This window comes from Aspergillus lentulus (assembly GCF_001445615.1).
Source record: "Aspergillus lentulus DNA, contig: Alt08, strain: IFM 54703, whole genome shotgun sequence".
NCBI classification, from domain to species: Eukaryota; Fungi; Ascomycota; class Eurotiomycetes; order Eurotiales; family Aspergillaceae; genus Aspergillus; species Aspergillus lentulus.
The window spans coordinates 739,088-1,744,580 of record NW_028322118.1 but is presented as its reverse complement, the minus strand read 5'-3'; the positions used below and the strand labels follow the sequence as shown (position 1 = coordinate 1,744,580).

Genomic DNA, 1,005,493 nt, shown 5'->3' with positions numbered 1-1,005,493 from the left:
TCGTAACTCAGTCCGATTTTACTCCGACAACACTTACCCAAAAAGGAAATTCCTATCCGATACCTTATATTGAGGACAACTGTCGCTTTAGTCGGTCCACTATCAGGAATTCTTTAATATAACGCAGAATCATATTGGACCAGCTGATACAGTCGTTGGCATCAGAGACATATCCTGGTACCTTCTTGCAAGATCTCCTTATCCTGTTCGCTGGTCGTGTGCTTAAAACCGGCCAATTTGATCATATCCCCATCTTGTCGAATGTATTCTCTGGTCTGTTGCTTTCTCTGGTATATTGGAATAAAATAAACATTATACTTTGAAGCTAGTAGCATTGAGGCCAATATAACGAGAATATAGTTTACCTAGCCATTGGCGCTTGCTCCTTTTCTCATATCCACTCGGTGAACTACCTATTTGGCTGCGTACAACATATACGGAGAGATCCGTTCTGGCCACTAGCAACCTAGAAAGACTGATGATAACACTGTATTCTATGTCAACATCGCAATCTCTAGAGTTGTCTTTCCAGCAAGCTGCTTCGCTATTTCTCTATGGGGAAGGGGGATATCGGTACACAATACGGAGTAGCAAAGGTTTTCTGATCATCGTTCTAAAGGCCAGCTTGAATTTTTGAATGAGCCAGACTGCTGCAAATCCGTCACTATCTAGATCAAGTCTACAGTATACTATTTCTAGGCGCAGTTGCAAAGTATAGGTGGTTTTGTAAACCTTGGCGCGATGTTGCCAATTGTATTCACGGCCTTCCTACCCTTAAGTGATATTGTAGTCACCCTTTAGATACACTAGCAAAACAATCATGTTACTAACGTAATAAATCACTTACATCAGGGTTCACGGAGACCGAGTAGTCGTCAAAGGACTTACAGTGTCTTCGTGACTGCGGTATCCCCAGCCATCTCGCTCCCCATGTACTCGAGAAAGACCTCCGCGGAGATTTCGGCGTTGCATGCTCCTTCGAAAAATAGAAGTCTAAATGACCAGCCCGTCGCTACCAACGTAGGCCCGAAGCACCCTGCCTTTCATCTCAGCCATGAAAGATATTACCATGACTTGCTGCGCGGCGAAACATTAGTATTTAGGCTAGCTCGGTACTGGATGACTCAGGCAATCCTTACGGGGATGATATTATGCTGCTGAAAGAAGTTGTTTTCTAGTCAACTGAGCATGACGGCTATGATGGCCAGCACCTCTCCACGCAGAAGGCTGCTATCATTGCCCTCATACTTGTGGGCAAGAGTCAACATGACGTGAGGTTGCTTCTGCGGATTGCCTGATTCTCAGGCATCCGAGGCATACCAATGCTTAGAGTGCAAGACCTTGTCGTCAAAAAAGATATGGAGAGTTTCATCCGCAAAATCACTAAATGGAGCAGTAAGCGTCTCGGCCACCTATTGCACCTACAAAATGTGAATAAGGGGAGGAGTTTCATACGGTTTCTTCAATCCAGTCATTCGCCTAAGCGTAACTACCCGACCATCACTTGTCGTTCTCTCGAATGTATAGAAAGCGGATCGCATTGCCAAGCTCATCGTTTCGGCCTGTGTAATGGAATGGAGATCCTTATTGCGTCCGTGCCAGCACATGGTTTCTTCGTCATTTTCGTTGATTGGGTACTCCTGTAGTTTCTTGTGAGTCATTTTACGAAAGAATTTAGTGACATATGGCGCTTCGTCAAAGGACGATTCTTGAAGGAGATTGTGACACCTGATGCCAAACCCAGCAAGAGACACTGGGCTTTGGTATGAATCTTCCACATTCGACACAAGCTTCCAGGTCTTGTAAAGCCCGCCCACGCATGCATCACGCTTTTCTTCGTAAAGCAGGTTGCCATATATATGGTGCTTTTCTTGTCTGGCTTTTCACAAAAGATTGACATTCAAGAAGGACATACTGGTTCTGAGGCAGTCCATCATGATGCTTTAGTGCTGACAAATGGCTGGAAAGGTGAATGAAAAGTTGGTAATTGGGAAAATGTTGAGAAACACTTTCACAAAGAGCTTTATTCACTGGAAGTAGAGTCGTCATCGTGAAGAGAGAAGGACTCTACCCATTTCTGTGGTTGCGGACAAAGTCAATCATGCCTTGCAACAAACAGTTGCCTGAGTGCCTGAGGATCAGCATGCTGTCTTCTTTTCATTATATACGGTGTTTTCATCCTTATCTAATTGAAATGTCATTTGAGACCTCGGCACTGGAAAACAGATAGATGGGTTAGACTCAGTCCATGTTGAACTAGTGCCGAGTAACCTGTTGACTGCAGTTTGCACTATTCTTTCTATGGCGCTACAAATGGTGTCTAGACACGTCCTTAGCTGAATGGTCTAATAGTTGACAGGTTGACATTCCTGGGCACTAAAGCTTTTCCTGCAGATAGATCTGCGCCCGAAAGCCCCTAGAGCCCCTAAAGCCCAGTAGAAGCCCCGCAAGCAAGCCACAATCACCATCTATTGAAATATACTACCACTAGCGGCTAAAAAGGCGTCCGGACTAATTCATTCTTCTGAGACCATCACTTCTGAATATCTAATGGGCAACGTGGAGGGACGTGCATACTTATTCTACACAACACGCCAGAGCAGCCAATCGTTAACCGCCTGAATGGGGACGCTGGATTGCTTTTTCAGAAGGGACAGTCTCGATAAGAAGCCCAATCCCCCGAGTCCGCCGAGTACCTGAAAACACATTTACTATTCCAAGCATCGCTGATACTCTAGTCCTAGCTAGCATGTCCGACTTTCCTGACCTTTCATACAGCTATCTCTACTCAGATCCTCCCGATCCAAACGAACAACTTCCCCCGTTGTTCTTCAACAGCCTACCCTACCGCAAATCCCGATTCCATGAAACGGCCACGTCTACGTCGCTTGACGTAATCAAAAGAGTCGCTCAAAACTCGTCCAAGAGTCCAGAGACCCTTTTTTCTCGGGGTTGTATCGCTTCTACCGGCCATCTGATCTCGTTGGGTGCGCCCGAATTGCCACCTGCGTTGATACCCCTGATGGCTGAGATGTGCGAACTGGTATTGCATTATGATGGTAATCAAGCCTCCCTTTACTACTGAGGTACCGTGTTCTTATGACCTATAGATGACATTGACACGCTTGATGCACAAAGCGTAAGATTCTTCGCCTTTTCTTCAAGGGGAAGGTACTGACGCCGAGTAGAAAAAAGACGTCCTCACTGATTACACCTTGGGCGTCCTGTCGATGTGGAAATTTGGTCAACCAGCTGTGTTCGAGTATGATATAAGCAAACGATTTGAAGTCTTGTTAAATAATTTGCCCGACTTCACGCCAGATACAAGGTCACTGCTCCTCAAAACGTCGGTAGAGATGATTACTGCGCAGTCGACTGGCAGCCAGTCCGGCATGTCGTTCGAAGAGTACAAGAAAGCTCGGATGGAGAGTTCCATTGCCAGGTGAGCGATGCCTCTAACTTACGGATTCAGCTCTTCGCTGACCTGGATCAGACAAGTTTACGAGCTCGTTGCTTACATGCAGGGCCTGCGGGTGAGGGAAGATGAACGGCAAGCCTTGTCGGAAATGGTCGGCTATGGTGTTTTGAGCTTGTCCCTGTCAAACGACTATTACAGCTTTCATCGAGAGTTTGATGACCATTTTCGTTCTGGTAGCCTTGATGCATTCCACAATGCAATGGCACTGCTGATGACCGAATATGGGTATACAGAGCTCGAGGCAGGGGATATTCTGAAACGAGAGGTACTTGCCGCGGAAAAGAACCTGATGGAGCGATACGGTCAATGGGATAAGTCGTCCGTGCCTAAGTCGGATGATCTTCGCTCCTACCTCATTCTGTTCATTCTATCAATTGGCGGAGCAAATTACTGGCAGGCCCAAACTCCCAGATATAGCGATGACGGGTTTACAACTACTGCCGAGGACCGAGCTCGGTTGCTTCAACCGCGACGGGACCTGGTCCTTAAACTAGAAGGACATCCGCCTCCGGCAGCACTCGATGGGAACCAAAAAAAGACGGCGAATGGAGACAGCCATGAAACAAAATGTTCGAGACCCAAGGCGGCAAACGGGACTGTCTTGGAAATCGATGTTTGCGCACCTTTTCAGGTTGCTGATGCCGACGAGGTTAGTTTTTCACCTCATCTGCTACCGATAGCTAATTTTTCAGATTTGCATGGCTCCATTCAACTATATAAAGGCGCTTCCTGGCAAAAACACCTTGGCCAAATTCATGAATTGCCTACGAGTGTGGTTCAATGTATCAGATGATATCTCTTCAGTCCTGAGAGAGGTCACGGTCATGCTTTTCAATTCAACACTGCTGTAAGTCTACCCAACCAGAATAAGCCAACCCGCTAATTATGCAGACTTGACGATATCGAGGACGGTTCAACACTTCGCCGGGGTAAACCCGCTGCACATCTCCAATTCGGACTCGGTCAGACAGTCAACACCGCCACGTTTCTGCATGCGGAGGCCGTAGGCTGTACTCTTAAGCATCTTGGTCCCGATTGTTTGAAAATAGTACTAGGTAAATCCGCCTGTCCCGTGGTCTACTCTATGCTAACATGGATTGGTAGACGAAGTCAAAACACTTGCTCGCGGCCAGGCACTAGATCTAAACTGGACGTTCAACAAGACAAGTCCGACTCTCAACGAGTACTTCATAATGGTCGACCACAAGACTGGAGGCTTTTTCCGACTGCTACTACGTGCGCTGTGCTCTCTAACAGGCACTGAACTTGACCCTGACCTGGAACATTTGACAACCCTCATTGGGAGATATTATCAAATCCGCGACGATTATCAGAACCTCGCATCGGACGAGGTGGGTTTTTTGGTTCAACTTATCCTCCAAGACTAACTTGAATAGTACACCGCAAAGAAAGGGTTCTGCGATGATCTCGACGAGGGCAAGTTCTCGTTTCCGGTCCTCCATCTGCTCGAACATAGTCCGAAGGCAGACGAGTTATTCAAGGTCATCTACGGAGAGGACAAGAAAGCGCAGCTGTCGCATGCCGATAAGTTACGTATTCTGGCCGAGATGAAGGAGGTCGGGAGTCTGTCGTATACATTGGAAGTGCTAGAGAAGCTCTTCACTACAATGCTTGAGACGCTGGACAGAGTGGAGGAGAAGATGGGCAAGAACAAGCCGCTGAGATGTTTGATGCTCATGTTGAAACTATAGCTTATATACATAATCCATCAGCCTCGAGGCAGACTGTAAGCCAGACTCCTAGAACCCCGGACGCTCATAATACTCCTCAAACCTCTTCTGAATCTCCGCTTCCTGTAAGGCAATCGCAGCACAAAACACTGTCTTCATCACAACCCACACAACAACCGCAGGAATCAGAAACACCACCGTCCAAGCAAACGCAAAGAGATGTGCCAGCAACGGCGGTTCCTCTGCAACTTTCTTCTCATCGCCGATCGTTCTCCATTCCTCTCCAGTCGACCATTGCCCAGCCACCCCCCGCCGCGGCCCTCTCACCATCCATCGAGACACCTTGAACCCAACTCCCAGTATAACCGGAGCAGCGCATACCTCCCCCACCCACGCAAAAGCAAACGGCGAAACAGGCGGATACCCAAACGCAAGGAAATACACCACACAGACAACCGCTAGGAGAGTCAAACACATAACCTCCAACACACGGCGAGCAAACCTCACCTCCGTAACCGGGCGGCGCGCACGCAGAACAGCCATCACAACCGACCCCAGAAAGACGGGCAGCAGAAGAACCACGGTAATCCTCGTACCCAGGGAGACGGCAAACATCACCCAGCGGGGTCTCATGATCCACCCTGTAACAAGGATGGTAATCGTGCGTAGGTTCTGGTGGCCCAGGTATAGGACGGCGAGAGCCTCGAGGGTCAGTAATAGATAGGGCATTGCGTGGCCTAGGACATGGAACAGCTTGAACAGGCGACACCGCGTGTGCGCGCAGCAGAGTCGGGGGTCAAGGGACTCGTGGTTCAGCGCTTTGCGGAGGTAGAAGTCTTTGGCTGGGGTCATGCGGCTTCGTTCTGTGTCGTCGGGACTTTCGGTTACGATGGAGCAGAATTTCTGGATGCGTGCGCAGAGGGGGAGAAGGGCCTTTGCGTCGTTGGGGTCTATGCTCTGTTCTGCGATGCCCTCCTTTCCGTGGACGGGGTTCTGGCTGGATGTGCTGGGCTCAGCAGGGCTTCGCGAGCTGGATAGAGTGATGAACGGGACTTCGGGCCAGGTCGTGTGTACGACTATCTTTGTCCGTGGTGGGTCATAGTATCTCGTCAGGAGTTCGAGCAAGAGGAATTTGGTTATCAGGGCGGTCGCCCATGTTGTCGCCCACCAGATTTGGATGGAGTAGACCAGACGGAGGTAAAGCGGGAGGGTGACCAGGACGAAAAACACCCATCGGGCAGTAATGTAGATATTCCGTGGTCCTCGTCCGAGTGCGCTCATCACGTACGGTCCAGCATGACTCTGGAACTCCTTCTCCGAGGCGATCCATAGAGCTGCTGGGAGATCTGCCACGTTGGATATCCTACACCCGAGAACCCCGAATATAGTGCGTAGAGACCACAGCGCCCCTGTGATGGGAGATAGAAACGCGGCGTTGACCTTTAAGTCATCGACGAATGAGACATGGCCTGCTGGTTGGAAAATCACACTGATGGATGTGCAGAGTACGGCGCAGAAAATGGGCCATAGCGGGAGGGCACTGTCTTGAAGACACATGGTGCATTCTCCTCCAAGGTCAGATTGGCGTATCCATGTTGAAATTAAGTATTCCTGCTGAGCCGCAGAGCCTGACGCTGCTTAATTTACCTAGCTTGGCGATAATCCCGATAAAAATTGGCGTGGTTCTTTATTGGATGGAAGCTGGTTAAGCGAACGGGAATAGCGCCACGTTTTCCCAGAATGGAAACATGGTTTCTGAGACCACGCTCCTACCCGCTGATTGGCGCATCCACGTCGCTTACTTTTCCTGTTCGTCATCTGGGATTGATTGTCTCAGCCTCGTCATTTGAATGGGTCCGTTGCAGAACAATCAATGACTGAGTGAATATGTTGTCTTTAGGTCATTCACATGCTTAGCAATATAATCACACTCCATTTCTCTTCTTCTCCTTCTACCTTCTCCAACTCTCTTCTTCCCTTGACAGTATATTTCCTGCTGGAGCTTCCACTTTTTCTGTATATTTTCCTGCGGCATACCTTCTGGAAAAAGATGTGCTAGAACTATTAAAACCCTCGCAAGCTGCAAGGTCGTCAGAGCAGGCTTTTGCATAGGGAAACTTAATGGAATCAGCAGTATGATAAGCTCTATAGCTGAGCTCATATATCTTCTGGCTACGGAACAGACGATACCGTCGTGGCTTGCATCACAGCCGAAAGGGCTCTACGACTGTGTTTACTCGTATTCCCTGGATGGAATCCGACAGACAGGCATGCAGCGCTCCACTAGGTAAATTGATAGAAATTTTCTAGCTGGAGCTCTCTACTAACACGGAGAAGAGGCTCTAACAGACAACAATGTATGTGTGATAGGCAGCTTGGCGATCTTTTCAGCCGGTGGGCCGCAATAGTGGCTGCTCATTACAAGGTTAGTAAATCGTCAAGATCAGGTACACTGTATATTGTGCTGACAGCTCTGTGAAGCAGCGCTGGGTCTCCCCGACCGTCTTCGCAGATAAAGGATACTTCTGCCCTGGGACCTTGTGCCAAAATGGCCAATCACGCACGGAGAGCGTCTTGTAGAAACGGAGTACCCAACACACTCAGGAAACGATGCGAAAGGCTGCGGACGATCACCCAACAGCAACGACATGTCTATCGTGCCCTTGAGTTGCCCGTCAACTTTTGCTGGCTCCTCCCTGTTTTCAAGCTCTGTTGTCATGCGAGGCAAAATCATAAGAGGGACAAACAGACCTGGGATAACTGTGCTTGGTACCAGTCGCTCGATTCCCTCCGGTGGGCAGACCGTCCACGTTCTGTATGAATTCATGCCCCCAGACAAAGTTCAGCTCGCACACGCGAAGAAGTCTGCTTAGTCGCCTGGCTAATTCACTCAAGTACTCACTGGCGGATGAGGACTGGGAAGCAAAAGCTTGCAAGCAGTTCGTTGAAGCGGCGAGTGCACCAATGCATTATGACGCGCCAGAGCTTACCCTAACTGCCTACATGCAACTTAAGGTTGGGGATGGAGCCAGTGGCTCTGGATCCATGCAAGTTAAATTTGCTGTAAGTGACTTACTTATATTCTCTCTTACAGCTAGTTATGCTTACTTATTATGTCTCACAGTTTAGTAAGACTTAACTCTAGGATTGCCTGAGGCGCCTTGCATTGGCAATCATGGACAATATCAAGGTGTTTCTTGTATCCCTGTCCAGACGTTTGACCTTGCAGGTGCAGTACATTATCCGTGTATGTTATATCATTCAATATGAACCCCACAGTCAAGCTAATCCTTCTACAGAAGTCTTCGGACCCCATCATACAGCCCAGATGCATGATCCTCGAGAGGCAGAGGGTCGCAACGAAAGAGTTCATGGAAAGCATCCTTGACGAGAAAATAGTGCGTTTTACCGACGGTGCACATGCTTCTACAAGGACAGCAATTTCACAGCTGCACTTCCTGTCCCAATCGACCTCGACCGAAACTAGTGTAAATGCCGTATGCAGGGTGAACAACAGGTCGTTGACAATAAGATCTAGGAGGTTCGAAAGCCCATGGATCAACGATACACATACCAGCTGTTGCAGGGGCTACGAAACTTCCTCACAGATGAGTTGGCTATGCAACTTCTTAGGACCTTGTCAAACGGCAGCCATAAGAGAAACTAGTGTGGAGGACTATTTATAAGCCTTGTCCGGATTTCCATGCAATCAGGCCTCTGCCTTGATCAAATGCACACTACCTCAGGAAGGCCACTTTGACCGGGGTATGTCCATACCGGACCAGACGAGTCCCCTGTTACTCCTAATGCGGGCCCATTTGTCGTCTGTAATGGCCAGCATCGCACGGGGCTGCTAAAGAGTCTCCTTAATGATCAGCGAAATTTGATTGCAAAATCTCCCGTGGATTGGTCCAATCGCTAAACCATCCAACTAGGTAAGTTGTCACCATGGTCAGATTATACATTTGCTAATACGATTAGCTGTACTACTGGTCAATGGACGTCTAGGGTGAGACCTCATACAGAAAGGGGTCACCGGCCCAAGGAAGCCTCTGACAATTATCTCGAGCAATGGTCCAAGAGAGAAACCGCATTCAAGAAATTGTTTGACGCGGTTTCTGAACTCATCATTCAAGATGCTCATGTCGTTGTTTGCACGAACAACCTAGAGGGGACCGATCTTATCAGAATGGCAGCTCTGATGGCAAATCGCCAAGCGATTCAAAACCCAAAATACTGAAGGCATTAAAGCTGTTCAGTTTACTAGTAGGGTACAAATGCCTCTCGCCAGCTGAGAGGGAGAGAGCAAGTCTTATTTCGCGGCCTCGGACTGGTTCACTCCTGATCGCTTCATCGTCAGAAGTGCCTGCGGCCACCGTGGCATTGGCCTCATACTACCGGGATGCGAACTTCAACCCGGGGCGATTCATCAACTGGGAAGCATTGCAAGTGCAGTGCATTGGCCAGTTACTCGTCCCATCAGTGCAGACGTGGACATGGCCCCTAGGCGCAGTGTGTATTGTCGGCTACCTCAACGGTAGCTACGCCAACTATCACTACGATAGTGATGGCGCCATTGCAGGTTTTATCTTAAGCATCCGACAACTCGTCGAGTTCAACAAACACAGTGACCGAACTTTCTGGTCAGGTCCTTCTGGGGACAGATGCTGCAATAGCGGAAGTTTTTCATGCCTCAGGGCAAGCTGAGCAGATTGATGAACTGTTCTTGCACCAGGGGTTCGTGAAGAATGCTTTGGTAAGGCAGAAGAATAATCTGGCACTGGCCTGAATTAAGTTCGCTGCCTGGCAGCTGATGGGAGTACAGATGCGCAGAGCCTTCAATTATTAGTAACTATTACTATTCTGATTTTATCAATATCATCCTATTTTTCATCCAATTCAAAAGACATCTCTTATTTATTGTAAATAGTAGCTAGTAGTTAACTGTAAGTATTAGGATTACCTATTACCTTAGCCCTTAGCTAGCTCACCGTGTGGTATGCAAATCTATACCCAAGCTAAATCATAAGTAGTAAGGTCTTCTATGTAGTATCTGAAGGACTATCTTGACAAAACCTATGCTGATATTGCCATTCTACAAGAAAAGTCAGTGACCCATCATGCATTGTGGAGCCAATCCACAGCGATTCTTTTCATGAAGCTTCGACGCAACCTCTATAATCTTGATAATCCAGGGCTTAGAGTATCTAAGACAGCGGTTCCTTAACCACATGCTGACCTGCTGTTTGACCTGCGATACAGTTGCACGTACTGGTTGGACTATTCCATGGGATTGTCGAATAGGTGGCTCAGCGGAGCGTGGGCGTTCTTTGTTCGGATCATGTGTAGTCGACGGATTGATATCAACTTTAGATCAGGTCTCTGGTTGTTAAAACTTAGTTGCTTACTATATTCAATAGGTGATACCTCTAGATCTACCCAGTAGATGCCTCACGATAGGCACATTACTTGAGTCATGTACAGTGAGCCTCTCGAGGAGGTTCTACGGTTAACAAAGCCAACGAATCAAATATGCCTTCTTTCTGAGATCCAAAATTAGGAGTGTTTCACTATCAAATGCCGTCATAAGTATACTCATCATTAAAGGAATGACATTCCAAGAACAACACCATGACTCTCCACAATTCAACCGGCCTTACCCCCCAACCTCACTCTGAATACTCACTAACAATTATAACTCATCCTTAATCCAACCCCAGGCCCCTGCGCAAACTCCACACTCGTAGCCTGCTTATACCACCCCGCAATACTCAACCGATACGTCATCTTATCCGTGCACGAGAAACTATTAACGAACCTCGTCCGCGCCTCGTTCGGATCCGACTCAAAGGTCGTGCTCCCGACCAGCGCACCGGGTGCCGGACAATACGCCCAGGACACGTCGATGCCGCGAGGAGACCGGCTCAGCGGGCCGTTCACCGCGAAGATCTCAACGGGCGCAGCGGCTCCAGATGTCGTGACCGGCGTGCCGGCGGGGAAGGAGTAGGAGAGCGAGCAGCCCCAGCTGCCAGAGGTGACGTTGAATTCGACGAACATGTCTTCTTTGTTGGTGCCGCCGGCTTGCTGGGAGATGCGGAAGCCGGGGAGGTAGGAGGCTACTGGCTCCGCTTGAGAGACGCGGGCGATGTCTGGGGTGACGGTTGTGCAGCTGGTGGGGCTGGGGAGGGCGTTGATGAGAGGGAGGAGGGAGAAGAGGGGGGTGATGTATGTGAGGAAGTGCATCGTGATGGCTTGTGTTAGAATGTGGAATAGTGATGTTATGATGGAATGTGTTGTTGAGTTAGGTAGATGTTTAGGGACAGGTTGACTCTTATATGTTTCTGGAAGGAATATCAGCTTGGTTGATGGTCAGGATCATGAGCTCATCACATAACTGCACCCCAAGGCAGACAGTATCTCGGCTTACATGACTAGGAATCAGATCTCACTTCTTCCAGCCATCGAGTCTCGAGTCCATCCAACATCGAAATATCGCTTAAGCAGCGTTCTATATGGTGGTGTTTCAAGCATGACAGATGGCACCCAAAAGGAAGCATCTGCCTGGAAAGTCAAAACATTTCACCTGACTCGAACATACCAGATCCGGAGATTTGTCTGAAACACAGCCCTTAAAGCTGACATGATGTACGTCAGGGCTGAGACATCTCTGCTTGGCCTTCGTATTCCAGGCTGTCGTTGCACGTGTCGGTCGATAGCTCGCGCTGTCTCAACTACAGCTGTCATATTGGGTGGTGCGATTACTCGGCATTTGGTTTAATGTTAAGTTTGACTTTCGGGAATAATGAAGATTGAGGCGATGCGTTGTTTGATGCCGCCATGAGCTAGAAATAGACACCCAGCTTATAGCTACCGTCCTAAGCATAACCTCGTGATGAAATGATCAACCCACGCATCTACTAATCCGTTCAGCCTCTGATGGTCTGTATGTTGATTCTCCTGGTCTGTACATTTAAATGTTAGATGATGTAATAAGCCCATTCGTTACTGACGATACTAGATCAGATAGTATATCACTACAGAGGTGCAAGTATAAGCACGGGACACGGTACGCTGCTGATAGCACACTAAACTACATAGCCTATCAAACTAGCTCTGATATGCACATTTTAGATAATATTATTGCGAGGAATGATTCAGGTCATACTGCTACGAGTGGGAAGCAACTTGCTGAAGTGTTTCCCTTGCCCTAATGTACCGATGCCGCGATCAATTCTATAGCTTGTTCCCAGGCGTTATAATATTATTTGGATCAAACTGTGTGCATTCTACTTGACTGTAGGCTTTTATATAAATAAGAATCTCCAGGAAAGAAAGACAGAGAGCCGTCATCCTGTGTGATAACTTTATGCCCCTACAAGCAGAACCTTGACTGGATGTGGGAATCGCGCTGTAGAAATGACTTGATATTTCAAGCGTATACAGGACTTTCTAAAGTCCTGTCCTTATTGCCATTATGAAGAGAGTGAATGATCGATAAATTGAAGGTGCAGTGAAGGTCGCTCCTTCCTTGTATGCCTGAGTCAGAAACAGCACCTGCAGGACATCAAGATCATCATGCAGTCATTGACGCTCACACCTCAGCGCATATTCTATTGCATCTCCTTTCGCTATCCGTTTCCATCACTTCCATCCCTGGCTAACAGCAACATCAGAAGCGAGATACATCCAAGATGGGGTATGTGAACAAACAATCATCGACACCATCAACTAACAAATACCAGCTACACACACTACTACACCGTCGACAACACCTCGAGCCGCGAATGGCGAACCGCCTGGCCCCAACTCGTCGAGGATGCTCAAAAAATCATCGACAACTCCAGCGTGCCTATTGTCGGTCCCGACTTCGACGAGCCCGGCCCGCCAATCATCGACGTACAGCAGGGAATACACCTCAACGGAGTCGGAGACGACGGATACGAGCCTCTCTGCTTGGATCGACACGGCAACGCCGGATTTTCTTTCATAAAGACGGCCTATAAGCCATATGATGAGGTGGTTGCGTGTATCCTGCTCAGAGCGGCGGTTCTGGCTCCGAACTGCGTTAGCTTGAGGTGAGTGTTGCAGCTGATGGTATCGGTGTAGTTCGCTGATGGTGCGACAGCTCGGATGGTGATTGGGAGCATGATTGGGCTGTGCCTCGCCAGTTGTACAAGGAAATACGGGGAGAGGATGTTGAGTGTCCTTGGAGTGAGACTGAGGTTGCGGATGATTGAGTGTCGCGTTGGGGCTTAAGGCAGGAGTTCGAGGTCATGCTAGACAGAGGTTTCAACTGTTGCTAGTGATTTTATAAATAATAACCGTTTTGCTTGAGTCATGCACTGTAGATTTATAGAATTGTCGGCAGCTGAGGCGTCCTCAGATGATGGCCCCGCCTTCTATTTTTCCTCGTCTATACTATCGATCACACTGGTCTTTGATCGTTAACCTTATCATACCAGACGAAGTCGACCTTGACTCTCACTATTCCTCGCAGCACCCTTGTCAAGATTGTAGATACACCTGGGAGGTACGCTCTCATTGCGAGGACCTCCTAGGAGCTGGCCGGCTATATGCGCCGGCGTCGTTCGTAATGCGCCGAAGCTGACTGATCGATACTGTATTCTGTTCTCGGATTGGCATAGTATCTCGAGGCTGACCTCCGGGACGTTCAATCTCAGAGAATCGATGTCCGGGATGGATTTTTTTCGATTCTTTCATACAGTAACAGCAGAGATCAAAGTCTCTGCAGTCCTTGCATTTGTACCGCGTTCCATATATATTCTGTGGAGTCAGCCGAAGCACAAGGAGATAAGCAGGAGACTCACCTCACTACACCAGTCACAGTACACTCCAGCATGCCAAACAGGATTGTCCTCTTGGGATTTATGGCCCGGATGCGTACGCTTCGCGTTCTGGAAGCAATCGGAACAGTAGTCAAATCTAGGACATAACTTGCATCGATATCGAGTCCCAAACACCGTAAGCAGGCATCCGTTGCAGACGCAGTCTTTGTGCCAGGCTCCTTTTTCCGGCTCCGCGATATAGACTACCCACATCCGCTGTCTCTTGACGACCTCCTCCAGGACCAGTATCCGGATTGTTCCGTCGTTCCGGCTGAGTCCGTGGTTCCTGTCTCCGATGAAAACGCGGTCCCTCCGTTCGTCCATCCAGTCGTCTGCCATCTGCACCTCGAAGGCATTGGGGTCGCGAGCTCTGAGCCGAGCGTCTGTCATGAGGGAGCCCCCAAACTGGACAACTGGGTTGAGCATGGCGTCGAATCCGACGCGCAGGTTCACGACGTGGTTCTGTCCCATGGAGTATCTGATAATTCCTGCGGTGCCCCGCTTCCCCGGAGGAATGCAGAGCTTGCGCTCATTTTCGTCCCAGGGATGGTACGCCGTCACCTCGAATTGGGAGTGAGGGCCCTTCCAAACGGGGGGAAACTGCCGGAGCCAGAACCCGTACATGCGCTCCGGGGGCCTTCGTGTCCCTGCGATTCTCTGTCTCACGTACACCTTGCGATATTCGGACTTCAAGTCTGCAGGAAACGTCGGCAGATCCTCCCCAGCGCACATTACCCTCGCATATTGATTGTCCTCCGGCAACGGAGAGAGGAAGATCCCCACTCGTTTCTTCTTGCCTTGCATCTCGCAGTCCAGCGCCGCGAGGTACACGTCCATAGTCCAGTGCCCAACAGCCAGCTCAATACTGATCCCCATATTAGTCACCGCGAACGGACTCCGATTGAACCTCTGCTCCGCCTGAACAAACGCGCCGCTCTCTTTAAAGTCCGCCGGCGACTGCGCCAGCAGCCCGCGGTAGGTATTGTCTGCGCTCAAACTCTTCCACGCAAACAGCGTTTGGTCATCCGACTGCCTCATAATCTCCTCCTGCAGCCGGATAAACGCCCGCTTCCCCTCCCCGTACAACATCGGCATGTTGATCTCGAACAAGCCCAGCAGGCTATACGCCATATCCTCTACTTTGGTGGTCACCCGCTCCGCAGCCCAGGACATGCGCTGCGCGATGCTCAGCTCTTGTGGTCGGAGGGTCCCATCCAGCACCTCCTCTTGGATTCCGGTGATACCAGCGATGATGCTCTTCAGCTCAGACTTGGAGCCTATGGGGTGCCAGTCCGCATTGAAGAATTCCACCCGCGCAGGCGCAAGGAGTTCTTGCAGCGTCCAGCCGCGCGTGAACCATACACTCCCACTGAACACTCCGCTCTGGCTTGCTCCGGACGTTACTTCAACCGTATCCTCAGCGACATCACACAAATACGCATAGCACACCTCCGCATTCTGATACCACTCATACATCGAGTTCAGCGCCTCGGACAACTCAGCACTGCTGGTCTTGTCGATGCAGAAGGTGTCGACCCAGATATACCCCAGGTTATCGCGGAGGGCCTGCTCGCAGCATTGTGTGATTTTCTCGTAGCCTTTTTTGGTGCGTGCAGCCCCGGAAACGATATCCTGGAAGATGACCTCCTCGTCTTGCCAGCGGTGGGAGAGGATGGCGTAGGGGGGAACATCGCTGAGGAAGTCGGTTAGTTGGTGGGTTGTTGCGTTGAAGAGACGCATTTTGTTCCTTGGCCGCTTCGGGTAATACAAGGAAGATGATTGTTGTTGTGGGAGATGGGTTTATATATGTGCCTCGTGGCTGGTCGAACTAAGCTCGTATTCGTTCGTAGCATCTAGTGGAGACTGACAAGGTTTATACGATGCCGAGATTAGGTGTCAGAAAGTGAGGGGAGTGTCTCAATGGCCGATAAAACATATATACAGAGAAATGGAGATATAGATCAAATCCTCCATTTGAAGCCTCCGACCCCAACCTGACGATCCATCATACTGAGTGCCGCCTCGATTCTCACCCACACCACGCCCACCGTAGCACCGACGAGCAAAACACCCACCAGGATACTCGTATTAAAGAACAGCTTGCTCATGACTTCCTGACCAACATGCGATCCAGCACTCCGAATCAACGCCCCAGCCACCGGCGTGCCAACCAGCGCCGCAAATCCACGCACCATATACAAAAACCCATTAACACTAGCAAAGTGCTCCACGCCAAACAACTCCACCAGCGTCGCCGGAAACAAACTCACATACGCCCCAGCAAACACACCGTAGAACATCGCAAACGCAACGAACAGGGTCTTCCCCCCAGATACCGTGGACGGCAACCACAGCCCCAGCGTCGCTATCGCGCTCATCAGCGTCGTAAACAGGAAGACGTTGATCCGCCCCGCACGGTCCGCCACATGCCCGATGATCACCTTCCCGACCGCCGACGACGCATTCGAGATAGAGATGAACATCGCCCCCGTCGCGGCGGAGTAGCCCAGCGTGCGCGCATACGTCGACATGAAGTATACAGGCGCGTAGTACGCCGCGCCCTGCAGCCCCGCGGAGAGACACTGCGCGATGAACTTCCTAGTCCGCGCGACGCGCCAGTCCACGAGCGTGACTCGGAGTCGGGAGGTGGAAGACGTCGCTCGTTCTCGTTGGATCTGGCGCTTGGTGCGCGGGTCCCAGTCTAGAACGAGCGAGGCAGCGCCTAGTAGCACCGAGGAGACACCGCCTGTCAGACGGAGGGTATTCCTGAACCCGATCTGGGCGTTCAGGGCCCGCAGGGCAGGCGCCCAGACGACGCCGCCGACGCCGGTGCCGGAGGAGATGACTCCAATGGCAAGGCCGCGGTGGGTGGTGAACCAGCCTGGGGCGACGGTCACGGCGGTGATGTAGGTGAGACATGTACCGCAGCCTAGTAGGACGCCCTGGGTGAGGACGAACTGCCAGAGGTGCTGGCTAAACGATGCAAGCACGTTGGCCGTGGCGAAGATGATCGTGCCGGCTAGGGTGATCCTGCGGGGGGAGTAGGATTTGCACCAGCCCGAGGCGAATGGCGCTCCGAGGGACATCATGGAGACGGCCAGCGTCCCGATGAGATCAATCTGGGCTGGAGTAACGCCGGTGAATGGAGTGCGGCCAGGGAGTTGGGACATGGATTCGTAGAGTTCTTGATACACGCCGAAGGCGAAGTTGAGCCCGCAGCCGGTGAAGATGCTCATGAAGGCGGCTATCACCACCAAGGTGGATTTCCTGAATCGTTAGACGGTACTATAGATTCGGTCAGACGACATACAGGTTTGAGGGGGCTTCCTCTTGCACTGGTTCTTCTACTTCCATGGTTGGTGGATGGGAAGTGGCCAATTCTGGGTCTGCAGTAAGTGCAAACTCATTTCGATTATGTTGCCTTGATGAAGCCATAATGTTATTGATGTTATTAGATGAGAAGAGTGATGAGGAGGTCGTTATGTATTGGTCGGATAACCTCGGATGAATCGGGGATCTACGGATTGGGGCATGACTCAAACCATCATCTTGACGGTCATACTCTCGGATAAAAATCCGAATAGTAAGATCAAAAGATATGGAATAGCTAATGCGATGATCCTAAGCCTGCAGCAGCTAGGTGTATAAACATGTTAAAAGAGTGTCGTGCGGAATTGCTCTCCCTCCGTCCAAGATCCAAGTGAGGCACTACTCGGATATGCTGCATATGTTTCTCAGCTGTGTTAAGTAGTCATAATGCTGACTAGCAACAATAGCTATTTTCTCCCACTATTCGATATCCCAAACAGTCATGAAGAGCCCATATCCTGTCTTGCTAAGCGCTCCCTCTTCTCTCTTGCATCCACTGCACAACCCCAAGTTAGCATTTCTCCAGACTCGAGTCACTGCTATCGGCGACATCTCACACAAGCATGCATAAAGTTCCGTCCTCATGTACCGGCACCAGCTAGCCTCGATCGTCTCCTCTTCAATAGCAAGACCACGCAGGTATCTCATGAAAGATATCACGATCATGTCTCGCTCAAAGCCAAACCATCCTTCGCCTTCGACGAGACCGGATATCTTGACGACGAGCGCCTTTTCGTGGGGATCGAGGCTATCATCGCTTCCATGGAGTGTTTCGATTATTCGGAGACAACGGAGGTCTGTGAGGTCTTCCGCTTCGATTAGTGAATAGGAACACTGTTTGGTAGTAGAGTGGTCTAGAAAGCATACCGGACATTGAATGGGTGAGATTGAGATTGTGAACAGATGGCGACCCCTAGTGGTACCTGGTTCCGGTCCTCGAAGTGGTTGATATCTATTATCATGACCGGAGGACGCAACTAACAAAACAAGACCATGATCCCTCTCACAGAGCAACGGCTATGGCGAGGAATCAACTCTCAGACACCAGCAGTCTCAAGACGGTCTTGCAAGCCAGGATCCTAACCGAAGTACCTACCAGCCCATTCAGGCAGGAGTCTCCTCAGAACGCATCTACCAATAAGAGCTGAGCTGCAAATCCATCCCTAAGCACGATAACGGCCAATGGTTCAACGATGTGGCTCTGACGGGGGCCATGGGCGAACCCGACACTGTGGTAGATTTTGAGTTGACATGTCGCGTCCGTGCTTGCAAGCCGTCCAATGTATGCCAAGGATTGGCGCAGGCGGTTTCTTTGTTTGAAAAGTGACTCATTCAAGAGTGACAGGGATGTGAGGCATTAGCAGTGGGTTGGGTTGTTGACCGTCGTTTCAGTCTGAGAATCTGCGGCGGTTATCGAATCCCGCAAATGTACTCTAATGCTACTGAAGGATTATTAGAAGCGTTGCGAGTGGTAGTAAAGACATGTTGAATATACCTGATCGCATATATCGTCGAACTGCGAATGACTCCCAATAAACGGTCAAGGATTGTGAACAGCTTACACAAATTGTAGTAAACTAAACCGCATTGCAAAATCCATATGTAATCGCCACAGACTGGGTCCAGTCTCCAGCGTATCCTGGCAAAACCCACCAGCATATCACCCCTCTAACCGATTGAAAGAATATGAACCAAATCCCGAGAGAACGGTTACTTCCACATCCACAGCTGCGGGCCTAATCCTTCACCCCTTCACCACTGAACTATTGGCTACCGGCTTCCGGCTGCCAAAGCGCGGGCCACTAACGCACGGCCCGGAAGCCGCTAGGCAGCTAGGGCTTAGCGTGCCTTTGCCCCGGTACTATTTGACCAATCGAGGACTATTGGCCTAGTCAACCGTTGAGCTGGCAGGTTTTCGTACAGTGGTTTGATATCTCTCATATGGTGTTCTAGGCTAGGTTGTGCTGTGTGGTATTATGCTCGCTGAAGGTGGTTATGTTAGGCAACCATGAGCTGCAGGCTATTAACATTGTCCATGGTCAGGGATTGTAGGACTATTTGCATGTATACAGTGGACCTGTTCCTTCCATTTAACAAAGAGACATGCCTGCTTAAGAGTCTCGCTGCAGGAGTGTCATTTCGCTTATGCATAGTCGCCAGGATATAGGCCCACTTCTACACAATAAATCAACGTTACCATACATGACTTTCCCAAAAGCAGAGTGATGCGTAGAATTAGGCAGCCTAGATCGCACCATATCTTCCACTCTCCGTGGCAAGGAAGCCACTAATATCGAGCCTTTATTACAATAAGCAACGGCGAGATGACGCGACGCAACGCCAACCAGTCAGCAGCGTATCTTTTCAAAACGCCCAATCTGGCAAGCGCAAACGCAAGCTGAATAGGTTTTTCCCTGTTTCCCGCAAAGCACTGGAAAAGGCCGTTGATTCTGTACTTTTCCTCGTCGGTAAGCACTGCATTCCCCCTCCAATAATCCTGGGCTTTCCGCGAATCAAGCCACCGGATTCCAGGCAGATAACGGTCCCATGAGTCACTGGCGAAGAGCGCCCCAAATAATTGAGACGAGAGCGGATACACCCGATCGAGCCAGATCAGGGAACTAGAAACAATTCCCAGCTCGAGTCGTGCCTGATCGGGCCCAGGATCGTTTATTGGAGTATTGTCGAGCTTGCTGGCTCCGACCGGCATTGAGAGTATCCGGGCCATTATGAACATCGTAAGGCTGGATCTGGCGGGGTGAAAAGCGGCCCGGAAAGAATGCCATTCGCTGCCTTCTCGAGTGGACAGGTCGATCTGACTGAGAATATCTCGTAGTGTTCGTGGGTTGTTGAGTCCCAGAATACCGAGCAGATCTTTTAGAAACTCGACTTCAACAGGGTATTCCACCTGGCAATGCCCGAGGGAGGCCGTCCAATTCCACAGAAATGATCCTAGCGCGTAGACGTTCTCAAAACCTTTGTCGTCGGTAGTAGTCTTTGCTACCTGGGTTTGATACAGTTGATCGAGAAAGCATTCGCCGAGAAAGACCGCACCGCTCAAACCGTCCAGGATGCGGTGGTCGTCTCTGCTCGCCCTGAGCTTCCCCTTGTAGACCACGTCGTGCTCCACTTCGGCCCAGACATGCCGCAGCACAGAGACGACCTGGATCTCTATCTTTGTGTTGAGAATAGGGACGCCTTCCTGGTTGACCGTTCCGTTCTTGAGATGCACCCGATAGTGCTTCGCGCAGTAGCCCGGGAACCATCGATCGTAGCCGCCGTGGATGGCCTCGTCGATGCCCATTCGGTTGATTGTCTTTTTGTCCACGACAGTAAATTCGTCATTGAGTATGCGCTTGACTGCCTCTCCGTGCCGAGGATAGTAGAGAGCAATGCGTACGCCAGCAAGGTCGGAAATTTCGTTTTTGATCTCTTCCCTGCTGGAGTAGACATGGCCTCGGAGAAGTTGTCGGGCATATAGCTTTTTGCGTAGACTTGCCGCTTCTTTTGCTCGGTGACTGACTAGGCATGGTATATGATGTCTTTCGAGGGCTGCCTCGCAGACCCTTCTAACAGCAATTGCTGTGCGGCAGTAGAAGTCGCGTTGTTTCTCGTAGGAAGCGACAAAGTCCTCGATTATGGCCGATGTTGAAGCCGTCATTGATGAACTGAGATCCTCTTTTGCCTTTTTGTCCATCCTGCAAAATCAATCGGAGCGTCGGGTGTATGCGAGCAATTGACTTTCTCTCTCGGTCCTTGACTGAGCGGAAACAAAAAGAAGCTGCAGGAGATAGAACCACTTCCGTATTTATTACCCTCTTTACTCCCTTGATTTGACTAAATTGCAGAGGAGATGGTTCCAGCTCATGCAGCTTATGCAGGTCTTCTGCGGCGTGACCATTCCTATGACCGCTCCCAGAACCAACCACATTCATAGTAGATCAACTATATAAGAGACGCACATTAGCGATGGCGATCCCTGCAGGATGTGATAGGTTATGCAGACCAGCAGCAAATCAGAACTGTCCTCGCCCTCAGATTAAGTCGAATGCGTGGTCACTGTACTTTATCATCAGTTATTGTGACGAATGAGGAGCGCTTTATGAACTCGCCTACGCTATTACTTCCGATAGTCTGTAAGGGATCCTCATTGTGCGCTAGTTCAGCCAGCCTCATCCGACAATTATCGCTTATACATGTGATGATGGGGGAATTGAGGATATTTTTGCGATTATGAAACATCTTCCAGTTTGCCACGACTCTGACGATTGATCCTCTTGGCGTTGATGTTAAGATGTCCGGAAATGGTATTCCTCGGGGGATGCGGAAGACATCCACCGCACCTTATCTCGTCGACCTGCAACGTCATGGAATATTCTAAACGGTGTCATCTAATGTGTTGGTCTTGTGTCAGGTGGTAATGGAAATATGGATAATTGCACTAGCATTGTGTTTATATAGGAGAATTTCGACCTTGTTGCCTCCTTTCGTATCTGGGCAGCTCACTCGGAGATATATACCACACGAGCTTAATCAAAATTTATATAAGTATCAAGGAATTCAGTCATCTTCAAGTAAGTGCTGCCTCTCCTGGGCTTACTCACCTGACATGGAGTTTGAGAAATGAACATAATCTACAAATTTAATTTGTCCTAGCATTGTACTACCTTCATCCTTGGCATAATCACGGCACCTCTACCACATAGTCAGCATGAACTGAAGCAATTTTTTGACTCTGATATGAGTTGTTTTATCTAGAGGCTCAGAATCTTTATCTCATATTTTCACAATGTTGTATGGATTTTGTGATATTAGCTAGTTTTCTTGCTGCCTGAAATACGAGTTCATGGCCTCATGACACACACATAAAAGGAAAGTCGCCTGCGAAACTACACAAGAAAAGGCCAAAGGACGGAGTATTTTCTGACCATCAAACATGATATAAAGTCTATGAAAAGAATAGCAAAGGAAGAAAACCGGATAGATAAATTTTCCCTACTCGACGATAGACCTCCCAGACTTCCTCACACTGCTGTTAATATACTTCTGCACGCTACACACAGAATGTCGCAATCAATCTATTCTTCCTCAACCCCAGAAAACCACATCGCACGATTATCCACAGAACGCACAGCACACGACATCCCCTCAAACCCATCCTACGGCATCGACTCCCCTCTCGGGCTGATCGCCTCCAATATCCTCTCCCCACTCTACATCTACGCAACTCTCAAAGGCAAATTCCAAGTGTGGGATGACCTCCTCGCCAACCTCCCCAGAGAAACCTTCAGATCACCAACCCTCGACCTCGGCTGCGGCCGAGGGATGGTTCTATTGAAGATTGCCCAAATCAAAAAACAACTCACCTCTTCAGAGTCACCCGTCCAACCTGCCTACGGCATCGATCTATTCGTCAAAGGCGACCAGAGCGGAAACTCACCGCTGGCGACTTACAAGAATGCCGCTGCACTGGGGGTCTGCGAGCAGACGGTGCTACATACGGCGAGTTTTGCGGAGTTGCCGTTTTGCGATGGAGTGTTTTCGCTGGTGACGGCAGGTTTGTCGATTCATAATGCGGATAAAGCTACGAGGAAGAAGGCAGTCGGGGAAGCGGCGAGGGTGTTGGTGTCCGGGGGATACTTGGTTGTGGTGGATATGGCGGGGTATGTTGGGGAGTATGCGGATACAGTCAAGGAGATGGGCTGGACGGGTGTCTCGAGGGAGTTTGGGGGTCTGAGGATGATGTATGGAGCGTGGCCTTGTCAGATATTGAGGGCTAGAAAGCTGTGATCTCTACCTACCTGAAATAGATTAGGCAGCTGGATTTCTTGTTGGTCAGCGGTGATTGGCCATGGCAGGCTGGAATGATTCTGTCACTCGGTGATTGGTCAACGCATTGCAGCTGCCCGAGCTTAATGGGATCAAGCACTCAATGGTAGGAACCGTCGGACTCTCTTGGCTCCCGCTGTCTGGACCTGGTAATTTGCCTTGTGGGCCGCGTAAGCCAACTTGAGTATAAATCGGCATGGATCGCTGGAAGAGGTTGCGTGCTAATGATTATCTCTAAGTTCCCGACCTTTTCATTATTGATGCAGGTTTTCAGTGATGGCATCTCTATCAACTGCCGACGACTGTGAGGTCGGAAGTTCCTCATCCCAGGATACCTGTGCTTCATCGGAGACGATTCTCGGTGACCTTGCAGGTCGAAAATTATTGCCCTTTGACGGCTTAGACGATCTACATAGCATATACAAGAGCAGACAAAGACGGAAGTGGCCACCGCAGCTTTTTAATGGCTGGCAATGTTCCCATGTCGAATGTAACGCACGTCCTCTGTCTCGACGCGCAATCATCTGCAGAGCCGTCAAGAGACCTTTCTGGGCATTGGTTTGGATACTGTAAGTTCTCATGTACTACATCCTCGCATGGATGCTGACCCCGCCGTCTAGAGGATTTCTCAAGGTCCTGTCACTAATGTGGACTGGTCTCGTCCACATTTTCCCGGACGACCTCGACGCCCGGCTAGATGCCTGGGTGTTCCCCGGTGGACGACCGTCTATATTCTCTCACTGGTCCACTCACGGGGTCACTCCCGTGCAATGTCACTCACACAATGACTACTGGCGGCCCGTCCCTTTCTTCTCAGCCATCAAAGCGGGCTGCATCGGTGTCGAGGCGGACATTTGGCTCTCCGGAGGGGATCTTCTCGTCGGACATAACCGCTTCACATTACACCACGCCGCTACACTGCGCAGCCTGTACCTTGATCCGCTGCTGGATGTTCTTGAGCGGCATAACACCCGCTCCAGTCGGCTGCAGCCCGACAGAAATGAGAAACTAGCGGGTGTGTTTGCTCACGATCCATCCCAGACACTCGTTCTTCTCATCGATTTCAAAACTGACGGCAACGATACATGGCCTTACCTGGTCGACCAGCTTGCTCCGCTGCGTGAGGCAGGCTACCTTTCGCATTTCGATGGGGTTGAGATGGTCCAGCGTCCGGTGACGGTCGTACTCTCGGGAGATGCCCCTTTCCATTTGATTGCGGCGAATAGCACCTACCGCGACATATTTCTCGACGCGCCGTTGGATAAATTAGATCAAAGCACTTCAGAAAACCCACAAGGAATAGCGGCTGCAGCGGCTGATTATAACTATACAAACAGCTACTACGCCTCCGTCGACTTTCGCAAGACGATCGGACCGCTATCCCGGAACCGCTTCTCGCAGGATCAGCTTGTTCGCGTCCGAGAACAAGTGGCAGCGGCTCATGACCGCGGCCTCAAAGTCAGGTACTGGGGGACTCCGACGTGGCCGCGGGGCCTGCGGAATCATGTCTGGCATGTTTTGGTTCGGGAGGGGGTGGATTATATCAATGTGGATGATCTGGCTGAGGGGACGATGCAGGATTGGAGGAAACACCGCAGTTGGTGGTTGTGATTTTCATTTGTTTGAGGACTTGGGTTTATTGGATGGAGTTTGCCGTTGTCTGTTCTTCCTGGGATTGAGGAGGTCATGTATTATCCTTGTTAAGACCTTCAGGATAAGGGCTTCGGTTATAGCAAAAGGCACAGTAAAATTTGATTCACTTCTGTACTCTTGTGCTGGTTAGTGTCAATAAGTGTTCAGACCCTCGAAACGAGTGGACTGACTCAAGATCGCATTTGATGCCGTACGGAATTCCTGCAGGCTATGTCTTCAATTAGAGACACCCTAGTCAAAGAGTTTATCAATCGCGGCAAATAACGAAACATTTTCTCATGCAGTGTCGTGTATATCCTTTGACAGTCACTATAAATATGAATGGAAAATACCGAAGTCTGTGCTTAGATTAATGAGCATAAAGCATATCGCTGCTTTGTGTCCGGTATCCTTTGTCCAAAAGCATCATCAGCCTCTGACTTGGATGACAAGCGACGTTATGACACAAAACATGTTCATCAATAATCCCTTTATACTTGCGTTTAAGACAATGATGATGAATTACAAGGCATTTACCTTCTTACCATTCAGCCTCATTTAGCACCTGATACACATCGCACAGCAGCAATCTCAGTTCTTCTTACAATGTCTCTCACCGTAGAGCAGGATGCTTTGATATTCTTCAAGAGAGTGGAATTATCGTCCAGATACTGCATTGGTATGTCTTACTCTTGAATATAAATTCGGTCTGATATCCTGCCCAAGTCTCTTCTCATCCAAACCAATCCTCTCAACCACTACCTCCCTCATCTCTCAATATCAATGCCTGAACACAACATCTTGACATCAAAGGTACGTATCTACCAGTCAAAATGTCTTTTCCTTATCCCGCTCAACCCACCGAGCAAACCCCTCAGACTACCAATCCTACAACTCAACCCCCCGATAATGGCAATACCAAACCCACCGACACCCGCGAAGTCGCTCACGTCCTCTTCGATATCAAAACCTCCCCGAAGAAACTGACTCCCATCCTGCTGGAGTCACTGCACCACAAACTCCACCACCGCGACGTCAAAGTCTACCCCTCCTTCGACGTTCTCCGAGCCGCCGGCGCCGTCAAGCGCGGCAATGTGGTCTTTGCCTTGCCCGCTGCCGGCCTGAACGTCGATCAGATCATCACGGCCGTGCGGCTGAAAGTCCAGCATTTGATCATGGACTGGGATAAGGGCGAGCCGAGCGGTGAGGGACTGTATTTGGTTACGGAGGATAAAATGTGTCCTTGGGGATGGAGCTTCCTGTCTTATCAGGCTTGGAAGGAGCAGAGAAAGGTCCGCTAACTGTCTGTGTAGCTGGTCCGGCTTGGGGTATTGACGGAGGGGGAGAATGGGTGGACGACATGTGAGTACTTTCAGTCATTGATTTTTGGTTCATCTGCTTTTCGATGATTTTCGGAGATGAAGTTGCAAGCTGGTGATGTTGTTTAATAGTACACATACAGGTTGGAGTCCGAATTTATTGTTTCGACTTGAGTTTCCTCATAGGCATATCCGTAGTGGATGTAGGAAATCAGAGATCCAGACCCTGACTCTGTTGTAATACAAGAGCCCGTAGTAAGTGCCGGTTTATGATTGCTCTGAAAACAGCAGCAGTGTAAGAGCAGAGTAGATACTTCACTGCCGCGAATGGAATATATCAGATGGAAGGAGAAGAGCGAATGCACTCTCCGTGTCTCCCGGTCATAGATGATATTGCAGGAATGCCCTCTTTGCAAGCCAACTGCAGAGTCGAATCTTCGTTTAATACCTGGAGGAACCAGTTCCTTTTCTTGGTCAATTGTGGCTGGGTTTGTGACCACGTTTCCCATCCTTTACATCCCAATATTGACCTATGTCATGTTCAAGCATACGGGTATCTCATGGGAATGGGGCATTGTCTTTGTTAAGGCAGTGCTATTCTTCCTGGGGGCGTGGAGCTGTGGAAATTTTCGAAGAGGGTATACTTCCGTAGGATGAAGAAAAGTCCAGCAGCTGGAAATGAGCAAGATTATCCGTAGATGTTTTTGGCAAGAGGGGAAGGTGATTCTAGTATGGAAGACTGCGGTTTGATATTCTTGAAGTTAACCTGCGGTGTAAATGCCCTGCATACATACTGCACCTGATCAGTGAGGACAGTGTGCGCTTAGCCTAAAGAGGCAGGTAAATACATAGCTAAGGGTCAATCTTCTTACGTGTCATCTTAGTCTCCAGCTGTGTGCTCTAAATATTCTTTAACAACTACCGATAAATGTCAAACCAAGAGCTGTTGACAGCCACGAGAGGATGACTCCCTCAGGCTGCCCAGACTGCACTCTTTTCCAATTCTTTGCACACTGGCTCTTCAGCACAGCCCCTTTCTGGATCTTCCTGATCATCATCGTTCTCTGGATAGACCGAGTCATCACCTTTTTCAGAACGGAACAAGACAGTGAAGGTGAATATGACTACACCAGATGGCTCGAGCCTCGTATCAAAACCCGATCACACGTGGTTCATTACTTCATTCTGCACCTGTTCCTTCTTGCAATAGAATTGGTGGAAGGCTACTGGATCCTTTGCAGCTGGGCTGGACTTGTTAAACGGCACTGGCACTGGAAGTTAAAAAACCATGAATGGGATCTGCAATTCTGGCGATTCATCGTGTTGCTTGTGCTCTGTCTCGTTCTCCCGGTGCTGCTACTCATCGGCTTTTTCCTGGTGTCAGTGGCTGCTTCCTCCATGATCGATCTGTGTGACTGGGAGGCCAAATCGAGGCAAAGACGGAAGGGAAAAGATAAACAGCAGTAGAAGCTAATGACGCCAACCAAAAGAGCCTCCCGATCTAGCTCAGACTGGTCTGCGATTATTACATGGCTTCCTAACTCAGTGGTTTCTTGAAGACCAGCGCGGTTGGAAAATGCATTCCATCTATCAAGGAGTTTCCTAGAGAGAACGAACAGGGCCTTACCAATTGGTTGAGATGGAACGATGAAAAGCCCATGTTCAATTTCACTACTTGGGATTGTGGAGTTACCCGACCAGCCACAGTCATTTTCTAAACAAATTTCATTCAAATTCTTGATAAGTGAGCACCTTCCAAGCTCCGGACCCGCTTGACAGGGCACAATCTGCTGCTCAAATACGCTAATGCCTTCGACATCACCACCAACCTCCTAAGACTTGAGTCTACTCCCTTGCTGACCAAAACCCAGTCAACGACCTGAAGCTTTGCAGCAACCTGCGTCTCCAAACAATTCCATAATCCCTGCAAACAGGTGCCCAAGTTTCAGCCTGTTGTGATATGAAGTATTTGGCTAGGCCTTGCATTCCGGCTGGTCGAGTGGACGAGTCTTCGGAGTCCATGGCATCATAACGCGTAGCCGTATCTTCCATCTTTTCATTTTGGATAGCCAGACAAAATTGATAGATTGAACTTGCCGCGTCCGCAGCGTAAGTGGCATCGTCCTTCTGACCGCATGCATCGGATGTGCTGCTAGAGGCAGCCCAGCGAGTCAAGAGGGCATTGATGAAGAAATTTGGGACATTGGCAATGACATTTAGGGCAATACCATCCATGGCATGTCCAACCAGATATTTTGTGTTCGCGTAGTTGTCCCTTTGCAGATAATCCCAGAGGGTGTTTGCTGCGCCGGCGCACATTCCTGTGGTCAAGGCTGAGTCGACTGCTACTGTATCCAAAATCACTTGTATTCCTCGATATCTGGTTCCGTCACATCGACAACTTAGCTCTGTCAGAGGATTTATATTCAATTCACTGATGGTATTCCTTCATCTGTTGATCTCTCTGCTGTGTATTCGCCATGTGCAGGCAAAGGCAGTCTTTGCCCATTTCATGGTGCGTATGGAAACGTTATTATCAGCTCCATGAAATCCGTCTCTTGGCTCCGCTGGCCAACGTAACTGACTGATGGTCTAGGTGACAAATTCTGCGAACTACACTGCCACAACATGGGTAGAAGACATGAAGCTCGCGCAGGAAGCTCATATCGATGCTTTTGCTCTAAATATGGCATTCGACGACCCTGTCAATTCAGAAGCATTATCGGCTGCCTTTGCAGCCGCAGAGAGTCTTGGTTTCAAACTCTTCCTCCCCTTCGATTATGCGGGTAATGGGCCCTGGCCACAGGATACAGTTGTTGGCTATATCTACCAATATGGTTAGAGTAAGGCATACTACTCCCATGGTGGCAGACCATTTGTCTCCACGTTTGAAGGATCAGCCAATGCCGATGATTGGATTGGCATCAAGGCAAAGGCCGGTTGCTTCTTTGTACCTGACTGGTCCTTCCTCGGTGCAAACCTGCCTGGCAATCCAGCGTGGCAGATGGCCTTTTCAGCTGGGCTGTTTGGCCTTGGGGCAATGAAGATCTGACGACGTATACTGACGCATCGTATAATCAAACGCTGGATGGGGCCCCATATATGATGCCCGCCTCGCCATGGTTCTTCACTAACCTCCCTGGATATAACAAAAACTGGTTGTGGCGGGGCGATGACCTTTGGTACAATCGCTGGCAACAGATAATCTATTTTCAACCCATTTTTGTGGAGATCATCTCCTGGAATGACTATGGCGAATCCCATTATATCGAACCATTACGTGACGATGCTATGGCAGCCTTCAGTATCGGACAAGCACCTTATAACAATGCCACTGATATGCCTCATGACGGATGGCGCAAGTTTCTCCCCTTTGTTATTAATCTCTACAAAACTGGTACTGCCACCGTGAGCCGCGAAGGCATTACAACGTGGTATCGAAAATCTCCTGCTGCAGCGTGTTCAACTGGTGGCACTTCGGGGAATACGGCTAGCCAATTACAACTCGAACTTCCACCAACTGACGTCGCCCAAGATCGAATCTTTTTCACTGCACTGCTCAGCTCCCCTGCGATAGTCACAGTTAGCATTGCAGGAGTACCCGAGTCACTGACGTGGGAGTATACTCCAGATGGTGGAATAGGTCTATACCATGGTAGTATGCCAATCGGTACAAGGACCGGACAAGTCATAGTCACCCTCTCCCGTGGCGGCAAGGCTATTGCTGAAGTCATCGGCGCGCCTATCAGCAATACTTGCCAGAATAACATCCAGAACTGGAATGCGTGGGTGGGGAGTTCATTCTCTTCAGATAAGATCTCAGCCACCCCAGCGCTGAATATCGCAGACCAAAAGTGTATCAAAGGCACGGGCTCCTACAATTTTGAGGGCCTTTGTAACTTCGCGTGCTCTCTTGGATACTGCCCCATTAGCGCCTGTACGTGTCAGGCAATGGGAAAACCACCCTCGCTGCCCGCTGCTAGTGAGATCCGCGGCTATCCTATTGCTGGAGAGGATGCTAGCTATATCGGTTTGTGCAGCTTTGACTGTACGTACGGATACTGCCCGGACACAGCCTGTGGAACCGTCTCGGCCCCACTGTCGACTCCCACGGTATCTGATTTCAGTCCACCTAGTTGTATCAGCGGCTCAGGAGAAGGGAACCTCGCCGGTCTTTGCAATTTTGCTTGTCAATATGGTTTCTGTCCAATGAATGCATGCTCCTGCCATGCAACGGGCCCTCTGGTTCTGCCACCTCCTGCAGCTGATGTTGCTGGGCATGCCGCTAGTGGCATGGATGTCACTCGTTATGATGACCTGTGTCGCTTTGCGTGTAGCCGAGGGTACTGTCCTACTGCTGCTTGCGCCACATTGCCTGCTGCGACTGCCCATCCCACCACTCTTGCGACGATGCCAATAATCACGGCAACTGGGAGCCTCCCGACGCCGTCATTCGACTCCAGCTGGTTTACAGCCTCACGGGTGGGTTGACTGCATTGGCTGGTTTGAACTCTTTCTACACTATTGCGACCAGTCGGGACCCTCCATGACAATGCTCAAGGCCTTGAGCCTGTTACACAAACGCGAAGGAGCCGTCCTCATTATAGTCCGCTCCGATAGGTTGATATCAGCGTCTGACAATTCTCGCCGGCCGAATTTGGCGTCTGGCGTATAGGACAGGCACTTCGCCATGTCCCTTTATTGTGAAACGGCTTCTCTTGGCCTACATGGAGAAGTTTCCTCCCCGCTATAATGACTTTTAGATAGCTTAGATGGAGTATTCTACAATGGACTAGGAATCAAAAGTGCACCTTCATTATTGCCAACAAACAGGTCCAGATCAATTGATACGTCTTTTAATTCGCCACCTACATACGACAGCAGAGCAACAGGGATATGGTTGTCTTCAGATTTGTTAAGGTCTTCTGTGCGCCGTCGTCTATCTCTAGGCAGCAGCGATGGCCCGATCCCGTGCGGAAGCCATCCACTGTCCGTCGGTTTGCGGGAATTTAGCTATTCATATGCGTTACATCTGAGGACAGATTATTGGCTATTCCTAGCGGGCGTCAACCAAAATGCACTCTAACCCAACCGTGGTGCTATGTAATAGTGGAAAGTTCTGGCTTTGAAGTAAGAGGACCTTATATTCAGGAACACGCTTGGCTGAGTAGCATGGCTGGACAGGGAATTCTTAAGGTGTGACTCGCATGCACTCTCCGTGTCTTGCGGTCATAGACAATGTTCTAGGCAAGCGCTCTTCGCAAACCGACTGCAGGTTCAGTCTTCCTGGTTGGTTCATGTATTGTGCTTGCAGAATCCAGAGATATATGGTCACAAGCGTTTACTCAAGAAGCGAAGTCATTAAAAGCAGAAAGATGTTCCTTAGGTGCACATAGAAGTTCATAGATCTATTCGTGATAAAAGGCTGTCGGTTAGTAATCAAGAGGTTTATTTATACATGATTCAGGATAATTCATATGGATGATAAAGGTTGAGAACAGACAGAATTCCGTCCATGATTTTCTCGACATAAAAATTAGCCTGTCTCTTGGTTAGGTCATAGAACACCTCTTCAGATGAAAGAAGTGCTTTGTAACTTTCCCATTCCACAATGGCCCCTGTAATTTTAAGCTCACTTACTGAAGCCGTGCCGTCATGACGCTCGGTGGTAGGACATGATATCTTCGAGCATCACGAATAATAAACAGGACGAAGGGGAGTTGCAGCGCGTCATTAGACTTGGACTACCAATCCAGTGTCGCTTGATACACATGTGTTCTCCTTCAACACACGCCCATGTCCACACCTATCCTGAGAACTCGCTACTGTTGGTTTATGTTAGTTCCATGACCGTGTGCTGGTTATTCTGACTCGGCATCTCTCTTAACATCTCTCAGTCAAGGTAGGATGCAAATTAAAGTCGGAGACAAAATTGCCGAATGAAGGCTACGTTGCTTTCGATCTCGACGATGCTCTCAAAATTCTAATCCACTGAAAACTATTCCCTCACCACGGAGTTGTCAGTGCCTGGACCCATCTGGGCCATCCCCTGTCTCTGCGCATTTGAGACATCCCCAGACAGACTTCGTCACGGATTTTAGGCTGAAATCCCCCCGGTGGGGCTCAGGGTCCGGCGAAGGTGCCAAGAGGGTCCATTCTCCGCATTCTAAATATCGTTTTTGGTAATGGGAATGTCAATCCGCGACAGGGTAAGGGGAAAATAAATGATTGACGGCAAATGGAGAGTTAAAGAGTGCCGTGTTGGAGTCCTTCGATTTCCTGTTTTGTCGCGGATTTCAAGGCACACGAGCCCGTCTCGGTAATATTCCGCACATCCTTGTTGGTCTGGCAGGATTTGCAGTTATCATACCGGAAAGTATACTCTTCGTCAGGCGATGTTGTGTTTCATCGCGTGTTTAGCCGGAGTCTCTGGACCCTTTTTTCATTGCTGGTTAGACGGACCTCTTCAGACATGAGATAGAAGGGAAAATATAAAAGAGCCATCGCGGCCTGCAGAATGGTCATACGAAATGCACAGCCTTTCGACACGATGAAGTTCTTCCTCCTTCTTCTCATCTCTACCCTTGCGGCGGCGGCCCTTCCCAGCAGCTTCAAATGGAGCTCCAGCGGGCCTCTGGTCGACCCTAAGAACGATGGCCGCAACATCGCAGCTATCAAAGATCCCTCCATCGTCGAAGTGGACGGGACGTATCACGTCTTCGCCAGCACGGCCGTGAAATCCGGCTACAACCTCGTCTACTTCAACTTCAAGGACTTCAGCCAGGCCAACAAGGCCACTTTCCACTACCTTGACCAGACCCCGATTGGCTCAGGCTATCGCGCCGCGCCGCAGGTCTTCTTCTTCAAGCCACACAACCTCTGGTACCTGGTCTTCCAGAACGGCAACGCAGCTTATTCGACTAATCCGAACATTGCCAACCCAGCCGGATGGAGCAAACCAAAGAATTTCTTCAGCAGCATGCCCAGCATCATCGCCCAGAATAAGGGCAACGGCAACTGGGTCGATATGTGGACTATCTGCGATTCAAGCAACTGCTACCTGTTTTCCTCAGACGACAACGGCCATCTGTACCGCTCGCAGACCTCCCTGGCCAACTTCCCCAACGGCATGGGCAATACAGTGATTGCCATGTCCGACTCCAACAAGAACGCTCTGTTCGAGGCGTCAAACGTCTACCACACTGGGAACGGGGAGTATCTTCTCCTCGTGGAGGCGATTGGCAGCGATGGACAGCGGTACTTCCGCTCCTGGACTGCCAACAGTCTGGCAGGATCGTGGAAGGGCCTCGCCAACACCGAGTCTAATCCCTTTGCGCGCTCGAACAACGTTGCCTTTAGCGGCACGCCATGGACAAAGAGTATCAGTCACGGGGAAGTAATTCGCACCCAGACTGATCAGACTATGACGATCAGTCCTTGCAAGCTGCGGTATCTGTATCAGGGACTGAGCCCGTCGGCAAGCGGGGATTACAACTTGCTGCCTTGGAAGCTTGGTCTCCTCACGCAGACCAACTCTAATTGCTGAGCTTCGCAGCAATTGTCTGGACTGATTCTCTGATGACACACTTGAGTAGTAGTCGCTAAGTCAATCAATCCGGATTTACAATTGGAGTATAGTAGTTTACTTGATGGCAAACGAATGGATGGTTACTCAGTACCTTGCTCTTCCATTAATTGTATTCCTCTTTGTCTAACTAGCATAATTCAACACAGTGTGAGGCCGGATAAGAGGAAGGTCATGGAGAATATACCGTAGTTTCTCTTGCCCTTCATAAGTCCTCGAGCTACCCCTTGGCCAGTAGTGACAACCGGTAGTGACGTTTAATCCCATATTATCCCTGTGCATCAACGCGGGGCACGGTAAACCACACTGTCCGCTTGGTTCAAATCGAGGTATTCTCATCCAAGCCAGCTACGTCCGTGTTTCGTCGAGGATTTATTTCTCAGTCGTCGCTGTCACAAGTATGGCGAACTTGTTTCCTTCCTTTCTGTGCCTGTAGCTGTTCATCCTTTGTCGCTAGGGACGCCAATTCCACCTGCGAGTACATGTGATCATCCGAGTCCCGCGGTGAGTGATATGGGTGATCAAAACGGGACAAAGGTTTATAGACATGAGCAAATACGACAAAGGATGATGATATTTCTAGGCTAGCGATAGGTGCAATAATTCCATTTGGTTCTAGACAATGTGGCTTGTCGCTAGAGACCTCGAGTTCAGACTCTTCTGAGACAACCAGGTACCTACTAAGAAGCTAGGATTTCAACCGCCGGGACTTGGGCGCATTTTTCAGTGCTGGCAGTAGAGGCAGGGTTCATTCCTTGACTTGTTCATATTGAAGAGTATCAGTGGTTGGGATGACGGGGTTAGCCTTGAGCTGGTCGCCGCGATATTGGTGATAGAGGACATAGCAGACAATTGGCCAGGAAGACACAGCCTGGCAACACAGGTCTGTGTGGAATACACTGCAGTCAAGTCCCTCATTGGAGTCTCCATCCAACTCATCCTCCGGGGCCCTCTCTTTGCGATCAATCTGTAGCGATTTACCAAGATCCAGAAGACCACTGACCAATACGACAGCCATAATCAAAGCCATAGATCAGGATATGTAGCCAATCATTCAAGTTGCCAACCACGGCGGCGGCCTTCAAGCGGGGTTTTCCAGAGAACTGAAAAACCGAGGAATTGATTCTCATGGCAATTGGAAACTTTGACTGCATCAATTCACAGTCTGAACGTCCTCCTGGACGTGTCCCCACCAGCATCCCCGTGTTCAGGTAGTCCCGTCTCTGGGATACGGTAACGTGTGTCTGCGTAGGCCCGCTGAAGGATATATTGTCTTTCTCTCGCGGGTGCTTCTTACAAGCATGACACATTGGGTAGTACCAGTCATCAGGCCTCTGGGCATTGTCTTCTTATTGTCCATGATCTTTCCATCGCAGAGTCAAGGTAGTCAGTATCAGAACTCGCTCATTTCTGCAGCGGACCTCAGATTGACAGAAACTGACTGATAAATTATCTTCACTGACAGTATCGTGTGATTTAGTTCGCGGAACCTGGACGCGGTTCTCCTTGTCCTCAGGACCCGATGCCAGAGTCGCCTCGAGGAGTTGCCTTTTTCCTTGCGGTGAGTCTGATTATTGACAGGATCCATCTCTATGGTTCAATTATCAATTGAGTACTAGATTGACTGCGGTAAACGCTTGTTTCCGGCTGAGTATTGTGATAAACTGGCGATGGTTGTACCTCGTCTGATCTATCAACTGGACCGGCCACCTTCATTGGTTTGAGAGGCCTGTACAACGCTCTGAGAGAGTTGGCTTAATGTATTGTTTTCCTCTGCCTCAATTATGTCTTCGATCAGGTTAGCACTCCCATCTGGTGGGACGTACTTGACTGTCTGCCAAGGAGCTTCACGGCGTCATCTTCGCCAAGGGAATGAGTTGTTCAACATGGTGGTGTACATCCCCAGCATCTCCATGAAAATGGCGAGTATATATGAGGCCGCGTGTGCTTCTGGGATCGAGTTCGCCACTCCACCAGTGGCTACTACCTCTCTAGCAGACACAGCTATCCAGATTCTGCATCATGAGACTGGCTTGCTTATAAGTATCTGTCTAATGAACCATACTGAATCAGTACCATGTTTGAGGCCTTCGTGGGGAGGTGATCAGCTTTACTGCGTAGTCCTTAGTGATAGTAAGGAATCGAATCGGTTATGTGTAGACGTATGGATAAATCGCATGTTTCTGTATACCAGGTTGACGGAAGGCAGATGATGAGGTAGTAGGAGAAGAAGGTATCTGAAGGGGTTGGCTGCAGACTTATACAGAGCCATTCTCCATATGATTGAATGGAAAGTAGTGAATGAAATCCAGTGAATGCTAGAAAGCAATGCCTCTCTTAGAAAGTGAATTACAAAGACAGTGAATATGGATCAGAGACAGCAAACACATTCCTAGAAGAAATGAAGAACTCAAAGCGGACATTCCCTTTGATGAGCTGTCCAATGAAGAGACACAGGATCTACTCTCCTTTTACTCCTTTACAAGGTAGGCTAACCGATACCATCTCTTTATCTATGGATGGCAATGATTCTAGCAGCGGGGGATATCACTGCGAGGGAATTCTAGTTCAAAGAACGACCTGTATACCAAGCTAATTATGCCCTAAGATCAAAGGTAGAGTGATACTCGTAAACCTATCTAACTAATGAGGCCAGTTGCAGCTAAAAGGAAAATTCTGACAAAAATTCCTTGTTGCCAAAAGCGTCGGTCACCTCATAACTGCGAGGATTGGAACCCTTCAATTGCGGTAACTCATTTGGCATATCAAAAATTTGAACTACAGAGAAACCTAAAGCAGAGTCCTAACGCCAACGAGCATCACAAATCATAATCTCATACCAAGGCACTGATCTCCGGCTCCTTCGCTTTGAGAACATTTCCCTCGTCCCCCATCTCCACAATCTTCTGCCTCTTCCACCCCTCAGCCTTGTCGTACACCAGTTCCCAGACTGACCGATCTGCCGCACAGTGAATGGAGAGATACGCCATTACCAGCATGGTCGCAATGACCGTCAGATTAGACCCTCTGCTGTCCTTTTGAAATAGTTGCATCAGCCGGGCTCGGATATCCCGCTCATCCAGCCCTAAGGCGTTCATCAGCTCCGCTGACCAAGTCCAGTATCCCTCGAAGGACTGCAGGGCAATTATTCTGTGGACTTGGCTTGCGGCCCCGGCCGTCTCATTAAGGTTGTTAGAAGACAAGATAGGAGACGCGGGGGAATACCCGACCGAGCCATCAGAGACTGCGTCTTCTATCTCCATCATATCGTCCGAGAAGTCGGCGGGGAGAGAGGCCGCCTCCGCCATCAGGGCAGCATAGTAAGATTCAGTCCCTGGAGCCGGGGGTGGAGGTGGTGACACCCTCGTATCTATGGATCTTGCAACTCCAGGCGCACCGAATAACGACTCTGGGACTGCGCTTGCCGTTGAACTCTTAGCCCAGCGCTGCTCTGAATTTGAGGACGGTCGTGGGGCGTCCATTGCCCGTAGACGTGCACTGAACCGCGTCCCTTGTGACGGGGGCGAGGGTGGAAGGACCTTCCTATGCGCTTTTGAGGCTAGTCTCCTGCACCTGGCGCGAGCAGGGCCGGGCGCTGCTGCACTAACCTGGTAGACGGTACTTTCTTCTCCAGTAGTCTCAGAGGTAGGCAGGTCGGCAATATCCTTCTCTTTCTCCTGGTCCGAGGTGCTGTCTTTCTCTAGGGCGATGAACGAGCAGTGCTTGCCTGTTACTTGGAACTGGGTTCCGAGTTTCTCGCATTCGCGAGCGATGATGCGCTCTTTCGAGGCGGGATGGAGATTAGCGAATGAGTTTCCGTTGCTGGTTGCGGCGGCAAGCCAGCCGTGTCCTTCCTCGAGCTCGATCATGGCCTTTCGGACGGCGAGTTGGTGGATTGTCTCTCCCATGCCGATATCATCGATGGGAATGCGCAGGACGAGCGGGCCTTCCTTTGAAGTGGCGTGGAAAATGAGGCCTTTGGGGGTCTGCATGGTTGACGTACCCAGAAGGTACGCTGTGGTTCGGATGAAAGGGTAGAGAGATGGGATTTTGTATGGTGCTTGGATGGTTGGGGGAGGTGTGAGAACTGGCAGTGGTTCTCCGTCCGTCTTCTGCTCGTCCTCCTTGTAGTCTGCATTAAAGAGGGAAATCGGCTGTTGCTTCGTTTCCGTCTCATCGACAGTCATGGTTTTCGGACGCTCCGGGAGAACGACCTCGAAATCCTCCCCACTGTCATCGTACTCGACCTCCAGCTTGTAGTCGGAAATATGTGGCGTCAGCGCTCCCTTGAGCATGCGCACCACTTTCCTGTCCAGCTCTTCGTAATTCACGACCACCTGCGAGAAGCCATTCCCAGCTCGCGCAATCCCCTCAACGAGCGAATGCGACGCTCCATTGCCAATTCCCAGCGAGAAGAACCGTGCACTATTATCAGCAGCCGTCTCACGGGTGAACTTGAAGAGTGCCTCTTGGTTCCAGATTTGCCCATCCGTCAATATCAAGACCTCCAATTCCTTGTCCTTTAGCCGACTGCGGACCGTAGCCTCGACAGCCTCCTGCATCTCCGTTCCGCCCATATCTGCACGGACGACATCGACAAAGCTCAGAGCTTCCTGAAGGCTCTCGGCATTGTAGAGAAGACTCTGCTTCCACAAAAAGGAGTAGGAGCTGCCGAACGAGCAGATATTAAAACACACTCCCACCGGGAGACTCTTAAGAAAGACTTTGAGGGCCGACTTGAGAGTGTCAATTTTGTCCATCATACTTCCACTGCGATCGATCACAAAGATAATCTCAGGCTTGATCGGCTCAAGGCCAAATTTCGGGACAAGAGTCGTCATGATTGCCCGTTGGTCAGGGATGGTCGGGTGCGTCTCCAGCATCGCACGGGGCGTGTCGAGTCCATCTGCCTTGACAAGGAGGACAAAGTCGCGAGACAGGGCCGTCCGATCTTCCTTAAGATTGACACGTGCAGATGCCTGCGCCGGATTGAATGCCTTGTCAGACGCACCTGATTCCGACACCGACACCCGTCCCAGCGCCACACTCAGCGAATGACTCGTCGACTGGACCTCCCGGATAATCGCCGCACTCTCCATCTGCACATCCACAGTAATAGAAATACCATCCACATCTGCCTCGGGCGGCATGCTCATATCCTCCGCCTGATAGCCATACCGCGGCGCAATAGAATTAGGCAGCGTATACCGCACGGCATCACTCTGCGCATCCTGCTTCAGCTCCCCGACAAGGGTAATCTCTACTACAACCTTCTCATCCGGCCCAACATTTCCGAGTCGGATGGAGAATACGTCCGAGGCACTCAGCGTATGCGCCATCAGCGCCGCGGACTCGCCCTTTGAGACCGCATCGTCGTATTCCGCCTTGGCTTGCTTGCGTGGCTTGACGCGGCTGTGCAGCGTGCGGTCGCCGATCAGACAGTCGAAACTTACTACACTGACGCCATCGTAGAGCGGACAGGTATATGAGACTTCTTCGAGGAGGTTCTTGGATGAGTTTGTGTATGTTTGGGTGAGGACTGTTCTGGCAACGGACGAGAGGATAGTCGCGTGGGCTTTGATGCCGATACGGGGTAGGTAGACTGGCTTTGCTTGAGGGTGGGTAAAGTAGCTACACCCGCAGAGATATGAGACTGTCATTTTGGTTCTAATCTTGTTGGTTGATAGAGTGATTGAACAGGTGGAGCTGGCACTCAATATATACTAGGAGTAGTACTAGTGTAGTGCTGTAGGCAGCAAGCGGGTGAGCCTTGTCCACCAATTATCAATGGGTCATGTTGGAGCCTAGAATCGCTGAGCCACTCGGCTTATAAACCTTGTCTACTTTAGCTTGCAAATGAGTCAAATAACGTTCTGACGTAGCTAGGCAGTCTTGATATACTTGTGATGATATGACTCGCTAAATTATCCTGTTTCGGAAGGCCGCCATTCAACATTGTTCTTTTCCCTCAACACATTCATATGAAATTCACATGACAAATTTGCTATTATCTCTGAATTGGGGATTATTATTAATGCTCCATGGTCTAGTCTACCAAAGTACCTGCATGTTGTTGCATCTGAAGCTTGTGCTTGAGTATGAGGAAAGACGAGGAGCGGGTATATATGACAAGACGACGGCGGGACAACGTACAACAACCGAGGTCTCGTGAGACACAGTGTATGTTCTTTCTGAATAATGTGATAGTAGTGACGAACTAAAACCACAGGACTTATTGTAATACTTGTTTCAATCGTCCCCTCAATCATGTTGCCTAGATATACTCTTGAGTTGGCCGGACAATTGTTGCCAAGATGACAGAGATACTCGCTGAGCAGCCTAGGTATTCACTATCAACTGATATCAATCGATTAATCTTCACTGTCCTTCGGCCGAGCAGCTACAGCTTGACCCTCCACTTCCACCTCCAATCCAACAAGGCCCATCGAGTCATGACTACACTCACCAGTCCCACCATGAGAACTGCCGAGTAGAAACCAATCAACACCTGCGGCGTAGTCGACTGAAGCAGCTCTCCTCCAACAGGAACAGTCAATAACACCCCAAAAGCCGCAACACTGTAGATAGTCCCGTAGAATCGCCCGTATTCCTCAGTCCGACACAGCTGGCCTGCACATACAGGCGCCAAGGACAGCCACCCACCAGAGCCAAAGCCAAAAATAGCGACGACGGCATACAATGTAGCTTGACCGCGAGACCCAAACGGGAGCCACACGGTGCTCATTACCAATAGCGTCATGACGACCAGCGCCAGAAGAATGTTGAACCGGCCCAATTGATCGGCTGCTAGACCGGGAAGCACACGTCCCAAAAAGCTCATGCTGTTGAGGAGCGTGAGAGAGTAGAATTGCACGTCAAGAGGGAAACCAGCATAACGGACGTAAGTGGGTAGCAGTGCTGCGCAGCCAAAGATGATAAACTCAAACGAAAAGACGGCCGCCGCGAGGAAGCATAGCCGTGGAGACCTGAAAGCTCCAAAATCAACAGTGGCGCGGCTGCGATGACCCGTGGGGAGTCGTCCTTTGACCAAGATGATGCCAGCCGTGTAGCATACAATCGCCATAAATGCAATCGTCCGGATAGCCCATGTCCACCCCAGTTGCGGGAAGAGTTTGCGCAGCAGCAGAGGGATGATTGCCCCTCCAGCGGAGGAACCACCCATGCAGATTCCCGAGGCGAGCGCGCGGCGACGATTAAACCAGTGGCTCAGCACGGCGATGGAGACGGTTGTAATGACCGCAGATGAGACGCCTCCTAATATGCTCAGGGAGAGCACAAATTGCCAGTACTCTCTACATTGCGCCAGCAGAAGATAGGAGGCAACGTTCGCGAGGGAACCCCCCACCAATAGAATTCGCGGTCCGTATCGATCAAACAGAGGTCCGACCTGGACTCCAAGGAACAAAGTCAGAAAAACAAGAATGGCAGTAATCCAGCCCACATCCCGGACGCTGTACGTTGCCAGCTGGTTGGTGCTGATGTAGTCCTGGACCGATCCGACTGTCGTCTGTCAGTAGCCGTGGATTTTAAGATGGAAATGGAGATGGATACCTGCAGTTTGAAAGCCAAAGGATGGAAACATCATCAGTGATGAGCCCAGGAGACAAGTCCAGGCTTCCCAGCCTCCTTCTGGATAGGCCCAGCTGACTCTGCCTTCCGTTTGCATATCTCCGTCCGGCTCTGCCAACGGATTGGTGGGTTGGCCATGGTGTACTGGCGCTATTTCGTAGGTGTCTGCACTGCTCGATCGATGCATCTTGTTTTACCTTAATTTACTGCCTTGATGAAGAGAAATTGAAGTTGAGAGCATTCATGGTGCAGCCGGGGTGGTATTTCGGATCGGTGGATCAAATGTCGTCCAAAGGGCGCGGTCCTCACCCAATCACATTGATCGCAAATAGAGTGTATAACAGAAACGAGAAGATCAACCCAAACACTCTTTGATATCATGTATACATGTTTATTTAGATTTTAGAGGCATTCTGAGTGCAAGTGGACAGCTACCGTATAGTAAGGGTTGACGATATCCGTGTGATGAACGGCTACTGACAATGAGACACGACAACTCAGGAATACCTTCCGCCAAATTGTCTTGAGAATGGTAGTTGTTTGTAGGTAGCAGTTATTCTGGGAGTATAAGCTGCTTGTTGCAAGCAGCCATGCTTCGGATAGCTTCATGTCTTCTCGTTTGGGTAAGGGAAGTCGCAGGAGGCAGCGTTGCATAGATTGCTCCCTGCATACTTTCTTTGCAACAAGTTTCTATCTTACTAGAGCTTTGGCAAGGTGCAACATAAATATCTACTAAATCTTCTCAAGCAATGATCAACCACAAAACTGTATACATTCTTTCGTCCTTATAATATCGTCCTTCGAACTGTGTACCTTCACTAATAGACCAATTCACTTCCCACTGGGTGGTCCATTCACTGTATTCATCTATTTTCCAGTATTTCATTCACTACTACATGCTGCACCCACTTTGGCAACCAGTTTTCATCTCTCCAACCCACCTCTCTTCTTCATTTGCTTCACCACGACCTACTTGCTCATCTTTCCAGTTCTACCACATCTTGCTGATTTTTCTGTTCATATTTGCTGCTTACTGCTACCGCAATTTGAACCGTCTGTTGTTTTCCGGTATCTGATGCCGGTCAATCCAGGAACCTGGAAAGGGAGAGGCAAAGGCAGAGGCAATGCCAGGGAGGTAAGCATTTCCTTTGACACTTGCTTCCAGTTGCGAGCCCCTGCGGATTTGATAAAGCATGCGGCCTGCTACGGCACAGACAACGCGGTCAAAACGAACCAAGCCAGATTCCATCAAGCGGTTGCCAGGCTGGAAGCGCACAGCGTTTGGTTCCTCACGGCGACCCTACATGCAAGAGTTCGAATGCGGCATGAAACCTGATCTATACTCATTTTCCTCATTTTCTACCTCATTCTACTCATTAATTCTCGGTTTTTCAGAGAATGCCTGGTACCGTCAAGACACATACTGATGATGGTCGCAAACTCCTCCCCTGTGGTTGTCCGTACGATGTATGTACTTGGGTTTCCCCTGCTTTCCGAACACCGACTGTGCGAACCTCGGTTTTACCTACCTTTCTGACTTTAAAAGCTGGCAATGCTGGAGCAGTGGTTGGTTCTAAAAGGTCTTTTTGATGAGGTAAGAAATTCCTTATCTTTCATGGAAACTGGGGGTCTTTTTACTGATTTTCCCAGTAAACCCGAGAATTAGGCGAACGGTCTAAAACTGGAAATGCCGAGCGCGCTCACTAAACTGTCTTTTTATTTTTTTGAGATTGTCCTCGGAAAATTCTCAGTTGATAAGGTATATGCAATACCTCCATGATAAACTAAGCTTTTGGGGAATTATTCTCAGTGATTTTATGAATTACGGTCTAATATCTCGACTTTTCAGATGTTGAATATCGAAAATGCGCATGTTGATGGGGCCCGGAAGAGCGCTCGCCAGGAGGCAAAGCAAGCTGGTCCACTTGGTATGCACATCAATATATTTCTCTGGAAACCGACCTTTCAGCGTCTAAGGACTGGTTGTTAGCTGAGCATGAGATTGTGAAGGATGATGATTAAGGGGTGTTTTCTCGGTTTTTCTAGAAGTTTGGTGTTCAGTTTTCGGTTTTCTGAGCTTTCCGTCCGAGGAAGCTGATGAAGCAGATTCGCAGCTATTACTACTTAGTAGTAATGATCGGACCTATTACCACTAAGTGTATAACCGTGCATTTGAAATGTGCGGATATCTGGCAATCATGCCGCCGAGTGCATGCGTCCTTGCGGCCTCGACAACATGTCAAGGATATCTGCATCCAGACTGGCCGTGCCAGTATATCGCAAAGTTTCAACTAAGTAAATCCCAGTTCAGGGACGTCGACTTCTGGTCTTTGGCCGACATGCTGGACCTGCTCGGGGCGTGGGAAAAGCCTGGCAAACACTGAACAACTACCCTTAGATGTTGGCAGCCAGTGTGATCAAGAGTGCGAGGTTGAACTGGGGCCCTGCATACAGACACCATTTCCGCATCGCAGGTCTCAAATGAACAACTTTGAAAGAATCAATGTTGATGATTGCAACTAGGTATGCGCAGGTTGATCTCCCGGACTCCTCTACTTCTCGGACAAGAGTTCGTTTGAGACCTTCGAGATGCCTCCTTATGGATGATTCTCTCCCCAGATTCTTTCGCTTATATGTTTCCTGCAGGTGTCCCCTACATTTTGTTGCGACCTTTCGCACCTCTATGGGACAAAGCCAAGAATGAAGTTGCCTACTTAACCTCTTCCTTGCCTCCTCAAGTCTATGGGTTCCATGCGGCACTCGCCGTTATCGAGGCTGGCTGGTCAGAGACTCATAAACGCATTATGGAGGATATGCATCTCCGGATGATTGGGGTTCATCCATATGTCAAAGTCGCTCTCGTCGTCAAATTTACTCAGTATGATAGGACCAATATGGCACACGAATGCCATAGTCACTGGATGAGAGAGGTAGAATTTAACTGGAGAGAGCAAAATCTCGGTTCACAAACACAGGTCAGTCTCCTGCATTCTGCTGTACGATATTGCTAACCTGGAACAGTGCAACAACGCTTCGCTGGGCTTTATACAAACTCACGAAAGAGGCTGGATTTTTACATGATGTCTGCGCTACTTGGAGGTATTCGGCCTCGACAAGAAGTGGGAAGAGGCTTGTCTGAACACAAGGACAAAACTACGCCCGTCTATCATGCGGTAGCCCCATGCCCTCTGTGCGCAAGAATGGGATCTGTTGATACAGGAACCGATCTCTGTGTTGCTGATCTCTTTGTTGTTGATCACTTGGCTCAGACGATGGACGATGTCATCCAGCAGCTATTCCCGGACTGACAGAGCATCAACAAGTACGGGGGTATCCTGATTCCCTACATCGCCATTTCATACCCCCAGAACCCAGCAGATGTATTTGAGCGTCCAACGATCCCCAGAAATGCATACCTGATGACCCTTGTTTCAATCGCCGTGAATCGATCTGCATCCATGGCGGAATCATTGAGAACTTTGCTCGGAAAAACAGGATGCTTGTGTCAACCTGTTTATAGCAAGGGTGGCTCCTATACCACCAGGCTGCTAAGTCAACATGGAGTGAACTGCCGTAGGAGATTTGGTCGGTGACACTGTTATTCACACCCTCTTAACGCCCAGCAAGCAACCTACTTCTCATACGGCTTGCGTTAGCCTTCAGGGTTACTAACTTCTTGTTCTTTGTTAGACTTCGTGAAACTTGCCTTCTAGAATCGGACATCAGACACAATACTACGTTCGCCAGACTGGCCGGTCTAGAGAGACAACAGAGTGTCGAAGCTACTAGCATCATGACATCCGCCAGATCTCTAATGGTCTTCCGTCACGCAACAGACTTACGCCTAATGATCACCGAGTACCTCGACGATGCTTCGGCAGTGGCGCTGAAGAATGCCAACAACTACCTTCGTTCCGCTGTCACCGTTGAGAACCCAAAACACATGGAGCCTGAAGTGCGAGAAAACAGCATCGCTGAACAACAATGAAACTCCATAGCTTGGATTCAACTAAGAATGTCGAAAGCCACGGCCCCGGCTCCGGCCAGTGGCCTTGCTGCGCCTTTCGGCGCTATTATGGGTTTCGGTCGGCTCTTTTTACGGGTAAGTCTGCGTTTTCTGGCCTTGCTAGTCCATGACTAACTGCGATATAGAGTGAAACTGCTGTCCCAAAGCTGGCACCTGCGCTTGGTCAGAATACCATTTCGGCAACATTCTGGGCGCTCATACAGGTATTCGCCCCAGAAATTCTCGGGCTTTTGGAAGCCCTTTTTCTTCTCGAGGCAAGAGATTTTCCGTGACTCGAATGATTACATTTAAAGGTGGACTTCCTGGAGAGCCGAGATGGCGCCGGTAAACAGGAGTTCAAAGATGGGGCTCTGTTCTTACCGTCTTGGTATGAACGGTTCTTGGGGCCCCTTCGACTATCAGTATGTTATTGTTGAGCACTTGTTGAGTCTTGTCAGTTGCGGCGACATTGCTGACTGAGTTAGCACGGTGGCCTTCCAATCAGTGCCACCAAACTGGTTATGAATCCTGGCTTGCGTCTTTCGTTACCTCGTGGTATCAGTCAGCGGCCTTCTAGATCTTGATGGATGGCTCCAGATTATAACGCCAGCCAATGAGCCTCCGGCCTATTATTCTCGATTCGAGCGCCTGGCAAACAGCGAGGACCCCGACCAGTTCACATGGAGTGGCTTCAGGGGTGCAGAGCTTCTACGCAACAGACCAGCCAGCACAAACAGCGAATTTTTGGGACGATTTCCATGCGCCTCTCGACCGGAGAACAGGTGATGAATGGCTGGGCGCCATACAGTTTTCTGTTTGCCAGCAGGCTCTTCGTCTCAACTTAAACGCTGGCTGGCCGGTGTTGCCTCATTGATGAACAGGGTGGTGCCCTTGCTGTTGTCGTGCGGCCTTCTCCCGCGTCTGCTACTCTGCGCCTGGCCCCACTACTGCTACCGGCGTCTCCAGGAGCGAGCGTACCGCGCAACGGGTATGCTCCCTGCATGCTTGGGCCTCCGAGTCATCATCGTGAGTAGTCCCTTTCCTGGCGATGATAAAACCATTAGAAGCCCGAATGAGGGCCAGACTGGGGTCATTTTTAGCAGGGGGCCCTCTCCTCCCAGCCTTGAGATCAAACCCTATAATAACACTTTCTTTATAGTTACTCGACGACGTCGCATGTCCTCCCTTTCCCTCACGACAGAACCCGCGAACAATACGGGGTTTGGTCGTTAGCTTCTAACGAACCCAGACGGCGCCCAAAAGACCTCTCGGGCTTGTTCCGTCGTGAGCGAAAGGGGAGAACCAAAAAGGCCGCACATCCAGAGTAAGCATACAGCTTCTACATATCCTTCTTTGTCAATAATCAAAATACCTTACGAGGCACAGCAATACCTGCATATTGAATGGTCAGCTAATTAGGCCCATGCAGTCTAGAGGTGGCACACATTATACCCTACACTTACACATTCGAACGCCCTACACAGCGGACAGATCCGAGCGCTGTGAAGGACTAGGTATGTGTATCCTGATTTCCAAAACCCTCCCAGTTGCTCCTCTTTCTATACTGGCAGCACACTCAGAGCACTTGTTAAGATACAAACTAGGACAAAGAAACTTCATCGCTTGCATATGCCTGTCGCATAGCCTTTTTTCTCGGGACAACTTGCCCGTTATATGGATGATCGCCGGTGTGGCTCCGGCTTTTATTCCACATACCAGAAACCTGGCGGGAAAATGCTAGATGCAGCTTCGAACGGACAAGGAGCTCACAATACTGGCAACAATCACGCCTTGAAGATCATGCAGTCTGCGTGTTGTTAGAGAAACGATTTCACGAAGGTCACCCACCTACTTTGAAGTCTATGCAGTCACTAACTATTTAGCAGGTATCTGCCAGCAGGAAGAGTCTCCTCTCGAGGATCCTCGTCGCCCTGCTATGAACAGTCCACGGCCAGAAGCAGATCAACTCGGCGAGGTGGCAGGCAAGCTCTGGATCAAGATACAGATCTGTCTACCCACTCCACCAGACGGATGTCGACAATGCTATTCCCTGTTCTAGATCAGCTAAAAAGTCACCAAAGAAAGAAATGGGGGGAGTGTGTAATCACTGGACATCAGGAAGTCCAAGTTTGTCACATTTTCCCCATGCGTATTAAGGAAAAGGAACCTACAGATCTCCCAAGATCTATGGCTGACCTTTGGAAGTTGCTGTCAATGTTCTTCAACAATGAGCATCTCCTCCAGTGGAAGGATGCGATCTTGCCAAACCCGGACAAACCGACCGACAGCATCCTGGAAAATCCCTTTCGTCTCTCCAGCAGTACACACAATCCCAGGCCTGGAAGACTGCCCTGTATACGTCAAGAATAACACCAATGAAGGACAGAATGGCTCATTTGCACTGTGTCAATGCAATACAAACATACTGTCAAGATGCGCCTGGTTTCAGGCTTGGTGCTTCGTGACAGGTTCAAAACATCTCCAGAGTTCAGACTCACATCCGAAGAGACGAACTCTTCATGCGAGAGTCTGAAGATAGCGAGCGCACAATGACAATCACCCAGCATCTAACAATGTGATTCCCTATATCCCAACCTTAAACGCTTTAGGAGTCATACGCATTACACCAACAAGAATACAGGGCTGCTCTTGTGTCAAGTCGATGTGAAGATGAGGCACATTCGATATGCCATCAATGTTATGGGAAAGTATCCTATCGAGATACTCGCCAGCGGCAAATCTTTCAGAATATGGATCACAACTCCTTGCAACCGGAAGGAGGCTCATATTGTCCTTTGGCACAATATCTCGCTCAATCAAGATTCAACGATCCCGTCTTCGCCGGTTTAATTGTCATGGATTTTTCGAACGGCGGCTGGACAGCATGGATGTTGTGGACCTCCTGCCTGGACAGGGCAGCGGCCCCTGTCTGGCCGCGAGCGGGCATGGGTCAGTGGTCGTTCCCGCTGATGTTGGGGGAGATTAAAGTCCGAGGATCCTGATGATGGCGAATCACTCTTAGTGGCCATGATCATAAAGGGGAGGACTTCGTCCTTTTGTGCATTTCCTTCATCCAAAAAGTCTCTCGGCAAACCACCGCTCCGTTGCACCTTTGCGGCTGTGGGCAACATCTGCCTCGCTTCTGCCATTGCAAGAGACAACTACTATGTTACTATGGTTTCTGGTGTGATCACCAAAGGCCCCGAACACAAGCGGAATTTCTGATATGCAAAGGGGCAAGAGCGGATCCGAATGCAAGAATGCAGGTCTTGATCAGTCTGGCGGTAAATTCGCCGACAATGTTCAAAGGCATTGATTCCAAACTGCGCAGGATCACCAACCAGTTTCGGAGACCAGCATATGCAGGCCCTGGGCTGCAGAGCTCACCGTACCCGGACAGTATAGCAAAGAGGCCAGTCTTGAGGGAATTGAGGTCTTAAATGCTGGGCCATCCCGCAGGCTCCGCGTCCTGCAACCAGTCTCGAGCTTTTAACCCACCCCGCTAGATGTGGCAGTGATAAACATACACCTGGGCCTGCTGATACAGGAGCTAGACGATTTAAAAGTCCAACCTCCAGTGCACAGCTACACATGTCTGGTATCTTCATTATCACCCACCTATCCCTCTACGCCCAGCACAGTCATCTTAAAGACGCTATTGATGATTGTTCCATCTGGGTGGTCACTATGATCAAGAAATCCAACATCCCTCAGTATGCTGCTAACTTCTTTAGCCACCATTCCTTTGGTGAATAAGACATGCTCATGACCAAAATCTGCCAGCACCTGGCCAAGAGGCAGCTGAGGTTCTTCATATACGGCTATGAAGTGGATAGACTACTCCCAGCTCAACACACAGCTATCTGAGGATGCAAACAACAATCCGCTTTGTGCTTAGTATCCAAGCCACCTGAGTAAGGTCTTTCTCCAGATTGGGGACTATTCTGATCAAGAAAGTCGTCCAGCCGTAATCTCATTTAACAAAGCTGAGCTTTCTCCGTTAAAAGGAGTACATGGCTCTCCTTGGCTACAGGAAGCACAAGCACGTGGCGGGGCTGATGAAGTCCCTTGCAGACTCAGTTGCAACCCTAAAGGTTGTTAAGTTACTACAGGCAGAATCCCGTCACTATGTTAGGTTTCTTGAGCTTCCGTATGAGTTCTGTCTTGACCTACAACCTGGTGATGTGATGATGGTGAACATCAATGTTGAAGAGCCAGAACGCTTTCAAACGATGGATCTGAGACAACTTCGGTGAGATCGGAGGAGAGAATAGGTGCTGGAGAAGGTGAGCTATCCAACTTCTATCATGTCGGATGTTCATAGCTGATGAAATTGAAATAGGCTCCTTCCTTCGTCGTCGCAGCAATGCTTCGCTTCTCCCTTCCGAGACCTATTCGCAAGCAGCTACTCCTTCAGACTCTAAGGGCAAATGTCGCCGCGCAGGTGACGAACAGTCCCCGACTCCTCCGAAGAAGCTAAACGGAACCCCCTCGACGGTGACGTGTTACGCTGGCCAGCTGGTGTTGTTACTTTCGAGCACTTGCCTTCCCTCCGCGCCGCCCGTCGCGATTTGCTACGCTTTGTCGACAGCGTCGATCAGCAGATTACCTTGCTCGAGGAGGCCGAGGCCAATGCGCTGGGTTCGGACGAAGAGGAGGATCCGAACCAGTCGTATTGGGTCGCAGCGGCCGCGAAACTTCGTAGCAAGAGTACTGATTGCCAAACATACTAACTAGTATGTGTCTCTGCCTATTACACCTCTGAAGGCCGTCACAATCCTCCTGACTTGACCCTTGTGCAAGGAGAAGCGGGAATAGGTGCATTTTAATAATGACCTAGAACCCTTAGTAATCCTAATTAGGGCTTTAGGACCCATGCAGACTGCCAGGTATTGGCTCGCGACAAATGCATTGCAGGAGGTGTCAGTGAACGTCATCTTCTTTGACAAGCCTTTCTACCACCAGATAACTGCCCTGCGAGAGCTGGAAACCAAGTATACAGAAGGCATCAACCTGGGCGATTCTGCTAGGGAACAACTTCCTCCGTCTGCCAGCTGTCGATGCGTACCAAACCATCACAGAGGACTTCTCTGATCTGATCCACTAGTTTTAATTCAACAAGGCACAGCAGGCGGTATTCACGCGTCTCCGCGTGCTCAGGCAGAAAAGCTCGTCGAAAACTGCCAAGCATTCAAAGCCTATCTAATGGTGCTTCAGAAAGATGTACCTCCGCGAGAGATAATGATTATGAGGGCGCAGGCGTCTGGGACCTCCTCCTGAACCACTACTTTAATCAGAGTTATGGTATTCTTCATGGAACACAGGACAAAGTCGAAGGAAGCTATGTTGATATGAACGGCTGCTAGTAACAATTGGCGTGAGTTGTCATCCTTCGAAAACCAGGCTATGTCCGGAGTCCGCAAGAGCACCGTTGAATCGGGATACCTCATTCGAGACTGCCCACACCGCACGGCAATGAGACCTCGATCAGAATCAGCATACTTATTAATGGATCGACACCGTCTGGAGCTGGTTCCATTCAGAGTCGCAGTCAGCTGCAGCAAGGACACTCGTTTCTCCTCTAAAGGCGATGTCGGAACTGCACGAGTCCGCGTTGCGATTACAAGAGGCCATCTTTTCGGGACGCATCAAAAATCCGGCGTGGGAAGAGACAGACGACTGTAAGCAACCAGATTCAAGATCAGCAACATGACGACGATACTCAACTACCATTCTGGAGCGCCACCGCGTCGACACGCTACACCAGCCCAGTTATCGAAATAGAGTCTTAATAGCAGACTCCCCTTGGCTTGCTCCTGTCGTCTCTAAGCCCAGCACCGGCTGGTGCAACAAAGAGCAATTTCTTTCTGCCGCATACTGAATGTCCCGAAGGAGCCACAAGCCTACAGATCAATGATCAATAACCATACCAATACTGGTGACTCCATGACCTCTGCGAATCTGGGAACCATGCTGATATGACAACCAATGACACGGAGGACATCCTGGTGGTTCAGACACAGCAGGAGATGTTCCCATCTTGAACCAGTCTCCGAATAGCCCTTCTGCAGCTGAAGAATGGGGAGGAGGTCAGAACAGTTTGAGGCTAGTACGGACCCTCTGTCGTCTATATTGGCCTGATGCGTTCTCACCTCTCTTCTGCACTGTTCCCAGACACAGCCAGAGAGAACGACAACGCCACCTGGACGGAGGGTTTTGGCAGCTGCGGAGATATATGAGACACATGGTGGCTCAGCACCCATGGCGTCGTCCCCAATACGGCATGTTGACCACATGCAAACAATGATCTTCTGCAAGGTACCTCCCATACACCCAACACCTTCAGCTGGTATTCAGATTCATACATCCGCTGCTCCCACGTTATCATATATTCAAAGACATCATATCACATCTTCATAATGGCCCAATTACACCGTACTAGCGAACAGAAGCACATCCTCTGGTCCCCTCTGCCACCTTGCGTGTCCTCCCAAACCATCACACCACTCATCCCAGCGACTCCAAATACACTGCAACTTGATCAAATCCCATAGTGGTTGGATTTCCCTCATGGCTGGTAGTGAGTCCAAGCTCGATGCCCTTCCGAGTGTCGGACCCAATTCCTCACGCCGTCGGCAGACTTCTACAGGTGGGACACGGCCAAATCTGTCCCAGTGCTGTACGCCGGCAGGTATGATCTAGTGGGCTATTCTGCCACCATTCATGAGCACCTCATGGCTTGTCAGACTTTTGGTGGCGGACGTGCGAGGGGACACGCAACATGATTCCAACAACTCGCCTGGAGCAGGCATATTATTCGATGACGGACGCAGTCAAGTTAAGATACTTACTGCGTATTCTTATATCAAGAGGGTCTCTGTACAGCAGGGGAGGGGCGGCGGCCACAGTTCCTCCTGTTCATTCACTGGTCAATGGTGATGTGGATTGTGGAAAATGTTCCTTGACGCAATCAGCGTCAAGTATCTGCTATCCGGGCCGCGATGACTGATGGAAGCCCCCGGGACGCATTCGAGCGCTTTACCTCTGCTGATAGCGAATGCAACGTGCTTGTCACTTCATACCAGTGTGGGAGGAGCGCCTTGGCTGAGCGGCTGAGCGACTGAGCGGTAGTTGAATGACTTCGAATCTGGTGTTGAGCAGATTGCATCATCTGCCAGCTCTTGCTACTAGTTCTTGTGGGAGATTATCCAGATACCTTTTTAGCATGTATCTTCTACCTGCAAGATTTATAGGAACAAAAATAAAAAATAAATAAAAAATAAAAAAATATCTACAATGGATGCCAGAGTTTAATGAGCTTCTCATCTTGAAGGATGACCGTCTCGTCGCTCATTCCACAGTCCACCAGCTTGTCGAAGACATTGCGACGGAGTACTGAAAGTAGATTATCTCTTAATTGACTCAACCATTGTTCTGATAGCATGCCACTTGATATCTCGGGGACATACTGCTAAATGACTGAAATGAGCCCACAGGCGCAAAAGAGACATATAGGACGTTGGATTGCTCTATGGCAATGGTCAAGCTGATACCCAGCGCCGTACTTCGCATTGGATCCATGACTCATACTCAGACTCTGTTCCTTCTTGTCCTGAAGGACTAGTCTGTGATTCCGAGGAGAGCTGCTGCAGTGTCTCATCAGACAAGGCAGTGGCCGACGACGGAGTCTCACCACCGGTTCACCAGGCGACAAGAAGACAAAATCCTTTCCGCGATACGTATACTTCAATTATAGTTCTTCGAGAAGTCTTTAAATGGACCGGAGAACTGGCCCATCTGATTCCCGGATCCGATGGCAAACGACTTGATAGACGGCAAAGAGTAAATGTCGCGCTAGACATGGAAAAAAGCAAATATTCGTCCTTCACTGATTATTTTTATCTGTTCGCTAGCGGAATCACTTCCTGCCTGACACTGAAGAGATTATACTTGACGGTGATTATCGATGATCGGAAGCCTCCAAACCATCAATATCTGTAATAAAATAAATTCAGTAAAGGAGTACGGAGTAATGAGCCGGCGGCAGAGCCCCTTGGAGTAAAATCTTCCTCGGAGTGATGGTAAGGCTCAACATTCTCGGCGGAATTTCAAAGGAAATATCGCCTATTCAGGATATTAGGCTAGTCAAACGGTTGAGAGACTTACTGGGAACTACAAAATGGACCAGGCTTACCTACTGTCTATATGGAATGGTAAGTCAGTTCAACAGTATCAAAATGCTTCTACTGTGTCCGGAACACGCTTTTTCAAACCAAGTCGAAACCGATCCACACGGGACATTTTCTCCAGTACAAGTGTTTCCACCCGGAGGACACTCTCACGGTAGAGGGTCTGGGATTTCCAGTCATAGGAGCACAACAACGCTCGCTGCATCCCGCCTTCGCTGCCACAGAGCAGCATTGCCACTGGTGGGCGAACGGCCCGAAACAGCGTCACAGTCAAAGTATTGGTATCCACTAGGGTGAACACTTTGAGCTGTTCATACGTAGTCTGCCGAGAAGCGGACACAAACTGCGCAGTTGATTCTCTCCTAGTGGGATCTTGTCCAACGCACTCACCTTTCTGGTCCACGTGGAGTGAGAGGTCGCTGGAATATGGGCTCCATTTCAATCGGCCAAGGTTGAGACCAAAAATGAGGGTTTCGATCTCATCTATACCCAGGTAGCCCTCGAAACCAAATAGCCAGGGCTGTGCGGCCCATGGCTTGCCAACATAAAGAGAGCATATAAGATACGGAGAGGCTAGTACGACCAAAACATATAGGCCTGCAAATACCCACCCGGCTGCCGTGACGAAAGCAAAGTCTCCTCCTCTAGACCTGCTCGCTGCTAGAAGGAGGGCTCCGATAATTAGCCACGCGGGACTACTGCGAAGGACAACCCTAGCAACCCATCGCTTAAGAGTGTTGCGCATCAAAAGGTTGACTGGCTCGAAGGACTTCCAGCGGATCGGAGCCCCAAAAGCACCGCTCAGAATCACACTGTCGTCCTCCCCAATGCCAACCACTTGGCAAATAGGCTGTACATCCCATAGATTGCTGTTCCAATAATCCTCAACCCTATACCATGGTAGGTCCATGTCTCGAGGGAGCATACATATCAACCGCTCAATCAGTTGGTTGCTATCATTGGCCAAGGAGAGTCGGCAGAATGCCTGAAACTCTGAGTCACTCTCATCCACCCTTGGACGACGTCTTAACAGTCCCATCAGGGCGTATGAGCGGTCCCCTTGGTAGAACATTGTAGTGTCACGATTAGGAAAGCATTGCAAGGCAATGGAAACTAGTTCGAGAGGGCTAAGTATGATCGAGCCCTCATAGTGATCGATTAGCTGCCTTGAGACAGGAGCGTCTCCCCAGGCCTCAATAGCGAAGTTTCGTTTAGACAGGCTCCTGAACGGATTCGTATCACATCCGCGCATGTAAAGTGAAATAGGACGATTTGATGGACTGAGGAGGACCTCCGGGAAGGTCCACATCCGAGAACCCAAGTTTCGAAGCATTTCCCCTGCATCTGGGTGAGAGTCGCGAGTAGCAACAGGAGGGCCGATAATAACCACTAGGGAATGGGCGCCGCGGACGACGTCACTGATCCTGTAGACGTCTTCTGACTGGTCATTATCATCACGCATACAGCTGCATGCGATCCAGTAAGCCATAACGCCAGCCGTCCGAGCTGCAGCTTCGGCAATGCGATGAAGCTCGTCCAGATCTGTGGACCCACTGAACTGCTCAGCAGTATAACAGATAAACAGATAGTCAATTGTTCCATGGACTGCTTCCCATTCGCAGACATCTATAATCTCGATCCCTTGTTCCCGCCTCAGCAAGCACAGACGACTCGGTCGAAGGGGTCGTTCCGACATCGCATTCACCTCTTGCCCATTGGCAGATAGCTCACTGGCCCTTGAAGGCTGGATTTCATAGACGTTGCTCGAGACTTTCGAATAGCCCCAGTAATGATACTTGAACTGTTCGTAGCGTCCGTTGTTTCTCTTCTCCCCTCCAAGGTCAGATGGGATGAATAACTAGGTAGAGTTAGACAAAACCTATGATGAGGATTGAGCCGCATACCAGAACAGCAATGATCAGACAGGCTGGAAGCCACCCCAAGCAGACGTCACCCCACGATGCTCCTGGGCGACTCTGAAGATGATCCCCCAGAAGGGAATAGACGACTCGGAGCATGGCCGGGGTGCATTTTTGAACTTTCTTTCGGGCCCATGTCGAGTTGGACGGTCCGTTCCATACATCCTCCGAAGCTTGAACGACGAGTTCTGAGAGTCTTCCGTCGGTAGCACTGAGGTACCGATCATCCTCAGGCCCGATCCAGAGACGCCCTAGGCTGTCTTTGTGGCGGAATACACGTGTCGGCTGGTATTTTATTCCAGGCTGACGAATCCATAAAGGTTCATCCGATGATGAGAAGCTGTTCAGATATGCTTCTAGATAAGTTGGGGACTCGTCATAGTCAGTGTCATAGCTAAATGTATACTGAAGAGGAACTGAAAAATACCTTGGCGAGGTTATTAGATGTTTGTTGTCCATCAACCTCAGGGTTCTGGTTCTAAGTACTCAAGCTCAGTCCCCAGACACCCTCTACAGTCATGGAAAAGGGTTTGCCAACGTACCGTCAAGGGAGCATTGTGGTCAACGGCGACGTGCCCATTCTCCCGAGGTTGGGCTCCTCCAGTTTCAGGATCGGTCTGCATCGCAACGGCGAGGTTTTTCTCACTCAAATGTTCCAGCGGGCTAGAATTCTTGACTGTAACATTAAAGGGCCAAAATGGAGAATCCCTAAATATTGTTTGCGCTGGGAAAATGCCCAGTCTCGTCAGTCAAAGCAAGGCCATTTAAGCATTTGGGAAGAACAAAGTTGGGATCTGAGACGTTTGTGTCCTTCGGTCTGGTGCTTTCGCCTCCACTTTTGGGTCGTATTACAAGTTACAGATCACCCTGCATGTTACAGGATATTACCAAGGTAACACAGTATTTACTATCATAGTCAAGGTTAAGGAGTACTTCCAAGGCGACAGATTTCATAGGACATGCTTTCATTTCTTACCATATGGGAGATCGGCATGCAGTTCTGATTCAATAACAATGCAGATTATGACTTGTTCCTGTTCCTGTCTCAGCCCCCCAGTGTCACTCCCAGCTTACGCAAATATGCGAAATTTGGTAGGTTCAGCAACCTCCCGTCTACTTGGCACTCAGAATTTTGTTTATTCCGTCCTTCCTGGGGCGGGCGCGGACAATCATTGACATACGCATATTTCGATACGTGTAGCTAACCCTTTCTGAATCCGGCTTTACCAGAAGTAACCAATATTAAATTCAGAATACTGCAGCAAGGCCATCGAACTCAGCGCTGGATTTTAGGCCGGCGGACTCGAGTTGGGTCGCTACTGGATGATTATGACCTGTAGGTTCCTGCTGTACGCCATATTTACACTTTAATTACCTGGGACCCTACCCCTAGTGCAATCACTCTGAAAAATAGAAAAAGAAACTATTTTGATCGTTTGACAAATAGAAATAAAAAGGAAGAATGAATCACCTGCTTACACAAGCAGGGATTCACAGGTAAGTAATCACTGATAAATGGCATGTCTAAGAGAATAAATCTAATTACCAATCTTGAATGTTGCTTCTTTAATAGTAAATTCTCCTCTTACATATGATTTTCTTAGTGCCCCTACTTTAGACAGATATGGAAGGTACCGTAGTGGAGCCCATGCCAAAGCTTGTTTTTGATCTACATATTTTCTATTATGTACTTCTTGATCAGGCGGAGGGGGCCCTAGTGGTTGCCTAGCAGGACGCACGGGAGCGGGCCGCTTGGGCCAAGGTTGCCCCACTGATTGGTGTACCTATGCTATTTACTCCGTCACTACCCCCAGCTCCGAAAACCACGCGTGTCCTTGTGTAGATGAAACCAGAGGAAAGCGTGTGTGGGATAGACAAAAGACCAAAGTATAGCCCTATGAGTTGGTATGTTCCTCTGTCCCTCCCCTATGGCAATAAACTGTAATGAGCGTCGTATCTTGGAAAAGATGCCACTTCATGTTAGTGGCAAAAATTGCCTTGTAGGACAGGGCTGTGTTATTTGGCTTTGGACGTGGGCAGCCTCATTGAACGGACCAGTAAAAGTGGGTTACCTCCCCCATAAAGACCGGGGCACAGCTGTTGGCGCAGTCATCGCATCCCAGGTGTGTGCAAGGGATATGGGCTGCTGACGAGATATTCATTCCATCGACATTTCTGGTCGGGGGATGACCAGTATAGAGAATCCTACATTAAACTTTCTATTGACCCCAGTCTACTGCGGAGAGGGGTTGGTTATGCCCAACATTACCCGCTGGGAAGTCGTACCTAGGTCTGGGACTTGTCAACTAAGCTCAGATGACTGTTCATTTCCAGTCAACATTGCGGTGGAGACGCAGAATTATTAGAATATCCACACTGCTTAGAATGCTAGAGTCTATTAATCATTACCAATTGAATTTGCAGATTTCTACTGTGGTGGTTTTCCAACACTGCAACAAGCCTAACTCAGACTCAATGCTAGTGGCACAGGCGCCGATCATGTATTTCTCCACAGGCAAAACTAGCTGGGTTGCTGAGAAGAATATGTCCTATGGCATCCTTCCTGTGCACCGTCGTCATGATTTGACTCATCAACTATTTTCTTTAGAAGGCTGAGACTCTGCCTACTGCTGGTCAAGCATTCATGCATGATAGTTCAGGCGGCTCTGCCGTGAGGGGTTATTTCTGGTGCCCACTACTCATGCGGCATTTTCTCTATGACTTTTCTCTATGACCGTCTGCTCTTTGATTTCTCCTCGCCAAAGAACTTGAAAGCGATCCTTTACCTGGACTTACACTCATCCTACACAAACATGTTCTTGCAGGTCTTTCTCCGGAAGCCTTTGCGATTACAAAGTCGAGATAACTACAATGGAGAGAAAAGGATCGTTATTGTCTTTACTACAATAACTGGTGTTGCCTTGCTCGCTTTCCTTTTGATATCATGTTTAATCCGAAAGCCGAGGAGTGATCCAAGGGCAGTTCCATTCAAGTCCCTCTTCAACTCTATTTTGAGCATTTTAATGTAAGCATCGTTAGAGCAGACAATAGATAAAACCGTCAGCATATTTGTGGAATGTTGACTGATCACTTCTACAGACCAACGTCTCTTACACTGTATACATGGTTCTACCCTGCCGTCCCGCCGAACGTCGACATTATCGATATACTCAGCGATGTCTTCTCGGATCTCGAGCTCATTCTCCTCACAAACGTATTGTTTCGATTGATTGATGCTTACATTGCACGAAGTCACGATAGAAATGTGAAGCCTATTTTTATCTCAGCCGTGCATAAACTCGTTTTTATCGTCTTACTCCTAATCTCTATTGCGGAAGTTACTGTGCTCATTATTTATACGATTTTGTCACGAACCCAATGCGGGGACAACTATGCTTACGACTATTCTTGTCCAATTAGCCTCCTGCTAGAATATTACAGGTTAGGGCTGGCAAGTGCTATTCTCTTCATGATTACTTCCCTAGGGATCATGTGTGAGATATTCCTTTTCCTTTGGAGGCGTAAGGCATTGAGACCCCTTTCCAAGGTAGGCTCTGTCACTATCCAGGAGCTACTTTGTCACTGCTGATAGACAACAGACTGGACTAGCCTCACTCACGGTCGGAAGCATCTTCTTCTTCCTCTACAATTTAACATATGCCATATGGCACATCGAACTGTATGCCTCGGACGATACTGGTTCTTTTATTTCAGTCACCGAGTTTACGACAGCAGCATCGACCATATGCACAGTTGGCCTGTACACTGGGATTATCCACTGTTGCATGCAGTGGCATAAATTGGGTACCGCAGCCCACATTCCTATGCTGCAACCAAGTGCTTTGCCAATGGAGGAGAGGCGGGACGAATATCTCGCCTCTAATGAGCGGGCAGCATAAGAAAACGCGGTGCACGTTCGACGCTCGTCGGTGGAGGCATAGACGATAGATGTATGAACGAATACAAGGGAATCCGGTGACAAGTGTCGTATTATGGGCATGTGTTTGAATACCTATTGCCTTCTTCCTGTCTCTCCTTTTTCGGTCCACGCCGTTATATGTGAAGTCGCTCTCCGATAGTCTCTTGGAGCTCTTGGTCATATATCTACAAACGATAGAATTATTGGATCCTTGTATATCCGCCGATACTTTGCCAAAAACCATATTACCATCCCCATGTCTATAGGTCTGACGCACGGTAGTATTTCAATGTGGGCAGCCCCATGATGGAAAACCGCCAAAATAGAACCACCAGAAAAGTCAATGGAACGGAGACAATCCAAAAGATCCAGAAGTAAAATCGCCGAACCGCACGGTTGGTCAATAGCTATTAGCCTACCTGAGGTTATGGGATCGTTATAATCCAAGCTCGAGCGGCCACTTTCCTTTGCAACCACCCAACATTCCACAACACCATCTCAACCGATTCCATGATTTCAGTATAGAATGAATGTCTCTGTTTAAGGTCTTTATTCAGAAATTGTCTACTTATGGCCATTGACGCTTATTTTTGAGCGTGGCTTTCTACCATTAAGGGGAGGGCGAAGGTAGTCATGGATATACAAATACTCTACTTTTTGTACGCATTACGCGTAGGATATTTTCTTGTTACGAAAAAAAAAAAAAAAAAAAAAAAAAAAAAAGAAAAGAAAAGAAAAGAAAAAAGAGATCGCTTGACGTGGATAAACGACGGTTGTGGCCGAAATCAAAGTTTCTTCGTGGCATGGCATAGATCTACTTGATGTGAACATATTGAATATTGCATCGCATACCTCACCCCGCAGAAAGTTGAGCAGATAGCATCTTCTGCCAGCTCTTGCTACTAGTTCTAGTAGGAGATCATCCTGACACCTTTTTAGCATGTATCTTCTACCAGCACCATTCATAGGAAGCAAAAGAATATATCTACAATGGAGGCCAGAATTTCATGAAGCTTCTAATCTTGAAGGATGACCGTCTCGTCACTCATTCCACAGTCCACCAGCTTGGCTCCCTTCCAAATTTAATGTTAGCGTGGGTTACAACGGCCAGCTTTACTTGGAATAAAAAGTTCGATGATGGAATCAGATCACTCATTGAGCTCCCCTGTGTCTATCAAAGAGGAGATGACGATCTGCTGACGTTGATGACACCTCTTGATTTCGGCGACGAAAGAAGGTATCGAATCAATCAAGAATCAGATGGAAAGCTTGTTCCTCGGCATGGAAATTGGTGAATCATTCTAGGCTGCAAGATCACAAGGTATGGAAGGCCATATCCCAGAACATGTATGTCGGCAAGACACTGGCTGAAGCAGGAATGCAAAGATGCTCAGGCAATACTTTACCAATGCAACTAGAATGGAAGCCGCCAAGGAAGGAAGATAGAGAAAAGTCTACTTCATTCATGATTATCAACAGTGAGCAGGCCATCTCAATTGGCTATCCATCAGCATGATATCCAACGGGCAGGTTACAGCCCGAAGCACCAAAGCGCAGCCCACCCTTCTCTCACTTTGCTCAACCATACAGGATATAAACCACTTCTCCCTCGCACATCTCCAATTTCTTCCTTCTCTCTCTCTCTCTTAACCACCCTCGTCTACGACACAGTCTCCTTTCCCACTACAACGCTGTCCCCTACTGCATTTCACCTACCTTCCTCCCCACCGCTTCGTCCCAAGTCATGGAAGAAGACCAGGACATTGACATCAACAATACCGACAATGACATGGCCAAAAGGGCCAAACGCATGGATGACGCGCTCGCCCAGAAACTGCCAGTCCCTTGGGTCTATACTGACGGCACAGGCGACCCGGCCAATTCGACAGACTGGAAACTAGTAGAGCCATGGATAGAAGACACCCCGAAGCCCCCGCAATACACCAAGCTATCAGATTTGCAAGTTTTCAACGTCATATCGCAAGACGTCTCCCAATCAGATAAGTACAGATTTTAGTCTTGGGGCTTTGGCTCTCAGGGCAAAATACAACCAGACAGGGCACTAATAAGCCCCCCTGTCCACGCCCAGCACGACAACAAAGTCTACTACCTGGGATTCAAACACCGTCAAAAATCATTCTTTGGATCTCCAAAGAGGAATCCATATGGCATTGAGTTGGTCACTCGGGTACTCTTTGCAGGACTGGTGAATATCATAATGGCTCAATAAGCCCTGTGGAATGGTAAAGGTGAATATAATCATGAACCTGCAGAACAGAGGGTTTCATGATTAGCTCATGACTACAAAGTATATCTGCTACTGTAGTAGCGAATGATGGTATCTTTGAGGGTACTGGAAATGCTACCATGGATCCAACATGTCTGCGAGTCAGTCTATTTTGCATCTCTCTGGTAATTGACATTCACAATATTAATCTGCCCATGGTCACAGTGAATATTGAAGCGATGACACTCTCTCCCACTTGCTAAAGACCACATCTGCTGTCGTTTCTTCCCTCTTGGGGTCATCTTCATCAATCCATCCATCACCATCGCCATCATCATCATCATCAAAAGCTCTATTGTCATGGAGCCTGTCAAAATGCTAATCGAGAGGCCGATCCCCGCTGAAACAATATCGTGGGACAACAAATGTGTCTGTCTCAGGCGAGGACATTTCGGCGCGGTTCCTACAGGAGTGGTTGGACTTTCCTGAACAGGTTCCGACCCTATGCAACTCTCTGTATCCTCTAGATACAACTGTGAGTTGTCAAGCTAATTCTTCTCCTAACAGCTGAAAATACCTTTTCAGCCATGCCAGGCTTTATTCAGCCCCTGTTTATATGCGAACGGGCTGGCGACTGCTTCACAAGAACTGGGGGCGCAGTCGATTCTCTTCGCGGGTGACGACGGCGTGCCCCGGAAATAGGAAATGGGTCAATTGCCATCGATCGATCAAGCAGTCCCATCATAAGGCCTTGTATGAGGTAACTTGGGACGGCGAACCTGCCGTAGCCGAATGCTGGTCTCATGCACGTTTTCAAAGGTACAAACACTTCTTCCGCCACCGTGGGGGTGGAATCACTGACACTGTACAGTTACGTTCATGAAGCCAGTACCTACGAGAGGCTTCAGCAGTTTAAGCCAGAAGGCTTCGAATTCTTTGCTTCTCTCCGGAGCCGACGGAAGATAGCCTGCTCGTCCGTTTCCCCTCGGGGCTACATCATTATTATATCGATGGCCAAAGGGATCCGCTTGACAAGCAATGGGACATTCTCTCGGGAGAACACAAGGAGCACATACACTCAACGATCCGCAGGGCAGTTAAGGCGCTCAGACGCATCGGGTATCTAGCTGTGGATTCTGGAAAGCACAATGTGCTACACTCCTCGGAAACGCGGGCTGTGACCATGCTCGACTTTGAGCTCATGCAGGCCTGCGACGAAAGCACCATTAACCCAGAGCGACCAGAGATGTACGCGATCCTTAGATATCCGACATTTCGGACAACTGATTTTGGCATCTTGGCGCTGCTGTACATCAATATGGATAAAGGCACAGCGGACCATGTTAAGCACATTCCACAAAGACCGTTCCCCAAGAAAGGGGCCGCCAATCCAGGGAGCGGAGACGGATAATAACACAATTGAGGGAAATGACTTCAGCTCCGGCCGAAAGGGCCGGCAGGGGAAACGGTTCGAAACGACCATGTCCGGATGGTTCGGCCGCGTGGTCTGCGATGAAGGCTAGACGGTCACGACTATTCAAGAAGACCCACCGAGTGGTGGCTCGCTTGAATGGAGGATCAGTAGATCTCAAGATACGTTTCTGATGATCGTTCTCTACCATCTTCATACAGACAAGGTAAGCTTACAGATCTCTTGTATATCGACAGACAGCTCATCGGGGAACAGCTGAATATGACCCTGCCTCTCGGACACGGTACTCCGATCAAGTGCATCCAGAAGATCAGGGCATTTCCGCAGCGTAACTTACTCATGATCGCTGAGGCTAGAGAGTGGCTTCGTGCATGTGCGCGCATGGAGAGCTATGACCAGAGTCTACATACGGAGGAAATGCAAGCAGTTGCAGTAGCCATTCACCACTTTGCCAGATACCACTTACACCAGCCAAAATGAGCATTCAACCTGTAAGCATTTCTTTGATCAACTGCGTGCTGTGCTGTGCCCTTGTTGATTTTCCCAGGCATCCAAGTATGATACCGTGTTGACTTTTCACGATGAGTACCGGGCCGCGAGTGTTCAGGACTATGAGGGCGCTCTCACTGGCGTCTGCGACCTGCTCCTCAACTATTACTTCAACCAAGTGATGGTTTGTCCAAAGAACACACGACAAAGTCGAAGGGGGTTATGTTGATATTAACGGTTACTAATAGCTATTTCAACTCAACTAGCCGCGTAGACAAGCGGACTGCAAGGCAGAATAACGAAGCGACCTGGAAGAGGACAGGGGCCAGCTACAGAGATACATGGAGCCATGGTGGCTTAGCGCGCTGTCTCAGAGAGGGGACCTTGGATGAACGCTGGATGGATGCCGTCACAAAGGGCAACCCCTGGATGTTGAAAGCTCTGTGGCAGCCTTTTACAGGAGGGTCAGCTACTTGGATATATGGGAATCATGGTGGTTTAGCACTCTTGCGGTATCTGGTTCCTCACGGCTACATCATGTTCAACCGGATGCAGAGAAGCGTACACGATGGAACAATACGAACACACTGCGATGCTGATTGTACGACTATGGAACCATAAGAACCCTCGCAGCCTGCCCCGATCCCATGGACGTATGCGTCTGAGACGGTACCCGGTGATCCTAGTGACAGCACGAACTGGAGGCTGGTAGAGCCATTAATACTTGATATGCCACGGGCCACAACCTCCGCAATATACCCGACTGTCAGACCTTACATCGCCATCCTATACTCCGGTTTGAGTCGGTCCGATGTTGAGAGTCCCTGAGGGTTACGAAGTATAGTCGGTCCTCCTTGAATATTCCATTTGGATGCAACTTACGGAGATCTCCCAGAGAGTCGAAGGCATACCAACTGGACGAGAGTATGGATGACCAGTAGACTGGCTGCGGATGATCTCATTTTCAGCGGACTGATGAGTATAGGCAAGCTCCGCTCCTATGAGAGCAAGCAACTGGAAGTTTACCTTCCGTTAACCGCTGTCTATGGACAGTGGTGCGTAAAGCTCATCGTGCAAGGCAGCCTCGATTGGCCAAGATGTTCCAGTGCAGCTGGACCGAGGATGGGGAGTACCATCTCGACGCCTCCTCAGGGTTGATGGGGGAGGGAATCCTGGCTGCCCATGTTGACCTGTCTTGGTATGGGATCATTAGGTCTCCATTGGTGCAGTTAGCCAACTGGCCAGAGTTTTGATCCGGATGGCACGAGCCTGTGAAGGCGACCAAACCGCCCAGATCGTGGCAGACATTGCCGCCTCCCGTCCTAACGATGATTTATTTGCGGACGCCATGAACAATTCAGAACCAACTTATTGGAAGTCTTGCAGAGCAACTCGCGAAATTCAACCTGTCTGCGGATATGAATCCTCCGCACCCTCCTTCGAAGAACCTGACTTTCATATCAAGCCCCATGAATGCACTTTGCCGATAATTGTATCTGAAGTTGGGTATTCTGCATCATACCCTCGTCTCGTTAGAGACAAAGATCTCTGGCAGGTGGGCTGCGCCTCCCATGCCAATGTGGTGACTGGTCTTTCTTGTCAAATGGTCCTTGTTCACTCAACCTCGGATCAAAGGCCGGGTTGAGGTCTGGAGGAGAAAATCAGCCAGTGCCTGTTAGCTTCGTAAGGTTTTCCTCTCATATAACAGTGTCATTGCAGGGGATTTTCCAGGCAACTCCAGTGCTGAGACGAGAACGCCTAACGCTAGGATTGACAAGCTAACCGGCCCGAGCATGATCAATACCCTGGCGACCTGCTAGATTGCATGCGGACAGATTGCAGTCCTGGAAAATGACTCTACAGCGACATGGACCAACGGACATCCAGGTCGGACTGACTCACCCCGCAGATCCAATCCCCGGTTTCTCACAAAATTTGGGAGATTGACTCGGTCAACGGAAGAAACTGGAACAGGAGAGCATCAGATCCCGTCAGACGCCTGACATTCTCGACGTCTTGGAAGCATCTCTGGATGAGATTCTCAATACACCAACTGTCAACCCACCAAAGGCAAGCACAAGTGCGGCAGATCGGCCATCGCCGACCCAGCGTGCAGAGACGAGAGAGTAGACAGGTCTCTGATGACCTTAAAGAACTCCTGAGGGACTGGATACTTTTCCCATCCCAGATACGGTTATTTTGCGATCTGCAACACCATCCGAAAGTAGTCCTTCCGAACGCCTTCCTGGTACCGAAGCTTTGGTTCTTCCAGAAAGGCGGAGGAACCAGAGGCAGTGTCCTTGTTTTCATAGCTCAGAGAGGTCCTAAAGAGCATCATATACAGATATTGCGAAGCTCTCCAGAAGGTAGTGATACTGCAAAACACTACAGCACTTACACCCTTGTCCACTTCCGCTATACTTGCCTTTTTACCTCCCACTAAAGATGGAACAATAGCTAGAATCAGCTTTATACTAGCAGCGACGGACTCTTGGGTACAGCGTTTCCCGTTCTGCGGACCAATGTGCTGTGGGGATATACTCGTCCTAGCTTCCAACATCGGGGATGGTATGATGACGACGACGAGAACGATCTTCAGAAATGGATGGAGATAGTGGCTGGAGCAAGTGTATGGGCTTCCATTCTCTGGTCCAGGCGATAGTAGGAGTCAGGTCTTCGTCATCGAGGACAGGATACACGTTCCTCTTGATTGAAACATAAGGGGACTTGAGAGCCAGGTGCGTTAGCATTGCGTGTCGGTCCAAACGGTTGTTATGCAGCAGAAGCTGAAGGATGGAGGTGCGTTTTGCATGCTCTTGCAATATTTCTTTCCGAGGGTGGAGGGTGGGAGGCTGGTGTTTATTATTATTTCACTGTCTTGCTAGCATCGTTAGCTTGGATGGAAGGAATTGGTTCCTGCAACGTACTGCATTGGGATACAGGCCGGGATCATGGGAAGGACTTTCAACAAGGGCACGGCGGAGATGTCATACCACTATGACTATAGATATGTATTCTAGACTAGGAGTACATCGTCCGGACAGCATGTAGTCTATCGGTATTAGATATCAATAGACACTGAGCCATCACTGCCTTCCACTACTAACTGTACAACCTTGTATCTACTCACTAAAGAGAAACCATCAAAACGCCAGCCATGGCGGCAACAACCCCATAGGCAACCAACGGCCAGCCGCCCACCCGGACCGCAGCAGGACTCACAGCGCCTGCAGCCGCACCCTTGGACGTGGACGTACTCGCCGCACTACCGCTACCACCAGTGGTACCGCTTCCCCCCGTCGGCTGGGATGTGACCGTCCCGGTTCCCGCAGAACCAGCCTGGCTAACCAACGGCTTACAATCCGCCGACTCGCCCTTAGGCGACTGCACCGACGCCGCGCCGGCAAAGTCACACGCGGAGGCCACCTTCTTCTGGCTCTTATAGTACCGATCAAACACATACGACAGCTGGTCCTTGCTCGTGCAGACGCTGTACGCGCCATACGAGCCCGTCGTGGCGTTGTGGGCGATCCCGTCGCAGATCCCGCCGCCGTATCCGCAGACCTGCCCGAAGAGCTCGCCGTACTTGTCGGCGGCGACGGAGTCCTTGACTACGCAGGACAGGCTGGATACCATGCAGTTGCAAAGCTCTGCGTTGGGGATCGGGGGTAGGGGGCTGGACTTGGCGAGCCAGGTGTCGTCGACGGTGGGGCAGGCGCGCGGTGAGTTGGTGGGCGAGTAGCTGGCGCTGTTGACCCCGGTGGGCGTGGCGCTTTGCATCTCGGACGAGAGGTAGGCGAAGTCTGGTTCTGGGGTGACGGAGGAGCCGGACACGGAGACTAGGCCGTAGTCGTTGGTTGTCTCGAAGTACATGTAGACAATGCCGCCGCTCCAGACGTTGTCCATCTGCGGGCCGAAGAGCACGGGCACGTCGGTGAACTTGCGCGGTTTCTCGGTGTTGCAGCCGTATTCGGAGAAGAAGATGGGAATGGAGTAGTCCTTGTACTCGTCGGTGCGGTTCTCGTAGCCCGAGGTCTGGAAGGTCTTGTCGCCGCACCATTCGTAGATGTTGTAGCCGAAGAAGTCAATTGCGTCGGCCTGGTCGCCGCAGTTTAGGTAGTCGGACAGCGGGAGTCGGATCTCCGGGTTGTCGGTGGTCGCGTACCCGATCGCCAGCGATTGCCGGTATCCTTTGTTCTTGATATAGGCTTTCATGTCTCGCGCGGCGGCCTTGACGAACGCAGCGCCGGCGGACTGATTCGCCTGGTTCACCACCTCGTTGCCGGCGAAAAAGCCAATCACGTTATCGTACTTTTGGAATGCGTCGATGACGCTGGTGTAGCGGGCGTATTGGTCGACCGTCCAGACAGGAGAATTAGACGTGATGGATACGTCCGGCGACGCCAGATCCGTGATGACATAGATCCCGGCATCGGACAACTTCTGCATGCACGCATCGTGGTTCAAGGACGGGTTGACGGCATACGTCCGGATCACGTTGGTCCGCAGCTGCAGAAGGTAGGGGATATCACGCTCGCATTTGGAGCCGTCGGCCAGGGGGTCGACGTAATTGGCGTCGGTCTGGCCGGTTCCCCCGGCTCCTCCGCCGCTATAGTCCTCTATCTCATTTAGTTGCATCCTGGATGGGCACATTGGTTGGTGGCATACCTTGGTATGCTACACCTCGAATGTAACTAGAAGAATGAGTCATTGAGCCGTGAAGGAGGGGAAACACTCACAATTCGCTTCCATTATTCGCGTAGAAGAACTTGGAGCCCTATCAAAGTCATGGTTAGCCTTCGTCTTGCATAAATACATCAACAACTTGCTTTGATTTGAATATTTGGAACAGCAGCAATAGCGCATCCAGATAGCAGGGAAACCCCAGCTACGAGAGAGTATCTCATTGCTGATAAGAACGAGCGATGATAGCCGGATCGACTTGTATACTAAATTCGAAAAATAAGCCAAGGCTGCAAAGAGACACAAATACACACGTAACGAAAGTCGGGCCCAAAGTAAAGAAAGAAAGAGAGGGACAAAAGGCCAGGCAGCTGCTTTTTATTTAATATGTCCCCGGTAAGACGTTCAATCTATTTGAATGTAACATTGAGCTGTACTGCCTGACTCAGGAAAGGGCACTGATGGCCGACAAATCATACCATGCCTGGTTGCAGGGAGACACGCACTAGAAGGAAACCGTTAGAACCAGTGGCCTCGCTTAGAGACAGACTGGCTTCCGTAAACCAGGGATCGTGATCACGTACAGGCCATTGATGCACGGTTGCCCGGACTAGTGATCGGCTACTTTCACTAGACCAAGCTTTGCGGCCCCAGTGACTGGCGGGGTTGGTTGGAAGCTTGGTTGGCCATGTTTTAGCCTCAAATTCAGATGAAATGTCTCGGATCTGTCGGATATTAGCTGCTGCTCGTGAGTTTATCAATGACTGCTAGTGCTGACTGACCTGATTGGCGTGTCCCTCATGTGTCATTTCCCAATGCTTCGAGTATCGTGGGAAGAATGGTTTTAGAAGTCTATCTATAGTATAAACCAAAACAAGGATAGATCGTCATAGAATTATTCCATTTGCTGAGACGACTATCTAAGAGTGCCGCGTTCGTGCTCTTCCCTCCATCTCTTTCTGTAGTCTGTCCTCTTCACCCTGCAGGCCCTCCTGGCTTTCTAGCTGCTGGCTTGCTGACCTGCCATCGCCCACCATTCCAGCCTGTCGTTCGTTACGAGTCCTTTCCTGCTCCTGCCTTCGATCTTTGGCTTCCAATGCGGCCTCTTCCCGTGCTACCTCGCGACCATCGATGCTCTCGAGCCCAACGACACTCAAGATCCTGCCAACGAGAAACTGGTAACGGAGATGGCCGCTGATCAGGTCGCTGACGTCCAGATTCTCGACCCCTGACACGCCTTCAACAGGCTGCAAGCCTGCAACCCCAAGCTGGAGGCTGCTGGTTCGGTACAAGAGAGCCAGCACGGAGTCGTTTTCCGAGAACACGTTGACAAGGCGTCCGGTCACGACACTGCGCATGCGACACCATTGCTCGGTATTGGACGGGGTGGGAGCCCCCATCAGAATTGCCGATTCCACCAAGCCGAATGCGCGCCGCTTCGCCAGGCTTTGAAGGCAAGCGAAAATCACTCGAGACCCCAAGGAGTATCCTATGAGGGTGACTGGTCGCTCGCCCTGCACTTTACTGATAAGAGCATCCGCGAGAACCTCCCCAGCCTTGTCCGCCCGAGCCTTGGCTACGCTAAACGGATTGTCAACCACACGAGCGACCTTGAGAAGACCAAGCGGCAGGGCTACGGCGGTCAAGAGTTGGGAGAGGAATGTCTTCTTCAAGACTTGTTCACCAGCAGTCCATGCAGCGCTGGTCACCAACAGGTCGAGCGCATTTCCCAGATTCATCAAAGGCTCGGTTTCCCAACGGAGACCAAAAACCTCCGATTCTGGTCTGATCACGCGCCATGGGATCACGAAGTTGTCCTCCTCTGTCAGCCACCCGGTCACGCAAATAGTAACCCGAAGTCGATGATCCTGCTGCGCAGCTTCTCTTTCGTCCTCGGATCGATGTCGAGACCCACGAATGGGCAAGAAGGCAAAATCATCCACCTCCCGCGCGTACTTGTCAACCATACGGCCAGTCATCCGCCCGCCGTAAGCACCGAAAAGTCCGCCGACGACAACACCACTTCCAGCGAGAGCACCGAGATACCCCGCCGCGGCGGTGGCTCCAAGCCCAAGGCCGCCCATGACCGTCCCGAGCCCAGCTGCAACAAGCGGTGCAGCCAGTCCACCGGTGATCCCGATCAGAGCAGCCCCGGCAACTGACGCGATACCGACCTTCCACTTTCGGGATGAATCACGATTTCGGGGCTCATCCTGCGTCTGGGCGTTAGAAGACAGCGCCAGAGCAGTGTCGAGCAAACCCCTCGCCACTTTGACTTCGTCTTCGTTCAGTAATTTAACGTCCAGCCCTAAGCTCGACGCAGCGTACAGCATCAGGACGCGAGACAAGGCATTATAATGTTCAAGACTCAGGACTAGGAGTAGCAATGAGTGGAGTATTAAGAGTTTCTTTGCTTCTGGTAGTTCGGAGAGGCTGGTCTCGACTGGTGGGAAGACCTCACGTAGTTTACGAATGGAACGGTCATCCTCCTCTGAGCGGATCTGCTGGGATTGCTTTTCTGACGGCGGGTCCTGGTTCGCCGCTTGGACTTCACCATGATCTGGATCCCTGTTGACGACCTCACCAATTCGAAGAAGGACAGAGTCTCTCCAGTCGTCAAAATTGGATAAAGCACATGTCGCAGTCTCGGGGTCTTTAAATTTAGTGTCGGTTCTTGAGCCCTTCACTGCGCGGCTGGAGGATGACTGGTCTTGTGCATCTGTAGCTTGAGGCAGAGAGCCTGTCCCTTTTTCTTCGTAGTTGGCCGACTGGCCTGGCGAAGGCGCGGCATTGGAGAAGTTTTGCTCAATTGCGTCTCGCATCCGCTGTGCGATTAGCGCGACAAGCACTGTCAATTCCCCGCGCTGGGATCTATCCAATATCGTGGTCAGATCTTGGCCACGCTCTGAGGCTGCCGCTTCAGTCGAGCCTCCCCCGAACTTGCTGGCATGCTTGTCTTTGAAAGATTTCCACATTGATGAGAAGATGCGCTGAAATGAAAATGAAATGAATAAATCAACCAGCCCCCGTGTCCTCTTGACTTGTATGTTGTTAAGTGGAGAAACGCTGTTGACTGTCAAGATCTAATGAAGTCATCCGATGCTGACTCAGCCCCCTAGTATCGTACGGTCTCATAGCACTCCCATAGAAGGGGTGCAACCCGTCGCACGCGAGATGAAGCAGGCCATTGTGCCGTAGTACTTGCCGTAGCTTTTCTGAAAGAGTCATTCTGGATCAATTGCCAGATTCATTGCCTGTCTCAACGACGAAAAATTTCCCCTTAGTCTTGGACGCGTAGCCAAGCGCATTCCCATCCCAAGCATCTCCGTCCGGACGGTCATTTCTGGGGCTCTCAACGCGATGTATTCTCCTGTTCCGTCCTACAACTCGTTCTTTGGACATGGCCTCCTTCAATTGTTCTAGTCCGATCGTGTTCTCATGGATCGCCTCCGGGGTTTCATCTCGAATAGCTTGCAGGGGCTCGACCCCGGTCGCATCGATGCTCTGGATCTCCTTTACGAAGTGGATCTGGGACTTGAGAGTCCGAATCATCGCATCCTCTTCTTCTTTGCTGGCTGGTTGTGGTAGAGCCGATAGACGTAGAAGATGATGTAGCTGTTTTGGAGTGACCGGTGTGGACTCTATGGCGGATTCGCTGGGGAGAAGCGACGTAACGGACCAGCTAGGTTTCGCGAGAATAGCGTCGATGTCCACCTCGTCAGACTTTGAAGAGGAATAGGGCCGAGAACCGTGAGCTCTAAATCTGAGGGCTTGTCTTGAAAGGAGACCAGGAACGATCCGAGAACTCGGGCGGAGCAGCATTTGGGTATTTGAAGTTGCCGGTAACTGCACAGATGAACGTTGTTTGTTGAAAGATATACAGATTCAATAATATAAGTAATATCCAAGAGACGATCTCGAACTGAGCTTTGTGGATTGGAAGAGCAGCATTGATGTCAGCGAAAACAAAACAACGCAAAGAAGGTCCCGAAAAAGGCCACCGCCTACGTTAGGCGGGCATGCCGCATCTCGATTACCCCAAGCTCAGCTTCATGAAATCCATCTATTCCCCACTTGACCCTTTCCCATCATAACTATTCGGTTTCAAATAATCGAAATACCTTTGTTCCATTTGATATAGCTTCTAACGGTCTCACTTCCCACATACCATGGCTCAAGACCCCCGAGTCCTGCTTCAGAAGGTAACTTGTACTCCCCGCTTTCAATGACCCAAGTGACGATCGCTGACTCCATTCGTCTTTGTAGGCAGACAAAGCGCTTCAAGGCGCCTCAAGCGGACTAAGCTTCTTCGGCGGACGGACAGAAAAGTACGAGAACGCTGCCGATCTGTATACGCAGGCCGCAAATGCCTTCAGAGTGCAGAAGCTGAGTATGCGCATCTACCCCGCCTCACTCTCCCTCGAGCCACAGGCGTGTCACTGACAGGTTATCTTCTCGATGATCAGACAAAGAAGCTGGGCTGGCATTCGAAAAGGCCGCCGCAATCCAGAAACAGAACCTCAATGAGCCAGACGACGCAGCAAACACGTTGCAAGAAGCCTTCAAGGTCTACCGCAAATCCGACCCCGAGGACGCCGCTCGCGTGCTCTCGGCGGCGATTCAGCACTACGTATTAAAGGGGAATCTGCGTCGGGCCGCCACGCAGCAGCAGCATCTGGCGGAGGTGTACGAGGTTGAACTGGGCGATACGAAGAAGGCGCTGGAAGCCTATGAGAAAGCGGCGGAGTGGTTTGACGGTGATAATGCGGAGGCGTATGTAACTTTTCCGTCGTACAGATACAGGAGATCGGTCGTACTGACTAGTATCTGCGTACAGGCTCGCGAACAAGCACTACTTGAAAGTTGCGGATCTGGCTGCCCTCGAGGGAGACTACTACAAGGCCATTGAGAACTACGAAAGGATCGGCCGGTCGTCTATCACCAATAATCTCATGAAGTGGTCGGTCAAGGACTACTTCCTGAAGGCAGGTATCTGCCACCTGGCAAGCAAGGTATGTCTCCTTTCGACAGCTCCAGCTTTTATTCTTCTGCTTATTCGTCTTGCAGGACATTGTCGCCGCGAACCGCGCCCTGGAGAGTTACCGCGACACCGATCCTACATTTGCCTCAACGCGAGAGCATCAGCTGCTCGTTGACCTGGTGCAGGCCATCGAGGCCGGTGACCAGGAAGCCTTCTCCGATAAGTTGTTCCAGTATGACCAGCTCAGCAAGCTGGACAAGTGGAAGACTACTCTCTTGCTGCGCATCAAAAGCAATATCGAAGAGGCGGAGGAAGATTTCTCTTAAGCTTGCCTCGCGTAATTTCCGTTATAGTGTTGATAGCTGAACAAGGGTTGAATCTATCGTGTCCCTGGTTGGACTGTCCGGATATTTGTCGATTATGCTAGATGATGTTGTGATGATCCGAATCCATGCGTGCCTTGCACCGGTGTTACATTCCATTCTATATATCAAGGAGATAACAATCAATACAGTGCTTTCGCCTGCATCAGTCATATACCCGTGACCCTAAACCTTGGATGATTCGCACATTATCTACATTGCCCTTGGACAACAACGATATATCGGAGCGAATCCAGCTATGACGCTCTGAATTTGCAACTAGGGTCTTATGCTTCGTCTATATACGTGGAAACGTGGAAATGCTTTGTGAGCCCTCGCGAAAAATCCAACGATGCAATGTAACTTTTGTGGTATCATGTCATCCTTCATGTAAACTTGATCAAATAAAACCCTCCATGCCAGCACCAATCTAAGCAACAACTTCCTCCAGAGCCCGGGCCTTCCGGGGGAAGACTCTCTTGTACAGACTGATGCCGATCGAATCTTGAGGATTGATCTTGCCATCGAAAGTAGCCTTGAAGTAACCGTGCGTACCGAGACTCTCCTTGATGTAACCGCTGCGCCCTCTCCGGGTCCACAGCTGCAGGGCCTTGAACCAGTTGATGTCCTCCGCGTTGAAGAACATGTAACGGACGGTGACGACTCGCTTGTGGATCTTGAACGGATGACCCGTGAGGATGGCTCGTTTCGCGACAACGCGGGACTGGTCAGGGGCGACGACGGTGCCCTTGCCGATGAGCTCCAGGTTGTCGATGTCGATCGGGGCCTCTGCGTCGGCATCGGCCGAGTCGAGGACCTCGGGATCCTGGTTTTGCTTGCTCTTGAAAACGAGGATGGGAACGGCACCCCATGTGAGAGGCCCAATCCAGGTAGCAATCGCGCTGCGGCCGGGGTGCAGGAATCTGTCGAACTTGTGTACGTTATTCGGGGTGTTATCGCCAGCAGAGAAGATCGGCTTGACGATCAGACGGCGGGGGCCGCATTGAACGACGAGTTCCTCCTTGGACTTGAGGGGCTCCTCAACGCTAGAGTTCAGGTGCATGTTCACGTTGACTACGGTATGCTTGTGTTCGTGACGGAGAAGAGAGAAGAGAGACAGGGGCTGCCGGCGGTTACGGAGCGAGGATGGCACTCCACGCAAGTGGACATCAACCCTTATGCCAGGATTCACACCGCCAACCAGAGCTTCACGGAGGGTTCTGTTCTTGGCGCCTTTGTAATCCACGATTTGCAACAGCCGGCGCCAGTCCTCTGGTTCATGCGGACGGTCCTCTGCAGTCTCCCAAGCACTAGTCTTGAAATTCTTCAGACCTCTAAAGCGAGCCAGCCGCTCTCTCGCAAGCACATTAGGATGAAGTTCGATTTCGTCTGGGAACTCCAGGTCCTCGGACGCTTCCTTGCGGCGACTGGCCCGATACTCTTCCAGTTGCTGAGCTTCGTCTTCCGGCGAGGGGTCAAGGAACATCTCGGACTGAGGGTACTCAGAAGGTCCAGCTTCTGTCATAGCATCCTGACGATCCGGAAATACGCCGTCCTCGGGGTTCCCAGCGGTATCCGTAGCCATAGCCATAGCCTCGTCCTGTTCCTCCTCTTCCTCAATGTCGGAGCCAGAGTCGGAGACATCATCGATGAACCATGCCGACTGGTATTCTGACGTACCCTTGGGCAGTCTCTTGGGGCGCGCGGGCAGATGGGAGTCGTCATCGGAGAAGTAATGGTGGTCGTCTAGGAGGACACCCTTACGCTCCGTCTCGGCGACAGAGATATCATCCTCCTCCATCTCGATCTCCTCGGGAGCCACGGTGGCAAGGTCGTCGCGGTCAGCGGTGGGAACATCCAGAACCTGTGGGGCCTCATTCTCATCAACATTCATGGCATCATCGCGCTTGGCTCGGGCACTCGGGAGTGGTGCTGCAGTGATCGAGTCGATCTGGAAGTCGCCCCATCCAGGGATATGGACGAGACGGTCGGCCTTTAGTCCCTTTCCGCGAACAATACCGGTCAGAACAACATCGTCGACAACTTCTCCTGTGGCCTCGGGCCACTTCATCTCCTCCACCAGCATCCAGCTGCGCTCATCCCGCCAGCGGATACCCTTCGGTGTTGCGGTACACAGGGACCGGACGACGTTGGAACATTCCTGTCTCGAGTCGACAGACAGGACCTTTTCGACAGAAGGAAAGAAGTGGTTGATGAATGATTTGAGGGAAGAGGCCACCTGCGGACGTTTCTTGGGAGGATTGATCTTGTCGAGACCCTAGAATGTAATCCCGCGGTTAGTTCTACCATCCTGACAATCCAAGACAGCGATCTCGAAATACCTGAACAACGGCCACAACATTTGAAATGCCCTGGCCCTCAATCGATCTCAGTAGCTGTTCCCCCTGCTCCTCTACCTCCACCTCCGAGGACAACGCCAGCACGACGAAATCCGCCATGCGGCACACATCCAAAGCGCCCATCAGGTCATATTTCGCGGGAATATACTGCAGGCTCTGTCTGAAGCGATCAATGCGCACACGAGAGATCGTGTCCGCGGAGACATCAGCCGAAACATCCACACTTTCATTCAGAGACCGGAGGATTGCAGCGACGTCGACATCGACGGAAAGCGGCACAACGGCAACATGGCGGGGGGCACCGTTCGCTCCGGTGAAGATACTGTTGGCCTGTGTCTTTTCCTGATGCTTGAGCTGCTGCTTTTGACGAGCCTGGTTTCGACGATCGAGCTTCGACATGAGTTGCTGGTGAGGGGTTTTGCGAGTACCCCGCTCGACCTTGCCTGATCAGACATCGCAATTAGAGTCGTTCCAGAGCAGTAATATTAAACGCGGTCTAATGCAATCATACCCTTGTTGATGTCCTTCAGAGCACTCTTTGAAGCATGCTTGGACTTATAGGGCTTGTGGGATGTTTTGGTAGTTGAGCGGTGATGATGCACCGTCTGGGTGGGCGCCATGTTGGCACCGCTGGACCCTTTGAAACGAAAAGGAAGAGAGTCCAGTTTGCTATAGAAATAGACAAAGTATTATTTTGTTCAAAAGAGAGCCTTGACGAAAATCTCAGAAGACTCTATCTAGCACGATAAGCCGTTGGACGATAGACAAGATCTCGGAGAGCGGGTCTTTTCTGCCAGAGAAAAAAATTATTAGTTTAAGTTGGTGGGCAAGCGAGCGTGAAATCTTGGCATGAATTTTCCTTCAAGACCCGCAGATAACCTTACCTCCGATCATCTCTCAGACAGCAATACTTCTCGCTCAGTTCAATTTCTGCCAGTTATTCCTTTGAGTTTTCTAGGTTACCTGAAATAGTGGAGGATCGAAGCAAATGTCTGAATCCGCACCGACGATGGCCGTCGCGCCGACCGGCAAGCGCGAAAAGAGCAAACGGGTAGTCGAAGCGCAAAAAACCTACGGACGGGGCAAGCCCATCAATGTACAGAGCGTGAGAGATAGGAAGCTACGCAGCAATCTGAAGGCTGTGGAGGCAAAGTTCAAGGAAGCCGCTCTCAAGGCAAAAGATGCGGAAATTCTGCTCGAGCATGAGGCGGGATTCCTGGAGCCTGAAGGGGAACTGGAACGGACGTACAAGGTGCGACAGGACGAGATCCGCGACAATGTCGCTATCGAGACGGCAAAGAAGGGATTCGAGTTGAAGTTGGAAGATTTGGGCCCATACCGGATGGACTACACAAGGAACGGTCGGGAGCTGCTTTTGGCTGGTCGGAAAGGGCACGTTGCGACGATGGACTGGCGGAATGGCAGATTGGGCTGTGAGCTGCAACTGGGAGAGACAGTTCGCGATGCTAGATGGCTGCACAACAATCAGTACTTTGCGGTTGCGCAAAGGAAGCACGTCTACATCTACGACCACGCCGGTGTCGAGCTGCACTGTCTCAACAAGTATATCGAACCCGTCTTCCTCGATTTTCTCCCATACCATTTCCTTCTCGTTGGCGCTGTAAGATTGACCTTTTGGATCTAACACCTGGAAATTGCTGAAACTGCTAACACATGTCTTCACAGCAAATGAGCGGTCATCTCAAATACACCGACACATCGACCGGCCAGATGGTCGCAGAACTGCCCACACGACTCGGCGCCCCGACATCACTTTGCCAGAACCCATGGAACGCCATCATGCACGTCGGGCATCAGAATGGAACGGTTACGCTGTGGTCTCCAAACTCCCAAACCAACCTCGTCAAAGCACTCGTGCACCGCGGCCCCGTTCGCTCGTTAGCGGTGGACAGACAAGGACGGTACATGGTGTCGACGGGCCAGGACCAGAAGATGTGCGTGTGGGATATCCGTATGTTCCGGGAGGTGCACTCCTATTCGTGCTACCAGCCCGGAGCATCGGTCTCGATCAGTGACCGCGGTCTGACCGCAGTCGGCTGGGGCACGCAGGTGAGCGTGTGGCGCGGCCTCTTTGACGCTGCGCAGGCGGACCAGGGCAAAGTGAAGAGCCCCTACATGGCCTGGGGCGGGGACGGCCACCGCATCGAGAACCTGCGCTGGTGTCCATACGAGGATATCCTGGGAGTCGCGCACGACAAGGGATTCGCCAGTATCCTGGTCCCCGGCGCCGGAGAGCCCAACTTCGACGCGCTCGAGGTCAACCCGTACGAGAACACGAAACAGCGCCAGGAGGCCGAGGTGCGCGCGCTGCTCAACAAGCTGCAGCCCGAGATGATCTCTTTGGACGCCAACTTCGTCGGCAAGCTGGACACGATCCGCGACCAGAAGAACCGCGAGGAGAAGGATCTCGACCGCCGGCCCGAGGACCCCATCGAGAAGCTCAAGAACCGCGGCCGCGGCCGCAACAGCGCCCTGCGCAAGTACCTCCGCAAGAAGGGCCGGCGCAATGTCATCGACGACAAGCGCGTCAAGGCGGAGATGCTGCGCAAGGAGCACGCTGCCCGGCAAAAGGAGAAGCTCCGTGCCGAGCGGCAGGACCTGGGTCCTGCGTTGGCGCGGTTCGCCAAGAAGGGGATTTGATTTGCGTCAAATCTTGGATGTTTTGCTGCATGTTGATTGCTTCCTTGTTCATCTCCCTCGAGAGGTGATAGATACCCAGTTTCATGGACCATCGGTTCAAAGCTTGTTCCTGCATTTTCCGGGCGTTGGTAAGGTTGGGTACGGGGCAAAAGTGACAGTCGTTTGTAGTCCTCGTCATCAGTCATTGAATGTACATTTACAAGATGCATCCTGGTCATATATGAATCCCGCTCAATCGTAGAACGAGGCTATTCATCCACACTCCCCGAATTCTTCGGCGCCCCATTCTTCCACCTCTCCAAACTAACCTCATACGCCCCGCTCGCCTTCCATGCACTCAGAATCAAATTCACAATATGATCCACCCCCTTCCCATGCTTCACCACCGCAAAAACCGTCGGCCCCCCTTCCCTCATCTTCGCCGCATCCCTCTCCATAACCTTCAGATCTGCCCCCACCGCCTCCGCCAGATCAATCTTATTCACAACCAGCAGGTCCGAGCCCGTAATCCCCGGCCCGCCCTTACGGGGTACCTTATCACCCCCCGCGACATCAATCACATAGATGATGAAATCCGCCAGCTCCCGCGAGTAGTTCGCAGCGAGGTTATCCCCGCCGGACTCAATCAGCAGCAGATCCGTCTGGAACTGTTTCTGGAGCGTCTGCAGCGCGAGCAGGTTCGCGCTGATGTCCTCGCGGACGGCGGCGTGCGGGCACCCGCCTGTCTCGATGGCGCGGATGCGGCTAGGCGAGAGGGCTTTGTGCCGCGTGAGGAACTCGGCGTCTTCGCTGTTGTTTAAACACGAATTAGTATTGCGTATAGCAGTAGCCGCGGAATAGCAACTCAAACTCACCGGGTGAAAATATCATTCGTCACAGCAGCAATATTATACTCGTCTCGCAGGGCATGGCAGAGCGCGAGCATGAGCGCGGTCTTGCCGGACCCGACTGGTCTGAATGGCAATGGGGCGTTAGTATATAGCGTAGACTAAGCCTACGTAAAGTGAGATAAACTCACCCTCCAATACCAATGGTAAAGGCGCGGTCCTTCCAGTCGCGACCTTCGATCAATGGCATCTCGCGCTGCAGGTATGAGCCCGGCCCGTCGAGGATCTCGTGGGAGTGGCCGTGGCCGTTGAAGGGGTCATCGTGAGAATGGCTCACGCCGTGGTCGTGGGAGTGGGAGTGCGACATGGTGTTTTCTGTTGGTTAAAAGTGATGTGCAAGGGAAATTCCAATGCAGAAAGGCGAGAAAAGTGGTGGGCTCCATGGAGGGGGCTCCTTATCTCCAGGGTGAGGGGCAGCCCCAGATAGAGCTGCATGGGGGGTACGTGGCCAAGGCGGCCGACTCCGATGACATTACATGAGACATGTTACTTTGTTTGAACCCTTGATAAGGCTTGATTCATAGTGCCAAAGTCATCTCGAATTTGTATCTTAATTATATATTTCAGTCTTCGCAAGCCATAGCAAAAACCGCCCGTCTGTCTGCACATGTTTAAAGAACGTGGCGCATATCACCGATAAGTAAATTGGTCCCGCAAATCTAGTCCGTCGATCCCTGTAAGAAGAGCTACAGGGCCACGGTCTGAGTCAAAGTCAGAAGCAAGATAATGGCTATTCGTTCGCATCCCCGTTTTAGAGTCACACAGCTATAGCAAGCAAACGAAGCAGAGAAGCGAATCTTCAACAGAGCAAGCACCTGACGCCAGATCAAAAGATGGACTGTATAGCACGGATATCAGAAGCAAGCGGACTAGCGTTCAATGTCAATTATTGTCAACGCTTGGGAATCGAGCTCAAAGACCCAAAAAAGATATCATTCCTCGGAATCGTCGAGGAAAGCAAAAGCTCATAGAATGTGCGATCCAAATCCAGATTTAACAAGTCCAAGCCAAAAGCCTCAGATGTAAAAACGACCAAGTAGATAAAGTACATTAGGCTGATATCACTTTGTATCAGGAGGCCTCATATTCAACGTGAAAAATTGCCGTGGGAATTCAACTTGCGACTCAGGACAAGAGATGGACATGGTGCCATCCATCTCGCTGGTGTGATGAAGACAACCGGTACCGAGTAGTCGCTAGCGGAATCGCATGCGATGCAAGAGCGGAAAAAAGGAATCGAACAACATGTAATAAAAAAGCGCACCATCCGATATATTCAAGCGACGAGATGAAAACGAAACGCACCCAGATTCGTAAAAAAGATGAGCAAGAAAAGCCTCAAACAGGTATCCTATGGTACGCCAGTTCCCCGCTTCTTGAGACTGAAATGGAACGGTAATGAATCAATAAAAGGACAAGAAAGGAGATGAATGAACCCAGGCGGAAACGGAACCCATCTCTAATATTACGCAGTACCCTTCTGTCTTTTCCCGCCGACCCGAGGACTGGCTTTAACTTTGGCCGCACCTTGGGGAGCAGTTCCATTAACTTCGGGACCACCAGTATCGTCGTTCTCCACCTTGACGGTACTGGCCCGTCGACGCTTGTTGGTCACTTGCGGGCTGGCACTAGCACTGGTGGCCTGGCCAACGTTGGGCTGCATCTGCCCTTGTTGTACCATGCCAGGAGGGCCGGCGAGATGGCTCTGGGCCGGACTCGGGTGGGCCGAGAGGTGAGGAGAGCCTTGAGCGGGCAACCCGAGATGAGCCATTGCTGGGGATGCGAACTGATTGGGTCCGTTCATTTGGGGTCCTCGTAGATTCTGGCCTTGCTGCATTGCCGGATTCATGGGGCTGGGCATGAACCCCGGATTGGGATTTTGGCTCTGCAGCGTGTTCACCAGATTCCGTAGTGCTTCAGGAGGCGAAAATTGCGGGTTTTGCTGGGAGAATTGGAACAGCATCTGCATATGCGAGATGGTCTCCGCCACTTCTAAGAAACTCATGACCGCCGTTGGCACCCCATTTGCCGTCACCATAGACTCGGGCAGAGACGGTGCGGCTTGCTGGGCCTGCTTCTGCTGAGCCCGTTTGCCCATATTCTTGGAGACTTTCGGGCTCTGTCTCTGCTCTGACAACTCCAGCGCCTGTAGCTGGCTCCGTGGAAGATACTCGGTATGATTCATCACAACAATGTCAAGCATCTCAATCTTGTTATTGTGATCGAAGTGAGCGATAAGTGTCCCATTGGTGAATAGCTTTCGAAAAGTTAGAAACGTATCCCCAAAACCAAGGCGAATAGTAAAACAAACCTGAGAATCATTGGTGAACCAGTAGATAAACGACGTCCTGCGACTCTCCACAATGCGACCACCATTGGGCGAATCTCTCTCGCGCGCACCTTCAACCAGCATCTGAATCTGACGGATTCTACTCGTAAATTGAGTCAGATAATACCGTGCTAGGGCCGGCGTCGAGATCTCGAATTGTTTCGAACCCGCTTGGGGATTGTACACCCCTTGTCGGAGAACGCCAACCGGAGAATAGAATTTATCGACAAATGCTTGCCAATACAGCAAATCCTGGGCTTCGCCGCGACTCTGTCGTCAAGTTAGCACAATCTCTAACCAGCACTCGCATATTGCGACAAATTACGACGTACGCTAAAGTTACTCAGATGCTCCGCAAAAGTGAGCAAGGCCAGAATCGAAGTGCCTTTCATGCTCATCCTCTGCTGCATCATCATGGCGGCTTGATTCTGAGTCTGCTGGGCCTTCATTTGAGCCTCCTGTGGAGTCATTTGTTGCTGCTGGCCTTGCGGTTGTCCCTGTTGTGATTGTTGTTGCTGGGGCTGCTGTTGCAGTGGTTGCTGCTGCTGTTGGGGCTGCTGGCCGTGTTGCTGAGCCTGCGGCAACTGTTGCGGGGCCGGGTTTGGTGTCGGATGCGGTTGGGGAACAGCACCTGGCTGCTGCTGAGGCTGACTGGAGTGAGGTTGAGGAGGGTTCGACTGAGGCGTGCTGCTTCCTTGATGTGGTGGAGGTTGCGGCTGAGGTGTTACACTTTGAGCATCATGCATATTCTGGGGATGTGCCGCATGACGCTGCTGCGGTGTATGCTGACCGGGTTGCGCCGCTGCTGCTGCGGCGGCGGCGGCGGCTTGTTGAGCTTGCTGGGCTTGCTGGGCTTGTTGAGCTTGCTGCGCCTGGTGTGCTTGTTGCGCTTGTTGAGCCTGCTGCATAGCAAAGAGCTGTTGCTGCTGTTGCTGAATGTTCTGAGGGCCATGAGGCATTTGTTGAAGGTGCATTTGTAGATTTACCGGTCGCATTCCCGAATTCGCTTGCATGGCGGCTAATTGAGCAGCGTTTAAACCCTGAGTGCCATTGGGTAATGACACTGGAAGACCTGCATGCTGCTGTTGCTGAGCTGCTTGCTGCTGCTGAAACATCATGCGCTGTCGAAGGATCTGTTGTTGGTGCTGGTGTTGTTGTAGCAATTGAGGGTTATTGGCAACTATTTGAAATCAAGTCAGCAAGAACAGTTTACCCCCTCCGGGTTGACAAATGTTCAGCAAAGAAACAAAGGACGTACATGTTTGAGCAAATTGCGGTTGTTGGAACAGATGCGCCTGCGCAGGCCCCAGATGAGAAAGTGCATGAGCCTGGACAGGACCACCAGGGCCTGTCGTTCCAGCGCCTGGAGGCATTCCCATCATCTGTCCTCCTTGAGTGACTTGAGGCCCTCCTGGCGCCGAAACGCCCGGGTGCACCGCTTGCACCATCCCGGCACCAGGATGAGCGTTAGGATGTTGTCCTGGGGCCATTGGATGACCTGGCGGCAGGCCAGGATGTTGTGGCATGCCTTGATGGGCAGGAAATGGCTGCGCCATCATCATCGCTATGCAGCGAAGTCGCCGAGATCGGGACTCCTAAAATCGGTGAAAGGGAGAGATGGTGACACTGAGGATGGGACAGGACTGGTGGATAAAATAATAAAGTAAGAATATCGACAATTTAGATTGAAGGGCGGACGTCTGTCAGAAGTCAAAAAGAGCGCGCTCTTTGACGTGGAGGAACGACAGGCCGCTTTTAGCGTCGGGGCGGAGGCCAAGACGCAGCAGTCGGGCGACCGAACCTGCGTCGTTATCGTTGAGAATTAGACAAGCGTCGTTGGCGCATGGATTGATCCAAAAGGGCCCTGGTAATCTCTAGCCACCAGGCCACTCGACTCCTATATTATCGAAAACCGAAATTGGGTCAGTTGTCGAATAACGAGGGCCAGACCAGAGTTGCGATAATAAAAAGGATAATACAATAACGATTGGGATGGGTTTAGGAGGCCGGACGGAGATGTGGAGGGGCTAGGGGCCAACGAGAGAGTGAGAGCGAGAGAAAGGCAGACGGGCACCCCGTCGCGATCGCCAGGTTCGATGATCGCTCGTTTCTTGATCCAGAAAACAAACGCTGGGGGACTGACTGATCGGATAAAATCGAAAAACACGAACAATACAAACCACGTACAACTTTCAAAGAAAAGCTGCCCCCAAGTCAAGGTGGATAAGGTTAGGGGGGGATCGACCAGAGGGTAAAAATCAGAAGAAAGGCAGACACTAGAGTCCCCCGTCCCTTTGAGGCTTTTCGTTTTTGCTGGACGGCGACCGTCGGCCAGCGCGAATCAGAGAGGCCGCTAGTCCGTATGGGGTAGGTAGCACGTGACTGTCGGAAAAAGGTTGTTGCTTGTTCCCGCTGTTTCTTTTCTTTTTATTCTGCCTTCTTCTCTCCCACAGAAAGAATCTTCCGTTTCATCTTCTCAACGCTGTCGACAATAAATCTCTCAACTTCTCGATTTCTGAATATGAAGATTGGATGATCCATGTAGAAATGCTTGGGTCATTGTAATGGTGTGCAGAAGGAGGCTGAATCACAATGCATTGGTTCTACATCCTGATGCATAGTCATACCACTGCTAACAGATCAGGTCACATCTGAAGATCCCCTCATGGGACATTTGACAAGGTCAGTCTACTATTTCCATTTCTTCCTATTGTGATCATGGAATACATCTTCGAAGATGACAAACCCTTTTTTACTTCTTTACTCTCCGAGTCGCCCTTGACGAGACATTTCGGACCTCCCTTTCCCGGTTGGTCTGCTACTTGCCAGTATATTTTGTCTGAGAACTATCTCAATTGCTCTGTGTTTGCATGCCATATAGTCCGAACTATCTGCTAACTTCGGATCAGTGTAGTGCCGGTATCGAATGTCGAAGAATTGAGCCGAACCATACTGTTACATTGTCCACCTGGATTCAATTACCTTGCCATCACATAGAACAGCCGCTATATAGTCATCAATGTCATCTTGACTTCAGTTTCATTGTTGGATCTAGTAATAGTAAATCCTATACATCTTCCGCTTCTCGCCGATGTACGGTCACAACCCATGAAAACCATGTAAGGTAGTGTCGATCATACGTCAGCCCATTATTACCCTTGATTTTTACTCTGTAGATCATCCTTGTAGCTCTGAAAATGCTCAACCAAGGTTGTACATGTGATCCTGGACTGTAGGCCAATTGAGTTGCTATGCATATTTCCTGCAAAACCACAAAATATCTAAAAATCCAAGCCGCAAAGCGTTGTTCAGCTTGCTCATCTTTGTCAGCCATCAAACAAAACCTGTACAAGTGATATCACGTGACTACACTCTCCGTCGGCAAAAAAGGATCAGCATCGGAGCAACTGAGACAAACGTTCTTTGCTCACGACTTGGTTGATGCAGACGTTTGCGATTCGCAACTCAGCATAACCTCATACCCTAGTTCCGGTGGCAGCACTTGCCCCGGATGTATTCGTCAATGGTACAGGGCAGGCTACTTACGTCCCTCGCCCGACCCTGCCGCTTCGTCGCCCATCGCCGCTACCCCCCGACTCTCGCCTCGTCTGCGCGTCGCCTTCATCTGACGCCAAAATGGCTGTCGAGCGCACCGTCTGATCCCAGCGACTCTCGCAACTCGCCTCCGGAAAGCGTCGCTCACGATATTCCCGCACTGAACTCGGAACATACCCCGTCCGAAGATGCTGCCTCGATAAGTCCGGCGACACCAACGGAACGAGTGGTGAAGAAAGATCCGGGTCCCTATGGGTCAGGTGTACGGAGGGCGTTAAGGAACCGGAGACAAGGCAAAGATCTCATAGCTCCGGTAGCAACTGTCCCGCAGTGGTTCCGTGAACGAAATACTGTTCTGCATGGTATTGAAGGACAGACAGTTGCGCAGGCCCGACAACAGGTTGAGATACGTCGGTTAGAAACGGAGGAAAAGAACGCGGAAGCGCATGTCCAGTCCCAGGGTGGTGATGGAGGCGACCCGTTACCATCTCAGACACAAAGCGACACAGGCCATCGGTATGTCCTACGCGAAGCGCTATGGGAAGAGCTATGCGCGTCTGCAAAAGCAGGCTTACGACTCCCACCACCCAAATACGCGCAAGAACCTTCGGCGCAAAAATCGCACCTCGTTCTACAATACCCGGGTGCGGATGGCATCTTATTCTTGGATGCGGTGGTGAAAGGATTAGCCCAGGAGCTAGGCGCCGATGTTGTGACCCTGGATGCTCAGGACATTGCTCAGCTATGCAGTGAGCAAGACATGGCGGATAGCGGGGCGACGTCGCCTATCAGGTCGCTAGGCTACGAGGTCTACCGGCCGTCTATTGCTGAATCGTGGCAGGATTTGGGAGACAACCTCAACGAGAGTGAAGCAGACGACACTGACTTTATCGACGCTCCGGTGCCGCCGAGGAATTTCCGACCCGGCTTAAAGGGAGCGAAATTTATCACAATCTCGAGCGCGAGTAATAACGGTGATATTCCATTGCCGAGTATTCTTGGGCTCAAGTCATTAATGACCTCATTCAATGGGCCTCTGGATGGTACAGCGGCGGCACAAAGCCCGAGTGATCGAGTCGAAGATAGGCGGCTTCGACTTGTTCACGAGCTAATTAGCTCACCCAGCAAGCGGTCCAAGCCAGTATCTGAGACAGAACCGCCGTCGGAGGCTCAGGCTGCCGCCGTTCGCGACCTCATCGTGCAGGTGCAGGACTATGGGGAAATCCAGGCGACACGTGAAGGTGCTAAGTTTATTACTCTATTGCAAAAAGCTATCATGGATCGGAGAAAGGCCGGTACTCGAGTTCTGTTCATTGGCACCTCGGCGCAGGAAGTCAGCCCCGATTCGGACTCAGCGAGACTCATGCAAAATGCCTTTGACGACCATTTCTCACAAATGCTGGTCATTACACCGGGAATGGAGTCAAAAGTGGTGGAAAAGACCTTTACAGAGGACCGCAAGAGACGTACGCTGGACATCAACATTCGCCACATGCAGGATATGCTTCGTACTCGACTGAGTGAGAGCGCCTCTGCAGTCAAAGATGCCATTTTCGAAAATCGTTCTTGGCCACTATCTCCGTCCGTTGTAAAAGAGTCCGGTTTAGATGAGCGCTACTGGCCTTACAGCCAGATCCATTGGGCGACAACACTTGCCCTTGGAAGCGTCGGCCCCAACGAACCTTTGGGCTTCGAACACATCCAGCGTGGTATTGAGATGATGCACAAGACGGACCAAACCAAGAATGACTGGCTACGAGAGAGGACGCCAAAATCCACACTTGAGACAGGTACCGATAGGGAGCGTTTATTGAACTCTTTGCGTAAAACCTGCAACTCCCACGAGAAGAAGTTGCTGAATGGCGTTGTCGATGCCAACAATATCCGGACAACATTTGCCGATGTCCATGTCCCACCAGAGACCATCGATGCTCTGAAGACGCTGACTTCGCTGTCCCTCATCCGGCCAGAGGCTTTCACATATGGGGTGTTGGCTACGGACAAAATTCCAGGATTGTTGCTCTACGGCCCGCCAGGTACCGGTAAAACCCTGCTTGCAAAAGCCGTTGCTCGGGAGAGTGGTGCGACTGTTCTGGAGGTCAGCGGTTCCGAGGTGTACGATATGTACGTTGGCGAGGGCGAGAAGAACGTCAAGGCCATTTTCACTCTGGCGAAGAAACTCAGCCCGTGTGTGGTCTTTATCGACGAGGCAGATGCCATTTTCTGTTCCCGAACGGGAGCCAGTAGTCGGACCTCGCATCGGGAGCTCATCAATCAGTTTCTCCGAGAGTGGGACGGAATGAACGACATGTCTGCATTTATCATGGTTGCCACCAACCGACCATTCGATCTCGACGACGCCGTTCTTCGCCGTCTCCCAAGGAGACTTCTTGTGGACCTCCCCACGGAGCAGGATCGGTTGGCCATTTTGAAGATCCACCTGAAGGACGAGACGCTCGATCAGTCGGTCGATCTAGCTGAACTGGCTCATCGAACTCCTCTTTATTCCGGCTCTGATCTGAAGAATCTCTGCGTTGCGGCCGCTCTGGCCTGCGTTCGAGAAGAGAACGACCTGGCGGCCAAACATCAAGGCCCCGAGCCGTACCAATATCCAGCGCGTCGCATATTGACTCGGGCGCACTTTGAGCGCGGAATGGAAGAGATCAGCGCGTCGATCAGCGAAGATATGTCCTCGCTGTCGGCGATCAGGAAGTTCGATGAGCAGTACGGTGACCGTAAAGGCCGTCGCAAGAAGAGCGCCGGATGGGGATTCATGCCTCTCGGTACGGAGCAGACTGAAACGGATGCTGCACGTGTCCGGACTTGAACGTATTCCATCTGGTCTGAATTCTTGGGTAATACTCGTTTGGATTAGGAGAAATACATGGGATGGACTCGGGATTGATGTGACGACTTGTGTACTATTAGCGACATGGTATAGATAGATAGGACTTGTACTAGTATTCTGCCTAAAAAAGAGTATATATTCATCATATTCTGCGTGCTCTTTCTCTTAAATACAGTATGAAGTGCAGTGATAAACGTATCGACTATTGACGGCTGATCTGCCGGAGCCATCACGCACAAAGTTTGGACTTTGTTTTGTCGCCATGACATCGTCGAATCTCATCTCCCGCCCCCTTCAGTTGCTGCAACTCCGCCACACACAACACACCTCTCCCACTCTAGGAACCCCTTGTCTCTAATATTGTGCTCTACGGGTTCCACGTGGGTCACAGCAAGGGGCGTGCTCGGACCCGTTTCTAATATACCTTGTCGATCAGCCCACACGACCCTCCGCAGCCCCTCCCCTCACCTCACCACCCCTTCCCTCACACAAAAGCCTCCCACCATGTCAGCAGAGGCACGCGACGCAGCCATCCGAGAAGCAAAACGGCACGTCTTTGAAGTCGTCCGAAACGACTGGGCCTTTGAGCCGTCGTCGGCCGCTTCTGGCGCGCCGGCATCGGCCACCCCCGCCGCCCCCGAGCAGCAATGGCTCGAATGGCGACTCCGCGAATACGACAGCTCCGGGTCGGAACTAGAGCCACAGGATGAGTCAGATAGCCATGGAGGGCTGGACGGTGACTCGTCCGATTCGTCGCGGGTAGTGACTGCGCGGGAGCGGCGGCGCAAGCGGCGCAGACAGCTGGAGGAAGATGAGATGCGGTGGAATATCGGATTGCGGACGTGGGTTGAGAGGCGCGATGCGTGGACGGGGGCGCGATTGAAGGAGGATGTTTTGGCGACGGAGGACCGAGAACGAGGCGCTGCCGTGCATACTCCGGGGGAGACACAGGCTACGGGTGCTGAGCGGGACGGGACGGCTGATCTTGTTGCGCGGACGGGGAGCTCGCTTGCGATCGCTGAGAAGGAAGGGGAGCCGCAGCAAACGCAGGCGGATCAAGCACTTGATGAAGCGGCCAAGGAATCAACGGAGACGGGCCTGGCCGTACCAGGCCCAGAGTTGTCCTCGCATGAAGAGCCTGTCTCTCCACCACCACCTCCGTCTGCCGGCGAAGACCGCGACCCCCTCATACCTGTCGCCCCATCCTTCATCCCCGTAAGCAACCCCGTGCGCGCTTCAATCACGCCTGCCATGTATCCGTCTATCTACTCCAAGGTGGTGGTGCAGGCGCTGACGCCCACGGTACCCATCAACCTCGCCGATGTCGTCAAGGCCATGGTGCAGGGATGGAAGTCCGACGGCCAGTGGCCCCCAAAACCGACCTCCATCGTCCTCCCGGATGACTCTATCGTGCATAAGAACGGCAGCGCCGCAGGCGATGCACAGGGATCTCACGAGTCTAAACGCCGTTCAAGCGTCGTCGGCGCCGTGAAGAAGGTATTCCATTTCTCCGGCTTCCACTCGAACCCGTTCCATCGCCGCGGCTCGAGTCATGGCAGTCATCCCGAGGGGCACGACGGGCAGCCCAAGGATGGAGCGCCTGACCCTCCGGGTGCTGGGCATCCGAGCAAATGAGTTTCTAGATTGCGATTCTGCTGCGTCTGCTGTGATGAACTTTGACTTCGGATTTCACGTTCGGGTTGCATTGGACTGGTGCTATGGACGGTCTTTGGCGAACAGGATGCATCATCTGGAGTGGCTTATGTTTTACTCTGTCTATGATACGTCTTCTTCTTCTCCTCCTTACTGTCATGAGTTATGTGACGATCAGAAATGGACGACTCAGTGCTATATATGGGCCGGTATAACCTCTGTAGCACGAAACCACTATACCAAATCACCTTGGTATTCGACTCGATAACTGCCATAAGCACGAACCAAAGCACGATCCACCCGCATCAACTAGGCTATACCTAATTTCCAAGATCATATGCCCGCGGGCAGCATAATAACCATATCTCCTATCTAACCCGCCATACCATTAGAACACGCACGAAAAACTCTCTCCTCACAATCAGTCGCTCTACACATACCAATATGACCACATCTCAATGAGATAATCTCAGACTTAATCTGCCCATGGGTAAGTCCACCGACCCGCCCATATACCTTCCCATCTCCCAGCCCAACCCAGATATATATATTATCCACAGGTACTACATCACCTCTCACAACCCCCAAAAGCAGTTACATTCTACAAAAAGACCTACCCAGGCGGCTCAAAGGACATCTTCAGCATCATTGGAAACCCTACTTTCATAGACGGGGTCCCTCCCGCCGCAAGTATCTTTCTGAGAATTGGTTCAAGAGTTTGCAAGTCATTATTTCATTCATTTAATACAGTTGTCGTCTCATAATCTATATAGGGCATAAAACATCCCAGTTCAAGCGCATCCGACACGGAGTATATACTACACAGCTGACGAGTACAGGGCTGGTTAATCTGCCTCATCAAACAAATCAACGGCCCTCACCGTATCCAAAAAGGTCTGGACAGCCTGGTTAAACGCTGCCACTGGTGTGCGCTCAATCTCCGCCGCAACTGAAGGCTCAAGTTGGACTTCCTGTGGCTGGTGACCGCCACGACGAGTGAAGTAGTACTTCCCCTGATGCCGGGACCAGCTGTCGTTGAGATAGGCTTGCAGCTCATGGGTTGCAGCATTGCGAAGATCGCGGAAGAACGACGGGACAGCAGGGTTCGTAGTGTCGTCATTATCGAAGGCCTTAAATGAGTGTACCACGCCCAATACCTCGCTCTCCAGAGGCTGTTCACGAAGGGAGGACGCGACAAAAAGAACAAGTCCACGAAGTGCACCGATCTGTGAGACGGCACATCCTCCGGCATCTGTCGCTCGATCTATGTAATCCACAACTGGGATCGCGGAGGTAATCATTTCGACAAGACTAGTAAGTGTGGCAATCACAGCAGAATCGGTAAGCATGCGCGGGGTTCCTGTGATATACCGAACGGCTTGGTAGGATGATCGGAAGACAGCACCAAGAATGGCCAAGACAGAGGACCGACACATTGCATCCGTGATATCCATGAAAAAGAGCAAGTCTTTAAAGACGAGAGACACCGTCTGTATAATCGGTCGACTGAAGAGCCATGCGGCAGGATTGCTGAACGCGCATTCGATATAGGCGGAAAACACGCATTGTAGGAGGACTGCACGCAAAGTAGGCTTACACGGGTCTCCAGTCTCGTAGATGTCTGCCATGGACTTATGGAGCTGGTCAACCAGATATACTTGCTGCCCATCGATGGCTGCTCTCTCCGATACACCCTGGACAAACACAATCAAGGTCTTCACTACCTTCTCGGAACACAGCTTCGGTTCGTAGCTCTTGAGTCTGGCGACAATGTAGGTTGGATCCGCCGACGGGAGTGGGAAAGAGGTAGGATCAGTGAAGAATGAATCAATAGGGCAGATATCCCTACTGTACTGTTGCAGGAACCCAACGATCCGATGAACAAAGTCAACGTAAGCTCCTTGTGCGCTGGCTCCTCCATTGCCCAGCTCCTGGTAGTTCGCCTTCATGGATGCCATCATCCGCTGGATCAGTTCTCTGTAGTCCCGCCTCGTACTTGACAGCTCCCGACTTTCTGTATCTTCCAGATCCTGAACGTGTACTCGCATATTCGAAAGCAAACTTGAGAGAAGTGACAACCTTCGTTGACTGAGATCCTCCAACGATATCGAATACCGATCAATCTGCCGATCTTTCGAGAACGGTAAGTTGTGCAATAACGGGTCCGTGGTGTCGAGGTTTAATAGCGCCTCCGTGAGACGATGCTGGAATTTTAGCATCGATATCCGTTCTACCAAGCTGGACAGCCACATGCTCAGTATCAGAAGCCTACACTCAGACAGGCATTGTGGGTCTCTCTCAATACAGCTTGCAAGGAAGAGGGGCGTGAACTTTCTAGTCTGCACAGTCGATCGGAGCGACGACCACGACTCTCCATCGTAACGACCGAGATAATTATCCCAGTGTTTCAGCCCGTGCTTCACAAGAACCGAGGCGATGGAAGTCCAGCAATCAACGACATTCAGGAGTATCGCATCTTCAGGACAGTGATCTTCGCCAAAACAGTTCGACACAAGACGGGATACTCCAGGAAGGAAAACCGATCCCACGTGCTCAACACCTGTGCCTACTGGAGGGCTTTCGTCCCCGTATATTGCTTCAATGTCAGTCCAGTCCCCATACTCTTGGCTGTCTTCGTCAACTGGAACTGTGGTAGTCTTCGCCGCAGGGACGGGGTTCGTGTTACACTTCTGAAGGTAAGCAATGATTACCTGTAGCGCCTCAGAAACTACAGCATTCACCCGAGCCACCCTTGGATTGAAAAGACCCAGAATTGCTTGAATAGGTGCCTTAGATACAACGACTCGCGCATGCTCCAGCGTCGGAGCCGCACGAACAGCGTTCTGTAGGACACCGAGAGCCATGGTGAGCAACGATTCGATCTGCCTTTGGTTCTGAGAAATTGTCTTCTCAACCTCTTCGTGAGAGAAGCTCTTTTCTATAGCGTTCTGAGCTTCGATCTCCTTCCGTGCCAGGGAGTGCTGTTTCAAGAACTCGCTGAGGAAATAACAATGCCAATCGGCAAATGGCTCCAGCCCAGATAGGTCCTCATCGGTTGACAACTTGAACCGCACGAGTCGGCTCCATGCCCGAATGCTGATGTTGCACGTTTCACGATGGGAAATGGCAGGCTCAACAAGAGTCTTGATGATCTCCAGTCGTGGACGACATCCATCAGGAACAGCAAAGTAAAGAGTGCACAGAAGATCATGATGGTTCCTCACTGCGTCCAAGTCCGACTGAGAAATGGGCTTTTCCTTGGGATATCTTCCATCGTGATTCGGTAGTAGTCGCCAAGCGAAATTTCGGATCTGTTTCTTGTCACAGGACAAGGGCAAGAATCGCAGCCCGGTTGCCAGAATTTTCAAAAAGATATGATAGGATGGGTCGCCTGGTTGGACGTCAAAGGAAGGGCTGCGGTCGAGTTCATCAAGAAAAGAAGGAGACTTGTAGCTCTCCTCGAGCTTCAGATCGTAGAGATGCCTTTTCGCAAAGAAGTCATACAGGAGTTGCATTATCGGCCTGCAATCTCGCCAGCCCCAACCATTGATCAGATGGTAGCATCTTCGGAAAAGGGCTCTGCAGTAATTGTTGCATGAGATTGGTTGCGTTTCAGCGTTGGTGTCGTAGTTATCGAGAACAGGTGAGAGCAATCGTTTCACCATCAACCAGTTGTCATGGGCTTCCCGGAAGCGTGCTCCAATCCTGACCAAACCACTGGAATCAAATTCGTTGAGCGGCAACGTGGTGAATAAGCTTTGCCATCCATCCTCGAAACCATCGATATCGCTTGAGTTACTCAAATTCCCTCTAGCTGACAAGTAGGCTTCAGCAATCAGCTCCCCAAAGCACCCTTTGAGTTCATCCATGGACTGCAAAACATGTCGCACGATCACATAAGCCTCGATGACGGATTGGTCCGCCTGAATGCCCGCTTCACGCTTTGTAGGATATTTGCTGTCTTCAAGGAACCTGCGCATCTGTATCTGCGCCTTTCGACTTGCAATGAACCCCAGAACCCGTCTGGCAGCAAACTTGACCATATCTGAGATCTCATGGACAAGCTTCCCATCAACAAGAGCATGACAGGCTACCTGAAACGCTTGGTTCGCGAACACCAGATTGTAGGACGCAGCTTGAGTGAGATAATCCCTCTGACGCTCATCACTCAACACCATCACCGAAAGTTGCTCGTTCAGCTTTGCAATGAGGCTCCGGGTTCGTTTGACAAATCCCATCCTATCAATCGGATCCTCAAAAGACAGGTGTTCCGTGACGTACTGGACCAAGGACCTGTACAATGCACAAGCGTCGTGGGAGGCCGTTCCTTGATCAACGCTTGCTGCAGTCTCAGAGGCGGCCTTCTCTATCTCTTCAGTCATAACGTCAAAGACTTGGCCGAGTTCAGAAGAGACCGTGTCGTTCCAAGGACCCCACCGGAAACACTGGTCTCTCAATTTGATGCGAGACAGGCCAGATTTCACATCCATATTCCGCGATTCGACCTTAAGAGAGCGCGAGAACTGGCCACTCCCTATAAATGTAGATTCATGGAAGAATGTGCCAGCACAAAGAGGTGTGATGTCGAAGTCAACGGTGTAGGTGCGCCGAAAAGACTTTAGTCCGTTGCCAGTGCTGATTGTAGAACGCGAGTTTCCCAGAACAACACCGTCTGCCGGCATAATAGCGACGGAAGCTCGAGTGTCAAGTCCCTGACTATCAAGCGCACCAAGGTCCAGTCGTCGTGGCGGTCGTTTCTTCAACTGACGTCGCCTATTATGACTTGGAGGTGTAGGCGACGCATCAGTGGCGGCGTTCGGGATCTCGTCAGAAACATCTGATTGGACCTTGGTAGGGAGAGAGGGTGTGAGACTGTTTGCAAGGTAACGATGAAGTGGTAAACTCCGGTGTGTCGGGGGTTTGTGTCGGTAGTCTCGATTCAGCAGTGCAAGGGTTTTCTGGAAGAGTGACGGTGAAGCAGAGTTTCCGCCAGAGTCTGCTATTTCGGGTTCTGCTGGGCGTGGGCCGTCCCTCTTCAGAGATGAAACGGCAAAGTTTCGACGGATGACCCATTTCCTACCTTGCTGCCCAGACGCAGGCGTCGGACGCGACGAAATGTCCATTTCTGTGGCCGGTGCGATAGCTGGGACATCTGGAGGCGTCTCATCAAGAGCATCGTCGGTCATATCAACTTGAGCCGTCCTCTTAGGATCTGACAAGAACCCTCTCTCCTTCGAGTGGGGACTATGATTGGTGACGACGCCTGACTGATTGACAGGGCGGTCCAACAATGGCTGTCGCGCATAAAGCTTGGTCTGTATTTGTGGCAATTGCGTCTGCCGAAGCTTTCCTTTCCGCCACTCGCCCAATGCCTTGTTGGCATCCTCCGTGTCCAGTCGCGATCCCAGCTTGATGAACTTGCGGGATGGGCTTCTCCTGCCCATATCTTTGCGGGAACGTGCTCCCCGCGCGGCCACCCTCAAGAATTGAGGTTGTTCATTTCGAGGCCGATGAGCAACGTCTGGAGCGTCTAAAATGCCTAGTCTAGGGAGTCGGCGGGGCGCAGCCCTCTCCTTTCGGTTTCGGGCTCCATATTCTGGATCGGTAATTCTTGTCTGTCGCTTCAACCGTGGTCTTTTGGTGTGACTATGCGAGTGTGAGCCACCTGTTTCCGTCCTCTGGCGTTTCTCGCTCGGCTTTCGACTTCGTGGGCCTGTCGGTCCCCGAGGTATTGGCGGGAACATGTAGTCTATATGATCATACTCAGGGATGTCGTCTCCGGCAATATCGTCGTCAATTGGCAAGTCGAGCTCAAATAACTCAGCTAGCTTTTTGTGGGCGTCGGCAGGCATGTCCCCCTCTGCTCCGGTACTTTCACCACTGTCATCATCCGCAAGATGACTTAACGAGGCCAATGGCTCCCTAGCAGTTGAAACCATCCTCGAATCATTCTTTTTCGTGATCTTCCTGGCAACACCCTTAGCGTTTTCTGTTCGATGGGATGCCAGTCTATCACGCTGTCGCTGCGTGGAAGGGAGATTTCCCTGTTTCTGGTTCTTTTGGTCCAGTCGCAGCCAAGATGCCGGCAGTACGCCTTTGATCTTGCGTTGTAGAGCCCTCACTGCGACTTGCTCATCATCTTCTTCAGGTGCACCCTCATCCACGTCGGAGTTCGGTTGGCTCTGGTTAGTGGCTCCTCCATCCACCGACACCTGTTCGTCAGGGCCGGCCAACCAGTCCGTCATGTCAGAATCTAGAGTATTTCGTCCATTGACTCGAGGCTCCGTAACCGGCGTAGTTAAGGTCGGCGGCGTGAATCCAAGTGGGAAACGGAATCCCTCTGCCTGCTGACTGGTTTGCGTTGAGGAGATGCTGCCTGAGCGTGGAGGACTTGGTATGTTGTAGATAGAGTTATTTTCAGGGCGTGCAGGAGATTGGCAGATGACCACCTTCGGCCGGGCCGCATTTCTCAGAGAGCGTCGTTCAGCGTCTTCAGGTCGGGATACCCTGCGCCGTTTTGAAGGACGAGCATCTGGTCCGTTCGCTAAATGGCCTTGGAGTTGTGGGTCTGCTAAAAGACCTCGCCGATGTAGAGAATCCTTGTGAACGTGTCTATCAGGCAGCGGTTGATCCATTGTTGGAGATGATGGCGGAAACTGAAAGTCTTCAACGGGACTGCTTGAAGGAGGCTCGAAGTCCTTGCTTTGACTTTCGTCGGCTGTATCATGTACAGCTTGATGCAGAGGTACCCGTACGGGTTTCAGGCCTCTGGCTTTCATGAGACTCCGGTACTTCGCATCTTCGAGCAGGTATGGGTGTAATTGGATAGGATTCCGCTGTCTCAATGACCTGCGCATGGGTTGTGACATCTCCTGTAGTATATGGTCCGGAATCTCAAAAGGCAACAGTGGCTCGTCTCGATTCTGGGGAGCTTGGGATTCTGTGATTTCTGTCCCCTTCTGCCCCTCTTGTCTATCCCGTAAACTATCATCGTCTTCACCAATACGTATCGAATGAAGGGATGAGAGAGGGGAAGAAAGAGGGGAGATATTGTCATTCTCGTTCAGTAGCTGCGTCCCAGCTTCATCGATAGTCGGCGAGTTCTTCTGGGTTTCGGAGTCCTTCCTCTTTGAAAAGTAAGTGATCCGTCTCCGGGATGGCTGCAAATCGAACTGTAACTCGTCTGGGGAACTGGGAATGTCCCATATGCCGGCCTGCGGTTGGGTGCGAGGCGTTGACGGAGTGCTGGGATTCGTGGCGGTCACACCACTTGAACTCGACGAAGAGTCTGCCACCTTTCTCGTCGCAGGTGCATTCTGACTTGCCGGATTTTTCTGGTTTCCTTGAACAGAGCCAGAATCACCTTTAGATGTCTCCTTCCTTACGTCCACCATCGTAGAGTCCTCCTCTGCCTTATCAACCGCAGGCGTCCTTTCTCCAATATCCTTTGAGCCCAATACCACATTCTGAACACTGTCGGTACCATCGTCACCAGGCCCATCCGAATCTCCCTCGTTCGCCTCATCGTGTGCCGCCGGCACAGTGAGCTTCGCAGTGGGCGCAACAACCTCTCCAGTCCCTCCATCAACATCCTCAAACCTCCCATTCACCACCTTTGACTCCTGACTGTCAAAGTCAACTTCCGAGTCCGAGTCCGGTACAAATCCTCGTTCACGCCATGATTCCATTTGTGACCCTGGCGCTGCGTGCCCATTTCCCTATTTGTCCATGCTTCGTCTGCGGCTGTGAGATTTGTCGTCCAAATTAATCGCGACCGATACAGATAATTAAATGCGTAAGGGTCAAGACCAAGCGTCTGTGTCGAATTGGTGATTTCAGGTCGAACAAATTGTTCGTTGATTAGACGCGTCGAAAATGCGTGGAGACGCGTTGTTCCCAAAAGGCGGAAATCGTAAGTGGATTAATGGTATGGAGCAGTTCCGCAGTGGGAGCCTAGGAGCCTGGAACCGCTGGCCGTTATAAGTCCCAATTAAACTAGGCCTAAGTCGATCTGCCTGCCCGCGCTGCACGTTTCTTGTGTCGGAGTTTCTACGGATATAAATGATCGGTCATTGGTCATAATTTGATGATCTTATTCTGACTACGATAATCGAGGCCGTTCGATCTACCTGGAGCAGCTTACACCATCACCATCAAACATGAGTCGCAACTTCATCCCCGCGGCATTGGCCATCGGCGTGGGCATATTGACCGGTATGACCCTGCAACCCTTCGAGTTGCTGAACCCACAAACTTACGATTGGATTTCCCTCCCAGGCTACTATACCTTCCAACCCGCACTCCAAGAACTACAAATCGAGAAACGCAAGCCTCTATCGTATGTCTCGCTTCCAGACTCTGCGACGAGTCGCCGCGCATTGCATTTAGAAATGAGTTAGCCGTATGCTGATGGACATACGCAGGACCAGTGGACAGGCAGAGCAATCGAGGAATAGTCAAGTGAAGCCTCAGACTGCTACGTCAAGCTCGGAGACCAAGCCGTCGGACCAGCAGAGGTAACGCTGATCGAGAGGCCGGATAAAGGCGGAATTGAAGATAGAAGGTTTTCGCAGGCGCAGGGACTTCCAACACTGAATCCACAGTGCTGAGGCATGCGGGGGCAACATGGTGCAAGTCATCTCTGCCTGGAGATAGAACTTCAGAGTGCGATCTTGAGGGACCTAGCTGCGCCATCGCGGGACCAGACAGCCACCTATACGATGGCGTAGAGCTCACCGTCAACTGGTATCGACGGGTTTGCGTTCAAGCTTGAGGGCTCAACCAATCGCCACGGATGGCAGTCGCTAATGCTTCCCATCTGAGAAGTATGCTTCGTCCACCGACACATGGGCAGGTGATCCATTGTGGTATATAACTAGTATCTGACTGTGCTGTATAAAGATCGTTCAAGCCATATATGCAAATGTATATTAGCGCATTCCTACGCTCTTTTCTCTATCTGAAAGACCAATCGAATAGGGTATGACACACTTGAGAGAAGAGGGTAAAATACATGAACGACACCAGCTTACGAATCATTAGCCCGTCCCAGTTCCGATATAGTAGACAATATAAATGCCGCCTAAAACGCCCCGCTCCATTTCCCTGCCCTGTCATACCGAAAATCAAACCTCCTCCACAAGCTTCGATGGCCGGTTAGGAGCTTCCCCAAAGACGCGCCCCGCAGGAGTTCCGAGCCATTCTTCAGGCACACCGATACGACTGCCCTCGCGGCCACTGACCCATCTGACCATCGTTGGCTGTGGTTTCTCTGCCTCTTCTGCCTCTGCCTCGGCGGCGTTGGCTTCCGCTTCAGCAACTGGGATTCGACCACGCCGTTTTGGAGCCTGCTTGCGTAACAACCTATTGATCGTGTCCATCTGCGCTTATGCGTTAGCGATGTGACGCAGCGAGCAGCTAGCGGAACTTCGAGACCGGAAAGGGCTGTTTCACCGGCCCAACTTACCTTTTCTTCCTCGTTCCGCTTCTCGCTGAGATTCTTTCTTCTTCGAGCCATTTCAGCACGACGCATAGCACGTTCTTCTGCCGTTAGGTGCTTCTTCACTTGAGGTTCTGGTATTCGGTCAGCAGCGACACTTCACTCGAAACAGTCACAGAAGGGAAACTCACCCATGGGAAGCTGCAAAAAGTCATTGCCCAGGGTTCCTCTCTGCCGCTTGGTTAACCGGCTAAGGTCGCCTCCGGGTGTGACTTCTTCACTATCATCGTCCTCCTCGTCTTCTTCATCCTCTTCATCCAGGTCCTCGTCTCCTCCATTTCCATTGCCAAGCCCACTCTCGTCCTGGTCATCAGGCTCACCCTCGGCATCCGTATCCAGCTCCGATAGCTCCTCATCATCTTCGTCGTCTTCCTCCTCCAATTCCATCTCCTTCTCCTCCACGCTCTTCACAGCCTTTCCTGTTGATGTGGCAGCACCCTTGGCATGTCTTTTTGAAGTTGGTGGTCGGGGCGGCGCATCGTCCAATTCCAAATCGCCATCCGCATCGACGTCCTCCTCACCAGGTGCATCCTCGTCGACTTCATCCTCCTCTTGGTCTTCTAAGTCATCCCCCTCGCTTGTGCTAACCTCTACGAGCCTCTTCTTGGGCCGGCTAGACCGCGGTCCCGTGATGATGGGATTTTCAGTGAAGACATTGTGGGAGCGTCTGGTTGAAGTGCTACCCCGTGCGCTAGCCCCAGTAGCTTCGCGAAGCTTGCTCGAAGGCATCCTTACAGTCAGAAAAAGAGATCTGATGGGGTTCTCTGCGCTGCCTGAAACAGACCGAGTGACTGTTACTAGTGGGGCAGATGGGACACCACGTGTCGATCTGGTAGGCCTTGGACTCATGTCAGAATCAATGCTTGATGGATCATCCCGCACTGGACGAGAGCGAAGCGAGCGACGTATAGACATAGTCAAGGAAAACAGGGGAGACTTGTCTGAAATTATGTGATGGGAAGACAGGAATGAGGGGTAGGAGGATGTTGAAGAGAAGATCGTTTTAGTGACAAATCCAGCGATGCGATGCGATTTAAGCAACAACTGAAGACAGTTTAAGGGAGTTGATGGGAAGAAGCGCGCAGGGTGAATGCGTCGACGATGCCCGACTATGAAGATTCTAGCAGGTGAAGCGGGGATGCGAGTGAATGGGAGGTAATATCCACAAGTCGGCGGATGAGCTCAAGATGATGGTCATCGAGCAAACATCCATTCATAGGATGATGGATACGTGGGCCATTGTAGATAGACGTGTGTAGGTAGGCCATGCATTCCGGGTAGACGCAGGCAAGCTACGCCTATCACACATTTGACGCCAGTTAAAAGTCGCAACCCGGCATCAAGGATGGGGACCAATTAGGGCGTTGCAATCTTGGATGGGATGGAGGACGCCCGTGCCAAAGCGACAAGCGACTAAGACAACGAACCCATCGCAGACGCGGTGAATTTCAACGCTTGTGCGTTCGCTTCTCTCCGCCACACCAACGTACCAGGGGTGTATAATCCTTGTAGTGACCGTGGCAAGGCTACCCCAAAGACTGAAACAATCAAGAATCGCAAAACACACCAATGACAAGTCACGGGCTATGGTGCAGATGGACAGGAAAAAGAGCAATACGAGAGGACGGATACTCACTCGACCAGAGGGAACTAATAGATGGTTCGTTGATAGAGCGATGGGGAAGGGTCCGAGATGACCTTGACGACAATCCCAGTGTATATCTCAGGAATATATATGGGGGTCGGACAAAGAGCACTTGTCAGTGGTGAAAGACTGAAAGATAGATAATTATGCTCTTTAGAAGTGCAGTACTTCTTAATGGATGATATCGGGAGGGCTCTGTATGTCCATTCTTGTCCGCCGGTCTTTGATTTATTCCTCATCCTCATTATTCTGCCGCTCAGCGGTCTGTGTTCTTGGCGTACATCTATGCGATAACTCTCTAACCAGAATATCTACTTGGAATTAATTCTGGAATCAAATACTAGAGGCTTCTCTGAATGCTCTCAGACCAAGAATGCATAAGGATGATATTGTCTGGATATCATTTATACCAGTATATCGACGTGAAGATTCCAAGAATAATGCACCTCTAGATGATCAGGTGATCTGTACGCTGTATATTACATTACATTACCATACAGCCGAGGTCTGGGGAAATCGACCCCAAAGAATTGGCCGACGTCTCCATCGCTCACATGGAGTTCGATGTCCATCTCTCCTTATCTCCTCCGTCACTTCACTCTCTCCTTGAAATATCTGTCCCTCTCTCTCGTGGAGCGCAACATGTCCGACATCAAGCCCAAATCCCCTTCAATCCCTCAATGGCAGCAACCTGCCGCTGCCAGCACAAACACCGACAACTCCACCTCCACACCATCGCCGAGCTCCGATGACACTCCCCGTTCAGACCTCATAGAGCAAGCCAGGAAGTTCTTGCAGGATGACTCCATACGCGATGCGCCCATTGATCGCAAGATAGCTTTTTTAGAGTCCAAGGGCCTTCGAAACGAGGAAATAGACAGTCTCCTGGCCATCTCGCGTGATGCGGACCAAAGCAGCAGCAGCAGCGCCGAGGGAAACAAGTCTACCCCGGATTCTTCCACATCACCCACCAGCAACGAGTCGCAAAGTCCCAAAAAAACATCTTCTTCATCACCAACATCCTCAACATCTTCATCTACCACACCCGCTGCTCCAACCGCCTCCAAGGACTCCGCGCCACGAGATGTCCCACCCATCATCACCTACCCCGAATTCCTCATTCAGCAATCCAAACCCCCGCCACTGGTAACCCTCCGCAGCATTCTCTACACCCTCTACGGCGCCGCCGGCCTAGGGGCAAGCCTCTACGGCGCAAGCGAATACCTCGTCAAACCAATGCTCGCCACCCTCACCAGCGCCCGCCACGAACTCGCCCAAACCGCCAACACCAACCTCCAAAAGCTCAATGAGAAACTCGAACAGAACGTCTCTCGGATCCCACCCCATCCCTCCGCAAAAGACACAAAACAGACCGAGCCCGCCGACTCCGAAGATGACGAGGACTCCGTCACCTCCGACCCAACAGAGCTCTTCCACCGGGACGTCGCAACCCAGACCTCTCAGGATCTGGACGCAAGCACCCTCCCACACAAAGCAGACCAGCACGCGGCCGACGAGCCAACCCCCGACCCCACCGCAACAGTGAACACGCACCTCAAGCGGCTCGAGAACATCACCTCGCATCTCCGCGAAGTCGCTTCCACGGAGAAAGAATCAGGTGCGCTGGACGACTCGGTGCGTACTCGGTTGAACGAACTCCACCATTACCTCGATGGCTTGCTCTACAGCAGGTCCAGCTATAGCTCTGTCACGGCGTATGGGGTATACAGCACGCCTGGCCTGGAGACCACATCCGGTCCCTCGGCGGGCATCAGTAAAGCCGAGGAGGACGCGATGGCCAGCTTCCGCGCTGACATTCGAGGTGTCAAGGGCGCCTTGCTGAGTGCGAGGAACTTCCCCGCCAGCAGGGGAAGGGCTGGCTCCGGAATTCTGTCGGGAAGGTGAAGGTCGACGTATATATATAGTTTAGGAGAGAATGAGCATTCTTGAACTCTGAATATGAATGCTGTTATTCTGTAGTGATATTTCCCATCAATCCAAGCAAAAATAGGCACTCATTTGCATGCTGCGTGGCAGTGTACATCTATCTCTAAACTCTAGCATTGTTAATTCAAGTTTGTTGAAAAGAGTGTTCTCCGTTGAGAGCAATCTTCTAACTGAATGTCAAAGTCTAAGTCATTTTCCTTTCCTCTTCGTGCTCTCTTGAACTATAGTAATACCGCGGATAAGAAACTAGCAGAAATATCACAGTAACATAGACGTGTGAAGAAGATATCCTGACCAAAACCAGGCTAGCGCGGAAAAACCACAACTAGCTAGGTGAGACGGCGACAACGCCAACCACTATACAAACAACTCATAACCATATTGCATGCGACGTCCCCAGTAGTTAACTCATCAAGGCGTGGCCCGGCTCATGCTAATCAGACGCTTGACACCAACCTAGTCCCCCAAAGTTAGCAATAGTCAACCTGAGCAGGTTGGATCAGAAATCGACATACCATCCAATTACCGCATTCCTCTGTCCTGTTCGTCATGATATCAATGTGGATAGTCTTGGCCGTCTCGTAGTCGCGTGCCTGAATAGCCCGAGCAAGCTCCGCCATGTCGGCGACAGTGTTAGGCTTGAGCAGATCCTCATTATTCAGATGGTCAAACAGAATATTCAACCGGCGTTCCGCGTCTTCAACCTGCGCTTTGAAGGAGGACGGCGCTCGAGACTTCACGCGCTGCATGTCGGCGGAGAGGATCTCGTAAATAGGCATGGCGTCTGCGGGGATATGGGAGCGGTCGCCGGGTGCTTATCAAAGTCAGAACTACGAAATGAAAAGCAAAGAAGTAAAAATGACTTACGGTACTTGGGGGGAGCGGGAGCAGCCTTCCGTTGCGACGAAGCGGTGCTTGGCCTCGAGGATGGAGCCTGGGGCGGTGGCGCTTGCTGCATCGGCAGTTGACTCGGTGGTGGCGTGCTAGGAGCATAAGGATTTGCTGGGGGAGGATGCGACGCTAGCTGTGAGGCATAGGGCGAAGCAGCTGCCTGGGGCGGAGGAGGAACAGGCGCTCTGGTGGAGAGTTGCGGGCTTGCTGCTTGAGCCGCCGGGCTAGGTGCATACCTGTTCGACGGTGGTGGCATCGAGGGCGGGGCGTTGTACGGAGAGGGCCCGCGAGGAATTGACGCGGGGGGAGGAACTCCCATGCTTGAGCCCATTGGAGGGGACTGAGGCAAGGAAGCGTAGGGGTTGGCCGCGGGTGAAGGGCCAGGTAGGTTAGTAGGCGGCGAGGTCACTCGGGGAGGAGGAGCCATGCCCTTCGGTGGAGGAGGGACAGAAGGGGCACGCTGAGTAGGCGGGGCTCCAGGCGGTGGAGGACCCTGAGAAAGGGTTGGAGACTGGTTGGGGAAAGGCGAGCTGATAGGTGCCGCGGCAGCGGCGGGTGTTCCCCTACGGGAGGTCGGAGGTTTTGTGAAGCCCTCCGGCAAGTCGTTCCAAGCTGGCAGATTGGTCGCTGTGGTGTAGGTGGTCACAGTGGCAGGAGATTGGTTGGAAGCGCGAGGAGGTGGTGGAACGGAGCCACCAAGCGGCTGAGCACCGTAAGTTGGCGGCTGCAGAGGTTGATATCCTGCAGGAGTATAACCTCCACCGCCAATTGGTGCATATGATTTGCTTGTCTGCGGCTGGGTGGCAGCTGCGGTGGAAGGAGCATAAGGGTTTGCGGGCTGCGTTGTAGCTGCGGTTGGGGGAGCATAAGGATTCCGAGGAGCAGTAGTTGCAGCTACTGGAGCAGCGGCAGGTGCAGAGAAGGCGGGCTGCGCTGGATACATGCTGGCTTGAGGCAAGGGCTTGTTGACTGGAGTCCTGGTGGTGGGAACAGTTGGCTGTGAGCGCTGAGGTGCAGCGTGTCTCATTGCCAGCTTGATACGGTTCCTAGCGATCTCGGCTTCAGGGTGCTTCTCAGGGACAAGATCGAGGTATTTCTGCGCAACTTGCAGACGTCCGTGAGTGGCCACGACATCGGCGTACTCGATATACTTGTCGTAAAGCATGCTGAGTTTCCAGTCGGCATCCTTGGTACGTTCCGTGTCTTGGAATTTGGTAACCTGGCGGAAGATGGTGACCTTTTCAATCAGACTCTGCAGAGCACGAACGTGGATTGAGAAGGAAGTATCGTCTGCAGCCGTCTCAATGCTCTTCTGCTCGTTCTCGCGAAGCTCCTCGATCCAGATGGCAACAACCTTCTCGAGTTTCGATCCTGCTAGGAAGCAGAAAGAGGCATCCTTGCGTAGGCTCTTGTCTTCGGTGTTTCGAATCTGCTCTTCCAGGCGGTCACCAAGGGCCTCGCAGAGATCGGCAAATTCATTGTCATCGGCAAATGTGCACAGCGCAGCCATGACTTCCTTCCAGTTAGACAGGTCGGCATTGTGCACGACATCCCAGAGATTTTTGCCAACAATAGATGCAAGCAAGCGGATGTAGTTCGGCCCATCGGTCTGCTTCGAAAAGTAATGCTCCTGCGCCTTCTCGATGCACTTCTGGCCTCCACAGATTGCGATCATGAACGCGTCTGACATGCGGTCTTCTTTCAGAGCCACATCGAGTGCCTTTTCAAAGTTGCCTAGAAGCAAAGCGCGAGTAATGCCCTTGTCCGCCTCGGTCTCAGAGCCATTGAAGATCCGGAAAGGGTTGTTGGTCTTGGCTCCCTTCGATGCAGCTAAATCGGACAGGAAGTTGTCAGCTTCAGGGTTCGCGTCAAACATCGACTGCAGGCGCTTGTGCTTCTTGGCTCCCGACCCGCGGGATTCCTTGGCCGACTCCCCGTTCACCTCATCATTCTCCTTATCCAGACCAAGCTGGGCCAGTTTATCAGCAGTCTCGTCGGCTTGATCCTGGAATCCCAGATACTCGATCAAACCCTTGCGAGGGTTTTCTGAAATCAAGGCTTCAATGACCTTCCAGTCAGCCTTCTCCTCGTCACTTGCGGCCTGGGAAGCTCTGGTTTCGCAGATGCTCCGAAGGTCACCCTCCTTGAGTGCATTCTCAAACGTCTCCGTAGATTTTGCGACAGCCTCGTCAACCTCGAACGGAGCGATCTTGATCTTCGATGCGCGCTTGCCCTTCTCGATCAGGCCGACCGAAATCACTCTGCCACCAAAGCCGAAAGACGCGCCACAAGGTCTCTCAAGCCACTTGGGGGCCTTCGGGAGCGAGAAATTCGATACCTGGGGCTGCGTCTGTGCCTTCGCGAAGAAATCTGCGCCATCGAGCGCTTGGTTCTGGTCAGCGATAGCCCGAGCGGTGTCAGTACGAGTGTTCTGAAGTGTCTGTATCGAAATTCTCCCATCGAACGAAGCCGTGGCAAAGAAGTTTGGATTGTGTGGATTCCAGCGAGTCTGGAAAGTCCAATTCGTAACGACAGGGAATTCTCCGTAAGCTTGTCCCGTCTGAGGGTTCCAGCAGAGAGTGCGGTTGTCCTTGCCGGAGGAGAGAAGTAGGTCGGGGTCCTGAGGGCACCAGGAAAGCGATAGCACGCCTGATTCGTGTCCTTTAAGGGTCTAGAGGGTATTAATCATCGTGCTATTATTGCCTGCGGAGGGGTAGGATAGCTCACCCTTTCTGGGGCGTGCGAATTGCGGAGATCCCAAACGTAGATAAGAGGATCGGACTCCAGTGGTGTTGAAGTAATGAGTTTCGTGGGCTGTCCAAAGTCAGAGATAAGATCAGCTGCGGTTGATTTTGTTTAGTCCCACCTTCTCAGGATCCCACGCCACTGCGCTAACAGCTTTCCGGCCCATGTTGTTCAGGGTCAAGCTCTCCTTCTTCGTCTTCACATCCCAGACAGTGACGAAACCTGCACTGCTACCCGTGACCAGGATGTGTGCGACCTTCTTGTTCCAGTCCAAGCATTCGATATCGTCGGCGCGGGCAGCGGCGCTTCCGAGCCGGTACGGGTTTGCGATGTTGTTGAGATCGGAGATGTAGAGCTGCAGCAGTGAGCCTTACCATAACATGAGCAATAAGTCGGTTTAAACAATTACCTCTCCCTTTGCGCCACCAGTAGCTAACAAATTCGAGTGCTTGGGGTTGAACTGCAACGCCTTGATAGCCCCTGAATGATTGGTCATTCTCGAAATGACAGCGTCACTGCTTGTACACCGTCAGCCGATCCATGATAGCCTGGGAGTTCTGTCTGCGGACGAACCTGGAACCGTTGATTAACTTGTCGGCATCCCATAGATCCAAGGATCCGTTCTCCAGAGCACCAGCGATCACCCCTCTTGAGTTGTCCTCGGAATCTGTCCATGCCAGGTCGTTAAATCTACAAACAATAACAGTCAGTCTTTCTGTGCAATGAAGGGCCAAAATTAAGCAATAGAAGGATCATACCCTGAATCAGTGCCAATCTTGGCAATGGGCTGCAGCTCCTGACTGGCATCTTGGCTGCTCAATCCAAGGTCCCAGAGCTCAAGACATGTTTCATTCGAGAAATCGACATCGACGGCGCCGGCCCGAGTTCCGGTAGCAATCAATGGCGATGCTGCACCGGGGGACCAGGCGAAGGTGGCGGTCCGGGGGATCTCCCTCAGACGCACCATGCTGGAAAGTGCGGGATGACAGGTAGGTATAGATTAGGGGAGGATCAGACTCAGAGCCGTCTGGCGATGATAATCATTAAACGAGAAAAGAAAAAGATGGGGAGAAAGAAATTGAGGGAAAGGCAAGCTCACAGAAGCAAAAATTCCCTCCTTAATCAGTAAAGGGAAAGGAGCTTATAGGTTAAGAGGTAATCGAGACCTGAACGATCCGATGCCTTGGGCTCAAGCAACCAAGTGTCCTTCTGGAGGGGGACTGGGGGAGTGACGCTAAGCTCCATCGGGACCTCGCCAAAACATCCGCGGATTCACGTGACATCATTCATTCCGCTGAGGGTCCAGGCAAAGAAATCTACTTGGGGACGGCGGTGCAGATATCAACCAGGTGATCGTGACGCAAGGCCTGCTCGCTCGTTTTCAGACAGTTCTCATATGGCTCAATAATCACTTTCATCAATACTTCTCATCGGCTGCACAATGAGCGAAAAGGCTCGCCTAAAATGTACTGTCTATGTGGGGGGTCTCGACCAGGCCGTTACCGTGCAGACACTGGCCGAGGCATTCGTCCCATTTGGCGAAGTCGTTGATATTACGCTACCTAAGCCTGACGTGCCCAACTCAGGCGATCTTCACCGCGGCTTCGGATATGTGGAGTTCGACCTGCCCGAAGACGCTGCAGAAGCGATTGACAATATGGATGGAAGTGAGTTGTATGGTCGTACAATAAAGGTCGCCGCCGCGAAGCCGCAGAAGGAAAGCAACGAGGGGCTGGGAAGCAAGACAGCTATTTGGGAGCAGGTAGGTCCCTTGATCCGATCGTACACGGGCGTGTCGCTAACTACGGATGTACAGGAAGGATATTTGGCCAAATACGCGGTCAGTGAGGAGGATAAGATGGCAGCAGCGGAGGCCAGAGCAGTTAGCGAAGGTGCTCCTGATCCCATGCAGGGATTAGAGGAGCTGGATGTCGCTGGCCCAAAGCCAGAATGAGTTTTTTAACATGATACCCCGCGAATTTGAAATGCACAAGGAAGCCAGACAACAGTAAAGGTTGCGATACTACTCCAACAGACTCCCCCTTGGGTCAAAGCCGTACTATATACACGCGCTTTCGACGCTCAAACAATCGACTTCAATTTTTCCTCTGCTGCGACAAACCACGTCTGTGAATAATACAGGTCCTCAACAAACGGACAGACAGAACGAAATGTCCATTGCAATCAATTAAATGTGCTGGTACATGCTTAGTGTTCGCGGTCCTCGGGCTTATTGCGGTAGAGGCGCAGAGTCTTGTCGGTCATGAGCTTGCGGGTGCTAGAGTAGATAGCAGCTCCGACGGCAACACTGTAACAATTGCGTCAGCGGGGGATGATCGGGCTGACAGGAGGGAAATCCATGTCTCTTGTAGATAGAAACAGCGCAGTGTCAACCTACCCAAGGACAATACCTATTCGAATCGCAATAGTGGTTAGATGAGTGCAATAAAGCGATCAACTCCAGACTAGCAACGTACCGAGGGGAATCAGTTCCGGAGGAACTCTCTTCAGGGTCCGCAGACGCTGAGAGATGGTGTGAGCTATCGATCAATTAGTACAATCACAGTTCGTCCAATATAGCAATTGCTGCTTCAATTGCGTCTCGTGAGGCGTGTCATACCGCTCTGGTTCTCCTTCTGCAGACGACAATTAGCATCCGTGGTCTGCCAAGCCTTTTTTTCTAACCTAGTCGCAATAAACTGGAGACTTACGGGAGTAGGGAAAGCAAAAGGCCGAGAGGCCTGCATCCTCAGGACACGGGTAGGGTACATGGCGATGGCGGAGAGCGATGCCTGGTGGAAAGAGTAGTGGTGGTGGTGGTGGGATGAGAAGACCGGATGTGGTGACGGAAGCTCAGGACGGGACGTTTCGAAGGGCTGGGTCGGGTGTTTAGGAAATCTTGCCGCATGAGTGGCTCGCTAGACCGCCCGCGGTCACTTCCGGCTTCACAGCTTCACGGGATCATTCCACTCCACTGGCGCAAACCTCCCCATCTTCCTTCTCCGAACGACGTTCCTCCCCTCCCACCCTCCACACTTCGTCTCGGTTTTCCATAACCAGTCTAAAAGGTCTCTTCAACTTCACATATTCAAAATGGGTGCCATTCCTGAAGCCGATCCCGATGAGCCCATGGAGACCAAGCCCTTCAAGTTCGTGACAGGTGAGTCCATCCCAAGCTGTCTGCAGGGCCAATGGCCTCGAATTAAGCTCAATTGCTAACTTATTTGCAGCTGGTACGTTTATTCTAGAATATTGATTGTTTCCTCGCCTGTTGTGCCGCTTTGGTCCAGGTTTTCGTCGCTGGTGCTACCTCGTATGATGCTGACCACTTGTGATGCAACGACAGGCTATGACGCTCGCTTCCCCCAGCAGAACCAGTACGTCTTCCGTTCTTGTCTATCAACACTGGCTCTGATACAATGCTAATACCAATTTCAGGACCAAGCACTGCTGGCAGAACTACGTTGACTACTACAAGTGTGTCAACGCCAAGGGCGAGGATTTCCGTCCATGCCGTCAGGTATTAATTCAGTTCCCGGAGTAAAGAAAACCAAGTAGGATTGATGACCTGACTCGTGCATCACAGTTCTACCACGCTTTCCGCTCCCTGTGCCCCAAGGCCTGGACTGACAGATGGGATAACCAACGCGGTGCGTACTTTTCTTTCCTTCTTCGGAGAAATGTGGTCTAACGTATTGCGTATTACAGAGGCTGGAAACTTCCCTGCTCGTCTGGAGTAGATGATTTAGTCCTTGTCGATTAGCTGTTGAATATTTCTGGTGTCAAACATGTACTCTACGCGATCAGACCGGGAATACAAATCCTATTCTTTGCGGGGTCCTTTTCGTCATCGGGAGCCAGAGAAAACGATGTATATAGGCTACCCTAGTCTGAAGAGCCGTTTGTGTGGACGTGGTTATCGTACCTTTCAAAGTAGTATCCGTATATCAATATGTCGCCAGCATCGTGTAGTCTGTACATGAGTTCCCCGCGATGAAGCTGATAATGTAATTCTACTTGTTCTTGACATATATATATCCAGCAGTAAATATTGTTTCCTTACAGTTGCAACCGGCAGGTACAAGTAATGACTTCGGTTATACCTTCGTTATACCTTCTCTCGCATCCCAGATATAGCTGGTCAAAATTTCAAGACAGTGTATGAAGGTATCTCAGTGAGGTGATCCAACACACCGCAACCACTAGTATCGACAGGTAGAAGATACAACAAGCGAAATGACAAGACATGGACATATATATGATTATGTACAGCATTGAACACGACTTTTGCCCTCCCGATATGTTTCGCCAGATGCCATGTACATGAAGTCTATGTAGAAACGAACCCAAAAACAATATGCTGCGAAAAGAAGAAAAAGTCTATACTTTGATGGTGTTGTCCCCCGAAATCCCCTTCAAAGCCCGGTAGAGCTTCTTATGTTCTTCCAAGAAGATAAACGTGGCAATGGTATGAGGACCCAGCCGAATAAAGCTAGGCACCCAGCCGCGGAAGACCCACGCGAAACCCTCCTTGCGGTAGATATCTCGTAACAAGCCCAGGAGGCTGTGGCCCCGGGTTTGCGTCGGTGATGCGGTCATCACACGGGTTTTGATCACGTCGACGGGACTGCAGACGGTTGTCGCCACGAATCCAGCCATAAGGGACGCAGTGAAATGCGTGACGAGGTTATCCGACATTCCGAGCTTCTCGAGACAGAGACGCTTGAAGGAGTCGTAGGAGGCGAGTTGTGAGGCTGTCATCAGCACAGCACGGGTCGCATTCGGCCACACGCCGCGGAAGAGACTCGCCGCGCCCTCCGTGCGAGTCATCTGCACCAATCCGTGGAGTGCATGCTTGTAGTTGCGCCGTTGCGCCGGGGGGAGCGCTGCGTCGTGCTGCATGCGCACGTTCAGAACGTCGGCCGGGTTTCCTGCAAACCCGCCAATGAAGCCCGATGCGCAGGCGATTGCGACCAGGGTGGGAAGTCCGGGTGGTGACGAGGACGAGGTGAAGCGGGATTTGAGCTCTTCGTAGATTCCGAAGCGGGTGGTAGAGTAGGATATTTGGCGGAGGATGGCCGCAGAGAGCTACAGAAGGGCACAGATGTGAGCGACTTTCTTTCTTTGCGTCTTCCTAACCACGACCCATGCAGATATTGTACATACCCCACTATACAACCCCAGGACTCCATTATGCTTAAGGATATGACCAAATGTTCCAACCATCGACGTAGGCGCTCCTGGCCCACGTGTTTGCAAGCGAACCTGTATTTCATCGGCGCATCGATCAGCGTTGTGTACACAAAACGGAAGGGGACGGGTGAGACGAGCGGTGCGCGCAGACTATAAGGAGGTATACCTTTACTGCAAGTTCAATGTCAGTTAAAGCCCTCAAGAATACATCAAACGAGCCATTGCGAAGGACACTCACCAAGATCCAAAGGATGTGTGACCATTGCAGCAAAGCATGATGCAGAACCGCCAAACCAAAAAGGATAATGCACTTTTTTTACAACAGCCCTCGCGGGCTGCTGAGATTCCTCCAACTTTCCACTTCCAGCCATCTTGATCAACAAGATGTGGACATTCCAGCCATAGACCAAAAAGAAAAAGAAAGAGCGGAGAGTGGTGGTGTCGTATCACCAAGACAGCAGTGTTAATGGCCGCGGTAAGTCGTAATTCTAAGACTATGTCAGCCAGAGGGGGCCTTAGATAAATTCTGAGTCGGCGATAGATCAAGCCTCCGAGCCCTGCGTGCTTCGGCAATGTCAACCGATCCCGGGTCGTCTCAGCCAATCAGAGCCTCGGTTTTGGGGGGTGTCATGCAAGTTCCATGTAATAACCCGTAATATTACTGTATTTCAGTCCGCAAGAAGTTCAAATAACCGATACACAAGGCGATAATCGGTCGATGTCGGTCATACTTTTGTAATTGGAGACTATAGGGACATCTAAGCCTGTCAAGAATATTAGCAAAGGATTAGCTGACCATTTAAGCCGGAGGAATGCCTTGCGCGAATGCAGGGTACTGGTAAAAGCGAGATTATAATCTAGAATCCTCAAATGAGGACGGAGACCAACTGGCGTACCATGATCTATATCTGACGTATGGGGCTGCATCACAAGTACCGTACTTTAATAGCATATGATGATGGCTTTGGTTCTATAATGTCAAGATCTCATAGACATTGTAATTAAGTCTAAAGTACCTCCTACATTTGTTCATAGCACCTTGAGAACCAAAAGTACATATATCTGTGAAATTGGTGAGTGAGTGATCCGAGGAGTGAGCCGAGCAAATTCCGAGTTATCTCAGAACCATACTCCGTACGGCCCAAGAATAGGTACGGACAGATTCGATGAAATGGAACTTATATCCCTCTTCGATAAGGTAGAGACATATTACCGCTGAGGTTCTACAAGGATCTGCGGTGAACCCTGGACAACTTCGGATTGCGGCTACTGCATCTCAGCGACCAATAACGCATCAGCCAACTCAGGTAGCCTCGTGAGGAGAACCCAGCATGACATGCAATGCTCAATCGCAAGGCTCTTGGGAACAGGCTGCAGTACGTAAGGCCCTGGTAGACCTCTTAAAATACCGCAGCCATCAAAGCCAGAGGCCTGCCATACTTATCTTGACAGAATCATTGTAGATTTTGAAAGTAAGCGACAATTCTCGTCCACAGTCGATAAGGCTAACAACGTATAAGCCCGCCATTGAGCCACTATGGTATCACCCAGCGTAGCTGAAGGTTATCTTCCTCCTCAGGCTCCTTCCAATGCAACTGTTCGGCGGATCAATTTTGTCAATACAGATCCGCCTATTCCCCAGTACAAGGATTATAATGCTGTCATTATCGACAACATCCTGACGGAAGAAGAATGCAAAGAGTTACTTCGCATTGCAGAAGCCTCGACTGTGAAGGATACGTCTGGCTCTCCCACATGGGATCGCGCGATGATCAACACCGGAGGCGGGGGGCAGGTACTTGCTACAGTCCAACGCAACTGTGGGAGAATCATTGTCGATACCCCTGAGTTGGCGGACAAGCTGCTTGCCCGCCTGATGCCATTTCTGAAGGAAGAAGGGGTTGATCACATCCGCAATCAGCCGCTTGTGACTGGTCTTGAAGGAGTAGGCAAGGCATACAGACTCTGCCGGCTGAATGAGAAACTGCGGTTCCTGAAATACGAGGGTGGTGAATACTTTCGCCCTCACTGGGATTCAAACTACATCACACCGGATGAGGAAGAGGAGTCCTTTTATACTCTGCATCTGTATCTGAATGGCGATGGAGAGCAGGATCTGGAGGAGTTGATGCAAGCGAGTAAGAAGGCGGAGACGGATCCTGAGGGCAGCCTCAATACGGATCCATCGGGCAAGCTCCTAGGAGGTGCAACATCCTTCAGTGTCGGCTATGGAGAGGAAGATGGCATAGTTCGAGTCTTTCCTAAGACAGGGTCAGCGTTGGTCTTCCAGCAGTACCACTTGCTTCATGCTGGGGACCTTGTATTTCGAGGAGTCAAATATACCTTGAGAACCGATATGATGTATCGCGAGGTAGCGATGATTTGAGGATTTCAACCGTCATTAGCATAGTTATCACAATATTCCGTCAGTTTGAAGATGACTTTCATTATGCGAACTATATATTATTGAGTCGGACGACGTCTTATCAGCCACGCTTGATCAGATGAACGATCTCGAAGAACATATAATCATTTGAAATATACATTCAACATGGCATTTGTAATTTTATTCCGAGCCATCTATGAATAATGAAGAATAATCGCAGGCCAAAAGCGACGCACTGCCGAATGTATAAACACCGGCGACTCTTTTCCCCGGGCCGAATTGTTGATTTCCAGCTTCAATCTCCGCAACCAAGTACTATCATATCAGCCATCGTCCGCTAGTGATCCACTGGACACTGAATAAAAGCCATGCGTCTGTTGGCTACCGGAAGGGCGCTACGTGCCAGCAGTGGCAGATGGTCCGTCGTGACCCCTCGCCAGAGCAGTCGCATATCGATCTCGCGTCTCGCCGAGCCTCTTACCGTCACCGTTACGAGGAGAAATCTGAGCTCGACAGCGAACCAGAAGACAGAAGAAAAGGCAGAGACGAAGCAAAAAACTACGGCTCGTTCATCGCCATTGCCTTCGCAGTCATTGACCATTGAAGGCCAGACCTACCATACAGACAAATGGACCAACACCCCGGACACAATCCTGTCCCACGTCGGACGTCGGCTATACCTCGACGAGAACCACCCTCTAGCAATCACTCGCAAACTGATCGAAAGCCAATTCCCCGGCCCGGTATACGGTAACTACTCGGAGAAGAATCCCGTCGTATCAGTTGCGCAGAACTTCGATGTCCTGGGCTTTGCGCCGGACCACCCGGGCCGCAGCCGGACGGACACATACTATATCAACGACAAGACCGTGCTCCGGACACACACCAGCGCCCACCAGCAGGCGTACTTCCAGCAGATCAACCGCAACGAGGCTACCCGTCCGGAGGAGGTAGGGTACACAGTGGTCGCGGACGTGTACCGGCGCGATGCGATCGACCGCAGCCACTACCCCGTCTTCCACCAGATGGAGGGCGCCATGCTGTGGAAGCGGCCGGCCACTGACCCGCTCAAGCACGCCTCGCGCACCGCCGCAGCTATCATGGAAGACGTGAATCGCATCCCCGCGCACGGTGTCCCCGTCGAAGACCCGAACCCGACCATCCACGCCGAGCGCAACCCGCTCCAGGCCGAGCACCACACCGCCGAGGAAGTCGAGGCCGTCGCGGCGCACCTCAAGCGTTCGCTCGAACGCATGGTCATCAAGATCTTCACCGAGGCCCGCAAGGCCACTGCTGCCGCAGACGCAACCGCACAAGCGGAACCTCTCAAGGTCCGCTGGGTGGAGGCCTACTTCCCCTTCACCAGCCCGTCCTGGGAACTCGAAGTCTTCTGGCAAGGCGACTGGCTCGAGATTTTAGGCTGCGGCGTCATCAAGCAAGACCTGCTCATCAACTCGGACGTCCCGGACCGCATCGGGTGGGCCTTCGGGCTGGGCCTCGAGCGCATCGCCATGCTCCTCTTCAACATCCCCGACATCCGGCTGTTCTGGTCCCGCGACGAGCGCTTCCTCTCGCAGTTCAAGGCCGGCCAGATCACCCGCTTCGAGCCCTTCTCCAGGCATCCCGCCTGCTACAAGGATGTGGCGTTCTGGCTGCCGTCCGCGGCCGTGAGCGGGGGCAGCGCGGCGGGTGGTGCTGTGCCCGTCCACGAGAACGATATCATGGAGATTGTCCGCGGCGTTGCGGGAGATCTCGTCGAGGACGTACGGCTCATCGATGAATTCACCCATCCCAAGACGGGCAGGAAGAGCATGTGCTACCGGATCAACTACAGGAGTCTGGAGCGCACCCTGACCAACGAAGAGACTAATGGACTTCATGAGAAACTGCGCGAGAAACTTGTCGGCCAGTTGGGTGTCGAGTTGAGGTAGTAATGGCCATGAGAAATCAAATCATCCTGTATTATATTATAGAATTACTACGCTTCCAAGGTCCATACATATTGTATATTACTATAACAAAATGATACCGAATCTCATCTTGGTCATTAGATTTTCCATTTTCTTCTAGGCCACCCACCCGTATTACCAGGGCGAGATGAATGAAGTTCATGCAACATGGTCATCCACATCCAAAGCCAGACTTCCAAACGACATTGCCCTTTCTCAGGGTGTATGAAAGCGGAAAACATGCCGCTGACTGTGAGTAGTATACAATAAGGAGGAGAGATTTGTGAAAACACAATCAAAAACAAAAGCCCATACGACGGGAAGACAACCCGGACGCCTCCAGTCGCATGAAGAAAATCCTAAACAAAATAGCTTATGCCCTTATCGAAGGACGATGAATGCATTACCCCATCATGACGAGAAAGACATGTCGTATATTGTACAAGGGAAAGATATGGGAAGAAGAGTGGCAGCAGGGGTCGAATAAACGCAGCCTGTTGAGTCAGGCATAGCGGATGTCGTGACGATCCAAGTCTAGTTGTTCTTGACAACGCCGACCTTGGCAGCCTGTGAAGACATTGTTAGATTTCGGAACAAAAATAATCAATTGAGGGATGACTTACTCTCAAAACTCTGCCATTGAGCTTGAAGCCCGTGGTCTGTGTGTGGATGATCTCGCCATCCTCTCTACCCTCGACCTTGGTCATGAATGTGGCCTCATGGACGTTGGGGTCGAACTTCTGGGGCTTGCCGTCCTCAGTGGGCTCACTGGGATCGAATCTCTCCAGACCGTGCTTCTTCAGAGTATTCAGCAGAATGTTCTGGGTCATCCGCAGGCCGGACACGAGGTCCATCAGCTCCTTGTTGGACTCGGTCACTTCGGCGTCGAGCTTCTCCGCGGGAACAGCAAGGAGAGCCCGGTCGAAGTTGTCAATGCTCTCGAGCAGGTCGACGGCGAACCGCTGAATGGCGAAGTTCCGGGCATTCTCCATCTCACGCTTGGTGCGTTCTTGCAGGTTGAGGAAGTCTGCAACTGAACGCATGTATTTGTCCTATACGCAGATTAGCACCTGCAAATGGGTTGGCTTCCATCGCAACAGCGGATGTTCCACCAAGCATAAAAGTGGTTAATACCTTCAGATCAACGATTTCCTTCTGCTTTGCCTCCAGTTCCTTGCGGAGGCTCTCCTCTGAGGATTCCTCAGCGGCTCCATTCTCCTTGGCCTCGGTCTTCTCAGCGTTCTGAGCTTGGTTCTCTGTCGAGTAGAAGCGGTAGGTCGGCTGCCGAACAAACGGCCGAACAGACTGCAGCTGTGATTGCAACTGTGACGTGCGGCGGATGACTGAGGGTGTGGTAGATGTGGCGCGGAGAGAGAGAACGGACTTGGCGGCCTGGGCCTGTCTGAGGAAAGTTCTTTGGAACATGATGGAAGAGAGAAATTTTAGAGATGAGGAAGGAATATGGAGGTTTGAAAGGGGGAAAATACAAGCAGTGTGAAGCTGTGGGAGAGCCAGTTCTTTTCCCGACAGAGAAACAGAACTTTCGAAGCTATAGGCATGGCATCACCTGACCGCTTACTGTTTTGGGCCACGGTAGGGGATCTCGGGCCGATGGAGAGAAGAGAATAGACCATCATTATCAATAGTAATGATGATGGTCTTGTACGGTGCATGCCTGTTACTGAATGTTGTGCATATAGAGACAATGAGGGTACTGTTTATACTATGTTAACCTCAAAGATCTAGTCTGGCGCCTTCGAATCAAGAGCATGGCTACACCCTCTGCACTCAGTATAGCCTCGGAGAACACGCCTGGGAGGCAACGATAACCTGGAAGGACATTTAGGCGGATTGTAGCGAAATCAACTGTGGACGGTGACTGTCAAGTAGCTACGCGGGTGAAGGCCACTATCAATCAGCTTCCGTTAACTTCCCTCTGAGGGCGATTATCCATACCCTTTTCGAGACGTTTTCGGAACTTATCATGGCTTCTTGTTGGTCAATCATGCACATCCTACCTTGAAAATACCCCACAATGCCTGAGCAATGCTTTATAATCGCAAACCCCTCAATGCGACTGAAGAACAAGTGCTGTCAATTGAGCCTAGCCGAAACAAGCGCTGCCGAAATGCCTCTAAGCTACGATCCTGAATACCACAAGGCCACAGTCGAGTTCTTCTCGTCTAGATCAGGCCCCAAACCTGCAGTGCACGATGTTGCAACTAGGAGACGTAACATTACGGCCAACTACGAAGCCATGTTTGAGAAGCTGCCTATGGCACCTGACGTGGAACACAGCACTTACCCAGTGAAATCGTACGACGGGCATACCATCCAAGTACATCGGTTCTTCAAAAAGACGTCGACGCCAGCAGCCGCTGGTCCAGCCGTGCTACACACCCATGGAGGCGGTACTATACAAGGCGCTGTTGCGCTGTTCGTCAAGCCTCTTTCCATCCAAGTCCAACAGACTGGTGTTCAAGTCTTCTCGGTAGACTACCGATTGGCGCCTGAAAACCCTCATCCGACGCCAGTGGAGGATTGCTACGCTGGACTCACTTGGCTGTACGAGCATGCGGAGGAGGTTTCCGTGGACCGCAGCCGCATAGCCACGATGGGTGAGAGCGCGGGGGGACTGCTGGCGGCGGGAATCACCCTGATGGCCCGCGATCGAGGATTGGCGCCTCCGATCGCCAAGCAGATCCTCATTTATCCCATGCTGGATGACCGTAACACGGTGCCCAATCCTGAACTGGAGCCTTTCGCGCTGTGGGACTGTAATGATAACATTACTGCCTGGACTGCGCTTCTTGGGACCGACATTGGCAAGGACAATGTCTCACAGTATGCTGCACCCGCGCGCGCAGTGAGCGTGCAAGGCCTGCCGTCCACGTACATTGATGTCGGCGAACTGGATATCTTTCGAGATGAAGATATTGCCTACGCGGCCAGAATCGCATCCGCCAACATCAGTGTAGAACTACACGTGTACCCTGGCCTACCTCATGCCTTTGAGGTCTATGCTCCGCACATTGAGGGAACGAAACGTGCCACTGCGGATCGATTCAGAGCTGTCCAGACGCTTTAGATGATGCTGTCCAACCAGGTAATATTGCATGCGACTTGCTGTGCTTCTTTGAGTTTAGCAAGGCGTTTGTCCAAGACGTTAGTGTGCGGAGCCCGAAGTGTAAATATCAGAACCAAGCTGCATCCTTTGCGGTCAGTATTCCGCATTCCGCAGTCTATACTCTTGTAGTCGTGGCTATGCCATACAACGTCCGCTGTCCCGAAGACACTGGTCCGGACTAAGCCAAAATCGGTGTCTGCCAAGCAGCACTGCTTTTTGATGACAGTAGGCAGACGAATTAATCTCTTTGATCATTGAGAGTAAGAATCATCATAACGGAGACCTGAAGGCATTGCGGGCCTGGTTAAGATGTTGAGCCTTGGTGACGAGGGCTGAGCATCTGAGGTACATACTATAAGGATAGTCCAGGTGACTGACGACATTCCAAAAGACATCGTCAAGAGCAGATATTGGACCATGTCAGATCAGATAGTGAAATTAGAGTTCCTCGGCATGATCATGACCGTTCATCAAGAGGAATGTCATCATGCCAAGTAACCATGAGATTCCGGGGCTATGAGAGGAAGAGGTATCTAGGAGGGTGGTGACCAGCCACTTGCGTCCTGCCGAGCCTGCATCAAGCCAAATTGATCAGAGATATGTGCATCTGTCGATCCATCATCTGTCAAAGCCACATGAGCGAAGAACTATCGAGCTCCTGGCAGTTACTGGCATACTGCTGTTTTCAAACATCACATCCACTGAAGGGGCGGAGCAGCGGAGCAGACCCATAACTCCGTCCTGACCCAGAAATCACCACTGAAGCAACGCGGAGAAGACCCGCCTAATGATCTGGTCAGCAGAAATGTACTCATAATTCCGACTAATTCATAAGCTCCATAATAATGGAACGTCAAATGATATGATTACCATGAATGTTGGTTGTAGTCAAGTGAGAACCTGCCAGCTTTGGCATAGGGGTTGTAACCTTCCCTTAGGCGTCGGAAACATTCAGCCGATCGATATCATAGTACAGATAAGTCGACGACTACTGAAGTAACTAGTGGCAATCGTTACATCCACGATCTCTCTCTGCAAGTGAAGATAGTAGGCAACGCCGAGCATAGGAAGTACAAGCCACACGGAGAAGCCCACTTGTGGGATTGATTATTGGCGTGGCAAAGCCGCACCGATCGAACCAGCGAGAAATTACCCCAAATAGGAAGTGGATGTTTATACGACAGTAATGCCTGGATGGATCTTCAGGAACCAAAAAAGAAAAATCAAAGCAAGGTAGAGATTCGGTAGATCCCTAGTCTAGAATTATTGTCTCTGTGATTACGACGAACGAGGCAAGTCAAAGCCCCCATAGCGGAGCCCAGGGGAGGCCGCATCCGAAGGCCATGGCGATACACTCATGTGTGTTTGGCTGCGCCTCACCAACAACTCTTGGGGGGGTTTGACCCGTTTCTCTTTTAAAAGGGCTGGGAGCGGAACGTTGAGTAGTATTTTGCCATTCCTCATCAACTTCAAAAAGAACGGACAATCTCATTATTAAGTTTTCTGCCGATCAAGGTTTTCTCTTCCCCTGAACCCTCCATCAGTCGCCATTTGCGGCCTTAAACTCGGTGGCAACCATCCGTCATATACAAAAGTTGCTTATCCATCCGCCATCTGCTCATCTTAACAACTGAAACTTCCTCGCACCTCTGCACCAACCAATTCAGATTGCAGATAACAAAGAAATCAAAACAATCATGGCGGACACCACAACAACATCACCACCACACTCCCTCCCTCAGTCGCCTTCATTACGCGCCCACAGGGCCTCCCACTCCTCCTCATCATCGCGCCCAGCTCTCTCGCTCGACCTCTCCAATCTCCCTGCTCTCTCACAGCCAACTCCCCCCTCAAACACCCTCCTGATAACCGACCTCCACGATCTCTACCTCTTCCAACCGCCCTCCCTCGCCTCCATCCGCTCGCAAATCGAAGCCATCGCCCCCCTAAACTCCTTCTCCCCGCTCCCCTCCATGCGACGCATCGTCTGCTCCTTCCACTCAGAAGACGACGCCCTGCGCGTCCGCAAACTCCTCGACGGCCAGTCCCTGCTCAACCGCAACGTCCGCACAAAGATCTACTTCGGCGAACCGACCCCGCTCCTCGACGGCGGCCGCCCCAAGCTCCTCGAGGCCCCGCACCTCGACAAGCTCTTCTTCATCAGCCCGCCCCCGAGCCCCCCACACGGCTGGGTCATGCGCACCGAGGAGCCGCCAAACAAGGAGGTCCACGCCAGTGATCTCGCCCAGGCGCTTGCGCAGCTGAAGACGGAACAATCTGCTCCTGTCTCGGGCCCTGTGGACCCCGAGACGCCCATGTCGATGTCCGACGAGAAGCGGACGGGGAGCTGGCCCGTCGCCATGTCGGGGCAGCGGAGTCGGAGTAGTACGCTGATCTACAATCCCGAGGATCATGGTGGTAGTCCCGGTTTACCGGCCGTGATGGTCGAGGATACGACTGTCGAGGCCGACGATGAGGATGTCGAGATGATGAGTCCCATCGACGTGTCGGTTAAAAAGCTGCCGCCGAAGACGGCGCGCCCGCCGGTTGAGTTGATGCATTGATTCCTTTTCGTCGGTCTTTTTTCTCTCGATGCATTCGGGTGTCTTTGTTCCTGATAATAATGATAATTGGCATGCATGGGGTATTTTGTATTGCTATGGTAGCATTTCGGTTTTCAGTGACTGTATCATCATGGAAGGCGTCTCGGTCAGGGTTTGATTTCGACAAGCATTGTTCATGAACCGCACTTTGCTCTACATGTTTACTCTGACACGAGACTCTGAGCTAGAACACATAGTGTCATACATACGAATTGGTCGAAACCACTGCATTGCTCCTTTTTACGTAGATTACCCTGCTAGTAATACCTCGTAGAGTATAAAGCGCGCATGTCTCACGGTAAATGTACCTCCGTGCGCTATCAATCAAACAACACCACCGCACAATCCTTGAAAACTTCCTTCCCCAGCACAGCGGCAAGTTCGGCGATAATGCCCTTGACGGATTGGGGGTTATCGATAGGCATTCGTTCCCACCCTACAAGGTCCTAGAGTCCAGCTATGTTAGCAGGCCAGCTTGGATGCGCCAGCACTGGGAGCGTCTTACCATCATATGAACAAGCGAGCCCTGCACGAGGAGGAGCGAGTGGTCCAGATCTAGCGTCTTTACCTCATCGAGAGTCATGACTCCGGGCATGTGCAGGTCAAACAGAGACATCTCCTCGTCGTTGATCTCTTCCTCTGCCGATTCGGCCTCCGTAGACTCTGGCAGGCCCTGCGCGGCCAATTGTCTGTCGCGGGAAAGCGACACGTAGCGACGCTCGTCCAGCTTCTTGGTTAGCTCTCCGTCAAGCGGGTCCCAGGTGTAGCTCTCGGGGTCTGGGATCAAATTAGCATTTCGTTGTTATTGGCTCCGATGTCATCCTTACCGAGGACGTATTGTGGTCGAAACGCGCCCTTGTAGCGCATCTTCTGACATGTGTGGATGTAGTATCCTGAAGTCGTCAATCATGGTACAACTTTCTCTCCCACTCACAAAACCATAGTCACCTACCCATATAGTAGTATTGGTAAGACCCCTCCAGCGCAAGAGCAATCTCTCTCATGGCGCTGAGCTTGCCAAACTCCCACTGCTCATAGTCCGGATCATAGCTAGAGTACTTAGCTACAGGCTCAGAGACTGGCCATGGGGTTTAAACTCACAAGATGTAGACAGAGCTCACACCGCTTGGCATCAAGTCCAAAACAGCAACCGCTATGAGCTTCCCATCAAGCCGGTAGCATTGATGCCATGACCCTAATTTTCGTTCCGCAGATTTAGCATCTGCGGGAGACCTTTTGATGCCTGAGCACAGAAAACGCTTGAAGTCCTTCTGTTTCCATTTGGATACATCTTCTTTGTGGATTTTGGTTTGATATTTGACGAAAAGATCGAACCTTGGGACTCGGTTAGCCTACGAAATGATACCAGGGCTCGTTCGATACTGACTTTGCCTGGGAAATAGAGTCTCCCTCTATGTTGACCTCAAATCGATGGGCTGGCTCCAGCAGTTTCTTCGTCTTCGGATCAATGGGCCTCTTGACATTGCTGTACTCGGCCTCATGAACCGCAGTAAGCAGATCGAAATTGCATTTCCGATGTTTCTTTTCTCTGAACACAGGATAAAGTGTAAGTTTATGCGTCCATGTTACCGGCAGCGTTTCATAGAAAACTACAAATACTCACTCTCTCGTTTTGGGGCACAAATAGGCTGCCCTACGGATGTAGTCCGGACCCAGAACGAATTTGTTCCAGCGGTTGACAGCCTGGCGTTGATCCTTTCGCGGTTTGAAAGCGGACGCTTCAAGTCTAGAGTTTGCATCAAGTTCAGTCCCGGCGCCCAATGTCACAAAGCTAGCGAAAAGGACGGGGTATGCACCTTATCGTATAGTGCGGACAACATGACCTTGGCAGATTCTGCTTATAGTAGAGCGTTCCAGATCTAGACGAAGGTTAGCAATGCGTTGTGAAGGTGATTGCATGTTGACTGCATGCAGATGAGCGAGTACAACCTTCTCCAGCCGCGATTGACGAGGATATCGTAATGTTCCGGTCGTACTGAAACAGAACTAGTGTAGTAGGCAGCACCTGCATATACTGATCAGCCAAGGCCTCGAAGCAGGGCTAAGCGAATGATGGCAGATGGGAGGAAGTGGGGCAGGTGACCAAAAAAGACACACTCACTTCCATTATCAGATTTGCAGTAACCACATGAGTTGCGCTGGTATCCTGTATGCGGATCTTGTTAGTCATACGGACAGTCATAGTAAGCCATGAAGTGGAGGACGAAAAGCAAAGCGCTCCAAGCGGTGTGTGCTCGATCAGGAAAATTATCCAGATACAAAGCATCAGTAATGGAAGCCAAGGAAACACACAGAGAGCAATGGTACGGCGGATGAGGGGCAAATACAATAGAAACCATCGAGGGAGGGGCAGGGCAAGATGAAGCGGATAGATCACGACCAGTGATGGGGGCACGGGGAAAGGCACACTACTCTGACTGGCTCCTTACCTAGAGGTCGGAACAGTGACAGCTGCCTCGCGCGTTCGGCGTCAACGATGGGATCCAGAGTCTCCACGGAGTCGTCTTCTTCCATGTTGAGGCAATGTGTAAGGCGAGTAATAGTTCAATCGGATCGTTCAGAGACAAGATGGCGATGGAAGTAGCGGATCAATTATATTATTGCCAGCGCTCAAGGCGGGAAGAGAAGAAATAATGAGTATTGGAGCTCTGAGGCGGCAAAAAAGACTAACAACGGTGAGCTGGTCACGCTATACTTGGATCCGACGACGATGTTTGACCATAGAATGGAGAACGGACTGAGATGTTGGGTTGTTATCCCTGTTGTCGTTGTTATCTACCTAGTAGGATAGAGAAAATCGATTGCTCACTACTCTCCGTATGGCCAGTCAACTGGTATAATTTAATACCGGAATGGAGCCTCAATGAAGCAGCCTTAGGTATCTATCCTCAAGACCACTTGGGTCGCAAGCAACGTCTCGAAGAGTAAGATACTTGAGTTACCCAGCCTGACACGTAGATAGGTGCTCTATAAAGAGGTATTCGAGATGCAGAACTCAGAATCCGACTGTATGTTGATTTGCCAAGCATGACTTTGGGATGACATTTTGACTGGCGGGCAGGATGAAGAAGCAACCCATGCAAGTACAGTCCAGCCCAAGGGCGTTCATGATGCTTCTAGAAGAGGCTAAAGCCCTGTCGCTGCACATGTAAGGACCAAATCATCCTTGTCATTTCTACTGGTTTCTTGAATGTGGTGCAGGAGGCTTAAAGGTGACTTTGACTCTACCTGAAGTTATTTTCGCCACTATAGGTCTCCGGTTCCGGGATCATGGTAAGCAAGAATTTGTCCTTGCATCGCTTATATAGCATCTGGCTATGAAATGTGAACATATTAGATTTTGCGCTCTTCCCTCCGATCCAGTACCATCATTCCACAGCATAGACGTTTAGAGCTTCATGGTACCTGGCGGCCGAAAGGGAGAAAGCTTCTATGTCTTCTATGTTTCTGTAATGTATGGTCAACCTGTGTATGGCGTACTTACAATACATACCTACCTGTATCACAATACACTGTATGTAATTATGGTCACTGTACAGAGTACCTGGAGCTGATTAATTGGCAACCACAATCTAACCTTTTTTGCATGTCTCGAGTTGGAAGTTGGCCAAGTGTCAATCTTCGTCAGCTGGAGTGGTCTTTATGGACTGCTATGGTGAGTGTGAGGACTCATGATTCTAGCTGAATAGGCTTTTCGAGTCTAAAGGACAATTCTTAAAGCACTATACCCAAACTTTTGATACTTGATTCACGAGTGCCACTCAAATGCATTACTACGTCTACATGCATATTCAAGCAAGTGACATCACGTGCGAACTTCCCCAACGTCCACGCATTATGACCACCGTCATTTGTCTGTGCTAGCCTGCTAGGATCTTGGAGAGATTAAGGATCCGCACTGACTACAGATCTTTGCTGCGTTGTCTCGTCTAACTCCAATTGCTACTACAGCGATCCTCAAGCCTCTGGACCATTGCTGGCCTACAGATCTAAGCACGTCCCTAGGCTTCTGGCTCTCACGAATTATAAGTTTACAACTCAACCAGCCACTGCAGAAAAGCGTACAGTACTCCCCACCAAGCTAGGTGGAACATTCAGTATGTACCTTGTATTGTATCGGTACTCCACGAGAATTCAAAAGGTTCTCCAAAGCCATCATCAAGATGTCTGAGTGTGACCTGTGACCTCTGCTTGAGAGCTCCTTCAGCATGCTAAAAGGTCACTCTTGATGATCGGGATCTCTTGGACCAGACTGGTTTGCTGTGCCCCGCATCCGATGCTTGGATCGTCGTTTTGAGTGGCTAATGTATGCAAGTGTGCTCCTGCTTTCTGGTACCCAATCTAGTCTACAGCCCTGGTTCGAAGCATAATAATAAGCTGGACCCATAGGTACGAAGGGTAAAAGGCATTAATGTAAATTAAACGAGGTAACAGGAACGACTAAAAGCCCTAGAGGCAAGACGATGGCGGAGTTAAACTGATTTAGTTCGGGTCTTCTCCGACACAAGAATACAGAAATTAGCATGCGAACAGACCATTCAATATTATTCAATCTCTCTTTGTAGATATCATCTAAGTTTAGACGCTTCATTTTCGAATGGAATCAAGCTGCTCTGTCAGCCCTTTCGAAGAGTGGATGGTACGTTCCCGCCATATGCTTCTCTCATCCTCCGTATATGACGATAGTCGTCGGTTGTCTGGTGAGACAAAGACAGTGCCTTAAACTAGTTAAAGTAGACAGATTATGATTATTATTCAGATCTCTGCAGAATATCTTCGGCCGTTTATTCCATTTATTTTACTTTGATTATATTTCAATTTTTACTATGGAGTTAAGCTAGACAATTTTATCCATAGGTAAAATCCTATCTCTGCCCTAGTCAGTACCTGTGTCTCATACCCAAGTAGCAAACCACAGAGTACATGCACCATCGCAGTTGAGAAGGATTAGACATATATGGTGTAGAGGCGCCTCTGCTCCTCTATGTTAGGCACTGGAGTTGCTGTACACAACTAAAGTATCAACCTGCGTAGAGGGCAAAAATAAAGCAAGCCCTGGACCTCAGTACTTGATGACGGGAGACGAAACTTACTTGGGTCGTTATCGTATTACGGTCCGTATCATACCACCATTCACACCTCGACACCGCAAATGGGATGACCTGCATACGACACCGAACTGGAACTGTACATTCCCGCTCTGGGAGAGCACCCTCCGGGACTAGATTTAGAGATGGTGTTGTCACCAAACCACGGGCCTAGGGGGCCCTAAAAGAATCGTACCTTAGTACTATGGTAAGTCGGTCAATACCTGATGGTATTATTATTAGTGTCTACCACTTGGACAGTACCTTAGCCAGCACCCGACTGTAAGTCAATACCTTACCAGCACGTACACAATACCCTACCTTACCTAGGTAGGGGTCTCCGTACTTCCTGCCGGACCGCGCCGCCATTATACCAAGCTGCCTCTGAGACCCTCCCCCTCCGCTCCTCTCACACTCTCTCCCATTTCCTCTTCTATCCTCCTCCCTATTCTATACTTATTTCTCCTGAATGATGTCTATTGTCACCTTCACATCTTCTTTGAGGTTCCCGTCCGCTACGGGAGTGAACGGGAATACCTAGTTCCTCTCTTCCATCTCCGCAAAATTATTCTCAGTCGCCCCAAAAAATTTCCCTCGACCGCCTCGTCCCAAAAAGAAAGACGGCAAGGTCAACGGTCTGGGGAATACACTGATTCTCTCCCCTAAACGGCTCTTTACTGAGACCAGGGCTCCTGTTTAAATCCTCCGGTCATTTTGGAATTGAGCAGCTCTCAAGCTCTAGCCGAAACCCATATTTTTTCTCCCCTTGTCGCCTTTACCATTCTTTTACCTTCTAGTGCCTAAAAGATCACGGCATCAGCTGTCGTTGACAAGCGCTCAATTCCTTTCCTTCCGATCCCTCTACAAGCGTTTTCACAAAGACGCTTGTAGATTTATATAGATGACAATGTCGAAAATGGCGGAACAATCTCGCTCAATGGAGTCCCGGGTAGGGCGGAAAAACCAACGTGAGTCTACCGTCCCTAGAGGCCTGCGGACGTCGTTCATGCAGGAGCTCAGAAATGTCGTCATCAACGACTTCCACACCCGACAAGAAGCTAACTTATCTGGAATCCTTAGGCTACGGCTCTAAAGGCGAAAGGCTCGTGGCGGGTGTCGTCCCGCTTTCTCATGACAAAACGCGGGTGCTCATGATTCAGTCCGTAGGAAGTGGTGGTTGGGTCCTCCCCAAAGGAGGATGGGAGACAGATGAGGCACTTGCGCAACAAGCCGCTTGCAGAGAGGCTTGGGAAGAGGCCGGTGTCATTTGCACGGTCCACAAGGATCTGGGGTTGATCCCAGATATGCGCCCGTCCTCCGTTCTGACGTCGAGTGCCCCCAAGGCCTCGTACCAGTTTTTTGAGGTGACGGTCGATCGTGAAGAAGACCAGTGGCCAGAGATGCACAAGCGGAAACGGCAATGGGTTACCTATGCACAAGCCGCCGCCGCTCTTGCAAGCCGTCCTGAACTCTTGGAGGCTTTAAATCGCAGTTCTCTGAAAAGATAGCAGAGAAGTTCTGTCTTTTCTTACCTCCGCCAGGCGAACCGAAAAGATATGATCAATCGCTGCTTGCCAGCGTTTTGATCTTGTTACGAACTGATACGATTTTCCACTCAAAACATTCGACTCGTTTGTCTTGGTTTTCTGCTTGCATCTGTGTCATTCGGGGATTTTTTACCTGTCATGGTCAGTCTCACAGCCTCGGAGTTCTGAGTCTTTGTATCTTGTTGCTTGGCACAAGCGGGCGGCGGCTTGATGGCTTTGTGCATAACTCGGTTTCTACGTGCTCATCACTATAGAATCTTCGACGGTTCGTCAGTATAGAAGGTTAGACGCACAGCTTGATAGTGCTGTTGCGGACAGACGAAAAAAGCCAAGTTTTGGTGCTGGTGCTGTTGCTGTTGCTGTTACCTGGACTTGACTTGGGATTGCACACAGGTCCTTTGTGGAAGCTTTGTCGGTGGGCTACTTGATACCAACCTACTATCTGGCCTAATTCTGGTTGTTCAGCGGAAGTCAGGGGAAGAGGCCACAGTCAGGATCTCTATTGCACTGGGATTGGTGATGCCTACTGGATCAGCCATCGAGACAGTGACGCATTGATTTTGCCGAAACTGTTGCTATTTGGCCTTGCTCCTCCAATTTTTGGATCGTGAATCAATACCGCAGAATTAGCAATCCTGGATCAACGTGTAATATCTAATGGCACACAGTACACCCATAGCAGGCTTCCTGTACCTTTGGCTTCTATGTATTATAGCTTGAAAATCTCGCAGAATTCAACAGTTGAGGGTTAGCCCCCTAGTGTCTAGACTTTCTCAGGAACGTACTTTGCGTCAGGATCTCTTAACTAACAGCATAGAGTGCAAGGATTATGAAAGTGAGTGAATGTATCATGTAGCTGGTTGACTGCTTACTAGGCTGCTGCTCATAATGCCTAATTAGGCAAAGCGCCGAAAGGCGGAAGTGCATCGGTCAAAGCCAAACCCCGAGCTCCCTGCTGTCACCAACAACCACTGAACAAAGTCTCTTTTTTTTTTTTTTACCAGAGACTTTATAAAGCTACAGTTGCAGGGCCAGGCTGTGGTTCATTAGAATCGCATGAGTCGAGTATAGCATCCAACTACGGAGAAACAAGAGGGTGGCGACCAGCAGCACTGTGTCTTTATCGCCAAAATGGATTATGAGATGGATATTGAGCCCACTGGGCCCCAGGTGACCGTGAGAGAGGTGTGTTCGAGCTGTCTCTGAAGAATGCTGTATCAAACAGCCCTTCAAGAGAGGACAGTGCTGATGGGTTTTCCCCCAGGCCGAGCCATACCGCGTCGATTTCAAACTCAGCTCCGTCGATCTCGCCTTCGCCAACTCCCTTCGCCGAGTCATCCTCGCCGAAGTCCCAACGATGGCCATCGACCTGGTCGAAGTCGAAAAGAACACCTCCGTACTCCCCGACGAATTCCTCGCCCACAGACTCGGCCTCATCCCCCTCAACTCGAAAAACTGCGACCAGGACGTCGAGTACACGCGCGACTGCGAATGCGAGGACCACTGCGCGCGCTGCAGCGTTACGCTCACACTGCACGCGCGCTGCACAGGCGACGAGATCATGCCCGTCTACGCGCGGGATCTGGTCGTCAGCGGCGAGCGCGCGAACGAGTGGGTGGGGAGCCCCGTTATCACGGATCCGGAGGGGAAGGGCCCTCTAATCTGTAAGCTGCGGCGGGGGCAGGAGCTCAAGATGACCTGTGTTGCGAAGAAGGGGATAGCCAAGGAGCATGCGAAGTGGGCGCCCACTGCGGCGGTTGGGTTCGAGTATGACCCGCACAATAACCTCCGGCATGTGGATTACTGGTACGAGGAGGATCCCATTAAGGAATGGTATGTTATTCTTTTCGTTCTCTTCTGCACATCGCTCAGTTCAACACTGCGAAAGCAGTCGCTAATGATTCACTCAGGCCCGTCTCCGCAAACGCCGCGTGGGAACACGCCGCGCCCCCCGACCAACCCTTCGACTACGACGCTCAACCAAATAACTTCTACATCGACGTCGAAAGCATCGGCAACCTCGACCCGGACATGATCATCCAGCAGGGCATCGTCGTCCTCCAACGCAAACTCGCCACCGTCATCTCCTCCCTCTCCGGCGCCGGCAACGGCGGTCGCAACGGCCTCCCCGAAGACGAGGACATGATGGGCGTCCGCAGTCCCGACGCCTACGAGCCGCCAGAGGGCATGGATGGCGGGTTCACCGCATATGCCAACGGCGGCACGAGTGCCTGGGGAGCCAGCGCGGCAACTCCCTACGGTGCGACGCCGTACGGTGGCGGTGGGTACGGCTTTTAGGCTGTAGCCCTTTTCAATCATCCCGAGCTGAAGCTAAAACTAAACTGAAAATGAACACGAAAAGTGATTGGGGCGTGGGGAAGAAAGCGAGACTTCTCTGTGACCTACTCAAGCATCCAAAATGGAGTTCTATGGTGTTTTGTCTGGTTTTACGGGGCGCAATTTTTTTCAATGGGATATCTCTTCCATTCAATATTCATCTATTCTCTTTCATTGGTGGGAACTTCTTTTGGATCTTAGACAATTCTTGTACATCTTGCTGCAAAATGAAAACTTGGAAGTTATCATCTAGGCCGCGAAACATGAAGAAATGATTGGAGTTATCTTGTAGATTTAGATTGAGTTGTAAATGCCTCGTACATGCTAGACCCTATGCTAGGAATGAAAGAGTGTATCTCGATATAAAAAGACCGCAAAAAAAAGCCAAAAACCAATATAAGCGCCGTCCCGCACCTTCCTTCCTTACCTGCTGTATGTATCCTGAAAGGAACGGAATCACAGAACACCAGCCCTTTCCATATCCAACAAGCCACAAAAAAGAAAAACAAAAAGACCACTCGTCTATTCTGCTTTTGACCTCAGTTTCGCCGGGAAATGGGAGAGAGAAAAAAAAGAAGAGACGAGTTCAATAGACTCGTGGACGCAAGCCAACCCAGACCAGACCAGATACCATGATGACGCCCGATGTCTAGGGTGTAATCGACCGAGAACGCCGAGTGATTGCCTGCAGCGAGGGGATGAAAAACGCCGTGATGACTAATCGACTAAATCAAAGGAGGAGAGGAGAACAACAGCAGACGTAAGATGTATGTGTGAACGGGGGTAACGGTAAAGGCAACCCCTTGCAACCCTCCTCTGGCGGCGTTCAGACCCCTTCGATGGTATCTGACCCTGAATCGTCCGATCCGTCTGGCAACATGGAAGGGGATGGGATTTTGCGCCCAGCTCCATATACCATTTCCATGAGTTTGGCCTTTTGCTTTTCTCGGACAGAGCGGAGGTACTCGTACGTACCCTCCAGCCCGCGGATCTGGCCTTCGATGACCGCTTCCACTGGGCCCAGCATCCGTCCGTTACTGCGGCCGCTGCCTCCCTCGACAGCACCCACAAAGCTGACAGAGTCGTTCCGCCGAACAAGTGGACTAACCAGCTTTCGTCGCAGGGTCTCCAAGTTGACCTTGAGTGTCAGAAGTCGGCCGCGGTGATCCATCAGGAGATGCTTGTTGGCGACAGTTCGGCTGCGCACATTGGCCAACAAGCGCTTGTTCTTCTCATACTTGCGAACCATAGCGGCATCAGGACCGAGGACTCTCGTCCACAGAGAGCTCAGCATTTCCCCCTCGGCACGTTCTTGCGCGTCCGACTCGCGCACAACGGTGCGCTGCAGATTGAGAAATTGGCGATCTATGGATTCAAAGAGGGCAAATAGCGCAGTTGAATGGGTTAATTCACTATTGATCGACTCTTCAAGAACAGATAGGAACTCGGTGAAGGTTCGCGTGAGAGTGGCCCGCGTCCGCTGGGCGGAAGTCTGACCCAACACGGCCGTAACGACGAGCCCGAATGTGGTTGGAGTGGTTGTCAGCTGGCTGCTACTCGCCTCACCATTGGGAGCGTCTGTCCGCTCCAGCGTACCCAGCCGTGATAAGAGATCATGCACATTGTCGAGGACAATAGACGGCAGAGAACTCGGAGGTTGCGACGATAAAGTCTCCAGCTCTCTTTTGGCCCAGTCCATGACTATCAGAATGGAGTCAACGTCAGAGTCGACATTGGCGAAAAAGCGCGTTAGCTCCAGCGACAATGTTTTCAGCGACTCGGACAGTTCATCTAGCTGGCGCACAATGATCGGCGCGCTGGTCATATTGGTACCGCGGACGGATTCACTCAGATCCCAGACAGCAACACCGGTCTCCTGCAACGTTCCAATCTGCTGTACTCCATTCTCCGAGTAGTATATGAGAGGCTCAAACGATCGCGCAAAGCTTGACAATTTCACCAGATCTGGAATCGACTGAGGGAGACTAGGTAGAAACAATGCGCGCATGAATGCGATGGACAGAAGCGCAATCAGGATGGACAGTGTGGTGTTGGATTTGGAACTAGTGATTCTGTCGAACTTGGATCGCAGGTAACTAAAAAGTGCGACAAATGGTTCACGATGCTGGACTTCTGCGCGCACAGCAAACCGGATATCTTGAGAAAACGTCCACCTATTAGTATCCCGCGCCAGCTTGCTGGTCAAGGGTGCAAACCAAGATAAAGCCTACAATTGCTCAAGTTATTCTCCGGCCCAAAGTCCAAAACCTCGTCGGCGGGGCTTGCCCTGAGCGCCGGAGCGGGACTCGGGGACCGTCCCTTAAGTGGTGTGTCAGAAGGTAACGGTACGTTGGCAGCGATGGTCGCATCCCCCGTGTCGGCCGACTCGCTGCGTTTCTTCACCGATGGGGTGTCGATCGCATCTTCATACTGTGGGCTAGCCTCGCGCGACACCGACGGGCTGACTCCCACAGTCGGCTTCAGCACCGGCCGATTGTTCTCGCCTTTGCGCAGATAAGGTTGATGGCGATACCACCCGCTACCTTGAACGTAATCATATCTGCGAAAGCCCGGAGGCGACCAGCGTTCACCGTTCGGAGTGGTATCCTCTTCCTCACCTTCCGACTCCTCTGAGCGGAACCCGGAATGCTGTGAGGGGAGGCCGAATACGGGAGAGCGGTGCGCATTGCTGTTGTTCTCAAAGTCCTCTAGCGACGCATCCAGCGACGGATGGTCATCAAAAACGTTATCCAGCTCGTCCAGCATGATGGACGGCGTTGCGCACAATCTAAAGGGAAGTTGTAAAGCCACTTCAGTCAGTGCGCTGTCAAAGCGACCACTTGAGGTGCAGCTCTGAGACAGCGATGAATTGGTAGATAGCTTGAAGGAGGGGTTAGTCGCAAGCGCGCTAAGATCCGGTGAGGTCTGATCTATGTGCTGTCGGAAATAAACGACGAGGCAAAGAATCAGAAGTTCGGATAAGAAGTAAAGAGTTTAGCAAGTCGAATGCAAGAAGCAGTAATGGGGAGATGCAAGACATGGGAATGCGCTGCGCGAGGTTTCCAGTGGAGGAGCGGGGGGAGCCTTGATGCCTGAGGACTCGAGACCCGAATAGCTATTTCTGACTAACTGTAGAGCGACAAGTCACTCACTGGCCGTGTCGATGCCTGGGACAAAGTACTGACTGTAGGTGGCCCGGGAGGTACATACAAACAGGAGGCGCTTGCATCAAACGGACCAGCACATTCCCCGGGAACTTCTGTCTGTAAGATGTAGAAGCACGCACGTTAGTTAGTAAGTAGACGTGAAGACGCGCTGATGGACTTCAGCCAACAAGAATGGATGGATCTCTGGTATGGAATGTATGCCTGCACGACTTTTGATCGCGGTCTATCCTAGATAAGTTACAAGAGGGGGAATCCGATCTCAGATATGCTCCTCCTCCTGGGCTGATGTACCCGAGTTTATCAAGGCAGATAAGCTGCTTGGTAACTGCACTGGTAACTTCGTACGGGTACCTTAGGTACCATACCCAAAGGGAGGGGGAAGGGGGCATTTGACCTTCGTGCTGATTGGACCATCACGAGGATGAGGGGGCGCAGAGAGTGGCTGGACCAATCAGATCTGTCAGCTGAGGGTCATGTGCCCATGGTTCCAGCTGTACTGTACCGTACAGGGCCATCGTAGTCTCCAGTCCAGCAACATCATAGTATCAATCATGAACGTTTTAGTCTAGAGTCCACCGCATGAGTGGATGTACCTAGCAGGACATCCTCAGAGCTAGACCAGACGAACAGCGTGTCCTGCGTACCGGACCAATCAGCGAACAACGGCTGAATGATGGCTGCAGGGATCGTCCACCAGATGGCTGTTGTATTGGCGAGGAGAGTCGCAAACCGTAGACGGGCGAACAGCAGGACGAGCTTGGAAGACGACTGACTCGACTCCACTCGATGTCGCTGGAGCTAAGAGTATACCTGAAACTTGGTGTCAACATCCACGAATCATCAACAGGCTGGGGGGAAGACAAGAGAGTCAGGAGATAGGACGAGTAACTTCCTTCAGGCAGCAAGGCAGCAATCCACCTTGTCAGCAGGCACCTACACCAACACGTGACGAGCGATGACGCACGTGGGCGGACAGTCTGAGGTAGAACACACAGCAAGAAGCAGGGTCATCATGAGAGGAGATCTCTTAATTCATTATGGTCGGTCATGGTACACAAAATCCGAAGCAAAAGACATAACCATCGGAAAAGGATAGTAAACACAATCCCGCACGCTAGGACTCTATGATATCCGCCATGTTCCAGCACACAGAAAATATCAGGTCTATTGCGTTTAAACAAGGTTGTAGTATAGTACATGCCCTGTCCGTCGAACTGCCGTGCATCTGCTTTTACCACAGGAGGATCGGCACGACAACGTTTCCCAGACAAGGTTGAAGAGACAAGTGACTTTTCAGGGCGAACATGTTTAGCAGTTCTCCTTGAGGTAGCTGTAGGGGAGAAACAGTTAGCGCCTGTAATGCCGACCATGGCAGAGTAAGTCTTCGGCAAAAGAACATACGTGATCAGGTCGTTCCTTTCCTTGCCCTTCTTCAGACCACCGAAGGCCATCTTGGTACCGGGGATGAACTTCTTGGGGTTCTCAAGGTAGGAGAACTGCAGAGGCGCATTAGCATGGCTCACATCGAGCGAGTGTTCAAAATGCTATTACATACCAGAGTGTTCTCGTCCCAGGTAACACCGGCCTGCTTGTTGGCGTCGGTGTAGGCGTAGCCCTCGGCGGAACCGGTCTTACGGCCGAAGAGACCGTGGAGGTTGGGGCCGACCTTGTGGGGACCGCCAGACTCGACAGTGTGGCACTGAGCGCAACGGGTCTAGGGCGAGGATCTTAGTCGCTATGCAAGTAGATACTATGGCGGTTGTTCTGTACTCACCTGGAAGAGCTTGGCACCCTTCTTAGCGTCACCTGCAATCGCGAATACGTTAGCCATCTGTTTGGCCTTTTCTGCCGCTTCAAGTTCGGCTTCGCGCATGTCGATGGTAGTGAGGAGACAGAAGGTATCGAAGCTCGTCATGCTGCTTGCGGCGTGCTCGTGGAAATGGTAGACACCGGCCTGAGAGATGTTTGAACTGTAACGACGAGACGCGACGATTGCGATACCAGCTGATCCTTGCTACCAGAGCAGATGTCGTGGCAGAGAGAAGAGGCCTGGGGAGTAGGAACGCATTCTTTACTCCCCCAGATCCAGCCATCATTCACTGGACGTCTTCTGAAGCGAACATACGAGGGGACGCCGCAGTCGCAGTGAATGATGGCTGGTCCCAACGAGAGCGAAACGAGGAAATCGCGTGGAAAGGGAACAATAAGGTATGCTTACCAGGAGCGAAACCTTCGTCCTTGCCCATTTTGAATGTACAGGTAGATGTGAATGAAGATTATGAGATTGAAAATGTGTTTGTACAAGAGGAATTGGAATACAGAGGAATCCAAAAAAAGTCTAGAGAGTCAATTGGGGGAGAAACGGAGCAAGCTGGCAGGGGAGAAAAACTTGCGGGCGGAATTTGTAGATTGATGCGGCCGGCCTTGCCCCCGGCAACTCCCGTGATCCGAACATCCACCAATCAGATACATGATGATTCAACGGAAAACGGGCGCTGTCGGGACACGGTCACACACTGGGAAATGCCCGGTGTGGATTTTTGTCTCTGCCTTACATCAATGGCATCACTTTTCTAAAGCCATCTACGGAAGTACGGATAGGGGATCTGGATACCTATTCTAGGCAATTGTGTTTCTTGATCAGGATGCAGACGAGTCGACAACTGTATCGAAATCCAGATTCAACATCCAAATTTCTTCCCATTGCGATTTGCCTTCCCAATGGCAATCGCCAACATCACGTAGACTATGATCTCATCGCAGGCTCAGACTTAGCTTCTCGAAGCATAAGTCGCCTTAAGCCTCAGTCAGCATAGAGAGGAAAAATTGGCACGCATACGGACGCGAAGCGAAGATGGTGCATATTTACATGCGCTCACCATAATTCCTGAATCGCAACGTAGATAAGGGCACTTCCATGAGTTGCGCGAGGTCAACATACCGGTTCTGCATCACTGCAGCAGCCGGAACCAGTCCCATAGGATTGGAAATGGCAGCGTCGTCATTTGCCCGCTGGAACAATCGCCGACCCAATTTTTTCAGAGAAGTAATTCCGCTCCGCCGGCTTGGGTGGTCCGATACGTTGACGGCCTGAAATCTGAGGCGTCAAGGGATAGACCGACCGGCGGTTGTATTCAGACTGGACACATCCCAGCGACCTGGATCGATGCATGCGAACATAATGCTCATTCCTGTAATCCTATGTGTACCTGGCCTAAAATTAATCGATTAGTGTCGGAACATCTGATAGCAACGTCATGGCATGAGAGCAAGAACTGCTGCCGTGTTCTATACAGTCACGTGATATCATATCAACATCGCTGACAGAAAAAAATAGTCGGAGATGTAGCGGACAAGAGGCACCAAAACACGGAGTATATGCGCCTCTCCGCAACATACCCTCTTTAAAACCCTCTATTTACGCCTGCCATATACAATGGCGCCCATAACAATTCCCCAATTCCTCCTCCCTCGCGGGATACCCTCCTCCCGAACCTTGCACGCCCTAACCCGCCGCCGCAACCCGAGCATCCTCGCAACCACAGTCCCCTCGTCGCGCCGTTGCGCCTCATCAGACGACGGCAGCAAACCGCGCGTGCTCGCCAAACCTGACAAGTTCCGACCACCCTCGCACCCCGCGCGCCGGGTGGTGCCGACCCGCAATGGCAGGGTAGTCAGCGGACCGATCAACTACCCCGGCCCACGACTCTCGGAGAAGGAGAAGGAGGAGCAGAAGACCAGGAAGTACCCGAATATGTTTCCGCCGGAGGGGACAATCATGTACAAGTTTCTGACGAGTCGGTGGATCCATATCTGGATTGCTATGGTTGGTCTTTCCCCTTACTCTACGTTGGTTGGAAACAGTGGCTGATGCTGTGGCATGTTTAGGGCGTCCTCACCTCCCTGGCTACTTTCACCTTCACTACGAACTTCAAGCACTCCTCCCCGTACGCGCACTTGCTGCCGCCGTGGTCTGCGCTCTTGACTCACCCGATCGACACGGTCGGGCAGGCGCTTACCGTCTTCCGCATGCATGTGCAGCATAACTCGATGGAGACGAGAGAGAAGCGCCTCAAGCGGGTTGAAGATGCGGAGAAGAGGCGGCAGTATCGGATTGCGCATGGGTTGGAAGAGCCGGATGAGAAGACTGAGAGACCGACTGCGGAGGTGGTTGATGATCAGTCGTCGGTCGCAGTTGATGCTCCTGCGGTTGGCGCGGAAGAATACGTTGACTGGGAAGGGAAGAAGAGGCCTGTCAAGAAGTGGCTTGGTATCTGGTAGACTGCTGCCGGATGGATGGAATGAGTTCGGTGGGTTAGGAACCCGGCTCAGCGCTGTATATTAGATTGCTATGATGTTTGCTTTTGACGTTGTGTCTACCCATGCATTATTCTATGTGTACATGTCATGATATATCTCCTGGTCGTCACGTCTGTTTCGCATCCAGAGAACCGCATAGACCTGGCATATCAGTCCTCATTTAAAGCGCCAGACTCCTTTCTCCCACATAGCAGGCCCGTCTGTTTTCGCTTTACCTGCAGCGAATGAGCCCGGCCGCTTGTGTGAATCAGACAGCCGATACACGTTGAGCCCGCAGTGGGCAGCTTCATAGAGCTTCTCTTCAATCTGCACTGCATGATCGACTCAACCGACGGAAACTCCCTCTAGTCCCTCTAATACATCCTCGCCAACACCACCCTTCTCCAGCACTGCTTTCACCATGCGCGCGATCGTACTTCTTTTAACCCCACCACGTCGAGGTCTCCAGACTCCAGGAACTTCCTCCTCGCCGGTGGAAGGGTTCAAGACAGTAGCATCCTCTGCAGCAGCGGAAGACCCTATCGTAGCGACATTCTCCGAGTTCGGCACGCCCGGCTGTGTCAGACGGGATGGAGGGTCAATCGTCCTCATAGATAGTAGTTTCAGACTACCAGTCTCCCCGTCGCGGCAGACCGAAAGGGCCAAGACGGTATCTGCAACGGCAATCTCTTCCCTGCTGGGATCGAAGATGATGTTATCGGCCACGGAGATGACCAGCAGCGTCACTGGAGGTCGAACGAATTGCGAAAGCGAGGGTGTAGCAGCAGTCCCAGAACTCTGGCGAGGGTAGAGATATTCGGCCGCGTTCCAATCATCGTCGAAGAACGGGTCCTCTTCGCCCTTGGATTTCAGCTTGGGCAGTCTCGTCGACAAAAGCGCCAGGTGCGTCGTCAGAGAGAGTAAAGGCAGCGGGTACGATAGAGGCTGCGAGAGCAGCAAAACCTATAGTGAAGAGACCAAAAGTCAGCACGACAACGCACCGGGTAAACGCACGGCCACGGCCACGGCTGCATGCACCGTCCAGCAAAGGTCCCTTACATCAATATACAGCCTCCAATGCCAGCGGCGGTTAATGACCAGCCTCCCCTTCAGACCACCAGCCATCCCCATATCCCCTCCCTGCGCACTCGACACAGACTCAATCAGCGGTTCCCGCATCATCTCCGACAGGAAAACAGGCAAGGCGTCGTCGTCCCGAAAACCAGGAATCTCAATGGAGATCTGCACCCACGATTCGTGCCCGCCCGCTGCGCCCATCCCCTCCTTGCCGTCCGCGCCTTGATCGGCCGCGTAATCATCCCCCGGTGACAACTGCGAGACATTCAGTGCCTCTGCCGCCAGGGCTGTCTTCTCAACCTCCGCTTTCACTCCGACGATGGCTTGCGTGCCGTCTGCGAATCCGACCCGCGCGCTGCCATTGGTGCCTGGGAGGATATCGGTCTCTGCTGTTAAGGGTCGGAACTGTGTGGGTGAGCGCCCGTCTGGTCGAATGGGACTGTCGGGAAGCGCAAGGGAAGCGTAGAGGTAGGAAAGTTCTGCTGGTGATAGGTGTGGGGTCTGTGAGGCAGATGAGGCTTGTCGCTGGGCCGACATTCTGGGTTGTGGATTTCCAGGAAGGAAAGGGCAAGAACTGTTGATCCAAGCGACGGGATGACGACTGTGTATCTGGTTTTTCTTGAGTGACTGTAAAAAAAGAGTATCGAGCTTGCCTTCTGTAGAAGGACGCAATCGGGATTCAGCTATCCAGGCCTTCAATGGCTCCGTGGGGCCGCGAGGGGTAATTGATGGCTATGAGAAGGAGATCAATAAAACAGATCCATAGGAGGACTACACGCAGAAAGTCTCATGCAACACAATAATAGGAAAATTGATGGCCATCATATCTGAAGTACTGTTTCGGGAAATTCTGATGAAGAATGGATAATTGTTGTTCCGACACGGACTACTCCATACCTCTCTATTTGGTCTCAATATTGCATGGAATAGGCATCAAGTCGCTCTACCATATCCCTGATGATATGCTATACACAGATACTCCTTCAGAATGATCAAATGAGCACAGAAATTTCATTGTCTGTTGCATTAGGTGTGTATATGTATATATAAGGGCAGGGCTTGCAGCCGATAAATGGGTACTATATTACAGGATCGTTGGCCTCGACTATCATCGTCGTACTAAGGAATGGCGGAACAAAATTGTACAGTGGAGAAAATGGAAGGATCGCTCGACAACACGAGTCGTAACACCTCCCCTGGGCGCAACAGAAAGGAATGACAGGCGACGATTTATATGCAATAGAATATACACAGGACAAAGAAAGAGTGGTGGACAAAGGAAAGATCTGAATGTTAGGAGACAAGGATTGATGAGAGGATATGTGTATATATAAGAAGTGATGGTAGATCTCGCGACTCGCGCGTTCGGTATCAGGGTATATCAGAGCAAGGGAGCAGATGCCACAAAATATAAATAGCAAAGGAAAGATTAGAAGACAAACAAGATATGCCGGAAACGAGTTGCGAGGCCCGCCGTCTATAAAAGGCCTTTGGGGGTATGAGAACGAAAAGAACCAGTAAAAAGCCCAAGCCCAGGGCACACCGATGCCAACCAAGTGATAAAAGCACACAATATGCAGAACAGAAGGGGAAATAAAAGAAGACAGAAGAACTCCGATAAAATGTGAACAGGGTAGACACCAAACCCAGTACGCCGTGCTCGGTGAGATAGCCGGTAATGCGCATTATGACATCGTTTTCTCTTCTTTTAATTTTCCCGAAATGCAAGTTTCAAAAAGCGAGAGGAAAGAAGGGAGTAAAAAAAAATGACCTCTGCAAGGAAATCATTTGAATGCTGACTCTCAGAAATTGGAAGATGTCGTGTTCATCCAGTCCCGTTCCTCGTAAGGCGGGGTGGGCCACTGGCGATTGGAACTGGCATGGTCCATCTTCTCGTCTCGTCTGCATGGAGTCGAGTCTTGCTGACCAAACGAGACACCGTCACACTTTGCCGACGGTGATGGAGTAGGATAGGGGCTGGGCAAGGGACGGGAGCCGTCGTTTCCCGGAGCTTGGCGACTGTAGTTAGACGAAGCATCCGACAATGTTTCGCTTTGTGCCAAACGTTTAGCGGCCTTGCTTGCCGAATGCAACACCTCATCCAAGAGCTCGTCCTCTTCCTCCGGGGTCTCATAACGGTGAACCGGGTGAGAAGTCATCTGAAGCGCACGTCTCGTCCGGCTCGAGATCGGTCCGGGAGCACCACTAGTTGAGACTGGGCTGTCTGTCATTGACCGAATGGATCCCTGGGGCATGGACTGCCGCTTGCTGCCGTCCCCAGTCGAAGTGATTTGGACAGGGACGTTTCCGAGAGCGGCTGAGTCGAGCGAGTACTTGACACTCTGCAAAGCCCTGTCCAAGTCGTTCAGGTCGGAATTCTGCTTCGCATCTCCCGCATTCACAGAGTCCAGAGCGAGCGAGGAACGGTTCGACCACGGCATACAGCCAGCGTTGGCTTCGATATCATCGGTCGCCAAATTGGCCTGGTTGCGACCGGAGAGCCGGCGAGCCCTCTTGCGGAGGTGAGAGAAGAAGCTCTCTTTCTGGTTGAGTGTAGCGTTCATAGTCCCAGCTCCGTTGAGGGCTCGCTCTGCCTCTTGCCTGTGAATGTCGGCATAGTGGTTACCGTGGGAGTTCAGAGAGAGCTGTCGGCCAATCTTCTTGCTCGCTCTTCCAGCAGCGGACTGGGCATTATCCCCACCATGAGCAAGAGTCGAGTTCGCCTGAGCTGTAACTGCATTAGACAAGGGAGAGACTGGTCGGATTGAAGGGAGGATAGGCATAGGAGCCCCATTGGCCCACGTGGCGCGCTTAGTAGCAGCAGGTCTGGTCTTGGTGGCTTGCAGATCGGGGGTAGTGTTGTACGACACAACAGACGGTCGGACAGTCTGGTCGGTTTCTAAAGCCGGGGCTGGGCTTTCCGATCTTCCAATCAGAGATCTTCTAAACCACGATGGCTTTGACGACACGGTGGGGGAGTCGCTGGATTGTGGAGTGGGCGATCTGAAGCTCCTGTCCGACTGTTTGCGGCCAAGCAGCCGCGAAGTGGAAGATTTCGGCCGCAGAGGATCCACAGCATCTGCGAAGTACTCGTGGTTCAGTGCCTGTGTGGAAGTCGGTCTGTTCTTAGGGTCCCACATCAGGCACCACGTCACGAAATGGCTCAAAGATGCTGGCCAGTGAGGAGGCTGCAGGATGCTTTCCATCGAATGAGGCGCCATCTGTTCGATCGACGTTAGCAAATCTCCTGCATTCCACGAACGTGACGGATATCCGTACCTTTGGAAAAGTGAAGCCCAGCTTCTGAGCCAAACGAGAGCCTTCCCTCCACTCACCACCGCCAAGCTTGGTGCCTGACTTGCTGTACCAGTTGCCAGGACTGCCCATGATCTCACAGATGCGCCAGACCTGGTCAACCTCGTTACCACCAGGGAACAACGGCTTCAGGGTAGCGATTTCAACTGCCATGGCACCGACAGCCCACATATCTACAGGCGCAGAGTATTCTCCCGCACGCAGGAGAACCTCAGGTGCGCGGTACCACCTGGTTGAGACATATGTCGTGTATGGTGACTTCGAATGGGTTTCGCGTGCAAGGCCGAAATCGGCAATCTTCACTGTGTAAGTCGGAGGAGTGGAAGGGGGAGTGACAAGATTTGAATAGCGGCTGAAGGCTGAGTCGTTCGGAGCAGATGTCGATACCAGGATATTCTCAGGTTTGATGTCACGGTGGAAGAAGTGGTGAGCATGGATGTGGTCCAGACCTGACAGGATTTGGTAGAGGATGCTCTTCACGTGTTTGCCCTCCAAGTATTTATGGTCTCGGGACTTCATTAATTGGTAGAGGTTGCCATCCATGTATTCCATGCAGATATGGAGTTTCCGGGAGAGTGGATCAAGGAAGATGTCGAGGGCTGGGACAAGGTGGGGATGAGCGGGTAGAGTCCGTAAGAAGATGACCTCACGCAGCTCTAGGCAAGGGGCCAAAGAGTCGAAGGTCTTCTTCATCGTCTTGATTGCAACCTAGCAGAATATCAGCACGGGTCCATGCCCCGAGGGGCTGATCTCATCCGCAATAGGGTTCCTTACCATAGTCCCTCTCCTGGCAACATTCGAGCCGGCTGTCCGTACACGAGCAACTGCGACACTGCCAAAGCTGCCATCACCGACCTCCTTTATGACTTCGAATCTGTCTTCGAGAGTAGCCATTGAAGTGGCAGCAGGAACCCGTGATGGGTAGTCGTAGCTGACAGTCATGTTGACTCTGTTGATATCGTCTGCCAGCAGATGAATCAAAGGACAGACTGATGACTGTGCCAGGCTTTGTTCAATGGCGAGAGTCCAAGGTATCTATGGGTCATTCACGGTATCACACTATCACAGTGTTCCGAGAAATGATATAGACCTTAGTTCGGGGACGAGATGGGTTCAAATCAAGCAGGTGTTCATCATCTGCGATGTAGTCAAGTTCAGCTTGAGGGAGTGGAGGAGTAGATGGTTCAATCCCATTGATTATGAGGAAGGGGAAACAAGGAAAGTCGAGTTAAAGGGAGCGCGGGGTTGGTTAGATGTATTGAATGCAGGACAAACGATTGATTGGGAGAAGGAGGGGAGGAAAGGGGGTGGTCATGTATCTTTGTACTATGTAGTAGCTCAAGCGAAGGTGGAGGAGAGGGAGATCTGGAAGGAAGATGGAAGACCCGGAGGATTGGACCGTGATCACTGTAGTGACAACACCGGACCCGTTTGGGTGGAAACTGCTAAACGAGAGGAAGAAAGAATATTGGATACCGACTTTTTGAAGGAGTGTAACTTTGGGAGATTATTATTGCAACTTGTGGGAGAGTAGAGAGAGTGACTGTGTGAGAGAGGAAGAGTAAAACAGCCCCTGACACGGTGACAGCTCTGCTAGTCTAGCTCCCAAAGCCTCCAGAATACTAAATACGTACTTCGTACGAACTAAGGAGACTTCGGATGGGGCCGTGGGGACTGAAGAAGCGGTCGACAACGGACCAAGTTTGGGGGATCAATGGCGCAGATCACAGAAACTCTGGTGATGAAAACACTGTATTTAGTGTAATGGTAACAATGATGTTGATGTTGATGTGGATGATGATGCAGAGCTGCAGACAGAATTATATCGAAGCAGGATGGAGGAGAATGATGATGCTGATGACATGAACAAATAACTGGAGCACTTTTGTCCTTCTTTCTCGCTTTTGGAGCAATGGCAAGTAAGACACGAAGCGGACGGGGTTATAGGTCAGGATTTAGATGTACTGCTACTGCCATGTAGTATGTAAGTGAGTTAGAAGAGGCTGGGGGGTACAGAGTAGACATAGAATAATAATGAGATAGATGATTATTATCGACTTTAGAGACGCGCAGAGCACCCAATCCATGACCATAACAATAATCATAATACTACCTTCGGGTAAAGCAGCAGCATCATTATTATTGGGAGTGGGATGAGTTGCTGTACCTTGGTTACTACCCGTACAACTTACCTGGGTACTGTTCCCGAGTCTCGACACTCAAACCAGAATAATAAAAAATGGCAAACCTTGATATCTGTCTAGAATATTATTATTTGTTCTGGGCAAAAATCATCGAATTATCACCGGCAATATTGACCTGGGATAGGCGGCCGTGTTGAGCGAGAAAGGAATGGTTAGAAAACGGAGATCCACTCATAGAAAAGGAGTTTCATCATACGCAACCGGAATAATCAACAGTCAACATCGAAGACACGCACATACTTTGCTACGTAGACGGGGCCCCAAATAAGAAACTCTCAAATTAGCCTCGGAATGAATCGAAACTGACAGGCCATGTAAACAATGAAAACTTCTCAGTAAATAATAAAACAGTTTGTTCCATAGAGTCCCAAAAACCTGAAAGTACCTGATGGAGGACTCAGGTCCCCTCACATGCGACAAAGAAAAAGACTACTTATTGCTGCTTGAAAGTACTGATCAATTACCATCTATCACATTGCCGCAGCGTGAAAGCAAGAAGTAATCTTATTTAATAGACAGTGCATCTTGTCTGTTCCAGCAATAAAGCAACGGATGTTTACGCTTTGCAACTAATAATGTTACAGGGAAATTACACCAGTAGTGGGGTGACTTTTTAAATGACCATTTTTCCATCAAATGAAATCGGTTGATTTAGACCAAAATGGATCCATGCAGTTTGGTCTAGTGAAAAATATTCTGCGTTTTACACAGTACCTCAGTGCCTCAAGTGTTTCTCGAACATGAGGTCAGCTCTTGTTCAAAGGTTACCTGAGGAGGGGTATCAAATATCAACAAGAAGGACCACCTACAAAATTGTTCGACTTCATGTCTTCCTGGATGGAAATTTCATTTACCATCTCTTTATCCATATTATAGCTACTAGATACTAAAATCAGGCCGGCCAGTAGAAGATTTGGCCAGCTCGGAATTTAGGTAGAAAATTCGTTCGCACCGGGTTTGGGTGTCAATGCAGCAAGGAAACGAACTGGCGAGCCATCCAGAGCCAAGGAGCCCTGGGAGTCTAGGACTGGGATTATTTATTGTCATCAACAGTCACCAAGTCACCAACACGAAGTCGCCCTGGAGGGCTTCAGAGTCCAGCCCTGATAAAGTTCCACTTGGCCTCCGCCTCTAGCGATCGTTAGACGGGCCCTAGTCAGAATGGCCAGGGGTTGGGCCTCACGTTTTCCATTCAAGGTTCGCCCTATATTATTGCCAATTGGCTATGATTGAGTTCTGACTGCTGACTCGCTGCGATTGCTCGCCTTGTGTTCATTATCATCATCCCACTCAGTATCTCATCCTGCTGATGCAAAAGCGCGAAAGCCTCAGAGCTCACAAATCAGATACCTGAATAATGTGACATGTATGTATGGGATGCTGCTATGGTATGTGCAACTGACCTCATTCGGGGTCCTGTCCGCCACCCTCTAAGGACTGAAATGGATTATTGTGCGGGAGGTTAATGCGCTATTTTCCTTGCTCCGATTATTGTCTGGGTTTCTGTCATAGTATGTAGTAGTCATCAAACTCGGACTCGTCCGGCAAAACATAGACAATAATAGTTGTTGCTTGCATACAATCATGTCTATCTATTAACTAACACTACAGTAGCTCATTTGGGGTATTCGTACACTGTAAGATAGCTTGAAGTACATTTTCCTAACAGAGGTAAAATCACCAGATCAGCCATAGTTCATGCAAGTGTACAGAGGCCTGACTGCTGCGATCTTGTGCATAGCCATCTGTCTATTTCTTATTTTCGTCGCCTGATTTCCCCGCGGCTACAGTTGTGGAGTATCTACGTCCTGACTTCTGCCTATCTTCTCTTACCGACAGTGGCTGGACATGTAGCTAGGCGACTGCCAGCCGGTTGACCGCCACCATTCACAACGATCAACAGGTGGCAAGTGATCTCGAAAATCAGACTATCAGATTAGTAATGATCTCATGACTGCGCGTTGGACTGGCGACTGCCGACACTCGATACACGGAGTACGGAGGAGGTTTGGTTGGACCTTTCTCCAATCTACATAAAGCAGAGCCATGATGATCAAATGACAAAGCCTAGGTAGTCGTGGAAGCCGAGGACACATACACGACAGCAAGCATAGACCACCCATAATATGAACAGCGCCATGAGCTCGCTTTTATTCTTTCTATTCAGTATATTCTGAGATGAGGGTGGATGAGACACGGATACGTAATTCTGCTTACTGTCAGACCAACAACTACCGATTCATTGGGAGGTAAGGGGCAGGAGGAGGACTGCGTCATTGTTCATAAGTACTTACTGCGTTCTCGGTGACACAAGAACTGATAGCAAGGGAGGATCTTCCCTTCAAATATTGGATAAATGCTTTTCAAACCCACTAATAAAGCAATACTGCCGCCCTGCTTCGACCTCGGCGCCTATCTATATCATATCTGATAAAAATGCATTGATCCACATGATCCGCCATACTCTCATGTCACATGTGGCAGCGTCTGTCGTCCTTGACTAGAGATTTCTATCCATACTAAGGTAGAGGGGTACGTAAATACAATCAATTTTATCATCAGTCAAGACGTAAGGCTGAGGACCTGCATAATACACCTCTCACAAATGGGCAATGAGAAGGCCTGCACTCATGATCCAAGCCCTGAGACTATGGAGTAACTTGATACTGTCCATCGCTCTTGCATTGCATATTCCATGTACGATCAACCCAATCCTGTATTGTAGATCCATGCAGTTCAGCGTCGAAAGTACGATCTAGATAGTCTTGAATCATAGTAACTACCGATTGCGATTGTTAGCATCAGATAGACTAGATAACAAGCGAAATTTATTTCCACATCGCCTGTTCGGGGACAGAGACAGACACAGAGTACTGTATGATTACGGCGCAACCTCCTCAATAATATGCAAGCGTTGTTGTTCAACGGTAGTTACTTGTTGCAAAGATGGGTAATACATAGTACTGCTCGAGTTCCTTGACTGTTGGCTCTGTGTCACCTAAATGGGCTATTGACCCACTGCCACATAGTTCACCCAAACCGAGTTGCCATGTGCAAATTAACCTAGCAAGGGGCAGGGGACACCCGTCCGACCCGTCCATGGACCATGGAATGGTGCTGACTGCTATGTACAATCGATATGCTTAATAGTTCTGCATTTCGAGATCAGTTTTGACTTTTTGCTTCCAAATACAGTTTGAGACCTGTCATAGCAGGGAGCTGATCAGGCTGATGACAGAAGACTGACTGGTTCAGGTACTTCCTTCTCCGTACTCCTGCGAGAGTGAGCTTCAAATCAGGGTTCAGATGGTGTTCTGTGTGCTCCATTGGAGTACTCTGCGAAGTAGATGCAACTGCCTTGGCAAATTGCTTATGCTAGGAGCCTAGGGAGAACAAAAGGTCACATTTGTTATCCAGCCTATTATGTCCATTTTCTTCAGTCTTAAGCTCTCCCTGGCATCAGATACGATTGCTTGGTTGACTTGTCACTCAATTCAGGCCTTGCACTGTTGCTCATGTAGGGATAGGCAATGCCGTACCTACGAGTCTACGACAAGCGAAAAAACAATGACCGGACATCGGAGAGACGAGTCAACAGAAAAAAATCCCTCCGAAAAGGTCGACTATCCGGAGTATCTACTCTGTGTTGACTAGCGGGTGTTTAGTTGTTTACTCCCGTGCCGTTAACAAACAGGGAAACGCGGCAGACTGGCATTTGGGCACCCGCACATAGAAGGAAAGGTGCGTGACCAGCAAAAGACGGGCTAGACTCTCGGTGGGTGGCAATACACCATCTATTGAAAGACCAGCTCTTAGTGGCTCCTCGCTCAAAAATAAAAACTGCCCGACCTAAGTAGAATTATTGGCCAGGATGGATGGTTCCGTCCAGCCGGGAAGAGGAGAGTGGATTTTGTCTGCGGATTTTCGACTTTTCGTGGGTCTCCTGATTGCGCCGGGTCGCTCGGGGAATGCGGATCCCCACTTCGCTGTAGGCCCGTCCCAGCTATCCGAGAGACTGTCCACTGTTCTAGTTTCTTAGTGGTCGGTAGTTCGACTAGTGCACTGAACGGTGAAAGGTTCGCTGGGGAAAGAGGGGCCAAAGAGGATCCTGTAGTGGGACCACCTCATCCGCGACCCGTCCCTGAGTTGAAAAAAGGAAAAAGAAATTCAAAATAGAGAGTCACACTTACTCCATTCACAGCATTATCAAACAGTTGGAGACTCTCTGATGCGCAACAACTGACTCTGGTACTACACTCCTTATTCGCCAAGAACATCATCATCGTCTACCTCTAACTATTATGGAGAATCTTCAGACCACTATCACCCCTTAGTGATACTTAGTACGATCTAAGCGTTAAACCCGTTGCGCATCTATGACCTTCCAGAAGGATTTAGATTAAGGAGACAGAAAGAATTATGTATGAGGGATTTTGATGATAGGACGGGTAATTATCCAGGATTCCAGGGGAAGTTACGGATCCTTTTTTATTTCCTTTGCCTGGAAGACAGGAGAGACCTCGCAGAAGCTCGCTGCATTTGCGGGAGTCCCCGTCTTAGCAGTCCAACAATTATTAAACCGTTGGAGGAGACTAACCGATATTGTCACGTCTCTGCCATGGACCAACTACGGAGGATCATCAGAGCAAGCCCCTGCCAGACACGGCTCGTCAAATAGACATGCTTCTGGAATGACGCTAGACATATCCTTACCAAGATTGTTCTGAAATCTCGAACTTCGAATCTGAATCTCCTGAGCAATCCTGCGTTGCTCCTGCGACAAGCGGGATATGACTTGCTCATTTCGAGCAAGAGACCAAACCGGCGACGTTTAACGCTGTCATCCCAAACGGATGGATCCCAACTGCACAGCATTTCGGATCTCCCTGGTCCCTTAGTAGACCCTACATGACCCATCGTACAACAAACCTTTGCATGCATTTCTCAGATATTATTGGAATAATTAGTACCTCAAGTATTCCCAGCCATGCACAAGTAGTAGCTAATGCGTTGTACACCTTATGGATTGTGTAAAGCGTTGATTGGAGGAAATAAAAATGATACCTAGCCAATTATGATTGGCCTTCAAACAGAATTCAGTATGAATCGTTTACTTCTTTCAACCTGTTCCATGTGCTGGTCAGTCATGTCTCTCCTCTAGTATACACACTTTGAAGTTTCTGATCTCCTCTGTAGCCTGGCAATAACGGTTACTGAGCAGATCGGAAATCAGTCGACCAGAAGGCAAACAAGAATTCCGCGATGTACTTTGAAGGATGTCGCAGCTAGAAGCCAGGGAGTTCAGCTACTATCCTGTGAGCTCTTCATCTTAGTGTTATCCAGATAGGCATTTCATACTCCCTTCTGCCTTCACTTGGGCTTTTGTAGCTAATATTCATTCTTAGAATCCAGTTCCTAACACCCGAGGCTCTGATGAGGTTTCCCTAAGCATTTTGATTACATGTTGACTTTACCGTCAAAATTAACTGGCTTGCTCCGGCTGAATGACTTTTGCCTCACCTCAAAGCCATATTAGTCGGTGTTCCATTCTTTGTTTGATTGCGCCTGGGTTGACTGCCCTTCCATCATTTGCGCTTGCCTCACTCTGCAATCTTTACATTCAAGGGGATAAAATCATAATTTTGGTGCATCTATGCCATGAAGGATACTGGCAGATAGTCAAAACAGATTGGTTGTCCGAAATACAAACTTATTGATCTCATTGGGAAAAGGAACCACACATCAGGTGCTCCTCTATTCAGCACAGTAAAGTGGCTGCTGATTGAGAGAAAGAATCCATGGAACCTTCTCTTTTCGTACCATCTTCTTGGACACTAAGATGCATCATGTTTTACTTCTGTTTGCTGTGAATTTATCTTTCTACCCCTCTAGCTACCCTTTAGCATCATCTTCCAGTCAACAGCTTGGAATGACCGTCCCCTCTATTCACTACATTAGACTTACATTCACTGGAGACCACTTCATTTCCCAAGACTGAAAGTGCACAGGACTGTCCAGAAGTGTTGGTGAGCAGTATTTATACCACCAATTGCCTTTTCTCAATGTCCCTTCATTTGAACTGCTTGCCTCGGTCTCTACTGTCTTCGAACCACTGACAATTTACGATTCTCATCCCCCTACGTTCCTCTTCGACGACTTCAAGCCGAGATGCCTCCAACCTTTCGAAGTGCGTATGCTGGAGGCTACAGCGATGAGATCAAGAAACGGTAGGTTCCATCCAGCATCCTCCCTTCTCTATGCCACTGAGATGCTGATGAGAAAATTTTGCCCAATGACACCGAGGAACTGATGGAAGGATAACTGCAGGCTCCAGAGCGTCAACTTACCAGAGAAGTCAGTCATTCATCCGTCGCTTGTTCATCCTTATCCCTGCATTCAATTAACATAGATTAGGATCAAATGTGGAACCTGCAACAAGATCCGTTCCTCGAGTAACTTCTCCAAGAGGCAACTCGAAGCCCTTCGTCATGCCATCCTGAGTCACGGTGTGAATGTCGCTTTGACGAAGAACAACGCAAAATGCCGCATCTGCTCTGGAAATCAAACTGTTGAACTTAAGTGCTGTATCTGTGGTAAGATCAAGAGTCTTGATGAATTTGCCAAAGCTCAAAGACAGGACAGGGACGCAGCGGTAGGGTTACTACGTCATGTCTCTCTTATTGGTAAGGATCTAGCTGACATCTGGTTCTTCCCAGAGATGCATGAATTGCGTGCAGAGTCACACCGATGCCGAACCAGTTCTTGAGGAGCCTAAACTCTTGACTGAGAGTGAGCTTTCCACTGCCCCCGATACGTACACAACTGTCAGTCACGCAGATCCGTCCTCAAAAAGCTCCACAAATGCATACATTCTGGTACTAACACAATTCTAGGGACAAGTCGACTCTCGTTCCTTGATTGCATCAACACAGAGACTCACATTGAAGGCGGCTCCCACTGCCCAACACGTTGACAACAGTGGTGAGCGGGACATCGGCGGCGTGTCGCTCATTGAAGATCACAATGGGAAGGAGAACTCGGCGCGCGGAGGACAACCCTTTACAGCTTTCGATTCTAACGGAGTGGCCCACCACCGCTCTGGCTCACCCTCTGGCTCCCCGCGGTCCGTTCATGGCGGTTGGGCGACCTGGGGAGTGGACGTCAACTCTACTGTCACCAAACCTATTAAGAAGGCCGGTAACTCCAAGTTTGCCAAGGTCCCGGTAAGCCCCTCCTAAAATGAGTGCATCTTTTGCCAATGGCAATTTGCTGAATTCGAGAAGAGCAAACGTTTCGAGAAACACGAGGCGCCTACAATGCGAGTCCCGGAGCCCATTGGCGCCACAGTCCCCTCTGACGATGAGGCTGGTGACGACGCAGGATTAGAAGATTACCTCTGATCGATTCTTAAATTTGCGGCACAGAGTCAGTCAGTCAATTAAGCTAAGTTAGAGAGAGAAAATAAATGTTGACTTTCGCTTTCGTTATTCTTGATCAATGTCCCAATAGCCACAGCAGGCTGAACCATGGTACTAGACGGCTTGCTCCGTTTCCCCCGCAAGACCCAGAATTGGCTTGCGTTAATCCACGGTTTGGAATTGTGGAATTGTATCGACTGCTCTGTACTATCTGCCAACAGCGATTCGGGCGCTCGTGGATTGCCATACAGTATCTAACGCGCAGTACTGATGATGTCCGTATTCCATCATCTCTTCGCAGGACCTCTAGCTCTCTGGACAGTATCGCTAACTCATTCGCGACAAGCGAGGGGATAGTGCAGCCTCGTCAAAAACACATTAAATGCACACCGACAATCATAATGCTGATGATCACTAATTTAATATGTATTTCCGTTGACCTTCCCCTCTTCTGCAGCGGCACTCGGGCGGTGACGTATGGCCCCGTGGTGGAGGCTGACATTAGCCTCGCAAGTCAACGTCGCTGCATGTCTCCATCGATGATCTTCTTTTTCTTTTGATTTCCATTGCGCGCGGGCAGATATTATTTACAGAACTGCCTTCATAATAGCATCCATCTTGTTGGCGACCTGACACGACGCACGTACTGTTTCAAAGCGAAGATCCACACTTTCTGAGCCCCTCCGTCTTGCGCCCCTCATCTCATTTCACCTGCGCAGATACCTTACCTTTCTCTCATTTTCCGTCCCACGCCGCGCATACCACATCAAGAGCTTCATCATTTACTGGTATCACCAATAGAATTCTCCCGCTTTCCTTCATCTCAGAGTGTGGCTCAGGCTTAGTGAAAATTGTGCCACTTGCAGAGGGTGGACGGTGACTAACTTGTCTGTGTGACTGCGACAGTCTGCATGGCTTACGATGGCTTCCAGAGAAGCTCGAGTCCGTACGACCAGGCGGGCAATATAGGCCAAACAAAGTCCGGTGATTATCGTTCTTCGACCTTCCCTCCTCCTTATCCTTCCCAGTACGGCCCTGATCGGTTGAACATGCCGCAGCCCCAAGTGCCTCCGGCGGCTCCGTCGTCAGCTCAAGGCCAATATACGGAGTCACCTCAGCAATACTCATGGTATCAGCAGCCATCCACTGGAACTATCAATGAGGCTGTCAGCTCGGCTTTCCATAAGGCTGACACGCCCACCTATCTATCGCCAGAAGTCCTGTCCCAAATCACTGCGACCGTGATTCAACAGCTCAAAGCAACTGGTCTGGATAACGTCCAGGCTCAGCATCCACCTCAGTCGCAGCAACCATCGCCACAGCCGCCATCCGGTCCCGCGCCGTCACAGTGGGTGCCTCCGCCTCCCAGCTCTGCTCCCAATTACAATTATAATGAGTATGAATCGGCCCCTCCTGTACCACCAAAGCCATCTTCGTCGCAATCGGTTGCAGCCACCGACACTCCCGACTACCAGCAGTACTCCCAAACCGGTACATTTCCGAGCAGCGCTCAACCTAGTGCACGGCCTTCCCCCGTACCTCCAATCGAGAGAAGGGAGTCGCCGTATAGCCAGGCAAGCGATCAAGGCCAGAAAATGGAAGCACGCCCAAAACCACCGTCGAGGGAAACAACCGTAACTGAGATGACCACATTGGAGAAGATATGGGGCAAGCTCTTTGAGGAAGGCAAGCCAACCAAGAGACTAGGCCAGCTCTTGCGCGGCATAGCAGTCCATCTGGTAAGCATGGATGCCGTTGGTTGGAGGAATTCCAAATCTGACAGTGTGCAAGATCGAGGACTACCCTCCAGGTAACACTATCGTGGTCATTCCAGAAAAACTGCAGAAGTTCTACGAGGATACGAAAATTCCTTCAGACCTCTACCCGTGGCAAGGTAAGTGCCATGCTGTCCTATCTGGGACTCAAATCTAATCCAAGTATCTCTAGATATCTTCGATGACCGCACGTCTTCAATCTCGAGGTTGTTCCGTGAAGTGGAAGCCGAACATCATCTTGTTCAGGCGAAACTGAACGAACGGCCAGATATCCCGGGCTTGACGCCCCGAGGTTTCGAGCGCTGGGCTACCTTGATGATTCAAGCGCACCCCGACAAAGAATACGAACGGTTGCAGAAGGCAGTCCTGAACATGCCTATCAGCAACCCAGATGACAGGCGAGAAAGGTTTCCAAAGGAGATTCCTCGCCGGCTATTCCCTGAGGCACCGAATCTTACTGTTAGAGATGAGCTCGATAAATTCATCGCGAAGCATTGTGGTGTCGACTTGCCTCCGGTCACTGAGGAGGAGCTCAAGAAGGTTGCTGCGCACCGCCATAAGATGTCTACAAGCTCAACTGCATCGGCCGCTGAGACAGCTCCTTCGGTGACAGAACGAGGCCGTCAGCAGCAGCAGCAGCAACACCAGTCGTCTTCAGCCATAATAGATGACGACGAGGAAGGAGTTCCACCTCGGCCGATTGAGCGTGAGAGGAAGCCATATAGTGCGCAGCCGGGAGGAGGGAAGGTATATGAAGAGGCAGGTGGCTCTTCCCACCGACACAAGGACTCCTTCTCCACTGGGTCTCGCTCCAAAGAGGGATCGGTCCCTCCTGTCTCCCGCAAAGCATATGACTCATACGGCCAGGACCCTCTGTACCCTCGTGCAGGCAGTTCCGGATCGCAGCGCCCAATAAGTACACATGGCCGGACACGGAGCTCTTCTCGAGGTGGACATGGAGGAGGTGACTACAGACATTCAGAGAGTGACCTGCTGTCCGGCTCATACAACGGTGGAGCTCGGTATTCTGGCCTCTCTGGCAATGATTACTACACCGCGTCATCCACTCTTCCTGGAGATATCGTCGAAGATAGTCGGCGGTACCGCGAGAGTGATGACCCGAGGCTGTACGAGTCCGTTCGGGAGAGGGAAAAGGAGCGCGAAAAGAGCAAATATCACGACCATCTTCCTTCCCGAAGCAGCTGGGCTAACGAGGAAGAATACTACCGTGGCTTGCTCGGCGGTCAGGGTGGTGGCCCAGTCAGTGGCAGCGGTGGCGGGTACGATTACAAGACATATACCTACAAATGATGGACTTGAGGCATATTGTCTTTGTTCAAAGACAGACTCATTACTATCTCGGCGTTTTCCAGTCCTCTAAGATACCTTTGTTAGATATGACATGATAGTGTTTGTTTGTGGCTTTCATTCTTTCCAACTCATGACTTACGTGTAACGATCTGCTGATATGCATTGGATTTCGGACTTTGTGTGTGTATAATGTGTTTGTCGCCTTTGAAAAAAGAGACTTGATAAAAATGTCCGGGACGGGTGGTAATCTATGAATCGTCGTTTCTGATAAGCGTACATGTGCCCTGTCCGAAACAGCGCGTGTTCTATATAGAAATACTCGCTCTCACATTTCACTGCTTATATTCATGACGCGCTTGCGCTGAATAGCGCGCATGGCCCTGCGCCCAGCTTCCTGACACAGAGCTGCCTCCTTCTCCCTAAACTGCTCCTCACGTTCCCACATCTTCTGAATCCGACGCTGGTCCTTCTCCTCGCGCTCCGCACGCTTCCTATGCCTCCTACGCGCTCGCTCCTGCTCCTCCTCAGCCTGCTCCTCCTCCGCCTCGGCCTCAAGCCGCAACCGCTCGACCTCCTCGCCCGTCAATTCCCACGGGACAGTCAGCACCTCAACCAGGTACCGGCTGCGCTGATCCACGAAGCGCATTTCGGCGGCCGTGTCCCGGATCAGGAAGAAGCGCTCTAGCTGTAGCTGCATCGTATCTCGAAACTCCGTCAGCGTGCCTTTGACCTGCACCACAGCCCCCGGGACGAGGGGTGATATGTCCAGGTCGGTACTGTTTGTTGCTGCAACATGGCGTGCGACCTTTTCCGGCGGCTGTTGCTGTCGGTGCGCAGGCCGCTCTGCAGAGTCCAGCTCTGAGGATTCGGCTTTCAAGACGGCGATTTCGATAGTCTCGCCGCTGCTGTCGTCCAGTGTGAGGATTGTGCGTTTGTAAACGTCAGTTCTGGCGACGATGATGCCCACCAGGGACACGAAGCGGATGGGGTGGTTGAGGTAGAAGAAGATGTTTTGGCCTGGGTGTTCGTTAGAGTTGCTACTTTCCGTCTAGTCTGCGCCATGTTTGAATAGGCTGGCTGCTATGCATGTATATAATGTATCTAAGCCATTTGTGATGGTGACAACCAGGTAGTACCGTAGTAGCAAATACTAACATAGACTACTGTGTGCACAAAACAAAGAAGAAAATGAAGCAGAATACCAAAAGCGGGGAGCAGCATCCGGAAAAGCACCAAGTAATGAATATCTAGACAAGTACGCTGGCATACCTTCAAATCCCGGCCGTTTCTTGAGTCGATGCACATCCGCCGCTGCCATTTTTACCCAGGTGAAATGGGTCGGGGATGCCCTGAAGCAGAATGCCGGGTAAAATGTGAGATTGTCATTCTCAGCTGTCGCCATAGGATCATCTTTCTAAGCAATATATCGGATGATATTGCTGTGAGATGTCAAGAAGAGAGCAACATCAGAGGGACTGCATTTTCCGATGCGCGTTGGTCACGTGAGGATCGAACTATGAGAACTGTCGATTGATTCTCGGGTTGCAGGAGCGCAGCCGGCAATAAAAATAGCAGATAGTATGGTATTTTGCTGAGAAATAGGACATATAAAATTTGGCAAACAAGCAAAAAAAGAAGAGAGATGACAGGCCCAAGCATAGAAGTCTGACGCGCTACCATTGCGCCACGGGAGCTAACAACAATAATGTGCCACTCCCGGCGGGGGTCGAACCCGCAACCTTCAGATAATCCTACTGATAGCAGACTGCGCCACGGGACACTGTCGTGCTTGAAGCGCGGCAAAATGTGCTACATGAGGCGGTACTGCTTTGCTATGCATTGTGGATGATCTGTTGAGCACCTTTTGACAAGATAAATGATTCGGCACGCGAGTGAAATTTATACTATATTGTAGGGTGATATGAACAGAGTGTAGTGCAGTTGCGCAGTCCATAGAGAGCTGCGTCGCTGGAGGGACAGTTTGCACATGATTAGCTCTCTCTATCAACTGGTGAGAAAGATCAATTCCGATCTGTCACTCAACAACTTTGGCAACACATTCTCAAGTCATCTCGGACATAACTGACTTACAGTAATCAGAGTGTCTATATCTCCAATCTCCGTTTCGAAATGTAGACCGATATGCTTCGGACGTCTGTCTTGACGTCGCTATCCATTCAGCGGATTCGACCCCGAAATGCTAGCCTGCATCCGAAAATAATCGGAAATTTCAATATAACTCGACATCATGGATTGACAATATATAAAGCAGTGAATCACTGCAGGGATTAATTCTAAAACACTCAGGAATATACATCCTATTCATATTGCAAGCCCAAGCCAATCTTCGCCATGTCGTCCATATCGATCAAGAAAGGACCAATTCAGCTCGCCGGCTTGCTGCACAAGCCTGCAACCTCGTCCACCGCCAAGTTTCCTGCAATTGTGATAGTACATCCTGGCGGTGGCGTCAAAGAGCAGACGGCTGGTCTCTATGCGAAGAAGCTCGCTGAAGAGGGTTTTGTCACCGTCTCGTACGATGCCTCTCACCAAGGAGAGAGCGGAGGCGAACCTCACTTCCTGGAGGACCCAGCGGCAAGAGTCAGCGACGTGTGGAGCGTCGTCGACTACCTCGAGCAGCAGGAATACGTTGAGGCCAACAAGATCGGTATCCTCGGCATTTGTGCCGGCGGAGGCTACGCCGTCGCAGCTGCGAAAGCAGATTACCGTCTGAAAGTCGTCGCTACAGTCAGTATGGTCAACATTGGTGATTCCGCACGACTAGGCTGGTACGGTGACGAACCTGCTTCTAAGCACGTCGAATCCCTCAAGATGGCTGCGCAGCAAATTTCAGCCGAAAACAAGGGCGCTGAGATGGCTGCTGCGCCGTATGTGCCCCCTCAACCAGACGACAAGACTCCCGCAGATCTCAGAGAAGCACACGACTACTACCTTACACCGCGCGCGCAGCACCCCCGTGCCGAGAACAAGATGCTCTTTCGAAGCTTCCCGCGTGTCCTCACTTTTGACGCATTCCACCTGGCGGATGTGTTCTTAAAGCAGCCCACACTCCTCATTGCGGGTGAGAAGGCCGGTTCTCTCTGGCACACGGAGAACCTGGATAAGAAGATAGGAGGGGCCACCAAGAAGGTGATTGTGCCGAATGCAGCCCATATGGACTTTTATGACAACGAGAAATACGTCAACCCGGCCGTCAAGGATATCTCGGAGTTCATGAAGGCAAATCTGTCATGATCAATCGTGTTCTTTTCTTAGATTTTGTGAGCTACTTAGTCCTCGATTAATCAATTTCTCCTGTTCACAATTTAGACCATCCGCTATATTCCATCACTCTTGTCTCTATGCCCTTTAGCCGGAGCCAACTGCCTTGGCGCAGTATCCCCACAAAGACATCTATGAGCCTATGTAGATGGTCATCGATGAATTGATAGCTTTCGGACTTATTATTGGCAATGGGGAAAGTCCTCCAATCGGTCTTTCTCAGATTCACTGTCATGTAGCATTACTGGCCCCATTTTGGCATACATATCTACCAAGTGCAGATCTTATTCTTGATCACGAATCGCAAAGTCTCCGGACGAGTTTATCCATGCAATGCTATTCAGCCTGAATCGACTGCTCTGAAGGAATGCATGCAGCATCACATATGTACCCTGCTATGCAATCAACTTCACCGTTTTGCCAGTTATGGAAATCGAGCGGTTATAGCTCAGTTTCCCCGCATTTGTATGTCTGGGGTATATAAATAGGGTCCAGAAGCAGAGGAAGGTCGTCAAGCAGGGCAATGGAGCTGGATCGTCACTGATACTCAATATTCCTCGTTATGGGTTTGCTTTCAAAGATCTCTGCCAGTTTGCTCTTGGCAATGGCAGCTCCCAGCTTATCCTATCCCACACCTAATCAATCGTATACCAATCCTCTCTTCCCTGGTTGGCACTCGGATCCCACCTGTGCCTACGTACCGGAGCAAGACACCTTCTTCTGCGTCACATCCACGTTCATTGCCTTTCCCGGTCTTCCTCTTTATGCAAGCCGAGATTTGCAAAACTGGAAACTGGCAAGCAATATCTTCAATCGGCCGAGCCAAATTCCTGATCTTCGCGTCACGGATGGCCAGCAGTCGGGTATCTATGCGCCCACTCTCCGTTACCACGAGGGTAAATTCTACTTGATCGTTTCGTACCTGGGTCCGCAGACTAAGGGCTTGTTGTTCACCTCGTCTGATCCGTACGATGACGCCGCGTGGAGCGATCCGCTTGAATTTGCTGTACACGGCATCGACCCGGACATCTTCTGGGATGACGATGGGACGGTCTATGTCACGTCTGCCGAGGACCAGATGATTAAGCAGTATACACTCGATCTGAAGACGGGAGCAATTGGCCCGGTTGACTACCTCTGGAACGGCACCGGAGGAGTCTGGCCTGAAGGCCCGCACATTTACAAGAGAGACGGATACTACTACCTCATGATTGCAGAGGGAGGTACAGAACTCGGCCACTCGGAGACAATGGCACGGTCTAGGACCCGGACGGGGCCCTGGGAGCCATACCCGCACAACCCGCTTTTGTCGAACAAGGGCACCTCGGAATACTTCCAGACTGTGGGCCATGCGGACCTGTTCCAGGATGGGAATGGCAACTGGTGGGCCGTGGCCCTGAGCACGCGGTCAGGGCCAGAATGGAAGAACTATCCCATGGGTCGGGAGACGGTGCTCGCCCCTGCGGCTTGGAAGAAGGGCGAATGGCCCGTCATCCAGCCTGTGCGAGGCCAGATGCAGGGGCCGTTTCCACGACCGAACAAGCGACTTCCTCGCGGTGAGGGCGGATGGATAAAGCAACCCGACGAGGTTGATTTCAGGCCCGGATCGAAGATCCCGGCGCACTTCCAGTACTGGCGGTATCCCAAGACAGAGGATTTTACGGTCTCTCCTCGGGGCCATCCGAATACTCTTCGGCTGACACCCTCCTTCTACAACCTCACCGGAACTGCAGACTTCAAGCCGGATGATGGCCTGTCACTCGTTATGCGCAAACAGACCGACACCTTGTTCACGTACACTGTGGATGTGTCCTTTGATCCCAAGGTCGCCGACGAAGAGGCTGGTGTTACTGTTTTCCTTACCCAGCAGCAGCACATCGATCTTGGTATTGTCCTTCTCCAGACAACCGACGGACTGTCGTTGTCCTTCCGGTTCCGCATTGAAGGGCGTGGCAATTACGAAGGTCCTCTTCCGGGAGCCACTGTGCCTGTTCCCAAGGAATGGTATGGACAGACCATCCGGCTTGAGATCCAGGCCGTGAGCGACACTGAGTATGTCTTTGCGGCTGCCCCGGCTCGGCACCCTGCACAGAAGAAAATCATCGGCCGTGCCAACGCGCTGATTGTCAGTGGTGATACGGGACGGTTTACTGGTAAGTGTAGCTTTGAGATACTTGAGCAAGTGCTATCGCTGTGTACTGACAATCTTGATATAGGCTCGCTTGTTGGTGCGTATGCCACGAAGAACGGCGGTGCCGGGTCCACGCCAGCATATATCAGCAGATGGAGACACGAAGGACAGGGTCAGATGATCGATTTTGGTCGCATCGTCCCGAGCTATTGATACGACCTTGGTATACCATTGGAAGTTTGACTGTTTGAGACAGTTGCACCGTATTTCAGATTGATGCAGGAACAATATATAGAGCTCACCAGAGATCAAGATACAGTGCGCGGAATCGCGTGAAAGCCTCGTCTAAGATCTTTGGTGAAGAAGATACCCGCATTCCTGTTCATTGCATCTCATATCAAGACAGTGTCATCGTGACCATGAAATCGAGTACCTGTACATGACTTACTTTGCTGCGCTCCACAAACGAGTATATCATTAATCCAGACGCACCAATACAGTAGAATGGCTCAACGCTTTTTAGGATTTCGAGGTATCTGCGCCTGCCTCTGTCTTTCTTCATCACTGATATCATCCAAATTAGTCTCTACCTGGTCCAACGCAGCCTTGATCTCCTCCTCCTTATTCTCATGCCCCGCCGTAGCCACCGTCAGAATCTCCTTCTCCAACCCATTAACAACCCTCCACTTAACCCCAGCCGCAGTCATCATCTTACATCCCTCCGACTCCCCAACAAAAGTCCCAGGCTCCTTAACCCCAAAATACACCTTCTGGATCCCTGGCCGCCCTCCCTCCCGCGTGCTGATGATCCGTTGCACACACGGCACATTCCCCGACAGTCGCTTCCCGCATGGCTCCATCGTCACATACATGACTAATTTCCTGCCGGGTTCGGCGGGGAGGACCTCTGCGATTTTGTCCTCAGGGGCGGAGTGGACGGCTGCGTAGTTGGAGAGACAGCATTGCTCGGCGTGGGTGTTGCCCGCTAGCTCCATTGTGTAGCCTGTTGAGAGGATGCGGTCATCTTTGAATTCGAGGTCGCCGTCCCTGCGGGAGACGAGGATCGCGCCGACGCGGAAGTTGGTTGGGCGTGGAGGCGACCTTTCCGCTAGAGAGAGACATTGGCGGAGGTAGTCGAGGTGGGGGGATGCGGTCATTTCGCGGGGTGGTTGTGAGAAAGGCAACTTGATTTGAGAGATAGTGGAGGTGAAGTTTCACAAGAAGATGCAATTGTAGGTAAATGTACAATGAGCAGCAAGAATAATGAACAGCTGCAGGTCACGATGTCTGCTGTCCAGGAGCTCCAACGACAATGAAACTATGACGAAAGTTGATAAGCTATCCCCAGCCTAACCCGATAAGGTAACCAAAGTGGTTTTGTGTCGCGTAAAGTCGCGTTTTCTCTCAAACATCTCGCCCATATCAAAGCAACAGCCGCTTGACTCTCTTCTCATCTGTTCTTCGCCAATTTTTTGGGGGTCTTTTGGAGACTCTAACATCATCTTGGGCTCTACCTTGCCAGTCTTTCTTTCCATCTCCTTTCCCTACACTTACTACCGTAAACACCGCAAACATGCCTTCTGATTCCGAGGATGTGTTCGAAGAGAATCACGACGAAGGAACCACCTCCGACGAAGAAGACGAACCATCTGGCCCTCCAGTTGTAACTGATCTCTACGAAGTTCTCGGTGTCAAAGAGGATGCAACTCAGGACGAGATCAAGTCTGCCTACCGGAAGCTGGCCTTGAAGCATCACCCAGGTAATTTTCCTTGAGATTCCCGCACAAACACAACCGGTGTTGATTGACTGTGTTACTGATTAAATCGACAAAGACAAGGCTCCTGCCGACCAGAAAGATAAAGCGCATTCCAAGTTTCAGCAGATTGCCTTCGCTTATGCGATCTTGTCGGACGAAAAGCGGCGCAGGCGGTTCGATCGCACCGGCAGCACTGCGGAAGCGGCCGCTGGCGACGAAGATTTCGACTGGACAGAATTCTACAGAGACCTGTATTCGAACTCGGTCGATACGGATGCGATTGACAAATTAAAGAAGGAGTATCAGGGCTCTGCAGAAGAAGAGAAGGATATCCTGGAAGCCTTCGACCGCCACAGAGGCGACATGGACCGCGTCTACGAGTCGGTGATGCTGAGCAATGTGCTCGATGACGACGAGCGATTCCGCGCCATTATTGACAAGGCTATTGCCGAAGGCAAGGTGGAGGGTTACAAGAAGTACACAGATGAGCCGGCAAAGAAGCGTCAGGCCAGAATCAAGCGGGCGCAACAGGAAGCAAAGGAAGCTGAGGAACTGGCCAAGGAGCTTGAGGAGAAGAAGAAACCGAAGACGGAGGTCAAGGAAAAGGCGCCGACGAAGAAGAAGGCAAAGACGAAGGACATCTCTGACCTTGGTGATCTCGCTGCAGCTATCAAACAGCGACAAGCCAATCGCATGGAATCGCTCATGGAAAAATGGCAGACAGAGGCGGAGACGGTCAAGGGAGGCAACGGCAAGCGCACGAAACGGAAGACTCTTTTTGAGGAGCCGCCTGAGGAAGCATTTGCTGCCACCGCTGCTCGTCAGTCTTCCAAGAAGACAAAGAAGTCGAAAGCGTGAGCGGTCCACTTGGGATCTCCCCTTTTTATTTTTTGTCCTTTTTCCACCGGCGTCAGGAGTCTTTGGTACTTGGCAGGTCTCTACATGAACCCTTGGAAGAAGGTGGACATCGTACGGAAGGATTGCACATCATATTGCTTATCATATTTGAGCGAACTGAAGGTACCTGGTGTTTCTATGACTTATGTAGCAGGACACAATGCTAGGTCATTATTGTCATGATCATTGCGGAGTTTTGCCATCAATATGACCTTAGCATACCCCCCGGTATTTGCTTTTTATCAGGCGCCCCTTGATTGCTCCTGTATGTATGGTTGATCATTTTCGATCCGCATTCAGCATGTGATGCATTATTAGCGGCAATTTCCGCCTCAAATGGCTACACAAGTAAATACAAACAGGCCAGGTAAATTCTATGCTCACCGTATGCTTTGTACGCTTTCAAGAACATAGCATTGATTCAATCTGAAGCCATTCTGACATATAATAATCGCCTACATTGTGGCGGTAGAGACTATTTATTATTACCTGCTTGGAATGCTATCCTCAGGCAATTAGGCTTCACAATACTTCACCCAAGCAATGGATTAGTCTTCTCCATGATCACCAAGCCTTGTGACATCATGCAAGGGATAATCTGTAGAATGAAGATGATGGCTCTTCTCTCTTCTCTCTTCCTCTGAATGGCAGAGCAATAATTGCCTCAGCCTCATGTGCTTTGTATATCATGCCCCGCTATGCCGAGCCTTTTGGACGTTGTGCCCGACTGTGTGTGACAGCGGGCAGAACCTTTTTGTCTTTCCTCCCTATTTCTCAAGGCAACCCCTTTTTGTATCATCCTCGGCCCCTGTAAGCTTCTGCATCTTTTCCATCTCATAAACCACATTCCTCCGTGTTTAATTCAGCTCGATCTATCCGAGCCTCGGTGCGGTTGTTGCCTGTGGCGCTTTTCGACTCCCTCCCTCTCTTGGCGTTTTGCGGAGAAGCCGTGGGTGATTCCTACCGCGTTTGAGACGGACAAAAGATATTCATCCCCTTTCGAACTGCAGCTCGTTTCCGCAAATCTCTCTTGCGAGTCTCTGCAGTTCTCTAGTTACCACTATCTATTCTCGAATTTGAGGGGCGGAGAAAACGCGCGCCTCTTGTCTACAGCTCCCTTCCGTGTTGTGGTTCTTCTGCCGGACCAGAGCATTGTCAGCCAAGCAAATACACTTGCTGGCCTGTCAAGGTCTCACAGCCTTCCGACTTTTGGACTGGAAAAGGCAGAGAGCTTCTGGTCCTGAATGCGGAACTTGAATACGTATACATCAGCCAGAGAAGGCGAAACTGACGAATCATCGTTGACTGGTCGATCTCTCTCCACATTCCTCGACGCTTGGCCAAGTCTTGCAAACAATAAAGCATATTATCAATTATCTAACTTGGGACTGTCAAACCGCCGCGGGCGGAATCACCCAGAATGGCCGCATACAATAGTAGCGCATACAACAGGACGAAAAGACGAGCCAGGTCATCTCTGGCGGGTGCTCTGGAGTCGGAGCGTCTTGAATGGGTCGAAGATGAGCGTCTCGAATCCGGCCCGTCGTCTAACCGAAGGCCCCCAGCCCAAGCGGCCCCAGTGCGGAGCCAGCACGACACTGCTCCATCTCCTGATATATTGCCTCCGCGCCATGGCTCCATCGCCGGTATTGGGGTTGGTGTGACTTCTCCTTCTAATAATCGTCGCAGCTGGGCAGGTCCTGTTTCGGAATCAGCATCGCCGTCGGGCTCTGTGGCTCCAGGTACTGCAACATCGTACGCTTCTTTGAAGAGATTTCCCGGTGAATCATCAGAACCGTCTGCTGCTCGCAGGGCTTCGGACAATTCGGATATAATCTCGATCGGAAAGAAAAAAATAGTAGACCGAAATAAACTCGACAATAACGAGATGCCGGTGTTACCGAAGCGTACTATACAAATTCAGTTGCCGGAGAAGCCTCCGAGGGAACCCAACCACCACCACAAACCATCGCAGAGCAAGAGCACCATGGCTGCGATGATGTCAGGATTTGACTTGAAAGTCAGCCTCCCAAGTTTTGCCAGAGGAAGGACGCCTTCGCGGCAGAGCTCGTCCCGGGGGGCGTCACTCGACTCTCGGGTTCCCCAACGACGTGCTCGGTCCGGCTCCCAGAATCGCTGGCTCGGATCCAATCCGCTGAACCTTTCATCCTCAAAGCCGGGCAAGCCGGCGATGGTCAAGGAAAAACCATCCCCCATGAACAACACTCATCCCAATCATTCCGATCCCGTCCTTCCGGAGTCGGTCGGCAATGGCACCAGTGTGACCTCGCCCCCTAAGGAGAGCGAATCTCCAGAACCGGACATTAACACTGCTACATCGTCCACTGGGGATGAGCGCTTGGCCAAAGATTTGTATGATAGCGAGAACAACCCGATGGACAGCAGCGAAGATGAACCCGATGAGTCATCGTCGAGTGATGAAGACAGCGATAGTGAGATCGAGCGTGGCCGAAAGAAGGCTCCGAATGCAAGCGATCAAGCGTCTTCTCTAGGGCAGGTAGATGGTCCTGCGGATGAGCGTATGTAATGCATCATTGAGAGCTCTATAGCTTCCGCGTAATGACAAACATTTCACAGGCGACCAGGTGATTGAGGAGAAGCTGAAAGTAACGTCTCTCTCGGATCAGAAGCCCACTCTGGTGCACTCCGCAAAGCAGGGCCCGCATATGCTTGATGTTCATCCTCGGACGAGCTTCGATCCTGGCTCCGCCCTCAGTACGCCGTTTGGATCCGACGACGAAGCGGAATTGTCGGATATCAAGCGAGCTCAGAAACTCACCATGCAACTGTCCGCTATTGACACTTCAGTCCCCAACAGATCGATTAGGACCATCATTCGAGGCGATTTTGCTCGACTACAGGAAGAGAGCGAGGGCGGACGTCGCCGGCAGCGCAAGTATCTAGTTGCCACTGACCTCAGCGAAGAGTCCGTTTACGCCCTGGAGTGGACAATCGGCACCATTCTCAGGGATGGAGACACCATGTTTGCTGTCTGTGCAGTTAACGAGGAGCTGGGCATTCCCTTCGGGTCGTCGGTACAGATCGGAGAGGGCGCCCAAGCAATGCAGGACTCGGCAGCAATCATTGGTTCCCAGACGGACGAAACTGTCTTTAAGGCACAGAATGATTCGATCACCAGTAACTTGCCTCGTGCGTTGTTGGGTCGTCTAGGACAGGGCACAGACAGTAAACCAAGCTCTGTCGATGCCCGGGGTGTGCCCAAAGGCCAACAAGAGAGAAACCGTGCGGTGGAGATTATTTCGCAAACCTGTGTCCGTTTGCTCAGAAAGACTCTTTTGCAAGTCCGAGTTGCCGTCGAGGTGATTCATTGCAAGAGCCCGAAACACATGATCACGGAAGCTGTACGTACTCGTCCTGATGCTTATGAGCCCGCGAACAACGCTTGCCCAGATATACTGACCAGTCTACCGCTAGATCGACGGTCTCGAGCCTACACTTGTTATTGTGGGAGCTAGGGGCCGAAGCGCTCTGAAAGGGTGAGCCGCTCGAGATGACTAGTCTGCATATATCAGGCTAATATAATGTTGCTTGAACAGTGTTCTCCTTGGATCGTTCTCCAATTATTTGGTCATGAACTCATCTGTCCCGGTCATGGTGGCACGCAAGAAATTACGAAAGCAGATCAAGAACAAGAAGACCAATGTTCGCCTTTCCAACAATCTTGCAACACCAAAGAAGCTAGCTTTTGCCAAGGTCGACTAGATTGCAACGAGTTTCATGGCTTCCACAATACTTTCTACGGTTGTGTCTTCATGGTGCCATAATGCACGGCGGGCGTTTTCTCATATTCCCATAATGGTGGAGTTTTTTTTCTTGATTTGTATGATTATAATCTACTATCATGGGGGGCAAGGATGATTTTTCCATCTGCAATTTGCTCTTGCTGGCTATCTTTTATCTTGTTGTCTTTCGAGCATCATTCTCTATTTGTGCCCCAACCTTATGCTGTCAGAGTATGAGGATACCATCGCACTCGGGCTGGGCCCTTTAAAAAAAAAATCTAATAATTAATGACGAGAATATCCTTCTTCTAGTAACTCCATAGTCCTATATAATTAATCAACAGTATCGAAAGAGATCATCCTGACGGAGCGGAGGAGCATCACGTGCATGCGTCACCGCCAAGCTAGAGCTGCGGGCGTGGATCCCTCATCGATCAACTACGGACGACAACTTGGCCCCCTCGTCAGGAGCAGCTCTTCCTGACCTTTCATCCCCTTCTCTTATAGCTTCCTCCAGCGCTTAACGGTCGTCCGTCAAGGATCCTGCAGCCATGGCCGAATTCGTCGACCCGAGGATGACCAACATCAAGCCTCGCATCCGCTACAACACCATCGGAGGTATCAACGGTCCGCTGGTCTTCCTTGATAACGTACGTAATTGGCCCTGGGTCGCAGCTTTGACGCAAACCTATCTGCATCATGAACGGAATGACATGCTGACATTCGGTGACAAGGTCAAATTTCCCCGCTACAATGAAATCGTCTCTTTGACTCTGCCCGACGGGACAGAGCGGTCGGGTCAAGTCCTTGAAGCTAGAGGTAAGACTTACTCCTGGAAATTAGAGCGATACATCTGTCAGGTTCGTGACGGCTGATGTTTGGGTCGAATGAATAGGCAACAGAGCAGTTGTACAGGTGTGAATCAACCCGATAATGCGAGGCTACGAAGCTCGGTTTTGGATATGCGGGGTGCTCATATGGTTTTGCGACTTGCTATAGGTTTTCGAGGGTACTTCGGGTATCGATGTTAAAAAGGTAAAGATCTGACCTCTGGATGATACAAGTGATGTTTTGTCGAAGCTGGATCAGCTGCTGACTGCAGTCATACTAGACCAAAGTCGAGTTTACCGGCCACAGCTTGAAGCTCGGTGTGTCCGAGGACATGCTGGGTCGTGTCTTTGATGGATCAGGTCGTGCTATAGACAAGGGTCCCAAGGTCCTGGCGGAGGATTATTTGGATATCAACGGTCAACCTATTAACCCCTACTCGCGAGTATGTGTTCGACCCTCAGTCAACGGCAATGACAGGACTTGCAGGGTGGTGAAGCTAATGCGTGGGAACGCCAGGTCTACCCCGAGGAAATGATCTCCACCGGTATCTCCGCCATCGATACGATGAACTCAATTGCCAGAGGTCAGAAGATTCCCATCTTCTCTGCGGCCGGTCTTCCCCACAACGAGATTGCCGCTCAGATCTGTCGGCAGGCCGGTCTAGTCAAGAAGCCCACCAAGGACGTCCATGATGGGCATGAGGAGAATTTCTCGATCGTTTTCGCTGCAATGGGTGTGAACATGGAAACGGCCCGTTTCTTCACCCGGGATTTTGAGGAGAACGGCAGTATGGAGCGTGTCACCCTCTTCCTCAACTTGGCCAACGATCCTACGTACGTTTGCCTGAGCTACTTCGGTTGTCTGCTGTGTTTGATTAACTGTTGTCCAGAATCGAGCGTATCATTACTCCTCGTCTTGCCTTGACCACTGCCGAGTACTACGCCTACCAGCTCGAGAAGCACGTCCTGGTTATCATGACTGATCTGTCGGCCTACTGTGATGCCCTTCGAGAGGTTTCCGCTGCCCGAGAAGAAGTTCCCGGTCGTCGTGGTTACCCCGGTTACATGTACACTGACTTGTCGACCATCTACGAGCGTGCCGGTCGTGTTGAGGGCCGTAATGGATCTATCACTCAGATTCCTATCCTTACCATGCCTAACGATGGTAAGCAGATTCTTTTTTGCGTTCGCTTAGCAGATTGTGCTGACTGTGTCTCTAGATATCACCCACCCCATTCCCGACTTGACAGGTTATATTACCGAGGGACAGATCTTCGTCGATCGTCAACTGTACAACAAGGGTGTCAACCCGCCGATTAACGTCCTTCCTTCTCTATCACGTCTCATGAAATCTGCCATTGGCGAGGGTCGTACCCGTAAAGACCACTCCGACGTGTCCAACCAGCTGTATGCCAAGTACGCCATTGGACGAGATGCCGGTCAGTTTTCCTTCACAAAATCCACTATTATTATTTGAACACACGCTGACACTTCATTCACAGCCGCCATGAAAGCCGTCGTCGGTGAGGAAGCCCTATCGTCAGAGGACAAGCTCTCCCTCGAGTTCCTGGACAAGTTCGAGCGCACCTTCATCAGCCAAGGGCCCTACGAGTCGCGGACCATCTTCGAATCCCTCGACATCGCCTGGAACCTGCTCCGCATCTACCCCAAAGAACTGCTGAACCGTATCCCCAAGCGCACTCTGGACGAGTTCTACGCGCGCTCCGCCCGCAAGCTGCCAGCCAAGGACACAAGAGACAACTCCGCGGAGAACGTGGGCGCTGCTCCTCTCATCGAGACCTAAATCTTTCGTATAAGCGTGTGTTATCGTTGTGTTGTCCTTCTCTTTGCCGAGGTATGCGTGGCTCGTCCTCGCCGAGGGGAGGTGTTTGTCTCTTTCTTCTAAATCTCGTCGTCTTCAGCTCGCGTCGTTAAGCTTTCGTTCTTAAGAGCTTGCATATATCTCTTTTTTTCTGTTATGTAGCTGTATGTTCGCAAAGTATAAGTCAATCTCTTGGAAATAAGATATATCCAGATAGATTAAATGTGTGTGGTTGGTACAAACTACTCAGTGGCGTGCAATCAGCATGCAAAATCTATTTATTTGATCCAGCTTTTAGATACATGTGCAATTCCATGAGGTAAAGGCAACCCCGAAAGAGGATGAATATCACCGAGCTTCTCTCATCGCCGATGTTATATATAAACTACATCGTCCTAAGTTCAAGCAGACCGAAAGAAATATGAAGAAGGTGGGGCAAAGGAGACCGTAAGTGCCGAAATGTCGCTCATAAGCAAATTAAGTTGAAAGTCCACACAGGGGAAGACACCTTAGAACCGCAGGTCCCAGCCAATCTGGGGACCCAGACGGGGTAGTTCGTCGGCGACGCTCTGAACGTCCTTGTCTCCTCTGCCGCTCAGGTTCAGGACGATGTCGCCGGTCTTCATGGACTTGGCGAGTTCCATGGCGCCCCAGACGGCGTGCGAGGACTCCAGGGCGGGGATGATACCCTCGGTTTGCGCGAGGGTGCGGAAGCCGATCAGGGCCTCGGCGTCTGTGGCTGCGATGAAGCGGGCGCGGTCGCTGTCCTTCCAGGAGCTGAGTTCCGGGCCGACACCGGGGTAGTCCAGGCCGGCGGAGATGGAGTGGGTCTCGGAGATCTGGCCGTGTTCGTCCTGGAGGACGTAGGTGCGAACACCGTGCAGCACACCCTTGCTGCCGCCAGTCAAGGTTGCCGAGTGTCTGTTTGTGTCGATACCGTCGCCTCCAGCCTCGACACCGACCAGCTTAACGCTGGTGTCCTTGGCGAAGGGGTAGAACATGCCGACGGCATTGCTGCCACCGCCGACACAGGCGACGACGGCATCGGGGAGTTTGCCGATGGCCTGCATCATTTGCTGCTTGGTTTCCTCGCCGATGACGGACTGGAAGGTACGCACGATGGTGGGGAAGGGGTGAGGCCCAATGGCGGAACCGATAATGTAGTGAGTGGTGTCCAGGTCAACAACCCAGGCACGAAGGGCCTCGTTGACGGCATCACGCAGGGTTCTGCTTCCGGCATCGACGGCCACGACCGATGCTCCAAGAAGCTTCATCCGGAAGACGTTCAGGGCTTGACGGCGGACATCCTCAGCACCCATGTACACAACACACTTCATGCCAAACTTGGCACATACTGTGGCCGTGGCGACACCGTGTTGTCCAGCACCGGTTTCAGCAATGATTCTGGTCTTGCCCAGCCTCCGAGCGATGAGAATCTGGCCGAGAGCGTTGTTGATTTTGTGACTTCCAGTATGGTTGAGATCCTCACGCTTGAGCCAAATGTTGGCACCTCCTACATACTCAGTAAGGCGATTGGCCAGATGCAGGCTGCTGGGTCTACCCATGTATGGGTAGTAAGAGCGGAACTCCTCCCAGAACTTGGGGTCATTCACAGCTTCTTGGAAACCGCGCTCGAGCTCCGCCAAGCAGTCCATGAGAGACTCCGGGACGTACTGTCCACCAAACTCACCGAAGCGCGATGGCTGAGCAGCGGGGTTACCCGTTCCGTTGAGAGCATCGATCTGGTCGGCCAATCCAGGACCGGCAGGAGTATCGGCTTCGGTAACAACAGCGGTAGGCTGCGAGACAGCCGGTGCCTGGGCCTTCTCCACGGCCTCCAACACGTTGATCTCATTAGTCAGGATACCTTGTGCATCTCTCTCGAGCTTGCGGCCAGTGACATTCGACAAGTACTCCTCGGCGTGCTTAGCCGCCTGACCGGCAGGGGCCTGACCCAGGACGGTGATAATCTGACTTCCAATGACAACACCCTCGGCGAGTTCCTGCACATTCAAGAAGTGCTCACGGGTGCTGACACCGAAGCCCAGAGCAGCGGGCACATTACCCGACCATTGGTGAACGCGCTTCAGGAGCTCGGGTAGGTTCGAGCTCAGCTTTCCCGTCGCGCCGGTGACACCCATTCTCGAAACGACGTAGATGAAAGAATCGGCAATCTTGCAGAGCAGCTTCATACGGGATTCGGAGGTAGCAGGGGCGATGAGCGGGACGTAAGACAGACTATGAGAGTAAGTTAGCAACATTCACCGAATCGAACCCCGCGCCTGTCGGAGGCTCGCACACAGACGCAATACTTACCCATTGCTAGCACACAAATCTCTGAACCGCACCGCCTCTTCGGGAGGAAGATCGACCATGATGAACCCATTGACACCAGCCTCCTTGCAGTCCTTGAGCATACGCTCCTCACCATACCGCAAGACAGGGTTATAGTAGCCCATCAGAAGCAGCGGGGCCCTGAGGCCTCTGCTTCTAGCTTGACGGACCATGTTCAGAACTGTGGTGACGGTGACGCCATTGGCCAGAGCCTGGGTGTTGGCCTTCTGAATGGTGGGGCCATCAGCGATGGGATCTGTGAAGGGAATACCCAGTTCGATGATATCTGTCGAGATCCAACGGATTGCGTTAGCATTGAGTCCTCATGGTCCGGGAGGCGAATGTGAGGGTGGCCGGCGGGGTAAAGGTAACCATACCTGCGCCTCCATTCTCTAGCCCCAGGAGAATGTCAACTGTCTCCTCGACGGTGGGGTAGCCGGCTGTGGTGTACGCTACGAGAGCTGCGCGCTTCTGCTCTTTGCACCTGGCAAAAGTGCTTTTGATTCCTTCCATGGTGTGTGTGAATGGGAGCGGGAAACTGCTCAATGTGAGGGGCGGATTTTAGAGTTTGAAGAATGTCAGGGATCAAAGGAATTGACAGTAGAAGGGGAGTGAGAGAACGTATGTCAATAGAGAGGGAATTGAGGGAGAATGAAGAGAGAGATTGAGAGGAAATGGATTGAAGGGAGAGGGAGGCAAGTCTCACTGTCAGCTCAGTCAGTCCTGTTCTGTTCCTGGTTGACTCACGCTTTTCTTTTCCCGCCGATGCGCCGATGTCCCGCCGGTCAGGTGACTCGCCGATAAGATAAGCCCCTCGTGTGGTATCCCGGTTACCATACCGTACACTAACATTGTTGATATTGCCTTAAACCACAGCATCCTGAGGCACTCTATCCCCAATTTGCACAAAATAAGCCGAATAAAAACAATTAAATTATTGCCAATATCCTTCTCGGATAGCTATAATTAAAACAATCGGCGAAGCTGAATCAATTACCAGAACCGGAATAGTAGAATGTCCCAGACGCCTAGCTATGCATATAAGCTGGACAATCAAGGTGCCAACATCGGCCTCAAGATGCCCGCAAAAACCAAACAAGGACGAGTATGCCGATGCCTGTATATTCAACCAGAGTGCCCAAATACACAGAGCGGCGGCAGACAGGAAAAAAAAATGAACAATTCAACCTGAGTAAACCCACGAGATTCTTGTGTCCCTTCGCCAGAGCTGTCCATTATTAGATCCGTCCCAAAAACACGAATTTTCCAGACCTGCGAAATGCAAAAGGAACGACTGCAGCGCCGTGCAATGCCATATAATGTACAACCGTCGCAAGGAGTGGAATCAAAATGCCCGCACAAGTTCCCAAACTGAAAAAGGAATGTACAACACACCGTCTAACGTATGCCATGTGAGAAACTCAGAGAATCAACAGAGAACAAGAACATTTCCGGGCATTAAGACGTCAAAGTATTCAAGGAGAGACATGAGATCATTGCGAGTGATCATAACCAAGCGCCGTGGCTAATACCAAAGGAGTGACGAGAAGAACCAGGAACGGGACTGTCGCGCACAAGAACAGCACGAAAACAACTAAAACCGAATATAAAAACAAAGCAGACCAAAACGCCGGTAAATGCAGTAGGGGGAAGGGATATAAGGGCCCCCTGTATGCTCCAGTGACCAAATTTCATGGAGCCATAGTGCGGGACAAGGTGGTGAATCAACACCCGTGGGAAGGGTCGGGTAATGAATAAGGCAAAGGAGCTAGATAGCTATAGCTGGGGGCCGCACTTGCCGAAGGGTGATGGGAAAGGCTATTGGGATCCCATGACGGCCGACTGACAGGAGCTGTGAGTGAGAGTTGGCCCTGCTGCTGGCAGACAGCGGGATATGCGTATCCCGATGCCATACTATGATACGGTTGAGTGACAGCAGGTAGCACTGCTCGCAGTTCAGACGTTCCGTTCATGGGGGGGCCCGAGGAACCAGCGGGGGGAGAGTAGGCTGGTGTTGCAATGCTATGACAGTAGCTGCTGGACGGAGCAGCGTCGGAAACTGACTGGGGAGAAGCTGCAGCGTACGGCTCCGTTCCCGAGTCCGACGCTGCTCCGTTGCCAGCAAAGGCGGAACTGATTGGCGTTGGCAGCGCCCCAGCGGTGGATGAGTAACTTGCAGACTAGGGCCACGCTGCGTTAGTCGAAGACTCCATAGCCGAGGGAATTCTGAAGGAAGTACTTACGTATTTTCCAATGATCTTCTTGAGGGCATGGCTAAGGATTTTCCAAGGGAAGACTTTCACATCCTTCTCAATGTTTCGAGGTTTGGGGGCGGGGAAGCCCATAATAACCTTGAAGAAGTCTTCACTGTCTGCTTTGGCTTTGGAGACGGTGAGAGGTCGGAAGCCCTCCAAATTTCTGCGGATGCGATTCTTCTCCTCCACGGTGAAACGGACACCGACAAGGGATTCAAGAAGGTAGATGGTGTCCACACTTGTCACGAAGCATTCGTCTTTGCCTTCCCAATAGATGCAGCTGATGCAAATACTGTTGGGGGCGCGCTCATCCGGGGAGACAGGCTTGAAGTCGGCGTGGATCGTGCTTCCGTTTTGCATGCGAGTGAATTGAACCAGACGCCGCTTGGCCTCGCGCTCTTCCTTTGTCCAGCCCTCCGTCATAGAGTCCAGGTCCCCGTTCAGCTTGAGGACGGCTTTTGATGGGTACATAGCATACGGATTGAATGATTGCGCGTGCCCTAACCCATTCGCCTGCTGCAAGGTCGACGTCCGAATAAGAGTCGGGTTAGCTGGCCTTGCCGGCGAAGATGATTTGTGTTGACGCAAGCTGTGACCGATCGCGTAGGCAGGGGCCCTTGAATCGCCAGTCACATTGACGATTGACGGGCTCCACGCCGGGGTGAGCGGAGAAGGTGCTCGAATGGACGAGTGTGATGCGGATGATCCAGCAGAATATTGCGCAGGCGCAGCCCTGGGCGAAGCATTCGCATGATATGGAGGCAAGAATCCGTTCATCGCGGGAAGCGGCTGCAAGTAGGGTGAATAGGAGGTCGTACGGCCATCTTCATATCCCGGCTGTCCTGGAGCCCGTCGGATTGGCCTGTAAGCGACATTCTCCGAATAGGAAGCAATCCTTCTCTTGTGCGATTCATCGGAGGGTGAGTTTTGCGAGGTCTGCTCATATGTGTAAACGCCTACTTGCAGCGTGGTGACAGAGCCTCCTTGATGATTATCGATTACGATTTGCAGAGGCACTGCAAGAGATGGGGATCCCGTGGCGAGGAACGGGGGAGTGTCAACGGAGAGAGCATACTGAAAGGACGACCCCTGCAAGCCGAGGAAATGTGGGAGACATTCACACTTCTTTGACCCGAAGACAAGATAGAGAGTCGCATACGGAGATGAGTGAAGATCATGTGGGCACTGAATTTGCACAAATACCCGTGTTCCTTCTGATCCTCTCTGGGGATTATATGAGATGACCTCCGGCAGCTGACGGGACTCTGCACCAAGCATGGGCGACCGGCTCTCCTCGTAAGAGCTAGCATACTCTTGATTTGGCAAGTATGGGCCACAATCGGAAATTTGGCTGGCTTGATCAGCCATGGGGGATGGGACGAGCGAGGTGGCTGTCACATAAGGAGTCTGGCCATAGGTGGAATAGGAAGCACCGTTATGCAGAGATCGCGCAGACTCGTAATCTGAGAAAGTCAGCCTGTCCGTCTGTCTGCGTTTGCCAATGTAGCAGCAGTGCTCAAGGAAGAAGGAGGGCACAAAGTTACCTAGCAAGGCCGCTGTCGGGGGTTTCTGAAAAGTCGACATAGACAGGAAGGGTTCAGACTTGGCCAGGAGGCCGTCTGAAAACGCGCCGGCAAATCGTGACTCTTCAGGATCCGAGAAATCCAGCGACTCGTCTAGAATCAGAGGTGTTTGGAAGTCGGGGTCGAACTGCGAAAGCGAAGAGGTCAGCACAAGAAAGAGGAAAAAGAGCACACAATCCGAAGGAGGTTCGCGGAGAAACAAGAATTGAGTCAACATTGAGAAACTGACGGGATCAAAAAAGGGAAAAGAGAAGAGAGCAGTGGCAGCTGGGCAGCAATGAGAGAAACAGAAGTTTGGGACTTTGGCTTACCAGAATACCGTGTGTCTTCGAGTAAGCCAGTTTGAAAATGTTGCAGCAACTGCAACGGAACACAACAGCCTAAAGAAGCGAATGACAGGCAATTTATCCTGAAAAACGATAGGATGTCGGAAGGGCACCACAGGGAGCTCTCCGAGACAAAACGAGTGACGGTACGAAGTGGCTGTTAGTCCCCAGAAGAAGAGGCGTAACGACGCAGCTTCGAATCAACGACCAGTATTCAACACCGAAGGCTGAAACCAGCAAAGGTTGGCAGCAGGATAGGCGTCAAAGACAGGCCACGCTACTGAGAAAAGTGGTCCGAAACACCCTATGAAAGCAGCGGGTGCATTTGCAGGCGATATATTGACTTTCCAAGTATGGTCAATCCCGACGGGACAATAGTGAGATATCCGTCAGACGGTCTCACGGATGGCAAGCGATCTTTGTCAAACAGACCAGAAATTGAGGAGGCGTTTTTCGTTTCTTTTTGTTCGCTTGTCTAATCTCTCTCTAAGCGAACGAAGTCTCAGGATTTCCTGGAATCGCTGACCATAGAGGGGATTCGGTTGCAGGCGGGCCACGAACTACTCAACTGGTGAGCACGAACCTCGTAAAGTAAAGAGGACCGGCTTTCTGCATAGACTAGTAAGACTTACCAAGTGAGATAAAGAACAACAGAAGGTCTAACCAGGGCACAACTGAGGCAACTTGGCAGCTAATATGCAAAATCTAAGGTCCACCGAAACGACTGACGAAATGACCTACGCCCTAACAATGTCAACAACAAACACACAAGGTTCACGGGGAAATTATGACAAGCGCATGCTGAATTAACACGAATCCTAATTTTCCTAATGGCCTGGTGCACCAGAGGCACGACCTGGATGAAGCAAGGAGTCGAGGAAGGCAAAAGGGGACACGAAAGGGGAGTGATTCTGATGCAAGGCACCGGCAGCGCAGTGGCGAAGGGGAAGAGGGGAGGGCTAACCTTGTCAAATTAACGAGTTCCTGTCACTTCCAAAAGACTCTCTCGCTTCCGAAAAGGGGCGCAGGTTTGAGGTATCTCTGTTTTTTCGGAAAGAAGTGGTGCTTTCAACCGAGACACCTGTCCAAGACGAGTAGGGTCCAGAATCACCACCACCTCCTGAACGACGTTGCTGCGGACAGGAAATTAGGACAAGCTGAGTCCCACTTTGATATTGATTTCAAGGCGCAGATGAAGCCGAAAGGGATGATATTGCTGGAAAGGAGATCAAGTCCAAAAGAGTAACCAGATGATCTCTAGGCAAACGGCTTTGCGGGGGAGAAGTCGTTTCTACAGTCAACTGCGAATCGAGACCGAACAAACGCACGGGGACTGGTAGGTAGTTCAAGCGGAAGAGATGGTAATAATGGTCCGTCAATATTGGTTTGATCCTCCCTTGAATTTCCCTAGAAGATGCAATAAAGTCGATTCGGGCCCAGATGGAGGGGAAGGTGGTCGACAATCAACGAGGGCGTGATACTCGCGAACGATGCGATTAACTATTATAGGGTATATTGGATATTGAATAAATCGATCCACCAATGTCGTTTTCTTTTCTTTCTCTCTCTTCAGCCAACAAATATAGCGAACGTCGTAATAACCTTGCGCAAATAACAAGCGAGCGTGATGGCGAACGTGCGATGAGCGAATGTAATAAAGCGAAAGTAAGAAGAATCGAAATTCCTCAAGCTGCCATCTCAGGAAGATGTGGAGGGGGAGGGGGAAGGTAGGATAGATGTATGGAAGAGGAGGTAAGAGAGGTAGAAGGAGGAGTACGAGATGACGAGAGATATAAGATTATTTGCTTTCTCTTGATTTTCTTCCCCCCTTCCCTTTTTAAGACCGAGGCTGTGGTGGTAAGAAGCGTAGTAGGTAGACTAGACGGCCTGATTGATGGGATGGTGACTTTTGAGTACTTGCTAGGGCAGTGTGGCGGGGGATGCACAACGCACCGGTGTCAAGGAACTTATCTAAAGGAACAGACTAGTAGATAGATATGGAGTAGCTTTTTTATCTAGTCTTCATCACTAGATCTTTTTTAGTCCTACGGTTCTGCAAAGTACGGTTTGCTGGTGGTGCTGGAAGTGGGTGGATGCCCTACTACCTATCTATCTAGCTCTCGAAGCAGTAAGTGGTTTTCTTTAGCAAGGTACCTTAAGTTAGTACCTAGCAGTTGTGATACAAGGGTCCTGAATACTACGTACCACGAATTTCTTCCCCAGCAGCATGATTCCCTTTTTTTTCCCCCATTATTTGTTTTTTTTCTTACGCGAGGCGACTTAACTCGTGTGAGCATGATATCCGGCTCCAGTCTATTCTATTACCCAATCACAATAATTATACGGAGCGTATTCCGAAGACAGCCTAACTTAACGGCTGGTTGGCCGAAAGCTCTTTTGTTCTGTTCATCGGATCCCTGGACTGGGTTATGGAGTCCACCTCTCCAGCTGAACAGTGAGCCGTTAATGCTTCCACTCAATAATAAATAACAGCAGATTCTAATAATAATAACATCTTCTACCATTATCATCGTAGACCCCATAGTGACCGCTGATTCGGAGAGCGATACAGAAACAGAACGGGAGACCCAGGTTTCCTATTTTCGTTCCTAACCAGTATCAATTTTTCCTTGTTTTAGCACTCTTTTAAAGACTCGAGAGAGGGAATAAGTGGAGGTGTTCTTTCTGGAACGAGTTAGCTTGAGCTGTTAGGCAAAAAAGATATTGAAAACAATATTAATATTAATCTACGCAGTATAGGGCGGAAGTTAGTAGAACGTTGCGAAAAAAGGCGAGCAGAAAGCTATAACATAACGACGATGAATCATTAGACTAGGAGTACCGAGTACATGAGTCCTTCATCTGTCTGCAGCTTGTACAGATGTAGGGATGAATAATTACAGTTCCTATTACTTTCAACTCCCATCTATCTGTGACATGCAAGCATAAGAGGATGGAAGTAGCCACTGAGTAACGAGCCCTGGCAAAGGAAAAACGTACACTGTAGGTAGCTTTGGGCCCTTGGGGAAAGCCACCGTTCAGTCGGTCCACGCCGCCGCCTGGTGAGGGTGGATCCTCCCAGGAAGCATGGGGTCGATTCAAGAAGGCTGCAGAAGGACGATGGGGGAACGAGGGAATGCGTGGTTGGTGTTAAGGTCTGTAGGATTACTGTATTCTATACCTACCTAGCACTTGCTCTTTCGATTAAGTCCATATTGACTCTAACAATACCAAGATGGCTAAGGAATCCGAGAGACGTTGAGTAACAGGAATACGGATACTGCTGGATAAATCGATGATGCTTGTGGAGTTTGTTTTGCGGGTTCTTTTTGTTCTCTGCCGTTACCGCCCGAGGTTAGAAGGGTAGAGCTAGTATCCACCAATACAGTAGCGAAAGTAAAAAAAAAAAAAAAAGAGTCTGCCTGAATGGCCAGGACCTTTTAGGAAAGGACAGCTCGTAGCTAGTAAGACCAGGTAGTTCCCACTAAGGACCTAACTAAGGCAGGGTAAGGTAGTATCTGGTGACTGCACCGCCTCTTCTTTGCTTTCCTGAGCTGTTTCCAATAATTTCTGGTCTCAACCTCTTCCTTCGGCCTCGTGGTTGAAGACTGGCGCAATACGTCTGCACGTTGGTGATCCAATAAGATCAACACTCTGGAGATCTTTACCGCAATCCTTGGAGCCAAACCAACTCGATTTCCATATTCCTGATCTCCAGTAGGGTAAACACCATGTGTAAGGCAATTCTCCCGAACCACGGAATAATACCGGTGCTTACACCGTGGTTTGACTTCGATCGAGCACCCAAAGTCCGCAGCATATTATTAGGCTATTATTACTTCACTCGTATCGGCGGTATGAACCGTATGTGAAAGGGTCTCCACCTTTTCTCTGGCTCATACCAAGTTACCCATATCAAGAATTGACATCACCTGCCCCAGTGCCCGGTTGGAACCCTTCTTGTCAGCGGATTTCTTATTTTGGACCCCTCAAACGGGACTCCGGGCGCTGTCCTTGCCTAATTGGGTATCCTTCCGTACTTAGGCGGCTTGAGATAAAAAGCGCATGGCTGACAGATGGGGACTAACGCGATTCATGGATGGACTTGACAAATCATTTTCTATGTTTCCTGGCCCTCTGGGTACAATCTGATACACCTACTCCGTACAACTTCCTAAACCTACCAAGCAAGCCCTAGTATTCTTGACCCTTTGGATGGAGCAACGGTCGTGCCGTTCTACACTTCCGCGGCATGGAGTTCGGTTTTTGCGAAGGGTAGCCTTGAGTGACGACAGCAATCTTAAATTATTGTATGAGGTTATCCGCCCCACTAGACATCTGCACTGTCATCCATGAATAAGATGTTCTAAGCGTTGGATTCAAAGACAAAAAAGACATACCAAACTCGAACTCATGACAGCAGCGACATTACAGTATTACTCTCCGCAGGCCGGATGTGTTGTGTCATGGGATTTGGCAAGCGAGTGCCTTCTTGTGACCTAATAATATCTTCCACTGAGGGCTGGTTTCTGCCAAAGTTTATTTATCTTTTGCCAAAAGTCGGCCCTACCATGAGGTTTGAACACGAGCATGCAGTGTCAGGACCAGTCAGGATGATTACTCACATGGCTCATATTTGGGCTGTTCTGCAGATGCAAAGGTGGTCAGTTTGTTCCTTCTCATCAGTTGGCTCCCTGCATCCTGTACGTGGAAAGCAGCTGTGTACGAGCAGTCATTTTGGGACAACTGCATACAGGGACGGGCCTATGCGATCATAGCACGCAAGGTGACCCGGATGGAAGACCTGAAGAGTTTTGCTACTAACTCTGAGTGACTGCAATATTTACCGCTGTCGCAGTTCCCCCTCTACATCATAGATAGCGGTGACGGCTCAGCTCAATAATGGTCATACTTCTGTGCTAAGGCATCTAATGACCTCACTTGACCAGATGGAGGAAGTGTAGGTACCAGATCGGGAAAAACGCGGATGTAGCGGGCGATCTAACCAGCTGCTAAACATAGCAAACCTTGCATGGGTTTTCCGACTATGCAAGGATCAATGTTTCCTATTGGGCAGAAAGGGATGAGGTGGATCACCCCCACCGACCGGGGCCTCCAGGTCGAACCCGTCCCCTTTCAAAGACGGATGGCTTCGACAATGATTTGCTGACAATCGTCCGAAGTGGCACGATGGGAGCGGCGAGAGCAACTCTGCACTGTTACCTTATTGACTAAGCCTCTGTCTATCTTTGTACGCGAAGAATACTCGAAGTCGACTCTTTGACAGCAGAACGCGACCATGAAAAATTGTTCTTTTCCTGCTCAGGGATGTAAGTCCATGGTCAAGGAAGGGATGGATCAAGTATGACGTTGCTCAGCAGTGGCAGGAGTCCTTGATAGAAGCTGATACAGTGGCTGACACATTACTATTGGTATGGCCATATAACTACCTGTAAACAAAGAGGTAAGCAGGCTACTGTCAATGGTGCACGGAACTTCGGGAGATCTGGTTCTCTTCCAGGGAACTCTGAAGCGTTGAAGTCATCATGAGATGACGCCCTTCGTGAGATCGACCCTTTGCTACTTGCTAGAGTGATAGACCTGGGAGTCCTGGCACTGGGAGAGACGGGAAGGGATCGGGGCGAAAAAAAAAAAAAAAAAAAAAAAAAAAAAAAAAAAAGGAAAAAAGAACCGCAGATCGCCAATGATCTTCCAACCTTCGGACCTTGCCAGTCTCCTGCCCCAGAGTCCTTTCTTGTCTGGGTGTCCCTCTGTCCCTCACGGAAAATAACTGAACTGGGCGGGAAAGTTAGTTGGTCAGACTAATACCACAAGCAGCAGATCACTAGAACCATTTCGAAGCGTCCACCGCCGCACCATTCACCAAATATCGCTAGAGCAGAAAGTAGTTGATCAACTACTACTAATAGTACTACATAGTACCAGAATTCGGCAGCGTCCAATCTCAAAGGCTAGCTGAAGCACGGAAGAGGCTTGACCGCTGCTCCTTCACGGCTTCACCGAGGTCAACGTGGTAATTATTTACGGAGGACTCGGTAGATTATCGTTATTCGCTAGGGCTAACTATCGCTTCCGCACCGAAATACTCGGCGACTGAAGTGGGGCATCGGCCCCCAGTATGATCACTGATCAGCGAGAACCATTTCAGAATTATGCTGCCGAGAGATACGGAGTAGTCCGGATATTCTTGTCCCTCGAGCTTGAAGGCGGGTGCCTACTATTTCTCCGTGGATAAGAATGGACAATCCTTCGAGGATTCTCGGAGCCGAGTTATGTTCGGCTCAGGGCCATGGCCGAGACAAGAGGGACGGGTAGGGATTGCAGAACATAATCTACTACGACTCCGTAGAAGCTTACAGGATCCTATTCCTGGCATCCGAAATAGCTATCTACCTTAATCATAAGGCTGGTTATCATCGTATCGTCGATTACTAGTTTATAACAGACGAGTTTGGGTCACTTGGACCTTCTAGGTCGTAGGTACTCTTTACTTTGTCGGGTAGCAGAGGCTATAGAAACCTTATCTAGAAGAGAAGAAAAAAATACAAATACGGCCACTCCAAAAATGCAGTCGAATCTACCGAGTCCCGTCGGCTTTACAACTGAGTGATGTTGTTGACGCTCGGCTCTTGTACGTACCTAGGCCCCTTAGCCTAGTTTTCAAGTCATGGTGTCATAGTGTGGTACGACCCTGAACCTTTTTTTCTTCTTTCTCGCTTGAAACCAACCAGAAAGTATATATCGGCGAATCTTCGGGGGAACTCCGTTTCCTCTAGTTGCGATCCTGATTCCTCAATACACATGATGGATGCCTAGATAACTAGCACCTTGGGTCCATCCATCAACCTCTAACCTTGGTTCAGGCACTAAACTTTAGCAGCGGTTCGGTTTGTGTCGGACCCTCGGGGTGACCGTCGATTCCGATGTCTCTAACAGTTTATCTACCCATCTCAATGCCTAAAGAACATCTCCCTCTGAACCGACAAGGACAGCGTCTCTGATTTGCCGATGATGGTGTTGCCTCAGGCTCCTAAGGACAAGGTTGAAGTCCACGTTGTTGCAGGATTTGGTTGTGGAAGCACGGATGATCCATGGAATGTTGTGGGTGCGGTGTCCTAGATCTAATTATGATTACTATGGAGTGCTGTGTACGGCGTATCTAGTCCTTAGGTGCTTATCCAAGAAACCCTGGTGATATCCCTGCAGTATCCAGCGGTACTTTAATTTGTATACCATGCATCGCAGCAACACAGCAAACTAATAGGAACCGACTTCTGCTGCCCTACTTTTTGATAATTCAGAGAGCTTCACTGTCCTGATCTGGTTAGCCTTGCGAACCTCCCTTGCGGCGCCTATGCAGCTCTAAAAGGTCAAATCCCCCAGTTCATGCCTCGCATTCCCCATGTACTACCAAGGTACACTAGTCTACACCTGTGAAGGAATATGGGCCGGGCGAATAGTATCAACAGATCGGCACCAGACTAACCATGAGACCACCACCATCAAGCTCAACCGTGCGACTAAAGGAAAGAGCTTACTTGCTGATCAACAATAAGAAGTTAAAACGGCAGTCTTAAACTATTAATCCCGTTAATACTACGGAGGGGACTCTAACCAATAACAGGAAAATGTTACTAACTGTTTGGGTAGAGTCACTCCGCCAAGACTACCTTCATCTATCAACCATGTGGGATTGGGATTCTGCCCGGAAGTATTGTCCTCTACCAAATTTTGAAAGATTGATTTTAGCCGGTTCTGAATTGATGAAAGCGAATTCAGGAGTGGAGGCAGGCGTCCTTTGGCCTCAGAGAAATCTCCAGCACGCATGCCCCTCCCTGCCAGGTACCCTAGATTCCTTGCCTCGGCACCTAATCAGCACGACTCAAAATGAGACCGGTAGGAGTTGAACCCTTACCTTTGGTCTCATAAATCATAATACAGAACGCGGGTGTAGTCTCCTGTGCCAAGTCACTAACCAGAGATATAACAACGGCTTGACTAGATTACTGTAGATTTCTACTCTATTAGCGCATTACTACGGAGTATAGTTGCGCTCAGGACCCCGTTTAATTGCCAAGCGCGGGTTAGAAAAACCAAGGATTTACCAGAAGACTGGACTGCAAGTGCTGCTGGTGCAGGTGCAAGTCCGGAGTACACTATCTAGACTAATGCAGGAGCCTGGCAGGTTAATGATAGTCGAAGCTTGCAAATTATCTGGAGAGCAAATAGATAGCCAAGGGAGATGGAACAAAAGCTCAATAGTCTGGTTACTCCTGGCTTGTCGCCAGTCGCCCAAGGTTGGTTTGGTTAATCTAACGGTCTAACCAACACGTTGTGTGGTGTTGCGTGCGTTGCGTTGACGTTGACGCTGACGTTGGCATACACATGCTGATGCTAAGGTATCAGTCTATCTATCTATCCAGAAACTTTGATTTGATTCCTTCCATCTCATCTCATCACATCTCAAAATCAGGAACGCCGCCCCCAAAAGTTTCCTTCCCACGGTTGCCCTGGTCTCTGATCTTCGCCAAACCCTAATCGAAAACAGAAAATGTTTCACCCTTCCCGCTCAACTGACTCCTAGCAGCGATTGCATAGCCACCCATCCAAACTCCAAAGCAAACCCGACCGTCGATCTCACCCCCAGGAAAGCTGTGCGGTGATAACTCCGGTGGGATGGCTGAGAAGACAAGACCTTACTTCATCTGCATGACTTCATATTTATCGTCACCGTCTGGTCGACGGACTTTCAAGTCGACCGATGGCCCGATCAGTTCAGAGTTTAGGAACTTCTCTTGGATGATGATCTGCAGGTTCCTGCAGATGCAATCGATCCTTCTTTGTATCTTGCTGAATAGAGAGGTACTGATTGATCGGAACCGAGTGATGATTGTTGTGCTCAGATGTTGCGTCGGGCTGGCACGGTGGCAGACAGGTGGCGCCCACCACATCCGCCATGAGAAATGCATTGGTTAACCAGCACAGTAACCACTACAACCGGGTATCTATTTCTAACCACAGCCAGGCTTCATCAAAAGCAGCAGAATCAAAAAAGATAGTCCCGTCCGCCTCTATCTACTGCCAACTATATCGTTGCACTGTCATGTGTAGCTGAATCTGAGCTTAACACGCCCCAGGTGTCTGGTTTCCGTGTCTACGAATAGTCTCACCCTGCCGCTAACGACACAATGTCTGAGTCGCGTATACTAAATAAAGCCCGCGTTCCACGCCAGACTCAACCACGTCCAGGTTGTGGCCGACTACAATTTGCTGTTGCACCCATGGCTCGTCTACATGCCTTCATTTGTCGATTGGGTTATTCAGCATCAATTTCTGCGATTTGTTCGGTTTATTTTCGTCCGAATGTACAATCACAGCCAGCCACCTCGGCAACATGGATCTATCTACCGGTCAATTCCTGTGGTGTATCCAAGTCACATCGCTTGTACTGCTGACTGCATTGCGCACAATGAGATAGTGACTCTCTCCAGCAGGTACTGCCTGAACTACAAGCCCAAAGGCACCAGAGTGACGACACCAATCACCCAGCGACTAACTACTCAAAGAGACAATTGAGACAGAATAACATCAGAATAACATATCAGGGATCAGGCTCATACCACACAGTCCAATAGCTACGGACCACTTCCTCAACGTCTGCGGGCACGAATGGTGATTTGGCAATCGGCGAATGGATGGAGTTCCCAAGGCCCAACCGCCATGCACTAGTTTCACATTTGCCTGCCCAGAATAGCAGGCTGTCCGTCGATTCCCTGTCGCAGGGCTTGCGTGTGTAGAATTTGGTGTCCCAGGGTGCTTCCAGCGAGTTCTTTCAGGTTTCTAGCATGCGCTGACTGGCAGTTGTATGATTTTGAGGAAGCTGGTGTACGGGCTCTGGAATGGATGATGGTAAAGCTATTCTGAATTGCTGAGAATACACTACTACAACTACATTTGACCATGTACAAGTCGTAGTTCTGCAGAGTATCCTCCTGCCTGGACTTGAAACAGTCCCTTAGAAAGAGCTTGACGCCACCCGGCCACGCTCACCAAAATCTGGGTTTGACTGACTCCTAACGGCGAGTCATCGTAGACATCAAGCTAGGGCTCAAAGCAACCCAACTAATCCTGTAAAATAAACATAGCAATACTCTCTATCTACGGCATCAAAAGGAAAGACTCGTCCACATCAGCTACACTCTCTATGCTCCTGTCGCCCAGAACTATCCTCATACCATCTTCGAGCTCTCCTCCACAGTCCTACCATAACAAATAGGAAACAATCTGGCCCAGAAACCCGCTCGTTTAGGATTCGTCTCCCTTTCCGTCATCAACCATCGAGCAAACGTCCCCTCCGTACGGGAAGGACTCGTACTTCGCAGATGCGCAACCTACTCAGTCAGATACAGCAACCGACATCATGAATCTGAGTCATCTCACCTCATCATACTTCTGCAACGCTAACCAATAATGCTGCGATAGACCGAACAAACTCCTAAGTGCCCTCCGGCCGATTCTCCCCGCTGCGATGGTATACATCGCCGAAAGAGCCTTCCGATCGAGCCTTCGTAGGTCGATGTCGTGTCCGCGGTGCAGTTTCCGACCTTGCCGTCGGTAAACCACCTCAATCAGGCTCGTCAGGATGTCGGCTTCCCAGGTAGCCAGGAGATCGTGATGAAACGATGTAATGTGTCGTTGGAGTCTCATCAGGTCGAGCTTGAGGCGCAGATTGCGCGACTGGATCTTGGCGAGCTTGTATTCGAGGTTGTGATTGCTGGCGTTGAGGGCGTCTAGCGCTGCGGAGTATCTCTGCGAAGGAGATCGTCAGTCTGTGGATTCCGGTCTCATCTGGCTTGACTCACGTCGACTGATGAAGGGGAAGGTTCGGAGTCCAAGGTTGATTGGGAGATGGTTAAATCGGGGGACATGCTGGAGTCGTATGGTCGGAGTTTGAGACTCATGGTGACGCGGTCGGCGCTGAGTGGCTCTTGCTTCTTATTTTGATAGATGTTAAGGAATGAATGACTAGACTGTTCAACAAGATAAGCTGCTTCTAAAGGAATGATTGTCCGTCGCTCGTGTACGCTGAGCTTGTGATGTTGACGCACTCTCATGTCTGTAGATGTGTCGTGCTAGCTATAGTGCTGCAATTGTGATCGAGTCACCAAGGAAAGAGCCACCCACTACATGAAAGGCACAGTTGAATATCATCATTCGTGAGCTATGTACTACATCGCGTCTATTTAGCTAGAGTAGTGCGTCAAAGTCTCTGAAGCCAGATTATAGCTTGCTTCCTGAAGACTTTCCGAACTCGATTACCAGCTTCCCAAATTGCTTTCCTTCTTTCATGTCCTGGAATAAACTGTCAAGTCCCTCGATATCGCCCAGGTCCGTCTGCACAACCCGAGAAACTACTGGATGGATCTTGTTCGCCTTGACGAAATCAACCATCTCTTTGAACTCCTTGCGAGAGCCCATGGTAGAGCCACGGACGTCTATGTTCTTTAAGACAGCCTGCATCAGGAATGGCATCTTGGGGGACACGGTCATTCCATAAACGGAGAGAACACCACCAGCCTGTCTCGGTCAGTCGGGTTTCAGGTGGGCGCGCAGTTGGACGTCATACCTTGAGCAATTTGGTTGCCTTCTCAACAGAGTCACCACCTGCACCATCGATGATGGCGTCAAAGTTCCGCTTGCCGCTGGGAAGCATACCCAAAAGCTTCTTCTCCCATCCATCCTCCTTGTAACTCACGCCACCTCTCGCGCCCAGTACCACGGCTTTTTGAATTTTCTCCTCGCTCGAACTCGTCACATAGACATCCGCACCCCTTGCCACCGCGAAACGGAGGGCAATCAGCGCAACACCACCGCCAATCCCCGTGATCAAGACAGCCGCGCCCTTGCCGGAATTCCTTTCGCCCGCCTTGACCACCAAGGCTCTCCATCCCGTCAATCCTGTCAATGGCAACGCAGCGGCCTCCGCATCCGACAGATGCTCGGGAGCTTCTTCCACCTCGGACTCTTCAATGGTGAGGTATTCCTGCAGTGTACCCTTGTTGTAGACCTTTGTTCCACCCATGATGCGATAGCCCTTGGGGTCTTCCGGTCCGTCCGGCGAATCGTTCCAGCCCGTCCCAGGGTTTAGAATCACTCGCTTGCCCTGCCACCGTTCGGGATTTGTCACATCGGGGCCAGTGCCGACAACCACTCCCACCCCGTCTGCGCCGAGGGGAACATCGAAAGTGGCGCCTGGGTATAGATGCTGCCGCAGGAAAACATCACGATGATTGAGTGAGGCCGCAGTCATTTTGACCAGGAGCTCGCGCCCCTGGGGTGTCGGCAAAGGCAATGTCTGGACGGAGAGGGGGTAGTAGACTTGGCCGGGTTTGCCGTCCACTTGGGACATGAAGATTGCTTTCGACATTGTGACAGTGTTATGAGGATCTGCCAGTTCAGTACGTATAATTGACAGCGATGGAGCGAGAGAATTGGAAATTTGAGGTTTGGAAATTCTACCCCAACGCACATCGAATGATCAGTAATCCGTGCGGGGATGACGACGATGATCCCCTCGTTATCGATAACCGAGGCTGGACGGAGTTGCGGTGATTGTGCGCGAAGCCAACTGATATTGAGAATCGACTATCACCATCAGGCTGTCAAAGCGATGATATGATCTTTATTCTGCGCCATGGCCTTACAAATTTTGTGGTAGTAAGAAGTATACAGTAGCTATGCCACCTTAAACAACCTCAGTTAGGACAGTCAATATTTATTTGTCAAAACACCACCATGGTTGTAGCTATGCAGACGAGTCCAAGAATAGAATTATCAAAGCATGGAAATCCAATCTTTTATTTCTTACTGTTGCGGGGGCTGAATCGACGATATTACCCGGGGTACTCATCTAATTAAATCTTTACGGGAGACCCTGCATAGCTTCTAAATTGCTTGCTAACCTCAATCGCCCTCAATCTCTCACCAACACCGCGAACATCCAAGGGTAACGGAATCCAAACTAATACTTGCGATGTAGCTGATGATTCAGCCACGGACGCCGACGATGGTAAGACCTCGTGTCGAAGTCCGCGTCGTGGCCGTGGCCGTGTCCGTGACCGTTACCGTTACCCGTCTCCATCGACTCTTCGGTCGAATACTCGCACTTGCTGAAGAAGGTATCCTCGCAGCAGTCGAAGCGGTCACAGCTCTCGAAGCGAGTGAAGCTCTGTTGACACTTTACCGGTGCAGACGGATGATGGCTCCTCGGTTTCGGTGAGTCGCCGCAATGCATTTCAGGCTTGGGATAGGAGCAGAAGTTACATCTGCTTGCTGGGTAGGGGATGTCTTGCGGGGTCTGGTAGCTTGGATCTCCCGGAAGACAGGTGTTTTCCGCTACGCAGCATCTGCCTAGAGAACAGGGCTCTGGGCGGGGAGTGTCGTGTGGAGGACAGTCTTGACAGAAGGCTGGGGGCTGTGGAGGGTTGCAACAGCTGGGAATTGGCGCTTGTGCTTGCGCTTCAGGAAAGCAGGAGTTTGGGTTCTGCTGCGGTGGCTCTGGGCCCCAGTGGTGGCTTTCTGTGTTGCTACTATGTCCATATCCGTGTCCATGTCCGCATGGACAGGGTTGTTTGTCCTGGATATTAGCAGGACAGCATGCTCGATCAGGCGCACAGTGGTGGGAAGTCTGGAGGATATGTGACCCGGTACAGACGGGTCTGATCTTTTCTCCCTGGGCAAGACCGGTTCGAAGGGGTTTGCCGTGCCAGTACGAGGCATATGGCATAGAGGTCTTGTCTTGTTTCATCTTGGAAGAAGCCAATGTGTTGTGGTGGAGAGGGTTGCTCTTTGGCTTAGGACCATGCCTGAGATATATATCCAGATGGTATGGGCATTGTGGAGTTGGTCATGCTACAAGTCTTTCAGCAAACGGACAACAGAAGAACACAGAGCTCCGCATCTTGATATCCATCAATGCCTACCGATGATTGCTGCAGACAAAGGCTTGTCATGGCGATAACCGGTGCCTGAGGCTTCAACATCAGACGCGGAGGTTGGTGATGCTGAGGCATGTTGGATGTATGACCGGTAAATGCCATCCACCTTGCCTTTCATGCCTTGCATCCCTTCTGCGTCTGAATAAAAGGATGCACCATAAATGCTATGCACCAGAGACTTCTATTCCCCTTCCACCCTTTGTTCCAGCAACAAACGAAATATTGCATCTTCATAGGAGTCCAGCCATATTGAGCCGTTCATACAGACTGTAATTAACGGCGGCGGTGACGGCACCAGTGACGCGATGGACGTGGCAGTAGGACAATGTAGGTTTGTCTGGAGAGGTTATGCCCACGCACTGTGGATAGTTCGTTTACTCATGCCATACACCGATCACCTGCCGATTCAAGGCTGGTGGATTGATAGAAATAGGTAGCTTTGACGCTGATGTTCCTGGATGAAATCTAATCAATCATAATCATCTATATCATATGATAGATTTACGAGTCAATTATGATCTCACGCGTGTCCTACATACACGGCTCCTCACAGTGTTTTCTAATTGACTTGATGCTTCTGACCCAGGTAGGTTAGGAAAAAGTAAGGTGCTTGTAAGGCTGTACCCATTCTTTGTGCGTTTGTGGATGCCCTGTATGGTAAAACCGCGTAAAAGTGGCTGGCAACGAAAACAGCCCAAGCCCCCAGACAGCCAGACACTTCAAGAGTGCCCGTGTGATAATTCCACGCGCTGCCTGCCATTCGCCCGCCGCCTCGTCCATTTTTCACGGCAGCTAGGAACTTCCACCTTGAGACTTTCTGCGACTGACTTTACTCGATCTTCCTGATCTTGACCTGGATCGTTGCTCTATCCTCTTCCCCAAGGAATAACAGTCTCCCCCATTTTACGAAGCGAAAAGGTTTGTGCCAACAAGATTTTTCAAATGTTGCCTCTAATACTTCCTGTTGCAGCTTCTCCGGTCGGTTACTGATCTACTAGTCTTCTTCTAGCTACCTACTCTTTTGCTCTCGTGTCGTGCGTCGTTCTCCCACGCAAACGTTCCCTTCAACTTTACCAATCCGCCACCAGAACACACTGAGAACCAAACTCTCTCACGCGATCGAGATTTGTCTTGACTTGTCTCCCTCTTCTTCGCTGAACCGGTGATTTACCTTCATCAGTCAGCCATTGTTTCCATAATGCCTACGCCACTTCCTTCGAGTTTTGCTTCGGCCGCTGCTGGCAATACTCAGGACGCTTCCAGCAGGAGAGGTGACGGAACTGCCGGTGGAGAATGGTATGCAAAGAATCATGTCTTATGTGCTCTGGGCATTCTCTATCAATACACATTTTCATAATGTTTTCCTCCTCTATCCCTCCCCCCGCGGACGTGTCCTTACCTAACCTGAAACTTGCTTGACAACTGATACCCTTGCTTTACCAGGTCTCGAACTCGCATGAACGGAGCAACACAGACTTTCCGCCGTCCGTCAGTCGCAACGAATGCTCCTCAAACGCGAGACATCCCTCAAAGTACATCTGCTACGCATCCGACGGTCGGTGCTTATACTCCCCCACACATGACCTCAAATCAAACCAGCGCACTCCGCAACGGGGCCGGCGAGAATCGTTATTCCAAAGAACAACTGTTGAGTCTCTACAAAGCTCAGCGTGAGTCGGGTGCTCTAGGTAAAAACGTTGCGGATTACTTTATCGCCGACTGGAACCCTCACGTGGAGACTCCGCCCACCAACGGAGCATGGGGAAAGCGAGAGGATTCCAAGGATAATCCCTCGGGACCTGAGATTTGTTGGGATCACGGCGGGCAGGTGGAGCCTCTGGGCTTAGTAGATATGACTGATGATGAGAAAGAGGTTGGTCTTGTCTTTGTGTGCCCCCTTGGTTCTGAACACCTGAAGATCGCCCTTTGATTCCTGTTGGAAAGTGCCGTGCTGAATCGTGTAGTTATTTTCCGCTTCGGTCAATTCCCCGCTCAAGCCTCCCCCAACCAGTGCCACCAAGGAGAATACCGGTGCTGCCACTGGAGGACGCAAGTCATCCATTTCGTATCCTCAGAGCCACATGAACAACTACAGCACCTCTTCCCCCAGCTCCGCGCGCCCTGGCCCTCGGCGTCGGGAGACCGGCGATTCTGTGAGTAACGCCATGTCTCCTACCACCGGTGGCTCCCGTTTCTTCCGCGACGAGCCGTCCACCTCTACCCCGCCTCCGTCTCTATTGCGCCGCAAAACCGATTTTCGCGAGACTACATCTACCTCCAAGTGGGATCAGAAGGATAAGGAAGCTCCTACCCGTGATGGTGGCTCTGGAGAAGTGGCCTCTCCGTTTGGTTCTCTGAAACGGAGCGCTACCAATCCTACGGCTGCTGCGACTGGGGCACCAAGCTCTCCATGGGGCGCCGCTTCGCAGAGCGCTAGCTTCTCGCCCATGGGTGCCTTTGGGGCTTTCTCGTTGGGAACGGGCGCTTCTCAAACGCCAACCACGGAGAAGAAACCGGGCTTCGGAAGTGTACGCGGGGAGAGTCGCCTTAAGGGCTTATTCTCCAAGGATAGCTCAGAGGATATTTCGGCCTCCATCAAGGAGAAGCCGTCCCTCAGCAACTTGGAACGTTTGGCTGAGGACCAGGGGGAGAAACGCTCGCAGTCACCCTGGGGGGAAACTGTCAAGACGCGCACTGGCCGCAGTGAGACCAACCCATTTGCAGAGGAGACTCGCAGTGGAAGCGCTGCCCTTGGAGGATCTCAGGACGCGAGCGCGCCGTCTCAAACCGCGGACCAGCTGGGCTTCTCCGCCTTTGGGATGACGTCCAGTATTCCGGGCTTCAGAGAGCTCATGCAGAGCCACGAGAATTCTCGCAACCCCACGCCGAGCTTACTCCAAGGCCAGGAGCCGACTAGCCCAACGAACACCAATCCCTACCAGAGCCCGCACGGCGAGCGGATCGACGCTGACGATGTCGAGACCGACGGATCTGACATTCAAAATACCCATCACCCTGGTCTCTCCGGTCTTCGAGATACGTCCGGCCCATTTGGCTCGATGCGCAGAATAGGTTCGGGAATGGATTTGCCTTCTATCGACCGAAGCCAGACTTCCAGTGCCGCGGGCAACCGCAGCTTTTCTGGTCTGGGTGGTCTCGGCGGTCTTCCTACTCTGGGAGGTGCTTCGGCGTGGTCTTCTGGCGCCGTTGGGACTCCTACTCGAGAGAGGTCCGCCTTCTCTACCGGGTTCGGCGATCCCATCTTCGGCACCATGGCTGATCTCCAGTCGCCTAGTCTGTCAACGCTGGGAGGCGGTGGCATCTTCAGCCCTGGCATCACGGGTACCGGCAGCATCGGCCGCTCCAGCAAGCTAGGCTCTCTGTTTCCCCCCGCAATGCAGGAGCAAATGCAAGGGGATCAAGTCAGACAAGGCGCTATGGAAGATGGTTCTCATCATCAAGGTAAGCTCTACCTCTGCTATGTATAAAATATCCAAATACTAACCATTCTTTGAAGAAGTATCACAGGGAGACAAGGCTGGTCAGCCGACGACAACCTCGACGTCCCAGACTCCTGTGTCTGCGATCGGTTCCGTTCCGGCCTCTATGGCTTCCGAAGCACCACAACCGAGTCAAACTCCAGGGCAGTCCGGAAGCAACGCTGGGTCTGTGCCTCCTGCTCAACAGCGCACCATGGTGATGCCCGATCGTATGCGCTGGATTTACCGTGATCCTCAGGGTAACATTCAAGGTCCATGGACCGGGTTGGAAATGCACGACTGGTTCAAGGCTGGCTTCTTCAGCCCCGATCTGCAGATCAAGAAGCTCGAAGATCCAGAGTTTGAACCATTGGCGCAGCTGGTGCGACGCATTGGGAACTCACGAGAACCCTTCCTCGTACCTCAGATCGGAATTCCTCATGGACCCGAACCCAGCGCTGGTGCTCCTTGGACCGGAACCACCACCGGTACTGCGCAGCCTCCCTTCCCTGGCAGTTTCCCCAGTTTTGGTACCACCTTGACCGCCGAGCAGCAGAACGCTCTGGAGCGTCGGAAGCAAGAGGAACAGTATTTGATGGCCAGACAGAAGGAGCACCTCGCTCAGCAGCAGGCGATGATGAAGCAAATGCAGTTGCAGGGCGCCGTCCATCCTACCATCCACCCTCAACTGCAGCATCATTCCAGCGCCCACAGCCTTCACAGCCAGCCTAGCTTTGGAAGCATTGCTTCGCCCATTGGATTCCAGCCATCTCCGATTCAGGGGCCAATGCAGCAGCAGCCGCCCCAGTCCGTGGCCGGCTTCTTCGATGCAGCAGCACCATTGAGGCAGGGGCCGCAGATGGTCGGAACCGATCTGGTCAATAGCCCACATCAGCTTGCGCCTCTCCTTGATCGCTTGAACATGAGTCGTCCGGATCCGTTCGCCTTTGGCAGCCCGTCGTCTTTTGCGGCTCGGCAGCCGGACAATCTCTTTCATTCCCAACAAGTAGCCACGATGTTGCAAGACCGTGCCCGGCTGCAGCAGGAACAAGAACAGTTCGACAGTACTCAGGGAGACAGCCTTTTCGAGCAGCAGGCCCGCGAAGAACGGCTGCGCCAGTTTCATGCACTGAGAGCGCAGGAAGGCGATTTCGGCATGCAAAGTGCTGAAGGCCTTCCTTCCCACCATGCTGCCGAGCCTTCCCTACAGCAAGAGATCGCACCCATTGGTTCTCCTCAGAAGACCGGTACCAGTTCTGGTGTTGACCAGGGCACCGCTCCAAGCGAGGAAGCCCCGCTCACACTGTCTCAACAAGTCCAGAAAGCTGCATCCGCTCAGAGACAGCAGCAGCAGGAACAACAGGAGCAGCAGCAGCAGAACGAGCAATCTCAAGCCGATTCCGTGTGGGGAACCAAAGATGACACCGCCATGCCTCCTCCGCCTTCTGCATCGCCACTCCCCGCTCCTGCCGCACAGCGCAACCGTCAGAATGTCGCCGAGTCTCTGGCAGCGAACTCGCGGTCCCAGACACAGACTCCTGTCGAGGCTCCCCCCACATCCATCGCGCCTTGGGCCAGAGGGGGTAACGAAGTGCCCAAAGGACCTTCGTTGAAGGAGATTCAAGAGGCGGAGGCTCGTAATGCTGCTCAGAGGGAAGAGATGGCTGCCGCCGCTCGTCGTGCCCAACTCCTTGCCGAGCAGGAGCGTCTGAGCCAAGCGCAAGCGCAGGCCCCTGGTCTTCCATCCACCGCCAACTGGGCCAGTGCTGGATCTCCCGCTACTCCGACGTCCACCGGTTCCGTTTGGAACAACAAGGGTCAGACCGCCACCACTGGAGGTGGAGCTAAGAAGACGCTTGCTCAGATCCAAAAGGAAGAGGAAGCCCGCAAGCAGCGCCTGGCGGCTGCGGCGGCCGCTGCTCAGACCGCAGCTGTTTCTCCACCCGCGACATCGACCGGCAAGCGGTATGCGGATCTCGCCAGCAAGGCTCCTGCGACAGCCCCCGTTGCCGCAGTCAGCTCCGGTGCCTGGACTACCGTGGGCGCCGGCGGCAAGCCCAAGCCTCCCCCTGCCGCACCATCTGGACCCCGCGCTACCAGCGGTAATGTCCCGTTGGCCGCATCGCCCGCGAAGCCCCGCGCCGTACCCGTTGCCTCTCCCCGACCTGTGGCCGTCGGTAGCGCCCCGCCATCAAACGCCAACCGCGCTCTGGAGGAGTTTACCAAATGGGCCAAGTTGTCTTTGGGTAAGGGGCTGAACAGCAACATCAATGGTAAGTTATACATCTACGCGTCGTTGAAAGCAAACAACTAATGTGATGTAGTGGATGACTTCGTGCAACAATTGCTCCTCTTGCCCGCCGAGGCGGAGATCATCTCGGACTCGGTGTATGCTAACTCGCAGACGCTGGATGGTCGGCGATTTGCGGAGGAGTTCATTCGCCGTCGTAAGCTAGCGGACAAGGGCATTGTTGACCCAGTGGCCCCCAGCGCCCTTGCGGACCAGAAGAACGCTGCCGGAGGCGGATGGAGTGAAGTGGCCAAGAAGGGGTCGTCTAACGCGCACCGCGAAGAAGAGAGCAGCAACGCAGCGTTCAAGGTGGTGGCTCCCCGTAAGAAGGGCAAGCGGTGAATGATGAATCTGTACATGGGCTGTGTGATGTCGAGAGTACTTGATTGGCCAGTATCCTGTTGTTCTTGTGTGTAGATATGAGATCTACCGCCTATTTGGGTATGCGCGTTGTCCGCAGCTGGGCTTGTCTTTTGCTCCTGTAATCTATTAGAATAGATCGTCAATACCTCTCTACATTACCAATTGAGCCAAGTGCGTTTTGTGGCACTCGGTAGACGGTAGAGTTTCTCATTGACAGTGTCCGCAGTATGATCATCTGGTTGAGATGTCCGAGATCCGACGATATCCGCAGTACCACTGATTGTGCTGCCACAGACACCCTTCATGGTAACTGATCTTATCAAACTGAGCTGAACTGATTTGTAATTGCGAAGAGTCGGTGTACTACTGTAACTATCTACCTTGTGTTATCAAGGGCGTAGGTGGGGATGACTCACAAGCGCCTTCGGAGTGACTCCATCCCAAGTCCTCGTATTCGTTCGCAGTGGTTTATCTTCTCTCAATCCTCCGCTGTTTCTGCCATTCCTTTCAGTTTCCCTCAAGATTCTAATTACAGGGATTCCTCTTAAACAAAATGTCTGCTCCCGCGCCTTTTGGTGCCTCTATGGCAAAAGCTCACTTTCTGTTTGACCCCGACTTCAAAAACCTCAACCATGGCAAGTTCCCTTCGGAACGAATTGCGTTGACCTGACTAACAACCACCCTCCAGGCTCGTTCGGCACGTATCCCATTGCCGTGCAAACAGCTCTGCGACACTTCCAATCTCAAGTGGAGGCCCGTCCGGACCCGTTCATCCGGCACATCCAGCCCCAACTGATAGACGAATCCCGCCGCGCCGTGGCCTCGCTGCTCAATGTGCCCACCAACGAGTGCGTGTTCGTCAAGAATGCCTCGACGGGCATCAACACCGTCCTGCGCAACCTTGTCTTCAAGCAAGATGATGTGGTGGTGTATTTTGACACCGTCTACGGCGCTGTCGAGAAGACCCTTGTCTCGCTGGTTGAGACTACGCCGTTGCAGCTGCGGAAGGTCCAGTACCAGCTCCCCATTAGCCATGACGAGCTGGTGCGGAGGTTCCTGGAGGTTGTGGCCAAGGCGAAGGCGGATGGATTGAAGGTTCGTGTTGCGGTGTTTGATACCATCGTCAGCATGCCTGGTGTGCGGTTCCCGTTTGAGCGGTTGATCGAGGCGTGTCGCGCCGAGGGCATCTTGAGTGTTGTGGACGGTGCGCATGGCATCGGGCAGATTCCCCTGGATCTGGGGGCTTTGCAGCCGGATTTCTTGACGACGAATCTTCACAAGTGAGTCGCCTCAATCATTGACTCGACTTGGTTAATATTGATGATATTTGTGTAGGTGGCTGTATACCCCCCGGGGTTCCGCCATCCTCTACGTCCCCCTTCGCAACCAGCATCTCATCCGGACTACTCTCCCCACTTCCTGGGGTTTCATCCCATCCCCGGACTCCCCCGCCACCGCGCCCTCCCTCATGCGCAGCAGCTCGGGCAAGTCCGCCTTCGAGGCGCTCTTCGAGTTTGTCGCGACCACCGACGACACGGCGTACCTGTGTGTCCCTGCGGCGCTGAAATTCCGCTCCCAGGTCTGCGGCGGCGAGGACCGCATTTACGCGTATCTGGAGAAGCTGGCGCTGGAGGCCGGCGACATTGTTGCCGCGGCGCTGGGCACGGAGGTCATGCAGGAGCCCGACTTGAAGCCGGGAGAGGTCAGTCAGCTCCGGCGCTGTGCCATGGCGACCGTGCGACTGCCGTTTGCCGTGTCGGGTGGTGAAGAGGACCCGAAGAAGGCCTCGGCTCGATTGAGGCTGCAGGCTGCGCAGGCTGCGGAGGTTGCTGGGGAGATCCAGACGGCGCTGGCGCGGGACTACGGGACCTTTGTGCCTGTGTTTGCGCATGGCGGGTGGCTGTGGACCCGGCTGAGTGCGCAGGTTTACCTGGAGAAGAGCGATTTCGAGTGGGTTGCGGGTGTGCTGAGCGAGCTATGCAACAAGGTGGTGAGGAAGTTTGCCGAGCCAAAGTTGTGATTTCCTACGTGTATATATGCTTTTAGGTATATCTACATGAAGTGCTGCGTCAGGAACTACCTAGGAACGGCTGTACACCCTCCGTCCATCAAAGTATGTCTCGCACACCGACGCCTCGAGCAGCTTCTCGGCCTCCCACTCCATCTCCACGACCGCAAAATCCGCCTTCTTCCCGACCTCCAGACTCCCCGTAAACCCATCCGCAAAGCACGAGTACGCCGACCCGGCCGTCGCCGCCGAAACCGCCTGCAGCAGCGACAGCTTGAACTGCGGGTTTACTGTTACCGTTGAATCCGGCTCGCGCGCTGACCGCCGCGTCGTCGCTGTATACAGATTCCTCAGCGGCAGATGCGGCGCCGTCGGCGAGTCCGTCCCAATCGCCAGCGGCGCACGGTGGGCCGCAAACTCGGCATACGCAAACGCACGCGCGCACCGCTCCTCGCCCAGCAGCCGCGGCCACGCACGCAGGATCGCCGGGTCCGCATGCACCGGCTGCACTGAGGCCGTGATCCCCAGCTGGCCCAGCCGCGCCGCGTCCTCAGGCGCCGTCAGCTCCAGATGCTCGATGCGATGCCGCCGGCCGGGCGAGCCCACCGCCGCCAGCGTATCGATCGCCAGCCGCACCGTCGCGTCGCCGATCGCATGCAGCGCGCATTGCAGGCCCGCTGCGTCCGCCTTGGCCACTACGGCCCGCAACATATCCGCCGGCCACAGCGGCTCGCAGTTCACTTGACCCTCGCCAGCTTGCGCGGCTGCAGCATACGGCTGCAGCAGCGCAGCCGTGCACGCATCCACCACCCCATCGCAAATGACCTTGATCCCCGCGATGCGGAAATCCGGCGACGAGGTCGCATTATACATCGCATGCAGCTCGATCGCGCGGTCCACCTGCGCCAGACACGCTTCCACCGTCGTCGCGGGGGTAATGATCCAATGCGCCGCCAGCCGCAGCGACACCTGTTCTGTCTGTCGCAGCGCCAGCATCGTCCCCCACACGTTCTCGTCCGTCGCCATCTCCACCACCCCCGTATACCCCGCCGCATTGTACGCGCGCACCGCACTCCGCACAAAGCCCATCTTCTCCTCCGCCGTCGCGACCCGCGCCACATGCGGCCACACGATATTCACCGCCGCCGCCTCGGAGAGTAGCCCGCTCGGCGTGCCGTCTTCCCCGCGGTGGATGATCCCGCCCGCGGGGTCTGGCGTGTCCGCGACGCCGAGCTCGCGCAGCGCGGCGGTGTTGCACCACGCGCTGTGTAGGTCTTTCGAGTCGATGAAGATAGGCCGCGGGTCGAGGTCGTCGAGCATGCTGGCTAGTGCCTGGCCGTCTGTCATGGAGTGCATCCACCCGCTGCAGAAGAGACGCGGGGCGTGCGGGCGCTGCGCGGCGGCCGTCTTGATGGTTGAGCGGATGTCGGCGAGGGATTTGCAGTGTCCGAGATCGATTTTGGAGAGTCCCGCGCCGAAGAGGAGGAGGTGCATGTGTCTTGTCTCTTGTTAGTTGCGAGCAGAGCGAAGCGTAGCATAGCATCTTATAATAGTTGAGAATAGGTGAGAATGAACGGGGCACATACCCATCAATGAACCCTGGGATGACGGTTCGCCTTTGCAAGTCTACAATCTCAACACCTAGTGCTTGCTTTGCTTGTGCGACGGGTTCGTCGTTTTCAGCGCCTATGTATGCTATTTTGTCGTCCTCGACGACCATGCAGCCCAGGACGGGCTCAGATTGCGAGCTCCCGTTGCCTCGGACGATGAGGCCATTGGTGAAGACAGTTTTCATCTTGTGTGGGATGACGGTGATAATGACAATGACAAAGGAAAGAAAGGGCTGAAAGAAAGAGAGCTCTATATATAGTCTACTAGGAGCTATGTCCAAGCTTATGTCTTTCACAAGGCGTGGCGGGGGCGGGGACAGTGGAGCTCCGTCTTGTGGAGAATATGTTTTGAGATAAACCTGATTCAAGGGTTGAATTGTTCAGTTCACTACTGTGCTCAGTTGAATGATAAACTGGGATTGAATGAGACTGATGCTGGAGTCGCTGCTCACACTAGACATTCCTGTGGTATTGGATGGTGCTGAGGATATATTCAGCAATTCTGGATTCGTTATTTACATCAATGCATGGGTTCATTCCATGCTATGCTACTCAAGCCCAGGATAAGAATAAGAAAAATAATCATCAGTCAGACGCAATGTACCTGGGAGCCGTAGCTTATAAACGACTGACCCAACCCAAAGTCGGATGCTTCATGAATGAGCGATTAGCTGCCCCCAAAATGACTCCTAACCCACCCGGCAAACCCTCCGTTGCCGCTACCTCCATTGTGACCGGATTGTCCTTGATAATGTTCGTTACCTTCGTCGTGACCGGATTGTCCTCGATTATGCTCATTTGACTCTGAAATGTTCCACGACGGATGCTCACCCCATGTGGGAGGGGCCTGTCCGCTATGCTGAGCTGGACCACTACTACGACGGCGCTCGGGAGATGTAGGTTCAGGGCTGTCGTTAATGACAACAGGATCTTGCCTGGTTCCTTCAGCTCTGTGAATCGGTCAGTGTCACTATTGACAACCCTTTGAAAAATACGTACTGTGGGATATCGATCCCCCTGCGACAATGCGGACATGTGTTATGTTGGCTTAACCAGGCTTCAATGCAGGGATAATGAAACCAGTGTTTGCAATGTAAGACGGTGACCTCCGTGCCTAATTCGACTTGCTCCATGCAAATCGAGCACTCTGCTTTGCCATCGCTGCCTAGCATCTCCTCATCAACCTTTTTCTTCGGCAGGGCCTGAATAGCGCTTTGCGGAGCCGGGGGAGCCCCTGTTCGGTTGATGTTCTGGTCGATCAACTGCGAAATAACCCGGTCCAGTTCCTCCTGCGAGTACACCGCATCTCCGTGTCGATCAAAATTCAGTAGAGTCGAAAGCATGGCCAGAGGATTCGGACCAGTCATCACACGCACTCCTCCACCTTCCATACCGCCCCCAAAGTCGGCGCGAAACAGTTCGAGGATACTATCAAGCAAGTCAGCTATGGACAATAAACGACTAAATGAAAATGGCTACGTACTCCCCTAGGGTGCCCAAAGGCGGTGCCATGGGCTGCGGACCATCCGCATCTCGCGCAAATAGCCTGCCGGTTGCACGGAATTCGGGCGATTCGCTCCGCACACGATGTTCATCGGCGTCCGTCTCATTTCCCTGACCTGGGGCGTTCCGATTTTGGTTTTGGTTTTGATTCTGATTCTGGCCTTGCCGGTAGGTGTCGGCCAACCCGTGGAAAATAGTATCCAAGCTGCGCACCACCGGCAGCAACGGGTCTATCGGCATTTGTCTCTGGTCCATAGATCGTCCAATGCGGAAGTTGCCACCACCTAAAGTGGTGGTGGTGGTTGTGAAAGTAAACCGGCCATCGGGGGACCTATATGTACGACGTGAGAACCCTGGCCGCCATGCGTTGCCGTCTCCTCCATAGTCCTCTTCATTTGCCCAAGGGTTGTGATCGGCCCAAGGGTTGACGTTGGGTCGATTATTCTCTTCGCGGGGTGGTGAGTCATTCGTGGGTCGAGAGGAGGGGTCTTCTGTATCGGGCGGGATTTCAATCTGATATCCAGGGCATTAGCAGAGATTCGAGACAGAGAGCAAGCAGCAGAGGTGCGTACAATCTCTGTAAAGTCAGACTGACAATGGGGACAGTCCAACCCATTAGCAGCGTTTTTCAGCCAAACTCCACCACAGGCATGACAGAACATGCGGTCCCCCGCATCGGCCATAGCAACGTTGTCCATAACGTTATGAGAAGGAAGAAAAGTCTGACAGATGTTGAGAAGAATCCGAGGAAGTAACTATGTAAGGAAGTAGAAACGATGAAAGAGTACCGGAAGGTCAGACAGTTGGAAGCTCGCGTGTCTTATTCCTTAGGATCTCTGAATCATCCAGAAACATATTGACAGCAGCGTGTTGCTTTCTTCACCAAGTGAAGCTATGCATTATCTCCATGAGAATGACCTGATAGTAAAGGATAATAAAAGAAGAGCAAATGAATGCAAAGGAATGCAATAGATCAGGCCGGGGAAAGAAGAGTAAGTGGAGCACGTCAGACGAACAAACAGGCCGATGTCCGGCGGCGGATGACGTTGACTGCTGATTCACCGAGTGGCGGACTAACAGCCTCACATTCCCCCAGCCAGCCACATTCTAGACACTTGATTATCGGCTTGGATTCAGGTACCAACACAGACAACAGACAGCACTGTACACATAATTCATCCAGCATCTCTCGAAGGATTAAAAAGTATCCCAGTGGTCCTGCGCTCAAACAACAGACAAACGCCTCATATGCTAAATAAAGCCCGGACAAAAGAGTAGGAGAACCATGATATATATACACGACTTTCAAAACCAAGAGCCAACCCGTTCATCGTCTCTTTGCGGCACCCTTGAAGACAAGACCGCCTACTACTCCGGCCGCAAGAGCCAGCCCACCCACGATCGCGATGCCCATCAAACCCTCTTTGGAGACCTTGTCATCGATCAGCGAGCCGAGGCTGGCGGCCTGCAGGTTCCCCGGCTCCTTCTCAAGGAGCAGATCATTGTAGCGCCGGGCTTCACCGTAGTTTCCGAGCTTGTAGTTCCCCAAAGCCAAGTAGTAGAGACATTCACGTCGTCGCTCTGGGGATGCGCGGAAGATTTCTGATAGAAGACGGACACCCTCTTGTTGATCCGCCCGAGCGTGGGATTTGATCAAGCCCTATCTTGTCAGTCGGTTGACCAGAGAGGAAAATAGTAGCTCCGGCATACCCATGCGTAGTTGAATTTCGTCTGGATTCCAACATAGTCACCCTCCTTCTCGTACTGGGCCCGCAAGACTTGGAGCTCTGCTGGTTTCAACGGACTGGAAACATGTAATTTAGTGAGAGCACAGCTTTCGAGAGCCGGATAATGCTAACCTTTCAGCGTCCGCAGCATCTAAGGAAGCGATGGTGGTCAGTTTCGATATACTTCCGAGCAAAATGATGGTAGCCTGGACAAGACATACATGGTAGGTTGGACCCCATCGTGGTGCGGTGATATCCGTGAGTGTTAGACCGAGTTATAGTAAAGGATATGGATAGATGGATATAACAGCAGATCAGGAATCTCAACTGAGAGATTATCTTTGACTAGGTGAAGAAGCATCTAGTCTAGTCATCTCCATCAAGCAGGCCATCACAATGTTTCGTCACCCACCAACATGTGGCTGTGTCAGCACACGTGTGGCGTTGTGGCTGTTGCTCCCCCAACGGGATCCATCAACAGTCCATCGCCCTCTGGTATTACATCAAGACAATTCAGAGAACAGAACGACCGTCTGTGGCGTTTCTCCATCATACAAAATGTTGCTCGACGAGGATCCCGCGACAGTATGTTTTGGAATATGTTTCTCTCTGGACTAAGACTGACAAACACAGCTCATCCACCACACCATCGGCAACTTCAATATCCACCCAGACAAACAAGCCGTCACCCGCATCAATGACTCCCTATCTACATTACAACAATCTCGCGAGCTCCGCATGCGCGATGCCGAGTCGGCGCTCCGTAAACTCTCTCGCAACCTGCACGCCTTGACCGCGCAACATGAGGAGGCCGTGTCCGCACACGACTCGGCAAAGCACGCTGCGCAGATGGTTGAACTCGACACGAAGAAATTCAGGATCGCCAAGGCCGCAACCGAGCTGGAGATTGAGAGCGAGAGGCTGGAAGGCGAGCTAGAGATGCTCAAGGAGCGACTGGCCGAGTTGGAAGCGCAGGGGCTCGAGGGCGATGAAGCTACGCGGAGAGAGAGGGAGGCCGACGATGCGACTATGTGGGTGGTGCTTCTCTGTTTTTACTGGAGACTTCTGACTGATTATGCGACAGACTTCGTCTCAAGATCTACCGGTCTTTGGGCATTGATATCGAGGCGGACGAGGCCGGGAACTTTGGCAAGGCTGTTATTCGCAACAGTCGCAAGGGAGACGTCCATGTGGTTAATATGGACCCCAAATTCTCGCGCTTCTTTTACGCCAATTACTTCTGGTCAACCATGCAAGGTTGAATTGTGCGATTTGGTTATGGCGTTTGGATTCCCTCCCAGGTGGACCTGAGGCGTACAATTTTCCAGTTGTGGGATATGATGACGCGGGCGCTTGTGATTTTTGTCTCTGCATTTTGCCTTTGTCTTTTGATATACCCAGGGATTCGTGTTACTCGTCAATCCGATATTCTGTTCTTATGATTTTAAGCCGCAGCCAGTGACTAGACCGTCAGATTTGAGGTCATGCTCAACTTCCACAATCCTCCGCAGGCGTTTGTAGCCTGTTGCTCAGCTGCTGCAGGACCTTGGTCCTATCTGCCTCGGCCAAAGTAGTGCACGTACCAGCTCCGAACAAGAGCGGCTTCTCATCAGGATACAGCTGCTGAACAAGATCCAATAACTCTCCTCTACGCGCCGCGGACATCTCAGAGTCCGCATCCCATAGTCGTAGCCACTCATCCTGCCGTTGCGTCATTAGATCCTCGACCTGATCCATAGAAGGCAATTCAGACCCATCCCAGGTCAAACTGATCCTCTTGCCCGACGCACCCCCATACACCATCTCCACCCCCAACGCACCCAAACCCAGCGCCTCAGCGCAACCATTCCACAGCGCCTGCTGCAGCTCCCCACCCCGTTCGACCATCATCCACAGAAGCGGATGCGCACTTCGCGCCATCGCATCCCGAACCCCCTTGGTCGCCTCACGAGGGCCAACCAGAACTCCAATCTTCGTCCCCGTGCGCCATCCCACAGGCGACTGGCGGAACGTTCCCTCAAGCTCCCGAACGAGATTTGGCCCCAGCTTTGTCTTGAGGGACTTGCATTGCACGAAGACGCGCAGCGGGTGTTCGTGTTGCGGGAGGTGCCAGGTGCCTATGAGGTCGATGCCTGCATCGTCGCGGCCGCCGACTCGGTGGAGGGAGAAGGCGAAGCGCCGGAGGGTTTGCTGAACTGTGTATTCGTAGTGTGTGCCTATGTAGGTTGTGCTTGTCGCTGGGAGAGAGATCCGCTCTGCGTAGGCGAGGAAGGATGCCAGGTCATTATGGTGTTGCGATGGCGAGGGGGGAGGAGAAGGGAGCTTGAAAAGCCGGCGAGTGAAGGGGTCAAGCTGGCGATGGACTGGACTGGCTGAGAAATTGCGCCGGAGGAGTCTGGTGAGAAGATGGATCCGATTCATATCAAGCCATCCGACGGTGGGTGGTGAAGCTAGAGGAAAACCATCTCCGTTCTACTTCTGACCGCATCACCGCTTTGGCTTCTCCGCATCTTGCTCATTTTCTCCAACTATCTTCTCAATCTCGCCCTGCATCAACAGACCTCGCTGAGAGGGCTTTACTTTCCTACCTACACCTCACACAACCACGTCTCAACCACAAAATGGCCGACATCCTAACCCAACTCCAAACCTGCCTAGACCAGGTACCTCACCCATCCAACCCCAAACCCCCACCCTCCAAACCACCAAGCTAACCCTCACCTCAACAGCTCGCAACCCAGTTCTACGCCACAATAGGCTACCTAAGCACCTACCACGACAACTCCCCCGCTATCCCACCCCCGGACATCCCAGACGCCGCTCCAGCCCTCGCCAAAATCCCCAAGAACTCCACCGCGCCTCCAGTCCCCGCCGGCGCACCGGTTCCCGCCCAGTCCCAGGCCTCCCCTCCCGCCCAGAATCCCGCGCATGGCGCCGCAGGCGCAGGCACAAGTGTAGGCGACGGTGGGCAGACGCCTGGCCCAGCAGCAGGCGCAGGGGCGGACCCGAACCTGCCGGCGCCAGACAGCCCGCGGACGTTTGCGAGTCGGCAGCGGGAGCTGGCGCGGGATCTTATCATCAAAGAGCAGCAGATTGAGTATTTGATATCGGTATTGCCGGGGATTGATAGCTCTGAGGCGGAGCAGCAGAAGCGGATCCGGGAGTTGGAGGGGGAGTTGAGGGCGGTCGAGGAGGAGCGGGAATTGAAGATGAGGGAGTTGAAGAAGTTGAGGAGGACGCTGGAGAATGTGCTGAGGGCGGTTGAGACGGGGATATACGGAGATCGGGAGCTACTTGAGAGATATTCTTGATGTCTTGCTTTCGGTGGCCTCTTCCACGCTGGACAGACAATCTATCTGGAGCGCTCAATACGTCATTTCAAAAGGTTTACCACTATCGTTATGATAAGATGTATGATTAAATGCTAGCATATCAAAAATGCATGTCTTTATGATCCCGCGCACGTCCGTCCAGTGTATAGCACTATAAGAAAAATGACCATTACCATGAAAATGTGGACTCGCGTCCAGCCGTCTTGTGTAGCGTCCTTCCCTCAAGAGGACGCGTCTATGCGTCTGCAGAATGGTGTGTAGCTTCCTTTCCACGGCGTAGACGCAAAACTGAAAGACCGCAGAAAAGGAAATATGAAACGAAGCGCAGGGAAACCGTCAAACGCCAAAGTCAAAGGTTCGGGTATCAAAATCCATCCCTCCATGCTGTCCGAGTGAAGATAAATTGGGGCAGAAAAAGAGAAAGCCACGGCAAATCACAAAGGCTGATCATTTGAAGAGACTTCTATATTCTCTCATCCGCTGCTCCTGAACGTCTTTCTTGTCAAGCTTGCCTCGATTCATGCTCATGTCTGCCAACTGCTGCTTCTTCTTGGCAAGCTCGAAGATCTTCTCCTCTATACTCCCCTTCATGATAAATTGGACTGTGGTCACTTCGCGGGTTTGGCCCAGCCGGTGCACCCGATCGATTGCCTGGGCCACAGCTGCAGGATTATACTGAGGTTCCATGATATACACCTTCGAAGCAGAAGTCAAGTTCAATCCGACACCACCAGCACCGATTGTGGCTAGCAAAATAGTGGTGTCCTCGTTGGTATGGAAGTCCTCTAGAGCTCGGTTACGAGCTGCAAGCGACATAGTTCCGTCTAAACGGGTGAATCCGGTCATGCCACGATCTTTCAATGCAATCTCGATCAAGTCAAGATGAGAGGTCCAAGCCGAGAATACCACGCTCTTGATTGGGGGCTCCGCATTTAGCCTCTTGCTCTCCTCCGCAGATTCGGCGAGATGAGCCAAAAGCGCCTTGGTCTTCGTATGTGGCCCTTCATACTCGCCAAGGGTTTTGGATTGCCTTCGGCTCTGCTTTGCTTGTTCGTGCTCCGTCAAGTACTCCTCAAGTCCTTCGACAGTGATGGTCGAATACGAAACAGGAATCCAACCGTCACAAACCTGGCATTTTATTGTATTCGTAGGTTCAACTTGACCATCAAAAGCTTGTTTCCACCCGGAGAAGCAGTCGGGACAGACGACGTCAAAGCATGGTAGCACTATCGCCATTGGGGCTTTCCGATCCGTCACGCCAGTGTCCGATCCGGGCTCTTCCAAGCGCTTGCCACACATGGCACATGCATCGGCCGACGATTCCTGCATCAGGTTGAACATCTCGTACGCCTTCCTGTCAATCACACCGGCAGATTCGCCCGTTCCTTCTTCGAGATCAATTGCGTCCTGCACGCTGATGCCTTTGATCCGCTGGCGATCATCGCTGTCGAGAAGCTCTTTGCCGTGTGCGCTGATTTGTCGCAGAATCATCATTGCTTTGAGAATATGATGGTACATTCGTCCTTTCATCTTCGTCTTGTCCTCTCCTGCAATCACCCTCATCATGACATTTGACTCCTTCCGGAAGAATTCATGAAGCTGCTTCTCCTTTTCGGAGAACTCGAGCGTGATGATCTTGTCGTGTCGAGGAGGAATGTCAATCTTATCCTTGACCCGGCGTAGAGTAAAGGAGTCAACGAGCACACGCAAGCTTGTGAGAACTGTCGCGTCCCCTGTCTTGAATCGACTAAGAATATGCATGCCAAATCGGGCACGATCATCGTAGGGGAACAATCCAAGGAATTTGGTAACGGAGAGAAGATCTTCAAGGCGGTTCTGGATTGGAGTACCGGTCACGGACCAGCGGCGCTGAGCGTTTAGCTTGAATATTGCCTGCGTCTGGGCAGCACTTTGCTCTCGGATTGTGTGCGCTTCGTCCAAAACAATACGAAACAAATTCATCTTCGTCAAAGGACTTACGCCTCGCTTGGATCCTCTCTGAGACAGTTCGGATAGCACAATGCTGTAGGTTGTGATTACCACGTCGTAGCTTGACAGTTCGTCCACATCGTTGGTCCTGGAGGAGCCGTGGAACACGTAGTATGAGATGGCGTTTTCCTTCAAATGCTCTTTGATCTGCGAAACCCAGTTGTTGACAGTACTGAGAGGAACGACTAACAGAGTGGTCTTGCAGTTGCGAATACCAGGTAGGCTTTGCACAAGGTCCGGCTCCGGTATTTTCCTCGCCCATTCATGAGCCTGGGCCAAAGAGGAAACAACGAGCGAAAGAATGCTTAAAGTCTTTCCGAGACCCATCACATCTGCTAATAAGCCTCCCAAGCTCTGAGGCGGCTCTTCGTCAAGGACAGTGCCACTGATGATTTCACGATACCGCTTGACCCCATTTGCGCGATACTCTATCCTCCAAAGGGAATTGTTATCCTCCTCTTTGGGACCAAACTTGCGTGGCTTCTCTTTCTCAGTCATGAACCACAGAGCTTGCTTTTGATGGCGGAGGAGAGGGGTCGACACCGAGTCCGGGGCCTCCATTTCCGGAATATTCTGCGCGCTCTGAAGCTGATCGAACATCTTCATGACTGCATCGTTGACCTCTTCCGCGGTGCGAACTTCATAGCTGACACCCGTACGGCCCCTCGCAGCTATTGATGGCAAAAAGGAGGCCGCCTGAGCTCGCCGCCGCTCAGCATGCGGATTGAAGACTGGTACTCCTTGTTCTACAGAGAACGGCGTCCCAAGCCAAACATTGTGCTGCCCGAGGTGCTTACCAACCAGCTCAGCATCTTTCCTGAGACCGTAGAGGTTGATCGACGCTCTGTAGAGAGCAGAGCAGGGGCCCCATGGCATTTCACCCGGCAGCCGTCTGCGAACGTCTAATCGCGCTGTCATGTCAACCTTGAGAGCCGGAGAGTCAAGCAATGGGACAATCACGGCTGCAGTCTTCGCGTCAACTGCACCAAAGACTTTCCCATGCGGGTCCGAAACATCAATTCTGGAGCTGCTTCGATCTGGGTGCCTATGTACGCTCAGCTTTATGGAAGGCCAATCGTGCGCCGAGTCGCCAAAGATATTTTGGGCAGCAGGTTTGGGCACGATTTGCGCTTGTATCATCGCATTGTCCAGCTTTCCATAACATACCCGCTGGACACTGAGGTTGTTCGAGCCGGTGACCTGCAAGTCGTCGTCGTCATTAGTAGCACCAGCGGAGTCTGTGCATGACACTGTCAGCATAGAATTATCGATAATCTCAGTTTCGTAGGATTCTTTCTCACCGATGGTCAGATCAACCACACTTGGTGTAGCCGGAGAGGAAAAATCAGACTTCCCCTTGTCCTCCTTCATATACTTGCCCAACTCGGTGTCCCCGGTGATCGTAATCGGCCCATTCTTGACCATCTTCGGTGCTTCCTCATCATTCTCCCTTTTGATCTTCTTGTAAGGCTGATGAACTCGTTTCTCCACACCGTACATATCCTCGATGAGACTGGCGTGGCGCGCTTCAACGTCACTATCAAGGTGATCCGAGTTCCGTTTCCAGTCATTATCGTCCTCGGACTGTGCGCTCGTAAACTCAATCTCCGGCGCAGGCACATTCCTGGCTGGTCGGTGTGGCGACGAGCTCGCACTGCTCTCTTCTCGCGACCGGACCAACTCCGTCTGCAACCTCGACTTCGATTTCGGGCTGGCCTTGGCTGAGCGCTGGCGGCGCTGTGGGTTGAGAAGCTGATGTGCAGCGGAAACTGTCCCGGCCGGCGCGGCGGTCGAGGGGGCACTACGCGGTGACGCGCTGGTATTTTGCTGGCCTGTTCCGTCGACGAGTAAGTCATTTGGGTCCAAGTACTCGGGGTCCTCTGGTGGTGAGGGGCATCGGCTTGATGATGGGAAGAAAAACAAGGGTTCATCAGGCGCTTCATTCTGCGCGCTTATGTGGGCATCTGGCGATGCATATAAAATCTCTGGGTCGTTACCATTCTTCTGAAGTTGTTTTCTGTAGGCCTTGGGATCCAGGAGCATGGCGGCGTGAGACGCCATCGTCCTCTCTTCCGCCTATGCGGGTATCCGACCTCTCAAACGGGCGGGCAGATCGTTCTGACTACGCGAGCCAAGTCCAGTGCGAGAGAGAAGATTCCAGGAGGGTTGGTGAGCATAGAGACAGATACAGGTTGCGAAGCGCGTATGCGAAGAGGGGATAGAAAGGGCATATGACTTGTGGAGAATGAGAGAGGCAAAAGCGTTAGCAAGGCAGGGAAAGAAGCCCGACAAGAGCCTTGTCAGTATCCACCCATAGCTGACTGACTTCTCAGATTGTCGAGAAACTCTATCCGAAGAGAAAGCAGAAGCAGAAGGATCCTGAGCAATGGTAGGCCATGACCTCACTCATACTGGGTGTTTCTGCCTGCCTCGATCGCATATCGCGAATGCCAAGGCGCCGATAAGAGAGGGCTTATCAAAGCAGCCTCACCTGCAGCTCACCGTCACTTCACCCCACGGACACCTAGAAAATACTGCTTAGCATGGAAACGGGTTGAATTATTGGTATCATGCTAATATTAGTTTCATTATATGCTACATTGCCTGTCACGTACACATCCGACCATATCCTCAAAACAGGAGTATTATCCGAGGAGCCGGCACAATTCTATATACAACAACAAAGATTTCTCCCGGGCCAATGCTGCCTCTTGCAGCACAAAGGACATCTCATGCCATATTGCCAAGAAAAGCAACGCTAATTGGGAGAGAAAGTAATGTAAAAGTGATGATGGAGGTGGTTTAGGTCTAAACAGAAGAAGAAGAAGAAGGAAGGGAAGTAATGGGGGTAAGGAGAGATTCGAAAGCGAAGGATTTCCCGGAAGGACAAAGTCAAGGAGGAAGGGTGTTTAGCGTAAAGAGAAAAAGTTGGTTCACGGTTAGCACCAAGTAAAGACGGGGTTTTTGCTCTTCACAGCTTCTAACCGCTCGACAATGACCTTGCGCTGGTTCCCTTCCATACCCTCAGCAGCTGCATAGCCGAGGTCGCCTTCAAGGTCGTCACTGCCCCAGACAAATTGCGCTTGACCATGCGCACTTGACATGGAGCTCTGTTTGCGATGACGTTTGTGGTCGGATCTAGGAGGCAGAGGAGCCCAATTCCGATCCGTGTCTCTGCCAAGACCAAGACCATCAACACTGTCACGGCCCAGTGTGACGGGGCTACCATCCCGCGTGGGCTCCTCCTCATGCTCTCGGCTGCGCGAAAGCTCGAATCGATTCGGGTTCGGAAGCTCACTCGGAGGGGAATGAAGGCCCAAAAGGTCGTGTTGTGGTTGCGACGGCAGGGACATGGCAGCGCCAATATCCATTTCCTCATTGTCTGGATCGTAATCGTCATGTTTGTCGTAACTGTCATAGCGCCTCATTTTGCGCTTTTGAGCATCGGTGGATGATTGTCCACGAAGGGGGATAGCGACCGGAACATCTACCAAATCATCCCATACGCAGACTCTAGTCCTTCTCGTCAGTTCCAAGGGGCCATGATCCGGATGCTTCAAAGTTTCAACAACATTCCAGGCTTGTCCCTTCATGACTGCAATCTGCCTTGCAAACATGCTCTCCTTGAAATCGGCGTCTTGCGAGAAGACACGCCGAAGCGCCATCTGCGTCCCACTCCACCAGGCCGTGGATGTTAAAAGTGGTAAGAAATGGTCCCTGGTCTTCTGAGAGAAGGGTTGGCCGATTAGAGAAACGGGAAGGAACAGCCAGCCAAAAGGGAAGCTTCGCCACTGTGTCAAATTAGCAAATCTTATCTGAGAATTGGGGAAGAGAATAACTTACGGCATCCGGATGCTTCCACGGCCACGACAGACTGTTGTCGATAGCCCCGATCTGAATAGTCGCCTGTGGCTCCGTTGAATTGAGCGGTGTTCCGGTGCGACTCACTGCGACCATAGTCTCGTGCCGTCTATACGGATAGGATGCAGTGCCAGTCCTCTCAGGACTGGTGGAAACAGGACGAGCTGGAGGCATGTGCTCGTCATCATCGTCCTGTTGTGTCCCGTTGGACTTGGGCGGCTCGGCAACAATGGACACGTCCTCTGTCTTCCAGTCGATTTTGATCATCCAATTGTCCAACCCACGATCGGTATTGCGCATGATATAGTCCAAAATAACCAGTTTCTCCAATTCCTCTCTGAAGGACTGCTTCAGCTGTTCAGTCCAGTAGAATCGCCGCTCCCCACTCTCGTCCCGCGGCGCTGGAGAAGGTGCATAATTGTTTTCATCGTCCTCGTCTTCATCGTCCGAGTGTATCCCCGACGGGCGACAAGCCTCGCTCCAAGGTCGCTTCTTACGCTTTGGAGCGTCCTCGGCACGAAACCCAGTGTTGGTCTGGTCTGGCCAGGGATGATCGCGCAGAAAGAGGTTCGCATCCTTATAACCCTTCAAGAAAACCTGGAAGCTACCAGCCTTGGGAGGAAGCGGTTTCTTGCCCATCCAAGCTTTTCTTCGATCCCAGAAGTCGTAGAAGAAGGATTTCGAGGATAGATATACGATATCGGTGTATGGAACGAGGTTGGTGCGTAATCGAGAGTCGAGGACATATGCTGCAGCCTCTGAGACATATGAAAGATTAGGAATCAAGCACGCACGGCCAAAGAAGCACGGGAATAAGTTCCTGTGTAGCCACTTGGTCCATTTCGGATTGCGAGATGCGTAAGGCTCCTCATCCTTGGGCTTGAAGACGCCTACAACCTTCCCTTCACTGTTGCGAGCGAAATAACTTCCCGAGCTACCCTGAGATATCATTCGGGGATGCACCCCCAACTCAATGGCGGTACGGACACTTTCAACAACGGCCTCGAATTCCTCTCGTGCTTGTCGCTGCGCCCGTTCAACTTCCTCCGACTCGAGAGCTTCAGCGGAAATCGGCCTAACGCCATCTGGTGGTTGGAAAACAGAATGGTAGATCTCGAGTTTCTCTTCTTCCAGTGTCTTCCCTTTGAATCTGTTGATCTTGAATTTCGAAGCAAAGTCCTCGGCCCAACGTTCGAGACGCGCATTGATGGCCTTAATGTCGACACCAGAGTTTCGACGCCCACGGTGGTAGTGTCCACTCGATCTCCTTCGGTGTCCTGGTGGCGAAGAGAAGGCAGGAGCCATCTGGGCTCGAGTGGAGATCGGGGCATATCGTGGGGCGGATTGCGATATCGTACTGGAAGGACCGTGCAAGTCATCTTCATCTTCCGAATAATAGTATGCATCGTTCGCTCTATCTTCTTCCTCCTGAGCAAGACGGGCATAACCGGACGTCGCGGGACGATTTTTAGGCATGATGGATGTAGATTGTCTCAGCAAGCCCGGGAGGCGAACGGCGTTGGGCTCATCTGAAGCAGAAAGGCGAGGAGGAAAAAGAAACACGAAAGTCTAGAAGAATAGAAAAAGAGAATAGAAAAGACGAGAATGAAGAAAGAAAGACAAGAGCAAAGACACTCAAGGCATTAGTAACTCTACTGATGCAGTTGAAGGAAGAAAAGGGTTACCTGGACTTAGTCTCGTTCGATCACCGCCGTCATGATCCATTGGATGAACAAATGGTTTTTACCGTATGGTTACAAATCAGGGACCAGTCCAGCCTGAGTCAGCCACAGCTAAAATAAAATTACAGTACTGCACCGCCACAAGTCTATCCCGTGTGGCTCCACTTGCAGAAGAGCTTAAACAAAGCCCCTGAAATTAGAGACAACCGGTCGGCAGTTAAGCTAGGATATAACAAAAGTAACTAGTCAGTCACTTCGATTTCTACCGCAGATACCCCTCTAGATGATAATATTGATGACAAGTATTGGATTGAGACCTGGAGACTGAGGTGATATCGCACTCAGTATCACTGTGTAGTACAGCCCACGCTACATTTCCAGCCAGCGTTTCAGTTTCCTGCACGCTGAAGTGAGCAGAGACAAGGGGTCCAAATGCTATCTACTCATGACCTTAACAAGAACGATTGGTCAATCTCAAGTTTGTTGACTTCTGAGGCGGAAGGACGTGTCTTGAAGTCGCTCGAAGTGGGGAAAGGATCGTATGTGCGATTGAAGCATGCCGTGAGCCGTGACACAGAGGATAGAGTATGCTGCCTCGATACCTTAATAATGCTTCAAGCTCGAGGCACCTTCTATCAACCGGACATCTTTGGCCTATCAGTCCATTCTTACATTTCGCGACCATGTCAGGGTCAAAGCCGAAGCCATTCATTCTGCATCTCGAGGAATGATCAAGGGATTTCAATGTAGCTCATTGCTCGCGCGTACGCATAGTTTCGAATGAGATTTTGCGCTCCTGCAAACATGTGGGAGGAAGGGGGACGCAGGGGCATGAATAACAATATCGCTACCATCTGGGTCCTCGCTTCTTATCCTACGTTGGCATGCCCTGCATGTTGCGTCGATGAGCAATAGCTCTAATGCTTTTCGGTGTAAGAAGTGCCTTTCCAAGCCGTCCATCGCACATCCATGATCTGACTGAAGTATACTAAACCTAGGCTTAGACATACCGAACACACTAAACAGTATATTGGTCTGGACGAAAACCCAGAGGGCGCAGACGAATACCATTAATGATGGCTTTACAATAAAGCCAAATAGTTAAAGATCTATACTGCCAAGCAACCGTCCCGACAAGCGATTGCGATAAATAATCGATAGTCTCCGAAACGCGCGATAGTCTAGATAGATAGCAGGTCCGATAATACTACGAACTTCTTCTCAGGGTTTCCTCCGTCTCGTGTAACTCTTTTCTGTAAAAGGTCCTCTATTCTTGTCCTCATACCATATTCCTTCCAATTCCAATTGTGCTTTCACGGATCCTTTTATGGTAATTGTCGTCGCTCTTTTGCCTGTCTCTCCTTCGCAGTCCTCCTCCTCCGGTGTATCTTGGGACACTCTCATCTGAGAGCTTTTCACTCCCTGACCTTTTCCTGTTTACGAAATCAGGAAAAGCTACGAGTTCATCTGATAATTCTTCTTTGTATAATCTCTGCTTCTCCGAGGCACTGAAAGACATTCCACCTCATCCATTCCCCTTTCTCGACGAGGCTGGACTCCCTGCGTTACTGGCACGAGAACTCTCCGATACGACGCATACAACCGACCAGCACACCCGATCTCCTCTTTCCCTGCCTCCATCATCTCAATTCGGTTGACAAAGACCGAATTTATAGCAAATCTTTAATACTCCCTACACGGTGGCTTCAATTCTTTTCCGGGCGTCGCCCATCGACCCAGCCCTCCATCCTTCGTCTCCGCCTGCTCCCCAGACCCACGATCTTGCCAGCTACAACCGTACCACTTCCATTGACGATCAATCTACGTCTCAGCAACCGGGAGCGGATGCTATAGCGGGTGCGTCGCCGAGATTTTCACAATTGGTCGATATCGGGGCTGATCTGTACTGCTTAGAGCAATCAAACTATAGCCTCGACACCTACAACGGAATTGGGAGCAGTTTCCCAGGTCCCAACTCTCTTGGTCCTTCTCTTCCGGGTCTCTCTGCGCTGGCTTCAGTCGCGTCTGCTCCAACATCTAATCTGCGGTATGTACACCTTTCCCGGTATCGTGCGATAAAGTCGCCTTCGGGCCCTCTCTTGGACAAAACAAGGATATTGTAGTACTGGAAGTTGGATCTCTCATTGATTTCACTTTCCTCTACGGTTAACACACTTTGTAAATTTTCTTCTCTTGCAAATCAGTCCTGCGTCTATCCCCGATCAAAAAGGGAAGGTCGCAGGTCCATTATCACAGGCAGTTTGGTTATCTTTGCTGACAAGATCTTACATGCTTAGTGCCTCCAACAGCGATGCAAAGTTACCCATGGCCAACATGACTTACGCAACTTCTTCCCCCGCAGCCATGACTGGTGGACAAGGCAATAATCCAGTAAGTGAATAAGCAGTCAATTCAATTATAATAATTACTATCGACAGAGTGTTTTTTCTTATCGCATGTGTGGATTCGGCCTTATCTGCGTGTCATTATTGCTTCTCTCAGCCCTTTTTTTTCCCTGCTGATTTTGTCACTCTCTGTTATCTGCGGTCTTGGCATTGCAGCACCCGAACACCACCCGCTTTTGCCAGTTTCTTATCACCAAATCTCTCCCGATCTTATCAACCCATCATCGCACATCTTCCCTCCCAATCCATCCACTATCAGGCGCTTCACTCCCACCCATTCTCTCCTTCCTCAGCCACTTTCTCTCAATTATTGCGATCTCGCAAAATTATGGCGACAACCTTGACTGACCAGAAGCGCCCCCAATTACAGCCTGTCTGCCAGAATTGTGGTACCTCGACCACGCCGCTCTGGCGAAGAGATGAACTCGGCTCGGTCCTTTGCAACGCTTGTGGCTTGTTTCTCAAGTTGCATGGCCGCCCTCGTCCGATAAGCCTAAAGACTGATGTGATTAAGAGTCGCAATAGAGTCAAGACCGCCGGTCAAGGCCCTAAGCGTAAGGTGAGTCTTGATGACTAAAATTTTTTCTTATCTCGCCATCGTACCCCGGCTTTGTGCAGATAAGGGTTGCTGAATTCTAACATCGTGTTCCTTCAGTCAAGCAGTGCTGTAGATGCGAATGGTCTTCCGACATCGAGGTCCGAAGACGGCACACCACCTCTGGGGTCGCAGGGTTATCGTCGCGCATCGCGAAAGACGTCGCCGGGCCATTCGGATCGGTCCAATTCACCAGTGTCCCGGACTGACACTCCCGGAGTTTCTGCCTTGCAACAACAGCAACATCAACACACCTCGAACATTGCGCCCCAGCACATGTTCGACAGCGTCACACTCGCCGACCATACTCTGAATCCGCCCAATGGCATCACCTCCCTTCAGCTGCATCAACCGTCTCCCACATCGACCTCCGCGGCAGCGGTAGACCGTCATGCCGATGCGCCGCAGACATACGAGGGACTCCTTGCAGCAAATGCATCATTGAAAACGCGCGTGAGCGAATTGGAACTCATCAATGGGCTTTTTCGGGGCCGCGTTGCGGAGCTCGAACAGAGCGACGCGACCGCGCGCCGGTCCGAGATGATCGTCCGCGATTCGGAAGCGCGTCTTCGTCGGTCTCTCGAAGAAGCGCAGCGTCGAGAAGAAGAGCTCAAAAGACGCGTGAGTGACCTTGAGCGGCAGTTAGCCGACCAGGCCAACTTGAACAGTTCGGCGAACAACGACAGCCCCGGCGAACCCCTGTCCAAAAAAATAAGGTTGTCCGACATGGTAGAACAGTCGTCCGCATCGCCAACGAAGTCGCCGAAGAGCATATAATCCAGGGACTGGTCAACCATTCGTGGAAAGAGTGGCACCGACCTTTGCAACGCCTCAGAACATTAAAAGTACCCCCCGTCTTGCTGCACCCTCAGACTTCCCTGAACTTTCTTGATACCCTTTACGAGTATGTCATTGGCTGGATATAAGTCGGATTAACCTAATATCTGTGTTATCCATCCACTTCCTCGTTGTCTATTTCTCGGCTCGTTCTTCGGGAGGTCTGTCTGACTTTTTTGTCGAGGACGACCTCCCACCCGGATCTTAAAAGGTAAAAAAAGCACTTCGCGGAGCGAACGATGCTTGAAAAATTCAACTTCCCTAAAAGGGAAAGGAAAAAAGGAGCGAATCGCGAACACTACTCTGTCTGCTAATTATTCCCACCGCAATCAATTTGTTGATTTATATTCCCAGAGCCTTGTCTCTCCGTCGCCTAAGGGAGGATCAGGCATAAGTCGAAAAGAGTGAGACGGCTAGAGGAAATGGTCGGGGCAGGAGTGCAGGCACGGTATTCGATTCCCTCGTTTCGCTTTCATCCTCGCCAAAGCGAAAGCAGGGATGATACGGTCCGTGGCCTGCGTTCATCGCCTTTCCCCTCCATGTTCCCTCGTTTTTTCGCTCTTGCTTTTCCCTGTTCAAGGAATCTGACTGTCTTTTTTGGGTAGCCGAAATGCCGAAGACCTCCAGCTTTGGCGATTGATGACTTCTTCCATGTTTGCTATTTTTCTTCTTCCAGTGTACTATTAGTTCTTCGATATTTCTTTTTCTAATAAGTTGACGAAAACGTCTCCTTGATCAGTTACGATGTGGGCGGTCCGGGTAAATATACGATCTATCCACAGTTCTTACTCCTTTTGTCTATATTTCGATATCCATTGGGAAATGGGTAGTAGTTAAGGAACGATCCGAGGCGTATGTACATTGATTTGCGACGGTATCTGAAACCTGTTCAGAAAGGGGAAATGGTATGGAGCGAGTAATGGTGGCAGAAATCGGGCCGAAACGAAGCAGACAAATGAAGGGAAGGATGTAAACCAGATGCGCTCTAAGCCTCACCGTCTATATAACCGCCCAGAAAGTCATCACAGAATTATAAAGTAAAAGGATTAGAGAATGTCAGGAAGGGTAATACGTGCGACGTCATGCGAGGCTTGGACATCGCTCAAGAGAAATGTCGGCCTGCTTCAATTTTTGCAGGCTATCAAGCGAGACGGTCATGTTCGACCTTTCTGTGAAAAGCTTGGTGAATCTGGTACTCTCGCCAGATACTCCACAGGCACACGACGATTCCGGCAACGCCAGAGAAGAAAGTCATGTAATAAGCACCTTGGTAACAGGCCAACCCGTCCTGGCAGTCTCGCTCGCCATCGGGGGCGACAATCGAGTGCTTATCATAGATGCTGCCGTAGATTAGGTTGAAAAGGTTACCGCTAAGAACTGGTGCAAGGGTCATCACACCCCAGTTCTGAGAGAGACCTCCGATTCCGAACGTATGAGCTACCAACGAAGGGAAGACACCGAAAAGGAATCCGTATGCAACGCCGGTGCACCCCGAAACTACAACCAACTGATTAGGGTTCGAGATTGCGGCTCCCGCAAGTTGAGTTCCCGTGAAGACCGTTGCAGAAATGAACAAGCACCAAAATCGGGACATGTTCAATTTTCTGACTAGCATGTCGGACCCGATGCCTGCAGATAAGGTTAAAATATAGTCTCGCACTAATTCTATGGACAGAATGACCGGGGACATACCACTCAAGAGCCGGCCAATGAAGTTGCCAAAGGATAAGATGGAAACATGCATAACCTGTCGCTGATGAATGAACTGGGAGCTCGCACTGTCATCGTAATGTTGCCAGAGAGCTTTGGTCTACGAGGCATTAGAGAAAAACCCATGGACAGTAGCACGAGGTACCTTACACTGTTGCCAATATTACTAATAAAAATGTAGGATTAGTATTCCGCTTAAGAAGGTCGGAAAAATTAGGCTGGGAAAGGGAACCAACTTGATTGTCATTAATCCAATTCCAGAAAGAAGCGCCATTGTGAGGAAGAGTTGCCAGAACTCTACTTTCGGCAGCATCGCTAAGCCTCTAACGTCTGGGTGAGGTGAGTCGAGAGTCACATGGGGCAGGTCTTCATCTGCGCGAAATCCATCCAGGGCATCTCGAGACAGCCTCGAGATCGGTTTAGACACCAAGGAAGATGTCTCGTCGGAGTCGAGGCTATTGACATGATGGTGGTGGGAATTCGAGGCGTGTGAGGGAGATCGAGCGTGCCTGTGGGGCTGTGATTCAAACACACTAGAACTTTGCGTACCTGCTTCATCATAGACTTCTTGATAAGAAGATCGTAGTTCAGTGGACCTAGTAGTACGCAACGGCCGGGATTCGACGATGGTGTCCCCCAGGTGCGACAAAGGCTGGTATGGGCCATGGGGTGGCAGGATACGGAGGAATGGTATAGCGACAAGGTTTAATAAGAAGGTTCCTAGGGCCAAGAGAAGAAGGAATTTGCCCGTGTCGTCCTTGAAGATAATCGCAGACACGGTGGACCAGAAGAAGGCGCTCAGGCCAAATGCAGCCAGGGGAAACGCAGTTGCTGTGCCTCGATGATCAGGAAAATTGGAAGCCGCTGTTTTCCGTGATTTTTCAGCATCAGTACCACAATTGACCATGCTTGTTCTTTATACATACCTGTCTTAATAGATGCAGAAAAGGACGAACAGCTTCCAAAGCCAGTGAGAAAAGAGAAAAACGACAGCATTGCCACACCCAGCGACCCTTCCCCATGCACATATGCTGTTTTCAAGAATGATACATCAGTCTTAAAGTCAGCACTGAACGAAAATCGTAATTCGTACCTTGATAGATTGGGTAATACCCAACGCCGAGTGTGATGGCACCCAAGATTGTCGTAAGCCGTGGTCCCCGAGCGTCTGTTAATAACCCCAAAGGGATTCCTGACGCATACATGCCCAGGTTACCTGCGGCACCCTGCGAAAGGAGTGAGATTTGTTGTTTTATGAGCTGAGTAGAATGCAGGCGGGATTGCTTACAATGAAGTTACTCTCCGTTGATGAGAGCTTCATCCGATCCGCGAATTGAGGTTCCCATGCGGAGTATGCATACTGTTCGAGAACTCAGCAATTGGCATATACTCTACGATGATGCTTGTGACGGATGGATCATACATTAGTGCCGCAGGCAAGTGCAGCGAGTGTCCCAGCGATAACGGATATTATCCGCCTTGACTGATGCACTGAGCCCGTCATAGCTATCAATTCGCGCACTGTCTGTCGAATCTCGACTCTTAAAACATGGGCTTTTGAAAGGAGGCCTCCAGATGATTTCTGTAGAAGTAAGGAGCAGATATCTACCACGTCACAGATGTCAAGGGACAGCCTGCGATATGGATAGGAGTCGGAGGGCAATCGCCAAGAAAGATCTATAGTCAACAGACAAACCAGAGCGAGTTCATACCAGTGACTGTCTGGTAAGTGTGATTAGACAATTAAACTAGGGACAAAGGAAGTAACCAAAGGAGAGATGATGAAAATGATAATAATGAGCGGAACAGTTTTGAGTCTGGAGACAAGGTCGAGTGGCCGGAAGTGTGAACACTTGACTACTACCTACCAATCTAGGTATGGCTGTCGTCAGAACGTCTAATCGTTATCTCCGATAACCTGAGCTTACGTGTACTATCACATGACTCCATGTGGCCTCAGGCAACCAGCGGGAAAGGCGGGTCACCTGATGCGCAATATGACGATAGCGGCCATCTCTCTCCAATTCCAGCCGCCTGATCGCAGCCACCTCGAGCTGTATCGCACCCCTTCATCTTATCCTTCGGTTTGAAGGTCATATTCGATTTGGGACACCTAATACAGTCTCAAAGGTTACGACAACATGGGAGCTCTATTATCCTTGCCTCTGCTGGCTATCCCCAGCGCCAGTACGGTACGTCGTCACTGGCGGAGTCGTTCAGATAGGTACACTGACACCTGGAGTAGCTCATCACTGTCGCAACTTCGTGTTGTGGAGCCGCAACATGTTCGGCGGTTTGCAGTGCTTGCGGAAAGTTTCAGAATAGGTAATAATCCTGTGTTGAACTCGGTTCAAAAGACTGCGGAGAAGTCAGCGAGTCGCTAACGCTTGTCGCCGAATCAAACAGTATGATGACAAGAATCGCTTATGCATTCATTCTCTTGATCAACTCGATCGTTTCCTGGATAATGCTCACACCATGGGCGCTGAAGAAGTTGGAGCATATGACGCTTGATTACATGGAAATACGGTGCGACGGGAAAGAGTGTCATGGTTGGGTGGCGGTTCATCGTATCAACTTCGGTCTCGGCCTCTTCCATCTCATTCTCGCTTTTATGTTGCTTGGCGTGAAATCGTCCAGAAATGGCCGGGCTGTTCTACAAAATGGTTTCTGGGGCCCGAAGATCATCTTATGGATTGCCCTCGTCGTGACGTCGTTCTTCATCCCGGAGTCTTTCTTCCTCGTATACGGTCACTACATCGCTTTCTTCTGTGCGATGCTCTTCCTCCTTCTTGGACTCATTCTTCTGGTGGATTTGGCGCATTCGTGGGCTGAACTCTGCCTGCAGAAGATTGAGGACAATGATTCTCGGCTGTGGCGCGGACTGCTCATCGGCTCAACGCTCGGCATGTACATTGCATCGATTGCGATGACCGTCCTGATGTATGTGTTCTTCGCTAAGAAACACTGCTCTATGAATCAAGCAGCTATTACGGTGAGTATCCCCCCAGACGAACCAGAAGACTACTATAACCTCAGCTCATGACTTCACAGATCAACCTCATCGTCTTTCTCATCATCTCGGTTGTATCCGTTCAACCTGTGGTGCAGGAACATAATCCTCGGGCCGGGTTGGCGCAAGCGGCAATGGTGACGGTTTATTGCACGTACTTGACCATGTCTGCCGTTTCGATGGAGCCTGATGACCGCCAATGCAACCCTCTGATCCGCGCCAGAGGCACACGAACGGCCACCGTCGTTGTGGGTGCCATCGTCACCATGGCGACTATCGCATATACCACGACCCGTGCCGCCACCCAAAGCCTTATGTTAGGGTCTCAAGCCGCCCATGGCCAGTACGCGCAGTTGAAAACTGACGACAACGAACATGGTCTCGTCACTCAGCAGCCCAGTCGCCGTGAGATGCGTGCTGAGGCTCTTCGTGCTGCTGTGGAGAGCGGTAGTTTGCCGGCTAGTGCATTGGACGAGAGTGACGATGAGTCCGATGAGTATAATACCCAGGATGACGAGAGGGGCTCGACGCAATACAACTACTCTCTTTTCCACATTATATTTTTCCTGGCTACGACTTGGGTAGCTACCCTATTGACCCAGCGTCTGGATCCTGAGACCACAGAGGACTTTGCGCCTGTGGGCAGAACGTACTGGGCTAGCTGGGTGAAGATCATCAGCGCTTGGGTGTGCTATGCGATCTACCTGTGGACCTTGATTGCCCCCGTCCTTCTGCCCGATCGTTTCGATATCTATTAAGTTGGAGGGCGTTGCTTCCTCATTCACTGATTGGATGATTTTGTTTGGGAGTTTGGCGTCTGAGCAGTGGTGCACCCTCATTTCACTCGTTTTGCATTATATGTATAGGAATTGCTTCCTTGTTGATCATCTTCGAGCGTTAAGATGCAAGAAGAGAATAGTCAGATGATCAGTTTGTCAGATGACCTCTGTAGTCAAACTTGGAATCTCTATAGTCGCATGGACAGACCGTGTAGGGAAACATTGATAAAGCTTATCAGCCACTGATAACGAACTCCGCGTAAAGTTTCCGCGTGGGACGCGCATAATCCCGCGTCATCCTAACTGGCGCCACCATGGGATGAGTATGGCGACCATCAAGGCCATCGAGGCCCGTTCGGTATGCTTAATTTCCTTCGTTCCTGGTGGGAGCGTCCGGTTGGCTAATTCCCCTATTTGGCGTTCAGGTTCACCAGATTCAATCCGGTCAGGTGATTGTCGATTTGTGCTCCGTTGTGAAGGAATTGGTGGAAAACAGTCTCGATGCTGGCGCAACATCAATCGGTATGATCATGAAAAACCATCAAAGAAATGTCATGCGATTGCATATTGACCCACTGTTGCTTTCCTGACCATAGAGGTCCGTTTCAAGAACAACGGACTGGACTCGATCGAGGTACAAGACAATGGAAGCGGAATATCACCGGAAAACTACGAGAACGTCGGTAAGCTTCCCTTGGTAGATATTCCAAGTCTGACTATGAAGTGTTGCTCACCTTTGGCAGCCCTGAAACATTACACATCGAAACTCTCGTCCTACGAGGATCTCTCCCGCTTACACACCTTCGGCTTCCGAGGCGAAGCTCTCTCGTCCTTGTGTGCTCTAGCGGATTTTCGCATCGTCACGGCCCAAGCCGATCAAGCTCCCAAGGCGACTAAGCTCGAATTCGAAACATCGGGGAAGCTGTCGAAGACCCAAATAGTCGCGGGTCAAAAGGGCACAACAGCCTCGGTGGAGGGCTTGTTCAAGAAACTCCCCGTCCGCCGCCGGGAGCTGGAAAAGAACATCAAGCGAGAGTATGGGAAGGTCTTGAATCTGCTCCATGCCTATGCTTGCATTAGCACGGGGGTACGCTTCAGCGTCCGGAACACAGTGGGAAAGAATCGGAATGTGGTGGTTTTCTCGACGAATGGCAACCAAACCACAAAGGAGAATATCGCCAATGTCTACGGCGCGAAAACTCTACTGGCGCTCATCCCGCTGGACTTGACCTTGGAATTTGAGCCATCCGCTGCAGGAAGGCGGACAGCTGAAGGCGAGCTCCATACAATCCAGGTCAAAGGGCACATCTCTCGTCCGGTATTTGGTGAAGGAAGGCAAACGCCGGATCGTCAGATGTTCTTTGTGAATTCCCGGCCCTGTGGTCTGCCGCAAATTGCAAAGGCGTTCAATGAGGTCTACAAGACTTTCAATGTGTCGCAGTCTCCCTTCGTCTTTGCGGACTTCTATATGGACACAAATGCCTATGATGTGAATGTGTCCCCTGATAAACGCACAATCCTGCTGCATGATGCGGGAGCATTGATAGATTCCCTCAAGCAGTCTCTTACAGATATGTTCGAAGCGACTGATCAGACTGTCCCTCAATCTCAAATAGCTGGCTATAAGCAACCCGCTCCGAAACAGCAGGTTGGGATACTGCAGGCAGTTACCACTCGCGGGGTTTCAAGCGAGAAGGAGGCTATGACAGGAGAGCCAGACCATCCCCCTGGTGAAGAAGACACAGAATCGAGTCAGCCGAGCTCCCAGGCGAAGCTGAAAAGCTTTCTGAGCAACCTTGGTTCACAACAGGGACGAGCGACTCCATCCTCGTCTCCTGTCCGCAGAGAGGAATCGGGACAACCGGTCTCGACTGCAGCGCCGAGTAGCCCTGCCGGTCGGGCCGAATCCCTGACCAGGACCGTTGATAATGATTTATTCGTTCCAGAGGGTGGCACACCATCCCGTGAGACTCTCCAATTTCCTAAGGTGACAGGCAAGGAACAAGAGTCGTCGAGGGACGCCGTAGAGCCGTCTACGCCACAGGATGGTTTTCAGCTTTCTCGACAGCACACCCCTTCAACTCAACCAGATCTACTCCATGAGACACCCAATGTCATACAGAACGCCTTCGATCGAATGCGACCCAGACGTATGCCGGCTGAAGTTGCCACTATCACCGTCGGCAACAAGACAATTACGTCCATGGTAGGAAGCGGAATACCTAGGAAAAGGACCGGAGGATCCATTGATTCGACCGGTGGAGGCTTGGATCGCAAGAGGAGGATACACACTCCGTCTCGTTCTAATATATTTGGCAAACATATGAGGGCCTTTGCAGCTCCAGGATCGCAGATAGAGCAAGCTAGCAGCGTTGCGGCTGAGGAGGAGGAGGAAGAAGACGAAAGAGCGGAAGATGAAGAGATCACGGACAGCGATTCCGAAGACGGCTCCCGATCATATTGTCCGTCCAATAAGGAGGATGATCGCTCCGCAGAGGTGCCGGATGATGAGGTCAACGAGCCCGAAGCTACAGTTGCGGAGATGATGAATGATGAGGAGAAGAAGAAACATGAAGAAGCCGAGGTGCAGCGGCTCATTCGACAGGCAGAGGAAAAAGCAGTGTTGCCTCAGGAGAATAGTATCAACCGTGCAAACAAGCTGAACAAAGGGGCTGGCCATCGCGATTCTACAGCCCATCTGATGAGCACCGTTGACGGGTCGCTTTCTAGGATTGAGAGCCAGATGAAAAAGGTTCAGCACAGTCTTTGTTCCTACAAAAGGGATGTAGACTACTCTCAGGAGGACACGGTGACTGCCGCGACAGTCATAGCAGAAGAACGGTTGTCACTGACGGTTAGCAAGGAGGATTTCGCCAGGATGCGCATTATTGGGCAATTCAATCTCGGATTTATCCTAGCGACCCGGCCGTCGGATGATGCTTCCGTTGAGTCCAAGGATGAGCTTTTCATTATTGACCAGCATGCTTCGGACGAAAAGTTCAATTTTGAGCGACTTCAAGCTGAGACAGTGGTACAGAATCAGCGCCTTGTCCAGCCCAAGCGACTCGACCTGACCGCGGTCGAGGAGGAGATTGTAATCGAGAATCGAACCGCGTTGGAGAAGAACGGATTTGTCGTTGAAGTCGACGACAGCGGCAACGAGCCAATCGGCCAGCGCTGCAAGCTAATCTCCTTGCCGCTGAGCAAGGAGGTTGTATTCGGTGTAAGCGATCTGGAAGAGCTCATTGTTCTGCTATCCGAGACGCCAGCAACCAGCAGCAGCGGGTCTGCCCTGCAGACCCATATCCCGCGCCCAAGTAAAGTCCGCAAGATGTTTGCGATGCGAGCATGCCGGTCCAGCATTATGATCGGCAAATCTTTGACCCAGGCACAGATGGTCCGGGTTGTGAGGAACATGGGGACGATCGACAAGCCATGGAATTGTCCCCATGGACGACCAACCATGCGGCATTTGATGACTCTGGGTCAGTGGGACGACTGGGATGAACATGGGTATGACAATGAGGAGGAAGATGAAGAAAGCAGGCGGGTCGAGGTCGACCGCTTGGATGTATGGAGGAACTATTATCAAGAGATTGGGGAGATGAGCGCGGAGGAAGCGGAAGACACAGCCGAGACCGATGAAGAGGCTGAGGTATAGAACCTGTGCGCAGATTTTGGTTTGTTTCTTCTTTGGATAGCTCATTTTGGTGAAGTATATAATAGCGATCACAAGGCCATAGGACGAAATACTGTCCTCGCGATTCTGGAGGAAATGTCTCCTTCACGTCAGAATAACCCACAATCTACCAGGCTGACTTCTACGAAATCCTTGATCCGTCTTGCCTATCAGAGGTGCCACCTGGTATTTAACATCCTAAAGACGGAGACCACGCAAAGGCAGAATTTCACGTACTTGATTGATATCAACCAAGAAGCAGAACTCAAGAATTACCACCACCTCAACCACCCACCCTTCCCCTCGTCCTTTCCCTTGCCGTTCCCCTTCCCCTTCCCATCCATCATCATCCGCCCCTCCTCCTCCCCTTCCTCTCCCACCCCTTCCTCCCTAGCCTCCACCTCCCTCAACATCTCCTCCACAACCAACAAATCCCTCTCAATCAACTCCGCCCAATTCTGCACGTCCCCAATCTCCTTGAGCCCCTCGCGCGCCGTATCCGCCACCTTCTCCCACTGCTCATTCTGCCGGCCCAGCTCGGCCGTCGTCCGCCGCAGCTCCGCCTCCTGCTTGTCTAGCGCGGCGGCGTTCTCGTGCAGCGTGCGCGCGCGGTCGCGCAGCTCGGCATCGTAGTTTGCGCCGGCGGAGCGGAGGGAGGCGGTGAAGGCTGCTTTGGCTTCGAGGGTGCGTTGGGAGGGGGTGGGTGAGGAGGTGGGTGATTGTTGTTGTTGTTGTTGAGGTGGTGGTGGTGGTGGTGGTGGTGGTTGGGTGGACATTGTTGGTTACTGTAAGTATGGGGGTGATGATGATATGTATTGGATCAGAAGCGTTTGAGTGGATGTGTTGGTGAATGCTATATATATATCTATCTATGTGTGTGTACTTGAGATATGGGCAGGATAAAGCAAAGTATAGACTGAATGCGTTGATTACCCCACCTCATGTGCCACACTAGCATTGACTGCAGTCGACAAGATCGAGATGATAAGATGATTGGATGCATGTTCTCCAATTTCGTGTATTGGTATGGCTGACTATGTAGAAATCTCTCTATCCACAGGCACATGGAATGTCTTCTCTTCGATACATACATAAATCCACAGACATAAATGCAAAAACTAGAGGCATTGACTTGGTATTAACAGCCCATCACCAAATACGTAATGACCGCTGGCTATATGCTGCTGCTTGTAAAAAAAAGTTCCCCAAAACGCCATGCATGCCATACCGAAAAGTTATTTGCGACATAGCTTCACTTGCCGTGGTACAGTGCATATTAAATGGGAGAGTATTTTTGTTGAGAATGGAAGTAAGATGGAAAGGGAATGACACAATGTCCTCACATGTTCGCCAGCTCCTGGTCAATCTGGCGGTCGAGGAATGCCTTCTTGTCGCCAGTCAACGTCGTCTGGAGCCGTTGTTCCACCAAAGCACGAACTAAAAAGCTGTTAGGGAAGAATACCAGTTAATTTATGGGGAAAGAAACTGACCTTGTTTCTTAGTCACCGTGTCCAGGTCCACCTCTGCCAAACAGCTGCGGATCGCTTCTGTAATGGCGCCCTCATCCGGTCCGGTACCACCAGTCCGGAAGTCGAACGCACTAACGGGTCTCGAGTTCAGGCCACCGCCGAGGGGACTGCGTGAATTCTGACGCGCTACCCCCAGCAGGTTGTCCGTACTCTGCATAAGTCCCACGCTGTGCCGACTCATGCCCATAGGGCTATCCTGGTAGTGGCTGAGGTTGCCCACGGACATATTCCGCTGGTGTGGATTGTCGGTATATCTGGTAAAGCTAGAGAGATGCGAGTTGCGGTTGCCCGGAATGTTTCCGCCAAATGGAGCTGGCGATTGCGGTGGCATGTACGGACTCGAGTGCCGGCCTTGGGGAAATCCAGTAAGGATGGTAGATGCCGGCTTCACCGAGGAATAGGTGGAATGAAGATCATCCATCTCCATGACCGCCTCGTCTCCGTAGCGGCTGTACATCTTCTCCTGGCTGACGCCATAGTCGCCACGACGGCCTGGAAGATTGTTCGCCAGGGCGTAGTCATCCCAGCGTTGGAGAGGAATACTCCGAGGATCGAATGCTTCATCTTCCACTGCTACAACTCGCTTCGTGCCCTTCTCTCCAAGGACAATACGGGTACTGCCCCAGCTGAAGTCGTCCTGTTTCCAGAATGCATACAATGGCAGGATAAAGTTGTAGATTGGGAAGGCCATGATGTAGATAATCATCCACCCAATATGCTGCCACTGCCGTTTGACGATGAAAATGATGGCCTGGAGACCGTAGACACCTGCCAGGATAGCGAGGGAGATATATGGAATCGGGCCGGAGTGACTGGCGACACGGTAGATCAGGTACCCTATGTAGACGCAGGTCGCCGGAAGGATGAGGGTTCCAATCAGGTCAACCAGTACCACAAATCGCATGCTGAAACAGCAGAAGCCACAAAGGTCCTTCAGAGCCGCAAGCTCAACCAAATTGTGAATCGTCGAGTTGATCCACCGACGTCGCTGAGAGAGAAGGACAGACCAAGTCTCCGGGGCGGCGGTACTGGCATAGGCATCCGGAATGAACTTGTAGGACATAGTAGGGAAGTGCTTCGTCATTAAAGTGGTGAGAAAACGATCTTCACCCAGAGACAATAGATTTTTCTTGTGCAGGGTGTCTATATCGTTGTCCGCATATTCTTCAATGACTTTGTCTGAAATAATCAGAGGTCGACCCTTGTCTGCCGTTCGTAGACGATACATGCAGAAACTAACCAGCGCGTCAGTAAATTGAGATGAGACCGAAGTCACGGATCGGGCACACTTACCACCCCGGAAGACAGGTCACACTTCCAAACAAAGACTCGAAAGCCTTGGCCAGGTGATGCGAAATGTAGTACTCGTAGACCTGAATCATTGTCCACCAGCTTCGTTCCTCATTCTGAAGACTCGTCTCACCGCAGATACCGGCAATCCGTGCATCATTCGCGCAAGCAGCAACCAGTCGATTGAGTGAGTCTTCTCGAACACTTGTGTCCGCGTCCACCATCAGACAGTACTCATAGAGTTCGGGGTCGACCCCGATGATGTTGTTGATCTGATGGAACATCTCTAGCTCCATCGGTGACATCGGGGAACGGTGATGTACACGGTTCAGGAAGTTGAGCAGAAGGATTTGCGAGTCACGCTTACCCCTGTTACCGGGCTTCGGCCGGTTTTGTTCAGATTCCTTACCGACTTTGACGACCACAATATATGGAACCACATTGCCCTCGTATTCGTAAAGACCAGAGTAAACCTTCCCATAATTGAGCTGATCACTTCCTTGTCCGAGAGACTTGAACGGCAACGCGGGGGGGTCGATCTTAGGATCAACGCCGAGGATGTCCAGGACGATCTTAGGAGTTGGTCGATCGTTACCGCCGCCGACAATCATGCCATCGCATACGACGAAGATGAGTTTCCTTTTGTTGTCATATTGTAGGGCTGTCAAGGAGTCGAGACCTTTGCGAAGCGCATCTTCACCTTCTGTATATGCTGGCACAAGACAAATGACAAACTTATCTTGTGGGGCTGGACGCCGTTTGGACCCAAGCTGTAGAGCCGCAAGGAATTTAATAAGGACAACAGAGCATATGAGAATTGTGAAGGCAAGCAGAATCCAGTTATTGACGGTACACCGGGGGGTATCGCGGAAATCCACTTTCCCTTTGTAGAACACATAGTCGAGACATATTTGAGACTTCTTGAAGTCCTCAGAATCTCCCCATTTGTCGGTCACGTCAGTGCCTGGATAATTCTTGAAAAGATCTGTGACACTTTTTGGCAGGAAGTTGTAGGTGTCTTGGTTATTCATCCTATCCAATGTGTAAAAGTAATCCGTCAAGTCATAGATGTTTTTGTTCACAATGACCCAGTATCGCTGGCTGTCGTCGGCCTGTTTTGCAACGGTTCCTCTTGTCCAGACAAGATCTCCCTTGAAGTATTCACGGATCTTTGGGAGGAAGGTATTCTCATACCAGGTGATCTCGTGTAGCTTGGTGGTTGAGGGCCAATTCAGGGGACCACAATTGTGATTTGCATAGGAATACATGTCAGCAGTCGTGTCGTTATAGGCGATCTTGATTGACTGATCCGTCACCATTGGCGAACAGAATCGAGTCAAAGGGGGAGGAAAGTAGGCATCCAGGTTCTGGCCTCGAAAGGGCTCCATGGTCGACGCAGTCACGTCGATATTGTTGTCACTGTGCTGAAGCCTCCAGAATTTGCTGATATCGTACACTTTACCGTGGATGCTGACATAGAAATCGTTGTCACCCTGGTGATATCCAACTTCCTTGGAGTTCCAGACTTTATCCTTGTTCGGGCAGAGCAGGTCACCAAACGCCATGATATAGAAACACACAACGGCATTGAAGAGAAGGATGAGGAGGACGAGGACCAGTTTCTCCCTCCAGGCCATCCGCACATCGGGACGTTTCATGCGGCCAATGTAGCGAAGGACAAAGGATGGGATCCAGAAGGTCAGTGCCCAGACAAACCCTGACCAGACGCGCCGACCGAAAGTGATTTCCTTCTTCTCGATATGCTTGGGACTACCAAACTCGGGATCAAGTTCGCCAGTGAAGTCGCCGTCGTAAAGTTGGTTCTCCCACTTTTTGGTGTCACCCTTGGTTCCGAGACCATAGTCACCAGCCATGTTCAAGGTGTTCGGCATACTAGGAGCGACGGATTTCGCTACCCCTGCGACACTGGGTGCCAGCATGCTTTGTCTCTGCAGGAGGTTATCCCGACTGCCCAAGAGACTGGCGGACTCCGCCATGGGATTCGCCGCGTATTGTGCCACGCCAGTGTCAAGCATGCCACTGCCGTACATGTACGAGTTTGCTCCGGGTGTTTCATCCGGCTTGAGATCGAGCATTGTCTCCGCTTCCCACCATGCGTTCTCACGCATCCAGATTCGTTGATGGCCGACAAAGGCGTCGCCGTTGGTCCAGCCTCTTTCCATCAACCAGCTCTCCACACCGTCCCTTCCTTCTCTACAGCCCAATCGCGAATAGCGGCTGACAAACTCCTCCACGTCAAAGTCGGCCGTAAAATCCATCTGCTTCAGACGCCGATTGGCCCATTCGGCAAGTCTCCACTCGCGTATTTGGCGAGAAACAGTACCTGCAGACCAGGCGGCGGTGGGCGAGGCTGCGTTCAAGGAGTCAGGGGTATCATCGGTTGGATGGATCGAGATGTGGTGCCAGACTCGACTGCTACCCAGGGTAGTCATGAGATCAAACCGCCCTCTCTTGCCGACAGTAATCCCTTCAGCTTCCACAGGAAACAGTAACGGCCGGAGGAACGAGTCCATATCAACCTCTAACCCGACTTTTTCCAGAACTTCCTGCCTCTTGTCGATCTCATATTCTCGTTCACGCCAGGCAGGGCCAGTGGTAATTCTCAAATCTGGCTCGACCTGCGCTACGGAATTGTTCAAGTCATTGAGTACAGAGTGTCCGACGGGAGGAATCTGGACGCCATCCTCCTTCATCTCTGCATTGATACCAAGGGTATCATCAAAGACTCCTCTCAATGCCACAGCTTTACCAAAGGCAGGCCTAGGGATATCCACGACCGTGATACCCACGGTGTCCTCGTCTGACCATTGGCCGGCTGATCCGCTTCCAGAATCACCTTCCTGGTTTGCTCGGAGCTCATTCGCAATGGTTTCGTTGGCCTTCACGATGACCCAGTCAACCAGTGCCTCATAGATACCCGCGATCAACACCTCGCGATCTTCAGTGGAACACTTGTGAAGAAGCACCTCTGGATCTAATCCCAGCAGTCCCCCAACCTCTTCGCATACTTCCTCGAGCTCCTCCTGATCGACCAAGAAGCCAGCCGCATTACCGAGCTTGAGTACGCCTGCAAGAATGGAGAGTAAACCGCGCAGTGAGGCGCCTTTGATACCAATGGCCTTCAATGCTGCCCTAAAATCCTCTGCCGCCGCAGCATCGTCGGCGGTCGGGAGATAGGATGGAGGTGAATAGGTGCCTGACCTGTTGAGTAATATATACGCAGAAGGATCCTTCAGGGCTAAGAATTCCCGCTCCGCAGGCGTCGATGCGGACGTCACAAGATAGTAGAACACGTCAAAGGCACGGTATCCCGGTTCCGCGGAAATACCCAACAGTCCCTTTCGCACGTTGATGCCCGAAGTCGACAGTGCAAAGCTCAATCCGACGAGGTTTCCCTGTAGCGTGAAGGTGTAAGAAGCTGCAAGGGCAGAGTATAGAGAATATGAAGGGTTGAATGCTGTAACCGCGGACAGGAACGGTCTGAGTGCGGCAAGTGCGGTGAAGGCTATGCTGGGTGTTGGCAAGGGTAAGGCGGCAAGGAATGGTTCGAAGAGGGAGGGTGTCGATTGGTGAGCCGAGCTGAACAAAGATTAGCGACCACCCCATACGGCGTTTAGAAGGGGGTGTCATTCGAACCATAGGACGATACATCCATCCTCCGCCCTCCTTCGAGCATGTTCCCATGCTCGGACGGCTAATTCTCGATCTATGGTGCCACCAGTCCGGCCATCGGGAGTAGTGTGCCTGGCGGTAGCCCAACTATTCACAACCAAGCTTGTCCCTGCATCTAGCTGGTAAGATTGACCGGAATTGTAGAACGCATGAAGTGCATTCAGCAAGGTCGTTGTGGACACTTGGGTGGCTTGGGGTGCGGATCGTGCACCACTCGTGGAAAAGCCAGCTGAATGACTGGAATAGACAGAGAATCTGTTTGACATGATGACTTATTTGACCGTAAGAGGGCACTGTAATTGAGTCAGGCGTGGTAGCTGAGAACTCCGCGGGTTAGAAACCCGAAAAGGCTGGTGCAATGATCGCAGATGTATTGTTCAGAACATGAGCATCTATGGAAATTCTCCTAATGATAGAGACCCAAGATACAGTGAGATTCTCTTCCCTTGGTGCCGAGCGAAGTTGTCGAAATCTGACGTCTTGATAGGCAATCTGGTCGCTGAACGAATGGAACGGGACGAACTTCCACAGGCCGAACGATTTGTGATGATGGTACTCTTCACATTCAAAGCGAGAGATTAAGCGTGAAATAGGCAAGAATATGGCGTGTAGCGACTGTTGAGACGGCGAAAACCCGGAGAATGGCAATTATCGGTTAAGGGAAGAGCGTAAAGCGAGGGACAGTTGAGGGCAAGTTCAACAAATGTGGATTAAACAAACGCAAAAAACCTGCGTCGATACAGATCGACAACTGATAAGACTCGAGAATGAACAAAAGACAAGTAGAAACAAGTTGAAAGACAGCAGTATGGACAGGATGGAAGGGGAGAGAAGAAAGTTGCTGGTGATGCTGTCCAGTCTCACAGTGTCAGTCCAGTTCAGTCAATCTGTTGTTGTGCTAACTTACCTTAGGCACAGTAGGACCAGCTAGCTGTATCAGGTATCCGGGGTTCGGGAGGGTGAAGGGGGATGTATTGAAAATTACTCCGCCGAGATAGCGCAGGTAACCTACCTTATGTCTGGTTGTATTGGCGATAACAGTTAGAAGGGACCGGGCAATATCGCCATGGAAATCAGGCGAAGCACTATAGTTGATACTAGCAAACCACTAGCCAAAGTCTAACGGGCCAGTTGCAGCTGATAGGTATTTTCAAATTTTGTCTAGACAACTTGGACCTGATTTTGTATTCTCTGGCTCCCTTTCTGATATCAAACTGCTTATCCCTTTATTCAATACGCATTTCTAAGTACCTAATACGCGGATGATCAATCCGCTTTGTTGCTTAATATTCATGGAATACTTTAGAAAGCAAGTAGCTACTCCATATCTCGACCGACGATAATCCATCCATGGTCTGGGAAGGGACAGTACCAGACTTTGGGTTTCTCAGGAGGTGGGATAACAGACAGGCCCTTTTTTCTGAGACAAAACCCACGACTTTCAACCATGTCAGGTGGCGTACCAGTACCACAGTGACCGAGCGTATCGAAAAGCCAATCAGAGCCATAAAAACCACTAGGTCCCCGACCTAAATTCTATAATTGGCATCCTCGTCTCACCAGGGCTACGTTGGTTATTCATCCATAAATGGATAGCCCATACATGCAAGTCTTTAGCACTGAAGCACTGTATTATGGTTGAATACTGATGCCGGTGAGGCCACACTTGTCTCAGTAAAACACACCAATCGAGATTGATCAAATTGCCACCTTGAACAAGATTTTCTGCGCACCAAGCCTTGATTCGATCGTTGATCCCTTTCTCTTAACAATCATCTGTCATATGTTAGATGTTGGAAGAGTCATGCAGTGAGATACCTGCATTGGATGTCCCCGCCGGATTGTTATTTTTAAGTCATGCTGCTGTACAGGCTCTGCATGTCTAACCTTTCTTGATTCTCAGGTTCTGTACTTGGACACCAGAAGTGGATTCGAAAACTGGTAGAAACTTGATGAAGGAAAAGTAGCAACTTCCACCACCTTCTATCCAGGTAATCGTAGGTAGTATCCGTATTAACAATGAAGGGAATTTTGGCTGTAAAGAATTCCTTGTATGACGCTTTCCCTGTTTGAGTTTGCCAGATTGAATCGTTGATCCACTCTACTCCGTAATTAGTAAGCTATGTATCTAGCAGGTCTCTTTCTTGTGAAATATTTCGAGCTTCCAAGAAAAATTTCATTTGGCTTCCAAAGTCCTTGGTCTTTCTCAAGTTTTCTGAAACCCCTTGATTCATGGCTATCAACCAGAGGATATTCTACGAGCACTTACTATAAAGCCCATCTTCCTTCACTCCATATATCCTTCAAACAGGAGACTTGGAGTTTAGACACTCTCATAAGTTGAAGTCAACCAAAGTAAGGGGAGCCCCTGAGCCCCTAGTCCCTAGTACCTAATTCTCCTAGCAGTTCTTTCTTCATCAGTGGCGTTGGTGATTGAGCAGGATTTTAATGCTATTGATTAGAAGTGGATAGTTTTCTATTCATTGATACCTTACGTACAGAGTCCCGACAGGCTCACCACTGTACGGTATGTCAATGAGGACCCTCAAAAGTCCCTAACAGTCCCTGCCGGTTCGGCCGTCCCGAGAATCTCCACATCCCCTATTCCGATTAGGTATTATCGATAGTCGACCTGACCATGTCCATGAGATCCTAAAAAGACGCGAATGGTCCTCGGTTGGGGGGAGCATTAATACTAAAAGTAGAACCCGCCTTGTGACACACCCGAGATTTTTTTTAGGCGTAATTTTCGGTCCCTTTCGCATAGTGTAGAAACACCGACTTGTATTTCTCAATTTACCAGCATAAGAATAGAACCCACCAATCCCAAACAGGTAAATCAACAATACAGCACATGTGCCTACCACAGCACCACCTCTTTTTATCTTCGCTGGGCGGTGACCCCAGACAGGACATGGTGGACTGAGAGACATTGCTACTCCGTACAGAGACTCATTGCTGCTTTTTTGCCAAAGTCTCTTTCTCAGCTTGTCATCTCTCTGCTTTTTTGATTTTCTCCATTTCTTCCATCATAATTATAATACACTCCATAATTGAGAGTATTTGTGCCCCTCGCTTCCGAGTCGTTTCGACGCTCTACACACGGTCGCTTCTGCTCAAAACCTCACAGTCAACGACGATCGCTTACACCCACTGTCGTTCTTCCCTTCGTGCAAGTTGATTTCGGTGCTGCTCAACAGGTTGAATTTGCCATCTGCACAAGCAATGTGCTCAGCTACCTGCTGGTACTAGGAGCTTTTTTTTGGACAAGTTTCCAACATTCTTCATCTTCGAATACTTCGCGATCATTATTCTCATTACCAGCCTGACCGTGGGCGAGACGGATCAACCAGGCTTGAGGCTCATTTAAGCTCTGTCGAATCATTTATTTCTTGCTTCATTGATTGAATTCGTTCAGCGAAAAGCCAGAGTCTGTTGATCGTTATTCGTCTTCACATTTCAAGCACCTCCGTCGTCGGGACTCGACACCATCGACATAATGGCTGCGCAGTCACCAGCAGGAGGCGCTCCGTCTCATGCGCAGTCGTCTTTACCGTCATTACCTGCACATTTGCAATCAGACACCCACCTGACAGCCCATTTAGCTAGCCGGTACAGTCTCCCCCTTCTCCCTATCTTTCTGAACAGGAGGGGTTGATACAGTACTAACATCCGTGCCGCATCATTCAGTTTCCACGTCGGATTACCAACTGCCCGACTCTCATCCCAGGCCCTGATCAGTCTAAACACATATACGACATCGACTAAGGGTCCTGATGGCGGCAAAGAGGGCAGTGCAATGGGAGAGGCGGAGGACTTGGCCAAACGTGCCTTTACACGTCTCGGCGCCAGGGGAGAAAATCAGGCCGTTGTTTTCCTGTAAGCGTCTTGCTGATCTTGATAGAGTGATCATATCTGACTCTGCTCATTTAGTGGCGAGAGCGGATCTGGAAAGACGACAATCCGCTCCCACCTGTTGTCCGCATTCCTTTCGTTCTCCTCGACCCCATTGTCGTCAAAGCTATCTTACGCGGCGTTTCTCTTCGACACCCTGACAACCACGAAATCGTTGACCACACAGACAGCCTCAAAAGCGGGACTCTTCTTGGAACTGCAATATGATGGCTCGTCTTCTGTCAACCCAACTCTCATTGGCGGAAAGATCATTGACCACAGACTTGAACGGAGTCGGATCACCTCTGTACCGACCGGAGAGCGAAGTTTCCACGTGCTGTACTATCTTCTAGCTGGAACTAGTCCAGCCGAGAAGGCTCACTTAGGCTTCGACAAAACCGTCCACGTATCGACTTCTTCAGGCGCCATTGGCCATAAGAGGTGGAGGTACCTCGGCCACCCGACTCAACTGAAGGTGGGTGTCAATGATGTGGAGGGTTTCCAGCATTTCAAGACAGCTTTGAGAAAATTGGAATTCCCGCGCAGCGAGATCGCCGAAATTTGTCAGATCCTTGCTACTATTCTCCATATTGGACAGTTGGAGTTTGCCAGTGGGCAAGCCACAACCACTCATGCGGAAGAAAGTGGTGGATATTCACATGAGGGCGGCGAGACAGTCACTATTGTGAAGAACAAAGATGTGCTGTCTATCATCGCTGCATTCCTGGGTCTGTCGGTTGAAGACCTCGAAAATAGCTTCGGCTACCGGACTAAGACCATCCACCGGGAACGAGTAACGGTCATGCTGGATCCCAAAGGGGCCCGACAAAATGCCGATGAGCTTGCACGAACCATATATTCCCTTCTTGTCGCCTACGTGATTGAAGCCGCCAACCAGCGGATCTGCGCAGCGGAGGATAGCGTTGCGAACACGATTTCGATTGTCGACTTCCCTGGTTTTGCCCAGGCCTGCGCCACCGGTTCTACTCTGGATCAACTTCTCAACAATGCAGCGACTGAATTGTTGTACAACTTCTGCCTGCAGTCATTCTTCGATCGAAAGGCAGACGAGTTGGAGCGGGAAGAGGTTTCGGTGCCCGCAACAAGCTACTTTGATAATACTGATGCTGTCCGCGGCTTGTTGAAGCATGGCAATGGGCTACTCAGTATCCTTGACGATCAAACGAGGCGCGGGCGGACCGACAATCAATTACTAGAATCTCTGAGGAGACGTTTTGAGAACAAAAACCCTACTATCATTGTGGAGGGCTCGAAGAGGACCAGCTTGATCTCACAAAATGCTCGTTCCGCTTTCACCGTAAAGCACTTTGCCGGTGAAGTGGATTATTCTGTCAACGGCCTAATTGAGGAGAATGGAGAGTTTATCTCCGGCGACCTTATGAGGCTGATGAAATCCACCAAAAGCGACTTTGTGAGGGAACTCTTCGGACAGGCGGCCTTGCAAACAGTCACCCATCCTAAGGAGAAAACGGCTATCATGCAAGCACAAGTTAGCTCAAAACCCTTGCGTATGCCTAGTATGGCTCGACGAAAGACAAGCCCATCTTCACGGCTGGCCTTCGATGCGGGAGATGCAGATGAGGTTGAGAGTCAAGCAGAGAGCATCGCAAAGGATTCATCTTCCGGCAGACGGAAAAGCGCTATGCTCACTAGTGGCATACAAGGTGCCGCTGGTCAATTTCTTTCCTCGCTGGACATTGTTAATAAATGCCTGAGCTCCACGAACCTGAACCCCTACTTCATTTTCTGCCTGAAGCCGAACGACCGGCGCATTGCAAATCAGTTTGACAGCAAATGCGTACGAGCACAGGTACAGATGTTCGGCATTGCTGAAATTAGTCAACGGCTACGGAACGCGGACTTCAGCGTTTTTCTTCCATTCGCTGAGTTTCTTGGTCTGGCGGAAATTGGCAACATCGTCGTTGGCAGTGATAAAGAGAAAGCGGAAGTCGTCCTTGATGAGAAGCGTTGGCCGGGCAATGAGGCTAGAGTCGGCAGCACTGGTGTGTTCCTGAGCGAGAGATGCTGGGCCGATCTAGCAAAAGTCGGAGAGCGTGTTGTTCCTGTGTATGCTGCTGATATGTCGGATGAAGGAGGTGATGGTTTGCTCCACCCTCGTAGCACTGGCTACGGGGATTCCAAAGTCCGACTTCTCAACCCAGCCGATCAGTCCCCTGGAGCGTTCATCTATGGTGACGAGGCGAAACAGGGTTACTTCGGCAGCCGTGATCTCGATGGACGCTCTGATGCCGGTAATTCTGCCTTCAACTCCGGAGATATGTTTCGAAACCATGAAACGCGGGAGCAGATGCTCGAGAAGGGAAATGAGAAGAAAATGGAAGAAGTCGATGATGCGCCCATCTCGGGTAGTCGCAAGCGTTGGGTAGCGCTCGTTTACCTACTCACATTCTACGTCCCGGACTTCGCGATTAAACTCTTTGGCCGGATGAAGCGCAAAGATGTGCGAATGGCCTGGCGTGAAAAGTTCGCCATCAATCTGATCATTTGGTTCAGTTGTGGGGTCGCCATCTTCTTTATCGTCGCCTTTCCTGGGCTGGTTTGTCCCACGCAACACGTCTACTCTGCAGCGGAATTGTCTTCGCACAATGGCAAGGACGGACATAGTTCATTCATTGCTATTCGCGGCGTCGTTTTCGACTTGGACAAATTCATGCCGGGTCACTATCCAGATATTGTGCCCGAATCGGCGTTGAAAAAGTACGCGGGTGTCGATGCTACCGGTCTCTTTCCGGTGCAAGTGTCTGCACTCTGTCAGGGCAAGTCAGGAAGCGTTGACCCCACGGTTCTATTAGATTACAGACCGACCAATATCTCGGGATCAGCAACTACGATCAGTGGCACAGATACCAACTCCGTATACCATGACTTCCGGCACTTCACCAACGACTCCCGTCCCGACTGGTTCTATGAACAAATGGTGATGCTCAAAGCAAATTACCTCAAAGGTTACGTTGGCTATACGCCAAAGTATCTGAACACGCTCGGTAAAAAGTCACAGTCTATTGGCAGCATCAATGGCAAGGTTTATGATTTGACCCACTACATCGCTGGTGGTCGGCTGACGAAAGCACCTCCCGGCGAGACGGTCCCTCCGGATGTTGACACCGATTTCATGGACAACAGTGTTGTGTCGCTCTTCCAATCGCTTCCTGGCCAAGATTTGTCAAAACACTGGGAGAATTTGAGGATCGACTCGGCGCTGCGTCAGCGGATGCAACTTTGTTTGGATAACCTCTTCTTCGTCGGTCATGTGGACACGCGTAACTCAGCTCAGTGCGAGTTTGCTCGGTACTTCATCCTGGCCATATCAATTCTAATTTGCTCGATTATCGTCTTCAAGTTCCTTGCCGCTCTACAATTCGGTAGGAAGAACGTGCCCGAGAATTTGGATAAGTTCATCATCTGCCAGGTCCCCGCCTACACGGAAGACGAGGAATCTCTTCGCCGTGCCATTGATTCAATGGCACGCATGCGGTACGACGACAAGCGCAAGCTTCTTGTCGTTATCTGTGACGGTATGATTATTGGTCAGGGTAACGATCGTCCCACGCCCAGGATTGTCCTCGATATCTTAGGGGTTCCGGAGTCAGTGGACCCTGAACCCCTCAGCTTTGAGAGTTTGGGAGAAGGTCAGAAACAGCACAACATGGGCAAAGTCTACTCGGGTCTGTACGAAGTCCAAGGTCACATTGTCCCTTTCCTTGTGATTGTCAAGGTCGGAAAGCCCTCAGAGGTTTCGCGCCCCGGTAATCGAGGCAAACGTGACTCCCAGATGGTCCTGATGAGATTCCTGAACCGTGTCCACTATAACCATCCCATGAGCCCTATGGAACTTGAGATGCACCACCAGATCCGCAACGTCATTGGCGTCAACCCCACGTTCTACGAGTTTATCTTGCAGGTCGATGCCGATACAGTCGTCGCTCCTGATTCAGCAACACGGATGGTGGCTACGTTCTTGAATGATACTCGTCTTATTGGTGTCTGTGGTGAAACTGCCCTGACCAATGCTAAAACTTCTGCGGTGACTATGATTCAAGTTTATGAGTACTACATATCTCACAACCTCACGAAAGCTTTCGAGAGTCTATTCGGGTCCGTCACGTGTTTGCCTGGATGTTTCACGATGTATCGGATTCGCTCTGCAGAGACAGCCAAGCCATTGTTCGTCAGCAAGGAGGTCGTCGACGCTTACGCTGAGATTCGTGTTGATACACTCCACATGAAGAATCTGCTTCATCTGGGTGAGGATCGGTACCTGACCACACTTCTCCTCAAGCACCACTCTAAGTACAAGACCAAGTACATCTCGAGTGCCAAGGCCTGGACCATTGCTCCTGAAAGTTGGACAGTCTTCCTTTCACAACGTCGTCGGTGGATCAACTCCACTGTCCATAACCTTATCGAGCTGATTCCAATGCAACAGCTTTGTGGATTCTGTTGCTTCAGTATGAGATTCGTCGTTTTCGTTGATTTGCTCAGTACTGTGATTCAACCTGTCACTCTTGCCTACATCATCTACCTCATCTACTGGCTGGCCAAGGACACATCGACGATCCCCTACACTTCATTAATTCTACTTGCCGCCATATACGGCTTACAGGCTCTTATCTTCATTATTCGTCGGAAGTGGGAAATGGTTGGATGGATGATCGTGTACCTCCTTGCGCTACCTGTCTTCTCCCTCGCCTTGCCCCTCTACTCTTTCTGGCACATGGACGACTTTAGCTGGGGTAACACACGTATCATCACAGGAGAGAAAGGCCGCAAGGTGGTTATCTCTGACGAAGGAAAGTTCGATCCCGCCTCGATCCCGAAGAAGAAGTGGGAAGAGTATCAGACAGAGTTGTGGGAGGCCCAGACTTCACGAGATGACCGATCTGAAGTTTCCGGTATCTCTTACGGCACCAAGTCTTACCATCCCGCTCAGTCTGAGTATGGGTTCCCAGGCTCGCGGCCCATGTCACAGCTGGACCTACCTCGCTTCGGATCCCGGATGTCTTTGGCGCCATCAGAAATGATGAGCCGACACGCGGACATGGAAATGGAGAATCTGTCCCACTTGCCAAGCGACGATGCCATTCTCGCTGAGATCCGCGAAATTTTGCGGACAGCCGATTTGATGTCCGTGACGAAGAAGAGCATCAAATTGGAACTGGAGAGACGCTTCGGCGTCAATCTGGACCTCAAGCGTCCTTATATCAACTCAGGTAAGGGCTATACTTTTCCAATCCCCCTGTTGCATGCGGTATGCTAACTTTTCCAATCTATAGCCACCGAGGCAATTCTTGCTGGCGCCCTATGATCTTCGCATCGCCTCATCCACTAAGGATGGACAGTTGACAGAGAAAGCGATGGAGCACTTTCGATTCCGATATTGTATAAAGATTCTTCATTTATCTAATACACGTTTCTTCTTTGAGCGATGTTGTGGAAGAGATCTGCTACATACCTTGGGATTCACGGACCGCCAAAGCCATCTTCATGATTAGTGTGATGATCTTGTTCATCTGAGCCCATTTCCGATCAAACTTACTCATCTGCTACATTTTCATGACAACAAACTGAGCTTGATCTTGTCTATTTTCGGTTTGCATTCGCCTTTTCACCTTAGATGTATACCGAGCTGGTGTTGTACATTTACCTGTTTCGCCTCATGTCTTATCTCTCGAGCATCGGCACATTTTACTGTTGAGCGTCAGTTTTGGGTTTCATTTACATTAGGTAATAAATATATTTACTTGGGACGTCTTTGTGTATATGTGGACGCCTTGAAATATACGAGTTATAACCATGAAGCAGTGGACAGATAGGGGTATGATCATTGCAACGATATGCGAAAGTGACGCGAAGCTGTTCTCGAAGTCAAACTCTATAATTATGACTTTGAAAAGAATGCGCTGAGATAGTCGGGCAAAGTAGGATCTGAAAAGGGGTATCTGGCGAGTCATCAACTAGTTGTGGAAGTGGCATTTAACACTATTATACCAAGAAAGTCCAAAACGCAGTTGAGATACTTAAATGGGAGAAACGCTTATAGAGACTTTGCAGAAGATGATGTCCGCATCCACAGACAAGGATCCTTCAGTGCAGAGTCTTGAAAGGTGAAAGGCTTTAATAAGAAGGCGCCAGAGAAGTCTCGATCGGCTGGTCAAACGCTTTGGGATCACCATGTTCCATGCCCAGTATCTGCCAGGCGGCGCCCATCATACCATGGCCCAGGCCCTTGGGGAAATCGCCAAAGACGGAGTTCCGCGACGCATGTTTCTGAGCACGTTCGCGAGAGATTCTCTCCTTCTTCGCGGCGGCTAATCTATCCTGCTCCCGCTCGTGGCGGACGATGTCGTCTTTCCATTCTGCCCAGCGCTCGTAGTTCTCACGCTGTTGTAGCACCTGGTAGCGGAGCTTGACTTTTGATGGGCGCCAGCCGACGCGATTGCCATTGTTCTGGGACATGGTAGACTTGAGGTCGCAGATGTTGGATTCTTTCGTCAGCTTGAGCAGATGAGCGAAGACGTCCCTGCTTTCGGTCGCGGTCTGCTGGACCTTGTCATGCAGAGCACTTGACGGTGGTTTGGTAAGCGGCAAGTCGAGCCATGAGTGCATATCCGCCGCCCGTTGCACCGAGTACGGGTCGAGCATGTTCGAGCGTCGGTTTTCTTCGCGAAGGAAGCGGACAGCCGCTTGTAGACTGGCGACTTCTGCGCGGAGAGCCTCGTTCTCGCGCAAGGCGGCCAAGGAGAGACTGTTATCGATGACAACCCCGTCAGTCGTGGTTCCGACTCCTGTTGTACCGGAGAGACGTTTGACTCGCTCAAGACGATTCTTGAGTTCCTCTCGCTCCGCTTCCAAGGCTTGCAGGTCCTTGCGTTGTGTTTCAATAACCCCTTCGAGGTCCGCTTGCTTCGCCTGCATCTCCTCGATCTTGTTTTCAAGGTCCTTGACCATGGATGCTCTCTTGGTGGCCTCACGCATTCTGGATTCTACCAATTCTACTCGAAGAGCTTGCTCCTCAATTGTTTTGTCCTTGACGCCCAGGGCTGTCGACGCTTCATGGATCTCATTCTTGAGCCGGCGTATTTCCTCATCCGCGTCTGGTGAGTTTGTCTTATTCGACTTGAGCTCTGCAGCTCTTGCAATCCATGGGGCAGGACGCCTCTCAAACTCTGTGGTGATGGATAGATCGGACGAGACCGCGTCCAGCTCCTCGAGGAGGCCACTCAGTGTACGTAATCGATTATGGAGTAGGGACATGGTGTCATTGCTTTCGGATCCTTCCGACGGTAGACAATAAGCTGTGGAGGTTTCTGACATCGTCTTCGATGCCTCTTCAATAGTCAAGGGTTCGGTCCGAGTCTCATCGCTAATGAGAATCGCCAAGTTCTCCCCAAGCTGACGTGCCAAAGCAGAAAGCTCCTTGGCAGCTTCTTCGGCGCTCTTGAAGGGGCCGGCAACATCTTGTGATAGAGACAGTGATCGCGATCTAAGGTCTTCGAGCGCACGATAAACCTTGCCTAGGGCAACTTTCAATCCCCGAGCTTGGGACACAAACCCATCCGCTTTCGTGAAGAGCAAAGAGCACTCCTCATCACCTTCCTCCGGAACCGTAATTTTTGCCTGCAGCAATGTCTTCAACCGTGCCATGCAAGTTGCAGCATGATCAATATATGACTGCGTCGCTGATGAGCGCATGCAGAGTTCATCCGCAAATGCCTCGAGGGACGTAGGAAGAAGGGTCTCTGCGAGATGCGAAAGCAGAGCGATGGATCTCTGAAGCTCTACAGCGCACTTTCTGAGGTTCAGTTCATTTTTCTTTAAACCTTCCATCCAGAAATTCAACGTGCGCTCCACTGGCTCCATCTCGAACAATGCCCCTTTGATGCTCTCGAAATTTTCCGTAGAGCAGCTAGAGATATAATTAACAAACCGGTCGCTGAGAGACGAAATGTACAGAAGTTTTTCAAGCACGTCGTAGGCCACGAATATGTCATCGAGAGCTGTCGCTATCGAGGCTTGTTCAGTGATGTTTTCACGTATGGTGTGGTTCATCAGAGAAGCCTTGAAGCTGACCCGCTTGAAGCGCAAAAGGGCGAGAACTGAGTCACGCTCTCCTTCAAAATAGTCGGGCAAATAGAGTTTGAGAATGGATAGATGCTGTATAGCTTCCTCTGCGTTCATACGGTTTAGTTCGATATCGATTGTCTTTGTCTGCGTCTTGGCCATCGACGCCTGGAGTTTCATATTCAAGTCCATCATGGCTCGCGACCGCGTCGTAAGATCGTTCGCCTCGGCTTCTGAAATCTGCTGAGATGCTCGCATATCCTCCAGATCCCCTTGTAAAGTAGAGACGAGCTCCCGAAAGCGGACCAGAGTGTATTCTAGATCTTCGATGACTTCATCTTGCTGAGAAATCTTTCGGCATTGTTCGTTGAACAGGCTTTCTCGATAATCAATCTCTTCCTGCAGTTGCTTTTCTGTTTCGATGTGGTTGTATTCAAGCTCATCGTTGATTTCTTTTAAAGCCTCCAAGTCTTCGATAGCAGCTTTGAGCTCGTTGATCTCTTCCTGGTATCGCATGTTCTTGTCCGCCAGCTCTTCTATCATCTCTTCAGCCCCGAGTGCTGTCTCCAACTGCTGTTTGAGATCTTCAACATTGTTCTCAGATACAAGCAGCTTCTCTTTCGTTGCTTCGTACTGGGATTTAATCGCAGCATAATCTTCCAAATCCTGCTGGAGTTCCTTGATCTGATCTCGTAGCTCCGATTCCTGCTGCTGGGTCATGTCCCGGAGACGAATCAAAGCTTCGCGGAGGCGCTCGTTTGTCTTTTCCATTTGGAGCCATCCATGGCTGGATTTCTCTTCGGGAGTCATGACCTGGCCCAGCTCCTCGTTCTCTTCCTTTAGGACATCCAGCTCCAGTTCAAGCTCCTCAACCCTCGTCCTTAACACGGCACACTCGTGCTTGAACGCATCAGCTGTCTCTTCGGCCATTTCACGGTCCAATGCTGCCATTTCCAGAATCGATTCATGCTCCGCTTGGAGACGCTCAACCTCCTCAAGCTTGGCCTCTGTGTCTTTCAGTTTCTTGCGCAATTCTCCAATCTCAAGCTGTTGCGGCTGATACTTTGCTTGCAGCTTCTGGATAATGGCTTCGAACTTATCCCTCTCTGACTGTAGTTTCTCTAGGGTTTTAAGCTTTTCTCGGTCCTCCGCTCGTTTCTTCTCCATGACCTTGAGCTTTGTCTTCATCTCATCAAGCTCCCTCGCGACTGCGGCAGAATTGTTTTGTGCTTGCCGTTGCGAGGAAGACGTGAGGCTAGGGCGGCCGCCGGCCGGACGCGCTGAGCTCGGTGCCTTTTCAGATGCCTTGCGGATAGGAGCCTCGTTTCCGTCCATGTCAGGCTCGGCATCTCTGGGATCTATCTCAGGCTCCTCCGAATAGGCACTGGTGTGGCTTTCTGTTTCCTCCGATGACTTGTTGGGAGCGGTTGGGCGCAGTGCAGGCCGCTTCAACTGCCCTGCAGATGTTGTCGGTCCACTTTGAAGACTTGGTCTGGCCGCCTTGCTGGCTGGTCCTGATATAGACGATCGAGATTGGCGAGCGGCGGCAGAGGGAGGCGGAGGAGGGCCCATCGACGTCTTTGGTCCGGACGGAGGGCGGGCTTTTACTGCGGACGGCCGCGAGGGGCCACTGATGGACGAACGAGTGGAGGAAACAGGGACGGCGGGGGTCGATGGAGACTTGACCGGCGATTTTAACGGTGACTGAACCTGCGACATGTTAGCAGTCACCAGACGATTGGCACGCATGGACCAATTTACCCTAGACGTCCGCTGAGATGCGGACCGCGAAGTTGGCGACGGGCTCGCAGCACTGACGCTATGTCTTTTGACATTGTTCGCAGGCAAGGCGCCGGGTCTTTTCATGGCAATCCCACCTGTTGTAGAACCAGTCTGAGCTCGTCCTCTGTTCGCCGGAGCACTGGCGACGCCCCTGGGAGGTTGCTTCGTCTCCCGCACAGGCTGTTCAACGATAGCGTCAACAGCAGACGGTCGTATAAACATTCCATAGCCTGGTTCACAGTCAAAATATCGTTCTCCTTGAACGGCGCCATCGTTTTTTCCTGTAGGTTCATCCAGCTCAATACCGACCCAATCGCCGGCAGCAAAATGCGTAGTCCCAATAAACCGGACGGTGGCCTGCCGACCGTCGGTCAGAGTGACAACATGGCCAATAAATAATTCAGACATGGCACAACATTCGGAGTGAGGGCTCTGGCTCAATCAATGGCCAATAGAACTCCGATTGCAGGCCTAGATTAAGGGCCGAGGAGATGCGGTTGTTGATGTGTTTGTTGCTCCCTGAGCCTCAGGACGCGACGCCGCGTGATTGGTTGGATGTGGGGCCTGAGGCACCAGTCCCTGACCAATTTAGCCAGAGCGTCTAAACCATAAAGCGCAAGTGGCCGGAGCGTCCACAGTCCAATTTCCTTAGTGCTTCGACTACAGAGCAGTTCCTAGGTAGACTAGGCAGACTACATAGTCGCCGCGAATCATCCGTAGGCGCATTCGGGCAATCTACCCGAAAGAAGTTACTGCTCAGTTCCCTACCACAAAACTAATGTCAACAGAATCGTTGGCTGCTAGTTGGGAACACCTCCTGCGCCGCATCTTGGTCTGGCAGCTCTCTCCAAAGGACAGAAAGCACAACTTCTTGCAGGCCGTTCGATTGTGGAAATGGACCGTCCGCTATGAAAGCGCATCAATGGTTTAGTGACTTTCGTCCATGACACACCCTGTCACTGGCAGGCTCTGAATGACTCGCTTTGGAGTCATTCCTCTCGAACCGTCGAACCCCTGTGGGACGCTATCAAAATGCGCTCTAAGCGATGCTTAGCTGCTGGTCCAGGACCATGTAGGCAATTTCGCAAAATCCAGACTTAGCCTCAAAAGGGCTCTCTTGAACTGGTGTGAATTCACTTTTCGGGCCTTGGCCGTGATATCCACACTTTCACAAGCAGGCAAGGGTCCCATTACAACAGTGGCTAGGATACCCTCGTGCATTCACTAGACCACTAGACTAATTGTTGGTTGAGTCAAGTCAATATCGCAGGGTTACATTGAGGCGACTCGCTGTATATTAAACATGTCTTCTCTCCTGGCGTCGAGGCCTTTGGGTCTCCCTTCCTTTGTAGGAACCCCGCTCTACATAAGCCGTTGTCCTCAATATAATTTGAAAAGCTCTTCCTGTGCTTCCCACAGTCGTGTTGGTTCTGACTTATCCATCGCTGTTGTATCATTCCTTTCCTGACAAGCTCGCCCCTCAAAGGTCATCAGCCGAACTGCAAAACCAGGACCGCGAAAATGCGGCAGTCTTTTTATCATGGTGCAATCTGGTCTGCTTTAGTCAATCTCGCATCAGCTGATGCTCCATCTTCTCAGCAATGGGCTGAGAGAGCAATCTACGTTTGTCTTCCTTGAACATTATCAGATAGGTCGAACGTCAAGCGGGACCGTCTCGGCTCAAAGTACTGACAGTGTCATCCATGTAGCAAGTTATGACAGACCGCTTTGCTCGCCCGAAGGGCTCATCTGACGCACCTTGTGACCCCACCAGGTACTGTGGAGGCTCTTGGACTGGCATCATTGACAGACTCGACTACATCCAAGACCTCGGATTCACGGCCATCCAAATCTCGCCGGTCGTGGAAAACATCCCGGACAATACCAAGTATGGCGAAGCATACCATGGATACTGGCCCAAGAATCTGTATGCTCTCAATGAACACTTTGGGACCGCAGACGAGCTTCACAAGTTAGTGAGCGAGGTCCATAGACGAGACATGTACCTAATTGTTGATGTTGTGATCAATGATATGGCTCAAGCTGTCAATGGTTCCATGAAAGATGACCCGTCTCTGAAGATTGACTATTCCCAGCTTTTCCCCTTTGATGATGAGAAGTACTATCATCCTTTCTGTGCCATCACGGACTGGACTGATCCTAAAATGTACAAGGATTGCTGGTTTGCGGTGGATACGGTTGCCCTGCCAGATCTGAACACAGGAGATACCTCCGTCGCCACAATGATCGAAGATTGGATCAAGCAATTTGTCGGTAATTATTCTATGGACGGACTCCGCATTGACGCTGCATTGCACATGGATGACGACTATGTGTCCAGCTTCTCCAAGGCAGCTGGCTTATTCACGATAGGCGAAGTCAGCAACGGAGACACAAGCCTGGTGTGCAAATACGAAAATTTGGTTTCTAGCGTCCTGAATTATCCACTCTATTACGCCTTGATCCAAGCCTTCACAGCAGGCAATATGCTTGGACTCGCTGAGAGTATCCGAGCCGTGCAAAAGGATTGCAAGGATTTCACACTTTTGGAAACGTTCGTGGAGAATCACGATCTCCCTCGCTTTGCGTCACTGACCAATGACACGACCGTAGGTTTGGATGATTGCACCAGACATTTTATATCAGCTAACAGGTACAAATTAGTTGGCAAAAAACGCGATGGCTTTCAACATTCTCTCAGACGGCATTCCCCAAGGTACGTTCCTCGGCAGGACAGGAGAGCCCCCAGGCAGCGCTGATAATTTCAACCAGTATACCAAGGTCAAGAGCAGCACATGCCGGGCAACTACACGCCTTTCAACCGAGGAGCCCTTTGGACAACGAACTATGATACCACGGGCCCGCTATTCATCCTCACGGCAACGCTAAACAAGCTCCGAAACCACGCCATTAGCATCGACAACCGCTATGTGACCAACCATAGCATAGAGCTTCATTCCGACAACTCCACGTACGCCACCAGGAAGGGCCCCGAGGGAGCGCAGATTGTTTCAATTTTCTCTAACCAGGGCTCAAATGGTGGCAAGTACCAGCTTGCGTTAAAGGATGCATATGCGCCAGGGACAGAGGTCATGGAAGTCCTGGGTTGCTCCAAGCTCACTACTAACGACGTAGGCAACCTGACCGTCGAGATGGACGCTGGTGAGCCAAGGGTCTTTTTCCCTGTCGCACAACTCAATAACTCTGGGTTGTGTGGCTTTGCGAAACAGAAGACCGTCTCGTCGAGCAACAGCAACAGCAACAGAAACAGCAACAATTCGGCTCAAGCCTCTAATAACGACAAGGACGAGGATAAGAAATCCTCTGCGAGTATCGTTACCGTTCCATGCCCTGGTGTTTTGATCTCTGGGGCAGCATTGGCGGTTATGAGCTGGTTTCTCTGATTGGCCTCCAAAGCCATCTTAGCTCATGTTGCCTGTGTGCTTGTATTTCTACTTAACCACGATTTCTTCATTACCTACTTCATTCTTTTAATCGTGCTTATGGCACCCTTTCTTATTTCAACTCAAAATGTACATATGTACTTCAAATTATTGATGGCTACAATTCACTTCTTGCCGGGTACTTGCATTGTCGATGTTGATCTCGCGTATGTCCACTGACTGGACTAACCGTACCTGGGTTAGCTCCGTAATTGATCTACTCCGGATCAAATCCATCCTGAGCTTCATTATTATCACCTTACCTTAATCTCCGAGTAGAAAATCCACAGCGGTACTTAACTATCAGATAGTGGAGTGTCAGAAGACGGAGGATCGTGATTTAAACGACAAACGGACGGAGGGTGGGACGGACGAATGATTCATGCCCGGCCCGCAAGAGGATGACCGAAGATCGCGGGAGGATCATGGCTATTCTCCATACGAAGGATATTTTAGAAAGAAACAAGCGCCATTTCCCTCGCGTCCAATTAGACTGGACAATATGTGGCTGTCGCCATACTGGCCACCGTCCGCCATTGTGGACCACGCTCCGTCACGAAACGATTCAAATGTTGTCAAGATATATAAAGGTTTGGCACTCGTTACAACCATGCTTTTTCAAACAGGATCAATCAACCAAGTTCAAGTTCACACTTTGAATAGCTATGGGAACTTCCAGCAATGATATATTTGTCTCGGTTGGCCAGGCTCTACATGATCATTCTGTCACTGGCGGCTTGGGCATGGAATGGCGCAATGTCAAGGAGGTAGCCGAAGGAGTATCCAGAATCCTACTAGCTAAAACGCTGCCGGAGATGGTAAGGACTTGAGAGCACTTAGTGATGAGCAGGCATGGATTGGATTTGACTATCCATTGTAAACGAATCCACGAGCTGGCTACCAGTCCTCATCGCTATCATACTCCGGTTTCATGACGTCCTTCCGAATTTGATCTAGATCCGCGTGTTCCAGCCAGCTACTATACCATTCCAGAAACTCAGGGATGGAATCGAATCTTGGGTACCGCCCGTTTAGCATAGTGGGATTCTCGCCGTCGGCGTGGAAAACAACCACCCGCCATGCCCAGTCCTTGTGGCTTGGATCAGAGTCCTCCACGAACCGGCGACAGTAGAGATAGGCGCTGTGCCATTTATCGTGTCCGCACCGGCAGCCAGTCCCGGTTCTGAAACCGACTCTCACCTCCAAGTCTTCATCGACAATCCCCCCAACGAAGTTTTCGTCGCAGAGGAAATATTGCAGATAATCTTTCAGCGCTTCTCGGCCCTCGTTGATATCAGGGGGTGGCAATGCAAGGACCGCCGGGTGATCCTTAAAGGCATAGTCCGTGGTCTCTGATACAAAAACAGGCCCGAAAGGAGCGATGCCTGAGCGCCGGAAGTCTGGATCTTGGACACCATCGGCATACTTGATAAAGGAACCCAGCTCATGGCAAAGCGGGATTTCGAACTCCTCGTCCTCCTCGTCGCGAAAGGCCGCCTCGTTACACACGCTTTGGACAGTCTCGAGATACATCTGACGCCACTCCTCTGATACCAGTGTTGGGGGCTGGACGCCATCCATGTACTGGTGGTATTGCGTTTTAACGTCCGCCAATCGAGTGACATTTCTCTCCTCGCGAGATTGGCGGGCTGGACCTACAGGGACGCAGTGATTCCAAGAAGTCTCGCCTTTGATTCCTAAATTAGTGCGCCAGTAGGGGCGCATCTTTTCCAGTTTTTCTTCTTCGGTAGGGAGGTTCATGGCTTCGATCTCGTCGATGCGGTCTTGGAGGAACTGCCAGTTCGAGGACTCCATTTTGGTGCGGAATCGTTGTACTGCCTGGCGCATGATTTCATCTGCGCCAGGGGCAGATGGCTGTGTGGTGTTTGCCATGTCTTAGTAGTAGAGAAACATGGATGGTGGGTTAACGGAGAAGGGGTAAGAAGAAAAGAAGCGAACAAGATTAAATGGTCACCGTGGTGTTGTGTGAGAGTGTGCCTGGCAGGCTGCAGCCTCTCTAGATTGCTTTCCCAACCTTTGCCAAGAGAAGGGGTCCTGATTTCAGTTATATAGTGATATTTGGCTTGTTAATCTTCCATCAGACGCGTTTATAAGTAGATTTACAAGAAATCAATCACAATGATGAAATGCTAGCGATATATGGCAATTTAGGCAGAGGTATCTCGTGATGGAATGTACCACGACCCATAAGTCTGAAGAATTAGAAAGAAGACACTGTATGACTCTAGGACCGCATGATGTATCCACAGCTACGACTGTTTCAGCAGGGAATTGTCGCTTTTGACTCCATATACATCACTGATTCTATAATCAACAGCGGCATCAGAGCCTGCCATTGCGAGCCCAATCCCATATGCTTCGTATATATTCATTAATCTAACAATATACAAACTAGCCTTTCTATGAACAAACGTCTGTCGAGTCTATCATGCGACATTAGCCTTGAAGAACTGTGGGAACAGTGTCCGCAGCTCCTCAAGGCTTCGAATCATGTATTGCGAGGCCGGAACCCGAGGGACCGGGAGGGTCGGTTCGACGAGGTGAACAGTAGTCCAGCCACGTTCCGCGGCGTGTTTGCAATTTAAGTGCGAGTCATCTGCCGATTATCAGCACGATACTGAGAGAAGGTCAAAGGGCGAAGAAAAGCGTACCAACGAAGTAGCACTGCTCCGTGCTCGGCACCCTGGCTTCAATCTCCGCCTTCTCATACATGTCCTGGGATGGCTTGCAGATGAGCGGAGGCCGCGAATAGTCGCAGAATGTGATGCCCTCAAACAGATCATCCACTTTCAGCAACTTGATGACCCGTTGGGCATGTGTGATATAAGCGTTCGTGAGCAGCCACATCTTCACTTTGGACTTGTCGATGTCCTCGAGTAACTTGCGCAATTTCGGATCTGGTTTGAGAATTTTGTCTAAGGGGAGGGCATCGTCGACTTCGCGATTGAATTCAAGGGGGTCAATGGTGTGATGACGTGTGAGGCCCTGAATTGCAAGACCGTACTCCTTGTAGTATTTCTGATGGAGCATGTGGGCGTCTTCAGCGGAGAGGGAGAGGTGCTTGACGAAGAACTGGTCTGCCACCGTGTTTAAGTTAGATGATCTCATCGCCAGAGTGCGTTCATGTCTAGGAGGGTTGAGGCAACTAACGGATCAATTTCTGCATCTCATCATGGATGTTGCATTCTGCGCTGGCCATGTCAGTCCTCGTCGGAGAGCGAGTCGGCGGGGCTCCTGACCTCGAGAGTAGAGCTGCGCATGACTCCATATCAGCCTGGGATTTGCGAAAAGGCAACAGGTAAAAGGAGAGATGCGTATACATACACAATTGTCTATGTCAAAGAAGAAAACTGGCCTTGGATCAGGATCAGGTACTGCGCCAGTGGGACATTCCGCAGTCGCCATTGTTCTCCGAGGGTGAATGATATCACTGAGAGAGATAAAGGGTCTATAAGAGAAAGATGAGGGAAGTGTAAACCTAGGTTGGATTCTGTGGTATATATGATAAGCCTGTAACATCAAAGGAGTCATAGATAAAGGAGAAAGAAAGTAGAGTCACCCCCCGCTATGATTCACAACTTCAAGAACCCATACACCCTCAACCGCGGGAACAACCGCCCGCATTGTAATTCCGTACAGAGCTTAGCGTTGACCGCCCCATGGTCACGGACTCACGACTCACGGACTCCTTACTACTCCTTAGTGAGCCTAGCGTAGCTTACAGTAACCCGTTCGGACTCGAAAGCTTGCATTCTGCTATTTTTTTCATTCTCCCTTGACCACGTCAAAGGCGAAAATACACCCCGACTTTCCAGCTCAACCTTCCATGTTTCCTGTTGATAGAGTGATCAACTCATCACAGGTGAACTAGGTTTAAAAGGGCTTTTGGATTTACAGGTACTGCAAGTACCCGAATAAATTACTCCCTTAAGCCAAACCTTTCGCCCGTGGAGCTTCAGCATTATGGCAACTCCCGGGACAGCTCAACTCCAAGCTGCAGCTATATCAGCTAGCTTACCGGAAAGTGAGCAGGTGAAGGAATATGAAAAGATTTTGAAAATTAGCGACGACATCTTTACTGGTGCTCACCCTAGGTTGAAAGTTCCCCAGCAATTTGTGCGCAAGACCGCATCTCGAAATGCCCCTAATCCCTCTACCCCAACAAGACAAGCTCAGGTAAAAACTGCTGGCGGTCAAGTTCCTTTTCAGGGTAATCCATCTCAGTCCAAGCCAGCAGCTGCAGGAGTCGCGAGTGCGCAGACCCTCAAAAACAATGCGTCATCTGGTGTGACCAGCGCGCCTCAGTCGACGCGTATTGTTCCCAAACCTACGTCGGAGATCGATCCGATCTTCTTGACCAAATCCGATGATCTAGTTAGAGCGGAATTGCAGTTGCAACGACAGAGAGTGGAAAGGGCGTTACGAGAACAGCTGGAACAAAAGAAGCAAGAGTCCCGGCAGCGGGCCGCCATGCAGGACGCGAAGCCAGACTTTGATGTCTCTGAAGTTTTGAACAAGGCCTTTGAGCTTGTTCGACCTTCACCATCCATCGATGTTCCTGGGCCCAATGGCATGGAAGCCCCCAGCGACTCGTATGATGAATCCTTCGACTCCAGTAGAGCCCCTGACTCTCCGATTCAGCAGAAGCCATCTTCGGCGCCTCTTTCTAATTCAGAGGAAGTTGCTACTGAAGCTCCAGTAGAGAATTACTCAGATGAGTTGCAACGGCTTGAAGCCCTCAACAGACCTGCGTCGGATCAGGAAATGCAAGATACTTACCCCGTTGCAGACCGTCCAAGGCAGTCCCAGCAGGCTCAGGTAGATCCCACGAACAACAACAACAACTTGCAGCCCATTCAACAGCAGGCGGATGCTTTCGAGGAGCCCGAGTATTCGCCTCCAGCTCCAGGTATACCGCCTATGGAAAGCGCAGACCTTCCACAACCGATCGAGCAGAGACAACCACATACGGACAAGCGCGGTGGACAAGACCAGGGGCCGCCTCGTCCGCATCAAAATCGTCGCAAAACAGTATCACCTAGGGATAATGTGAGGGTTGTGCGCAATCATATCACTTCTCCTGCAGCACCGCAGCCGTCAAGAGTCTCCCCTCTGGCCATAGCTAAGGTTCCCACCATCCATCACCCCAGAGTCCGACCAGTAGACCACAGCTCTAACCGGATGCAGCATGCGAGACAGGATCTTCGGGCTGCCAGTCCTGAAATTCCGCCCCAGCAGTTGATGCCGAGGAAACGTAGGAGACTACAGGAAGACAGAAGCCGACCCGGCCCAGTCTCTTACAGATCGCAGGCAGGTGGCAGCATCGAGGCATATATCAAGGAAGAGCCTGTCTCGCCGCCGCCTTTTGCTGACACGCCACACACAATCCAGCCTCAAGAAAGGCCGATCTATATTGACATTGCCTCGCCTCGTCCTCCATATACGCCAGTGTACGAGAGGATCGAGCCGGTGCGGGAGCCTGCATATGAGCTCGATCCTTATCATGAAGCTCATGTTGAAGCCGCATACCCAAGGACGGTTTCGAGGCTTAGCGTTCGGCGCCCGGTACGCGATGACCAAGATCTACGGAGGGTCGCAAGTCTACACCAGGCTCGGCAACCTGAGTATGCTCGGGAGTACATCGAGCGACCCAGTTCTCGCTCGCTGCGCGCTGCATCCTACGCTATTGTGGAGCGCCCTCCGCAAGAAAGAGTCAGGTATTTTGACGAACCGCCTCAAACTTACGCCAGACACTACGCCCCGGCGGTTGGATCGCCGACATCGCCGCGCTACCAAGAGGCCTGGATCGAAGGAAGTGCGACGGCGCCTCCACGGCGGATCTTGATAGACGAGCATGGAAATCACTATCGTGAGAGGACTCCACCGCCAAGAATGCAAGCGATGCCTCCACCTCCTGGTCGAATCCCGCGAGGCGAGGTCTACGATGACGGCGCAGCACCGATACGTCCTGGTGGTAGCGTTCGAGCAGTCTCCGTTGTCGAGGATCCATATGGTGGCCGGAGATACGTGCAGGAAATGCCACCTCCACCAGCAGCTTATCGACGGGTAACGGAATACCCTCGGCCCGCTCCGAGCGAACGGCGCAGTTACGTGACGCCACTGGTTGATGACAGAGAGCCTTACCCACGCAGCAGTAGCGTTCAAGTCGCCGGGTATCCTGCGACTCGTGCGACCTACGTCGAGGAGACGGATCTCCCGCGCGAAAGGGTCATCAGGATGCCAAGTGTGCGGCCCCCTGCTACCCGATATGAGGAGCCCCGGGAGATGATCCCGCGGATGGGAAGCGTCCGCCCAGCCGAACGAGATGTAAGTGTTTATGTAGACGATGACGCTCGACGGCCAAGAGAATATATCGAGCGACCTGTTTATGTTGCGCCACGCCCTCTGGCGAGAGAGGAGAGGTACTATGAAGGGGAGCCCGAGCGGGTGGTCCTCGATGGGAGAGAGGCAGTTCATCGGGTTTCCCAGCGTTATTGAGCACAGCACCGGGTTGATTCATTTGCATGTATGGAGTATCATCACAAGTTATCTTACTAGCCTCTAATGTACACTGTCTCTATGGACATGAAAGGGTATTCGAGGATCATTCCACTAGACCATCCTTGCATCAGAAATACCACTACAGTATTAGAAGGAATGACATGGTATTTTCCAAAACACGGAGGCTCATCATCTGCAAGGGTATCGGAGTAGAGGGTTAGATATGTAGTTAAAGGGTAGGGTCCCTAAGCTGGGTAGTATAACTCAGGCCACATCTGTGCATGGTTCAAGCACACAGCACACAGCATACATCCATACTGCGTCTTTCATGCAAAGGTAGACACTTTCACAGTGGAAGACTGCAGCTGCAGCTCCTCTGGACGATTATAAAAGTCCAGTCGCTTAGCGGTTCTCTGCATCGGTGAGAATCAACAGGCAGAATTTTGTTAATCATTGCGTGTGTTGGGCAGTGCACATCCCATGGTCAGGACCCCTAGGAGTATGTTCTAGCCTTGTAGCTTCCACTAGGCTTAAGGCCTAACTATGGATATGGTTAAGGTATGTTTGCACGAATTATAGCTGTAGATGATCGCTAGAATGGATGGAAAGGAGACGGATGTATATGCAGCTGAGCTCGGACGCATGGCAACCAGGGCAGTGCTGAGGCATCATCCGGGGAATAATTTGCGGAATTGATTCCAGTTGGTTGATACGCATGTGCCCATTTGTTGGGTTCCTTGGGTTTAAAGTGCAGTTGGAGTTACCTACCTGAGGTAGACACTTTCTATGATGTACATGTAGAGTACCTAGTCGACTCTGTTGTGAGACAGACCCACAACTAGCACTAGCAACGATGACGTCGTTGATTTTTGGTCGATGAGGGACTTGGATTGCTAATTTTCCTTACAGAGATACTAATAACTGAGTCTTGAGACGCATAGTTCCTTGTCGTTGAGGTTTAAGTATGAAGGGCTGTCTTACTGAAGAGCGATAGTTGCTTTGATGGCGCCCAAGCATACCTTTAAGAGACATACCTTCCCTGCTGGGCTGGGGATACCACGGAGACATCCTCCAATTGCGCTACAGGGCCCTTGGTTTCGATTGAGTTGGAATAATCGAATTTCATTGATATGATTGGCATTCTTCGGGTAGATCCATGGTGCTACTTGATCAGGACAAAAACGTAGGGAAGATGACCATGACACTTGCTGATGATCATGGAGAACACGAAAAAGGACGTAAATTCCCGAATCTTCGCTGCTTCTCTTGGAAGTATGGGGGTAGAGAGGTATCTCATGCACCGTACTGCTGATGTCCTGATTTGGGCTCCCCTTCGAGTTCCGGGTGGAGCACCCAAGTACTTGCATCGACAGTAATAATGATGAGATAGACGGGAACTGGTGACGCAAGGCCTCGTATACCGGACTTGAAGTAACTACCTAGAGAGGGTAATTGTGAAACAGATATCAAGACCTCTTCCGACAGGAAGAAATCGTCCCCGTGTTATTGAAATGAAATACGCTGTAAGAGAGGGATTGAGTCCCACTTCCATACCGTCCCTTGAGGATCAGCCATTGTGGCATGTTCGAGTGGCAAATCATGTATTACCAGCTGTTGAGTCGACAATAGTACCTTAGTACTGTATAGAATCGGCAGGGTAAACATAAACAGCTCATTAGGAACAATGGATTCCTTCAATTCCCGAGCAAATTCAATTCGCTCGACTCGAGGGCCGGAATAACCGGGCGAGGTAGGAACTCGCGTGCACTGACATGAGTTCCTTGGTAATTGGACCAGATTTATGACATGAATATTAATTATCGGTCGTTGACCTACGGAAAGCTATCCTCACATGTGGTTGAGAGGATGTGGTCATAACACAGCAAGCCTGCTGTGCGGAGTGCAGACTCCGTTCGGTTGAGGTGTCGACCCCAGCTGTTGCTGAAGGAACGCACGTGACTGCCATTTTCGCTTGGAACCCGCGAAAGGGAATAGCGTGTGGGCCGTGCAGGAAAGACGAATGCGAGAAGACCAAGAGATGACAGCCCATATTCGTACAGCCACACCTTTCTCCCAGATCAGTATGGCTCTGTTGATCTCTTCCTGCGGGATCGCTGTTTGAAGACTTGCGTATGCGAGAGAAAGGAGGATTGTCTTGAAAACAAGTATTAGAGCAACAGAATCAGTGGGGTGCCTTAGGATATAGATACGTAGGGTATCTGCCTGAGGCTGCCTCCTCTCTAAAGCAGGAACCTTGAGACCTCAAGGACCCTTAGAAAAACATTATTATCATCACTATTGTAGCCATATTGACCCCAACGGGTCAACGACAGTCCTACAATCATCATGATGATTATAATTGCTTTGTCGGTGATCAAACCGTACTTTGTCCTGAGCCACTCGTAGTCTAGACGCTGGACCAGACCTTTGACCCGCATCTTCCGCCTTAGGGAAAGACAAGGCCACTGGGCTGAGAATGATAGCAATCTGCGAAGAGAGTCAAGATCAGATGAATAGAGTAGCTCAATTGTTCACGCTCTATTTACTTTCTTTATCTACTATCTACTAGATCGAACTAGCACAGGAAGAATCTTCCAAGGAGCCTCGAAGACCAAGCAAGACCCGTTCCCAGTCCGCCGTAGACCAACGAAGGAACCTGAATTCAGCCAACCCAGACCGTTCGAGGAAAATACCTTCAGCGCCCAGAGCTGTCTGTCTCTGTGTCTTTCTCTCTCTCTCTCTCTCTCTCTTCCCTCTTACTCACATTCTCACTTCCTCACTTCTCTTCCTCTTCCTCCTCCACTTTTCCCATCTATTCTCTTCTCTTCATTGACAATTCTTCCTCCTCTTTTGGCATCTTTTCTTTCCTTTTCTCTTTCCCTCCTCTTTTTCTTTCCTTTCCTCTCCATCTTCCTCATCCTCAGCTCCCCACTTCGATACCCTTGTCTCGTTGATCGAATTGCTTGCCTTTTCCCACCATTCCGGTTCCATTACGCCCTTGTCCACCTACACCATTCCATCCGACGCCGCCCTCCCCCAATCATCCCTGTCGAGAACGGCGACTTCGTCCTTCTTGAGATAGATCCCTCCTCTTCTTTCTCTTCACCAAATTCCTCCCGGATCAACTTCCGCCATTTCCCTCCTTCTGCTCCCCCTCCTCTCTTTCCCCTCGACTTGTTCAAGGGGTCAGAGATTCGATCTATTCTTGTGTCATGCACAAGATCTCCAATTTTACGGGCCAGGCCCGTCATGGCTGGGAGCGGATGACACCTACCTTTGGCATGTCTAGACCTCATACTGACATGACCTCCCACACTCTTCGGCGACCGCACGGCGCTCCTCCTATGACTCCTCCCACCGGAATCGATCCCACCGTCAACCTGTCCTTCAATGTCCCATTCTCCTCCACCCTCGCCGGTCCCGATATCGATGACGTGATTCATGCGAGTCCCGGCGCCCTTCAGCGCTGGTCTTTTCCTGAAGGCACCCCGGAAGGAACGCCGGTCTACAACCTACCCGTCCACGCCAGCAACGTCGAATCTCTTCGCAGATTATGCCGTCAGATTACGGAGTCCAGTAACGGTCGGGTTGAAGCCCTGGTTACGTCTTCAGAACCCAAGTCGGTTCCATCATTGCAGAGGCGACCTCAAGGCTTGGTGACCAACGTCTGCGTCACGGGTGACGGAGAAACTGTGCGCAAGATGCGGGCAAAAATTCTCAATGAGACACCCATCTTACTGGTATGAAACGAGCTTTCGCTGCAGAGCATCATATCTAGGTGGTTGTAATATTCGCTAACTTATCTATCTTCCTCAGCGCTGCGCGACCGTCGACGTGGACATACATCTCATTATGGATGGATCGACCAAGGGCGTTCGATCCAGTGTTTTGGAACACCTGGATACGTTGGCCGCCTACACGGGCACCGACATTTTCCTACTGAGCCCCAAGTTTCGTGATTCGGACAGTTCGGTGGTTTCATCCTACGGATACGCTTCGGACAATGGGCTGGATCATCGATTCCGGGTTTCCATCTACGGTGACATGGAGAGTGCTGAGCATGCCAAGACCAGAGTCTTGATCATGATCGATCAAATTGTAAGTTTCCTCTTGTGCAATCAGATGATCTGGGCACTAATGCATCGCTAGCTGAAACGTCATGTGGATGCCATGAGATTGGAGTTGACCATGCACACTTTGGTCTGCGGTCGGACGCGCAAGAACATCAAGCTTATCGAAGCGGCTACCGGCACGGCAATTTACTTCCCCCCACCCTTCCCACGGATTTTTGGCTACACTCCTCCAGGTGCCCATCGCCGCAGTGAAGATGAGGTGTACATTACGGGTGATACCCAGGAACAGATTGCTCGTGCCAAACAGAAGTTGCGGGAGTTGGTGATGGGAGTTAAGATCTACGTCAAGGATGTCATCGTCAATTCTAGCAAGATTGACAACATTCTGCTTGACCGCCTCGACAAGGTCCGGAAGGTGATGGAAATGAACGGTTCCTATGTTCTCTTCCCGCAACTCGGCAGCCAACGGGGCCTTGTGCGTATTCAGGGCACCGAGGTTCTGCACGTTGAGCGCACTGTGCGGGAGATAATGGCTCTGGTGCGTTGAGCCGTACAATCTCTGACCCTATTTGATTCACTTTCTGACAAATGTGTAGGCCGGTCAATTCTACAGTGCTTCGTGGTGGATCATCATGCCTGACCCTTCCCAAGGTGGCTTCCGCGCTCCTTCTGCTGCGGATATCCGCACGATGTTATCTGACATCTGCACCAATTCGGGCGCCGAAGTCAGCTTTGATAATCTCACTTTTACCATCAACGGGTCGGACGACGCGGTAAAATCTGCAATGATGGTTGTCAATCAAATTCCATTTGTGAAGCGAAGCCAATACCAAATGCGCGTCAAGATCGAGCTTGCAAATGAGCACAAGGAGTTCGTCAGTGGAAAGAAGAACGGCAAGATTAATAAGATCATGGGCCAGAGTAAGTCTTCTCGACCATTTCAACCCACCGTTTGCAACGTCTCATTGACCTTCTTCAGGCAACGTTCAAATCATATTCGATGGCTTTAACGAGTACAACTTCTACATCGACGTCTGTGGCAATCAATATGAGTCCACGAAGAACGGACTTGATCTTGTTGAGCAGGAAATGCCTGCTTCCATCTCTTTCCATGTGCCGGATCAATACCACAAGCGGATCATCGGAATCGGCGGCCAGCACATTCAACGCATCATGAAGAAGTATTCCGTCTTCGTCAAATTCTCCAACGCTATGGACCGCGGCGGTATGGGCAAGGAAGATGATGACATCAAGGTCGACAATGTCATCTGCCGGACGCCAGCTCGTAATGCCCAGTCTCTCGATCTGGTCAAGCAGGAAATCATGGACATGGTTGAGAAAGTTGTAAGTGGTCGATCTTGTCGTCAAAGCCCGTTAAATGTTGGTCTTCTAATAGCTATCCAGGATGCCGAATACGTCTCTGAGCGTGTGGTCATCAATCGTTTGTACCACCGTGAACTGCTTGCCCGCATGACCGAGATCGATGAACTTGAGAAGAAGTGGAATTGCAAGATCGAGTTCCCTAGCACAGAGCTCGCTAGCGATGTTGTGACTATTTCTGGACCCGAGTATCAGGTCCCTCAGGCTGTTGATGCCTTGCTGGGAATGGTGCCAGAGAGTCACGAACTTCTTTTCCAGAGCTCTCAGGAATTGCGTGACTTTTTCAAATCTCCCGAATTCCGCGAGGATGTCTGCTGCAAGTTGAAAGAGCAATACGAAGTTGATACTTCGGTGGACGCAAACCCCGAGTCGCCAATCTCGGAGACCGGTTCGGCCTCCTCAAACTTCGCTCCCGAGGACCGTGTTGTGCTCGGGTACACGCGCAACAACGCTGGTGGCCTCAAGGATGCCATCGATTTCTTGATCTCCCGGCTTGTCGCCCATGGCCTTGATGCGACCACGGTCAAGGGTGCAATCCCGCGCCCCAAGTCCGACTCGTTTGAAGAGTCCCTCCCGTTCTTCGACTCGAAGCTATTGCAGCATGCTCCCACGCCCATTGTTACCGACTCCCCCACCCGGCCCAACTTTCCCGATGAGACGAGCGAGCGTGGATCGATTTTCGAGAGACTTCGGAAGCCCGGCAGCATCTCCTCGTTTTCTTCTTTCATTGGCCGTAAGAACCATTCGGCCTCTCCCGGTTCGTTCTTCAAACATGCATCTAGCAACGCGTCAAAGGCCTCTCTTGTTTCCATGGAGTCCCGAGACAGTGGCTACCGCAACCCATGGAATGACTCGGGGGTCAATCTACCCGAGGACGACTTGCCTGTCCTTGGCAGTTCCCACAGCCACAGCAGCAGCACAAACGGTTGGCCAGCACGTTTTGATACCAAATTTCCGTTCGGTACCGCGCCGGGCGACATGACTCCCAAGCATGATCCCCGCGCATCTTTTGATAGTGGTCGTCCTAGTACTTCCAATTCTACTTCTGGATACCCGGCTCCTATTGGGCCACCGCGTTAAATCAAGATACCAGTTTGCAGCACTATACCCCAAGGCACTTGATCTGCTGTTTCGAGAAGTTTGTTTTCAGCGGTTTTGTTTTTCCTGTTTTCGGTTTCTTTCCCATTTGATACCACAGACAGCATGCAAGAGGAATCGTCAGGAGATTTCGTGTAGGACGAAAATGGAGTATTGGCTGCTCTGTTCTGAATTGAAAGCCGTTTTACTCCTGCGTCTTCTCTTTCCCAAAACCAGCCTTTCTGCTTTCTCCTGATTAGTCTGCGTGCGATATGTTTTGCGTTTCTTGTTTCGTGCTTATCCCGGGGTGTGTGGAGAGACGGCAATGCCGATTTTGTCTTTTACATGGGAAACACATTGGAGGGTCGAATCTTCTTTCAAACATTCAATATATGATACCAAGTGGAATGATGGTGTATGGAGGTGTTTGCATGTCTGCTCTTTCTCTGTCTCAATCTGCTTTCTTCTCCATCACGGAGTTGAAGACTGGTTCTGTTTGACTGCTTGATGTTGGATCGTTTTATATACCTTGATGCACACGGATATCCCAAGACCTTGAAGTGTAGACAGAATACCAAGTGACTGCTTTTCTGATACTCCATGCACCCTGCTTCATATACTACAGATAGCCTATGACAATTTACCATCATTCATGGGTACGATCGAATGTAAGATACATTATTATCCAGTCACTCCCCGACCAACGAGAAAGAGCGCAAGTCTAACCCGACCTGCAGACCGAATGCTGCAGGTACGCACATTACGCAAGGGGAATCATATCACACAGAAGCGGCAAAACAAGAGAAAAGCGGGAAATATCTATCGACATGATCGAATCCTGCATGTAAGGCACATGCATCTGGCACTGGCAGTTGCCTCGAGCACACTACGATAACGTGTGCAGTGCATTGCATAGAGCAGTAGAAATGAATGACGGAAAACGAAGACCAACGGAAGTATCAAAAGGCTAGACCGATGGTTGATCGGCGGTGATTGGGACTCGAGTAGTAATCCAACTCGCTGTATGCGAATTGTTGTTGCTGGCCTTCGTAGATGGTGGGGTAGGGTCTGTCGTCGGGGATGGACATGGATGTGGATGAGACGGCTGGCGGGGCGTGTGAGAAGAGGGCCCGGGACGGAAAGGCTTCGAGGTCCTTTTCGGATGGGACAGTGGGATTGCGGTCTTGTGTGCCCCGTGATGGGGGTGTCCTTGGACCTAAGCCTGTGGTGGTTGTTGTGCTTGGTGCGGAAGAGACGGCCGTCGAGCCGCTGAGCGTGCGTGTGCGGATGCGAAAGGCGCTTGCGCTTGCGCTTCCGCTCGCACCCTTTTCGGCTCGGGATTTCGAGGGGACAGGGGGAGAGGTTTTGTTGCCTGTTTGGAGGAGCCATTGCGCGACGCGGCCGGTGCGGGATGGAGTGGTGTTTGGGGTTGGGGTTGAGATGTCGTTCTCGGAGAGGGTGGAGGACGAGGGATTGGATGGGGATGTTCCCATTGATGATGGGGAGTTGTCGGTAGGAAGAGGTGGTAGCGGCCTGTCCTGCAGGGGAGTTTTGGGGGGTGTCTTGGGGGGTGTCTTGGGGGCCACTGCGATGGACGATGTTATATCGCTGTGTTGGCGTAGAGGCATTGATCCGTAGCCAGCCGAGAAATTCAGCCTGGTATGTGTTGGTGAGAACAAAGCCTCGCTGAGGCCGGTGGCGGTCGATGTACGCGCCGAGAAATGAGGTATCCCAGAGCTTGTGATTGAAGATTGCTTGTCCAGAAGCTGCTCCAAGTTGGCAAGGGAAGATCGACGGGACCCTGATCCTACGGGTTTGCGGGCTAATTGAAAGGATGATGAAGAGTGATGATGAGATCGAGCGCGGGAAATACGTGAAGGTTCAGTGGGAGAGACAAGAGCTTTTGCAGGCCAGGCAAGAGATCGTCGCTGGTCCTCCTGTGAAAGAAAGTCGTCAAAGGTTGGCAGATCTGAGAGGCGGTTGCCCGGCGTGTGAATCTTCAACACGAGAGGTTGAAACTCCGCTGGACTGGAGGCAAAGGATTGGAAAGTCTCGACTCTTCTGAAGTCTGTCGGTGCACTGATCCTCAATGGGGTGGTGGACTGCCGCCTCAACGACATGCTGGCCCTGTTGGATGCCCGGGAGGCGATGCTTCTGCCCTCCGTTATCCATGATGGAAATGATGAGGTCCGAGGCGGAGGACCTGGGCTCGGAAGGTCACCATAGACCACCAGCTTCATTGGAGGCACGAGATGAGGCTGAGTATGACATATCCTCATCTCTCGTTCGACGCCTGAATTGCAAGACATTAGAGTGTGTTGATAACATATACCGTCAGGAGAGGAATAAATACCGTTCGACTTCATTGCTTTCTGGTAATGTGAGTGGTGAACATCACCTTCAGGGCGCAGACAGGACAAGCAGGACGCAATCCAGCCAGTGAACACGGATCCTGCTTGTTCAATTGCCAGCCTCATCGCCGTCCGAGCTTCAAAGCTGTTGCTCCATCACTTCTTGGAGATACCGACAGAGCTGAAGGGTCGCGAAACAATAAGTGTTAAACATGAATGATAAAGATTGAATGACCACAAGCACAACGGTAACAGACAGGCCAGCTGATATTCACCACGCAAAACTTTAGAGAGGCTGGAAGCTCTGGGCCAACGACTCGATTTACTCAACCAACGACAAAAGACCCCTGCGTGGGGAGGTCCATCCATCATATACATAGGCCCCTTAGGCGAGCGACAACAAGCACGCAGCTCAGGATGAAACGGAATAGCGATCCTGCATGATGCAGCTGCATCTAACCTGATTCAAGTAACGCCTGCTGCGCTACGCAAGCTGTGATCAACCGATAATTTCCCACGAGGCTCAAAACATGGTCGTCAGAACCAGTCACAGCGGTTTGTGGGACACCATCTCGAGTAGCGTGTTGGATCGTTGATCATTGCTCAGGCAGGATCTGCATCTCATTTGTTGGCAGCAGCAGAGTAAATCACATCGACTGGCTTGGATCGCCGACAGTTCATCCCACGACGGGCTAGAAGTGACGGTGCCTGACTGGAGAAGTGATGGTTGATTCTCCCGCTTTAGTGGTGGGCGGCGCGTAAAGAGGCACCGCTATTGCTCAGCCGCAGAAACTAATAGGTTTCTATCACTACCACGTCGCCAGGAGACAATAATAGAAGTCATTTAGCCTTTCTCTGTTTGACCACCGTCCTTCCTATCATCAGCTTTCCGGCCAATGATGCCTGATTACCTCGTGGCTAGCAAAAAAGGGCGGTCTCATTTTGCTGGCTTTAGCTGTCGCTCAATCGTATCCCTTATATTCAATTGCCAAATGGAAAATAATATATCTTAGGAAATTTGTTTGAACACACAGAATGATTAATCGCAGGTCGTCCCGTCATTAGCCGTTTGGCATCAGTTGAAGTTAACCTCATCCATCTATTTACCCCAAACGTTCTCCTCTTCCAGGCCCCCATAGGACCAGACTGGCGTTCTCGACTCTTCTTCTTCGGGTTCTTCAGGCTGTTTAACAGCTTCCGTGGTTTCATTAGAGGTGCTCCCGCCCCCTCCAGGCGATGCTGTGTCGTGCTCGCCGACTGGCTTACCGGAAGGCCTCCTAAATGTGAAATGATTAATGCTATTCCCCAACCAATTCTCGAAAGAATCCTGAACTTACTGAAAGTGTTTGTTTTCTGGTTCGACCCAGGCTGAACCAAGAGCTCTCTGGGCTTGCGCCCGTTCCTCCTCCTCAGCCTCTCGATTTTCAACTACGAGGTCAACTAACTGGCTGCGGTGGGAACCTTGGGATGTCAAGGAGCTCGAACCGCGTTTGAGGGAAGGCGACTCCTGACTGCCTTTTCGCCGCGAGTGACTCGAGCCATTGCGGTCATCCCGCTGCTCACTTTTCCCGCTCATTGTACGGGATTTTCTGGGCTTGCGGGCTCTCCTCACTGGCTTGGCCGCTTGCTCAACATTCTGGTAGGTTGTGGTATTCGGCAAACGTTGATCTCTTGGAACGACGTTGGCTGTAATTACGGGGTACTGGAAAAAGTCAATTCTCCGCTTCGTCCTTCGTCGTCAATGTGGGCAAGACTTACATTCCAGTCCCCAAACTCTAAGGCGCGAGCTTTGTTGAACAATTCCTCATCGTTTGGATCCAGAGTGGTTTCTTCAATGTCGCTATTTGAACGGAAACGTTCCAGAGCACTGCTTCTCCGACTCCGGTTACTCGATTCTGCATCAGCCAGTAAAGGAGTTCGACTGTTGACCTCTCCTGGCTTGGGAATCCAGTACTTTGCCTTTCCGCCTCGCTCGTACCGCATTCCGTCCATCACGCGTTTGACTCGAGATTTAGACTCGGCATGCGGGATGATATGATCGCCGGAATCAAATAGCCTGTACTCGTAGTTCTCACCCCGAAGAGTCATCTTCGTGTCTTCCACCAGATCTTTGGCTCCAAAGGCATCTCGAAGCGCATACACAACCGGCAGCCGAGCGGCGGAAATGGTTGGATCCGCGTAGTCGTGCCAGGAGAAGGCGTACCAATGGGTGATGGCGAAAATGGGCATCTCAAAACAAATTAAGCTATCCTGTATTGCTGCAGCGAGGTTGTCGGGTGTGTACCCTGCCACACCATTCGACAGGGCCCCTAACCACTGCAAAATGGACAAGAAGAAGCCCTGCCAATAGGAGGCAAAGATGATGAGTTTGACGCAGAGAAACTTGGGAACCGGCCGAAATGGCTGCAAGTCGTCGTGCAAGCAGACCCAGAACATTGCGAGAGAGTAAAGACTAACAGTGACGCTGACATTGTACACGATACCTGTCCAAAGGTAACCTGACTCCAGGCCGAGGTAGCCCTCTTGATAGGTATCCGTTGCTTTCATTACGATTGAGGCGATGGCCAAAATAGGCTTCAGCCATGTATACTGGAGGATCCCGCGCTTGACAGCCAGGAATGTGTGCGGATCCGAGATATCGACCTTTGGAAGGAAGTGATTCAGGGGCCACGCATGAGATACAGGAGGGCGTCCATGTGTCATGATAATCAAAGCCCGCTCGCCACCGAGAAAGTTGATGAGTAGCTGGAAGAATGTGTAGATCGTGAAGGCCTAACAAGCAGACGTCAACACCAAGGCGCAATGGAATAGAGCTTCTGCTATACCTCGTAGACGTCGCGAATAGGATCTAGCCAAAGAGACGCTCGCCGTGAAACGATGCTTGACCAAGAAGCAACCGCATATATCGGAACCCTAGGTTGAATGAGCTCATGGTCTCCTGCTTAGGAGCAAACACCAACATCAAGAGTATGCGAACAACGTATCGTTGGAGCAACGGTTTTCGGTAATTTTTACTGTGGAACGAGTCAGCGCATAGCTGATGAGCTCGAAAGGGCCTTATCGCACGTCTGGAGCCATATGGACCTAGTTGTAAAGAACAGGTGATGTTAGCTCAGCGATCCTTGAGGTAATAGCAGCACTACATGTGATACTCACAAAAGTGACAGCATCGAAGCTACCAGTGCAGAGACGCCAGCAACTATCACCACAGCTCGAGCCAGCCTCGACCCTGTACCACCGGAAGAAGAGCCTGCAGTCATTGTCGTGAAGACTCCGCGGTACATGACCGCGCGTTTCGTTGATTACCTGAGTCTACCCGCAAAGCATGCTGCAACCTAGCGGTGATAACCAAAATATCAAAACATGATCCTTCGAAGATAAAAGGAGCTGCTCTTCGAGAAAATAAGACCAAGAGCAAGATATTTCTCGAAATATGACCCGTGGCCGAAAAACAACAAAGGACGAAGCTGTCTGACTAGCTAGATAACCTAAAGAAGTCCAGACCAAGTCCCGTGCCGCATTGCGTAGGCAGGAGGGATCAAAAGACACCGCCTAGCCTCATCAATTCAATGCCGAGGGAGAACCTCTCAACGACGCGAGGACTGAGCACTATGGTTTGCTGAGGTTCGAATTAAACAAATCCACTTGGTACGATGAGGTTGTGTCGGAGCCTTCTTCTCACCATTTGTCCGGTTCATTTGAGGAGAGATCGCTCGCTTTGCTGAGTCGCCATGTTTGCGGCCATCGGCGCACCAGATTAGGAAGACATGGCCAGCACAAGCACGAGCTTGACAACCCTATCTTTAACCCCTGATCCCAGCTTTAACTGGTAAGGAACGTGGTGGCTAGTAGATATTGACCTTGACTAATTACACCCAAGGTTTTTCCTGCTTGAGCTCATCGTATCTTGCATCTTGTATCTTTCCCCGTATTCACCCCCAGAAAGGACGCCAATTGCTAATTAGATCAATAGGGTGCTGTTTTTCCTGCTCTACTTTAACCGTCTCTTCGCAACTCTCCTGTCGTACGCTATCCGCGCCTATACCTGGCACTACTACCGCGCATATGTCGATATTCATGCGCTCCAGATCTCGCTACTCGGAGGTAGGATCTTCTGGAAAGGTATCCGATACCACGGGGTGAACGAGACAATCTTTGTGCACGGAGGATTTATAACATGGCATTATTGGAAGCGCACAGTCAGACATACTGATCTGTCCTTGCTGAGTTCGAGCAATGAAAGGACGCCGGCCGGATCTCAACGCCCCGATACTCAGAGTTTGGACAAGGCTGGCAGGGACAATGGCGAAGGAGAACAGGGATGCCTGAAAGGAGCGGACAACCTTCCCTGTCGTATTACAATTCAGTTCTACGGCCTGGAGTGGTTTATATACAATCGCACGCCGGCGTACGACAGTATCCTTGCCGGCTTTGGCCAACCGATTGCCGGCGATGATCCGACAGCTCCACCGAGTGCTACCAAACCGCAAGAAACAGGAAGAGATTCATCGGAGCCGCAATTGAAGGAAACCCGCCAGGGAAATGACACGGAAAAGAGAGGGTCACAAAATGTGGCTGAATCTTCACAAGAAATAGGGGAGAGTCTGTCGAGGCTGCTCCGACTCCTGCCACTCAAAATCGCGTGCGACAAGGGCGCCATTGTCATTGGAAATGAAAACACAAGATCAGTCTTGACCACCACCTTTGACAGTGGAACTGGTCTCATAGAAGCCTGCAGTGCCGGTCCGTACGATCTTTACCGTCAGGTATTTTCTTTTCAGATCAACCATCCTGTTATACAAATGCGACCGAACCCAGATTATAAGCAGAGCCAGCTCGCTGCTGCTGATGGATTAAGTTTAAAGAATGAAGACAAAACAGGCAGGCGGCGCAAAAGAGACACTATTTTTAATTACCAGTTCCAGAAACGACGGGCATGGCACAGTATACGGGACCTCATTCCGTACTTCCAAACTTCAGTTGAGTCGTTTCATAATCACAACAAAAGCATAAACACGCCTAGAAACCAGACAGGCTTTCGGAACGATGCCCATTGGATTGGCCTATCCCGGTATCTGGACGATAGTACTCAAGACGACCATGAAGAATGGCATTCTGTTGAGTATGGAAGATTTTCAACACTTGTTGACAGCCCAAGCATGGCCATATCCTACTATTGGGATATTCCCGGATGCGTCGTGTCTCACCAAGACCCTGGGAAGATGTCAACTTCTGCGGCTTCCTCAGACATAAATGGCGCGCCACCACCAGAATGGGGCATCGACATCAAGTTGGATGGGGGCACTATCAACTACGGGCCTTGGGCCGATAGGGAGCGTGTCGGCTTGCAGAACGTGTTTTTCCCGAACACCTACCGCAGCTCCCAGTCTTCTGAACCATTAGCTCCGGGTGACCTAAGAAGGAACACAGTATTCAAAATGAGACTGGAGATGAGCCAAGAGACAATGTTGCGCATCCCGACGAGGGAGCCGTCAAAAGACTGGCTGTGGAAAGGCCGAGCTGATGCAATCAAAGGAGCTACGAAACTAAAGAAGCAGCAAAAGAGAAGACCATCGCGCCCTGCGGAAGGTGATAAAAGTAACCTTGGCCCTGACATTCGTCCATTTGGTTGGCTGTCCCTCCGCGTCGCTGGGGACTCCACTGTCACCTATACTATGGATATGGTGGCCTCGACTACAAGGGGATTCAACAATTTACTCGATCTGGATCTTCGAGATTCTAGACTGTCCTCCAGTGTCAATCATGCATTGCTGTGGCAATGTCCTAGGCAGCTTGTCACCTGCGATCTCTCTAACCCCCTCTCCTGGAACAGTCTTCGTACATGGACGTTCGACGTTGAGAGTCATAACATGGAGCTGTTTTTGTTGCGCGATCACATATTCCTTCTTACTGATCTCGTGAGTGACTGGGCGTCTGGGCCCCCGCAGGAATACTTCACTTTCGTGCCGTTTACCTATACTCTCAACTTATCGTTCGTCGATTTCAAGCTTTTTCTTAACGTCAATGACCTCAACATCATAAGCAATCCCTCCGATTTAGATGACAACCGGATGCTGGTGATCAAGGGCAAGAAGCTGACATCTGATGTCTTGATTCCTTTGACAACATACAAGCCGGAGCAAAATGCCGTCAAGTTCAACGTTTATCTCGACAGTGGTGGAATAGACTTTTTGTCGCCGCAGTGGGATACTCTGCACACATTTTTGCGAGATCGATCAATTGCCACGCTCCACGGTCTTTCTCTCGGAGGCTCATACAATTATTATCTTTCAACAGCGCCAGATCTCACCGACACCTTGTTGCTCAGTATCCATGGTGTTTCTCCTAAGCTCTATCTATATGGATTCTTGATCAAAAGTTTCATGACGATAAGGGAAAATTATTTTGGAGACGAAATGCATTTCAAAACCCTTGAAGAATTTCAGGAACTGGCCTATTCCGAGGAGCGAGCTAATTTCCACAATGGAATTAATCCGAATCGGAAGTCGAATGACCTCGATGTTATCGTGCATGTTGCCGTCGATGATGCTTGTGCCCTTCTGCCGGAGAATATGTATGATCGCTTGAAATGTGTTCGGCTCACAACTCCCTCCTTGGAGGTTGACTTGCGGTTTACCAACTACTACATGGACCTTCAATTCTCAATTTCACCTCTGAGAGCAGCTATGGAGGTGCATAGGGTTGAAGGACCAGCCAGCATATCTGATACTCAGCTGTTCATTGATGGAACTTTCATCCACGGGCATCGACTATTTGGCCTGCCTCCTTCGGAGCCGACCTATGTTTGCAACTGGGACTTTGAAGTAGGGCAAATCCTTGGTGAATGTTCGGCGGAATTCTTGGGCTGCTTGGCTGCAGCCTTGCAGAGCTTCGATCAGTCTTTCGATAACGAAGAGAATGCTCTTCCGCCGCTGTTTCCCATTGCGCTCCATGATGTCACCTTCCTTCGTGCCAAAATACAACCAATTCATATCTCGGTGTTGTCAGAGCAAGCAGCTTTGATACTCAGCTCAGGGCTTATCACAACCAAATTCAACGACTGGGCAAATGCATCATTTTCAAAGCGCGTGAGCCTTCTTGTACCTGATCTTTCCATCGCCGCGGTTAACTGCCGCGATATTGACCTGAAAGGAAGTTCGTCGCCGGCGAGTGTATCTCCCCTTGCGCTTTTCCAGACAACGATTAAACTGAGGATGGCACAGCGGAGGGCAGATATCGACGAGGATAGGAAATTGCAACAAGAACATATCGGCGTGCACGACCAGAGGACTCAAAGAACACCATGGCTCATGTTTGATTGGGAAGAGCTTGACCCTAGTTCGTTTCGCACTCCAAATGATCAACTTGCTCCTCCAACAATTGCCATACCTTCCATGCCTGAGCCTATTATTAAGCAGCCTCATACGTTATCCTCAGCGGACAGTCTCTCCGATTCCAGGAGCCAGCAAAGCTCAAGGAGCTTCGTCTTGCCTTCAGATAATTCGAGCGTTAGAAGTGGGAGAGGGCGAAGGAGGCGCAAGAAGATGTCTTTGCGAAATCAGCAGGGAATAGGAAGCGATCGAAAACCCGAGCATCGGATTGATAACGATGCTCGAGACATATCAAGATACAGCGAGGCCAGGGAATTTCCGAAGGCTCTCCATACAACAACCAGCTCCAAGTCCTCGAGTGCATGGACAATGCCCGAATTCACGCTTCACAAGATCTCCTTGGATAGTTCGCAGCTTCCCACAAGACGAATGTCAGATGGGGATGTTTCTCGAGATGGAGAGATCGTTGCAAAATTTGATCCTCTATTCTCAGCATTCGACGAGGAAAGAGTAACTCTGACGAATTTCCTATGCGAGTTACCTTCGGGAATTAGAGGCGCTTGCTCACCCGAGTTCCTATTCATGCTATCATCGTTGATCGAGCAACTGCAACCGAGTCACCCGATTGAGATAATCGATTCGCTGCAGAAGGACGTCATATCCGACATCGTTGGTCATGATAAGTCAATGAAACGACCGAAACAGTCGACGAGCTTTGCGATTCGGGCTCCATTCATAGTTGCGAAAATGGTCAACGCTTCTGACTCCCCTATGGATCATGAGGTTGGGTTTCGAGATGAGTATAGCATCGAGATTTCCAACCTGAGAACAGAAATCCGGACGAGGATTGAAAGACAGAAAGGTGATCTTCTAGCCGGTATAAATAAAAAATTCACCGTTCATGCCGCAGCCCAGAGTCTCACCGGATTTGTTGAGGGCGGCCGGGCGGATGCATTTCAGGAGAAGGCTGGGTTCAGGTGTCTTTTTAGTGACTTGGGCTTTTGGCTGGTGACAGCACCCATCACTAGAACTAACCTTCAGGTTCGTGGCTTTGATACCATCAGCTCCACGAAATCGGTGGAGCAACTTGCCGTCCTCGTTCGTCGGGCAACAACTATGTTTGATTCTGTCGCCTCGTCTTTTGAACATAGCTCCTCTGTCGGCAGCAAGCGACTTCGCTTTATGATATATTCCCTTACCCAATCGGCAGGAAACATCCCTGACCCTGCGTTCCTCACTCGCATTTCGCATGTTCTTAGGGTTGCTCCCACTCATTTACGGCAGCACGACTCATGGAAAATCATTTCTCGGATTCGCAATGTCTACAATAATCTACCAGTACATCAACAGCGAGACCTGGTTTCGAAATGCTCCAGTGACAATATATCGATTCCGGATAACGCGAAGGCAACTGTATTGTCAGGTTTCGACCAGTGGCGTGCCTGGGACTTGGCACATGTACAGAAGAGTTATGTGATGCGAAAGATCTGGGACACATCAGAGTCGGAGCCGTCAGATATACCTACAGCAATAGCAGCGTCGCTTACAATCAAAAACTTCCGCTTCACCATTGACCCTGGACCGAAAGAGAGTGACTTTGTCGTTGAGGATTTGTCATCTGCGTTGTCTATCAGCTCGCAGCAGACTTTACCTGACAAGAAACCGACGAGAGTGATCATTTCGCAGACTTATTGCTCATCTGTTGGCCTCCACCTGCGGTGGGAAATTCTCGATCTTGTTGATGGTGTGTTAAAGACGATGTCCGAGACCAAGCAAGAGTCCGCATCTTCTGCTCAGGCATCCAATGATCAGCCCATGGAAGACAACGAGCTACATCTCATTCTCGGGGTTGACTCTGGCTTCATAACACTGGACGGGATCAACATCAAACTAGCAATGTATAGCAAGGGCCTGAGGAGCTCGATGGTCCACAAATCAAAAGAAGCGGAGAATCCCGAGGTTCTAAGTGTATTACTCAGTGCTCAGACGTGCTCCGCTGAACTATCTAGTCTTTCCAAGGCGCTGATGGCTTGGAACGTCCGCGATCCGTATTTGTACTCCTCGCGCATCACGGAAGAGAAAAGGAAGGAACTGACTCACGGCTGGAAGATTGCTGGATCTTGCAGGAAACTGCGATATGACATGAAAGAAGACCCCGTGAGCCTCGCGCACACAGCGGATCGAGTGATAGCGGATGAGGTCCGGTACCTTCATCGGCTTGCTAAGAATCTCAGTGACTCCCGGCCGGGCATGAGCACGGTGGTGAAGAAATCCCCTTCCAATAACTTCCATGTCGCAATGTTCTTGGGCGATTATCAGCTGAGTTTCTGTATTCTACCATCGTTGACCTACACGATTGCTGGCAAGGTGGCACGAATGTCAGTCATGCCCAGGACGGAATCCAAGATCGAGGTCGATTTCGACCTCAAGAAGAATTCCCATACCTTCTACTCGAACGAAGGAGGCGGGCGCCGCGCTTTGTCACAATTAGAGATACCACCCATCAATGGGCGGGTTATGGTCAACATGCCGTCCAGCGGCATGGAGGTGGATGTCGATACAACTATTGAACTTATTCAGTTGGAGGCAAGCGCGGTGCGGAGTCTCCTGGGTGCTTTAACAAAACCTGAAGTTTCCCACTTGGTGTCGGATCTTAAGCAGAATGCCGAGATCTTGCAGCTGCATCTCGAAGAAGTTTTGGCCATCAATAAATCTTCGCACCAAAAAGAAGCGCTTTCTTCAGAGCGTGGTCTTCTCTACAAGGCCCGTTTGTCCATGGCAGGAACGAAAATTCATGCTACTGCTCCAGGTCTCAATGGTAAGGAATATTCGGCTGATATGGACTTGAACCTGGGAATGATAAGCATGCGACTCGACAATGGATTGGATCAAGGACGCCCGATGGAGTTCCCGGAATTTAACATCGACGCTTCGAATATCGTCTTTGATTTGAAGAAAAGCGAAGCGTCTCAAAGTCGTTCGTTCTGCAGTATTGCTGTGGAAGCTAAACTTCAGGGAACGTCCGTGACACGTGAAGATGGCGAAACCAGGCGAGCATATCATCTGAACAGCAAGAAGTTTGATATTGAGCTCTTTTCCGAAACGGCCGCGCTAGTTGTTGATATTGCTAGCCATCTTCAGGATCGCATCAAGACGCTCGACTTATCTCACGAGGTCAAGCGACTGAGGAAGTTACGCCGTCGTGGTCATGCCGAGTTAACCGCTCAAGCCCCAGACATCCCCAAGATCAAGATCAGCGATGAGACAATTCCAAATGACTTATTCAGGGACATGTATTCATTGCATTTGAACTATATTCAGATCGGATGGAACATGTCCACCTTACCGCAGCATAGATCAGGGCGCAAGCCTGATGATCTGGTTTTCAGTATCAAGCAGGTGGATCTGTCCAATAGCAGACCCAATGCCGCCAAGCTTCGAATTGAAGACATGCAATTACAGATGGTGCCGGCTTCTGGTGACCGGCGGAAGAGATCGCTTAACTCCGCGCTCATGCCTGAATTGGTGTTCAATGTGGCATATTCTTCAAACAAAACGGAGATTCTGCTGGCCCTCCAGGCCGCTGGAAAGTCGCTAGACGTGCGAGCAACATCTGACTTCATCCTCCCAGCCAGTATGATACGGGATTCGATCGCTTCTGCTAGCCAGATTATACGTGACGCGGATTCTGTCTTGGTTGCGAAACCAAACGTCGAAAGCAACAAACAGCGTCCTCTCTTTGGAAACAAACGTCTACGCTCCATACTAGTAGACGTTGACTTTGCGGGAGCTATTCTGTCTCTTCAGAGCAAATCCACCGACGATCAACAAACACTGCTGACTGCATCTTGGACGGGAAGTCGCCGGCCGGAAGCCAAGTATGGGCAGTACGTCCAAGGAGATGCAGCGACCACTGCAACACTCAGAGCCCCTGGGGTGGCGGTCAAAGTCCAGTTTGAGGACAATGGCAAGGATGTGTCCGCATTGAACGCAGAATTAAAGATTGATGCCTCGACAAATGTCCTATACCCGTCGCTTGTTCCTGTAATAAAGCAGATGACCGCCGCCATCAAGGAGGTCATGGAAGGCCACGACAAGCCAAGGAGACCATCCAGTGCCGCCATATTACAGCCGCAGAAGCTAATGCAGGAAGCCCCATTCGATACGAAAGATGCGGCCTCAATTCTCGGTCGTTGCAAGGTGAATGTCGGGATTTTGATTCGCAAACAGGAGTTTAGCCTTAGCTGCCAGCCCATCGCTAGAGTAGCGGCCACGGCAGGCTTCGAGAGCGTCTACATAACGATCAACACGGTGCAATCCGATGAGCAGGGGAGGTTCTTGGCGGTTCTGGTAGCTTTCAATTCGTTGCGGGCATCAGTCAAGCATGTCTACTCAAACGAGTCGACTGCGAGCTTTGACGTGAAGTCCATCGTCATGTCTCTCATGAATAGCAAACATCTGAGCAGTTCGAAGGGCATTTCGGCTGTGCTCCGAGTCAGTCCGATGCAAGTGATGCTTAACGCAAAGCAAGTTCAAGACCTCCTGCTCTTCCGTGAAATCTGGGTTCCCTCCAACGAAGAGACCAATGGCGGCAGGGCATTTCAACCGGAGTCAAATGAGCCTCAGGCTTATATCGTTCAGCGTTACCAACAAGTGGCAGCAGCGCCAGCATTTCCGTGGAATAGTGCGGTTGCCATTGAGAAGCTTGAGATTCAGCTTGATCTGGGGTCTACGCTTGGAAAGGCACAGTTCGCAGTCAACGATTTGTGGCTGTCATCGAGGAAGACATCTGATCGAGAACAATCACTCAGCATTGGTTTCAAGTCTACTGAGGTAGAAAGTAAAGGCCGCATGAGCGGGTCGGTCGAGCTTCAGACACTGAAGATTCGCACATCCATTCAATGGCCGGAGGAGAAGCCCAATGCGCATTCTGTTCCACTCATTCAGGCCTCCATCTCTTTTCAACAGCTACAAGCCAAGGTCTCTTTCGATTATCAACCGTTCCTAGTCGCCAATATCTCAATGTTCGATTTCCTTATGTACAATGTCCGAGGCGCCAATGGTGCGCCTAAACAGCGACTCTTCAGCATTTTAGAAGGAGATAAAGTGCAAGTATTCTGTACTAGCTTGACTGCGTCACAATGTCTGGCGCTGATCCAAGGCTGGCAGCGGCTGGCCCAAGACAAACAAGCAGCGTACGAAGCATCACTGCGCGAAGTTAAGAGATACCTGCGCAGGAGAACATCGGTGGCTACGGAAAAAATGGAACCCCAAGCCAAGGAATTGGCCAAGAAAGCGAAAGACACCAACGCTGAGAAGGCGCCTATATCTCTCAACACTGGGGTGGTCGTGAGCATCACCGACGTCAATCTCGGTGTTTTCCCGAGTTCTTTCTTCGATAACCAGATTTTCAAACTGGAGGCACACGATGCACAGGCACGGTTCTACGTATCACTGAAGGAGGGCAAGATACACAGTGCGCTTGGGCTCACGCTGGGGCAGTTGCGTGTCGCTCTTTCGGCCGTCAACCGTCCCACATCTACGGACATTGAGGATCTCCTAGTCAATGAGATCGTCAGTCGCGCCATAGGGTCTCGGGGGGGAACGATCCTCAAGGTGCCTCGGCTTGTGGCTAGTATGGAGACTTGGCAGACCCCGGGCCATCCGCAGATAGAGTACATCTTCCGCAGTACTTTCGAAGGCAAGGTGGATGTCGGATGGAACTATTCGCGCATCAGTTTCATCCGGGACATGTGGGAACGCCATTCCCGTGCGTTGGCGTCTCGACTCGGCAAGCCGCTGCAGCCGTCGGCGGTTCGCATCACTCGAGGACCCGGACCGGAGAGAGATGGGGATAAGCAAGAGGAGAAGATTACAGCGGTGGTCAATGTACCCCAGTCAAAGTACACATATACGGCTTTGGAACCACCAGTGATCGAAACGCCCCAGCTACGGGATATGGGCGAGGCCACCCCACCGTTGGAGTGGATTGGGCTCCAACGGGACAAGCTGCCCAACCTCACGCATCAGATCATTATTGTGACGTTGTTGGAGATTGCAAAAGAAGTGGAGGATGCATACGCGAAGATTTTGGGATCATCATGAGCATTGTTCCCTCTACATGGCTGTTAGTCTCTGTATACCACGTGGGCTGGTGTTTGACAGCCACAGACCATACATCATCTCAGGCGGTTCTGAGTAGGTCGTTTTTACATGCTCTTCTGGGAGTTCTCGAGACTGATTTCGAGTCCTTGATAGTCTGCTGCATTGTGCATAATGTCTAATACTGTACATAGCCTAAATCAACTTATCAATAATAATGAGTACATCGACCTGCATGAAGCTGCTACATTTGAGATGAACTGTATGTGGTAAGCTACCTCTGTAAGGCGTGTAATTGTTAAGCTACGAGCTCGTTAATTCCTAACTCCGCGTCTGATAACTTAAGCGGTGAGGTGGGGAAAGTCGTTGCTCACAAGATCGTTCATTGGTTGCTGAGCATCTGTTTCCTGAAAAATTTTCATGCTTTTCTTTCCGACCTCAATGGAGCTAACTATTTTCAGTAAGCGGGGTCATCTTTAGCTTGGACTTCGAAACGACTAGGTAACAGTAATTGACAGAGCAAAGTGGGCTGATGAGGTGTGGTAAGGTAACTCTGATACAGTCACTGAAATAATTGTGATATCAGTGTCTTGAGCCCAACGCCACCCTTTAATGCCCTCGGCGAGAGGACAGAGTTTAGAGAAGCAGACATCAAATATGGTAGCTAGCTCTGAAGAAGCTTTGAAGCTATAGCTGGTAGCTAGACGAGTCACAAAGTGACTCAAACGAAGGGAAGAACCACGGTGGAAGAGCTCTGGCAACTCTGGCAACTCAGTTCATAGGTCATCCATGAGGGAAGGAATATCCTGCGAGTCAACTGGTCAGTTCCTCTAGCTCTGGTAACCTCTGGTCGGTCAATAAATGGAGTACGGATTTGCCATTGTCCATGGCTGGGTTGATGATTGCTAAGCTCTGATAATAATAATACTACATGGTACAGGGCAGTGATGAGGGGCACATAGGTACCTAAGGTATCAACCTCCAGGGCTTTTGTAGGCTGTAAGACGATAGGAAAAATCTGAGGGGCAATAGTAATAATAATGGCAGGGCAACAGTACGGGAAAAAAACGCACATCCCAGATTTCAAAATCAAGAGGGTAAAAAAAAAGAGTTCTCTTGCACAAATAATATTGCAGCGTCCCCACCCGCCGTCCTTCCTCGCTTTCCCTCCCTCTTTTTCCCCTCTTCCCACCACCACCGCACTTCTACTTCCTTTTTCCCACCTCAGCCCGCTTCTTGAGCAGCGCACATAGGTCCTTTAAGTCCTATTCAATTTCTGCTGTCAGGTCGAGCTAGTCCTCGATCCTGATCCTCTGTGTGTCGTTTGTTCTTGCTTTTGACTTTTCTTTTTCTTTCCCTCTACCCTTTTTACCTTACCTCACCACCCCGCCTCTACGGCTTAGAAAGAAAAAACCGTCAAAATGGTTAAGTAAGTCTTCACTCTTCCCTGGACGATACTCGAGCCCCCAGCAATGAAGACTATATTTGGGATGGGATAGAATAAAGATTGCTAACATGCTGTTTATAGCTTCACTATCGAAGAGGTTCGTTGACCCCGCGCCGGTTTGCCAAGCCTACTCGCTAGAGAGAGAGAGCAAGAAGAGCAGAACAGAGTTACGAGATGAAGGACAAACAAAACTGACCATGAGCAGATCCGGTCCCTCATGGACCGTCCGGCCAACATCCGGAACATGTCCGTCATTGCTCACGGTACGTAGCTTCGCGAAGAGGGAATGAAGACAGGATTTTTCCTTGATTACAAATACTAAGAAATATTGGGATCATAGTCGATCACGGAAAGTCGACTCTGACCGACTCCATGATCCAGCGTGCCGGTATCATCTCAGCTGCTAAGGCCGGCGAGGGTCGTTACATGGACACTCGTCCCGATGAACAGGACCGTGGCATTACTATCAAGTCGACTGCGATCTCCCTGTATGCCAAGTTCCCCGACCCGGAGGATCTCAAGGAAATCCCCCAGAAGGTCGATGGTGCTGAGTTCCTGGTCAACTTGATCGATTCGCCCGGTCACGTTGATTTCTCCTCTGAGGTCACTGCCGCTCTCCGTGTCACTGACGGTGCCCTGGTCGTCGTCGACACTGTTGAGGGTGTCTGTGTCCAGACCGAGACCGTCTTGCGTCAGGCCCTGACCGAGCGTATCAAGCCTGTCCTTATCATTAACAAGGTCGACCGTGCCCTGCTCGAACTTCAGGTTAGCAAGGAGGATCTCTACCAGTCCTTCTCTCGTACCATTGAGTCCGTCAACGTCATCATCTCCACCTACCATGACAAGGCTCTTGGTGATGTTCAGGTCTACCCCGACCGCGGTACCGTTGCTTTCGGTTCCGGTCTGCACGGATGGGCTTTCACCGTCCGCCAGTTCGCCGTCAAGTACGCCAAGAAGTTCGGTGTTGACCGTAAGAAGATGCTTGAGCGTCTCTGGGTGAGTAGAACCATTTCCCCAGAAGCAAAACATAACCAGCCAGCTAACACGTTTCATAGGGTGACAACTACTTCAACCCCAAGACCAAGAAGTGGACCAAGACCGGTGAGAACGATCAGCGTGCTTTCAACATGTTCATCTTGGACCCCATCTTCAAGATCTTCGCTGCTGTCACCAATGACAAGCAGGAGGAGATCCTCACCCTCGTTGAGAAGCTCGAGATCAAGCTTGCCAACGACGAGAAGGACCTCAAGGGCAAGGCTCTGCTCAAGGTCATTATGCGCAAGTTCCTGCCCGCCGCTGATGCCATGTTGGAGATGATCTGTATCCATCTGCCCTCTCCCGTCACTGCCCAGAAGTACCGTGCGGAGACTCTGTACGAGGGTCCCATGGACGACGAGTGCGCTATTGGTATCCGTGACTGTGACCCCAAGGCTCCTCTCATGCTTTACGTCTCCAAGATGGTTCCCACCTCTGACAAGGGCCGTTTCTACGCCTTCGGTCGTGTCTTCGCCGGTACTGTCAAGTCCGGTCTTAAGGTCCGCATCCAGGGTCCTAACTATGTCCCTGGCAAGAAGGAGGATCTCTTCATTAAGGCCATCCAGCGTACCATTCTGATGATGGGTCGTTTCGTTGAGCCCATCGAAGATGTTCCTGCTGGTAACATCGTTGGTCTGGTTGGTGTCGACCAGTTCCTGCTCAAGTCTGGTACCCTCACCACCTCCGAGACCGCCCACAACCTCAAGGTCATGAAGTTCTCCGTCTCTCCTGTCGTCCAGCGTGGTGTTGAGGTCAAGAACGCCCAGGATCTGCCCAAGCTGGTCGAAGGTCTCAAGCGTCTGTCCAAGTCTGACCCTTGTGTCCTGACTTTGATCAACGAGTCTGGTCAGCACATTGTTGCCGGTGCCGGTGAGCTGCACCTTGAAATTTGCCTGAAGGATCTCGAGGAGGACCACGCCGGTGTCCCTCTCCGTATCTCAGACCCTGTCGTCTCCTACCGTGAGACTGTCGGTGCTGAGTCCAGCATGACCGCCCTGTCCAAGTCTCCCAACAAGCACAACCGTCTCTACGTCTCTGCTCAGCCCCTCGGCGAGGAGGTCTCCCTCGCCATCGAGGCCGGCAAGATCAACCCCCGTGACGATTTCAAGGCCCGTGCCCGTGTCCTCGCTGACGACTTCGGCTGGGATGTTACCGATGCCCGTAAGATTTGGTGCTTCGGTCCCGACACCACCGGTGCCAACTTGCTGGTTGACCAGACCAAGGCCGTCCAGTACCTCAACGAAATCAAGGACTCTTTCGTCTCTGGTTTCCAGTGGGCCACCCGTGAGGGTCCCATTGCTGAGGAGCCTATGCGCTCTATCCGCTTCAACGTCCTTGATGTGACTCTGCACGCTGATGCCATCCACCGCGGTGGTGGTCAGATCATCCCCACTGCTCGGCGTGTCCTGTACGCCGCTACCCTGCTTGCCGAACCTGGCCTCCAGGAGCCCATCTTCAACGTCGAAATCCAAGTTCCCGAGCAGGCTATGGGTGGTATCTACGGTGTCCTCACCCGCCGTCGTGGTCACGTCTACACCGAGGAGCAGCGTCCTGGTACCCCTCTGTTCAACGTCAAGGCTTACCTGCCTGTCGCCGAGTCCTTCGGTTTCAACGCCGATCTCCGCCAGGCCACCGGTGGTCAGGCCTTCCCTCAGTCCGTCTTCGACCACTGGTCTATTCTTCCTGGTGGTTCTCCTCTTGACCCCACTACCAAGCCTGGTCAGACCGTTACTGAGATGCGTAAGCGCAAGGGTCTCAAGGAGCAGGTCCCTGGTTACGAAAACGTAAGTCTCTGGTACTCTCTGATCTCACTAAATACGTTGCTAACACCTTTCATAGTACTACGACAAGCTGTAAAAATGTTCCATACCCGCCTGATATGTTTTCAGTCAGTCATGGCTGCAAATATATGTTTATGAGATTGACGAACCCTCTACATTGTCTATGAAAAGACAAGGAAAATTCAATGAGCAAAATTTCAAAACGAGACACAACACGGGCTTGGTTCATGTCGTAGGTGGATTTTCGAATACCTAGAGAAGTAGAATCCAGGTGTGCGCGTGCATTCGCTATGGCTTCCTATAATCTATTTGTTACGTTTATGACTGCGAGGGCTCTTTAAATAGTTTACTTGCTGTTCTTTGCTTGGACATGAAAAATTTCATTCAGTAGTTCAAATTCTCGGTGCTTTCACATTTAGATTCTTCCGTAGATTCGGTCCTGCCGTACCTCGTCACCTGGAGATGGCCTTAACTGTCGAGATCACTCGTAATTCTGTACGAAGTAGGGAAGGCCCTGATATAGATCACGTGATTCCACCGTCATCCGCGTCGTTCGCGTTTCCCCGGCTTCGAGGCGCAAAGCTCTGTCCCACGCCCCTCATCTCTCAACTCGCACGATGGCCTAAATTGACCTCTTGATATTGCTGGAGGCCTGATATCTTGACCCCTTCTATCCAATCGGAAACGTTTGACGACACCAATCAAGTTCGTTTTCGAAAAGTCAGCTACATTCGCACTCGTGCTCGAAAATTGCCGGAGCCTCTTCTCAGTACCTTCTCGCATTCCTACAAGAGGTTGGCTTTTCGTTTCAGCTACGAACATGCAGCTCACCGAAGACGAGGCGACGGAGGTGAAGAAATGGGTGGTGAAAAAGTTGGAAGACATGTAGGTCGACCCATTAATAGCGCACATGCATACCATTGCATAATAGGGGAACTCGGAAATGCTGACCACGATTGGCATCATTTAATTACAGATCCGACGCTGATTCAGATGTGCTTGCGGACTACGTACTTGCGCTTATCCGGTCAGATGCTCCCGATGATGAGATCAGGAAGGCGTCGGTGGAAAATTTGGAGGACTTTTTGAGAGAGCGTAAGTGTTGTTCGTGTTTGGTGCATTCGACACAGAGCTCTCTTTGCTGAACTGTCGCTGCTTCTAGATACTACGCAATTTGTCGATGAGCTGTTCGCCACCTTTGGCCCGAAGCAGCAGGCTCCTCCGGCCGTCTCGCATCCTCCGACTCAGCCCCCCCTCACTCATGATCTGCCACAGCCCGTGTCCCTCCCCCAGCAAGCGTTCCCGTACAACGTGGCCTCCGGTCCTTCTACAGGTAGTTACGGAGCGCCGATGGGCGGCGCACCCCCGTCGCACACAGGACCTGACGGCTCGAATTTTAACCGGAAGCGTACCTACCACGAGGGCTTCCAGACAGAGCAGGAACGTGAAGATGTGCCTCATAATCGGACCTTCAAGACACCTCGTCGAGGGCGCGGAGGCGGCCGTGGCGACTGGATGGGGCGCGATGGTCGGGCACCCCAGGGTGCGCCTGGACAGTTCCCTCCTGCTGGCGCCGGGTTCCCAGTCATGCCACCATCATTCCCGGGGTTCGACCAGAATGACCCGATGGCAGCGATGATGGCCCTACAGAGCATGGGGTTCCCTCAGATGCCTGGCATGCCTCCGATGCCGATGGCGGCTCAAGGTGCTGCTGGTCAGTCCCAGGAGCAAATGATGGCCAAGTCATCTGAGCGGTGCCCCTTCTACGAGACGCAAGGCATCTGCTACCTCGGGGCGGCCTGCCCGTACCAGCATGATACCGGCCCTGGGGCAAAGGAAGACGGTAAGCGATTAGCATCTTGCTCTGAGCGCGGACTTGCGCTAATCAGTGATCCTACAGAATATGATCCTAAATCAGCTTCCATTATGGTCGACTTGCAAAGACGAGACGGAGGCCCGATGCGCGGCAGTGACCGAGGTCGTGGCCGTGGCCGCGGTGGCGATAGAGGCGGCTTTGGACCCCGAGGACGTCGGTCTGAGTTTTCTGCCGCTGGTCCCAGCGACGATCCCTCAATGAAGACGATCGTTGTAGAACAAATCCCTGATGACAAGCTCGATGAGGCAACGGTGCGGGAGTTCTTTGCCCAATACGGCGAGATCGTTGAAATCTCGTTACAACCGCACAGGAAACTGGCCTTGATCACGTACGATAGCCACGCAGCAGCCAAGCGGGCATGGTCCAGTCCCAAGGTCATCTTTGACAATCGCTTCGTCAAGGTTTATTGGCATAAGCCCAAAGCCGAGAGAAACGGTGATCAACGACCAGCGGGAGACGCAATGGACGAAAGCCCCGTCTTCGATCCTCAAGAATTCCAAAGACAGCAGGAAGAAGCGCAGAAGGCGTACGAGGAGAAAATGCGCAAACGAAAGGAGACCGAAGAGGCCAAACAGAAGCTGGAGAAACAGCGAGAGGAACTTCTCAAGAAGCAGCAGGAGGAGAAGGAGCGGCTCTTACGGAAGCTCGGCGCCAGCGCTACGAGCAACGGCACGACTCCCGATGGCGAAGCTAGTCAGTCCCCCGCCGACGAAAACGCAAGCGAGCAAACGAAGCAGCTCCGCGCACAGCTTGCGGCTCTCGAGGCCGAAGCCAAGACCCTTGGAATCGACCCTAACGCTTCGGAAGCAGGCGCGTCACCGTTCTCCTACCGTGGTCGGGGACGAGGCTATGCAGGTTATCGGGGCGGCTTCGCTCCACGTGCTCGCGGGTACGCTCCTCCATTCCGCGGAAGTTTGCGTGGGCGAGGTGCTGCCCGTGGCCGTGGCGGTGTTCTTCGTCTCGACAACCGGCCCAAGCGGATCGCTGTGTCTGGTGTGGAATTGAATACGGAAAAGGATGAAGCCCTGAGACAGTTCCTCATTGTAAGCATTTTCCCTTCCCTGAGTCTTACCAACATCGTCCAATTACTGACAATTGCTTCCCAGGGCGTCGGCGAGTACGAGTCCATTGAACCTCACCCTGAACAGCCAAGCACTGTCGTCGTGGCCTTCAAGGAGCGCTACCAAGCCGAGAAATTCATGCGCGGGCCGTGGAACATCCCGTCCGTTGGAGAGGTCCAGCTTAGCTGGGTCCCCAACCCTCCCGTCAGTGCTACTGCGCCTGCTCAGATCTCGGGCCCTGGGTCGGATACTAAGCCGGCTTCGGACGAAGATACGGTCATGGAGTCTACGGCGGGTTCGTCGCAGCCTGCGGATCAGCTCAATGCTCGCAAGGATGGAAACCACGACGTTGATTACGATGTTGCGGAGATGGATGACAGCTGGGGTGTGGAGTAGACTATCATTGACACATTTGAGCATCATGTATGGATATCATGGTTGGCGTTATGTTGTGATTCTTAAAAAAGGAAGTTAGATCTTTGCTTATTTCTGCAGAGAGAACCGTGTCTATCCCAGTGTCATCAGACCTGCATTCAGGTGTATACATCCTTGAAGACTGTACATTGTCAAGAGTTCCACTAAAACGGCCTTGTGTGCCTTGCCAGCCTCAATGTAAATCCTGAGGAATCAGCTCCACGAGGTATCCATCCTGCAACGAGTGAGTTTCCTGCTCCAGCACATTGCTCAATTCCTTGAGGGGGTAATGAGCTTACCGGATCAGCGACATAAGCAATCTGATCAAAGAGCTTCTGATAATTCGGATGAATCTCGCCCACACCGACTCCCCTTTCCTCCTCCCACGAACTCAACGGCACACTCTCTCGCGAACTATTACCCAGCTCCTTGATAATTGGAACCCCTTCCTTCCTAAGCCTCTCCAAGGTGCCCGCAACATCCGGGACCGTGAACCCTAAGTGCCCGAAGCCGAGATGCGGCGGCGTATTGCCAGTGGACATGTTGAAGCCGCCCTCCGCGTCTGCTTTTTCTGTCCCATGAACATGGTACAGTTCTAGCAATCCTGGGGTTTGCGTGAGAACCGGGGGGTTGGCGACCCGGGCAGACCAGGAGGGCAGGTCAGCTCGGTCTTCCGCTGTGGAAGGGTAGCCTAGGTAGTATAGTGTGAAAGGGCCGGCATTCATGGTGAAGACTGTGCGCATGCCCATGAGCTTGATGTAGAAGTTGAGTGAGCGCTGCGGGTTGCGGACGCGGAGCATGAAGTGATTCAGTTTGTAGCCAGCCGTGGGGCTGTTTTCCGGGAGGCGGGGGTCATTGTTGTGGCCGCCGGGGAGAAAGACGCCAGGACTGAAGGGAGAAGAGGAGGATATTGATGCTGAGGAGTTTGAGGAGATTATGCCTTGGTCTACACTCATCTCGGTTGCTGGATTGGTATTGCAGGGCGCTTAGCCCTACCAGGTGAGGAGAAATGGGAGTATTCTGAAATGCGGGGTGCTAAACAACAGACCAGATAATACGGGTTATGATTATGCCGGACAGATTAAATGCACAGTAGTAAGACTTCAATTCTGAAGATCATGAGATTGTTGACAGATGGATTTATCCAAGAAAGTTAGTCGAACAAAGTAACGTGAGCCAGCGCTGGGATATCGCAGTGCAGAATGCTGGCCTTTATCGCGGACATGCACCAATGCCGATGATGCTGCATACCAGTCACAAATGTGTCCAAAGCCCCCGCAATGGGCGATAAATCTGATGATTTGACGACCTGCAAAGCATAATGTCATAATGCAGCTTCTTGCATGAAACTGAATTCCGCTCATATCAAAGCCAAAACTCCAGAAAAGATGCCAGAATATTGTACAGCCTTAAGCAAGCGTCCCTGCCTGTTGAGTATTTGAGATCTAGCACGAAAGCGCCTAAGAGATGGCTTTTGCCCCTGATGAAGTTGCCACGGCCCCCATCAAATTCTCAATAGATGGCCGAATTTTGAGATATAGCGGTATTGTATGATTATGCAATGTTGTAAGGCCAAAAAATTCGCAATGGAAATGCTCCAAAAATGATGCCATGCAAAATAGAATAGTGAGAGATTCGAGGAGGCCCTGAGAAAGGGAAGTAGTGCAAAAAATGGTGAAAGGACCTCCCATTCTGAGGCCCATCAAGAATGGGACAAAGGTCTCCTCAATCGGAAAGGGCAACGGAGGCATGCGAACACTGAACCCGCGAGGTCAACGGTATATAGGTTTCCTTTCGTTATCGCTGTCGCTATCTTCCATCTGGTCAAGCATGCGATCAATCTCGTCTCCCGCTTGCGCTTCCAAGTACCGAGCTTGACCTGCCCGACGATGATCTTCCCCAGCTGCCTGAGAGTCTTGCAACTGACTCCCGCTGGTGCTCGATTCTGTACTTAGTGATGTTTGGCTGATGTGCGAAGTACTTTGCTGTCTCTGGGAACTGGGGTGGTAAGCTGAATTACCAGGACTGGACATGAATAGCAAGGTTTCAATGGCGTCTTGCTCCATTGACGCATTTTGCGAATGCGTTGACTGCCTCGACAGGCCGTTATACGGCGTCGATGTCGGCTGAGATAACGATTGGAGAGGAGGCGTTCCCGGAACGAGAATCTTCTGTGAACCATCAGTAGTTCCATGCTGAGAACGATGCTGCCTGTCATCAAATGATGAGATGTAGCGTGAAGCTTCAAGTGCTTGATTTGGATTCGGCCGCCTGCGGCGGGAGCTGCTACTACCACTTGGAACAATATCTGCGGGAGGTGCGAGTCTCGGTGTTGCCGACATTCTTTTCGATGAGAATGGTGATCCGGGAGATTTTTTTGATGGGAAAACAGATGATAGATCGTCTGACCGCGCTGCAGGTGAGAGCCGTGTGTTCGGAGGGAAGAGACTGGACTGGATAGGCATATCTGGCGCGGAGACAGGAGAACCGCTTGGAGAGTCGTTGTCTCGCCGGCGCGAACCATCAGCGTATGGTGGACTTTTGACGATGACTAGGGGAGTGGAGGAGCTTTCTTGTAGTAAATCCAACGGCAGTTTCCCCTGCGCCTCGAGAGATTGCCTGTTTTTCTCTATCTTGGCTGCGGCGTAAGACAAACGAGTACGAAGGTGAACGGACAACTGAGTCTAGGATATCAGCACCAGCAGGATAACGCAGAATATTGCATTACAAGGCCAATTTACCGCAGCGATCTTACTTCCACGCGAGCGCCAGCCGATACTCTCAGCTGGATGCCTCTCCGCGCTAATCGTTCCGGGACTAGGAGGTGCTACTGATGTGTTCGGGGGCTTAATTTCACCCGTTGCGGTCCTTTTGTGACTGCGGGCTAACTGAGGCGAGCGCTGAGTCCCTGAACTTGATGCAACATCATGTTCTTGCTCACTGGAAAGATTATGCGAGAAAAGGCCTCGAGTCAAGTTATTCCCTTGCGAGCTCAATGAGGGCTGCGACAGTGCAGTGCTTCCTCCGGGGAAAGCCTCCACTTCAGGCAATTGACCCCTGGATCCATGAGAAGAATCAAGATTGCTTCCCGATCCAACCGGCTCTCCTCGAGCCACTGGGGACTGCGGTGTCAGAGCCGGAGGGAGATTTGATGTTTGCTTAGCAACGGCGTGAGCTTTGTCGGGAACTTTGTCGCTTTCGGAGACAGAGTGATTGTCCTCGCCAGCAGCAGATAAGCCGCCATTTGGACAGGTCAGATGCGCCGAAGAAGGCTCAGTAAACGGCACGTCAACATGCGACCCGCTCATAGCGACCAAGCGGTAGCTAACAACGGGCTTGTCTGAGCGGCAACCTCCAATGACCCCAACCCCGACAAAGACTTGCCTTGCAAGTCTTAATTTCGAACCCAGACGAGAATCCAATGTCAGCAATCCGTCAAGAAGGGTTCTGCGACAGACAGACGGTTTTCCAGGACCAGCCAGGACGATCGCCAACCTCAAGTGGCACGAATGACAGTATCACCGCCCGCGATGTGGGAAGCAAGACAAGATGGAGAGCGATTGGCTCGAACAAGTCTTCGAGCCGAAGAGCTGCTTAGATTCGCTGCAAGGAGGTACTCCTGTAGCCTGCAGCTCTACTCGATACACGCGCAAGGCGTGATTGCGAAATGCGACAGTGCAAGCGGCGACCCCGGTGACCGGATCAACCACTCGATGATTCAACTGTCAACAACTTCCGTCCCCACACTGCGTCACGTCCCGATAATGGACGGATAGTTAGAAGTCTGTCAACAGTCTAGGGAAACTGGTGTCGGAAGGCATATGGTATATATGTCCTTCACAGATAAGATTGTAAATTAACAATTGACGCTTACTCTTCCTTGGACATGGAATTGACTTGGGGATCATCGAGAGGACGCGTTTCGCGCCACGATCACGTGCCGCTTTCCACTCTAGTGCCTTTTCAGATAGAAGCAATAGGCTGAATGCGGTAACATCAGAAGATCTACTGTATATTGGCTGATATATATATAACAGACATCTGAGGTATTTAGAAGAACAGATATCCTCCTGATCGGAAGGTTGAATCAAACAACGCCATCCACAATGCAATATGTACGTGGATACTGCATGGACAGTACCACTTAACAGACTTTTGACAACCGAACAAACCCATGGGATATTGTAAGACGAAGGGACATGGTAACAAAAGCAGAGCTGCTTCACTTGCGCTTCTTGCCTCCTCCCCCACCTTCTGCATCCTGGTTCTTCCGCTTCCTCCCTTCACGACGCCAATATTCATCACGCTCCCGCTTCTCTCGCTCGGCTTTCTTTTCAAGACTTTCCGCGACCTTGGCGCGGTACACCTTACGACGCTCCTCTTGCTTCGCAGCTCGTTTGGCCTGCTTCTCATTCCGTAGAGTTGTGAGTTTCTGCATGAGGTCTCGCGCCTTCTTCTCCTCTCCGCCAAGCACCACCGCGCGCTTCTGCATGTAGGTCTTGTCCTTGTGTGGCTTCATCCGGGTAATCTGGGATTTGAAGGGGAGGTCTGCGGCCAGCTGCCGTGGCACACGAAGAGGGTTGAAATGACGAGTAGGCCGCTCGATCGGGCGATAGGCTGAGTCTTTGTTCTGTGGAGTGGGGATACCCTTCTCGCGACGCACCTCACCGGTCAGACGCATACCCAGCCAACCGTTATCGCCCTTACCCTCCTCGTCCAAATCGAGAAGGTTCGTCACCGGGTTGTAGAAACGGTGTGGCTTAATCGGGTACCATGCACGCAGGAAGACGATGTCGCTCATCAAGATTTTATCCTCGAAAGTGGCACGGAAGCATCCTTCGGGTTTGGCGAGGGCTCGCTTGATCTGACCACGGATGCCGGAGACGGTTCGGATCGAAGCACCCTCGAACTTGGCAATTTCAAGCGACGAGTTGAACATGTCTTTGATGAAGGCGGTGTTCTTGAAGATCTTGTAAGGCACACCGGTAAGCTTCAGCTTCTTGACGATCTCCGTGTGTTCGTCCACACTCAAGACCACACCGGTGGCCGCAATGCGGAAGCCTGGCGTCTTGTTCGAGAGCGACTGTACACAGCTGAAACCTGTGTTCGGGGCGACAAGCGGGCCGTAAAATGTAGCAAAGCAATGCATGTGCTCAGGGGTGTATTTAAGCATGCGGTTTCGTGTTCGATTGTCGGATGTACTGTAGATGGGCAGGGTTTGGAAGCGCCGCCAACCCAGAGAGAAAATCAGAGGATCGTTGGTCTTCAAGATCTTTTTGTGCCAACGGTGCCTCTTGATTCGGACCTGCACGTAACCAAATCGATCTTCGGTCGGGGCCAGACCGCCAACAATGACTGGGAATCGAGGGTTGAACTTCGTAGCAAATTCGCAGGGCACTTTCTCGAGGACTATCCGGGCATAGGTTCCAGCTCTGAAGCCTTCCGCTCTGGCCCTCGAGGCAGGGTCAAGAGTTTCGAATTCAGCGCGGTTGATGTCCTGCTGCTTTTGCAGCTTCGCCTTTTGCAGCTCGTACCATTGGTCCTCGCCGAATTCTTCTTCGCCTGCACCTCCCTGTCGCGCATTGTCTTTCGAGTTGGCAAAACCTTCGCGGTCTTCTTCCTCGAATCGCAGTCGAAGTTCTTCCTTCTTCTTCGCGTTGCGTTCACGCTCGGCCTCTAGGTCTACTGGGCCCTCCTCCCTCTTAGGCTCCTCTCCGTCTTCGTCGTCGGAAAGTCCATTGAACACCTCACCGGTCTCGAGATCCTCGAAAGCGCCGTCTCCCTCGTCATCTTCGTCGAAAGCATCATCGAGATCATCGTCGTCCACGTCGTCATCATCGTCATCCCCACCAGAGAGTTTAGCGGTAGCGAAACGACTCCGCAGAGCCTCGATCATATCACTATCTTGCCATTTTTGTTCCAGTTTCTCATAATCATACTCAGGAACAGCACGATAGTCGGACTGTTCTTCCTTCTCCGTGTTGGTCTTCTTGAAGAAATCGTCTTCATCCTCCTGCTGCTCCTCAGCTTCGGTTTCTTCGTCCTCATCGTCTTCGCCCCGCCACCTCTTCACCACATCTGCTGGGGCAATCGACTCGTCGTACATCATCCGTGAAAGGTCAGCAACACGGAACTTTGGTCGCTTGCCATGAAGGGCCTTCGCATTGGCAATCATGTTTTCTTTCCAACGAAGCGCGCCGTCGTCATCCTCCTCCATGTCGTCCTCGTCGATGTCGCTTTCGAGCTCTTGATCCTCAACAGACGAAATGGAACCCAGGTCGGAATCACTGTCCGCAAAGGCAAGATCCCCCTCTTCACGATGGGCACTGCCATTCTGCCTTTCCTTGAAGTTCTCCTCAAAATCTGGTGGGGCAGAGACATCAAGACCATCCTCCTCGTCGCTGAGATCATCGCCTTCTCCATCCTCGTCTATTTCTTCGTCTTCTCCACTTTCGAACCCTTCATCCTCATCCGACAGCTCTTGTTGGTCGTTCTCTCCTTCCATAACTCTAACTTTTCTTCTCTCTTTTCTGCCAACATTGTCGTCATCATCTTCCGCCTTTTCTAAAACCTCACCACCGCTGAAGAGACGGACACCACCCTCTGCCTCACCGAGCAATTTGCGCTCGCCCTGCAAACCGACTACCAACTGCTCTCCCAAGCCGCGATCTTCATTGTCATCATCTTCACCTCGTTCAAAATTCGATGTCTTGACGTCAATGTAAACGGCATCCTTATCGACCAAAACACCACCGACATCCGACATGGGAGCGAACAGGAGTTTTTGCTTCTCGCCTAGTCTGCGTTTGCTTGACCTGCCAGATGTCTTGGCAAGTTGCTGGTCCATGTACGGGGTCGGACACGGGTCTGGGAGGGCTTCAATGCCGGCAACGGTCAAGTCACCAACACCAGGAACGTGGACTCGTGCGCCTTGAGCGGGAAAGTTCGTTCCTCTCAGATATCCGTACAGCGCGACGGTCCGGTCGCACTTGGGGTTCTCTTCAATCTGGGTTGGAGGTGTGATATCTAGAAATCGATCTGCAAGCGCGTAAGGGTGAGAGTTTCGCCAAACCAACGGCCGAGGATTCTTCATGACGGACAGGAAGCGGGAGAGATTATGAATCTCGCGGTCGGGATAGCGGCCGTTCACCACGCCAGAGAGGTAGAAAAGCTTTGCGCCGTTGTAGAGTTCACTCCAGAAACGGTGCTTCAATCGTTTTTTCGCCGCCCGAAGGGTGCTTTGCTTCTTGAAAAGATCCAGGTGCGTCAAAATGCCGAACACATTTCCAGGCATACCACTGGAAGCCAGGACGTTGAGGAACTCCATGGTCTCCATCTCGAACCCATAATTGCCATCAATCATTAGAAGAACAATGTCCGCGATCTTGGAAATATCGATCATGCTAGCGAGGGAGTCGGAAGGACATTCGATGATCGTGAGCCGTCGGCGTTTGGCGGTCACCACTGTCAAAGGCCCTTTGGGTGTACTAAGTGTCTGTTTGGTATAACGACGAATCAAGGACTTAATAAGAGTGGTTTTTCCAACCTGCACAAGCGAATGATTGTCAGAGCCATCTTCTCAAACATTCTTTGGACGGTCGTCATCATCAAGCGGAATAACCTACACCTGGAGGTCCAACAACCGCCACCACAAGCGGGGGAGCCTCTTCGGGCAGACGATCCACCAAGGGTACATGTAGCCTCTTTTCTTTGATCTAGATTGGTATAAGAATCAGCGAACAAGTTCTGCGGAGATAAGGCGAGGGTGCAAGAATGTGTACATCGTGGGATCGCGCAGCCTGTCTGCCACCCTTTCCAGGATTCGAGAATGCGAATGCCTTTGGGTTAGCACCTGCAGAACAAGTACCATATCAGTATGTTGTTTTCACAGAGAATATATCAAGCCAACATGTCGAATCTGTATAACGAGCTTGTTAAGCAGTGAACATACCACTGTATTTCTTTTTCTCCTTTGCGGGCCGATGCGCCCTGTTCGCCTGATCCTCCATCTTGGTAATTCGAGGTCTATGACCTCTAAGGAAAGTAATTTCCTTTTTGATGAAAAGATTTCAGCGCAAAGCGAAGCAAAACCGACGATCTCTTCTTGATCTTCTATCAAGCTAGGCCCAAATAATTATTTTCCTTTTGCCGGCGCGGAATTTCTCCCCGCCGATATCAATCAAAAAAAAAGTTTTTGCTTGAGAGTTGTGGCCTTATCGCCTGGGGCAGAACTATCGTCACCTGACCAGACATGCCGTTATCGGACCCACTCCGGGCCGGTCATACGCGATAAGGGCGGTGCCCTAGGATCCGGCCCGGCATATCTGGAGAGACGGCGGAGTTCAGTATCCATCTCGTAACCAAAAACGCCGATAAACTTGGGGCAGTTCTGGGCTCTTGGGGTAATGAGCGGGGCTTGATACCATGTGGCATGCGGTCGCCTCCGGACTGAAGCCGAATTGGCTCCCCTATTTAAGCCAGAGGTTATCCGCTGGCGCAAACCGTCATTTGGCTCTGAGTCAAGGTTATAGCAGCGGTTTTCAGCGAACACACCCATAATAATGTCTACATCTCGTCGGCCTCCACCCGCGTACACTGCGGCTAAGGATTCAGCAGTGTATGGCACGTCCCAAGTCTATAGGAGTATCTCGGAGAGTGCTTCCAGCGATTCTGGGAGGATTCTCGAAACATCATTCACTATCCGTCCCTGCTCCGGACAGGCCTGGGTGGTGCCAGCCGGACATGTCTGTCGACTGACTACACCCAAAGGGCCGCAAGTGGGCGATCTCAACATTTGGAATGCGAATAATCCCCGAGAGCGACTTTGGGCTGCTCGCACGCGTCAAATCCACGCTTCCCATGTGTCGGTCGGTGACCGCCTGTGGTCAAACCTGCCATATCTACGGCCCCTCGTCACCATAACTGGAGACTCCCTGAATGGTGGACAATTGCATGAGGTTTTGGATATTAACGGCCAGCGGAAGGAGGGTGTAGGATTTGGTACTTCACAATGGGGTGGACGCGTCCATGATTTGCTTGGAACCAGATGCGATCCCTACGTCAATTTGCTTATGGGTGGAGAAACCTTTGACTTCCACTGCCACTCGAACTTGACGCGCGCGGTCATGGCTTATGGCCTGACTGAATTGGATGTCCATGATGTGCTTAACGTCTTTCAGGTAACGGGACTGGATGAGCAGGGAAAGTACTTCATGGAGACCTCGCCAGCTAAGCCGGGAGAATACTTTGAGTTCTTTGCCGAAGTAGATGTGCTCTGTGCACTGTCGGCTTGCCCTGGAGGTATGCGTTCTAAACTGAATCCAGACCGGTACAGGATGCTAATAAGTCAACTGCAGGAGATCTCTCTCAATGGGGATGGGAGGAGAAGGGCGAGAAGATGGGAGCTACTACCCGTCCGTTGGGTGTGGAGGTGTACAAGCTGGCTGATCCCAAGATACTGGATGGTTGGAAACAGCCTGAGAGCCCCAATTATAGGGGCCTGCATGGGTTGCAAATGCCACGACGGGAAACCGATGATAGTGGCTATGTTGGTCTATAGTTGCGTTTATGACCCATTTTCTACCTCCTAGGAAGCTCTGCGCAAATGGAATCTGAGTTCGAGTACTGAACAACGTCATGTTTCATGCTTTTATTCCTATCGCGAAGTGGACTTCACCTGGTCGAACAGTCAAGTGCTCGTTTCCGTTTTGAAGAAGTGAGACCAGATCACAGCGTCTTTCCAAAGTCAGCGCCGACATTTCCCACAAATGGCAGGCAGTTCTGCAATTACTGTAGACTGCGTAGCTAAAATTTACAAACCAGTTCAATTTATTATACAATCCTCCAAAAGGAGCATTCGGAAATGATGTTCTAGGGTTGTAGAGCACTTTATGTACATACACGTGACCCGATTGCCCCGCCTTCGTCAGCTCACTCGATATCGTCATCGTGCTGCTACACTGCAGATGCGCGGAGCCTTGTCAACCCGCCTTGTGGGTGCATGAATCTATCACGTTGATTAATTTGTTGGCAGAATAGCGTCATCTTGCTCGACTTGCACAAGGGCACAGAACCTGAAAAGAAGTTTAATGCCTATGTTACGGTTTCTTCCATCTGCAGTGTAGTAGTTGCGCGAGTGGGGTGTAAACATTCATCACTGATTTCCCGCAATGACAACAGCATTGCAATCTCTATCGCTGTAACATATCACGCAGAGGTTTCAGAATGTTGTGAGTTAGATAGATACACCACGAATCAGGTCTTTTACTCATAGTTTGAATGCTCATTATTGTATGGTTCTGATAGCGTAAGCCCCGAGGCACGACTTTGGAACCAACAGGTGGTTGCCTTCCCATACTAGTTTCCCCTCTCGAGCTGCTTCCTTATCAGACCCCTTCCACTTCCAGTCTGGGATCCCCGCAGGCCATATAAATCGTCCCTCTCCCCTCAAGTTACCCACCTGACCCATTCTGTTACTCTCTTACGGCTCACTACCTTCCGTTCCGACCAGACTCTCGCATCGTCATCTCCTGCCTGTCGCAACAGTTAAGAACTAAACACCTTAATAGCATCCGCATAGCGTCTTTGAAGATGCCTCTCTACAATGTCTGTCGTCCACTTGTAACAAGTCTCAACATCCACGGGCTTTCACTGATTTGTATATTCTAGATCACCCTGAAACCAGATGCTCAACCCGAGGAGCTGGAGAAGTGAGGCCCCCTTTAACGATCGACTTCCAGCCGCATATGCTTACGTCTATCTCTTCCCATCCAGAGCAAAGAAGTCAGCCCAGGAACAAGGGGGAACCATCAAGCACGAGTTCACTCTCATCAAGGCGTTCACGTATGGCATTGTTCCTTTGCACTGCAGAGTTGGAAATTATTCGGCTGACCTTCAATCAGCGTTGAATTCCCAGAGGAGCAAGTCGGTATCCTCGAGAGCAACCCCCACGTCCATGTTGAGAAGGATCAAGAAGTCAGGATTCAGTGATGCAGAGTGCCTACTAGGGCTCTCGACTCCCTGTTCACCGTCGTTCATCCTCCTTAGCACCTGAACTTGGTGGACCCCAATGATTTTCGGAGCATGATACCCTAGCTGAACAGCATAACCTCAGAGCTGGGCCTCGGCTACAGTTATGTGTAGCTATTTGTATGCGTTATAGATAGTCTACTGGTATACTTATGACGTGGTAATTCTCTGCGGGATAATGACTCCGAGTCCTCCTCTATTCCATAACCGACATCGACTGGGAGCTGGTAGATGAAAGACTACACAGTAGAGCACGAAAAAGAGCATCGTATAGTGAAGGGCAAAGGCTATTCACCACTGGATCAGAGTATCAAGACAGACTTTGAATGTGAAACACTAATGTTGATGCGCTCATATCAGAGAGTTGCATCTGGTGTAGACATACCCCTACATCCGATGTTATGCGCCGATCATGGCTTAGGGGGATACCTCTCACGTGTCAATATCCATTTTCGGTAAAGTGTCATTGCGACGGCGATCCGGAGTTAAGGTGAAGTCATCGTTGGATATCAATAATGACTTAACTCAACCATTGTCGCTCAGCTCCGTTCATGATGGCTAGCGACCATGATGACAGCCACAAGAATTCTTAGGGTATCGACTCTAAGATACAAGCATCAACTAAAGGGTCAATTGCCTTCCCACTCCCTTTACAAGGTGCGATGTTACTGGACATCACCATCTCCAGATCAACATGAGTCGGCTCTACATCAGCCATTTGCACATGGCGCGAATGATGAAGTCGCACGTCTTGCGGCTAGCCGTAGATGCCCATTGACGCTTGCAGATCTACTCAAGTGAGTGAGGCACTGCAACTCTTTTTCTGAGACATCTGATCATTTCTTACCACTCTTGTCTCCCTTCAGGCACGGACGCCCGCCTTTATCAAAAGAGGCGCTACTCGCGTCCGCGAATTTCACACTGTCCCTTCTACCTGCCCGACTGGCATCTCGTATACAAGCGTTACGGAACCTTCCCTTCATCGTCGTTTCGAACCCACACATCTCGAAAATCTATAACAATTACGTTCACTCCTTATCGACTCTTCTGCCCTATCAGCAACGGCAGGTCACAACGCTGGAAGAGGAGAATAAATTCGCAGATGTACTGGCGGACCTAGTGCACACGCATGCAAATACAATACCCATACTGGCACGGGGTTTTCTTGAATGCAGGAAATATATCAGTCCAGCCGATGTGACTCGATTTCTAGACACCCATCTACGAGCGAGGATTGGCACCCGGCTCATAGCAGAGCAACATCTGGCCCTTCACTTTGCCTCGCAGCCAGTTAGTGATGTCAGTTCCAGAACAGAGAAGCCGTCTGAGAACACGGTCCCGTCTAATTATATAGGTGTGATTGACACGGCCCTTCAGCCGGCTCGCATCGTGAAGGTCTGCGAAGATTTCGTTGGGGAGATCTGTGAGCTGAAATATGGCGTGCGGCCGCGGCTAAAGATCGGGGGTCAACCGGATGCCACGTTTGCGCACGTACCTGTGCATGTCGAGTACATCATCACCGAGCTTCTAAAAAATGCATTTCGCGCGGTTATTGAGTCAGGAAACGAACGTGAGCCCATTGAAGTTACGATTGCTGCAGCGCCAGACGTTCCGACCCATCAGGTTCGCAATGCGCTTGGGAGAACGTCAAATGCCCCGGGTATCTACCCTGATGCCGATGTTGGCTTCGAGATGGACACCGTGGTTGGTACGGCAGATGCAAATGAATCAATTAAATTCTCAACACCATCATCGCAGAGCATAACCATTAGAATACGGGACAGAGGCGGTGGCATCCCCCGTGAGGTATTGCCCAACATCTGGTCCTATAGTTTCACTACGTTCTCCGATTCAAACCTGCTGGAGTCGGATAACGGAAATCTCGATGCTCTGAACACAATGTCTGCTAGTGGAGGCCAGTTGAGCAGTATTGCGGGACTTGGATATGGATTGCCGCTTAGCAGAGCGTACGCGGAATATTTTGGTGGCAGTATCGCTATTCAGAGTTTGTGGGGCTGGGGGACGGATGTTTATCTTACTCTCCAAGGAGTTGGCAAGATTGAGTAGTCGTCTATTGAGATCCTGACGGGTTGCTTTGGCGCTCACCGCTGTGATAAATGGTGCCATAAAGCAATTCAAACACAATTTACCTCACGTGCCACATACTCCCGACTCTGGTCAAATTGAGACATTCAGATAAAAGTTTCTTTTCCCGCTGATGACAAGACGCCTCGCTTCAGCATCGCCACTACAATCTCGGACTTGATGATTGCCTCGCGAAAAGATCGACGAAATCCATGATGAGTAGGTCGTCCTTCTCAATCTCTTGGAGGATCTTCAAGATCTCCTTCTCGGTAAACATTAGCCGCATGTTTTTGGTGAACTTCTCTTGCACCGCTCGAGCTGTGGCAGGATTTCGTACATGGCCGGCCGGGTACTCTACCAGAACTTGGGGCAGTTCAGAACCGTCCTGCAGGTGAACTGTGAGCGCAGAGCCGATACTCTTCTTATTTAGATCCAAATAGTCTCTCGTAAGGTGCTCGTCAACGTGAACGAAGATTCTCTCTCGCAGAGAAGCCAGCTCCTCGCTCCTGGCCCAGTAACTCTCATCTCGATAGTCCCTCGCCTCAGGCGCCGAGCCCTTCAAAAAGGCGAGCGCAATCACATACTGGATGCAATGATCACGATCAGCAGCATTATTCAGCGGCCCTCGCTTATTGATGATTGATTCTGCCGCTTGCGTCGTCTGAACCTCAATACTGGCAATACATTCCGGTCCTAGCCCTCTCGCCCGTAGCTTACCAAGCTGTACAAGCGCCGCCTCAACAGCCGCAATTCCATGGCCCTCAACCGGCATCACCTTGAACAAGACATTCTGGATCGTCCACACCCCAAACGGTCGTGGCATCTCGAACCCACTCGCCCCAAACGTCCGCACATAGAAGCCAAACGGTACCGAACTCAGCGGCGTGCGTGCACCAGGCTGTCCAGCACGCACGAGCAGAGCCAGATGCACCGCGCGCATACACGCATCACCCGCCGCCCAACCTTTCCGCGGGATCGTGTTCGCGCCCGTCCTGTACACTCTGCTCGGATGGCCGTCCATCCAGACGTGCGACAGGGTCGCCATCGTCTGCTCCTCGGTTAGACCCAGGAGCCAGGCGACGACGGCGGCCGAGGCCAGCTTGACAAGGATGACATGGTCGATGCCAAAGGCGTTGAAGTCATTCCCGATCTGGTAGCAGCCTTGGATTTCGTATGCTTTTATGAGCGCGGTGAGCAACGTGCGCATCGTAAGTGGGGGCCCAGTGTGCTTGTACCCCCCTGATGCGGAGGAGCGACATAGCCAGTCGGCAACAGCCAGGATGGCGCCAAGGTTATCTATGCCCCCGTCGTCAGTGCTACTCAGTTCGATATGGGGGACAATTCTAGCTACCCGAGGGGTGACCCCATTCTGCGCCGCCTAGCGCATCATTATGATCCAGGTACCGGATTAAAGTGCCCATGTCGAATGCGCCCTTGACCGGGTCCAGGCTGAGATTCGTCCCTGGCAGTCGGAAGCCATCCGGGGCCTCGGGGCCTGGTACAGTCGGGCCCAGTAGTTTCTGGCACTCCTCGCTCGTGGAGATTGTTTCGACGGCGCATCCCATGGCGTCTAGGAGGGCCACGCGTGCAGCTGACCAAGCTTTCTCGTCGTCGATCCGGTAGTGGAATACATACTGGGTGATGTCGACGATGGGTTTGTCGTATGGGCTGGACATGCTGTTGGAATGATCGTGTGCTCTCAGGTTAATGGAATGCAGGTAGATGATAATGATACTTGATTCAATTATTTGGGCCTCTTCATCAGCCATCTTGGCTCCTATGCACAAAGCTAGCGTGAGGTTGCATTGAAGATATCACGTAAAGACATCGACGCTCAAACATGTCACAGACAGTAGTACATGTCCAACATAATACACCAACGTATGGACATAGCGATCACTTGCCAACACATCTCTAGATATGGACAAGGTTGACTAAAAGAATATATATACATTAAGTAGGTGGCGGCAGCTCAGCCAAAGCAAAGTATAGTTCAGTAAAAGCAAATAGATACCGGCCATAATGAGCAAAATTAAAATCCTCCAACACCTCTCACCCTTTGTACAGCACCAATAAACCCTTTGGCCCAACTGAAGCGTCCAGGGTCAACCCCAATAGAACCCTTGGGCATCTCACCAGTAACCGGATCATGCCAGCACCCGTCTTCGGCACTCACAGCGCCGTAGAGCGCCGTATTCTGGTTCTGGTTCACCTGTTCCAACCAGGCACGGCACACAAGAGGTGAGTCGAGGAGGAGGTTCACTTCCTGGCTGTGGTAGAAGGATTGCGTGTCGAGGTTGCCGTTCCCTGAGTCGTCAGTACAAGTGCAATCTGTGAGGTCGTGTAGCACTCACCCTGTATAGCCACTCGCTCATCAATTATCATAAGTTTAATGTGGCAGCTTCGCTTTTTGTACTTATTGTGGATCGGCTTGGTTTGATCTTTGCCTACGTAATTGTATATGCGCAGTCGCGAGCGTTCTTCGTCTGTATGTAGGGAGCGGTATAGTCGGTTCGCGATCATCTCGTTCGTGCCGTTCTGGAAGGGGAGGAGTTGGCCTGCGTCGTTGTAGCCAAGGCACAGGTAGCATGTGACGGTGACACCGCGACGGACCGCGTCGAGTAGCGCCTCCAGGATTGGCTCTGCGTTCATATTTGGAGTCTGGATGAAGATGGAGTGCTTCGCGTGTTTGAAGGCGGAGAGGAAGGCTGAGTTTTGTGGAGTGTAGATGCTGGTATGGTTTGGCGCTGAAGTATTGTTAGCAGTTCCATTCTTTCTTAAGTACCAATAGAGGAACTTGCCTCCCCAGGGTTCTCTGTTGACCAGGGCCATGGGGAATGGCTTGTGAGGTGGTAGAGTCACGTATGGTCGCATTGGAGGTTCCTGGTCGCTGTCTGGGCCGTCGCCGGTTGTGTCTCGCTGGATTGTAGTATCTGATTAATTATTAGCTTGCGGCCTATCCACGGGGACAGGAAACATACTCAGATGGCGAGTGACAGCTTGAGTCTTTGATTCCCCTGCTCGGGGACGAATCGCGTTGTTGACCCTTTGCGCCTCGTGCTGGATATCACAATCATAATGAGGATCCTGAGACGTGTGCTCAGGTAACGGAGAACTTAGGTCCTCATTAGATCCAGACTGTGAATGCTGAGCAGAAAAGCTGGGAATGTCCGCGCTTGCGGCCGGAGAGGACAGCATTGGAAGGGACGTCCTGAAAGCCTTCCCCCACGAAATCAGCGCAGTATCATAGAACGAGTCCACAATGGGTCCTTCGACATGGACCATCATCTCAAGGTTGTCGTTGTCCTGAACATTACTGCTCTGAAGCAAAGCTATCCTTCGATCAATGACCATGAACTTGGCGTGAAAAGTTCCAAAGATAGGGCGGTGGTAGTTGGTGACTTGAAGGTCGATGTTGGGGATTTCACTTGAGGGTGGCAGTCGGACTTTGCCATTTGGATCCGCATACTGCTTCTCACCTACGCTCAGGTGATTATCCCAGAGCTGTTGAGGATTTCCCCTGTCGTATAACACTTTTACAACCACTTTGCTCCCCCGCTCGCCTGCTCGTCTTGACAGCTCCCGAAACGCGTTGGTTACGAGCGTCGATGCATCGGAGTATATCCAAAAATTGGTTCCCAAGAATACCTCTTTTTCAGCCCGAGCGATACAGTTCGCCGCATGCCGACACAGATCTGGCAACGGGGCCACAATGGTCAAGGGAACGACTCCGTGACTGCCCATCAGTGGTGGAGAGACGACTCCTCCCAAAGGGTTCTTGTCCAACGTACAGAGAGCATCATGGTACATCTTTGATAGATGCGAGTCAGAAATAATTCATCATACCTACCATAAATACTGCTTTGATGGAGGCGATATTCAAACTAACCTTAAGAAATAGATTACTCGGTTTTGCTGTTCCCCAGTTCCCACAATCATACGCTCTCTGCAGAGAGTCTTGACGGTCAGCGGTCGACTGCTTGGTTTCAACGAGCTTCTCCTTCAGTTTGTGCTCATGATACAGCTTATGAAACAACTTTGCCGGTGATTGGCTTGGATCAATCGCAAGCTCTGAGCTTACTGTCTTGTCGTGGTGGCATAGTCGGTACACCTTATCTGAGATCATGTCGCAGCAGGTACGGTTATCGCTCGTTGGCTGGCGCATTATCCAAATGACCAAGGAACTCAGGCAGATTGAGAAAACTGCTCCAGACAGCTTGAAAACTGCTACAAGAGTAGAGTCATAAGGCTGGTCAGATAACTGCTGCGCCTGAGACATGTCCTGGGAATGACGTATAGAAGGTCTCTGTTCTAGATCTCACCTTAGCGAGCCATACTGACAACTAAGAACAGGCAGCATGATTTATCCTGACCTCAGCAACCTCTAATTATATGTTCTGCCCCATCACCATCTTCATCGTTTAGCGTATGACGAAAAGCGTGGACTTTAAAGCGGGCTCTCAGACGAGGCCGACGTCATAGGCGCAGGCACCCCAGCAGCATTTTCAGGTATATATCATCTACAGTCCTCAATAAGCCTAAATAATATTCTTATTTCACATGCTTTATTCGGTTCCATTTTGACCTGATGTTTTGGGAATCCTCGGTCAGAGCGATTCGACAAACTGGTTTTATGGCTGGGAAGACAACTTCAATCAACCTATTATTAATCCCCAATCGGACATCGCAGGGACTATACGATAGTCCAGTTTCAACCGTGGTCCACCCGCTAAGAGGTAGTCAAGAAGCTTAGCAGCCACTAAACCGTCTAACTACACATGCCATGGCCTATTCCTATATTCACGGCGTCGATCAACCCGGGCGGATTACTTTGTCATTACCAGTCGCCGAAAAAGACGTGACTGAGCGATAGGACGAGGCCCAGCTCACTAGCTGAGTACATGGACTTGCCCTCATGAGGATATTCCCACCGGTGATAATGTCATGCAACAAGTCGACAGCAACGTAGGAAACGTCAGACACTGGACTCTTTTGCGATGCACTTGTTAGTAGTGAAGGTGGCCCTGGCAATGGTTTATCCATGTCATCCCACAACGTCACGATCACGCTAGATCTTGGCTAAAAAGCTTACTGAGCAAGGCCTCTCAGTGCTATATCGGAAGGCAAATTTCCCGTAGATGCGAACAGCAGCAACACTGTCAGGTAGTCCCTCGCAGACATATGCATCTGGCATCGTAGGCTTCGGATCCGTCAGGTTATCAGCAATTAGACCTCATTTACTCACTCCCCAGATCAGTTAGAGGTGTTCAAGGGGACTTCCACATCATCTGTTACGTCCTCGGTATACCGGCAATTTTGGCGGGTCAAGTAGGATTGTCTTGATTCTGGAAGACAGGTTCACAATTGAACTAACCGGAAGATGAGTGTATGAAAAAAAACCGTCACCGAGTATGAATCTCAAACATCCCACCAGAACCTCAAGATACACCAGTCTTCTTCAGCAATTCCTATAATAGGATTAACTTGTACACGTACAAATAAGCAAACCAATGCAGCGTGCCAGTACTCACTGTCAAACGGACTTTACCCCGCAGCGGAGATACTGCGATGGCTTCAAGCTAATCCTCGGGCATCCCCCCTCTGTTGGGGTACTGTTTACCATTGGAAACTGCCGAAATAGAGAGCCAAACGTCTGAGTTGTGCGATACCCATTATTAATCCTTCGGACTTCTCTCCATCACGGCGATGATTCCGCTGAGTTGCAGGTATTTATAGGAAATCTGAGAGCTTGCGTCTCTCTTCACTCGTTCTATATAATCTGGAATCCTTGCTTACCATCAAGTGAAGTTGATCACCTCGGTTCAATTTTCTATTGGTAGACCCGACGATGTATGTGCTTATTCTAGAAATCTACACCATCAAAAGCTGACACTGCTGTGACTAGGGTTTATACCGCATCTTTCGCCTTCTTCGAGGCGCTTTGGGAGGTAGGAAGCTTTAGCCATTAAACACGTCTCAGTGGCTGACTTCTACAGGCTGGCGTCACACATGCGTTCGTCAACTTGGGTTCCGATCATCCATCGATCCTGGAGGCCATGGTCAAGGGCCAGAAGGAGAAGCCAGACCAATTCCCCAAGATCATCACCTGCCCCAATGAGGTATTTCTAGATTCGCCTCTCGTACCTGTCTCATTCAAGACGGGTTCGACTTCAGCCTGCTGACATTGCCTCCTACGCTAGATGGTCGCTCTCTCTATGGCAGATGGCTACGCTCGACTTACCGGAAAGCCTCAGTGCGTGATTGTCCACGTAGATGTCGGAACACAAGGCCTAGCCGCTGCTGTACACAACGCTTCCTGCGGTCGTGCTCCGGTGCTAATCTTCGCCGGCCTCTCCCCATTCACAATCGAAGGAGAGATGCGCGGCTCCCGTACCGAATACATACACTGGATCCAAGACGTTCCCGACCAGAAACAGATTGTGTCACAATACTGTCGTTATACGGCCGAAATAAAGTCTGGCAAGAACATAAAACAGATGGTTAACAGGGCACTTCAGTTTGCGACAAGTGACCCGAAAGGACCCGTTTACCTGACCGGTGCTCGAGAGGTTATGGAAGAGGAGATAGAACCCTACACCCTGGCACAAGGCGTCTGGGGACCGGTTGCATCCTCGGCTTTGACACCAGAGGGCGTCGAGCTGATCGCCTCTCATTTAGCCGCCGCGAAAGAGCCTCTAGCGATTGTAGGCTACTCAGGTCGCTCTGCTCGGGGGGTGGAAGAACTAGTCACACTGGCCGATACGTTCAAAGGACTCCGGGTTTTGGACACGGGGGGAAGCGACATGTGCTTTCCGGGCGACCATCCTGCGTCGTTAGGGCTCCGTTATGGTGTCCATGACGCTATCAAGACCGCCGACTTCATCCTAGTTGCCGATTGCGATGTACCATGGATCCCAACACAGTGCAAACCGTCGGATTCAGCCAAGATCATCCACATTGATGTTGATCCGCTCAAGCAACAAATCCCTGTCTTCTATATTCCCTCTCTGGCAACTTTTCGGGCGGAGTCTGCGACTGCATTTAAACAGATCAACAACTTTGTCGCGTCTAGCAAGGCTCTGCAGGAGGTGATCAACTCTGAAGAACAAGTCGCATTCGGTCAGCGCCGGGAAGAGGAATATAAGAAGACGCGTCAAGCTGTTGCCGACCTTGCTGCAGTACCTTCGGGAGGCGACGACGCTTCATTGAATGCGTCTTACCTCATGGCTCAAGTCCGAAAATCTTGCCCAGAAGACACCATCTGGGCCATTGAAGCGGTAACCCTTACTGCGATTGTAGCCGACCAGATCAGTGCCACCCTGCCCAACTCCTGGATCAACTGCGGCGGTGGTGGCCTGGGATGGTCTGGTGGCGGTGCATTGGGAATCAAGCTGGCTACCGATGATCAGCACGGGGGTAAAAACAAGGGTAGATTTGTGTGCCAAGTGGTGGGCGACGGGACGTTTCTCTTCTCTGTACCAGGCTCCGTTTACTGGATCGCCCGGCGCTACAATATCCCAGTGCTCACGATTGTGCTGAACAACCGGGGTTGGAATGCACCCCGCAGAAGCATGCTGCTGGTTCACCCTAATGGAGATGGTTCGCGTGCAACAAACGAAGATCTCAATATCTCTTTTGCTCCTACCCCAGATTATTCAGGCATCGCGAAGGCTGCAGCTGGAGGTGAGCTCTGGGCTGGTCGCGCGGCTACAGTGGCCGAGCTGGGCAAGCTTCTACCAGAGGCTATCCAGAGTGTGCTCAACGGCACCACAGCTGTCCTGGAAGCCCAGCTAGACGGAACGACGGGAAAGTATGTTGAGAAGAAATAGGGGAAAGGTATCGTCAAGTCATCAGCCCTTCTCTTACCCAATTAGGTGCTTTCACCTAGCAGGTGACTCTATCCACGATTCGATCTCTTGGCATCTTTATAGAGCGGATTTTAGCCTAGCAGCCCAGAAATTAATTCATGTTGATGATAATTGTCCCAGGGCAGCATCGCCATTCTCACCGAAAGTCGTGCTTATCGGCTGTCCGGCACTTATCAATCAACGCTCCGATCCCGGCGGTAGCCTTATCTATGCGTGCGGGGCACATTATTACAGTTGACCGTCTGTACGAGTCAACAATATATTCCACAGGACAAACAGAGAGTTCAGTCGGGCGGGGTGCCTACGCAATTGTTACTAGGATTGTAAACATAGGAGCAAGATCAATCGCAAAGGCCATGTCCTCAACCCTTGTAAAGTGTCCTGAACAACGAGCACAACTGGTGATGCGATTATGAAGGCGTATCAAGCCGTACGATACCGTACAAGCAACCCGATTAGGTAGTCTGCTAGTATTCCCCTCCCGCGCCCTGTCGATGATCAGTGACCAGGCCCTTGCTCAATCCACGACCCAGAAGCGCGGATACAACAGGTCAATTAGATAAGAGAAACCGAGCAGGGATACCTTCCATCCATTGAGCGTCCAGCGCACTCTCTCCCGCTTCCCAGCTTCGAACAATGACAGTTGTGCGTGACCTCCCTCATAGGTTGAGATATAGGTCAACCCCCATCGGGCGGAACGGACCCGCCTTCTCGGATGTGTCGTCGGCGGAGACAAAAATGGCGTTGGTATCGTGACTCAAATTGCCGGACTTTCCTCCTGCACTGAACTACGGGGTATTTGCTATTGTTTTGTTAGTATTCTTTCTGGTTGTCACTGTGTCTCCAGGCCTGAATACTTATTGGGATTGTGAATATCGCAGACAGATCTAAATTACCTGGACAGTTTTAATTGCTATCCGCCACCACACCAGAATTTCCCCGAAACCGAGAAAATGAGTCCTTCGATCGACGTCAAGAGCGCGGATACATCTGCCGGCCCATTGACAATCGATGGCATTGCAGATCTGAGGGCAAAGAGTGCGCCAATTCCTACAGGTGTTGCGCCTGGTACGAGCAGTGATATGTTCAAGAGCCCTGTGAGTACATTCGGTTGGCGGGATTGCGAATGGCGCTGACTCCCTGGTTGTCTCCAGTCATGCTATAACAAACCGAAAGCGAAGCGGTGGGATCGTAAGTCTTTCCAGTCTTCCGGAGTGCTGCCAGACGCATACACCTGTCTTGGTTGCCGTGGGAATCTCGCTGATCGATCTGAAGACTACCTCTCTGAAGAATCAAAGTCCCGACAGGTTAGCTCGCTGGATAATCAACTGGTTGAATGGCAACGGGGCTAAATTTGGCCTTAGCAATCTACATTGAAGGGTGCTGCGCGTTACCTTAAGACTCCAGGTATCTCATCCCGGCGATCTCTTCATACTCGCGATATTGGTCCAAGCGAAATGCTGATGCTGACTACTGTAGGTCTCATCTCGTTGGGTGGTGGTCTGCCGTCGCCAGAATATTTCCCTTTCGAAGAGATCAGCATCAAAGTCCCAAACCCACCGGGATTCTCCCCCCACGAGACCCAGGAATCGGGCGCTGTCCTGACCGCCAAGAAAGGGGATGTCCAGGCTGGCAGAAGTCTTTACGGTACGTAAAGGAACTTCGAGGAACATATGCGTTGCTGATGTTCCGCAGACCTTGAGGTTGCTCTTAACTACGGACAATCGACCGGTTCCCCTCAGCTCCTCAGATTCGTGACGGAGCATACCGAGGTATGAGCTCCTGGAGAACCAAAGTACCTGCGGTGATTAACAGAATCAGCTTATCCACAACCCCCCATATGCCGACTGGCAATGTTGCTTGAACGCTGGTAGCACATATGGGTGGGATACAGTACTCCGAATGCTCTGCACCAGAGGCGACTACATCCTGATGGAGGAGTATACATTCTCTAGCGCCAAGGAGGGCGCTCTTCCTTTGGGAGTCAAGGTGGCATCGGTCAAGATGGATGCGGAAGGTCTCCTGCCCGAGTCGCTCGACGAGGTCTTGAGCAACTGGGATGAAGCTTCTCGGGGCAGCCGCAAGCCATTTGTGCTGTACACTATTCCAACTGGACAGAACCCTACCGGTGCCACGCAGCAGCTGGACAGACGCAAGGCTGTATACAAAGTGGCACAGAAGCACGACTTGATTATCGTGGAAGATGAGCCTTACTACTTCTTGCAGATGCAGCCATACACCGGACCCGACCGCGAGCCTGTTCCTCCTCCTGCCAGCCACGATGAATTCATCAAGTCTCTCATTCCTTCGTACCTGAGCCTAGATGTCGATGGGCGTGTGCTCCGACTTGAATCCTTCTCCAAGGTTCTTTCACCCGGCTCGCGGACCGGTTGGGTTGTTGGCCCGGAGCAGCTTGTCGAGCGATTCATGCGCAATTGCGAGACAGGTGCCCAGCATCCAAGCGGCATCTCACAGATTGTTCTGTTCAAGCTTCTGGACGAACATTGGGGCCACTCCGGCTACTTGGACTGGTTGATTAACCTGCGTATGCAGTATACCGGTCGCAGAGATGCCATTGTCAATGCTTGCGAGAAATATCTTCCTAGGGAGATTGCTAAGTGGAACCCTCCCGCCGCAGGAATGTTTGTGAGTATTCCTCCAACTGCGATTTGACGATCATGGTCCGAAGGCAAATTGGCTGACACTCATACCCTCTTAGCATTGGATTGAGATCGATTGGCAGAAGCATCCTGGCGTGGCTTCGGGTAAGACCCGCGAGGCTATCGAGGAGGCTGTCTTCCATGCTGCGGTGAATAACGGCGTGCTCGTCTCGCGAGGCAGCTGGTTCACCGCAGCTGGTCGCAACGAGGGCAACCTGTTCTTCCGCGCTACCTTTGCGGCTGCCAGCTCGGAAAACATTGCAGAGGCTATTGCTCGGTTTGCAACTGCCCTTAGAACGGAGTTCTCTTTGTAGATAGATTGGACTGTGATGATCCTACGTAAACTACGGGAATAGAATGTGCTGCCTGATATATTTACCATGAATTTACGCATTAACTTTGAAAACTTCAGACCTTCTGAATGCAACGGTCTCAATTCCTATATATCAGCTGAATAGGCTGGCGTAAACTGAACAGAAGTCATGACTCATGCTAAGGAGCTGATCGTGAGCCATCTTTAATAATATGGAATCAGTGAAATGATTCTGTTAGTGATCTAGAGACTAAGAGCAGCATGATTGAATCTTCTGGCTGGATGGTCAAAGTAGTATATCATCAGTACAATGAGTGTTGTTCAAGGCTAAAAGCGTAGCCCACCCTAGAAGCACAAATTGGGGTCTCCGGTTTGGGACTAAATTAGTGTCCGCTGTTTAGCGTGGTTTCACTCTCACAAGCCACATTCTCACTCACAAGAAAGGACGACCACCATCAAACTTCTTGTATAGCTCTCTCCAACACTTCTACGAGGTTTTGGGAAAGAAAGAACCAGGATAAACTTGGGTATATATTACTAGATCCTGTTTGTCGCTACATCAGACTCCATGGATGTGTTGATTTGAGGCTGGGGTGTCCGTGAACGACTTTCCTTGATGGCGAAACAGGCGCCGGGGAGGTGAACAACACAACACTTTGCGCTTGATAACAGCTACTGTCTCGCGTGTCCCGTGTGGAATGGGATATCTTAGACCTGTCTGCGTTTGAGCATCAATATTCGCGATTTATGCGTTTACCAGAAGCGTTGAGTTTCTCACAGGCTAGCTGATCGGCCGACGCCTCGAGGACGTCTTGAGTCGGCTCTGTCTGGTCAAATAAAACCTTTCGATTGCTTTTGCAACTTTGAGCCTTATTGTGTACTTCAATATGGACAACTCCCGCGCCTCAGGGTTGCTGGACCCGACATCCGCGATGGCGGCTGCCATCAGCAAGCACAAAGCAGAAGCCATCAAGCTAGCACGTGAACAAGGCGCCGCCGTGCGCGAGATGTGCCGCAGAGCAAAAACAGAGCCGCCGCCGTATGAGTTTGAAGAGTTGATTGGGAAGGGCTCGTACGGCCGGGTCTACAAGGGCCATCAGCTACCTTCGCGCAAAGTCGTCGCGATCAAAGTAATGGATATTGATTCGATGGACTACAAGTCTGTGAGAGACCTCAAGGACGAGTCCATTAAGGATTTCATACATGAGACGAAAGTTATGAAACAGGTCAAGGATGCTGGTGCGAAAAACATCAACGAGTTGATTGAGGCCATCTCGATCCATAGCCAGTTGTGGCTGGTCTGCGAGTACTGCCCTGGTGGTAGCGTTAGGACTTTGGTAGGCCCTGCGTCCTTACTGCTTTCGTCCGGCTGCCATTTTCTGACTTTGCAATGTTTAGATGAGAGCCACGGGTGATAAGCTTGATGAAAGGTTCATTATCCCCATCGCACGAGAGTTGGCTGCTGGCTTGCGTGCAATTCACGAGGCTGGTATCATTCATCGGGACATCAAAGGTATGTAGGCCTCGTCTGTCTGAGTTAACGCACTGCTGACGCTCATGTAGCTGCGAACATATTGATCCACGAGGAAGGACGGCTTCAGATCTGCGATTTCGGTGTTGCGGGTGTACTCCAGTCGCACGTGGACAAGCGATCAACCTGGATTGGGACGCCTCACTGGATGCCCCCGGAAATGTTCTCAACTCGAGGCGAAGCTCACAAATATGGAAGTGAGGTGAGGCTGTCAATTTCTGCCCCATCCCTTGAAAATACTGACAAGTCAAGGTCGATGTGTGGGCATATGGTTGCACTCTCTTCGAATTCGCAACGGGAAACCCTCCGAACTCCAATTTACGGGAACGGATGCAAATTGGACGGCAACTCAACCGTACCACACCGCGTCTCGCAAATGAAGAATACAGTGACGGTCTTAAAGACCTAGTGTCATTCGCTCTCGAGTCGGATCCCATATCGCGCCCTGCAATGGCAGACATCATGTCACATTCGTATATTGCTGGAACAGACGAGCAGTACCCAACTTCTTCCCTCAGCGAGTTGGTGCGCATCTATTATCAATGGTCCCAGCGGGGAGGGCAGCGAATTTCGTTATTCCATCCGGGAGGTGCTGCCGCCGCGGAATTCCCCGACTATGAGCCAGACTTTGAAGAAGACTGGAACTTCAGTACTACAGATGGCTTTGAACGGAGATTTTCCGTCATTGATCTGGATCGGATAGCTGCCTCGTTGGCCGAGCTAGAAGAGGAGATGAGTCCGACGACAACAAATCAGCAGGATCGCGATCCCTTCGATGAACCAGCCGGATCCGAAATGTCCGTGGAAGACAAGGCCAACTTCGACGAGCGCGTCCGCCGAGGCGCAGCGGCAATGGAGGGGCTATTCAACGAAGACATGCCGAGTTACAAGTACGAAACGAAGAACGATTTTGTGCCCATTGAGCCCAAGCCTCCAGCGTCTGATCTGCCTCTTCGCACGGAGACAGACCGGTCTTCCGTGACGTCTACGTTCATTGACATTGACATCGGCTCATTCGACTCGTCCCATTATGCAGCTGGAGCTGCATCGGCACAGCCCTTCCAACTTGCAGACGCGGATACGATCAGGGCCAATAGATCCACCGGTCGCCAGCAACACAATTCCCTTGAAGGCAGGTCACGTTCATCGAGTCGTGATGCGGATGATCATAACGAATCCGAGCAATTAACTTATCAGCCCCAAACTGGCCCACGCCCTCCGACGATGGACTGGAAATTTCCGGTATTTATGCAGCCTTCGGAAGCAGAGCAGGTCGAACCGGAGACGGCACAACCACCGAAGGCGTCAGAGTCGCAACAGGAGGATAAACGGGCCACTATGGACTGGACCTTCCCGGAGGAGGCCCAACATAAAGACAAACGAGCAACTATGGATTGGACCTTCCCGGACATGACTGCCGCTAAGCCTCTGGATAGCGAAGATCCCGGCCGCCACGATACCCTTCGAGCGCCGCTTCCCGAGCTTCAGCCATCAGCTACCATTCGACAGTCTACCATTGGAGAGCCTGGGGACTCGCGACCCTCCACCTCGGCATCGACTGGCTCCGATATCTCAGCTCACTCAGATACAGATTATAATCCCTTCAAGTTTGACCGTCCTCCAACGCCTCCCGGTGAGCTTGCTGAAGCACATGGGCATTTTTTCAACAAGGAGCTACCGGAAACGCTAGAATCGGTGGGCTACGGCGACTTTGAACGGTCGTCAGTGTTAGACGGGCCGGGGCCAGATGAGGAAGACTCGCAGTCGGTGATTTGGGAGAGCAGCACAGAAATCGGTGTTCAACCCTCACATACAGAACCATTCCCCACAGCCATTCCATCCAAAGAGACGGAACCCCATCAACCTTTTCCAACGCTGACTGAGTCGCCTATGATTGAGCCTTTGCCTACAGCCCGGCGAGATCCGCGCCCGGCTACGAGGGATGATTTGGAGCCGGTCTACTTTCCCGATCTCGTACCGCCGCGACTTGAGGCTCTGACGGCCGGGGCGGAAGAAAGCGCTGTGACTGCCGAACTGGACAGACTTCTGGGCGATTTTCTGGATGCCCTCTCTGCGACTGGAGATGCGTTGTCCCGAGTCGCCGTCGTTCCAGAGACAGCAAGGCGTCGACCGTCAATATCTGAACAGGCCGAATGAAGTTTTGTTTTCTTTTGGTTCGACCATAAGTTCTTGCGACAGGCACTTGGTGGATACTTGGAAGTACAGACTGGTTGCCCTTGAACATATGCCAGTCATATTCGTATTGATCAATGAAGCTCATGATGGATACTGTACATAACCCCAAATAATGACAATTGTCAATATAGCGTTTCTAAACTGCAAGTGTAAATCAACAGCTCGATGACAGGATTTCGAACTCCCCCTGTAGACCCAAGTGATCCGTGACCCACACCTCATCAACAGAGAAATCTTCGTCCTCACTCTCAGACTGATTAGAAGTAACCTTCACCGTGACCCCATCTCCAATCCTTCTCAGACTCATGGCCTCAACACCACCACAATACAGAATCTTATCCATACGACTACACCCAAACCGCTCCCTCATCCACTCCGGCACCTGCTGACCCCACGTGAAACTCTCCTCCGTCCCCTCTCTCCCGTCCAGGGCCAAAAACGCATCTCTGAGACCACACTCCTCGGGCGCGGAGCGATCCTCCGGCGCAAAGGCGTTAAGGTCGCCTGCTAGAATAGCCGCATGGGGCGTCGGCGGCGTATACACGCCCTCATCCTTAGGGCCAGGCCCAGGACCAGACCCGTGCATGAAGCTCGAGGCGAGACGTAGCTGCACCGGCCGTCTGGGCGGGTGAGAAACAAGACTCTCGAGGTGCGTATTACACAGCCGTAAGATGCATACTGTGTCCTTAGCTTCAAAGACTTCTAAAAAGAAAGGGGGATACGCAACGTACCACTTTCGGCCCCGAAGGGCCCAACATCAACATCAACGAATAAACCATCCCTCTCCATCCTTGAATTCGAATACGGTACCCGGAATACGCCCCGCACAACCAACTGTTTATCGATCATCGTCGTCGTCCCATAGTGCCCGCGCCAATGATCGCTGCTGGTATCGGTGATGAAGAACTTCTCCTGTATCCAGCCCGATTCCTGGATTAGCTGGAGATCTGACTCGACCATCTCCTGGAGGAAGATGATTGATGGGGTCTCGTCGTCGGGCTGGGTGCTGTGCTGGTGGGACAGGTACTCCAGTGCTGCGGCCATGCGTTCGCGGCCCAGTGGAGTCTGGAAGTCGATGTTCCAGGTTGTTAGCCGGATTCTGTTTATGTTTTTGCTGTGGGTTAGATGGAGATTAGATGGGTTGGGGGGTTTGGTGATGTCTGTTGAAGTCCGGATTGGCGTCCAGGTGTTGTTGAAGTAGTGGTAGAAGGGCTGTGGGTTGGCGCGGTTCAGTCTCATAGTGGATTTTGCGATGGGTAGGTTCTTTGCGAGTCCAAGGATTAGTTTTGAGGTCATTTAGAGACTACTACTCTTGGTACGTTAGGTTCTGATTTCATTAAGGCTTGGATGGGTAGGTGAGATGGATGATGGCTGCCTGCGGCGAGTCATGTTCATGCTATGGTTACTCAATAGTCATAATCAGTTTATATAGGGAGGTACTAAACGTACTTATTGAGGGATAAATCTCAACATCATAGGTTTATTATATGTCAGTTAGCTTGACGTTTAATAATGAAGTATTTACCAGGTGAGTTTGGAGTAACTTTTAGCATTATTATTTCACATCTTGCTGGTATATTCCAACCAGGCTGAAGTGCTACCTGTGAATGCAGCGCTCAGAACCGCACTCATCTTCAGCGCATCTAGTCATTGTTGACGATGCCTTGACGCGTCTCGTCTCGAGTATACACACGCTCGTTCTCTTCTTCCGGTCATCCATCTTTTACCTATCCAGCGGTTGGGTTTGTCCCCATTACCCAGAGAAATGCATGTCTTGTGTTCGGTCAGTCATTGTCCAGGTCTTTCGTTCTAGCACTCGTTGAAAATGGCTCTCTCAATCGCGAAAAAGCTCATTCAATTTGAGTCTTCTCCATCGCCTCAGTCGCCAGAGCAATGGAAGCAAACTATTCAAGATGTCAAGCTGCTGTATTTTCAGCGTCAGTACAAGCAATGCGCCGCCCGTTCGTTTGAGATCCTTGAGGCTGTGAAAGAACCGGTGAGTAGAGTCTGCTGCTATCAAAACAGGTACGCATTAACGTGCTCTTGGTCGGCAGATCCATCCGGTCTACAAGACATACCTTTATTTCTACAGCGCCATTTCCTACGAGGAGATGGGCCGAGCAGCCCATAACTACTCCCGGAAAAAGCTTCCTCTGTTGAATTCCGCTCTGGACAGCTTTGTCACCTGCAGTGCAATTCTGCCCTCGACAATTTCAGTCCATGAAATCAACTCGGAGAGCTCGAGTCCTGCCTCGCTGGTGGAGTCATGGACTGCGTCAGATTTCTCGGAGAGTCCTTCGCCTGTCGGGGCCCTCGTCAGCAGCATCACGGACATCATCGACAAGTCCATGCTCTGCCCAGACGATGATCCTTTCATCTCAGATGGCGAGGGCTGGGTTGACCTGGTTCTCGACGTTCCAGAGGACCTTCAACCCCGCATTCCACAGGATGATCAGCGACTTATGCCCTCGCCCCTTCGATTTCGAAAGTCGTCGGTCGATCTCCGTCAGGCCGGTCGACAGAATCAACTTGCGAGACTGTGTCTTCCCCCTCCTCTTCCTCTCAAGATCCTGCCTGCGGACACCATGGAAAAGAACCACGAACCTTCAGGTCCTAACAGAACTCCCCGCGCGCAGGGTAGAGGAAACGTCCACTCGGATGAGCACAAACAAGCCCCCGTGACACCGTCACGCGTCGAATCCATTAGGCGATATAACAGCACCCTCGAGTCCTTGCGCGTTCAGATCAACTCCAGCATCGCTGACATTCACGCACTCATGGACGAGATCAGGGAGTTGCAGTCGGCCCGTCAAGCGTCGAAGAGTTTCCGCCGGTCTGCTTCATTCTGGAGCTTCAGTCCCATCAAGGAGGGTCCTGATGGTCAAGAGAAACTGGGTAGTTCGGGGAGAGTCATTGTCAAGGAAACCAAGGAGCAGCGGATTGCTCGACTGCGTGCCGAGGAATGGAAGACGGTCGGGTTGAGGTCTCCGGTTCGGGGCTGGAAGGGAGCGGCGTACTACCAGGCATACTGCAATTCTGTTTTGGACGAATTGTATCTTGAGGTGTAGCTAAGGGTCCGACAGCTGTCTTGACATTAGGGGTTTCTTGTGGCAGAGTACGGAGTATACCATTGATTGCATCTAGCGGGGTTCTGAAGCGCATATCTGCTCATGATCCTTGATGATGAGTGTCTAGGATGAATTGTGAGCTATCTAGCGACGAAGACCAAAAAAAAAGTGAAGTCACATGAGTGATCACAGATGAAGAATTGACTCCATCGACCGTCTATCAAGCGATCGTCTCAGATTGCAACCCCGTCCCACTATTTTTGGGTGGTGCCTTGAAAGTGGATCCGGCTTCAAGAAGGCTGAAATTCTGGTACAAAAAAAAAAGTCACACAAGGTCGCTGGCGTGTTTCATGCTGATGAAGGGCTGAGGGTCCTAGTGTTCTCTGTAATGCAGAAATGATTAAGATGTGATTCATCGAGATCATACACGGACGGTCGACACCACTAGATCTGAACTGCTACTTGGATGGGGTAAGAGGACGATGCATTGTAACAGAGTGAAGTTTGAACTCAGTGAAGGGACTGACAAGGCTGAGGTCAAGCATCGTAGCCCCTGGAATAGCCGATTACGAATTTTACGAAAGTAGTCCGGAACTTCAGTAAAATAATAGGGGAAAAAGGAAGCCTCAGCCACTGAGATTCCATACTCGACAGTCCAGAGAGGTACTCCATATACTAAAGTACTCCGTCATACACTTTGGTATATTTGGATCAGCCCCGCCGCTGCCCAAGGCTCGACCAGCTGGAGGTAAAGACTCCGTGGCTGTGCTGGTGAGACTCGGAGCGATTCAGAGAGACGGTCTGGAGTCTGGACAGTGTGGTAGAATTAAATAAACTATGGATAGTCCAAGGTCCAGACAGCACTATTTCTTCAATTCATCTTTCTCGCGAAGAGACATTGTACACTCCCGCATCTTTCCTCCTGTGCATCTGCATCAGTTCCACCGATCGAAGTGATCTTTCAGAGGGTCAGTATGTTTATTTTCCCATCCCCTATTGACTTTCAGCTACCTACTCCGTCCAATGTCGAGTCGCCGCTCCGTCCTGGCTGGTTGAGATCATGTACTGACATGCGATTCGATCCCTCTATAGAATAATCATAAGAGAGGAAACAGAAACAGACACCGTCCTCGACATTCCCAAATCCTCTCTAAACCATTTCCTTCGCCCCGCCCTCCTTGTCCCCCCTCACGTGCGGGGTCTCCCATCAGCTTCGTTCTGTCCGCTGGCCTCAGCTCTCCACCACACGTTCTGCTTTCGAGCTTGGGTCCCTGTCAGACAGAGCCTGCTTCGTCACAATGAGTTGTGAGTCTCGCTTGTCTTTGTATTCCCTTCGTCAATGCCCTGTGTGATGTGGCTGGCTTCTCTCCACCATATGTCCTACCCTTGATCCTTTTCACGTGCGCTCAAATACTGGAGCCTGCTGGTCTGGACTTGTTTCGTGCGATCATGTCCCTGCTAGCATTACCGTTAGCCCTCTCGAGTAGTAACGCAAGTCTTTTCGGACTACTCGTTCTCTTATTGTTCTTTGGTTCGAGCATTCCCGTGGGATTTGGGTTCCTCATTGCGTTTCCTTTTGCTCTTTTGTCCTACGCTTTGTTTTATGGAGCTGCTGTCCCTTGTACGGAAAGATGCTAACCATGGCATGGTTGAACTAGTCTCGACTATGTTTAACAAGCTGTCCGGGCAGCCCGAGAGTTACGAAAAAAAGTACGGTGTTCCAAGCCCTCTCGCCTCCTTTTCTATCATCCCAGTCCCACTGAAGACATTGTGCTCACCTCTTCTAGAGCGCTGTATAGGTTTGGAAGGACGCTAGGTGCAGGCACTTATGGTATCGTCCGTGAAGCAGAGAGCAGCGGGGGAAAGGTTGCAATCAAAATTATCCTGAAGAAAAATGTCCGCGGCAATGAGCGCATGGTCTACGATGAGCTGGAGATGCTGCAGGCGCTCGATCACCCCAACATTGTTCACTTTGTAGATTGGTTCGAATCCAAGGTTTGTGCCCGAGCTTAGCTTACCTGTTCGCCGATCGCAGTCTGACGGCGAATTAGGACAAATTTTACATTGTCACTCAGCTGGCCACTGGTGGTGAGCTGTTTGACCGGATTTGCGAGTACGGCAAATTCACAGAGAAGGATGCTTCTCAGACAATCCGGCAGGTGCTGGGTGCTGTGAACTACCTTCACGAGCGCAATATTGTCCACCGAGGTCAGTCTTTCAGTCAACTTTGCCTCGTTGGTGAACAGCGCACTAATGCTGGCTCGTGTATAGATCTGAAACCCGAGAACCTCCTATACCTCACCCGCGACCCCAAATCCCCCCTGGTGTTGGCTGATTTTGGTATCGCGAAAATGCTGGAGAACCCTACCGAAGTCCTCACGACTATGGCGGGCTCGTTTGGTTACGCGGCGCCCGAGGTCATGCTCAAGCAAGGCCACGGCAAGGCCGTCGACTTGTGGTCCCTCGGTGTTATCACCTACACCCTGCTGTGCGGATACTCGCCCTTCCGGTCGGAAAGTCTATCTGATCTGATCGAAGAATGCCGCGCTGCCCGGATCGTCTTCCACGAACGCTACTGGCGCGATGTCTCCAAGGATGCCAAGGACTTCATTCTCAGCCTGCTTCAGCCTGACCCCGCCAAGCGGCCCACGTCGCAGGATGCCTTGAAACACCCGTGGCTGACTGGTGAGTCTGCCAGCGACCGCGACTTGCTGCCTGAGATCCGTGCCTACATCGCCCGCTCCCGTCTCCGGAGAGGAATCGAGATCATCAAGCTGGCGAACCGCATTGAAGCGCTCAAGTTGCAAGAAGACGAAGAGGACGATATCCCCAGCCCTTCCGAGATGGCCGCGTCTGCGTCTGCAGCAGAACCCAGCAAATCTTGTGACACAACAGCGTTTCCTCCTCTCGAGGGGACGGAAGCACATGGGAGCTCATCCCCTGCGCCTGTTGATGGTACAACTGGTGGGACCAAGAAGCGGAGTCTGAGCAAGATCGCCCGCGGCGCGATCTTCCGCGAAGTCGTTCTGGCCAAGGTCCGCGAGATGAAGGAGAACGAAGAGCGTGAAAAAATCGAACGGGAGGCTCGAGAGCGAACTGCCCATGCTTGATTTCTTAACCGACAGTCGATCGGTTTCCTTTTGTGTTTATTAGAGCCTGTTCATATCTTGTGTGTCCGGATCATGTTCGAATTGATCTTCGAATATGATTTCTATGATTCCCTGTGCAAACTCAGATGCTTTTCTTATACTCCGAGTTTCGTTTGTTGGCATTTCACCGTATTTCGCCTTTCCACCTGATTTCAAAGGCCGCGCCAGCTGTTCCGTCCAATGATGTCCTAAAATGTGGACCGACCGTTTACTTAACCGTTGTGTCATCGGGTCATTAATATTAATAAGTGAAACGCCAACCGAATCATGTAGGTGCTATAATCCTGACGGAGAGACTGATATCAAAGGATCACGTGCTGCAGCGTCAGATGCTCTCGGACCAATCAGATGACCGGCTGCAGGTGATCGGCTGCCTTACCCACCAGAGGTACCTGCCTGTTTGGAGGTTTCCTTTTATATACATCCAGCAGCGTTCACCTTCCTCTCTCTTGATAAGTCTCTTTTACTGAAGCTTTACAAGTTACTTTCACTTGATAGATATTTCCTCCTCTAGCTTACTCCGCTGAGTTGTACCCCGCAATCGCTCGTCTACCTTTACCGACATCAAGATCCCCGCCTTCTCAGGACGTCATACACAGCTGCCCTAAGAAGCTCTATGCGCGTTCGATACTAGCACCTGTGAAAGGACCCGTACCTGACCCTATATCAGGCATTGCAGCCAAAGTTTGTGTATCTTGAAGACGTCTTAGCCTCCGCTCAAGGGGCTCATCTTCCAAGATGTTTGCCGGCAAGCGTTTGAGCAAAGTATGTCATTCCATCTCCCCGCTTGATAAAGAATCGAATAAACTGACGCTGGATGTACATCTACAGGAGCTCCTGAAGGTACCTACACTTCCCTGCCATCGTATTGCCCTTAGTCCCAGCATCACAAAGACGGCTGCATTGCCACAAACCACGTTAGATTCTAACGTTCAATCTCTGTACAGATGAAGGAACATCTCCCGCCCGGCATCTCAATAGTCAAAGACGATAATCTCGAAGAATGGCAAATGGACATCAAAGTCCTTGACGACAACCCGCTCTACAAGGACCAGACCTACCGACTCAAATTCACCTTTGGCTCGAAATATCCCATCGGTGAGCCCGCTCTCTTGCCGCACAACCCCGCGCTTGCATCGACGTGGCTAATAATACCACAGAACCACCAGAAGTCCAATTTATCGAACTCCCCAGTACATCCGATAGCCCACGGCCCATCCCCATGCACCCCCACATCTATAGCAACGGCATCATCTGCCTCGACCTCCTCAGCTCTGCCGGCTGGTCGCCTGTGCAAACTGTCGAAAGCGTCTGCATGAGTATCCAGAGCATGCTGACGGCGAATAACCGCAACGAACGGCCTCCTGGTGATGCTGAATTCGTCTCTTATAACAAGCGCCGCCCACGCGATATCGCTTTCATGTACGATGATGATAATGTGTAGTCCGTATTGTGGTCCATGGCTGAGCTTCTTGGTGGCGTTGATTGCGTTTGACTTTCGTCGGGATCGCTCGGGCGGCATAGTATTCGGTCCTCAATCTGGCATCATCCGAGGGTTAGTATACATTCTCAAGTGTTGATTTGTCACCTTTATTCGTTCGCATTCGCGTTGGCGTCGGCGTCGGCATTGTTTCTTTAACTAGGGCGCTCCATAGTGGGAAGGATGGTTTGGATATTGTGCTGCTGGAGTTCCATCTACTCCTCTTCGGTTCTTTCATCTACATATTGTCATACAACAGCCTACGACATCGCAGCGACAAATGCACAAGGCTTTCATCTGTTCACCGAGATAAGGTTGGTAGTCAAAAGACTCAGCAATGAAATCCGGAGCAGTTGCCTTTTTGACCAAGAGGAGACCGCAGTGGTCCACGTTAAGAGTCCTGTAGTCCCATAATTCTACTCAGCACATGACATTGTATTGAAAGATTCACATGTCACTATAAACAGGGTTATGGTAGCAGAAAACAAAGAAAATGGAAGGAAACAAACGCCATGGGGAGGAATTGGTACAGCTCGGCAGTCAAATCGCCACGTCTCCATTTACACTGGCACGCCATGCACTCAACCGATAGCATGTTCACTTTTCAAGCTGAATAAATAGAGAATGACCTGAGGGAAAGGCGGCAAGAGGAGCTCGCTCTGTTCTGATTATATCCTCTGCCTCTACGTGATGCATTTGCACATATTCAGGTATGTAATAATTCACATATCTCTACCGGTCGACTTCACCGAACACAAGATCCATTGTACCTAAAAGTGACATGTTAGCGGACTGAAGGAACTCGGGATTAATATTAGGAAGACTCACCGATAATAGCGACAGCATCTGCCAGAAGGTGACCACGAGAGATCTGGTCGAATCCACCCAAATGAGCAAAGCCGGGAGCACGGATCTTGCAACGGTAGGGTCTCTCGCTGCCGTCACTGACAAGAAAGACACCCATTTCACCCTTGGGGGCCTCAATGGCGGAGTAGGTCTCACCAGGAGGGACGGCGTATCCCTTGGTGAAGAGAAGGAAGTGGTGGATCAGAGCCTCCATGTTCTCCTTCATGGCGGCACGGGGAGGGGGAGAGATCTTGTAGTCTTCAACACGGACAGGACCAGCGGGCATCTTGTTCAAGCACTGGTGGATGATGCGCAAGGACTGGCGGAACTCCTCCATACGGCAAAGGTAACGGTCGTAGCAGTCACCGTTGACACCAACGGGAACGTCGAACTCAACCTGATCGTAGGCATCGTAGGGCTGCGACTTGCGGATATCCCAGGGAACACCAGAACCACGGAGCATGACACCAGTAAAACTCATGTTAAGGGCGTCAGCTGCTGTGACAACACCAACACCCTGAGTTCTGGCCTTCCAGATACGGTTATCTGTAAGCAGCTCCTCAGTCTCGTCAATGCGGTCGCCGAACTGGGTGGCCCATTGGTAGATATCGTCGAGAAGGCCAAGGGGAAGGTCCTGCGATACACCACCAGGGCGGACATATGCAGCGTGTAGACGGGCACCGGAGACACGCTCGTAGAACTCCTATTGAAGATGAAAGGTCAATGCATTGCTCCCCAACCATACGTGATGAAGGGAAAAGATGCCGCCTACCATGAGCTTCTCACGCTCCTCGAAACCCCACAAGAAAGGTGTCAAAGCACCAACGTCCATGGCGTGGGAAAGAACCGACATGAGGTGGTTCAGGATACGCGTAATCTCGCCGAACAGAGTCCGGATCCACTTGGCTCTCTCGGGAATGTCGATGTTAAGTAGCTTCTCAACAGCCAGCGAGAAGCACTGCTCATTTGTCATCATAGAGACATAGTCAAGACGATCGAAGTAGGGCAGAGCCTGCATGTAGGTCTTGTACTCGATCAACTTCTCGGTACCACGGTGCAGCAGACCGACATGGGGATCTGAGCGGACAATTTCTTCGCCATTGAGTTCCAGAATCAATCGAAGCACACCGTGAGCGGCAGGATGCTGGGGACCGAAGTTGACAGTGTAGTGACGGATCTTGCGGTCGACCCCTTCCGCCTGCGACTCAAGATTCGAGGCGGCCTCGGACTCTGCGGTAGCCTTGTTGGCCAGATGTGTGAACGTCGGATCCGTCGGGACGAGTCTGGTAGCCTGGTAGCTGGTAGGCTCCGCGTACCGACGGGGAAGGGTCGTCGATATCGAACGGGTGTTTCTGGCGAAGGTAGAGGGGCGAAGACAGAGCTTCTTGGGCGCACTGCCCGCCAGACGGGCGAAAGAGGCAGCCATTCGGGATATCGCAAGGAAGGATGAGGGATTAAACTGGCCGACTGTCCTCAGTCCGGACGTAGTGAAGGAGGCACTCTTACAGGACGGTCGATGCGAACTGACGATTGGAGGTTGCGGGACAAATTGGGTAATCACGTGGTAAGTGCTTCGGGTCATCACGCCGCCTCTGGTTGGTCTTCCAATGGTGTCTAAAGTGCACCCGCACTAAACCTGTATTGGTGGATACAGTTCTGGTTTCTGCTCCAGACGGACCAGCAGCACTTTGGCCCTCAGGATTGTCTCTACAATGGGTGCGGTTTAAGTGGGAGGACATGACCGCCTTATACCTGCAGAAAATACTGCCGCTTGTCCCAAAGAAATTATCATCCGCTCATTTCTCGATTTAACCTTCAGTCCTCAGCAGTCAATCTACCCTCGTATTGTCGGCCATCATGGCGCCTCTTATCCCATCGCAGGAGGAGCTTGATCGCAGAAGGGTACTTTACTATCTAGCTTAACGTCTGTGAATATCCTCGTCGCTAACCAGCTCTTAGATCGTTGGTATCAATCCAGAGACGGTCACCAATATCCCCTCCACAGATTTTCCCGGTCACTGGCCCGGCGAGTCGCATGAATGGAATTTGGAAAAATTCAGAGATGTGCGTTCTTCTTGGGCACTTTCTATACAGTAGCTCTCATCGTGTATCGCGATGGTGAAAAGTTTCTCAAGCTCACACCTCCTGTTCATAGGGCTTCCGAGTCGAGTTTCATCGCAATGACCCATTCGAATCCTCCTTCTCCTTGATTGGACTTGATGCCTCCATCGCAAATGCTTTCCGTCGAATTTTGATGGCTGAAGTACCAACCCTGGCCATCGAGTACGTTTTCGTTCACAACAACACTTCCGTTATACAGGACGAAGTTCTCGCTTCGCGATTGGGTCTGATCCCTTTGAAAGGCTCAGTAGAGGGTCTCAACTGGATGCGCTGGTTTAAGAAGCCCACAGAGGACGATCCTGAATCTGGCAGCACCCCCGCCGACTACAACACCATCGTGCTACGCTTGGATGTTGAGTGTACTGAGAACCCCAACGCAGCTCCGGGCGAGGACGACCCTCGCAAACTTTACAAGAATGCGCATGTTTATGCTAAGGATATCACCTTCCACCCAGTTGGACGTCAGGAACAGTTCTTCACCGGCGACGGTGCAATTCAGCCCGTCAATCCTGATATTCTGATCGCAAAGCTACGCCCAGGACAGAAGATCGATATGGAGTTGCACTGCATCAAAGGGATCGGAGCTGATCACGCCAAGTTCTCGCCCGTGGCTACCGCAACATACCGCCTCATGCCAGACATCAAGATTCTCCGCCCTATCATCGGTGAAGACGCCAAGAAATTCGCCAAATGCTTCCCCAAGGGAGTTATTGAGCTCGAGCCGGTTACGTCGAGGGAAGCCGCGCAGAAAGGAAGCGAATATGAGGGTCGTGCAGGCGAGATGAAGGCCGTGGTCCGTGACCCCTTCAAGGATACCGTCAGCAGAGAGTGCCTGCGACACGAAGAATTCCAGGGCAAGGTGAAGCTGGGCCGCATTCGTGATCACTTCATTTTCAACGTTGAGAGCACTGGCCAGTTTGAAAGTGATTATCTTTTCCTCGAAAGTGTGAAGGTGCTCAAGTTGAAATGCGCGAGATGGAAGCGAGGCTTGACGGATCTCATGCGGTAATGACATTCGTGCGGCTGTCCCAACAATTTTCGAAGTATATAATGCATTAGCCGGCGTTGGTTTTCGTTATCTCTGTGCTTGTTGTACATCTACGAAAAAGTTGGTCAAAACCTCCTTTACGACGTCAGGAGTCTGCGTGGGGATCTTCTTCAGATAATAGAAAATGCAGCTATTATTTCTTCAAGTCGCTGTGTGTCTTTCTGGCAATGTACTCAATAGCATATCGTCGTAACGAAACCGTGTCCCATTCAGGCTTGCAAGCTGGAGCCACGTCGCTTCATTTGAAGATCAATTGGAAGCGGAAGTCAATAGTGTATGCGGGGTCGCTGACCGCAATTTCCTGGCCATTTTCAACCAGTTCCTTCAGCTTTAGCTTCAGGTTGCTCCTGGTCTGCTCCTCGAGCTGAGGCGGGAAACGCTGGTAGAGTGTCTTTTCTTCCGTTCTCATACTCGGCTTCTTGAGCTGGGCCTCGGCTCGCTCACCAAGACTCTCTATGAATTCCTCCAGCGTCATGTTCGGGTCTACAGTAATTTTTCGGGCCAGATTGCCGCAAACTGGGCAATCTGGTTTCTTTTCCGCTTCAAATGTGTAAGTGTAGACTCCCTCTTCACCAGCGTACATCATATAGTTCTCCAGGTAAGGGTTGCAGGAGGTAGCGATTTTCAGTGCTTCTGACGTGGTTGCGGCTGCGATGACGGCGTTTGTCGAAGCAATAGCGGGAATGATATTCTTAACCACGCCTTGGGTCATTTGAAAAGTTACGCCGTGGATGTGGAACTGGTTTGCCCTTTCAAGGGCGGCGTTATAAACCCAGCTGATATGTTCCATGTCATCGCTGTCAAAGGCATCATCCTTGCGCTTCTCTTGCCAGGCGATTTGGTGAGCCCACTCAATGCAATGCTGAGGCTGTCTGGGGATAGTTGCAATGGTGCAAAGGGGGACAGCAGGTCGAGGAGCATGCATATCTAGCTGGCATTCAATGCATGAAGACAGCGTTGGAAGAATTACACGGGCCTGGCCCTTGAAACCTACCTAGGATTAGCATAACTCTGTGGCCAACGATATCGATGGTGTCGGACGGCTTTACCTTCTGTTCCCCCGTCAATGAGAGGCTTGAGACTCTCAGGGTTCTCCGGATCAACCATCCCGATAAGAGTGGAATTGATCCACCGTCTGGCCTCTATACTATCCAAACCACAAACAATGATCTTGAACTGCATGTAGTAATCCTCGTCCTTGTCCTGAATCTTGCCGACATATGGCGTGATCTTGACACCTTTGACTCGCTTCTCTACGAATGATGCAGCAACCTCTGCCTTAGGCTTACCGATGTCAGTTTGCCGGAACAGGAACTGCCGGTTCAGGTTGGAAATGTCAATAGTATCTTTTGGAGTTAGACAATTTGTTTATGAAAAGACTCATGGCGATAGAAACACTTACCCATGTCTATAACGTGAATATCCTTAAATCCTGACAAGGCAAGGTTTTTGAGAATTTCGCATCCTAAACCACCCGCGCCACTATATCAAATTCATCAGTGACTTGATCATGGTCGTAGACAACAATCTCTGACTGACATCACCCTGGTTTCAAGTTAGCAAGCTAATGTAATCATCACCTTGGCAATCACGTACAGAATCTTCGATGATTCCAGAGCACTTATCGTCTCTGGACCAGGAACCCAGTCTTCATCGCTGTAAGGACCTGGTTTCGACAAGACAGAGTAAAGGTGCTTCCTGCTTCACGTTAACCATGCTTGCCTTGGACAATCCAAATTTAATGCATACCATCGAGAAGTGGAACTTAGAGGTGCCATATTCAGAGCTAGAAGTCTGAACTGGGCAAATAACAGTCACTAGATGCTTGTTTTGATGTTGACCGTAACTGTCTTTGAACTGCTTCAAGACACTTTTTTTGACCGATATCAAGATATTTGAAGTCACAACCTGCAATACAGACTTGTCTCCTGTTCAAAATTGCAAGATGATATTAATAGCCAGTTATATCGCGATGAATGAAGGTAGGAAGCCAGGTGCGCTGTTGACTGCTCAGTAACTGGTCCCAGGACACACCGCTGCACGTGACTAATCCGCTCCATACAATTTCCTCCCACTTGAGGCATAACCATCAAGAGTCTTTCTAATTCTTCGAGAAACATTCAATCATCAAGAATGGAAGCTCTCACGACTGTGAATATAACGACGCGCGATTCCAGGTCGATTTTATCGCCTGCCGCGGAGGGAAATTCCCATGATGGTCTTCAGAACCGCCAAACTGGGTCAGCAGTCGAGCTAGACAATAATTCTACGTCGTTAGATTATATATCGGCCGTACTGAAGTCAAAACCTGATCAGGATACTATCGCTCATGTACTCTCCATACTTGATCCCTCGAACAGAAAGGCTCTTCCTCCAGATTTTGATATCAGGGTCCCCAGCGCAAAGGCCACTCAGATTCTCAATGTGTTAGTGAACCTCACGATTCCCGATCATTGGGAATATCTGAGGGAGAAAAAGGGCGAAGCTACTCAACTACGCGGCATGTTCTTGCGATGTTTCAGCAGTGTTGCTGGACTGAGTTGCTTGGTCACTCAGCTTCGTTCACTGATAACTGCAGCACGAGCAGCACATCAAAATGCGGAAGGATCGAGTAATGGTATTCGACTTGCAGAGATTCTGTCGGTCATCTCTGCCCTGCTGAAACCGGCAGACTTTGCGTTGCGCCTTTACAATGACATCGATGCTCTTTACACTAATGAAACCCAGAAGCAGCTAGCTTGGAAGGAGCTTATTGCTCTTCTTGGTGCCAGCAAACTCCTACCTGCAGCAGCAGAAGCACTGAGCTTGATAAAAGACCTGGAAGGCCTCGCGAAGCTCTCTTGGCTTGGTGAAGGAACTCAATATGCTTCCTGGTTGGGGGCAAATATATGTCAAATTGTCTCGAGGATTAGTCCTAACAACGACTCGGGTCTGAAAGCAGTCGCTCTTCTAACGGCGCGGTCATTGAGTATTGGCTACACAGGTTAAGTTTCACGATACTTTGGCAGCTTGTTCATGCTAACTCAGTTTCAAGATCACTTTGTAAGAGAAATCTATTCGGGCCTTCTACTAGACAGAGCTCTTCCGACACATTTTGACTCTTTCTATGACAAACTTCGGCCAACTGAGCAACTCGCTTTTCTCGAGTCAGTATTCCGCGACCTGCAGAAGAAGTATTTCCCGGTCAGCATATCCTACCTGGACTTTGCGAATACGTCCGATCAGAATGTCGAAGGTGTTGCGGCCTTGTGCTCAATCATCATTTCCAAACGTCCACACCTGGTGAGTCAGCTATCAGACTGGCTTGCAAAAGGTCAAGCTGGCTCAATACATACCGTCGGTCTTCGTCGAGCGCTACTGGCCGCTTTGTCGGATAGAAAGGGTAACGTCTTCCGGGGTGCGCGGCCTCTGGGATTCAACTAATAGATGCTTTTTAGATATAATTCAAGCTCTGCTCTCCAAGAGCCTTGAACAATCTGGCGATAAGTTTTACATCAGACACGCCCCGATGAGCAGCCAAGAAGGTAGTCCAGAAACTCATTGTCTGAGTGTCAAAGCTTGCGCTAATATTTCTCAGCAAATGCTCAAGTTGTTCTCTTGGCTGCTGGGTGTCTTCAACGACTGGATAGCCGTGCAGTCAAGGACGCAGGACGTTCTAGTATTTTCCTGAACACCGTCTCGAATCGTTTAGCAGCCTCAGCCTCCAAAGCCCGCCTTCTGGGTATGATCATTGGCACCGCAATTTCGCAACTCATTGATGAGCCGGGAAAAGCTATGAAATTTGACATTCTAGAAATGGAAAGCGACGAAGCAGTCTCGTATCTGGATTTGGTCAAAAAAGCAGACCGCGTTGGATCTTTAGACTATATCAAAATACCGAAAGAACAACCACCTAAGAAGCCTCGTCCGCCAGGTCAAGGACCACCTTCGCGAACTACGGGGGTGCGAGCCTCCAACGCACAGTCAGTCAAGGTTGTGTCTATAGACGAGATCGGAGACTCGGAGAATGATGAGAGCGAAGAGGATGAGGATCTGATACCGTACGAGAAACCTGACGAGGATTCATCAGATTCCGACGATGACCCAACTCTTGTACAACGCAACAAACCGACACCGCCAGTGTAAGTTGACAGAACTCCATTGTGACGGATATAGACAACTGACTCGAGTAGATACATTCGCGACCTGATAGCTGGCTTACGGGATACGGAGAATCTCGAACGATATGAATTGGCCGTGACCACTGCTCCTTCTCTGATTCGACGCAAGACTGGCTTCGGAACTGAGCTGGCTGAGAATGTGGAAGAGCTGGCTCTTGTCCTGGTCGGGCTGCAGGAGCAGACTAAACTCCCTAAATTTCACGAATGTCGGTTACAGAGTATGATTGCCTTGGTTGTATCGCAGCCGCTGAAAATGGGCCGCTGGTTTGCTGCGGTATTCTTCGATGGAGATCTGTCCCAGACCCAGCGGTCCGCAGTCCTCACGGCGTTGGGTCTAAGTGCTCGCCAATTAGCAGGAAACGGCGAGGAAGATGCTCGTACACTCGGATTGCCAACCTTGCCCGACACTTCCTTCCCAACCAGAAGGCTGCCGGCAAACGTGGAGGACTTATATCTAAACGATCAATCCCCCATCGCTAATCTTACAAAGACACTCTCAAAAGCTTCCCTTGAACCACTCGCGGCTCAAGCTGCGGACGAGGCGTCTGGTCCGAATGCACTCAAGGTGCGAACGTTTTCGTCCCGAATGGAGGTCGAAAAGAAACGCCAGCAGCGAGATGCGCAGCGACAAAAGTCGACGGTCAAGGACCTTCACAAAGTCTTGTCAGAGGGCTTCTTCTATCCTCTAACAGGTCGTTTTGCATTGATGATGACGCAATTTTCCTCGTAAGAGCTCAATCCTCCCCATAAATCAGACGGACGCCAGAGTTGACAAATTTCCTCTTATCACAGGTCCACCGCGCCCTCGTACAACCCTTTTCTGATTCCGCATCTCCTCTGTCTCTTCATCCAGACACTGACACTCATCCTCTCCACCATGGGGCCCCACAACCCGTACCTTCCTAATCTCACTCAGGAGACGTTGACTTTTCTCCTTTCACTCTACACACGACCGCTTTCGGATGACCCTTCGATCGTCTCCGCACTGCTCTCGCTGTTTCTCGCAGTACTGGACTTGAACGTCGCCGCAGGCTCCTCCGGCGAGGAACGACTTGTCACGGAATTTGCGACTCAAGTTTTCGAGTTGCGCGAGTGGGCTGGGTCAGTCTTTGATCGAACTCCGGCGGCACAGGGAGTGGATGACCCTCGGGAACAGGCCAGACTATTGGCTGCAGGGGTGATGGTGAAATTGGATGAAGTAACGGAGAGATACCAAGGGCGGTTAATGGGTGTCAACACTGGATTTAAGTATTAGATCTAAATAGTCCATAATCTATACGTCTGAAAATGAAGAAAGTACTCACGCATTGAAGGGTAGTGGGACAATTGGACAAGTCAATATACATAGGCTATCGATGATCGTAACAGCATTTCGTAGTTTACGTGGACAGGATCGTTATTAAGTTAGTCCGTATACAGGACACTGGCCTCTCCGAATTTGCCAGTCCGATAACATGCCTCTCATCCCTCGGTCTTCGCAAAACTTCCCTTCTCGATAGCTGCCTCCATCATTCGGTCGCCGTTGATGATGCTGGTTGTGCAAATGACAATCCTCCGTCGCGGGGCCTCTTGAGCTGCGATGAATCGCAGTGCCGCAATCTCTGTGAAGGTCGCTCCACCGAGGAGGAATACGTACACAGTCTTGGTGGCATTGTTGCCGCTCAGCGTCTGTCGCGCACGAACTGCCTTATCGTCACCCTTCTGAACGATGCTGAAAGTCGCGCCACGGGCGCTCTTTACTACGTCCTCGAATCCGAGCCAGCCGGGGGATGCAGTGCTTGCAGGAGTGGAGGTAGCAGAGGCAGCACCGCCCTTGACGAGTGAGAATATGTACGGCTTTTGCAGAACGCATTGGACTAGACGAATGCTGAGCGGAGCGAAGCCGCTGTATACGTAGGCAATGTCGTTCGGGTCCTTCTCACTGACTTCTTCCACCAGCAGGCGTAGGTTCTTCCGTAGGTAGTTATAATTTGTCTTAGTTCCTGGCTGAGCACCAGCAGTAGGAATAAGCATGGCGGCGGCCGAGGAGCGCGGCTGCAGGAGCTCCATTTTCTCCAAAGCAGAGAAGGTCAATATGTGCTGATGTCCGTAGGCGTGGACAATTTGCTTCTTGAAATTCTCGAGATCTCGGGAACGAAGTCCGCCTGCCATGCACGACTCCAGGCACAGCAGACGGAGAACAGTCTTGAGAGGCACATCCCTCGCAATCAACTCTTCGATGGCATCATGTTGATATGTTGGGTCAGTGCCCGCGGCATGATTTTGCTGGACTTCAAGAACTTTGCGAAAGATATCGGAGCGCGTGTTTCTCATTATCTCTTGGGCGAGGTTCGTATGAACGCGAAGACTTTGGTGTTCCAATTGATATGTTGGCAGTTTATTCACGAATTCACGTAACTCTGAAGGCGTCTTGGCCGCATGACGAGTCTCATACTCGCTTTCTAAACGCCGGGCCACCTTATTCAGAATATCGCCGACTATGGCAAAGTTTGCATCCCGCACTTGGCTAAACAGTTGATCAGAAGAGTCAAGTTGAATCTTCCGCTTCTGTCCCTGCTTTAGGGTTTGTTGAGGAGCCTTGGAAGACTCCTGCGCCTGGGGAACAGAGTTGGCTCCAACGACAGCCGTATCAACATCTGCCTGGTTATTCTTGATCCCGACAAACTCATCAATTAAGCCCTCGTACGTGAGCTGTGTGAGCAGGGGAGTGCCAAAATCCACCTCCCGGTCAATAATGATCAGACTTTCGGTATTCGCGCTGGGCAGAAGTCCTCTTGCAGAAGGGTCCGCCAAACCGGAGCTCTCTTCAGCATCGAGTTCCTTTCTCATCCGCAACAGAAGGTCTGCGAGTCGACGCGCGTGATCTCCCTTCCCAATGATTCGAGGAAAATAACCCTGTCTTTGCTGAATATCCATGAGAGCCTTCGCGGCGAGGAAGATACAACCTGGATCTTTATGCTGCATGATGATAAGCAAATTGCTTGCAGTGAGACAGTTTCCTGGTTCTTACCAAGTAGAGGTCACCGAAGCAGTCGTCCAATTCCAGAGAAAGGACATCTTGCTCGAGAGGTACAAAATACAGGGGAAACTCGGCGATGTTCACATCGCCAATGATTCCTGCATCTTCCAGGACCTTATTGCTTACAAATGTTCGTCTTGGTACCCAAAATATGGAAAATTCATGCTCAACATTGCCGTTCTGCTGTAAACGCTTGATTTGCTCTATAGAGAAATGTCAGCTCATTCTGATGGCATTCGATCGGACATTTCAGAGAAAGAATGCCTTAGGGATGAGCTCCAGTAGTAGTCCTCTTGATGAGGACATGGATTGTTTTGATATAGGGAACTTGACTGACTACGTAGAGTGTGGATGATTCTGCGTAATCTACTGATGTCCCATGTGTCCTGTCCCCAAAAGGAGGCCAGACAGATAATGCAGGCAATGGTTTACAAGAAATAGAGCCGAGATGACATACCTGCTGCTGTTTGCACCTGGCGTATCTTCTCGGCATGGATTAGGAAGACGACATTGCGTTGGGATGAGTCAATGTTGGCATTCTCGAGGAGAAAGACCCGATCTACGCCGTACTCCTGGAGTTGGGAGAATTTGACGAAGATCCCAACTGGGCCTGCCAGGTTTTGGCTGATGACAAGATTCTTCTTACCACGCACCTGCCCGTGTAGTTCTGATTTAGCTCAAGCTCGGCTTCCGGTAACATCGATGCTGTTGAGAAGGGGACGACCAGGAAGGAGCCTCACTCACGCCTTCAAGGAGGGTCAACAAGTCCCTCCGCGCCTTGTCCTTGATATAGTCAGCATCAGACCCAGGATACGGCGCCATGGTTGCTGTGGAGCCTCCCAGACGTGGTGGTTTCTCAGCAAATTAGATAAGTTAATAGGCAGAGAGAACTGGAGTACAGTTGTAGCAGATTACTGCAGCGTCGAATTTGACTCAGCCATCCCAGCTAACCATGATTGGATTAGCGCCGATCACCGCCTCTCTGCGCCACAATACGTGTCTCATACACTGTTACCGAATAGTTTAGAGGAGCATACCCCAGCATATTTATGTATTACAGTATTTGTATTACAGCGTTGGGTCTCGACTCCTCCCCCTCAATTTAGATTATTTGCCTGAAACTCCCCTGAACGTGTCAACTACATTTAACATCTTCTCAGCCTTCACTCTCTACCCCTTCTTATTTAGACTGTTGTGAACACTCCCATTGTCTTTTTTGCTTTATCTGTCCTGTTTGGCATTTCCTCTGATACCCCTTTCATTCCTGCACCTCTCTGGCAATCCGCAATGGGCTTGTTCAAGAAGTCCGGCGACGACGATGACTCGTCCAACCGCCGGGCCCTCTTTGGTTCTCGGTCCAAGAGCAAGAGCCCAGCTCCTCCTGCGAACCCATATGCGAAGCCCGCACCAATTGACCCGTATACCAGAGCCAAGATGAACGCTGGAGTAGCTCCTCTTCCTCCCTCCGAACAGCCTGCTGGACCAGGCTCGATGAAAGGACGCTCTCCCATCGGCACCCCTGCACCTGGAGGCATCCCAGGCGATAACAAGATTCAGGGCTATGCTCCCAACCAGTATGGCCACCAAGGTGGATACGGTGCTGATCGATTCGGTAATGCTGGTGGCGCATCGACCTCCCGATACGGCCCTGGTGGATATGGAGGATTAGGCAGCACCGATCCGAATGACCCTGCTGCAGCAGACAAAGACGCACTTTTTGGAGGAGCCAGGGACCGGGTACAACAGCAGCAACAGAATGGTCCTCCACCCCCGTACTCAGAACCGAACAATGCTTATGGCGGTGGAAGCAATGAGTACAACTCTTCCACGTATCAGGAGAGACAGCTCACTGCGGAAGAAGAGGAAGAGGAGGAAATTCAGAACATCAAGCAGGAGATGCGATTCGTCAAGCAGGGCGATGTCGCATCCACTCGCAATGCTCTGCGCGTCGCCGCACAGGCTGAGGAAACCGGCCGTGAAACGCTCGCCCGCCTTGGCGCCCAAGGTGAAAGAATTCATGACACCGAGAAAGCGTTGGATGTTGCGACTATCGAGGGCCGACTTGCTGAAGAGAAAGCAAAGGAGCTGAAAACTCTCAATAAGAGCATGTTCGCGGTGCACGTGTCAAACCCATTCACTAGCTCCAGAAGACGACGGGAGCGGGACGAGAAGATCATTGAGACCCATCGTGCTGAACGGGCAACTCGGGAAGGCACACGCAATGAGGCATATCAGACCAACCAACGAATGGAGCGCACGTTCAGGGAGATTGAGAGGGAAGCGGGTAAACCACATGGCAAGAGCAGGGCGAATGTCACGGAGCGTGCCAAGTATCAATTCGAGGCGGACAGTGAGGATGAGGCTATGGAGGATGAGATCGAGCAGAATTTGGATCTTCTGTCCGGTGCTGCCAGTCGCCTGAATGGACTTGCTCGTGCCACAGGCCGCGAACTTGACGAGCAAAACAGACACTTAGAGCGGATCATGGGCAAGGTGAGTGTTCCTGTTTGCTTCTCTAATGCCTGGAGACTTACTGACATTGCTACAGAGCGATTTTGTCGACGATCAGATTGCTATGAACCGGGCCAAGCTGGACCGTATTCATTAAGGCTCTGCTCGTCTAATTCCATATTTAGTCGTGCGGATGCACCCGTAGGCCGCCTGGTGCAGTCGACGGTCGGTTGGTTATCACATCCCCATCTATATGTTTCGTGTGCATATCATTGTCTGCCATTTCTCGGAGTTCTCGGCTTTGTGGCTCGTTGGAGCATCCATTTTCGAGTGATCGAGCTAGCTGTATATTTGCGAGACCGATCACTCTGATCAATAGAACCCATCAATCTAATTACTACCACGAGGAACGATTTGCTAATTTTTCGTTGAAGCTGTCTGAATGACATCCTGTCCTGTCCACGTTGTATATAGAACAACCTACTGGTGCGAGTTTTGCAATGTTTGATTTGTCTTTCGAGGGGTGGTCCGCTGCATTGAATCGCTTCGCCCCAAGGATGAGATGTATTGCCTTTCTTTCCTTTTGCCGATACGCAGATCCCTACAGGACCTCGCACCAGATGAACATAGTATTCTATACCATGGGACATTGTTTTAGTGCACAGAATATCATCGACCCAGCGCATGTCAAAGTCTAGGACACAAGTTCCGTTGCCTTTTTCAATGGCTGATCACTATCTTTCATCCATCCACTCCTCTATAGCCAGCACCGGATCTGCAGGTCATTCGAGAGGCCTCTAAGCACAGTAGGCATGTGTACAATCCGTTTCAACATGAATAGCCACAACCTCATGCTGCAACGCAATCTATACTCCATAGTCATACTCGCCTACAGAGGACAGGGTACAGACTACGGAGTATAGTACCACCCCATCTCCTCACTCTCAATGACCAACAGCGTCACTAAGAGTCAATTTTGTAAAATGGAGTAATCCACACCTCCTAAACCCCAAACACACCGATATTCAAATACCTACACGGCGTCCCATCCACCATGAATACCTCCGCCAACTGGTCAACCCCTCTTTGCCACTGCACCCGATGCCAAGCATATCACAATGCAGGAGTCAGAGGATGTGCCGCGTAAGCCATTCCCCACCGCTCTTGTCATGTGCGGGCTATGCGGTCTTGGCACTCGTCCCTGATTTGAACTGCTTTTGAGATATTGTCCCTGATTGGCTCAGGCCCATGGGCATTCCAGTCGTCATTGCAGTTAGAGATATTTTCTCGCATTGATGATTGGGCATGAGTTACATATGGGCCTCCCACCCGCCTCTCAAGCCAGATTGAGCAGGCCAAGAAGGATGTTAGGGAACAAGTTGGGCAATCATTCCTTAAAGAGGTGATGAGGCTCGAGCGTCGAGGGCCTGATGCGGGAAGTTTTTACTTGTGGCTTTTTTCTTTTCCTCCTTTTTGAGGTTGGAGGAAGGACCCTTGGGAGTTGAGACAGTTGGATAAGGTACCTATGGAGTATGGAGTACGTACTACGCACTCCGTAGCTCTTGCAAAGCACGAATCAATCTGTTGACCCTGATTCTGATGTTCACTGGTCCTGACTCGCCATTTTGGGCCAGGAAAACTGCTCCCTAAGAATGAAACAGGGGCAATACTGCTGTGAGAGTCGGAGTATCTACTTAGACCTCAGCATGGGACCATACATCGCCTGCGTTGAGTATTCCTTGTTGCTATCTCTCACGTACGGTCCATTGGACATTATCGCCGAAAGAGTGTACGTACTCTCTCTTTACAAAGACGGATTTGAGTGGCCAAGTCTCATTCTTCTCTATATGTACTCCGCAAAGCAGCATGCATTGTACCTACGTGAAAGCCTGCAGTGGGATAATAACACGGACATCCATACATACATACATACATACCTACCTACCTACATGCATACCTATTACTTATTCCGGAACTTACGTTCAACTGTAAGCGCAGTCCTAGACTCCTAGCAAGATAGGTATCATGGTAGGACCTACGTGTAGCATAATAAATACCAAGTACCCACCCTACGTCGGTGGTTAACTTGTTATGGAGAATTGTCCGGTCTACGATCTATGGCTCCCTCTCCTCTCGTGTTCCTCCTTTAGCATTCAAGGGTACGACAACTAGCAAGGAATTTAATTCCGATGAGTTCGTATGAAGAGAGGTTATTGTTGCCTTTAGTAAAAAGTATCACAAGCTTTTGACCCATGGTCTCGGGTTTATGTGAGGTTGCAGTCATACTCCGTACACGGAGTAAACAAGTAACCTTGGAAATCTCTTCGACTGTGCAATTCTTACGGCACTAAGGACCTCCTTTCATAGCCTTCGCATAAAATCGGCTATTGGGTCATTGGACAGCAGTACGCTGTAGCACATGCTCAATAATGCCAGAGCATGGCAGTCGTCCAAAAAAATCTCCTCCCAAATGTCCAGCCAATGACATATGCCAAGGAAGTCTGCTGTCTCGCATTTCTGCACACTGGGACAAGTGATTAGTACAACTCTCACTCTTGGCCAAACTACTACCGAGGAGTGTTCTGAGAAGCTTGTTTCTAGTTCAGGAGTTGTCTCAATATAGCACCTCTCGTGTTGAGTCACGGTATGATTATGGAGTAACTAGTTGTTGGGGATAGTCAGTAGCCTGCAACAGGAATACAGGGATGCTCATCCTACGCGACTCAACGGCTGTCGTAATTAGGAATGCCGAGCTGGTCGAATACAATGCATACGAGGTCATGCTCGCGAGGGTTGACTCGGTTGCATCTTAATTATTATGAATCAGTCTATTTCAAACCCAGTTTTGGTTGAGAATACAGTTCCCAAGCTTCCATCAGAAGGGAACCCCATGACAGCTATGGCTAACTAGACATGGCGACGGGTAATCGCTTTCCCTCTCTCACTAGTTCACGAGTATTGGCCACCTCGCAATGCTAACTGCAACAGTAATCCCCATTTTGGAAGGCCACAAGACTGAACTCAAAATCGACCAGTTCTGTTGGTGCCCAGTGGGCCGAAGACGAGACCGAAATTGATGCCAAACTAGAGCCCGTCTGAAGTTCTAAGCTAAAGCTTTGGATGTAAGCCTGTATCCATCTGGCTTAGCCTCTTCCGTCCTAAGTCATTCTCAACCTCAAGTCGCGACAGGCCAAGAAATCAGCCGGCGTGTTTCAGAATGCAGCTAGGCGCAATATCCTCAAAGTAGTAGTGAAAGTGGGGTCAGCCAGGATCGCACGCAGGGTTTTAGGTAAGGCAAACGGGCTTTGCGGGGTTCTAATCCAACAAATGGTGGCCGAGATTTGGATTTGATGCACTGTGATCAAAACATTCTGCAGTTGAATCTCTCTCCACTATTTAGCTCGCTACTTCTTCAGGATTTAGCAACTTTTTCGAAGTGAATCCATATTGACACTCTACAAGGTATTTCAACGATACTTGGAAGAGAAACGAATCCGTCTCTAGCCGTACAGTACTTAGCAATCAGGAAACAACACATACGAGCTCCATGCTGACATCTCATAAGCTAAAGGTAAGGTAAGGTATTCAGGTCCTCATTCCCAATTGAGCTGGCATGCCAAAATAAGGAAAGCACCAAGATGTGCACGCGTCAGCTCCTGTGGAGCTCTGAATCTCATTGGCTTGTAATTTAAATGCCAAGCTCGGCTATCGACTATCTGCCGTCTCTGGGGGAGCTTGGCTGCAGTGGCTGCATGCCACCCCTGCCTAACGTCAGGGAAAACCAAATCACAAAATAAAAATAAGATATTTGCAATTTGTAAATTTGAATTTTGAGAGTGGGGTTTCTAATACCTGCTAGCACTGTCTTTATCTTAGACCAACGCTAAACCATGTGTGGTGATCTTCATGGTTCAGGCAGGTTGGTTCCGACTACTACTGCGTAGCCTATTAGCTTTTGATTAATCTGCAGATTAATTGATTCTTCATGCTCTTATTTTTGCCAAGGTACATCATTTGCTTTACTAGTTATCAAAATCAATAGTTCATCACACAGAGTATAAAAACACTTTTGCCTTCAACCTATCTCCTGCCCTGCGTCCGCAAGGTCCTTTTGTGTATCAGGGAAGGTTTACCTTTGCCCACTCAATTCAGGAATAAGCTCTTTCTACTTGTGGTTAGCAGTATTCTGGCTCAGGCGGGATGAACCACAATCGCTCCTTTGTGTGTAGTTCCCTGACCTGAATAATGGTACACTACGCCCAAAACTGCAAAAGAACACCAGATAGAACGCACAGTCATCTTCCATCAGTTCTAGCTACCTTGGCACTGGCCCCATCACATCTTCGGGGATCATTTAGAAACTGTTTCCCGTTCGGGCTTCTGTGAGAACTCTGAAGATTTGGATGCGGGATTTTGCACCCGGCTGCTTAGGGTCCCGAGAGTTTGGACTTTGGAATCTGTCGTGGACTCTTCAAGGCCTTTAGCATATCAAAAGTCCACTTGATGCTGTGAGTCTGAGAGGTCTGCAATCCAGACTGGCGTCCATAACGCCCTGTCAGCTGCGAGGCATTGTCAATCATGACGATCTGCCGGTTGGAAAACATGGATTTGTCCCTCGTGCAACTGACACTGACTGGTAGATAGAACTTTAAGGCTTCAAACGTCCATGAAGGATAGGCAAATCCGTTGCTTGAGGTCGCTTGATATGGAGATGATTATCTGATTTGCCTGAAGAGTCTAATCCTTTCGGCGACCTCCAGTTCGCCCCTATTAGCTACAGCCGATCGGCAAATGCACCTTATCAAAATCATATTGAAATTTCACCACACCAAGGATACAAATTAAATCATCAGATTGACCCTTCAAGTATCCGAGTCTTCGTAACGATCCTGGATATGAGGTGAAGATGTTACGCTCTAGTCCTTAGTTCAGTGGCCCTTTCATAGACAATTCCAATAGTGCATGATAGATCATTCCTCGACGGATGAAATGATTATTGCCAGATCCCTTAACAGGGTAGGCTGTAGCTGGCCAGTGCAGTAAAACTGACAGTGGGACCAAATGTGTCGAATACCCCTCTCAGTGGCTTAATATCTAGGGATCCTGAAAAGCTCTGTCTGCTTCAAGAGTGTAACCATACTAAATGTTTGCATGCAGCCTTCGGTAGACTCCTTGTTCACTATGGTTATTAGGCTTCAGGATAGGGCTATTATTGGGGTTTACGGAAGTCATCCGTAGTTGCAACAATATCATACTGCAGAAAGTGGCTGACTCCTGGCCTCTAAGCTCGAGCCTCACGAATCGATCCCGGCTCTTCAGCATTCAGCACAGCTAATTGAAATGAATTAGCTGAGATATTATTGATTTAAGTGGCAGGCATTGAACCCCAGAGTCAGCAATAGCTTCGTTGGGTGACCCGGTTTGCTGTAGCAGCAAGCCACAAAGTTCGGTTCTGAGACTCTGGAGTCTCTGACAGGGACCCCTGAACCAAATACTAAATACTTCATGAATTAGGAAAGCAGGCCAGTGAGAAAAGGGACGGTTTGATACGAGTTTGTTCGTTTTGACACATCATATTCCTACTGTACTGCCTGATTGGGAACCTGAAATCAATTTTGGGATTAGAGTCAAGGCTGTTGGTACGGCCTCATGTTTCTGATTGGTTGGAAACCCTTGCAGGTATTACGCGGTTTTGGAGATGATGTGCCGTGTCTGCCCCACAACCTTCCTGGAAGGGTAGTCTACGACCTACTGGAATAGGCTTAGATTTAATCCTTTCATGTGGGACAGGTGCGGGAGTCTCATAAATTAAGTTCACTTCCCACCCCACAAGCTCTGTGCGAGAAGCGGTGAGGAACTGGTTGGCGTCTTGAATCCATCAACTTCAGGTTCGTACTTTCTTAGCCTTGTTGTGTGGGATGGTGGAGCCAGTCATTTTTTGACGACCACTTCGAAGTAGACAGACCAGTCAATATGACTTCTCTTAGAGCACTCTGTACCATGATTATGGAACATGGATATTCGACAAAACTCTGCTCCAATATGCTACTTGCCTCCCTGATTCTATAGGATGACCTTGCAATCTAGATGCTGTTCTACATATAGAAACACAGACATTGGATCAGAGAACATCAGAACTAACAACCCTTCTACGTATGTATTCTACAGATTAAATCTCTCTAAGTAACGATTCGTGTTGGCGCACTAATCATTTGGGACACGCGCCTTTCCTGCCGTATTCATTGTTCATCACATACCCTAGTTTCTGACCCCGAACTCGGGGACAGTTCTTATGGACTATCTACGGAGTACAGGCGTCGCATATCTCCAACTATTGAGTGGATCGACCAAGTGAGCCGTAACAGGGGTTCGGTGACTGTGGCGATGTGATTGCGACATGCGAGTATGCGTTCTGTTTCCCTACGCCTCATAGCTCAAAATGGATACACGTTATTAGGGAATTTAGGAGCAGGAGGCCGTCTAGTCTTTCAATGTGGATCAATAATGTCAGTCCAGAATTCTTCCCATTTTCCCAAAACGGCTGAAGAACTGGAATGGACGACAGGATGGTCCCTGAATCTGACTCCACAGTCACCCAAGTTTTGCTCTGCTTCTTAAAAAGACTTGACTCGTAAGTTTTGACCCATTTACTTCCGAATCCTTAGGTTAAATGAGAAAATTCGCGATTTTGTATCCTTCTAGGGAATATGGAGCACGGATAGTTGGCTACGGTTAATTACCAGGTACGAGGTACCAGGTCTCAATTCTCAAGCATGGGTCGACCCAGATGGGTCTGATCCATGGATGGGGAACTGAAGGAAGGTTTCCCTTCTTCTTTTCCCTTCTCACATGGCCAGGCTCGTGCCAGGAGTGTGGGTTCATGACCCACGTTTTTGAGGTGGCCAATCCACGGAGAACAAAGCACTTAATTACCTCTTTATTCAGTATGTCAGTACGCTGACAGTCAAGGCCATGATTTTGGGTCTTTACTTGATTTGCATTTGTGGGTAAAGAGGCATCATGCCTGGATTGTAGAATTCTTCCAATACACTGATTGGGTCTTGAGAAATCAACCATGTAACCCCGGCACGCTGAGCGACAGGGGCAAATTTTCCATCTTATGTACTAGATGACGCCTTTTTGCAGGTTTCCCTTTTTTTTTTTCAAGACATCCGATTGAAGCTTGCTATGCCTGCTGAGTTTTAAGTTGAGCTAGGGCCTCCATCTGCACTGATGACTTGTACAGTATCCACCTATCATGGCTTACAGCGCTCATCAGGCGGGTCCACGGTCGGTGGTTTAGCTCATGACCTCGAGGTCAATTCGGGCAAATCATTTCACTCTTCACTAACCAGGAAAAGTGTAAATGACGCCTCTTTGTTCCTCCTACAGCATGGCTGCAGAGGTGCACAACTGGTGTTTGTCAATCTCCTCCCCGGGAATCCACTTCGACATGGCTTGTTTGGTGATGATCGTGAGATAAACGCTTCTTGTACGCCTGATCGTCGATAGCTATGGCGGGTGTAGATAAAGATATCGGATGTTTGGTAGATGATTATCTCTAAGATCTTGATCTACGGTACTTCCTGTAGATGAACACAAACTGGAACGAAGTAGGTTATCCTGACGTCGCGTTGTCAAGGACTCACTCTGCAGGCTGAGTTCTTAAGCACCATCTAGTATTGGTCTTGAAATCTTCATGATCCATTATGGCTATCTACCACTCGGAGTGTAGACTACGGAGTGCTCCATAATAATAATGGAGGTTTCAAGCACAGGGGAGAATTTCTGCCCTTCTCCCAGTGCGGATCAGACTGGCTTTGATGGGGAGGGACGAGTAGCGGAATATACCGACTCCAAGTACGAACGTGGTATAGCCCGGAAATTAGCACAAAATAGTACACATCATTCCCCATTCTCTGCCGCGCTCTGACGTCGATACGCCTGAGGATGTTCTGACAGGGTAACCGAAATGGTCGCAAGAAAGGCTCCTGCACCAGGAAAAGGGAGGGTAACGTAGGAAAAAAAAAAAAAATAGTCGGCAGGGAAATTATCTATCTGGAGACTACTGATTCATCCTTCCTGTATCCCCGAAACATTTTGTGAGCCAAGCGCAGTGGAAATGGGCGGGAAAACGGGAAACAGAGTTGATGGCTTGCTCGGTGGCTTGGTGGCTGTTCCGTGTCACCGTTCCAGCAGCCAAACAGAACCGAGGACCAACTCGACACACCATGGGATCCTTGGAAGTTGGCTGCGATCTGAGTCGATGGTGGGTTCGGCACACTGGCGCTGCAGCACAGAGAAAAATCATCCAGTAAGGGTATGACTGAAATTGAAAACAGTCGGACAACAAATGAAATTGGTATGGAGGCAGAAGACAGGCAAGGCTCCCTGTCATACAGTTCTTCGCAGGTAGGATGACCGTGAGCCTTTCCAGTTTAATTAATTAGGTCCCTTCTATCACGCGTATAGGGCCCATCTTTCATCTAATCCTTGCATAAACAATGTGGTCATCTGAACATCTCAAGAACCGAAGTTAAATGCGATCTTGCAAGGTTGTTGTGGTGTACTGGATCTTAGTGGCGAGCCGGATACTGGTTTCCTCCACATAAAGTACAGCGCACTTTTCCGGAGCATGTCCGACGGGAAATTGGGGGGATTAATCATTCTGTTTCTTCCCTGCCTGCCGCATCACAACTCATGCTAGGCGAGGCGGTTATGTGATAGTTTCTCCTGTACTTCGGAGTTGTTGGCCATTGAAAGGTGACGTTGTTCTAAGTAGTCACTACCAACGCTTGCGATTGCGGGATGATGCTGCTGTTGCTCCCAATCATGGCGATGATGACATGAGTTGCGGGGACAGTCGAGGTTTGTGATGACGACGGCACATGCGATGCTATTCTTTGCATACTGTAATCCGGGAGGATGGCCTCCGAATCCTTGGAACCTGAGAAAACGACTATTGGTGGTGCTTGTTGTTTTCATTGATGACTATGATGCTGTTCCCAATCTAAGCATATACTACGGAGTACTATTCAATCCTATGTTGTCATATTGCATTCACCAATCTCACTAATAATCCCCCGAGCTCATGAGCCCCTCCTTACAATACTGAGGCTACAACAACGCAATCGCTGCATCCAATCATTCAGCCTCCCGGCACATATAGTACTCAGTACTACCGAGGTAGCTGCTTGGGAGTTGGGATTCCCCCAAGTGATGATTGGCGACCTCCATAGGATCCGTTTAGAGACCAGAGCAGCCAAGACCGTGAAGGGCAGATAATAATGGTCAGACAGATACCTACAGTGTCAATGTATAATTCTTTCGGTTTCTTCAGATACTTCGGAGGATTCGGTACGGAGTTCATTGATCATAATCACCCGCCATTGACCATTCTGATATTCTCACCAAATTGAGCAGATGAGTTGCTAGGTTGGTATGGCATTGTCTGAGGCAAAATTCCGTACACGATATTGATGTAGTGCACTAACCAGGATGGAGCCGAGCAACCTCACTATCACCCACCTTCCTTAATCTACGTTCCTCTCCTAGGGTATTATAAGAGGCAACATCAGAATACGCAGGACAAAACAAATTCACGTTTCTTGTGACCTCGAGCGTACCTAGATAGTGACCTGTATTCCGCCGATAATTGTCACAGTGGAGCGGTGGCCCTGCAGCCACACTGCTGTAAGGTGCTAGAGGTGCAGCTCTACCTCTCAAGAATAGGGCCAAATCATCAACCATCATCATTTGGCATTGTTGAAAAACCAATGATCTGCTTAGGGACCCTCACTTTTGACTCTGTTGCTCAAGCACCACACCTTGTCACTGTGAGTGCTGCGCTGCAATCTGCCGTTTCGCAAAGTTGCTTGATCGACTATTGGATGCTCTACATTAGTGAGGCTTATTATTTCCTTAATTGTGTTACCGAGTACTATTGACGAACTAATCAAAATGAACGAGGTCTATGGGATAGTAGATATTGCTCCATGGATATATGGATAGTTTCCCTACCTTTTCCCTGATTGAGAATGTTACTCCTATCTTCAGAAATACTCACCATATTTATTCCCTCCTTTTTTGGTACACGTCAGCTAATCAGTGGGCATTATTACTACTGTATTATTGCAGAATGCGGAATCAGAAGAGTGAGTGGAGTCCATTGGACCCGTCGTCTCTTGGTGAGCAATTGCTGCTGACTGACCCCACGGAACGGATATACCCTTTGACGTATCTCTGTGATCTGCCATTTCCCCGCCACCTTGAAACACCCTTAAAGACTCAAGGCGAACCTTCGTCGCTGCATCAAAGCTTAAGTCTTGGCGTTGCCTGCCATCTTGCATTTCCTTTTCCTCTTCATTTTTTCTTTTTCCTGGTTGTCCATTCCCACAGACACGGCACAGAGTGGTGCGCCGCGGCCCCCCTTTACATTACCAGCCAAAACAGAACTGGCTTAGTGCATCCTACTTACCTTCCTCAGTAGGCTTGAAGGCCACGGCCCCCTTTAAGATGATTCCCATCCCGGAGTAGTGCGACTAGACTCCATGTACCTTTATGGAGTATGTGCACTTGACTCCAAAAGTACTCTCACTAGTTACTGGTTGCAGGTGTACCGGCCAGTGGCTACTACCTACCCTGACAAATTGAAGGTCGGAAACTGTCGCAAAATGAAGCTGAGAAAGCCCTAGGAAGTTCAGCTTCCTACTCCGTAACTACTCAGTAATCCCAATCAAACCCAGGTGCTACCTATTTTCTGTGTTCTCTCTGTTTTGGTGGAAGCCCACATCTTTCCCTCCCCTTTCTTTTCTTTTGGTCTTCCCGTCCCAGCCTGTAGACCTGGGAGTTGGGACTCACTCATCTCCAATTTATCTGCTTAGAAATGATATTTTTAGCGTGTGATTTTTGAACAGTCCAATCTGCGAGCTGTATGCACATACTTGGTTCCGATCACGGAGTTTCAGGCGTCTCCTTTTTTGCTATTCCCTCACCCCTTCCTAGGTACCATTTTGCTTATTTACAATCCTATTTTCTCTGTTTTGAAAAGTGGTATGGTATTGAACCTTGTCTCATTGTTCGAATCTTGTGTCATTGCCTTCATGCTGAAAGAAGAAAAAGAAGCAGTCTCATTTGGAAAGCTAATCTAAAATTAAAGACGATAATAAGTGTTTAATCTTATCATAAAAAGGGGATTTTACTTTGCTAGCTCTAACTTGCACATAGTGATCGAAAGGGTTAGGGGAATCAAGATTGAACTATTTAATCTTAAAGAAATAAAATTAAAATAAAATAAAATAAAATAAAAAGAAGAGGGGAAACAAAAGTAAAAAAAAAAATAAAAAATAAAAAATTGATACAAAATAAAAAGAAAAGGGAAAAAGGGAAAAGGGAAAATAGGACCCATCGAAACCTTGAGGGTCACCCAAGGAACTGGTTCCCATTTGGAGAATCAGCATTTCCCACTTAGCAATTAGTAGATTCATTTTTGGTACTCTGTAATTTACTTTACTCAGGATTATTATTTATTTTATTTTGTTAACACTGGCGCCGTTTCGTAGCCTAAGCAGCCCAAAGTAACGATCTGCAACCGTCTCCGACGGGACGTCGTCAGTGGCACTAGCACCAGCACCAACACGGCAACGCCAGGGCTTGCCTTTGTCCCTGCGGTCCATCACTACTCGTGCTGAGATTCTGTGTTTGTTCATAAGCTTCGCCGATCCCCTTCGGGTCCTTCCCCAGACTGTCTTTCCTTCTTCCTATCTGTCAGGTTCAAGGGCCTAATATTCCATCTTCCTTCTCAATTTTCTTCCTGTCGCACCTGGGCACAAACGCAGATTATCCCCCTTCTGGTCATCGTTCTGCCTTCGAGTGCAGAAGCAAATCTCCCGACACCTGCGCATCCTCCCCCCATTCAACTGCCTATCTTGCGCCAGAGCATAGTCCGCGCTCAGTCGATCGTCCTCCAGCTCTCTTCCTCATCCTTCCTCTCTACCACACACAGTTCCTCAACACGCTTGAACCGCGGACCTACCGACTTGTCTACTGTTTCCTCACTTTTGTCACTCTGCGACACCTTTGGTTATAACATAGGAACACATACAGCTAGCCTCCATGACGATGGTCATTGAGAACCAGAACCGCCAGTATGGCGGGATGAGTTTCGACAGTGTCTACTCTCATAATGTACCACATCACGCACCACAATTCACTGACCCTTGGGCTTCTGCACACACGTCTTCCCACTCCACTCCCCCAGTGTACGCAACTTCCATGGGGATCAATCACACGAAGCCAGAGGAAGTGAGCAGACCTACCTTGTCCATGCCATACTCGAGCGTTCCTGTCTCTGCACCCTCGATGGTCCCAAGCGGCAACTACTCCACAGCGCCCACGGGCTACTCCGGGGCGGAGGTGATAGGTCTGCAGCACGATATGCCTCGCACAAGTTTCGAACAAGCTCCTACCTACACCACAGCCTCGTCGATGAGCAGTTTCACTCCTGCGACTTATGCGCCGATCAGCTATGCTCCCCCTCTCGCTCACCCACACCCGGACAGTCGCCGTGTTTCACATGTGTAAGCTTGCGACTTCTTTCTTCGACAGGTCATAAAAACACTAGCCGCTAACAAATTCCTTCCATTCCAGCGATCATCGTGGTAATCATTCACAGCCTCCGTCAGGCCCTACATTTGGTGATGCTCTTGATGCCAGTCGTGGAATGGTGGCGCTCAGCCAGGATTTGACACCTCGCAACATCTATGGTCCTCGTGCCCGGGGGTCTGGGGACTCGTACGGATTTCCTGCGGCCCATTCGTCCGGTTCATCTATCTCCTCGGGGGGAAATTACCCCTACTACAGTGCATCTGTTGCTTCAGTTGAGTCGTCTGTCACGGATTACAGTTCCACAACATCAGAGTCGTATGAGAATGGACACCTGTCGCGAACACTACCTCGGCCGTCGAACCTCTTGTCTGGGAGTGCTCCTCCCGGCCCACAGTCCATGATGAGCCAATTCAGCTCGAAGATGCCGTCCAACACACAGAAGAAGCACAAGTGCAAGGTGTGCGATAAGCGATTCACGCGCCCGTCGTCCCTGCAAACGCACATGTACAGTCACACTGGGGAGAAACGTAAGTACTTTGTGAGATTTCTCGTTGAAGCCCTCGGTACTGACTTCGGAACTAGCGTTTGCATGTGACGTTGAAGGTTGCGGAAGGCACTTTTCTGTTGTCTCGAATCTCCGTCGACACAAGAAGGTCCACAAGGGCGAAAAAGAAAACGTATCTGGTGGTGAGGACGATTAGAAAGCCCGTTCTCTACTCTGCACCAGAAGACCGGTACCTTTTTCTTTTTCTGTACCTTTTGACGGATACCAGAATCATTGAGTGTTTGGGTTATCGCGCTGTGCGACGTCCAAACCACTTTCCCACCAATTTGATGGGCTCTGGTCCCTTGTACAACAAATTCATCCCTCGCTGCTTTTCTTACTTGTTTCGTTTCTTCCTTTTCCTTTTTACATTTTCCCTTCTGATCTCTGCTAGGCCAGAGAATTGATACCCCCTTTTCTTATTTTCGTGTTAAATCATGGATGGGCAGGACACGGTACAGGGACTCTGGGATTTTTCACATTTGATGACCACTATATTCCCACGTCATGATCATAGAGGTACCGGTTGTTTTCCTGGTTGATGCTCATTTTGTTTTTATTTCCGTTCTATTCTCTCGTTAGATCACTCGTTCCTTTTTTTTTTTATTTTTATTCATTTATTTATTTATTTTATTTTTTTTTGTCTCCACCCTTTCTTTTGACCCTCGTATTATGAGGGGTTTACTGCGTTTCCGTGGCGTGCAACTGCGTCCGGGAAATTATCGCAGCAGGCCTTCGTTTTCTTCTTCCTTTTTTCCCATCTAGAGGCATTGGTCCTTGTTCGATTCGTTTCATATCTTTTCACCTTATTATATTCCCGCTCCAGTTGTTCTGCGTTGACATGTCGACTGTCCCTCCACTGAGGGGACATTGATGGTGGAGGAAAGACTTGGGCTGATACCCGTTGCAATTGGGCGGAGCATTTAAAAACGGAACGCAGGCAGTGGCTTTCATATTTTTCGAATGTCTGCAGTCATCTTGTGTGGAGTTTGTTACAACATGAACATCATCTGGTGTCATTTACGGTCGCTACCTACTTGCTATACCACTACTACCTACACCTATTGCCTAATATACACATCCTGGAAATACATGAGCGTGTGTGTCTCAAGATTGAAGTGTGGAACCCTGTACTGTTTTATGTATATAGCCTGTCTCACCACGAATACAATCACACATATGAGCATCATCAAACAAGTGCAACACTCTCAGTGGCAATGAGTAATCATAATCATAATCAAACAGTGGAGGCCAGGCACGCCATGGCTTTCAAAAGTGGAGATACCGTTGAATAGAGCCACGAAAATAATCCAATGATACAATCTGGATTGAGATCGCTGATTGTAGAATTAATAGAACCCAATGTCCGCAATACGACATTGTCAGGGCCTCTTGTCAAAGGAGATATCTATCTAAGCCTCTGATGTAACCGCGCCCCGTCCAAAAATAAAACATACACGCGTCCCGGAATTCCCACCCCAGGTAGTCTCCGCAACTCATATTGCTGCTACTGCTGCTATTCGCTAGCACTTAGTAAGGTACATACCAGGAAATGGAGCCAGGGTCCAGCACTGCAGCGTCTGATTTGCGAGTTGCAAGGAGATACTGGGTAGAATGGAAATGAGTAAGCTGCGTGTATACCTCAGCCAGCTCATTCTTGCGGGACTCCATCGCTTGCAGAGGGTATCTACCTGTGACTAATTCTGCTCCATTTCATCATTTTCGCGGTAGTACCAACTGTCCGCTGATACCTCTCAGAGCGGGAGGATAATTAGATTGTGACACATGCGCCACACAAACATATGAAGACTAGATGGAGATTTGCGAAGCCTTAGTGTGCTGTCGGATGATGTCATGTGCTGGGAGTAGTTTCTGAGGATTCCGATGCGGTACTCGCCGCTCGCCAGTCTTTGCTAACTACTCAGGTCAGTTGCCAAAGGTACCTATTTAGCTAGGAGGGGAAGTAGGTGTGGTCTTGGCATCAGTTGTTACAGGTTGTCGTTACTTTAAAATAAAGAGTGTCCCTAGAAGAGTAGCCGTCGCGCGAACTCTCCTCGGATTCTACCGGATGAGGGTACGACTGTAGACTGAAGACAATGGCTTAACAATATCATTGGTTTGCTCGCTATAACCTCCAGTATAAGTAGATGAAGCAATACGCGCCAGTTCCTCCATCAACACCATTCGCGACAAGACAGGCCCAGAATGTCAAAATATAGAACGGGATCGACGAGGGAATGAGGTCAGAATACATAAAGAAGCCAGATTAGCTTTTATTTAGATTACAATTGAGAGCTCTGGCCTCGCCAAGCCATCGTCCTCCAACTCAGGATAGTATGGAACCATTGAATCAGCGCTCTGAACGTAGGCGTCGTTGTAAAGTCGCCAGTATGGCGTGCGCACCTTGCGTGCTGGGTGGAAGAGACCAGCCCAGACGTAGTTCATGACCACACCAGTGCCAACAGCCATCCGGATGGCATCAATGGCTTCAATGACACGATCGATAACGTGAGGACTAGTTTCGAAAATGTTAGGGAAGACCAGGTTGAGTAGATGGACCATGGCGTCTTCACATCCCAGACCGACCACACCAAGGGCAATGTGTTTGACGACACTAGCAGCAGTTTGCCGATGCACTTGATCACGGTCGATGAGGGCATCCTCCAGCAGAGGAGTAACCGCATAGACATAGTCCTTAGCCATCTCGCCAATGTACTCGAACAAAAAGGACATGGCCTTCAGCACACCATTCTGGACATTCAGCTCAGGAACACGGTATTCGTTCATCAGAGCCGGAAGGACAGTGAACGGAGCACAGGTTTCAGCCACAATACCAATGGCGACAGCAGTACAGACACGAGACTGACGTTCCTGGACACGGAGATTGTTAAGCAGCGTCGCCAGGACGTCCTGGGGACCAATAGCCTTGGCGATGAAACCGAAAGTGTTATTCGCTGCACGACGGATACCCTTCTTGTGGGCTTTCAACATGTCAAGCAGTTCAAAGCAGATACGCATCCACTCGCGAGCGTTGACGGATTCAGGCCCACGATCAGCAATACGACCGACCAGATCGATGGTGTTCTCTTGGACCTTCTCATGACGGTTACGAAGGATGGGAGTCAACCGGGGCAGAAGGTCGCGAATGGGTGGCTGCATCTGGTTGATACCCACGACTGTGACAATGGACCGAAGAGCACCGAGGATGGAACCGAGAACTTCAGGATACTCCTCACCCAGATATTCGTAGAGCACAATGCCAAGCTTACCCATAAGCGCATCCTCTCCGCATTGCTTCATGACCATTGCGATACGGGAGATGAGGTCGGCAGCTTGCTGGCGTACTGTAGCGGACTTGTTGTTCAGACGCCAAAGGATGGTGCTGACAATCTGCGGGAGATAGGGCTTGCAGCGAGTACCGAGTGCGTTAACGACTGTACCGAAACCGTTGAGGATCACAATATCCTCAATGCTTTGCTCCTGGAACGCATAGAGGACACCGTCAATCAGCCTTTCTTCAAGCCGCTCTGATACATCGGCAGCCCCAAGGGCTGCAATGAGCTTCTCAACAGTCTCAACGGTCATCTTTCGGTAAGGCTCGCTCTCATCCTTCAGGTTATTGACCACACGTTCAAGAATTTCTCCCACGCCGACTTTCTGTCCAAGATCGACAGTCGTGTCCACAACCTGACGATAGTTCCTTCTGTCCAACGCCATTCGCCTGACCCAGAAACTCTTGAAAAAGTCGGTCAACACGTGTTCCTTGAGATAACTGGCCGTCACGCCGTCAGTGCTTGCGCACTGTGATACTACCTTGAGAACAACCTTCTTCATTTCTTCATCAGGAGAAGAAAACTCACGTAGGAGAATCTCCATTATCTGACTGGTGTAGTAGTTGGCATATTCTTCGTCCATAAGAGGAATGATGTAGCCCACAGCTTTCAGGAAAGCAGCTAGGCCCTTGCCACGCTGCTTTCTGGCTCCGGTCCAGAGCGGGTTAAGAATCTCATCGAAACTCTCGATACCGTAAGGATTGGCAGCCTCAGCTAGAGCAGCAACGGCAAGAGCAGTGACGGTTCTGACCTTGGCCTGTTCATCGCTCAGATTGTCCGCAATACAGTCAACCAGACCTTTCAGGTGAGGTAGAATGGCACAACCCATGAGAATGGGAATCTGTTGGACGATCTTGACTCCGGTATGCCGGGCTTGCCAGGACTTCTTACTGCGACACACAGCACGAAGGAACGGAAGTAGAGCTGGAATACCAAGGGCAGAGGCAACCACAGCAAACGCTCGGGCAGTTGTGTTCCGGACGTATTCATCCACGTGGTCGATATCGGGACGCATGGTGCTGATCATGGTAGCAAGACCAGCCGCCTTTGCCAAGTTGGAGATGATTTCTCTACCTTCAACACGAGCATAGTAATCCTGGTCGATGAGCAAGGGCTCGATGACGACAAGAATCTTGTGGACGTATGGGCGAACAAGATCATCTAGCTTGTAGAGCACACGATCGATAACCTTGACCAACAAGTGGCGTTCTTGATCCTCGAGCGACTTCTCCATGAGCAGGGGAAGGATCTGGTTGAAAAGAGGGCCAGCGCCGAATTGCCGCGCGTTATCCGTGAGTTGACGCAAAGCAGTCTTTCTCATGGGTGGTGTGCCGTTCTTGACCTTGAGCAGCAGCCTCATAATCTTCCTCTCTTTCAGTTCCTCAACCGACATCGTGCTCTCATCGCCCCCTTCCATCAATTTGCCAAAGTATGCCATATCTTCGGGCTTGAAGAACTGCAGATCGCCAACACCTGGGATTTCAGTTGGCAGCTGCTTGCCCAATGCGCGGGCACTCTCAGGCTCCTGCATCATAAACCCTCCTACGCCGCCAGCCGCGGGAACAGGAGCTGGAGTTGCCATGAGCTTTCTTGCAGGTGTTCGGATCGGTGCGTATCCCGGGGGGGGCTCAAGGATCTTGTAGCCCTCTGAGGGAAGCATCATATCAAGTTCCTCATCGGAGAGAGGGGCGTTTCGACCAGAAATATCAGTTCCAAAACTGGTTGGAATCAAAGGCACACCTACTTGAGACGGATGCATTGGCGTCGCGAGTCCTTGATTGCCAACTGGTGTCGCGGCTGCGATTGCTGGAGCTTGATCCCACCTTGATCGCCTTTTGGGAGCCTCGTCGGTGGTGCCAGGCACAGCGGGTGCGGGTGTTTGATCCCATCGCGATCTTTTTGCTTTCGTCTCGGAAGGTTGAAGAGCTTCAGAAACAGCTTCTGTGGGTTCGCCAGATACATCCCACCGCTGCTTGCGCTTTCGTCCCGTGGCGACAGAGACTGTCGAACCAGCCTCGGCATTTTCCTTATCCTCTAACTTCAGAGTGGCCTCATGTTCAGTGACACCGTCCTCGCCACGTGCCTGTTTCTCTGCGATCAGCTTCTGGACACGCTCTTCTTCTTTCTCTAGTTCACGGAGAGCCATAATTTCACGGTATGTCTGGCCATCTGTCTCCACATTGGCATGAGTGTTCGCCGCAAAGGGATCAGCCCTGGTTGGCGTCAAAGGGCCTCGATTGAATCGACGCTTTTGATAGTCTGTTTCCCTGTCCGCAATCCTGGCCGCCTTTTCGCGTCCAGTAAGGATATCCTCCTCCTCGACGCCATTGCCATGGGCAAACTCGTCAATCTGATCTTTGGTTGCGGTATACTGGCCAACCAGACGGTGACCGCCGTCCGCATCTTCCATTTCTTCATCACCATCAACAGCGATGGACGTGTCATAGCCTGCGTATTTGTCGGGACCCTCGCGGTCGTACAGGGTGGTATCAAAGGTTTCGGTCAGGGAGGCCTTGGTGGAGTTGTCAGTGCGCTGGCTAGACGAATCAAAGGTCCTAGAACCTTTCTTCCCAGCTGTAGCGGCATTCCGCTCAGCTTGGAGCTTGCGAACAGCTTCGAAATCAGCTGCGGAGGCAGTCAGCTCGGCGTTTTCGGTTAGGGGGTGGAAGAGACCTACCGTCAGACATGTTGGCAGCTATGAGTAGTCCGCAAATGAGGTAGAGAGTAATATATCTCTAGTACAGGTAGCAGTAGCTACATTCGGATCAAACACCGGAATAACGGTGTAAGTGAATGCGGTCCGGGAAGCAATTTGCTGATGGCTTGCGATGAGAATGAACTGAGCGCAAAAAGGGAAGTCGGTCGGGCCACGCTAGTTTGACGACTAAGCTATGTCATGTGACTTTGAGTGGCACAAACTCTTACTCATAGGTGAGTAATCCGCAAACGCCAAGACTATTGTTCTTGTTTTAGTAGATGAGCAGTGCCGCCCTAATAATACTAAACAGTATTGTCACTGATATTGCTCGAAGTCAAACATCCTCTCCATGTCCCTCCATACCCTCCCAGAAGAAGTCCTCCACGAAGTCATTGACAACCTCCTCTCTCATCAGGATGTCGCATCACTTTCTCTGCAATGTCGCCGCATACATCGCCTGTGTGAGATGTCCACTTGGTGCAATACCGCCGGGTGAGGTTGCGAGACACCGTGGATTTCGTAAAGGCATTTGGGATGTTACTCGCAATCTTAAAGAAACCACGACTGGGTTGCATGTACGTAATATTCAGCTGAATTGGTCGCCAGCAGTAGGATACGGATTTGTGAAATCCTACAAACCATGCCCTGCAGAAAGGGCACTGGCGTTAGATGACCTACACAGGCTCAGAAAACTATTGAACGAATTTTAAACATGCTACAGGCTCCCGCTATCATGTAGTATGGGCTCCCTTATTCGTCTTGACCAATCCGTGTTTTCTTTTCCATGGGATCTTGTCCTTTCTCTGCATTCTGAACTCTGAATAGTGACGGCGACCCACGATCCCCGCTTCTGGCCCAAGGCCTGGCAGCCCTCTTAGTCTCGGTCTCGCGCCTGTGCATGAGTCACTTAGCTTCTGGCCCGTTGGATATGAGGCACCCAAGCTCTTGAGATTGGAAGCAGAAGCAGACGGCGAACCGCTTCCCATATCCGACTATGTATTCAAGCATTTCCTGGAACTGGCCAGCATCCGTGGAAGAAAATGCCGTTCTTACAGAACCTCCGAGCTATTAGGTTCCTAGTCGATTCGAATACCCGCGTGTATCATTGGCCATATTATCAACCCTATGACCTATTCATAAGTCTTAATCTAGTGCGACGTCTGCCGGCAGCTGAATCTCCGCATGGATGCTATTGCGGACGCGGATCCCCCCAGTGTTGAGCCACCACCACGGTCAGGAAATTGTACCTGTATCATGATACAGCACTCCAGCCTTAGTTACCCATACCTGGTATATACAATCGAATCAGCCAAGCGTTTGGGAAAGTTCACATATGGGATCGGCGGCCGCTCCTCAAGGAACGGTATGCTAACGCCCTTCCATCCAGAGCGCGTCTTCCGAGCACTTTTTGCTCATCGGGCCTCTCTGCGCCAGCTGGATCTCGATGTAGAGGAGGAAGCTCGTATACTGGACCTTGATAGTGATAGTAAGGTATCTTAGGTATACCCCAGCAGAAGAAGAGCACGAATCGCCCCGGCACGATCCAGTTTACCTACATGAGTAACTTGAGAAGCTTCCTGCGGAGGACGAACCAACTGCAGATGCTTGCTCTCTTCGAAATTTCTTGCAACTGGAGGACCTCAGTCTAGGAGTTCATATTCTTTATCTTTATGCGCGTGGATACGGCGGTGACCGGCTCGATAATGGATCGTTGTCCCTTGTCGAGCACCTGCCGCCCAACCTCGTGTCACTCCGCATATATGGCTATAAGAAGGGAATGAAGCCGCGGCTAAAGGTGTTTCGCAGAACTCGCTTGAGGAACAGCTTGCCAAGCTGATGGCGGAGAAAGATGAAAAACTCCCCCGACTTGCTGTTGTTGAGGGTATCGAAGAGCCGATCCCGAATGGCGAGACGATAGAGGGGCCCATGAATAAAGATAAGCTTTGGAAGGGGGATGCAGACGATGATCGGACGGTGTACGAGTATGCATAAGAGGCATATAAGGCTACCAACAAATATGAGATTCAAGGTCGTGCTGAGTCCGTGACGCGCGATCTGACTCCTCTAATTTGATATCTATGCGATCTACTGCGGAGCTTGCCCGCAAGCAAATGCAGGAAGACAAGACCAAAGCAGTGGGAATACTAATTGCGGCTTCCCGTACACCATTCCTGATGAGCTGAGGGAGGCCGCTCGGATTGTTACCGAATCTACCTCTCCAGCAACACCGCAGTGAGAATGAGAGAGTAGCTCAGAAGATCCAGGGCAGATGTGTCTTGAACACAAGCGATGCAAATTCTCTCGCATAGAAATTCAAGGAACCTAACCTGGGTAGCAATATCATGTTACTCTGAAGCGCACAGATCTCTGCATCGACTCAATATTCTGCCCGTTTATATCATTAGTTACTTCAGATACTACGTGTTTCCAATCAGAGATATAGTGAAGTTGGGATCCCAGATAATCTAGCGCATTTACTTAGTCTGCTGAGACTGTTTATCAGCGTGGCTGCGAGAAAGGACGAAATGTCCCAGGACTGACAGAAGTTCGAGCTTCTCAGAATCACCTGAAGCAGACAGCCGCAAGACTAACTTCGTGAACGAGTCTGCTAGAATGAAGACGTGCGAGTTGGTTTTACGTCTTCTTGTGTCCCTTTGACTGCCAGACTGAACGAATTTTGCAAGAAGTCGAATGTATAACGAGGCGGCGCTTAACATTCCGACATTGTTGGTTTTATCCTTGTCGCAACCAACAATGACTATACCGCGGTCCCTCGTCCTATACTTTCCAATTGGCTCAGCTTTCCAGTCATTCATTTATTCAATTGACGTGTAGCATCTATCAAAGTCTATCTTAGACCCTGAGATGTCATGTGCCTCCACTGGTTGATCAGACTCCATCGGACTTCATCTGTTCGAGACAGCATGTGCCGTAGGTATCCCACCCTCGGGATTACGGCGCGGCTAATATTCTATTTCTAGATTGTACACACAGCCTGGACTCATGCTGTGCTTTGAGTGCCTTCATCATCCGGGCCCAAGCGATTGTGCTTATGGCATGCGGTGTATTTCCATTTGCAGGAAGCAACAACCTAAGTGCATGTTGAAGCTCACGAATGACCTATTGCGTTGCTTCCCTAAAAAGGGCATTCAGTTCTTTCCTCGTAAAAGGGCTAATTGCAAACGTAACGGTATTGAGTCCAGCCCTTATTATGCCTTGCAATGCTCCTTTACAAAGAGACGGTAAGCGCCACCTGCTACAGCTGCGAAATAGCCAAAGAGAGAGCTGCGTCTATCAACCATGTTGGCTACTAAGTTCTTGCTTTGTTGCATGGCAGTGCTAAGCCATGGTTTCTATATCGGAATGGACAGAGAAGTGAGCAAATATTTCAGTTCTTTGTACATCCGTTCAGATGACTTCTTGCCTATTAATATGCTGTTGGGCACGTTATCAAGAGAATCAACCTTCAAAATTAGCCAGCACAAGCATATTGACCATTATCTCCTCAACTCAACCTGCTGTTCTAGTTCACCATGTATTCATTGACGTCCATCTCCATTTTCCTTGCAATAATCGTGGTGGAGGCCTCTCCCCTTGCCCGAGGCAATCTAGTCCTAACTGAAGGTTTTGTGAAGATCACCGAAGCACTCGATGGGATACAAGTCGGAAACTGCGTTGGCATCAACCCCACGATACCACTATGTGATACGAAACCAGCTTTGCCTGCGCCATCTCACGGATTGAAGCTGAAATTTGTGGCACTTGGTCGGGGTACTCAAAACTACACGTGTTTGCCATCTGATAAATCTGCTTCTCCGGCTGCAGTTGGCGCTGTTGCGACACTGTTCGACGCATCCTGCCTTGCCTCACATAATCCCACAATACTCCATGACCTGCCAGCTGCAATGAGCAAGGTATCAACCGATGCACTAGGGCTTTTTGCCATGCTCCTCAATCAAATGACTTCACGGACAAGCAGTGGATTGATCCTTGGAGAACATTACTTTACGGACACAGGAGCACCTATGTTTGACCTACGTATCGGAGGTCACAAAGACTGGCTACAGGCTAAGAAGGGTTCAAGTGTACCAGCGCCCTCTCAGATATCGAGCCACTCGAAGGAAGGAGACCACAATGTTCCGTGGTTGAAGCTTGGCTTCGCTGATGGTTCGGGTATTCGGGTAGGTAGTTAATCATGCTTTAGCGACACTTCATTAGGCTGACAGGCGTATCAGGAAGTATATCGGATACACACGTCCGGTGGACAACCGCCAGCTTCTTGCAAGGGCCAGAAGGAGAGCATTGAGGTAGAGTATGCGGCAGAATACTGGTTCTATGGCTGATGTGCTCGGTTCTTTTCGTATCTCTTCTTCTTGGACGACGCTTAGCTTACCGCTTCGAATCTATCCTTCAATTGATTCTCATCACGTATATCTTGTTGAATTGTTGGGGCGGAGTTTTAGTTTTCGGTAGTTCATGTCCACACTGCTCAATCTATTTCCTGAAACCACGCAATGGAATCATTTATTACCAGGTGGTAAATCGACGTAAACGAGACAAATCTGGATCTCAATGTCCCAAACGTCCGCTCTTGCTCAACAATGAGTCATTTACGTCAGCCGTTATGTATATAAAGAATGCGGGGATCGTCCGAGGTCGGGGTGGAGATGCGGACAACCATCCGATCTGGTGGGATCAACACTTTCCGCGATTGAGGAATCCCAAAACTGAGTCACTGCACGGATCTTTAAGAGTGAATCCGATAAGTCTGCAACAGTCGACATTGATCTCCTCCACTTTACACCTCCTGCCAAGCAAGAACTACTACAAGTGTACCGTGTGCCAATGGACCCAGCAACAGAAAAGCACTACGTCTCCGCAGAGAATGCTAGGACATTCGTCCAGTCCGTCTTAACAGGCAACGGCGTCTCTTCTGAAAATGCAACCATCATCGCCGACTGCCTGGTCCGCGCCGACCTACGCGGAGTGGACACCCACGGCATCAACCGCATCCCATCCTACATGGAACGCATCCGTCAAGGAGTGCTAGACGCCAAAGCCAACCCCGTGCTGAACCAGATCACGCCGGTCGTGGCACAGGTAGACGGACAGAATGGGTTCGGGTTCGTCGCCGCGCATCTCGGGATGAAGCGGGCGATTGAGATGGCGCGCGAGTTCGGAATCGGTTTCGTCTCCGTCAAGCATTCGAATCATTTCGGGATGTCCGCGTGGGTGGTGCAGCAGGCGCTTGACGCGGGGATGATGAGTCTGGTTTTGACGAACTCATCGCCTGCGTTGCCTGTTTGGGGTGGGAGGGAGAAGTTGATGGGTGTGTCACCGTTGGCGTGCGGGGCGCCGGCGGGCAAGGAGAAGCCGTTTATTCTGGATATGGCGCCCTCGATTGCGGCGCGAGGCAAGATTTACAAGGCTGCGAGGCGGGGGGAGAAGATCCCCAGCGATTGGGCGCTGGATGGTGAGGGACGGCCTACGGATGACCCGCACAAGGCGCTTGAAGGCGTGATGTTGCCTATGGGAGGGCCGAAGGGGTCGGCGCTCGCGGTTATGATGGATGTATTCTCTGGGGTCTTGTCTGGCTCGGCATTTGCGGGTCATGTCACTAATCCCTATGATCCCTCGAGACCGGCTGATGTAGGGCATTTCCTGGTCGCTATCAAGCCGGATCTCTTCATGGGCTTGGAGGAGTTCAAGGAGCGGATGGATTACCTTTATCAGAGGGTTGTCGGCTCCGAGAAAATGGCTGGAGTAGATCGCATCTACTTTCCTGGGGAAATTGAACAGATCACGCACGAGGAGAGATTGAGGACGGGCATTCCGTATGTCCAAGCAGAAATCGATGCTTTGAACAGGGAGGCAGAGAAGGTTGGCGCAGAAAGGATTGTCATTGATCGGAAATGATTCCGCTACTACGAAGCTTCTTGTACGTGGAAAGGAAAGTTCTCAGTATTATTTTTGATATAAGCCCGCCAAATATTTACATTAGATACCAGCAATATATCAGGTCGACAGATGCGGACGAAGTCAGCCGCAGCTGTACCTCAGACCCATTAATAATTAGAATACTCTAATGAGTGATCAAATCGGAGCCAAATCATTGCCACCTGCTAATCATGAAATATTAATGGCACAATCCACAACTATCGAAGTTGGAATATTGAGCTGTTATGCCAGGCGATCACATGACCCATAAGTGTGGCGCAGTACATGCAAAATTCAAATGCTCAATCAATTGCCACAATCGCTTCTATGGTGCCATGTCAGAAGCTCCAAGCCTGCCAGAGTCCAAGCTCTTCGTTTTCAGCTGTTGACTTTCGGACGTTCCGGTTAAGCTCGCAGACTGCGGCGAGTCCTTGTGGAAGCAAGGCATTCCTAGTGTCAGGGCGGAAAAGATTAAAAATGCCAACGCGATATGTCATAGTCACATGACCTGTTCGCAACTGGGAAACAAGCCACAGCTTAACTGTACTGCGCGTGAACTTCAGCGCGTCTTCATCAGCTAGTGACAGCTCACTGTCCGGATTTGTTTTGCTCTTTCTTTCATCAACCCAATCAACTCATTTCTACTCTGCTAAGTGCAGTATGCCAATTGCCTAATTTGTAACAATTACACCTATCACCACTAAGCGCAAGATCTTGGTTCCGCCTATCCTCGATCGTTGACGTCCGAGTCCAACAACACAACGCCTGCCATCACCGCTCAACCCCCATCAAAATGACCACCGATTACAGCAAGAAGACGAACGCGGAGTTAGTGGAGATTCTCAAATCTCGCTCGCTCCCTCATACGGGCAAGAAGGCGGAGATGGTCGCTCGCCTCCAGGAAGACGACGAAAACAAAGCCAAGGCCGCATCGGCCCCTGCCCCTGCTGCAAAGACTGACGCCGCGGACGACGTAATTGACTGGGAAGATGATGATGTACCTGCTGCTGATACTACCGCCGTGAAGCCTTCTACTGAGGCTGGCGCCGCTGCCATTGCTGCTGGCGGCAAAGGTGCGGTCGCCAACCCGGTCGCTGTTCCGAACCAGAAACTCGACACCGACCCCGCTACTACGGACGATTTGAAGGTTGAATCGAAGGGCGCGGCACCATCGGCTGAGAGTGGAGCGCAGGGGCACGAAGGCACGGAAGGTGCGCCAGCTGAGGCAGCACCTGCTGCCCCGGCCGAAGAAAAACCGGCACCGGACTATTCTATGGGGCTGCCCATCACCGAGATGGAAGAAGAGTTGAAGAAACGCAAGGCTCGCGCGGAGAAGTTTGGTATTACCGAGGAGTCCAAGGCTGCAATTGCGGAGGCGGAGAAGCAACTCGAGAGGGCGAAGCGGTTCGGTACGGCGGTTCAACCTACTCCTACTGGTGGTGTCAGGGGTCTGGATGAAGCTCTCCCGACAGAGAAGTCTCGCAAGAGAGGTCGGGGTGATAATGAACAAGCATCACGAGGGGGCAAGCGACGTGATATTGGCGGCAGAGGCAAATTCCGGGGTAAGGGCCGCGGAAATCGAAACCAGAATCAACGGAATGAAGGAAATACTGGCAAAACCAGCGAGCAGAGTAACATGAGTGACAAAGATCGTCTGGCCCTGGAAGCCAGAAAGAAGCGATTTGCGACCGCGGCATAGTGTTGGGTATGCCGATACGTCCATTCAATTGTACTCCATTTCATCATTGACCTCCCTTCTTCGGTTTCTTTATTTTCAATTCGCTGGCGTTACGGGAATATCTACAACTGGAATATTATATCATTCATGATGAATGAGAGGTAAGGTATTGTGACGTAGGAAAGAACCAAGCACTACTCTCAATTACTGGATCGGAATATTGGTACCATGGATTTATTAAGGGGTATAAAATCAAAAGAAAACTGTTAAGATGCCATTTGTTCAAACGCTCTACATTGGCGTTCATGATCCAAGACCGTAGAAGGAGAGTAGACATATAAACTCCACTTGGCAGTCGAGTACTTGAGTTGCTGCGCCGACCGTGTGAGCTGAAAAGTGCATTAGGCCCATTTCTAGTCTGGCCAGTGCGAGTGGTTCCTGCAGCAAAACAGCGCCTTCGACACTCAAATTACGCGGCTGATCTCGAATGATTGCGATGATCGGCAGCCTCTCTGCTCTTGCAGCTTCCTAGTGCACGAGGGCTTCAAGCCATCATCGCAAACCTCGTATCACTGAACGCCTTGAGAATCTCGTGAGCTCTGTCTTCTTATCTTGCTCCTTTCCACTTTGCATGCGTTTCTTCAAACTCTAAATAACGACTGCAACAACGTACAGGCAACCCCGTGATCGTATACATCGATGGGCTTCTTTTTGGCCTAAAGTCGGCTCCTGTGAGCACGCTTGATTTGCCGCCGTCTCCACTGGAATCCCGAAGTCAAAGGTCACTACAAAGGGACATTGCTTTTTCCATCTGACGAATACAGTGATTTGAAAAGTTTCCTGTTTCGCCATCATTCTTAATCCAGGTGAATAAACCGGTAGTGCCCCACATCTCGTCTGTCCGTTAAGTATCCCGTTCAATCACAGTCTTCACAGAAGTACGAAAATCGCATCCTTGATCGTTTAGCGGCGGATCACAGAAGCCCCACGGCTCAGCGACTCCACAAATTTCGGGTGCAAATTCCAAACCCATAAATGGTGACAGCCCAATCAGGGTCCATATCCGCAGGTTCGCCAATTTGGCTTCAAGCCTCAGCTCTCGTCGCATGGCGTTTGTACACAGTCACTGGCCGGTTTGCGGCCTGTTCAACCGAATTCTCTAACATTGTCCGTTACAATTGTGGGCCATGTCCTTTAGCGGTGGGTTCTCCGTTTCTCGTCCTTTGCTCTCCTATCCATGGTTGTGTAAAGGGTCGGGGCGAACCTTGCAGTGATGCCATAGAACATCAGAATCGGCGGGATTAATAACATAATGGGTCTCAGCTGGAAACATCATCCTCACGCCATGTCCATTGACAGGTCTCTTACCATATGCAAGAGTTACCAGGAGTGCGAATAGTAGTAAAGATGCCGAACTGTGTTACTTTGCAGAGCCATCGCGTTCCAGTCGAGAGCATGCCTTTCGGGCTTGCCAATGATCGACGAGGCTTTGGTAACGCCGTATCGGCCTCGCCGGGGACGCCTCGAGGCATAACTACTCTTCTTAGTTCGTGCAGTAGTAGACTAAATACTGCGAGGCAGACCACCAGTGGCAGCGACGCAGACTGGTCAGTGACCACCACATGACTTGCACACTAATATCCACCCACAGCTAAGAAAAGAAACTCCCCCAAATTGTCCGATACTAGTCCGATGAAGTTCATCAATCATCGTCCAACATCCAGACGTACGACGGTCAAGGCCAAGCAAGAATCATCAAGGCTTTTATGATTTGATCAGCAATCAAAGTTGCTCTGCTGCTACTCCGTGCCAACAGAATTGATACAGCGACTTACCTGATATCTTTACGGATCGGGATTTCCCAACCTGGCGGACTCCGCGAACGAAGAACGTTTCGCTATCTCCGCCACTCAACTCCAGTCCAACCTGTCAAGTCATTCCGCTCACTGCGCTCCTTTAAGGCAAACGGACTGGATCGAAAAGTGGGCCCTTTTCGATACTTCCATCCAGATGCCGTGATACTGTGCACGATCCTGTCCCCAACACTATGGAGTGCTCTACACTAATTTCCATTTGCTCTATTAAAAAAGCCGCTTCTCGACAGATTTAGGAAATGCGAGGCTTTAGCTTTCTCGAATGCGAAGATTTTGCAGTCCATTCGCCAATGATTGTGCTGGTCACATCGGATCTCGAATATAGACGCCAACGTCGATCGCACAATTCGCATCACATTTACCCGTTCTAGCCTACCCATATGTACTGCACTCCAACATGTCAATATTGAAATCCCTCGTCCCCCACTTAATTTCTGCAATTCAAACGAACTTCTGATTGGCCTGTAAAATCTCCTTCTCCTTTCTCGGGGGTCAAACCCTTCGAAAAGCAGATTTGTAGAAATTCTCGGGGAACCCTGTTCCTGGGTCAAATATCATTTTGCCCCTCCTTTCTTACCTGACTGCCATTCTGCTCTGTTCTTTCCCCTTTCTTATTTTCGTCCTACGCAGCTGGTCTCCTTTCATAAGATTTCTCATTATCTTTCTTGCCTTCTCTGACGTGTTCGTGCAGCTCCAGCTCGACAGGTTTGACAGTTTAGCCACGAGGACTCGGTATTGTGGCGAAGCAGCTGCAATGTCCTGGTCGGCTCAACTATAGTTTGACAGTTCACTTTTAATCTACGGAATTCTTTTTTTCATTTTTTGTCCATTTTATATTTTATATCTTCATATGGCCTTGGGGGTCACTTTAGCAGTTATTACAACATTGAATCACCATTTTTGTTGCACTGCAAGCTTCACGATTAGCACGACGCATGCTGATATTGTCGTTTCCCTACTCCGTACCAGCGATAGATACCCCTGTTCTCGCGGTCTGTTTGCATTCTTCAACCTATTCACTGGATAACGCCACATTACTTTTGCTTGTGAGGTCAAACAGGATGCAATAGAATGAGTAAGTATGGGCACCATTCGGCTTTTGACCAATGCTCACAGAAAACAACAATTTTGCAGCTTTATATACAACTGGGAAGAACAACTTCTAGGCGGAATGATTCCATACCTATCTCATCTTCCTTTCGATTCTGAAACATTGGTCTTCGGACTGGAGCCGGATATCAAAGTCGGGTTGCACCATGTCGTCGTACAAATCCGAAGGCGGTCGTATCCCCAGGCTGAAAGATCCTACCTCCCAGCGTCGAAACGGGACATTTTTGGTGGTGAACTCCTCTTCTAGAACCTATGGACCTTCTGCGCTACCCTCAAGGGTTCAAGTTTCGAAGTCAATGGTCCCAACAGCAAGAACTAGCAGATCATCCTCCTTTTCAGATGCGGAAGAAACTCGCGGGGTGCAAGCCTCTTTAGCTGCTTCGCAGACTTCATCCACTACCGGTGTCCATATGTCGTTACTTCCCCGAGCGAACACACATCCATCACCGTCAACAGCAATACCCCCTTCCGTCATGGCGCCTCAAGCTCAACCTGTGCCACGTCCGGCCAGTCCAACGGTGGGGATGCACGTCTCAGAACCCACTAGCGAAAGACCACGCAAAGTTCTGCGTCGCAGAGCACCCACAATTGGTCGGCAGAACGAGATCTACGGACTCAAGGCAACACCGGCGAAACCAGAGAAACTAAGTGTGATCATTCCAAGCAGTGCTCCCCCCGATGTCGGTGCGAATCTTGCTACCCAGCCGTCATTGGACCAACCAATTTCAGTGAGACACAAGCCGTCGCCTAGTTCTTCGCACTCAAAGACTGCAAGCAAAGCAAGGGCACAACCAGTGGAACAAGGGCCCAGTGAATTCGCTAGTTTACGAACTACAGTCAACACCCAAAATCTACCTCCTCCCACCCCGATTTTTGCATCGGCGAGCAGTCCCTCGACAAGATACTCTGGTTCTCCGGGGATATGGAGCAGGACTTCTACTCCCACCTCACTGTCATCCTATTCCCCTGGGATTATTCATTCCGCGAAGGTCGGTCCTCGCTTCAGGCACCCGAGCCCTTCCGAGTCTAGACTCCCCATCTTCTCACCTATAATGCAGAAGTCCGACTCACAAGATGATCCATTGGACTCAGCTGGCGACGGGTTTCCGGGCATGACTGCTGGTGCAGGGTTAAGCACATTGTCAACGTTAACGAAGAAGCATTTCGATAATCCTCCCAACAAAGATGGTTCCGCAAAGCCTGCTACGCCGACTGGAAATCAACTGCCGCTTAAAACATCGACAAAGTCCAGCCTGCCGAGAATGACCAGACCAAACCCTGCGGAAAATTCAGAGACATTCGAGGAGCAAAGCAGTGGTGCCGCTGGGGATCACGCGAATCTCAAAGGATCGGCATTGAAAGGCGATCTCAGTGGTTCAGGGCATGTACCTTCAAGGCCCAGTAGGGAGGGTACTCACCGGTTAGAGCTTGAACCGTCACCTGTGATCCGTAGCAACCTCCCTCCTGGCGTTGTGGCGAGTCATAGGAGACATGGATCCGGGGCTAGCTCCGTCGCGTGGGGGAGACATCATTTGGTCTCAAACATCTCCGCTGCCACCTCAGTTGATTCGTTGCAGTCGAGGTCTTCTGCCAGACGACCCTCACTCATACCTAGCTCACCAGAGTCGATGCGCAAATCGCCGCGAACTTTGATAAAAGAACCTAAAACAAAGCAGGATCCGACGAGTCCCGCGAAATCGCGGCGATACGGTCTCTTTTCAAAGAAGTCGAAGTCTATAATGGAAGCACAAAAACTTGAGGATCAACACATCCGCAAGGGTCCAGCAGCTGGGACAGGCCATGAGGGTTATGGAAGATATGCACAGCGTGGTCGGAAGGGAACTGTTGGCAGCAACAGCGATACGAGAGCAAGGTCAACGAGCACCAACCGCAGCACACCGCGATCGGTTTCCAGCACCAAGACAAGTGTTAGAGGTCGAACAGATGTGGATCTTGATGATTTTCTGCTGGATCGTCTAGAGCCTGTCTTCATCACCGGTGGAGGCATAGACGGTGCCTCATTGACGAAGACACAGAGTGGGAAGAGTACGAGCGGTCTCAGCGTCGAATCTGCTCAAAGTTTAGTCAAGTATTCAGGATCGAGCTCGGCTGGTTACTCAACGGACTCGTTGCCTGCTCCCACAGCCGAGAACGAGCAACGCAATCCCTATTTGAACAATTCAACGCAAGCTAGATTGCAGGTATCTAACCAAGCTGTTGCAAGCTCTAGCAGACTAGACCATGCTGAGGCCAACGATGCTGGATCTGGACAGGCGTCCTCTCGTCCATCGAAGCGTCCTGATAAGACTCCGCTTTCGTTCAGCGGCGAAGGGTCAAGCGGAAGTGGGACGGCGACTGAGCAGCCTAAAACGCCCCAGAAAAAGAGCAAAGGATTCAAGTGGAGTTTCTTCCAGAGACATGGAAACGTGCAAAAGGAGAAGAAAACAACTCGCGAGCCGCTTGTATCTCCTAACGCCCCTCAGCTCCATGCTACAGTTTCCCCAGTCTTAGTGTCCCGGCGTGTCGCACACTACGCCTTGGTGGATGCCGACTCCGACCCTCTGGAAGATATCATCAACTATGTTGAGGAGTCGCCTCCGACGGAGATTGAGGATTTGGACTCAAGAGTTGAAATTCCGGCTGCCTTGAATATCAGGAAGCAAAGCGAATCCATCCTGCTTCCATCGCCTCCGAAGCTTCAAGGAGAGTTCTGCCGTGATCGCCCGGCTTCACCAAAGGTCTATTTTAACAAGGATCCCTTCCTCCCGGACTCCAAGGCAAGCACACCTAATGGACGCCCACGACGGTTGGCGTCGGTCGGCCGTATTCCTGAAGTGATTTCGAGGCGGGATCGGCAGCACAAACCAGCACTTCAGTCGTTCTCGAGGCCCTTTAGCATGGCAGAGTCTCCGTCCATTACTGCTCCAGCGACAGAGGATCTTCCCGAATTGCAAACTTCGAGTCAGCCCACGGTCACAGCTCCGTCCAATGAGGCCCCTCGTCGTCCGTTGGGTATTGGATTTGACCTCACCCGTCCCTTTGGCGATCCTGAGGTAGCGACTGCTCTCAATCTTATCTCAGGCCCTTACTCCAAAGATGAATTCTTAACGTTCTCACCGAGGAAAGATTCGGGTGTTTCGACGTCAAGCGGTTCTGAAGCTCTGGCTGCTGTCACTGCTGTGGTTCCGATGCCGGGTTCAGACCCCACCGAGGACGAGGTCTGGGCCGAGTATGACGATCTCATTGACCACGTCCTTTCACCAGAGGTTCCAGGATGTACTTTGCCTGGAGAATCTACCGAGGATGGGAAATTGGAAATGGCCACCATGGCCAGCAAGGCGCTTCAAGCCGAGATGAACTCGAATGTCAATAAACGCTCGCCTGTTCTTCTCGTCGACACTCCGACGGTGGCTCTCACTCCGTCATCTCCTCAACCAAGTGATGGCTCGTTTCATTTGCGGCGTTCCGCACTAGCTTCGGCCCTCCACTCTTCCATTACCCCTTCTTCTCAACCTTCGTTCAGTGACATCATTGCTAGCTACTGTTATGATCAAGATGGAAGGCGAACAAGCAATGAGAAGGTATATGACAACTCAGCCTCACTTGCACCTGTTGAGCAACAAGCAGCCTTTCTCAGTTCGTCTTCACTGGACTTATCCGAGACGTTCGAGACTTGCCGGCAACGGAATACCATTCTGTTTGACATTGCCGAGCGCGATAGAGAGGGGCCAACCTCCCAGACCAACATACGCTCGGGATCTCTCATGACAAGCCGTTGGCTGTCGTTTGGACGAGTACTCTTTAGTCCTGCGCATAATCATGTCAAAAACGGCGAGCAAGAGCGCATTCTTGTCATCGATGGACTGGGAAACGACGACTGGTCGTTTTATTGCGCCCTCACCTACCCAAATGCCGACATCTACTGCCTGACCGACGGACCCGCAAAAACTGCTCTGAAGCATCCAGCTGCTTGGCAGCCGCCAACGAACCATCATACGGTTCACCAGGCCAGCTTGGAACAACCGTTTCCTTTCGCAAAGAGCTTCTTTACGGTCACTGTCTTGCGATTTCCATCTGCATGTTCCGAAAGCGTTCAGAACAACATTGTGTCGGAATGCAAGCGCGTGCTTCGACCTGGGGGTTATATGGAGATGAGTGTGTTGGATCTGGACATGATAAACATGGGAATCCGGACCCGCAAAGCCGTGAGGATGCTCAAGGAGAAGACATACTTGTCTGACCCCAATATCAGTTTGAAGCCTGCAAGTGACAACCTACAGAAGCTGCTGGGACTACAGGGGTTCGATAGTTTGCGGCGCTGCATGGTGCGGATTCCGGTGACGGGGGTGATTGTCAGATCTTCAGCCTCATCTTCCTCCACTTCATCTTCCAATCCCTCCACATCTGTTGCCACTGGTACACCATCTACTGCGTTCTCCGCTCTCACAAGTTCCTCGACGAGCGCGACACAACCGAAAATACATGGCAAATCTCCATCCAACGACACTGACTTGTCTCTTGGTGACCTCCTCTCCGATCCCTCCCCCTCTCCCTCTAACGACGAGTCGATACGGAAGATTGTCGCTAAAGTCGGGCGTTGGTGGTACACGAGATGTTATGAGATCCCAGTTCTGCCGAACGGGGACGCCTCGTCCAGTATCTGGGCTGATAAGCGGGTTCTCCGTGAGTGTCAGAAACGAGGCACAGGATTTCGGCTGTTGATTGCATACGCACAAAAACCCAGTGAGGTGAAGCGGCGGACTGCAAGTGTTTGATTTATCCTCACGTGCCGATGATAACGACGCTGATGATGACTTACGAAAATGATTGTGATGAACGACCTGATTTTTGATACGACTTGCGTGTTTCTTGCGACTATATCTGCTTAATATACCAGTTATTATTCATCGGTGGCAGGTATGCGGAAGACAAAACAGACTGTCTTTGTTACACTTGATATAGGGCGACCTATTCCTTGCATTTGCATTGCGTGTACTGGCGGCTGTATGAACCTTTGCTGTTCTTCTGCTTTTATTTACCTTCTTGTCTATCATCCGAAGCTGGTCTTTGGATGGATAGGAGTTGTTTCTTTCTTGTATTTCTCTTCTACTACTATACCCCGGAGGTTCTCTGTTTATAGCACATATGGTTAGGCAAAGATATACTTAATGAAGGATCTAATTTGGTCTTGATATTGTCCTCTCTCTATTGACTTCACATCTTGCCAGCAATTCTACCTGCCTTCACGTAGTAGTTATGATTCAACCCGCGTCTCCGACGACCGGAGTATAATGTCCCACATGCCAACTCTCAGGCCCATACTGAATCTGGCTGCCTTTGGATACGTCATTCGCTCTTCTGTCGTCGCTAAAAGCACCTTAACTGAGACAAGCCATTCGATTGCAGAAAGAGACAGAGAGGCAACTGAGAAGTGAAAGTCGCAGTTTGCCCCTTCAGCGGTCGGTATGGATAGGGGCTGGTATTACCGGAAAAGGAAGTCCGGGTTTGCGTACAGGTACGAATCATTCTCCCCTCTGAGGGAAGTGGCGATGTTGGCAAGGTCGGACGGTGTCGGTTTCTATCTTTGTTTCTGTCGTCCGAGTGCAACGATGTCGCTGTCGCTGCCGCCGTTTCCCTTGCCGTTGCGGTTACGATTGCGATTGCGATTGCCACCAGAATGCTTTGCGTCTGTGGCGAGTCCGATAGTACTTACGTCGATGGCGAGACATACGTTTGCATCTACATCTACATTGTGTATCTACATGTCTTGCAGAATCCCGCGGAGGCATGTTCAACGCGACGTTCGAGACAAGACCAGTGGCGGTTGTATCTGCGACGGCGAGGCGAGGATGCCTTCCGCGCGTCCATTCTAGGGGGGTGCAATTGAGGTCGGAAGTTTATATCTTCTCGGCGGCCCAGCGGCCAATGGACGGCGTGGATAGCAGCCACCGAGGAACGTTGAGATGGCGGTGTAGATCGTGCTTCTTAGTGGCTGTTGGTTCTATCACGTAGATATCTTGTACCGATGTACTCTGTACTCTGTACAGAGTGTCTGTGTCTGATTCCGTAGGAGTATGGAGAGAACTCTGGGTTATGACCGTGTCTACTCCGTATCTGCTGAGCGTTATCTGACGCATACACGATGTGTGCAGAATCAGCCATCACATGCGGGGTTGAAGATGGCTTTTGATATTGAATACGGAGGTTGAAGAATCGGTGTTTAAGCTGGTGCCTATCTCGACATATGGAAAGGGCCGTGCGCTTGAGTTTGGGACTGCCATGGGCCGTCATCGTGATCATGGCGATGCTGAGTTGGCAGAGCACAAGGAAGTTACGCACTGCTGCACCCCGCACTCGGTCATTGCACCTGGCGGATTATCGTGGCGTGAAATTGCAGACTCGGCTGCCTCGCATACTTTCTATGCATATCATTGTGCCATCATGCTGTTGGTGTGACTGGGACAATATCGCAACAGTCATATTGGTCTAGAGATATAAGTATAACCGTTGACTGGTGATGTACCTGCGACCGGAGAAGAGTGATACAAACCCACAGCCGAATGTATATCTGATTTTTGGCGGGTAAGAGATGAACCAGATCCAATCCTTCTCGTCCGTGGAATCTCCGAGCTGTCATCTATTGGTGCCCAGAGCACGCAGGAGACGGTCATCCGGACCCTAAGCTGGCGTCGCTGGCAGAGAGAGAGGGGAAGGACAAGCCCCTCCCGGGGTTCTCTGCGCTCGGATCTGTGCAAAACAGCGATGGCCCCCTTGATTGTACATTGACAGCTCGTAAGGATCGTGAACTTTGAGATATGCTTTGTACTAGACACGCCCGGTCCAGTTGAACAGACAGCCATGGCTGTCATATCGGAGCATTGGGGATCCGGACTAATAGGAGAGTGACGGCGTTAAGGTCACGGTGGAGGCGTCGCGGGGTCGAGTGAAACAAGGAGGATGAGGAGGCAATGCAGAAACTATAGGGAGAGGATCATAGACGCACGTCTGATGTTTGCCAGGAGGCATGTGTCCTGCGCATCTATCTTCATGCTGCATGGATAGGGAGATGGGGATGAAGAGAGACCTTAGGAACGAGGTCATTGGTGTCGCAACTATTGCAATGTGGGATGAGACGAAGGCTGCGGTTTCACTGGTCGCATGCATTTCTCATCCATGCAATAATGTACATATATGGTGATCTCGATTGATCATTAGCACATCCCAGGATAGGTCGCACGGATATCCGAATATAGCGCTGTATAGCTGTCATGAATATTTGCAAGGAATGCAGCCACTAAAACAGATGCCTGTGCATTGTTGCTGCAATATTATTCGTTGTATGCAGAATCGAAACAGACCTGGGCAAGGGAAGAAAGTATCTGGACAGTACCTTAGGAGTTAGTCGGTTTCAGCCTGCATGCAAATTTAGAATATTTTTGGTCATGGTTTCGACTAACCTGCCTAGGGTCTGAGTGCTATTCCAATCAGTAGCCATAGAACATTGCTGCTCTAAAATGAGCATCGACTAAGCTCGAGGGTGCTTTGGCCTCAGTCTACTGCAACCGCTGCTGCGCACTAGAGCAGCATGTAAGCTCCCCACTACTGCCTCACCCGCAGCACGGTCTGTTCTGGCCGTCCATCGATGCTGCTGTAGTGGGGCCTCGCTGGTCGCTGGCCAAAATCATATCCTCTGATTGCGCAGGCTTCTGTTGGTAATGAGTAAAGGGTTGTAGCTAAGGGTATCTATGTATTTTTTTAGACCCGTGTGGCTTGTGGCTTTTCTCCAGGTACAGCATCCGTGCTACAGGTAGGTTTGTATACAGTATAAAACTTCTCCTTCCTCGTGTTAGCATCTAGTCGTCGTCAATGTCAGGTGGTTGGGCGCAATATCAAGTCGTTCCCGCTGATGCAGATCTATGCATACATTCTCCCATGTTGCGGGGTCCTTCTTCACCATCATGAAGCTCAGCTGTCATGCTCAAGCATTGCGCGAACCAGGTAGAGGAGGCGAAGGCGCAAGCTCGGCTGTCAGTAGAGACAACGATTGGAGTATACTGAAACAGAGCGTTGCTGTTTAGGAACGTCAAAAGATTTGAGATCAGACTGATTTGACAAAAAAAAAAAGTATCTCCTCGGGATACATTGCGTACCCGTGTTTTGACCCTTTCACTTTAGCTTCAATACTGCTGTATTGTGAATCACAAGTTTCCTAGAGTGCACAGAAATTGTCTTACCATGGTGAAGTCGTATGCAAATGGTGATCCTCTAGAACAGAGCTTTTCCCCATGGGTTCACTCAATTGACGCCTGGAGAACATGCGCATCAGTCCCCAACATCTGCACTTGCTGACTCGCTCGTAGCCTCGTAGTTGCTACGAAGACAGTTGGGCGGGACTGGCCATCATGCTATGATAATGCCCCTCCTTTGCGGTTATCAGTGCTTGCCGGTGGAGCTCTCCACCTTCCAGGCCTATCAGAGAAGCGGCACAGAATCCACCGATTTCGGAAAGCTGTCATTAAGCTATCAACATTTTCCCCCAAGACTCCACAAAGTGCTGACCGGGGACAAGATCGGGGTAGTCCTCCGTCGAGTGAGAGCACAGACTACAGCAACGCACCGTAGTCATTGAGTCTGAGCTTCTGGAGAAGGCGAGTTCGGAGTAAGCACGTCCACTTCGGTGCGCCGAGAGGGAAGGGCAAAAACTCAGATAAGGCCCAAAGACAAAAACTCTGACCGGTTGCAGATTTGAGCCCTTGCAACGCCGCATATGGATAATGCGTAGAGCGATATAGGAGAGAATGTGAGTTGCACTGCCTTCAGAGGGACCCAGACATGCAGATTGCAGAGCAAAAGCATACCGCCTCCACCGAAGCGTTCCACCTTGGCATTGGTGCAAAGTCAAAGAGAAATCTGGAGATGTGAGTTTTGCGCAGTGTCCGTGCTGTGCAAAGCGAAAGTATCAGAGCTCGGAAGACAGATCCAGAGCTTACGATGGGATGTCAACGGATTAGTCAGGATGAAGAGTGGAATTCGAGGAGGAGCACTGACGGCCCGAACATAGTTGTAGAGTCGTAGTCTAGATACCTGGGCGATGTAGAAGGAGGTCCACTGAAGAAAGTGGTGGAGTGGAGCCACAGAGGGTCTAACACAACCACCGGACGGCGTCACGCCGAGTACCCGCTCGGGCGTCCAACAACGGGTCACCTCAAGATAGCGAACATGAATGTAGATAATGCAACTGAATAATGTCCAAGGGAACCAATCAGTGCTTCAACATGGCTGAGCCGAGACTTTCCACGATCGGGAGATACCTCCACTGGTCTAACAGGGGTCTCATACAACCAGTGTCCATGGTCGTCTGGGAGGGGTCAAATACTGCACCTGGACTCCTAGCTTATTCGCACGGTAAAAGGTATATACCCGCTATGTCTGGAGTTTTGGAGTCTGGAGTTAAGAGTCAAGGAGTAAATCATTTGTGTGATCCAGGAATGAGAACGTGCAGTTCGACGGGGGGCTCCGAATTTTCTCCTTGCGCCAACAGCAGAAACGTACAGTTACAAACACTTTTGAATTGTACTGTGGGAACCATGGGTCTGATTGATAGCACAAAGGCCTATCAGTCTATCAGTAACTCAATCACTCACAAAGTTCAATAACGCGAGGGAGGGCAAGAGTTTTCGCCTGCAGTAGAGTAGCGGTAGGGAAGAGGTCCTTGCGGAGAGGACTGATCGCGGAACTCAGTAGCCAAGACCACCGCAGCTCAACAAAATGATCTTTTTTAAGCAAGGTAAGCTCTTCCGATTGATATCAGGTAGTACTTAGTATCAAAACTTTTGACTAAAGCTTTGCTGTTGATATATGATAGTAGTCTTTGAACTGATAGGCGAAGTTGTTGGGAAAAGAGTGCCACTGTGGCGAATAAAACTCTGCTGCGCTAAGCATGCAAGCGAAGCGTGTATATACTACCTTACAGATATTCTCTCCTGATAAGAAGTGGAAGCGATTGTCATTGTAAGTGAGACAAGCGCCAACGAGCAGTGCGCTGATCTCCCAACGCCGAAGCATTATTAAATATAGATACAGAAATTAGATTAATACCATGATCATCAGAGGCGCCCGAGGAGACATGTATGAAATATGAAGGATTTTTGGTATGAGGACTCCGTACTCACCTACAAAATAAGAAACTCAAAGCTCATAGGCCACACCATCGCAACAGGAGATGGTTGTTCATTCCGACAAGTCGGCGATGATATCGCTGAGTACTACATAGCAGTTGCAGTTGAAGGATCAAATATATCCAAAAAAGACCCCAAATACTTCTCGCGCTTGAATATTCTTCGATTAACTAGCAAAATCATGTCATTTAGCAGACGGCAAGTTTAATCAACACATTTCGTGTTGGTATTATGCTTGTATACTTATAACTCAGATTGACCTTCCAACAAGGTAAAAGCTCGTAACCAAAATCTATGATGAGGTGATGGAGTTTCCAAGCTTCGCAAGCAAGACAACCCAGAACCCTGTCAATGGCCTGGGCCAATAGCCAAGGAAGAGCTGCAGCCACAATGTCCGTGCAGGCTGGTGTACATGCACAAGAAACGTCCAATGAAACAACGTACCAACCCACTAGAGAAAGTCAAACTGCCAAGGTATTGACTTTTTTAGAGCACTCCTGTCAATAAGTGGTGGGAACAAGGAAGTCTTGGAAGTTTGGACCAGGGTCCTGACGTCAGACAAAGACAATTTCCAAGGAAAATCTGGTTGGCATTTCTCCCCCTCAACACTAGTCCACTATGTTACACCTCTAGACGCCTCTACACTACTATAATTTCATTCATTATTAATTAGGGTCATTATGTTGTCGACATTAATATTGTTGGCATTTACGATCCTTTGAAACTAGCACTCCTTGAAGCGTGCAGAGTGTGTTCAATAGCACAACCCTTCGTCGTGACTCGTGAGCTCTAAATGTTACGCAAAGAAGAGTACTTGTTACCATCCTACTAGAGTCAGTCCCTGCTCGGACTCCTGGCATATCCGTCCCGTAAAGCAAACCCCCACAGTCCGGGCAGTTCGGAAGAGATACGATGCGGTTTCGTATTGATCGAATAGAAAAACAGGAAAACAGGGTTTTGTTTCAAGATCATCGACTATCAGAATTCTCACCACAGTTCTCAATCTAGGAAATGAACAAGTCTCCCACAATTGAACTGTCTCTGGTGGGACTGAAGCTGAAGTGGGATGGGGAAATACTAACAGTGGTACCACATATAATTGATTCTGGCCGTTGGTGATACGGATAATCGAAGTTGAACGTGCACTCCCCGCTAGAACAGCTATTCATAGGGCCAAAAACATTATTGAATACTGTGACCTCTCTACTTGGCGTCTCCTTTGTAGCTGATGATCAAAATCTACTCCGTATAGTAGGCTCCAGCTTGGTTATTAAAGAACCGGTATCAAGGACACGACACACACCTTCTTTTCTCCCAACATTTTTGATGCAGAGAGTATCTAGACCTGCCGAGACCACTGTGGAAGGAGCTTCTGTTGTTTCTGGTTGGTGGTGGCGAACGGGAGGCTGGCGCTAATTCGGGGCTACTTGCTAGCGTTCTACATTTCTTGCTCCTATGGCGAGTAGGGTGGAATACTCCGTACTACTAGATAGATATTACTGACAGCAGAGTACATCATCTCATCATCTTCTACGTACTCCGGAGTATACCTACTTGGGACATCTGGGCCTGGGCCGGGGGACTCCTGAACGTGGAGTTCCAAAATCGACGGTTTTCTGGATCAGTGCCTCTCTTATCAACCCCTCTTCTGCCAGGAATCATAAGAAAAGAAAAGAAGAAAAAACAACATTGCAGTAACAAATTGACCGCCGATCGAGATTCTGGAGATCGAGATGGATAGATGCGATGATGGATAGTCAATCCAGTCAGTCGCCAAAGATGGGACGCTCGTTCCTTGATTTCTGGCATTCCAGTAGCGTAGACATACATCGACACCTACGTATGTATGCAATGGGGTGTACATCTACAAAGTGGGCCACAATACTCCGAACATGCAGGCTTGACGATCACCTGTCCTCCACCTGCCCTCCACCAAGCCACACTTAGAGACCTACTTACATACTCTGTACTCGGAGTGCACTCAAGAAGAAACGAGCCTACCTATGTAACCAGGTATTAAACATGCATAAGCTAGAGACGATGCATTGACAAACAGCATTACCAGTTGATTATTAATGAAGCAATTAACTTATCAGACTTTTTTCCCTTTTTGACGGATGTCCATGGTTTTGGTGTGATTGTCAAACCACCGAATGTCAGAGCGACCGGGATAGGTAGGTAGCAAAGGGAAAGTCATAGTCATACAAGTCCTCTTGACACCCGGAGTCCAAGGCTCCCCGATAGATAGCCATGGCTCCACCTATCTAAACGGAACGCATTGACTGGGCCTTCTGGGGATCATCCCACTGTCCCAGACCGTTCGATCGTTCTTTAAAGTTTGCCTGTAATTACCAATAATACACCATTTTCCCATCATCACCTCATCTGTCGTCCTTTTCCGGGCGCTGCGGCAACTATGAATGTGCAGTAGTACCTCTAGGTACATGCTTGGCCGACTTCCTCGCCTGATTCAACGGTCATGGCGGATAGCATTTTCCCCCCCTCTCTTTATCATCGTACAATAATAAAGATGAATAAAAAAATTGAAGTTGAAGCAGATCAGAAAGCAAACTAAAAGATGCAATACTACTAACTCCATACTGTAGTCTCAACGCTTAGGACTTCTCCCCTTAATCAATTTTGCCTCCACTTCTATCTCTCCGTTGATTAGTTCTTTGGTTCGCAAGAGGCTCATGTTTTAGATACCGGATTTTCCTGAGTTCTTTTTATTCTGGACCGTAGGTGATAGTCTACATCTGACCTTAGTACACGGGGGATCTGCTCTTCTTATCAATTGCTGTCATTCCTGTTTATTCTTTTATTACTGCTGCTCCCTCTTTTTCTTCAATTATCACTTATTCTTTTTTCGCCTCTCATATACTTCCCTCCCCCTCCATTACCATTCTTCTCTCTACTGACCTTACTTAATTCTTGTCCTCTTCCTATCCTCTCACAGCATTGGGGGTGTCCGTTATCGGTTTGCGCCTCGTTCCTTTTTCATGGCCCTGTAAAACCTTAAAAGTTCCTTCATCCTCCCATCTGCTCCAGTTGCCTTCCTACGACTTCCGGCCATCCTCTTGTTCACCACTTTTGCCTCTTCGCTAGATGTCGAGTCCACAAGGTATGTACATGCAGCTCGCAATTGTGCAATGTCAATGCTACACACCCTTTTCGCCATTGTTCTTTTTTTTTTCTTCGCTATCTTCCGAAAAGTTGAAAGGCGGTGATCCTTTTCTCGAATCCTATTTTATCCTGATTCCTCTTTTGTGTTACTCGAGGATTTGTACCGTGATACCTTCGTTGCCTCTCTCATCCCGGACAGTGACATGACTACGCTCCAACGCTCCTTCTACTGATAATGCAAACGCCCTTCCACCTCCAATCTTCCCCAATCTTCTGTCCGGTTCGTCTTTTGTCTCCACTGGGTCAGATCAATTCATCTTGGCAACGATCTACCCGCTTGACACCGTCATTTGCCTCTTGGGTGTGAGGTTGCACATCACCTAGATGCCCATTGCCACTGTCCTGCGTTTGTACAGTCTTGACAAAGGCGACCCTTCCCGGCTAACTCTTGGTCAGATTGTATTTACAGGGGCCGTTTCTTTGAACGACTCATCCTTTGATCTCTTCGTCTGTGGATCAAGGTTGCTCTCTTCACGCTGTATCTATCACAGCTTGTTTCATTCAGACCTTTCTATCGTCAGCCTGTATCTTGTGTCTAGCCACACAAGTCCGGCCGGATGCCATACACTGCGCCATTGAAGTCGTCGCCTTCTGCGCAGCACATTGAACATTCTCAACCCATCTCTCACTCTTGTCCCAGCTCACCACCATCGGTCGCTTCGAAAGCTGGGCGTCCGCACCTCCCACGTTCCTACTCATCTACCGCTTATGTTCGCAGGCACAGAAGGAGCCCGTCGAGCAGCAAGTCCTTTGTCTTCCCAGCTGCTGACAATCGTCCTCCTAAAACTAACCATGTTGTCGACACTCTGGCTAGTGTCCGACAATCCCCGCCTCCGATAAGCGATGCCATGATCCCTCCAGGGGCAGTGATATCTCCGCCGGAGTCGGCTCTGAATTCAAGTGATGAAGAGTTGACGCATCAGCACCGGGACGCACTGAAGCTGGAGGAACTCGAGGCGGCCGTGAGGTCCATTGAGCAGCGACGGACGCCTTCTCCGGAGAGGGAAGCAGCAGCAAAGAAGCCGTCGTCGAGTACGGCACCGCAGGAGTCTTCTCGCCCACCACTAACCAAGGAGGCTCGCAAAATCTCACACTCTCGGTCGGTAACCGAAAGCTCTATTTCCCAGAAGAACGAAGAAGCTTTGACAAGCTCGCCGGAAGAGAGTGAGAGGGACGATGAGCCCCAGAGGAAGCAGCCTATGGTGCGAAAGAAGTCAGGAGAACTTGTGAGACCCGCTCTTCGCCCTCCGTCGGCGCGGCGGCGGCCGTCTAGCATGCCGGGTACGCCCACCTACGCCAAGGCGGTGCATTTTGACTCTCAGCTCGAACACATTCGTCACTTCTTGCAGTTGGACAAGCCACAGGCGGTCAGTGCCAACACGTCTCCTGTGGAGGACTATAACAACGAAAGTGAATTTCCCTTTGAGGTGCCTTCCTTCGAGTGGGAGATTCGGCTTTCAAACTTCCCCAAGGATGTCTCCTCCAGAGCTTCTCAAAAGGTGCGACTCGAACGACTATTCCTGTCATCAGACAAGAATACATTGGTTGGCGTGGTGGCAGTTGCCAATCTGGCTTTTCATAAGCATGTTGCCGCTCGCTTTACCTTCGACTACTGGAGGACAGTCTCTGAAGTTACTGCGGAATACAGTGACGATGTCCGTCGGAAGCAAGCTCATGACGGCTATGACCGGTTTACCTTCAGCATCAAGCTCACTGACCATGCAAACTTGGAGCAGAAAACCATGTTTGTCTGCATCCGCTATAGCGTGGCTGGGCAGGAATTTTGGGACAACAACAATTTTATGAATTACCAAGTCAACTTCGTTCGGATCCCCCGGCCACGACCAGAGCCGCGGAGCCCGTCCGCTGCAAGCTCGCGCCCAGCTCTTCCTCGCAGCAAGAGCTTTGCTGGCGTCAACAGCCGTCCTTCTTCGATGCCTTCCTCGCTCGATGATTTTGATGAGGATATGAACGATTATTTATCCTTTGGTCGTCCTAAGAAAACCTTGAAAGAGGAATCTTCGCCCGAGAATCTGTTGAAGGAGGTTCACAGAATGTCTGCTTCCCGCGAGAAGCAAGCACGACAAGCGTTCGGCAATCGCTATGATTTTGGGGCCTCCTTGTCCGCCGTCATGCGGACCAAGCCCGCCCATGATCGCACGACTCTGACCGCTCGAGCAAAGTCTGACACTGTGAACGGGGACCCTGTCCCGGCGGGAGGTCTACATGTCAAGAAGGTGTCCCCAGTTAGCGAGGTCAGCTCGCAACTTGCACACTCGGAACACGTGAAGCCCTCGTCCCTCTTGTCCAGCAAACCCCACCATGATTCATCTGTGTACAAAGAACTCGTCGACAAGTTCTGTTTCTATGGATCCTCGAAGGGCTCCAATGGCACCAACGACTCGCTTAGTAACGGGAATTCGCATCCCGATTCTTCGAGCACATCCAGCACCTCCCCCGCACAATCCTTGTCGCCTCCTCTCTCACCGCGTTCGACAGAGGTCTTGGGCATCGACTATGGGAATAGCCGCTCGTCGTCTGCTAGCCCAGTCAGCTCAAGCCCCCGTGCAGCTTCGTCATCACCAACCCATTTCGACTATGCTCATCACCCTCACATGCAGAGCAACTTCTTGAAAGAGAGCCCGACTCCGGCAGTCATCAGAGGTTGAGTTCACGCTCTTCCATGACTACTGGTAAACAAATTGGGCCCATCTTCACCGTCATTGTACCTCTTCTCACGCTATGGTTGAAGGTCGCCCAGTACTTTGATACCCACTCGTGAGACGATCTATTCGAGAGATACATGCATCGACCCCCCTCAATCCACCATTTCTCTACCCGATCAGTTGTTTGCTGAGTTAGCAAGGGACCTATTGTCGCCATTGCTTATAACAGCTATGGCTTGTTAACCTGGTTTTAATACTCTTTTTTCCTTTCCTTTACTCTGGTGTTCAAGTAAAGTATTGAGGCCTTTCCCTTTGCGATGTACCATAAACCGCGGGGAAGTGCCTTGTACTTGCTTATTTTCCTCTTTTCCACGAAGCAATGATTACGGTGGAAAGCAAATTATGTTCATGCATGATTATGCTCAGTGTGGTCTTTTTGATATCAGTCTTGATTTGTTTGATGAGTACGATGATACGAATTTTCTTCTCTGCGTTTGTTCCTGCATAGTAGTCTGGTAGTCTGCTTAACAGCATTCTATGAGATGAAGCATTTGCAATCAGGAAAAGTTTCCACACAGTTTATGCTGTTGTTATTGAACATTGCTCAGCTTTAGTTGAGTTTCTGCATGGAGTTCGGGGTTCTGTGCTACATTTTGCCGTTTTTGCTATGGTGCTCTGGGCGGGTAACAATGCCTTTCTTGTATTGTCTGCCACATGTGGGTAGTTCTGGTATGATATGTGGAGGCTACGACAATTCTCAATACATTAAACACACGTTATTACAGTGTTCTGACTCAATATTTTCCTTTAGTCTTGTAGTCTTGTAGTCGACGCAAAACCGAGCACGTCCAGCTGCTGATGGTATGGATCATTACGTAACTTACGCTGAAGATGACCCCCTGTCAATATTCTTCTAACTCCATCCAAGGTCGCTGACTGACATATTTTGGTATTCTTAGATAATGTACTTCTCGAACGCGTCGGTCGAGTGAGAGGTATGAGAGAAGGATTGCCCGACATGATTAGGAGCGGCTGCAGGTTTAGATGTGGGGTGTCGGAAGGTAGAACCCCAGATGGCCTCGATCCTTGAGTGATTGCTGGGTCAAACTTCCGATTGGACTATCAGGGAGTGATCGTAAGAGATAGCATAATCACGCAACAGAAGACAGAATCCATGATTAGCATTGACTACGCATATCTATACTTTTCTGGCGTACAACTTCCCTTGGAGATAGATACCTTGCTAGAAACTTGACGTTGGTGATAGAGTGTGCCGCCAAGGCGTCACGTGACCATACCCGCCTGATGCGCCCACGTTGCTGGTTCACCCCGGCAAAACTGCGCCAGAAACCAACGGCAGAAACATGGACTTGAAAGCAGCCGTTCATAACGCCCTTTTTCCCATCCGCCTCCCGCCAATCATCTCGTCTCATTGCTTTTTGACCCTTCCAGATCAACCCCTGGGCTTAGTCATTCACTGAAACCGCGAAAAATCACGCTGTCGCTTGCTGACCGCCCCGAAGACCTATTTAAGGATACGCCTCCTTCGCCCCTGCTTCTTGACTTGCTCTCTTTTTCTTCCCTTTTACTACTACTCAATCCAGCCAGCGACGCGCCACATCTGCCATAAGCTCCGCAGGTCGTTTTCATCAACTTTCCATCTATTTTCTTATCATCTTATCTTTGAGTTTTTTATTTTCAATATGACTGGACGTAAGTATTATGTTTGATATGATCTTTTTCCTCTGTCGTGCTTATCATCCTTGGTTGTTGATGGCTTCCGGTTGAGATGGGTAATGATGATTCGCGGCTGGGTGCACGTGACATGTTGTCACTACCTCAGTCCAACGCGTCATCATATGTCTATGTCACCTCGACATTGACAGCCATTCGCTATCTCTTTCTTTAATCAAGACCACAGTGACTAACAATCATGTTTTACAGGCGGCAAAGGAGGCAAGGGTCTCGGCAAGGGTGGCGCCAAGCGTCACCGTAAGATCTTGCGTGACAACATCCAGGGTATTACCAAGCCCGCTATCCGCCGTCTCGCCCGTCGTGGTGGTGTCAAGCGTATCTCCGCCATGATCTACGAGGAGACTCGTGGTGTCCTCAAGTCCTTCCTCGAGTCGGTCATCCGTGATGCCGTCACCTACACCGAACACGCGAAGCGCAAGACCGTCACCTCTCTCGATGTCGTCTATGCCCTCAAGCGCCAGGGCCGTACCCTCTACGGTTTCGGTGGCTAAATGTTTACGCTTTGCTATTCGACATCACATCGAGTCCCGAGTCCTTGCTCCGATTCACTTGGCTTTCTCCGACCGCTGCTGTGTCTGGTTGAGTGCTTGGTGACCGGTTGATTGGGGGAAAGCCCGGAGACTTGTATATTGACTTCATACGTTTATGCTGTGATGCCTTTTTTTTTTTTTTTTTTTGGATCTTTTGAGGTTTATTTATGGGGTTTCAATGGGGTTTGGAATGGGCTAGTTTGATCTTGACAATCTGCTGCTGGTTTTATCATATGGGCTTGGAGGATCGGCTGGTTTGGGTCTTTTTTAAACTGCAGTGAATTGTTGATTCCTCGCTTCTTGGGGCTAGTGAATACAGTCAATTCTACTGAGGATGAAATGTCCTGATTGCGTAAGTTGTAGTGGGTGTAGCATGCCATCGAAAGGATTCCAGACAGATCACATGGTGTAGTCTGCGACCGTTGTATCGTGCACGGACCAACACGTGCGCATGACGTTATCTGCCCTGCGCTCCCTCCGCATGGTTGTTGGACCTCGGTCTTTGGCAAGAGTAATCAGACTATGACGGCTCGGACTTGGCGTGGCTGTCATAAATCAGAGAGTCCATCTCCTGCTTCGTTGATGGTACTGCAGTGTCTAACGTTGGCAATCGCGACCTGCTTTACACAGTACATATCTAACAGACCATAGTGCTACCGCATGTGGTCGATGTTCCTGACGAGCTATCAATTGACTTGCCACCGATTCTGCTCATCTTACCATTGATTAATTGCCGCTGTGTTTTTAAGTCGCTAATAATGTCAGAGTATAAAGTCGCCTACGAGTCTGAACTGGTACGTTTGTTATTGTTGATCTACAAGACCCGGGATTCGGGTCTTTCAATAGCACGTGAGCTTTACTGACTCGGGTGGCACTGGGAATAGGACTCGTATCAACTATACTATAGATATGATAATCCACCACCGGAAAAGGACTGGAAGAGAGCTGCGTTACGTGGTCCCGCTTTGCCTGCCGTGGGGAATGCAGTCGCGGGGGCCGTGGGAGCGGCTATATCCAATGTTGTCACGTACCCGCTCAGTCTGATTGTGACTCGACTACAGACGCAGGCTCAACGACGGACGAAGAAAAAGAACAAGACGGAATCCGAAGACGGGGAAGAGGAGGAGGAAGAGGAGTACACCGATGTGCTCGACGCAGCACGCAAGATCTACGCCAAAGAGGGTCTGGGGAGTTTCTACACGGGTCTTGCGCAGGACACAGCCAAGACAGTTGCTGACTCGTTTCTGTTTTTCCTTGCGTATGGCTTTTTCAGGCAGCGGAGGATCAGGGCTCGGTATGGCGATGGGCGGCGGGCGAAGCATGTCGTTCTTCCGATTCTCGATGAGTTGGCGATCGGGGTGCTGGCCGGCGCGTTTGCGAAGCTCTTTACCACGCCGCTCGCTAATATCGTGGCGAGGAAGCAGGCGACATCTGGCAAAAAGGCACTTTCGACGAAGGATATAGCTGCGCGGATCAAGTCTGAGAAAGGGCTGAGGGGGTTCTGGTCCGGGTATTCGGCGTCGCTCATTCTCACGCTGAATCCGTCGATCACTTTCTTCCTGAATGAGGTCTTGAAGTATGCGCTTTTGTCGCGGAATAAGCGGGGGAGACCGTCGCCGGCGACGACGTTCCTCTTAGCTGCCATCAGCAAGTCTGCTGCATCGTCGATCACGTACCCATTTTCCATGGCCAAGACAAGAGCGCAGGTCGATAGCTCGGGAAATAAGGAGAAACCGAGCAGCAAGAGTGTCTCCGAGGGCGGGGTTCCGTTTGCGCCTCAGATCATTTCCGATGTGCTGGCCATTGCGCACAACGAGGGTATTTCCGCGCTGTATGCAGGCCTTCCCGGGGAAGTTCTCAAGGGTTTCTTCTCGCACGGCTTCACCATGCTAGCAAAGGATGCAGTCTATTCGCTGATCGTGCAGAGCTACTATCTTCTTCTTATTGTCTTGAGGAGATATCCTACGCCCGAAGAACTGCTCCAACGCGCGCGCGAACAGGCCGAGGAATTCGCTGAAGCGGCCCGAGAGGGTGCGCGAGATCTGGCAGAGAAAGCTAAGGAAGGTGCCGAGGAGATGCTTGAGCATCACCCGGGTCATGTCTCTGTGGATACGGCTTCGAATGCTGGAGCCTCCGGTGTGGATGCCTCAACTGGATACCGCGTTGGCTCTGATGGGCCGTGGTCTGATACCAACCCGACCGCAGAGTTGGTGAGAGACTACGTGGAGGATGAGACGACAGAATGGAAGGGTATGTACCGTTGGTTCTGGGAGAAAACGAAAGCATGAACAAAACTGAGCTTGTTGGCTTGTTTGCCTATTTCTTACAATTGCGGTGTACGAGAACGGTGTCCGATATTTCATGGGTGATGAGCGTAGCATGTTCTGAATACATGGCATAAGTAATTTTAACTTAGCATACAAATTTATTGACTTTGAGAGCAAGACATAGTTTCAACAATGAATCCTTCGTACGAGTTCTAAGAATAGTGTACACTATCCAAGATCTCTCGTCCTTCAGTGGGGCCTTGACTCGCCGAGATCCACGGGACGCACCATCGCATCCAGCCCGACTGTTTACTTTCCCCTCATCAATCTATCGATCCGCTACCGATCTCTTCATATTTTACAGAGCTGATTTGGGGTGCTCTCCTTCCTCGTTTCTCATGTCAAACGAGTCTCGAGGGGGTCCTGGATTGCAGGACCTCGAGAAAGAACTGACTTGCTCGGTATGTACTCTGCATAATCATGCTTCTTGCGTCATTTGATCGGATCTTATCGACGGGTGGGATACCCACGAGGACCACAACGTCAACCCCCTTCCTTCGATCGCCGGCCTCGTGTTGGCGGTGGATAATCAGATAGTACTTGACAGATCAACATGGGCCATCTCTCTCAAAATTACTTGCGTGACTTCTCACTGACTGATCCCGGAACAATCACCATAGATCTGCACAGAACTGCTCTATCAACCTCTAACCCTCCTTAACTGTCTACACACCTTCTGCGGTTCCTGTTTGAAAGAATGGTTTGCTGCGCAGGCATCCCGTCGTCGGCCATCTTCATCCACCCCGCAATTCACCTGCCCAGCATGTCGAGCCGTAGTGCGCGATACACGACCCAATGCCACCGTTACTACGCTGTTGGACATGGTTCTGGCAGCCAATCCTGAGCGCGTCAAGTCGGCCGAGGAAAAGGATGAGATAGCTCAGAAATACAAGCATGGAGAGTCGGTGTTTCCTGTGCTTTTGTCTCCGGGGCAGGACGGTACCGTGGCGGACGACGAAGATCGACGATTGCTGGAGGAGGTTCGTGAACTGAGTTTGCGAGAGAACAGGACGGGGACAGGACAATCTTCAAGAAGCAGACAAGCCGAGAGCGTTGATGCGGATGGACGGAGAGCGGATGGGCGTTCCAGACGACGGCGTGAGGAGGAGCGTGTACTTCGCCGACAGCCTGCGGGCCGTACAGAGGACAACGCGGAGAGGACGAGGCGGATTGAGCATCAGTCCAGTCTGCGATCGCTGCTTAGCTTGTCTGATACCGAGACCATGCAAGAGGAGATCCTGCGACAGATCATCGAAGACGGACTGCTGAACGGTATCGACCTGGACAATCTTGGGCCGGCGCAGGAAGAGGAGTTGACTGAGCGCATCGCCGATGCTTATCGCCGAAGACATATGCGACGGCCGCGCTCACGGCAGAGACAAGGGGCGGATGAGGCGTCACAGACGTCGCCGCGACCGCGTGCGAGGTCGCAATCCGTGCAGAGACCACCGACGGCGTCCGCTCCACAGGCTTCCTCGAGGAATCCACCAGTGTCAAGGCCATATCTGCTGGAGCCACTTGTCTCGCGCTCAGATGGTTCTAATCATCAGCGGCGTCTTTCGGATCAGGGGACTCGAAGGAGGAGGACGTCGCCGGCTCCTGTCAATGCGGCGTCCACGTCGGAAGACACCTTGCGACCTGCTGCGAGGTCGTCCAGCGATATAGCTTCGGACCGCCCTCGTCCCTCTCAGTCCTCCCGAGCTCGCGCGGCCGAAATGTCGACTGCTCCGAGGCCGCGACGCGCAACAGCCTCGGAGCAGAACGTCCCGAATATATTCACCCCAGAAGCCAGGAACCGCGATCATCGGCAACATGTCTCGGGCAGACCACTGAATATTTCGCCTGCGTCGGTAGCTTCGCCGAGCACACCGAACAATTCTTTTTCTGCGCGCTTAGAACAGACCACAGCCGGATCACCTGTTTGTAGTTCTCTAGCACCGGCCGTAAGCAGTCCTGCCAACCAGCGCTCTCGACCCTCCTCTTCTCGATCCCAGGCCTCTCAACGTCCTTCAGCGACTTTTGCTGAACCATCCATCTCTTGCGACCGCTGTGGCAAGCAAAATATCCAATATGAGCTTCACAAAAAATGTCTACAGTGCAAAGATGGAAACTTCCATTTATGCCTGCGGTGCTATCGGCTCGGCCGCGGCTGTTTGCAATGGGCGGGTTTTGGTCCGTCTGCAGAAGCGAATTTTGACAAAATGCTTGCCTCCTCGAGCGGTCGGCCTATGCCGTCGCGCGAGATAGCGCATGTCTTGCAATTCTCCAGATATTCACGGCCGTCTGAGAATGTCCATCGCACAAGTGGCGGAACGGAGATGACTAGCGACGATCCAGCCCAGAGGTTGCAAACGGGACTCTTCTGTGACATCTGCCACGCTGTGGCAAATAAATGCTACTGGAAATGCAACGAGTGCAACCAGGGGGACTGGGGCTTCTGTAATAAATGTGTTAACCAAGGACGATGCTGCACGCACGCGCTTCTACCTGTCTGTCGACTTGCGCCTGGAGATCGCTCGAGCGTACCAGTATCGACCGGTAGTGACTCGACTGATGGACCTAACAATCCGTCGACTCCTTCTACATCCGCCGATACCGGGAACGAGGTATACAGAATCCTCTCTTTCTCAACCAAGTGTGACATCTGTACATACGCCATTCCAGCGTCAGCCACGAGGTTCCACTGTCACGAATGCAATGAGGGCGACTACGACGTGTGCGCAAACTGCTACCTCAAACTCGTCGCCACAGGCAAAATCAGCAAAGAAAACGGTCACAATGGCTGGCGCCGTTGTGTCAGAGGCCACCGCATGGTTGTTGTCGGCTTCGAAGACCACAACGAGGGCCAAAGAAGGGTCGTCGTGCGCGATCTCGTCGGCGGCCGTGCCCTGAAAGACGAACACGCAGCCGCCGTCCCATCCCCTGAAGTCGGAACCGGCGACTGGAGCTGGAAGGAAGGGTCTGAGCGACGGAAGAAAGCCTCCCGCGTGCGAACTTCTTGGACAACCACCAACAATGACCGCAGCAACTCATTCCCAGTCAGTGGCACTGGTGGTAGCGGCTCGGGCTCGGCCTCGGGTCCCAACTCCGAAACAGCCACGCCTACCAATTCCCATTCACCACCGTTCCTGCGCCGCTTCCCACCCGACGGTGGCATCGGGCTCATCGTCCATGCGCTCTGGTCGTGGTATCCCGAGGAAGATGTTCAGGATGAACTGATGTTCCCGCGCGGGGCGGAGATTACCGAGGTTGAGAACATCAACGACGATTGGTTCTGGGGCTGCTATGCTGGTCAGACGGGGCTGTTTCCCGGATCGCATGTTACTGTCGTTGGGGAGATTGTATAGTTTCTAATGTTTTGTCATGGATATAGCGTGTATGATCTGCTTATTCAAGTATTGCATGGGAAACGACTTATGATTGATGTGTGATGTGTAATGTGAACATAATGCGACGAGAAACATGGAATTGATGCGAGCTTTGCATTTCATCGATCTCTCTCTCTCTCTTTTCTTAGAATCATTGAGCAACGATCCGGTTGCTCAATCATATCATATCTCGATCATGGCGGGCCTGTAACCGCCAAAAGACATCCAAGCCATAAAACGTATCATCGTGGTATCACAGGAAAGAAGCAAGCCAGACATAGCATGGCAACAAAAGCAAGAAGCCACCCAGTAATAAGCATTAAATTAAAACAAAAGGGGAAAGAATTGAAGGAGTCACTCAAGCAACGCAACCAGTAACCTCTGATAATCCCCGCTAGTCTCTCCGCGGACTCTGGCGATGAGATCTTTCTTGTACCGATGGTGGTACGCGCGCTTGACTTGGTCCAGATGCTGTCTGTTCCAATGCACGCGCACAACCCGCACCACAAGCTTCTCGTCCTTGGTTCCCACACCCCTCATGCAGTCCTCGAGTAGGTCCGCGTCCCGCATGGCCGGGTCCAGCGCGGTGCGGAGCATATGCAGCAGCGCGTCTTTCATGTGACCGGAGAATTCCTTCTCGATGTGGCTCTCCAGCGAGGAATTGTACCGAGCGCTGAAAGCCTGGCTGATGGCGCGGAGCTCCGGGTCCGACGCGCGGGCGAAGATGCCGCAGACTTCGTCGACATTGTTGACGACGCGGCCGCTGGTTGCGGCGTGGATGGCGCGGGCTTCCTGCTCGATGAGCTGGGGGTTGATCGGGTAGGAGGGTTCGTGGCGGTCTGCGCGGAGGACGAGGGTGAAGAGGGAGCGGGTTTTGAAGGAGAGGTCGGCCTCGACGTCCTTCTGAAGGGAACGGTGGAAGGTGTGCTCGTAGGCGGCCTTGATGGCGTTGAGGTCGGCGTTTGAGCGGCCCAGGATGACGTCGTTTAGAAGCCATTCCTTTGTGCCGAGGCCTTGGACTGCTTCGCGGGCGGACTGTACGTCGTGCAGGAGCGGTCCGTCGATGATGGCGAGCAGGGCCTGGCGGAAGTAGCTGCTCGTTTCGGACTTGACATCCTTGGAGAGGTCGCGGTGGAGATGGTTGGTGTAGGTGGACCGGACGGCGGCCATTTGCAGGGGGTCAAGTTTGGACAGCACTTGAATGAGCGTCTTCTCGTCAGTACCGAACCCTTTCATCGCTTTGCGGAGGAGGTCCGCTTCACGACGGAAGTCGCCCGGTGCCATTTGACCAGGCACGTAACCCAGAGAAGGCATGGCGGGTGGGCCTTGGAACTGTTGCGGTGGTGGTGCGGGATAGCTGCTGCCTCCTACCGGCGGAGCGCCATAGGGTCCGGGTTGGTGATACCCGCCCGCAGGCGGAGGGTATCCAGGACCGCCTTGCGGAGGGTACGGAGGTTGCGAAGGAGCGCCATATGGAGGCTGAGGCGGCGGCGAATGGGGATATCCTGGTCCGGGAACCGGAGGATATCCCCCTGGCGACGGGGCCGGCGGAGGTGGTCGATTATAGTGGCCCTGGGGAGGGGGTGGGCCGCCGTAACCCGGTTGTTGGGGGTAGGGCGGTTGTGAAAAGCCTTGAGGACCGCCGTATGGAGGATAGGGAGGTTCTGCAGACAGTCAGTCAGTCAGTCTATCCAGCTATAATAGGCAGCAGAATTCTGGGTAGGGATGCGGGGGCATACGATTTGGTGGGGGGTATTGGTTGTATGACATAGTCGGATTTCTTTCGGTTTGTGGACTATATGTCGGGAATTCTAATGATTTGGCAAAGAAAAGGAAGTAATCGAAAGTAAAGAGAATGAGGGACGATGGTCAACTTATATGATGAGATTTAGTTCCTCTCTACGGAGTACATCTTCGTCATATGTCGGCTGTGCTCTTGGAATTTGCCTGAGAACCGTGGCACCAAGGCATGTAATGTGGCGCAAGCAAGGCTGAGGCGCTTAGTCAGGTGGGTCGCTCCACACACCGGCCACATAGGGCTGAATCGGTAGGCCTTGAGGACGATGATGTCCTTGGCGGTTCGGTTCGATCACCTCTCTAGAGGGGCACTTGATATTTAATCTCATGAACACAGTCAATCTGTTTGGTCGATGATCAACTCAACAAACCCTTGATACATGAGGAAGTCCACGAGGAGGAGATGTGAATGATGCGCCAGCAATCAATGGCGTTACCACTGGCCCTTGGCCGTCTAGCTACAGGCTACAGCCAGATGATAGCTCGTGTTTTGATAGTCTCAGGCATAACCCACCCTCTAAGGCTTCCAATATCTGAAGGTCTATAAGTGGCAAAGGGAAAATAGACTTGCATCCTGGGGGTGCTTCACCCTTTGGTCGCATCGGCCCCGCCTCTTGTAATATAAATATCACCGAGGCTGCAAATTGCTTACCAGGTGTCGAACCAAGCCTCAAGAGAACACGAGAATCTTATCTGGTTCAGCATGAACGCCATGGCTCAGACTAGAAAGTACTTCCTTCGTGTCACACACGATATTGCTGTAATCATATAGTTTCGCAATTCTCTGCTCCGTACCTATCTAGTCCGAATGTCCTTTCCAGCATTGTATCAGACCCAACGGCAGCCTGTACGCGTGCACGAAGCCCCATGGGTTGCCGTCAAACTGGTGAGTTTTGGCACCACACCCCTAGAGCGAAAACCAGGCCTGCTCATGATTCATTGATCCAGGGAATCTTAGCGGCACTGCTGGGTCTCCAGATCGCATGCCTGGTTCTCCGAATGCGGTCGTCTTCTGCATGGACGCCGGCCACCATCCCCAGCGGCCTTCTGTCGGTGGTCTCGACCGCGAGTACAGCCATTCTCTCGTGCTGGTAGCATGGTCGCCCCCGCAGGCCTTCTCTCATGCTCGGCTTGTACTTCCCCGTGGTGATACTATGCGACGTGGCACGCGCTCGCACCCTGTGGCTGGTGTTTTCTGCTTCATCCCCCGGTGTCCCTTCGTTGTCCACGGCGGCCACATCACTGACTGTTCTCCTGCTCATCATGGAGGAACGAAGAAAGAAAGGGTTCGAGTCCGATGCCAGTGCCACGACCCGAGAGATGCAGAGCGGCGTCTGGGGCCGCACCTTCTTTATATGGTTGTTGCCTGTGTTTCAACCAGGAATTCGAGGGCTACTGACGATTGACGATCTTGCTGATGTCGATGCGGAGTTACAGGCTGACGTGCTGTATCAGAAATTGTCCAAGTCGTTGATGAAATGTCCCGTGCCATGCCCATGCAACCATGGATTACCGGTGCGGCTAACATAACCCCTACAGACGATATGACACGCCCTAATACCCTTTTGCAAGCGACCTTCGACGCCTTTTCCTCCTCGTTGTTGGCCGGCATCCTGCCGCGGCTAGTCCTCCTGGCCTTCACACTTGCCCGACCATTCCTCGTCACCGCGACCATCTCCTACGTTGAAACCTGGGGCCACGCGGCCGGCCCGCTATTGGAAAGGTTCTGATTGGGGTGTTTGCCTTGGTATATACGGGAATTGCTGTGAGCCTCACTGATTCTGCTCCCGGGGAGTTTCCTCAGCAACTAAGCGCCGACACCAGCAATGTCCATCTAGGTTGCTACCGCTCTCTACACGCGACAAGCGTTTCGTTTCGTCCTGCGCGTCCGCGGGACTCTGGACGCTCTTATCTATCGCCACACTACCGGCCGCCGATACCAGCCGACAGAAAAGGAGCGCACCGCCATGACATTAATGGGGACTGACGTCGAACGGATCGTGTCAGGGCTTCGGGACATCCACGAGATCTGGGCTTCGACCATCAGTATTGGCTTTCCCTTAGCTGCGCTCTGCCAGACTCAATTTACCAGACGCAGCGTTGTGGCTCAGCTGGTGGTCTTCCGCCAACGACCGCAGTCCAAACCACCAAACGGGCATGTACTTTAGCGTCTACGCGGGTCTTTCGATTGGGTCGCTCCTGACGCTCATGCTGGCGTGCCGGTGGATTACCAAGTTTGGAAGGCCCCAAGCAGATGGAGATGCACTGACAGCAGACCGAGAGCACTTATAATCTCCATGACATCGAACTCAGCGATGAGACTCCATTCGGATCTCCTGCACACGACGACGAAGTAAGGAGTCAACCTCCCAGGCTGGAAGGATCCCGCTAATCCAGAAGCATAGCGCTCCACTGCGCCTGTTCAGGACACCGACCCTGGAGAACTGACCAACCGATTCAGCCAAGATATGGAACTCATCGACATGATGCTTCCACTCGTGGCGATCAACACCGCCGACTCGGTCGGGTCCAGCCTGGTAAAGCTGGGTATCCTGTGCGCGGTCAGCAGCTACGCAGCGCTGACGGCCCCCTTCTTCATCCTGGCCCTGTGGGTCCTCCAGCGTTTCTATCTGCATACCTCTCGGCAGGACCGACTGCGTGACATTGAAGCAAAGGCGCCCCTGTACTCTCACCTGCTGGAGACGATCGATGGGCTCGCAACCATCAGAGCCTTCCAGTGGACGACGGATTTCGAGACAAAGAATGAACGGCTGACGACGCGGTCCCAGATCCCCATTTACACGCTCTACTGCGTCCAACAATGGCTGCAGGTCGTGCTCGACATGGTGGTCATCCTCATCGCAGTCTTCGTCTCCTGGCCGGGGATGTATACCCAGGTTCCGTGGGAGTGGCTCTGAACATCGTCATCACCTTCTCGACCGGCCTCGCCTCCCTCATCAACAACTGGACCTTGATGGAGACCTCCATCGGGGCAGTGGCGCGCGTGCAGGCCTTTGTCCGCGACACTGAACACGAATATCCCGCCTCCGCACCAACCATCCCTCCGCCGGACTGGCCGTCCGCCGCCGCCGTCGAGTTCTGCGACGTGCGGGCAAGTACAGGGAGGCTGCAGTCTAGACGGCGAACTCTCAATAGAAAACCAGCGGATAACATCCCCCAGGAACGATGGCCCCCCGGCTCTGAACGCCGTCTCTCTGAAGATCCCTCCAGGCACAAAAGTTCGCCATCTGCGGCCGCTCCGGCAGCGGCAAGCCCTCGCTCATTCTGTGTCTCCTGCGGCTCCTGGACGCCCAGCAAGGCACCATCACCGTCGACGGGTGCAACCTTGCGCCTCTGGACCCGGCGAGTCTCCGCACCCGCTTCGGCACCGTCCCGCAAACAGCCTACTTCATGTCAGGATCCATCCGCCGCAATCTCGATCCGCACAACACCGCCTCCGACGCCGAGGTTATCCGCATCCTGCAAGCAATGTCGCTCTGGGAGCGGACGCGCTGGGCGGCCTCGCCGCTGAACTCAGGAACACAGACTGGTCCACCGGTGAGCAGCAGTTACTCTGTCTAGGGCGGGCGCTGCTCCGCAGAAGCCGGATCCTCTTGCTGGACGAGGCGACGAGCAGGTTTGTTTCCCATCTCTTGTGGTAGTATAGTGCTTTGACTGCTGACGGGCCATTAGTATGGGACGCAGCCACAGCAACATCGATGCAGCATGTCCTGCAGGCGGACAGGCGGAATGTCAGGGATGCACGGTGCTTGCCGTCATGCATCAGCTCCAGCACGTCGAACGGTATGATCTGGTGGCGCTGGTAGATGCAGGCAGAATCGTAGAGTTGGCTCGCCAGCGGCGTTGCTTGCGCGAGACGCGGAATTCTCGAGATTATACCATGCTCAGGTACGCGCCCAACGGGCTCTTTGCAGATCACAGGTTGCGACTGGAACAAACAAGTTACATGAAGCCCGCCATATATAGACAGTGTCGATGTAGAATCAACATCGAATGTGTCATTAAGAACTAGGAGTGAGTCTCCATTGCGACCCTAAACAGTAGATGGGGATTATATCTGGATATATGCACCTAAAGTATCAAAATTATGTCCTTTTGTGTCATCGCTTCTCATATACTCCATATTCCTTGCATTTGTCCAAGATCAAAGCAGTCGTTCACCTGGTCTTCCGGCCCTCATCAGCCTTCTCTGCCGTCACAAAAGCTGCTCGCAGCTCTTTCGCAGCCTCCCAGAGGACCCAGAGCGGAATCCACACCCATAGGGTGTTAAAGAAGAAGAGGTAAAACCAGAGGTACACCGGATTACTGGTATCCAACTGGGAACTCCCAGTCAACCATTCCGGCGCAAACGTCATAAACCCCCCGTACAGCTCAGCCGTCGCCAGCGCGGGCGCAACTAGCCACAATCTCGCCTTCGCTGCGCCCTTTGCCGACGCAGTCGACCGGCTGCTCGATGCTTTCCACAGCAGGTAGCACACATATACCGCAGCCGGGCCGCCAAGGAATACAGTCAACAGCTCAATAGAGATGGTGGGAGCATCAGCGACGGCCCAGCGCCGGTCTGCCTTTGCGTATTCCTGCCATAGGCGAGCGCTGGGTCCCGTTCCGTAGGCTGCGCCGTATACGCGATCCTTGTGACCTAGGAAGTATGGCTCTTTGCTGACTCCGGCGGGGAGCGTGGCGTAGCTGTAGAAGCACTCGTACAGGAACGAGCCTTCGATGAAGATGTGGGTCAGGGCATCGTAGGCGTGCCAGTAAAAGAGTATGCGGTTGCGCGTTTGAGAAGATGGTATTAGTGCTCTGCCGAGAAGGTAGGCGATAGGCATGAACGATAGGGTAAAGCCGATGCAGAGTAACGTGGGGACGTCGAGGGTGAAAGGAGCGGTGGAAGACATGGCTCTCGTCCACTGTAGGTTTCTTTGGGGTAGAGTAGGTCGTAGGACTAAATACGTGCAGCTTGTATATTAATAGATGGTTTTCAAGGTAGTAGAGCTCTTTTCTGAAGGATCACATTGAGAGTGACCAGTTTGTGATAGATGGATTGAAGAGCGAGGCTAGAGAGTACAATTCAACAAACCCCTGATTTTGGAACACTAGTCGCGATATGCAGTGGATGCCTTAGGCATAAGCAGTACGGAAGTAATCTCCACTTCCTTGTTGATCTTGAGCTATTTTCACTGTCATGAGTTTCGTCTGTGCTAAGTGATCGCATTCAATTGTTCCTTTCCGAATCGTCTGCCTCGACTGGGATCCAGTTCGGTCTTTAAAGGCTTTATAACCCGTCAAGCTTTCAAGGTTGGGCTCCGCCCCAGATAATAATGATGAAGCGCCTAAGCAATCCCCGCACCAGTTTCGCCATGTTGATATCAGATTTTCTTTGGAAATGTCGATGTACTGACTGACGTTGGTGACAAAAAGGACTTTGTAGATAATATACACGGACGATCGATACCTCCCTTATGTAAAAAAAGTATCGAGAAAAACAAAAAGTAGTCACGCCCGGGATCGAACCGGGAACCTTCTCGGTATCCTTGAAGAAGCTCACTTTTGATTGTGAACGAGAAATCATAACCATTAGACCACGTGACTAGTTCTTGTTGGTGAATCATTGAGATTATAATTCATAGGCAATTACTATAAACAAACCATAATTGCTTTCAATCAAGAAATTCCTTGTTTGATGTCTGAAGCAGCACATGTGATGAGATCGAACTACTAGTTCCATCCATCATCCGCCGACTGTACAACGCCCGCGGTCGCAAGTCCAAAATGGATCTAGGACACATCCAGCAAGCTGGCCCATCAACTACTCATATAGGTCCTGGGAAACGGTCACAGCTTCTCATGATGTCACCGAATCTGAAGCTGCGTCTGTCCTGAATATCATCTGCAGTCGGACAGTCGCCTGCCACTCAGATGTTGCTCAGTACGCCACAGATGATCGTCTGTCACCCAGATCCGGGCCCCTGCTGCCTACCCGTTCCGTGACTCAATTCGGAGCCCCTCTGCGCCTTGTGATTACGAATGAAGATTTGCCCTGACAGTATGAACAGTCATGAAGCTTGCCCAGGCTATAGTAGACTGGTTTGATGTTCCGCTATAAATTAGTCACCGGGCGACTGTCTGCTCACGCCTTCTGACGCGTGCGCCCTTCACGTGGTGGCCTCATGATCAGGTCCAGAGGGCGGAGCTCTTTAAATTCAGAGGTGCGAGCAGGCTAGGGCCTAAAGATGGAAACCTGGCCAGTTTGCTTCTGTGATATTATTGGGAGAATCTGGATGGCGATTTTTGTCTCTCGTTAAGGAGGAAGTAGAGATATTTGGTCCATTTCTTCACTTCATCTTCTGCATAGGGAGCATAGCGTTGATCGTTGTACGAGAAAGATAGACTTTGTTTACTCTGGTTTTTCAATATGCCACACCTGCGTCACCACCGAAGACGCCATTCCTGGCCCTTTGGCAGTCCAGCAGCGCAGCTGCGCGAAAGAAGAATCGCACGGGATTCCAGCGCACTAGATCCCTCGACGCTCGCGGAGCTCGAAGAACACTACCTGGCGCCCATCGTCTCTGAAGATCTACCGGAAGATGACGCTGCGTCTGCCGGTATTGTGCGGACTAGGACGACGCGGTCCCACCGATGGTTTGGATCGAAGCACACCGTCCGACATCATACGTCCTCGCAGACGAGTGCTACGACGAGGGGCGGTACAGGCTCGCTACGACGGATGATCCGTCCGCCTCTGGATAAGGCTCGATCGTTGTTCGTTTTGCCTACAACTACTTCGGCTGAGAAACAGGTGGTGGTCTCGCTCTGGGTGTCTCGACCGGCTGAGACACAGCCGGATGATATGTACGCTGATCGGGGAAGAACCACAACAACAGCCGACGATGTTGATTACTTGGCGGTTGAGAGAAATCACCGGAGGTGTCATTCGGAGCAGCCGCGGTCGTGGAGGGCCCCGAGCGCGAGTTTGTGGACACTTTTGGAGGAGTGATTGCTGAGATTTTGGTTGCGCCTGGCGTTTGGTGGAGTTGCTTCTTCAATCTTCATGGTTCATCTGCGGTCTGGTCCTGGTCTCTACGGACATATTGAATACCCTCACTCTCACTCCACAATATAGCTATTCCTGGAACATGGCAGGCCGGGAATTGCTCTACACTGATATAGGGCAAATGTGCATAGACTTAAATTATGTGAGCTATTGCATTGTTGATCTTAAGGGGGGTATTTGTTCGCCCTGCTAGGATAGTATATGCAGGGTATTTTATGCGTAAGCACTGATTCTGCCACTCCTTGCTTCCAAGACCATCAATCATGCCAGACACGCCTTGCCATCGTCCCACAAGCCCATATTCAAAGGCACTACCAGCACCAATCTCGATCCAGAGGTCCGATGTGTGTGGTCAATCTCTGGCCGGGGATTGAATGAACCTTATTCACGAAATCTAACCCAGGTGATCTCGGGCCATAGTTCCAATTAGCACATTGGTATCTTTTTTTCCCTGGGGAAATGATCGGAACAAACGTGCCGAGGAGAAACCCTCTGTCTGTTTAACTTGGCAGGCAATCAGGTGATGTCATATGAGTGAGAATTACCTATGTAGCTAGAGAGCTAGAGCCTCAAGTGTGGAGATGTGCATTTCGTTGTTCGCACTTCTGTTCTTGGCAGCTGCTCACTCGGCAGTAGACACAGATTAGTGGCAGCAGTAATCATGTGTCCTAGCTTCAGAACCTGGTGCATGCCGCTAATCACTGTCCTTCAGTTGGTTGTTCGAGCCTCGAGGAGGTCTGCATAGTCAATCAAGTCAGACTCTGAAACGTGTCAGACAGCCGGGCTACTCCCTTCAGTCGAGAAATGTTTCTACCTAGAAGTCACCGAGCCATCCTGAGCTAATACTACACTAACGCATAGGCCGCATAAAATAATGGGTAGGCTCCTCCTCCCATTCGGCCAGTTGCAATGCGAGATTTATCCTCTCGTGGGGGCCAGATGATTTGATTGGACCATTTGAGTTTCCCGATATCCTTCTCGAAGCACGCTAGAACGGCCCTACCACCTTGGGCAGGTCTCAGCTGCTTCGGCCTTAACAGAGGGTTTGTGTGACATGAGGGGAAGTGGAAGAGAAACGATGACTGAGGGATGTTCATTCTAGAAGAGGATATGAGCGGAACTCAATCATTGACAGCGAAGGTGAAGTGATACGTGTCGTATCCAAGGTTTTGGCACTCTTTATCTTCATACATTCACGAAGGCCGAAAAAATTATCAAGTGACACTGTTGTTGATGATTCAGTCCTCCAGGCAGAAGCGGTGAATTTGGTCTTTCCGGGGAATCAATCTGCAGGTGTCGAAACGGCGATTGGCTCTTCGTCAACCTTGTAGGGCAGAGTGAGTGGGGCCAGCCGAGAGTCTCACCGACTCTGGAAAGTCAGAATCGTTGGCAGCTCTTGATTCGTCAATGGAAGCAGGGGCCCCGTGCCCCAGGAAATGTCAGTCCCGTCCTCATGGCTCGATGATTGGACGACGGGGAGGGAGGAGATAGGGAATGAAGTTGAGTGTCCGGAGTACACCGTAAGAGGATGTCGATGCTGGAGCTGAAAGACATAAATATGACTATCTGTCCGCCCGCTCTGGTTAGTCTTTGTTCAACTCTTGATCCTCTTCTTCCAAGTCCAGAGTCCCAATCCGGGTAAAGACGTTACATACCTTTGCAAATCTTTCTGAATATGAAAGATCAGCACCGTGCTGGTCCCGCAGAAATCGAGCAGAACAATATCCATCGTCCGCTTTCTCACACAACCACTGTCTCCTCATCCAACTCCTCTCAAAGCGACAACGCCACTGAAGCTCTCCGCCAATCCTCCCACAGACTCTCCTTCCCGTCTGGCGCAAGACTATTTCGCCCTCGTTCAAAGTCGCCCGCAGCAATTGGCACAGAGTTGCCGATAAATCGTGCTCGTCGCTCCACGTCCGACAGCTACGGGGAAGCCATTCCTAGAAGCATCCCTACCTCTTGTGACAACATCCCTCGACAGTCAACAAGCCCCACCGCAATGTCTCCCATCGAACCCACCAGTCCAACTTCTGCTGGTCTGCAGAAGCGCGACTCAGCATCATACAGCTCCCAGTCCAGAAAGAGCGGCGAAGATTATCGCCGCTACAGCGGGACTGTGAACCACTACGGTCGTCATTCTAACGATTGGTTGTTCGGCGGGTTCAGTCTGCGGGACACCGTCCGTGAGGGCGTCGATCGCTTGCGTCATGGAAAAGAGAGCTGAACGTCGCGTTTTCGTATCATTTTTGTCTCTCCTTTGGTCATCGGCTTGAAAATCCAACATGACTAGCCCCCGAGCAGTGTCACTGTCAAACAGCATCATAGTCACGACGCTCACCGACGGACAACTCGAACATACCGGGAGTGAATGGTATCCTCTTCGATAGGTCATCACTTTCTCGGATACAGAGCATCGAGGTCGACCACCGCAAGAAGCTGCATCAATTCGAGACTCTACTCCGGCCAATGCAGCATGAAAGATTGGACATTCCAAAGAGAAAACGGCATGCATTGGCTGTATTCATCTCGGCGTTCCGTCATTCAGTCGACGCGCATCTGTGACTGGTCTCGATTGTCTTTATGATTGTGCATACTACTGTATTTCCATTCAATTAGCAATCCTGATCAATTCGTATCATTGTTAAATTGAATGTTAAAGCCCAGTGCATGGACCACATACCTTGCTCAGTAAGCCCGACCATCATCTCTCACCACTGTAATAGCCAAAGAAAAAAGGTCATCAACAACATCAACCACCACTCCAGCTGGAGCCCATCTTTGAGATCCTGAAGCAGATTTCGGAATAATGTTCCATGAAACAGTAGTCAGGGTCACCGCATCCACTTAGGGCTTTGACCTAGCCTGCAACCTTGGCGCCTTTCGTCCCAGTCTACTCGGTAGTTTTCAGTCATCCGCAGATTGAGTAGGTAGCAAGTCAACAAAGCTGTTTGACAAACGTACCAAAATCCCCCAAACAGAAGGAGAGCACATTGGAAGGCAAAATGGGTCAGGTAGTTCACCTTGTTCTGCCTTGCGTGAATTATCAGCAAGTGCTCCTCCGTAAGCAGGTTCAACTCTCAGCTCTCAGGTTCCCACCAGATCGACCACTAGGCGTGCCCGATCGTCTAGAGATCGCAGGTGACGCTCTTCAGGCCGATATTTCGATAATTTGTCACGAACTGGACCCGCATTTTTTATCTGTATATCAAATTCGAATTTGAAACCACCATCATGATTGCTGGGTTCTTGTGCCGTAGTCTATTCTACTGCAAGCACACGTGGGATGGGTCCCGTCAATAGTCGGCGCCTCCCCAAGCCCGAGCCCACACTCCACAGCCCGCAGGCCCGCAGCGTAGGGATTTGAAGCTGAAGCATTCATTCACCGAGAGAATTTACGGTATTCATTACGAGGGTACGGGGGGTCAGTTTGATGAATTTAGTGGCTAATACCGTGTGCTATGGCCATCTATGGAATAATAACTATCATTAAACAGTAGAATAAATATTGGTGTCGCTGGTCCGGCAGGACTTCTCAGGGGCGAGATAACAGAAAAAGGGGGAATCATGGGATACCAGTCGACCCAAAATGGAAAATTTGCAAAAACAAAATAATCAAAACGCAGAACGCCGGAGCCGAATAATCATAAATTCCAATCCTCCAGCTGTACTCCTTGTCCCAAACAATAATGTGACCCCCCCCCGTCAGCTTCGTGACTTGGAAGCGTCCGGCCGTGTAATCATGATAATCCTTGGATCTATGAAGGGATTTGAGTGAGACTCAAGAGATGCTCATGCCGCTCTCTGCCACGCGGCAATGTCAGCAGGTGTTATATCGATATTTTCCGCTGTCATGGCCTGGAGCTTAGAAATCTGCAAAGGCGCTGGAAACGGGTCAGCCGGTAGTCAAGATGAATATGCAGCGTTGTGCAAGGCCTGCGAGATGCGAATCCAAGGACAATACGTACTTGGGCGTTGCACGGCATCTGCTCCTGCGTGGACATGAATGACCCCCGAGTCGACATACTCCTTTGTGGTGACTCCGCTTTGTGAGGCAGCACCGAGGATCACTCGAATTCGGTACCGGCCTGGCTGCGCAATGCTCAGCGGGCTGAACTTGGCAAATCCGCTCGTTGTGTTTCCGTTTCGACTGCGCACGCTGGACGTTAGCGTCCCCGAGAGTCCGGTGGCCGCAGCCGCTCCCGTTTCGCTCCTGAGCGATGCGTGCGCAACCATGTGCTGGACTGCTGGGTTCACTAGGTTGCCCACGGGCCTGACTACCACAATTACTGGCAGGGTAAATGGCGTCCCAGGACGAACAGCAGCTGGCGGCTCAATCTCGAATGTGATACCGAACTCCCGACTGGAGCCTCCCCGGGAACTTCCTCCTTTGCTCTGCACCATTTTTGCAAGCCTCCCTTGTTTTGAGATCGGTGTGGTCTTTGTTATCGTACCGGACAGAGCAGTTCGATCGAGTCAGCTCGGGTCCAACTTCAACGATGCAAGTAACCTATATCTTTAGCCTGAAATGGAATATCGACGATAGAAGGAAATCAACATAGCAGAAGCAAGAGGATTGACTAGACAATTGATAGAGACAATGGATCTTGAATCAACAAGCAAATGGTAGGATAATAATGGGCTCCCGAGGGTGGTTCATATATGTTGAGTGTCGGCCTCATATAGATTGAACCCTATGATAACATATTTCCAAATTGGAGGACAGTGCTGAATGCTGCCTTAGCCGGTTTGCCACCGCAGACAAGGGAAAAAAAGCTAATCTCAATAGCTCCCTTGAAATGCAAGATTAGCGAGAATGTGGATCTGCGTGGAATTACAGTTATGTGCTGACGCTGGGATAAGGGCCCGCAAGCTTGTCCCAGTGTTTATTGGATTTTGGGTTCGGATGAATACCGAACCCATAAACATGAAACGAAAAAATTCATCCTTCCTGCAATACTGGAACCCACGTCTGGGACTTTCCTCTCCTGTCCTCTAATCACCTTCTCATTTGTTGTTACTTTCTCGAAGAGGTGGTATTGTGCCTCTCTCCATATTTGTTTTTCTTGGCCTTGTGCTGGCACCCTCTCCTCAAGCGAACGCCACTCTAACGCCCCATTGAATAAACACGGATATAGTTTCCACAGCGCTAAAGCAACTGCGAATTCCCGGAAATCGAGCAGAGAGATGGATGGTAAGGTCGAGACGCCAGATCCGCTTCGGCGAGCATGCCGATCGAATTGTGAAGCACAATTTGCAAATCCTTGCGCATCATGCGAGATCTATAACGCATTCCACGGGGATCTCAGACGCTCGCCTTATACATCCGTATTCGCAAACAGTAGACCAATTGTATCAGTGGAGCTTTGGGGGAGAAGTGGCTCATGCTTCACCCTTTGGATTGAAGATGGATGGTCCATGAAGTTCCCTTGCTTTCTTGTGTGGCACAGAGAGATACTCAATGCTGGAAAGGGATGAATGAAGATGCAAAAGCTGCATCTATCACTCATTTCCGAAAGGATCATGCTTGTTCACTGTATAGTGTACGAGTCAAGATGCTGCGGCAATCGCAGTGTTTCTACGAAACCAAGACATTGGACATGCCGTCAGACAATGCCGGCGCGACGAAGAAACTTTCGATAGATAGACTTTCTTCGCTCTCCAATGGAGTTCAGAAGCTGGAGGAACAGACAGCCGGGCTAGAACAAAGCACGTCCTGGTTTCCGCAGCGGTACGCAAAGCTTTCCGTTCTTGTATTGGAGAATGGTCGGAAGCGATAGTGAACCAAGGTAGTTGTTTACTGAATCAGAAGATTGCGCCAATTGAATTCAATCCCCGTAGCCTGGACGGGGAAGCAATCTCCGTAATCAGAGATGGATCACAGTGATGCGGGTAACAGGGACAATTTTGGACAGTCTTGGGCTAGCGACTTCGCCACACCTCCTTCCGGTTTAGTCCTGGTCACAAGCCACAGTTCCCCACCTCAGCCTCACCCAGACTTCTTCAGCGGGTTTGTCTCTGCCTTTGTTTTTGTTGCACATCTTGTCTTCCATGGTTCATCATCCCCTTGCTGATTCGCGCTATTGGATGTAGTTGTCTCGTCCAAGCTCCCACATACTGGACTGCTGCGTGTCCATTGTCGATCATTCCATACTTGCTCCTTGTGAAAATAAACTGCCATGTACTGAACTCCTTTCTCCACGATTCCATCCCAGGATCCCCTGAGCTTCCACGAGGTCACCAGTTGTTCCGACCAATCATTGACTACTGATCATCACATAAACAATATGATCTAGAGTGGCCCTTATTTGCTTGATGAACTGCTATTGTAGCGGACCCTGCAGCCCCAACGAACTAGTGGAGTAAAATCCAGGGTTCAGGCTTCTCCTGCTGCGCGGTGTACAAGCACACAATATTAAGGTATTGCTCGTGAACGGTTGAGGAGTCAATTCTCTATGACAGGAAACATGACAACGGAAGGCTCCTTGATCGACAGCCGACATAGTATGAAAAGTTTTGTTAGGTCTGCAATGTACCTCTGACAATTTGTGGGGCATCCTCGTATTTGCTTTTCTCATGCACGGTGCAATGTTCGATGCCGTGGAGCACTCCTTGACGACTTGAGACGAGATCTACCACCCCTTCCGCTTAGGACCAATAGTTCTTTGCGGATCGCCGATTCAACATGATAACACACAAGCCACCTGTGGCTGAAGTGGATCGCGAACGGTCAAGTTGTGGCGGTGAACGCGAGGAACCCAGGATCCCTACAAGGTTTTTCCCAGGAGGAAACATTGGTTCGTCCTCGCCTGGAGCTCTGGGCCTCAATCTACTGCTTTGTCCAGATCTGTGGGCTAATAGCGTGGTTGCTAGGCCCGCATACTGCCTCGCTGATGTCGTGTGATTACGCTTTGACAGTCATACTGGGCATCCAACAGGATACTCTCGCAAACGTCATCTGTCTCGTGGATACAGTTTCCTAAACTTTACCTTTCCGTGCCTTTGCGTCTCTTTCCTCGCCCGCATTGCCGAGTTCGCAAAATTAGTTGGTCTGGGGCCATCCGCCCATGAGTTTTTGGATCTGGTGACTCTCTTATTTAGCGTATGGAGGATCTCTTTTGGGTAATGCAATGATAACTGGTACGTGCTATCGCAATGCTCCAGCGAATTTGGAGAATGTCACTTGAAAATATCCTACCAAAAGCACAACTCGGTCATCGGAGCCTGAGACCGCATGGTACCGGTTCTGCTGAATGAGGTTACACATCGACAAGTGATCTTCTTGTTCTAGCAAATATATCAATCTAAGGAAGTTGGCAAGTCTCGAACATCGCAAGATTGTCCCCTGGACTGCAGGCATAACACAACCCCAACTGGAACGCGCATGTCTTTGCGTGATCGAGTGAATCACAATGTTGCTTCACCAGACCTGATCTGGGCCCAGAAAGACAGTCTTAAACTGCTCCTTTGATGTCTGTCACAGAAGGAGTGTTTATCAGCCAAAAAGTACCACTACTGAGGTGTGTACGTTGCACGGGAGGCAGCACTACTCCCGGCTGCAGTGATGCATTGCCCCAGCGAATTGGATGGTCCGGTAGTGCAAGAGATCGTCGCGTGAGCGGTTGAACCGTGCGGTACAAGTCAGACTTGCATTTGTGTCATGACTCGTAAGACCAACCTCGAATCAACAAAGTACCTTATTCCATCTGATCCTGTAAGAGGGACTCCAGCATTGGGCAGGGCTGCTCATGCCCCCCGTCCCGAATAGGGACAAGGTTTCCAGACCACTAAAATGGGGCGACTTATTTTCAGAAAACCGCGCTTAACTAGTGAAGCTGTGTTTCGTTCCAAGAAACTGTCTCAACCTTAATTTGTATTAACTCATTTTAGGTTCTGTCTCGCTGATCCTGCGCGGTTTAAACCCCAAAATGTGGGCTCTAAAAGGGCGTCCCGGCCGAAGCTCGGGACTATGACATAGCTCATATCGGAGATTAGAAGCTGGTGGTGGACATTATTCGACCCAATTGCGCAAAATATTGGGCATCATTCGTACTTTCTACGGACAGCTGACTGAGCGAAAGTTTTGCTTTACTTCTTGCAGAAAGAGAGGGGGTCACATTAGTCAAATATCTGGTATTACTGACAATCTTTTAATAGTGTCGATCATCAGATGTCAATAGCTCAGTGCCCTCAGGCTCTCTCCGTTAATCCGACGCAGGGGGGATCAGCAGCCAATAAGTGTGACATGGTACACAAAAGCAAGGAACCTATGTCCTTGGCACCAGCCCTATGTTATCCCGAATGAGAGTATTGCCATACCCTACTGGAACACAAACCGCACAAAGCAGAAGGGCAACGTTTGAGCTCCCACATGTGCAAATGCTCACCTGACAGCCTTCAGTTCCACCATCAAGGAAGGCTTCTGCCAAATGATATACGATGTCTGATCATCCCAGTCGCAGCAGTCTTCATGGAGGGCCATGTCAAAGTTCCAGAGCAGCTTTGCAACGATGAGGCGCATTTCAGCATAAGCGAGACTGTATCGAGGGAACAAAAGCCCTTTGTCAGTAATGAGTCGAGGTAGAAGAGGGTGCAGCAACATACTTCTTGCCTAGGCAATTCCGAGGACCAAAGGAGAAGGGCTGCGAAGCCTCTCGGTTATCCGATTCAAACCTAGGATCCCTGTTTTCCAGCCAGCGCTCAGGAATAAAAGATTCGGGCTCGACGAAATGGGATTTCGCCCGAGACGCCGAGAATGGTACTACAGATACAGAGACCTATGAACCTGTTAGCGGAAGGGACGTGTCAAATGATCTTCAAGACTTCGCGTACACCTCCCGGGATATATTGTCCGTCAATGGAAGCGCCGCCCATAGGGACCTTTCTTGGAAGATATCCAGGCACAGGAGGATATAATCGTAAGCTTTCTTCGAGAACAGCATGCAAGTACGGGAGTCTTGCCACTGAAAGGAAGGTGATATCGTCTTGCTTCTGAAAAGCCCCCCTAATTTCCTGGACGAGCTTATTGTACTTTTCAGGGTATTTCAGAAGATAAAAAGTGCAGCCGGACAGCAAAGTAGCGGTTGTCTCACTCCCAGCAAGAATTAAAACACCTGCATTCGCTTCTATCTCCTGCCGCGTCATGCCTCGTTCGTCATTGTGTCTGAGAATGCAGGAGATGAAGTCCGGCCTGCTAGTCTGCAGATCAAGCCGACGACCGACTTTGTCCTTACTCATGTGCCAGTGCTCATTTCTCATTCTCGCAGCCTTTTTTGGGAGTAACTTTTTCACCAGTGATTCTAGCAACGGATAAAGGTGAATGAGCCTCAGGTAGACGCTCATTTTCACACTTTGGAAGACCATCTTCACCCAGGGGTGGTAGCGATTGTCCCGGAGGCAATCGAACGGCTCCCCGAAGGCCAAATCTCCAATAATATCAAAGGTCGTGTAATTGTACCACTTCATCATATCGACCGTGCTTCGCGAAGCAGCACATTCAGCACGCAGTTTCTCGACGAGGAGATCGACATAATGCTGTACAAGCGACTCTTGTTCTCTCAACGATTTCTCGGAGAACGCATGCGACAATAGGCGCCGCTGTCTGGCGTGATCGGCATCACCAGCTGAAAGTATATGCCCGCCGTTCGGGCTGGGGATATAGTACTTGGGATCCTTGATGAACGAACTGGCACCATGTTTCCGGTGGCCGTAGATGTCTTTCCAAGCATTGGCGCTTCGGTACACCAGGGTGGAGGGTGAAATGCGCACAACATCGCCATACTGGTCATGCAATTCCTTAAGCTTGGCATGTATTTCCCCTGAGACTGTCCACCAGATGTAGCATATATTCGAGCATGCCGCGAGCTTGGGACCAGGGAATTTCCGAAGTGGGTGAAGATAGATATTGTAGATCGCCTGTCCAAGCAGGACTACTACCACCTATTATACTCATGGTCAGCTCAGCGGGACGGTTTCAGTCACTGTTGTGATAAGTGCACTCACTAAAGATATCACGATAGATACGGGAGTCATCTTTCCTTATTTTATGTCCTGTCTTTCAGAAGTTTGCATCGTCCGGCCAGGACGGACACAGGCTTAAATAACTGGCCGCAAACGAATGCGCCGAGGTAGCATCTCCGGGGCCCCTGGCCTAGCAGTAGTGCTTCGGTTTATTCGCTCGTTTGCTTCGAACCCTTGTGTGAGACATTGATAGAGCTAGACTAGATGCTTGACGGCTTGATGGACTGATTACGATGTCCGATGGGATGCCAAAGTGGGCTAGCATAATGGCATAACTGTCCAGTTGTCACAGCAGATCCTCTCCACTTATGCACGGTATCATGACTTGTGAGGGTTAGGTGGATTCTTAAGCACGGCTATAGCGGTCGGCTACAAGCAGTGGAGGCGAAATGGCGCATATTTTCATGCTTAGGGCAAAAGACGTGGTGTTATCGCCGGACAAATCCGACGGAGATCAACCGATAGACATCCATACACTAGACTAAGATTTAGCGATGTTGTGAAAATACAAGGATAAGCATTGTTGCATCAATATCGAATAGATACTTTCTATATGAATCAGGTTAACCCAAACCAGCTATCTATAGAGTTCAACCCCGCCTTATCCCAATATATATTTATATTGAATGGTGATCTCAAGGCATATCAGAGGTAACTAGTACTTCACGGGCAAGTAGATCCTTGCCTTGGCTACAAGACTCTAAGCGATGACCTACTTCCCATTCAATACAATCGCTTCGAGTCTTTTGACGCATGGCGATCGACGGGGCTGCATCTGGAGGACTTACCGAAACCACAGAGCACACCCTAGCTTGCCACGATGATCCTTCCAGCAGGTTTCCGTCTTGGTCTTCTGATTGATGGCTTGAGGAAGGTGAGGATCAGAGAGCACCGACAGGAAATTTTATATAAAAATCAGCACTGAGAGTGACCAGAACGCCTTAGATCTCCGTACAAGTATCAGTACATATGCTCTATGTATACCCGCCATGTCAGTCAGCTTACCTGTGAATGCGCCTCCCAGCAAAAGACAGCGACGGATGCATACCATACATGGCACCGAATAGGTCACGATGATGATGGAAGGACTGGTGATTCCCGCCGATGCTAGACCAGCGATGGCACGACCGATGATCAGGGCATCATTTCAGCAGCAAAAATCGATCTGTTTCCTAAGCGCAATTGCATTGGCATGAACCTGGAGTATGCAGAAACAAAACTCAATCTGGCTTGACTGATGGTCTGGTTCACTCTGGAATCGCGGACGATGCATTTAATATCACCAAGCAGTGAGTGTATATCATGTAGGAGAAACCACCCTGATGTTTCATCTGAGCCGGGACCCAGGAGAGTAGATCTGTTGCAGTCCTCGAAGTAGAAAGGGAGACGGAAAGACACCTTCCTTCCCTTTCTGGCTCCAACAGCTATCTGCGCCCTCGCTCACGTGTCGTGACGTTGACTTCAACCACTGAGCTATCTCATGCAATATGGATGACTTCGCATCTAAGAACAGTATTGTTATCACGATGAACATCTGGCCGACGCTCGGTTATCTCTCAGATGGCGCCTGTCCTTCACACACGATACTATCAATCCTTTTCTGTTTCCGACTCTTTCCAAAGCGCTCACGCACGACCAATACGGGTCACAAGGTACATTAGTTTGAGGGTCCTCATCCAATTGTTTGTGGGAACGATCTGCATCTTTGTGCTCGCGGTTTTGTTCTGGAAAATTGGGCAATTCTTTCGATTCCTCACGCGGGACCGAGTCGTCAGGCAAGGTAAGACGGTTAACACTCGCTACGCGAGGACCTGGTATGGCTGGGTACCATTGCAACGACATGAGTTCCACAAGAGGCTTTTCCAAACATGTTTCCAAAAATTGCATGACTGGACGGCGTGGAGATCATCCAAGGCCGACTTTCGCTGGGTCTGGTGGGATCCTGGCCAAAAGGAGCTGGAAAAGTACAAGAAAAGGCGAAAATTCCTCAGATGGGTGCCAAAATGCTTCAGAAGCTACGAATTCACGACAGCGGATGCCATCTGGAACCCTGGTCCTCCAATTGGGCGTTATTCGGCGCCTGGTGGAAATACAGCAGAGCGTCTCTGCGCAGGAAGGCACACTCTTTCAACTCAGAACCTGTGCAGGGCTGTGCTCAAGTCAGCAGAGAGACAAGGTTGTCATAATATGTCATCGAGTCAGATGTCAGTGTCCGATCATTCACAATTATCGCTGATTGCATCAAGACAACTGGATAGAAGACTTCAGGGAAATTCCACGACTGACACAATCCAACTCCGAGATCTCCGCATACTCTATAACCATGGTGGAATGCCCTTGCCATTGAATCATTCAATATACGTACGCAAAGGCAACCGTATGGTTCTGCTTTTCCCAAAGCGCAATATAGCGATGCGACAATATCTTTCCATGCCATGTCTTTTGAGTACAGAACCCGGTCGTTCAAGGCTCGTCGATCGCTCAGAAGGATTTTATACTGGTCAGAATTTCGGGCATGGGGAAGTCGGGTCTCGCTCGATTCAGAAGAGACCTCGTGCTCTTGCGTACCAGATATGGTCGGCTCGCATGGAACTTCAAACGTCAAAATGCATTCTTTACAACCAGAGCCCGCTTCTCGGTCCTCCAGGGAGCCCCGAATCTGGACTCCTTGGCAGTTTCTCGTCCGAACACGCTGCATTGCTGGACTTGCTCCCAAGGACCTTTGGAAGAAGTATTGTCAATCCCTCCTCCTCCGCAACCAGTCACGCCGTATCCATGAAACGACACGTTGATCATGACAGAGGCGACATGTTGGATAAAAGCGCACAAGATTCTGAAGCTGAACACCGACGTTTTAAGCGACAACTTCGCATCGATAATAGTCCACGTCGAAGTGCAGAAGTCAGAGATTTGGGGCTCCAGGCTACGTCTCCTGGCGCCGTTCAGAGCTCTCAGCGCTCAGATCGTGTAGAGAGTCCACGGAGCTTGGACGAAACTAACAAGAGCAAGAAGCTGCGGAAGAAACATCAACCAAAAGCTAGGCACCTGGCACATGGAAAGGTACCTTTACGAAGTCTAAGCACCTGGGAGGCGAGGCTAGCGCACGACCTGAATCGAAAATTGGAATGGCTCTTCGAACAGCTTAGTCCTGGGCGTAGGCCTTTTCACTTTGCCTTGCTTGCCAATCACTGGCTAAATAGAGAGACTTGGGTTGTGCTCGATCCTATTTCACGGGTCCCCATTCAAGCAAGACGTCTTTGGGGAGATCCACGATTCAATTCCCCGTATCCAATACCTTGCTGGGGGCCGAGACCCAAATATCCCGAGAGCCCTTGCAAAACAGCCAACAGACCTCATTTGAATTCCTGGAGGGTTGCTGTCAATCGCAATCGACGGGCATCAGGACTTCGAGACGTCGTCAAGGGCGTCGCGTTACTGGAAGACTCCGCAGATGAACCACCGGATGGGAAAGTCGATCCCGCAAGCTGGATTCTTCGAAAGCCCCCGCAAGGTTTTGCAATGTCAACCATGCAACAAGACGCATACTACGAAGGAGGAGCAGGTTGGCAAGAAACTCTCGGTGACTGGCAAAGGGTGCGCCGTGGTTATCGAGTCCGTAAAGCGATCTATGAAGGAAGGGCCAATCGAACTAGGATGAAGGAGACAGCGGTTGGGCTTACCCGGTACTTCCAGGCCATAGCATATGAAGCTTTGAACACTCCCAAAACGGACACCGCGTAAGAGGTACCAGCCGCTGGACATTTCTCCAAGGCTTGCATCTAATACGGCGAAATTCGGAGCGGTTGACGAAGCGGTCTGTCGTCAATAGGTCAGATAGATATCATATTGACTCTGCTGGGAGAATTTCCACTCTGTTCCCAGAGCGTTCTAGGACCCAGTTTATCATCTATTGTTATACACGTATGATCAAGGTATTATCTTATCAAGAAACGAGATCTCTGTATGTGAAATATGCTCTCAAATTTGTATGAATGTAAGCCGAATTGAAAACCCATCGCAGTCATTGTGTAAATTCCCAATAGCCGAGAACTCCGATTTGCTTCCCTGTATCCTTTCTAGCCCAACCTCATCTTCATCAGAGGATCTAGGCGACAAGGGCGGTGGTGTATTATACAAACATTTCCAAACGATCGTATGGATGGTTCTGAACAGTATCGCGAGTCGAAGAAGAGAACTTAGAAACCAGGAGGGTTCAAGCGCTGGCTGACTCTCGTCCACTTGGGCAGTTCTAAAAGAGAGTTGTCAGCATCCTTGTATATTCCCCTCACAGAGAGGCCAGTAGTGACAATGCTGAGACAAACGTACTGTGAATACCCTTCCGATAGGTCTTTTCCTTCTTATCGAACAGCGTATACTTGTCCTTGGGCAACATCTCTTCCTCCCGAGGCATTTCCGCATACCACCGATCGACGGCTTTTGTGCTCTGGCCGTTTCGTCGCAAGGCGGCGCTGAGGGTGTCGACCACGCGGTCAACAGCGCGTAGACGCTTCCGTTGCCGTGCTTTCTGGGGTTGTGAAATACGCCATGGGATCTTCCTGTTCGTTCGCTCCCATTAGTCGTGTGCTTGATGGTAGTGAAAAAAGACAGAGGGGAAGAGCCACTGCAGAGACTGCATCGGAGGCTTGGGGCATACCAGAGAAGACCCGAGAAGAGCGGTGACGAGGCCTTGAACATCTTGGCGGTATTCTGACAAGTTGTTCGCTGAAAATGCTGCAAGAATGGCACTGTCGCTGTCGGTGATGGGCAGACTCGGGGCGAAAATACTTGTACTCTGGAGGTTCGGAGGTGCAGGGTGGTCCGTGCTCGCCTCCGACCTCCGCGGCCGCAAAGCCAAAGCCAATGATGGCGTCTCTTGCTTTCACGCCGCTCGTCTCTGTCTGGGGGAGTTATGTAGATCTTCTTCCCCTCGTTGCTCTTCCAATCTTTCTTTGGCCCTTGTTGGCATTCTCTTGTCTTTTTGTTCTCGCTGCATCTGTTGTCTATCTACTTGTCCATGGATCCTTCTCGGTAGAGCTGTATACCATGTCCCGTTCTACGGATCGCAGCGCGACGGGCGATTGCCCGTCTCTTCCTTGGAGGGCGCTTTCGGCTACGACGATTTTCGGAGTCGCTGCGCTGTGCCGTTCGTTCTTGTTTATGTGTAGTCGTCCGGAAATCAATGGCTTGAATTCCTTTCTGGAATTACTCGAGTCCCGACAGGATAGGTCGCGAAGGACGAGGGGTTTGCTGACAGGTATCGATCCTCTTTACTCTACAAATATCCTCTGCCTCTGTCTGATCGCTGCGCGGACATCGATTGCTGACATGGGATTGATTCGACAGTCTCGAACCATATAAGCGTGTACGTACGTACGATGCGCCTCGAAGCTTGAGGCGGCACCCATCTGCGACTTCGACGAAGCTTACCGTTGTCTCTGACTCGAGCAGTATGGATGATCCGATCATGTGGGGAGCGATTCCATTACGGTGGAATTTTGGACTTTCCTCGTCCAACAAGAGATGGGGCTTTGGCAGTCATGATATTTGTTATCAAAGCCGGTATGAAACAACACCCAGTCTGGTCCTGGTGTTGCGGCTAACCAGCTGGACCTGAGTAGACCTCTAGCTCTCTTCTTCACGATGGGCCAAGTGCTACCCACACATCGACTAGCACACTCGCCCTATGGCGGTTTGGCGCAGCCAGCCGTAACCCAAGCTATCCGGTTATTGTCGAAGGGGCCGTTCCCTCCAGATCCACACCTCCCGCCTCCCGAAAGACAGCACTGGAGCTTAGAGAACATCTGCGTCGACCCATTCTCGGATCTTCCCACGGCTTACACCACTACTGGAATGGATTCACATCTGGCACCGTCTGCCTACGCCTGCAACTCATACTCCTGGGTCCACATCTTTCCCGAGGGGAAAATACACCAGGCCCCGAACAAAACGATGCGTTATTTCAAGTGGGGTGTCGCCCGACTGATATTGGAAGCAAACGAGTGTCCTGACATTGTCCCAATCTGGCTAGAGGGATTTGACCAGGTCATGCACGAAAGCCGTGGCTTTCCTCGGTTCCTTCCTCGAGTAGGAAAGGACATTAGCATCACATTTGGAAAGAAGGTAGATTCTGAGGCTGTCTTTGGCGACATGAGAAGAAGATGGCGTGAGATCAAGGCAAAGGCTGAGTCAGCGTCACCGGAGACTCGCAATCTTCCCCTCGGCGTACTTAGCGACGAACTGCTGCACGACGAAGAGGCGGTGGAGCTGCGAAAGGAGGTTACCAAGAAGGTCCGGGATCTTGTCTTGGAGGTAAGACGGACCAGAGGCCTCTCCGACGAAGACCCCAAACACGGTCTCGCGGAGACATGGATTGAAGAAGGTCCGCAACGAGAAGGCAAAATGAAAGATGAGTCATGGGTAAGGGACATATGAGTCAGGCTGCCCTACTCTTTGTTCCTCAAGTACATATGTAAGATTACGAATGGTGCGTGTACAAAAACCTGAGGATGTAGAACGTCGTTTAGTTGCTCCGTAGTCGAGTCCAGCCCTGTGCCCTTCTCCGGGTGAGGGGGCGAAATCATCCGTGGGTAAAAACAAAACCCCCCCAGCTGCTCCAACGCCGCTCCGTCAACACCCCACCTGCTTCCCGTTCCTTTCTGTCATCATATTCTCTATGCCCAAAAAGCACCACAAACACTCCTTCGCGAAGCCTGTCAGTCCCGCTCATCATACGTTAATCTCATCCGGCCCTCGTAACCAAAATGAACGGTTCCATGCTTCGCAGGCCTCGTCCTCGAGCGCATCGACACCATCGGTCAACGACCTGATCAACCACCTCCGTCGCACTCAGGTTTCCCGCTCGCCTGAAGACGGCGCTGGCAGCCCAACCCGGTTTGTCGCTCCTCGATCGGTCCACCCGTCACTACGGAACTTGCTAGAGCTTCCTGAAACCCCGCCACCTCGTCCCCGCCCAGAAGCACGCCGCGTCGGAGTTACTGGACGACGGCTCAGGAGGACTCCCGGACCGCCGCCTCCCCAGAGCTGGCTCTTGGGGAGTCATGATAACGATACATCGGATGAAGATTTGAATGCGACAAATGCTGCGCGAGTGGAGAGGATCATATACCGGTTGGATCGGCTACCGGGGACCACGTTCCCGCGCAAGTCGGACCTGTTGCATATGGTTCTGAAGACCATGGCGTCGCAATGGGCGTGGCATATCGAGTACGATGGGCAATTTCTGGCTGTGCTGCCCAGTCATGTCAAGATCTTGCTGCTGAGCTATATTGCTGGTTATGCGAGAGATCAACCACTAAAAGGGCTGATGCATGGGTTGAAGCCTCTGTTTGAGAAATTCGGTACTGATGGCTACGAGAGTGGGGATGCTGGGGATATAGCCCAAGATGGGGACTCAGAGGTTTCGCGTCTGGATTTGAGCAGTGCATTAGGGCGCTGGATGACTATAAAACAGCTCTCGCGTGAACTTTTGCTTTCGAACGAGTCAGGAGCAAGTCCTGCACAAGGCAAGGCTAAAAAGCCTGTTCCGTCATCATGGGAGGAGATCGATGACGAAGATGAATTGGTGGATGAAAATCCTAATATGCCCATTCCCAAGGCATTAAGCCAGGGCCTTCGCTTCCAGAATCTGCGCTTCCTCTCCCTAGCGCACCCCAAACCTGCAGCTGCGAACTGGAACTCCCTTGTCGACCTCCTATCGCGTCTATCAACAATTACCCATCTCTCTTTGGCGCACTGGCCTTTACCGACAGTTACTCCGAACGCTATGAACACCCGTATCAGGCATCCCACCCAACGATCCCTCACCTTCGCCTACGGCGGTACAGACTCTTACACTGGAATGGAGAACAACTGGGCCGAAGCAGCTGCCATTCTGCGCAGGGTCTCACGCGTAACATATTGTCTGAAGTGGTTGGATCTCGAAGGTTGCGGGGACTGGATCCCCGCGTTGACGTGGGAAGGCGTTAGCCCGGACGGCGAAGCCCTGCCCTCTGGTCCCGAATGGAACGGATCATGGAGGGATATCGAGTATATCCGCCTAGGACCTGGGTGGCTCCCTCATGTCGAGGACAGTGACTTCGCCGTACCCCAAAGCGATGCAAGTGAGCGACTACCATCGTCTCCTTTGCGATCGCTCGCTTCGTCCATCCATGCACCATCTCCCGCTCCGTCCGATACTCCGGATCTTCCGTGGGATGTCGAGGTCGAACGCATCAAGTACAGGCGAGCGAAGGAATTGGAGTATTACCGGGAGACTCTGCGTTCTGCGAAAGCGGTGCAGAGAAGTGTTTTGCAGCTTCGGCGGAGCGGACGAGGAAAGTGGGTGCATTTTTCTTTTGGCTTGGAGGGATTGGATGCCGGCATCCTTAAAAAATTACTCGGGGCGGATTATCGAAGTTTCGTCCCATGATGCTACACCTAGAACGGTGATATCGATTACAGTATATATAGGAGCGTTCCATAAGACATTAATTGATACTTTAGACTGACGACTCTGATCGGAGGCGGGCGGCGCCTTGTATACAACTAGGTCACTAGAGAATCGCAATTGGTATCTATAGATTTAGGATCGCCTGTATGTACATGATTATGCAGCCATTTCAAACTTTTGTATTCCCTCCCAGATCTATCATAAAAGACACATCCAACACATCCATCAACAACCTTATCACTTGCGACCCCGGTTGAAGGTCTTGAGCGGGTCCACCTTTCTCACGCCGGATGGTTTCCGCCCCTTACCCTTACCCCGATTCTTCTCTCTCGCTTTGCGAATCCGATTCTCTCCCGATTTCCTGAAACCAACAAACCCAACGTCCTCGCTGGAGATGCCCTTCCTTCCCTTGCTCGGCATCAAATAATCCGGGATGTGTTTCAGATGTGGTTGGATCCGCGCGGCGCGAAGCTCGCCGTCATGGCGCAGTTGCTTGAGCTCCTCGGGATTCTCTTCGAAGTGCCGCTTGAGCTTCTCGCTCTTGACCAGCTCCTGGCGGATTTCGCGCGCGCGCGCTTCCTGGATCGCCAAGCGTGTGACTGCGCGAAGGGCGTCCGTCATACGGTACCGGAAAGCATCGACCTGCTTCATCTCGAAGTGGTAGGGTTTCACCTCGTGGCCGAGTTTCGCTTGTTTCTTAACGATCTTCGCCAATACGGACTCGTCGTGCTTGGCGGTTGGGAAACTGGTGGGCTTGTGTTTGCCGAATTCGTCCGCTGGGACGACGAATGACAGGGCCATGCCGGCTTTGCCGGCTCTTCCTGTACGGCCGATGCGGTGGGTGTAGGACTTGGAAGTAGTGGGGAGGTCGAAGTTTAGAACACATGCGACGTTCTGGAAATCAATGCCACGGGATATTCCGTAATCCTTGGCTTTTCCTGATGTCTTGCGACGTTTCTCTGGGCGGGCAGCTTTACCGGTCTGCTCTGGTTCGTTGTCCTCGTCTTCACTAGAGCCCATCTTGTCCTTGGACTCTTCGTCTCCGTCAGTGGCCTCCTTGGACTTCTTGGAAGATGCCCGCGATCCCATCACTTCTTGCTCATCCGCTGCGATAATAATATCGTAAACACCCTTGTTGAACTCCTGCACAACGTGAATCCGAGAATTGATGGGCAGCTCCGAATTGAGGACACAGCTTTTGATCCCAAATTGCTCAAGGAAGAGCTTGAGGCGATAACAGCGGTCAATGTCGCCAACAAAGATAATGACTTTGCCTTTGATCAACTGTAGTTTGAAAATGACGTAGGTCAGGAGGAACTTTTCATCTTCCGCGCATCTGCCGCAACCATTAGCCAGAGACCAAGCATTCTCAGTTAGGACAATCGATCATACCTGACAACAAACTGACTGATACCGGCACCCTCATCCTCCTTGTCTTCCAACTTCAGAATCACCGGACTCCGACAGAACAAGCCCTTCAAAGTATCGACTTCAGACGTGAGGGTTGCACTCATGAGGAACGTCTGCACACCGCGGGGGATCGCCTTCGCCAATGCATTGATATCCTCTTCATAGCCATAGGAAAGAACCAGATCCGCTTCATCGATTACCAGGTGCGTCAAATTCTCCAGTGACAGGGCCGAAGTACCCAGGTTGGCAATCACACGAGCGGGAGTGGATACAATCAGGTCTGGGTAATCGGCGAGCATGGTGCGCTGCACAGCGTCGGAAACCTTCTGTGTAAGATTCACGGAGCGAACATCTTTGCCGCAGAATGCAGAAAATTTGGTGATAACACTCTGAACTTGTTCCGCAAGCTCTCGGGTGGGAACGAGGATGAGGCCAGTGGTAGCCTTTAACGAGGGATCGGCCTAGACAATTAGGCGTCTTAGAATATTCGTCTTCTTGAATATGAGACTATGATAACGTACAGCTTTCTTCTGAAGGATCGTCTGTAAAATCGGGAGGACATAGGCCGCAGTCTTTCCAGAGCCTGTCTTCGCACGGGCTGATTTCATTAGCGGCGTCAAACCATAGCACATACTAAATCCTTTATGCTTACCAAGAATATCCTTGCCCTCAAGAGCGAGCGGGATGGCCTTGGATTGAACGGGAGTGGGCTTCGTGAATTGTTCTTTGATCAAAGCTTGGCGCAGTCGGGGATCGAGATTGAGGCTTTCGAAATCGGTGTTGTCCGCATCTTTTGTCTCCTTTTCCTCTGCGACCTCTGTTGAGGGGACATCATTGGCATCAAGCTTGCGTTTCATTTTGGCGACACAGAGCTCCAAAAGCCGTTGGAAAAGCCCTTTGAAGTTGACTTGATTGTAGGATATTGCAGACTGGAAAGTTTTCCTTCGTTCGGGCGGTTTCAGAAATTCTGTCGGGCGGTGAGATTCCCGCGGCAGTATTTTCTCCACTATCTACTCCTTTGATAGTGCCAAGCTTCATCCACTGATGTTGACACTCTTTTCAATATAGTACGGAGTATTACTTCTTCCTCTAGCAGTTTTAACATACTTTTCTCAATCGTTCAGGAAAGATAATTAAGTCTGACTATATCATATCCTCATCTTTCCGTTCGGCAAGGCAAGGTATTTTTCAAACACTGATGTGATAGCAACATGGATGAATCATGAAAAGGGCCCGAAAAACAATCGCACATACAAAATCTGCACTGGTGTGCTTCAAGTCGTATTCATAGACCATAAATGGCGTTGAGAACAAACAATTTTCGCCTAGGTCAATCACTGTCGTATTACGATATGTTGCAAATACGTATTCGGTGACACAGTCATCCTTCCAGCCCTAAAAGAACTTGAATAAGCGCGGGCAAAAGAGCGAAGAATCAAGGAAAAGAAACGGCAATAGAAACTGAAAGTTGGACACAGGGACAGTGTCCACCTTGAGCACCAAAAACAATCAATCCTCACCGTATGGGAATTTTGCACTTGGAACGTCTTGAAGCTGCATTAAATATCGAGTCTGAATTCATTACTTGCATAGCCTCTGAATTTGACCATTGAGGTCTCGGATATCATCCCGACATCGCGCACTTTGACATTATGTTCGACGGTGTAGACCTTACCGAAATTCAGACGAGACATCTCATCGAGTCTCTCGTCAGGTCTCGCTGGTTTGATCTCCAAGGGTTCCTTGGTCATTCGTGGCTCATCAGCTTTGCGGGTCGGCACGGACCCCCGCATATAAACAATGGCATGTTTGGCGGGGTCGACGCCGGGTTTGGCTACTCCTTTGCCACCATAAGTGGTGATTGGTCTGAACTGTATAATCAGCGTTGGTTGGTAGAATAGCTCCTCAATGGGCTTGACTTACACACACCAGGCGCATTGCCTCATCGCTTTGACAACCACCATGCGCCGGATACCGCTGAAGATCTCCTCTCCATATCTGCCTCGGGTGAATTGGTTTTGGGTGGTTCTGCCTTGGCTTTGGAAGTCCGAGATCACGGTTCCTTGTGAGATTACGGTTCCTTGTTGTCCTCTGCCTTCATGCCAGAGGATTGCGAAGACCTGTACAATTTGTCAGAAAGTTGCAGATAGTACGAAAAGGCTTTGCAGAAAAGAGGATGATCTGGGGGCTCCTCATATAGTTCTTACCCTTCCCACGACAAAGAACTTGCTAGGGGGTCTCTGCACTTGATAACCTAGAGATTATTAGATGGCTGAAGTGGGCCATGGGCAATATATATCACATACGCGAATCGAGAGGGGATTCATACACTCCGCCTGATTCACCGCGGATGCTGTAAGCCTTTCGGTTTTGCAGAGTCTATATTATCATCAGACGCGTGTCGTATCTGGACTGCGAATGTTCACTCACCCCAAGCGGAGGACTGCTCTGTTCGGATGTGACATGTGTTTCCGTATGATCTGAACCTAATACAGGCACTGGACTGTACATCATGCGACCACTGGCACTTTGATGCACTCCAGGAATGCGCGCGAGTGTCAAGTCTGGTGGCGTGTATCCAGACGCTGGAAAATGATTATGATGCCTGCGAGGACTTGCTGGTTGATAATCATGACTCTCAAAAATATCGCTGTGTAGCTCGCTGGATCCCTGGGTTAGGAAGCGTGTTCCCATGTGTGCAAAATCAGTAGTCAGAGTGTCCATAGCCCTAGAATTGTGGTCCCCAGCAGATGCACGATAATTACGCTGGGTGTTGTATGCACCTTCAATGGCCACGTCTCCATCGTAGACACCAGAAGGATAATTGACGGGTGGGGTCGATCTATGGACTGAATGGCGCAGAGAGCTCTGTTGTATATTCTGAACACTATTCAAGTTTCCTGCCGTCAGTACCTTTCATATCATGGACCATACCTCCCAGCTAAGTTATATGCTTTCAACATACGCTGGAAAATTGTTCGGCTGTCCACCATGTCGAGACGGTAAGCCATATGAAGGGGATGCGAGAGTCACATCACTTGCAGGACGACCACTTTCATCTCGGTAGGGAAGGGCTGACGACGAGCGTGGAACGTCACTTAAGCAAGTCACATCAGCATTGACCGTGAGCAGCCATGGAACTTTTTTTCTACCGTCTTGAATTCGACCCCTCGTGTCTCGCTGATCGATCGCTTTGCCCTCCGTTGTCACGATGAGTAGCTAAATGCATAAATGAGCTTTCTGCGACGAATCCGAGATAATGTTTGTGCAGGCCTCCTACCACTAGGATGCTGATGTCGGGGCCATCTTTCAGAATTGGCCATACTTCGTTTTCCGACAGTTGCAGACAAGTCACAATTGAATAAGTCACTGCTTGGATTTATCGAAATACGTTGATCGAGAAGATCTGGAGGTGCGAGAGTCGAAGCTCTCAAACAGTTGGACTACTGGACTGCATGGCTGCTTAAAGGCAACCTGACGGTAGTGGCAACCCATACCGACATAGCTGGGCTGAAGGAGCCAAATTGAGGCTCTTCTGCTGTCACTCACTTCCCTCCATATTGATAGAAGGATCAGACTGACCGAACAGCTTCGATGCACGATCAGCGCCAGGTATGTGTGCCTACTTTGTTGTCCGAATTCTACTCGTAGATGAGATGTCGCACATGACAATCGACCCAGGAAAGTCGTATCTGGCTTTACGAGGTCCGGGATAAGCACCCTCTTTTTCTTGATTGGCCTCGCAGGGGGGGTTGGCGTATGGACGCTTTGCTACCCATCCATACTGATTAGCTTAGTTCATGGTTCTCTCCACGAAATGGGAGAGGGGTCTGACAGGAACTACTACTGCACCTCGAACGGAGACTACACGGCTTGGTCCGTCTGACCAGTAGGAGACACTCAGTAGCGCATCACCAGCTCCATAGGATTAGTAGCACCAATGAGACGGCACGGGAAGGCCGAACGCTCCCGTGTGCTTTGAAAGCCACGACTCATGAAACACACTCGCAAGGCTGTCATCAATATATTTTGTCCTTTCAAGCATCTGAATCTTTAATTGTGGGAAGTCATGGGGAGAACTGCGAGTTAACAGGAAATGATGCCTGTCGCCATTCCGGCCTGGTGATTGGGAGGTCGCACAGAGTGATGCTGGCATCCGCCTATGAGACTCATCGACGTGACGCATCCAGGCAAGGAAATAGGAAATAGATGGGCAATATCCCTTTCATCCGGCTTATTAGAAAATGACCCAAAGACCAAGGAACAAAACCATGAAAGAATAAGATATTGGGGAAAAGCAAACAATAACAAGGCGGACCAGGTCAGTATTATATTGGTGCTGGCCAAATTTCGGGAGAAATGTGAAGCCCCAAGGCACAAGGTAAACAGAAAAGCATTCCGGCCTAACCCCCCCTTTCTGTGGCAGAACAACACAGTAGTCCAACGATCGGGACACACGTGGGCTAGAAGAGAAATTTTGATACACAGTTAATCTCCTTTCTTCACTCTTTTGCCCGGTCTCCTGGACACAGAAGATGTAAGCATAAAGGAAGCCTTCCACTACCTGATCTGTTGTAGTTGCAAGATGGGGTCTTGGCCGGGTCGGATGAAGGATCCATATCCAACCTACAAAGGGGTGAGTCGCTTATATTCAGTTGTTACCCTTGTCTTTCAGAGCTCTCCCAAGTGACTTAAAAAATTCGCATGATGCGCAGAGGAGGAAAGGGGACATTCGGCCCTCTAGCACTGTGGAGCTGGATCTTCATGCCGATCCACTGGGTCCAGGTCCAGGCACCACGTCGTTCTTAAGCTTTCCCCACAGGAGGTTATCTCAACCTGGTACCTTGGGAGGTCACGATGATCATGCAGAGCGCAACAGTATTGTGAGCAGACTCTTGCACGGACCGGCCGGTTCTCATAGCGATTCCTTTAGGGACACGGATGCTGATGTTTTGCCCTCTCCAACAAACCCAAGAGAGCATTCAGACAATCTACAGGAGGACCGGGGACAGGGTTGGAAGTCGCAAGCTTCCCACCAGCCTAGCGAAACTCGTGACCATGTTCCGTCACTTGGACCCAGTTCCGCAAGTGGGCGGCTGATCGAACAATTAGAGGCTGTCTCCGCTAGAAGGCTTCGGGCGCGAGAAATGCGCGTTGCTCTACGCTACAAGCGAGAAGATGAAGGAAAGCATAGAGCCGCGTTGATGAAGAGACTCAACTCGCTTCTCGCACAAGATCACCAGCTCGCTAACCTGATTGAAGGGCTTGAGTCGGCCACGGAATCATACTTGGACCTGGAGCAAACGTATCATCGGACGGAAGACGAGCTGGATCAAGAGGAGTATGTGCTCATCCAATCTATGCAGCGGTTCGCGAAATCATTGCGTGAGTCGCCACCAGGACTATCGAAGGTAACCCTTCAGGCTGAAAGCAGCGCCTCCGATGATGGCGCACTCTCGTTCCATGATGAACCTCAGGAATACCCACCTGCCGTGTTTGATTACCTCTCGCGAGTGGGAGACGCGCGGATACTACAAGAGCGCTTGGCGGAGCTTGATTCACAGTGGTACACCATTGTTGACAAACAAAGGCTACGAAGCTCGCTCAATATCTCTTTGGATGAGGAGTCTCTCCAATTCCTGCGGTCATACGACGGGTCAAGGACGCAAATTCGGAAGGAACTCCACGAGACAATGCTGGACATTGTCCGTCTCCGGGCTATCTGCGACGAACGAGGGCTCCGGACCGAAGAATACACCGGAGACATGGATTTTCTATATGGAATGGGCCTTGAAGAAGTGGCATCCCAACCCGAAGATCCTCTGAAGACTTCAGCGATTGACGACTCTTCCCCCTTCTACGAGCCAGGGTCTGCTAAAGTCAGCAGTGCCATGTTTATAAATAAGTGGCTCCTGCATCAACTCCGACACTCATCGGTAGAAATCTCACGTCTCAAAGCCGCCCCAGAACTCCAGCAGTTGTCGGACGAAGGGTGGGATGATGCAAATATCAGTCGCTTGGCCCTGACGGTGTGGTTCTCAGACGATACAGTTCGGAACTCCCCGCGGACTTTGTCCCAAACCGATGATTATGATTACACGGGCGCTACCGAGAGAAGCAAGGCCACTAGACCTCGGCTACAGAAAAGCAAGTCTGAGCCTGGCATTACTCCAAAAAAGGGAGTCTCCTGCGCCTCACCTCTACGCACTCTATCGCTCTAATACTTCCTCTCACTGCTCCAGTTACTTCGTTGCCCGTCCCTTTCCTCTGACTCTGCGGGAGTCTCTTATCTTACGTTTCGCATTTGTTTCGGCTTACTTTGCATATGGCATGTATAGACCTGGATTGGGCCCGGCGCATCAATAGCATCCGTTGAATATTTCTCATCTGTCGCCATTCAACACCTTCCCCTCTTCAAAGATTGTCTTCACCGGCGTCTTATCTATTTCGGTTTCCTCGTTCCAGCGAATCAGAACACACACACCTATTGGCAGACACATCGTAATGGACTCAGCAAGCAACACTACAATACCTAATTTCAATAAGGCTGATATTAGCCAAACACATCTATATTCCCGAATGATAGATTCTGCGACGTGTGAAACGTCTACCGTATCGTCCCACTTCCGCAACTGACCCTGTCCCCTTTCCCACCCGATCGAGCTCTCAGCTCGTAGTAATGCATGGGTGTGCTTGTAAGGATGGGTTGTGGCTTGCGGCGCCTCGTATCGTTGGTTGCCTTTGAGCTAGGTATCTCGTGGATAGTCCTGCATCAGCTACGCACCCTAGTATTGGACAGATGGAGTGTCCTTCCCGAGATTACGTTCAGCTGAGGTCATCCTAAGAAGTAGTTACCTAATGGTTGGTGTGGAGTAAATAAGCAGGATATTCCGCTTATTGATGTTGTTACAGGAGTGTTTAGCTGATTTCAGGAAATCAACCCAAAGTCAAAGTCAAAAGATGATATGTTTCATGACACGATCTGACTCCGTGGCTCATACAAATCCCTGCCAAAGTAAAACTTCCATTCCATTGTCGTATTGTTTCATCCCGATCCATCCCATCCCATTCGTCATATCCGTTGCAATCATTGAACATAAAACACAAGGTGAAACTTCACGTAAGCGTCGTATTATTTACAGTCTGTTCCAGGAAATGAGACAGAAAGAGAAAGAGAAAGGCAAGAAAAGAGGCGCGCATTTCCATAAGTCGTTGTTAAATTTATGTCTCTCATGAGTACCGTGTTTCGTCGCCGTCGCTGTCGCTCAGGCTGTCTCGTCGTCTGCTCCGTCCGCCTTCGCGGCGGTATCCCTTGCTGAGTCCTGGGATGGGATGATGGTAGTGCTTGGTCCCCGAGCCGTCATCAGTTTCCACATTGGAGTATTGATACTCGGATCTGGAGCCCGCTGACGAGAAATCCAGAGGCTCGGTGTAATGACCTGGCACGGACTGACGGTCTCGTTTGCGCGGGCTGCCTTGGCGCGATGAGGTGGTCGGGGGAGCACGACGTCTCTCTCGGCGACGATTGTGTCGTCTCGCTGATGGCTCGCGGAGTTGTTGGCGCTCCTCCGTCGTCTGACTCAGGACCTCCTCGCTTCCGGGGGTGAAGGAGAAATTGCGGCTCTGACGCGCGGGTTCGTAGGCGTAGTCGCGTACCTCACTCATCTCGCTCGCGTTGTAGGAGGTGGGTGGGTTGGAGGTGTCGTAGTCACTGCCGTGGTAGGTTCCGTCCCCTTCGCAATTGATGCCGCCGATCCGGGCCGGTTTCTCCTTGCGGTAGGCACGCACGTCTTCGTCGGCTTCGCCCTCCCAGCTCTCGTCCTTGCGTCTGCGCAGGAGTTTCTGTTTAGCCGTCTCCCGGAATCTGCGCTTGCGCTTGTGGTCTCCCTCCTCCTTTTCGGTGATCGTCGTTGCGGTGTCTGTGTATCCGTCGGCAACCGTGTACCCATCGTCGCTATACCCTTTGCCAACGATACTGCCCCCACCCAGTCTCGTACTCTTCGTGGCATTACTGAGGGTCCGTCCGTCGGGGCCTTTGCGTCGCAGAACGGTAGATTTATATTCATCCCAGTCGCCTTTTCTCCAGATGAATCCACCATTCTTTGCCCAGAAGAAGAACCAGATGGCGCCAAGAACAAATGCTGCTCCAATCAACCCAAACAATGCTAATAGCCCCTGCATGTTGATGTTCTTGGGGTCGACTGTTCCTTGACCGGGGACATATGTCTTCGCCTCGTCTGCTCTGCGGCTCAGGGTTTTGACAACCTCTGCTGGAGATGAAAGAACGGAGCCGTCGGTAGTATCAAGGTCATGACTGGCGACCTGGTTCTCTCTGCCGACAATATACTCAAGAGAAATACCGGGGAAGTCCCCCACTAGTTGGACAGGAGGCATAGTGGGCAGAAACCAGAGCTGTCAAGAGCGCGCAGCTCAAGACGGAACTCTGAAGAGATCAGTTTTAGCGCACTTGATTGACGGTCCTCGTGGAATGAGGGGCTTTACCCTCGGAGGTTGATCCCCGGATTCTGTATCTCCAGAGAATGTTGCTGTCAGCTCCACTTGGTATGTGCTATGGCTCCGATGAGGAATGGATGTTAGCAAATATGTCGACGGTTGGCAGTTCACAAATTGGTTTTACGCAAGATAAAGAGAAGAAAATGCAGAATATACTGAGAGACGCAGACCTGAGTCAAGCAACGTAGAACTCTTGAAATTGCGGTGGTTGGATATAATGAGGGAGGCTGGGAATGACGCTTTTGTTTGGGCGATCGGCGTTGTACAGGCAACTTGCTGAGTCATCATGTTATCGAAAACCAAATCGGCGATATCGATGGATGATGCGCCGACAAACAAAGTCGAATTAAGAAGATGAAAGAGAGGTGTACGGAGTATTTTACATATGTTTTTTATTATTTAGAGACTTTAAATATGCTACACTCCTTAAGGTACCCCTCAAGGGCCCATAACCACTCACATCTGAGCGTAAAGATACAGGTGCCGACGGCCTGGTGCTCAGTTCTATATCTAAAAATGATTCCTTTCACTGATATTGTATGGGATGGACTTGATGACGAGATAGCGATGGCAGAATACAGCAAGTAAAGCATAGAACAAGTCCTTACAGAGTTCAACAGTCCAACTCTGCATTTCTCGTGAATGCATCCAGGATCTTAGATCTCTGGGCTAACACGGAAGTTTAATGCAGTTCATGAGACCAAAGGGCAGCCTTGCACTAGACTTAAAGTAAATAGATGGGCTTCAACATGAGACCAGCATTAACCTAGTTTGCTGAAAAAGCAATGGGAAGTGGAAATTACATCCAGTGATTCTTAACTTTGGTCGATCAAAGGATCTAATAGTGCAGTCAACTGTCAGCTGAAGAAATACGGAGTAGACTGGATCATACCACCCGTAGCTGGAAAGGGTAGTGATCCAGATGGCATCAGTGAAAAAGACCTTGTTAGGCTCTTGGGTAAGCTGTACATGGTTTAGCTACCAAGCACCGCGGAAATACGTACCTGATGGGTAGGTCATTCAGGAGTCGATACGCAGGATGATTGACCTATGTAAGAGCCAACATACTTCTCGTAGTGACCTGGTATCTAGATATGACTCAGAGATTCAAATCTATGTTCGGCGGATATGGTTATGGACGAAATGTGAGAGACATAGAATAGCATGTGTGCCCAAGTGGATATCGACGGAGTCTGCAGTCGACAGAAATATGACCTTGAGGTTTCAGGGATTCTAAATTTACCTGGCTACATAGATAGAAATTGACGATCCCGGAGCAAAGCTTTGTTGTGAATATGTGCATCAGCAAGATGACCATTATAGATGCATAACCCTAACATCGTCGATATAGACCAGGATGCCCAATGCATGGGTTTCAACTGACAGATGTTTTCTAGCGTGCTTCTAGAGGGAGTTCGATGCCGGTGTAATAATAATATTATATTCGCTCACCCCACCATCTGGAGGTCCCTGGACCAGTTAGTTTCAGTCTAATAGTCTGACTCTATCCAGGATGAAACAAAATCATTAGATGTGTACTAAATCTTATCAGAACTAGACAAAGATGGCAAGTGGGGTAATTGTTTATTTCTATCCACAAGCAACAATATTTTTCTACTTCAGATCTTTGGGATGAAAGATCTTGAGGCTGAGCACTCGGAACGGAACCGTAAGTTGATACAAGGAATGTGCTGCCTGATGGTGATGTCAAAAAATCAATGTAGAAGAGGGGCATTCCTTATCAAGAAATCAAGACTGAAAACTGCCCCTCATTGAGATAAAATTTTTTTTTAAAGATGGAGACATGAGCAAGGAAGATGCGGCAGTGGAGGCCAATGCCAGAACTATTGGGCCGCAATGGAATTTGGGCAGCGATTGGGACAGGAGAATCTCGGAGTAGAAATTGCTGATATCCTGCCGGGCTTGGATTCAAGAATTGAAATGGAAAAAAGAGGGTCAATTTCTTGTACAAATATGAAAATCAAATGATTCATCTGGTCACAGGATCCAAGGCAGATGGCATTATTATGATCATTATCGGAGGATAGACAGCTAAGTAAAGGCAAGGTAAGGCAGAGTAAAGTAGTGGAGATGATTTTGTTGTGTCACTCTCTGTGTTCCATGGTTGGTTCCGTTCGGAGCCAGGGATCTCGTTGTTTTGCCTTTTCCAATTTTGATACTACGTCGGGTACTACGATTACTAGCAGTATTTGGTCTTGTTTAATGTAGACTTCTTATCATCACCTCCTAATAAATATGTGGTAGTATGACTGTATGACTCTATCATTGTATTCCGTAGTTAAGATTTGAACCTCATTAATCTTGGGTCTTCCATGGTCATTCTGTGCCTCGTCGGAATGTCGTTGGCACACGGGCCAATGGAATAATCACCTGTGCACAATAGGCTTCTACTGAGTTCTGCCTGCTGGAGAGTATGACTGTCTACTGACTCAACTGTAGATGCTCCAGTAACCTTGACCAAAGAAGGGATAAGAATCCACAGATGCTAGTGACGTATATTCGGATGGCATCGAGCGTTCTTATATTACTACTAGCAAACTATTCTAGGCTATCGAAGGTCGACAGGCACAGTTTCATCGGTTCAAATTCTTTTCTCTGTCCTCAATCTATCAAGACATATTAAAGCATTCTAATCTAAGATAATACCTGGTTAGTGGCAGATCAGGCATCGTTCGGTTGCCACTCTCTCTTCCAACGCCTCCCCACCTCGCTGACAATTTGAGGGATTACAGTACTCTGTACTCCGTACTTCCACACAGTTGCTGTTGAAAACGATTAGATGTAAGGTATTGTTGAGAATCATTTTCTTCATTCTCAGCCATCACTGGTCAAGAAGAACAGAAAGAGAAAAAAAAGGTGAGGAAAATCCCCTCACCCTTCGGGTATACTTCTGGCTGTCTTTTGGTTATGATTTTATGATTTTCTTTTTCTCCGTTTCTTCACGATCAGCTTTTTGCTTTAATTATTGCCCATTATTATTACTTCCTTCCGTTGGGTAACAACGACTTAAAAAGACTTTGCGTCCATCTGCGCGTATCTTTGTCCTTGCAGCCTCTTTTCCCTCTCCCTCTTCACTTTCCCTCTCTCTGTCAAGTCTTCATATTGTCTTTCACAGATCTTCCTTCTTGGTTACTTTACTTATCACTCTACCCAATGATATACGTGTTGTCATCCTGACTGGATCTGTTCCATCGCGTTGTCAATCTGTCTTCCTCTTCCTGTCTATCTACCTATCTAAACTCTTCTCCTCCATTCTCCACAGTTACTAGTTCACCACATTTTCTTTGCGTCCCAACCCCACCTTCAAGCCTACTGCGGTCTTCGGAGTACGGGCCTCTCTACTCGTCAACTCGTCAAGGCCTAATCACCTGGGACGAAACGAACACCCAACCGGTACACTACTAGGACAGACTACTGGTTACACGCTTGGTCTGCGTCTACACTCTGCAGCCAGGCGACTTTTTCTTTCGCCGTTCCTCCATTCACCGTTCGCCAGATCTTTCACTGCACGCTTCTCCTCTTTTTGTTCTCCCGTCAGTCTCCGTTTCTGCTCCGTATCTGCCACATCCTTCTGCTTGTCGACCCACCGTCTCTTCCGTCTACCACAGCTGGAGGGTTTCGCGCGTCGGACCAACCAACGCCGGCTTCACTCGCTGTCTGCTTCGTTTTCATTAGTATCTCCTTGAAGGAAAAAGAAAGGAAAAAAAGAAAAATTATTCGATGGAGACATTGCAGGCTTTGAAGGACGACTACCAGTTTGCATCCACTGCCCGGCGCTGACAGACTGCGATCTAGACGCGCGCCGTCACTCTACTACTGCTTGCCTGACCTGCAGGCCGTTCTACATTTTCGGACCATCGCAGAAAGTGGATTGAAGGAACAAACCACGAAGCGGGGAATTTCTACCATATTACCCATATTGGGTAAGGCGAAAGGGTAAAATTAAAGGAGAAAATTAAAAAGAAAAAAGGGGAAAGGGGGAAAAAAAAGAAACAAAAACTAAGTCAACCTGAAGGAGCAGCAGTGGTGGCTCCTGTCAATCGACTAAGCAATCCGAAGCCTGCTGGATCACCACGTTTCACGTCATCCACTGTGTCCTTCCCTACCAGCCCCCTCCCCTTTAGTTAGGGACCCAACCTGGGCCTTGGCCGTTGCCTTGAAGTCATGACTGGCAAAGTGCCTCATGCTGCCTTCGTTGAGGAGTACGACGAAGACGCAAACGTCATTCTCCCCGACACCCGTCAAGTTGCTCACATCGCTGCAAAACGCTCCAAGGCTGACCTGAGATCTGGACTTGAGCCCTTGGTTGATGGTGCCAGTGATTCAGGATACTCCAGTCGCACAGCCGCCACTATCAATAGCGCCCAATCTGGCCCATCGGGCCGGAAAAGTCCTGTCCCTCTTAAACTCGACTCCACGCTCAAGCGAGCCGACCTTGAAAAATTTCGCTCCTCTCGCAAAGATCGTGCAAAAGAAAAGCCTGCACGCCCTGTGCGTGACGATAAGATGCAGGTGGGAACCTATCCCAGTTCCAGCCATTACGCTGCTGCTCCAGTTCAGCGGTCCCCTTCCAGACCCCGACGACGAGACAGTGTTCATGTGCGTCACGTCCCAGGCACCTGCCGGGATTGCGATCAAGGATTGTACCATGCCTCAACACCAATAGAACCGAGACGGATGGAACGTCCCTACTATGTCTCGCAACCGCCGCCCTCAGTTTACGACTATCCTCCGCCGCCACCATCACCACAAGGCCTATACCCCCCGTCCGTCATCCAGGACGTTCATGTCTCTCACAGCAGCCGTCCCTCCGCCCGTTCCGGTCGCTCCAACTCGTATCACTCGAATGCTCGTCCGTCGAGCTTTCATGGGATGATGCCAGGTATGGGGCCCATGGTGTATACCCCGTCTCCTATGAGTCGCTACGAAGCCGGGCCTCCGCTGGCTTCACCCGTTTATGCCAATAGCCCGTCCTATGCAGCCTCGCATTATGCCCAACAGTCTCCATATTATGGGGTACAGGAGTTTGCGGCTCTTCCTCCAACCGACCACCACCAGGAACGATCGGTCTCCAAGACTAGAGAGAAGCAGCCGCGTGCGCGGCACCCTTCTCTTTATGGACCACCTGTCGTGGATCATGTGCCTCCCACCCCGCCTTACGATGAGAGCGAGGATGACGACGATGAAGAAGACGACGATGACAGTGAAGACGAGCAACTACTCGAACCGCCACCTCCTCCTCCCGTCCGGTCCCGACCACGCCTTCCTTCTCAGTCATCTCATAATCGCGATGAAGATTATTATCGCATGCCGCCTCCGCCGATCAAAAATAACACCCGGCCGCACATCATTCAGAAACGCCCCGATCCACCACGAAAGTCAGCAACAACCACGTCTCTCACCTCGGAGCGCCGCTCATCCAGAAGCTTTGATCTATCGGAGATGGAAGACGCGCTGCCGAGCTACGGATACCGGCGGTCTTCACGCGAGACCGTGGTTCCTGAGCGAAGCCAGAGTCTGAGGGGTAGCAGACGCTCTACGTCCTATCATGACTCCGTGCGCCCGGCTCGAATTGCCATCGAGGGTGCTCGTCGCCAACGGACAACTGTCTATGACTACAATTCAGGCGGCGATATCGAGGATAAGCAGCGAGAGGCAGAAGAGTATCAGGCGTCGAGATCAGGCAAAGCCGTGGCGGTGCCACTTACCGCGGATGCCCTGCGCAAAGCCAAAACATCGCAGCGTGCGGAAAGTGACAGCGGAAGTCAGAAGAGCCGTAGCAGCCGAGGTAGTGATGCTCGCACTCAAAATGGTAGCAGCGGCGAGGCCAAGCCGGAGGAAGACGATAATATTGTCATGACCATGAATGGTGTGACTATGAGTTTCACTCAAAAGTCTGTCGGGGGAAAGAGGATCAGCGTCCGGACTGGCGACACGGGAGCGGTTGAGCTGAACATCGAGGGCAAGCGACCGAAGAAGTATCTAACCGGCGGCTCCGATTATACAGGCAGCGTTTCCCGAAGGGAACTGGAAGACGCGCGGCGTCCCCGAGGTGACCGGCGGTCCGACAAGGCCAGTCACCGATCCAGTCGATCGACTTACAGTGGGCGACACTAGGCCACCTCGCCTTGATGCACGTTGTCCTCCTTTGATGCTTTGTCTTGTCATCTCTCTTGGTTGAGCTCACTTATAGATGGTTCGTTCATGCTCGAATTGCCTACCTCCTCGAGGTCTATGCTTTGTGCAGAATCAACTCTGCCAGGAACAGGTGGTTAAAGCAGTTTACCAAAAGTTTCTCTGCTTTCTTTTAAGGTTCGGGTTTTGTTTATGGGAAGAAAAAATGGGTCCACGGAAATCACCGAGATCGCCGACCATCTTGCGATCCATCCGTGCTTGTCATTTTGATCGAAAAAAGTGGAGAGGCTTGCAGATGATTCGAAAAGATCTCATTGCATTTCCGTGGTTTTTTGGTTAACGGGCGGCTCTTTGTTTCTATTGTTTGATTTTACGCGCAGAGGATGGATGGTGTCAACTGACTCCGACCGATCACGCCCATCACGGCGAAACGATTGTACGATTCTGATGACCTGCAATGATTCATGTTGATGCGTTTATGTTTATGCTCCGTCATGCCCCTCTGCGAGTGTCGTTGGTTTGTATAATTGCCTTGGATGGCCCTCATGTGTTTCCTTATGCATGTCTGTCTGTTTGCGTTGTCTTTCTTGGTTATCAGCATTTGAGGACAATTTAGAATCGACGGAGAAGGTATACCCCGATTTGTTTGTTCGTCGCCAATGACTATTTACTTTTGAATTTTCATGTCCCATTAGCGATACCTGTACCTTTCTTCTCCTACTTGTGCTTTGCTTGAGGGTCCCGATTTACTCGTAGTTGGTGGATGGCCGGTTTTCTCATCTCGAGGTCGTGATGTACTTTTCTATTTCATCCCCTTCCAAGGCCATTCCTTTCGAATACTCTTCGCCATTTGACACAAGCCCGGACGACCCGGACTTTTGATACGATTATACCGCCGATAGGCTTGCAAAAACCAGTCGGTGTTCCATATTCAATACGATTAATTCAATGCATCACACCGATAAACCTCACCTGAATTCAAAAGGTCCTAATCTCTGATCCCACCATCCAGATAACTCTATATATAGACAATAAACAAAGTCGCAGCAAGGAAAAAAACCAAGGAAATCAATGACCCCCAAGTACAATCGCAACAGCTCAACTCCGTCTCAGAACCAGGGCAATCCACCCGAATAGCCTATACACAGCAATAATACCAATCAAGATCCCCACCCACTTCCCCGTCCGCCCAGTCGCATACCCATACGACTCAAGCACACCCGTTCCTCGGATCCGGCACTGCGCCGCAAGATCGGTCTGGTACATACAGTGGCACCCGTCGCCGCAGGAGTACGTCCTGCGCGAGAACTCGTTGACCATCATCCCCTGGAAGACGTATGCCTAGGAGTAGTTAGCACCATGCCCTCTCACAATTCGCAGCAGGAGGGAGCCGGCAAGGGGAAAGTACCTGATAATCAATATAGTGAAAAACATATTTCCAGAAAGGGTTAAGGATAGTCGGAGAGACGAGAAACCCGCCGACGCTCATCCAGAGGCCGTTAGCGAAGGCGACGAGGGCAAGCGAGATGACGAAGTTGGGGAAGATGGAGGTGACGAAGACGACGAGGGATTCGGCGGCGAGGAGGTCGAGGAAGAGCCACATGACCCATGTGAAGAAGGCGACTGCGTCGGAGCGAAAGTTGGAGAGCCAGTAGGCGACGAGGGAGAAAAGGATTGAGATTAGGACTGTGCAGCGGCAATTAGTTGTAGGGGAGGGAAAGGTGGAAAGAGGAGGGGACGTACAGAGGAAGGGAAGGCCGATGATAAAGTTGGAGATTATGAATGGGAGGGCGCCGTAGAGGCCGTTTGCTCGCTCCTTGATGAAGGTCGCGCGGTCTTCGAGGAAGGCGGGCACGTAGGCCACGGCCATGAAGCTCATGAAGGCGGATCCGAAGAACTACCGCCATGTGAGCGTTGTTCGAAGAAAGAACGAGGGAACTACTTACGATTGCGTTGATGAAGGGCTGGATGTACTCTTGTGACTCATGTAGGCGTAGCCAGACAGTGCCCATCATGATGGCCAGCCCTAGCTCGAGTCAGGATGCTTTGAGCATGACTTCTGGGATAGTTACTTACCCAGATACATGACGATGCGGATGCCATACGCCACAACATCGCGGTAGCTCTTGATGAAAGAGCGGTGCAAAAGTGACCAGGTGATACTCGCAGTGCTGGGCCGAGAGAGCTCTCCCATTGTGATCTTCTTCCCGTCCTGCTCGGGGCGCTCGATCAACTGTGAGACGTGACTGTCCACGGCCCTCCGCTCGGCGGACTGCAGCCAGGAATCCTGCATGTGCTGCACTCTCTCCACGGCATTACCTTCTTTGGCATCGGAGAAGTCGGAGCTGACGATATCGAGAATGAACTCTGCGGGATTCGTGTTCAACGGGATGGGGTGCCCGATGCTGCTGAAGTAGGTCGACATGTGAGGAACGGGGCCAAAGTAGCAGGTCTTGCCTTTGGACAGAAGAAGCAACTTGTCGAAGAGCTGGAATGTGGTCGTCGACGGCTGATGGATACTTGCGATGACGATGAGCTGCGTGACCCGCGTCAGTCTTGTCTTCAATCCAGTAACGGCATTCGTCTTACATTGTTGGCTACCGCCAATTCCTTGACATATGAAATCACCTCATAACTCGCCGTCGAGTCCAGACCGCTAGTCGGCTCATCCAAAAAACAAATCTTCGGACAGGTGATCAGTTGGCTTGCGACGCTTACTCGCCGTTTCTGACCTCCGCTGATACCCTTTCGGATTGGAGTTCCAACCAGCGTCGCAGCCTGATTTAGAATGCCAAAGGACTCCAATAGAGTCTGGATACGGTCACGCCGCTGCGCTTTTGAAACAGAGCTGCAGGCCCCTGTCAGTAAGCCTTGTAGCACAGAGAACCATCATTGGAAGCATACCTTGGCAGCGAAAGATCCGCAGCAAACTTCAACGTCTCCTGCACCGTCAACGAGCCGATCAGAGCGTCCTCCTGCTCCACGTAGGAAGTGATCCGGCCAAAGGTAGCATTGTCGAGCGGCCCTCCATTGACGTAGCATTCCCCCGTGGTCTTCGCGCCCGATGTAGCTGCCCGGCGCGCGAGCACATTGAGCAAAGTCGTCTTGCCACATCCCGACGGGCCCATCAAAGCAACCAGTTCGCCTTTGGCAAACGTTAGTACCGGCAGTTTCAATAGTAGCAATCATATAGAAATAGCATACCCTGTTGAATACTCCCACTGATACCCTCAATCAGATTCAGCGGCTTCTTCGTCCGGCGGTCCTTGACGGTGACGGTCAAGTCATTCCAGGCGAAGTTGTGGACTGTATGATTGACCAGAAACTGGTCTCTATCATTTCTCTCCAGGTCAGGACTGATGATATCTTTGCCCATGGTGAACAGCAACTAAGTCAGGTGACTTTGCGGGTGGAAGTATAACGGAGAGAACAGTGGGACAACAACAAAACAGTCGGAGGGAGATAAGTCATTTTGAATGATTCTCAAACTTAAATAGAACAAGGATCGATGTGTGAGGAGATCAATGGTTCGCAGCCACAGTCGATTAGATTTCACGCTGCTTACTCCATGGATAGATTGATACTACCCACAGCCCATCCTGGAATCCCAAGGTAGAAGAACATCCACCCCGAAGAGCCCGGGGACGCCGACGGAGCCTCAGGCATTCATTCTAGGGCGAGTCGCCGTCTACCAGCTTCCCATCCATGGGATCTATCGGCCTATGATTCATATTTCCCAACTCTGATAACCCCGAGTCTTCGGACTGAAAAATTTATCCGCTGATCTCGTCCGATATCCCTTACCATGCCGATCTTCGAGGGTAACGGTGGTACAGCATGTGTGTACCTTGCGCGCTGACACACAAAGTACATTCGAGGACTGTCACGACGCGGAAAAAGATGCAACTACTTGGCAGCTGAGCGACCAACGCGGCGGCTAATCATGACGCTTGCTGGAGACGATGTACAGTAGTCTCGGCCCTAGCCGCAGTGCTAGCTAGCTGTGCAGATGGTAATGAGTAATGACCGTTAGGCACTTACTGCGCCGCCCCCCCGGTGGGCATTGTGCAGTAAGCGGCATGTAACGCTGCAGTCTGTTGGTCACATTTCTGGAACAGAGTGAAACTGGAGCCCGAACTGATGTTGGCTTTTGCTATTCCTTCCAGTGACTAGCGGAGATATGGACTGCGCTATCTATGGTTGTCTTTGGTTGTCTTGCCCGTTTTTTCTTCTAAACGTTGTTCATCTGAATAATTGAGTTCTTGTTCCGAGGCGTTGGAAAGTCTCGACCTCCCAATCTGCTGTGTTGTACCAAAGTCTCTGCTCAAGCCTCCTTCGGACTGCGTTGGTATATCTGGTTTGCAGGCTTACGTGAGATGTGATGCCTGACATGTACATAAGCAAGAGCAAGAAAACATATTTGGTATTTAGTAATAAGAAGTCTTCATTCTAATATTTATATTCTCCTTCATTGCGCCATTTACATGCTGGAGAAAAGGGTAAATGTTAGTCCAAGTTTTGTTTCTAGATTCAGGGTGATCACGTACCGTTCAACAGGGCTGAGACCCAGAACCCTCATGCCGTTGTGCAATACTTGCCTGGCCGCCTCGTACAGTGCCATACGGGCCTTCTTAAGTTCAGGCTCACTTCCCACAACCTTGAGCACGTCGTAGCTGGAGCTGAGAATGTGTGTCATACGGAACAGGTAGGTGAGGATGGTAGTTGGCTCAAGGGTCTTGGTAGTGTTCAGCAGCACATCTGGCCAGGTCGCCAGCAGACGGACGAGGTCAACGGCATGGGGCTCCGTCAGAAGGTCGAGGTTGGCAGAGTCCAGCTCTTCAACATTCAGGCCCGACTTGCGGACAATGGAGCAGAGACGGGCATGTGCGTACTGCAGGTAAGGACCAGTGTCACCCTCGAACGAGGTCATCGCATCGAGGTTGAAGTCATAGCCGTTAATACTGCAGTCTGTTAGTTTTGTGGGCTCAACCTAGGGAGAAGCGAAATATACGCACCGTTTTCCGGTCATGTCCTGTACCATGACCGAGGTCAATCCCAGAATATCCGCCGTCTCTTCGGGGTTCTCGACCTGCGCGTACTTCTCGGCATTGCCCTTCATGACTTCGTGCATCTTGTCCGCAACATCCCTCAGGATGTCATCCAGGAACTTGACAGTACCCTTACGGGTGCTCATACCACGGACCATACCAAAGTTGATGTGCTGGCAGCGGCTGGCCAAATCCTTGCGGCCCATCAGCTCTGTGATCTTGAAGAGTTGAGCCAAGTGGAGATCCTGCTGAGCGGCGACCACGTAGATCATCTTATCGAAGTGGTAGGCCTCATCACGCTCCATGATAGCTCCGATATCACGGGTCAGGTACAGAGGAGTGCCATCTTTGCGGACAATGATGGCCTTTCCGAGCTTCTTGGCGCCATGCTTGGTGAAGTCGACGATGACAGCACCCTCGGACTTCTCGGAAACTCCAGCCTTTTCCATAGCGTTGTAGGCGGCGGTCATGCTTTCGTTTTTGATCTGAGACTCTCCAGAGTAGACATCAAAGTCAATGTTCAGACGAGCATAGGTCTGCTTGTACTTCTCAATACTGAGGTCACGGAATCGTCGCCAGAGGGCGAGAGCTTCCTGGTCCCCATCCTCCATGCTCTTGAAGTAACGACGAGCCTTCTCGTCTTCACTAACATCAACGAGCTTGGCAAGCTCGGCTTCAAGCACGGTGACATCCTCGTTCTTCTCCTTCTTGGCCTTGATCTGCTCCTTCAACTCCTTGATGGGGCCCTCCTGCTGGGCGACAATCTGGTTGATCTTGACGTAGACATCGAACAAGTGGTTGATAGGGTTCTTAAGCAGCTCCTCCTCATTACCAAAGCGCTTGAATCCATTGGCAAGGAGACCGTATTGCTTTCCCCAATCACCAAGGTAGTTCATCTTGATGACGTCCCAACCCATAACGGTGTAGAGATTCGCTAGGAAACCTCCGATGATGGTACTCCGAAGGTGACCAGCATGGAAGGGCTTGGCGATGTTAGGCGACGAGAACTCGACAATGATTCTCTTCTTGCCCTTGGAAGGATCCGAAGGGTCTCGCAAACCCTGGTTACCATTGGTACCGAATGTAGCCTTCTCCTTCAGAATACGGGAAATGACGGTCTTGGTGAGAGGTTCGGGCTTGAAGAAAAACTGCAGATGGACGCCAAAGGGGACAGGAGGCGCAACTAGATCGGACTCGGGGAACTTCTCTGCAAGCTCCTTGCACAGTTCTTGGGGGTTCTTCTTGATTTGCAAGGATGGAACCTAGGGCATTGACCAATGTTAACCTTCGCTCGTCCCTTGTCTCTAGCTTGGTGGATCACGCAATAGTTCGTACCGGCAGAACCAAGTCACCCTTGTCCAGTGTATTGGTCCATTGCAGCTTGGGGTAAAGCTTCTCGGGCTCGATGCCAGCTGCGGCACCCAGCTTCTCCGCAATGTGCACTCTGTAGGCGTCGACAGGATTTAACGAGGGGTAGCAGTTGGGGAACTTGGAGGTCTCAGCGGTAGAATGGAGGGTCAGCCCCTCAACGGCGACAGGAAGGTCAGCGGCAGATGCCATAGCTGCGACTAATTTCGAGGGCTTCCCGGAGAGCGCGTACAGCGAAGCGGAGGTACCGAAGGCTCGAGAGCAGACGGACGGACGTGGGGTATTAAATTGAAGATCGGTAGAGGTACGAAAGTAGGAAGGAAAGCGACTTTGCAGTGGACTGTAGGATCGAACAGTCAGGAAAATGTCGCTTGAAAATCGCCGGGCCCCGCTAAGCAGATAACGACCCATAGACGGAGGGGAATCTTTAAGCCTCGCGAGGGGAACAACTTTTTCCTTCGTTGACTCAAAGCGGCAATTCAGCTTCTGCCCAAGGCGGTGACTCAACGGTTCCTCTCATGTATCACGTGCCCAAGATGAGCCCTACTCGCAGGTTTGGCATCGCTGCTGACGTCACCAAACTTCAACAACCTGTTCCCGATGTTGTATCAGAGGTACAAGAGCAATCTTCGCGACGCTTCAAATATGTCGCTCGCAATGCAGCCCTGGCTGATTATGCGATTGAGCAAGCAGCATTTTAACCATGACAGGAAGTCGCCGTCACTCAGCTTTGGCCAAGTCCATCCAGCTTGCGCTGTTTCGTGACCCGAAAGCGTTTCGCAAGTCACTGCTTGGACGTATCCTAGCATTCTTCAGTATCTTCTATATCAGACTCATCAGGTACCGCGACGAACTGTTCCGCAAGCTTCGCAATGACGTCTGGGAGATCGACGAGGTGGAGTACAAAGCGTGTTTCCTCAGCGAGAACAAGACCCTACCATTGAAGCCGATGGGGGATTTGGGGTTGTCCGGATCAGTATGTTGACTTGGAATCAACATACGGGTGAGCGGTTCTCGAATCTAACATAGTGTAGACATTCTTTTCCACATCCAACAACAAGTTTCTCGTCAAGAGTCTCCCGCGACATTTCGAACACTCCTTCTTCCGAGAAGACCTCCTCGAACCGTACTACGAGTATATGAGCACTCATGCAGACTCGATCCTGGTCTGGATCACAGATTATGTGTATGCACCGTACAGAACAATCGGAAGCATTTTGAAGACCACGCCGGCCCATCATATCATCATGGAGAATATGCTTGCCGGGAAGGACGAGGACTCTGCCAAGGACGACTGGGAGACGTATGATTTGAAACCAATCGACTACTTCTACCCGGAGCGGGACTTACTGCCGGATCCGTTGGTCAGCGAAGAGACCCTGAATAGGCTGGCCGATACGTTTGAGGATAAGGTTCACATGCGGCAGTCGGATTATGAAAGGTTTCGAAAAGTACTCGAAGCCGACACTCGCTTCCTCCAGTCAGCAAATGCTGTTGACTACTCCCTCTTTCTGATCCGTTACCCTGCGTCCTCCAATCCTGGCGTGGTGGGAAAGAAAAATCCATGGCGCGTAGGATTCAAGTCTCTTGATGGGAAGTGGAAGTACCGTGCGGTAATTCTGGATTTCTTCTGGGCGAAACACAAGCTGCATGCGCAGGCTATGACCGGAGTGGTGCAGACCTTTAATATTATCGGGCGTCAGGGGCCCATGACGATCACAACAACGGCAGACGAATACCGACAGAAATTCTTGGACATGGTGGATGAGCTGCTGGAGGTGCATTGATCTTGAGAATGAGAATGATCCTAGCCGTGCGGCAAACGATATAACAAATATTAGTACCTAGATGTGCATCATAATCGTAGTTCATGCTAATACAACGGCGCCGCGGCTTTCATTATGGGCCGCGCAATGCTATTGATCTAACCGCTGACTCATAAACGTGTTTTCCTGTAAGAATGGTCGTAGTCCGAGCTCAAATGTCATTAAACAAGACATAGAGACCAGCCGGACTGCTCTATCGAAGAATTTCACAGACATATACTATAAGCAGAGCGGATGCCTGACCAAGACATCTGCTCTCAGCATGCAAAGCGTGAAAACAGAACCATGCTCAAAAGACAAGTATGAATATGAAGACGCATCGCTTTTCGTAATCTAGAAGCAGAAGACTTGGTCCTCAAGCTTGCTGACCGGACGAGCCTTGGTGTAACCGAGCGACTCGGTAGCCTTCTTCATCGCACTGATCATAGGAGGGGGACCGCAGAGTAGAATCTTGACGTCGCTGGCAGGCGCAGGGAGATGTTCCTGTGAAAGATATGAGTATCAGCAAGAGAACCAATCAAGTCAACATGAGGAGGAATGATGCGAACCTTGATCATCTCGGGGGTAACAAATCCAACGCCACCGGTCCAGCCTTGAGGAGGGTTGTTCAGAACATAGTAGATGTTAAAGTCGGGATCCTCAGCAGCCAGCTTGTCCAGCTCCTCCTTGAGCAGGATGTCGTCTGGGTTGACATTGGCGAAGATCATGTCCAACTTGGTGGTGTCGTTGCCGCCGTTGCGGGGGCGGTTGCGAATAACGGCCTTGATGATCTGCAGCATGGGGGTGATACCAGTACCACCAGCAATCATACCAATGTGACGGCACATGTTTGGGGTGTAGACCATGGCACCCTTGGGACCGCGCACTTTCATGGTATCGCCAATCTTCAAGGTGGTCAGGTACTTGGAAATGTTACCCTGGGGGTAGGCCTTCACGAGCAGATCAAAATAACCGGCCTCATTGTCCGAAGATATGGGAGTGTAGGAGCGGACGACCTCTTTCGGCTGGCCCTCGATAGTGGCAGCGAGGGAGATGTGTTGACCAATGGGCAAACCCAGGATATCGGTGGGACGGGGGAGGGCAAAGCGATAGATGCAAACATTGTGCGAGATGTCGGTTTTCTCCTTGAGCACGAATTCCTGGAACTCGGTAGGGATGAGAACCTTTCTAGGCTCTGCCGAGGGGGGACACTTGTCAGTACATTGAAATGACTGTGGTAAAAAAACAGATGCACGTACTGCTGCCGCCTGTGAACAGCTTCAATCCAGCCAGGATAGCGGCCAAAGCCACTGCATATGGGACGAACTCCTTCTTCACAATAAAAGTGCCGAAGATGAGGAGGGCCGAGGGGATGTAGACCCCATTGATGTTCTCAGATGACAAGGCACTGCAACATGTGACGAGGAAGATTAGCTAGACGACCACAAAATTGGCATTGACGAGGACAGAAGTATGAAGAAAGTATATACCTCATCTCGGACGATCCTCCGTTGTGAGAAATGTTGAATATAAAGAAGGAGAGGAGGAAAGAGAACTGAGGAGGGGCGGTTGGGGGCAAGGTAAGGAAAAAGAGAGATCCACGACGGAGATGGCTCGGCAGTCGGGGCTCTGCTTTTATTTTATCTTTGCTGGGGTGGAGGAGGCCTGGGGCCGGTAACTGACATCCCCTCAACGTCCCATTGTTGACCCCATGTTCTTTTAAATTTTTAAGTTGTATGTACATATCATCTGTACGCAGGAATACAGAGTCCACATCATAATTTATTGTATAACTAAGCTCAGATTTCATGATAAACAACAGCTCAGCTCAAGGATTCCCCTGCAATTCCGCTGTAGCACCAGGCCCGGAATCCGCGGCCCGTTGGGGTTTGTTTTCCTTTCCTGGGGTAAGCGTCGGATTCCTCGTCCGAGTGATCCTGTGCCATGTCTAGACTAATAGATGCCCGTCTTGAACAATATTTCCGGCATCAAGTCTTGCTTACCTCAAGAAACGATATCTCTTAAAGCGATAATGGATACAACGTCTGAACCTCCCGCCTTTAACCTCACCGACACCGACCGGGAGGTCTTGGCCATGACGGACGAGCAATTCGTCCCCCACGACTGGGACAACCTCAAAGATATCATCGGTATGAGATCCAGACCCTACCTAGTACTAGATAGATCTATCAACAAGTGATGGGAACGACCCCCCATTGAGTTCCCCTCCCCCTCATTCCTCCTCTCCACTTCCAGTACCGCATCAATCAACACATAAACGGGAGTATCTATTGATGGCTCGCCTTTTCCCCGCACACAGCACGAAATGATCTCGGCGCTCTGAAGCGGAAACCATCCGATCTAGTCCGATACCTCTCCTGGTCCAGAGACACCAAAGCCCAATACGGCTCCATCACAAATTTCATCTGCAAGCGTCGTCTGGGCTGGCATTTACCGGAACCCGCTGGCACCAGTGACTCCAGTGGCACCGCCGTGGCAGACAGCGAGCCGGTCTTCCCTTACAACAACCCGATCCCCTTTGCCGATCCCTCGGATTACAAGATCCTCCGCAACGACTGGCCATACGGTCTTGCGCCGGGTATTGCGCACTTGTGCGTGTGGCTGCGCACCCCTGTGCCTGTCCAGGAACACGGCGGTGACTTGACGCATGAGTCGCGTGCGCTGATCGAGGAGTTTGTGCAAAGGACGTTTGTGGATCGGCTGGCGAGAGAGGGGTACTCCAACCCTGAGGATCGTGTGCTGTGGTTCAAGAATTGGACGGCGCTGCAGAGTGTGAGGAGTCTGGAACATATCCACGTTCTTGTTAGGGATGTCCCAGAGAGCATCCTCTTCGAGTGGACGCAGGAACCGCCTCGCGACGGGGTTCCCAATTAGGACTCGATGTGGAGTTCTATGCATATAGACAGAACGAGGCTGTCTCTCCGATCTACATGTCACGATGCTAATGAATAGATTTTCGACTTGTTGAAATATCAGGGCTGAAAGTAGAGGAAGAAGACTAGTTAAATTTAGAGTACATATAAACAGATATCCGTCAAACAAAGCAACCCGATACCGCAAACGAAAAGAGGGATATAATTTGATCTCCATAGCAGAAATATTATCAATAGTACGCCTGCTATCCTCCAATCCAGCAAGTGAGTAGAAGAAACTCGGAAAATTAAGCTCAGTTATTGGCCACCGTCCAGGTGCGCTATTCTTAAGTCTTCTGCTCCTCAACGAACTTGAGCGCCTCTTCTCTGGACACAACGTCAATCGTACTAGCCTTCTGCCGGAAGCTGACACCGTAGCATTTCTCTGCCACATGCAACATTTCAGGACGGAAGGTGGTGCAAATGAACTGTCCGTTGGTAGATTCCGAGATGGACTGGAGCATCTGAGCAACGGCGGTTCGGTACTGAGCGTCGAGGTTGGCATCGATCTCGTCAAAGAGGTAAAACGGCGCCGGGTCACAGGCTTGGATTGCGAAGACCAGTGCAAGTGCGCAAAGACCTGCTCAAAATCATCAGTAAGTCGAACGGAGCGCCTGGGGAGGAAAGCTCTTACTCTTTTGGCCACCACTAAGTTGCTGAATCCGCTGTTGTTCATCATGCTTACTGTTGAAGCTCACACTGATGCCCACTCCAACGTAGTTTTCGACACTCTGCTGTGCTCGTTCGTCGTCGGAATCCATGTCATCCTCTTGTCGGAGAGCACGGTCGGTCTTCCGCTGAATGATCAAGCGCCCACGGCCAGCGGGGACGAGCTTTTCGAAGATGTTGGCAAACTCACGAGAGACTTGCTTGAACGTACGCTCAATAGCCTCATCCTTGCGCTGGTCAAGTACTGAGATGAGTTCCTCGATTGACTTCTGCGATGCTTCGAGTTCCTCTCTCCGGTTGGTTAGGGTTTCGCGCTGCTTGGTGAAGCTGTTGTACTGCTCGAACGCTTTCTTGTTGACATGCGAATACTTCTTGAGAGCCTCATTGACCTTGTGCAACTTCTTAACAACGGTGTTCGAGTCCGTGTGCTTGTACTTGGTAAATGCTTCGTCTGGAAGCACGCCCAGGTCGCGGATATTTGCCGCACATTCTGCTGCTTGCTTGGTCAAAGCAGCCTTTTTCTGCATATTCTTTTCCATGCGACGCTGGTGCTTTTCGATGGACCTCGCCAGCTCTTCCAGTTCAAGACGGATTTCAGCCTTTTGTTTCTCGAGCTCATTTGCTTGAGCGTTTGCTTTCTCGATAGACTCGTCCACCTTCTGGAGGCGTTGGCTCAGATTCTCCAACGACTTGCGCAGTCGCTTCATCTCCCGCTCGGTCTCCTTCAGATTGCCCTGGCCATCATCATCTCCTATATCAGTATCGCGGCTGACAAGCTGGTCTAGACGGGGGTTCAAGTTCTCCCGAAGTTCGACTTCGAGGATCGACTTTCGGGCCTCCAACTCGCTTCGCTGAGCAGAGAGTTCCTGATATTGCCGCCGAAGATCCTGAGCAACGACACTGAGTGACTCGAGCTGTGCCTCTTCCTCATTGCTCAGCGCCTTCTGGAATGGTGTTTTCAGCTCCGCCTCGAACGCATTCACCTGGTCGTTCAACGCGGCCAGATTGGTCTCGATATTGCGGAGAGCCTTGCGCTTGGCGTCAAGACTGTCGTTCTTCTGAAGAAGAAGATCCCGTTTGCTTCTGAGCTCTTGCCGGAGCGGTCCACTACTATGCTGTACCTGTTGTCTCTGTTGCTCCAGCTTTTGCAATTCACCGACAGACTTCGTAATGACCTGGTCCAACTTCTCCAGCTCCTTCCGAATTTCTGCCCCTCGGTTCTTCTTGTTCTCATATTCATCCCGCCATTTCGTTAGGTTTCTCACTGCGTCAAGTCGAGATTGCCGAGAGTCGTGGAAACCACCAGTAAGCGCACCTCGCTTATCAGACCGGTCACCCTCGGGCGTAATCGCATTGACACCATGGCTTCGAGCATATTGCGAGGCAACCTGAAGGTTCGGGCAAATAATTGTCTTGCCAAACACATGGTTGAAAGCCTTTTCGTAGGCAGAATCATATTGTAGCTTGTCGATCATTGGAATCGTATCGCTCGCTCGAGGCAGATTGGCGGGCTTGGATCTGAGTCTGTTTAGGGGCATAAAAGTCACTCGCCCAGCCTTCTCCTGCTGCAGTATTTCCAGCACCTTGGTCGCAGTCTCGTCCGTGTCCACGACATAATGGAACAGACTCTGGCCAGCTGTGACTTCAACCGCAGTCCGATATCTGTCATTCACCTCGAAGAGTTCCGCCAATGTTCCATAGACTCCTTCAAGGTTGTGCTGACGTTTGATCCTTCGCACAGCCGCAATTCCACGACTGGTATTGTGGTCCATCATCTGAGAAAGTGCGCGTTCTGCCCGGTCCACTTCATTTGAAGCGTTGGCAAGAATCGAGTCGAGCTTCGCTTCTTCTCGCCACAGTTCTCTTGAAAATAATTAGGACATCGAGCTCGTTCATTCAGGGTCAAATGGAATTAAGGCAGGAGGGAGAGATGGAAAGTGAACTTACTTCCTCTGGTCCATCAATCTATCCCTTTCGTCCTTTGCAGCTTGAACCTGTTGTTCTACAGAATGGACAGTGTCTCCCCTGCCATCAATTTGTTGACGCAAGCGTTCCGTTTCCGGTTCCAAGAGCGCAATGTCGTTCTCAAGCTCTTTGATGTCCTCCTGAGTCTGCGCCATCACGGCCTGTACTGTGGAAATAGAGGTGTGGTTTTCCTTGATCTCGGCCTGTAGCCATTTATCGCGCTCCGACTTATTCCTGAAGCGCGAGTTGCGACCCTGCTTGGCATACAGACGTTGGCGGGTTGTCTCGGCTTCATTCAGCTGCGCTTTGATGTTGTCTTCCTGGTCTCTGACTGCATTGAAGCGAGGAATAAGTTCCTCGAGTTCGGCCTCGCGCTCCTTGATCGCGCGCTCGACGGTCTTGAGATCTTCATCATGGCGTGCTTTGAGCACCTGAGCTGTAGCCTGGTTCTCGGAAAGCGATTTGGCGCGCAATTCCACCTGTGCAAGGGTCTTCGAGGCCTCGCGGCGCTCGTCTTCAAGCTGAGCCTTATCCACTTTCAGAAACTCAATTTGCTGCTTGCACTCGGCGATTTCTGCATCTATTTGCGCCATCCCCTTCTCTCCTTCGATGAACCTATCTCGGTTAAGATCTGTATCCTCCACGCCGGTCTGTCTTTGTTCCTCCAGATTGTCAAGGATGCCAGAAATTTCATGTTGCTCACGAGAGTAGATGGTGTATTCCAAGCACCGGCGTTCTTTATCCTTTTCTTGAAAATTGCGCAGCTCATCCTTCTCCTCCTCAAGTTCAGCGAGCCGCTCGTTGATAAAGTCCAAGAGTTCATCAATCTTGGCCTTCTTATTGTTCGTTTCATGCATGATTTTCAATGATTCCGCACGGCGTGCCTCGTAGACCTGGGTACCAGCGACCTCTTTCAGCAAGTTCAAACGTTCAGAATCCTTCATGTTGGTCAACGCAGTGACTCGACCTTGCGGCACAATATAGTAAGGATTCGATCGCGAGAAACCGGCCGATTCGAGAAGGTTCATGACATCGGATTTGGTAGCATTTTTGCGATCAAGAGTGTATTCGTCCTTCTTTAGTCCAATAGTTCGGCGGAGGACCACTTCCGGCTTTCCAGTAGGGAATCTGTCGTCGGAGTTGTCGAAAATGATCTCAACATAGGCGGACATCACCGCAGACCCAGAACCTTCCTAGTGAACGTGAGCCAAAGAAACAGTCGAAGGAGACAGAGGGCCACATACGTGAAGCAGAGCCTGTCGCTCCTCCCTGCCAAGGTGGGTATAGGCATCGCTCAGGACGAAGCGAATGGCTGCAAAGAAGTTACTCTTGCCGGAACCATTGCGACCGACGATCACATTGTGTTTTGGGGAGAAGGGCTCGATGACCGTCTGGTCCTTGTAGCTAGAGGCATAAAAGAATTAGTCGCAACACTCAATTTTTCCCTAGAACTAGTTCAGAAAAGAGCGACATACCTTTTGAAGCCCTGAATGATGATTTGCTTGACATACATCTTCGAGGCGCGCGACGCGAGAATTAGATGACAGCTATTGCAACCAGGACATCACGCAGCCAGCAATTCCAAAGAAGGCGCTTTGAAGTTCTGCCTGCGGCCGTCACAATTTACCTTCGATGGAAGATGAGCAATACTCTGTGAAGGTGATCTTCCACATGCGACGGTGAGAACCATCGAAACACGCGAGTCCGCTCCAACCATTCACTGAAGCTACGCGTTTTCGCTCGCGGGGTTTCTGCCGGGCGGTGAAGTCAACACATGGTTCGCACCGAATTTGGCAAAAAAAAAGTGTCGGCCGCAAGTGTTCCACCACGGTTCTCAACTCGGTTGCTTGAATATTCTCAGTACAGACGAAGGAGGACATTCTAGCAGTCATGTCCACTCAAGACCCGAGCACACAGGCAACAAGCCTTGTAGATGGGCTGTCTCCTTCCCACACATATGTCCCCAACAGAGGATATGTGAACGCTGAAGGCACAGTCCCCGCCATGGCGGGGCAAGACCCCGAGGCGCAAGCAATCGAGGAGGAAGAGGACGAATACTACGATGATATCTTCGAAGAAGCGTTGGACGAGGAAGACTTCACCTCATCGAATACTGCGGATCTCACCAAAGCTTACAACCGTCAACGAAAAGTGAACGAGCTAGCTGCGGACCCCAATGCGCCCAAATGGACCTACCCGAAGACGAACACCCAGAAACCTACCGTCAACACATATGCCTCCGTCGATGATCAGGTGAAATCCTTGACTCGGCATGCGGCTAAGATCAAGCTCGACGATATGCAGTCTGGGTTGGCGGTTCGCGGTGAGCGTGGTGGCGACAGGGCCGACCGAGCAACATCCGAGCAAGTGCTTGATCCTCGTACACGAATGATTCTGTTGCAGATGATCAATCGGAATATCGTTGCGGAGATTCACGGCTGTTTGTCGACGGGTAAAGAAGCCAATGTTTACCACGCCATTTGGTTTCCCGACGAGGAGGAGACTCAACATCACCGTGCCATTAAAGTCTACAAGACTAGTATTCTGGTGTTCAAGGACAGAGACAAGTACGTTACCGGTGAATTCCGATTCAGACAAGGATACAACAAAAGCAACAACCGAGCAATGGTTAAGTTGTGGGCGGAGAAGGAGATGCGGAACCTTCGAAGAATCTACGCTGCCGGCATCCCCTGCCCGGAACCAATTCACCTGCGGCTGCACGTCCTCGTCATGGGGTTTGTCGGTAATTCCAAAGGTTTACCAGCTCCTCGTCTGAAGGATGTCGAGTTCGACACCCCAGAGCCGGAGACCAGATGGCGTGAGCTGTACATCGAGCTCCTCGGATATATGCGTGTGATGTACCAGACATGTCACTTGGTGCACGCTGATTTGAGCGAGTACAACATACTTTACCACAAGAACAAGCTGTACATTATCGATGTCAGTCAGAGCGTGGAGCATGATCACCCGCGCAGCTTGGAGTTCCTGCGTATGGATATCAAGAACGTGAGCGACTTCTTCCGCCGAAAGGGCGTGGAGACGCTCTCCGAACGTACCGTTTTTGAGTTCATCGTTACCGCAGAGGGAGCTGCCACCATTGAAGCGAGCGAGGAGATGCATGACGCTATTGAAAAGCTCTACACACTGAAGCCGGATCAAGCCGAAACCGAGCAAGATACCGCCGTTTTCCGTCAGCAATTCATCCCTCAGACATTAGAGCAGGTGTACGACTTCGAGCGTGACGCCGAAAAGGTTCGGGCGGGTGAAGGCTCGGACCTTGTCTACCGTGACCTCCTTGCAAGTGGCAAATCAGCCTCGAAGAACATCCCGGACGGGGAAGATGATCAAGAATCAGATGCCAGCGGCGGTGTTTCAGTCGCAGACTCTGCATCTGACTCGGAAGAAGGGCCCGACGGAGACGATCCGTTTGCGAAGAAACAACCGCGTGGTAAGCGGTTCGAAGACAAGGACTCTAAACGTGAGCATAAGCAAAAGGTCAAGGAGGAAAGGCGTCAGCAACGCGCAAACAAGATGCCGAAGCATCTCAAAAAACGGCTCGTCTCTACTTCGTCCAGGAAGAAGAAATGAGCGAGTCATGTCATCCTTTGCATTAAAAGAAAGATTTGTGGATACACTCCATGGCTTCTCCGGGAAATTTATTGTTTATGGATTCTATGACGGAATACTCTCATGAAGTAACGGTTGGATGCATGCATATATGGGTTTTCGAGTATACGCAAGTCAATATAGAAAGAGCGGATAGGCGAATATGGTTTTTCTCAATGGAATCCAATTTCTTTGGTGATATTTGATAAAATAGGCATAAAATAGAGGTTTGGTTGGCCCGTCAGAGCTCTCTTTGATCCTCATGTTGGTTCATTCCTATACTAGACTCCCACAATGCGCCTACGTCCAGTCTCTCGGAAAGAATATGGAGTATGCGTCATCAATGGGGTAGTCTTACAAGTAAAGGGCTCGAACCAACTCTCGGGTGAGGTTTAACCTCTTCTGAGTTCATCATGTAGGCAACCTTATTACTCAATGGCAAGGTCTGGGTTCGTATGAACATCACGGTAAAAGCTGTCCTACCAACCAATATGCTCGTGATCAAACATAGGTCATGTCGAAGCTGGGACAGGAATTTCAGATGCTGTCAAGTGTGAAGTTGGCTCTCTCAGTTCTATTACTCAAGGGGGCGAGTCGCATCATGTTGCGCCTTTGACCCTAGCCTTGAGCCGAGCGAAAGCCTGTTCCACGAGGTCCCTAGGCAGATCAGGAATAATCTCGTCTCCATCAGTGCTTTCCACTGGCGCAACGCGATTTGCTGCCTCTTCTTCACCTGTGATAGCTTCTTGTTCACTGGGGCTCTGTAGATTGACGGCCTGGACGTTGGCACCCGATATCCGTCGAAATTCAATCCGCATGGGCTCCCGGCCTATTTCGGGCCATATGTCGGATGGCAAATAGTCACCCTTTTCAACCCGGAATGTCTCGCGGGCAGTGACGTCTTCCTCATAAAGCTGATCCAGCTTGTGCCTGGCATCACGGAGGACCTTCTCGACACGCTGCCGCACATGCTTTCGACGGGCGACCTCGACAATCAGACCGTCATAAGCATCAAGGAAGCCATCGTAAAGTGAGTTCAAATCAGAAAGATCTGCCAAGCCACCGCTTATACGATCATTCTCTTCGTGCCACACTTGCGTGAAATTGTGTGCCTCCGCGATATAGCCCGGCAAGCGTGTTGACCCAAGAGAAGAAAGATGCTGGTAAATATCTGTTGTGGCATTGGAGATGGACCGAAGAGCGTCTCGTTGAGCCAATACGTTTTCCAGAACAGATTCCATCTCACCTATTCGATCTTGGATCTCCATCACAACATCTTCCGCTTCAGCTGCATCCTTGAATAGGACATTCACCATTTCTTGGTACTCGGAATTGCTCAGTGGGTCCAATGGTGCATTCAGATTGTTGTTTATATCTTCTTCAATGTTTGAGCCCATGCGGCCGCTGACAGGTACGCCAACAGGCATATCGCCTGTGATAGATTTCGCTGCAGCCCCGCCCCCTTCGGTGTGTTTGACAGCTGTTACGCAGAGATCGAAATGCCGGACTAACGATTCCAGTAGGTTGGCCATTTCCTGTGCATGCATTTCCAGCGAATGCAACATAGATGGCATGGATGACATGGAGGGCAGGCTGGAATTGGATGCCGACGAGGAAGATGGAGACGATGAGGAACGCGACGAGGCTAATTTCGCAGCGGCCCTATAGGTTCCCAGAGCCTCCTTGATAGAGAGGAGCTCGTCATCAAAGGCATGGTTGGAGGAGTCCAGTTGCGCTTGGGCCGCAGTGGTGCGATCTATTGAGCTCTTCAAAGTTGCATGAAGTTCCTCTACACCTCGCTCGTCGACAAAATCATGTAGACTCTTGGGTTCTTCTCCTTCAGGACGAAAGACAGGGTGGACAATTGTTTCCCGAAGAAGCTCTAAGGTGCGTCTCAGTCGCGTATCCGCGTCGTCGAGGTCCTTCAAAACAGCCGCGAATTCCGAGCGCCCACGAAGGGATATCTCTTCCACTTCAGTCCGGACACTATACAAGAGCCGCAGTTGATTGTTAAGCCCGCGACGGAGAAAGCCCGTCCTCGCGGACACGACCACACATTCTTCTAATGCAGCACGAGCGGCTGTGACAATTTCATTGGCTCGCCACACATGATTAATGGATGACAAGGATCGTTTGGCCGCAACAAGATGTGAGATAAGAGTATCGAGTCGAGGCACCGCCTGCTCCTCGCTCGGCGACTGCCCTGCATCATGACGTCCACCTCCGGACGCTGACGAGGATTCGGAGGATGACATGCTTTCAATGACGCCAAGCACTCAATAATAACGCACGGAAGAACTGAATCTTCAGCCACGCTATTCCGCAAGTCCAGTTCTGCGCTGATCAGTACGACCAGGGAGCAATCCCTGAGAAGGCGTGATTTTAGTTCACAGTCACCTCATGTAGAGAACGGAGGTGACGTTCTGTCGCCTTCTGTGACTGTCCGCCTCTTTACCTGTCGAGACTCAAGTGGCGTTTTAGGTTGACTATGGCTCGCTTGTTGGACAGGGCGGATAGCTTTCTCTTTCCAAAAGCAATTTCTATCAAAAAATAACGGAAAATTCAGATAGATAGACTGAGCCAGAAGCAGAAGTACCAGAACGCCGCTTAGCGATTTAGGAGTAGAAAAAGAGCTGCTGCACCTGATGCGAAGATTTGGGGGAATTGCGACAGGAATCGATCTTCGGAGACCGCTCCAGCCTTTCCCAGAAAGACTATCTACCTGTTGTAGTCAATCGTAACAAGCAATGCTCACAGCATACATGCCATGTTCAGGATACCAACGGAGTGACCGGAGAACGGGAATGTTTGGTCTGGGTCTGAGGCGTGGGAGCTAGATCAACAGGTCAACAGGCGGTGTGGATACAGGGACAGTACATATGGTTGGTGACCATCTATCGCTAAACTAGAAGTCAAAAGTAGTTTAGATGACACAAGATGTTTCACAAGGATGTATGTCGACATCACCGTCTCCCTAACTCAAGACAGGAGGTTTGGATTATGGCATCATGTGATAATGGTCACATGACCCCATCATATCTCTCTCTAGCCTTCAGCACACCCTGGACCTCTGGACCTCGACGTTACCTTAAGAGACGCCTATGATTCCTACTTATGATCATCCCGATATCCAGTTGACAACGCTTTAGAAGGTCACAAGTCTAATGCATGAAGAGCAAGGATATGGACCAGATGTAAGATACTCAGCTAGAGTACTGAAGTAAGATCTAAGAACTATTTAAGTGGAATGGCTAGCGGTTTGAAGATCGCATAGTACTTTCACATCCTACCTCAGTTGGCGTCCTGATTGACCCGTTCGGGCCTTCATTTCCGAACTGACGGCGGGTAGGACTGGAACGGGGTTGCATCTGTGTCTTTCCGAGGATGGCTGCAACTATGAAGCGGGTGAGAACCGGCCACTGAGCGTGGCTTGGACTTATCATCGTGAGACTGCTACTACACCCACCGCGCCTTACAACGGTCTCTCCTGACCTTGGCCAGCAGTGGTTGCCAAAGCAGACCAAATGAGAGTATGGAGCTGCACCTGGCTGCTCTGCCTGAAAACCGAAGCACCTATTCAAAACAGCGCTCAGTAGAGTCACCATAGGCTGGGCGAAATCGACGCGGTGTATCCTGAGATTTCCCATCATGCAAAGGAGCGTTAGATCTGATGTCGAGGTCAGATTGCTTGGTAGCTGAGGTAAGACTCTGTACTGGAGTGTGTTCTGCAGCAAAGAGCGACATTGAGAACATTCCGTACTCCATATCAGTATGTCTCATGTACCCCAGAGGCCCAGACCCGCAGACCGTCCAGAATCAGTAGTAGAAGTCAAACTTAGAAGACTCCTAGAGTCCGCATTTCGAACTAACTTGGAAGATCCGCAATCCGTTCTACAAATGGCGATTTTTGGTGCCATTGGACTCAATGATTGGACAATGCACCAAGCTAGGTAAGCGCCAAAGGTACCTAGTCAAAGTGGACCACTGCAAGATTCATTATTGTGGTGCATGATCACAGTTCACGCCATCAGAATGAAATGCGGGACGAAGAACACTGATGAGATCTGATGCGACGGCAGGCGGCGATGGCGCCATCGATCTCGAATCACGTGCTCCCCACCCGCAAAATGGCTGCCGCAGCACGAGACTGGTAGCTGCTCTTGCGTGATTCAGGCACTTCATCAATAATGTCTCTGGGATGAATCACTCTGGTAAGGGACAGGCATAACATATCACCAGATCTGCAAATTCTAGCTCTTACTACGCTCTCCAGTTTATAAAGCTAGCTCTCGCTTCGAAGTAACCTCGACACTTCTGTTCCTTATCTACTTATCGGTTACCACCGCCTTCCCGGGTACTCATCTCAAACACCACATCATCTCCGACGGTCGCCACATCGGTCGTACACCCTACCTCCTCCTTTCTCTCACTTCAATTGACGTTAGAGTGTTTCTCGCTGCTGGAATCTTCGATTCTTCAAATCTCGACGACGTTCGCAAAAGATCGTTGGCGCGACTCGAAATATACCTAATGAGTGATTGAGTGACGCTATGGATGCCCATGAACTGTCGTTTCGCGATGGTCACGGATCCCCTGCCTGGACTATGAAAGACGAATGTGCCTCGGAGGAGAAGGCGCTAAATTTCGCAGGAAATTCTCCCTTTGCATCTGTATTTGGCCCATCTGAGACCGTCGAAGATGTTGAAAAGGAGCCCGAATCTACACAGGACAAGCCCCACAGTTTCAACACCCAAAAACCAATACGTGAAAAGTTGGCTGGCAAGAACATCGCACCCTTTCTGGCCAGGCATATCCCCGAACAATACGCTCCTCTTGGTTCGCAAACTGGACAGCCGGTAGCAATCAGCAGTGCGAATTCCAAATACTGTTATCGTCACCGACCAGATTTAAAGTGCAGGCGACAGGCTGATGAACCAACAATGGACAAGTTACAACGGGTAAGCTTTTCTTCCAGCATCCAAGTGCACCAACCTTGTCAAGTGTCTCGCGCTGACAGACTGCAAAGGAATTAGAAACACTGCCACAGAGTGATCAACAAGGCATCGCGCATGCTTGGTCGATTTTTTCTGCCGCCCCGGCGAAGCACCGAAAACTTATATTACAGGGAATAATGGCACAGTGTTGCTTTCCGCAACTGTCTTTCATCTCGGCAACAGTCCGCGATTTGATTCGTATCGACTTCCTCACGGCTCTCCCTCCAGAAATCTCCTTCAAAATTTTATGTTACTTGGACACGACCTCGCTCTGCAAAGCCGCGCAGGTCTCTAGACGTTGGAGAGCGTTGGCCGACGATGATGTAGTTTGGCACCGAATGTGTGAACAGCATATTCATCGCAAGTGCAAGAAATGTGGTTGGGGTCTTCCTCTTCTCGATCGTAAAAGGTTGCGTGAATCTAAGCGCGAAATCGAACGCCGCGCAGCTACATGGGATGTCAGCGAGCAGCCAGCGGAGACCGAAAGCAATTCGGCTACTACCGACACTGCAGCGTCAGGATCCAAGCGAAAACCTGAATCGGATAACGAAGATACGGCCATGGTAAAACGTCAGTGCACGACCATTGTTTCTCAATCAGAGCAAAATGAGGACTACTTTAAAAGACGATACAGGCCGTGGAAGGAAGTGTACAAGGATCGCTTCAAAGTGGGCACAAACTGGAAATATGGGCGCTGCTCGATCAGAGTGTTCAAGGGCCACAGTAACGGCATTATGTGTTTGCAATTTGAGGACAATATCCTGGCTACGGGGTCCTATGATGCTACCATCAAAATTTGGGACACGGAAACAGGCGAGGAGCTTCGCACCCTCAAGGGACACCGGTCCGGCATTCGCTGTCTTCAATTCGACGACACGAAACTGATCAGTGGTAGCATGGATCATACTCTCAAGGTGTGGAATTGGCGGACAGGCGAATGCATCTCTACCTACTCCGGCCACCGTGGGGGTGTAGTCGGCCTGCATTTCGACGCGACTATCCTTGCATCTGGGTCTGTAGACAAGACCGTGAAGATTTGGAATTTCGAGGATAAGTCGACTTGTCTTCTGCGTGGGCACACCGACTGGGTCAATGCGGTCAGAGTGGACTCGGCCTCTCGAACAGTGTTTTCTGCCTCGGACGACTGCACGGTCAAACTCTGGGATTTGGATACAAAGTCCTGCATTAGAACATTTCACGGGCATGTTGGCCAGGTGCAGCAGGTTGTTCCACTTCCCAGGGAATTTGAATTCGAAGATCATGATGTCGAATGCGAGAATGATAACGTTAGTGTCACTTCTGGCGACAGTCCAGCTGCTTCTCCACAGGCTATCCCTGGATTTGATGCTCAGCCCTCAGAGACTCCCTCTTCTGCCTTTGGCCCAGCTTTCGACGACGGACGTCCTTCACCACCACGTTACATAGTAACCAGCGCTCTTGACTCGACCATTCGGCTGTGGGAGACCTCGTCCGGAAGGTGCTTGCGTACATTCTTTGGTCATCTGGAAGGAGTGTGGGCTTTAGCGGCCGACACCCTCCGTATCGTTTCGGGGGCTGAGGATCGCATGGTCAAAATCTGGGATCCCAGGACCGGGAAATGCGAGCGCACGTTCACGGGACATTCAGGGCCAGTGACCTGCATCGGCCTTGGCGACAGCCGCTTCGCTACAGGCAGCGAAGATTGCGAAGTGCGCATGTACAGTTTCCAGACCTGAAAGCTCCTTTCTGTTTGCTTTCCTTTAATTGTTAATACCCCTGGGCTGGCGTTCATATCATTTCCCTATCATTGAGGGTTGAAATTCTAGGGCTCAGAGCATATGGTGTTTGGTGTCGTTCACAAGTAGGACTAGGGAATGTCCACCACGTATCTAATGATAGTAATAAAACAATTCTCAAAAGTTACAGTTTTGTCCCTGCTTGTCTACCAAGGAAGGTGGTTAGGTTTCCCTCGGAAAGTCGCTCTAGATCAACCATATTCTCAAAACAACTACGACACAAAGATATCTCGCCTGCACTTGACAACTCACAATTGCCTCCCATGACTTGATTTGTTTCTGTTCATCCATCTCCGATAAGATTGTTCAGCCATTTCCATCATTGATACCCTCATTCCTCCTAATACCCAACATGACCAACCAACCGCCGTCTTACCCCAGCTCAGAAGATGACTTGCACGTCGGAGAACCGTCGTATCGAGGCATATACGACCGCTCATCCCAACAGTCTTATAGCCATGTTTACTCCTCTGACCTTGAAGCCGGCACGGCTCCTCTCCCCACAAGAAAGTGGACGAAACCGCTGCAGGATGCCTTCGCGGCCCTCTTTCAGGCCCTAGCCAAGAAGGAGTGGAACATGACAGCTACGTTCAATGAGATGGCAGAGGCGTCGGTCGCTCTCTGAAGACTGGCTATAATCATTACGGTGATAGTGGGTGTGCTTATGTTGATAATATTTATAATTTCTGGTGGCATTTATGCAGCAAGGAAATTGCTGTCAGGGGAAGGATTGTGAGTGTGAGGTTGAAGGAGATGATGTTCAACGTCGCATTTGCTTGCTGCGAGGCTGGCGTCTTGAGCTGGGCTGGCCTACTTGCTTTGCTGGACGTTTATTGCTGGATTGTTTAGGCCTGGGAGTGTAGGGTGTTTGGTGCCCTTCCATGGGTAATTTTAAGGCCTAGGGCTTGCTGACTCTCATTGAAGAAGTAAAATAAGATAAGTGCATACGGCAGCTTTATCTTTTATCAAGGAAGCGACGAGGATAAGTATATGACTCCAATACATGTGATTTCTCATTGAGCTCCCGTCGTGCATACTCCGGGATTGAACATTGACGGCATCCCATTCAGCTACTGAAGTGAACGAAGGACAAGTCCAGCATGAGGAAACCGAGGACCTATTGGGCATCTACGGTAGAAACTCTTTAAAGACGCCTCGCTATCACACACCCACTAATGTCCCGTCGTCATGTTGTTGGCGATCCTTGCGGGGATCGATTTGCAAAAGCCATACTGTCATGGCTATTTTGATTGACGAACAGGGAACAGGTGCAATCCGGTATCCTGAGCTTTCGTCAGCTTCGGGGTATAGTTAGTATTTGCTGGTTGGCATTGCTGCAGTTCCATGGATTTGAGCATAGATAACTAAGAAAGGGGAGAGATGTATGATGTCTGTCTCTTGGTCCGCTCCCTTTTGGGATGTCCCCGTCCGTAAGGTAGCGGACTTGCTCAAGGCTCTAGATGCATCTTTATCAACACGTTCTGTGGGATATTTGACCTATTTCGCAGTTTAGCTTTCTACGTTTGAGTAGAGTATGCAGCACCATAGCTATCTTACCTGTCCATTCGTATGTCAACATGATCACTATATATAGAGAACTCCCCCTAGCCCTGTTCAGCTGGATGTTTTCGATGCATTCAGCTTTGACTGCTTTATCAACAGTCACTATCAATATTGATCATCCCTCTATTACGGTAACATAGAGCCTCTTTGCTCTGTCTTGGCTCCGATATCAAGGCCTAGCAAAATGTCTTCAAATCAACAACTGCCTCCTTACCCAGACCTAGAACTGGGACAGTCTCGAGAAGATAATAATAGGCTAAGAGATTCTAGCAGCCACTACCAGCAGCAGACACGGTATTGCTGCTGTATCCTGGACCCTCTTTATTGTTGCGGCTTCCGCTTTACGAAGAATGATATCTGCAGAATATGTCTAGATCTGTTTCTAGCAGTTCTATTTTTCTCGTTCTTTGCCATGATTACCATATTTTGTATCATTTTTGACAAATAATTGAGGGAACCTGGACACTTTAATGGCTCTGCATGGCTGTGCTCATGATTGACAGGCTGTGTTCGCTGTACTTTGCTACTAAGCGCAACCACTTGCTTTGGTTGATGCAGCCTTTCGTGAATAATGAGAGGATCCCGGAGCCTACGCTACAATGAAATCAGAAGAAAAGTTGCATTCACTACACCAAGTCACTATTTTTATTGAGTGAGGTAATCTTAGGTCAGTCTACACCATATCTTGCAAGACGGGTGTCTATTCCTGTCCTTTACACTTCCATTCTTACTCCCGACTGTCCAACACTATCAATTAATTCAATACACGTACATATACCTTGAGCTTTTGCATTCTACCTACGCTCAAGACAACGCAAAATGCATGACAATCATGAGATATTGAATATCAACCTCCTGCATACCCTTACCCAGAATTAGTGCTGGAATAGATCCCTCAGCCGCGTCAAAGGAACCAAGCACTCGGAGAGATAGCAGTGACGTTGCATATGGCTTCTTCAGCACCAGCAAACAGTGTTCAGACTGTGGTTTCGGAATGATTAGCGCAACTGCGATACTGTTGATGCGTGCGATGGAGTACATCTCTGCCATAATTGCATTCGACAGCTTTACGAGTAAGACTTCTACACTTTCATGCGCAAAGCCGCTGGTGAGGACTGACCGTGAAGACTCTGTCAGTTTGCTAGAAGGAAACACTCGCTCTGTGTGTTCTTCTGGGTGTTGGAGGAGTTGTCATCATGTCTTGATCCAAGCTTGAACCTCGAGTTCAAGCGTCCGAGGTTGAACTAGAAACAGTAAGGGCAACCTTACTTCTCATTTCTCATCTTACGATCCAAAGACGTTCTGAAAGATTACATATTGCAGTTACTAGTACTAAGCGTGATATCAGGTCCAGGAGGGCATCGCATTGTGACGTTCGACTATCATTTCACAGTTGGATGTGGTCGTATCTCAGCATGGTATACGGTAAGACGACTTCCTTTCACTTTTGATCAAAATGATGAGGTGCTGACTATTCTGAAACGTCTGAAGACCAGGAGCTTGGTTACTTCACTCTGATGGGATCGCATTATTCCATTTTGCATTCACTTCATCGGAGACCAACTCGACAATTTGCTGCTCTCAGTACAGCATCTCAACTGGGGACTGTGTTACTGCACATACCTATCTATCATCTTACGGACTCTTCATTGCCTCAGTCTATATCCTCTTACCCGCATTTCTGTTTACACACACATTGCCTGAATCTCAGCTTGATGGCAGGTTGGTGATTTGGATTAGCACATCACTAGTAAGGTCTTCTGGTATGCTGTCCTTTGGGAAGACCTTACTCTACGTTCACTGCTTCATTTCGTGCTCCGCTATTCATAACTGGAGGCCTCTCATCCTCAGGCCAATCTAGCACATCTTGATCTTGCACATCCTATGCTTGAGCCCCCCCTTTGAGCAGTCCCTGCCCATTACACACCCCATACCTGAAGCCCCGCTTGTATCATGGCCTATACACTGCAAAGACTAGAACAAGCTATTGAGCTTTTTCGGAGTCCAAGCGCCAGATTGATTAGCACCCTTGCTGACGAATGCAAGTATTCTTTACGAAGTCGGCGCTTGGAGGGCAAACAGGCCATCCCATCGTGCTGGCTTGACGACGACAATGATAGCGACTACAGCCCGGACCACGAAACATCAGATGCTAAGCGAAAGCGTGCTACACGCACAGAATACTCAACTCGGCCCAAAAAACCATCTCGACGCTCGGAACAATTGATTGTCATCATGGCCTTGAAATCGATAACTGGAAGAGCGTTCCTTGCTGCTCTTCCCCTATCCGAGGCAGACATATCGCCTGAAGATGACGAGCAGTTGATGCAGTATTGGAGTATAGTCGACAACATGGAAGAATCGTCATCGGACTCGCGATACTCGCTTCGAAAGCGAGAAGGGCCGCAAGAGGGCCACGACCGGTTTGTAGACCTGGATGAAGCAGCAGCCAAGGGGTGTTGGGCGTGCCGCAAGATCCACCAAGACTGTTCACTCCTCGAAGATCAGTTTGCATATCCTTGCCAGACCTGCAAGGAGGACAACATCGACTGCGAGCTGATCATCCCTCCAGAGTGGAAAAGAGCCTGTGAGAGATGCAGACGCTCAGGAAAGACATGCTCCTACAGCCACGGCGAAACCGACCACAGTGTATCTTGTGAGCAATGTCAAGCAACGGGAATTCCTTGTATCGCCGGCCCAGCAAAGGCCAAACCGCCGCTGGAGCCAAGGACGAAGAAAAAGAAACGCGAGAGTTGTGCAGTCCCTGGTGACTCTACATCCATCTGGGACACAATTCCTCCTCTCCCGGCGAATGACGAGCCCGATGACCCGGTCGTCCTTACGCCAGCCCTAAAGAATCGCAACACCCGGATTATCCACACTTCCTTGGCCCATCCTGTGGACTTCGCCTATGAGCCACCACCAGACGGCACGAACCCCTGTCACTGGTGTAGCAATTTTGTTTATGGCATCATGGGACTGGGTAGAAGGGCCGTGGAAATCATCGATTTCGGTGATGGCAGGTATGTCGAAATAAATGGAGGGCATGTCAAAGATGGTCACGAGCCCAGTCGAATGTGCGTCACCTGTGCATTGGAGAGAATCCACATCGTGAATTGCTCACGTCACTACATTGTCCCTCTTAAGGGGTACAAAGTAGACACCTTCGACTTCGACGCTGCCTATAACAGCTTGATCCCGACACCAGGACAGCCCCCGAAACGGATCAACCCGTGGTGTTCTCTCTGCCCGAATCCAGCATTTTTTGGCTGCAGCACTCTTCAGCTTGTGAACAAGTACCAGGAGCCCGTCAAACCAACCTCACCCCATGCGCGAGGATGCGGCTTATTGCTTTGCGAACGGTGCGAGTTGTTGATGCGAGCCTACCGTGGGAATCTGGCCAAAGTGGTTGCCAAAAACGACCAGGCAAACGCAGAGTTTGGGAGTCGTGCTGACGTTGTATATATTTTGCCTGGGAATGACCTTTATCGCTTCTATACTAAGCAGGAAGATGATTGAGGAAAGTGGAAGGAGAGGTGGAAGCAGATGGAAAGGGAGCAAGCTGTAACTAGGATGATTAGTACCTTGTGACTCGACTACTTTAACCGCAGCAGAAGATATTGAATTAGTCTCAAGGTTGCGTCTTCCCACAATACAATGACAATATCAAGAGATACGGGCTTAACTCGTCAAGTTAGTCCAATATCATGGCTGTGCTTTCTTTCGTCGTTGTCTATAGTAGAAAATGATCAATATGAGTGGTGTTGACGGTCAACACTCCGAGTCAGTCAATGGCTAACACACTAGTATCATCACGATCATGGATCAATCTTCATCTGTTTCTTCTATTGTTATTCCTCTTATTCTGCATCATCTGAAGAACACAATAGAGAAAGCCAGAGACTAAGGCGACCACGGTGAGATAATACCTCTCATCTGCAGCCATCTCTTGCTCTGCCTCTTTCTTTCCTCCCTGGTTTGCTCGCAAGACGAATCATCTTCAACACCCACTCTCTTCTAACATCATCAATATCTCGACACAGAAGGAAGAAGATTCAACAGAACTTGCCAATAAGATCGGGAGTGGATCAGATTCAACCCTATCCAGACTCCGCCTTTTAGCTTCAATCCCCACAGTGCCTATTTTTTTCGCCTCAACCACTCAGCAAGTGAATGGCGACCGGGACGGACTGACTAAACGACGACTCCCGCCTGGACGGTCGTCGGATTTTCTTTTCGATTCATTTCTTTTCCTCCCCTCACTTGGCGGGTTTTCTTGCTCTTATTATTTTTTATAGACTCGTTTTTATATGCTGGTTTATTTCTAAAACACCAGTTAGGACTTTATCATCAAATCATCAGCTACTGGCCTGCCTTTTCAATCGACCATTTATCGTGTTACCCAGAGCTGCCACGAGACGTGCGCAGCTCACCGTCACGACGTCTTCCACAAAGCGCCGTAAGGTTGCAGAGCCTCGCAGACCAGGAGGAGCCCTGCCGGGTTTGTCGTTTGCCTCGCAGGCTGGAAGACGTCACAGTCAGCACCCCCCTTCCGACTCGTCTTCCGTGCCACCAAATCCTCGCCCATCGTCTACATCCGGGTCGAATCGAAGTCGAAGCCCTTCTGTGTCCCCGTCTCCTCGCTACATTCCCGCCCATTTGCAGGAAGAAGTGCTTGGCACCGCCGCCCGCTCCCCGACCCCGGAATCCGCCAGTAGTGCCGCTGACTATCCTTCGATCGCCTGCGCAGGACTCACCCTACACAGCGACGCTATGACGGAAATGTCTGGTTCCGACAAAAGAGATGGCAGCGCTCCGCCTACTGGAGGTGACGTTCGGTCATCCTCCCCCGGTATCAAACGGTCGGCTCCTAACGCCGACCAGGATGTGGAGATGGATCTAGGTTCGACGGAGAAGAGATCTCTTTCTCTATCCCAGCACACAGACGCGATGGATACGACCACGGCGGAGGGGAACTCGAACGGCAACGGTGACAACTCTGGGTCAGACAACGTCTATCCCACACCATCCAGCATGTCGACTTTTACGGCCCCCACGGCGACCCGAAAGGAATCCAAGGCCCAAGCCTCCATGTCGTCCCACGATCTCCCTCCTATCGACGACCAAGTCGCTCAAGTGACCTGCACCATGGCCCAGCCGTTGAAGGAGAAACAGAAGGGATATCTGGTATCCATGTCTTGGCTGAAGCGGGTTCTCGCTCGCAGCTCGACCCACGCCGACAAGGCAGATAAGTCGGCTGCTGAAGGAGAAATTGGACCCGTGGATAACTCGGACCTTGTGCTGGTCACTGACCCGGCGATTACCGGCTTCCATGATGAGGCAGGAGAGCCCTTTGTGCCCCTGCGTCCAGGTCTGCAGATGGGAGAGGACTTTGAGATAGTGCCCCAGGAAGGCTGGGACCTGATCATGCGATGGTACGGCTTGGCCAGTCAATCGCCAGCCATTGTTCGCTATGCTCACAACACCGTGGAGGAAGGTGATACTCAAAATATTCAATACGAGCTCCATCCACCAATCTTCACCGTTCTGAAGCTAGCAAACCCGGCCGCGGGGACCACTCCACAGAGTCTAAGAGAGAAGAATATGCCACCTGCAAAGGTTCTGTCCAGCCGACACACCAACTTCCAAAAGTGGCTGAAGCAAGTGAAGGGACTGGCCAATATTGACATGTCTACCAAAGTTCGTGTATGGAGGATCCTCGGGGGACTGGGAAGTGCCACGGCATCGGCTGCAATCACACCCGCTGCGTCCCGGAGCGCTTCTCCGGCACCTACGGCCTCCCTGGTTGCCAATGCCGGCAACAACCTTGTGCTTGACCTCAATACGTTCCTCTCGTTATCGGACGGCGCCCAGCGAGAACTGGTCGATAACGTCAAGGATCAAACCAATAATCCCAATTTCAACGGTCGATCTACCTTGGATCGAGTTGGCTTGTCCACCAGTGATGTTGTGGTGCTTGAGGAGCGCGTTGGTGGAGAGTGGGCTTCAGAAGTATCCAAGAAGACACTCGATCGACTAGGTGTTCCAAGTGGCATTGTAAAGAGTGGCGTTCCTGCCAAGCTCAAGAACAAGAGTCCTACCAACAGCGGTAGATCATCTCCCGCTCCAGAGCCTATTAGGGGCCGGCGTAAAGACGGAAAGCCCAGGGGCTGCACGGGATTGAGCAACCTCGGAAATACCTGCTACATGAACTCTGCTCTACAGTGCGTGCGCAGTGTGGAGGAACTCACATACTACTTCCTGAGTACGGACTCTCACATTTCCCTTTGGCCCGTGGCTGTTATATCACTAACCAATCTCGGTAGACGATGTGTATAAGAGAGATCTCAACCCCAGTAATCCTCTCGCCCATAACGGTGATATAGCCAAGGTGTACGCAAACCTTCTTCGCATGCTCTACGACGAAGCGGGTCAGTCGTCGTTCGCTCCCCGCCAGTTTAAACATACCATTGGTCGTTATGGTCCAGCATTCTCGGGATACGGGCAACAGGATTCGCAGGAATTTCTGCTGTTCCTGCTGGATGGGCTGCAAGAAGATCTGAACAGAATCCAGAAGAAGCCCTATATCGAGAAGCCAGACTCCACGGACGACATGGTCCATGACAAGGAGGCTCTCAAAGAGTTTGCTAATAAATGCTGGGACATTTACAAAGCCCGCAATGACTCGGTCATCACGGATCTTTTTGCCGGCATGTACAAGTCAACTCTTGTCTGTCCTGTCTGCGAGAAGGTCAGCATCATCTTTGATCCATTCAACAACCTGACACTTCAGCTTCCGATCGAAAACCTTTGGAGCAAGGAGATCTTCTTTTTCCCTCTTCACCGCAAGCCTGTCATCGTTGACGTGGAAATTGATAAAAACGCCAGCATCAAGGCGCTCAAGGAGTTAGTAGCCAAGAAGATGGGCTCGGATCCTCAGCGTCTCGTCATGGCCGAAATTTACAAGTGCAAGTTCTACAAGATGTTCGACAACTCTGCGTCCATTGCTGATTGCCAGATCGGCCAAGGCGATGACATCGCAATCTTTGAGGTTGAGTCTGTTCCCACCAACTATAATCCCGACAAGCGCCAGAAGAGTTACTTCTCTTATGGTCGCTCAGACTATGAAGAAATTCCAAGCTTTGACTCACCCAAGGCAGACCGAATGCTTGTGCCCATCTTCAGTCGGCATTGCCGGCCAAAGTCGAATAACAGCGGGAATATGCAGCGGTCACTCTTCGGCGCTCCTTTGTATGTAATCATCAGCAGAGAAGAGGCTCAAGACTACGATGCCATCCTCCGCAAAGTTCTTGAAGCTGTTGCCACGTTGACAACGCGAGATATTCTCAATGAGAAGAACATTAAGAAAGCTGACGAGCAAGGGGGGACTCAAGAGGATTCGGATACCGTTGTGATGAATGAAGACGACGCGCAATCAGCCGATTCTAAAATCAAGACCTCATCCGTGGACGGTGAGGATGGCTTGGTGGACGTTTCCATGCGCGACGCTTCGGACGAGACGGATACTCCATCTTCCCAAGACACCAAGTGTGAAAATGCTGTCTCGAGCCCTGGCAGCTCTATTGCACCTGGCCTCCGCAGCCTCTTCGACATGAAGATTATCAAGTCGTCCCACGAGGTTGTGCCTCTCGGCTGGTCTTCAGTCGACGATATCAAAGACTATCCGTTGATGGCGTCCAGGGTCAAGGCACAGTCGGCTAGCAAACAGAAGAAGGTAAACACCTGCGAAAATATATTTGTCACAGAAGGCAGGCAATCTGACAACAGTGTACATTCGCAGACAACATCCGATACAGTGGCCGACCGAAAGACCAGTGATGACTCGGATCAGGATGGAAGCGCCGACAGTGCTTCTGACAGCGACTCTGACATGTTTTCCAACATCAGTCGCCCTAAGGCTACAAAGACCCAAACCGATGAGCGTCCTCTAATCCGCCCGGGTGAAGGTATCGTGCTGGATTGGAACGATCAAGCCCACGATGCCCTATTTGGTGGGGATAAAAAGGATACTGACGGGCTACGTGGAACTCCTACATGGACCAACGTAGAGCGCATTCCTGATCCGGAACTCGCCAAACGCCGTGATCTTCGCCGGAGCCGGAAGAAGAGGGGCGTTACTCTCTACGAATGTCTTGACGAGTTCAACAAAGAGGAGATTCTTTCCGAGAATGATGCATGGTACTGCCCCCGATGCAAGGAGCATCGCAGAGCCAGCAAGAAGTTCGAATTGTGGAAGACTCCCGACATCCTTGTCATGCACCTGAAGAGATTCAGCGCTAGCAGGGGTTTCAGGGACAAGCTGGATGTCCTGGTCGACTTCCCCGTTGAAGGGCTAGACATGAGCGGCCGCGTCGAATCGCCGGAAGAGGGAAAGAGCCTAATCTATGATCTTTTCGCGGTTGATAACCACTACGGTGGATTAGGAGGCGGTCACTATACGGCTTACGCGAAGAACTTTATGAGTGGCGAATGGAACGAGTACAATGGTAAGAGCTTTCTGTGACCGCGTTCCTTCAAGGATAACCGTGTTTATTGACGGGAACTGGTAGATTCGTCTGTCTCACGACCACTTGATCCCCAGAGTGTGGTGACTCCCGCCGCGTATTTATTGTTTTACCGTCGACGTTCAGACCGCCCGCTGGGCGGAAAGATCTTGGAAGAAATCACCGAGTCATCAACTCGACCAGCCAGCGAGGATAACTCCCCGGCTGGGTCCCGTGGGCAGTCGCCTTCGGGGAACGGGCGGCGTCTCGGCGGCTCCTCCCGCAATGGGTCGTCGAGCGCCTTAGCCGGAGTCGGAGCAGCTCACCAAGCGGGAGATGGTGGTTTGCGAACTGGAATCCGGGCGAGGAATGAGGACAGTGATGACGACGATGATGAATCACCTCCTGACTATTCGGACAGCCCAGCCGCTGGCGAGCAGAGCCTTGCGAAAGCAAACCGACTGGAAGGTATGAGCTTTGATGAAGACGAGTTCGGCGATGGAGCCTATGCCAACCCGCTCCCCTACACAAGCCAACCCACGTGGTCCTTCGACCGAGTCACAGATGCTCATGGCCTTTCACAGATGACCACAGTACCTCCGGGATCGATATCTGATGACGAGGATTTGTTCGACGACGATGCCAGCAACAAAGCGGTGGGCGGGGGAGATCTGAGCGACTCCGACTTGCGCCTCGCCGCATTGACCGGAAGCCCAATCGGTCAGGGAGTGTTCCCAGGCACGCCCATGGAGGAAGCTCCGATTCAGGACATCCCTCCGCCACTAGACGGTGATGACGATGAAGACTTACCCGTGGTGGAGCTACGGGTGAATGATGATGACCAGATCGTCTCGGACTGAGCAAAAGCCGGCTTGGTCAACTACAGAGGCGATCACCGCGAAAGAAATACGGCTGCTTGATGAGTACCGCGATGAAGTCGACGACCAGTATCTTTGTCTTGTCTGGTGAGGAGCGATATCTGCATCGTTTTTCTCCGTCGGCCATTCGTGATGTTTATACATAATTATTGTTTGGAAGGGGGTGTTGAGGGCACTGTGTTAGATCTAATACTTCCTGGGGTGGGCCATACAAGCCATCCATGCATTTACATTGTGTCTACGAAGAGTCATGAAGGTGCATCTGGTGAGCACCGTGTTCAAAAGCATTGTTATTTTTGTCTCAGACGGTAGAGGACTTCTCCTCCCGCTTTGCATCATAAAGGATTTTCCTTATTTTCCTTTTTTTATCATATTTTCATACTCTGGGAAACGGTAGAACATCTGGAATCAGCGGTACAGTACTTGTTCATAAGTAAGACGTGGGAAGTGACAATGTCTCGAGTGACTATCAGATGACCGAGCAGAGACCGATGAAGCTGTCACCTGCTCAGAGCCTCACCATCATCATCACTTGTCACATTTCTAATCTACGATATATTTCCAACTCAAAGAATCATAGAACGTCATAGCCTCTTTGATTATCCACATGGAGTGAGATTCTGATGAAAGATGTGATTTATCATCTGATACTTCCCACTGTATATATACTTCACCTGTTCCTTCCATTATAATCCGCTCTCCAGACAAACCAAAATGTCCTTCTTTCCTCCTGAAACGATAAGCACTACAACCGCATGGACGATCAAGAATTACCCATAGTTGTATGTTTTTTGTTCATCTGCACCCTCGCCGTCCTTCTACTGGTTAAGCCCCCAACACACACCTGCGCTTCTTCCTCGCATCTTCTCCTCATATAACGCCCTCAATAATCAATCAGTACCTCATCTACTACTTCTGAGTACGTGCAAAATGTCCAAAGAACCAAGAGCGGCAGCATCAGCACCACCCGATGAAGACTCAACGCCCTATCTTCATCCTCATCCTCACCCGACCATTCGCCTCCATACCACAAAAAACAATACAAACGGCCCAGTGACAGGCTCCACCGAGAACAGGAACAACAACGGACTAGACGTCCACACCCAGCAATACCCCTCTCGACGGAGAAGTCTTCTCCTCAGCGATAGCGAGATCAGCGTCCTGGATCTCGGTCCTAGTCTTGAGTTTGAGGTTGAGGCGGAGGAGGGCCCGCTGCGTCTGCGTGAGGGGAAGTATGCGCAGCGGGATTGTCGAGGGGAAGAGGGGAAATGGGGGAAGGGGGCGTCGTTGGCTGTTCCTGGAAGACAGGGTTCCGTTGATGAGAGTGCTACCGCTGGTGGTGGTGTGGCTGTGGCTGTGGGTGTGAGGGTTATTTCGTCGCCTTTGTTGTCGCCGTTGAGGACGACGAAGAAGGGGAATAGAGGGAAGGTGAGGGGTCGGGAGTCAAGTGCGGAGAAGGGAGGTGAAGGGGAGAGGTTGTGAGGGGTGAGTTCTGTTAGGTTGGGAATAGACGATGGTAGAGAAGAGCGGGTTGATGTGTTGATGATGCTTAGATGGGTATGTTGTGGGTGATAGATGCCGGCGTTCAATTGGGTGATGTTTGCGCTTTGTGTCGGTAGAGATAGACTGGGCGACCAGGGTTGAGGGTGTATAGATGTAGAGTGGTGTATATACCTTAGACTGGATGGCGGTTTTCTGCTGTTGAATTATCTTGAAATCGTTGCTCTATTGGAGACGATGCATTAACCGTATCTGACCTAGGCCGTATCTATATCTCCTCTAGTCTATCCTGATTTGATCATTGCATGATTGCATCTACTGGGGGACAGGCCAGCCGTCCACGTATTTCAACGGATTATATCCCAGTCGAGCTTCCTGCGACTAATTAGTCATTACCCTTCCGAATATGGAATGTTCTTACCCAAAAGTCATAGCTTAGTGATTTGTTCACTGTAAGGTCAGCATCACCTCGATCTCTGTACGACGGGGCACCTACAGTAATGATAATATAGTATATCGCCGCTCTTTTCTGCCAACACTCCCTGTCCCCCTGGTGCGTAAACGTCGTGATTGGAGGCATATACGATCTCTCCGCCACCGTTAGCGAGGTCTCTGCCTTGCTTATCGACAAATGGCCCCCGGGGGCTCTTGGATCGACCAACTCGGATGCTATATCTGTTGCTTACGTCAGGAACAGCATTTGCCGATCCAGCAGAGAGGACACTTACTCCCTTCCCGGAGGTGGCAGATTCTTCGTATCGAACTTGCAGCACTTCCCATAACTGAACCAGAGATAATACCATGGCTCACGGTATGAGAGGAAACTCCCCTCAATGGGACGGGCACCCGACGGCTCCCGGCACAGCGGGTTGGGGTGCTTGCTCGCCGGCAGCGGCGCCTTCTCCATGTACACCAGCTGTCGTGCCTCGGATCTCGCATCGCCTGCCACCGAAAGCAGGGTTTCGTCTAGCGGTACCTGCCAGATACCCGACCAGAAGCTCCCGAACATCAGGTATCCTTGACCGTCTTCTCCAACGAGCACACTCGGATCGATGGTATTGGAGCTAGTAAACGGGTGTTCATCTGAGCCCTTTCCTGTCCCGGACTGTACGAGTAGCCCGTGGTCCGTCCAGCCGCCAGGACCGGGGGACTTGGATGTAGCGACGCCAATGGCGCTGTCCCGGCATCCGGAGTTACTGACGGCGTAGAAGCAGTAGTACGTGTCGCCGTGGCGGATGGTCTGCGGCGCCCAGGGGGCTTTCCGGTCGCCCTTGGGGATCACGCTGTCCGCGTCGAGGACGGTGCCGGTGCGTTTCCACGGCCCGTCGAGACTGGGTGCCTGGTGGATGAGAATATGCTTGCCCACACTGTACGAGTAGTACGTGCCATCGACGTGGATGATGCTCGGGTCATGGATTTTAAAGTCAGTCGCGTGCGTGGGCGGGAAAGGGTCTTCAGGCCGAGGGTGAGGGTGTGGTGTCTGTTCCGGCTGTTGCAGTTGTTGTGTCCCCTGCACGGGATGCAGCGGTATGCGAGTACATAGTGCCCATGTAATAAAGCAGAAGAGAGCTACCAGAACGACCATTTTGATGACACCACGACGAGCGGCTGATGGCCAAATTGGTGCAAGCCATGACGGAGGATGGCCTCCGGGCCGCGTATAAGACGGCAGAAGCCATGCTGAGAAACCGGATGCCCTGGCAATCATCTCGGACAGGAGTGTATGCCTCTGGACTTCATCATTGCGGAGCATCTGATGAAATTGCTACAGGGGCAATGTGGTACATAACCATCTAGGGAGGGCGGACAGATGTTTGGCCCTTGATATGTAGGGCTTGCGGATCAGGATCGCCAGGAAGACTCCTAGTTTGGTGATGAAAGATCTCACTCCTTCTTTGGAGCCGATGCAAGTGACGATTGTGGAGCACTGAGTGAGTGGTTCAGAGGGCAAAAGACGTCGCCAATGATGACGGCAAGCGATGCAAGCGATGAGTGGTGACAATAGCACCAATCAGCAAACCCACGCAACAGCAAGGGGTAGCTCTCAAGCCAGGATCATTACGTTGGTAGTGGCAGCGATACCTTGATGTTCCTGATCCTTAGAAAGGGTCGATCCTGAATGTTGTTTACGCAAGGACAGACCAACGGCAGTAAAATGGGCGCAAAGGAAAAAAATGTAACAGTGGATGTATGAGCCAGAGTGGTCTCAGCTGCAGAAAGAGGATAAGTCAAGCCATCGCATAAATCGTCTAAATAATTCCCGCTCACAGTGATGATGAATCAACTGGGACTTTTCTAGGCTCCCTTGTTAAATCCTCGTGCTAGGAACTATGGTCGCTAATAGGTTCCTGCAACAGTCAAGCATTCCGCCGCATTTTATCGCCCCACAGCACTGGGAGCATAGCAGTGATGACACTAACATCTCTACTTGTACATTGCATTGTTCTTCCGTGAAACAAATGACAGCATTGACAATGCTCAATGACGGGATATTCCTTGCATCTTACGACCCTATTGGACTCATATCCTGTTTCTTCACCTCCAACGCCTCAGAGGATACCCTGGAAAAAGGCAGACACACCAAAGGTTGAGCGGTATTATTGGATGGAAATGAAAATGTCCTATAGTCTCAGAAGTGTACTATAGTGGTATCACACTGTGCTGATTTAAGGCTGCAAATATAGGAAGGTAATGTAGTTGAACACGACCACCAACGCCCCAGGGGCACGACCCCGCGGCTTCTTGAATCAACGAAACAATCACCGGTACCTCTCTATGTGCAGACTATCGAGCGACAATCTTGTCAACCTCATCCTTGGCCTCTGTCCAAGTTTCCAGGTTCTTTCGCGCCCAGTCCAGATGACAGCGAGCATATGCGACCTATCAACAATCAGCATGGTCACCTTTCGACGCGAATCCTCTCGCCCTGGACAACCTACCATATACCGCCGTAAATCGGCCTCCTTATCCTTCTGAAACCGCTTCAAGTCTTGTAATACTCCGGCACTCGCGTCCTTGACATCCTTTTCGGAGACCTCGAGCGCTTGTTCCAGCTGTAGAGAAAGGGCATCAGTGCTGGGCAATGCCAAGAAGTCAATTGACAACTAACCTGTATCAAGCTCTCCTTAGTCTTTCCAATCTGATCTCGTCGCGTGCGTTCGGGGTCCACATCGGCAAAGCCATGTATCGCATGACTAATGCGACCAAATATTTTGTTCGCTACAAACGTGCCGCTTGACGTTTTGCGGTGAGCGGGAGGAGCGGATGGCCCCAACTCAGGCCTCCGAGGCGGAGAAGTGGGGTATGACTGCGGCTGCGAGCTGATCGCCTCTCCATGGGTAGGTGGGAAATCGGAGTCCGCAGAAGCTGTGTCTTCCGAACCCGCAGAGCGCCCATCCCCCTCACGGCTGCCAGCGCCACTGGCTGCTGATGAGGCAGACAAGGAACGTTGAGGTCGGTTCGGCGCAGATTGAGGTGAGGCACGATTGAGATACTGCTCGATACGTTTCGCTTCGAGCTCGCTTCTCTCTAGAGAATCCAGTAAAGTCTTCTTCTTGGCCAGCTCATCTCGTGTCATCTCTTCTTGCACACGTTTGAGAACTCGGTACCGTAACACGCTGCGGACAACGCTGGCGAACTGGGCGCTCTCCCTCATGGGCTCTGCAAAACTTGCGCTTAGCGAGGACGACAACTCCTCAGTCGCAATGTAGGACGTATCAGCCGCTTGACCGATGCGCTCGATAGCCGCAGCGACGGTCGGAGACTGTTCAGATAAAGAGAAACCATTGTACCGCGCGCCCAACTCCATGAGATCCGCAGACAGGGACGACAGATGCGCCAGCGTGCGGCGGTTGACCTTTTCGATATTACCTTGAAGAAGTAGCTCAAGTTCCCGCGTAGAGGCTTCGAAATTGATAAAGTACGGATCCAGATCCTGTTCACTCAGTTTCTTCGATTCAGGCGGGAAACGGCCCAGTACATCAGGTCCAGGTACGCTGGCCGCGGCGTCCGTAGTGCCAGAAGTCGCACCGCTCGGTGCCGATTTAAGCTTTGCGGAGCTCGAGGGAACCGGAAGCCAGGAGTGAGCAGCCGTAGGATTAGCGGGGTCGAGGGGAGGGGCCTTCAGGTTATTCTTTGGCACGGACGATGCAGGGTGGGAATGAAGAACCTCGCTCTAGAATGAAGTCAGCTTGAGCTTGCGCGAGCTGCATGATTCGAGATACTATCAACATACCCAGCTAACGTTCGGATCGAGGAATCTCCACCAGACTCCATCTTCCCGAACTTCCTTCATCCGGCGACACCGATTCAAGAAGACGGCAAGCATTCGTTTGCGCAAATCGATGATGGCGGAGTCTTCCTTGGCTTTGGTAGGCTTGGCAGCATAATCGGCCATTGTATGCTTCTCTGGAATCGGGGGGATGACGAGCGTGGGATGGAGGTTCACCAGTGTCTGTCGCAAGGAAGCGAACTCGGAGTATCGTCGTCGGACTTCCAGATCCTAGATTTTGTGAGCATCTCTACCCTGTGCGCTTTAACCAGCACATACTCCAGTCCGTATCGTATATACAATGAAACTACCGCCGCCCTCATGGTTCTTCCCGGCGTCCGTGATGATGATCGGCATGTCCGGGTTCTCGTAGAGAATCTGTTCTATACGGCTATCGTAATGGCTCTTTCGGGGATAGCTGTGACTCGTCTGCTGGGCGCCATAGTCTTCAGATTCATCCTCGTCGCTCAGATCCTGCGGTCGGGAAATGTACTCGGGCGGATCCTGGTTGGACGATCGGCTGGAGGGTGACGGACTGTGTTCGGGATCATAGAGAGCTGAAAGCGTCAGTTGCGAAATTAGACTATGCGAAAGGGAAGTATTACGAGGTGACAATGCTGCAGAGTGTAGCGATTCCGAAAGACGTGCCTCGCTATCGAATGCGCCGTACGGGTTGTTATCCTCGTCGTTCCACATGTTGGGGGCTGGGAATTGCAGGAACAGCCGAGCTTAACGCACTTGCAAAAAAAAATTTAGAACATACAGCGGGCAGAATCAGTGTAGAGAAGACAGTGGCATCAGATAAATCGGTATAGAAGAGAAATCAAAGCTGATGGATGGATCCAGAGTGAGAGCTAGATGTTCTATGTGGAGAGGAGTAAGATGCAATGGGAAAGTCACCGCCTGGAGATCCGCGGGGGGAGTTCTTTTTACAACAACGTCACCGCCTCGGGAACAAACCGACCTAACCACCAACCATCGTCATTTATCCTGTATTTACCTCCTCTAATTGACCTATGAATTAACAAGTGTAAACAACGAATACCTTACTATCTACCAGGTAGCCTCTGGTTCGGCTGGCTTTGCTTCCTCAGTCGCCTTCGTAGTTGTACCGTCGCCAGCTTTCCCGTTCCCGGACCGTTCTCCCTGAGTGTCCTGTGCCGGAGCGAAAGCGTCACTGGCTTTCCATCCGCCCTCGGTTTGTCCCTGATAGTTCTGCCCTTGTGCTGCGTCACTCGCTGCCCATGGGTCATATTGGCCTTCTGCCCCTCCCTGGGATTCCTGCGTATTTGGCTGTGCATCGTTGTTCTGCCATTCATCACCTGGCGCTGCTGCCACTGGAGGAGAGGGTTTCGGAGGAGATGACTGCGGCGCTGCCGGTTGAGCAGGAGATGAGGGAGGAGCACCTGCAGGAGGAGGTGGGGGTGTTGATGGCCTTTGCTGTTGTTGCTGCTGATGCACAGTATTCTCTGTTCTTGTCGTAGACCTCCTGACCTCGTTTCTCTGTACAGGTCGGCCGATGGGTGAGACCCGTCGCGAGCTTCGCCTCGTTCTAGTTGGTATTAACGGTCTTGGAGCCGCTGATCTTGACCTTGCCCTTCTTCCTCGTTCTTCCCTTGCTGATAAGAGTTGCGCTGCGATGGCGTGGGCATCTCTCTGTCGTATTTCTTCTCGTTGTAGGCGTAGGCTCCGTCTGACTTCTGTTCGCCATTTGAAGGTGATGGCCACGCCGATTGCGACTAATCCGAGCACTGCGAGGAGGACAACGGCGATGGTGAGGCTTGAAATCATTATCGACTTGGGCAAGCTGTAGAGTTTTGGTGCTGTTAGTGTTGTCGAGAAGGCGAGAAATCACAGATTACTCACAGGCTGGCCTCTGGGGACTGACTGTCGTCAAACTGAGGGGAAGTGATCCCAAACACACTTCGCTACACAGGCATCTCACACTGGAGTACTTGAACGCATAGTCCTTCTGAGGCTCTCATAGTCTGTGTTTAACTGACTCGAACTTGCAAGTGAGAAGCCTCACTCGGCGCAACTGAGAGAACTGATCAATTCACCATTCAACGGTGACCGGACACTTGACCACGCCTCACTATGGGACTGACCAGACTGAGTTGTCTAAACATATATTCATTATCTCATTTCTATCCTGACTTTTGTCTATACCGGAAAATATCAACTCAAGCGCATTGCAATGCTTGCTGCGCTCTCGCGAGCCAGTCGTCATGAAGAGATATCACTCGCCCAGATTCAGAGAGAGATTCAAGTAACTTCTTGAGCTGGGCTTGTTCCTCACTCAAGTATCCGGAAGCAGCAAAATGCCGAGATACCAGAACGCCCGCAATACTAATGACACGCACACCAAGAGTGAATGTTTCGGGTTTTGAAGCCCAGCCCAAAAGGCCATCATGGCCCGATTCCTTGACAGCGAATTCGCAGATATACGATAGCCCTTCAAACACCCATCTAGTAATTTCGCGCAAAAGGTCAGGGTCGAAGGATGATTCTGCCATTTGGAGGAGCATTGGAGCCCAGACATCAACTTCACGCACTTCGTCGATGAACAGGTTCTGTTTCTCTTCTTCGAAGAGAATTGTACTTTCTTTTCTGTGCTCGCGGAGCTGGTCTGCCACCGCCTTTAATCCAAGTTTGTCGACAGAACCGCTGACTTTCGGAGCTTGGCCGGTAATGTACTGAATGATTCTCGTACACTGGAAGGAAGATTGGGCATAACTATCGACGATAAATCTCGAAAGGAGGTCGCTGGCATACCGAGGAGCCAGAGTCACGGCTTTCGAAGGAGAAACGGTGGAATAGGACAGGATCCAGGATGCTGTTGAGGCTGCAAGTTCACGCAACTCCTCGTCGTCATCATTTAACATGTCATAAAGAATGAGGTAAATTTCCAGGAAGACAGCGTCGACCTGAGGAGGGCTGCCAACAGGCCGCAAGATGCGTCCGAAAGTTGTCAGAGAAGTCACCGCAGCATGACGTGTTGTGAATTCCTATATCCTGTCAGCCCCAGGCGTTCCAAACGGAATGACTGATAGCTTACCGTCTCCTCCTGCATCGCGAAACGGAGTCTAGTCACCCACCGGCGAATATCTCTCTCCATTCCTTTCCAATGGTTCAGGGATGCTCTAATAGTCAAGAGACATCCTTGTAGACGCAGCTCAACGTTCGACATGTCTCGATTGAGGGTTTCATCGCGAGGTTTCGAGTCTATTTGCTCGTGCAGAACATCCCATGGGAGTCCGATTGCCTTCAAATCACTTTCCCGGGACTCAAGAACAATACGCAAAACAGTCTCAAGCGAAGAGACCACCGCCATTTTGACTTCTGCTGTGTAGTTTCCCCGAATGACTGAAGAGTATAATGTGAGCACAGGTTCCCTATAGCGTCCTCTCTCTCCCAGAACGGCTTGCATCTGCTCAATTATCCACCGACCGGCATTTGAATCGAAGCAGGATACATGTTGGAAAAATGATTCCAAATTCTCCACATTACCAGATATTAACATCCGCAGGACTGAGGTCCAAGCGAGTACTCTCCGAAGTAGAGACGCGGCACGAGTTGTATTTAGAGTTCTCCAGTGAGGATGGGATGAATCGAACAGAAAGTTTAATACGTCTTCAAAGGCGAAAGCATCGGACGCTTGATTGACGATATGAATAGCTGAATCTGGTGGGTCTTAGTGACAATCCTTGCAATCAACCTTGGTTCAACTCACCTTCAACTCCTGATTCAATGCTTTTTTCGACAGTGTCATTGAGAATTTCTATCAATGTAGTGGCGACAAATGGCGAGTGGGCAGAGGGAAACAATGCTGCAAGTATATCCTGTATGACGGATGCTACCTCGCTCAAGTGATCTATGCCCTGTTAGCACATGATATACGAATGCAACAAGGCGGGGAGCATACTATTCCAGAATGGAAGAGAGATGGATGCAAATCTGCGCAGAGCGTACTTGGCACAGAGCGCTTTGCCATGAAGAAAGTCCTGAGACTCCAGGCCTCGGTCGACTTCCAACAGAGCCCGAATCTCCGTCAAGATGTCGGCGCGCTTCAATAGAGAAGCGTATACTCGGGCTGAGTGCTCTCTGATTCCCCATACGGGGCTCTTGAACTGCTCGCGGACGAGATTGCGAAGCAAAATATCGTCATCGTCAGAAACAGATGGAACCTTTTCAGCGATCAACTCCAGCGCTGGGAACACCCGTTCAGTGACAATGTCGTGATCATCAAATTGACTCGCCTGTTTCTTGTCTGTTGGAGCAAGAAGATTTGACAGTAACTGAAGAAGACCAGGATACTTGTGGAACGAAATTCTGGCACCGGGCTCTGATCCGGAGCTACCGCCAAAGCCAAAATTGGCTCCTGTCAGTAGGCGACACATACGTGTCAAGAGAGCACGGAAAAGCATCAGTCCAGAGTTGCGAAGAGCCCATCTAGTCCGGTTAGCTTTCGAACAAACGTTCGAGGGAACCTTGTACTTACATAGGCGATCCTAGCCGTTCAGCCGATAGAGTAAGGGCAGGCATGATATAAGATTCTGTGAAAGGACCGAGTTTGGTATTCGTAAATATGTCTTTTAGGCAATTCATGGCATGAACCTGTGGTAATTCGACTTTTTGTTTGATACGATCTTGCTCAGCAGGAAGGTGAGATATTTCATGGAGCTCATCCATGACCTGTCGGAAGAGCGGCCCTCCTGGCTTCGAAAGAAGGATCCCTGTGGCCAAGGCTGGTAGACCTGCCGAGCGCCTTGTAAGCTGAGAAGCTGCCTCAAATATGATCTTCCTCGCTTCCTATATAAAACTCGTTAGTCTCTGAATCCTGAATTTCCCCACTATACCTGTTCTCTTACCTGATACCATCGCTGAGGCAGAGCAGAGATAGCAGGATCGTTCGACTGGCCGCATCGTTGACAACAAGTAGCGAAAGTTTGAGATACGGTCGAGAATGCTCCTCTGTGGCGAAGTTCAGCAAGCTGAGTGAAGCTGGACATCCCTATTTTCTCATAGTCATCGGCAGTGAACCCGGACTCCCCTTGAGGCGCATATGTTGCATTGGCAAGAGTCGCATGAAGCAGAAGGCTTTATCACGTTAGCGGCCGAATGACGTTGCCAGAGAAGCAAAAATACCTTGCCTCGCGAAGAGCACGCCAGGAATAAGACAGGATATCCTTTGGCCCGATGTTGAATTCCTCTATCGGCTCGTCGCTGTGACCTTCTGGCGAGTCAATGCACAAAATAGGCTTGACTGCCTCCCAAATTCGGTCACAAATAGACACTATCCTTGTGTGAAGAAGTCTCCAGTCATCACCGGTTGCTGATACATGATCTGAAATCAATTGATGGAAATTTGACGTCGAAACAATGTATCTGAAAAGTTGGTCATCCAACTATACCTGCAAGAGGAAATTCACGCACCTTAGAGCAGACACATATCCGTGAAGAGGAGCGTCCCGCATCGAGGTGGTAAAAAGACCACCGGGATTGGAAACTTTGCCCTCGAGCTTTCTCAGAAGCAGATCAACCACTCCCCTCTTGGTTTCCCACCACTGTGAATCGCCACCCGAATGAGTCTCAGCTGCGGCGCTGAAGACGATATGGTATAGTCGGGCGACAGTATCAGCATGATCAGCTCTGCTGGTATTGCTGGCCAATTGCTCGGCTTTTGCCAGGGCGTCGATCAGTCGCAATGGCATGGCCGATGATCGGTCTGCAGATTGTAGAAGGCCGCCCAAAAGCATGTCTCCTGGAACCAGGTTCAGGATAGTCAAAGACGTGGCTCGCACCTCCTCAAAGGGGTCCAGCAGAAGATCCACGAGCAATCGGATAAGACTCAGGTCAAATACCTCGATGTTGAACTTCCAGCGAACTTTATCCTCTTCCATATTGGCACGCTTGGTCAAGTTGACGCGGGAATCAAGACCAGACTGGAGGAAAAGATTTATTGTCTTGAGAGCCATGATATGGCGAGGATAAGAGGCGGTGGGCCGCATGTCTGCTTTGAGGAAATCAATGTAGGCTGTGAGACATGCTCGAGTCTCCGAATCGCTCCGGCCAGACTTTGCCTGCTGCTTTCTGTCTGTAGACTGCTGTTCCTGACCCGAACCATCCTGGTTATCCAATATACCACCCTTCAAGCGTACGATCAATTTACGGAGCAAGCTGATGATCTCCCCTCGAGAATAAGAGTCAGACTCAGCGTGCATAGCGGGCAAACCCCTGAGAATTGCACGGATAGCGGCAGATGAAAGAGGCTTTGTGGTGGCAGGTGCTGATATTAGGAGTGAGAGTGCTGCTATTCTGATGCTGAATTCCCGATGGAATAAAAATTGTCCAATGACCTCACTCGGTAGGGAGAGTTTCATGCCCTTTCCCTGTTTAGCAGAGCCATCTAAGGGACAGTTAGTACGCAATGGCCATATTAAATCTAGACAATATTCGGTTACTCACAGTCTTCGTCAACCAGGCCGGTCTTCTTGGCCACTTGTAAAGAGGCAAATAGGACAGTGAGTTCCGGCAATGCAGCGTCAGCCATATCACCAGCAAAGACATTTTTGAGAGGTAGACTGTCCAAGAAGGAATGAAATCCAGTGGGGTCATTGAGGAAGAGGGGTTGAAGAACATAATTCGATAGAGGCTCCAGATTGTCCAGGTTCTGTAGAACCATATACCTGACCGGAGGAATCCAGACTGAAAGGAGAGCGCGCTCCTCCTGTGCAAGACCAGGATCACTTTTGAGTCTTTGAAAAATTGCAGCTATAGTGTCACCGGCACTTGAGGCAAGCTCTGGGTTTTTCGCCTGATTCAGAAGCCCCAGGAGCAGGATCTGCACAGCAAGCCCTCTGGATTCTATTCTCTTAGTGTTGCACGAAACTTCATTGGAGAGCAGAAAGACGTCCATGGATAAGGCTTTGCAGTCCTCTTGCAGGAGGGACACCCATTTCTCGCTGTTTTTCGACAGCCACACTTGGAGCATGGATATCAACTCGTTGGGCAAGATAGCATTCTTGCGAGTGATAATCTCAAGCGAGACAAGGAAAGCCTTGAGTCGAGCACGCGGTTCACCGAGAATGATACTAGGGAGGATAGCATCTACCAGGCCAGCTTGTATTAAATGAGAGCTAGGTTCTTGCCGACTTTTGGCCAATAATTTGACCAAGGAGGTTAGAACCTGCTTCATCGACTTGGGTTTCGCATCTTCAAATCGAGTTATAAACATCTCGAATGCAGAGAGCCACGTGTCTGGTGACTGAACAAGCTGCCTAGTGCCTTTGCACTTGGACACAGCAGCGGCATCAAGAAACGCACGTACAGCATTACATGATGCTGTCATATGAGAACTGGGAATGGATGCTGTGGAGAATGTCTCCAACAAGCTCTGCCATACCCGGCTCACCTTCCTATGGCAATGTCAGAAAATTTGACTAGAGAGTGTCCAGAAGAGAGCCTAAAAGCATTATCTTACTCGACGCTATCACATTCCTGCGTAAATCTGACCAATGGTCCTTTGGAAATTTCGCTCAAAGTATCCTCCGATAGAAGTTGTATAGTCTGCGATATCTCCTCCATGTCTACGCGTCTTCCGTCAACCGAGACGCTGGAGACAGCTGAAGCCTGCATGACCTCTACTGCATTTGCATGCCGCGGCTCATCAAAATCTCCGACAATGATCAATTGACTACTCGCACCCTCAAAATTTCCGTTCCCCACGTTTGCCATACTCATTTGCCTCTTGTGGATTTTCGAGGCGGGTCTCCAAAAAGGGCATAGCGCCGGCCAAGGATTTTTCCCGATGCCGGTCCGGCGGAAACGACGTGAAGAGACAGACATCAGTGACTGCTGAAGTTTTTGTTCTCCGGTCTTCCATTAATTCGTCTATCATCATCAACCCTGCCATCAAGGCCAGTCGCGCTGTCGGGGTAGTGCTCTTTACCTCTTTCGCTCTACTTCCTATTTACATTCTTATCCGTGTTTTAATTTAATTATTTTCCTACATCAAAATGGCGATTTGGGACTCAATCAGCGGCCGCAAGCAGGCCCAAGGATCCGAGGCTTTCGACCCTTCGACCGCGCAAGATGCCACATCCTTCCTCTCCGAAGCTCTCATACCTGATCCTACTCAGCTTCATCCTCTTGCTGGCTTGAACCAAGATACTCTTGACTACCTGACCCTCGAAGACTCCGCCCTTGACGAAATTCCGGGGTCGCGATCGGTATTGCCATCCCGTGGATGGTCGGACGACTTGTGTTACGGAACTGGAACTACCTACCTTACTGCGCTGACGATAGGAGGTGCTTGGGGTCTTGCTGAAGGTCTTAGACGCACACCAGCTACAGCGCCTCCCAAGATTCGGCTGAACGGTGTTCTCAACTCGATTACCAGGAGAGGACCGTTCCTCGGAAACTCCGCCGGTGTGGTGGCCATGGTATATAACGGGTTCAACTCGGGACTGGGTTACGCACGGGGAAAGCACGACTCAGCCAACAGCATTGTTGCAGGTGCCTTGAGTGGAATGCTCTTCAAGAGTACTAGGGGTCTCAAGCCCATGATGATCTCTGGTGGTATTGTGGCTAGTATCGCTGGTACCTGGGCTGTACGTGCATTCCCGTTTCTTGCTTCTATTAGCATTGTTCGCTAACTATCACATAGGTCATCCGACGCGCTTTTCTGTAAACACCAACCCAACCTTTGCTCGATTGCAATTTGTGCGCTTGAGCCATGTCGACTCGAAAATGAATCATCACAAGATCGCAGAACCCACAAACTCCATGCTTTATTTCAGCGAAACGGGCGGTTGCTGTTCATGCTATACTCCTTTATTCTCGCCTTATTTTCTTTTCCCAACTGTATTAGAACGGCTTTCTCGTCCCTCACAAATCTCTTCACTCCGGCGCTCAGAGTATCCATCTTTTTGCATTATCCGTGAGTTGGGACCGGCATGATAATGGGTTTTTCTTTTTTCATATTTTACGGTTTCTGTACATATAGTCACCTCCAGCCTTTGCACAGGGCTCCGTCAGAGCATTGATCTGCTTATTGGATGATTTAGGAGCTCAAATGAAAAGACTCGAAACGAAGGTGATTCATGTCGTAACTATCCCTAAGCACACCTGAACTCGACATACAACTATACCTGGACGCTCGGCAGGCACTTTCGAGGCGTGTGACGTGCAACTTGGTGCTGATCGCTTTACAACCGAATGACCGGATAGTTATACTTCTAACAGTCCCTGGTGTTTCTTCTATTGCCGGAATTCTCTCTGACATTCTGTTCACGTCACAACTCTCTAGACTATTCAAGGGACTGCACCGTGAACATGTTTAGAAAATAGGGGGTATTGTGGACTGCTATGCAGGTGTTGTTCCTTGGAGGGCTTTGCACTTCAGCCGCTGTGAAAGTTCGCATACTGCCCGGGTTAGGCTTATGTCGGCTTGCCGAAGAACGCACCTACTTCAGCGACCTCGACTTCCGAAGAGGCATTTCTTGAGGTACTTCTTCACAAAATGTTATGCAATTCGATATTCATTGCAAGGCATATCCTCTGCGAAGGTCCCGTCTATTCAAGTTGTCTAAATGCTGTCATTCTACAGATAGATTTGGACGGGCTTTCGGATACGGGAGGCCTCGGCTAGCCGACATGTTGTGGTACCTAGGTATCAAGTATGAACTACAGGTCCGTGGAGGACCTGGTTAAGACTGTTCAGACTCACTCTGGATCGTGGATCAAATACATTGTTATTTGTTATCTACTTGGATTAAGTCCCACCAATTTGATATCTTCAAGAGCACCGTCTGAAGGCTGTGCTGCATGCTTCAAGTGTGATGGAGCGGTCAACGGAGCGATTGACATAGTTAAAACGACCATGCTCCCATATTATTCCCTCAGGCATATTGTTCTACATGAAAACCTTTGCTTCAAGTCTCAGTAAAGAAAAATATGCTAAGGGCACCTAGGGACAGCAAATATAAGGAAGAGTACACTTCCCAACCTTCATGAAACTCTCTACCTGTACCAGCTGTTCACTTTCGGAAATATGACTTTGCGATGGTGACTGCTAAGAAATATCATGGCCATTATTCATCGTTTGCAATTTCCTTCCAATTCTTCTTCTACACCGTATCAGACATCCTCGGAGATAGGTGGTCGGGACCAGCAGGAGAGTATATTGGATGTAAGGACAATGAAGAAGACTGACGATTGATTGGACGTGCAGGCAGCAAGGAACCAAGCAGCTCAAGCCTCGACACCTGGAGAATATGGCAGTCCTTTCTGTAAGCCCTGAAAATCATCAGATGGTAATAACAGTCCATTAGCACTGCTGATTTGGCAAAACAGTAGGGTAGTCTTGGCGATCGACTTTACGAAAATCTAAGAATGCTGTGGTGCATTAGCTTAGCAGATGATATGCATATTTTGCCAGATCGATGTGGATAGAGTTGCAGCTAGTTCTACAGAACAAAGAAGACAAAGTCCCCTTGTCCTCTGGGAGACAAATCATCAGGAGGCACAATGACATACTTTGGCAGAGATGGATACTCGGACATGCTAGTTGTCGGTTATCAACCATGACAGAGTAGGTATCCCCCACTGTCTCATGCTAGATAGATGCATGCGATCTTTTAGGCAACCATGTGCCTTCCTTTTTGGGAACGTACTACCTCTAGCAGCAGACCACTTAGGGAAAGAGTACGGGAACCCTTTGTTGTGGACTCTTCTCAAGGCAAGGAAAGCAATTGAAAGAATAAATCTGCACAGACTGTAAGCCCTAGGACTCCCCTCATTCTTAATATGCAAGGCACAGTCCTCTGTTAGCGCCTGCTTACTCGACAAAGATGTCCGCGCAATCTCTGCCGCTAAGAACATTGATATATAAATCAATATTCTCAGCATTGGGAATAAAGAGGGTTCGTAGACAGCTCTGGAGTCAGATATTTAATTCACGTTCTGTTTCCATTTTTTGACCCTTCGAAGAGTAGTTCCAGATACCTTGACTGCCTAATTAAGACCACGCCTTCTGTACCTTATAATGACTAACCTCTTCCAGTCAAGCCTTACTGAATGCGGGGTACCGAGCTGCCTTTCTGGTCCAACAGGACTAGTCTAGATCCAGCATGGGCCATCAGCTGACCCCGCGTGGATTTTTCTGCGGCGTCATCAATCAACAACCATTTGCAGTAGCTGCTCCTGCTAACGACCAGTATGTTCCTGTTAGATTATTATTAGATCATTAGGTTATTAGATGGACGCGTTAGTGTCCTAGTGCCATCAATCTGCCTGGCTTCTGGATGACCTTTATCATCGTCATTTCTCTCCTTCTTCCTTCCGAGTTTCGAAGCTTGCATGGTCGGACTAAAGGCATAAAGGTTTCCTTGGGTCCCTTATCTTTTGCCTGAAACACCCCCGGGTCTTAGGTCTTCTTTATCTGCTCCCGCCAAGCACGACTTGACTTGCTTAAAGCTTGATCCGAGAGTTCCCCGGGGCTGTCACATTCTCTAACCAAGCGCCCGGTCTCACCCGCAACAACTAAACACGAATCTTTCCTGTCTGGTTCGGACGCTCAACGACGCGATAAAGAACACCCGACGGTGAGAATCAGTAACAAAGAAAACTCTCTTTGAGAAACCAGACAAAGGGTGGGATTTTCTTACTCTTTCGATGAGTGACTCGGATTCGAGCAAGCGGACCGGCAGGTCACAGTCTTTACCTTTGAGCCAGTTCCCCCGGTTACACGAAGCTGATGCGACGACGCTTTCAACTGACAATGCGACGAATACTACGCCGTCCTTGAGCCATGGCGACGGGAGGAATTACTCGACGCTGGTATATAAAGACCATGATCCAGCGAATGTAACTCAGCACCACCACCACGGCCTACCATCACTTCATATTCGCACGGATATCGCAGGACCAGTATCAATGGGTGCCGTCAAGGAGAATGACCCCTTCTTGAACCAAAGCCTCTCGCCTGGAAGTATTCCCCGGCGCACCCCAAGTCTTCGCGCGATGCTTGCTACCTCGGCCCCTAATGAGGGGCTTTCACCCGCGTCAATATCATCTCCCCAATTAGTGGCGATGGGCGACATCACGCCTTTGCCATCGCCGATTGGTGGTATGACTTCTTGGAGACATCGGCGCGGCTCACAGTCCTTATCGCGTACCTCTTCAGCCATGTCACGGAATGGGTCCAGCCTCAGCTTGCGTCTCAGTGACTCTTCGCAGATGCTGGGGCCCGCCGAGTCTCGATCGCGCAAACAATATCCGGCCTTGGGAAAAGCCACTGCTGAAATTTCTCCAGAGGCGCCCGACAAAGGACCCCAAGAGACGGCTCACAAGCATGCGCGCAATCGAAGTCTCAGCGAGTATGTGCCCCCCGGTCGAAGCGTGCCCATCAAGCCGCGTCCGATCGCGGTGTCGGGAGCCGGTTTACCCCAGGGTATGACTTCGTCGGTGAGTACCGATTCGAAAACAACCAACCTCCACCGCGAAGAATATCTAGCCATCCAGCGGGGCATTGCTTTACCCACCGTCCGGCCCCCTACTCCGCCCCGAAGCAGGGGCAATGAAGCGGGCGATGTTGAATCCGTCATTCTTCAATCTCCGTTGCCTGATGCCTCGGAGGAGATTTATTCAGTGCGCTCCATTCGAACTGATCAACCGCGAAAGTATCGCAAGCTGCGTCAATTGGGCCAGGGCACTTTCAGTCAAGTCTCCCTGGCAGTGCGCATGGAGAACCGAGAAAGCAGCGAAGTCCACGATGGCCCTGTTGTAGACGGCCTAGCGCCTGCAGCCCAGAAGTTGGTTGCTGTCAAGATTATTGAGTTCGGACCGGCTGGTGGTGCAGATGAAGAGCGATTGGAAGTTTCCCTCAAGCGGGAAGTGGAGATCCTCAAGTCCGTCAACCATCCGTCTCTTGTGCAACTCAAGGCGTTTGGAAGCGACGAGAAGCGTGCGCTCCTGGTTTTAGATTACTGTCCTGGTGGCGACCTTTTCGATGTTGCTGCATCGGGTGTCAAGCCTATGAGCGCAGCACTCATCCGCCGGATCTTCGCAGAACTTGTGGACGCAGTGCGGTATCTGCATGGCAATTACATTGTGCACCGAGACATCAAACTCGAGAGTAAGTTGATCAAGCTCCTTTTGTTATGATAGAAACGGCTGACTGATTACTCCACAGACGTGCTTGTCACGCTTCCTCCCACGGCGATGGAGAAGATTACTGACTGGCGCACATATGACCGCGCTGTTGTCACGTTGAGCGATCTCGGGCTTTCCAGACGTATCCCCGAGCCTCCTGAAAGTCCGTTGCTTCAGACCCGTTGTGGAAGTGAAGATTACGCGGCGCCAGAGATTCTGATGGGACAACCATACGACGGACGGTCGACTGATGCATGGGCCCTGGGAGTGCTCCTCTATGCCATGATGGAGAATCGGTTGCCGTTTGATGCCTTGCCTGGTGCCCGAGGCGACCCCGAGAAACTTCGAGCCCGGACACCGCACCGCATCGCTCGATGCGAATGGGCGTGGTATAGATATGCCGACAGTGATGGCGAGTGGGATCCTGTCAAGGGAAAGGACCTGGAAGGTGCTCGTGAGTGCGTCGAGGGCCTACTGAAGCGCAACACCAGGCGAAAGGGCCTCGACGAGATTGCGGCCCTGGACTGGGTCAAAGATGCAATTGATGTTCCAGGTGGGCTCAAGCGAGGGGACAGGGAAGTGCCATAGAGCTGGTCTCTTGCGCGTTGTTACGCTTTTGTTCCTCAGGGTTTCTTTTGTTTCTGCATTCTATTTCTGCTATTCTCAGCGATACATGGTCATTTGGTGATGGGTTCCGAGAGACGACCGGTCTTCATGCTCACGATTTTCCTTTTGCATTCACCTTTACATTCTTGGATTACTTTGGCTAGACCAGAGATTTTATACCCCTAGATATGGTTTCTTTTCTTCTCCTTGTTTTCGTCTTGTTCTACTTCGCCTCATGGCCCAGGTCCTATGTTCCTTAAGTATGATGTACTTGGTATGAGTTTGCATTGAAGGCCACGATAGCTCAGACATTGATCGGGGGTGTCATGTCTTCCGAATGAAAATGAGTTATGAGTCATGATATCTTGAATTATCCAATTAACGATATACAGTGCGTACACAGTAGCTCTTTCGTGATGCTGACAATCCTCGGCTGTGGATTGGCTACTGCCGGCATCGGAGGGCGGCGTCGGGGAGAAGAAGCAGGACTCCGGGGCCGGCGGAATCACCTTTCTCCAGCTCTCCCGCAGCAGCAATAATGAGCCATCGTTTCTCAAAATTATAACCTCCCCCAAGTCTGAAATCTTACAGCTACCTCCTGGATCCGGGGAGCCTGTCAGTATTATTCATCTTTCTTGCTGGTCATTGGCCGTCGTCAACTTGATTTCCATCGTTGACTGCCATGCTTCTCTCTCAGACCAGAGGGCGTCTGCCCTCGGCTCTCCGGAGCTTCTCTCGGTAGGCAATGGCTGTTCTGAATAGATCTTCGTGCTAAGAAGGATCGCTGCTAACGAATCGATCTCGATCCAGTCGTTCCCTCTCGACTACTCTCCCCAGACACAAAGATAGCGAAGAAACCGCTTTGAATAAGGTCTCCCGCAATGTCACACAACCCATCTCGCAGGGTGCTTCCCAGGCTATGCTGTACGCTACGGGCCTGACAGAGGAGGATATGAACAAGGCGCAGGTCGGTATTTCGTCTGTCTGGTACAACGGCAACCCCTGCAACATGCACCTTCTCGATCTCAGCAATCGGGTGCGTGAAGGTGTGCAAAAGGCCGGTCTGGTCGGCTTCCAGTTCAACACGGTTGGTGTCAGCGACGCCATCAGTATGGGTACCAAGGGAATGCGGTTCTCTCTGCAGAGCCGTGACCTGATCGCCGACTCCATCGAAACCGTCATGGGTGGCCAGTGGTACGACGCCAACATCAGTATCCCCGGTTGCGACAAGAACATGCCCGGTGTGTTGATGGCCATGGGCCGTGTCAACCGCCCCAGTCTGATGGTGTACGGCGGTACCATCAAGCCCGGCTGCGCCAAGACTCAGAACAACGCCGATATCGATATCGTCTCGGCCTTCCAGGCGTACGGGCAGTTCCTGACCGGCGAGATCACCGAGAACCAGCGCTTCGACATCATCCGCAACGCCTGCCCCGGTGGCGGTGCCTGTGGCGGTATGTACACGGCTAACACCATGGCGACCGCCATCGAGGTCATGGGTATGACGCTGCCCGGCTCCTCGTCCAACCCGGCCGAGTCCAAGGCCAAGGACCTCGAGTGCTTGGCTGCCGGTGAGGCCATCAAGCGGCTGCTCAAGGAGGACATTCGGCCCTCGGACATTCTGACCCGCCAGGCCTTCGAGAACGCCATGATCGTCGTCAACATCACCGGTGGCTCGACCAACGCCGTCCTCCACCTGATCGCCATCGCCGACTCGGTTGGCATCAAGCTCGACATCGAGGACTTCCAGAAGGTCTCGGACCGCACCCCGTTCCTCGCCGACCTGAAGCCATCGGGCAAGTACGTCATGGCTGACTTGCACAACATCGGCGGCACCCCCTCCCTGCTGAAGTTCCTGCTCAAGGAAGGTGTCATCGACGGCTCCGGCATGACCGTCACGGGTGAGACCCTTGCCAAGAACCTCGAGAAGGTCCCCGACTTCCCCGCCGACCAGAAGATCATCCGGCCCCTGTCCAACCCGATCAAGAAGACCGGTCACATCCAGATCCTGCGCGGCTCCCTGGCCCCCGGCGGCTCCGTCGGCAAGATCACCGGCAAGGAAGGCACCCGGTTCGTCGGCAAGGCCCGCGTCTTCGACCACGAGGACGACTTCATCGCCGCGCTCGAGCGCAACGAGATCAAAAAGGAGGAGAAGACCGTCGTCGTCATCCGCTACACCGGCCCCAAGGGCGGTCCCGGCATGCCCGAGATGCTCAAGCCCTCCTCCGCCCTCATGGGCGCCGGCCTCGGCTCCTCCTGCGCTCTCATCACCGACGGCCGCTTCTCCGGTGGCTCTCACGGCTTCCTGATCGGTCACATCGTGCCTGAGGCCGCGGTGGGTGGTCCCATCGGTCTCGTCAAGGATGGCGACACTATCACCATCGACGCTGAGAAGCGTCTGCTCGACCTCGACGTTGACGAGACCGAGCTTGCTCGCCGTAGACAGGAGTGGGAGGCTCTCCGGGATGCCGGCAAGCTGCCTCAGACTGGTCTTACGATGAGAGGTACCCTGGGTAAATACGCTAGGTATGTCTCACCTCACCTATTTCCCTAGCCTTGATTTCCTATGATGACATACTAACCGCTTGTAGAACCGTCAAGGATGCCAGCCACGGCTGCATTACTGACTCTGTAGAATAAACGTCCAAAGAGAGGAACGTTGGTGGGATAATGTCTGTGTTGGGATTTGCAAAAAACACCTGTTTCTTTGAAAGATGTACCCAAAGAACAGAAAAAGTGATTGTTTTACATGTGTGACTAGGCGCATTAATTACAGATACCTCTTTTTTCTTTTTCCCGACTAGACTGATTATATGTGATCGTCCTGGCTGGTACTGGTCGACGTATCGTGGCAGCTCGGTTGCAGTGATATGCCATCAAGCTTCAAGACCAACCAATCTAGAGAAATCTAATATAGACATCTATAAATGAAATTGAACGAAGAATCTCAGACGGCAATTCACCACGTCCGCCTCGTCTTCGTCCACGAGCGAAGAAAATCCTGCTTCTCCTTGACGCCCAATCCCACACGTTTCACCCTGCCCAGCCGAGCCAGAGCGTCCGCGACTTGGTCCAGGAGCGCCTTCTCACCAGGGGCAAGCGCACCCCCATCGCTCTGCTCCAAGACATCAAAGTAATTGGTATCGTAGCTTGGCTGGCGGGCAAGCTCCGACGCCGCTGCCTTGTCCGCAGCGCTGACCGCTCCCCGGACCACACACTCCGCGATCCGGACACGTATACAATGCGTCGGCCGACTCAACAGCTTCCACAGAAAACTCAGGTAGCTCCCAGGCAGCGGCGTGACCACATCCCCCGGTGTATACCGCAAGCTGATAGGGAAGATCTTGGTCGTCGCGGGAACGCCCAGAAGCGAGTAGCTCAGCGGTAGGACGCCGCGAGCGTTGGTCGTGGTGCACTCGGGGAAGGTAACGATGGGCCGACCGGGATACTGTTCCAGTAGGCTTGCGATGTCGACGAGGCGCGCGCCGGGCGACGGTCTTACTTGCGGGGCGGCAAATGCGCGCAGGATAGCCTGGAAAAGCGAGATGTGTTCGACGCGGCGCGAGTTGGGGTATGAGACTGTGAAAACGGGGTCGAAGATGGCTGCCAGGTAGAGCGGGTCGATGGGGGAGGTGAAGGAGGAGGCGATGACGGAGCCGGGGCCGGGGAGACGTGCTTGATGTTGTTTTGAGAGCGATCTGCGAAGTCGGACCTGGTCAGTCCTGCTTCAGTATGTAGTGAATGGAAGGGAAGGTGGCGCACCCCTTTCTCACACCGTCCACTTGGAGGTCAATCCACCAGACACTGGGGACGCCGAGAATACACCATAGCGAAGCCTTCTTCCCTAACGAGCCTATCGGCAACCATTGAAGCAAGAGGAAATAACTCAAGCACACAAAAATGAGCAGTGGAAGGCGAAAGCAGAATAAGAAGATTCCAAGAGGGAGCTTCCAGCCCAGCGGTTGAGAGGGGATGGGAAGAAATGGGGCAATGCCCGATCCTGCAACCACGGGCACTTAGCCTTCATGACAATCAGCGGGGTAGACAGGGGAATACAAACCCCGATCTCGAAATTGGGAGAACTTCTCCATAGCGGAATGGTGCGTCAAGAGGGTGTAGTAGCAAGGGCGAAAATGGACAGCAAAAGCGGAATCTACTCAGAACGCACTGCGGCCATTGCTCGGAGGTGAGCTAACGAAGTGATAATTAGGCTGGACTTTTGCAGCTGAAAGAGTCCTTATCGGGGAAGAGACGAGCGAGCTAACACAAGGATCGCGACCAGCGAAATTGTAACAACTGTTGCAGTGCGAGAGAGTAAGATGACGCTGTTCAATTGTCACATGTGAGAGACCCGTTTTGGGATACCACATGGCGCTAACCCTATACATCCAGCTGATGCCTGAGGAGAAAGTCGAGAAAAAAATGGAACTTTTGAGATAGAAGACAAATATCTAATGGAACTAAATGCTACAAAGCAGCTGATCTAGGATAACTACGGTGGTAAGAGGCTTCAGCATGCCCTTCCTGACGCCATCTCTCATCGGATATCGTTTGTCGAATGTCTAGGAACACGTATCTGCAACTCAGTCAGCATTGCTTCAACACTGTTATTGACATCGAATATCCAACTGAGAGGGTAATTTCTTCAGAATGAGGTAAAAACTAGTCACCATGTTTACAATATGTGATGTAAGGTAAGACATATGCGAAAGATTGTTCATCTTGAGAAGGGAAGAAAGAAAGACGCGCAAAGTGGTCCTTACCTATTACTACAGCCTCCAATATTCATGCTTGATACACTTCGTCGTAGAAGCTCTGCATTGTAGCTTCTCCACACAGTTGGTGAGACAATCATACAAATCATCTGGAGACACAAATCCGGCTGTCATGTCGTTGAAAACAAAAGGGATAAAGAAGGTAAACTGCGACAACGAGAATCCTAAATGGTTTGTGGTAGGACACTTTAAGCGAAGTCACCTGACTTAGAGCTTGTCCCTTTGGCGACCAGGCTACGGACTCTTCAGACAGATACAATAGTCTCGTCAGTATCGGTTCAAATATGATGGATGAAAATGTCTATATTACAGATAAAAAGTCTATACAGGTGAAAATAATCGCGCCATCCATATATATACAGAACGCCATGCTATGATAAAGTCCGTTCCGACGGAACCAAGAAAGAATGCATTGAGATCAGACTTCAGCAAGTTCAGCCTCACTTTTACCCTCGACGACTGGAGGCAATCGGAAACACCAGACCGCAGCACCGACTAATGCAAATGCTGTGCTCGTCATCATCCAGGCGAGGCCGATCCAGGAACCTCCTAGTTCCAGACCCAACTGGAACACCGTAGTGATGGACAAACTGGCGATAACGTTGCCCACAGCCTGCAGCACTTCAATAATAGTGAATAACCTCGCAGTCTCTTCCTGTTTCACCATTGTTGTAATCAACGATCGGATCAAGTAGAGGAAGCCTGATCCCGCCGTCTGCACAAGCAGACTGGGAACCAACGCAGCAATAGACGGAGACAGCCCGATCCCCAGCGTACCCAGGCAGAGGCAGATAATGCTGACGCGGGCCAGCTGGAGATCCTTCTTGCTCGTGTGCATGCTGCGAAGGAGATGCCGAGAGAGTGCCGGCAAGATGAACAGGAAGAGTGGGATGGTCAGAGCCGGTTTGAAGGAGATGAGAAGGTTGGCTTCCGCGAGGGTCCATTTATACCGAGTCGAAATGTACTGGACCAGAAACCAGGACGAGCCTCGGCTCAGCCGGTAGACTAGAAAAGCCGTGAGGAGGAGTACAATCTGCTTGTTCCGGAGGATGAAAGAGTAAGGTGTGAAATAATGGCGACTGCGAGAGTACATCCTCCGCAGGAAGGGCCGTTTGGCGGCAGATCGCAAGGTAAAGGGCAATTGATCGCCTTCGACGCTATCCACATCACTATCATCAGGGTGTATCTGCCGTTCCTCTTTCTGTGGGGCCCCCTTTTGGTCGCCATTCCCAGACGCCAGGTGGGCGAGTTCCACGCTCGCCGAGCGTTCTGTACGCCGAGCTGACGAAACATGCATAGTTTCAGGGAGTGTGATCGCACAAAGAACACCAGCCAGCACAATGCCCCAGCCGATCATGAGGGGCAACCACGGATCCCACGTCATCATCCATGAACTGACGGCGCTGGAGGCGAAGTCGGCGCCCATGCTGACCACGCCGAAGCGGAAGAACATCGCAGCTCTGCAGACATCAGCACCACTTTTCCTCCCAAAGGACACGAGACCATAGAAACCTACCTTTCATCCTCCGCCGTCACATCCGACATCATAGTCCAGATAATCGCAAAGGCAACAACAGGCCCCCCACCCAACAACCAAGCGAGACAAGACGCCCAAACCGCCCTCAGCGGGAAGATATCCGAATACCACATGACCGCAAACATAATCCCCGTATTGAGCGCAAACGCTGGAATACTCAAACAGATAATCGGCTTCCTCCCGATCCGGTCCGCCAGCAGACCATACGGAATCGCCAGAAACGCACTGAGAACTCCGTCAAAGAACTCCATGTACCCCTTCACGGCCGCCAGCTCCGTCTGCACCTCTTTGATCTTACACATCGACTCAGGGACCTGCCCGTCGGCCGCGATCTGACGCGGGTCATACTCGGCGTAGTACTGCCGGCAGGCGATGGACTCGTAGATGCGAGTCATGGGCCCATTGGCCATCACGATGCCGACCTCGAATGCGAGGATCATGGCAAAGAGGGTAACCATAAAGCGGAAGCGGATTTTCTCAATTGCTTTGGTTCCCTTGCGATCGTCGACGTCATCGTCTTCGTCCTCATTGTCGTTGTAGACATGCTTAACTTCCGCTTCGTCGTCCTTGTCCCCTGTATGATGTTTGGAGGTGCTGCTTTCCGGGGAAGAATCGAGAAACGGGGCATCCTCTCGGTCGAGAGGATCATGGGCGTCGGCAGCCATGGCCGGGGCGGATCATTGCCTGTACTCCGTCGTAGCAATTGGTGATGTGCTCCGCTACTGTAGTCCGTAGCTGTACTTGAGCGCCGTGTATAGAGTGCAATTACGTAGATGATGACTAGGTCGACATCATTTCTGGTCGAATCGGATATGTTGCAGCCTACAAGTCTGATGATTGACAGGGTCACAGGGGAGTGGAAGCGGGGGCAGAAGCCGGAGGGATCTGGAAGCTGGAAGACCGGAAATGGAAATCAGAAATTGAAATAGGATAAGGAGTACGGAGTACCAAGCAAGCCACAGGCCATCATGACAAGAGCTCCACTGTAAGTCTAGATACATAGTCCAGTGGCCAAGTGGCTAATAATGCACCTGTAATCAATAGGAGACTGGAAGCCCCTTTTGACGCGATGTTTGAGCTGGACAAGCGAAGTGGATGACGAAGCCCCAGGGAATCAAGACCATCTCCTATTTCTGACCTAAGGTACAGTCCGACTCAACCCCGATCACCCGGCTTTCCAGCTGCAATTGAGGCCCAATGGCAAAATGGTATTCTCCTCTCCAGCTTTGTTTCCCTATGTTGTCCTAGTCGAAGACCGCACCTTTTTGACGATCTACAATTTGGATGATTCTAATTTGAACTCAGCACAACCACTAGCCAATCAGATACTGTGGTTTGCGCACACGACTGGATTCAGGGGTCATTTTAGTGCCCGACAATAGTGGGCCTCAGGCATAAATAGGCACCAATGGGATGCGCTGGAGGACCATCTATAAAACTGATCCTGGATATTCGATGAAAGGGGACAGGAGATATCTCTCTGCTGGGGATAGCAGTGATGGCCTATGGTTGAACGGACAGGAACTTTTAAGATACTTCGTATATATGTCCAATACTACTTTCTATACTCTACTGTACTGTGTAAAACAAATGTTAAATGGGTATCCTGTTCCAGTCGTGGTACCTGCCCACAACTCCATTGCACAGCCCAGCTATTTTTGGCTACTATCAGGCTGCAGCGTCAACTCCCAGAAACCCCGCCTCTTCATATAGACTTCCCCGTGCTTGTACAATCGCCGATAGCTCCAGGAGGAACTCATACAAGATAACAGTATTAGTCAGGATGTGTCCCAGTGTTGCTGACTCGGATGGATTGTCCAAGGTCGCGTCATCTGAGCGGTCTGTATGGACGCCGGCTGGTTCGATGACGTCTCCAGCATCGTCTGCCTCGCTCCGGGGCCGCTGTGGCTGTGACCTCACCTGGAAAGGCTCGGCCAATCGCTTGCGCAGCTCGTCTGCAGCAGATTGCCGGGTCATGGACGATTCCCGGGTGGCGGCAGATAGTACAGAGGGATCCCGCGCTGGTGATCTAGCCGCAGCGCGCCGTGGTGTGGATGCAACGCTCTGCACGTCCAAGGGTCGGGCTGCTCTTCCGCGGGGAGATCCAAAGTCAGACCCAACTTGCCCCATTCGTGCAATTGGTCTCTCGGAAGAACCACCTGTGGGAGGTACAGAGGCTTGTCGGGACCGGCTAGGGGATTGTCTCGGATCGTTTTCTTGGTGGAGGATGTCGCGCCGAGCTGCAACCAGTATGTCAAAGTCTGATATGTCCCTGCACCATCCCTGTATCTGTTGCACGAGTCCGTGTAGGACACAGGTGAGCATGGGCACGTCAGCGCTGGACCAACTGGGTTCGTGATAGGCTAGCTGGATCTGTTTCAATACTTCGAGGGTCGAATCGCTCTCGGTTGTAGGTGCGGCGCTGTAATCATATTTCGTCGGGTCGACAAGAAGCCACCCATCAAGAGATACAAGATGCGAGGAAGCGATGCTCTTCAAGACTTCCGTCAACGCCAGGTTCACTATCACACTATTGGTGAAAAACGTGCCTAGCAGGTTCAACAGTTCTCGCACGATGGGATCATCTCTTCGCAGTTGTAATGGTCCATCCTCCTCAAGATCATATTCCGCCGGTAACATACTGAGACGCGCCTCCAATATCCAGGACGCGTCCTTTAGATAATTCTCAAAAGAATCATTCAGCGTGGGGTCGTGGACAATCGATGTGGCCAAGCCCAGGAGCTGTGCGAGCTCGGCATTCAGTGCACCAACGGTTCGCTGCTTGGCAGGTTGACTTGAATCCGTCCGGACCAAGGATCGGGCGAAAGAGTGATGTCGTTGTAAGACAACCGTCAGCAAACGTAGCGTAGCCAACACTGTTTGACGATTGGTGGACTGGAGTCCAAGAAGTGCAAGGTCTCTGAGGTTGAAGAGAGATGGAGACGGCCGAGCCGCTCCCTCCGAGAAGGCAGCCAGGACGTCCAGAGACTTTCGTCGGCTGGACGACATGTCCCCTTTTGACGTAGGCTGTGAGTCGGACGGCGACGCAAGCAAAAAATGTAGAATACGGTGAACCAGGTCATGTTGTTCGATTGACTCAAGGATACGGTATAGATAGGTGAGCACCGCAGCAGTAGAGCCACCTTCCACGTCGGATGATTCCAGTAGCGATGGGTACCTAACATAGTCAGAAAACACCAGGAAGATCAGTTAGAAATGTTGCAAAAGGGGGAACCAACAGAAGTTGCTCTAGAAACAAGACCTGGAAATGGTCCAAGAGAGTACCATTCACTTCCGCAGATTTACAATGGTCGATCGTGTCCTGCCAGAACAACAGATACGACATAAACGAATCCATGGTCGCATCGAGCCGGGGCGGAAGGGCGCTTTCATGTCTTGCATGGTCTGACAACGCGACGATATGTGGAAGGTTTTCTTCTTCGGTCGTACCAAAGGACAGGCTAGGATATCTGTTAGTCTGGTCCCGGTCTCAGTCGAGCCATATGATTGCCTACTAACCTGCCCAGCTGACTGTACAGCGCGCCTAAACCCGTAGCCATAAGAGTTGCAAGATCACTTTCGATCAACCATCTCTCCAGAATCTTGGACCTGGACGCTGTCTCAATCAGATACAGTAGGCCCGTCCGAGCGAAATCGCCCGCCCTGCCCGCATGATGCACGTACTGCACCAGCAGATAAAATAAAGGAAAGTCGTTCGTCCTTGTCGCGCCAGCAAATTCCGTCCCCGTATTGGATTGCCTCTCCTTATCCTGGTCGTCAGACCTTGGAGCAAACCAAGCTGGTAATATGCTAGGCTGTAAACGAATGTTATTGGCGACACCAAACAAGAGTTCCACCAGTCTGCCTTCGACATCCTCGTCATGCTTCTCTGCACGTCTGACCAAATCCACCAAAGCCCGCGCAAATAGCCGGTTGTCAACAACGCCATCCACCTCCGAATCGATCAGGGTGTTGAAGAAGATAGCCGCGGCCCGGAGCGTGCCAACCTGGCCACCATCGTAGGACGACAAGGCGACTTTCGTGATGGTCACGAAGATCTGGGAGGATGCAGCATATGCTAGGCATGGGTGAGGTGCGGGACCTCGCGATTCGTCGCTCAGGATGGAGTTCAGCCGCTCAATGTAGATGCGCGCTTGAGTTCCAGCTGATAGGTTTCCGGACGGGGTGGTGGTGGAACGCCATATTTGCTGTCGAAGGTAGCGAGAGGGTTAGCCTTCTCGCTTTTTAAAGCTGCTGAAACAATACAAGACCTACTTGCAGAGTATTGCACGTCTGCTTGAAAGCTGTTAATCTCTCAGTGGGCGACGTAGCACGAAAGCTCTTGGTTGACAGCGAACGGGAGCCACCAATGAGACGAGACCACTATTATTGGTTAGTCGCGACAGAGATCTGGCGAGATGTCAAGGGACGGAGAGTCAGGAGACGGAACATACAAAGTCCATCGTTCTGTGACAGCTGCATATTACTTCTGATATCCTTCGTCGACCACAATCGCCTGTCAAGCGAGGACTGAGGATGGAGGAGCAGTGGGCTTGAGACAACAGTAGTGCCTAAAGGGGAATAGCGCAGTCACGTCCTAGGGGATAGATCATGCATGTCGACCCACGAGTCCTTTTCAGGTATAGAGCCATGTACTCCAAGTCTCCAACTACGCGCAATCGAGACGCACCATTCGGACAAGGCTTTGACAACGAGGGTCTGCATTTCTGACCCAATAATCATACTCTTGATGTGGCTCATGAACTATTGATCATCCATCCTGACAGTCGTCAAGAATCATGCTGCATCCTCGCAAGCCAATGAGGTACAACAGTAAGAGTGGGCACTGCCCAACGATAATAGAAAGAAATTGAGATGACAAATGAACTCAGATCCAGGAACCAACGGCAATGAACCAGAGCTAAAAGTACTTATTCACATCAACAGAAATAGATGCAAGCCCGACCATGCGTACCAGCATAACGCCAAATGAGTATACGCCCGCTCTCCATTCCCGTCTAAGATATCACCCATCAAGTCGTTCATGAAGAAAAAAATGAGGAGAAAATTGAAAGAAGGTCATGTCTCAGATTTAAAGACAAGCCTTAGTCACTATCTTCCTTGGGCCGCCGCCCGCCTCGCTTTCGCTTTGGTTGCTCGTTCTGGTCGCTGCCATCGTCATCATGCTTCCTTCCACCGGTAGGTTGGTCGGGAACCTTGGCGATTATGTCGGCCAGGAAATCCAGAACTTCATCCTTGACGACCGCTTGTTTCAGATGCGACGCGGTCACGCGTTTCGAGTTGCGATCTCTAGCTTCTTTGGCTGCCTTGGTGACCAGAGAAATCATGAAGAGTTCCAAGGCTTTCGCTATGACACGATAGAAGTCAGTACAAGTTCAAGAGGCCCGGGGACGAACTGAAGCGGGATACACGTACAGACAGCAATGGGAGTTACTTGTGCCACCTTTCCGACATCCTCGTCTGCTTGCATGATACGCTTGATACGCGCGACGGGAAACTTTGTCTTCACCTCAATGGTGGCCACCTGGTTAGGTTGCGGCGGAGGGAGCTGCTGCGGCTCTTCCGAGAGCATTGGCTGCGCGTATGCGACCTCTGGCATGGGCGCGACCTCGGTTGCGCGTGCCAGACGGGAGGATCGACGAGCCATGTCCGGTGAAAGAGGAGAGTTTGGGTCTATGAATGGTGGTATGTACTGCTGAGGGACCCGACCAAGCGGGGCCGGTGGTTGCTGATATTGCGGGGTAAAGAAAGGTGAGGAGTCGTAGGAAGCGCGGTGTGCCAGAGGACTCGCGAGAGGATAGATGGGAGAGTTAACGGCGGGAGGAATAGAGGGCTGGAAGGTGGAAAGATCGGGTGAACGGGGTCTGTAGGTGCTGTCCTGATCTGTCATTGCTAGGATGACGCTTTAGCAAAGGCTATTTCCCTTTGTGTATGTGGACACTGCCGTAGTTGAGTTTGGGGCGTATAGTTGCAGTATGGGGTAGTACCTTGTTTTCCGGGGACCGTCTTAAGTTGACTTCACGTATATGTATGAGGACATATAACGGGACTCGAGGAGATACATCACAAAAAGGACGTCAAGCAATTGCAAAGTGAATATCACCGCGTCCCTTGCAAGACCTCAATGCCTTGGGATGGATGTGACAAGATCACAGTCGCGACGGCACCCAGATAGTAAGGATGGATAATAAATAATAATAAATGTTTATATCGCGCGCCACGGATGGCCCGAGCTTCTTCAGTAGCAAGTACCGACAGATAGAGGGAAAGAAGATCTTGGGAGTGCGTGTGCCAAGGGGTGGAAAAGCGCGTGTCGATAACAGGTATCAGAAGAACAGGCCGGGTTTCTTTCTTCCGGGGCAGCAGCTGCCCTTTTTAACCCTGCGCCCGCCTTCCACTGTCGCGCTAAAATTGTGGAATGCCTTAGGTTTTTTTATCTCTTTTTTGTGATTTGTGCATCCATTGTGATCCTATTCCCTTACCGTCATCGACAGCCTTAATCAACCCGTAGCCCACTACCAAGGCTTCTCGAACATTTCTTTCTGCATCAACCCTCCCCCTGATCTTCATGCATTACTTTGTTGTTTTGTCCTGATTTCATTTCTGGTGACTGACTGCTTTATGGTCTATTTTCCTGTTCAATCTGATTGCCCTCGATTACTTGAACAAGCCTCTCATCGCCACTTCGCCCATAAAGGCGTCTCGGACGGACAGCGCGTTGATTGGGCCTTCTATGCTGGGCTTGGTTTCAGCCCGTGATTCTGTCCTTCGAGTCACTGTCGATGATGCAACTACTGATCCAACAACAGCCTTAGAGGAGGATTCCATGGTTTATCCTTTCTTTGATGTTTTTCCTGCTCCTCCATGTCCCAATGTAGTCGCATGTGCATGTTTTTATAACAACAATTTCTTTTTTAATTTTGCTAACAACATGTACCACGACTGCCGATGATGATAAAAGAGCTCCCAAGACGCAGGAAAGGCGAGTTCCAGCGAGCAGAAACCAAGTGGTATCGCCGCTGATCTTGCCCGAACGTGCCTCCGTGTCGATGAAGGTGAAAATTACTTGATCTAATCTGATGGCGCGTCGTTGGTGCTGTTGCTCTGGTAGCCTGGCGGGCAAACAGCCTTACCCAACGATGTCTCTACCTTCTGTAGTCTTTTTGAGTCAGTGTGATATTGAAGCCAGCTAGACGACAGGGCCAGCGCAGTAGTAGCGTGCAACCAGTTGATATGCATAGTTCATGTTATTGTTCAATATTGTCATGTTGTTGTGATCTCTATCACTATTCCGTAAAGCGGATGCAGATAATGGGTGGAAAGTCAAAGCGGGACATAAAATTAAGTGGGATGCGGGAGAAAAAATGCTAAATAATACAAAGCTGACCGGACTTTTGTTTCTCCATACCAACCACCTCAAGTTCACCTCCAACCAAATTTGGTCAACAGATAGACTGCTCTACAAGGCAACGCTCTATATTGGCTCCCGGAGCCGTTGAGATGGATACTACCTCATCTTGATGGTGGACCCTGGCGTGATCTTTGATATTGCCATTTTGGCCTCTGTTTGCCGGTCGTAAGCCCAGGTGCTGCGCGATTCTTCACGTTCATTACTATCATTGACTGGCTTTGAACACTCTCAATGGCTGTGGCGGACCAGCCTGCGGGCTTGATGGACATCGCAAGGTGAGTGCATGCTGGGGTAATCGAGGTCTATAGGTTATGTTCGTGATCTAATGTGCCGGTTTCGTCCCATCAGCTCCCTCACTCAGGATGAAATTCCATTCAAGCTGAGATGCGCTATCTGCAACAAACTTGCCGTTAATGCGTTCCGCTTGCCCTGCTGCGATCAGGCCATATGTGAAAACTGTACGCACCTGCTAGTCCCGAACGACCTTAGCCGTTACATCTATTGACCGTCCGACTGTAGGCCAGATATCGCTTCCCGAAACGTGCCCCGTGTGCGCACATACTCCCATCTCCTCCGACTTATGCAAGCCAAACAAAGCTCTACGAACGACCCTCAAAGCCTTTCTTCGCACGGAAGAAAAGAAACGCGAAAAGGAGCGACAATCCGCTACGCCTGCGATCTCGAACGGAGTGACGCCTGCAGATGTGACCCCGGCTCAGTCAGAGACACCAGCCGTGTCCGAAGCCCCGGCAAGCAACACGGTGGCGGAGATACCGGAGGACAAACTCCACAGCAGTGATGTCGCAGGGAACGGGTCATCTACTGTTGTGACCGGTGCAGAGCCGTCGGACACTGTTGCTGAGAACGTGACAGATATGAACCAAGCAGCAGTACCCATGCCTTCTATTGAAGTACGTTGTTGGTGGTTACTTCCATATATTTGGCGATGGCTAATTCGTTGAAACAGAACGAGCAAGCAGAAAATGGCCCGGCCGAGGCAGGTCAGGCAGATGAGGCTACAGAGGAAAACAGACCTGCCGAAGGAGATGCGACGGAAGAGCCGCAGCTCCCCCAGCCCGCGGATGAAGGGATGCCTCAGGCACAAGGCCCGACACCGATGTTCCCCAATGCCATGGGATTCAACATGGGACCCGGCGCCTTTCCAAATATGGCTTGGAACAACGCCAGCGGCGATTTCAATCCAATGGCCCAGTTCATGGCGAACGGCATGTTCAACTTCCCCAACCCAATGGGTAGGTTCCTCTTCATCTGTCTCTTGAAAACATTCAGACGCTGACATGATAACTCCAGCAATGTCTGGTATGGGAATGGACCCAATGGCCGCGAATCAGGGTATGCTTGGAGGCTACGGGATGAACATGAATGGCATGAACAGTGGCATGAATATGGGAATGAATTTCGACGCTAGTCAAGGGATGTATGGGGGATGGGACGGCTCTCAAAACAATATGTGGAATGGAGGCCAAGATAAATTCAATCCAAATGCTTTCGCAAATGGTATGGGCCCGCAGTATGGGGGTCCTTCTGGATTTGGCGGATATAATATGTCTCAACCCAACGGAGTTCATGCTCAAATGCAGCAACAACAGTTCCCTAGCCAAGATTTTCAGAACGGGTACTATGGCCCCGGTTATGGCAGAGGCAATTTCCGAGGCCGCGGCCGTGGGTTTGTTCCTGGCGGCCGTGGTCGTGGCGGCTTTGCTGGGCATATGCATCCTAACTACCCCAATAATGCTAACTACGCAGCGTCCCTACCCCCTAATTCTTCTGACTTTGATCAAGACACGACAGGCCAGTCGCAGGAAGTTGGCCCCGCTGGAATATCGCAGGACGATTCTAGCGCTACGGAAAGACGCGCCGACGACACACAGGTTGCATCCGGCGATGGACAAATTAAGCCTGGCCAGGAGCCGTCGAACGAGGCAGCTTCTTCTCAGGAAGCTTCTGGGGATACTGCAGCAGAGGCAGAGGCTATATCTGCAGACAGACCCGCTGCCGATGGAAGTACTGGGGAAGAGGAAACCCAATTGCGAGGGATCCCTACCATCGACAGTCTTGATCAGTCCAACCATTATCAAATGATGCCCAATGCTTCGATGGGCATGCCTGGCCACATGGGAATGGGATATGGACGAGGCTATATGCGCGGACAATTTTCAGGAGGCCGCGGGGGTGGGTTTGGGGGTGCTCATTTTATGGGCGGGCCAAACATGCAGCAGGAACCGCGGGGTCAGGGAGTCGAAGGAGCCCCTGCCGCTCCCAGAGCAATGCGTGAGGGTCTCCCTAACACCAGTGTTCTAAGACAACGGAACTATTTTGCTCAGGGACGACCTTCAGGTGCGTCACTAAGAAGCGAACAGAGGTAAGTCGTACCGTCGTACAGCGGCTCGTCAATCTGCATTGTAACCTGACATATTGATGTAGTGCAACCCCAACAACGCCCCACGAAGATGCACGGACGCGGACCAGGTCGAAATCGAGATCAAGATCAAGATCAAGAGCCAGGTCTCCCTCTAGACCGAAGAGTCGATCCCGATCTCCCGGTCCGTCCGATGTGGATGGCCGCCGCTCCGTCCGTCAGCGCTCACCAACGGTGGATAAGGACGCCGACGATCGCGGACGTAGGCGTGATGCGCCCAGAAGACCCCGTCGAGAAGACAAATACGACGAGCCCTCTGAGGCCGAGGTTGACCGCCGCTCTCGTTCTCCGTCTATTGATTCGAAACGATTGTCTCACCGACGGGACAAGGAACGGGAGGGCAGAAATGCACGTCGGTCCCATCGATCCCATCGCCGTAGTCGCAGCCGAAGCCGGAGCCGCAGCCGCAACGGAGATTCGCATGACGTCGATCGTCTTTCGCGGATTCTAGAGGAGCCTGCCTCCCGCTCGGAGAGCAGAGCGTCTGTCTCGCGAAAGGACCGCTCCAGTCGCCGCGAAGAAGAACGTGATCGAGACAGGGACCGAGACAGAGACAGAGACGCCAGACGGCGAGATCGTGACCGTGATCGTGATAGAGATCATGATCGCGATCGTGACAGAGAAAGAGAAAGAGAGCGTAACCGCGACCGAGACCGCGACCGGGATCGCGATCGATACCGTGAACGCGAAAAAGACCGCGATCGCCACCGGGACCGAGACCGCGAGCGGGACAGGGATCGGAAACGCTCTCGGCGCGACCGAACTCAGTCCCCTGCTGATAGTGACTATTCCTCTCGCCACCATTCCCGACGTATTAAGCGAGACCGCGAGGACGGCAGCGACAGAGACAAAGACAGCTCCAGAGATAAAGCACCGCCCAAGACCTCCGAGCCCGAGAAGGACCCACATACGCTGGAGCGTGAGGCTCGTAATCGCGAACGAATGCTCAAGGAGCAGCAGCGGCGGGAAGCAATGAACGCAGAGAGTAAATCCAGTCGCAGGCGCGACAACCGGCAAGAGCGTATCCTGGCCGGAGGCCGACGGCTCAGCTACAAATATGAAGACGAGGAGCCAGATTCGGCACGTGCTGCGCGTGTGGAACGAGAGCGAGAGGCTAGTCGATGGGCGTGATCCCAGGACACTCGATGTCTCGTCCTCGCTACTTACTAGATAGAGATCTATGAAGTGCTTACGGCGTTTCATATTCTACTCGCATCGCGCAGTACCCACCCAATCTACATGTACATATACGTTGAATAGTACTAAATGGACGCTCCATCAGACGCTGACAGTGATTCTAAGATGACACAGCAGTAACCCAAATTAGGAGTAATATCCTTAGCCCTTATGATGGGAGCACAGTTGTTAAATAAGATAGTGGCAGTCAATGAATTGCTAAGCGAGTTCCTCGCTCACCACTCAACACTCAAGCTTGCTAACCTTCATATCTGGATCTGCTTCTTTCATCTCCTGGAGAAGCTGTAGAATACGGCTCGTCTGCTCCTTCATCAGCGTTCTCAAGTTATTCGTCTGCGTACGTAACTCTTTCAGAGATGTTATCTCCTTCTCCTCCTCGCGAATCGGCTCACACAAGCTTTTGCTGAGAGAGCTACAAAAAGCTGTTGAAAAAGAAGTCGGAGCCTTAGCAAGAACTGTCTTGGAGAGTTTTGCCTCTCCCTACTCATCCCGCATCCTGCGAAGCTTGTTTCTGCGCCTCCCAGACACCCCTGAAGTCTCAGAAGACTCGGGAGACGAAGACTCGGGAGACGAAGACTCGGAAGGCTCACTTGCAGTAGCAGTAGCATCTTCACCAGACTGAGCTTCTTCGTAGTGTGGGTGCGCCTGGCACTGATATCGTCAAGGCGTTACGACTTAGCTTGACTATCATATGGCCATAACAACCTCGGTGACAACTCCGCATGGCTCTTTTAGATCCAGTGGTTCGAAACAAAAGGAGAGTAAACTCGATATGAAGTGGTATTGACATTGCAACATGCTATAAGCCCGCGAGAATATAAGACACCGACTATGGTTATGAACAAACGAAGAGGACGGATTCTTTTAGGTTGCGAAACGTCCCCGACGCACACAAGTTAGAATACACTACATGGCAGAGGCTATCACGGAAAAGAAATTGGCTAGCCCAGCTTGGCCTTGAGAGATTCGATCTCCGCAGTCAGGTTCTGCATCTGCTCCGCCTGCGATGCAATAATCTTGGTTTGCTCCGCGAGCAGGTCCTTGATGGCTGAGACCTCGCGCTGGACGGCGTCGGCGGCAACAGTAGCACCGGTCTGAAGAGTCGAGCCTGCAGATGGAGGGGGCGTTGTGGTGGTAGGAGTGGACACGGTAGGGGTGCTTCGTTCGGCGACGACGGGAGAGGCCTGTTTTGATTAGTGTTTGGCCGCGGAAGATTTGGAGGAAAGAAGCTTACCGGAGCAGGACTAGCCTGCGACTTCGCCTCTTCCTTCTGTTGCCATGGGCTGGTCTTAATCGAGGGCGACGCGTTATCTGCGGAACGAGCAGCCCGATCAGTTGGCTTGGAGATTTCCTCAAAGCTGGAATCGTCATCCACTGGCTCGGCATCATCTTCCTGGTCGGCAAACTTGTTCACCATGGCGGCCATTGAAGCACCTTGCTCCTTCATGGACACCTCCGGCTTGATGACGGGTGTGGGTGTCGAGACAGGTTCAGCGGCCTTCTTTGCAGCGACAGGTTCGGCGGGCTTTGGTTCAGGTTCAGCCTTGGGTTCAGGAGCACTCGTAGTAGGGGTAGGCTGCTCTTGTACACCTGTGACTTCCTTCAGACCCCCGCCTTCGTAAAGGCTGGCCATGGAAATCTTGGGCGGGATGGCTTCCTTTCCAGCGAACCAGTCCGACGGGCCCATAGCGGGCTTCAAACCTATAGTAGGGGGGTAGATATCATCTTGGAAGTTTTCTGACCGGCGAGGGACGATGAAGGAGACTGGTTCGATGTAGCTGTCGTTGACAGTCTTGAAAGCGCGGGTGATCTCGTTCTCGTGGGGGTTCACACCTCGCTTGGGCATGAAAGCAATACCACGCTGGGGGTCGGCGGACTTGTATTCGGCAAGGAACTCGAACTTGTCATTTTCCAATTCGAAGTAGCGGATGTTTCCGTCGCTAGTAGTGATCAGTACAGACCCAGACCATCGCAGCTGAACATCGTGAAGAAATCACAACTCACCCTCTACCAGCCAGGTACAGACATTGAGTGCCATCGTCCCAGAATGGCATGCACACACCAGAGATCGAGTCAAGAGTCTTGAAGCCATTGATGGGTTCGCGAGGGGCACGAATATCCCAGAGCGCCAGCTGGCGATCGCTCATCTTGGAGAAACCGGTAGTCGCAATGCGATCGCGCTCGCCCAGCCATACAACACGACTGTTCTTTGCACCCGAGTGTCCCTGGGTTTCGTGAGCGGGTCGCTCCTGACGAACATCCCAGATCCGCAGCTTCTTGTCTCGCGAGGTGGTGACCAGCAGGGAACCATTAGCGCTCCACGCTTGAGACTGGACAATATCTCCCAAGTTCAACGTCAATTTGGAGGCTCCGGCTTCGATATCCCAAATCTTAACAGTGAAGTCGCCAGAGGCAGTCGCGAGGATGTTTTCTGCGGCGGGGTTGAAGAGCACGTGCCCAATCTTCCTGCGACAGAAATTAGGACCGACCAGAGACAAGAACGTCAAGGGACCGCGGAGACCAACTTTGGGTGACCACTCAGCTTCCCAACGGGTGCAATGTCTTGTACTTCGTCAGGTTCGACGTCCGGCCTGAGGGTGAAGCCTTCGGGAACTCGCCAAAGCAAGACCTAGAACAAAGCCAATATGAGTTAGTGCCCTGAAAGCATAGAACTATGATCAACTCACCTTGCCGTCGTCGGAACCAGAGGCAATCAAGTCATCGTTGAAGGGGTTCCTGGGATATGTTGGTTTTCTCCTGGCGAAATTAACAGTAGGCGACAGATGCTCACCAGTCGGTGTCCAGAACGACTGCAGTATGACCCCTGAACAAAGGTATTCTCTCGGGTAGCTTGCCTCGCTCTTCAAGAGGAATGACAGCAAATGCACCACCACCACCGGCTTCCCAATTCACGGAGAGGTACCGAGGGTTGACCTAGCTCGGGGGTTAGACTGTCTTCAGGGGGGATAATCGGGATGCCGGCGGAGGCGGACCTTGACAAGGTTGGTATCCCAAGCATTTTTCGAGATGCGAAGGTTATCATAGCATTGATCCTGCGCATCAATGAGTCGTTGCCAGAACGTGTGATTAAGCAGGAGTTTCTGTGCGTAAATACCTTTCTCGTCGGTCGTCCGAAGACGTGTCCTGATACCTGTCAGATCGCGGGCAGCCTGAGGGGAAGGGATCGGTCAAGCTCACGGTATTTGGATGAACGAACAAAGCGACCAGACATGGCACCGGCTTATAGGAGAACAATACAAAGAAAGAAAATATAATGCAATCAAAGGCACAAGATGCAGTTGACGGAGAAAAAGGGAGACCGTGTATGTAACTGTATCACTGGGGGTGGATGGGGAAAGCTGTCGGTCTGCGCACAAGAGTCCAGCCGCCGTTAGTTAGTCCAGACAAGGGAGAGAAGTGGGTGCCCGCTGCGCAGTGGGGAGGAGGTAAGAAAAGGAGCACCAACGAAGTATTGCCGTAAACTCGTAAAACGATTTGTACCTGTAGAGACTATTGCAAGGAAGACACCGGTCAAAGTACGAAGTAAAATGGACAAGTCAAAGGCTCTTTTACAACGATTTGCATTCTTTATTATCGTGAAGGATGCCGAATGAAAGAACAAGAGGGCCTGATGGGCCTTGTCCAAATATGGACTAGTGCACCCCCACTGGAAGAGTGCTGAGTCAGCCGAGTTTGTTTACCGCTTTCCGTCACTCCAGAAACCAAAAACACATTCGATCATCGCAAACTGTTCGGCTCACCTAAACAGAAGACTACTACCTTAGTCCCGAGTCGCAGTCCATTTATCTTCCTCCCTTCGCTGCTCCACCTCCTGACATGCCGCAGAGCCAGTTGATACACTGTTGAGTCTTTGTCTTCTCTGCAGCTCTGAGACACACTCCTTTCTTCTACACACTCTCCATCCGGATGTCATAGACCGGCCATTCCAACAGTCAACGGTGAAAATTCCATACGCAATTGACCATCATGGAGAACGAGCATATGGTAAGTTCGGCCAATGCAGTCGATTGTATCAAAAGTCTTATATCTTTTGACCAGCAGGCGCAACCAAAACCGACAAGTAAATCGCGCATCCCCATGGCCGGCATGACATCGGGGATGACCAATTCTCGCTCTGGTCTGCCCCAACCTGGCACAATTGCGAGTAAAGCGTCGAGTCTATCGCGTATGTGAACCACAATAGCATCTGACAGAGCGACTTCACATTCTTACGGTAACAGACACCACCCGCGCTAGAAGCGCTACACAGGCCCCCGAGCCCAGCCGATCTGGAACAGGAAGCCTTCCTCCGTCACGTCCAGGCACGAGTATGGGACGAGTTCATACGAGAACTAATTCCTATGCATCATCAACTCTGACCCGGTCGGCCTCGACTGCTTCACGGACTACCAGAACGAATTTCTCCTCCACCGTTGGACCCGGATCACGACCTCCTTCGCATGCACCACGACCGCACACATCGCTTGCTGGTCCCCGAAAGCCGAACGGTCACTCCATCACTCGGCCCGCAACGTCCTTGGATACCCATGAAGAAGAGGATTTCGCTGCAAGCATTTTGGGAAAGAGAAAGGGTAGGCGGCAGTCCCTATTTTCCCTATTTGATATTTATTCCCACCCTGCACCTATTACGCCGCATAGTAAAGACAGGACGATGTCGTGCGATTGGTCCGACTCGCAGCAGAAGCTTCTTGGTATTCAAGAGGCCCCTTTGCGAATTGACCAACTCGAGTCATCTCCATGTCCTGCTTTGGATCAGTCGGCCAAGGACCCCGTCTCCCATGACATGCTGGACCTAAAATCCCTGCACCCCGCGCAGGACGGACTCATTAAACCCACTCCCTCAAAGATTCCCGTATCTTCCCCCGTGAGACAGACGTTAGAGAAGCCTGCATCTCCCCCCAAACATCGCCCCAGGAAAAATAAAGCACCTATCATACCATTTCTGCACAGAGATTCTTCGATCAAGACGTTTAACTATTCTACAGGCGCCGAGTGGGATCAGGCTACGCGCGAAAAGACCATGGAGGAGTTTTTCAATGCCTTCGTCTCACGAGTCAGCCAGGCCGGACAAGAGAGTTTCGGTCTGAAAGAGACCGTTGAATTGTACAAAAGCAGAGGTGAGTGCGGATACCCGTTCGAGCTGCAGGTGTGCTGACATTTGTTACAGTGAGCGAGTTGGAGGCAACACGAAAGGAACTGACCGACACAAACCTCTCATTACGGGTGGAACTCGAGACCACGAAGGGACGACTAGATGCCGCCGAGGGAGCCCTGAAGGACGCTAGAAGGGACCATGAGATTGCCATGGACGATGTAGAACGCCAGCAACGCGCCGAAATCGAGACTGTCAGACAAGAGAGCAGGCAACAGCTGCAGGCATTAGACAACCAGCACCAAGACGAACTCCGCGAACTGAGGCGCCAATTCGAGCAGCAAATAAACGACGAAAAAGCTGTTCGACTCCAAGAGATCAACCAAATCACCTCGCAGACTGCGATCGACTCGCAACGTTCCCTCCTTGAGCTAGAACGAAAGGACAGGGAAATTGCCAAGCTCCAGCAAGCTTTACAGGGCGTTCGAGAAGACCTGGAGCGTGAGCGGAAAACAAATCACGATTTGCGGCAGAACCTAGACACAGCAAGCTGCAACAGCGTTACACTCGAGTCCTCGGTCCGCGCATTGAAGGCAAGAATAGAATTCCTGGAATCTGGACGGGAAGAGCAGTCTCAGGCCTTTGAGCGTCTCAACCAGCAAATGAATGATGCCCTGGCTGAAACTGAGGCGACAAAGGAGAAGCTGAGGAAGGAGGAAACTTTGAGAAGGAAGCTGCACAATCAGGTGCAGGAGCTCAAAGGCAACATTCGGGTGTTTTGCCGAGTGCGCCCGTCTCTAGAGTCGGAAGTTGCGGAAACCGCTCAAATCGAGTATCCGGACCAGTCAGAAGAGTGCAAAGAGATTTGTCTTCTGGGCCCAGAGGAGAGAAGCGCTCTCGGCACCGTCACCCGAAAGAACAACAATTTCTCCTTTGATCGTGTCTTCGGACCCTCCACTCAGAATGCTGAAGTGTTCGAGGAAATCAGCCAACTCGTACAGAGTGCCCTCGATGGGTACAATGTCTGCATCTTCTGCTATGGTCAGACGGGCAGTGGTAAGACATATACCATGTCTTCCCTTGATGGCATGATCCCCAGGGCAGTACATCAGATCTACCAGACCGCTCAGAGCCTGGAAGAAAAGGGCTGGAGGTACACCATGGAGGGCAACTTCGTGGAGGTGTACAACGAAAATTTGAACGACCTTCTGGGCAAGGCGGAAGAGCTGGACAAGAAGAAACACGAGATCCGCCACGACATGCAGAGATGTAAGACGATGATCACCGACATCACCACTGTTCGGCTGGAGTCGCCCGAGATGGTAGAATCTATTTTGAAACGAGCTGCCGCCAATCGGTCCGTGGCGGCCACCAAGGCCAACGAGAGATCTTCTCGGTCACACTCGGTCTTCATTCTTAAGCTCCTTGGTGAAAACCGCATTACCGGCGAACGAAGCGAGGGAACCCTGAACTTAGTGGATCTGGCCGGTAGCGAACGGCTCAGTCACAGCCAGGCAACCGGGGAGAGACTGAAGGAGACACAGAACATCAATCGCAGTCTGAGCTGCCTCGGAGATGTCATTGCAGCTCTCGGACAAGGAAAGGAAGGTGGCCACATTCCCTACCGCAACAGCAAGGTTTGTTTATTTTTGCCTCCTGTCAATGTTCAACTTACTGACTCCATTTCATAGCTCACTTACCTGCTTCAATTTTCACTGGGTGGAAACTCCAAGACTCTCATGTTTGTGATGTGCAGCCCATTGCAGGCTCACCTCGCAGAGACGTTGACTAGTCTCAAATTCGCTACGAAGGTGCACAACACGCATATTGGCACGGCAAAACGACAGACTCGTGTTCGTGATATTTAATGATACCTTTTTTTGATTTTGCTTTACGTTCAGGCAGCCTTTATGATCCAGGCAGGCCTTTGATCAGCCGGTGTTTGGGAGTTGCTTTGCCACGAGCTGTTTGAAGATACTACCATTCTGTGACGCTTTCCGTTGTGGCTTTGGTGCTGGATTTGATGTACATAGTGAAGAATCTATTGGATTGATGGACAATAAGCGACGTCGATTTGGTAATATATGTCGAATCATAAGTCATCAAAGTATTTGCTTCCCAGCTTTTCTAGCTGCTGTGACTTGTTTTTGATGGTTGTCTCATTGAGAACCCCTTCATCACTCACAAAGGCGTCCACCAACGTCAACGGAACCCATTCGAAATAGATATTCTTGACTTGGACAGTGGCCGAATTGTTCGTTTCTATATCGGAACTGGGCAAGCTATCTTCAAGCACCTGTGTGCCTTCGACCCTCTCATTGCGCCACGCACTAAATACCTCTTCGGGGTCGTTATCCTCAATCTTATCTTCCAGGATCCCGTCACCCCCAACCACCTTTTCCAGCTGACTGAGAACAAGGATCTTCGCGCTTGGTGCGACATGCTTCGCGCTGAGCATGAGAGGCAATGACCCGGTTTTGTTGCTTACGCCTTTCGACGAACAAATGCGGTCAGCACCGAGGAGGACGATGTCGATGTTCTGAGCGGCCAGCGCAGCTGCAGCATCCGTGTAGATTTTTATATCGAGTTTCTTGTCCGTCGAGCCGAACTGAGACTGGAAGCGGGAGTAGATGGAGGAAGCGAGGGTAGCGCCTTCGAAGAGCGGTCTTGATTCGAGGATCCGCAGTTCGAGCGTGGGGATGTCTAGCGCGGCGAAGGCGTCGAGGATGATGTTTCGCGTCGTGGAGCTAGCGGATAGTGTGAGGATGGTGATTCTGTCTCGTTTTGGTTCTGTCGTCAGAAACGTGGTTTGGATGTAGGAGGTGAATGTTTCTTTGACGCGGGTGGTGTTGGCTTTCCGATTTGCGATATACGCGTCGATGGTCGAGAGTATCCGGTCCCGTTTTTGCTCCTGCTCGGTGCCTGTCGTCTGGTTCAAGATCTCGTCTAGTTCTACTAGGATTGAGAGGAGCGCGTTGAGCGTCGCGGCGCCCATGCTCTCCCGGCCGTTCTTGACCAGATGCCATGCAGCCATGCGCGCCATCCGCCAAAACCCCTCGTCTATCTCGTGCGTCTGCGCGATGACGTCCCGGAAGATCGCCAGCGCGATACCCGTCAGCTCGTGCGCCCCGCTCTTATGGTCCTGTTGTAACCTTTCTAGTCCCCTCGCTAGGGCTTCCGCCGCGCGCTCATCCATCTCGCACTCGGGGAAGACTCGGCGCAGGGTCTCATGGAGGCGCGGCACGCCGCCAAATGCCTCGTCGTCGACGATGGAGGCCGGATCGTGCCATTCCCAGCTTTCGTGCTCCCAGTCGGTGTGGATGGCTGATTCGCCTTGGCCGCCCTGGCTTGCGGGTTTGAGTTTGAAGGCGAAGGGGTGGACGGTCCATTCGCGGTTGAGGGTGGAGTCGCTAAAGGTGAATGGTTTGCCGATGCGCCAGAGGGTTAGGTTTCTCGGGGTGAGCGTCGTCTCTTCGTGGAGCTCGCGCCAGGCGGCTGTGAGGGGGTCTTTGTCGGTTGAGTCGATGTTACCGGAGATGGGGGCGAGGTGGTGGCTGTTAGTCAGTCAATAGGTACATAAAACTAGGGGAAAGGGTAGAGCTTACGGATAGGTCCTTACTTTGGCGCTGCGGCGGAATAGAGCTACCTTGGGCTTGGAGGTGTCGTCATCTGGGAATGCGAAGGTGAGTGACGAGACGACGTTTCTTTTCTGCTTTTGGTCTGTCATTTTGATGGCGTGCGGGGGTCGTCGAGATCTTCCCCGCAAATCTCGTGGGTGAGCTTGACAGGCAGATTTGTTTACTCGCTGGGATAAAAGTAGAAAGTTTGGAAGAGTGCCAGTACTTTTCTAGAAGCACCATGTGAATGTCACAGGCTGATGTCAAGAGGAGCCTGGGGGTGGAGTAGTTGGCAGCCATTTGCGTGTAGGCGTTTTGTCATGATCACATCACCGTCCACACATGGCCAATTAGCAGCAAACAAGAAAGATGGTTTGATGGATAGCTTATTTACATATATCAAGACTCTCACTAGTTATTCAGTGTGAAATCGTCTATATTTTTAAACAGGAGTTTCCTGCCCGCGCAACTACAGTGACGTCAGCATACCCCAGTATATATCAAGCTCCCACGCCACTTTGTATAGCATCATTTTCTGAATATCAGCGATTGACTCTTAAAACAAGAACAACCATATGAACCGCCTCTCCCTTATAACTCGCCATCTCTCCCAGATTCCCAAACCCGGATATACTCGCACAACCCACCGAGCCATCTCAACTACAACATCCCGAACCATGCCCCAATACACCGGATCCTGCTATTGCCGCAACATCAAGTACGAAATATCGCTTGACTCCCCAGACGATGCACGAACCTCCCTCTGCCACTGTTCGAACTGTAAAGTCAGTTCACTTTCATTTCCACCTTACAATGCGCAAGCTAAACTGATTGCAACAGAAAGCATTCGGAACGAACTACGGCTTAACCGCCAAGATCCCTAAGGATGCATTTAGACTGACCGCTGGGAAACCCAAGGAACATGTTGGCGATAACGGGTCCGGATCATTACTGCACCGGGAATTTTGCGATAATTGTGGGAGTTTCATTCTTGAATACGGGGTGAGTTGACAGTATTGAAGCCGGTGGATAACGCTAACAAGGATAGGATGCGGTCAAGGACCAGGCGCGGTATATCTGCGTTGGGACTCTAGATGATCCGGAGGCGTTGCCGCCCAAGGGGGAGTTTTTCTGTAGTTCGAGGGCGAGCTGGATGCCTGAGATTCCCAGTAAGTTGTCCTGTTCTTTGCGGTATTTGGACAATAGCTGATGGCTATAGATGTGTTTCATAAGCAAAAGATCAAGGAGTAGACCGGATGTATACCATAATGAGCTTTCAGACGTATTACATCCAATCTGGGTTCTTGTATTATATCAAATCTGCATTGTATGAGTATCAACAAGTTGGCTCAGTCACACTGTGAACAACCAGATCAGGAGCAATCAGCTTCTCCCGAATGGTAACCGCATTCAAATAATCGTTGCTGTCCACTCTCCGAAACGCATCTGCCAATGTCTTCTCAATCCCCGCCAGGACATGCCGCCGCGCGACCCGTTCTCGCGCTACCTGCAGGTCACTCTCAACAAACACCCGGTAGTCGACCAGCGCAGCCACTTCCCGCCATTCCGGCTCGTCGAGCAGCAAATAATTCCCCTCGATGATCACGATCTCCGCGTCATCGGTGATGGCAATGCCATTTTCGACCGGGTCTTTAGCCTCGTGATCAAAAGAGGGTGCGTAGATCGTCTCCGCAGAGGCACAGGGCGTTGAATCAGCCCAATTCCGTAGCCGACGGATGAACTGGACGAAGCGGGCGGCGTCAAAGGTCCAAGGTGCGCCGCGGCGGATATACGCTTCTTCTCGATTGGGTAAACGGTCCAGCGTCGCCCGCGACAGATGGAAACCGTCCATGGAGAGCAGAGTGGTGCGTTTTGGCGACGATGTGTTTAGGAGCCTCGCGACCGCGGCTGCGGTGGTTGTCTTGCCGGATCCCGGGATGCCGGCGATGGCGACTAGGAAGCGCTTCTTGCTGTGAGCATTGGCTTTCTGGCGTATTGTCTCTGCGAGGCGAGTGTATTCGACTTCCATCTATGCCCGGTTAGTTTTCTGCAGAGGTATAGGAAATGGTAGAGCTTACCTTGTATTTGTGGTCGGATCGCGGCGTTACCCTGGTGTGCGTCTGGAGGCTACACAGAATAAATCACAGCATGCTACAACTCACTTGCAGAGTCTGAGAGTGAAGTTTGATATCATTTCCAATGTAGGTACATTTTTGACACCCCGCGTCCGAGCCTGTAGAGCGGAGACGGCTCACAGTGCTCCGACAGCAACATGTAGTGACCTTTCCTCTTCGGTAGTAATCCGAATTGATGCAGATGATGTGAGGCGGACTGCGACAAAGGACTTCTTCATGTAGTTGATGGTCTGAGGGGTGTCGTGGGCCCGTGGCAAATCGTGTCGGGGCATGCTGCTCCGAGGAAGTGGAGATGAGAACGGGCTCGCATATAAACGGAAACTGTCATCTTGCCGATCACCATTTTGCTCAGGAACACCGATTGCGCCCTTCTCTGAAAAGGAATCGTGGATATCTGGAGATAAGTCCAATCGCCGCTGCATGCATGTACCAGGGTCCAGGTGTATTTCCCCGCTTGTGCGGAGGAGATACTCCCTTGCGATAACGTTATCTAAACTGTGGCATTCAAAATGATCGTCGTGGCACGCTACGCATTGCCAGTGACAAAAACGAGAGTAATTCTCTATCTAATCGTCAATGTACTCGTTGGACTGGTTGTATCATCCATTCAGCAGCAACTTTGCTGCTGCAAATGCATTGGTGTTGCTGCTCCTGTTCCTTGTTGCGATACTCGAGACCGGCTCGATTTCTTCATCGTCTTTCGTAACGGTGCCACATAGAAGCATAGAATCTGTTGATCAAGACAGTGCGAGCATCGCGGCTGCTGCCTGTCACAAGCTACTCCCCATGTTCGACAGGCTTTACATGCAGGATTCTCCTCGTCCGTATCATCACGAGATTGCTCAGCTGTAGAGGTTTCTTGTGTAGTAAATGTGCTGCCCTTTCGTTTTTGGGCATGATTCTTGCCATGTCGAAGATCCGAGGACTTAGCCTGGCTATCCTGAGTGCTGGGGCCGTCGATCATCAGTGTCGACCAGAACCATTGTAAGAGGCATTTGCCCATGCTGGACCTTTGTAGACCGTCGTTGTGGTGTGATTCGTATGCTGTAGAGTTTCGGATCACAGAGCTCTCAGGCGTTGTGAAATGGGAGTCTGGTCCTGATCCTGGTTCGTGAAAAGGGAATCTGGGCAACAGGATATAACATTTAGTTGAGATCTGGGAAATAGGAGAATGGGGTTCGCGGATTCTCGACTCACCTTTCATATGCATATGTAGTCGCCATGGCGAATGATCAGCGGCGCTCAGATGTTTAGATCGGCTCTTTTTCTAATCAATCCACAGGCAGCAGCTGCAAATGCGCCGAATGTGACAAATGGGCGACGCGAATGTGATCCGTCACGCGAGGGCTCAACCCAAGGCACAAGACCACGACTTGGACGACTTTGAAACTCAGTTCAGATCAAAACACCAGTGTCAAGAACAGGAAGTATCATCTGGAAATGTTTCCAGCCCAAGAGGGCGCGGGGGAAATAAAGCCAAATATAGTGAGTGCCTGCCTAGGTGTCCGTAGACCTCCATACCAACGAGGCTGTACGGACAATTTGGACACCCCACCATGTTCGGAATGCCAACGCACGAACAATAGGAAAGCAACACGAATATTGTATGCATTACTACCCACAGCAATGGTCAGATCGCTTGTGTGTTCTGTCAGGCACCAGTTCTTGCCGCCAACACATCGCACTCAAGGAACGCCGAATGACAGGCGGGTTATACATCCGAATTACGTCAGGCAGAAATCGTCGTTACTCCGTTCCAGGGCGCAACAAGGCCAAGATGTAACTTTGACTGACTTTTCGAGGGATTTTATTAGCCTTAGGTGGTCTAGCCTGAAAGGAATGAGCGGAGAAAGACTCCCATCAAGCGGTCATCGATCCATTCTAGACTCTTGGGGCGCGTCGGATAAAGCCCCGGTTGGCCAAGATTGTTCCCCATAACCCGATCCGGATTGTTGTCAATCCTTCCATGGGTGGATGGTGGGGTGTCCGCGTACCTGTGCCCAGCCTGTCAGCCCTCAGTCTCTCCGTGACTCTGGCAGTTATTGTTGTTGTTCTGGGATTACAACTACGCATCACAACTCAGGGTCCAATTCGCTGCATTTTCCCTGTCGGTGTAAGTATGACAAAACGCCCAAAAGCGCCACTCTTCCGTCGATCCGAGCATTTCATGCCTCCAATCGTATGCGCAGCCCCTGACTCGCTGTGATATCCTCACAGCTTACTACCCAATGACCGACATTCCAGGATCGGCCCCGTGCTTTCGACCAGGGGCCAAGCAAACACTGTCTGCGATGGGAACCAGGATCAAGAGGATACTGTCAACAACTTTATGACTACGGAGTACCAGACAATGAATTTTCTCGCGTTGATGCTCAGTTGCTGGTGTCGTGATGTTTACATTGTTCTATAACCCATGGTCGCGACAGAGGCATTTTTGTCGACTGTCTTTTAATGCAGTTCTATTCCTGAATAGAAATGTCAACATGCACATCGCTGTACTGGAAGCAATCGTTAATTCTAAACAATCAACATGGCCCGCCTTATGGATGCGATCAAAAAGGACCACCGAGAGCTCGAAGAATACTACAACATCATCGTGAGCTCCGGAAATACTGATGAGCAAATCCGCTTCCAGAACAAGTTCACCTGGGAACTCGCCCGCCATGCGATAGGCGAAGAGCTGGTCGTCTATCCTGCACTCGAGAAATATCTCCCAAACGGCACTGCAACGGCCGATAAGGACCGTGAAGAACATCAGACTGTACGGGCACAATCTGCTAGTCGATCTTCTATCTTCACCACTGATTCCTGTACAGATTAAAGAAAAGCTTCAAAAGTTCCAGGACATGCACCCCTCCGATGCATCCTTCATGCCGATCCTCAAGTCTATGATGGTAGACCTCGAGAAGCACATCAAGGAAGAGGAAACCATTGACTTTGTCAAGCTGGAGGACGCAATCACCCCCAAGGAGAGTGAGAGCCTGTCCAAGTCGTTTGGCCGAACGAAGATGTTTGTTCCCACCCGGTCGCATCCCAACACCCCGAACAAACCTCCTTTCGAGACGGTGGTCGGGCTGCTGGCTGCACCAATTGACCATCTAGCGGATATGTTCCGTAAATGGCCTGACGATGTGATCAATCCCAATCCATCTTCTGAATAGATAGATAGATAGATAGACAGATAGATTAGAATTAGCATCGCTGCTCGTTATGGAGTCTTTGGCAAGATTTAACCCAAGGAACAACGCAACTCTATTCAAGTCTATACATCACAATCTAGTAAAAATCCAATCTACTCCTCCGGCTGCTCCTGCGATTGATCCTGCTGCGCCTGCTCATCCCTCGCCCGTCCCAACGCATCCAATTTCTCCGAAGCGCTCTCCTTTCCTCTCTCCTTCACCCGCGGATTCCTCTGCGCACTAAACCCACACATCACGTCAGCCACCTCCCCTTCAGAGCATAGTGCAAGTGCAAGTAAACTCACGCCTTCAGCCCACCCGCCACTCGGTTCGGCTCTTTATTCTGCCCCCGGATAGCATACAGATCATGCCGCGGCTGGTCCCCATGGAGCTCATTATCTAGCACGTCTTTGGCGTGCTGCTTTGCTTCGTCTGAGACGCGGGGATTTTTGAGTGTACTTGACCAGCATCAGATTATCCATATCCGTATTATATCCATTGGAGACGAAGGGAGAGTATACTCACGCCTTGTAGCCACGCATAGCATTCACCCTGTCCTCTCCAGAAGCGGAGACTTCGTTGTTTTCCCTTGAGTATGACATTGCTGATGTTGTCTCTGATTGGTTGGTTTGGTGGAGATGGAGATGATCCGACGAGTTTGATATAGATGTATCAACTGCGGCATCGAAACGCTATCTTACACCTGGCAGGTTCAAGCACTAAACAGGTTTCGCTCCTGGTGGATGCCCCACCACCCGGAGAAGTGGTTATTGAAGATTATTATGTGTTGGTTAGGTCTGGCCGGCGGATGAGTCCGGGTTGATGTAGAGATGCGTCATATCGCCACCTCGACCTGGTGATGGGTGTTGCTTGTCTGGTTGTGTCCGTTATGAGCAGAGTATGGGAATTGGGAATGATCAATCGTTGACCGATCGGATAGACGATGATCTCAGATGAATATGCATCGTAAGATATGGTAGGCTTGTTACGTTGTTTGATTCTGTGTATAGCTACATCGATGTCGAAAGTCAGTTGTTGATATTGAACATATACTGATTGATAAGTGGTCCAGGTGATCGACGTACCGGCAGTTTGTCTGTAAGATCCCCACTAGACCAAGCTTCGAATATGAAACATTGGAGGTAGTCGGTCGTAGGTGGAAACTGACGCCTCAGAACTCAATCGAAAACTCAACATCCATGATGACAACACGTTGACAACACCTTGATGTCAGCATGGCGATGCTGGGACTTGCGGAACTCTGGAAACACATATATACCCACGGTATCCCGAGCATTGTCATCGGTGCATCACCAGTAACTTATCCACTGCCACCGCACCTGCAATCTTGTCCTACTGCAACGTCTCAACCACCAACACTCGACCAAAACTATAGTCAAGATGTCCAACCGTGCCGAAAGAGAAGCTGAGGACAGATACGAGGCCGAGAACGACCCCTCGCCCGTCTCAGCCGACGTTATTGACAACTCCTACGTCGGCGAGACACGCCCTGAGCTCCGCAGCCAGGTCCCCGTTCAGGCCGACGAGGCCGACTACGAGGATCCCATGCAGCCTCCCTACTCGAACTCGGACCAGCAGCTTGGTACGTACTCTATTTCAGGAACCATGATGGTTCTGAGCGACTGACCAAGTGTTCCCCGCCAGCCGACGACGAGAGAGAGGCCATTGACAAGAGCAACATTCTACGCGGTGACCGGCTGCGTCACGCAAAGCCCCAGACTGCGAACAAGTACAATGAGGGCCCTGGCGAAGAGGATCTGCCTGATGTTGTGCGATACGGAGACTCTGGTGTCTCCAGTACAAAGCGCTTGTCCTAATGCAGTGCCGGAGATGAGCGCTGTCACGAAATGATGCGATGAATGCAATCGATGACACTTGTATATCAAATCTGTAACGTTATTCGAATGCTATTTGGTTCCTTTGTAGTCTTTCCAGACACATTGTAGGAATTGCTTCATCTTTACTGGTTGTATGTCAGGGAATTTATCGTTCAGTCGATTTTCATCTGGTAGCTTGAAAACACCGGCTATCGTCAGTCGGCTGACCAAGGCAGTCATCTCTTTCAGCTCCTCTGAGGAGGACAGATTCCCTTCGGGCATGGGAGGAATAGTGACCTGCCCGTCCTTGATACTTCCTTTACTATCATAAGTGACCTGGAACTTCACACCTGCATTGGTTTAGTTTTAGCAAAAGGAAACAATCGATGAAATCACTGACCTCGAATCTCCTCGGCCATCGCCAGAAGCTGATTGTACGTGACCTCGTCGCCGACAATAATGCTGAATTCAGGCCAGTCCGCAACATCCAATAACCTGATCAGGAATGCTGCCATATCGTATGTATAGGTCATGCAGATCACGTCGTTTCCGTCGCCCGGGATGGCAGCCTGGCAGCGCTGAATGTTGATGCCAAAGGTGCAGGGTGTGAGATTCGTGCGTACCACAGGCATGCCCCAGTAGTCCATGAAAAAGCCGGGTATGACCCGCGTATACTGAAGGTGACTTTTCCGGAGGAGCTCAGCGGCATCGAGCCAATGTTGGATGCTGGGGTCAATGGGGAGCAGTCTGGTACGTCGAATTAGAAAACGACAACAGGCAACAGTACATCAGTAAGAGGTGAAATACTCTTTGGTCTGAATAAAAGAGTATTCGCTAGGAATGAATCTCTTCGTGACGTTGGATTTCTCCGCAGCCTGGATGAGATTTAACTGAGATTGACTGGTCGTGGCATCGAAGATCCCAATTGCGGATATGATGGTGTGGATAGCATGCTGCTTCAGAACTTGGACAAGAGAGGGAATATCATCGTAGTCTACCTGCACTTGTCGAGTTCTTTCCAAAGCAGGATCTGCTGTGGGTTCCTGGATCAAATGATGAGACTATGGTCAACAACCCATCAATAATAAGTTGCCGCGGGGGCTTACGCTGCGAGTCAACACAATGGCTTGGTGCTCGGAATTCCCCACCAAGGTCTCGACAATCGTTTTACCAACTCCCCCAGTGCCACCGGCGACAGCTACAACGACCATATTGATGATAACTAGAGTAGTTCGTGTTTAGCCTTGAGATGCGAAGTGTCCATAAACGTCTACATGCTTGCGATGATGACCAGTTTGCCGTCTTAGGCTCTTGGCGTCGTGGTACCCCACCTTGCTCATGCTCTTCTTCTCTCGCAGAGACTGGAGATCACTGGATGCTTGAACCAGTCAACAACCTTCCGGGAGAATCATATCACCACAGGGTTTGCTGGGCTTCCTTCCATATGACCTGATGGCAAGAAATGCTCCATGTGACTCGGTCTGGGGCGCATGGATCTAGATCGATGCTACATTCGACTATTCATCCGAGGAGATTCCAGACATCACTGTGGAAAGCTGTGACTTTCGCTGTTCATCAATCAACAACATCAATTCAATTGGTTTAAATTAAAGTCTATTATTGATGAATGACATGTTGACAGGAGATCATCACTCGTAAAGGGGAAAGCCTGCCGTTGCACTTCGGTAGAGGGTCTCTTTGTGATTAGTGATCGGGCCGAGGCCCATACGACGACAAACCAATCAAGCCACTTCCTGATGGGGGAGCATCCAGCTGATGGTGTTGTCGAACTTTATCATGGCACTGAAAGGATAAAACATATTGATCACCTTCCAGCAGATACCTGCATTGCATGACTGACTTTCACCACAGTTCTACTGAGCTCATTCCGTAGCTCTGGAGCTCATATGCCGACCAGAGAAGACGATCTCAACAAATCTACAATGTCTGAGCAAGGGTTTCCCTTACTGACCTGGGAGGAGGTTCATCAGAATCTGGTGCTGTCCAGCCGCAGTCGATCAGTTGTACCGGATCTCCTGGGTGCCAACAAAATCACTTCGCTTCTGTCTGCATCCTCATACTTACTCCCAGAACGCTCTATTAGTCCAGAAACAGCGACACCTCACCCTCGAACGCAACTCTACGGCGGCTTTTATCTGGAAGATCCGCCTGGTGGGGATCAGCAGCCCGAAGCGTCCAAACATAAGTCCTCGAAACGAACCAGAACAGATATCGATCCCACGGATGGCTCGCTCTCAAGAAAACGAGGGCGACCTCGCAAGTCAGCTGGCGAAGGAGAAGATCCTCATGAAGTGCGTCAACACTCGTATTAGCTTGCTCTAGTTAGCATTCTGCTTATCAAGCTGACCGGGCAGCGACGTCGAATGCAAATTCGACTAGCACAACGGGCCTATCGTTCCCGCAAGGAAGCCAGCGTTTCTTCCCTCCAAAGCCGCGTTCTTAAGCTTGAGAGTGCAGTGGAGCAGATCAGCGCAGCTTTTTTGTCATTTAGCGATGAGCTGATCCAATCCGAGGTCCTCGCCTCCGATCCTCGCTTGACCCTCCGTTTACGGGACACTGTACAGCTTTGTCTATCTTTGGCAAAAGGAGCCAACATGACAGGAGATCAAAATATCGCTACAACCGTGTCATCCCCCAGCGAAGAAAGCCACTCGTCTTCAGAGGAAATGGAGGTTCAGCGCAGGCAAACCTCTCTCGCAACGTCGCCTCCTTGTAGAGAATCTACTGAAAGCGAAGATTCGGGGACGCTACAAGCTACCGGCTTCAGGGGAACAGCAGACGATAAGTATCCCTACGAGGCACCTTCCCTGGATCTGAGCGCCTTTATTGAACGGCTTCATTTTGCGTGTCTCTATGAAGGCTACTCAGCTCTCAGCGATACCGCTGTTGGCATGGACATTTTACAGAGACCATTTCGATTTCTCCTTCGCTTGATGGATAGGAAACGTGTAACCTCTTACTTTGAAGCCTGCTTGCATGCAAAAGCCAGTCGGAAGCGCCTGGATGAGTGGAAAGAGATACCATACTTCAAAATCGGTGGCGCTGGTACCCACTATCCTCGCAAGACAAAGGCAAGCTCCAACGAAACTCTGCCGCGATGGGAGAACATCCAAGATCCCACGTCAGAGCTACCGCAGGAGGTCCAGCATGAGCTTGATGGTGAGTGGTTTGATATACAGGATCTAGAGGGATTTCTCCTGGAAAAAGAAGTTGCATTTGTCGTGGGCGATACGAACAACTCCAGTAATAAGCGAAACGTAGTGAACGCGGCACGTTTAATTCAAGGTCAGCATCTGTTCCTCCCCTTAGTGTTTTCATACTACTGACGAACATTAGAGTTGTTAAAGACGGGCATCTGCCTTGGCCGGACGCCGGGTTTCCGTCGTAAGGATGTGGAAGAGGCCATTCATGTAGCTATGTGTTCATAAGGCTTGCATGATGGAATTGCCTTTCCAGCCCAATATCTAGTCAGGGTGCTGCAAAAAGCATCTAGATGGCTGCCAGAATCTGGCATAACAATCCACGAAGGTCCAAGAACATGGTGGTATGGCACAGGATATGTGGCCAAGTTCTGCTACGGTAATAGAGAGCTGGGTTTTACAAAGATTTACGAACTTAAGATTAACGTTATCCACATGGCTGTTTTGTCAATAAGTTTAATGTGCATGAGTATCAGAATGGATATATATCCGGTGGGAGGCGTCAACATATGACTAAGGAGATCCACTGCATTGTAGAATTATTTCAAGGAAGACTATTGATTGAACATGATACTCGATTGGGTAGTATACTCTTAGGATACTGCTTCCTCTCAGGACAGGAATTTTCTCTGGATAGTTCTTCGAGTCAACTGTTGTCACTTGTGGCTGTATAGTTACTGTGGCTGATTGTCGCTTTGAGTCGAGCGGTATCACGTGATGTTTACTATCTTCGCCCAAATTCCTCAGTTTGATGAGATCGTCGCTCGTCTTACATTGCGCGAATCACGAACACCTCATTGGATAGGCTTTCCTTGATCCATCCACAGGAATTTGACTCTCGAGATCCATCACTTTTCACTGCCGCCATCCCGTCGAGCAAAAATGCCAATTGCCGGCCTCTTTCACATGTCGTCCGTCTCCCAGGTGAGATGGCCGCTTCGCGTTATATCCACCCAAGACCGACGGCGTCACGGTCGGTCGCTCCACTAAAGGGTCTAGACTCAGCGTGTCGAACAAGTCATTGATTGGTTGTAATGTCCGTTCCCTGACTCCCGGCGAGAAGCATTCTCAATTGCCACTCGCCCGGTGTCTTAATTGTCGATTCATGGCAATATCGGCAAAGTTGCAAAGTTGTCTGCCCGACAGTGAGCATCTCGCCCTCCTACCAGGACTCACGAGTCATGCTGAGTTGTCCAGAATGTAGATTGTGGTCATATTATTGCTTCTATCTGTACTACCGATGACAAAAGTCGAAAGCACTCTAAATGTTATGGAGGAAAAGGACAATGGTGATTGACAATTGCGAGCCGCTGTTATTCGTCTCCATTGTTTCACCACAACACTGCGAAACAGCCGTCCTTTTCGCGTGGACAAAAAAAGGTCCTCCCCTGTCTCAACTACCTACTTCTCCATGCTTATTGGAGGCTGCACCTGTTTCAGAATTGCTGACCACATATCCACCACACCAATGCCGTGCCTCATCGCCGCCCACTTCTGCATACTCCAGAAGATTGGGAAAAATGAAAGAGCTCGAGTCTCGACGAATGCCATACTGAGCAGCCAGCATTCGTCACCCTTTATGGTGTACCTTATGCCCCTCTCCTCAAGTGAGTGATTTCATGACGGTTCGTCTCGGCCTTCTGGGCCTGGTCTCGACAACAGACTAGCATGAGGGATCCTCCAATCCCAAGCCGCTATTGACATGTCGATGGCACCTTGGGATTATTAGAGTATGGCAATAATGGGGCGCCAGCTCATTGACCATGGTGACAATAATAATATTGGCATTATTTTTGCAGGCAATGACAAGCACAGACCAGGCGCGGCTAAATGGGTCGAGCATTCTTGCCCTCGTTGCTATATTATTGGCATCTCCCGTTACCTTTGTTGCCATGGGTCTCACATACTCAATCTTTTCTTCATCTTGAAACATTCCCTTTCGTTATTTCTTCTTTTAAGCTGGCCGATCTCAGGCCTTTACATTCTCTCATTCTTCAATTCATCATCGCAGATCGATTCTGCCCACCTTCCTTTCTTACCAGCTATTGCTAGACTACACCCTGGACGGTGTCAAATCCATTCTTTGCAATCAACAGTGTCTTCTATTCTTCACCTAAATAGCGATCAGCTGGAATCTTTTTCGGCTGCGTTCCTAGATCTTCTCCACCGCTCGTCTCGACATCTCGAACTTCAAGCGACCATCGTTCCTTAAAAGCCTTGTTTATCATTCAATAGCGCACATGGCTCCCTCGTCGCTCTTATTGAGCGTAGGATCGCTCATTGCTTCGTCCTTGGTCTCAGCAACAGCCCTGGAGGCTCGTCAATCGCAGACGTATCAGCTTGCAGAGTCCTGGCAGGGGGAAAGCTTCATCAATGACTGGAATTTCTTCAACGGAGCGGACCCTACTAACGGCTATGTCACATATGTCAATCAAAGCTTCGCCGAACAATCTGGGTTGGTCAAGGTCACTCAGAGCGGTAGCTTCTATATGGGTGTCGACTACGAGAGCACTCTGAACCCCAACGGCCCCGGCCGTGAGTCGGTACGGATCGAAACGAAAAATTACTACACGGAGGGACTGTACGTCATCGACATCGAGCACATGCCTGGCAGTATCTGCGGCACATGGCCCGCCTTCTGGTCCGTCGGTAAGGACTGGCCCAACGACGGTGAGATTGATATCATTGAGGGTGTCAACCTGCAGAAGGCAAACGAAATCGTCCTTCACACCAGCGGCTCTTGCGATGTCTCGGGCAGCAACGACATGACTGGCACCCTCTCTTCCTCTGAGTGTGGTGAGGCTTCCGGCACAGTCGGATGTGTAGTCAAGGGAACCAATGGCAGCTCTGGCGATCCTTTCAATAAGGCCGGTGGTGGTGTGTATGCCATGGAGTGGACTGACGCCTTTATCAAGATCTGGTTCTTCCCTCGCAGCCAGATTCCGGCTTCTCTCTCCAGCGGCAGCCCGGATACCTCCTCGTTCGGAACTCCTATGGCGCACTTGCAGGGCTCCTGCGACTTTGGTGAGCGCTTCAAGGCACAAAAGTTCATCATTGACACAACGTTTTGCGGTGACTGGGCCGGTAATGTTTTTGCCGAATCTACCTGCCCCATGAGCGATCCCAGCAGCCCCATGCAGAGCTGTGTCAACTACGTCGCTCAGAACCCCGCGGCTTTCAAGGAGGCTTACTGGGAGATCAACTCCATCAAGGTCTACCAGTACGGCGTCAGCGCTGCGTCGACCGCTGCTGTCTCGCAAGCCACGACCTCCCAGGTCGAAGGCACTCTCGTCTCGGTCCAGATCTCCAATACCGCGACCCCTACTGTCCCCGTTCCTGCTGAGACAACTGCTGCTCCCCCGGCAGCTCAGACCAACACAGTTGTGGAAGGAACCGCTGCTAATCACGCCACACAGTCGTCTGCTGAATCCACGACTGTTCCCGCTGTTACACCTGCCACCGCTGCTCCCACTGCCTCAGCCGCTGAGGGTAGTGATGCTGAGCTGGAATCAACTAGCACCGTCTATGTCACATCAACTACCACTATCTGCCCTGTCGCAGAAAGTTCATCTGCAGCTGCCGCGGGTGGCAAGAAGGACGCTTCCTCTAACGAGGATTCTGGCGGCGAGGTTGTTGCAACTTCAATCGCTGCCACTCCTGTTGCCGCCGCAAGTGAGCATCCCGGCGCCGACGCCATCGCAAATTCTGCCGCTGCTATCTCTACTGTTACCAAGTCCGAGGCTGTCGCATCCCGGCTGACCGCAGGCGCTCTTTCTGAAATCCCTACAGCACCTCCGAAACCTGTCTCCCAAGCTGTCAGCACGGGATCCTTCGATGACTCCGACACTGCGCCAAGCCACTCTGAAGAGCATGGTTCTATTGCCTCTGCATCTGCTGTGCCTTCCACAATCCCTGTGCCAGCCTCATCCAGCGCTGCTGCTTTAGGTGGCTCTTCTATCGCCAGTTCATTCGCTTCGTCGCGTCGTGTTCCCAGCCCCACTGGAAGTTCTATAGCCGCATCCGTCACTGCCATTGCTACCTGGTCGCCGACAGCTGGTGAGAGGGCTTCCGGCACGGCAAAAGGATCGGCGACACTGACCGCGCCGTCTGAAGTTGTCTTCACTCCTGGCCTCAGCAACGGCGCAAACAGAATGTCGGTTGGTCTTTCTGGTCTGATCGGTGTCATGTTCATTGCTGCTCTGGCATAGACGGTGGCAGATGGTGGCTGGTGCTGTTTTCCTTCTTGAAATATACGTTCACATGGGAGTTTCGAAACCTTCCTACAATACCCCTGTTGTACATTAGAAAGAGCTGTGTTCGTTGCGCTTGCGTTCTCTTCGTTCAGATCCTACCTCTGATTACCTTGTGGCTCTCTGCAGGCACTAGGCCTTAATTGCTCCCTTATTCCTACCATACACATAGTAGACCAAAAATGAGATACAATTCAAGACATCCATCGGGTGAGTTGCTCTAACATTATCATCATTCTGCCGTCTCAGACACGTGCTTTCTCCTTCCTAGACCCGTCTGCTAAACTAGTTGACCTAAGCATAGATATTTCTCTTCAACATGCTCAAAATCTGGGAAGGGTCATGGCACGACGGTCTCCTTTCTGGCATGTCCTATCAATATCGGACCAGGCCATGTCCCATTTGTCCATCCATCAGGAGTGACACTAGTCGGTGATTAAGCAAATCCGGAAAAGAAAAGAAAGCATGCCTAAAGACCTGATATCCGGTCTGATGAGATCCAAAACCGACAGGTTATCTCTGAAACATCGATTTCCTCGAGTTCATGCATAAACAAGATGGATTAGATCGTTCAATGGGTCGATATATACAAACAAAACCAAAAATCACCGCAAAACATTCCGAATCGCCGTCTCCATCCACAACTTCGTATACTGCTGATGCAACCAAACAATATGCGCCGGCATCGGCTGCCCCTCGGCCTTCCCCAGCCCCTGGAAGAAACAGCTCTTGAGCCCAAACTCCGCCACGCCCTCGTCGGGCTTCACATCCACAGACATCTCAAACAGCCCGTCAGAGGGCCGGACCTCCTGTACGCGCGGGGACGCCCCGCACCGCACGACGATCCGGTTGGGTGTCTTCTCGACGACCTCGAAGTGGTCCGTGATCAGGGTGCCGGGTTCGTAGGTGGAGGAGCGCAGCTCGGAGCGGGACCAGAGCTGGTTGGCGGTCTCGGGGCCTTGGTATTTACGGGCGAGGTAGGCGCGTTGGAATGCATAGCCTAGTTGTTATCGTGATTGTTAGCTGAGCGCTTGTATGGGTGAATGTTTAGCTAAGGTGCAGTGTGCATACCCCAGCCGCTCCAGACTCCGGCGCAGAATGCCTCGACTAGTTTTCCCTTCTTTTCGAGGAGGGTGGGGTCAATGTCTGATAGGGGGACTCTGCGGATGCAGAGATCGTGGGTGGTCGGGTTGCGCAGGGGATTGAGGGCGTTGAAGCGGGCAGAGTGGAAGATGCGATCGGTCAAAGACAGCGGCACGAAGACGTCGTCGCGCGTGTACCAGAAGAACCCGCCGACCGTGGCGGCGCCTCCGATGGTGGTTAGCTTGAGGAAGCGACTGAAGATACCCATTGTCGGCTCAATTCAATTGACTAAGCTTTATCCAAAAATGTGGCCCAAAGCAGAGGAGAGCAGAGGATGGATGAAGGAGCGGGATGATGTGGCAGAGTTGAGGGAAGTGATCGCCTGAAGGCACGAGACAGTCTCCACCGGACCAACTCCGATAGCTACGCTGTAGAAGTCCCTCTCTAACACAACATGTCTATTTTCAACAGCAGAAAAAGAAGGATGGCAGGCTGAGCTCGTTCAATGTCTTATCAATCTCGAGTATCAACACGATTCTTTTTGTCAATGCCATACTCAAACGTGTGGTAGAGGTATACTCCAGTCCTCGCCAATTCAATGATGTCATTGTTTTGTCCATCCTAGCTTCAGCTCCTCCGATATCGACAGTCACAACAGATGGATACTCATGGCAATGGCACAAAGAGTATCCGAATGATTTTTCTCTACAGAATACCCGGAATGTACCTCGCCGTCCTGGCATTCCACCTCTCCCACTCCTTCCCAAATTTCTCCCGCAGCATCCTCTCCTCATCCCTTACCCTCACCCGTACTATCATCACACCTACCATCCACAACGCTCCTATCACGATCATTCCCCATCCATCAAGCCTCTCAATCACATCCTTACGCAACAAGCACGCTCCTACCGCCCCATCCCACCGCAAAGACAGCCCAGCACACCCCAGACACACCACGACTAACGCCGGATAACTCGGATGCTGGGCATACGCATATACACCGTCCGTAACCAATCGATCCGGTACCGAGAGATAGAACGTGAAATTTCGACCTAGGCTCACAAACGCCGAGAGACGGGCGGCGGCGCCGGATGCGATGGCTAGGAGGGAGAGAAGCACCGTTGGAGTCCAGGTGAGGGTCTCTGGGTTGAGATTCTCGGGGTGAGGACAGATGGCGGATAGGATGCTATTATTGGTATTTGGTGAGTAGAAGAGGGCAACGAGCGCGTGGTAAGCGCCGATGATGATCAGGGCGCGGCTTGCGCTGAGGGCAAAGTTGCCTGTGATGATGCGGATGCGGTCTGTTTTATAGGGGGATCGTTGGGTTGTGGTTGGAGGTATTACGCAGATGGCGCCGAGGTAGCCTGCTAGTAGGATGGAGAGAGATAGAGTAACAGAAGAGAATGAGGCCATCTTATTGCGAGTTGAGTGGTTTCTGCCGGTGGAATACAAGGCAAAACAATAGTATCTGAGGATCAACGGCAAGCAATAGACTATAGCACCGTCTCTTGCGAAAGTCTTCTTGATCGTCACTTGGGATGTAGAACATTTTCAGGGATAGAATGTGGAATCATCTCCTGCAAGGGTTGTCTGTGAGCATACATACCGTAGATCTACCGGTTGAGGCATGCCCATCTTGTCTCGATCTCAAGTTGGGATACCGGCGTTTATCCATGTGAGAGGCATGGAGATACCTCTCTAATAATGATAAATAAAGATAGAAACTCTCCAAGAATTATACTTGGTTGATGAGATGAACCAGAGGGGAAGACTACGGTAAAGATCCACTGCCTGACCCCGCATTGGGGTATCACCATCTACTACCTGGACGGTTCTCCAGATCAACAAGACCCAAACAAACAATCATCATCATCAGAAATCCGAACCAGCTCATCTCTGAGGATAACAATGTTCCCCCCACCAAAATCAAACGTCCGCTTCAACGCTGAAGCCGCAAAATGGGACGATAACCCCTCCGTACAAGAAGCCACCCGCCTAGCCTACGAAACCCTCCACCCCCTCATCACCACTCTATCAAATGGCGGCAATCAAACCCTCGACGTCCTCGAAGTCGGCTGCGGAACCGGCCTACTCACCCTCCGCGTCGCGCCGCACATCAAGCACGTCGTCGCCCTCGACCCCGCAGAGGGCATGATCGAAGTCGTGAACGCGAAGCTCTGCGACCCAACCGCCCCCAAGAACATCACGCCGCTCTGCCACTTACTCACCAACCCAGAAGACCCAGTCCTGCCCCCGGCGTCCGCAACCGAGTCTACAGGCCCCGGCACGGGGGCCAGGCGGAAATACGACCTCATCCTCTCCCATCTCGTCATGCATCATGTCCCCGATCTACGCCAGTTCCTGAGCACGCTCCGCGGCTGTCTCAAGTCCGGGGGGCGGGTGTTCCTAACTGATTTCGAGGACTTTGGGCCGCAGGCGCGGTTGTTCCATCCCAAGGACAAGCTTGCGGGGGTGGAGAGGCATGGGATTCCGCGCGGGTGGATGGAGGATCTGATGCGGGAGGTGGGATTCGCCGAGGTGAAAGTGTCAGTTGGGTGGACGCTAGAAAAGGACGTGGAGGATTGGGAGGACGGCAGGCGGGAGATGATGAAGTTTCCGTTTTTGGTGTGTGAGGGTGTTTGTCCTTGACTTGCCTTGTTGCAGTCTTACAGATGACTGGAGGCATTGAATGCTTACTGAAACCTGTAAGCCATGACCACCTTGTTTGTACTCCGTAAGCAGCTGAGTATAAAGCTGGATGCGAGGCTTTCCACTCTGTACATATGATGGATCTACTATGCACTACCAATTGGTAATCTCACCCTGTTCAGCTGGAGTCCCCAGCCTCCGTTGCAATACATAGGAAGGCTTCATCTGCTGGGGGCCTGGGGCCATTCGGCGGTGTGATTTGTTGCGCCGAGAGACGATCCGCGCCACGCATCTGCAGTTCGCAGCGCGTCGAACCTTGTGGGTCGTGCTGAATCCTGAAAAGAACAACTGTTCAGCTCCTCATTCTCAGGTCGCTACCTTCTTCTTAGTAACATGTAGCTAATAGATCAGGTTTTCTGCCATTGTCCATATTATATCACTACTTCATCATTGGATGATTGGACAGATGTTACGAGTTTCCACTCTCGCGAACTGCACCACCGCCGCTACCGAGATCAACACGAAAGATCGACAAACACCTTTTGAAGGAAAAGTAAGATTGACATTTGGGCTCCATTCGGCCTCCACTCGACCACCAAATCATATCTGACGTACGCCAACCCTGGCGCAAACCTACTAAATAGTACGCCGTGGCCGCCTGGTGGCCATGCACAAGGCTGATCCTGGGCAATGAGGCCTTTCACCTATAAACTGAGCGTCGTCGCTCACGGGGCCATTGCTCCAATTGAGTCGATTCTTATATATTCGTAGATCCTGCTTGTCCCTGGGAATACCAATTACAATCTCTAGCCTTTGCATTGTTTGATAAAGAGCGACCGACATGACGGACAAGGACTCCGAATGCGGGTGTGACGACCCCCCGAGAGAGCTGGTCCTGTGTTTCGATGGCACGGGAAATACTTTTCGTGCAGACGGCGGCGAGAGTAACATCCTCAAGATCTTTCGGATGCTAGATCGAACCAAGCACAATCGATGTATGTACTGCCCTTCACCCAACTATTGATGTTGTGCTAACGAGCATAGTCTGCTACTACCAACGTACGTATATCCCCGACCATCAATGACGGCAACTAATCCGGCGCAGCTGGCATTGGATCAGACATAACGCCCGGCTCGGTCGCTCACGCCGTCCTGCGCCCCAGCAGCAAGTCCTGGACTCCAAAGGCCTTTGACCTTGCGCTTGCGACGTCGTTCGATCAGCACGTCATCCGGGGCTACCGCTTCCTTGCGCGCCGATGGGTACCAGGTGCCAAGATCTACCTCTTTGGTTTCTCTCGAGGCGCCTACACAGCTCGCTTCCTGAACGAGATGCTTGATTATGTAGGCCTTCTCTCTGCGGACAACGAGGAGCTGATCCCCTTCGTCTGGGAGGCGTTCACGCAGTGGAAATTCTCAGAGGGTGAGGAGCCAGAGGAGCGTCTGGGTGCAATGAAATGCCTCAGTGTGAGTCGGGAGACGATGTGTCGACCCGTTGGCCAAGTCCACTTCCTGGGCTTGTTCGATACGGTCAACAGCGTGGCCGAGTTTAACAAGGAGAGTAGCACACGGCCAAGCCCGAAGATTATGAGACACGCCGTCAGTATTGATGAGCGGAGGATCAAATTTCAGCCCGTACTGTTCGAGAGCAAGCTGGGCACGGGATCACCGGACGTGAAGCAGAGCGTCAAAGACTGGAAGAATGGGCCCGAAAACATTTACGACTCGGACAACGACGGTGAATCCTCGATACTCGAGGCCGACTTTGAGGAGGTGTACTTTGCCGGAAACCATGGCGACGTTGGAGGAGGCTGGCCGAGCAAGTCCTGGCCCACCAGCCAGATCCCTCTGACATGGATGGTTCAGGAAGCCATCAAGGCGGGGCTTACATTCGAAAGTGACAAGCTTGAGGCACTCGGCTGCCAAGATCCTGCAACAAGTGAAAAGGGTCAAGACATCGTACGCCGGGCTGAGCGCGCTAAGATCCACGATTCCTTGGACTATGATAGTGGGAGACCAACTGAGGCTTTCTTCTGGAGATTCCTGGAGTGGATTCCCTTTAAAAGACCAAAGATAACGCCGGATGGTTCGGTCAAGATGACTCGATGGCAGGCAAGAGGTTCACGAAGGCCGCTGCCCAAAGATGCCAAAATTCACGGCAGCGTCATTCGACGATTGCGAGCCGAGCCGAGCTACCGACCGTACAATCTGGGACTTGGGAACAAGCCAAATGAGATGGACAAGGCGGAAGAAGACCGAAATATTGGAGAATGGAGGCAAATCGAGAACGACGGCTTGCGTGACTATTGGGTCAAGGTTTAGTTTCCATGCTTCCTTCGTTTTAGCCTGCTTTCCTTTAGCGTACTCGCACTGTTGTTAATGTCATAACTTTCAAATTGGTCGCTATGGACCACCGATCGATAGCCCAGGTAATACTCCTGCACTGGTTCTGTAATTCAGGTACGTCGGCTTCGGCGGAAGTAGAGTCTGATACCCGAACCCTTTCGTCTCCCAGTCCTGCTGTCCCGCATAAACAGACGTCGACTCCCCTCGTTTGTCGCGGGCTGTTTGCTGCCCAGTCAAACGTTCGTAAGAACACAGTTTCCCGCGGGACTCGCACTCAGCACACGGCTGCAGCCCATTACACGCCTTTTTCAGACGGGCACAAGCATCGCAGGCATGCCTATGTTTACCTCCCGAATCCGCCTTGGGAATCTCCTGCCCTGATTGCAGCCGTTTAGCACACGTAGTCCAGTGTCGACGGAGAACATCCCTGTTGTACAACGTGTTAGTTGTACAGCGATCGCGCCACGTATGAGCCCTGCCTTACCCGCGACTATACGTGGAGCTGCAGAACTGGCATCGGTATTGTTTAGGTGGTTTATCTAAGCTGATTAGTCAAGCCTTGGTGCATTTTAGATGCACACTTACGGATAAGTAGATGGCGTTTGAGGTGGTCACTGCGGTGGAACGTGAAGGAACAGATTTCACATCTCAAGTGACGACTACCGGGGGTGTTTGGAATCATAGCTTGCTCCATTGTTGGCCACCAGTCCTGTGCGTATCGTGCTGCTGTCTACATGAGAGTAATAAGTTGAAAGTTGACTCTGCCGAAAGATATCTGGTATTCTGGTTGCCTACGCCGAGGCTGAGGCGGGACTGAATCATCACCGACGGCTTTCCCCCGCAATGTTGATCCGTGGATTCAGCCGATCATTGACTTGGCTTTGAGTTCGATGACAACCACGATATAGGCTCAATCCAGATCCTGTAATGGAGTCAGTCACCGTATTTTTGACAAAATCTCAAGTTTACTGACCCATTCTCATTGCACGGTCAATGTTGTATTGCTTCATCGACCTGTCTCTCTCCAGCAACGTGCACCAGTTGCTAAGCGAGGAGTCACGTGGTTAGTCTGATACTGGGGACTGCAACCAACGGCAGGGCTCCATCTCAAATACATCCATCCTCGGGGAAATTGTTGAGACAATGCTTCAAATCTTTAACTTGCCAATCAGAGACCGAAACGACGTGAAAAGTGTGACCGCACTGTATTCTCTTTGCTTCTCAAACAGGAGACAGGTGGCTTTAATGCTCAGACTCCGAACTCCAAAACCCAAATAGCCCAGAATACCTGGTACGATAAATCATGTATAACCCCTTCAAATCGAGATTACTATTCCACAGATCAAATCTCTATGAGTGGCTGTGCCAGAATGCGCCATTCCTCCACCAAGGACTCGCCTCGTATTCGTCGGGATCCCCCACGACTAGCAGCGTGAATGTCGCCAGCTGACCATCACTATGGTAAACCCAGTTTGGTGAATGCGGGCGTATGCCGTTGTGTCCATGATCGGATACTTCATGCCCCGATCCTCAGGGCAGGTATAAATTTCCCCTGAGAGATACGGCTGGTGTTGCTTGACTCCGAGGGCCTGTATTCCATCGGACTCAAACCTTAAAAATCACCACATGGAGGAAATATTCCTTTGTCGCAAGATGAGCAGCGTCAAAGAATACTTCAATAACTGGCCGAACGACGAAGGGGTAAGTGAAATGCACACTTAGGCCTGACGAAGGTTGCTGACCGGTACTCTCTAGTTCGACGCCAACTATGAGGAACGTCAGCCAGTTGAACTGTCCTTGACCGGTCAGATCCCTGCGTACGCGGCGGGTGTACTCTACCGCACGGGTCCAGGGAAATATACAGTTAACACGGAGAACGGAGACACGTTCAAGATATCCCACTGGTTTGACGGCTTCAGCCAGACTCATCGGTTCCAGATCTTGGCTCCAGATGAGTCCCACCCGTCCACACGCGTATTCTACAACTCCCGTCTCTCGACAGATTTGTTGATCGAGGAAGTGAGAATGACCGGCTCCTTCGAGAAACTCAGCTTTGGTCAAAAGCGAGATCCTTGCAAGACTGTCTTCCACAAAGTGCAGGCATCTTATTCCCCGGCAAATGAACCATCCTCTCACAACATTGGAGTGACGCTGTCTGTCAACATGCCTGGTCTTGGTCACGAGACCGGTGACCGCTGGACGACAGATTCCGGAATCAAGACTCTGTATGCCAAGACTGATGCCAGCAGCTACAAGCAAATCGATCCGGAGACTCTGGAGCCTATTGGACTCGCTGCGCAAAAGGACCTGCATCCCGATCTGACCGGCCCATTGTCGGCTGCTCATGCCAGATCCGACCCAGTCACAGGGGACGTATATAACTTTAACCTAGCATTTGGCCCTGAAGGATCCATCTACCGCATATTCTGTGTATCTGCTTCAACGAGCACCACGTCGATCCTAGCCCAGTTTCCTGGAACCCCGGCGTACCTGCATTCGCTGCTAATAACTGAAGACTACGTGATCCTCTGTGTGTGGAACTCGCACATCGAGCCAGCAAAGATCAAAGCTTCTTTCATTGAAGCCATTCAACCGTTCAACGCATCGAAGCCTGCAACATGGTACGTCGTCGACCGCAAGGGCAGCCGAGGTCTCCTCGCGACGTACCAAAGCCGGCCATTTTTCTGCTTCCACACCATCAATGCGTGGCAGGAACCTTCTGCTGACGACCCCAACCAAACGGACATCGTCGCCGAACTGATCATGTTCGATGACCTCGGCATCCTCGAGAAATTCTACTACGAGAACATGCTTTCTTCGTCTCCCAGCGCAAAGGCATTTGTCCAGGGCAAGCGGGATGGGTGTCGTTCAGCGCTGACCAGCTTCCGGCTTGCGGGCATTCCTTCGGCTCCAATATCAGAGGTCAAAGAGGCATCAGTCAACTGGACAGCCTGCAAGGGCTACGCTCCTGAGCTGCCTACCCTGAACCCGAGATATGTCACGCAGAAGCATCGGTACACCTATGCCATGACTGACCGCGACGAATCGACGTTCTTCGACGGCATCATGAAATACGATAGCGTGGCTAAAGAGACTATCGTCTGGAAACAGCATGGACAGTCGCCAGGAGAAGCAATCTTTGTCGCTGATCCTGCGGGCACCAATGAGGATGATGGTGTCCTTCTGAGTGTTGTGCTGGATGGTAAAACCCGGAAAAGCTACTTGCTCTGTCTGGATGCGCGGGATATGTCCGAGCTGGGTAGAGCGCATCTCAACGGCCCGGTGGGCTTTGGGTTTCATGGCCAGCATGTTCCTGCGCGTGGAGGGCTGCCAACGGGGGATTACTAGACATAATTCTCTGCTGCTGCAACTCAACCCCGAGATGACGCTCTGTCCTGGCTCGGATTGTAATTCCTTTGCTTGCAATATGATTGACTTTCTGAAACGATTGTATTTGATAACTATCAGGCAAAGTCCTCTCTTGCATGGCTCGTCTGTGTAGCCCCGAAAGTTCAAGGACAGTAATATGCGTCACAGTTCACAGGGCAATAAGCATTGCCCCAGCCCTTCAAAACATGGCACGGTGCACCATCGCCACCTCCTGCACCCACACACTAGAGGGGAGATAAAGGTTAGTTTATGTGCCTATGAGGTTATTGCAAGTATGCAGGAATGGGAACTTACAGATCCAACATTGCATTCAACGTTGACTAGGTTGACATAGCATGAAGTGCCATTGCACACCTGCTCCAGTTATTAGCAAACGAAGACCACTCAAACAACTCATCATGGAGAGGAGAAGGGTGCTTTCTTACCCCGACATCATAGTTCTCATCCCTTTTCTCAACCTTGCTCTGCGAGGGAGCTGCTGCTGCAAGCCCCACAAGGGCGAAGATGGCAACGTAGGAAATCTGCATCTTGATGGCGAAGCGACTGTTTCTGTGGTTGGTTTGATATATAAGAATGAGCTTGATGAGCTTGATGAACTTGTTAGAGAAGAAAGAAAGATGAAGACGAAGAGCCCTTTATATACCCAACTCCGTCCCGCTACTTATGAGCCTAGAGACCAATACTACACGGATCAACTCCGGTGTGTTTGCCCAAAGGGTCCAGATGAGATGTGACTGTATGTTATGTTGGCCGCAATACGACTTTCCTAATTCAGTAGAAATGAAGCTGATCCTATTTCCTACAGGCTATATTAGTTGCAAACATCGGGCAAGCATCAGGCGAAACTACAAGGGAGCCAACCACTGTGAATAAGCAATATCATATATGTAGGGCCCATGCGGTCAGAGCCTAATTGGGATTAGGCCTGACTTTTAACTACGCGGGCTAGAGGCTAGAGCCCCATAGTCACATAACAGACGGAATCTGCTGCTACAGTTACAACGTTAATAATATTTTTGTCCTGCAGCCCCTGCACCCCGTTATTGGCTCCAAGCCGCCAATCATCTGCCACGTTCCTACTTCCCCTGCTTGGTGTTATGCAACAACTGTGGACAAGCCTTTTCTTCAGGAACTCGCCAGCCAGGTGGTATGTCCAGTCGATTGAATTTGGTTCAGGAGAGGCTCGGATGCAAAACTTTGCAGCTTCCCCAACCTATCTGTCTTGTCCTATGGCGCCGGCTTGTCCATGCTCATTCTTCCAGTTCCTGAGCCACGTCTGGTCTGGTCTGGTCTGGTCTGTCTTAGTCAATTTTTTATTAGTACTCAACTTACCTGCTATGATAGCCTATTAGCCTGAATCGGTTGAGAAAAAATCTATTGCATACCTAAGAAATGGAGTCTCACTCTCACATGATCCCAGTCTGTCAGCACTAGCAGACTCATGCATGGTTACCTCCATCGGACTTACTCCAAATTGCAACATCAAGGGATCATCCCCTCATTCCCCAGGTTCAGCCACGTTTCTTTTTTTCATTGCGCATTGCCATTGTACAAAGGGAATGTTCTTGCGAGGTACGATCGGCAACCCCTCAGGGATCTAGACGCCGATTTCGCAGAAGGACAGGAAAGACCTGCGGAAAACAACGTGAGATTCAAGGACATGCCGGACGCTGGAGCGAAGCCGCAACTCAGTCTGCTGTAGCCCCCTGCTTTTACTTGCACTATAACTGACACTGCTGAAAATTTGAAGTTTGAACTCATGTTCGGCAACATATAGCTAGGACGTTATATAGAATTCAGTACGTGAAATGAAAATTCCATATCAATAACCAAGAACGTTTGAGAATCGAAACTATCTAAGGCGCCAGCGCCATGCCATGCCATGCCATGCCAGCCAAAGAGCGACAAACAACCAATCCATCCCATTCGAACCAACGAGCGAATCATCGAACCAATAATCCATAATCATATCCATTAAGGCCAAGGAACTAAGCCTTGACCCCCGAAGCCGTAACCAAAAACTGCGCCGCCTCGGCCGCATCGTCCCCGTAGCTCAAATGCGCCAGCACATTCGCCCCATTCAGACAAACCGGGTCCCCAGCCGCACAGTACTCCTTGACAGCCGCCTTAGGCACCTTGCCCACAGCCTGACTCTTGAATGGGTCGCCAAACAGTACGGCCGCGGCAATCTGGCCCTCGGCCAACGAGTTCGCCGCGTTGTGCACGACCATCGAGCCCTGCGAGTATCCGCCCACCACGACCTTGGTATCGGGGCACTGCGACAGCGCCTGCTTCACCAGGCTGGCCATTGTGGGGCCGCCAGCCGCGCCGAGGAGGGCGTTGCCCTCGATGGAGGCCGGGTAGTCGACGCCTTGCACGACGACCTTGTTGTTGAGGAGGGAGCGGAGCTTGGTGGCCACGGGGGGACCGGCAATGGAGCCCATGTTGCCTAGTTCAGAGGTGCCGCGGGCGAAGATGAAGGTGAGAGGTTGGCAGGCGTCTTTGTTTTTGACGCCGTTTTCGGTGATGGAGCCTAGGAGGGCGCGTTTAGCGATGTGGTCTGTTTATTTAGCTAGTGCGTTTGCTGCAAGGGAAACGGGGGAAACTAACCACCGAGGAGGCCAGAGAGGGCGACACCCGAGTTGGAATCGGAGCCGGTGGCAGCGGTACCGCTGGTGCTTGCCTCGGCGCTGGAGTCGGTGGTGCTTGCGCTCAGCCCGTTGAGACCGCTGAGACCGCCGAGTCCGCTCAATCCCGAAAGGCCAGAGGACCCGGAGCCGGAGCTACCCAGGCTACCTAGATTGCCCAGGCCGGGGATGGACGTGGGCAAGGACAATCCCGGAAGACTGAAGCCGCTTCCAGACGAGGAGGAGCCGCCCAGACCAGGGATGAGCGAGGCCAGAGCACCAAGACCAGACGAGGTGGAAGAGCCGCCACCGCCTAGGATAGGGAAGATAGAGGCCAGAGCACCAAGACCGGACGAGGTGGAAGAGCCGCCCCCGCCTAGGATTGGGAAGATAGAGGCCAGAGCACCCAGTCCATCAGTGCCGGTGCCGGTGCCGAACTGACGCTTCTCAAGCTCGGAGTGAATGGTTTTAGTGGGTGCACCGGCGGCAAGCCCAGCGAGGAGAACGACGGTGGTGACGGATGCCTTCATTTTGTCTCAAAAGAATGGATAGAGGCCAGCTCTAGTAGAAAAGAGTGACTGATGAGATGAAGTGAGTGAACTTGTCTGCCCTGCTCTGCTGTGCTCCTCTCCAACACAACTCAGAGCGACGCGACCAGCGTCTTTATACCTCTTCTCTTCCATTCTGAAACCGGCATTTCTCTAAGTTCAACCGAGGAAGATAAAAGATAAATGCCGACCTCCATCGCAGACATCGGTGAACTGGATGCCCGCTGCCTGCCCCTGTTTCATCGCATTCAGGGTACCCAGAATCTAGAAAGAAGGTAGTCATTAGGGCTGTGACCTGTAGACTGAAGTTTAGGTACGGAAGATCTTCGGAGAATCTCTGGATGTTCCGGGGAGTTTCATGTTTTTCATGTTTGAGATTCGATTCGATGCACAGGTCACGTTCGATCGACGGTTTTGGATAGCACTGCGAGAGGGACTCGTCTCGGCGATTGCTTGGGTTTGAGATCGCCGTTATCGTTCAAATACCGAGGGCTCAATGCCGAAGATTTGAATCAATCGTGCGACAGGAACAGATTTCTTCGCGAAGATTCGTGCCATGGTTGATTTCATACCGCGCCGTAATCATATCCTCAGCGAGGTCAGGACCTAGAAAATCCATCTGAGCTTGAAAGGCATCATTATTCTCGCTGCTTATCGGAACTCGATTGTTAGTTCGCACTTCCAACACTGTTGTAAAGGAAGGTGTGCTGTGAAGCCTCAAAAATGAGTCGAGCAAGCCCAGGTGGTCCCCGTGTTTCATCCTGCAACACCTCGGCATCAACCGGCGCAGCCCTGTGTGGGTCTAGCTACTAGCATGACCGGTAAACTCAATTGACAGGGCTGATCTGATCACCTCGTTGGATCGATCGGCGAATCTGAAGCAGCATGACTCGTAATTCAGGGTTGAGTTCAGCGTGGCTGATATGGCTGTCGCAGGGTGAATCAAATTTCCTGAAACGGAGATGTTTGGCGGAGGGGCGGAATCGGACCTCTCTACTGGTGATAAGTCAACTTGGATTATTGATCAAGTCTAGACCAGATAGGATCATGACTCGAAATTGATGAGTTCTCTAAAATGCCATTTGGGAGATGGCTGAGCTGACGAGGCCGAGGACAGGTGACAGATCACGCCGAGGTGAAACATATTTTGGCATGGAGAGTATATCGGAATGGAGATGCCGAGCTGTCACTATTCGAATGTGTAGCTTTCAACGACTAAGACTGATTGCGCACGCAACCTGCTGCTTCATTGAGAAGATATCTTCCTCTAGTTCATACAACTTTGAGATGACGACATACACACTAGATCACTCTCGGTCTCACTCTCACCAACACATCCTCCCCATCCTTAATTGACATAATCCCCAGCACAGGCTTCCCCTCCTCAGCTGCGGGGATCCTTTTCGTCACCAGCTCCACATCAAACCGCCGCAAGAGCATCGCAACAAACAACAACACAAACCGCTTGGCGACATATCGACCAGGACACTGCGTTGTCCCACCCCCGAACGGCCGCCAGTTGTCGCTCCGGGTCAGATTCCGGCCCTTCTGCATGAACCGCTCGTGTCGGAACTCCTCTACGGGATAGTCCACGCCGAAGATGCTCTCGTCAAAGTGCAGTTGCCGGTAGGGGATCATCAGTCTGTTTCCCTTGCGCAGGATCTTGCCGCCGATGATGGTGTCGGACGTAACGAAGCGCACAGACGCAGAGTACGCGGAGAGACGGATCGTTTCGTTCCACATGGCGTCGAGGTGAGGGCAGTTGTCGTGTAGGTAGTCCAGGTCGGGGATTGACTTGTCAGGCGAGAAGGCAGGGAGCGTCTCTTGGCGGATGATGTCGACGTAGCGCTCAGGGCCGTAGTGGAGGATGTAGGTGAGTAACCAGAACGCTGCTTTACGCGTGTTGGTGTTGATCCTAAGCTGTCAGCTTCCGGTATGCAATCGCAAGTCAAACAAGGAGAATCATACCCCCAGTATATTGTGACTAGCATCGTCGCGATGTCATCCTCGCTGATTCCCAGCGCGCGCATCTCATTCTCCATCGCCTTTGTGAACCATGCATCCCCCTGCCTCGTCTCCTGAGGCAGTTGGAGATACTTCTTCAATGCCCGCTGGATTGCATTGCGCGCGGATTTCATCTCCCCCGCCAGAAAATCAGGATACTGATACAGAACCTGCCAGCTCAGCTCGTCAAAAACAATAAACGTCTGCGGCAGCTTGGGATCAATTCCATCCAACGCCGGCCCAAAATACGCCCGCTGGCCGGCCCGAGTGAAATAATCAGAGCACCACTGCATCAACGGCAGGACGATCCCGTCATTTTTCTTAGCCGTCGGAAGATCACTCTGGATTGCATACGGACATTCCCGCTTGAGCGCGTCCAATGTCAGGCGAGGCTCTACCCAGTCCAGGAACTGCTGCTCCAAGAAGTCCAGATTATCCCCCGGATACAACTGGTGGATGTGCATCTGGCGCGCCAGCGTCGCCAGCGGTTTGCCATGCGGATTGGGGAACCCGGGCTTGTCCTTGGACAGAGGCCTGTACATTGTCTTTACGCACGACTCGGTGTTCCCGCAGGCGCGCATCATCGCTTGCACAAACTCGTTGAAGGAGAGAGTGTCGGTGTTGCGGTACGCTTCAGCGACATCTTGGGGTTTAGTGATGACGTAGATGACAGAATTAGCAATGGTAAGAGCGAACGGATCTTGGATGTTGTTGTAGTAATCTCTAGGTACTTGGTGAGCTACGAAGTCTTAGCGGCGAATCACACGACGCACCTTGCTCTGGATAGAAGGGCATTGGAATTGCTGAAGAATGCCGCCCCATGTCCTGTGCAAATTAACAAGTGCGTAACCGGAGACTCACAAGAAATACGCACCCAGGACTAGACTTCATTAGTTTAAGATTCAAGGCTAGGGTGGATAACCTACAAGGAATCCAGTATGGTAGTTCCTTCGGATCGTTAGGATAATACGAAGGCAATACGGTAAACCGCCATATTCTCCATAGGACCAAAACACAAGCAGAGATAACAGCTATCGTCACAGATGGATACTCCTGATTAACCCAGGAAATCTCTTGACTGGTCCAGTCGATAGCTGCAGAAACTGCGTCAGAAAGCATGGTGAGTTGGAGGCGACAATCCGGTCAAGGAAGACGTAACGGATGCGACTCGGTTTATGTACTCGCTACTGGAAGCGAGTACATAAGTGCAAATCTTTCCTAGCCAGTCAAATTCGTGCATATTGCTGTTGGTGTTGGCAAGCGCCAAATCCATGTCATATATCCGCCTAGACGTACGTACAAGTCCGTGCCGAGCCATGTCAAGATGGGCCGAATTGGTCTGACCTGTTGGTATATAATAACCTCTGGTCTTGTTATCCGGTTTGTTGAGCATTACATCTCAATGACACCAATTGACTATAGCCGTTATGCTTGAGATTCTCGTGACCTTCCTGATATTCTGTCTCAGCCGCATCCGCGGCCTGTGGTATCTGGCCCGGGGACCAGAAATCATTGACAAGGCGTACATTGCAGTGTGTGATCGTTCCTCGTTAGGCAATGATACGTTCTGACTGAAACAGGCAGAGGGGAAGCCCTTTCAGATATCTACTCCCTCGAATGATCACTTGTTGGTTACGTCGAACGAGCATATCGCGGAGCTAGTCAACGCGCCGCTTCAAAACCTGTCACTACATGCTGTAGCTAAAGAGGTATGTCCCCTGGCCCTGTTGAAGCAGAGAGTAACACAGGATGTAGATTTTACAACCAAAACACACCATGTTTGGCTTTGAGTGGCAGGACCAACGAGGCGTCGAAGGGACCGGCTTTGTCCGTGCTTTGCGAAGTAGGCTTACGGCTCATCTGCCTATCCTAATGCCTGAGTTACAGAGGACCGTTGAGACTGCCATTGCAGACGAGCTTGTTGCACCTGGAAGCGACGGTAAGTGGGGGCCGCCCCAGTTATGCTTGATTCCATCTGACTGCAGCAGGATTCGTGCGGTGCAGGTTGTTCTCTATGATCAAGCGAACGGTCACCAAGGTCAACTGCTTTGCCTTCTTCGGGGAGGAACTTGGTACGACTACCATTGGTCTATCAGACACCGCCAGGCTTATTGTGTCGCAGCGCAGAATTCCGAGTTCACCGCGGCTGCGTTGGAATTCCCGCAGAGCGTCATCCTAGCCGCTGAAATTTTGCGTATCACTCCGGGTTTCCTCCGACGGTGGGCACTTGATACAAAACAACTGAATAAACTTGGCTGACCACAATAAGATCCGTTGCGAACCTAGTGACGCGACAACACTACGCCGTTAGGACACTATTCCGCTATTTGGAGCCCGTTGTGGGGAAGCGGTTAGCAACGAGGGCCAACTGGACCAGCTCTATGCAAGAGGATGCTCCGGTGGGACTCAGCTTTGGGACAATTCTGTCGCTCGGCTAACCGCCTGCAGATGGATTGCATGCAGTGGCTGATTGACACGTCGCCACGGAAAATACAATGGACCACGACCAGGATGGTTGGTGAGATTATCGCCGTCTGGTTTGGCTCGGTCCACCAGCTGGCAATGGTGAGGCCGCATTCAACAAGGAAGAACCGTTCTTTCGGATCAAAGAGGAAAATTTTTAAGGCTAATCATTTAGCGGTAACTTAGACCACCACATACGCCATCGAAGATCTTTGTCTGCATAGCGACTATGTTGAGCCGCTTCGAGCGGAGATCCAACAATATCTCGCGGGTTCGTGCAGGAGGAGGGTGGCTGAGATGCCGCTCCTCGACAGTTTTGTGAGGGAATCGATTCGCTGCACTAATTCGGATGCAAGTGGGTGTTGGCAGTCCTTCTGCATGATAGTGCATGCAGCCCTTGCTGATTTAGGCAGTTACCGTCCGACGGAAAGCGCTGACACCATTCGTGTTCTCGGATGGACTCGAAGTCGCAGAGGGTGATTGGGTATGTATCCCGCAACGAGCGATGATGCGCGATCGGATCAGATACCAGAATCCGCAAGCATTCGATGGGTTTCGATTCGCCAGAGCAAACAAGCAACTACGCGCGGGAGATGTGTCTCTGGACGTACCCGAGAATAGCCCTCTGACGATGACAGATGTTAGCGTGGACTGGCCAATTTGGGGGCTGGGAAACACGGCCTGGTGAGGGGAACTCTAAGACACCCCCTCATTGTTATTATTGTAAAACATACTTGAAGCTGACATGCTTGATGATCCATAGTCCCGGCAGGTTTTACGCCGCAACAATCCTTAAGTTGATTATGGTGACTATTCTCGAGAAATGGGAGTGTCGGTTGGAAGATCCCGGTAGCCAACGGTGGAGGACGTGGCGGTCAAGCATAGTACCCCGCGAAGGGACGGTTGTACTGTTCAGGAGAAAAGAAGAAGCGTTGACTGGATGATGGTGATGACGATAAGGAGGATGCTTGATTTGGTTGGCTAAACTGTTGGCTATAGGCAATCCTGCAGAGTGTAGACGCAGCTAAAAGCAGATCAACATCTGAGCCACCTCCACAGCCTAGGTGATGGTGACATTCAGGTCTCAGTTTGCTTTTTTCCCACTGCCTTTATTCTCTGCACGTTCCATCAATAAACCAATTGACGGTCTAGAATGGACTATGTAGTGTCATACCTTGTAAGGGCCCCCCTGAAAGTTAACGCTGCAGAATAGGAGGCCACCAGTGAGAGGGTCAGTTCGGAGCCCACACTTGTCAACTTCTTCATCGGCTGTAAGGCTGGCTGCACGTTGCCTCCAAAGGAAGCTCATTTGACGCTGTTGGTGAAGTAGTGAGTGTGATCCGCGTTATCGTCCTTTACTGTAGGCTGTATAGAGGAGGAGTCAGGGACAATAATTCGAGATATACTCCTCACTAGTAGTTTTAACTTTCATGAATTTAGAAAGAGGATTTGAGTTTCTCCCTTGAAAATCGTTTTTGTTCACAGCTGATTGACCATCAAAATCCTCTGCGTCATACACTTATCGATCCTTTGTTGACCTCGAATAAGCGCAAAGCATAACTGATCCACACAACTTAAAGAACGAAGAATAACCCGTGACATGATGCTCGGAACTTGGAACTAGAGCTATTTTAGATTTACTTATAAAGCTAATACCTCGAGCTCTTTGTTCGGGGAGGAAGCTACTTTAGGCAATAAATATTGGCATGTCAGTGCACTGGCAACACTGGCCTGGCTGCAATGCGAGCAGCAAACGGGCTGCCCCGATAGACTCAACAGGCGCATTTAGATTGAAGTAACACTCAACTCCTCACTCTGTACTCACTATTCGACACACCAGACAGCATGATAGTTTCCATGCTGTATTCGCATCATGTCTTCCCTCCCACCAGGAACGGATCTATGCACCATTCCAGCGGCTCAACCTCCACCAGGCCGGACGTCCAACTTCGTAAACCCACCGAACTTGGCCGCTGAGACCATCGCTGTGACAACAGTGACGCTCGCTTGGGCGACACTCTTCACAACTGCGAGGCTGTATACAAATTTCCGCAAGCTTACTTGGGCAGACGGTAGGTTGCGAACTAGCAATTCTATAGCTTCACGGAAAGAGATTAACGAGCGCCTATAGGCTTTGTGGTCATCGCGCTGGCGCTATCCGCGACTTACAGTGGCTTGGTTTTGGATAGTCAGTTTCTGCTTCAGAAGATTTGTCGCATTAGACTGACGATCTGTGTAGTGCTCAAATACACCCGTCATCAGTGGGATGTACCCGTCTGCTGGTTTACGGCCAGATACCTGAAGGCATGACGATACCTAGCTGCTTGCTCTTCGGGTGCTTACCATTCAAATCCTAGATTCTCTACGTGCAAGGCACCCTCCTTGGACCCGTCATCTTCTTTGCGAAATCATCCATTTTCCTACTATGTCGACAGATCTTCACCATCCAGAAAGCGATGAAATACGCCATCCGGTTCGGTCTGCTCTTCACCTTCCTCCTATACTGGCCGGGAGTCGGTCTGGAATCATACTTCGCCGCACCGCATATCGGAGAGACATGGGACGATTTGCTGGTCAACAAGCGACCAGAGAAATTGATATACTGGGGGATCGTGCAGGGAGCCCTTTCCGTGGTTCTGGACATCTACATTTTCATCCTGCCACTGCCGCTTCTCTCCAAACTCCAACTTCCTCGCAAGAAGCGATGGCAACTCTTGATCATCTTTTCGACCGCCATGATGTACGTAAAACCCCGCCACAAACATGACAAAATACTGAGTACTGCAGGGGAATCGTCGCCAGCGTTATCGCCCTCGTGTTTCGCATTCAGCTGCTAACCACCTCTGACACCACCTTTACTCAGAGTGCGCTCTTCATCTGCGTGTAAGCTAGCTCAGGAAAGCCATTTTGTGACCTCGCTGACAAATGACAAACCAGAACCGTCGAGAACAACGTCGCCATCATCGTTAGTTCGATGCCATTCTTCGCGGCCTTTTTCAGAAGTCACGTCCTCGAATCGGCCCTTCTCAAGACTCTACGGTCACGACTAAGCTCTAGCGGGGGCCACTCTGTCGTTGGGACAGTAGACCACCATATGGTCAAGGCTCCACCGTCTCCATCGCATCTTCTGAACGATACGACGGGACATTACCATGAGCTGAGGGACTTTGCTTATGCAACGAACACCAAGATACAGGCAGGAGGAGGCGGGGAAAGGCTGCCAACGCAGGGAAACGGTATCTCCCGTGAGGTCAACATTGAGCAGGAGATTCGGGAGTATTCCATTGTATGATATCACAGTTGTTATTAGTAGACAAGGAGATTGTCTGAGACCTTTTGTTAATAGTAATGATAATCCGCGTCAATTAGACTCGATGTTCAATGATTCATTCACATGCTTCAGATAACGCTTTCGACTTGTTCTCGACTGTCGCCTCGAGACAGACAGACGGCCCCTCCCTGCAAGCCTTCAGTTATTTCCTGTCCAGTCTACCATTTTGGCCCCTCGCGTCGTAGTCCACTTTCTCCGACTTTCGACGATGTCAATCCGATAGGATTCTCGATATATTACTGCCAACGGCAACAATCTAGCAAGTAGAACCCGCGTACTACTTTAGTTACCGCAGATCCCGACATGATTCCATGGAAACAGGCAGCGATAGTCGTAATTTAAAATAGAAACGTGTTATTTATTTGCGACACTTGGGTAGGATGCAGGAAGTGATGGCTGAGGTTAGCTGCAGATACAGGAATCACAAGATGCAGTAGTCCAAACTGGGCAAAGACTCGGAGAGTCACCGTCAATCTTCCCAGCCTGATCTGCTCCCCTCATCTTATGGTCTTGTAGGTCTCTTTCTTCGTCACGGTTTATACTCTATAGCTGGAAGCCAAGCATCGTTACAGTTTAGGTTAACATTTTGGATATACTTTGACGTTCTTGAGATTGTCAGTAGGATCCTCAAGATTGAACAACAGGAGATTAGAGAGATCCTTGCCATGAACCTCCTATCTTACCGTAGCACAATAATAGTGAATAATAATAGACCCCTGTCTGTATCGTTAGGCAATCACATAAACAACATCTCCCCGTCGTAGACAGAATCCATTGTCAATCCAAATCTCAATCTCATTCCAACCTGAAACAGGATATCCAACAGACAATGCCCAAAACCATCCTCATAACCGGCTGCTCAGCCAACAGCATCGGCGCAGCGCTCGCCCTCTCTCTCGCCAAACGAGGCCACCACATCTTCGCCACCGCCCGCTCACCCGCTAAAATCCCCTCCCCGCTGACCACCCTCTCCAACGTCACCCTCCTGCAGCTCGACGTGACATCTCCGGCCTCCATCGCCGCCGCCGTTCACGCCGTGCAGGAGCAGGGCCACGGGCTGGATGTGCTGGTCAATAACGCCGGAGCGGGGTATACCGTCCCCCTGCTGGACGCGGACCTGGAACACGCGAAGCAAGTCTACGAGACGAATGTGTGGGGTGTGGTACGGATGATACAGGGATTCTCGGACCTGCTCGTTGCCAATCGGGGGAGGGTGGTTAATCTTAGCAGTGTGGGGGCCGTGGTGAATACGCCTTGGATTGGTATTCCCCTCCCCTCTTCTCATCTCCTCTTCTCTTCTGTTGCTTTCGGATGCAGGCTTCGTGTTGGGGTTAATGGGTTAACTGGCATCGTGCAGGGGTATATTCGTCATCCAAAGCGGCCGTCATGCAGATCTCGGAGACGCTTAGATTGGAATTGGCCCCCTTGGGCGTCGCCGTTGTTTGCCTGATGGTGGGCACCGTCAGCACCTCGTTCCATGATAATGAGCCACGGGTGGTTATGCCAGCGGGCTCGCGCTATGCAGCCATCAGGGATGTCATATTGCAGTGGGCAACGGGTCAGGCGGGGCCAAAGGGGTGCTCGGTTGAGGAGTTTGCAGAGTCGATTGTAGAGGATGTTTTGGGGGCCAAAGGCAGCGGCAGCGGGGGTTTGGTTTGGAAGGGACCCAATAGTGCTGCAGTTAGGATTCTGTCGCGCTGGTGTCCGTCCTGGTTGTTGGTGAGTTATGAGTTTACTTCCCTGAGATGTGTCGAGCTAACGGGTTAGGATCGCATGATGAGCAATGGGCAGGGATTGGATGAACTGGAGAAGAGTGTGAAGAGTTGACTGTTCATCAGGATACACTAGCTACTCGTAGGAATTTTGAAACCACCAGGCATCTTGTTCTTGAAGATCCCCTTTGGATCCACGGCCTGGCTCACTTGCTGCAGCTTCTCGACACTCTTCTTGCCGTAGGAAGCTATCGGATCCTGCCACTCGGCCGCGTAGTTCAGATAAACGTATGGCTCGTGGGCATCCAACTTGCGTGCGTCCTCTTCGATCCCAGCAAACAGTGCGCGCGCGGCTTGCTCAACTTTACCATCGTCCGCCTCGTCCTCCCACGTAGCACTGAGGAGGGTGACAACCAGGGCGCCAGAAGCCTGCGACAGACCCATAGAATTCATAGTAGACCCCCGAGCATAGATCGCGGGAGGCAGCGGCTCCAACGAGATGGACCACACAATGCCAGGGACATCCTCGATGGCCGTCAAACTAGTACTCCACCGTAGATACGTTGCGTTGAGCATGGGAACGGTCGAAGCATGCGTCGTCACGGCAGACAGTTGTCTACATTGTCAGTGCTCCCTGCATGTAATTACGGACAGATTGCATACCTCTTCCCGTTCGGCGCAAACGAGCCCTGCTCTAGCGACATCTCGTGCATGCTCCTCAGCCGCACCGTACTGAACATTGACGGAATCTTCATAATCGGCTCAAAGGCAGCCGGCCGCTCCTCAGCCTTGGTATACACAACACTATTAACCACCGCCGCACCCTTTCCCTTCGCGAACCCAAAACTGGTAATCAGCGACGCATACTCATCATACCCCTTCGCCGAATTCAGATCCGCAAATGCGCGCAGCTGCTCGTCAATCGTGTCAAGAGCACAGTACACAGTCCCGCCCCAGATAGGCCCCTGCTCAAACGCACGGAAATCCACCCTTGTAATGATACCAAAGTTGGCCGCCCCGCCGCGGAGTGCCACAAGGAGGTCGGGATTTTCGTTCTCGTTCGCCTGCACGACTGTCCCGTCCGCGAGCACCACCTCAAAATTGGTTACCGTGTCGCAGGTCCAGCCGTACCGCGGCGAGAAGTAGGAGATCCCCCCGCCGATGGTGAGCCCGCCCACGCCGACCTGTGCGGCTCGTCCGCCTGCTACGGAGAGACCTAGCGGGTCGAGGAACGCGTAAACGTCGCCCCAGGATGCGCCCACGCCAACCGACACTGTGGTGCGACCATTGCTGAGGGTGATGGAACTGAGCGCGCGCAGGTCAATGGTGATGCCGTTGGCGATGTTGCATGCGCCGCCAAAGCTGGTGTGGCCGCCGGAGCGGATGGCGAATTGGCAGTCGCTCTTTGTGATGGTGGTAATAGCGGTAGAGACTTCTTCTACTGTGGTGGGGGAGACGATGCACAGTGGCTGGAGGTTAGAGTTTTGTTGTGAGAAATAGGCGTCTATGCATGATTTGTAGCGATTGGTGGGGGGAAATGAGACTTTATCGCCGAGGACGGTGGATAGAGCGAGGCACTGTTGTGTCAGTCGTCAGTAATTGCAGTGGATAGAGGGTCTGAGAGTCAGAGAATCAGACATACACAGATTCCCATGGAAGAAGTAGGATCGATGACTGGATTGGTAGCATTGTCCCTGACCATGGGTAGCTGGTTGATTTCCATCCTGCAAGGCTAGGTTAGTATCGGAGGACAAAGAAATGAATACGAGAAAAAAGTAAAAAGAGATAAAGAAGATGAAGCAAGAAGTCCGACAGGATCAGACTAGGAATCATCAGGAGTCATTTATTATACTTATTTCCTGTCGTTGTTTGTTGGCGGTTCATGCGCCTGACTCGGATTTCCTCAAGCCTTTCCCCCTCTCTTAAACTGCAGCTCCCCTCCGCCGCTACACAAGGGTGTCATCCTCGTGGCCTCCTCGTGGCCTACTAGTCAGGATGGATGTTGGTAGCATTCTATTCGCTATCTCCGTTCTACCCTCGTTTGCACTTGCAACAGCTACATGTGTAGGCGACTTTCCTCCTTAGCAAAACCATTACTGACTCTCGCAGTGTCAGGCTTTGACGAGTATTTTAGGCTCAAGGGTACTATATCCAAATAGCACGGCATATGAAACCTCCGTGGATTCATACTGGTCTCAGCAAGAGCAGCTGATAAGTCCTTCATGTGTTCTTTCTGCAACTTCCGCTGAGGACGTTTCCAAAGCGCTGCGGGTTCTTGTTCCCAACGCCTGCAAGTTTGCTGTGCGCAGTGGCGGGCATGGAGCAATTGCCGGGATTGCGAACATTCAAGACGGCGTGACTATTGACCTCAGTGCTTTGAACTGGATTCTTCCCTCCGCAGACCGAAGCCTCGTGTCGGTCGGGCCTGGACAGCGATGGGGAGGTGTGTACGCAGCCCTAGACAGGATCGGAGTGTCTGTACCAGGAGGAAGAGATAGTCCTGTGGGGGTCGGAGGGACTACTTTGGGTGGTAAGCCTATCGCCAACATGAATTGATCCTTTCTGACAGGCTAGGCGGCTTCGGCTACTTTGCTACAGAAGCTGGTTTTGCCTGCGACAACGTCGTCGAGTTTCAGGTGGTCCTCGCGAATGGCAGGATTGTCAACGCGACGAAGGACAATGAGCACGATCTTTGGCTTGCTCTGAAAGGAGGGGCAAACAATTTCGGTATTGTAACCAACTTTGTCTTCAGGACCTTTCCTTTAGGCCAGGTATGGGCAGGAGACATTTACTACCCAGTGAGCACACTTGACCAACAGCTGGACGCGTTCTATCGCTTCACATCCGATCCCAACTACGATGTCAAGGCCGGGCTCATTCACAACTTCGCATTCACCCCAGCCACGGGTCCTATACTCACCAACCTATTAGCCTATGCCAGTCCAGAAGAGAACCCCGCGCCTTTCAGACCATTCACCTCGATCCAGCCTCAAATGATGGCCAGCACGAAAGTAATGACACTTGAAGCTCTCGCAGCCGAGGGAGGTTCGCTGTCTCCGAACTCTCGCCAGTAAGCAATCACATTGACAGCAGTAGCCACTTTCTAACAGAGGTAGACAACTCACATTCGCAGTCACGTTTGAGAACAACCTTGACCTGCTGAGGCAAGTCTTTGACATATGGAATGCGAGCACCGCCGACGTGTCGGCTATCCCCAGCATCCAGTGGACCATTAGCATTGAACCCATCGTCCCCGCCATAGCATGCCAAAGTGCTATCAAAGGCGGAAATGTCTTGGGATTGAATGTACCCCAGCAAGGTCTCGTCCTGGCACTGTTATCGGCCACATTCAACCATTCGCAGGAGTATCCCATTGTCAGTGCAGCGGCCGAGAAGCTTTCGAACAATATCATCAGCGCCGCAAAGGCAGCTTGCGCCTATAATCCTTATATTGACCTCAACCATGCTGCGCCCTGGCAGGATCCTATAGCGAGCTATGGGGATAAAATACAAGCATTTTTGAGGCGGACTGCGAAGAAATATGACCGTCAGGGGGTCTTCCAACGTCTGTGTCCGGGGGGATTCAAAGTCAATTGAATGCAGTCGCTTTTTATATATACATGATCTATAGCCATTTAGTAAGATCAAGTTGATCAACCTGTGCCTTCACCTTTTACGGCCCTGGGCTTGGACGATTGTTTTTACCAGACAGAAGATATCCACGCTTTTTCCCTCGCAGACATCCTCCATCATCAAAACAGCAGGTATAAGTACAAGAACTGCACTCCGAATTTGGCACAGAGACACCGCCTGTAGACATTGATCAGAGGACACCACTTCCGCAGACAAAGTAATATAGCCTTAGTTGTTAGATTTCCTGAACGGTTACTGTTAGTTAGATTGGGATCTGAAGTGAATTTGCAGAAATTTGAACTTTATACAGCGAATATCAGTTTCCCATGGGAATTCGTCTATATATACGCCAGTTGATGGAGTTCTCCTAGATATGCACGGTCATAGCACGATTGACATCCAAATTTCACGCCGAAGTCTAAACATGAGCATGTCTCCTCCTCTTAATATGCGACCGAACACCCCGCGCAAATACCTTGATAGACCCCACCAAGGAAGCCGGCTTCGGAGTGAGATCCTGGCCTGCATTCGGCGGACCAGGAAATACCTTGTTGCTGCACGATGCGTCGAGCGCCGTGCATTTGTCGGACCAGATCTGGCAGTGTGCTGAGCCGGTCGGGAGCGCGGTGTTCCAGCATACGTCGGCTTGGTCCCAGCAGTTTTTGGATGACTATTTTGTCAGTTTAGTTCTTTGAAGAAATGAAGGGGGAAAGAGAAGGAACTTACAGCCCAGCAGCCCTGCTCGTCTGTATACGAGGGCACCTCGAATCCACACCAGTTGTCTCGTTCGAGGATACAGCCTTCTGGCTTGAGGCCTTTGTTCTGGACGAGCATCGCACGCTTCTTCTTCTTTTTGTTCTTCTTGGTCTTGTTCTTGCAGACGTTGGCGGGGGTTGATTCTGTTTTCTCGGATTCGGTGTCGGTGGATGCAGCATTGGCAGGCGTAGTATTGACCGGCTCAGTATCGGCAGACGTCTCAGATCCAGTGTTGCCGGACGCAGCCGGGGCAGGCTCAGCAGTGGCAGATGCAGAATCAGACTTGCCGGATCCAGCATTGGCAGACGCTGAACTGCCAGAAGCAGTATTGGCAGGGGTAGGACTGGCAGACGCAGTCTTACCCGCCTGATACACCGGCGGCCCATACATAGGGTACGGCAGCTCTAGCGGCGTCTTGTAGATGTTATATGTCATACCCGGCAGACTGAGATCGTACGTCCCCTCGCCAATGTTCACCGTCGCAGGCTTAGCCGTGCCAGTCGACTGCACAAACACCTGCGCACAGCCGACATAGAACTGCGGATCGGGCGGGTTATCCTGCGCGGCATGCAGAGCCAGCAACTCCGGCCGCACAAGGTAGTATCCACCCTCGATATCAGCCGGGATCTGCACGGAGATATGCCCGTTATTCTCGATCATCTTCTCGGTGCACCATTTGCCGGAAGTTGCATCATAGTCCGACTGCCAGATCTTGAACCACCCGTCGCCGGCAGCGTTGTTGTCAGCCGTCGCGTCGTCGACTTTCTTCATGTACACGGCGCAGGGGCCCTTGTGGCTTCCATCGATGGAGCCCGGGCGCGAGCCGTCGGCGTATTCGCGGAATTCGAAGGTGAGGGTTGAGGAGGCTTTGGCGGGGCAGACGCGCGCGACGGCTTTTTCGCCATCGTAGCCTATGTTTGTTAGACTTGAAACTCAAAGCCATGGTATTGGAGGACTTACCGCAAGCAATGTCCTTGCTGGAGAGAGGCTCAATGGGAAAGCTCGCTTTGCTTGGGTTACGGTTCATTCGAACACACACTCCATCGCCTTGGTTCTCGCCATCGACGTAGAGGGTCGTGAAGGTGGTATGAGCATGAGCAGATGCAGAAAGCAGTGCCAGCACTGCAAGCAGGAAATTTCTATACATTTTGATCAAAGGAATGAATAAGTGGGTAAAAGGAATGACAACTGCGTCAAGCAGATGAGAATGAAGTGAGAACGAAAAACTTGCATCAATGATCAATGTGATCGGCTCTCATCTTGTTTAAATACTTTCAAAGCCACAGAGACAATGTAACATTGAATCAATGATGAAGGGTCGGCCAAGGGTCTTGCAATCTTGTAGAGTAGAGCGCTTAGGATAACGCCCTCGTTAAGCGCCTGCGCTGAATGGCTGGTGGAAATAAAGCAGGAGGGCCAACAAGGCAAGGGCCCATAACCACTGCATGTTTTGGTCAATTCTCATTGAAGCTTTCAGCGATATTCGATGGATCGTGTTTCAGAAATGCAGGTGGAGATATTCTCAAACACGCCTTCTTCTTGGCAGGGCACTGGCGATCCTTTGTCCTGATGATAATAACTCACAATTGGGCCATGGAGGTTTAGCCAGACGCTGGTTTGATGTGTCTAGTTTTGCTAATGACTCTAATTTACGTCAACTGCCGTGATTTGAAAATGATTGGCGTCCCTTAAAAGTCTATTGCATTTTCAGTTTGTGCTGAGTTATATGGTACCTTTGTGGATAGCTTCATCTCCACCCCGACTAGGATTGGCGCCGCACAAATGGGCAGTTCTGTGGTGGCGTATTAGTGCGGGGCTTTTCTAATTCCCCTAATTTGCTTTCTTACTGCAACCTTACAGAGCTTTACTTTCGAAAGGGTCCCCTAATTGCGAGCAGAGGACACCTGGTTGTCAGCTTGGATATTGTCAAATCTCAAGACTGTCTCCAGTTATGAATCTAGTAATTTGTCCAGGACCAAGACGACGATAGAATAATTCTTTTAACCAGAGTAGCAGGCAATCTAGATTTCTGGATAAAAAAGATACTAAGACTAGAGGGGCCGAGACAGGGCCATATCCAGCTTACTGGCAAACATCTCCACCGTCTCGCAAAGGGCCTTGACCAACTCAGCCCCGGCCTCCGGGGCCAAAACCCGGCTATTAGCACACGCCTGCATCCCTAAATGACTCTCATGCGGCTCTGATAAAACAAAATCTTCCTGTACCAGATCAAACTGCGGAAACAGCGAATTCTGCCCCTGGACATCACCCTCCGTTCTCTGCTGCTCAAGATCAACGAAACCGCCCGTCCACAGCCCGTAGCAAACAAGTCAACGTCTCCAGCACCGGGGTATCAATCCCCAATTCCTTCGCCCTCCGCAACGGAACCCCCAAAATAACCTCAATCTCCATCGGCCGCTCATTCCGACAGTCCACCTGCATACTACTCCCAATCCCGGGCAACGCATTGATCTTGTCCATCAACCTATCCACTAGCCCCTCGTCAAGGTTAACACCGCACCCCCTCGCCACAGCAATAACCTCCCCCATCAGACGCCTCGTCAACGGCGTCGCCTCCACAGATGAAGTCAACCACGTCTGCGTATTCACCATCGTCAACGCAGTAATGGAGTTCCACGCTGCATTCCACACGACCTTTTCCCACCGGGGGAGCTGCATATCCCCCACAACCTGGAACTTGGTTCCCCCGGCCGTCAGGAACGACGTGAACTCTTCTAAACGGGAGTTCTCAACCGAGGCTTCAACTGAAGGATTCGGGAACAGCCCAATTTGCAGATCCTCGGATTTGATGTGCGTAATCACGCCGGGTGAGGTCTGCGTTGCGCCTACCCACGTCTAACCACGCCAGTCAGCAATAACAGCAACAGCAGCTACGACTATTACAAAGTGAAGGGTGGTCTGGGCATACCACGCAAGTAAGTATCGAGCACGCGGGAAACGCCCGCCGAAAGGGCTCCTCATTCCCCACTCCGTTCTGAATGATCACGAACGTGGTGTTGTTATCCACGGCTGGGGCCAATTGCGCGGCTACGGCGTCTTGATCGATAGCCTTGTTCGCGCAGATGACGTAGTGGTATGGATGCGTGACTTCAGAGGGTGATTTTACCGCTACAGTGAGGTTAGACGAGACTTTGTGATAACGATGAGGCAGCCTACCTAGGTCAGGATGGAAACGGTGCTGGCCGTGGTTGGCGCTGTCGATGTAGATGCCCTAATATCATTAGTGTTAACTTTCAGAGGTGCGAGATGCTTACATTCTTGACGACAGCTTCGTAGTTTGATCGAGCGACGACTGTTAGGCGGACGCGGTGGGTGCGGTGCAGGATGAAGGCGTAGAAGGAGCCGATCCTGGGGTTGTGAGTTTCAATAAAGAATATATTCGAGATAAACTTACGCTCCTAGACCGTAGACGAGGACATTAACCCTTTGTGTCTCTGTCTCCATGTTGATCATGTATCTTTGTGCGTTGTACCTGGTGCTCCGTATTCATCGTTAAATGGATGCCGATTGCGGGGTTCGGCATATCGCCGATCTCGCTTGTTTTCTGGTGATAAACTTTGTATTAGCTGCTCTACAATAAAGCCCCTCTACGTTGTTGGGTAATGACAATGTAGGTGATTGAATTAGTATTGTAGTATATACATATTCCGTCCGTTTAATATCCCCGACTCCATAGCACGCCAGGATATAAATTCCCTATCTATGATACATGAACAGATCGTGTGCTAATCATTATTCCTGCCGATCGACCACCCGGGTCGTCGGATTTGTTGTCTCGGGGCTTGTTGCCTCAGGACTTGCTTCAGAGCTCGAATCAGAAGTGTCCGTACCTAAATCACGCAGCTGGATAGCCCCAGACATCTTGAATTGATCCTCGCATTCACCCGCCGCTTTGTCCTCTGGCGGTTCCTCGTCCACCGCATAGCGCCAGTGACCATCCGCGTTGAGGAACATCCGGAATCCGTACCGCTTGTTCAGTCGGTCAAGGTGGATCCGTCTCTGCACGCTGGTCCAAAAATAGGTGCCGCGGAAATCGTTGAGCATGCGACTGTGTGCAATCCAGGGCATCACTGCGCCAATGGACCGTGGCACGCGGGGTCCCTTGAAGCGGCCGCGGCGCGTGCCGAAAACAATAAGAACGATCAACGTATCGAGGGCGATGATCATCAATGCAACTGCTAGAGACGGGATCGACGGTACCATGGTCCATGTGTTGTAGATCACTGTCGAGTTCGGAGCGGCATGCGGTTTGTCCAGCGGCTGCAGGTAGATCCCCCTCCAGATCGTAAAATAAGTGCTATAAACCCACTGATAGACGATTCTAGACATGTCCATCAGGTCATCAGGGTTAAGAGACGTAAACCCCGGATCTCGACGCCTGTACAAACGTGCAACTAGGAAACCAGCCCAGTCGTACGACGTGATGTATGTCTTGCGATCATAAGTCGAATTGCTGATGTAGCTCTGCGGGATGGCGGCAAAGACCTTGTTGAACTGTCCCAGGCTGACCGTCGCATTGTCGTACATGGGGCCAGATGTGATGGCTGTACCGGCAATGGGGCTCAAATCTTGGATTTGGCCTTTTGTATCGAAAGTGATCGAGTAGTTTTCCAACTTGATTCTGGGTTCGCAGTGCAGAGCAATAGTGTTTTGGTCGGTTATGGGCGATCCGGCAGTGTAATTCCACCGACCCAGAACCACCACAGTGGATGTCTGGCAATCATACGTTTCATCTTCGGTAACCACCGGAGACAAAAAGTGAATGGAAAGTGTAATGTCCTCCTGTGGATGCTGCAGCATGGTCATGTCGACTTTACAGTTCCTATTCGGATCGTCAAATGTCTGATATTCCCAATAAGCAGATCCATTCTGGGGATTCACAACCAGACTATCGGCGATAGACAATTCTTGACATGCCAGGTCCGCTCCGATACCCAGCGTGTTGGCCCCGTACAGGGCATCAGAATCCGGATCCTTGATCGTGATGGGAACAAAAGAGTGGTTGGCACTCGTCCATGGGAGTATCGACACTCCGGTGGTGATACTGGTCTGGATGATGTCGTACTCAGTAAAGTCTGCCGCAAAATCGGTTTGCTGAAAAACAGTATTGCTGTAGTTGGTGACCAGTGACGAGGTAGGAAGAGAGGAGCTAGTCATCTGTTGTGTGAATAAGCCACCAGCAACGACAGTAAGACCCGTGTTGACAACACATGCCACGGATATCAGGAGCAACAAAATGTGACGGTTTCGTACGGCTTTCACCAACACTGCCAACGGCGTCTGCGACGAGTAGTTCATTGACAATGAGGCCTTCGCCGTAGCCCTGCCGCGCTGAAGGTGCACCCAAGGTTCAAGGATGCTGACATTGCGGTGAATGGAGGTGCAGAGAGAACCAACGGCCGAAGCAACTATGGACGGCAAAACTGACAGAACTACTTGAAAAAAGCTCGAGTCTGACTGCGTAAGATGTCGAAACTTGCCATCGCGGGTCAGTGAAGCAACGACCAAGCTCATGGCTGTGATCACCGCGGCGAGCAAGAGGAATTCAATAATAAAAAAGGGAATGACGAGAAAGTGTGGCATCGGATCAGCGCGCTTGCGCAGCTGCTCGTCCAACTGAATCGGAGAGCCGTCTGAGGTGACGATTGCGAGGCGTCTGCCATTCGGGCCCGGGCCGGGTTCCCAGCGCAACCAGCAATTCCGAAGAAGCCGACGGAGTTGTCGCGTGGAATACTGATGAAACTCAAACCGAGGGTCGGCGAGAATGTTGGAGGGTCCAAACAGGTCTGTAACAATGCTACACATGGCTGCAACGGAGCACGGGTCGCTTTGAAGTACGTTTTCCCGGTTGTTGTACACGTGTAACAGCCCTAAGGTGATAACGACGCCCAGACCAAGGATGACCTCGGACCATAAAGCTGCAAAATCGACCACCGCGAGTGTGACTTGCCGGGTGAGCCGTGTCGCCGGTACGACGGCCGGAGCTTCGTCAAGATTGAAGAGTCGTCCCATGGTAAGCATAAATGTCTGTCTAACGCCCCGCGTAACCTTGGATTCAAACTCTTCTTTTGACATGACGTCTGACGAGTCCAGGACTACGACAGGCTCCAAATCACCTATTTCTTGACTAATAACGGGCAACTCGGTCACTTGGCGTTCGCCGCTGGTCTCATTGATCCGAAAGAAGAGCATGTCGCTGGTATAAGGGGCTCTATGGGACAAGAAGCCCTGAAACTTGTCAATGTTGAACTGATCGTCGGTTAATTTGGTGGTGGTGCCGGGGTGGATGTCCACCGAGGTGATGGAGCTATTGGCATGAAGCTGGAGCTTTGCGTCGGCCTTGCGATAGTCGATACTGCAGGCAAAAAGCGTTGCCGAGGATGAGAAGGTGATCCCAGATAGTGACATGTCATCCGGGTCGTGGTCCGTGGCGTGCGTAGCGTTGACACCAATGAGTATGCCGTAGAGATCAAACGGGTTGCAACCGTTGGTGGTGAATGACTGGAAAGCGTTGTCCGTCCAGACTGGCTCCCAGTAGCGAATCTGGACATAATCACTCGAAGGGAAGAATATGTTGCTGTATTGAAAATCCAGGGTACACCGGTGATCCTGGCCGGGTTGCTGAAGCTGGACCCCCGTGACGTTCCATGAGATGATTGGCAGTCCGTCCGTCGTCCCGTTAGCGGTAACGTCCAGCTTATCATTAACCATGACATCCTGGCAAGAAAGTTCTGACCAGTATATCGTTTGGTTCAGTGTCCATACCGTGCTTTCTCGGAAGTCGTCCGTAGGAATTTCGACAGGAGCCACGGCGTACTTGGCAGAGCGAGTCTTCTGAAAGGGACTGCCCGACGAGAGAGTCGAAAAGTCCCAATTGTTCTTTTCCTGTGCGGTAATCCACCGAGCCTGGCTAGCGAGATCCACAAGATCGGGCCATGTTCGCATGGTCTCATCGCTCAAAACGCTTATTTCTCTCAATTCGAACACCGCACTTTGCAGAGCGGGTAGGAAGATCCGCATCAACACGGTGAGAAGTGATACAAGCAAAACAACCCAATGGCCCCTCTTGGCCGAAGTTAGAGGGGTCAGAAATGACTGACCGAAGTTGTAATTGATGAATAGTGTCGTGGCTGGAGTACCCTCCGGGCGCGAAAGTTGGAAATACGGCTCAAGCCGCAGAACGTCAAAGTCAATGAAAGACCAGAATGTGACGAGTATCAGGGCAACGATAACTGGCACGTAGTTGTAGGCGAATGTGGCGGCGCTGGAAAGGTTCGTAGTATCCTGGTAGAAGACGAGGCCTCCATAGCGATCGGTATATCGACGTAGTGCCTCAAGCACCGCCAACATTATCAGCATGAGAATACCGAGTATCGAGAGATAGGTCGGGCGCAAGGCGAACGGGCGCCACCCGGAGGTTGGACGAGGGGATGCATGGCGAGATTGAAATCGGTCGAAAGTTCGGAGATAGCGAGCTGAATGTAGGTAGTGGTCAACGAAAATGTGCTGAACAAACACTGATTTCACACAAGGATTAGTGTCTCACCCGTAAGCTGAAGCCAGACATCGGACAGCTTCTCCTGGCGACTCCAGAACATGCTTGGAGAGCATGCGCTCTGAAATAACGGCGGTGTCGGAGGGTAACCAAAACGAGGACATCGCCAAGGCGCTCGGCTAAAGAGGTGATTCAGGGCGTAATAATAGCAGTATCATCTCTGGTGATGATTGCTGAGACGGAGTAACGACTTCCGCATGATGGATCCTGATAGAAATTGACAGCAAAGATGAAAGAAGAGAAGGGCCGGCCAGTCTCTTTGTGAGGGATGACGCCTCACGCCTGGAGATCGACGTCGAATGTTCTCAGCCGGTCCAACTGCCAAGTATCGCTCTCTTGCCAAGACGCTTGACTTTTCCCTAATTGGGATTGCGATATACGACCTCCCGACCATTGGTTGGTCGTTGGATTGGATCGAGTGGGACTGGACCATGACTAGCCAATGGACAACTCAGAAAACGTGGCGGAGTTGGGATCAGGGCTCAACCACCAAGCAAATTCGGCTTAGGCCCCTAGTCTTCCGCCTCGGCCAGACTTTCCACTGCTTATCTAACATTTCCACAGGTACTGCTACGCTTATGGTGGAGATGATGAAACTGTTCGTATTGATGATTTCCCTTATGGTTGGTTGGTAGATACAAGAGGGAAGGAACAACAGAAGAGAGAAAGACTCATAAGTCATAAATCATGAGATGAGGGCAGTTGCGATGAGTCAGCGCTGTTTGCATTGTTTGGATTGCCTTCCGCGACAGTAACCACTCGTACTGTGCACAATAATCAGTTCGGGCACCTTTTTGGTCTTAATACCCTTTCTCGGCCCAAGCTTCATCCACTGGTCTATGGATGATACGAGTGCATCCTTTCGAGGATGAGTTATCACTCAAGGGTCTTGAAGTGATCCTCCACGGATGCTCCTCACTTTTGGGCTGACAATAGTAGATCAGCCATCGGACGGGTTTGGCAGGTGTCTGCCAAACAACGACAATGGTGCTTCATCATCCGAAGCGAGACATTCAGATTCAGCTTATGGACCTGGCTAATGTCAGGAATGTTGCCAAACATGAGATTGTTTACCCCAGATGACTTTTGTTGGGAAGATATGGGAGTTATCTTTCTCCAAGAGTATTAATATCAAAGGGTTCCATCAAACATCATGACTAAGGGAGCATATGTGATTTAACCACACTCTAAAGGCTATACTCCTCTAGGACCCTTTTAGCTGCTATTACCTAGAGTAATTTCCTATATAAAGTCTAGAATTGTAGTAAATATCTTCTCTTGCGGGCAGGGAGGCGTCAAGCATATATTTACAAAGTGAAGGTTATTATTATCTTACAGACCAGCTCTTTTTAAACCACATGCACCCCCCCATCTCATACTGCATCTTGACTACTCTTCAACTGTGACCTTTCATCCTTGCATTGCTGTGATTTCTACCAGGATTTTTGAAATTCGTTATATCTGGACAAATCCAGTGCGCTCTGCATTGAAGGATGTGGTCTTCGGTGAAGAGGGGGTCACCCGAGCCAGAAGTGCCAGACCGATGGATTACTGTCCCACATGTCATGCTCATATCAAAGACAACATATAGGGCTATCAACCTCTGATGAGCCAGCCAATCTGCACCTGAGTGATATGGCGTCCAGCGATTATATCATAGATGTCACCACCAGACAGACGCAGCCGATTTGGAATCCACCTTGGGGTTGAAACGATGGAGTGCTCAGGGTTCCAGCTATACGGCACCAGCAAGTGATTCGTGACGAGGCTTAACCACGATAATTTCACCGGATGGAAGTCCCTGATGCTTTTGGGGAACGTGTTTGGAGTGCTGGCGAAGCCAGTGTCAACACTTCCATCGTCTCCTTTACAAGCTATTGCGGATTTGGTTCCTCAGTCTGGACGCCAGCGGACGGCTGATAGAGCCAAGCTGACGGCCGACTTTAGCACACGACGACGCAAAAGGCAATTCGTTGGTACTGCCATAACTAATCATGGAGAGTTTTCTCCCAGAATATGAACTACAGTTCGACTATCCCAACGGCCAAATTCTCCAGATTGAGCCCCTATCGGCCGTCAACAAGTCAGTACAGTCGATTTACTTATAGTGCAGAAACGAAACCCCTGATAGCAAGTGTCATGCCAGCTCTGCATTCTATGAACTTAAAAGGCGGTGCAGACTCCTCAGTTTAGCGACAGCTGCCTACGGTGTGCTGCATCCGCAGCAGTCTCTGGATTTCCGCCATTATTGCGTACAATTCAGTTATGCAACTCTAACACGACGGAAAGAAGGCCTGCTCTTCCTGCCTTACCACTCGATTACTCAAGGATTCCAATCAAAGAACTTATGGCTCCAATTCCGCTGAGTATCGCGAGGCTATCAAGGCTTACGTCCAAGCGGGAGGGGGTGACACGGATACTGACGTCGTCCTTACCTTGCTCCAAGAACTTGATAAACGCCCTCGTGCAAAATCACCGCCGGAACACAGGATTGGGAGCGCAACCATCTCCTAGGGAGTCCTAACATAGGGGAGCATGCTGCGAATGCTGCTGCTGTATTAGAGGGCTATAAATCAAGAACCTCAATATATCTTCCTGACAATACTATATATGTCAGATAGGACAGGGTAGGAAGCCCAAGTGCCTTGTCAGAATTCAACCCGAAGAAGGTATTATGACGGGAAATTCCCAACCCGAGAGGTATCTGGATTGACTCGTTCCTCTTTTTGATCTATCACCCTTGCACTTATCAATCGAAGGGCTGCCGAAAATTTCAGCTAAGCTTCAATCCGACCATGCTGTCTGTGGTCTCCAGGGAAGAGGAGGCCAGCCGGGAGGCCAGGCTAGCCCTCGCCCAGATGTCCGCAGACATGGATAGAGATGAGACTTGGTGACGTAGAAAGCTAATCCTCTCGTTTGGCTACGGTGTGAGCATTCATTTAGTGATGACAATACCGGAGAATCCTGGGTCTATGGGATCTAGACACGTTAAGCGATTGCAATCCCTGACTTCGTTTCGCACCCCTGATATGGAGACGGGACTCTATTGATCCTATATCACAACTCCCATACATGGAGCAGGAACAGAAGAGGAAAATTCATTTTGGGGCTACCTTGAACAATAGCAGTCCCCGGGCTAGACTAGACAGCCAGCATTCATAGAGACGTCACCGTGGCTTTGCTGGCTTTGAAGTTCCCAGTTCTGCGAATTATGTCTGGGAGCTGCCGTTTCACACCACGTTCGGGAGTTTCACCATCCCCTATCCATGCAAACAGTTCACAGGAACGTCTAAGGACGGACAGCTGGATAATATCTTCTGTCAAGATTGTCGTCATCCGCTCACTGAACATGAACATGGAGACGCAAGTTCGGCAGAGGTCGATTTCAACCCTGAGCAACGCGTTCAATATTCTGCCCCAGCCTCAGTCACTGGCACAGCACGCCAGTTGAAGAGAAAGGTCTTAGCTGCATTCAGTCGAGAGTGTTCCTGCAGCTCAGATAGCAAATTGCTTCATCTCAATTTCAATCATGGACCTGGAAAACTTCAACTCTGAAGCACTATCTCAAGCCCGTCATTGAGTTCCGCAAACCCAAGCTGGTGAATGACTCCAAAGAGTCCTCACTCAAGGACATAGGGGTTCCATTCAAATTGAAGCAACGCCCTCAAAGGCGGATGAGCAATTTGGCTATGCCTAGAAGCAGGTGCCAACTCCCTATCCGCTCAAGGAGTGGAACTGAGAAGAAAGTATCCTCACTCCTCTCATTACTCTCGCCATGCTCTTGTTCCGATCTGATGTTGTTTCACTGTGCTAGTGAATTTAAGAGGAGAAAAAGAACCAGAACGTTCAGGTTACTGTTGGTTCTCTTCTATAATTGATCTTTACCCGGGAAAATCTTCTGATTTCCTTGCCAGTATGAAGTATATAATTATGGGGAGACCCACCAAGTCGCATTTGTGGGCTCTGGGTCAAATGTCAACCCCGATGGTGGAGCATGTAAAATGCAGAATAGATGCTTTAGCACACATATCGTGCTGTAAATGTAAATCTCATAGTGCCACATGCTGCCTTTGTTAGTACATTGGCTTAGAAGAGGGAGACCAGTGTATCCTTCGGGTTATCTCTGAGGACACTAGTGAAAGTAGAATGTCATGCGACACAGGTCACCAAATCCATGAGGCATATCGGAGACCCCGTCCATTTCTTCTCCCGGTTCAAGGTCGTAGTCTAATACTCCACATGACCTAACCCTCACTCGTGGAGTTATCGGGGCAAACCCCCTCAACCCCGTGCTTCTCACGGTGAACTGACCGACGGGTGACGGCCAAATATTCAGCTCAATTTGTCATGCTAGCTCTGCTCTCTTTTATCCCTGCTGCTGTCTGACGTGGCAATCTAGATTCTTCGAGCAGGTGTATAGCAGTCGACCAAGACTAGCATCTCTGCTCTGTCAAAATATTTTCCCGCATTCTGACCAGAAACTGACTCAGGATAAGCTCGGCGTTGTTGGCGGGGTAAACAGCTGGCGGATCTTGCCTACCCTAAGGAAGGACTATTGTAACTTTCCTGTCTTGTTTGGCCAATGACGGCATCATTTGTTCAATGAGCGAAGATCAGCAACCCGACTATCTTGCATAAAAACACCTCCTTTTCTGTATGCAGTTAGGGCTTGGCTTAGGTAATCACAGTGGTCAAATCAACAACTCATCACAGCGAAAGCAGAAAGAGAGGGGAATCAAGCAGCAGGTATCGCTTTATCGACTGATGTTCTGCGTTGGCATCCGGCGTGCATCTCGCTCGGTTGACAAGTCACGGTAGTCCCAATCGTAGGGTCCATGGAGAGCCCTAACCTGCCCTCCGAGAGGTCGATCCTCATTCCCCCCGCATCACTAATGTCGCCAAGCATGCGAAAACGGCCCAAAATCCTGTAGATCAAGTCACCGAATCCTTCTTCTTTGTCTGGTATCTTGTGTCCACAGTGAAATCAGCTGCTATCTGTCGATTTCGGTTCTCGAATTCCCCGAGAGTCCCACTGTTGCGGGGTTATCGTACCGCTTGTTGTATGTGGGCATGCAAGGGTTACAATGCTAAAGACTTGGATTGTGCGGAGATGCGGTCATGCGATAGTAGCGACTCGAGAAGGGATGTTTGTCATCATTTCGCGCTGCATGGAGTTAGGGACATGAAGACTGGCGGTCAGGCCAGTGAAAATTGTATATATATCATGCCAATCCATGCAGGCATTGCAAGGACTGCTCATCTCATGCAGTGTCAATCGCGGAAATTTTCTCATTGATTGGAGGTTATGTGTGATCGACAGATATGTTCTTGTTAAACAAACTTCTTCCCCTACTGCTCGCTGGTAGGGTACTGGCGAATGACTCTGAAGAGCGTCGTCATCATAATCATGCTCGGCAGACTGCAAAGTATGCACCTAAGGTGCCACCCCTTGACACCGACTGGACCAGCAAAGTCGGTACCAATCCATGGCCAGAGTATCCTCGACCACAGTTGGAGCGATCTGAATGGCAAAACCTGAACGGGATCTGGCAATATCAGAATGCACCTGGGTTGGAAGCTGTCCAAGCTCCCCCTTTTGGGCAAGCCCTGACCAATGAGGTCCTAATTCCATCCTGCTTGGAGAGTGCTCTATCAGGTAACGTCATTCCCTTGGACTGGATAAGCAGAGAGCTGACCAGCGTGCAGGAATCCAAGGAAACCACACTCTTTATTCCTGGCTGTCCACAACCTTCACGGTACCCAAGCAATGGAAACACCAGAACGTGCTGTTGAACTTCGGTGCTGTGGACTATGAGGCAACCGTCTTTGTCAATGGGAAGCAGGCTGGCTTCAATCGTGGAGGATATTTCTCCTTTACCCTGGACATCACGCAATTTGTCTCCTTCGACAGCGCAAATGAATTGTGAGAAACTTAGCTCAGCCTTATTTCCAAAGCTGACTTTATCAGATTGGTCTTCGTGCATGATCCCACTGACAGCGGCGACTATGTTATACCAATTGGTAAACAGAGACTCATCCCTGCTCACATCTTCTATACGCCCTGCAGCGGCATATGGCAGAGTGTCTGGATCGAGTCGGCTCCAGCCAACTATATCACGGAGTTGGACATTAGTGCCGGGATGGACGGTCAAGGTGCGTGCAAGTAGGTCCAAAGATTGTTGCTTTCAAAAACTGACAGTAAAAGTCAACATAACCGCAATCAGCGCCAGTGGAGAATCAACACCCGTGGACGTTACGGTTCTTGATGGTGGTTCGGATAAGCAAATTGCATCCCACAAGGGTACATCCGACCAACCCTTCAGTTTCAAGGTCGCGTCTCCGAAACTGTGGTCGCCTGATTCTCCGACTCTCTATAACATTAGCGTTAAGATGGGAGCGGACGAGGTCAAGAGTTATACCGGGTTCCGCACTATATCAAAAGGCACAGTCAATGGTGTCTTGCGCCCTCTGATAAACGGTGAATTTACATTTGTCTTTGGTACGCTTGACCAAGGCTATTGGCCGGATGGTATCTACACGCCCCCGAATCGGGAAGCGATGGTGTATGACTTGCACTTTCTGAAGAGCCTGGGTTTCAATATGCTTCGCAAACATGTAAGTATCCATCATCCCAGGGCGTTCATTGCTTACCGAGTACCTCAGATCAAAATCGAGCCGGCCCTCTTCTACCGGGCTTGCGATGAAATCGGTCTCCTGGTAATTCAAGATATGCCCTCGCCCCGACCCTTGCAATCGCGGAAACTGCCAAACTGCAACGACCAAACCATTTTGCCAGACGCGGCCCAGCAGGAGGAATTTAACAGACAGTTAGAGCTACTTGTAAAGCAGCATAGAAGCTACCCCAGCATTTTCTCATGGGTACATCCCTCACAACACTATCCTTCAATCCTTGACTGACAGTCTCAGGTAATCTATAACGAAGGATGGGGTCAGCGGACGGACTACTATCCGGAGATCGAGTTAACGGAGCGAGTTCGTCAGTTGGATCCCACAAGGCTGGTTGATGCGACGTCCGGATGGATCGACCACGGACATGGCGACTTCAGCGACAATCATCATTACTCATACCCTCAATGTGGCGCACCGTTCTACTCCATACAGTCAAGTCCGCACGACCCGAGCAGGATCGCCATCCAGGGGGAATTCGGAGGCGTAGGCACAAATGTTTCTATCGAGCAGTAAGTCTATCTCTCCGGCAGGGACGAGTCAGTCAGTTGATGGAAGTAGCTTGTGGAACAACATCGACGCCATCAATGGAATCAACCAGACTTACGAGATCGCCGATAATTTTGACATTTGGAACTACCGTAGCCACCTCCTCTTGAGCGAGCTCAAAGATCAAATCACACGATTTTCATGCAGTGGAGGGATCTGGACGCAAACAACCGATGTAGAGGGCGAGGTGAATGGACTGTTGACCTATGATCGGAGACTGAAGCGTGTAGATGAGAAGATGTGGAAAGACGATATACAGGCATTGTATGACGCGGCGAAGGCCAGGACTTGAGGTGTTTCACCCCGCCAAACGCGTGCGTGTTCTGAGCTTGTGACCTGTCTGGACATAATCACCTGATCGGTGTTTGTTAATATCAGACAAAGTTGGTATTCCGTTAGGCCTGATGCATTACCTATGACTTAAGACTTTAAATTAGTGCTTGCGTGTAGTCTATTCTGCTCTTCGCTCGGTTACCAGAGATTTATAGTGCCTAAAGTGGCCGTTTGGATGACATCTATTACACCAACGATACAAATCATATTCAAACGACGACACGCTACTTAGAGGTTGACTGCATAGTGTTCTAAAATGAATTCAACTATGATTTACGCTTCTCATCAACTTAAGCCCTCGGTTTGTATATGTATGAACTTCCATCCTGCTATCTCGTAATACGTCAATCTGCTGATTGACTTACCTACTATGCATCAGTCTTGGCTTCGTTTCCCTCCTAAGGAACCTCAATCTCTGAAAGAATTGAGTTCTGGATTCCGTGTCACTCTCGCCAATTAACAGATCAGCTTTGTCTTCTCTCTTGAGTAGGATAGTACTGCACATGCGATGGCAAGCTGGATTCGAACGGATGGTGCTCATCGGGCCCAACTCGGAACAGAACATCATCCCAACAAGTAACATAAGTATAATCCTAGGACCACTTGGAATGTCCTGATACGGTATTGTCCACAGACGAGATTTGCTCCCCAACAAAGAAGCAGTTATAGTAGTTATACTGTCACGTGCAGCGTTTGTGGGTCATCCACTCAGCCATACGGAAAAGCCGAAAGCTTAAATGGTGGCGCTTGCCTAATATGGTAGTATATTTTACACTGTATTCATACCTTACTGTGACTGACCACTGTTGAAGACTGAAAAGTCGACTGCGCTGGAGGAAAGCGAAGAGACACTGACATATACCGGTACCTGACTGGGTTCTATATCAATGAGGGAACCGTTGATAGCGACTTTTGGGAAACACAAATGATGATACTTGTGATCAGCCTGTGCACGAAAATGCCGAGTCGCGGTTGCTGAAAATAGCGTGAGGGACAGACCAAATAACGAGTTCGGCCATAATAGAGGTCAGGCAGAATACCAGAGATCGTAGGTCTAACCAAGAACTACCTAGTAGCCATCGCCACTGTTCTCCCCCCTTAGTTCAATGACGTCGGTCTGCTGAAATTCTCATTATCATTGAATGAAGGTTCTTCAGGACCCTAAAGTAGTTGATGTAGCATTTATATGGGTTTGTGGTCGACTGGGCCCACATCGACACATTGTCATAGGTACCGGGTGAGGCCGTTTCTCCTGTAACTACCACAGCGCTGGTGATGTAAAGATTCTTTCACAAACGACGCATACTGAACCGTACCTGCAGCTACATTGGAAGTCGACTCCTTCGTGGTAGGAGTTTCTTCATGCTACGCTGCCAGGATTACGAGGCATTTAAATAAATATTTGTGAATTCTGTCCCGGAACCGGCCCATGTCCTCGGAGATGATTGACCACCATGGGTTTTCCAACCTCATTCAAGTCTCCCAATATTCGAGGTGCTCCAGTATCCAATCTCCAGACTCCCCGCGTCCATGATTAGGTACTAGAATTTTTTCTCCAGGTGCAAATAGAAAAGACAAATGCAACGACCAAAATGTATTTAAAGCTGTATCTCAAGAATATCTACGAACCATCGGCATTCTTTTCCGCTGCCGAATGAACATGCGAGGCCACGGATCCGGTCGCAGGGAGATCTGCAAACGCACGCGCCTATTGACTTAGCGTCAGCCAGGCACCTACTAGAAAGGAGTCCAGTTTTGATGTCAAAGAAAAGCAGCTCTTACCTCCTTTGAGGTTAAATTCCTGGCATCGTCCATCGTGATCTCATTCAACGGCTTGCTCAAAACTTGCTCGGCCTTGGACGCCCATCGAATCTGGTCCGGATTCACCTGGTCTCGGTGCTTTTAGCCTGGAACATTTCACCTACAAGAGACACTCCAAAAGCCTTACCTGTTAATGATTCGTCGGCAAGCTCTGCGCTCTGTTGGGTAATGTAGGTGATTTCCTCGTCGGTGAGTGGTTGACTGTGTCGTCGGCGTTGGTGGACTCGTTCGCGAAAGCGAAGAGTGTCCATATTCTCGAGGTCAGACATTATGTAGTGAGGATGTGTCTTTCGTAGATCTACCTTTGAGACACGCCGTCACATTCGCACGGCGGAAAAGCTATATAAATGAAATCGGAGGCGGGGGCGGGCATATGATGAAATGTCAAATGTCAATATACGTCAGGAATTTCCGAGAGCTACCGTGAACTAAGGAAGTCATAGTTTGGCGCACTCGCCCCATACTTCAACCAATGTTAAGCAATAGAAGCTTATATTCAGTGACATACCAGTGACGCCGTGGCAAACTCTTAGTTGCACGACAGGGCTAAGAATCCATTGGCTGAGCCGGATACCATGGGGTAAATTCGACCTATTGAGGTTTGGAGAGCTGCATGAAGAGGACACGATCGTAGCATCACAGCCAAGCTTCCACCGCCGTCAATGATGTGATTTCTCCAGTGCTTCAACCAGTGTTGCTGGTGTGAGCTTTAGGTGTTCGTGGGACACAGATCGGAATCCAAGAGGCTGCACGAGTGTTTGCTCAAGTAGGGTCAAATTGCTCCTGCGGCAGTAAACAACGTACAAATTCCTTCCATCTTCTTTGAGGGAAGTATCAAGGCTCTCAGATCGTGGGATGAGGATTGCGGACGGATTCTAGCGCACTGGCGGTCAATATTGTTCTCGCAATTCCTCTTGTTTAAAAGCTCAGTCAGCAGCCACTCGAAAGTCACTTCGGCCAATAGAAAGTAAAGTGAAGAAAGGTACTTACCACCAGCGCTTGTACGCGCGGGGGAAGCGATCAAGGATGGAGATATCGCCATTATATTGCTGCATAATGTACCGGAATTCGAACCATGTCCCTGAACGAACGAATGACGGTGGAGGCTGGTTTCAGGAAGAAAGAGATGCTCTACTACTGGATTAGACGGAATCACGTGGAGGAAAGCTGCTGGCTTGGGGCGTACATCAGATAGCCATAATGCGAGATGAGCAGGTCCAAGGATGATTTTATGAGGGGTTCTCCTTTTAGTCGACACTCTACTTAGTGGTCCTGAGAAGTTAATAGGGATTCTCGACGAATGTCAGACCCGCTGCTCTCGCTTTTGCAGCACATATGTCTCTTCGCCAGCCTTTTGTTCACAATTTCATGAGGCGGATGCTCGAACACAGCAAGGAATCGTAGGAGCTCACGTATCCAATCTGTTTACTGCCCGCATATGCAAGGTAAGTAGCATACGGACTATCATTGTGCCTATTCTGGGACGGTCTGAGAGATCAGCGATGCTGATAGTTTCTCTCAATAGCAGTGGCACGTGGTTCGCTACCTCTACATTACTTACGTTCCTATACTTCCATATCGTCCTGTTAGCATTTTACACTCATACACATCTCCATTGTTCGCTACCTGCTGATGTCGGTATATACATGGTTAACGAGCGTGGATAAAGACATCAAAAAGATCCATAAACCTTCCAGTGCCCTTCTCTGAAACCGGATTGTGCTCCTAAGACAAAAAAAGCCAACATTCAAGCGGCCATGAAGAATTTCCAAGTCGCATCAGGCGCCAGAGAACTACCCACACCCAGAGGAGCAGCGTCATGGCCGCCGTCATAGGCGATAAATGAAACCGGCTTAGAGCAGCCCTTAAAATCCGTGCGGACCGAGCCATGGCTGCCAGACTGTGGTTTGCCAATGTTGGCTTGCTGGCATCTATTGTTCTTTACGAACTTCTGGGCCAGGTTAACGCCCCCTTGGAAGGGCAGCACACCATCATTGATGCCGTGGATGCCGAGATAAGCAATTGGGTCGTTACCACCGTCGCAACCGCTGATCACGCCACCACTCAGGACGGAGACAGCCCTAAACTGCTTTGCACGCGAGCAGGCTAAGGAGTAGGACATGCCACCACCCCAGCTAAAGCCTGTGGCAAAGCGAGAGCTTTGGTCAACGCAGAGGTCGCCCTCGACTTGCTTGATGATTGCGTCGATGAAGGCAATATCCTCGCCGCCGTTGTTGGCCCAGCCAGCATTCTTGCCGTTAGGGGCAACGAATATGGTGCTGCCCTGAGCGCGTGTCTCGAGACCATACCAGGGCTGGACACTTTGGCCGTCGACAATGTTCCACATGTTGCCGCCGCGCCAGTGCAAGCCAAAAACCAAGTGATGGGCTTTGTTCTTGTCGTAGTTGTCAGGGACCTTGAGTATATACTCCCGGCCATTGATGTTGTGGACACCGTTGGTGAGACTCGGCTGTTTGCCGCAGCCAGAGGATCGAGTTTCAGCTAGTACTGAAGGCGTGAGGGCGCTCAGCGCCAGGATGGCCGAATAGATCATGGTTGGAACCATTGTAAGAGAGGTATCTTGATTGATGGATATGACAGTAGGTGATAATATGGAAGATGGACGGTGCTCGCAGGGCAGCTGAGAGTCCTACGAAGCAATGTCTTGATGGCAATTATGCCTGGTATTTATGTCTCTGGTCGTACGATCCAGATGATTCAACCTCTCGGCTGATGTTGACCAGGAATTCATTTCCATTGCCGAAGTGAAGATCTGCAAAATGCTGTCTTTCGGGGTGGACTTGCCATCAGTTGTGTTCATCGCCGTTTTTGACTTGTGCTATAGGCTATAGCACACTCCGCTCACCCTTGCGTCAGGGACCCTTCTAAGGCAGGCTTTTGCAGATGAGCGGGTCTGCTGTTACGGTTAAACATAGTGCGTAGGGGAAAATAGGGTGCCTGGTGCCAAGACGGCTGCTAGCCCTTTGGACCACGGGGGTTGGTTTGAAATAGTCACCCTGAGACCCTGAGTCCCAGAATGTCTCATCGGCCCATTGCCAAGATAGGATGGACCCTTAGAGCCATGCCAAAATGGCGCTGCCCGGTTGGTGAACATACCTCTCATTTGCCGACGCGCATTGCTTTGCTTGACTGACTGACTCGTTCTGTGACAGAAATGTCGTATCTTGTGGCCAACGTCCAATTGCAACTTGCGACTCACTGTAGAAGACTGAATATGGATAGTCTCAAGTGGTTCATCTACTCCGTACTATCTACTCCGTACTTGAGGTTGGTCAACAAGTTAGCTGAGCCGGAGACAACTGGACTTGTTGTCGCTTCAGTTTAGAGTGCATGGATGTCAACTGAGACACTGACCTCTGGACCCTGGTAACTTCTGAAGTCCATGACGTACCTGACGCGATACAGGATTCGTCATCGGCAGATGCAAGGTATCCTACATACCGAAGACTATAGATTCCTGCGAGTATACGTGATAGAATCTGATTCTCCTCATGTATTCAGCCTGAATGTCAGTATCCACGCTCTCCCATCTCGAGGACAACAGTCGACAAGTGGACCGAATCGCCAATTCTAGAGCTTCGCCAAGCCCAGATCTATTTGGACTTCTCCGTTGTTCCATGCCTCGCCATAGATTTGTCCTGAAAAGCATTGCCTTCATCTGATGGATCAATTATCAGCTATACAAGTCTTCAATCTCAGCCACATCACGGACCATCTTCACCTCTTTGCGAACCCTGACCTACTCTGAGATGAAAGTATAGCTGAGATACGCGAGCTACAGGGGTCCGAGAAAAGAAAATGTACATGTCTGGACTCTGGCCAGCTCAACAAGGAAAATCTAAAAGAGTCGAGCTCCCATACCTAGTTGGTCCCTGGACGTGCCAGGGTCTTGTGAGCTCCATTCAAAGGAATTTAAGTGAAACACCGAAGCTCTGGGCGCCTGAGGGTACGAGGTGGATCCACCGACCCGCCAACATGAAGCACGGCCAGCGCCGTTCCTCGCTTGGCATATTTCGGATAGAGTGAGGCTATTCAGGATGTGAAGCTCGTTCGAAGCAAACACTCGGATTACGATCTGTGCTGGGTGATAGAGACACTGAGAACTTAAAGGTTTATAAGGAACGCCAATTCCTCTGTTTATTGACTTTAGTAGATTCACCGCGTGTCTGTCTCTACTGTTCGCTTTCTTCTACCACAGTACACTTTTTCTTTCTCGGGCCGGTCCCATTCCATTCTCTCTTGTACCAACAGCCTAACCGCTCTTTTATTCTGCTTATTTTCAAAATGAAGCTGTCCCTTCTTGCTGCCGTGGCCATGGTGCCATTTGTGTCTGCCCACTATTTCTTTGATGTCCTGGTTATCGATGGCCAGGAGACCAAAAGCAACGAGTTCGTTCGCTCCAACACCCGCCAGGCCAAGTACAACCCGACCAAGTGGAAGAACACTCGCGACGACATGACTCCTGATATGACCGACTTCCGCTGCAACAAAGGCGCCTTCACCTTTGCTGGCAAGACAGGCACCGCCGAGGTCAAGGCCGGCTCCAAGCTTGCAATGAAGCTCGCCGTCGGTGCTACCATGCAGCACCCGGGCCCTGCCTTGGTGTACATGTCCAAGGCTCCAAGCAGCGCAAAGACCTACCAGGGTGATGGCGACTGGTTCAAAATTCACGAGGAAGGCGTTTGCAACAAGAACGCCGACTTCACCAAGAATGCCTGGTGCACCTGGGACAAGGACCGCATTGAGTTTACCATTCCTTCTGATCTTCCCGATGGAGAGTACCTCATCCGCCCTGAGCACATCGGTATGCACACCTTTCACCTTTCCTCGTCCTGAAATACATGATACTAATACAAATTCAGGTATTCACGGAGCCCACGATGGACAAGCCGAGTTCTACTACACGTAAGTACCAGCGCGGATTCAGCAGCTTAATAGATCTTTCTGACCAAATTCCAGCTGCGCCCAAGTCAAGGTTGTCGGCGGCGGCAACGGCAAACCCGGTCCTACTATCAAGTTCCCCGGCGGATACAAGAAAGACGACCCCTCCTTCAACTTCAGTATCTGGGGTGGCTACAAGGATTATCCTATGCCTGGTCCTGCTGTCTGGACTGGTGGCTCTGGCTCCACCTCGTACTCCAAGGTTGCCAACGTCACCGATTCCGACGAGTCTTCCCAATCGGGTGCTTCTTCCTATCAAGACACTGTGAGCACCTGTCCCAGTGATGACTACAGTCGCCGCCACGCTCGTGACTTCAAGAACTAAGCTTGGACTGGCCCGTCTCTGTCAATAATACTGCCGAGTGTGGAAATCAGGTTTTCTGGAAATATGTAACTAGGTGCTTTTCTCTTGGGCTTTATGCCATTCTTGATTAATCAATCTATGTCGCGGTGAAACATTTTGCAAGAAATAGTTATCATTCAGTTTGATAGAGGTTTTATTTGTACACACTCCCCGCATACTAGTGGGAGATATAGTAAGAGTCTCATTGTGCGGACCAACCATACGCAAGGGGATATTCTCCTCCCTAGTAGGTAGACTGGGGCACGCGAAAGTATAGGACGTGGGTCCATATCTGACTTTAAGTGGTGAGCATAAATAAACTACAGTAACATTGATAGTCAGAAAGGGTATGAAATAGACACCGTCGAAAGTCTGGTGTTTGAGACGCAAGCCACGTCTCATGTGTGGTGTATCACTGTCCGTCCCCTGAACATTGCCTCAGTACGGACTTTGTTTGATATCTCCCGGTTTAAAAAGTAGCATTACTCGAAATTTCAGTAGTTCCCCTCATCCCTTTGATCACCAAGTCTGAATTTTGTGGTTGATGTGCATCACATTCTTGTCACCGTCGCGATCTCAGTGTGTAAGCTACTGATTGTATTGTACAAAGTATAAACCCAAGCGGAGATACATCGCCAACCTAAAACTAGGCAAAGACACCAGTCGGGTCTTCGTCCTACGACATAATCTGCAAAATAGTCGCATCTCAGACATAGGTGCTTGAATTCGAGTCTTGCGGAGGCGAGCCCGGCCTGGTCAAGACGTAATTTCTGTTGGTGATGTCTTCCAAGCTTCTATCTTCGGTCTCACTCTTTGGCAGTGGTTGTATATCCGAACTTCCTCTGTTTGACATCTGGTCCTCATAACAAGGCTTGCGCATGTGTTCAGTAGGTACACCAATAGTAGTGAGGAGACTAGGGCTCAAGTATCTCTAGTAATATGTTTCATGGTCAATAGATCCTTACTACGATCTACCAGTGGCAAAAGAAAATAGTAAAATGGCATCAATTCGTAAAAGCTATCAAGCTAGCTGTGGTGGACTCGTAGAGTCCCCGTGTGCTACCGCAGTTCATCTCCGCATCGAAAGATAAATTCAGTATTCTTCGTTCAATAAGATCAAGAACCTCATGCCTCAACGAAGCCTTGTCACAGGAATGTAACCCAGGTAGGCTGAGTAGGCTCAAGCCACAGGAGGGATTCTGCTACGGCATTCTCCGCCAACACAAGACTGGCTGGGGGGGCAATCCATGTTCATGCGGCAACGAGTCTCTTCATGGAGGGCTCCTGACGAAAAGAAGAGTTAGCTGGGCTGAACGTCCCACGAAAGGGAAACAAGTACTCACCATCAGCACGGGCACCGAGGGCACCAATGCTAACACAAACGCTGCGGTAGCAGAACTGATGAGGAGGGCACCAGAGGTTGATATTGTTGCAGCGACGCGGCTCACCCTCAGTGCCGAGGTTGGTTTCTGAGAATCAAATTGTAAGTATAGGGTATGGGAACTCGCGAGCGAGACTTACCCTCATCACGCGTGGCAAGCTCGGGGTAGATTCCAATGACGCACTTTCCATCAATGCAAAGCTCACCATATCCGCAGGAATCGAGACTCTCGCAGATACGAGTGGCAGTATCATCCCCATCAGCTTTGAGGGTAGTCACTGAGGCATAACAGTTAGGGACATGCGTCGGGAAATGTTTAGGCAGAAATGCTCTCACCGTCAGCGTGGGTAGCAAAGTCCTCAACAGCTCCGTTGGCGGGAGTCGCAACATCTAGCTTCGTTAGATGTCTGAATTCCTGTATTTCAACAGAGAACTCACTGTTGTCATCGACTACTCCATTGTTGACCTCAGGGAGAGCAGCCGAAGCTGCAAGAGGGGCAAGAAGGAAAAGCATAAGAGCGTGAAGCTTCATCCTGAAGTAAAGGGCTGGTATAGCGTAGTATTTTCTTAGTGGTTTGATGATAAAGGAACTTGCTAGAGGAGAAGTAGTTGGGTGAGAGAAAGAAGAAGAGCTCGATGATGGGGGGGTGCAAAGGGTATTTATAGACAGAGCCTCACGAGAATAGTGATGGGGGAGGCAAAACTCCCAAGTATAGTGAATGCCAGTGAAAGCAGGCATAGTCTTTACGAAGGACCTAGAATTGAGCAGAAGCTATAGTACCTGACTTACTACTCTACTCTCACCAGAAGCAAGTGTAGTTCTTTACTTTGGACTCTGACGTATGGTTCAACAGCTTATGAGAAAGTGAAGAAAGCCGTTCTCCAGTATTGTAAATAAACTTTACGCCTCAGGTACAACATGTTATGGGCTTCGTCTGGAACAGACGAGGCTTCCCAGCAGAGGGGCATTGGGGACCAGCCTCAAAGGTTGATTCCAATCATTTTCAAAACCAGGCAGATACTCTAAACGGTTTCTTTGAGTCAAGACGGGAGTAGGTTAACCCATTGAACCTCTTCAGCTTGGTGTGAAGAGATCTGCTAAATGAAGCAGTACCTCGAAACCTCTCTTGTTGTCCACACGCCCCCGTCCTCCCGACTACCCTCTCACCCGAACATCACGAATCACTGGCTCAACGGAACCTATAAGCAGCGCTTATAAACAATAGACTGGCGTGATTATCGCCCTCTCAGACCTACAGAGAAAATAAAGCGAGTTCAGGCAGCAGCTCCATTGTCTGATTCGAGATATGACCGGATTGTTCGTGCTTTGCGAGTCCTAGACGTGAAATACAATTCAAATCCACAGTTCCGGGCATCAGAGTCAAGCATAGACGCGTCAGAAAAGTGCTGCTTCTGCTTTGGCAAATGTTCTATATAAGTCTGCTGTTCACGGCATCTCTGGTCGTACTTTGCAATGACGAATGAACCAATGTCAGATCTGCGTAAGGACCAAGTTAAAGATAAGGTATATGACTTCTTTGAGTCTTCCTGTCTTTGATCACACCAACCAAGTAGACTATATTGCACTATTAAACAGCAATAGCTAATTCGGGATTTCCCCGTGCAATCATTGGTAGCAATTCCAGCAACCCCGTGGCATCCGTTCAAGCTCGTGTCATGGCAACCAAGTCAAAGCGAAGAGCGACCCATAAAACCACTTCACATATCCTGCGACAGCGTATCAGCAACGGAAGACCTGGGAATGCTCTATATAGCTAGAAATAATATTTTCAGCGAGCTGTGATCCCACCAAAGTCAGTCTGGTGTTCAATGGTCTGCATCTATTCGTCAACCTCCTGTGATGCATTCCTCCAACTTTGTCCTAAGTGAGTAAGCTTGTAGCTGTCAGGGCCGTGGTATGCCCTCAAGATTTTCATTCAATACGCCGGGCTGTTCGTTCTGAGCCTCTAGGTCCTCCACTCTTGTCTTCCGTGCGACAAGATGATCAGCGACAGCTGGTCACCCATCGAAAACATTAGACTCCACTCGACATGTACCATCCAAGAGTAGAGCTTACCGTGAACAAGCCAGTGCTCATCATTGTAGACATACACCATGGTCTCTTTACCGTTTTCAGTGAGCCGAAATGCTAGAGTGGGCTTTCCACGCAGGCTGGCAGCCGAGGGTATAAGTTAGCAAGGAGAACAATCTGTTCTACTTTCAGAAATACATACTGGACTGTGACAAGGGCTGCACAAATGGTACCCAGAAATAGGAATGTAATCGTGACGATTGAATAGATGCCAAGCATCAGAAACCACAGGGCCCATGCGCCAGGGCTATCTGTGGCCATCCTGCTTGTTTATCTGAGTGTAGGCGAAGGACTAGATGAACGTGTGTAAACAAGGATTGAAAGATGTCGAAATATGGTCTGCGTCAGAGTTTAGATACTCTGACCTAGTGACGCGTGTTGATATTGAATAGGTTGAAAGAGAGTGGGTGATTTTGCCCTGAAGAATTCGGAAAACTCATAGTTGAGGAACTCACAAATTGCCTACTGTATGGGGAAAGTGCAACCATGGTAGAGCCTAGCCCCTAACTACTGTAAGGAGTTCATTGTTGCCAAAGCTGTGCATTTCGAAGGCAAAAAAGAAGGAAATCTTTCGTGCTCGCTGTCATGTTCTCTGCAAAGAGTAGTAGAGCTCTGTTCTCAAGTCCGTCCCAGTCCTGTGAGAGTCCAGACTGGTCAGCATGCCTTGCGGTTCTGTTCCGCTGTCGAAAAACGCACATTTCCGAGTCGGGCAGAGACATTGGTTGTGGCCACTTGAATATGAGGTCGAAGACTGCGTAAAAACACATATTTCCCACCGACTGAGACGTGCCAACAAGGATAAGACCTGAGTGACGCTTGAGTGTGAATTTTACAGAGATTTATTTGGCTTGCTTGCGAGTATTCCAAAGCAAAAGCACTCGAATAATCATGTGATTGCTCTTTTCTTAAGACCCAACCTGCTTTATCATGTGTTCAGTGATCCTCTCTCCTCTGCTTGAAAAATTTTGCTTGGCCACTTCTATGTCCTTCGAGTTGAATATACCCGGTAGCAAACTGTGAGCCTCGGATCCATCAGCTTTGTGTTGATTGTCTCGAAGAAGTTGAGATTCATTTATACCAGAAGTCCATCAAGGCATGCGTCAGCGTTTTGCGCCCTCAAAGGCTTCGTTGCGTGATTACGAATGAAGCTAATATTCCTATTAGTGAAGGTGCAGAAAGAAGGGACACCTCTATGATCACTGGTTCGTAAACGAGCTATGCTATTGAGAAAGCCTTCCTTCCTTTTGAAGCCGCCAACTATGCCCGAAGACGAACACCATCCATGCTAACGGACTCAAACTAACGCACAAAAAGCCAAGCAGTGTCCCTGTCCAACCTACATTGATTCGGTCGATAAGCGGTACGGCAGCAGCGGTCGCGCCTGCTCCAAACAAGCATCGGAAAAAGTTCGTTGCAGCCGTGGCGGTAGCTGGCTGTTCAGCATGACAGTCGATGATCAATGTCGTCAAAGTACTGGTAATCCCGGATAATGCATGAGCCACCAAGAACAACATGAGAAGCGGTACAGCCACGTGAACTTCAAAGTTAAGAACCCAGGCGTACACGACAATGAACACAGAAGCGATGTATACGAGTGGGAGAGCGACCTGAAGCCTGGCCTTCTCTAAGGGAAAACTCGTAAGTTTGAGTTCTTTCTTGTGGTGGATATCAAATCCCACATGATGGGCAAAACGCCGAAAATTCCAGTTCATCAAGGTTCCGGCTGTCCATCGCGAGGTCAAGCTTCCGCCTCCGTATGATAGATAGCATAACCCGATCTGCAGCGCATTGAAACCATAGTGCTTTCCCAGCTCAAAGGGAAGGGTCGTCGTGATGGAAAGATAACCCGCATATATGACGGCGCTGAAAAGGATGGTACATGCAGCTTCCTTGTCCCAAACCAGTGTGAGAGTATTCCAAGGGCTCGGACGCTGCTTGAAAGTGGCTATTGTCTGGTATTGAGCAGGTGTAGAGTGGCGACCTGGAAACAGGGCGTCCTTCAATGGATAGTTCCATTTCTGGGGGGCAACGCTACCGTTCCCTACGACGGCACGGCAGGTTTCAGGCAGCAGTGTGACGACCAACAGGAGCAAAAATCCAGCAAAGATCGTCAAAAACCAGAACGCGCTCCGCCAACCAAGGTAGTGCGTGAGGATCCCTCCTACTACTGGCCCAAGAGCAGGGCCAACGGTCGCTCCTAGCACTGTGTATGCCATATATTTTCCGCGCTCCGCACCAGATACCACATCAGCTGTTGTTGCAGTACCCACAATGGCCACAGTGCTGCTGAAAATACTCTGGAGTGACCGAAGTACGATGAGTGCAAGAAAGGTTGATTGGACGGCCAGACCGACATTTATCCCAACATACAGAATCAAACTGATCATGAGGGTAGCGCGACGACCTGTCTGATCAGACAGGCTACCTGTTACCAAAGGCGCGATTCCTTGAAATACCTAGGCTTTGACTTAGCCTATTGCCATTGGCTTGGACAGGAACGCAGAAACTCACCTTGAAGGAGGTGACGGTAAGATTAATGGTGTGGTTTGACACATGAAGATCCCGCGCCACTGCTTCAATCCCCGGGTAGTAGATGCTGGCCGAGAGGGGAGACAAAAAAGTTGCCAGAGAAGCGATCGAGACAGTCAAGACCTTTTCTCTCTCTGATAACACACTATAACATGGCCCGTCAGATTCTGGGTCAGCCCCTTCTTCTGTTTCACATAATGTCGGTAGCGGCTTCTCCGCCGGAAACTGGCTGAGTATATCTTGTTTCAAAGGTATGGGCCCTGAGTGCTTTTCGTCCGCCATCGTGCTCTTCTCTTAGTCAATTGAAGAGCATACGGTCAGGCTTTCTTCTCAGTGAGCCTCTACAGAAGCCCCAAATTGCTGGACTATTTTACCATGCAGTCTAGGCTAAGCGGGTTCATATCCGTGCACTCCCTGGGGTTGGCCCGATCCTTCTTATATGTTGAATCAGATAACCGCTTACCGAATGGAGCAATTGGGCCATTCTTTCGTTAAACCTTGTATAAGTGAATGGCCAGGCACATTCCCGATTGCTTCATATGTGGAGATCATCTTCAGTGCTTGGTAGTGCTAAACTAATACCAAGTGCTTACATGATGCAAGTACCCCTTCCTTCCGAAGCAAACGGTCTGTACGACTCTTCACTGGACACGTCACACGACAGGGTGGCCCCTCGATTGGCAACATTCTGATTTGCATACTGACGGCTCTCACCCTGCGGATGTGTGACGTTTCTTCTTGGAAAAAGATCCGATCTCGGTACGAGTACCTGACAGACTGACGAAGGACCTTGGAAGACCTGGGAAACATAAACGGAGGCCAAAGCAAAGGAAAATGGAAGATCGACGGGCCTTACATGCTTGTAGCCCCTTGCATAGCCAACAGTCCCCTGTATGATGCCCGCTGAAGGGACTCACCAGGGCCGACTGTTAGCAGAACAAGCACGTGCTCTCGTACGGGAAGGTTTTGCCGGAAATTAAGTTAAAACTAGATCATCATCATTCCCAGGATGCGCGCGGTAGAATGTCGGACATTCTATAAGCCAATCGCACGATGCCATCCAGGTCCTTATGGCTTGATGACCATGGCTGAATTCACCCCACAGAGTACTCCATACAATATATTTCATACCCTTTCAAGTACTAAACATTGCCTCGGCTGCTGCTGCTTTTGCGAAAGTTGAATAATGATAAAGAGAGAGCTGTTGATATTCTTATAAGCTCAGTACACAGATGTAAGACGTCCAAATCCACGAAGCACATAAACTAGAGGGACCTAACGAGGTTTTGAGTTTCAAAATCCCTCTGGTAAAACTGAGGTCAGCTCAGGCATGTGAAGAGACTGCCCATCTAAGCCTAGACTGGGTCTCACTAGACCGTACACTGAACTGCCAGGGGGAAACACAAGCTTCATATAGTAGTTCGACTTCGGTTGTTTAACAGAGCACAGCAGCAGCAGCAAAGTAACACGTCAACCCGTCAAGCCCGAAGCTAGGCTCTGCTTTTGTCCCTTCTCGAGGATATCCAGCTCGGCAAGCAGCGCACAAGCTGCAACGATTCGAAAGCTCTTGAGCTCGCCATAATCGTTCCTACGACCATACGTGCTATCGGCATTCTGTTCTTCGGCAACTTGGAAACACGCAAGGCAGAGCTCTAATGTTTCTGTGCCTGTTTTATAGTCTGTACGCGGAATCTCCACCTTGCGATGTCTATGCATCTGGTCCGTGATCCACGAGGCAATACGCTCAAACTCGTCCGCCAGTTTCTGCGATTGATCGCGCTGTCGACGAGTTTGTACGCCAGACTTGTTTATGACGGAGCCGATAAAGACCTCTAGCTCGCTAAGTGGCTTGATTGGGTGGTCGGAGTAATTGTTTCTTGCGGAAAAGATTGCGTCCTCGTACCTGAAGTTGGTCAGTAACTTTAAGGGATCAGAGCAAAAGAGCAAAAGAGCAGAGCAAAAGAAGGACTTACGCCAGCCGGATGCACGTAGCTTCGTCTATCCAACGTTCACATGACATTGGCGAAAACGCATTGCAGCGCCTGGTGATTGACCAAATAAATTCTTCCCAGAAAAACTCTTCATCTGGAGCGGTTTCCGAATGGATCTCATTGAACCAGATTTTTCGCTCGTCTACCGCTCGGTATAGCTTTCCAAGGATTTTTTCGGATCTGTAGTACTTTCGTGGAAGCTCGAGGTCGTCGTCTTCGTCATATGCGGTCTGCAAAACATATCGATCCAAGTAAATGTCGGATTTCGCATAAATGTGCGCCTGAGGCCCTGGAGCCAAGCTGCGTATCCACATTGCCAGTCAGTATGATGCTCAAATTTCCCCATCAGAAAGGTGCAAGAGAAAGGGGGAAAGAGTGCCAGGTGACAGAAGCTTACAAGTCCGGCCTGAAGTTGTTCGCTTTTGGAAGCTCACCCAACTCTACGGGAATTCCCGTCTTCGAAAAGTCCACCGCCGTCGAGTGTAACTGAGCAAGTCTTCTACAATCCGGGTGAGATGTGCCTTCATCCTTCTGATCCGCCAAGATCATGTGCCTAGTAGCGATAACTCCTAGATGATCGGTCCTCATGAAATCGATAAAAAAGTCAGCCATATCATCAGCCGTAACGAGACGGCCTACGCTGAGAGGCTCGACCCGAGGGTAGTCAGCAGGCTTGAATGTGCATTTTGGTCGTGCCTCCGGGTCCCAGATAATGTTGTAGATATCGCCGTCAAGATCTCCTCCACTCAGTTTACTTGGAAGATCACGGTCTCCCTTCGCACTAAAGACGACACAGTTTCGATGTTGTCTTAATGGATGATTTGCCGGTGGAAGTACCTGGTAAGCCTGCTGTATATCTCCGTCATGGAGAGCTGGCGAGCGCGTTATCAGAAGCCTTCCGGGAGGTGGTGGTGGCTCAAACCGTCCTTCCACGGTTTCAAATGTCACGTACACCTCATCGCTCTGCAAGAACTCGGTCTCGTCTACAATACCGAAAAGCGTTATGCCCTTTTTCACAGGAATGCGGGCCCTGTGCTTCAGCAGACGAACTTCACGGAGTACCACCGCTTCGACGAGTGAACGCAGAAAAGGTACCTTTTTGTAGTTAATCTGAAGGAGGTGAGCTTGATAAAATAGTCTAAAGAGCCCGAAACAGTCTCCGATGGCCTGTCTTTTGATGAAGACAGCCGTGTTTCGCGCGCTTGCGGTGATGCTCCGAAGGTGCTGCAGTTGAGTAGTCTGAAGATTGAAAAACCAATCCTCCGCGACTCCCATATCCTCCAGGATCTTAATCATCTGTCGGTTCAGCACAAGTGGTATTGGTTTGTTGGCCATGTCGCAGATCTCCAAGTCTATCATATCAGCATCAAATTTGATCATGGATGGTCGAACCTGTATGACAGAGCCGGGGAGTCTGCTATCAACTGCTATCATGCCCTTGGATCCTCCTAGACGAATTTGGAAGCACGTAGGTCTCCCTTTCTTGGGGGGTATATTTGCCCATATCTTATGGAGGGCGCCGATTGAAAGTGACCCCACTCCATCGCTAAATACTCTTGAACCATCTTCCGACCTCATGTCTGGCACCTCCACTATATTAATGTTGTTTGCCTTGATTGGGACGGCAAACGGCGTCTCTGAGAACGCTTGCCCGATACGTGCGGCACACCGAGCCGGAGAGACAATTTTGGAAAAATCACCAAGAGCTTTGATGATGCTGAAATACGTCTGGAAGGTACCATTCGCGTCAAAGAAAGGGGAAGAAAACTATTAGGAGAGAGCCACATTAGCTAAGGTCCTTCCGAGGCATAAATTGATTGCACTTGCCCACACTGAATGCGCTCTGAGAGAAGAATGGGACCATCCAAGAAACGAGTAGGTACGGCCTGCAATCTGGATTCCGCGAGTGAGGACATTCTTGAATCGAGAAAAAACATCATCAAAGTTGACTCTTGAGTTAAAATATAGATCACCTCCTTCTTCGTCACAGAATTGAACTCGGATGAAGTTGTCGTGATGGTTTGGAAACCGCCGGAGAATGCGATTGAAAGGCTCGGGTTCTGGGCCATGGAGTGTAACCCGTGTCGGGGTTACCATTACCCTGTGGATCAGCGCTAGATTCTGGGTTGGGCCCAGGACACCTTGTCCCTGCACGATGCCCAGTTGTATATCCTTCTCATTTTGGCGAAGTGCGGCCATCAAAGATGCGACTTCAAGGTTCGCGGGATCCTCGTGTGGAAACGGCCAGGGTATCATGCCAAAGAGCTTTCGAATAGACGGGACGGATATTGGGGTTTGGCCTTCCTTTCTGTTTGCCTTGTATTCTTTCCAAAGCTCATTTGCCAGACTCATTACTGTTTGTGGCAAGAGGTATCCGTTATAGGCAAGCGCTTGGAGTTGGAAGAGGACGCCGAAAGGGAGTAAGTTCTCCCTGGCATAAGAGGCGAGTTGTCTCCTGAACAAACTCATATGTTCTTCGAAAGTCACCGAACGAATGCCTCCAGAGATCAGATCGTAGTGTATAATCGTTACTTCCCAGTGCTTCAGTTCTTGTATCGCCGTAAGAAGGTCGATTGGGGAGACTCTGAACTGGTACACCAAGCATTGCCCAACAACCTCTGCATGTCGCTGGTCCAGTGAGCACTTGCGTAATCGTGTAGGTGCCGCGCCATTTGCAACACCGTGAGACTTGATGCTTAGATTATACACCATCGTCATCAGGATATCAACAGATGTTTCAACCGAAAAGAAGTATGGGACCGTGGAGAGCGTCAAGGTCATATCTCCTTTACGGGACCAGACGAGACCGACGACTGTACTGAGAGGAATTCGAATGAGGCGATTGGTTCTCAACTTGACAATAATCACACGCTTCTTGAATTTCATAATTCCCGTATCTTGAAATTGCACTTCAGGGACGTAGGCCACTTGATCTCCAGAGAACTCGCAATAACCACAACTGAATCCCTGTAGCCCAAAGGAAACGGACACCTCTTCTTCATACTTGTGTACGCTGTCCTTTGTACGTTGCTCAGCCGTATGCTCTAGGCTACGAAGGGCAAGCTCCTGTGATGGCCGCTTGCTTCGAGCGCAGAAAACATCAGTGCCCATCAGTTGCATCTTGGACTTGAGGCGCGGTCGTCCACGCGTGCCTATAGCCTGCGGAAGCTCCTCCTGCCCATGAGCGAGGATGAATCTCTCACCGTCCTCTCGATGAAGAAACGTCACATGCCCGAATGGTTTCCTTTTTGGCTTCTCACATAGATAGTCGACGATTCCCAGTCGCCTAACAAAAGGTTCAAGCTGCTTTCTCAGACCCTCATCCGTTAGATGACTGGGGAGATTATGAAGAAAAACTTCCATGTTGGTCGAGTTGTGAATGATGCGAAGAAACAAGAGACGTAGATGAAGGAGCTGCGAGGGTAATTGCAACGAGGGAGAGAATCCAGTGGGAGAGGAGTGCGAGAGGGAAAGGTGCATTGGCAGTGGCTTAGTGAGGGGAAGCAAACAGAAGCAGGCCAACTCAAACGTGGTAGACCTGAATGCAGGGCCACCTTTCTACTCTGTGTTCAAATATACTCAAGGACTTCTTCTGAGAATCATATCATTGAGGTGGTATTATCGACTGGTTATTTGGTTGTAAGAGTCCAGAGCAAGTGTCATCGATTTGGCTAATGTTTATACCAAAGATCATTAAGACACCAACTCTAGATATCTATAATACAGGCGCTTCATGCTTTCTGCCGCATCTTTTCTTGTTACTATTGTACAAATCCCTGGCCATCATGCACATCATCAATAGTATACTTCTGCTCTTTTCGCAAATGATCTCTTCGTGATTTGTTGAGGCAATGCAAATATCATTGTCGGTGAATACTAAGGGTTGAGCAACACCAACCGTGTCAGGGAGCAAGTGAGCCATGGTTGAAGACGATCAATCATCCTCACCTAGTGTAAACAGGCTTCACCCAGCCAACCTTTCCATCTTTCTTCCATGCCACCCCTTCCCCTCAATATGGCTTCAAAGCTGGTCCCCGAGATAATAATCCAAATCCTGAAGAACTTCGAGACCGTGGAAGAAGTTGTGGTCTGCGCTTCAGCATGCAGGAGGTTCCATGATGTGTGGCTGTGCCATGCTCCTCAGATAATATGGAGTATTGCACAGAAGCAAATCCTGGCGTTGGATGATGCCTTGATGGCAGTAAGTAGTGCAAAACTGTACATGATACCAAGAATGACGGAGTCTCCAGGTTCGAGCGACAGAAATCGTGCTTGAAAGCTTCCAGAAAGAAGAGTTACCCCCAGACCCGTTTCCCCTTTCCACGTTGAGTGGTGCCGTTCGCAGACCGTCGCTCAGAGAATTCCGGCAGGTGCGCGACTTTGAGCATCTGGCCAAGTGTGCTGAACAGATCTATGTGGGAGACGAGGAGGACTTGAAGAATGAAATACAACGTGACCAGTCGGACGGCGCTGCACTGTGGGTTCTATGGAGAGAGCGATTCCACAGTTCTATCTACCGAGTCCTCCTGGCAGGCGCCGTTCTCTATCGTGCATACCAGGAACCGATGTACTTTGCGGCAAATTGGGGACTACCGAATTTTCTGGAGAAGTATGTCGAGGCATTGGCATCTGATGACATGTCGAGCGAGCCAGTGGGTGGAGACGAGCTCGATTATCTCATGACCTTTGCCCCCTACAAGCTTGGAGAGGGTGGAGGCATTCATGGTAGCTTCAAGGCTCTTGGAGAGTTTCTTGTTCAGCAAGGCAAGAAGCGCGCGCACCAGTTTAACCTTCACGAGCAAACCACAGAGATCCTTCCCCCTTTCGCAGCGCCTCAAGGCCTTAGTTCCTCAGAGGCGGCTGTTGTGTTCGTCGAACTGGGCCAGCTGCTTTTTGCCTTGGAGGTTTTGACTGGCATTCAGGACAGGCAACCGATCATCGTGAATGGGAACGGCTCCGAAGAACATGGGAGAACCAGAGTTGCCCCGGATCTTCTCTACAAGCCTGCCAGAACGACTCCTGTTGTGCTATTTGGAACCTTCTTTCCTGAGTATATCTCAACTCCAGCAAAGGCCGCTGATGCAGTCGACTCTCATCTTGTCGCTACTCCTGTTTCGCGTACGTCACAGACAAGATCAGGGGTAGGGTTTCAGCATATCTACCAGTTCCTGTATGATCTGCACCGAATGGCGGGCCGTGACAATGAATTCTCTTCCCAAAACCCTGCGCGGTATCCTCACCATCAATTCTTCGAGTACATGTTGAGAGAGTACCTGGAGCTCCAGTTCGTTGACAGTGAGTTTGACTGTCATTACGACGAGTTCAGGGAGGACGGCTTCATCTTCGCGGAACGAGATGATCTTCTGACTGCCTCTGAATTTACTGAAACAAGTGATATGACAGCCCTAGCTGCATTATTTGAGCCGGTAGCTTCAACTACTGGAAAAACTTGAGGATGTGTTTTGGTTTATTGCTCTTTGATTGCTTCCTCAACCAGTCGCTAGATACCTTTGCACCATACTCGCTTCTCAATTGGCTATCATCGAATTGGATCTAGTTCTTCTGAGTACCAAACAGACGAAATTAATGTAGACAGACATCAATGGCAAGGGAGATACTTCTGATCCCTGGTTGGGTTCACTACGCATAATGACATAGCTATGATACTTCCTTTGAAAAACACTACCACACTTGTAACCTCTATAGCCGCTATTCAGTCATCTACCGAGGTGCTAATGTCCATCAGAATACGCCAACCCACCTGAACATGGCCGATAAAGACGCCTCCAAAACCCCCAACACGAACACCATCTACTCCCAATCGCACCGCAGCCAAACCTACTCCAGCACCAACAACCCTCCTTCAGAAGAACACCCCCGCCGAGCCCTCAAGCCAGGCCTCTACGTTCCGCTCCTCGCCTTCTTCTCCCCGGAAACCGAAGAGCTCGACGAGTCCACAGTCGCGCAGCACGCCATACGCATGGCCAAAGCCGGAGCCATGGGCCTCATCACGCAAGGCATCTACGGGGAAGCCGCACACCTCTCCCACACAGAACGGGCCCGCATCACCCGAACCACACGCCACGCCGTCGCAGCAGCGGGGTACCCACAGCTCCCGCTCATCGCAGGCTGCGGCGCGCCGTCCACCAGCGAGACGATCGAGCTGTGCCAGGATGCGTTTGAGTCGGGGGCTGACTACGCGCTCATCCTACCTCCTTCCACCTACAAGGCGCAGTACACGCTTCCGAGCCTAAAGGCCTATTTCGAGGATGTAGCTGGCGCGTCGCCCATCCCGGTGCTGTTGTACAACTACCCTGCGGTGACGGGCGTGGACCTCGACGCGGAGACGCTTGCTTCGCTGGCAGGGCATCCCAATCTCGTCGGGTGCAAACTTACATGTAATGATATGGGGAAGCTGAACCGGGTTGTTGCAGCTGTGCAACCTGCGACGGCTGCGGAGCGGGGATCGGGGTTTATGTGCTTTGGGGGCTCGGCGGATGCGACGCTGCAGACGTTGGTGGGTGGTGGGTCGGGCGTGGTTGCGGGATTGGCGAATATTGCGCCTAAGGCCTGTGTGAGGCTAGTTGAGCTGTATCATTTGGGGGAGATGGAGGAAGCGAGGAGGCTTCAGGGGGTGGTTGCGAGGGCCGATCGAGTTGCTACGCAGGGCGGGGTCGGTGCTATCAAGAGTGCATTGAGCGTGTGGTTTGGTTATGGAGGGTATGCACGGAGGCCATTGCGGGGGACAGAAGCAGAGGAAAAGAACGAGAGTGGTGCAGAGGGGTTGAAGGAGGTGGTAGTGTTGGAGAAGCGGCTGTAGTGTATCTGAAGGGAACAATGTCATGTGTGATGGCCGATGAGCACATGTAATCGGAGTTGGGCATTTCGGCCACCGAAAACCCGGCAATCCTGGTCCGAAGCCACTGCTGGCATGATCATACGGTCAGGGTGTTCATGATGTCGGTCCTGACGAAGAATAGGCAATTTCCTGGGGTATGCCCAATAGGACTCTTGAGCATACAGGTGAGGATGGCAATGGCAGCAAGCATCATGGTGATGGATCTGACGCAGAAGACCCGCGTGCATTTCATCAACTGCTCGTGATTCTCAGTAGTGATGAGACATTTAGTTCTAGGAAACCAAGCTCGCTCTATCTCTTAGGACATCTTGTTTCAATCACACTGTGATTACATTAAAAGTAGATACATGGTTTCAATGGAGTGTGGTCAAGGCGAAAACACTAAATGAGCCTTTTTAGCAGAAGAGGAGGGCTAATTAACCCTTTAGGTTCTTGGTTATGCATGCGCAGGACGTTATGGACCGGAATTGAATATAAGGTGGGCTAAAATCACCACTAATGTTGCTTGAGAAGGGAGCCTATTGGGCGAGGGCTCTGAAGCTAGAGTAAGACAATGCATGCAGCAGGTCATTCCAACTCTGCAGCTAGACCACATTTTCTTGTCACGCTTTTGAAAACTTGGCAGTACTGACGGAAGGAAGTGAAATTGGCGGCTCATTTGATTCAAAAAGAGCAATTGTACCGGCAGCTCGAGGGTTAGGACATACCAGATGCAGAGAGCAGTCAGTCATATATATCTTCCTCCTGTATAGTCACTCCTCACAGTAGCACCTAGTAAATAGTACTAGATGGACTACTCCGAAACTACGGCTAGATTTATCAGTAGGATATATGAATTGTGGATGCTGAGAATCATCGCGTACCACTGACCATTTTTTATTCTTAAGCCTAGCTAGGGCTCCAGTAGTGGAGATATGTGGGCTGAAAAGAACGCTACAGCACTCTAGGGTGACTTTAGTTGTATATCTTGTCGTTGTTGTCGTCTAGATTGATTGCATCTAGTGCCGGAAATTTTTGAAGAAGATTTTACCCTGAAAAAAAAGCTGTAGAATCCTCTCATTCACAATATCTGTGTCAAGACTCTCCGTCTCAATCGAAGGAGCAGGGGAGAGAGTCAATGGCCCCACAATCCAGAACAAAAGGATAATACACCATCAGAGAGTACGCGACGCGACAAACAAACAAGGAGAAGAATGCAGTCTAACTCTCGAAGATAGGTAGTAGCTCGTATGCATTCAACTAAACCACGAAAATAATAAAATAGTTACGCTGTCCGCCGTTGAACTAGGAATGAATAACAACGCCACATCGGACCGATCGGACAAATCCGTTTGCTCCTACGGACTAAACCTATAGTAGTACCAAAGCTAGTTTGGCAGTCGAACGGAAATGCGTCAGTCTTTTGCCAGGAACTCCATCCCTCTTTCGATCCTTACAAACATCTCTCCCTCCCCTCTTCTGTCTCCTCACTTCTTGAAATACCCATTCATTGTCGCGTCTCTTTTCATCTCATTATACTTTCTCTTGTCACGTCCTTTTCTACTTCACCTACCTTCTGCTTAGTCCTCGTCCGATGGTGTGCTTGGTATCTGCCACACCTCGGTAGGACCCGTCAGCCTTATTCAATCAGCATCATCTATCTCTCTCTACCGATCGCGCCACTGTGCGCGTCGCAAGGCTACAGCAATCATGGGCCTCTCAAAAACGAACAGGATCTTGATCCTGCTGGTCATTGACACCGCATTTTTCCTCCTGGAATTAATAGCCGGTCCGTCCGCTCTCGTCTCCATGCACAAGATGTGTCTTTTGGCTGATGCCATTCATAGGTTATTCGGTTCATTCGCTCGCTCTCGTGGCCGATTCCTTTCATATGGTGAGCCCTTGATTCTGAAGATACCACTCAAGATTATGAATCGAATACTTACTCGGTGAAGTTGAATGATGTCATATCGTTATTGGTCGGATTATGGGCTGTCAAGGTTGCCAATCAGGAAACGAAGTCGAAAATGTACACCTACGGGGTAAGATCTTCCCATATCTTTCGCCTATTCGATCAGATCAACAAGAGCGAGGCTGATCTTTTTCTCTGTAACAGTGGCAACGTGCGGAAACCCTCGGTGCCTTGGTGAACGGTGTCTTCCTCGTCGCCTTGTGTTTGTCCATTTTCCTCGAAGCAATCCAGAGACTCGTCGAGCCACAGGAAGTGAAGAATCCGAAGTTGGTTTGCATTGTTGGATGCTTGGGCCTCCTATCGAATCTACTTGGTCTCCTCCTCTTTCATGAGCACTCTCACGGCCATGGACATGGACATGACCATTCGAACGAAGATATCGAAGATGTCGATGCAGCGGAACAAGGGCTTGCTCATGGTCATGGGGAAAGTACTCTGGCGGACAAGCGGGCTTCTACAGCCACCGTAATTACTCCCTATCCCCTATCTACGTTCGTCTGGCTAACTGAAGTAAAAGCGCGACGATGCAAACGGTGGTACCGAACCATCTTCTCCTTACTCACGAAAGCGCCGAACTCTGGACTCTCAACGCAGTTCTCGTCGGTACAGCACCGGGACCGGGCGTGGTATCTTGGGTGTTGAAGACATTCAAGTTCACCCAGCTACGATGAGACAGGAGATCATTGCTGCCAGTCGGAATCGCTTCGACGATGTGTCTTCCGAATCGGACAGTGACCAGCGAGAATATGACGACGGGGACGGTCAGCCGTCGGAGCGAACGAATCTTCTTGGCAGCAAGGACAGAGCGACCAACTACACCGATGAGAGCGATACAGCGCACAAGCGGCAAGAACCCACAGGTGATGACGACATCCACCAGTCCCACAACCACGCGCAACCAAAGCCCAAGGAAGGCAAGCATAATCACGCACACGGACACGATCTTAACATGCGTGGGGTCTTTCTTCACGTTATGGGCGATGCGCTTGGCAATATCGGTGTGATCGTTTCGGCTTTAATCATTTGGCTGACCAACTACTCATGGCGGTTCTACGTCGATCCTGGTATCTCTCTGGTGATTACAGTGATCATCCTTGCATCTGCGATTCCGCTCTGCAAGGCCGCGTCTCGCATCCTTTTGCAAGCAGTGCCTGCAGGATTGAGTATTGATCACATCAAAGAAGATATCGAGCGTCTTCCTGGCGTCATCGGATCTCATCACTTGCATGTGTGGCAACTCAGTGACACTAAGCTTGTTGCTTCGATCCACATCCAGGTGGACACGGAGATCAAGGGTGAAGGATCCGAGCGTTACATGCGTCTTGCCAGACAGGTTAGGAAATGCCTACATGCTTATGGAATCCATTCGTCCACCATCCAGCCTGAGTTCGCCCCGGATAGCGATGCGGAGGACAATCAAGCGCTTCCTTCATCGTCTCGTGGAAGCAATGATGAACCCTCCGGGTCCAGCAAGCTGCCAAGTCTAGCCGCAAGCCTCCGAGAAGGAGATCCTCAGGCGTGTCTTCTTGAATGCGGCGAGGAATGCGCCCAAAAGGGCCAATGCTGCCCCAAGAAGTCGTAGTTAATCGATTTGATCTCATGCCGATGTGCAATCAATTCGTTATGATGTTTGGTCTGGCATTTTTATTACTGGTCTTTAAAAGCACGTTCTTCCGTTATCCCTTATTTTCCATACCCTGTCATTTGTATCATTGCGATATGTTATCTGGATGCCTCCATCCTGCTCCTTATAGATCCATTCGGGCTCGGATGGTCCTTTTGAATGACCCATAATGGGTGACTACATCAGTTGACAGGCTTCAACTGCATCTTGGATGTCACTTTTAATGTCCCTAATATACATTCTTATCAACTGCAATGGAATACTTCTAAAGCTGATTTGCTTGCTTCTAATGATCCATGGGCTGATTAGGTATAAGCATGTGCCACATACTCTAGACGCCTTGCGCATGCAGTAGTTCGGCCCAGGAACCCTAGAACATCACATGATAGGCTTCACTCAGAGACAGCTCACTATCCATAAAGATTGGTCGCTACTTGCTTCTTCCAACGCTCTTAAATATCCATAAGGGATATATAGCGGTTGAGATCAAGAACGCTTTCCCGCGTTATATCGAGCATTATCTAAAGCCCGTGCCTTGGGGGAAAGTCACCTGATAGTAACCTGTTCATTTGCCTCTTTTTGAGAGAATATCAATAAATAATCCCAAGGACAAAAGTCCCTCAACTATGACATCACAATTAGATGATTCATTCTATGAGAACCGTCCCCCGCAGTCCCAGACAGCTCGAACGTTCTTTTGGTCCTCGGCCAGGAACATCGCTATATGGATGGCCTAGTCAAGGCGGCCTATACGTACTCGAGAGCTGCGATGGAGTCGAGCTTGAGTTCCTCAGCTCGACCGGTTCAACGTCACAACTCGAGCTCAGAACCCGGCCGAAGAGGAGGCGTATTGCGCTAACATGCGCAGATTAGGTGCCACCTGGTTTGAAAGCGAAGAAGCTTATATATTGTTGGCCCTGCAGCATTCTAGGCCGCACAAGCAGGTTCTCTGAGCAGCAGAGGCCTAGGCAGGATTCAGAAAGCCCTTAGTATGGCGGAACGGTGTGGGCAATTGAGAAGTTGGGTGGTATTGTCTATGCTGACCCGAAGGATTGTGATTTGGCGCTCCCAACCAAAAATACTATGATCGCTCTTTTGGGTTTGGTCTATGAATATTTATCTGAGCTAGAAGGATTATCCGTACACATTATGACAGATATACAGAACCATCTTAGCTCCGGGTGTCAATTCAGTGATTGTTATCGCCCTACATTGTCACCCCACTCAACTCCATCACCCCGGTTGTGGGACCTCTGGGCGGCACTGCTCACCTACTAAATCAGGAATGACAATGGCCTTGGCGGCCGTAGCTTTTTGCTGCTAGGTACTATTATTGTCACCTGAGATCTCCTTAGCCACGACAACGATAGCTTAAACGTTGCCAACCACAGCCTACCTCACTTGTTATTTTCCGACATTTCATCCTACTCATCAGTTACACTCCTTTACTTTCCTTTTTTGCAGTATGATACCCTTATTCATTTGAAGCGCCAAAACCTTCTGTTTCACTTCGTGTCATCGAGTTTCGAGCAATGCGGCCTACACACTAAGCCACCTGCTGTTATCTCCTCGACTCAACAACACAACCATGAGCTACTCCTATCCGCGCAGTGACAGTGCCCATGCGTATCGACCGTCCCGCCGCGATCGCTTCGCCGAACCTACCAATCTTCACGAGCGTCTAAACCAAGCGCTACCGTTGTGGGCCAGAACATGGGTTGCGAATCTACGCGAAGGGAGAATGCCTGCAGCACTCAGCGAGGTCAAAAATGATTACAATGGAGCTGGACTTCAGAAGATCTGCTGGCGATTTGTGAGGCGTGTGTTTAGTGTGCCGACCGCCTTGATACTCTTGTGGGTTTTGACGTTGTGGTGGGGAGAACGGACTGTTTTCCAGGAGAGTCTGGACAACTGTGTCTGGGACAAGTGGGAGAAGTGGGTTAGTGATCTTGACGTATCTCTGTATTGATGGAGTGCTAACTTTCGGTAGCCCCGAGATGCCACGCCGCATCATGTTGTGTTTATAGCCGACCCTCAACTTGTCGATCCCCATACATACCCCGGTCGGCCATGGCCGCTTTCGACCTTGACGGTCAAGTACACGGACCAGTATATGCGCCGCTCTTTTACATCTATCCAAAGAAAGCTAGGGCCCGACTCGGTCGTATTCCTTGGTGACCTGTTCGACGGAGGGAGGGAGTGGGGAACATCATCTACGACTAGCCCTGAGAAGCGTTATCAGCAATACAAGGATTCGTTCTGGAAGCAAGAATATCATCGATTCGTCAAGATCTTTTCAGATCAGTTTCATGAGGGTGACGGACATTCCACGGAGCCGCGAGGTCGACGGATGATTGCCAGTCTACCGGGTAATCATGACCTGGGCTTCGGGTCGGGTGTTCAGGTGCCCGTCCGTGACCGGTTCCAGTCATTCTTTGGTCAAGGGAATCGTGTTGACGTGATTGGGAACCACACCTTCGTATCGATCGATACGGTTTCCTTGAGCGCAATGGATCAGCCCGATCCGCGGACGGGCAGCTCCGGGACTGGAGCGGGGGATGGAGAGCAGCCTAATGAGCATATTTGGAGGGAGGCGAAGGACTTCCTCGATGAAGTACCTCGGCATATGGCGAAGGCCGAGACGGAGGAACTGCTTATGTTGCGCAATGAGACTCAAGCGAGCAAAGGCCGTCTCTTCAAGCACGATGCTGTGAAGGTGTCGGAAAATGCGGTCGCCAAGGAACCGCAGTGGGAAGCTCTTGGTCTTCCAACGGTTCTCTTGACCCATGTGCCGTTGTACCGCAGGCCGGCTACACCGTGTGGGCCTTTCAGAGAACGCTATCCTCCCTCCTCGGATGGGGAGCTCGAAGAGGACGAGCCGAACTCATTGAGGCTTGGTGGAGGCTATCAGTACCAGAATGTTTTGACACAGACCATCTCAAAAGATCTGGTTTCCAAGATTGGGTCCAATCTGGTGCAGGTCTATTCTGGCGATGACCATGACTACTGCGAGATTTCCCACCGCGAGTTCAGTGGCTCACCCAAGGAGATTACCGTGAAGAGTCTCAGCTGGGCAATGGGCGTCCGTTACCCTGGCTTTTTACTCACCAGTCTCTGGAATCCTATTGATCTGACAACGGGGAAGCCGAGTGAACGTGCTTCGTCCACGATCCAGAACCATCTTTGCCTCCTCCCGGATCAGCTGGGCATTTTCATCCACTACGGACTTCTTTTTGGATTTACGTTTACCATCCTTCTCATCCGGGCTATTGTTTTAGTGCTGTACTTCCCAAAGCCGAACTCACCCGATCCTTTCCTACCTCTCTCCGAACAAGACTTGCACACCTCTTCGCCATCGATCACCTCCATTCCCCCATCCTCCAGTACGTCCAGCTCTACACTTCCGTCACCGCGCGGTCTGGCCAGTCGCGCTGTGAATGCACCACCCCGGCCCAAGCCCTCCCATGATGCTTACCCAGGACTAGCAGAGTACGAGGCCGAGCAGAACTCCAAGTGGAGACCGCCGAGCGATGAATATCGGCGGAAACACGGGGCAGGCCGTTCGACTCTTGCCAGGATCAGAAGGGAGCTAATTGGCTCGGTGCAGTTTGTGGCCAGCGTCGTGTTGGCATGGTATTTCTTTTTGATCTGGCGGTGGTAATTTTAGTGGGTCGGTCAACCAAGCTATCTTAATAAAATAAAGTATCTTGTTCAGGCATGGTATAACGATATTGACACGAGGTAATAAATTTATACCTACAAACCAGTTTCATCCTAGAGGACAACCATAGCGATTTCAGTTTGAGTGTACGTAGAAGTGAACATCACCTTTTAACATCTTTTCTTGGGTCTGGTTACTTGACTAGACACTTGGAACTCGAATCAGCATTTTAAGTTCAGTGGAAATTAATGATCAGCAAGGTTCGTGGTGGCGGCAAGAAACCTCTTAATAGTGTTTGGCCTTGATGATCCTGATTCTTGGTGATTCTTGTTTTGTGGCTTGAGGTATTCCAATTTACGGTTACCGAATATTAAACTACGTGTCAGTGGGAAGAAAATAAGGGACCACGAGGAAGGGATGGGACAGGAACTGTGTACCATCAATTGGGATGTCAATTGAGAGGAATATGAAAGATGTGATATCCCTTGCTTTGTAGGGTTACACCCCAGGTGGGGAGCCTGCCGTAGTCTGTTCTTCGTCCTTGTGAATGAGTGATTTACGGAAATCAGAGAGACATATTAGTCTAAGGACTATTCTCAAAGTAATCATGCCAGCATACAGACTGTTAGACATTGACTTGAAATAAAACCATGGTATCTTACTGTATCCTGATAAAACCAAATCCACAATTTCCGTGGCAGGAAAAGACAAAACAGTTGAATCCATGGTTGAGGTTCTGTTTGTTTCTACTCTTTCATTATTCAACCAGTTTTATGACTGCTTCAGATTGATCCAGATCGTGTCTGTTATTAGATTGAATTATTGTTACCTAAGTGTATGAACAGAAATTGAAAGTTTACAGAGAGTCCCCGTTTTGCCCCCCATCCGTACTGTAAGCCTGAAAGCATGTCAGACGGCCGCAAGCAAGGGGGAATTTGCCTCGAGGCCCCAGATTAGAATCGACTGTCGGATGCGAGAATATTCTCTCAGTCTCAAGCTGGCAGCCTAGACTACTAGATACCAACAAGACTTGATTTCCCAGTAGTCAAGCCAAGCCACTGAAATAATTTTCACTTGGCAATTAAGTTATTTTGGGTTTCCATTATTACGTACAACTGTGAAAATTGGATGTTTAGCCGAAAAGAGGCCGGGATCGTGCTGGTGTAAGTGGCCCGAATTGGACCACGAGGGGGCCGACAATCATGCCCGATTCCGGCATCTCCAGGTTTTCCTTCCCGACTCCGGTGTTGCTCTACACCTCACTTTAGAAACACTTCTCCAGGTCCCGCATTCGGCCTTTCTCTCGCTTATTCTTCCCCAGTCAGCAGAACAGAACTAACCAAACAGTGCGAGTGCAGACCGTCTCACTTTGACTCTATTTCGGGCCACACATGGATGATGTCGGTCTCAAAGTGTACACCGGCGGGAAGTTGGCACCGATCAGGCCTTCAGGGGCCCCTAATTAAAAAAAGGAAAAGTCTATCCCGCTATCGACGTAGCTGATCAACCCCAACAACCAATGAACCATTCGGTGTTCCCGACCCGAGTGGGTTTCTGGAATTTGTCTACTGCACCGACTATTTGTTTCTTCTGTCTCAGCTGCGGTCTAACCTTGGTGCCACCGGCCAATGAAGCCTCAGCACCTCGGACTACTTCCCCATTCCGAGTGCAAACGGCCTCGTGTGTGCCCTCCAGTCCCCACGGGCTGCAGACCGTTTCGGCATCCCATACGGTGACCTCCTCCAGTCCCCGTTTTCCTCCAGAGAAACTCCGGACTCCAGACTCCAGACACGGCCGGGATAGTGGAGTCCAAAATCCAGACACGCAGCTGACTGCTGTGACGCTGTCCCGTGGAATGGCCGTTGTTTTGAAATAGCTGCGCCAGGAAGCTGATTGCGGCCAACCAGCAGTCGTGCCTTTCGTCTGTGGATATGGCGGGGTTATCCCCAGGCCGAGGGACCCCAGGTTCTCCTTTTCACTCACGTTGACTCTCACGAGGCCGGTTGGGAGTATAAAATCTCCTCGCATACCCCGGGTGATCGTCAATTCCTTGACCTCTTCCTTCTCCCCCATTACATCCTCGACTGCCACTGTGTCATTGTTTCAGGATATCTTGTTTCCCGACGAGACTTCCATACTCCAATCCTCTTGATTGTTGGTTATATCACTTTGTCCTTTGCACATTACTAGACTAGGTTTTCATCATGGGCTTCATGATCAGAAAGCCCGACGATGCAGTGGGCTCTGCGGCCCCTGCCATCATCATTGGTTTGTTCGTTGCGTTTGGTGGTATTCTGTTCGGGTAAGTCTCTCGGCCTCATTGTCCTTGGCACAACAGCTGACCAGAGGACTGCGCATTAGCTATGATACCGGCACCATCAGCGGCATCCTTGCCATGCCGTACTGGCGCAAGCTCTTCTCCACCGGCTACATCAATCCTGACGACAACTATCCGGATATCACATCCTCTCAATCGTCGATGATCGTCTCCCTGTTGTCTGCTGGCACTTTCTTCGGAGCTCTGGGCGCTGCGCCTGTTGCCGATTACTTTGGACGACGCCTTGGTATGATTATCGACTCAGTCGTCTTCTGCGTTGGTGTCGTTCTTCAGACCGCCGCCACTTCGATTCCGTTGTTCGTCGCTGGCAGATTCTTCGCCGGATTGGGCGTCGGTCTTCTTTCGGCGACTGGTATGTTACTCATATTTTGTCCATCCTGATGGCCGTGTACTGACAGGACCAGTTCCCTTGTATCAATCCGAGACAGCTCCCAAGTGGATTCGTGGTACCATCGTCGGAGCCTATCAGCTGGCCATTACCCTTGGTCTGCTGATTGCTGCTATTGTGAACAATGCCACCAAGGACCGTATGGATACCGGCTGCTACCGGATTCCAGTTGCCATCCAGTTTGCCTGGGCCATTATCCTGGTGACGGGTATGCTGGTTCTTCCAGAAACCCCGCGTTTCCTGATCAAGAAGGATAAGCACGAGGCCGCCGCTAGGGCTCTAGCCCGCCTTCGCCGCATGGATGTCAACGATCCAGCCATCGTCGAGGAATTGTCCGAGATCCAGGCCAACCATGAATATGAGCTCAGCATGGGTACCGCCAGCTACCTCGAGATCCTTCGCGGCTCCATCGGCAAGCGTTTGGCTACCGGTTGCGGTATCCAGGCTCTGCAGCAGTTGGCCGGTGTCAACTTCATCTGTATGTACTCATCAACTGTTTTACTGCTCGCACTTTTGCTAACTTGTCAGTCTACTACGGAACTACCTTTTTCAAGGCCTCTGGCATCAGCAACCCCTTTATCATTACTCTCATCACCAACATTGTCAACGTGATGTCTACCTTCCCCGGTCTCTACATGGTTGAGAAGTGGGGTCGTCGTCCTCTGTTGATGTTTGGAGCTATTGGCATGTGTGTCAGCCAGCTTATCGTCGCCATCGTTGGCACTGCAACCTCTTCCGACGTGGCCAACAAGGTCCTGATCGCCTTCGTCTGCATCTACATCTTCTTCTTCGCCTGCTCCTGGGGACCTGTGGCTTGGGTTGTGACTGGTGAGCTGTTCCCACTGAAGGCCCGTGCCAAGTGTCTCTCCATCACAACCGCCACCAACTGGCTGCTCAACTGGGCTATCGCCTACGCTACTCCTTACATGGTCAACAGCGGTCCGGGCAATGCCAACCTGCAGTCCAAGGTATTCTTCATCTGGGGTGGCTTCTGCTTCATCGCGCTTGTCTTTGTGTACACCTGCATCTACGAGACCAAGGGTCTCTCTCTCGAGCAAGTCGATGAGCTTTATGGCAAGGTCTCCAAGGCCTGGCAGTCTAAGGGTTTCGTCCCCACGGTCCACTTCACCGACGTCCGGGATGTGGCCGAGGGACACCGGAAGGCCAGTCTTTCCCAGCTTGAGGCTGACGCCCAGGAGAAGCACAAGCTTGAGCATCTGGAGAAGGCGTAATCTGTTTTTCCTCTTATCTTTGGAAGCATGCATATTTGGTTTACTGGCGGTTATTACGGCGCATATGGAGATACCTGGGTTTTGATGACTGATATGTTAGATGAGTAATAGATCATTAGATCATTCTTGAATTTTTTACATCGTATCCATAAGTATCCATAAATCCTTCATGTAGGTTCCTCGATGATCGATGACACCTGAGGCGCGCACACGCGCACCATAACCCGTGGACGCCTCAGGCTGGGTCAGGCACTATGAGCGCATGGCTGGGAAGACGAAATATGATTGGCTGCTGGGCTGAACAACGGGCCCGCTCTCCAAGTTTCACATGGAAGGCCCTGAGCTTGTTCTGAAACCGGAATCAGCAAGGAGTCCGTGCGCAATCTCGTCGATATATTCAAGCAGGATGACCAAATCCCGGGTCAACGTTCACAATGACCTCTTATGCGCCACTCGTTCATTTGTGTTTTCGCTTCACCCATTCTTGACCTTGAAAATGGCAAAATGAGGCCTTTTCCAGTCTTTACTACATCAACTCCCCCCTGACACCATGTCGATGGTATCACGCATCGCAGAACGGCGCGCCAGCCTCGAACCCACGCAGGAAGCTGAAGATGGTACAATACACAATCGGTCCTCGAGGATCCTCCTCCACAGTGACCCGCAACCCATCGACGTCCGACCTCCCACACCCAAAGCAACGGGCAACCTCCTCCGCTCCAGTCCCGACGTGGAGCTACGGAACCTGAGGACCAGTCGCGAAGACGAAAAGGTCGAGTCAGCAGTGACTGCATTGGTGGCGGACGAAGTCCTAGGGGACGCGCAAACGCAATCGCAGCCGCAGCAACAGCACCACCCCGATACCACTTTCTCGGAACACCCGCTGTTCCCGCCGCTTCCCTCGTACAGTCCGCCTTCGCTTGCGCTCACGGTGCGCTGCGTGGCTCTGCGGTGTGTCTCGTTCGTTCTGTCGCTGTTGTTTTTGGGGATTGTTGTGATCGGTGCGCTTCTGGGTTGCGTTGGGACCCGGCTGGAGAATCTGTGGATGAGGATTAGCGGTGAAGATCCCAACGCGCGGCGGAAATTCTATGCCGAGGAGCGCGAGCGGCAGTTGAGTCGAGAGGAGGAGCTTCGGAGGTGGAAACGGCGGCAGGCGAAGAGGGATGTTGATGAGGAAGCGCCGGATGAGTGTCCGCCCTTGGAGGGCGGGAGGGACTTGCTTGTTTGTGATGTTGGGTATTATGCGCGGAGGGTGGGACTTGACGTGGAGACGTTTAAAGTCCAGACGGAGGATGGGTTTATTATTACGTTGTGGCATGTTTATAACCCGCAGGAGTATACGCCGTTGTCTGAAAAGAAGAGAGGGCCGCGAGGCCCTGACGTGTTTACTGGACGAAGGGCGAATGCTTCCGGTCGAAACCGCCGGTACCCTGTTCTGCTGGTTCATGGGCTGTTGCAGAGCGCTGGTGCTTTCTGTGTGAATGACGATGACAGTCTGGCTTTCTATCTTTGCAAAGCCGGGTACGATGTCTGGTTAGGCAATAATCGCTGCGGGACGACGCCGGAGCATACAACGCTATCGGTCGGCGATCCACGGATGTGGACGTGGAACATCCGGCATATGGGCGTGCTGGACTTGACCGCGCTTATCTCGCGGGTACTGTTTGAGACCGGGTTCGAGAAGCTGGGGCTTGTGTGCCACTCGCAAGGCACCGCGCAGACATTCGTGGCGTTATCCAAACACCATCGCCCGGAGCTGGGAGACAAGATATCTGTATTTTGTGCCCTCGCGCCAGCAGTATATGCCGGGCCTTTGATCGAGAGATTGTACTTTCGATTCATGCGAGTCATACCGCCTGACATATTCCGGACTATTTTCGGCATCCACGCATTCATTCCGATCATGATGACGGTCCACCGCTTCCTCCATCCTCGCATCTACGGAGTGTTGGGGTATTATGTCTTTGCGCACCTGTTCGGCTGGAGCGACGTCCGCTGGGATCGCGGACTGCGCGACCGCATGTTCCAATTCGCACCGGTGTATATCAGCAGCGAGACGATCCGGTGGTGGCTGGGTCGGGGCTGCTTCGCGACGCAGCGGTGCATTCTGGCGACGATGGAAGACACCCTTGCCGAGATGGAGGAGGATCTCCGTTTGCAACGCGACGGAGACCAACCGGGCTCGCGGACCGACACCGCCTGGTACGGGCCGCGGACGCCCCCGTTTGCGCTGTGGGTTGCCGGGTCTGATGCGCTGGTCGACGGGCGGCGCCTCCTTCAACGGTTCCGGAACGGACGCGAGCCGCATGTCCAGGTCGTACACTCCAAGGTGATTGAAGAGTATGAGCATCTGGATGTACTGTGGGCCATGGATGCGGTGGAGCAGGTGGGTAAGGAGGTGCGAGATGTTATATACATGACCATGCCGGAGGAAGCGCGGAAGTACTGTCGTGTTCCAAAGGGTGTTTCATGACACAGGCAATACATTAATGACTGACGGCGATGAGATATGATTGCTTTACTTCGATGTTCAATAGATATTGCATATATACAGCATATCCTAATTCATAGACTATAGCTATACCTGCCAGTCACGTCATCCCCGTCAATACAGGCAACCACACAAGAATGCAATTGACACAGCTGCCTAGCGCCTGATCACATAACGGACTAACCTAGTCTTGCTACAAGGATTAAAGCATACGTACACCCAATATATATCCAGCATCCCGCGCACCTCCATTTCCCTCAGCACAAGAGGTACAGTAGGACATGCCCTCGTGCGGGGTAGGTAGGCTACCATCCCATCGCCACCTATTTCAATTCTAGAATCGACATCATACCAACGGTGATCTCCATACTCATGCTGTAGCGTACCTATCCTATACTCGCAGTATCACCTCGCAGAAACTGGAAACCGGAAATAATGTAGCCTACGAAGCGAGAGCGAAGTGGAGATCCTGCAGGGGTGTATCTATTCTGGGTAGCGGGTGGGACTCGTCGTGCGGGGATATGAAGTACTATTCCTACCGTTGCTATAGTATACAGTGTATCCAATTCTATAGTATGGCTACTATAGTACAATAGTAAGGATGTGGTGACGTGCTGGGTAAGTGCAGGCCGTGCTGCAGTGCAGGTGGAGAGCGGCTTTTGCATATACCGGTGTTCTATGGTTATGGTTACCTATATTTTAGTATCGGGTTCGGAGGAGGCTTCCGTACTGAGTTAGGATGGGACGGGGTGTTGTCAGCTTGGCTTAGCTTGGTGCTTGGCTGGCTTGGTTGTCTTGAGTTGAATTGAGTTGAGACAGTTCTTGTGCTTATGTTAACGTTTGGTTATAGTACTTTGGTGATATGTGTTGTTGGTGTTGAGTACAAAGTACATGTGTATACTACTGGGATCAACCTGGATAAGGTACTGACTGGTACTGCAGGTATCGACCGATATTTCTGTCCTACCTCAGAACAAGAAATAGTCCCACTGTTGTCAGCTGTCACATTCTTGATTCTAGAGGCTATCTAACCCCTCAAGCGGCCCATTGGCCTGCAATGTTCTCCCTCCCCCCACCAGACTGGTCCACTGCCTGTCTGCTATCCTGAAGGTCTTCTCTCATGAGGGGTAACAGTCGCCAGTCGAAACGCATGGACCGGACTGAACTGGACAGGTAGCATCCGTCTATCGACTCCGGTGAGGGGTACAGACTGTCGATTTCGACCCTCTTCTTCTCCTCACTGAAATGTGGTATATAAGGGGGTCAACTCACGCAGCAAGTCCAGTTTGAGCCGAATCAGCAGACTCCACAATGAAGTCAATCCACATTCTGCACGCCTTTCTTCTTGTTCTCCCCTGTGCCAATGGAGCTCCCACAGCCCAGCCTTCCAATCCTCCATTGAGAGGCTCGGAGGATCTGCTGGGTTATTCCTCCTCCAATACCATCACGGAGCAGTCGACAGAGGTCAAGTATACCCCGGTGACTGGGCAAAAGGACGATGCCAATAACGGGGTGTATCTTGACTTTGAGGGCGTGGACAATCCCCAGCCTATACGGGGGAATCTGGGAGGGACGGACCCGGGACCGAGTATGTTGTCGTTTGTGCAGCATGAAAGGACGCTGAAGTGCTAACGGGGGTAGGGAATACGTACTATGATCAGATCAACAGTGATAAGCTGGCTCCTCCTGGGACGGATCATGGTCAGACGATCAATGCGCAGTGGCCAATGGGTATGTCTTTACCTTGGGTCATAGTACGCATGCTAACTTATTACAGGACTCAGTCATAACAGGTAGGTTTGTCCTCTCGGATTGAAGTAGGTAGCTTATGAGGTAGACTCGGCCACGATGGGGCTGGATGGGCCCGACAAGAGAATACCAACGTCATGCCGGACGCAACAGCCATGGCAGGTGTCAACATGAGGCTTGAGCCCGGCGCGTATCGGGAGCTGCATTGGCATGTTGCTGCGGAGTGGTCGTTGGTCCTCAATGGTTCCTGTCGTATCCAGGTATGTTTTCCTGTCTTGTCGTCGATGTTGCTGACCTGACGTCAGGCCGTCAACGATAATGGCGAAACGTTCATCGACGACGTGAGCGAAGGTGATGTCTGGTTCTTCCCTCCGTATGTCCAAGTCACAACTCACAACTTCAATGGACAAATATGCTAATCCGCTAGGGGCGTTCCTCACTCCATTCAAGCCCTCGACACAGGCGTCGAATTCCTTCTCGTCTTCGATGATGGATCCTTCTCCGAGGATAATACCTTTCTGGCCTCAGAAGTCTTTGCACACAACCCCAAAGAAGTCCTCGCCAAAAACCTGGGTGTCCCCATCACCGCATTCGAAAACATCCCCGAAGACGAACTGTACATCTTCCCCGGCACCCCAGCCCCCAAGGACATCGAGGCCCAAAACGTCTCGACGGCAGCCGGCATCGTCCCCAGAACGCAGAGCTACTCGTACCACTTCTCCGAGCAGCCCGCCCACGAGGTCGCCGGCGGATCAGTCAAGATCGTCGATCCCGCCACCTTCCCCATCGCCAGTAACTTTTCTGCTGCCGTCGTGACTGTCAAGCCGGGCGGGATGCGCGAGATCCACTGGCATCCGAGCAGCGATGAGTGGACGTTTTTCATCCGCGGCCAGGGCCGCGCGACGCTGTTCTCGGCACCCAGTACGGCAACGACGTTTGACTACCGCGCCGGGGATGTGGGCTACTTTCCTCAGTCGAACAGTCACTATATCGAGAACACGGGGGACGAGGATCTGTTGTTCCTTGAGGTGTTACAGGCAGACAAGTTCACTGGTGCGTAACTCCCTTTCCACTCTGTCTTTTGAGTCATGCTAACGTATACAGACATCGCACTAGGGCAATGGATTGCATCTACGCCGCGGCAGATCGTGGCAGATACACTGAAGCTGAGCAATGAGACCTTGAGCAAGTTGAAGACGGACAAGCAGTATGTTGTTGCTGGATAACGGATAACGTACATAACAATCACATGTCATCACTGCATGACCATAGTCAACAAATCAAGGCGCATACGGCGGCGGCAGCTCCGCCTCCTCATCACTGACACTGGACTTATCATCGTCCTCTGACTCGCTCTCCTCCTGTAGAACCTTGTAATCAAGCCTCTCAACCTTTTCATTTGCATCTGGCACAACAGCCTTGCCCTTCTTACCCTTCTAGCAGCATATCAGCATAAGCATAAACCAACCCCAGAAGAAAACTTACCTCCATCTCCTCAAAAACCACCTCCCCCTCCCCAACCTTCCCGACCAACCTTCCATTCTTCCATACCCCAAATCTCAACCTCATCCCCTTAAACTCCGTCCCGATAACCACACACTCACTCACCTCGCAGTCCGTCAACACCGCCCTCTTCACTCTGCTCTTGTCCATGTCCACGCGGTCCAGCTTACTCCGCCGGAGAAGAGAGTGCTTCACGCTCGAATCCACAACGGTGCTCCGCCGGACGGCGCTATCGCTTATCGTGCTGGCGCGGATCTCGCTCCGTCGCAGACGGCGGATATTCGAGAGTGAGGAGTTGCTTGCGTCGAGTGAGCGGGCGGCGGGGACGTTGAGGAGGGTCGTGTTGGTTAGGGTGCAGCGGCGGGTGGAGGAGTTGGTTAGTGTGCAGGAATGGAGTTTGCTGCGTTTGATGCTGATGCTGGCGCTGCTTTTAGCATCAGCTGTCCTGGCGATGGAGGTGTTTTCCACTGTGGAGCGGAATATGGAGTCTGCGGGGGTGAGATTGGTGAAGGTTGTTTTGGTGGTGGTGGAGCGGGTGATGGTGGGGGAGGAGGGGGTCGTTTCAGTAAGTGGTTTTGTCATTTTGTGTTGTCTGTTGTCTCTCTTCTTGTGTTTCTATGTTTGGTGAGGATGATCGATAGAAGATAGTCGACGGCAAGATATGTGTTCCGGAAAATGGCTGCCTGGTTGCTGACGGCGATCCCAGCAAGAAATGTATGTTGCGACTGGCTATTCATTGTTTGTTACCGAGGTGGCTGTGGTTCTATTATTATTAGTGCCACCATTACTTGTACCCAGTGAGGATATCCCTGTCTTCGGATATTATCACTAAGTCTAGTTTTAGCTAACATAAGGTTCGCTTGGTATGCTCTGTATTGGCGTAGAAGAATATCTTGCTTAACAGCCCCAACTGATTGACCCAAAATTGAGGATATTCTATTATATTCAAATATCTGCCAAACAGACATCGAAGGCAAGATGGCCGAGTTGGTCTAAGGCGTGAGGTTAAGGTACACCTTAATACCAAACTCCCAGAGTTTCCTCATCATCGTATGATGGCGTGGGTTCGAATCCCACTCTTGTCAGACACTTTTTTTTGCTCCCTACTTTTTTTCTCTCTTTATCAGCAACCCCACACCCCGCAATCTCCACACCAGATATTATGACGGACGACTACTGTGAAGATGCTTGATATTTCTCCACCACTCTGGTGGATGCTCCATGCCAAGATGGCTAGCTAATTTTCCGTTTGACATTTCTCCGTCTGCGTAGGGGTCTTGGCTCTCCTTTCTCCGGCCCGAGGCAATATAAACAATCCTCAAGATGTCTTGGGAGTTTCTTGGAACCTGGTATAAGAGCGAGAGGATTGTGATCCTTTTTCCTGCAGGGTTGTATATGGTAGAGTAAGATAGTGTCACACGAAATGATTTCAATCAGCAAATCCGCGCTGCTCGTAGCAGCCCTGAGCGGCCTCTCCCAGGCGGCCAACTATACCGAATGGATGGCCTCGTCCTTCATGACCAAGAACATTTCCCTGTCCCGCAACTACGCCAATGGCGTCCTCTACACCGGTATGGAGTTCGCCTATAACAAGACCAAGGACGAACGCTACTTTACCTACATCAAATCGCAGGTCGATGCTGTTGTCGACCCCTCCGGCGGGCTAATCAACTACCCCGGGTCAACCGTCTCGCTCGACGATATCCGCATTGGCCTCAACCTCCTTTGGCTCTGGACCAAGACGGGAGATGACAGGTACAAAATTGCGGCTGATACCCTCCGCGAGCAGCTTAACTTCACCCCACGCAACAAGGCGGGTGGGTTTTGGCACCGCAAGCCCACGTACCCGAATCAGATGTGGCTGGACGGGATTTACATGGCTGAGAACTTCTATGCGCAGTACACCGCGTGGTTCCAGCCAAACAATGCTACCGCATGGGACGACATCATGCTGCAGTTTGATCTGATCGAGGAGCACTGCAGGTTGGAGACCGGATTGCTGGTGCACGGATATGACGAGAGTAAAGTGGCAGTCTGGGCAGGTATGTCTCTGACAGGACTTTTCAACCTCACCGGATGATCCTAACACCATTAGACCCTGTTACCGGCGGCGCACCCCATGTCTGGGACCGCGCAGTGGGCTGGTACTTTATGTCGCTGGTCGACATACTCGACTACTTGCCCCGATCGCATTCCGGCTATCAGAAGAATCTCCGTCGTTTCCAGTCCCTGGCAAAAGCCCTTAAGAAGACACAGGACAAGTCCGGTGGATGGTGGCTCATAATGGACGGGGAGTACCCGCGTGACCCCCGCAACTACATCGAGAGCAGCGGTACCGCCATGTTTGCGTATGGATTCCTCAAGGGCATTCGCAAGGGATATATCCGCTCCAAAGACTATATGGCTCCTGCGAAGAAGGCGTACAACCTCATGGTGGACAAGTTCGTGGAGAAGAATGCGAATGGCACGCTGAATTGGCTTGGCACAGTGCAGGTCGGCAGTCTGGGCAGCAATGGAACCTTCGAGGTGAGTACGGGCCTATATCTGATCCAAGAAAATAGTCTGACGGTTGTTAGTATTATATCTCGGTTCCCGTGGTGCAGGATGATTATAAGGGTGCTGGACCTTTCATGTATGCCAGTTATGAGATCGAGGCTGCTTCCAAACAATAGATAGAAGGGATGACAGACCTTGCAAGACAAGGAAGCGCTCTAAAACAACTTGGCGGGATCCCTCGGACTCCGGAGCATTTAAATAGCCCAGATGGCTGAGTCAAATTTGAGTGACAGTGAGACATGTTCCTAGGATTGCGGACCTTTTTCGGAAAAGCGGGATGCCTGTGGCAGTGTCTGTGAGCCTGAGAAAGTTACGTAGGCTATTTTTGCCGAGAGGACATTGCACAAAAATATATGGCTGTCTGTGCCAAGGAGCCTCGAATGTGAGTCCATCACGGACTAATATACTGTAGCGTGGGATTAATCTTTGGAAAATAAACTCACCTGACCGGGGAAAATAGTGATGGTGGCGTCTGAGTTGAGGCCAGGAAAGAACCGAGGGGTAGATAGTATTAGAGCAAAGATTATATAGATATGAATCCTTCTAATCGAAGAGGAAGTGTGGGAGAAAAGGGAATCAATCGTTGATTGTGCCTGGTCGACCTCAACTGACTGGGTGATTTGTTCGTCTTCCACCTAGCCCCCAACCAACCAAAGAGAAGCCTTGTCTCAGCTTGGCGCAGTGTTATGTTCACCTTAGATCACAGCCTAGTCCTGTGGATCTGTTGGTCAACCCTGCGTCTCTTTCCTTAGTATGATCGTAGAATAGCTTTTGGTAGGAATGACTAGGTTATAATCAAGAAAGTGCTCATCCAACTGACTACTTTCAGTCTACCAGTTCACTTTTAACAACCAACTCTACCACTACTGTGAATCTATCTATCCATTCATTTCATCATCAACCAACATTGATATTATAAGACAACAAGTTGTCAATATCATGCCACCTCTGTCAAAGTTACGGGCCAGAGGAAGGCCAACGACTGACTACGAACGATGGCTCAATTTCAATCCCGAGGAAGATCCATCCTCTCCTCCAAAATACGGGCCAGATAGAACGCACCGCTATGTCGATGATTCGTCCGTCCGATTTGCTCCAAACCGCCAGCTCATGTTGTAGGCACCATCCTCCATTGCTATTGCTTGTGTCCGTCTAACAACCGCAGCAATGACCAGCGCCATATGCCATCCGGACATACCCGTCATCATCGAAGAATTGCACACTCGCAAGGACTAGTTCGAGGCATCACGTTTTTCTGCGCCGTCTTGGTAGTCATACTGGTCATGCGGATGTTCGTGGTCTCGCTCATTCGCGCATCCCGACGACGAAGAGACATCGAGAGACAGATACAAGAGGCATCCCAGCGACAACAAGACCCGAGAGTCTACGAGGATAACAATGAATTGAACGAACTGTGATTATTTTCTATCCTTCTTTTGCAATTCTCATCATATGCACGTGTACATCACAGCCGATGGAGCGATAGCCGCACGATGGCGTCCTCGCCAACCTCAGGGCAGACACCGAAGCATCGCATTACCTGACAGAGACTCGGCTCCCGAATTGCCGGGATATACTCACGCCGTGTTTCAGAGAATTTTCGTGGCGTCGCGTCAGACTTGGCCAAAGTAAAATCTCCAGGCAGCTGGATTCTTCTCAGCATGCATGTCAACGGCGAGGACTGGACTACATCACAGCCAAGCACTGTGAAACAACTGGATGCAGTGCGTTATTCGCCGGAAGGCTTGTTCCTAACCTTATTGAGGTCAAGCTCAGAGTGAGCAATTCTTCGTGATTGGTAGTTGGTGGAGTTTGGATGATAGAACATAGTTGCCTAACTGCCTTGCTCCAGCATGCGTCGCACGCGCGGCACGACCACGTCGATCAAATTGGAGTGGAGATAGAAGGCAACAGGGCTCTGCATATTTTTGTCGATGACCCTGGTTATGCTAGAGATGCTGGAGGTAGTGTCTTGCTGTTACGAACATAGGACTCTTTCTCTGGTTATATTCTCTATAGCAGATACTATTAAATCAAGGCCAAGCCCTTACAAACGGCTAGTAGTCTATCGAGAAGTCACACTGCAACTAGAATATTCACCTTTTGAAGTCAGAACCTACAAAATAGAGTCCTATAAATGATATGCATGACAGCGAGTTTATCATCGTAAGGTGCTTTTACCATTCTGGGGAATTTCAACGCACTCCGCTCAAACTCATGGGCAGGGTCCAAATTAAACTTCGCAAGCTCAGTCTAACCAAATTACAATTAGCGAAGCAGACATGTCTCATTCCATCCAACTGGACATGTTTGCAAGTGGACCCTTGTCTCACCGAATTCTACGTGTGAATGATGCGATAGACTGGTAGCCTTAGGGCCAGTCTAGTCTGAAGCGATCTATGGTGGACCCTGAGTCCCTGTGCTAGACTGCTCTTAGCAAGGCCTGCGACGGGGATCACCGATAACAGACCAGTACCAACTACCGAGGACAGGCACTAAATATTAATAGACTAAAGGTCTAAGCCACATTATATAGCAATGTATTAGCAAATATTTAATGTAACCATGTCAGCGGCAATCTGACTAGTTCAATGTATGTAGTGGATGATTCAGGGGAAATTTTCACTCAAGTGCTGACTGCTGAGCTGGCTGTCATGTGATGACCTAGGGCCTTGTTATTATTATAGGTTACTAATGAGAACTGAAGTGATCAGTCAATGCGTTTACTATTGGGTAATCCGAGCCGTTTTAATGTTGTGGGGAGGTTGAACTGCATTGAGATAGCATCTGGCACTCTTTTAGTCGTGAGAAACTGATAGATTAGATGAGACAGTTTAATACTTATAGATTTCACTATAAAAGCCAGCTTGCTATAAAAGAATGCTTATTGGTAGTAAAGCCTGTGCTTAAGCCTTGCTCAAAGGATTATTTTCTTCTGGCCTTTGTTAGCCGATCAGACACGATGGCCTCGGTAGTCGGTGCTATCCTTAGAGGAAGGAGACCCACAAGAATGATTCAAATTGTTGCTGTCATAGTGATACGGGTTCTTGTACTCTGCTTCGCACAGTAATACGCTCGATTCGGTCTCTGCGACAATGCGAGGCCAGGTTCACTAGCTTGGGTCGGTTTTCTTGCCAATTGTTAAGGAGCTCAGGGAGAGCGAGGATTGTCCGATACTTTGGCATCGGATGGCCCTCGACCGTCTGGACGCGGTCAACCACACCGTCGGCTGTGACCTGGTTCTGGTAGGAATAGTAATAACTATATCATGTCGCTGTTCGTGCCGGTTTTCAAGTGTCACTGGTGCTAATCGATCTGTGTATCGTTCACATCCACCCGTGCTTGCTTGATAGGGACGAGGCGTGGCTCTGGTTGTGCTGACTGGTCCACAGTCTCTTCATCCGAGACTGTGATTTACCATCCGATGGTGAGAGAATTAGAGAATTAATAGATAATGGACTTTATATATCATTCCTCATCGTTGCTCTCTTCGTCGCTGCTCTCTTCCCTTGGGATGAACTTCTCCTCCCGCAGCTTCAAACAAGCAAGACCAGACACCCTTGTTGAGTTAGAGTCCACCCCCCAATCCCGAAAAGGATACTGCAAGGTTCGAAAAGCAGAAAGTAACTTGGATCGACGATCAGAGGCACGACTGACGTCCGAGCCGGCCCTGTTCAGTGTCTCGATACACAGATTTGGTGTGGGATCACTGCGAGAGCTGACCGGATGATCCTGTTCAACGTCTGGTCCACCTTCTGCAAAATAGTAGCAGGTAAATGGTATAGTCGCGGCCCGGATTGTTCGCCGATGATCGATGACCACCACATCGGCTTCCTGTATCGCCTGTTCGACCAAGGGCATGAACTCCTCTATATAAACTAGCGGGCCAAACTGTGGAGGCATATGGCCCTCCCAGCAGATCCAGTGCTGGCGTAGGCCTCCTAAAAGGCTCTCAGAAACTAGGTCATAGAGCATATTCATCCGCAGCCCTATCAGATTCATCTGAACCTGATCATTAACCCAGTGAGTCATGGGAGCGGCGTCGCATGGGAGATAATAGTGCTTGAAGATCCAATCCCCGCGAGGAGAAGTAGCTTGCACATAGGCAAGAGACGCGGGGGGCTGCTGCACCAACATCCGGCGCCAACTTGCTTCGCGGCGGAAAAGTTTCTGGCGCCTCTCACTCGCCTCCGGCCCGGACAGCGTCAGGTAGATGCATTCTCTCACACCGGATGGGTCCTGGGGAGGGGGAAAGAAATCCCAAAATTCTTTCGCTAGGAGTGGATTACGCAACTTTTCGTGGCACTTCTCTGGTGGGATCGGCTTAAAGAACAGGGCCTGCTGTAGCCTTGGGGAAGCTTGAATGAGCCTGGCCCAGGAGTGACAAACTCGCTGGGCTGAGGTCAGCAGGGATTGAATATCAAGGTAAAGGAGAATATATTCGAGGAGCTCAGGTGCGGACAGGACGAGCCGTTGGCTCTCAGCCATAGTGAAGCACTGCTGGCAAGCCTGGCATTAACAACATGGCTACTCGGCATGGATTGTTTACGCTGAATTATATGTGTTGGCATACGGCTAAACTAGTCCTTACACAGCTAGATCATTCACCTGACCTTCAGGGGTACAAATATTCAAGAAATTCAGAGGACAGAATCCACCTTCAAAACCATCATACCGGTACCTAGACATCCCGAGTGACTGCGTCAGTGTCCATCATGGAGGTTTTACTGACGCGCCATATGAAGATTACCACCGTATGTTGATAAAGGGAGACTAGCTCTGGTGGTTACACTCTCGAAATACAACAGGTTTGTGATACCACAGATGGCGACACCAAAATAGCCAGGGTCAATTAGCCTTGACATGTTACTGTTTCTGAGGTAGGGAATGTCACTGGCTTGCGCAGACATCATGTCCCTGATTGGTCGTTGGCCACTCACAGCTGTGGACGGAGACAAATACCTCGGGCAACGAGCGCCTTCGCTGAAGCCGGTGGCTCGCACACACTCCGATGCCGGCTATATTTCACTCAAGCATTCTTGAAGTCATTATCGCCTCTCGGTTGGATGCTTTGATTAGGGTTCAAATACTGCTTCGCAGCCAGATGCGACATCCAAACTATATTGTGGCAATACGGTCATACACATTTAGGAGAGTACAGAGGGTTGTCGAGGAAGTTTTGGAACACTCGTCTAGGTCTTCATGAAAGCGTACAGGTCCAGTCTCTACTAGCCCAGTGACTGGCACCCATACATATAGCAAATTGTCCAGGGTAACGACGAATTGTGGTAAGATTGACAAATGCACTTGATTCATCGCTCTTTACTCACTGGGAGCGAGGAATTCCGTGTGCGGCTGTCAATGTGCCACTGGTGGATGTATGACATGTCATACACAAATGGGACTTGGCTGCCTGTACTATCACCTGTAACAAGTAGGATCACAAATGATGACTTATCTGCATCGAATAGCTGAACAGTATGCAGATGCAAAGCACATGGATCTGCTGATGCATGCTGCGTGCCCTAACTGACTTCTGACCGACCTTATTTTGACATGCACATAACGAAACAAACATATAAATAATCAAGGAGAAAGGAAATCAAAAGAAGATTTCTGCTCTGAAAGAAATGCTCTGAAAGGTTTGCAAAATTTTGAGCATGCAAATGTTCATGCAGCACCCCGACCAAGTGTATGACAACCCAAGTCCAGATCCTGACAGTCGACACCGAAGCAGAAATATCCAATTAACATCTAATGTATGCAACAGTCATATACAAGTGTTCAGTTATAGCCACTGTTCCACAGTTCCCAAGACGTCTATATAAGCCATTCACTAATATGACAGCAGCGAGATAAGGTCACATATCTGCGGATCGGGGAGCGGCGGTCTCTCGGGAGAAAACAGTTGACTTTTGATCTCGCGATCAGATTGGAGATCTTTCACTAGCTCTGACGAGGTAGGTTCCATTACTCGATGCTTGTTCAAGGAGGTTAAGTAACTGTTGGTGGAGTTGTTGAGAATCGATTCGGTCGTTAGGCTCGATGCGAATCATTTTCCACATGATCAGACACAAGAGATCATAAAGCATATCAGAACATCGTTCATCTTCTGATAAGCGGGTTACCCATGCCTTCACTGATGGCCGTATGCCTCTGAGATCAGTCGTGTAAAAGTAATCTTCGCTGAATTCATCCGCCTCACCACCTTCGGCACCGCGAAGCTCGGCAAACTCAACGATAGCATCGAACCCAAGTACTATCCAGGTAATGAACTCCAAATATAGGCAGCCAAGACTCCAAATGTCCCACTTCCGAGATATGCGTAGGTTGCGATGATTGTCTGGAGGCCTATAAGTTTTGGTACCAAGCATGCCGGCCGGGTCACCATTGGATACCGATCCGATGCTATGAAGACTAGCCAGGCCTAGGTCCGTGATTTGCAATATTCCGTCCGAGTCAGTGCATCCTGGGTAAGACGGGAACCATACGATGTTCTCTGCTTTCAAATCACCATGACGTCCGAAATAACGACCAGGCTGACGGTCGTCCGGCAGCTGAAACCCGTGGATCAAAGACAGCGCGCTTGCGAGGCCTGTCATTTGCTTCAACGACCACAAGACTTTGTGATAATCAATCTGTTCGAGTGGGATTCTCTTCCAATAATTGCGTAGGTTCACGTCTGCCCATGGAAATACCAGGTGAAACTTGGAGCCCTCCTTATAGGTAAATAGAAGACTGATCAGATGAGGATGGGGCCCGGACGTTTTCCTAAGAGTCATATGCATATCGCGCTCAATTTGAAAACGTGAAGGGTCGAAAGAAAAGAGTTTCTTGACTGCAACTACGGCTTGTCGATCCTAGCCATCAAGCCATGGTGTTAAGCGGTATTTATCACAGGCATCGCTAAAGTAGAGATGTCCACTTACTCGGCAACCAGGAAAATTCCGGAAGGTATGATGAGCAGGATGTATAAAGGCCTGAAAGACCTCACTGAAGCCGCTCTCAATCTCAATTCGTCCCGAATTCGTGAAAGGTAAGATTTGAGCAACCGGAAAATCGTAATGTTTGCCCTGCTCAAACACCGGAGCCAACATACGCCATTGTTTTTTCGCCAGGCTCTTAATTTCAGGGTCAGTCCATTCACTTAGAGCCTTGATATCGCGGCCTCCGTTTGTCTGCAGTGTCATTCGCTCGCTTCCAGTTCTTGCAGGCTTCATGAAGAAAGGCAGATCGGTGTCACTTATCCCCTCATCCAGAAACCTCAAGATATCAGCACCTCGTTTCCTGCTGACGAGGATTGCGAATAGTTTCATAGACGTCCGAACAATTCTCCTGGCTTCTGTCTCTGCATTGCGACCTTGCACCAACCCCTCCTCACGAAGTATGTCCTCCACTTTGGATTCGGTGATCAGTTCTTTGAGACTGGACAGTGGAACATACACTACATGCCCTGAACTGTCAGGCTCAATACTCGCACTGGATAAGGACTCTTGAAGCTCGTGAAGAGGACTAAAAGGGCTAGAGGCCACATCCAGGGAAGATCGCCTCGAGATGGAGCGATCAGATTGTAGTCCGGATGAGGACTGACGGTCCAAAGGAGCGCGGGGGTAATGCGGACTGAGTCCATCTACTCTGACCTGACTGTCAATGACCGATACGTTCGCGGGTGGGAAGGATGGATGATCATCGGAATTAGGATGCGTTCCAGACCGGGAAGACTGTTTGTCGCGATGAAGGCGTCGAAACAAATGTATGAACGGTTGAAAAAGACAGCACAGAAAAGCCATTGTTGAAATGTATAAGGTGCACAAACTCAATGTATCAGGATTTGTTTGACGATTGTTCGTAGCCTTGCCTGGCGTAGAGTATCAGAGGAAACATGGGCAAAGATCAGTAAAACACCGGCTGAGGGAGTAAAATCCCTCAAAGCAGGTCAAAAGGCTGTAATATAAAATGACAGGACTGGGAGAGCAAATTCGTACAAGGCGATGGCGGGACTGCGATCGAAGGTTGAGAACAGAAAAGCTAAGGAGAAATGGAGTTGTGATGACCAGTTGACGGGGAAAGAATTGACAGAAGTGGTGAACTAGCTCGTCAGAGTGCAGAGTAATTTATGTAAATGGTCACATTTAATCATGATCTGCCGTTGCATGGTTGATTGACACCCACGAGCGACGAGAACGGGCACGGGGGCTGTGTGTGCAGGGTGAGAAAGCCAAGAACAGAGACTGCCTCTCGAGATGACCAGTCAGGATACCTACAATGGATGTCAGGTCAGGAACGAGTCAATCATATTGCCGGCTTCGGCTCTCAAGACTACCTTTTGCTTCCAAGCTTCTTAAAATGACGTTCCTTCTCCCAGCGATGTTTACACTTGACGAAGTCAAAACTAGTGGCAAATTGCGGGTACGTCTGAGTTGAATCGTTTTATCGGACAGCTCGAGGGTGTGCCACGCTTTTCTGAAGTCGAATTCGCACTAATGGAGGTGCGGCTTGGGCGCACTCATTTGTTTTGGCCGCAATCCCGTACCTACTTCAGTACCGTAGGTAGGTGCGCCAGTAAGCAGGTGTGTAAGAGAACAGGACTCGATTATGGCCTACATCATGCACTGCGCAGTCGGCTGCATTAGCGTAGAGTGAGTCGAGTCTTTTGCGTTATCCCCGCGCTGAGAGCATCAGAGCCTTTCTCTGCTTGTCAACGATCGTTTCTTTTGCTACTGATCCTTCGTACACGGCAAAGAACTGGTGATACCGATTGTGGCCGAAGAGTCCTACAGAAGCCATACAGATATGGTCCGGCCTTTTTTTCTAGAGACGTCACTACATTTCGAGGGATGGATAGACTGAAGGAGGAAGAGAGGCATCTTCCTGGGTAGGCGACGCGGTCCTCGATGTCATCGTGGTCTAGCTAATGTGTCTAATGAGACCGAGCTCAACCGAGCCGGTGTACTTTCCTCAGATCGACCTCGCCTGCCCCCATTCTCTAAATTGCTCTCCTTTTTCCTTCCAAGCACTGCCTCGATAACTTGGTATCGGTCGCACAGCCACCAGGCGATGACTGTCAACACAGTTAGAGGAAGAGATACCACGGCTAAAATCCAGACTTGGTGAGAGATCTGCAAATTGCCCTTGTCGTTGAGATGCACAAACTCCGTTGAGAAGAAATTCTGTCCTAGTGTCAATGAGAACCTTCGTTTGCTGTTCTTTCACTTACTGATACTATTGTGGTTGGCAGATACACGAGGCCGATGATCGTCAAGACCTTGACCGCTGCGGCATCCCGAGCACTTCGAGCCTACATTAACGCATTTGTCGTCAGCCGTCTAAAAGGGATAATTAAATATATGAAGGCCGTCTGTACTGACCGCCAGCTTAACCATCTCCTCACTCTCAATACGGGAGGCATACGCAAGCTGTGTCAAAGCGGCCGCTTCTTCATAAGCAAGCAGATCTGAGAGGTGCAAGCACTGCGCAACAGGTCATAAGGGTGACAAATTCTCTGGTTCGAGGTGGTAGATATCTTACCAGTTGCTCTGTAGATTGAACGCGCTCTCTTAGCACTTTCGCGCGGTTCAAAGATGTCTGAGCTTCTGCAGCACACTCTTCAAATCCTTCGATCTCGTGACTACAGAGGCAAGAGCCTGGGCCATTGCAACTGGTTTGGCAGTGCCGTCTGCAGGCCTTGCCGATACGACTGATAGAGTCAACCATTGTCTGGAGGATAACCAGCATATCGGTGATGTAATCTTCCAATTGCTTCAGACGCTGCCGGTCTTCGGCGCTGACATATATGCTGCGGGGCTCCCCATTCTTTCCTCTCTGGAGGATATCAAGGACTAAAACTCGGTTTGCCTGGAATCCATCTTGGTTAGTTATCTCTCTTGATATTTGCATCTGACAATAAATAGTAAAAGCCAGCAGCATACTATTTGTTTGGACTCGGCCTCTAGCCAGGCCTGATAGTCCATCCAGCCTTTCAAACTGTCCCTGACGATGCATTCATGGATAAGAAAATCCTGGCGACATGTGTCATCCTGAGACACGTTTTCGGGGAGACGGTACGCGATGGATTTTTCCGCCGCATGCGAAGGCGCAATGAGGATGAAGACAGACGTGCTGCGTATCGAGAATTGACTATGTCGGTTGGGATATACCATTTTGTGGTAAACTCCCGTTTGACGTATCGACCATGGACACACTCCTCTATCCGTCGGACTATTATTGGGTTCCACACGTCGGATCACGTAGGCGAGCTCTATCCCATCAGTCAACGCCCCTCCCTCTTAGAAGCACTCAAGAGAGTACAGGGATCCTCACCATCCACTCGGCTGTGCGTATTTTGCTCGTTGTTCGCTCGGAAAGGTGGGAAATCGTACTCATTCTCCTGGAATTTGATCCCAAACGTCAATATACATCGCCAAAAGTGATCAAACACATTATGGGCTGCTAAGAGGTGCTCGATAGTCTCGTATGAGATGTCCAGCGTCGTCCAAGATCGTAGATGGCGGACTGTGTAGATCTGAATGCAGCTAGAGGCATAGTTGTCCGTCTGTAACGGGAAGAATTACCAATTAGCAGGGATTCCTTTAAGAGCTGTTCTTCGACCGATGTACTTCTTCGACTTGGCGTAACTCTGAGATGCCATTGATTTTGACCGGTGATTCCGGTCGAACAGACCATCGGCCGTTGATATCTCTCGACTTGAATATTGACGTGAGTTCCAGTTGCGGTCGATTATTATGGGTCTTGAAGAGCCGGTCTCTTCTGGACTGAATTTTGTCCATCAAATATTGATCGACCCGAGTCTGATCAGACAGGCGGACCATGGTGGGGGTGTCTGGTGCGATAATGTCGCAGCCGATCTGGCTCTTGACTGCATACGTGGCATGGCATCCTATATACCACTCGACAAGGAGCCGAGCTCTGTGACTCTGGTATGTTACTACATAGGATTCAATGTCTACTTTACTTAACGTGAGGCTTAGTTGAGGCGCAAGAAGGCGCCTGTGTCTCTTTAACCACGCGTTGAAGAGTCAGATCGTGATGACTCCCATTTGACGAGGCGGACACCTTGCCCGTGCCGTATTCTGTCTCTTTCAGCCCCTGAAGGCAGAATAATGGAGTAGACTAAGGCACTACGGAGACGACGTTTGTTTGGCGATCAGGCTGAAGATGGTGGGAAAGATTACGGGCGATACGCTTTGTGCTACCGGCAAACTCGGCCAAAACGACGAGGGGCTGCCTGCCAGCTTCCTGTCTGGCCAAGGCATGTTCTGCGCTAGGTAGTGTGACCAACCGCCACGAAATTCCTTTATCAGTTATCGACTAGGTTGGTATTGCTCAGGTCTACGGCATGTGCCTGTATATATGATTGGTCATAATTCAATGATGATCCCTGTTTCATGCAAGTGGGCAGTCAGACCGTCACGATGACCCAGGGCTATGCAGACCTAGAAATCGCCTCCGGGAAGACTGCTACGATCAGAAGATGCCCATGGAGAGGAGAGGTATGTATATGGTGTGACCAGCCACCAATCAATTCCATTATATCATCGTACAAGCTACCCCGAATATAGGCAATATGAAGTCGTCCGACGGGCTGATTGGGAGCCCGAAGCAGAACAATCTGAAGCAAGCGTATTAGGGGTGTGCCACCAGTTCCACCGGTATGTACCCATGCAGATTCCCGTAGGTCCAAATCTCTCTCTGGTCGGTTCATTGAAAACCTCGTATTCAGTGTGTTTTGAGTCTTTGCCCTCATGTTTCGAATGTTCAGTCCAGCGCGGCCTGCAGCTAAAAGTACACCCGGCAGTCATTGATCATATCCTGTATTGGAGATCAGTCTGTTGAGCAGGCTGACAAAAAACAAAAACACAAAAGGAAAAGGCAATCAACACTCACATCTATCGAAACCGACGTTTGCTCTCTTTGATGGTCGGGAATGTAAATTTTGTATTGATCCAGGCGTAACTGTTGCAAACTGATCAGGATTTTCCTGGTATTGCTCATCGAACAAATGGCAAGTCACCTCTACTCGAAAATTTGACTGACCATATTCTTTCCTGAGCATTTTCACCAGTTTCCGGGGATCCATATATTTCCCCTCGACGATTCGAAAGGGGGTGGGGCTGTAAGGACAACTTCGGCTCATGTTAGGATGCCTGAACGTATATTTCTAAGATTTACCACAAGAACAAAAGAGCACAAGAGAAAGACGATATGCGTATATGAGCTGTCAACCATACTTGATAGAAGCCATAGCTACGCTAACGATGGGGATGAGCATTTTAAGTATCAACCCGTCTCTGACATCTCCAGCAATGATAAGCAACACCCCTTGCGAAACTTGCCATGCTGTTGAACACACTTGTGCAATCCACATCCTTCGTTCCGAGGCTCCTACAGCCACCACTTTTAGAGATCCAATAAGAGGGTACATGTGTCAGCCCGATCCATCAGAATCAGGCTGAGTGGTACATGACAAAATATCATCCTAGCGCGAGAAAGCAATATTAGCGCCTTGTGACTCTTTAACGCAGACGCACCCAACAAAGCCGTCATCGACGTCCAGTCATCAAGGACTCATCCCTTCCAATATTGCATGTGAGCAGCCAACCAACCTGTGTAAGACTCTGCGGCGCTGAGATGTACCATATGCCCATCTTTATCTGCGAGTAGCATTAGCCTGTTACTGCAGGGTGGTGGCTTGCACAGCCCCAGGCGACGCGGGATGACGGGAAGTCAAAGCAAGCAGACAGGGGGGACGATTCTGCGAGAAACAAACACGAGGCGGACTCATCCAAACTACTCCACAAGGCATAGGGCAGAGTCTTGGAACATGGACGAGTAGGTACTCCATACTTACTTGGACCGTGTAGGTCTTCCTGGGAAAACGTGCCCTCAGCAGCGCCAGTAGCTTCTGTTCGTCGATATAGCGGTTCGTGAATGACTGCTCAACCATTGCTTCGTTTGCGCCTTTGGCTTGGTTTGGGTCTGGTCAGGTCATCGGGTGATGCTGATGCTGATGCGATGCTGATCCCCTTGATTATGGGTATGGGCTGGGGTTCTAGTTAGGCATGGTGTTGGATTCAGCCTTGATTTATGTGGTGTTCTTGCTTGATTGAGCCGCATCTCGTCTCTCGTTGCTTGAGATTAAGTGACCGGCCCATGATAATGCGGTGTCTTTGTTTGCTTGTTCGTGTTATGGATGCGTGGATGGGTGTTCGATGCGGATTTGCCGGCGGATATGGGGGACAGGATGCCGTGGAGGTGGAAGTAGATAGGATTGGAGATCGTTGGCGACGTGGTGCATAGGAGTTGGAACAGGGGCGGATGGATGGGTGCAAGGCTGCATCAGGCTGTAATGCAATACCTTAGTTATGCAATGATGGCAGATGACCAAAGATTTCTAAAGAAGGAATAAGAAATGGCTACTGGGGTGTCTACCTTGTCGAGCTGTTATTGATTGCCTTGCGTACTATAGGTTGCATTGTGTAGGTCACTGGATGTTTCATGTAGCATGTTTATTAGTCTGATACATTGTTGATTGGCAACAAGAACTGATTGGCCGTATCTTAATCTCCATGCATTGTAGGCTTCGTGTCCCGTCAATTGCGTATATTGGTTCAAAACAGAGGGAGGGGGGTCCTCTATCAAGGCAATAGCCTAATCTTCGAAGTGGGCAGGAGACCTGAAGTATATCTTGTTGTGTTTAATCAGGTCGCTTTAATGGGGACCTTTAAGATAAATGGAGGATTAGATTGCTCGAAAAAATCAGCATATTTATCAGCTGTGAATCAATTTCTCTTCCAGAAATACCAGCATTAAAACAAAATCAAAATTTATATAAGTACAATCGAATGGCAAATCCGCACTCATTTCCTGACCTTCTATCCGGGCTCGACACTCAAATGGTCAAATTGAGCGACGACACTTGATAGATATTCTTGAACCTCAAGACCGCGTACTTAAAGCTTAGAGCAGCCGAGAGCAAGGGTACCACCCTGTGATCTAAGTTAGGACCGATGGTTCTCAAGAGCCAATGGAATCTGGGGAAGAGACATACCAAGAGGTTGGCCTCAGTGCAGCATTGAGGAGCAGAGGAACATTCTTCAGTCCATGGGTGACCTTTACAGCAAATCCGTTAGCACAGGTTGATTGGCAGAGTATATTGGGGTCACCTCACAGAGCAGTCCAACGGAACCAACTATCTGGGCAGCATTGATGCCAAGAGTGAGCAGAATAGGGTCCAAAATGGGGTCCAGGGGAGTGGTCAAGGAGCCGCAGCACAGTTTGGGTTCAACGCATTGGGACAAATCTGTGGCGGTCTCCTGGCCCTCAACTCCATGGACTTGGCCAGCGATCTCCTCCACCTGCGACTTCAGCGCGGAAGCGGTAGGATCCTCAACAGGAATGGCCGCGGTGACGGCTACAAGTGTGAGAGAGGTGAGAATGCAGAGCTTCATATTGGATGGGTTGATAGCTTTGGTGAGATATGCGGAGATAGAGGATTTTTGAGAGACTCGGTTGGAGAGTGTCTTGATTTGTGAGAAGGACCTCTAGTGATCTCGAGGTTTTTATATCCTCACTGGCAAAGGAAGTTACCAAGGGAGCCCTCTGAGGGAATATATGAGATGGTCCTTTAATCCAATCATGCTGTCATGATCCTTATCTCGAACATCCGGAAATATGAGGTTGGGCCACGAGGCCCAGTGAGTATACAACGATATTCAACCGGAAAGACGGCGCTGATAACCAGCGTCACATTTGCAAGATTCGGTTTAGAGAAGATCTGCCGATAAAAGGATTCAAGATAAGCGGAACGAGTTTGAGAATAGATAGAGAACATTAATGCTGCAACCGAGAACCAAGGATACATCAAAACTCGGCACTGAGAAGAGCGTCCCCAGGGGCCACTGTTTCTCAATGGAACGTTTTAATCAGGTCCGTAGCAGTTTCGGAGGCGGACGGCACAGAAGGCCAAGAATAGGTAAATCCAATATTTCAGCAAAAGATTAGTAGTTCGAGGGAATAGAGTGATCCAGCAACTCATGTGGGAATTCCTTATCTCAGTGGATCTGGAACCCCAAGGCAATTCTGGGCTGGCGTCGAATCGGATCAATGATAAGCTGATGATCGACAGCAAGGTACGGGCGATCTACAGAGTCTATGGAGTCTCAATGATAAAGAGCTGCATAGAGCATAAAGTACTCCATTCTGAGGCTTTAATTGGGACCTAAGCGAAGCATTGACACAATAATTGAATTGTTTTGGTTCTGATGATCTGCATGGTGGCGCTCGCTAGTCCCACGTACCCGTTCTTGGATAGCTGGGCGAATGGGGTCTGAATCATGTGCAGAAACGAGAGTTCTAAGCAATGATTAGAGTCATAAACCAAGCATAAAGGGTTGATGAAATCACGGGTAAAATGTAAGGCGAGAGAGAGCATGTTACCGAGGATGCCAAAATGCGAGCTAATGTTCTGAATGTACTTGGCGAGTTGCAGTGCAAGAGACAGGAGCAATTATAGGTGATAAAAGATGCGCACTCGTTGCAGGCATAACCATGGTCTGCATCTGGGGCTAGTTCGACGTCTTTTAGTGCCTCAATAATGTTGCAAAACTTCCAGAAACATCTCTCTTGAATTGAAGACATCTGATTTCTTTTCAAGGAGCACCTGCTGTCTTGTGTTCAGCATTTCAGTCTTCCATTCGGGTGCTTTCAGACTTGGAATATCATCGTCTTTTCCATCTTTATTGAGTTCATCGAGTTCCTCGTCGCCAGTGTCCTTCTCTTGGGTAGTGGCTTGTGTTGTTGTTGTCGTTGTGCCATTTTTGATCACCCCTGGCCTTTTCGTCTTTGATTGTCCGTCCGCTGACTGGGCCTTTGTCTTTACAGCAATCCCCTCGCCTGGATCATCGTTTAGGTGGCATCTGGAAAAGGCATTGCCAGGTGGGGCTTAGAGCACATTCCATCGCGTTTTGTTCCCATGATTGCTGTGCCACCATATGTCTTATTGATGTATAACTGTGCGTCCATTTTGTAACCAGCCTTTTACGGCCCACACGATCCTGTCTATAATCTCATAAGAAGTTCTTACCAAAGAAGAAACCCCTCCCATGATTGCAGGTTGATGCTCCTGACATTAGAGTGAAAGCATGCCAGGTGATCCGCAGCGTCCCAGTCGCCTTTCTTGGGCTGTGGCATCCTCTACTTCAGGACAGCGTGCGAATTACCGCTCAGATCCAGTTCTAAAAGTCGACGATCCTTTTGCCTCGCTCCTTCGTATGCTCTTGCCTCAAGTGATTATTCCAGAAATCTACCCACCAGGACCTCACCATTTCCGAACGAAGCCGTCCAAGCCATTCGTCATTGTCCTCGAGGTTGATTACGTCCTGTAATTTCTTCTTGGTGCTTTCCACTTTCTTTGCTTTTGGGTCTGCGTCCCTCTGTTTAGTATCGGGTATGTCCATGGAGTTAAAATCAAATTGTGGTTCGACATCTGCTGCGTTGCGCATGGTGGATGTTGGAAAAGGGTTTCTGGCAGATGGGGAGATGGAGCTGGAGAGATGAGAAGTGGAAGATGAGGCTCTATATAATATGTTCAATACTTGACATTCACTGCTTTCAATGGACAGAGTGAATAGAGTCAAGGCCAGTGAATAATACGAATGAACTGAGATAATAGTAAGAGGTTGATAATCCTTCATATTAGTCTTAACCTTAATTTTCTTTCACTTTTTTTCACATTACTTTTTGTTTTAAAATATAAAATAGATCTACTACTATAGAATCTGGTGATCGTGCAGTATTAATTCACTGTCAATGCAGACTATGGAGTAGAGCAGGTTGAATGATGAAGCTATACACTGTAAGGAGTTAGATATTCCCAATTAGGTATAGTGTTGGTGGCGCTCAAAGCGAGTGTGGCTGATGCAGCCAAGGCCACCAGCCACAGGGACACACAACCCGCAACACAAAAATTCGGGATCGCGAGAATCGTCCCGCCGCCAGCGCACACACCGTTCGCCGTTTCTTCTTGATACCACCGACGTTTTCTGTCACTAGGTATCTATCCTAGTATCGATCAGACATCATGGCGCCTATGTCCATTGCAGAACTCGTGGCTGCCCTCCCCGCTGAGGACACCTGGGGCCCCGCCACTCCCTCCGACAACATGCTCGATGGTGTTCCCTACGCTCCCTTCTCAAAGGGTGACAAGCTTGGCCGTATGGCTGACTGGACCGGGGATGGCAAGGACCGTGACAGGGGTGGTCGTCAGGCCTACAACCGGAATTACAGAGGTGAGTCCAATTGTCCTGCACGTCTTTGAGATGGTGTACTGACCCCGACCAGATCAACAGGTTTACGGCGCAGGCACCTCCAGCTTGTTCAACATCCAGGTCGCCGAGGACGAGTCTTCCTTCTCCGTTGTTGACAACACCCGCACATCGACCAAGCGTACCTTCGCCCGTGGTGGCGGCACTGTCTTCCGTGGCCGCGGTCAGCGTGGTGTCGGCCAGAGAGGTGGTCGCGCTGGCTTCCAGAGAGTCGGTGCTGGCCGTGGCCAGGGCGGCGATCGCTACTACGACAACCGCTCTGCACGCGGCAACCGTGGCCGTCGTTTTGGCTGGAAGGACTATGACAAGCCGCAGAGAACCCGTGAGCCCTCGGTCAACGTCCGTCCCGACTGGACCATGCTGGAGGAGGTTGACTTCAACCGGCTGTCCAAGTTGAACCTTGAGGCTCCCGAGGGTGAGGATCTGGACTCCTATGGTTTCCTCTACTACTACGACCGGTCCTACGACAAGGCGCCCGTCAAGAACGCCGAGCGCAAGCTGCAGGCCATGGAACGTGCCGCTTACAACGTCACCACTTCTCAGGATCCTGTTATCCAGGAGCTCGCCGAGAAGAACGAGGCGACCGTCTTCGCCACCTCGGACATCCTGTCCATGCTCATGTGCGCTCCTCGCAGTCTCTACTCGTGGGATATCGTTATTGTCCACCAGGGCAACAAGATCTACTTCGACAAGCGCGAGGGTGCTTCCATCGACTTGGTCACCGTCAACGAGAACGCCGTGGATGCCCCTATGGAGTCGACTGACTCTTCCGGCAAGCAGGAGTCACTCAACACCCCCAGTGCTCTTGCTCTGGAGGCCACATTCATCAACCACAACTTTGCTCTGCAGACCGTGGTGGAATCCGAGGAGTCCAAGGTCACCTTCAGCCACCCGAACCCCTTCTACAATGCCGCCGAGGAGACGGAACCTCTTGCCTCCAAGGGATACAAGTACAGACGGTTCGACCTGTCCCTGCAGGGTGACGAGGAGCCTCTCAACATGATCGTCCGTACCGAGGTCGACGCCGTCATGAAGAACCCCGTCAGCGGCGAGGACCAGCAGCTGATCGTCAAGGCTCTCAACGAGTTCGACAGCAAGGCCCCCGGCTCCGGTGGCGCTCTGGACTGGCGCAGCAAGCTCTGGTCTCAGCGCGGTGCCGTCGTGGCCACCGAGATGAAGAACAACAGCATCAAGCTCGCCCGCTGGACCACCCAGGCCATCCTCGCCAAGGCCGACGCCATGAAGCTTGGTTTCGTCTCGCGTGCCAACCCCCGCTCCGCCACCTCCCACGTCATCCTTGGTGTTGTCGGCTACAAGCCCCGTGAGTTCGCTGCCCAGATGAACCTGAACCTCGGCAACGGATGGGGTATCGTCCGTACTATCGTCGACCGTATCCGCGCCCTCGATGCCGAAGAGGAGGAGGACAAGGTCAAGAAGTACGTCCTTATCAAGGACCCCAACCGCCCTGTCATCCGTCTGTACAGCGTGCCCTCCAACACTTTCGAGGAGGACGACGAGGCCGCCGAGGAGCAGGAGGAGAAGGCCGAGGAGGAGTCCGAGGAGTAGATCTGTTGATGTGATTGATTTGCCATGATCGCACGGAGTATTATGATGTCTTTCCGATTATAGTCTGCATATTCAAAAGTTGCTTAGATTGATGGCATGTCAGCCATTGCAAGACTGCCTTTCACCTTGGTCTACATAATCATTCCTGCTCCAGAGTACTGTAATTTTCGGTATTTTCTCATTTACAATATCCATCTTCTTCCATAGAGATAGCAAAGCCGTACGGTTTATTCCCCCTGTCGTCAAGACTTTCCCGCTCGGAGTTTCTTCCCAAAACGTCAACCCTCCTTCTCGACTCGTTCTCCACAATAGGCTCCTCCGAAGAAGTGAAACAAGCCAAACCTTGATCCCCAGTCCGGTGCGGCCGCACTCCGCATTCCGCACGGACAACCCGTTCGTTCCCAGCATATTGAGCCCTATCAAGGTTTCAGTTCCAGTAGATCAATCCAGATTGTCAATGACCATGGATTCCAGGATCGAGAGTACACCAAAACTACGCATTTTCACTCCGTAGCTTCAACTAGATTCTAGCAAGGGGCTAAAATATGGATCATTCGATCTTAAGAATCGCAGTCATGCGTTAGGATCGCTAGCCAGGACAACTGGCCGATTACCGGGTTGGGAAGGAGGTTTACTACTACTAGCACTGGGGAATATGGTACGTGATGGGACGTTGTTGATCATTGCAGTGAAATTTTTCTGTGGGTGATGTGGGGATGCGGCATGGTTTTGTCTCGAAATTGGAGTATGAATAAGGGACTGTAGGTGTGTAATATGCAGGCGCGGTAGCGTGCAAACTGCAGGACTGCAGGTTGTTGACTGCAGGTCCTTGCCTGTGTGCTGGATTGGTTAAGAATGCTGTCAGGGCGGGAGAGGTCGAGTCTGAAAGGCTGTACGTGGATGTCTAGATCGTAGGGTAAAACCCATCTTGATATACGTGACCGACTTCAACAGTTCAATGAAAAGCTAGCGAGTAGCTGTTTTACATGCCATACTTTGGCCTGCAGAAATTAGACATGAGGATCGAGGTAATCCTCGGGCTGAATCCGAAAAAAAAGGGAAGACCAGTAGAGACAAAGGTCAAAGGGGGGTCGAAGGGCAAAGAGTGGCAAGTCAGGCATCCCAGACGCCAGAAGATAAAAGAACCAAGAACCAGTCATCTGTTCCATGAAAGAAAAAAAAAAGAAAAGAAAAGAAAAGAAACGAAAGGAGGTTAAAAAAGAAAGAATCGCCAAACCTTCCATTCACTTACATCCACTTTTTCTGAGAAGAAAAGAACTCCACACTCCCCAGTCCGCTTGAGAAAAAGAGGTATCAGATATCGCATCACGAGTACATCGTATCGTCGCCCGCGCAGGAGAACCTGGTATCCACCTTGGTCCCCAAGACACTGCTTAGGCAGTCCATGAGCTCAAAGTCTTCGACAACGGCTCCAAAGCCATAACATCGCACTTTGGTGTTGAGCGTCTCAATGATGATCTTGACATCATCCTTGGTCAGGGTGCGGTACAGTTCGTGGTTCTTCAGACACTGCAGCGCCATGATTGGGGTGATCTGGCCCTCTGTCACTAGCTGTCGGCTGAGATTGAGTAGAGTTGTCAGGTTTGCATGCGGAAGATCGTAGGTTTTGTGTGGATAGGCTTGCTCTGGCGTTGTGTTGGCAATGTAACTCGGCGGGGGGCAGGTGGCCATCAGAGCGTGGCCTGAGAATGGCATGTCCTCGTCATCTGCTTCGGTGACAGATCTTCGACACAAATAGTCGGTGTGTTCGCGGCATGGGGATTCCAATCTGCACTTGTTAGCATTGATAGATAAAGACGGGTAGGCGCGGGCGGCATACGTGAGTATAAAATCGATCTGAAGCTGGGGGTCCACCTCGAATATACCCCCAACAGCCTGGACAGGTTCTTGATTTCGAGCAATGGCCGATAGATCGAGATTGGCTGGTATCTCGCACGACGAAGCCGTCATGGAAATAGGGGGTGGAGGAGTGATTTCGTGCGTGGGGGATATATCCACCCGTTCCATCCCATTCGCCAGAGGACTCACGTCTGACGAGACGTTCGATACTGTGGTTGGTGGTGTGGTATAGGTGTTGCCGTTGGAGGCTGCTGGTGCTGCCGGCGCCTGAGATACCACACTACTACCGGCCAACGGGCTCGACTGGAAACCTCGGCCTGCTGAGCGTCGTTGCGCCCTGCGACGCTCCAACTCCGCCTCAAATTGAATCCCATGGGCGGTAAGAAGTTCCTTCAAGATCGCATTCTCATCGTTCACCGTCTGCAGCATTTCTCGATGTTGGACAACGGCGAGGTTCGCTGCAGACATCTCCTGAGTGAAAGCCTCCCGGAGTCGGGAAACTTCAGTTTCCAGGGACCGGATGTATTGCTCTTTGCGCTCGCGGTGGGTTCTTTGTGCCTGCCGATTCAATTCCTGTCGTCGTGTCAAGGCAGGCCTGCTGTCTGGCTTGGGACCTCGTCGTTTGGCGGGTTGGCCATCTAGTAGGTACCATCCTGATTAACGATGGCCAGAAAGGCACCCAGAAAGATATGGAATACAAACCTCGGGTAACCTTTTTCTGCCCTCCAAAAAACTGAAAGAAGTTTGTGCTCATTGAGGTGGGGGTTTTCAAGCTGGTTTGTGAGGGGGCTCCTGCAATAGCATCTGATTAGCACATGTATGTATACTAAAACTCATCACGAAGAAGCAGGCAGCAACAGATCTAAGAGAGCCCGACGACATCACTCTGAAGCATTCCGGAACTGACAAACCGAATGGATGGAATGTCATCTGATCAATGATAATCGACCCTGCATGGCCAGAGAATGTCCATCTCCGAGTTTGACATGACGATCACCCGGCCACATTCCATGAATTTGGAATTAAGCATTGCGGATGGTTCATATTGCACATGGGTAAAACAATGGGGCTTGTGATGGCTGAAGTACACCGGCGGCCAAGGAGGTACAATGATTTGAGATCCAAGAACACGAACGCGGAGGGTTATGACCTACCCCGTGTGTGTCCATAGTCCACGGGCACAACCCCTCCGTTCATCGAAGCCATTGTGGTGATATTTGTCTGCGAACAGGCTCAGAGATGTCGGATGCGACCGGCGCGTTTCACAGTAGATGGAGGATCGCAACTTCGATTGGACGTGGTCGAGAACTAACGGCGGCTCTAAGAATACCCTTGGGCGTAAATATTGGCATTCAAAGCATCTAGACAGTCTGTCAGTTTTCTCCTAAAGATTATACGAGAAAGAATATATGGCGCCCGGCGTTCTCACCATTGAAACACCATTGGAACTTCAACTCCCACGATTTGAACGTACGGAGCGAACAGTTAAGTCTTCCCCGATGCGCACACGATAGAATAGAGTTAAAGAGCAGGTCACGATTTGCAAAGCGATGGCTGTGAGAAGTCCAGTCGATCCTTAAGATTGCCAAGTGATGGAAGGACAATGAAGAACAAACGAAATGATAAAGGAACGGAGAGTGCAGTGACGGATAGTGCAGCAACGCAGAGATGGAAAAGTGATGAGTTCAAGGAATGGATTTTTTTAAGGTTTCGAACGGTTTTTGGAGTCTGAAAGGCAGAGAGGGCCACAAGACTAAGAAGAGGAGTGGAAGACGAACGGGGAGTGGGACGGGGAACTAGGAGTGGGAGAAGACTTGAGAAAGATCGACTGAAAGTGTACGGAGTCGACTAAAGTGACTGGTAAAGTCGACGGGGCCCAGTAGGGTCGACTATTTTATTAGTATGAATGTATGATCGTGATGTAGTAGAGCTCAATTTACGGATAGATCGGTGGCTAACAACTCCATAATGCGCCTTGCGAACCATCATTCTTGTTATTATTATTATCTATCTAGAGTGCTACTACTACTACTGTAATGTGTAGATGAACTAAACTAGGAACGGGGATCCCACTTGGACCAGGTGATTGTCCATGGGCCAAGGCCAGAAACGGGGCCAACCCGCAGACACCTGATCTTTGTTGTGCGCAATCAAATAATCATGAATACTTCCATCGTTCCTCAGCGTCTACTTTACTTGATCGACTTTTTGGCTTTTTGACTTTGGAGTCTTGGATATTTGAATTCCCGACGCTAGTCATCTAGTGGTTACCACTCCGTACTATGGTAACTAGGATGAGTGGCCCGGCACACTGGAGAATGCCGGGGAGATCCGTTCCTCAATAATCTCTAAGGAATTCATTCAGTAACAATGTAGAGGGGTATTAATTTGAGATACTAATAATGCTAAGACTTGATCTGGGCTCACTATTTGCCACCCTGCCTTGGAGACCCCGTAAATCTGTCTATCTATATTCTTTACCTAGCATAGACTAGATGCCGGGTAACTCCGTCGAGCTTCAATTCCATGGTCGGCGCGAAGCTCAACAGATCTGGCCGCGGGTCGACGAAAAGTGGAGATCTGGTTGTTCGTTTAGCACCGCGCCACCCGGTTTCTCTCTCTGCTTGGTAATTTCTGCCCCTCAGATACCGATAGAGTAATAATACGGAGGACACTAGTTAACGACTCCCGTCATTACTAATACCTTAGTACCCTTCTCAGTTGTGAGAACTGAGAAGGCTATTCGACAGCGATCATCCCCCAAATCAATAGGTAATCAATAAGAGCAGTGACAAAAGCAAAGATGGACGGTTGGAAACCCTTGCAAAAAGAAATGCATCCACCCGTGCGGAGGAGCAGATGACCCAAGACGTTCGCATCACCTCATGTGCGATCGGCTAGACAGGTACTAACTCTGCAGACAATAGTCATGTTCTTACCTTCCCACTTCAACTCCAATGCCAGTGAAAGTTATTGCCTAAGGTATGGATATGATCGTTCACATTACTGACCAATGATAAGATAGGATCCTTCTGGAGAAGCAATGCTCGTGTCCCTGATTCCTGTTCGCAAGAGCTGCAGTAGGCTGCATTCTGCCCCTGTCAGTGTTCCCTTCAGAGTTCCGACTGGGTAGTGTAACTGTGGACGCAAGACCCATCGGCTTGGATTCGGCCTCATTCTCCAGCATTTCATGTGTAGAAGTTAGATCAGTCATGCTGCGTCACGCACCATGTGTGTCAACAATGGATCTGATTGACGAGATCTATCGATTTTGTTGGCCATTCAGAGCGCTTGATTCTCTCTAGACCAGCATTAGCCTAGATAGATTGAGAGATCTCAGCGCTCGGTCCGTCTGTCGCCACACTAGCCAGGATAAAGTAGGGAATCTCGTAGTCTAATTGTCGTACACTCGTTCGGTCTTGTGTGTTCTCTTTCAAGAGCGTCCAACATCATCCGAACGCCATGTGTTGGGTTCTCTTCTCAGTCTCTGCTTCTGTCCTTTTTTCCCTCCTTTCTGCGTAAGGGGGAGGAATGCAAGCAATCGAGCAGTTCAGCTGTTTGACAGGAACGCAAGTTGGAACGTTGCTCATTACCAAGCTAAGCAATGGTGACATGCAGCGGGGACCTGAAGTGGATGGAAAGGAAACGGCAGAACTGAGTTGTTGCATAGAAGAAACCCATTATTTGCCTGCTTCAGTATTTCGCATCCTTCCCTGCAATTACTCGGAGTCGATACTATGAGCGTTGGAAGCCGACAAAGGTGATGTAACTTAACCGGATTATTAACGTCTTCAATTCCTTTTTCCCCCTCTTTATTTTGTTACCCACCTCTCTCCCTCGTTGGTGCAACCTTGCGTGAGGGTCTCGATTCCTGTCGGGGACCAAGACAATCGCCGGTATCAATAAATTACTCTCTGGAACACCTTTTTCCGGGCATGTGCGAACACGTTCGAAGACCGATCTACAAAAGTAATTGTCAGAAACCCGAATCCAGAAATACGAAATCTGGTTCTTGCTTGTTGGTAGTACGGTACTACTTGGTAGCGCATGACCACCAACAGCATAGCATAGCATAGCATAAGGAAGCTAATGATGAGCAGCTATCATCACCGAGTATGACCATAGCTGTGAAACTTACCTAAACCAGATCGATACTCAAGGTTCCCGGTTGAAACACAGACCTGGATTCCTGGAGCCGAGGAGCGTAATCCTTTAAGTCGAGGCTGGGTGATCGGCGATGCTCAGACCTCCTAGGAAGAGACTATTGACTGTCGATGGTCGATCGCTAGCCTCAGGCCGCCAGGCGCCCATAGAGGAAAATCAATGGGTCAGTCCCAAGTGGGAAACCACGTCCCCTCAGCTGACTGGGATTGGTGCCTTGCAGCCTGAGAAGGCCAAGTCTGGATCTCCAACTTTTTTTGCTTCTTCAACGGCACCAATCGAACACTTCCTTGAGTTGATCATGCCGGATTGACGATGCACTAGTTACGATCTGAGCATCATCTGCCCATCGTTATTCGCATGTTGGATGAAGATCAGCATTTTTCTGCATTCAGGCTGATTAAAGCTGATCACCATGCCCAATCAGAAATCTCGATGTTCTTGCCATGAAGCATTCCGAGATCCTCGTCCACATCTCCGCTCCCAGCGGAGCCCGGGATGATGTCCGATATCGAGCTCAGGTCGAGGCTATTCTTGGATTTCAGAGTCTGTCGCAGCAGCTCATCACCTTGTCGTCCGATGAGCGTCGAGGGAGCCATGATGCACCTGCTACGGGGCAGTCAATGTCTACGGATCAACCCGTTGATGCAGACCCCAGGGGAGGATCGAGTTGCATTCAACCGTTCTTTCCTAACTCACAGAGCACGATTCCCGATGAAGATGTGGAAGTGAAACGCTCCAATGCAGCCAGATCCACCCCAGGGCATGAGGGACTATTCAACGCTACTGCTGGTTCAACAACACTAACGATCAAAGACTCGACGATTCTTTCAGATGCCGAGGGTGATAATGGCCGTCAAATCAGCCCCGTCTCACTACTCCCTCAGCCGCAAAATGAGCGCGCTGTAAAAGATTCGCTCGAGAGTCCGCTCAGTGTCATACCCGACTCGCAGCCAGAAGCGATACGTGGCCAAGCTGAAGGCCTGCTTCGCCCGGTCCCCTATGTAGCCCTTGGCTCTCCTCCCACCAAACGACATTGTTCAGGGTTATCGTCGATGCTACAGGAAGTTGCACCAGTCTCTGACGCTCTCATACTTGCTCCCAAGTTGAACGAAGAGCGCCAAGGAAATTGCGAGCTGGCTGATCCTCATCCTGTTTTGCAGATCACCTCACAACCAGATCCCGAGAGACCACCACAAGTATGCCTTGATGGTCTTCCATTAGCCATCCAGCCCTCGCTTCCTCCGGTGTCCAAGGAGCAATTTGTAACCCACGTCACCCCCACTCTGGCCATGTTGACAAGGCGTTTGAAACCAGCACGAACGTATAAGCCTGTGAAACAAACTAGGGACTTGGAGCGGTTGGAAAGGGGTCATTGGTACCTCCGCATCAATATTCTGCAGCTTGAAAGAGACAGACCCCATGGCACTCCTGGTCTACTGGAAAATGAGGCTCGGAACTGGGATTTAGCCTGTTTTTCCCGCTTCTGGTCTTTCCTGTCGGATTTCATCTCTAAGGACGGTCGGGCTGGTTGGGGTGTCTGGTGCTTATTGGAAGATGCGCCTGAAACTCTCTGCTCAGATTCAACCAACCGCCAGATCATGCCACAGAGAACGACAGCGCCGATCGTATCTGATGGAAAGACTAATCCCCACAGCTTTGTTCGGCCCGTGATACTGAAACTCTACGCGTGGGGGGAGATCGCGCTTCACATGTATCTCCTCCTGTTCTTAGCCAGCGAACGAAGAATTCGCAGAATGGGCGCGCAGTGGCGAGACGGTCGCGATGAAGTAGTCATTGAGATGCCCTAATACCGCAATTTGATATCTAAAAGCCCAAAGATATCCGATGATGTCATTCTTCTGGCTTGGCTTACTGGCGAATCATGAACGGCCTCATCAATAGACGATTATTGCAAGTCTCTTCATATCAGTAGGCGTCGATATGCTAACTTGATCATCCCCTCTACAAGACTACAAAGTCTTCCGCATGTGGATAACTAGATGAGACGAAGGTCATGATCGGATGGATAGGACGGTGGAGCCGATGTGATACGGATGTCTTGGCTTACTCCTGACCGACAAACCATCAACAAACGATGAATATATCAACACTGAGTCCTGAACCCGTCCCGCACATTGCTGTGTCGAACTCATTGCCCTCGGCCGTAGATTATTGTTATCATGCCTCCGAAACGCTCTGCTTCGAACACGTCCTCTAGCGGCTCTAAGAAAGCCAAAGTGGACAGCGACGCAAGATCGGACGGCCCCCGCACAATGAAGAGCACGCGCTGGTCGCGCATCTCCGGATCTGGCAATGCTGACGCTGCATATAAGTCCTCCATCGAGGATCCCGTGAAGGCATATTCCTATGTATGCATCTGTCGGCTGCCGTTCGACGATGGAGACGACCGAAAAGATGAAAGCGATTGGGAAGACGAAGACGACCGCGAAAATGAAGATGACAGGGAAGATGAAACGTCGAAAACCTCCTGCGACGCGGGAAAGACATGCCTGTGCAACAAGCCCGCAGCAGAGCACCCCAATCATCCTCTAATTTTGAGCAACGCGGGCAAGAGCAAGTGGTTCACTCAGCATACTTTTCTGGACCTTCGCTGCCCAGACGCCTTCAACATGTATACCTTCAACGACCATGAGGGCTATGGCGCGCTCGAGGTCGTGCAAAACCTATTCATTGACTATGTCGAGGCCTTCTTTGATTGGGAAGAGCAGTGGGCAATTTGCGAGGCTACAGCAATGCTATACATGAGCGACGCTTTAGCCCCGTTGAACTTGTAAGACCTCTTGGATTACGCTGTATGAAAGTAAATGCTGACCCTCCTTTCTTCGACTACAGCATCGACGACTCCGCCGCCGTCTACGCCACCCTTGTATTGGCTGGCCGCACGTTCCTTGCGATGCTCGCGAAGCTTGAGCACCTTAACCTCCTGAAGCCAGATTCTGAGGTTAAAAATCTCGGATTCATAATGGCTCTCTACATTAAGCTTGCTGCCACTGAGGACATCCTTGACCTCGAGGATGTCACAGACGAGATTAAGAAAAATGATGGAACAGACGAGACCTTCACCTTTATTCGGTCGGATTTCCATTCCCACATCCTCGCCTACGCCAAGAAATACAACATTAAGCTTGTCGGGCCCACAGGCATTGACGAGGTCATCGAGGACCTGGATGACGGAGCTGAACTGCCCGAGCGTGACGAGAAGCCTTTCGGTGACCCCTGGAACTTGAGTGGCGCTACCAAAGAGTACGTCGACCGTCACGGCTGCTACCATGACGGCCGAAAAGGGTTCAAGACTCGGATTGGCGGCGACGCCCTGGACATCACCACCTGGAGTTCAGCAGACCGCAAGAAGGCGAGCTTTGACGGTAAGGACCCCCTCGGTAAGGAAGAACGTGACGCCATTAAGAAGGGGTTGGTCATGTCTCTGGCTTAGCTTATCGTGGGATAAGTCTGCGGCGAGTTTCTCTTTCAGTTGTCACCACGGAAATTTGTTTAGGGGCGTTGGGGCGGGGGGCACGCGGGCGCCTTTCGTGTTTTTATATGTAATCACACACTTATTTCTGTACACAGAGAATCAGTGTCACCGTTTATGGCATACATCTCTCAGTGTTAAGGTTCATCTTGGAAAGGATCACTTTCTGTACCAAGCAGCTTATCTACGATCAACCTAACTCACCAATATCTTGTCAGATGTCTACAACTATCCAGGAACATACTCAACAAAGACAATTCATTAACTCCTAGATCTCAGTCGCAAGTATGGTACACTTAGAGGATGCCGGAGGTCCATGAATGAAATCCCAGAGGACCTTGAAACAGAAGAAAGTAAAAAGGAAAGAGAGTACAAGGGATAGAAAATGAGGTACCAGTCTGATGAAAGGAGAACCACGCCAGTGATAATGTAGACAGGGAAAAGAAAGGAAAGGAAAAGTGTATGGCTGAATTATGCGGAATCACAGCATTTATCAAAGTATGTAAAAAAATTTTTCAGTGGCAGATATTGATCCGGACACAAAGAGAACTAAACCGCCGCAAAGGAACTGGTGCACATCCCTAGAAAGGAAAAGCTTTGTCAAGTTGGCGATCGAAGAAGTGAAGGTGGAAAGAAGGGGATCCAGGCGAAAATCCGGCTAGACCAAGAAACGAGACTCGTAAGCCACAGCTTAGTAATTCAATTCACCACTGCCTGCTCCGCCGACAGCGTCGAGGTCCTCATAGCTCTTAATGCTGCGGCCCTGAGTAGCTTCGCGGGGTCCCATGCCCTGCTGGCCAGGTCCCGATCCCATCGCATCAGGAAATGGACCTGCTCCCATCAACGCAGCGGCGGCAGGGTGGCCAGGAGGAATATACGGCACTGCACCACTCGCTCCCATACGACCTCCGGCACTGTACATACTCGGCATGCCACGGACGGGGCTCAGATGACCTCCACCAGAAGCGCCTTGACGGTTGCCACGCCGGTCATACGGTCCGGACCGGTTGTTGTAACGACCCCCACCACGACGGATGACACCAGGATGATGGAGACTAGCAGCATGCTCGCCGGTTACCAAGCCGTTCGCGTTCCAGGCCTGGTTATTTACGTTCATGAAGCCCGGAATACCAGCAGCGCCGGGGAGACCATGAGTTCCACCAGGGATGTTGACGTTGTTTGCAAGATAAGGCGGCAAATTGGCCAAGCTGAAACCACGAGGGGTGCCGGCCTGGTTTTGACTGGAGCTAAGAGGGAAATGACCATTGCTGTTGGCATCGGAACGCGAGGGGGCAATTCGAGCAGGATCGAGAACGTAAGAATTGACCAGAGAGAGCTATTGTATTTGTTAGCTGTAAGCTCCATCCAGTCTGGGACATGGTTGCGCAACTTACATCACTCTTGATGTTCTCAAACCATTCAGTGTGGCGTTTCTCCACATGCTTGCGCCAGAAGTGCTCGGCCTTGAAAAGCTTTGTGCACTCCGGCACCTTACACCGGAACTTCGCTTCGTCTTCCTGCTTGACAAATTTCGATAATTCCTCCTCAAGGGCCTCCTCCACGGGCTTGCCACCGAGTTTCCTAATATCCACATTATCTGGCTCGAGAATCTGCAAGAGCTTATCTTCAAAAGTCCGGACCCAGTTAAACGCGCGCTGAAGTTGTTGCTCCGCCTTAGACAAACGGTGCGTTCTCTTCTCCTCTACAGGCGGCTGTTCCTCCCCCTCTTCGCTGGGCTCCTTTTTCTTCACAGGGAAAGGCTGTCCAAGGGCACTGGCTCTGGCGACGGCTTTCGACTGGCTGGTGAGGCCGGCTCGCGGCCGACGAAGATGACCTCCAGGACACTTGCGTGCAAGTTCGTGCACCGAGTCGCTCTCGAAAACGCAGAAAAAGCAAAAGTTGTAGACTCTGCGTAGATATTCGACCGCAAGGTCCAACTTTTTCTTCTTGGCCAGAAGTTCTTCATCATCGACTTCGTCATCGTCCCATCCTTCTTGCTCTTCACCTTCTTCCGCCTCACCCTCGTCAATATCAGCGGGATCAAAGTCAGGTTTCCGCTTCTTGACACTGACAGGGCCTGTGACAGGAGGCTGAAGCCAACCCTTTCCGCGCAGCTCCTCAACACGGTCTTCAATTTTGGAATAACCATCGGCGTTTCCACCCATTTCAGCATCAAGCTTACAGACTAAACGTCGGGCCAGTTCAAGATCACGTTCGATACGCTCTGGGGCGGAGAATAGATCCCACAAAGCCTTTTTGCGTGTCTGGGAAGGTGGGACGTGTACACCGACATGGCAGACAAAATCTCCGTGAACGGGATCATGGATTGTCTTGTCGTTGACAGCTTCCAGTGCCTTCTCAGCCGCAGATACAGTTGCGGACCCATTGGCACCCTGATCATGATCCATTTCCTCGCCTTCCTCCTCTCGGCCATCTCCTCTCTCAATCACTGCGCTCTCTGGAGCTGGGTGGAGCATAATCCAACCCATTCGGTGGAACTTCTTCGAAGGATTCGGATCGCTCAGGCTGAGCCACTTGAAGCCGCCGTCCTGCTCCCCCAGATGCTCCTTGCAGAATTCTTCAATCTTCGCACGGCTCACATTGGGTGCCAAAGTCTTAATCAGCAAGGCTGGCTGTGACAAAGCCTCATCGCGCAAGTCGCCACCTCTGACAGGAAGCAAGTCCAAAACACCCAGTGTCTCGCCAACGGCAGTTGTTTCGCCTTCTTCCTTCTCGATAACACCACCTGCGCCATCGCTTTCAGTCTTGTAGATCCCTTCCAAAGTGAAATCATCAAACAGACCGCCTTCAAGATCCCGCTCCCATTGCTGATAAGCACCCACACGGAAATCCATCAGGCGTCGGCGAAGAGGGTCTCTGACTTCAGGAACATAGCGCTCCTTGAACCACTCCTCATTTCGATGATGTTGAACAAACGCCCTTGACATCTTAATTTGGAGGTCCACTTTGTAAGTGTCATAAGCAGCCTGGATCTGCGCTCTTTCTCTTTCCCTGTCCTCGCGAGCCTCGCGTTCCCCCTTGACACGATCGGATGGGCGCCGTCCGCCGTATTTTGCCCGATCTTTCTCCTCTTTGATGGATTGCTCAGCACGCCACCATTCTGCGAACCAATTGAATCCAACTTGAAAGTCAAGGTTTAGCGGGTTCGGAAGAGGGTTCGTCGGAAGTGGTCTTTTGCCAGACTCTTGTCCAGGAACGTAACGGTCGATATTGGCAACGGTTGGCGACGGAGCAGCACGCCGGTCCTCCCGCTCTCGAAAGGGATTCTCGCGAGTCGAGGCATAGTAATCGTCGCGAGAAGGGCGGCGAACTGAGGGTTCGTAACGATCAATCATAACTGGAGAGCGAGAACGGCCCCGTGTACCACGACGCCGGTCTTGGGCTCCTGGGAAGGGCGGATAGTGATTAGTTTCAAAAGATCGTCATTGACTGTTCTTAGGTACTTACCAGGTGACCTGCGCCGGTAAGAATCCGTTTGCGCTCGAGCCGCGTAAGGATCTCCCTCCCGGTTCCTCCCGGGTGATCCAAAACTCTCGTATGAGTCCATTATGGCGCGTGTTCCAGCGCGTAAAACCTCGAAACTGGTATCTGTTGATGTCACAGGGTACGTTGAGTTATGGCGCGAGCGTTGTGTGATAAGAGGAGAGCACGGTGCGAAATGGCAGTGGCTTAAGAAGGCCCGGAGTGGTCGCGTGCGAGAGCGGAAAGCGCAAAAGTAAGCTAAGACCCGATATCGTCAACATTAGAACAAGTTCGTTCACTTAATATGAGTGTCTGGCAGCTTGTACGCTGTAGAGGATGACAGGGACGGGTCGGGGTGAAGAGAAGATGAGGTAGTCGCCCGTAGCATGGCGAAGGAGGGCATGGAAGACATATTGACAGAAGAACGAGAACGACAAGAATAAAGCGAGGAAAAAAGGAGTATAAGTATAGGAGATGAGCGCGCTCCTAAGAGCGAAAGAGAGAGTTGAAGAAAGAAAGAGTAGAGATATGCGACTGAGGTACGGAGAATCTCGAGGGCCGCGGACGGCGCGACGATGATCGACGACACCCAGGTAAGACAGATGGAAAAGACAATAGTTGTCGGAAGGCAATTAATCTAGAGTCAATGACTGGGGAGCTTCGTCCCGAAAGGAATTGAGCTGGGAATAGAAGGAAGGCAAAAGACAAAGGGTGACTTGATAGTGACAGGACACACGATGGAATAAAAGAGAAGATGGGCAAGGCAGGCAACCTACAAGTAGCCTTTGAAAGAAGTATCACACACCAATCACGTCCAATCTGACGAATCCAGACGGAATGAGACTGCTGTTCCCCCGGGGACAGGGTCTGATGGTTGAAATGCAGAAAGAGGAAGTAAAGGAGATAGCTGAGAGAGGGAGGTAAGAGAGAAAGAGAGAAGAACTGCAAGTTGACTGGCGGATGCGAATGGATGACTAACACTGACATTATGGTGAAGAGAGTGAGGCTGGTGGCTGACCGCCTTGTCTAACACTAGTACTGATTGGGAATGGTACTATCAGGGTCCAGGAACGACCTAGAGTGACAGCCTAGCCTGATCAGCTAGCTACCTATGGAGTACTTCATAATGAGTATGACGAAATAGTAAGTATCTTTTAAGGCTGTTATTCACAAACTAAGTAGACAATCAGACCAGCACTCAGCCGGTCACGCCGTGTGTCAAGCCGGATATGCTGGTAAGTATGACTTGATATTTGTACACACAACATTCGGGGAAATTGCCCGTTGGGAATCACAAGAACGACTCGCAAACCACGTTGGACAGGGTCATATAGAAGAAAATGAAATGAGAAACCAGATTTATGAAAAATCATATAAATAAAGAGGCATGGAGGAGGATGAATGCACAGATGAATGTCCACCTCATGCCACTACTCCTTGGCAGGCAATCGTGTTTTCTTTGATCATCAGCGCCAGCTATTCGAGAATTCGCGGATCAGGTGGCACATATTGAATCAGACACCTGAGCGGGCGCTGCCTGACGAAAGATAATATTCATGGACTCCAAGCGAGACCAAGGCCAAGTAAGGTGAAAAGGGGTTAGGAGGTAATCAAAGCACGACAATTGCACATGCAAGTCAAGTAGATGCAGAGACGGGGCCGACTTGGCCCACAATCCTCCAGTAATGGATGCATCTTGGAAATCCCTCTGTCGTATATCCATCAGCGTTTGCGGCTTGCCTCAAACTAGCTGTCACTATATCAGTGGTACCGTGTCACTCCGTCAATCATTCTTTGGTCCTTATTTTACCAGTGATGGATTCCTTCCTTCTAAATCCCAAACATGAGCTCGAGTAACATGAAAAACGAAGGTGCAGAAAAAGACAATAGGCGTGGTCGAGGTTGCAGTGTATATATGACAAGGGGGCACTGTCGGCGACGGGCACAAGTCGTGGAGATGCTGCCATTGAGGAGCGGCTGGAATTGCCAGTACTTAAGTTTGAGTGAGCCATGCGAAAACAAAAAGGACAAAGCCGGCTACATTCAGCGGCGACCCACTCGGCACAGATACCACGCCAGAGGTAGAGGGTAGAAACAAAGAGCAGGAGATCGAAGAAAAAAGGGTCATTTCATACAGGTCAATCCTGGAAACATCACTTAATGAGCCGATCGACAAGGGGGTAATAATCAGAAATTCGTCCCAGCATAACAATATAAACAGACATCAGATCGCGAACTTTGCGAAAGGGGAAATGGTAAGGGTTGTGTTGGAGATGAGTAGTCACACATCGCTTGCTACGAGAAAAAAGTGGCGAAACGATCAAAGAAGTACAGAACAGAAATTCGTCCCGAAATGGCGTCATCGGGGTCATCACTGACGGGGCGTAAGAGTCGTGCTCGTCAGGCTTAACCATCCTCATCGGTTGGTTCTGCAGATTCACGTTCGCTATCCTCAGCTGATCGAGTAGCTCCACCAGTCTTCGATTTTTTGGCTGAATTGGCGTTGTCGTCGTTAACTTCACTAGACTTCCGTTTTTGCGCAGATGAAGGGTTCTCTCCGGCAGGCTTTCCGGAGTCCACGTTTTCTTGACCCGAGCCCGCAGCGGTAGCCGCCTGTTTCTTTTCCATAGCGGCTACTTCGTCGGCAGTCAAGAATCTTCCACCGGGACCGCGCGGCCGTCGCATGGCGTGATTGTGACGCGACTCGTGTAAATAAGGTTTACGGCCCTTTGACGTGAGCCGCAACTGTTCCTCCAACTTCTGTCGGGCAACCCGGCGTTTCAAAATGCGATGGAATTGCTTCGCGTTGACATACAGGGGAGACTCCTCGGCAGCACCGGCGACAAGCTCCGGTGACGGTTGGCTTTGCTGAACAGGCTGAGGAGGCGGCGCCATCGGCGGGGGAACCGAAGAGCGAGCAACATGATTGAGCACAGGTTGAGTAGTCTGGACATGTGGGCTACCGACATGACTCATACGACGCTGTTGCATCTGAGCATTTTGGGACATGGATAGCTGGGTGCCCATTGGGGGCATCTGTCCTGAAATCTGCGGCGGCGATCGCGGATTCCGGTCGCCTTTCACTTGTACTCCGGCCATGCGAGGAGAACCACGGGGACCTTGTGCCATCTGGCCAGCCATCGAGTCTTGGTGAAGTGGGTAGAATTGCCCAGACGCGGCTGCTGTAGCCATTGCAGCCGCTTGCGTAGGAGAGATACCGTACGGCTGAGGCATAGCCGTTGGAACGCCATATGACTGAGGAAAGTTCATCTGCTGATGTACCGAGCCTGGGGCATTCTGAGCCTGCTGGTAATGGGATTGCGATGGGACGATCGAAGAGCCTTGATGGGCAGGGTGAGGCTGCTGCATGTGTCCCTGTGGATTTGTGGGCGACGACATCGACCCAACAGTTGAGCCTGCGTTCTGTGGCGCTGTTTGGTAAGGGCCGGCCATGTGAGAGGGAGCGTGAGGGTGCTGGCCATGAGGCTGTTGATATTGTGGAGGGTATTCCATCGTGCTGGAGACGCGACGGGTAATTCCGTCACCTTGGTACCTTACGCGATGATTGGTTAGACCTTCTTATTAATATGGATTTACTTAACCCAGTAACAGCTCGAGTAAGTAGGTGATTGCTGCGCAGAGGTCAAGTAAGGTAGAAGCAGATGACTGGATGAGAGGTTGTTAGAGGGATGGGTCTTTTGAGGTTATCGCGAAGGGGCGCGAATAAGAAGAATCGAGTCGTAAAAAGCGGCGAGCCCTTGCGACCGATGATTCGGCGAATTAAATGCAGAAATCTGCAGGCTTCTGTTTTCGCGTCAGTATGGAGCGCAGCGCTGAACGGTCACTGGGTCACTAGTGAGGGGCTTATGGGGATAGAAAGGCGCTTGCACGTAGAAGCTTACCTTGACTATTGTTTCGCGAATGGACTGACTTTGGAGCTATCAGCAACACAAAAGATAACAACCGTTTGTTTGCCGAAATGACTCCAAGCAATGTTCTTCAGGATGTTTTGGGTTCTTTGTGGATACTCTCTCTTAATACGTTGACCACAACTGTAACGTGGTTGGGCTCTGATGCAGCGGGACAGGGTGCCCTTGAGTGAGTGCGGTACTCGATGCGTTGTCAGACAGAACGCAATCTGGTTGGTAACAATGCACGATTGCCTATTGCCGGCACGAGGCGAAGCCGCAAGCGGGAAAAGTAAAAAAATCCAGAGTAAGAACGTCACTACGCAGCGAGATTGACCTCGTAAAAGCCAGGCTCCCCTGTTTAACCTGTTTCAGCTTCTAAAGGTGGCAGGTTGCTCGGCCACGTCTCTGCAAGACGAATAAGACGGGCAGGAAGAAACTTGAGGCGGTGCGGGTAGTGTAGCCTGCACTTCTGTCCAACGAATCCGAGTGGGAGAGAATTCGTCCTGCTCACGATCTCGGATGATAATGCCACTTCTGCGCGACTTAGGGGATTCGATATTACAATAGGCCTGAGTGGGCCTTGCACACAGACTTCTCTACTAGAATCATCAGTAATGTACTTTCCCGCTAACCACATGCGAAATATGTGCTGTCAAAAAGTAAAACGGGGTGTGTCAAAAAATGGTGGGGGTTCAGTCGTGGCAATTTAGACAGTTCACGGCTGAAGGATGTATGCGCTGGCAAGCGGGAGTTATGATGCAACCAACGTACCTTATCTAAATGCGACGCATACGAATTCCGGTTAAGTCCCGGTCTTCTGGTCCGCGCGGATGGCAATGAGGACCACAAGAGACTATAATGTGGGCGCGCAAGGAGGTAAACAATGCTGCACGTCTGAACTAGCATGAAGCGTTAGAAAACGGCCATAGAGTCAAAGTCGAGATATGATTGACGCGTGCTGATTGGGGCGCATTGCGGATTGGGGAAAGATGTGGGCAGAACGCGACGTTGACAGGTATAACAGTGCATGAAAAGTCAATATATCGCAGAACGGCATCAAAAGACCGGGAGGTAGAGCATTTCTGCAATGCTTCGAATACTTGCGACAATCAAGTCGTGTACAGAAGTGGGTAACATCAACAAGACGAGGGAATCATCACGCGTGGTCTGCGGCCCGCAAAGCGAAGCAACAACAACACGTTTTGACACACAAAGTTTGATATATCTAATTACCTGGGTTAGGGGTGACGAATGGCTGTTGACAGCAAGCTTCCAATTCGAAGCAATCAAGGGCGCAGAAACAGCGCGATGATTTGATCCCGCTTTTTTGTTGTCACGGGAGAGGGCCTGGGATGATCTGGGATGATTCGCGGGGATGAGAGGAAGGGGAACGCGAGCTCTGCCAACGAGAAGACGAACAGCACAAAGGCGGTCCCAGCACTACTTCGAGGCTACCGCTGATGTCAGTCCGGCCCGGGTTGATCCGTAAACGAGGACAAGCCACAGCGGGTGGGTTTTGTCGCTGCGCGCCGTAATATTGACCCGAATGGCAGACAACAAGAGAAGAATAATAGTAGGAGTACAGGTTGGCAAGCCAGTATAATTCGCTGGAAACTAAAATGCGACGCAATAGTGCTGGTTGATATGGATAACCAAGAGATTGGTTTGGAGCGAGTGGGAAAAAAGAAAAAATAAGAAAAAGAAAAGACAAGTACAAGGGCAAAAGTGATTTGTCAGTTTGGAATTGAAAGGGGATCAGTGTAACGCGATTGGATATGAGCAAGAATAAAGTGTTCAATTATGAAATGAAACCGACGGAAATGGTTGTGCAAGGGGGAGGCCTATCATTCATACATACCTAGGACAATAATGATTCGATGACCGGGTACCGTGGAAGAAGAAGGTGTTGAGGTAGACCAATCCAAGCGTAGAGTATGTGTCCTTACCAGAGAGCTTATCAAGGTCCGTAGAATGGTGATGATATGATAACAATCAAGCACGAGGTGAACGGAGATAATAATGATGATGGGGGTGGTCCCAAGAGAGTATCAATCAATGATGATTGGGTTGGCTGAAATACAAGATCGGTGATCTGAAGCCAGCGATTAGCATTGAACGAGTCGCAGGCCAAGCAGGAGAGCAACGAGCAGTCCGTGAGCCTTGACTGGAGGGCAAGCAAGGGACTGGAGAGGCCGGATGACCAACGAGAGGAAGCAGAGAGAGAAAGCCGCAGTGACGAGAAGGGGCGGGCGATGGGGCATTTGTACCGGACGCGTCCAGAGGGGAGCTGACTGGCTCGGCGGCTCGTTTAGCGGTCGAGGCGGCGAGGATTCGGACCAGCGAGTGGTCAGAACACTTACGGTCTTGTACTGTCAGGGCTTGCCCCACTTTTCTCGCTTGGTCTGTGTAAGGTCACGCTGATACACTTGTAATTTTAATGAATACGTCAGGTGAAACGGTAAGGCATATGTCTAGAAGAATGCCCAACGAGCCAGGCTTAATCCTTACGTTATTTGCATTAACTTAATACTTGGTCTGAGTCACTGACACAATTGCCGGGTAATCTGATGAGCATTAGCAGGTAACTCCCTAGACGGCTTAGGAACTTGTTGAAGTATCACAATGCGATTATACAGACAGCTCCGGCCACCCCGAAGACATGATCCATGCCACCACCTGAACGTCACGTGTGAGGCACCGGCATTATCATTACCTTACCCGTGGGAACTGGGAGTTTCCGAACTGTGGTCTAACCTGAAAGTTACCAAAACCCAGAAGCCGAAGCGATGGACTTGACCCAGCCACCTTCCAAATTAATGATTGGATTCCTGTTTAGCAATTGCTGCCCGTGCGACTTTTTTGACTGCCATTGATGGTTCAACATTGTTCTCTTTTCAAAACAGACATAGAAGCATAGCAGAAAAAACACGTTAAAAGTCAACAACTACTCCATATGATTGCAAATGCTTAAGAGAGAATTGTATACTCTATAGCACAGACTCAGCACTCATATTGCTTGTTAATTGCGTCTCATTTAAATTTTCCTCATTCAGTGAATGCTCAGCGTAGATACTTGTGAAGGCCTAACCCAGCCTCGGCTATATGCCTTGATTAGGAAACTGTCTTCCAAGTTCAATTCCGTGTCCAAGCTGGCCTTCCACTTCATAACAATAACAAGGGTGTCTCGCTAGGTCTCTAACCTCTCGATGACACCTTAGCAATCGTGGCGTCATTATACCAGTATCTGAGCGAAGGGTTGCCTGTTCGTTCCGCTGTTGAGAAAGCGACATGGTAATACACTCTCCAAAAGCTCGACGTCTCAGGCAGCGGCAACCCATCGCAGATCTATGCAGAACAAGCAGAGTTCGCAAAGAGAATGACGAGTAAAACAGTACTGGTACTATCTCTATCTACGGCGCCTTCATATTCATTAACCTCATTTATGATTATCATCCAAGCCATAAAACCGATAAGACTCGAGTCGAGCCAATCTGTACCACAAACCTTAGTCTGAGCAGCTGTCCAGTCCTCAGCTTACTCAACACACTGACACAATTGCGCCGATCCGTCCCACACCACGTGTGGAAGCTTGACCCTTCAATTACGAATAGTGGTACTCTCTTTGAGCTTTGGGATACAGGCCTCTTCGCTCTTGTAAACAGTTCATTATTCAGAGAGCATTTGCCAGAGACTTAGTGCTATGACACTTCGGTATTTGACGGGAAGGACTCCGATGTACTCGAACAAAATCATACAGTAAATGACACATCGGTTTTTTTCATGATATTTTCCTGTGTCCATTTGTTGTACAAGTTTAATATTACGTGGAAGCAAAGCAAACAGCCTGAGAGTTTAGGTAGGACTAAAAGCTCAGGCCACCCTGACGTCAGGCGGGCGCGAGTTCAAACAGCATCCTACACCGCCTCTCCAGCCTCTCCAGCCGCTCCTCGCCAGTATCAACATGGGAAATGACCGTCGGGATTGAGCTCTAGTATAAGACTGGATAGAAAACTCGAGGTGAACTTGCTCATAGATCCAGAGGGCTCTTCGGTGATGCATGAGGATAGTCAATCTAAGATGCTACGCGGGTACATGTTCTTCCTCAGTCTGTAAGGTCCAAAGTGCAAAACATATATATCGCATCCACAGGCTTATAGTTCACAGCTACCTTCCCAGCGTCAATATTCTTTTTCTGGCTTTGCAGGCGAGGTGCGTATTTGCTGCAGGATCCATACAACGTTTCTGCATTTCTGGAGGAGCAATTGTGCTTAATGCAAGGCATAAGGCATCTGGCACCCAACGCATTGACAAGCCAATAAGTCACAGGACACATGACACTTTCATGTTTCAAAGACATCTTGACCCTAAGTACTATTGGGAGAAACGCGTATAGTGGACTCAACTTCTGTGTCACCGAGATCCATACATTCCGTCAATGTCGAGGCTTCTCTTTCGAGGGTGTGAAGGAGATGATCACACCAGACACTCACCTGTCAGAAGCCTGAAATATCCTAGCTAGCCGAAGCATGTGCACTAAAAAGAATTGGACTCATTCTGGTTCACAAAGCAGTGTTACATGAACCATCACTGTTTTGTTCGATGCGCCGTTCTAGAAGTGTAAGGGCGAAACTGGACAATGGCTACCTTGTCATATCATCGTGGCTTGCACTTTTTACCGCAGGTCAAGATGCACTTTTCACCAGAGAATCCTTCGGTATGATTTTCATACAAGGTATAAGTGCCAAACCAAAAGGCACTCCAGTCACGACTCAAACCAACTGACAAGAATATAAGCTACCGGCGCTGTCTAGCGTGCTCAATGAAGCCCAGGACAAGCCAGTCGCAAAGCGCGGACATTAGGCGACCAATGGCCATGTCAAGGTCCGCATCTGACGCCGAATTTGCCTTGCATGACGGGAATACGACTAGCAAGGCGCAGTTGATATCATGATACGCCGATATGTCTTTGCTCGTATGAATTTTATCCAGGGACTCGACAGAGTTAGCTGGTGGGCGTTGTGCATGCACGAAACGGGGGGTGTCCAATCTCGCCCCATCCAAACACGCCCAATCAGACACTCAAGATGAGTGCTTACGTCCTGATACGCCAGCTCACACAGTGAGGCATCACAGAAGTGCAGTGTATCATTGGCCATACAGCTGTGACGGGGCATCCTGGCTCTTCTGGAAGCGCTCATAACCCCATACTGGAGCTGACGTCTGTTGTTATCATGTTCTAGGCCAACTCTACTGGTTCCTGCCTTGTCATCGTAGCTGTTTCATGACTAGCTATCCTGCTCCTATCTCTCGTCTATGACTGGAAGTCTTGATCTCCGAGCTTCGCGTGAGTTCTGCTGCCTGGTTCAAGGGAGGCAAATTTGACCTCGACACCCCTTGATGGCTGACCCCTAAAAAACCTTTATCCATTGACAAATGTAGAAGAAGTAGCAATAACCGACTGCAATGACGTTGTCGTTTACCAATAGAACTTGTTGACATCGTCTTTGGGGATGCAGATAAATGGGGCCTGTACCATTCTACCGTCCCATCCAGATTCTGCTTTTCATCCGGCATTCCTCCGCACGATGTTCATACTTTCAGATAGGTCAATGGACGCAGCAGCAGTTTCCCACCTCCTAGAGCATCTTTGCACTACTGAGGGAAGCAAGAGATCTTTGTCCGTAGGAAAACACAGAGCAAGTAGACCATATAGCCAGCCGAAAGAAGGCAAGTCATGAATACTACGTTTGAGATGACCATACGCAATGTCTTCCACAGAGATGGGAACACTGTCATATATGACAGGTTGAGACTACTAGGTTGGGCACTAAGTAGAACTACCACGTCAACGGGCATACATACATGCCCCGCTAGATATCTTTGCTGTAGAAAATGGATTGTTAATCCATTGGAATCGGAATATATGCAAATATGCTTCCTCTTCTACGTCATATATCCAGAAGATTCTCATTAGAGGCAGTAACAGAATTAAATGATCACTTATCTTTTTGATTGATCATCTGGCCTTGTGGGAGCTATTGGTTGGGTTGCCCTGACTTGTTATGTTATATCTGCGGTCACTAACAGGAAAATTTATCCTGGTTCTTGGTGCAGATACCCACTGAATCCATTCTGTAAGTTCAAAGTGAAGATACATCCTGCATAATGTGGCTATATGGCATAACGTTTAAAACCTTAATACTTGAAGACACTAACTCCAAAAGCAGAGTATACAGCCAGTCTCTACTACCACGAGATCTGAAGCAGATGTCGTCACTTCATGACTCCTCTCTCAATACAGCCCGAAGAGTCTCGACAACAACCTTACTCACACCAATAACATCCATCACAACATCTCCATCTCGCCATACTTCACCTTGACAGCCTCCAGGAACGCCACCATGTACGAAGCCTCAGTGTCAGCAAACTCCTTGGATCCCGCGTCTCCCATAGCGCACCCAGTCCTGCCTTTTGGAACGAGAGCAGAATATACTCTTTCCCTGTCTCAATGCCGACCCACGTCAGGGCGTAGTCCCATTCAATAAGTTCGTCCGGAACGTCTTCTAGAGTTAGCAGCAGTGCTGAACCGACACTGGTACAATCTCTCCCCGCTAATTTTGCGCAAGTGCTAACCGGTTCGTCTTGCTTTACAGTAAATTGCTAGGACATAGTGACCAGGTTCAACATACAATGACAATGAAAGAGCATAGCTCTCTTCTACTCCTACGGATCCAGCCTTCAATTCGTCTCGGACTTAGGCTTCGCCGACCCCTTAAGCTTGGTACATGGAATACATATCCCTATATACAAATTTGGGATTTCCCAACTTCTGTGAGACTGATGAGGAGTCCAGAGCGGTAGAAGAGGCCTGGATGGAACACATGAGGGCCGATATGACCTGAATCAGGACGTTGAACATGCCTTCAACAATCCGGAAGGGGCCTTGTTGAACATGCGAGTGAGGGCCTCCGATGGAATAAGCTCGTCGATCCCAATATCTATAAAATTTGCCAGTTTGAGACTAAAAGCGACGGGACTCGCAGTGATGGGACCCATGCCTCAATGTTATATATGCTAGGCTGCTGTTAGGTATGCTGCACGTCTAACTTATATGTCGAAGTCACAGCGCATATGTCTCACTGCACACTGAACTGGAACCTTTATAAGAGCCATGGTCGATTTGTCATGACTTTTTGAATGCCAACTTCGACCAACATCCCAACGTGGCATGTGCTAGCCAAGGTACGGTCTCCTATACGTCAGGACTATAAGATCAGATGACTTAAGTTGTGAGGCCACTATTTATGGTGCTATCGGGAATCGAGACGCTCATCTTTGCTGCTGGAACCTCAGCCGGATGACTCTTGCATCGCCCCGGTGCAGCAAGTCGACGCAGCTGTACTTGAGTGACGACAAAGCCGCCATCTACATGCGAAAATCCTATCATTCTCTCACTGAACAATTGAACACCTTCCGCGGATAGGCCTCGGAAGTCGAGAAGACACGCCCTTCAGCGAATTCCTCCTCGCCACATTCTCGCTGCCATGCAAAACCAATACTAGAATCAGAGAGACGCCGGAAGAACTTCCGACTCTTGAAACCAAGTCAGAAGAGCCATGTCTCTTCATCCGCTTGGAGTGCCAAGGCCTATCTCTTGAATAGAGCTTCGCTATAGAAGTCGTTACCCGGTTTGCGCAAGACGCAATCATTTGGTGAGAAATGTGATGGGCTGCTGGCCATCAATGAAATCTAAAATGTAATACCCCTTGCATAGATCTACACTAATTAATCCACTGAGGAGACAAAGAAGCCATGGATGGCGGCGACATAGGTAGTTAGCCTTTCATCAGAAGATAGAATGCTGTGCTTTCGAAGACCAGAGTTATCGAAGATACCAAACTCGGCGTTACTCCTGCATTATAGCTGCGGCGATTAGACCACTCGCGCCTTCAGCTCGCAACACTTCGCGTATACTACCGCGTATGATACGCTACGCTCAGAAACCTTGTTCAAGGACATGAACGGAGTAAACCGATTGGGGCCATTAATGATCGCTGATCTCAATTAATATGAACAGTCGTCGCTGTCCCATTTGATTCGGTTGCTCCGTTCAAGCCATGTGGTGATTCTTGGTAACTATTAGCAATCCGGGTAACATACAAATGGGCCAGAATATCCTAGATCTTGATTAGATTAATCTTAAGCATGTCTCAGTTCAGAGAGGAGAGCCAAGCAAGGTACGTACCATAGTAGATACTCCGTACCTTGCGTTTGTTCTGCGAGTCCATGGGAGGGCAGAAGGGGATGGAGGGGGATGTGCAATTTGATTGGCTGCTTACCTAATGCACCCCTCGATCCCGCCTTTTCGGTCGGAGTCTCATGTGGCTGTTCCCCGTGCCGCTGGGAAATAATAATACAACCTCCCAGTGTAGAGCACGGAGCCTCCCAGGCAATCTCAGCTCGATTGTCCTAGCGCGCTTCTCTGCTGCCTTCGCGTCAATCACGTTTCTAGACAGTTCGCACCGAAGGGTTGCGCGCACATGGCAGACTGACGACCTACGGACTCGATTAACCATTGACTAGATTCCCCTGGAAACAGCATATGACGGCCCGAAAACAAACTACATGACGTCTTTTGTTGATGTTGAATTGGGATCTCGAAACCACCGGAACAACACCAACAAAAAACTACAAACAGCTTCATTACAGTCCCAGGAGGCCCTGAGAAACACCTATTGCGATTTCTCCAGAACACAGCGCACTTTGCGGCGGTCGCGACATCGGTGTTACCCAACCCCTGGCGCTTGCGCCCGTCCCCTGGGACTCGACTCTTTGGCAACTGGAGGTGCATAGCGGTCCCCGAGTGTATGGGGCGTAAGTCAAAATGGCTCCAGGAGGCGGCGGAAACATTAAGGTGGTGGTGAGAGTGCGACCGTTCAATAGCAGAGGTGAGAACTCGCGGTCCTCCGATGATTGAATGTCCGCTGACCGATTGGGTACTGGCCGGCAGAAATCGATAGAGGGGCAAAATGTATCGTGCAGATGAAAGGAAACCAGACCATCCTCATACCACCGCCCGGCGCTGACGAGAAATCGCGAAAAGCTGGCGGAAAAGGTGCGGTGGAGGGGCCGAAGACTTTCGCCTTTGACAGGTCGTATTGGTCTTTCGACAAGAATGCTCCCAATTATGCGGGCCAAGATAATCTGTTTGCGGATTTGGGTGTTCCTTTGCTGGATAATGCGTTTCAAGGCTACAACAACTGTATCTTCGCATACGGCCAGACGGGTTCCGGAAAGTCGTATTCGATGATGGGTTATGGCAAGGAATACGGTGTGATCCCGAGAATCTGCCAGGAGATGTTCCAACGCATAGCCAAGATGCAAGAAGACAAGAACCTCAACTGTACAGTCGAAGTGTCCTACCTCGAAATCTACAATGAAAGAGTTCGCGATCTGCTCAACCCTTCAAACAAGGGTAACCTCAAAGTCCGTGAGCATCCGTCAACCGGTCCATATGTCGAAGACCTTGCGAAACTCGCCGTGCGCTCTTTCGAGGAGATTGACCACCTGATGGACGAGGGTAACAAAGCCAGAACAGTGGCCGCCACGAACATGAACGAGACCTCCAGTCGATCGCATGCCGTTTTCACCCTGACCTTGACGCAGAAACGCCACGATGCCGAGACCTCGATGGATACAGAGAAGGTGTCAAGAATCAGTCTGGTTGATCTTGCCGGTTCAGAGAGAGCAAATTCTACAGGGGCCACTGGCGCCCGCTTGAAAGAAGGAGCGGAAATCAACCGTTCGTTATCAACTCTCGGTCGTGTCATTGCAGCTCTCGCAGACGTTACCTCTGGCAAAAAGAAGAATGCTTCAATGGTCCCATACCGAGATTCCATCTTGACGTGGTTGTTGAAGGATTCTCTGGGAGGTAATTCGATGACAGCGATGATTGCGGCTATATCGCCTGCCGATATCAACTTCGACGAGACTCTGAGTACTCTGCGCTACGCCGATTCCGCAAAACGGATCAAGAACCATGCCGTGGTCAATGAAGATCCGAATGCCAGAATGATCAGAGAACTAAAGGAGGAGTTAGCACAGCTCAGAGCTAAGCTTGGAGGCGGCGCGACGGCTGGAGCAGCTGGAGGTATGCCTGCGGAGGAATACTATCCACCTGACACACCTCTGGAGAAGCAGATGGTTTCGATCCAGAAGGCAGACGGTACTATCACCAAGGTCAGCAAGGCAGAGATCGTGGAACAGCTGAATCAAAGCGAAAAGCTCTACAAGGACTTGAACCAGACCTGGGAGGAAAAATTAGAGAAAACGGAGCAAATCCATCGAGAACGTGAGGCCGCGCTTGAAGAGCTCGGTATCAGTATTGAGAAGGGTTTCATTGGCTTGAGCACTCCGAAGAAAATGCCCCATTTGGTCAACCTGAGCGACGACCCGCTACTTGCTGAATGTCTTGTCTACAATATAAAGCCTGGAACTACAACCGTTGGAAACATGGAACAAGGGAGTCATGTTGAGATCAGACTGAATGGCTCCAAGATCCTTCCCAACCATTGCACGTTTGAAAATGTCGATAATGTCGTTACTATTGTACCCAGTGAGGGTGCGGCAGTCATGGTTAACGGTTTGCGAATCGACAAACCCAAGCGTCTCAAAAGCGGTTTTCGGATAATCCTCGGCGATTTCCACATCTTTCGTTTCAACCATCCGCAAGAGGCTCGCGCTGAAAGGGTTGAGCAAAGTTTGCTGCGCCATTCTGTCACCACCAGTCAACTTGGGTCTCCGGCGCCGGCCAAAACACACGATCGAACTATGAGCAAGACAGGCTCAGAGCTGGATGGAGACTCAAGTAGGGCCGACTCGCCAATGCAAGCGCAACGAGGTGGCGAATCAGATTGGTTTTACGCTCGTCGTGAAGCTGTCAGTGCGGTCCTGGGTCCTGATCACATCTCGCATATGCCGGACGACGAACTGGATGCCCTGTTCGAGGACGTGCAGAAAGTGCGAGCAACACGTCGAGGACTTGTAGACAATGAGGACGATTCAGATTCGCTGAGCTCATTCCCAGTTCGCGACAAGTATATGTCCAATGGTACCATTGACAATTTTTCGCTTGACACCGCCATCACCATGCCCGGGACCCCTGGCCAGCAGTACGATGGCGAAGGACAAAATGGAAGCGACTTCACATTGCAGGCTGCCCGACAGGACATGCAGCGGCAATTGGACAAGCAGAAGGAGGAATTCAAAGACAAACTTAGAATTGCTGAGGCCTCCGATCAAGACGCCGATGACTTACGTTTAGAGAAAGAAAGGATGGAAGAAACCCTCAGGGCGACAAAAGAGGAGTACGAAGAGCAACTAAGGAAACAGAAAGAGGCGTTTGAGAACCATATGAAAGAAATGGGCCAGCCAGTGCCGAGAATATACGAAAATGGCTTTGCAAAATTGGATGAACGAGAAATCGGGATTGCAACGTCAGTTTTTCGGCACTGGTCCCAGCAAAACTACATCCGCATGGCTGAGAAGATACTTCAGCATGCATCGCTCTTGAAAGAAGCCCAGGTAATGAGCCAGATCATGGACAAGAATGTCAGTTTTCAATTCGCAATCATTGACCATGGACACAATATGGCATCGTCTTATGACCTCGTGCTCAACGGCATCTCGGGGGATGAGGATATCGTTCTAGAGGAGGCCAAGAAGCCTTGCATTGCAGTTCGGGTGATCGACTCCAAACAGCGCGTCATCCATCTTTGGTCGATCGAGAAGCTTCAACGCCGCCTCCAGGCCATGCGCCAATTGCACCAGTACATAGATCGTCCAGACTACATCCAGCACTTCAGGCTTGAGAACCCTTTTTCCGAGCCATGCTCACCGCAGTACTCTCTTGTGGGTGATGCCGACATCCCCCTCACAGCTGTCTTTGAGACGCGAGTTCAGGACTTTTCTGTCGAGGTCATTTCGCCGTACACACAAAACGTTGTGGGTATAGTCAGATTGTCACTGGAGCCCTCATCGGCACAGGCGCCGTCATCTACGCTCAAATTCAATGTGGTCATGCGTGATATGGTTGGCTTTGCTGAATGGGAGGGGACAGATGTGCATGCCCAACTCTTTGTTCCGGGTATCTCCGAAGAAGGAGGAGCTACTACCACGCAGATGATCAGCGGCTTTGATGAGAGTCCTATCCGCTTTGAAAGTGTGCATAGCATGAGCTTGCCTCTTTCAAGTCCCAGAACGTCAGCTCTTAAGATCTGCATCTATGCACGTGTGACGCAGATGCATCTGGATAAGCTCATCAGTTGGGACGAGATGCGCGATTCCGCGGAGTTGTCTCCCCAGAAACGCAAGGCCCCGCGCATAGCTGAATCAGAGTTCTTTTCTGAAGAGAGACATGATGTATTTGCTAGGGTGCAAGTCCTGGAATTGGCAGAGTCTGGCGAGTACCTTCCTGTCGAGGTGGTACAAAGCAACAGTCTCGATGCGGGCACGTATCAACTACACCAAGGTCTGCAACGTCGTATTCTGGTCAGTCTAACCTATAACTCCACCGAGAGTCTTCCCTGGGACGACCTGACCAATATCCGCGTTGGTTCTGTGAGACTGCTGGATCCATGGGGCAAGATTCCCGACCAAGACCTTCAGACCCCGGATGTGCCATTGAAGTTTGTGCAGGAGCCTCTCGTGAAAGATAATGCTGATGGGACATCTAACGTCACGTTGGTCGCTCAATGGGACTCGAGCTTACATGGTTCTCTGCTGCTTGATCGTGTTACTGCGGACAAGTATCGCGTGCAGGTTACGGTTCGCTGGGATCTTACATCCTCCCGTTTACAAGATCCTGTCCCATTCGAGGTAGATCTCACACTTCAGATTCAAGGGCGAACCTATGTGCGGCCACAGTCCATGTTCAAACAGCTTTTCAATTCGACTCGGATTGTCCACTCAACAGTTCGCATGTTCTCTCTAGCCATCCGTCCAGTTTCTGCCAAGCGTGCCGCTGATCTCTGGCGCATGAACACACAGAACGATTATGTGAAAGGTGAGGAACTTCTGGCAAGGTGGTCACCTCGAAAGGTTTCACTGGTGCGGGATTACATTGCAGCTCGCAAACGACGCCGGCGTCTTGCTGAGCTGAATGCAGCCAAAGGGGCTCTCAGTGCCAATAGCCTTGCTCCTTCGCCAGTCAGAAGCGGACGATCAACACCTCTACGGAGCCAAGAATTGAATGAGCGAAAAACGAGACTGCTTCGGAAATATCTCGATCTTTGGGCTACAAAGACCGACCCCATTGAAGCAATCCTTGTTCGAAGCAACACAGAGCCTCCCTCAGACGGAGCAGCTTCCCTGACGCGCGCGAAGCAGACTTCACTAGCATCTGATGATGGCAGTTCTGTATCAGACCAGGAACTATTAAAGCCACGGTTCATCGCAACGATACAGACACTCCCGAAGAACACATCTTCCTTGAAATCCGGCTACCTACTGACCCCGGATGACACAAACAGTCATTGGGTGCGACGTTTTGTTGAACTCCGCCGACCGTATCTCCACATATACTCTGTTCCGGACGGCGATGAGATCAACGCTATCAACTTGCGCAACTCCCGTGTTGACCACGATCCGGACTTTGCACGACTGCTTTCCGGGTCCGACAGCGGAGTGTCTGCAAAAGGCCGTCCCAACGTGTTTGCAATCTATGGAACACAAAACACATACCTCTTTGCAGCACGGACGGAGGCGCAAAAGGTCGAATGGATTTTGAAGATTGACGAGAGCTACTTTAGCAACGGCGCTTCTCGTGCTTCACCCAACGGAAATTAATGTGAAGCCGATTGCATGGCTTCCCAAACGCGGAGCTATTGATCCATGCTGTCACTTGTACATTCTACGGTTCTGTTGACTGGCTAACCTTCCAATCCGCAACAATTTGTTTATTCCTTCCCACGTTTCTGTTCGCTGGTTGAGCTGAGAATCGGGCGTCGATACGTCATCCGTTGACTGTACCCTCTGTTTCATTCTTTTCTGGTTCCTTTTGAGATACCCCTGAATACATACATCTGCTACTTGTGGCACTCGGATCCCCTTGTACATACTTGAGATATATTGTTCTGATACATAGATTTGACCCGTCGATATAACACGAAAGCCCGGGCCTCTATGGCCCATAGTGCCGTGGTCTATATTATTTCCCTTAATTCCCGAAGATAAATGCATCAGATAGACTAGAATGGCTTGGATGAGCCTGTACTCTGATGTCATACCAGGGTTTGGCTGTTGCCATGGTAACATAACCACTTGTTTATCAGACTGAGAGCGATAGAGCTTCGATAAGCGAGGACCGCCAATTGTCCCAGTGCTTCTCAAGTACTCAATTTTACTGTCCAGAGTCTGCTCATACATTTATCATCAATTTTATATATATCTTACTTCGTTGTACGAGTATAATCCCAATGCGCTGGACGCAGGGACAATCCCCCTGGACCCGCTTCCTGGTTCCAGGCACCGCAATCTCACTGATCATCGTCACATTCCTTATCCTGGGATCTCAATATTCAACCGACTATGCTAAATACGCCCTGAAGAATTCACTGAAGACGATCCCGCCAAGCCCTCACTGTACCTCGACAAACCACACCGACGCGAACTGGGAGTTTGAGTTTCAGCGCGATGGGGATAACCACGGTCTTTCGGATGAGCAGTGTCGGATAGCGTTTCCAAAGCTCTTTGTTGAGATTGAGAAGACTGCGACTCGGCGGAAGGAGAGGCGGATTACGTTTAAGGAGGTGGATGATGTTGTAGTTGAGGATGGGATGGTGCGGGCCGCGATCTGGAGGGGAGAGGTAAGTCGGTGCTCTGTAGCGTGTCTACTCGTCCGTGAACGCATCTTTGTTAACAGTCTGTGGCTTAGTTGTATATCATCGACTATGCGGCGCAGCCGTATACCTACTCCCGAGCAAGGGCAACGCTGAACTCCCTGCATCGCGCCCTACAGTCGTTTCCGGACCGACACAGTTTGCCTAATATCGAATTTGTATTCACGGCAGATGATTTCAGCAATGTTCCCGGGCCTGTGTGGTCGTATTCCAAGCGCGACGAGGACGAGAGTATCTGGCTCATGCCGGACTTTGGGTACTGGGCGTGGCCGGAAGTCAAGGTTGGCCCGTACAAGGATATCCGGAGGCGCATTGCCGCTGTGGACGAGGGCGAAGTGCACCCCGACGGCTCCCTGATGCCCGGAATGAAATTCAAAGAGAAGAAGAAACAGCTCGTGTGGCGCGGCAGCGTGGCGACGAATCCCGAGCTCAGGGGAAAGCTGCTGAAAGCAGCGCAGGGAAGAAGCTGGGCCAGCATTCGGGTTATCGACTGGGACAACGAGAATGACGTTCGGTACAACCTGCTGCCGATGGAGGAACACTGCCGGTACATGTTCCTGGCGCATACAGAAGGGCGCAGCTTCTCCGGCCGCGGGAAGTACCTGCTCAACTGCCGGTCGGTGGTCGTCTCGCACAAGCTGGTCTGGCGAGAGGCGCACCATGCGGCGCTGATTGCGTCTGGTCCTGAAGCGAATTACGTGGAGGTCGAGCGGGACTTCTCGGACCTCGATCGGAAGATCAGCTTCCTCATTGATAATCCTGAGATTGCGGAACGGATCGCCGATAACGCGGTGAGGACGTTTCGTGATCGATACTTGACTCCGGCGGCGGAGTCGTGTTATTGGAGATACTTGATTAGGCAGTACGCTGCCTCCTGTGACTTTGAGCCTGTGCTGTACAATTCCCAGCAGAATGGGAAGAAGCAGGCGCGAGGGGCCCCCTTTGAATCATGGCTTCTCACCGGCTCTCGTGTGAAATGAGAATCGGCATGCTAATGTTATATTTCCGTGCATATATCTGGAGTTATGGGGGCTTGGTCTCTTATGCTTTACTGGCTTGCTTATGTGTATACGTCTCTTGGAAAATTATACTACGCCTTGAACAATGAATGTCAAACTTTCCAATTAGGACGTAGCCTGTTTCTCTCCTCCTTGTTTCTACGCAAAAATTCACGGTAAGTCTGGTTACCTAATCGGTAGACCTGAGGGCATCACCTGCCACACGACATCTGCTTTCTGCTTTGTCTTGCTTTCTCATCTCTTTCATCATCATGTAACTACCCCTCCATGGGGGTTCAAGGGCCTTTACTGAATCAACCAGCTGAACAGACTAATTGGCCTGACTCTTTGCCAGTCTTGAGGCAGACTGCATCCGACCGTATCCGCTTGCAACCTGGTCAGGTCACTTAAACCTCATGGAAAATATCTGATCAACGGCCTGTTATGCACCAGTGAGCTCTACGAATATCCCCGGTTGATGTTGGTTTGCTCCTGCACTTTATCTAGAGTGGTTTAGTGACTCGGCGCGAGCAGCTAAATGATCCAGTGACCTGGGGGTAGCATGATGCCCGTTTCTCTCCACGATTTAGGATTGAGTCACTTAAAACTTAAACGCTGAGACTGTGGGGTTAAGTCGAAGAAGGGTCTCGCATGACTCTCTTTCCATGATATCCTATCCGCTCAGTGGTTGAAGCTAAGGTAGTGAGTCCAGCCAAAAGCACATCCATGCTACCATGCGGCGGCACTTGAGGCGTACTAGCTAATCTGGTGGCCCGCATCCAAGATTTAGGCGTTAACGTCCCAGCCCTAGATGCAGATCATCGACTTGTGGGGTAGAGGTCTTCTGATGGAAGTGCCATTCTAAGACTCATGACTTCCTGCCAAGCTGCCAACACAACCTAATGATGCCCATTAAGGGCAACAGAACAAGTTCTTAGCGAGGATGACCAGCAAGCATTCACACCATAGCCGACTGTCTTTCAACTACCGTTGGGCTCACCCGAGGAGATTTTTGTGGGAAGTTTTTCAGGATCGGGCATAGATTCTGATGAATTCCCTTTATCCTGCGCGCTTTATCGAGGCTAAGGCCTTCGGGAAGCATAATAGTCTGTGTGAAACCACAAATGACCCGGAATAACTTGATAATCGACACGCACACCTTACATACGCAGGGATCCTTGCGCGCTTAGCCATGTGTTGAGATTCTGGTGGACGGCACTTCTTCTAAGTCTGGTGCCATTCGTCAACTTGAGAACCGGGCAAGACCATACTATTCTGCTTCTCCAGTAGAGAACGAACTCGCCGGCTGGACTGCTGGGAGTCGCCAAGTCTCACATGGCACATGGATTTCGTCGGCCGTTTGTGGTCATATTGGACAAACACAACACTATTTGTTCAACTTATCTGCCTTTCCGAAAGCGTCTGACACCAGATCATGCATGGCGTTTGGACGTCTTCATTATTGTGATTGGCTTGAATCATACCGACCGGCAGGAGATAAGCAAGGGCCTGGTGTCCACAGCGCACTAGTACTTGAGGGGAAAAAAATGCAGAAGCATGGAAAAGTTCTTTGGAAGGACCCTATTGTAAGTGCGTCCAGTCGAACTAACATGGGAGCCTCTCGCATGTTACTCCTTGCAGTAACTATTCGCTCACCATTTTTCTCACCAGGTCCACCACAGAGGCTGGCCTCGATCCTCATAACCAATAGCCCGAGCGAGCCACATTTCTCGGGTATGGGCGGTCTGCATCGCCCTTGCGTCGCTCCCCTGAGCGAATAATGCGCTCTCAATGCACCATTCACAGGTCACAGTGTCGGAGCATATCATCCGTGTGCCATGATGAAGGGTCATATTCCTGCTACTGAATCGTCAGGACTTGATAGATGCCAGTCCCCACAAAATGATCGGCAGCTTGGCATCGGGACTTCTCCACAACTCATGCTTCGACTGCCGTTTTCGGATATACTTGAGTCTTCAGATGATAGTGGATTTGCAGGTTGTTGCATTCGCTTTTCTGGCTCATCACGGCTTCTTTGTCCACCATACAGATTACGGGCTTATTGAAATTCCTTGGCTCTGTAAGATCCACGAGGACCCAGTGACCGAGTGTTACAGTCGTATGGGCATTAGTCTCTCGGTCATTGTTCAGAACCGACAAATATGCGCCACCTCAGCCAAACGATGGCCCAAACATGGTTCAATACTGCTTACTATTGTTGTTTATGTTGATGACCCAGTGAATGTCCGATGATACCAAATGTTGTTTCTACAGCGATCCTTGCCTAATATGCTGCATAATGCACCCAACGTCCAGGCCAGCAGGCCCAGCCGCTATCTCAATGCTCGAATCCACTTGCCGCATACTTGTCGTTGGGCGATATCGCATGACTGCTGATTTCGTCGACGAAAAATTGAATTGTGCTAGTTGTCGAAGGACAATTCAGGCTGGGAATGCCGGTCCTCCCTTTCTCGGCAATGCCGAAAGCAAATGAGTATAAAGCAATGACGCATCCCGAGCTCTACAGACGTAATGTAGAATTCTTTCTTGCGTTGATCCGAAGAGAGATCGTCAGATTGTGAGCCTGAGGTTCGCTGACACAGAGTTAAACTCGACGATCTCCTTTCTCTGTTGTGTCCATCCATTCAGCAAGCATGTGGCTTCCTCGATCAACATTCTGGGCCTTGGGCCTTACCATGACAGCTGTCTTTGCTTCCCCCGTTGAGAAGCGAGCCAGAGGGCCGTGGATGGCAATCAATTCAGACTTTCCGGACCCTAGTTTTGTACAGGATGCAGAAGGGGCATGGTATGCCTTTAGTACAAACGGCAATGGCAAGCGCGTCCAGGTGGCTAGATCCCAAGATTTCAACACGTGGACTCTTCTCGACATCGAGGCACTGCCAACGCTTGCAGGGTGGGAGACTGAAATAGATCACTGGGCTCCAGATGTTATCAGAAGGGTATGTTCTCTGGTATATTTCTACTCAGCAGCCACTAAGTTACTTCCAGAACGATGGCTATTATGTTATGTACTATTCAGGCGAGGCTAAAGAGATGGTGAGGCATCATTGCGTGGGTGTCGCTGTCTCTAAAGAGAAAGACCCCAGAGGACCATATGTGCCGAACGAGACGCCATTATCATGCCGGCTGGATCAGGGAGGCTCGATCGACCCGGCGGGATTCCTCGACAAAGATGGTAGCCGCTACGTTGTCTTCAAAGTAGACGGCAATAGCATCGGTCATGGTGGAGACTGCAACAACGGCGTTCCTCCTCTGGTATCTACGCCGATTCTTCTGCAGAGGGTGGCAGACGACGGCTTTACGCCGCTTGGCGATGCCGTTCCGATACTTGACCGTGACGATACCGACGGACCTTTGGTCGAAGCTCCCAATCTGATTCTGCACGGCGACACGTACTTCCTTTTCTATTCTACCCACTGTTTTACGGACCCCAAGTACGATGTGCGATGGGCCACCTCGAAATCGATCACAGGCCCGTATGCCAAGACTGGTCAGAAGCTATTCAAGACCGGTGACTATGGACTGACTTCACCTGGTGGAGGTACCGTCTGTGGATGTGGTGACAAGATGCTCTTCCATGGGTTCTGTGAGCCCAACAAGCGCTGTACATATGCTGCGAACCTTGCCATCAATGGCGATCAGGTTACACTTCTATGATTGACTGATCGGGTTGGGAGGCGTCTTGTGGATGGATACTCTCCTTGCAATATTTTCTGCCACTGAGCTGTTTATACATATTACTACATATTTTCCGCCTTTGTGATGATCACATTCATATCAGTCTTAAGACTTTATTACTGGATGTAAACTAGCCATTTTCTTGATTTTAGCAATTGTTTGTCAGTTGGGTGGACTTTCACAGATTGCATGATGATGCTGCAATCTGTTTAACGTATCAATTTCAGGGCACATAATGTTGTGGGTATCACTGATCTCTATCATTTGGACTGTTCCTTCTCCTTCCGTTTGGCTCGAACACTCCTCACCCATTCCTCGACCGCGTTGATAGCAGCCTCCGGCTCATTCTTATAGTTGAGTAGATGACCCTGGATCTCAGCAGCGGTGAATTCACCCTCTGGGATGCGTGATGCAAACTCGGATGCCAGTTCTGCAATCTTTTCTTTTGACAGGTGCTGCCGCTTCCGCTGAGTGACTGTAGCGTCGACATGTTTCTCCCTTGGCCATGGAGCCTTCCTAACTGACTTCATCTTGGATGTCCGCGCATCGCCCTCGAGCATGCTATAGATGGCCGAGAAGAGCTCGCGCATTGCATCGCGGTCAGCGTATCCAAAAGCAATAGTCATATCAACGCGACCTGGCCGGAGAAGAGCCGGATCCAGCTTCTCCGCATGGTTGGTGGTCATGATGAGGATCCGGCCCTCGCTGGCGGCGACTCCGTCGATGACATTGAGCAGACCCGAGAGCGAAACGCCCTTGTTCGCCTTCGTTTCGGGCTCCTTCTCCTCGGCGCTGGACTTGTCCTTTTCCACGAGCACAGCGGACGCCGCGGAATCATCCTCTGCGCGCTTCTGCGTGATCCCAGCGCTATCAACGTCCTCGAGCAGCACGATACACCGCCGCGGCAGCGCCGAAAACAGCGACATCAGACTATCCTCATCGAGGCTCTTCGAGTTTAGACTGAGCAGATACAGCGTCAAGCCCAGCAGCCCACTCGCTGCAAAACACAGACTCGTCTTGCCCGTGCCCGGCGGGCCATGCAGCAGGTACCCCCGGCGGTACGGGATGCCGCGATTCGAATACCACCGCCTCGTCCTCGGATGCAGATACTCCTTGATATCGTCGATGAACGCCTGCTTCTGCGCCTCGTCCAGCACAACCGTCGACAGCGGCCGCGGTGGCCGCGCCATACACCGCACCCAGTCGAAGTCGTCCACCCCGCTCTTCTGCCCGCGGTAGATGATCGTCCGGTTGCCGTCGCGCGCCACATACGCCCGCTGCGCATCCGCCAGCAGCTCCTTGAGGATGCTGGGGTCCCTTCCCAGACACGACAGGTACAGCCGCTCCGGCACCCACCGCAGACTCATGCCGCCGTTGTTCTCCTCCCGCTCCCGGATGAACGCCAGCGGGCGCCCATTGTACCAGAAGTAATGCGTGCCTTCGGCGGGCGTGAACCGCAGCGTGCGGTACTTGTCCTTGCTGATGACCTTTTTCCAGTATCGATCGAAGTTGGCCAGCATGTCGCTGTTGTCCCCGCTGCCGCTGTCGTCATCCTCGCAGAAATCCTCGTCGTCTGACCCCTCGCCGTTATCGGAATCCCAGTACCGCATCCCGCTGCTGATCTTCGTCCCCGCGACGAAATGCGTCGTCCGCTTCGTGAACGGCTGCTGCGCCATCCAGAACATGAGATAATTATAAATCTCGTCGTCGAGACGGATCTCCGCCGTCGAGGTGAAGTGTTCCCCCAGTAGACGGATAATTCTTTTAATACTGTAGCGCAGGGAGGCGGTCGCTGCAGCCGCCATCACAAGGAAGGGCAGGTAGTACGATAGATCGATCTGGAGGTACGAGACCAGAAAGCGAGAGAGGACAGAGTAGCCCGGTATAAAGGCGTCCAGGACAGCCGTGTCGATGGTGGTGGCATTTCTGCTATTATTGCTGATATTGTGGTCCAAATACGACGCCATGTTCGGCGTAGCCGTGGACGCGATATCGATGACAGTCAGAAATCAATGACGAAGAGGAAGAAGTCCAGCTGTCTTCATCGCTCATTATATACGATTTCTCAGGCCTTTATATGCCGGTAGCCTTGTAGGTCCGCGCGCATGTTGCACAGCGGAAACAATAGGCATCAACAAGGCCAGCCTGGGCCCACAGCAAGAGCCTCATGGTCGTAAGCCCCATGCAGAAAGGCCGGTGTCACTGCGGCGTCATTTAACTGACTGTGCCGCGCATATGACTCCAATCAAATGAATAAGAAGCTAGGTGGGACCCTTGTCGGAGATCAAGTTGGGCAAAACTCGGGTGGCACTGTGCTGGACTGACTCAGTCCTGCGGAGCCATTCAACGATCGAGATGCGCCGCATCAGTTTGCCGCAGGTCCACAGCTGATCTGAGATGGCCCACATTTATAGTGAGCAAAGTGCAAAAGCTAGCGATCGGGGTTCCAAAATGGGCTTGGTTTGGCCAGCCACTGCTCCATGGTTGATGGGTTAGTATTTACTCATGCTTCTATGGTTGTTGGATATGCATTCATCTAACAAGCAAAGGGGTATCTATCTAGATTATTACTCCGACAATAGTCGGCTCTATCAACATGGAACGCTCCACTAAATGAGACATCGACGTCATCTCGTAACATCGCCCCGTCTATCCAAATTTACACGATATTGTCCTTGACGGTCTCGATTATATCAGTAGCCCATTCCTTGAGCTCCTCAACTTTGCTCCAGAGGGTTCCCCACCAAGTAGGGCCCTGCTCGTCGTCGCTTTCCGGTTCGTTTTGCGGCTCCGAGCTGGACTCATTTTCAGACGGTGAAGTTGGCTGGATAAAAGCTGTTGACGACACCTCTGATGGAGTTGAGGCCGGTGTCATGGTCTGCGAGGGGATTACGCTCACGCTAGCGCTGCTGATTGGAGGGTCGGCAGGCTTGTCGACAACCGGCGCATCTTGATCAGAATGAAGGCCCACTGGCTGTAGAGGAAGGCGCAGCGTTCCGTTGTTGGGAAGCGGATCAATTCCCAGAGAATCGCAGACCAAGTTATATACATTGATATTCTCTGCAACCCATGTTAGCTTATACTCGGATCTTCCTGCTGTAGGAGAAGATTTGCTTACGGAAAACTTCCAGCCGGCTGTTGGGGGGATGAGGAAACGCAGGCCCCCTAGCAATGAAGATGGCGCGCATCAGAGGATGCTCATGGTCGTAACCATGGACACCCTTTGGATGATAGACTCTTCCAGTTCGGATGGCCTCTTGAGCATCAAAGTCTGGTCGTTCGACGATGGCCCACCCCGTCTTAGGGATTACCCAAAGGGGAGCAATTCGGTCATTGCTGGAAAAGTGATATCGCTCAGGCATTGTCTCCCGTGTGTAGACTTCCACTGCGTGTGGGTATTGTTGCGTCAGGTTTTCCAGCTGATTTTGCAACGTCTCAAGATCCTCAGGCTTTTTCGGCCGGATACCGCGCAATGGCCATCCGTCTATACGATCGACCAGACTAGGATCAATGAAATCATCCAATTGTATCAATCGTTCCGTAGCGGTTGTGGCCATACCATGGTCAGAAACAATAACAAGGTTGACAATATCGGTCAGGTTGCGACTGTGAAGGGCCGACATCAGGTCGGCCAACATGCTGTCAACCTGTGCGATTGTATTTCGGATCTCAGTACTGTTAGGGCCAAACTTGTGTCCATCTGCGTCAACATTGGGAACATATGCAGCGATGAACTGCGGTCGCTCGGGGACAATCAAGGACTCTTCTTCCGCGCCTGGCAAGTCGAGCAGCTCCAGGATCCGGTCGACTTTTCGCGGGAGCTCTTCTGACCCGTTGTACTTGTCCAAGTATGTTGGGTCTACTCCTCCAATGTGCGCTTCGGAGCCAGGCCACATATGAATCCCGGTTTTAAGGCCGTGTCTTTCGGCGGTCATCCACAGGGGTTCGGCATTCCACCACTTAGGCTGCATGCTGCTTGACTGGTTGGTGTAGTGGAAATTTTCCTTTAGGGAAGGGTCCCAGAAAGTATTGCTCACGATACCGTGGCTTTCTGGATATAAACCCGTGACCAGAGTGAAGTGGTTGGGAAATGTGACGCTGGGGAAGCTGGGGAGCATATACTGTGGCGAAACGCCTTCTGCTATAAGCGCGTTCAGCGTCGGCGTGAGACCACGATCGAGAAAGTCGGCCCGGAATCCGTCGAGAGAAACTAATATGGTGGTAGGACCAAAGAGAGCGGTGCCGTTGGAAAGTAGACGCTGGTGAGAGTGCGAAGCCCGAAAGCCACTTGAGGCTTTGTATGCACCCAGCAGGAATATTAGGAACAAAACCAAGACCGCCGCAAAGACCAGTATTAACTTCGTCCAAGGAATTCGCCGCGGCTACAGTGGATTAGCAGTCTGAATTGAACAGAACCGAATCAAGAGTCCACCCTTACCCGAACATCCGCGTACTGCTTCTCCAATCGCTGGTCTAGTTCCGACGACGAGCCGCTCAGGAGCGAGGATTCGGACTCTCGATAGCCCTCTTCCATCTCATACATTAGCTCTCCATTTTCTCCTGCCGCACTACGACGACGCCGTCTGCGCTCATCGTGGCGCTTCCTCCTTCTGTCCCGATTCCGCTCATATTTCCCGATCTTGACGCTGCTGCCGTTCGGGCTGAAGATCCGTCGCAGACCATGAGTTGGCCCGCTTCTGACCAACAGCTTCTCCATCTCTTCCTCCTCTTCCAGAACTGCACGATCATGTTCGGCCAGCTCTAGTGTAGTGCGAGACTTGCGAAGGAATTCGTCGTCATCGGAGTCAGAGTCCTGCTCTGATACGGATCGCAAGGAGGAGGCGTCATCGTCGTAATCACCGGGGGAGAGGAGGGAGGGGCTGAGAAGATCAGGTCTCGGAGCCATGGCCGTGTAGGTCCTCTGTCATAACATGCACAGAGTAGAAAATGCAGAAATGATGGTTTGCTGATGGCAACCAGCATACTCCGTAGACGATAATCCCTCAAGTGGTTCCTCCATAATAAAGTCGAAGTGGATCAGCCTTGCCTTACCTAATCCAGCTTAGCGCCTCTTCCCAGCTCTCCACTCTCTCCATATCAAAATCAACACTCCTCGTTCATATCAATATGGAGAATGAGAATGAGCTGATGGACAGATAGATTAGTGGTGTCTATTGCAGCTCAATTACACATTTTATATATCGGAGGCAGCAGGCTTGATTTAGACATGCTCAGTTCTATATCGCCAGAACATGTTATGATGTTCATAAGTGGACAGGAACTCTTCAGACCCATGAGGCTGGCTTTCAACAAGTCCATTGATGATAAATGGCTAGAGCTGAGCAGTGTTTCGGAACCATGCAGCAACATGTTCATCAACAATGTAAAAGCGTCTTATGTGTCTAGGCTGGTACAACAATATGCGTCGGTCATACAATCCAGCATATGCAATATACTCGGGGTCTCATACCGCCAGCCTATCATGGTCGCTGCGATACTCTAACCATACGATTGCAGTACAATCTCCTCCAGCCCTCTTTCGACTCGGTCGGCTGCATGAAATTCTTAAACCACGAGTCAATTCTCTGAGTGAGATGCGTATGTGCTCAGTCAGGCGATAGGTGCTCATTGCGGGGAAGTAAAAGACGCAGTCCAGAGCATATTCTGGACTTTCTGGCTGGGAGTGCTTCTTTGGACAAGTTATACCGGAAACAAAGGCTTAATGCAAGGAGTTGCCATGAGTGAACTGAATCCGTTCGTTTGTTTGTCGGCAACACTGTTTTCCGTTTCCGGCGACGAGGAAGATAAGAGTTAAAGAAGCCCTGAAGCCGTATATCACGTGCCATAACATTCCTTTTGGAGGCGATCAACATCTGCAGCTGGAAAGACTTCTGCAGGCAGTGTTTTACAAGGGATGATGGCGCCTAGGCAGCTTCTGAAAATGGACAAGCATGTGTTTGCTCTGTCGCGTGCTCTTCCAGATGCAGTACTTTGCTTTCCTCCGCTCGTTGACGATCAACCTATTCAGGGATGGCACTCTGATCGAACGAGGACGAATATGGACGCTCTTGATCATTGAATACACTCAATGACAGCCGCATTGAGTGTCCTCGTTGGTCTATAAGAACCCCGAGACTCCATTTCCGAGCTCCCTCTTGACATCGTTCAACACCTGCTATCAAACCCGTCAAGCATATATTGTGTCCGTGATAACCTCAACTGAATCCCTTGAACTTCGCAACTTGCACCTTGCCTCAAATCCTTCTAGCACCTGTGCTTCATCTCCCAGACTATCTTACATCTATTCCCCATCTTCATACATCTCAAATCACAATGCGTGTCTCCGCTCAGCTCATCGCCGGCCTGGCCCTTGCCGCCAGCGCCAACGCAAGCCTATACAGAAGAGCACACGAGACATCCACCAGCAGCGAAATAACTACTACCCCAACCGAAACGGCCAGTATGGCCACCCCCGTCGTCGATAACGACATCTCCGCCACCGAGACCAACACCCCCGAAACAACCGAGAGCGACGACGTTCCCACCGTCCTGTCCAGCGTGGATGCCCATCCCGCCGAGACGACAAGCATCCCTCTCATCAAGCCCACGGCCGCCGCATCCTCCTCCGCCGCGGCTAGTTCTTCCGACGCCGGCATCTCGACTAGCGCGCGTCCCAAGGCTACTGGCACTGGCGACTACGTTGGTCTCGTCGATCCCAATGAGGAGTCGAGCAGCAGTCGCGGCCACAGCAGTGGCAGCGACAGTGGCAGCGGCAGCAGCACCAGCACCGGCACCAGCAGCAATGACGACGGTGAAGAGAGCCCTAAACCCACCACGGCCCGTCATACCAACCCTGGCTCCACCCTCGTGGTGCCTGGTCTCGCTGCCCTGGGTAGTCTTGCCATTGGCCTGATGGTTCTCGTTTGAGTGGAATCGAAATGTCGTTGAATCTATTTGACACCATGTCAGGGGATAGATTAAGGAGATAAGATACGATGTTATTAATATGAGGTGTTGGTTTAGCTATGGACCAATCAGTTGGACAATCATACGTGGCGTCGGGGATCTATATAAAGCAACTCAGATTAATGATTAATTCAATTCAAGATCAAAGTCCGGCTTTTCTCTACAGGAACAGCATCATTCTCACAAGACTGCAAGACACAAGTGCACGATATCAATGACAATGACTTTTCTCTAGATGCAGCGCGAAGATCACGACGTAGAAACCCAATTCACCCACTGGCACGAACAACCGCCCGTCCCTCCGTCAACTCCATCCAGCAATGCACCCTCGTCCGACGAGGAGGTGAGGTTGAATATACCCGGCGCCGGGTTGACCAGTTTCCCACCGAACCCCCTGTCCTCAATTTGCAGTTTCTTCTCCGTCGAGTTGACACGTTGGTTCTCCTCCATCGCGTAGCAATACACCATTTTCTCCGAGGCAACACCGCCGTGTCGGTCCACTGTGATAGTCACCGGGTACGGGAATGACCCCGGCCGGACGAAGTCCGTGGCGGAGGAGGACGCAGTCGGGCTGCTGGTCCCTGAGGCCAGGGAGGTAGATGACAAGGAGGATGGTGTGGATGTAGGACTAGCAATGGCACTGGCGCTAGGATTGCTGCGGAGGAGTGCCTTGCGCGCGCGAGTCGGCTGCGTCCAGATCTGCACGAGAAAGCGAGTCTGTGCCCATGTGCAGCGGACGCGGGCATCAGTCTCGCTGGTGCCGCCGTTGGCGTCTGCGGCGGAGTTGTCTGTTGTGCTGCCGTTGAGAGGGGCAAGGCTCTCAAGGAAGATGGACCGGTCGAAGTACGTGTAGAAGCCGTAGTGTTCTGTGTCCAGGCCTCGGTTGTAGAGACGTACGGGTTGGGATTCAGGGAGTGGATAGAGAGTAGCGGCTGCGGCTGTGCCGTCTGAGTTGAGATCGGGAGATGGGATGAGGGACTCGATGTCTGGGAAGGAGCTGTTGGATCGGCGGGTCAGCCCGGATGAAGAGAGGGAGGCGGTCGAGAGGATGGTGATGAAGAATGGGGTCTCTTCGCCTGCGTAGGGGATGGCGTTTTGATCGGACGTATTGCCCAGGAAGGTCTGGTCTTTGATACTTGGGGGCGATGGCGATGGGTTGAATGATCGACTTATATCTCTGGTGTTGTGGTTTGAAGTAGAGGCAACTGTTGTGCTGTTCGCATAGGTCCCGTTACGGAATCGTATCTCGACTCGGAAGCTGGGCTGATTCGGCGCGTACGGCTTGTTGCCTGACTGCTGTTCCGGTGGCAGAGCGCAGCTCCAGAGTGTGGATGGAGTGATGCATCCTGAACTTTGGGCTTGAGGCTCTGAGCCTGCGATTGTCGCAATGCCAGTCGGCATCGGTGGATAGCCGGTCAAATTGAGCCACTGCGACTGAACGGGTGTGCCGTCCCCTTTCTTGGTCAGCATGACTGCCAGGACCACGGCAACTACCACAATCAGGACAAAAAACGTCGTGATCGCCATATACCACCGACGTCTCAAGCGCCCTTCTCTTCCCGGCCTTCCGAAGCAGCCTTTGTTACTGAGACAGCCTCTGCCTCGCCAGAGACCACCAGCTTTCCTGCCAATAGCATCCTCCTTTTCTAGTCTTCGTCGTCGAGTTTCGATCCTCTCCCTTTCGAACCAAGGGTGCGTCATCTGCTCCTGAGTGATGGGGGCAGGGTCTATACGAGGCGGCAGTCGAGGAGACGCGCTGTGATGGGTGGTATAGGGTGGAGCTGGTCCAGAAGCTATCTCTGTTAATGGAATTGACCCGCTCCTTACTGTTGCTTGCTGTAAACCAGGAGAGGTGGCATCTGGGGTTTGTGGTTGGGGATGCCCGCCTCCGCCATGAATCTGAGGTGGCACAACAATATATTGAGGGATGATCCTCTCCTGCGGAGCTCCAGAGGCCGGTGGTAGAGGACCTGGTGGTTGGATGTTAATGTGTGTGGCTGCAGGAGTGATAGTGTTCGTTGGTTGGAAGAAGAGATGAGAGGCTTGTTTCTCCGGTCGATCCCCTGCATAGACAGGAGGCTCTCTCTCAAAGGATTCTGGCTCAGGAGAGTTGCCCCTGGGTTCTTCTGGCGTGGCCTCCTCCAGATACTTCTTTCCCGTATTTGAAATCAAAGGAGATGCGGTTTGGTCATCCACAGCGGTGGTCCCGGATATCGAACGAGCGCCAGATTGCGAGGCGCTCTCAAAAGGATTCACAGGAGCTAATTGAGACACATCGTCATCCACGTCAATGAGGAGATTCTTCTCGTTACTCTGTGGCTCGGCAATAGAACCGGCAAGAAGGACCGGGATCCCATCCTTCGGCGTGATGGAACAAACATGGTTGATGCATTCGAAGTACGGCCTTCCGCTGAAGAGCTCATGGGCACATGCCTGGTAGTATTCAGCAGCTGCGCCCTGAATCGACTCTCCCTGGAATATCATCTCGGCTGATGTCTTCTCATCGGTGATATTGACATCCATAGAATTGACATCCGCGAAGGGGTTAGTATCACCCTTATGCCAATTCGTCACTTCCCCTCTATTGGCAACAGTCGTCTCGGGGGTATCTGGCGAAAAGTACGAGACTTCCTTCTCCCACCACTCATCGCTTGACACTGTCGAGTTCGTGAGGAGTGTCGGCATGGGAGGCCGCTCCGTTCTGGTCGGGGTTGATCTACTGGCTATCGTGCTCGACCTTCCCAGCATAGGCGACAGGAGATAAGTCCACCAGCCCTGGGATTGGTGTCGATTGCTGTCCGTCGTAACACTCAGTCGATCCAGCCCTCTCTTCGAGCTCTCCGTGGAGAAAGAACGAGCACGCAGTCCCTGTCGCGGACCATCATCTTCTTCAAACACGGTACCAGTTGAGAATGAGCGTTGCTTCCTTGTCGACAGAACAGACTCCCTGCGAGACACATCCGTCTGAGTCCCCCTCTCCTCGAAATGGGATGTCGGTATGGCTGGAACTGGTGGAATCTCGGGCCTACCGTTCCCAACGAATGACGTGCGCTGAGAATAGATACTGGAGGTGGCTCTGGGACGGTGAAACTCCGGTGCCAGTCCTTGCCAGAAGCCCTCGTCTTTCGCGGGGGTTACAACAATCGAAGGCGTCATAGGTGTACACTGGCTTCCAGCGCTATCCAGTCCCTTTGTTCCGTCATCCTGAGACTGCGACGACTCCTCGAATGGTACAGTATACCCGATCATTATGGGCCGATCAGAAGGCGACAGCCCGTCCTTATACTTCTTCTTCTTCTTCTTCGGCGACGTTGTATTCTCCGATCTGAGCCAGGACAAACGCCTTCTCCCCGGCCCGGAACTCTCGTCAGGTAGCCGCTGGAAGCCTTGAGCCGTGCCATTCTTCAAGATGCCTCTGATCTTCTGCGAGGCCCGTTCCCTCTCACGAACGTTTGCCAACACCTTCAGATCATTCAGATCCACAAACGAAGGACCTGCCGCCCCAGTTTGTATCTTGGGAACTCCAATCGGCAGATCCGTGATCAAGTTCAGCCCCTTGGGTTTATCCCCCTGCGCCGCCCTCCGCGCAGTATCAAAAACACCGATCTCGCGTTCAACCAAGCGATCTCGCCCCGCGCCTGTGGATTCTGCTTTAAGAAACGGGTGCTTGTCCGACATTTTGGTCAGGTAGTCGAAGGGACGACTCCGTTCCATATCTCTGTCTTCATCTGAGGACGCAGCCGGGCTGGAGATCTCCTCAGTGATAGGGGACGATAGTGGGAAATTTGGAACTTGGGGAATCTGCAGCTGCATTTCTGGCCTTTTTGATTGAGGAGCCATCTCCTCTCTTGACTGGATAAAACGTGTTAATCTCGAGCAACTTTGTTTCAGTATATGATTCTGCAGCTAGGACATACCATAACAGACTTCAGGACTTAATAGCAAGCCAGTACGTTGTAAGACGAAATCCGCACGAGTCTTCAGAAGAAGAGTAGGAAGTTCATCTAGATCGGTTCAGGCAAAGAAATTCCGCGAGTATAAGAGATCGAACAAAGACATGCAAGAAAACAGTGAATAAAGAGAGACTATAACCACTGGATGGAACAACGCAACAATGAATCTGCTATTGTTCTCGTCACAAGGTAAAGAATGAAGAGATACCGCAGATATGAAAGAGAAAGTACTCCAAAGCAAACAAATAGAAGGCCATGTACCCTGCAAGAACAAACCAGACGGATGCAAGAGAGAAAAAGAAGAACGGAACGCAAGTAGCTCTGCAGAAGTTGAAAAGCTACCTTACTAGCGATGGATCTAGAGCCCATGCTTCAGGTACCTGCCCACCACACCAATGAAGCATTGTGTTGGCCTCGTCCTGCATTGACGCACGACGCAGGCAAATTCCGAGCTCCATAGCTGCTACAGTGGCTGTTGCATTTTGCCGGTCCAAATCGCCTTGATTGGACTGAGGTCGACTACTAGATTCTGCAGGATGAGGTTGAAGATGGGATTTCGACGATATCATTGGGTCGCTGGGGGTTCTGACGAAGCTGTAGCCGCCCTGAACTCGACTCCGGCCGGGCGCTTAGAGAGAAGGATTGGCACGGTTATGAGGAGGCAAGAGTGCCAATCAGAAGCAGATTGTCCAAAAATAGAGCCAGAGACCAGTTTGATTTTATTCGCAGAGAGACTGAGTCTGCCGGAGGAGACAGCGTCATGGCGTAATATACTCAAGAGCCATCGTCCTGGATTGTCTGTTTATTTCCGGAGTATTCTTGTCATACCTTATACAAAACACCCGACGAGGGCTTCATGGCTATTTTGAAATTGTAAATTTTATTCTGTTTCAACAGATCATACAGAAACATCGTCAACGCCGTTGGTCGAGTTCTTTGACGGATAGAAAGATGCCATCAAACGTATCCCATATCCAAAACCAATTGCTCTTGGCGGATCCCATCTCCGATCCCATGCAGAACAAAGTAAACATGTCATGATGCAAAAAAGTAGGACAAATCAATAGAGACAAGCGAGAAGAGAGAAAGTCGGAGCGTGCAAAAAAACAGTGGTCCGTCGTTGTAACACATACACATCCTCACACACATTTGAAAAACTATATCATGAGATCAGGGAACGAAAAAGAAGAATGATGATCGGGGTATGAATTGCCCTGGGCAAAAATGATAAAACAAAAGGCCAAACAGACGAAGTCTCGCTCAGAACAAGATACACCACCCGAATGAGATCTACAGGCGAGTAACATACTGTTTCAGATCTAGGGCCCAGAGTCAGAAGAAAAGAAAATATCAAAAGTATGTAGCTGCACACGAGACAAAATGGCCGCTATGATGGGTGAGGGGGAGGTATCAAAATTCAAATCAAGGGCCTTGCTAGGATGACAGACTACCGACGGTCGTCGGTATATTGCACTCCCTGCATCGGAGCAACGGAGCCGTTCACCAATGGAGGCAATGTGCGTGGTTGATCTTGCATCATTGCAGAAGAATTAGGGCCATAATTAGAGAAGGCCGGACCAGGGCCATGCGACTGTCCATTGGCTTGTGGTCCGTTCATTGGGTGGTGCTCGAATATTGACGGAGGCCGTGACTGTTGGTGTGCTTGTTGTTGATTCAGCTGAGCTCGCATCTCTTCAACCTCGCTCCTTAACACGTCGTTCTCACGACGAGCATTACTCAACATCTTCTCCAGCTGTCCAATGTACTCAATCGCTAGACGAAAGTCAGTATAAAGGCGATCGAAGAAGCGATAACAAAATCAGTACCTCTTGTCAGGGTTTCCCATTTGCTGGATTTGTTGTTTTGGCTCTGAGGTAACCGCATGCGCAATGCCTCGAAGCAGTCCTTCATCTCACTGCGACGTTTGCGCTCCGCTAACTTGTGAGTTACTCGCAGCTCGGGCGTGCGGCTGTACGGAGTACTGCTGGTGGGCGGCTCTGGGTCTCCGATGAGATCACGTACTTGTTTGTGCTGCAGAGTATGGTGGTGCACGTTCTGAGGCAGTTCTAGAGGGCAGTCAGCAATGTTGCTTGCATGCTAGAATCGCACTATCAGAGAGCAAAAAGTATAAACGTACCATGTTGGCCACGAGGCAATCGCGCATCCGAGTAGATACTACTGGCCAATGATTCGGCGGTGCTTCCCTTCCTTGAGAATGGATGCTGAGATTTATCGTTTGTGGAAGACATCGAATTTGATCGCGCAACATCCGGGTCGGGAAAGGCATAGGCAAGACCGGCGGTAGGCGTCTCTGCAGCATAAATTTCGGAGCGAGGATTCGATGAAATCGCGGGAGCAGTGCGGCCAGCCGCAAAGCTACGGTGCTCTCCGGCTCGTGGGCCAAGGGGAGAGAGGGGCTGGCTCCCGGAGTAGCGGGGTCCTCGGTATGAATTGTTCATATTTACGTCCATGGAAATTCCACGTTCCCTCTGCAATCCCGACACAATTGACGTCTGAGAGGCGTTTGTGCTGTGGTAAGGAGAGGCGGGATTGATGGCCAGGGAACTGATTCCCTGATTCATCCTACTATCGACACTGCTGCGCCGCGATTCGGGTGGCTCTGCAATGCTGCCGCGTTGAGAAGGAGCGTCGAAATTCTGGTTGAGGGATGGAAGGGCTGGATTTGTCTGGGAGCCAAAATTGGGCGACGGATGAGCGCCGGCAGAGGAAGGGGTATTCGTGTTCGAGTGGTCATTCGGGTAGGGAGATCGCTCGGAGACAGAACCACGATTCGGGGACGGTTGAGAAGAAGTGAGAAACGATAGAGAGGGATAATTGCCGGTTCCGTTTGTGGCCGTGGAGTAGGTGGACGACCCTGGTAGGTTGTCAGTGCCTGACATGGCAGATGTAGAGCAACTAATCATACTTGTGCTTTGAGGCATTGACCAGTTTCCCGAGTCGCGTTCTATCGTGTTCAACGAGGCGTTCCCTGGGGACTTCTCTGCGGGAAGAGGTATATTGCTGGCCATACTTGCGGTGAGGGTGGAAATCGAGGGTAATGTTTGCGCAGAAGAGACCGGAGCATTCTGCGGCCCTGTTGTGGTAGGTTCCCACGGTCGATGGGTGAGAGTGGTTTCCATGGCGGACGATGAGAGGCTGAGAGTGGTGATAATGGCGAAAATTCGTGGTTATTTCGACGATGGCTTATACGGTGTGATATGTCACGTTGCTTAAATTATTTCATAATCCGGGGCGACAGGTCATGTAAACACTCGATGGCTGGAGGGCAGGAATTATATAGTCGCAGAATGAAGAAAAGAGCAGTGAATTCAATGCTGGCGATTGTCGTCGCAGCGAAGGACTAGAGAGAATCCGTATGCGACGGGAACTGTTTCACGCTCGGTATATCGAAGTATGCCAGTCACGCTGCCAAGGTAGAAGAGAGTCCTTCGCGAGGCTAATTCAGAACGTTGGCGGTCGCAATCCGCATATCAGCTTCCAATTTATGATAACAATTGAAGTGATCACGATTGGTGAAGTTCCGGTCTCCTTAAAACGCAGCCCGCTCGGCGATGCGACTTGGGGGCGTTTTTTTCAGTTGGCGCAATCCCAGGGCTCGGTCGACACGGACGACAAAAAGGGCGCAGCGCAATCTAAACCACACGAAGGAAATTTTCGCACTGCGCAAGACTGCGAAGTTCAAGTCGAACAGAAGAGAAAACAAGGAGATTGTCGAACGGGTGGTTGCGTGCAGGCGGGCCCGTCGTTTGTGGTCAGAGCAATGCTCTAAGTGGTCGGCGGGAAGGACGAGAGGTGGAGGACGGTGGCAGAATGGCCGGATCTCAGTAGTACAGTCGAGACCACCGGCGCACCAACGAAGGGAACAAAGAAAAGCAGAAAATGACGCTAGACTCGTATACTCGGACAATTTTCCTCTCTGAAGAAGGAGGAGTCGCGTCAGTTTGGATGGCCAGAATTTGCCAGAGAAAAAAGGTGGTAACCAATAATAAGGACAGTAGGAAGGAAGCAATCGATCGCACAAGAGCTTACCTGTTGCGAAAAGTACAGCGTGCTCGGAAGGTCGGGAGGCGTGGTGAAACGTGGCACAGGGGAGGTTTTTGCAAGGCGAACGATGATAAACAATTGGGCAGTAAGAGAGAAGTAGGGCCAGATCGGTTGTAGAACTCTTTACCAGACCCTGTCCGTGTAGACACAAACCGGGTGGATGCGAAGAGCAATTACTTTTGGACGAAGAAGAGGGGAGGGAGACAAGGTAGCGAAGCACGGGAATCGTCGTCGTTCTGACTTTTAACAAACAACCTTGACCCGAAAAAAAAGGGCAAGCAGTAAAATTGGGACACCTGGGAAACTTGGCTCTCTCCTCGTGTCTTGATAGTTTAGACTTGGGAGCCGGAACTGGGAGTGGATTGGGGCGAGCCTAACTAACAGCGGGAACTATCGATCACTGCTCGGGCTAGAGCGTTTCGAATTTCGAATGAACACTAGAAAGAGGAAATGAGACAAGAGGGATTGTAAACTCTGAAGGAACCGGGAGAAAAGGAAGGGCTGCAAAGAGTTTGGCTCTGATAGCCACGAGTTCTCGTTGAGACTGGCCGAAAAAAGCGGGGAAATGGCAGAAGGAATTGCTAATAAATGAGAATATAAGTTATGATATGAAACGAGGGAGGAAGGATGGGGAAAATGGTAAGGAAAATGGATAGCGCTGCTGTGTAGTAAGTAGTACTTTGGACCGTAGTAGTCGTACTAAAGACAAGACTTGTGGGAGAGTAGGGTGCAAGACCTCGTGGCGATGGTAGTGATGGATGAGGAAGAGGAGTATGTATGGGGTAGTATGCAGTGGCAGCGGCTGCAGCAGTGGTGGGACTCTATTACTACGTGGTAGCCATAATAATCGCAGTAATCATAAGTAAGACACCACAAGCAAGGAGAGAATGGAAAGGAATGACGAGATCGAATAATCCATCAGATAGCATCATTCATTCCTTTGGAATGCAAGCCCCCTTCCCACACACAAGTCACATCCCACCGAGTCTCTACATTCTATGGTATGATGCACATGAATCTATCTATCTTCTTCCCTTTTCTTTTCCTCTCAGATTGGTGCCTATTGCTATGCATCTATGATCCAATGGAAGTTTCAAAACCGCTTCTGGGATATCATGACAAATGTTTGGCTCAAAAAGTAGAAACAGCAAGCCTGATGTCTTGGCATCATTGCGCGTACAGTGTATTTAAAAGGGTCCATTGGGCCCTGTCACCAGCGATCAAATCAATGCATCAGGTTTCGTAGAGGAACGACTATTATCTGCCAAGATGACTGGTAATCAACCATGGATATTCTGAGTAGCTGTGTCGGACAAGAAAATATCAAATAATACCTAGCGGTCTATCAGATGAAGATAGAGTGCCGCAGTCAGAAAAGTCTCGTGGGGCCAGCCAAGCAATGGATGTGCACTAATCCTGCGAGCAACGAGGATCCCACCGCCACGAGGTAACCGCCTCTGCTGGGGTTGGCAAGCAAAATCGAGACCTTTTGGGTTTCTGCTGTTTCTGAGGATTTGCCATTGAACATGGCTGGATGTGCCATGACCAAATATTGGCGTCTGAGTGAGGTGTGTGATCAAATGTCAGGGACAAATTGCCGACTAACCCTATCTAGATCCTAGGTGCTTACCCTAGGTGATTAAGCAATACATAGATAGATCAAGGAGACTAATGAACTCTTGTCACGTTCTATATATTCTGCTACCTGGAATTACCCTCTAACCCAAGCTGTGTAGATAGCAAAGACCCATTTCTGGTGTCAGAACCACTGTGCAGAATAAGTCTACTATAAATTGTTCGCAAAACGAGGACTGGAGCTTGCCTGATTTAGGCAATTGTGGAAGCTGTCTTAGGCAATTCTCACGTAGATCTTACGGCACCCACCTTGCAGTCCCGCATCCATGAAGAGAGTCGTCGGTTTGGGTGCTGGCTGACTTGCCCCACCTTCATCTCTGCGGGACTCGGCGGAGACGATGAACAGCGGGTTTTGAAGCTCTATTTAAAGTCTCTTCAGGTCAACATTTTAGGCCATTCTTCATGAGAACAGTGACAATTGAAATATCAACTATCTTGAGTTCAAATATGAACTGGTGAAGGTCCAAAATCGACCTAAGCAACTGACATCGGCGAGCTGCCCCGCCACACACCACACCTAAACTGCTTTAGAAACCATGAGGGATCTAGAGTCCGAGATCCATAGAACAGAAAAAGTTTAGTCCGTCTTAAAGAGAGTCTTTCCGTCGAGGTCAGCAGGGTCCCAAGTCAGCCTAGCTAGTCCGGGAAGTGGGGCCCATCAAGGATTAACTGGGGGACTGACTGGGTCGATGCAACCTACGATAGAACCTGCACACCCAGTGAAAGTCCCATGGCCTTAAAAGAATTTCGGCGATCGGCCCATAGAAGCGGGTTGACGGCACGTTGTTGAAGTGATTTTATTATGTTCACAGTCTACCAAGTTACTTCGAAGAGTGTTCTAGAGGATCAATTAAAAGACTGCAGCTTTGGTAGATCATATGTGCTTTGCAACTGCGACAATTACATCATGAAGTTGAGTCGATGCATCACTAGAATTCCGGTTAAGGATCACCTATACCCGTATTACCAGAGACTCGATTTTTGCATAATCCGGGACAAATTGCATCGGCGTACATTTAACCGTTTGTGCAGCATAAAATCATAAGATCAAGGGCCTGCTCAGTCGGCATGAGTCTATGACACATGAGCTCTCAAGTCCCCCGACCATGGACATTGACAGTATGAATCTATCTAATTTCTCTTCTCAGTGAAAGATTAGTATTTGAGGACGAGACGGGGAGCTTGATGCTGGCCTCATTAACAGGTCACTGGCTACTAACCATCTGTGTACTGCTTACCTTGAGCTAGAGAATTAGCGCTCCGTAGCGCTTTCACGTGGCTACTATGAACGATCGCCCTCAGGGGTCCCACGCTTTGCGAACTGCCCTAAACGGTCTAGTGGGGGCACGGTCAAATCCGTGGCAAGTGTGGTGGGCGGTGGTATTTGCCCTGGAGAAGAAGAATGGTCCGTCCTTCTCCTTGCAGATTAGAGACTTTGTCAAGTACATTTTCAACACTATAGAATTACGGTTGGAGGCAAATGTAATTGATCCTCTGAATTTCATTTTCCATTTTTTACGTCCTTCATACAGTGAAACCATATTAAATTGTCGAAATTGTTATGGATACTTGAACCAAGGCTGAGTGCTGAGTGCTAAGGTAGTGATGACTGGTGATGGTGACAGCGGGCATAGAACGCCGAGGGATGCACCAGTGACCGGGGGAGGGACCAGCTGCCAGACCAGTCTCGAGGTGCGGCTGCTTGCGGGTGGCTTGAGCAGTTGGTGGACACCACCGAAATATGAGATCTTGGCAGTTTCTTTCTCAACTCTGTTTTGGTTCCCGTACTGCCGTATTAATCTCTTCATTTTCCGCTTCATTCTTTGGCTTACGCGGTAGGACTCTAGGTTGGAGGAGTGGCAGTGGCACATGTTTTGACTTTCCAGCAACGTACAGACACATGGCGACCATGGTGGAATGATCGCCGCTAGGGAAAGCCGTCTGAGTCTGGGCATCCGAGTATTGGACGGTTGGAGTCGTATTGGCCCAGCCACTCGGCTTCTGTCCTCCGATACTTCACTTCATTAGTATTCATTATTATTGACTCTACCTTAGTGAATCAATTCCATGCAATATAGTCAATCCTTCCATGGGAAAATGTCTAGGCATGCCCTACCGGGATGGAATGCGACCATCACCATGCATTCTCGGGCACATGTGGATCACATATGGGATGGATTTCTGCCTCAGGCTGATGCATGTTCTTCTGCGACAATAATAAACGCCCTGCTTGATTTACCATCAGCAATAGTACAGTCAAGTTACGGCGCGTACTGCAACTTATTCACGAAGTTCAAGTCTGGATACTCCATACCCTGTACTGCACTACAGCATGTCTACCAGACAGATCCCACACATGGACAGGGAGAAGGTGGTGGCGCTTATATCCTGGTTCTCTTTTCCTAAGCCCCACCTCGTCACTCTTTGCAGTCTGAGACTCTGAAGTCTGCAGCAGCCCTTGCTCAACATCCTGGTTTGGTCGTAAATTACTCCGTATCCGTGATTGTAACCTCGGACTCTCAAGCTGTAATGTAATAAATCTATGCTCGATCATATGAAAATCTATAGAAAAAGAACCGAGGAAGCTTAATGTATGTGATGAAGTACGGAATAGCTTACAATAAGCATATTTCCATTTCGGGAAATGTCTGGTTGCTGACAGACAAAGAAACATCAACTCTGGCAAAGGCTGAGTAAAAGTAACAAACCATGCCATTGCCACCGCTGATCTGACCTGTCCACAACGCTCAAAGGCATCCATCCCTGTTAGCGTGCGCCATGTGCCAAATCAGAGTTGATTGGTAGCGCCATGGTAGCACTCGGAGATTGCTTCTGCACGCTGCTGCATTGTTTTCGCCCCGAAGGATATGCCTTGCAACCCTAATCATGGGTTCTATGCTCAAGGATTGTCCCGTCCAAGACCATACAAAGCAGGCCGACTGAGCGCAAACAAGACAGATTGGCAGGTAAGCCAAGATCGATAGTATTTATTTCCTTTTTTTTTTTTTTTTTTTTTTTTTTTTTTTTTTTTTCCCACTTGATAGTCAGTGCGCTGCGCCGTTATCCAAGGTCCCTGTCCCTGGTCGTTCGGTCTTTTCGGTCGCTGCTGTGGAGTAGTTTATATTTACACGAATCCAGGCTCATTCTTCATGGTCCATGCATCTATGATCCGGCAAGCATAAGCATGGCTTCTATCCGTCCTCCACGGAATAAAGATCCCGCCCTACCTTACGGAGTACTGCCTATGCGTACAAGAAAGATATCTAATGAATGGCCATGGCCAAGAAGATGTGCGGGGCTGTACTTATGTATGACTACCTTCCCCCCTGTCAGCATCAGCATCTTACTTCCTCCTCCTTAATAACTATCTGTCGGCTGATTCTTGAATGATGGATTATCTATGTGCTTACCCGCCAGCGACAAGCGGACTCATATGTGGGTGATTGCGCCCATTCTTCTGCAGCTTGCAGACCGCAGCACTCCAAGTCCCGTCTTAGGCCCGTGTGACAGAACAGGGGTTGTGCTGACTAGTTCAATATCGGTCCCCCGTCGCTTGATCAACGGTGATCAATTAATCAATCAATCAATCAATACAATTCCATAGACGAAAATCGCTTACCGATGATCGACCAAGGCCGCCTCGCCAAAATCCCCGTCTGCGGACGTGCTCGTTCATCCCCCCCTGGTCCAATCGGCCAACGGACTCCATCTATTTGATACACCATCAAGGCAAACACTTGCACCTGCCATAGCGGGCTTAGGTCTGAGTCTGGGGCCAGGATATCCGTGAGTTGAACGCAAGCTAAGCTGGAGGGGGCAGTTCTCCTGTGGTCTACTGTGTAGTCTCTGCTCGCGCGACTGGCTGGATGTCGACTGACGAGTCAGCTTCTGCATTGACGGAGAGCGTCTTCGGGCCGCGCAGAGATTGCAGGGGTTCAGATACTCCGGTGTAGGAGATTAGTTTACTCCGTCCGTTGAGTCTGGACTGCGTCAGTCAGTCATCAGTACAACATGACTACAACCACGAGACATGACACAGTAGACTGTCTCAGACTCCACATGCGAGCTGCGGGTTGGCCACCACTACCAGCTTCTGACCACTATCTCAGGCTCCACGCTATAGATGCTCCATATGTGGCGTCATTACGGGCCTGCAGCACTGCAACTGATCTTCAGCATGTCCCAATTTTTAGATGTGCTTCGCTGTCATGCTCCTCGATTTCTCTCCGAGGTCTTCCGATGAGAGTAGATCGAGCAGGAGCACGAAGACTATGATGCTGATCGACATTGCAGAAGAAAGCTCTAGAGATTGCACAAATGCGTGGGGTGATAATCCGTTCTGCGCGTGCTGCAATTCAGCTAAAAGTCACTATTTGCTTGTGATTGGCGCCGATAGACAGAAATGCCAAGAGCATCGATGTTTTACGTGTCGGTGTATTAGCGTGTGATTAATCAAGTGTGCAGAGCATGGCGACTGTGGTGTCCTTGGCTCATGGAAGGGCCGTCAGTACCACGTGGAATGAAGTCTGTTGACAGAGTAGCTCATCACTGGTGTTGCCTTGGGGTCGGATGGGAACCGTATGTATTACCACGGTGTAGATAGTCTAGAAGTGAGATGGCTATGCTATGCTGTGCTACAGATGATCAAGTCTAAGCCACGAGACTGGCTGATCAGATAGGCAGCAACATATTGATGTCTGCGGTGTAACCTATTTTTAATATCCAACGCTGTATTCAGAATAAACTTGAGTATGTACAGTACTTGCTTAAGAGATCGTCGCTTTTGCGGGGTCGGGCTATTCCTCGTCATCATCCTCGTCATCGTCATCATCCTCATCGTCCTCGTCGTCGCCAAAGTCAACGCCCATCTCGCCGGTGATGTCCCACCGGTCTCCCTTGGCCGCGGCGCTGACATACTTGACAAACTTGAGGGTGCCGCTGTCGCGCAGGACGATGCTTAGCCGGTTCCATCCCGCCGCGGTGCTGAAGAGGATGCCGTCGTCCTCGTCCGCCGCGGCGGACTTGTAGATGGCTGCGTCGCCGTCGTCTTCGTCGTCGCCGGCCATGTAGATCTCGTAACCGCCTACCGCAGGCTCGTCCGCTATGGTAGTCTCCTTCGCCTTGGACTTCTCCTGCGCCTCGCCGTTCTCGTCTTCCATCTCCTCGTCTTCGTCCGTCTCCTTCTCCCAGCCGGGTGTGGGCGTCAGGCCCAGCGTGAACTCGAGCCGGGGCTCTTCGCCGTCGTATCCGCTCGCGAGCGTGTAATCCTGCCCGCGGCGGAAGCGACGTGCCAGAAGGTCATAGCTTGTAATGTGCTCAGCACCGGTTATCAGAGCCAGCCATTTCCGGAACGCGGGTGAAGGGAACAGATCGTTGAGCAGTTCCTGGATAGGAGTTTTCTGGTCCGATGGGGCGGTCCCATGCTGCTGGAACAGATAGCGCTGCTTGTGCGGCGGGCGAGCAACGGTCCATTCGGTCTTCGCCTGGATCTCGTCGGAAGACTTGGGAAGTTCCTGCTTCTCTTGCTCTTCGATATAGGCCCGTACCCGTGCAGCAAACTTGTCCGACAGGAAACGATCAAGGTTGAGGGACGATTCGTTGGAGAAAGTCTCGGACATCTCCTCAGCGATGTCAGGCGTCAAGTAGGACGGCGCGATGTACTGGAGTAGAAAGTTGAGGTCGGATTCACTGAACTCAGAGCTGGGTTCTTCCTCCATCTTTGCCTTTCCCTTGCCCTTGACCTCCGGCTCTTTCTCGCACACAACCGGCTTGGCCTGGGGCAAATCGTAGATGTCGCCGCGGCCCTGGAGCTGCGCCAGACTGCTTCGCTCGGCCAGCTTCTCCTCCAGACCTTCCTCGTAACCATCCTCTCCCTTTTGTGGGATATGGAACCATCCACTGATGGCCATGCGCACACGCTTGGCCGATTTATCCACACCCTCCTTAGGGTGATACACTTCCTCGACGTCATGGAAACTCTCGCCGGGCTGGACGGTGAAGAAGCTGAGCTGGTTGAATGCCGGGGGGATGCTCAGACTGAAGTCAGGGCTGGGGACTAGGACGTCCTCCCCATTGATGTCCTTCTTGGTGGTGGTAGGGTACAAGCGTAGAGCACCGCCCCATTGTGCTTGCCAGGGAGTGTCCGGATCAGTCAGGTACAGAATATAGCTCAGACGTCGGCTTCCGATCACGTCGTCATGGCACAAAAGGTGGCATCCCTCGTTGTAGATGTTGATGGCCATATCGGTCTTGCGCCCGCTAAGCTTGCCAGAGCCCGTCACGGACGACAAGTATTCCCGGAATCGGGCAGAGTACAGGGCATCACGCAGCTTCAGCAGCGAAGGTAGCTTTGACAGAGAAGCATCGTCCAAACCGTCCAGATTCGCCAGGTCGCCAGACTGAAAGATCTTGTAGATATCGGTTTCTTTCTCGGTGAAGTCGAGGTGTTCTTGGATCTCGTTACGGACCGATCGCAAAAGGGAATCCTCAATTAGGGGATGAATCACTCCATGCTTGTAACTTCCTCCTGTCAGCGCCTCTGTACCTTTTCTCCGAATAAACAATCAAGCGAGGAGACACCTACGGGCTAGACTGGGCATATGCCTTGGTATACTTCTGCTGCTCCGAGGGCTCGAATAGACCATCACGAAAGCGCGCAGCTACTTCTTCGTTTGACATTGCGCGCTTCTTGGTCTCCGGCTGGCCATTGCCGTTCAGAGCCTCTCTTGTATCGGTCTTCCGCTTCATTTTGCAAGTATATATTGATACTTTTATGGAGGAATTATGGGAGTATCTTCTTAGAAGGGACGAAGATCATCTTTTTCTCTTTTTTTCGTTACTTTTTTTAAAGGCGGTGAGGAATCGGCCAGATCAATCAGGCCATCCATTATTGATCAGCCCATGGATAGTCCCATGGTCTGTCTTAGTTATGTCAATGATCTGTTTCTTTTTCCATTGTAAAATTGAAGAAGAAAGCTCAGAATGAAAAAGTCAAGACTATCTAATCTGATCTTTTCTTCCCTGATATATCAGATGATTGTGTGAAATGATATGGGTCTAATGTGGCCTGCAATCAGCTTGCGATAAGGCTCCAAGGCCATCAATAACACTCTGTAGATGAGAAGTCACCATGGCCTGGATCATTTTGGTTTTGATAAAAATAACCTCACTGACTCATTCTGCTTGTGATCCAGCGACAGGTTGCGCCCACGTGTATTTTAAAAACACCAGAAATAGCTTCATCTCTCTGTTTATCAACATCCACTCGGTCGGCGAGAACCGAAAGTCCGAATCAGGCAGAAGCGGCAAGACGTCATTCCCTCATTGTTTCATTGTTCGGTCAGTCATCACAGCAACAGGACATAGTATCTACCCCTGATCTACTCGACGCTTTTGCCATTCAACCAGGCCAACTCGTCTCTGTCTGCTTCTACACCATGAATACCCTTCTTTGATTGAATTGAGAACGGTACTATGCAGCCAGCGCAAGAGAACCACGAGAACGACGATCAGCCAGGCACACCGCCCCGCCCGCCTTATTCCCCAGTGACTCCAGTTCTGTCGCATCTCGCCCCGGCGAACGACTCCGCCATGACAAACGGAGCTCCCCATCCCTTCGCACCACCAGCATCATCGCCCTCACCTACTACTCCAGCTCCTCCCTATGCATCGCTCTCTAACTTCCCAAGCACACAAGGCCAGGTTGTGTTTGGTCAAGAGCCCGCGCCCGTACCGATATCGGAAAGTGAGAACCCCGATGCGATCGCATTGCGGTCCGCCATTTCTATCCTGCAACTGCAGAAACAGCAAAGTATACGGGATATACAGACTCTGGAGAAATTGAAGAAAGTCGCTGCTGCAGATCCGGAGGGGTTTGCTCGCGAATTGGCCGCCGGGAATCTCACCACAGCCAAAGATCAGGGGGCTTACATCAACTTCACACATAAAGACGACAACCCGGTTAGCGACACGACAGGGGAATCAACCAAGGAGGCGTTGGCCGATATAGGACCGATCCCAGCGCCCCAAAACGTGGTCCGAATGCCACCGATCAACTGGTCCAAGTATCAAGTCGTAGGTGAACCGTTGGATCGCATGCATGAAGATCAATTGCGCCGTCCGTCTTCTGGGGAGCCGAGACGTCCAGAAACCTCACAACGGGCGTCTGAGCATGTCGTAGCCTCGCCTTATCGGCCGTTGGTAGATAAATTGGATAGTCCAACACAAGTTAAAGGGACCAGCAAGAACAAGAAAATCTGAAGAGACACTGTCCATTCCACAAGAACTGATCGTTATTGTACATTCCATGCCAGATGGTCAGACCGATCCAGTCATAGCACATTTGTTGGTTTATCATGTCACATTAACCCACCAAGAAGAGACAGCAGAAAGGGAAACACGCCAACATCTGGGGCCAGCAGACCAGTCAGGATGAATCCAAACATCTGCAAACGCTGCAGGGCAACTACACGTCCAGAATCTCTGCCAATGCTTTCTGAAGTCTGTCGTGGGCTCTCTGGACCCTCTCTATCGGAGTCAGCTTGTCATCGTCCACCTGGTCGCCTCGCACTGCCTGGAGATTGGTCGGATTCGCTCCGGGATTGTTCACCATCAACTGAGCATGCAGCTTGCGATGAATCTTCTTGCGGAGGTCCTCACGCTCCTCCATTTTGGCTTTCATTCTCTCCTGAATGGCTTTGGTGAACTCGTGGGCATGGATCCAGGTCTGGGCCTTGTTACACTCCGGCTTGGTGTATCTGAGGATGGCTGCGATAGCCTCGTCCGAGAGAGCAGGGCGTCCGTTGGTGGCCCCGTCGTACACGGGCTGCTTGTTATTGGTCTGGGGCATGTGTCAGCGATGCTTGACAGGCAAGACCTTTGAACACTTACAGTCTGAGATTTACTGGGCCCTGGGACCTTCTTGCCGACTTCGTTGCGAGCTTGGAAGGGCAGTCCGAGCGTGGCCTGTCGAGCAGCCTGGCACTGAGCCATCATAACCTTCGCAATCTCCTCGCGATTGATGCTGATACGCTTGGAGGCTGGGTTTGGCTTCGGCTTGGTCTCTTTGGGGCCATCGTTTGCTTCGGTCTTCGGGGTATCCCCCTCGACTTCGCGGGCGTTGCGCTTCATCTTGGGATCCCACTCCTTTCCGTCTTCGATAGCTGAGGGGAGAAGCCTACGATATATCAGATCAAATGAAATGATGGTTTTGAGAGACTGACAGGATCTTGAGGCGACGGAGGTGACTGAAGATGACCAAAGAGAAAACCAAGGGAGACGAATACAACTTAATGCCATGAGAAATTCTACTTACCCTCGCATCTTAGTGTGTTGGTGTGCTTTGCTCGGCATGGCTCCGCTTGTGGTGGTGAGCGAATAGCATTGGTGATGGCAGAGACGTTGCACGAAAAGCGAGTTTTGATGTGATGCGGACTCTCTTGTAGCCTTGGAAAAGCCCTTGGGCTGGGAGAAATTTACTCTTAAAGGGTCATGTTGCCAATGCTGGGATGATAGTGAATGCGCAGTGGTCTTCAGTTGATATCTAGCTACCAGCCTTCCTCCAAGACTACGTCACAACAAAACGATGACTGCTTGTCCTAAATATCATTACCGCCTTTTTCGACGTTTATCGCCGTGTCAGAAAGGATTTTAGGACTCATTTTGGACCCCGTTACATATACAAGATATGTAAACCATCCAGCGGATTCCGATACAGTTTCATCCGCCTTTACCCAGCAGTTTGTCTAGTTCCAGAATCATCACTATGGTACTATCAAGCTGTCCTTGACAGACGAGAAGTGAAATACCTTCCTTATTTTCAACGTTTTTTAAAGAACGGTCATTAATATTCATAAAGCATGGTGTACCTCATAGCTGAAAGCTTCATTAACTTTTCCTCGGTCGAGTCTCAATCCCCTAGCCCGTCCAATGCTCCTTGATCAAATCTGCCGCGCGCTCTGCAATAGAGTAAAGGTTAGTCATCGGATGACCGCAAAGCTGAAACGGTTGAATAGACGCATCGACAACGCGAACACTGGCCGTGCCATACACCCGCAGCCCATTGTTGACGACTCCGCCTAGAGAATGGGGCATCATGGCCGCCGTGCCAATGGCATGGAAATTGGACGCACCTGCAGCACTGAGTTAGAGACACCTCCCAGGAAGAAGAGAAAATCACCGCACTTACAGTAATCTTTCAACCAGTTCGCCCACACCTCATCCGCGGCATTCCCAGGAACCGCCGAAAGATCAGGCCTCGATTCCTCCTCGATCATCCCCTCGAGCGGCGCAGAGCGTGACATCCGCGTGATATCCTTGGCAATTGCAGCCTACAGCTCGGCATTCCAATCCAACAGGCCGTAGTTGGGGTTTATCGCGGGCCGAGCTGCCAGATCAGAAGAGCGGATGTGCACGTTTCCGCGCGCAAAGGGGAGGAGGCCCCAGTACCCTGCGTTAACTGTTTTCTGGCCGCCGGGCTTGAAACCTATTTCTGCGAATAGGATGTTGTTCTTGATGATGAGGTCGCGTTGGACTTGGAATAGGTGCTGCATGTCCTCAGGCTGCATGGCTCCGTTGCTCATGTAGGCGAGTCGGTCACATTCTCGTTGTCTCGAGGACTGAAGGGCCGGCTTCGATGACGAGAACAGACACGTTGGGGTCCTCGGAGAGACGGTTGGCGACGATAAGGCCGCTGACTCCTCCTTCGACGATGATGAAGTCTTACTCGGGGGCCAGAGCAGCGACCATAGTGAGAAGGAGGATGAATGCGCTGAGATTCATTGTGCGTGGTGGGTGAGGCGCCTGCATGCAGGGATTGTGCGAAGATTATGATGTTACTGTTACTTCTTAGACGAGATAGTGAGGAAGCAGTGATATGAATTGTTGTCAGTCTAAGTCTCAATATATACAAATTTGCACTAGCGCAGGTATCTATATGAACAAGCACCCAACACTACCTATCATACTCAACTCACAGCTTCGCATTTCTCTGCTTCTCAAACGCCTCTACAGCTCTCAACGCAGCCTCTCCAGCAGTCCCTTTCTTCTCCTCTACCTGCTCCCTCCACGCCAGGTTACCCGCATGGTTATCCAGGATGTCCAGCGTATGCCGGTACATCTCCTCCTTCATCGTACCATAGATCCCCGTCGCAGCCTTGGTCTGCAACCCCCGCTCCCGAATCAACTGCAGCGTCTCCTCAAGCCCACCGACGCCGTCTACCAACCCCACAGCAAGAGACTGCGGGCCCGCGAACCGTCGCGCCTCAAGAATCAGATCCCGGAAGGCGGACGGAGTCAATTTCTCCCGGAAGATGCTCATCATGGGGCTCTGTAGCGGGACCCCGAACTCGAGCTCGTTGATGCACAGAAAGCCCTTGGCGGGATTCTGGATCCGGTAGTCGTGGTACATGGCCAGCATGAGCCCTCCTGCGAAGGCATGCCCGTTCAGCAGGCAGATTGTGGGCATGGGGAATCTGCATCTCGTCAGTAATCTGTTCAGTTGCGAGATCTGAAAAACGTACGTGAGAAACCGCCGGAATAGCTTCCAGAGCCACTTGTCCAGGAAGCCCTCGGTGGTAGTTGCGAGTTCAAGGTCGAGCCCGTTGCTGTAGAATTTGGGGATGCCGCTTGTGGTAATCACGACGCCTTTGGGGAAGCGGTGTTCGATTATGTCTAGGGCTAGAACGAGGGCGTCGATGAAGGTTGGGGTAAGTCTGTTGTCTTTTGGAGAGGTGAAGGTGAGGAGGTAGATGTTTTTCTCTTTCTCGGAGGAGGTGGGATTAGTGCAGACGATGCTGCCTCCTGTGGAGGAGATGGGGATGGTGAACAAGGACATGATGGCTTGTAGTGGATAGTGCTTTATTGATATTTGCTAGTATTAGAGTGAAGGATTTCACAGCATGAAGCTATGTACATCATTGTGAAGACAAAAATATGGCATTGTTGTTTGGTAGGGATAGCTCTTCCTTGAACCTCGGTTGGACAGCTCATAGAACGAATTATAATCAGTATATCACATGCTTCGATGTCCGATTGATAATCACATCCACAAGTATATCTTCAGTTTCAACATATGTACATATTGATGATTTCTGCGTAATCAAGCCGGATATGGGATGAAGTAGGTTGTCTGGATGCACTTATGCTGTGTTTTGGCCTGAGAGGGTGAGGCTAGACATGGCTGCCTTGGGACAACCATGCACCATTAGCTCAGTCGTCGATGATCATACTGGCCCCAACACCGACAGGAGGCCATAGATATCCTCCAGTTTGATGATGAATTGAGTCAACAAATCGAGGAACCAACCTGCTTGCAGGGTTTAGGGAGCATCACCAATAAGAGCGAGACAAAGACCAACAGTCGGTTTAAGTCTCCGAACCTCAAAAGAACTCTCCGCAGTTCGATGTACCCCGGATCTTTCACGCTTCAGTTCAGTGAAATTCGTCTTCTAATCTTACCCAACTGTGAAATCAAAAATGGCAAGCATTGCATTTCCCGAGCTCGCCAAGCTCCACACTCTCTCAACTTCCCATACATACAATTATGTCTACCACACAGCAACTGCTTCACGAACAACCATCCTCTTCCTGCACGGGTTCCCGTCTTCCTGCTATGACTGGCGCCACCAGATCCATCACTTCATCAAACTAGGATATGGAGTTCTGGCGCCAGATCTACTGGGGTACGGCGGCACCTCCAAACCCACCGCGGTGGAGGAGTACAAGCTCAAGAGTATGGCAAGGGAGATCATCGAATTACTGGACCACGAGGATCTGAGACGGGTCCATGCCGTGGCACACGATACTGGATGTAATCTCCTTTCAAGACTAGCAGACTATTACCCCGACCGTCTGCTGTCATGCACGTTTATTGCCGTGCCGTACTCAAAGCCTGGAGAGCATTTTGACTTGGACATGGTAAACAGGTTTACAAAGCAGTTGTTAGGATTCGAGAAGTGTGGATATATTGAATTTTTCGTTGAGAACGACGCAGGCAGTACTTTGGATCAACATGTGAGGGATGCACTCATTGCGAGAGCTCCCAGGCTAACATTGCACTCAATGACAGGCGGATTCGTTCTTCACGCTGTTCTACCCCGACAGCCCAGACTTGTGGGCTGAGCACCTTGGCCCTGTAGGCGCCATAAAGGCTTGGCTTCAGAATGATAAGCAAGGGCCTTTGGCGTCCTATATCAGCGACGAAGTATATTAATACCACACGATCCATGGACATCCAGCTGACAAGCACAGGAACGAGCTATGCACAACAAGATCTTCCAAGGGCACCACACGCCAGCACTCAACTGGTATCACGCTCTTATCAAAAATGTGAACAAGGATGACGAGGTCGAAGCAAACCTCGATGCAAAACTCCAGATGCCAGTCCTCATGATCGGTCCGCAACCCGACAAGTTTGAGATACCCGGTTTCCTTGAGCAGATGAAGGTCTTCGCCGAGGACTTTACGCTCAAGCGAGTCAGTACAACAAGTCACTGGGTACAGCTGGAGGCAAGGGAAGAACTCAATGCTATACTCGAATCATTCCTTGCACGCCCTGACTTGGCTGGTAAAATATAGTCAGCCTGGTGTGTTCCACGCAACCGCAGACGGTGACAGCTGCTAGACGAACTTCAATCAAAGAAATGTTAACGTATTATAGAAGAGCATAGAATCGAATATCAATCTCCCTTCAAGTCTTCAGGATTAAATCAGTTCTCCCTTCCTCAGCTCCAACGTTCCCAAGTGTGTAGATCCAGCTCAAGAATCGGACCTCAACCTCCATATATTGGACGACACTCCCGTAAGGTGACTTCCAAGATATGCGGTCTAGTTCTTCGATGGGGCTGACTTGACCCTGGTCGCCCTGTAGGTCCCAGGCCTCTTGAGATCAGTGATCATCAGCAAATCGTAAATCAGTAAGCTATCTACTTCCAGAAGCGTAGAAAACGAAGACAGGTCATTGATGCCCTCTACGACTGGAAATATAGACGATGAGCAGGTCAAAGAATTATAATTGAAAGAAGCATTATGGAGGTCTCTTCCACCGGGTTGGTAATTGTCCGGCGGCATACATAAAATGAGATGTGGTCCCAGTGCATGAAGTCACCTCACAGAACATATCAAGTCTTGAACGGCAAGCAATGACAAGACAAGGTAGATAGCCAAAGCTTCCAGTAAATCAGATCGATTGTTTTGTGCTTCACCTACATATCCCACGGTGTACCCCTCTAGATAGAAATCATCACATAGGACGATCGCGACTGATGCAAGGCATCGTCACTGACGTCATGCATCCTTCAAACTGCTTATCTACCGCGAGGACGCCAGACATTGTATGAATCAATCTATTGTGCAATTACAAGAAGACGAAGCCATTGTGTCATCCCTTTCTATCATTTCGTTTTTCATCACTTAGCTGCATTCGCAAGCATTATCAAAATGGAATCACCCGAACAACCAGCGCAGCCCTCTAAGCAAGCCGCATACGACCAACCCGAGAACCCAGTCACCCAGACACCCCAAGAGCAGCGAGTTCAGCCTCACCAGCGCCAGCGCGGTGATCCCGTCTCCTCCATTACCCGTCGTACCGCGGACTCCAAACCATCCAATGACGAAGAACTCGCAAGACTAAAGCAGAGGCGCGAACAGGAGCAGAAGAATCTGCAAGCCGCCTCTGATGTTGACTTAGAATATGGCGTGGAGGAGCAACCTGCAGAAGGAGACATTGCTCAGGCGGTAAGACAGAAAAGCGAGCGAGCACAGGCTGGGGCACATGCCGGTCCCGTTGGCAGTGCACAAGGGCCTGGAAACCCTGGATTCGGAGAAGAAAGGGATCTTGCTGCGGACATGGGGCGAAAGAGGGAAGAGCATGATCGAATTCTAGGCGACCGTGTTGGCCAGAGTCCTGCAGAACCCGATGGAGAGGCCGCCGAGAGGGAAGCGCTCAGACAGCGGAAACTGAAGGAAGAGGAGAATCTGGATGTGAAAGGAGCCGTTCGTGCAGGTACAGGAGATCCAGTTGCCTGAATCAAGTAGGCGGGGATAAATTGGAGATGGAAAATGTGTTTCCATAGGATAGACATGAGGATATGTTATTGCTAATTGTACATAACATGCTAGCGGGTATCAAATCAAATGCAAAAAGGATGAAGTGTGAGGATCAAGTATCAGCATCATCGCCCTCACCAACGGAGACCTTCTTCAAGGATAGGTCCCGCTTCAAGTCCTGGATACGCTTGGCAAGCTTGTGCTTCAAGATTTGGTTCTGCATATTCTCCCATTTGACCGTCTCGGCGCGAATAAGGGCCTCGAGCTCGGCAATTTCTTCGCGATGCTGCTGGAACTGCCGCTGTTGCTCAAGCTGCTCGTCATCCAGTTCGTCTTCGGGCACATCCGCCTCTTCCTCAGCATCTGAGTCACTTTCATCGCCCGATGTATCCGCTGCAGGTGTGGAAGGTTTAGTCGCCATTGGAGTTCCAGCTTGATAGAGATTCGCAAGGCCAGTGTCCGAGGAAGGTGCTCCCTGTGGCTGCGCTTCATTGTCTCCGCGCAGAGCAGCCTCCATCTCCTCCAAGAGAGGATCGAGACCTCCATCATCGGCAGCGACTTCCTCCATGCCCTCATCGAGCTCGCCCTCTGCGTCCTGTTCATCGTCATAATATTCATCTTCCTCGTAATACTCTCCACTCTGGACAAGTCCCTCCGCCCGGTTCAATGATGTTTTGTCCAACAATTCGTAGCGAGAGGCAATAGCGGCTTCGTCTTGCGCGATCAGATCCTCCACCGCCTTCTCGACTTGTTCTATCGTCCGCGTGCTGAGCCGCTCGCGGAACCGCCGCTTTCTCACGTAGCGCAAAGGGGGTGTCAGACCATGCGGATACTGTAAAGTCTTGTCGTCTAGGATCTCGACGTCAGATGGAAGAGGGTAATTGAGGGCCTCTGCATCGCTCGAAACAGGCCCCAAGACTAAAAGCATCTGACAGATATCCGCAGACTTATACCATCCACGCCGATCCCAACTCTTCATGCCTTCGACGATACATGGCAAGTCCACCAGCGCCGCTGCGTACTGTTTATCGCGTATCCGCAGGACGGCGCGTCGGCCCTCGCGCGTGAGGGGCTTGAAGGAAAATTCGGACCGATCGAATCGTCGCTCGTTGATCGCTTGACGTAAATATTCGCAGTCTTCGCCGGGAAGCATGCGTAAAATGAATTGTTCCTCGATGCAAGGATCGATTTCCGTATCAGAGGCTTCAGAGTCGTAACCAACGCCGACAGGTCTGTTGGGGACCAGCCCCTTGTTCTTGATTCGGATCGACTGTACTCCCGGCTTCTTAGAAGCATTGAGCTTGATACGTTTCGGTCCCACGGGTTGCGCCGACGCCTCAGGTGCAGAGGGACCTGCGAGTCCCTCCGCTGGTCGCTTTTTCGATGGCTTCTTCTTCTTTGCCTTCTCCCCCTCTTCGGCCGGTTGAGGTTTCCGCGCGATTTTCAAAGTGATCTTGCGCTGAGGTGTTTCTGATGAGGGAGGGGGAGGCTGACTCGGTGGCTGCGAAGCTCCCTCGGGCGCCTTCTTCTTGCCCAGCGTGAGCTTGAGCGAAGGGCGAGGGGCGTCGGACATGATGATGATGATGTATGACTAGGACAACAGAGCAACTCCACAGAACTGCACAGACACCGATGAGCTTTGAACAAAGAAGTAATGCTTTAGAACCGTGCTGTGCCGTTGTCGTGATGAGAGAGAAGACGCAGGTGGAAGGAGACAAGAAAGTCCGCCGAAGTAAGAGAACAACCGGCAGAAAGTGTTGATCTCTCGCTCCGCCTTTCTCTCACCTCTCAAATCAATAATTCAACCAACACTGGTCATCTCACAGTTGTCCCTTTGTTACTCGATCGGTATATCTCTGCTACAGCTTGCCTGTCGTCTTTTATCTTATTTGCTACATTCTACCGACCGGTAGTAGCATCATGTCCGGGCCCAACCTACACAATGCTCTCCTCCGCCCACCCATTATTCAGATCTTGCGCGCAGCTGGCTTCCATGCCACGCGTCCGTCCGTCTTAGATACACTAGCCGATCTTACAGCTCGCTATATGATGATCCTCGCATCCTCTGTTGCGTCCCACGCAGCCAACGCTCACCCGAACGATCCTGCCCCTGCGCCGGTGCTGGAAGACGTCTACCAAGCACTCCAGGACGTTGGCGCACTACGACCGCAATTGCGCGAATGGGAGGAGGATTGGCAAGGCGAGGAAGATATGCGGGGACTAGATAACTTCTTGGGCTGGTTCACAGGACCAGCAAACCGTGAAATCCGGCGAGTGGCTGGCTTCCTACCTAGCGAGGGTGACATGATCGACCCCGAGTCCGTGGAGAAGGAGGATTTCCTTACAGCCCTGAAGAAAAAGCACAGCAAAACAGGCGAGGAGTCCCGATACGCGGGCACTGTACTTGGCAAAAGCGCCGAGGAGCATCCGATCGTCATAGAAGGAGGTGCTCCCACCATCCAAGAATGGAGCCATCAAGTCCGGTCGCGGGCGCCATATGTTGCTGAGAGCGACTCGTCTGGTGTCAGTAGTGCACCCAGCAATTTGTCAGAAGCAGATGGTATGGAAGTGTGATGGATGCAGTGAAATCGCCCGACATTCAATAAGATACTCGAACCATCCACACTCGATAAAGGGTTCACCAAAAATTACAGCAAGACCGACCATCAACGGCAACAGTCAAGCAGCCGAGAGTCTTCGAAGTCCGCCTCCACATCGCGCCTGGCGTCTCAGTCAGATTTCAGTATGAAGGCTGAATAAATCTGGAGCAGGCCCATGCTTGATTTGCGAAGCGTCAGTAATGTTCGCCCAATCTCGACACCGTGGCCGACTGATCCGCCTTCACGATCGAGGTAAAGATCCAAGCCTTGGCCAGGCAAACGACCGGACGGGGCTGACAACACGACTTGTCTCTCTTCAGAATATACTATGATCTTGCGAGATCATGAAATGCCCCTGACAGGTCAATCCGTGGTTACGCCAGTTTCCAGCAACAATAGATAGCTTATATCTAGGTCATGTACTTAGCCATGAAGTGGAGCCAAATACCAAAATGCTCTTATATTGGCAGTAGCCAGCGAGACAATGTTTAGCGCAACCTGAATATATGCTTTAGAATTGTAGGCTATATCTGTAATAGGCTGTGCTATGGAGACAACTCTTGGCCTCGCGGTGACATCAACGGCTCATCCTTTCGCTTCCTCATCCCCGCCATCTTCAACCTCCGCATTCAGTAAAGAACTCCAGCACCATGGTGTATGCCTTTGCTCTCCCCACTACCGCGCATCTTTCATTTCAGACATTTCTGTCATCTAGCACACATCCATCTCTACCCCAGGCTGCGTCTACCGCTCGGCATGCACTGCGACTCGCCCTCAAGGCCCACAAAAGACTACCCCACAGTCCGCAACGAGATGCCCACCTCATCACAATCCTCGGCGCGCTGAACGACTACCTGCCGTATCTCACTGCTATCTCTCATGGATTGAGCGGCAGACCTGTCGAAAGTGGAAGTAGCACAGGTGGTGAAGAAATCGAGGTCACTCTCCACAGCGAGATCGAAACAGAATGGCGCGCTACATTATCCTCTTCCCCGTTATCGCTGAAAAGCCGACCGACAAACAGCCGAGTCCGCGGACAAGGAATCGACTTTGAGATCGCCTTCGTCCTCACGACACTAGGCTACGTGCTGAGCAGCTTGGCTCGCTCAGGCGTCCTACGCGCGCTCTACGCCCCTACCACCCCGACCCCAGAACAGCGCACCGCGGCCGTCCAAACCGCCACGAAATACCTCCTGCAAGCGAGCGCAGTACACTCCCTGCTCGCGTCTTCGCCCTCGTTTACAGGCGCAGCACGCCAGACGGGCACAGCCACCGCCGTACCAGACCTGGATCCGGCGGCTCAGGCGGCACTGTCGTCACTCGCGTTGGCCGAAGCAACACTCCTGGCTGTGTTGAAAGACGACTCCTACGTTGCGGCTTGCATACAGGCTCGAAACCCAAATGATAAGGACTGGATGGTGCGGGCGCCGGAGATCCCCAAGGTGCGTGCGCTGCTCTTTGCGCGCCTGTGCGTTCGTGCGGCGGAGTATGCGGAGCAGGCGGCTGCGGGCATGGGAGCGGTTGGCGCGCATGGGAAGACCGGGATTGACGAAGATGTGGTCGGCTATGCGCGGGTTCTAGGCCGTGTTGCGCGGGCTCGGGCTTGTCGGTTTTTCGGCGTTGATGCGGAGCTTGCGGGGAAGATAGGGGAGGGGATTGCCTGGCTGCGAGCAGCGAAGGGCGCGTTGGGTCTGAGAAGTGCATCTCAGGGAGAGAAAGAAGCTTCAGGCAAGAGCAAAGGGGGGTTTTCCAGATTGAAGAAGGAATGGGCTGAGCGACGGGAGGAGCGACGGTTGGAAAAGGAGTCGGGCGGCAAAGACCGCGCCGCGAAGGGTGAGCTCGATCCCGGCGATGATGCAGGCAGGGAAGAAGAGTGCCGTGTGATCGAAATGCTAGAGACAAAGTGGGAGAGGATGAACGACACGGTAAGTCGATTTCTGCAGTCCTTGGGCATGGAAGATCATTGACAAATCGACAGATCAACACACAACTCATTCCACCTTCGACGGACCTCTTGGCCAACCTGCCGTCCGGTCGCGATATCCATTCACCACCTGGTCCCTATAAGCTCCCGTCCCTGGACGAGGAACAACTCGTGCGAATGCGTGCACCACCGGCAGAGGATGACTACGAGCCCCGTATGGACATGGATGACAGTGACGACGAGTTGACTAGCCCTGCCGGGGTTGCTCCAGGAGCGTTTCCAGAGCGAAGCGAAAGCACTTATTATTGACGATACCCTGCTTAGTTCAAGAATACGATGACGTTCAATGCATTGTATACACAACATACTCACAAGCGTAGAAGAACTCAGAGCCATGGCCTTGTGGAAGACTGACATCAGTCTACACGGCATGTTCGCTCCGACCTCGAATGAACATGTAATGATGTATTGCAATGGTGTCAGTGTCAAGATATATGTACAGGATACCCGAACAAAAAACAATACAATCCATCTACCTCAACAATCCCCTGCCCATCCTACTTGTCACTCAATGCCAGGCCTCCCCAGCAATGTTTAGCTCATCTCCACCCTCAACCGAAAGACAAGGAAAAAGGATGACACTCATCGATTCACTGCAAAGCTAAAAACACAAACCCAAGCATATCGTTCACGCCGACTTCTCCCCCTCGCCCGCAAAATAGTTCTTCTCCTGGAACAGATAACCCTTAACCTTGCGCTCTTTCAGCAACTCGAAATATTTCTCTGCAGATTGCAATCGTAACCCATTAGCTATGCCACCACAACCCAGAGAGGGACCCGGAGAGAGACGAGCTACTCACCCCTCAACTTCCCACACTTCTCCAGATGGTTTACCCCCTCACGAGCATAGCACTTGCCCAATTCCTCGCCGACAAGTCGGGACATCATGCTGCGCACCCATTGTTCACGGATAATGGCGTCACGGGCATTGTGCAGGGCGACATTGTCCTCGAAGTCGACGCCTTCGTATGTTGGGGGCACGGTGGGCTTCTTAGCCAGGAATGCGGCGGATTCGGGGGTGGGCATTTTGATTCGTTTTTCTTTTTGTTGGTGGAGGTGGTCGGAGGAGGATTGGTTGTCTGGGAGGGATGTGAGGTCCGCTGCGCTGGGAGGAGCTGGTTTAGCTGAGTATAGGCTTGTCGGGTGTGATTCTTGTGCCTTTTCATGGATGTCGTCGGCGGAATGGGATTGGGGAATTGGGATGATGTGATTGGGTGGGTTGTAGGCGGTGAGATTTAAGGCGGGCGAGATCTGCTTGGTGTGCGTTTTCTAAGGCGGTAAGGCGGGTTTTTGACTATCTAGATATCCTGACCAGGTGAGGGTACAAATTCAATGCAATATCGGACATTCAAAAAATACAATTAGGTTCATTCTATAATAGTAGACTGATATGGAATTGGAAGCACCAAGCGCCACGCCAAATCTAACATCCTCAAACCAGAGACGCCTCAGAGGTTACAGCCAGGATGCAAAAGTAGATCAATCCAAGAAAACAATCAAGTCATAAATTGATCGGTACAGGAGATATATTGCTCAAGGGAAGACAACTCATGAAGTCATCGTATGCAGTGAAACGAAGGGGCAACATTGCGTGAAAGAAACAGCTAGGTTCATTGCTGTTGTTCTTGCGGCTTGTCCTCCTTCGGCAGTAGTCTGCTGTAAAGTTCGCCCAGTCCATCCTTCAAACGCTGCCAGCGCGTGCGGTTGAGCTTCTTGCTGAGCTCGCGATATAGGTACATCTCCCCCCAGCAGTCTCGGCCGAATTGACAACCGGCCATATTAACCATAAAGTCACGGTCCTTCACCGAGTAATGCACGTCGGGATCGCCGCCTTCACCACAAGCTCCTGGAGGGAATGAGTTGATGTAGCGCTGAGGCGTGAAGGCGACATTGCTGCGAATCCACGGTTGACTTTGGTACAGATACTCCAGCGCATCCTGTTCCTTGTGCTCCCAGTCCATGTGCTTCTGCTCGTACATGACAGGGTCCCACCAGAGATCCATTAGTCGATCAGACCACAGCGAGCGTTTGATGAAGAATGAACCTAAGTTGAAGCCTCCGCAGTCTTGTGACAGTAACAACTCAATAGAGGATGGATTCCCGTCTCCTTCCGCCGAGCGGGATAGTTCATCCAGATAAGGTGCTGTCGGGGGGTGGCTGATGTTGAGCGGGTTGTATAAGTTGATATCGCGATACGTCAGTTCGCCCAACCGATCGAAGATATGATCTTGCAGGGAATAAGAGTACTCCATGATCCAAGTATTTAGGTCCAACCACCAAAACCTACATCAACAGTTAGAAAACGTAAATCCCTCGTGCACGGTTCGAACTGACCACTCCGCATTTGGATACTTCCTCATGGCATCCCGGATGATATCAACTTTCTCCCAACTCTCCCGCCATTCATGCGAGTACCGCTTCTTGGCCAGCATGTTGACAATCTCCAGTTCGTAACCCCACCGCTTCGCGTACTCCTCCTTGTTAGAGATACTGTTGCGCTCAATTGCCCATTCGCGCGCTCCCTTCCACTCCATGACCCCCCCTTCCACATTGGATGGTAGAATGATCACGAACTTGCGCCCTCCGCCAAAGGATGATCGCCGGTAACTTTGAACAATAGCTGCAAGCACCCAGAGTCAACATATCTGTTCACGCACAAGGCTAGGATTTTGTTGCGCATACCTGTCCAGAAGAACAAATAACCAAGGACAAGGACAATCAGCGCTAAAAAGGCCCGCGACCGCCGCCTCCGCATCAAACCCCTGGCGAACCCGAATCGCAACCCTGCCTCGGAAGAGTTATGGCCCCGCCAGTATTCATCCTTGTCAACGTATCCATTTCGCGCCGAACCATTCATACGAAACCGAGGCAGGCTAGACGTGATCTTGCGTTTCGACCTGGAGAAGAACCCGTTATTCCTTGTCGAGAATGACGGATATCCTCGAACTTCGTCGCTCTTCGCTCGAGCCGCTGCCCAGGATATGCCGCTGGGACCGAGTGAGTTAGGTGAGAGGAAACCGCTGCGCGGGGTCGAGGTGCCACTGCCGGGCGTGAGACCCGGACTTGACCACCCTCCTCCCGGGTGGGGAGAGGGTGATCGAGAGAGGGACATGGGGGTATCGAGGCCGTCGGGGAGGTTGAAGATGGTGAACAAGTCGGCGCGGAGGTTCTCATAGATGGCACTGGTTTTTGGCTGGTGGTAAATCAACGAAGGCCACCGCGATCGTTACTGCTGGCACTCAATAATAGGATCGTCGCTGTTGAAGTAGGAACCGTCCAGGAGGTCGACCTTCGGCGGAGTAAAAGTGGCCAAGGGCCAAGAAGTCGTGAAGGAGCGCAAGATGATACGGAGTAGTATCTGACCAGCAAACAACAAAAGAAAGAATAACCAGGGAGAATCATCAATACGGAAATGGAATAGTAGCCATCCAACCACGAAGGGGACTGACTTTCGCCGTGAACGGGTCTGCCCGTTTCCGTCGAGGGCGAAGAATTTAGGGACTAGATTTGGGCAAACCGTGGAACGTTGACGGGGGAACCTATAGATAGACAGGAGCACAGATGAGCGATAACAATAGAATTGTTTGATGCTACGTTGACAGCGACATGATGATGATGAACAACCCTGTGAGACATGACGGATAGAGATAGTTCAGTCAAGAGGCCTGTCTCACATATTGACCAGAGTCAGAAGACAGATTTAATCAAAAATAAGATTACATGATGGAACAGCCATGAGAGGAGAGAGAATGATTCGAGAGTCTGCATTTAGCGGGAAATTAAATCGGGAACAGTAATATTCCAACCAGATCTAAACGGTTCTTTGACCAGCATGGATTATGGCAAAGGATTTCAAGTGAAGGAAGGCAGGATGGATCAAGTAGACTTTGAGTAATTTAAGAGATGGCAACCTTCCTTGCTACTTAACTCTCTAGACTGTTGGAGCGACGGAAGTGTGCAGCTTGCCTTGTTAGCAGATTGTGAGATACTGGGCTACAACCTAACTCAATAAAATGGGAATTACCATACAATTACCATACCCCGTTACCATTTATCAGAAGTTCATTGGACCCTGAAATATCTAATGACCCCATTCGTTACAAAAAGTGATGATCGACAAATGCGTGGCTTGGCGCACCTGCAGACATCGCTAGGCTATCTTGGAAATACATATGGATACAGTGAGTAGGACAACCCCCATTCGATTTTACGGGGCAAGAATGATTGAGAAGCAGTAAGCATTTGGCCTAATTCAACGTGATTTACAGATATCCCAGAACTTGGACCAATGCTGTATGCTCAACTCGGATGCTGATCCCCAACGAAACCTCGCAGAAACGTAGTGTTCCGTAATTGAACAGCTAACAATTGCTAACAATAGCGGCGCCATAAACCATCCAAAAAAAAAGCAGATGACCATCCCAAATGTACCTAACCCAAGTGCCCTTTCTCATCTTACATTTATGCCCTGTTTCTTTCCCCCGTCGTTGTCTTTGCGCACCGGCAGTCGATTGGCAGCCACGCCCTCCTTAGACATCAACACCTTCCGCACCACGAAGCCCTTTTCCTCCTCTGGTCGCGAACGTGCACTGTCCCCATGGTAGAATTCGCACTGAAACTTCAAGAATTTGTTGCGATGTCTGTAGATTGTGATGATATCACCGGTGTACAGTTTCCCAAAGTGGAACCCCTCCCGAGTGCTGCTTCCCTCTGACCCACGGCGCAGTTCTGTGTCATTGACCCAGATGCACTTGCGAGTCTTGGTCGAAAGAATAGCCATTACTCCAGGAACCTCCATCCAGTTGCGCCCTGCCGCAATCTGAGCCTCAATAGCCGGCGCCCAGAAAGTCACTTCCAGTGCGTATGCAGGAATCCTCGTGTCCATAGGGTCAGGATGGCAGATTGTCGCTAGAGGACCACGGCCCCAGGATGTCATTCGATCTTCCAAGCGGATCGTGAGGTCGAATATCGATCCCGGGAGAGTAGTAAGCTTTCCTAAAAGCGGACGAGGCTGTTCATGCCGGTGGAGAGAGATGGTCGGAGGAATTTCGGTAGGCATCTCATGTCGCAGGGCCGCTGAAGTGGTGTCGCTCACTATGCCCTCTGGTGGATGTGAGATTTGTCGGCCGGTTCGAGCGTCGATCGTGACCGCCAATTCAATGTCAAAAACCTCCCCGGCACTCGCTTCGGGTTTATCAGAGGGCGCTTTGCTATTTTCCCTGGTGATCTCTCGACTGGAACGTTCGCTAGCGGTATCGGGAAGTGGTAACTCAATTCGGCGGCTGAATTTGGCTCCCTTCGGGGTCGAAGTACTCGGGTGTGTTTCCTTGTTGAGTTCCGGGCCAGGGCTTCCACCGACTCCTTCGTCCACGCTAGTCTTCAGAGCCGGCAGCTCGGTGGCCGCCGGGGGACCGTGTGCCGAAGTGCCAGGGTGCCACGAGTTCATGTTCAGCTGCCCAACGAGATTCTCAGCTCCCATCAAGCTTGGCGCGGATCCAGCAAAGGGATTGTCCGGAAGGGAAAGGACAGAGTTTAGGCTGTTGCCGTCGCTTATAATCGACTCACCGGTTGAAGAAACGAAGTCATGAACGCTAAGGTCATCACCGCCGAAAGCATTCATACTGGCCCCAAAGACATTGGAACTACGCAGGGCAGAAGAGGTGATTTCGCCAAATAAGCGTCTCGGAGTAGTTTCAGGAATTGGTCGCGCAGCTGGGAAGCTCTCAATGTTTGGGAGTGACGGATAGTGAATGTCAGCAGGAAGATGGTCGATCCTAGGCCGCTTGGATTGTGCCAAGTCGTTGGAATCGTGGCTTTCGTCACCGGTAAGAACCGGTTCCGGATTGTCATTGAGCGAGATCTGTGACGCATCAAGCTCATTCTCCAGATCTTCACCAATATCAGACAGGGCCCCGAAGTCGGCGGGTTGAATATCATTATCGTCGTATTCGTCAACGTCTGGCACATCACGTATCCACGAATGTTGAAAGCATTCACTTTCCTTCGGTCGTGAATGAGGGTCACGGTTCAGAAGGCGCCTAACAAAATCGACACCGGCCTCTGATACACCCTCTCTGCGCAGCACATCATAATCAGGGTCGGTAGTCATGATATTCCGCAACATCTGAGACCCCCTGTCGTCGCCTCGACCCGTGTACGGAGGTGTACCGCTAAGGATGTGGAACAGTACCGCACCGAAAGACCACATATCGACAGACTGATCGTATGGGGACGTTTTCGGAGGACTACAAGTCAATGTAAGCGATGCCCGCGATGCCCGTGATGGATAGAAGTTGACTTACGGATCACCCAATCGACGTCTTTTTCTGACTTCACCTCGTCGATAGTTCTCATATTCCGGATACACCTCGGGCGCGCAGTACAACAAAGTGCCACAAAAGGTCTTCAAGAACGTTTCCTCTTGAACGACCTTCGACAATCCAAAGTCCGACAGTTTCACTCTTAGCGGCTCAAGCGAAGCGATCAGAATGTTATCAGGTTTTATATCACGATGCGTGATCCTGCGTTTGTGAAGATATTGCAATGCATGCAGGAGTTGCCGGGCCAACATTTTAACCATGTCTTCAGGAATCTTGCCATGGGTTGAAAGATAAGTAGAAAGCTCCCCACCAGGTACATATTCCATGATAATATAGATCCATCTGTCATGCTCATGGTGATCAATGTACTGCACGATGTTGGGCTGTTCTCAGTGGTGATTAGTCCTATAAGTCCTGTACAAATGAATGGGTTCCAGAACTCACATGTTTGAGATCTTTCATGATTTTCATTTCATTGTCGACCTTCTGATCAAGAATCCCATTTTTCATGAACCTCCTCTTGTCGAGCTCCTTGGCGGCATACACGGCTCCGTGTTGTTTCGTGGCAAGCTTGTAAACAGTCGCGAACGCTCCTTTTCCGATTTGGCCAGTCACATTGTACATGCTACCGCCTGTCCAGTGCATTCCATACGCATTGGCTACTGTCCATTCCAGACTAGGGCGCACCGAGCCTTGACGGTTCTTCTGCATGGCACCTGCTGGTTGCCTCTGAACTCGTTCGAGGTAACGAAGCATATTCTCTGTGTAGCGCATTGCATATCCATCCCGGGACGGAATGCGGACGACGAACCTTACCTCATCAGAGGCGTTGTTGCCGCGCAACACTTGTATGACAGAGCCATTGGTTAACATGCGGCTGTTCTCTTTTTGATTTTTGCGAAGGCGACAATCGTCTACAACGGTGCCGTTGGTCGAGAGATCTTCAAGCATCAGAATTCCGTCGCCGGTGAGGTGGATTCGGAAGTGCGTGTTGGATATGCGCTTTGCATTGTCGTCCGGGGCAAGAAGAAGGTCGCATCGGCTTCTGTTGCGCCCAAAGCAAAAGCCTAAATTTATATTACGGACATTGGAGGATAGTCTGAGAGCGATATCCAGAGCTGCGGTGTCCGGATCTTCGTATTCCAACTCGTCTTTTTGTAAGATGTGTTGAGGCGCAAGGGAAGCAGTCGCGGCCACTGCCTCATGAGCGGCAAGAGACGTTGGATGCAAGATGCAGATGATGTCTGAAACATCCTCCTCAAGCAGGCCAGAGTTGTTCCGACCAATACGGCGGGGATCTGTACATGGCTGAGTCGACTCCTGAGTCGCCTCCATCTAGAATGACGAAGGATGGCTCCCAAAAGAGAAAAAGAAAAAGAAGGAAATAGAAAAAGAGCGAATGGTTCGATAGCGCAAATTATAATAGGAAAGACTGTCAAGAGTGGGTTGTCCGGGGTATCAAAGCCGATGCGCGTGGGGAACTATGTCTGCATAACCAACTCAATAATCAATACAAGTTCATAAGACGCTTCTGCCGATGTTAGAAGCCTGGCACTTCGTCTCGCATTCCCTACAGGAGAGAGAAATGCCCTCTCACCTTTCAGGAGATCCAGAAGTTGAAGCCAACGAAGAATTATTGTGTCCAAGGAATCTGATTCGGGGCTCTCGAATGGATATGGCTAGCCAAAACGCTCTTTCCAGGCAATGTGGGAGCGGTCCTCTCGAATGGGTGTTTCCAGGCAACGAATCCACAGAAGCGGGAATCCGGATAGGACAAGGAATAAAGAAAGAAACACCCAAGGCAAACGAAACCTAGGATTCCAAAAAGACCGGAGTTCCTTGTAGGCTACCAGGATGCACAGTGATATGCAAGACTGCACTCAATCCACTTATTCATCACAAGCGGTTATTTCTCGTCCGTACGGTTGAAGGAACGGACGACCAGGACCATTGAGTCAAAAAGCGATGAGAGGCTATGTATGAGAAAGGCTATCTGAGGCACGAAGGCTATGTCTAAAGTACAATAGGCAATGGTTAGCCCACAACAGCGATCAGTCACACGCAGAAACATTGCACGGAAACTCACACACTCAGCTGTTCCCCGTCAGCCATTTACTGGACTATCAAGATCCTATGAGTTCTGTGATGACTGTCACTTGACAGGAGTGGAGCCAACTACAGGGACGAGACAGGAGGCTGATTGCGAAAAAGTCGTCGTCCGAGAAACAAGCTCCTAGGCTGAGGGTGAAGGTCCGCCTTTATTCTGCGAGTCGAGTACGCCCCAGGCATCGACAAGGCATCAACAAAGCATCAACAAAGCTAGTTCCTGAGGCCTCCTTTGAAGCTCTGACCAATAGGAATGCATCGTGATTTGGCGGCTGGGGTCATCCATGGAACATCAATGTGACAGATCAACTCTGTGTTTACAAGTCTTTACGACAAGCTGGATTTAGAGAGTGTTGATTTCAATGTCTTCTTACGAAAAGAGGTATCTAAGTTTCTATTACCGCTTCATTCCATAAGGAATACTTTGATCTGCGCTGCGCTGGTATTCGCCACTCAGAGCGCGATCGAAAACCTGCTCCAGTTTGCTGAGCGCGATCTCGGAAACCTCTGTGACTAGTCAGAAACTACCCACCACATGTTGCTCGGGTATTGTATGGGACTTACGATAATGCACGACGATTCGACCTCCGAGTAATTTGAGGCCAATCTCCTTTCCAATCTCGGCCAGGTCATTGGGACCTACACCAGAGGATTCAAGGTCCAGCCATACCATGTTTGTATGTACTGGATGTTGTAACTTGCCGCCACGGGCAGTCCACATCCCGGCGACTCTCTTGGCATTGATGTGAGTTTCTCGAAGTTTACCCTTCTGACCGTTGGGATCTGGCCCGAAAGTCTCCTCGAGGGCCACCCGTGCAGCCGCAGCAATTACTCCAGCCTGACGAACGCCGCCACCGATGGATTTGCGAAACCAACGAGCTTTCTTGATGAATTCATTGGATCCGACAATGATACTCCCAATTGGTGCGCCCAAGCCTTTGGAGAAGCATAGACTCACACTGTCGAACAGGCCAGCATATTCTGGCAAGCTGCCAGCTCCAGAAACCACTGCTTCCCAGAGTCTCGCGCCGTCCAAATGTACCTTGACTCCGTTCTGATGAGCCCATTCTGTGATCCGACGAGCTTCGGCCAAAGGCATCACCATGCCGTCCAGGGTATTCTCCAAGCTGATAAGCTTCGTTGGGCAGTAATGTACGTCTTCGTGGAGCACTGCGTGCTTTTGAATGTCCTCTAGAGTAAGGTGAATACCGTTACTAGGCACGATAGGTTGTACCATGGCCCCGGTCAGAGAGCTGACACCTCCGGCCTCGTAGCGCACGATGTGAGAGCGATGATCACAGAGAACAGAGTAAGGAGGTTGCACGAGATGTGTCCGAATGGCAACCTGATTGCCCATAGTTCCTGACATGACGAGTAAGGCGCTCTGATGGCCGGTCCGTTCGGCGACGTTGGCTTGGAGGTCATTTGTCACAGGATCCTCTTCAAAGACGTCGTCCAACAAGGTAGTCTGACAAATTGCTTCGAGCATCGAAGGGGTAGGCTTGGTCATCGTGTCGCCTTGGGCGTTCTTCCATATTAGTTCCTCCTGTCTTCCACTGCACTGCAATGGACTCACTTCGCAAGTCAAATTCTGCTGCACCGGCACCCTGCCAACTACTGATCCTGCCATTGGTCCCGTCGAGACAGGCTGAAGTGCTCGCCATGGCTAATACTCGGTTGCGTCCGAACGTTTGAGCGGGAGAATGTGACCGGAAGGCAAGGAGTTGCCGGCGTAGAATGCGAGCGGTGTTCATTTAGAAGGATTTTGAGGCCTCTTTATTGAAACAACTCAAGCGCTTAATCCAATTGGTGAGCAGCCGTGCGGAGTTGCGACTCTTGATCTTCTCCTAATTCGGTGTCCGCCCACTCCGATACGGCAGAAAGGACCAGCAGCGTGCGGGGTCAGCTTCCATGTCTGACTCCCGACTCCCGAGCCCTGTCCGTCCTCAGAGCCTTGGAGAGTCAGTTGGAGTCTTTTTGGGAGGAGGATGTGCTACGACACTTTCGTACAGTGCTCAAATTAACATTTCATTCTACCAGCGATGAAGATATGACTACATACTTTCAATGATAGAAACCAGTGCAACTGAGGATAAACGGAAGCCCTCAGTCCCACGTACTGTAATAATGTTCAGAATGAGACCCAGTGGTAAGGTATTGGAGCGAATACGTCTCCGTAATATGACCGCTAGTTCAATACCTCAGCAATTGACCGTTATGACTAAAAACGCTATGATGAAAGGTGACAAAAATGTGAAACGCCCCAAACGCGTTCGAGCCTTATCGATAACCGAAAGAGGAATAGCTGGACCCGTCATCGTGTCAGTGGAACGCCTTACTCAGCATTCGAGATCATCATTGTGGGCATCCTACTACAAGGCCGCAAATGGGCTGGCCCTTTCTTTTGTCCTTAACAGTCGCCAGTTCTTGTGCTAAATGTGATCCCAGGATGGATCTGTCGAAACTCGCTCGACCCGCTATTCTCTGCCAGTGTTCACGCTGTTCGAGCTCCCTCGCTGCACTCGAAAATGAGTGGGCAAGGCTGTCCAACTCTTACGCTGTTGCTACAGGATGGCTGAGCGTCGAACTTCACCGGATCTCGATCTCAACGGAGAAGAAGCAGGTGCCGCAGAACTCTGAAATGAGCCTTTTGCGGGGGCGTATCCTGCAGGAAATTGCTTGCAAGCTGTGTCAGCAGAAACTGGGGGTTCTGTGTGCTTTAGACGATGGGTGAGTGCGAAGTGAAGAAGCAGGGTCATGTGCAAGTGCGCCTTCTAACTGGACTACAGTCCTAATATCTTCTGGAAGCTATCCAAGGTATCATTTAGGGAAATCGTCACCATGCGCACCGTTGAACCCCTTTTCAAAGACGGAGCCATCGAACGTATCCTCTGTCCGACTCCGAAAGAGTCCACCAGCCGGGCTTTAGTATCTACCGGTCCTCACGAGGTCGACGGGAATACCATGTCGATGGAACAGCAGATTCAGCATCAAGGTGTCAGCATTGATCACATCTCCAACTCCGTTAACAACCTGCATGATACCATGTCGGAATTGAAACATTCCTTCACATCGCTTCGGATAGAGTTGAATGGTCCTGGGCGACTTCCCTCTGACAGTTCCAGTACTCACGGAAGCGATTTCGATATGATCAGAACGGTGTTGAAGGAACTCAAATCAAAAGCTGAAGAAATCGAGACATTGAAGTTGGAGATCCAGGCTCTCCAGTTGAGAAACCGATACATGGAGGAGCAAACAACAAGGCACCCTGCTGCAACTTTCGGCATGGAAACGAGTGGTATGCCAGAAGTTCGGAGTCCTGGGCTCCTTCATGTTGGTAGGAAACGGCCCTGGCCTGACTCGTTCCCGAGTGGTCGCACCGAGCCCATTGCGGACTCGTTCGATGAGGAAGATGACACATTCGGCGACTTTTCACTCGCGGATATGCATGCTCAATCGGTCAAAATTCCCTTGAAAGACCCTGAGCCTGTCCGTGCCATAACCGATTCAACGCTCCGTCAGATACCGCCTGAGTCGCCTAGACTTCGCATTGAGGTCACTCGATCGCGTCAACATACGCCTCACTTCGACAATATGGTCGAAGACACTCAAGGCACAAATATGGGCACACAACAGTCCGCCGTGGTCAAGCGGCCTCGTATATCCCATCCGGCTGACCGGCCTTCCGGAGGAAACACCGAGAAGAGAAGGCCAGGACGACCGCGTAAATCATTCAGCCAGTCTGCCAAGCCGGACTTCTCTCAGTCACCAAAACCGACACCGTTAAGCGAACAAAATGGCAACGTTGGTACAAGTACTCAAAATGAGCAGATACCGTCAAACACAAGCCCTAGCGAAGCACTGGAGGCCAGGCAACGGGGTTCTACTCGTTCGCGAACCTTGCGCAGTCAATCGCGACCCCCTTCACGGCGTCAGTCTGGCAATGCAGTTTCCCAATCAATGAACGGGGATCGGAATGCGTTAGAAGGGAGTCGACCGATGACTACGGAGGATATATCACAACGCTCAAACAAAGAAACAGGCAGTCGACCACAGAATAATGAGACTGACTCCACGAAGGAGAATCTGCCGACATCAGCGCAGACCAAGTCTTCGGGCATTAACAATGATGACGAGAGACGAAAGCTGATAGCAGCGCGGGATTTGGTGGCGCGCTTAGCAATGCAACACGAGGAAGCAATGGAGACTGAGGAGGGCCGGTGACAATGTAGGGTGCAGTTTATATCATGCATTTCCAGACAACTATTTAAGACAAAGAGTTATGAAAAGGTTTTTACTATGCCTACCATCGTAGAGTCTCAGCAATGCAGAAATGTTCATGTCATGTATTTCATCCATCTTCATCAACCTCAACCAAATGTCTGGGTATCCTGACTTCGATCATTCAATAAACCAACGATAGCCGACATCTACACAACATCAGGCCATATATGCAAGACACAGACAACTCCTGCTGAGAGACAGCCCCCGATGAGAGATTCCTCTATTTAACACACATAAACCCACAGCCCTCCCTGGCCCTTTCGCAGGCCTTCTTCAACGCCTGTTCCTCCGCATCCGTCCATTTAACAGTCAACTCATCCCATGGTTTGCGCGAATTGAACTCCTCCCGGAAAGTTTTGTGCATAGCCTGTAGGCGGCTGACTTCTCGCGGGTCCCCGGTGCCCGAATATACCATGAACAGGGTACAAGGTGGAAGGGATTCGTAGATGCGTTGGATGTTGGCAACTGTGCGGGCTACTGTATCTGCCAGGGATTTCTGAGCAGCAGCAGTAGGCTCGACCATGCCCGAACCCGTCGGGGTGGTTTCTTCGGGAGGAGGGACCAATGTCGTCGACTCGTTGGCATTGTTCGGGTCGGGAAGACGATTGCACCACCCGCGCAGAACCTCGAGTTCTCGCATTCGGGCCCAGGTGAAATCCACTCCGCCGCCCGGAATAGATGGGTTGCTGGGATCGCCTTTTACGACGGCGGAGACGCCCTGGACAACTTCGTCGTCATTCTGGCAGCCAATCGCGACGGTCGCCTGCGACCCAAATCCGCGCTCGGGGTTGCCCCAGTCCACGACAGCTCCTGTACGGCCTTCGCCAGAAGTGGTTGCTTTCCCCTGGCGCGGGGAACGGCCAAGGCGCCGGAAGATGCTTTCGTTCGAGGCGTCGCTTGTGCCCCATCGCTCGCCCTTTTCGCATTTTTGCTTCACTAGCTCCAGCACGGCACGTGCGTCCTCCACCGAGTCGTGGCCGGTTTGGCCTTTTTGGATTTCTTTCCCGAGGTATTTCTGAGTGAGCCATTTCAGGCTGCATTTGAGTGGTGGTCCGCGAGGGTGCGGATAGATGATCGCGGTGTCAACAATAAAGGGGTGGGTAAGCTTGAGAGCGTTCAGATCGGAATTGAGCGAGTGGCCCACCAGCACCGTGCGCGGAGTGAGAATAGTGAGTAGCTTTTGCTGAATGTCGGCGAGAGTGGTAGTGACAGAATCCAATTTTTCTTTCGTGATTCCTGAAAAGCGGGTCAGGTAGTCGATGATGGGCAACTGTGGCTTCACAAGCTCATCCAACACCACTTCGCCATCCCACCGTACCAAGCTGATACGTGTAAGTTCTGATTTACCACCTTCTGTGATGCACATCTCACAATCCAGAGCCAGTACATCGCGACCGGCAGTTACACTGCCTTGCTGAATCTCATGCTCAGGAACTTGCCCCGCTTCCCAGCTCGGAACATGTGTATCGACCCAACCATCCTCGGTCGACTGGCCAGCTCTTTTGCGATTTTCCGCCAACGCCAACTTCTCCTTTTCAGTTGACAAGAGGGCCGGATGAAGGACATAATCATTTTCGCGCAGATCGTCAACACTGCTAATGAATGCGGTGATAGGCGTACGCTTAGGGACGTAGCTTTTGTCTACCTTAGGCGGTTTAGGGCCCTTGCCCCCACTTTCTTTGTTCTTCGGTAAGGAAGAAAGTAAGATGGCTTGAAGAGGAGAATGAACCTTGTTGTACTTTGAGTCTCCAGGGGCCCTTACGGGCCAGATATGTGGAAACATGTCCGCTAGTGGTTGTAATGGTTCCGGGAGATTGACTCGTGTTAAAGGACGGGGGTTGAATCGGTGCGATCGATCTTCCAGCGGAAGGCCTTGTTTCCAGCGGAGGAAGTTGGCCTTGTCCTCATCCCCTTCGGCCGTCTTGTTAGCATCGGAGTCTTTCTGCTCTGCATCTGGAGCTTGAGTCGATCGAGCATCCTCATCTTCAGGTTGCGGTTTCAATGGAAGGGTCCCGTCAAACATCCCCATTTCCAGACCGGGAACCATCAACACGACAATTTTTCTAATATGACCCGAATGCTTGATGGAGATCCACTGAGGTGCGATGCCATCCGCGAAACAGTAAAGTAATAGATTTTGGAGATCCGCGATGCGGATGGAGGATTGCAGTCGACCTTCCACATAGGTAAGCACAGGATATTTCGTCTTTTCGCCGTCAACTCTCTTCTTTTTCGTGGGTCTTTGCACCGATACCCCGTCTTTCGTCTGATCATGGGCTTCTTCTGTAGGTGTCGCATCAGAACCTGCAGTAGCTGTCCCGCTGTCGTCTGCCGCTTGTGATTTTGCGCCGTGAAGAAGTGATAGAGTTTGGGCTACTCCAAAGCCATTCGTATTATCGGAAGGATGCCCGACTGGATCCTCATCATCTGAGCATTCGGCTTCTCTGCGCTTGCGCTTGTTTGTTCCAGCCATATCTGGACCAGCGGTGGCCAACAAGGCAGATATTTAGTGGCTAGGTAAGATGCAAACACTTTTGATATAGGACATCCGTGTTCTTTGAGAATAACTGTCTTAGATTACAAAACTGAACTCGGCATAAGCAGTTTTTCGAAACCTCCTCGCTGGTTGTTTGTCCAGAATGCTCAGCAGAAGGGATTGGATGGACTTTTTGAGAACACGTGATGATAAGTATCCCAGACAGCAGATTTGAGTATTGGATCACGTGATGATAGTGTCCACGAGCTGCTTATTGACCAAACGTCGCTGCATCGTAAGAGGCCGTCAAGTCAAGCTAACGTTGTACTTCTCATTTTTGATTGATTTGTAATGCTCCCTGGGATCGATTACTCCCAGATGCGAAGGCAATGATCGAAGAAAATATCGTTGCTGACTCATTGCGATGGCGTCAGGGCGGATTATAAGTTGATCCGCAGCTAACAATGTTTCTCCGCGGGATCGAACCAAACAGAAGCGTAAGAATCGGTACGGTACCTTACGTACCTCCAAGTCTGGGCCGATCTGATAAGCCAAAAATTCGCCTTCCGGTCTCGTGCATCTCAACTCTTTCCCTCCGTACGTCCATCGCCCGTATACTTGAAAGGATATTGGGTCTTCTTTCTTTCTCATCCTACTCCTCGGTCCCCTTTCCTTTCAGAAAAAGGCTCATAGATTGTCTTCCGCCTCCTAGCAGTTACTCTATCAGCTCACCGTTAATCAAAAGGTCTACTCCACCACGCAGTCTAACCCCACGACCGTGCCCCGCGATATCCTCCCTCAAGCACCATGTCGACGCTCAACGAAATCACCTCGGACGCCGACTTCTCGGCACACACCTCCTCTCTCCCTCCCTCGGCCCTACTAGTCCTCTACTTCCATGCGCCATGGGCAGCTCCCTGCGCCCAGATGCGCGCCGTTCTCTCCGCCCTCGCCTCCCAGCATCCCGTCACCACCCCGCCCACCGTCTCCTTCGTGAGCATCAATGCTGAAGAACTCCCCGACATTTCCGAAGAATACAACGTCACAGCTGTGCCGTATGTGGTCCTCATCCGCAACGGCCAGATCCTCGAATCCATTAGCGGCAGCAACGCCGTCAAGGTGCGCGATGCGGTCGAGCGGCACGCGGGCGCTGGATCGGGCGCGAGCGCAGACGGCGCGAACAAGACGGCTATCCCTCCTCCTTTGACTGCTACGCCTCGCGAGAATGCACCTGCGGCTGCTACGCAAGCGCCCGCTCCCTCGACCCAGGCATTGACGCCCGAGCAGTCCAAGGAGGCGCTGTTTGCACGGTTGGCGGAGCTGGTGAAGGCCGCGCCGGTTATGCTCTTCATGAAGGGTACGCCCAGTGCGCCACAGTGCGGGTTCAGTCGTCAGTTGGTTGCCATCCTGCGGGAGAAGAGCGTCAAGTACGGGTTCTTCAATATTCTGGCCGATGAGGATGTCAGGCAGGGGCTGAAGGAGTTTGCGGACTGGCCTACATTTCCTCAGTTGTGGGTTGAGGGGGAGCTGGTTGGTGGATTAGATATCGTATGTTCTTCTATCGTCGCTTCTTGAATTGGAAAGTCATTGCTAACTGATGTGCTTTTGTTACAGGTCAAGGAAGAGATCAACAACGACCCCGATTTCCTGAGCCAGTTCTCCGTTAACAAGGCTCCTGCTACCGCTTGAAGATACGACGGATGCGCTTGGTACATGATACAAACTTCCTTGAAAACCATTTATACTCCCATGTGTTCCCTCTTCGTTAGACTTGAGATTTAGCATTGATGAATATAATTTTCTTTCGTGTTCAAATACGATTACACATGTACAGTCCTGTGCTTTGCCTCGACCATGCTTGCGGCGCGGAATTTAGCACGCGCAGGTATCGAAAGGATGAATACTGTCTGATAACCCGCTACAGTACACAGAGCACTTATATTTCTATAGCAGTGAATCCACAAGCTCAAGGTGGATGCTCCTTGTTGAAAACCACATCGCTAAGCTAAATTTGCGTCCGCAATACCAAGAAAAATTCTGGTTTATTCTGTTCCGTGATTCTCGGCGGTAGCTCTACTCTCTCTGGCCGCCCTGGTCGCTTTTTTGGGCCCCACAGCCCTGGTCCAGTGCCAAGTAGGGTACTGGGCGTTACGACACTTTCTGAAGGTGGAGAGGACGGCGTCCTCGTCGACGTAGGCGCCGGCCAGCCACCGCTTACCCTGTTCGGTGTTGAACTGGTTACGGGCGTGGAGGATTCGGCGATTCTCGAAGATGACACATTCGCCCGGGTTCAACTTAAGCTGGAAGACGTTGTAAGGGCGTTCGATTTCACTCGCAAAAGTCGCGAGAGCTCGCCTGTACTCAGGCCAGTGCTTGTGGATGTGCTCGTCCGAGATAACGGGCGCTTGGAAAGGGGGCGAGTAGTTGACGTGAACGATTCGTTTTTTCGGGTCGCCGTCTTCCGTCTCCAATACAGGCCAGCTGTTGTTGTAGATGTGTTCCTTGTGGTTGTATTCGTAGTTCAGGTGCAGTCTGGTCAGATCTTCGAATCGCTCTGGGTGTTTCCAACGCACTAGATCCGCAACCCGGAAGCTGTCCACGAACAGGGACTCGCCCCCGTCGCATGAGTTCTCGAGGCAATGCAGCAGCTGGAAGCCCGGGGGCTCGTTCATGTACATGAGGTCCATGTGGAATCCGAGGGAGACGTTGGTGTAGGCGACGTTCTTCGCCTCGGGGACGCTGCGGACATCCCATGTGGGTCCGTAGAAGGTGTTCCGCAGGGGCCCCATTTTGGTTGCAATCTTCTCAACCATCTCCCGCGAGTCGGGGATATCCTTAACGAAGATGATGCCCATCAGCGCTAGTTGGCGCATAGACTTGACGAATGCTGTTTCGTCATTCATGTAATCCTCGTACGAGACCCAGTACTGACTCTCTTCCATGGCCTTCTTGTCCCAGAGAAATCGACGCCTCATCGTGCCCGTATCCGATCTGGGAGGGTTGGCCCTATGGTCTTTAAACATTGCCACATCATACTTGGACACATGGTCCGGGCCCCATCCCTCGATATCAGTTGACCACTTTATCTGCAGCTCCTTGCCGTCCCATTGAACGTCCCGAGGAACAATTAACGGAGGAATGTCCGTAGTGCGGAACTTGCGCTGTTTCGAATGCTCGTCTACGCAGAGGTTGCATTTACAGGCATCGCGTAGGAGCATGTACCTGAAGCCCCGGGGCTCTCCGTCAATCATGACATCCATTTTGGCTTTCACTAGCCTGATTCCTTCCGGGGCGGGCTTTTTCAAATATTCTTGAGCATAGTCAGTATAACCATATTTTGAGATCACTCTGTTCAGGTCAAGGTAGTCTGTCTTTAGCCCCTGACCCTGTCCCGTAGATGGGGTTGAATAGCTCCGTCGGGCGAGGAATGGGCGTAGAGGGATGCTCCGCCATGGTAGCCGGACGAGAGGTCTTAGGACCCGGCTCATTGTGTGTCAGCGGTGCTTCGACGGACCGCAATCTTGAACAATGTCTGGAGGAACGGGAGGGATGTTGATGTTTACAAAGTAGTGTCATGCAATCCATCAAACGCGGAGTCGCGTGTGTCCAGTTTCCACGCCGAGGTTACAGACCCGTATCTGGATTAGTGGAGTGCCGCCTTAGCAGACCAAGAGAAGTTCCTCTCAGACAGATGGCGATGCCGCTGCTCGCTTTGTACGTCAACTCTGGATGTCCTGAAGGAGCAGGCAGGATGATATTGATGCAATACTAATGCGAGAATCTCCTACCGAGGTCGAGATTGGTTGCATAATGTTGTCCAAGGTCAATACCTCAATCTGCCCACCAATGTCCGTCAGCTGTGTCAGTGACTACTGCATACGCCACGATAGAAAGCCCTGCCATTGGTGGTATAATTATACCCAGCACGAGGCATTGAGCAAGAATGCCTATCTTGACAGTCAAAGCATTCCAGAATTCCAGACAGTATCGCTGAGAAAACGTAGCACAGTAGCATAGCAGCAGAACGGAGATGACCCGTACGTAGCGTTCCCTTTACGTATTGTTTACCCAACAAGAACCATCCTGCTCCATCCCCCAGATCCTGATTTATCCACAGCGTATCGGCGGAGTGCAAGCCTAATTCCATCCTAAAAACCTTTCTATCCATTGCTGCAAAATCACAAAGTGGCCGTTAGAATCATTCATCCCATCTGATGAAAGCGTCCTGGTCATCAAGTCAGCGCTGACGATCTCCGAAAGACAGCCCAAGCCAAAGCCAAAGCCCTTTGCTTCATATATCACATGCATGTCGGCCGGGGGCGAACACCTCAAGGATGAGGTACGTCTGGCCTTAAAGTCCCGCCGTCTCCCAATATCGACCCTTACGCCTTCAATTCAAGTACTGACACGAGAAAAAAGGGCACGCGACGTCAAGTCGTTCTCTCAGGTGGAATCGCCGGGCTGGTCTCGCGGTGAGTCCAGCCTACCTCTACTGCTCTGAATCGTAATCGCAGCAGCTAATCCACCATTCTTTTGCTAAAACAGATTCTGCGTCGCCCCTCTCGACGTCGTCAAGATCCGCCTCCAACTACAGATCCACTCCCTCTCCGATCCGGTCTCCCACCGCGATGTAGTCGGTCCAATATACAAGGGGACCCTCTCCACCATGAGGGCGATCATCAAGCAAGAGGGGATAACAGTGCGCTTTCCTTATTCCCCGCCCGACCATAAAGAAAAATAAAAAAAAAAGCTAATGGATCCTGGCAACAGGGCCTCTGGAAAGGCAACATCCCCGCCGAACTCATGTACGTCTGCTACGGCGCCCTGCAATTCACAGCCTACCGCACTACAACTCAAGTCCTCGCACAACTCGATCCGCACCGTCTTCCGCCCGCCCTGGAATCCTTCGTGTCGGGCGCTGTAGCCGGCGGCCTAGCTACGGCGTCGACTTATCCACTCGATCTGCTGCGAACGCGCTTCGCGGCCCAGGGCACCGAGCGCATATATACCTCGCTGCTGGCGTCGGTGCAGGACATTGCGCGGAACGAAGGGCCGGCGGGATTTTTCCGGGGCTGCAGTGCCGCAGTCGGGCAGATCGTCCCGTACATGGGGTTGTTTTTCGCGACGTATGAGTCGTTGAGGCCGGTGCTGTCCGGGCTGGAAAACATGCCATTCGGGTCCGGTGATGCCGCTGCAGGAGTCATTGCCAGTGTCCTGGCAAAAACTGGGGTGTTTCCACTTGACCTCGTGCGAAAGCGACTCCAGGTCCAGGGCCCAACGCGCACACTGTATGTGCATCGCAATATCCCCGAATACCGCGGCGTATTTAGCACCATCGCTATGATAGTGCGTACCCAGGGAGTCCGGGGCCTCTACCGGGGACTGACGGTGAGTCTGATCAAGGCCGCACCAGCAAGTGCCATCACCATGTGGACATACGAGCGGTCTTTGAAACTCCTCCGCGACTTCCGCGTCGCTGAATGACTTGATGAAACGACCCATCTGTAATATTATCTACTTGTACGATAGTCCTTGTTTAAGCCTGTACCGTCCTCAAGAACATAGACAAAAAGTGGCATACTGGATTATTTCTAATACTTCGCGATATCTGCCTGTTTCTTGTTTTTTTACAGGAAAAGAGTTCAAAGACTGAAGATCAACGCCAGGAAAAGCATTAACAAGAGGGGTTGTCGCAAGCCGAAGGATGGAGTACAGTCAGAGCCTGGCAGGAAAAACAGAGACACAGGAAGCGGATTCATCGGACGATGGGGAGCGGACAAAGCAAGAGAGGGTGATTTAGTACTCGACCCCTTCTTCCTCTGGCTCCATACCATCATTGGCAACCTCCTCATAGTCCTTCTCCAATGCGGCCAGATCCTCGCGAGCCTCGGAGAACTCGCCCTCCTCCATACCTTCACCCACATACCAGTGCACAAAGGCACGCTTCGAGTACATGAGGTCGAACTTGTGATCGAGACGACCCCACGCCTCGGCAATAGAAGTGGTATTGGACAGCATGCTTACGGAGCGGTCGACGGGGGCCAGCTCGCTGCCAGGAACACGCACTGGCTTCTGATAGTTGATACCCAGCTTGAAGCCGGTGGGGCACCATTCGACCAGGTTGAAGGATGCTTTTGCCTTGAGGGCGGCAACAGCCTGAGTGCAGTCGCGGGGAACGACATCACCACGGTACAGGAGGGCAACGGCCATGTACTTGCCGTTACGAGGATCGCAGACGACCATCTGGTTGTTGGGCTCAAAGCCTGCAGCATAGGTCAGTTATTACCAATTGTCCCAATATTTCCAGTGGATAGAAGAAAGCGACATGGTACACATACACTGGAAGGTAAGATCCTGCACCTTGAAGCTCTCATGGGAACTGCGGTTGCTCGAAACTACGGGCGCATAAGAAATCAAGGGATAGTGGATACGAGGGAATGGCACCAGATTTGTCTGGAACTCAGTCAGGTCGACATTGAGTGCGCCGTCGAATCGGAGACTCGAGGTGATGGAGCTGACTACCTGGGCGATCAGACGGTTCAGGTGCTCATAACCAGGGCGGGGAATGTCCAAGTTGCGACGGCAGATATCGTAGACAGCTTCGTTGTCAACCAAAAAGGTGCAGTCCGAGTTCTCAATAGTGCTGTGGGTGGACAAGACGGCATTGTAGGGCTCAACGACGGCAGTAGACACGCGGGGAGATGGGTAGATGGAGAACTCCAGCTTGGATTTCTTGCCATATTCAGCCGAAAGACGCTCCAGGAGTAGTGCACCAAAGCCAGAACCGGTACCACCGCCGAAGGAGTGGAAGATCAAGAACCCCTGCAACGAGCTACAGTTGTCTGTTCAAAATTAGTGAGAAATTCAGTCCTGATCAGCGGCGTGCGATGGAGCCTACCGGCAACGCGACGAACTCGATCAACGACGCTATCCACGAGTTCCTTGCCGACGGTATAATGACCGCGAGCATCTGCCATGCATCAGCCCTTACTCTTCCTTCCAAATGCAACCTTCGGCTCACAGTTGTTGGCGGCATCTTCCTTTCCACTGATCAAGAGTTCGGGGTGGAAGAGCTGGCGGTAAGTGCCAGTGCGGATCTCGTCAATAGGCTACTATAGTCAGCGTAGATGTTCATCTTCCATCCGATCCTGTACTCAGATCTGAGTTGTGGCGCACCGATGGATCAAGATCAACGAAGATGGAGCGCGGTACGTATTTGCCGCTGTTCGTCTCGGTGAAGAAGGTTTCAAAAGAGCCTCCGTTGTTGTGCGATTCAGGCACCTCGGGATCGAGACGACCGTCAGCCTTGAGACCATGCTCTAGGAGGTACCTGCATGACAAGCAAGTCTATTAGCCCCCAATTGCACCCAAAGACCATAAGCAATAGTGTCGGCAGAACAAAAAGCGGTGAGTCCTCACAGTTCCCAGGCACTGTTACCAAGCTGAGTACCAGCCTGGCCAATATGGATATGGCAAACCTAGAATACCGCGACAAGATACGTCAGAATCTTTATGTGATAAAGAAGCCCGTGGTCGATATTTTCGACGTTGACACGGATCAGGCCATCCCAAGTTATGGTTCAGGAGGGGCGAACGTGCGGGGGAGAAGGGGGCATACCTCGCCTCGCATGGTGATGATCCAACGCAGACTTCAAAGGAGAAGAAAAGACGACTCCTGATAGCCGGTTTTGAGACGACAGACTGGATTTGACGAAAAGAAGATAGCAGAGTATTGATGAAGAGGAAGAGAAGAACAAGAGAGAGAAGAAGACAGTCTGGAAGGCGGTCGGTAGATATAGTTCAGGAAGGTGCACTGGTGCGCTGATGGTTTGCGCCTACCCGTTGCGGGTGGATACCGTCAACAATCAACAACACCACGAGTAGCCAATCAGCGCTTGTATTTGCTGCTAACTGGTCTGCGTGGAGATCCTACTAGGCCCTGAGCTTGGTTTGTTTATTGGGTTACAAACGCCTCAGAAGAAGCACCCCATAGATGCATCAGGCAACCTCTGAACTTGTAGAGTTGGCCATGCCGTGTTTGAACATTTTACCTACCTTCTTACCACGTGCCACTTTCCGAATGGAATGTGGGGATCAGTAGGATATTTATTACACGTCCTGCAGTGAGGAGCTCCCGGGGCCTCAGTATAAGCACAGACCAAGACTTATTAGAGCATCCCTGGATTATAACAGGTCTGCAGAAAGAGTTCATTGCGTTTCTCACTTATGTGCTGTCCATGGCTAAACGGTCTTCTGGGTAGTCCTTGGTTCCGTTGGAATTCTCCTTGAACCCCCAGACTAAGGAGCGCATCACTGCCTTCTCAGGCTGCAGGATAGTCGCCGATTCAAAGCATCGTATGGACTACGGATATCGCATTAGCAAGGTGTATTGCGAGACATCTGTCCAACATGTGATAACTTTTCCGTACAATATCGACAACCAAACAATTCGAGTCAAATTACCTTAGCTGGTTACAGCATAGTATAAGGAGTACTGAACGACCAATTCACCAAGATCAAAAAGTACTCAGTAGACAATGGTCTGTAGAACTTGGGAAGGCGGGGGGAGCCACGTCAATGCAGATGATGTCAAAGACTCCCAGGAATTGGAGGTTGGGATTGCTCATTCGTTGCAATTCACTAGGTTTATCCTGAAGCAGAAGAAATATTTTATGATTCATAGTATCTGGGCAGTGGTTCCGGCAAGCAGCCTAAAATAAATGTCTAGAAGGGCTGTAGAGCTATATATTTAGAATATTGAAGACCCTCCATGCTGTAGGGTCTTAAGAGCTCATAGTAATAATAACTCTTGAAACTTGCATTAAAACAAACTTTTTGGTGGCTTTTCTTGGGGGTGGAGCATCGCTTGTCCTTGTCGGTTTTTATTTAAGTACGGACGAAGTACGCCGTAGCTGATGAGAATATCTCATACCATCCATTGTAGGTATATTTATTCAGTTATTATTGCTGAAGATAGGTTCTCATTAGGCACTCTGTAAACTAAAACATCTGAGCTTCATGCTAGAATCCTAAGAGATTCCCTATTGACGATGATTTGTTATGAAAACTGGGCCTGGCATCGTCATCTCCCACCTCTCCAAAGCAGTCTTTCCAATAGGCCCACCCAGTGTCTCGAATGGGAGGCCACGAGTGCCTGAGGTGGCGTCGATGGCGTTGCTTGGCAGTGGCCACGTCTTCTTTGCATGAATTACCAAAAGGCCCTTACATGACGTTGATACTTTGAAAAATTGCGCAGCTATCACTGCAATATATTAATTCATGAGAGAATATAGAGATAGGCCCCTCACTGGCAGTGTATGATGAGCAAAAATGACCTAGGACGAAGTAAATTGGTATATTCTGAGTTTACGATGATTGTACCCTAATTACGGCGCAGAGTCGACGAAGACCCATCGCCATGCTCTATGGGGCCATGAATCAATATCATTTATGGGTCCAGGGACCACTCACCCAAAATAACTCCCACCACGGTCTGATATAGACAGAGAACACACAGATCTTTTCATGCATCGAATCAGATCATTCTTGCGGAGGCAACCCCCAACCTTGAATCAACCCGAGAAAAGGCCTGGACTTGAAAATCTCTTACTCGAGCTGGTCTCCTCTGGGTCCTCCCGTCCGATCGCCGTTTCTCCTCAATTCCGTCGCCTGTCAAGTAGATTAAAAGCTCCTTCTCTCGCTCTCTTTCTTCTCTACACATGATGCTGGCTGGTCGGCGACTCAAATAACCTCAGAGGACCTTTCATATGATCCGCTCTTTCTCTTGTCGGTTGTCGTTCTTTGGCAGGCATATCGTCTCCATCTCATCTTAATCTTATCTCTTTCTGCACTTTCAGTTTCTTTTCAACTTTTCAAGAGGTACTCTCTATTCTAAATCTTACCTGCAGTACAACTTGCTTGAATTAATTCCCCGTCTCTCAAGGGACTGCCCCCTTTGGCTTCCCCGTTGCTCTTGGTTGGTCTCATCAATCTCCTTCCTGCTTTTTCTTAAAGACTCCGCTATCGCTTATTTATATGGCCCCTCATTGATCCCTGACCATCTAATCTTGCCTCCGCTCTATAATTCAATGTTCTGACTTTGTTTTCAGCTTAATCGATTGGGTTTAAAAAGTTCCCCTGAGTATCTATATCTAGCCTGGTGCTAGTATGTCCACCCCTGTCGAGGAGCACCCTGCTCCTAGATATATAGACGAAAAGAGAAAAGAGAGGTTGGATGATGTTGACGTCTCCGCGTCCGATGATGGCACCTATGTCCATGATGGCTCTGCCGTCAGTAACCACAATCACCTCAGGATTGACACCTCCTATGATGACACCCAGAGATTACCCTTGCGCTCACCTTCGGCCGCGCGGGAACGATCTCTGCGTTTAGAGGATGACCTGGCTCTGCTCGAGGCGGAGCGTGTCGCATCTCGTTCGACCCATGAGGAGACGGAAAAGGGAAGCAAGGCGGAGTCCATCTCGCGAATTCGGTCGCATCGCTCTCGCAATGTCGACGAATTTGATGAAGCCACAAATCCACTGCACGAAAAGGCTGCCGTCTACAACCCGCCTGAGAATCCAAATACGAAAATATCCAAGTTCATTAAGAAGGTCCATGAGTCGAGCTTCATCGTTCGCTATATCACCTATATCGTCCCGCTTGTTGTGATCCTTCTCATTCCCTTGCTTGTTGGGGCTTTAGCCTTTCCTGATGCCAATGTTGGAGGTGTCTCTCTGCTTTGGTTCTCCGTCTGGCTGGAGATTGTCTGGTTGACACTTTGGGCCGGTAGAGTACGTATCTATTCGATTCGATTCTTTTCCTCGAAAGTCCATTAACTCGTTCTAGATCGTGGCTAAATTCATCCCCATCCCTGTGGCTTTGCTTGCGAGTATCTTCACAAACAATGCGAAAAAATGGCGTGACTTGGCTAAGCAGTTGGAGCTTCATGCGACCCTCTTCTTCTGGTGGTTAGGCGTTGAGATTTCGTTTTTGCCCACCATGAAGAACCACCACGTTGATGGGAATTCCGCCACCCGCAGCTGGGAAAACTCTGTCAACAAGATCATCATCTCCATTTTCGTCTGGACCGTCTTGAACCTGATCGAAAAGATCATCATTCAGCTCATCGCCATCAGCTTCCACTTGCGTACCTATGCCGATCGGATTGAGATCAACAAGTTCCAGATTGGCAGTCTCACCAAGCTGTATGCCTTTTCGAAAGCAAAGATCGAGGCTGACGATGACGAATTTGAGGAGAAGAATGATCAGAGTGGCAGCGGTACCAGGACGCCGTTGCGCGTTCCCATGCAATATGCCGGAAAGGCACAGCGTATGGCCAAGGGCGCACTGAACAGAGTCACGGATGTAGCGGGGGCAGTCGCGGCTGATTTCACCGGCCGCAAGGCGACAAGCAGCAGCCATCCCTACCAGGTTGTTTTGACCCTGTTGCGTACGACTACCGGCTGTCAGGTTCTGGCGAGACGGCTCTACCGCACCTTTGTGCGAGATGGATTTGAAACTGTGTTTTCCGGCGATTTGAAAGAGGCATTCGACAACAACGAGGAAGCCGAGGCCGCATTCACCATGTTCGACAAGGATATGAATGGCGATATCTCCATGGAAGAGCTGGAGGCAGTCTGCGTGGAGATCGGACGGGAGCGTAAATCGATCACCGCATCTTTGAAAGATCTCGATTCCGTCGTATCGAGACTTGACAATGTGCTGGAGTTCTTCGTCATTGTCATCGCACTCATTGTCTTCTTGTCGCTGATTTCCACATCGGCCGCTGGTGTTCTTACCTCTGCAGGCTCCAGTGTCCTTGCATTGTCGTGGCTGTTCTCCGCCACTGCACAGGAGTTCCTCCAATCTGTCATTTTCGTTTTCGTCAAGCACCCTTTCGACGTGGGAGACCGTGTCACTATCTACGGTAACGCCGGAGATGCTGGTCTTGGTGACGACTACTTTGTCAAGCAGATCTCCCTCCTGTATACCGAGTTCAAGAAGATGCAAGGCCACGTCGTCCAGGCGCCCAACAGTTACCTCAATACTCTCTTCATTCTCAACCAACGCCGCTCGGGCGCACTCGCTGAAGCCGTCCCCATCGTGATCAAATATGGCACGACGCTCGAACAGATCGACGCGCTGCGCCAACGCCTGCTGGAGTTTGTCCGCAGTGAAAAGCGCGAGTTCCAGACCAACATCCTCACCGAAATGCGCCAGGTCACCGAAAACTTCTCGGTGACTCTCAACGTCGTCTTTTTCTACAAATCTAACTGGCAGAATGAAGGCCTGCGTCTGCAACGCCGCAACAAGTTTATCTGCATGCTCATGATCGCCCTGCAGGAGATTGGCATCGAGGGCCCACGCATGAACCTCCAGGGTGCGAGCGTCGACTTCCCCGTTCACGTTCGCTACAACGGCCAGAACCAGCAATTCGCTCCCCCGCCTGGCACCAGCGATGGCCGGCCTCCAGCTACACCTCTCAGCGAAAAGGAGTACCACGATCAGCCAGGCACCGGCACCGCCAATCGCCACCCCTCGATCCTCCGCAAAGGGATGAATACCGCTGCCGCGCGCGCTCGTGGCGAATCCATCTCCCGCAAACACGTCGACTTCTCACTCGGCATGCGCGACGTCTCCTCCATGGATGTCATGGGCGATGTCTTTGAAGGCCGCGGCCGCCACATTGACGAAGTTGTCCGCCTCGCGAACCGCGAGAACGACGAACGGCGCATCCAGGAAGTAGAGGAGGAAGAGGAAGAGCGCAGGAGCCGCGCGTCGTTGTCCAAGACCCGCACCTCCAACTCCGGCCTCAGCGTCCACGCGGCCACCGGTTCCGATGGCCGCCGCTCCACCGACTCCCACGGCGGCCACAGCATCTCCTCCATCAGCCGCAACCGCTTCTTCCGCCATCGCACACACCCCGTCCACGAGCAGGAGGACATGATGGAACAGGGGCGGTCAGACCTCGGCCCGGCGCTGTCTCAGATCCGCACTGTTTCACCCTCTGCTCGCTCGACGGGTGACGGGGGTACCACTATCAACCGGCAGCCGACGGGACATTGATCGCATAACAACTATATACCCCTCCCAATAGATCACCCGCACTACCTGCTCATCACGTACCACATCTCATCTAGCATCTCCCTGAATCTTCTTTTCTCGACCTGTGAATACAGTCTATCCTTTTTGTAATACGATTTCCTATTCAATCTGAACCACCGATAATACCCGCCCTCATGTGTCGATGCTGTCGAACGAGGTATGTCAGGAGTGGTCGTTCTCTTTGGATGTCAAAATGGACTTGATGTCGGTTTCATCCAAGGTGCTTGAACGATCATGTTGCTTTCTCTGTGATTTATTAGACTTCACATGTATCTACATATCCAGATTTACAATTCCTTATCAATTCCTTATCCAGACTGTGGCATAAGCCGAAATAAGGCATTCATCATCTCCTCAGGACCGCTGCCGTAACCACAGCTTACTGGAGCACATTGACCAAGTTTGAGTCTCGAGTCGACGGATAAATTCCCGCACCTCCAAAGGCTTTGATTCTGCTTTTGTTGAGCCCTAAGTACACAATTTCGGTTTAAAGAAAGAAGCAAGGAAAATCGTACATAAGAGATGCTGAGATCGTAAGTGATGCAAGTTGGCGGTAAGAGAGATGAATGAAAAAGCCCAAGGAACGAAACGAAAACAATGGTCACATGGTGAGATGACAAACCCCCCAACACCCGCTTAGCCTTGACAAATCAGATAAAAAAAGCAAAAGAGAGACGAAATCAAGTGAGGAGAGACAAAGTGAGGATAATTTGACAATGTAGATGCATATTGAAACAGGTCTTTGGTGATGCAAAGAAGATGCGCCATCGTAAAGCAGATTGGAATGCAATGCCTTGCCATGTAGAGAACCGTCAAGAAAACATAATTTCTATCTGTTCTACCCGGTCACTGGCATTGCCGTGGGTCTATCGCTCAGATGGTCGCGGGGTATGATCAAGATCTAATTTTGGGGAAGGGGTATGTCGAGGTCGAGGCGTGGCTTCGGAGTCGGCAGTCCGATCATAATCGTCGGCATCGGTGCCTAAATTGTCCTTTGACATTCTGGGCGATGGTGTGTTTAGGATCATCGCGGAAGCGCCGGGTTCGTCCTCCTTGGAAACGATGATCGGAGGAGTGACTTGGCCCTTCTTGAGAGTTTCCGTACTAGACTCTGCAGCCGAAGACTGGCTAGCAGTGCCTCTATAAATCTCGGTGATCCCCCTGTCGTGTTGTGAACAGGACGGTCTCTTCGGCCGCGTCGGTGCAGACGGAGTTGAGCTGAGATCTGTACTTTGTGGAAATGGCGAGTGTCTCGGGCTGATTTCCTCTTCGGGTCTCTCCTCTATCGTGTTGTCGGAGATCTGCAGTCTGTCGAACCTGTCCTCCACATCACAGGTGCTTGGAGACGACGAGGTCGGCTCCTCGCCGCTCTCAATTGCATTCTCAGACTCTCCATTTTTGCCCCTTTCCAATGCCTCGCGCTCCTTTCTCAGCAGTTCTTCGCTGCCGCTGACCACACTGCCCCGGCTGTTGGTCCTCATCATCTCTACCCCCAACTTAGAAACCGGTCGATGGGAACGAGACCTCGAGCTAGGCGTGCGCACATGGGCATTTCCAAGCTCCTCATCTTCGTCATCGCCAGACTCGGCGCATTCGTAGCGCTTCTTTTCCAATGACTGTCTCTTCGCGCGGATGGACTCGCTGGAACGTTGTTTGCGAGGTGTCGCCTTTCCAGATGGCTCCATGGCAGCGGGAGCTGAAGCGGCATGGAGTAAATGCGGGAAAGGAACTGCATTGGAGCTAGGACAGGACTCGGAATCCGTCGCACTTTTGGGAGTTGAATCGTCCGAGATGCCCAGGCCTTCTGGTTGGCTGGACATCCACTCGTCCTTGGGGCGACTCACAACCACAGGAGGCTCCTCGGCCTTGATGGAATCCATATCTCCGAAGTAGCTACTACCGATAGAATCCTCCCGGCTCGAGCCTCGGTACGAGCTTGAAGGTACGACTGCAAAGCCAGAGGATGTTGTCGAGCTAGGGCTTTGATCTGCATTGGCGGCGAGCGCAGCGTGACGAAGCGCGGATGGCTGGCCAGCGAAGGGCTGAGAGGGGCTATAATCCTTCGGTGGAGGTTTCCACTGACAGAACTTACACAAAGCCTCGGTGAGTTTGGTCAAAGTTGGGGGCTTCTGAATCAGCGCGTCAAAATGATGTGTTTCAGGTAAATCCTTCAGATATCCCGTCACCGCAATGATTGGCGTATGCCGATTGGCACTGCGTGTTTCGCGTACCATGCGGGCGAGATCTGCTCCATTCACCTGGGGTAGCTTGAACTCAGTCATGATGATATCGAACTGGACTTCACTCAAGGCGTAGCGCATCGCCTCTGCACCATTCACTGCGGTGATTGTGCGACAGCGTAGTTTCTCAAACAAGCGTTCCATTACCATCCTGGAAACGGGATGATCTTCGCATATAAGCACGTCCAAAGGCCGGAAGAATGGACCATCAAGGATGTTGATTTGGGACAGGCGTCTTGAGCTATGACGACGGCGCTGGACTTTAAGCAAAGCTTTCGTACGAGGGTCCTCATTGTCTGACGATGAAGGTGATATATCAAACAACTGACTGCGGCGCTTGTAATGACCTGCCACATACGATTCCTTTGCGAGAGAAGACGATAACTCTCCATCTTGGGATCCGATCGTTTGCGATCTCGCTCGGGTTGTTGGGATACTGCCCTGTCGTTGGCCCGAAGGCGTTTTATCCGGCGAATGTGTCCCTCCTCGACCGATTTTAATGGGAGATGATGCTGATGAGCCTAGTTTGATATTTGCCATGCGACCCTGATCAGTACTGCCGGTCGCAAAAGACCCGCTAGACTGATGAGAATTCGTCGACGATGATCCTGACGTCTTTCTGCGCTCATGGTTGTTGCCGGTGCTGAATTGCACAAGAAGCGGGGATGAAGGCTGGGAAGGACGGCTCGGAGAGGAGTTCGCTTGGCTCAAGCTGGAAGGCGATGATGGTCGGTTGTTGCCTTTATTATGAGACAAGGTTCGTTGTAGTGACATCGGCAACGGACTACCCTCCAGCGAAGGGCCGGACGGGGCTGCAGAACCCTGCGTTGGTGGAATTGCTTGAGCAATGGAAGAGCTGTATTGGCGTTGTTGGGCCTGCAAAGCCTCCTGGCGCAGCTTCTGGATGACATCCTTGTTGGCCTTTTCCAACATAGGAAGATTCTTGAAGGAAAAGCTGCCAAAGTCGTCGGCCAAGGCTGGCTCGCTCAGTCTCCTGCTACGCGAGTCACGGACATGCGGGGGAATGTGGAGAGGCATCAAGGGTCGCTTCATCGAATTGACCTGCGAGCGAACCTTGAACAGCGCGTCGTGAGGGCGGTCTGCTGCTGTGACAGGTTGCGAGGAAGGCCCTTCCTCTAATTCTTCGGCAAAGGGTTGTAGAGTGGCGCCACGGGCGTCGAAGTACTCGGTGTCCTCGGGATTCTCAAGATTCGGCACGAACTGTGCTTTATCCTCCAGAAGAGTCTCCCAGTTAATATCTGAAAACCAAGGGTGGCTGCGGATTTCCGCCCCTCCGTTCGGGAATTTGTCCTCAACGTTGGCTCCGATGCGTTCGCGAGGATCTAGAGTCATAAGTCTGTTCATGAGATCGATGGCTTCCTGGGATGCTAGCTCTTCAGCCTCGTCCGGCCAATTGATTCTCCGGTGTAGGATATTCTCGAACACTTCGTCTGGGGTGGAGGCGTTGAATGGGGGATAACCGAAGAGAAACTCGAACATGATGCAGCCCAAGGACCACCAATCGCTCATTTCGTCTTGGCCTAGTCCATTAATAGTCTCAGGTGCGAGATAGTCCGGAGTGCCGACGAATCGTCTGTTATGATCTTCGGGGTCAAAGAGCGCCATGAGAGGCGGCATCATCGACTGCTGGGGGGGCGTGCTGAATGGTACCGAATTGCTTAACGTCGGCTGAAGTGGATACAAGCGGGGAGACTCGCCGGCTTCACTCTGACTCTCTTCTTCGCCTACGTTACTGGACGATGGTACTGGGACAGGTAAGGAAGATGGCGGTAAAGAAGATGCAGTCTCGTTGCCCTCGGTAAGAGAGAAATTTCGGAATATAGCGCTCAAATTCTCGCTGCCACCACTGTCACTGCGGTAGCCGGATGCCCGACGCGATGGTTGGCGGCTGAGACCGCTCTGGTTAAGGCTGAAGTACGATGGCTGGTTCAGACTACCAGCGAGGTCGGGGGTCATGAGTGGTGTTGATCCTGGTGAACCAGGGGCCTGAAAATCGAATGACGCCGACCGAGAGGACGCAATAGATGTCGCGCGAGGGAAGGGTCCCTGCTTCAAAAGGTCGGGCGCTGGTTCGTTCAAACTCTTAAGAACGCGCTTCTGGCGTCCAACCAAGCCCATACGGGACAGGCCAAAATCGGTCAGTTTGAGGTGGCCCTTTTGATCGATCAGTAGATTGTCCGGCTTCAAGTCACGATGGACAATGCCCCTGCTATGCAGGTGTTCTACTCCGAGGACCACCTCGGCTATATACTTCTTAGCCCAGTCTTCTGGGAGCCCGCCCAGGACTTTGACAAGGGAAGCACAGTCGCCACCATTCAGATACTCCATGACCAGATAGAGATAGTCTTTGCTCGAGAACGTCCAATAGAGCTTGGCAACGAAATCGCTTTCCCCCTGCCACATCATGATGGCACGTTCAGCCTTGACATTAGTTACCTGATTTTTGGCAACCATGTCCGCCTTTTTGAGAACTTTGATCGCGAAGTATTCTCCGGTCGACTTCTTCTTGGATAGATAGACGCTGCCAAAGGCGCCTTTGCTAATTGGTTTTATGATCTCGAAATCTTTGATCGACGGGGGCGCTGGGCGGGGTTGAGGCTGACTGGCAGATGTCAGGTGAGGAGAAACCGGGGGCTTCGTCACGTCAGACGAAGTTGCTGATGACTGACGTCGATGATGGCGGTAGTGATAATGCGCTAGTTCACTCGCGTGAGTGGAAGGTGAAACTATGGGCGACGGCAGGCTTTCAGCGCCGCTGGAGAGCCGAGGTTTGGGCATGCGTAAGGGCGAGTGAGGGGTCGACATTCTGACGGGCGAGGGCTGGCGGCGAGGGGAGCTGGACAACCCTGGGAGCACCAAGCTTCTGCGTTTTCTCTCCAAGCTCCGGTCGGATGCCGGAGATTCAGTCCGTACGGCTCCGGTAAAAGCAGAAGAAAGCACACTGCTATCGCTCATTTCTCCCGCATCGAGATCCACCATCGAGAGACCCCGACGAGAAGGTTGAGATGTGCCTAATAATCCCGCGGTACTTCTGTGCGACCGGGGAGTAGGACATTCCATCGGGCTGTTTGATCCTGTAGAGACGGCAACCGACGAGGACCGACCTTCGGTGTGCGGAAACTGGAAGCGTTCGGATGCATTGCGCATTGACATGGTCAATGCAGATGTCGACGGAGTTGGCTGCCGGGTCACGGGCTGCGGTGACAGGGGAGGAGCGACGGCAGTGCTACTGTCATTAGCCGTCGCAGAGGGAGCAGTAGCGTTTTCAGGCGGGAGTTCATCTTCCGATGGGCAAGTGGAATCGCTCAACTGGCCAGCAGCGATACGTTCAGCCTTACTAAGGGCAGCGGCAATACAGTCTTCCACCATGACCGTATACTCGATGCGAATCCGCTCTGCGTATTCGACGATCTTGCGATGGCGGATGACCGCGTCAACTTTTGCTTTGCAGACTTGCTCCGTGTCAGCGCTTAGAGCAGCGAGACCTTGCTCCTGTTCCAAAGTGTTGGAACTGGGAGATTGCCACTGCAAGACTTGGGAGATTCGAGATTCGGATTGCGGTGAGAGAGTCCGGAAATCGTCCATGCTGTCCCCGCGAGGCTCCTTGATCACAGGCATGTTAATTTCGAGAGCTGTGTCGCACAGATCGAGAATCAGCTCAACAATCCGAGTCAACGGTCGCCGAACTGCAAATGACCGACCGCGTGAATGGCCGCCATCCGAAGCCGAATGTTCGCGGGAGCGCGGGGGAGTGCATGGAGCCGAGCTAGAGTTTGAAACGTTTCCAGACGAGGGTGCCGAAACAACGGGTGATGGCCCAATTGTTAGTCCTTTATACTCCGGCTGCGGTGTCGGGGAAGGCGCTTCGCCCGCCAGCGGCCTGCTTTGTCGAGCCTCCAATGCATCTAAAACTCTCACGATCGCGTGGCGGTGCTCGTTAAGATTTTCCTGGGCGATCTGGACGTCCATCTCTGCCCGATGTTCCTGAAGGCAGAGATCGGAGTGTTTCTCAAACCACCAAGGTGTGATCTGCCGCTCACAAATGCGACAGAGTACCGGATTAGGTGCAGGGTACTTCGAGGGATCAGGTTCATTCGCGGCAGCCTCAGCGAGAGTTGTCAAGTAGTTCGCCAGTACTTCAGCACCGACGCCCAACGACTCCACCAACAGAGGAGGAAGATCAATAGTCACTTCTCGGGGTTGATGGAAAGGCCGTAGCATCCACATAGTCTGAAATCAGAGCTTCGTTAGTCTGTCATTCCGCGGTTAACGCGTTATGTCGGGATGAGTGGAAACCTACATGACCGGTCCCATCTGGCGTCCGCTCAAATACCATAATGCCTTGCCCTTCCATGCTTAAGACGTCATGGTAGTTCTCATTTTCCTTCGACGGTTGAGAGCCCTCACTGCTTTCTTCTGTCACCGTATCGACTGGTCGGGGCTCAGGCGAGTATTTCAGTATTGACTCCGGGCCCATCCTCACACTGAAGCGAATAAAGCGACTGCGAGAGTCGTCTTCCTTCATGGATTCAATAGCATCGTGGAAGGCAGTCTTATTGTCGACCAGGAAATCCGAAATCATTCGCCCTTCTAACGATTCAGGAGATGTTCCCACCACTTGTCGCCATGATGGACTGACCCATTTGATGCGGCCGTCCAGATCCAAATCCACGATGACGTTCAAGGTCTGCTCCGCCGCCTCCTTCAACTCCTCGCGTTCTTCCCGCATATCCTCGCTAAGGGAACGAGTCATGGGTGGGAATTTCGGGTCGATCCCCCGAGCCTCCTGCCTCAAGGCAGTAACGGCCGGGGGAGCAAGGAACTGGGCACTGGGTGTGCCATTTCCCGCCATGCTGAGAGGTCCACCCGACCGAATTGGGGACCGACAGCGGCGTAAACGTGTTGTGGGTGCAGCGCGCGAGGAAGGATCAAGCGAGCCAAATGAACCGAAATTGTACAGTAAGCCGAGCAGAGCGTCTGCCGGGCAGAGCCGGTGCCCTCGTGCGGTGTTATGAATGCATCCGCAGGACTAACGGGCCATGGCTGGGTCGCGGGGGTACGCAGGCGAGAAGGGAGAGGGACCTCACAGAGGACGACAGGCGTTGTGAGACAACCGTGTCTCCCAAAGCAAGTAGCAGAGGAGACGGATTGCCCCAAAGGCGAAGGATGTAGAGAAATTTTTGGTCAGACAAAATTCAAGGTCGAAGGAGGAGTGAAATTGGACGGAGAATAGCGGCTATGCGGGGAATGGCGCGACGGAGAGGTGTAAACGCGAAACTAGGGTGATCGACAGAGTCAACCCTCAGGAGAGGTGATTGACTCAATCAGAAGTTGGATGTCGTGTGGGAAACTTGAAGCAATAAAATGACAACAGTCGGAAAGAATTGACGATGGTCAGGAAATAGATAAGGTAGTTTGGAAGAGGAGGAAAAGAAGTGAGGTTAGTTGAGGATGGACGTGGAAGGGAACAAGCCGAAGAGAAAGACGAAACAAGACGAAACACTCTGACTGAAGGCGGGAAAACGTAACAGCAGTGCTGCACTTAGATATCTTACAATCTCCCTCTCTCTGTTGTTTTACTTTATCGAGGGAAAATGGCCTCAAGGTTCTAGTCCACTTTTCATTATTTTTGTACTAGAAAAGTAGAAATACCGACAAGGTTAAGCCCATAGGACGAGAAACTTAGTCTCAACATGATTCTACCCAGGCAATACAATTGGTTTGACGTTTTCGAAGTTGATTGATCAGCAAATAGGCGGTCCACTTGTGATAGACTAGCCGATGGCACGATGCTATCGTCTTGACTTTGGAGTCTAGCTATCTCATGATTTCATTCTCATGGTTAGTTAGTTTACTATTATTGTATGGTTATAGACTTGTAAACCAGTCTCGGTAAGTTAGAAGTAGTTTGTTCTATCCAAGAGAGCCTATGTACAGTTTTCATATTTTATCTACTGAATAAATGTTTAACTCTCCCTGTCATTATGAGAATGCCTCAGTCATCCAGAATCCTTCCCACCTGGACAACTCTTCTCACATGGTTGCTTCTCTTACTATGTGACTGTCTTCCCCCCTCAAGGGATATCATTCCGACCACACGACCTACCCCCAACAGCCACTGGCCGCCACCTCTTGTCATTCTTCAAATGGCCGCTATGCGTTGGTCCGTCTGTATCTCTCCATTGTGGGTGGTAGACTAGATGACAATGCGTTCATTCATTAAACATCCATGCCGTGCTAATCCCAAACCTCCCAAACCTGGTCCCTCTTCTGTGGAATCTAGATCTGCATGTCCTCACTTTGCTAGGATTTGTTCTTACTTCATACTTTCTTCTCCCTACACAAAAATAGCTACTAGGCACGTTGACATCCTTTTCTGGCAGTCTGTCCGTCTATTCTTTCTTCCTAGGTGGGGATACTAACTTGAACTACCTCACCTATGGTATCTACTGAACTCTCTTAACTCATCTTGCATAAGTAGACACAAATGCTAGCTGCTGATTTGATCGGGGCACACCTGCAACGTCAACTCTCGTCATGGGCCGTTTCGTCCCATGGATCTCATTTTTCCCCCAGAGCACTTGACCTAGCTCAATCCAGGGGCATCGTCTCTTAGGAAAATAACTTTTCGACTGGAATGAGACAGTTGACTCTTGACACTTCCCAAGAGATTAGACTAGAGGATCGACCAAATAGACCAGTGAGGCGAAGGACGAATCATGCACTTGTGCTTATGCAAGGGTATTACTTTTTGGATGTTTGCCATTATAAAGGATGAAGTAGTTGTTTATCATCTGCCGATCGAGCCATGGTAGTCATAGCAATAACCCATGAGGGAACACCCTTTTAATCCATCTATTGGAGTCTCTTGAAAGATGTACACAAGAGTCATTTCGTGGCCAGTGGCCACCCGGGCGGATTGCTCGGAGATGATTCCTACTGGCCTCCAGTGTTGAACAATGTTTCGCGTTGTATTCCTGAGTTATCTCAAGTTTGAAACAATCATGTATTCCAGTATGCCAGGGAGAAAACTCATAGTGATTGAATATTGCTTTCTCTAAAGGTTGTTGATGCGTGGTGGTGTAGGACCAGTTGATGGTCTCTGCGGGGTAACGGGCGGGGAAACACTCCATATGCCACAAGCATCCATTTCATTCCTCTCACTCACTCACTCACTCCCTCCCTCCTTACCTACCTATGTCCTGTGCATGGCTACTCCCATGACGCATCAATTCCATCTTCATTACTAACTATGTACTCCGTACTTCTAAAGAGTAATCAAATCGTATATCCATGACGAACGGAGCATTGAATCTGACCCATCATACTCCTATCTCAAAGCAGCCAACCCCACAATCCTGTCGCCTCATTTTAGCTTCAATCCTCCAATACTCACCCAAGCCTATTAAGCTTATCCTCATCTTTAGGACGAAAATACAATGAATGAAAAATTGCCTCAAAACTTCGCTAGAATATTCTCTCACATCATCCGTCGTCCGCGACCCAAACTTTCCTTCCCTGCCTGCCTCCAATTCCCTGGATCCTCCAAGATCTTCATCTCCAACCCAGCAAAGTCGACATCCCAACCCTCAAAAGCGGTACTGTCCATCATTACCCCAGAAATCCCTAGCCGGACGCCGATCAGCATCCTCTTGCGGGCACGAATGACATACAGCCAGATACTGGGGTATCACTGGACGAGATGGGGAGCTCTTCCTCCACATAACCGAGCACACCTACCTCTTAGTAAGTTTCACCTTAGGTAGGTAGGCAGTAGGCTCTATACTTGATCCACAGGACAAATGCTCTATCCTGCACTTCAACGTCTCCCTCAGGGATCAATGGGCCAACTGTCGGACTCCATCTCATTTAGCCTGGTCAAACGACGTCTTCTTCCTAGATCATGACTGGCATCCTCTTCCTCGATACGTACCGCGTAGACTAGATTATAGGATGATGAAAATGGATCATGATCTTCATTGTCAACGCGCGTAACCCTCGTCATTATTATCAGGTCGTTGCTGATCGACCTTAACCTGTCATATTACTCGTCCCTTAAGGAGTCCTCTCGCCCACGGACCGATTCCATGCCATGCGAAATATCCCCCGTGACTTCCTACTCCAGTCTATCTCCGCCGCGATGGTATAACGAGCCCGCGAATCATGATTGTTGATGTCGCCGTGTCACAAAGGGATGGAATCGGCGGTTTGCGTGGATCATTCAACGTATCATGTCGTCAAACCGCCATGGAGGGGTTGAGGCTGCTCTATACTCCAAGATATGTGATTTGATCCTTTAAATTTGCATACTGATATTGAGCATTCAACAGTATGCGCTTTTTGGCTTGAGTCTTGAAAATACATAGGACCCCTAGAACGAGGTCTGGCAGTCAATTGATGCCACTGTGTGCTCAAAGTGCATGGAACACCAGATGTATATTGGCAAGTTTTAGAAGACACCTGTTGATAAAGCTTCACACACATCTTCCCTGCTCAAGACAGAACAAATCAAGCAAATGTCATAGATTTATATCTATACCGGACTTTATAAAATATGATCGCTACTTCTGTGGCAAAATAGTGCTATGCCTGAAATCTTTTGCTGAGAGATATCAGGCTAATGAGGAGATGATGTCCGATGCAATCTTCTCCGCAAGCATATCTGCTAATTGATTAGTTAATGACCACAGAAGGAGGAATTCCTGCTACTTACAGACAGTAGCCTGGGGATGTCCAGGCGGCAGGACGGGAAATGCACTGGCATCCACAACCCTCAACCTATCGACTCCAACGACTCTGGCCCGACTATCGAGGACGGCCATAGGATCGTCTCGTGTTCCCATCTTGCAAGTACATGCAGCGTGATATATAGTCATCACTGTATTGCGAATAACCTCGAGGATTTCTGCGTCCGTCTGATACTGACTCCCGGGGAAGTACTCATCTCCCACAACAATCGGCGCCATGGCCTTGCTGTGAAACATATCACGGATACGCTTATACGCTGCAATCGCTATTTGCTGATCCGCCTCCGTTGAAAGCCAATTTGGGTTGATTATAGGCAGATCTGAGGTATCATTCGACGCAATAGTCACATTTCCGCGAGACGTTGGCGCAACAAGGGTGCCCAGGATTGTTGCATATTGCTTACCACCCGAGGGTTGCAAGACAGCAGGATTCGAGGAATTTCCCGTGTAGGCAGCTGATGAAATGTACTGCCCGAAAAAAGCAAGTCAGTGACGCATCAACAAAGCAGCACATCGAGGCGACCAACCTCAATCTCCGGCCAGTCATCTGGGAACCACGAAAGGTCCCTGATCGTCTGGACTGAGAAGTTCAAACGAAAGGAATACGGGATTTTCTCAAATGCAAGGTAGTCGATGACTGGACTGGTGAGTACTCCCCCATGAGAGAATATATATTGAGCCATTTGCGATGCGAGATACCCTAGGTCTGTTGGTACTTTCGTAAAAGTCTCGAGAGCTACCTGATACGTTGGTCCAAAAAAAACATGATCCCACATATTCTGACCTACACCAGGGGCATCCTGGACAATATCAATGCCGTGTTCTTCAAGAGTATCGGCCGGCCCGACTCCAGAAACCATCAAAAGCTGCGGGGTGTGAAATACACCTGCTGATATGATCACCTCTCGCTTTGCGTTGAGGGTGAAAGTTCGCAGTAAATCGCTGACTTGCACCCCAGACGCTTGCTTTTGTGGATTGAATAGTATTTTCTTTGCCATTGTGCCCTGATATATTTTCAGGTAAGTCGATGAAGGTAGCGGGCTCAAAAAGGCGGCTTGCGAGCTGCTCCTTGTCTCATCAGACGGTCGGATGGTAAAGCTGCCGTACTGAGCACCAAACAATGATCCGCTGTTGAAATCCAACGTTTCGTTTATACCCACCTCTTCCACTCCAAGTTTCATCCAGCTCGAAAAGGGCATAGCGTAAACAGGGTATGATACGTGAAGTGGGCGTTTTCCTTCATGAGCGAAGGCATCAGGATTGTATTGTACTGTAGCATTCGCGGCGCGTCGCAGCGTGTCTGGGGGCGTGAACTGAACGGTCTTCAGAGAATAGGGCAGAGTGTTGTCAAAAGTGTAACTCTGATCCTGAACAAGATCAGCCCAGAGCTGCATCGAGTCCCTAGTCGGTCTAGCACAACAGCTATCAGCCTATTTCCTGGAATCGGCATTAGAGATTGATGAGGTTTGGCTCACCTTTGGTAGGCCATGAAGTTCAGGGCTGACCTGCGCAGTTCAGAATATCAAGTCAGTCAATTGTGCTGTTGCCTCAAAAAAGGCAAATTAGCACGATGTTCTTACGATCCTCCAAGACATTTGCCTCTGGGATAATGAATGTCACGGTGATTAGCACCCGTGACATTTCTAGCCACAATTTTCCAGTCAATTGGCGTGGTAGACTTAATATCAGAGCCAACCCCTATACTGGCGGCGCCAGGAATGGCTGCTATTGGGAAACTGAGTTCGTATGTTCCTCCAGCCTCGACGAGTGCAACACGGAGCTTCTGCTCAGCCAGACGAACCGCGAGAGTCACTCCAGCAGTACCACCACCAACAACGACATAGTCAAACGTCTCATCAATAACCATTGTGTCTGCCCACAGATCGGAGAAGCTACCTGTCCAGCTTCGTAGACTTGTAAACAAGCTCAAGAAGCTGACCAGGGGGATAAGGAACTGCATTTCGATGACTGTCGAGACAAAGTAAACAGAAGAACAGAACAGCTCGACCACGCCAAAAGGAAGATGAGACGACGGGAAACTGTTTGGACGTGGGAATGATAGCTGCAAGTCATTTGTCGTCAACTGTGTATGGCGATAGGGTAGTTCTTTCTGTTCCTGTCAGGTCCGTCCTCACCCTCGAAGACCAGTCCAAAGACTGTGATATGAATTAGTTAGACTACTAACAAAGGCACAATTAACTAACTGTGAATGCAGCCTTTCTTTGACTGCCCTAAGACAAGCAATAACCCTGAGCCAGCCACGTACCCCACTGGGACAGATAAAATGAGCTCTGGAGACTTCAAAATGGAGCCTTCTCGGTTGCTGTCAGACCTTTACTATGGCCAACCGCTCAAACTTCAACACTCCTAGCGAAGGATTCATGACCCCGCCGGGTGACAGCACAACTTCGAGACACCTCTGCAATGGCAGCGAATACACGCGCGTTCTTCACCGACTTCCCAGACTTCAAGTCCAACCCAGACGCCTCAGTGAGCGATGAGTTCAACCGTCTAGCAAACTACAGAAAATGGAAGACGGGCTCAAAGACCTGGCGCAAGATGTGGAACCGATGCATGGCCCTAGAGTACGATAGACTGCTTGGACAGAATCTCAGCGGACTGCAGAACTGGCAGCAATTGTGCGAGGAGCTGGACCTGAAAGGACCATTCACGTCTATCAAGCAATGCAAGAAGGTATGCTATGCTGCCTTGACGGTTGAGAGGCGGGATACTGATTTGGTTTGTCAGGCTTTGTCGAAGATATATGTCAATATTGTGGATCTTCTCGATTGTCGTATTTTGAAGAAGAAACCGACAAAGTTCCCAAATCTCAGGGCGCTGGAGAAGTATACCAGGGAATCAGGAAGAGTCTTTAGCAGACATCTTGCGAAGCAGGACAAGTTGCTCCGGGTATTGCTCAGGAAACTGTGGTGACACTTTATTGGTGTATTGCACTGGCATGGCAGGAAAGCTGATTCAGCCCATATGCGAACGATTCTGGTCTACAAAGATCTGGCTGCGATTCATGTGAATAAAGACATATGTCATGCTCTGGCTCCTCGATTGGTAGTATGAAAATTTCTTCATAATGTCTGTCACCAATAGCATCAGCAATGTGGCTTTGCATGAAGAACTATGAACACGACAAGGCCAAGGGGAAAGTCACAAGAAATAGCCATATCATATATTACAATACATAGACGCCATATCGACCCTAAAATCTTCCAGTCAACGCTTCACAGCCCCTTCTTTTCGGCCTCCAGTCGTTCGCGTTCCAGCACATATCCGACTGCACGGGAGAGTCCCTCAGGGACCGAGACGATTGGGCTGTACCCGAGTCTGTACTTGGCCTTTTCGCAGGAGTAGTAGCGAGTCATGCATGAGTACCGGACAATGCGTCTTGTCAAACGGGGAGTCTTGCCAATAAGACCAAATACCGTCTCTAAGACGGCGCCAACGGGCCCCAGAAGATCCTCAGAAAGCTGCCACACCTTATTAGGCTCCACAACCTTCCCAGCCAGCGCCCATGCAGCGCGAGTAATGTCCCAGAAGTACACGGGAGAGTCATTTGTGATGTTGAAGGCTTCACCGTCTACTTTCTCGTGGTCCAGGGGACCGCCTTGCCCGGACTCGTAGCGCGTCTGCGTGGCAAGAAGACGGTATGCGGCAAGCAGATGAGAGTAGGCGACATTGCCAACGTATGTGAAGTCAAACAAGTTGTTATTATCCCCGAGCTGCATGCGCAAAACGGTCGGGGATGCCTTGGCCGCGTGCTCAAGAACCTTGAAAGTAAATGTGGTGTCCTTCTCGCCGTATATACCTGCGGGGCGCAGAGCACATGTCACCATCGATGACGGAGAAGCACGATTGTACTTCAAGACTATTTCTTCGGCTTCGGCCTAGGCAGGTTGAATTTCCGTTAGTAGAATCCAGCAAGGCCCAACGAAGTGTCGACAAACGAACCTTGGTATCGGAGTAGTACTCCAGCTGCAGCTTGCCCCGAATAAGCGGCCAATCCTCGTTCACATTTTTCAGATCACTCTGTGTGTCGTGCAGGACGGAGGCCGAACTCGTATACACAAAGGCCTTGCACTTCCCACCCCAGTCACCACGATCACCGCCCGCGACCTCGAGTAACGTCTTGGTTCCATCGACATTGACCTTGCGCAGCAGCTCCTTATTTCCTTCCAACACGTTCGCCGTCGCCGTATGAATGACGACGTCCGGCTTAACCTCGCGGAAAATAGCCAGCAGGGATTCTTCGGACGTGATGTCGCCGTCGTAGTACTGTGCACCGGGCAGGCGATTGTTGGCTGTTCGCAGGTCGAGAACGGAGACCTTCGCTAAGCACCTAGGGTACCGATCGGCCAACCGAGGATTATCGAATCGGGAGTCCCCTTCTGGTTTCGGGAGGGCAACGCTGGCATCAGTCTCCGAAGGGAAATTGAGCAATTGATCGACAATGTGCCAGCCCAGAAACCCGCATCCTCCGACCACCAGAACAGAGCCCAGCTCCAAAGTAGGCCGCTTCTGAGGCATCAGGGGCAGTCAATCGATCGAAGGATACTCTTTCTTATGTCACCGAAGAACGAGATGGGGTAAATTCTGGTTTGGTGGAAAAAGTGAGGTCGAGAACACGGTCCGTTTTATCCTTCTTTTGTTCGGTGATTGAACTTGATAGGGGGTGTTGGCATCATTTAGATGATTATTAAGGTACGGTGCCGCCTTGAGATCTTTCTGGGGCACGAACTCGGAACACCCCACAAAACCTCCGATAAAGTACAACTATGCCTACAAAATGTGGACCACAACTGCTTTTTTGCGAATTGACGCTACCTGGCACCTACAACGGCTGGTATTGCTAGGTAAATTGATGCAAAAGTAAATCTAGCAAACAATGGTCATTTTTGCCTGTCGTTCCGCTTTGCAATCGTAGGTGTTACGACGCCTGCGTCCAAACTAACCACGGACTCTCGTCCCCAGGCAAACAAAAAGTGTCTGCTGTCGCCGAAAGCTTTGTCAGAGCCATGGAGGCGCTTGACGGGATTGGTATACGGACAGAAGATTGGCTCCGCCAGAAAGGATCGTCTGGCGACTCCAGACGAGTTATCAAAGCCCAGATACCAAGCCTCCAAAGTTCATCGGTACAGTTGAACTTATTTGAACAAATACTTACTTGTCGTCTTGAAGCGTTTCGAGCCCGCAAGAGCTTCAATCTACGCTCTTCTGCACCGAGCGACGGAGTGCACGGTTGTAGTTCTTTCGATCCTCAGGGCTACCCCAGAACAACTTGGATGCTTCTGGGTTCACGGTTGTCCGCGGATCGTAAGGTGCAGTCTCCTCTTCAAGTGCTTCCACGATTGCCTCGATGTGATGGCGCATTTCCTCTGTGCGTTTTGGGAAATAGCACAACGTTCCATCCTTAGACACCCGGTAGTGGAAGAGCTCTGGTTCAGCGACGGCACGCGGTTGCTCTTCCGGGAATCGTGGACTCAGATAGATTTTGATCTTAAACACACCACCGTCAAGTTGCGTCATGGGCCGACCAAAGTAGATCAATTCCCAGAGGAACGGGTTTTCGTGGACGAGGCGCAGGTCCACTGTGAAATTGTGGCGATGCTTGAAATCCTCAACAATCTGCTCGTACTGACTTTGCAGGCTCACCGCAAGGCTAGCCTCCTGCTTTTTCGCCTCGAGACCTTCTATTGGCCAATTGTGCGTCTCTTTGAGGATAGCTTCCTTTACACCGATGAGTCGCCGTCTCAATTCGGGATAATTAAAATGGCCCCTCATGCAATTATCTTCGGTCTCAAAAGGCATGGTTTCGAATCTCTGGCGGCGTCTAACCTGTGGTTCTGCTTCTTTGATCGCTTCAATGTAGGAGTCAAAGTACCATAGGAAGCGTCTCTTGCGAAGATCAGCAAAGGGCTCGAAGAAAGTGCCGTCTTCGTCATCGAACGAGTCATCACAGTCATCATCCTCGCCTATAGTCTTGCTCTCTGGTGGCTTGACTGTTCCGTCCGACTGAATGCCCAGTGACGATTCCAGGGGTTGGATAACTGCAATGCGAAGAGTTTCATGACGTATCTCAGGGCGAGGTAAGCACACAGTTAACCATCGTACCTGGGACAAACTTACCTTTTCTATATAAGCCTGGCTGTTTTCCTGATCTTCGGGTGCATGTGCCCCTTGGTATCCAGGCTCATTCTCATAAGGATTGTTCGACATGAGGCTCTGGATGGAGATCAGAATGGACTCCAGTCCTTGAGCCGACGACCATTCCTCCCCGCGCTGACCACCCCAGGTACTGCCAGGCGAAGACGTCAGCGTTATTGGCAAGCCAGTTCTCAGCAGGTTTTAGTTACCCTAAGATTGACCTACAGTGCCAACGCTGTCAGCATCACAACTATGTCGGCATGGACATGGTCCGTGACTCACAAGCAAACCTTGCCCCCAGCATAGAGATTAGGACCGAAACGGCATCGTCCTCCATTGGTCGTCGTAATCTGAACAATAGGCGGAGTGGCAGGATAGTCTGGAATAATATCAGCCGTCTGACACTCACCACAGATCGTAACCAAGCGATCAGCAGTTCTACCTTTGCCAAAACTGATGCTGAACTAGCTGGCAGTCAGCCCATGCCCTCATCTTCAGTGTGAACGAGCACAAACCTCAAAGAGACCGAACTGGTAAGGTGTCCCAGGGGTTCCCAACACAATAGCGGTCACATTGCGAATATCGGAATCCTTATACGCCACGGCGAGAGCTGTAAAAGAAGTAACATCAGTCAGTAAGGCTTTCAATTGCAGGTGAGAAACAAGCCTTGCTCGAGCAAGAGACATACAAAGATCTGCGTTGTGTTGGATATGCTTGATTTCCTGATACCCAGAACGAAGATTTCATATGTCAGTCAATATGATGCTTCGGAAGAGATAGGCGAAGATTCATAAGAGATATAGTACCCGAGTGATGCGAAGTATGGACTGGTCAGACATTGTGGCTAATGAGAGGCATTTGCCCCAGTCGGAGAGAGCCTTATGGAGAAGGAGATGCTGTTTGAGTCAAGCCTATCGATTAACAAGGATAATAAGATGGAAGGTGAGGTGAACCGTAAGACGCGTGCTATACAGCAGAGATAAACTTCTGAGGTATTTTGTGTCCTTAGAGAAGGAACTAGCCAGGAACACCAAGAGCCTCAAAAAGAAAAGGGAGAAGGAGAAGTGATGTTTTTCTTAAGTGCTTGCATAACAAATCAACAGATAAACACGAGCTAGGCGAAAAACCACTGCGAATAATAGAACTATAAGTACAGAAGAAGCTATAATACTTCTGCAAAAGTGATAATATAGAATTGATAGATAACAACACTAAAGGTGAATGATCAGTGGCAGTGGAGTCATGTCACCAATATATCCTAAAAGCAAGAGACAGTGGTCCGAGGATATATTTATCCTCAGACATGAGGGGCGATCATAGTCATTCAGGCAAGGATGATGAATTATGATTCAAAGCGCAAAAGTTTTGGCTCTCCTATTATAGAGTTGCAGCCAAGATTAGACAGTATATGGCTCAGTTCCAGTTGAACCCTGAAGTCGAAAAAGGTTCAGGGCTTCAGGCAGTCAGAAACTGGAACGAAGATCTTCCAGCAGCGGAGTTAAACTGTTAATCCGGGGGTCCACACCGAGTAGTTCTTGTCAACAAATTTATCTACAATTAAATGGACACACAAGCGAATCGCAATAGAGTCTATGAAATTGTTATGATCATGGCCAGACCTGACATTGAGAAGACGCCTACTTGTGCCTGGTCGTTGCTTCGGGTCTGTTGTGCATGACAGATGAGTTCATCCATAACTCCACAAAATGGGTGATGGGGCGGCTTCGGGCCGCTCTACAATAAAGTTACGAAAACTTACAGGTTGCTTTACGCGCACTACTCAGTACCCGTACCACAGTATGGCGGGACTATGGAGATGTCCTTCCATCAGGTAAATGCTTACATACTTGACCCTCAATTTTTGCGAGGGAACATAGGATTAGTATAGCCGGTGATTGGAAGGTAGGTTTGCCCTGATGTTTATCGGTGGTTGGGTAGAGGCATCATTATTCATTTCTTCAGAATTGGGAGTCAAGGGCTAAATGTCGGACCAGCTGAGGATCATGTGACCCTGGTCTTCATTATTATTTTTGCACTGAGAGAGGTAGATTAGTGTTCTCTCCCAGCCTCCCTTCTCCATCTTCATGCCGGGCCTGTACCGGAAGTATTCTCCACACCGTTTCTGCAACGTCTACTCACCATGAGGACTGTCCATTCATGATAACATGGTGCCTTTAAGTGGTAACCTCTGCACAGCAATACCGACCCTCGCTTGGCGGTGATGGAGGCGGTGAGCTCTTTCACGTGATAAGGCCTAGCGGGCAGCCAAGCCAGCAAGACGAAGCATAGGGGGGTAGAGTAACAACCGCCAGCGAGCAACATTCCCACCTCCTCCAAAACACGCTGCTTTGCCTCCTCTATACCTCCTCACAACTCTCCAGACTTCTTCTTCTGGTAGATCTCGGCTCCCTGTCGATCTCTTCTAATCTCTGCTCTGTGGCACCAAGTTGAAGCTCTTATTTCAAAAGGCGTCTTGCTCAAGGGATTGGGTACGGTTATGCACCTATCAGACAGCGTACTCCGCCGCTCTCTTTGAAACCCCGGATCTTTCTCGATCTCGCAGCCCTCAACGCTGGCAGTTTGCGTTCGCAGAGCACTATCGTCGGCAACTTGCTGCTATTTCAGGCCCTCGTTTGCGAAAGTCAAAGAAGAGCCTACAACTATCACTTGGTCACGCGCCTCGGTCGCTGCTCCCTCAAGTATCAACACTTCCCCGCAAGTTTCGTCTACATGGCGTGAGGTAAGTTTTGACGAAAACAACCACACACACTCCAAACGGATCCACAAATAACACACTTCATGGTGCTTTGATCTGATATGTCTTCCTTAACAGACGTCTTCATTGACCTCGCTGCCTGACTTCGTCCTACTTTTATCGGAGATCTTCCATCACCCTAACCAGTGCTTGTCTGTTTGGTATCGACAACGATCAATTGCCTCGGACAATAACCAACCGATCTGGAAGTCTGTCGCGATACTAGCGGTGTTTCATTGACGTACCTTTGGAGAGCAGCCGTTAGTAATTACGGAAAAGCGTGTTCCTTGCGGATATGCCTCCCGGCGATGTCTCACTGCCGGATAGCCTTGTGCCGGGCAACGGGGCTGTCCGTCCGACATTAAATACCAGTGGGCAAGGTGGTAGTTTTCAGAGACAAACTCCCACTTCGCCGGCCGATAGCAATAGAACTTTCGACTCGCCGCGTGCAAGATCTGGTGGGCGGAATGGGTCTGCTGTGACTAGCCCGGTAGATGGGATGCAGAATCCAGACGGTCGCACGGGCCGAAGATTGGACTCGAACAACCCTGGCCAGCGGGACCCATCAACTCCGCGTGATCGAGCTGGTTATTGGGAGAAGTCAGCGCAACGTGACAGACCTTCTCAGAGCGGCCGTCCGCCCACAAAATCCCCCGGTAGTTCGCGTATTTGCAAAAAGTGCGGCGAGCCTCTGACGGGCCAATTTGTACGCGCACTTGGCGCAACGTATCATCTTGAGTGTTTCAAGTGTGAGGTTAGTTTAGTCGTCCACCCCCACAAACCCCGCCGCGTCCTGTTAGCTAACTGCCTCTGACAACAGGATTGCGGGCAAATCGTGGCATCCAAGTTCTTTCCGGTCGACGCTGAAGACGGAAGCGGACAATATCCACTGTGTGAGACGGATTACTTTCGGCGATTGGACCTCCTCTGCCACGAATGTGGCGGTGCTTTGCGTGGTTCCTATATCACCGCCTTAGACCACAAGTACCACATCGAGCATTTCACTTGCTCCGTTTGCCCGACAGTTTTTGGCGCCCAAGACTCCTATTATGAGCATGAGGGCAGGGTTTACTGTCATTTCCACTATTCCACCCAGTTTGCCCAGAGATGCCACGGGTGTCATACAGCTATTCTGAAGCAGTTCGTGGAGATTTTCCGCAATGGTCAGAATCAGCATTGGCATCCAGAGTGCTATATGATTCATAAATTTTGGAATGTGCGCCTAGCTCCAAATGGCCAGCCTCTGGAGCATCCTGAGGCCGGTCTCGATGCCACTGACGAGGAACGCAATAGAGTGCGAGAAGAAGAAGATATGATGGAGGAGAAGGTTTACAGGATCTGGAGCATTCTTTCTGGTTTCGAAGAGTCTTCAGCTGCCTGCATCTCGGATATGCTACTACACGTCAGCAATGGCTCCTATCTGGATGGGGTTCTAGTTGCTAAGAGATTCATTGGTCACGTCGAAGTTCTTTTCCGAGCCATCGATGAGCTTGCTGGATACATCAAGACGCAAGAGATGAAAGGTAAGTACCGCCTTTCCAGGAGAGGAAATGAAGTGCGGACTGACTGAGTATCCAGACCTTGCTTACGGACGTGAAGCCAAACTATTGTGCAAGAAAATCGTCGCCTTCTTCGCTTTGCTGTCCAAGACCCAGGAAGCTGGGGTGCGGAAACTAGGCGTTACGCAAGAACTCCTATCATTAGTCACTGGTCTTGCCCACTACCTTAAGCTTCTCATCCGCATCGGCCTTCAAGGCGCTCTGAAGCTGGAGAGGGAGAAGAAGAGTCCCGAAGGCTTGTATCACTTCCTCGATCACTTGGCAGATATTGAGACACTCAGGCCCCCGGAGCAAGAAGAAACACCTGCAGATCTCATGGCTGGGGTAGCCAGTCTTGCCGATCAGCTTTCTGATTGCTGTGCAGCATGTAAAGAACCAATTGATGATGAGTGTATCATGCTGGGTGAATCCAGGTGGCACATCAAGCCACCTCATCTTACGTGTGCAGCATGTCAAACGGACCTTACCGATACTTGTCAAGAGGCCCTCTGGAGTCCCAGGATAAAAAAGGTTTTTTGCAATAGTTGCGCGTCGCAGCAAGGTCTTGCGAATGAGACTCAAGGTGGCTTTACTCGTGTGAGCAAATTACAGCAGTTTGTCTTCCTGTTACGCGTTGCACTCGCGCGCCTTCTTGCTGTTTTGCACGCTGGAGGAACCTTGCAACCCACTTCAGGTATGGTATCGCGTCGCAATGATAATGCTTTTCAGCCATAGGTTAACGCTCTGCTTCCTCTAGATGACCCGAGCTTCTCTGGGAATGAGACTAAAGATGGCAACCAACCTCAATCTGGCGGTGAAATTCACAGATCCACGACAAGGTCGAAGTATGCGGGCAGAGACGGTGCTGCTGAATCATCGCTTGAGCAGACTGTGGGCGAGATGCGACGCTTGCGGTCCATTCGAAATGAGCGTACTCTGTCAACTACGTACAAGCGAGCTAGGGCTTCACGAATTATCGACGGCCCTGAGGGTCGAAGTGTTAGGCCCGGTTCTTCCGGCGGAGAAGGTTCCGATCCCCGTGGCCATGGCTTCCAAATTGTAGAGGAAAGAGATGCCAATGGCGAGACTGTCACCGACCTGACATTTGGTAATCAGGACGCTTTGACATTGGACGATATTCCCAGGATTGTGGCCGCCGAGCAAGCAAAAGAACAACGTCCCAATGCTTACAGACATGCCGGCACTAAACTCGTGGGTACGACTGAGCCGCTTCCTAGGTATAACCACGGCCATCAACGCGGTGTGTCTAGCGGCAACTTGGAATCTCACCTCGCAGAGAGAACCACTAAGACCAAGAAATACTTCTCTGAACTCTCAGCTCTCGAATATTTTATCGTACGGCATGTCGCTGTCTTGTCCATGGAGCCTTTGCTGGAGGGTTACTTCACTTTGGATGAGTTACTCTCCTTGATAGAGTCCCGCAAGCCAACAATTTGGAACATATTCGGACGTGCCTTCAACAAAGATGCCAAGAAGGCCGGCAAGAAGAAGGGTGTGTTCGGCGTGAGCCTCGACTTCCTGGTCGAAAAGGAGGGTACAGAATCCACTCATGGCGTCGGACCTGGTGCGCTACGCGTTCCCGCTCTCGTTGATGATGCTGTTTCGGCGATGCGGCAAATGGATATGTCTGTGGAAGGTGTTTTTCGAAAGAATGGTAATATTCGACGGCTGAAGGAGATCTCCGAGATGATCGACAATAAGTACGACCAGGTTGATCTCACAAAGGAGACTCCTGTGCAGATTGCGGCTTTGTTGAAGAAGTTCCTTCGCGAGATGCCTGACCCGCTCTTGACTTTCAAACTCCATAACCTATTCGTTATCTCACAGAGTAAGTTGAGCTCCCGCATCCCAATTTCAAAGCCTCTGCTAACGTCACCATTTACAGAAATACCTGACCCGGAAAAGCAAAAGCGGTTACTGCACCTCACGTGCTGTCTGCTGCCCAAGGCTCATCGGGATACTATGGAAGTCCTCTTCGCCTTTCTAAACTGGACGTCGTCTTTCTCTCATGTGGACGAGGATACGGGTAGCAAGATGGATATCCACAACCTTGCAACTGTCATAACACCAAACATCCTCTATCCAAATACGAAGAATAGCACAGTTGATGAAAGCTTCTTGGCAATCGAGGCTGTCAATGCTCTTATCACTTACAACGACACTATGTGCGAGGTAAGTCCTTCCACAACCTAATGCCCAGTGGACCAGCTCACTGACTGTCTCATTAAGATACCGGAAGATCTTCAGGCTGTTCTTAGCGACACCACATTCTTCAAGGATAACAACGAAGTCAGCACAAAGGAAATTCTGAAAAGATATGGCGACATTGCGCGAGGAAGCTTCTCTCCGAAACCCAACAACGGCGGAGAAACTGTGACGATCACGAATCCTCATAACCGAGGAGCCAATACTCCTACGTCTGCGCGCATTGAGACAGACCAGTCTCAGGACGGATCATGGCAGGCGCAAAACTCAGTACGCCACGTGCAAAACACAGGTGGACATAACCACGCAAACAGTGCATCGGCGCCTTACAATGGAATGGAACTTGCGCCTGGACAGACCGCCAGCTACCGTGAACGAAGCACCAGCAACGGCAGCCAACAGAATCCCATCCCACAGGAGGGACAACCCCAACAGATGCCTTACAGGTCTCGTCCAGGAGCGGGACCCATGGGAGTTGCTGGTTAATCTAAAACCATTCCCTCTCAACCATTAGAGTTACCCCATCTCATTGCGCTGCCTAATTCATCCTTCAGATGAGTGCAATTGTCATCCTTGCCGACCAATTACATCGTTCTCTTTTTTTGATATGCAAATGGATGTTACGGCGTACATTTGAATCATCTAGCGTTCTCTCATTTTGCTTGGGTTGGATGGAGTTCTTTCTCCTTGTCCGCTTGATCTGAGTTTTGACATCTCTACATTGCCGGGCTGCTCGGTTCTTGTCACAGCTGCTGGCAGTGTTCCTTTTATCTCTATTCTATCCACGTTTTCTACCTTCACCGTGCAGGACATGCAATCGCGAGGTTCGCGTTAACTCGATTTGTCTCGCACAGATTCTGGCTTTTGATCAGTTGGTGGTGGAAGAGACTGTTGGTCAAGTTTTATCCGACTCTCGGCTTACCATCTCACCTTCGACTCAGATCCTTCTCTTCTAGCTTTCACTTCCTACTTTGATTACTTATTTTCATATCACGACCTGGGCATGTCGTTGCATTGACTGCCTTTTTTCCTAACCTTCTCACTTAATTTTTTTTTTTCTCCTTTTCATTTCGTTTTCTTCTTTACGTCGCATTGTTTCCTTCCTGGTGTTTGGCATTTTCATCCCATCAACGATGGTGCGTAAATGGTGAGTGTATCTCTTGGTCCTTTGTTGTTTTCGTTAAGTCGGCCTGCACGACCGCAAAGATACCTGTTCTGAGTCAATGTTGTGGCTTCGTTGTTCTCGGTCCCTTTTACTTTTATTCTTCTTTTTCCAACTTCATTCAACCCTTGCTGCCTCCCTGAGGTAATATTCCCCAGAAGTTGTTCGATTATTGCATACATGTCCTGATGCGGTGTCATTTCCTCATAAAAGAAAACCAGAGGTGTAATCTACTTTAGGATTTGGACAAAGCCGATTCTGTTGCTTCACCGCAATATTTCTCGATCTGTAGGACCACGTTCACAAATCTGTAGTACAATGGCAATAGTTCTTCTGGTCTGAAGTAACCCTAGAGGTACGAAGAGATTTTGACCCTGTGAGAAGACTTATTCCATTCCCCATCCAACCGTCATTTGCAGGCCACTGCAGGAGAGCACGTAAGGGACAAATGGCAAGCAAGGGCAAAAGCAACAGTTATAGCGAAGCTAAAATGTCCGAGTCTCAATTCTACAAAAGATTCATACAACGTCTAGCCGAATGGAATCCTTCAAAATTGTTGAGACCAAGAGGCTGCAGCGCCTTCAGCTGAAGAGATGGAAGCCCTGCCAAGTCGCAAATCTGCATAAAATGACCCACCAACTTGATAAATGAAAGCCAACACTCCAATGAAACCCCAGGAGCAGAACATGAATGTACAAGGACAAAAGCCGAACGGAGAGCCACAGGAATACAACGATTAAGATGACAGCCAAGCAGGTTATGCAAATGCCATGGCTCCAATGAACCCAATCTCGAGTTGGTTGACCCTTCGAGAAACAATTACACCACCCAGATAAAATAACACCGTCGCTGGTAAGTAGTTCCAACTCTGTGTGTGTGTGTGTGTGTGTGTGTTGGGGGGGAGGAAACAATCTGCATTCAAAATTTACGCTCGCTTGCGCAAGACTCGACGACCCGTGGCTGAAGCCTCATTACCTGCGGGAGCAGTGGCCTTCCTGGTCGCGGACGCTGTGCTTCTTTTGGCGGCCACGGAAGGCGCTTGATTGCGGGCGATCGTTGTCCTCTTCACGGGAGCACTGGCAGAAGAAGCAGTGGTCGCTTTCCTAGTGCCCGCTCCTGCTCTGCCTGGCTTGATCACCGTCGTTCCCGAAGACGCGGTGGAGGAGATGCTCCCTCTGCGGTCGAGTTGGGTGGCAGGGCGGGAGAAGGGAGACCGGACAGTCTTTGTTGTCGTGGCAGCTCGGCTGGCGGGTCTCTTAGCTTGGGATGGTGGCCTCATCTCCCTTGTGGAAGTTGTATTAGGCTTCGTAGTCCGCGACCGTGCATTATCCGCGTTCCCCGCCGCACTGGCTGACGTCGACTTGAGGGGGCTGGATGGTTTCAAGGGCGACATGGGACGAGAGAGATATGATGAGTTATGAGGCTTCTCGGGCGAGGCACCGAACGGTGACTGCGGATACGTTCTGGAGTTCAGAGATTTCGGAGAGAGAATCCGGTAGTCTGCGCCTCGGACCTCCTGAGACACGACACGTGAAGTGCCGGCCGGGTTGGCACGCCTCTTAGGATTTTTGAGCACATCAAGAGAGTCACCAGCAGCAGGGGCGTTTTCCTTGTCCGAATAGAGTCCCTCGTGACTTGACACCAGTCCGTCAGCAGGCGAACAAGAATCGGAAGATTGCAAAGGGTCATGGTACTCACCTTTGCCTTTTTACTCTGCGCGTGCTTGGGCTTGCAGTAGAGACACTTTGTTTTCCGCGCTTGACTGAGGCAGATGTGAGATTGCGCGTTCCTTTACCGGGACTGGCGTGTTTCTTGGGGGACAGGGCGGTCTGTTGCATTCGGAGAGAGTTATTGTGCTTCTCGAGCAATTCACCCATTTTGGCCTTCCGGAGTGCGACGGGAATACGGTTAATGCGCCTTTCGATTCGAGATCGCAGATCATGTGCCTGGAGAGCGTATTGTGCGCGAAGCTTGCGAGCTCGTTCTGTGACTGCACCCTGTTAGTAACTGGCGCATCCAGAACGTTGAGAAGACCATACTCTCTAGTTGCAAATTATCGATGAGGGCCTGCTTCTGGCTTCGAGTTATCCGCAGCTTCTTGTGAGGAGGAGCATCGGTGGGTGTTCTGGCATCGTCGCTAGGATACGCGTCATAATCTGCGTCGGGAGACTTGCGTTTAGTGTGGGAAGCCATCGCAAATGATGTACTAATTGGTAAATAGGAAACAACGAGTTGACTGATTGCGATGAATAAGAACAGAGCGTTGTGGGGGAGGTCAATAAAGAACGATGAATGCGCGTAGAGGATGGTGTTGATGGCAGTCTGCGGGAGTAAACAAGCGCTGACTTAATTCGTCGTTAGCTTCCGAGCGGAGTGTGACATCTCGCCTGCAGCAGCTCCAACCTCCATCGTCACCTCCGCCCATCTTCATCACTCCCATCACTATTAACTTCCTCACTCCTCTTTTGCCTTTTCTCAGAGCTTTTAGAATCTTTGAAGAGTCAATTCTGTCTTATTGAATAATAATATCTACATACTGTCTCATCCCGAACTTGCGAAGTAGACTCTAGCCAAGATGTCGCTCGAAGCAACCATGATCATGTCCGTCCTTTCCAGCTCAGTTTAAGCTATCTGTCCGCTGACTGACCTCTTCACAGTGTGGATAACAGTGAAAGTAGCAGAAATGGAGACTATACGTGAGGATTCCTTGGCTTTCCCCAGCTTTGATAAGCTTTGTCGCTCAAGGGCTGACAACTTGCAGCTCAACACGATGGCAAGCACAGGTCGATGCTGTCAGCGTCATTCACAGCGCTAAAATGCGCGCGCATCCACAGTCTGCTGTTGGGCTCATGAGTATGGGTGGCAAGGGTCCTGAAGTTCTTTCGACGTTTACCTCCGACTTTGGCAGCATTCTCGCCGGTCTGCACCGCACCAAGATTCATGGCACTGCCCATCTCAGCTCTAGTATACAGGTGGCTGGTGTATGTCATCCTTCCTCGATCTCAAGTTCGTCGATAGATACTGACGAAATTGATAATCTAGCTTGCTCTAAAGCACCGTTCCGAGAAGTCCCAGAGACAACGCATCATCGTTTTTTCCTGCTCCCCTATCGAAGAGGACGAGAAGACACTGGTCAAGCTGGCTAAGAAGATGAAGAAGAATAACGTCTCGATCGATGTCATTGCCTTTGGAGACCTGGAGTCCGATCAAACCAAGAAATTGGAGGCGTTCGTGGAGAATGTCAAGGGTGGCGACGGCTCCAACCTCGCCATTATCCCCCCGGGCCCGAACCTGCTTAGTGAGGAGCTTCAGGCCACACCTATCTTAGGCGGCGAGGCGGGAGTAGGCGGCGCCGGTGCGGAAGGTGGTGACGGCGGCTTTAACTTCGAGGACGCTGCTGAAAACGACCCTGAGCTCGCATTCGCCTTGCGTCTTTCACTTGAGGAGGAAAAGAACCGGCAGGAGAAGGAGAAGCGTGAGAGGGAAGAAGCTGAACGCAAAGCGAACCTAGAAAACATCCCCGAGGAAGGCCAGCCGGGCGGGGAATCGAGCGGAAGCCGAGACAAGAAAGAGGACGGTGACAAGATGGACACCGCGTAAAGAAGTGTCGTGTGACATTCTATATGGTGGATGACTCTAATGCATACCCGGCGTTTCTCTGTATTGACATCTGCTCTTGTAATTCTAGAAAGCGTGCCTTCCACTACGCGCTTTGAAGAAGTGATATGAATTGTATTGCAAAGTCTATCATGACCACGAAACCGTACTCCATGTCATCACTGACCACTTCGCCAAGTAGCGCGCGTAGTCCATTCGCCAGCACTCAACTGTGGTCTAATTTCAGTCCCGCCAACTCATCATGTCCTTCCTCTCAACCAACCACCTAAATGTCGATCAAACGCCTCACACCGGACAGGCATCTCCAGCTGATAAAAAGGATTCTTCATCACATAGTCCGAATATAACTCGTAGATCTTCTTCATCACTGCATCAATATTCGCCATGAGCGGATCCGTGAACAAGAGGAACTTGGTCCCCGTCAACGTCTGGAAACACGTTAACCGGAACTTATCCGTCTCGAGCGATTCCAGGCCCGTCACTGGTACACCGGGATTAGGGAGACTGTATGCCGACGCGGCTGGCGTCGGAGTGGATGTTCCCGAGGGCGACGATAGGGCGACGTTTGAGGAGGAAGCGGGTGTTGTTGGGAGGGGCGCAGAGATGGGGATTTTGGGGGTGATGGAGCGGGTTATGGCGTGGACGCTGTGTATGACGGGTGCTGTTAGCGATTGCTTTTAAGAAGGTGATCCTCGCGTGGAGGAAGCGTTCATTCGACGCAACGTACCCGTGAAACGTCCCGGCTAGGACGAGGTAGTCGTTTGTGGAGAGTTTGCGCAGGCCCGGCTGAAACTCGCGCTGGTAGATTAAGCCGCCGGCTTTGTTGATGATGATGAGGGAGAAAACTGCCCTGTGGTTCGAGTTGGTCAATTGCGATGTGCATGTGTGGGGGGAGGTTTAATGTACATGGTGGATAGATAGGATTCGGACAATCGTCCTGCTGAGGAACGGACTTCAATGCTTTGAATCGTGCAGCATCACTCTAATTCGTGATTCGGGTATGTTATAAGCGTGGTGTATATCGAATCGGGGATCTCATGTCATCGTTATCGTGTCGTTATAGTCATTGATATTGGCCGCACCTGAGGGGATGCGGAGATAGGAGTTGCTGAGGTACACATGTTTGCCGGGGCATTTATTCCGCACCCAAGATACAGAGAGATGATGCGGACGTCGCTCTGACCGCCAATAGAATGCCTATCTTCGCGGGTTGCTACTACGCTTTAGAGAGCATACAGAGCAATCCTCGACTCCCCGATATATACGTTTCGACTTATTCATTACTAAGACTCACAGGCATTTCCACGCAGATTCATGTTGGTCAGGTCGATTTCAAAGAAAGTTTGCTAAGAAACGGCTGCTGTCAAACGACTTGTCCTCTGCTTGGTTCTGTGCGAAGATCCCGATGGCCTTGACCAACTTCCATGGCTGGTTCGCGAATTTCTCTTGGGGCTGAGTAAAGATATGCTCGTGCAGAGCCAATGCAAGGCCTTCAACTGACTTGGAGTTTATTAGTCTGGGGCGTCCGTCTGGAGGAAGGAACAAGAGACGTACCGGTCTGGCTTCTTCCATGTTTGAGACTGGTCTCTGACTAGACCACCACGTTTGGACCTTTAAATGGCCATTATCCCTTAAAGACAAAGGAATGATAGCAAGAACAGCGAGATATAGGATTATTGTATCTACTTTCATTTAAAAATGCCATGGTATGAGGTATTTATACGCTGTCTGGACATTGAAGGAAGAGGAACACGCAAGAAACGGCTTGCCCGTCACTGGATCCGTGCTACGCAATGGGTCAAGCTTTACTTACCTTTGAGATGATTATCAGCAGATCAAATCCCGAGTGTTTTCAAGCTCTCAGAAGATCCGAAGTTCTATGCACCGGAGGATCGCCTGATTTCCCGTCAGGGTTGCGAAGTAAACCACGACCCTGTGAGGCCTTCCACTGCTTTACGCGTGTACGGAGTACAGTAAAAGACCTCACACTGAACCCCACATAGTGTCTCTGCCTCAGTCAAACACTTGAATGAGTTTGTCAAGTAAAGATATTCGTTACGGATTTGATTGTGAAAGTGTCTCCCAGTGACCGGGTGCCTAAGGCAGAACCGTTAAGACCGACGAATGCTGACTCTAGAATAGGCAGGTACCTCCTTGACTCGGCGATATTCTATGTGTAGTCTCCTCGGCCGAACAGCCCTAGATCAGCAGGCGCCTATATCCGTTGAGTGCAAATTGACCACGACTTCGAGATGTCTCTAACACAGGAATGCCTGACATTGGTACGGTTGTGTATATGCAGATGTGGAATACTGTCCCTACCTTGGTCTGGAGCGAGACATGGGATCTCCACAAGGTAGTCGCTATGACTAGGGGCAACTGAGCAAGCAAGACCTTCGAATATTATAAGATCCTTAGTTGAATATTCAGGTATGACATTTTTCACTTTTGAGTTCGATTGCTCGGGAAGGGAGCATTCAGGGAGATGTCTATCAAAATGCGTATGTAGTGGAAATCTATGGCACATGGCTCGTTGTGAAGTCGTAAAGAGTCGTAAATCTTCCAAGCAAGCATAAGAGCAAGAAACAAACTATAGAATAGGACATGACGGGATTTGTTTGGTGCGGGTCTTCTCTATGGAAGATTTCTTCTGTCACTGCCCTCAGGTAGGCAGTTTGCCTTTTGAACTCGGCGGTCAAGACGAGCAGCAGCTTTCAAATTAATGATGATGCCGTTGTCTCTTCACTATCAAGGCCGTTCGAGTATGGTACTCCGTAGGCCGGCAACCATACAAGGCTGAGCGTCGAATCAGAGTCTCTGGAGCCTTCAAGTCATCTTTTGTGGTTCACATGGGCAGTGGTTCCGCTGAGGAGCGTTATTGCCACAAGTCTCTTGAAGAGACGACATCTGAGATGCTCGCTCGAATGCCAAAGGAAGGGAATGAGCTGGGTGAGCGCATCTCCCAGGCACTCCAGCCGGTTCGCGCTCCAAGTTCATCGTGGTGGATTATAGGGAGAGTTATCTCTCATGATGTAGACCTCCCCAACGAGAACGGCACACCCTACAGCCATGGAAATGGCAATGATGGGAAGGTTCACTCGTGCAAAGTCAAGGCTGCGGACGCGAATATGCTTCCTCGCAAGAATATCCCGCCAAAGCAGACCGGCTAACGATGCACTAAAAGCCGTGCTAAAGGCACCGTAGTTGACTCCGATCGCCATACTGTACACAGTCGCCCAAAATGTCCGATCACTGATGAAGGTGCCTTGCTCGTCGTTGATCTGCTTCCATGCTTGTATGACCCGGGAAAGGAGAATGGTAGTACCAATATTGGTGCCAGCAAACTAGTGTAAATATGACAAATTAGTTGGGAAGGTCCGACTGTGTCAATGTTGAGTTTCGCAACTCACGTTACATAGGATCACTGAAACAAAGCCCATGCCTCCAATAGCTCCGACGGTCCCCGTCTTGTCCACCCAATGGTCCCATCCGTAAGCGAAGACCGGGACCCAGCCCTTGGTGACTAAAGCTTGTACGAGGACAAACATGGCAAAGGAGAAAGGCACAAGGGCAAATGGCATGTGCGACACCACCGCTGTGGCAGTGGGGAATGTCTCCTGCAACCACCTGTACACGTCTGCGGCAAGAGACACCAGAGTTACCCGTTCTCGACCATATCCTGATGAGGCCTCGTGCGATACATTCTCGGAGAATACCCGTCTTTCCACATCCATCTCAAGACTGGAAGTTGCACCTGACAGCTCCCGTGGGGCGGACGTGGAGAGTTCCTGCTTTTCGTTCAGCGTGCTCATGGCGTCGGTTGTGGATTGTCCGTTCTGCAACGGATCATCCTTGGGGGCCAGTGTCGAAATGGATGATTCTAGAGGAGAGGCCAGCGTCTGACTTTGGCCATCCGACATTTGGGACGAAAAGCCGGTAGAAACTCGATCTGACGGCCGTACGTTTGTGACATCGGCCGTATTCCCCTCATCAGTGCCTGGTTCAGCGGCGGGCTCTTTCTGTAATCGGGATTCTGTCGATTCAGCGAATTCATATGCCTCGGCAATCTGTTGTGCGCGCATAGCTTCCTCATCTCTAAGGGCACGCTCCGCTCGGGCCTGCTCAATTTCTGCGCGGCCTTTACGGGCAATCTCGCGTGTTTCACGACGGTGGTACCATCCGAACGCAAGATCCCAGCACAGCATGACCACCGCAGCCGGCAGGGTCACCCAGAAAACGGGTTTAGGGTGGCCATGCTGGCTAGAGGCATTGAGGGCTAGCAGAGTAATGAGCGTGGCCGCCATGATGAGAGCTCCAAATGCAGCACCCCCTTTATCCAGGAAAGGGTTCATGATCTCTTCGAGGGAGAGCTTTTGTTCGTCGTCCGCGAGGTCCTCTTGTTCATCGGCCCTTCCCCTCGCATGAGGTATGTTGGGGTTTACGGGCTTCTTCTCTTTTTCTTCTTCTGTGAGCTCGTGCATCTTGATGGAAAGAGGGATGAGAGATTCATCCGCGAAGATGATGTACAGTAGAAAAGGAAACAAGACAATAGCAGTGACCACGACGGGAACAATCATGTTAGCAGTGTACTCAATGAATTTGACCTGGAAAGCCCCAGCTAGCACGAGATTGGTTGGGTTCGAGGAGACAAGGATCGCGGAGGCGACATTGGCAACAGCAAACTGACTGTGAATCCAAGCTCTTGGATGGACAATGTTGCTTGATACTCGCGTCATATAGGCGAGGAATGCAGTACCGGAGAGAATAATCGGGTCGTTTCCAATGAAGCTTCCTAGGCCGAAGAAAAAGGCATAGAGGTAAAAGAAGAGCCGGTGCCCGACCTTACCACCTTTTTGAAGGACTTTGAAAGCCAGATACCTAATCAAACCGGATGCATCGATGGAGATGGCGATGTAAGCCAGAGTTAGGAAGAAGGCCATGATATCGATTGGGATGATATTGTCGGCCCCAAGCGTGCCACCACGCACTTCCTCCCGTCCGATCGCCAAGATCGCCAGCAGAAACAGGTCTGCTATGAGCGGTGCTGTGACAAAGTTAAGAGGAAAGTTCATTCGCACATATGGCTTTAGTTTGCCATTGGGGTCTTCCTGATCGTCGAGTTGAAAGCGATTTTCCCTCGGAGGGATAATTCGCAATTTGCTCAAAAAATCACGCACTGCATTTGAGAATGTGCGTGGGACGTAGATGGGAATATGGAAGGGGAAAAGCACGATGATATCTGCAAGAGTCAGTCGCTTAGGATTGTCCAGGACCGTCTAGCAGACATACTAGTGATGATGAAAACAATAAGCGTGACGATCGAACGCCAGTCCTTGATCTTGCCGGTATCGAGATCCGCCATTCTGTAAACCGTCCTTGTATGAACCCCTTCAAGGCTTGCTGGAGATTCAGGGCTTTCCCCCTCGAATTGCGTTTTTCGAGCTTGGAGCGTTGCGGCCCGATGCCGCAGTGATAGAAATCAGATGCACCAAGGACTGCAAATGTAGAAAACGCTTCCAAGAAATAGGTATAAGCACACAATTAAGCGTTAACAACCAACAGGCGCCATTTGAAAGTGTCTCGTCCGCTTTCTTGTCTTCAGGGCGCAAGAATAAAAAAGCCGCCTGGTCATAGAGAATTCGAACCAGCAAAACTGACGTTGAGAGGAATGTTCAGACTTGCTTATCGGTCGGTCACCATGTCGCCCTTCATGCACACTCCACCTTTGCCGAGTCAGACAACAACCACATCCATTGTCAAAGAACAGAAACGGATATAATAGATTAAAAGGAGGACGATGGCCTTCTATATCATCATTATTGTCGCAATAGCACTTGAACTTCTTGGCCTGGAGGGGGGAAAAAAGAGCGGTGGCACAAGACCGATACACGCCGCTGAGTGCAACCAACCCTCAAGCGGTTAGCGGTGATAATGGGGAGCACATTCTTAGGGATAAATTTCGATTAGCCGAATGCTAATAAGAATGACCAAGTCACCCAAGGGAGGCGCAGCAGAGCACGTAGCCGAAAGGAAAGGTCTAAGAGGCTCAGAGTCCCAGACAGTCTTTTAGCAGGATTCTTTGGAGTCTTGGTTCCCCGCTGACAACTGACAAGAGGGAGTTTCGGCCACTAGCCAAGACTAGGAACTAAGCCATTAAGGCCCTCACTAGCTGGGCGTGATGTGGGGACTGCGCCTCCAGCCTTGCCACCAGCCCACCCTCAAACGATCACCTCGATTCTCCGTAAATAGCCCGTACCATGGGCAAGGCAAGTGGGCATCTACCTCGACTTGTATGCTTTCAACGACGAGTGGAATAGTGGACATTCCTCTATCAACAGCCAAAGCACCACCAAAAAAAAGCGCTGGGGAGTTCCAATCGGCCTGACCCATGTGAGAGAGAGAGAGAGAGAGAGAGAGAAAACAATCAGCTATTGCCCAAACAGGAAAGGACTGACAGGGCTAACGCGCCTTCAGCCGTGTCTACCACTGTCTGATCACGACTTTTGCCTGGTGCCAGCCACCTTCTTGGTGGTTTCTGACCAGCTTTCAGACTGGCTGAACTTTGTCGGGGATTCCTCGTCCATCTGATCTTTCCAGTCGTCGAATAGCAAGGACACAACCAATAAGCCGCTCCAGAATAACATCAAAGCGAAGTTGAGCCTCATGTGGGGAACTCGGGCTCTTCGTGTCCCAGCTCCCCAGGGTCTCCTTGATTTGCTGCAAAACGACTCACGCGAATCATGAGCCGAACGAGGGAGCAGCAGACATTTGACAGATGCCAGATTTGTCTGTCATCTCTTGCATAATCGCCCACTAAGTACTGTTGATAACCTATCTACAGTCAATTTGGACCGTAGGGCGTCGTTAGCCGAGGGGATGCCCGATTATAGACCTATCTGCTTACGCGCGTCTGCTAGCCTCACAAATGACAATTGCTGCTGGAGTGATGGATCCTCCTATTCCTCTTCCTCCTTCCTGAAGAATAATGACTTGACCTTTCTGCATCAAAGATTGACCTAACACCGAGTCTAATGACTAAACTCCGATCTATAAATTGTTTCCAAGGCCACTCCTGTCTCCACATTTAAACCACCTAATTTAATACACAGATTTCTGGTTCACTTATACACGGACAAGCATTGATCTTTGGGCGATACCATGTCTAGTTATGCCGGCAATATCCCATTCATCGACGGAACTCAATAGAACGCTCGATGCCCCCGACGCTGCCAGCGACATTCTGCAGGCCATTTGTGCCTGGCCAGTCTCCGGCCAGTATGGCCCAGGAACAAGGATTCTGTATGTGGCCGTGCTCATCCGCTATCTCTGGACTCTGTAGTATCCACTACTTTGTGACCAGCATTTGTTGATATCTCTCTCGGCGGTCCTCTGCCATTACAGGTACTACGTTCTTATAACAACCTGCGTCTTTGGCCGCAGAGCGGAATGGCTCAGAAATGCCTGTCTTGCCGCTGCACTGCTTTTTCCGGCCGTTGCAGCCCTTCATAGTATTGTACTCGCGTCGCTGCACATCGAAGGTAAGCTCAATATTCGTGTCTGGTATATCCTACATCCTAACCGACGGCCTGTCTTGTTCAGCTGCTGTCGATATGGACGTTTTTGGAGCTTTTCAGCTTTGCTCAATCGGCATCTTGACAGCCCCAGTCACCGTTAGACTATCAAAAACGTACTTCAATGAACCCGGCCGGAATATCATCTTTTTGTGGACTGGTCTTATACTTGCAGGTGAGTTTCCTTTCCGGTGCTGTTGTACGAATCTGCTTAACTTACCTCTCCGAAGGTCTTCTGAGCTTAACAATCGAGTTCTATCGGATCAAACCGCATCCCTGCACGGTCAACGGTCGTCCGATATTCAAGAACTCTGACGAATTTCATTACGGTACGACTATGTGTGATCTTACTTGCTCCGTCGTAGCCGGCCCATTCTCGCCTATGCGACAGGGCTCGGCAAATGACATCTACGTCATCCCTGTACCGGAGAAGCTTACGTTTGGCGCTGCGACGCTGTTGGCTGCTGCATGTTGTATTCCAGCCATCCTCTCGCTCGCGTCGATGTGGAATAAGATTCTTGAGATCAACTGGACCAGACGGTTCGGCAATCCGGACCGGAACAAAAAGCAGGACGAGGTCATTGAAGGCACGAACGGTGCGACGCTCGGGACAATGAATAAGGTCAACGAAATGATCAGATCGTTTCTGAGTGTCGTGGAGGTGCCCATATTCGGGGCAGCAGTCCTCGTAATTATCCTCATTGGCGAGATGAACTTTTTCAGTTATCAAGTCCGATATCAGACTGAGCGCATAGAGAGTATAGGTAAGCTCCCTCGTGAATATATCTATGGGAAATATACCAGTATCTGACTTGTGGGCAGGCCAATGGGCGCCGATTGTTGGTGCTGGCCTTGCTGTACTTGGATCGCTGTCGCTGTTCTTGGCAGCAGCAGTAGAAGATCAGGAAGAGGATGTGGAGGAAAAAGCTAGCAGCACTTACTCCGGTCCTCTACCTCGCGAGCGCATTCTGAGTGATGCTGAGGCATCTTGTGTCCAGGATCGACCAAATTCTCTCGGCAGCGACAGAGGTTCCTCGATAGAAGTGGGGCATACGATGAGTCGAAGTAGTAGATGGCCGCTGAAGCGCTCTGCAACAGAAGATCAGGGCAGTCGGCGCAAAATTGCGCACACCCTTTTTGCCGTCAGCAATTGGATGAGCAATGCAGCGCATGATCGATATCAGAATTCCGATTTCAAGAGCGGGCCAGCACTGCGGTTTCCAGAGATACCCGGGGAGGAAAACCGGAACGGTGAATTGAACAAGATAAGGAAGCAATACAATCGTGGTCAGAACACAGACGAATTTGGCACATCAGGGTCACCCGAGCGGCTTTCCCGGGTGCCCAGTTTTACGGGCAGCATTTCCTCTCGGCGAGGCCTCGATGGTAGCCCGCCAATCGGAAGGTCTTCTTCCCCTGCGCCGAGCATTGGTGGAAGATCGCAGGCTAGCATGTCGCAGGCCGATCGGAGCTCGTTCGACGTACAGGATCCTTCATCATCCGGAAATGCCACTGGGAGTCATTCACGAGCCCGGGGTAACACACTCGAAGTGCCAAAACCAGTTTATGCCAGTGGTGGTCGGATAAGATCATCCACTGCTCCAAATAGGGCAGCTGAAGAGTCGTCAATGGGAGACAGCTCCCCGATAATCGTGGTGTCTCCAGATCCTGGCCCGAGTTCTCCTGGATCAATCCCACGGACACCCCCTTGAGCATGCGAACGGTTGCTGGCGTCATGTAGCAGCTGCCAGTCACAAACCTAGGCCGATGTTAATGGCATATAGCGACAAGCCAGTCACGCGAATGTCCGTCACCTCCCAGATTTCTTCCGGCTTGTTCTGCCCCAAAATTACCATGACATGAGGCAAAGAACGCTCCGAGCAAGAGTCCTGTCGACATATTCAAAGCCTCATTCTACCCACGTATCTCGACGAAACAGATTCCAGATTCCGGGGCCCCTTGTCCTTCTGGATAGTCAAGCTGCGGGGTGAATCATGGCTGCTCACTGTTCAGTCTGCTCTGAAGCCACCGGTGGATTAGTCCTGAGGCGGAAACTCTGTGTTCTCAAAGGGATAATCTAACACTACAGCACGCAGCAGACTTCTGAGGATCAGTCACAAATAGACTTGATTCAGCAGGTCATCTTCATTGTATATTTCAAATCATTACATCGAGGGTCTGAGTCGTTGGAAGGGTGCACATACAACTCAGGTTATATATATTAAGAACTATGTCAAAGAAGACAGGTGATATATAGGGTGATAAAGAGATTAATAAATCTGTACAGCGCACATAGAAGACGTTTCAAGCGAGCGTATGGGGTCACCGTCTAAAACAGATGACTCAAGTCCAAAATCCGATTCTAGAACTTGAATACAGTCTACTTCGAAAACAGAAGCAGGAGTGCTCTTGTACGTATTGACCTCACTAACCTTGGAAAATTGGTGCGTTAGGGCGATGAAGCTTATCGAAGTTGAGTGTTTGGTATTCCTTGGGTACAGTCATTATTATGTTGATTTAGGGAGAATGCGATGCGTGATAGGCACACTGTCGCACTTTCACGTTCAGACCAGGAGGATACGGTACTATTGCGTTATGCAGCCTGGCCTGATTGACAGGTTATTATGTATCACTACGGAGCAGGAGCAGCAGAGTAGAGTAGAAGAGTTCAAAGTTCATTAGTATGTATGCAGCTAGCAGTCAAAAAGCAAAATCCATCATAACAATACAGGATATCCATCGTTAGTCATCAAGTTGGTCCAGTCCTTCTATATAACCAGGGGGTATAGCGTGGTTAAAGCCGTGCATCCAAGGTACGCCAAAGTCATCAATCCGAAACAAGAGGAGAAGAAAGGAAAATAATGAAAAAGAAAGGAAGCATTAAAATAAGAAGTAAGAAAGACGAATGATTAGCATAGAGCAGTAAGCATCCACTGCCCTTTACTATCACGCTGGATGATCCGTTCACTGATGGCCCAGTCCCTTAGGGCGATATCCTCGGCCTCCTCAAGAGGAGTCTCATCCTTTTCAAAGTGCCGTCCAACATGGTCCATACGGTCATTCCAACTATTCGGGCCGGAGAAATTGTGCCCGCAGAATCCACAGGAACTCTGTTGTGGTGGCTTGCGTTGCTCGTGCCAGCAGCGGGCGCGGACATCCTCGAGACTGGCCTCGAAAGCCATCCGTTCCTGCTCGGTGGTGGCGTCGGGTCGGCCTGCAAGGACCCAGGGTGCATGCATGCGGCGCTGGTGTTGGGTGAAGAGATCCTTGCGGTTAAAGTCGTTGGTTTGGTGGCCAGCCTGGTCGTGATGATTGCGGGTGGAAGTTGAGGTGTTTTTGTTGTTGGGTTTGTGACCGCCGTTGCAGTTGCCGACGTCGCAGCGGAAGTAGCCGAGTTGGACGTGCTGAGAGGCAATGTGTCGCTTCCATTCGTTCTTGGAGGCAAAGGTGCTTGCGCAGCCGTAGCGTGAGAAGCTGCAGATGAAGACGTGGCCCTTGGTCGCCGACTTGGCGGGATGTTGTTTCGAGGCTGCCGCCACTTTAGTGTTTGACTTGACTCTAGTCTTCCTCTTAGTGATTCGGTTCGGTGATGAATCTTTCTGAGGGGTGCAGCGAGACTTCCGACGTCGAAGGGAAGGTGGAGGTGTTTTGTGACCCGACATACTATCCGAACCATGACGATGAGCTTGAGCTGCCACGATTTCTAATCCTTCAGAGCAGTTGTGTTCCTCGTAAACAAAGGGATGCGCTGGCGCAGTCACTGGATAGGATGATTCCACCATCGGCTCGGGGTCAGGATAGGTTTGTATCTGAGGCAAGGCGACCGAGCTAGTGACAGACATCACTGGTGAGGAATATTGTTCTGTCTTGACTGAGGGATCTCTCAGATCATCATAAGCATAGGGTGGGGACGGGTAGGGTTCCATCATGTTGCTCTGCGCAAAGCTACTATCAGCGCTGCTGCCAGGGCTCTCTGCACCAGAGATTGAGGAGTAGCTGCTCCACGGTGATGCGACGCGATCCGGGCTCAAGAGAACAGGGTGAAGCCCCGCCTCCATTACCGACAGTGGACCAGCAACGTGCGAGGAAAGAGATCCGTCGGTCCACGACGTATACGTAGGGAAGTAATGAGTCTTCTGAATGCCCTGGAGATGGGACGATCGCAATTGGAATTGAGGTTCGCTCGGAAAGTAGGCTGGGTCGGTGCAAGAGTCAGAAGATGAGTAAAGCTGGCAATCTTCAAATGATACACGATTTCCGAGCGTCATGGGAAGGATGTCGGCATAAGCGCTTGAATGCATTTTTCAATGACGTCCAAAGGGCCTGTTTGTCCTTGGACTAAGTATGAACATAGAAGCCACCAGCAGCCTGAAAAGAGGCAACTGGATCCTTTATAATCTCCTGAACGATGGGCAGATGCATTTCCAGCACTATTAAAATTACGACTCAGCAGAATATGCCTTATGCGATATGCAGGAGTTGGCCATGGGGCGGCGCAGGAGGGCGATACACAGCATCCCCAGAGCAAACCCACGCCATCCTCTGATTTGGCGCAGTTGAGCCGCAAGTCAACCTTTGGCATCGGCGTTCGTGTCCCAAGTCCCCAACAGCTCGACGCTAATTTGTCACCACAGGTATGGGTCGATTGGGAGAAGAACCCACCAAGATGACAGAACCAGTCGAAAAAGCCCTGCGGGACCCATGGCAGATGGTCATTCGGCGGACAGTAGTTGACCACGGGAGTTTCAAGTTGGGTGAAGGGAATTAACTTCTCACTCACCCCCCTTTTTCCTGCTTCTCACTGTCTATATCGTCAGCATCTTCAGTCCGTAAGACGGTGAGACCCCTGAGTGACCGCCAGAAAGAGTAAGACCCATCGGCCGCAAGAGATGGAAAGATACAGGGACCAGAGATGCGGTACTCGTGATTGGAGAGTTCAGAGACATTTGCCGGGGTCTACATGGTTCATTGGTCATCGACGTCGGTTTCCCAAACCCACCTGGGGAAGCCCTCCTAGTCAGTGTCGGTCAGGTTCGGACATGGCTGAGCGCCTTCATGGATAGCGCTAAACCATGGTCTAAATTAGTTTGGGCAACTGTCGTGGATACTGTCAGATAGACCAGTTTAGCACTTGAAGACCCATATTCTGGAATCTAGACATCCAAGCCATCTTCCAGTGGATACCATGGCGTAGATACTGTATGTCTACCGGAAGTCCACTATGCATGCAAGAACGGCTCACAGCCCGCTTCAGTATCTGAACGAGGGGAGATTTGCAAACGACTTGTAGGCGCCACCGTCAAAGAACGGTGGTACTCGCGGAAGTACGGAATTATTTGCTTTTTCTTCTTTTGCCCTGCAGTTGCCCAGCGCCCGCCGTATTATGGCGGGGAAGAGATGCAGACCGCAACAAGAAGCCATCATAGCCAGTGAGAGAAGACATCAGCCTCAGCGATAGGCGGTGTTGTCTACGAGCTTGCATTAGCTCGCTGGGGCCGAGATGACCAGCGGGGGCCAAATCACTCTCCCATGACTCGAGGACAGTGCGAGTGCTTGTCTGGATGAGGAAAAAATGGAGGGCCATCGCAATCACATTTCGCAATCAAGTCGTTGCCTCGTGTTCCTCTCTGTTTCTTTTTCTTTTTTTACTCCTTTCTGTTTTTCGTACTTTCTGGGTGGTCATATGCCGACACACTAAGGTTCGGCCCACCTGTCATGGAGCTATTTTCTCCTTACCTGTGCGTCACAGATGAACAGAATGCCATTCACAAGGATGAACACCGCCTTTGTGCTAACCTTCTATTGGGAAGGAGTTCCTTATCCTGTTGATCTCCCTTAGTCAAATTTGCCGCCTCCACATCTCTTGAGTTTCTGCTCCAAGCCTCAACAAGCCTCAACGAGGTCGTTCTAGATCACCCGCCTAGTGTAGTCTTCAAAATAAGGTCGGAGAGGGTTGGTACGCTGGTACAGCATGACGACACCAGAAGCTTCGGGGCTGTGCTTTCTTCAAGATTGTAAATAAGGTCTTTGTAGAGAACCGTTGCTGCGGTGGTGATGGTGGATTGAGCCTGACAAGGCGCAATTTGCCCTCTTGTCATGTGACCATCTGCACTTGATGGACTCGCTTGCAGTTGGCAGGAATTACGAGATCTCATCGGAGAGATGCAGCAGGAGGTAGTTTTGACAACAGATATGTGTTTTTCAGCGGACGATTCTTTCCATGTCAAAAGGAAGACCGCTATTCAGTTCGGGTATTGTGCCATTGACTGCATACCTCTGTCCATCCTATATTCGTGCCTCTTGGAGCAGGGACTTACACCGAATCATATCCCAGGATTTTCATGGAGAATACAATTCTCGAATCATTGACAGACTTAGACTTGTCCAAGGTCACTGACGTGATCCTACCTGATCAAAACATAACCTGCTTATTGCCTTGCTGCGTATATAATTTGTCATCTATCAAACCGGCCGCGCATATATACTGCAAGATAAAGCTGCTATCAGTGCTGCAAGTCATGCAGGGTACATATACATCACAGAAGCACCGCTAACGAACAGCAATAAGTCAGGCGCCTCCTCTACTCCTCCTTGATCTTGCGAGACCTTTTCTTGGGCACCCGAATGAGCCAATACAGAAAGACCGCGGCAAAGATATTGAACACAATGTACACGAACAACAGCCCCACATTGCGCCAGCGATCTGAGTAGCTGATGCTCAGTTGTGCCAGAAAAGTATCCGTATCTGCCACTGGACACACCTGGCAATTCGCGGTTGCCTCCGGGTTAAGTAATCTGCCGTGGGACATCTGTACATATGCGCCCAGGAAGCTCGAGCAATTCTGGCCCTGCGGGGGTGGAACATGGAGGATCTCAATATCTGAGCACTTGACGCTGGTTCCAGCTAGACCCACCGACAACACTGAGGACACAAGGTACGTGAAGGGGGATATCCGGTACATGAAAATCCAAAAGCCCGGGAGGGCCGACGGACTTGCTAGCACACTGAGTCAAACGTTAGCAAGCGCTGTCATAGCTGTCTTCTTCATGCTTTGAGGGATTTTCTCACCCATTGAAAATGAGACAAAGTGAGAACAGCAGCTGTGCGATGTTGCCACCTGTCTCTGGCTGCTCAATGCCTGCAATGATCATCGAACTGAACGTGGACGTAAACATCATGAAGATGAGAATCAACAGGAACATTGTGCCACCGCGCTCAGTCACGCTGTCCGTTGGATACGCATTACGATAGAGGCCGATTGGGTAATACCAGCAGAAATATGCTGGCACGGCCATTAGAATGTTCCAGGGTAATTCGACCAGGATGCTCGCGAGCATAAACGCTTTCCACGAGTACGCCTTGGAGGGTCGTTCGCGCACTTCATACAAGGCTCGCTGAGTTACAAAGTACGGCATCATCTGTTGGACGAGGTTGGGGAAGATGACCAGCAGCATGAAGATGGCGAACATTTGATTCTGCATGCCTTGCAAACTGGTCGGCTCCCGCCAAAACGTGAAGCCAATGAACAGGGGCTGGGGCGCTGATAGTCAGACATGCCGACTCCATTGTGTCTCACGGAGGAATGCCACTCACCGGAATGATACACGTTGCAGCCTTGGAGTATATGTACGACGGACTTCGCCAGTATTGCTGGAACATGCGCTGGAGACAAACAAGGAACTGCGCCCAGAGAGGCATAGCGAACTCACCATACTCCTTGGTCCGAGGTGGCGGAGGTCGTTGTAGCAAATCCTCTTTCATCTGTGCCAGTTCTGCACGTACTTGAGCTCGTTCCGGGCTGTTATTCCAGACTTCCGGCCAGTCCTGGTCCGCATGCGAGCCGGGAGCTGCACCAATGACTTCCAGCATCCACTCGGCAGGGTTTGCGTTCTTAGGACAGTTGGAAGAACCCTTTTTCTCAAAGTACTTGATTAGTGTCTCCATGTTGGGCCCCAACTCGCCAAAGTATACCGTTTTCCCGCCCTTGGCGAGGAAGAGCAGACGATCAAACTGTTGCATCAGAATGGCCGATGGCTGGTGGATGGTGCAGAGGATGGCCTGCCCATGGTCCGCCAGTTTCCTCATAAGAGTGCAAATGGACCAGGCTGTTTGGCTATCAAGACCAGAAGTGGGCTCGTCAAAGAAGCAGAGCAGCGCCGGCTTGGCGGCAAGCTCAACACCAATCGTCAACCGCTTTCTCTGCTCGACATTAAGGCCCTCACCAAGAACTCCAACAACAGCCTCCGCGTACTCTTCCATGTTTAGCATCTTAATTACTTCCTCGACATAGGCTACCTTCTCCTTGTGCGGTGTGCTCGCTGGCTGCCGGAGTGTAGCGCTGAAGATAAGAGCCTCGCGGACAGTACTTGTTTCCAAGTGCAGGTCCTGCTGTTGAACATAACCAGTCTTCCGTTGAAAGGAGTCATCTCTCATGCGACCGTCAACTAGCATCTCGCCGGTGATCACACCCATGGTAACACGATTAGCCAGGACGTCCAACAACGACGTTTTACCAGCCCCAGTCACACCCATCAATGCTGTTAACGTTCCTGGTTTGACCCATCCGTCGATATGATCCAGAATTCGGCGTGTCTCTCCTTTGACTTTGATGTCGTAGCATACATCTTGCCAGTGGAAGATCGCGGTTTGCTTGGCGATTGCAGCGGTGCTGTCATGGCCCGCATTATCAAGCTGCTGCTTCTCTGAGGTCGGAGCTCCTTCCAGATCACCATCGCGCCGGGGCTTCTTGACAAATGCAGGTATCTTCCCTCGAGGGAATACTAAGATTTCCCCTTTGGAGGGTTTCGCACGGACTAGCTCGCTGCAGATGATGTAGGCAGCCAGGAAGAAGAAAAAGAAACCTAATATAATGCCATAATTCCGCCAGAGATGTGAGCTGAAATACCGATATGAAGTATTGATAAATGCGTCACCGTCAACGTAGTCTTGTCCAGCTACGGCGCCCTTCTGAGAGCAAATTTTTGAGCTAAGGGGAACATTCTCGTAACCCGGGCCAGCGGGTACGTATTGAGCGCAAGGGAATTCCCTGTCACTGAACTCGTTGATCATGAGAGATTCGAACGCATACTAGCTCGTGCTTAGCTGAGCCTAAGAGGTCGAAACAAGGAGGTGAAAACTTACACCGATCGGATTTAAATAGTTCAGCCATTTGAACCATGGATGCATATCGCGTACTGGAATCGTGAAACCCGTGTAGATGACAAGAATCATCATAAAAATAGAGGAGGGTACCATGGCCTGTGCCATCGAGCGTGAGATTGCTCCGATCCAGCGAAAAATATTGGACATGGTCAGAGTGATTGTTACGGAGAACAAGTAGAAGACAAAGAAGTGTCCCGGGGTTCGACGCAGATTGGTCATGAAGTAAAGGATAAGGTTGAACACGACGGAAACCAGAAACTTGGAAGGTAAGTCAACAATCATAGAGCTGATGGCTTCTGCCGAAGGATGATAGAGCGCGTATTTGTCGTGCTTCTCTACAATCGGCCGTTGCTGCCACAACGTCAAAATCTCAAGCGAGCTTGCAAAGGCGTTCAGCAGAATTGCGAAAAAGAGGAGTGCACCACGGGAGAAGAAACTGTTGGTCGTTTGGTCCAAGTTATAGAATACGCTGGAGACAATGAATGCCATGATGCTATTGCCAATGACGGTTGCCAGAGTCATGCTCATGTCACCTTTGAGACGAAGAAAGCCTCGGCGGAGACACAGACGAATTTGCATCGGGTACGAAAGAGTGTAGGGCGAAGGCGCCCTGGTACCTTTGGCTTTTTCAGCTGCGCGAGAGACAGTGAACTCCTTGTATTTGCTGCCACCCAACGGAGACTCGTTTTCAAATGCTTCAATGTCAGCCAGGAGCCGTTGCCGCTCGGCGCTTTCCCTCCATCGAGCAGCAAACTCGTCCGGGGTACGCGGGACGAGGGCTTCGTACCCTTTCCGGACCAGTCTTTCGGAAGGACTCGTCAGAGATGTTAAGAAGTCACCGGTGGTTTGCCTGTCTGGGCAGTCAAACCCCATGTCAATGAAGAAGCGCTTCGCATCACTAGCTTTGCCGAAGTATATCTGGCGGCCTTCATAGAGCACAATGACCTTGTCAAATATGTCGTAAATAGCCTGACTAGCCTGGTAGATGGCTACTATAGCTGTTGACCCAGTATAATTCGTGGACAGGCGAAGGTTCTTGACGAATTCCAGAGCCGTAGAGCTATCAAGACCTCGGGTGCTGTTATCCCAGCATTGGAGAGGGCAGCCACAGAGGATAGTCTCGGCAATACTGACCCGCTTTCGCTCGCCTCCAGAGACGCCTCGAATGTACTCATTTCCTATCCGTGTATTCATCGTGTGGCTTAGACCCAGCATGGTCATGACGACGTCCCGCATATGAGTTGCATATTGTTCGCGGGAGACACCAGGGAAACGGTTTGCTGGGGTTCGAGCCTGGGCGGCGAAAAGCAGAGTCTCGCCTGCAGTGAGCTGAGGGAAATGAATTTCGGTTTCTGCCTGGTAGATGACCTCGCCGCGGAAGCGACTGTGCATTTCATCCCATGAGATACCCTCGTATTGAATGTGAGTTCCTTCGTCCAGCCACAAACCATGAGTTTCTCCCGCAATCGTCTTGAGGAAGGTTGAGCATCCACTATGTGCGCGAACAGTTAGGGCCAATCGAGACATTCCTTCTCCATTCAAGCCAAGCGCCCTGCAGAACTTACCTGCCTGGCCGGCCAAGTACAACAAGCATTTCGCCGCTGCGGACAAATCCCTCAAAATTGCGCAAGATGTCAATGCGAACCCTGTCCCTACACCCGAGAATACTTCGAAGCCACCCGAACCCTTTGAGCCACATGTTGGCTACATCGGCCTGGTAGTCGGCTGCTGTTCCGTAACCATAGGCATTCAGGTTGCGAAATGAGACGCCTGCGGTACGACGGGGATAATGGTCTGGATCGCGCGTCTTAATGTGCAACAAATTCTTCATCCATTTGCGCGAACTGAATTTGTCGGAGCTGGGGTCTAGCTCGGGGTCGCTGGAGGAGTCGAGAAAAGTGTTGGTTGGATCTGCACTCTTCTGAGATATCTGCGAGAGGCTCCGCGCAAGAGCTGTAACCTTTTCGTGCCCTTCCTGATCAATGCCGTCCTCGGAATCTGGCCCTGCCGTGTCTGAACTGTCTGCCTTCTCTCCTAGTGGGGTCTCCACGATACGATCCTCTTCAGCATGAGTAAATTGCCGTTGGATTGTACTTGCGACTTCCTGGCCCGCACTAGATGAGACAGCAGCCGCCCCGAAAGGAGCTGGACAGGTCGGTTGCATCGCTATCTCTGCAGGACTCACGCAAACCTCCGAGATGACTGCCTGGTCATGACAGGAAGAAATGAAGAAAGAAGACGATCAGGGATTAAACTAGTCCGCGTGTCGTCCGTCCTTCGTGACAAATCTGGAAGTAATCAAGAGCAATGTTTGAATGGGGAATGAAAGGAAGGAGCGAACGATAAACAAATCATCCTCAGGAGACAACCAGGTAAACAGGTGGCATACATGTCATCATCCAAGGAACATAAGGTAACCACAACCCGCCTACGGAGAGCGGATACAGAGATATCCGAGCCCGGGTAGCATAAACAAAAGGGAATCCGATGGGGAAGAAAAGTCAGGAATTGGATGTAAGCGAACCCGGATACGGGACCCTAGCCCTGCTCCTGGATGGTCAGGCCCCTCCTGCTAAGGTATCACCAGCATCATAGCGATGACTCCACGACAGTCAGGCCACCGGCCCTGCCATTCAGTGGTCGACAAGGGACATCGAATCATCTTGGCAAGTCAGCAAACCAAACATGGATCATGTGGGTTCGGTCAACCCCGGTTTGCTCCATTGCACGTTATGACAGGATCTAAAGTAGTGGGTCCCGTCAACGATTTCCGGGGTAGCTGGTCTGGTTATCAGAATGCGATGCGCTGCACCACAAACAACCAATGGAGCTGAATAATAACTGCTGAGCAGTATAGAAACTATAGACACCTAGGTAACCATGCACACGCTGAAGCACATGTAAATCCATTTGTCCCCGAACAATGGCCTCACGCAAAAGATGTAAGATCGGATATTTAATCATCATCCTGGACTAGTTAAGGTAAGTAAGTACAGGGCTAGCCACCAAAGCGGCAATTATTGCTCCGAGCTGCAGTCGGTGGCGAATTCTCCATGACTGCTGATTGGCTTCGTATTGCTTGCGTATTCGCAAATTCACCCGAGCTCTTGTCCCTAGGGTACTACGTACTAACCACTTTAGGCAACAGGCTTGTCTGGCTGACTGAGATGCTGATAGCCAGACAGGGAATATCAGCGACAGTATGAAGAAAAGTGGATTGCATCTAATCAGTTGAACCCTGATCTCTTAGAGCAATACAGATATAGCTGCCGGTTAAAATATGAGGGGAGTTGGTCTGATGTTGAGGAAAACAACATAGAGCCGTGAAGTGTTGCCAGTACGTTGGACCAGCAGGAGTCGATCTCAGCTCCTTCATTCAGCAATCTCCCTTTTTCATTTGGTCCTCCGTGCTCGCTGATACATAACTGTGTCCGGTTGTTTTCAGCTTTTTCTGCATACAGTCAAGTCGAGTAACTATGCATTGTAGCGATACTACTACGGTACATACTTTCTCTCCTGGGAACTGCAGCTCTTTTCCGTTTCAGGAGTCCGACGAGGATCAACATTAAGCGATCTTGGCAACATGGCTCAATGGTGGAGCAGGATTCCGTGCTTATCGATATCGATGAGCTCAAAAGTCAAAACTATCCAAACAGTCCTTCGTCTTCAAAGACATGATTTTTTCCTCGAGTTTGACACATCGAGATTCTTTATCGTTTCAATCGGACACGATTGCTTTGAGAACAAATCCTGTCGGCCTCTCGCCCACACGCTGCATTTGTTTCCTGGGTCATAGCAACCTGCTGATTCTCGTCATGTCATCTCTTGTATGTTCAGCCGCAGGCAGTGCAACCGTATCAAATCAATCAGATGATGTTGAATCAACCCTGTCTCCCCTGTACGAGGAGCGACCGCTGCTGGACTCGACGGATGAAATTTGGGCACCACCGATAGGATTTCTGTGGGTCCAGATCGGTAAGTACATCGCGAGAAAATCACTGAAGAGGAACTCACTGTCATTGTCAGCTATCATGTCAAATGTCTTTCTCTCTGGATTCGACGGCACCATCACGGCCTCGACATATGCAGTGATTAGCTCGGAATTCAATGCCGCCAACACTGCGTCATGGCTTACAACCTCTTATCTCATCACTAGCACCGCCTTTCAGCCTCTATACGGTCGCTTTTCAGACATATTTGGCAGGAGAGTGTCCTTTTTCACCGCTACCATTACGTTCGTCATTGGTTGTTTGGGTTGCGGTATTGCCAACGATATTGTCTTCCTGAATACGATGCGGGCGTTGACGGGAATTGGCGGCGGTGGTCTAATGACTATGGGTAAGTCGCACCATCCCGAGCTGGAGGGCGACACTCACACGGTCCAGCTACAATTGTCAACTCCGACCTCATTCCGTTCAGACGTCGGGGTATGTATCAAGCTCTGCAAAACGGCATGCATGGCTTCGGCTCCATCTGTGGTGCGTCTTTTGGTGGCTCGATTGTCGACACGATTGGATGGAGATGGTGCTTCCTTGTGCAGGTGCCTGTAGGGCTATTCGCATTGATTACAGGCCATCTTGTTCTGCATCTTCCGCGGCATAGCCGAACCTTTGGACAAGGGCAGAGTTTTCGAGCGATACTGCGACATGTCGATCTATCAGGAGCTCTACTGCTCATTCTTGGCCTTTCAAGCCAACTTGTCGGCCTGAGCCTGGGTGGAAATGAGCTACCATGGTCGAGCATTTGGGTCATCCTCTCACTCGTGACCAGCTTGCTCCTTTTGGGCTTGTTCATGGTCGTCGAAGCGAAGACGCCGGCAATTCCTCTGATCCCGTCAAAAATGCTCCGTGGCGTCATGCCCGTATCCACTCAAATTGCCAATGTCTGTGTTGGAATGGCAGCGTATGCAGTGAGTGGACCCATGCTATCTGCTCGTCTAGGCTACAGCTAACCAGAGGCAGTTTCTCTTCACCCTCCCGCTCTTATTTCAGGTGATACTGCTAGACACGCCTACCAAAGCCGGGGCAAGACTCGCTATTCCCTCCTTGGCCGCTCCCATTGGCAGCCTGATCTCTGGTGTCGTCATGTCCCGCTGGGGGAGATTGGCATTCCTTGTGCGTGCAGGTTGCTTACTGATGTGCATTGGAAATCTGCTCGTGATGTCTATCCAATTCCGCGATGCTGGTTGGAAATACCTCACCTACGTGATTCCAGCCAGTCTTGGCCAGGGGATCGTCTACCCCGGAATCTTGTTTACGTTTCTCGCTGCATTTGACCACGCCGGTAAGTGGGGGACTCTACCTCGGCGGAAGTTGCGGGCTTATAACTTCGATTAGATCACGCTGTGTCTGCATCCACTGTCTACCTGATTCGGTCCCTAGGGACTGTCTGGGGCGTTGCTATTACCTCAGCCATTATTCAAAATACATTACGCTCAGGCCTTTCGAAGGCCTTGAGTGGAATACCAGACAAATGGAAAGTAACATCCCTCAAATGGAGCATCACTGTGAGATGAAATATGGCTGACTCTCGCAATCGATGTTGTGCTAGATTATCGAGCAGATTCGACACTCCGTCTCCGCCATACAGGACCTGCCCCCTGACATTCAGATGGCTGCGCGACTGGTTTACTACAAAGGTATCAGGTTGTCCTTTGCTGCGTCTGCCGGCTTCGCATTTATTGCGACCGTTGCTGCGTTTTTTTCCAAAGGTAAGGGGTTGCACCGGGGCAGCTCCGCATGAGCCTTCAGCGTCCTCCGGGGTAGAACCAAGAATGCCGTACCTCGACTATCATATCTTACAGACAACGCACGGGGGAAAGGTAGGTACTGGTTCTGCAGTACACCGTTGACTAGTTTAAGCTTCGTTGGATTGGGGAGGAAGGTGGAGGGCAAGGTGGCAAGGTGGAGGATCCATTCGGGTGTGAAGAGAAGAAAACGGCATTTGTAGCCATGTATGAGGCTAGTCGTTGTGAATATAGAATACAATTGTTCACAAGGTCGAGTGAAAGTCATTTTACGCATTCCAAAGGTGATATTAGGGCGAAAAGGTTCATTTCCGCTGTGCGGAGCAATCCCGAAGGCGCGGTAACCCCGCATAGCATGAAGCATATGACCCGCATTGTTACCGAGATGAGGCCTCAATTGACTTGTTTCACTACAAAGGATAAGTTTAAAGGCCAGTAATCAGTAGATCTCGAGGCGATGGATTGGTATATGTCCGCTGTCCACACAATAGCCCTACCGAGATAAGGATGGATCTTGCGGCGGAAAGAAATCATGCTTGTGTATACATCCCAAGTATGCAGCAGCTGGTCGGCTAACATATCGATTTATTCAAGGTCGAGATTCTGCACCGCTCCCCCCGGTTTACCAGACGCCATTTATTCCTCCGCATTAACTAGCTCTCTTGAATAGCCAGCCTACGGGTCGATTGGGATGCAAATTCGGAACCAAACCGTAACCCTGAAGCTAAATCTGGGCAACCATAGCCACGGCTGACTTGACCATCGATACCAACGCCATGGACCAGCCTTGATTTGCGGGGAAATTGGCTTTTGTCCAGTCTGCAGCTGTCGCTGAGCCAGTAGTCGCCCGTCCAAATTCGCTATCCCTTACCCTCCCCCGCAAAATCGTTGACAATCCTTTGTCAGGCCAGTGGCTGAATTCCGCTTCGTTCCGCCCAATGCATTCGTTCCTGCCTGAGTACCTGGAGTTTCTGCGCGGTACGCACGGCTTGTTGGAGGTAGTGTTGATAACAGGCTCGGAATTCGATAGCGCGTTCCGACATAGTTCTGGTGCCTATCTGACCTGGTCAAGTGGAATCAGCCATTGCATCATGAGATGTCAGTAAAAGTAAGATCATTCTTATCACTGTAACTCACGCCAATGGATGCACTATTCTGTTAGATATGGATCTCAAGGATGTGGAGGCGCTATGTCGGAGGGGGGGGTTTGGGAAGCGTGACTCGTAGTCCATATAGAAGTCACTGGTCTCCTCGCCAAGGGCTCGCACCACGCTGCATCTTTACATCTTTCAATCATTATGGAGACAAAGACCAAAAGAGCAGACTCGTGTTCCAAACCACACGGCAATGGACCCCCAGAAATCGAACTGGCCACCGGCCAGGTCGTCATGGGCTTGCCGGACATGCCCATGAAGCGCAAGTTCAGCATCCTCAGCATCATCGCCGTGGGCTACAACATCTCCAACAGCTGGGTCGCCATTGCCACCAGCTTTGCTATTGCCGTGCAGTCTGGAGGTGCTGTGTCATTGCTCTACGGCATCGTCGCCGTCATTGTTGCCATGCTGTGCACGGGTGTCACCCTGGCGGAGCTGGCCAGCGTCTACCCTACGGCAGGCGGACAGTACCATTTCACCTCTATTCTGGCGTCTGAGCGATGGAGCCGCAGTCTGTCGTACTTTAATGGTCTTGCGGCCGTGTTCTCGTGGATCACACTCGCGGCGTCGATTGCGGTGGCTTCGACTCAGGCGCTGATGGCGGTGGTTATCCGCTGGCAGCCTGAGTATGTGCCTCAGGCGTGGCATTACTTCCTGGTGTATCAGCTCTTTAACACCATCATGGTTGTCTACAACATCTTTCTCACCAACAGAACCCTCTGGGTCTACAATGCGGGCTGTACGTACCCCCTCCCTTCTTACCTCGCCATTCCTGGAATATACAAGTGCATGCTGACATCGTCATCCAACAGTCATCCTCTCCCTTGGAACCTTCCTCGCCATCACCATCACCTGTCCCGCCCGCTCCCACACCGAGATCGACTCCTTCGCCATCTGGACGCAGTTCACCAACGGCTCCGGCGGCTGGCCCAACGGCATCTCCTTCCTGACCGGCCTCTCCACGCCGCAGTTCATGCTCTCCGGGCTCGACGCCACCCTCCACCTAGCAGAAGAGTGTCTCGAGCCGAAGCGTATCGTCCCCAAGGCCGTGCTGGTAACCGTCGTAGTCGGCTTTCTCACTGCGTTCCCCTTTTCCATTGCTATCATCTACAGCTATCGCGACGTGGAATCATCCCTGTCCTCGCCAACAGGGTGCGTGATTGCCCATCCCCTCCATAACCACAATCACAGCCACTTACTGATGAAACACTCTGTCTAGATTCCCCATCTACTTCATCTGGGAAAAAGCCACCCGCTCCCCAACAGCCGCCACAATCTTCATGGCCGCCCTCGTCGTCGTCTCCGCCGTCGCCCTCAACGCAGTCCACCAGACCGCATCCCGTCTCACCTGGTCCTTTGCCCGAGACAACGCCCTCTTCTTCTCGCGCCGCCTCGCATCCGTCCATCCATCCCTCAACGTCCCCGTCTATGCCCTCCTCCTGAACGGTCTCCTCGTCCTGCTTGTCGGGATTGTATACGTCTGCTCGACGACGGGTATGTCTCGCAGTAGCAACCTCCACTCCACCGCAGATATAGAAACTGATAGATGCAGCCTTCAACGCCTTCATAGGCACGACTGTCATCGTCGCGCAGATCTCCTTCGCTGTGCCTGCGGCATTGCTCATCTACCGCCGTCGTTCGCCAGAGTATCTCCCGCCGTCGAGGCCGTTCAAGGTCCCGCGTGCGGTGGGGTATGTATGTAATGCGGCGACGATTGTGTGGGCAGTGGTGATTACGGTTTTCTTTACGTTTCCGACGACGTTTCCGGTTACTGGCGGGAATATGAGTACGTATTCCTCTAATTTTTCCTCTTCGTTGGGTATCCTTTGCTGTGGGTGAGGTTGGGCTAACGGGTGTAGATTATGCTTCTGTTGTGTTGGTTGTAATGTTGGTTCTCGGCGTGGTGAATTGGTTTGTGTATGCGAAGAGGCATTACCATGGTCCGAGGTTGGAGATGTAATTCCATGTAGATGCACAATTCCTTAAGTTCCTTAGAGGATCTGTTCTAGTACCACTATCTACATATGGTCTCCTTACACATTCCCCTTTCAGTATGGTGAGTCGCAGAGCGATCACTTACTACCTTTGGTCTTCAGAACAGCCACGCTCAGATTCGGTAAGCTGAATTTGAAGACGCCCTCTTTGCCAGCCCGCAGAGTCGACACCTTGCTCTTGACCTGATTGGCACCGCCAACCTCGTTCATGGCGAGGGCGTCAGATGCAGTCAGGACGGTTAGTTCAGCGGCGGTGCCGGCCTTGACGCCGTCAAAAGTCAGCGAGACGGGCACGTCGGCGGTGCTGTTGTACACGGCTGCCTTGAAGATATGGCTGTTCGTGCTGTTGTCGAGACCTGCGACATAGTAGAGGGGGCCGTACTTGTCGGAGGATTTGGTGGGAAGGGTGTTGGTCATGTGGGTGTGAGAGAAGAGCTAGGCTGATTAGTATTATGGTGTAGAATAAGATGCGAATGAGAAGGGCATACATCATAAACGTGCCAGCTGGTGGAGCGGGCTGTCTGGTCAGGGTCGGAATTAAAGCCCAGGAACGTGGGGGACCACTCGTAGTTGTCCAGGTTCATGAGCATGGGTGCCTGTTTCGTCAGTTTCGGTCATTTCAACGAAGAATGGCAACCTACGTAGGTCGTTCCTATAATCTTGTTGGCGTTTCTTTCGGCACCCAGAAGGAACACGGCTTCCGCGACGCTTCCAATCCACCATGGGTAGAGGGAGAAGTGTCTGTTGGCCCAGTCAATCTCCGCTCCGTTATACTGCACCGCGGCGATTTCGCCTATCAAGCGTTAGTCAGAGCTATAGACTGGGTTTTGTTATTATTACCAAGCAGAATTGGGTGATCCTCGGACATGTTGTCGAAGAAGCCGAAGCGAGTGATAAAATTGTCGGGAATATCGTACAGATGATAGTCACCGCCAGCGTCACCAGGGAGGGTCATATCAATAGTCGATGCCAGGACAGTAATGTCAGGGTACTTGGCCTTAATCGCGTCATAGAAAGCTTTGAACCGGTAGGATGTGTAGGAGGCCATTCCGTTGTTCAGGTTATCCTCGTTGCCAACTTCGACATATCTGATGACCCAGGGTTCGGGGTGGCCCACGGAAGCGCGCAATGCTCCATATTTGGTGTTTACGGAGCCGGTAAGGAACTCAAGCTCGTTGAGGGCGTCCTCCACATACACATGAAGTTCGTCTTCGGGGACAACGTCGCCGTTAAGCGCGAGACCGGCCCACACCGCAAGGACTCGGACTTGGTTAGAGTATTGCCATGTTCCTGACAGTGAATAACTCACTAGGCTCGATTCCAAGATCATCACACCACTCCATGTACTCAACCAGACCCATTCCACCGGTCTCCTGGTATCCCCAAGTGGTGGCACGACCAGGACGGTCCTTGAGGGGCCCAAGGGTCTCGTTCCACTTCCAGCGGCCGTCAATAGTCTCACCTTCAAGATTGTTACCACCAGGGAAGCGTAGGAATTTCTGCGTCGTTAGCAACTAGCGTCATAAGATGCACAATAATTCTTACCGGACCAAAGTCCTTCATTGCTTGCATCAGATCTCTTCTCAGTCCATTGGGACGGTTGTTCCAGGTAGGCGGAAACAGGCTAATGAGGTTGAAGTCCAACGCACCGTCTTCCGCTTTCTGAATAAACTGAGTCAGTAAGTGATTTGGTCTTATCTGTTGATCTACTAACCGATGCATCAAAGGTGAGGGAGAAAGTATTGTTAGTATCCGGGGCAGCGCTATGAGGAACAAGGGTAAAGCTGTGCTGCACCCATTTGTCCTCAACGCTATGCGACGCAATCTTAGCGCTGGCAAATACTTTGCCCGTACGCGCAGACTGAAGTGAAGCTGTGAAGCTGCCGTTGTAGGCACCCTTCACATAAAAGGAGCCGGTATATTTCTGGGGCCTGACATCAATGCCCCACCAGCCCAGGTTAGTGAGACCAGCTTGGCCCTTGCTGCCCTTGACGTTGACCGAAGTGGGCAACGCAGATGACAGAGGATCACTGAGGTTCTTGAGGGACAGCGTAGCTCCGTTGACAGAGGTCCAAGCGTCCAAGTTAGACGGGTACTTGGAACTTCCCTGGAACGCACGATTGCGAATCAACTCCGCATAGAGACCACCTTCACCGCAGTGGTTGATTTCCTGCATAGTCATTAGCATCTCTGTGTGCGACTTACTAAATACTCAATGAGGACTCACCTCTTCCATGATACCGTACTGCAAGTTAGTCGTGACATTGCCGCCGGACGACGCAACGGAAATCTCAACGGCGGCAGTGCACGCTGCCAGAAGCGGCAGGAGAAGAGATTTGGACAACAGCATGGTATTCCGCGCTGCAGGAAGACACGCTATGGTAGTTCTCTGCAGGTCCTATACCTGGTCAATTGGCAGGGTTCCGAGGCAGATCCTGCAGATCGTAGTGACATTATATATGCGTCCACGGCGGGCCAGGGAAGGATGTCTCCTTGCTGAAGCGTAATTCTACCCCTCAATTGAAGCTGTGTCTGCGGGGTTAATCTGTAGAAAGGTTCTGTCTAATTAAAGCTTGCATGGTTTGCAAGGGACGAGAACGAGAGGCCTGCAAGCGACTGTTTTCAAGCTTCCCCTTCTGGCAAAATCCCATGAGGGGGACAAGGGTGATCGTCAGGGCATTTCCAAGTCCGTAGCGGCAATTAGCCGGGTTGCATGATCGGATGCTCAATCATCTCGAGGACGTAGATACGTCGCAGACTGCCAAGTGGTCCAGTCAGTATCTCTGAGAGGATTCAGCAAAGACGTGAATTGCTCGAACATCGAGGAGAGTCCCATTTGACTTATGCCCAATACTTCATGTAAACAAGAGCCGTGGCTGAGTATTGGCAAGAAAATAAACTCTCGTCATCGCCAGTAGTCTAAATTGTCGTTGACCAAGGGAGGAGTTTAGGCAAAGACCCAGACGGAAGTTCCCCGCATGGACGGCCCAGTTTGCTTGCCATGGAACGTGCGAGACAAGAATCAAGAGCTAAATATGTGGTGCTATAGCCTGGAGAAATACCGGAGACTGCGTGTTTACATGATGGTTAGTCTGAATATGAGCAATGCATGAGAAAATGAGGAGATTAGATGTGGGGTTGACGGACTCCATTTCTCCGTCCGAAGCCCCCAGAAGCCCCTCGCATTTCAATTGATTTGTGGCGGTTAAGTTCATAAAGAGGCCTCTGAGGTATTGATAATAGTTTAGCTTCGTGTCCTGAGAGTCAGAGCTTCATGCTCTGATCAGTCTGAGCGGCGTGACCTTATTGATGGCCTGTGTGTACAATGTATACAGTGCTTGACCAAGGATGTCTCAAGGAAGGCGAAAAGAGACCAAAGCACAACTAATGGCCCCCGCCGCTTGGTTCCCTTTCTCTGTTTTACTATGCTTGATGCTGTCTTGGCAAGCTATCAGCACAATTATGCCTACAAGATCAAGCTCACTGCAGTAATGAGCTGTCCCACCGGATTTGTCTAACGTGGTTCGAACAGATGACCTACACAGATCGCTCTTTGGCGAGCTTCGCTTTGGATTTGACCTCTGGAGCCCATTGATTCGCTACGTATCGTATGATGCGGCTGTAGCCACCATATGACAACGCCAAGAGTCAGCCCTAGCCATTCAAGATGTCCTGCTCACGCGCGAGGAAAGACCGGCCTGCTGTCACATTTGATCGTTACAGTGGCGCGGGTCCGAGAAAATATCTCAAAATCAAAGTCGGATTATAAACTGCGTAGTACTAAAGGAATGGGAACGGTATCCTCATTTGCAAGAACCTATTCCTCGAAAGTCGTATTTCATGAACAAAACAAGCGGCATACACAAAAATTTATAGAAACAAAAACCACCGAGCAGGACATCCCAGGTATAGAATCGTAATAGATAGAAGGACCGGATGAGTGTATGAACAGGGAGGGTATCTCTCCCGGCGTGTCTACAGTTCCAGCGGCACGCGATTTGGGGATATTATCGACGTAACCGATCGTGAGGCTTAGCACATTTCGCAGCATTCGATGCAATCAAAGCAGCACTCGCAGGTCTCTTCGCAAAGGAAGCAGCAGCAGAGGGTGGCAAGACTAGCGGAGAGAAGAGCAGCGTTAGCAACTGATACGCAAACATCATATCCACGCGATTCAGATCAAGGGAGGAAAACGAGTAGAGCTTACCAAGCACCAAGACATCCACGGTCCTTCTTCTGACGAGGCTGTTCTTGGTACGGCATTTGCTGCTGCCGAGTCTATTAGTCCTTTATTCTCCGTAGTCATGCGACTTTGTGTTGTTGTAACGTACTGGAGGTTGATACGGCTGCTGCGGTGGAGCATAGCCTTGCGGCTGTTGAGGAGGATAGCCTGGCGGGTATTGTCCCTGTTGAGGGGGGTAATAACCTTGGGGAGGTTGTTGGGGGTAACTATATCCACAAAAAACAGATTAGACACCATCTTCAAGCGCAAAATCCAAGCACAACAAGAGAATGAAATCGCTTTGTCTTCGTTCTTCCCTGCCGCTAATTGCTCAAGCGCTCCCTTCAGCAGCGATTCCTTCGATGAACAAGAGGCATAATGACACCGGATGGTTCCACGCAAAGCGCATCTTGACTGCCTCCGATAGAGTCCAAGAAGGAAAGGCGCAGCGAAGTTCGAAACACCAAGCCGGAAAAGAATGACCGAAAAGGATCATAGGAGGCGGGGAAGGATAGACGCAAATAGGTCCAACATCACTTACTGAGGCTGATGGCCTTGGTTGTAGTAGTCCTGGGAACTCATGATGGCGACAGAGAATGTGCTATAACGTTGAGAGAGTGGAACAGTCAGTATGGACAATAAAAATCAAAATGGCGGACCGAGAGGAGGATAACTCGATCGATTCGAGAAGAGAATCTACGCAACGGGGAGCCAATAACGAGTGAGAAAGCGTACCTAAGCAAATGCCAAGTGCCAACGGTTCGAGGATAGGTAATAAGGGGATGGGAAAGGGGTCAAATAAGAGGAGAAGATGAGGGCTCAAACAGTGGCTGGGGAGTTTGAAAACTGAAAAGGGACGAAAGAAGCGGAGAAAGAGGAGAAGGGATCAGAGGGAGCTAGCCAAGCTAAGATTCGGGCCAAGTGCCTCCAGATGACAAGTTTGACAACCCAATGGGTATTTATTATTAGCTCTCTATCTGAATCCTTCCACAATTCATGAGACCTTTCAAACCACTCATCAAGATGAGTCTAGAAAATTGACGCCGAATCGCCCGATTCTTTTGTTCCGGACCGCGGAACTGGGTCGCTTCCCACGAGCCATCTACTGGTAACCCCTTCAATCGTGGTTCTGGTAACAAGGATGCCTAAACCCTCCTCAGAGAATCCGCTTTTTCATGCCTAAACATACAGTTTGTTGTTATCAAATCCTTAATTTACAAGGTACGGATACCAATTATGAATTCGAAACGACAGCAGTTGTTTGTGAGCTGAGCCACAGCAATATTCCTAATAATACCAGCCCGGTCACAGCCCTACTGTCTACAACAAAAACTAAGCCACGGCCGGCCTTCGGAAATGAGGTCATGGTTGATCAAAAATCTCTCACCTGCCAGACTGATTGGCTGTCCGTAGCCCACAACCGGCCACCGGCGCTGCTTGATCGTGCTGGTGTGCCACTAGAACAGCTCTTAGTGGCTTCAGCTAAACATGATCATGAAATTATAACCAATGAAATATATGATCTGACAGACTATCTGCTTTGCAAGTTTGAACTATCACCAAATCAACCAATAGTCGCTGGCTTTTCTTGAGATTAAGGTGGCCCTCGTGGCTGGTGTCCAACCGAGCCACTCTGTCACCAGACTCACCATCCCAATTCGCCAATTAAAGTGGAACATGTCTTGTTGCTGCCTAAATACGGAGTTACCTACAGACTCGATTATTGACTAGTACGGAGCACGAAGTACCTTGGTACCCTCACCATGAATTCACCCTGGTTCACACAAGTCACACGGCAACATATCGGGACGCAGCCGCCTATGTGGACGATCCATTGTCGCCAATATCGAAAATGCTCCCTATTGCCTAATTGGGAAGACCTGAAGATATTCGAGGAGGAATGCGACCAGGTCAATAGAAGTAACCATATCGTCACACTTCAATCAATCGGCGATCCTTTAATCATTAAACCAAACATTTGCTAGCACAAGACGCATCCTTTGTTGGCCTCTTCGTAATCTGACTTCGATTATGCTTTTTCTGTAGTGTGTCAGAAGCGAGGTCGCGGTAGAGCAAATAAGAAGGAACTACCGCAGAATACCCTCCGTTTGTTCAGCTCAATCATAGAAGATCTAGTTTGCGGGTGTTCTGCACCCAGAGACTGACATTGGAGCCGAACAACCCGTTGAAGGAGTTCTATTGCTTCAATGTCTCGGCCTTGTCTCTTACAGTTATCGGAGAGATGCCTCATGGACACCAGCGTGTCAGGATGTTCCGCTCCTAGGAATTTCTCTCTCATTGCCAATGCTCGTTGATACATTGTCTCAGCATCCTTATATTTCCCAAGGCCAGCGAGCGCAAAAGCCCAGGTTGTCAACGGATGTCAAGATGCCAGGATGGTCGGCCCCAAACACTTCTTGACTGCCTGTTAGTATCTGCTGAAGTAGTCCCTCGGCTTCCTCATATTTCCCTTACCCCATGAGTGCAGAGGCTAGGTTGTTCATGGCTGCCAACTTCATTGGATGGTTGGCCCTCAGCCCCTTCTCATAGCTTGCTAGCACCTGTCGATTCATCACTTCCGCCTTCTGGTACTTTCCCTGGTACCCGAGCACCGAGCCTAGTTCGCTGGTAGTCATTAGCATGTCGGGATGGTCGATCCCGGCCATCTTTCGTATCCTGCTAGGGCCCTTCGATACAACATTTCAGCCTCCTCGAACCGTCTCTGAAGCTTCACTACCAGGGCCAGTTTATGGACACTGGTCAGGGTACTGGGATGGTCATCTCCGCAGCTCTTTGCAAATCCTGACAATGCCTCCCGATACAATATCTCTGCCTCCAAATATTTGCCCCGGAGTGTGAGTACTGTCCCTAGGTTCCCAATACACATAAGTGTGGTGGGGTGATCAAGCCCTAATATCTTCTCAGAGCCTGCTAAGGCTTTCCTAAGCATTGTCTCTGCCTCTTCATGTTCCCCGCGGCTCCTCAGCACTAAGCCCAAGTTGTTCAGGCTCACGAGTGAACAGTGGTGATCAGTCCCTAGCAGCTTCTTAAAACCTGCTACTGCCTGTCGATGCATGACTAATGCCTCGTCATACTTTCCTTGGTCGTCCAGAACCAGACCCAGTAAATTGATGTTATTGAGTGTTTCGAAGCTCTCCTTACCAGAGGAGGGTTTCTCTTGTTTTCAACGCTTTAACTGCCATATCTTCCGCCCCGTTAAGGTCGCCTTTTCTCCAGGCATATATTGCTGCTTTGTGTAACAATAGAGCCAGTGAATCCTCTGTATCCAGCTGCTCAAGCATCGCTTGTTTGGTGTGTGGATAGAGTAGCTGACACTTTGCCCAGTCCTCGAATTCTCCTGGTGGGAACTCTCTGGCAAGGCTTCTGATAAAATTTAGCTTCCACCTTTTGAGCTGACCATGTGCCTCAAGCCATTTTTGCATGGCGAGCTGCACTAACCGATGCATTCGGAAGCTTGCAGAATCCGCGTTCACCGTGATGAATGAGAAGTTCCTTAGTGTGCGGATATCATCCTCGAAACTGTCGTCCACATTAGATTGGACCAGGCTGTCTGTGTTGTCTATCTTGTGGCTATCAGCTGCATCTGGGTGTCTTTCCTGGTCGGAATTGCTTGTTTTTACATGACTGAAATCTTGGAGCAGACACTGATGTATTCCTTGCCGGTCAAAGAAGCTCATCAATGCCAGGAGATTTGCGGCTGATGGCCGTTCCTGAAGGACGTGATCGAATGATATTTGCCAAGTGCGAATAATAGAATTTCTGGCCCCCCAGTCTCGCCGTAGTGCACATCCTCATGCTCAAGGAGGCTCAGCTTTCTACTGTCGCTGCTTTCAAACTGTTGAAGGTATTGCTTCACTGAAGAACGGGGAGCTCTCTGCCTGATGTAGGATGCTGCCTGGACGATTGCAAGTGGCATGTACTCAAGTGCCGCTGTCAGCTTCATAATGCCCTTCGAGTTTTCCGGTATCCCAAGCTTCGCCTCGAAAAGTGTCTGGGCGTGGTTTCCATCCATCGGGTGCACGGTGATGATGTCGCGTTCTTCGACTATTCCGAGCGCCACGGCTCTATTTCGCGTAGTTATCATCAAGGATCCATGCGTACTCTGATGGAGATATGCCCATAATGGCCGGTCCAGCGAGCGATTTGTGTCTCCCTCAGTTGAATTCTGACTGATGAACGGCGCTCGACGAAGGAAGTGATCATCATCAACATTATCAAGAATCAGGACCCATCTTCCCTTTCGACCATCCTGCGACCAACTCATGAACAAGCTGATATATATTGGCCTCGGGATCCTGCCGCCCAGCGATTTTCACTCGGTCTGCAATCTCCCGAAAACCCTGCTCGAAACGAGCGATGTTGCTAGCATGGATCCAAAAAACCCACGTTTCTGGGGAGTGTTTCCGGACTCTATGAGAATATTCGATAGCAAGCTGCGACTTCCTTTCAGAAGTCAGCAATTGTATAGTCCTTTTTTGGGCCGTTGCAGATGAAGTAAAAGCCACCATCGCAACCTGCACCAAAGCATGCGAGATATTCCGCTCCGACCTCCAGCGTTGGACAGGTCGCTCTCAAGATGGGAGATTATCGCGCCCCGATCGAGCAAAGGTGTGGATCTTCAAACAGGCATGCTGAGACAGATGGACGAAGAACACAAAGCACTATATATATCTCGGAGACTGCTCAATGAGCTCCGGACGAAAGTGCAGGAGAGTTACTATTGTGAATGTTATGGCGAGGAACGAGAATAATTCGACGCGAGTGATGTTTGGGAATCAGAACTCTGGCCTCCAGATTGGTGTCAGTAACGGTCCCATTACTGGGATTAGTTTTGGAGTCATGAGCGTCTGAACGCCAAGTGAAGTATTGATATGGGTTTTTGGATTTCAAATTTGCATCGACAGGATAAGACCGAGCCTGAGAAATGTAAGGATAGAAGTATATTGGTAGAATGAACCTGTCAAAATAGCACTGGCATTGAATCTCGTACAAGTAGATAAAAGCACATGAGAAATTGCTAGCTTGGGAAGTGTGATCCTGTCCGCCCAGCCGTCCGGGTACGATATTCCAGATAGTCAATCCATGACAGTCTGCCTAAGCCAATGCCAGACTAACAACTTTCAACAGTAGGGTATCGGCTTGGTCATATTTTCCAAAAATTGACCATAATTTGTATTAGACTGCGCGTTTACTTGTTAATACAGAACTTAAAAAGAATTTGTACATTAGTAGTATGTGGTGGAGCAAGATGGCTCGAGCTCATTCATCACTCCGAACTGGGAGACCTGTATAGAGGAACGTAGAGCTGAAGATGAGATATACAGCTGTGAAGAGAAATTGAGATCAAATCAATATGTAAGATCACATGAAAATAGGAAAGTCATCATGATGGTTACCAAAATCGAAATGATGAATGAAGAATTGAAGGAAAGACCAAAGTCATTACAGGTCATCATCATACATACGAGTCGATCTCAGGCGGCAGAGTCTGAGAATCGAAATAACACGCCGTCTCAAGAGACGGGCCCACAGTCATCGTGTGGAGGTCAGAATAGCCGTCGTACCCGTGGGCCATATTGGCCTCCATACCTACTTGAGCGTGGCCGTCAGCTGGTGCCGAAGGCAACCCGTTGAAGACCACCTCATCCGTAGATACTGACAGTGGCACAGTAGCCAGATCTTCCCCTGTTGTGTCCTGGTCAACAGCAGTCTGGGCATTCTCAAGAACAAATTCCTCTTGCTGCACCATCCAGTGCTTCAGTACTTCCATCGGCGGGTGATTGCCGCCACCCTTACCACCTCGCTTCTCACTGTCTTTCCCACGTCCTCCCCGTCCGCGTTGGCACGGGTTGAAGTGAGTACGACGGAGATGGGCAGCGGCGTTGTAATTAGCACCATACCGTTTCCCATTCCGACAAGCCTTGCAGTTGGCCAGGAAGGTCTTGCCTGGAGATATATCCACACAGACCCAAACCTTACGGACCACTGAGTGCACCCGTTCAATGTGTCTCCGCAGCTCGTGCTCCCCGTGGAAGCCATCTGGCTGGTCATTGCACATGTGGCAGTACGTTTTCGGGCGCGGAGGCCGTTGTATCGAGGCCTTAGGGATGGCCGCAACTTCTTTCGAAGTGCCGTCGGACGATGAGATACGAATCATCTTGTGCTGCTCCACCAGCTTCGCTGGAGAGGTATTGGGCGACTCAAGTTTCGGTGCGATAGGTCGCGTACCTTGCACAATTTGTTCTTGAGTCCTTCGCGCCGCTCTTGACTGCTGCGAGGCAGCGGAACTGTTGCTTTCAGCAGACATGGAAGGCTTCATCTCTGTAGCAGGGGTTTCTAGCACATTTGAAGAGGGAGGGGGGTAGAATGAAGTTGAGGAGGGTGCTGAGCAGGAAAATGGAAGAGGAGTAGAGTCAGTGAACGGAAAGGTGACGGGCTGCAAGGCTTGTTGACTTGAGTAGTCATGGATTGGAACATTAATAGGGGAAACAGAGGGCATGAATTCAGTAGAAGGCATGGAGAAAGTGTAGCTGGGGTTTAGATTTGGTCCGGTGGAGTCAAATCTGATCATGCCCAATCCACCACATATGGAGTCGGTAGTAGTACTCCTGGTCATCTCAACTGCTGCTGATGCCAGTGGCGCCGGTTGATTAGCCAGAGATTGATTGGACAAATCAGCAGGGTCTGTCGGAAACTCCGGTATTGATGCTTGCAGTTGATGCTGGAGTCCATTCGAAGCAGGATCCGCAGAAAGGGCCAGCGACAGCGTAGATACGTTTGACCGGTCCTGAAAGTCGTCCAAGCACTGCCTAGCATACTCGGACGGCGAATATTCGTTGACATAGTCAAGTCGAATCTGCGAATGCTGAGGTCCGTAGGATTGCCGATGTCCCAAAACAGCTGAGGCCGGCGGTTTTCGGTGAGAGACCGGAGTCTGCTGACTCTGCGATCTGACCATGGCTGTGTGCCGGACAGAGGACCCAGTAACCGATGGAGGGAGGGAGAAGTCGTCCGTCCGAGAAGCCATTCCAGTAGATTTCAGATCGGTTTCGGGAGCCGCTGGCGAAGACACGTGAGAAAGCTCACGAGTCAGGTCAACGGTCACTGGTGGCTCCGGTGTCTGCCAAGTGTCAATCCATGGACTGCCGGCGGGGGAGTCAAGAGAAAGAGGGTGGAGTAGCGCAAGAGAAACATGGTGGGTTATGAACGGAAGGTGGAGAAGAGGCGGGAGCAGGAGACCAAGATAGATCACATACGGTGACTCGTCGTTTTGTCGGAGGAAGACCAGAACCAGGGAGAGTCCGGGGAGTATCCTGCCGAGTCCGTTTCCCAGATTTCTCGAGAGGTGAACCAGTGTCAGGGATGCCAGAGCCGGGAACTGGACGGTAACTGGATGACGCCGTTGCCGGTAAGAACTGGCTCAACCGCTGACTCCAAAGATGATTGCGCTCTGATTCCGGAAGGTGAGAGTGTCGATCCAAAAAAGCGTCCCGATACCCAGAGATGGCCCTTGTGAAGAGTTCGTCGTCGGCCATGGTGACTGCCATCGCAGGGGGATGGTCCTTTGCAAGCGCCTCTCCAATAGAGCTCATGGGGGGATAGCTGCTATCAGTATCACACAAGATTGAGGAAGAGAGAAGTATTCTATATTATAAAACAATTAGCACCACAAATAAAACAAAGAATGAGCACTGTGAAATGTGAACGGGATAGAGCAGACGCTTGACGGGGTTCGGGAAAGTAGGGAAGGCTGAATGTACTGATAGATAGACAAAGGCTACGAACAGGGAATATGGTGTCCAGGCGCGACGATGAGGGATCAGTGGCTGTGAGGAAGAGAAGACAAGAATGGATTGCCAAAGATGCGAGAGTGCTCGAGATGTATACAAGGACTGAGTCGGGGATGGTTATCGCCAAGATGAAAGAAGAGTATTGAGTATTTTGACTGAGAGAAGATGGCGAAGCGGAGGGATGGAACTTAAATGAGAAACAGAAATGGGGAGGGTAAGATCGATTGATGCGAACTATCCCCACGGCTCGGAGGTCCAGTAATGGAATCTTCTGAAAAGACAAAAGGGACGGAAGATCTGTCAGAAGAGAAGGTCTGAATCTGAAAGTTGAAACTTGGGGAGCGACCAGGGTGGGGATCCTAGCTCAAACTGGGTAGGATGGGATGGAGTAATTAGATAGATGGTTTATCTAGATTTATTTCGAGATAACTGACTAAAGAGCCTACTAGAACAATAATGAATAGATAGGTACCTAGTTAGTTGGTTGGTATTATGGACTACTGCTACTACTCCCTACTAAGGAGCAAGCTACGATACCTACTTGGGTGATAGATCATACGGATCATGGGTCGGTGGATCAGAGGCAATCGTCGATGGAGATTGACGATGAAGTCCACGAAGATGGAGATTGACGATGAAGTCCACGAACTTCTGGCAGAATCGAAGGTCTGGAACACTTCTGGCTTCTTTGGCTTCATACGATTGGGTTAGAGAAGAAGCCAAATGTTTCTTTTTTTTTTTTTTTTTTTTTTTTTTTTTCGCCTTTTTCTGATTATTTTCCAAATTATTATGCGGATATCGGTTTGACGTCGTCACGTCACATCAATTCGTCCAAGCCAACTGATGAGCAGGACGCCATCTAAAGGTGGATAAGGTAAGCCTGGGAGTTACAGAAGAAGGAAAGCTCAGCTCCTAACTATAGTTAGTTGATAGTTGATCGCTACTTTGTCAGGGCAAGGTACCCAAGAGCCCAAGGCACTAACTTACTTGGTCTAGTTCAGGTCGAATGGATTCAGGATCTAGGATGGAGTACGGAGTACTACAGACACGGAGTGTGAATTGTCCCGTCCTCGATCGGCGGAAAAGGGGAGTGTGACCTGCTAGGTAAACTAGCAGTACCTGATCGCTGCTAACTGGCCAACGTCCAAAGCGCAGGGACCCAGAAAAAGAAAGCTCCAGTTGTCCGCAGTGAAATGATGAAGTCCCTTTTGGGCTTAGAGTGTCTAAACTATCTTGAAAGACCCAGGCGGTGACGACAGTGGTCAGAAAATATTATCCTCGAAAAATACAGGGTGAACACGGTGTCTTTCAAAAGTGAGGCAGCCAAACGGATTGCGCCGACCAAACCCCGGGCCACCAGGACAGCAGGAAAGGAAACGGGATGCATTACGGACTATTGTCCACTCCTCCAACTCTTAAAAATCAGTCCTTGAAATGAAGAAATACGACAGGAGACATTCACTGCTACTATCATCAGTGTGATCGGTTCTCATCACTATTATGGTGTCTTGAGAACACCAAAAGACCAGCAAGATTTGTTGTTGTTGTGGCCAGGATTACTTGTAGATACATTTTGTGTAGTCTTCGATTCATGTGCCTTGTCAAAGTGTTAATAGATGATGATGAAGAAAGTGTGTTATATCCCCTTCATGATTCTTTCTGGCTATTCCCTTCAGCGGATAGCCATTTTGGCTGGAAATACTTCCATCGTCCCCTGAGCGCGCCTACAGCGGTACCAACGAGATCGCAAAGTATCGCAGAGCCTTTGGGTAAGTCTTTTCCATGGCCACCCTCCAAGCCAGCGTAGTTGGGCTCAGCAGTGTCAGCAACTCTTTCGAGCACGTAGTACTGCCACAGTTTGCAGACCAGCCGGAAGTGACTTGATTGTACCCTTCGACTCGAGGTCTGCCACGTCGCTAGCCTACACCGTATCGGGATCCGTCATTATCCTGCTGCCAGTCGCCGGGCGTCTTAGGCCAACTCCGCGTTCAGATGACGCTCTAGCCGATGGTCAGACATGGTATTCATACCCTGAGTATTTTGAGCGCTTGGAGTCAGGCCAGTAGCGGTATGGCGAAGTGTTGTTCCTCGGAAGGACTAAGATAGCAACGATGCGAAAATTGACTTAAAACGAGAATTTAGTTCCTGAGGCACTAATGTTCTGGCTGCCCAAATGACCCTTGTGTGCAAGGCACGGCAGTGCATCAGCCTGAACGACACCCTAGTTCACATCATGTAGAATACCTGTCGTCACCCATTCCCTTGCTGCGGTGAGAGGCCATCTTGAGCCATCGCGAAAATAAACCAATTCCGACCACGGAACTTTCCCGTGGTACCATTCGGAAGGCTCCCACGGGTCATATGCCCGGCCACGCGTGGCCATCCCCAACTTCGGACCATTTCGAAGGACTCCCTGGGAGACTCCCTACTAAACTACGGGCTATGTGCTCAGTACTCACGATGTCCCTGGAGCTCCGAAGTCTCATCTATCGCTTCTTTTGCAACGGGCACATCGGATGGCGATCCTGCCACTATTGACCGACCGACAATTCTAGGTTTGCAGTGGAGATGCTGAGCAGCGAACGTCTCACGTGTTGCACGTGATCAGGTCCGTTTGTGGTCCAGGTCTCCGGGCTCCATATTTCTGTTTTCGTACTAGTATGCTGTCTCGAAGATGTTTTGCAACAACCACACCCTACTGCAATTACTCTAATCGGCCAAAAGGGGCTTGATACTTCAATACTTGGCCGAGTTCTTAGTACTATCTGTTCTCTTGGAGATCGTCTTTCTTTCCTCACAGACACCGCTATTCAAGTGGGTGTATGGTCTACAAGCCTTTCTCCTTTTCTGATGGATACTGTTTCGGCTAACGGGCAATTTCGTTTCATCTTTCAGATCTCAAATATGGAGCACAAAGCCAAGCCATGAGCCAGGTAGATGAGGTCACCATAGGCCTTGATTCGGCCTGACAGCTACGTAACGGTCATGATCGGGGGAGCGTCGTATGAACGGTGTCAGTAGTACAGCATTGTAATTCGTTGCTGACAGTGGTGCTACCTGGTACATACTCCCCCGTGTTGGTAACTAGAACAAAAGGATCCCCAATCAACAAGGGGTATCTACGGAGCGCCTACTAAGTACAGATAGCCAAAAATAGGCTCGACGGTCACGCTATTCTCTACCTGCTTTCACTGGTGGCTTTGCTTAACTTGTGTATATTGGACCAGACGTGACCTCCTTGGCCAAGTGGGGCCACCATCCGGCGTAGATCAGACAGATGTATCAGAAATCCTTTGTAGACGGAAATCGGTAGGCCATCGCATCCCCTTTCACCTTTGGCTACTTACTCTATGGCCACTATCATCATCAATCATAGCAGTTTCATGTGCGCATGCCCATACAATGATCATTTTGCTAGAAACCTTTGCAAACATGGAGAGGCAAAGCCACAGCGGCAAGGGGCTCATGACTTATCTTTCTCGAATCAACAACTGAGCAGGGCGCACGCGATAATTCAGTATTATGTTCACACAAGAGAAAAGCCTTATCCCACCTCAGGACACTGGGTTAGACAAAAGAACAAACTCGGACCTTCCTCATAATGTCGTGAGCTGTAAAGTGCCTCAGCAAGCCTCCAGCTCGAGCATGTGCAAGGGCAAATGCCCGAACTAGACCTTTCTGCCTGAAGGTCTCCAAGTACAAGGGCTGAACAGGTCATCAACAACATGGAACTAATCCTCCACGTCTACATGATATCAATAAGTTAGAGTTTCTCGCCTAGTTTGGTTATGCTGCTGTTCCAATCTGACCACCATCTTCTTTCGGCGAAGTACATAAGGTGTAGGATTTCTGTTTTCTGATGAACTGGTCAACTTTTGCCTTCTAGGTTCGTCTTTGACTTAGCAGGCTATGTCGGCAGACAGATTTGGAAGGTTGACATATGGCTCAGCTCTGGGCCTCGTCGCAAAGCTCGCCTTCATATAAGAAGTGGCAAGGCACCATTTCTTCATGTTTGCCCAATGGGTATCTACAGGGTCAGGTGTCGACAGACACCTCTTCAGCCCGTCTCGTCTTGGTGAGGCTCAGGCTTCCGTGTTATCGATGACGCGTCTAACTGAAGGTTGAGAGGCAATTAGGCGAGGACTCGAGCATTAAGACAACATCCTTGCAATAGCAGGGCGTGATGCAAAGTAACAGCGTGCTAAGGAGTCCGGGGTTCTGCGCTCAGGCCTGTGGAGAATCGGTTTGTGATGTTTCCGACTCTCCCTGAAGTCTTGCTATGACTTGAGTGAACAGGTAGAGTTGACAAATTTCCGTTTTTGGGACGGTAGCGTTTTTGTCTAAGCACCCGTGGTCTTTCCATTGTCGGGACTGCGCGACCGGTTCATGCTAAGACTCTTTCGCACTCTCCATTCATTGGTCGACATTGGGTTGCAGCGATATTCCAATCACCCAGACAACGCTCAAATCAAGTCATCTCTTTTTCGGGACCCAGGCAGTACAGAGTGAAGTACCTCCGTTCGGCTATACAAATACTCGTCGTCATCTGAAACATCTGCGAATTCGTCTTTATGTGGATACGTCAAATTTACAACTTCATCATGGGTTGGCTTGGTCAGACTCGTCTAGGATAAGAAACCCCCGGACTGTCGACTCGCCCTTATAACCGTTCGCCCTTATAACCGTGATGGGATGCTCAGAGATGTCCTCGATCCTGTGATATATCTTCTGCCATCATCGCTTCGCATGGTGGACAAATGACTGAGCATCCATACAGAGGAGTCTTATCTGACGACGCATCCTTCGCGGATACAAATCCCCGCGAAGTGGATCTCGGAGGGTCAACGCGGAGAAGGTTGCCATGTTATCTGGTGGCTAACGGTGTCGACTTTTTTCGTGCTTTGTGTTATGTGCAAGGGAGTACCTCTCCTACGACTGTATAACATTTCCATAAGCCCCTCTGCCGTCGGTGAACGATTTTTGACAGGAGTTATGCCCATGCAGTGTCAATATAACAACTTCCAGCATCCCCAGTCCTCCATAGCGGGTCAGATAGATTGCGTCATATTGTAGGACCTATGGGGCACTCGCCCGCGGCCAGTTCCCTGTACAAAGCACTCCAGTTCGTCACGGCATTCGGAACTCAACATAGATCGTCAATAGTACCCGAAATCAAATTATTAGGAATGGGACACGAAGTAGCAAACAAAATAGTACTCATTTTCAAAAAAGCCACATGGGATTCAGAGTTGACATATGAATGATATGGGGTATGTAAGTCAAATTATATACATCTGGCGGGCCGATCTCAGTTGGCCACTAGGACGGGGGTGCCTGTCTTTTAAGACAATCGCCTTCAATGAATACCACGAGCGACTTGTAAGGTATACCAGAAAAAGCAATCCAAGGATAGAAACCAAAACGTCCATCATGCTGGAAATGGGTGGAACTATCTGCCTGACGTCAGATCGCCACGCCTTAAGTTTGGGTCTCTCCATACAATCGCAGTTTCCGCTGGAGATTAACTCGGGAGGGAACTACGGATAGCAGCAGCTTGGGTCCTTCGCAGGCAATATTTAAGAGAACCATCACTCTTTCTTTCTGATCATCACTCCTTCATTTATCACAGCTGGGATAATTCTGATGGTAATTACGATTTAACCTCAGTTGAGCATCAACTGTCGCATTTGCAAACAACACAGAGACACGTGATTATATTAAGGGCGTTGCGGGCTCCAGCCACGTCATAGGCCCTTTTCCGCTCCGCTTCTGAAAAGGAGATAACAAATTCCTGGCGAAAAGGAGGAGGAATATTGCGCTTCGATACCAACAAATACCAAAGTCTCAACATCTTCTTTCGTGTCATCGTCACTTTCCCCCCTCTCTCTTACACGTTGCGACCTCAACATGTCCGACTCTACTCTCTATCTCTACACCTCCCTCACTGCGGGGTCATCCCACATTGTCACCGCCACTGCACGGTTGGAGACGATTTTGAAGGCCAACAAAATTCCCTTTCGCGCAATTGACGTGGCTACTGATGAGGCCGCTCGTAAATTGTGGGGCCGTCGTTCCAAGGGCAAAAAGTTGCCTGGACTGGTGAAGTTTGGCACTGTTGTCGGTGTAGGTCATTCCGATACCCCCTGATGAAGGGAGACACAGCTATCGACGGAGCTACGCGACTAATAGTTTCGCTCATGTAGGATCTAGAGGACATCGAGGAGTGGAATGAGTACGGTGAGCTGAGGATGCACATTGATAGCGTGGAAGATTTCGACAGCATCCCTGCCACCAGCTACCCTGTCTCTACCTCCCAGACGAACACTGGATCTACCACCCCTGCTACCCCACAGCCTCCAGCACAGAGTGCAGCCCCGAAGCAAAGCACAATCAAAATTCAGAGCCCGCCGGCGAAGGAGAAGAAGGATGATTCAGTGACGCTGGCCTTGCGACAGGCGGGCGAGGAGGCTGCGGCAAAGGCCAAAGGCAACATGGGCGCAGAAGTCAAGAAGGACAACACCTCCGCAGGCTCTGAACAGCAGAAAGAGCAGTCCTCGAGCAGCGGGGAGAACAAAGGAGGAGAAGAAACTGTACGTCGGCGATCGGTGGTTCCTGCGGAAATTGTCGGGGGCGTTGGAGGGCGTCCACCTTTGAGGGTGCCCGAGTGCGCCGCAGAATCATCTGCCAATTTCCGTGCTGATAATGCTGAAGCTCTAGGATTGGTTCAACATCACCGCGGCTCTATTGTCTCCGCGACTTCTCCGGAGGAAATGGAGAAGGTGGCTCAGGACTTGCGCAAATCAATATCTGGCGGTCATGAAGAAATATTAGCGGCTTTGAAGAACGAACATGCGGAGCGGGCTGGACAGGACGAGACAATCGTGGAAGAGTCAGACGGCGAGGATGACAAGGCTGATGAGGAGAGTCATGGCAAGGAAACCCAGAAACAGGATATTAAGGATGCATCTAAGGCGACAGTGACCATTGATGATTAGGGCATGGTAACAGTCTCTTCGAACTGCTTCAACCTTCAAAGAATTTTCCTTGCGTGATTCCTTCGTGTATGATACCAAGTTGCATTTCTTACTCGCTGTCTGTCTCATATAACGCGTGATAACAGCCATTGATGCTTCAGATTTAGATTACCTTATGCTGAGTTTACTGGCTTTTTTTTCGCAGCCCGACCACTGCGCCCAGATCACATGGAAATTGCACACTGTAGCTAGAATGTAGCAATATTGAAAATAAAAAATTATGATCTTTCTATATAATGGTATATGTTTATGTCTGGCGGCGTTTGTTAACAGCTTCGCGCAGCTTCGCAATGACGTCGGCGGGGTCCTGAGCGCCAAACACCGCCGAACCAGCGACGATAACATTGGCACCAGCATCAGCAGCCTGGTCAATGGTTCCCAAGCCCAATCCACCATCGACCTCGATGTTCAGATCCGGGTACCGTTCACGGAGAGCCTTCACCTTGGGTAGCTCGGAGGCCATGAACTTCTGACCTCCAAAACCGGGGTGTACTGTCATGACGAGGACCATCTACAGCAACAGTGACTCGTTAGTATGATATCCAGTAACCTATGCGTAGCGCACAAGGGTAGTCCGCGGAAGCTTACATCAGGCCGTTCGTTCTCATCCTTGTTTTCCAGGATATCCCACAGGACGTCGACGGGGGTATCGGGCTTGATGGCAATGCCCGCCTGCATGCCCTGGTCGTGGATATAGCGGATGAGTTCCTTCGGGCTTGTCGGACGGGTGGTCTCCTTGTCTTCTGGGGTCGTAGCAGCGACGGACGAGATGGCGGCCTCGTAGTGGAAGCAGTATAGATCGCATCCGGCGGATTTGAACTCCTTGACCCATTTATGGGGCTGTAGAGTCATGTCAGCAGGTTCCTCTAGGGAGATTGAAAACGTTGATATAGAGTTCGTTGTGAGGGATGCGCTCACCTCCATGATCATCATGTGGCAGTCAAAGGTACCCTTTCCAAGGGCCTGGGTTGGGCGATCCACATGGGACCGGATCTTGGTGACAACGGGGGCGCCAAAGGTCATGTTGGGAACGAAGTGGCCGTCCATGATATCAACGTGCAACCAATCGGCCCCCTGCGCGATCTTCGTTGAGCACTCATTGCCCAGGACTGCAAAGTCCGCGCTCAGGATGGAGGGAGCTATGATCGCTGGCGGAGACATGGTGGGGTAAGTGATAGAGGGGCTTGTAGAAGTAGTTGAGACTGAGCAGCTGAGAAAGGGAGATGTAGTAGTAGCAGTATATGAGGAAATTGGAGGTAGGAGTAGAGCTGTACAGAGTGATCTATAGCAGGGAGAGCTTTCTGGAAAGATACAGTCCTAGCTAGCTAAACAAGAAGGGAAGAATAACATAAGCAGCGTCGATATCACCGCCGCTCCCGCTGCCGGTCGACGTCAGTCCGACGACGGCAATCTGGTCGCCGATAAGGGCTAGGGCCGTGACTTTCACGTGGGACGTGGGGTAGATCCGTCCGTGGGCCCCTGCCAGCCTGGATGCCTGAACCGGGGTTGAGAAGTAACCATATCAACAAATGATCACGGGGAAGGATCATGATGCAACGTCGACTGCCATTTAATCTCGGAATCGATAATTCTTATCAGTCATTGGATCTTCAATAGGATTATGGCCCAATGACCTGGTATTGTTGTTGTCTTCTTGGGGTCTCTGCTGGTTCTCCAAGAGGTGACCACTTAATGGCTCCGAAATTAACCGCCCTTTCAGACTATGGTGAGGGGAAAGGAACATAAGGAATTAATATCAAGAAACAATTCCCATCATTGATTGTTGAGTCATCACTCTGCCTGTCTGTCTGCTCGAAGCCTTCTAAACATAGCCACTCGGCGCTTGCGTCTCACCAATCAGTGCCCTTCCTCATGTGAACAATATGCAAGTTCACCCTGAGCGCTTCGTTGCAGACCACTTGAACTTCATCCTCATCTTGATTGGTGTGTTCAAGGTTCAATAGCTCCGAGATTCTCCCTGATTCGGTCTAAGATGCCTGGCCTGTTATTATCGGCGACGCGCCTGCTACACAACCACCAATAGTGGTACCTCTACCAAGCCTTTCTCAAGGATACCCCGTCCCAAGGTGCGCGATGGTGCAGTAGTTTCTGCACGAATGTTGCTGGTGTGAAATGATGATGAGATCCTCAGATCCCCGCGCCTGCCTCCGGGTATGTGGCTCTATTTATCAGCGTCGTTCGCTACAACCTCATGTTCTGCAGCTAGTCCTCAGTCGTGCTGTTCTCTTCTTCTTTTCTGCGTGTTGTGATCGTGCCTTGAGCTCTGGAAGCTTGGGCTCCATTCGTTGACATTGTCCCTTGATTTATTAATACTGGCAGACCCGTTGATCGGTGTCGCCTGTGATTGAGATACCCTAGAAGTACCGATTGATTTCTCTCATTTCCGCGGATTATAATCATTGAACGGAGGAGTTAAATCTAATAGCGGAATCAACAGTCAATACCGCAGCACAAGATGGCTGACGCTTCTCGGACTTCATCGAGATGTCCGCCCTCTCGGCAGGTCCGAGGGACGAAACTTAATACCATAATCGAGGAAGTAAGCGAGGGTCCGGACTCGGACAAAGTTGAGAACAATGGTGTTGGGTTTCATTCGATCACCTCAGCTCCGCAGCTGAAGCTCATGACCGCCGGTCTTTCTAGCCTATCCCTCTCTAGGCTGAATCGTCTTCGCTCGCCGTTATCAGCCGGCACGATGTCATCTTGCTCGGACACGGAATGGCAGCGACAGATGCAGAGCTTGGATGATCTGTATGATGTTACGGATGAGGACTCCGAGTTGAGCGACGAGTGCACTTCATTTTCAAGCTCCCGACCGACGAGCCTCACAACTCCCACTACAAGGAATTCAATTACTTCGCCACTGAATCGGAATCGGTACCCCAGCCTCACAATACCCTCATCAACCACGTGGCCCTCGCTACACAATGCGCCAAAGAGTTCTCCAGTTCCTCCAACGCCGCCGCCGAAGATACCAGTCTCACCTGCTGCTCTGTCCATGCTTGCGAGAACAGTACCGGCTCTGAATGCGCCTCCCTCTTTGGATGGCAGTGTATCTTCGGACCAGGTCTCCAATAGCAGCGAGCCAGTAACTCCAGACTTGCAGTCCCTTCCAGATACCGACTGGGACGCAGACGTGCAGGTGCGGCCGGAAATGGTAGACAGTCGACATGCGGACATTGACACCGATGGGATAGACCCCGATGTTCAAAGCATTGAGATAGCCATTGAGAATCCGGATGAAGATTGGCAACACGTCCTCGGCAGCTTTCCACCTATTCCCAGCCAGGCTACATTGCCGTCGGATGGTGGCGTTTTCCTTCCTGAAGATGCCCTCGCAACTTTGAGGCACATCCCACTGGGTGGCACACCAGAGCCCTGGTCAGAAACATCTGCTCAGAACGAAGAGATGTGGGAGCTCGAGCTACCTGTCGAGCGTCCTCGCAGCGCCGATGATGCGACTCCAGCCTCAGCCCTCTCCGGATACAGCTTCAGTGGACTCAGTATACCTTCTCCCGGAGGATTCTTTGCGTCACTTGGGGCTCGAGCTCGTCACACTTGGTCGATTCCTAGAACTGCTATGCCGCCCTCTTCTGCCATCGCGGAAAGTTTCTACAACTTGCCCTTTGGTCGCGATGATGGAGAAGTAGTCGAACAAATTATTGAATGTCCCGATCGATGCACCGAGGAGCAATTGACTGCGACCTATGTCCCCGAGGGACCTCCAACTGCAATCAAGATACCGTCGGAGGCGTCATCGTTCCCCCTGAGACATCAAGACAGCCCTGTGAGCCCAGTAGCGGATGCAGTGCACGAGATTTCAAGGCCGGCCACCTATTGCGAAAGCCAGGATCGGGATGAAGACTACGAGGAGGAACTGAAAAGAAAGGCAATGTCGAGTCTGGATCGGACGAGTGTCTGGTTGGCGGCGCAGCAGACCTATCTTGCTGCGCTCCGCGAAACTAATCCTGTCAACTCATTGGAGAAAGAAGACTCGGACGCACTTGAAGGGTTTCGAGATGATTGTGAGCAGAACGACCCTGGGTTATGTCGCAAAAAATCAGTCCGCTTCGCCGAGTCCGTATCTGAAGCAGCCAGACCACCTTCTGCCCTGGCGAGTAAAGACTCGATCTATTGGCGAGGCTTCCAATCGGTGCTTGGGCTTTCGACTCGTCGAGACAGCTTCATTCATCGGAGCACGCGCTTTGACGCTGTGCAGTCAATTCGATCAGGTTTGCTCAGTATGCATATCAACTGTTTGCTGGGGAATTATGAGCTTGTGCGCCCCGAACGACCTCCCTACAAGGGTCCATTCTCACAGGCTCCCCGCAATTCTGTACTTACGTCGGTATTGGCAGAGAAGGCACAATTCTCCATCCTGGAGAAGGAGCAATTGGTCTTATCTCAGCTTCGTCCGCCCATGTGGGCCATGGATGCTCTCAAGTACTTGAATGGCGGCCACCTGGTCACCAGTCCAGCCAGGAGGCGGCTTTCGACGGCAACTGCACAACCCGCGCCTCCCCAAAAGCCTAGAGGACGCCGGGTGAGGGTTTTGGATCTGGGCGGACACGCCTCCTGCGAATGGGCATGGCAGCTTGCCCACGATTATCCCAACGTTAAAGTCTATACTGTGTTTACTGAGCACCAAGCAGTAAATTATGGCATCAAAGGCCCGCCTAACCATTGCCAGATTTCCGTGACACAACTGTGGAAACTACCGTTCTCGGACAACAAGTTCGACCTGATCTCGGCCCGGTCGCTTCCTGCCTTGCTGAAGAACGAGCGCCCAGTCGGGGAGACGCAGGATGAGTACGACCTTTGCCTACAGGAATGCCGCCGCTGCCTCAAGCCTGGGGGTTATCTGGAGTTTTTCGTGATGGACGCCGAGATTTCACGCGCAGGACCGTATGCCACCGCTGCTTCGGTTGAGTTCGCTTTCAACCTCAGAACTAGGGGATATGACCCGTTACCAACAAAGAGCTTCCTCGGGCGCTTGCGAAGCGGAGGCTTCGTAGGTGTAAAGAGGGCATGGACGTTTCTGCCTATGGGCATGGAGCCTGTAAAAGCACAACTTCCCCGAGAGACGCCAGACCCTCGAGTCAAGAGCTGGGTCGACGAATACGAAGCTGTGCACGGGCCTGTAGGCAGTACGGCGGACATCGCCAGCGTGACAGGTCTCTTTGGAGGCTGGATGTGGGAGCAATGGCTTCTCAAGTTGCAAGTCGAGATGGGTCGGGAGCGACACCGGTTGCTTGAAGGTATTGGTAGCGTTTTTGATGAGGGTCGCAAGAACGGCGCAGGCTGGACCTGCCTGTCTGGATGGGCGACGAAGCCCAAACGCAAGATTCCGCCCTCGCGTCTTCGAACCGGTAACTGTTTTGTTTGACCTGAGAACTGGTTTCTCGAACTACACTCCCTTTGATGATGCTTTATGTTAGTTGGATCGGCCTTATAGTTTGATACCCCTATTGCCCTGGTGGCAGCCTATAATTTAATAATGATTGAGGACTCCCCGTAACGCATGTCTGATACGCCTGGTTCGAGAGACCGCGAGATTTGATCTAGCTCGCTGAAATATTTACGACAAATGCTATTTATATACAGCAGCGAAGAGACGTAGACACACTTGCGGGTAAGACCTCAGCCATATGTTTTTTCTGATAAAATCTCCCACTGTAGAACTAGTCGTCATATTAGTCCTAATCGGCATGTCGAATTCGTTGTTACCCATCGACTATACTTTGATGTTATTCCTGTGCCTCCAGCTAAACCAGAGATAAAATCACGTGATGCGATCCTGCTGAGTTCAACAACCCGACCGACGCAATGCGACATGAAATTCAAATCCCCAACTTCAGGATATTTCGCCCTTCGCGTTTCTGGTTCTCATCAAAGAGGGACACGGGAGGCAATATACCACCCATTTACAAAACCTGACAGGCAATGCGATAGCGCCTTGATTTTTCTTTCGACTACCCCTCCATCGCCCTAACGTCGCGACCATGCTTTTCTTCAGGTATGCCACTAAGAGTTATAGCTGGCTCATCATCACTTTCGGCTGGTCCTATAGCTGACTTTCTGCCTCTCTATAGCTTTTTCAAGACCCTCACCAACCAGACCGTCACCATCGAGCTCAAGAATGATATCCGTATCCGCGGAACCTTGAAGTCGGTCGATCAATACCTCAACATCAAGCTTGACGATGTCGACGTCCTCGATTTGGACAAATACCCTCATCTCTCCTCGGTGAAGAACATGTTCATCCGTGGTAGCGTGGTGCGATATGTCATGTTGCCTCGGTCAGAGGTCGATGTTGGTCTTTTAGAAGACGCTACGCGGAGAGGTACGTCGTGAGATACTGCGGGTTCGGCATAGCTGAGGCGATTTCTTTGCACTGCTGGGCTCTGGGATTGTAGCCCGGGTGAACCATATCATTTCTGTTAGACGGGTGCTAACTGGTAATCTCTCCACAGAGGCCGCGAACCAAGCCGGAAAAGCTCGGTGATCGGTGATTGGATTCTACCTTTTTCTTCGAGGCCATCTATCTACGACGATGCATATCACTCAATTGACTCTTACATGATCGCTCACGATGCGATCTCACTTTATGTTCCACGAACGAACTGATTGCGGGGGAATATTACAAGTTGGAATGAGGGTGATCGTGGTTGAGAAATATGATACCACAGGAGGGCATATTAATGATTTCAACGGGCGAAAAGAGCGGTTATTTTATGCTTCAGCTGCCTTTCTGACCGCTGGCTTATATCCGCAATGGTGATCGGACGTTAGAATAGCTCTCAGATTTCGGAAGTGAGGGCGTCCGAGAAGCCCAACTAGATTTAGATTCAATGATCGGATCATCAACCCAAGAAGCAATATGCTTATTGTTTTCTTACTGTCAATGGTAGCAAATGTGGTTGAATCTGAGGGTGTCTCTCGTAGAGCGTACAGAAACCAGCACTCAAGCCCATATACGCACGTGACCTCGCGTCGCGAAAATCAGGATTCGCCGCGCCGGCCGCGCCCTTCTGCTTTGGCTTCTTCAACCGCCAATTACATGACTCATGACGACACGAACTTGTATGTTTCCTGAACAAGGGTGACGGGAAATTTCCCTGCTTCATGTGAATACGGAAGGCATGCCCCTGGAGCGAGCGATAAACGAATTGCCATCGTTATACCGACGACGACGTGCCCGCATGATCCCGCCGATTTCCCCGAAGTCCTTGCAAGTATCCGTTTGAAGATCGACAATGGCGGGCACCCAGGCGCGAAAAGGATTCACTCCATCAAAGACAGCAGCCGGCTCAAAGCAGAAGACGCAGGTGAAACGGAATGCCAGTCTGCTGAATTTCTTCCAGAAAGCCGACGGGCCCCCGCAAGCCACCTCTCGGCAGCCTCGAATCACGCAGTTTGCAACCAAGGTTGAGCGTTCGAGTGGGAGCGGTAATAATCCCATTTCCTTACGCAGACAAGGTAGCTCGCAAGCGAGTAATACGACTGGCAGTCTGTTTCTGGAGGATAAGAATGGATCGAAGTCATTGCCGACGGGAACTCGTACTTCCGACACTCGCGAATCTCGGTCGAGGACACCGGATGATATCTGGGGAGATGAGGACGGGAATGAAGATGCGCCACAGCCAGAAGATGGGAGATATAACGAGGACGGAAACTCGGTCAAGCGACGAAAAGTGGACTCTTCCCCAGCGGTTGATCAGGCCGATATTTCCCGTCCGGCCAAACCTACCAAGGCCCGGCAAGTTAGTGGTCCTTTTATCGATGAATCAGACAGCGAGGACGATCTGGGCGACGATCTGGGTGCCTTCAAGGAGATAGACCAAGGAGGACCAAGCTTTGAGCGGACCACGACCGGAAACGAGGAAAAAATTCCAACTAGTAGTGTTGATGTTAATCCGGCACTTAAAGAGCAACCGCCCGCTGTCGCCGCGCCCTCATTGGTAAGAGAAGCCACGAGTCACGCAGGAGACGATGAATTCGCAAATTTTGACGATATAGAAGACGATAAGTTCCTAGACGGCGACGATACCCTTGATCCATTTTACGCAGACGAAGATGCTGGCGAGAAGGAGGATTTCCTTGACCCAACCATCATGAATGATTCCTTAGGGATGAATGATGTTATCGAATGTTCCGGTGGTGAAGGCCCTGTATGTCCGATATGCCAGTCAGATCTATCAGGGTTAAGCGAGGCGGTAAGATGCCGGTTTGGATTCCAAAAGCTTGGACCTTAGACTGATTTGTTGCAGGATGTGAGCCTGCATGTTAACGATTGTCTCGATGGGAAGTCTACGGCTAACTCAGCGGAAACACCCTCAAACGCTCCGAAGCAAGCCCTATCGCGGTCCGATCGGGCTGCAGTTCCACGACCAGCTCAACGTGACCCATTTTCAGGGGGTACAAAGCCAAACTCAGCTTTCTCAAAGATTATGGCTGGAAACGCTGAAGATGTCGCTTGGGCGACTGCAGCAGCAGGAGAGATTGCGTCTCGCGGGAAGCAGGCTTATCAACGAACCTGCCCGTTCTACAAGATTCTTCCTGGCTTTTCCATCTGTGTGGATGCGTTTCGCTACGGCGCTGTGGAAGGCTGTGCCGCCTATTTTCTCAGTCACTATCATAGTGATCACTATATAGGTCTCACATCGTCCTGGCGACATGGCCCTATTTACTGCAGCAGGGCTACGGCTAATCTAGTGCGTCAGCAACTCAAAGTTGACCCCAAATGGGTGGTAGACCTGCAATTCGAAACGAAGACAGAGGTCCCTGAAACGAATGGCGTGCATGTCACCATGATCGAGGCCAATCACTGCCCTGGGAGCGCCATTTTCCTTTTCGAGAAACAGGCGGGATCCGGACCATCTGCGAGAGTACAACGAATCTTGCACTGTGGAGACTTTCGAGCATCTCCCACACATGTGCAACATGCACTTTTGCGGCCGGAAATAGATGACCCTGCTACTGGCCAACGCCGTCCACAGAAAATTGACGTTTGTTACCTTGACACGACATATATGAGTCCTAAGTATGCGTTCCCCAGCCAGGAGGATGTCATCGAAGCATGCGCGAATTTGTGTGTCAGTCTCGACCAGAATCCGGAAGGAGGTGTCGGTCAGAGTCTGTTGCAGAAGGAAAGCTCTGGTGCAGGGAGGGTTATGAGCCGATTCTTTTCTGCGATGAGCGGATCCCGTGGCAATTCAGAGAACCAGGCCGCCCGCGCTCGGGGTCGGTTGCTTGTTGTCATAGGGACATACAGTATCGGCAAGGAGCGAATATGTCTTGGTATTGCTCGAGCACTCAAAAGCAAGATATATGCCACTCCAGCCAAGAAGCGAGTGTGCGCGTGCTTAGAAGACCCGGAATTATCCTCACTGCTCACCGATGATCCGACTGAGGCTCAGGTGCATATGCAGACGCTCTTTGAGATTCGTGCAGAAACCTTGGCCGACTACTTGGACTCAATGAAGCCGCATTTCTCGCGCATTGTAGGCTTTCGGCCGACGGGGTGGAGCTACCGCCCGCCGGCAGGTCGAATGCTGGACAACCCGCCCGTGTCCACGGTGTTGCACTCACCGCAATGGAAAACGCCGTTTTCGGCACGCGATCTGACACCTCAAAGAGGCAGTACGCGGGAGAGCGCGTGCTACGGGGTACCATACAGCGAACACAGCTCTTTCCGTGAGCTGACTATGTTCTGCTGCGCCTTACGGATAGGTCGGATAATCCCGACCGTGAATGTGGGTAGCCGGAAGAGTCGGGAGCGAATGAAGGCATGGTTCGAACGGTGGGAGGCCGAAAAGAGGAAGAGTGGACTGTACCGAGTAGAGGGAGAACGATGGTAAATGTGCAGCCTACTGTTGATAGAGATGTACATAGTTCTAGGCAGCATATATGACCGGTCTCTCTATTCTCTGATATATCATGTGCATATGTCGATATATAGATTGAGATGCTCCACACCATTTACTACTAGTACAAGGCCTCGTAAGCTCAGTTTGTCAGCTGTAAATATGCAAAGATCTGTACTATATTGGGAGTAGTCTGTATCATCTGCATCTTTGACACATTTGGGATCAGGCATCCCGGCAGGCAGGCAGGCGACGAGACCACTTGCTCTTCCTCCTCACCATCACCAATATGAACCTCCAATTACAAGACAAGGTTTGTCTTGGCCAACAAGATGATCGTCAACCCCACTCTTGATACTAGCACCAAGAGTCAAAAACTGAATAACCGAGCGGTGAAGCGGTGGGAACGCAGTGTCGGGGTCGAAGATCGGCTGTTGGCCCAACCCCAGACTCCCGAACCCCAGATCCGTCATTTGGATAGCCTCGGGGTTTCCCCTCTTCCGTTCCAATCTTCCAATCCATAAATAGGCCGCACCACTGCAGTGTCTGCGAAGGTTTGTTGGCAGACTATATCATCAGCAGAGTGCCATGGATTAGATTTTGGCTCTTTGTGATCGACTTGAGTCTGTCTTTGAGAGAATCCTGGCCGTTTTCGTTTATCGCTCTTTAGCGTGCAAAAGCGTTTGTCCGAACTAGCTACCAAAAAGGTTAGTCCGCCCGGTTTGGAAGCCGTCAATGTGCGCTTAGTTGCAATTGATGGCAGCCCTATCAGACCATTGCAACACAGCATCTAACTACATCGGCGCGGTGACTAATAGTTGAGCAATCCTGCTTAGAACTGGCAGATTTGCAGATTGAGATTTTGGATCGGCCCACCATGATCACCGAGCTCCTCACCCCGCAGAACACAGGTTTTATCCTGCTGGGTCTCCTTGCCGCTTACTACATCGTTCCGTACCTGCAGAAATCGCACCTACGTGATATTCCTTCTCCGAGCTTTGCTGCCTTTAGCAACCTCTGGCTGCTCCTGCAAGCCCGTAGAGGTCATCGGTTCCTGAAGGTGGATGAGGCCCATAAGAAATACGGAAAACTCGTCCGCATTGCGCCAAGACAGGTCTCTATCGCGGACGACGCTGCAATTCAAGCTATCTACGGACACGGAAATGGCTTCCTCAAATCGTATGTGGTATCCCCATGATATCTTCCGAGTTTCTACTTATTACCCTACAGCGATTTTTATGATGCCTTTGTCTCGATTCGTCGCGGTCTTTTCAATACTCGCGACCGTGAAGAACATACCCGCAAGCGCAAGACTGTCTCTCATACCTTCAGTATGAAGTCCATTGGCCAGTTCGAGCAGTACATCCACCAAAACGTCGAGCTGTTCGTTCAGCAGTGGACCAAGCTCGCCAAGCTCAATGGGAACCCCCTTTCCGGCTATGCCACCATCGACGCTCTCAATTGGTTCAACTATCTGGCTTTTGACATCATTGGCGACCTTGCCTTTGGTGCTCCCTTTGGAATGCTCGAGAAGAGCAAGGATATTGCCGAGATGCGAAAGACGCCTGACTCGGATCCCACCTACGTACAGGCTGTCGAGGTTCTCAACCGCCGTGGTGAGGTCTCTGCTACTCTCGGCTGTCTCCCCAGACTCATCCCCTATGCCAAGTATCTCCCCGACCGCTTCTTCAAGGATGGCATTCAAGCCGTTGAAAACCTGGCTGGTATCGCCGTTGCCCGTGTCAACGAGCGCCTCAAGCCCGAAGTCATGGCGAAGAACACCCGTGTCGATCTTCTGTCTCGCCTGATGGAAGGCAAGGACAGCAACGGCAACAAGCTCGGCCGCGAGGAACTCACTGCCGAGGCCTTGACCCAGCTCATCGCTGGTTCGGATACTACCTCCAACACCACCTGCGCGATCCTCTACTGGTGCATGTCTACCCCTGGCGTCATCCCCAAGCTCCAGAAGGTCCTCGACGAGGCTATTCCCGACGACGTCGATGTTCCCACGCACGCCATGGTCAAAGATATTCCCTAGTATGTCCCTACGTCCTGTACCCTCGCCCTTTCCCTTTCATTATTGGCTAACAACCCTTTTTCAGCCTGCAATGGGTCATCTGGGAAACTATGCGCATCCACAGCACCTCCGCCATGGGTCTTCCCCGCGAGATCCCCCCCGGCAACCCCCCAGTCACCATCTCCGGCCACACCTTCTACCCCGGCGACGTCGTCTCCGTCCCCAGCTACACCATCCACCGCTCCAAGGAAATCTGGGGCCCCGACGCCGAGCAATTCGTCCCCGAACGCTGGGATCCCGCCCGCCTCACCGCGCGCCAAAAGGCCGCTTTCATTCCCTTTTCTACTGGTCCGCGCGCCTGTGTCGGCCGCAACGTCGCCGAAATGGAGCTGCTTGTCATGACCGGCACGATCTTCCGGCTCTTCGAGTTCGAAATGCAGCAGGATGGACCCATGGAGACGCGTGAGGGCTTCCTGCGCAAGCCTCTGGGTTTGATTGTCGGGATGAAGCGGAGGGCTGCGCATGCTTCTATTTAAACACCGCCAGTTGAACAGTATGACGGCTGAATCTAGGATATGACTTGGGAGGAATTGGCTTGGATGGGGGCTCGCGACAATGCAATGAATCAGCTGTAAATAAATATATTTTTCTCCTTTCTTCTCTCATGTTTCTATATACACGATCACTTTCTTCGATCTGATCATTTTCCTTACGCACTGTTGGTATCTCTCGGGTTTCTTTTGGTCCCCTGCATGATGCCGTTGAGCAGCGCTTCCTGCTGGTGCAGAGGGCATTATATAAATATCAATATCTATGAAGCAATCCAGACTTCCGTCTCAGTAAGTCTTAAAAGTTGTTGTCAGATTATGAATATTATGACCTTGGAGTAGCTCCATACAAGCATTATCGTAAGTCATCACATTATTATCATTGCCATGGGTTGCATGTCCAGCCCCGGCAGAGCGACATAAAAACCATACAAAGAACACTACAGAGCCCCCCACAAACACCTCCATAACTCAGACAAACATTGCTCCACCTATATCTAACAAGTCGAACCTAACAGGTCGCTTGTCTGAGTGGACGTGCAATCTGCACGGCATCAAGACCAAGAGCCGGGACCGAACTTCTCGCCGGCTGGCAACTTAATCTGGATGGCCTTTCCAGAGGCATCCATGGTGTCAGCGGCGATGTTGGTACCCCACCAGTCTGGGAAACTCGTGTTGGTTAATTGAAGCGTGAGGAAGATCAAGATAGTGCACAGCGCCAAGCCGACGTCCAATCCTGCTGACAAAACGTAGGTGTAGTGCATCCACCATCCGCGGAAACGGTTGCGGATGTATCTGTTAAACACAAGACCTACGATACCCCAGCTGAGGTAGTTCAGTGGCGTCGCAGGGGGAATCAGTCCCGCACCACCGAAGATGACGGGCGCGCTGAGGTACCGGATGGGACTCTTGGGCCAGTAGCGAGCACCGAGGTAGATGGCAACGGGCAAAATGGCGCCAGCGAGCCAGAACCACATGAGGCCGGAATATATCTGACCGGGAGAAAACATGCGGGAGGGGCCGATGACACCCCAAATGATGGAAGCATTGAAGAATACGCGGCCGTTGGGACAGGTGTAGCGGTTGGCCTGTTCTGCGTCGCAGACGTTCTTAATTGCTCCAAGTGCCCAGTTCATCGTGCATATTTGGACGATCGAGGACCACAAACAGGCAACCAACTGTCCGGCGAAGGTCACGCGAGGCGGGAGCTTCATGTAGTGACCTAGGTTGTACTCGAGTCAGCTCTATCATGCTAATTCGTCGACACTTCTGTTTTGATAAATGACATACCCAGCTTCATGTCCTGGCAAAAATACAGGCCCTGCGACATGGTGATGTACCCGTAGGTCTTGAAGAGCATCATCGCCATAGGGCGTCCCGGCTGCATGTAACCGATGATGAATTCCGTAATGACGTTCAGTCCGATCTGAATGTTGGTCGTCGCCTGCACGAGACCGATGGGCACGAACCACACAGCCGCAATGATCAAGGAGACGAAAAAGGCCCACCAGGTCAAATGAGTTGGATAGCCCAGTACAACGCCTAGGCCCATTCCGATCATAACCAGAGAAAGGACAGCATACCACCACAATGGGACGGTCTTGAATCGGGACATTAGACGCCCGTGGACGTCTTCCTCTTCCTCACCGAACTTGCGTAACCGGGCCCACAGCTCCTTTCCATGAAAGAGTCCAGTATGGAAGAGTACGGCGATCATGGTAGCAAAACTCAAACCATAGTTCAGAGCGAACGTGGTGGACAGGAAAAGAGGCGAATACTGTTCGTACTTGGCTTGATCAAACTCATAATTTGGGGTGAGAATTTTAGACACTTCGTACTTGTGGGCGGTGTTGTCGTAGCTGTTCGAGTCGCTAATGGGCAGGTACTTGCCGTACCACATACCACTATAGTGCAGGCCCATTGTGGTGATCCAGAAAAATATCACCATACCGATAAGAGTATTCATGTGCGCATGCCACGGAGAGATCAGGGGACTGAAGTTGAAACCAGAGACCTGTGTCCAGTCAAAGGTGATGGGGACGAGGGAAAGCCCGGTCCAGCCACCAAAGAGCTGGTTGATGACCGGGTTCTGGGGCTTGATCCAGGTGATGAAAGCGAAGGCACTCAAGAACGGAGCAATGTATCCGGGGAACCAGTACCAGACGAATGATCCGATCATGCAGTACAGAAAGAGGCGGTATTTTCCAATTGTCCATCCGGAAACCTTTCGTGGATCGGGCTTTGAGCGATCATGCAAAGCAGTAAAGAGTGCAGAGTTAATGAGGGTAGAGGGCCAGATCATGGCGGCTGGCGTGACAAGGAACCGGTGGAAGAAACCAGCCAAGCCAAATCCTAGAGTCTGGGTAGATATGCACATCAGAAGCTCAAACGCCCAACTGAACCGCTGCTTGTAGAAGGCTCTCTGAGCAAGCAGCACATCCGTCGCATAAGCAGCACCACCGGCAAAGGTAGCATTGGACATGATGACGATAAGAGCATGCTCCTTCTTGCTGAACGGTCCAGGGTTGAGGTTGCAATCGATGCCAAAGAACTTGAACTGCTTGCTGGGCATTACCTTGTACCAAGCCACCCCAACCGGGTAGGCGACGACCTGGATCACGTACGAGGGGATGACGATGTACGGCTGGCGCATAGAAAACAACATGTTCAGCGCTGAACCAAGGGTCGCAAACACCAAGCCGATAGTCCAGGCGCGGATTGTGTTTGTGTGTCCACCCTCATCGTAGTTTGGAACCGCGGAGCGAACCTCAACGTAGGGTGAATTTTCCATAAGTTCATGGGCAACGCCAGCACGAGCGCCCTTGTCGTCCGTGTGCAGGGCCTCATCGAGCTCCTCAACCACATCGTCAGGGAGATTGGGATCCCACTGATGTTGCTCCTTGATATGCTTGAGATGCCTCAGGACATCATCGGGCGCCGTCTCGTCCGCCAGAGAGTTGTCGCTGACGGCGACCGTGGGTTCGACGATCTTCTCCTCCTTCATCCTGAGAGGAGGATTGAACGGTTGAGGTCGGTGGCAGATAATAGAAGAGGATTTTCAATGCAGGATGTCTGCAATGGATAAGAGAAGCAGTAATAGTGGAGTAGCGCCGTCGTGAGAAGGATCCACCTCAGGCTGTTCCCATACACGATCGGCAGGAGAGAGAATTGGATGATGAGAGAAGGATGAGAGGGGAAGAGAAGGGGAGGAAGGTCGGACGCGAAGCAGATGCAGCGGGTCACGTTATATAAGGAAGTGAGAGTGGTGCGCGGTCGAGAACCATCACTGAGAGGAAACGACCACCCCAGCAGGACTCGCTATCCCCATTCCAACCAGATATCCGACGGTAACCCGCCACGTTATCTCTGGATACTTTCATTTACTATGACTTCAGCCACTCAAAGATCATATCTCAAGGAGGGGAATGGGGCTCGCTGTCCGCCACCGAGAATAAGTCATTTGCACTTGTCAGATGTTACCCTGATGGGTAACCAGTCAATAAACGCATGGTCTGATCGATTGCTAGTTCTAGGATGGGCCGTTCCAAAGTGATTCTCGACACGTGTGAAAACGGAGGATTCGACAATGATAGCTTCCCATTGGAGGAACCCGACCGGTTGGAAGTCTTGGGTTCCATCTCTGAAAGACATGAACCTAGACTGCGAGTTATCGGCGAGACAGTCACGGAGCTATACTAGCGCCCCTGTTGCCATGGCCGGAAAGCGGCACAACCAGAGCTTCTTCTTTCTTATTTCTGGTGGGCAGTGCTCCACCACGCTGGTGGCACCAGAGAGACTGACGGGTCAAGCGAGAAATGAGAACGCTCAGAAGCTGTCCAATACTGATAGCAGCGTGCGGGAGCCCTAGTATCAACTCCGCATGTCATTAGATGTTGGAACGACTTCTGATTGCCCCCGCCGGAAGTCCGAACCCATGTCCAGGTCGCACAAGGTCTCAGGGATACTCGACGGCGCCTTTGCTCGAATCAGTTGGTATTTCAAATCCTCCCCTCTCCCCAGGTTGCCTTCCAATTACTGGCTGAGGGGTAAAAGCCAGGACCGGTCGACTTCTACATCCCTCTTGCGGGCTTGTCGCTTAAGCCCCGATCGACATTAGGAGAAGGCAATACTTCGGCTATCCTTGATTAGACTCAAATTCAAGCGTCCAAAGACAAGACTAAATGGTGGGGGGCTGGCTGGAGCTAAATTAGTCCGGCCATATCTGCCAAATCCGGGGTAGCGTGGTCTCCTGCATCACACAGTGGCCACTGGCTTGCTTCCGAACATTTACATACCACACCACAAAGGATCATGTGGCTTCTGGACAGACGGGATAAGCATAGGGAGCAGAATCACTGACTTCGGTGGCAAGATTCACTTATCTGAAGCCCAAGTATGTCTCAGATATGTCGCTGGGAAGGACCGGAGGAGGATGCGGAGGATTGGATTTGGAACAAGACGGATGATAAGCTTGCTGCGGCGCCCGCCCAGGGGCCACCCTCGAGGCTTGTCCGTGATAAGCCAACGATAACCGCTACCAATGACGGTTGAGAATTAAGAGCGGAAAAGCCCGAGGAACTTGGCCGTAGACGCCTAAAAAGGGAGGGGGGACATGAAATGGGGCCGAAGCGGATAAGTCCTTGGTAATTTTGACTGGTGTAACCTTCCCCATGCAAAAAAAAAGGATTTATTATGCGATAGCATTACTTGCCTTCTAGCGATTTCTCAGATGGCCACGTCCCCGGTGTTACTTGACCCTTGGTCCGGCTGAGACAAGGACAACTCCTGATTGTGATGCTTGTTTGTACACTCCTGTTGTTTGACTTTAGACCAATTTCGCCCTCCCAGATTCATTGACTTCCCGAGGTAAGACAGTAAGTTTGCAAGCGCGTCTGTCTACTCCGTGCCGATTCTGTCAAAAGGTCCGAGTACTCTCACAAGTCCACGCACCAGCATAAATTCAGGTTTCAGTTTGGCCCTCACTTCATACTCGACGACTGTTCTGCCCAGACTAAAGAACAATAATCGCTTAGACCTTCTGCAGTGGTATCTCTGCGTTGTTAGACCGTCTCTGATCTCTCACGCTTGCCTTTGCCCCATAGGACGGAGGACCTAGCCCGGCGCTAAGACCGCTACAGCGCCGTCGCTAATGGTATCCATGGACACATGGCAAGCGAGGCAGATAAGGAACACCCCCATATCCTCGCCCTGGATATATTGCCTTTTAACCTCCTGCTTATTCTGCACTAGCTCCGGTGGACTAAGGATGGACCAAGACCAAGGACGGTTCAGGATTGGACCATCTTATCAAGTTTGCGTTTAACGTAGGATAGTCTAATTTGTGCGGGCTACGGGAAGACCTCTTTTAACTATCCTGGTCTTTATCTACGACGTCGCGACGAAGCCAAAGTATGTGTCAGCAAGGCATCTCTCTGATCACCATTATTACAATCTAGAAACGGACCACAAATATCTTTTTGGTTGGTTGATTGGCAATCGCAGTCTCTGGCGAGATCTGGCTTCGATCTCAGGGAGGATTCCGCTTGAAACGCAGGATTATCTGGATGGGCTCCGGCGGAGATTACTCGGCAAAATTATGGGGTTGAGCTTGAGAAGGAGAAGAGTAAAGATTTCTTCTGGCATTATTGACTATTGCTATTGCTATTGCCAGTATTACTCTTATCGACATGAAAATCACCTGACAATTATTGTACTCTGACAAAAAGATTTCTTGAATAGAAAAATGGCTCCGCCAATGGCAAAAAGATGCTCGCTCAGGGCAATGCGGCGAACTGTAAATCCTGAAGATCAATGCAAACATGATTTGTCCACTATCCTTCCGCAAAGGTCCACCTTACGTCTCGGACCCCTGTTGATGATCTTAGGTATACGGGCCGGTAGACAGGAAGAATTCATCCTCGCACAAGGCCCACTCGAAATCAGCGAGGAAGTGGTCGTCGGCACGAGCTGAGTCCTGTCTCTCCGCAGAGTTGACCATCGTGCTGGCGGCCGCACTGGAGGGGTTGCGGGTGCTCTCAGCTCCTGAGATCATGGGGTCATCAGCCTGTGCGGGATGAGTTTCAGGAATGGGAGGTATAATACCATCCGCGGCCTCCCCCTGCGGAAGATACATAGTACGATATTGTGGCTCGTTCTCGTCGCGCCACCACCAGACCGCGTCGAGGACGGGACTGAGAACAAGACGGCCCCGCACTCGGAGGGATGTGTACGCGCTGCCATCGGGCTTGCGGTAGGCTTTGGTGCTATTCCAGAGCTGGTTCAGAATGAAGACGGCCTTGGCGGCACTATCGTTCTGCTGGACGGACATCTCCTTTGCGAGATTGATTCCGGAGAAGAACGAGGCCCTGGCTCGCTCGAGATCCAGATCGCACGATGTGTATAACTTGAGTATGCGGAGCAGGGACACTGAAGCGAGGAGGAGCCCGAAGTTTATCTGGACGGGGGTAGTCACCAGGCGGCCGGGTGTTTGACCTAAAGATTGGACGAAGTCAATGACTCGGCAAGCTGCGGCCAAAAGACGAGGCAGGGCGCCGGTTGAAGCTAGGGTTCCGGTCTTGTAAAAATGAAAGACTTGAATACTCAAGCGGCACAGAGCTACGTGGAATCTGTCGACTGCTGTAAATGCGTCAGCGCTGTTCGTCCTTGAATAGATCAACCAGGCCGTACCGGAAGTGAACTGGGTTTCCAAGTCTGTCATTTGGCTCTCATATGTGCGGAGAATGATATCCAACGAGCGCTCCTGTTCCAAAGACAAGTTTCGCACCCCGTTTTCGACTACTGCCGCGCTGCATCTGGTTACCAGATCCAAGCATTTGAGCTTCAGCACCAATCCTGGAGCAATTCTCTGGAACAAGCGATGGCTCTGCCCGAGTTCCTGGTGCATATCATTGAGAGTGCGAGCCAATTGCCCTTTGACAATGCAGGAGCTATATCACTGTTAGCAACGGTAGATAGCCTCGCGTTTAACGACTCACTTCTGATATGCAATCACGCAATGTGCCCAAAGCTCCGATCGCCGAACCATATCAGCTTCGGTCGGTGCGGGAGTTTTAAACCTGGAAAACTCATGGCTGGACATGGGTATGTGCGTGCCGTTCTGCATGGCAATGTGGAGCATCATGCCGCTCAAGGTGAACGTCACGTCCGACCGAGTTTTGTCCTTTGCAAAGGGCCAAGTGAGAAGCAGCAGCAGTCCCTGAACTGTGTGCCATGGTGTGGTTGACAAGGCTGAGAGTAAAGCCATCTCAACAATACCCCGCGAGAGAGCTGTCAGTAAAGTTGGATTTTTCGGGTAAGACCTGCACGCAACCCCAATAACAGCCCAGAACAAAAAAGGAGATTGTGTGTAGTAAGCATTGGGTGTCAGCCCGACGTCGAGGATGGGAAGGAACTGGGAATATTCACGGAAGAACCTGTAGCATCACAATCAGCGTCAAAATAGACTTGGCGGGCCATCATCCAACTGCTGCCATTGACTGACACTTGGAACAGATCATCGATCTCCTCTGCCTTCACCGTTACATTATTCAGGGTACGAGGAACGGTCGGCTCTAGACGGTGATTGTCCGCCTCGATATCCACTTGGGCTAAAGGCTCTCCTAGACCTGCCGAGGATAGCAGCTGCTGGGCATACGATGGAACAGGAAGAGCAGCGGCGCACGAAGGAGGACCAGAAGCCGGGGGAGTTGGAAGAGCAGGAGCAGGAGGAGTAGGAAGACTTAATGCAATCTCGCTGCTTGCAGAGTGCACTCCCATCTCTGCTGCAGCTGTGAGCATAGCTATGGGGGAAGCATGATGGTTTGGGGCCTGCGCAGCTTGTAATTGTCGACGGAGCTCATTCGCCTCATGTTCCAGTTCGGCTCGACGCCTGCGTGGATTTTGTCAGCCTTCGGTCAACACAAACCACACAAGTGGTGCAACCATACTGGCGTTTATGCTCCCTTCGGAAAGGGTCTGAGATGACACACTTAATCTGGGACTTTCGGCATCTTGTGCATGGCTGATCAGGGTTCAAGTACGCATCGCATTTGTGCTATTGACTGAGTGTTAGTCAAGAAGAAACACTTGGAGTAGGCCATGCACTCCAGCATTCAGTAAGCAGAGGCTTACCTTTTGTTGTCTGCACTCTGTGCATGCTTTCTTGGCTCGCTTAAGCAAAGATCTAAGATAAGCTTCTTTGTTAGCGTTGCTCATGGAACCCACCGTGGAATGTTCGGGAAGGGGTGAAGAATCTCACTGGGGGTCCATTTCGTCTGCTATCATTCGCATGTATCGGGAACAACGTAGCAGAGACTCTGCATTCTGCTCCTGCACTGATAGTGTAAAGGAGCTCTCTCCCTGATACTCCTCGCGATGACCTTTGGACTGGCGAGAAGAGCTACGAGTTGAAGAAGTTTGGGTCTTCGGAGATAGTGCCATAATGTCCGTGACTGGTGGAGAAAGCCTCAGGACTGCTGGCGATAATTGGCATTGACTGGACGAAGACTGCTTTGGCGAGTTTTGGAGATGAGGCTAAGGTAATCTTAGGATAGAGATTGAACATTCACTTAACGAGTCGCGACTCATACCATCCTCAGCAAGGCTACTACCGGTTATGGGAGAGAGTCACGTAACACGAGACGTTTCCTAGACAAGGATTCGGGAATACAAGTGGTGATTACGGATTATGGTCGACGTTATTCAGATCTGACCTATAAAGGCCTGCTATAACTCAGCATGAACATCATAGTTCAGCCGTTACTCGGCGTTCCATCTCACTCATAGGTGACCCTCTGCTCGACTTCTACCGGGGGGTTGTTGACAATGACGCTATAGTTATACCCCAGCATCAGGCCCGGAACCGGCACGGAGATAAGCTATCAGGCCGGAGATATGGAACCCCGATTGGCCCTCCGGCTTTTCCCCAAAGGAGCACCGAGCAACATCGGGCAGTACCGCTGGAATCCTCGAGTCTCAATTGCGAATTGATAGCAAAGTTCCGCTTCCTCTCTTTTTAGTGTCTCGGGAACTGTATAGAAAAGGAACCTCATGCCCATCATCTGTTGCGCCTACTGATGTGCACATCTCCCAGGTCAAAGCCACTGTGACTAGACTCTTTCGCTAGCCTATGGCCATCCGCTTATTATCAGTTACGACATTGCTACTGTACCTAACGGTCCATATAACTGATTGGTCAAATATGAAGCCCTTGCCATGCTTACACAAATTGGCTGGCTTCGATGCTCTGTGATCCCGCGTTTCATGAGCAAACATGTTCCCGACATGTCCAAAGGACGCCAGGACGATTACATTACATGAGACTGCCAGAGATGTACTCTAAAGATGAACTCGCAACTAAGTGTGCAAGTAACCCAAGCTTTCAAGTTCTCCTCTGTCTTTGCTGAATGAATACAGCTCGGCCACTCGTCACATGTCTAGATGAAGCACTTCAGCTGTCACACAAGCCCTACATCTGTTAATAGAACCTGTTGGACAACATGGCTTTCAAGATACCCGATCCGTCTAGAATGTCAAGAGTGTGGTTGTCCAGGGTAGGATGAGCACACCTCAATCACATCAAATTCTCATACAATTGACATACCATCAAATGTTCTCTCTCAGCCTGCGACGCTGCGATAGTTGATGCAAGTCTCCGCGGGCATCCTCAATGGTAGCATTGCCGATATCACGGTTACGAAGATCTTGGGACTTCTTTTTACGACTGAGGATCCTACAGTCCCACACATGGACCAGAGGTGGCATTAGGTGCTATTGCCCAGCAAGTGACATGAAAACAATTCGCGCTTGGACAAAACTTGATTTACAAGTTGGATGTCTCAGCTCAGCTTGCCCATGAAGCGGACACCGTGTTGCTGTGTCGCAATTGACAACTCACTGTGCATATTGAGTAGTACATCCTACTTCTCCTTTCCAGAAATATGACTTGGGTCCTGCAATCTCGACTATTGCGGAAAATTAGATCCTGACAGTTACAAATGTTGCAATAGCTTACAGCGTGCCGAAATTTGGTATCCACTGTGAGCGCGGGTTACTTATATTCGTGGCTGAGTGGCCTTCGTCGCACAGAGCCTCCAATGGAAATCAGCGGAGGCACTTTCAAATTTGGCTGCTATCGCCTGAGTGGTTGCATTTGCAGTACATCTGCTATACATGGAGTCTGCTTGGTGATCGATCTGGCATATTGCCATGGAGACACCTGCTTTCTAGGTTATCTCGATCAAGAATCACTATCGATGGCTCAGAATAGTTCGAAGCTTTTCCTATTCGCCTCAGTACTCTATATGCCCGTTCTTCTAAGAGACCTACTGATACCATCTAGGAATAAGCAACCGCCACTTGCTTACCTTGTTAGCCTCCGGTACATAGTGCACTGCCAGACTGTATCTAAACTATCAATAACTACCTTCGTCAGCGCTAGAGACCGATTTGTGTAGATGGTTATCTTGGAATTGTACTCTCGACGAAGGGCTCATCAGATACGAAATGGTTTCCTCTGAACTACGTCTTATGACTAAGGTGGCAAGCATAATATCAGATGGTGCATTGTCATTGCTTTTGTTATGAAACTGTTGCCGTCAATGTGCTCTATGGCGGGATGTACTCACCGTGACATCACTGTCACTGTCAGTTCATCCCAACTTGAGGCGACTGATAGATCCAAACAACATACAACTACCAAGTCTATTCAAAATTCACTGTATAGGTCAATATTTCGTCTAACTGTAATAGATAAGCATGAGTTTCGATCTCCCTTCTGTTAGCGAGCTCAAACGCGCGGCCGAGGTTGGCCAGCGCATCACACCCGAAGATGTCTCCGTCATAGCACAAGCGGAGAGCGAGTTGACGGGCAAAGGGCCGGTAAGAGGAGGACCTGCAGGTTAGTTCTTTCGATCGTAGAAAAAAGGAGAGCATCCGATATTGATTGCACTTTAGCAACGGCGCAGAGCCTGGCGATGCGGCAGATGAACTTTGACACGAAGTTGGATGAGATCTCGAGGAAGCCGCAGAGCCATATCACCCAGGAGGATGCACGAGAGATACAAGCTACGGAGGTTAGTCACCCACTCGCTGATGTAGATCTTCTATGGTTCTGATGGATCTTTCAAGGGTCGCGCATTCAACAAGCCGCCTGGTGCGGGTTCCGTCGCCGCTCAGGTTCGCTCCATTGCCAACCGCAACGAGGAACTGGGCCTTCCACCCGTCAACGCAGGCCTTGATGCATATGTGACTAAGGATGATGCACGAGAAGCGCAAAGAGCTGAATCCTTTGTGTATGGAGGGCAGAACCCCTCGGGCGGGATGGCGGCTCAGATGCAGGTAAGCGGAAATCGGCTCCGGTGTTGGTAATCAGACTGACAAAACTGCTATTAGAGTGCTGCCGATAAGATAGAGCATGTCAGAAGAGTCAGCGGTCAGGAATGACCAGGAGAGAATCTTCGGGGGCTGGAGACTCCACCGTGCGGATGTGTTGTGGCTTCGGTAGAGGCGGTGTCTGGCCATCTTTTCAAGCTTCCTCTTTTGAATTCGAGTATATGACGGCTTGAAAAGTAGCGTCTGAGCATTCTCAAGAAAAATGATTCATCTCATAGTAAGGAGTATATAGTTCTATAGTTCAGCCTTGAAATGCCAGAATTTAGGCCTCATAACCTCAGGCAATTCTAGACAAGGCTTAGCGTTGGGCACCAAGACGAAAGAAAAGTTTTCGTCGGTGATATTCAATAAGCTGACACAGATGCTGACAAGCCTCGAAGCATTGTGCAGCTGAATACTCTGTCAAACAACGGAGAGTATACTTTTCTAATGACTCGATGATTTAGAACGCCAGTGGCTTGTTCAGCACTTGACTCTCCTATCAATGATCGGTGCGGGGTTGGGAGGGGCCAAAAATGCAGCTCATTGGGGCCATGTGAGCACCGCCAGCTCCAAACTCAGTTTCACAGAACTGGTAAAAATAGGAGATTATCCAAGCCACATAATTGCGTACTCGGCAATCATTATTAAGGCTGAAAGGCTCAAGAGGTCCCAACAATCTGGGCTCTGGCGTTTTTATGTGTAAACTGCTCTTTCTTAATTATATTCCACGACAGAAAGATTTCAAATCCCCAGTGCACCGTGATCGCTGCATTGATATAGCCTGACTTACTGCTTGTTGATGTCAAAGTTCGCATAGGCACCAAGTAGCTTTCTTCGGAAGGCGTCAGCAGTCAGCACAATGGTCAAACAGACAGTTTTCACCACCATTACGCCCCTCCCCCCATACATCAGCAGAGACATAGTTGTGGAGACACTGCACAACCATAGGGAGATGATAGAGCTGAATCCTCTGGTCATCAAATTCGCTCAATGCAAACCTCCCAGCTTCGCGCCCGCAGACGAGTTCCACACCATTTGGTACGAATTGACTGACAGAATCTCATATCTACCCGGAGGGCTTCTCCAGGGCAATGTCAGCTACAAAGGCTGTTTCCATGATCTTCCACGCGGTCTGCAAACACACGTCTACGCACCGACTGGACTCGATATTCGGGATAAATGGACTGTCTGCGGGAATATGCCGGGCGAACCTCGCGAGACCATCGAGCTGGGCTTACCAGAGGCTCCTCGGGAAGGATTGTACCTGCGCGAGGACGTCCAGATGCGATGTCAAATCTGGGCCACGAGCTTTGTCAAAAAGACCCTCAAGAAAGCACATGCAACGCTGGTCGATCGACTGGTCATGAAAGCAAACCTCCTGAAAGAGCGTGCGGAAAACAACTCTATCTCCTTGGGTTCTCCGACCTCGGCTTCTTCGCATAGATTTTCAGTAGCGTCCGCTGAATTACCAGTGCCGGAGTATGGTCAAACTATGCATTCACCCCGTGAAAAATGGCAGCAGGTTCATGGACCGAATGGCGCAGCCAATAAGAGTAATCCCTTCCCATCAGCCAACGAGCTTCCTGGGCCATTACGGCCTGGACAACCATCGGGCCTGGCAACACCGGAAATTCAAATTAATGGCGTGTCTGAATCCAGTATACCGGGGATATCCCAAAATCAGGAGAGGCACTCGCGCCGATCGTCGTATCCCGGCAAAGCACCATATGAATTGGAATAGCAGGATCGGCAAAGATCTGATCGAAAATCCTTGTGCGCATCTGAGTGGTCGTGTTTATTTTCGCCCTTGCAATACCCCGCCGATGGAGGAAAGCTATTAGCCGTATGGATAGGTGGTGCGCGAACCTCGTCCTTGCTTCAATCCAGATGGTCTCGGTCCGTACCAATTGATACTCCGTCTCTTGAGAATCGAGATAGACTGGTGTGAGTCACTTAAGAGGACAAAATTGTAGTGCATTGTTGCGTCCGGGCTAGGTTGCCAGCCAATTGACCAGGAGGAAGCGTGAGGATCCCGATTCGGAAAATGAGCTCCAAGCGGACCGGCTCAAGTTATCGTTAGTCAGATACTTCAAAGTGTGATTAAGGTATTAGTCGCTTTGCTGTCTTGCTTCAGCTCGTTGGACCGCTTGTCACCGAGTCTCATCTTATGCAAGCGTGACAAATCTTTGCGCGGGCTAGGATTTAGGAATCCCGACAGGGGCAAAAGGACGCCAATCAGAGCTCATTGTCGGGTCAACGGAGATATTTGAGAATGCACTTTGTCCTGTCGATTTGAAATAATATCATAATGTCCGAGTAGAATGTGGTCCCCGCAGTGGTCTATTGTCGATAATTCTGATTCATACCGCCGATTGTTGGTCGCTGCCCCTCATTCACCCCCAGCAGATCAATTGCAACTCCATCGGAGCTTTGAACTAAAAATGCCCAGTGACAAATACTGGTCAAATGGCTCAATATCAGGGCCGAATCAGAAGACCAAATGGCAATCCAGCAGAGGAGCTAGAATGCGCTACTAAAGCTTTTTGGTTAGTAGGTGAGAAGCGAACAGAAATAAGCTCGGCGCGACAGTGACGCAACTCTCTGCTTCTACCGCGGGCACCCCTCCATCATTCTTCCCAGAGCCAAACATGGCCGGTTCTCAACTGACCGGCGGCATAAGCTTCATTTGCTCATTATTGAAATGGGGACGCCACTAGTGGTTGACAAAATAATGGCTGGTGGTTCCAAATCAGATGGAGGAGAAGGAGGGGGAGATTTGGGGGTATAAATAACCCCCTTCATCGCCATTTCTCTACAAAGGTACTCAACTTTGAGCACCTTGTTGACTCTATCGTGATACCTTTCCTCCAATTAGTTATTATCAGTCGAATTAGCCACAATGCCTCTTACTGGTCACTGCCTCTGCAACGCAGTTACTTACACTATTGATGTGGATCAGCCCGCTCTGGTGGGATATGACCACTGCGATGACTGCCAGCGTCAGACTGGCTCGACTTACTGTACGTTGTCAATCTTATTCTTATTGCTTCTTAAATCTTGCGACCTTAACGTAGAATCGTTGTTTGCTAATGGTTACACCCTTTTGCAGCGCTCGTTGCGGTCGTTCCCAAAGACAAGCTGAAGATCAATGGCCCCATCAAGAGCTTCGCTAAGAATGGAAGCTCTGGAAAGCCTGTTCATCGTATGTTCTGCTCGGAATGTGGTTCGCCAATTGCCCACGATCCGGACGCTGCCCCAGAGATCATCGCCATCAAGGCTGGGACCTTGGACACCGACATCAAGAAGAATCTGAAGCCGGTACGTGGATTCAGGAGGCGTGTTATCGGATGAAATATGCTAACTACATGTGTTTCTGTCCAGGATACCGAAATCTGGACCGTTGGCAAGCTTCCTTTCTGCCAGGAGCACCTGGCCAAGCCTTTCGAGCACATGCCCCAATAGATGGGACGAAAACACGAATCTTTCTTGGTCAGAATGAATAGCCATTTTAATATACGACGAGCTCAGCAATACGAGAATGGAGTTTGGGTTTTGAAGACACCTTGTTGCTACAGGGGACGGTACTACTTTCACCGAAAAACTGGACCTCATATGTTTGGAAGCGTGTTGTATTAACTAAATATATATTCCGAATTCCAAAACCGCATGTGTCGCAGTTGCCATCCTCAATCTACTCTGTCTTGAGGTAAACTCTTCAGTCTGTATTGTATGAACTTTGGGCACACTATTTGTTCAGAAACCAGTGGATAATACTCAGCAAGCAGTGCAAACATGGCTGACAAGTTGCTTGGGGAAAATAACAAAGCAGACTCTGGTGTAAAATTCCCTACTAATCCCCCGAACAAAGTGCGGAACTTTAACTTTCTTGCTCCCATCCTCCTTCAGGACGTGCTCAACACGCCTGAGCTATGGCCGATCGGCACATTTATATACATACCTTTACTATAAAAGGAACACATTGACCAGAAGAGCATCTCAAATGGATTCAGAAAACAGCAGCCATGTCATCGGGGTCCCTTTACATCAGAGACTCGCGCACCAACGCGGAGTATGAAATCCCAATCAGACGAAATGCAGTCTCGGCGACGGACTTCAAGAGGATCAAAGCCCCAGCGGCTGGCGCGGACCGAGCTGATCAAGTCGCCAGTGGACTACGCGTGCACGACCCCGGGTTACAGAATACTACTGTGGTGGAAACAGCGATAAGTTTTTCGTGCGAACCCTGAGCTTCTAGGTGAGATGATACAGCTGACAGACTGAGGTTTCTTAGCGATCATGAGAAGGGACTCCTTTTGTTTCGTGGGTATACTTTGGAGCAGCTTTGGGCCAGCGATTTCGAAGATATGCTGCATCTTCTCGTTTGGGGGATTTATCCTACTGCCTTGCAGAAGAAGGAATTGAGCTGGAAGCTCGCTGAGGAAATGACTATGGTTTCCAAAAGCGCGCACAGGACCATAGAAACACTGCCGTGAGTCATCCATGTCATCAGAAGCTTCGAATCCACGCTAAAAGGGTAAACCACTACAGAAGGACCACCTCACCCCTGCCTCTTATGCTAGCCGGACTTTCAGCTTGTCTAGCATACGTCCCGGGGAGTATTCCTGCATCAACTAAACCCGATCTATATCAAAGGAATAGCAAGGAGGTCGACCGCGCAATCACTCGAACCGTTGCAGCCTACGCGGTCGTTTTCGGGCTGGTAAACTGCCATCGAAGAGGGATCCCGTTTGCACAACCCTCTCGCGACAAATCTTACCTGGAGAATCTGTTCCAGATGGCGGGTCTGGTAGACCAAACTACCGGACGCCCAGATCCCACAAAGCTATCATGTTTCCGGCGCTTTGCCATGCTCAACGCGGACCATGGCATGGCTCTATCAGTATTTTCAGCACTGGTCACAGCATCATCTCTCACAGACCCTATATCGTGTTTGATAACAGCAACAGGCGCAGCATTTGGCCCACTTCATTTCGGTGCTACCGAGTCAGCCAACCTCGCGCTGCGGGAGATCGGAACGCCAGAGAAGGTCCCCAGTTTCATCAAAGAGGTGAAGCAGGGCAAACGAAGACTCTTCGGATACGGACATCGCTCGTACAAGGGGGTGGATCCCAGAGTTGCTCCAATCAGGTCCATTCTCAAGGATTTGGATACCTCTTCGAACAGTCTCCTAAAAGTCGCCGAACGGATAGAGCAGGTTGCCTCGGCCGACGACTATTTCGGGAGCAGAGGACTCTACCCCAATGCTGACTTCTACGGGAATTTTGTCTTTACCGGGATGTAAGAGTCCTCTTCAAGTTCAGCCTGGAGATGTGACACGTTGGCTAAGGGTGTCTGCAGAGGGTTCGAACCAGATATGATTCCGGCCGCCATGATGGCTCAGCGTATCATGGGCGTAATGGCACACTGGAGGGAGTATATGTGTAAGTCTTTGCAAGAACCGGTAAGATATCGGCGAGTTTCTGACCTTGGGTACCTTCAGTGAAACGCGGCAAGTTGTTCAGGCCGTCTCATATCTATACCGGGGAAGTCAAAGAGGATAAGCCTCTGCCAAAGATATGAAGACGGATTGCAGAGTCCAGACAGTCAGAGAGAGCAATGTCTATGCGTAGATATGACATTTAGAAAAGATGGTTGAGGTCGTTAAATCCGAGTAAGGTAGGGATATCGAGGCCTAGAATACGTATAGTCACCTAGCTAATCTGACTGAATTGTGCCGGATTGTCGTAGTTCTGAGCATTTGGATAGAGTGAACTATGCTAAAGATAAGGTCGAAAATTATTAAAAGTAAGGATTCTGCCAAAGGATATAGACTGTATGTGTTTATGTGCAGCCCAGAATATCACACTATGACAGGGCAGTCAAGTATCTCTCAACCACCAGCCACTGAATCGACACCACTCCTTTCCTCTCATCCTGGATTACAGCGGTATTCGGTCTTCGCCAATGGACAGAAACGCCTCATCATTCTTGCAGCCGCTCTTGCCTCGAGCTTTTCGCCTTTCTCGGCCAACATCTACTACCCCTCCCTCAATTCCATCGCGGCAGATCTACATGTCACCAGTTCTCAGATCAATCTGACCATCACTACATACATGGTATTCTTCCATACACTGACTTCTTCGTTCTTTCAAGCAGCGACCACTGACAGAGACAGATATGTCAAGGCCTCGCTCCCTCCTTTATGGGCTCTTTCGCGGACCAAACCGGCCGACGCCCAGCATACATCCTCTGCTTCGTCATCTACATCATCGGCAACGTTTCTCTCGCGCTCCAACACAACTATATCTCACTTCTGATCCTCCGCGCCGTACAGAGCTGTGGAAGCAGCGGGACTGTCGCACTCGCCTCTGCTGTGGCAGCGGACGTCATCACATCCGCGGAGCGAGGCGTGTACATGGGGATCACCTCGCTGGGCAATATCCTAGCTCCATCCCTTGGCCCAATTCTAGGCGGTTTTCTGAGTCAGTACCTGGGCTGGCAGGCTATATTCTGGTTTCTTGCCCTCGCCGCGACAACCTTCTTCATACCGCTCGTCATCTTCTTCCCGGAAACTTGTCGCGCGATTGTCGGGGACGGCTCAATCCCAGCTACAGGATGGAATCAATCAGTCTGGAACCGGTGGCACAAACAACATGCTACTGCTACCTCCAACTGTGACGTCCAATGCCCCCCAGACACCTGCCGCGACGCCCATCCACAGCCTCAAAAAACAAACATCACCCTCCCAAACCCCCTATCCACACTCCGCCTCCTCTTCCAACTCCCCACAGGCCCGCTTGTCGTCGTCAACGGCATAGTCTTCGCAAGCTACTACTCCGTCACAGCCGGTATCCCCTCCCAATTCAAAGAAATCTACGGACTAAGCGACCTAGGCATCGGCCTCAGCTTCATCCCAGCCGGACTAGGCTCCCTCCTCAGCGCAACCTTCAACGGCCTGATCGTCGACTGGAACTACATCCGCCTCCGTCGCAAAACCGGCGACCCCATCTCCAAAAACCAGAAGCAAGACCATGGCGTGTTTCCCATCGAGAGAGCACGGTTGCAGATCGGGCTTCCTATGACGGTACGATTGCGTTGCCACCCCCCATACTTCAAGGGTTGCAGTTGTAGTTGCAACGAGCTGATAAGTGGCAGATCGCAGCGGCACTTACAGTCGCCTGGTACGGCGCACTGATAGAAAGCAAACCGCCACTGAGCATGGCGCTGACCCTCGTGTTCCTCATCTCGTTCTGCATCACGGCCGCATACAACGTGATGAACGTCCTCATCGTGGATCTGTACTACACCACGCCGGCCACCGCCATGGCGGCCAATAACCTCGTACGATGCTTCCTGGGCGCGGCCGCAACGGCCGTCATCCATCCGATGATACTGAAATGGGGGAATCAGACTACGTACTGGGCTGTGGCGGGGGCGATGTTAAGTGTGAGTCCGTTACTGGGGATGGTCTATTGGAAAGGATTGATATGGAGACGAAAGCGGGTTGCAGAAATTGCAATTGCTGGATGAGATAGGAGACATCTGAACGGTTTTATTCATGCTTGTTTATTTACCGGAAGTATACAAGTTACACAGCGCTCTTTTTGTTAGTTTTGGCATTCTGCTGCGTATAAATTCATCTGTCAGCTCTCCGTCTCCTGGAGCAGACAGGTAGTCGATCTATCAGGATTTTGGACATTTTTTGGTGTATTTCGTAGTCACCATGAACACAATTATACAATTTATCTTATTCACAGCCATATCCTCAGCACAGTGGACTCTTCCGCCGGGAACTCCCACTCTCCAGATGCGATACCCCTCGACCCCATGGATCTCTCCAGGCGGTACCATCAAACAACCAGGTACGTCCATCACAATCCTACTAACGGATATAGACTGGAGCTTATGCGAGTGGAAACGAACAGATGCTCTCCCGATACCTTGTATCAGCACTCTGAACCTCAACGCCGCGCGCACCTACCTCCTCCTCTTCGTCGACATCGACGTGGTCTTGGAATCCTGCTCGACAACAGTCTTACATTGGTACCAGCCGCACATGACGGCATCTGCTACGAGTCACTGCAACGGCAATGGGAATGGATGGCTAGTCAACAGGACTTCCCCTGGAGCAGAATACATCGCGCCCCAATCGCCACCGTACACACGCCATCGATACGTCTATCTTCTCTACGAGCAGGACCCTGACTATGTGTTTCCAGAATGCTTTGGGCACATTTTTCCCCCGACAAAAGAGGGGAGAGGAGGGTTTGATATCAAACAATTTGTTGAGATCGCTGGGTTGAGACCGCCAGTAGCAGGGAATTTCTTCTACGTCGACAATGATGCGGCAACGACGACGACAACGGCGTCAGGAGGATTGGTGCCCACCACAACGTGGTTCAGATCGGCTCCATGCAGGACAGAGGATCCGAAGAGCATGGGCATCATTCCCATGGAGGCAAATTACGGGGTCGATCAGCAGCAGGCGGTCATATAATTCCATGTAGGACAGTCAGCGTGTACCAAGACCGTAGCTGGAACTTTACGTTGCTCGATGAAGCGAATCAAATTCGAGAAGTAATCATGTCAGACTGCTTTTTGGACGCCCTGTCAAACGTGATATGCAAGAAGAAGCAGAGACGTTGCTCTGTGTAACCATCAGGCACACATCAGCATAGTACAATTCTCACAGCGGAATTGCAACGCACACGCAGAGCATGCATGTATCTCTATCAATATTGGATGACTCGCCTCGGTATTCCAGGTCTCAGCATCCATCGTCCGTGAAACATGAACCATGTAACATGAATGGCTAGAGGGCTGCAGTGTCAATGCTACCTCATGGTCTGTTCGCACTCTCAATTGTCGGCTTAAGGGAATGGGAATAGGAAGAGACGTTCTAGTCCATCGATGCACGGAAGACCGTCAGTGCCAAATTGCAAACCGCTCGTATATACAAACCACAGTAAGAGAATGAATTGGCTGGAACAGGAAGACACCTACTGCCCAGAACAGTATCTTCATTCTCGGTCGTGCCTCTCTTGCGTCGGGATGAACCGAAACAAACAGTCGAAGCCATCCCCTGATCGACTTCCCAAGAGCGTTAAAGTGCGTTCGACCTGCAACGCATGCCAACAGGCCAAGATACGGTGTAGCCATGAGAAGCCGTCTTGCCGAAGGTGCCTGAAGCATAACATCGAGTGCATCTACAGCATGTCTCGGCGGCTGGGAAGACCAGCCAAAAGGAGGGAGTCCCAATACGCCGGCCTCCCACCGGATACGCAGCGCGTTGACCCTCGCCGTAACCAACGAGATAAGAAGGCGCCAGTTTCCAAGAGAAAAGCCAAGGAAGGCCAGGTGCACAATAAGAAGGATGACGAAGTCGACTTCCCACAGGGATTTGGAGAAACAGTAGCATATGACACCATTGCCGTCGACCAGACTATGCTAGACGATATCTCCCTCGATGACACTAATCTGAGTACGCCGACCTTTGGCGAAAAGGATCAACTGCCATCATTTGCAGGTAGACTACACTTTCTGAGAGACGTAACCAGGCAAATTCATTGACGAACATGTGCCATAGTCAACGATGCCATCGATTTTTCCTCTGACAGCTGGCTGCAAGAATTTCTCTCTCAGCAAGGTCCCGAACTCGCACAGGAGAGCGATCTCTTTGATGCGCTGGCCCTCGAAAACCCCAAGAATGATAGGCAGTTGGCTGTCTTGAAACAAGGGTACAATGATTCGGAGTCCTTACCGAAGAGCTTTCCCACGTCGCCGCCGGTAGGAGAGAATCATCCGCCGACGGTGAGCCTTTATCTCGCAGATGACCCCGTGCCCACCGAGACAGTTACCAGCAGTACTCAGTGCCCTGCGACGACTCAAGCCTCTTATCCTGAATTCCTCAAGAAAGGCGCTTCCCTCAAATCTCAGCAGCTCTCAATGGCAGAGGGGTTGTCTGGAAAATCGTGGACTGCAACAGAACAAGCCAACGTGCTTGCCCATTCAAGAGCTTGGAAGCGACCGAATGACGTTGGTTCTCCAAGTAATAACCTTTCTCCGAGCCTCACGCCCGTGAGTACTGCGACTGGTCGCCAGTGTCAATGTCAGTGCCCCGAACAAATTATCAGAGAACTCGTCCGTATAAACATTTGTACCTCTCGAACAGGACAATCACCCACGATTGATTCCGTCTTGGGCTCTCAGCGAATCGTGCAACATTTGGCAGAAGCTATTCTGCAATGTGCTCTCTGTTCCAAGACACGAGTTAATCTCCTCATGGTGGTGGTTGTTAGCATTGATAGTTTGATCACAACACTTGAAGACCTCATATCTGGGGACGGTCGTTTGATAGAAGGCGTTTTGCCTGAGTTGCACGATCATATGCTTCTTCAGCCTGATTTTGCACAGGAAAGTGCGATGGATGGGAGCAACCGAAGGCACGCAAGTGGTATTTTTCATTTCAGGGCCGAGGTAGAGAATTGTCCTTTAATGGTCGGCGGCTTCTGTGTTCCGCTGGAGGAGAGATGTCTCTTCGTACATCAAGTGTTGTACGCAAGGCTGACTGGGCTATTGGCCATCATCCGCCGCATAAAATATTGTACGCAGCAGATTCTGGCCATACCTGCTTCGCGTGGAAGGTTGAGCATGTTGATGGATACGGATCGGAGATTACAGCTGTTTATGATGAGGATGAGGATGTTCACCAGGTGACGATGATAGTGGGTTCTGTAGCGATATACTTGTCTATTGCGGCAGACATAGTCGCATAGTCTCTTCAAGCAATGCCTGAATGATTCATTAATATCGATTCCCAATCTCAAGAACCGAAATCGGTGATCGAATCGGCCTCGTGATCTCCCTGATTTGTGCCTGTTCCTAGCTCTCTCGCTCAGTAGTGTGCAGCTTAGTAGAAAGTCAGAACAAAACTTACACCTGTCAGCATGATGATGTCCCTGCGTCGAATATCACCGCTACTCTATCATTGATCCTTCGCAAACATGCCTTTCGCAATGTTGCTGTCGAAATTGGTGTGACCCCCAGCTGGCCAGGGAAACGTGCGTGTGCCACATTAATCACGGTTGTTCAGGGGCAGGCCATTCGGATCCGTCCAGTCAACTGCGGAGAATGGTGAGGCCGTCTTATCAATGTTCTAACGGGAAGTGTATTCCAAACGCTGTTTTGATTGGCTTCCATGGTAGAATGCGATTGTGCATGTGAATAGCACGGAGCCGTGAGAGTCACTGCAACCCTCATGGCAGCCATTGGTCTTTCAGCTCGGAACAGGGCTTCTCCCTTGATTTGTACCACGGCAGTTCTCACTCGACAATGTGATGATGTTAGCAATGTCCGCACGCATTGTCAAGATATCTGACCCGGACCTCGTCTTTCACTCCAGTATCCCCACATTTTTTCATCATCGGAGTCTTCACGACATCGCATCAACAATGGAGACGGAGAATACGTGCCAATGTTCCATGGAAGTGCTGCATCTCATGAACGAACTCCGTGACATTCACACCGTTGTGGAAATTGGAACAGTTTTTGATTTGATTCATCGTGTCTGCAGCCAAGGCCAAGCGATTATCAAATGCAAGGACTGCAGCAGAAGCGCCCAAGCATCCCTAATGACCTTTCCTACATTAGCAGAGCAATGTCTCCTCCTATTCGAGGCGATTTGTGCGGCGTACAGTATCAATCGGCAGAACACCTTGTTCGACCCGACAATTCTTGCCGTCGAACAGCAGCTACCTCCGTTTATTTGTGTTAGAAGTGCTGTGCTGCTGGGGCAAACGGAGCTCAACGAGGAGGAGTCAGTTCTGCTTGTACGCATGCTGCTAAGTCGCAATCTCATGAGGCTGCTGGGGCTTCTGGAAGCTCTCAGGGACGTCATGCGGGCGCGACCAAAGGAGACTGTGCATACGCGCCGTACTGGGACGGTGTCGTTTCGATCCTGGGACGCTTCAATAGAGTCCATCGTTCACCGACTAGTGATATTCATGGAACAGTTTCAGCTCCAGTTCAGTGAGCCTTGCGTCCTGCTTGTTTCTCGTTTGCGGAATCTGACTGATATAACTAGTTGAAACGATGTGGTTATCGACCCTGCGCGAGGGATCAGCTGTACCGTATTATAAGATAGGAGGGCGGGGATGGTTCATCTGTCTTTGAATAGAGTTTCATGTGTTTTCAAGAACTTTTTTCGGTTGTAGGGATGAGGTGGAGAGAACTAAGTGCATACATGGAGCCACCTGTTTACCGGTTCAACCTCATTACTTCCCTGCTAATCATAATTCAGTGAATCCTTCCCATGCTCTCCTTGCCTCCACTCGAGGGTATGATAGTCTCGTAACTTTGTCATGATCGATGAAGAACCTTGGGCGTATGCTTATTTGGGCCAAGGGCGCTCCCAAAGTCCGACCCACTGACCCCAGCCAATGACTTTGCCAACCATGGCCTCTTTGATCATTTGCTTGCTGACCTGTTCTCCTTGGTCGAACTGGAGAGGCTCGTTGAGTGCGATAATGGTGAAAATGTACCGGTGCAAGCCGTGACCCAGAGGTGGAGCGGGACCAATATAAGAATTGCCGGTGAGATTAGGAACATACTTCCAATTAGAGCGAGTCAGTCGTTCTCCTGCGTCATTTTTCTGTTTGATGTCGGCATGTGTTGCTGTGGTGGTTGTGGGAGGGATACCGAAAAACAGGCCATGATGGATCACGAGACGTGGAATTGGCAGGTCAATGTCCTCGCAGATCAGCACATACTCCTTCACGTCACCCTGAGGAGGAGGAGTCCAGCGAAGCTCAGGGAATCTTCCCTTGCTGTCCTCGGCGAGACAAGTATGGAAGTCAAGCAGTACTGAGCCGGTGGGACCACATTCTGGCGCTTCAAGGGTCATGTTGGGTTCGGGAAGGTCTTTGAAAGCAGCACCTCTGATGATCTGCTTCGAATCATGGCCACGTACGCGATAAAGAAGCTTCCCCAGAGCGCACTGGAGGTAGTCAAGGATCCCGGTCATTTTGCTGGCTAGCACCAGTCAACCCAGATGCCGGGATAGCAACGGAGATTGAGTGCTTGACTTTGAGCAATCACTTCGAGAAGAGTCGAGCGTGAGCTTGATTTAATCTGGTCCGAGAGCCAGTGAAAAAATAAGATAAAGTGAAAGAAACAGATAGTACCTGGGAGAGGAAGGATACGAAAGCTACTGCTGGGTGTTGTTATTTGTATAAAATGAGGAAGGTCTGCCTGAACCGGCCCGGTAGCGGGTGCTGCTTCCACTTCTGGATGACTTCATGAGGCACTGTGTTTAGGAGGCGACAGTACTGGAGTTCGGCGAATTATGCGGTCTCTCTTCCAGTAGACCAAAAAGCCAAGAAGTTTGTGGAATACGTCTTGCAAATTCACCCCTTCTCATGTACGACAAGTCGGATTGATTGTGTGGAGTGGAACTTCTCTCCGACCAGAACCAACCTCAAGTACAGTTAAGAGATTTCGGGAGTATCGTATGCAACCACAACGGTGATGACTCCCTTTATCGGACTCAATTGTCATGCATGCTCTCAATTTTCCCTTTGTTGACAGATATTCGAGCATAATTATTGAGTCTCTGGCAATCAGAAAGATGCACCCAGCTTTGCTCTACAACAAGTGCTCGGACGATGGGCAATATCTGGACCTCTGGCCAACATAGACCAAAACGCCACTGGGGCTTTGCAGCTGCCATAGATATCCATAGATCAGTCTCGATTCTCGAGATACTTGTCGGAATGTGTTTATTTCGCGTATACTGGGAGTCCCCATCATATAGATCGAACGAGCCAATCACAGCATGTATTCGAGCTTCCGCAACATCCGGCTTGATGATGAATCAGCACAGAGACAAGTTGCGTCAACAGTTGAGCAAGAAGAATGTTCGCAATCATGCATTCATCTTCGCAGTATTCCGCTTGCTCTGTGCCATGGTGGCCATTGTGAAGATATATTGAATCCTCACTCGGTTCCCTCGCTCCGTACTCAATATATCTTCATGGTTTTGGCCTCCACCCCGCCCGCGTCTCCCGGCGCGGAGGCCCAACAGCGCCCGCCTCGGTATCCCGGCGAGGACACAACCCCGACCAGTCGGAAGGAGATCTGGGGCTGGTACGCGTACGGAATCGCAGCTGAGGTCTTTGCTGTTTGTGGTGTGGGTACGCTGACTTATTCTTCGATCTACTCTGTCTGTGAGAGCTCAATTCTGATTAATCCGTTATGAAACAGGCTCATTCCTACCACTCACACTAGAGCAACTGGCTCGCGAACGCGGAACCCTGCTGTCGAGCCACCTACCATGCGTAGGCTCTAACTCGCCTTCTACAGCCCCTGGAAATGGAACGGCTACGGCAACGCTCAGACGCGATGGCACGGATAATGATCAGTGTGTGGTCAGCGTGTTGGGGCTGCAGGTCAACACTGCCAGCTTTGCCATGTACACGTTCTCGCTTGCGGTTCTCGTTCAGGCATTGACCTTGATCTCTTTCAGCGCGCTGGCTGACTACGGTGAGGACCAGCTTTATACCGTGTTGGTAAGACTGTGCTGACGATAATTATCTCCCGCGCAGAAAATAACCGTAAAACCCTCCTCCTCGCATTTGGATTCATTGGCTCGATCACGAGCATGTTATTCATCTTCATCGCGCCACCGGTCTTTATCCTTGGATCGCTTCTCGTCGTCGTCGGTGTGACTTGTCTTGGATCATCGTTCGTCGTTCTCAATTCCTTTCTGCCCGTTCTCGTAGCCAACGACCTATCGATTCAGACCGCACACAAGGAGGAAGGAGAAGAGTTATCGCCTCTCCACTCAAGCGGAGAGTTTGCGCGACCGGATGATCTTGACGAAGAAAACGCCAGGAATTCTGGCGACCATTTTACGACCGGACATGGACTTAAGGCAAAAGCAGCGGGTTCAGGTTCGCCTGAATTACAATTGTCCACTCGAATCTCCTCTAAAGGCGTTGGACTCGGCTACTGTGCGGCCGTTTTGGTACAGATACTCAGTATCTTGATGCTTTTTGCGCTGTCAAAGACATCATTACCCAAAATTTCAGGGACTCTGCCTCTCCGGTTTGTGCTTCTTTTGGTCGGAATCTGGTGGTTCTCTTTCACCATGGTCTCTCGGCGGTTGCTGCGGGACAGACCCGGGCCTCCCCTTAATTCTTCAAAAGGAGCAGCGGGTAACAGCCGGTGGCGCATCTGGCTGCGGCTGATTGGGTTTGCGTGGAAGTCACTGTGGAAGACGGTCAAAGTAGCAGTCAAACTCCGAGAAGTAATTATCTTCCTCGTTGCCTGGTTCCTCCTTTCAGACGCGATGGCGACGGTATCCGGTACTGCCATTCTATTTGCGCGCACAGAACTAAAGATGAGCACGACAGCCGTCGGACTACTGTCCATCACAGCTACTCTGTCAGGCATGGCCGGGGCCTTTTTGTGGCCAGTGGTTTCGCGGCGGCTTCGACTGAAATCCAACCACACTATTATGCTCTGCATCGCCTTGTTTGAGGTCATACCTCTTTACGGCATGCTTGCTTACATTCCTCTCTTCAAGAAATGGGGCGTGATTGGCCTTCAGCAGCCATGGGAGATCTTTCCCCTGGGGATTGTTCATGGCCTAGTATCTGGTGGACTGTCATCCTACTGCCGCTCCTTTTTTGGTCTGCTAATTCCCCCTGGTAGCGAGGCCGCATTCTACGCTCTGTATGCGGCTACGGATAAAGGAAGCTCGTTCCTTGGCCCTGCCATTGTAGGAATGCTCATCGATGCTACGGGCCAGGTGCGGTCAGGCTTTTTCTTCATTGCAATCTTGATCCTCCTCCCCATACCGCTGATCTGGATGGTCAATGCAGAGAAGGGACAGCAGGACGGTTTAGCAATGGCAGACATATTAGAAAAGTCGCATGGAGAGCATGCCTCTGAGTATGGAGGCCCTTCGGAAGAGGCCGAGGGACTGCTGGCCCGCAATACATGATCGATTATGCGTCATGATAATGATTATGATAGAATCTATATAGAGCGGTCATATCCCGTGATACTCTTAGAGATATGAACTACTTCTGAACCACCATGTTTCCATCTCAAATCCACGCTGCTCTCGGGCCTCAGTCATGGCTCATTGATGGTCGTTGAATTGAACTTTCAAGTCTAGTCAAAATCACCCCGTTTTTACCAGGCAATCTCCATGAGATGGCAGCAGCCATAAGGACTGGGTTCTGAAAGTCGCTGAAAATCGAGACGAGGGTTTCAGGTAGCTCAACCGCGGTAGGCCGCATCCCCAGAGATGCGCTAAGCAAGCGTTGCCTCTGGTGAGAGCTGGTAGTGCTCCACGCCTGTCAGGAGCTGAGAGTTCTCCGAGTGCGAGGATGTTCATGTGGGGGCAGACGGGGCAATGCCGCATTTTGGTACCCAAGTTCAATCACTGAATTGAAGTCTGACTCGTTATGAGACGTATAACGCATTGTAATCGTTATGTTTCTTTTATGTAAGTGAGGATCAAGGATCAATCGAATCCAGAAGGTGCGGTAGTCAACTGGAACGTCTTGTGGATGTTAACCTGATAGCGGGCCCATGAGTCCTCAGGAAGGCTCAGTTCCTCCTGGCTGCTATGGTCTTCGTTCAGATGGCTTCCCGCCATTGGCGACGAGATGGTGGTCACCACAACGCTGGGAAATTCCTCCGGGAGGTCAGGGCGCCAGTAGCTTGGATCGCGAGAATTCTTCCTCGGCGGATCGTCCGGCAAGCTAGAAAGCGGGTATTGTCTGTCGCTGCGTTTGGCACTGCGTCTGTGGCGACCGGACAGGTTGCCGTCCAGAAACCAGCGGAACAGGGGGCGGAGAGTGACGAGGCTGCCGGCTGTGATGCCGAGTCCGGTTTCCATTACGGACCAGATTGCGATTTGGTAGGTGGAGTCTATTCGCTAGACGTTAGCAGGGTCTATGGGTTGAATCAATTGCGTACTCACACAGAAAATCGTTATCTTTGTAGTAGTGAAGGAATGGAAATCGGATAATCACTGCAACACTTGCACTGAAGACGGGTGATTAGTCTGTGATGATAGCATTCGCAGACGAAAAACGGTTTGCCAGGTGATACTTACACAGCTCCCAAACCGAGAATCCCCCCAAGCGCGATCTTTGTCTTCCTGCTCATCTGTAGACCCCATACCAGCAGGGCGGGCATGACGCCGAGAGTCAAGTCGCAGAAAATCGTGAGCGAACTGTAGAGGTAGGCAATCGCCAAAAGAACATCTGTGGACACGCATGTTCCCGAACTGTGGGGGTCCACACGGAGCCAGAAATAGGAGACGGGATTGCAGTCCAGCAGCAGAACGAGCCAGAACATGAGTCCAGTGACGATACCAAGGGCAATGACCGCCCACAGGATGATGCGATGCAATCTTCGCACGGCTAAACGCAGGAGCGTCATGGATATGGATACTTTGGTGACAGCAGACGACCAAATATAGAGCATCTGACCAAGCCACCACCACTGAGGCGATTATCAGCAGGGATGTCCAGGGTAACGCGGAATACAACATACCAGGAGCGATCTTTTAAGCTCATCTAATTGCCCCAGACCCTCAAACTCGACCATTCTATGACCGACCCCGCTTAGCGAGCCAATCATACAACATATTCCCAAGAATACGAAGAGTGACTGGTGAAATGTCAGCTTTCTCATCATCAGATTATTCCAGTATCGCAATACCAATGCAAGAACCATGAGAGCATCATCCCATCCGAAGGCTCGCACCAAGTACAAGCGAACAAAGCTACGCAGAACAACTGTCACGACCGAGATAACCATCATCACAACAGACACCACGAAGATCGCAAGTGCCCGGTCGACGAGGGGCAGAGAGCTGTGCATTGTGACGTTTTGAATTTGGCACTTGCCCAGCGCAGTCCTCTAGCTGACCGCGGATTGAATTTTCTTTTCGTTATCAATAGGGAAGGGACAGGTATTCAATCCGAACAAGAATGCCCAAGTACGTTGACGAGTGCCATAGTAGTAACGGGAGAAATCAAGACGCTGCCAGCCTGATGACTTCTGGGTACCTCTCTAAGAACCCGACAGATTTTGATTTTCGGAGGTCATAGAGAAGCCGGGCCTCTCTGTAAGAGCAGGCCCGAAGAGCTGTCAAGCTAGCTATATGGCATATGGCACAAAGTAACCAGCGAACGACGAGGGCGCAGATCTTTCGCTCTAGATCCATTGTCCTGCCCTGGTTCCGGATTGTGGTTGTCTAGTGATACTTCCGATGTCTAGTGACACTTCCGATGTCCGCGATCTAACCTTTCATGGCACCAAATCCGCGGGCCAAGGTACCGGTGAGACCTCGAGAACTGTGAACTGGGAACGGAGGGGCAAAGATATGCTAGAGACCAAGGGGGTTTTAGATTAGACTCGGGGCTTCTTAGTCTCATTTTTTCAGCATGATATCGAATTGGTGAGGAAAGCCGAGGTTTGGGGTCATCTCAGGTACATGGTCTCATAATGACCACTAGGTAGTTAGTGATAGTTCGTGGCGATGATAATCTCTAGTCTGTAGGCCCTAGCGTCTTACCCACCACTTGGATAACAGACGGCGGGTTTCGGACTGATGCATTTAGTATTGACTTGTCGATACTGACAAGTGAGAGAAGGCCGGATAGAAATTCAGATAGTCCTGTTGTCACTCAGAAGTCGCCTCTAATATCACTCCTCTCCTTCACTCGTCAAACAAGGGAGACTGACAGAAGGCTGCCCGCGTGTCTCCATGGATCTGAGGAGAGCGACCGAGCCATCTCAGGCCCCTAAACCATCGTCGAACTTTAACGAGTCAGAACGCGGGACCCTATTCCGAGACACGATAGCCGTCATCAATCATTGGAACCTGCAGTGGGGCTGTCGGGCGATGAAGAATACTAAAACTAGATCGAGCATCCCCTCCGTCCATGGTCGAGTCTTTTGTCGAACTTTCTTCGAAGCAATGGGAACCTGGACTCAAAGATCAGCGGCTCCTAAAACGACTGAAACGAGGGTTAGCCAGTTGGGACAATTGTTGATGTGTCAAGGGTAAGACACTGAAGCTTTTTTTTCGTAATGTTGCCTTAGTCACTTTTCTTTTGATTACTGATCGTTATACAACGGAGAGACATGATGGTTTGATGATTTTCTGCGGGTTGGGATGGGGGAATGGCATTTATTGTAGAAGAAGAGATGGAGTTTCTAGTGAGCCGAGAAAGTATGTCCCGTCCGACCGCACCAGAAGGCTGCTTTCCTCCTCCACTAAACAATCAGCTCTTAAGAACGTCCCTTTTGCCGAAACGGAAAGTAATATTAAGGTACCTGCTATTGCAAGCTACATGCCTGAACACCTTCATTGAAGCCAAAGATATATTTTCTAGAAACAGTCCGTCGAGACTCAGTCCGGACTGAACGGCCCAGCAAACACGCCATGGACGAATAGAGACAGACTATCATAGAACCCTGTCATCAAATCAACACTAATAATGCAAGCAACGGGTTACAATCCATGGTATGTTCTTCTGATTGGTGTACTCCGTATGCGTCTACGTATCCCGGCCACAGCCAGTGCGACACAGATTGGCGGTCTAGGATCGTATCCCTTCGTCTTTAACATGGACTGACGCCTACACAACTCTCGCCATTCTTCAGTTCATCATCAAACCAACGTCTACAAGTCGCGAGACGCAATGGCCATCGAACAACACACGTCCGAGTGGGACAACTTCGTCGCCAAACATACCAACGTTGAATTCGTCTGGTTACAATTCATGTCCTATCGCAGTCTAGTTTATACGCGCATGTTCCCAATGGACAAATTCAAAGCCATGGTGCAGAAGGGCAAATTTATCACCATCCCGGATGTCGCACTCCTCCTGGGTCCTGGCGATGTTATCGCCGAAGGAGGTCTCGCGTCGGGTAAATTCTGGTTGCGGCCGGATTTTGAGACTGTATATTGCCAGCCAGGATCCAATGGAACTCGAGCGGTCATTATGTGCGACTTTGTAGACAATGATGGCACGCCGGGCTTGCAGTGCCCGAGGTCGCGGTTAAGAGATCTGGAGGAGACGCTGTTGGAGGAGCTGGAGTGCTCCGCATTGGTTGGCTTTGAAATCGAGGTGATGTTCATGCGAGCCGAGAAGAGCGATGGGATCATGCGGTTCTCCATGGCCAACTACGAGCATTCGTGGTCCAGTATGACCGCCGAGGACGAGTCGATGCTGGAGATGCTGGAGACCATTGCGCGGACGCTGGCTACGGCAGATGTTCCCTTGGAGCAGTTCCATGCCGAGGCGGCACCAGGGCAATGGGAGTTTGTCCTGCCGCCAGCGAGGCCCATCCAGGCCGCCGATATGCTGATCAGGGCTCGTGAGACCATCAAACGGGTTGCAACCTCGTTCGGGTATCATGCTACAGTGTATTCGCGCCCATCATCCGTCCATCCCGGTAACGGGGGTCACGTACATATGTCAGTAAATTCTGTGGGTGAATCAGAGAATTGGGTCCGAAAGGCAGAATCTTTCTTCGCGGGTATCATGTACCATATGCCGGCCATCATGGCGTTCTCCTTGCCTCAAGACATCAGCTACAGTCGTGTCGCACCTGGCCTTTGGAGTGGCGGCGAATACGCCTGCTGGGGATGGGAGAACAAGGAGGTTCCACTTCGTCGCATCGGGGAGAACCATTTCGAGTTCAAGCTGGCTGATGGCCTCGCAAATCCTTATCTCACTTTGTCCGCAATGATCGCCGCTGGAATCGATGGGATGCGGGGTCAAGAGCCTCTGCAGGGAGGTGACTGCGTGACATCTGCATCAGAGCTGTCGCCGGGCGAGCGGCAGGCCCTGGGAATCAATACGATCCTGCCGAAATCACTCGACGAGAGTTTGCATAACTTGGAAAGGGACCTTGGTTTACGCGAACTGTGTGGCCCAGTGATCATCAGCAAATATGTGTTAGTCAAGCGGACGGAGGCAAAGATACTGCGCCAGATGGCCGAGGAAGATCGAAAGAACTGGCTGATTGCGAGGTATTAAGCAGACAGCTCGCCGTTTGACGAGTAGAATTCTGCAGGCAATCAGCAGGAGGGCGATGGCGGACTGCGGAGAGAACGCAGCTGGCTGTTGACAGTCTTGGGTCTATGCGAGGCTGGCTCTGGTGAATGGAGCGCAGTACTTAAGAGTTGTACGATACTACACAGGCACCATGCAGCGACAGAGCTCTCAAGGATCAACTACCCTCATCTTATAATCTCCAAAGCAAACCCCAAATGATTTGAGCAAGAATATTCTGAGGGCTCTCGATTGCCGCTGTTGTTGTGTTTGTGTCTGTGCTCTATTCCTCTCCTCCTATTCGCCCTCATTTCCCCCCTCTTGTTGAGCTGATCCTGTCACCTTTTATGCATCTAGTGCCTATTCCGTGACGCTTGGTAGCTCTCGTTCTAGGTCTTACATCTTACACCCGTGGCTGCAGAGAATAACGAACCAGAGGCCAGACTGACCCCTCAGCAATATTTGATCTAAGGTAAGTTGAGGATGATCTATTCAGGATGAATGATACAGCAGGGATGACGCAGATGGGAAGACTCAGCTTTAAGCAAACTCCTAGCAAACAGGGTCGAAAAGAGACTAATATCAGCCACGGACAAAGCCACAAGCGAGCCACATGAGATTAGGAATAATACTGATATCAGTGGAGTTAGTTGAGCTTGACTCTCTTGGCCAGTGGGTCATCTTTCTTCGCTTAACTGCTAGACTGCATAGTATTATTATGAGGCAGACGGTAATGCAATATATCTCTCTGCTGAACTGACAGGTCATCCGTCGATACAATGATAAACCAACCGCTATATATAAGCGTACTTCTCCAGATCCACAGCACCCAGATTGCCATTGTGCCATTGTGCCAGCATTGCATGCTTATGCATATTACTTCCGGCACAGCAGCCAAGTCCGTATCCAACCCTGGATCTCTAATGAATCTGGCAGTCCCGGTGGTTGTGATCCTCTTGGCGCGGACATGCCCGCATCCATCCCTACATCATTCCTTGTACTCTGCATCGCGGCGTGCATCTTTTATCTCAATCTGTCATCCCTCACGGCTGCAGCTGTTCCATCTAAGGACATCATTATTATGTTGATCATTACAATGCTTTGGGATTACCTCAGAAAGCCATTTCCATAACTCAACTGCCGAGGCATTCTCAGATCGGCCGGGTCCGATGGCAGAGCCCGAACCAACGCAGTGGAGCATCAACTACGATCATGGACTAACAAGCGGGGAACGCCTTTCTATTGGATTGACCGATCCGAGAATCTGCTGTTCGCTTCTGGGCGTTTTGTCGACTGGAATTTCTCTTACACTTTTGAATGCAACGATTGGTCTGTTTGCGGCTGCTCTCTGAATCATGCTGCAGGGCCACTCAGTCCCCACTCAAATCTGGGGAAGACGGGGAAGAAGCTCACTATGAACGTGGCATCCCATCGTCTATCTGGGGAAATACACTAGTGGCAACTGAAAATGTGAGCACCGATGATCGGCCAGCCAACAGCCCCAAGCGAGATTCTGGAGAATCCTGGTCCACTTGGTGTACGCCTCCCCCGGCACCCGCCGATGACCGTACAAACCGACATCTGGTATATAAATGCAATTGACATTTCTGGCAATGGGTGGCCCATCAGAGCGGGGCATTGAAGGCCTTATAGCTGTTTTTGTTTCAGAATTGTCCGTCATTGCGATTGAGATACCTGCGGTACTTGCATATACTTCACCATTGAGATGGCTCCCTATTTCGGCCTCCGTGGCTCTGCCTTGAGCCGGGCCATCATCTGTCTGGTCGTGTGCCCGGCGTTTATCACCTATGGGTACAACCTGAGCGTGGCCGGTGGCTTGTTGACGCTTGAATCGTTCGTTGAGACTTTTCCCCAGATTGATACAGTAAATACCACAGGGGCTCAGCAGCATTACAACTCCACCATTCAGGGTATGTCCCTGCGTCCACTGTTGAATAGGGCCTAACCATTATAGGAACCGTCGTGGCCCTTTTTACCGTCGGGGGTATACTCGGCTCTCTATCATGCATTTACCTTGGTGACCGCCTGGGTCGCCGAAAGGTTATCTTTCTTGCATCCGGAGTGACGATAGTCGGTGCAATTCTTATGGCCACGGCATTCGACTTTGCTCAGTTCATCGTGGCACGACTGGTTCTGGGGTTAGGGACCGGTGCATACCTGGCAACGGTACCCGTGTGGCAGTCGGAGATCTCAAAGGCCAGCAAACGGGGTGCCCATGTGGTGACTGACGGCATCTTCATCGGCATTGGTGTCTCCCTGTCCCTCTGGATCGACTTTGGCTTCTACTTCATCACCGGCAACTCGGTGTCGTGGCGCTTCCCCCTCGCTTTTCAGATTGTCTTGCTGTTGATTGTGATGGCGTTCGTCGTGATCTTTCCCGAATCGCCCCGGTGGTTGGTCAAAAAGGGCCGGATCCAGGAAGCCCGAGAGATTCTTGCCGCGCTGGCCGATATGGACCCGGACTCGGAGTTGATCAGCGCGGACATTCGTGACATCGAGCTATCGCTGTCCATCTGCGGCAATGGCTCGTTCAAGAGCATGCTCACGATGGGCGAGCAGCGGCTGTTCCATCGCACCCTTCTCGCGGCAGGCGGACAGATGTTCCAGCAAATGTGCGGGATCAACCTGATCAGCATGTACGCGACGACCATCTTCGAGCAGTACCTTGGCATGAGCGCCATCAACTCGCGCATTCTGGCGGGGGCCATGTGCCTGACACAGCCACTGGGCGGATTCCTGGCATTCTTCACGATCGACCGGCTGGGCCGGCGGCCCCTGATGCTGTGGAGTGCAGCCGCCATGTCCCTCTCAATGGCCATCCTGGCGGGGACCACCTCGGTGACGGACAACACGGGCGCAACAGTCGTCGCCGTCATCTTCCTGTTCGTCTTCCAATTCATCTTCACCGTCGGCTACTCGGGCCTGACCTTCCTGTACGCGACCGAGGTCGCACCGCTGCAGCTGCGCGCGGCCATCAGTGCAGTCTCCACGGCCGCCGTGTGGACCTTCAACTTCCTCCTGGCGCAGGTGACGCCCGTCGGCTTCAACTCGATCGGGTACCAGTACTATATCATCTTCGCGGTGCTCAACGCAGCCATCGTACCGACGGTCTACCTCTTCTTCCCTGAGACCAACGGCCGCACCCTCGAGGAGATCGACGAGATCTTCATCCGGTCGGACAGCATCTTCGACCCGCCCCGCGTCGCGCGCAGCCTGCCCCGGATGCATTTTGCCGAGGTGGTTGATGTCGCGACGGACTCGGGGGACGACAAATTAACCAAGGCTGATCCTTCAGCTTTTGACGTCGCGGGTTGATTGAATTGATCCTGAGGGATTCGCCAAGTGTCGGACCAGCGGTCCGCTGGATAAATGCCGGACATTATCAATCAGAAGATATTAACCCCGTACTTGATTGGGAATATGAGACGCAGATCATCTGGTATGATACGATTTGATGAATGGATTGCCGAACAAGTATGACGGATGCCGAGCATTCTAGACTACTTTATTATACTTTATTTGACTTCTGAAGGATTCAATGAAACCCCGATGTGCTCTGCACATTGGCCTCAATTTAGCCGTTTCAGCATGAGACACTCTTGTATATAAGACTCGCCATCACTCTCTATCACCCTCCGTCAGGACAACTGAATCAAAACTCATCGTATCAAGACAAGATGAAATCCTGGCTGTTCTTCCTTCCCCTCGTCCGCTGCGACGTGATCTGGAACGGCTTCTTCGACGCCAACTTTACCGTCGACCACTTTGACCAATGTACCCCTCCCTTTCTTTCTTTCATTCTATGTATACTCATACTGTCGATGAAATAGGGTCCTGGTCTAACCAAATCCCCCCGTACCAATGGTACATCCACGGCTCCCAGCCAACACCTCACTACCTGGGCCTCTCGCCTGCATTCAAGAACCCGGCCTCCAAGGCCGATGCCCAGGGCATTAGGATCACCATTGTACTCCCCCCCTTTCCATTTCTACTTTTATCTCAAGTGAATAATGTACTAACGAGAAAAGGACAACACCGCCTCCTGGAACGGCCAAACAATGATGCGCAGCGAGATCATCCCCCAGAAAGCCGCAGGCGTCAACCTAGGCCAGGGACACCTGTACTATCACTTTTCGGTGTCGACTAGAGAAACCAACGCCCCGCATCCGGGTCTCGAGCATCAGATTGCTTTTTTTGAGGTGCCCCCTTCCGCCTTCTACCCCAGCTGTCTAATTCTTTGTGAGTGTGAGGCTGATGAGATGCTAGAACCACTTCACAGAACTCAAATACGGCCGGCTCAGCGGTAGTGCCGACGATAATACCCTTCGGTGGATGGTTAGCGGGCAGACCAAGTGGGCGACGCAGCTTGTCCCTGGGACGTGGTACAATTTCGCGTATGATATCGACTTCGACGCGAAGACCGTTGGTCTGTGGGCGTCGACGGGGGCGGAGGCGCTGAAGAAGGTCGTGGAGAATATTGGCGCGAATACGTTTACTGATTCCCAGGATTGGCATGTGGGTGAGCTGAGGCTGGATAATGGGGCCAACGCCCCTGCGGAGGATTGGTTCTGGTCCGGGGTTTATATTGAGAGTGGGAAGGTGACTACGGATGTGGCTGGGCCTAGTGGTTATTGATTCATTGCGAGCGCGAAGTGGATGCGAAGTTTAACATAGGTATATTTCTTATATGTAGTGGAACTGGATTGAACGGAAGGCGATAGCATTAACGAATGCAGTAGCCCCCGTCAATGAGCAGGTCCGTCCCGGTCATGTAGGAACTGGCATCGCTGCACAGATACACGTACGCGCCCTTGAGCTCCTTCGCGTCGCCGTTGCGGCCCATGGGAATCATACTGAGCCACAGGTCCTGCGTCTTCTTGTCCACGAAGTCCGACAAGCCGGTATCAATATACCCCGGCGAGATACTGTTAACCCTTGCAAAATCCCTCCACTCATTCGCCAGCGACTTGGCAAAGTGAATGCACCCCGCCTTGGCAACATTGTAGCTCGTCTGCTCCTGGGGATAGTTCGCAATGTGGCCGGACATACTGCTCGTAATGACGAAGCTGCCCTTACCCCGCTCCTTGAAGTGCGGGCCGACAGCCTTCGCGCAGTAGAACGTGCCCGTCAGATCCGTCTGAATCACCTCCGCCCAATCATTCACAGAGCCATCCAGGATCCCCGCGCTGGCAGTGCGCCCCGCATTCGCGATAAAGGCATCGATCTGTCCGAACTCGGCGATCACGTCCGCGACCAGCTTCTGGACGCTCTCCCAGTCGCCCACGTTGCACTTGTAGGCCTTGGCCTTGACGCCGTAGGTTTTGGCGATCTCGGCGGCGTTCTTCTCGCCGCCTTCCGGGCGGGAGGCGTATGTGAGGGCGATGTTGGCGCCCATTTCGGCGCAGCCGCGGGCGGCTTCGATGCCCATGCCGCGGGGGCCGGAGGCGCCGGTTACCACCACGGTTTTGCCCTTGAGGCTGAGGAGGTCGAGGAGGGAGGAGGCGGCGGGGACGGGGATAGGCATTTTGACGGTATGATTGTTATAAACTTGGTAAATGGTTGGATGATTATGGTAGTAAATGACTGATGAAGAGAAGAGGGGGTAGTTATATAACCCGGGATGAGCGGAGCAGTGATGGCATTGATGATGTCATGAGGTGGCTGACAGGGTACTGAAAGAGGACCTTCGTAGTTAGCAAGCTGCCCCTCGGAGAAACATCACCATCAGTAAGCATCAGTAAGGTATGATGAAAGTCTTTCTAATGGGTCCTTTGTTGCTCTGATGCATCTGATTGCTCTGTGAGGGGCTTCTAAGTCTTAGTCAATCCTTCCTAAGCGCTATCCACGTCGGCGCACGATGCACTCATCCCCCATTCGCTAGTTTCTCGCTTGCTATTATGACATAAAGCGAGCGTGATCCTTACCAAGAAATCGACCGGGAATTGAGTTTGGAGAGGGGTAGAGAGGAACCAACGTTGGGGTAACGGTACAAAGAGACAGTGGAACCTATGATGGAATGAACCCAAAATCTATTACTTATATAATACAGATGGAAATCAACCGGTTAGACTGTCCTCGCTTTCTCCCCGCTTCGTGGGATGGCTCCCTGTAATAATCGTGGTCGTGATGCCCTGATACTCTTCGTCCGCCGTTCCCGTCCATAGCCGACGTGCGTCGTCAACCCTCTCATCGGGCTTCGACCGGCGCGAGAGTCCCTTGGGCATATTTCCGGATAGTGGAAATGAGCCTGGTGTTCGTTGATGACTTCGTGAGGCAGAAGAGCCATCCCTAAGAAAGCGAACCAGAGGACGGAGGGTCGTCAGCGAACCTGCCGTGATACCCAGTCCGGCTTCGACGTTACTCCAGATTGAGATCTATAAAGTCAGCGTTTATTTCATCATCCTAGGAGTGATCGCTCACTTGGTAGGTTGCATAGAAAAAGTCGGGATCCTTGTAATTGTGAACAAAGGGAATTCGAACAATGACTGCCGCGCTGGCAATGCATCCGATCCCTAAGATCCCCGCAATGGCCATCTTCGTCCGGGCGTTCATCCGCAGAGACCAGATGATGAATACGGGCAAGATTCCAATCGTGAAATCGGTGACGGCCGCACCCACGCTGTAGGTGTACGCAATGGCGATGAGGATATCCGTATCGAGGCACGAGCCCGGCTTGGTGGATCGGTTCCAGAAGAAGTCGACCGGTTTACATTCGAACATGGTGAAAAAGAAGAAGAGAAGGCCCACAACCAGGGCCAGCCCCATGGCGGCATACAGGATGATGATATGCACTCGGTTAATGGTGATTCGCAGGAGGGAGATGATGATGGACATTTTGGCGACGACACAGGTGATGATATAGAAGACTTGACCGAGCCACCAGCACTTGGACCGTTAGCATATGTCGTTGTCCTTCGACCGAGAGATCAATCATACCAGTAGAGCTCGACGGTAATAGTCCGGGTGCAATTCAAAGTAATCCATCTTCTGGCCCATCCCATAAGAGCAACCCACGAGAGTGCATATGGCGAATGCTAGGTTGAGGGCCTTACTGGTCAGCTCATCGCTGGACGAAATCAAGTGCGGCGCAGAAAAACCTACCATGGCGGCGACCATCGTCCAGTCATCCAGGCCAAAAGCGCGCACCACTCGCGCACGAACGAAACATCGCAGGCATACGGTGACAAGCGACAGGGCCAGAAAGACAGACGTGGCGGCGACAATCGCCTCACTGCGACCGTTGAGCATGGTGCTGCCGAGACATGGGTGACGGCCAGCTTGAAGAGAGTCGGGTTAGAGAAAGCATGGGCAAAGAGAGCGACCGAGGCATTAATAAGGATAATCCGTTGATAATCGGCAGTGAGAAAAATTCATAGTCTTGATTAGCCAGAGTTTATTATTGCAAGTTGTGCGGCGTGCCACGGATGCCATGCCGCCCATGCGTCTCCTTCCAGAGGCCCAGGCTTTGGGCGGTTTTATGGTACGGAGAGCGGAGTACTCCGTCGTAGGGGTCGATGCACACAGCATACACTATTGGACTCGCACAATACGGATTACTGCGTAGGCTCAATAGGATTGCTGTTTTGGCATCGATTCCGAGGGATTGGGGTCTGATACTCAACAACATTATTATTAGCACGGCGATTAAACTTGCCTCAGTGAGGCATGGACTTGGTAGGAAACAGACCATGTGGGATCCCCTGTCCCCTCCTCGTGTGGTTCATTACCCAGTCGGTACATTGCAGATCGACTCATTGGAAACCAGCCACGAATGAACTCTCTTCTGGTGGGGATTGATGTCCAAACCACGGATGTCAGAGGCGAGCCCTCATGTCTTGACCAGCAGTTCCTGTGTGGATGTCGATTGGTCTGTGTAGATGGTAAGCGGCGTTGAGAGCCGCAGCAGGGGAAGCTCTTCAGGGGAAAACATCCGGATCTAACAAAGTTAAACGCCAGCAGTCTTGACAAATTTATTACTTAATGGGACATGCGGTTTGACTTGGTACGAGATACTTGGAATGAGACTGCTGTTGCAGATGACTGAATCATTCTATTCTTTCCAATAGTCTCGTCGATTCTTCAATAAATTATTACTTAGTAATATAATATGACAAACCCCAGTTTATTTCGATCTGGTGCTGATCTGCATCCGATCTGCTGCCATCTAACTTTCTCTACTCATAATGTGCTTCCCGGGTCAACGGGATATATTCGGGATTATGACAATTCAGCATTTGGCTATGGAAGACAAAAGAATTGATCTTACGGCAATTAAGGAATTACATTCCGAGTTTGCACCATGTGGTCGCACTGGTTTCCTGTCCAGTCTGTCATCCCAAAGGATTCAAGCTTACTGTTTTGGCTTCCTCAGTCCGTTGCTAAGATCGCTGAAAAGGATACCGCGTACATAATTACTAACTACAAGCGAGCATGAATATTTTGGATTTGGCATGGACTATTGAATTCAATTCTCTTGACCTTTGACCAAAGCCGAAACTGCCAAGGGAGGATCTTCTATTATTGAACTTAGAGACTGCTGCCGATTACTGATCTGGCATTCTGACTGCGACGTGAGCCGAGTTTACTCCGTAGCCAGGACTGTCTTCTTTTCTTCATGACTTGAAATATCTCAATTCCTGTGTCACGTACCGCCGTGATAGATAGATGGATATCCGTCATATAAGCTGTTTCTATACGTACTATCTACAGGATTGACCTCACAGCCTCAGCTAACTAACTATAGAATGGCCTCGGGAAATTCCCCGCACTCTCTTGATGTAATCTACCTCGGTTGTCTGATTGAGATAAGAGCATCGAATTGATTATCTGGTGTTGAATCAATTAATAGCGAATATCACATATAAGATTGAAATCAAATATAACCGCACAATTCATCAACATGCCTGGCCTCACTCTGCATCTCCTTGCTCTTGCTCCCTCCACCACCGCCGAGTCTTTTCTTCGCCAGCTCCGCCAGTCCTCCGCCGTCAAGGTCATTCTCGCCTCTCGTCCACAGCACATCGTCATACCTCCCACCCTCATTGACTCTAATCTGCTGACGACCACAAAATGGGACCTTCTTGTTCTCCTTCAGCCGTTCTCCGCAGCCAAAGATGCAGCCCTTGAATCACTTCCGCCTAACCTACAACCCCTCGTGCAACAGGAGTACCGTCTCGCCGTTGGCATCCCCTCAAAGCTTCTATCCAGCTACGATGAACGCGACAAATCTCTCAAACGAGACGCCTCCTCCATCCCTCTGGCAGGCTCCCTGGCCAATGCCCGCCAGATGTCTTCCTCGAAGAATCTGGAACTCTCGCCAGATCTGCTCGCCTTCATGGACACTCTCACGCGTACACACAATGGTCCCGTCACCATGCTGAATTTGCTGCATTTCCACCACCCCAACGGAAAGAAAAGCTACTACCAATACGGACAGGCTTTCATCCCTGTCGCTGGTAAGCGCGGCGGGAATGCAAAGCTCGTAGGGAATGTGATCAGACCCGCTTCGACCGCCCAGGTCGACTCGCGAGGACGCCTGGATCGATCGGAGACGGACTGGTGGAACGAAATCTCGCTGGTGCATTACCCGTCTATCAGGCATTTCTGCGATATGCTGGCTGGAGACGACTATCAAGCGATTAATGAGAAGTATCGCTTGTCTGTACGTTGCGCCTTCCTTCTAATGATTTCCCTCAGCTAATGCCGTCCAGGCTCTTCGAGATACGTTCTTGCTTTGCACAACCGAGTTCGACGTAGAATCTTCACCTGCCAAACTATGATTCTGCATATTGCTTGCCGTCGGTTCGGTATATGGGTCATGTCAAACTACAGACAACAATCTGATCACTGTCTCTGAATTGCTCCGTCGTCCACCTCCAAATGTCTTCAGCTCTATGCATTACTGGCGCAGGAGAAGCTGCGGCCAGCTGACTCTTCGCTGATTGCTCGGCCAGACGCATACAGTCCAAGGCCACACTGATCCATCAGTACGTGATGCGAGAAGGTGAAGACTACTTACCAGACATCCTCCCATGCCAAGCAGGATGAAATTGACAATGGTCAAGAATGTTTTCCTCGGCGACGAGAACCAAAGACCCTTGTTGATGAAGAGCCAGAAGGCACCACATAGTCCATCTACGTAATTAGCAAGGCACCTCTTTTCTGTTCTCTAAATGATACGCACACGAAAACCAACTGCAGAACAGTGCGGTCTGTAGTATTGTTAGACATGCAATCACTCCAGCATGGGCAACGGCAACCTACGACCAGGCTCAGCAGGTTATTGAACTCAGGAACTGCTTCTGCAATGATCCAGGCTATCGTCCACAGCACCACCGAGATCGTCACCCAAGTCCCTATCGAGAACAGACTGCGCTGGTGCAGATGCTCGGTGCCCCGGAACAGTCGGACATAAATGTACTTGCAAGCGATGTGTCCATTAATCACCCCGGCAATCACAATCTACAACGTCAGTTTCCAGTAGATCAAATGCTATCATCCTGAAGTTCATACCGTTGGAATCGCAATTCCATACGCAACCTTGGCCATCAAAGGGCTGGATGAGCCCAGTGCCGGTGACGCAACGTGCTGACCAGCAAACCTGTAAATAACAACCCCAGTGACTGTGTACAAGGTCGTATTGATGATTTCAACAAAAAACAGCGTCTTCGGCCAGTCGGTGGGGGTTTTCATCTCGGAAATGTAGCCAAAAAAGGCTGGATGGGCGGCTGCCATTGTTGGTCAATGGTTCAGCTGCAGTCAGTCAATAGAGGCTTACCATAAGCGAACACGATATCCGTGACTGCGAGAAACGCTCTGTACAGACTCGTCGACCTAGTCACCTCAACCTTTACATTCCGTGGCCGCTGGACACCAAGCGCAATCATCGTGACCAAGACTGCCGCAACGATACTGGCAAACGCTGCGGTCATGGGTCAGCGACAACTCTTCACTCATCATAAGAAAAACCTTACAAATAACTGACAACCACGACATCCTTTTAAACGTCCTCGGCAAGCTCAATATAAGCGAAATCAGCAACCCCACCACCCCGAAAACAATACTGCATGTGCCGTGATCGGTCAGTGTGTTCATCATGACACTAAAAGTGAGAATGTGCCCTCCCATCACAAACACCAGGCAGAGCAGCAGCCCCGTCCCCAGGACCTCGCGCCCGATCCAGCCGAAAAGTACCTCGCCCCCATCCGCAATGCTATGAACATGGGGATATCGCGCCTTGAATTGCCCCATTACACAGCCGGTGTAGACGGTGAGGATAGCAATGCCGACGATGAGTATCACGCCGCTTTGCCAGTTCACAGTTAGCCATTGATAAAGCACCGGGACGGAAGACGGAAGACCAACGGGACGATTCCCAGCGTCGCCACAGCCGAGGGAAGCGTTAGGATGCCTAGAGAGGTTCCTCCGGCAAGCATAACTAGCCACCTGTGTTAGTTCCAAGCCGAAACTGACAGCAAAAGCTGCAAACCTATCGCGCATCTCCTGTTCATATGCCACGTCCATCAGACTTCGTGTGCTTTCCGCTGAACTGGGGCTGACCAACCACCACTCCAACGTCCGGTACCTGACCTCTGCACCTTCTTCGTCTCCGAATGGCTCTTCCTCTGTAGTTTCGGGTTGCTGTTTGTACGTTTCATCGCGATTGAGGGGTTCCGCCGGCCGCGTTTCGAGGTCGAGGTCGGGTGTATCGGGTGACATCCTGCTGTTACCCACTCAGGGCTGTTTACCAAGTCGGCAATGCTGCTTCCTTCGCGAGGGCTATTGGCATCCGGTCTTGCTATATATCTCCAGAAGTGAAATTGATGACTAGGTAACATCAGCCAGAGATGCAGTGCAACCGTTCATTTGCCTGCTGCGAAGGAACCTCAAAATGAAACATCACATCCCCAGCGAGTGTTCTGGACTGGGTTAGATCCTCCTTGCGTGGATGGCGATAGGCCCTTGCATCTACATCTGACCGAGATTCGAAGAGCATCATGGTGGTGATCGACCAGGCAGACTTCATTCTATTCCTTACAATAGATCTAACTTGAATCATGTTTGGACGGGGGAAATTATAGCTCGTCTTGTAGTATTTGCAAGAAGGGGAAATCTGTCTATCATCTATCATCTATGTCTAAGCCAGGGTATCATCAAGCCACAATGTCATATCTGTCATTTCATAGTCTCCGGGCACACACGGTCCCGAATGAACAAGCCCACCCCGGAGAGTTCGCAAACCCGGCGTAAGGGTCCCACCATTTCGTAAACCCGCGGCTTGATCACCTTTTCACCAGCCGCAGAACCCTCGTATCCGGAATCCTCATAATCCTCCTCATCGTGGAACAGTCCCTCAATCTCCAGCTTCTTCAAGTGCTTGAAGCGAGGTGACTGTCCACTTTTACCGTCAGCACCACCGCCATTCTGGCCGGCGTTAAGCAGCGTCCCCAACTGATTCACCAACATTGCCAACGAATTCTCCTTGCATCCTTCCACATACAACGACTCCACTTCAGCCGGCAAGACCTCCGTCAGCGGAACCGACGGCTCAGCCTGGTACCGGATATCCAAAAGATTCGGCAACCGGATCCGCACATCCTTCAGGTTCGTGAAATCGGCCAGCGACCCGAACCACTCGTCTTGTGTCTCGTTGGCACCCGCAATGGTGAAGGGGAGATGCACACCGCAGCTGTCAAGCCAGAGAGTGTGCAGGGTGTGCTTGCTAGCGGACAGCGAGCGGTAGAAGGCAGCAGGCTGGTAGCCTTCAGCGAGCAGATGGCCGTCTGAGTGCTGGTATTTAAATGACCTGAGGGCGGAGCAAGCGGCGACAATGCTTGTCATGCCTTTGGCGCCGCTGCTGGAGTTCAGGACAATTTCTGATACTGACGAGGCTGGCGGATCTTGCTCTGATCGCGGCTGTTCATCCGCGGACGTCGATTCAATGACTGAATCGACTGTGATGGCGCGCATTGACGGTAGTTGGAAGAATGGAAGCACCTGAGACGGGGCATAGGTGCCCTTGCTGTCAAGGGTATCGTCCAGATGACCCATGGAGACTTCGCGCAGAGCACGGAAGGCAGGCTGGGTGTCGAACGGCTTCTCTCGCTGGACGGCCCGCTGCATCATGCGGTCGAGATACTTGTTCTCCTTGGGATATACCAGCCGCAGCTGCTGGACGTTCCTCACCAGCGGCAGGAGAAGGGCCATCCAGGCCTCTCCGACGTCTTGCTGCAGATCCTGCTCCCACTGGGCGTATTCCTCGTCTGAGTGGCTTATTTCTTGAGCCCAGTTGCGAAACACTTCCATCTCCTCTTCAGCCGCGCTGGGACTTCCGTACATCTCAGACTGCGTTCGCCACCCGCTCAAATCCAAGGCGCGAACCGCCCGAGCCAGCTCGGGGTGTCGCAACGCGGCGCTCAGAAACGAGCGCGTCTGGCTGCAGTCCTTCAGCGCTGCATAGCGGTACACGAGTCGACGGAACAAGCCATAAAAATGACGGCACACGAATAGAAGATTATAGCGGTCTTGGTGATCCTCCAGAAACTCCCCAATTCGTAGTAGGACATCATTGGAGAGGGCAGGTGGCATGTTGCAACTTTTCAGCTTCTTGTTCAATCAACTGAAATACATCGTCATCCTTAAATGTGATGCCATGAGGCAAGTTCTTGACTAAGCTTCAGAAATTTAATCCACCGTGGACCGGAGCTTACCTGGAATTACCACTTCGGGAAGCGGGAGCAGCAGTGATTGATCTCTCCGCTGGGCAATTGGCCAATGGGAATAAAACAGCGGACATGTGGGCGGATTTTTTTGATTTGCGTTATCTGGAAAATTCAAAAGAGGAAATCTTCATCATGTCTTTTCCGCATAGTGGAGTGTTGTGGATCGTTTGTTAATGCCAATTCATCATATTTACTCCGTACAGAGTTGTTTGACTAAGATTGACAGTCTGACTTGCTCAGTATTCAGTAATAGTCAGAATCAGTAGCCAGAAGGGCAGGCAGATTAGGCCTAGTATTGCTCTCTTGCACTTGTGATATCTAGCAGTTTATGATTCACTGTGTACCTGCATTACTACACATTGCAGAAACAAGTGTTATACTCTGCTTCATTGTAACCACAATGAATTGTTTTAGTCGGACAATGAGAAGAACGTGAATATCCTCGGCAAGCCTGCTTCTTTGGGATGTATGATGTGGATCTTCCGCATCTGCAACACTTATTTATTCTTAGCAGTTAGCGATTTAGCACTAGCTAGGTTGATCTGGCGATCACTCTACGGAGTAGATCTTCATCTCCTCGGAAACTATCAGATGGGAATGGGCATCCTGTAACTAGACCAGTGGTCATTTGTAGGATGTGAAGATGTTCTCAACGACTGGCATTGTATGTTGCGTATATGCAAATCAGCAATCTACAGGATGGTGATGATGATTATTATCTACTCCATATGCTAAGAAGTAGCTGGGAAGTCGTCCGGCCAATCATAGCTCTAACGTCGCCGATATCTGGGATCGACAGAGCGAATTTACATCTTGACGATTACTGGACAATCATTTCGTCATTACGCTGTTCGATGAAGAGGGATATGGTGCTTGCTATGTACAGCTCTCCAGTCGGCAAAAGCACGAAGACCGAATCGGCACGTCTGCTGTCGCTGCAGCGAGTGTCAACTGCTGCTGGATGATCCGTGCCTCTGCCGACCGTCCCAGCCTCGTCAGACACTCGTGATACCCATGTAACGACCACACATTGTTCGGATGCTGCAGGGCCCGCGGCAGAGTATCGTCCATCCCCAGATCGGCACCGTACACTTCCGCAGCCTTCTCTACCTGGCCCTGCTCGAGCAGGAGAGCACCATAGGCATGCCGGGTGGGCTGCATCCAGCCCCATGGCTCGTCATAGGGGAGGCTATCGTCCAGCGCAATGGACCGTTGCAGGTGCTTGAAGGCGGCGTCGATATTCCCCCGGCGGTATTCGATCTCCCCGTCGAGCATGGCATCTGCAATGGCCAGAATATCACGGCAGGTGTTGTTGAACAGTGCCCGGCTGGGAGGGACGCGGCCGAGAGCTTTGTGGAATATTGCCCGCTCCTTGTCTGCCTCCTCTACTTGTCCGAGAGCAGCATATGCTACGCCTTTGGCGTAGAGGATCATTGCCGTGGTCACGCAGTAGAGAGTCTGGTCCTGTGGCAGTTCCAGAGCGAGGATATCCTCCCAGCGCCCGAACCGGATAAGCACGTGCACTTTCACCGCGAGGAAGCCCTCGAGCCAGTCTGCCATCGGGGGAGATTCGATCCGTAAAAGCTCTTCGGGAATGGAGGCCTCCAGCTCAGCTGCCGTGTCCAAGGCTACCCTTGACTGTCCAGCGAACATGGCCGCGTAGATACGGAAATGATAATCATGAGACCGATAGAGGGTATAGAAGTTGACGGGCCCTGCACGAGCGAGGAATTTCTCGTCTGCACGGATAGCTTCCGAGTTGGAGGCCACTGCTCGGCGATAATCGCCACAGAGAATGTCCAAATGCGTAGGCATATGATTCAGATGCCCTGCGTCAGGTACCAGACCCCGCAGATGGTCAGCAGCCGTCAATGCGCTCTCCGGGGACCCTGACATCTCCATCAAATGGATGTACAGATGCAGCAGTCCCGGATGAGAGAGCCCTCCCTTCTGTGCCAGCGCACGGTCGAGGACAGTTTTTATGTCTAACGTACGCGCGTCCGGCGCGGGCTGCCCAGTCTTTATATCCCAGAGCGCCCACGGCGTAAGATTCATCAAGGCGTCTGCATACAGCACCGCGACGTCTAGGTCCTCTGGATACTGTTTATATACCACTTCCATGGCATCGGCGTAGCCCTGGTTCCAGGATGAGCAGTCCCCCGCCGGCCGGTCATGCGGGTACCGATACTGCAAGGCGTCGATCAGAGCCGCCTCTACCGGCGACGCTGTTTTTGCATTGACCTTAGCATCCTCTGCGGCCCTGCAAGTTCGCTGCACTGTCGATTCGAGCTCCTGCTTATCGAAAACCTCCCATGGTTTGTTGTAGTTTGGGCCGAGGGCGTAAGCGAGGCCCCAGTATGACATGGCACACTTGGGGTCAATTGCGATGGATTGTTCGAAACAATGGACCGCTTCTTCATGGTTGAAACCGTATGTCCAGATAAGCCCGCGGTCGAACCATAGCTGAGCTTGATGATTAGCGGTGCTCACGCGTCGGTGATATGATCCGAGGTTGTAGTAGGACTCGGAGGCATCATCTGAAGATCGTTCATGTTGTTTGCTCGTCATGGTTGATGTGCCTGTGAACCCATTACCGTACAATTATGAAGGACCTTTTTATTGATGCGAACATATTCAAATGAAGGTGTTGATAAACGAGTTGGTGACGAAGTGGGGTAACTCAAGCGGGATAACGTCTCATGATCCAAGTGGCATATCAACCTCCTGGCCTGCTCTCACTATGCATTTCGTCACGGCAGGATCCTGACAGAATCGTTCGCTGTCGCCCATTGCTGTTCGAGACGATAGATTGAGCATTGCATGATGCAGTTTGACTGTGAGAATATTCGATGGATTGTCCAGAAACCCTCGACAATCTGCGAATGAATGCGCTATTAGACATTCTGGTATATAAGCACCGACGCATACGGCGGTATCAAGTAGACATGCAATAAGTGATGCACTGAAGGAACTCTATACGCAGGCCTGCTACTGTACCCCAGCTGGCAGTGGCAGAAGCGCATCGTGATTCAAGTCAATAGACTTAGTTGCAAGCACTGACTGCGTAACGCATCTAAAAAGTATTCCAGAAACCTGAACCTGGTATGCCCATTGGAAGCTCAGGTTGAGATGAGTGACTCGGTGTTGGGTGGGTGGACGTTGTTGCGCTGGTTAAGATCATCCTGTGTCCCAGCCGAATACCAGCCAGACTGCAGCTACAGCACCATGGAATTATGAATGAACTTATCATCCCGCCATTACTTACTGTTGAGAGATGCCAGAGCCTTCGCATTATGCGTACGATTATCTGATGGTATTACCATACATAACTGGAGGAAATGACCACAGCAAGCCCATGTCTAATACACCATACATTTAGGTCTCTCGTTCTCTGCCCAGCCTAAATCTGCAAATCATATTCAAAAGCAGTGGTTAAAACGCCTTGTACCAGAGAGATCAGAGAACAAACAAGAGGCCCAGGCTTGCCGTAGATTTGTTAATCAATCTGTGTATAGCCCTTCCTCGTTTTTGCGACATTTGCCTCGTCTCAGGAGCGATTCCGTCGGTATAGGTATCCTCGTCCTCAGCCGTAATTCCATGAATGACGCCCATTGACATCCTCTCTTCTCTATCGCAGCCCCAAATCTGTCATCTCAACGCTGTCTGCCGATCCCATCCAGAGAATGTTGTTACACCTGGTTCGTGTCAGTCAGGTCATATCAGGAAAGAGAATGGGAGCGTCGTAATCTGAAACGTACCGAATCAGCACAAGACCAAGTGTACCCGTGTTCTTTCCATCGATGAACTCTTCCGTATCCCTCAGGAGGACATTCATGTACGAATCGATGCTCTCCAGCTTGCCCTTGTACTCTGTCTGACCCCACTTGAGACGGATGATGAGCTCGGTGCCGACCCTAGAATGCTTTATTAGAAAATAATGTGTTCATTCGGTCGTACGGGATAGCGATAAATGCGCAATCGGAGGGGGATTGGGTAAGTTGAGAAGCCGTACCGAGCTTGCAGAAAGGGCCGGGGGTTAACTGGTTGGAACTGCAGTTTGTGTCAATACATATCAATAAGCGAATTCCGCAAATCTGGAGCAAATGGAGGAATCGAGGAAGAACGAACACTCATGGTGGTGATGTGCGCCTTGTGATTGATTCACCAGGAATCGGAAGCTGTGCGAAACCGGGAGGCCCTTCAAAAAAAAAAAACAAGGGTGCAGTATGTATAGTGTGTAATGAGTCTTGGTTGACCAGCTGAAAAGATTGAGATATCCGAATCGAAAGTGCTGGACTGGTCGCGTGTTGAGGTGAAAAGTGGTCGGAGCTACCGCATTACGCCCAATCGACCGCTGAAGGTTCCCAGACCGCGAAAATGTGATGCTGCTGGACGCGGCTCTCGGCCAATCACATGTTGAGTTGCATCACCGCCTTGAGAACATCTCTCAGTCAATAGGGAAGAAGTCAAAAAGGAAAAACCAAGCCGATGACTTGCAGTTGAATTGATTCTAGTTTACCAGATTCACGATCCTCTTGCCCATCGTTAGAAGGAATAGACGAATGAGAGTACAGTGTCCGCCGCAGGCTTCTACATCAGAGACGCACTTCACCACGCGACATATGAATTGAAGCTCGAAATGAGCTGAAGATACTGACACAGAATGCTACAGAAATAATCTCCCCATGTTGTGAAATCGTTGGCCAATAATCTCAACCTCTTCCCACCTCCCAGCTGATTTCCTTAATGGAGACTTCCTCCCCGGCTTTCTCGTCATAATCATACCATTCTCCCTCGGACAAATCTATACCGGTGAAAGGCGTGGAAGATTCAGTCCCCTTCGCCTCCCAATCTCCCTGCGCATCTATCGTCAGAATCTAGTACTGCCCAAGAAATGATGATAAACTTACATCAGGCTTGAACTCCGTAAACTCCAGCCCACGACAGTCGATCTCGATCACTTTGGTGCCCTTGCGCTTCTCATCCCCCGCATAGGCATGCGGACCGTTGACGATCGAAGCGGAATGGGTTTTCTGGTTTCAAACTTCTTGGTTAGCGAATAACTCTATAAAAAGCCTGCCTACATTCCGTATCTCGTTATCTCCTTGGGTCTCGTAGAACCGACCGCAAGGGAAAACGAGATGGCTGGTACAGGCAAGCCGAGTAGAAGACATAAAAGGCAGGAAAAGACCAACCTGGCAAAGCTTGCATTTCCACACAAAGTTGGCCTCGCCCCGACTTCCGGGGATCTCGTGTTGCTCCTGTATTAGGAGCTGTTAGAAGTGTGCGCACCACTGTTTGTAAAGAGGGGTGTCAGGCGTTACGCAAACTTACAAAGCGATTGAAGCTGACCCAGTTCGGATGCACCTCGCGGCAAGAAGTGCATTGTACCTTGAAGGTGTAGAAGTATGGTTCTTCCTCCGTGTCCTTTGGCCGGAGGTCGGTGACCCTACATTGAGTGATGAGCTACGGTCATAATTGAGGCGTGCGGGGAAACTGATATAGGCAGAGAGGCGAAGCGAGGGAGGTATGAAGGATATATATAACTCGCTCGTGTTATCTTACCCTGTAAGCTCGGCAGAGACGAGAAGCGAAAGCATTTTGTTTGATTTGAGTCTTATCAGCCTTTTCTTAACCAGAACCTAGCGAGGGAGAAATGTGATACAGAAGTCTTTAGGTGGGTATGTTCTGTGCGGGGTGATTGGTGAGGGTGATGTAGTTCGAGAAATTCCATCGTCTTCGGTCCACTGCCTTTAGGTACTGATAAGATTGACCGCCCACATGCACCAATGCTGGAATTCTCATATCTTGCTGAAAGCTTTATTTTGGCTATTTTCTATTTAAAAGCGGAAAGGAAAGCGGATTACATGGATATCAACGCCAGTAATGCAAGTCGTCATCGTCCACAACGAATCATAAGACCAAAAAAGGGAAAGACAATGGATACATCAAAATTAAAGATACACAGGATTGCAACCGAATAAGTTCGTTTACAGACGGCTTTGCTGGTCCTGGCCAAGGGGCTTTGTGGAGAAGCAGTTGAAGTATGCGTTGAGAGCATCAACAGTGCCGCTGCCCTCCACCAATTGCACAGTGCAGGCAACGTGGCTGTCGGGACGAGCGACAACAACCCCCCCCTTCTCAGGGTCGAAGCCCAGCTTCTCATGGGCGGCAAACTTGGCGAGAGGCACGCGCACGTCGGGAATGTCGTCTGCGTAGATGTGGTGGTGGTAATCGCGAAGGATCTGAGGTATGGCCTCCACATCAACCTCGTTCTTCTGAGCAGCGTAGATCAGGCAGATAGAGAAGAGCTTGGAGTGAGGCAGGTGGCGCTCAAAGAAAGAGATCTCATCGATGCGGCGGTAAGAAGACAGGAATGACCGCTCCTTTTCAAGGTTGGCACCAAAATCTGTGATTGCCTTCTTGGTGTTCGCCTGTTTACCGGCGAAGATGAAAATGCGGAATGCTCCGTTTGCAGGGATTTCCTGCTCGAGGTGCACAAAGTTGGCATCCGCCAATCGCGTCACAGTGGTGGGAGTGAAGGCGCGGCCAGGAGTCAGCTTAACATCAGGGATGTTGAACAGAGGCGACTGAGCAGGATGGCTTGGACTCCAGTTGAAAACATTGGGCTTGTACGCAACGCCGTATCCGGAGGTGAATTCGCAGGAAGACTTGAAGGTCTTGACAAACTCGTCCTCCTCACCGCCAGCGGCGGCCTGGGTGTGGCTTGCGGATCCGACCTCACCGGCTGTTGGGCGACGCTTGGAGAAGAGGGCCGCATATTTGTTGTCGAAGTCCAGCAGCCTTTCGGCAATGTCCTTGCGCTCGCTCTCGTACGTGCTCAAAATGGAACGGTCGGCCAATCCAGACTCGACGGCGTGGAGTTTCCAGGCCATGTTTAGTGCATCGTGGAACGCTGTGTTCATACCCTGACCGGCCTTGGGGCTGTGCGTGTGGCAGGCATCCCCTCCCATGAAGACACGCTCGTCCAGGGTATATCTCTCGGAGATACCCTGACCGATGGGGTAAACAGAGTACCACTCGACGCGGTCCCACTCCAGAGTGTATGGCTTGAGAATCTTCTTTGCCGTCTCCTGGACTTCCTCAGCAGTGGCGGTCTTTCTTGGGTTGAAGTCAGGATCAGAGGAAGACGCGATCTGGACGTAGAGACGGACCATGTTGTCCTCACGCGGGATAACCATGATGGAGCCGGCATCTGAGTGGATGGTGCACTTGGTCTATTATAAAACGACTTAGTAACTGAAGCCATTTTCCTGGTATTGGATGAAGATCTATGCTTACCTCGATATCAGGAAAGTTCGTTCTCACAACACCGTCCATGACACCCCACACATAAGAGATGGGATCCTTATGGTGGATCTTGATGCCGAGCTGCTCTCTGACAAAACTGCGAGCGCCCTCCCCACTGAAGAGGTACTTGGTGCGAACAGTCTCGATGACATTTGTATCAATGCTCTTGAGCGACACCTGGACGGGATAGTTCTTGTCTGCGCCATCGTTTTTGAAACCGATGATTGTCCAGGGTCTCTCAATTCTTGTGCCAGCCTTCTCAATTTCGTCAATAAAGACTCTCTCGATCTTGCCCTGGTGGACGAGGGTAGTGAAAGGGTATCTCGTGTCAATGAATCGAGGGCAGCTAGGCCAGCTTCCGGTGCGGTGGATACCCTTGCCTTCGGGAAGAGGATCCCAAAAAGCGACATCATACACCTTAGCTGGCTTGTAAGCCATAATCTGACGCTTCAGACCCAGGTTCCGAAGTATCTCCGTTGAGCGAGGCTGAATACCATCGGCACGGCCAGTCGCGGTAGGCACCGGGCGGTTGTCGATGTGCTTCACTTTGTAGCCCCAGCGGGACATGCAGAGAGACAGCAAAATTCCAACTGGGCCGGCGCCCACGATGACAATGTCATATTTTTCTTGTGAGTGTGTCATCTTGGTCAATTGACTTGAATATCCTTAAATTGTTGAATCTGCAGGAGGAGGTTGAGGGTCCGCCAATGACGTATCCAAGCAGGGAGTGTATGTATAGGTAGCCAATAATCAATAGCACAGCATCACCCGTATAAAAGTAATCCTGGATCTAAGTAGGTGAGATAGAAAAGACACAGAGAGGTAAAATAAGCCATTTCCAAGAGGGTAGTAGGCGCTCATATATAATTCGAGGCAGCTGAGGTAGCGGGTGAACAGTGTGAGGCTGGCAAGCAACGGAGGACCACAACGGCATTCAGATTCGGCTGGATGGTAGAGACCAAGTGAGGGATGTGGCTCAGAGGTCATAAGCGACCCTAAGCTGCAACGCACAGGCGGGTTTAGTCCAGCAGTCGAACTAGAGGGACCCCCTGTAATTGGAGATTGCGGGACGTGCGGGCGTGGATGGGAGCTGGGTCTGCGGGGAGGACGGAAGGCAGATGGTAAGTGGTTAGAAGGCGCGACTAACGGAGGAATGCCGTGGTCCATTCCGAGTCTCTGACCCTGGCTGCGGCTAGCAGGTCGGCAAGTGGAGAGTCTCACGTGACTCGCACTCCTCGGCAGCGTCACCCGGGAGTTCTGGGCGGTTTACCATGTCTCTGATTGGCTCCATAGAAATCCCGACTCTATTGCCATTACCTTACTTTAGCTACGACGTATGAGCTCCTCGAGCTTCGAAGGATATCTATACCTTCTGGGGATCTTGAATCCGATTGGTCTTTTCTGTACTCTGTTGGCCTAGTGCTCAGGAGGATGTTTGGTGCATAAATCCACGGTAGCCTTGAGTAGAATTGCGTCTGACTCCGAGAAGCCGCTCAATGGGAACCAGCAACCTTCACGGCGGACGTCCTTGGGATACCGTCTCGATTACCGTACATCAGATCGACCGAATATGGACGCATAAGCTAATATTCACCCTCAATTTCGGCATCTCCATTGGTCATTCCTCGTTTGTGAGGGAACAATCCCGAAGACCGCCTACCTCTCTTCGAAGAAGTGCGGTTTGGCGTGCTAACATACATTTAGCGGCCATCTAGCCGTGTTTTCTAGTAGTGTCCATTCCCCAGGCATTGAGGTTCGGCTTCCCGGAGTATTCTGGGCTTTGGGGAGACATTCTACCGCACGGAGTTCGGCTTGCTGAATATTCGCGGCTAATCCAGTGGTAGTTGCTAGATCTCTGCATCATCCTGGGGTCTCCTGTCATCAGGAGAAGAGAATACTTGTTCACAATTATGTATACACATCTCGTTGCGTAGTGAATGTCATTATCAAAACTCACTTCGGACTCACTTTCGCCTAAAGCACTGCAGACGTCATCTTGTTGTTTTGGGGCATTTACAAGATCATGAATCACAAGACAAGTACAGATTGTGCAACTCAAGGCCACATCCATTATTATTTGTCAGATCTATAGTAAGTGTCATTTGGTAATAGCGTGCCCTTTGGCGAGAATGAGTAGTTCCTGAGCCTCCCTGAGTTCATCTCTACTCAAAGGCAAAGGTGCGGAATGGCTTTACCTCCTATACTAGATATCATAATACTTGAATAAACATATCAGCCAGATTGCTATTGTCCATAAATACTGAAATAAAGTAGTCAGAGTCATGTGTCACCTCGTGGCGTCATCTTGGATCTTCGAGACATCGGCCAAAACTATATTTTTCTATACATCCCTCAATAACTACCTAGTCACGATCACGTTCTAGCAATAAGAGAGAATGAAATAAGGATCCACTGGCCCTTGAAACCGGGTAGCTCTTTGAGCGTATAGTCTTCTCTGTGATGTGTTCCTGTTGATTGTTGAATTCGGGGCGCTGAATGTCCAGCAAAAAAAAGGATAATAGAATTGATCTATTGCCGAGGCAAATTGTTGAACATAAATAAAGAGAAAAGAGAAGAAGAAAAAGTTAACAATCAAACTATAATTTACTCCAAATAAGCATTCTCTAAGGCTATTTAGGTAATGGACATAATGCTATTGTTGCGAGTCCACCCCCATTCACCTCAGTATTTCCAGAATAGGGCGCCAGCAATCAGCAAACAAACCCATTTTAGTCTGAATAGATTGTCTTTAATAGAGCTATTACACTGACAATAGCATTGTATCCAGCTATATGAAATAATGACCGTATCAATAGACAATAAGAGGCCGACTACCACGAGGCTATATCAGTCCCCTACATCTTCTTCTGTTCGATGCATCTTCTTCCGAAAATTATATCGTGTCTTCGCATCTGCCTTCTCTTGCAATCCATCTGCACGTACACCATCTTGCCTCCGCTATCGAGCAGTACTACGTCGTCAATTCGATCCCATCGTTCATACCGCTTCATCACCATGAGCGACGAAACCTATGAAGTCCCCATCATGCTGAGCCCAGAGTAAGATCCTCTGTCCATTCGGAAATACATATGCTAATTGTTTGAAGTATCCATCTCTCATACGAGGATATCGCAAAGCTCAATCCTTTCTATGAAAAGTACAGGGAATTCTGGAACACCTCCCCTGATACCACGGCCACCACACTCTCTTCTCTGGATACTTCGTCCAGATCCCCTTCTTTGCAGTCAGTCAACGCTAGCACTGTTGCACCACCGTCTCCTCTTGATATCTCATCTTCTCCATCACTGCACTGCGCCGAGCCTTGTGCTGGTCTCAACCTTTCCGCAATGCTCGATCTCCCTCTGCATAAAGGAAATCAGCGCAAGCCATCTGTTAGGGTCTACGACGAGGGTATTCCCGCAAGTCAGCAAGCCACTTTTGTGCTTGAAGGGTTCAGCAACCACTCCCTGTCGCCTGTGAGCGAAGCAACGGAAATATGTGATTTCCATGCGATTGATCGTCAGCACTTCGGCGACTCCACTCAACAAGTGAGATCCTCGCACAAGAAGCTTTTCGGAACAAATGGCTGGCTCGGTCACGCCGACGACCTTAACACTGCATCCCTCAAGAGACAAAAGTCGAAGATTTTCCGAGATCTGGGAAAAAAGATCAAACATCATGTGGGAGAGATTGTTAGCCCTCACAGCTACTTTTGATATGACGAAGTACAGGTTTCGCTAACATAATTTACAGGCGGACGATATGGCAAAGGCTTACCCAAAGGCGTTCACTGGTGCACCGCGCCGGCCAAGAATCGTTCCTGAGTCGGCAGTTCCCATCTCTCTGGACCCTCCTACACAGGCCAGACTGTACTCGGAGATGGAGGTGATGATCTGCGTGACCGCCAACACATTCCTCGTTCGACAATACGAAGCCGGCCGTATCTCGGAGGAATCCATTAAAAAGGTTATCAACTTCTGGGGCTCCAAGAACAGACCTCAGGTCGTCGAATTTCAATTCGATCAGGCCACCCAGCGTCGACTGATCTTGTCCAACATTCGGACACTGCGCTTCGACGGAGAGAGTTCGACCAACCCCATCCTTCTACACTCCAATCTTCACAACTGGAAAGCAGTGGTGAAGGAGATGAGTGTCCGCACCTTCTGCGCCCCGGACAGTGCCATTCGGAAACACATGCACGACATCCACAAGCTCCTCGACATGCTCGGTGCGCACGATGCTACATTACTTGCCTTCGAAGAGCTTCAGATGAGCACACTAGCATTGATGAGACAACGTCGACAGATGAACTATCATCTCGAGCGAAGCAACAGCACCTTCTCGGGGTCAAGCAGCGGACCCACAGAAAGCAGTCGGCTCATGCACTAACTGAATTTGCCTTGAACAAGTGGAGTTATGGGCTGGACAACACCTCGAGCAGATCAACTGTCGACTCTTCGTCTGTGATTTATTTGTGCTTTTCTCTTCTTTTCCAACACTCATATTGGCATGTACGTTATTAGGCTCTGTTTAGCGTGGCCTTGCTTTACTTCGATACCCTCTTATAGCGAAGCACTGAGAAAGTCGATCTAATCTGACAGAACCCTTTTATTCTGAGCTCTCCCTCAATTCATATCCAAAGCAATGAGTTCTCTGCGTCTTGTTCTCCAAGAAACTGAAATAGTTGAACGTGCGGTCTCCTTGTTTGTTTTGGCAATGCCCAGAAAATGCCCAAGCACGTGGCCGACGTCATAGGCTCCCGCGTAGGATCACAAGCAAATGACCTCGCGCAGATTCATCAACTGCTTTCCACCTTTCGCAGCAGGCGATTTTATTGTTCCTCTCTCTGTGTGAGAATACGTTGTAATGGGATCTGTCACCTATCATGACAACTCCCCGGTTGCTGCCAAACATTAAGCTCTCTTGAAGCTTTCCTTGGGCCCAGTCCCCTTGTTAACACGAGGCCAGCCAATGGGAAATTGACGCTGTCGGCTTTGATGCTATGGCATTGGAATATCAACCAGCATTCTCCAACTCTAGCGCAGGCAGATTCTTTCTTTGATGATTGCTTAGGTCTTTTCTGCTCGCTTCCACCTTCTGTTCACGAAACTAGCTGTCCAGAACATCTCACATGATGGCTGGTCCTCTTCACACTTACGGACCGACCTGTCTACTGGCCGACGATGATCCCGACCCTTCCACATGGTATTCTCTATCTGAACCGCCCAAAGTTCGAGCGCAGTTTTTCTACACCTCGTCTCTACCGATCGATGATCCCTTAAGCGCACTGCCTCCGCCGTCCAGCGGTCAAACTGCGAAGAATGAACGGGCACCACCGCAGCCATTTTCTGTTAAGGACAACATAGCGCTCGAGGAAGCGTGGCGGAATCTTCGGGAAACAACGAGTGAAAGGGCGGCCGGGTCGAAGAAGCCTCCGACTGTCGTGAGGAACGCAGGTATAGCTGTACCAGGGAAGGAATCGGTCAATGACACGGAGAGGAGGCATACAGGCAGCCGTGGAGATGGAAGCCTCACTGGGATTGATGAGAGTCCACCGAATAACCATACTTCGTCTACCGACGATCAGCCATTTCGCAGTAGCAGAGGAGATGCAGTCGGCGGTACGGGTGACAGTGTGCCATGGGGCAGATCGCAAGCTGGCTCTGCACAGGACGATGGGTCTGACAATCACAACCAGAGAAAAATGGAACTGTTCTTAAGCGACCAAGACAATGCTGCAAAACGCGTTGCAGGTACACCCTCAGCGAGCGAAAATCCATCAATGGGGGGATTCGAGGGTGGAAGTCTACCGGGTAAATCATCTCATGATGCGAGCATTAGCGGCTCGCCGTTTGCTAGAGCTCCTATTGCTCAGTTACAAAGCCCGCTAGGTCGCTCGGTTGAATCTGTCTCCTCAAAGGGTGGAAGCTCGAATATCCAGGCTGAACCCTATTACGCCGGGCCGCATCATACTGCGACGAAGCCCTCAGACCTGAGAAACAGTATTGGTCAAGACAACTCGTCAGAAGGACCTATAATAGAAGCTGGAGCAGTTGACCAGGACACTTCTCAGTTGAAGGTTCCCGTCGGTGTTTCCCGACTTCACCTGGTGGAGTTACCGAATCTAAAGGTGTCATTTCCCTCAATTAGCTGAGTTCAGGATCTGACGGCGCTGATTCTCCTATAGATGAAACCCATATACTGGAGTCCTCTTCATGATGAATCGAATGTTCTGCGTGCTACTTGGTTTTACAAGAACACAATGCTTCCAGTAGAAACAGAGCTCGCCAACAAGCTTGAGGATGGATACATTTATCTGAAACCCTGGACAGACACATGGCAGGACGAACTCGACAGCTGCGTTGAGAACGGAGCCGACGCGGAAATGAAAATCGTGCACAAACTGTGGCCGAACCCTGATCCGAAATCCCACAGCACACCTACTTCACGCCCTGGATCTAGCGCTCAGGTAAGAAGTGCAGGTCCGGATTCTGACTCGCCAACGTTTGAAGAAAATCGAGCTGCTGGTGGGACGACTGCACATACTGAAGCCGCCAGGCCCTTTTTGAATTCCAGTGTCATATATGTCGATGGTAGGAATGCTCAAATTCTCAGACCCAGCTTGCTTCCTTCTGTTTCAAGAGGGAGGCGACCTCTCAGTTCCATTCGCAAGGGTCGACATATTGGAATACCCGTGGTCCGTGGCTTCAGCCGTCGCTCATGGGAACAGCTACATCCATCTAAACCCAGTCCTGTAGATGTAAGAAATTACCTCCGAATCCAATCGCGAGCAATGTCCAGGACGGATGGTAGACAAGTCTGCTATGCCTGTGCAATGGAAGGATCGCGACCTACTCCGACGGACTTGGTGTTGGTCATCCATGGCATTGGTCAGAAGCTATCGGAACGTATGGAGAGCTTCCATTTTACGCATGCAATCAATGCCTTCCGCAGGAATATCAACATGGAACTGAATAACGAGCCAGTCTGGCATCATGTGCGCCGGGACCATGGCGGGATCATGGCCCTACCCGTCAATTGGCGATCGACGCTATCCCTGGCGGATGGCAGCCTCGAGTCTGAGATTTCTGATGATCCAACTGCAAATCGCTACTCGCTGAACGACATCACGCCGGAGACAATTCCGGCCGTCAGGTCATTGATCAGTGATGTCATGCTCGACATTCCCTACTACTTATCACATCACAAGCCGAAGATGATTCAAGCAGTTGTCAAAGAAGCGAATCGAATATTTCGACTATGGTGCAAGAACAACCCCGGGTTCCAGAAGCACGGTCGTGTGCACCTGATTGCACACTCTCTAGGAAGCGCTATGGCTATAGATATCCTCAGTCATCAGCCGACCAAGCTACCAGACATTGATTTCGCAACGACGAGCGTCCGCAATGATATTTTCGAGTTTGACACGAAGAATCTTTTCCTTTGTGGTAGTCCTGTCGGCTTTTTCTTGCTCTTGAATAAAGGTACGTTGGATCTATGATTACACAGGTTGTTCTACGGAGCACCCGCTAACGAACTCTACAGCGAACCTCTTGCCACGGCGAGGTAGAGATAAGCCCGGCTATGAAGGCGAAGATCGACTTCGTGGTGTTGCAGGCGAGGCAGACACCTATGGTTGTTTGGCCATTGATAACCTCTACAACATCATGCATACTACAGACCGTAAGTCCCTTTTTCTTGCCATTGCAATCGAATAATGGTTGACTCTATCAGCAATCGCATATCGTGTCAATGCCGCAGTGGACGTTGACCTTGCCAATTCTTTAAAGGTCGCTTCAATCCCAGGCACATCATCCTCCTTCTGGGAATCTTTCGGCAGTGTCTTTCGCTGGAGCACGTCCACTGCTTCCGCGCCTAATCGTCCTGCGACCATTACCAAGCTCCCTTCCAACGTGGAAATGGAGACACATGATTTCACACGCGAGGATATCGCAGAGAAACGCATGTTACTCCTTAACGATAACGGCCAAATAGACTATTTCATTTCCGGCGGTGGTGGACCACTGAACATTCAATATCTGAACATGCTGAGTGCGCATAGCAGTTACTGGATCCTATCAGACTTTGTTCGCTTTATCGTCATAGAGGTAGCCCGCGAGCAGGGGAGGGAATCGACATTGCCTGCATTCAGGGCTGAGAAGAAGAAGGGATGGAAGTTACATAAAGGTTGATAGATTAGAGATAATAATTCCGTTACTGGCATTGGCATTGGGCGGAGATACCTACATATTGGCGGATTACAGCGAAGTATCCTCGTCTGGAGGTGCTGAGGAAATGTTATCTTTATTGTGTTCATTCCGAATTTACTGTACCTTAGCCACGAGACTACCATACACGTTCATAGCAGACTCGTAGCACCAGTCTACGCCTCCGGCACTACATTGCCGAGCATCAAAGCCTCCACTAGGGTACCCTTGTCCACCTTTCCGCTTCCCGGATGAAGTACCAGTAGCGCATTCGCACTCGCAAGGCTTCCTACCCTTGAGCTCCGCTGGCCAACACCTTCAAGGCCGGTACTCGTGGCATACAGCCGGCCATCAGAACGCGAAGCAGTGACAATGGCACGATGGTACTCTGTGCGCTTAGGGTCAAGCGGAAACTGATGCGCCAGTGTGACGGACACAAGAGGCAGCCCCAGCGCAGGAGTCACTCCCGGCGCAGTCTGTCTCTGCCCCATTCCCATCAACTTGTGCAGCGACGGAAGCACGAACAGATTCAGCGTCACCAGCGCCGAAGCGGGGTTCCCCGGCAGCGAGAAGATGAGTTTCGACTCGCGCTCCTGCTGCGCGGAGCCAGTCGGTGACGATGAGGGCTTGAATGGGATTGTGGCGAACGTCGTCGGCTTCCCCGGTTTCATTGAGACGCGGCCGAAATGGATGGTGCCGCCAAGCGAGCGCTCGATGGTCGGCTTGAGCAGGTCCAGCTCGCCCATTGAGACGCCGCCTGTGGTGACGATCACGTCGACGCTGGTGCTTGCGCGCCCTACGCCGCGGAGGGCGTCGCGGAGGGCGTCTTCGAGTTCCGTGGGTGGTGTGTCGCGCGCGATTCCCAGGTCTACTGTGGGGAATCCCCATGAGGAGAGGCAGGAAAGGAGCGAAGGGCGGTTGGAGTCGCGGATCTGGCCACCGTGGAGTTTGGCTGGGTCGTTGTGTTCGACTAGCTCGTCGCCGGTGCTGAGAACGCCCACGCAGGGTTTCTTGTATACCCTGACGGTCTTGGTTCCTGTTGCTGCAAGGAGGCCGATTTCGCCCCCGACGGATGTGATGAGGTCGCCTTTGGAGAGGATTTTGGAGCCTAGCGCGACGTCACTGCCTGGTTCACGAACGTTCTCCAGAGGTTTGATGTCGCCGGTGAGGATTTCGATGGTGGCCTCTTCTTGACCGTCGGGCGTGGAGGACACGAGGACGGTGTCTTCTACCATCACGACTGCGTTCGCGTTGGGTGGGAGGGGTGCGCCGGTGGTTATTCTGGCCACGGTACCAGGTTCAAGAGGCGACAGCGTCCCTCCTGGGTTCGCGTGAGTGATGGAGGCTACGGGGAAGATCCCCTTCGTACTAGGCCCGGCTGTTGGTGAGTCAGGGGCAGTAACGGCATATCCATCGACAATACTGGCGCGGTAGGCCGGTACTGCCTCTCCAGCGTAGACATCCTCGGCGACGACATAACCAACAAGAGAAGATGTCACAGGAACCTCGATGACGACCGGCTCCGGCGTGTGCTGGCTGATCAGTTTGAGAGCTTCGTCGACCGAAAGCATGGGGTAAGGAGACGAGCGATAACGGCGGTTCGGTCCTGCATTCGGGTCATTAGACTGAGGCCGTTCTGAAGGTGACGTATGCGCCCTTGGGACTACGTGTCCATGACCATGAGAATGCCCATGAGTGTGGTGATGGTGATGGTGGTGGTGATGATCATGCGGTTGTGCTTTGTCCTCTGAGCTTTTGTTCTGAGAAGACACGCCAGCTTCGGCTTCTAGCTTCTTGATTCCACCTGCATGGAGAGCTCTGGAGTTTGCTCCAGCCGCTTGAGTACAGGCATGCGGTAGAAGTTTGATGATAGCCTCAAGGTTCTCCTTGGCTCCTTTCGGGGAACCTGGTAACGTAATCAACAGCGACTTGTCTCTGACACCTGCAACAGGCCGAGACATCATTGCAACTGAAGGAATGGTCAGCTACTGCACTGAGTAAAATGATGTTCCCAGCCTTACATGGTGTCACCCTAAGAGAGGCGGCAAGCATGCCGTGTCTGAGCCATGCAGTCAGTATCCATAGTCCGTAATAAGTAACTCTGACAGTCGGCTTACACAATGCCAGGCGCATGGCGATGAATGAGAGGCGATACAGCCTATACAAGTCATTAGCTTCTCGCTTGGGTACCCAAGAGAAACAGAACAGACCTCAGGAGTATTATCCTTGACAGCAAACCCCGTACCACCGCTAATCAAAACCAGATTAAACCAATCTGGACCGTCTGTCCAGTTGCAGATTGTGCGTTGGATATCTAGCACATTATCTGGCACGATCTTGATAACAGGAGGGTCCCAGCTGTTGGACCCCTCGGCTGTAAATGAAGCGGTCAGAGTATCGCCGACCTTATCAGTGGATGGGTCCTGAGAAGCAGTATCTGAGACAACCAGGATTGCAGCCCTGAGTTTGCCGTCGGCCATCTTGGGTGTAAACGCTGCAATGCGTGACTAATTCGTTGCTTCTTGGAGGTGCGGGGATACGTTACGCTCTTAAGTAGCTCGATAAGCGGAATCGGAGATATATCTCAAAGCTGCAGATAGCGGAGAGCGCTTTCATGGTTAACTACCGTCATAAAAGAACTACGCTCCGCGGAAGTACAAACAAATGAATGATAGGGAATCCTCCATCAATTGCGCATATTTACACAGTGCCAGAAAGGAAAAAAAAAAAAAAAAAAAAAAAAAAATACTGCCTCGGATATCTGAATTGGCCATTAACCCTGGACAATTCTTACTGTACATCATAGCGGACATCATCACCACAGCGAACAGCTAAATCATCAATGCAGCTCTCTGCATACCGGAGAAGCTCTACAGTCAACCCAAATCCAGACGCCTTAATGCTTTATATAACAGACAGATAAAGGACGAAACAAGAAATTTAAGAAGAAAGGGAAAATTGGTACGAGTGAATCCAGTCCGAATGAATCCAGATTCGCTTCACGAGAAGTCTTCTGTTCGAAGAAGACTGTTGTTGGAAGCCGAAACTAAGCCCCGAAGTCTGTCGCTTTTCCACCAATCAGAAGGCCGATAATAAGACCGAAGAGACCGAGGACAGAGCTGAAAATCTCGATGACGAGGATCTTGACGAATCTGTTCATAGAGACATTATATGATTAGCCGTGCGTACTAAGGTAAGATGCGAGGGGAATGGGAACGAACAAGCTCGGGTCAGCGGCATCGGCCAGAGCTGCACCACTTCCGTTGATGCCAACAGAGATACCACAGATCAGATTGCATGCGCCCACTGTGATACCTCCCCAGAAGAGTGCATAACCCGTGTAATAATTGCTGCCGGAAAAGATCTCGTCGCCCTCGACAAGATTGAGTTTCGATGAATACACGATAGCCATAATAACTCCGTAGATAGCGACGACTTCACAGAAAATGATAGAGATCAGATTCTTTGTCCGAATCCGCGGTGCTTTGACACCTCCGCCAACAATGGATGAGCCCGTTAGGAAGATACCCCTGATGACGTAGGTCAGTAACTGACAGAATTAATGCTACCAAAACTGAAGTTATATAACGGCGTACCATGCTGCTCCGACAACAGATAACCCTATGCACAAAGCAATACCGATATTTGCCCAGGCGTATGGAGAAACGGACTCGAGGAAGTGGCCAACCTAAGAGATGTCAACGAGATCAGGTCATGGAAGAGGGAAATAAAGGTATCAATCTATACATTTAATTGTTCACCGTCGCCATGGAACAGCATGTCTGAATAAGCGTGTTAGTACATCCAGACACTGCGCGAGACTCACGGTGTACTTACACCCTCCTATCACGAGGAGTGACACGGTTGCAGCCCCAGCTCCATAATAGAGGACCATGGTGATCTCCAACCCTTTCGCGCAGCCTGTAAACTCGGAATAAGAATATCAAGCTGCAGGGGACTCAAATAGAGCTGCGGATAGTTGGTAAGCGATAACGTTGGAGCTCTGTTTGGCGCCTGTTCGTCTCGCTGGAACACCAACGGGCAGTTAGTCGGCTGAGATGGTGCTTCGGCCCGAGTTTAATCCGTCGGTCGGCTTAGCTCGTGGTTCACCGTACGTCCAGCCCGTCAGAGCAGAGACTAAAGCCGGACTGTCTTAGGTGGGCTCTTAGCCAGATACCTTAGACCAGCTATTCACGTACCCCAGACTGACCCATGGATCGAGCTCCTCTCCAGGCGACCATCTGAACGACTCGCACGGCTGATCTAGTCGCGACCACATCGGTGTTACAACGAAAAAGCTTTTTGATTTTATACTCTTATATCCCTAGCTTAGCGTCCTTCTCGAACTCTTCCGTCTCCGCTGAAGTATAAAGACTGATACCGCGGCTGCCTCTACTACCCCTTATTCTCTTGTCACCGCTCCTCACACACAGCTCACCATGGCTTCCTCCGGGGTTGGGTCGTATTCGAACCCCTTGAAGAAATTCAAGTATGTTTTTCAGCGCGGAAGCGTATTGTCTTCTGATTCAATCGCTAACAGATCGATAGGCTGGTATTTTTAGGAGAGCAGAGCGGTACGCACAATCTTCCGGGGCGATCACACGGGGTTAAGATACGATAAGGGTGACTTCTGACATTATGTTGCAGTGGGGAAGACGTCTCTGATCACCAGGTTTATGTATGATTCGTTCGACAACACATACCAGGCGACAATCGGAATCGACTTTCTGTCCAAGGTAGATTTCACCTCGTTCACAGACATTTTGCGTCCGCGTTCACGAATACTTTTATGGTTGCCCATCACCGAATATGCGGGTTAGCTAACCTGTTATCGCGCATTAGACGATGTATCTGGAGGATAGAACAGTCCGACTCCAGCTCTGGGATACGGCCGGTCAAGAGCGATTCCGATCTCTGATTCCTTCCTACATTCGAGACTCGAGCGTCGCAGTTGTCGTCTATGATATCTCAAACGCCAAGTCATTCCAAAATACCCGGAAGTGGATTGATGACGTTCGTGGTGAGCGAGGCAACGATGTGATCATCGTGCTAGTAGGCAACAAGACCGATTTGAATGATAAGCGGGAAGTGACTACAGCACAAGGCGAAGAGGAGGCAAAGAAGAACGGACTGATGTTTATCGAGACCAGCGCCAAGGTCGGCCACAATGTGAAGCAACTTTTCAGGAGGATAGCCCAAGCCCTTCCGGGAATGGAGGGTGAAGCAAACAGAGAATCGCAAAGTGGGTTGATTTTCCGCAACTGTTGGCTTGCTGCCTCTGAGACTGACTGCTCTTCGTACAGTGATCGACGTCAACATCAACCCCAGAGAGACGACAAGCAACGATGGATGCGCGTGCTAGTTTTATATCAACCTTTTGATTACCTGTCTATAATTGCTACTCGCTCCTTTGATGACTTGATCTCAATGACGATAATTGAGATTGTTCATAATGTTTTACCATTCTTAACATGTACATTGTCTTCTCCATTCCATGTTTCAGGTTGAACAGCGTTTTTAGATTGAAGTCTTTCAATTTTGCGCCTCTCCAGTCGTTGGTCTCAAAGTGGTCGTCGCCGGGTTGCTACAAGGCAGAGATGGGTGTTCTACTTGCGCATCGTATGAGCGTCTCATTGCCCCATGGACTCATCGTCAAGAATCTCTATTGCGTGGGCATTATTGGAAAATTACCCACCTTTTTTGTGTGTGCCGATGTCGCGCATTGACCTTGTCTATTGACAAAAGGAGGCTGATATTTCCAAGCGCCTCATACAGTCAAGTACAATTGAATCCAGTCTCTGGCTATTTAGTCAGGCAGGCAGAAATATACGCTCTCAGTGCACTACAGCCGTCCTATTCAATACCAGAAATTAGCTCTAAATGTGACTTGGTGCTTACCTTTTTGTGGCAGATGCCAAGCCATAGAGGTTGCCTGATGTTTCTTACTGAACCTACGGAGTACCGCTGAAAATGACCGTAGATGCATCCGGAGTTGACATTGAAATACTGTAACAGACTGGCTGCAAGAAAATGGAAGAGTCAATTCTATCTACCACATCGTAATGCCGAGAAAGACTAGAATTATGAGAATAAGATAATGATGCCATCGTCACCATTGCCATTCTCAGGGCTCACTATTACTCGCATTATGCTCTTCTGAGTAGTCTTAGCCTCTGGTAAACGAATACGAAAAGGTAGCGATCAGCGGGCGGATCGCCCGGAAAACCAAGCCCGCCCCTGTGCAACAGCCGCTTAGGTTGGGCATTCCAACAACCCAGCACCAGCCTCGTTTGCCATCTTTCATTCTCTTCATCCGTTCCCGACTTGTCGTTCTACCATCATCTTTTTCTGTCATTCCATTCCTTTTCCTCTTTCTGCCGTCCTTGAGCCACGAGCGGTTCCCCTCACCGACCTCATCGGCGGCATCCATCATGGGTTTTTCAGCCCGTTTCCTCCGCGTGCCGCGGCCAGAGGTACGTCAATTTTCATCGCATGACCTCAATGATGGAACTGCAAAACTTTTCCATTCGTCTTTCGACAGGTCTGCCAAGTGTGCGAATACTAATTAACGATGACTCCAACAGACGTTTCTTTATGTGATGAGCCTGGAGACAGGCGCTTCTTTAATCACACTTTCCCTGCTGCTGAACAAGATCAGCGGTCTCTATGGCCTGCTCGCCTTATTGACCGGCTACCATCTGTCGCCAGTCCAGCTCTCTATGTACCTCTATTCGCTTGTTGCGCTCGGTCTTACAGCATATCTCTTCCCGCATATTCGGAAGCAGTCGCCCCTGCAGTGCCTCGCCCTCGCTTGGCTCTACCTCTTCGACACAGTCATCAATGCCGCATACACAGCTGCGTTCGGTGTGACATGGTTCCTCGTTATCTCACAGCACTACGATAACGGGACCGCAAAGGGACCGGGCAGCGACACAATCTCCCAAACCGCCGGCTTCACCAACCCCAAATACGGCTCCTCGTCCACCAATGGAAACTCCGCACGAAGCCCGGACAGCCTCACCAACGCCGTCACCCAGCCCGAGAGCTTCCAAAGCATTGTGTTCATCTGCTTGCTGTGGATTATCCGCATTTACTTTGTGTTCGTCATGCTCGCCTTTGCCCGCCAGGCATTACGTCTCTACGTCGCAATCCCCCGCCACACACAGCTACCCACGCACAGCCGCAATACCTCTGTCGCTAGCGTTGCTAGTGTTGCTGATATCGACCGGGAGCCGTTCTCACCATATAGTCCTGATGGTCAAGGCTGGCAGGGCAAGCTTGGCCGCCTCTTGATTGGCCTTGGTCGCAGTTACTGGCTGGGCGAAGACGAGGACGGTGCCTGGTTGGACAGCATGGGTCGCAAGTTTCGTGCTCGCGGCCAGGATCTTCCGGGTCCTTTGGAACGAGAAAGAAGGCGCCGGTCGGGCACCGGGCCTCCACAGCCCTCGCAAGCCACGGTTCAGGCCGCTGCACTGCAGCAACCGATCCCGGAGAATCTGAAGATGCATGACTGGACTGACGGCCGGTGATTTGTTTCGGTTACCAGCATATATCGCTGCCTAGCAGCCGGCATACTTTGTTGACATAATGGCACGTGATGTCATCTGGTCCCGCCACCCCACCTCCTGCTTAATTGCTAGGGATCGTGGCCGGCCATCGTTGCGCTCTTGTCGTTGTATAGAATCAAATCGACAAGGCTCGCCACTGTTGATAATACCCTTCTTACCATTGGCTCAAAGTCCCTGTGATCTTTTTGTTCCTGTTACTTATTTTATATGCCGAAATGATCTACATAACATGGTTGGGTGGGGACTTGGGCTCTGGGTGATTGCTGGATGATTCATGTCTTTCCCCCTTCACTTTTGGTGAATGTCTTCAAAGGAAGAGGCGTTCGGGTCAGGTTTTCTCGGATATGGCATGCGGATGTAATTGGTACTGACACGTGGAATCAGATAGTAGAGGGAAATCATGGATCTACTCTGGTGGGCGCCTGTTCCTTCGGCTGAGGATGGCTCGGGAGTACAGGCCCTGTATATTTTCATAACGATATGGGTTTAGCATTTATTAAGGCGTCTTGAGAAATTCATCATCATCAATAGTGCTAGTTTTCGTCTTCAAACTTATTGCATACAACCTCGCAGCAGCTGACAAGCAGCCGATCTGTTTTGAAAATGATGGCATTAATGAGAGATTGGTCATCCAATCATTACCTTAGTAGTTGATTGCTGATTTATTGATATGCCACCAAGCTCTCGCCCGAGAGACTGGCCTGAGGCACCTTGGTAGCGACGAAGACTGCCGAATAAGCAAGGTCCGGTAGTTAATCATCCATAAGAATCTCAGTGCTGCACTCTGTTACTCAGAAGAATTCCACTATTAGACCTTTATTTTACTCTAGTCCCAACTAGACATATTATAATGACGGACAGTAGCTCTGCCTCGAAATAACAGAATCCCGATACTGTGGACTGATCCTTCTCGTCAGATCATCAGCTCGGTGACCGATTCAAACACCGACGCCAAGACCTCAAAACGTGAGGAAGAAAACTGACGTGCTCAAGCTGGCAGTCACGGGACCCCCGCACTTCAACCGAAACAGCAAGTTTGTTTCCATGCCAGATGAGTGTTTGCATCGATGTCGTGATCATAGTCCAATCAGAAGGCTGATGATCCAACCCCCGATGGCGGAGAGGATGGTGTACGCAGTGCCTTTTTTCCCGTTGTCTGCTTTTTTTGGGAGATAATTGTGAATGTGTTAGGAGAGTTTTTACTTAAATCTCATTTGGGAGCCTTTCTTTTCCTCCGCATATTCTGTTTGTTCTTCTGTCAAGGTTGCATTGAGTGGGAGTCACCGTATGCGGTGATATCTACATTTCTGCACATATACTTCATCCCACTTTCTGCGCAGTGAAGAGCGCAGTGCACATCTACCAGATATGGCATCCATTTCGTCTGCTGCGGAAGCAGGTTAGTCTTCTTCCCCTATGCATGCTAATTGTCATGTTCCAGTTGGAACATTTTCCCTGCGATCGATTGCTAATTATTCAAAAAGCTGCACGAGTTGCCTACCTTGTCAGCGACACTATCCTCTCCGTTCAACCATCTTTGCAGACAGATTCTCTGTTCTCAAAGCCCCTCAAGGCTCTGAAGGCGAGCAATACTCGTAGCATCCTCCCTAGATCTACAGCCGAGGTGGGTGAAATCGCAACCTGCCCAGTCATGGAAATTTCGCAGAATTATGATTGACCCTGTGGACAGGTGGTAGCTGTTCGCTCTAATGAAGACCCTCTTCTTTCTGCCTTCCATCCATTGCAGGCAGGCGACGCAGTTTCCGTCGTCACCGGCTCCTCTGTCCTGCTCTCATCCGTTCCTCACCTCTACCGCTTAGCGAACTCTCCAATTGTCATCCATGTCGCCCTGGAGCCCTCCCCATTTCCAGATTACTCCGTCATCAGCTCGATACGCCAGTGTGGCTTCACCTTCTTGCATTCCGAGACAATTCAGGAGGCACAGGATATTGCCATCACCGCCCATGCTCTAGCACACAGATCCGGAAAGGGTGTCATTCATTTCTTTGACCCTGCCAACTCCGCAAACGAGAATGCCATTGAGGCGGAAAATGTGGACGTTATTAGATCTCTGCTCAACCTGGGCAGAAGCAGTGCGTCCCAGTCTGGAGCTCAGACACTATATGCCGACTCCGGCCGCGTAGCCACCGTGTCTGAGGAAGTTGCGGAGAGCTCTGCTGTCCAAGGTGGCATTGCTTCCACCCTCGCGCCACCAACCCAGACTCCTTCAAGCGTCAGTGTTGATAACTCATCCGTCGGATCGTCGCGGAGAGATAGCAGCACGGACAGCCATGCCACCAGCTCTGCCGCCACAACCGTTGATGCTGCCGCTTCGGTCCGTCCAGTCAGCGCTGCCGACATCTTCGAGTGGACAGGCCAGATCTGGAGAGTTCTGTCCCAGAGCACCGGACGCACCTACCGCGCAATTGAATACACTGGTCCCTCGGATGCCAAGTCGGCCATCTTCATCTTTGGCTCCACCGGAGTATTCGTTGATGTCCTCGCAAAGGCGGAAGCCAACAGTGAGCTCGAGAACATCGGACTCATGACTGCTCGCCTTTACCGTCCCTGGATCGGAGGCCAGATTGTGAATTCTATTCCGAGCTCCGTCGAGAAGATTGCCGTTCTCGAGCAGGTTCGCAAGACTACCAAGTGGGGTCCGTCATTCATGGATATCTTGTCCAGCTTGACCCCCTCTGCTGGCAGACCAACCCCTCAAATTGTTGGGTACAGACTTGGATATGTCGAGCCTTCTACTGCAGTTCAGGCACTGCGCGGTATTGTCCATAACTTGAACTCTTCCTCCCCTATTCAGAATCTCGAGATCGGCAGCGCCAAGGTCCCCGCCGCTGAGTCTTCTCTGGAACAGCCTCACGTTGAGAACGCCTACCTGAAGATCCTGAACCAACTATTTGCTGAGCGTCTTTACATTGCCAATCAGTTGGGCTCTCAGAATGCGGGCGTTTCTTCCACTATCGCAGCGAGCCCCGAATATGGATTCGGTTCGCTGATCGCCAGGAAGGAGCGCCGTCAGCGCTTTGTCCGCGAGGTCGAAGAAGCTTCAAAGTCCACTGACTTCACCTCCGATTCCTCCAAATCATCGTTGTCTAATTGGGCGCTGAATGTCAAGGACGCTTCAAAGGCGAACAAGCTGGCTTCGGAAGTGATTGACACACTCTCTAAGGACGAGTCTCAGCTAGCCAAAAAGCTCCTCGAGTCGAGGAAGCTCTTCTTTGAAGAGTCCCAATGGCTCATCGGTTCCGACGCGTGGGCTTACGATCTCGGCAACTCTGGTGTTCACCATGTCCTCGCTTCCGGAGAGAATGTCAACATGCTTATTATTGACTCCCAACCTTACTCGGAGCGTGCAGCTGCCGACCCGACTCGCAGAAAGAAGGATATCGGATTGTACGCGATGAACTTTGGCAACGCTTACGTCGCCTCCGTTGCCGTTTATGGCTCCTACACCCAGGTTCTCCAGGCAATGGCCGAGGCCGAGCAATTCAAGGGCCCTTCCGTCGTTGTCGCCTATCTGCCCTACAACCAGGAAAATGACTCCGCTCTCACTGTTCTTCAAGAAACCAAGAAGGCCATTGACCTTGGATACTGGCCTTTGTACCGCTGGAACCCCGACAACGAGGCGAAAGGCGAACCAAAGTTCGCTCTCGACTCCGACCGCCTCAGGCGGGAGCTCGAGGAGTTCCTTCGCAGAGACAACCAGCTCACCCAGCTCATGAACCGGAAACCCAAGTTCTCTGCTGTTCTCTCTGAATCATACGGCACTGAAGTCCGCGCCCTGCAGAAGCGTAAGGCCAAGGATTCCTATGAGCAGCTGCTTGAGGGTCTTTTCGGAGCGCCTTTGACAATCCTCTTTGCTTCAGATGGCGGTAACGCTCAAACCCTCGCCAAGCGCCTTGGAAACCGGGGTCGCGCTAGAGGATTGAAGACCATGGTCATGGCCATGGATGATTACCCGGCTGAGGATCTTGCGACAGAGGAGAATGTGGTTTTCATTACCAGTACTGCTGGCCAGGGTGAATTCCCTCAGAACGGTCGCAGCCTCTGGGAAGTCATCAAGAACTCTGGTGATTTGGATCTTTCCTCTATCAACTACTCTGTCTTTGGTCTTGGTGACAGCCACTACTGGCCTCGCAAGGAGGATAAGATCTACTACAACAAGCCTGCCAAGGATCTCGACGCTCGTATCGCTTTCCTTGGAGGCCGCAAGCTCACGGATATTGGTCTCGGTGATGACCAGGACCCAGACGCTTACCAAACCGGCTACTCTGAGTGGGAGCCTCGTCTTTGGCAAGCTCTCGGTGTCGACAAGGTCGAAGGTCTTCCAGAGGAACCCGCGCCCCTGACCAACGAAGACATCAAGATCCAGTCTAACTACCTGCGCGGTACCATTGCTGAGGGCTTGTTGGATGAAACCACTGGTGCTATTTCCGCCAGTGACCAACAGTTGACCAAGTTCCACGGCACCTACATGCAGGATGATCGTGATGTCCGTGATGAGCGTAAGGCTCAGGGTCTCGAGCCAGCCTACAGTTTCATGATCCGTTGCCGGCTTCCTGGCGGTGTTGCTACTCCTTTGCAATGGATTCAGATGGACGACATCAGCAGCGCATACGGCAACGAGACTATGAAGCTTACCACTAGACAAACCTTCCAGTTCCACGGTGTCATCAAGCGCAACCTCCGCTCTGCCATGCGTGCCATCAACAAGGCGCTCATGACAACTATTGCCGCTTGCGGTGATGTCAACCGTAACGTCATGTGCAGTTCTCTGCCCGAGCTTTCCTACTTCCACCGCGAAACTCACGCGGTCGCTAAGAAGATTAGCGACCACCTACTTCCTTCCACCACCGCCTATCACGAGATTTGGCTGAAGGATGATGACGACAACAAGATCCAAGTGGCAGGAGATGCCGTTCAGGACCACGAGCCCCTGTACGGTCCCACATACCTTCCTCGAAAGTTCAAGATCACCATCGCCATCCCTCCTCACAACGATACTGATGTCTATGCGCACGATATTGGTCTGATCGCCATCAAGGGTGCTGACGGACACCTTGAGGGCTTCAATATCCTCGCCGGTGGTGGTATGGGTGCAACTCACAACAACAAGAAGACTTACCCTCAGACCGGTCGTATGTTTGGTTACGTGCCAGCTGATCAGGCTCACATTGTCTGTGAGAAGATCATGCTCGTCCAGCGGGACTTTGGTGACCGCAAGAACCGTAAGCACGCTCGTCTCAAGTACACCATTGACGACATGGGAGTTGAGACCTTCAAGGGCAAGGTGGAGGCTCTCCTTCCCGATGGGTTGCGTTTTGCCGAGCCCCGCCCGTTCAAGTTTACTTCCAATGTCGACACCTTTGGCTGGCAGAAGGATGAGACTGGCTTGAACCACTTCACCTTTTTCATTGAGAACGGTCGTATCGAGGACACAGCTGAGTTCACCATGCGTTCGGGCTTGCGTGAATTGGCCAAGCTCGACAAGGGCGAGTTCCGCCTGACTGGTAACCAGCATCTGATCCTCTCCAACATCAAAGACGAGGACTTGCCTGCTGTCAAGGAGATAATGGCCAAGCACAAGCTCGACAACACTTCCTTCAGCGGTTTGCGTCTGTCTTCTTCTGCTTGTGTTGCGTTCCCCACATGTGGTCTGGCCATGGCCGAGTCTGAGCGCTACCTTCCTGTGCTGATCTCTAAGCTGGAATCGACCCTTGAAGAAGTTGGTTTGGCCCGTGACAGCATTGTTATGCGTATGACCGGTTGCCCGAACGGTTGCGCCAGGCCCTGGCTCGCCGAGGTTGCCTTCGTTGGCAAGGCCTACGGTGCTTACAACATGTACCTCGGCGGTGGTTACCACGGACAGCGCCTTAACAAGTTGTACCGCCAGTCTATCAAGGAGGATGAGATTCTCGACATCATGAAGGGTCTGCTCAAGCGGTACGCACTTGAGCGCAACACCGATGGTGAGACTCCGGAGCGCTTCGGAGACTGGTGTATCCGGGCTGGCATCATTAACAAGACCACGGATGGCACCAACTTTCACGAAGGGGTATGTTGACCTATCACTCACTATTCTTAAGGCTTCTGAGCAGTTACTGACCTCATCTAAAGGTTGCTGAAGAGGATGAAGAGTGAACGATGATGAAAAGTTACGCTTAGTCTCCTTGTTGGATAACAGGGCGCGTACTCTTCTGATTTTACCTTTGATGATAAATGTCCCGCTCCGAGATATGCTCGTCATACCCGCAGATAAACCTGTCATTGTCTTTTGTATGGCATTTTAGATCAAAATACATCTTTAATTGCGTCCTTTGGCGTAAATAACTAATGAGTCAGGAGTCCCTTCGTAACTGGCCATTTTGATAGCATCTGTCATACATCTCCCACTCAGCCAAAAAGGTGCCCAGACAACGATCTCTAGCTGGTAGGGATGATAGAGTAGTAGGGTCAACACAGTAGGGAGGGCATGATAGCATCTATATCCTTGGTAGCCTGTATCTGTTCTCTTAGCCCTTATCAATCACAGAAGCCTACGCTTCATACAGTAGGCGGTGTACAACCAAAAATTAATTTCTGCCGCTTATCCGCAGTCACTCTGCAAGCTTCTCCAAATGTATGACAGCTGCAGATCAGGAATTGCAGCCATCGAGGAGAAGCCGCTCTATCATCTTATTCTTCTATAGCTGATCAAGGTCCTGGACATATCACTCATCAGTCTGCAGTGACCAGGACACCCGATCGTCGATCCTTTTGAAATTTCACTCTCCAAATTTAACCCCTCATGGACGACTCAGACCCCGTCGTCGCATCCTACGATGTTTACCTCACAGAGTCCGAGATCTCCAGATTCGTTCTCCAGTACTTAGACCGATCCGCCGAACACCCCTACGACGAGAGCCACGAACAGAAACCCACTGCGTTCCGATTGAAACCGAACACCGGTCTCGTGGAGGTTGATGTGCCGATCCAGACACGAGTGAACTACGATGTCAGTAAAGGGCTGCGATATGGCGATGCCATGAGAAGGTCCCGCAGCGCCCGGGATGGAGGCTCCTACGGCTTGGCTGGCGGGTTCAGCTCGGGGGCTGCTGCGGGCGGCGGGAAGGTGAAGATGGAGGGGAACGTGGATGTGGAAATGGGCGGGATGGATAGTAAGGAGGGCTCTGATATTATGCGAGTGCAGACGCTTGGAGGGCGGATTAAGGGTCCTGAGGATGGGGATCCGGTGTACATGCTTGCGGCGTTCCGTGGACGTGGGTTTTCCCCTTGCTCTCATGTGTGACTGCAATGAAGAGGAATTGCTGACGTGGGGTTTGCAGAGAATTTGCACCTGTCTCCTGTTTCTGCGGTCGTGCAGTTGCACCCACAGCTTCATCATATCGATGCCTTGGATGAGATCCCTGCGAAGGGGAGGGGTAAGGCCCGGAAAGAAGGCGAGGAAGAGCAGACTGAGGCTCGCGCGATCGATGTGAAGATCAAGGCGGCAGAGGATGCTGAAGCGGCCATGGTTGCGGGCAACCTGGAACTGCTGAAGAAGATGCAAGACGAGAAATGGACTACGTATGAGTGGGTGGATGCAGAGGTTGGTCTTTCGACTGTTGTATACCGGCAGAACCCAGATGTGCTAACTTATTTTCAACCAGACCGAGGAAGCATGGCAGACGTACGAGAGCTACATGATCCAGCAGGACCTGGAGAATGTTCCGCAGCTTGAGGCGGCCATCGATAGCGAAGACTATCTGGATAGGATGAGCGCACCACGTATCGACCCAGCTCGACCAGAGTTGACGGGTTGGGCGATGAAGCAGAATCGGAAGAGGCAGAAGGAACAAGCTGGCTCCGTCGGAGTCAATGCACAAGGGTGAGCTTCGATATTGCATTTGAAGGGATGAATCAATGTACGATTGCCACGACGTATAAATACTACATGGATCATAGAGTGACTACCGCTTTTCTACGTCCTGACCTTCTGATTAGGATTACTCCATCATTTTAACCAGTGCTTTTTTAAGTTACCTAAGGCTGTACACCTAGTACCTACATGCGATAGTGATCGCAGTCGCATAACACACCTCAATCACTTCCTTTCTCATGCACTTTCGCTGAGGATATCTCCACGAAAGAACAGTAAACATTTAATTGCTTCCCGTCCAACGACAAACGAGCCGACATTATTCGAAAGAGATCAAAAGAACCCTGACGAAACAATAGACATTGTGGCTACCACTGTAACAATTTTAATTGAAGATGCTCCCCTTGAAAAGGCTCCAGAGTATCTTGCCACCGTAGTCCGCCCAATCAGGATGCTCTAAAAAACCACCACCCAAGTAGTAGCTCACGTGCCTTATCGCCCATCGTTCCAACTGATTAGGAATAGTCGGTATTTTTCTTCTCTCCGGGCTCCCGTGTTCCTGGAGGCCGACAGTTTGTTCTGCTTCGCAGATTTTCATCCTCCTCTCCCTCATCACATAATTCAATTCCTTTTCCTGTCGTTCTTCCATTTTATCCGTGAAGAGCTGCAGGACGGCTTGTCAGTTCGGATTGTCACATTCCGCCTGGCAAAGTCGCTTTTCTCCTATCTGGTCTGATTTTTTCCGTTTCTCAGACCATCTTCTCCGTCTCCAATGAATCTGCGCATTACTTGCCATTAATCTTATACTTTATTCGCTTTCCCTTCTATCTTTTTGATTTACTGCCTTATAATTCATTCATTGTCTGTCTGTTCGTTTAGCGGTGTTCGTGCATCATGTTGTCCCGAGTCGCTCGCCAGAAAAATGCCATCTGCCTATTGCGGCAGTCGAACGGACGCCGTCTACTGCCTTCAGTAGCAGCGCTGCGATCCCATGCCAACTCCAGCAAACCGGCATGGTTGGCAAATCCATCCGTAACCACTCCACAGGAACATTCTCGTCGACCTTCGTTTCAGTCCAATCGGACTCTTGCCACTGCCGCCGATCAGTCTGCCGTTGATCAAGGATCCTATGCATCGTTCGACGACTCACTTTATGCGCCAGAGAATTTCTATGACCCATCACAGCAGTGGTCTCAACTGTTCCCTTCGCTGCCTGCTAAAGAACTCGATCCTTCGTCCCTGATCATCGTGGGCGAGTCATTACAAACGAAACCCAAAGTATTGCGGAAGGTGAGAGGGATTGGCGGCGATGAGGATGAAATGCTGGCCAATTTGGATGTCTCTCTCAAGGTTGGACGTTTTGATCGGGCTGCTACGCTCATTAATCGACTGGGACAACATTACCCTGTCGGTTCATCGGAGTACCTGGCTATTCACAATCGCTATTTGGAAAAGATGGTATCACACATGATTGTTACAAGGCAGCACAATATGGTACTGCCGATGCAGAGGTGGTTTGAGCTTGATATGCCAAACGGGGGCGTGAAACCGGACGCAACAACATATGCAATTATGATACGGATGGCACTTCGCATGCTTCATGGCTCGAAGCGAGACAGAGCAGTGCGAAGATATTGGCAATTCGCCAAGAAGGATAATATTGAGGAAGAAGTGCTGGCAGTCCCTGTTCTCTCGGAATTGGAGCTCGGAGAACTCTCAGAGGTTCGTACTTTACATCTAATTACGGTGCTTCCCTTCAGTTCTAGTTACTGATTCTTCGGATTACTTTAGATCTGCTCATCTGACCTTCAACGCGTTGCCATCGGCAGTATTGGATCTGAACCCACACCCGCTGTCGCCGTCAGCTCGCAGATGGATAACTTGGCGGAAGTTAGACCCGTTGAGCAAAAGGGTCTCGGGCTTTCCTCCCTCAAACAATCTCTCGCCCTCTTTCTGAGCGAATCTAATTCCTCCGTGCCCACCGACCCCGAACAGAAGCAGGCCTTTGATGAACTCAAACAGCGTCAATTGGAAGCTGACTCGATACGGTCTGCTATGGATCGTTGGCGTCAGGAGTTTGATAACAGGCAGAAATTGGGCCTTGATGCAACCGCTGGCGGGAAGAAATTAGGGTCCATTATGACCGAGTGGCACTCTAGCCTCGTTGCTAGGATCAAGGAGGAACTTGAGCTTGTTGCTGAAGCGGAGGCAAATCCCATTCGCACTCTTGAGCAGAAAGAGCGCTGCGAGTATGGTGTGTACTTGCGATGTCTGGATACAGACACTTTGGCAGCGCTCACCATTCTGGCTGTCATGTCTACTTTCAGTCGCGGTGGGATGGAAAAGGGTTTGAAGGTTTCTGCAGTTGTTTCGACGATTGGTAAAGATCTCCAGGATGAATTGATAGCGGAGGCTGCCCTCAAAAACGAAGCAGGCGCAGACTCTCGGCGACTCAAGGCACTGAAGGAACTCCTCGCGGGGCGCAAGAAGAAGGACGGTCGTGCCAAATGGCATGCTCTCGTTCAGAAGATGCAGCAAGAGGATGCGACGATCATGTGGTCGCCACGAGTGACTGCAAAGATCGGCGCGGTATTGATGAGCCTGCTATTCGAGGTCGGTAAGGCGCCAGTGACCATGGAAGATCCCGAAACCAAGAAGAAAACGATCACGATGCAACCCGCCTTCCAGCATGCTTATCAGATCACCTGGGGAAGGCGTACGGGCTACCTCCACCTTCATCCAGCAATCGTCCAGATTATCGCCAAAGAACCGACTGCCGATCTTCTCGGTCGGCATTTACCCATGGTCTGCAAACCCCGGCCCTGGAAGGGCATGAAGGACGGGGGTTTCTTGTTGTATCAATCCGATATTGTGCGGACGACACCCGGTGAAAGTCTTCAACCGACGTACATCAAGACTGCCTTGGAAAACAATGGCCTTGAGGACATTCGCCGGGGCTTGGATAATCTTGGCGGCACAGGGTGGACCATCAATCGCGACGTCCTCAATGTTATGCTCGAAGCATGGAATTCTGGAGAGGCGGTCGCAAACATTGCTCCTCTAGAACCCGACCTACCACTTCCGCCCAAGCCAGCTCCCGAAGCGGGGTATCACGCTGAAAAGGAATGGGATACTCTGGTACGCGAAGTAGAAAACAGGAGATCTGGATTGCACTCGATGCGGTGTTTCCAGAATTTCCAAATGGAACTCGCTCGTGCGTACAGGAATGTTACCTTCTACCTGCCGCATAACATGGACTTCCGCGGTCGTGCTTACCCACTTCCCCCGTACCTTAATCAAATGGGTGCAGACAACTCCAGAGGTCTTCTACTCTTTAGCGAGGCGAAGCCATTGGGAGCCAGTGGTCTGAGATGGTTGAAGATTCAGATCGCGAATCTTTCGGGATTTGACAAGGCTAGCATGTCTGAGCGTGAACAATTTACCATGGATCACTTGGACGACGTGCTTGACTCGGCGGACAAGGGTCTTCACGGCAGACGCTGGTGGCTCAAGGCGGAAGATCCCTGGCAATGTTTAGCTGCCTGTTGTGAATTAAGAAATGCCCTTCGCCATCCGGATCCCACCCAGTACCCGTCCCGCTTGCCTATCCACCAGGATGGTTCGTGCAATGGATTGCAGCATTACGCGGCACTTGGAGGCGATAGCGTCGGTGCCCAGCAGGTCAATCTCGAACCATCCGATCGCCCGTCCGACGTCTACACCGGTGTTGCGGAGTTCGTTAAACAAGAAGTTGCGCGGGAGGCGGCCCAGGGTCACCCTATCGCTAAGATCCTCGACGGAAGAATCACAAGAAAGATTGTAAAGCAGACAGTCATGACCAATGTGTACGGTGTCACTTTCATGGGAGCCATGAGGCAGGTCCGCAAGCAGCTTATCGACCATTACCCCGATCTGTCCTACGACGATAAAAAGAATGGTTCTCTGTACATTGCCCGCAAAATCTTCGAAGCTTTGGGCACGATGTTCAACGGGGCGCATGAAATCCAGCACTGGCTTGGAGACTGCGCGAGCCGCATCACAACGTCACTGTCCCCCGAGCAGATTGAGCAAATTGCGAAGGAGGCTTTGACGCCTTCGTCTTCAGGTGGATCCGCGGCGAAGCTCAAGGATCCGTCTGAGAAGTTTAGGTCTACAGTTATCTGGACCACGCCTCTTGGACTGCCTGTGGTCCAGCCGTATCGCGTGCGAAAGGCTCGGCGTATCACCACAACTCTTCAGGATCTCAGTATCGTCGATACTAATTCGGAAGACGTGGTTTCGAAGCGCAAACAGTTACAGGCTTTCCCGCCAAATTTCATCCACTCTCTGGATGCCACTCACATGATCATGTCTGCAAACGCCTGCAACCAAGCCGGCTTGACCTTTTCTGCTGTCCACGATTCGTTCTGGACGCACGCGTGTGATGTCGACTCCATGAACCAGATCCTTCGGGAAGCCTTTGTTCGTATGCACTCGGACGATATCATCAGGAGACTCGCTTCTGAGTTTCAGGTTCGGTATGGGCAGAACCTGTTCCTTGCGAAGGTTGACGCGAGCACGAAGATTGGACGTGCGATTCGTGCCTTCCGAAAAAGCGAGAAAAAGAAGTCGGGAAAGGTCCAGGAGCTTTTGGACGAGTACAGGAGACAGCAGCTTTTGAAGTCGGACGATCCGGAGTTGCAAGCGCAGGGTCGTGCCATGGTCACGGCTGGTAGCGTCTTCGAACAGCTTGGCGGAACCGATAAAGATTTGGCAATTGCGAGCTCGCTCGGTGAATCAGCGGTGGGCCATATTCCGGAGGATTTGGCCGCAGCGGAGCGAAAGACGCCGGGACTAGGGATCGACACGTCCGATCCTGCGATCGAGAGTTTGTTTTCGGACTTTCAGGACCTGGAACCGAGGGCCGGCGAGGCTGACAAAGCCACTGGGGCCGAACTGGAGGATGAAGTGGTGGCAGAAGACGGTGCAGGGAAGAAGAAGAAAAAGGCGGCGCGGCAGCATGTGTGGCTCTGGCTACCCCTGAGGTTCCGCGACGTTCCCGCCAAGGGTGCCTGGGATCTAACACGGATCCGAGACAGCCAGTATTTCTTTTCATAGACTTCTGTGTTGGTGGCTTGCCAGGAGTTTTACGCATTGGGCTGGCGTTTGGGTGGTGTTCGATTTCGTGAAACTAAAAGCAAGACAAGCAAAAAGAGCAATGGGGAGGGCAGATCTCTTTGCGCTTATTGACGGCGTTTGCTCATTCTGTTCCCCTGCATATGCTGAGAGCTGATTATCATTTGATTGTGATATCCCGATGTACATTTATTTGTGGCGTGCACCTCTCCCCCTTTTCATCTTATTCATTGTATATTATCTCATGGATGCCCGCATTATGATGGGGGAAAAGTGTACAGTATGACCTGGAAAGCTATTGCTTGTATATATCAATATGCATTTGTCATCGTTATCCTCTCTTCCCTCTTCTGAAAGCATATTAAAGACAGAAGGTGACAATGGTAAATACTGTCTCAATATGGAAATGGCTGAGATGGGATGTCGTGTCCCAGACTTGGCAGGACCGGGGGTCATTTAGGCAGAATACGAACGCCACCAGGGAGGTTTTTGAGTGGTTCGGCCTGGGGTATCGGTATACCCAGGGCAGAAGAGCAAAAGTCCATGACTCGATGGTGGTTAGGTTATGCAGTAGGGGCTACGGTAGTCTGATTTGGTTTGAAATGAGTCCTGGATTGGATGGATACCGTATCCTGCTATCCTGCACGGAAGACTTTGGCCAGATTAAGGACTGTGCAGTGGCGACGTGCAGCCCGGCATTTGTACAAGTAGTGCGTCTGGGGGTATGGATCTAGTCCATGGCTGTCGTCCAGGGTCTGACTCGGACTAATGGGAGGGACCCGGAGTCGACGAGAAATAAAGCCAAATCAAAATAAAAATGAATTTGAATTTGAAATAAATGCGACTGTGGCAACTACAAAAGGTCTCAACTCCTTCTCTGAATAAGGACAGATCGTCCTCTTTGCTTTGGTTGTCCATTTGATTTGTGCATCAGAACAGGGGAGAGAATATCTATGGATGTCTCCTGACCTGGGGTGCTTACACCCTACAGCAGAAACTCCACGGGGTAATGCATGCAACCTGCAACGGGGAGAAGAGGATTGGCTGGAACGCATTTCAGGCACCTGGAGAATTTGTCAGTACCTACCTACCTTTAGGGAGGTGCGGAGTAAGGTAAGGTACAGAGGTTAGAGATGGTTCGGTGCGTCGTTCTGACATCGTTGGGCTTCGCTACTGTTTTTGTTTGAAATCCGGGGCTAACTTTGGGGAATAGGGAGTAGATGGAGACCATCTGTCATAGCATCTAGTCTACGTACTTTGCGCCTTTCTGTTGATCATCGTCGATTAAGTTTCTCCTTCTTCTAAGCGAAGTTCTGGAGTAGGAGCTTGTGATTTTGTGAATCTGAGGTCTCGTATCATCCATCGTATTTGCCAGCGATCAGTCGGTGTAGGTATTATTATGATCAGAATCATACTCCTGGTAAGGGTGAGAGATTATTCCTTCGACAGCTTCTACTCACGATCCAGTGAATAAGCATGCCATCCCCGGTACCATCTCTTTATATGAATAAATCTCTGGATCCTGGTACTGGTACTGTAGGTACTGTTCTGACGATCCGAAGACCCGTCCGAAGAGAACATGACCATGGAAAGGCACTGCGCAGGCCGATGACTACAGAGTAGCCAGAACTCCGTCTCCGAAGTAGGCTAAGTAGTACTAAGTACCCTCTCTCTCGGTTTCCCCGCCTTTTTTCCCTTCTGGCCGGTGTGGAATTTTTATCCTGGAATTAATGTCGATACTAAGGGTCTCTACACAGCAGCATCTAATCCACTCCTCATCGAGTCTAAGAAACTTGTCTTTTCCCACATGAAACTCTCCTCATTATCCTTCACTTCAGAATTCCCCTCGCTGACTGGCTAATAATAAGAAGGACAGTGAGGAAGTGCCTAACCAAGACTGCACGTTCGTCTTTCCCCACTGCCGACCAGCATGAGCTGTGGCCCGTTCCAGTTCTAGTTCTCCTCGCTAAACTCGACCCAGGCAAAGGCATTTTGTTATTTCCCTTGGTTGATGGTGGTTCCATACTCGATTCGTCTACATCCCCGGAACTTCCCAGCCTGGGGCTCTCTTAGTCTTAGTCTATGGTAGTCTGTCTCTCCCCTCCCCCATTCATTCATCATTATTATTATTATTATTCTTCTTCAATTTCAGCCATTCTTCCCTTCCCTTCCCTTCCCTTCACTTTTACTTTTTTTTCTTGCTCGTTTTGCTCCATCGTTGCTTTTTGCCCTCGTGGGTTTTTAGTGCCTTTCTTCTTCCTCCAGGAAGCGCTATAGAGCTGATCCTTCCTTTGCCTGTCTGACTGGCACTGGACTAACTGGGATCTTGTTAGTTAGCTGCTTCCTGTCTCTTGATTCGTTTCTACGCCGTCCATTAAATTAATATTTATCTACTATTTCTCCCTCCGAGCCGACTCTCCTCTCTCCCTGCCTTAGCTGTTATTGTTCTATTCTCACTCACGGACTGGTGGTCTTTCGGCAATGAACTCTTGACTTTGCTGATTCGGTACCTTCTTCCCCCTCTTCATCTCACCCCGCGCGGTTGTTTTTCAACGGTCAGCGCTGCTGCTCAGTTTATCAAGTGGGAAACCTGCCGATCCGATTGCTCTGAACACGCTATTTTCGTTTTCCGAACATCGACTTCTGGGGCCTTTAGGGCCCTTGAATTTCTCCACATCTCCAGGTTTTGCTGTGTCCTCTCTCTCCATCTCTATGTCTATAGATAGGCCGATTGCTCTGCTTCACCCGTGAGGATGTCAACCACCTCACTTCAGCATTTTCCGCATTCCTATTCTCCCTTTTCTTCCAGTCTTTCTTCGAATCGAATGGCGCAATCACAAACTTCCGGGCTCGACACCCTGGCAGAAGGTTCACAGTATGCGCTTGAGCAGCTGCAAATGTCGCGAGAAGCTGCAGGCGGCGGCGATGCTACAGACTCTATGGGCAAACCTAAGGATCAGTATCAAATCGATAATGACAATCACCACAACAACCATTCCCTCACCAGCTTCAAGAACTCTTCGCAGCGAGATCCCCTCGTCGAGGCTCGTTCCACAATCAGGAAAAACTCGGCCTCGGCACCTGTTCGACGAAGAATCAGTCGCGCTTGTGACCAATGCAATCAGCTACGCACTAAATGCGATGGGCAGAACCCGTGCGCTCATTGTATCGGTAGAGTTCCCAACAGCTACCCAAAATTTTGCACCTGCGGGTCGTGCCATACTGACAGTAGTGATTAGAGTTCGGGTTGACCTGCGAATACGCGCGAGAACGGAAGAAGCGTGGAAAGGCTTCAAAGAAGGACCTCGCCGCGGCGGCCGCGGCCTCCACGACTCCTGGACAGCCGAATGGCAATTCAGGCAAGGATGACGCAGCAATGGTTGGAGGACACACTTCCCCAGATAGGCGACCGACGCTCAATGGAAGATATGACCCGGCTTTCGAAGCCCCTCGGAATCTGAATGGCTCGGCACAGCACTCTGAGGCATCAGGCATGGTTGGGATGCAGAATTCTCAGCATCTTCCACCCCATTCTCAGCCGTCTATGGGCGGTGGCCTGGAAGGCTTGCCTCTGAATGGTTACAACGGGTTGAACGACTCGAGCCGACCTTCGATACCTGTACCAGAACTCCAATCACTGCATATGCTACATAACTCGCATACGAACCCTCGCTCCCCGTCATCCATCCTGCCCCATCACAGATACAACGGCGGGTACAATGACAGTGCATATTCGCTCATGAATCCACAAGAGCCGAACTCGACCTCGATCAGCCACTTCCGCCTCGGTAGTTCTACAGAAAATCCACCAAATTCGTTCCTCGGCCTCTCTCCGCCAGCTCAGTCGCCCGGCTGGTTACCTCTTCCTTCTCCATCTCCTGCGAATTTTCCTTCGTTCAGCATGGCCTCGTTTTCTACGACATTGAGATACCCCGTTTTGCATCCTGTCTTACCTCACATTGCGTCTATTATTCCTCAGTCACTCGCCTGCGATCTCCTTGACGTCTACTTCACTAGCTCTTCCTCGTCTCACCTATCCCCCCAGTCGCCGTACGTGGTTGGGTACATTTTCCGAAAGCAATCCTTCCTTCATCCGACGAAACCGCGAGTCTGCACACCTGGCCTCCTGGCCAGTATGCTCTGGGTTGCAGCTCAGACAAGCGACGCCCCGTTCCTCACATCGCCTCCATCAGCGCGAGGCAGAGTCTGCCAGAAGCTACTCGAATTGACTATCGGTTTACTCAGGCCGCTGATCCACGGCCCTGCGCCCGGGGAAACATCGCCTAACTACGCTGCAAACATGGTCATCAACGGTGTCGCTCTAGGTGGCTTCGGTGTCTCGATGGATCAGCTAGGTGCTCAAAGCAGCGCGACCGGGGCCGTGGACGACGTGGCCACCTACGTCCATTTGGCGACAGTCATCTCTGCAAGCGAATACAAAGCAGCCAGTATGCGTTGGTGGACAGCGGCGTGGTCTCTCGCGCGGGAGTTGAAGCTCGGCCGAGAGTTGCCGCCAAACACTCCTCACCAACGGCCCGATGCTGAGCGAGACGGGGACCCAGACGCCGATCTTTCAAAGCGGCATCCTCCGCCTCTCATCACATCCATGGGCCACGGCCCTGGAAGCACCGTCATCAACATTACCGAAGAGGAGCGAGAAGAACGCCGACGTCTCTGGTGGTTACTTTACGCGACGGACCGTCATTTGGCGCTTTGTTACAACCGTCCTCTGACCTTGCTAGACAAGGAATGCGAGGGACTCTTGCAACCGATGAATGATGACCTGTGGCAAGCCGGTGAGTTCGCCACTTATCGCCAGGCAGGCCCTCCAGTAGAGTGTACAGGCCACAGCATGTTTGGGTACTTCCTCCCGTTGATGACGATACTCGGAGAGATTGTAGACCTGCAGCAGGCGAGGAATCATCCACGGTTTGGTCTTGCCTTTCGGAACAGTGCCGAGTGCGAGGCACAGGTCCTCGAGATTGCGCGCCAACTAGATGTGTATGCACAGAGCCTTAAGGAATTCGAGACGCGATGCACTAGCAGTCTCGCTCTGGGCGCGGCAGAGACTGAGGCCGCTATGGAAGGGTCTCATCTGAACCATGTGAGTCCTTCGGGCCGCTCGAGCAGCACAGTCGAATCACGCGTGAACGAGTCAATCGTGCACACCAAGATGGTGGTCGCCTACGGAACACATATCATGCATGTTCTTCATATCCTCTTGGCGGGTAAATGGGATCCGATCAATCTGCTTGATGACAACGACCTCTGGATTTCTTCCGAATCATTTGTTGCGGCAATGGGCCATGCGGTCGGCGCCGCCGAGGCGGCTGCGGAAATTCTGGAGTATGATCCGGATCTCAGCTTCATGCCGTTCTTCTTCGGAATCTATCTATTGCAGGGCAGCTTCTTACTGCTGTTGACTGCCGACAAATTACAAGGTGACGCAAGTCCAAGTGTGGTCCGGGCGTGTGAGACTATAGTTCGGGCGCATGAAGCTTGCGTCGTGACGCTCAATACCGAATATCAGGTAGGCTTCTGCAGTGGAATTTCTTCTGGATCGGACCTCAAATACTAATGCCATTCTGCTATAGAGAACCTTCCGCAAAGTCATGCGCTCGGCTCTCGCGCAGGTTCGCGGGCGCCTACCCGAGGACTTTGGCGAACAGCAGCAACGTAGACGGGAAGTGCTCGCTCTCTACCGCTGGGCCGGTGACGGCAGTGGTCTTGCGCTCTGAGATTGAGCTCGTGTTTCGGCGCTGGTTTTTCTTCTTTTGGCGTTCTCGAAGTCTCTATATACACCAGTCAGACGTGACGACGTGATGCGATACCATGGGAATCATCATCGGGAAGATGGCCCACGGGCCTGGGTTTGGGAGTTCTAACGGAAGCGACTGGACCTGGTGGGATATTTCCTTGTCCAATATAATCTTCATATCTCTTGGATGTCTACTCTTTTTTTTATTTTTTTCTCCCCAATTTCCTCCGTATCTTTCTCCATTTCTGTCCGTCTGTCTTCATCGCCAGTGTCTTTTGAATCCAACTCGCCATTCGATCGAAGGATCCGGGCACTGGGCTGTGGTGATTCGAGAGACAGCCATGAGGCACCTTGAGTTTATGGGCTGCCGATGGAATGCAGCGGTTATTGCTCTGATTAGTACCTACATATCATATTGTTGCTTTCGATCGTTTTTCGATGGATACCAATACCTGTACACTTAGGATCTTGAGTTGTTTCATACCCTGTACACGCGAGTGCCCGGAGCCATATCTATTGTTCAACACAGCTACATTTTGGAAACCAAGATCAAATCAGAATATAGCCCCTGATATTATCATGACCATTTTATATCTTTGGATAATCAGCATAGAAGGTCGTAACGATGATATCAAACCATGGCCATCTGTCTACGATTACTGTACCCCAGTTGCGGCCTCAGGCCACTATGACGCCACTGGTCGTTATCGATAAGCACTCTATCCTCCTGTGCTCCGCTAAGCTTTGTTCTTTCATCTCTTTTCCACATGTTCGCTAAGATCAAGCATCCTCAACCAGCACGCCAGGAAATGGAGTATCTGATATAGATATTGTCATGGCAAGCCTCAGCAGAACCTTACGACCCTTCGCTCCTCGCCAAGTCCGCTGGGGCTCGCCTTTGTCTCCCCTTATACCCAGACGATTCCTAGGCATCCCACCTCAATTTCTCCTAGACGAATATATCCCACGATATCAACTTCTTTCTTCCGTGGACGCAGCAAAGAAACGGTCCCTCGCCTACGCTCACCTACAAAACTGCAATCTGTGCCCCCGTCGTTGCGGCGTGAATCGATACGAAGAGACAGGGGTGTGCTTGATCGGCGCGGAAACGGCCAAGGTCAATGTCATTGCGCCGCACCGAGGTGAAGAGCCATGTATACAGGGATACCATGGAAGCGGATCTGTGTTTTTCTCTGGGTGCAATCTGCGCTGTGTCTTTTGTCAGAACCATGTACGTTCTCGGAAGGGCTGAAATAAGATCCTTGTGCACTGTCACTGACATCACACGAACTAGGATATTGCGCACCAGCGAAACGGCTTCGATTTGACCCCTGAAGAACTGGCGGAGTGGTACATTAAACTCCAACAGGTGGGAAATGTACATAATATTAACCTAGTCACACCAGAGCACGTGGTACCCCAGGTGGCTCTCTCGATCCTGGCCGCTCGTGACATGGGCCTGAAGATTCCCATCATCTACAATACGTCTTCCTTCGACTCGCTTGAGTCACTCCAGTTGATGGATGGACTGGTGGACATATACCTGCCTGATTTCAAAGTATGGAAGAGCAGCACGTCTAAGCGGCTACTCAAGGCAGATGACTACGCTGAAACCGCCAAGGAGAGCATCAAGGAGATGCACAGGCAAGTCGGCGACCTGTCCTTTACATCCGACGGCATTGCGAAGAAAGGGGTACTACTACGGCATCTGGTCATGCCGGGTAAAGAAGACGAGGGTCGCGAGATCATGCGCTGGCTCGCAGAAAACATCTCAAAGGATCTTTATGTGCATATCATGGAACAGTACCACCCTGACGCACACGTTGGCAAGAAGAAGCGGACCACGAGGAACGCAAGCCAGGAAGACAAGAATGAGGTCCGCTATGCCGACATCAACCGGGCTGTTCGCGATGAAGAACTGGGTTCGGTCAAGGATGCTGCAGTAGCGGCTGGCTTATGGCGATTCTGTGAGGTCAATGAACATGGGGGGTTTCATCTATGAGACGATCTGTCTTTCGTCCTCTGACGCATTGACTCCGCGCTTATTGCAGGACGCGTACATCGAGGGTGGTACTGTTGCAGTGTGTTGGCTGCCAGTCGCGGGAACTCCGACCCATGTCCGACTTTATCCTTTTGTTGGCCAATTGGGCACGATTTAGCCGGTATTATCCAGAAGGGGTGACAGTCACACGGAGATCTTCAGGCTAAATCAGTTATCTTAGGTTGTTTTATACCCATGGGGCTTTAATCTTAGAGAAATGCCGATTTCACTTTCGTATACGTGTATGTATATTAGACCGTGGTCAATTTGTTTATATTAGCAACCGGCCGTGTCGATTAGCCTAGACTTTGTTTTTTTAAAGCAGTTATATACATGTCGACCATCGGTATTGAGTGATACACGTGCATCACTATTCCTGACAGTAAAACCAGAATTGGATCTTTGGCTAGAAGATAATGTTGAAGATGAAGGATGAGAGACTTCTTGTGAAGCTATCCATAGATCGATCGCTGGGTGGAGCTGGTTGGGATGACGCCAGTTGACAGCTGAGATCCACTACTCCGGATGGGGTAACCCGGTTCGATTTTAAATGATTACTCGACAGCTTATCTCTCAGCTGAACAGCTTACGCACCGTTCATTCCAACCATGCTTTCTACAACTACATTATCATACTTGAGTCAATAGAGCAACAACAGGGTCAACCATCACAAAATGAAGCCCATCATGGCCGTCCCCGCCGTCCTGGCGCTTGCCCACCGCGCCTGGTCCCGCAAGACCCTCACACCACTGGGCATCATCGCCGCAGTCCTGACCGCGATCGCGCACGTTGTGCATCCATGGTCCGCCCCTTTTGCGCTCCTTGCGGTATTCTATCTGGGTGGATCGAAGGTCACGAAGGTATGTCACCTCGGCATGCCCCCGTTTCTCGTCCACGATTGACTGATTGGTTCCGCGCGCTTGCGGGCGACAGGTCAAACACGAGGTTAAGGCCCGGCTTACGCTCTCCGCGACGGGCGCCGAGGGCGGCGAGGCCCAGCGCACTCATATCCAGGTGTTGGCGAACTCGGTCGTCGCGACGGTGTTGGTCCTGCTGCATACGTGGGTTCTGGCGCGTGGTGCAAAGGAGGAGGAAGAGTGTTTCTCGCTTGGTCGGCGGCCGGGAGATGTTTTGGTTGTGGGGTTTGTGGCGTATGTTTTTTTGCCCCGTGGATTTATTGACTGTCAATGGCTGGGGTTGGTGATTGGTGCTGATGTGATGACTTGCGGATAGGAACTACGCCGCTGTCGCTGCGGATACGTTTTCCTCTGAGCTGGGGATTCTCTCCAAGTCGAAGCCGAGGCTGGTTACGTCGCCTACGCTGCGGGTTGTGCCGCCCGGTACGAACGGTGGGGTTACGGCTACGGGGTTGCTGGCTGGTGTACTGGGGGCGTTTACGATTGCGGTGACGTCGGCCATTCTCATACCTTTTTGCTCGGGAGAGGCGTCTGGGCCGGTGAGTCGGGTGCAGTGGGTTCTGGCTGTGACGGTGTGGGGTGCGTTGGGAAGCGTTCTGGACAGTATCCTGGGTGGGCTGTTACAGGCGAGCGTGGTGGATAAGCGCAGCGGGAAGATTGTCGAGGGTACTGGTGGCGGAAAGGTATGTTCCGTTCGATATTGTCACGCGCGTTCCGCAGATGTCTAACGTGGATGCAGGTTCTCGTCCATCCTTCCTCCGCACGGCCTGGTAGCACGGCGCCGGTGTCGAGCTTCTCTCACAGTACTGACGGGAGCGTGCACCTCCGCCATACGGAGGAGGTTGCGAATGCTGCCGCATTGAAGGGTACTCGGGCTACAGGGACTTCGAGAGGCAAATCGCCAGGGCGGGCCACGGAGCCGCATAATGAGAGCCGGCGGGTCGAGAGCGGATGGGATGTGCTGGATAATAATGCTGTGAATGTTTTGATGGCTTTTATGATGAGTGTGGGCGGTATGCTTGTTGCATGCTGGGCGTGGAATTTCTCCTTCAGTGATGTTGGACGATCGATTGGCGTTTTTTGAGTCATGACAACGGCCTATGCTACGGACCAGATTGATGAGTGATATTCTCTTGTTAGGTAGAGATCATCACATCCCAGTTTGATGACAAGAATTATGGTGGAATCTCCTCGAGATCCATCTACGGAAATGTTATCTAGTCCCCCGAATGGGCTAGTGGTATGATTCATAAGGAAAGGCAGTGCTTGGGGAGATGTAGAGAACCTGGTAGGAAGCTCTACAAAATCCTCTGTAACCGTCAGTCACATGACACACATCGAGCCTGAGGCAGTTCGACATACGTCTGTGGCTCTCAGCCTTGTTGCTGGCGGCTGTAAATTCCCTCATATAATGGCCAATATTGACGAGTGGCTGATTACCAATACCTACCTCTATCTTGGAATCCTGCCCAGAAACTTGAAGAAGCTGTAAGTTGTAAGCACGTAGATGACTAGCGCTGTGGATCCACGGAATACGGACGTTTGTGGAACTAGCAAACCTAACAAACAACATAAATATGGAGAAAGTGAGACAGCCAAACAATGCAAATCAGATGCAAACTCACCAACGTCATCCATCTTGACTCTCGTCTCCACTGGGATTGCAGCCATGGCAGCTTGCGCGCTTATGGTTGGATTGTTGAACGACGCGACTCCCAATTCTACAGCTGGATTGTTACTACTCAGGGTAAATATCTCCGTTTGCATGAGTCACTTGCAATGGGTGGCCCGGTCGAGTCGGGTTTTCACCGAGCACGACGGAGAAACAAGGCGTTGTTGAGAAGTGTTGAGAAGTTTGAGAAGTCGCATGTGCAAAAGGCATCAAAATCATGGATTCAGAAATACAGGTGGGCTAAGTCGATAGTGATTTGTGACTTGCATTAAGACTTGCATGGAGGGTATACGCTCAGGTACAGGCTACTACTGCAGAGTGGGATGGGCGACGACGTCACACCACTCGGACCCGTACCTTACCTCGCGGATTTTCCCATCCCCCACCATCTGATAATCCAATTCGCGATCTTCGCCTCTGGCGGCTCCTTGGTATTATTCCCTCTCTTGTTGAGTGAGAGAGAGGGTTACCTAGTGCGGGGTGTTTGCATCAAAATAGCTCAGTTTCTCATTTGTTAGCTTGAAGTGTATTATTCAGGGACGGCCTATCGTGTTCCATGCAACCAACATGATGATGATGCTGGATCTGGCGATGCTTACCCCTACATCCGGGCAGGAGCTCGAGGTCTGGCCCATAGAGCTGCCCTTTCTACCTCACCTCGACTAATCATCATGCTGCATCATATTCTACTATTCGTAGTCCTGTTCCTGGAGAATGTTCCGTCCAATTCCCCCCAATATATTTCTTTTTTTTTTTTTGCATCTGATCCAGCAGCTCAGCTCTGTCATTTAAACTAGTGCATTCCCCTCCAGTACCCCTCACTCATTTCTTCTGTCGAAACAAGGGTCGAAATCCCCCTATATCAATCTGAATTATTTCTTCGTTCTTTACTCCGAGGACATACTTCTCGCCCTTTCCTTTTTCCTCGTGTTGTCCCTTGAAGTTCAAAGTATAGTCAGAATGTCCCCGTTGCCGTGCCCTGCGAAAAATGTCGAGATTGTCGATATACATCAAAATGACGTGGAATTCTCGCTCGTGAGCGAGATTCGCAAGGGTCTCAACCCTCCCGAGGGTACTCCAAAATCATTGCCCACCATGCTACTCTACGACGCTCAAGGGCTTAAGCTCTTCGAAGAAATCACATACGTGGATGAGTACTACCTGACCAACGCGGAAATCGAAGTGTTGCAGAACTACTCCAAGAAGATTGTGGAACGCGTCCCCGAGAACGCACAATTATTGGAGCTTGGTAGTGGGTATGATTTGTTCCGAAGAATGCTCCGAAGGTTCTGTATCTAATCACCTGTGCAGGAACCTTCGTAAGATAAAGATCCTTCTTCAAGAGTTCGAGCGGACAGGAAAGCACGTCGACTACTATGCATTGGATCTATCCCTGTCAGAGCTACAGCGCACCTTTGCCGAGGTATCATCTGACGAGTACTCTCATGTTGATCTCCACGGTCTTCACGGAACCTATGATGATGCCCTTGCCTGGCTGAGCAATCCGCAGAACCTACAGCGTCCCACTGTGGTTATGTCCATGGGATCATCGATTGGGAATTTCAGTCGTGAAGGTGCAGCAGAGTTTCTTGCCCAATTTGCTCGGCTACTCAAGCCGTCTGATCTGATGATCATCGGGCTAGATGCTTGTACGGACCCGGAAAAGGTCTATAAGGCATATAACGATTCAAAGGGCATTACTCAGAGGTTCTACGAGAATGGGTTATTACATGCAAATGCAGTTCTAGGATACGAGGCATTCAAGCTTTCTGAATGGGAGGTGGTGACAGACTATGATGTTGACGGGGGTCGACATCGAGCATTCTACTCACCGAAGCAGGATGTTACGATCGATGGCGTGCTTCTGCAAAAAGGCGAGAAATTGGTTTTTGAAGAGGCAACCAAGTATAGCCCCCATCAACGGGAGCAACTCTGGCGGGATGCGAACCTCGTCCTTTGTGATGAGCTTGGAAATAGCTCTGAAGAGTACCGTAAGTTGGTCCTTGCCTCCCGCAACACTGTGAGCAGAGATTATGGGAGAAGCGTCCACTAACGAAACTGCCATCCACTGACAGATATCCATCTGCTATCACCGCCAACCCTCAGCCTTCCCAGCCAACCGTCCGAATATGCCGCCAATCCAGTTCCGAGCTTCAAAGAATTCCAGTCATTGTGGACCGCTTGGGACACGGTTACAAAGGCCATGGTGCCCCGAGAAGAACTCCTCGCGAAACCTATCAAGCTTCGCAATGCATTGATCTTCTACTTTGGACACATCCCCACGTTCAACGGTCGGTCCTCCAGAACCTTTTAGTCAATGCCGTGAGCATGATACTGATGCTCTGTTAGACATTCATTTGACACGAGCTCTCGGTGGCTCTCCGACAGAACCACGAAACTATCGACAGATTTTCGAGCGTGGGATTGACCCCGACGTAGACAATCCCGAGCACTGCCACTCTCATAGTGAAATTCCAGATGAATGGCCTCCCCTTGCCGAGATTCTGGATTATCAGAACAGAGTCAGAAGTAGGATTGAATCGGTTTTGCAGAGGGATGACATAACGCGGAACCGCTGCCTCGGGGAAGCACTCTGGATTGGCTTCGAGCATGAAGCAATGCACCTGGAGACCTTCCTCTATATGCTTTTGCAGAGTGACAAGACCCTCCCACCTCCGCTTGCAGACAGGCCAGATTTTGAGAAGTTGTTCCATCAGGCCAGAGCGAACGCGAAACCAAATGAATGGTTTGCTATACCCGAACAGACATTATCCATCGGGCTCGACGATACTGACGAACGATCTTTGCCTGATATGTCTTTTGGATGGGACAATGAGAAGCCTCGACGAACAATCACAGTTCGTGCTTTCGAAGCACAGGCTCGTGCTATAACAAACGGCGAATATGCCAAATACCTGCAAGCGACTCGTCAGCGCCGGCGGCCAGAGTCCTGGGTCCTAACTCATTCGGATGAGAATTACCCAATCTCCAAGGGGGTGACTATGGAGAGCAGCCAAGCCACGAAGGATTTCATGGACAACTTCGCTGTCCGCACCGTATTTGGACGTGTTCCGCTCGAATTCGCGCAGGACTGGCCTGTTATGGCTTCCTATGACGAACTGTCCCAATACGCCGAATGGGTGGGCTGCAGACTTCCCACTTATGAGGAGGTCAAGAGTATCTACAACTACTCCGCTCAGCTGAAGGAGGCAAGACAACGTGAGCCATCAGATCACGAGAGGTCAGTATATTCCACTAAGTGTTTGGAAACTTGGCCTCCTCTGACAAAAAAGTAGCAACGGTGTCAACGGCACTAACGGTGATATGATGACGAACGGGCACTCGAAGATTCACCCGGATAAGCCTCGAACCCCAGAACACCAGCCAGTCCAACCTCCTTCCCAAAGCACAATGCCAGTATTTGTTGACCTCCACGGTTGCAACGTTGGGTTCAAGCACTGGCATCCTTCCCCGGTCATCCAGAACGGCGATCGACTTGCCGGTCAGGGCGAGTTTGGAGGAGTCTGGGAATGGACCAGCACGCCATTAACGCCACATGATGGCTTCAAGGCCATGGATATTTATCCAGGTTATACAGGTAAGCTGTTGACGTGCTCGATGGATTTCTATAGACTCAACTAACCGGAAATAGCGGACTTCTTTGACGGAAAGCACAACATTGTCCTGGGTGGCTCGTGGGCAACGCATCCCAGAATCGCCGGGCGGACAACATTGTAAGTTATCACCTGTCATGTCCACCTGAATATGCACTGACCGTTCAAAAAGTGTCAACTGGTATCAACACAACTATCCTTACACTTGGGCGGGGGCACGTCTCGTGCGCAGTCAGTAGGATAGATGTCGCCTATAATTTTGTATAGAGATGATCCATGGAAAGCAATTGGATGCTATTCTTCGGTACCACTGAAGACCATCAAGTTACCAACCTGCCAGAAAAACTCTAAGCTGGGTCTTTTTGCGAGTAGCGTTAGTTGACGAAATGGTATTGTAGCATTGTCATATGCGATATCCCGATAAGCTGATAGAGATAGCGGAATATGTCTATTCCTCTTTCTCCTAGGATCTAAATTCTATCTCCATGTACCTTAACGTACCTTGACCATTACAACGCCACCCGGGTACGTTTCGGGCCATCGAAGACGGGGAAATATTGATATCAGTCCCCTTTCGGCAGAGACTATCCAGAAATTAGTGGATCCCGCCACCCGCGGGGAGCTTCCACCAGATAACGTGACAAGACACCCCTCCAGCATAGATAACGCTGCAGATACCCTCGGTCTATGAACTATTTCCTTCCACCCCCGACTGCTCTCCCCCCGACCTGTACAAACGAATTACCATAATCCAAACGAATCACAATGTCCGCAGAAACCATCACAACCATTTCCCCCTCCACCAACCGCCCGATTCTCACCCGCACCGGCATCTCCACCGATGAAATCAAGCGCATCCCCGACCTCGCGCAGGAGGCATTCCGCTCCTTCTCGCGGTCCACGACCCTCGAGCAACGACAGCAGATCGTTGACCGGGCACTAGCCGTCCTTGAGAAGAGGAAAGAAGAGCTTGCGCTCCAGTTGACGGAGCAGATGGGGCGGCCGATTTCGTATACTGGTGTCGAGATCTCCACGGCGGTGAAGCGCAGTCAGTACTTGAATCGGATTGCGCCGTCGGTGCTGGGCGAGGAAGGGGTTGTTCCTGGGGAGGAAGAGAAGGGGTTCAAGAGGTTTATTAAGCGGAAGCCGGTGGGGGTTGTGCTGATTATATTTGCTTGGAATGTATGTTTGCGGTTTTCAATTCTGTTTAGTGTGCAAAGAGGGATGAGTTTTACTAACAGTGATCTGTATAGTACCCCTACCTGGTTCTGGTTAACAGCTTGATTCCGGCGATTCTAGCGGGCAATGCTGTTATCTTGAAGCCGTCGCCTCAGACGCCCACCGTCGTGGAGGAGGTTGCTGCTGCGTTCGCTGAGGCTGGTCTGCCGGAGAATGTCCTCCAGTATTTCCACTGCGGAGCGCCGGAGATACTCGAGAAGCTTGTTCAGTCGCCTCAGATCAACCATATCTGCTTCACTGGGTCTGTGGCTGGTGGGTTGGCAGTGCAGAAGGCCGCGGCAGATCGCATTGTCAGTGTCGGGCTCGAGCTCGGTGGCAAGGATCCGGCTTATGTGCGGGACGATGTGGATGTGGCGTGGGCGGCGGAGGAGATTGTTGATGGGGCAATCTTCAACAGTGGTCAGAGCTGCTGCGCGATTGAGCGGGTTTACGTCCACAAGAACATCTACGAGACGTTCGTCGCTGAAGTGAAGAAGGTGTTGAGCAAGTATCGTGTTGGGGTCCCGTCGGAAAAGTCTACGCAGATTGGGCCCGTCATCTCGAAGCGCGCGAAGGAGACGATTCTGGCCCATATCGCTGAGGCGGTCGAGAAGGGTGCTCGGGACGAGACCCCTGCCAACGAGACGTTCGATAATCTTCCTGCAGATGGTAATTACGTCAAGCCCACGTTGCTGACGGGCGTCAATCACAATATGCGTGTCATGACGGAGGAGACTTTTGGCCCCGTGCTTCCCGTGATGAAGGTTGAGAGCGACGAGGAGGCAGTCAAGCTCATGAACGACAGCGAGTTCGGACTCACTGCAAGCATCTGGACAAAGGATGTCCCTAAGGCTGAGGATCTCATTGAGCAAGTTGAGGCGGGAACTGTCTTCATCAACAGATCTGACTTTCCTAGTCCGGTAAGTAATACACACTCTTTGGCTTATAGTGCAACGAAGATGACGATTGACATGTCTGTAGGATCTTGCGTGGACCGGTTGGAAGAACTCAGGTCGTGGTGTCACGCTGAGCAGGTTCGGATTCGAGCAATTCGTCAAGCTCAAGAGCTATCATGTCAAGGATTATCCGAAATAGATAACCCATACATAACTTGTTATCCTTTGACAGCCATTAGCATCGAAATACCAAGAGTCAGGCCTTATTGGCGAATTATTGAGATAGCCCCAGGTAATAATAAATATCACTGGACACTCTCAATCAACGACGAGAATTTGAGGAATGGTTATTCAAGATCTCGACCCTCACGAGGCACGCCCGTCTCTTATCTCCTGTCACAGGGCGACTGAGGATTGCGCACCAACAACAAAAGGTCATGCTGATTTCGCACCAAATAGACCTCTTGAATTCCGCAGCTAAGCCAGTGAAGTTTATTTCAATTCCCGCGATGTTTAGAATACGGCGGGAAGTGCAGGAATTCGAGGTAGCGATGCCCAGAAGCGTAGTAAAAGTGCCAGGCAGCTACTGCATTCAGGACAATTATCAACCTCCCATCAATTGCCGCCATACCCGTCATGATAGGGCGAGAAAGCGGACAACATATCTACGGAGTACTGCAATCTCCCTTGACCCCGAAGGAATTTTGCACATGGCAAGGGATAATTCGACGCTTTGGTTTTGGGACCTTCCCTTTACAGTCTCCAGGCAGGCGGGTCCCTCGCCCATCGGCCAATCGAAAGAAAGAAATAAATCAAATTGCGGTCAATCAGACGTGCAAATAATAGAGCAGATGGGGCGACAGGAATGTCAATGCCGAGGAGGGGGCCGCTGCGGCCGCATAGTTGCTGAAGCAAGGGATACGTACATTCGTAGGCACAATCCTCGTTCTCCCTTCGGGATCGCGCAGCGCCAGACAGCAATACGACCATACACGAGAGGAGGTTAGGAGTCCAGTGGTGCTGTGCTGTCTTCGGTCCAAATTTGAACTCGGCCGACCCTCACACACGTCGCGTGTGGAGGCGGAAAATGTACTGACGTAGGAATGTTGATCGCGATAACGGCAATGGGTACAAGCGATGGAACACTGTTTAAAGCAGCTCCCTAGATGATTGAAAACTTCATACTGCCAGGAGCGCCCCTGTGATGTGCGCAATGCTACTGAGAAACAGACAAGTCGGCCTTTTCAAAGTAAAGGAAAGGTATCAGGCAAATTGCCTTTGGCTGTTATCGCTATGGGCTTATTTTTATCAGCGTAGAGATATGATGGCACATTCTGTGCACGTCAAATGGTGCATATGCATACTGCCACTTTCCGAGACATCTAGGACGTTGGACTGGAACAGGTCGATTTAAGCCACTGGAGTTTGGAATAAAGGCCCAGCAAATCGGTAACCGATTTAGACAAAGCGAGTGGCAACTGCGTACTCAGGAATCTAGGCGCAGGGGTTCTTGCTGCACGTATCCAGTCCATGTACCAGACGCGGAAGTTTGTTGCTGTACTAGTGTTATCGACACGCTTTCAAGGAGCCGATGACAGTGGTGTAAGTATGCAAGGCCTGACAATTTCGTTGCCCTGCATTTTCATCGAAATTTGACGTCGATCGAATGAGGAAGAGTTCGTCAGGAAGGGCCCAAGAACTCTCTGGCAGAAAATTCCACGGCTTTGTCGAGGCCGTCTTATTGGGACAAGTCACCCAGGTAAAACCCGCAGATGCAGCACTGCTGCGAGGAGACAGCTGCCAAAGGAATGTGTGACAGCGCGCTTCACAAAGTTTTCACTCGAAACTCGCAATGCTCGTCGTTCCACAGAGACTACCGATCAGCTTAGCCTACATTGCAGCAGGCGGAAATCATTAAACAAGGCCATACTGTAGGCTGTAGCTCCTTAGAGGACATTCACTATATATGATTGCACCATGTCCATGTCAAATTCGACTTTCTGACTCCAATCCATAGCCTTGATGTCATAGAGCATCGACCAGTCCTTCATTTATCGTGAATTTTTGTATTGTTTCAAGCGTTTCAGTCGAAAGTCCATCGTTTGGTATAAACGTCATTCGTTCAAAGCAGCCTGCGAAAGTGCCCTCTTGACGCTAGATTTTGCATCTTGTCTGCTCTTCTCGCCGCGAAAATCTTTGCATATATCGGTCAACCGGATTTCAACACTCATTTTCCATTTCTTTCCCATCAATTGTATTACCAACTTGTCCCAACTATGGAGTGCTTCAGACAGATTGTTCGATTCGTGAAATCACCATTTCAGAAGAAGACACATAGGGTCTTGGAGATAGTAAGTCCAAAGCCCTCAGCATTCCTCGAGCGAAATCCTGACATTGTCCGCAGGGCCCACCAACGAACTTCCGCAAAGAAGAGCTGCCAAACTTCTTCCCGGATGATGAGTTAGTTCCATTGCTAAATCATAATATTGAATCAAGTTCTGACGGTTTTTCTACCTAGCGCGCTGACATTGCATAGTCATGGCTCGGCACTAGAGAAGGACACAGTCAAGGGAGTTCAGCGTCAGCCGTCCACACGGGACAAGATCAAGGAGCATGTCCGGAGGATGAGCATTAAACTCGTGGGCCCGTCTTCTTGCCATGAGTGATGGTTTCGCTTCGACAAAGATGTTGAATCCAACTTAGGATCGTTGGACATTTTCGAACAATGTCGCCAATGGATATCTCCAGGAGATTGGGGATTGTCGCTGTTCTATGTTCAAAACAAAAATGTCGGAACTTCATTGAGACGGGATTTTCTCTTTACACCACTTTCGTTCGGATCCTTTGTATTATTAGCTGTGTGAGATTTGAGCCGGCCATGTGCCGAAGGGTTTTGATTTGACGGCTCTGGTAGCTCGTCAAAGTCATCGATGAATACTTTTCTTCTCGATCTACCCAACGGTGGAGTTCTGTGAATAACGCGGACGGCTCTTTTTCCTTTACCATCATTGTCAGTATACTGAGGAGTAGAAGAGCTGGTCCTTAAGACCGGTGAGCTGGGATCTGATTCAATAGAACGTTTTTTTGCTGTCGGTCTTGTGGATGTCTTGGTGATCTGTACATCCAAGTCGTCATCTTCCGTAGCGGTTGCATCCACCGCATGATCGTCTGCTTCGACTTCAGTCTGCGGTGAGGAATGGATATGCGCATCAGGATTCGTCTGTTGCCTTTTAACACCAGACGTCTGGGCGAACCCAGCAGCCGCCCTAGTGGACGATTTGACACCTTGCATGCCTACCAGCGACCGAGCCTTCCGTGGACTCGTCATAAGGTACCCTAGCGAGGTACCCGCAAGCCCATCGTCTTCATCTGTATCGTCTTCCTCCTTATCAGAGTCCAGCTGCGGCCGCTTACCGCCCATTTTCTCCAAGCCTGCCCTTTGGCGGGCTGAGAGGGCGGCGGCGGCCTCCGTCCTCTTCATCTCTTCGCTCTTCGGCGTGACCCCATCAGTAGGTCGTGCAAGGTTTCGAATTGCTGCTGCGTTTTGGAGTTTCGCCTCCTTCTTGCGTTTGACGTATTCCGCATAGTGGAGGTGCTTGGTGAACGTTTGCGCCATGGCGTAGAACTCGTCTTCGACCATCATGTAAATATCATCTTTATTGAACCCTTCAATCAAATATCTGTGTTTCACATATCAGTAAGGTTCCCTCAGTCCCGGGGATGATTTGCAGTGCGTACTCTTCTGACGGACATCGCTGGATCGGAGACGTTGGAGGACTCGGTGCTGCGTAGATCTTATCAGAAAGGACACGTACAGCCCCAGAACCTCCTTTTACTTACAAGACCGAAGAAAATCTCGTTTCTCTCCTCGCGACGTAGACTTGGATGCCTTCGGCGTCTCCTCAGCACTGTGGTCCGAACCTTTCTCGAGCTTCACTTCACGTCGACGCGGTGAACTCTTTGTGTCCTCGGCTTTGGTACCACTGCCCGTAAGCCATGGGAGAGTCCGAGGCATGCTGAACTGTATTCTTAAATATTTTGGCCGAGACGAAACGCGACATCACTGAGCTTCAATCGTCGTGTTGTCAGGTCTTCGTTGTCGAGATCTGACTATAATTCTGTCTCCGCAATCGATGAACGATTGAGCGCGGGAGGCGTTCCGCCCCGCTCTCCGCACTGGGATTTAGTTGATTTAAGTCTACCTAGCAAGTGGCGGGAACTGCGGGCCAACTCAGTTTCACTCATCGCAGAAGGAGAAAGGTAGATGAATCAGGGTATCTTGATTTGATATGACTATTGAGGTATTCGTGATGCGAAATCTAGCTCTTGCCCCAACGCCAATAGAATAAAACCCGAAAGATGAAGAAAACCATGTGCCCAGCCAAATCAAATGGTGACATCTTGTACAGGAAAACGCCTGGCGAGTGAAATATCCCAGTAAAACGCCATGAGTAAATCCATAAGAAGGTGTTTACGCCTCTCCAGGGCGCTTGCTATTGCAGCTCACAATCTTCACCTTGTCTGCTGTCACTGTCGTCTGGTTGTCCAACTTGAAAGTAACGTCTTTGATAAGGAAGGTCCACACTTCGTCGCAGAATCGATAGGTATCCAGGTGACCCTACAGTCCAGGAAAGGGCAAGTTAGTCACCGTCAATGTTGTCACAAGAGCAGTTCTATTCCCGGTCTCCTAGATCGGTCGGGCAAGTTGTAGACGGAAGAAGCTACCTTGAACGTAAGCCTTGCGCGCACTTTATCCGCGAGCACTTCTGTAATAACACGATCAAACGTGGAGAGAATCTTCATGGCGAGCTGGGGCTCAATCCGGCCTTCGTTGATCAAGTCATCGAGCGTATCGGTAAGGGAGAGACCGAGACTGGGCAAAATGGTCAGTGAAAAGTAACACAGCTTTTGCTGGGTGTCTAGTACCTGCTCCCGCGATACAACTCATAGTATGCCTGAGCACTCATATTGTCATTTAAATGTGAGCGATCAAGTCAGGGGATGGCGAAAGGATGAATCAGGAAGAGTCAGGCTGGGCCGGTTGAAGCGTATCGCGGGGACAACCATCACGTGATAATTTGATCGTGATGTCATGTGACATTGACATCATTACAGAGTATTGATGATTACATCAGTGTCAACAGAATAACACCCCAGAAAGGTACAAACCTTGAAACATCTACTTCTTCTGGTGGAGCTGAATCTCAAAAGTCTTTTGCTTGACACTTGAACATCATGAATGTACAACAAATTTTGTGCATGGCAGTACGCCTGCCTGTGCGTACATCGCGCCTCTGCTCTGGAAAGCGGCTCTTATCCTACACGGCGCAAAGGTCGAGCAAGTCAAATGCTAAAACTGGTTTGTGCATGATGTACCTCAAGCAATTGTCGTCTCTCATTGCTAAAGTCCCTCGAAGTTCAGACCCCGTCCGAGGATCCATCAAACGTCCGCGACGGCAGCAAGGAATCAAAACCCAAAGTGACCAAAAGTGTTGCTCAAGCGGACGAGGAGCTTCGTGAACGCCTCGAGCAGATGTCTGGTGAGGGTGGGGCCTCTGGTATCGAATATGAGGATGGCAAACCAACCGCCATGAAACGGAGTGTTCGGAACAACATGTTTCGCTACATCTGAGCGAGCAACCTGGCTAAGTCCACGAATTTCTGACCTGGCGTGCATGGGCATTGGGGCAAGAACCTGATATGCGCCATATAGCATCGTTATTCACTTAGGCTGTTGTGAGTGAAATATGCTTTGCGGCGTATCCGCCAGTTGTTTGGACTGAGATGGATTGCAGTCATACGCCACCGGGCCTTCCCTTCGCTTGCAGTTACTCCATATCGGCTTATGTATCGTCAGAGATAATCTGATCTTGACACGACAATGTTGCGATTGCGTTATCCCGGTCTCGCGAAAACTATCCACAGTGACCATGTCCTCAGACTCGGTATCACGTCTGGATGGATGATGGAGGAGGATCGCCCCAGCAAACCCGGACATCCTGCGGAGCTGGTTTGAGAAGATCGAGGACGAGCCGTCTTTGAAGTTGATTACTAAGAATAGAACTGTGCATACAGAAACGATCATAATACAGACCTCTGGAGACCGGCATTCAAAGCTGGGAATGAAAATTCAAAAAGCCCAATTACTCAGCTTCAAAAGGATGGAGCAAATAATTCACTCTAAGACCTGTTGAACAGAGGACAGAAAAGAAACACGAAAATCCCTCTATCTCGGAAAGCAGAGATAACCGAGGCTCCTGCAGATAGCACCAGTTCGAGAATAGATTTAGACCGCATGATAATCATAATCTCTCGTTAAAATTTCATTTTGAACGTTCACTGGAGAACCAGGCATTTCTAACCGTTGTTCACCATTCCAGCAAGCACGCCAGCACCGATGACTCCTCCATCTGAAGCTTCTCGCAGAAATACTGATTTACCGCTCTTCTGGGGACCCGTTCTCATAATCAGTCGATCAATGTATTGCTGACACGTCTCCTTGAAATTGGGATAGTGTTGGATTATCCCGCCAGTGTAAGCAACAACAAGCTCTTCAGGGCCTGATTGCCAATCTGCAGGTGTCTGTGTAGGCAGTAGAACTGGAACAATCGGCCTTTGACCATTCCTAACAGCGCCGCCCTCCAAGGACGAGGATGTAGTTTCGTTCAAAATTGCCTGCAGTTTAGCGCTACCGTTGCGCTGAGGCGATGCGGCAGTTGAACTTTGCGGTGAGTTCTCATTGCTATCCACCTTCAACTCGATCTCTTGTGCGCAGGCGAGTAATCCAACCACTGCCGCAGCTATTAACCCAGCAGATCGACTCTGTACAACTCGAGCGATCTTCCGAAAAGCGCCCGCAGTCAAAGCATCCCAGCACCATTCGCTACTCTCGGGTGGAGGTAACGATTGGTTCAATTCCGCAGCGAGATCTTCGTCACGTTGTGGGCGAGCGACTTTGTCTGAGACGTACGATGTGGTCAGGGCATATTCCTGGACGAGCGTTGCGGGAAGCTGTTTCTTCTTCAGTCCAACAATGTTTGTAAGGTAGTCAAAGAGTATCAGTCGAATGAGTTCTCCGATGTACCGGCCACCGGTCATGTACTCGAATGGCTGAAACCCAGGACGTGCGCATGCTTTGTCTAGCTCTTCGTCCCACTTGGTTATGATATTGAGCTCTTTCAAAGGGGGGGCGGCGCCCGAAATGGTCCATTCAGTGTTGACAATTGTTTCTTTTGCGTCCGGGTTCTTTGACTTGACATGTTCCGCTTTAGATTCATGTAGACTCTCAAGCTTCATGGGAATAGTGGCGTTGCAGCCTGTGCCTACAATGATACCCATTGCGACACGACTGTTGGGCAGGGACTTGACGGAGTAAGCTAGAGATGCAAGCGTAGCGACCGCATCATTTGTGATAGCGGCGATCTTCAGTTTAGGTAGTGCAAAGAGTTTTCGGCGCTTGCTCGAGGGCTCGTCCTCGTCAGGACGTCTGGTGTGCTTCTCGTAACCATGAAGCAGGATGTTACGAAGATTGAGATCTGAGGTGATAGCGAACCCTTTGCCCATCGGCATCAGCGTAGCTTCCGCGAGCGACTCTTGCCTGTATGACTTTGTCAGTCAAATGAATTGCACCAAAGTCGCCCGAGAGAAAATAATAACAGGCCACGACTTTTCATGGCAATGATACTCACATGATAGGAAAACTGAACGTAATTCCCATGTCTAATTCTTGGGGAATGTTGCCCTTCGTGGCGTCCGATGTCAAGCTCTCGGCGACCACTTCCGCGATACAGTCCCCAATCCATGCGAAGAGATCCTCCGCCTTATCCATCTTCAAATGTTCCTGTATGGGCCATGCTTTCTCTAGTGTCCGTTTGACTCGTTGTCTCTGTGCCTTTCGAAGGGTATCCCTTGATCTTTCCGATGCGTCTGTTGAACGGATATCAGAGTCGGCCGCTTCCCCCAACAGTTCAATGAATGCGACTCGCAGATTGCTTCCTCCAACATCAATAGCCAGATAACGACCGGTCTCAAGGCCCGTGGGCAGTCTAGTGACGGGAGTGGGCAGAAATTGCTGGTCTGAGTGTAATGCTAGGTGGTGGTATGTGCTCGAGAAGCGACGCGCAAGTCTGTAGAGGACTGCTTCGTCAAGAACCAAAGGCGACAGGAAATCATCAAGCCTACGTTGGTACTCTAGGTACTCCTTCTGTGAAGGATCAAGCTCGGACACATTTTCTTCCTCATCCTCTTCGACGTCGATTGCGTCTTCATGTATATCATGTTCCTCATTCCTGCTGTTCTCCGCCTCCATCACGTTCATCGGTGCCATTGTAAATCTCCTGGGTGTGTGAGAATGCGAAATGACCCGATCAAGTGGAATGCATGAAATCCGAAACGATCATTCGAGGAGACTCATGGGATGCGAATGTATGTATTCAAGTTTATGTCATGCACAGAGCGCGCATGTCTCAATGGCAGGGACGGGTCTTGTTGATTCCGCTCCCTTGGATTGCCACAGGTCGATCAAATGAGGAGCTTGAGCTGGAAACAGGATTGAGGGCTTGACCGTCAAGGCGCATGGATCTGAACGGGTCCTTCGAAGCTGTTATTGCGGAGAAGGGGAGGCTCCGGTGCGAGGGCGAAGGATCAAGGGAGTACGTTGACGAGCAAGATTTATATCTCTAATATGGGAACCAGTGAGCCACAAGTTGCGAGAACTGCCTAAATCCGAAGAACATCCTGAAGTGCCAATGACAGCAAGGATCTGCGGGAACCGCAGGAATAATGGCAAGGGCAGTGGCCACAGAGCAGGATAGTCATTGCGCGCAAAAAAAGGAAACTGTTGGCACAAACAAGGACGGGGAAAATAAATTACCTATCTTCAGTAATACCTTAGATGTGGACGTGATCAACACTGATTCTTCACAGTTGGGGCAGAAGCTGGTTATGTCGAAAAGGGACTATGCGATGGGGAAAGAGAGGGCTATTAAGTATAGACAGACTAGCTAGAGGGAGTAAGAAAAGGGTCTAAACAGGACCAGCCAGTGGATACGAAGCCATTATTCTCCACAACGCGGGAGAGGAAAGGAAAGGAAAGGAAAGGTAATTATTCAACGGTGAGGTGCTGCTGGAGGGAGGGGTGGAGGGAAATAAGAGTGGGAATGATGGAAGATCTTAGGAGAGGAGTAGTACGTAGTAGCTTCACTTGCTTCCAAAGCCGCTGCAGATGGAGCAAATGCGACCTTCGGCACGAGACGATGTGACCCTGCTGAATCAATCCGAGCAATGACGGCCTGAGACATCGTTTGTGGTTGACGACAACCGTGGATGACTCGGATATTCTCCGGCACTGGTTAGATTAACTCACTTTAGTGGTAAATATACTCTCTTCATCGTTTAGCATATTGTTGATTGTTTGATTGATTGTTGATGTTTCCTTCCTTACCAGTTCTCCGCCCTCCAGTCATCTTCCTCATGTTGATGCCTCACCACTTGATAGTACCTATTCACAACTCCTCCATCTTCCCCCTATGATAATTTGTACTATCGCCAGACTTTCATAAGGCATTCAACTCTGGACAGAGCATTATTCTCGCCTTCACGACCCCGGAGCACTGGCCTCCTTGAGTGTCGTCCCACTGGTTCGGCACATCGTTCTGTTTCTCCATTTAAGCGACGGTTGAAAGCCAATAAAGCACGAGACGAAAAGAAAAAGGAATATAAAACTTTAAATCGCCGGCAATACTAGATATTTACGGAGCAGTCGAGCTACTGCTCACTTGAGACTGGCTGCGGGACACGAGCACGGATTATCTATATCAGCCCAAAGAAGCCATGTGGTAGTAAGCGGTGGGTCTCCTTACAATTATGCAGACTTACTACCAGTAGTACTCTGTACTAGTATCAAGAATTAAGTCCACTGCGACCAGTCTCCAAATTTTTTTTCATCCAATGCTGTAAGACCGCATTGAGACTAGGAATCGAGTCTCTCTATCTTCGAATCTCAAAGACTGAGCACCCCGATTCGCCAGGGTACCCAAAGCTTCTATATGTGGATCACAATGGCGCTATGATTTAGGTCCCTGATGAAACATGCTAATCCTGAGTGACAACTGACGACTCCCGATCGGTTCTTTTTACTCTTTGCCCTAAACCAAATCGACTGGCTCTCTCAGTGAACATGCGATAGTCGGCTTGCGATTTGAGAGTCCTCGTTCCGGTCGATAGCAATAACAGTGATCACATTAGGTACGTACCAGTTGGCAGTAGCGATGTTCACGCCCGCATAGACTACGTACCACGCTTCTTGGTGTCTAAGCTAGACCCTGCCCAGACTCCGAGATCGGAGTGACGTTGGTGTCCTCGAGCCGACGGAGTTGGGCCAACAGTCCGGTGACATCTGCGACAGGATGCGCATATCTCGCTGCATACTTCAAGATTTGGGATGAGCAGCTCACTATTATTGAATACCATCATGAGCCATTCTGATACAGTCCCCACTGAAGCTGCTCACCACAGGCGACTTTCTCAGCTTATCTACCTTCTGTTCAGTATGGTCAATGATGTCGCGCCTTGCTAGTCATAAAAGGCATGATTACGAAAAGTGCAGATGTGCTGTGTTGAGCGGTAGCGACAATATTTGACGTCTAAAGGAACTGCAAAACGTCTGAGCGCTGAAGCCAGCAGAGTGGTACTGGAGCCATTCGGAAATGCCTCGGGCTTCGGCTTAACCAATGCAAGCTAAAAGGAATTATTGTTCTCCATGAGTCTCGACTTTTGCAAGGATGGTAATCTGGGTTTCGGCCATTCCGATATGTCCTAGTCAATATCTGAGCGTACTAATATTAGACTACGAACATAGCAGAGAACAAGCCTGGCTAGACATCTTCCGACATGCCCCTTGATGTGGTGACCTCGGATTGGGAAGCTGTTTCTGATGTGGTGCTGATCTCAGAATAGATGATTTCATTTGAATGCCCTATTAAGATGCCAGGCGTAGCACCGAAGGTTTATTATACTGGATCCGTGACTGGTTGCTGGAATGAGCAGGGAGGATTTAGCCGAATGCTCGTATATGTGGGCTCAAGCCAAGGATCTAGCTGCCTATAGGGCGTCAAACGATGCCGATAGCTCCAAGTCTCCAACGATCTCGAGATATATCTTCGCTTATGGGACCGTCTCTCAATGAGTATCTAATTACTATTTATTGATCAATAATACTGCTTGTGTCAGCAAGCATGACAGCTGGGCTTCTTAACTTCTGTATCTACCTTGTGCTACCTGATGAAGTCGATAAGCGAAAATGTCTTTTTTTTACTAGAGGCAGCCGTCAGTGTTGCATGACGCTTTTATGAAATGGATGACTCCTGCCTCTTGGTTGCTTTGATGAGCCCATCCATGGCCTGTTTTCGGCACTATTTCGGCCGAACTTGACATGAGACGATGGATCTGCAGATAATGTCACTATTTTTATTGCATGAGGTGTTGGGTGCCCTGGAGCAGGCGACGTAACACTTGAGTCCAGGGCCTTGTTAGGAATATTAAGGTATGCTTTAATCTAAACAGATACAACGTTGCAATCTCAAGATATGACCGCGAACAGGGGTATGTGTCAGTCAAGCATTTGATGCCCATTGATAGTTGTGGCATCTGGTTTGTAGCTTATTCGAGTATTCCAAGATGATGTTGATGGTTGCCCCTGCAATTGCCAAGAAATAAGATAGTTGAAGATCGAAGGATCCACGAAATCCACGAACAAAAAGGTTGAGGCTTGCAGTCTTGATCCATGAGATATGCGTACAGGAGTTGGTAGTTAGCGGTTGGCCTAATAATAATGAATGTGGTAATGGTCACCTTGCAACGCCGCTAATTAGCTTTAGGCGCTGATTGTGCTCACAAGTCCACAACTCTGTGCTCCCGTCCTCAAGTGACGCTCTCTACGGGCCTCCACAGTCACATCGATCGATTAACTAACCCATCAATGACCCTGCTTCCCCCACAGCCTCCGAATCTAACCTCTTCCCCGCATCAATTATAACATACCTGTTGATAAGGGTCGGTGAAGTACGGATAGTTATGGAGAAGGTACAGTTTCAGGATGAGAAGGAAGGTCTCCATGATCTTGGCGCGATCGAATCTGCTGAGGCTGCCTCCAGCCATTCCCGCCGCGACCGGCCAGCATCACATTTCCTGCGACGTTCTTTAATAGTCATATCGCTTGGATTCGTCCTTTTTAGTGTTCTCAGCTGGTTCCCTACACCTATCCCTAAATTCTTCTTGCATTCATGTCATCCTTCGTCGAAAAGGCTGGATGATGGCTTCTCTGCTTCGCCCCTCACGAGCGGTGATGTGGCGCCGCTGATGGAGCACAAGCCTGAGGCATCAGCGGTCGACAACAAAGTTCTGCTTGAAGCTCACGTCATGAGCAAATGCCCAGACGCCCGTGATTGTCTGAAAAAATTGGTAGTCCCTGCCATGGAGCAGATCAGTGACAAAGTAGACTTTGGATTGTCATTCATTGCAAGGTAAGCTAGTGCAAGACCTTCCTGCCCGGAAGACGCAACTGGTCCGCAGGCTAAGCAAACTACAGTGTATCCAACAAATCTACCGATGTAGTATGCAAACATGGTCCTGCTGAATGCATAGGCGACATGCTCATCCTCTGTGCTGCGAATCTCCCTTTCCCACCGGAGGGACAAAGCATGCTTCGCACCCCAACGATCCGCTCCCTGGGCTTCGCCAACTGCCTGATCAGTTCCTATGAGAAGATCCCGGAGCGCTCATTCGTCGAGCAATGCGCCCTGGAACATGGCATTGATTTTGATGCTCTGAACGAGTGTGCCAGCCAGCAGGACGATGACCCTGGCCATGACGGAGGGGACAAGGATCCCCTTAGCGGTATCGCGCTGCTCCGCAAGAGTGCCCTGTACAGCGAGGCGCTTGGTGTCAGAACTAGCTGTACCGTCCGGCTAGATGAGCATGTGTGGTGTGTTCGTGACGACGGCGTGTGGAAAGACTGTGCCCAAGGAGGAAGAGGTAGTCAGGTTTCGGTGCTTGTTGAGGAGATCGAGAGGACTTGGAAAGAGCGGAATTAAGCATTGGCTTGCGAATGATCTAATGTTGGAATTGACTTGATACTTTGCCTCAGGGTTCATCATGACAGATCGCAGTTCGTACTAATCTCATGATGCTATTGTTACTTCTAGGATACCTATTAATTATTCTGTGCTGCTCTCTTTACGAAATGAGATTATATTTTTGAAATGATGCTTTCACATTCCCTATTGACTCTTCACGGGGCTTATTGATTGAAAGCTGTCAGGCAATAGGTACACTATCAATGCAGTCAATACCTTGAGTGAGCAATATGAGCTAGAGAGATGTTGATTTGACCAAAGGTTCCTGATAATCCTTTTTAGGAAAGTGCCCCCATTGACAGTGGTCTGCCTCCAAAGACTTCTGTTGTGTAAGGTCTTGACGGGCACGTTCTAGATGGATGGGTCCCAGGGCATCGTCTCATTCTTCAATCCAAGTCAATAGCATCTGCTTTCTCCCACTAGCCATGTGTGAACTGTGAGAAACACATCTTGTCTGTGAAGTTATCTTTCACACTTTTCCACGGCCACGAAATTTATCCTTTCATCTCCCACCTGAGCTACGACCTCAACACCGCACTCATTCTGTTTCATGGAGCTGGTCTTCATCTAATTATTCGTTACTTTCAATCAGTCATGTACTCACTGCTCCTCTAGACTCACCAACCAACCTTCCCTAAGAGCATCTCTAAACACAATGGCTTCATCCTGGATACCAGAAAACTCGTCCCCTAAGAGCAGCCGCCGTAGGGGAATTAACCTGCAAAAGAAGGTCGATGAGCTCGTGCACAAATACTTCAAGATCAAATGTCCCAGTCCCGTCCTCCGCGATATCCTCAGAAGCACTGAGAAATCCGATCTCCTAGTCAGTGCTGTCCGACTTCAGGTTTCACTGGCCAGATGCCGCTCTCAGGACTTTAATGATGGTCAGGTCACCATCTACGATAAAGCTCTGTTGACGCTGTCAAAAAATGGAGACGAGCCTGCGGAACTGAGCGTCCTTGAGCTCTACCTGACTGAGTATCTGGGGATTGTGCCTATTGCCAACACTTCGCACAGTCTGAATGTGGCCACTAAGCGTCTTGGGCTGCATCGGGCTTTGACCAAAGGTTTGTCCACAGTGATTATTATCTAGTGCTTTATTCAATCATACTGACTTGCGTGTTTGGTGATTTCAGCGCCCTCATTGACATTTCTCCACGCAGAGTCGCCCAATTCTGAAGAGCCTACCCTGAAGGTGGATGGACAAGTCCCTGCCATTACCACCAGCAGCAGCGAGCCGACAAAGGAGTCTGGCCTTCACTCAGAAGATACCAAAGGTTTGTCCGAAGTCTTTCGCGAAGCAAAGCCTGAAGGAAAAAATGTTGTCCCCGATAAAGCGGATACCCGGAAACATGATCGCGAGAACGGGCGGAATGAAAGAGCCCGCACGGCCGGCAAAGAGCCGATGAAGAACTACAATCCCGGCAAAGCAGATACGAAAGCTTCCCTGAAAAGAAAGAGGGACGACGAGAGCGTCCAGAGTCGAGTGGAGCGGCTTCTTGATGTCTTCTTCAAAGCCAGAGATGACCACATCAACAGAAGACGAAAGGAGACAGCAAGCGATCTAAACACTGTTCGATTTGTGCGAGACTCAGCCGAAAATGCTCTGACATACCTCCGTGCCAACAATATGAAGGACCATGAGGCCATTCCGGACCTTGAAAAGTGGTTTGTCATCATGAGAGATAAAGCTACTGCTCTTACAGGTGGTCGAGGGCGCCATTTCGATGAGAAGCCTCCCCCGGCCCCCAAATTCTTGCGCCCGAAGAAGCGTTCACGATTCCTGATCGACTCTTACAGACCTCGGCGGTGGAGTCACTTGGTTCCTGAAGGTGATGCCTCTTCTTAACTCACGGTTCGTCAACCAATCTTCCGTCGCACCGACGTTTGAATGTTGACTATTGAGTCGCAGTGTGAAGACCGGATTATTCTCAGGCCACTATCAATGACCAATTTCCGAGACACGACGTGAATCAAAGGCTGGCCATCTTCGTCCACAGCTCTGTGATGAGCTCCGGTGCCCCGATAATTTGATAGAGGATGCTGGTGGATCTTAGCCGTGCAGCATCTGTCCTTGGCGCAAATCATCTCTCCTGGTGTGTGCCACGTGCACCGTCTTGTGCCTGTCTACCCCTGTACTTAATCCCACCAGATTTAGACCTCCAATGTCAGATGATATTACGATAAGTGCTAGATTTGGTGCATCACATTTCTCGGATATCTCTGCTTGGCTGCTGAGATTCCCTCTGGAAAGAAAATGGATCCTTGAGCCAGAAAATACGGACAATTCATACATTGATTACTCCGTAGATGGCCTCCTATCATCTGCAGCCGACCGAGGCAGCATCCTATGGCTCCAGCACAGGGACACCGGTTAGCGCGCAGTATACGCCAGATTCCGGAGCATCCGACAATGAAAATGCATCTTCGAGTTTCAAACGGCCACCATCTGGGTCGTTGAGATTGCAAACGGACTTTCGCGCAGAAGCGGACTACATTTCCGACGATGAGGGCCAAGATGAAGGCTACGATTCGTATGACGACCAGGAAGCGAAGCCCAAAAGGGCCGTAGTCGGTACAAAGTACACGGCAGCGGAAGAAATGCAAGTCGTGAAGAAGTTTGACCGCAAGCTGGTTCCATTCTTGGCCCTTCTCTACCTGCTCTCGTTCCTGGATCGTTCTAGTGAGTTATTCACTGTTTCGGAACAGTACATCAAATAGCTGACTGCTTGCAGATATTGGAAATGCAAAGATTGCTGGACTCATGGATGATTTGCGTCTTTCATCTTCACAGTATGAATGGCTTTTGACAGCTTTCTACATCACATATATCCTCTTTGAGTGGATGACCCTTATGTACCGGATCGTTCCTCCGCACATCTACATCTCCCTGTGTGTATGCGGATGGGGTCTCGTTGCATCCTTTCAGTCACTGGCTACTTCATTCAGCACCCTCGTGTTTCTGCGAGCCTTTCTAGGCATCACGGAAGCGGCATTTGGCCCTGGCGTGCCGTTCTATCTCTCCCTGTTCTACAAGCGGGAAGAACTCGCTTTACGAAACGGACTGTTTATCTCAGCGGCTCCCTTGGCGACTTCATTCGCGAGTAGTCTCGCATGGCTGATTGTCAAGGTCAGCAGCAATGGCCCCATTGCACCGTGGCGGACGCTCTTCCTGGTCGAAGGATTCCCCAGTGTGCTTGTTGCGGTCTTTGCGTGGATACTGATCCCTGACTCACCTGAGAGCGCTCGTTTTCTTGAGCCTAGAGAGAGATTGGTAGCCAAGCTGCGGCTGGGGGAGACCAGGTCCGACTATCATGGGCCGGATTCCAGGAAGTTCAATTGGAGGGAAGTTGTCAAGGCGCTGGCGGATCCCAAATCTTATGTGACAGCTGTTCGTGGAAGCTATATCTCTCCCGCCTTGGGCTGAACTGACGTGCACCTGCTATAGTTCATGTTCTTCAGCTGCAATGTCGCTTTCAGCTCCATGCCTGTGTTCCTGCCCACCATCATAGAAGAGTAAGCCCTGGCATCAGCAACCCGGTTGGTCAATACACTCACACTTTCACAGCATGGGCTACTCCTCCCTCTCCGCGCAAGCCCTCTGCGCACCTCCTTACCTCATTGCCTTCGTGGTAGTCCTGGCAACCGCCTACCTATCCGACCGTCACAGAACCCGAAGCCCCTACCTCATCGCCCACGCGCTGATATCCTCGTTCGCCTACCTCGCAATCGCGGCTACAGGCTACTACCACACGCACTTATCAACAGGCCTACAGACCTTCATCCGTTACGCCTGCGTCTACCCCGCCACGTCAGGCTTCTTCTCTGCCATCACCCTCATCATCACCTGGACGATGGACAACCGCCCGGCGAAGGAAGGCAAAGGAGCCAGCATGGCAATCCTCAACCTCATTGGGCAGTGTGGGCCGTTACTCGGGACGAGACTGTACCCGCGCAGTGAGGGGCCGTGGTATGTGCGTGGGATGGCAACATGCTCTTTCTTCATGGTTGTGGTTGCTGTCCTTGCGTTCGTGCTGAGGGTTATGCTGCAGAGGGGGGATCGTGTAGCGGATCGGAAAGGAGGCGCTGATGTTGAGATGGAAACGCGACAGGTCCTTATGGACGGGAATCAGTTCAATCATAGTGTTGAAGAGAGATTTGTGAATATTTTATGAGGCGAGCTTCGTGTTTGCTGCTGCATCTACAAGTTGGGTTACATGAAGTCATGGTATGTATTTAGTCCAGATTAAATATTACACTATTATTATGTTTGCTAAGAACCTTAACAGAAAGGAAGTCGCTTATAGTACAGAAAAGGACCAGAATCATGTACTTTCGTCCCAGTGAACCGATTGCCCGAGGCATATGAACTTACAGGAAGGAATCAGAAGTCGCTTACTTCTAAAACCAGCAGTGATTAAGATCGCCGAGCTCACCACGCAGTATGACCACCATCAATGATCATCGTGCTGCCTGTCATAAAGCTACTGGCATCACTGAGCGCGAAGAGCGCCGCGCCCCTGAACTCCTCCGGGCACGCGAGCCGACCGAGCATATTCTCCGCCTCCCAGATAGCTTTGGCCGCCGGATTCTGCTCAAACACCTGCTCGACCATCGGCGTGAGGACGTGTCCCGGGCAGAGACTATTAACCCGGATCCCCTGCCTTCCCCACTCCATCGCCAGGGACCGCGCGAGCTGGATCACAGCCGCCTTGGACGAGTTGTACACGGGCGAGGTCATGCCCTTGTTGGCGATGAGCCCGCTCATGCTTGCAACGAGCAGGATGGACCCTTTCCTCTGGTACTTGAACATCTGGCGCGCGGCTGCGGTCGCGGAGTTGAAGACGCCGTTGTAGTTGATCTGCATGACTTCGTTCAGGGCCGACTGGGAATGTTCCAGGGCGCTCTGCAGGTGGTTGATGCCTGCGGCGGCGATGAGGCCGTCCAGCCGCTTATCGCGGGAGGCGATTTCGGCGAAGACGTCGTTGACCTCGGGTTCGTTGCGCACGTCGATGCGTCGGTATTCCAAAGCGCCGCCGTATTCCTTTTCGGCTTGGCCTTTTGCGGTTTCGAATTCGGGGTGTGGTTTCTCGAGGCGGTCTAGGCAGTATACTGATTTTTGAGAGAGGTTAACGGAGTGCTCAGGTGTATGGTGTCTGTTCCCAAAGTGAGGATTATCTGTACCTTTGGCTCCGGCTTCCATCAGCGCTTCGGCCATGGCCAGCCCCAGGCCTCGGCCGCCACCGGTGACGGCGTAGACGCGGTCTGCAAGATCAAACTCTTTGAATCGATGCGGTCCCACCCGGGGAAGCTTTCTCTGGATGTGTTGCTCATTTGTCGTGGTGGAATATGTTGATCGTAGGAATGGTTGAAGCGAAGTGCAGGGTAGCCGTGACCGCAATGCGGTCAGCGACCGCGTCAGAGTGAAAGACATGTCTTGGTCAAGTCTTCTATTAGATTGATCAAAGAACAAGGCGCAGAGATAAGAAACAGTTGACCAGGAAAATGTCAAACGACAGGCAGCATACAATTGCACACTTCAAGATTCTACATGACCCAAGGTGTATACTAGAAGAGTTCTTAAGTTTATACCCTTGAGACAGAGGCATGATATCACCTCGATACAGGCGAAGCAAGGCAAAGGGGTAAAAAAAGAGGATGGCCTCGTGATGGCCCTGATGGAGTCTAGAAATTCCAGAGTTGCTTTCACGATGATACAATATGACCCAGACACAGGATCGCCCGGGAACAACCAGGGTACAATGACCCTGGAAACGCACGACAAGCACCAAGAGATAGAGCTCGCGATAGTTATTGCGGCAACTGACTCAGGCCAGGATCGTGACTTTTTTTCATTTGGAGTTACTTGATTGCCGAAGACGGTAAGAGACATGATCAGTAGATCGAAGGGATGGAGACTGCTTATGTTTCTTCCTGGAATGGCCCACTTTAGCTGCACGGGATGTCCAAAACTGGGAGTCCGTGATGCTGGGGCCTGGAGATATTACTATTAGTTTGATTCCTGTATACCTCTTTATACAGATCAACTATCAAGTCCTGCGAAATTGTCGCTTGGGGATAACCATAAACTCCATGCAATTCAAACTGAAATCATAAGAGATCAATAGATGTTATAGACCAGACCCGAAGAGTTGCCTTGTTTCTGCGATAATTCGACTCATTGCTCGGTGGTGACGTAGAGTATTGCGAATTGAACTCCAGACCTTTTTTGGGCCCCAGAAATCGCCGAGGTGGAGCATTTCTGGAGTAGCAGTACCACCTAAGAATCTCTCGGACCCTTTTTAAGTTCTTACCGCGAAAGCGGAGAAACTAAGATAAGAACTGATGACTTGGTAAGGCAGCATCGTACAAGGAAAGAGGGGTCTAGACAATGGTAATAAGACAACTAGTGAGGAGCAGCATCACTACATCTTGACGCTCAAGTCTTCTCGGGCAACTCCCATTGCTGTACTCCCTTTGTCTTCCGAAAACAGATGAACACGGATTTGGGTTTCAGGTAAGAAGAGAACGTTGTGCTTATTCTAGAATACTGGGTAATGTTCTGATGAACACTGTTGACCAAGTCATGTATTCCGTCTGTGATAATACAGTCCTCCAATCCTGCAATCCATAAGAATAGCCAAAGCGCTCCTGCTAAGCACCTATGTACAGCTGGCAGTACTTCTATCTAGGTCGACGAATCATGGAGTGCCCGACGCAGAGCAACGACTCTATTCATTAGTTAGCATTATATATACTCCTATTCACCAACAAACACTTTTCATAAAGCTTTCTCAGAGAAGAAGCATAGCCAACTTAATAGCCTAATATAGAAGGGAAAATTACCGCGGTGCAAGGATAAGCTCCAAAATCACCACCCCTTCCAACACAAGTTCCAGTATCACTAGGCACATTTACCCGTCCTCTAGTACAACTCTATAAGTCATGAGTTCATTAGCTAGTATTTTTCCACATAGAAGTAGTGTAGGGATAATAGGGTAGGGTTAGAGTGTCATACATAGTCGCCAAGGGCAACTGCCAATAGAGACAAAAGGATAACAGTCGGAGTCAGTTTCATCTTGTTATTGAAGAGTCAAAAATCACTACTTAAGACTTGTAAGAAAGCAGATGTTTTGAACCAGTTAACCAAGTTCAGTGATAGGTAATAGCATTTATACAGCTCAGCTGCGATTCATATATAGACGGCATAGCGCCAAGTTATTGATATTGATATTCGTTTGTAGACCAGTCCTTCAATCCTTCGGTCCTTGGATCCTTCAGCTGCAAGTCTTCTCATTCTTACAAAGTAGTGGGATAGCGTCATTGCAATTGAGGTGGAGCCTTCGAATCGGGTGAGAGCAGCGGGTAGGCCAGAGGCCGCCCTGAAGTCCTGTTGATATTGAAGGGTTCTACCTTCCACTTATGCTTCTACCTTGACAATGAAGGAATGCAGGGTTCAAAATGACTATGCACATAGTGAAGATGACTAGCGGATATCTCCGTGCAGTTCTGTAGACAGAAGAACTCGTCATCTAAGGTACCCAGATAAGTCCAGACAGCGGGGAAATGCCGGTAAAAATACCTGGCCATCTTGTTACGCAAGTCAAATTGCTCAGTGGGACATATATATATTTACCCAAGCGTTATGCGCTACTGTACAGACCAGGATTGCCGAGATGCTCGGAATCTTGCATTAAAGTTGACCCTCGGCCTCGTGGTACAGAATGCGCATCATAATTGACACATCTTCTCCATTTAGGGAGCTCGAGTCGGTCTGCGCCACCTTGCCGAGCATTTCTGGACGGTTCAGTGAATGTTTGAAGAGATCTGTCTGGTCTAGCAGTGTCGACGGCTAGAAAACTTCTGTCTCGCTTTCTCTTGTCATAGTCTCGTTTGCGTCTTTTGAGGTTTCCTTGCGTTGTTGGTTGGTGCTTGCGTGTAGCTGTTCCTGCTGTAATCCCGTTGACTTGACATGGAACAGATTGAGATACGGATTCACTTGGGTCTGACTTGGACCAGTCTCAAAAGTGCTTTAATTTGATCGTCGGTCGTCGTCGAGATGTCTCGGAACGACGTCAGAGGGAGAAAATATGATTCGCCTGAAAGTCGATAAGACCTGACAGATTGGTGATGAGTGATGATAGACAAGACAGAGCTGCAGCTTCTGTAGAATGGAAGATCTGCACCAAAACGTCATCTACAATCGCCAGTAAGCAGGTATTATTGATTCATGACCTAGCCGGGGTGAAGTCCATCATGCCGAGCAAATTAGATTCATATCAGAGCTATAGCGATTCGAGGCGCTCTATGGGCATAGTAAAGCACACATGACTGGCCGTCTTCCTCATACATTCATAGCAAAATTCGCTCCTATACCTCTATAAAGGGCCACAGTCGAGGAATGACAGGGCGAATAAGGATCAGTATACTCTGCAGAAAAGCCCAAGCGCCAGTGGTGCAAACGAGCGGTCAGCTCAGAGTAGAAAGAAAGGACTAGTGTGCGGCTACTCCATCTCAAGGAAGTCGCCTACCACAGGGACTGTAGGTCCGAGGCTTCCATTAGCATGCCCAAAGTCCAGCTTCATGAGAAGTTGATCAACCCCAGCTGTTTTTCGCGGCAAGTAATGGCAGAATTGAGCGTTCACGCCGCTGCCATTCTGTCTGTCAGCGAGCGGAGTAGCGCGGGCATGCTTTACAAGGTCAAACATCTTTCGTCCCTCTCCCGATCGACTGTCATCAATGTCTCGCAGGCGAGCGACGACGTCCCTGATTCCCCCTTCGACCGCCGTCCGCGCAGTCCTTAATGCTTTCAATAATTCTATCTCCTCCCTGGGATAGTCGGCCAAGGCGTCTACCACACCTTCGTCCGTTTCCAAGTCCATATTCTTCTGGACACCTTCCAGGCGAATAATAAGTGCGATAAAATGGTCAATCAAGCTAAGCAGGGATCGGAGGGCCTCGGTGAATGGTTTATCTGTCAAGAACAGTGACTGAACAAGCGAAAAAAGATAGCGACGATGAGCGACTGTCAGAGTTTCGGGATCAAGTCGTTGCGGCGCAGCCTGACTTGAGCGATCGATATCCACTCTGCCTTCAGTTGGACTGTCGCTATACCTGCTCTTCAGAGAAGCAGATGTTCCAGGTCGAGAGCTCGTCGAAAACGTGGCAGTGGCCAGTCCACCTTGAATCCACTCACGAAAGTGCTGCCAGCAGCCATTGACAACTTCACCCTGGAAAAAACTACCAATCTCTGATAAGACGAAGAGCGCAGCACTACTCGTTGCCCATACTGGTCTCATTTGACTAAGTCGGATATTGTCTCTCTGCCTTCCCAGCTTAAGCTTACTCTGTCCAAAGGGAGTGTTGCTTCGTGGTGGGCCCCATGGAGAAGGATAACTTTTTCGGAGAAAAGAGTGCTTCCAGAGATCATTAATTCGTATTTGCGCACGTCGAATGCCCAAAAGATATGAATGAATCCTTGAGTAAACAGCGATATCGGACGTCGATAGAAATAGGTCAAGGGGCGCACGTACTTCTACCGAGAGAGAAGTTCGCGTTGGAAAAAGCAGGTCCTCAAATGAGACGTCCGAGATCTCCGCTACTATTTCACTTCCAATTTCGTCTGAGAGCGGTGCAACCGTATGCCCACTCCTACTGTCAATGACGGATAAGCGAACAAGGTCTCGGGCAAGATCAAGAGACTCATCCACAGGGTCTTCCTCATTTTGTAGAGAATAAAGCTCGGCCCAAGTGTGTGCCAGAGCATGTATTACATCCCCGTCTTTGACGACAAGCCCTTCAAGCTCCGTTTGCGCTCTGACCCGGCCAGCGAGGAGCTCAGGTCTTCGATGTCGCTCGATCAATCTGGCATCAGCATGAGACACAAGCGCAGTAGCGAATTCACCGCGCCCCAGTAGAAGAAAATCATGCAGCACAGAAAGAATCTCGAGGATCTTGGGTAACGGCAGTAGCTTCGAAAGTACACTTTGTGACAAAGACAAGCGGATAGAATCTACCGCGTTGGATAGTTTTGAAGCTGATATTGGGGATCCCAACGAGGCGAGGTGCGCAATATGCTCTCCCTGAAGAGTGACTGGCGGTGCCGCAGAACCAGACGATCCCGTTGTGGCACCTTTCCGCTTAGCCGTGATATGATTTAAAGTCTTCCCGATAAATAAAATTGATGACGCCGTGTGCAATGAAACAAACTTTGGGAGCAGGCTTGTCTGCATCACAAAGTTTGCAACGGAGGACGAATCATCCATTCGGCTCGAATTATCCTCCTGAATGAAAAAGTCATCCTTCCCAAAGACCGGGAGATTTCCATACAGTAGCCACGTCGATAGCTGCCTCATCCACGCAGATTCGGCCACGGTGATCAGGTGCAACGCGATTTCTTCGAGGTCGAGATAGCCCGTTTGGGATTCTGTTCGAAGGTAATCAATCAGGGCGGAGCCTGTACAACCATATGCACTACTCGTCCTGTTTTCGGGAAGAACGAAGCGGGCAATCTCCCAAAGCCAATCTAATCGTCTCGTCCAAGGCGAAAACTCCCCGACGATGGTTGACAATGGTACGATGCCATACCCGCCAACATATGCACTATCCTCGGCCAAAATTGCCTTCTCGACTTCCAAGATCTTCCTCTGAAAACCTCCTAAATGATGTGCGTTTATAGCTGAGGAAACAGCACGGCAGATGATCGAAGGATGTGAAGATGATATCAGAGACGTGTGTTCTCGAAGTCTGGCATGGAGTCTACTCAAATGGGCGAGCGATGTGAGGAGGGCTTTCTCCGGAGGGGACAATGGAAAAGCATTCTCAGAGACGACATCTTCTTCTGAACTGAAAGCGAAGAGAGGGGACGGTTGGCCTGACAGTGAGAGTAGGATCTCGTGGAGCATTCTGCCTGGAGTCCACTATCTTAAGGTTAGAGGAAGTGGCCTAAAGAGCGTTGTGCCTACATGTATGACCGACCTTGATGATGGCTTTCTATCCGCTTTGGACTTTCGACGCTGCCAATACAGTAGTCCTCGGCCCAGAAGCTCGTAGCGACACATAAAAACAAAAGTAAGGTCAAGTGGGTGTCCTGAAACTTGAGTTTCACGACGCGTCGTCGGAGACTGATGTGACCGCGGAGATTGTGGAGGAGCCCGATCAATGTCACTCAACAAGTGAGTGTGAGCACCGCTGGGTTGCGTCAATCATCCAGTATACGCATCATGAACTTACGGCAGCCTGAATCCACCCTCGCAGCTGTCATCACTCTAGCTATCTTGCCTCTTCTTCAGAGGTTCCACCGGCAATGCTTCCTTATCCTAGGTCCTCCTCGCGGGGCTATGGCCAATCACAGATCATGAAGCTGCTGAGTCAGCCATCAACAGCTTGTCCCTCTTACGTCGCCAACTCAGAGAGACATCCTTCTTGCCTCTCTGCTTGGGTAATCCACGATTCTCTGCTTTGTAAATCCATCATCTACCTTTACTGGTCCAGAATTTCCAAGACGACGCATTTTTGACTTCGACTGAAAGCCTTGCACGGTTCCTTCTAGCTGTACTTACCACCTTGAGCGACGTTCTAAGCGCTCCCGCATTTCTTTAGTCTGCACCAGGAGTGATAGACACGACTTAATACTGCTAGAAAGTCTTGCTCGAAGGCAAGACTTTCACCTTAAATCCTTCACAATTCCTTCAGAACTACCTGTTCGTGACGCTGCGAAGCTGGCAAAGCGTAGAGCGTCCTGCGACCAAGCAGCAACTCCGCCTGAGAAGAAAATCATGACGGTATGCTATCTCATCAACGATCTGATCTTGTACAGCACGGAGAGAGTACTGAGTATTTATGTCTCTAGGACTCCAATATGCAGCTTGATAACCCCCAGGAAACGGTGGAGAAGATCAAACAGGGAGAGATCGATGAGTCTCTGTACAGTCGTCAGCTGTATGTTGATCCCATTCCGCCTTAATGGAATCCTCTAATATTTATTGGTTTATAGGTACGTCCTCGGCCATGAGGCTATGAAGCGTATGGGCTCTTCGAATGTTCTTGTTGTTGGTCTGAAGGGCCTTGGTGTGGAGATCGGTGAGTACAATAACTGGTTCGAGAAGTACGGTCAACGACTGACGGCCTCTTTCAGCCAAGAACATTGCCCTTGCCGGTGTGAAGTCCCTCACGCTATACGATCCTGCCCCAGTCGCTATCTCCGACCTATCCTCACAGTTCTTCCTTCAACCACAAGATGTTGGGAAACCAAGGGCCGAGGTAACAGCTCCGAGGGTCGCAGAGCTGAACTCGTACGTGCCTGTTACTGTTCATAAGGGTAGCAACTTGGTGGATAATCTCGAGCAACTGAAACAGTATCAGGCAGTGGTTCTCACTACGACCCCTCTGAAGGAACAGCTTGCTATTGCTGACTTCTGCCACAAGAACGGCATCTATATCACCATCACCGACACATTTGGCCTGTTTGGATACATCTTCAATGATTTTGGGAAGAACTTCACCGTTGGAGATGCTACGGGTGAAGAGCCAGTCAGCGGTATCGTTGCCGACATTGACGAAGATGGCTTGGTTTCTGCATTAGACGAGACTCGCCATGGCCTCGAAGACGGGGATTACGTAACATTCACTGAAGTCAAGGGTATGGAAGGGCTGAACAATTGCGACCCACGGAAGATCACTGTCAAGGGTCCTTATACATTCTCAATTGGGGACGTCTCGGGCCTAGGCACGTATCAAGGCGGTGGTATCTTCACGCAGGTTAAGATGCCTAAGTTCGTTGACTTCGAGCCATTCAGCGAACAGCTCAAGAAGCCTGAGCTCATGGTCTCTGACTTTGCCAAGTTCGACCGGCCACAGCAGCTACACATCGGAGTTCAAGCACTCCACAAATTCGCCGAGGCTCATGATGGTCAATTCCCTCGGCCTCACAATGATAGTGATGCCCAGGAAGTGATTAAGATTGCGAATGAACTCGCATCAAGCCAAGAAGAGAAGGTGGAATTGGACGAGAAAATTATTAGAGAGCTGAGCTACCAGGCTCGCGGAGATCTCAACCCCTTGGCCGCTTTCTTTGGAGGTGTTGCAGCTCAGGAAGTTCTGAAGGCCGTCTCCGGAAAGTTCAATCCCATTCATCAATGGCTCTACCTCGACTCCTTGGAGTCGCTGCCGACATCTGTCACCCGTTCCGAAGAGAGCTGTAAGCCACTTGGCACTCGCTACGACGGGCAAATTGCTGTCTTCGGCAAGGAATTTCAAGACAAGATCGCCAATCTCACTCAGTTCCTTGTTGGTGCGGGAGCTATTGGGTGCGAGACTTTGAAGAACTGGGCCATGATGGGTCTTGGAACTGGTCCCAAGGGCAAGATCTTCGTCACCGACATGGATCAGATCGAAAGAAGCAACCTCAACAGACAATTCCTGTTCCGCTCTAAAGACGTTGGGAAGCTCAAGAGTGAATGCGCTTCTGCTGCGGCACAGGCGATGAACCCCGACCTGAACGGTAAAATCGTGACACTTCGAGACCGAGTAGGACCCGACACCGAACACATTTTCAACGAAGAATTTTGGGAAGCTCTGGATGGCGTGACCAACGCCCTGGATAACGTTGACGCAAGAACTTATGTTGATCGTCGCTGTGTTTTCTTCCGCAAACCTCTCCTTGAAAGCGGTACCCTTGGTACGAAAGGCAACACTCAGGTCATTCTGCCCCATATCACCGAATCCTACTCGAGCTCTCAGGATCCCCCAGAAAAGTCGTTCCCGATGTGCACATTGAAGAGCTTCCCCAACAGAATTGAACACACAATTGCCTGGGCACGGGATCTCTTCCAGACCTTCTTTGTCGGGCCCCCTGAGGCTGTGAACATGTATCTGTCCCAGCCGAATTACATTGAGCAGACGCTCAAGCAGGCTGGAAATGAGAAGCAAACTTTGGAGCACCTCCGGGACTTTTTGGTAACCAACAAGCCAGCTTCCTTTGATGATTGCATTGTCTGGGCTCGCCAGCAGTTTGAGGCTCAGTACAACAATGCAATTCAACAACTTCTCTACAACTTCCCCCGGGACTCCAAGACCTCTTCCGGTCAACCTTTCTGGTCTGGGCCGAAGCGAGCCCCAACCCCCCTCAAGTTCGATAGCTCGAACCCAACTCACCTAGCCTTTGTCGTTGCCGGCGCAAATCTCCACGCCTTTAACTACGGAATCAAGAACCCCGGGGTAGACAAAGAGTACTACAGAAAGGTTGTGGACAACATGATCATTCCTGAATTTACACCAAGTTCTGGTGTCAAGATTCAGGCCGATGAGAATGAGCCCGACCCGAATGCTCAGCAGTCTTCGTCCCTTGATGATGGTCAAGAGATTCAGCGCCTCGTTGAGTCTCTGCCTTCTCCCGAATCCCTCTCCGGATTCCGCTTGAACCCCGTTGAATTTGAGAAGGATGACGATACAAACCACCACATCGACTTCATCACCGCCGCTAGCAACCTCCGCGCGGACAACTATGATATTCCCCAGGCCGACCGCCACAAAACCAAGTTCATTGCCGGTAAGATCATTCCGGCCATTGCCACAACTACCGCATTGGTGACAGGCTTGGTTGCTCTGGAGCTGTACAAGATCATCGATGGCAAGGATGATATTGAGCAATACAAGAACGGCTTCGTGAACCTCGCTCTCCCGTTCTTTGGCTTCAGTGAGCCCATAGCCAGTCCAAAGGGCAAGTATATGGGCAAGCAAGGTGAGGTGACTATTGATCGACTTTGGGACCGTTTCGAACTCGATGACATTCCTCTACAAGACTTCCTCAAGCATTTCTCCGACCTGGGCTTGGAGATTAGCATGGTCAGCTCCGGCGTCAGTCTGCTGTATGCCAGTTTTTACGCCCCATCTAAGCTCAAAGACCGACTTCCTATGAAGTATGTATCGCCCTTTACACATCGCTCTCGAAAATCGACTAACATTATTTGCCTAGCATGAGCAAGCTCGTGGAGCATATTAGCAAGAAGCCTATCCCGGATCACCAGAAGAACATCATTTTTGAGGTGACTGCAGAGGATCAAAATGAGGAGGATGTTGAAATTCCCTACGTTATGGTGAAACTTCAGAAGTAGATGGAATTCCAGCGCAGAAACCAATATGCGAGCACGACCTATGTTAGAAGTCTGATTTACAGCACTCTGTCACCGGTTTAGAAACAAAAATACGCGATTTGTTGTCATCATCAAATGAGTGATAATTCTGGCTCTACATAGCAGTAATGATAGAAATGAGGGTGCGCTAGAAGCAGTTCTATCAGTGAGGCTTTGTCAGACTTTATGCGATCCATCCGTAAGCACTCAGTAAGCAAAAACGTCATTGTCCCCCGCACCACATTTCGGTGGTCCATCAAGATTGTAGCAACCCATTATCTATTAAAGGAGCCATTTCCTCTCTTTGTTCACACTGAGAACTTCGGTAATATCTCATGCTTGCTGCGCTCCCTCGAACCCAACTGGTCTCGCGGCATATCCTGAGGTCCATAACAACTACCGGGTTTCGCAGTTCCCCCGCAACGTACGGAAGCTCCAGTATCCTCAGACAACCTCTCTTTCCAATCCGCAACATGGCCGTAAGCTCTCGAATGCCATGCCACATGTCTCAAAGGGCTCTTGATTGACATATTCTCCTTGCCAAATAGACAGGCAGTACAGGCAAAATTACCGACTGGGTGGACCCCAAAGACAAGTCCGGCGAATTTAAGCGGCAGCAATCGGTTTTCCGCAACTTCATCTCCAGGGAGCCTGGCGCTCAATTTCCTCCGGAGAAAGATCGCTATCATCTTTATGTCTCATATGCCTGTCCTTGGGGTGCGCTTTCTCTTGAAGACCCCTCCGATTGCTCAAGCTCAAGACACGACGGCTAACACGGCTCCTCATAACGCAGCACACCGGACATTGATCACACGGAAGCTCAAGGGTCTTGAGGATATCATCTCGTTTACATCAGTCCACTGGCATTTGGGCGAAAATGGTATGGAGTTTCAGGTTCGAAGCCGCTAAAGAACGAAGCTAATATCGTCTGCTGGAAAGGCTGGCGCTTTGCAAAAGCCGACGAAGAGGTTGCAGGAGAGAATGTCACCCCAGACCCGTTGCATCATGATTTCACGCATTTGCGTGCCATATACTTCTCCAATGACCCCGATTATACTGGAAGATTCACCGTCCCAGTGCTATTCGATAAAAAGACGCAACGGATCGTGAGCAATGAGGTACATTGATATCCACTCTATCCCCGTCGCCTGAACTCTTACTGATTTGAACATTTGAACAGAGCGCTGAGATCATTCGCATGTTCTACTACGAATTCGATGATCTACTTCCAGAAAAATACAAGAACGTCGACTTGTACCCTCCCGCTCTCCGAAGCGAGATCGACGCCACCAACGACTGGACCTACAACGACGTCAACAACGGGGTCTACAAGTCCGGTTTCGCGACGACCCAAGAAGCCTACGAGAAGGCTGTGACAACTCTCTTCGCCTCGCTTGACAGGATCGAAGCCCATCTTTCAAAGGACGCCAACTCCCCGTACTTCTTCGGCTCATCCATCACCGAGATTGATATCCGACTTTACACGACTATCATCCGCTTTGACCCCGTCTATGTGCAGCACTTCAAGTGCAACATCCGTGATATTCGCTCCGGGTACCCGGCCATTCACCGCTGGGTGCGTCGCCTTTACTGGGATGTTCCAGCGTTCCGGGAGACGACGGATTTTGAGCACATTAAGAAACACTATACGAAGAGTCATAAGCAGATCAATCAGTTTGCTATTACTCCTGTCGGGCCGGTCCCAGATATTCTTCCCAAAGACGATGAAGTGAGAGCCGTTGCTGCACGACAGTAAGTGAAGAATCGACTACTATATTTGATGGACAATCTTATGGGAATACATGCCATAGCATACTCCAAATTGGATAGAAGAATTCAAGTCTGTTTGACAGATGATCTATTTCTGTTGTTATCTGAGTCAGAGCCGACGCTGTGGAGCGTGAAATGTAGATACATAGTTCCAGAATTTTCTAGTAGGACCCGCAGGTATCCTTGGTTATACAAGAATGAAGAAAGAGAATGCAACAAATATGGACAAACGCCACCATATGCATTACCATGCGACGCCCCGCCATGCTAAGGGTGGTCGCTATGCAAAACCGTCCCCAAATGACCATCAGCGGTGGACCATGAGTCGCATGAGTCGCATCGAGAGGTCAATGCTCAAAATATAGGCTCAGAAACAAGAGAGTTCGAATGGTTGGATGGGACAAAAGCCGATAAACGGAGAAGGCAAGCCAAGGGGATCCCAACCGAGAGGAAGGGCTTGCCACTTATGGCGACTTGGCTTTATGGGTATCTTGACAAAATATTCTGAAAGTGAAGAAATTAGAAGGGATAGCGAGAAGCGAAGAGCGACTGTTTGGACCGGTGGCCTGAGGTGTCATCTCAGTCCAAGCATTCGTTTGGAGTTCTCATATACAACGTAGCTGATCGACACGGCGGGTGCTACTTTGAGAAGATTTGGCGTAATTCCTTTGTAAAAGCCACGGGGGCCTTCGGTTTGGAGTGTTTTTCGCGCAACATCAGCGATACCGGTGTATGTTGTGGGGTGGAGTACAGTGCCTTGGGCCTGTAGTCTGGTACGAAGGACATTCAGTGGGTAAACAACGGAAGCGCTGAACCCGCCGCTCAGAGCACCGATTGCTCCTGTGGTGAAGTTGTTGAGGGGAACATCATCTTCATGGCAGTGGCTAATCCGGGCTTGCCGTGCAAGGAGAGCCCGTTTCAAATATTCGAAGGTTGACAGATCGATGGCGGCGTAAGGAAACATGCCAACGAGGCCTAGAGGCAAACCACGAAAAAAGCCCAAAAGGCCTGCTTTGTTCCACACTTTCCGAGCAGTAGCTGCGATGAGTTGATTGCCTTTCAAGCCACCCTCGACGGTGTCACATTGCATTCGGCTAAGACGGGTTAGTAAGCTTTAAAATGGGACGTTTTTTACCGGACCACCAGGACTTACAATTTGAGGGTATCAAGAGGGTAGACGAAGCATCTACATCACTGTTAGATAACACCGTTTTGCGGGGAGATAGCGTCACATACTGGGCCACCATCCCACCAAATCCACCGGACAGGAACTGCGACGTAGGCTGGAGTCGTTTAGGATCGTTATGTCCTTCAAAACGAGCGAAGGCACGTTTTGCGGACTATTCATCACATCATTAATTGCTGACCATAAGTCGCCTTGGTGAAAAATCATGTCATACCTCATAGGCTCCAAATTTAATGGCTGATTCGGGCATAACTTTAACGACATTCAAGCCGTTTCCTTCTGGCTGTCAGTAGATTCCGTGACACAAGAAGCAGTTAACATACCGGCAAACAAGCTCCGTATCCCCCCAGCACGCCATAACTCCTTTACCGCACCGATAAGTGTCCTGGAAGCACAGCCAGCCGCCTTCAATGGGGCACCATCCTTCACTACCTGAGCAGCGCTTTTCTTCGCGCCAGTCTGGGCGATAAGATAAACTTTAAGTCGATCTAAAGGCGCGGTGGCTGTTCTTGATACGGCGCCTGCGATTCCGCCCGCAAGAAAATAACCTAATTGAGGAGTGTTCTCGGTCAACTTCTGTTCATAATATCGGAAGGACATCCACATGGCGACAGTCCTGGGAATGGGCAGCCACTCCAACTCGAAGTCATCGTCTAAAGGGAGAGAATCATGCTCTAATGCGGTGCCCAACAATAACGTCTCGCCGGCTTCGGCGTAAGCTGATGGAACCAAGGCTGTCAAAGCGTGCACAGGGAAGATATTGTACAAGATGTCTTTGATGGCCAAAAGATAACGCTTAAGAAACGAGTGGTCTGTACCTAAACCCTGCAGATCATTGATGTGGACATCTCCTTCCGGGTTTAGATTGCCCGTGGCCGTATAATATGAGAAAACAGCGTGCAGGTTGGATGGCGAATGGGCGGGAAGAAATAGAAGGAAGTCCCTGAGATTGAACGGTCAGCCATCACTAGCAACTTCATCTGACACTTCATGCCCTACCTCCATTCTGGATATGAAATGACACCATCCTTGTTTGAGTCAACATCCTCAAAGAAGGCGTCTAGTTTAGCGCTAGACAATGTGATCCCAGAACGAGAAAAGGCAGCCCTCAGTTCGTTCTTGTCTATCACTCCATTTTTGTTGCGATCGATGCTCTCGAAGAGTCGACATAGCCCGTGTTCAGTATGGTCGACAAAGGCTCGAAATTCTAATCATCATTAGGCGGGTAAAAAAAACTGGCATTAAACCAGTTTGGAACAGGAGAGAAAAGAAGCTCCTGACAATGTCCGTATGATCTTACCAGAGAAGTCTATGTATCCATCGCCGTTGGTGTCGACCGTCTGCAGGATATTTCGTATCATGTCATCCGCATTTTTCAGAGCTATCAAAATTGCGATAGCCCAGGTCAGTCAGCTGCTCAAGGCGCACGGGATCCGGTCAGGGAGTATGCTCACGATGGTCAATCCTCTTGAACCCCTTCTTTAAGCCATTGATATCGAGTTGACCTTTTTTCTGGACGTCCAGGCTTTCCCAGAGTTTTGCGACTCTTTGGTCACGTTCATCTTTGGACTCGCCGATTGCCATGTTCGATGTTTATCGATTATAGCCGAGGACCCGTCATTATTTTCAGAGAGGTCACAGAAATTTAAGGTCGGAGCTTTCCCTGTGAGGGCAGGGGTTCGTAAATTTTCGCAATGACTGGTGCATCGAATCCGTGGATGTTGCAATATGAAGAAAAAGCCACTATATGCTGTGCATTATTATTGCAGTTGTTAATGAAATCAAGCCCAACACAACTCTCCATGAGAAATCCAGCCGCGATGATTTGCTTTCCTTACGACATCAGCCGGAAGAAAAGCAGGTTCCGGCCCGGTTCACGGGACCACAGGGCCCAGCCCTACTAGTCCCCTTTAGGAAAGATTTCACCCCCGATTACATGTTCGAAACGGCATATCATTAGATGAAGTGCATGTCGCGGCATGCCAGATCTCTTGCTGTCTGACACCTAGAATCATTCTTTGGATAGTTGAGCTCAAGTGATCCTTCAAAACAGCTTCGTCTGTGCTTTTCCACTGTGTCAAGTCGACTCATATGGTCTCTGGTCACGAGTGATATGCCCATATCAGCTGTTATCTCTAGTGCCATCATGATGAATCCATCAATCTGAAGGAATAAGACAATATTCAGGTGCTTGATCTCAAATTTGGAGATGGCGGCCAATTATTGGGCGTCAACCCAGCGTCGACATTGGCTGTTTACAAGAGAAAGATTGGCGGAGATTCGGGAAGTCTTTCGTGAAAGCGATAAAGTTGCTCATTCCCAGTTCCCTCTACCGGACCAAAGACTACTCAATATCTATTTCAGTCAGCGTAAGCGAGAGCCAGATGTATATCTTAAGAAGAAATTGGGCTGATTACAAGCAGAGCTTATAAAGCTCGGAAAGCGAATGTCAACTAGACAGCAAGCTCTTGCAACTGCTCAAGTGTATATCAAGCGATTCTATACGAAGAATGAGATCAGGCATACAAACCCGTACCTCGTTCTTACGACTGCTTTTTATCTCGCTTGCAAAATGGAAGAGTGTCCGCAACATATCCGTTTTGTTGTCGGTGAAGCCCGGAGCCTCTGGCCAGGTATAGCATCCGACATGCGGTTTGCATACCATCGCTAACAGATATTAGAATTCATTACTCCGGATGTTTCAAAACTAGGCGAATGTGAATTCTCCCTGATATCAGAAATGAACTCGCAACTCATTGTGCACCATCCATATCGAACATTATCAGAGCTTCAGCCCGAACTGTCACTCACGTCGGATGAGGTTGCTCTTGCTTGGTCTGTGATCAATGATCATTACCTCACGGACCTACCTCTCCTATATGCCCCTCATGTCATTGCAGTCATGGCGATTATTGTTGCAGTTGTCTTCAAGCCAAGTTCGGGGAATTTCCACGGGTCTGCGGCGCCCGTCCTCGCCGGCGCAATGAAGGATGGTGGAATGAATGTGCTAGCTGCATTAGGAGACCGGACTGGTTCCGGGCCTCCTCCCAAAATTCAGAAACTCATCAGCTGGCTTGCTGAGAGTGAAGTCGACATCAAAGGAGTTATCGAGTGCACCCAAGAACTGGTGTCTCTGTATGAAGTTTGGGAGCAGTACAGCGAGAAGACTTGCAAGGAGCTACTTGGGCGGATGGTCAAAACCAAAAATCTGGACAAATGACGATGGTCTGCATTTGATCTTAGTTTCATGGGCATTAAACGGCGTTCAAGGTCTTCAGTTGTTCCATTCGCATGTTCTAGGCGCAGTTTTGGCTTACTCTGTTGTTCGGTCATTTAGCATGTCGTGGACATATACCCGCAAGCTCGTTTTATCCTTGCTCGCTCGCAAGTATGTAGAATGATTCTGTAGCTCACTGTTTCTAATTGAAAAATATTGTTCATTTCGACATGATGAGCCCATAGCTTTTGGTATGCAATTGAAATCTCTCCTGGCTCGCTTAGCAATGTTCTAGCACTTGCGGGCCCAGGGTGTGGGAAACAGGGCTTTTCGTCTGCTCCGTCGTACTAAAGCCACCTAGTCTTCATAGGGCGGCTAAGAAGTTATATGCGCCCTTAGGGATTGTTGCTTTGTAGGCGATCATCACTAGAACATACCCTGCTAGCTTACAGTATCTTGGAGAAGTTGGAAAGGGCTCCTTTTCCCTCCCTCCGTGCTAACTGCTACTGAAAAGTTTCCTTCTATTCCCACAGCTCCCTGAAGGAGTTAGCATCTTCATTCGGTTCCAATGGCTGCTCTTCCGGCTATTCGAAGCGATTAGCCTAGTTGGCTGATCGAGTGCAACGCTAGCTGAAGCAGACCATGTGTCGCAATGGTCGCTAGCCAGTGATCCGCCAACAGGGAGTACTCATCCGTTCAGAGGGTCATGACAAGATGCAGCGCTTTCATTCACTGATCATGTTCCGTCACTGACATCGCGACTGCGGAAGGCAGTGAGACGAGTGAATCTCCCCTCGGATGGTCCTTGAGAATATTTGCTTCGAGTGTAGGCCGTGCGATTCCGGAAAAATACTACTTATGTTTGCAGATATCTTGAATCAGGGTAACTGCTCTGTCAGTGTAAGAACAGCAGTATTCAAGTGCAGGCCGCATGTTGAGAACGACAGAAGCGATTTGATGGACATCCACCATGAGAAGTAAACGGATGGCATTGAGCTCTGATGAAACAGTTGGATACCTCCCGCTGCGTCACCTTAGATTGGCTCGAATACGTCAAAGCTGGATTTGAGAATGGATGGCTTGAATAATCGTCATGAGATTGATCATAACAATATGCAGTACAAGCAGGATAGCAAACAAGGTTTGAACCTTGTGAGGGGTAACTCTTTCATCCTGTCTTGGGACCCCTCACACCGATAAGGAGTCTTGGGAAGGCTGAAACTCCCATCGTAAGACTCCCAATGATGGAAGAAGCGGTGAGATGAGCTTGGACTACTTGGGAGAGTGCCTACACTTAGTTACCCCCGACCGAGTTCATAACTTAGAACATGGACAATATAAATTTGAAATGATGTTAACAGCTCATGCATTATGCCGGAGGGAGCCTTTGCACCGATGACCAATGAGACTAGTGCCCAACCATGCACTCAGGAGAAACAAGAAGAAACGCATCCTAATCCCCAGGAGTCGATGTGCAGTAGCGCACGGAGAGGAGAGGGGTTGTATGGTCCGATGGCATGCATGATCCTACTTCGTTTGTATTTTGAGCAGATATGCCGCTGTGAAGTGCTTCATTAGCCGCCATTGAAAGATGTTTCTCTGTTTGCCACATTCAGCATGATTTTACATGTTTCTGTTCGAAGCAGCGACTATCTCTACTCTTATCAGTTGAGACACCTCTATCTATAGAGTCTCCAAGGATGGGCATTAGATTAACTTTAGAACCCCGTACAACCTTTTGCGACGATCTTCTTCGTATTCTGATATTGGTTACCAACAAGACGCATGGTTCGAAATTTTGGGGGTTGATTGTACGAATCATGAACACTTATAGACGGTTGGTCGACTCCAACGGCAGCTAATCCCATCCGATTCTGGAAGGAATGTTGTACCTGCTTCGAGCCTGGAAGAGCTGTGTTGAATCTACTTAGACAGCAAGGTACCCGCTCAAGACCTTCTCTCAGACATATAGGATGTCTCAAATTGGTGCCGGAAGCATTCCTTCTGGATCTCCGGCGAACAATGTCTATCTGCATGCGCAGACATAGTTATTGTTGACCAGATATCCAAGGCTAAGGCTACCCCAGGACCAGATGGCACTGTTCAAGTGAAACTAAGTCATGGTACCTTGCCGAGCGTGACGACCAAGAATCAAGGCACAGAGGATTGGTGGAGTGCAATCATTACCCGCAGATATCGAGGGGGGAATGGCGCTTGCTGGCTGCTGCTTCCTGGGTTGCAAGTTGCAACGCATGCCTGTCTGTCTTCGGAAATGGACCTCATACCACCTTACGGTCCTTACCTTACATTCTCTCTCCTTTCTTTAATCGTCCAGAAGAGTCAAAGGACAGTAACAGACGTCAATAATAGCTTTGAGGATCTAAAGCTTCCATGAAAGCTACAGAATGGTACCTGTACATTTACCAGCGCTCCCCATGTGCAGGTACTGACTTGACGCGAAGTCTACATGAGGAGAGTACGAAAGTACCTTTTGATACAGAGTAGTGCTACACCACTTTAGGGTCTGGATTTAATGACTAACAGTCATTAGCAGGAACTTTATTGATGCTCATACCTACAGTCATACACATACCAACCTTCAAGCAGGAAAATAAACGGGAGAAAAACACATTACCTTAATTCTCCTGGTCTTTGCCGTCCACAGCTGCACTCCGTACCATTGAGTAATGACAATATCGCCCCAGGATTGCCAGCTAAGCCCAATCAAGAAAGCCCAGATTTCAGTGTAGAGACCAGGACCAGATAATTTTACCAGAATCAGTTTAGCCTGTAACAAAAAAAGACGTCACTTAGGGCGACTTACTAACCGCCTTTAGCAAAATTGGAGCAATACTATTGGCTTTTATTCAAAGTGGCTGTTTTGTCTCCACTTGTTGCTCCTCTGAATGGCTACCATTGGATTCCTAGTTCCCACCTTGCCACTCAGATGCCGCGGACGGACTTCTGGTTGGATTCTGGTTGCCCTAAGAGTGCTGCGTGACCTTGTTAGCGCCGAAAAGTGGAACGCTGATATTACCATACAATCCCTCGTCAGGACGGACTTCGTTATTACATGCCAGGTTGGCTGTATGGTAAACATTGTACTGATCGGGTACTGCCTTTGCAAGGGCTCCACCAGCTCCTAAGGATTGAGGACTCACTCAGCCCCAGCAAAACAACTGCAGCCCCTCCTGGCCTGTTGCCTCCGTCCGCTCCGAGCATTGACTTCCCTTTTCTTCGCACCCGGTTCTTCTTTTCTACCTCTTGTCCCGCCCATCGATTCATGATTCCCCATCCCACAACCAACTAAAACACAAATTCGACCCGACCTTTCGCTCTCACTCCCACTCTTCTTCCTTAGTACTATCATTACTACATCCCCTTTGTATCTTTGTCTTATATACTTGCATTTTAACTGTCCTCTTCCGTCTATACCATTTCCTTTCGCCCTTGAAAACGTTCTTGTTGTCCTCAGGTATCGAGTTGTGCTGGTTTTCTGAAATCACCTCGAAAACCTGAGTCAGTAACATCAACATACTTCCGTCCGTCTATTCGCCACCACAGATTACATCAAAATGTCTACCTTCTTCTACGGCCATCACCAGCAGCATCATCAGCAGCATCACCATCACGGTGCTACTAGCCACATGCCATCATCGAACAACCACCATAGTGGCCGCTCCCGTAGAGGGCCCAAGATGGCCTCTCAGAATGCTCAACGTCAATTCCGCGGTGTGAAAAGTATGAGAGAACTTGCCGAAGCCCCTGCTGTGACTGCCTTCCGCGCACGATTTGAAGCCGGACGGTCTTTCGACCTGGACGACGACCTGGAGTTCTGTCCGGGTCTCCTTACAGAGGACGATGTATGTTATGACAGCCCGGTTCTCGGACCTCCCGTTCCCTCAGACATTGGCCGAGCGCCTAGGACCCCTCCAACCAGCTAAAATTCGAGGCATTTTATTAACACTCGAAATCACAGCTGCACTCAATTCATTCTGCTTCCTCGGATCGGTCGTCTCTCTCTAGCGGTTCTCCCGACTCGTCTCCTCTTCAGCACCAGATTCAGCCTGTCCAACAGGTCACGCCATCCATCTCCTTGTCTCCCGCATCTAGCAATTCGTTCGTGCATTCAGGGGTTACCAGTAATCTTAATATGGGCTTCCAACAGCCGTCGGCGGTTCGCACTCGCAAAGTCATTCCTATCGTCAACCCCAACACCGGAATGACATTGACCAGCCCGCCCACATCGATTTCGCCTGGTGCGATGCAGAATGCTCAGCGGCGGTGGTGAGGACTGCTATCTGCCCGGTCGCCATGTCAGTGACAGAGACCCCCGGTTATGGCATGTTTTCTCTTCTGCTGTCTCCGCTTCTGCATCATCGCGATTCCCTAACCGCCCGTTATAATTCTTCTGGTACTTACTTCCATACGGCCATCGCACCTTATCACGACTCAACCGAAGTTTCTTTTACGAGCGCAAGAAACCTAAGAGGATAAACTAGTGTTTTCTGTATATACACTTTTCTCCGATGACGACCTACAGCACTTCTATTAGATTCTCTGCTATGCTTCATCCTATTGCGAGCGACGGCGCCTGCGATTCGACTTTAGTTTTGCATTCTTTTCACACTCACACACGATACCTTGTTTTATCTTCCGGTTAGGGAAAACTATTCATTTTTGGCCTTGGGGTTTGGCCGCGATGATGATAGAAGCGCGGCTTGGCGCTTTCATGTCTATGGTCCGGAGTTGCTTCTGTTCGGTGTGCTATGGCGACTGTGTCAGATACGTTCAGTTTTCTGCCGATTCATCCTCGGATATTGCTTATTATTGGGGTTATTGATTTTTGGGCGGGACGGAATACTCATGCTTCAAAGGGATTAGAAAGGCGGAAACGATATACGTCTGCATTGTTGGGTTGATATCATTGGTTCTGATTGGGATTTCTGTTGGTGACATCCATACTCTCGTCGGGCGTTGTTCCCGTATGTCCATGCAAATGTTTCTTTTTTATTTTTCACTTCTTGACTTCTCTGGATTTTATCTTCTCTTTCCTGTAAATTGATTGAGAGTCGGAGTCTGGCGGTGCTCATTGCTCCGCTGCAATTGACCAACTGGCCTAGATGGTCTCTGGCTGGAAGCCATTGACCATGCCGCACTTACCTTTCAAGAAAAAAAAGTCTCGCTTCCTTGCTGTGTCTTGGTCGATGCTGCACTTCTTAGATTCTCTACCTATGCTTCCAAATTGGTTCGTTTGGACGTTACTTCCGTCATAACTTCTCCCGGAGAGTACTTAACATCATTCAAATGTATGATTCTTTTCAAAAGGCTCTCTTGAAGCTGCTATTCTCACCTTCTCTCCTTGATCGTGTCTTTGCTGCCGAAATCAAGGCCAGTCCCATGCACAGTGATCAAAGCGCTATTCATCAAACCCGAGTCAAGGTTATTGGTACGGAGCCGGTCCAATGTAAGCATCAGGTCACCACCGCGTACAGGTCAGTAATAAGTATTGGTGTATGAAGGTCTAGCAACGCAGGAGATTGTGACGCGCGATTTGTGTGTGCTAGGGCCAACTAGGTCCTAAATCAGAACCCGACATTAGAAATAGCCGCGAGAAATTGTCCATGATGACCAGCTAGGAGAACGCATGGGCGCTCGCATTTCGAAGCTTCGGCATGTCTAGAAGTTAAGACATTGTAGATTGTACTAGGGATGGGTGTTACAGAGGCTATTTTTACAATATATGGACCTTAATGCATGGAACCTGAACATGAAATCCAGTTCCAGGCCCATATACATGATGTCATTGCCTACACTGTTACTTGCCAGACGCTGCACATTATTAGGGAGCAGGATAGATGGGGTGTTTGAGGATGCCGAGCCGACAGGATATATCAGCAGCGTAATCTGTCTAAGCAGCAAAGAACATGTCTAAGATGGGCCCTCAGCCAGAGAGGTAACTAGACCACAAGAGCATCTACTTACCATCAGGACAGAACCACAGCTACCTTATGGAGTCACAGATTATTGCTAATGATGAACTTCCCTTCGTCCATTCCCCAGTCCATCTCAAGATGGCTGGACGATTGAGTAGCAGTGACGTCATCACTGGCACCCACACGCAAGATGTGGGCAATTTCGTTTGCCCCTATGGAGAAGACCCAGGGGAGCACATAGTCTGCTGCAGTGATAATTATCGTGATTAGCATCGTCCCGAGGGATCCAGTCAAGCTTGGCCGAGGTGGATGGCATTCTTTCGGGTTGCGTATGCGTTTTCGCTTTTACTTTTAAAGCCGTCTCGTTTCCCGCTACTGATGTGTGCTTCACTTCTGATTTAGTGACATTTCATCTTCTCTTACTAGTATATATCCGACACAACAGAGTAAATATTTGTCTTTGACTAATTCACACTGAAGGTGAGTTAGAGCCATTGATACGGAAGCAATACTCTATGCTCTTCCCTCCCATCGTACATTACGAACAGCGGCTGTGGGATATTACTCGCACTAGACTATATCACTTATACGCAGCAAAAGTGTACGCTAACAGACCTCTCAAGCAGAGTCATACACCTCAGATCATCATGTCTTTCCTCACCTCCGTACGTGCATCGATCAGCCCTCGCGTGGCCATCAGACCAGGCTACAGGGCCGTCTCGGCCTTCCACAACTCCCCCGCTCGCCTGGGCTTGAAGGAGTCAGATCGGAGTCAGTTTCATCCTTCTATCTGCTCCTCAATTTGCAAATGACTAATGTGAGAGCGCAGACCGCGATGATCTGGACTCCTACTACGAGGCTGAGAAGCAAGATCAGTTGAAGAGTACCAAGGAGGGCAAGGCCAAGTGGAAGGGCGAGCTTGCTAGCAACAGTGAGGCATCGGTAAGGGCCAATTGATTTCGTTGGAAGTAGAACGTTTGACTGATAATTGGGATTAGGTCAAGGCGGACCGTGGCGAGCTTGACAGCGACGATAAGGACTTCGAATCACTCCAAAGTCGCACTAAGGATCTGCCGAACAGAAGTGGCCCTGTGAACAAGTCTCAATAGATTCCTCTTATTTAGTGATTCGGCTGTGGAAGGCAACTCTCTATTTGGGTGTTGGGGGATTCGGTAATTCATGGGAGTTTGCATGTTATCGTGTATTTTAAGAAAATATGCCATGAAAGCAACGGATGAACGTTATCAGATCAACAGTTTATATCAACGACAAAGGGATATCGATAAAGCATCAATCAAGGAGCGTAAGATATTGTATCCAGGTAAGACAACCCCATCTAACGCACCAGGGAGGTTCAGATACCATGTATGGGGGAATTTCCAACGTCCGCGGAAGAAGAAGCAGACAGACGCCATGTTCGCCTTAACACCAGGTCATATATTAGAACAGCAAGTATTCGTGTAGGGGGAGATGAGCCATAAGACGATTTGGATATATATGCCAATCGCTCATTTCAAGATCACAATCAGAATGACTAGAATGATAATCAGACCAATGATGGTCATCAAACTCCAGTTCTCACCCGCCCTCTTTCTGATCTTATCCAGCCGTTTTCTCGCGCCATCCAGTCGTCTCTGGTGCCGGTCGACATCGCCATCCATGCCATCAAGCAGTGCGACGTGTCCCTCCAGCTCATCGCCAATCTGAATGCTGAGCTGGTGCTGTCGCCCGATTGACTCCCCCAGCCGATCCAATTGTTCATCCTGCTCGCGGAGGGTCTCAGCGTGATGGTCGTATATCTGTTGGTTGGACATGTTGGAGAGGTCCGGACTTGGAGAAGGAGAGTCGCGGTATGGCTGAAAGAGGTTGCGACGATTTTCATCAGCCTCTTCTGCTGCGGAATCCATGAATCGGACAGACTTCGAAGGCGGATGCTGTGGAATAGGCTGTTTCAGGTCGGGAGATGACTTCTTGACATTACTGAAATCCGAGTCCAAGACCGAATCGTCTTGTTCGTGAAACTGGGATGCAAGGTCTCGATATTGTGATTGCAGATGATAGAGTTGATCTTTAAGATCAGTGGCGGCATCATCGTTCGCTTCCTCCAGACGCGATACTTCCGATTCTACCGATTCAATGCCTTCCCGTAGAGACTCTAAAGAGCGGGAGATTTCTCCATCCTGACTATTGGGCTCCAGATTCAGCGAGATCGCTCGTTGTCGCTCCAACAGCGACAATTTGATGTGATCAGCAAGGAGGAATAACTGAGATGGGTTCGGCATCTTGAAACGGCGGTTGCGGTCTCGATTCGGGCGAGGTATGTGACAGGTATAACGACCGTGGGAAGACTGGACGACCGGGACACCCAGCGCTGATGAGGCAACAATGCGGAGACGGTCTGAGGCTGAGGACCGGGGAATGGAATGCGAAAGGAGGAACGCGGCGCAGGCGTCAGCGACAGGTCACGTAGGGGCCTCTGTCGGTGAGAAGCCGATTTGACGGTGGAAGTGAAAGGGGGAATCTTCGCGATCTGGATACGTTGTTGACGGGGATGGATAGTGGTTGACAATGATGGATGGACTGGATGGAGGCCTTCTCGGCCGGCGACGGATTGATCTGCCGTTTCCGCATCATCTGGAACCCCCGCAATAATAATGGCAATCGCTGGGGGTCACCCTCTTTCCATCCATCCGATGTTGTTTCACTCCTTTTCCCAACATTCCTTTTTCGCCTCGTCTGCAAGCCTCAGGTTCATCCAGCGTTTGTATGTATCACACAGAGATCTTCAATCTAACTGCAGCCACCGTGTGACCTTGATGGGTTGCTGTCATACTTATCGTTTCATCTTCAGCCCTCCACGGCAACTCGACAGACGATCATTTCTCGATAACCCCCTTTTTGATCATACCTGAACGCTGCGGTGTCTTGCAGCCGCCTATTAAACGGAGCCGTTTGACTGAAGGTGACAGATACCGGACGCTTTTGCCGACTATGAACCTCGAGGAGCTTCTGATGATGGAGTCGAGCTGCGACCGCGAGGAGATCGTTGACCTGCGTGCTCTGGAGTATGTCTCGAATTATGACGACCATCTTATGTGTGCGATATGCCACTGTCCATTTATTCGACCGGTCCGCTTGCAGTGCGATCATGTTTTCTGTCAAAAATGCCTGAATTCCGCCATTACCACGTTTGCCGCTGGTCGAGATGATTTCACATGTCCGAGTTGCCGCACGCCGACCCGAGATGTTTACCTCAATGTACCTCGACTATTGATAAATATGTGCGACGACGTACGAGTAAAGTGCCCATTCTCGAGCGAGGGTTGCAAGGAAATTGTACCAAGAGGTCATGTTCAGGCTCACGTCGACAAATATTGTGGGTATAGGCTCATGGATTGCCCGGGGACACTTTGCGACAAGAAGACCAGGAAGAAGGATCTTAGTCCCGATAAAAAATGCATGCATGAGATTCACCAGTGCTCTCGTTGCGGGGAGGAGGTGATGGAGCAGGATTACGAGGTTGGTGCTATGCCCTGACGCTCGTCTTATTTTGTGGTTAACCGTGTTTTTTTTTCCCTTTATCCAGGAGCATGTAAAGGAACTGTGCCCCAGCTTGAGAACAACCTGTCCCGACTGCCAAACAACTGTCTTTCGAAAAGTGTTGAGGGATCATATTGAAACCTGCCCGGAGGCAATACATGCTTGTGCCGCATCCAAGTATGGATGTCCCGTTAAAGTCAAGCGGGCCGACCTGGCGACACATGAGCAAATTTGTCCACTCATTGCTATGGGCCCCTATTTCGAAGCTCAGAATGCCCGGCTTGACTCCCTGGAATTGACCATCCGCCATCTTCAGCAGCGAAATGAGATCTTCGAGGACGGGATCGCCAACATTCGCTCTACCCTACTAGATGCTTCGCATGCCCTTCCTGGACAGAACACAGAAACTCGATTAAGCCCTTCGGGGCAGTCAGGGTCATCAAGCCCTCCGCGACTATCGGGTAGTCCCTCACACGCTGATCATTCTAGTGCAATATCTTCTAATGCCGCCACTACGACATATTTGCTCGCCCTGCACGAATCTCTTCGAGAAGAAGTTGGTCAGCTTTCACATGCAATCACCGATTTAGACGCTCGCGCCAGCATGGCCATCATGAATGAGTGTCTCCGTATAAAGGAAGACATGGCTCACACAAATGCTGCTGTCAGCAGTATTCGCATGCAGATCCAGTGGCTGATGAATCCTCGTCTACACCAGAGCCAGCGAACTATTGGTATGCGCGGAAATAATGGCAGCAATAGCAATGATGAGAGCAGGGCTGGCCAGCTAGGATCGTCTTCGTCTGGCCCATCCTCAGGCTTGCTGAGACCCCGGAGACCGAGCGATAGCGGACGGGAGGGTACCAAACTATGACCTCCTGTCCTTGCTTGTTCCATTGAACATGCAAAATATGATGATGATATAATATAATACGCTTATGACGAGCCATGGTATTAGATAGCGGCTTGGTTATTGTGCAACGTCTGACATTCGCCTTGCACTGGATGCTTGTATATAGTACTCTTTTTGGAGTTGACTGGTCGTCAGGGGTGGTTGTGCATTTTCCATTTGTCTTCAGCTGGTCTGTGAGAGAGAGCTTAATAGCACTTGAACCTCTCCGTGTCATCGCATGCTCGTGTATGGTAGCTGTTAATAGTTCGGAGTATTGGATCTGCCTGACACATGGACTCATAGACTCGTAACACGACCGTATATGTAATTTGTTCTAACACGGTGATGATCTAGGTTATAAACAGACCAGGAGCTCGAAAGAGGGTTTACCGATGAAAAATAGCAAGGGGGAAGGCAAAAGACGAAGCAAAAAAAGAGCCGAACGCGGGGGTCGAACCCGCAACCTTGAGATTAAGAGTCTCACGCTCTACCGATTGAGCTAGCCCGGCGGCGCTTGTTGAAAGGCAGTCCTTCAATATTCCCTATGTACAGAAATCATGCCCGTCGAGAATTTTCGGTGGCACATTATTGACTCATACTATACGGAGTAATTCCGACACATGTAGGATATTAAGATATTACCGGTTGAGGTTTTGAATCTGAATAAATAGTATTCTGATGATATTTATTTATAGGTTTCCAATCTTGCTGCGTGGTAGAAAGGCTAGTACACATGTCATCGTAAAGTGATCAAAATATATTTCCCGCCATGAGCGATAGATCTATATACCAGATAGCGATCCACCCTCATCACAATCGCAACCTATCCGCACTAATATCCAGAACCGTATCTATTGTCATAGCCTGATCCGGGATGACCGTGATGTCCCTGGCCGCCATGTGACTGGTGATGATGCTCGTTGTGCGGATGGTGTTGGTGCTGATGCTCCGGGGGCCTGTAGCCAGGACCCGGAGGTGGGTGACCATATTGGTCCCCATAAGGGGTACTCTGGTAGCCACCATGGGACTCACCATACCCACCACCGGGATGCTGCTGTGGAGGCGGCTGATAGTACTGGGGATGATGTGACTGGGAGTGTGATTCGTAAGGCTGCTGGCCATGTGGTTGATATGGACGATCAGGCTGTTGGTGCTGGAATGGAGCCTGATGCTGGGGAGCTACATTCTCAACTCGCCCCTCCCTTGATGAGCCGCCCGGTAAGAAGCTAGAGAAGGCACTCTCTAACTTGCTCAGATTGGATATGCCTGGAATGGGGAGCTTTGAGAGCTGGTCCCAGGGCAGCGAGGAAGACTGCTGTTGCTGGGGATGTGGCTGCTGGTGGGGAGGATGCTGCTGGTGAGCAGCATGGCTAGGCTTGTTACTTCCCAATGCAGCAAAGCCAGTGCTGCCATGCGAGTGCCCGACCTCACCGCCGTTGTTCTTGCCTGTCCTGACGCCCTCAGAGCTCAGAATATCATTGAGGCTTGCACCTCGGTCCGGCCTGGAGTGAGCCCAATTCTGGACGGCCTCGAACATCGTCCGGTGTGCCTCATTATGCATGTCGCGCAAAGCAGGATGGTGGAACACACGAAGGCAGTCGTCCAGAACCTGTTGTTCTGGGACGTCGGGATGCTCCCAGGCGTACAACACCCGAGGAGCCACATACTTGAGAATAGCTGAGGCGACTCGACCAGCGGGTTCATTGAGAACGTTGGAGAAGTGGTCCTTGGAAAGCATCGAGTGGGTGGGGTCGGTGCAGTGAGGGTCTGTCCATGGTTCAAATTGGTGCTTGCCAGAGGCATCAATGACACCGGACGAGCCGGCCTGCAAAGAATTGGAAGCGGCGTTGATGATGGGACGTATGAACGGAGCAAGAAGTGACATAACGAATACAGTCAGGGTCTCAGTGACCTTGTCCACCAGCGTCTCTAGACCCGGAATCTTCTCGATTATCGACGAAAGCTTCCGCACCACATTATCTCTGAACTGAAGAATGGGGTAGATCTGGGCCACAGTCTTCTTGGGATCAAAGTCTGGCATTCCTGGCAAACCAGGCCCAGCAGGGCCTCCGGAGGTAGAGGGCTGGCTGGGCCCCGAAGCTCTACTGAGCGATTCTCCCAGGTCGCGACCGATGGCCGAGCCATAATCATCCAATCCTCGAGATGTCTCGTGGACATACCCCGTCCTCTGACCACTGTGTTGATTGGCATACTGCTGAGCTTCAGAGCGACGTTTGAGCTCCTCAGCCTGGGCGACGAGGTCCTTTGTCCCTGGGATTTTGCCCAACAATCCGGTAAAAGCAGAGAGAGATCCGGCTGAGGAGTTCGCCTGAGCATCACCCAGCGCGATATCCATCTCATTGACCTCCGACTGGGTGAAGTGATCTGTAGCCTCTCCAAGGACGGAATGGAAGAAATCCACCATACCAAAGGTCCCCGTCACGAGCGGAAAGACATGGTGACCACGGATATTCATTTCGGTGGCTGCGCCGGTATGCGGAAACACATTGCGAAAGCCCATTTCACGGAGCGCAAGTTCACAGTAGTTTGTGTGCGCTGCAAAGTCCTCCAGAGTATGTAGACCTTGACCCAGGCATCGCAGAGCCTCACAGAGGTCTTCTTCCTTCCCCTTGTGGTGTCCACCGCTGGTGTACAATCTTCCGTAGTGAATGCTCCTCGCCAGACTATACTTGATGTAGGCAGTACTCGTTGCCCAGTCTCCTCGTTCGTTCGCGATGTAGTTCTTCATACCAGTCTGCGGGTCGATGTCGAGTTCAACCTGGCGGATGGGGCCACGGAGTCGAGCGTCGTACTGGCGTGCATCCTGATTATCCGCATAGTCTTTGGGGTTGCTACAAGAGTCGGACAGAAGCATCAGTACAAAGACGTAGAGGCATCGGGGAGAACTTGGGATTGACATACTCGATATGCTCCTCCGGGCGATATACTCCCAGTCTCTCGGAGGTGACCTCAAACTCAGCCGTCGCATAACCAAAACTCAAGAAAGAAAGGATCCAAACCAGGATGCGGATGGTATCGGCGGGAAGGCTCTTCAAGGTACCGACGTCCATTGCCTGAGAGCTTAAGAAGCAAGTTAGTAACTGCTTTCGCGTTCCCAACCCAAAGAAAAGGCATACTCACTAATCGCGCAGCCAGTTTCCAAAATAAACGCGCTTGACCATAGTAGACGTCCACTTGTGGCCTTTGATAAAGGCAATAGTCTTGAGCATATCTTCGATGTCGCCATGTCGCCAATTTTTGCCTTCAACAGCTGAGATAGAAGCGATGTCTAATTGATTTTAGCAACGAACGACAGTTAGGTGATCAAGCAGACGAGGAAAGTGGACATACTGCCAGCACCAAAGGCATGAACCTGCGAGGGTAGCAAAACCAGGAGTAATGCCACCACAATGAGGGCGTTGAAGCCCGGACTCATTCTGCGAGTCATGACCCAAACAACGTGTATATATCTCTGTACCTCGGTGAAAGACAAACGGCGTCAAGGCACCGGAGAATATGGCGAAAAGCGCGGGGTATCTATATCGTACTCGCAGGTTTCGAATTTTCGGCTAGTCCTTGTTATAGGGAAAGAAAACAATCAGACGGAAGGCGTCCTCAGATGCAACCAGGAAAACAAGAAACTGCCTGACTAGTTTGCATGTAAGAAGACGATGACAGTTGAGATCAGAGCTGAAGCTGCGGATTATTGTTTCAGTTGCCCCGCTAACATCAGCCCAGCTGCGAGAACAATTTCTTAGCCTACTGGGCAACAATTAGTCCAAACTAGGACAGCCCTATTATTTTTGAAAATTTATGAAATGACGGAGCGTATTTGTACCAGACCAGTAAACAATAGGTAATGATGGAATACGACGTACGGAGTACAAAACACAGGGCAAGGAGGGGCAAGCTGACTCTGTTGACCCGCAGTATCAACTAGTAATGCCTTAGACCACAGCAGTAGGTGCCTTAGTATGGAGCACAGCTATGTAACTGGGACTATGGGGCATTACTGCTAGTAATTTACCTAGGTTGACTCCAACAACAGTACCAGGGTATTTATTCTCGCAACCCAGTTTGCATTATTACTGTAGAAGGGAAAAAGGAACATGTACAACAAAGGTAGAAGGGATAGATGAGGAACGAGCCCGACAGACTGTGATTGAATCCTCTTTTCTGATATGCGTTCTAAAACACTCCAGCGTCTTTTTTCCGACTGATCTAAATATAACTTTGGTGTCCTCGCTCCTGCTGATCATCATCACCACTATCAATCGGATGCTGGGAAGTGGAGTTGAGCCAGCTAAATGATGATCAACAGTGTATTGTATGCAGCAAATTTCGCCAGTGAAAAGCTCAATCATGACTGGGAGGCAGAAAGTCTGGTAGGTCCTATAATTCCACGCTGTTGATATTCTATCAGATACTCCTTTACTTCATAATTCATGCTTTAGTCATACCAATGTAACCGTAGAACCCCGCTTTGTTTCTGCCGCGGGGTAAATGCTTATTATTGTTTTCAAGAGCAATTGTAGGATTGTTATCATGAGTCGACTCCACACAATGTTATGGACAAGTAAAGATCATAAAAGATAAGCATGTAGGGTGGCATGGACTCGACAACGTAGTATTCGATATACTACATTGTTTGATAATGGAAATCATACCATGAGCCTGCGCACGCAGTCTCCAACAACACTTATAAGTTGATTGCTCAACCCACCCCAGCCGACAGCTAAACATCAACTACTCCATCCAGATTCTTTACTCGATACACGGCCACCATTAGCAGGAATACGATCTACCACAATGACAGGCTCAAACTCTTACCTCGACGCGCTTCAACGGGATGGCTTCATCGTCATCCCCTCCCTCCTCACTCCAGAAGAAGTCGACCACTTCCGCACCATCGCTACAAAAGCAACAACCCTCGCCCGCACCGGCCAATGGCCTCACTTCCGTACCGTCCCCAAGCAGTTCCCGCCCTGGCCCAAAACAGCACCCCCGGCCTCCGAAGGCGGCATCTGGGGTGTCCAGCACCTCCTGCACCCACAGATGCCCGGCCGCACCGAATTCGCTCGGTTCTATTTCTCCGAGAAGGTGCTAGCGGTCGCGGAGGAGCTGCTCGGAGTCAAGGGTTTAGGATCATCAACCCCATCAAAGGATGCTGCCGAGCCACTGGTGATGGAACTATTCAATCTACTTGTCGCGCCGGAAACGAAGGATTTCGAGCTCCGCTGGCACCGCGATGATGTTCCTGAGACCGTATCGCCGGACGAGGAGATGCGGCTGCTGCAGGCGAAGAGCCGGCACGGCCGGCAGTCGCATGCACAGTATAATCTGGCGCTGTGTCCGGATTCCTCGCTGATTGTGGTCCCGGGGTCGCATCGGCGGGTGCGCACGGAGACGGAGCGCAGTGCTGGGCCGTATGAGCCTGAACTGCCGGGTCAGTTGGTGGTGGAGCTTCGGCCGGGGGATGCGGTGTTCTATGATAGTAATATCCTCCATCGGGGAGTGTACAAGGCGAAGCCTGAGGGAGGTGAGGAAACGAGGCTGACACTGCATGGGAGCATTGGTTTGAAGGTGTCGGCGTCGGGAGACGACACGGACGAGAAGGTTCGGGCTACTGCTGTCTTGCAGCACGGTGTTGGTTCGTGGGTTCACCAGGAGGATGCGGCGTTTGATATTGGCGAGCGAGCGGAGAAGATGAGGGCGAACTTGATAGCGCTCGGGACGGGCGAGGGCGTCGGATATTCTCTACAAGGCTAGAGTCGTCTGTCAATTTCAGCTACATTGAAACCAGATAAAGCCATCGAAGCATCTCTGCTTGCTCGTGCATCTGATAATGACACCGAGGCGTATTGTATCTTTAACAAGTCAACGAACAGACCATGACGGCCGGATATAGGAACAGAACTTTTTCTCAGACTATATGCAATGGAGCCGTAATTATTCGTAATCATCATAAGACCGTCATCAACTGTTCGCCGGTCGTCGTCCATACACGTAATGGTACACAACATATACATGTATATCGGGGCGCAGCAGGTCCGCGCGTACTTTATTCACGTATTCCTGCGCATCTTCACCACTCCAGCCGAGTACGCGAGTAAACAGCGCTAATGTATACGGCTCTACGGCCTCGTACAGTGTGATCTTGCCTACTCTCCCAATCTCTTTCAACCGCGGGCTTTTTGGCCATGACCCCACTGGGCACTGCAATGAGTCGTTAGCGACCTCTTAGCCACATTGAGAGAGTGAGAAAGATAGAAATACCTTATAAGAATCGTCCGTGACATTCACGAAACCCACTTCCTGCATCCACCCTGCCAAACTCGACGCAACATTCATCGGCCTGCCAAACTGCGTGCTAGCCGCATCAATCTTCTGCTGCCAGTCCAGCAGCATAGGCGCGCGCTGAATCGTCCCATCATCCGAGCGGATCCACGTCTCATACTCCTGGATCTCAACCCAACCCCCCGGCTTCGTATGCCTGTACGCCTGGCGCAGGAACCGGTTCCAATCGCCAATGCCCCCGCCCAGACTCCGAGCATGGATGTAATCGAACGCCTCGGCAGGCGTGAATGTCCAATCGCTCTCGGCGTCGTCGACATTGAATGTACAGTTGGGTGGTGCCCAGTTGGGCTGGATGGGACTTAGATCCGTCCCGACGATCTCTGCGTCGGGGAAGTCATCGGCCATCTCCAGCGCCCAGATGCCTGTCCCTGTGCCTACGTCGAGGATGCGCTTCGGCGGCCCGTCATTGAGGATCGGGGCACGGTAGAGATCGCCTCCTACGAGCAGTTTAAAGAGATGGTGCATGAAGGCTAGCCGGTCTTGTTCTTCCTCGTCATTTGGCATTGGGTAGTGACCCAGTCGGTAGGCGTGATATCGGCGGCCATTCTCGTACAGGTAGTCACGGGTTGTGGAGGTTAGGCTGAAATTCGAGTCAATGATGGATTGAGCGTCACATAGTGAGTCTTCGTCGCTCGTCTGGTGATGAGTGGTTAGTTTCAGCTCGTAAGCTTGGGAAGTTGAAGAGGGGAAATCTGTGACGGATGAGGGGTAACTGATACAATGGTCGTAACATGAACAGCAGCAGAATGATAGAAAAATAGAATTGGACAAATCCACAGTTAGATGCAAAATTGGTCGTCATTATGAATTCCCTTCGAAGTGGAGTTGACGGCCATACTACATTGCATACAACAGTCCGTTGGCCGCAAATATAGGCAAATGTCTTCTTCCAGGGAAAACAAAACAAGCGGACGGAAAAGAACCAAAGTAGAGACAGGCACATGAGAACAAGGAGAGTGGCAGCTTACATCGACCAGGATTTGCTCATCTAGATTCGGACGCGACATCTCTAGGATAATTATGACGAAGCTTCGTCCAGTATGAAAAGAAATCTATGAGAACGGAAAAGGAGAACCAGATGAAAATGAATGCTAGACTTCAGTAGGGGGTGGACACGGCCCCAGTTAAATATGGAGGTCAATTCGAATAATGATCGATCGAGATAGTAGCAATAATGATTACGGAGCGCAGAATGAGGTGACATCCGCCAGACTGGATGGAGCTCCTCATCGAGGGCGATCCAGAGAGGAGAAAACAGCAGGACCTATGAAAACACAGTAACGACAGCAAACCACAAATCATAATCAAAGAAGCATATTAATATTAATATGGTTCCAATCCAATATGTAGATAGGTACCTTAGTCCAAGACTCTAAACGACGTCGCCAAACGCAAATATGCTGCAGGGGGCTTCCAGCCCCGGGGAAGAGGACGATGGGTTTCCAATTGCGATTTGGGCGGTGTGCTCTTGGGACTATTAGGCGTCCGTTGGAGTCTTCGGAGAGCCAGCACTGTGGTTCTGGGAACGGGCACTGCGTTCTGTATGGATGGATGTTTTTGACGAGTGTGGCCTAGTCGCCTAATCAGGCTTAACCCATTCTTCAAAGCCAAACGTTGGTCATGGCGTAGCTTACTGACGGAGTACGGAGTACACATGTGCCCTCTTACGCAGTACCCTGGGTTTTAGCTTTTCTTGAGGCCTAGAGTCATTGCAGTTGTACCACCTCTCAAACATCAAGATAACTTAATGCAATCATCCTAATGCAGTCTCTTTTCATCTTTGAGAACAGTGAAACACAAAACACAGAACACATGAAAACTATTAGATACCCCACCACCTGGTAATCAGGCAGTAAAGCGCACTGTCCCGTTCCAAATCCCAAATCCGCAACCAAACTCAAAGCCCCGCACGGCTGGAGCCGATCTGGGCCGAAATATCCAATCACATCCCCTCACTGGAGGCGATCAGCCAATTTGTCGGGTCGCCCTTCAGAGTTACAGACTTGCAGTAGGGTAGCACTCCGTATGATGGATCATTCGTCAAGTGGCTTGCCTCAGCACAGCGTATCTACATATCTACTATCTAGATATTGTCTAGTCTATGTATGGTACCGGCAAGTTGGTAACTCTCGTCAAATACGGACTACCCCTAGATGATACACTATGTACCTACGGGGTGGACGAATTCTGGATGTGAGTGACTGGCTAACACACTTCCGCCGGTGCTATCTCCAGTACCATCAACAAGGCTAAGTGGAAATTAGACTAGACCACGAGGCGCTCCTGCTTAGCCTGATCACCAGCCAGCAGGAAGCTTTGTTCCGTGTAGCCTGGCGGCGTTCTAGAAGGACATGATGAGTATGTGTGTGCGTTCCTGGTATGGTGGATTTCTTGACCACAGATATTTGGAAATGATTATATTCGTAGATTCGTTTCCGATGTACCTACAACAGTTCCATCAGCCTTCTCCATGGCTATAACCATTCATTAGAGCGTCACCGTAGCCCTCATCTTTGTATGCAGCTCTGTCTCTTTCCCTAACCCCGTTCTCAGGTTTCTCCCAGCGACGCTGAGAATGCAAAGTATACTAATCCTGCGCCAAGCCAAACTAAAACAAAACAAAAACAACAAAAGTACTTGCATGCAGATGCCTAGTGGCTACTGCTTCTTGCCCGTTGTGCTGTCAGCACTGAGCAGCCATACAGTACCACTGCCACGGTCACTGGTCCCCTCGCTGCTTGTACGCCATGCATCTCGGCGCCCTACTGCCAGAAGGAACAAAAACTCCTCCTCGGACGCAAAGTGCGAGTGCCAAAATGGTTATTTAATGCATACATGTATTGCAATGGATTTATGATAACCGGACGAAAGTCGGCGCTTTTTGGCCGTGCTACGGTCTCTTCAGTAGCAGCTACATACATAACGTCGTCAAGTCTGGCCAAGGAGTCCTCGAGAATCTTGACCGTATTATGTGGGAATAAAGGAATAGATCAAGGTAAAAGGAAATGACATCCAATCAGCCCAAGCTGCGGAGTTTCTCCTGTTCGTCGGGAGTTAGCACGGCGAACAGTTGTTCGAACCCGGGCTTAGTGGACGCATTGTGGAAGAAGTCTAGCAAGAATGCCTGAGTCTCGTCATCCCGCTTGCGCACACCGAACACTCCTTCAGAGCCACCTTCGCCAAAGGCCATGAGCTCTTGCTTGGTGACACCCAGACTGAGATCTAGTGTATTGCTGGGAATGTCTTCCCATTCACCATCGTCGTCGCTATCCTCTTCCTCTAGAGCGGCCGCGGTAGCTGCATCAATCTCCTTGCTGCCGGACGCAGCGGCCAGCTCTTCGACGAGAACTTTGATAATTTTCAACGGAGCCGGCACCGTCGTGTAGCGGTCTGGGTTGTTGCGGGTCTGCGACCGAGTCTTGATGCGACCCGTGTCCTGAATGATGAGGTCACCTTTGACTTGCACTTGAGCCAGGCGGGCGTCCTCGAGGTTGTACAGTGTAGCCAGAGCAATGATATTCTGCTTAATCTCGTCGTATCCAGCGAAGTTGACCGAGTTCTCGAGCCATTTGCTCAAAACAATTGGCAGTCCGCTCTGACCATTAATATCGACTTGCGCCAGGAAGTCAACCACCTCACGAGCGTTTATCAGAGTCAGTCGCGCGAACACAAGGATCAAACTCTGAATAAATTGTGCCTGTTGAGCTGTGGCAAGACGCTGAGCTACAGCCCGGAGCAGCTGTGGCAGATAAGGTCCAAGCCTCTCAGCTCCAGCTCTTTCGACCAGCTCGGCTGCCAGCTGTCCCACCTCAGTTGCGGCGTTATCGTCGACCGACGGGCCCAGCAACCGATCAATGATTATCAGCGCAACTTCAACCGCTTCCTTGCCAGTCTGAGGATCGCGCCAGGCCACGAACTGATCAAAGTCATGTGAAAGAATGTGCCGAACCGTTTCCGTGGCAGGGCGAATTAGCTCAGCATCGTAAGAGTCCAACAGCAACCTGTTAAGCTTGGGCATGACAGTCTCTACAAATCCGGCAGGTAGAGGCTGGAGGGCTCCTTCCGTCAACGCGCGCAGGAGATCGGCCGCAAAGTTCGTGAGAGCATTCTCCTGAGTGAGGTTTCCCACGTCAATCGCGCCCATGAGCGAAGGGAGCACTTTTTCACAAAGACGGATGAAAGCGTCAGCTCCCTGTTCGGAGATAGACTGTACGATATCCTCGAATGCCTCGGTAACGATCATTGTTAGCTGGAAATTTGTAGCCCCATTGCTGGCTATATTGAACAGGACATCAATGGCAACTGATGACAAGACCACACTTGGATTAACCATGATAGTATCGCGGATCGTCTCCGCTAACGTGACCTTAAGGTCGTCGCTCTCAGATGGCTCCTGAAGGTCGTGCGCGGCGATGAACTCCGACAGGGCATTGATAACGGGAACCTGAAGTGGGACTGTAGTGCTTGCAGGAAGAGAAGCCATGAGATCTTGCAGGGCCCGAATGCAGGATACCTTGACCACTTCCGAGGGGTCTTCAGCGATCGCCTTGAGGGTCGCTTCAAAGTATGAGATGGCGGTAGGCTGGAACGCGTCGCTCGCAACTTGAGCCAAGACACCTGCCACAAGGTAACCACGAGCTCGCAGAAATTCCTCTTCTTGCTGGATAGCGAGCGTAACGAAATTGTGGAAGCCACTCGCCAAGTCGGACGATACCTGTTGCGAGACTTCGTTGAAGTCTCGCAGCAACTGGTTGAGAATGAACAAAGCCGATTCACGAGATTTCCATCTGCCAGAGCTATGTTAGCTATTTCAAGCTTCGTAGTAAAAGTGACTGCAATACATACGTCGATGTTGAGTCGGCAAAAAGATTGTTCATGTAGGCGAGGAGACCTTCAACAGTCGTGACCTTGAGCCATTCTCCCAGTTTGATGACCAAGTCTCCACTGCACGTTCGGGGGGTGTAATTCGCAGTGACAGAGGTCTCTTCCGAGAGAAAGAGATTCACATCAATGTCCCACAGGCCTTCCTCTTCAGTCGTAATCTGGGCGTATGAACTGGCGAGCTTCAAGATTTCTGGAAGCCAACTGGCGGTTGCTGCAGCCTGACCAGCGTTCTGCAACTGCTGCTGGAGTTCAGCTTTGACTGGTGGTGCCTTTAGAAGGGCTTGGATCAGATCAAGCTCTTCCAGCACAAGGAAGTCCAGCGTGTAAGGGAGTCCGTCAACATCTTCTAAGCGGCCCTGTCGTTCATCATGAATATAGAACTCGTGGTAAGCAGACTGAATGTTGGAAAGCTCTGTCCAGACAGTCGAGAAGTAGACCGGGCTTTGAGCTGTCATGAGGCCGGGAAAGACCATTCGAATCTTCATAAGAGTCTAACAGTTAAGAATTATGGCGTCAGTACGAGTTGAAGATGTTTCTAAGTCATTGAGACAGCCTACCTTGACTACCTGCAATTTCAGTCCAATTATACCCCTCCATTGAGAAGGGACCTCACCCTCTTTGGACTCCTCTTGCTCACTGGGGGCCTGTGGCAAGGGAGCCTTCAGAGTCTCAATGAAGAATGGGGACCAGCCGCTCAGCACCTCATCCATAAACTGTTTGACTGCCACCTTGTGCTGCTCAAGCACCATCTCCAGGGTATCGAAGCAAGAGCGGAAAACGGCAACAGCCAATGCTCTCAGCATCGGCTTTCTTGACTCACTAGTCGCAATGTTGAAGAGAGTGGTAACGAGGTCGCGGGCAACACCAAAGAACTGCTCCTCACTAAAACCGGTGTCGACAAGGTCCAACAAAACCTTCAACGCGCCGTGCAATGCACCCGCACTGCTATTAGCATCGTTGATGACCTGAAGCAGCGACGGGAGAAGCTCTGGCCATTCATCAGGGAAATCGGCGCTGGCGATCTTGCTGACCGCATAGCTGGCAGACGATTTGACCTTCCGCTCTTGCACATCCGCGGTGGTGGCTAGTTCCAACAGAACACGTCGGAGCTGAGCCTTGTTGGTGTCATTGATCAGGACCTGACCCTTGAATTCGTCTAGATTCGGCGACCAAGCGGCCGTAATGAAGGTACGCAGGACGGACAGGGAGGACTGGCGAAGGTTGGTAGGAACGGAATCGTGAGAGGCTATGGCGGCGAGAGAGAGGGGGAACTGCTCATTGGAATAGAGGCGAAGAAGCTGAAGCTCAGCGGCCTTTCTGGTATCGGCCGCTGGCGACTGTGTGTCTGCGAGCAGTGTCAAGAGCTGTTGCTCCATGATGGATGGAGTTTGAGGGGTAGTGCAGGCTGCCGGAAGAGAATGGTAGATGTTCCACAGTTGAAGCCAGGGCCCCAGAGCAGCTACCTACAGAGGAAACGCCTGCTGATCAATGGCGCCTGCAATTGACCTGCGGTTGAAGGTATTAGTTGATACGACGCGAGTGATTATTATTTCTGTCGCGTAGGAGGGGCAGAAGACGGTGGAAGCACATAACGCAAAAAGGGGAGGCGGTGAGTAATTCAATCAATATAACGACTATTAAGGTAACTGCAAATCATTGAAATTTAGATGGCTGCATACACCACTGTAATGCACAATGGAGATTGACAATGGCAACTCTCAACTCTCCGACATCACAGTCTTTTTGTTCTCTACTTCGGGTAGAAAGTAGTCTTTTAAGTAGCTGGTCCTTTGTATTTTATAAGGCGCCTACTCTGTACATACTTTAAGAATGATCTCCTGTGTCCTTGCTGCAGTCCAAGAGTCGGAAGTAGAGAAGTACATTTCTGCCATTTCATTCTATTACCTGTAATCTGTTGTGGAGAAGGATCTACTGTGGACCGAAGAGTTACTACTAGGTACTCGTACTACTTGCCTTATTTCCTTTTCCCGCCAAGTGGTATGTATCTTAACTCCATACATACCGTTGTCCCCAGTACCTTAGCAATATGCCAACACATATATTTCAACGGAGGAGGTCATTACTTAGGAGCTAAAACACTTACACAGAGTAATAACTTACCGACTTGAGTTAGCAAGCCTGTGACAGGGAGTATTATGCATATCCCTTATGTACTGGGATACTCATCGACAGCAGAGTGCTGTGGAACTTGATGAGGAAGATATTATTGAAACTACTGCAATGGAAAAAGCAGAAAACAAAAATGAAAATAATAATATTATCAGCACAACACAGAGAGTCCTGGAAGTGGAGACGCTGATCATTAGTGGAGCCCTTGGCAGATTGATCCAGTTATCTACTGCCGTAGGTGCGGTGAATTGTTCTATGTGGAGACAATCGCACTTCTTACACATCTATCAGGGCACCAGAGAGGCGGCAAAAGGCAGACGAAGCCGTAACAAAGAGACTCAGACACAGGAGATGGAGAATAACGTAAATAAGCTTAAACCATTGGAATCATCAAATGTACGGGACAGCACATTCTGAGGATAGAATAGACAGCCCGAGGTAGAAAGGCGTAATGTACAACAGTACAAATACTGATCTTACAGTAAGTAGTGTCAGGTACTGCACAGATCGCCATAGAACAATGCCCAATCTTACCCGAGCAGAGAGTAGGTATCCATCCTTGGCCAGCCAAAGAACACCCAAATGACGCGGAAAAGATTAGCCATTAGTACTTTTTTCATCCGTCGCCGCCACAGTGCTAGGATCAGAGGCTGACGAACCAAAGAAAAGAGAGCTAAAGAATTTAAGCAACATCATACATACATGCCATGACGTAGGAGGATATTAATGACAGGACCCCTGTCGATGCACTTGCTGTTGTGAACCTCAAATAAAGCAGCTCGAAGAATTCGATCTTCGTATACAGCGATGAGCAGTCAGAACAATAGGATGCAGTTGAATATCAACTGCGCCTAGGAAGCGGTGATGACATCTCATTTCAAAAGTTCTTGTCCCTCTCCTGTCATTCATTCCAACTTTTGAATCTCGTGATGTTACTACTGCGCGATTACTAATGCCCTGATCTTTTCGCTTTTCTTTAACAGAGATGATCGGCCATAAGTCGCCATGGAGGCCATACTGTGTACCAACCAGAGCGTTTTGAGCGGTTGAGCCAGCCGATACTTGATTCTGGTGGAGAACGAAAGAGTTTTTGAGATGAGGACTTTGAGAGCAGCACAGGACGGATCATGGATAGTGTCTTCAATGCTGACCTCAATATACTATGTACAAGTGCTAATGCACAATATGCAATAATAATAATCGTCACGCTTGAAGATAAGCCAAGTCTGTTGTTGACCATATGGACGGAATGGTTCCCTGTCGACCTTTCCTTGGGACAGTAAGGTTTGGGTCAGGAGCAACACTTACTTTCTTCTGTCAGCTTGAGTCATATGTCCTCAGTTACTTTCTGCCCATATAGTCGAGTGCGTACAGAGTACGGAGTTGTGACTCCTGTTCAAGCTGTTCTGCACGGCACCCACACCCATGACGCAACCACGTGATTGCTTGGGGTAGTTGACCTCCCGCACCTTTTCCCCTCCAGAATGTTTGCCTAACACTTTTTTCCGTCTTTTCTGTTGACTTGATTTCTCGCCTCGCCTTCTTCTTTTACCACTCTCACTTGTGTGGCGCATATAAGCTTGCATTAATATTGGGTCTGAGCTGCTCAGATTGATTTTAATTCCGACACATCCCTGTGAGCAGCAGCCCACATACTCTCCCTCCTTCTCTCCTCCATCGCATAAAGGGTCTCTCTTAAGTCATCCACCTAACGGGATCTATCCACATTCAAACGGGTACAAGAGGACCCCTTGTTTGCCCTTTCTAGAAAGCCCATGTTCAATCTGTGCATTAATACTCTCTTCCAAGTATCTTTTGAAGTTTTTCAGCAAGCAAGAACTAGTGGGGATACAGGGTAAACTGAACCTGGAAACAACAGCAAAAAAACCAGGAACTACAAAAAGAGGCATGCCCGTACCTTAAAACGAAGCGAAACAAGACAGAAACGCTTTTTTGAATACTCTCATTATCATCAAACCACTACTTATATCTCTTCGATTTCCTTATTTCCCCCCCCCCTTGTGTGGTCATAATCATTTTCTATTTGATTGATATCTTTCGACCCTTTCCATTCGACTATCACGATATCAACGAGTCCATTAGTACATGCCAATGTTTTGAGATTTCTTTGCATGTCCCTTGTCTTCGAAACTTGTTGTCTGTATGTAAGTATCAATCACCCCCGTGAAATACCTAATTCGTACTCTGTACCTTGTTCAGGTTCCGTACTATTCCCGCCCCTCCCCTCCATGTCATCCATATCTTTCTGCCCACTAAATTACAGACTAAAAAAGACCTCTTCTTCTTGTTACAATTACTTACTACTTACTCATGTTCATTTTCTTAACTCCTCACCTGCTCCTCCTCCGTCATCCATGTTCTCTGCTTCCCAATCTTTACCTTCAGACTTAACCTAACCACCAACCACCACCACCAAGCCCCCCTCCTCCCCCTCCCCGCCTCCATCCCCTCCTCAACACTCTCAATATCATACAACACGTTGATTCTCTTCTCCTTTGTTTTCTCTCAAAAGTTTGTATTCTATTATAGACTGTCTTGCTTTTTCTGTGTTCATATCTCAGTTCTATTTGCTGTTCTTTCCTGCTCGATATCACATCACCCCCGCCCGTCCTCTGTCGCGACAACTCAAACTCGGCAGATCTACACGTCATCTCCCATGATTTGGCGAGAGAAATAGTGGTTGACACATTGTCTGGACACAAGGCAGAGCGATGATTAGCTTCAGGGTGGAACAACACTCAGAATCGAGATACCGTCAACTTCATATTTCCCGTGGAAACGACGATACCAGAGCTTTCGACGGCAATGCCGATAGCCAGTGAGAGCAGTACTACGACCACCACCATGACCACCTTCTCCGCTCCGGTCACAGTGCCCATGTCGATGCCAAACAATCAATCTGCGTTGGCGGCATCCTTCACAAACTTTCTCACCGTGTCAATCCACCAAATCCTCTTTCTTCGGTCGGTCTATCCGCGAGCCACATTTTTACCGGTCCGGGCCTACAACTACCCAGTGCGACAATCCCGTCACCCAAAGGTGTGTGACTACATCAATGATGCGTCAATCGCGGTCGGGACGGAGATCTTAAAAGGCACTATCACCGCTGTCAGTATCATCATTTCATCTCTCCGCACAAATCAGCCCCTCGAACGATATGCCTTTGATCTGTCGGGGTTCCCCCGTGTTTCCGCCGGAGATGTCAACACAACATTTGAAGACAGAAAAGAAGATTCATCCAAGCCAGGTGTCCCCGTTCCCGATCGGGGTTCCGCTCCGACAACTGTCGACCTTGAAGCGCAGTTCCGTGCTTGTCTCGCGAGACTGGCCTCTGCTTGCGCCCGGTTGACCCCGTTGCCTCGAGATGACGAGTTCAGCTTTACCGTCTGTATCGAAGTTCGGGAGGATGCATTACCTCCGGCAGGCACCACAAAGGAAGAACAGACCTGGATTGTCGCCGAACCCGGGAAGATTCACCTGAGGTCGTGTACTGCTCCCTACTCCGTTTCCAAATCGAAAAATGGCGACCTGCATCAACCTCCCCCCAAAGTGTCGAATGGTCGGGCCAAAACGGTACCCGTACGACGCGTAGAAGCTGGCGAGCTTCGCTTGGAACTATGGGTGGAAGAGGCGCGACAGAAGTTTAATGAACCAGTGGATTCCGAACATCCTCCATGAATTGTATTGCCTGTCTCTTGATGCTTTGATCGCCAGTCTGCTAGGGTTCTGTCTCTCTCCTTAATGCGCTTACTGTTCTCCATCTGTGATCCTTTTCTTGTCTCTTTCCTTTTCATTTCATTCTTGAATTAGCGGTGACCAATGATCGAACATACATGATGGATGAGGAGCAAATATCTGTCGTCTGAAAAGAGTGGCGCAAATACATAAATGGGGCGCGGACGATTTCTGGGACTCGCATGGCATTTACATAGAACAGCTCAAATCTCTCATTCTCTACTGTGCTCTCCCATTTCTCATTATCTTTCCTCATTTTTTCGCCCGTCTCTCGCTGTCATCTTTTGACTCTCTTTTTCTCACATCATTTTCCCTCTTTGATCACGTTTTTCCTTTTCCTTTCTATCATTGTCTCAACCTTCCATACCATTTTCTTTCTGTACTTCTCTCATCTCTTGCGTGGAGTTGACTTATCAGATGATGATAGACAATACAAATATCACGCAAAATAGTAAAAAGTCGATCGCAACGCCGCCAAGATATACCGTCAACAAAGTGCAGGTCTACGGACGGGTTAGTCTACGAGTCTTCGGGTAGCGTAGTTACCTGCACTGATACTATTGTTTGACTCTACACGACTGAGTTCATCAAGTGGTAAAGATGAAAGTACGCTGGCTTCCATCGACTGGGGGAACAAAGCTGTATGAGCCAGTGGATATTGATCAGATCGCTGCGCTTGGAGGTAGTAGCTAAGAACATAATAAGACGGGGGGAAACACCGTGTAGCTGGAGAAAGTAGACGGATAGCAAGTACATACGGGGTATAGAACAGTTTTTAAGGCGAGTCGATTGAAAAAGCACAAGCTGTGTAGGAAATGAAGCGTACGGATTCTAGAACAGAAGGGTAGGAGACACACAAACCCAGTGGGGAGTTGAGCCGTGAACGCATAGGCGCTTGTCGTCACCAGCGAGTCTCCAGGATCGTTTTTGTTGAATCTGGATTTCTCTCGAAAAAAGGGCGACTAGGCCAACCATTTCCGAGAGAAGAGACTGCTTGGAGGCGGAGGCATACTCAGAAAAAAGGGTAGAAGTCATTTCTGTAAGCAGGTAGTGGCTGCTGTCCAATGTATTGGTTGCCGTATGGGCCTGCGTTCAGGTGATGCGGAACAGGAGGCATGATGCCTCGCTGAGCAGGCGCAAGCATCGGAGCTGGAAAGTATTGATCATAGGGGGCGTATCCAGCGGGCTGATTCTGATTCATCCGCACGGGATCGTCGACGAGGAAAGGATCATTTCGCAGGCCAGTTCCGGCCGGTTGTCCAGCACCAAGTATGTTGGCTGCCAAACCTGCTCCTGCAGGAGCACGACGCTCACCGGGAGCGTTAAGATGATGAGGTTGGCCGGCCGGAGGTGGATTATTAATCGCATTCGGCAAGTCATGATGTCCAAACGCAGGAAACTGTGTAGCATCCAAGAATCCCTGGAATTCGTCGATGGCCTGCGCGAAGGGATTCCGTTGCTCTCGCTCCAAGGCACGCTGTTGATTTGCATCGAGTCGAGCTTGGCGCTGAGCTTGCATAATAACATTGAAGGCCGGGTCTCGATGGAAGTGGTAAGGAGCCCTCGCGCGATCCCTTCTCTGATTTGTGTTATTCGCCTCCGGAAGTTTCACCTGCAGTTCCTCACTGGTGAGGCCGGGATTCTCTGCCCGAATTTCCTCGATTGTCTTCTTCTGTGCTTGTTCGACCTCTATCTGGCCACGCGTGGGATCATCCTCGACGGTACAAGCGTTGGGGCCATAGCCGAAATGAGCATATTGTTCGCGTGTAATGTCTTTCTTACACAAATAACACATGCAGCACCTGCAACTCGGGCATGTCATTTTGTTGCAACCGAACTCCTTGACGATTTTGATTTTGCATCGAGGACAGTTGCGAATCAGAGCCTCACTCATGGCTTCTTCGACCAGGTGGCGCTCAGAGACGCCCCTATCTTTTTTCGCTTCTTCACACGTCTTGGGTACGTGGGTGACATCCTTGCACAACCGGCAGCTGACCACTTCACAGGAAGGGTTGCAGCAACGGAACTCCCGATCTTCTTCAACTGGTGGGCAGATGGCCTTGAATTCGCAAAATGGGCAGCTTTCCAGCCCTTCGATGCTGGCACGAGAGATCTCGTCTTGCTGTTGGAGAGCATCCAATTTTGCCATCATCGAAAATCCAAGCACATCCTTTATGTCGGAGCGCGGAAAGCCAGCCTGACAACCGCTAGTGTCAAAGCACTGAAGCTGGTACTTCATGAGGCCAATCTGTGTCTCTGCAGACTTGCGGATGCAGGAGAAGCAGAAGAAATGAACATTCTGTCCTTCGCATGTTATGGCTCTGTTTGGAGGAACATCAGAATAGCAGCATTGGCACTCTACCAGAGTTCCGGCTCGGGCGTGCTGCTTTTGGTTCCTTCTCTCGGCCTCTTCTTGCCTTTTCTGATCGTGAATGAGCTCTGTATGCACTGGTCAGCAAAAGCGAATCTCATGCTGACATTGACAGAAAAGCTTACCAGCATCCTTGGCAAGCTTTAGCTTGGCATCTTTCGCTTCCATCTGTAACTCTCCATAGACCGGATGATTGTATATGTCCAAGCGTATATCTCTATGTCTGCGGACTCTTGCCCGTTTCAATTTGTCGTAAGGCCGCCGAGTAGGTGCAGGCGCATTTTCTGCAGTTGACAGAGCTTGGCAAGCTGAAAACAGATTCTTTTTCTCTCTGAGTATCTGGCGGATGTAAGAATCTGGTACAAAGGGGAACATGTCTCCGAGTAAGTACGTCCTAGAGCAGCGTTGTAAGCTTTGGAACAGGTCTCATACGTCGACGACGTCACAGGTGAATGCTTACGCGGCTTCCTGATACCAAAGCTCCCCGTCGTGGCTTATAGATGTCCATTTCTTATCTTTATCGTCGTCTTTGGTCTCTTCTCTCTTTCTCTTCAGCTGTTTGCGCTTGGGATATGACGGGTGGGCCAAGATTGCCTCGACCACTATCTCCTTGGTGGTCACCACTTTTTCAGAGGTCACATTCGCTTCAGCGCGAGACATGTTGCCCGCATAGCGAGACAGAAGTCCTTTCAGATATTCGTGGCAGATATCTGGGAAAAGTTCCATAATCTGTACCGACAATGCGGCTGTATCATGAGAGTATTGACAGGGAGCGGCCGCCATGAGTGTGACAGGCGCAGCTGTTGTTGGAGTTGACGTAGTACCTGGTACCGGCAGGGATGGCTCGTCAGTCAAGTCAACGAAGTCGGCGTTCTTATCACGATTGACAGCTATCCTCTTCGCAGGTCTAGTAGGAGTGGCGTCCTCGCCCGACCAGTCAGAGTCCCAGCCATAGTTCTGTACATCGGAGTCCCAGGAGGAATCTTCGTCAAGATCTTCCAAGCCTGATTTGCTTTGAATGTCATGGTCGAGGGCATAGTTGTCTGCAGCCTCTGCGGCAACCGAGCCCATGGAGACCTGGGCCATCTTGGCTCAACGAGAGAGGCAATGTTTAAACAATACAGCTGGAAGATAGATAAGAGTAAGTTTTCTACTTTGCAAGTACGTGAAGATTGTGCTTAAAAAGAAACGTGAAAGCGTGAAATGAAAGTAGGAAAGGTGATTGGGAAGAGATCTTCTGTCGAAGCGAGTGTACGGAGGGAGATGGAGAGAGAGAGAGAGGAGGGCATGAACACTGGAAGTTTTCCAATAAAGATGGGGGGTGGTCTGAAAGCTGGAAGAAAGACGTCAACAACAGATGTGAGCTGGTTTTCCCGGGTTTCATGAGGCCTATGATGGAGGCTGGTAGACATGAGGACGCTGAAGTGAATATATCGACCTCCACGAAATTGGGTGGTCCTGCAAACTAGTGATTATTCAAGCTTGAATGACAATAACAGTGATCTATACGAAAGAATATGGAGATAGAAGAGATTAGATGCCACAAGTCGAAAATAGCAATTGGACTTTCTATCAATGGTGATATTGGAGAGATGATGATCCTGAGGCACCAAGGAAAGCCAGCACCTACTGTGTTAGAAGTTCGGGTTCAAGAGATCATCATTTAACATCAAGACGGAGACTCAATATTCTTCAGGTTGATGCAACTGTTTGTCGCCAAAATTTCTAAGCTAGGATTTTGCTGTTGCCCTGTAACATCGAATGAAGCGCTTCGATTCGATACTGAGGATATAATCAAGCCTGGGGCAAACAAAATCGCTGGTGGGGCGAATGCTCGAGGAGAAATGGACTTGACTGCTGCATCACGTACAAGCCCCCACGAAGATCCTCTGAATAACTCAGACAAGGCGGATAGCCCAGTGCTGTCAATATGAGACTTCACACGAAAGGGCGTCTATCTTTTAAGGCACGAACAACTCCTCCAAAAGTAAGACAGCCCGCCCCACGTGATTCAATGCGGCAGTATGGAGACCGCCTGTCAGTTGTTCTAATCCTGGGTGAGACACGGGCCATGATGGAACTATGAACGAAAAGGCTCTTCTCTGGTAGAGATCAGGATCACCAATGCCAAAAGTTTCACATCCTTTGCAATACAAGCGTTTAAGTATCTATCGAACGGATCCAGGGCTTGAAGCTAGATTCGTGTTCTGGTCGGGAGCTTATCTGCTTTTCCCAATGAGGTCTAGCGGGGCCTTGACCATGGTTCGAGCTCCCAGGGAAGCTAGTCCGATTAGGAATAGTGTCGTCATTAACAGCTCCCTTGCGAGTCCCTTGGGGTTCGGTCCTCGACGACATTCTTCATTGTTATGTCATTTGAAGACTCTGACAGTTCGAAAGAATGCCAGCAAGCAGAATTCTAAATGGTATTTCTGCTTCATGAGAAGTTGGACGATACCTGATAATAGGCTGTGTATGTTTCATGGTGAAGGGCGTGTGACTAGGACAAAGACGAACTAGCGCTGGTCATCAGACCCAGTTCTACCCTGTGCCCTAACCTATAGGCTACATTGATTGTCCTGAATGACTCTGGTACATACTACGGAGTCCGAGTAGGTAGGGGGTTATGGAGAATCCTCTCCGCATTTCCTCCGTTCCGCTCCAAAGGCCCCATACGTCATGACCAGGACAGGCAGGTACAGCCTCCAACTAGAGTGCTTATCGCTTGCCATCGCTTGCCATCGGAATCATGACAAATGGAAACAACATCCATGGGAATGTAGGACAATGGCCGCTCATTATATCACCCCCAGACCGGCCCGGTGCGTAGATTTCGCCCTCGCTGGCATTGTCTTCCAAACTATTTCAACCGCGTCTGGTCGTCTATCTTATCAGTAACTAGTGCATCGCCTTACGATAACGGACTGGATGAGTCATTACTCAAAGAATTGATAGTTTCCAGTTCGGTACCGGCTCGAAAACACTTGAGTCTTTTCAATTAATCGCCTTCTGACACAATGATTGCCGCTAACCCCACGGAGTTGCCGCCAGGAGATTCGCCTGAGTTGGTTCTGGTCCCAGCCACACCAGAGGAACGGATCAAGTCCATCAGGCTCAACAGTGCAGCGTGGAGGGGCCGTTTAGACGTCGAGACGTACATCGCAAGAGAGAACCATTTGTATCAGCAGCGATTGGTTAAGGATGGCTTGACCTGTTGGCTTTTGGTTGACCGTAGGGAGCCAGAAGGCCAGCGGACGATCTTGAGTTCTTGTGAGACATACAAGAAGAAGGCTTTGCTGGCTCACCACGGCAAGGTGGAAGATGTTGCTACCCATGGAGTCGGGAGCGTCTATTGTCGACCTGAACACAGAGGCAAAGGTTACGCCAAGAGAATGATGCAGGAATTGTGCGCGAAGCTGGAGACGTGGGAAATGGAAAACGAGCCCAGAAGTAGATCACTCTTCAGCGTGCTGTTTTCGGATATCGGAAAGAACTTTTATGCGCAATTTGGGTGGAAGCCGTTTCCTTCTTCGCACATCTCTCTTCCACCTATCTCCAGGGAAGAATATGACCGGTCCTCACGGGCCAATCTACCAAAGGCGAGAACCTTGGTTGCCGATGACGTTCGCAAATGCATGTGTAGCGATCGAGTCTTACAGAAAGAACGGGAATCCCTGCGTGCTGCCTCGGAGAAGACCCCCATCGCCCACGTAGCAATTCTTCCTGACTTTGACCATTTCGTTTGGCACTGGGCGAGGGAAGAGTTCTATGCAGAGAAGCTTCATGGCGACCGAGCGCCGCCGCTAATCAAGGGCGCTGGTGAGGACAAGGCAAAAGTGTACTGTGCATGGAACAGAAATTTTGGCGAGACACCCCAGGACAACACTTTGTTCATTTTGCGATGGGTGTATGATGAACCAACCACGCCGGAAGAGACTGAAGCGACAGCAAAGGCCATGGCTGCTATCCTGAGGAGGGCCCAACTCGAGGCTCACGAATGGGATATGGCAAAGGTCGATGTCTGGAATCCAACTCCGCTGTTGCAGAAGGCAGTTGCCATGCTAGATTCCCCATCAGAGCTGATTCACCGAGAGAAAAGCAGCATCGCCAGCTTGAGGTGGACAGGCGCCGCGCAAGGCCTAGGCGAAGAGGTCGAATGGCTCTGGACCGAGAAGTATGCCTGGTGCTGAAAGATGTTGGCTTCTACTACCTTTCATGTTTCCGTTCCGGGTGGTCATCGTTTTCTTCGTGAAGAGTCCGCTAGAGATAGAGCCTGATACAGCCTGACAAGACCACGAGAGATCAATGGAACATAGAATTTGTCTTCAATTCTTCTGTCGTTTTTGGTTTCTGAACAGTTCATGCCAGTTTCGTGACTTTTTGGCTGCCGCGGCAGTATTGGCATCTGTCGAGATATTCTTCTTGATCTTATGTCTGTCGATGTTGTTGACGAAGTAGATTGTTGTTTGGTCTGGATACCTGTAGGAGTTCTCCTGTAGGAAATCAGTACTCTGTAATCAGCCTCAAAACAAAGATAACTGGCTGACTACAACCGGACACATACCGTCAGTTTAGACAATGCTACTTCATCCCGCCATGAATCAGGAAGATGGTCCTTCCAAGCATCGAGGAACTCGCTTCGCCCAATTGCCGAATCCTGAGCAGGCGCCATAGCCTCCAGATACGTCTCGCCGACCCATCGTGTGCACCTGGCTTTGTCGATGCTAGCCCCTGCGCGAGTATCGCCGTCAGACATCGACCGTTTTCCAAGTTTTCATGGCAGGAACTCACACTTCATGTCCCCGTCAACAAGCCCTTGAGCCTGACCATCTGCTTCGCAAACTCTCCTGACAACAGCCTCGAACAGCGCCCGCGGAAACGGCTCCTCATCCCCATCATCCAGCACTGACTTCCACAGATCCGACACAAGAAACTGCTGATCGAGATGAATACCCTGCAGCACGGCGCCTTCGAGAACCCTCTTCCACACCTCCATCTTGGCTCTCGCAGAAGGCCGCCGACAGCAACGCGCGGCATCCTCACCCTTTCTCGCCCGACCCAGCACAAAGGCACAGATCTCGATCCACCCGGCTTCACACTGCGCCCGCGAAACAGGGACATCGTCAAAAACCCGACGTATGACACCATCCTTCTCAGCCGGCTCTAGATCGAAGCCCACAGCTTCACTCCCTTCATCCCCGTCGTGCACCGCCAGCATTCTCTCGAGGAACGAAACCGCCGAGAACCCTTCCGCCGGAGTATGCAGTTCCAGCGTGGACCCGCACTTTGCGATTGTGGTGACCGTCTCCACGAGGTTCATCTCGTCGTCCGCGCCGACCATTGTGATGTCGCCTCGTTGGGCACCGCCATCGCTCGGTTGGAGGATATGGATCGGGTTCGAGGATTGGACTTGACGGATACGGTAGGTTCGGTTCGGGGTGCATAGATTGACATAGTCGTGATTCTCGGAGTCTGTGCTTGAGTTCGGCAGGTGTGATGTCGACGGGGATTTGAGCTCGAGACTAGTCATGCGTTAGGCAGGTTCTCGCACTATTGGAGTGATGAAGTGTAAATACGTTGGTGCTTCGTTTGAAGAGAGGAGCTCCGCTAGTTCTGAGGGTAGCTCGAGTAATCTGAATCCTTGCTGGGGGGATGTGTGCGTGAAGAGGATGCTTCGGGCGGCTTGGGTAGACATGGTGGTTGGTGTTTTATTGCCGCTGCCGCTTCGAAGCTCTGCCTGTCGCTTCGGATAAGATAGTTACTTGTCAGTTAAGAAGTTCGTAATGTGTGGTTCTCATAGGTGTAACTATCGAGGTACGCTGTACAGCAGGATTCAAAAAGTTCCTGAACGCGGTACGCGCCATGTCCGCGATAACGATGGGCGCACAGACCATTGCTTAATGAGGGACCAGATCTACTCCGTACTTCGATTCCAGAGCAACTTTGGTATGGGAATATGAAGTCCTGTATTGCTCCCCGGATTTTCCTACCTGGTAGATAGTGATTTATGTTCGATAGTTGTAAACTCTCTTCGCTGATTGTTCTTGTATTCGAAAGCAACCAACATACTAATTGAATCACACGAGCTCGCGAACTTGGACTATATGATGGAGTAAGACATGTCTGAATGAAGCAAAAAGAAAACTGTCTATGTAGATTTACAAAAGCGCCGCGCCGTAGAACAGCCCAGCCAGAGGCAGGGAAGAAAACCACACTGTAACCAGTACAGCGATTGATGCATCCGAAACAAATATAAGGAGGAAGCATGATGTTGGTATCCAGTAAGTATCATAGGACAGGCCCCATGATCATCAGGAAAAAGCAGGCAACAGGCTGTCCAGTGAAGATGACGATAAAGATGATAAAGATTCGGGGGAAGCTGTGCCGGAGGCCCGGAAGATGGTCATGGAAAGAAAGGGTTTGGCGGGAGAATAGCTCGAATGGCTCCAGGATGCGCAAGATCAATACAGATCAATCAAGGTCGGAAGCCTTTAAGACGCTCCGCTCTGCCTCCCCGGGGCTTCCTCGCACGACTGGCGCGGCATTGACACTTGGCTTTGGTGAAGCAGCGACAGGGGGACTTGCAGAACCCTGCACGTCTTTAACCTCTGCTGCCCCTGTCACTCCGTCGGCCTTGGTCTGGCCTGCCTGCTGATTCTCAGCTTGAATTGAATCCTGCACGAAGGCTTTGTCGATCTCCCATTGCGGCCCGGGTTCCATGAAGAGGGCCTTCATGCGCTCAGCTCGTTCGGCTTGCTCCTTCTCTTCCCTCTCCCTAGCCTTCCGCTCCTGCTCCATTTCTTCCATGTGTCGAAGGTCGTCTACACTAGGTTCGTAAAGGTGCCAGATCGTGTAGTGAGGAAGACCGATGACCGAGAATCCCATGCGCTTAGCCATCTAGTGAAAGTTAGCATTTTGCGCACTGCACAAGAAATCAAGACGACACCTACTTTCCCAAACGCTTCAGTTTCAGCGTGCTTCTCGAAACTGAAAGCGGGAAAATGAACTCCAGAGCGAAACACTTTTGCCTTGGCTAGGATACTGACACCTCCGACACCATCCAGCTCCATCTCCATGTCGGGGTCTCCAAACGGATCGCGAAGGTAGGCAAGGTGAGGCCGCCAAGTAGCATACTCCGCATATCCCTCTACAATCACTGCATCCTCGTCCAATGTTTCAGCCAGAGCCAAAGCCGTCTCCGACTCTTGCCATGAGTTCAAGTCATAGGGCTGTTCCCCACCCAACCAGTCAGGGAGTGGTCGCCAGACATCTATTGCAAGGCCCATTAGATCGAAAATCGCAGGAATCGAGACGGTACAACTTACTCGGTACAATGACATCCTTGTCATGTCGCATCAAGTCCTCCAGGATAGTGCGAGGAGCAGTCTCAACATCGGCGTCTCTCCAGTAAACCCAGCTGTGTGTCGGACGTAGAGTAGCACTCAGCAGCCAATTCCTCGCCTGGGCCATCAGTTTTCTCCGTCCCGCCTGTGCAGCAAATCCATGTCTACTTTCCACATCCTGCTGCACCTTCTGCCCAAAATCCTTTTGGATGACCGAAATTTCTCCAAACGTCATCTTGGGATCAGGATCATTTTGGACCTCCTCGAGCATACGCGTCAGCATTCCCAACGTATCATCCTTCGAGTCCGACACCAGGAACGCTAGATCAATGAGGTTGTGAGGGTAGGTGAGATTTCGGAGGTGTGAGAAGAACATTGGCAGATGCGACGAGGCATCTCGGAGAGGGGTCAACATGAGTACGCGCTCCCCTTTCTCCCATCCTTGCGCCGTGCCTTGTACTTTGGTCAGGTCATAATATCGGACAGTCTGTAGCTGTAGATCTTCGCTGGAATGTATAAGTCCAAGTGATAAGGTAGGAAGAATGGCGGCGCGCCATGAAGGAAAGATGAGGACGAGTATTAGCAGAGAGATGCCACCGATGAGACATAGCCGCTGGATGAGCAGTCTTCGTCGTCGTAAGGCAGATTGCGGACGTGGTTGAAAACTAGCAATGCAGACAAGAAATCAGCCCGAATTCAGAACGCTAATCGTGTCTGCTACTCTAATATATCTGCAGAAATGCAATTCCGCGCAGATGACGAAACCAAAAGCAACTTACCGATGAGGAGAGATGGAAAATGCTCTGCTCTGCCCGCGGGGGTAGGCAGAGTAGCCATTGGCAAAGGCGTGATGCCTGTTCATTTCTCGGGGTATCACAGCATGTGTAGGCGCAGATCAATTATCCAGAAGTCACAGGAACCAGAAGGCTCCTCGATCCCGGAGATGCAGACAAACGAACACCAGCACGGCAGTGGCTCAAATCCCGCCTCGATTACGTGTCAAGCCGGAGAGACGAAAGTAGTGGCAATTTGGCTGCGAAGGGGTGGATTTTGCGGATGCGTACGATGGGGTATGTAGATCTTCAGAGTCCTGGAGAGGCCAACTTCGATATAAGAACGGTTAACTAAACCACAAAATCAACGTAGTATCTCCAAATTAAGTAAGTAATCAATCCAACAAAGGAGATTAATTAGGCGCATGAGCGTGCTAGACAAGCGTGAAACTAAGGTACTGTAGGAAAGCTGGCTGGATCAAGAACCAAATACACAGGCCAAGTATTCCTGTCCAGCCAAATGGTTTGCCGCCTTGATTATTCGCTGTCATCCGTCCACTGTTACCCCATCCGGACGGTCCACACAAGGTACAACCATCAAGACGTTTGCGGCAGTGCAACATACTTATTTTCCGCGACGAAGCGAGCAAGATAGAATACCATTGGTGATCGCTTATCGCCAAGTCCCAGGTTTCAATTATTTTACAGCTATAATGTACATAAAGCAAATCATTGACAAAGGTACCTATCCTGTCCCAAGGGCAAACTCCCGAAGAATGCTTCATGCCAAGCCAGATGCCAGTGATCGCCATGTGTTGCAGCAGATAAAAGAAAGGCGAATGAGAAAAAGCGAATCAACTCCGAGAATACAAATAAAGAACTTTTCTTTCAATTGCCGTGCACCCGCGAGATCCTCGAGTCTGGCGAGCCCATTCCCTTGACACCAATCTCGACCTGCCGCAACATTTTCTTTAGCAGTGAATCCATTAGGGGCGGGTCTCGCAGTGCCAAAATGACGGATCCGGCCTCGTAGTCGCTGTTCAAGATATAATAGCGCTCCCTGCCCCAGAGCTCCACTGTTTCTCTCTGGAATGCGACTTTCGCAATGACCTTGGCTGGAACACTGGCCTTGTTGATAGCGCTCTTGGAGAACACTCTCAGGAATGGCCCGAGGCTAGACCGAGTTGATTGTGCCATTCGGACCGATAAGGGAGCATCTGTCGTCAGATGGCTATTCCCTTCCAATCCTCCGGGGTCCAGAGTGTATATGTTGAGTGACATGTTGCCAGTCTACGTATTGCATTGTCAGTATTGTTCGGCTACTCACACGCGCAAAGCTACCGATAAACCTACCAGGACCAGACTCCGCCGTAATGCATACATGGCGGCACTCATGATCAGCTTACTGCTCCCAAACCGAGCATTCCCTTCCTTTGCACTCAAAGGAGTGCCGGGCGCCTTCGGTGCATTGTCTGGGCTGTCGTCGAAATAGTTCAACGAGCCACTGGATATGGCAGAGCATCCAATATTAATGACTCTGGCACCGCCGTCCGGCGTGCCATTGCCGGCGCGGAAAGCTTCAAGTAGGCTGACCGTTAACAGGAACGGGGCAATGCAATTAACCTGGTAGACCGGGTCGTATCCATCCGGTGTGACTGGGTCGGTGACATAAGATGCCATGGCAGCAGAATTGATCAGGAGCATTACCGGCGGGATCTCTTTATTTCGGACCCTCTCCACGGTATTCTGACAGAAGCTGACGACGGAGTTGAAACTGGCCAGGTTGACTTTGGCTACTTCGACAGATCTAGGCCCGATGAGGCGGATCTTCTGTAGCAGGTCCTTCACGCTGTCGGTTCTGATATCGCGCGCAAGAAGCAGCAAGTGCACGAAAGGCTGCGTTTTTGCGATAGCGATAGCTATCTCTGAGCCGAGGGTCCCATTGCCCCCGGTAATGATTGCAGTTCCTTGGAGTGGTTTCGACATAACGAAAATGTGAGATTAGGTATATAGCCCGTTCAAAGCACAGGCGTAGTTAGGATGTAGACAGTTGTGTATGGATTATCAAATCAACATGACATAAGGTAGTTTGCGTCTGAAACAGAAGAAAGTATGGCGATGCAACCACAGGTGGCTATAGCGATAGAACTTGCGTCACTGTTTCAGAGTTATATATATCAGACGATCCTCAGATGAAAAAGAGTTTCATAAACTCTGCTAAAATGGGGCCGATTTGGGGAGGATGGCTAACAAGAAAATAAAACTGCAGTCGGACCGACCAACGAATGTACAACTGTATGAGAAACGACTGAAAGCGAGCGGTAAAAAGAAAAGGAAGAAAAGGAAAAACCCAAGGTGAGATTGATGCGAGAACTGTAAGTAGGGACAGCAACGATTTGAACAGAACTCAGATGCTGCGAGCTGAATCGGAACTTGCTCGACTGGGTTATAGACTAGTCAATGAGCCAGCGGACTGAGTGGGGTGAGGTGCCGCTTGGCGAAGCATAACAATGTCTAGACGACGGGGGTCTGAGTCTTTTGGCAGCGAGAACTGGTGGTAGATTTGCCTCCAGAGTCCGAGTTTTGGCCTCCATCATTTTGGAAGAGAGTGAGGGGACAAAAGTATCTGTAGAACTGGGCCAAATGGTCGTATCAGAATACGAATAGCGCGATTCTGTTTGTTTCTGGAAAGCGGAGGGTTTCTTCTCCATAGCCCAACACTCGTCCATTCATCAGTTGCAGTGGAGGTGAGACATCATCTAATACAAGCAGTATAATATCCAATGATGATGATCTATAGAGACAGGCGCTTGTCAGACAGAATGACAAACCCAGCTGTACTAAGCACTGTCCAACTGTCCGACTCATGCACTGGATGATACTTGCACGGTCCCACCTCTTGAACTGCAACTGTCCTACTAACAAGTAGTGAAAAATGCCGATGAACAACACATGGGACAAATATAGAACCCTTTGTCGACCAAGTCACCAATTGACTAGTCCAAAAATTAGCACATTGTCATTGACGGTGGCGCTCTTGGCTGCTCATCAAATGGCGCGGTCGAACGCCTGTTCGTATGCAGCCAACCAAACACGTACATTACCACATTGGGTTATTACCGATTTGCTGGGATGGATTAACAGTCTAGGCTGATTATTCTAGTCGGATCCAAGAGCTAGAACTGTAGAACACTAGAACTACATGGGTGAGTGATAAATTCTAACTTCTAGATACTGCGTCGACTTATGGGATATTCTATCGAAAGTTGGACTACAAACTGCAGGATCACAATAAATCGAAGAATCAGATAACCTATGAAGAATGAATTAAGGCATTGTTTACTCGCTTCGGAATACCCAAATCGTCGGGAAGATGCATGCTGACTACCGGACTGGTCTGATTGCAAACAGCACCGAATCGTATTCAACACGTGTCTATACCAATATACGGAACATGACCTACATCATTTGCGCCTGCCAGTCAGCCTGAAGTTGCCCGACGTTCTATCGGGCTGTACCGAAAGCTAGGGCCAAAATGGCGCTGCGCCCTTAGATCGTTGCATACATAGCCATGTGGAAGATAATTGCTTTTTTGTGCAGTATGGGCTGATTCGTATCTAGCTCATCGCGAGCTTCTGGCATCTAGACTATTGATTGATTGCTGTTTGATGGCTTTTGTCATGTAGACACCTCAACTAGGATCTTGACATGCTTGTCTCGCTCGTCAACCAAAGCCTTGAACCCCTTGGCCACCACGTCCTCCATCAGGATCTTGCTCGTGATCATCGCTCGAGGGGAGAGCTTTCCTATATGCTCGTCAGCAAAACCAGTAACAACCGGGCCCCATATAGCAGGACGAACATGCCTGATGAGATCGCATCAATGACAGCTTCAAAATCACCATCGTCACAGATCACAGCGCCAATAACATGTTTCTCGTGCAAAACGATATCAAGCGCATCGATCTTCGGCTTCTCCTCCCAAAGTGAGACTATGGTCACCGTTCCCCTCGCTCGAATAGCTTGAACAGCCGTGTCCAAGCCCACCTGCACGCCGGAGCATTCAAAGGCAATGGCTGCACCTTCCTCTGCTGTCATTGCGCGGACCGAAGCCACAATATCATCCGTCCGCGGATCAAAGACCTCAGTCGCACCCAGTTGCCTCGCAAACTGCTTACGCTGTGAGGATACTTCGGAGACTATGATGGACTTGATCCCGCGGGCTTTCAGGACCTGAACAACAGCAAGACCGATGGGTCCTCCCCCTACCACGAGGACGGCGTCGTCGGGCCGGACGGAGGCACGGCTAACTGCATGCCAGGCCACAGTAAGGGGCTCGACGAGGGCTGCATATGCACCGCAAGGTTAATTAATCACCCGATCTCATCTTATATCATCCGTAGAAAGCAATAACTCACCCCCAAGATCAAGAGGGAAACCCTCCGGCAACAGAATCGCATGCTTCTCCGCCACAACAACATGATCTGACAATCCTCCTGCATCGCCTGCTCAAATATCAGCGCCACATCTCCATCATTTGGCCAGAAACTCACTCACTGCTATACCCGATAAAACCCAGATTCTGACAACAGTTCCGCCAACCCGCTAGACAACTCGCACACGTCCCATCATACAGATTCGGTCTGACAGCCACGCAATCACCGACTTTCAGTCGTGAAACGCCCGCTCCAACCTCCTCTATCACACCACTGAATTCATGGCCCAGGGTGACGGGGACGCTTCCGCCAGTGATTGGATGCGGTGTTGAGGGAACTGTGATAGGACCTGCTAGGTACTCGTGTAGATCTATATGCCATGTAAGCCCCGGCGAATTGGTCAAGACCACCAAAGAACGAAGATGAGCATACCGCTTCCGCAGATCCCTACAAAGGCAGGTCGGATCTATCCATGTTAGTCTACTTGCTTAGGAGAGCAACTAGAAGATGCGGGTAACCTTGACCTGGCCGTCGCCGCAGACGGGCTCATCAATCTCGTCGACACGGATATCGCCGCGGCCATGGAACCGGACAGCTCTCATTGTGAAGTGTAGATCTTCAGGCTCTAGCTTAGGTGCGTTAATGTTGTATCATTTCTGTTGGGACTGGCTCATCGGGATTCCTAATTGCATTTTATACGGCAGAATGAGCTGCGGAACTAAGCCGCGCGAAGAGTAATATAACGATTCATTTATTCCCTAGACATGAGACTAAGGTAGACTCTAGGAACGGTGTTTGCAGATAGTGAGGGGTCGGGTAAGCTCCTAAGAGGGGTCTGCGGGGTGACTGATGCCTTATTGCCTTGGGTGCTCTCGAATACCGCGATTGCGTCGGCAAGAAAGGAAAAGGTGAAAACTGAAACATTCATTTCTCGTTGGACATGTTGTTGATGCTAAGAGGGTAAATGCTATTTATGTTGCTGCCTCTGCACGAAATCGTAGACCAGTCCTTGTAACCATTTCCACTGATTGAACCACAAAAGGAAGAATGGACTTTTTCCTCGATAAATTCTCTACCGAACAGTAGCTCCCTTCAGAGATTTCACTGTACAGACTCCTCCGGTCTTAGCAACCAGTTTGCCCAGAGCCGGCTTGCCCTCCTGGCCCTGCACGGCGGGAACAGCGCTGATGTCGAACGCAACCTCCAGGCTGTCGGTGGTGGTGAATCCAGGCTGGAAGGTCTCCCAGACCTTCTTCTTGGGGTTGAGCACCTTCTCGGGCTCGCCGTCAAACCAACCCTCGAAGCCAATGCGGGTACCGGCAGGCGCGTCGGCAGGAGGGGTGACCAGCTCGACGGGTCCAGCGTGCGAGTCCTCGCCTTCGGCAACGCGAGGCGACGCTGCCAGAACCATGGCTGTAGACTTAATACCACGCATAGTTACAGGCTTCAGGTTGCAGACGGCAACAATCTTTCTGTTCTGCATCTCCTCCAGGGGAACGAGGCCGTTCAGACCCGAGCACACGGTGCGCACGGTCTTGCCGGTCTCCTCATCCACCGAAGTGTTCTCGGTTCCGGGAGCATCACCACAGTCGATGGTAGAAACGTAGAGGGAGTCCGCATTGGGGTGGTTGATTGCACGGAGGATGTGACCAACGCGGAGGTCGATGAGCGACGGAGAGGGGGGAGCAGCGGGCGCGGGAGCAGGCTTGGGCGCCTTCTCCTTCTTTTCCTTCTTCTCCTTCTTGTTAACCTTGGGCGGCGCGCCAGCGGCGGAATCAGCGGCCTGATCGGCAGCGCCGCCATTCGCCGCCTTCTCGGGCTTGCCTTGTCCAACGACCAGAGGCTTGCCAGCATCCGGGTTCTGGGCCGCAGCCTTCTCCCTCTTTTTGCGCTCCTTCTCTTCCTTGGGATCCACGGGCTTGGGAACAAAGCGCACGTCGTTCACGTCGATGCTGATCTTCTCTTCATCGGGGATCTGGAGGGCGAACAGGCGGCTATTTTGCACAAAGTCGATGTGACGCACAATGTGATGGTATCCTTGCTCACCAGTGCGTTCTTCGGGCGTCCATTTCTCAACGACGGGAGCGAGCAGAGCGTATGCGGCGATATCAGCAACGGACGGCTTGGTTCCCAACAACGTTGTGCGCGCGGCGAGGTGAGTGTTCAGCTGTCCGAGGATGGTCGTAACCACGAACTTGTCGTCTTTGGTCAAGGCGTTCTGGAGTCCAGAAATGGTGTCTAGCCATTGCTTGATCGAAGCCTGCTCCTGAACGGAAAAAGTCGTCTGAGGAAAGATTTTGGGCGACGCATGGAGAAGATCAAGCTCTGTGGCGTCGGGAGAAACTGCAGCGGGGTACGAGCGGTAGAGGAGAGAGAGGAGAGAAGACTCGGGTGCAGAGTTGATAGCCATGTTTGCGAATGGGCGACGAACGGCGAAGCAGGACAGAGGCGAGGTGGTGAAGTTAAGAAGAGGGGCAGTAGAAGTCGGCCTCAGGCGTAGTAATAATAATCTGGAGGGTTGACTGATCCGCGGGGCTGTTGTTCTGGCGGGCCCCGTCAGACTCACAGAAACCTTGAGGAAATTCAACTTGACTAAGTCCCAGATCCCTAGAGTGATGGGATCCTTGTATGATTGACTTGATAAAAGAGCTGATTACAATTGGATTTGGCTAGATATCATCAGACTTCGTCTTGCTACAGCATTTCTCGGCTTCCGCGCTGTCGATGACTGACTGCATCCGGTTAGTCTCTTTTTATCTTTATTTTTTCCTTTTTTCCTCTAACTAAGCCAGGGCTGGATGACTCGGTGTCGGCTGAGTCATCCGAGTATAATTATATTTTATGCACGCCGTTTGCTATAATAATGTATACTCCTCGACAGACGGCAGATTCCAGTTTGCAATATCGGAAACCAAGTTGCGGTGTATTATTTAGATCTATGGAGACAGTCTAACTGTAAGGATATGCAGAACGAATATGGAGTCAGCTGTAACGTCCGAAAGACATTACATTTTTGGCAACAAGCAGTTAGACTACTTGGGCGAGGCAAGTCCAATAGATGGGCCTCGCAGGTCAAAGACGACGAAAAAGGCCTTTAGGAAGACATCACCAAGGATCTGCATCGAAGTGCCCTGGTTGGACTGGATACCACCGAAACATACTACAAGATGACATGTCAGTACATGAACTTTCGTACGCGAAAATTGATCGGCTTACCTGTTTGTCCCGTCGTTTTGTTAATACCAACCTCTGCAAAATCCAGGAACGTGCCAGGTACCGTCGCCAAGTGCTTTGCGCCGACAGCAACCGCGAGATTAGGCAGTTCAGTACCACAGGGATAGATGTAACCGCCGGCGCTGCTGGCATACTGCGCGCCTTTGACCTGCGCGTAGTAGGCATTTACCACTGTGTCATCGAGAAGCATCAATGAAGTGCCGGTATCAGCGATGGCACTAGCACTATTCTGGATAGTCTGGATAGAACCATCTCCGACCTTGTAATGGGCCGACTGGAACTGCCAGAAACCGTTCGAGGAGTCCACCGTCACATTAATAATGTCGCCTTGATACTTGGTTTGATCAATGATTCCGAACTCGTACTCGCCGACACCATCGCTCTTCAGATGCGCCGTCATGACTGGCTCATCCAGACTGTCGGCGATATTGTCGAAGAAGGTCTTCTGCTGCTGAGGCTTGACTGTATTGAGGGACGAAAATCCCAGGCCTACGAGACCGTTCGAGTAGGTATCTTCCACGAAGGAATTGGACACGCTCGTCGGGATACCAATCGCTTGACCGGTAACAGTTGCGCCACCAATGTCAACGGTATCAGTTCCGACGCCACCATTAGCAAAAGACGAATCGCCGTATTTGATCTCAAAAGTAGCTCCTTCCATCTTCTTAAAAGTGGACGACTTGGAAGGATCGAAGACAGTGTGGCCGACCTGAGCACTCGCCGGAAGCTCCGTGTTCATCACCCAGCTGGTGAAATCCCCAGTCAGTAAGCTCTGTTGTTGGAGTGATTCGAATCAATGGACTTACAAGTCTGCTGAGCCGGTGTCAAAGTTCATCACTATTTTCTGCCCACCGATCGTCACAGGGCTGACGAAAGCAGCATCGTTCTGAACAGATTGCGCACTGACTGCACCTGTCTGCTCTGGCTCTTGCGCATCGGTTACGAGTAGATTGGCAGCGGTGCCTGAGATAGATGTCGTGTTGAAAGGCTCAAAGTCCGACAGATCGACGCCAAAGGTCGTAGGAACTATGCCAAACTTCCGATAGGCTCTGCGCAGAGCAGTCGGACCGTGAATGGAGTTTCCACGCTTAATCCGCTCAACCTTGAAGGACCGGCCCTGAGGTTGAGCTCGTGGCGACGTTGGTGCAGCGAACACACCGTAGCCAAGGAGCAGAAGGAAGAGAAAAGTCTGTAGTGAATGCATATTGGCTCGATACTGCCTGTATTTCCAGTCTTCAAATCAATGATCGTATTTGCTGCTTCTAGCAGCTGAAGGTGGAAAGCCTTCTAAACAAGACAGAGATCAAGCCGGAAGTAAATTAAAGAGCGTGTGCTCTGTATGCCCAAGTCCAGACCTGGCCACCTGCGAATATTGTAAAGACAAAAAGAATAAAGAAAAGATACAAAAAATGAAGGGAAAGAGAAACAGCCAAAGGAGCTGCCAGGCAGAAGAGAAAGACAAAGAAGTGAATGACTTGGTCTATTCCATTGTCAAGAGGGCCCCAGGGCAAAACCCATCATAATAAAGACCTCAAAGGCCCTAATCACAAGGAGCATTAAAAGTTGAACTGAGCTTCAGACCCCAGCTAAGAACAGCCGAGAGCGCGGATAGCTCCCATGTTGGTAAGTCGGCCCACTCAGGCGAAGAAACCCGACTTGAACGGAGAAAGCAACCAATCCATGCTGTTCATATGGAGTCAGCGATGAGGCAACCTCATCTGCCTGACACAGTCAACACGACTCGACAGGCTGGATCTGACAGTTGCTGGCGCAAATCATGAGCCATTCAGGGTTGCCGAGACAGACTTCCCCTGAATGTGAAACGCCTAGGCGCTGGGCAGTCGCGGGTTGTGCTGACCAGTCAAACCAGTCATCCACTATCGCCAAGAGATGGTGAAACGGTAGACTGAGTCGAAGTAGGCGGTCAAAATACGTCTGTGCCGGTAGGTTTTTTTCTTGTAAGGGGCTGTGAAGAACTGAAGGTTGATGGAACATCATTATAAAGGATCTGTGTTACATTCATCCATTCGCGGGACTGTCGACTGTCAAGCGCAATCGGCTGGGGAGTTACGTAGATAAGCGCTGTCCCTTGGTCGGTTTCCAACCACACGGCATCATTCATGAAAACGCACACTGCAGAGATCCCATACCCCCGTCATGAGTCGAGTCCAACTGACGAATGTGCCATACATTTGGAGAGTGAGGTTGGTGCCTTACAATCGATAGCGCCGCTTGTCAGACATACATGATGTGGATCCTAGATAGTAGGTGTAGAACGAGAGGAGTATACACTACACGCCTTTATACGAATGCTAATGCCCGGTGCTTTCTCGTTTGGTAAGAGCAATAAGTGTCCTCATCATGCGAATGCCTCATATTGAAATGGTGGTATCAAATCATGCTTTCCCAAAACGCCGTAGTCAAGAAACTCACAATGCACGCTATTCTAGCTCAAATGGACCACAAAGTAGAAGCAAAGCAGGACGACCGAAATATGAATCACTCCACCATATCATTATCGTCAGGCGGGAGCACTTTATTTGGATCCTCGCCAAGCATTTCGCTAACCGACCGTACAACCTGCTTGATGGCCTTTGACGCTGGGCTGTCCGGAAAGTTGTCCACGAAGCTTTCACCGTAGTCGCAAGCCATTCCAACTCTTGGGTCAAGAGGAACTGAACCCAGGAATGGAATGCCCATCTTTTTCGCCAGTCGTTTGCCACCTCCCGTCGTAGCCCGGAAGATTTCCGATGTATTGGAGCATCCTGGGCAGACGAACCCCCGCATGTTCTCGACTAGGCCCAGGATACGAATGCCAGCCTTGCGGCAAAAATCAATCTCCTTCCTGACGTCGAGAAGCGATACTTCTTGAGGCGTCGTAACAACCACCGCTCCGTCCACGCCAGACTCCTTTAGAAGTGAGTTCACCGATAAGTGCTCGTCCGAAGTCCCAGGCGGCGTATCAACAATCAGGTAGTCCAACTCGCCCCAGTCCACATCCTTCAGAAACTGCTTAATCATTCCATTCTTCTTTGGGCCCCTCCAGATGATTGCGTCGTCTCTGTTCGGCAGCATGAATTGGATACTCATTGCACTCAGATTATCGGTCACCCACACCGGACTCCAGCCTGCGTTGCTGACGTGAATTGTCTCCGACTCAACACCCATCATCTTGGGGATGGAGGGTCCGCAAATGTCCGTATCACAGAGGCCGACGGTGGATTCAGGGTTCGATGCAAATGCATGTGCAAGAAGCGAGGAGAATGTGGATTTGCCGACACCGCCTTTACCGGATAGTACAAGGATCTTGTGTCGGATTTGAGAGAGACGTTCGGTGATGATAGGGATGTCGGGATCGGGGCCCTTGGGCGCAGATGCACAAATGGCTTGATTGGGACAACCAGCGCAGGCATCGCCTTTTCCTGCTTGCTCTGACTCGGGTCCAGGGCAGTGCTCTGCAAGAATTAGCGATCTTCAAGGGTAAAAGAAAACGACTTTTTGCCCTTTAGAAAGACATACCTGGTTCCGGGGCGACGAGGTTCGGTGCCACCTTGGTTGGCACATCGAACGCTGCCACCGGCTCCATCATAGACGGCGCCATTGTTGTGAAGACCAGCTTCTTCTAAGAGATATGGCGATATATCCTCATAGATTCTCAAGAACCGGTAGGTGTGTCAAATTAGTTTGCACAGAAGAAAGCAAGCTTTGATGAAAAAGTGGCGGATCGCCTGCTTGATAATCCCATTATCGGATGACAAACTCTTGGTGGCGATTGGCGCGGGGTGGTTTTCTCAGGAACCAGCCACTGCGGTGTCGGAGCGCCCCGCGATAAGATTGATTAATGATAGATCCTGTAGGATGCCTGAATATCTAGGTAGATGGACAGTCATGGACTATCATGGTGATTATTGCTGGCACTACTACGCTGATGAGCAGCGAGTGGCATATTATAGCTATATAGACAAGGTTCAAGATCTATATGTGTCGCGATAGTCAGTTGAGTGTTCCCTAATGGACTAGAGCCTGAGAAACAGATATGTATTCTCCAATAAATGGTCGCATTCTGTAGGGAGGGTTGAACTATCAATGTAACTTTCATAAAATCGATTTGTTCGTGCCCACAGAGTATGCAACCGGATGCTTGCAAGTTCAGTCTGTCCATCTTTTCAGAAGCGGGTTATGACTCTAATGATCCTCTTCTTTTTAGCAAGGAGAATAGATACCTATCGATAATGCAGAGGCTTGTCAGAACCTTATCATGCCTCCCTGGCCGTGCCACTCTCAAGTCAGGCCTACCATATCATTATCCACCAACTGGACAGCCAGAAGGCTGATCTATTTTGATCAAAGGCGCGACTTGCAAGGAACATCCTCAGCAAGTATCCGCAGGTTATCATTAACTAGAGATACTGCAGATCTCTACAGGACCCAGTCCTCTTACGAAACTACAACTATCAGCATATCAGTTCCTATTCCCTTCTTTCTGCAGGCCGTGTCTGCGTGTTGCATTAGGCAGTGCCAATCAGGTCCCCTCAACGTCATGCATATTTTATGCAGTGCATATGCTTCCCTTTCAACGTTGAAAGAATCGCTGAAATTGCTGATTGGCGTTAATCTAGACTACCTGCATCTTACCTGCTTCAATTCCTGATTTTTCAGGATTGACAGGGGAAATGCTGTCCAGTGAAATGTAGTATTCGATGCACCCGCCGTTACCGCTCGATTGTGATGGCTTTTCCGTCAAGAGAAATATGCTTTCAATGTGCAGAGCAAGCGAATAGTCGACAAAGCACGAGTAGTAAGGTAAGGAAATTGTCGTCGCTCAGACGGATCAGTATCCAAGGGATAACCCACGGGCCTGAAGATTGCTTTAGAGTAACTTGAACCGTATCCCATCCGATATGATTTGGCTTGACTTTTCCTCGTCAACATCGAGGTTACTAGGATGTACTATGTTTGCGAAATAAGTTGTTTGAATTCCTTACGGGCGTTGAACCTTCTTTCCCTTTCTGCTCCATTCCTCATTCCCTTTAAGAGACTGCACCAACGTCTTGTGATTGGCGCTTTTCCCACTCAATGGGTCTGGGTCGCTAAGTAGCCCTTTTCCCCAACGACAGCTCTACTTAGTCTCGTCCTTAAGACGCATGAGGTTACTCTCTCTCCCCGCTATACCCCGTATGGGTAACGATAAATAGCAGGTAGCTCCGCCGCTCTGTCACTAACACAAGCATTTTCTATCTCTTTTCTTGTTTATATTTTGCATATTCTCTCTTTCCTCGAGTTGTTCAGTGACCCACTGAGCATTGTTGTTGAGGTGCGAAATCTATCCAATTTAGGAGACACTAACAGAAACGTCACATGGGTTGTGGCCGACACTACCCACCCTTGCTTTCCTGTCACATGCTTCTTCTGCACCTTTGACTTTCCGATCCATCTGTCCACAATAACAATTTTCCGCTCCCGCTTCCCACGCAGGAATCAGAGAGCTACACGCAATTATGGATCGTGGCCTTTCAACAGGCGCTCATCAGGTAGATGATGGACTTCGCGAGAGGACTGCGGCCTCTCAGTCCAGCTCGGCCCCCGGTCTCGAGGCTTTAACAGCCACGGGTGAAGGTGAGGTCAAGGACAAAGCCGGCAAAGGCAAAAAGACATACGGCCGGACTCCTGATGGTAAAGGTACGTAAGATAGTCTCACTCGATAATTAAGAATAGATGACACGCCTTTTCGGCTCTCAAAAGACTCCTGGGGTGCTACGGGTTGCTCTCCGCTAACTGATCTATTCGATAGTGTTTACGGTGCCTCAAACGCACGACATGGTCTCTCAACTACTATCACCCTCGGAACCAAAGAACCTGTCAGATGTCATCGTTCTAGCCATTCTCGCTGCTCATATTATTCTCTTATGGCGACTTCCTGCGGGTGCCAAAGTGCCCGTTTTTGCCTTCATCTACCTCTTTTGGCGCGGTGCCTACAATGCTGGGATCGGATGGCTGCTCCATAACCAGTCGAACCACAGAACGCTCGTCCGTTGGGCGGAGAAGACCAAGATCTTCGTGAATCCGGCCACTGGCCAAAATCCTCATGCTAACCTATACAAGTTGATTAAACGTGAATTGGAGACCAAGATCCCAGCTGACTATTCGTTCGAAGATGCTCCAATTGAGTACAACACCTGGCTCGTCTTCAGACGACTTGTCGATCTGATCTTGATGTGCGACTTCACCTCATATTGCCTCTTTGCGATAGCCTGTAGCCAACGTCCCCTTGATGAGGGTCCTCTGATGACTGTCTTGCGGTGGTGCGCCGGCATCGTCTTGGTCCTCTTCAACCTGTGGGTTAAATTAGACGCGCATCGAGTGGTAAAAGACTACGCATGGTACTGGGGAGACTTTTTCTTTCTTATCGACCAGGAGTTGACCTTTGACGGTGTTTTCGAAATGGCACCTCATCCGATGTACTCGGTCGGTTATGCTGGATACTACGGTATCTCGCTAATGGCGGCGAGCTACAAGGTCCTGTTCATCTCCATTCTCGCCCATGCAGCACAATTCGCTTTCCTGGTCTTCGTCGAGAATCCGCACATCGAGAAGACATATAATCCGCCACCACCCCGAAAGCGAACTATCGATCAGGAAAATGTATCTATCACCCCTCAGAGATCGGATTCGCCCAGCGCGCCAGCTCCCGTTGATGAACAATTGCCCCACGCGCCAAGTTATTCAAGCGGTCCACCTCCATCGGTTCACAACCTCTTGGGCTTTCGGAACCTGGATTTGTATCGGACGATAGATACTTCTTCCATACTGATTCAATTTCTCGTATTCGCCCTCACGGTTTTGACGCCTTCAACTCCTTGGTTCCAGTTCCTTTTTGTGGTCAACGCTGCAGTCTGGAGAATCTGGTATTCTGTTGGTATCGGCTTGGTGCTCAACCGTCAGTCGAACTGTAAGGCCTGGACTCGACACTTTGTAAAATATGGCGAAAGCCCTCAGGAGGCCTGGAACCAATGGAAAGGCACTTATCATATCAGCATGGTCATGTGCTACGCGAGCTTCATTGCTGCAGTCTGGAAAATGTACAGTCTTCCAGCGGATTGGGGCTATGGCCTCGTCTTGCTCAGGCACGTCTTGGGCGCAGGGCTCATTGCCTTGCAAATCTGGACATCGGTCAGCATTTACGAATCTCTTGGAGAGTTTGGTTGGTTCTACGGAGATTTCTTCTTCGATGAATCGCCCAAGTTGACGTATGACGGCATTTACCGTTTCCTGAACAACCCTGAGCGTGTTCTGGGTTTGGCAGGTGTTTGGGGCGCTGTCCTTATCACCAGCAGTGGTGCTGTCACTTTCCTTGCCCTGATGAGCCATATTCTGAGCCTAGGATTCATCCAATTTGTCGAGCGTCCTCACATGCAGAAGCTTTATGGCCGAAGCCTGCGACGAGATGCCGGTCTCACAAAGAGTTTGAAGCGATCCTTGCCTCCATCTCTACAGCAGCTCCATGGAAGTGTTGACAAGATGTTTGATGAGTCTTTCGAATTCATCGAAGAGCTCATTGACACTGCTCGTCCGAAGCTCGCTGCGGGTGTCAACACGTTTGTCAAAGACACATCGGCTCTGTTCCAAAAGTATCCCGCTCGTGTGACTATCTCTCGCATTGATGAAGACCTGGCTGGTTATGACTCACGTGACTACTCCTTGGAGGTCGAAGGCACTGATTCATTATCTCCAAATGACAATGATCAAAGCGGTAGGGAGGGTGCCAATGCTCGTATGCCACTTGACAGACGCGGCGACCTGAAGAACTTGGTCTTCGAGTATGGTTCACCCATCAAGGTTAAGTGGACGGCTCCGCTCAATCACAGCAAGAAAGATTGGATTGGTCTATATCGAGTCACCGACAACACTTCTCGGGAAGTTACGCGCGTCTCATCTCAAGGGAGATGGATTGCGGTCAACGAGGGCTCGTATGACAATTTGACTTGCGAGAAGGGAATCGTGAACAGCGATATTGTCATACCCGCCTCACAACGCAAGGACAACGAGAACCGCGATCTGGCTTGCGGTGAAGTTATCTTCTCTGGTGATAAGTTGTTCTGGACTCAGGGCGTCTTCGAGTTTCGGTACCATCACAATGGCAAACACAATGTTATGGCTATTTCAAGACCATTCGAGATTCGTATCAGCCGGTTTGATGAGGATGAGATCCCGCTGATGGACCCTACATCGGTCGAGCTAAGCTTGTTTCCCGTTGTGCGTAACTGCTTTGATCGAGATCCCGAGATCGCGCCGGAAACCGTGGATGAGCCTTTTGGCAGTCTCGTTGAACGCGATGGAAAATATGCCAAGAGAGTCGTGTTCGCGGTTCATCAAATGTGAGTTGATTTTCCTGCGTATGTTCCGGAGGATGCACTACTAATGCTTTCGCGAAGGTTCGGTATCGAATTCGCTCCTGAGGTTGTCAAAGCGGACGGCAATGTCCACAACCTCGCCCGGAGGATATGCAATGCAAAAAGGGTCCTGGTATGTAGTCACCTGTCTCCTTCATACCTCGCTACCTATTTTTCCGGCCGCTGAAGCTGACTTTGAATATTACGTGGTGCAGGCTCCCTATAGTCTGACCAAGAATGGTGCAACGACACCAACTGAAGGGAAGGAGTAACCTGGAAATGAGAGCCTATTTGGAGAGAAAAATCGAAAAAAGAGAAAGTGGAGACATGGTCTCCCAGCTTGACAATACGCAAACCATTTCTTGTTCGCCTTTGCAGCTTATATTTGGATGAGCGATGGAGGCTCTGATAGACAGGCTTATTGCCAATGTCATTTCTTTTGATTCTGCTGATCTACTTCATCGTGCTGGGATTCTCTATCTCATCATGGACGCTAAAGATGAACCTTGAAGGAGAAGTTCTTTTTTTTTTTTTTTTTTTTTTTTTTTGGGAAAAAAGAGAAGATTATACAGGCCACGATGACGGGAGTACATTTACGATGCAAAACATGCATTACTTCGAGTGGTTGAGACAGCAGAAGCTCAAGGTGTTTATAGTTTCATGGAACATATTCAGTGGCATTATTTATATATACCATAGAGGATGAAGAATCGCGTTCGACAGTGTTATCAAATGGATTTTCCCTGTATTGAATGCTTCAATCTAATAGCTATGTCTAGTCTAACTACCGAGTATGATTTGACGAAAAGCCTACAACTTCAGAGCGGTCAGCAGGCATCTTAAGCTGACATGAGTTCGACAGCGCAGCAGTACGACG

At 50.7% G+C, this 1,005,493-nt stretch overlaps 322 protein-coding genes and 3 non-coding genes across 325 annotated transcripts; 164 read left to right on the top strand and 161 right to left on the bottom strand.

Annotated features, from left to right (window-relative positions):
- Nucleotides 1–2,749: 2,749 nt before the first annotated feature.
- ALT_3827 (polyprenyl synthetase family protein) lies at nucleotides 2,750–5,190 on the top strand (the record flags this gene model as incomplete). The annotated part of the gene is made up of 8 exons (XM_089599643.1): nucleotides 2,750–3,059; nucleotides 3,111–3,139; nucleotides 3,189–3,442; nucleotides 3,494–4,127; nucleotides 4,171–4,325; nucleotides 4,370–4,488; nucleotides 4,583–4,830; nucleotides 4,876–5,190. 8 exons carry the CDS (start codon nucleotides 2,750–2,752, stop codon nucleotides 5,188–5,190), a joined length of 2,064 nt encoding a protein of 687 aa, XP_089455981.1.
- Nucleotides 5,191–5,238: 48 nt separating this feature from the next.
- ALT_3826 (uncharacterized protein) lies at nucleotides 5,239–11,412 on the bottom strand (the record flags this gene model as incomplete). Its single annotated transcript, XM_033560485.2, has 2 exons — nucleotides 5,239–6,658; nucleotides 10,988–11,412. The coding sequence occupies 2 exons, from the start codon at nucleotides 11,410–11,412 to the stop codon at nucleotides 5,239–5,241; spliced, it is 1,845 nt and encodes a 614-aa protein (XP_033416376.2).
- A 1,448-nt stretch (nucleotides 11,413–12,860) lies between these two features.
- ALT_3825 (uncharacterized protein) lies at nucleotides 12,861–13,406 on the top strand (the record flags this gene model as incomplete). The annotated part of the gene is made up of 3 exons (XM_033560487.2): nucleotides 12,861–12,865; nucleotides 12,912–13,244; nucleotides 13,295–13,406. The coding sequence occupies 3 exons, from the start codon at nucleotides 12,861–12,863 to the stop codon at nucleotides 13,404–13,406; spliced, it is 450 nt and encodes a 149-aa protein (XP_033416378.2).
- A 555-nt stretch (nucleotides 13,407–13,961) lies between these two features.
- Nucleotides 13,962–15,755, bottom strand: ALT_3824 (uncharacterized protein; the record flags this gene model as incomplete). The annotated part of the gene is made up of 1 exon (XM_033560488.2): nucleotides 13,962–15,755. The coding sequence occupies one exon, from the start codon at nucleotides 15,753–15,755 to the stop codon at nucleotides 13,962–13,964; it is 1,794 nt and encodes a 597-aa protein (XP_033416379.2).
- Nucleotides 15,756–15,976: 221 nt separating this feature from the next.
- On the bottom strand, nucleotides 15,977–17,369 carry ALT_3823 (putative MFS monocarboxylate transporter; the record flags this gene model as incomplete). The annotated part of the gene is made up of 2 exons (XM_033560489.2): nucleotides 15,977–17,282; nucleotides 17,326–17,369. The coding sequence occupies 2 exons, from the start codon at nucleotides 17,367–17,369 to the stop codon at nucleotides 15,977–15,979; spliced, it is 1,350 nt and encodes a 449-aa protein (XP_033416380.2).
- Nucleotides 17,370–19,671: 2,302 nt separating this feature from the next.
- On the bottom strand, nucleotides 19,672–21,081 carry ALT_3822 (uncharacterized protein; the record flags this gene model as incomplete). Its single annotated transcript, XM_033560490.2, has 1 exon — nucleotides 19,672–21,081. The coding sequence occupies one exon, from the start codon at nucleotides 21,079–21,081 to the stop codon at nucleotides 19,672–19,674; it is 1,410 nt and encodes a 469-aa protein (XP_033416381.2).
- Nucleotides 21,082–22,448: 1,367 nt separating this feature from the next.
- Nucleotides 22,449–24,824, top strand: ALT_3821 (altered inheritance of mitochondria protein 6 homolog; the record flags this gene model as incomplete). The annotated part of the gene is made up of 2 exons (XM_033560492.2): nucleotides 22,449–23,128; nucleotides 23,834–24,824. 2 exons carry the CDS (start codon nucleotides 22,449–22,451, stop codon nucleotides 24,822–24,824), a joined length of 1,671 nt encoding a protein of 556 aa, XP_033416383.2.
- Nucleotides 24,825–25,678: 854 nt separating this feature from the next.
- ALT_3820 (uncharacterized protein) lies at nucleotides 25,679–26,146 on the top strand (the record flags this gene model as incomplete). The annotated part of the gene is made up of 1 exon (XM_033560493.1): nucleotides 25,679–26,146. The coding sequence occupies one exon, from the start codon at nucleotides 25,679–25,681 to the stop codon at nucleotides 26,144–26,146; it is 468 nt and encodes a 155-aa protein (XP_033416384.1).
- A 1,863-nt stretch (nucleotides 26,147–28,009) lies between these two features.
- ALT_3819 (uncharacterized protein) lies at nucleotides 28,010–28,483 on the bottom strand (the record flags this gene model as incomplete). Its single annotated transcript, XM_033560494.1, has 1 exon — nucleotides 28,010–28,483. One exon carries the CDS (start codon nucleotides 28,481–28,483, stop codon nucleotides 28,010–28,012), a length of 474 nt encoding a protein of 157 aa, XP_033416385.1.
- A 118-nt stretch (nucleotides 28,484–28,601) lies between these two features.
- On the top strand, nucleotides 28,602–30,839 carry ALT_3818 (glycoside hydrolase family 71 protein; the record flags this gene model as incomplete). The annotated part of the gene is made up of 4 exons (XM_033560495.2): nucleotides 28,602–28,679; nucleotides 28,761–29,001; nucleotides 29,169–30,646; nucleotides 30,699–30,839. 4 exons carry the CDS (start codon nucleotides 28,602–28,604, stop codon nucleotides 30,837–30,839), a joined length of 1,938 nt encoding a protein of 645 aa, XP_033416386.1.
- Nucleotides 30,840–32,681: 1,842 nt separating this feature from the next.
- Nucleotides 32,682–33,710, top strand: abfI (putative alpha-L-arabinofuranosidase; the record flags this gene model as incomplete). Its single annotated transcript, XM_033560496.2, has 1 exon — nucleotides 32,682–33,710. The coding sequence occupies one exon, from the start codon at nucleotides 32,682–32,684 to the stop codon at nucleotides 33,708–33,710; it is 1,029 nt and encodes a 342-aa protein (XP_033416387.2).
- A 2,873-nt stretch (nucleotides 33,711–36,583) lies between these two features.
- Nucleotides 36,584–39,409, bottom strand: ALT_3816 (VIT and vWA domain-containing protein; the record flags this gene model as incomplete). Its single annotated transcript, XM_033560497.2, has 1 exon — nucleotides 36,584–39,409. One exon carries the CDS (start codon nucleotides 39,407–39,409, stop codon nucleotides 36,584–36,586), a length of 2,826 nt encoding a protein of 941 aa, XP_033416388.2.
- Nucleotides 39,410–40,149: 740 nt separating this feature from the next.
- ALT_3815 (putative MFS monocarboxylate transporter) lies at nucleotides 40,150–41,526 on the bottom strand (the record flags this gene model as incomplete). The annotated part of the gene is made up of 2 exons (XM_033560498.2): nucleotides 40,150–41,270; nucleotides 41,322–41,526. 2 exons carry the CDS (start codon nucleotides 41,524–41,526, stop codon nucleotides 40,150–40,152), a joined length of 1,326 nt encoding a protein of 441 aa, XP_033416389.2.
- A 3,606-nt stretch (nucleotides 41,527–45,132) lies between these two features.
- On the top strand, nucleotides 45,133–50,625 carry ALT_3814 (uncharacterized protein; the record flags this gene model as incomplete). The annotated part of the gene is made up of 12 exons (XM_089599642.1): nucleotides 45,133–45,250; nucleotides 45,338–45,441; nucleotides 45,492–45,569; nucleotides 45,660–45,767; nucleotides 45,831–45,900; nucleotides 45,956–46,042; nucleotides 46,169–46,333; nucleotides 49,688–49,871; nucleotides 49,937–50,055; nucleotides 50,113–50,163; nucleotides 50,216–50,401; nucleotides 50,453–50,625. 12 exons carry the CDS (start codon nucleotides 45,133–45,135, stop codon nucleotides 50,623–50,625), a joined length of 1,443 nt encoding a protein of 480 aa, XP_089455980.1.
- Nucleotides 50,626–53,577: 2,952 nt separating this feature from the next.
- On the bottom strand, nucleotides 53,578–56,076 carry ALT_3813 (uncharacterized protein; the record flags this gene model as incomplete). The annotated part of the gene is made up of 4 exons (XM_089599641.1): nucleotides 53,578–55,392; nucleotides 55,439–55,825; nucleotides 55,881–55,931; nucleotides 55,996–56,076. The coding sequence occupies 4 exons, from the start codon at nucleotides 56,074–56,076 to the stop codon at nucleotides 53,578–53,580; spliced, it is 2,334 nt and encodes a 777-aa protein (XP_089455979.1).
- A 5,040-nt stretch (nucleotides 56,077–61,116) lies between these two features.
- Nucleotides 61,117–63,010, top strand: ALT_3812 (uncharacterized protein; the record flags this gene model as incomplete). The annotated part of the gene is made up of 2 exons (XM_033563273.1): nucleotides 61,117–61,376; nucleotides 62,692–63,010. The coding sequence occupies 2 exons, from the start codon at nucleotides 61,117–61,119 to the stop codon at nucleotides 63,008–63,010; spliced, it is 579 nt and encodes a 192-aa protein (XP_033419164.1).
- A 3,639-nt stretch (nucleotides 63,011–66,649) lies between these two features.
- ALT_3811 (glycoside hydrolase family 72 protein) lies at nucleotides 66,650–69,012 on the bottom strand (the record flags this gene model as incomplete). Its single annotated transcript, XM_089599640.1, has 5 exons — nucleotides 66,650–68,139; nucleotides 68,189–68,214; nucleotides 68,260–68,297; nucleotides 68,683–68,928; nucleotides 68,986–69,012. The coding sequence occupies 5 exons, from the start codon at nucleotides 69,010–69,012 to the stop codon at nucleotides 66,650–66,652; spliced, it is 1,827 nt and encodes a 608-aa protein (XP_089455978.1).
- A 111-nt stretch (nucleotides 69,013–69,123) lies between these two features.
- Nucleotides 69,124–71,178, bottom strand: ALT_3810 (DUF726 domain protein; the record flags this gene model as incomplete). The annotated part of the gene is made up of 1 exon (XM_033563275.1): nucleotides 69,124–71,178. One exon carries the CDS (start codon nucleotides 71,176–71,178, stop codon nucleotides 69,124–69,126), a length of 2,055 nt encoding a protein of 684 aa, XP_033419166.1.
- A 259-nt stretch (nucleotides 71,179–71,437) lies between these two features.
- On the bottom strand, nucleotides 71,438–72,025 carry ALT_3809 (glutamyl-tRNA(Gln) amidotransferase subunit F, mitochondrial; the record flags this gene model as incomplete). The annotated part of the gene is made up of 1 exon (XM_033563276.1): nucleotides 71,438–72,025. The coding sequence occupies one exon, from the start codon at nucleotides 72,023–72,025 to the stop codon at nucleotides 71,438–71,440; it is 588 nt and encodes a 195-aa protein (XP_033419167.1).
- A 347-nt stretch (nucleotides 72,026–72,372) lies between these two features.
- sec17 (alpha-soluble NSF attachment protein SEC17) lies at nucleotides 72,373–73,510 on the top strand (the record flags this gene model as incomplete). The annotated part of the gene is made up of 5 exons (XM_033563277.2): nucleotides 72,373–72,405; nucleotides 72,470–72,593; nucleotides 72,670–72,976; nucleotides 73,041–73,215; nucleotides 73,271–73,510. 5 exons carry the CDS (start codon nucleotides 72,373–72,375, stop codon nucleotides 73,508–73,510), a joined length of 879 nt encoding a protein of 292 aa, XP_033419168.1.
- Nucleotides 73,511–73,976: 466 nt separating this feature from the next.
- ALT_3807 (small subunit rRNA maturation protein TSR1) lies at nucleotides 73,977–76,526 on the bottom strand (the record flags this gene model as incomplete). The annotated part of the gene is made up of 3 exons (XM_033563278.2): nucleotides 73,977–75,824; nucleotides 75,889–76,349; nucleotides 76,418–76,526. The coding sequence occupies 3 exons, from the start codon at nucleotides 76,524–76,526 to the stop codon at nucleotides 73,977–73,979; spliced, it is 2,418 nt and encodes an 805-aa protein (XP_033419169.2).
- A 368-nt stretch (nucleotides 76,527–76,894) lies between these two features.
- Nucleotides 76,895–78,567, top strand: ALT_3806 (WDR46/Utp7 family protein; the record flags this gene model as incomplete). Its single annotated transcript, XM_033563279.2, has 2 exons — nucleotides 76,895–77,527; nucleotides 77,593–78,567. The coding sequence occupies 2 exons, from the start codon at nucleotides 76,895–76,897 to the stop codon at nucleotides 78,565–78,567; spliced, it is 1,608 nt and encodes a 535-aa protein (XP_033419170.1).
- A 248-nt stretch (nucleotides 78,568–78,815) lies between these two features.
- On the bottom strand, nucleotides 78,816–79,761 carry ALT_3805 (urease accessory protein UreG; the record flags this gene model as incomplete). Its single annotated transcript, XM_033563280.2, has 3 exons — nucleotides 78,816–79,356; nucleotides 79,422–79,520; nucleotides 79,586–79,761. 3 exons carry the CDS (start codon nucleotides 79,759–79,761, stop codon nucleotides 78,816–78,818), a joined length of 816 nt encoding a protein of 271 aa, XP_033419171.2.
- Nucleotides 79,762–80,919: 1,158 nt separating this feature from the next.
- Nucleotides 80,920–83,309, bottom strand: ALT_3804 (LIM domain-binding protein; the record flags this gene model as incomplete). Its single annotated transcript, XM_033563281.2, has 4 exons — nucleotides 80,920–81,711; nucleotides 81,766–82,053; nucleotides 82,116–82,963; nucleotides 83,042–83,309. 4 exons carry the CDS (start codon nucleotides 83,307–83,309, stop codon nucleotides 80,920–80,922), a joined length of 2,196 nt encoding a protein of 731 aa, XP_033419172.2.
- Nucleotides 83,310–85,294: 1,985 nt separating this feature from the next.
- ALT_3803 (ATP-binding protein) lies at nucleotides 85,295–88,165 on the top strand (the record flags this gene model as incomplete). The annotated part of the gene is made up of 1 exon (XM_033563282.2): nucleotides 85,295–88,165. One exon carries the CDS (start codon nucleotides 85,295–85,297, stop codon nucleotides 88,163–88,165), a length of 2,871 nt encoding a protein of 956 aa, XP_033419173.2.
- A 525-nt stretch (nucleotides 88,166–88,690) lies between these two features.
- On the top strand, nucleotides 88,691–89,821 carry ALT_3802 (DUF4050 domain-containing protein; the record flags this gene model as incomplete). The annotated part of the gene is made up of 1 exon (XM_033563283.2): nucleotides 88,691–89,821. The coding sequence occupies one exon, from the start codon at nucleotides 88,691–88,693 to the stop codon at nucleotides 89,819–89,821; it is 1,131 nt and encodes a 376-aa protein (XP_033419174.2).
- An 863-nt stretch (nucleotides 89,822–90,684) lies between these two features.
- On the bottom strand, nucleotides 90,685–97,527 carry ALT_3801 (Mus7/MMS22 family protein; the record flags this gene model as incomplete). The annotated part of the gene is made up of 1 exon (XM_033563284.2): nucleotides 90,685–97,527. One exon carries the CDS (start codon nucleotides 97,525–97,527, stop codon nucleotides 90,685–90,687), a length of 6,843 nt encoding a protein of 2,280 aa, XP_033419175.2.
- A 471-nt stretch (nucleotides 97,528–97,998) lies between these two features.
- Nucleotides 97,999–98,359, top strand: ALT_3800 (uncharacterized protein; the record flags this gene model as incomplete). Its single annotated transcript, XM_089599639.1, has 2 exons — nucleotides 97,999–98,177; nucleotides 98,263–98,359. The coding sequence occupies 2 exons, from the start codon at nucleotides 97,999–98,001 to the stop codon at nucleotides 98,357–98,359; spliced, it is 276 nt and encodes a 91-aa protein (XP_089455977.1).
- A 605-nt stretch (nucleotides 98,360–98,964) lies between these two features.
- Nucleotides 98,965–100,067, bottom strand: ALT_3799 (PAPA-1-like domain-containing protein; the record flags this gene model as incomplete). The annotated part of the gene is made up of 3 exons (XM_033563286.1): nucleotides 98,965–99,219; nucleotides 99,306–99,412; nucleotides 99,470–100,067. The coding sequence occupies 3 exons, from the start codon at nucleotides 100,065–100,067 to the stop codon at nucleotides 98,965–98,967; spliced, it is 960 nt and encodes a 319-aa protein (XP_033419177.1).
- A 1,480-nt stretch (nucleotides 100,068–101,547) lies between these two features.
- On the top strand, nucleotides 101,548–102,888 carry ALT_3798 (peroxisomal membrane protein PEX14; the record flags this gene model as incomplete). Its single annotated transcript, XM_033563287.2, has 1 exon — nucleotides 101,548–102,888. The coding sequence occupies one exon, from the start codon at nucleotides 101,548–101,550 to the stop codon at nucleotides 102,886–102,888; it is 1,341 nt and encodes a 446-aa protein (XP_033419178.2).
- Nucleotides 102,889–103,341: 453 nt separating this feature from the next.
- Nucleotides 103,342–107,533, bottom strand: sec31 (putative protein transport protein (SEC31); the record flags this gene model as incomplete). Its single annotated transcript, XM_033563288.2, has 8 exons — nucleotides 103,342–103,386; nucleotides 103,446–103,744; nucleotides 103,798–106,492; nucleotides 106,549–106,635; nucleotides 106,688–106,921; nucleotides 106,976–107,081; nucleotides 107,140–107,256; nucleotides 107,325–107,533. 8 exons carry the CDS (start codon nucleotides 107,531–107,533, stop codon nucleotides 103,342–103,344), a joined length of 3,792 nt encoding a protein of 1,263 aa, XP_033419179.1.
- A 474-nt stretch (nucleotides 107,534–108,007) lies between these two features.
- ALT_3796 (RNA-binding protein) lies at nucleotides 108,008–108,520 on the top strand (the record flags this gene model as incomplete). The annotated part of the gene is made up of 2 exons (XM_033563289.1): nucleotides 108,008–108,328; nucleotides 108,383–108,520. The coding sequence occupies 2 exons, from the start codon at nucleotides 108,008–108,010 to the stop codon at nucleotides 108,518–108,520; spliced, it is 459 nt and encodes a 152-aa protein (XP_033419180.1).
- A 254-nt stretch (nucleotides 108,521–108,774) lies between these two features.
- On the bottom strand, nucleotides 108,775–109,337 carry ALT_3795 (uncharacterized protein; the record flags this gene model as incomplete). Its single annotated transcript, XM_033563290.2, has 5 exons — nucleotides 108,775–108,874; nucleotides 108,965–108,977; nucleotides 109,044–109,106; nucleotides 109,187–109,202; nucleotides 109,278–109,337. 5 exons carry the CDS (start codon nucleotides 109,335–109,337, stop codon nucleotides 108,775–108,777), a joined length of 252 nt encoding a protein of 83 aa, XP_033419181.1.
- Nucleotides 109,338–109,659: 322 nt separating this feature from the next.
- ALT_3794 (cytochrome c oxidase subunit VIb) lies at nucleotides 109,660–110,306 on the top strand (the record flags this gene model as incomplete). Its single annotated transcript, XM_033563291.1, has 6 exons — nucleotides 109,660–109,726; nucleotides 109,797–109,803; nucleotides 109,857–109,943; nucleotides 110,005–110,086; nucleotides 110,153–110,216; nucleotides 110,275–110,306. 6 exons carry the CDS (start codon nucleotides 109,660–109,662, stop codon nucleotides 110,304–110,306), a joined length of 339 nt encoding a protein of 112 aa, XP_033419182.1.
- A 640-nt stretch (nucleotides 110,307–110,946) lies between these two features.
- Nucleotides 110,947–112,035, bottom strand: ALT_3793 (mitochondrial dicarboxylate transporter; the record flags this gene model as incomplete). The annotated part of the gene is made up of 4 exons (XM_089599638.1): nucleotides 110,947–111,654; nucleotides 111,733–111,762; nucleotides 111,816–111,930; nucleotides 111,998–112,035. 4 exons carry the CDS (start codon nucleotides 112,033–112,035, stop codon nucleotides 110,947–110,949), a joined length of 891 nt encoding a protein of 296 aa, XP_089455976.1.
- Nucleotides 112,036–113,296: 1,261 nt separating this feature from the next.
- On the top strand, nucleotides 113,297–114,145 carry ALT_3792 (uncharacterized protein; the record flags this gene model as incomplete). Its single annotated transcript, XM_033563293.1, has 1 exon — nucleotides 113,297–114,145. One exon carries the CDS (start codon nucleotides 113,297–113,299, stop codon nucleotides 114,143–114,145), a length of 849 nt encoding a protein of 282 aa, XP_033419184.1.
- Nucleotides 114,146–114,513: 368 nt separating this feature from the next.
- ALT_3791 (phenylalanine--tRNA ligase) lies at nucleotides 114,514–116,076 on the top strand (the record flags this gene model as incomplete). Its single annotated transcript, XM_033563294.1, has 1 exon — nucleotides 114,514–116,076. One exon carries the CDS (start codon nucleotides 114,514–114,516, stop codon nucleotides 116,074–116,076), a length of 1,563 nt encoding a protein of 520 aa, XP_033419185.1.
- Nucleotides 116,077–116,628: 552 nt separating this feature from the next.
- Nucleotides 116,629–117,519, bottom strand: grpE (mitochondrial nucleotide exchange factor MGE1; the record flags this gene model as incomplete). The annotated part of the gene is made up of 3 exons (XM_033563295.1): nucleotides 116,629–116,661; nucleotides 116,718–117,146; nucleotides 117,229–117,519. The coding sequence occupies 3 exons, from the start codon at nucleotides 117,517–117,519 to the stop codon at nucleotides 116,629–116,631; spliced, it is 753 nt and encodes a 250-aa protein (XP_033419186.1).
- A 610-nt stretch (nucleotides 117,520–118,129) lies between these two features.
- On the top strand, nucleotides 118,130–119,182 carry ALT_3789 (alpha/beta hydrolase; the record flags this gene model as incomplete). Its single annotated transcript, XM_033563296.2, has 1 exon — nucleotides 118,130–119,182. One exon carries the CDS (start codon nucleotides 118,130–118,132, stop codon nucleotides 119,180–119,182), a length of 1,053 nt encoding a protein of 350 aa, XP_033419187.2.
- A 1,736-nt stretch (nucleotides 119,183–120,918) lies between these two features.
- On the top strand, nucleotides 120,919–121,785 carry cbpA (putative calcineurin binding protein; the record flags this gene model as incomplete). The annotated part of the gene is made up of 1 exon (XM_033563297.2): nucleotides 120,919–121,785. The coding sequence occupies one exon, from the start codon at nucleotides 120,919–120,921 to the stop codon at nucleotides 121,783–121,785; it is 867 nt and encodes a 288-aa protein (XP_033419188.2).
- A 359-nt stretch (nucleotides 121,786–122,144) lies between these two features.
- On the bottom strand, nucleotides 122,145–124,359 carry ALT_3787 (arginyltransferase; the record flags this gene model as incomplete). Its single annotated transcript, XM_089599637.1, has 10 exons — nucleotides 122,145–122,270; nucleotides 122,330–122,601; nucleotides 122,652–122,717; nucleotides 122,777–122,874; nucleotides 122,926–123,159; nucleotides 123,212–123,373; nucleotides 123,449–123,571; nucleotides 123,642–123,704; nucleotides 123,775–123,850; nucleotides 124,275–124,359. The coding sequence occupies 10 exons, from the start codon at nucleotides 124,357–124,359 to the stop codon at nucleotides 122,145–122,147; spliced, it is 1,305 nt and encodes a 434-aa protein (XP_089455975.1).
- Nucleotides 124,360–127,954: 3,595 nt separating this feature from the next.
- ALT_3786 (NUDIX hydrolase) lies at nucleotides 127,955–128,440 on the top strand (the record flags this gene model as incomplete). The annotated part of the gene is made up of 1 exon (XM_033563299.2): nucleotides 127,955–128,440. The coding sequence occupies one exon, from the start codon at nucleotides 127,955–127,957 to the stop codon at nucleotides 128,438–128,440; it is 486 nt and encodes a 161-aa protein (XP_033419190.1).
- Nucleotides 128,441–129,610: 1,170 nt separating this feature from the next.
- Nucleotides 129,611–130,777, top strand: ALT_3785 (DNA-directed RNA polymerase II core subunit RPB3; the record flags this gene model as incomplete). Its single annotated transcript, XM_033563300.2, has 3 exons — nucleotides 129,611–129,664; nucleotides 129,744–130,312; nucleotides 130,390–130,777. The coding sequence occupies 3 exons, from the start codon at nucleotides 129,611–129,613 to the stop codon at nucleotides 130,775–130,777; spliced, it is 1,011 nt and encodes a 336-aa protein (XP_033419191.1).
- Nucleotides 130,778–131,642: 865 nt separating this feature from the next.
- Nucleotides 131,643–136,229, bottom strand: ALT_3784 (c-type cytochrome; the record flags this gene model as incomplete). The annotated part of the gene is made up of 6 exons (XM_089599636.1): nucleotides 131,643–132,973; nucleotides 133,048–133,604; nucleotides 135,385–135,479; nucleotides 135,539–135,697; nucleotides 135,758–135,993; nucleotides 136,109–136,229. The coding sequence occupies 6 exons, from the start codon at nucleotides 136,227–136,229 to the stop codon at nucleotides 131,643–131,645; spliced, it is 2,499 nt and encodes an 832-aa protein (XP_089455974.1).
- Nucleotides 136,230–137,419: 1,190 nt separating this feature from the next.
- ALT_3783 (uncharacterized protein) lies at nucleotides 137,420–138,264 on the top strand (the record flags this gene model as incomplete). Its single annotated transcript, XM_033563303.2, has 2 exons — nucleotides 137,420–137,809; nucleotides 137,872–138,264. 2 exons carry the CDS (start codon nucleotides 137,420–137,422, stop codon nucleotides 138,262–138,264), a joined length of 783 nt encoding a protein of 260 aa, XP_033419194.2.
- Nucleotides 138,265–138,627: 363 nt separating this feature from the next.
- ALT_3782 (exosome non-catalytic core subunit RRP42) lies at nucleotides 138,628–139,896 on the bottom strand (the record flags this gene model as incomplete). The annotated part of the gene is made up of 2 exons (XM_089599635.1): nucleotides 138,628–139,245; nucleotides 139,297–139,896. 2 exons carry the CDS (start codon nucleotides 139,894–139,896, stop codon nucleotides 138,628–138,630), a joined length of 1,218 nt encoding a protein of 405 aa, XP_089455973.1.
- Nucleotides 139,897–141,161: 1,265 nt separating this feature from the next.
- Nucleotides 141,162–143,616, bottom strand: ALT_3781 (serine/threonine-protein kinase; the record flags this gene model as incomplete). The annotated part of the gene is made up of 3 exons (XM_033563305.1): nucleotides 141,162–142,580; nucleotides 142,639–143,382; nucleotides 143,449–143,616. 3 exons carry the CDS (start codon nucleotides 143,614–143,616, stop codon nucleotides 141,162–141,164), a joined length of 2,331 nt encoding a protein of 776 aa, XP_033419196.1.
- Nucleotides 143,617–151,046: 7,430 nt separating this feature from the next.
- On the top strand, nucleotides 151,047–152,278 carry ALT_3780 (meiotic chromosome segregation protein P8B7.28c; the record flags this gene model as incomplete). Its single annotated transcript, XM_089599634.1, has 5 exons — nucleotides 151,047–151,105; nucleotides 151,293–151,530; nucleotides 151,595–151,702; nucleotides 151,772–152,101; nucleotides 152,162–152,278. 5 exons carry the CDS (start codon nucleotides 151,047–151,049, stop codon nucleotides 152,276–152,278), a joined length of 852 nt encoding a protein of 283 aa, XP_089455972.1.
- Nucleotides 152,279–153,207: 929 nt separating this feature from the next.
- Nucleotides 153,208–155,382, top strand: ALT_3779 (uncharacterized protein; the record flags this gene model as incomplete). Its single annotated transcript, XM_033563307.1, has 3 exons — nucleotides 153,208–154,035; nucleotides 154,088–154,190; nucleotides 154,244–155,382. 3 exons carry the CDS (start codon nucleotides 153,208–153,210, stop codon nucleotides 155,380–155,382), a joined length of 2,070 nt encoding a protein of 689 aa, XP_033419198.1.
- Nucleotides 155,383–155,707: 325 nt separating this feature from the next.
- On the bottom strand, nucleotides 155,708–156,784 carry ALT_3778 (OB-fold domain-containing protein; the record flags this gene model as incomplete). The annotated part of the gene is made up of 2 exons (XM_033563308.2): nucleotides 155,708–156,399; nucleotides 156,652–156,784. 2 exons carry the CDS (start codon nucleotides 156,782–156,784, stop codon nucleotides 155,708–155,710), a joined length of 825 nt encoding a protein of 274 aa, XP_033419199.2.
- Nucleotides 156,785–157,734: 950 nt separating this feature from the next.
- Nucleotides 157,735–158,637, top strand: ALT_3777 (alpha/beta hydrolase; the record flags this gene model as incomplete). The annotated part of the gene is made up of 1 exon (XM_033563309.2): nucleotides 157,735–158,637. The coding sequence occupies one exon, from the start codon at nucleotides 157,735–157,737 to the stop codon at nucleotides 158,635–158,637; it is 903 nt and encodes a 300-aa protein (XP_033419200.2).
- Nucleotides 158,638–159,268: 631 nt separating this feature from the next.
- ALT_3776 (glycoside hydrolase family 43 protein) lies at nucleotides 159,269–161,008 on the top strand (the record flags this gene model as incomplete). Its single annotated transcript, XM_033563310.1, has 2 exons — nucleotides 159,269–160,817; nucleotides 160,881–161,008. The coding sequence occupies 2 exons, from the start codon at nucleotides 159,269–159,271 to the stop codon at nucleotides 161,006–161,008; spliced, it is 1,677 nt and encodes a 558-aa protein (XP_033419201.1).
- Nucleotides 161,009–161,304: 296 nt separating this feature from the next.
- ALT_3775 (putative DRAP deaminase) lies at nucleotides 161,305–161,952 on the bottom strand (the record flags this gene model as incomplete). The annotated part of the gene is made up of 1 exon (XM_033563311.1): nucleotides 161,305–161,952. The coding sequence occupies one exon, from the start codon at nucleotides 161,950–161,952 to the stop codon at nucleotides 161,305–161,307; it is 648 nt and encodes a 215-aa protein (XP_033419202.1).
- A 416-nt stretch (nucleotides 161,953–162,368) lies between these two features.
- On the top strand, nucleotides 162,369–163,410 carry ALT_3774 (DnaJ domain protein; the record flags this gene model as incomplete). The annotated part of the gene is made up of 2 exons (XM_033563312.2): nucleotides 162,369–162,555; nucleotides 162,629–163,410. 2 exons carry the CDS (start codon nucleotides 162,369–162,371, stop codon nucleotides 163,408–163,410), a joined length of 969 nt encoding a protein of 322 aa, XP_033419203.2.
- A 1,459-nt stretch (nucleotides 163,411–164,869) lies between these two features.
- Nucleotides 164,870–167,193, top strand: ALT_3773 (universal stress protein family domain protein; the record flags this gene model as incomplete). Its single annotated transcript, XM_033563313.2, has 4 exons — nucleotides 164,870–165,989; nucleotides 166,048–166,832; nucleotides 166,906–166,967; nucleotides 167,028–167,193. 4 exons carry the CDS (start codon nucleotides 164,870–164,872, stop codon nucleotides 167,191–167,193), a joined length of 2,133 nt encoding a protein of 710 aa, XP_033419204.2.
- A 571-nt stretch (nucleotides 167,194–167,764) lies between these two features.
- Nucleotides 167,765–169,847, top strand: ALT_3772 (H(+)-transporting V1 sector ATPase subunit B; the record flags this gene model as incomplete). Its single annotated transcript, XM_089599633.1, has 7 exons — nucleotides 167,765–168,073; nucleotides 168,213–168,248; nucleotides 168,325–168,486; nucleotides 168,531–168,877; nucleotides 168,934–169,208; nucleotides 169,264–169,482; nucleotides 169,546–169,847. 7 exons carry the CDS (start codon nucleotides 167,765–167,767, stop codon nucleotides 169,845–169,847), a joined length of 1,650 nt encoding a protein of 549 aa, XP_089455971.1.
- A 527-nt stretch (nucleotides 169,848–170,374) lies between these two features.
- On the bottom strand, nucleotides 170,375–172,712 carry trpB (tryptophan synthase TRP5; the record flags this gene model as incomplete). Its single annotated transcript, XM_033563315.1, has 3 exons — nucleotides 170,375–172,103; nucleotides 172,182–172,485; nucleotides 172,577–172,712. 3 exons carry the CDS (start codon nucleotides 172,710–172,712, stop codon nucleotides 170,375–170,377), a joined length of 2,169 nt encoding a protein of 722 aa, XP_033419206.1.
- Nucleotides 172,713–173,923: 1,211 nt separating this feature from the next.
- Nucleotides 173,924–176,254, bottom strand: medA (transcriptional regulator medA; the record flags this gene model as incomplete). The annotated part of the gene is made up of 2 exons (XM_089599632.1): nucleotides 173,924–174,379; nucleotides 174,443–176,254. The coding sequence occupies 2 exons, from the start codon at nucleotides 176,252–176,254 to the stop codon at nucleotides 173,924–173,926; spliced, it is 2,268 nt and encodes a 755-aa protein (XP_089455970.1).
- Nucleotides 176,255–186,613: 10,359 nt separating this feature from the next.
- On the bottom strand, nucleotides 186,614–187,498 carry ALT_3769 (uncharacterized protein; the record flags this gene model as incomplete). Its single annotated transcript, XM_033556298.2, has 3 exons — nucleotides 186,614–186,775; nucleotides 186,825–187,193; nucleotides 187,247–187,498. The coding sequence occupies 3 exons, from the start codon at nucleotides 187,496–187,498 to the stop codon at nucleotides 186,614–186,616; spliced, it is 783 nt and encodes a 260-aa protein (XP_033412189.2).
- A 166-nt stretch (nucleotides 187,499–187,664) lies between these two features.
- On the bottom strand, nucleotides 187,665–188,811 carry ALT_3768 (putative alcohol dehydrogenase; the record flags this gene model as incomplete). Its single annotated transcript, XM_033556299.1, has 2 exons — nucleotides 187,665–187,961; nucleotides 188,011–188,811. 2 exons carry the CDS (start codon nucleotides 188,809–188,811, stop codon nucleotides 187,665–187,667), a joined length of 1,098 nt encoding a protein of 365 aa, XP_033412190.1.
- Nucleotides 188,812–189,450: 639 nt separating this feature from the next.
- ALT_3767 (uncharacterized protein) lies at nucleotides 189,451–190,031 on the top strand (the record flags this gene model as incomplete). The annotated part of the gene is made up of 2 exons (XM_089599631.1): nucleotides 189,451–189,659; nucleotides 189,725–190,031. The coding sequence occupies 2 exons, from the start codon at nucleotides 189,451–189,453 to the stop codon at nucleotides 190,029–190,031; spliced, it is 516 nt and encodes a 171-aa protein (XP_089455969.1).
- A 1,548-nt stretch (nucleotides 190,032–191,579) lies between these two features.
- ALT_3766 (uncharacterized protein) lies at nucleotides 191,580–198,533 on the top strand (the record flags this gene model as incomplete). Its single annotated transcript, XM_033556302.2, has 7 exons — nucleotides 191,580–191,677; nucleotides 191,825–192,254; nucleotides 192,346–193,843; nucleotides 193,899–196,133; nucleotides 196,185–196,472; nucleotides 197,202–197,793; nucleotides 197,849–198,533. The coding sequence occupies 7 exons, from the start codon at nucleotides 191,580–191,582 to the stop codon at nucleotides 198,531–198,533; spliced, it is 5,826 nt and encodes a 1,941-aa protein (XP_033412193.2).
- Nucleotides 198,534–198,593: 60 nt separating this feature from the next.
- On the bottom strand, nucleotides 198,594–200,316 carry ALT_3765 (amidohydrolase; the record flags this gene model as incomplete). The annotated part of the gene is made up of 2 exons (XM_033556304.2): nucleotides 198,594–200,019; nucleotides 200,108–200,316. The coding sequence occupies 2 exons, from the start codon at nucleotides 200,314–200,316 to the stop codon at nucleotides 198,594–198,596; spliced, it is 1,635 nt and encodes a 544-aa protein (XP_033412195.2).
- Nucleotides 200,317–200,798: 482 nt separating this feature from the next.
- On the bottom strand, nucleotides 200,799–202,332 carry ALT_3764 (putative RING finger domain protein; the record flags this gene model as incomplete). Its single annotated transcript, XM_033556305.2, has 4 exons — nucleotides 200,799–201,081; nucleotides 201,131–201,559; nucleotides 201,615–202,147; nucleotides 202,207–202,332. 4 exons carry the CDS (start codon nucleotides 202,330–202,332, stop codon nucleotides 200,799–200,801), a joined length of 1,371 nt encoding a protein of 456 aa, XP_033412196.2.
- Nucleotides 202,333–202,961: 629 nt separating this feature from the next.
- On the bottom strand, nucleotides 202,962–203,601 carry ALT_3763 (mitochondrial fission 1 protein; the record flags this gene model as incomplete). The annotated part of the gene is made up of 4 exons (XM_033556306.2): nucleotides 202,962–203,294; nucleotides 203,345–203,438; nucleotides 203,494–203,512; nucleotides 203,583–203,601. The coding sequence occupies 4 exons, from the start codon at nucleotides 203,599–203,601 to the stop codon at nucleotides 202,962–202,964; spliced, it is 465 nt and encodes a 154-aa protein (XP_033412197.1).
- A 318-nt stretch (nucleotides 203,602–203,919) lies between these two features.
- On the top strand, nucleotides 203,920–204,623 carry ALT_3762 (kinetochore Spc24 family protein; the record flags this gene model as incomplete). Its single annotated transcript, XM_033556307.2, has 3 exons — nucleotides 203,920–203,946; nucleotides 203,995–204,392; nucleotides 204,446–204,623. The coding sequence occupies 3 exons, from the start codon at nucleotides 203,920–203,922 to the stop codon at nucleotides 204,621–204,623; spliced, it is 603 nt and encodes a 200-aa protein (XP_033412198.1).
- A 226-nt stretch (nucleotides 204,624–204,849) lies between these two features.
- ALT_3761 (uncharacterized protein C824.03c, mitochondrial) lies at nucleotides 204,850–205,782 on the bottom strand (the record flags this gene model as incomplete). The annotated part of the gene is made up of 1 exon (XM_033556308.2): nucleotides 204,850–205,782. The coding sequence occupies one exon, from the start codon at nucleotides 205,780–205,782 to the stop codon at nucleotides 204,850–204,852; it is 933 nt and encodes a 310-aa protein (XP_033412199.2).
- Nucleotides 205,783–205,982: 200 nt separating this feature from the next.
- Nucleotides 205,983–206,672, top strand: ALT_3760 (med21 domain-containing protein; the record flags this gene model as incomplete). The annotated part of the gene is made up of 2 exons (XM_033556309.2): nucleotides 205,983–206,024; nucleotides 206,091–206,672. 2 exons carry the CDS (start codon nucleotides 205,983–205,985, stop codon nucleotides 206,670–206,672), a joined length of 624 nt encoding a protein of 207 aa, XP_033412200.2.
- Nucleotides 206,673–207,140: 468 nt separating this feature from the next.
- Nucleotides 207,141–210,743, bottom strand: ALT_3759 (uncharacterized protein; the record flags this gene model as incomplete). The annotated part of the gene is made up of 1 exon (XM_089599630.1): nucleotides 207,141–210,743. One exon carries the CDS (start codon nucleotides 210,741–210,743, stop codon nucleotides 207,141–207,143), a length of 3,603 nt encoding a protein of 1,200 aa, XP_089455968.1.
- Nucleotides 210,744–211,621: 878 nt separating this feature from the next.
- ALT_3758 (1-phosphatidylinositol 4-kinase LSB6) lies at nucleotides 211,622–214,019 on the bottom strand (the record flags this gene model as incomplete). The annotated part of the gene is made up of 2 exons (XM_033556311.2): nucleotides 211,622–212,473; nucleotides 212,526–214,019. The coding sequence occupies 2 exons, from the start codon at nucleotides 214,017–214,019 to the stop codon at nucleotides 211,622–211,624; spliced, it is 2,346 nt and encodes a 781-aa protein (XP_033412202.1).
- Nucleotides 214,020–216,958: 2,939 nt separating this feature from the next.
- ALT_3757 (putative GATA transcription factor (AreB)) lies at nucleotides 216,959–218,002 on the top strand (the record flags this gene model as incomplete). Its single annotated transcript, XM_033556312.2, has 2 exons — nucleotides 216,959–217,189; nucleotides 217,286–218,002. The coding sequence occupies 2 exons, from the start codon at nucleotides 216,959–216,961 to the stop codon at nucleotides 218,000–218,002; spliced, it is 948 nt and encodes a 315-aa protein (XP_033412203.2).
- A 1,201-nt stretch (nucleotides 218,003–219,203) lies between these two features.
- On the bottom strand, nucleotides 219,204–221,093 carry ALT_3756 (uncharacterized protein; the record flags this gene model as incomplete). Its single annotated transcript, XM_033556313.2, has 7 exons — nucleotides 219,204–219,691; nucleotides 219,755–219,872; nucleotides 219,923–219,938; nucleotides 220,009–220,636; nucleotides 220,699–220,803; nucleotides 220,866–220,998; nucleotides 221,061–221,093. The coding sequence occupies 7 exons, from the start codon at nucleotides 221,091–221,093 to the stop codon at nucleotides 219,204–219,206; spliced, it is 1,521 nt and encodes a 506-aa protein (XP_033412204.2).
- An 820-nt stretch (nucleotides 221,094–221,913) lies between these two features.
- Nucleotides 221,914–223,543, top strand: ALT_3755 (serine incorporator domain-containing protein; the record flags this gene model as incomplete). Its single annotated transcript, XM_089599629.1, has 4 exons — nucleotides 221,914–221,964; nucleotides 222,018–222,097; nucleotides 222,146–222,767; nucleotides 222,827–223,543. 4 exons carry the CDS (start codon nucleotides 221,914–221,916, stop codon nucleotides 223,541–223,543), a joined length of 1,470 nt encoding a protein of 489 aa, XP_089455967.1.
- Nucleotides 223,544–223,889: 346 nt separating this feature from the next.
- On the top strand, nucleotides 223,890–227,225 carry ALT_3754 (ATP-binding mismatch repair protein PMS1; the record flags this gene model as incomplete). The annotated part of the gene is made up of 4 exons (XM_033556315.2): nucleotides 223,890–223,922; nucleotides 223,990–224,086; nucleotides 224,161–224,247; nucleotides 224,308–227,225. The coding sequence occupies 4 exons, from the start codon at nucleotides 223,890–223,892 to the stop codon at nucleotides 227,223–227,225; spliced, it is 3,135 nt and encodes a 1,044-aa protein (XP_033412206.2).
- A 290-nt stretch (nucleotides 227,226–227,515) lies between these two features.
- On the bottom strand, nucleotides 227,516–228,019 carry ALT_3753 (biogenesis of lysosome-related organelles complex 1 subunit 1; the record flags this gene model as incomplete). The annotated part of the gene is made up of 1 exon (XM_033556316.2): nucleotides 227,516–228,019. One exon carries the CDS (start codon nucleotides 228,017–228,019, stop codon nucleotides 227,516–227,518), a length of 504 nt encoding a protein of 167 aa, XP_033412207.2.
- Nucleotides 228,020–228,582: 563 nt separating this feature from the next.
- csmB (putative chitin synthase) lies at nucleotides 228,583–234,021 on the bottom strand (the record flags this gene model as incomplete). The annotated part of the gene is made up of 4 exons (XM_033556317.2): nucleotides 228,583–228,680; nucleotides 228,734–230,007; nucleotides 230,066–233,662; nucleotides 233,720–234,021. 4 exons carry the CDS (start codon nucleotides 234,019–234,021, stop codon nucleotides 228,583–228,585), a joined length of 5,271 nt encoding a protein of 1,756 aa, XP_033412208.2.
- A 3,233-nt stretch (nucleotides 234,022–237,254) lies between these two features.
- Nucleotides 237,255–242,996, top strand: chsE (chitin synthase class Va; the record flags this gene model as incomplete). Its single annotated transcript, XM_033556318.1, has 4 exons — nucleotides 237,255–237,367; nucleotides 237,446–237,634; nucleotides 237,689–242,901; nucleotides 242,965–242,996. The coding sequence occupies 4 exons, from the start codon at nucleotides 237,255–237,257 to the stop codon at nucleotides 242,994–242,996; spliced, it is 5,547 nt and encodes a 1,848-aa protein (XP_033412209.1).
- Nucleotides 242,997–243,805: 809 nt separating this feature from the next.
- ALT_3750 (dynactin, 150 kDa isoform) lies at nucleotides 243,806–247,942 on the bottom strand (the record flags this gene model as incomplete). The annotated part of the gene is made up of 2 exons (XM_033556319.2): nucleotides 243,806–247,462; nucleotides 247,514–247,942. 2 exons carry the CDS (start codon nucleotides 247,940–247,942, stop codon nucleotides 243,806–243,808), a joined length of 4,086 nt encoding a protein of 1,361 aa, XP_033412210.2.
- Nucleotides 247,943–249,055: 1,113 nt separating this feature from the next.
- ALT_3749 (alpha-amylase) lies at nucleotides 249,056–250,938 on the top strand (the record flags this gene model as incomplete). Its single annotated transcript, XM_033556320.1, has 4 exons — nucleotides 249,056–249,157; nucleotides 249,244–250,143; nucleotides 250,199–250,250; nucleotides 250,307–250,938. 4 exons carry the CDS (start codon nucleotides 249,056–249,058, stop codon nucleotides 250,936–250,938), a joined length of 1,686 nt encoding a protein of 561 aa, XP_033412211.1.
- A 936-nt stretch (nucleotides 250,939–251,874) lies between these two features.
- On the bottom strand, nucleotides 251,875–252,870 carry ALT_3748 (uncharacterized protein; the record flags this gene model as incomplete). The annotated part of the gene is made up of 1 exon (XM_033556321.2): nucleotides 251,875–252,870. The coding sequence occupies one exon, from the start codon at nucleotides 252,868–252,870 to the stop codon at nucleotides 251,875–251,877; it is 996 nt and encodes a 331-aa protein (XP_033412212.2).
- Nucleotides 252,871–253,424: 554 nt separating this feature from the next.
- Nucleotides 253,425–254,403, bottom strand: ALT_3747 (putative pyrimidine 5'-nucleotidase; the record flags this gene model as incomplete). The annotated part of the gene is made up of 4 exons (XM_089599628.1): nucleotides 253,425–253,594; nucleotides 253,650–254,075; nucleotides 254,149–254,272; nucleotides 254,323–254,403. The coding sequence occupies 4 exons, from the start codon at nucleotides 254,401–254,403 to the stop codon at nucleotides 253,425–253,427; spliced, it is 801 nt and encodes a 266-aa protein (XP_089455966.1).
- Nucleotides 254,404–254,961: 558 nt separating this feature from the next.
- ALT_3746 (uncharacterized protein) lies at nucleotides 254,962–257,496 on the top strand (the record flags this gene model as incomplete). Its single annotated transcript, XM_033556323.2, has 1 exon — nucleotides 254,962–257,496. One exon carries the CDS (start codon nucleotides 254,962–254,964, stop codon nucleotides 257,494–257,496), a length of 2,535 nt encoding a protein of 844 aa, XP_033412214.2.
- Nucleotides 257,497–260,711: 3,215 nt separating this feature from the next.
- ALT_3745 (KH domain protein) lies at nucleotides 260,712–264,032 on the top strand (the record flags this gene model as incomplete). Its single annotated transcript, XM_033556324.2, has 6 exons — nucleotides 260,712–261,239; nucleotides 261,316–261,597; nucleotides 261,649–262,110; nucleotides 262,169–262,493; nucleotides 262,552–262,916; nucleotides 262,977–264,032. The coding sequence occupies 6 exons, from the start codon at nucleotides 260,712–260,714 to the stop codon at nucleotides 264,030–264,032; spliced, it is 3,018 nt and encodes a 1,005-aa protein (XP_033412215.2).
- Nucleotides 264,033–264,988: 956 nt separating this feature from the next.
- On the bottom strand, nucleotides 264,989–266,269 carry ALT_3744 (uncharacterized protein; the record flags this gene model as incomplete). Its single annotated transcript, XM_033556325.2, has 1 exon — nucleotides 264,989–266,269. The coding sequence occupies one exon, from the start codon at nucleotides 266,267–266,269 to the stop codon at nucleotides 264,989–264,991; it is 1,281 nt and encodes a 426-aa protein (XP_033412216.2).
- A 1,210-nt stretch (nucleotides 266,270–267,479) lies between these two features.
- On the bottom strand, nucleotides 267,480–269,640 carry ALT_3743 (OSTA/TMEM184 family protein; the record flags this gene model as incomplete). The annotated part of the gene is made up of 5 exons (XM_089599627.1): nucleotides 267,480–267,657; nucleotides 267,718–268,082; nucleotides 268,139–269,152; nucleotides 269,206–269,293; nucleotides 269,537–269,640. 5 exons carry the CDS (start codon nucleotides 269,638–269,640, stop codon nucleotides 267,480–267,482), a joined length of 1,749 nt encoding a protein of 582 aa, XP_089455965.1.
- A 507-nt stretch (nucleotides 269,641–270,147) lies between these two features.
- On the top strand, nucleotides 270,148–279,816 carry ALT_3742 (uncharacterized protein; the record flags this gene model as incomplete). Its single annotated transcript, XM_033556327.2, has 2 exons — nucleotides 270,148–270,209; nucleotides 270,354–279,816. The coding sequence occupies 2 exons, from the start codon at nucleotides 270,148–270,150 to the stop codon at nucleotides 279,814–279,816; spliced, it is 9,525 nt and encodes a 3,174-aa protein (XP_033412218.2).
- A 1,418-nt stretch (nucleotides 279,817–281,234) lies between these two features.
- Nucleotides 281,235–284,152, top strand: ALT_3741 (elongation factor 2; the record flags this gene model as incomplete). The annotated part of the gene is made up of 6 exons (XM_033556328.2): nucleotides 281,235–281,242; nucleotides 281,342–281,357; nucleotides 281,466–281,523; nucleotides 281,601–282,256; nucleotides 282,316–284,079; nucleotides 284,135–284,152. The coding sequence occupies 6 exons, from the start codon at nucleotides 281,235–281,237 to the stop codon at nucleotides 284,150–284,152; spliced, it is 2,520 nt and encodes an 839-aa protein (XP_033412219.1).
- A 744-nt stretch (nucleotides 284,153–284,896) lies between these two features.
- On the top strand, nucleotides 284,897–287,409 carry ALT_3740 (CCCH zinc finger and RRM domain protein; the record flags this gene model as incomplete). The annotated part of the gene is made up of 4 exons (XM_089599626.1): nucleotides 284,897–284,961; nucleotides 285,053–285,171; nucleotides 285,239–285,919; nucleotides 285,977–287,409. The coding sequence occupies 4 exons, from the start codon at nucleotides 284,897–284,899 to the stop codon at nucleotides 287,407–287,409; spliced, it is 2,298 nt and encodes a 765-aa protein (XP_089455964.1).
- A 211-nt stretch (nucleotides 287,410–287,620) lies between these two features.
- On the bottom strand, nucleotides 287,621–288,383 carry ALT_3739 (putative lactoylglutathione lyase (Glo1); the record flags this gene model as incomplete). Its single annotated transcript, XM_033556330.2, has 2 exons — nucleotides 287,621–287,662; nucleotides 287,727–288,383. 2 exons carry the CDS (start codon nucleotides 288,381–288,383, stop codon nucleotides 287,621–287,623), a joined length of 699 nt encoding a protein of 232 aa, XP_033412221.2.
- An 816-nt stretch (nucleotides 288,384–289,199) lies between these two features.
- On the bottom strand, nucleotides 289,200–290,735 carry ALT_3738 (uncharacterized protein; the record flags this gene model as incomplete). The annotated part of the gene is made up of 2 exons (XM_033556331.2): nucleotides 289,200–290,111; nucleotides 290,169–290,735. The coding sequence occupies 2 exons, from the start codon at nucleotides 290,733–290,735 to the stop codon at nucleotides 289,200–289,202; spliced, it is 1,479 nt and encodes a 492-aa protein (XP_033412222.2).
- A 914-nt stretch (nucleotides 290,736–291,649) lies between these two features.
- Nucleotides 291,650–295,436, bottom strand: ALT_3737 (GTPase BMS1; the record flags this gene model as incomplete). The annotated part of the gene is made up of 4 exons (XM_033556332.2): nucleotides 291,650–294,973; nucleotides 295,053–295,142; nucleotides 295,209–295,279; nucleotides 295,379–295,436. The coding sequence occupies 4 exons, from the start codon at nucleotides 295,434–295,436 to the stop codon at nucleotides 291,650–291,652; spliced, it is 3,543 nt and encodes a 1,180-aa protein (XP_033412223.2).
- A 552-nt stretch (nucleotides 295,437–295,988) lies between these two features.
- Nucleotides 295,989–296,986, top strand: ALT_3736 (urea carboxylase-associated family protein; the record flags this gene model as incomplete). The annotated part of the gene is made up of 2 exons (XM_033556333.2): nucleotides 295,989–296,727; nucleotides 296,784–296,986. The coding sequence occupies 2 exons, from the start codon at nucleotides 295,989–295,991 to the stop codon at nucleotides 296,984–296,986; spliced, it is 942 nt and encodes a 313-aa protein (XP_033412224.2).
- A 1,125-nt stretch (nucleotides 296,987–298,111) lies between these two features.
- ALT_3735 (alpha-ketoacid dehydrogenase kinase family protein) lies at nucleotides 298,112–300,522 on the top strand (the record flags this gene model as incomplete). The annotated part of the gene is made up of 4 exons (XM_033556335.2): nucleotides 298,112–298,269; nucleotides 298,329–298,401; nucleotides 299,170–299,252; nucleotides 299,322–300,522. The coding sequence occupies 4 exons, from the start codon at nucleotides 298,112–298,114 to the stop codon at nucleotides 300,520–300,522; spliced, it is 1,515 nt and encodes a 504-aa protein (XP_033412226.2).
- Nucleotides 300,523–300,703: 181 nt separating this feature from the next.
- ALT_3734 (putative 2-methylcitrate dehydratase (PrpD)) lies at nucleotides 300,704–304,350 on the bottom strand (the record flags this gene model as incomplete). The annotated part of the gene is made up of 5 exons (XM_089599625.1): nucleotides 300,704–301,836; nucleotides 301,892–302,317; nucleotides 302,677–302,847; nucleotides 302,895–303,473; nucleotides 303,522–304,350. 5 exons carry the CDS (start codon nucleotides 304,348–304,350, stop codon nucleotides 300,704–300,706), a joined length of 3,138 nt encoding a protein of 1,045 aa, XP_089455963.1.
- A 1,896-nt stretch (nucleotides 304,351–306,246) lies between these two features.
- On the top strand, nucleotides 306,247–308,369 carry ALT_3733 (uncharacterized protein; the record flags this gene model as incomplete). Its single annotated transcript, XM_033556337.1, has 4 exons — nucleotides 306,247–306,266; nucleotides 306,446–306,488; nucleotides 306,537–306,659; nucleotides 306,741–308,369. 4 exons carry the CDS (start codon nucleotides 306,247–306,249, stop codon nucleotides 308,367–308,369), a joined length of 1,815 nt encoding a protein of 604 aa, XP_033412228.1.
- Nucleotides 308,370–309,361: 992 nt separating this feature from the next.
- On the top strand, nucleotides 309,362–311,382 carry ALT_3732 (aminotransferase-like domain-containing protein; the record flags this gene model as incomplete). The annotated part of the gene is made up of 7 exons (XM_089599624.1): nucleotides 309,362–309,505; nucleotides 309,563–309,715; nucleotides 309,773–309,815; nucleotides 309,888–310,055; nucleotides 310,104–310,180; nucleotides 310,230–311,054; nucleotides 311,128–311,382. 7 exons carry the CDS (start codon nucleotides 309,362–309,364, stop codon nucleotides 311,380–311,382), a joined length of 1,665 nt encoding a protein of 554 aa, XP_089455962.1.
- Nucleotides 311,383–312,268: 886 nt separating this feature from the next.
- ALT_3731 (putative serine/threonine protein kinase) lies at nucleotides 312,269–315,069 on the top strand (the record flags this gene model as incomplete). Its single annotated transcript, XM_033556339.2, has 4 exons — nucleotides 312,269–312,718; nucleotides 312,780–312,894; nucleotides 312,945–313,114; nucleotides 313,165–315,069. 4 exons carry the CDS (start codon nucleotides 312,269–312,271, stop codon nucleotides 315,067–315,069), a joined length of 2,640 nt encoding a protein of 879 aa, XP_033412230.2.
- A 193-nt stretch (nucleotides 315,070–315,262) lies between these two features.
- ALT_3730 (endonuclease/exonuclease/phosphatase family protein) lies at nucleotides 315,263–316,347 on the bottom strand (the record flags this gene model as incomplete). Its single annotated transcript, XM_033556340.2, has 2 exons — nucleotides 315,263–315,786; nucleotides 315,840–316,347. 2 exons carry the CDS (start codon nucleotides 316,345–316,347, stop codon nucleotides 315,263–315,265), a joined length of 1,032 nt encoding a protein of 343 aa, XP_033412231.2.
- Nucleotides 316,348–316,933: 586 nt separating this feature from the next.
- ALT_3729 (uncharacterized protein) lies at nucleotides 316,934–318,176 on the top strand (the record flags this gene model as incomplete). The annotated part of the gene is made up of 2 exons (XM_033556341.2): nucleotides 316,934–317,104; nucleotides 317,163–318,176. 2 exons carry the CDS (start codon nucleotides 316,934–316,936, stop codon nucleotides 318,174–318,176), a joined length of 1,185 nt encoding a protein of 394 aa, XP_033412232.1.
- Nucleotides 318,177–319,779: 1,603 nt separating this feature from the next.
- ALT_3728 (serine/threonine-protein kinase) lies at nucleotides 319,780–321,286 on the top strand (the record flags this gene model as incomplete). Its single annotated transcript, XM_033556342.1, has 4 exons — nucleotides 319,780–319,886; nucleotides 319,964–320,171; nucleotides 320,228–320,384; nucleotides 320,448–321,286. The coding sequence occupies 4 exons, from the start codon at nucleotides 319,780–319,782 to the stop codon at nucleotides 321,284–321,286; spliced, it is 1,311 nt and encodes a 436-aa protein (XP_033412233.1).
- A 777-nt stretch (nucleotides 321,287–322,063) lies between these two features.
- Nucleotides 322,064–322,769, top strand: ALT_3727 (ubiquitin-conjugating enzyme E2; the record flags this gene model as incomplete). The annotated part of the gene is made up of 3 exons (XM_089599623.1): nucleotides 322,064–322,168; nucleotides 322,273–322,423; nucleotides 322,486–322,769. 3 exons carry the CDS (start codon nucleotides 322,064–322,066, stop codon nucleotides 322,767–322,769), a joined length of 540 nt encoding a protein of 179 aa, XP_089455961.1.
- A 768-nt stretch (nucleotides 322,770–323,537) lies between these two features.
- ALT_3726 (NADH-quinone oxidoreductase subunit D) lies at nucleotides 323,538–325,077 on the bottom strand (the record flags this gene model as incomplete). The annotated part of the gene is made up of 3 exons (XM_033556344.1): nucleotides 323,538–323,575; nucleotides 323,634–324,354; nucleotides 324,424–325,077. The coding sequence occupies 3 exons, from the start codon at nucleotides 325,075–325,077 to the stop codon at nucleotides 323,538–323,540; spliced, it is 1,413 nt and encodes a 470-aa protein (XP_033412235.1).
- A 431-nt stretch (nucleotides 325,078–325,508) lies between these two features.
- ALT_3725 (DNA-directed RNA polymerase core subunit RPC40) lies at nucleotides 325,509–326,781 on the top strand (the record flags this gene model as incomplete). Its single annotated transcript, XM_033556345.1, has 3 exons — nucleotides 325,509–325,553; nucleotides 325,611–325,715; nucleotides 325,807–326,781. The coding sequence occupies 3 exons, from the start codon at nucleotides 325,509–325,511 to the stop codon at nucleotides 326,779–326,781; spliced, it is 1,125 nt and encodes a 374-aa protein (XP_033412236.1).
- A 277-nt stretch (nucleotides 326,782–327,058) lies between these two features.
- ALT_3724 (NEDD8-activating protein UBA3) lies at nucleotides 327,059–328,598 on the bottom strand (the record flags this gene model as incomplete). Its single annotated transcript, XM_033556346.1, has 6 exons — nucleotides 327,059–327,810; nucleotides 327,870–328,166; nucleotides 328,223–328,302; nucleotides 328,360–328,365; nucleotides 328,417–328,518; nucleotides 328,570–328,598. 6 exons carry the CDS (start codon nucleotides 328,596–328,598, stop codon nucleotides 327,059–327,061), a joined length of 1,266 nt encoding a protein of 421 aa, XP_033412237.1.
- A 355-nt stretch (nucleotides 328,599–328,953) lies between these two features.
- Nucleotides 328,954–332,235, top strand: ALT_3723 (telomere length regulation TEL2 family protein; the record flags this gene model as incomplete). The annotated part of the gene is made up of 6 exons (XM_033556347.2): nucleotides 328,954–329,803; nucleotides 329,855–330,202; nucleotides 330,258–330,344; nucleotides 330,398–330,941; nucleotides 330,993–331,706; nucleotides 331,773–332,235. 6 exons carry the CDS (start codon nucleotides 328,954–328,956, stop codon nucleotides 332,233–332,235), a joined length of 3,006 nt encoding a protein of 1,001 aa, XP_033412238.2.
- Nucleotides 332,236–332,441: 206 nt separating this feature from the next.
- On the bottom strand, nucleotides 332,442–334,821 carry ALT_3722 (Sec1 family protein; the record flags this gene model as incomplete). Its single annotated transcript, XM_033556348.2, has 4 exons — nucleotides 332,442–333,938; nucleotides 333,991–334,202; nucleotides 334,457–334,652; nucleotides 334,744–334,821. The coding sequence occupies 4 exons, from the start codon at nucleotides 334,819–334,821 to the stop codon at nucleotides 332,442–332,444; spliced, it is 1,983 nt and encodes a 660-aa protein (XP_033412239.2).
- Nucleotides 334,822–335,286: 465 nt separating this feature from the next.
- Nucleotides 335,287–336,607, top strand: ALT_3721 (putative plasma membrane SNARE protein (Sec9); the record flags this gene model as incomplete). The annotated part of the gene is made up of 2 exons (XM_033556349.1): nucleotides 335,287–336,492; nucleotides 336,548–336,607. The coding sequence occupies 2 exons, from the start codon at nucleotides 335,287–335,289 to the stop codon at nucleotides 336,605–336,607; spliced, it is 1,266 nt and encodes a 421-aa protein (XP_033412240.1).
- An 11,957-nt stretch (nucleotides 336,608–348,564) lies between these two features.
- Nucleotides 348,565–349,757, top strand: ALT_3720 (C2H2-type zinc finger protein; the record flags this gene model as incomplete). The annotated part of the gene is made up of 3 exons (XM_033556350.2): nucleotides 348,565–349,028; nucleotides 349,099–349,583; nucleotides 349,639–349,757. The coding sequence occupies 3 exons, from the start codon at nucleotides 348,565–348,567 to the stop codon at nucleotides 349,755–349,757; spliced, it is 1,068 nt and encodes a 355-aa protein (XP_033412241.2).
- Nucleotides 349,758–351,877: 2,120 nt separating this feature from the next.
- Nucleotides 351,878–355,619, bottom strand: ALT_3719 (U2 snRNP complex subunit HSH155; the record flags this gene model as incomplete). Its single annotated transcript, XM_033556351.2, has 2 exons — nucleotides 351,878–355,557; nucleotides 355,610–355,619. The coding sequence occupies 2 exons, from the start codon at nucleotides 355,617–355,619 to the stop codon at nucleotides 351,878–351,880; spliced, it is 3,690 nt and encodes a 1,229-aa protein (XP_033412242.1).
- A 427-nt stretch (nucleotides 355,620–356,046) lies between these two features.
- ALT_3718 (uncharacterized protein) lies at nucleotides 356,047–357,622 on the top strand (the record flags this gene model as incomplete). The annotated part of the gene is made up of 3 exons (XM_089599622.1): nucleotides 356,047–356,205; nucleotides 356,783–357,121; nucleotides 357,437–357,622. 3 exons carry the CDS (start codon nucleotides 356,047–356,049, stop codon nucleotides 357,620–357,622), a joined length of 684 nt encoding a protein of 227 aa, XP_089455960.1.
- A 1,541-nt stretch (nucleotides 357,623–359,163) lies between these two features.
- ALT_3717 (putative oxidoreductase YjmC) lies at nucleotides 359,164–361,546 on the top strand (the record flags this gene model as incomplete). Its single annotated transcript, XM_033556352.2, has 3 exons — nucleotides 359,164–359,811; nucleotides 359,866–359,937; nucleotides 360,383–361,546. The coding sequence occupies 3 exons, from the start codon at nucleotides 359,164–359,166 to the stop codon at nucleotides 361,544–361,546; spliced, it is 1,884 nt and encodes a 627-aa protein (XP_033412243.2).
- Nucleotides 361,547–362,360: 814 nt separating this feature from the next.
- Nucleotides 362,361–363,266, top strand: ALT_3716 (SAP domain-containing protein; the record flags this gene model as incomplete). Its single annotated transcript, XM_033556354.2, has 1 exon — nucleotides 362,361–363,266. One exon carries the CDS (start codon nucleotides 362,361–362,363, stop codon nucleotides 363,264–363,266), a length of 906 nt encoding a protein of 301 aa, XP_033412245.2.
- A 3,436-nt stretch (nucleotides 363,267–366,702) lies between these two features.
- ALT_3715 (uncharacterized protein) lies at nucleotides 366,703–371,004 on the top strand (the record flags this gene model as incomplete). Its single annotated transcript, XM_033556355.2, has 1 exon — nucleotides 366,703–371,004. The coding sequence occupies one exon, from the start codon at nucleotides 366,703–366,705 to the stop codon at nucleotides 371,002–371,004; it is 4,302 nt and encodes a 1,433-aa protein (XP_033412246.2).
- Nucleotides 371,005–380,147: 9,143 nt separating this feature from the next.
- On the top strand, nucleotides 380,148–382,259 carry ALT_3714 (protein phosphatase regulator GAC1; the record flags this gene model as incomplete). Its single annotated transcript, XM_033556356.2, has 1 exon — nucleotides 380,148–382,259. The coding sequence occupies one exon, from the start codon at nucleotides 380,148–380,150 to the stop codon at nucleotides 382,257–382,259; it is 2,112 nt and encodes a 703-aa protein (XP_033412247.2).
- Nucleotides 382,260–383,959: 1,700 nt separating this feature from the next.
- On the top strand, nucleotides 383,960–384,502 carry ALT_3713 (histone H4; the record flags this gene model as incomplete). Its single annotated transcript, XM_033556357.1, has 2 exons — nucleotides 383,960–383,969; nucleotides 384,201–384,502. The coding sequence occupies 2 exons, from the start codon at nucleotides 383,960–383,962 to the stop codon at nucleotides 384,500–384,502; spliced, it is 312 nt and encodes a 103-aa protein (XP_033412248.1).
- Nucleotides 384,503–385,299: 797 nt separating this feature from the next.
- Nucleotides 385,300–390,215, top strand: ALT_3712 (uncharacterized protein; the record flags this gene model as incomplete). Its single annotated transcript, XM_033556358.2, has 3 exons — nucleotides 385,300–385,335; nucleotides 385,426–386,791; nucleotides 387,565–390,215. The coding sequence occupies 3 exons, from the start codon at nucleotides 385,300–385,302 to the stop codon at nucleotides 390,213–390,215; spliced, it is 4,053 nt and encodes a 1,350-aa protein (XP_033412249.2).
- Nucleotides 390,216–390,590: 375 nt separating this feature from the next.
- On the bottom strand, nucleotides 390,591–392,006 carry ALT_3711 (annexin; the record flags this gene model as incomplete). Its single annotated transcript, XM_033556360.2, has 2 exons — nucleotides 390,591–391,900; nucleotides 391,976–392,006. The coding sequence occupies 2 exons, from the start codon at nucleotides 392,004–392,006 to the stop codon at nucleotides 390,591–390,593; spliced, it is 1,341 nt and encodes a 446-aa protein (XP_033412251.2).
- An 835-nt stretch (nucleotides 392,007–392,841) lies between these two features.
- On the top strand, nucleotides 392,842–394,951 carry ALT_3710 (uncharacterized protein; the record flags this gene model as incomplete). The annotated part of the gene is made up of 7 exons (XM_089599621.1): nucleotides 392,842–392,919; nucleotides 392,982–393,082; nucleotides 393,146–393,513; nucleotides 393,573–393,756; nucleotides 394,112–394,267; nucleotides 394,347–394,386; nucleotides 394,439–394,951. 7 exons carry the CDS (start codon nucleotides 392,842–392,844, stop codon nucleotides 394,949–394,951), a joined length of 1,440 nt encoding a protein of 479 aa, XP_089455959.1.
- Nucleotides 394,952–395,007: 56 nt separating this feature from the next.
- On the top strand, nucleotides 395,008–395,615 carry ALT_3709 (uncharacterized protein; the record flags this gene model as incomplete). The annotated part of the gene is made up of 2 exons (XM_089599620.1): nucleotides 395,008–395,165; nucleotides 395,255–395,615. 2 exons carry the CDS (start codon nucleotides 395,008–395,010, stop codon nucleotides 395,613–395,615), a joined length of 519 nt encoding a protein of 172 aa, XP_089455958.1.
- A 596-nt stretch (nucleotides 395,616–396,211) lies between these two features.
- Nucleotides 396,212–396,949, bottom strand: ALT_3708 (EXPERA domain-containing protein; the record flags this gene model as incomplete). Its single annotated transcript, XM_033556362.2, has 1 exon — nucleotides 396,212–396,949. The coding sequence occupies one exon, from the start codon at nucleotides 396,947–396,949 to the stop codon at nucleotides 396,212–396,214; it is 738 nt and encodes a 245-aa protein (XP_033412253.2).
- A 595-nt stretch (nucleotides 396,950–397,544) lies between these two features.
- On the bottom strand, nucleotides 397,545–397,643 carry ALT_t081. Its single transcript has 2 exons — nucleotides 397,607–397,643; nucleotides 397,545–397,580 (listed from the first exon to the last, which is right to left on the bottom strand). It is a non-coding gene; the product is annotated as a tRNA-Val (tRNA).
- Nucleotides 397,644–398,466: 823 nt separating this feature from the next.
- On the top strand, nucleotides 398,467–399,048 carry ALT_3707 (uncharacterized protein; the record flags this gene model as incomplete). Its single annotated transcript, XM_033556363.2, has 1 exon — nucleotides 398,467–399,048. One exon carries the CDS (start codon nucleotides 398,467–398,469, stop codon nucleotides 399,046–399,048), a length of 582 nt encoding a protein of 193 aa, XP_033412254.2.
- A 1,732-nt stretch (nucleotides 399,049–400,780) lies between these two features.
- Nucleotides 400,781–401,332, top strand: ALT_3706 (uncharacterized protein; the record flags this gene model as incomplete). Its single annotated transcript, XM_033556364.2, has 1 exon — nucleotides 400,781–401,332. One exon carries the CDS (start codon nucleotides 400,781–400,783, stop codon nucleotides 401,330–401,332), a length of 552 nt encoding a protein of 183 aa, XP_033412255.2.
- A 1,565-nt stretch (nucleotides 401,333–402,897) lies between these two features.
- On the bottom strand, nucleotides 402,898–403,509 carry ALT_3705 (uncharacterized protein; the record flags this gene model as incomplete). The annotated part of the gene is made up of 2 exons (XM_033556365.2): nucleotides 402,898–402,989; nucleotides 403,074–403,509. 2 exons carry the CDS (start codon nucleotides 403,507–403,509, stop codon nucleotides 402,898–402,900), a joined length of 528 nt encoding a protein of 175 aa, XP_033412256.1.
- Nucleotides 403,510–407,488: 3,979 nt separating this feature from the next.
- ALT_3704 (cytochrome P450) lies at nucleotides 407,489–409,137 on the bottom strand (the record flags this gene model as incomplete). Its single annotated transcript, XM_033556367.1, has 4 exons — nucleotides 407,489–407,642; nucleotides 407,710–407,882; nucleotides 407,938–409,044; nucleotides 409,108–409,137. The coding sequence occupies 4 exons, from the start codon at nucleotides 409,135–409,137 to the stop codon at nucleotides 407,489–407,491; spliced, it is 1,464 nt and encodes a 487-aa protein (XP_033412258.1).
- A 2,796-nt stretch (nucleotides 409,138–411,933) lies between these two features.
- Nucleotides 411,934–412,866, top strand: ALT_3703 (uncharacterized protein; the record flags this gene model as incomplete). The annotated part of the gene is made up of 1 exon (XM_033556368.2): nucleotides 411,934–412,866. The coding sequence occupies one exon, from the start codon at nucleotides 411,934–411,936 to the stop codon at nucleotides 412,864–412,866; it is 933 nt and encodes a 310-aa protein (XP_033412259.2).
- Nucleotides 412,867–413,321: 455 nt separating this feature from the next.
- Nucleotides 413,322–413,820, bottom strand: ALT_3702 (mitochondrial 54S ribosomal protein mL60; the record flags this gene model as incomplete). The annotated part of the gene is made up of 3 exons (XM_033556369.2): nucleotides 413,322–413,374; nucleotides 413,452–413,681; nucleotides 413,780–413,820. 3 exons carry the CDS (start codon nucleotides 413,818–413,820, stop codon nucleotides 413,322–413,324), a joined length of 324 nt encoding a protein of 107 aa, XP_033412260.1.
- A 348-nt stretch (nucleotides 413,821–414,168) lies between these two features.
- On the top strand, nucleotides 414,169–417,553 carry ALT_3701 (lysophosphatidylcholine acyltransferase; the record flags this gene model as incomplete). Its single annotated transcript, XM_089599619.1, has 4 exons — nucleotides 414,169–414,272; nucleotides 414,469–414,684; nucleotides 414,744–415,542; nucleotides 415,661–417,553. 4 exons carry the CDS (start codon nucleotides 414,169–414,171, stop codon nucleotides 417,551–417,553), a joined length of 3,012 nt encoding a protein of 1,003 aa, XP_089455957.1.
- Nucleotides 417,554–417,811: 258 nt separating this feature from the next.
- On the bottom strand, nucleotides 417,812–419,841 carry dbp9 (ATP-dependent DNA/RNA helicase; the record flags this gene model as incomplete). Its single annotated transcript, XM_033556371.2, has 4 exons — nucleotides 417,812–418,910; nucleotides 418,967–419,445; nucleotides 419,506–419,582; nucleotides 419,637–419,841. 4 exons carry the CDS (start codon nucleotides 419,839–419,841, stop codon nucleotides 417,812–417,814), a joined length of 1,860 nt encoding a protein of 619 aa, XP_033412262.2.
- Nucleotides 419,842–420,543: 702 nt separating this feature from the next.
- On the bottom strand, nucleotides 420,544–421,708 carry ALT_3699 (uncharacterized protein; the record flags this gene model as incomplete). The annotated part of the gene is made up of 5 exons (XM_033556372.2): nucleotides 420,544–420,850; nucleotides 420,908–421,104; nucleotides 421,192–421,238; nucleotides 421,291–421,363; nucleotides 421,415–421,708. 5 exons carry the CDS (start codon nucleotides 421,706–421,708, stop codon nucleotides 420,544–420,546), a joined length of 918 nt encoding a protein of 305 aa, XP_033412263.2.
- Nucleotides 421,709–423,569: 1,861 nt separating this feature from the next.
- On the top strand, nucleotides 423,570–425,205 carry ALT_3698 (uncharacterized protein; the record flags this gene model as incomplete). Its single annotated transcript, XM_033556373.2, has 2 exons — nucleotides 423,570–423,620; nucleotides 423,700–425,205. The coding sequence occupies 2 exons, from the start codon at nucleotides 423,570–423,572 to the stop codon at nucleotides 425,203–425,205; spliced, it is 1,557 nt and encodes a 518-aa protein (XP_033412264.2).
- A 1,009-nt stretch (nucleotides 425,206–426,214) lies between these two features.
- ALT_3697 (uncharacterized protein) lies at nucleotides 426,215–427,378 on the bottom strand (the record flags this gene model as incomplete). The annotated part of the gene is made up of 1 exon (XM_033556374.2): nucleotides 426,215–427,378. The coding sequence occupies one exon, from the start codon at nucleotides 427,376–427,378 to the stop codon at nucleotides 426,215–426,217; it is 1,164 nt and encodes a 387-aa protein (XP_033412265.2).
- A 4,305-nt stretch (nucleotides 427,379–431,683) lies between these two features.
- On the top strand, nucleotides 431,684–433,636 carry ALT_3696 (uncharacterized protein; the record flags this gene model as incomplete). The annotated part of the gene is made up of 1 exon (XM_033556375.2): nucleotides 431,684–433,636. One exon carries the CDS (start codon nucleotides 431,684–431,686, stop codon nucleotides 433,634–433,636), a length of 1,953 nt encoding a protein of 650 aa, XP_033412266.2.
- Nucleotides 433,637–434,752: 1,116 nt separating this feature from the next.
- ALT_3695 (putative ABC transporter) lies at nucleotides 434,753–437,030 on the bottom strand (the record flags this gene model as incomplete). The annotated part of the gene is made up of 8 exons (XM_033556376.2): nucleotides 434,753–434,995; nucleotides 435,063–435,340; nucleotides 435,398–435,551; nucleotides 435,601–435,680; nucleotides 435,731–436,190; nucleotides 436,244–436,502; nucleotides 436,559–436,799; nucleotides 436,859–437,030. The coding sequence occupies 8 exons, from the start codon at nucleotides 437,028–437,030 to the stop codon at nucleotides 434,753–434,755; spliced, it is 1,887 nt and encodes a 628-aa protein (XP_033412267.2).
- A 1,104-nt stretch (nucleotides 437,031–438,134) lies between these two features.
- On the bottom strand, nucleotides 438,135–440,262 carry ALT_3694 (arginine--tRNA ligase; the record flags this gene model as incomplete). The annotated part of the gene is made up of 3 exons (XM_089599618.1): nucleotides 438,135–438,615; nucleotides 438,670–439,964; nucleotides 440,038–440,262. 3 exons carry the CDS (start codon nucleotides 440,260–440,262, stop codon nucleotides 438,135–438,137), a joined length of 2,001 nt encoding a protein of 666 aa, XP_089455956.1.
- A 511-nt stretch (nucleotides 440,263–440,773) lies between these two features.
- On the top strand, nucleotides 440,774–441,857 carry ALT_3693 (phosphatidylinositol phosphate kinase family protein; the record flags this gene model as incomplete). The annotated part of the gene is made up of 2 exons (XM_033556378.1): nucleotides 440,774–441,046; nucleotides 441,105–441,857. The coding sequence occupies 2 exons, from the start codon at nucleotides 440,774–440,776 to the stop codon at nucleotides 441,855–441,857; spliced, it is 1,026 nt and encodes a 341-aa protein (XP_033412269.1).
- A 372-nt stretch (nucleotides 441,858–442,229) lies between these two features.
- Nucleotides 442,230–443,370, bottom strand: ALT_3692 (cytochrome b5 reductase family protein; the record flags this gene model as incomplete). Its single annotated transcript, XM_033556379.1, has 4 exons — nucleotides 442,230–442,379; nucleotides 442,445–443,070; nucleotides 443,135–443,283; nucleotides 443,366–443,370. The coding sequence occupies 4 exons, from the start codon at nucleotides 443,368–443,370 to the stop codon at nucleotides 442,230–442,232; spliced, it is 930 nt and encodes a 309-aa protein (XP_033412270.1).
- Nucleotides 443,371–443,907: 537 nt separating this feature from the next.
- Nucleotides 443,908–444,770, top strand: ALT_3691 (GIG1 family protein; the record flags this gene model as incomplete). The annotated part of the gene is made up of 2 exons (XM_033556380.2): nucleotides 443,908–444,025; nucleotides 444,196–444,770. The coding sequence occupies 2 exons, from the start codon at nucleotides 443,908–443,910 to the stop codon at nucleotides 444,768–444,770; spliced, it is 693 nt and encodes a 230-aa protein (XP_033412271.1).
- Nucleotides 444,771–445,095: 325 nt separating this feature from the next.
- Nucleotides 445,096–448,955, bottom strand: ALT_3690 (chromosome segregation protein SMC; the record flags this gene model as incomplete). Its single annotated transcript, XM_033556381.2, has 5 exons — nucleotides 445,096–445,388; nucleotides 445,443–447,340; nucleotides 447,425–448,635; nucleotides 448,687–448,846; nucleotides 448,918–448,955. The coding sequence occupies 5 exons, from the start codon at nucleotides 448,953–448,955 to the stop codon at nucleotides 445,096–445,098; spliced, it is 3,600 nt and encodes a 1,199-aa protein (XP_033412272.2).
- Nucleotides 448,956–449,332: 377 nt separating this feature from the next.
- ALT_3689 (serine/threonine-protein kinase RIO1) lies at nucleotides 449,333–451,030 on the top strand (the record flags this gene model as incomplete). Its single annotated transcript, XM_033556382.1, has 1 exon — nucleotides 449,333–451,030. One exon carries the CDS (start codon nucleotides 449,333–449,335, stop codon nucleotides 451,028–451,030), a length of 1,698 nt encoding a protein of 565 aa, XP_033412273.1.
- A 617-nt stretch (nucleotides 451,031–451,647) lies between these two features.
- ALT_3688 (autophagy-related protein 17) lies at nucleotides 451,648–453,303 on the bottom strand (the record flags this gene model as incomplete). The annotated part of the gene is made up of 1 exon (XM_033556383.2): nucleotides 451,648–453,303. The coding sequence occupies one exon, from the start codon at nucleotides 453,301–453,303 to the stop codon at nucleotides 451,648–451,650; it is 1,656 nt and encodes a 551-aa protein (XP_033412274.2).
- A 2,295-nt stretch (nucleotides 453,304–455,598) lies between these two features.
- Nucleotides 455,599–457,757, top strand: ALT_3687 (F-box/WD repeat-containing protein; the record flags this gene model as incomplete). Its single annotated transcript, XM_033556384.1, has 2 exons — nucleotides 455,599–456,006; nucleotides 456,075–457,757. 2 exons carry the CDS (start codon nucleotides 455,599–455,601, stop codon nucleotides 457,755–457,757), a joined length of 2,091 nt encoding a protein of 696 aa, XP_033412275.1.
- Nucleotides 457,758–458,169: 412 nt separating this feature from the next.
- ALT_3686 (uncharacterized protein) lies at nucleotides 458,170–458,442 on the top strand (the record flags this gene model as incomplete). Its single annotated transcript, XM_033556385.1, has 1 exon — nucleotides 458,170–458,442. The coding sequence occupies one exon, from the start codon at nucleotides 458,170–458,172 to the stop codon at nucleotides 458,440–458,442; it is 273 nt and encodes a 90-aa protein (XP_033412276.1).
- A 2,891-nt stretch (nucleotides 458,443–461,333) lies between these two features.
- ALT_3685 (putative ubiquitin carboxyl-terminal hydrolase 12) lies at nucleotides 461,334–468,744 on the top strand (the record flags this gene model as incomplete). Its single annotated transcript, XM_089599617.1, has 4 exons — nucleotides 461,334–462,839; nucleotides 463,809–465,645; nucleotides 465,707–467,887; nucleotides 467,951–468,744. The coding sequence occupies 4 exons, from the start codon at nucleotides 461,334–461,336 to the stop codon at nucleotides 468,742–468,744; spliced, it is 6,318 nt and encodes a 2,105-aa protein (XP_089455955.1).
- Nucleotides 468,745–469,692: 948 nt separating this feature from the next.
- Nucleotides 469,693–470,244, top strand: ALT_3684 (uncharacterized protein; the record flags this gene model as incomplete). The annotated part of the gene is made up of 1 exon (XM_033556388.2): nucleotides 469,693–470,244. One exon carries the CDS (start codon nucleotides 469,693–469,695, stop codon nucleotides 470,242–470,244), a length of 552 nt encoding a protein of 183 aa, XP_033412279.1.
- A 742-nt stretch (nucleotides 470,245–470,986) lies between these two features.
- On the bottom strand, nucleotides 470,987–472,015 carry ALT_3683 (putative endo-arabinanase; the record flags this gene model as incomplete). The annotated part of the gene is made up of 1 exon (XM_033556389.2): nucleotides 470,987–472,015. One exon carries the CDS (start codon nucleotides 472,013–472,015, stop codon nucleotides 470,987–470,989), a length of 1,029 nt encoding a protein of 342 aa, XP_033412280.2.
- A 1,031-nt stretch (nucleotides 472,016–473,046) lies between these two features.
- On the bottom strand, nucleotides 473,047–475,228 carry ALT_3682 (sorting nexin family protein; the record flags this gene model as incomplete). The annotated part of the gene is made up of 6 exons (XM_033556390.2): nucleotides 473,047–473,142; nucleotides 473,202–473,315; nucleotides 473,372–474,436; nucleotides 474,497–474,763; nucleotides 474,812–475,089; nucleotides 475,138–475,228. The coding sequence occupies 6 exons, from the start codon at nucleotides 475,226–475,228 to the stop codon at nucleotides 473,047–473,049; spliced, it is 1,911 nt and encodes a 636-aa protein (XP_033412281.2).
- Nucleotides 475,229–475,585: 357 nt separating this feature from the next.
- On the bottom strand, nucleotides 475,586–476,323 carry ALT_3681 (uncharacterized protein; the record flags this gene model as incomplete). The annotated part of the gene is made up of 1 exon (XM_033556391.2): nucleotides 475,586–476,323. The coding sequence occupies one exon, from the start codon at nucleotides 476,321–476,323 to the stop codon at nucleotides 475,586–475,588; it is 738 nt and encodes a 245-aa protein (XP_033412282.2).
- Nucleotides 476,324–476,715: 392 nt separating this feature from the next.
- On the bottom strand, nucleotides 476,716–482,380 carry ALT_3680 (uncharacterized protein; the record flags this gene model as incomplete). Its single annotated transcript, XM_033556392.2, has 10 exons — nucleotides 476,716–477,540; nucleotides 477,591–478,216; nucleotides 478,266–478,406; nucleotides 478,458–478,984; nucleotides 479,034–479,344; nucleotides 479,404–479,632; nucleotides 479,681–479,920; nucleotides 479,969–480,941; nucleotides 481,001–481,950; nucleotides 482,016–482,380. 10 exons carry the CDS (start codon nucleotides 482,378–482,380, stop codon nucleotides 476,716–476,718), a joined length of 5,187 nt encoding a protein of 1,728 aa, XP_033412283.2.
- A 170-nt stretch (nucleotides 482,381–482,550) lies between these two features.
- ALT_3679 (protein transporter TIM23) lies at nucleotides 482,551–483,224 on the top strand (the record flags this gene model as incomplete). Its single annotated transcript, XM_033556393.2, has 2 exons — nucleotides 482,551–483,144; nucleotides 483,201–483,224. The coding sequence occupies 2 exons, from the start codon at nucleotides 482,551–482,553 to the stop codon at nucleotides 483,222–483,224; spliced, it is 618 nt and encodes a 205-aa protein (XP_033412284.2).
- Nucleotides 483,225–486,208: 2,984 nt separating this feature from the next.
- ALT_3678 (putative protein kinase) lies at nucleotides 486,209–488,275 on the top strand (the record flags this gene model as incomplete). Its single annotated transcript, XM_033556394.2, has 2 exons — nucleotides 486,209–487,670; nucleotides 487,728–488,275. 2 exons carry the CDS (start codon nucleotides 486,209–486,211, stop codon nucleotides 488,273–488,275), a joined length of 2,010 nt encoding a protein of 669 aa, XP_033412285.2.
- Nucleotides 488,276–488,975: 700 nt separating this feature from the next.
- On the top strand, nucleotides 488,976–490,933 carry ilv3 (dihydroxy-acid dehydratase ILV3; the record flags this gene model as incomplete). The annotated part of the gene is made up of 3 exons (XM_033556395.2): nucleotides 488,976–489,031; nucleotides 489,104–490,819; nucleotides 490,885–490,933. 3 exons carry the CDS (start codon nucleotides 488,976–488,978, stop codon nucleotides 490,931–490,933), a joined length of 1,821 nt encoding a protein of 606 aa, XP_033412286.2.
- A 319-nt stretch (nucleotides 490,934–491,252) lies between these two features.
- ALT_3676 (lysophosphatidic acid acyltransferase LOA1) lies at nucleotides 491,253–492,384 on the bottom strand (the record flags this gene model as incomplete). The annotated part of the gene is made up of 3 exons (XM_033556396.2): nucleotides 491,253–491,991; nucleotides 492,056–492,293; nucleotides 492,354–492,384. The coding sequence occupies 3 exons, from the start codon at nucleotides 492,382–492,384 to the stop codon at nucleotides 491,253–491,255; spliced, it is 1,008 nt and encodes a 335-aa protein (XP_033412287.2).
- Nucleotides 492,385–493,486: 1,102 nt separating this feature from the next.
- ALT_3675 (putative MFS transporter) lies at nucleotides 493,487–495,270 on the bottom strand (the record flags this gene model as incomplete). The annotated part of the gene is made up of 2 exons (XM_033556397.2): nucleotides 493,487–494,528; nucleotides 494,585–495,270. 2 exons carry the CDS (start codon nucleotides 495,268–495,270, stop codon nucleotides 493,487–493,489), a joined length of 1,728 nt encoding a protein of 575 aa, XP_033412288.2.
- Nucleotides 495,271–496,273: 1,003 nt separating this feature from the next.
- On the bottom strand, nucleotides 496,274–499,068 carry ALT_3674 (uncharacterized protein; the record flags this gene model as incomplete). The annotated part of the gene is made up of 5 exons (XM_033556398.2): nucleotides 496,274–497,783; nucleotides 497,845–498,066; nucleotides 498,125–498,813; nucleotides 498,881–498,988; nucleotides 499,060–499,068. 5 exons carry the CDS (start codon nucleotides 499,066–499,068, stop codon nucleotides 496,274–496,276), a joined length of 2,538 nt encoding a protein of 845 aa, XP_033412289.1.
- A 642-nt stretch (nucleotides 499,069–499,710) lies between these two features.
- Nucleotides 499,711–500,516, bottom strand: nctA (negative cofactor 2 transcription regulator complex subunit BUR6; the record flags this gene model as incomplete). Its single annotated transcript, XM_033556399.2, has 2 exons — nucleotides 499,711–499,973; nucleotides 500,042–500,516. 2 exons carry the CDS (start codon nucleotides 500,514–500,516, stop codon nucleotides 499,711–499,713), a joined length of 738 nt encoding a protein of 245 aa, XP_033412290.1.
- A 1,752-nt stretch (nucleotides 500,517–502,268) lies between these two features.
- On the top strand, nucleotides 502,269–505,608 carry ALT_3672 (RING finger protein; the record flags this gene model as incomplete). The annotated part of the gene is made up of 6 exons (XM_033556400.2): nucleotides 502,269–502,312; nucleotides 502,386–502,495; nucleotides 502,557–502,948; nucleotides 503,005–503,290; nucleotides 503,349–504,420; nucleotides 504,483–505,608. 6 exons carry the CDS (start codon nucleotides 502,269–502,271, stop codon nucleotides 505,606–505,608), a joined length of 3,030 nt encoding a protein of 1,009 aa, XP_033412291.2.
- A 1,007-nt stretch (nucleotides 505,609–506,615) lies between these two features.
- Nucleotides 506,616–508,906, bottom strand: ALT_3671 (coronin; the record flags this gene model as incomplete). The annotated part of the gene is made up of 8 exons (XM_089599616.1): nucleotides 506,616–506,858; nucleotides 506,909–507,614; nucleotides 507,679–508,140; nucleotides 508,200–508,303; nucleotides 508,362–508,410; nucleotides 508,466–508,608; nucleotides 508,668–508,844; nucleotides 508,892–508,906. The coding sequence occupies 8 exons, from the start codon at nucleotides 508,904–508,906 to the stop codon at nucleotides 506,616–506,618; spliced, it is 1,899 nt and encodes a 632-aa protein (XP_089455954.1).
- A 755-nt stretch (nucleotides 508,907–509,661) lies between these two features.
- On the top strand, nucleotides 509,662–512,655 carry ALT_3670 (putative kinesin family protein (KlpA); the record flags this gene model as incomplete). The annotated part of the gene is made up of 5 exons (XM_089599615.1): nucleotides 509,662–509,679; nucleotides 509,737–509,860; nucleotides 509,916–510,812; nucleotides 510,863–512,424; nucleotides 512,479–512,655. 5 exons carry the CDS (start codon nucleotides 509,662–509,664, stop codon nucleotides 512,653–512,655), a joined length of 2,778 nt encoding a protein of 925 aa, XP_089455953.1.
- Nucleotides 512,656–512,879: 224 nt separating this feature from the next.
- ALT_3669 (translation initiation factor eIF-2B subunit family protein) lies at nucleotides 512,880–514,514 on the bottom strand (the record flags this gene model as incomplete). The annotated part of the gene is made up of 2 exons (XM_033556403.2): nucleotides 512,880–514,341; nucleotides 514,393–514,514. The coding sequence occupies 2 exons, from the start codon at nucleotides 514,512–514,514 to the stop codon at nucleotides 512,880–512,882; spliced, it is 1,584 nt and encodes a 527-aa protein (XP_033412294.2).
- Nucleotides 514,515–514,979: 465 nt separating this feature from the next.
- ALT_3668 (GFA family protein) lies at nucleotides 514,980–515,655 on the top strand (the record flags this gene model as incomplete). Its single annotated transcript, XM_033556404.2, has 4 exons — nucleotides 514,980–515,189; nucleotides 515,245–515,406; nucleotides 515,453–515,573; nucleotides 515,624–515,655. The coding sequence occupies 4 exons, from the start codon at nucleotides 514,980–514,982 to the stop codon at nucleotides 515,653–515,655; spliced, it is 525 nt and encodes a 174-aa protein (XP_033412295.1).
- An 85-nt stretch (nucleotides 515,656–515,740) lies between these two features.
- Nucleotides 515,741–517,762, bottom strand: ALT_3667 (phosphoribulokinase/uridine kinase family protein; the record flags this gene model as incomplete). The annotated part of the gene is made up of 6 exons (XM_033556405.2): nucleotides 515,741–516,433; nucleotides 516,483–516,531; nucleotides 516,660–517,034; nucleotides 517,158–517,269; nucleotides 517,344–517,663; nucleotides 517,737–517,762. 6 exons carry the CDS (start codon nucleotides 517,760–517,762, stop codon nucleotides 515,741–515,743), a joined length of 1,575 nt encoding a protein of 524 aa, XP_033412296.2.
- A 1,307-nt stretch (nucleotides 517,763–519,069) lies between these two features.
- ALT_3666 (hemerythrin domain-containing protein) lies at nucleotides 519,070–519,700 on the top strand (the record flags this gene model as incomplete). Its single annotated transcript, XM_033556406.2, has 2 exons — nucleotides 519,070–519,300; nucleotides 519,356–519,700. 2 exons carry the CDS (start codon nucleotides 519,070–519,072, stop codon nucleotides 519,698–519,700), a joined length of 576 nt encoding a protein of 191 aa, XP_033412297.2.
- Nucleotides 519,701–519,831: 131 nt separating this feature from the next.
- On the bottom strand, nucleotides 519,832–520,320 carry ALT_3665 (Con-6 family protein; the record flags this gene model as incomplete). Its single annotated transcript, XM_033556407.1, has 3 exons — nucleotides 519,832–519,958; nucleotides 520,024–520,176; nucleotides 520,244–520,320. The coding sequence occupies 3 exons, from the start codon at nucleotides 520,318–520,320 to the stop codon at nucleotides 519,832–519,834; spliced, it is 357 nt and encodes a 118-aa protein (XP_033412298.1).
- A 799-nt stretch (nucleotides 520,321–521,119) lies between these two features.
- ALT_3664 (uncharacterized protein) lies at nucleotides 521,120–521,556 on the top strand (the record flags this gene model as incomplete). Its single annotated transcript, XM_033556408.2, has 2 exons — nucleotides 521,120–521,321; nucleotides 521,384–521,556. 2 exons carry the CDS (start codon nucleotides 521,120–521,122, stop codon nucleotides 521,554–521,556), a joined length of 375 nt encoding a protein of 124 aa, XP_033412299.2.
- Nucleotides 521,557–521,646: 90 nt separating this feature from the next.
- ALT_3663 (uncharacterized protein) lies at nucleotides 521,647–522,767 on the bottom strand (the record flags this gene model as incomplete). Its single annotated transcript, XM_033556409.2, has 4 exons — nucleotides 521,647–521,906; nucleotides 521,957–522,303; nucleotides 522,364–522,599; nucleotides 522,663–522,767. 4 exons carry the CDS (start codon nucleotides 522,765–522,767, stop codon nucleotides 521,647–521,649), a joined length of 948 nt encoding a protein of 315 aa, XP_033412300.2.
- Nucleotides 522,768–523,499: 732 nt separating this feature from the next.
- On the top strand, nucleotides 523,500–525,005 carry ALT_3662 (bZIP transcription factor; the record flags this gene model as incomplete). Its single annotated transcript, XM_033556410.2, has 3 exons — nucleotides 523,500–523,868; nucleotides 523,932–524,862; nucleotides 524,914–525,005. The coding sequence occupies 3 exons, from the start codon at nucleotides 523,500–523,502 to the stop codon at nucleotides 525,003–525,005; spliced, it is 1,392 nt and encodes a 463-aa protein (XP_033412301.2).
- Nucleotides 525,006–527,017: 2,012 nt separating this feature from the next.
- eng2 (putative GPI anchored endo-1,3(4)-beta-glucanase) lies at nucleotides 527,018–528,985 on the top strand (the record flags this gene model as incomplete). The annotated part of the gene is made up of 1 exon (XM_033556411.2): nucleotides 527,018–528,985. One exon carries the CDS (start codon nucleotides 527,018–527,020, stop codon nucleotides 528,983–528,985), a length of 1,968 nt encoding a protein of 655 aa, XP_033412302.2.
- A 647-nt stretch (nucleotides 528,986–529,632) lies between these two features.
- On the bottom strand, nucleotides 529,633–530,378 carry ALT_3660 (uncharacterized protein; the record flags this gene model as incomplete). The annotated part of the gene is made up of 2 exons (XM_033556412.2): nucleotides 529,633–530,027; nucleotides 530,099–530,378. 2 exons carry the CDS (start codon nucleotides 530,376–530,378, stop codon nucleotides 529,633–529,635), a joined length of 675 nt encoding a protein of 224 aa, XP_033412303.2.
- Nucleotides 530,379–530,815: 437 nt separating this feature from the next.
- ALT_3659 (methyltransferase family protein) lies at nucleotides 530,816–531,523 on the bottom strand (the record flags this gene model as incomplete). The annotated part of the gene is made up of 1 exon (XM_033556413.2): nucleotides 530,816–531,523. One exon carries the CDS (start codon nucleotides 531,521–531,523, stop codon nucleotides 530,816–530,818), a length of 708 nt encoding a protein of 235 aa, XP_033412304.2.
- Nucleotides 531,524–532,018: 495 nt separating this feature from the next.
- ALT_3658 (class I SAM-dependent methyltransferase) lies at nucleotides 532,019–532,759 on the top strand (the record flags this gene model as incomplete). Its single annotated transcript, XM_033556414.2, has 1 exon — nucleotides 532,019–532,759. The coding sequence occupies one exon, from the start codon at nucleotides 532,019–532,021 to the stop codon at nucleotides 532,757–532,759; it is 741 nt and encodes a 246-aa protein (XP_033412305.2).
- Nucleotides 532,760–533,600: 841 nt separating this feature from the next.
- ALT_3657 (T6SS phospholipase effector Tle1-like catalytic domain-containing protein) lies at nucleotides 533,601–535,078 on the top strand (the record flags this gene model as incomplete). Its single annotated transcript, XM_033556415.2, has 3 exons — nucleotides 533,601–533,754; nucleotides 533,804–533,818; nucleotides 533,865–535,078. The coding sequence occupies 3 exons, from the start codon at nucleotides 533,601–533,603 to the stop codon at nucleotides 535,076–535,078; spliced, it is 1,383 nt and encodes a 460-aa protein (XP_033412306.1).
- Nucleotides 535,079–536,755: 1,677 nt separating this feature from the next.
- Nucleotides 536,756–538,450, top strand: ALT_3656 (carotenoid oxygenase family protein; the record flags this gene model as incomplete). The annotated part of the gene is made up of 2 exons (XM_089599614.1): nucleotides 536,756–536,803; nucleotides 536,858–538,450. The coding sequence occupies 2 exons, from the start codon at nucleotides 536,756–536,758 to the stop codon at nucleotides 538,448–538,450; spliced, it is 1,641 nt and encodes a 546-aa protein (XP_089455952.1).
- Nucleotides 538,451–538,614: 164 nt separating this feature from the next.
- On the bottom strand, nucleotides 538,615–539,019 carry ALT_3655 (uncharacterized protein; the record flags this gene model as incomplete). The annotated part of the gene is made up of 3 exons (XM_033556418.1): nucleotides 538,615–538,716; nucleotides 538,787–538,846; nucleotides 538,918–539,019. 3 exons carry the CDS (start codon nucleotides 539,017–539,019, stop codon nucleotides 538,615–538,617), a joined length of 264 nt encoding a protein of 87 aa, XP_033412309.1.
- A 1,461-nt stretch (nucleotides 539,020–540,480) lies between these two features.
- ALT_3654 (carbohydrate esterase family 5 protein) lies at nucleotides 540,481–541,649 on the bottom strand (the record flags this gene model as incomplete). The annotated part of the gene is made up of 2 exons (XM_033556419.2): nucleotides 540,481–541,052; nucleotides 541,103–541,649. 2 exons carry the CDS (start codon nucleotides 541,647–541,649, stop codon nucleotides 540,481–540,483), a joined length of 1,119 nt encoding a protein of 372 aa, XP_033412310.1.
- A 1,320-nt stretch (nucleotides 541,650–542,969) lies between these two features.
- ALT_3653 (cytochrome P450) lies at nucleotides 542,970–544,790 on the bottom strand (the record flags this gene model as incomplete). The annotated part of the gene is made up of 5 exons (XM_033556420.1): nucleotides 542,970–543,582; nucleotides 543,636–544,394; nucleotides 544,445–544,496; nucleotides 544,546–544,551; nucleotides 544,598–544,790. The coding sequence occupies 5 exons, from the start codon at nucleotides 544,788–544,790 to the stop codon at nucleotides 542,970–542,972; spliced, it is 1,623 nt and encodes a 540-aa protein (XP_033412311.1).
- A 308-nt stretch (nucleotides 544,791–545,098) lies between these two features.
- On the top strand, nucleotides 545,099–546,822 carry ALT_3652 (putative cytochrome P450; the record flags this gene model as incomplete). The annotated part of the gene is made up of 9 exons (XM_033556421.2): nucleotides 545,099–545,203; nucleotides 545,252–545,380; nucleotides 545,427–545,610; nucleotides 545,660–545,743; nucleotides 545,794–545,890; nucleotides 545,941–546,070; nucleotides 546,120–546,236; nucleotides 546,321–546,489; nucleotides 546,548–546,822. The coding sequence occupies 9 exons, from the start codon at nucleotides 545,099–545,101 to the stop codon at nucleotides 546,820–546,822; spliced, it is 1,290 nt and encodes a 429-aa protein (XP_033412312.2).
- A 1,185-nt stretch (nucleotides 546,823–548,007) lies between these two features.
- On the top strand, nucleotides 548,008–551,292 carry ALT_3651 (SDR family oxidoreductase; the record flags this gene model as incomplete). Its single annotated transcript, XM_089599613.1, has 8 exons — nucleotides 548,008–548,206; nucleotides 548,266–548,372; nucleotides 548,492–548,874; nucleotides 548,922–549,017; nucleotides 549,072–549,420; nucleotides 550,280–550,727; nucleotides 550,823–551,184; nucleotides 551,233–551,292. 8 exons carry the CDS (start codon nucleotides 548,008–548,010, stop codon nucleotides 551,290–551,292), a joined length of 2,004 nt encoding a protein of 667 aa, XP_089455951.1.
- A 17-nt stretch (nucleotides 551,293–551,309) lies between these two features.
- ALT_3650 (FAD-binding oxidoreductase) lies at nucleotides 551,310–552,900 on the bottom strand (the record flags this gene model as incomplete). Its single annotated transcript, XM_033556424.2, has 3 exons — nucleotides 551,310–551,793; nucleotides 551,841–552,754; nucleotides 552,820–552,900. 3 exons carry the CDS (start codon nucleotides 552,898–552,900, stop codon nucleotides 551,310–551,312), a joined length of 1,479 nt encoding a protein of 492 aa, XP_033412315.2.
- A 272-nt stretch (nucleotides 552,901–553,172) lies between these two features.
- ALT_3649 (FAD-binding oxidoreductase) lies at nucleotides 553,173–554,774 on the top strand (the record flags this gene model as incomplete). Its single annotated transcript, XM_033556425.2, has 4 exons — nucleotides 553,173–553,241; nucleotides 553,287–553,707; nucleotides 553,752–554,247; nucleotides 554,294–554,774. The coding sequence occupies 4 exons, from the start codon at nucleotides 553,173–553,175 to the stop codon at nucleotides 554,772–554,774; spliced, it is 1,467 nt and encodes a 488-aa protein (XP_033412316.2).
- Nucleotides 554,775–555,228: 454 nt separating this feature from the next.
- On the bottom strand, nucleotides 555,229–556,713 carry ALT_3648 (lytic polysaccharide monooxygenase auxiliary activity family 9 protein; the record flags this gene model as incomplete). Its single annotated transcript, XM_033556426.2, has 3 exons — nucleotides 555,229–555,480; nucleotides 555,537–556,477; nucleotides 556,527–556,713. 3 exons carry the CDS (start codon nucleotides 556,711–556,713, stop codon nucleotides 555,229–555,231), a joined length of 1,380 nt encoding a protein of 459 aa, XP_033412317.2.
- Nucleotides 556,714–557,617: 904 nt separating this feature from the next.
- ALT_3647 (ketopantoate reductase family protein) lies at nucleotides 557,618–559,031 on the bottom strand (the record flags this gene model as incomplete). Its single annotated transcript, XM_089599612.1, has 6 exons — nucleotides 557,618–557,848; nucleotides 557,913–558,422; nucleotides 558,496–558,695; nucleotides 558,744–558,798; nucleotides 558,842–558,935; nucleotides 558,982–559,031. 6 exons carry the CDS (start codon nucleotides 559,029–559,031, stop codon nucleotides 557,618–557,620), a joined length of 1,140 nt encoding a protein of 379 aa, XP_089455950.1.
- A 288-nt stretch (nucleotides 559,032–559,319) lies between these two features.
- ALT_3646 (DUF3433 domain-containing protein) lies at nucleotides 559,320–563,185 on the bottom strand (the record flags this gene model as incomplete). Its single annotated transcript, XM_033556428.2, has 2 exons — nucleotides 559,320–563,062; nucleotides 563,134–563,185. 2 exons carry the CDS (start codon nucleotides 563,183–563,185, stop codon nucleotides 559,320–559,322), a joined length of 3,795 nt encoding a protein of 1,264 aa, XP_033412319.2.
- Nucleotides 563,186–568,464: 5,279 nt separating this feature from the next.
- Nucleotides 568,465–570,670, top strand: ALT_3645 (putative hydrolase; the record flags this gene model as incomplete). The annotated part of the gene is made up of 7 exons (XM_033556429.2): nucleotides 568,465–568,798; nucleotides 568,849–569,065; nucleotides 569,111–569,295; nucleotides 569,348–569,757; nucleotides 569,806–570,021; nucleotides 570,070–570,341; nucleotides 570,391–570,670. 7 exons carry the CDS (start codon nucleotides 568,465–568,467, stop codon nucleotides 570,668–570,670), a joined length of 1,914 nt encoding a protein of 637 aa, XP_033412320.2.
- A 1,662-nt stretch (nucleotides 570,671–572,332) lies between these two features.
- ALT_3644 (uncharacterized protein) lies at nucleotides 572,333–572,801 on the bottom strand (the record flags this gene model as incomplete). The annotated part of the gene is made up of 3 exons (XM_089599611.1): nucleotides 572,333–572,419; nucleotides 572,494–572,603; nucleotides 572,660–572,801. The coding sequence occupies 3 exons, from the start codon at nucleotides 572,799–572,801 to the stop codon at nucleotides 572,333–572,335; spliced, it is 339 nt and encodes a 112-aa protein (XP_089455949.1).
- Nucleotides 572,802–574,279: 1,478 nt separating this feature from the next.
- Nucleotides 574,280–575,098, bottom strand: ALT_3643 (CE1 family esterase; the record flags this gene model as incomplete). Its single annotated transcript, XM_033556431.2, has 1 exon — nucleotides 574,280–575,098. One exon carries the CDS (start codon nucleotides 575,096–575,098, stop codon nucleotides 574,280–574,282), a length of 819 nt encoding a protein of 272 aa, XP_033412322.1.
- Nucleotides 575,099–576,837: 1,739 nt separating this feature from the next.
- Nucleotides 576,838–577,819, top strand: ALT_3642 (lytic polysaccharide monooxygenase auxiliary activity family 9 protein; the record flags this gene model as incomplete). The annotated part of the gene is made up of 3 exons (XM_033556432.2): nucleotides 576,838–577,357; nucleotides 577,416–577,458; nucleotides 577,513–577,819. The coding sequence occupies 3 exons, from the start codon at nucleotides 576,838–576,840 to the stop codon at nucleotides 577,817–577,819; spliced, it is 870 nt and encodes a 289-aa protein (XP_033412323.1).
- A 1,198-nt stretch (nucleotides 577,820–579,017) lies between these two features.
- Nucleotides 579,018–579,750, bottom strand: ALT_3641 (uncharacterized protein; the record flags this gene model as incomplete). Its single annotated transcript, XM_033556433.2, has 5 exons — nucleotides 579,018–579,121; nucleotides 579,181–579,306; nucleotides 579,359–579,496; nucleotides 579,555–579,608; nucleotides 579,657–579,750. The coding sequence occupies 5 exons, from the start codon at nucleotides 579,748–579,750 to the stop codon at nucleotides 579,018–579,020; spliced, it is 516 nt and encodes a 171-aa protein (XP_033412324.2).
- A 2,817-nt stretch (nucleotides 579,751–582,567) lies between these two features.
- ALT_3640 (putative MFS multidrug transporter) lies at nucleotides 582,568–584,121 on the bottom strand (the record flags this gene model as incomplete). Its single annotated transcript, XM_089599610.1, has 3 exons — nucleotides 582,568–582,609; nucleotides 582,651–583,766; nucleotides 583,822–584,121. The coding sequence occupies 3 exons, from the start codon at nucleotides 584,119–584,121 to the stop codon at nucleotides 582,568–582,570; spliced, it is 1,458 nt and encodes a 485-aa protein (XP_089455948.1).
- Nucleotides 584,122–585,309: 1,188 nt separating this feature from the next.
- Nucleotides 585,310–589,193, bottom strand: ALT_3639 (RNA dependent RNA polymerase; the record flags this gene model as incomplete). The annotated part of the gene is made up of 4 exons (XM_033556436.2): nucleotides 585,310–585,742; nucleotides 585,813–586,130; nucleotides 586,228–587,597; nucleotides 587,664–589,193. The coding sequence occupies 4 exons, from the start codon at nucleotides 589,191–589,193 to the stop codon at nucleotides 585,310–585,312; spliced, it is 3,651 nt and encodes a 1,216-aa protein (XP_033412327.2).
- Nucleotides 589,194–589,845: 652 nt separating this feature from the next.
- ALT_3638 (putative 4-hydroxy-2-oxoglutarate aldolase, mitochondrial) lies at nucleotides 589,846–592,650 on the top strand (the record flags this gene model as incomplete). Its single annotated transcript, XM_033556437.2, has 3 exons — nucleotides 589,846–590,031; nucleotides 590,081–591,256; nucleotides 591,577–592,650. The coding sequence occupies 3 exons, from the start codon at nucleotides 589,846–589,848 to the stop codon at nucleotides 592,648–592,650; spliced, it is 2,436 nt and encodes an 811-aa protein (XP_033412328.2).
- Nucleotides 592,651–594,378: 1,728 nt separating this feature from the next.
- On the top strand, nucleotides 594,379–596,222 carry ALT_3637 (cation diffusion facilitator family transporter; the record flags this gene model as incomplete). Its single annotated transcript, XM_033556439.2, has 5 exons — nucleotides 594,379–594,457; nucleotides 594,516–594,562; nucleotides 594,624–594,710; nucleotides 594,785–595,105; nucleotides 595,158–596,222. The coding sequence occupies 5 exons, from the start codon at nucleotides 594,379–594,381 to the stop codon at nucleotides 596,220–596,222; spliced, it is 1,599 nt and encodes a 532-aa protein (XP_033412330.2).
- A 1,630-nt stretch (nucleotides 596,223–597,852) lies between these two features.
- ALT_3636 (putative manganese ion homeostasis (Fr)) lies at nucleotides 597,853–599,925 on the top strand (the record flags this gene model as incomplete). The annotated part of the gene is made up of 2 exons (XM_033556441.2): nucleotides 597,853–598,203; nucleotides 598,255–599,925. The coding sequence occupies 2 exons, from the start codon at nucleotides 597,853–597,855 to the stop codon at nucleotides 599,923–599,925; spliced, it is 2,022 nt and encodes a 673-aa protein (XP_033412332.2).
- Nucleotides 599,926–601,428: 1,503 nt separating this feature from the next.
- On the bottom strand, nucleotides 601,429–601,998 carry ALT_3635 (uncharacterized protein; the record flags this gene model as incomplete). Its single annotated transcript, XM_033556442.2, has 1 exon — nucleotides 601,429–601,998. The coding sequence occupies one exon, from the start codon at nucleotides 601,996–601,998 to the stop codon at nucleotides 601,429–601,431; it is 570 nt and encodes a 189-aa protein (XP_033412333.2).
- Nucleotides 601,999–602,129: 131 nt separating this feature from the next.
- ALT_3634 (sugar porter family MFS transporter) lies at nucleotides 602,130–603,883 on the top strand (the record flags this gene model as incomplete). The annotated part of the gene is made up of 4 exons (XM_033556443.2): nucleotides 602,130–602,227; nucleotides 602,287–602,615; nucleotides 602,668–603,129; nucleotides 603,180–603,883. 4 exons carry the CDS (start codon nucleotides 602,130–602,132, stop codon nucleotides 603,881–603,883), a joined length of 1,593 nt encoding a protein of 530 aa, XP_033412334.1.
- Nucleotides 603,884–604,433: 550 nt separating this feature from the next.
- Nucleotides 604,434–606,356, top strand: ALT_3633 (putative ab-hydrolase associated lipase; the record flags this gene model as incomplete). The annotated part of the gene is made up of 1 exon (XM_033556444.2): nucleotides 604,434–606,356. One exon carries the CDS (start codon nucleotides 604,434–604,436, stop codon nucleotides 606,354–606,356), a length of 1,923 nt encoding a protein of 640 aa, XP_033412335.2.
- A 1,329-nt stretch (nucleotides 606,357–607,685) lies between these two features.
- ALT_3632 (putative oxalate decarboxylase) lies at nucleotides 607,686–609,349 on the top strand (the record flags this gene model as incomplete). Its single annotated transcript, XM_033556445.2, has 7 exons — nucleotides 607,686–607,962; nucleotides 608,016–608,105; nucleotides 608,152–608,167; nucleotides 608,212–608,383; nucleotides 608,429–608,496; nucleotides 608,551–609,176; nucleotides 609,228–609,349. 7 exons carry the CDS (start codon nucleotides 607,686–607,688, stop codon nucleotides 609,347–609,349), a joined length of 1,371 nt encoding a protein of 456 aa, XP_033412336.2.
- Nucleotides 609,350–609,403: 54 nt separating this feature from the next.
- On the bottom strand, nucleotides 609,404–610,208 carry ALT_3631 (uncharacterized protein; the record flags this gene model as incomplete). Its single annotated transcript, XM_033556446.2, has 2 exons — nucleotides 609,404–609,559; nucleotides 609,609–610,208. The coding sequence occupies 2 exons, from the start codon at nucleotides 610,206–610,208 to the stop codon at nucleotides 609,404–609,406; spliced, it is 756 nt and encodes a 251-aa protein (XP_033412337.2).
- Nucleotides 610,209–610,598: 390 nt separating this feature from the next.
- ALT_t080 lies at nucleotides 610,599–610,711 on the top strand. The gene is made up of 2 exons: nucleotides 610,599–610,637; nucleotides 610,666–610,711. It is a non-coding gene; the product is annotated as a tRNA-Leu (tRNA).
- Nucleotides 610,712–611,049: 338 nt separating this feature from the next.
- Nucleotides 611,050–612,298, top strand: ALT_3630 (glycoside hydrolase family 88/105 protein; the record flags this gene model as incomplete). The annotated part of the gene is made up of 3 exons (XM_033556447.2): nucleotides 611,050–611,668; nucleotides 611,722–612,152; nucleotides 612,203–612,298. The coding sequence occupies 3 exons, from the start codon at nucleotides 611,050–611,052 to the stop codon at nucleotides 612,296–612,298; spliced, it is 1,146 nt and encodes a 381-aa protein (XP_033412338.1).
- A 3,352-nt stretch (nucleotides 612,299–615,650) lies between these two features.
- Nucleotides 615,651–616,670, bottom strand: ALT_3629 (F-box domain protein; the record flags this gene model as incomplete). The annotated part of the gene is made up of 1 exon (XM_033556449.2): nucleotides 615,651–616,670. The coding sequence occupies one exon, from the start codon at nucleotides 616,668–616,670 to the stop codon at nucleotides 615,651–615,653; it is 1,020 nt and encodes a 339-aa protein (XP_033412340.2).
- Nucleotides 616,671–626,091: 9,421 nt separating this feature from the next.
- On the bottom strand, nucleotides 626,092–626,650 carry ALT_3628 (uncharacterized protein; the record flags this gene model as incomplete). Its single annotated transcript, XM_089599609.1, has 3 exons — nucleotides 626,092–626,188; nucleotides 626,251–626,312; nucleotides 626,366–626,650. The coding sequence occupies 3 exons, from the start codon at nucleotides 626,648–626,650 to the stop codon at nucleotides 626,092–626,094; spliced, it is 444 nt and encodes a 147-aa protein (XP_089455947.1).
- Nucleotides 626,651–629,280: 2,630 nt separating this feature from the next.
- ALT_3627 (eukaryotic translation initiation factor 3 subunit D) lies at nucleotides 629,281–631,090 on the top strand (the record flags this gene model as incomplete). Its single annotated transcript, XM_033556453.2, has 2 exons — nucleotides 629,281–629,488; nucleotides 629,541–631,090. The coding sequence occupies 2 exons, from the start codon at nucleotides 629,281–629,283 to the stop codon at nucleotides 631,088–631,090; spliced, it is 1,758 nt and encodes a 585-aa protein (XP_033412344.2).
- A 1,326-nt stretch (nucleotides 631,091–632,416) lies between these two features.
- flbB lies at nucleotides 632,417–633,704 on the bottom strand (the record flags this gene model as incomplete). The annotated part of the gene is made up of 2 exons (XM_089599608.1): nucleotides 632,417–633,588; nucleotides 633,653–633,704. 2 exons carry the CDS (start codon nucleotides 633,702–633,704, stop codon nucleotides 632,417–632,419), a joined length of 1,224 nt encoding a protein of 407 aa, XP_089455946.1.
- A 3,853-nt stretch (nucleotides 633,705–637,557) lies between these two features.
- On the top strand, nucleotides 637,558–638,922 carry ALT_3625 (uncharacterized protein; the record flags this gene model as incomplete). The annotated part of the gene is made up of 1 exon (XM_033556455.2): nucleotides 637,558–638,922. The coding sequence occupies one exon, from the start codon at nucleotides 637,558–637,560 to the stop codon at nucleotides 638,920–638,922; it is 1,365 nt and encodes a 454-aa protein (XP_033412346.2).
- Nucleotides 638,923–639,294: 372 nt separating this feature from the next.
- Nucleotides 639,295–640,568, top strand: ALT_3624 (uncharacterized protein; the record flags this gene model as incomplete). The annotated part of the gene is made up of 2 exons (XM_033556456.2): nucleotides 639,295–639,905; nucleotides 639,968–640,568. The coding sequence occupies 2 exons, from the start codon at nucleotides 639,295–639,297 to the stop codon at nucleotides 640,566–640,568; spliced, it is 1,212 nt and encodes a 403-aa protein (XP_033412347.2).
- A 730-nt stretch (nucleotides 640,569–641,298) lies between these two features.
- Nucleotides 641,299–644,175, bottom strand: ALT_3623 (putative arsenite resistance protein Ars2; the record flags this gene model as incomplete). The annotated part of the gene is made up of 3 exons (XM_033556457.2): nucleotides 641,299–641,943; nucleotides 642,002–644,013; nucleotides 644,076–644,175. 3 exons carry the CDS (start codon nucleotides 644,173–644,175, stop codon nucleotides 641,299–641,301), a joined length of 2,757 nt encoding a protein of 918 aa, XP_033412348.1.
- A 2,321-nt stretch (nucleotides 644,176–646,496) lies between these two features.
- On the bottom strand, nucleotides 646,497–647,603 carry hapB (CCAAT-binding transcription factor subunit HAPB; the record flags this gene model as incomplete). Its single annotated transcript, XM_033556458.2, has 1 exon — nucleotides 646,497–647,603. The coding sequence occupies one exon, from the start codon at nucleotides 647,601–647,603 to the stop codon at nucleotides 646,497–646,499; it is 1,107 nt and encodes a 368-aa protein (XP_033412349.2).
- Nucleotides 647,604–657,043: 9,440 nt separating this feature from the next.
- ALT_3621 (kinesin-3 motor protein uncA) lies at nucleotides 657,044–661,846 on the top strand (the record flags this gene model as incomplete). Its single annotated transcript, XM_033556459.2, has 1 exon — nucleotides 657,044–661,846. The coding sequence occupies one exon, from the start codon at nucleotides 657,044–657,046 to the stop codon at nucleotides 661,844–661,846; it is 4,803 nt and encodes a 1,600-aa protein (XP_033412350.2).
- Nucleotides 661,847–662,475: 629 nt separating this feature from the next.
- Nucleotides 662,476–663,878, top strand: ALT_3620 (uncharacterized protein; the record flags this gene model as incomplete). The annotated part of the gene is made up of 2 exons (XM_033556460.2): nucleotides 662,476–662,865; nucleotides 662,934–663,878. 2 exons carry the CDS (start codon nucleotides 662,476–662,478, stop codon nucleotides 663,876–663,878), a joined length of 1,335 nt encoding a protein of 444 aa, XP_033412351.1.
- Nucleotides 663,879–666,550: 2,672 nt separating this feature from the next.
- Nucleotides 666,551–667,574, top strand: ALT_3619 (glycoside hydrolase family 43 protein; the record flags this gene model as incomplete). The annotated part of the gene is made up of 2 exons (XM_033556461.2): nucleotides 666,551–666,856; nucleotides 666,906–667,574. The coding sequence occupies 2 exons, from the start codon at nucleotides 666,551–666,553 to the stop codon at nucleotides 667,572–667,574; spliced, it is 975 nt and encodes a 324-aa protein (XP_033412352.2).
- Nucleotides 667,575–667,855: 281 nt separating this feature from the next.
- On the bottom strand, nucleotides 667,856–669,562 carry ALT_3618 (BCS1 and AAA domain-containing protein; the record flags this gene model as incomplete). Its single annotated transcript, XM_033556462.2, has 1 exon — nucleotides 667,856–669,562. The coding sequence occupies one exon, from the start codon at nucleotides 669,560–669,562 to the stop codon at nucleotides 667,856–667,858; it is 1,707 nt and encodes a 568-aa protein (XP_033412353.2).
- Nucleotides 669,563–670,254: 692 nt separating this feature from the next.
- On the bottom strand, nucleotides 670,255–672,501 carry ALT_3617 (alkaline phosphatase family protein; the record flags this gene model as incomplete). Its single annotated transcript, XM_033556463.2, has 3 exons — nucleotides 670,255–670,655; nucleotides 670,714–671,977; nucleotides 672,034–672,501. The coding sequence occupies 3 exons, from the start codon at nucleotides 672,499–672,501 to the stop codon at nucleotides 670,255–670,257; spliced, it is 2,133 nt and encodes a 710-aa protein (XP_033412354.2).
- Nucleotides 672,502–673,928: 1,427 nt separating this feature from the next.
- ALT_3616 (uncharacterized protein) lies at nucleotides 673,929–674,522 on the top strand (the record flags this gene model as incomplete). The annotated part of the gene is made up of 1 exon (XM_033556464.2): nucleotides 673,929–674,522. The coding sequence occupies one exon, from the start codon at nucleotides 673,929–673,931 to the stop codon at nucleotides 674,520–674,522; it is 594 nt and encodes a 197-aa protein (XP_033412355.2).
- A 288-nt stretch (nucleotides 674,523–674,810) lies between these two features.
- ALT_3615 (uncharacterized protein) lies at nucleotides 674,811–678,401 on the bottom strand (the record flags this gene model as incomplete). Its single annotated transcript, XM_033556465.2, has 1 exon — nucleotides 674,811–678,401. One exon carries the CDS (start codon nucleotides 678,399–678,401, stop codon nucleotides 674,811–674,813), a length of 3,591 nt encoding a protein of 1,196 aa, XP_033412356.2.
- Nucleotides 678,402–679,961: 1,560 nt separating this feature from the next.
- Nucleotides 679,962–681,654, bottom strand: ALT_3614 (uncharacterized protein; the record flags this gene model as incomplete). Its single annotated transcript, XM_033556466.2, has 4 exons — nucleotides 679,962–680,287; nucleotides 680,341–680,580; nucleotides 680,652–681,389; nucleotides 681,441–681,654. 4 exons carry the CDS (start codon nucleotides 681,652–681,654, stop codon nucleotides 679,962–679,964), a joined length of 1,518 nt encoding a protein of 505 aa, XP_033412357.2.
- Nucleotides 681,655–689,010: 7,356 nt separating this feature from the next.
- ALT_3613 (oxidative DNA demethylase) lies at nucleotides 689,011–690,961 on the bottom strand (the record flags this gene model as incomplete). The annotated part of the gene is made up of 2 exons (XM_033556467.2): nucleotides 689,011–690,733; nucleotides 690,798–690,961. The coding sequence occupies 2 exons, from the start codon at nucleotides 690,959–690,961 to the stop codon at nucleotides 689,011–689,013; spliced, it is 1,887 nt and encodes a 628-aa protein (XP_033412358.2).
- A 726-nt stretch (nucleotides 690,962–691,687) lies between these two features.
- Nucleotides 691,688–692,473, top strand: ALT_3612 (uncharacterized protein; the record flags this gene model as incomplete). Its single annotated transcript, XM_033556468.2, has 1 exon — nucleotides 691,688–692,473. One exon carries the CDS (start codon nucleotides 691,688–691,690, stop codon nucleotides 692,471–692,473), a length of 786 nt encoding a protein of 261 aa, XP_033412359.1.
- A 205-nt stretch (nucleotides 692,474–692,678) lies between these two features.
- On the bottom strand, nucleotides 692,679–693,565 carry ALT_3611 (uncharacterized protein; the record flags this gene model as incomplete). Its single annotated transcript, XM_033556469.2, has 3 exons — nucleotides 692,679–693,053; nucleotides 693,104–693,389; nucleotides 693,528–693,565. 3 exons carry the CDS (start codon nucleotides 693,563–693,565, stop codon nucleotides 692,679–692,681), a joined length of 699 nt encoding a protein of 232 aa, XP_033412360.2.
- Nucleotides 693,566–694,129: 564 nt separating this feature from the next.
- ALT_3610 (GMC family oxidoreductase) lies at nucleotides 694,130–694,515 on the bottom strand (the record flags this gene model as incomplete). Its single annotated transcript, XM_033556470.1, has 2 exons — nucleotides 694,130–694,344; nucleotides 694,401–694,515. 2 exons carry the CDS (start codon nucleotides 694,513–694,515, stop codon nucleotides 694,130–694,132), a joined length of 330 nt encoding a protein of 109 aa, XP_033412361.1.
- Nucleotides 694,516–694,542: 27 nt separating this feature from the next.
- On the bottom strand, nucleotides 694,543–696,047 carry ALT_3609 (enoyl-CoA hydratase/isomerase family protein; the record flags this gene model as incomplete). The annotated part of the gene is made up of 3 exons (XM_033556471.2): nucleotides 694,543–694,936; nucleotides 695,188–695,685; nucleotides 695,734–696,047. The coding sequence occupies 3 exons, from the start codon at nucleotides 696,045–696,047 to the stop codon at nucleotides 694,543–694,545; spliced, it is 1,206 nt and encodes a 401-aa protein (XP_033412362.2).
- A 641-nt stretch (nucleotides 696,048–696,688) lies between these two features.
- Nucleotides 696,689–697,789, top strand: ALT_3608 (alpha/beta fold hydrolase; the record flags this gene model as incomplete). The annotated part of the gene is made up of 3 exons (XM_033556472.2): nucleotides 696,689–697,225; nucleotides 697,281–697,415; nucleotides 697,463–697,789. 3 exons carry the CDS (start codon nucleotides 696,689–696,691, stop codon nucleotides 697,787–697,789), a joined length of 999 nt encoding a protein of 332 aa, XP_033412363.2.
- Nucleotides 697,790–698,650: 861 nt separating this feature from the next.
- Nucleotides 698,651–699,238, top strand: ALT_3607 (uncharacterized protein; the record flags this gene model as incomplete). Its single annotated transcript, XM_033556473.2, has 1 exon — nucleotides 698,651–699,238. The coding sequence occupies one exon, from the start codon at nucleotides 698,651–698,653 to the stop codon at nucleotides 699,236–699,238; it is 588 nt and encodes a 195-aa protein (XP_033412364.1).
- Nucleotides 699,239–699,371: 133 nt separating this feature from the next.
- On the bottom strand, nucleotides 699,372–700,832 carry ALT_3606 (transcription initiation factor TFIID subunit 7 family protein; the record flags this gene model as incomplete). Its single annotated transcript, XM_033556474.2, has 1 exon — nucleotides 699,372–700,832. One exon carries the CDS (start codon nucleotides 700,830–700,832, stop codon nucleotides 699,372–699,374), a length of 1,461 nt encoding a protein of 486 aa, XP_033412365.2.
- A 347-nt stretch (nucleotides 700,833–701,179) lies between these two features.
- On the top strand, nucleotides 701,180–704,092 carry ALT_3605 (pH-signaling protein PalC; the record flags this gene model as incomplete). The annotated part of the gene is made up of 3 exons (XM_033556476.2): nucleotides 701,180–701,819; nucleotides 702,493–703,784; nucleotides 703,838–704,092. The coding sequence occupies 3 exons, from the start codon at nucleotides 701,180–701,182 to the stop codon at nucleotides 704,090–704,092; spliced, it is 2,187 nt and encodes a 728-aa protein (XP_033412367.2).
- Nucleotides 704,093–704,471: 379 nt separating this feature from the next.
- ALT_3604 (putative NADH-ubiquinone oxidoreductase 12 kda subunit) lies at nucleotides 704,472–704,869 on the bottom strand (the record flags this gene model as incomplete). The annotated part of the gene is made up of 2 exons (XM_089599607.1): nucleotides 704,472–704,593; nucleotides 704,644–704,869. The coding sequence occupies 2 exons, from the start codon at nucleotides 704,867–704,869 to the stop codon at nucleotides 704,472–704,474; spliced, it is 348 nt and encodes a 115-aa protein (XP_089455945.1).
- A 584-nt stretch (nucleotides 704,870–705,453) lies between these two features.
- ALT_3603 (serine/threonine-protein kinase cds1) lies at nucleotides 705,454–711,498 on the bottom strand (the record flags this gene model as incomplete). Its single annotated transcript, XM_033556479.2, has 6 exons — nucleotides 705,454–706,126; nucleotides 706,178–706,463; nucleotides 706,526–707,036; nucleotides 708,303–710,088; nucleotides 710,146–710,546; nucleotides 710,608–711,498. The coding sequence occupies 6 exons, from the start codon at nucleotides 711,496–711,498 to the stop codon at nucleotides 705,454–705,456; spliced, it is 4,548 nt and encodes a 1,515-aa protein (XP_033412370.2).
- A 1,168-nt stretch (nucleotides 711,499–712,666) lies between these two features.
- ALT_3602 (threonine aldolase GLY1) lies at nucleotides 712,667–714,023 on the bottom strand (the record flags this gene model as incomplete). The annotated part of the gene is made up of 3 exons (XM_033556480.2): nucleotides 712,667–712,776; nucleotides 712,834–713,787; nucleotides 713,846–714,023. 3 exons carry the CDS (start codon nucleotides 714,021–714,023, stop codon nucleotides 712,667–712,669), a joined length of 1,242 nt encoding a protein of 413 aa, XP_033412371.2.
- A 695-nt stretch (nucleotides 714,024–714,718) lies between these two features.
- Nucleotides 714,719–716,493, top strand: ALT_3601 (uncharacterized protein; the record flags this gene model as incomplete). Its single annotated transcript, XM_033556481.2, has 2 exons — nucleotides 714,719–714,999; nucleotides 715,059–716,493. The coding sequence occupies 2 exons, from the start codon at nucleotides 714,719–714,721 to the stop codon at nucleotides 716,491–716,493; spliced, it is 1,716 nt and encodes a 571-aa protein (XP_033412372.2).
- A 280-nt stretch (nucleotides 716,494–716,773) lies between these two features.
- ALT_3600 (RNA exonuclease) lies at nucleotides 716,774–719,026 on the bottom strand (the record flags this gene model as incomplete). The annotated part of the gene is made up of 1 exon (XM_033556482.2): nucleotides 716,774–719,026. One exon carries the CDS (start codon nucleotides 719,024–719,026, stop codon nucleotides 716,774–716,776), a length of 2,253 nt encoding a protein of 750 aa, XP_033412373.2.
- Nucleotides 719,027–719,836: 810 nt separating this feature from the next.
- ALT_3599 (PICOT family protein) lies at nucleotides 719,837–720,718 on the top strand (the record flags this gene model as incomplete). Its single annotated transcript, XM_033556483.2, has 2 exons — nucleotides 719,837–720,577; nucleotides 720,644–720,718. The coding sequence occupies 2 exons, from the start codon at nucleotides 719,837–719,839 to the stop codon at nucleotides 720,716–720,718; spliced, it is 816 nt and encodes a 271-aa protein (XP_033412374.2).
- A 353-nt stretch (nucleotides 720,719–721,071) lies between these two features.
- ALT_3598 (putative Gamma-butyrobetaine hydroxylase subfamily) lies at nucleotides 721,072–722,517 on the bottom strand (the record flags this gene model as incomplete). The annotated part of the gene is made up of 1 exon (XM_033556484.2): nucleotides 721,072–722,517. One exon carries the CDS (start codon nucleotides 722,515–722,517, stop codon nucleotides 721,072–721,074), a length of 1,446 nt encoding a protein of 481 aa, XP_033412375.2.
- An 818-nt stretch (nucleotides 722,518–723,335) lies between these two features.
- Nucleotides 723,336–724,513, top strand: ALT_3597 (thiamine transporter TPC1; the record flags this gene model as incomplete). Its single annotated transcript, XM_033556485.2, has 4 exons — nucleotides 723,336–723,368; nucleotides 723,449–723,501; nucleotides 723,575–723,728; nucleotides 723,800–724,513. The coding sequence occupies 4 exons, from the start codon at nucleotides 723,336–723,338 to the stop codon at nucleotides 724,511–724,513; spliced, it is 954 nt and encodes a 317-aa protein (XP_033412376.2).
- A 312-nt stretch (nucleotides 724,514–724,825) lies between these two features.
- Nucleotides 724,826–726,659, bottom strand: ALT_3596 (tubulin alpha chain; the record flags this gene model as incomplete). Its single annotated transcript, XM_033556486.2, has 7 exons — nucleotides 724,826–725,292; nucleotides 725,368–725,871; nucleotides 725,928–725,999; nucleotides 726,051–726,138; nucleotides 726,206–726,359; nucleotides 726,449–726,507; nucleotides 726,648–726,659. 7 exons carry the CDS (start codon nucleotides 726,657–726,659, stop codon nucleotides 724,826–724,828), a joined length of 1,356 nt encoding a protein of 451 aa, XP_033412377.2.
- A 2,537-nt stretch (nucleotides 726,660–729,196) lies between these two features.
- On the top strand, nucleotides 729,197–732,098 carry ALT_3595 (Mechanosensitive ion channel family; the record flags this gene model as incomplete). The annotated part of the gene is made up of 2 exons (XM_033556487.2): nucleotides 729,197–729,823; nucleotides 729,879–732,098. The coding sequence occupies 2 exons, from the start codon at nucleotides 729,197–729,199 to the stop codon at nucleotides 732,096–732,098; spliced, it is 2,847 nt and encodes a 948-aa protein (XP_033412378.2).
- A 905-nt stretch (nucleotides 732,099–733,003) lies between these two features.
- On the bottom strand, nucleotides 733,004–739,439 carry ALT_3594 (protein kinase RIM15; the record flags this gene model as incomplete). Its single annotated transcript, XM_033556488.2, has 3 exons — nucleotides 733,004–738,628; nucleotides 738,699–739,375; nucleotides 739,433–739,439. 3 exons carry the CDS (start codon nucleotides 739,437–739,439, stop codon nucleotides 733,004–733,006), a joined length of 6,309 nt encoding a protein of 2,102 aa, XP_033412379.2.
- Nucleotides 739,440–743,010: 3,571 nt separating this feature from the next.
- ALT_3593 (GMC family oxidoreductase) lies at nucleotides 743,011–745,105 on the bottom strand (the record flags this gene model as incomplete). The annotated part of the gene is made up of 6 exons (XM_089599606.1): nucleotides 743,011–743,060; nucleotides 743,112–743,613; nucleotides 743,673–743,885; nucleotides 743,934–744,546; nucleotides 744,621–744,650; nucleotides 744,726–745,105. The coding sequence occupies 6 exons, from the start codon at nucleotides 745,103–745,105 to the stop codon at nucleotides 743,011–743,013; spliced, it is 1,788 nt and encodes a 595-aa protein (XP_089455944.1).
- Nucleotides 745,106–745,569: 464 nt separating this feature from the next.
- On the top strand, nucleotides 745,570–746,079 carry ALT_3592 (uncharacterized protein; the record flags this gene model as incomplete). Its single annotated transcript, XM_033556490.1, has 2 exons — nucleotides 745,570–745,839; nucleotides 745,894–746,079. The coding sequence occupies 2 exons, from the start codon at nucleotides 745,570–745,572 to the stop codon at nucleotides 746,077–746,079; spliced, it is 456 nt and encodes a 151-aa protein (XP_033412381.1).
- A 302-nt stretch (nucleotides 746,080–746,381) lies between these two features.
- ALT_3591 (C-3 sterol dehydrogenase/C-4 decarboxylase) lies at nucleotides 746,382–747,684 on the bottom strand (the record flags this gene model as incomplete). The annotated part of the gene is made up of 2 exons (XM_033556491.2): nucleotides 746,382–747,044; nucleotides 747,109–747,684. The coding sequence occupies 2 exons, from the start codon at nucleotides 747,682–747,684 to the stop codon at nucleotides 746,382–746,384; spliced, it is 1,239 nt and encodes a 412-aa protein (XP_033412382.2).
- A 672-nt stretch (nucleotides 747,685–748,356) lies between these two features.
- ALT_3590 (ubiquitin-conjugating enzyme E2) lies at nucleotides 748,357–750,140 on the bottom strand (the record flags this gene model as incomplete). Its single annotated transcript, XM_089599605.1, has 6 exons — nucleotides 748,357–749,232; nucleotides 749,284–749,452; nucleotides 749,584–749,765; nucleotides 749,817–749,911; nucleotides 749,990–750,023; nucleotides 750,108–750,140. 6 exons carry the CDS (start codon nucleotides 750,138–750,140, stop codon nucleotides 748,357–748,359), a joined length of 1,389 nt encoding a protein of 462 aa, XP_089455943.1.
- A 2,211-nt stretch (nucleotides 750,141–752,351) lies between these two features.
- ALT_3589 (GTPase-activating protein LRG1) lies at nucleotides 752,352–756,306 on the top strand (the record flags this gene model as incomplete). The annotated part of the gene is made up of 7 exons (XM_089599604.1): nucleotides 752,352–752,810; nucleotides 752,877–753,579; nucleotides 753,635–754,055; nucleotides 754,140–754,288; nucleotides 754,352–755,443; nucleotides 755,501–755,787; nucleotides 755,845–756,306. The coding sequence occupies 7 exons, from the start codon at nucleotides 752,352–752,354 to the stop codon at nucleotides 756,304–756,306; spliced, it is 3,573 nt and encodes a 1,190-aa protein (XP_089455942.1).
- Nucleotides 756,307–757,907: 1,601 nt separating this feature from the next.
- ALT_3588 (borealin N-terminal domain-containing protein) lies at nucleotides 757,908–759,175 on the bottom strand (the record flags this gene model as incomplete). Its single annotated transcript, XM_033556494.2, has 3 exons — nucleotides 757,908–758,616; nucleotides 758,681–758,972; nucleotides 759,022–759,175. The coding sequence occupies 3 exons, from the start codon at nucleotides 759,173–759,175 to the stop codon at nucleotides 757,908–757,910; spliced, it is 1,155 nt and encodes a 384-aa protein (XP_033412385.2).
- A 382-nt stretch (nucleotides 759,176–759,557) lies between these two features.
- ALT_3587 (proteasome regulatory particle base subunit RPN10) lies at nucleotides 759,558–760,582 on the top strand (the record flags this gene model as incomplete). Its single annotated transcript, XM_033556495.2, has 4 exons — nucleotides 759,558–759,583; nucleotides 759,640–759,678; nucleotides 759,744–759,963; nucleotides 760,025–760,582. The coding sequence occupies 4 exons, from the start codon at nucleotides 759,558–759,560 to the stop codon at nucleotides 760,580–760,582; spliced, it is 843 nt and encodes a 280-aa protein (XP_033412386.1).
- A 176-nt stretch (nucleotides 760,583–760,758) lies between these two features.
- ALT_3586 (trafficking protein particle complex subunit 4) lies at nucleotides 760,759–762,172 on the bottom strand (the record flags this gene model as incomplete). The annotated part of the gene is made up of 5 exons (XM_089599603.1): nucleotides 760,759–760,816; nucleotides 760,892–761,245; nucleotides 761,328–761,450; nucleotides 761,973–762,100; nucleotides 762,155–762,172. The coding sequence occupies 5 exons, from the start codon at nucleotides 762,170–762,172 to the stop codon at nucleotides 760,759–760,761; spliced, it is 681 nt and encodes a 226-aa protein (XP_089455941.1).
- Nucleotides 762,173–763,593: 1,421 nt separating this feature from the next.
- ALT_3585 (putative arsenite efflux transporter ArsB-like) lies at nucleotides 763,594–765,962 on the bottom strand (the record flags this gene model as incomplete). The annotated part of the gene is made up of 3 exons (XM_033556497.2): nucleotides 763,594–763,944; nucleotides 764,011–765,839; nucleotides 765,890–765,962. The coding sequence occupies 3 exons, from the start codon at nucleotides 765,960–765,962 to the stop codon at nucleotides 763,594–763,596; spliced, it is 2,253 nt and encodes a 750-aa protein (XP_033412388.2).
- Nucleotides 765,963–767,768: 1,806 nt separating this feature from the next.
- On the top strand, nucleotides 767,769–769,883 carry ALT_3584 (uncharacterized protein; the record flags this gene model as incomplete). Its single annotated transcript, XM_033556498.2, has 5 exons — nucleotides 767,769–767,899; nucleotides 768,002–768,138; nucleotides 768,200–768,346; nucleotides 768,402–768,935; nucleotides 768,994–769,883. The coding sequence occupies 5 exons, from the start codon at nucleotides 767,769–767,771 to the stop codon at nucleotides 769,881–769,883; spliced, it is 1,839 nt and encodes a 612-aa protein (XP_033412389.2).
- Nucleotides 769,884–771,080: 1,197 nt separating this feature from the next.
- On the bottom strand, nucleotides 771,081–772,472 carry ALT_3583 (putative C2H2 finger domain protein; the record flags this gene model as incomplete). The annotated part of the gene is made up of 1 exon (XM_033556499.2): nucleotides 771,081–772,472. One exon carries the CDS (start codon nucleotides 772,470–772,472, stop codon nucleotides 771,081–771,083), a length of 1,392 nt encoding a protein of 463 aa, XP_033412390.1.
- Nucleotides 772,473–774,752: 2,280 nt separating this feature from the next.
- Nucleotides 774,753–779,548, bottom strand: ALT_3582 (pleiotropic drug resistance family ABC transporter; the record flags this gene model as incomplete). Its single annotated transcript, XM_033556500.2, has 6 exons — nucleotides 774,753–775,176; nucleotides 775,241–775,704; nucleotides 775,766–777,259; nucleotides 777,314–778,826; nucleotides 778,900–779,448; nucleotides 779,520–779,548. 6 exons carry the CDS (start codon nucleotides 779,546–779,548, stop codon nucleotides 774,753–774,755), a joined length of 4,473 nt encoding a protein of 1,490 aa, XP_033412391.2.
- Nucleotides 779,549–781,149: 1,601 nt separating this feature from the next.
- On the top strand, nucleotides 781,150–786,194 carry ALT_3581 (putative transporter C460.03; the record flags this gene model as incomplete). The annotated part of the gene is made up of 11 exons (XM_089599602.1): nucleotides 781,150–781,309; nucleotides 781,361–781,672; nucleotides 781,720–782,243; nucleotides 782,296–782,617; nucleotides 782,671–782,840; nucleotides 782,897–783,044; nucleotides 784,317–784,973; nucleotides 785,047–785,386; nucleotides 785,454–785,728; nucleotides 785,787–786,020; nucleotides 786,094–786,194. The coding sequence occupies 11 exons, from the start codon at nucleotides 781,150–781,152 to the stop codon at nucleotides 786,192–786,194; spliced, it is 3,243 nt and encodes a 1,080-aa protein (XP_089455940.1).
- A 112-nt stretch (nucleotides 786,195–786,306) lies between these two features.
- ALT_3580 (alpha-L-arabinofuranosidase A) lies at nucleotides 786,307–788,578 on the bottom strand (the record flags this gene model as incomplete). The annotated part of the gene is made up of 8 exons (XM_033556503.1): nucleotides 786,307–786,663; nucleotides 786,717–786,824; nucleotides 786,870–787,021; nucleotides 787,069–787,488; nucleotides 787,538–787,727; nucleotides 787,774–787,890; nucleotides 787,943–788,398; nucleotides 788,456–788,578. The coding sequence occupies 8 exons, from the start codon at nucleotides 788,576–788,578 to the stop codon at nucleotides 786,307–786,309; spliced, it is 1,923 nt and encodes a 640-aa protein (XP_033412394.1).
- A 1,657-nt stretch (nucleotides 788,579–790,235) lies between these two features.
- Nucleotides 790,236–790,708, bottom strand: ALT_3579 (uncharacterized protein; the record flags this gene model as incomplete). Its single annotated transcript, XM_089599601.1, has 2 exons — nucleotides 790,236–790,506; nucleotides 790,560–790,708. 2 exons carry the CDS (start codon nucleotides 790,706–790,708, stop codon nucleotides 790,236–790,238), a joined length of 420 nt encoding a protein of 139 aa, XP_089455939.1.
- A 3,439-nt stretch (nucleotides 790,709–794,147) lies between these two features.
- On the bottom strand, nucleotides 794,148–798,006 carry ALT_3578 (uncharacterized protein; the record flags this gene model as incomplete). Its single annotated transcript, XM_033556507.2, has 3 exons — nucleotides 794,148–794,535; nucleotides 795,937–797,591; nucleotides 797,728–798,006. 3 exons carry the CDS (start codon nucleotides 798,004–798,006, stop codon nucleotides 794,148–794,150), a joined length of 2,322 nt encoding a protein of 773 aa, XP_033412398.2.
- Nucleotides 798,007–804,168: 6,162 nt separating this feature from the next.
- ALT_3577 (uncharacterized protein) lies at nucleotides 804,169–805,256 on the top strand (the record flags this gene model as incomplete). The annotated part of the gene is made up of 2 exons (XM_033556508.2): nucleotides 804,169–804,384; nucleotides 804,465–805,256. 2 exons carry the CDS (start codon nucleotides 804,169–804,171, stop codon nucleotides 805,254–805,256), a joined length of 1,008 nt encoding a protein of 335 aa, XP_033412399.2.
- Nucleotides 805,257–805,542: 286 nt separating this feature from the next.
- ALT_3576 (ribulose-phosphate 3-epimerase RPE1) lies at nucleotides 805,543–806,456 on the bottom strand (the record flags this gene model as incomplete). The annotated part of the gene is made up of 3 exons (XM_033556509.2): nucleotides 805,543–805,806; nucleotides 805,884–806,135; nucleotides 806,214–806,456. The coding sequence occupies 3 exons, from the start codon at nucleotides 806,454–806,456 to the stop codon at nucleotides 805,543–805,545; spliced, it is 759 nt and encodes a 252-aa protein (XP_033412400.2).
- A 1,315-nt stretch (nucleotides 806,457–807,771) lies between these two features.
- Nucleotides 807,772–810,702, top strand: ALT_3575 (uncharacterized protein; the record flags this gene model as incomplete). Its single annotated transcript, XM_033556510.2, has 1 exon — nucleotides 807,772–810,702. One exon carries the CDS (start codon nucleotides 807,772–807,774, stop codon nucleotides 810,700–810,702), a length of 2,931 nt encoding a protein of 976 aa, XP_033412401.2.
- Nucleotides 810,703–811,318: 616 nt separating this feature from the next.
- ALT_3574 (Sm-like protein LSM2) lies at nucleotides 811,319–811,821 on the top strand (the record flags this gene model as incomplete). Its single annotated transcript, XM_089599600.1, has 3 exons — nucleotides 811,319–811,332; nucleotides 811,409–811,659; nucleotides 811,733–811,821. 3 exons carry the CDS (start codon nucleotides 811,319–811,321, stop codon nucleotides 811,819–811,821), a joined length of 354 nt encoding a protein of 117 aa, XP_089455938.1.
- A 751-nt stretch (nucleotides 811,822–812,572) lies between these two features.
- On the top strand, nucleotides 812,573–815,176 carry ALT_3573 (DNA cross-link repair protein PSO2; the record flags this gene model as incomplete). Its single annotated transcript, XM_089599599.1, has 2 exons — nucleotides 812,573–813,487; nucleotides 813,587–815,176. 2 exons carry the CDS (start codon nucleotides 812,573–812,575, stop codon nucleotides 815,174–815,176), a joined length of 2,505 nt encoding a protein of 834 aa, XP_089455937.1.
- Nucleotides 815,177–816,059: 883 nt separating this feature from the next.
- ALT_3572 (cytochrome P450) lies at nucleotides 816,060–817,735 on the top strand (the record flags this gene model as incomplete). Its single annotated transcript, XM_033556513.2, has 3 exons — nucleotides 816,060–816,361; nucleotides 816,413–817,219; nucleotides 817,285–817,735. 3 exons carry the CDS (start codon nucleotides 816,060–816,062, stop codon nucleotides 817,733–817,735), a joined length of 1,560 nt encoding a protein of 519 aa, XP_033412404.2.
- A 566-nt stretch (nucleotides 817,736–818,301) lies between these two features.
- Nucleotides 818,302–820,751, bottom strand: optB (small oligopeptide transporter, OPT family; the record flags this gene model as incomplete). Its single annotated transcript, XM_033556514.2, has 2 exons — nucleotides 818,302–818,969; nucleotides 819,038–820,751. 2 exons carry the CDS (start codon nucleotides 820,749–820,751, stop codon nucleotides 818,302–818,304), a joined length of 2,382 nt encoding a protein of 793 aa, XP_033412405.1.
- A 2,877-nt stretch (nucleotides 820,752–823,628) lies between these two features.
- ALT_3570 (putative C6 transcription factor (Leu3)) lies at nucleotides 823,629–825,544 on the bottom strand (the record flags this gene model as incomplete). The annotated part of the gene is made up of 4 exons (XM_033556515.2): nucleotides 823,629–824,383; nucleotides 824,435–824,694; nucleotides 824,743–825,180; nucleotides 825,249–825,544. The coding sequence occupies 4 exons, from the start codon at nucleotides 825,542–825,544 to the stop codon at nucleotides 823,629–823,631; spliced, it is 1,749 nt and encodes a 582-aa protein (XP_033412406.2).
- A 2,958-nt stretch (nucleotides 825,545–828,502) lies between these two features.
- ALT_3569 (uncharacterized protein) lies at nucleotides 828,503–829,189 on the top strand (the record flags this gene model as incomplete). The annotated part of the gene is made up of 4 exons (XM_033556516.2): nucleotides 828,503–828,644; nucleotides 828,701–828,819; nucleotides 828,875–829,084; nucleotides 829,139–829,189. 4 exons carry the CDS (start codon nucleotides 828,503–828,505, stop codon nucleotides 829,187–829,189), a joined length of 522 nt encoding a protein of 173 aa, XP_033412407.2.
- Nucleotides 829,190–829,979: 790 nt separating this feature from the next.
- Nucleotides 829,980–830,861, top strand: ALT_3568 (uncharacterized protein; the record flags this gene model as incomplete). Its single annotated transcript, XM_033556517.2, has 1 exon — nucleotides 829,980–830,861. The coding sequence occupies one exon, from the start codon at nucleotides 829,980–829,982 to the stop codon at nucleotides 830,859–830,861; it is 882 nt and encodes a 293-aa protein (XP_033412408.2).
- A 1,158-nt stretch (nucleotides 830,862–832,019) lies between these two features.
- On the top strand, nucleotides 832,020–832,582 carry ALT_3567 (GFA family protein; the record flags this gene model as incomplete). The annotated part of the gene is made up of 3 exons (XM_033556518.2): nucleotides 832,020–832,140; nucleotides 832,230–832,438; nucleotides 832,502–832,582. The coding sequence occupies 3 exons, from the start codon at nucleotides 832,020–832,022 to the stop codon at nucleotides 832,580–832,582; spliced, it is 411 nt and encodes a 136-aa protein (XP_033412409.1).
- A 560-nt stretch (nucleotides 832,583–833,142) lies between these two features.
- On the top strand, nucleotides 833,143–837,617 carry ALT_3566 (MFS transporter; the record flags this gene model as incomplete). The annotated part of the gene is made up of 9 exons (XM_089599598.1): nucleotides 833,143–833,312; nucleotides 833,412–833,609; nucleotides 833,669–834,418; nucleotides 834,479–834,561; nucleotides 834,995–835,236; nucleotides 835,296–836,204; nucleotides 836,276–836,566; nucleotides 836,928–836,982; nucleotides 837,046–837,617. 9 exons carry the CDS (start codon nucleotides 833,143–833,145, stop codon nucleotides 837,615–837,617), a joined length of 3,270 nt encoding a protein of 1,089 aa, XP_089455936.1.
- Nucleotides 837,618–838,333: 716 nt separating this feature from the next.
- Nucleotides 838,334–841,291, top strand: ALT_3565 (uncharacterized protein; the record flags this gene model as incomplete). Its single annotated transcript, XM_089599597.1, has 4 exons — nucleotides 838,334–838,646; nucleotides 838,707–839,228; nucleotides 840,770–841,147; nucleotides 841,203–841,291. 4 exons carry the CDS (start codon nucleotides 838,334–838,336, stop codon nucleotides 841,289–841,291), a joined length of 1,302 nt encoding a protein of 433 aa, XP_089455935.1.
- Nucleotides 841,292–841,508: 217 nt separating this feature from the next.
- On the bottom strand, nucleotides 841,509–842,141 carry ALT_3564 (YbhB/YbcL family Raf kinase inhibitor-like protein; the record flags this gene model as incomplete). Its single annotated transcript, XM_033564422.2, has 1 exon — nucleotides 841,509–842,141. One exon carries the CDS (start codon nucleotides 842,139–842,141, stop codon nucleotides 841,509–841,511), a length of 633 nt encoding a protein of 210 aa, XP_033420313.2.
- A 1,008-nt stretch (nucleotides 842,142–843,149) lies between these two features.
- Nucleotides 843,150–845,123, top strand: ALT_3563 (MFS transporter; the record flags this gene model as incomplete). The annotated part of the gene is made up of 3 exons (XM_033564423.2): nucleotides 843,150–843,309; nucleotides 843,380–843,658; nucleotides 843,721–845,123. 3 exons carry the CDS (start codon nucleotides 843,150–843,152, stop codon nucleotides 845,121–845,123), a joined length of 1,842 nt encoding a protein of 613 aa, XP_033420314.2.
- Nucleotides 845,124–845,651: 528 nt separating this feature from the next.
- ALT_3562 (uncharacterized protein) lies at nucleotides 845,652–847,021 on the bottom strand (the record flags this gene model as incomplete). Its single annotated transcript, XM_033564424.2, has 5 exons — nucleotides 845,652–846,061; nucleotides 846,114–846,178; nucleotides 846,249–846,640; nucleotides 846,692–846,808; nucleotides 846,860–847,021. The coding sequence occupies 5 exons, from the start codon at nucleotides 847,019–847,021 to the stop codon at nucleotides 845,652–845,654; spliced, it is 1,146 nt and encodes a 381-aa protein (XP_033420315.2).
- Nucleotides 847,022–848,850: 1,829 nt separating this feature from the next.
- On the top strand, nucleotides 848,851–850,194 carry ALT_3561 (FluG family protein; the record flags this gene model as incomplete). Its single annotated transcript, XM_033564425.2, has 1 exon — nucleotides 848,851–850,194. One exon carries the CDS (start codon nucleotides 848,851–848,853, stop codon nucleotides 850,192–850,194), a length of 1,344 nt encoding a protein of 447 aa, XP_033420316.2.
- A 1,741-nt stretch (nucleotides 850,195–851,935) lies between these two features.
- Nucleotides 851,936–853,545, top strand: ALT_3560 (putative MFS sugar transporter; the record flags this gene model as incomplete). The annotated part of the gene is made up of 2 exons (XM_033564426.2): nucleotides 851,936–852,140; nucleotides 852,185–853,545. 2 exons carry the CDS (start codon nucleotides 851,936–851,938, stop codon nucleotides 853,543–853,545), a joined length of 1,566 nt encoding a protein of 521 aa, XP_033420317.2.
- Nucleotides 853,546–854,953: 1,408 nt separating this feature from the next.
- Nucleotides 854,954–855,754, bottom strand: ALT_3559 (SDR family oxidoreductase; the record flags this gene model as incomplete). The annotated part of the gene is made up of 1 exon (XM_033564428.2): nucleotides 854,954–855,754. The coding sequence occupies one exon, from the start codon at nucleotides 855,752–855,754 to the stop codon at nucleotides 854,954–854,956; it is 801 nt and encodes a 266-aa protein (XP_033420319.1).
- Nucleotides 855,755–856,286: 532 nt separating this feature from the next.
- On the bottom strand, nucleotides 856,287–857,478 carry ALT_3558 (putative integral membrane protein; the record flags this gene model as incomplete). The annotated part of the gene is made up of 3 exons (XM_089599596.1): nucleotides 856,287–856,604; nucleotides 856,651–857,115; nucleotides 857,167–857,478. 3 exons carry the CDS (start codon nucleotides 857,476–857,478, stop codon nucleotides 856,287–856,289), a joined length of 1,095 nt encoding a protein of 364 aa, XP_089455934.1.
- A 1,651-nt stretch (nucleotides 857,479–859,129) lies between these two features.
- ALT_3557 (uncharacterized protein) lies at nucleotides 859,130–860,009 on the top strand (the record flags this gene model as incomplete). Its single annotated transcript, XM_033564430.2, has 2 exons — nucleotides 859,130–859,891; nucleotides 859,941–860,009. The coding sequence occupies 2 exons, from the start codon at nucleotides 859,130–859,132 to the stop codon at nucleotides 860,007–860,009; spliced, it is 831 nt and encodes a 276-aa protein (XP_033420321.2).
- A 112-nt stretch (nucleotides 860,010–860,121) lies between these two features.
- On the bottom strand, nucleotides 860,122–861,948 carry ALT_3556 (putative neutral amino acid permease; the record flags this gene model as incomplete). The annotated part of the gene is made up of 8 exons (XM_089599595.1): nucleotides 860,122–860,205; nucleotides 860,249–860,364; nucleotides 860,414–860,441; nucleotides 860,494–860,691; nucleotides 860,743–860,957; nucleotides 861,008–861,151; nucleotides 861,204–861,667; nucleotides 861,719–861,948. The coding sequence occupies 8 exons, from the start codon at nucleotides 861,946–861,948 to the stop codon at nucleotides 860,122–860,124; spliced, it is 1,479 nt and encodes a 492-aa protein (XP_089455933.1).
- Nucleotides 861,949–862,404: 456 nt separating this feature from the next.
- ALT_3555 (uncharacterized protein) lies at nucleotides 862,405–863,817 on the bottom strand (the record flags this gene model as incomplete). The annotated part of the gene is made up of 1 exon (XM_033564432.2): nucleotides 862,405–863,817. One exon carries the CDS (start codon nucleotides 863,815–863,817, stop codon nucleotides 862,405–862,407), a length of 1,413 nt encoding a protein of 470 aa, XP_033420323.2.
- A 1,010-nt stretch (nucleotides 863,818–864,827) lies between these two features.
- ALT_3554 (TPR domain protein) lies at nucleotides 864,828–866,519 on the bottom strand (the record flags this gene model as incomplete). Its single annotated transcript, XM_033564433.2, has 1 exon — nucleotides 864,828–866,519. The coding sequence occupies one exon, from the start codon at nucleotides 866,517–866,519 to the stop codon at nucleotides 864,828–864,830; it is 1,692 nt and encodes a 563-aa protein (XP_033420324.2).
- A 1,060-nt stretch (nucleotides 866,520–867,579) lies between these two features.
- On the bottom strand, nucleotides 867,580–869,551 carry ALT_3553 (UPF0587 protein C2D10.03c; the record flags this gene model as incomplete). The annotated part of the gene is made up of 8 exons (XM_089599594.1): nucleotides 867,580–867,646; nucleotides 867,710–867,865; nucleotides 867,909–867,991; nucleotides 868,679–868,807; nucleotides 868,862–868,984; nucleotides 869,036–869,212; nucleotides 869,286–869,400; nucleotides 869,517–869,551. 8 exons carry the CDS (start codon nucleotides 869,549–869,551, stop codon nucleotides 867,580–867,582), a joined length of 885 nt encoding a protein of 294 aa, XP_089455932.1.
- Nucleotides 869,552–869,941: 390 nt separating this feature from the next.
- ALT_3552 (putative FAD monooxygenase) lies at nucleotides 869,942–871,904 on the bottom strand (the record flags this gene model as incomplete). The annotated part of the gene is made up of 2 exons (XM_033564436.2): nucleotides 869,942–871,189; nucleotides 871,254–871,904. The coding sequence occupies 2 exons, from the start codon at nucleotides 871,902–871,904 to the stop codon at nucleotides 869,942–869,944; spliced, it is 1,899 nt and encodes a 632-aa protein (XP_033420327.2).
- A 2,373-nt stretch (nucleotides 871,905–874,277) lies between these two features.
- ALT_3551 (uncharacterized protein) lies at nucleotides 874,278–875,651 on the top strand (the record flags this gene model as incomplete). Its single annotated transcript, XM_033564437.2, has 3 exons — nucleotides 874,278–874,321; nucleotides 874,369–874,954; nucleotides 875,016–875,651. 3 exons carry the CDS (start codon nucleotides 874,278–874,280, stop codon nucleotides 875,649–875,651), a joined length of 1,266 nt encoding a protein of 421 aa, XP_033420328.2.
- Nucleotides 875,652–876,393: 742 nt separating this feature from the next.
- On the top strand, nucleotides 876,394–879,454 carry ALT_3550 (DDHD family phospholipase; the record flags this gene model as incomplete). Its single annotated transcript, XM_089599593.1, has 4 exons — nucleotides 876,394–877,371; nucleotides 877,450–878,746; nucleotides 878,808–878,945; nucleotides 878,997–879,454. The coding sequence occupies 4 exons, from the start codon at nucleotides 876,394–876,396 to the stop codon at nucleotides 879,452–879,454; spliced, it is 2,871 nt and encodes a 956-aa protein (XP_089455931.1).
- A 191-nt stretch (nucleotides 879,455–879,645) lies between these two features.
- On the bottom strand, nucleotides 879,646–881,949 carry ALT_3549 (bifunctional molybdopterin adenylyltransferase MobB/molybdopterin molybdotransferase MoeA family protein; the record flags this gene model as incomplete). Its single annotated transcript, XM_089599592.1, has 4 exons — nucleotides 879,646–881,438; nucleotides 881,491–881,528; nucleotides 881,587–881,627; nucleotides 881,680–881,949. The coding sequence occupies 4 exons, from the start codon at nucleotides 881,947–881,949 to the stop codon at nucleotides 879,646–879,648; spliced, it is 2,142 nt and encodes a 713-aa protein (XP_089455930.1).
- Nucleotides 881,950–882,515: 566 nt separating this feature from the next.
- Nucleotides 882,516–883,364, bottom strand: ALT_3548 (H(+)-transporting V0 sector ATPase subunit c''; the record flags this gene model as incomplete). The annotated part of the gene is made up of 5 exons (XM_033564625.2): nucleotides 882,516–882,621; nucleotides 882,691–882,999; nucleotides 883,066–883,157; nucleotides 883,217–883,251; nucleotides 883,307–883,364. The coding sequence occupies 5 exons, from the start codon at nucleotides 883,362–883,364 to the stop codon at nucleotides 882,516–882,518; spliced, it is 600 nt and encodes a 199-aa protein (XP_033420516.2).
- Nucleotides 883,365–883,908: 544 nt separating this feature from the next.
- On the top strand, nucleotides 883,909–884,831 carry ALT_3547 (Rab family GTPase YPT6; the record flags this gene model as incomplete). Its single annotated transcript, XM_033564626.1, has 5 exons — nucleotides 883,909–883,958; nucleotides 884,018–884,043; nucleotides 884,117–884,205; nucleotides 884,312–884,711; nucleotides 884,773–884,831. 5 exons carry the CDS (start codon nucleotides 883,909–883,911, stop codon nucleotides 884,829–884,831), a joined length of 624 nt encoding a protein of 207 aa, XP_033420517.1.
- Nucleotides 884,832–885,900: 1,069 nt separating this feature from the next.
- ALT_3546 (inositol phosphorylceramide synthase regulatory subunit KEI1) lies at nucleotides 885,901–886,998 on the top strand (the record flags this gene model as incomplete). Its single annotated transcript, XM_033564627.2, has 2 exons — nucleotides 885,901–885,942; nucleotides 886,054–886,998. 2 exons carry the CDS (start codon nucleotides 885,901–885,903, stop codon nucleotides 886,996–886,998), a joined length of 987 nt encoding a protein of 328 aa, XP_033420518.2.
- A 1,407-nt stretch (nucleotides 886,999–888,405) lies between these two features.
- ALT_3545 (sulfite reductase (NADPH) subunit beta) lies at nucleotides 888,406–893,193 on the top strand (the record flags this gene model as incomplete). The annotated part of the gene is made up of 4 exons (XM_033564628.2): nucleotides 888,406–888,436; nucleotides 888,522–888,661; nucleotides 888,728–893,107; nucleotides 893,170–893,193. 4 exons carry the CDS (start codon nucleotides 888,406–888,408, stop codon nucleotides 893,191–893,193), a joined length of 4,575 nt encoding a protein of 1,524 aa, XP_033420519.2.
- Nucleotides 893,194–893,839: 646 nt separating this feature from the next.
- ALT_3544 (uncharacterized protein) lies at nucleotides 893,840–894,923 on the top strand (the record flags this gene model as incomplete). The annotated part of the gene is made up of 3 exons (XM_033564629.2): nucleotides 893,840–894,311; nucleotides 894,378–894,640; nucleotides 894,702–894,923. 3 exons carry the CDS (start codon nucleotides 893,840–893,842, stop codon nucleotides 894,921–894,923), a joined length of 957 nt encoding a protein of 318 aa, XP_033420520.2.
- An 881-nt stretch (nucleotides 894,924–895,804) lies between these two features.
- Nucleotides 895,805–900,007, top strand: ALT_3543 (DNA-directed RNA polymerase; the record flags this gene model as incomplete). Its single annotated transcript, XM_033564630.2, has 2 exons — nucleotides 895,805–896,632; nucleotides 896,702–900,007. The coding sequence occupies 2 exons, from the start codon at nucleotides 895,805–895,807 to the stop codon at nucleotides 900,005–900,007; spliced, it is 4,134 nt and encodes a 1,377-aa protein (XP_033420521.2).
- Nucleotides 900,008–902,850: 2,843 nt separating this feature from the next.
- Nucleotides 902,851–905,763, top strand: xlnR (putative C6 transcription factor; the record flags this gene model as incomplete). Its single annotated transcript, XM_089599591.1, has 3 exons — nucleotides 902,851–903,196; nucleotides 903,265–905,555; nucleotides 905,620–905,763. The coding sequence occupies 3 exons, from the start codon at nucleotides 902,851–902,853 to the stop codon at nucleotides 905,761–905,763; spliced, it is 2,781 nt and encodes a 926-aa protein (XP_089455929.1).
- An 855-nt stretch (nucleotides 905,764–906,618) lies between these two features.
- Nucleotides 906,619–907,785, top strand: ALT_3541 (putative pyruvate formate lyase activating enzyme; the record flags this gene model as incomplete). Its single annotated transcript, XM_033563697.2, has 2 exons — nucleotides 906,619–907,014; nucleotides 907,078–907,785. 2 exons carry the CDS (start codon nucleotides 906,619–906,621, stop codon nucleotides 907,783–907,785), a joined length of 1,104 nt encoding a protein of 367 aa, XP_033419588.2.
- A 725-nt stretch (nucleotides 907,786–908,510) lies between these two features.
- On the top strand, nucleotides 908,511–909,825 carry ALT_3540 (DUF92 domain-containing protein; the record flags this gene model as incomplete). Its single annotated transcript, XM_033563698.2, has 4 exons — nucleotides 908,511–908,684; nucleotides 908,758–908,975; nucleotides 909,058–909,424; nucleotides 909,481–909,825. The coding sequence occupies 4 exons, from the start codon at nucleotides 908,511–908,513 to the stop codon at nucleotides 909,823–909,825; spliced, it is 1,104 nt and encodes a 367-aa protein (XP_033419589.2).
- A 1,548-nt stretch (nucleotides 909,826–911,373) lies between these two features.
- On the top strand, nucleotides 911,374–914,266 carry ALT_3539 (DUF323 domain protein; the record flags this gene model as incomplete). The annotated part of the gene is made up of 7 exons (XM_033563699.2): nucleotides 911,374–911,669; nucleotides 911,725–912,404; nucleotides 912,489–912,704; nucleotides 912,763–913,654; nucleotides 913,710–914,011; nucleotides 914,066–914,147; nucleotides 914,200–914,266. The coding sequence occupies 7 exons, from the start codon at nucleotides 911,374–911,376 to the stop codon at nucleotides 914,264–914,266; spliced, it is 2,535 nt and encodes an 844-aa protein (XP_033419590.2).
- Nucleotides 914,267–914,792: 526 nt separating this feature from the next.
- On the top strand, nucleotides 914,793–916,340 carry ALT_3538 (aldehyde dehydrogenase family protein; the record flags this gene model as incomplete). The annotated part of the gene is made up of 3 exons (XM_033563700.2): nucleotides 914,793–915,209; nucleotides 915,281–916,165; nucleotides 916,227–916,340. The coding sequence occupies 3 exons, from the start codon at nucleotides 914,793–914,795 to the stop codon at nucleotides 916,338–916,340; spliced, it is 1,416 nt and encodes a 471-aa protein (XP_033419591.2).
- A 2,577-nt stretch (nucleotides 916,341–918,917) lies between these two features.
- On the bottom strand, nucleotides 918,918–920,156 carry ALT_3537 (uncharacterized protein; the record flags this gene model as incomplete). Its single annotated transcript, XM_033563702.1, has 3 exons — nucleotides 918,918–919,821; nucleotides 919,880–919,925; nucleotides 919,982–920,156. The coding sequence occupies 3 exons, from the start codon at nucleotides 920,154–920,156 to the stop codon at nucleotides 918,918–918,920; spliced, it is 1,125 nt and encodes a 374-aa protein (XP_033419593.1).
- Nucleotides 920,157–920,612: 456 nt separating this feature from the next.
- On the bottom strand, nucleotides 920,613–921,108 carry ALT_3536 (transcription initiation factor IIA subunit gamma; the record flags this gene model as incomplete). Its single annotated transcript, XM_033563703.1, has 3 exons — nucleotides 920,613–920,759; nucleotides 920,867–921,014; nucleotides 921,068–921,108. 3 exons carry the CDS (start codon nucleotides 921,106–921,108, stop codon nucleotides 920,613–920,615), a joined length of 336 nt encoding a protein of 111 aa, XP_033419594.1.
- A 268-nt stretch (nucleotides 921,109–921,376) lies between these two features.
- On the top strand, nucleotides 921,377–921,773 carry ALT_3535 (uncharacterized protein; the record flags this gene model as incomplete). The annotated part of the gene is made up of 2 exons (XM_033563704.1): nucleotides 921,377–921,500; nucleotides 921,559–921,773. The coding sequence occupies 2 exons, from the start codon at nucleotides 921,377–921,379 to the stop codon at nucleotides 921,771–921,773; spliced, it is 339 nt and encodes a 112-aa protein (XP_033419595.1).
- A 725-nt stretch (nucleotides 921,774–922,498) lies between these two features.
- Nucleotides 922,499–924,467, bottom strand: ALT_3534 (hexokinase family protein; the record flags this gene model as incomplete). Its single annotated transcript, XM_033563705.1, has 2 exons — nucleotides 922,499–923,738; nucleotides 923,830–924,467. 2 exons carry the CDS (start codon nucleotides 924,465–924,467, stop codon nucleotides 922,499–922,501), a joined length of 1,878 nt encoding a protein of 625 aa, XP_033419596.1.
- A 3,746-nt stretch (nucleotides 924,468–928,213) lies between these two features.
- ALT_3533 (GILT family protein) lies at nucleotides 928,214–929,232 on the top strand (the record flags this gene model as incomplete). Its single annotated transcript, XM_033563706.2, has 2 exons — nucleotides 928,214–928,662; nucleotides 928,728–929,232. 2 exons carry the CDS (start codon nucleotides 928,214–928,216, stop codon nucleotides 929,230–929,232), a joined length of 954 nt encoding a protein of 317 aa, XP_033419597.2.
- A 697-nt stretch (nucleotides 929,233–929,929) lies between these two features.
- Nucleotides 929,930–931,123, top strand: ALT_3532 (uncharacterized protein; the record flags this gene model as incomplete). Its single annotated transcript, XM_033563707.1, has 2 exons — nucleotides 929,930–930,341; nucleotides 930,411–931,123. The coding sequence occupies 2 exons, from the start codon at nucleotides 929,930–929,932 to the stop codon at nucleotides 931,121–931,123; spliced, it is 1,125 nt and encodes a 374-aa protein (XP_033419598.1).
- Nucleotides 931,124–931,584: 461 nt separating this feature from the next.
- ALT_3531 (uncharacterized protein) lies at nucleotides 931,585–933,449 on the top strand (the record flags this gene model as incomplete). Its single annotated transcript, XM_033563708.1, has 4 exons — nucleotides 931,585–931,957; nucleotides 932,010–932,665; nucleotides 932,723–932,790; nucleotides 932,843–933,449. The coding sequence occupies 4 exons, from the start codon at nucleotides 931,585–931,587 to the stop codon at nucleotides 933,447–933,449; spliced, it is 1,704 nt and encodes a 567-aa protein (XP_033419599.1).
- Nucleotides 933,450–933,706: 257 nt separating this feature from the next.
- On the bottom strand, nucleotides 933,707–934,708 carry ALT_3530 (putative short chain dehydrogenase/oxidoreductase; the record flags this gene model as incomplete). The annotated part of the gene is made up of 1 exon (XM_033563709.1): nucleotides 933,707–934,708. The coding sequence occupies one exon, from the start codon at nucleotides 934,706–934,708 to the stop codon at nucleotides 933,707–933,709; it is 1,002 nt and encodes a 333-aa protein (XP_033419600.1).
- A 3,070-nt stretch (nucleotides 934,709–937,778) lies between these two features.
- Nucleotides 937,779–940,178, bottom strand: ALT_3529 (tubulin gamma complex associated family protein; the record flags this gene model as incomplete). Its single annotated transcript, XM_033563710.1, has 1 exon — nucleotides 937,779–940,178. The coding sequence occupies one exon, from the start codon at nucleotides 940,176–940,178 to the stop codon at nucleotides 937,779–937,781; it is 2,400 nt and encodes a 799-aa protein (XP_033419601.1).
- Nucleotides 940,179–941,134: 956 nt separating this feature from the next.
- Nucleotides 941,135–944,387, top strand: ubaA (E1 ubiquitin-activating protein ubaA; the record flags this gene model as incomplete). Its single annotated transcript, XM_033563711.2, has 4 exons — nucleotides 941,135–941,214; nucleotides 941,270–941,355; nucleotides 941,411–944,192; nucleotides 944,249–944,387. The coding sequence occupies 4 exons, from the start codon at nucleotides 941,135–941,137 to the stop codon at nucleotides 944,385–944,387; spliced, it is 3,087 nt and encodes a 1,028-aa protein (XP_033419602.2).
- A 353-nt stretch (nucleotides 944,388–944,740) lies between these two features.
- ALT_3527 (glutathione S-transferase family protein) lies at nucleotides 944,741–946,161 on the top strand (the record flags this gene model as incomplete). The annotated part of the gene is made up of 5 exons (XM_033563712.1): nucleotides 944,741–944,884; nucleotides 944,954–945,122; nucleotides 945,199–945,285; nucleotides 945,345–945,523; nucleotides 945,586–946,161. The coding sequence occupies 5 exons, from the start codon at nucleotides 944,741–944,743 to the stop codon at nucleotides 946,159–946,161; spliced, it is 1,155 nt and encodes a 384-aa protein (XP_033419603.1).
- Nucleotides 946,162–946,749: 588 nt separating this feature from the next.
- Nucleotides 946,750–948,945, bottom strand: ALT_3526 (calcium-binding mitochondrial carrier protein; the record flags this gene model as incomplete). The annotated part of the gene is made up of 8 exons (XM_033563713.1): nucleotides 946,750–947,269; nucleotides 947,329–947,361; nucleotides 947,412–947,515; nucleotides 947,576–947,637; nucleotides 947,685–948,304; nucleotides 948,361–948,568; nucleotides 948,662–948,742; nucleotides 948,816–948,945. The coding sequence occupies 8 exons, from the start codon at nucleotides 948,943–948,945 to the stop codon at nucleotides 946,750–946,752; spliced, it is 1,758 nt and encodes a 585-aa protein (XP_033419604.1).
- Nucleotides 948,946–949,807: 862 nt separating this feature from the next.
- ssn8 (cyclin-dependent protein serine/threonine kinase regulator SSN8) lies at nucleotides 949,808–950,581 on the top strand (the record flags this gene model as incomplete). Its single annotated transcript, XM_033563714.2, has 2 exons — nucleotides 949,808–949,994; nucleotides 950,043–950,581. 2 exons carry the CDS (start codon nucleotides 949,808–949,810, stop codon nucleotides 950,579–950,581), a joined length of 726 nt encoding a protein of 241 aa, XP_033419605.2.
- A 3,572-nt stretch (nucleotides 950,582–954,153) lies between these two features.
- Nucleotides 954,154–954,869, top strand: ALT_3524 (DUF4452 domain-containing protein; the record flags this gene model as incomplete). The annotated part of the gene is made up of 2 exons (XM_033563715.1): nucleotides 954,154–954,441; nucleotides 954,558–954,869. The coding sequence occupies 2 exons, from the start codon at nucleotides 954,154–954,156 to the stop codon at nucleotides 954,867–954,869; spliced, it is 600 nt and encodes a 199-aa protein (XP_033419606.1).
- Nucleotides 954,870–957,161: 2,292 nt separating this feature from the next.
- ALT_3523 (uncharacterized protein) lies at nucleotides 957,162–957,623 on the top strand (the record flags this gene model as incomplete). The annotated part of the gene is made up of 3 exons (XM_033563716.1): nucleotides 957,162–957,285; nucleotides 957,344–957,456; nucleotides 957,513–957,623. The coding sequence occupies 3 exons, from the start codon at nucleotides 957,162–957,164 to the stop codon at nucleotides 957,621–957,623; spliced, it is 348 nt and encodes a 115-aa protein (XP_033419607.1).
- Nucleotides 957,624–958,022: 399 nt separating this feature from the next.
- ALT_3522 (syntaxin family protein) lies at nucleotides 958,023–958,796 on the bottom strand (the record flags this gene model as incomplete). Its single annotated transcript, XM_033563717.2, has 1 exon — nucleotides 958,023–958,796. The coding sequence occupies one exon, from the start codon at nucleotides 958,794–958,796 to the stop codon at nucleotides 958,023–958,025; it is 774 nt and encodes a 257-aa protein (XP_033419608.2).
- Nucleotides 958,797–959,505: 709 nt separating this feature from the next.
- On the top strand, nucleotides 959,506–960,928 carry ALT_3521 (uncharacterized protein; the record flags this gene model as incomplete). Its single annotated transcript, XM_033563718.1, has 3 exons — nucleotides 959,506–959,579; nucleotides 959,901–960,033; nucleotides 960,101–960,928. 3 exons carry the CDS (start codon nucleotides 959,506–959,508, stop codon nucleotides 960,926–960,928), a joined length of 1,035 nt encoding a protein of 344 aa, XP_033419609.1.
- A 454-nt stretch (nucleotides 960,929–961,382) lies between these two features.
- On the bottom strand, nucleotides 961,383–961,455 carry ALT_t079. Its single transcript has one exon. It is a non-coding gene; the product is annotated as a tRNA-Lys (tRNA).
- A 323-nt stretch (nucleotides 961,456–961,778) lies between these two features.
- ALT_3520 (Het-C domain-containing protein) lies at nucleotides 961,779–964,394 on the bottom strand (the record flags this gene model as incomplete). The annotated part of the gene is made up of 4 exons (XM_033563719.2): nucleotides 961,779–963,798; nucleotides 963,869–964,027; nucleotides 964,088–964,235; nucleotides 964,298–964,394. 4 exons carry the CDS (start codon nucleotides 964,392–964,394, stop codon nucleotides 961,779–961,781), a joined length of 2,424 nt encoding a protein of 807 aa, XP_033419610.2.
- A 1,361-nt stretch (nucleotides 964,395–965,755) lies between these two features.
- ALT_3519 (phytanoyl-CoA dioxygenase family protein) lies at nucleotides 965,756–966,715 on the top strand (the record flags this gene model as incomplete). The annotated part of the gene is made up of 1 exon (XM_033563720.2): nucleotides 965,756–966,715. One exon carries the CDS (start codon nucleotides 965,756–965,758, stop codon nucleotides 966,713–966,715), a length of 960 nt encoding a protein of 319 aa, XP_033419611.1.
- Nucleotides 966,716–966,922: 207 nt separating this feature from the next.
- Nucleotides 966,923–968,310, bottom strand: ALT_3518 (class I SAM-dependent methyltransferase; the record flags this gene model as incomplete). Its single annotated transcript, XM_033563721.1, has 3 exons — nucleotides 966,923–967,162; nucleotides 967,223–967,939; nucleotides 968,272–968,310. 3 exons carry the CDS (start codon nucleotides 968,308–968,310, stop codon nucleotides 966,923–966,925), a joined length of 996 nt encoding a protein of 331 aa, XP_033419612.1.
- Nucleotides 968,311–970,319: 2,009 nt separating this feature from the next.
- On the bottom strand, nucleotides 970,320–973,563 carry ALT_3517 (uncharacterized protein; the record flags this gene model as incomplete). Its single annotated transcript, XM_033563722.2, has 3 exons — nucleotides 970,320–972,090; nucleotides 972,149–972,678; nucleotides 972,745–973,563. 3 exons carry the CDS (start codon nucleotides 973,561–973,563, stop codon nucleotides 970,320–970,322), a joined length of 3,120 nt encoding a protein of 1,039 aa, XP_033419613.2.
- A 3,619-nt stretch (nucleotides 973,564–977,182) lies between these two features.
- ALT_3516 (putative mitotic spindle checkpoint protein (Mad2B)) lies at nucleotides 977,183–978,016 on the top strand (the record flags this gene model as incomplete). Its single annotated transcript, XM_033563723.1, has 1 exon — nucleotides 977,183–978,016. The coding sequence occupies one exon, from the start codon at nucleotides 977,183–977,185 to the stop codon at nucleotides 978,014–978,016; it is 834 nt and encodes a 277-aa protein (XP_033419614.1).
- Nucleotides 978,017–979,085: 1,069 nt separating this feature from the next.
- On the bottom strand, nucleotides 979,086–981,530 carry ALT_3515 (E3 ubiquitin-protein ligase; the record flags this gene model as incomplete). The annotated part of the gene is made up of 4 exons (XM_089599590.1): nucleotides 979,086–980,372; nucleotides 980,436–980,512; nucleotides 980,570–980,838; nucleotides 980,905–981,530. 4 exons carry the CDS (start codon nucleotides 981,528–981,530, stop codon nucleotides 979,086–979,088), a joined length of 2,259 nt encoding a protein of 752 aa, XP_089455928.1.
- A 1,928-nt stretch (nucleotides 981,531–983,458) lies between these two features.
- Nucleotides 983,459–984,631, top strand: ALT_3514 (GNAT family N-acetyltransferase; the record flags this gene model as incomplete). Its single annotated transcript, XM_033563725.2, has 1 exon — nucleotides 983,459–984,631. The coding sequence occupies one exon, from the start codon at nucleotides 983,459–983,461 to the stop codon at nucleotides 984,629–984,631; it is 1,173 nt and encodes a 390-aa protein (XP_033419616.2).
- A 135-nt stretch (nucleotides 984,632–984,766) lies between these two features.
- On the bottom strand, nucleotides 984,767–986,136 carry ALT_3513 (putative sister chromatid cohesion protein Dcc1; the record flags this gene model as incomplete). The annotated part of the gene is made up of 4 exons (XM_033563726.1): nucleotides 984,767–984,934; nucleotides 985,006–985,172; nucleotides 985,233–985,963; nucleotides 986,018–986,136. The coding sequence occupies 4 exons, from the start codon at nucleotides 986,134–986,136 to the stop codon at nucleotides 984,767–984,769; spliced, it is 1,185 nt and encodes a 394-aa protein (XP_033419617.1).
- A 776-nt stretch (nucleotides 986,137–986,912) lies between these two features.
- On the bottom strand, nucleotides 986,913–988,160 carry ALT_3512 (ANP1/MMN9/VAN1 family protein; the record flags this gene model as incomplete). The annotated part of the gene is made up of 3 exons (XM_033563727.2): nucleotides 986,913–987,338; nucleotides 987,392–987,711; nucleotides 987,767–988,160. 3 exons carry the CDS (start codon nucleotides 988,158–988,160, stop codon nucleotides 986,913–986,915), a joined length of 1,140 nt encoding a protein of 379 aa, XP_033419618.2.
- A 1,285-nt stretch (nucleotides 988,161–989,445) lies between these two features.
- Nucleotides 989,446–990,543, bottom strand: ALT_3511 (glycosyltransferase family protein; the record flags this gene model as incomplete). Its single annotated transcript, XM_033563728.2, has 2 exons — nucleotides 989,446–989,847; nucleotides 989,911–990,543. 2 exons carry the CDS (start codon nucleotides 990,541–990,543, stop codon nucleotides 989,446–989,448), a joined length of 1,035 nt encoding a protein of 344 aa, XP_033419619.1.
- Nucleotides 990,544–992,235: 1,692 nt separating this feature from the next.
- Nucleotides 992,236–993,594, bottom strand: ALT_3510 (2,3-butanediol dehydrogenase; the record flags this gene model as incomplete). Its single annotated transcript, XM_089599589.1, has 7 exons — nucleotides 992,236–992,363; nucleotides 992,459–992,902; nucleotides 992,975–993,061; nucleotides 993,110–993,138; nucleotides 993,191–993,362; nucleotides 993,425–993,458; nucleotides 993,511–993,594. The coding sequence occupies 7 exons, from the start codon at nucleotides 993,592–993,594 to the stop codon at nucleotides 992,236–992,238; spliced, it is 978 nt and encodes a 325-aa protein (XP_089455927.1).
- Nucleotides 993,595–994,064: 470 nt separating this feature from the next.
- On the bottom strand, nucleotides 994,065–995,402 carry ALT_3509 (putative cofactor for methionyl- and glutamyl-tRNA synthetases; the record flags this gene model as incomplete). The annotated part of the gene is made up of 1 exon (XM_033563730.1): nucleotides 994,065–995,402. The coding sequence occupies one exon, from the start codon at nucleotides 995,400–995,402 to the stop codon at nucleotides 994,065–994,067; it is 1,338 nt and encodes a 445-aa protein (XP_033419621.1).
- Nucleotides 995,403–996,024: 622 nt separating this feature from the next.
- Nucleotides 996,025–997,430, bottom strand: ALT_3508 (pepsin-like aspartic protease; the record flags this gene model as incomplete). Its single annotated transcript, XM_033563731.2, has 3 exons — nucleotides 996,025–996,152; nucleotides 996,209–996,972; nucleotides 997,033–997,430. The coding sequence occupies 3 exons, from the start codon at nucleotides 997,428–997,430 to the stop codon at nucleotides 996,025–996,027; spliced, it is 1,290 nt and encodes a 429-aa protein (XP_033419622.2).
- Nucleotides 997,431–998,725: 1,295 nt separating this feature from the next.
- Nucleotides 998,726–999,827, bottom strand: nbp35 (Fe-S cluster-binding ATPase; the record flags this gene model as incomplete). Its single annotated transcript, XM_033563732.2, has 2 exons — nucleotides 998,726–999,681; nucleotides 999,746–999,827. 2 exons carry the CDS (start codon nucleotides 999,825–999,827, stop codon nucleotides 998,726–998,728), a joined length of 1,038 nt encoding a protein of 345 aa, XP_033419623.2.
- A 1,897-nt stretch (nucleotides 999,828–1,001,724) lies between these two features.
- On the top strand, nucleotides 1,001,725–1,004,888 carry ALT_3506 (phosphatidylethanolamine N-methyltransferase; the record flags this gene model as incomplete). Its single annotated transcript, XM_089599588.1, has 4 exons — nucleotides 1,001,725–1,001,905; nucleotides 1,002,018–1,004,601; nucleotides 1,004,659–1,004,749; nucleotides 1,004,832–1,004,888. 4 exons carry the CDS (start codon nucleotides 1,001,725–1,001,727, stop codon nucleotides 1,004,886–1,004,888), a joined length of 2,913 nt encoding a protein of 970 aa, XP_089455926.1.
- Nucleotides 1,004,889–1,005,493: the final 605 nt, after the last annotated feature.